General features: G+C 46.4%; 1 protein-coding gene across 3 annotated transcripts; it reads left to right on the top strand.

The window, feature by feature from the left end:
- Nucleotides 1-221,543: 221,543 nt before the first annotated feature.
- Nucleotides 221,544-1,093,264, top strand: AXDND1 (axonemal dynein light chain domain containing 1). 3 transcript variants are annotated; one of them, XM_069641476.1, is made up of 25 exons: nucleotides 221,544-221,659; nucleotides 232,601-232,771; nucleotides 332,714-332,907; nucleotides 410,168-410,268; nucleotides 414,146-414,242; nucleotides 415,254-415,339; nucleotides 504,414-504,470; nucleotides 530,841-530,949; nucleotides 560,970-561,091; nucleotides 561,777-561,917; nucleotides 590,216-590,320; nucleotides 639,935-640,055; nucleotides 738,919-739,020; nucleotides 742,968-743,134; nucleotides 778,038-778,113; nucleotides 794,436-794,670; nucleotides 796,310-796,526; nucleotides 809,122-809,215; nucleotides 862,173-862,387; nucleotides 914,803-914,899; nucleotides 945,492-945,602; nucleotides 961,977-962,156; nucleotides 1,043,071-1,043,162; nucleotides 1,082,490-1,082,635; nucleotides 1,093,141-1,093,264. In XM_069641476.1, exons 2-25 carry the CDS (start codon nucleotides 232,669-232,671, stop codon nucleotides 1,093,245-1,093,247), a joined length of 3,075 nt encoding a protein of 1,024 aa, XP_069497577.1. In that variant the 5' UTR covers nucleotides 221,544-221,659; nucleotides 232,601-232,668; the 3' UTR covers nucleotides 1,093,248-1,093,264. The 3 variants fall into 3 exon arrangements, with proteins under 3 accessions (XP_069497577.1, XP_069497579.1, XP_069497578.1); XM_069641477.1 differs by lacking the exon at nucleotides 221,544-221,659 and adding an exon at nucleotides 221,780-221,904; XM_069641478.1 differs by lacking the exon at nucleotides 738,919-739,020.
- The last annotated feature ends 56,980 nt before the right edge of the window (nucleotides 1,093,265-1,150,244 follow it).

The raw sequence follows: 1,150,244 nt of genomic DNA, 5'->3' as shown, positions 1-1,150,244 counted from the left end.
CAAATGGGCTTTGCAGACTACAGGAGAAAAAAGCTTGTTTGAGAGTATTGAGTTGAACAAAAGCTTCTTCTTGCCTAACAATGTGAAAGTACAATGTATGAAATGGTTCTATTCAGCAGATTTACTTCCAATTCAGAACAAAAATAAATACAAGTAAATTAAACTTCAGTGTCTGCATTGGGGGAGGAATCCGCCCAAGACCGGTTTCTGCTGAGAGGATGACTGAAACAAAAGGGGCCCTCTCAGTAGATAATACCTCACTGATCATTGCTAAGTTGGACAGAATCTGATCTGAGCCCTCTACAATGGAATTTCCAGGACACGGACGTGCAAAGTGAAGAAGGGGCAATAAACCTTGAATCAAGCTGGAAAATCCCATCCTCCCTCTGGGGGCAAGTGACAGTTGGTGGAAGCTGAAAAGGAAAAAACGTGGGCCAGTGTAGGACAAAGGATTCCCATTTGTTTCAAAAGACTGTTTTATTAAGAAACGTTGAAGACTGTTATCTTTGCAACAAGACTTTGCAAAAATGTAAACATTTAGTAGTTTAAATATGATTTTTGTGGCTTTCAAATAAGAGGTCTTGGTTGTCAATAGCATGTATGGAACACTAACGCCAGAAGAATGTGAATCATGGGAAGGGACACATGATGGAATGTTAAAAATTAACAGAAATCGGCCCCATGATAGTATGTACGCACATGTAAAGTCCCAGAATTTTAGGCTGAACATTTCACACTGAAAATGACCAAACATTATTAAATGTACGAAACAGTGTCTCACAGATTGCAGGGTTGGACTGCAATGGTCTGCACAAAATATGTAACCTGTTTATGTAACTTGCTAAGAGACTTCAACTGTATAAATGTACCATTTGTGGCAAAATTGGATTTTAGAGACTTCAACTGTATAAATGTACCATTTGTGGCAAAATTGGATTTTAGCCAAAGTAACTGTGGGAGGTTTTTGAACGTTGTAAAACTCGCATCATAAATCTGACATCCTGCCCTTGAAATCCAACCAGCTGAGAGAGAGTCGGGCACTATCACCCCTGACCAATCCAGTGGTTTAGAGGTGTGTTTAGCTAAGCCTGCCCAGCCATATACTTCAATGATACCACTATGCATTGTAAATAAGAGTCCATGACAGTCCTCTAGACACCCTGTTCCTGAATTTCCTGTTCCTGCAGTTCAGATCTACTCCCATCTTGGTGACGAGGCAAAATCATTGCTGACCCTACTCCAGAGCCCACTGCAAAACCCAGACATAGCTGATTCCTATCCCAGCAAGGCCAGTGATCTAGAATCAACCCACTAATCACCCATTAAAAAGGGGAAAGCTGTGGTACCTTTTGCATCCTGAAATCACACCAGCTTGCTGCACATTAACTGCTTGCCCACTGACTGCATCCAGTTGTACCTGTGCCATCCAGTGACCCAAATTGCCCAGCTGTTTGTTACCCGGTGACCAGACCTTGCCCAGCTTAGTTTTGCCAGGTGCGCCGCTGTGTGGTGACCAGACCCTGTTGACTGTCCAAAAATCCCAAAACTAAAAAGTGGACTGTGTATAATCCCCACCCCATAGAGACACATAGCCTATCTTGTCTTGCCTTTGTCCTTATCCCACTCTCTGAGTACTCATATTTATACCCTGGTAACTTGTTGAACCTGTTAGAATTAGCCTTGTATCCTGTCCTTAATGTTTAAGTGCTAGCGCCATCTCTTTTCAATTTTGTCTGGTGTAAATGATAAGCCCTTAGTTATATTTGGAGTAAACAAACTAATTTCCATACATTTTATTGTTGGGGCTGAGCACTGGGGTGGCAAGGTTGACCTCCTGAATCAACCTTGGAGCTTACTGTGTTCCTCTTAACAATATAGCCCAGATAATTTAGTGTAAGTAACATTTTCCTTTCTTTCAAAACCGATTTACTCACTTTTAACGGCCCTATTTTCCTAAACTTAATTGTGGGTTGAGGGAACATTGCAGGGTGAAACCTTAACTTGGGTGCTATCTTTCCTAAAATCAAAAAGTGCTCCCAATTAATTGTGCAGTGTCTATGTTCTGGGAGAAGGTTAATTAAGTGCATTGCTTACATGAGTGATGCGGGAAAAGCATGAGGAAAACACAACTCTGGTGTAGAATCAATCTGAACTATTAAATGAAATCCAGACTGATCTAAATTTATCAGAACAAAATTTACAAAAGAGCCAAGAGTTGGAGGTAGAATCTGGAAATTACATCATAAAATTAAGAGGACGTTGCTCTGCAACAGCGGAATAATGCAGATCAAGATACCCAATTAGAGGCATTGAAAGATGAGTGTAGGGAAAAGGTTCAGAAGTTAAATCGGCAAATAAATTATAAAAGAGCCTGCGCAGAGCAGATAGTTACCCTACAAGATCATATAAATTGAAAGAGGAAAATGATAATGAGACCTCCACACTCAAGCAGAATTTGATCAAGAGCACCAAAAATGTAAAACCATCAAGCAACAAAGGGATGACCTGGCTGAACAGAGAGGCACCCTAAATCAGGAGAATGATGCCCTATGTCAAGAAGTAAATTAATTAAAAACAGATTTACAGGGAAGTGAGTTAGGCCTCCAGAAACTAAATGAACTCAAAACAGAAAATGGGAATCCACTGGAGCACGCCAGACGGATAGAAGGTGCTCTGGAAGAGAATACCCAAACCAAAAATGCGCAAACTCGGGAGGTGAGTCTCCTATAACAAAAATTGGCTCAGGGTGCCCAAACTATACAGGCAGCACAAAGAGATAACGAGGCCCTCTGTGAGGAGAATGATGGGATCAACAAACAAGTGGCAACGGACGTGCGGGTTATAGAGGCCAGTAAAACCCTGATGGCCAAACAAAAGGCTCAGATCTTTACCTATCATCAAGAGATCGGGGTTGAAAAAGAAAAACTAGCAAGGTTGGAGAAGGATTATCCCAGATCTAATACAAACTGGAGGGACCGCGAACAGGTAGAGAGGGACAGGGCAACTCCTGATCATAGTAGGAGGACCTCTCTACTAAGGGACTCACACCCATTTAATCCTTTGCGCACTGCTAACTTCATGGCTACCGGTTCATATGAGCCGGAAACCATGAGGTCATCAGAATTTAATAGGCCAAGCATAATGGAGCTGACAGGTCAGCACCCCCCAGGAATGTATAGAAGGGCATCCCTGTGCAGGTTCAAAAACCTAAAGGCTGATGTCGCTGACCAAGAAACCTCCTATGAGGAATCGGGGAATTGAACCTGCGGGAACTCTACCTCCAAAGTGACCACCAGGTGGTTCAATTTGCTTAGGAACAACAGGAAAAGAGGCCCCATAAGAGCATCCTGAAGACCTCCAACCAGTCAGGGCAGTGAGGGGGGGGGGCTCCTCTGCCAACCCTTGAAGCAGGGAGGAGTCAGAAGACTACTCTCCTGTGCGCCACAGGAGAGTAGAAACTAGGCCCCACCATTCTGCGAGCCTCTCCCAAGCTCAAAGAATCAGGGAGCGCCTAGATGATCATGAGAGGACCTCCAGTAGCAGCGCCTCTGAGGGCGAGTGGACTCGGGTGACTAAGCTTAAGAAAGCAAATAAACTCAAGAGAGCTATGACAAAAGACGCCATTAGGCAGATTAAGGCCATTAGGAGTTTCATAACCCCATACCTCAAACACAAAATATTCTGTCTGAGAACACTTGGAACTCTATGAGCAGATGATGGACACTTTCCACCTGAAAGTCAACCAGAGCTGTATAGAGTATGTTAAATGGACATTCTCTCCAGAATACTCCAGCTTCTTTGCTGGACTGGAGAACCAGAATCATTCAAGATGGTCCACCTACAGGGAGGCCATCTTGAAACTCTTTTCCATCCACAGAAACCCCCAAGAGGCTTGCAAGGCTGTCTACAATCTGCAGTGCTGGGAAGATCAGGTCCTACGAGAATTTGTGCAGGAGCTAAAATGCGCCTTTGCACAAACCACTAGGAGGGTGCGCACGGATAGCAGGGAGTTTATAACTGCCTTCTTTCATGCGCCCCCAAAGTATATTATGACCCAGCTGGTGATGGACTTCCACGATAAAAGATCTCTGGACTGGGTCATAGAGCAGGTGACCCTGCATTTATGAAGTCCAAAAACCTGTCAAATAAAAATCTGGCTAAAAACCCCAAACCAGCCAACACCCCTGCTGCTGGTGGCAGAGGTGAAGGTTGCCCCATTCTAGACCTAGAGATGGGGGAGCTTAAAAATGTACCTACACAAAATCAGAGGCCTTCAGGCCAATCGCAAACCGGTGGCAGTCAGGGAGGTAACCCCACCAATGGGACCCCTAAGGCCCCTGATTATTTAAGTCCCAGATACAAGAGCAACGGACCGATCTTGGGGGGGGGGGGGGTATGTATGGACTCCCCCAGCCCAAGGAGGGGGAATCCAAAAAGGTAAGTACTGCCCCCGGGAAACTTCCCCCCCAGGAGGGCAGTAATCCCTCAAATGATGGGTTAAGTTTCTTCCCACGATACTCATAAAACCCCAACCTGCAGGACAACCCTCCTTTCTTTTCCCACTTTCAGGAAACCAGACAACCCAATCCGGGAGAGGGGAGGCCAAGGGTGGAGGGTTACCAAAATTCACAATATCCAGGGTACAATGGGAGAAGGGATAGTTACCCTTCCCGTGATCCATCTACATTCGAACAGAGATCCCTGTACCAGCCGGAACGGGTGTCCCAACTGGAACGCCAGGTCCAGAACCTTACCTAGGATCTGGGTCGCATGTTGAGGGCTCAACAGAACTCTCAGATGAACATGGCGGCTCAGAACCCCACAAACCAAGGGTCTGGCAACCCAGAACAATAACAGGGAGAGAACCCTGACAACTCACTGGTTCCAGAGGAGGAGGCACAGGGGGAAGGGAGGGTGTAAAGCCCTAGGGGAAGCTTCCTTCCTCACTTGTAAAAAGCCCCTGGATGCCCAGGAATCAGAAAAAAAATCTTTTGGCCCCGAAAATCTGCAACCCAGGGAACAGAGGGTGGGTAGAAGAAATAAAGACAGCAAAAAAGCCCATTTTGTGGAGGTTCGTGTCCTCCAGTTTGAAGGCGAAGAATCCTTAGATGATTCTGGGAAAACCATCTCCTCCTTCAGGGACTGGGGAACTCCTCACAAAGAAAAATGGGTCCCAAGAGATCTAAATGAAGACTGGGTGGATGTGGGGACTGATTCAGAATCTCCCATCCTGGAACCCCAGAATGAACATCCAGAGAATGAAATAGTAGAGGGATCCCAAACCTCACAAACCGATTCTGGTGACTGCCTCCAAGAAAGGGGGCGGGGTGGCAGCCCAGAATCAGAAAGAGTTTCCCAAACCAATTCTGGTGACTGCCTCCTAGAAGGGCGGGGGCAGCCCAGAACCAGCACAAGAGGAGTCCAAACGTCCCAAACCAATTCTGGTGACTGTCTCCAAGAAGGGGATAGGGGGGCAGCCAATAATCACAAAAAGGGGAGCCCGAAACTCCCCAAATATCAGAATGTCAAATTTTACTTTCTGATTCCCAAACTCCAACACAGAATTATGCCCAAACTACCCGTGTCGGAGTCCAAAATAAAGAAATTGACCGCCCAGAATTCTCATTACCTTTGCCCATTGGAGGAGAAAGAGGATAGAGTTTATGCCCCGGTCAAAGGGCAATGTACATTTTCAGCGCTTGTGGACACTGGATCCCAAACCACTCTCCTGTTAAAAAGGGCCTTTGATCAGCTAAATTCAGGAAGGGGGGGGAAGAGCTACCAGATCCCTCTCATCCCTCTTCCTGGACAACTCCAAAACTTCGGCAGGAATGAAATTCCTGTTGAGGGGAGAGCAGATTTGGAAATAGAAATTGGGCGACACAAAGTGAAACACCCGGTCATAGTCATGACTCCAGAGGGCACTCCCTATCTACAAGGGAATGACATCCTGCACAGGTTGTCCCCCCTAATAAACTGTGTGAATAAGGTCCTCTGGACTCAGACTAACTGGCCAATAAAATTAAAACGGAGTGTAAACCATGTTAGTTGAAATGGCACATGCCACATGGTTGAACAAAAACCTGATCATATTAAGTTTCATTTCTAGAACCATCAAATACCTGATGTGACAGTAATAGCTGTAGGACAACAAACTGGTATGGGAACTCCTCGCCATTCCTGAAAATCAACCTTCCTTTCAAGTAGCATTCCACACTGGAAGGAAATACTTTGAAATTCTATGACAATTCACAATCTGAAAATCCCAATTCTATAGTCAAAAGTGATGAGTAACCAGCTCAACGTTTAGCTGACATTCAGAAAATTAGAGAACAGTTGTTCATCCTTATTCAGTTAAATGAGGGAAAGGAGGCTGTTCTCGCCCGAGTGTGCGTGAACAACGGTAAGAGCTTCATCAGTGAAGCCATGTTCCGAAAGCTCCCAAAAGATCCAGCCAATCCCACATATAAATTGATCGATAAGTGGGAAATGGACCTGGAAACTCCCAATTACAAACATCTCCTGCCTAGTAGGCGCATGCTCAAAATTGCTATGGGTAACAAAAGCATACAACATAATTGTTGAGTTGTGCGAGATGTCCCTGCTTCATTCTATTTAGGCAGTGATCTTCTCAATCGTTTTGCCATTCATTTGGACCTGATCCCAAAGCCTGGTCCCGACTAGGGGGAAATCCCATGGACTTTGATGATTCTGAAAAAGCATTTTGGTCAGCACAATTGCTGCCATATGCAGTTGAAGTTCAAATTGTAGAGTAGGTCACCATCCCAGGACAGACACGACTACTCCCACTTGAATAAAAAATTAAGAGGACAGAAACTGCACAATCCTGACGCATATGTACACCTCAATGTCCATCTCCAACAGCAGGGGTTGGGGTTAAACCCAACACCATTAGTCAATGAAGAGCACAACACCATTCCAATATTGATGGACAACAACGACCCTAGGAGTATCACTCTGGGCGCAGGCACCACTATTGGATTGGCGGTTGATGACCAACATTTTTCCATGGATCTAGGAAATGCACTGATCGGACCAATCCCCAATGACTTTTGACAATGATAGTGACAATGACTTACCACCAGACAGGATCTTCACCTGGCAAGGGGGGAATTTCCTGGTGTATTCTTCTTGCCCTTACAGTGAGGAAGAAGTGACCTGTGACATCAGGCAGGATGAGGTGATCTTCCAGGTCTACAATGACAGCCTCTCCTACCTGAACACCTCTGTCCAGGTCAATACTCTAACCAGGGACCTCTCCACCCAGCTGGAGGAGGCTGCTGAGATAGCAAAACCGGAAGTCTTTCCAGGCTTCAGGCAAATGGTTGAAGAGCAGGTCAACCTAGCTGATGCCTGTGAGACTCTGGAGCAAAAGGTGAAACGGGTGTTCTTAGATTTTCAAGAACTCTTTGCGGTGGACTCGTATGACTGTGGTCACAGAATTCCATACAACAATTCCCACGGACCCTGGAATGACTCCAGTGTTTGTGAAGCAATACCGCTTGCCTCTTGCATCCCTGGAGTCCCTGACAGAAATAATCAAAAACCTAGCGTCCCATGGGATAATTTGTTCAGTCCACAGCACCTTTAATAATCTGGTGCTGGGGATTTTAAAACCGAACGGCCAGTGGAGAGACTGCTGACCTGAGGGAGCTAAATAAACTGGTCCACATGTCCCGATGGCCTCTCCCCTACATTGATCAGGGGCTGGCCCATATCCAGGGGTCAAAGTATACACTGCCATTAACCTGACCAATGGGGACTGGACCGTGCCTGTCAGTAGGGAGGACAAATACAAGCTGGCCTTTACCTTTGGGGGGCAGCAGTACACGTGGGGACCCCCTTCGGATTCATTAACTCCGGCAACAAATTCAACATCTTCGTACATAAGGCCATGCCCGACTTGGGTGAAAGGAGTAACCTGGCCTATGTGGATGATGTCCTGATAAAAAGCTCAACTGTGGAGGAACGCATAGCAGAAATCTGTTATTTTCGGACACAGTTGAGTTGCCAGAGCAAAACTCCTTCCAAAAGGCACAGTGGTGCAGGACACATGTCAACTTCTTGGGGCATGAGATAATTCATGATGGTCTCTGTCCCCAGGAGAAGAAAGTGGAAACACTCCTAAAACTTAGACTCCACAACTCTGTGGGAAGCTAAGAAGACTCCTTGGACTGACTAATTACAGTAGGAAGTTCATTGAGGATAACGCAGAGATCACAAGACCCCTGATCCCTCTGTTGAAGGGTGGGGTCAAGTGGGAGTGGGACCCAGAACAAGCCGAGGCATTAAAGCAACTCGAAAGAAGCCTCTCACAAGTGCCTTGTCTAGCTTAACCTGTCAAAAACAAGGAGTTCTTCTTGGAGACAGGGTTCTCGAATACATGCTTGACAGCACTATTATATCAAAAGCATGACAAGGTCAATAAAGTAATCTCCTATGCAAGCAAGACTTTATCCTCTGTGGAGGAAAAATTCAACGATTGTGAGAAGGCACTTCTGGCAGCAGTGTGGGCATTGAAAAATTACCTCCCGTTCATCCAAGGGGAACACATCATAGTGGAGACTCCACACCAGCCTTGCCAATACCTCCAAAGTGACAGAATCCGGCCGGAAATGTGAGTAATTCCAGAATTAGTTTGGGGATTCTGTCAATGCAAGGCTTTCCTGTGGAGGTCAGTTATGGCCAAAACAAGAAGAGTCCCCTTGCGCAAGGTCTAGCTGACTTGCATGATTGTGCCAGAGAAAACTGTCTTCAGGACGAAAGTCTTAAAATCCGGGACAACATGGAGGCATACCTGAATTCCCCGCACAAAGTCTATGGAGAAGACAAGTGCGAGGGCATACCCACAGTTTGTGGACGGGTGCTCCTACCATGTTGATAATGGGGAAAAGGAACTGGTGGCCGGTGTTGGGAATGCCTGGGTGAATGATGCCCCACAACCCTCCGCTGGGTACAAAATCGGTCCCTGTAGTAGTCAGGTGGCAGAGTTGATGGCAGTTCATCAGGCCATCCTCACTGCCGTCCAACACAAACTCCATAAACTGGTCATAATCACTGATTCAGATTATGTCCAGAACAGGTTCGTGGAGCACCTGGTTAATTGGAAAACCAGAGGCATGCTGTGTGCTGATAACAAACCTCTCAAACATGGCAAGCTAATCTAAAATATTGATTATCTGGTCACCTCTAGTGGATTGACCATCTATTAGAAGATCAAAGAAGATCAAGGGTCATCCAGGATAGAGGGGCCAGACAAAACTGGAAACGACATAGCTGATCAGTTGGCCAAAACCAGAGCCATCCAGGGGATCTCCTTGAGAGTCCCTGTTGGGGGAAATCCAGGTCACTGCTATCACTAGGTCCCAGACAAATGCTCACAATGAACACTCAACTGCCCAGTGAAGTAAGGAGACCCCAGATGCTGATTTAATCACGGCACAAAAAGAGGATCCAATTATTGATACATTTTATCAACACATTGAGGACCCTGAGAACTTTCCCCTGACTGATGTCGATTACATTGGGAAAGAGGACCTCAGAATGTTGATGAAATGTGCAAAAATGTTGCAAATCCAATACAGTCTGTTGGTAAGGAGATCCATATCTGGCTGTGACCAGTGGGTGGTTCCTACCTCATTCTGAAGCCTGATGCTAAGTCACACCCATGAAGCGGCCACAGCCGGTCATCGGGGGTTTCGCAATACTTTAGAAATCTTGTGAGAGGTTGCATACTGGCCACACATGGGCCAGGACCTCGACCAATACTTAAAGGGGTGTCTTGTGTGGACACAATTTCAGCCAACATCACTCACACACTGAGCTCCCCTCCAGAAGAGGGGCGTGATGCTACCTTGGCCAGATTTACAAGTAGATTTAATTGGGCCCGTGATTCGCTCCTCTAGGGGAACAAGTACATGTTAACCGTAACATGCTCATTTACCAAATGGGTGGAATGTCTCCCGGCCCCAAATTGCAAGGCAGAAACAACAGCTGCCCTTATGATCAACCACATCATCTTCTGTTTTGTCCTACCCCAAAGGATTGAGTCAGACCGACTTCGCTTCACCAGCAAAGTGATGACAAAGATGTGGGAGATACTTGGGGTAAAAAGGAAACTTCACATTGCATACTAGAAGTCCTCTAGTGGTGGTGTTGAGAGGTACAATAAAACCATTGTGAGCATTCTAAAAAGGTTTATGGCAGACTCTGGGCCAAGTTGGGACATCCTATTACTGCTTGTCCTGATGGCCATCAGATCTACACCTCCTTCTGCAACCAAGATGGCTCCATTTGGGCCGATGACTTGACGAAGGATGGTGCTTCCTCAGCATCTGCTCTATAGAACACAAGAAAACGCATTCAACATGCTTTTTGCGTATGCTCAGCGGAATGTGGAAAGATCTGCAGAGGATATGAAGACACAACATGATTTTAAAAACAACCAAAAAGGAATGCCAAGTAGGAGACAGGGTCTACTTGTACAATTTCCAAAGAAACCAGACCAAAGAGCATACATTTTGGCCAAGCTGGCGGGGTCCTTTTGAAATTGTAGATAGAAATTTCACCTGTCGCCTACAGAATCTGCATCCCCAAAGGAGAACTGACAGAAGACAAATGGGTCCATATTCATCAGCTAAAGAGTTGTCACCCTAGGCACACGTTGCATTAAATTGAGGAGTCAAGAGAGAATCAAATGGAGGAGACATCTGAAGCATGAGAATAAGCAAAAGAAGAATCCAAAGGGAATGATGAATTTATAAGTATAATTATGTAACAGAGTATTTTTCTTCACAATCAATTGTCATTATTGAATGCACGTGTGTCCCACTGCTGTCAACCCTAATGGAAGGCAGTTAGTGGGAAAATGAAGTAACCAGTTCTTATTTAATAGATTTGTACTGGTTGTGCCTATTCAAAGACCAAGGAAGACCTCCCCAGCGACCTGGAAGGGAGAAATCGAAGAAAATCTGGGGGTGTCGCTCAGTACCATAAAAAGATCAAAGAGAAAGCTGTGGGTGTTGCTCCATACTACAACGTGAGAAAACAGGAGGATCGTGGAAGTACCACTCCTGGATGATGGAGGGACTTCACCTCAGGAGCCCGTTGCCCACCTGATGAATCCCACTTTACCCTACTCTCCCTTGCAATCTCAGAAGAGTCTGGTGGAGTGGGGGCTGTGGGATATATTGACCCCTCTCGGCTCTACTTCACCACATGACCAAGCTGCATTTCAGCAGAAACAACAAAATGGCTGTGCTGGCCCCAGTAAGCACCATTGCACCAAAACTGCATTTACAGCAACAAAAAGATGGTTGCACCATCTTGCCAAGCACATATTGAGCAGGATGGGACAAGGGGGCACACTGAGGGAACGTGCCAGTGTGTTCTTACATATGCCAAAGAATTAGAGTGAAAAAGCAGTGCTGTTTTGCTGCCAGCCCAAAGTCCCCATTGAAAAGGGGGTCTTTTACGGTAAAATAATGCTGCTCTGACGCTATTTTTACCTTTTCTTCCTCAAACTACTGTTAGTAATACGGCCCTGCCATGCCCATTCAGATCCCCATTGTGCTTCAGCAAAACCAAGCATGACCCCTGAATGACAGGCTCTGTCATACCAAATCCAAGAAAAATCAGCAAAGAAACTTCATTTTCCGCCGCATGGGAAAAGCTTCACTTTTAAGTTACAAAGTGTCAAGGATCAGTAATTCAAAGGAACTCCAGCTCTGGGCTATGTCAATTCAGAGCATAGGTGGTTCAAATAAACTACTGCCTAAAAGAAGAAAACTATAGCTGCAAAACAGTGTGGGAATCCAGATAGAAAGTCAAAAACCAAATTTGAAAGTAAAGTGCTAGCAGCTTGTACCACGTGTGTAAAAATGGGCTTTGCAGACTAAAGGAGAAAAATGCTTGTTTGAGAGTACTAGGTTCAACAAAACCTTCTTCTTGCCTAACAATGTTAAACAGGGATTGTACTGTGAAAATACAATGTATGAAATGGTTCTATTCCGCAGATTTACTTCCAATTCAGAACAAAAATAAATACAAGTAAATTCAACTTCAGTGGCTGCATGGGGGTGGGGGGAATCGGCCCAATACAGGTTTCTGCTGAGAGGATGACAGAAACAAAAGGTGCAAGGTGCCCTCTCAGTAGATACTAACACCTCACTGATTATTACTAAGTTGGACAGAATCTGATCTGGGCTGCTGAGCCCTCTACAATGGAATTTCCAGGACACACACGTGTGAAGTAGAAGGGGCAATGAACCTTCAATAAAGCTGGAAAAACCCATCCTCCAACGGGGGGAAGTGACAGTTGGTGGCAGCTTAAAAGAAAAAAATGGGCAAGTGTAGGACAAAGGATTCCCATTTGTTTCAAAAGACTATTTTATTAAGAAACTTTGAAGACGGTTATCTTTGCAACAGGAATTGGCAAAAATGTACCAGTTTAGCAGTTTAAATATGATTTTTGTGGCTTTCAAATAAGAGGTCTTGGCTGTCAATAGCATGTATGGCACACGAACTCCAGAAGAATGTGAATCATGGGGAAAGGACACATGATGGAATGTTAAAAATGAACAGAAATAGGCCCCATGATAGTATGTACTCACGTGTAAAGTCCCAGAATTTTAGGCTGAACATTTCACACTGAAAATGACCAAACATTATTAAATGTACAAAACAATGTCTCACAGATTGCAGGGTTGGACTGAAATGGTCTGCACAAAATATATAACCTGTTTATGAAATTTGCTAAGAGACTTCAACTGTATAAATGTACCATTTGCGACAAAATCGAATTTTAGCCAAAGTAACTGTGGGAGGTTTTTGAACACTGTAAAACTTGCATCATAAATCGGACAGTACAGAATGGAGTTTGCGAAGCTGGTACTGCGCAGATGACTCGGTTTTCAAATACAGTTCCTTAGTCGTAAAGTGTGAACTCAAGTATCCTTGAATAAGCAGAATCCAAAATATGAAAAAGTGGTTTAATGTTTAATGTGGTCACAGCGACACGTATTTCGACCCGTAAGGCCGTCAAGGCAATAATAAAATCGGGTAGTATCCCTAGTAACAGTACTTGAATGGTATAAGGGTCACGTGGTGTACCAGAATCGTAGCAAGATCCTAGGTAGTTGAATGTTGTAAGCACTGGGTTAAAGGCGAGGAAATGTCTCGTGCTCAATTAAGAACAACGTCCTGAAGCTCATATATATGCGGTATCAATACCTGAATAGAGTGATGGGGGTAATCCCTTGCAAGCACCGTGAATGCTTTTCCTCGCCTTTAACCCAGCGCTTGCAACCTTCAACTAACTAGGATCTTGCTATGATTCCGGTCACCACGTGACCCATATACCATTCAAGAATTGTTACTAGGGATCCTACCCTATTTTTATTATTGCATTGAGGATGACGTTAAAGGTGGAAACATATGTCGGCTGTGACCACAGTAAACCACTTTTTCATATTTTGGATTCTGCTTATTCAAGGATACTTGAGTTCACACTTTATGACTAAGGAACTGTCTATTTGAAAACAGAGTCCTCTGCGCAGTACCAGCTGCACAAACTCCATTCTGTACTGTTAACTGTTGGAGGTACCCTGGGAACCTCCTGTGCAGTCTCTGCTGCATTGGACTATCTATATTTTGGAGAAATTGAGCGCACCTCAACTTGTCACTCCCCTTTTTCCATAAATCTGACATCCTGCTCTTGAAATCCAACCAGCTGAGAGTGAGGCGGGGACTATCACCCCTGACCAATCCAGTGGTTTAGAGGTGTGTTTAGCTAAGCCTGCCCAGCCATAAACTTCAATGATGTCACTGTGCATTATAAATAAGAGTCCATGACAGAACTCTAGACACCCTGTTCCTGAATGTCCTGCTCCTGCGTTCCTGATCTGCTCCCTCCATCTTGCTGATTCTAACCACAAGGCCAAATCATTGCTGACCCTACTCCAGAGCCCACTGCAAAACCCAAGCATAGCTTATTCCTATCCCAGCAAGGCCAGTGATCCAGAATCAACCCACTAATCGCCCATTAAAAAAGGGAAAGCTGTGGTACCTTTTGCATCCTGAAATCCGACCGGCTTGCTGCCCACTAACTGCTTTCCCACTAACTGCATCCAGCGGTACCTGTGCAATCCAGTGACCCAAATTGCCCAGCTGTTCACTACCTGGTGACCAGACCTTGCCCAACTGACTTTTGCCAAGCATGCTGCTGTGTGGTGACCAGACCCTGTTGACTGTCCAAAAATCCCAAAACTTTAAAGTGGACTGTGAGTATAATCCTCACCCCATAGAGACACATAGCCTATCTTGTCTTGCTTTTGGCCTTATCCCACTCTGAGTAGTGCTGTTTATAACCTGGTAACTTGTTGAAACTGTTAAACATTAAGGACAGGATACAAGGATAATTCTAAGTGCTAGCGACATCTCTTTTCATTTTTGTCTGGTGTAAATGATAAGCCCTTAGTTATATTTGGAGTAATCAAACTCATTTCCATATATTTTATGGTTGGGGTTGAGCACTGGGGTGGCAAGGTTGACCTCTTGAATCAACCTTTGAGCTTACTGTGTTTCTCTTTAACAATATAGTCTAGATCATTTAGTGTAAGTAACATTTTCCTTTCTTTCAAAACAGATTTTCTCACTTTTAACTGCCCTATTTTCCTAAAAACGAACCTCACTCTACCTTCCAGATCCCTCTCAATTCACAAGCTAGAGACCTTCTTTCAACTCTATAGTGTCCCTGTGATATACCTCTACACCCCAGCCCAAAAACCGCACTCCAAATCAGAGTATTTCAACATTTTTATTAAAAACAGTTTGGGTAATGTAAAGCGGGAATTGAGAAAATTGCAGGTTTTCCAACGTGTCATTTGGCTGCAGCAGGCTCTAAACTTTCCACTCATTTTCGAATTGTATGCCTTTTGCTGTTCCATTGCCTTGAGTGCCAGTGGTATAACATACCTGCTATTGTGATAAAACATGTATATTATAATTTAACCTCACATTAATTATTTGTAAAATTCGAGTGTTATTTTATCCCTTTTCTAAGGGTTTAAAGTCTGTTTTTGCCTCTTATTCTGTAAGGGAAAGTCGGATTGTGATTCTGTTTTCTCCCTCTTATTTCCTGACTACCTGCTACTTTTTTCTATCCACTCAGAATTTGATTAATTGTGGGTTGAGGCAACAGTGCAGGGGGAAACCTTAACTTGGGTGCTATCTTTCCTAAAATCAAAAAGTGCTTCTATTGATTTCTGCGATGTCTATATTCTGGGAAAAGGTTAATTAAGTACATTGCTTACATTTCTATTGTAATTATCACCCCATTGGTGATTGCTGCCCCATATTAAAATTGTCTGATTTCCTTTGAATTTTAAAAATAAGCAAATCTTGTATTTTCACCAACCGGCCTGGTTCATGGTCTATTGTGACCCGGGATATTTGAAAAAGGGGGTGTGATACGAGTTGTGTACCATCTCAAATTGAATTTGCATAAAATAAAGAGAAGGGCATATCAATTGAGAGCTACATCCTAGGCTGAGATCAAGGTGTGTGTCGCATGATTGAAATCCTTGACAGCTGCCAAAGGTTCCTTTCTTCTTGTGCGGTACCTTGCATCTTCTCCTAGCGATCTTCCGTGGCTCGCGCTCACCCATCAGTGCCTCTTCCCTCGGTCATGCCGGTCTCCTTGCAGCTTGCCACCGCCTCCAGCATCCGTTAAGTTCACTTCCCGCTGCATAAACTCTGAACTTTTCCATGTGTCTCGAGCGCTCTGCTTGTCACACTACTACACTGGAGAGGTCTGAATGCAGTTCATGGTCCTACTCCGACAGCTGACTGCATTTCCATCTTGTTTCCGGCTTTTAAAGGTCCTACCTCCGTGATTATTCTAGACCGCGAGCTGCAGCCAAATGCAGACAAAAGAATAATTTTTGTTGAATTTTATGACGTGATGGTGGGAAATATACCCAGGAACTTGTGGAAGGACTAATCGAGGTGCTTGATCAACAAATGAGAATAGAGGTTTGGAACAGAGTATTGATGGACAAGGTTTGTGGGAAATATCCCCAGGAACTTGTTAAAGAAGGTATTGAGGTCTCCAAGCAATATTTCAGAGTGGAGAGATGGCACTTAGCATTGTTGGTTCAGAATTTCTAAAATAGGTGATATTGGAGTGAGAATTTTCTTGACTGAATAGAGCAGAAAGACGTCAGCAAATGTTATACGAGCTTACTTGGAAGAATCTCAATTTGAGCAGCAGAAACACCCTGACAAAGATATGTTTGTAAGGTTGAAACACTTGTTGGCGGTGGCTAAATAGTAGAGTAACTGATTTACTAAAACCTAGTAGTACTCCTTATTTGTTTGTCGGTAGAGACCCTAACTCTGTAGAGTGTGGCGCATTGGGTTGATAAGAATATTAATGGCTAGATACCCGTTTTAGTGACACTGGGCTTTGAGTCACATTCTAGAACCCATGCTGCCAAACCTAATTAGTGATTTTATGAAACCGATTGGTTAGTATTTAAAATAGCAATTCCGGTTATATATAAGGTGGCGAGCGCAGCAGAGAATTAGCCCATTTTTCAGTTAAGCTCTCCAAATATTGCTCTTGAGCCGAGCGGACTTTTCCAACAGGATCTCTTGCTTGCAGTAATGTAAATGCAAAGCTGAGTGACAATACTTCTCTTTGCCAGCAGATGTCGCTACCAGACATGCTTCTAATTGCTACCAAACACCATGCGAGACACCAGGGTTATTATTTAAGCAGAGGGTAAGTAGACCCTGGAAAAACCAAACCACTAAAGCACAAAAGAACCTACCAATCACCTGGTGCTTTTGCAGCAGTGGATTCTTACACCTTTTCTTGGGTAATAGATACCATTTGTATTCCTATTTATTCATGTACTATGTAATTCATTTCAACAATTCTGTGACTAGCCATAGTCCTCATAGTCGCAGTACATCCATTACATAATGCATCAATAGTTCACATGTATAGAACAAAATAATGTACATCGTAAAAAAACGCATATACAGTGCAACATCTTGCTACCAATGTGCATTGTGCATATAAAGTGATCCTGTGCCTGTAAACTGACTCAAATAACAGATCGCCTAAAGTGCAATCGTGTCAATTTAACTCTAAAAACCTGCTCCAAGAACACCGGACTATATTCTCACACGTTTTACCTTGCACAGAGAATCATATAGTGTTGTCAAAACATGATCAGCCCAACATGTCTTGTTCCTCATGACCTGAAACAATCATGGAACCTCTTCAGGGGCTAGTACTGAATTCTCATTCTAATGGAAGTGTATCTATTACCCAAGAAAAGGTGTAAGACTCCATTACTACATAAGCACCGCCAGATTGGTAGGTTATTTTGGTGTTTTAATGCTTATAATTACAACATCCGTTAAATACATTGTGAATTGGGTTATTTTCAAACCGGGTTGACTGTTCAGCACAGTATTGTTATTACAATGATCTTGATTTGTTACATGAGAAACATGGAATTCTTTCAATGGATCCATGGGATTGCATCGTGCAGTGACCTATTTTGATCTGAAGTTCTATTTTATTTATGAATATATTTATTTTGATCCATATTTTTAAGCACATGTGTTATATTTAAGCAGAATTGACTTCCTTTCATTGCACGTATGAAAGCCTGATTGGTTCTGCTGGGTCACTCTTAATTACGTAGGCCCCGCATCTTTTAAAGGCTTTGGTATTTGAGGGTTTGCCAGACCTTTTTTTAGTCCCCATCCTCAAAAAGGTGCATCACGTAGTGCTAGAGCCCCCCCACCTTCGATTTCTTAGTCCACTTAACTGTTATGGAGCGGACCTCTGATATGTGTTTCCCCTTTAAGGGGGCGTGTACCGTTATACTGTGTTGCCCTTTTAAGATGGGCCATGACGTAATAAAAGGGAGCCCGCAGGCACGTGCGGGCAGTACGGCTGCGGACACCATGACTAATTAACCTGTGTGTGTGTCGCTTGTTGTGGCCCGCAGGCCCGCCCTGAATACAAGGGGCCTGCAGGCCACGGCATCATGAGGCCTCCTACATGGCCAGCCAGACGAGCCTGCCTGAGTCAGCAAGGTCAGCCCTGCCGCCTACTGAGGCACTGAAGCCTCCCAAGTGCTGGTGTCCCATAGCACTGCAGGGTGGGGCTGGTACGATATCCCATGGCCAGCCCCCACCCTTCCAACCTCCGAGGCCCTGGGCCTCCTGATGCTGGTGTCCCATAGCATCTGATGGGGGAGCTGGTACGATGTCCCATGGCCAGCTCCACCCTCCAACCTTAACCACTGATTTGGGGTCATCTGTGTTCTTGGCGAACGTTTTGGCTGTTAGGATACCTATGTTGGGGAAGCTGATAAAAGGCCTGCATGCCGAAATGTAGATATCCAACTTATGACAGTGAGCAAGTGGTGAACTATCCCTAATGCGACAGAGCAGTCCCATCCACACTCTCACCAAACGGGAAACCCTGATGCAGTGAGGATGATGTTGATGTCATTTCCTAAAACTACAGCTAACAAACCACCTTGAACGATGCGTCCACGTTGCCTCAACAGACTAAGGCCTCATTACAAGTACGGCGTTGCTGGAAAAATCAGTGTCGTCATGGCAGTAATTCCGTTACCCCTGCATTTCCGCACTGTCCTTCCAGTCAGTCATCTCTGCACCCCCAGTCAGCCAAGCCAGTGAATACGTTTGTTTTTTTTTGGGGGAAATGTCTTCGTTTTCATAAACACCAACTATTTGTCACTCAATTAAATGTTGATGCACTGCAACCGAGCCTTTTGCATAGCAGCAATTTCTACATCTTTATTACCTGGACGTGTCAGCCATGTCACCGCACCGCCTCGCGTGGACAGTACGGAGCCGACCATAGTTGCTGTTCCGTTTTGTGCCAAAATTGGGATGGGGCCTCATGTATTAAATGCCCAATGGGTTCTGGTGCTGCGCGAGTTGTCCGGGAACCTTCTTTTTTTTTTTCACCAGTCTGCACTGGTACTACCTGTCCCGGTCTGCAATGCGTGCAGATTATTTTCACGGAGGAATATCAAGGTAAGTGAATTACACCACAGCCCCCCCCCCCCACCCCCTGTTATAAAGCCTTTATGATAGACATTCAGAGTGCACTTCTGAATCACAGACCAGCTGTAGTCTAGATTGGTTCCAGGTAGGCTTTATTTCACATATGTACAATCTGTACATTACTCCAGTTACTCTTCTTCTTGTATTTACAGCACGCGTAGACATAGACAGGAACATGGGAAGGTATAACATTACTTATAAAGGAGCAGACCCACCGGCCATCCATTCAACCCAGCTCAGGCCCCCAACTGACACTCGCAGAACATTCACACACAGATCCACCCAATATTCTCCTGAGCTGCATTCATGCACCAACATCTACAGCAAGCACCCAGGCCAGTGGCAAGACAAGACTACACTACAACACCCCTCCGCAGGGATCAGCTTTTTGTGGTAGGAGCCATAAAGGAGGGGTCTCATGGTCCCTCAACTCCCGCTGTGCTGCTTTGCCGTGTGCACACTCTGCAGAGCACTGACATGGAATAGAGGTCTCCTTGCAGGTACGTACCGCGCCAGCGAGGGTGACAGCTCGCCTTGTGGGGTGCGAGCCTAGCGGGGGATCCACTAGGTCCAAGCGATAAAAGAAAACTCTGTTCACTGCATTCACACTGCCTACTGTTTTCAGGGGCTCGTGCTGACGTGCCTTTTTATGTCCGCTCCACGTTTCACTGGTGTCGGCGACACCACATCCTTCCCAAACTTGGATGGAAAACAAATACACAATTCAAGTTCAATATCTCAATCGGCTCACAATTCCTCAATACACTCTGTAATGGACAAACCCTTGCAGCCTCTTAGATGGTTGAGGACACTCTCACAAGGCGTAATGGGAACGCTTCCCTCAATCTGCTATCGGGGTGTCCTCTGGCACCGTCTCTTCCTGCCAGGTGGCCCTTCTTGGAGGGGATTCATGTGCCAGGCTGGATGCAATATCAGGTGCCGCATTGGTGAGCACTGGCTCCAGGATGTCTCTTCCCCTTTGGGAGTTCTTCCGTCGTCCGTCTTTGATCTTTCTTGCCACATTGTGGAGGAGGGGGGGCACGTTTTCGGAAGTGAGATGCATTTCGAGTCACTGTTTCATCCTCTTGGGTTGCCGTGATCATCCCGTGTTCATTCTCCATTATCGTCCACGGCCAGGACTCATAAGTGCCATTTTCTTCGGGAGTTGTTATAAAGCCTTAATGCTAGACATTCAGTGTGCACTTCTGAATCACAGGCCAGCTGTAGTCTAGATTGGTTCCAGGTAGGCTTTATTTCACATATGTACAATCTGTACAATACTCCATTTACTCTTCTTGTATTTACAGCGTGCATAGACATAGACAGGAACATGGCAAGTTATAACATCACTTATAAAGGAGCTGACCCACCGGCCATCTATTCAACCCAGCTCAGGCCCCCAACTGACTCTCACAGAACATTCACACACAGATCCACCCAACATTCTCCTGAGCTGCATTCATGCACCAACATTCTACAGCAAGCACCCAGGCCAGTGGCAAGACAAGACTACACTACAACAGGGATGACCGGTTCTTCACTAGTACAGTGTCCCCACCATGGAGGTCCTGATAGTGATGTTCTCTTTCTCATTGTGTGCTTGCCTAGCTCATTTCACTTGTGCTTTGTCGATTTCTAGCATAGTCCAATTGTGGTGTAGAGGAAGGCCCACCTGTATCGGCACTCCAAACAGCCTGTATATCTCTGGTAGCCAGGGCTACTATTGGTCCGTCACTGTTCAGACAACCTTGTTGAGGAGTTCCATAAAACCTTCAGCGTCGCCATTCACCTGCGGCCAGCACGGTTTGATTCAGTGATGGCGCATGTACAAATTGTCGAACAAACGCTTGCAGTTCGTGACTGTCCAGTACCTGGTCGTGTTTATTTGGGTTTGCAGGCGTGGTACTTCCCTCCTGGTTCTTCTTCCACACTCCAGTGTTCTAGCAAGTGGTCAGTATGGTGTGGGGCCATCCTCTGGAATCCCCTCCGTTTGATACAAAGCAGAACAGGTCCCGAGGGGGGCCAACTCCACATGGATAATTAGTAACATCTGTACAGGAACAGCAGAGGTTAGTTCGGTGACAACCAAAAGAAAACATGACCAGAGGAAGGGCAGCCTCAGAGCAGATGGGGCCAAGACCAGGCAGGCAGAAGGCAGCAAGGAATGGAAGTCGGGCAAATGAAGGATAAACTGGAATAAGAACAGGATTGCAAGACAAGTTGCAGTAAAGAGACTGGTGAGCAAACCAAGCCAAATAAAAGCTTAGAAGCGCACCAGTGAACGAACATACAGAGCGAATTGAGATGCGTCCGTTCCCTGCAGAGCCAGCTTTAGTCAATTGCACCCGCAAATCGTTCATGAGCAACACCATGTGCAGGGCTTGTGTAGGGAAGCAATGTCTTGGCACGCTTAACGGAACCACAGCAGCACCAGTAACAGGACTTTTGCATTGATGCCCGTTCCCAGCCTGGGCCCGTGCCTTCCCCATGACCTCGTCCACTGGCCCCTCCTTTGCACCTCATCCAACGTGGGTACGGCTGCCAGGGAAGGAGCTGCAGACTGCAGCGGTGACCGGCCCGGGGCATGACGGACCTTTGAATGCCGGTCCATTGTTGCTCTTTATCTTGTTTGGTATCCCGTGGACCTCAAACATTTTCCCTAGTGCCGTTATAACTTAACGCGCATCAGTGGATATCACAGGCTCCACCTAATCAGCCACTACCAGCAGGTAAGCTTCATTGGCTATGGTGCAAAAGTCCCATCTCATGTGGCGGCGGGGTGGATTGGCTCCGGTGGTCCCAGTTGTAGGCTGTCATGAAGGACAAGCAGCTCGCGGGTAGTGCGGTCAGGAGCATGACAGCCTACTCTCGGGTGACTCAACCTTCCAGTGGCTTTCGAGTTCCCTCAAGTCATTCAGTGCCCGGCTTTGCCATCCAGCTTCTATAGATCTCCAAATTAAAATTGTTCCATGCGCTTATCCATTTGGAACGCTTGTGCTTGATTCAAGAACCCCAACCTTGGATTGGTCTCTACACACCCACTACGACCATATATTGGGCACCTGCATAGCCAGAACAGAATTCCTTTCGAACTGGTTCAGACCCTAGAATGTAACACACAGATGTCAGGAATGCATGCCCTCCTCATTTGACTACATTAGGGTCCATCTTTTGTGGGTTGTTGATTTGATTTCCTTATGATTTCTGCACGATACTGGTTTTGAAGAATTTATTTGTGATGATCAGGTCTTTGCAACTCAGTTGTTTTGTATTAGATATATATGCATTACTGCTTCCGCTGCCCAGAACTGCCTACAATTCACTGCTTCTGATTAGCACTGCACCTGACTGCTTTGCTGCCTAAAACTGCCTACAATTGCCATAAATGATTTATGCTGCACAGCACTGCAATGCTTTCGCTGCTTAGTACCGCCTACAATTGTCATTTGCAGCCAGGACTGCCCACTACTGATTTCCACCGCACAGCACTGCTCCTGATTGTCCTTGCTGCCTAGCGCTGGCCATAATCTATGCCCTTTGTTTCATTTTGCTTTTTTATGATGGCCATATGTGAAAATCACTCAAATTTATGCAGATTTTAAGGTTTAATTAACAAACATGTATGTTTTCAACTTTTGTTCATGTATCTAATATTCAATTATATATCTTTTGAACATTTAAGTATTGTATTGAATGATTTTTTCAGCTTTAATGGTGTGCAGGGGACGGGAGTGTCTTTAAATTTAGACACTTTGTTTAGTTCATGTTTTATTCAGGCTCCAGTGTCACGGCTTGTATTCCTCCCCAGCACCCGGAATTATTTGAAATTGTCTATGTAACTATTTCACTCATTTACAGAGAGCTAGTTGTGCACCTATTGACTACTATTTTTTTTTTCATAATCTATCTCCACCACATAGTACTGACCATAACTGTTTTTGCTGCTTATTACTGCCCACAATTGACTGCTGCTGCTCAGCATTGCCCACAATTAATCACTGCTGCTCTCATGCCACCTATCATTCCAATATGGCCAACCTTGCACATAGCTGTCATCCTATATCCCTCCAACTCTCTTCCTACCATCCTACTCCACCAACCCTAACCACCAAGCTACACACACGAAACCCGCCATCACACAACACATCCTAGATCCACAAGCTCCAGAAACCAAAGACTAGGCCTCCGCTCAAGACACCCACAGATCACAGGCCACACTAGGAAAAAGACTAACCTTACCACACACATCATTCCCGATGATCCACCCACCCATTCCACAACGGAGATGACCATAAAGACACACCAAGAAAAACCTATCCCGACGACACCACCCAACCTGCAATGTGCACTGATCAATGCCAGATCCCTTCCTGCACACGCCATTGAAATCAATGACCTCCTTACCAACCTCAACCTTGATATCCTAGCCATCACTGAAACCTGGCTACACAATGCAGCTGGCCCTGCTCTCTCGCTAGCCATTCCTCCAGGATACTACACCATTAGACAGGACAGACCCCTAACCACAGGGGGGGGGGGGAGTATCTCTCACAGTCAAGGACCACCTAGAAATAAGACAAACACCCTCTAATCTCAGAGAGAATATCAACTCCCTCGCAGCCAAGATCGCACTATCTGCCAACACCACTATCCCCATCAATCTAGCATACCACCCACCAGGCCCTGTATCAGGCTTCCATCACAACCTTACACACCACCTAGCAGAAAACCTAAAGAACTACCACTAAAACCATCCTTCCAGGCGATCTCAACCTGGGATTCAATGGCCAGAAGGATAGACCATCCTTCGCTTTAGCACAAGCACTCCAATATCTAGGCTTTGATCAAAGAATCCACACACCCACACACTGCAAAGGATGCACCTTTGACTGCAACATCGGCTCCATCACACCCACCCCGTGGACCGACCACTCACTTATACACTTCACCATCCCCACACTTGCAACCACAGTAAAAAGACTCAGCCCAACAATACCAGCGGTGGCTAGAAGCGCCAAGAACCTCACTGAAGAAAGGATTATCCCCTACCTAGACACACTCACTACTAACCTTCCCTCCGCCTCAGACCCAGCGATAGACATCATCACCCCTCTCCAAAACAAAAAAGCGAAAAACATCAAACACTCTAATACCTGGTTCTCATCAGAACTAAAGGAATTGTGCACCAAAAACCAAGCGCCCAACAAATGGCAAAGCTCGCCTAATGCCTCTTCACTACCCTTGTACATATCTATAGCCACACATTACAAAAAAGCCATCATTACAGTCAAATCCACGGCATACAATGAGACTCCAACGCCAGCTCAGAATCAAAAGAACTCTTAGCCATCTACAAAGAACTATCCACACCCGTCACTAAGACCCCAGAGATCATCAAAGATCAAATATGGTGCAACACCATACAGTCCGCCCTTCTAAATAAAATTGAACTCCTGCAGAATAAAATTCTGGACCACCACAAAAATCTCACTCAGCACCTCAAAGACTCCCATGTTGAGACTGAAACAAAGGCCACCAAAGACCCAATCACACCCTTCTAATTTAAAGAAATCTCTGAATTAGAGCCAATAGAAATTGTGAACAAAATCAAGCCTCTAACTGTAAAGGCGATGCATGCCCTGCTAAATTAGCCAAAGACTGCCTAGAAACACTTGCACCGTTTCTAAAATCTTTTGTCAACGCCGCCTTCAACTCTAACTCTATCCCAGGTAGCTTAAAAGAAGCATGGATGCGCACTCTTCTAAAAAACCAACCCTAGACCCAGAAAATGCAAATAACTACAGACCCATCACCACCGTGCCGTTCCTGCTCAAGATCTTGGATAAAGTGGCTTACACACAAATCCAGCAATATCTGGTACAAAATCATATTCTAGGTAAAAGACAATCAGGCTTCCGTCCGCCCTCCGAGATCTCAAAATACAACTCCGCGACATCATGGACAAAGGTAAACCTGCACTCCTGCTCCTGTTGGACTTGTCCGCTGCCTTTGACCTGGTCGACCACGACCTCCTAGGCATGCAACTAAAAAATGAAGCTCACTTCTCTCCCCAAGCCATCGCCTGGGTTTCCTCCTTCCTCAAGGGTCGACTCATGAGTCTTTGCAGACTCCGCCTGCGCCACCCTAACCAGGATCCACTGTGGTGTCCCACAAGGTTCGTGTACAGCTCCTACACTGTGCAATATATCCACCCTCCCTCTTTTTAATGATCTTGATTGTCGCGACATAGCCTGCACCAACTATGCCGACGACACCCAAGTCCTACTCCTACTCACAGGCATTTATGAACAAGCTACCACTGCACTAACTAAGATATACACAGCCATCCAAAACTGGATGACAGCCAACGGCCTCTGTTTGAACGGAGACAAAAATGAGATCCTCATAGTTGGCACCAAGGAAACCTTAAACTCCCACCTCAATACAAAACCTTCAATATTGACAACGCCATCATCACAGTCTCCTCATCAGTAAAAACCCTAGGAGTATACCTTGGCTCTACAATATCAAAGTCACGCCAGGTCAACGCCATGGCCTCCTCCGCTGCACTCGCCACTAAGGTTATCAACACGGTTAAACCATTCCTCTCCACCAAAAACTGCCCATCAATAGCTAGAGCCACAGTAGGCACTAACCTGGACTACTGCAATGCCCAATTCATGGGCACCTCTGTTAAAAACAAACAAAATGCAAATCACACAGAACAATGCACTGAGAGCTGCACTTACTCGTGACCACCGTGGGGGATACTCGGGGAGTGGGACTGGATGTTTTCTTGATAATATGGAGGTCTTGGAATTTCTTCAGCTCAGCTTCCTTGGCTGCTCCCATGTGGAATGGTGCTCTCCTATGCCACACCACTCTTGGTTCTATGTTAGGGTCTATGTGAAGGGTCCCTGTGTGGTTTTTCAGGCATCCAATCCCTTGAAATACTTTGGCATGTTTCTCTAATAGTTTGTCAATTTCTGGGGTCTGGATGCTGAAGGCAACATCAATACAGCTATACTGCTGTTCAGCAGCCTAGTACTGTCTCGATGCCTGCATCCATCACATAGATGCTGGTCCGGCATGACTCCCAGTTATGTAAGATTGATCTTAAATGATCCTTTCACGGGCAATGGTTTCTTGCATCCATATCCAAAATGTGTACCATTTTGTGTTGTAGTTGAGGCTGGGTAGAATGTTTTTCAAACTGATACCGGCATGACATTTACTGTTGCTCCTGTATCAATTACCATGTGTGTTGGGGCACCATCAACTATGACTAGGCAGGTTGACTGAGATCTTCGTCTGGTGCTTTCCTCGAGTGGACTTGATATCATGTGCACCCTTGCACTCCTTTTTATGCGATGCCCATCTGCCCTTTCCGGTGCAGAGCCATCCTCCAACTGGTCATCCTCTTGGCTCTAGGAGAGAACAGCTCAGTAGCACTTCCACTGAGCTTTGGAGACGCCTGTTTATGTAGTGAATACTACTTCAATTGTATTGGAATTCAAACTTCAAGGTTTTTATAGTGCTTTCTTAGTAGTCAATCATCCATGGATCGACTACTGTTTGTTTGTATTTCAATCACTTATGCATCATTATTTTTCAGGTTTTTCTTTATTATAGTCATTATGGCAGAAGCCCTTGCCGATGCATTTCGGACTGTGTCCTTCCTCAGGACGAGTTTCTAAGAATCATTATATCTGGGGTGAAGTTAACCCCAAGTTGTTAATCAACTTAAACTAAACAATACAATCTGTATTAATCAACATTCATGTTTTTTCTTTTTTGGTTATACATGCCAACGAAATAACACATACCTGCCAACTTTTTGTATGCTTTTATTTTTTGTTCAATACCTTCAATTCACACACTGTGATGGCTACGAACTATTCTTATTTTGAACTTCTGTGTCGCATCTCGTGAAAGTAAACCAGAGTGTGATAGGCTTTGGAGCTGCTTATGTGGATGCTCATGGTTGTGGGTACATTCACAGAAATTCTGGAAGGAAATTACGCTTTACATATATCTAGATTGTATGCCCTAACTCTTAGTGATAGTATAAGTGTTAATTCACACGTTTATGTGTAAAATACGCATGGACAAATTTATAGGCTGTCTTACCTCATCCAGCCGCCGGTGAGGAACACTCTTAGTCAGATCCAATAAAAGAATCTCGAGGCGGGCTGTTGTGTCTAACTGGTCCTCTCTAAATGAAGGACACGTGGATCAGTTAAGAGACTAACTTGTGTTCGCTAAAGATACTTGCACTCGTGCAAGCATCGTCCCAAAAGCTTACCTGTTCTCCCTTCCTTGCGGGGTCGTCCGTAGCGTTTGTGGTGTCTGGGGCAACAAAGATTTCCCCTGGCAACAGAACGCTGCGTACCGCGACTCACGGTTAAATGTACTACGTCATCACGTTAATGCACGTGATGACGCGATATGGTAGTTCAAGAGTATCTGGGAATTGTCATTCCCAGTGGAAGGTGTCTGTGTGCGCGTAAAATCGAACTCATAAACTATAATGTTATGTTATTAACATTTGTAAAGCGCACGTTCGCCCAAAGGCATCATGGCGCTGGAAAGGAAGCTACCCAATCGGGAAAGACCAGTGAAGAGGACAGACTTAAAACAGATTAGTTTTCAACGCTCTTCTGAATCCAAGATGGTTAGCCGTAGCCCTAAGAGATGCAGGGAGGCTGTTCCAAAGATTGGCTGCGGTGACAGAAAAGGCTCTACTTCCGAGCCTTGCCCGGTTAAACCTAGGGACAGTAAGCAGGTTGGAAGAAGCAGAATGTAGGTCCCGGTCCGGACAGTATTGGGTGAATTTGAGCTGCAGAAATTCAGCTCCCTGGCCATGAATAGCCCGGTGGACAATGCACAGAGATTTAAAAAGAATTCGCTCATTGACCGGAAGCCAGTGCAATTGGTGGAGTACTGGCGTAATGTGGGCACCGTAAGGGGAGCCAGAAGCCAGCCTAGCAGTCAGGTTCTGCATACGCTGAAGGCAATGTATAAGGCCAATCGGTTGAGACGGGTAAAGCGAGTTGCAATAGTCCAGTCGTGTGAGGACTAACGCGCACACCACAGGGGGGCGCAGGGCTTCCGGGATCAGGGGCATGACCCTCTTGAGGATTCGAATCTGGTGGTGGGTGGACGGGCACACGGCCGTGACCTGGTTGGGCATCGACAGAGAGGCGGAAAAAATAACTCCTAGGTTCTTTACTTTACTAACTGGGTTTGGCAGTGGACCCAAGGTAGTGGACCAAAAAGCAGAGGTCCACAGGGAGGGGTTAGGGGGCAGCCTACCAACAGTTCCTCCGTCTTGTCCCCGTTCAACTTTAGCCAATTCTGATCCATCCAAATCCCGACTGCCTTAAGGCAGTCATGGAGGCACACTGAAGCCCATAAGAGCGGATGAGGCAGATCAGGTCCCAGATGTAAATGTTAAACAAAATTGGCAATAAGGAAGATCCCTGAGGAACACCACAGGTGAGGGAACACGAAGGGGAAAGAAACGGTGGCATAGCAAGGGGCTGAGTGCGATCTGAAAGGAACAAGGTAAACCAAACCAAGATAGAATCAGATATCCCATACTGTAAAAGGCGAGAGAGAAGGATGGAGTGATCCACCGTGTCGAATGCGGCGGAGAGATCTAACAGGATCAAGGCCCCAACACCGCCAGCATCGACAAGCCTGGACATGTCATCTTGTACCGAGACCAGGACACTTTCCGTACCTCTCCCAGGCCTAAAACCCGCCTTGGCATGGTTGAAAATTTTGGAAGATTCCAAAAAGGAAGACAGGAGGGGTGTGACCAAAGACTCCAAAAGTTTAGATAGAAATGGGAGCAAAGAGATAGGGCGGAAATTTGCCGGGATAGTGGGGTCCAGAGAAGGCTTCTTGAGGAGGGCAATAACCCTTGCGGATTTCAGTTCAGGGGGAATAAACCCAGACTGACACGAGTTATTTATTACCAGTGTGATTTCAGTCAGGTTGTCAGGTGCAATGAACTTCATAATAGAGGCGGGGATGGAGTCCTCAGGAGATGACGATTTGATCTTTAAGATGGCTGCCAGGACATCAGCTTCAGTAAATAAAGGGAAGGAAGGCCAGCTCGCCAAGGTGTCTGCCGAAGAGGCCGGCACAAAGGTGGGGGTTTCCGGGGGCAATATCGCAAGGGATTTAGCAATGTTGGCTCGTATAACATCAATTTTAGTAGTAAAGAAAGAAGCCAGATCATTGCACAGTTCCTGAGAAGGCTTAACCATAGAGGTGAGAGTCTCCGATGAGGCTAATGAGTGTACAATAGAAAAGAGAGTTTTTGGTTTGCACATAGCGTGTTCAATTTTCTGAGAGAAGAAGGTAGATTTCGCCAGTTTAACACTCGCCAGATAAGTAGACCGATTCTGTTTATATACATCTCTAAGGTCCGGATTACTGTCAATTCGCCATTTCCATTCGGCTTGTCTGAGTTGAAGACGAGCCGTTTTTAGCTGGTCAGTAAACCAGGGTTGAGAGGGAAGCCTACGGCCTTGAACCAGTTTCAGAGGGGCATAGAGGTTAGCAACAGAAGTTAAAGAGTGGGAGAGTGAGGTTAAAGATAGTTGCTTCAAGGGGACACAACAAGAAACAAAATGATCAGTGAGTGCTTTTAGATCGACTGAGCGCCAGGAGCGCAGTGGCATCTTGGGGGGACGGGAATTACCAGAGGAACTCATGGGTAGAAAAAAGCATGAGACTAAGTAATGGTCCGACCAGGTCACCGGCTCAATCGGACCAGAACATAGCAGAGAGTCTTTAGCGAACACTAAATCCAGGGTATTACCATGTACATGGGTAGGAGCTTGGACCAGTTCATGCAATCGTAGGTCTGAAAGGCTGTCGAAGAAAGATGTAATTTCAGCCGGATTAGACATATTAGAGTGCAGGTTGAAGTCGCCTAAGATTACAAGATTGGAAAAAACGCAAGTTCAAATTTGCTATAAGGTCAGCTCGACCTTTGACATAGGATCCCAATGGACCCGGGGGGCGATGGAGAAGCAGGAGATGGATAGTCCTAGAAGGCGAGATGGAGCACCAAATGAAGAGCACTTCAATTCTAAGTGTATGGGGACAGGGTAGTTCCACCACGGTAAATTCCTTATTAAAAATAACAGCGACCCCTCTGCCCCGGGGACTGAGTCGTGTCCTTATGTGTTTAATATCCTTGTCATGCTCTTTTAGGTAATGTAAGGCCTAGTAGATTGTATCCAATGTCCGGTGGTGTAACGTTTGGTAATTGTGTACTGTGCTAAGTACAAGACAGTCCATTCTGTATACGTTGTATGGAGGAATGTGCTAATGTAACCTTTACACGTCCTGAAGCTCCGTAGATGCTACCCAACCTGATAATGATCTTAATTAAATTCAGAGTATTGTCTTCTATCAGTGTCTCTAAATAAACACATCAATATTCATTGTCTATTTCATTCGCTGATCGATGTGAATTCCTCTATACATGCTATACGTCTCGTGATTGCGGAATGGCATGGTTATTAGTTGACAATGGTTATAGCTGGATTACGACTCAGGTCAGTCCCCATGCATCTGTGTGAATTACTATGTACATCTTATGCATACGGTTATTGTAGCATGGCATAGTTACTCCTTGGCCCATATTATTTTGTGTATCACAAGTGAATTCCTCTGTACATATTGTGCATACAATTATCATGGCATGGTTATTCATTGACGCATGTTATTTCTTGTATCACATAATAGCTCATATACTCTCCCGTGCATTATAAGAGTAACTTGCACTGAATATTGGTCAGCTGCTTATCGACAGTCTCAGTTTTGTGTCTAATGCTGACATACTTCTAGCTCCTCATTATCAGTATAACCATTATGAGTGACATTCTTCCATTATACCAAGTTCACAAAAAACAAAACAAGTCTAGTACTTCATTCAAACCTGTGGGAGCAACCGTCCCAAGCCTGTCGATCCGATACGCTTCTCGTTCCAGTCTCTTTGTAATATTCATGCGTAAATCTTTAGTCCTGATTACCTCAAAAATTTGAAATCTCATCTGAGATAACTGGTGTTGATGGTCTTGAAAATGCCTTGCTAGGGGTGAATGACGATTGTTTGTTCTTACGTTGGATTTATGTTCATTCCAGCGTATGCGTGCTTTACGACTGGTTTTTCCAACATATGTAAGGCCACATGGGCATTTAATTGCATATATTACATTTTGTGTTTCGCATGTGGCATGATCTTTTAACGGGATTTTTTCGCCAGTACTTGAATGAGTAATGATGTTGCCCTTAGTCACGTTATTACAGTTATTGCAGGACAGACATGGATACCTTCCTGAATGTTTACTGCATTGTTTTTTTAATTCGATTGGGATTAGTGTCCACTAGAAGATCTTTTAAATTGTGGCTCCTTTGGAAAGCAAAAATTGGTTTATTGCTGAAGTTACCTTGTAATCTTGTCACATTCTAGTACTGGCCAAAGCTTAAGTATTGTTTTTTTGATCCTGTTAGATTGGATGCTGTACTTACTTACAAATACCAGTTGTGGGTCAGTTTTACCATCGTTAGTTTTTAGTATTAGCAACTGAGCTTGTTCTTTTTTTGATCCACTTTTTGTTTTGCTTCTTGTAGTTATGGTTCATTGTATCCTCTTGATCTGAACTTCTCAAGCATTTTCGTCGATTCACATTCCTAGTTTGCGTCGGTGTTGACAATTCTTTTAACTCTTAGTAATTGACTGTATGGTAAGCTTTTAATGGTTGTAAGTGGGTGAAAACTTAGCCTGTGAAGGAGGTTGTTCCTGTCTGTAGGTTTGTGGAAAATGTTTGTCTCAAGATTAGGAACTGATGGTGTAATCTGTACGTCTAGAAAGTGTAAACCAGGATTTCCAATTTCTGATGTGAACTGTAGTCTTGTGTCAATCGTGTTGAGATATTGCAAGAACAATTGTAGATTCTCCATTGTGTCTTTCCAAATCAAGAAGATGTCTATATAACGACACCAGTGTTTGATATTCTTTTGCCAAACTGGATAGTGCAAGACATAGTCCTCCTCAAATTTGATCATAAAGGCATTGGCATAGGCTGGTGCCATGGTGGCTCCCATTGCGGTTCCACTTATTTGTTGGAAAAAGGTTTTGTTGTGTCTGAAGTATGCGTTCCGTGCTATCATATCAAGTAAGATCATCATGAATTCTTTAGACGCTCCTACATCTTCTTCATTCAACAAGATCCACTCCACTGCTTGTAATCCTAAATCATGTGGTATTGATGTATACAAACTGCATACATCAATAGTGACTAAGATGTCTGTTGGTTCTGTTACTATGGTGTGCAGTCTATTGAGAATCTGTAGTATCTTTAATGTAAGAAGGACATTTCTGAATGATAGGTTGTAAAATCTTGTCGATATAAATTCCTAGGGGTTGCAGTAGTCCTTCGGTTGCTGCAACAATCGGTCTTCCCGGTGGTTTTTTAAGGTTCTTGTGTATTTTTGGTAATAAATAGGAGTGGGGAATGTTCGGGTATTGTGTTAAGTATGATTTAGTTGCTGGAGAGATCCATCCATTTTCTTCAGCATCACATAGCATTTCTTCAATTTTGAGCTTAATGTCTTGTGTGGGGTCATTGGGTAGGACCTTATACGTATTAGTATCTTGGAGTTGTTTTTGGCACTCTTCTTCGTAATCTGTTCTGTTCAATATCACTAAGGCTCCTCCTTTACAGCTGAGCAGATTGTGATGTCTGGGTCTTCGTACAACTTTCTTATTACTGACATCTTTTTTGCTGAGGTTCCTGTATTTGGGTGACTTGAAAGAAACTTTTTGCAAATCCTTTAACACTGCTTCTTGAAACACGTCTATCGTTCCATGTGTAACCGGAGGCATATAAGTGCTTTTTGAGCGTAACTCCAGAAATTCTGAGTCTCTACTGCCTGGATCAACTGACGTTTCAGCAAAAAAGGCTTTGAGTTTCAGCTTGCGTATGAACTTAAACAGCTCTATTTTCGTTTCAAACAAGGTGGACGTGTGAATGGGAACAAAGTTTAAGCCTTTCTGTAGTATTGTTAATTTGGTTGTTGTAAGGTTTCTCTGTGGTAGATTGATCACTAAAGCCTTCTGTTCGGATATCGTCTTTCTGATGCTCCTGCTTTTTCTCTTTCCCCTTCGTGTTCTTTTCTGTGGTCTTGTCCTTTCCTTAACAAAGGCTGTTTACGTGGTGGTGTTGTGGTTCGATCTGCTGCGGGTCTTCCTGTTTCGCTAGGTTGTTGTTCCATGTGCTTATCAGTAGTTTTGCTTGATTCTGCTTTTGAGCTTGAGTTGTCAGTTGAGGTTTTGTTCTGGGGATGATTCTGTTGATACTTATTCATCCAGGTGTAAACCTCGTCGTTACAATAATCATAGGTATCTCGTTTGAATTTATGTATCTTTTTATTTTCTAACTCATCTCTATAGGATTCTAATTTTTCCTCTTGGCTCTCCCTGTCACTCTTTGTTTGGAGGCTACAGCTCTCGGCGCTCCTTTGTCCCTCTTCTGAAACTTTCCTGTTTGTCTGTTTTGTCTGTTCTTATTGAGGTTCTTGCGCTGAAGGCAGACAGATGCTTAGATGTTCGAATGGCAGCACTGCGTCATGTTACACCTAAAGCTGGACACAGTTCACTTTTCTGCCAGGTGCCTCAGCCCTATTTACAGGTTTGTTGCCCCATCTCTGGCTGTCTTGGTATGTTGGATGCTAGGCACCGGCCTCTGGGACGTGTGTCGACTGCAGCTATTGCTGCTTCTAGCTTTTCGTCATCCACTGGGAGGTGGCTCATTGCTCCTTCCATAGTGTCCATCTGGGCATCTATTCTTTCGCCTTGACATCCCATGGTTAGTATCTGGTCTAATGCTAGGGTCTCGAACAGAATGGCCCTTCAGAGTTTCGATGACGAGATCCCATGAATGGCCTATTGCTGCACAGCGAAGTTTCTGTCCGGAAATTCACACCCTATGGCCATTTCCCAGAAGAACTAAAAGAAACACATATGCTTGCTCAGTTCTGTGCACTCGCACTGCCCCCTCATGCTGCTGTGCCTAGATTTCCCCTCCTCTTAGACATGTGTCATGACCTAGTGCTATGACTCGTTCCACTGGTGTTGGTGACACCACACACTGGTACTGTGCAGAAATTTGCACTCTACTCACAGTGAGGGGGTACTACCACAAGAAGCACCATTCCTCCCTGTTAGGCAGAATCCAGTGCAGTTCCCTTAGGGAGCACTACACCAGATTAGGACTACAGGTGAGAGTAATAAATCCCCTTTGGTATCAGTCTGTACCACAAAGATTTAGTTGGTAGCTGTGGCTGAGCAGTCAGACTTATCTCAAGAGGGAGATGAGCAGTATTCAGGGTCTACACAATAGGCCTACTGTACTATGGCACAAGGAAACACTGACCAAAGCTTGTAGTTACAAAGTAGATATATATTTATTTTATATACTTCTAAGAAAGTACATGTATCACAAGTATCAAGCAAGTTAAATTAAGTCAACTAGAAAAATTTACACACTCCCTATATAAATTGTAGACCAAGTGAACCAGAGTGAAAGCAAAACGGCACAGTGACAACTACACACCAGGGATCCTCTAACAATTTCTCACAAGGGAGGAAAAAACACAAGTGATCTAGAAATAGGAAGTATTGCTAGGGTGTATAAGAACCTATCAGTTGTGAACCAGTTCAGCAAGACAGTGCATTAGTATAGGGAATACTTCAAATGAAAACTGAGCAAAATGGCATTCCACAATGATTATGCAGTGGGAAAGAAAGGGTAGTTATAAGAAAGGGTTGCACCACACAGTTCGAATTGGGAATCAATCTCGAGAAGGCAGGTTTAACAAATGTGACCAGAGTCAGTAGGCCTGTGCCAGAGTTAGTGGTACAGGACAAGGGCCCAGGAGCAAAATGTTCTTATAGTTGCAGTCAAGTCTTTGGTTAACGATGATGAAAAGGTGGATGCAGAAAGCGAACAGACCATGTTAAAAGAGGGGGTGGCCAACCCAAACAGGTAGGTAAAGGATTTAAAACACCTTTAGCACTACCGCGAAGAAAGGGCGGCCTGACGGAACAATGTACCTTGAAAATGAAGAAGTGGCTCCTTAGGTGGCGGATGTTCCTGGTAGTTCCTGCAGTTCGGGGGATCCAGCAGAGGAAGAGAGGCTCTCGTCGTGGAGGAAGGTTTGAGGTAATGCACTACTCGGAAGAAACCAACCGCGGTGCTGCCAAACGAAGTTTAAAAGGTACGCTCCTTTTAATGGCTATCCGGTCTCCAAGTGCGGGGCACTGGCGATTCGACCACAGCAGGTTCGGGAAGGCGATGTGCAAACTGGTTGGCCCCACCAGCTCACGGGAAGAAGGTTCTTGCAGATGAAGATCTCCTCTCGTCGTGTGGAGAAAAGTGGTGAGACGCTGCAGCAGGGCTTCACTGGTGGTGGTAGTCGTTGCAGGTGTCTTTGGCTTCTCTCCTCTTCGGTTCCGTAGTTCCAGTGGCGACGTTTTGCCCTTCCAGTCCTCAGGACCCTGCTTTTATGCAGAAAGAGACCCATTCATACAGCCTAGCTGTCACTCACACAGTGGAGTGGTCATCTTGGCGGGAGACCCTCCAGCCTATCAGGATAGAGTGCGACATGAGTGGCTGAGGCAACCCTGTCCAAGGGTCCTACTCCCCCTCCCACACAAAGGACCCACCCCCGACTCAGTGGCGCCGAAAGGAGGGCTTCTTGGTAGAAGCCCGCCAAAAGGACGAACAAAGGATCCCCGACCAGGGTTGGGATTATAGAGAAACACACGAAAAAGAAGTTATATCAAAGTTCTGGCAAATAAAACCTACTGGAGCAAAGTTAATATTAAAATGCACCGGCGGTATGTTAGAGGCTGTCTGAAAAAGTGGTAGCCTCGAACAATGGGAAAAATCCCATAGAGAAATATTCGCTGTCAAATATTTTTGGTAGTAACCACTGCCACCAGCCAGAGACTTTTTAGAGAGGTACTGTAGGGTACACTCTCTCGAAAATGAACATAGGGGAAAAACTATTAACCCCTTCCAGTACCTCCATAGTAAGATGGGTTGTACTTGTTTAGTTCATAAAAAGCGACTAGTAAAGTCAATGGGGACTTTACATGCCCTGGGAGACAGTAGTCAGTCCCAGGGAATGGAGCCTATGTTTGGGAGTCGCTATGACGCCCCTGTGTCACTGCACTGAGGGTGCTGTGTAACACATGTGCATAAAGATGGTTCCTATGGGGTTGAGAAAATCCTATAATCATTAAACACAAAAATAGCCTAGGACACACATAGCAAAAATGCCTAAGAGTGGGAAAAAGAGTCTCACTCTTAGCAGGTAAAAAAGAAACAAGCCCTTCAAATCCAGCAAAGCTGCTGGGGAACTCTATAGGTAATGGAAATTAGCCATTGAATGAGATTTCTCCCTAACCCTCCCCTACTTCCATGCTCGTGAGATATGCTGGAGTGCAGGAAGAGAAGGGGAAGGAGAAGTCCAAGTCTGGGTCAGCTCGTACAGGCCCTTTCATTGGTATAATACCTGCAAGTCTGACCCGTGTGCTCCATGGGACAACTGAATGAGGGCATGAGGCTTGAACATGAGGTTTCTGTGCATTGCTGATCTGCGCTAGGCTGACCACCAATTGAGACTGGCTCATCAATGGCAGGAGGCACGGTCAAGACGCTCCACCACCCGCAGAAGCTAGCGCAAGCATGGTACAGACACTTGTGCGAGCCAATGGTCGAGTGGACGACAGTGTGCAGGGAACCATTCTGTGAGATACCCACATGCCTGTGCATGCAGATCGAAGCCATATGCAGGATTTACCCTAAAGTCCAATCTGCTCCACTGGAAGTGGCTTGGGAACTTTGCTTTGAGCGGCTGATGAGCCATTGCTAGCCAGATTCAAGGAATTCCACAAAGGGCCAGATATGAGGTCCTTCTTTGAGAACATCATAAGACACATAATTCCACCTACAGGCACACCAAATCCATCAGGTAGTGGAGCCAAGGGGAACCGGCAACAACCCCTGCACCCACAGGGTCCACGGCACTAGACCGACAACATACGGGGATAAGTCACGATGGATAACTGAATGAAACCCCTCAAACTGTGAGATTCTTCCATTATGGGATCATGGACATAAAGGAATGCTTAGATTTGCAAATTCCACAGATTTCATCCCCAACACCACTCCCAGAGGGAGACTAGCGTATTGGCTGAGGTTTTGCTGGACAAAACAGGCGTCCCAATGCAGCCAAAAGCATATGGGGAAAACGGCACAATGTGGCTCATATGGACAAGAAACTGGCCTCCAGATATAGGCAGACAATTAAAGAAATGGTGTGTCTATCTTTAAAACCACCAGGACACTCAACAGTGCTGTCTGCAATGCTGGCACAAGGGAACACTCCAACAGCCTCCGACAAAGGGACTTCTAATACCCCTCCTGACCCCAGTAGGGAGGGTGAAGAAGGCTTTAGACCGCATATGCTAGAGGGCATACCTAAACATTGCCCTCGACCTCCGCTAAGCCAACTGTGAGGCTATCCTCGCAGCATGCAATAATAAACTATGGAAAGAAATTAAGGCATTCTCAAACCACATGGATGACGGGAAGAACAAGTTCCTTGCAGGGTTACACAAGACTAAACAAGTGTCTCATGGATTGTTAGGCTGCTGCAGGGCTTGTTGAAACGGTGGCCTGGATATTTTTGGGCCTTGACTTGTGTAGGCGGGCATGACTGAATGTCACTAACCTTCTACCAGAGGTCAGGACCCTGTTGGAGCCTTACCATATGATTAGTTCACTCTATTCCATCCAAGTACAGATGACTAATTGGAAAAGAAGGTGCATTAACTCGCAGCGAAAAAGCTGTTGACCTCCGCCACCCATCTCCAAACCAGCAGCAAGGATCAGGATAGGATGCGAAGAGCAATGGCCAGAATCATAGGCGTCATACCCTGTCGCAAGACCAGGGAAAGATGTGCCTCACTTATGGGGAGTCCCAGGCAAGGAAATGCCCCCCAACCTGGAAAAGAGTTCATAAGCACCACCCCAAGTCAGTCAGAAAAACCTAAGGTTTAACATCATCCAGGTCCAACAGCATATACCAGTCAGAGCAGGTCAGTCTCCACTTACCACAATGGTGACAGGTGACATCAGACCGCTGGACCTTGACTGTGATAATAAACTGATTTCTCCTCCCCATGTCCTCTTCCTTCATAACAATTTTCATCGAAACTTAGAGGGTCTGTAGAAACTGATAATACTGGATGCCATAGCGATCATCCACCCACAGTGTCGGAGGGATACTATTCATGCATCTTTGCCATTTTGAAGGACAAAGCAGGGCAGAGAACTATCCTTGATCTCACTGGGAAGACAGCTAGAAGTTTAAGATTGTCACACCAGGGCAGATCATGGCCTCATTGATGGAGGGGATTGGACGTGTGCTCTGGACTTACAAGATGCTTACATGCGTATTTTAATAGGGAAGGGGAACAGAAAATGTCTTTGTTGTGCCGGCCATAACCCAGCAGTTCAAGGTTTTGCCCTTTTGGGTCGCTGACCCGTGGCAAGACTCTGGAGTGAGTACTTTGATCAGTCAGTTATTCGCTACGTCTGGCTTTTGCATTGGGCCTCACTATAAATCAATAACGATCAACACTTGGGAACCGACACCTGTTCCCAAACAAAGACTACAGTGCATAGGTCTGGTTTGGGGCGGCTCTTGGGGGAGATTGTGAGCATCCACACGCTGTTAATGGAGTTTCTGGGGGGTACACACTTGCTGGCCATAATATTGCAGTGCCTATTAGGTCCAATGGCCTCCTGGGTGTTGGTGGTTCCCAATGCCAGGATGCACATGAGGCAGACACAGCTGCACTTGGTGGCAAACTGGTCCCAGAGCACTCATTGAAATAAAGAAAAAAGTTCCCAAATGCATAAGACAAGTGTTAAAACTTAGTAGATAACAATGTACATCATTATGACATATTGATCTTCACGATTGGCTAAAAAACAAAAGTTGAATAATGCCAAGAATCATGTTACTTTGAATCATACTGCTAATAGCGTCAACCTAAACTGTACTAAAATGTATTATTTTAATATTTTTTTCTCTAGATATTATTGTGGAAATCTGTTAATTTGCCCCTGAAGAAGTGATTCTTTTCACGAAATGTGTTGGGCCATAATAAATCAACTTGGTTTGATAAAGAAATTGAACTGTGTCTGATATGTTTATAATTGTTTTATTCATGTGTGCAATATTGAATGTTATAAAAAAAACATCAAATCAATTGAATATATTTAAGTACTAGGACTCTTTATAGAGCCACCTATAGAGTGCAGAGGACGGGAGTCCCCACATTTGGTTACTTTTTTCTTTGTTTAATATTTTCACAACCCATATGCTCGGGTTGTCTATTATCTCCTCCGCACCTTAAATTACCAAATTATCATTGCAAACCTTCAACAATCAATATTTTCCAAACAAGGAGTGCAGGTCGATTTCCTTCCCAGAGCACTCATTCACAGATGGAACAGATTCAAGTTCCAAACACCTACATCCAGATCTTCGATGGTGGATGCAAGGAGATAACATGAGTGGGTGAGTTCCCTTCTCGCCCTGTCCACCGAAAAAGACGCTATCCACAGATAGTCTTAGCAGGCTGGGGAGCAGTCATGCAGTGGGGTGACACACACATGACCTGCAGGTGGCAGAGTAATAGCGGAACCATATAAACCTCCTGTAACTGAAAGCCATTTTCCTGACATTGGAGGACTCTCAGTAGCAGCTGCAGGGTTGCCGGGTGTTGAGCTACATGGGCAACACAATAGCCATGTTTTATGTTAACACGCTGTGGGGAATGAGCTCACTGGCCTTGTGTGGCTGGCCCCACAGTTGTGGGAGTGGTGCCTACAAAACTCTAGCCACCCAATGGCCACATACTTGAAAGGCAAGGAAAATATCCAGACGGACACGCTAAGCCAAAGGTCACACACTCCACACGAGTGGAAACTACTGGATGAGATATTTGCAACGTGGGGGGGAACATCGCTGGTCAACCTATTGGCAACAAAGTGGAACACGAAATGTATCCTCAAAGCTTCTTGGAAGGGACCAGGACAGACGTTGCAGGGGGACAAACTCCTGCGGGACAGGCACATGGCATATGCCTTCCCGTCCATCTTCTGCTGATGAAAGTGTTGCAGAAACTAAAGCGGACATGGAACTGCAAGATGATTCTAGTTGCTCCACATTAGCCCATGAGGTCTTTGTTCTAGGACCTCAAGACCCTGTAATTTGAGATGCCAATAATGTTACCATTGAGGCAAAACTATCAACATCAGCAGGTGGGGGCAATTCTTCATCCACACCCTTGATCTCTTTCCTTAGCAGATTGGTTCCAGAAGACTAGGTCTGCAGGCATCTGGGCCTATTGGAAGGAAACATGGCAATCATTAGGGCTGATAGCAAAGGCACAACACACTTGCAGTATTACAGTAATGGGAACGCTTTTGTCACTTTTATATGGACAACTGAAGAAAGCCCCTTGAGGTACAATTTCATTATTTGCTTTCATTCATCACACATCTGGATGAGTCCAACGTTTCGGGAACTTGTGCAGAACCTATTTGGCGACAGTACAGGGCCTATTCAAAGACAAAGTCGACAACTCTGTCACTATCAAAACCTGTTGTGAAAAGACAATTTAGCGGTCTGTTAAAGCTAAATCCTCATAAAAGGAGCTTTCGTGCCTCCTAGGATGTAAATGTGTTATTGCAGCTTTAATGCATAAACCTTTTGTGCCAATGGCTAACACTGAATTGCGCTGAGTAAGCCTAAAAACCGTGTTTCTTGCAGCAAATACACTGTCTCCTTGAATAGGTGTATTACATGAAATTATTGTAGAGGAAACCCATTTCAATTTCCATAGGAACAATGTGGTCCAAAGAACTCAGTCCAATTTTCTGCGACAGGTAGTCTCTCGTCTCTCTGCATTTCGGATCAGTGAGGAGATAGATATATATATATATATATCTATCTTTTTTTTTTTTAATGGAGCCTAAAACTGAGTAAGAAAGAACCCTGCACATGCTTCATGTGGCAAGGGTGTTGGAGTTCTACCTGCAAAGGACTAAAATGATGAGCAAGGTTTCACAACTTTTGGTATCCTTTGGAGGGGCCACAGCAGGAAACGCATCTAAGACAACAGTCACCCGTTGGTTGGTTATGGCGATTGTGGAGGCCTACACCATTCGAGGACAGAGCCCACCAAAGGGTCTGCATGTTCCCCTTCTAAGAGCAGAATCTCCATCGATATCCTTTCGAAGGCATTTTGCTTTGGTCGAGATAGGCAAAACGGCCACACGGACAATGCCACACTTTTTGTAAACCTTGCTCACTGGATACAGGTTCAAGAAAAAGTGTGGCCTTTGCGCAGGCAATCCTCTGGAGTCTGCCATCAGTATGGAGGAAAGGGGAAGGAGCCTAAGAGTACTCGCCACAGTGATAACTATAGTCTGGATCCAAAGACTTTCTCATCTGTGACTGATGGTAGGGCAGGGTGTGTGAGGGATGGCTTTGTGAGGATGTGGTTGGTACACCTGTGCTGGAAATGGCTGAAACATGACTGTTATGCATCAGACTGGTCCATCCACATTCCGTGGGACTTTCCATCAATACAGAAGACATTGAAATAATGACCGAGTACAGTTGTGTCGAAGGTGAGTGGCGTTTGCGTACTCACTGCTGAAACACGAATGGGTGCAGCTCTGTACTACTTGCAGATATATTGTAGCAGAACAGGGGTACAGTGCAGTTAGGGGATCTGAGAATTATTCACAATCCATGAAGTCCTGTAATATTAGTACTATTAGGAAACACATGGGACTTAAATAGGTACATTTATTAAAATGTGGCAGGTTTGCATTTGAATTGTGTTCTATAAGTGAGTAATTGCACCATCCCTTACTGCTCTGTGAGAACTCCGGATTGTGAGACAAGTTATCAGCTGTTTTGGAACACTGGGAGAATATGGTAAACCAAGTGTCTGGGCTGCAAACCAGGACAGTTTTTTAAAAAAATTCTGTGCTGCTCTTTGAATAAACAAACCAGGAGAATTGTATTATATTCTCTGAGCCGATGTTGGAATAAACTAATCAGAAGATCTATAAAGTGACTGACTGAGGGTTTTTCTGTGTTTTTTAGCACTGTTGAGATTCATCAGAAGACTGTCTCACTGGGAAGCTGAGGCAGAGCTGAGGGCAGGGCTGAGCAAGCTGGAAACTCTTTGCCACTATGGCTTATTGAGAAAGTGCAGGTCAATTTTTCACCCTTATTCTGCAGTGGATTTACAGCATTGAAATTGGATTTCTGATTTTAAAAGGCTCTGAAAGCTTTTTCTTTTTACTGTCTGAGAGAACAAATCCTTTTTAATTGAGCTGTATAGAGAAACACTCTACCCACTAGATACACAATAACGATTGAACTATTTTAATCAGATTTGGCTTATTGTTTGGCTCATGGTCATTGGCAGACTGGCTGGCGGTTAGGGGAGCAAAGGGGCCTTCACCCCTGGGCTGTTACCTCTGCATATGCCTTGGTTGGTATGAAAAGAAAAGCTTCTTTCCTGAAAGGAACAGAGAGGTGTGCCGATCAGGAAGGACGCTGGTGAGGTGACTGAAACCAAACAGAACATTATTGCAAAATCATCTGGTCTCCAGATGCATGGGCGCACCAGCTCCAGCGAATGGTGGTATCAGATTGTGTTGTGATGGCCTAGTCTGATAAGAGAATGGAGATCGAAGGGAAATCGAAGGAGAGAGCAGCATGTCAATAGTGGAATTCAGTCAGAGTGAAAGGTAAGAAGAAAGACTGACTTGTACCTCATCTCTAGTGGGGCTGTATCGAAATGACTTTGCTAAAACAAAACTGGCAACATTCTGGAGGGCTTTTCTGGATAGCTTTTTGAGTGTATGAAATATTGACATATATATTCACAGGTCTATGCTTTTTTTTAAAGCCAACACATTGCATACCTAACCCCTACATTATAAATCCTGGCATCTGTTTAGTTTGACACCTACTTTCCAAGGATTAACACAGAACGCAAACCATACGTTCTCTCCACTCAGTCTCTTGTTTGATATGGTATTTATAACGCACCTATACACCAGTGTTAAAAGGCGTGACAAGGCAAGGGAGGGGAAACAGAGGGAGGACAAAAATCAACAATCTTACTAGGCCTAGTGAAATTCTGATTGCCTAAGTGCAGGGGAGCGGGGAGGGGAGGAGTGCCAGGGGGCGTGGGAGGGTGAACAAGTGCAGCACAAGGAAAAACAGGAAAACAACAAGTAGTGCAGCCAAGGGGTGACAAGTGTGCGTGTTAGGAGTGCAGACAAGTGTCTGATAAGTGCAGGAGAGGGGACTGCAGTCCCCTCTCCTGCACTTATCAGACACTTACAGATACAGAATACAAGTGGGGGGGGGGGGGTACCAAGAGGCAGTGCAGGTATGCACCTGGACAGGCAGGGACCTGGGCCTGAGTTTAGATGGTTGCCGGGTGACCAGTACGTTTAACAAGCAGGAGATCAGCAGGCAGAGGAAGAGAGAAGGCAGAAGCAAAGAGGAAGGGCTTGAGGTGCTTCCGAACCAGAGGTGGTTCTGCTCAAGTTTCAGACAGGTAGGAAGGCTATTCCATAGGGAGGCACCAGCCGAAGAAAGAGATCTGTCCCCAACTCGTTGTTTGGAGTTGGAGGCGAAGGTGAAGGAGCGAAGAGCTCAAGTAGGGAGATATTTCGGTAGAGAAAGTTGGGGGCATTGTGGTCTCAGGCCCCAGAAAGCATTGTGGACGATGCAGAGGGTCTTGAACTTCATCCTTTCCACTGGGAGCCAATGAAGAGATTAGTGCTGGAGATACGATCCCTGGGCTTGAGCCAAGGACCAGTCTCACAGTCTTGTTGTGAATGAGCTGTAGAAGACGGAGAGTAGAGGCAGGTAGATTTTAGAAAGAGGCTGTTGCAGTAGTCCAGCCTAGAGAGAACCAGAGCTCTGGAGGTGGTGAGCTTCTGAGGGAAACTGAGGAAGGAAATAATACCTCTGATGAGGTGCAGGTGGTAGTTTGATTTCTTAGAGACGTCAAAGATATGAGGAGAGTGTGGAGTTGAAGATGACCCTAAGGTTCTTAGCCTCACAGGTAGGAGTAGGAAGAGGGACCAGAGGGGGTGGCCAGAAAGTGAGATGAAAGGAAGGTGTTGATGAGCCGATGAGGTGGATCTCCGTCTTACGGGCATTAAGGCAGAGATCATTGGCGGCACACCACTTCTCGATTTTGGACAGACAATCTGGGATGAGAGAGAGAAGAGGTTGCTGAAGGGAGCCTGAAAGCGAGTCAGTTGGAGCAGAGATCCTCTATGCGTTGGGTGAGAGGTACCAGTTAATGGTTAAACAGCCAAGGAGAAAAATTAGACCCTGGGGGAACACAGGTAAAGAGACAGAGAGGAAGGACCCAAGTTGGACCTGGGAGGGTCGGTCAGAGAGAATGGAGGTCAGCCAGGCCAGGGCTTGATCTGTGATACCCAGGTTATCGCAGAGTCGGTTGAGCAGGATGGCGTAGTTGACAGTATCAAAGCAGAAGAACGAATGGACAGAGGGATGGTTAGTGTCCAGGTTTGGGAGCAGGTCTTCACGGATGTTCAGGAGAGCAGTTTCCATGCTTGTGGACGCTCTGGAGCCAGACTGATGGTCATCAAGACAACCAACAGATTCAGTGTGAAGGTTAAGCTAGGAGATGGCCAGCTTTTCTAAGAGTTTGCCCAGAAAAGGAGTAATGGAGATCGGGTGATAGTTAGCCGGACCGGAGGGGTCAGTTGAGAGTTTCTGTAGAGGGTGCACAAGGGAGTGCATTAGTGGGAAGGGGAAGGTTCCAGTTGCGAAAGAGTGATTGCAGAAGTCGGCCAAGGCTGGAGTGAGGGTGTCAATATGGTCCTTGATGGTTTTGGATGAACGGGGAAGAACCTGTTTTTATGAGACTTTCATAGATTGACCTTGTCGAGAAACCTTGTCAGGGGTGAACAAAGGAAAGGAAGAGAATGGAGGAGGAGAGGTGACCTGAGGAAAGCCAGTGGTAGAGGAAAGAGGAAAGGAAAATAGGGAGGACAAGGGTGTCCTGGGTTTCAGAGATGAAATGTGAAGCCAAGGCCGTGCAGAGGGCCTGGGAGGAAACAGGAGAGGTAGAGACTGCAGCAGGATTGGCAAGGTCCTTGATGTTTGTAAAGAGTTTGGTCGAGTTGTTAGATGCTGCAGAGACAAAGGCTTGGATGTGAGGGCTCTTTTTAGTGTGGACAGAGAGTCTTCAAAGGTGCCCGCCATTTCCTCTCAGCCACCCTAAACTTGCATTTAAGGGTGACGATGTCTGAGTCGTACCAAGAGTTGCACTTGGCTGTGGGCTTCATCCGGATCCTCATGATGGGGCGGTAGGAGGGGTACATCAAGAGTGTCAAAGATAGAAGGATGGAGGTTACAAAGGGCTGAGTCAGGATGCGAGTCAGCCAAAGTTGCAGGAGGGGGAGAAAAAGTGGCGGCGTGGGTAGCAGTGCTGGTGTTGGCTCGGCCTGAGTAGAGATGGAGAGATGAGAGGAGAAAGTAGTCACTCCAGGAGAGAGGAGTGGTGAAAGGCTTAGAGAGTGGGAGGTCTGAACATTCAAGGTGTGCCCTGCAGAGTGAGTCGGACTAGAGGGAAGAATAGCAAGAGAAAGAGAATTGCAGAGATCACGAAAGAGTCCGGAGGAAGGACAGGAAGCATCCAAGTGAATGTTAAGGTCTCCAAGGAGGAGGAGGAGGAGTTGAGTGGTGAAGGGAGGAGAAGAGGTCAGCCCACTCGGAGAAGGAGGTAATCTGGCCAGGCGGGTGGTAAATCATAGCCACAGTAAGAGCTGTCAGGAGAGAGAGCCTGCAGACCAGGCATTCAAAGAAGGAGTAGACCTGCATAGGAATGATGGAGACAGGGATCCACTCTGGGAAGATCAAGGCTACACCCCTACCAGTATGGTTTGATCTGGGTGTGGAGAGTATCTTGTAGCCATCAAGGAGGAGAGTGTTGAAGCTCATGACAGAACTACCTGTGAACCATGTCTCGGTCAGACCTAGAACATGAAGGTGAAGTTCTTTCAGGAGACGGCAGATGTCGGAGGAGTGTTTGACAGTTGAGCGAGAGTTGATAGTGGCAATGTGGAGGAGGTTGCCACCCTTGAAAGACTTCCGTGGAGGGGTACAAATCAGAGGTAGACCCTACGGAAGTGCAGAAGGAGCCAGATGGTGGGCAGAGGAAGAGGAAGGAGGAGCGGGCAAGGTAGCCAAAGAGGATGATGTACACACCAGAGAGGTGGTGGAGGAGGGAAGCAACAAGGCAGCCAGAGAAGAAGTAGAGGAAGAGGTGGCAGAGGGTGAGGCAGAGAAGCCAGAGAAGGGAAAGAAGGGACAGCAGGAGAAGAAAGGAAAGTGATGAGGCACGGGGGCGTCTATCACAGAGGAGGAGGTTGGCTTGAGGGCCTTGGACCAAGACAGTGCCATTTAGGTAAAGATTAATAATGGTTTTAGAGGAGTGGAAGTCCGGACATCGCTGATGACTTAATGAACTTATCTACCTATTCAGTGTCAGAAAATGAAGCTCAGGGGGTCTATAACAGCAACCTCATTTCAGGTGACTTAGAACAAACACAGCGATATTCTCGGGCTAATATTCAATCAGCTGAAGAAGCCTATGGGGTGCCGAGCACTTGTTCACCCTCTAACCCATTGCTAACTCTCAGGACATCTCAGTTGTGAAACTCAATCCTGTGCTATTAAGGATGGAAGACTGCAGTTTAAGGACCATAAAAAGAAGAGCTCTGGGCGACAGCGCAAATATACCAGGATTACATTACCCAAACCTGGAAGACCACAGCAAGTGGCTCCCACAGACTGATTGGAGACAGCTAAGCAACATATTTACCCCAAGACCTAATGACGAATTCAGCAACAGTGCAGAAAGTGGTTCATCTAGAAGCTATAACCGAGCAAGCACAATCTGATTTATAGATCAATTTCTCGAACAAACACCTCCTCTCGACCGCGCTCAGCTCTGGTTGGGAACCCACCTGCCAGAATTGTCACCAGTCGACTGTGAGGGTCAGGTGGACGACACAACCATCTTCAAAACTCTGGAGCAAAAAAGAATATAACTTTCACAAGGTGGTGTGCAATCCAGATTGGCAACTCCAGACAAAAGGAAGCTTTTGTGTGTGAAGATGTGGATGAGCCTACAACATGCCCCGTCTCGCCAATCAGTGATCTCTCTCAAATAAGGGACGGACGCAGGGAGGCTCAATCAAACACGTCTTTATTGAGTGAACACTTCTCAGGAACTGCCTGAGCTTAAACACATCTCGCCCCTCCCCTTCCCGTGGCCCAATGTTCCTCTCCACGTGACACAGGAGTTGGTGACGACATCACACCCCCCCGATACTAAACATAAAGTTCGGGATCATGGCATCTCCTCAATGAGACGATGTGATTTTCTTCGAGTCCTTTGCGGCCTCCCGCTAGTTCTCTCACTCAATTCCTGCGATGGCCAACGTGGCTCATCTGTGCCAGAATCCTCCATGTCTCCTTCGTAAGGTGCGTCTCTTTCCCATGTATCTCTTGGTGTGCAAGGCTCAATTAGGGGTAAGATCCCTGGCAGTTTTCTGAAGTGAGAGCTGTTTCTTGTCATGACATGGGTACTGCCTTCAGTCGTGATGAGGGACCCTTTTCTTTGGGTTATGGTGAGGGGTTCTTCGTTGAAAGCCGCCATGTTCTTGAGGTTTTGTCTGTCTTGCAATGACGATGTCTCCTGGTTCAAAAGCATTCTCTTCGGCCCTTCTTCTCTTGTCAGCCGTTTCTTTCATGTCCATTTTCTGTGAGGCATCCTGCTATCTCATTTTGGCGTCACCTTTGTACCTTTCCTCTTCCAGACCTATGTGAGGTAGTGTGGTTCTTACATTTCTTCCGAACATGACTTCCCATGGCGATTTGCCTGTGGTACTGTGTGGGATGTTGTGATAGTCCCTCATTAATTGACACAGTAGTTTTTCCACTGATTCTCCAGTCAGGCGAGCTATCTGCGTGGTGTGCTTAATGTTGCCCATGAATCGCTCAACTGTACCATTTGCTTGGGGCTACAACGGTGTTACCTTGCGGTGATGGAAATCCATGTATTCTGCGAAGTTTCTGAAGTCTTGTCCCGTGAACGGTGGTCCATTGTCTGATTTTAGTACTTTTGGAATGCCATATGTGGCAAACATCCGATCCAGCGCAGGGATGGTATGAGGTGCCGCCGTGGATGGTACGATTTGCACGTCAGGGAATCTCGAATATTCATCAATGGCTACAAGGAAGTATTCGCCTCCTTCCAGAGGGCCATAGTAATCTACTGCAATTTCTTCCCAGGTCCCTTCAGGTAATTCAGTCATTCTTAGCGGTTCTGGTCTGGTCTGAGAGTTAAGGACCACACAAGTGGGGCAGTTCTTCCACTTGGGTATCCAATTGTGGGAACCATACTCTTTGCCACAACATCCTTTTTGTAGACATTATCCCTCTGTGTCCTTCGTGTGCAAGCTCAAGGACTTTTTTTCTCAGGGTCTGGGGAATTACTAATTTGGTTCCCTTAAGTAGCAATCCTTCCTCTGTTTTGGCGAGTTCCTCTTTTACAGCCAGTAGACATGTGATGTCTTGTTTGGTTTCATTTCCAACATTCTCCTTGACTTGCTTTGCATGCTTCCAGCGACCTGTCTCAAGGCATCTCATGATGATCTGTATTGCTTGGTCCGCGTTGAATTCTCTGGTGATTTGTTCAATATCCAAACCTTGCGGGTCATTTTCTTGGACCACATACATTATGTATTGGTCTGCTATGGATGGGTCTGGGCTGCAATCTTGAGTGGGGTGACGCGAAAGGAAGTCCGCTGGATTTTGTTCTTTCCCTGGCCGATGAATGATGTCAAAGTCGTAGTCCTGCAGTCTTAAGGCCCAGCAAGCTATCCTAGGAGGCATTTTGGCCTGAGCGTTGCCGTAAATGAACAGCAGCGCCTGGTGGTCTGTGACTATTGTGAAAGGTTTCCCATAGAGAAATAGATGGAAGTGCTCACATGCCCAAACCACAGCCAAACCTTCCTTTTCAGCTTGTGAGTAAGCTTGCCCAGTTTTAGATAAGCTGCGACTTGCATAGGATACTACATGTATAGCTTGGCCATCTTTGCGATCAAGCTGAGTTAAAATGGCCCCAAGTCCAACTGGGCTTGCATCCATGATTAGTTCTGTGTGCCGCTGTGGATTGAAATACGCCATGTGGTTTTTGATGACTTGGAATGCTTGATGGCACTCGTCTTACCACCTGAATTCTGCGTTGGTTTTGGTGAGGGCTCTCAGGGGTGCACTGACCAATGCAAAGTCCTTTACGTACCTTGTGCAATAACTTGCTAGGCCTAGAAATGATCGCAGATCAGTGACAGAATTTGGTGGTGTGGTGTTTGTGAGGGCACTGACCTTCTCGGGATCCGGTGTCATTCCACTTTCAGAGAAGATGTGCCCGAAGAATCTTAGTGTTGTCTTCCTAAATTCGCATTTGTCTTTGTTAAGAGTGAGGTGCGCTTCCTCCAGTGCCATGCACACCCGCATGAGTGTATCATCGTGCTGTTCTTGAGTTTGCCCAAACACTAAGATGTCATCGCTATTGTTCAGACAATTTGGCACATGTTTGATGATGATATGGATTTCTGACTGAAAAATGTCCACTGCTGAAGAGACTCCGAAGCTGAGTCTTTTGTATCTATGGAGACCCAGGTGAGTAGCAAATGCGGTGATGTACCTGGATCTTTTGTGGAGTTGTAATGGATGGTACCCTTTTTTGAGATCCAGTTTCGAAAAGACAGTGGCTCCGTTGAGCAGATGTACCATATCCGTGATTCTGGGAGATTGATGACGTTCTCTCAAAATTGCTTTGTTTGGCCTTCGCATGTCCATACAAATGCGGGTGTCTGAAGAGTCTTTCTTTGGCACGGGTACTATGGGGGACACCCAACGAGTGGGGCCTTCAGCGGGTTCAATTATGTCCGCCTCTAGGAGTTTGATCAGTTCATTTTCTACCTGCTTTTGTATGTTGATAGGAATTCCCCGGTAGTGCTGTGCTAGGGGCGGGACTTTTTTGTCTTTGTAGTTCAATCTGTCTGTCCTTCAATTTTCCTAGTCCTTTGAACAGCGCAGGGAAAACTTGGTCAATGTTTGCCGTGGGATCCAAATATTTGTGCATCATGAGTCTGTACTGAACATGGATTAGTCCCATGTTGAAGGCAGCTTTGTAGCTAATAATGCATCCACTGTCTGTGGCGGCTTCTAGAACGTGCATGGGTTTTTCTTTTGTGTGATCTTTGTATCTACATGATGCCATGAAGAAGCCTTTGCACGCTAGGGGTGTCTTGGAGCCGTATGTAAAGATGAGCGCTCTAGCTGGCTGCACACATGGTGCATTTGGTATGTTGTTGTATACCTCCTCACTGACCACGTTGACCGTGGCTCCGGTGTCCACCAGAAATTCAGCAGCCACTTTGTTGACTTGTATTATGAGCTTGGGGCTGTTCTCTTTCGCGGTGGGGTTCCCTAGTGCATATAGGTAGCCTTCCACCCGTGGTTCTCCTTTTCTTGGTTTCATTTCGTTCCTAGGGTTGTCCTGTGAAGAGGCGCTGGAGACACTGTCTGACTGTGACTGTTCCACCAAGCATCTGACGTATCTCCGAGGACGCCTCCTTCGCCCTGAGGATGCGGGCTTGTTGTTTCTCCATTCCTGTGTTGCTCTTGGTTGTCTTCGGTCTGATGGTTCTTCACTGCTTCTGCAGCGTTTCGAGTCATTCTGGTGGTGAGAGTCGCATCTGGGTCTTGGACGTCTCGACTCTCTTTCTGGTGTGGAATGTCTGTTTCTTCCACTACCCCGCATTTTGCTGCGATATATGAAGCATACAGCCTTGAATGGTCCCCCCCCCCACATGCAGAGCAATCTTGACCCATGGCGGGGTACGCGCCCTCATGTGGGTATTCATGCCCACAACGATAACAGAATGGATCTGTGTTCCCTTTTGAGGTGTTCTCAAGTTTGTGTACACTCTCATGCTTCCCGTGGTTGATGGTGATGCCATCAAAACGTTCCACTTGTGCTGTCAGTGCCGCCTCTGATCGGGCCAGGTATAGGATCTCTTCAAGGTTTCGTGGCTTTTGTAATAGTCGTCTCCTGAAATCACCGCTTTCACACCCCTCTATGATTTGGGAGCGAAGCGCCTCCTCATTTGAATATTTGTTGAAGTCAGTGTTTCATTTTTACTCTTGGTCTCATTACAACTGCATCCATTGTCTCACCTTTCAACTGTTTTGTGGTGTGGAAGATATGCCATTCATAGTCCACATTGGTGTGCAGCGTAAAGTAGTCGGTGAGAGTCGATTTGTGGTTGGTGTAGGTGTCTATGTTGTCTTCGGGAAGTTCATCTAGAATGTCTTACATTTGACCCTATGGCATGAGTGAGTAAGCCTTTCGTCCTCCAGGGGGCCTACTGCTTTGAGACATACTTCAAAGTCCCTCAACCATTTCTTCCACCTGGGCCCCAATGTGCTGGTGTCGCTAAGATCAAAATTGGGTGGCAGCTGTGATATGAGGCTGTCCGTCATGCTCGTGCGTGCTACTCGGGCAGGTGTTAGCTGTACGGTTAGTGATTCCTCCGATGAGTCATCCGGCATGACAAATGTTTTGCCGGCGTGCACTTACAATTTGTCGCAGTAGGAGAGTGGGGAGCCTCCTTGCTCCACCCCTTTTGGCTGCTGCCTGCGCATGAACTTGCGATGTGTTGATATGAAAGAGACGTGGGGAGCCGATGCGTTCCACCCACATTTTGCCGCTCGTAGTCGGAATTCCTTTTGCGCGTGGGGAGCCGAATCGCTCCACCCACTTGGGCCGTTGCTATTTTGGCGGGAAGACTGGGGAGCCGATGTGCTCCACCCACTTGGACCGTTGCTATTTTGGCGGGAAGACTGTGGGGAGCTGATGCGCTTCACCAACACGTTTTTGTCATTGGCAGGAGTACGGTAGTGACAGCCTACCTCCACGTGAGGATCCGATGCATGTGGGAGCCGATGCGCTCTACCCACCGCTGCCTTTCCAGGGCCAACACCTTTGACAGGGATGATCCATCGGGAATGCAGGGAGCCGACGTGCTCCACCTGCTGAGTGTTCGTTGCCGTTGGCGGGTACTCGCAGTACCCCGCCCGGAATCCTGATGAGGATTGTGGCTGGCGGGTTGCCTTCTGACTCCCACCCACCTTACCTTTACCGTGCGCCTTGACAGGGCCGCTGTCTGCCGCTCGTCCGACACTTGATGAGTCGAGTGCGAAAACGCCGGAATGGTAATTGTCGTGGCGTAGATTCTTCCGCCTCGTCGCCAGTGTGAAGATGTGGATGAGCCTACAACATGCCCCGTCTCGCCAATCAGTGATCTCTCTCAAATAAGGGACGGACGGACGGAGGGAGGCTCGATCAAACACGTCTTTATTGAGTGAACACTTCTCAGGAACTGCCTGAGCTTAAACACATCTCGCCCCTCCCCTTCCCGTGGCCCCGTGTTCCTCTCCACGTGACCCAAGAGTTGGTGACGACATCACATTGTGTGCTCGTCATCCAGCTAAAAGTGACAAGCCTCAAACGGCCTACAGTGGAAACCTGTCTGCTAGTGGAACGGTTACTTCACATAAACAACAGGTTGCTAATGAACCGTGCAAATGTGCGGAGGTTGTTGCGTCATCTTCCAAACTTCAGCCTGGTCACAGCAAACAACCTGAAAACTATCGACTTTCCGGAAGAAGAGAGTTTGGACATGGTTTTTATCCATCTCCAAGTTCGTCAAAAACCAACTCTTAGACAAAGCCCTATGCTTGTTAAGGATGGGTTTTGAATGAAGGGATCTAACATCTAAGGAGGAAGTCAGGTCTGAAGGCATATCGTAGAGTTTTGGTGCCCCAATTGTGGGTGATGAAGGCCCAAGACTGGCACACAAGGAATCGCCTAGACAGTCAAAGAGACTGCCTCTTGATGACGAACAAACGGGGGCTCGTATGAAGACCGGGGATTTATCAGTCACTGAGAAAAGCCAAGTCAACTACAGCATCCATTCACAGAAAAATGATGGGAGAGTGACTCCAGATGAAGAAAACTGGAGCTGGTTGGCTGGCGACTAAAACCAGCAGAGCATAACAGCCCAAGAAAACAGAACTTAAAAACCTGGTTGTAGGAAGTTGGAATAAAAGAGGCTTCAATCATCTGTTTGGGTATGGCGACCTGGACTTTGACGCTTACAGCATAATCTGCCTCCAGGAAACATGGAGGAGGAGTGTGCATTTTCTAACAGGATACACTGTTTATTTCAACCCAGCCGTGAAAGAGCGGAAGGGGGAGACCAATGGCTGGTCTATGAATAGCACTGAAACACAAAGCTAACCTGGAAGTCTTGACCTTGGAAAATCGCAATCCCTACATCCAGGTCCTTACGATCAGGGTGTGGGGGGTCAATCCCCACCAAATCTAACACATTGATTGTATTTAACCTTTACCGGAATATCTCTGCCCCAGAGGCTGCTTATTTTTCAGCAATAATAGACTCTTTGGATGGGGCAGTGGAATCATGGTTGGATCCTCACATTATGCTCTGCAGGGACTTTAATATTCATTGCTTCCACAAAAATAAACGCCTCCTTGAAGACTCTAACCTGGCAGCATCTGAAGCAGAAACAAGAGGCCTTGGTGGCATGAGGAGTTGCCACAGAGAAACATTCATATAACTGGAAATATTAAGGATGACACACTGCCAAGTGTAACATGGAAAAATGGCTCTGACGGAAAGATTGTGGATTACTTCTTTGTTTCACGTAACATGCTAAAGTTTGCAACATCTTGTGGTTCTGGAAACGAGGCAGAGTGACCATAACATACTTAAATTAACCTGCACGGCCCTTAATGTGAAACTGCTAGAAAAATACTCAATAGTACTGGGTGTGACCACAGGGAGAAATCGACTCATTATCCACCCGGAGAGAATCAAACCCAGGTGAACATGGAAAAGACTCTCCATATCGAGCAAGTCTTAGATTATCCACTATTGGTGATGGACGTTGTGGAATTCAGATAACAGGACCCCAGATGTTCATTTGCACCACTGCACACCTACGATCATGCCGTGGCCAAAAGGAAAAAGATCCTAAATTCCAAACTGAGACGTCTAAAAACAAAAACAAAAAAAGAAGGAAAGATACTGGAATCACATGAAGCGAGAATGGCCAGCAAGAAATTGGAGCAAAATTACCGTAATTGTGTCGGATCATGAAAACATGAGCTGTTATAGCAAGATGCCGAAAGCATACTGAGGTGTACCAAGTCTAAAAATACGAGTGAGATTTGGAAAAGGATTAACGGCTTAAGTGCCCCTCAGGAGGCATTAATGACCAACGCAGTTTCAGCCAGTGCCTGGGAGGAACACTTTGCTTCACTATTCCAGACGGCTGAGCCAGCTACGAGACTTACTCATACTTTACAGGATGGACCTTTGAGACTACTAGAGATGACATCCTCTGTCACGATCCATGCCCCTGACCCCCTCGGGTATAACAGCCCCCTGGCAGCAGGGGGGCTAAAGCCCTTCACACCGGCCCCAAGGGCCTTAAAACTCCATCAGAAACATACATGGAGTCAGTCCTGGCGCCTTTGGCACCAGGCTCATTATCAGGAATAAATCAATACCAGTTTTGGAACTTAATCCAACATGGAGGCCTATTACACAGCTCAGTTCTTTAGAACCAAGCCATCCAGTCTAGTGTTTTGGGTGTGGCTGGGCTTGGAACTACTTTACCTAGGCTATTTAAACCACACCCAAACAGCAGAACACGCTTTGCGTTATTCTGAACTCCTGCAGCGGTAACGCTCACCGTGTCCAGCTCCTGCTCATCTGCTTCTCCGTTGGCCGATCCTGAAGCCCTAGATCCAGATTCCATTAATAACCTGGAAGACCAAGAACAGTATTAGCGAGCAAGAACACTTACCTGTGAAGTAACCTGCCTTGAATCCATCCTGCGCTTTGCTTACCTCGCCCATCTCCGGAGTTTGCTGCAACCTGGAAAGGTAAAGAAACAAGGACCGCATTGATAACAATTCTTACCTGGGCAAGCAGCAAGTCCTGGCAGCACCCTGAGCTTCTCTTACCTCGCCCATCTCCAGGTTTCACCGCAACCTGCAAGGGAGAAGGAACAAGGTCAGCATTAACAAAGCACTTACCTGGGCAAGCAGCGCTTCCATCGCTCATCACTCGGGAACATCACTGCAACCTGTACAAAGAAGAGAAGAGAACACAGGTTAGCAATTAACACCAATGAACAGAGCAGCGCTCTGCGCATCAATAACTCACTGTGCGCTTCGCCATCGGCGTAGCAACTCCGAGATCACAACCATCCCTGTGAAAACAGAAAGAGACATTGTTAGGGAACAGCATAGGGGAACAAGATGCAGAGAAGACAGAGAAAACGGAGGGAAAGAAAGAGATAGAATAAAGATGGAAAAGACATTATAACTCACATGGAAGACAGCAAGCAGAGTCGGAGTCACAGCTGGTCTGGACCCGACATAAGGGCATATGGTCCAGTGAAGCAATTAGGTCCACAGAACACCCGCACCAACCACGCGCCCCTGCACAGAGACGCAGGACGGAGAGTTCAACGCACAAAAACCTAAGGTGAGCCATAACCCCAAGGGAGGAGATTTGGACCAGAGGGAGGTGGAAGATCTTTGCAGTATTAATGTTGCAGGGACTTTGTAAATGGAGCGTGATCTCTGGAAATTACGACATCAGGCAATCTGGCTTTGTTAAAGGAGTGGGCACAGCCTTCAACGTCTTTTTGATCAACATCTTAAAAAGTTGTATAAAGGAGAAGGCCACTAAACTCTACCTGACCTGCATAGATCTGGCTCAGGGCATCGATACAATTGATTTTACAAAACGTTGGTGGAAGCTTGAAGAGTGGAAATGCCCTGATATCTGGTTGAAGCTGTAAAAGACCTTTTCTCCGAGTAAGATTGTGTGGGAGGGGCCTGTTTTCAGAACCCATTAAGACCATGAAGGGTTTGAAGCAAGGCTGCTCCCTTGCCCAGCGCTATTTAATCTGTTCATATCGGACCTTCAGAACACATTGAAGAGTGCAAGAAGCTCCCCACCTCCAAAACTAGCTCTTACCCACCTTGATAGACTTCTGTATGCCGACGACCTTGTTCTCATTGATCAGACCCCAATTGTTCTGCAAAGGCAACTAGATGGCCTACAAATATACGTTCAAGACAACAGGCTAAAGATCAATGCAAATAAATCTTACATACTGATCATGGAACCAAGGGGCAGCAGAGAAGTGAACAAATACTCCTGGTGCATGAACGGTGAGAAGCTCACTCAAGTAAGCTTGATGATGTATTTGGGGATGTGCTTAAACACCAGTTCAATCGATGCCCCAAGAGAGATCATCTTGCGAAGCAAGTTTGGCAATAACAGAACTGAGGAGTAAATGGCTGGGCAACCATATTAACGACCAACCTGTGGGATGTATTTACCCATGCATCCGAGCCCTACCTCAAAACTGTGCAGTACTGGCATTGAAAACATCATAATGGCCAGAGCTCCCCAGAAAATGCACAGGAAAATCCCATTTTGCCTATATTGTTCAGAGGGGCAATGCTGGTTGCCAAAAGCAAACCCATAACTGTTGGGAATTCATTTTTCTTGAATGTCAAATATGGCAAAATCATGGGCACAGAATTACTTTACTGCAGAAACACACCAATGCCATGTCCTGAACATGGACAATATACTCCATGTAATATCACTTGCTGAAATGAATCAATCTAAAAAAAATCCCAAGGATGGATGCAGTAACCACAAAATCCTGAGGGTGGCGCTAGCGGTCTAAACTCTGACAGGAGAGCTGTCTTGCAAAACTGTCTAGTGCAAAGAAAGGGGTCTTATTTCATTGAAAGTTCAAAGGGGTTGCCTGTCCTGAGAACTCTTGACACTTCAGAACTCAACACAAGAAGCCAGGAAATCACAGGGTTCTGTTAATTAAATGCAAAGTGGCTCCCTGGCCTCCTGATCTCAGCTTCCCAGAGACCACACAATGGCCCCTCTCCTCTGAAAGGAATATGTTGATTTTTACTGTTTCCTGTCAACAAAGGCCCGGAGGACACATGTGACTTACCCACCCAAGTCTTGGAGGCGGACTCCAACACTCTGAGGACTGAATTGAAAGTAAAATATATATTTTACAAAAACACTGATAACTCTTTGTAATCAAATGACAGAAATGTATAACTTTGAGAGACTTAATTTAAAAAATGTACCTTTAATTCAAGCCCAAACTCCAAATTGTGGGATATTCTGGGACAAAACCCTGCTGTTTATTAATATTACAGACTCCCTGTTTCAGCTAGACAAACGAAAATGCATTGGTATGTGGGTAGATATGTGAGGAACAGTTGTATAAAATTTAATGAAGATCCAATGTTGTTTAGCACATTAAAAAGTGCTAAAAGTTGCCATTTTTGAATGCAAGCTCTTAGAAACAGCAGATTTGGGACAGAGTATACCTCATGTGATATGTGACATGGGTATGTAATTTCAAACAACTGTGTAACTGTGAAATATGTATTTTGATCATATATAGATTTGGGTGCACAGATGACAGGGGAGTTTTTTCAAGAGATCATAAATGGCTGACATCACTCTGACACAACTTAGTTCCCCAATCAGGGGAGAAATGAAAGCTGGACCAATGACAAGTGAGAGGGGCAAGTTTAGTTATGACCAAAACACACACCCACTTGCAGAACATATAAATGGACCACTGAAACTTAGGTAGAGACATTCATTTCCATCTGCAGCGGGACGCTCTGCCGGAAAAATCCATACTTACCTCCATCAACCTTCAAGGAGCCAGCACTTAGACTCCAAGATAAACAGAGACTACAGAACCTTAACCAAAAAGGCCACTGCGAGCAAGAGTATTTGTCAACAGGCCTGAAAATCTTTTTGCAACTGAACTCTTCAGACAGCCGGCTGACGCCGTCTGAATTTTGCCAAGAACTTTTGCAAGAACCCAGTGACAGAAATATCCAAAGAGAAGGCAGGACCCGACCCAGAGAACCGGTGCCTAGCAGAGACCAGGCCATTGTATCCAGAGTGCTGACCCCGATGCTGTGAGCAGTTCCAGAGGCCAGGCGCTGTGAGCGGAACTCGGGAAGACCTGACCAGACTGAAGTCCGTGACCAAGTCGCTTTCCGGTTCAAAATCTCTTGTGAGTACTCAGCAAAACTCAGAACACATCTCTTAGTTAAAATCATATAATTCAATCCATTTTTAATCTAAGTAGAACTGCAGCTTAGCAATTGTGTTATTCTGCCATCATTTTTAAAGCTGAAAAAGTGTTGCGTTTAAAATTTGCAAAACCAAAAACGACCTTCACTAAATCGCTCATATCTCCGCGACCGTTTGTCTTAGAGACTTGCAGTAACTTTCATCTGAAAGCTTAGAATCTTAGCTTTTAATCGCACCAAGAACCACATTCCTACCCCTTATAGTTCTACCGCAATCGCGGAACACGCATTCGCGAATTTTGCCGCGATTTGCAAATTTCTTCACGTGTAAAAATCTGCTGCTGCTTGCCTTCCATTTGCCAGAAATTCGTTTAACCTGCTAATCATCCCTGAATCATTGCTAGTGAGAGCCTGGACTAATATTAACTTGATTTCACTCACCCTGAACCTCTAGAGGGAATTAAAAGCATTTTAGCATATTTTTTTTCTTCATTCCCAGCACATTTAAAAGCATTTGGGCCTGTGTTTTCAACTTCCGTAGTCTAAGTTGCTGGGGTGAACTGAATTACATTTGAATTGCATTTCTGAGAATTGTGTGCCTTCCTTCCACTTCCTTGCATTGCATAAAAGGGGGGGGGGTGAATTGTCCAAGAAAGTGATTACATTGTCTTTTGCTGAAATCCTATCAAGTTATTTTCTGTATGCATTTCATTCCACATTGCATCCATTGGAAACCATAAAAGTATTGTTGCTATCTTATCCATTTCATGTCAACTCCTTAGTGATTATAAAGAAGTGTGCTAGTGCCAGATTCTCTGTTGTTAATCTTTATCATATCAGATTAAGTGTGCTATTCAATTATTAATTTATTATAAAGCGTGATATATATATATATATTGTTTAATTTATCAAATAAATCTTTTAAATTTGCAAAACAGAACTACTTCTTGGCTCAGTGGGGTCAGGAGGATTCCAAGAGAGGAGTGTTATATAGGGGTAGTCATCCAGAATGCATGAACTGGACATAAAGATATATCAATAAGGGTTTTCATTCAGTATTATAGACTAGGCGTTGACTTAGCTGTAGTGTTGAATTGAATCCTCTTACAAATTGGGGGCTCGTAGCCGGGATTCTGGGTTAGAATACCACTTGTGCAGCTTAATACAGTGTGCTAACTGACGGGATACATACATCCAGTCGGATCACCACGCTGCATTACGCTGTGAAGCATTCCTCAAAAGGGACACTCCAAGAAAAGTTCTGTTCTGCAAAAATAAAATACTAACTTCTGTAAGTCAGGACAGAGACCAATCTCTAGAATGACGACCTTGGTAGATATGAAAATAGCCAGAGAGCACTTCTTACATAAACTATTTGTGAGAGGTGAATGGGCTGAGCAGGGCCAGGAGGCCTGGTTGCAGGCCATCACGCGACAGGCCACTGAAACAGGGTCAGACTTATGGAGAGATCAGGGTCCATTACATGTGGCCCTGAGTGAACTATATATGGCTCCTAAGGCCAAAGATGAACACGACAAGATTGTTAGGATAGCGGCATATTTATATTTATATATGGGAGCCATACAGAATAAATGTGCTGAAGGCCATGATCTGGCAAAAAGGCAACAGATGGCGTTAGAGAAGGCCCAATCTGATCTGGACTCTTCTGAGCAAAGGCTGCACAGAAGCCAGGAGTCAGAAAATGAGACCAGACAGTACATCACTAAAATAAAGGAGGATATGGATGTGCTGCAAAAGGAAAAGTCAGAACAGGATACCAGATTTCGGGCCTTGCAGAAGGAACACCAAGAAGGTTTGGACTCCCTACTGCAAAGCCAGAAAAAGCTGGAACAACAACTGGACTTCAACAGGGTATGTGCTGAGCAGGTAGTCACCCTGCAAGGCCACCTAGATAGGGAAAAGGCAGAAAGCAATAAACTGATTCTGAAAGACCTGGATACCCAGGCAGAGTTTGATGAAGAGCGCCGGAAAGCTGGTGCCCTTCAAAGGGAGAGGGACGACCTGGCAGCACAGATGCAGGCTCTCAGTCAGGAAAGAGACACTTTAGGCCAGGAAGTCTGCCACTTAAAAAAGGAAATTGAAGAAAATCACCTGGCCCTCCAGGGGCTGGGTGACCTCCAAAAAGAAAACCAGAACTTGGTAGAGCACACCAGAAGGGTGGAAGATGCTCTGGCAAGAAAGGAGCAGGCCAGTAGGGATGGGACTCAGGAGGTAAACCTCCTGCAGCAAAGACTGGCCCAGTACTCCAGGACCAACCAGGAAGCACAGAGGGAAAATGAGGCCCTCTGTCAACACAATGATAGGCTCCAACAACAGGTAGCGATGCAGGAGAGACTGATAGAGTCTAGTAAGGCCTTGACTGAGGAACTGAAAGCACAAATGCAGGCTCTTGCATTGCAACAGGGAGCAGGGGCGGATAGAGATGAGGTCCGCTGGGAAAGAGAGACTCCTGACCATAACCTCAGGAGCCCTAACACCAGGGGCCTTCATCTCTCCCAGTCCCTGGACTCTACCACCCCCATGTCCCCTGGCGCACATGAGCACAGGGCCACAGGGATGGCAGATTACTCTCCAGCTAAAAGTATGGGGCTCATAGGCCAGTACCACTCAGGAATGGAGGGGTGGGCATCCGGGTATGGGCACCCAAGTACAGTACAGTTCAGTGGGGAACCCCAGGAGAGTAGGCCCCTTAAGGGCATCCTGAAAACCTCTGCCCAGTTAGGTCAGTGGGGGGGTACCCAGCAAATCCTGGCAGCAAGGAGGGATCTGAAGACTCCTCTGAGCGGTACAGGAAACAGGAGACCAGGTCCCCACATTCTGCCAGCCATTCCCAGGCTCGCAGAATCCGGGAAAACCTGGAAGATCTGACGGGAACCTCTGGGAGCAGTGCCTCTGAGTCAGAGGATGAATGGACAAGGGTTACCCGAACCAAAAAGGCCAATAAGGCAAAAAGGGCCTTGCTTAAGGACCCCTTAAAGCAGATTAAGGCGATCAGGAGCGTCATCACGCCTTACCATAAGAACGCTAAGTATTCTGTTTGGGAGCACTTAGAGTTGTTTGAGCAAATGATGGAGACTTTCCATTTGAAGGACAGCCAAAGCTCTATTCAATATGTAAAGTGGACCTTCTCCCCGGAATACTCCAGTTTCTTTGCGGGGCTGGAGGACCAAAATCATTTAAGATGGTCCACCTATAAGGCGGCCATCTTGAAACATTTTTCCATTCATAGAAATCCTCAAGAGGCTCGCAAGGCAGCCTACAATTTGCAATGTGGGGAGGATCAGGCCCCACAAGAATTTGTGCAAGAACTGAAACGTGCTTTTGCGCAGACCACCAGAAGGGTGCGCACAGACAGTAGAGAATTCATAAATACATTTTTTCATGCCTTGCCCAAATACATAATGACCCAGCTCGTGAGGGATTTTCACGAGAAAAGATCTTTAGACTGGGTCCTTGAACAGGCTACCCGGATCTATGAGGTGCAGAAACCGGTAGATAGCAAAAATAATGCTCAGAAAAACCCCAAAGCCAACAGCACCCCTGCTGCTGCCAAGGTGGCAGAGGTAAAGGTCACCCCCGTTTTAGAGTTGGAGATGGGGGGGGCCTAAAAACCTACCTGCACCTAATAATGCTAGGCCCAGAAGGTCCTCGGGCCAGTCACAGACAGGGAGCCAGGGAGGCAGCCCCACAAATGGGGTCCCTCGCTCTCCTGATTATGTAAGTCCCCGTTACAAGGGAAATCGACCCATCCTGGGTTATGTGTGGACTCCTCCAGCCCAAGGGGGGGGATCCAGCCAAGCACCTAACCCAGGGAACTTCCCTCCCAACTTCCCACAGGAGGGCAGAAATTCTCCAAATCCTGGGCAGAACTTTTTCCCCAGGTATCCACCCAATTTCCAACCCCAAAATCATCCATCCTTCTTTCCCCAATTCCCTGAGCCCAGACAACCTAATCCGGGAGAGGGGAGGCCAAGGGTGGAGGGGTACCCAAATCTTCCCAACCCGGGGTATTACCAGAGGAGGGACAGCTACCCTTCCCGGGATCAGCCCAGGGGAGAAAACAGGGCCCCGTATCAGCCTGAGCGGGTTTCCCAGTTAGAGCGCCAGGTTCAAAACATGGCGCGGGATCTGGGTCACATACTGAGGGCTCAGCAGAACCCTCAGATCGGCATGCCGGCGCAGAACGCACCCAACTCTGGACCTGGTGCCCCAGAACAATGACGGGGGCAGCACCCCGATAACTCACCGGTTCCCAGGGAGGAGGCACAAAGGGAAGGGGGGTGTAAAGCCTTGGAGGAAGCTTCCTTCCTCACTTGTAAACAGCCCCTGGAAACCCAGGAACCGGAAACAAAATCTCTTGCCCCTGAAAGTCTGCCTCCTAAGGAGCAGAGGGGGGGTAGGAGAAACAAAAGACCCAAACAGACTCAGTTTGAGGAGGAGGTACAGGTCTTCCAATTTGAGGGAGAGGGATCCTCAGAGGATCCTGGGAAAAGGGTCTTCTCCTTCAGAGAGGGGGGAACTCCTCCCAAAGAAAAATGGGTCCCTAGGGATGCAAATCCAGACTGGGGAGATGTGGAGACTGAGCTACTGCCGCCCACCATCTCATCCCAGAACCAACCGCAAGAAAATCCCCTGGTTCAAACCCATCCTGGTGACTGCCTCCAAAAAGGGGGGGGGCGGCCCAGAACCGGAGCCAGGGGAACCCACAATGGCTCTGATCTCCAGTTGCCAAATTTTTCTTTCAGATTCCCAAGGCTCTCCACAGAATTCTGCCCAAATCTCTTCGCTAGCGATGTCCAAAACCAGAAAATTAGCCCACCAGTTGTCCAAAAATGTACATTATCTGTGCCCCCTTGAGGAGAAGGAGGGAAGATATTATGCCCCGGTACAAGTACAGGGGCAGGGTACAATTTTGGCACTGGTGGACACTGGATCTCAAGCTACCCTTCTGTCCAGAAGGGCCTTTGACGAACTGAATGCAGGAAGGGGAGAGAATTACCAAATTCCTCTCACCTCTCTTCCTGGGCAACTCCAGAACTTTGACGGGAAGGAAATTCCCGTCGAGGGGACGGCAGATTTGGACATTAAAATTGGGCGACACAAGTTGAAACACCCGGTCATAGTTGTGACCCCAGAGGGCACCCCTTGTTTACTAGGGAATGACCTCCTGAGAAGGTTGTCACCCCTAATAGATTGCGTAAACAGGGTCCTCTGGACCCAGACTAGCCGACCAATAAAATTAAAACCGAGTGTCAACCATGTTAGTTTAAACGGCACCTGCCACATGGTTGAACAAAAATCTGACCAAGTAGAATTTCACTTCCAGAATAGCCAAATTCCCGACGTGACAGTAATAGCAGTAGGACAACAGACTGGTGATGCAGGGTCCTCTCTATTTATGAAAATCAACCTTCCTTCCAGTCTAAAGTGGTACTCCACGCTGGAAGGAAACCCTCTGAGATTCTATACTAATCCACAATCTGAAACTCCCACTCCTATAGTCCAGAAAGATGCGAAATCAGCTCAGAGCCTGGCTGATATTCAGCAAATTGGAGAGCAGTTGTTCATCCCTGTCCAATTAAATGATGGGAAGGACTCTGTTCTCGCTCGAGTGTGTGTGAACAACGGTAAGAGCTTCATCAGCGAAGCCATGTTCCGCCAACTCCCAAAAGATCCAGCCATTCCCACATTCAAACTGATAGACAAATGGGAAATGGACCTGGAAGCGCCTAATTCCAAACATCTCCTGCCAAGCAGGTGTATGCTCAAAATCTCCATTGGCAACAAGAGCATAGTCCATAATTGTTGGGTCCTGCGAGACGTCACTGCCGCCTTTTACTTAGGCAGTGACATTCTCAATCCCTTTGCCATTAGTTTGGACCTAATAAACTTCGAAGCTTGGTCCCGATTAGCGGATAATCCCATGGGCTTTGATGATCCAGAAAAAGCATTTAGGTCAGCTCAATTGCTACCTTATGCAGTTGAAATTCAGATCAAAGAGGAAGTCACAATCCCAGAAAGGACCCGACAATTCTCCCTGGAAGTGAAAGTTAAAAGAGGACAACATTTGAAAAACCCTGATGCTTACATACATCTAAACGCTTCTCTCCAACAGCAAGGGTTGGGGGTAAACCCAACTCCATTAGTCAACATAGAACATGACACCATTCTAATAGAGGTGGATAACAGCGACTTAAAGAGTATTACTCTAGCCGCAGGCACCATTATTGGAATGGCGGTTGATGACCGACATTTTTCCATCGACTTAGTAAATGAACTGTTAGGACCAATCCCCAAGGACTGTTTTGACAGTGACAGTGAGGACAATACAACACCAGACAGGATTTTTACCCGGCATGGGGGGAACTTCCTGGTGTACACTTCCTGCCCCTATGGTAAGGAAGATGTGACTTGTGACTTCAGGAGGGATGAGGTGATTTTCCAGGTCCATGAGGGCTGCCTTTCCCACCTGAAGCCTCCGGTCCAAATCAGCACTCTGACCAGGGACTTCTCCACCCAGCTGGAGGAGGCCGCTGAAATAGCCAAACCAGAAGTCTTTCCAGGCTTCAGGCAGATGGTGGACGAGAGAGTCAACCTAGCTGATGCCTGTGTGACTCTGGAACAAAAGCAAAAGTTGAAACAAGTTTTCTTGGATTTCCAAGATCTCTTTGCGGTAGACTCATATGACTGTGGTCGCACCGACATCCACACAACAACAATCCCCACGGACCCTGGCATGACTCCTGTGTTTGTGAAGCAATATCGCTTGCCTCTCGCATCAATAGAGTCCCTTACTGAAATAATTAAGAACCTTGAGTCCCGGGGAATAATCCGTCCAGTCCACAGCACCTTCAATAATCCGGTGCTGGGAATATTGAAGCCAAACGGCCAGTGGAGACTCTGCGCTGACCTCAGGGAGCTCAACAAACGGGTCCATACTTTGCGATGGCCTCTGCCCTACATTGACCAAGGGCTGGCCCAGATCCAGGGGTCACAGGTATTCACTGCAATAGACCTGACCAATGGATACTGGACTGTGCCTGTCAGCAGGGAGGACCAATACAAACTGGCTTTTACCTTTGGGGGCCAGCAGTACACATGGACCCGGACTCCCTTCGGATACCTCAACTCCGGCAATGAATTCAACATTTTCCTACATAAGGCCATGCCCGACCTGGGTGCGAGGGGTAACCTGGCTTATGTAGATGATGTCCTCATCAAAAGTTCATCTGTGGAGGAACACATAGCGGAGATCCGTTATGTTCTGACCCAGTTGAGGGCCGCCGGAGCAAAACTTTCCTTTCAGAAAGCACAGTGGTGTAGAACCCGTGTTAATTTCTTGGGGCATGAGATTACTCCTCAGGGCCTCTGTCCCCAGGAAAAGAAAGTGGAAGCACTTCAGAAACTGAAAGACCCCACAACTCTGCGAGAACTAAGGAGCCTCCTTGGACTGACTAATTACAGCAGAAAGTTCATTGAGGGCTACGCAGAGATCACCAGACCCCTGATTCATCTCCTGAAGGGGGGGGGTCAAGTGGGAATGGGGTCCAGAACAAGCCGAGGCAGTAAGACAACTCAAGAGAAGCCTCTCACAAGCGCCTTGCCTAGCTTACCCTGTCAGAAACAAGGAGTTCTTCCTGGAGACGGGGTTCTCTAATACGTGCTTGACGGCAGTATTATACCAAAAGCATGACAAGGTCAATAAAGTAATCTCCTATGCGAGCAAAACTTTATCCTCTGTGGAGGAAAAATTCAACGATTGTGAGAAGGCACTCCTGGCGACGGTGTGGGCATTGAAGAATTACCGCCCGTTTATCCAGGGGGAACACATCATAGTGGAGACTCCACACCAGCCTCTGCAATATCTCCAAAGTGATAGAATCCGGGCCGGAAATGTGAGTAATTCCCGAATTACTTCCTGGATTCTGTCAATGCAAGGCTTTCCTGTGGAGGTCAGATATGGCCAAAACAAGAAGAGTCCCCTCGCGCAAGGTCTGGCTGACTTGCATGATTGTGCCAGAGAAAACTGTCTCGAGGACGAAAGTCTAAAAATAAAGGACAACACGGAGGCATACCTTAATTCCCCACACAAAGTCTTTGAAGAGGACAAGTGTGAGGGAATGCCCACTGTCTATGTGGATGGATGCTCTTACCATGTTGACAACGACGGGGAGAAAGAACTGGTGGCCGGCGTAGGGAATGCATGGGTGAATGGGTCCCCAGAACCCTCCGCTGGATACAAAATTGGTCCCCGAAGTAGTCAGGTGGCAGAATTGATGGCTGTGCATCAGGCCATCCTCACTGCTGTCCAGCATCAACTCCACGAACTGGTCATAATCACAGATTCGGATTATGTACGGAATGGGTTCGTGGAGCACCTGGTTAATTGGAAAACCAGAGGCATGTTATGTGCTAACAACAAACCCTTGAAACATGGGAAGTTGATCCAAAACATTGATGATCTGGTCACCTCGAATGAGATGACCATCTATTGGAAAAAGATCAAGGGTCATTCCAAAGTAGAGGGACCAGACAAAACTGGAAATGACTTAGCTGATCAGCTGGCCAAAACCGTGGCCATCCAAGGGGATCTAATTGAGATTGAGTCCCTGTTGGGGGAAATCCAGGTCACTGCTATCACTAGGTCCCAGACAAATGCTCACAACGGCCTTTCAATTGCACAATGGAGTAAGGAGACCCCTGATGCTGATTTGATTACAGCTCAGAAGGGGGATCCAGTTATTGGTAAATTTTACCAGCACCTTGAGGACCCTGAGAACTTTCCCCTGACGGATACCGATTACACTGGGAAAGAGGACCTAAGAGTGTTGATGAAATGACCAAAAATGTTCCGAATCCAAGACGGTTTGCTCGAAAGGAAATCCAAAGCTGGCCACGATCAGTGGGTGGTTCCTACCTCATTCCGAAGCCTGATGTTAAGTCACGCCCATGATGCGGCCACCGCCGGTCATAGGGGGTTTCACACCACATTGGAAATCTTAAGAGAGGTTGCATACTGGCCACATATGGGGCAGGACCTCAACCAATACTTGAAGGGGTCTCTTGTGTGTGCACAATTTCAGCCATCATCCCTCACGCACCGTGCGCCTCTCCAAAAGAGGGGGATGACCCTGCCATGGTCAGATTTACAAATCGACTTCGTAGGCCCCGTGATTCGCTCGGCTAGGGGGAATAAGTACATGTTGACTGTGACATGCTTGTTTACCAAGTGGGTGGAATGTCTCCCAGCCCCAAACTGCAAGGCAGAAACGGCAGCTGCCTTGATGATTAACCACATCTTTTCCCGTTTTGGTCTACCTCAAAGGATTGAGTCAGACAGAGGTAGCCACTTCACCAGTGAAGTAATGACAAAGATGTGGGAGATACTGGGGGTCAAAAGGAAGTTGCATATTGCTTACAGGCCAGCTTCTTCTGGGGCAGTAGAGAGATATAACCGGACAATTGTGAGCATATTAAAGAAGTTTGTGGCAGATTCTGGGCCAAGTTGGGATATCCGATTACCTCTGGTCCTAATGGCCATCAGATCTACCCCTTCTTCTGCAACCAAAATGTCACCATTTGAGTTGATGACTGGGCGCAAGATGGTGCTTCCTCAGCATTTGCTCTATAGGACCCAAGAGCAGACACTAATAAATGCCTCCACAACTCATGAGTATGTGGAGAATTTAAGGAAACACCTTCAACATGCTTTTGCTTATGCTCAGCGGAATCTAGAAAGATCAGCTGATAGCATGAAGACCCACTATGACCTGAAGACTTCCAGGAAGGAATATCAGGTGGGAGACCGGGTCTATCTATACAACTTCCAAAGGAACCGGGCCAAGCAGCGCAAATTTTTGCCTACGTGGAAGGGACCCTTTGAGATCATCGACAAAATCTCCCCTGTGGCCTACAAAATCCACATCCCCAAAGGTCCTTTGGCAGCGGGGGAAGACAAGTGGGTCCACATAAACCAGTTGAAGTGTTGCCATCCCAGGCACACTCTGCAACAACTGGAGGAATCCTCTGGAATCCTAGAGGGTACTGTCTCAGACTAATTCAGTTCCAATCATAAAACATACCACATCTAGTCTCTAAAATATTGTGATTTGCATGAAACTGTCTCTTAGTTATACTGTTTTTTTTTCAAAATAAGAATGTAATGTTTCGTTATGATGAAATGCATATGCTGCCCCACTATCTCAACAGTGGTGGAAAAATGTCTATGAATAGGTATTGCCGCTCTTCCTTTGTCGTCCTAGGAGAAAGAAAACCTTGAGACGGGCCAAGGAGGACGATCCGGAGACCGGGAGCAGAGACGCAACGGGCCCGGGGTACCGCCCAATATTCCCATCAGGACCGGCGAGGAGAACCGATCGATCAGTACCGGATGGAGGAAAAGATGCTGAACTGTGCCATCTACCGGAAGAAGATGAGAACTACATCCCAGATCTTGTGGGTCCCACCAGTGAAGGATCAGATGGCCACCGCAAGAAGGGGGGCTTGTGGGATGTATTTACCCATGCATCCGAGCCCTACCTCAAAACTGTGCAGTACTGGCATTGAAAACATCATAATGGCCAGAGCTCCCCAGAAAATGCACAGGAAAATCCCATTTTGCCTATATTGTTCAGAGGGGCAATGCTGGTTGCCAAAAGCAAACCCATAACTGTTGGGAATTCATTTTTCTTGAATGTCAAATATGGCAAAATCATGGGCACAGAATTACTTTACTGCAGAAACACACCAATGCCATGTCCTGAACATGGACAATATACTCCATGTAATATCACTTGCTGAAATGAATCAATCTAAAAAAAATCCCAAGGATGGATGCAGTAACCACAAAATCCTGAGGGTGGCGCTAGCGGTCTAAACTCTGACAGGAGAGCTGTCTTGCAAAACTGTCTAGTGCAAAGAAAGGGGTCTTATTTCATTGAAAGTTCAAAGGGGTTGCCTGTCCTGAGAACTCTTGACACTTCAGAACTCAACACAAGAAGCCAGGAAATCACAGGGTTCTGTTAATTAAATGCAAAGTGGCTCCCTGGCCTCCTGATCTCAGCTTCCCAGAGACCACACAATGGCCCCTCTCCTCTGAAAGGAATATGTTGATTTTTACTGTTTCCTGTCAACAAAGGCCTGCCTGCCCGGAGGACACATGTGACTTACCCACCCAAGTCTTGGAGGCGGACTCCAACACTCTGAGGACTGAATTGAAAGTAAAATATATATTTTACAAAAACACTGATAACTCTTTGTAATCAAATGACAGAAATGTATAACTTTGAGAGACTTAATTTAAAAAATGTACCTTTAATTCAAGCCCAAACTCCAAATTGTGGGATATTCTGGGACAAAACCCTGCTGTTTATTAATATTACAGACTCCCTGTTTCAGCTAGACAAACGAAAATGCATTGGTATGTGGGTAGATATGTGAGGAACAGTTGTATAAAATTTAATGAAGATCCAATGTTTAGCACATTAAAAAGTGCTAAAAGTTGCCATTTTTGAATGCAAGCTCTTAGAAACAGCAGATTTGGGACAGAGTATACCTCATGTGATATGTGACATGGGTATGTAATTTCAAACAACTGTGTAACTGTGAAATATGTATTTTGATCATATATAGATTTGGGTGCACAGATGACAGGGGAGTTTTTTCAAGAGATCATAAATGGCTGACATCACTCTGACACAACTTAGTTCCCCAATCAGGGGAGAAATGAAAGCTGGACCAATGACAAGTGAGAGGGGCAAGTTTAGTTATGACCAACACACACACACCCACTTGCAGAACATATAAATGGACCACTGAAACTTAGGTAGAGACATTCATTTCCATCTGCAGCGGGACGCTCTGCCGGAAAAATCCATACTTACCTCCATCAACCTTCAAGGAGCCAACACTTAGACTCCAAGATAAACAGAGACTACAGAACCTTAACCAAAAAGGCCACTGCCAGCAAGAGTATTTGTCAACAGGCCTGAAAATCTTTTTGCAACTGAACTCTTCAGACAGCCGGCTGACGCCGTCTGAATTTTGCCAAGAACTTTTGCAAGAACCCGGTGACAGAAATATCCAAAGAGAAGGCAGGACCCGACCCAGAGAACCGGAGCCTAGCAGAGACCAGGCCATTGTATCCAGAGTGCTGACCCCGATGCTGTGAGCAGTTCCAGAGGCCAGGCGCTGTGAGCGGAACTCGGGAAGACCTGACCAGACTGAAGTCCGTGACCAAGTCGCTTTCCGGTTCAAAATCTCTTGTGAGTACTCAGCAAAACTCAGAACACATCTCTTAGTTAAAATCATATAATTCAATCCATTTTTAATCTAAGTAGAACTGCAGCTTAGCAATTGTGTTATTCTGCCATCATTTTTAAAGCTGAAAAAGTGTTGCGTTTAAAATTTGCAAAACCAAAAACGACCTTCACTAAATCGCTCATATCTCCGCAACCGTTTGTCTTAGAGACTTGCAGTAACTTTCATCTGAAAGCTTAGAATCTTAGCTTTTAATCGCACCAAGAACCACATTCCTACCCCTTATAGTTTTACCGCAATCGCGGAACACGCATTCGCGAATTTTGCCGCGGTTTGCAAATTTCTTCACGTGTAAAAATCTGCTGCTGCTTGCCTTCCATTTGCCAGAAATTCGTTTAACCTGCTAATCATCCCTGAATCATTGCTAGTGTGAGCCTGGACTAATATTAACTTGATTTCACTCACCCTGAACCTCTAGAGGGAATTAAAATCATTTTAGCATATTTTTTTTCTTCATTCCCAGCACATTTAAAAGCATTTGGGCCTGTGTTTTCAACTTCCGTAGTCTACGTTGCTGGGGTGAACTGAATTACATTTGAATTGCATTTCTGAGAATTGTGTGCCTTCCTTCCACTTCCTTGCATTGCATAAAAGGGGGGGTGAATTGTCCAAGAAAGTGATTACATTGTCTTTTGCTGAAATCCTATCAAGTTATTTTCTGTACTGCATTTCATTCCACATTGCATCCATTGGAAACCATAAAATTATTGTTGCTATCTTATCCATTTCATGTCAACTCCTTAGTGATTATAAAGAAGTGTGCTAGTGCCAGATTCTCTGTTGTTAATCTTTATCATATCAGATTAAGTGTGCTATTCAATTATTAATTTATTATAAAGCGTGATATATATATATATATATATATTGTTTAATTTATCAAATAAATCTTTTAAATTTGCAAAACAGAACTACTTCTTGGCTCAGTGGGGTCAGGAGGATTCCAAGAGAGGAGTGTTATATAGGGGTAGTCATCCAGAACGCATGAACTGGACATAAAGATATATCAATAAGGGTTTTCATTCAGTATTATAGACTAGGCGTAGTGTTGAATTGAATCCTCTTACAAACCGTCGCTATTGACTGGCCAGTTGTGGATTCAACTGATTCAGGGAGAAAGACTGTCATTGACCCTGGCCATGATAAACTTTTTAAAATAAACTTTCTACCTATTAGAAAACACTGAAATTGCAATGAACGTATAACAGCTGTAAACATTTTTCTTTCATGTTCGTCAATTTTAACAGATTGAAAAATGCTTTATGTTCACATTTGTAAATGGTAAAAGTTATTCTTTTTTTTAAAACAAATATTAATGAATTAAAACAATATACCTGTAAACTGTGACAATCAGTACAGTGTGCTGGGTTTTGCCTCTGGCTGGGCATTCTATCTGCAACCTTTCTATTTGCCCAAGGATCCATTTCTCCCCACTGATGTGGGGAGCATGCACTGTTGGTGTTCGCTGCAACTCAAGGACACAATGCATGTTCGTGCTGAATATTTCTTGGCACTGCTTCCTCATGCTTTAACATTGCCCAGAGTGCAGTGTCCAGGGGCATATGCCTCGCCCGAAATTGAAATGTATAGAAAACTTTAGTATGTGCCCTCACTGAGCGGTATATCTAGAACAAAAGAAATCTTTCCTCACTGTATGAGTCATACTACATGCCCTTGGCCAGCCCTTTTGTGACTTGGAAAAGGGTCACAAATGTTGCTGGAATATCATAAGAAGCTGGCGAGATTGCTCAGTGGGTTATTTGCGCACTGTTGGGCTATATCTCCTGTCTGTAAATAAAACTAAGAGGGGATGGCTGGAAGTTTTAGAATTAATCGTAAACATCTGGCAATTGCTCTGGGCAACCCTCCATAACATGTTCTTCGGCTGCCAAGCCATTCCAGAAAGGGGAAAGACCATATGCAAGTAAGGCTTGGTCCTACCCACAAAGGGGCCATCCAGCCTGAACTACTAGGCCACTCTTACTACTCACTGATGAGTCCCAACGAGGCTGAAACATGTCTGAGGCTGCTTGTGGTCTCATGCAGAAGGGATGTGATCAATCAGTTTGTGCTGGACTGCCACTTTTCAGGTGGGACCAAGCCGGTCTTTCCCTTTTTGTAATGGCTTGGCAGGTGACGAGCGATGGTCTGGAGGATTGCCCAGAACAATGCCCGAGGTTAAGATGAATTCTAATGAAGTCTGATATTTATTTAAAATGGTCGATCGAGCCTAATCTTGTTGCTTTTCGCCCTGTACTCGGCCTCTGCCGCATCTGCGAAGCCTTAGAGCATTTATAGGCAATTCTTGCCTCCACAACTTGAAATTATTACTTCAAAATCAAGCCTCAGATGTAGAGCCAGTAAAGCTCGAAACACGTGTCGGGCTGATCGACCATTTTAAATAAATATCAGACTGCATTTCAGTCCTTGCATTTTTGGCGCAGTGTGTTTGGGAGCCTTCTGTTCATTGCTCCTGTAACTTGGCAGTATACTGGCAATATACCCACACACCCCAGACACCCGCTGCCTTGTGCTTTTTAATAAACCTCTTACAAGCGCTGTGGATACTTTTGACTCATTCTGCCTATTGTGTGTTTTTTCTAAGATGAATTCTAAACCTTCCAGCCATCACTTCTGGCTTTGCTCCCATATGTAAGTGGCATTTTTCTAATGGTAATGTTACAACTGATTGATATGCGCATCTCTACATATTTCTGGCTGCTTAGCATGTCACTGATAATATAGCTCACTTGGTTAAGTCCTTACTGCTGTGACCTTCAGGTCATAGGTTAGACACGCAGCAAGGCAAATTGGATCTTTCTTTCATTCTAAGGTCTCCAAATGAGTACCAATTTCAGTTGCTAAATAATAATTGTATATAAAAGCATATACATGAATAACAGATTTTTACAAAGCATCTCGCCACTGAAGAAAAGTCAAGGGTATCCAACTATTTTATATATATTGTGTGTTTCTGGTGCCCACTCTACCCATATCCCTCCATCCCCTATCCCTATTCGCGGCCGTGATGTGCTGCTTCACCTAGGAAGTAGCCCTCTTCACAGAGAGTCTCAATGCATCCTTGGCTAGTCAGCCGGCCAAGGGCCAGAGGCGAAGGGCAGTTCCCATCCCCTGGTTGACACTGTTCACCTGACGGGACATCCTACAGCTACAACCAAGTTAAGGTGCAGGGTTGGGCGAACAGCCATCACTGCTCTGGAAAACCCTGCCATTCCTACCACATGCTCAAACAATGTGTTGATTTTCACTGTGCTCTGTTGGTAGCCATTTGGTAGAAACTTGCTGCGCTATGAAGTTACAAGGATAGCCAATGTATTGTACCTAGATCGCATGAGGGGAGTCAATGTGCTCTGAACTCTGGCACACACCCAAACCATAGCCATTAGCTAAACTCAGTGCATAGACGGAGAATAGCCACTATTCTTCCTGCGCTCCTAAACTAGCCAGTGGTTTGCATTTAGAAGAATTTGGGGGGAGTAGGTAGCCAATATATGTTGCACTATGAGGAACTAGGAGAATAGCTAATGTGTTGCACTTAGAATAACTTTGGGGGTAAACAATGTGCTGCATTTAGAAGACTGTTGAGGGCAGCCAATGTACTGCACTTAGATGAATTGTGAAGGTAACCAATGTGCAGCATTTAGAAGAACGCTGCAGGTAGACAATGTATTGAAGTGAGCTGAACTTTATGTAACTGCCCTCCGACCCACTAAGAACGTTCCAATGTCCTGCTTGCTCACCCATAACACAACAGCCGTTCATCCTTCCGAGGTCGATAAATTGAGAACCAATTTCAATTGGTTAATAACATTGTATGTAAAACGCTTTGGATAAAAGCTCTATGTAAATAACAAGTTATTATTATGGATTATACTAAATTATCTGGATGCCACATTGTCCCTGCCACACTAAAGCAGGATTTTCACTAAGGATTCAAGTTACATGCACTTGCTGTTCTCAGCCAAATGTGCATTATTCCCATCTCCTATTGAATAATGAGAGGCTGCAAAACATTTGTGGGTCCCATTTTTGTTCCATAACCCTTCACATACTCTGTATGATAGAGAACAGGTGCTGCATCCCATCGTGTCTCCTTAAAGAAATCTTGAGATGGCTTAGAGTGAACTTTTGTAGTTGAGCCAGAAGATGCAGGCTGCTAGGAAATATTCTAGCCATGCCATAGCCAGACACCAGGCCATGTGTGACCACCATCGTCTGTGAGAAGTCTCCATAGTGGTGGGACTATGTACGTTATTAGAGCCATGACCGGGACATTTGCAACGAAATCCACCACACCTCACCTTTGCTACCTAAATCTGTCTCTTCCAAGACAATTTCAAGTCCGTCACATAATAAAATCACTTTTTCAGTCTAGTTGAAACACGAAAAAGTTTGCTTTTTTGCTGACATTCACATTTACCATCACGCACATATATAAAACCATCTGCAAGTCTGTGCCAGATAATAACTATAAACAGCTAACCTTATCCCGGTCTCTCTTGTGTGTATTTAGGCTCCTAATGTAAATTGGTAAAAACCAGAGGGGATTGTTCAAGCTGACATTACTTTAAATGTGTGTCTTGCAGTATTCCATTTGTCATGTGCAAAATGAAGCTATAATCTTTATTTAGTATGATTCCATAGTTACATACATTAGGTTAGTTTACTATGTGATTTGTGATATTTTGCAGGTCATACATATAAACCAGAGTATTCTTTTACCCCTTCAAAGCCAAAATATAACATATTTGTGCCAATTAGAGTTGAGAAGATAAGTAGCAAAGTGATAAAATAGCAGCATTATCTCAAATTCCAGCTACACCACCTAAAGAAAGTGTGGGGTTTTGGGCAAATCATGTTGTAATCACAATGTGCTTAATAAGTAAAAAAATCTTCTGTTCAGAGCGTTTTATTCCAAAAGAGGTTTGTTCATGGTTTAATAGTCTCAGATGTGACTTTATAAACCATAGTAGTGATATAAAATATAGGGCGCTAGTCGTCTCCTTATAGTTAAGTTGAGACAAGAGTTCCATAGGAAAATTAAAAAATAAATTGCTAATAACTTTTGACTCGTGCAACAGATTTGGCTGAACTTTTGCAGACTATTTTTTTAAGAAATGTTCCCCAAACCTTCCAGTGTGAGGGGCCCAGGCGTACAACATAAAGTTACAAAAACAAAAAAAAGCACTTTCGTCCTAGTTTAAAAATTTCATAGACAAAAAAGGTCCAGTGTAGAGATTTGGACCAGGTTCAAAACAACTTGGGCACAAATTGTTGACTCGCGATCCTTTTGTGGTTTGGGGGTTATTTGGTACAGTAGTTTAAAAAAAAAGATGGGGATGCCCCTTTCTCCCAAAATTATAGCTATATCCCCATGATGGAGCGCTTTGAAACACTTGCCTTGTGTATAGGCGCTTTATAAATAAAATGTACCGTACCATGCATTGCGGCAGAGAGGATTTCAGAAAACAAAAAGCCATCATCTTTTCTTTTTCTGATGCGAGCGATATCTGCGGCTCTATACGAGGGTACACTAAAACGAAAGCAGAAAAATAGCATTTGGAGGCAGAAAACACGTGAAATGGCATCAGGGGTGAGGAGGGGGTTGGGAATGCACCTTGTGAAATATGGGATTTTTGCGGTGGGCTGGGGACCAAGTTTGCAGCACAAATGTCTTTTTATAGCCACGGTTATTCGCTCCAATAATCGCGACTATCGGAGAAAACAAGATCGGGAAATGAAAGTACGTCACACGGAAGAACGAGTGTTAAATGGGGTATGGGAGAGGGCTGGGGAAGCAAATGGGAGTGGGTGGACCTTGCCATGCTCAGAGGGGCACTTGGTGAGTGGGTGTGTGAGGGTCCAGTGGAGCATTTTAGTTTTTGCCAATAATTGCGGCTATTATGCAAGAACTACAGATACCCGGGGCTAGAAGTAGTACGCTGCAATTATAGCCTTGGTTATGGGAAACAGTTATTTTAAAATAATTAATATTTGTACAGGTACAGTGAGGTTGGAGGTGAAAAATCACTGGCCAATGGCCAGTGGCTTGGTAGCGTTTTAAATGGCTTAAAGCCTTGTAGTTTAGTCAAATGTACACTGGGCCCGGCCGAAGGCCATGGCCACTGTCCTGTTGCTGATTTAAAATCTCCAGTGGGCACAGCCAAAGGACATGGCCAGTGGCACCAAAAAAATATACAGTGGGCACCGCCAAAGGCCATGGCAGCTGGCCATGGTTGAAGGCCAAGGCCAGTGGCTCCGAAAAACAGTGGACACAGCTGAAGGGGGAGGGTGATGGCATCATTGGGTGATGCATCGTATACCCCTTTCTTTCGGAAGATACATCTCCAACACCCCATGCCCTAATTAAGCCTATTGTAATACCGCCCCTCTTCCACCTATGGAGAATAGTAAGAATATTTTGTTGCTTTCCAAAGGCCAACTCTCAGAATCTAACTGGCCTTGTAAAATTATGAAAGACCCTTTCCTCAATCCCACCTACTCTTCTTCCAAATCTAGTTTGCCTTTACAAACAGTTGCAAACATTCCTACAGTATTTTTAGAAAGGGACTACAATTTCCACAACACTGGGACAAAGCAGAGGAACAGAGTAATGCATAGCATGGGAATCCATGCGCAGAGGCAGTGCTCTAGTGGCAGTGAGCGCACACCTGTGCCCGGACTTTAAATCACTGAAGCAAGAAACACAGAGAAGCTGCTGGCAGGAGCGTGTTGTTCCTCTCTGTTGGAAAGGACATCTGTGAAACCAACCAGCTTGGTATCTTGAATTCGGAAGGCTGCTGGAAGTGGATGACACTCGTGGAGAATGTCAGAACCCAGAGAAGGGCTCCTGGGTTTTTGCCGGCATCGGAGAACAGTGCCTTGCTGACCGGAATCCCATGCAAAGCAGATGAGCACAGCGGAAGCCTCAGGAAGCAAGGACACTGGAGAAATAGTTGCGAAGCAGAAAGCAGCAGGAGACGGTCATTGGCAGAATACGGAGGCAACAAGAAACACATCAAGAACCGGTGAGTCAACAAAGGGACAGAGGTAACACTGGGGCACATCAGCTGCTTAGCCAAACTGAAATAATTGCAAATTGCAAAACCAAGAGGGAAAAGGAACGGTTTATGAAACCGGAGAGAGAGTGACTGAAAGCAGCTTTCTAAGGCAAAAGACTTTCGAGTTTGTCAATGTTTGTAGTAAGTATATAAGAAAGACACCATATACATAGGAAACCAAGTATATTACCCAAGAAGGCTAAAAGGTAGAACCATCAAAGATGGAAAAGTGAGCAGAAGCTCACACACGAAGACCTGGCAGGAAAGTATACCAGGCAGCTATAGGTTTGTGCATTTGAGAGAAGCTCTGGCAGGAGAGTATACCAGGCAGTTACATGTTCAAGATTACAGACTGCCCTGGCAGGAGAGTACACAGGCAATTGTAAAGTTGTGGATCCAGAAAGCCTGGCAGGAGAGTATACCGGTCAGTTGCAGATGTGTAAGGGAAGTCCTGATAGGGAAATATACCAGGCGAATTGGAAGTAAATAAGATACCGGAAATAACCAACATGCTGTGTTGCTTTAAGAGACTTGGGGACAAAAATCCTGGCAGAAGAGTACACCAGGTATGCCAACCAAACATAAAAGTTAAGACCCAATAGTTCTGTAGATCACGTGTGGTGGTAGATGAATAACAGTAAAAGGAAATTCTGAGAAGGATACTTCAGGACTATTCAGAGGCCGTGGTATACAAGAAAAGAATGACAAACGTCTGGGAAGGGAGACAAACCACCCTCTGGGATCAAACCCTCTAATCCTAGGAAACCTTCTGTTTTGTTGAAAATAGAAACTCTTTTTCGTATACATTAAAGTGATCATCCCCAAGGGTGGGGAAAACCCAGGGGAAAGAAAATAATCTTTTAAACCAAGATATTTGAGTAGTTGTGTACAGATAACTTTGGACCCAAGGGTACGTAAAGAATGACTATTTGGCACTCAAGTAAACAATCTCCCTTGTTTCACTGCTCTAGGAGAAGAACAGGAAAGCCTGGGATTGTATGTTGTGTTGAAAAGAACGGTTTGACATTTGGTCAAGCAAGGAAAGTCCCAGGGAGGAACTACAAGGACTTGTGAAGGCTGTCATTGAGACTATCCAAAACAGCCTTTAAAATGATAAGGTTTGACCAGGAGAAGGCAGTCATTCTCCTGGTCGCACCTTTTGTTGAATCAGAAGCTATTTCAAAAGATTGTCAGAAAACAGCCTTAAATCTGGACCAGCTGAACCAGGAGAATGGAGTCATTCTCCTGGTGACCTTCTGTTGTTTAGAATATCATTTGTTAGTGGTAGGGTCAGAGTGTGACCGTTTAGGCTATAGGATGGACACTTTAGTTGACAACCACCCTGATGATGAGCACCAAAGTTAGAATTCAGTTATGTAGAGCAAACACTTTAGTTTTAGCGAGAGAAAGGTTGTTGCCCTTTTTGTTAAATAAAACTCTTATGTTGAAATGGGACCTCTTTGTCCAACTCCTCCTTCTGACATACCACACACCAAAAGGGAGCACAGAGCGGCTTCCCTCTCCAAGCCGGCCCGCAAGCTACCCCTCGAGCTATCATGCTGGTAGTGTGCTCAGTCTCCAACCCACTAGCGAGAGTGTGTTGATGGGGACCTGATTAGAAGGGGGAAGTCCTGAGTGAGGGAAACCTGGCTGTTTTTGAAGGGCACCTCCCCAGGTGGATGGTGCCCAGCACGCCATGCGAGCGCTGAGCCATGGCGCAGGTGGACCTACTTGATGGTTGGGCATCAAGATTCCGGGCCGCCCACCATGAGTGATCAAATTGCCAGATCCGCCGGTTCAGCTGGCAACCTTCCCTTGTGTCCGGGTACCTGGAGCTCAGCCCTGTGTGGCTGGGCTATGGTTTGAAGACTTGTGGTCCCATCCGACTGCCAGCGAGGTCATGGTAGGGGGGTGAGTGGTTGCCAGGTGTAGTGGCTGCAGAGTGGCCTACCTCCATTTCAATGGGAAGCCCTGTTGCGCTGCAGCAGAAGATGGCTGGCGTGGGAGCTTCCCAGGCTGAGCACCTGGAACCAGTTTGTTTAAAACCTTTATGGGCCTGGCTGACTCTTGTGGGTAAGCTAGATGGGGCGCCAGGCCCCCTCGCTGTGTGGGTGGGGCTACCTCCCCTCAGCCTCTCCTGCACTCGCAAGTCAGGCCGACGTCTGAAAATGTTTTGCCTGTGATTCGTGGCCATGGATCACTTGGCTTGGGAATCGATGAATGCAGCTAGCTACGAGAATTAGTGTGAATTTCAGGACACATTGATCATCGCCACTTCAAACACACTTTGAGGCCCTACATGCCTCCCGGGGCTTTGCCTGTTGTAGGTTGCTTCAACATCAATTGCTCCGGGGACCCTCCCTGGGGCATGGCTGGGGCCATCGCTGCAACCCCATTCCTTTCATCCCACTAAGATCTGACCCTGATCAGCATCATTCCAGGATCCCTTACCCTAGTGTGGAGGCTTGTATCTGGAACTTACTGCCTTCCCTATTTCACCCTTGTGGGGTCAAAAGGGGCAGGTCCCTGCCGTGCCCCGTAGTGGCAGTGGCCTGAAACCTGACACCTTCCCTGGGGCAGCTGGCCATGCCGCGTGTGGCTGTGTGTGGTGTCTCACGGCTGATTGTGCAGGATGGCCCTTGAGCCAGCCTCTGCCCCTGTGGGCAGCACACACTACGCTGTGCCAAGGCCGGTTGTTTGATCTTTGGCTCCTGATTAAGACGTGATGACCCGCTAGGTTTAAGCATATTACTAAGCAGAGGAAAATAAACTAACCAGGATTCCCTCAGTAACTGCGAGTGAAGAGAGAAGAGCCCTGCACAAAATCCACTTCCAGGTATGGGAAATGGGCAGTAAAGAAGGCCGACTCCCGAGCATCCCTCAAGGGGGCCCAAGACCTTTTGATTGATGCTCACCCTACAGATGCTGTAAACTCCATCTAAGGCTAAATATTGGCGTGAGACTGATACCCAACAAGTACCGTAAGGGAAAGTTGAAAATAACTTGGAAGGGAGAGTTCAAGAGGGAGTATCAGTCCTGAAAAGCAAATTGGTTGTCTAACGGGGTATAGGTGCGAAAGACTAATTGAGCTTCCCTCCGAAGTCTCCTTCAGGATAGCTGGCCCTCAGAAAATCCAGTTTTATCTCGTAAAGCAAATGATTAGAGGTCTTGGGGCTGGATTGATCTCAATCAAATATCAAACTTTAAATGGTTAAGAAGCCCAGCTCGCTGGCGTGGAGCCAGGCATTGAATGCCCAGTGGAACACTTTTGGTAAGAAGAACTGGCACTGCGGGATGTACTGAATGCTGGGGTAAAGTACCCAATGCCAATGCTCAACAGACCCCAGAAAAGGTGTTTGTTGATATAGACGACAGGACGGTGGCCATGGGAGTCAGAATCGGCTAAGGAGTGAGCAACAACTCCCCTGCCAAATTAACTATCCCTGATGCGTCAGGCCTATACCCGGCTGTCGCTGAGAAGCTCTGGTGCTAAGCTGCGATGAGTAGGAAGGCTGCTGAGGTGCACATGGCAAGCCCTTGTGGTGTTCAGTCTGGTAATGCAAACTCTTCCGGAGAAGTTGGCGGCACCCCCAGGCAGGGTTCTTTTCTTTGTGAAGGACAGGGTACCCTGGAATGGGTTCACAATGAGATTGTTGGGGTACTGGCACCTTCCAGTGACCTCTTGCTGGTCTTTGAAAATGTAGTTAATATGTTGTAAATCTCGAGCTGGGCCGTACCCATATCCACAGCAGCTCTCCAAGGTGAACAGCCTTTGGCATGTTGGAACAATGTCAGTATGGGAAAAATGGGCATTAACTCTACTCAGCAAAATTAAAATGAGGGTACCAATAAGTATCCTTACACTGTAAAATATTATGCTTCCTAATGCGTAGCTATCTTGAATGCCTCACAGCAATGTTTGTTCAGTACTGCGTGATGAAACGTGTAATTCAAAGGTCTGTGTAGGATCACCATTTCAATAGGGAATAATAAAGTCTGAACTCTGTGGATTCTGCTGGGGTCATACGATTGAACTATTGTTTACAATTTATATGAAAAATGGGTAATGTAATTGTGGGTATGTTGGAATATTTACTTAAGGTGGTTACTGCACTCCCATGAAGTATTACATGGATTGATAATACAATTTTTCCCATTGGAACATGTCGGTTACAAAGAATGGCACCTAACATAACGGTGCATGATTGCTGCATTTTACCATTGAATCGCGAAAAATGAAAAATAATTCAAATAACTGTAAATCAACTGCATGTACCAGATTATCACTTTCTCTGTTGCTCTCTGTTCATTCTGCGCTCTTTTGCTCTCTTGCGCACTCTCGCTTGGTCTGTCTCACTGTCTCTCTGAGGGAGAGTCACATTGTAAGGGACACATTTGCTAGAGCCACCACAGCCATTGTTGACAGCAGTGTCTCCAGAACAAAAACAAATCTTGAAGGAGGAGGAGGGGTGCTATGTTTTGTGATTAAAAGTAGAAAGAGAGCAACATAGGCATGGTATGTGGAGATGAGCATTGCCCTCTTCTGTGCCCTGCAGGAATGTGACAAATATACTGAAGTGTGTATTGGCTGTTCGGGGGCGGTTGGAGAGGCAGGTAGGGCGTGTGGTGAATCCTGGTGTTCTGACAGACCTTGTAAGAGACCAGAGCAGAATGCTGCAGGGTCTACCACGGTTTATTTACTAATTTGAGTTTATTATTAGTGTTTGCCTACTGTAAAACATGAGTGGCCAGCATGCAAAATGAACGTGGTCGTGGTGTTCACAGAGAAAAAATGTATTCTGAGTGGCTCCCTTTCCAAGAAGTAACTTGATTTGAGAGACAAAATAATGTCTTTTCTGCAAATAAAGCTATTTTAAATGGGAAATATTTGTGCCAACATAGAAAACTGGCTCTCTTTAAAATGTTACAATGTTAATTTAGAACGTGTGTATACTGTAATCCTAATAAGGTGACATGTATTTTACTGTGTGAGGCACATTATCAAAACCTAGAATATCCCTATACCGTATCTTTTTGATGGGTATCATTACAAGATGAGCAGTCTAGTACACTCAAATTGTACTTTTTCAAAATATCATTACACGGAAGAGGACAAATGGCATTAACGTGGGTCCCTGACTGCTTTGCATAACATCAGAGCATTTTGGTACCATAAAATGAACACATGCCTTTTATTTTTTGACAAATATCTGTGATGAAATATGCTTGAATCACTAAGTAAATAATGTGCACTAGGCTGGATGCCCATTTCATTCTTCACAACTCTCACCCTAATATTGGTGTTTGTAGCCATGAACCATATAAACTCACACGAACAGCTTCAGGATTTGTGTGTGAAGATTAAATGGCTGCAACATCTAATATTTCTAAACATCTCGGGCGCACAAGCATATCAGAATGAGTGCAACATACCTCCCACCCCTGCCTCGAAACCGCTATATGGCAAAGGGAAAGATCACACACACGTAGAGTACTGTTATGTTCACAGGCTACACTGTAAAATAGGGGTATAGCTTATCAGAAGGAGTTTGGCATGAGAGCAAATGCATGCTTCTACTTCTAAAGTCAACAACATAGATGTGAAAGACATATTATAAAGAGGAAGTACTGTCTGATATTCCTCCTGTTCTTAGTAAGGTCAATGCTATGCATGTTGAAGGTATTCAAAGCAAAAGATCTGTTGTTCATATAAATAGATGTCATGTTACTGTATATTTAAATGTGTACATTGACATGTGTACCTTTTGATGTGATTCATTTTACATTTTAGATGGTGTTTTTATGGAGTCAACCTCTGAAGTAAAGCAAATGCATTCATATCTCTAGTACAAAGATTTTTTTCTACAGCCTTCTGGTAAGAAGTGTGAAGAGGACTGTCATTAGTTGGAGAACAAGTTGTCCACCAAGTTAGACTGAAACTCTCTCAATGGGTAGCCTATCAAGGCAGTCAGGCTTCATTCTCCAGAAGGGGTGGGTTGGTACCAAAATACATTTGGTCCCAGAAACATACAGAACTAAATGCAATACACATAATGTACTGTACAAATATATAGATCTGTATTTAGCATTGAATTCGATTAAACAAAGACAGTCAAATAAGTATAATCAAACACATACCTACAAAGTGATTATATAAGAAAGTCAGTAAAAGGTTCAGGTTTATTCACACAATGCAATATGATGGCAACACCCTTACAGGGAAGTGCTAGGCCTACATTAAAATCAAAAGGAGGGGAATACAGTTCAAGGTGCAGTGAGCCTACAACCAAAGAGTAAAGTTGGCCAAACAGTACCAAAGTTGAGAAAATCCAGGTTCATCCCTAGAAATTAATAGAAACAATGTAACCATAAGTGGTGACTGTAACACCTACTTCGTATGGCACAGTGCAGTGATTTACTATGATCCAATCTATAGTCAATCACTGATATGTTCTAAAATTTCAGTTTCTGAAACACCAGGTCCTTAAGGGGGGTTAAAGGACAAATGCCAAAGTCTAGGTAAGTACCTTTTTACGTCACAACTTTACAGGAATTTAGAGATTTCTAAATGTTTTCGCCATAGGGATCAAAGGCACAGACCCAATAGGGGAAACAGCCAGATTAGTTCTCCCCCGCCCCCACCAGGTACAGCAGGTGAGTTAACCACTGCATGATCTGAAATGGGCTAAGATTGTCAGATGCAGATGATATGACATTTATAGCGTGCCTATACACAAGTGTTTCAAGGTGCGACGAGACAAGGTATTGGTTGAACAATCAGGGAGAAAGGTTACACCCCTGGGTTTTGGGGGGGGGGAGGAAAAGGAAGGACCCAATTTGGACCTGGAAGGGTCGGTCAGAGAGGAAAGAAGTCAGCCAGGCCAGAGCCTGGTCAGTGATACCCAGTTATCATGGAGCCGGTTCAGCAGGATGGCATGGTTGACCGTGTCAAAGGCAGAAGGGCGATCAAGTAGGATGAGGACAGAGGGGAGATTAGAATCCAGGTTAGAGAGCAGGTCTTCATGGATGTTCAGGAGAGCTGCTCTGAAGCCAGACTGATGGTCATGGAGACAACCAACCGATTAAGTGTGAAGATTAAGCTGGGAGATGGCCAGCTTTTCGCCCAGGAAAGGAGTGATGGGGATCGGGCAATAATCAGGGGTCGGCTGAGGGTTTCCTGAGAAGAGGGTGCACAAGAGTGCTTCAGGGGGGAGGGGAAGGTTCCAGAGGCGAAGAGTGTTTGCACGAGTCAGCCAAGGCTGGCACAAGGGTGTCAATGTGGTCCTTGATGGTTTTGAAAGAACAGGGAAGAACCTGTTTTGATGAGGTTTTCATAGATCGGACTTGTCTAGAAACCTCATCGGGGGGAAGAGAGGAAAAGCAGAGGAGGCGGGGTGGCTGCAGGGTGGTGGAAGGAAGAGGAGAGAGTGGAGGGAGAAGTGGGAGAAGCTGAGGGGGTGGACAGGATGTTCAGGGTTTTAGAGATTGAGAAGCCAGGGACATACAGAGGGCCTGGGAAGGGACAGGAGAGGTAGAAACTGCATCAGGATTGGCCAGCTCCTTGCAGGTTTTAAAGAGTTCGACCAAGTTGTTAGATGCCGCAGAAACACAGGCTTGGATGCAAGCTCTCTTCTTGGAGAGGACAGAGTCGGTAATGCCTTTGGAGCAGGCGGCAGGCCACTTTGTCAGAAGATGTACTAGATGCCAACCATTTTCTCTCAGCCACCCTACATTTGTGTTTAAGGGTGATGAGGTCTGAGTTGTACCAGGAATTGCACTTGATTTTAGGCTTCATGCGGATCCTCATGGCCGGGGCAAGTACATCGAGAGCATTGGATAGCAGAGTGGAGCATGGAAAGGGCTGTGTGAGTCAGCCAGAGGTGCAGGATGGGGAGAGAAAGATGCAGCGAAAGCCTCAACTGACACACGCTTCATGGGTTGAATGACTGAGAAGGTGGGTGGCAGTATGGGGGTAGGCTTGGCCTGCTTGGGGGGGGGGGGGAGAGAGATGGAGAGAAAATGAATAAACATGAATGAATATGGGCATGGAAAGGGTCTTGTAGCCATCAGGAAGGAGTGTGTCAAAGCTCTTGACAGAGCTGGCCAGGAATCATGTCTCGTGAGATCAAGGTTGAGTTCTTCCAATAGATGGCAGATGCCAGAGGAGTGTTTGACAACTGTACAAAAGTTAATAGTGATGAGGTGGAAAAGTTTGCCATCCTTAAGACTTTCGGGGAGGGCTACAAATCAGAGGTACTCCCTGCAGAGGTGTAGAAGGAACCCGAGGGAGGTCAGAGGAGGTCAGAGGAGGTAGGAGGAGAGGGCAAGGTAGTGGAGGAGGGGGAAGAAGGCACCAGAGAAGTGGCAGAGGGTGGAGGCAAGGAAACAGAGCAGGGCTCAAGTCGAGGGTACACGCGGGGGGGACAGAGTTCACCCACTTTTTTCAGAGGGTGGACTCAGCCCCCCCCAGCTAAAATGAGAAACATTGAATGTCCTGAATTTATGCATTAAAGGTGACCACATGGATCAAACCATAGTCGTTGCGTTTGTAGGCCAGACACTTCACGACTGCATTACATAACCTCATGAAGAATAACAGACAACTTAAGGTAAAAAGTCCCATTTCAGCACTGCAAGTCCCAGGGAAAACATTTGTATTGGTTCTTGAGTTTAAAACATGCACACCTTTTTAACGTTTTCAAAAACATTATTAGAAGAAAATATCCTCTTGGTTTTGTGGGGGTGTTGATTTTATGAAAGGCAAATTCCATTCGCCAATTGCAATTTGGGTGGCTATGCAAAGCCAATTTGATGAAATGTGCATATTACACTTCGATATGCTAATTTCTGGCCACGTCACATCCCATATTATTTGCTCATGAGTCCCCCCACTTTAATTTTTACGACTTGACCCCTGAAGCAGAGGAAGGGAGAAAAGGGACAGCGGGAGAGGAAAGGAAATTGATAAGGCGCGGGAAGCTTCTATCAAAGAGGAGGAGGTTGGCCGGAAGGCCTTGGACCAAGACGGTACCATTAAGGTAAACATTAATGATGACCTTAGAAGAGTGGAAGGAAACCAGGAGGGCCTCCCACTGGGTGCCACAATTAATGGGAGAGGAAGAGAAAAGCAAGAGCACAGACACCATATGAAGAGTCAATAGGTCTGGTCAATAGGTCTGGTGAAGGAACGACAAATAGGATGTCAGTGAGGGTCTGTCTGGAGGAAGCTCTGGTGTAGGTATCGGCGATAGGGAGTTACATTTTGAACTTCTTCATGCCAGAGTTGGTGAGAAGGGTAGGATAGTCGAAGGAGAAACAGTTGGAGAAGATGGGAGAAATATAGAGGACCATAGGTGATGTGAAGGCTGGAGAAGAGGAGAGAGAGGGGGGTTGGTAGGGTAATGAAAGAAGAGCGCAGGGAGGTCGAGACACTGGGGGTGAACATGGAGGGGTAGTACAAGCAGAAGAGATGGAACAAGACAGGAACAGCAGGACAGAATGAAAAGTGATGTCATCAATGAAAATTGTGATGTCATCTTTCTCCTCAGTGTTAGTTTTAGCTGTGCACGGTGGTGGTGCAAGTTATGATTGCTTACCTTACCATAAATGGCAAATGCCTGTGTTGTTTCAGTTTTACTTGTAACCATAACGTTTAACAACATTTTTTCACTGATTTTGATACATTTTATTAGTGCAACTTAACCATTACGTCTCTTTAACAAAGTGTTTTCACTGAATTTCATGGGTTTTTACAGGATACTCTTAATTTTCTACATGTCCCTTACATCATACTGACCCCTTTGCCTCCAACGTGATAGCCACAGAGTCTGTGGACCGTGCAAATGTCAGCAGACTTCGGACAGCATTCACACTGCCCAAAAGCACAGGGGTTATCTAACATTGTTGTATCCTTCAACCGACAAAGACATACACGTAAAACAACACTAGATATGTCTACTACATCCAAAAATAAATATTTGTAGGAAATCTGTACTTCAAAAACTATAACTGTTTTAATTTAGTGCACACTATAATGGAATGCACCAAGCACAAAGCTCAGCTAATCAACTCACAGTATCACCTAAGTAAAACCCTGTTTACAGAATGAGAAACATCTGGCACTTATTTCGGAAGAAGCTCTTAGGAAATAGTAAGTACACTGTATTTCTTTCTTGATTATTACCATTTGTTATGTATACATAACTTATAAGAAATAGCACTATTGTTTTGTTTTAACAGAAATGGCAAACACACTGGAATGGCTAGAGGAATATTTCCCCAAAGTTGAAATGACTGAAGAAAACGGCTGTAATGGTATAAAGAAAGTAATGTCATTGTTCAAATGTCACTATAATATGCTTTTCTTTTTAACAGTACACAGTGGTGATGAGGAAACCAGGGCCCAATTCCATTTGAGAGAACCACAGAGTTACACAGAGAGCCCCTACCCCCAAATGTACACGATGAATTAATCAAGGGATCATCAAAAAGAGATGCCATTTCTGTGTACCTTTTGAAATTAAGCATCCAAGAATCTCCCACCATCTACACAGTAAGCCTTCTCATAGCAATAGCTACATCCATCTTCCCTACACACAGCAATCAAAAGAACTGCTACCCTCTCTTCCTATCAACCACAACCAGAACACCTCATTAGCTAATCCCCACAGTCACCTGTCCATGCCAGGCACCCTTAAGACTCGGATCTGGCACACCCTATCCACGGACCCCATAACATAGAGCAGCCCTTCTTCACTTTCCACTTTAGTCTTTGTAGCACTCCCTCAATGGCTGCTTTCAAGCAGTCACACCCATCCACGAATCACATCCAAAAAATCTACATCTAACTCTGTCATCTTAGTTCAACACTTCAGATGTACTGTTCAACTCTCAGAGAACAGGTATCCTGTTACTCACAAGCACCTGCATCTGAAACTACTACAAAAATCTTCAAGATTTCTATTTACAGATTCAACCACATCTGTATCTATCAACACAAAGTACAGGTATGCTTATATTTTTTCAATTATATTTCCAACTCTTTTACAAATGTATGTAAACAGGGTTCCTGCCACTTACCCTGCATTAACCTAGTCAATAATTGTACTCTTTTGTCCCACCGCCTGACATCAAGTGGCAATTACTTACAAAGCTGTGTTTACAAGGTTTTCTTTTAATGAGCCTTTTCATAAGTTTAAAAATATATATTTGCAATTCCAGCAGAATGGTCTGTGTCTTTATTGTGAAAGAAAAGAAAAACACATTTAAAACATTTGTACAGCATGTTTAAATGACAGATGCTGTGTGAAAGTTCAATATTTTGGCAGTACATGCATACTTGCCAATATGACCCATTATAATCTACCAAGTGTAAAAAAAATAGCTTCATTCTGTTACTTTAAATACCGCTTCTCCCACGAAGAAAGTTACACTAGAACTCCCAAAATAAGTAGTCAAAGCAAAAACTGCATGTAGGTTACTAAAGCATGAACATGGAAGCACCATTTCAAGTAAAACTAATGAATGCAAGTATACATTTACAACACTACTGTGTGTAATAAAAACAAATGAAAGCAAATGGTAATGATTTGTGCAACATTTTGAAATGACACTCGGTGTGTGCACTTTTATTAATGTTGGCGCACATGCATACTATCTGACATTCCCCTTTGTAATCTGTATGTGCTTATTGGCGCCTACATTTTTGTCTGCATTCAGGGACTTGTAGTGCAACCACAACTCCCACAATACAAACAAAAGAACCATAATATAATAAGCAACTACACATTGGAATGCATCACACTGGCAAGTATGCATGTACTGACAACATAATAAACTTTCACAAAAGTGCCACCTAAAAGTGTTCTACAAATATTTTCCATCTGGATTTATTTTTTTTAATAAAAAGGTTATGCACGGTGCTGCTATAAATCCATGAAACCATTTTTTTACTTTCATGTACAGCCCCCAAAAAGGACAGCTTTTTAAACGCTTAGCATTTTCTGTTTTCCATTTTATAAAAATCTCACTTTCTTGCTGCAGATCCGTTAAGCATACTTATCATTGGACTACCGGCCCTATTGGCAACGGTGCCAGTGCTCCCGGGTACCCATTCGCGTAGAGTCCTATGGGACGCCACAGGAATAGGAACTAACATTTTCCAGCACCTGACTTTCCAGGCCAACGGGACTTGTAATGTCCTGGTGGCACTGGGAAGCTAGGTGCCAAAAAAATGATTACGAATCTGGTGGCAACCCGTCTGCAACACCAGCAGAGTTGCCACCATGCTAGTAATGAGGCCCAATGTTAGTAACTCTTCTTCCCAACAACTCCTCCTACATTCATAAATAATGTAGTCTTGTGCTAAAATTACTTCACCATTACCATATATACTCACTAATTTTCTTCTTTCGCAATTGCAGTGAACACAGAATTTATAACAAATGTATTTATTTCATTTGTAATGTTCATAAACAACCCTTCGGCATTGAGGCACTGTTTCTGGTAGATATCAGGAAGCATACAAGTCATATAGATAGCAATTTACAAGCATAGTAAGTAACAAGACACGATCAAGCAAATATTCAAACAAAACTGCTTTCCAATCAGTCAATAAAACTAAACCAGCAACCACTCAAAGAACGAGGTCCCCTCTTCGAAAACATTTTTTATAAACAAGAAGGAAACTAATGCCCCTACCACTATTTCTAACAATGTTAACATAGTCACAGTTAAGCATTCCCAAAAATTAATTTAACAAAAAATTTTCCACCGTAGAGTACTTCACAATCTTATGAAAACAGTTGAAAAGTCAGTCTAACCTTAAAAATTACTGCAGAAGACTAATCCTCAAAGCTCTAATTGACAGCGCAATTTCGCTGAAAAGAAAATTTATATTAATTTTAAATAGAATGAAACCACTAACAAAAACTGTAAATTACAAAAAGTATTTATAGACATGCACAATGATACCTTTTCAAACTTCTGTGAAGGTGAATGGATTTACATAAGCAGCACAGAACCAGATTTCAATGAAGAGGCTCATAAACGAGAACAAAAAACCCAATTGCCATACAAAGTAATGGCTGAGGGTATAAAATGGTAGAAAACACCATTATGGCACAAGAAACCCTTATTGAAAAACGTTCCCAGCAAACTTTCAACCAACTTTTCCTTTCACCCAACCAATCTGTCCAGTCTACAAATGGCAATGCAGCTCAATGTGTAACGTATGCCAACAATCCTTCAAATCTTTACGACAATTCCTCAGTCACTATGTGAAAGTGAAAGACAAAATGAGGATAAAAACTTGACAAACCATAGACTTCTGCCCAGTGCACAACTACACTGGACTGCGAGGACATTCATTAGCCTGCATTTCCGGAACTGCTTGTAAAAGTACCTTCCACCACATCAAAATGTTAGGCACTGTCATTATTTCCTGCCCCTCATGTCCCCAGCCCTCCAAGATGTCAGGCTGGAGCCAGGCCACGATCACCTACATGGCCCTCAAGGGCCTCTCCATCCCTCCAAAGACCCACTTGGAGTCAGACTTGGCACTTGTGGCACCAGACTCTCTCACTCCCATAGGATAACATTGGGGATTGGACTTGTAGTGCATTGATGGGGACAAGATGGGTGCCCCCACATATTTCGTTTCCTAGAACTGCATGTGCAGTCTAGTCTTTTGGGTGTGGTTCAGCCCAGAAAAACCCGGGATACCCAAAGAATATTTAAGCCATGCCCAGGCTGAGAAACATGCTTTGTTTTCTTCACCTGCAGCGTGACACCCACCGTGTTCAGATCTGTTTCCAGTAGGCCTGCATCTTTCTTCTGTGCTCAGCTCCTGCAATAACAAGAACACTGTTGGGAACAGCCTTACCTTGCGGCGCTTCTGCCCATCATTCATCGCTCCTTCTGTTCTGCGGGCATCTTCGGTGGTGTCATTCCCATCCCGGCACGCCACTTCCTAAGGAAAAGGGAAAAGAACAGAAAAAAGGTATTAGTAAGCATTCAGCAAATATTTGCTTATTTTTTAAAGATTGTACGAGCTTCAAATGCTTAGCTGAATCCCAGCCACTCTGGGGGAACTCTGTCTCCGGAACTTCTCATCCATCTGCAAGAGGGAAAAGACACTCCAGGTTAGCGTGGAAACATTTAGAGGCGCCGTATACCGCGCTTACTCAACGCATTTCTTCTTCACAACCGGCATCCACGCTGAAAACGGTGTGGAACCTAAAAGACACAGAAAAAGAATTCAGTTCAATACAAATACGAAAGGGTCGCATCGCGCTCTCACTCACCTTCAGCGTTACTCATCTCGGCAGCACGTCGCCATCCCCAGACTCCGGCCATCATCTAAGGAAGGAAAGGAACGAAGTTAGAGAACTGTTCAAAAGACTCATTATACTTACCTGTCGGACTCTTGCCAGTGAAATAACTAGGCAGCAACGAGCCTGCATCAATCAATGCGCCGCTGCGCTGAAAGCAGGACGGAGAGCACACTTTCCAAGAAAACAAGGTGAGCTGTGGATCAAAGGGAGGGGTTGGACCCCTGGGGAAGATGGGGTTCAAGTACACAGACAATAGGGAGTTAAACTCTACCAATCCTGTGTTTCAGGCCCAGTCTCCAGTCGAGTAGACTCCAGGGAAGGGTTTGAGGTCGTAAGAGGTCAGAACAGGCCGATTGACATCCCCGTGGATACCAGGTGAGCGTTACAGCAACACACCATTCACTATACATAATCTTCTGCAGAGACTGTACCATGCAAGAGTTCATGCTTTACAACTGCAAAAGTTTAATAACATTGTCCTACATGACACTGCCAAAGAACTCCAACAAATAGATCAAATCCAAAGTACATATTTTGGAAGTGAAAATGACAAACACATACAAAAAAGTTTAAAAACACATCTGCTGAAATACCAAACCAAGTATGTGTGTGTTGTCGCAGAACGTTTTATAAAAAGAGCACAATAATTGTAGATATGACTTACAAAATAGAGGACAATGAGGAATCCAAATGGTTCCAATTAGCTTTATATCTTATATCGGAAAATATATAAAAAATTAGTGAGCCTTCAATACTTTACACATACTGAAATACATAGCTTAATAACCAAATGCCATTATGTGCTGTCACTAATAACCTGGAAATATTACCACTTCCAAAAGCTCTCCAACAACTTAATTTGTATTAGAGCATTATGATCCAAACAGTACACCCATTTCAAGCTATAATACGCCTTCAACCCAAAACAGCCAAATTGCCTCTTTCTGAATTATTAAAAGGCATTTGGGGCAAAGTAGCATTTTTGCCATTTGAAACATGTAGAAACTCTAGGAGTGCAACGACCAATAGATCAATTTTTGATTATCCTGGTTATTAGTGTACCAACAAAAGGCAAAAAATGTTGGCCACAACTAGTAGACATAAACAAAGTGAGAAAAGCCCTACAATATCTAAAAGAAAGATATGAATACTACAAACATAGAAGAGAACTTAAGAGAAACCACCCAAATAATTCAGGATCCATCACCAACTGGCCAATTTCAACATGTAGATCCTATTACTGCAGCCAATATTTTGGACCACTATACAATTCACCCACTACATTACAAAGACACCATAGACGATGCATTAGAAACCTATCAAATGCGTCAAGCTAAAGTATCTCCAATCAGCATATGGGAGAAAACTGTAGCAGCACGTTCCTTTCCTCTACTCTTTCCTACAGGAAAAGGAGAAAGATATGAAGAAACATCCATACAAATCCCTGCATCAGAATATCGCTCTTTACTAATGTATTATGAAGACCAAAGATTCAATAGAATACCTATTTCACCCAGGGACGTCATTTCACCAAAATGCCTAGGGTAGCGGAAGTGACATCACATGACCCTTGACCTCTAATGACATCACACGATATGATGTCATTGGACTCTACCCCAAAGTGACATCACGGGAAGCGATGGAACATGACTTTTCACCCCTCAAGAAAACAGGAAGTGCCATCAGATTGCATTGTTTATAAGTACATTATGAAATATATGGTTATGATATCACTGTAAAGCGATATACATTTCATACAAGAATGGATCACCATATGTTTATTTATTGTATTCATTGGTAGCGCCCAGACCCGGAGGTCTCTCAGCGCTAAAGTACATGGTTGGCAAACATTCTGATGTTGCTATGGTGTCATAGCAATATGGTGGTTACATTGCGTCGTAGGTCAAGAGTATATGGTGGTTACATTGCGTCGTAGGTCAAGAGTCGGGTACAGAGTGGGTAGGGCAGATTTGCAGTTCATTACAGATATTTGTTGAACAGTAGGGTTTTTGCTTTCTTACGAAAGAGAACGTCAGCAGGTTCATCTTGGATCTGCTGAGGGAGGCCGTTCCAGAGTGTGGGAGCGATGGTAGGGAAGCAGGAGCTCCCGGCTCATCGTCTGGCAAATCTGGGTATGCTCAAGGCAGAGGTGGTGGAAGAGCAGAGATTGCGCATATTGTGGTTCTTGGTGATAGGGTTTTTTGAGATGGGGCAGTGTTGTGTAGACAGCGATGGGTAATGGTCAGGTGCTTGAACTCAATGCAGGCTTTGATGGGAAGCCAGTGAGCCTCCCATCAGATGTGGTCAGAGCGTTTGAAACCTCAGACTGCTCTGAGGATGTTGTTTTGCAGCAGTTGGAGTTTAAGGTTTTTGGTGGAGGTTCCTGCCAAAATGGCATTACAATAGTCTAGTTTGCTGCCTATGATGGCTTTGGCTAGGGTGAGACCGTTATCGGAGGAAGGAATTTCCTAGAAAGGTTTGAGTTTGGTACAATATGCTGTGGAAGAAAAGCGATAGCCTTGATGTGTTTGTGCATGTTTAATTCTGCGTCCAAGTAAACGCCTATCATTTTTACATCGTTGGAGACGGGCATGGTGTTACCATCTATGCAAAAGGCGTAGAAGGCAGGGCTGAGAAGCTTAAGGCGATGTGGGGATACTATGATGAGTTCTGTTTTTGCATCATTCAGGCAGAGATGATGGGTGGCCATCTAGGCTTGAATGATGCTGACGACATGATTGATGAGTGTAGAGGCAGTGTTGTGATTACTGGAGAGTTTGTGGAGGACCTGTGTGTCATCAGCAAAGTTGGTATAAGGAATTTTGAGGATGTTGAGATGGTCAAAGAGTGGTTTGGTATACATGTTTTAGAGGGTGGGGGAGAGGCATGATCCCTGTGGGATACCGTATGACACAGGTATGGGGTCAGCTGACTTGGGGCCCGCAAAGACTCTAGTAGTTTGGCCAGAAAGAAAGGATTGGATCCAGAGGGTGGCTTCTGGGCTGAGATGGAAATTGGTGGTGAAGTGTTTACAGAGGATCTCATGATCGACTAGGTCGAAGGCAGCAGAGGTCTAGCAGTAGAAGGATAGCAAGCTCACTGTTGCCCTAATGTGATCAATCTGGATCTTGAAGTCAAGGAGGGCAGTTTCAGTGCTGTCTTGATCTGATGCCCGATTGACAGGTGCCTAGTTGGTTGTAGCTTTCGAGGTATAGTTGCAATTGCGAATATGCAGTGCGGTCCAGGAGTTTGAGGAGGTACGTTAATATCAGTGTGCCTAGGCCCATATTACCAAATCACTGTGAATGCAAGCAGACGTCCAAGGCCAAACGATAATGTGTTATTATATTGCACTTACACTTAAGCTCTTTACATAGAACAGATATACATACAATATCACCCAACCTGTGTTGGTACTCATTTATCAACCTCCGCAGGATGAAAGGCTGAGTTGACCTTGCTGGGAGTCAAACCTGCAACCTGCAGATCACACAAACATTGCAGCAACCAGCGCTCAACCCACTGAGCTATCTTACCCACTATAGCCATCGGAAAACCAGCCACTCCAGAAGCAAAGAGCCACATGCTGCTGGCTACAACCCATGAGCCTCAATTTCAAAAAACAAACAAAAAATTATTTGTTTTAAAAACAAATTTAGGGGTAGCAAGGGAGGCCTCAGGAGTCGCAGTTGCGACCCCTGGCAACCCCTAAATGACGTCCATGATTCCACCTCCTGTTCGAAAATGAACTAGCAACTCTGTTATGGAGTTGCACACATTAAACACAGGCTCTAATTGTAACGCTCACCTGATTCCCACAGAGACGCTGACCCGAACTGGACTGCTACCGTTTCTTCTATCGTGAGGCGCAGGGCCCGGAACATGCTCTGGACGGGGCCTCCGAATTTGGATTGCAGGTGCTGGGATGTAGCTGGCGTCGTGGCCGCGGTGGAGGAAGGTAAGTGAAAGAAAAGCAACTGCTTGCTTCTAATGATTGTCTTTTTCTGCTTACAGGTGCCGAGATGCTGCCGGCGACACAGCCGCTGTCGCGCGTGATGAGGCACGTAAGTAAGTAGAAGTAATGTGGCCGCTTTAGAGCGGGCACCTCTAATGACTGTCTTTTTCTGTTTTTCAGGTGCCGAGATGCTGCCGGCGTCGTGGCCGCGGTGGTGTTCGGCGAGGCCACGGATGGGTAAGGCAAAGCGGCGCGGCTGCGAGCGTTTGAGAGCGCTGCTAAACTTGTACCTTTCCTTTGCAGGATCGTCGGAGGTAGGACTGCTGAGGCCGGATTCCGGTAAGTATAATTTCTAATGCTCGCCTCCTCTTTTCTTGTCTGTTTGCAGGTGTTCCGGGTGCTGGCGGGCGTGTCAGGAGCCAGGATGCAGGAGCCGACTCGGTGAGCGTCCTGCTGCTGATGCAGAACAACGCGAAGCACGTGTATTCCATCGGGCGTGGTTTAAATAGCAGAGAAGTGCTTCAGGTGTGTTCTTCCACCGGCCCCACCCAGGTAAGAAAAGAGTTCCTGAATAGAGGAAGTAGTTCCTCCCAGCCCTGATGGCTGGGGACTTCAGCCAGACTGGATTGTTCTGGGTAAGTATGCAGCATGGTCTGCCTCAGGTAAGTCCACCCAAGCATTATTACACAGTTTATCAATATGAGCCCGGCGCCTATGGCACGGTCCAAAGGGCCCCTGTAGGGGTCTGCTGGGTCCGGAGATGTGGAAGAAGGGTCTGCTTCCGGGGGCCCTGGCTCCTCGGGAGTAGTGCTCATGACAGCACCCCCCCTCAAGGCCCCTCCCAAAATTGTCTTCCCTGGGGGTTTTGGTTTATCCGGAAAGGTTCGGTGAAATTTCTTGATTAGACGAGGAGCATGGACGTGGTCATAGGGTTCCCATGACCTCTCTTTGATCTGATGATCTTAGAGTCCAAAATGTTTTTAATCTCGAATTCAGGTTCTCCATTCACTTGAATTGGTTCTGGAGGTTTGGTTAGTCTGGTTCCAGATTGCATGGGTTTCAAAAGCGATATGTGAAAAACAGGATGTATTCGCATATGTGCTGGCAATCCTACTTTAACGGCCACTGGGTTAATTATGGCCGTAACTGGATATGGCCCCGGATATTTGGGATTAAAAGTGCAAGGTCCTTTGAGTGGTATGTGTTTGGTGGACAACCAGACCTGGTCCCCAATCTGGTATTGAGGGGCCTCGCTTCGGTGTTGATCTGCTCCTCTCTTGTACCTTTCTTAGCTTGTTGTAAATGTGCTGACCACAAAAGTGAAGGGTGGAAGGTTTCGAATGAATCTAAACCACTGGCAATTGCTCTGGGCCAACCTTCCACACCACCGTTTTTTAGCCCTTCTGCGCCATTGCAAAAGGGGACCAGCCATGTGCAAATCAGTCAGCAGCTGCCGCCACCGAAGGTAGCAGCCCAGCCCGAACTGCTAGGCCAGGTCCCCTCTGCACAGAAAACCAAGCAACCCCAGACATGTTTCAGCCTTGTTGGACCTCCTCAGTGAGGTGCAGCCTGGTTCCCTGTGGCGCAGCAAGCAAGGGACCCACGTCTGGGCATACCCTCTCTCACAAGGAGAAACAAACTGGCCCCAACAAGGGTGAAACATGTTTGGGGATGCTTGTGGTCTCGTGCAGAAGGGATGTGACCTAGCAGTTCGGGCTGGACTTCCCCTTTTGGGGTGGGGCCAAGCCTGATTTGCATATGGTCTTTCCCCTTCTGTAATGGCTTGGCAGGTGAAGAACGATGGTCTGGAGGGTTGCCCTGAGCAATGCCAGTGGTTAAGATTCAGTCTAAACCTTCCAGCCATACCTCTTTGTTTTTGCTTTGTCACCCCGAGTGGGACGGGTATGCCCAGACGTGGGTCCCGTGCCTGCTGGGCCTAGAGACCCAAGCTACTCCTCACTGATGAGCCCCAACAAGGGTGAAACATGTTTGGGGATGCTTGTGGTCTCGTGCAGAAGGGATGTGACCTAGCAGTTCGGGCTGGACTTCCCCTTTTGGGGTGGGGCCAAGCCTGATTTGCATATGGTCTTTCCCCTTCTGTAATGGCTTGGCAGGTGAAGAACGATGGTCTGGAGGGTTGCCCCGAGCAATGCCAGTGGTTAAGATTCAGTCTAAACCTTCCAGCCATCACCTCTTTGTTTTTGCTTTGTTGTAAATGTGCAGCAGCTTCTTTGAAGGCTTTGGTAATAGCAGTGTGTAACTGATCCACGGCGGGTGTTCCAAGAAATTGAGGTGGATCGAGGTTGGAAGTTCGAGGATGAATTCCATACAAAGTGCAGAAGGGGCTTTGCCCGGTTCCAGAGTGAACGGAATTATTGTATGCATACTCAGCTATCCAAAGGATGTCCTTCCAGTTGCTCTCTGACTGTTGTAGCATGCATCGTAAATATTGTTCGAGAGTCTGGTTCTTTCAGTTTGACCATCGGTCTGGGGGTGATGGCTGGTTGAGAATCTTACATCAATTTGAGGCAATTGACAGCAACTACGCCAAAAATGGGAAATAAACTGGCTTCCTCTATCTGAGATTAGTACCGATGGGAATCCGTGTAACCGGACAATGTTTTCAAGGAATTCTCTGGCTAGTACCGAAGCTGAGGGTAAGCCTTTTAACGGAATGAAGTGGGCCATCTTGGAAAACAAATCCACAATAACGAGAATAGTGTTGTACCCGGAGCAGGAGGGTAAGTCTGTGATAAAATCCATAGAAAGGGTGTGCCAGGGAGACGGTGGAATGTCTAATGGTTGGAGAAGACCAGCCGTTTTTTCTTTTGACCCTTGTTTTGAGCGCACACACCACAGGACATCACAAATTCTTTTATGTCTTTTCTCCACGAAGGCCACCAGAATTGTCTTCTCACTTTCTCTTCTGTTTTGGCAATGCCAGGGTGGCCCGCTATCAATGAATCGTGATAGCAGGAGATTACTTGCCTTTGCAAATCGGCGTGTGGTAGGAATAATCGTCCTCGGAAATAAGGCAAGTCATTGTTTAAAGTGAAATCCGTTCCTTTTTGTAGCCAGTTCTGCAAGTCTGTTGGGTTCAGAAATTTTTTAACTTTTGCCTCAATGTCCTCGATGGATTGTGAAGAAATCAGGCCCAAGATCCTTTGTTCAGGAATTATTAGTACAGGCTCTGGGTTGACAATGGTGTCTCCCATTCCAATCCGGGAAAGAGCATCTGCTTTGCCATTTTTGCTGCCGGGGCGGTAAGTGATCACAAAGTCAAATTCGGCAAAGAACAGGGCCCAGCGGAGCTGTCGAGAGGATTGAGCCTTGGCGGTTTTCAGATACTGTAAATTCCGATGATCGGTGATCACAGTGATGGTGTGTCTGGGGCCAAGGAGATAATGACGCCAGGCCTTAAAGGCGGATTTAATAGCTAACAGTTCCTTGTCTGTGATGGCGTAGTTAACCTCAGGCGCCGAGAATTTTCGAGACCAGAACGCCACGGGATGTAATTGGTTAGTCTCTGGGTCTCTTTGTGAGAGGACCGCTCCCATTGCTAAGCTGGATGCGTCGGTTTCGACGATATAAGGGAGATCTGGGCGTGGGTGCTTCAGTATTGGCGCAGAAGTAAACTTGGCTTTTAGCTCTTGGAAGGCTTGTTCAGCTTCTTCAGACCACTCAAAACTTTATTCTTTCTTAAGAGAGCCGTGATGGGTTGTACCACTCGTGAAAACTCCGGAATGAATCTGCGATAAAAATTGGCAAAGCCTAACATGCTCTGAACGCCTTTTACAGAAGTAGGTGATGGCCATTTGAGAATAGCGTCCACCTTTCGCGAGTCCATGTGGACGCCTTTGGGTGTCAGGATAAAACCCAGAAATTCGACTTCAGTGGCATGGAAAACACATTTTTCAAGTTTGGCAAATAGTTTGTGTTGGCGAAGTTTTTCAAGTACTGTTCTAACATGATTTCGGTGATCTGCTTCCGAAGAGGAGTAAACAAGAATGTCATCTATGTAGACGACAACACAGACGTCAATGAGCTCCCTGAGGACATCATTCAAAAAATATTGGAAGGCGGCCGGTGCATTACATAGTCTGAAAGGCATCACTTGGTACTCAAATAACCCATATTTAGTGCAAAACGCCGTCTTCCATTCATCGCCTTCCTTGATCCGTACCAAGTGATAAGCCCCCCGTAGGTCTAGTTTTGTATATATGCAAGCATCCTTCACCTGGTCAAGGAGTTCCGGGATCAGAGGTAAAGGGTATCTGTTTTTTACCGTTATCTGATTCAGAGCGCGGTAGTCTATAGAGGTTCTGAGGTCACCTTCTTTTTTTGGCACGAAGAACAGAGCCGAGGATGCAGGGGACTTCGATGGACGAATAAAACCATTGGCCAAGTACTGGTCCAGGTACTGTCGCAGGTGAAGGTTCTCGGGCTCGGTAAGGGCGTAGATCCTGCTGCAAGGAGGAGTTGCACCGGGTAGTAGATCTATCTGGCAATCGTATGACCTGTGGGGCGATAAGGTGTTAGCCTGTTCCTTTTGGAAAACATCTTGAAACTCTCGATACTCTAGCGGTAATTGCAAACTGTCGGCCGTTACTGACGCTAGGCCAATGTCTGATCGTAGATAGCAGGTTTGTGCACACTCTGGGAACGTTATCGTCTTTGCTCGCCAATCAATCTGAGGATTGTGTTTTTCCAACCAAGGGATTCCCAGAATTATTTGAAATTGCTGAGCCTTGATCACGTTGAACACTATTACCTCCCGATGCCCGTCTTGGCCTAGTAATGTCACTTCAGTAGTGGTATGGGTTACCGGCCCGGTGGCGATCTCAGTCCCATCCACAGTGGTGATGACATCTTTAACAGTTTTTGGGCAAAGAGGTAGGTTCATCCTGGAAGCCAGCTCGCGGTCCACGTAATTTCCTATAGCTCCACTGTCCACGCATGCCTTAATTGCATGCAATCTTTCTGGCTGCTTCGGATTTACGAGGACCATTGGCATAATGAAGTGCGAGGTCAAAGAACTGGTTTTTAAGCTTGGCAAGCGGACCTCTACGCTTGTCGGGCAAGGTCGTTTCCCGGCTCAGACTTTTCGAAATTCTTGTCAGAAGCTCCTACGGTCTTCTTAGGTGGTTTTACAGGGCAGTCTCGAAGGAAATGTCCCGAGTTCCCATAATAGAGACACAGTTGCATTTGATGTCTTCTGTCACGCTCTTTCTGGGTTAAGGGGCCCTTTACAACCCCAATCTGCATAGGTTCGGTGCCATCGACACTTTTGGAGTTGCTCTGAGTCTTAGTGAAGATTCGGGTTTCAAACCGGATCAATCCACCTTCCTGTTTTGAAGCCTGTGATCTAATTGGACCACCAAATCAATATAATCCGAACAGTCCTGAGGTGGATTTACGACCTGGGCCAGGACGTCTTTGAGTTCCCCGCGTAGACCTCGGTGAAATAGCGTGATTCTTTTCTCCTCGGGCCATCCAGTTTCCACAACTAACCTATTGAAGGATGCAATGTAGGCTAAGAGATCCTGGTTGCCCTGTCGTAGGGAAAGGAGTTCATTGTCCAGGGCCTGCCCCTGGGAATGCCTTGCAAAAAGTCTTTCCATACTCGTCTGGAAGGCTTGGAAATTCCGAAGGATTGGATCATCTTGTGTAACCCGTGGAATTGACCAATCGGCGGCACTGCCGCTAAGATACGAAAGTACAAATGCTACCTTGGTCTGGTCATTCGGGAAGGCCGCGGGCCTGCAGAGAAAGTGCAATCGGCATTGATTTATGAACACTGCAAATCTTTTAGGGTCTCCAGCAAAACGTTCAGGTGGTGCCAGTGGCACATTTCCAGGTAGGTTGATTTGAACGGGATTGGTTGAAGTAACTGGGGTAAAATTCCCCCCTGGATTGGGCAGAGGGGTTTGCCCCGCTTGGCTCTGTAATAACTGTCTGGCAAGGTCGTCAGTTCGTTCCTTTGACACTATTAACTCTCTCCTGAGTGCGTTTGTCTCCTGGCGAGCAGCATGAACTTCAGCCCTTAATTCCCCCAGTAGCTGGGCCAGTTGATCTGTATCAGAAGTTTCCATAGCGCCAGGGTAGGAGATTATTGGTAGTCTTCGCGTTCTGTAACGCTCACCTGATTCCCACAGAGACGCTGACCCGAACTGGACTGCTACCGTTTCTTCTATCGTGAGGCGCAGGGTCCCGGAAGATGCTCTGGACGGGGCCTTCGAATTTGGATTGCCTGGCTTGTAGAGTAAGTTTTCTGCAGGTGGAAGAAAAGGAATTGATTACCAGCTGGGGTGGATATGTGTTCCCACCAATCTCCCGTTTCTCCCTCTTCCTGACCCCCAACTTGGTTTCTGCAAGCTCTCACCTTAGGTATTGTAAAGATGAGCTCTCCATCCTGCTTCAGGTGCAGGGGTGCGTAGAATCCAGTTACGTCACTGGATGGGAAATAGTTGCAGACACTGTGTCCTTTCGTCTCTCCTGCGGTAGCCGTAAGTATGAGTGTCTTTTCTCCACAGGAGCCGGGGCCCAGAAACCTAAAGCAGGTAAGTCTCTTGGTGAGTATTTGTTCTCCATGCTTAGTTAGTGCTCACCATGTATTCCTCTTATGCAGGTGCTGGGATGTAGCTGGTGTCGTGGCCGCGGTGGAGGAAGGTAAGTGAAAGAAAAGCGACTGCTTACTTCTAATGATTGTCTTTTTCTGCTTACAGGTGCCGAGATGCTGCCGGCGACACAGCCGCTGTCGCGCATGATGAGGCACGTAAGTAAGTAGAAGAAATGTGGCCGCTTTAGAGCGGGCACCTCTAATGACTGTCTTTTTCTGTTTTTCAGGTGCTGAGATGCTGCCAGCGTCGTGGCCGCGGTGGAGTTCGGCGAGGCCACGGATGGGTAAGGCAAGGCGGCGTGGCTGCGAGCGTTTGAGAGCGCTGCTAAACTTGTACCTTTCCTTTGCAGGATCGTCGGAGGTAGGATTGCTGAGGCCGGATTCCGGTAAGTATAATTTCTAATGCTCGCCTCCTCTTTTCTTGTCTGTTTGCAGGTGTTCCGGGTGCTGGCGGGCGTGTCAGGAGCCAGGATGCAGGAGCCGACTCGGTGAGCGTCCTGCTGCTGATGCAGAATAACGCTAAGCACGTGTATCCCATCGGCCGTGGTTTAAATAGCAGAGAAGTGCTTCAGGTGTGTTCTTCCACCGGCCCCACCCAGGTAAGAAAAGAGTTCCTGAATAGAGGAAGTCGTTCCTCCCAGCCCTGATGGCTGGGGACTTCAGCCAGACTGGATTGTTCTGGGTAAGTATGCAGCATGGTCTGCCTCAGGTAAGTCCACCCAAGCATTATTACACAGTTTATCATTATGAGCCCGGCGCCTATGGCGCTGGGACACGGTCCAAAGGGCCCCTGTAGGGGTCTGCTGGGTCCGGAGATGTGGAAGAAGGGTCTGCTTCCGGGGGCGCTGGGCTAGTCCTGGCTCCTCTGGAGTAGTGCTCATGACACTAATATTGTACACATGTCTACTACACAACTGCTTCAAAAGATAAGACAAAGATGAAGTTTTGCAGTCAAGTATCACAAATCTATTGGCAAACATGCGTTTCATAAAAGAATACCGGTTCCGATGTCACGCTGATGTACGTTGTATGCTAAGGAACCTCGGCCCACCCACATAGTTCTTTACTTTAAGTTGTGCAGAATATGCATGGGATGACTTGCCCGACTTCTTACGCATAGCAAACCAAAATAAAGAAGGAATACACATAACAGAAGAACTGTTCTCTTGACCCTGTAAATGTATCAAGATACTTTCACCATCACTTTATTGCCATGCTGCACTTCATCTACAATAAAAGTACTCCTCCCCTTGGAGAAGTGGAACACTACTTTTGGAGAAAAGAATATCAATCCAGAGGAGCACCACATATCCACATGCTTTTGAGGATAAAAGATGCTCCTATATTTGGTCATGACAGTGATGCCACTGTTTTGCAGTTTATTCACAAATACATATCCTGTGAAATCCCTTCAGAAACCACACATGCTGACCTACGTACACACATTTTACGCTTCCAAAAACATAAGTTTGGCAACTACTGCTGACGTAGATATAAACAAATGGTAAATACTGCACCAAAAGCTGCTTTGGTTTCCATGTGTTCGATAATATGTTCCTAAAGTAAGGCCCAAAAGGTTTCATTTCAGCATAGATAATATGGAGGCCAGCACAAGACTAGCTGTACTTGCGCACAATGAGGACATTGGGAGGGAACAAGCGAAAACTTCAGAAATCGTCGATGATTTGTTACCTGATGGCCTTTACACAACGAGGCAAACAATGGGTTGCCAAGCAAATATACCAGGAAATGGAATTTGAATTTGTGAAAGATTTGACATTGAATGTATTGACCATGCATGCTCATGGAATCAATCCTGATTTTGTTCCTAGGACACATACAATGCCACAAAACACTGCAGACAAGTCCCGCCCACCTAAAGCAGAACTTGTTGAAAGATTGACTTGCAGATTTAAATGATTTGTAGCAGACTCCATAATCTTCTCACAATAACATTTTCGATATATTCCCTAAGGTTTGGACATTGTATATAAACAATCGAATGCTATTGCACTCAATTTCAATGCCACAAAAAGTATTAAAGTATTTAATTATGCAGATTTAATTGGGTGTATGATTCATTAATGTATATCTTTTACCTTCCCTTTATATTACTGGTTCTCGATCGATCACACACGTCTGTGGTTGCTATTGGTACTATGTTTCAGAAGAGAATTTGCCCTAGCACATTGGTGCTGCACTGCCCATTTGGGTGGCAGAAATACAAAAGGATATTTGCCAGCAGTCAAGGGTACACTGAGGCTTGGTGTCGGTCAAACCCTCTGCTATACCCAAACCGCATCCACACATGCATTGCATGGCACTGGTGTTGATGTCCTATGGTGGGTAATATTTTCATAGCAATGATAAATCGCCTGACCTGTGTCAACCCCATAACTTCCAGAACATTTTGATTTACTGGTGTATTATTTTTCTTACACCTCGGTGAGTGGGCACCTTCTTATACACTCAGAGTATTTTAGTCTTTTGGTGGTGTGATTTTATGGGGTCTCCATAGCTCTACATAGCTCTCCATAGCATCCATATTGTTTTTTTCAAATGTATCCTCTTTGGCAACTTTTTGGCAATAAGTGCCTGTTGTTGCTAGGTTGCCGCAGGTGCACCACTTTTAACTTTCGATGGCTAACCTTGACAGAACTACAGTTCACGAAGGGTAGAAACTATCCTTTGATCCCTTTTGGTGATAGCATCCCCTTTCTCATTTTAAATAAATGTAACATTTAAGTTAAACCGACAAACGTACCATTAATGGCAGGTGAGAGTAATTTGTTGAACAATTGAAATGATGTGAAAGGCCCACCAAGACTTCACTAGTGGATTCAAACTGTACTCGCATTGCAAGAAATCATGCTCCCACCTTTCTGCTAAGTATATACAAGTTTAGTTTAGTTTCCTTTCAAATGTTATGCTATTCTCAAAAGTATATATAAGGTTATTTTGCTCACCTGTGAATTGGTTGTGCCTCTTCCACAAAACTAATGTTGGTTTGAGTTTATTCCTAGAAGAATAATTGTCTAACTGGGTTTTGCGTCCCCTGACATGCTGTTAGCCTCTGCAGATAAAGTCTGCCTTAGGTTTTGCCGACATAACCTTGGGTCAATCATATAATGTAACACTGGGTTTTGCTTTGCATGGTCTGTTTTAGACCGACACAAAAAGAGTCTTGGGTTACACCTGCCTTTCAGTAGCTTGTATTATCCGTTTTACTTAACTTGAGTGTAACTGTTATCCAAAACTAAGTTGAAGTAATTGCTTCTCCTACTCTGTGAACCGAAAACCAACTGTAATTGAATATTACACCCGCCGCCCGCACGGTCAACTCCCCTAGAATGACTGTTATCCAGATTACAAGTTATAGGTTTATACCATGCCTATTATACGAGTATCAAAACATAAGAAAAATGTATTTTCCAGTTCATTACACTTTGTGATTTCTTGCTGAGCACCACGGTACAACGGATAGGGTCTACTATCCATGGTATTACTAAAATTATATGATAGAGGGATTGAGGCTGTAACGGAGGGAGCCCGCAGTCGAAGAAAGATCAACCATCAACTCATTGCTTGGAGAAGGGACTGACCTTGAGGGAGTTGTGGGTGGAAGAGCGAAGAGCTAGAGTAAGATGATAAGAAACTGTCCTAACAGCCACCCTGTAGCAGACGCTATAAGTAGTTACAATAAGCTATCTGTTTTATATATGTGCGAGGTGGTGGTGCATCACGTCGACAATAAGTGTGATGAAAGGGTAATTGAAATGGGTAAAAAGCATGTCCTCGCAGACATAAAATCTATCGCATGGCTCCATTTGACTACATGGATCAAGACCTTGCGTCACTTGATGGTTTCTGACCGGCACAACCAATACCTGTGACGCACGGATATCCCATGAAGGAATTTGAAGTTGGCTGGGTTAGCTTGCCCTCCCCAGCTATTCTCACCTTTTGACAACTGATCCTACATCCCACTTGAATAGTGGGAACCAATTCTTCATCACCTCAGGCACCTTCATGACTTGCTATGGCCTTTCCAAGAAGAACCACTTTTTGCTTCACCGGCGCGATTGGGCGCTTTCACGCATTAAAGCAATGTTGAGCACAAGGCTACCCACTTCTCAGGGCCGCACTAGAAAGTTAGGGAACAACTCTGAAAAATTGTCTAATGCTCATCCTTGCTTACCCTATGCACTCGCACGGCCGATTGGCACAAGGCCTCGTCGGAGCATGAATGCAACTTAATTGGTATGGGCATACAATGTCACCTGTCTCGCAACAACGTAGACAGGGCTGCCTCAGGTGCGTTAGTCTGAACGGACATGCATGAATTGTAGTAGGCGGCATGCAATTGAAGGCTGTCCCCTGTTGCACTCACAACAGAATGAATACAACCCTCTCGGCAAAGAAGCTAAGAGATAGCTTGCAGGGTTTAACAAGGTGTAATTGTACCGAATTAAAAATATATCAGCAAAGATGTCTGCTGTTTGAGAAAGTTGAGACTCCAGAATGAACGTTTTAGCCTTTTGAGAGGCCACAGCGGCAGTAATGACATCACATATAGGGTCATAGCCCGCACTAGTGATCTGTAAGACAGTATTCATGATCGTGCTGCATTGGTGGATGCCAGCCTACAATTTGTTTATTTTTCTGCCATATTTCAAATTCCACGTGGGTCAGCTGGGCTCATTTCTCCATGGAGTGAAGGTCAGGTCGTGGGCTGATGCTTGTGGGAATGGAAGAATGTAATCACGTCACACTGATGCGTATTGTCCGGTCTGTTTTATTATTGTAGTATTCTTTCACATAAGCGACACCTATTGTTATTTGGCAGTGAGCAAAAGTCAGCAACTGCTAGGCTAGAAGGATACAAGGTGTCGAATACCTGCAAGAATGATAACATTTACTATATTGAAAGTGGAAATTAGAACATTTAGTTATAATTTCTGCAATCTGTTGTTGAGAGCGGACACTCTGCATTACACCGAGAGAATGGAACTCCCTAACATTATGTAAATTCAACTAACATACTATATTTTTAAATTAAAAACAGCATTTGTGCTGTATGCATATTGAATAATTCAAGCGGCATGCAAATGTGCAATTTGACGAAAATAATGGACACAATATGTTATTATGTTGAATTATATTTATACCACGCCATATTTAAAAAACCAAGTGCGTAACTTGCGGTTTGTTTATAAGTCTAGTAATAATTATTTGTGTATAGTTTAAAGAAGACTGAATAGAGGTCTGTTTTCTTATTTTTTTGGCGGGTATTGCTTACTGACATTATGTGTTGTTAGCTGGAGCCATATTGTGACAATTATTCATCGATGTCCCGCTACCACAACCTGTATGCAGGATAGTGATATCTAAACCACTTTGTCCCGTGGAATATCTGGGTGTGTTATCAACGTTGCATTATTGTGCACCATAAAGTAGGTGTGGGGTGGATGTGCCGCGGGCTGAACATTTTCCGAGGGAACTTGGTTCGCTTTTCGATCAATAATATTCTCAGTTCTGTTATAATGCGATCTGTCTGTGGTTCCCAATATCCGTCGGGTTCTCCATCCCATTGGGAGCTATACCTACTTCACAGCTATAATCTTTCATGCACATTGTGATCTCAAATACTCCCTCATGTGTCATGTGTGTGTTCATTATGTGTGGTTTGTGTTCATGATTAGGTTTCATCTGGTGCGGAATTACAGGGTAAATGGATACATTTGAATCAAGAACTGCTACTAAAATATATTTTCATTCTGTTATCTACAGATATATTGTACCGTTCTGTGAATGCCATAGTTTCCAGCTACCGTCGGATGGATTCTTAAATCAACAATGGCAGATAGGCCTAAACTGAGCTTTTTGCATTACCGTTATGTGGGATGACAGACAGGGACTGATCTGCCCTTTGGCGGTACAAGCGACAAGGAGCAACCGGTCATCGCTTCCGGTGTAGCAAGATGCTTATGCGAAAGCATAGGTATTGAAAGTGCATCGATTCAATACCGTCTCACGAAAGGAACACCACGCGCGTTATTAGAATGTTTTGCTGTGTAACATAAGGACACACAACATTTGGTCATTGATCGCAATCATGAGCATCTTACAAATAACGGTGTCTGGTTAAAGGTGAGAATACAAAAGGTTTGAATGCAATAGGGCCGAGTACATTTGCTCGAAAGCAAAAGGTTACATTTTTTTTTAAATTATATATTTTGTTTGGGGTTTTCGTTTTGGTAAAGAAAGTGTTTTTTACCACAAAAACGGGGGTTGGGGAGACCCCCCCCAAAAATAAAAAAAATAAAAATTCAAACCTTTTGTTTTCGAGCAAATGTACTTGAACCTATTGTATTTCAAACCTTTTGATTCGAACTTTTAACCTATAACCCAAATAACATTAGAAGCATGTGATGTTCGCTAGCTATAACTTGTATGGCAAAAAGAAAGTTGATTTTGTGGACTTCATGTGGTTTTGGGAACGTTCTTTGATAAATAAATGCACTTGCTACATTGCAGACTAATGTTGTTTTTTTTAAAGTATTGTTCTCCTATCCGATTTGGGACGCGCTGTGAGAGGATGTTCCTGGTTCTTCGTTAACTGATGTTATGGTGTGGGTGATGAATGGGCACGTTTGGCTAAGCTGGCCACTAACGTCATGAAAATAGGTGGAGCATATCGTTTGGAATAGTGATGTCAGCTTCAGGGCGGGTGATCTGTATTCTTGCCGTGAGCGCCCTTGAAGTTAATGTGATGGCTCGACTGATAAGATTAGCACAAGATGGCCGCACCCAACCCGCTGTCTTTCATGTGTAAAAGTAAAGAAAACTAAGATAAGATGCATAGCAACATTTTTTAAGATCGATTAGAATAAAATACGTGGCTGAACGATCGGGACAATAACGTTTTTTGAGCGCACTTCCCCTTTAAGGATTTAATCCCATACTTCCTGGTCAGTTTGTCCCATGTATTCATCACTAGTTTGGTGATCTCCGTAAGGTACTTATGCCGCAGTCTGTTTTGGTGAGGCAGCCGTAGGATGTTCCTCAGATTACACTTCACCACCGTCAGGTCAATACCAGCCCCCCCAATTCCCCTCATTACCCGTGACCCATTCCCTTATCAACTACACTTGGGACGCCTCAAAGTACAGTTGAAAATTGGGTAGCGCCATCCCCCGATCTCTTTGCTGGGACATTAGCAGGTTGCAATTGATCTTGGGTCTCTTGCCAGTCCAGATGAGGTTATCGGTCAGTTTCCCCCAATTCGCCAAACAATTGCTATGGACCATTACCGGCAAGGCCTGAAATAGATAGAAAAGATGAGAGTGCGTAACTATTTTAACTGCGGCTAGCCTGCCTAGCCAGGAAGTTCTGAGGGCACTCCATTTATTCAGGTCAGCCCTAAACAGCAGCTATTTTTATTTATTACATTTGTTACATGCCCAGATCCAGAGGTATCACGGCGAGGTTACAGACAGCTTAGTGAAAATATTACATACAGATAATACAGGAATATACACAGTCATGGTGATATGTATCGGAACTTTTTCATAATTACAGTAAAGGGTGTATATACAGTGTTGCAAGGATGCACACCACCAGAATATACAAAGTCATGTTAATATATGCATTAGATATACAGTGTAACAGTAAGAGGAGTATTTACAGTGTTGGGATAATACTGAGAGCTAAAGGCAATGGGAAGGCGTGGCTATATGTGCAGCTAATGGGGTGAAAGTTTTCATTGGTATTGGTTGAATAACGCGGTTTTTAGCAATTATTTGAAGGTAGTGAGTGATTCTTCTTTCTTGAGACTGATCGGGAGGGAGTTCCAGTGTTTGGGAGCTAGGTATTGGAAGCTGATACCCCCAGTTTAGGACTTGTTATAGCGAGGTGTTGCCATAAGCAGTTGGTTATTGGATAGGAGCATTCGGCATGTATTTATTGGCAATGGCATTGTTGAGGTAGATGAGTGCTTTATTGTGGTAGCATTTGAAAGCAATGCATAGTGCTTTGAAGATGATTCTGGCTTTGATGGGTAACCAGTGGGAATCTCTTCTAATCTTGGAGATGTGGTCGAATTTCTTTATGCCTAACGCGGCTCGTATTGCTTTATTTTGCATAAATGTAAGTTTTTTGAGGTTGGCATTAGAGGTTCTGAGTAGTAATACATTGCAATAGTCGAGTTTTGATAGAATCAAAGCCCTGGCTAGAGTTATGCAGTTTGTTGTTGTCAGGAATGGCTGGCTTAGTGCTATAAGTTTAGCGGTGTAAGCAGTGGTGGAGGAAAGTGTCTTTATGTGTTTGGTCATGGTAAAGTTGGCGTTGATGTAAACTCCTAGATTTTGATTTGCTTGTGATCGGGTATCGTGGTGCCATCAATATTTATGGCAGAGTAGTCTTGGTGGAGAGCACTTATTTTGGTTTGGGAGCCGACGATGAGAATCTCTGTCTTCTCATTGTTAAGGCAGAGGCTGTTTAGGGCCATCCAGTTTTGTATTATGGCATAGATTTTATTGATGGTCAGTGTGTCTTGGGCATAGTTCTCTGATAGGGGTATGAGGATTTGGGTGTCCTCTGCAAAATTAGCATAGATGACACACAAGTCGTCCAGAGCTGAGAAGAGGAGCTTAGTGTATGCATTGTAGAGTGTGAGTGATAGACATGATCCTTGTGGAACTCCGATGGGGACTGGGATAGGATCTGCCGCTTCTTTGCCTATAGAGACTCTGGAAGTTCGATCATCTAGGAATGATTTCACCCATGCAGTGGCGCCCTTGGAGAAATTAAAATCTTCCGCTAGTGTAGAGCAGAGCTTATCGTGGTCCACCAGATAGAACGCTGCTGAAAGGTCCAATAGAAGGAGGATACAGAGTTTGCCTGTGTCCCTGATGGTGTCCATCTGGACTTTTAGGTCCAATAGGGCCATTTCTGTGCTATGGTTAGGCCTGAAGCCGGATTGGCGGGTTCTAAGCAGTTGGTTGTGTTCTCTAGGTGTGATTTGGACTTGGGTATAGGCTATTTTGACTAATATTTTGAGGCGAAAGGGGACTGTTGTTATTGGTCGGTAGTTGATGGGCACGGTCGGGTCTAAGATTTTTTTTTTTTATAGAAGAGGGGTGACCCAGGCTTCTTTAATACTGGCTGGGACCAGATTGGATTTGAAAGATTCATTGATGAAGTTAGTGATGATTGGAGTGAGCGGGTTAGCACATGCTTTGACTACTTGCGCAGGGGCAGTGTCACCTTTACAATTCAAGGCCTTGGGTTTGGTGATGGTGTTAAGCACTTGTTCTTGGGTGACTGGCGTGAAGTGGAAGGAAGGGTTGTTGTTCGTATTCAAGGTCTTACAAGGATTGCTAGTGGTTGGTCAGCTAGAGATTGCTTTTTGATGCGATTTTGTTTTGCAAGAGGGTGATTTTAGCGGATAGGGCATCTTGAATAGTGGTGCACCACTCTTTACTGGAGTTGGTAACTGCTATGGCCGGGGTGGGGTATTCCAATTCTCGTAGGATCGAGAACAGTTCTTTGGAATCTGATGTGGCTTTACTAATCCTTGTGTTGTAGGCATTGGCTTTTTGATTGACTAAGGCGGTTTTGTATGATTAGCTGTCTGGAAGGCAGTTAATGACTCGATGGATGGGCGTTTTCTATGGTTATGCTCTAGGGCACGTTTGGTTCTACTTAGTAGAACTAAGTCTTCGTTAAACCAGAAGCAAGTTTGTTTATCGGATCGTTTTGTTTTAGTGGTTAGCGGTGCAATGGCGTAAATAGTTGAGGTCAGACATTTATGGTAGGAGTCGGCGAGAAAGCATGGGTTGTCACTGGTGATAGGGACGGTGTCTAACTCTTTACTAAGTAGTGGGACAATGTTATCAGGTGTAAGCTTGCACAAGTTTCTGGTTTCAAAAGTATTCGTTGTATTGGTTAGGCAGGGTCCTGATTCTTCAAGATCGAGGGAGAACTTCATGCTGTAATGGTCAACCCAGTCTAATGGGGAGATTGAGTCTATAGTTATTTTGGTGTTTAGAGCGAGGACCCAGTCTAAGGTTCTGCCTTTGATGTGGGTAAGCTCATTTACCAGTTGGGTGAAGTTCATATCTCTCATGGCGTTGTGTAGGGCTTCTGCTTAAGGGTCTTGGATGTCATTAAAACCGAGGTTCATGTCACCAAGGATGACACATTTAGTTTTTGGTTTGATGAGAGGGGCTAACAGCAGAGGGATGTCGATTTCGGGGTGATTGGCACTAGGTGCTCTATAGACTACCACGAGGTTGATAGTGGTTTTTTGGTTGGGTGCAAATTTAGCTAGGAGTAATTCGTAGCCTGCTATGTTATCGATTGGGCATACTCTTAGCTGTAGTGAAGTTTTAGTTATGATGGCCACGCCACCACCATGCGAGTGTGAATGGTGTAGTCTGGTGGCATAGCGAGTGACAGTAGCGGGCCAGAAGCTTGGTGGAACCAGGATTCTGTGACTACTACGAGGTCAAGGTTTTGTTCAGTGATGCGATTGTGGATTTCAATGGTGTGGGCTCCAAGGGATCGGGCATTGATGAGGGCACCTTGTAATCTGGAGGGGGGAGCCTGCTTGGGAGTAATGGTGGCTGTGTGGACCTGTGACGGAGGTGGGGTTGGTGCTGGTTTGGTTGTAGGGTTGGGTCTACTAATGCATAGGTGTGTTTTGTCTGGAGTATGTTTGTGTATTTTGTGGGCTGATGGGAGATCAAATGAGTAGTGTTTGGTACGTGACCTTAGTCGATAGTCTGGTCTTGGCTGATATCGACTGATGGAGATGTTGTTCTTTGAAGTGGGTGTGAGTTGCTTGGCTGGTTGGTAAGAGATGGTGGGAGCTGAGTCAAAGTTAGAGATAATGGGGATGGTGGATTGTGAGGGTGCCGGGTGGTCTGAGAATGGGGGTGTGGGAGGTAGGAAGGGTGAAGGACATGGGATGAGATAATGCCGGTTGCAGGGCTGTTTGGCAAGGCCATTTTTATATCTTATATAATAGCTCCCTGTGCAAGGGGTACTATTCTGGATGAGGCAGACGGGGAACATGATGGAGAGACACCAGGCAAGCATGGTGATAGGTGGCTAGGTAGGTGTGAAAGAGTCTTGCTCACTGCTATATAGTGCGTTCAATGGGTATTAACTTTGGCTGCATACAATACAAAAGACTGGTAGGATTGTAAACAAGGATCTGTGAATAGACTAGTTCAGCTGGGATGTAATAGTCAGCGAAAAGGCTAGTTCAAAATCTAAGTAGAGGGTAGTTGATAGGCTAGTTCCTGTGGCAAAAGTGATAAGCAGTGAATAAGCTAGTTCATTTGCAGGTAATTGTCAGAGAATAGGCTAGTTAAATAATGAGTAGAGGGTAGTAAGTAGGCTAGTTCAAATAGCAAAATGGTAAGCAGTGAGTAAACTACGAGTAAAGGAATATTTGTTATACATTTGTCATTTACAAGCAATAAGTGGTGAGAAGGTTAGTTCAATATTGAGTAAAGAAGGCAGTAAATAGGCTAGTTTCATTCATATGAAAGAAGCATTGAATAGACTGGTTCAAATAGCTTAACCATGAGACAGGTAAATGAGGTAGATAAGCTGGTTCAATTGTTGTGTTGCCTAGAGAGATAATAGGTAAGATCACGCGTAGCAATGGTTTTGAAAGTTAGTGCGTGGTGTTGGAAGTTAATTGGATCGGGCACTCTCCCGGGGACTGGCTGTGTGAAAGGCACCTTGTAGATGCGGCTAAGAAAGTAGGCAATAGTTCTGGGCAGAGGTGTGCCGTAAGAGGTTGCGTTGTAGGCAAACGGTGGCAGCAAGCTAGCATAGGAGGATAATTGGCAGAAAACCAGCCCGCGAGCGTAAGGGTAATATGTATTCCCAGATATTGGGCCTCATTCCGAGTTGGGCAGTAAGGGTTAATGGTCACTGGTAAGGAGACCGGTGCCATTAAACCCTTACTGCCCAATTCCAAGGTTCCTTAGCGGGAACCGCAAAGAATGTGTGGTCTGACCACACGTCCTTTGTGGGTCCCGCTAAGGGAGCAGGGAGCTAATAACGGGCCCACTATTTGCGGACCCGTAATTAGCGCCTTCCCCATTTCCATTGAGCCCATGGGCTCAAATGGGAATAGGGAATGGTTGGTTGAATGGGGATTTACCGGGTCCGCACAGGTCGGAATGTCCCGGTAAGTCCCCATTCAACCAGACCGGACCCGGTTTTGGAGGCAGCCATGGCGCTAATAGCACCATGGCTACCCCCAAACTCGGAATGAGGCCCATTGAATCCGCCAACAGCTCCAAGTAAATGGGGAAGTGGCCTTCAACTCTACCACCTCTCGTCCCACCACCGTTTGGTTTAACAGCGTAGACTTGGTCAGGTTGATCTCCAGGCCCCATAGCCCCCAAATTCATACAGCACCCACTTATATCCCTTCAGTGCGAGCAGCATGTCGTCCGCAAAGGCTGCCACTTTGTTGTACTCTCCCAAAGGGAATTCCTTGGATTTTGCCTGAATCCTGCAAGGTCTGGAGGAGCGGCTCTAAGTAGATTGCATTCAACAACAGCGAATGTGGGTACCCCTGTTTGGTTCCCCTACTCAACATGAATGTCCAGGTCATAGTTCTGTTCATAAGGCGCTTTGCCGACAGAGTGTTATAGTTGGCTCGGACCATCTGAATAAATTCCCCTTTCAATCCCTAATTGTCCATTTTGTTAAACAGGAAAGACCATTCTATTCGGTCAAAGGACTTCTCAATGTCAAGGGAAAGGAGGACTGCTGGGGTGGCGGTCTTATGGACCTTTTCTATAAGGTGATTAATTTGTCTAATATTGTTGAATGTTCGGTGCCCTTGTACAAACCCCAATTGATTGGGATGGATCAGGGACGGGAGAAAGCTCTCCAGCCTGTTGGCGTAAATTTTGGTTTAAATCTTGGCGTCAACATTAACGCTATTGGTCTGTATGAACCACCCTTAGAGGAGTCCTTGTTGGGCTTGGGGATGAAAATGATTTTTGCCTCCTCCATTGATGCCGTGATATGCCCGGACTCCGAAAGTGGTTAAAAAGCCTGGTAAAATGGGGGACTAGCACTCTCCTGAATGTTTTATAGAAGGTTGTAGTAAAGCCATCTGGGCCTGGTGATTTATTAAGGCGCAATCATTTTATGACACCACACACCTCTTCTTCCAATAGTTCTCGCCCCAACGATGTGCTAGCTTCAGCCCCCAACGTGGGCAGACGAGTATTATTCAAGAACTTCCCTTCCCACTGATCAGTGGGATCTTGGGATGAGTATATGTCCACATAGTAATGCACAAAGCACTCTTCGATGTCAGTCGTACAGGAGTGGTGAAGCCCCTGCTCGTCTGTGAAAACAGTGATGGTTTTGTAGCCCGCCGCCCTCTCAACAGCCATGCCAGAAGCCTATTAGCCTTATTGGCCTTTGCATAATAGTAATGGTGGACCGACAGTAAAGACCTCACTGCCTTCTTTGTTCTAAGGATGTTTAGCTGCCCCGCTACTTGTCTATACTCCGTCAGCACGCTCCTGGTAGGGGCCCCCACAAATAACTCCTGATGTCCTCGACCTCCGCCTCCATCTGTGCCTCAAGGAGCCTCATTTGCCTGTCTTACTGCTTTCTCGACATTTAAATCAACCCTTTTCTTTTCTTTGAAGGCAAACCAACGGATGCCCTTCCCCCTTGTCTGGGACTCTGTTCAAGTCAAAGAAGTTTGTAATCTTGTCTTCCAATTCTCTCCTAAGGGGGGGGTCCTGCAATAATTCCCCTGGAATTCTCCAGCCCCAGATCCCTGGTTTATGCTTGGAAATCCTCAAGTCCATTGTGACCATTGCATGGGATGCGATCCCACGAGGGCCCACTTCAATGCCCCCAACTTCCACAACAGAGGGGCTGAAACCCACATGTAATCTATTTGGGATTGTGAGTTAAGCCCACTTAAGAAGGTGAATTCTTTTTCTCCCCGTACCACTCTCCAAACATCCCATATGCCTAAGGCTTCAAACTTGGGCAAGGGTGGCTGGAGCACTCTCCTCGCTGCCTCCTCTGTGCTGGGTCCTCTCCTGATGGCGTTCCTTCTGTGGCCTTCAATGTGTAGTGCTCATCAGCGGACAAACACTTGATACCTTCCCCAGAGTGCAACGCTGGTGTCTCTACCCAGGTGCCAATAGGGAGGATTTCCTGCTTATGCTCTTTTCAGGGAACCCAGGAGCTGCGCCCACTCCGGGCGCGTCCCCAGCTGCTCCTCTACGTCAGCCCCGCGCAGAGCAAACTCTCTGCCACAAAGACTTTCGCAGATGCGCGGACAAACTGGGAGCTCGGCCAATTCATCTCTGTTTGTGGGGGCTCTGGGCCTGCTCCCCCACCCGCACTCAGCCCGGTACATCCCCCTACACCCACAGGGTTTGGGCTTGCTGAGCATCCATTCACCGCTCCTCCTGCGGCGTGCACAAGGGGGCCCAGAGCTGCTCATTTGGCCACTCCATTCGAGCCAATAACTTACCCACTCTCTGTGTAAAAATAAAAGGCAACCTCTAAAGACACACTCTGAGCACGGCAGAACACGAGAACGAGCAGAACTACTGGGACAGGCCCACCTAATGTAACAGAGCAACAGATCAAGGGCAGAGAGCAGCAACTGAAAACCCCAAGGCTTTCCTACTGGATGTCGTTGCCTCCGACAGACCGCAAAAGACATGTGGAGGAGGACAGATCCCACATGTAAAGATTTCATTGTGTTTCAAGGACACCAGCGATCCTCCCAGGTGAACGGCAGAGTTGGGGAGGCGAGACCAAGCCTGTGGTACTAACCTTGACTCGAAATTTGGAAACTGCAAAACAAGAAAGAAGTGCACACAGCCAGTGAGTTGGCAAGCGACCTGAGAGACTGGTGTGTGTTAAAGGTAATGAAGCAGCGACATCATATTACAAGTGAAAGCTGCACGTGTGTGGATGAGAGACAAAGAAAGGCAGACACGTGAATGAACTTTAAAGTAAAATGCAGCTGCGAGGTCAGTAATACTAAGTAACAGAATGGTCCAGTGAAAGGAAGTAGCCCATTCGAAAGTCTCAGTGAAAGGTACATTGATTGAAGTTAAAAGGCGAACAAATGGCAAGAGTGAAAGTAAAATAGTGAAGGTTGAGTCAAAGTGGCCCTGCGCCGGTCTGTAAGAAAACCACGCACATTCGGAAGACTTGGACATCCGAAGGGGGTCCGAGCCCGATTGAGGGATACCCGAAGTATACTAAGCTTGGGCAAGGGAGCTCCCCATTGCTACTTTGTATTGAACTTTATTGTGAAAGGTCTGAGCCAAGCAGAGGGGTACCTATGAGAACTATGTAGTGAAAGGTCTGAGCCCGGCAGAGGGGGGCCTATGAGTACTGTGTGGTGAAAAGTCAGAGGGGGAACCTTTGTGAATGTTCTGGATGAAACATACATTTTGAAGTCAGAGAAAGAGACTTTAACGTGCAAGGCCGGGCAAACTGTGTTGGAAACCGAGCCAGAGTGTGTCATCCTGCCTAAAAGGATCGCCTTACCCCTTGAGGCCTAACGTGGGAAAGAGAGCTGGTTCAGCCACATTATCATTTGAACACTGATTTTTCCTTTTGCATACATTTCTCCTTTTTACACTTTTTGTACAAGAGATAGGGCAGGTATTGGGCTTTGTTAGCATAGGCCATTTTGATTTGACATACTTCACTAGGACTGTTTTGTATATCGTTTGATGGTCAAGACTACACCCCTCTAAGTTATAGGGCAAAATAGGAGGTTTCCCAACCCCAACATTTTGAAGAAAGGTTTTATGAATTGTATCCAGTGTGTCAGTGTCAATACTTGTGATATCATGCCTTCCCTACATGACCTAGTGTCCACATTACTGAGTTTAGCACACAGGCACCTTGATTTAAATCCTAGCTTCAGTACCTGATCGGCACAGTGTTATTCTGGACCAATCTCTGCATCAAATGTGCAATTATATAGAATGTGAGGTGAAACTGTAGCTAGCTCCTGTGCTGCCCTCTAATTTGGCCTCTCATCCCCAAGGCCAGATTGTTATGCGCTCAGTAGGGCATGTTTTGAGGGGGTCCTGCCACCATTGGTCTCAAATATCCGCTTTTATTAGAATACTAGAAAAATATACAAAGTTAAAGGAATGGAAAAGGAAATGGGCACTGAACTCTGAAATCTGCAGGACACCGTTTCTGAACTCCATCAGGGTCGACTCAGCGCTTCATCGTTTCAGAAACCGGATAAAATGAATACTGTTTAGCTGCACATTGGAACTCCAGATTACTTATGTGCCAGGTTAGTTTAAAGTGCCCAAAATAACATGACTCATAGATTTGTCTGAGGAAGAAATATGTTTGTCACATTGGGGGATGGAGCCTGAGGAGGCCATTGGCAGGTACTCCCATTAGTGGAAAGTATTTTTGGCAGCACCCTTGAGCCTTTGATTCTGCAAGGCACACAGTGAGGTGGCTCTTTCATCCAATAGGTCCACAATTTATTGTTTGCTTGTTAGGCGCTTATACAGTAAGAATATACTGTTTGAAAGCGCTGGTAAACTCAACGGCACACTTGATTCTGAACCGCCACACTACGACTGGGCCAGACCGGTCTGACCCTAGCAACGCTGCTGGTGATTCTTAGAACCCATTCCCATGGAGTGATATGGGACACCATGGGAATGGGGACTTGCATTTTCTGGCACCCAGCTTGCCGGTCCCCTGGACTTATAATGTCCCGGTGGCACCGCAAAGCTAGGTGCCGGTAAACAGTTATGAGTCCGGCGGCAACCTGTAATGAGGCCCTATATCTCTAAGAGAAAACAAAAGCAGGTGACAGGCCGCATCCCCAGATGTAATCGGAAAGTAATACTAATGGAAATGATGTTGACCCAATGCACAATAAATATGTTTTGGTGTGTGAAGGCTTTTGTTGCAATGTTTTCGCTGGCAAGTAAATGTGTGTCAAACTGTTGTATGAGGAGCTGTACAAATAAGAACAAGCAGACATAGGTGGCAATTTCGCCTTAGTCACTGCCGCTCAATGTTGGCAATCATTTTGAAAAAAAAAATACTGACAAGCTTACTTTTCTGCGAGTGTGCGCTTCCAGTATAACTTTTTTTCAGCCATAAGGCCATAAAAATACATCCTAACACATAGTTAACAGTTGAAAATAAATTACAATAGCAGTGTGTCCTTCTATGATATGATAAAGCATTTACAATAGCCCTAAAGTCCCGTAGATGGGCCTCGAGCCCAGTGCTTCACAGATCAATCAAAGGTCCATGTACCCCTGTTCCACTTGGATTACCTAACATCCTTTTCCCCAGTTGTATTGAATTAGCGCCAGATAGCACAGGATAGTGAGTCCGAATTTCAAAGGGATGGTCAGTGTAGTGATGGATATAGGTGCTAATTACAATCATGCTGTTTGGTATTGGACGGTGTTATATTCAGGCACGATGCGGGGCGCGGTAAATAACAGACGGACGCGGAGTAGAGCTGCAACCCACGTGCTTCCTTATTCAAGTTACTAACCTTTTTCCCCGCCCTCCCGCGTCACTTCCCGTTCCTCCCCGCTCCCTCTTCCCTCCCGCCCCTGGTGTCCTGGAGATGCCAACATGACGGACGGTATCTCAAATTGGTATCTAGAATGCTGTTACTCTCTCTCTGGTCCCTGAATTCTATCTGAAGAAAATCATACATTCTCCGCCTGGTAGTGCATTCTGGTGCCTTTAAATGTCCTCCCGGATCACAAATGAGCAACCACGTACTGAAAGGAACCAGTGAGTGTGTGCATTTGTTTATAACCCCTTCCCTGGATTCTACTTGGCTGAGGGGCAGTCTGGGGAGATTGTGCAGGAACATGCCCCTTACTACTGGTCATACCCTTCCCAAGCTGTGCACAATGAGCCCTAGGGTCGCCATCATTTGGGGAATAATTCTGTGCTGCAGAGCCTGCCCTTCCAGGTGGTTTACTATCCATTAGGTTAGTGCTAGCTACATAATCTACCCGCCTGGGTAAGGACTGCTGTGGCAATTGCGCAGCTTGATTCTATGATCTGGAAGTGGGCACCTGGGGGACAGGTTGAATTGGGGTCTGAGGCACCTCATTAACCAAAGCACTGTGAAAACCAGCGCTTTCGCACTTTACACAAGAAAGGCCCGACCCGTCATACTGGTGCTCATTGTATTTATAGGGACATCAGGGTTATGGTGGCTTGGCTCCTCAGCTGGCTGATAAGCTTGTTTTGTGACTTCTAGACCATGGCACCCTCACCCCTGCCCTGGGCTCCTATAAGAGCAAGAAACAGCCTCTTTAGATCTGTTAGCTTGGACATCACAATGCTGCATTTACACCCACAATCCATTGGTGTACCCTTTCCAGCTGGAACAGCAGTGTGCAGGTGTGTGGACCAAAATGTGCGGGGGCGTATGGGGGACTAAAACTCAGCAGGGGACTGCTCCCATGGCACATGTCCAGTCCGGGTCTTTCTTGTTAAGTGCTATGACTATAAGGGGGCACCCTCCATTTCCATTTGTTCAGTGGTTGCTGAAAGGCTGTCCGTACTGGAGGGTAATAGCATTTTAAGATCTAGTTTGCATCCCCATAGAGTTTGGTTCTCTTTGTCCATGTGATCCCTCCTTGGACTTTCCTCGTTGCCTCTGCCCTCCCCCACGGTATCCAATTTGGTGATGGACTGTTTGTGAAATTCTGACCAATAGAGGTGGTGGCAGGGCTAATTACTGGGTGCTTATTGGGGGTCATTGCTCTGAAGGTCGTGGTGCTTATGGCGACTCCATTGCCGCCCCCTCCTCAGGGGTAATATCTGCCTTGGGTGGAGCACAGGCCCTCAGTCATTAGTGGGTCAGCCAATGGAACTGCTATGTTATCTACGGGATTGTCTCTGGCAAGTGCCCCGTGCTGTGAGTGACCAATCCACTGCTGCAGCAGACTTGTGGATTACCTATTAGCTTATTGGCTGGGTACCCCAGGCATCCTGGTTGGTGCTGAGAAATTGGTTGATTTCCTTGATCAGTGAGTACGCCTCTCCCGTTAGGCTTTTTTCTTGCGAGCGCCGGTGCCAGCACCATGAAAGGGAGGTTACATTGCCATTTGCCGACTAATAGTCAATATTTTGCATTTCATCATCACGTGGTCTTGCATGGCAGAACAGGGTTGGTTATAAGATGCGTAAGAATTGCCTTGACTTGTGGACAGTCAGACAATCAAGCAATCACAAACATAGTGGCCCCGGCCAGCCCCGCTGCACCCTTAGCCCTTTGTCCTTGGCCACATGGCCTTCCACCTTAACAGGTACTACACGTGTTGGTCCTCCAACTTCTGCACCTGTTGATCCTCTGACTTCTCCTGCACATGTAAACCAAGTCCTATCCGGTCGCCTTCCGCCTAGCGGACACTGGACACATGCGCCCTTATTCCTGTGGGTTTAAACCCGGCAAGCTTCACTGGGCTAGATAGGGCTGGGTGGGCACGGTCATGTGGTTAACGAAAAGACTGGGGGGAGGAGGGGTGTATCCTCCAGCTGTCCCCCCAGCAACAAGCCCCCTGTGCAGCAGACTGTGAATAAAGGGGAAGCTCCAACACTCCCCGCTTAAGTAATTGGAAAATCTGGGTAAGAGCAGCTGATCCTCCACAAGAAAAATTCCAGTAACTGATTAATACCTCCGGGGAGATGGCTCCTGGAGGGCAGCAAACACCCTGCGGGAGCAAACACCTGCACCCTTTGCCCCGTGGGCTTTGCCCTCACACGGGATGCTGGGATCTTTTAAAGATCTGGTGCGGTAAGTGGGCGGGGCATGGTGGCAGCAGCCTGCTGCAAAGATGCTCCATTCGCAGACCCTGCTGGAGCAAACTTCTGATCTATTTGCCTGCATATACTGAGATGGTGCCCTGTGGGAGGGGCCCCGACCTGACTACCTGGCAACGGAAGTTGTAACACTATTTTTAAAGACTTAAATACATCATGATAATGCATAGTGTGCTGATGAGGAATTGCAACCAAGTTCGATCAGATGAACTGAACCTTTAAATGCCAATTTTGGGCATTCACTGCAGCACAACCTTTGTGGCAATTCCATCTTTCATTGGGGAATATATTAATAAAATGCAAGAGGGGGCGTGGCCTGAGCCTATGGAGTGAGGACGTTGCCGGGCTGAGCTCCGACCGTGATCCTAATAATTGATCCTGATACTACACTAAACTTGGAATTGCTATAAAAATTGCTCTTGGTTGTGGGCAAAGCGATTATCCAGAACCCCAGAGAAAGTCTGACGCAAATCGGATCGGATAAATTGCTGTTCTGGCCCTCGGAAGCGGCACCCCCCGGCTGAACAAGATGGCAGAGGCTGCAGCGGCTGTGAAGCAGTGAGGAGGATGGGCAAGCACTGCTGTGAGCCCACTCAGTACGAGTTCCCTGATCGCCGAATTAGACTACCCCGGCTGCCGAAAGTGTAGGCGATTATTGCTAAAAGGACTGGCTGACGGAGGTACAGTGTGACAGGGTACCGGAGCAGTGTGGAGCTGCACACAGGCCCAAAAGGGTTGCTTAACGACAACACGGAGCTGCAACATTGAAGGTGGCAAGGAACGATGCTGCAACAAGGCGTTCCAGGGGTCAGAGTGCCGGAAAACTGTCTGCAACAAGGAGCGGGGCGTCTGATTTGGGGCACAGAGTACGCCGGCTGGAAGGTGGTAAGGCAGCAGAGGATTACGCCGTGAGGGAATCAAGCTGGCGCTGCTGTTGGGTTGCCCTGCTGTGGCTAGCCTTCTCCCATCAGCTACACACTGGGAGAGGCGGTAGCGCAGAGTGAGGCGATGCTGCCCAAGGTAGGGAGCACTGGCAACACTAAGCGAAGGGCAAACATATAATTAAAATAAGCGCAGGTGGGACACAGCACCACAACTTCATGAAGACACTCTGCAGTCCGCTAAACGGGCTGAGCGCACAACCTCAAGCATTGTTGCTGCGCTGTGCATCGCGCGGTGCCTTGCAGCGGGGAAAGAACAAGGCTGGGCGGACTGCCACCAGTAGTATGAAGCACCGGAGGGGAGGCACAGGCACACATCGCTGAGAGCAAAGCGCTGTAGGACAAGTAGTAGCGCACACCCTCGCCGGGAATGAGGAAATGGCCCGCTGTTAACACCACAGCCAGAGGAACATCTGCCAATAGTAGGTTAGTCTATTCCCAGTTGGGAATACAACCGACATTGCACCTGACCCAGCCACCTGTGGGGCCTAGGAAATCACCCGACACTGTAGCGGGCGAAGCAGGGTGAAAATAGTAACAGACACTGGTGGGCCCCGCCAGAGGGTAAATAGGGCTAGGTCTCCCTGTAAAGTGCAGTCATTGTGGAAGCTGGGGACAAGGCTGTAAAGCCTGTAGCACCAACGCAAGGCATGGTGGCATAGACAGAGTGACCAACAGTACTGCTGCGCATCATTGACGACTAGTCAGCACACGCTGAAGGAAGAAGAGCTTAGTAGATTGCAAACCAGTCTGTCCCGGATCCAAAACCACTAAGCACCATTGACGGCACAGAACCACAGGGCGATCTGTGGGCCCCGGGAACTGGGGGCAAACTGGATGAGAGAGCAGTGAAGACTGCGCTGCCTGGGGCTGGGACAGAACCGCTTTAGAGGTGCCATAGGGTTAGGGGTGAAGCAATCCGTTCTGAGATTACAAGGGGACCCAACTACGCCTAGACACAGAAGAGGCACTCACAGAACCAACTATAACATGGTGCAGGGTGTTATGATCACCACAACCAACCTAACCCCACTGCGCTGCACTGCCCCAGCTTAGCCACACTGACCACCAGAGCGGTGGACAAACACGGAAGCTGTTGAAGCCATTTGGCATATCTGGAAACCGCCCAACGCACTATCTGGGTGGGCATGTCTCCAACCAAAAGTAAAGCAAAAGTGACAATAATGGATTCCTTTGCCACAGCCAAAACACAACCCCTGACACAGGACGGAGCGGTTGCACCCAGTGAGCAAAAGACCCTAGAGAAAGACAACCGAGAAGGACCAGTATTAGAGGCCATAGCAGCACTGAGGTCATTTATAGACACTAAAATTGAAGAGGTCAAGCCGGATATGCAATTGATGCGTCAAGATGCACGTAACCTGACAGAAAGAGTGACCACTGCAGAGGCTGGGCTCTAAGAAACGACGGAGACCACAGTAGATCTGAAGGCGAGGGTACAGGTGCTTGAAAAACAGGTTGCAATGCTCAAAGCAAGATCTGAAGATGCTGAAGGGCAGGCTAGACGCAATAATGTTCGCTTGCTGGGTGTACCAGAAGGAATGGAAGGCCAAGACCCAACAGGGTTTGTGGAAACTTTAATACAACAGGAGATTGGAGCAGGCCACCTATCGCAGGGTTTTGCAGTGGAGCGGGCTCACAGATCCTTACAAAAGAGACCGCCACCAGGGGCACACCCTCGCCCGATGATTGCTAAAATCCCAAACTTTAGCGACCGGGGGATCATACTCGAGCACTTTAGGGAAGGTGGCGATATAATGAGACAATACAAAAATAGCCATATACCCAGACTATACGCCTGCAATTCAATGTGCAAGAAACTCTTTTGTTCCGGTCAAAGCTAGATGCAGGCAGCTGAATCTGAAATACATGCTAATATATCCATCCAGGTTGAAGGTGATCCACAAGGGGCGGGCTGTGGTCTTGTAAACTTCAGCGGCTGCCAACATGTGGCTGGAACATAACTTGGCGTGCGGGGCGGAAGCAGTCACTTGAAGGATCTTGTTACAGAGGTGGGGGCGGCAATCGAGAAGTGAGCTGCCTACCAGAGCCACTAACAGGACAACTGAAAACGGCCCTAAATCCATTGTTGTGTTGTTGTATTGCTAAATTGGTCGGGGGGGTCTGCTCAGCCACTTGACCTGGGCATTTAGGTCGAAACTCACGGAACGATCGGTGCAGGCCTGTTGCCAGCACAATGATTCTTGCATTTGATGGCCCGGATGGGTCTAAGAAGTGCGGGGCGCTCGAGCACTGCGAGTACAAGGCAGTAGCTGGGCGCGTTTGTTTGGTTTGTTCATGGTTTGTTGTATTATAAGGTCTTCAAGTGAACAGCTGGTTGTGAGGTTGTGGTCATGCACAAGAACGAAACACAACACAGAACAGGGCGAGCCGGGTATATGAAGACCCTGGACTGTGGTCACCAGAAGGGTGCAGAAAGGGGTCTGGTGGAGGCTGTGGGAAACAAAGCTAAGTGGTCATGGCAGCTCAAGTTAAGGTTTTGTCGTGGAACATGAGGGGAATGGGGACCTATATACGCAGGAATCAGGTTAAATCTTACCTGAGCAGGAAAGAAATATCCATTGCCATGCTGCAGGAAACTCATCTCACGGAAGGGGCTATGTTCAAACTGATAGAATACTGGGGGGGGGCAGCGGTACAGAGCGGCATATTCTAAGTATGCTAGAGGTGTGTTCAGGTGGATACATCCTGGGGTGCCCTTTAGGTTGCTGAGGGTGGAAGCGGTTGGAGAGGACAGATATCTGATACTGTGGGGCTCTATTAAACAAACAGAGGTATGCATAGTGAACTCCTATTTAACCTAATCGCGGTATCCCGGCGCATCTCAGTAAAATATGTGCCAAAGTGACCCACAACAGAGGGGACTTCTTCATCTGGGGGGAGATTTTAATTGTGCAAGAGATCTGGACCTAGACAGATCAGAACCACCTCTGAACAGGGTGGCGGCAGCCCCATTGGCAATGAACACAACATTGACTCACTTAGACTTGGCCGGTGTATTGAGGGAATTATACCCCGCAGACAGAGGATACTCTTACTTCTCCTCACCACACAATTTATACTCCAGGGTTGATTACATTTTTGTTGGGAAAGCTCACCTGCCGCAGATTGAGTTGGCACAGTATCTGGGTAGGACGATCTCGGACCATTCGCCACTGATTATGAGTTGGATGATGTTGGGACCCAGACCTCCCAACCACTATGGTGTATTCCTATAGAGGCCCTGACAGATCAGGCTTTCAGGGAGGACCTCAGGAATAAACTTGTTGAGTTTATTGAAATTAACCAGGGTAGTGTGAAGCGCTGGGGCACGATGTGGGAAGCACTGAAAATTGAAGTACGGGGAGAGGTCATAGCTGGTGCAGGGGGTATCAAGAGAACACTGAGGATGGAACTGGAGAAACAGGAAGAGTAAATCGGGGTAATGGAAGCTAACATCCAGGGGACCACGGAGGATGAGCTGAAACTGTCAGAGGAGAGGCACACCTGTCAAGATGCATGGGGGAAACTCTTCAAGTTTGATTACATAACGAGAACTTCCAGGGCACATAAGGAGGGAGACAAATCGAATAGACTGTTGTCGTGGATGTGCAGGAGAGAACATCCGAGACACTTGACTACTGCACTCAGAGATATGGAGGGTAATACTCACAGAACACAACAGTCGATTAATGACACCTTTGCAACCTTTTATTCCCCCCTGTATGCCCACGACACTTTGGTATCAGGGGTGGACATATGGAATACATTAGATGAAATAGGGCTCACCAAACTGGCTAACTTGCAGCGCGAGGCACTGGACAGTGACATAACTCCTGATGATGTAAGTGAGACTATTAAATCCTTAGCCACTAGCAAGACCCCTGGCAGCGATGTACTCCCATCGGAGTTCTACAAAGCATATGAGTCAACCCTGACCCCATTGCTCCAGGTGCGGGAAGCATATGAAATAGGGTCATTACCGAACGGCATGAGGGAAACGTTGGTAGTCCCAATACCCAAGCCAAACAAACCCACGGATGACCCTGATTCATACCGACCACTGGCAATGTTGTATTATGACCTGAAAATACTGACCACCATATTGGCCAAGAGACTGTCCAGGGTTGAGGGAGGGCTGGTGCATGGCGACCAGAATGGTTTCATACCAGGCCGCAACACATTGGCAAACTTGTGCAGACTGCAACATGTAGTCGCGCAGACAGCAACCGATAGTGGCGTCTAGCGGTGATGTCTCTGGATGCTACTGGGCGGTGGTTAATCGAAGTACTAAGGGAATTTGGATTCGGAGAGAAGTTTGTTAGTGGATAAAGGTGCTATATAGCACTCCGGTAGCGAGAGTGAAAACAGGGAGAACTGTGTCGTCAGCTTGGGATATCCAAAGAGGCCGAAGGCAGGGCTGCCCATTATCATCCATGCTGTATATCCTAGCCCTGGAACCAATTGCTATATACTTCAGGAAGCAGTTATTTGATGCTGGGATCCAGGTGGCAGGGAAGTATCACATAATCTCATTATATGGTGACAATGTACTCTTCTACCTAAGGGACCAACATGTTAATGCTCCAGTGATGCAAGAGGTGTTGGACAATTACGCAAAAGTCTCGGGAATATGCTTTAGCTGACAGAAGTCCTGTTTGTTCCCACTGGCTGGCCTAAGGGGAAAGGGCATTGAACTATCGGAGGTGGGCATACGATGGCATTAAGACTCGTGCAGATACTTGGGGGGGTGAACATAAGACACGCGCCAGAGTTAATGCACGAAAGTAACATAGGGGCAATGATAAAGGGACTACGGATGTTGATGAAGTTTTGGTCCAAACTTCCGCTATCAATGATGGGCAGGGCTTCCATTACTAAAATGATCATCCTCCCAAGGATCTTATATCATTTCCAAAATGTACATTGTTACATCAAGGCATCCTTTTTCTGCATGACAGAAACACTAATCCGGGAGTTCCTATGGGGCACCACACAACACAAACTGTCTCTAGCCGCATTAACCTTATCCTACAAAGTAAGGAGCATACAACTACCTGACCTGGAAAAGTATTATTTAGCAGCGCGGCTTAGCGATGTTGTCCGTTGGCTCTCAGACAAGGCTACTGTTGAGACTGGGCTGCTACAGCACTTAATTGCCCCGACGAGCTTGAAGGAAATATTGTGGGTTCCACCTCCATGATTGTAACGCTAGGAAGACAGGTATGGAACAGAACCAAGGCACTGCTCCACCTTAAACAGCCCTATTCACCCGAGGTTCCTATTGTTGCCGATGTAGGTAGAACGAGCACTGATCTAGCAATGGTGAGGTACTGGGTGAGATGGGGCATGAAAAGGAAAAGGAAAGGTTGCCGAAAGGGCAGTTCCTAGGGTACCAGAGAATCAGGTATGCAGCTAGGTTGAAGTGGGATAAGTGACTGGAAGAGCCGGGGGAGAGCCCACTGTTAGCTGTAATGTACAGCATGAGCAATGGGTGGAAGCCAATGTCCAGTCTGTATGGCAAATTGCCGGATAATCCCAATGCCTGCAGCGCAACACTTAAGGAGAGATGGGAGGTGGACTTGGGAATAAGCATTGCTGAGAAAGAATGGGAGAGGGTATTGGCGTACCCCGAGGAAGTGTCCAGGAACGTTAGATTCAGACTGGTAAAACTGAATGTTTTATATCACACTTATATGACACCACGCAGGGTGGCAGGATTTAACAAACCGGTTCAGCCACGTTGCCCCTGGTGCAGCATGGGGGAGGCAGGAATAATACACTTGTTCTGGGTATGTGTGAAAGTGCAAAGTTTCTGGGCCAAAATCGAGCGGGCATTGTCCGGTACGACTGGTCCCCGAGGGAATGCCTCCTAGGGGCATACCCTAGGTTAAGCAAGTTCAAACATGTGTAAAATGTATGGACATTGTATGCATTCTAGCTAAGAGAGCTATTGCAATGGCATGGAAATCGACAGGTGGCCCTCAATATGCAAGGTGGTACAAAGAGCTGGAACGCTGGATGGAAGCAGAGTCCAGGATATGGGGGGAGGGAGTCTATCGGGCAGAGGAGGAGGTAAACATAGCATTTGAGGCTTGGAAAACACTGGTGTGGGATATGTTCCACCCCCCGATGATAAACCTCCTTGAAAATGGTAAACTGGCTGGAATTAGCAGCTTAAAGGAAAATTGAGAAATGGAAAGGTCGGCCCATCTGACTGCCCTGTAATGGAAAATTGTTAACAGCAATATACACCCTCACAAGATTGATGATAATTATGTAAAGGGAATCACAATGAAGACAGTTAATGTTGGTTTGTTGTTTTGGTTGTTGGTAACTGTTATATTGGAGTTGTATAAACCTGTGAAACAATGATCTGTAATTCATAGATTTGAAATGAATATACAAATGCCAATAAAAACATTTTAAAACAAATAAAATGCAATAATCAAAGTCGAAATGAATGTCTTGAGTTCCACCATGGCAAATAAGATAGCTCAGTGAGTTAAGCACATGATGCAGAGATCTTTGTTTGGTATCCAATGATGTTACCAAAATGATAATGAATGAATAATAACCGAAAAAAAATAACGAAAGGTAAATATAAAGGCAGTGGGGGCTCCAGGGTGGGGTAACAAACATGGGGAAACAGGGAGTTTAGGGGGGAACCCCCCTATCAACATAACAAAAATCGATATATATTTTTTTGTAGTTGTTAATAATTCATTTGTTAGAAATCATATCGGTAAGATCACATGGAACCCTGTGTTTGTGTGCTGGGATTCATATTTGTGTATATACATGCTGTTGATGGGAGCATTTAATAATAATAATAATAATAATAATAATAATTAGGCTTTTATATAGCGCTACAAACCCTCAGGTATCCGAGCGCTGCTTATTATTACCCACGGTGTGTGGTGCTCATTTATCGACCTCGGAAGGATGAAAGGCTGAGTTTGGCCCCGCCGGGATTCGAACCTGCGTTAACAGGCTCTGCACGGGTGTCAAAGCGAGCGCTCTACTCACTGTGCCACTTGACCGGCTTTTCGGTTTTCAATTAATACATTAAATTTACTGTGCTACTAAATAACAGCCTGCAATAAGAAATAACTAGTTAATGTAAACTAAAATAGCATCATTATGGGACAGTTCTAGCTAGTGGTGGTGCATGTCTTTCCTCACACCAATATGTTGTATAGCAAGAACAGCATTGCAAGATAAATTATATCTGCTACATTTCTCAACGTCACCTATCTACTGGTTTATGTAAAATGCGTGATGGAAAGTGATGTTGGCGTATCTCAAAGCCCCCTTATAATTGCCCCCTTCATCTCTTCTGACTTTAATTTGTGATTATTTTTTTTTAGACATTTTTCATATTATGGGTCCCCTTTGATCAATGTCCTGTTTTCTTTTTTTAATCAATTCCTGAGCATGATGTATGTCACATTTTAGAATGTACCCAGTGTGAGGAATTGCCATCTGGCAAGGGTGCAAAGCCCTGGCTTTTCGGTTTTCAATTAATACATTAAATGATGCAGGTAATTCCATCTCCAAAAGGGTAGTCTGCCAACCAGATTCCCCTTTTCGTCAACTCCATGCCAGAAGCATAGTGTGCTTGTGCCCTGCTGCATCAGTACCCTGATCCGCAGCACCTGCAGAAATTCAAAGGTCACAGATGCCCACCCGCCAGTTGCAGTAACAGCCAGGTTTTCGGGAGCGCCCCCCCGTGTACCAAAACTACGATGATCATGAGCAACAAATGCTGGTGGCAGTGTAAACTAGAACTAAAGCTTTGCCTGAGTTTAGGCATGGTGCATGGTACTACTATGATCATGGCCACCACATCCCAATTGATATTGCACATGTGTCCGCTCCAGTGAGTCAGCTCTGCTGTGGAAGGTGGTGTTTATTCTGGCCAGCTGGATGGAAACTTCCAAATGGCAGGACAGCTACCTGGAGAGCCGGATCTCTTCTTTGATCTTTGTGAGGGCTGGTAACACCCTCTGGCAGAGGCAGCTCTCATGGGCATCCAATGAGCACAACCATTCAAAAGGAATAGCCACACACCACGGTGCTGCATCTCTGAGGGCCTTTGTTCTTAGTAAGAAGGGAATGGGCGGGATTAGGGTAGGCAGGAGGCCCTGGTCAATGGAAGGAGACTTCCACCATCTTTTTTTCTGTCTCTTTCCTGTCCCCTCCATGTCCTCTGGAACAAAGCACTATTGGTGTGACATCAGAAAGGCAAAGTCCACTCCGTTCAAGAATAGGGATTGGACCACTAAGTCAGGCTAGCTCTACTCCGATCATTTGGGAACTTTTTCGCTTGTGTTTTTCCAAAGCCCTCAGACTGAGGTGAAGAAGCAGCCGTCTAAGGCGGAAGGAAGATCTGCCCCCTACCCATTGCCAAGTCACATCGGAAGTGACCTTTTCTGTGGCCCAGGACCTACCACTCTGTGCCAGAGTCTCCTGGATCCAAGAGAGCAGACCCTGAATGGGCCCATCCTATCCTCAAGTCCCCCTGACAAGGTTTCGCAGCAGCTGGAGGGCTAGACCAGCCAAAGCTCTCTGTTTTACCAAACCAGACACTCTGTGTGGATCGCACCATGAACAAGAGGGAAGGAGCCAGAGCTGGATGTTGCGCTCCTCCACCAAGTCAAACTATTGCTTGCACTTGGAACCAGCTTGACCGCCTCATTGACCTGCACATTGACACTCCCAAAATCACCACTTCGACGGTTGCCTGCTGACTTTAACCGCTGGAATGTGACTCATCGACCCCTCCCAGCAGCTAAATCCCAACTCAGCCTTGCTCAACTGCAAAGCAATCCTGGGACTGCCCTGACCTGCATCATTGAGAGCCCCCCTTCTGCAGCCCAGAGCAGCCGCATTCGCCCCTACTCGGCACCCACCAAGAACTGAATCCAGGTCCTGTTCAGCCTGAACTGACCTTTCTGTCCACTTGGGCCCTAGAGACTGGTTAGCTCTTGATCACATGTGTTTTCAGCATAGACATATCCTTTTTGTGGCTAGTAATTCACCTATCACCCCTGGAACCACGCTTGGAGTGCAGGTGTCCTCTTGCACCTTCTCTGTTCTTCCTTCGGGTTGGGTTTTTGTACAGTATTTTCAATTCATGCTATTGCAGATGGTGTGTTTAATTAAAGTATATATATTTTTATAGAACCTGGAGTGGACATTCCCTTTATTTTGGACTGTGATCCTGTGTAGTTCTGGTCACTACTGGTTCACCTTCACAGCCCTCTTAATAGCATAGCCTTCAAAAGACTTGACTTCTGAAAATACTTTGTGTTTAACATATTACATGGATTTTCACTTGTGTCTCTGTACATGCAGAAATCACCTTTGAATGGTTGGACCATGTAATGGGCCTTTTCATTGAGATATTTAAGGCAACAGAATCCTGGAAGATGTGCTACTCATAGCACACTCACTGTTTGCCCATACAAATATAAAGGTTCCAACTATAACTAAGCTTAGCTATGAGAAGCAATTGATTTGTAACCGGGTAACTTTGCTAACTTGAATAGATGTCACATTTTGTAAGGGTGTCCCTAATTACGCTCACACCAGAATCAATACACCCCTCTATGGAAATGAGGCAAAAAGGCGATCTTGCAAGGATAACAAGTTTACTCTTACAAAATGAGGATGGCAGCAAAGGACTCTGCTGCCTTAATGGTCTTCTCCTGTCCCTCTTCCGTTCCTTCCTGCCAAATTGGTTTCAGGCAGGGGTTTATATAGACTGGACTTGCTGTAATGGCGTCACTGGATATGGATCATGACTTCTTCCCAATCCGTCCTTTTTCCATAACAGGGATGCTCCAAAGCCACCTTTCTTCATTGTCAGCAGTTTTGTCAGAGCATGCTGTTCTACAGTTTGCTAGCTTATTCAAAAGCACCCTGCATCTCTGCAGACTTTTACAAACCTTGAGGCCTAGCCCAAAAAAATGAAAAATGTTTGTGTACAAACATTTTCCATTAATTCTATCCATATTTCACTCCTTCTGCTAATGTTATCTGGGTCCTGTAGTTTCCTCCACACTTAATGTTATCCCATTCCGTTGCACAGAACATGTGTTCCTATTTTTAACCTGCATGGACCCTTGACGGACAGTGGACAGCTGGTGAGTCAGTGTGCTGGCAATGGTGATGAACACTTCATGAGTGCCTCTGTTCAATTTTAGAATCCCACAGGCCGCATTCCTTCTGGGATGGAGCTCGACTCCTCTATAGCACTAAGATTGTACAGTGCCTAGGATATAACATTACAAATCTATCCAGCTAATAGTTAATTGCCCCTTATATTTAGACAATAACTGCCTCCTTCAGTGCTTGCCCATGTCTGTGTATGTGATTATATTTGCATGAGAGAGCCTTCCCAGTGCCCATCCTCCCCCCTAGTCCATTATAGTGCCTTAAAGAGGTCTTACCTAACTCTAAAGTGCTTGTGGGTTCGGGGGGGACCCTGGTTCCTTCCCAACATTCCCCCCTTTCGTTACTTCTACAGTAACAAGCTCATCCCCACCCGACATATCTACAACCCCAAAAATATCAGTTTGTTTTGCTGTTCATTGTATGGCAAGGTGCATTAGAACCCCCAATTTATACCATCATGTTTGCATTACTAGGTACTACATTGACACAACATCAGAGACCCAATTGCCACATGCAGAAGAGGACCAAGAAGAATACGATAACTGGCACCAGTATTTTTACTGCTGCCCCCAGCTATGACAGGACCCAATCAAAGGCAAGCGATAGCCAATCCGTGTTCTGAACTCTACCTTCTTTATTCATTTGAACACCTAGATTGTGCACCACCTCGATGATGTGGGATAGTGACTCATTCTTAGCATCCTCCAGGGGTACAAAAGTGCAGCAGCTGCTTCCCAACTTTTTACAGTCTCCTCCTTCTATGGCTGTTAACAGATCCAGCATATAGCAGTTCTGCATTGTTAAGAGTCTCAATGCACGGATCTCTACGTTTATGGCGTTGAACCCATTCTCTGTATCATTGGCGAGTTGGACTGGCTCCCATCGGACTATTTGAACCCACTTGGCATTAACGGCTGCTTTTACCCAAGGAGACAAAAAAGATGAAAAGCAAGTCTCTGCTGAGCTAAAAAGTCGATACTCGTCAGGTATTCCTCTGAGCAGTGCGGAAGAGTCTTTTGAGATATAGTTCAATCTCTTCTTTCTTTTCAGCTGTTGAAATTGTTTTTTTTCTGGCAGCATACGAAATTCTTGTGTAATCTGCAAGTCTCTTTGGTTCTTTAGTGGCTGGAGTGGCTGTTGGCACCTTGACAGGCATTTCTTTTCCCTTCAGGTTTTCTTCCGGAATTACTAGTAGTACTGAGTGCAGGGTAGCCAGTGAACACTTGCCCCTCCAGGATGATGGGAGGTGCAAGTAGGCTTGTCGGCCACAAACCCAGCACTAATCCATCACTGCTGATGTACCTTTCATCATATCAGGGATCACAAGAGTGTGGTTGCATTGTGTTTGCACCAACAGGAACTGTTCCTTCATTGCTAAAAACAAAATTCATAGTCCATGTCTCTATGTATTCACACTGGCTTCTCCATTGTTCCAATCCATGTCAGCCTTGTGATGTATTGGGACCATATTTGTGCACACATAATCCCTACTTGGGCTATTATTTCTTTGCTGTACGCGATCAGTCCATCTGCTGGGCACGTCACTGTGGTACCCTGCCATTTGTTGTTGACATGCTAGTGACCTCACAAGGAAAAATACGGTGCTTGTAGACACTTTCTGTATTTTGTACTGCCATGCATAGAGCATGGTCTAAATCAATGCTCCACAACTGCACACTCTGTGCCTGAAATTGTCCTTTATCCTACATAGTGCAAGATGTACCGGCATTATGCCTCTATGATTGGTACTGGACGTGGAACTAAAACCTTAGGAGCCCCCTGACGCAAGCGGGATGAGTCCACACATGTAACCGCTTTCATTCATCACATTCCTTCCTGCAGTACTCCTATCAGAGTACCAGCAATTAGACGACTATGAATGCTGAATGTCAGAAATGGCGTCAAAACCCAACCCCTTATATAAATAATACTACACTTCCTGTTTTATTTGTCTAAGAAAATCTGTGGTGGTGACCGACAAAAAGTGAGAAATAGTTTGATTCTTATTTATCATAGACCTATTCATACTAGCATTATTTTCCTTTGTATGTAACTGTCCATCCCACCCTTATATGGCCACCCCATATAACAGACATACCTTCATGCACTCCGACAACAACGACCAGTGTCACACAAAACCATATAATACCAAGAAAGCATAATGCAGTATTCCTAGAACAAATTACATTCAGTTTATCATTATGCCTACATAACCGAGAGGTCTGAACACGTTGGTCAGGCATCCTTGCTTATCCCTGGAAAGGAGAAAAAAGGTTACCAAGAAAGAAAGAAAGAAGAGCGAGGGAGAGGGATGGGGAGGGAGAAAGAAAGAGACTATTTTCCACCAGAGCCGACTAAGGTCTAGACCTTCAAAAATTGAACAATTGAAAAAAGATCAAAAAGAAAATAACAATAAAAATTTTAAAAACAAAAGAAAAATCAGGGTTGTGTCACTGCACACCACCCTGGCATGGATCCTTTACCAAACATCTTCTTCATCAGTTCTGTCCTTAATTTGTCAATTGACCTTTGCAAGCTCTCAATGCCTTGATGAGAGCGACAAGTCCTGCTGCCTGAGCTGAATAGTGCATAGATAATCTTTGCATGATCAGAACTTCATGCCCCCCTCCCCTTTACTGCACACCACTGCCGCCCCTGTGTGCCTCCGTCCCATCGCCTGGTCAATTGTTGATGACCCATATAGTATATTTCCTACCATCAATGCACTGTCTCTAGCTTTAGATTTACCCTCCTCTTGACCCTTGTATGTAGCACAGTCATGCATTTTCAGGTCATCATCAGTCGATGCCTCTGTCAAAAATGTGGTGGGGTTCACTGTCCTACACCTTAATATATGAATATGAGGTTTGGATATTATAATCTCATATGCAGAGGATCTCTGAGTCATCAAAGTTGATTTATACCTTTCCAAAATGGCAAATAGTGAATGTTCCACAAACAAGGTAATGGAGCTCCCCATGACAATCGTGGAACTTTTCTCTATTGAGTGCTTGTTAACACACAAACTGACCCTGCATGACTGAGTTGTGTGTCCCACTATAATAAGCTAATGGTGTGTGACCCATTGTGCTCTTTTGAGTCAATACTGCAGTCATGAGCCATCCATCAGAGTGGGAAAATAAATACCATTTTTTTGTCTTCGGTCCTTCTCTGAGACTTTGTAAAAGCGGCCTTGTGTAGGCTGCAGATGGTCTAGAATCAATGCCCACAATAATTACATAAGCCCAAAAACTGCTGCATTTCCTTGACAGTACTGGGCCTAAGGGTGGCACGTACTGCCGACGCCCTATCTGGTAGTATTTTTGTTCCCGTTTGCAGAGATAAGTTTCCCCAAATATAGTAGTTCCTGTTGGCAGTATAGTAGCTTCTTTTTATCTGCCTTGTACCCTTTGTGAGCCAGCAATTGCAGTAATGGAATAGAATTCCTCGTGCAATGCTGTTCATTTTCACTACATACCATAATTGTGCTGGCACATATTGCATGACCTCCTCAAAAAATAAAGATGGGGTAACCACTGCTGGCACTGTACCTTCCTATACCATGATATCACGGGGGATGCAGATTTCCATAATGATCTCCCCATTTTGCTCACTGTCCTCCAATAACTCCTAATCAGTAATTTCCTCCAATTGTACTGTTGAATCTAAACATAGTACTGTCGCCACTCTCGCCCATCCTGATCTGTTCCAATCAGGACTACTCTTTTGTCTGACACGAATACTCCTTGCAAATCTAGTGGCCATATTTGGCCTGCCACCACCTCGGGTGGCACCATGGGTCGGAAAATAAAATCTGTGGGCACTCGCCAACATTTTGTCGTAATTTGAGACAGTGCTTTTGCAAGTACCTTGGTGTCATGGACAAATGTGTCCAGGACCACAGGAACTTCATGGACTACTGACTCCCTTGCCATTGCAATGATTATTACCATTGCTCGAGCTACACACATCCCTGGAGTGGAACACACTAACCCCGGATCTGTGAATGATGTAGTTACATTTAGTTTACTGATTAGACCCATCCCAACAAGTTAACTGGGGAGCTCTATGAATATATCAAAGGGACTCGTACTACCTTCCCTTCCACTTTTATATCCAGCTCCTCAGTGTAGGGAATTGTAGAAAAGCCCCAGAGAATCCCTTCATGTCAAGAGTTTTACCTGATGATGGAAAGTTTCCCTCCATAATGCATGATTTAGTTGCACCTGAATTGACCATAAATATAAATTGCTTGTTTCCTATTTCCACCTCCACCAAAGGCTCCACTTCAGGGTATATGGTTGTCAATAGGTTTGGACATGCGAGTGCTCTCTGTGGGCGGTCCTAATTGGAATATGTATTTGTCCCGGGGAATGAAAAAGGACTGCCCCCCTGCCAATGTAACACTTGGAACGGGGCACCAGTTACCCCTGCCACCCTGTTAAACTGTGATCCCTAACCCTGCTGCAGTTGTTGTAGTGGCCTGTCAGCCCCATGAGGGATCTGATTTTTGATTAGATTTTATTTAATATACATTCAGCTATTAAGCTTTGTATATACAACAATTAAAAACCCATACATATACACAATCCAAAAATCATATTTCACATCATTCCATTACACATCATAAAAACTTTTACAAGGACTACATTTCTTCATATTGTTGCAATTAAGTTAAGCATTTTAAAAATATCAACAATTCTCAAATAAAATTTCACTAAAAAATAAATAAGATTAGAATCATCTCCTTTTTAAAAAATTCTGCCATATTACATCAGTTGTGCCTATATCAATTTGATTGTTATACGATTTCAGAAATGTTACTCTCAACTCTTGTAGGCTTTCACAACACATCAAAAGGTGATGTAAAGATTCAATGGGCCTCATTCCGAGTCTGGCGCTAACCAATGGCGCTATTAGCGCCTTGGTCGGCGCCGGACCCGTACCGGCACCGCCCTGGTGGAATGGGAAATTACCGCCCTATTCCGAGTTGACCAGGGCGGTAATTTTCCATTCCCCAGGGCTCTTCCCCATTCCCAAATGAGCCCCCATAGGGCTCAATGGGAATGGGGAAATTGCAAATAACGGTGACCGTACTTTACGGTCACCGTTATTGGCTTAAAAGCCCCTTTGCGCCCTCGTCCCTAACGCCTGCTAAAAGCAGGCGTTAAGGACGAGGGCACAAAGGGAACTCGGAATGTGGCGGTAAGGGATTACCGGCACCGGTCTCGTTAATGGTGATCGGTATCCCTTACCGCCATACTCGGAATGAGGCCCAATAGTTTCACTACCACATAGTCTGCAATCTCTACTACCTCTGTTTAAGCCTAACTGAGACCCTTTTGTCTCCAAAGCTTCAGAATTATTACATTTCATAAGCAGATAGGTTCTAAAAACGGACTAGGAAAGACTATAATATATAGCGGGACCTGTTCTCTATTAATGTAATATTGACAGTAGGTGCCACTATGAACTTTGCTTGCCAAGCTAACTAAGTGTCTCTCATTACAATATGCTGCCAATTTAATCTGTAGCCACCTTTTAAACATACCCAACTGCACAATATGCGAGGGAACAGCAATGCCATCTTTCCATTTATCAAACAAGTATTTAATAATGCCTAAGGATCCCAACTTAGAACATTTCTCCACTTTCAAAAATGCTCGCATGTGTGAGCCAATAAAAGTATATTTATCCAACTTCAACAGGTTAGCATAGCACATCACTGATCTACTTAAGTACTAAGCTCGAATATACTTCATATTAATTTCTAAGTAGAGGTATTCCACTGATATATTGGATGGTAGACGCATATGTTATATTAAAGTAAACGCCTCAAATTTAACCAATCGGGCAAGATATTTATGACCCCATACTTCATTTGCATACATTAGCATAGATCTTATTTTCGCAGTATACATCATCAGAACAGCGTGTGCTGAATAGCCCACATTCCTACCCACAAAGACACTAATTGCATTAGCAGATAGTAAACAGCGTGCTTTTATGGCTATCCATTGCTCTTACCAGTTTAATTTGGAATCAATCAAGATCCCCAAATACTTGTAACAGGATACTTGTTCCAAATTCACTTCCTTGATATGACATATGTGCTTTTTAGGTGGCTTTTTTGCGGGGAAAAACATTTTTACTTTTGTCCACATTGATCTTTAATCCATTTATAGCAGAATAGTCAGCCAATGCATCCAATAGCCTTTGTAGGCTGGGTGGAGTGTGGTCCATTAATAGCAAGTCGTCCATGTATGCTAGCCACCCCACTGACAACCCAAATTTTACAGGAAAAATTGGATTGCATCCCAAATGTCGGTGACATATCCACCAAATATAAGTTAAACAGGGTTGCTGCCGCCATACAACCCTGATTAACTCCACAACTTGTGGGAATCATTGGTGATATTTTACCCCTTGCATCCAATCGCAATCTCACTGCAGTGTCAGAGAGCAGCATTATAATTTTGAGCAGACCTTTAGGGATATTCCAAGCATTTAGTTTGGTCCATAGACTATTCCTCAGCACAGAATCGAATGTGGCTGAGAAAGCACAATAGACGTTAACATTTCGTCTTTGCCATGCATATTAAATACACAAAGTTAACACAATTAAATTGTGAGTAGTGCTAGCTTTCACCCTAAAACCAATTTGATTAGATGGCAGGATGTTGTTGCTTCTTATCCATTCATTCAGTTCTGCCAATAGGACTCTGGCCAAAACTTTAGAGGGAATATCAAGCATGGCAAACATTCTAAAATTATTTGGGTCAACCCACGATCCATTTTTATACAAGGTTAGAATGTGGCTCACACTCCATGAGGCCGGTAATCTATTAAGAAGACATATTTCTTTAAAAAGCATATGGAGGGCAGAGGCCCACCAGTCGGGTTCCATTTTCAAAAGTTTGTTACATGAACCATCAGGCCCAGCTGCTCTCGAATTTTTAAGCTGTTCAATTATTGCTGCTATATCTAGAACAGAGGCTTCACATGACCATATATCTGTAGTCAGAGGGAAGGTGTCACTGAAGTTTTCAACACAACCTAATGTTTTTTTTATATGGGGACACCATGTTTCTTCTGTAATACAGTTAATAGTGACATCTCTTTTTTTATGAAATCCTAATAACATCCCAAATCTTATATGAATGATTGGAGCATGCCAATAAAGCAATCTCTTGCCACCACACACTCTCACATTTTAATTGATGCTGCTTTAACCAACGGCGATAGCCATTTTTAATGGGTCTAACTTGTGCTGTGATCAAAGCAGCATCAAAACCAAAACTCATACCACACACACCAGCTATGTCACAACAAACTCTTTTTTTTGCGTTGCCAATTGCTTTGTCATTGTGTTTGTTTACTCTGTTTGATCTTTCATTTGTAGATTTATATTCTCGAGCTGGCCTAGCTCCACTGTGTATGGTTTCCATCATCTCTGAGAATTGTATTGCAAGTATTTTCCCATCATTATTAGCTAACTGTTGTGCTTCTCTTATACATTTTGGGAGAGTGTTTTTTACAATCTCATTAGCATGCTCCAAGTTTTTCAGATTCCACTGTATTCTATTCATCCCTTCAATAACATAGATTTGGCCATTGATGGGATGGGCCACTCTCGGTGGACAAGAGTAATAGTATGCACATAGGTAGATGTTCACTTTCATCCCTACATACAAGCCCCATATCTATTATATAGCCAATGCCTTTGGTATTAACAAATGCATAATCCAGAGTGGAGGCTGATCGACCTTCCACCCTTGTGTTAAGGAAAGCGTCTTGTGGGCGCTGAGTACCTGAACTTCCGGTTGATGGTCGTGGTGAAGTCGCCAGGCTGTCCGACTGATGATTGCTGAAAGCGCAACGCGAAGAACCGGCACAACACCCACCCTGGAATCAACAGGGTCAGAGGTGAACCGGCTCCCAACGCCACGGATGCGCACTTCCCTGATTTACGTGACGTTGGGACAGTGCAAGCACTGACAGGGAAAGCGGGTCTTGACTAAACGGAGATGGTCCACAACAGGATTCAGCAGCGAAGACTCCAAGAAGTAGCAGCAGACTGAATAGGAGAACTGAGTAGGCAGGAGCAGTAGGCAGGCTATGGGGGCAGAATGACCCCTGAGGAGGCAGGAGGCAAGCACTGAGCAGAAGGCTGAGAAGGTCTGGGGAAATAAGGAACCCAAGGGCAGCCAGAAAAGTAGTCTTGAGTCAGGTAGGGAGCAGAGAAGGAGAACCCCAGGGAGAACCAAGAGGGATGGCAAGGGAAAACCAGGAGGGAAGGCAAGAAAAACAAGACTGAAGGCTGGCAAGGATGCAACTCAGGGAGCTGCATGGGCGAGGACGCGATCAGGAAACCAACCGCGTTGAGACGCGGTTTGTTCTAATAAACTGGCCCTTAATATAGGGCAGGCAGCACCCGGGAGGCTTGGAATGCAAGCCGTACTGTCCCGGGTGCTCACGCACCCAAAACGAAGCTTGGGAAGCAAGCTTGCAGCTTCCCAAGCGCTCTGTGGACGGAGCATGCGCGGAGGGCGAAACACGGCCTCCTGCGCATGCGTGAGTTCACGCAAATGGGAGACCCGGAAGCGGCAAGAGCCGCGGAAGAAGTGGTCTCCCCAACCTGAATTGGGGGTAGACACGCCAGGACGGGGCGCGCTGGGACCAGCAGGCACGCCCCTCACCCCAGGTAAGTGGCGTGACACTATCTCCCCTTCGAGAAAGGCCAGGGGCCCCAGGCTTCCAAGGGAAGCGGTGATAGAAATCGCAGACCAGACGGGGAGCGTGCACATAACTGCGCGGTTCCCAAGTGCGATTACAGGCAGGCTAGCCCTTCCAGTCCACTAAGTACTGGAGTACCCCCCCGTCGTATGCACGAATCACAGATCTCCTGTACTTCAAATTTGGTACTCCCCGGACATCAACAGAGGCAGGACGGGGGGAAGATCGCCTGAAAGTGTCAACTACGTACGGTTTCAAAAGGTAGACGTGGAAGACAGGGTGAACCTGCCAGGACTGAGGCAACTGTAAGCAAAATACCACTGAGGATAAATGCTTAGTGATCCTGAACGGGCCAAAGTAACGAGGAGCCAGTTTGGTAGGTAGATTTCGCACTGGCAGATTCTTAGAAGACAACCAGACCAGATCTCCCACCCAGAAAGCTGGTTCTGGGGTGCGCCCTTTATCAGCCTGTTGCTTCATGTGCTCCTGTGCCTCTGCAAGGGTACTGCGTGCCAAGGAGTGTTGTTTTTGGATGGCGACGACCAGATGATCAGCAGATGGAACAGCACTGGGTAGCACAGGATGAAAAGGCACCAGCCTAGGATGTAGACCAGATGAACAGTAAAACGGACTGAGTCCGGTAGCGGAATGTACCGTATTGTTATAGGAGGCTTCAGCCAGAATCAGATGCGTTTTCCAGTTGGTTTGAGTTGCATTAGCAAAACATCGAAGGTGATGTTCCAAAGTTTGGTTAGTTCTTTCTGTTTGGCCGTTAGTGTGTGGATGATAGCCCGAAATAAGGGCTCTGTGAATGCCGAGATGACTACACAGCTGATGCCAGAAAGAGGACAGGAACTGGGGTCCACGGTCGGATATGATCTTTTCTGGTAATCCATGTAACCTGTACATTTCCTGGAAGAATGCCAAAGCCATCTGGGATGCCGTAGGTATCCTGGGAAATGGGACAAAATGGGCAGTCTTGGAGAAACAGTCCACAATTACCATGATGGCAGGTACATCCATCAGATGGGGGAAGTTTAACGATGAAATCGGCGGCAATGGTGTGCCATGGGTAAGGAGGTATCTCTGTGGGATGAAGCAACCCCAGTGATCTCTTCCTCAGTGTCTTAGTCTGGGCACACACAGGACAGCTCTTGACATACCGCTCAACTTCATCGGCCCATCCTGGCCACCAGAATTGCCTGGATACTAATTCTTGGGTGGCCTTTACACCACAATGTCCACCTACTCTGTCCACCTACTCAGGAATCATGGAACCCATGAAGTACAAGAGTCCGAAGAGAGACTGTGGGAATATCCAACTTGTCACGATAAAAAATCAACCCATTGCATTCAGTGATTTGCGATTGCTTCAGGAGGCTTGCCCGAGCTGGATCTGTTATGGTGTCCTGTAAAATCATCTGGAGATGAAGTGAGAGTGTGAGTAGCAAATGCTTCGGAGAGATTAGTGGCATGTCGCTACAGTCGCTTCTTACGTCTCCTTCCAATGAACGGGATAAGGCGTTGGCTTTCACATTCTGAGCACTGGGTATGTAAGTAATATGGAAATCGTAGTGCGAGAAAGAAAGCCCACCGGGCTTGACGAGAGGTACGGCACTGAAGAGAACGCAGATATTGTAAGTTGCGGTGCACTTCCACAGAATGCCGTCCCCGAGGAAATGGTGCCTCCATTTCTCAAACGCTGCTTTTATGGCCAACAGCTCCTTTTCAATCACAGTATAATTCCGTTCACTAGGAGTGAGTTTGCGGGAGAAATATGCCACTGGATGTCCCATGCCGGATTTGGGTTCCTTCTGCAGGAGAACAGCACCAACAGCAAAGTCGGAAGCATCTGCCTCAACGATGTATGGTATCTCGTCATTGGGGTGACGGAGAATGGGTGCAGTTCTGAAGGCTTGTTTCAAGGTGTGAAAGGCTATGGTGGCCTGCGAGTTCCAAAGAAAATGTACTTTGCTGCTGGTTAGTCGAGTCAAAGGGGCCGAGAGTTGTAAAAAAATGAGGTATGAACTGCCGATAAAAATTGGCGAATCCCAAAAACCGTTGAAGGGACTTTAGATTGGAAGGTTGATTCCAGTCCTGAATGGCTTGTACCTTAGCTGGATCCATGAAGATGCCTGAGCCGCTGATCACATAACTCAAAAACTCCATGCTTTCCTGATGAAAAGAGCACTTCTCTGCTTTTGCGTATATTTGGTTCTGGGACAACTGTCGAAGCACCTCTCGGACGTGTCCCACATGTTGTTCCTGGGTAGCGGAGAAGATGAGGATATCATCAAGGTGCACCCAAACCGAGATGCCAATCTGGTCACTAAAGATTTAGTCCATAAAGCGCTGCAAGACGGCAGGGGCACTACACTAACCAAATGGCATTACCCGGTATTCATAATGCCCAAATGGAGTCTTGAAGGCCGTCTTCCATTCATCACCTTATTTTATCCGGATCAAATGATAGGCACCAGGAAGATCCAACTTGGTGAAGATTTGAGCTGTTCGAAGAGATTCCATGATATTCCGGATCAAGGGCAGTGGGTACATGTCTTTTTGCGTGATGCCATACAATTGACGATAGTCGATACAGGGACGTAGAGTACCTTCTTTCTTCTTTACGGAAAATAGAGGAAAACCAGCAGGGGACTTCGAAAGTGCGATGTATCCCTTCTTGATGCAGTCAACCAGATATTCCTGTAAGACCAGTTTCTCAGTTAGGGACAAGGCGGACACCTTCCCGTGAGGTATCAACGAACCTGGTGCCAAATCAATGGAACAGTCGAACATTCTGTGAGGTGGCAGAGGTATATCTTCAGGCTCGGAAAACACGGTCTGAAAATCGGCGTACTCCTGAGGGATTGGCGACAATGAGCAAAAACCAAGTGGGCCACTACTCCTTGCAAGGGGTATGGAAGTGATGGCGTTCTGGGGCATGCCAGGTAAGCAACAATTACGAAGGCAGTGGGCGGAGGCAAAATCCAAAGTGCGTGCTTCCCAATCGATGGTTGGATTGTGGCGCAGAAGCCATGGTAAACCCAAAACCACTGAATATGAGGGTGATTTGATGATGTCCAAAGCAATTCTTTCCCCAAATGTCCAAAGCAATTCTTTCCCCATGTTCCTTGATCTGGATATGTAAACCCATGGTATGTTGACATATTGGCCCTGAGGATAAGGGAGTCCCATCGATCACTGCTACGGGCAGGACATCTCTCCGGGAAAACAAAGGTATACCATGACGTGCTGCGAAAGCTTCATCGATGTAGTTTCCAGAGGCTCCACAGTCCAATAAGCCAAGAACGTCCACCTCTTTGTCTAACCATGTCAGCTTGATCTTCAAAACTAACAAGACAGCTGGTTGCATGGGCTAAAGCAAGGAGCAGGAGCCGGAACGGACTGAAAGCGAGGAAGGACCTGTCGTTGCCTTTCCTATAGACGACAGGCCTTCTAGTTTTCCGACTTCCTTTGGGGGCGTAGAGGACAGGTACCCAAGTAATGCCCGGCGGCCCCACATTACAAACATAATCTCAGACTTCTTCTGTGTTTCCGTTCTGCTTCAGATAACGGACCCCCACAGCACCCAACTGCATGGGTTCTGGGCCGGAGTCTGAAGACCCAGGAGTCCCGGTTTGAGTGTTTGGTGGTCTAGAGAACATCCTCTCAGCTCTTCGTCTCTCTCCTCTTCGTTCTGCCAGTCTGTGGTCTATCCGCAAAACCTATTCCACAAGTTGCTGGAGGGTGTCAGGCTCTGGGATGTGTAATAACTCATCCTTATATTCCTCTCTCAATCCCCGACGAAACAGAGTCTTTTGGGTTACTTCAGGCCACTGGGAATCGGTGGCCAATTGTCGAAAGCGACCAATATAGGCTATAATGTCCATGGTTCCTTGCTTGAGGTCCATCTATTGGTTCTGTGCCGCAGAGGCCAGATTGGGTGATTGAAAAACCTCTAGGAATGCTTTTTTGAAGGCTGCAAAGTCGTTGAAAATGGGGCTATTGGCAGATACCAAGGGGGCTGCCTATGCAAGTGCGTTCCCAGTCAAGTTACCCAGAATATACCCAATCTTGGCCTTGTCTGAGTTGAAATAGGAGGATCTGAAGAGGAAATGTATCCTGCAATGGTTGCAAAACTCGGCCACACATCTCGAATCTCCATCAAACTTGATAGGTGCGGTATGAGCCATTGCGCCTTCAACCTGAGGTTTGGCCCCGGTACCTTGTGCCACCATCTGTCTTAGACCAATGTTTTGTTGACGGAGCGCGGTCATCTCGGCTTGAAGGGCCCGCATCTCTTCCCGAAGTTCCTGGGCTTCATCCATCTCGGAGTCAGAAGGCAGGCATCTCAATCTGTTAAGGAAAGCGTCTCGTGGGCGCTGAGTACCTGAACTTCCGGTTGATGGTCGCGGTGAAGTCGCCAGGCTGTCTGACTGATAAGGGCAACGTGAGGAACCAGCACAACACCCACCCTGGAATCAACAGGGTCAGAGGTGAACCGGCTCCCAACGCCACGGATGCGCACTTCCCTGATTTACGTGACGTTGGGACAGTGCAAGCACTGACAGGGAAGGCAGGTCTTGACTAAACGGAGATGGTCCACAACAGGATTCAGCAGCGAAGACTCCAAGAAGTAGCAGCAGACTGGATAGGAGAACTGAGTAGGCAGGAGCAGTAGGCAGGCTATGGGGGCAGAATGACCCCTGAGGAGGCAGGAGGCAAGCACTGAGCAGAAGGCTGAGAAGGTCTGGGGAAATCAGGAACCCAATGGGAGCCAGAAAAGGAGTCTCGAGTCAGGTAGGGAGCAGAGAAGGAGAACTCCAGGGAGAACCAAAAGGCAAGGAAGGGAGCTGGACACTACCCCCTCAGGAACTGGCAAGGGAAAACCAGGAGGGATGGCAAGGAAAAACCAGGAGGGAAGGCAAGAAAAACAAGGCTGAAGGCTAGCAGGGGTGCAACTCGGGGAGCTGCACAGGCGAGGACGCGATCAGGAAACAAACCGCGTTGAGACGCGGTTTGTTCCAATAAACTGGCCCTTAATATAGGGCAGGCAGCACCCAGGAGGCTTGGAACGCAAGCTGTGCTGTCCCCGGGTGCTGACGCGCCCAAAACGAGGCTTGGGAAGCAAGCTTGCGGCTTCCCAAGCGCTCTGTGGACGACGCATGCGCGGAGTGCGAAACACAGCCACCCGCGCATGCGTGAGCCCACGCAAACAGGAGACCCGGAAGCGGCAAGAGCCGTGGAAGACCGTGGTCCCCCCAACCTGAATCGGGGGTAGACACGCCAGGACGGGGCACACCGCGACTGGCAGGCACGCCCCCCACCCCAGGTAAGTGGCTTGACACTTTGTGGGTGTCATATTAAGATCACGTAATGTATTACCATTTAACATTTTAAGGACGTAGGAAACCAGTAGACTGTGCCACATTTTTCCCTGTCATTTACTGCCTTTTTAGAAGAGGAACTTTTCAACATGGTCAGCGATCCATTGACTAATGCTAAGATCACTCCAGATTCAAAGTCTCCAATTAACCATATTGCTATTTTATGGCTATATTTTAGAAGAATGCTGTTCACTACATTTACGTTTCCCTTCGTCTGAGCCATATTTGGGGAATCATAAACATTGATCACAATTATTTCTTTATTTAGATGAGACATCTTAACTGCCAAAACATTTGGCGTTGATTCCATTAACATTTTTGCCACCCATGGTAATTTTGCTAAGATTAACAATCTGCTTTTGGGGCGCCCTAGTTTCCCTTGCGTTGCTACTTGATGTATTGTGCTACGGCCATCAAATAAAACCTTATCTGTCAGCCAAGTTTCTTGCAATGCAACAATCACAAATCTATCAAACATGGAAACAAGCCCTTCCTCTGCAAACAAATGGTTGTGACCTCTCGTATTCCAGTTTAACAATCCAATCAGTCTTTTCCTTGCATAAAGTGTGATTTGAATGCAATAGGGAGCCACTGCCAGTGACATGACTCTGTAACATTCTGCTCACACAACATAGGCTTATTATTCATTGATTTTGACAAGGCCACATTTTCACTATTCATCATTGTATTCACTACTTGCTTTGCATTTCCAAGATGCTCTGCATCACCACAAGATAATGGTTGCGAACACACCACCTGTACAGTGTTCGATTGTACAGTATTATGATTATTCAAAATGGGATGATTTTTTGATGAGTTTTTGATGTAGGCTATACCACAATTATAGCCTATATGCAGTATATCTTCTTCAAATTCCACGACATAGTAAAGAAGTGAATCAGTGTAGAAGCATATGTTAGATGTATATTCACCCACAACCTCAACCTGATCAACTAATTTTATGTCATGGGATGTGATTGACCTTAAAGGCACTATTGAATGTAAAATTTCTAATACAATTACCCTGTTCAATGGCCGTTGATTTTTCTCTTTAAATATCCTATTTAATTGGAGAGCATTCACCAGCTTAATGCTATTTTGAGTGATACCCTCAACCGGTCCAGCCATCCCTCTTGAGCACGCTTTAGGATTCAAAATATGTTCCTGCATTCCCTTGCAAAATGCCCCCCTCTTCAGCAATACCAGCACTGCAATGTTCCCAATCATTCTCCACTCGGCCCTATCCCCCCCAATGCCTCTTGCTCCTCGAAATCCTCCTCTTCCCCTTGGTGCTCCTTCATATTGCCACTGTGGGTTGGGATACTGTCCCCACCCCCACCCCATTGTCCCTGTCCTCCTTCAGCCCATAGTGTCACAATTGTGGCATTCACAATCTGTTGCGTATCTCTTGTCCTTTTCCCCTGAGCCGGTGGCATCACCGGTGTTTGGATGACAACCTAATTTAGTTTCTTTTCCACTAGTTTTGCCTAGTCCGTTTGCTGCTTCTGGGCGGTCTCCCTGTCCAGCTCCTTCATTCTCTTATAATGGTGGACTATTATACTTTGTATCTCTGCCCACCCTTTGGCTTCAACTCCCACAATGTTATCTAGTGCCTTCTGGACCTCTTTGGGTAATCCCCTCTTTATGATAAAATAGAAAAATGGTACTGTATGGTCCCATTGCCCTCCTGTCTCAACTCTCCACATTTCCTGTAACTTAAGAATACACCTAACTGGGTCCTCATCATCACCCATTGTGCACTGCATTAAAGAATGTAAGTCCGGCATATCTGGGTAAATATTTTGTAGGGCATCCCATACCCTTGCCCTTACTTCATTAAAGGCTGCTCCATCATGTTCCTTATTTGCAAGCATTATCCCGGGGTACCTAGCCCTTACTCATATGTCCCCAGCCTGGTCTCCAACTATGGCAACCAGTATACTCTAAAGGTATCCTAGTGCTAAGGCTACCCCTGCTGTTTGTTTCTTAAATGTATAGATCTATTTACTGGCTCCGGCTGTAAGCTGGGGGAGAGCTTCAATCCAATTATTTTTGTCCATTTGAGACCATGGCACATACTGTGTTATCTTTACTCCTTTATGTATAAGAGGCACCTGCATGTCTATTTTTTTTTCAACCCCTTTTTTAGTATTTTTCTGATCTTGTACTACCTCCATTAAATCTGGTTGATTTCTCGGTCTATCCCTTCCCACTGCCTCTTGTGGCAGGAATGAGTTTCTCGCTGCCTCCTTGCCTTAATCTCGTTCTGCCCCTGCCTCTTCATATTTTTGCCAACTTGATCCTCCCATTCATTTTACCCTGCTAGTTCGACTTCTTGTCCCAGGACCGTCCATACTCTCAACCCATCATCTTTTTTTGACACACACATTTCTTATTGCCCCATGGTTGAATCTAACCAAAAAACCTCCTGACTTCCAATCCCCTATTTTCTGCACCAGTACCTTTATTTCTGGTGGTACTTATCCAGGTTCTTTTAACCTGACCAACCTTTCCCGCAATGCTCTTAACTACTTATTCACATCTGCTTGAGAACCCTCTGAGTACACTGATGCTATGGGCATGTCATCGCTTGTGGATGGGTTATATGGCGGTGGAGGTGCAAAAGCTCTTCAGTTCCCCCCTAATGGCTGATCCTCAAGTCGACAATTTGCCTACCACTGAAGGCTTGTAAACTGGATTTGTATACCCTACTGCTGGTTTAGGTGTTGCGGGGTATATCCCCTTGTAATGGATCTCTTTTTTATCTTCCTGATCCTCGAATAATCACCAGAGTTCTAAAATATCTTTTCTTTTTTGTAACTTCTTTCCCTTATATTTTTCTGCTAAAAAAATGGAAATTTTTTCTAGCGTGCTTCTGTTATGAGAGCCCTGCTCTGGCGAGGAGCAGGACCCCCCCCCCCTTCCTTTGTTTCCAACACCCATTGTTTGATATTTTTCTATGCTGTCACAGTACAGTGGCAGGGCCCTATGCATGTGTCTTATTCGAGTTTCTTCCGCCATAATGTTGTGCGCCTCGCTGATGCTTCAGTTAGACCTTACTGCTATGCTGCGCATGCTGCTGCTTGTTACACAAAAATACAGATCAAACCACTTTTTCACACACACAAACCTCGACTCATCCACCTTCCTTCCTTTTTTACCTCAAAAGACAGCAAGAGAAAATATACAAAATTAATTGACTAAAATCCAGGCCCATCCCTTATACTGAGCCTCTACTTATTTTATCCTTATATGGTCTTAGTACCACCTTCTTGTACATGCTGAAGATCCCATTGCTTTTATCACCATGAAAGGATTCCACGTGGCATACTTTCTCAAACTAGTATGGTTGAGGGTCCCTTACCTCTCAGTCTTTATACGCTGAGGCTCCCTTTCCTCCCAATCTTTACACGCTGAGGCGCCCTTCCTCCATTATAAAAAGTAGAAATACTTGACAATTTTAATGCATAACCCACCTCCTATTCAGTCTATACCTTAACACATCACCTGCAATCCTATCCAATCTATACTGTAACACATCACCAAAGGTCCTATTCAATATATACCTTAACACAGCACCAAAAGGCCTATTCAATCTATGTCAGTGACCTTGTACTTAATCCATTCACCTCACATACTGTCATACACACGTCCCCTTCTTGTTATCGCTTGGAAGAGTTTCCTTACATGTGTGTTCCTCCAATTTTCCCTCCGTTATGGGGTCCCAGTTCTGGCCTGTCCTCTCTGAAGCCATGCCTCGCTTCAGTGAGCAGAGAGGATTTCTTTTTAAATGGCTCCTTCTAAAACTGCTCAGGAAATACGTCTTTTTTGATTTGGGGGACCGGTCGCTCTTTCCTGGTAAATTGGCCTGGGCTTCTGCAAATTACGGAGGTAACTGGGATAACTTTGGGGTTGTCACCACTTGTAAGGGTGTCCCTAATTACTCTCACACCAGAATCAATACATCCCTCTAGGGAAATAGGGCAAATAGGCGATCTTGTAAGGATAAGAAGCTTAAGCTTACAAAATGAGGATGGTAGCAAAAGACCCTGCTGTCTGAACTGTCTTCTCCTGTCCCTCTTCCGTTCCTTCCTGCCAAAGTGGTTTCAGGCAGGGTTTTATATAGGCCTGACTTGCTCAAAATACATTGTTAGGGAGAATTCTCAAGAATGGCTAATTTCCCTTACCTACAGAGTCCCTCAGCAGCTTTGCTGGATTTCTAGGGTTTATTTTTTCACCTGGTAAGAGTGTGAGCCTTTTTTCCCACTCTTACATGTGTTTTGCTGTGTGTGTTTAACATTTTTGTGTTCATAGAATGTGGAGCCTCACCACAGGCATCATCTTTTTATTGTGTGTTACACAGCACCTTCAGTGCAGTGACACAGGGTTGTCTTTTAGACTTCCCAACTCGGACTCTATTTTCTGGGACTGACTACTGTCTCCCAGAACATGTAAAATTGCCATTGACTTACTCTTTTTTTAAAATCACAGACCCAGTACACCCCATCTTCCATGGATTACTGGAAAGGGTTAATATTTATCCCTTTTTGTCTGTTCCACTTGGAGTCTTGTTTCGCTCCCTTTTCTTCAAGACGTGGCTGGTGGCAGTGGTAACTACCCTATTTTTCTTAGCGCGGTTATCTTAAATAACCCTGGTATTGTTTTAGGCTGTCTTGATAGCCTCGAACTTTAACCCTCTTGACCATATTGATTTTAATATTGTTCTGGCTGGGTTTAGTCGCCATTTCTTTTTGAAAATGTCTCTTGTGTTTTTCTCTGCACGCCAAACCAGGTTTGGTTCCTTTGTTCACTGTCTTTTCGCGGGCTTCCACGCAGAAGCCCTCCTTAGGTGCCTGTATGCCTGGGGGGGACAGGATGTGAGGGAGGGGTTTAGGACTCCCTGCACAGGGCCTCCTTGGAGACCCATGTCACACTCTACCATGATTGGCTGTGGTGACTGTCCCAGCGGGACAGCCGCCCTGCTGTGTGATTGACAGCCAGGCTGTATGAATGGGGGAAAACTGCATAAAAAGCAGGTCTCTGGGTATGGAAAGGCAGAGTCGTCACTGGAACGAAAGAACCAATGAGGAGCTGACGGAAGAGGACCCCTACCACGACTGAACCGCCCGGTGAAGCCCTGCTGCAGGTCCGAATCCTCGAACTCCAACGACAGAGAAGATCCTCCAGAAAACTTCTTCCCCTGAGCTGGTGGGACCAACCAATTTGCCCAAACTGCAAGCCAGGACTCCCTCTTCTGGTTGAATACGCTGTACAGAGCTACAGTGGGCCGGATAGCCAGGAGGGTCGGACCCTGCTTGGGTTTTAAGGAGCGCACCTTTTATTCATTGTTTTGTTCTGCTGCTGGTTTCTTCCCTGGGTGGCGCAGCACCCGCCAGTCTTCCTACTTCATGTCAGTCCAACAGTCGCTTCAGGAACTGTGATCCTGCAGGAACCACCAGGAACATTCGCCTCAGCTACAGCTTCTTCTCTATTGAAAGGTACTGTTCAAATCCGTTTGTTAGTTTCGTTCAGCTGCAGTGAAAGTGTGTGAAATCATTCTCCAATCCGAGAGCTTGTCCTTCTCTACTCTTTAACCTAACATTTCTACCGACCAGCTTCGTCTGGAACTCTTAGCAAAGACTTAACCGCAAACTACCCTGAACTGTGTGATCTTCAGCAAAAGACTTTTGTCCTATTGACTTTGACCCTAAGCCTACTTGATTTGATCTCATCACTGTAGTTCGTCTTTCTAGATTGCCCTGCTTACTTACCTGTTGGTGCTACTCAATTTCTGCCTAACGTTGTCTTTCCCTCCCTTTTAAATCACCAGAGTGCCATTTTGCTCCCACTTCTTTTTGTGAGCCTAACTTGTCTAAGAGTGTGATTTTTAAACTGCTTTACTTTAGTGAAATGCTATATAACTGTTGAGTAAATACATATATATTCTTTTACTTAATACCCTTCAGTCAGTGTTTTCCTGAATCATAGTAATTGCTGTCCTTTGTGTAACTATTGATACTGCTCACTTACTCTTGAGATAAGTCTGGCTGCTCAGCCATTGCTACCACTTTTACTGTGTAGTACAGGCTTGTACCAAAGGTGAATTTGTGCTGCCACTTGTAGTCCTAATTGTGTGTGGTGTTCCCAAAGGGTACTGCATATAATTCTGCCTAACATACATTAACATTGTAATTCAACCAGAGGTACTCACCATACCATCCTACCTAAGGGGGACAATGCACACACTGCACATTTTGGAACAAATCAAATGTGAACCGGATTTTCTTCTTGCAACACTAGATGTGAAAGCACTCTATACTTCAATTGACCACCAACTATCACTAGATAGTATTGCACATCTTTTTGCCAATAAATCAGCTTCACATTACACCAAACCTCGAAATGACAAAAGACCTTTTTCAATTCTCAGTAACTTATAACATCTTCCTTTTTAATGAGGGCTACTATCGCCAAACCAAGGCGATAGCTATGTTTGGTCCATGGCAAACAGCTTTTTGCACCCATATGAACAAACACACACCCTGGCCAATGTTGAATTTGCAAGCAATATCAAAAAGTGGTATTGATTTAATGATGGCATCCTTATTTGGCAAGGCACAGAGAACTGACTACAGGTTTTTGTCCAATACTTAAACACTAACCAATTTGGCATTGAACTGAGTAGCCATGTGAGTGTCACTTAACTGGAATTTCTGTACTTAACAATTCAGGTGATAAATAACAAACAGACCACCAAAATCAGTTATTACCAACATCTCAAAAGGAGAGTTCATTAGAGCTAGAAGAAACTGTAACACTGATTAGGCATTAGCAAATGACTGTGAACTATTAGAATAGAGATTCCAAGACAGGGGATACAGGACCAGTAATCTGGAAAAGGCTAGTGACATGGTTCTCAGCCTCCCAAGAGAAACACTACTCATTCCAGAAATCAGGATGAAACTGGAAGAGAAAACCGTAAGATTTGTAACCAGATATAACTCAGTTAAAAAAAATACATTTCTTTCCTTCAAAAAACCACTGGTCAATACTACTCATGGACCAGGATATCAAACAAGACCTTAGACCCTACCCAACTTTATCATTCAGTAGAGCTCCAACATTGCAAACTATCCTCAGTCCATCATTCATGAGAAAGACATCACAACCATTGGACTGGCTGACCCAGGCCAGACCAATAGGCTTTACCAAATGTGGGACATGCTCAATGTGTGGATATGCTGAGAAAACACAAACTACCCATTTCCAAAACTGTAATGATTTCACCATCAATGAATGCATCAACTGTTGAACAGAATATCTTGTGTATACCATCATATGCACCTGTGAAAAAATCTATATAGGTAGCACCATAAGGGAACTCCAGACCAGAATTAGAGAACACCCAAACACAATTGGTTCACAAGACCCAAAGCTCCCACTGGCAGACCACCCACCAACTACATGACAAAAAGATGATCTGCTTCATTGGACACCAAACAGCAGTGTGTGGTAGCAGGGGCAGGAACTGTGAACGCTAGCTCAGACAGCAGGAGGCCCGAATGATCTGTCGATTTAAATGTGTAATAAATGGTCTCAACAAAGATCATGAACTTAATGTTTTCCTGTAAAAAAAATAAATAAAGATGCAGTACTTTCTGTCATGATCACTGCTTCCAAGGAGTCAGGAACAGCCCAACGTCCTTGGAAGCAGGCCCCTAACCGTCATCTTAGGCACCAGCCGGTCCCCACTGGGACCTTTTGGACCTTGTCCTGGCGCCGGTGGCACCAGGCTCATCAAAGCCATCGGTCCCGGCACTGGAAGCGCCGGGCTCATAATATGTATGAAGATGCTTGGGTGGATTTACCTGCAGCAGACCATGCTGCTTACTTACCAGCCACATAGGAATCCTCTGTGAACAGGAACTACTTTCTTACCTGGGTGGGGCAAGCTCCACTCCCTGGATACAACATGGGAACTCTTCTGGAACTGGAACTCTTTTCTTACCTAGGCGGGGCCGTGGAGGAAGACGCCTCATCACTCCAAGGCTATTTAAACCACACCCGATTGAACAAACGTGCTTCGCGTTATCCTGCATCTGCAGCAGAACGCTCACCGAGTCTGTTCCAGCCTTTCTTCCTTCCGATCCTGAACCTGCAAGAACAATACTTACCACTCCTGTATCCAGTATTCAGCAGCACCTGCAAAGACAAGAAACAACAGGTTAGCACGGCAACCTTTACACGCAGCGCTTTCCTCACCTGATCCATCGGCAGCGAACATTTCTTCACGCTGCACCTCCGCCTGTGAAGACAAAAGCATTGTTATTACTTACCGGCACTCCGCGAAATTCCGGATTTCTTCAACGCTGCAACCCAGCATCTGAAAGACAAACGAAGAGACATTAGACAGGTATTTACTCACGTCCATCGCGCTCGCCACAATAGAACGCCTGCAAATACTCCGGCGTTTTCCAGCATCTCTTCAGCACGAACTCACAGCTGCAAGGGAAAAGAGACAGTTAGAGCGCTTGCATTTACTTACGCATTTCCAAGCGCTTCATTCCAAGGCTCTGGCTCCAACTTCGGCTCTCTCCCACCATCTCCTATCTCAAGAGCCCTGCAAGACAAATAGGAAAAAGCATTATACAGAGTCCTGTTCTATATTAACGTGCCCACGCACCTAAAGACTATAAGGACTAAAAAGGTGTCCGGAAACTCACGCTCGTGCAGTTAACGACGGTAGCGATCCTCTGATGTCAAGAGGCCTATGTTTCACCAGTGAAGGAACTGGCAACGGCACCCTGCACCAGACGCAGATGGAGAGTCCAGCATTCACCTATCTAAGGTGAGCACGTTGACCTGGGGGCTCTACAGAGAAGCTAGGGAGAGAGAGAGAGAGAGGGACATTCAACAACCCAGATCATTAACCCCCATATTCTTTCACCTGCAGAAATCTCACTCTTCGAGTTCGACACACAGTGCGAAGAGGTTCGGCCCCAGAAGCAAATCGAGTCCTGCACATCACTTTTCAGGTCACAGACACCTTCCTGCCAAGACCAGCGCCTCCGTGGGAATCAGGTGAGCGTTACAGAACGCGAAGCCCACCGCAAAACTCCTACCCAGGCGCAATGGAAACCTCAGACACTGATCAATTAGCCCAGTTGCTTGGGGAACTAAGAGCAGAAGTACATGCAGCTCGTCAGGAAACAAACTCTCTAAGAAGAGAGCTGATAATTTCCAAGGAGCGAACAGAGGACCTCGCTAGGCAATTGCTACAAACTCAGGCAGGACAGACACCTTTGCCCGCTCCAGGAGGAAGTTATCCTTCTGCATCATCCTTAAATCCAGTGCAAATCAATCTACCCGGCAATGTGCCCTTGGCTCCGCCCGAACGCTTTTCTGGTGACCCAAAGAAATTTGCAGTGTTCATTAACCAGTGCCGCCTACACTTCTTATGTCGACCAGCTGCCTTCCCAACAGATCAGACCAAGGTGGCTTTCGTGCTTTCTTATCTCAGTGACAGCGCCGCAGATTGGTCGATCCCTTTAGTCACTCAGGATGATCCGGTTCTGCATGATTTCCAGGCCTTCCCATCCAGCATGGAGAAACTGTTCGCAAGACATGCACAAGGGCAGGCCTTGGACAATTAACTTCTTTCGTTACGACAGGGTAATCAAGACCTCTTGACTTATATAGCCTCTTTCAACAGACTTATAGTGGAAACTCAATGGCCTGAGGATAAGAGAATAACGCTCTTCTACAGAGGCCTGCGTGGAGAGCTCAAGGATGTGTTAGCTCAAGTCGTGAATCCTCCACAAGAATGCTCAGACTATATTGACTTAGTTGTCCAATTGGACCACAGATTACAGAACAGGAAGGCTGATCGTTCCAAATTTGATACCCGAATGTTTTCTAAACCGCAGACTTCTACTAGGGGAGCTGACACTGTGGAACCCATGCAAATAGGGGGCATGAAAGGACCTTTAACCCAAAAGGAGCGGGAAAGAAGAAGACAGCTGCAATTATGCCTCTATTGCGGAAACTCGGGGCACTTTCTTCGAGACTGTCCAGTGAAACCAGCTAAGAAGGCTGTAGGAGCCGCAGATACCTGTACCACAAATTCTGAGCAGGGAAACGACCTAGCCCGACAAGTGTAGAGGTCCTCTTGCCGAGCGTTAAAATCTGTCCCGTGACCACGCATTTCGTGGTGCCTATGGTCCTCATTAGTCCTGAACGTCCGGATCGTTTGCATGCAATTGAAGCTTACATCGACAGCGGAGCAATCAGTAATTATGTGGACCGTGAAATGGTATCAAGGATGAATCTACCTCTTGTCCCTAAGGCAGTAAAAGACGTCATTACTACAGTGGATGGCACGGAGATAGCCTCCGGACCAGTAACGCACGCCACCCAAGAAGTGACGTTAGTGAGCCAAGATGGACACCGGGAGAAAATAGTGTTCGATGTGATCAAGGCCCCTCAGTTCCAGATCATTCTGGGAATCCCTTGGTTAGAGAAGCACAATCCTCAGATCGATTGGCGAGCAAAGACGGTTCAGTTTCCAGAATGTTTTACCACTTGTTATCCTCGGCCTGATGTTTCACTGGCGGCAATCTCTTCTGAGGTTCCCAAATTACCTCCCGAATACCAGGAATTCCAAGACGTCTTTCGGAAGTACCAAGCTAACACCCTGCCTCCTCATAGGTCTTACGACTGTCAAATAGATCTGATACCCGGAACAACTCCTCCTTGCAGTAGGATTTATGCCCTCACCGAGCCAGAGAATCTTCACCTCAGATAATATCTGGACCAATACCTAGCTAACGGGTTTATCCGTCCTTCAAAATCTCCAGCTTCCTCGGCTTTGTTCTTCGTTCCGAAAAAGGAAGGAGACCTTAGGACTTGTATAGATTACCGCGCCCTGAATCAAATCACCGTTAAAAACAGATACCCGTTACCTTTGATCCCTGAACTCCTGGACCAAGTCAAAGACGCATGTATATATACAAAGTTGGATCTCAAAGGAGCCTATCATTTGTTACGAATAAAAGAGGGCGATGAATGGAAGACGGCCTTCCGCACCAAGTATGGGCTGTTTGAATATCAAGTTATGCCCTTTGGACTTTGCAACGCTCCTGCCGCCTTCCAGTATTTTATGAATGATGTCCTTAGAGAACTCATTGATGTGTGTGTTGTTGTCTACATTGATGACATCCTCGTCTATTCATCATCTGAAGAAGAACATCGGAAACACGTTAGAGAGGTCCTCGAGAGATTACGTCAACATAACCTTTTTGCTAAGCTCGAAAAATGCGTTTTCAACATAACTGAAGTTGAGTTCCTGGGATTCATATTATCACCTAACGGAGTCCATATGGATTCAAAGAAAGTCGATGCAATCATCAAGTGGCCTTCACCAACCTCTGTAAAAGGAGTCCAAAGCATGTTAGGCTTTGCTAACTTTTACCGCAGATTCATCCCTGAATTCTCTCGAATAGTCCAGCCCATCACCGCTCTGTTAAAGAAAAACAAACGTTTTGAGTGGTCTACCGAGGAGGAACAAGCTTTTCAGGACTTAAAGACTAAATTCATTTCTGCACCTGTTCTAAAACATCCTCGCCCAGAACTCCCCTACATCGTAGAAACAGATGCTTCTAGTCTTGCTATGGGGGCAGTTTTATCACAAAGGGATCCGGTCACACACCAATTACATCCTGTAGCCTTTTGGTCCCGCAAATTCTCGGCTCCGGAGATCAACTATTCAATTACAGACAAGGAACTTTTAGCTATCAGATCGGCCTTTAAAGCCTGGCGGCATTATCTTTTGGGAGCCAGACACACAGTCACAGTAATGACTGATCACCGCAACTTACAGTATCTGAAGACAGCCAAAGCTCAGTCTTCCAGGCAGCTTCGCTGGGCTCTGTTTTTGGCTGAGTTTGACTTTATAATTACTTATCGACCAGGCAGTAAAAATGGAAAAGCAGATGCCCTCTCCCGGATGGGAATAGATGAACATTTGACCAATCCAGAACCAATACCCATAATCCCAGAACAAAGGATTTTGGGCTTGGTCAGCGCTCAATCCTTTGAAGACATTAAGACTACAGTCAAATCACTTTTAACTCCGGCCGACTTACAGGACTGGCAATTAAAGGGAAAAGAATTCTCAGTGGATCGAGACCTACCATATTTCCGAGGACGATTGTACTTGCCCAGTGAGAAAATACAAAAACAGGTAATCTCCTGTTATCACGATTCACTAATGGAGGGTCACCCTGGCATAACCAAAACCATGGAAAAGGTCAAAAGACATTTCTGGTGGCCATCATGGAAGAAGGACATTAGAGACTTTGTAATCTCCTGCGGTGTGTGTGCCCAGAATAAGAGTCAGAAGGAGAAACCAGCCGGTCTCTTACACCCACTAGACATCCCTCCCTGTCCATGGCATACCCTGTCCATGGATTACATCACGGACTTACCTCCATGCTCAGGGTATAATACCATTTTAGTAGTCGTGGATCTATTCTCCAAGATGGCTCACTTTATTCCCCTGAAGGGCCTACCTTCAGCTTCAGTATTGGCCCGAGAATTCTTAGAAAACATCGTTCGGTTACACGGTTTCCCCTCGGTTTTGGTCTCCGATAGGGGAAGTCAATTCATCTCCCACTTTTGGCGAAGTTGCTGTCGTTTAGCCCAAATTGATGTGAGACTTTCTACCAGTCACCATCCCCAAACTGACCGACAAGCCGAGAGGACAAATCAAACTCTAGAGCAATATCTACATTGCATGCTCCAACAAACTGAAAACCCTTGGAAGGACATTCTTTGGATCGCTGAATACGCCTATAACAATTCGACTCATTCTGGAACCGGGAAGACTCCCTTCTTCCTATTATACGGACACCATCCTAGAACCTCTAACCTGGATCCTCCCCAAGAATTCGAAACACCTGCTGTGGATCACTTGCATTCGGAGATCACTCGTGCTTTTAAGGAAGCCACTGCCCATCTGCAAAGAGCTAAAGCTCAATTTAAGAAAGGAGCAGATCAGCACCGTAAAGAGGCCCCTCACTACGCAGTGGGAGATCAGGTCTGGTTATCCACTAAGCACCTACCTCTAAAAGGACCCCGCACTTTCATCCCAAGATACCTTGGACCCTATCTTATCTCTGCCATAATTAATCCGGTGGCTGTTAAATTGGAATTGCCTTCGCATATGAAAATACATCCAGTATTCCATGTCGCCTTACTAAAACCAGTGCAACCAGGAACCCGATTGACCGAACTCCCGGAACCTGTTTTAGTAGATGGAGAACTTGAGTTTGAAGTAAAGAACATCCTAAACTCCAAAATCTCCAAATCTAAATTATATTACCTGGTTGATTGGAAAGGATACGGCCCCCAGGAAAGGTCTTGGGAACCCTCAGAGCATGTCCACGCACCTCGTCTGGTCAAGAAATTCCATTTGAATCACCCCGACAAGCCAAAACCCCCGGAGAAGACACGCTTGGGAGGGGCCTTGAGGGGGGGGTGCTGTCATGATCACTGCTTCCAAGGAGTCAGGAACAGCCCAACGTCCTTGGAAGCAGGCCCCTAACCGTCATCTTAGGCACCAGCCGGTCCCCACTGGGACCTTTTGGACCTTGTCCTGGCGCCAGTGGCACCAGGCTCATCAAAGCCATCGGTCCCGGCACTGGAAGCGCCGGGCTCATAATATGTATGAAGATGCTTGGGTGGACTTACCTGCAGCAGACCATGCTGCTTACTTACCAGCCACATAGGAATCCTCTGTGAACAGGAACTACTTTCTTACCTGGGTGGGGCAAGCTCCACTCCCTGGATACAACACGGGAACTCTTCTGGAACTGGAACTCTTTTCTTACCTAGGCGGGGCCGTGGAGGAAGACGCCTCATCACTCCAAGGCTATTTAAACCACACCCGATTGAACAAACGTGCTTCGCGTTATTCTGCATCTGCAGCAGAACGCTGCCTTTCTTCCTTCCGATCCTGAACCTGCAAGAACAATACTTACCACTCCTGTATCCAGTATTCAGCAGCACCTGCAAAGACAAGAAACAGGTTAGCACGGCAACCTTTACACGCAGCGCTTTCCTCACCTGATCCATCGGCAGCGAACATTTCTTCACGCTGCACCTCCGCCTGTGAAGACAAAAGCATTGTTATTACTTACCGGCACTCCGCGAAATTCCGGATTTCTTCAACGCTGCAACCCAGCATCTGAAAGACAAACAAAGAGACATTAGACAGGTATTTACTCACGTCCATCGCGCTCGCCACAATAGAACGCCTGCAAATACTCCGGCGTTTTCCAGCATCTCTTCAGCACGAACTCACAGCTGCAAGGGAAAAGAGACAGTTAGAGCGCTTGCATTTACTTACGCATTTCCAAGCGCTTCATTCCAAGGCTCTGGCTCCAACTTCAGCTCTCTCCCACCATCTCCTATCTCAAGAGCCCTGCAAGACAAATAGGAAAAAGCATTATACAGAGTCCTGTTCTATATTAACGTGCCCACGCACCTAAAGACTATAAGGACTAAAAAGGTGTCCGGAAACTCACCGCTCGTGCAGTTAACGACGGTAGCGATCCTCTGATATCAAGAGGCCTATGTTTCACCAGTGAAGGAACTGGCAACGGCACCCTGCACCAGACGCAGATGGAGAGTCCAGCATTCACCTATCTAAGGTGAGCACGTTGACCTGGGGGCTCTACGGAGAAGCTAGGGAGAGAGAGAGAGAGAGGGACATTCAACAACCCAGATCATTAACCCCCATATTCTTTCACCTGCAGAAATCTCACTCTTCGAGTTCGACACACAGTGCGAAGAGGTTCGGCCCCAGAAGCAAATCGAGTCCTGCACATCACTTTTCGGGTCACAGACACCTTCCTGCCAAGACCAGCGCCTCCGTGGGAATCAGGTGAGCGTTACACTTTCAAATTCTGAATGTTTAACATTGCACATCCTATCCCCAAAATAGACTTTGGTGAATAAGTAAAATGAACCCCAGACCCCGTGAACTGTGTCCCCGTGATACATGGCTGCCATTATTATATGACCAAACACTACCTGCTTAGAGCAAGCAACCAAGACACTTGTGTCCTAATATTCACTTACAATGTGACATATGTCCTGTATCCTATGACGCAACCTTCTCAGAGCTTGCAAGACACCAAGTCTCTGAAGCAATAAGAAGTGAGCAGTGTCCACATAGCAGGGAGCTCCTGCGTTCCCTCTTCACCTGTGCATTTGCAAAGGACTAGTTATCCTGTACACGGACTTCAGATTCACTGCAGGTCCGCATACACTCTATGCACATTCGCAAAGAATAGTGGTCAGGGCATTTCCTCAATGGGTTTATAAACAAGGACCACACCCAGTCCCCGGCACCCATCTGGACGAGACCGTGAAATCCACAACAGACTGCCAGAACAGGTACATTATGCTTCAGAGGCCCATGCCACACAATAGCGTTCGCTACTCCTGGGACTTCCGAGGAGTCCGCAACAGGGACACCCCACAAGGGTAATCCTCACCACTGGTACCAGATATTAAATCTCCCCTTGCAATTGAACGGGGTGCTGCACCTGTAACCTGTAATTGACAAAACATGGGCACCCCCCTCCTGGTCACCCCCAGGCCACATTGTCTGCAGGGCCCCACACTCTATATAGATTCATAATGCCCTCTGGCACAGCTAAAAGTATGTTTTCCAACCTGATCCAGCACGCTTCACCGCACAACCAACCACTCGCTCACCAGCCCACAGAGCTTGGCAGAAATCCTGTGGACACTTGGAACATGCAGGTAACTATTCTCTGGGGTAGGACCAAGCCTGATTTGCATATGGTTTTTCCCCTTCTGTAATGGCTTGGCAGGCTGAAAAACGATGGTCTGGAAGGTTGCCCAGAGCTTTGCCTGTGGTTATGATTAATTCAAAACCTTCCAGCCATCACCTTTCTGTTTAACTATTCTCTAGACACCTTAAGGTCTGCACCTAACCAGAGTCCCTCATCACCGGCTCAAATTTTGCACAATATGCCCTAACTGAAAAGGCATAAGGTTTATATTCGTCTAGCAATGAGGCTCAAACCTAATACCCCTGCTCTCTCCAAAGACCATCCAAAGACCATAGCCCATCCAGGCCACCACAAATCCTTACAGGCCACAGTCCAATGACCTGGCCTCAAGTCCTAAACACCCTAGGTAAGGCAACTTGCAACAAATACTGTTAGACGGCATGATTTGCTAATTAAATAACCCACTACAGACAACAATCAAAATAACTCTTGATGAACTCTTCCTTCCCCCTTTCCTTCCTGTGGCTTGCCCAACAATGCAATGATACTCTGCTCTTCTGTTTTTTTTAACAAAATGTTAAACATCCAAATAATGACTATGTATTTTTAAACAAATTTGTATTATTCATGTTCACAATTCGTAACGTAACAGTAATGTATGATTCTTTTTCTTTTGTTTTTTCTTTTCCTGTATTTAAGGATTTCGTTTGTAAAGGTTTCTTTTGTAAACCGTACACAAAAAAAAAATGTTCACAATTATCACATTCACTTTGTCACACTAACTCACCAATGCACTCCAATGTACATAAACCAGCCTTGATAAGGACCCTGAGGGGTCGAACATGTGTCGGCTGACCACCTCAGAACTAAATAAACCTCACAGTAGAATCAAGTGTGTAGATGTGAACTCTATTAGCGCAAGGTATCTGGCTTCAAACCAATCGCAATTCACATGAGAGGTGGGGCAGCACCTCCACAAACTTGAGACCATGCAGCTTATAAACCAGAAACAAACAATTATAAAGAATGAGTCTATCAAAGACTAGGAGGCGAAAGATTATTCTCTGATTCTCTTTACTCACTCGAGCAGCATCAGTTATAACAACAAACATGAAAAACAAAATAACCAAAACTACATATCCCAATAAAACATCATCACATTTGTAGTTCCTTTTTCATTGGTTGTACTGGTCACGTGACTTTATCCTCCAATCACACCTCTCTTATCCTCTATAATACGATCTGTCCCCGTAGTCCTTTGTCTTTCTTTTGCTGAACGAATTCAAACTTACGCCCCAACCAGTAGACGACTTAACTTTCTCTGCTCCCTTCTCAAGGCGTTGTTTTCTGCTCCGTCCCTGAAACAAATATAACCATTACTAATCTCCTTGTGAACGGGTGGGCAATCGCATAACAATAACATTACTATATCCAATCCAACATCACTTTATTTTCCAGATATCATATTTACACATTTTGTGTTGTAGTGATTGAAATTGGGTGGAATAATCTTTCACCTCTGAGTCTTTAATATTATCATGACTTTCTGTAACGAATGTATGAAAAATAGGTATTCTATGTCAAGACTCGGAGGCTCAGATTATGCTTGTTTAAAGCTTACCTACCACCAACGACGCTAGTTGCTCTACTGGTCTAAAATAAAAACTCTTAAAAGTCTCCTCATTAGACCAGTCTGCCACCTTCAGAATACCTTCCAGGCGGGCTCCTGCCATAAAAGCAGATGATGCCATAGCACCTCGTGTGGAGTGTGCCCCAAACTGAGTCACATCTATACCTGCCTCAGCCATGCACCACTTTACCCATCTAGACAAAGTGTCTGCTGCTACCGCTCTAAAATATTTTCTAATTGCTATCAGCAATTGATATTCCCCAACAGGTCTCACCCTATTCGCTCTCTCTTCATACACTTTCAAGCATCTAACTGGACACAATTTTGGTTTCCCCGGAAAGGCCATGTACTCAACTGATTTAATGTTAGTCTTTGTTCTCTTCTCTACATAAAATACTACCCCTTTTTTCCAATCTAGGCACTACCCCATTGCAACCCAGCCTAAACGTGTACTTCACCTGCATTGGGCAACCCTGCACCCAGACCATGATCACCTGGCTAACTCTCACCATGTTCCCCTTTTGCATCATGCCGGAAAATGTACCCTGCAGCGGCAACAACTTCATAACCTTCAACGATGGCCTAGCCAATCTTGGATGTCCCAGGCACTACCCGATCCCTTGCCCCACGCCCTTCCCACCTTCCCAGCCACCCTTCCCTCCTAATCACTACCCTCACCCTACCTCCTCCGTAGACAACAGCTCCCCAGACAATACTATCTCTAACAAAACTCCCAATCTTAGCAGACTCAGTGCCCCAAGCCACGCTGTGCCTCCCACTCTGAAATCTCCAAAACCCTTATGCTCAACCTACCCGGATATCACAGTCCGCAACAACAGACTAGGCACTAGGCTCCCCCATACAACTAGCATCCACCCCGCCAAACTCAACACCAAAACTAAAAAGAACCTAAAGACCCCCAATAAGCCTGAACCACTCCCCCTTAAAGGAGCCTTACTTAATGTTAGATCCCTGGCCGCACACCCAACAGAAATTGTCGACACCATTCTAACCAATGATCTCGACTTCCTTGCCCTAACGGAAACTTGGCTACATGAGGCATCAGGACCACACCTCTCGTTAGCTATTCCCGCCAATTACTCCATCCTCAGAGCTGACAGACCTAATGGCAAAGGAGGAGGTGTAGCGATCATCTCTAAATAACTACTAGGCTGTAGACTAGTCTCCACCCTATCAGTGAAATCCTGTGAGCTACTCACAGTCAAGCTACAAACCTCTCCTTCAAGCACAATCACTCTAACCTTATATATAGACCCCCAGGCCCCCTGGAGTCTTCGAAGAAGACATCACCGCGCTCATCACTGAAAACTCTAAGCCACTAGCACAAACCATTATCCTCTGAGACTTCAATGTCAACTACAACGACCCCAAGGACGCCCCAGCCACATCCTTAGCAAACACCCTAACTGAGCATGGATTCACTCAACTCAGTACCTCACCGACTCACCAGAAAGGCAGAATTATCGACTGGGTAGCAACTCTTAACTGCATTACCACGTGCAAGGACCCCCAACCTCTCACATGGTTCATTACCTCATCCCCCTCGATATTCACATCAGCCATGCAGCTCCTAAAATGTGCCCCATGGCACCAGCCTGCCCAACCAGAAACAAACGCAACATCACTGTCGAAGCCCTACTACCCCTGGTCCTACCTACCCTTAGCGCTCTACCGGACAATGCTGATCTAAATCTACTTGTTGACACCTTCACAATTCCATGGCTACTGCCATTGATACCATTGCCCCTTTGAAACTACGTAAAAGCAAACCAATAAGCCACTTGAATTCGTGGTATACCCCTGAACTTAAACTACTTAGGAAAAAGAAGACCAAATCAGAACTCCTATGAAAAACTAACCCCTCACCTGAAAATAAGTCCAACCTCAAGAACATCTCTGCGCTATACAAAAGTGAGATAATTCATACCAAAAAAGATGCCTATAACGTCAGGATTGACCAGGTAGGCTCTTCCTCCAAAGAAGTATTTAAAATACTAAAAGAGCTAGAAAACCCCAATCCACCTCCAGACACCTGCTCAAAAGATAAACCCTGGTGAACCAGCATCCAGAACGCCCTCAACAACAAAATCACAGGACTTCAAACTAAAATTGAGGGCAAACGTCAACAACTCTTCAGCAACAAGACCACCAACACAATTCTTAGCTCACCAACTCCTATCAAAGATAATATAGGCTTCTCCTTTAAAAAAGTAACTATCTTAGAAGTCCAAAAAATCATCGCCTCCTTAAAACCATCTAACTGCAAAGGGGACAGCTGTCCTGCCCAGATAATAAAAGACGCAGCCAGAGACCTCTCCCCTTTTATCACCAAGCTAATTAACCTCTCATTCACTAATAAATCTGTCCCCAGCAACCTAAAACAATCCTGGGTCCTCCTCCTATTATAAAAACAATCACTAGACCCAGCCATACCGACTAATTATAGACCCATCACCACTGTCCCTTTCCTGCTGAAAATTCTGGAGAGAGTCGCCTACATCCAGATTCAGGAGTACCTAGAATCGAACCAACTGCTAGGCATACATCAATCTGGCTTCAGACCTCAACATGGAACAGAAACTGCTCTGGTTGACCTCAAAAAGCCAGATTGAGGAAATCAAAGACAAAGGTAATGACGCAATCCTTCTCCTATTAGACCTCTCAGTGGCTTTCGATTTAGTCGACCACGAAATCCTCTGCAGCCACCTGTCTAGCGCAGCCCACTTCTCCTCCTCTGCCTCCTCATGGATACAATCCTTCCTGGCGAACAGAACCATGCGAGTCTTCTCCACAACAGCAGCAGCGGACCCTATCCCCATCACATACGGAGTTCCACAAGGCTCCTGTGCCTCCCCCACTTTGTATAATATATTTACAAAGCCGCTATTCAACAAATTGGACCATCTGGGTGTCACCTACATTAATTATGCAGATGACACCCACCCTCCTCACCATCTCGGGCAACTACAATGCGGACGTCACCCGGATTAACAAAATCTTCTCCATCATTCAGGCATGGATGGCCACCCACGGCCTTTGCCTGAATGATGAGAAGACACAGCTTCTTCTAGTCTGCTCTCCCAACAACCTGTCAAAACTCAGTCCTTGCTACAATAACATTATCATAGATGGTAATATGATCCCCATTGTTAAGAGTGTGAAAACCGTAGGCTTTCCCCTAGATGCCAATACCAACCTCTCTAAACAAATCAACGCAACCGCCTCAGCCACTGCCTACACGGGTAAGCTTATCAGGGCTAGCAGACCCTTCCTATCCCCCAACAGCTGCCTCACTCTTGCCAGAGCCCTCATTCAGACTGGACTACTGCAATAGCCTGTACCTAGGAGCCAACCAATCCATAATCAACAAACTCCAGGTTCTCCAAAATAATGCCCTGTGCGCAGCACTTAACATCCCAAGGCGAGAGCACATCTCCACAACCAGGAAAGCGTCTAAATGGCTTTCCATACAGCAATAAATTGACCTCAAAACCATCTGCCTCACTTACAAGTCCCTAAACCACTTAGCCCCACCATACCTCACCAATAAATTTACCTTAAAAACCGCCACCAGAACCACCAGATCATCCAACTCCTTATGCCTGTCAGTGCCTAGATTTGCCCTAAAAAGAGCAGGAGGCTCTAGTTTCACAGTGCTTGCCTCCCAACTTTGGAGCACCCTTCCATTCAACATTAAAACTATTGAGTCCATTCCAATCTTTAGGAAACAGGTTATTGGCTGGTTACTGAACAAAGAATAGCATTTACCTTCACCTTCGAAGACCTTCACCTCCCTAAGGCCGCCACCTTGCCTATATTATATGTAACTGCTGCCTGTACCATGTAATCTATGTAAATTGCTGTACTATGTAAATGTTTATCTCATGCCTGTAACCGCTTCCTTAAGTGCCCTTCTACCTACGGGTCTGGAGCGCTATACAAATTGATAAAACAAACAAACAAACCCCTGAAGGTGAAAAGGATTTTCTATTTACCTCCAAAGCCTTCACATTGGACGCTCTCTTACATGAAATAAGACATAATAAAGTAGTTAACATAGCCCACAACGCTTTCCTAGACAAAAATTCATTGTCTGGCCAAGTCTCAAACATCTTTAATACCACACTCACATCCCATTAATGAGAATATTTAAGTGCAGGTGGTCTCATGCATCTGATCTCTTTCAGGAGCCTACATACCAGAGGGTGCTCACGTACCGGCTTAATCTCAATGTACACACGACTTGCCAATATCGCTGATCTATAATTATTAATGGTCATGTAAGCCTTCGCCTGCGCTGCTAAAAAATTCACGGTGTGAACTACATCTGTTCGTACAGGATCAACCTTTCTCTCCATACACCAATCACTCCATTTATTCCATGCCACTCTATAGGCCTTCCCTGTAGCCGGTGCCCATGACTCTCTGTTAAATTCTTGAACTGTCCTTGAAAGTCCCGGCTTAGACCAACTTCTCCTGAAATCGCCCAAGCGATGAGGCTCAAGTTCCCTGACCTCACCAACGGATGAGTCTCTCCTGTTGGATCTAGCAATATATCCTCTCTGTCTGGTAACCGAATTGGAGCCTCGTAAGACAACTCCAGAAGATCCGGAAACCAAGCCTGACCTCTCCAGTCTGGTGTTATTAAAATCACTGTGGCTTCTTGTTGCCTGATTTGCGCCAATGTATGCGCTATAATGGCGAATGGAGGAAAAGCGTATTCTCTTGCTGGTCCCCAAACTTGGAGAAATGCATCTATCGCTATCGGTTTCAGATCCGGTCTCCAGCTGTAAAACCTGGAGATCTTCCAGTTCAGCCTGGACGTGAACAGATCTGTCTGACATGGACCCCTGCAACGCATTATCTCCTGAAATACTGATTCGTCCAGCTGCCAATCGCTGGAGTCCCTCAAGTATCTCGGATTCCAATCTGCTACCAGATTGAGATCCCCTGGCAGATGCTCCGCTCTCATGCTTATTCCCTTCTGGAGGCATGTCTGCCAAAACTCTTTAGCCATCTCCATCAGCCTCTTCGATCTCGTTCCGCCCAGTTGATTTATATATCTGACTGCCAAAACATTGTCCATCTTCAACAGAATGACCGCTTTCACTCCTTCCTGGGTCCAACACCGAACCGCGAAGGATCCCGCCAGAAGCTCCAGGCAATTGATGTGGAGAGCCAGCTCCTCGCTCGACCATCTCCCTCTTGTCGACTGGTCTCCACATCGGGCTCCCCATCCCCATCGGCTGGCATCGGACTCTATCACCAGGTCCGGGGAGGAGCCAAATATCGCCCTGCCATTCCATGCCTCCATGTGGTAGTACCACCATTCCAGTTCCAATCTCGCTTCCTGTGATGTCATCACTTTTTGTTCGTAAGATAGACCTCTCCTGTGATGATCTATCTTCAGCCTTTGCAACGCTCTGTAATGCAGAGGCCCTGGGAATATTGCCTGAATTGATGATGACAGATGGCCTACCAGTCTCACTATCTCTCTCAATTAAATCTCTCACTTCATCATCATGCTCTTGATCTCTTTCTTTACTGAATTCACCTTGTCTAACGGAAGCTTGTGTTGTCTCTAAACTGAACGCCAGGAATTCCATCTCCTGCACTGGCTCTAGTTCCGACTTCTCCCAGTTTATCAAAAATCCCAGTTGTTGTAGCAAGACAGTGGTTAGCCGAACCTGTTCTACTAGAATCTCCTTGTCCTGACACATCAGACAGATATCGTCCAGATAAATGATCATCCTGATCCCCTTCTCTCTCAGATATCCCACTACAGGTCTCAAAAGCTTGGTGAAACACCATGGTACTGACGCCAGTCCAAACGGAAGACATTTGAACTCCCACATGTCCCTTCCATACAAACTGTAATAGCTTTCTCTGCTCTGCCTGAATGGGAATCGTCAAGTATGCATCTCTGAAATCTATCCTTGCCAACCAATCTCCCTTCTGGAGAATATCTCTTAACAGATGAATCCCTTCCATCTTGAAGTGCCTGTACACTAGGAAGTAATTCAAACCTTTCAGGTTTATCACCGGCCTTACTTTGTTTTTCCTTTTCACTAAAAACAGATTGCTTACGAAACCTCCCGGACCTTCTGAGGCTGGGCCTATTGCGTTCTTTACCTTGAGTAACTCTATCTCCTTGTCTAGAAGCTCCTCGTCTACTCTGCTGAACTTTATTTGCCTCGGCAACGCCACCTGATATGGTTCTTGCCAGAATTCCAACTGAAAACCTTGCACAGTCTGCCTTACCCATGCATCTCAGGACAACTCCTCCCATTTCTCTGCATGCAGTTTTTCTCTTCCTCCTACCAGAGGAATACTCACATCCAACCTTTCTAACGCTCTTTCTTCTCTCACCTGAATTATTCTGGGGCTGCTGCCTGTTATTGCTCCTCCAACCTCTACCGCTGCCTCTTCCCCTGGAAGGGAAGAAGGGGTTGGATCTTCGATCTTCTTGTTTCCAATTAGCTCTGTCTTTATAGGAGCCTCTATATTGGCCACGGCTGGACGAGCGGCCCTTTCCTCCTCCATCCCTGTCAAAAACCTTTCGGCCGAATATTTTCTTCAGAGAAGACTGGGCTCTATCCATTGGGACATATGTACTGGCGAACTTTGCCATGTCCTTAATGAACAGGTCCCCAAACAGCTTGCCCTTTGCTGCCAATCGCCTGTTCAGAAGTCGCCATCCCACCCAGCCTGGTATCCAGTTTCATTAGGATGGACCTCCTCCTCTCCGTGGCTAACACCGTATTAGCTTTCCCAGCAGACAGAGGGTCCTCTGAGCCCAGCCAGCTACAATGTCTGGGTACATGGGCTTCTTCTTAGCCTTTGCCTCTTCCGCCAGCTGCCAGATTCTCGTAATCAGCCCCAGAATGTCTAGCAACTTATCCTGGCAGGACCTCCAGGACCTGTCAATGCCCCTCTTTGCGTCCCTGCCATATCTGCCCAGGAACGTAAGGATCCTGTCATCGATCTCTGGGGTCTCAGCTACCCCGTCCGAACCCTCGGTCTCAGGCGCTCCACTTTCAATTTGGATCTTGCCTGCTTGCTTAGCGACACCCTCAACCGTCTCCTGATGTACTCCGCAATTTTCTCCAGAGGGTCCCATTCATTGGACCTTGGATGCACAAGGTCGTCAGGATCGAACTCGTCTTTGAGAGGGTCCTCCTTTTCCCTCCTGCCTCTTTTATTTTTAGGCTGGCATTCATCCTCTTCTGGGGAGGTCTGAGGTTCTGATCAGGTGAATTCCTTAGATTTGGAACTGCTGCTGCAGTAGTTGTCTTCTGACTCGCTTGAGCCTCGCCTCTCACGAGACCTCGCCTTCCTTTTCCCCGAGCTGGATATGCGGGGTGAACCCGGGTGGGAGGGTCTGGGCGCTACGGTCCCTGTGGCTTTTATGTTTGCTTCCCCCTTTCTTCTTGTGCGCCTTGCCTTGCGACAAGGCATATGTAATACCAATGGATGTGTGTGGCCCTCTTTTTTCATCAGGCGGGCCTGTGTCATGAGTGTATATAACAGTATTTTTTGACACAGGGACATAGGCTACCCCACCTGTATAACACTTGCCGGTAGTGTGATATCGCATTAAAGACTATGGCATTGGTCTTTACATAAAACAGAGTGCACCAATATTCATTTTTATATGTGACAATTTATTTTGCAGTTAATAATTTTTTAAAACACGCCTCTGTGGGCTACTGTATATATGTCACCAATTTCCAACTCCTTGTTCATGGAGAATTACACACAAAAGCCATCATATTGTATCTTCATATGACTAACAAATTGTAGTACTGATATCTTGTGAGGGTTAGTACCAATTGCGACTTATGATCTATGTGTTATGTAGATTAACCACATCATAAGTCACAATTGGTATTTGCCCACAATGTGGCAAGAGAGTTTGCAATCCTGGACACTGCTGCAGTTATTTTACCCTGTTTGTGGTTGCTTTTTCAGGGCACCAGTAAAGGACACATTAGGGTGGACAGCGTATCTTTTTTTTTCAGGCAGCTTTTTTTCAGACGGCGGATGCAACCCCTTGGGTTTTTTTTGAGGTTGGTACGCTAGCTCAATTATTTGGATACCAGGATTTTACCTTTTTCTGTGCTGCTTAAATGCAGGTAGTTGGGGTTGTGCGATGTATCACAACAGTCACCAAGAGACCGCCCATAAAACAAGGGGCTTGTAGCACGCTGCTTAAGCAAGGTGTGTGATCCTCAGCAAATAATTTAATCGCACAGGGCATCGAGGGTGAAAAATCACTGGTGACCCGGATCGCCATGCAGTAACCAGGACTGATCCTACTTAACTTCAAACTGAGGAAAGGCATTTAGCGGAATCCGAACTGGCCAGGCAAGAAATTCTTTCATACGCTACAAAAGCTCGCCACACGATTCGTCTGAGGGGGACAACGTCCTAGAATAAGCTGGTCCATACTATGCGAAAATTATGACACAGGCGGCCTCGCAGCCCCGGATTTTCAACTATACTACTACTCGGCACAAGCACACGTCGCAAAATACTGGACGAACACAGTGGAACAATACGCACACATACATGCAGAAATTTGCTGCATCCCCCTTAGAACTCAAAAGCATGATGTTTGCCAAAGTACCCAGAGAAAAATCACTAGCAGACCCGATGTAATCAACAGTGCGAGCATGAGTGCAGATCTTTAAGAGAGTAGGTTGCGAAGCTGCATACTGGCCACACTCACCCCTATGGCTTTACCCAGGTCTAGAACCCACAACGGACCGCTCCATACAAGCATCTTGGGATCCTGGAAAACATGCCAAAGTTGGTGACCTATTCCCGGAGGGTCGGTTTCTCAAGCTAACAGAAATTCAAAATAGGGCAGGAAAAGGACTATCCACGACACTACATTACCAAAGACTAAAGGCCGCCTGCAAGAAAAAATGGCTGACTTTCCCGGACGCCCCTCCAACCCAGAAATTCCTAATGGAAATCCTTACTGAGGAAGGCTTTATATGCAATGTTTCCATGCTATACAGAATAACACAATCCAACACACCATCCAAGAATGACATTAAAACCAAATGGGAAAGAGATTTTAACATCCAGATAGAAGAGCAGCAATGGACAAATTACTGCAGATACACAAAAACTATCTCCCTCTGTGCAAACTTCAGGCTTATCCAATTGAAAATACTAAAGCATCTGCACATTACCCCCAAGAAAATCTCCAAGTTTGATCCCTCCAGACCACAGACATGCTCTAACGCTACAGCCATACATATGTACTGGGAATGTGCACCAATCAATCAATTTTGGAACGAAGTGGCAAAAACTATGAACTCGATCCTGAACTCACATATTACACCCACTCCGCTGAAATGCCTTCTGGGAGACATAGGGAAAGCATTGGTCAAGACCTGCAGACTGTTTGCAGTGGGGGGTGCAGTGGCCAAAAGAAACATCCTCAGGAAATGGAAATCTAAAGACCCCCCAACACACCAGGCCTGGATACGAGATTTGATCAGCACACAGGAATGCAAAGAATCTTACGTCCAAGGGGTCCAGCCCACTTCAAGGCCTAAAGACATATGGGCCCCCCTCAGATCATATTTAATGGCTGAAGAAGACAAGGCGAGGACCACGAGAACTGAAACCTCCCCTCTTGACCCACTAAGTTCTGTCGTCTCCCCCTATCACCTCTCTTCCCCCCTCCTCCTCTCCACTCACCCCTAAAGCTGTATAAACTAACATTTTTTACACCAATGAAATGCAATGATAATGTACTGTTTTCATTAAAGCAGGAGCTTCCTATAATTGTTACATGCCAGTATTAAATAAAGTTTAAAAAAAAACTGAGGAAAGGCCATCCCCCTCAGGCCATGATGCCTAATACACAAGGCAAAGTTACAAGAACATTTAAAGAACATTGCCTGATTGGGCTGGCCCCTTCCTCATTTTTAAGCTAAGCAGTACTGTGCGTATATTCATGGGTGCCAGCTTTTCATTTTCCCTTTGGGTACAGAAAGTACTTGGGCATATGTTATTCTTGCAGTCGGTCATTCTTTTCCCGTGTCCCTGCTGGTCAAATGTGGTTAGTTGGGGTTATGTGATGTATCACAACAGTCACCAAGAAACCAGCCATAAACTAAGGGGCTTGGAGCACAGGACAGGACATTTCGTCATTGCCAGTTAGGTGCTCGCCGTTATGGTGTGACCGTTTCATCAGAAGGTTCTGTTTGGGCGCGCCGAGTTAGACGCAGCCAGTTGGAGCAGGGACCTCTTGGCACAAGGATGTTTTGGCATGAGAGGTCGTTGTTGCAGAATTGAATACATATTAAACATGAAACACATTTATTTAATGCAACATAAACTGCATGCAACTATCCTGCATAAAAAATTTCACACCATGCGCGCGCGCACACACACACACACACACACACACACACACACACACACACACACACACCCCCCCCCCCCACCCTCTCCCCAAACTCACACACACATATCAAACTCACACACATTGCATGCACAACCTCTAAGATGACATGCACACCCTCCCACCACACATTCCCCCTTACACTGCAAATATATTCAAAAAGAGGACTACACCGTCTCTGGGCAACATTATAAAACAGAAAAAATGAAATTACAAAAATCACATATTTGCTCAACTCTGATATCAGAGAACCCTGACCTTAAGAGTTCAAGACGCAGCACTTAATCATTATGCTACAATGATGTTATTGTTTGGATTTTCACAAGTTTCATGTCTAGCCTTTGATCATTGAACATTTTAAATTATACGCTAAATAGGAAATGTATGCTGCATGCAACACCAAGCCCTTGTGGCCTTGTGATTATGTCCTGGGCTTCAAACTCTAGCAGACCAGGATTCAAGGATGTATATTTTTATTTAACTAATTTAAATATAAGAAAAGCAACGCAAGTGGGAGGTGGCGATGTTTGTTGCAGTGTAGTCCTGTGATCCTATTTAGCATGAGGGCATTTAGACGTGCTGCAATGTCAGTCACGTCCAAACATCTATCATGCCAAAATAACGGTGCCGGAATGGTTTTTGCGCCGAAAAGGGCGCTGCAGCAGAATGCCCATGCTAAATTGGCCCGCGTCAAAATAATGGCACTGAAAAGGGGTGAACCGCTTGGAGAACGCTGCTTAACCAAAGTGTGTGCTCCATGGCAAATCATTTAATCTCACTGCGCATTGCCTAAAAACATTGTGAGTTCTTAAAGCCTGCAATCCGACGCCCATGGCTAGTGGTCTGGTAACATTTTAGAATGGACAGTGGGCACGGCCAAAGGCCATGCCCACTGACCATGGCCGAAGACCATGCTACTAGTCTGGACGCGTTCTAAAAATCTATGGAATAACAAAACCCTTGAAATTCAGGAAAAAAACCTTAGTTGCAGGGACGTTAAGGTGAGCAATACATTGTAACAAAACCCTGGAAATTCAAGGAAAACATTTTTGTTGCAGGGACGTTAAGGTGAGCAATACATTGTAACAAAACCTTTGAAATTCAATGAAAAATCTTTCGTTGCAGGGACGTTAAGGTGAGAACGCAATGCAACAAAACCCTAGAAATTCAGCTAAAGCCACCTCAACTTCGCACCCCCTGTTGCACAGACTATGACCACAAGGATGACATCACAGATCACATCACTGATCAGTTACATGTTAACTGGGGTTGGGTTAATTAGAATGTTAGATTATGTTAAGATTATATTTAGTGCAGCTTAGTTCATTGAAAAAACATCATTGATCAAAATGCAATTTCAAGCATGTGCTCTGTGCATTGGCATTTATTTAATTCTGCCTGAAACTCACACTCTTGAGTCCAGTAATGAGTTTCAAGCCCTAGACCTCAGTTGAAGTTCAAACCCTTGCTAAAATGTGAATGCTAAACTGCTGATTCTAAGTGTTGAAATACAGAGCCCATACTCCTGCAGAGCTCAGAGAAGTCTAAGAAGCCACCCTATATGGGTATTATAAAGCCGTTGGGCGCGAATTTGATGGTGGCTATGAAGGAAAAAATAATTTGGGCTGGATAGGTTGTAGAGGTGTTCAAGCTTTTACATAGGGGGGTGAGAGCTAAAGAGGGGCCGAAGGAAGAGGAGCAGGAGGTGGCTGAAAGACCGCTGGTACCGGTTATGATCGAAAATTGGACGTCAGCATTTATAATATACGTTAGCCTGTACTGTGAGAAGTACCCTGAGAGATGTGCAGCCTTGTTAAAATATGTGACTGTGGGAGACCACTAGGGGGGGAGGAAGGCATTGTCTGCCTGAAGTCCAGCTCCTCTCACTGAGGAAGCAAAAGAGATGAGAACAAGATAATCCCAGACCCGGTATGAGACTGGAAACCTGTGGCTGAAATTGTAAAACGTCGGTGAAAGCAGAGGTGATAAGATCAGACCCCCGAATTGAGATGTAACCGGCGTATGAGTGAGGTGCCCATCCCCCACAGGGACCTCCACACAGATAGCGACCCGCCAAAGGCAGCAAGCTGAAGAGCACTCAAGCGGTAGGACGTAGATCTCAAAGACATTCTGAAAGGCAATAGAGAGGGAAAGGAAGACCGATCGTCCCACAAGGTGTGTTGTTGTATGGAGGGGTAAGCAAAAGCCCACGCGACCCCAATCAAGTCCAGAGGGAAGGAGGAGACCCTGCAGACCCAGCCTGACTGTATCACTGCTTGAGGTGGGAGACGGAAGCCTGCGCGGCTCCCCCTGAGCGGCTGTCGCAGCAGCAAACCCACCCGCTGCCCCAGCCAGAGCGAAGAGGAAAACGGCATCACACCAGAGGCACAATGCCACCAGCACTGGGGAAGAGGACATCCCACATGGACCCAGGAGGTGCGACGACCCGGGGGAGACCCTCGTAGGATGGCGAGCAGCGATTTCAGCAGGTGAGAGGCTGCCCCCCCCCCGCACCATAGAGAAACAGAAGATAAGGGGGAATAATTTGCAAACCTGCAGAGCCCCCCTACATAGCTGCAGCCCCGCAATGAACTCGGAGACATTGAGGGAGGCAGCGGACCCCCCACCATTGATACAACGGTGACCCCAGCCCTCTAGGGGGCCCAAACATTAAGCAAGAAGGGAATATGCCAGGGATATGTGGGGGAGACGGACAGACCCGTACTTGACCGGGTGGCAATGACAATCAAACAGCAGAGGGGTAAAACCCCTGTCAGAATCCAAAAGTGCAACACATTGATACATTTACTCCTGATCGTCGCACATGGGCATATAAACCCTATTAAAGGAACCAGACATAGCCAAGGCCCCCCACTTCTCTGAAGGGTCTAGACCATCCAAAGAGGCAAAGAAGAGAGACCAGGGGAAGGCCCCCAAACGGCCTTGGAACCCCCATGCAACTGCCATACCCGAGGAGAGCTGCACAAGCTGTTTGAAAAAGTAATACATCCAGCCCACTTGAACAAAAAGAGCCCCCAATACAGGAGCGACAGACACCACCGAAAGCTCCCCATCAGAGGGCTATTAAATTAAAATCAGCAGACCATGGCAACCCCAGGAAAAATAGCAGAGCGAAAACAAAGGTGAAAAAACTCGAAAGTGAACAAAAAGCTGTAGGGGATTCCCCTCCCAACATCATTATTTAGCCGCCAGGAGGGGAAAGGTGCTCACCACGGAACCCCCTCATAAGAGGCCTGGACAGACCCCAACAATACAGAAGAGAAGGGGTCTCATTACGAGTCCGGAATGGTAATACAAGTTTGGCGGTAACCGAGCTGGAAAAACTGGCAGATTACCGCCGGACTCGTATTACCATTCCGCCTCTGTGATTCCCGGAATTACCGGGGCATTACAAACCCGGTGATTCGGGAATTCCGGAGGCGGAATTCGGTAAATCCCCATTCCCATTGAGTCCTGTAGGACTCCATGGGAATGGGGACCATGGAAACATTGGCACCATCTTGTGATGGTGCCGGTGTTTCCACGTCCGTCGGTAGGCGGGCGGTATTAAACCCGGCAGGTCAGACCTGGCGGGAATGACACCTCCGCCTGGTGGACTCGAGATCACCTGGTATGGAAACAACGGTGGCGGTGGGTTTACCGCCACCGTTATTTCCATACCGGGTGACTTGTAATGAGGCCCGAGACATTCAAAGCAGAGGCCACCCCCAAAGCACCCCCCAAAATGAGCGACACTTCCATTAAAGAGGACATTGTGGGGATGATGGCAGCGATTAGGGCCCTACGCTCAGATATACAGACCTCCATATCGGAGCTAAGAGGGAAAGTCGACAAGATAGAAGAAAAAGTTAAAAACTTGGAAAACAACCGAGTCAACATAGTGGACATAGAATTAAGAGAGGAAGAAATTCCCCTCACAATGGATGATATGGAGAACAGAGAAAGGAGATCAAACATCCAAATAATCGGACTGGAGGAAACAGATCGGGAGACACCTGCTCATATTGAGGTTAAAGTACGGGACATAATCTCCTATTCAAGGCGGAGAGAGGTAAAATGGTACAAAAAGAGAGAGCACATAGAGGAGGTAGGGCATTTGGAGGAGGACCATGCTCAATAATTGCTAAATTCTTACGCTACAAAGAAAAATCGGAAGTTCTCCTCAGAGCGAAAAACAAGTACAAGATATTGAATATAAAGGCTTGAAAATTAAGATATACAAAGACTTGTCAAGCTTCACATTGGGTCGCAGGTGAAAATGCAGACCCCTTACCACTTGTCTCACTGAGCAGGGAATCGGGTATAGGTGTGGCTACCCCTTCGCAGTGACATTCAAAGCCAAAGGAGAAGACTATAGAGTTCCCAGGCCTGAGGAAGCAAAGCAAGTATTGAAGCATCTAATGGAATCCATGAACACCAAAGGCCCATCAGGCCACCAAGGAACCCACTCGCCGAGATCCGACAACATATAATCACAACCCCAAAAGCGAAAGGTAAGTAAAATGGGAAGAAAATATGTTAAACTGGGATCCCCGTCTACCTCACAGCCGCCCTGACCATAAAAAGGGAGACCGGACAAAAGAACAATAAAAGCCTTACAAGGTACGGAGAGATGGACAAGGGAATATTCAAGGGCTTCCCAGATGGGAGGTGAGCTCAAACCCTAGTGACCCTCAGTTCTAAGGGAGCGTCTCAACTTCAGAGACATTAGACTGCTGTAAAGACCGTGGTCACATTTGTTTGGTTATGTTTACAGTTGGAAGAGGGGGGGCGGATGGGGGTAAAGCAAGATGGAACACATGGGATAGGGCCATATGCAAGGAAAATGCATGAACGGGGAGGAAGAGAACAGGAGAGAGGGAGCCCAAGATCAGAATGGAAGGGAACTCAAGATCAGGTCCAGGGACCAACAGTCTAAAGGTGGGCACACTCAACATCAAGAGGTTGAACTCCCCCACCAAACGGTCACTAGTCATAAGGGAATTCGAAAGAGCCTCACTCGACATTCTCTTTATCCAAGAGACCAGGCTAAAGGCAGGAGAAGACAGACCGATGAGGAGGAGGAATTGAATACCTCCAACTGTCTCTTCCTAAATATCTTCCTTCTCGAGCTCTTCGCTCATCCGCCTCCAACTCCCTCAGGGTCAGTCGCTTCTCCAAGCAACGAGTTGGTGGTAGATCTCTTTCTTTGGCTGGGACCTCCCTCTGGAACAGCCTCCCTGCCTCCCTGAAACTTGAGGAGAACCATCTCCGGTTCCGGAAGCACCTCAAGACCTTCCTCTTTGCTTCTGCTTTCTCTCCTCCACTTCCCAGCTGAATTCCGGACTGAAACTGCACTAGCCACCTGGCTACCCTCTGATCTCGGGCCCAGGTTCACTCTCCATCAGCTGCACACCTGCACTGCCTCCCGGGTAACCTCTGCATGTGGCGGCTGTTTTTTTCTGTATCCCTACAATCCCCACCAGCTCCTGACACTTGATGTCTGCACTTACTCCTGCACTTGCCACTAGCTGGCTGCACTTTTTCCTCTGTTGTATTTATATTATTTATTCTTTACTGTTGATCCTATGTATGGCACTGCCCCTCTCCGTTCCCCCCACACTTACCCTCCCCACTCCCCTGCACTTGCGCAATCTCAATGCCACCGGGCCTAGTAAGATCGTTGTCTTTGTCTTCCCTCTGTCCCCTCTCCCTTGCCTCGTCGCGCCTTGAAACACTTGTGTATAGGCGCGTTATAAATGCCATTTAATATCAAATGCCAAATCATAACTGACAAACCCAGAAGTGCACACATTGATGGGGGGGGGGTGGCCGGTTTTAATGAGGAGGCCCTGACTACCATTGTCGAAGGGAGCAATTGCCCCATGGTCCTAGGAGGGGGTTTTAATATTTAATACACGGGCAGACCCACAAATAGATAGACAAATGACACAGATTGAACCCAAGGGACCCCCAAACGTTATAGGAGAGAGATTTAGGGAATACCTGAAGGAGGGAGGCCTCTTGGATATATGATATGGCATTTGTAAGGTGCCTATACACAAGTGGTTCAAGGCGCGAAAGCATGGAGAGCACAGAACCGAGACAAGAGGGATACACATTTAGGTCCAGCGTTAACACTTTCACAAGAATCAACTGTTTGCTGACCAATAAAGAATCAGGGGACGTACCATCCGGCCAGTCGCCTGGTCTGATCACGATCTGGTAACCGCCCCTTTAGACACAGAGGGATTGGGCTGTCGGGACTAAAGGTGGCGCTATAATGAATTCCTGTGGCGGGACAAACATATTGCTCAAGAACTAAAGACCACAATTGAGGAATAATTCCAAATAAATGACAACGGGGAGGTGGGAATCACAACAGTATGGGAAGCAGGAAAATCCACATGGAGGGGACTCCTGATGAGGGAGGGGGCCAGGAAAAAAAGGGAACAGAGGCTCCAGGACGAGAAGTTGGGCAAGGAAATATCAAGTTTGGAAGATAGGTTGCATGCCCAGGGGACTTACCGAAAGGAACACTTAGAAACACTTAAAAAAGGGAGGAACTAAAAGCGCTGGGGTTGGGGATACAATGTGAAAGCTGAAATTCCTAAAGCAAAACTTCTATGAAAAGGGGAACAAGGCAGACAAGATGTTAGCTGCTAGACTGAGAGTTTAGAGAGCCGAGAGATGGGTTGACAAGATTAAGAGGGAAGAAGGGGGCTATGCCACAATGCTTGAGGGAATAGCTAGCCAATTTGCTCAATACTATAAGGATCTGTACACTACTGAGGGCACAGGGACAGAGATGCAAGATTACATCACCAGGGTGAAGCCAACACATCTGTCTAAGACAGAACAGACACTTTTGGAATCTCCCATATACCCGAAAGTAACCAAGGAAGCAATAAAGCGGAGGGGCACCAGGGGATGAAGTATACAGCATGAGCTTCTACAAACAATTCTCAGATATCCTAGCCCCAAAATATTTAACCATATACAAGAAACGGGTCAAGCCCCACCATCCTTTACACTAGACCATATAGTAATTATCCCCAAAGCAGGAACAGATCCAGCATGCTGCAAGTCTTACCGTCCAATATCACTGTTAAACACAGACACGGAAATATACACAAGAATCCTGGCTTACCGCATGGAAGACATTATGCCCCGCCTGATTCATCCTGACCAGGTGGAATTTATTAAAGGCAGGCAGGGGAGCGACGCCATGCGTAAGACAATGGATATCATGGAGCACAGAGAGGGGATGTATGGGAATCAAGCGTTACTTAGCAGAGAAAGCACTGATCGAGTGGAAAGGGGCTTTCTTTAGGCCGTACTCAAGAACATGGGCTTCAAAAAGCGTTTTATAAGAGGAATCCAGGCAATATACAAAACACCCATGGGAAGAGTGGTGGTAAATGGTAAACTATCGCAGGAGTTCAACCTATCCAGAGGAAACAGACAGGGGTGTCCCCTATCCTCCCTCCTATATGCCCTATCAATAGAACCACTGGGAAATGCAATCAGAAATGATGGAACTATAGAGGGAATTAAGGTGGGGAGCAACAAATATAAACTTGCCTTGTTCGCTGATGATATCCTACTATACATAGCCGATCCATCGACCTCAATACCCAAAGTTCTCCGGACCATACAAGAATTTGGCACACAGGCAGGGCTAAAAGTGAACAAAGAGAAATCCACTCTATTCCCCTAAAACACCCTAGACTACCCCGAAGCAGTGAATCAAAACACGGATGGAATGCTGAAAGCGCGGCAGAAGCTAAAATACCTGGGTATCAACATCACAAGGAAAACGAAGGACCTCTACAAGGCCAGTCTCCCTCCCCTAATGTTGGAACTAACAATAGACATAGACAGGTGGGAAAAGCTGACAATATCATGGCTTGGCCGCCTTAATGCAATTAAAATGGTGATTCTCCCAAAGGTCCTGTATCAGTATCAGATGCTTCCCATAGACATCCCAGGAAAGCACTTGGAGGAGCTGAAAGTCAAACTCCCAACATTTCTGTGGCTGGGGAATAGGCAGCGAATAGCCTACAACACTTTAACAAGGTGCAAGGAAGAATGGGGAACTGGACTCCCAGACTGCTACACATACTACCGAGCCACCCAACTCGGCCCTGGTACCACATCTGAGAGGTGATAAAAACAAGCAATGGGTAACAATCGAGAACCACCTACTAAGACCAGTTTCACTGGGGGAATGGCTATGGGCCCCAAAGTCATCATTCCCCCAAAGGACGTAACCACTATGCAATGGGATCCCTCCTAAAGCTCTGGTGGACCAAAGGGGAAATGAAGGGACACACAACATGGCCCTCGCCCTTGAGCCACATCTGCCCCCCCCCATCAGAAATGAAATCCAAGTACCACAACGCTACCAGAAATTGTTTGAAGCGGGCCTGGAAAGGGTAGGGCAGATGGTTAAAGGAGACAGATGCATTTCCCATCAAGAAATGGAAGCAAGCCTACAACTTAAACCCCTTCGACCATTCCTATTCTTACAGCTGAGGGGAGTCCTGATGGCCTCCAAATTGAAGGATAAACTGCAAAGAGAACTTACACCCCTGGAAAAAATACTTAGTGAAGCCTCCTCAACCAAAGGCCTTGTCTCCCTGCTGTACAAGACACTCCTTTGCAGTGTCTGGAAAAAGGAAGGAGCCCTCAGAAAAAGATGGGAGAAAGATTTGGGCCCCAAGATGAATGATCACTTGTGGAAACAAATGTGTAAATCAGCCCACAAAACCTCCGTCTCGGCTCAATACAAGGTACACGGCCTAAAACTATGACATAGATGGCACTACGACCCTAGACGCCTAGCCAGAATGTTCAAACCAGCCCCCAATGCTGGAGGGAACGTGGCGACCAAGCAGACTACTAGTACACGTGGTGGGCCTATGGTCTGTTTAGCCTAGAGCACACCTTCCCTTGGTAAAGTTTTTAATTTTTTCAGGTAAATGATGGGGTGCCGGGGAGAAAACCAACCCTGACACTGGGTTGTACTGACCAATGAAGAAAACAGCAGGAGTCCACACTCTTGTGGGACTCTCCCGTCCCCTGCACACCCAATTTGTGTTATATATACACCCAAACATTCAGTTACTCACATACTCAATTATGTAACAATTTTTAAACTAGAATTTTTCTTAAAAATGGTTTTAGGGGGGGCGTGGCTTGGAGCGCCATCGATGTGGTCGCTCCCTTGAGGCCACCCGTGGGATGTCCGCCGCCGCTGTCAAATTCAAGCGATTCTGATCGAGCATCCGAGTCCCCAATGCCATCTACAGCGATCGGAACCGATGAGGCACAACCTGGCCCATGATGACCTCCGAACGCAGGAGCGTTCTCCTAGAACTTAGCGGCCGAAACTCTCCCCCGTCACCATCCGAAGGAACCAAGATGGCGGCCGCACCGGAACTCAGCAACATACTACGAACCTGATGGTGACGGGGTTCTGGGGCGCCGAAGAAGAATAGCGGACGGACCCGCCAACACGGAACCAGCCGGATCATATCAAGGTGGCCCGGAGGACACGTGAGAGCTTCCTCGGGGGCTACTGCGTGGAGCCTTCTCCTTCCTCGCTGCCTGACGGGGCCCAGGGCCTAGACCTCCCCCGCTCTGAAGCTCGATTCCGGCCACAGAGGGATTACGGACCCCCCCCAACGATCGACATGCAATGAGGTCGGGGGGGAAAATACGGAGGCCATGAGATAATCCCTGAGAGCTACCCACACCCCCCTCCCTCCACGCACCGATGGCCCGCCCGGTCCCTCTGAGATCCTCCATGCACTAGTACTTCCTGGGGCGCCCGGGCCCACTCATCCAGCCAGCGACCTAGACTACTGCGGGATCACGGCTACTCCACCGGCTTCTCACTCGCACTCCTACGCTTGATCTCCCCTGGGCGGCTGGCGCCGAAAACACTCGACCTCCCACCCCTACAACGCATTAAACTCTGCTGACCTAGAGGGGGCTGAGTGCCGTCTCCCACAGCTTCGGTCCCGCCGCAACTCTTCCAGCCAAGTCCGCCAAACACGATCATCATGTCCAGGCAAACGAAGGTTAGCAAGGGCGCAGATATCTCCACCATGCTTACTGCATTAGATAAAAGCAAGAAGCAAGAGCCCCCCAAACTTACCCCACAGAAACAGCAGGAGGACGGGGGAGCCCTCGCTACCAAAGGGGACCTGATAGCCTTCATGGCGGACATCAAGTCGGAGTTTCGCTCATGCCTCTCAGAACTCACCACCAAAATCGAACAGACAAACCAAAGGGTTACGGAGGTCGAACAGAGGCTCGGAGAAATCGAAGACCACTCTCGGGATCACACTACCACTCTAGGGGAAATGCAAAGAGCCATTGACACCCTGCATCACAAATGCGAGATCCTGGAGTTTAAACATGAGGACCTTGAAAATAGGGGGCGCCGCAACAATCTTCGCATTCGGGGGGTCCCAACCTCCGTCCCCGACAACAAGCTAGCGGACTACGTGGGACGCTTCTTCGAGGCCCTCCTCCCGGACCTGGATAAATCTCAGCTCTTGCTAGACCGGACCCACAGACTCCGCCCGCGCCGAGGGGCAGACTCGGACCCCCCCCCAGATGTCATTACTAGGGTCCACTTTTTTACAACCAAGGAAGCGATTTCGGCGATTAGCCGCCAAGGGGAGGAAATTACCTTTCAGAGCATGCCACTTCAAATTTACCAGGACCTCTCACCACTCACCCTTCAGAAAAGAAGAGCGCTCCGACCCCTGGCATTATTCCTCCAGGAGCAGCAAGTCCGCTATAGATGGCTGTTTCCAACGGCACTACAATTCACATATAAAGGGACCCTACGCCGGATCAGTCACTTGGAGGATGCAGAGAGGATCATGCATCCAATCTCGCCCCAGGAACTCTCTACACCAAACCCGGAAGGATCTGAGGACTCTAGGCTGCTTCCCTCCCCAAAACCTAAACGTTCGCCATGGTCATCAACCCAGCAGAGCAACAGAAAGAGATGAACAATGGCGCTCCCGCGCCCCCAGGTTCCAACAGCATCTTTCCCTGGTCTCTTCTGACCTGATCTAAACTCGGATCCACCACATAACGCTTAGACTTATGCGCCTTGAGGGCGGAGACGGCGGACCATACCCACGGTTCATACCCACTCCAAGGATACTTTCCAACTTTCGTTCCTTGGAAACCCACAGTACTCGATACGCGATGGGACAATCGGCCCCGTTGGCCAAGGGTACGCCCGTACTTACAATGTCAGTCTACCCACCAGTTAAAGTTGCGGCCCCCCGTTGGGGCTCCGTGTTAAAACCTCAAGTGCAGGATGGTATCACGAGATCTCACGACAAACATGGCAGCTGAACCACCGACTCAAACCCCCCCCCTCAACCCAAGAGACAGAATGGGACACCACTGGACCACCAGGTTCTGCGAATCCTCTCACTAAATGTTAATGGACTGAACTCCCCTAACAAACGAAAAGCAATTCTATTAAAGCTCCAGGACGAAGACGCAGCGATAGCTATGCTCCAAGAGACCCACTTGCTGCCGGCGGATGTGATCCGGCTTCGCTCTCGACTATTCCCGCTTCAATTTTTTGCCTCCGGCACAAGCAAAAAGGGAGGCACAGCGATCCTCTTTAGGAAAGACTTGAACCCGCAAATCCTGGAAATGAAAATATGCCCGGAAGGCCGATACACAGCAGTCAAATGCCTCCTGTTGGGAGACCTATACACCCTCATCTCGGTGTATGCCCCTAACACTGGACAATCACACTTCTACGACTTCTTGGGCACGACTCTCGCTAGTTTTGTGAAGGGCCAAACAATTGTCGGAGGGGACTTCAATGGGGTTCCCGACCCCACTAAAGACCGGTCACACCCCCCGACTCCAAGCGATTTCGCCCAAGCACTTAGCCTCCTCCGGCTGTTTAGGTCTTTGGAGATAATAGACTCATGGCGGGTGTTTCACCCCGACGAAAGAGACTACTCCTTCTACTCGTTCATACACCGCACCTCCTCAAGGATCGACCTGTTCCTGATCTCCCCGCACACCTTCCCCTCAGTCAAAGAGGTCTCCATCGGCTCGAGAGCCATGTCCAACCACGCTCCAGTGATCCTGGAACTCTGGGTTCAGGCCCCCAACCTCAATAACCCACGTAAATGGTCCCTATACGATCCGATTCTCAATGACATGGCTACGAGATACAAGATCGCAACGGGAATAAGAAACATCTTCGATGAAAACCCAGCCTCGGACACTTCACTAGCGAATAATTGGGATGCCATGAAGGCAGTAATCGGGGGCTCCCTAATTGCTCAAGGAGCGGCCTACCATCGGAACAGACGCCAGACCCGGATAGCTCTAGAGGACGAGCTAAGAGAGGCTGAGGCAATCCACAAGGAAAAAGGCTGGTCCCCTAAGACGCAACGGATTATGCGAACAGCGAGGAAAAAGCTAGACGCCCACTACGCGGAACAAACCGCTCTACTGATGGCAAAAGCCAAACAATCATATTACGCGAAGGGCAACAAGGCGAACAGGTTCCTGGTGGCCAAACTAGCCAAACGGAGATGCGTCAACACGATCGCAGGTCTGCGTGATTCCAAGGGGGTCACACGGTACTCGGAGCCCGAAAAACGACAGCTCGCGACAGACTACCTGACCCAAATCATGAAGGCAACTCCTCGGAACCTACCGCAACAGGTGGAATATCTGCAGAGGGCAGCGGTACCCCGTCTCACCAATACAACGAGAGATGAATTGGAGGAGCCCATTACAGGGGAGGAGGTCGAGGAGGCCATTAAGTCGCTTAAAACACGAGCCCCAGGTCCAGACGGCCCCATCTGGTGACCCTGTTCAACTCCTTCAGAGAAACAGGATCAGTCACCCCATCGATGCAGGAATCAACCACCATCCTCCTGCCCAAACCAGGAAAGGACCCAAGGAGTCTAACCTCCTACAGATCGATTGCACTCTTAAACATCGATGCAAATATATACTCAAAAATTCTGGCAAACCGCCTGAACCGCGTCCTCCCGAAGATCATCCACCCCGATCAAGCAGGCTTCATCCTTCACCGGTCAGCTGGTGACAACATACGGAGAACCTTGAACCTGGTGGACCTTGCCTCCCGGAACTCCCAAAAACTGGTCTTAGTGGCTCTAGACACAGCCAAGGCATTTGATCGAGTAGATTGGTCCTTTATGAAACTCACCCTAGAGGCCTTCGGCTTCGGGTCAACTTTTCAGACGATGGTTCTAGCCAACTATAATAGCCCAAGTACAAGCCTAAGAATTAACGGACACAGCTCAGCTCCGATCCCCCTGTCATGCGGAACCCGGCAGGGCTGCCCGCTGTCACCCTTACTCTTCGCACTCACCATGGAGCCTTTGGCCCAAAGGATTAGGGGAAACGACCAAATCAAAGGGCTGCAGAACGGCCCCACGCAACACAAAATCGCCCTATATGCGGACGATGTCCTACTCACGATCTCAGAAGCCCACTCATCATTGAAACAGGCAATACCAGAACTTACCACCTATGGTGAGGTTTCAGGCTTCACTATAAACTTCGACAAATCCTCGGCCTTGGGCATCGGGCTCACCCCAGCAGAATGGGAGCCATTGACTGCGATGTGCCCGATGACATGGGTGAAGAAGGCCATCCCCTACCTAGGGGTCCACATCCCGGCTAACCCAAGAGACACATACAAAGCCAACTTCCCCCGGCTACTGAAAGAACTGGAAGGCGACTTGAAACGATGGGAGACCCAAGAGATCTCACTGCTGGGGCGCATCACAGCATGTAAGATGAACCTACTTCCGAGGTTCCTATACGCCTGCGCCTCCCTCCCAGTAGCGATTCCCACACCAACCCTCAGGGACATCCAAAGGAAAATGCTGAAATTCATCTGGAAAGGTAAGAGAGCGAGAATCCCTCTCAAAATGATGCTGGGGGGCTCCAAGCTAGGAGGTCTGGGGGTTCCGGACTTGTGGGCCTATAGTGTGGCAGCACAACTAGCAAAGATTCAGGCATGGCAAACTATAACAAACCGCCCCAGATGGGTAGAGCTGGAACAATCACAAGGGCCCCTACCCTTGCGATTTTTGCCACACATCCCGCCCCCCTTAGAACACACTGGGGAGACCTCCTTCTATCAACTAAACACACCACCCTTAGCTCCTGGGACTGGGCACTAAAGCAAAAGGGAGTGCCAAGAGGACTGAGCCCACGCTCCCCGGTCTTCCATAACCCATCCTTCTCACCCGGAGCGGACCCCCGCAATTTTCAGAACTGGACAAAGGGCGGGCTGGAGACCATAGACCAGCTATATAAGGGAGGGACACCCCTCACTTTCGTCCAATGTAAGGAGAAGTTCCAACTCCAGGAAAGGGACAGATTCACTTATATCCAGCTACGCCACTGGTGCTCACACCCCCAAACCCTGAAGGCAGCAACACGCCCGCCCACCGCCCTGGAACTTACACTGGGGGACCTTCCGACCCGGGGCAAGGTATCCACCCTATATAGGTGCTTCTTAAGGGACTTCCTGTCCACAAAGACCCGCTGTATGGCCCAGTGGGAGGCGGACCTAGGTCATCCGGTGGAGGACCAAACCTGGGTGGACATATGGATCAGAACACACACCTCTTCCACCTGCATTACCAATAGGGAATGTGCGTACAAGGTGCTGTTGCGGTGGTATTACCCGCCCCTTCGACTTTACCACATGATCCCACAAGTGGATCATGCCTGCTGGAGAGGATGTGGCCACCCAGGCTCCTTCTTCCATATGTGGTGGGCTTGCCCGAAGATTCGACAGTTCTGGAGGACATGCCTGGAGACCCTCACGCAAATAACGGGAACGGCGATTCCTCTGGAACCTGAACCAGTTTTTCTGGGGGCCCCGATCCCCGCGATCTACCCGCGCTCCGGGGCCAGATCAAAACTATTGACACACTGCCTACTGGCGGGGAAAACGATGTTGGCCAGGGCCTGGAAATCCCCAGAAGGCCCTCACATAGCCCAATGGTGGTCTAAACTCTGGGACATCCTGATTGCGGAGAAGGTGTCGGCAGCACAGGCGGGAACGCTCCATCGCTTCCAGAATATTTGGGGCCCAGTGCTTGAATACGACCAGCGCTTCCCCGCCCGGACCTATAAACCGATCAGGGCCCGATGGATCCTGAAACACCAAGAGAACCCTGAGAAAGACACATAGACGCTAAGGTGCGAACTGGGTAACCCAGGAGGAAAAACTCTGCCTCCAAACCTGAGGAGTGGAGAGGCCAGAGGGAGGTGGGAGGGAGGAAGCCTGGTGGGGGGAATGAGGACTGGGGATCAACAAGCCTGAAAAAGCATTGCTTGTAATATGTTGTGATATGTGTATTTACCATCCTGCCTTGATTTAAAATACACAAAGTTAAAAAAAAAAATGGTTTTATATAATTATAGAATCAATTTGCACTTCAAAGTATAAAGCACCTTACAACTTAATCATGTGGCAGTTTTCTCAGTTTGTATCAGAATTGAGTTTGTAGCATAAATCAATACATGTCATTTTTGAATTTCCAAAGCTTCCATTTTACAACATTGGTAGATAATTTTAACTCCAAGGATTTCTAACAAGCACCTGAAGTGCCTGATTTAACAAAAAAACTATTTAACAAATAACGTGTTATATAGGTGGTATGTTCAATCCTTGTACGTTTTCTCTACCCGTCTCGCGGTCTGTATTCCCCTTCCTCAGGTGTTGTCTACCCAATTTTCTAATATCTATAAAGGATGATCAATAATCAAACTTAAGTAATATTTAAATAAATAATTCCATTAGTACTCTCATTATTCTGTACATTATAATCACCTGTATGTATCTCATCCACACGTCACCTCCAACGATTATCATCATCTTCTATCTGTGTCCTTTAGGTTAGGTGTCTGATTCTCCCTTAAAAGATCCAAAATAGATGTTTAAACACCTCTACCTCCTAAATGAGGTAATACATTTTCTAAAGATTCATGTCTTTAGCGTTTAGTTATATTGTGGCAAAGGTATTTTATTACCTGAACCACCTCTCGGGAAATTCTACACTCCCCACACGTGCAGCGTGGTTTGTGACACCAACTCCCTCAATTGTTTTCGGCCCTTGGTGAGGGTAACCTCACTAGTGGAACTGCGCCTGTAGATATAAGTATTCTTTCATGAGATGTTATTGTGTCTCCTCTATGGGTACATTCTCTCATATATGTTGAGACAACTATCAGTATTTCAGATCTTACCCTTATGATGTATCAGTGATCAGACTTCAAGCTGCAAAATATTTCCTAGGGTATTCTATGTGGGTCTCCTTTCATACGCCTGTAGGTTTTTGTGAAAAGGTTTATCAGAGTCTATATGCTATTTGTATCATGAACGGATGATAGTTACATGTATATTTGAACCAAGACTTTAGTGCGATATCCAGGGGTCCCCTCTCTGGATGCATACCGCTATCCTGAGTTGGCCCCTGCTGGCATGGCCGTGAGGTTTGGTTAAGTCTGATTGGCTATAAATCTTAATCGATGTACATTTTCTAAAGTATTGTTACTAGGGTTTTCATGGACTTAGATTTCCGCATATGTCAATATGGTGAGCTACCCCCTGTCACTTTGGCTGCGAGAGATGGCACAGTCCGATTTTAAAATTACATCTTGTATAGATGTAGATTTTCGAGCATGTAAAGGAATCTCCATTCCATGTCTTACCTGCTGGTTCCTAGTGCAAGTTCGTAGCTGAGTTCCCAGGCCGTAAAGACGCGGGAACACAGAATGGTGTTTTTTTATTTACCAATGTCATCACACGATTGTGTGATGACATCACTTTGTAGTTTTATGTAGAAAATAAACAGAGTTGATTTTGTCACGATTATACTATTGGTAGTTCAAGATAATTAAACAGTCTTACATAGTTTGTCATTATGTTTACACTTCCCGCTAGTGCTATTCTACTTATTATGTTCATTGTGTTAGGCATTATGAATAATTCAGTGGGTGCTATTTTTTGATCATACTGTTTTGTGAACTATATGATGCTCAAGTCTATCCTGGTAGTTACCAAACTTAATGTAGACCCCATAAAGGTTGAAATCAACTATGGGTCACTGTTTTAGTAACCTTGCTCAGATTAGCAATTCTCAGGTATATTTAAATGCGACATTACATGTCTGCCTACTTAATGTCACAATGATTGATTGTAATCATCAGTGGTTTTGGCTTCCATCCCTAGATGATAATCACTGTACCACAGGGTTGCATGTGAGATATGTCTTGCTCTATTTTTCTCGCTTGTTTCTAGGCTGTGTTTCTAGGCGTGACAAGACAGGGAGGGAGAAACAAAGGGAGGGCAAAACAAAAATCTTACTAGGCCTTGTGTCTTTCAGATCATGCAAGTGCAGAGAAGAGGGAAGGGGAGAAGTGCCAGGGGGGAGGGGAAGGGAGAAGTGCAGGTAAATCAATAAGTGCAGCCAGCAGGTAGCTCATAATTGCGGAGAGAAAGGACTGCAGGGTTGCAGGAACAGACCCTTAAGTGCTGGGGGAGCCCAGAGGCAGTGCAAGGGCACCTGGACCTGCAGGAGCCTGGGCCCGCATCAAGAGGGTATCCAGGTGACCAGTGCACAGCGCAGTCAGGTACATCAGCAGGGGAGAGGAAGAAAGAAATCAGAAGCGAAAAGGAAGTTCTTGAGTTGCTTCCAGAACCAGAGGTGGTTCTGCTCAAGTTTGAGTGAGGGAGGCTGTTCCAGAGGGAGGCCCAAGCCGAGGAGAGAGAGATCTGCCCCCAACTCTCTGCTTGGAAAATTGTCTGACCCTCAGAGTTGGAGGTGGATGGGTGGAGAGTTCGAGAATGAAGATGTTTTGGAAGAGAAAGTTGGAGGTAGTGCGGTTCCAGGACCCAGAAAGCCTTGTGGACGATGCAGAGGTTCTTGGACTTGATTCCTGCAGCCAAGGTGAGCCAGTGAAGAAATGTCAGTGCTGGAGAGATACAATACCTGGGCTTGAGGCCAAGGAAAAGTCTTGCAGTCCTGTTCTGGATAAATTGTAACGGTCGAAGAGTTGAGGCAGGCTGATTTAGAAATACGCTGTTGCAGTAGTCCAGCCTAAAGAGGGCCGAGGCTCTGGAGACGGTGAGCTTCTGGGGGAAAGAGAGAAAAGGAAGAATACTTCTGAGTAAGTGCAGCTGACAGTTTGACTTCTTAGAGACATCAGAAATGTGAGGAGAGAAGGAGATTGTGGAGTCAAAGATGACACCAAGGTTCTGAGCCTCACAGGAAGGAGCAGGAAGAGGACCCAAAGTTGGCGACCAGAGAGAGAGAGAGAGAGAGAGAGAGAAAGAGAGAGAGAGAGAGAGAGAGAGAGAGAGAGAGAGAGAGAGAGAGGGGGGGGGGGAGGTAGAAGGTGTCCCAATGAGGAGGGATCTCAGTTTTACTGGCATTAAAGCAGAGATCATTGGCGGCACACCATTCCTAAATTGCGGCCAGACAGTATGATATGAGAGAAGGAGCAGAGGTGGCTGAGGGGAGCTTGAAAGAGAGCTGGGTGTCATCCACATAACAGTGAACCTCTGACTTTTCTGGGAATTGAGTTTGATTCAGTGGCCATGACCTCACGCTTGCTAGACGACAAGGGTAGCAAGTTGGTACAGTTGCTGGAGAGGGCGGTAGCAGCACATAAGATGACACTGGTGGACATGCAGGAACTGGAAGGGCATCTCATTTCTGCGTGTCTGCTTGTGGCTCTGGGTTGCACTTTTTGTAGGAATATGGCCTATTCTATGGCAGGGGTGAGGTACCTTGATCACAGGGTGATGTTTTCAGGGGCTGTCATAGCGGATTTTAGGGTATGACTGAGATTTCTGGAGGAATTTAATGAGTTTATGTGGCTGCAAGGGGGACCCAGTGGCTTGGGAGGTGCAAGCTTTTTCCAATGTAGCATATGCAGGAGGATTTGGAGTGTACTGGAGGGGGTAGATGGTGCACAGAGAGGTGACCTGAGCAGTGGAAGGGGGGTGCATAGCTTGTGCTGTGGTCGAGGGCAACGAAAGTGGGGAAGCTGGTGGGCATTGCTTTCTATGGGAAGTTGTTTTGGGACTTTCAGCCTAATGGGGGGGCCAATGGCATGTAGGATGTGTGAGAAACCTCAAGATGTCTCACCCGCTAGACCCTGGGGCTCTGTCATCCAGGTGGCCAGATTTATTAGCAAACAATGGGGCAATTTCTATAAGTTGACAGGGTATTGCCCTTAGATAGATATTATTAACACAAAAAGTTAGGCAACACACAACTATGTAAAAGCTACTAGCAACCACCTGAAAACCCAAAGATAGGTCCAGATCGTAAAGCCAGACCCTAAAAAAAGGTTTTATTTATTTTACTTATTTTACCGTGGGGTGGACTCAAATCTATTCAAAGAAGAATAGAACAAGGTTGTGGCTGAGCGGGGGCGTGGCTACGAAGCCATGTGAGCGGACGTGCTTCTTGTCGGGCTCGTGGCGATCCTACAATGATCCTGGAATAAAGTGCAGTTGCACTGGACTGGCGGACACAGAAACATTGGTATATGCCCGTGAACATGCTGGGATCACTCGGTGCTCGTGGTGAGCGGGCGTGACACTAGGAGGAAGCTGCCGGAGGCGCGCGGAGTATGGTGGACACGGGGGACGAGAAACACAAGATGGCGGCCCGCCGTGGCGGAGAAGAAGTCACCGCCGAAGCGTCGGCGGCATGTCCGTGAGACGGACTGAAGTGCCTGTGGAGCTGTGAGGGAGCCCTGGACTGTCGCCGGAGTGTGCTGGGAGCTGCCCGTTGCCTGGGACAGCGAGGAACACCCCCGCGAGCAGAGAGACAAGGAGAGGCTGCGGGCGCTAGGACCGCGCGGGAGCCGGGAGAACAAAGCGATCCCCGCGGCCCGACGGCAGGAACCCCCGCGGCTACTGGAGTGCGAGGAGGAGAGGCCCGCGGCTACTGGAGTGCGAGGAGGAGAGGCGGCCCCGAGAGGACTGCCAAGGGCTGGAGCCGAGACCGAGGCGCCCGCTCGCTATTCTCCTGGGACACTTCTGAGAGAGCGGAGTGCAAGAATCCTTAAAGAGGCGCCCCGGTCTCCCGTGACACTTCAGGGGGAACAAACTGGGTGAGAAGCCTCAGAGTACTGCGCCCCGGTCTCCTGTGACATTAATCAAAAAAAAAAAAAAAAAAAACAAAAAACACATTGAAAAGCACATTGATAAGACTACAGCGGGATGGCAATTGGGCACTGAACGCCCGCACAAGCAAGGTGGAAGCAGCCAATTGACACCATTTTGCCCTGTGCCGCAATACCTCTTGGCACACACATGGGCTATCCGCTGGGGTGGACCCTGGGGGCACCACGAAGTGCCTATTGAATGAGCAGCCCACCCACATAGCCATAGGGCTATGAGTCAACTGTAGGGTGCACCGTGTATGGGGCGGACCCCTGGACGGAATGGTGGTGGCGGGGCCCATGCGGGTGGCCTGACGCTCGACACGGGGGCACACAAGCGGGACAGTTACCCATCAGGGGCATAAACACGGGCTAAGGGACACCCTCGGGGAAGCATAAAGGAACGGCAGAGGGAGCTCTTGCGATCAAGCGGGAGCGCATAACCCTCTGCTGTGATTGGGAGCGGAGCCCGGAATTTCTCTAAGGTGCCCCCCCTAAAACACGGGAAACTGTAGCGAGTTACACCTGTTGGAACTGTGGTCCACAAGTGGCAAGGCTGCCTATGTCTTTTAGTGGCAGCGCCATGTCAAATAAGCCTCCAAGAACAAAGGCGAAGCAGCCTACGCTGGATGAATATGCCAGGACCCCGCCGGGTCCTGAGGGGGCCAGGGGTAAAGACATGCCCCCCGTGTGTGGCATCGCGGGCACGAGTGCGAACCAGGAGGTCCTGGCGGCGATCGCGGACCTTAAGTTGGCCTGGGAGACGAAGCTGGAACTGGCTGTGACTGAACTGAAGACAGCATTGGACCGCAAGGTAGGAGAGGTGCAGGAAGAGGTGAACCTTCTGCGGCAGGACGTCCGGGCCCTGGCGGAACGTACGGATAACCTAGAGAAAGAGGTGGGCCCAAACACAGCGGATTGTGCATCGCACAAGTCGGAACTACACGCCCTGGTGCAGCGGGTGGGTAATTTGGAGAGCAGGGCGGAGGAAGCAGAAGGACGCGCCCGGAGAAATAACATTCGCATTGTGGGTATACCTGAGGGTGCAGAAGGGCACAACCCCACAGAGTTCATCGAATCCATGTTGCTGCAGGAAATACCTGGAGGGGTGCTGTCTCAAGGGTTCGCGGTCGAGAGGGCACACAGAGTTCTGATGAGGAAGCCGCCGCCAGGTAACCCGCCTAGGCCAGTGATTGCCAAGATCCTAAACTATCGAGACAGGGAAAGGATACTGGAGCACTTCCGCAAGGGAGGGACAATCCAGAGAGGAGCGGCGAACATAACGGCTTACCCGGACTATACCCTGATGGTGCAGCGAAGTCGGATGAATTTTGGAGCGGTCAAGAGGAGATTGCGGGAGGCGGGCCATAAATATATGTTGCTTTACCCGGCGAAATTGAAAGTCTTTTATAAAAACAGAACTTTATTTTTTGATTCCCCGGATGATGCCATGGGATGGCTTGATATGGTAGGAAGCCCGCAGGAATCGGACGTCCAGGCGAAAGGAGGAGATGGCGCAGATAAGTAACCGGCAGCGGGCGCGCCTGCACTGAGGGCAGCATGGAACTATGGGACTAGATTATAGTCAGTGATGTGGCCCGGCAGGCCGGCAGAAATTGAGGCAGTAGATGATGAGACTGAGCACTGTGATTGCTGCTTTATTAAGAGCCTGGCAGAGCTACTCTGCACACCCCCATTTAGAGATTAGTTAGGTCACCAATAGTGTGGTGACACCCCGCTGGGGTCTTGACCTGGGGTTCCAGGGGAGGTCCAAACGCGGGGGAGCCTGAGATCCAGGGATGGAGCTGGGCACTTTTTGGGGTGAGGTGGGGTGGGAGGAGGAGGGGGGTTGTGTGCAGTGGTTTGGTATTTTTGGGTTAAGGGAGGGGATGGGGAGTTTTGGGCGTTCAAGTTTAAATATGAGCCTTTGGGAAGAATTAAAACCAGGAGTCTGTTTGGTGTGGGAGGAGGGGCTGACTAGAAGGGGGAAGGGGAAATTACCGATGAATCATGGGGGACCTTAAGATATTAACTTGGAATGTGAGAGGGCTCAACAGTTATTTGAAGCGCAATAAGGTCATGCTATATTTGAAGCGACATAAGATAGACGTCGCCCTGCTACAGGAGACGCACCTGACGCGGGAGAAAGTGGAGCTCGTTGGGAGGAAATGGAGAGGAACTGTGGTGGGGGCATCGTACTCTGCCTATGCAAGGGGGGTTTTGGTATGGGTGGCTCCGCATGTTCCATTTAAGCTTATGGAAGAAAAGGTGGACGAGGACGGGAGGTTGGTTATGTTGAGGGGGCTGATAGAGAACAAAGAGGTGTGCATTGTTAATACATATGCCCCTAACCAAAATACGGCGGCATACTTTAGGACGCTGTGTACCAAATTGAGTGAGTGTATGGGCGGTGCGATGATCTGGGGGGGGATTTTAATTGTGTATTGGACCCTAGGGTAGATAGATCGGATGATAGGACGGACAGGCCCAACCCGGCGGCTAAAGTATTGCAGGCGCTGCTGGATGACTTTGGCCTGGTAGACGTTTGGAGAACGAGACACCCCGGTGAGAGGCAATACTCGCACTACTCGGCCCCGCATCAGCTGCACACGAGGCTTGATTACATCTTTGCCACTCCCGACGTAGCCACTGAGAGCACCCATATAGATTATAAAGCGAGAGTCCTATCGGATCACTCGCCTTTGGTCCTGGGGTGGCAGTATTGCCCCCCCAGGGCGCGAATACCGACATGGCGCCTCCGAGCGGAGGCGCTTAAGGACCCAGTTTTCAGAGAGGACATGAGAGAGGAGATTGTTGCCTATTTCGAGGTGAATACTGGGAGCGTAAAGTCTGCGGGTACTTTATGGGAGGCTTTCAAGGTTGTGATGCGGGGGGCTGCCATTGCGAAGTCGAAGGGACTGATGGGTGGAGTTCTAGCTGACCTGCATAAAGCCGAAAAAAGAGCTGGAGAGAGAGTTGGGAGGGGGCGTGGCTGATACAGAAGTAGTGCTCAGATTGCAGCGGCAGTGCGCGGAATACTGGGATAGGCTTTGTAACCTTAATTACAAAAAGTATGTAGAGAGGCAGCATGCAGGGGGAGATAAAACGGGCCGGCTCCTAGCGTGGTTGTACAAGAGCGAGACCCCTAGATCTTTGATTCGGACTGTGACCAACGCAGAGGGCGTCACGGTGGACACCCAAGAAGGTGTTAATAGGGCATTTGCCGAATATTACAAGGTGCTGTATGAGGACGCAGAGGGGGGTAGCAATGAGGAGATAAATGAGGTACTGGAAGATATTGGCCTGCCCCAAGTTAGCGACGAAGAGAGAGAAGAGCTGGATGCACCGATTACTTTGGAGGAACTTAAGGGGGTCGTAAGGCAGTTACCCACTAGCAAGGCCCCAGGCGCAGACGGGTTCCCTAGCGAATTCTATAAGGTGTATGGGGAGGAGGTGCTCCCCCCCATGCTGGAAATGCTCAACGAGGCGTTGGAGGTGGGACGGCTGCCAGAATCACTTAGGGAGGCGATTATAATACCGCTCCCCAAGCCCAATAAATCGGGACACGATTGTGGCTCCTACAGGCCCTTGTCGATGTTGAACCAGGACAGTAAGATACTGACGGCCGTCCTGGCCAACAGAATGCGAAAAGTAATTGGCAAGCTAATTCACCCAGACCAGACGGGCTATGTCCCGAGCAGGAACATCACCCACAATCACAGACGGCTCCATCGAGTGGTCGAATGGGGGTGCAATAACGAGGGCGAAATGGCGATTGTGGCACTGGACGCAGTTAAGGCGTTCGACTCAGTTAAGTGGCCATGGTTGCTGGCGGCCCTAGCAGGATATGGAGTGGGGCCAGGCTATATCAGATGGGCTAAAATACTATACAATGAACCGCTGGCTAGAGTTCGAACGGGTTCGGTGGTGTCCGAAAGGTGGCAGCTGGGCAGGGGCACTAGACAGGGGTGTCCCTGGTCCCCGATGCTTTATATTTTAGCCCTGGAGCCCTTAGCAATCTATCTTAGGCAACAATATGACCCAATCGGTATAGAGGTGGGAGGGGAACGACATCTTATATCCTTCTATGCAGATGATATGTTACTATATCTGAAATACCCGGAGGAAAATCTTCAATATGTTCTGGAGGTAATGGAGAGGTATGCCAGGCTGTCCGGTATAGCGGTGAACCCCCAGAAATCTAGTATGTTCCCGCTGGGTAGCTATGTGGGAATTCAGGCAGAAGGGTTGCCGGTGTTGCAGGTCCCGTGGGCGGTGAGCTCTTTTCGCTACTTGGGAATAGATGTGTATCACACGGTAGAGGAGGAACATAGGCGCAACACGGAAATAGCCATTGGGAAAATCGGGAAATGCATGAGGTTCTGGGAGAGGTTGCCTCTGGCGATGATGGGCCGAGGTGCTATGCTTAAGATGGTGGTTTTACCTAGGCTGTTGCATTATTTTAACAATATCCCATACATGATACCTAAGAAGTTTTTTGTTAAGCTGAATGGTATGTGCAGGGACTTTTTGTGGCACGGCACCCGGAATAGAGTTGCGTTATGGAAGTTGCAGAACTTCTACGAGAAAGGCGGCATTAAACTGCCTAATTTTGAGGTTTACTATGTTGCGGCCCAACTGCAATACGTGGCTAAGTGGCTCTCAGATGACGTGACCCCTGAGCACAAATTATTTGGGAGGAACTGTACTCCTTTTTATTTGCGGGAAATTATCTGGGTGGCTAGCTCGGAATTGAAGGAGCGCCCTAGAATGCTGTTGCTGGGGCGGAACATGTGGCGGCGAGCCTGTCGGATGATGGGGGACCCTTTCCCGTGTGTTCTGCAGATACCGTTGGTCGCACTGGTGGAGGGGGACAGGCAGCTGAGAGTGATTATTAGGACCTACTGGGAATCAGTGGGACTGGTTACGCTAGGAGACATGTGGCGAGACGGGACTATCACGACCTTTGAAGGACTCGGGGGGGAGACGGGACTACACGTGGGCCAATATGTCACCTATCATGTACTAGTGCAGAAGATTCGTAGTATGTGGCCTGAAACGTCGTTAGCGGAGGAACCAGATGCTACGGCCGGGGTAATTTATGATATATCGGAGGGTGGGCACGAGGTCTCAAGGCTGTATGAGATGATGATGACCAAGGTGGGGAAGGACTTGGGGCACTTGAGATTAGAATGGGAAACAGAAATGGGAGCCCCGATTGAAGATGGGATGTGGCAAAGGGCTTTGGGATATCACAAGAAGGTGTCGAGAAATGCCAGGTTTAAACAAATACAGCTATATGTTACGCACAGGGCATACATGACCCCGCTCAGAATATCGAAGTTCCGAAACGTTGGGCGCCAGGCGTGCCCTAAGTGCGACGATGAGAGCGCTGACATGATACACATGTTCTGGGCGTGCCCGGTAATTGGAAGCTACTGGGGCGAAGTGGCGCAGAGGTTAGCGGCAAAGGGGATCACGCTCCAGGTAGACTCGGCCTGGGCCTGCTTGTTGGGAGGGTATCCCAGAGCGAAGAAACTTAGACATGTAGAGAAATTGAAAGACTTGGCATACGTACTTGCGAAACGAAGGATTGCCATGGGATGGAAGGGGTGTCACGGGCCACGAGTGGAAGTCTGGTGGAGGGACCTACAAAAATGGGCGGAGGCTGAAACGGTGGTGTGGCAAGAGGCTAGTAGTCATACTGGGGATGAGGAAATGGGTTCTCTCATGGCGTGGAAACTATTGATAGCTGAATTGTTTGGAGCAGTGTCGGATCCAGCTGAATCTGAGGGCAGCGATGCCCAACCGCACGGAGCAGACACTGAAAGTGAGGAACACGCAGGCTCATAGGGGGGGGTGGGATTGGGAGTGTAGTGTTTTTAGGTTGTCAAACGTGTTTAAATGAAACGTCATAAGCTTTACTGAATGCTGGTTGTTGGTTGTTTGGTTCTAATAAAAACTTTTAATAAAAAAAAAGGTTGTGGCTGAAGACAGGAGGATAGAGCGAAACAAGGGTACTATCCCTGCCTAAAGTGCGCTCTTCACTTGGTTGCGGTGTTACAACGCCTGTCTATTAGTGACAGAATAAGAGTAAAATTGCCACTTCTATAGTATGTAATACATTCAGCCTTGAGAGTCTCAGCCCACTCTCTTCTCGATTGGCTTAAATCGGAAGAGACTAACAATAAAACCAGGCAAAGGAAAGGAGAGTCAGCCCAGGAAAGTGAAGAAAGTCAATTTTTCTCTTCAAACTAAACCATGTGGCATCTAATGGGATTGACAATTTTTAATAGCCCATTGATTGTCACACCGCTCCTGGGGTACTCAAATGTAAAAATGACACAACTTCGGGAAATGGGATAAATTCCCAATCCCGCAAACACACACAAAGACAATACAATCACCGCTTCCCATGTGAAATCAACTTTTTGCTCATGGAAAGTGGGACAATGTAAAAAAGTTTGCTCAAGACTAAAATGGGGGCAAATTGGAGCCCTTTTAGATGATACAAACACCGTCGACCGGTTTCAGTGGCTTAGGTTTAGTAACGCCACATTCTTCAGGACAGTCTAAGCTCCTCACGAGTTGGTGCATTTTATTGTACAACAACCAGTTTAATGAGGAAAATGGTTAAAAACAGTAGATGGCATGGTACATTACCACCCTGCAGTAGGTGTCATGGAACTGGAAAGTCTGGGAAGGAACCTGTGGGATCAACAAAATGAACCACAGTTACTAGGAAGCTGCTAAATTCCACCTATTGGATTTAGGATGGCACAACACTGGTTTGCCAACCACAACAAACACAGCACCATGGCTATCGCATAACACCACCTCAATTCCCAATCTCAATATCAAGGTCTCATCTCTTGGTGTCAAAGAGTGCCACCTAAATTTATTAGCCACAATGTTATTTTTAGAAAAATAACCACAACATAGGTGATAATTCTAACGATGGTATGGAATGCTCTTAAACAACTCCTGTGATCATATTACCAACAGAGGAATCTCAACTCACCCTTGGTATTCACTCCCTTTTGTTCTAAAGACTGGTATGCCACAGATTAGTGCCCAACTTTTACTGTCCAGTCCACGTGTAATACATCTGTGAATAATTACAAGATTTATAATGATATTCAAACAGACTGGATGTCAGAAGCTCTCAATTTAGAGCGACCACAATTTATATCACATGGGCAATTATTTTAGAGCAAAGATATAAGGGGGAACAGAGAATCATATGGTCCCGGCCAACAATGGCAAGCTTGCTTTTTATTAGTAAGATCTGCAGTCAAGGGTAAGGGGATAAATACAGCTACAGAATTGTCCCAAGGGCAAGATTGAAACATCCCTGCAGGCAAGAGTCTTCACATGTACTTACATGAAAAATGCATAACACGGGCGCCTTTTCGGTCAAAAGTGTGGCGCTCTGCATCGGCGCGTCTATCCCGTATAGCTCAAATCTCTGTGTGTTAAGTAGGAGACAAGGGGGTGACGGACTTTCCTTCGTATGTCACGTGACTCGCATTCGCGTGTCACGTGTTCATGCCTCTGCCTCCGTATTGGCCAATTTGTGTACATTAATGTGTCACGTGACATCCACGTGTCACGCGCCTGCCTCCTTAATGGCCGGCCCGTTGTCACCGAAACACCAATGACGCGCATCAACGCATCATTGGTTTTCATGGGTATGTCACGTGACATCCACGTGGCACGTGCATACGCGCGCGCCTCTGTAGCGGCCAGTCCGTTCTTATGGAAGCACCAATGAAGTGCATCAGCGCGAGACAGACACGGCAGCCTCCAAAGGTTTTTTATACAAAATTTAATTCTATTCTTAGCCCCACTCAGGGCTGGCAAAACCCCCCGCAACGCGCACGCAAATCTTCACTCACCAAGGACAGGCGGGGGCCCAGCCAGGCATCTCACACACGGCTGGGAAGACGCCCCCTCCAATGCACGCGCCACTTTGCATGTGCTACAAGTAGGAGGGGGGTGCCCAGTCAGGCACCACATATTGGACCCTAGCTCAGGGCCACTCATGTGCTCACGCTGCACACAATCACAGTCAACCCCAAAGAGAACCTCCTCCCTGAAGTACCACCTCAAGGGAAGGGCAGAATGTACATGTATAGAGAACACACAGTCTAACATCCTATGAGTTTAAACGCACAGCCAGAGCATCTATGGGGTGACTTTCGATATCAGTCATTGATCACAGATGTTTCCATAAATGGCTCAAGGCATCATGGCCAAGGAATGCCAGGGTATATTTTCATTGAGGCCCACTTTGTCGGTTTTTAAACAGAAAACCCATTTTTGTTCCCGCTTTAGTAGAAGGAGACTCATATCCCCTCCTCTTCTGGGACATTTTACATTTTCTATAATGGTCCACTCAATGTCAGAGGCCAGGTGTTTGAGCCTCTGAAAGTGGTCCACCATGGGAGCATTCTCCCGGTGAGTTCTAAGACATAATAGGTGTTCCTGGATGCGTTTTTTAATTGGCCTTGTAGTCATGCCAATATACTTTTTATCACAGGGGCACCGTATGATGTAGATCACATTTGATGTATTACAATTCGTAAAGCAAATTGTTTCCATGGTGTCTTTAGACCAAGATCTAGTGTTTTGGTGCGTTTTGTGAGACCACATACATTGCACTGGCCACATGGTGTGTGTCCTTGTGGGGAGGTGTTGTTCCACAGGGTAGTTTGCCCTGTCGTCTCCTGGGCTGGTGTATATTAATGTATAAGGGTGTCCCTCAAATTCTTTCTTTTTTTCATGGCAAATCGGGGTAATGGTACATTAACCTGCCCGACATTGAGTATGGGCCATAACTTAATGATTTCCCTTTTAATCAAATTGATTTTATTGGAATAACTGAAGACTGCTATGATCGTATTATCTCCCACCGGTCATGTTTTTTGTTGTAAAGTTAGATCCCGTGGGATGTTTTTGCCTCGTTTCCTTGCCATTCTCACAGTTTTTTTAGGATAACCACGTTCTAAGAGGCGATCTGTGAGTCCCTGTGCCTGTAGATTATACTCCTGAGTGGTAGAACAATTACGCTTATAACGTAAAAACTGCCCGAAGGGTAAGTTTTCGAGAAGGCATTTCGGATGGAAGCTGGTGTAGTCTAGAAGCGAGTTGCGATCAGTGGATTTTCGAAAGATAGTGGTAACGAAAGCACCCCTACTTGGTTTAATTTCTACATCGAGAAAATGTATAATCTCTTTTGAGATACAGTGTGTAAACTTAAGATATCTATCTCTAGAATTTAGCCAAGACAAGAATTCTTTAAATTGATCTAGAGTTCCTGTAAATATGTCCAGGACGTCATCAATATATCGTGACCAAAGGGTGACATGTGTCCAAAAGGGATTGGAAGGCTGATATATATGGGTCTCCTCAAAATCAGCTACATACAAGTTCGCCAGCGAGGGCGCAAATGTGGCGCCCAGAGCCGTCCCTGAGCATTGCTCATAGAAGGACTCTTTGTAGAGAAAGAAATTCTTAGTGAGTGCTAGTTCTGCTAAATGCATTATGAGGTCAATGGGCACCTCAGGGGGAATTGCTAGATCTCTAAGTACTTTTTCCACTATCTCCAGTGTCGCTGTTGGCGGGATATTCGTATATAGTGCTTCTATATCGAGTGTAACTAAGTGTTGGGTGGTAGGGTCAAATATCTGACCTTGAAGTGTGTTCAGTATGCTCATAGTGTCTTTTGTATATGAGCGCATTTTTGGAATAAGTGGCCTCAAGAAGAAATCCACAAACTGTGAGAGGGGCTCCAAGATGGAGTCTATACCTGCAACAATGGGTCTCCCCGGGGGAGGAGTTAAGCCCTTGTGGACTTTCGGTAAGGCATAAAATACCGGAATTTTTGGAAATTTTGGCATAAGGAAGGCTGCTTCTTTGTTACTAATGTGACCTTCACATGTGGCTTCTTCCACAATATTGGAAACGCCTACGCGGAGATTCTCAGTGTGGTCACAAGTAAGGATCTTGTAATGTTCTTCATTATTTAAGAGCGCTATGACCATGGCATCATAATCAGCCAGGTCCATAACAACTGTGGCCTCACCCTTGTCCGCCTGCTTAATTATGATGGATTTGTTAGTACTAAGATCACGTAAGGCCTTACGTTCTTGAAAGGTAATATTCTGAAAGGAGTTCTTTTCTTGTTTCTCAATTTCCTCCATTTTTTTCATTATGGCCTTCTCAAATGTTAAGGATTCTGCTGAAGCAATAGGTGGATAAAAGGTGGATCTAGGATGTAAACCCGTGGCATCAGTTTCTCTCTCATCTGTTGGTACCTGATCTATCGTGCCAAAATGTTGTCTCAATCTAATGTTACGCATAAGTCTAGCAAATTCAATTTGCATTTGAAAATCATCATGTGTTACTGTGGGAACAAAACTAAGACCTTTTTGTAGGACTTGTTGTTCCATATTTGTTAGGACATGAGTAGAGAGATTAATTACTAATAATTCTCGGGCTGGGGGAGGCCTCTCCCTCTGCTCCTTGTCATTATTTGGGAGCCTGGGTCTTGTCCTCTGCCTGTGCCTCCTCTCTGGCCTTGGTATAAAAAAGCCCTTCTGTTTGTATACTGTCCTCTTTGATTTTGATTATCCTGGAACTGACCCTTCTATCGCTAGATTGATCGCGATTGCGGGAGGAGCTCCGTTGATGGGTACCACCTCTCGAGGTGCCTGGTCTACTATCTTCATCAGAGCTACCACTTGAGAAGGTCCACTGTGCGGGTGTATTCCGTTTCTTATTTCTGCTGTTATTCTGTCTGGGGTACCAGTTTTTCTTATTCTGGTAAGGTTGTTTTTGTCCCAAGATCGACTGTGGGTCATCATAATAACTATCCACTACATACGGATAGATCTTTTCATGCGAGAAGACCGAGATATCTTTCTTTAGTTTCAAAATTCTTTTGTTCAAATTGAATTCTTTAAAGTCTTTAATCAAACTATCTAGTTCTTCTAGTTTTTTCTTGAAGTTCTCAAGGACCTCTGAAGATTTAAGCAGGTCAATTTTTAATTCGATCTCTGCCATAAGTTTAACTGAGACCGTTTTAGCTGTGTTGATTATTAGAATAAGCCCATCTCGTGTGCATTTATTAGCTATGAAACTCCAGTACCGACGAAATTGGACCTGGTCTAAGAAGATTCTAGGTTCAATTCGGATGACTAGACCATCTGGTGCCGTCTGTGCGTGCAAATATTCGGTCATAATAAGGCCGTGAAGCTCCGTTCTAATTAGGTTTTTTTGGAGGCCCTCGAGTTCATCCCAGGAATCACCATTAGTGTCCGCTTGGGGTACCGACGTATTTCCTATCAAGGAGGGGGCCGCTAGAATTGATCCCACTAGGTCTTCTGCGAATGCAAGGAAATTTGATTCCGTCATCATATTTATGCTGACGTCTGCCATTTCCAGATGTATTGAAGTATGTACACGTCAGGAACAATTCGAGATACAAAGTATACTTTCAGGATGTGATATACAGTATCCAGAACGGGAGACTGTATCGTTAAAAGGGGGGGAGAGAGAGAGAGGGAGTGTAGGCCACAGCCTGATGCTGTATTGTGGCTGTGTTGGTGTTACACAGACAAGAAGTCAAACTTAAATCGACCTTCCCACTTTATATTTATGCATGGGGAAAGAGTGAGCCCAAGGCTGTCGCCGTTAGAAGGATTATTAGCAAACAATGGGGCAATTTCTATAAGTTGACAGGGTATTGCCCTTAGATAGATATTATTAACACAAAAAGTTAGGCAACATACAACTGTGTAAAAGCTACTAGCAACCACCTGAAAACCCAAAGATAGGTCCATATCGTAAAGCCAGACCCTAAAAAAAGGTTTTATTTATTTTACTTATTTTACTGTGGGGTGGACTCAAATCTATTCAAAGAAGAATAGAACAAGGTTGTGGCTGAAGACAGGAGGATAGAGCAAAACAAGGGTACTATCCCTGCCTAAAGTGCGCTCTTGACTAGGTTGCGGTGTTACAACGCCTGTCTATTAGTGACAGAATAAGAGTAAAATTGCCACTTCTATAGTATGTAATACATTCAACCTTGAGAGTCTCAGCCCACTCTCTTCTCGATTGGCTTAAATCGGAAGAGACTAACAATAAAACCAGGGAAAGGAAAGGAGAGTCAGCCCAGGAAAGTGAATAAAGTCAATTTTTCTCTTCAAACTAAATCATGTGGCATCTAATGGGATTGACAATTTTTAATAGCCCATTGATTGTCACACCGCTCCTGGGGTACTCAAATGTAAAAATGACACAACTTCGGGAAATGGGATAAATTCCCAATACCACAAACACACACAAAGACAATACAATCACCGCTTCCCATGTGAAATCAACTTTTTGCTCATGGAAAGTGGGACAATGTAAAAAAGTTTGCTCAAGACTAAAATGGGGGCAAATTGGAGCCCTTTTAGATGATACAAACACCGTTGACCGGTTTCAGTGGCTTAGGTTTAGTAACGCAACATTCTTCAGGACAGTCTAAGCTCCTCACGAGTTGGTGCATTTTATTGTACAACAACCAGTTTAATGAGGAAAATGGTTAAAAACAGTAGATGGCATGGTACATTACCACCCTGCAGTAGGTGTCATGGAACTGGAACAGTCTGGGAAGGAACCTGTGGGATCAACAAAATGAACCACAGTTACTAGGAAGCTGCTAAATTCCACCTATTGGATTTAGGATGGCACAACACTGGTTTGCCAACCACAACAAACACAGCACCATGGCTATCGCATAATACCACCTCAATTCCCAATCTCAATATCAAGGTCTCATCTCTTGGTGTCAAAGAGTGCCACCTAAATTTATTAGCCACAATGTTATTTTTAGAAAAATAACCACAACATAGGTGATAATTCTAACGATGGTATGGAATGCTCTTAAACAACTCCTGTGATCATATTAACAACAGAGGATTCTCAACTCACCCTTGGTATTCAATCCCTTTTGTTCTAAAGACTGGTATGCCACGGATTCGTGCCTAACTTTTACTGTCCAGTCCACGTGTAATACATCTGTGAATAATTGCAAGATGTATAATGATATTCAAACAGACTGGATGTCAGAAGCTCTCAATTTAGAGCGACCACAATTTATATCACATGGGCAATTATTTTAGAGCAAAGATATAAGGGGGAACAGAGAATCATATGGTCCCGGCCAACAACGGCAAGCTTGCTTTTTATTAGTAAGATCTGCAGTCAAGGGTAAGGGGATAAATACAGCTACAGAATTGTCCCAAGGGCAAGATAGAAACATCCCTGCAGGCAAGAGTCTTCACATGTACTTACATGAAAAATGCATAACACGGGAGCCTTGGGAGAGGGCGTGGCTTGGACGGCCATGTAAGGGGTCGCACTCTGGAGGAGCTCCGCTGATCCTGTTTTGATCCTGATGGAAGGGTACGTCCACGGGGGCCGGCCGACGCTGGAAATCGATGTCCAGGTGTGGGAATGCCACCGCCACACCCGATGAAAGTTTGTGATGTCTGGGAGACCCAGGAACCGAAATAAATGCGATTGACTGAGACGAGCCCTGAGCAGACGGACAAGACAAAATGGCGGCGACACACTGCGAGCACCGAGGATCGTGAAGTCAGTGTCGCGATCACGAGTGCAGGACCCATGGGTCCCTTCGTTTGGGGACTAGCACACGTGTGCGCCGCCTAGGACGCACGGTGGCCCAGCGAGCTGGAGGGCCGAACGGATGTGGCTGTGACGACGGGACCGTGGGCCCGGTGGTTGAGGTGCTCCGGGCGTGTTGGATGCCCCATGGTGTGGTGGGCCAGGCTTTGAACATCGAGTGGCGTGACACCCCTTCGGTGCCTGGTGAGACGGGCCCCCGCCCGACTCATACAACAACATGACCATGAGAGGTGTGAAACCCAAGGCCAAACAGCCCACGATGGAGGCTTACGCCAAGTCCCCCTCAGGGGCAGAAGGAGGCAAGAATAAAGAGACCCCCGTGACGGCCGCGGAGTCACCGGGCACGATACAGGAGGTGCTGGCGGCGATTGCGGACTTAAAAGTGTCATGGGAGACCAAGTTGGGCCTCGCCATGAAAGAGCTACAGGAAGGCTTACACCTTAAGATCGGTGCCGTCCAGGAGGAGGTGAATCTGCTTAGACTGGATGTGAGGGCGATCTCGGAGCGCACGGGGACCATCGAGAAGGAGACGGCCACGAACACAGCGGACTGCGCTGCTCATAAAAAGGAACTACACGCCCTTGTGCAACGGGTGGGCAACCTGGAGGACAGAGCGGAGGAGGCGGAGGGACGTGCCAGGCGCAACAATATCCGCATCGTGGGCCTACCTGAAGGAACGGAAGGGCCAGACCCCACGGAATTTGTGGAATCCATGTTTTTGCAGGAGATTACCGGCGGGGTGCTGACCCAGGGGTTTGCAGTCGAGAGGGCGCATAGGGCCCTAACCAGGAGGCCGCCTCCTGGGGCCCCCACGCGGCCGATGATCGCGAAAATTCTGAACTACCGAGATCGCGAAAAGATTCTTTAATTCTTTCGAAAAGGGGGAACGATTGACAGAGGATCGGCCAAGATCACGGCCTACCCTGACTACACTCTACAAGTACAGCGGAGCCGGATGCACTTCGGGGCGGTGAAAAGGAGACTTCGTGAAGCCGGCCATTGCTACATGCTACTCTACCCGGCCAAATTGAAAGTTTTCCTCAGAAGCAGATCCCTGTTTTTTGAAACACCGACTGAAGCGATGGACTGGCTAGACGCACTGGGCAGTCCTCAAGAACCGGGCATCCAGACAGAGACTACGGAAGATAAGTAGCTTACGGCTGGGTCGCCTAGAGCAATGGGGCCGAGATATTGGGACTTGAATATAGTCATTGATACGATATATGATGCGTATGATGTGGTACTGACTAGCTGGCCCATTGGGCGTGCCTACCCGTGGTTACTTGGTTGGGAGCTCCAAGAGGCTTCCTTTGTCCCCAGTAGTAACATATCTAGTTAGTTAGGTCGCTGTTAGATCGGCGACGCCCCGCGGGGTCCTATTCCTTGAATACGGGATAAGACCAGACGCGGGTGGGCCTGAGATCCAGGGATGGAGCTGGGCTTTTGTGGGGTTGGGAGGGGTTGTTTGCTGTGGTGTGTAGTTGGGAAACAGGGGGGGGGGACGGGGATCATGGGCGGAAGAGCCGGCGGAGCGTTAGACCAAGGGGGTATTGTGGGGAGGGCGGGGCTGAACACAGACCAAACTGATGGCATCGGATAGTCTTCGTATAGTTACCTGGAATGTCCGTGGCCTCAATAGTTACCTCAAGCGGAACAAAGTAATGCTATACCTGAAGAGGATGCGGATAGATATAGCCCTGCTACAAGAGACCCACCTCACTAGGGAGAAATTGGAGGTCGTCAAGAGGAAGTGGAAGGGTATGGTGGTGGGTGCCACGTACTCGGCGTATGCTAGAGGGGTCATCACCTGGGTGGCGCCACATGTGCCGTTCCGGGTGCTTGACTCGATAGTGGACCCGGAAGGTAGAATGGTGGCGATAACAGGACTCCTGGAGAACAGGGAGGTACACCTCCTCAACCTGTATGCCCCCAATCATGATACTGCAGCCTACTTTAGATCCCTCTATGGCAAACTAGGCCCCTTGGCAGGAGGTGCGATGGTGTGGGGTGGGGACTTCAATTGCGTCTTAGATCCCAAAATCGACCGGTCCGCTGATATCAAAGGGAAAATGTCGCCGGCGGCCAAGGCGCTCGGGACATTGCTGGGAGTCCTGGGACTGGTAGATGTGTGGAGGAAACTCCACCCCACAGATAGGCAGTATTCGCATTATGCGGCGCCATACGATTCATACACGAGACTGGATTATGTGTTTGGAACTGCCGAGATAGCGAGCGAAATAGTGGGGGCGGAATACAAGGCCCGAGTATTGTCGGACCATTCGCCCCTGGTGGTAGAATGGCGACACCAGCCCCCTAGGCCTCGGGTCCCCACATGGAGGCTCCGGTAGGAGGCACTGCAGGATGAGGGATTCCGGGAAGACCTGAGGGTTGCCATCGGGGAATATTTTGAGATAAACACGGGTAGCGTGCGCTCTGCGGGAACTCTGTGGGAGGCCTTTAAGGTAGTGGTGCACGGAGTGGCCATCTCTAAATCCAAGGGACTTCAAGGGGGTATCGGGAGGGAGCTTCAGGACACCGAAAGGGAACTAGAGAGCCTGGCTCGTCTCGAGAACGCCACTCGGGAAGACAGGACTAGGATGAGGGACCTTCAGGTGACGTGCAGCGCTCTTTGGGATCGACTATGCAGATTGAACCATGGGAAATACACCGAGCGGCTGCACGCGGGGGGCGACAAGCCAGGCAGACTGCTGGCCTGGCTATACAAGATCGAGTCCCCCCGAGTGGTTATTCATGAGATCCGCGGTGAAGACGGTTGTCTTCGCAGCACTCAGGATGGGGTGAACGAGGAATTCCTCAGGTTCTACAAACGTTTATATGAGGACACTGGGGAGGACAGGAGCCAGGACATCCTGAACACACTGGAAGACATTGGCTTGCCCACCCTAGACGACTTGGAGCGGGAAGAACTGGACGCCCCTATCACTTCGGACGAGCTGGAGGTGGTGATCCGGGGCCTCCCCACGTGTAAGGCACCTGGGGCGGATGGACTGCCTAGTGAGTTTTACAAGGTGTACGTGCAGGAGCTGCTCCAGCCACTGTTGGCCTTGTTTAATGAGGCATACGAACAGGGAGAACTCCCGCTGTCCCTCCGTGAGGCCATGATTGTCCCATTACTGAAACCAGGCAAGCCGGCTGTTGAGTGTGGATCTTATAGACCTCTGTCCATGCTAAACTAGGACAGCAAAATACTCACGGCGGTGCTGGCCAACAGGTTGAAGAAGGTGATTGGCAAGCTGATCCACCCGGATCAGACGGGATATGTCCCAGGCAGGAATATCAGCGATAATCATAGGAGGCTGCACCATGTTATCGACCATACTAAGGACGACACGGGCGAGATGGCGGTAGTGTCGCTGGATGCGGTCAAGGCCTTTGATTCAGTGAGATGGCGTTGGCTGAAAGCAGCCCTGCGGGGATACGGCGTGGGCCCTGGGTATATCAGATGGGTCCAGTTGTTATACAGCAGCCCGGTGGCAAGGGTCAAGACTGGGGCCACAGTCTCGGAAGCCTGGCAACTCAGCAGGGGGACCAGGCAGGGATGCCCTTGGTCACCCATGTTATATATACTCGCGCTGGAGCCGCTGGCGATATGCCTGCGGCAACAATACGGAGAGGTGGGCATTAATACCGCCAGCAGCAGCCACTTAATATCTCTCTATGCGGACGATATGCTGCTTTACTTATGCTACCCGGAGGAAAACCTGCAGTACGTACTGGAAGTACTGGATCATTATGCTGTCCTCTTGGGCATATCAGTGAACCCCAAGAAATCTAGCCTGTTCCCTCTGGGCGGGTACAGGGACGTCCCGCTGGAGAGGCTGCCAGTGTTGCCAATACCATGGCGGACCGACACGTTTAGGTACCTGGGGGTAAATATTTACCACCGGATTGAAGCGGTACACAAGCATAACACAGCGAAAGCCATAGAGGGGGTCATAGCATGACATTCTGGTCCAGATTGCCCCTGTCCATGATGGGGAGGGCGGCTTTGCTGAAAATGGTGGTCCTTCCCAGACTCCTGCATTTCTTTGTGAACGTCCCGCATTTGATCCCCAAGAGCCTATTTGTACGACTTCATAGTATGTGTAGGGGCTTCGTGTGGGGTAACTCCAGAAATAGGGTGGCCCTGTGGAAGCTCCAAAACCCGTACGAGAAGGAGGGTATAGGCTTGCCCAACTTCGAACTATATTATCTGGCGGGGCAGCTGTTGTATGTGGCCAGGTGGTTGTCTAATGAAGATTCGGCGGAATCTAGGTTGCTGCGGGAGGATGCGACCCCATACTTCCTGAAAGAGGTGGTGTGGCTACAAAGGAATAAATGGACGGGAAGAGGGCGGCTATTGAGGTTGGGATGGGAGGTCTGGCGCAGAACGTGGAAACTGATGGGGGAGCCAGAACCGCTATCTTGGCGCTGGTGGCCCTGTGCGAAAACGACTCCCAATTGTTTCAGTCTGTCCGTAGGCACTGGGAGCCGGTGGGCCTGGCCACGCTCGGGGACATATGGTGGGAGGGGGAGGCGTTGGACTTCCAAAAGTTGCAGGATGAGACGGGGGTGCACAGAGGCCAGTACATCACCTATGCCAGGCTAGTGCAAAGAGCAAGAGAGAGATGGTCGGTGACGGCACTGGCAGATGATCCCGATGCCACCCTTGAAACTATGTATGATGTCTCAGAGGGCGGGCATGAAATATCACGGATATACGAACTCCTCAGAACGAAGGCTGGGAAAGAGTTGCCCCAACTGAGACATGAATGGGAGGAGGAGATGGGTGGACTCATGACGGAGGGTCAATGGAAGAGGGTCCTGGGGTATCATAAAATGGTGTCCCGAAATGCACGGCTCCAACAACTCCAGTTCTACATTACTCATAGGGCCTACCTGACTCCCCAGAAGATCGCACGGTTCGGAAGCTCGATCACTCAAAAATGCCCCAGGTGTGGGGAGGTGGACGCTGGGTTGCTACACATGTTTTGGGCCTGTATGGAAGTGTATAGATTTTGGGAGGAGGTTAAGATGAAGCTCGCAGGTGGGGGAGTGGTGTTGGACGTGGGATCTGCCTGGTCATGTATGCTTGGGATCTTCCCCAGGCCCAGACACTTTAGGCACCTGAGCAAGCTGAGGGACCTGGCATATGTCCTGGCCAAACGCAGGATTGCTATGAACTGGAAATCGGCTTATAGGCCGAGAGTGGAACTTTGGTGGGCGGACCTTATGAGGTGGGCGGAGGCTGAATCCGTGGTATGGTTTGAAGCGGTCACTAGAGGGGGCGAGGAGGAGATCGGGCCCTTGCTGGCCTGGCGACAATTGGTGGCCTCTATGACCAACCCACAACAGGGTTTGGACGAATCTGATAATTCGGAAGATGGGCCTACGGACAATGTTCCACCTGACGGTGCCCCGACTGAGGACACAAGGGAGCCGGCTCTGGCTTGATGGGGGGTGGGGGGAGTTTTTTTCGTATTTTCTTTTGTGTTCCTGTAAATAATTAACAGTTGTATTGTGTTGTGTGTTGTTTGTTCTTCTAAAATATAAAATCAATAAAATATTTTAAAAAAAAAAACACGGGAGCCTTTTCGGTCAAAAGCGCGGCGCTCTGCATCGGCGTGTCTATCCCCTATAGCTCAAATCTCTGTGTGTTAAGTAGGAGACAAGGGGGCGACGGCCTTTCCTTCGTATGTCACGTGACTCGCATTTGCGTGTCACGTGTTCATGCCTCTGCCTCCGTATTGGCCAATTCTTGTACATTAATGTGTCACGTGACATCCACGTGTCACGCGTCCGCCTCCTTAATGGCCGGCCCGTTGTCACGGAAACACCAATGACGCGCATCAACGCATCATTGGTTTTCATGGGTATGTCACATGACATCCACGTGTCACGTGCATACGCGCGCGCCTCCGTAGCAGCCAGTCCGTTCTTATGGAAGCACCAATGAAGTGCATCAGCTTGAGACAGACACGGCAGCCTCCAAAGGTTTTTTATACAAAATTTAATTCTATTCTTAGCCCCACTCAGGGCTGGCAAAACCCCCTGCAACGCGCGCACAAATCTTCGCTCGCCGAGGACAGGCGGGGGCCCAGCCAGGCATCTCACACACGGCTGGGAAGACGCCCCCTCCAATGCACGCGCCACTCCGCATGCGCTACAAGTAGGAGGGGGGTGCCCAGACACAGTCAGGCACCACATATTGGACCCTAGCAAAGGGCCACTCGTGTGCTCACGCTGCACACAATCACAGTCAACCCCAAAGAGAACCTCCTCCCTGAAGTACAACCTCAAGGGAAGGGCAGAATGTACATGTATAGAGAACACACAGTCTAACATCCTATGAGTTTAAACACACAGCCAGAGCATCTACGGGGTGACTTTCGATATCAGTCATTGATCACAGATGTTTCCATAAATGGCTCAAGGCATCATGGCCAAGGAATGCCAGGGTATATTTTCATTGAGGCCCACTTTGTCGGTTTTTAAACGGAAAACCCATTTTTGTTCCCGCTTTAGTAGAAGGAGACTCATATCCCCTCCTCTTCTGGGACATTTTACCTTTTCTATAATGGTCCACTCAATGTCAGAGGCCAGGTTTTTGAGCCTCTGAAAGTGGTCCACCATGGGAGCATTCTCCCGGTGAGTTCTAAGACATGATAGGTCTTCCTGGATGCGTTTTTTAATTGGCCTAGTAGTCATGCAAATATACTTTTTAATACAGGGGCACCGTATCATGTAGATCACATTTGATGTATTACAATTTGTAAAGGCAAATTGTTTCCATGGTGTCTTTAGACCAAGATCTAGTGTTTTGGTGCGTTTTGTGAGACTACATACATTGCACTGGCTACATGGTGTGTGTCCTTGTGGGGAGGTGTTGTTCCACAGGGTAGTTTGCCCTGTCGTCTCCTGGGCTGGTGTATATGAATGTATAAGGGTGTCCCTCAAATTTTTTCTTTTTTTCATGGCAAATCGGGGTAATGGTAAATTAACCTGCCCGACATTGAGTATGGGCCATAACTTAATGATTTCCCTTTTAATCAAATTTATTTTATTGGAATAACTGAAGACTGCTGTGATCGTATTGTCTCCCACCGGTCGTGTTTTTTGTTGTAAAGTTAGATCCCGTGGGATGTTTTTGGCTCGTTTCCTTGCCATTCTAAGAGGCGATCTGTGAGTCCCTGTGCCTGTAGATTATACTCCTGAGTGGTAGAACAATTACGCCTATAACGTAAAAACTGCCCGAAGGGTAAGTTTTCGCGAAGGCATTTCGGATGGAAGCTGGTGTAGTCCAGAAGCGAGTTGCGATCAGTGGATTTTCGAAAGATAGTGGTAACTAAAGCACCCCTACATGGTTTAATTTCTACATCAGGTGGCCAGGACATGGCCATCGCTTTTGGATCCAGTTCTTGGGGGTGGACGAGTGTGGGAGGATCACCTGGATGAGGCGTTCTCGGGGAGTGCAAGTGGGACACCAGACAGCGAGGTGCGGTAGCCCCTTCCCTGTAACACCTTTTCCCCATCCTACCGCCCACCCCTGGAACTCAACCCCACCACCCGTTTTCCAACCCAAGCACTTTCTCACAGAAAGCTCACTGTGAGAGAAAATGGACTAACACCTGAGCCGTATACCTGACATGTCCCAATACAATGGTCAGGCAATTACTGATTATTACACACACCTGGCTTCCATCATACTTCCCCACACGGGTAAAAGACAGAGTACGAAAGCATACTCCGAGCAAGGCAAAGCACACAACAGGAAGCAGCAGTTCCAAGATGGCAGTTTAATACAAGGAGAAAGGCGGCGAGACTGAAGATGGTTGCAAGGAGGCAAGTGCCCTTGACCTTTTCAGAGAAAGGCCTTTACTTTCATGAGCCTTTGAGAATAAGAAACATAAGACCTGGAATCAAAGCTGAAGAAACCTGCGTTGTGTGGCAAAGGTACCTGGGGCTCCCCGGTAAAGTCAGCACAGCCGGTGAGTTGGGGAGACTGATATCAGACCAGTCTGTATTAAAGTCAAAGATGCAAGCTGCAAGATTTTATGGAGAAAACTGAAGAGAACAGTGTGTGAAGCATAAGTGACCAGCAACGTGAATATGAATAAACAGCAGATGAGTGACTGAACTTTTAAAGCCAAGACAGATCCTGTAAATAGAGTGGTCCAGCGCCACGTGGGCGCTCATTTGAAAGTCTCTGTTCGATTTCACAATGCCTTTTTACCTTTATCACCTTTCAGTTGGATACCTAAGTGGTCCTGCAAATGGTCAAGCCAAAACCTGTGCACATTCGAAAACCTTTGATACTTGAAGTACACTGAAATTGGTCCGAACCCGGCTGAGAGAGGCTAATTGTATTAAGAAGGGGATCTGTGCCCGGCTGTGGGGGATCCGAGGTGAATTCAGTACTTGTAAGAGGAAAGGAGATTTTCGTTTGTTTTGTCATATCAGGCCCTCTGCATGAAGAGACTTTGATAGGCAAATAGACTTACTTGGACACAGAAGGCCCTGATGCTAATGATTGACCGGTATCCTCGTGCTGAAGAAGCCAGAGATTGTGCTACGCTTGAGTGAACTGCCTTGTCCCGAGCTGAAAACGTGGGGCAGGGAGGCCATTGTCTTGAACACCCTGATATATCATTTTGTGAACACTTCTTTCTTTTTCATAAACACTACCCCCACACTATATGTATTTAGAGGTAAGGATTGGCAATAGGTTTTTTAGTACAGGCCCTTTTATTTTGACAACATACCACTAGGACTGCGTTATTTGGTGGTCATAGCTTGCTCCCATCTATAGATTTAGGATTAGATAGGCGTTTATCATACCCTTGTTGAACTTCAATAAACACCCTTGATCTGTGGTGACGTGTGTCTGTCTTACTGTTAATGCCATGCCTTCCGTACAGATGTTAGAAGGATGGGCAAGGGAAAAGGGGAATGATGGCAGGAGGATAGTGTCAGCTGCCCTGTTAAGGAGGTTGTCCCAGGTTCTTGAGGATGTATGCTGGCCACCATTGGAAAGAGACTTGTTTTCAGCGTGTTTTATGTGGTTGTTTTTCGGGGCATTTCGGGTGTCAGAGTTAGTACTGAAGGGGGCGAGGTGAGGGAGACTTAATGTGGAGGGATGTCTGTCGGAGGACAGCGTGGTTATAAAAATGTTCCATCCCTTTGTGATAGCCTCCACCGCCAACCTAACATCCATCAAATAATACTGGTTCCCCATAAGTGACAAATGAACTCTATCCTCCCGAAACAAATCCCCCCTCCCCCATGGTCAGGTGTGGGGACCAACTATCAAATAGTATTTTTTAAAGCGCAATATGCAGAGATGCGATGCAAGTCTTTCTTGAAAGTAGCAACTTTAAAGTTTTACTGCGTTTGTTCAAGTACATTTTTCTGAACAAACCCAGTATAACTTTAACACCGTCAGTTTCGGGGAAAGGCTTCCCTCACCCCTCTGCCTAACAAAATGCAAGTGTGCACATCCAGGGCTGCACCTAGTCTAAAATGTAGGCGGGGGCTAACCTTTCAAATGTTGGCAGAGGCGCTATCTTCAGAGACGGTGGAGGAGTGGCAAACCTACTTGTGTAGGGGCATCTAAGTTCATTACTCATTGTAATGAGACTATTCTAGTGCAGCTTCAATGTTACAATCAGTTAACCCTCTTCTTTACGTCCTAAACACCCACTTCTTGCAGATCCTGAAGGTCCTAGAAAGTGTGAACATGGCAGATAGTGTGCAATGAAAGACTCAATTGCATAGCATAACAGGGCATTGCATAGTGTGGGGCAGTACTCTGGACGGGCCAAGCAGCTTCAGTGGCTGGGAGCAACAAGGGAGAAAATGTAATGTTGGTTAGTCTGCTATACTAGAATCTCTGGTGCACTGAATGGCTGTTGAGGCTATGTATGCCTGTCAAATCAAGTGATACAAGACTAGGGGAGGGCCAGTGCAGCAATAATGCAATTCTATTTGACAGTATTCGGGCCGCTAGCAGAGGAGCACCAGGGTACACCAATTTGAGCCTACACTTGTTAAAACTGTCAAATTGTAAGGGTGTAAATGTAATCACTTATACGCACTCCAATGTTTGCAGTTGAAGTCAGGGTGAGATTACATTATTTGCCCAAGATCACACAATTACGCTAAACAGCGAAGCAGGGATTTTAACCCACTCTTTCAGTTTGGGAACGACCACCTTCTTCCATTCTTTACTTGGAACAAATATTTAAGTTTTGGGTGTCAAGACCTACAATAATACTGTCCTATAGAGTTTACTTGCAAAATACACAAAATTGCATAGTAAGGCATCATGACAACATGTAAATCCTTATAGCAGCATGTTGTGCCAAAATAATATCAGTGTACTTTTATTTCCCACATCCTGAATGGAAAACTATAAGATGCAAAACACAAAATATCTATTTACCCACTTTATTTTCAGCGCTTTAAGACGCACAATAAAATAAGTTGTGTCATAAAGTCACTTAAGTTTGGAGATTTGCCACAAACCTCCTGTGTGTTATGTATGGTTTAAGAACATTCAACTAAGGAAATCAAAGCAAACTTTACTTTTTAGCATATCACGCTATTAGGCGTAATGGGTATGAACACATTTTCAAAGGGTGCTTTATTGTGTTGCTCGCTTTAACTGTCACAGATGTTCAAGGTGACTGGTGGTCTTTCAGTTGAAAATTCACCATCATGCATAAGAAAGGCTATGCTGCTAATGACAAAAAAAATGTGTTGTCGAGTTGATTACGGCCCTGGCCTGTGTGGCTCAATGGGTTTGGTGGGGGGACGCTGTGACTCAGGAAACGGACAGTGCTTGATCATCAGAACAAAATGCCCTAAGAAGCATGTTGCTGATACTTTGAACTGTTAAAGGAGACGAAAGCCCCGCCCCTCAGCTAACATTTGGGGGGCTTCATTCAGCCTGGTCAGCTCAGTGACTTTGTGCCTGACTACAGCAGGTCCCTATTTAAAAAAGCACGTTAGAATGTGTTTTAGAATAGGAATGTTTTAGAATAGGAATGCCAATAGGAAAATGTGGAAAGAAAATCACTGCACCCATTAGCGGTAAAGACTATAATGGAAACCATAACGTCCTGCCACGTTCTGGTCAGTGAGGCTAAGCGCACTTTAGAATGGATCAAATAAGCAGAACTGAAAAAAGGGACATTGCGCAACTACTAATCTGGCTGAAATTGCCAACTCCCGATAGTTTTGTTTTAACGCCCCATATTTTTCTTTTAAAGTGTAAGATTGTTTCGTTTTGCTACAAATCCTTTCTTGGCGCGCGTGAACGGGGCCTTGCTGTGTGGCGCTCCACCTCTATAGCTGCCAGTGCTGCTCGAGGGGCGTGAGCTGCCGGTGTTGTATGCTATCCTGCATCCCCATCGGGATATCATGCCTCACCGGTCCTCCCCCTCCCCCCCGGCAGAATCCCGCACCCCTACAGCAGTTCCGGGAAGCAGGGCTCGGCCCCGGGCTTGGCCGGGAGGGAGGTTTCTGGAACTGTGGCACCGGCCGGTCGTTGCCATGGAGGGCTGACAGCCAGACACGCATTCTGTTTGCAGTTGCCATGGTACCTGCACAGACTGAATGGAGCCCGCAAAGGCAGGGCTGGAGACCGGGACGTCCGGAGCAGGAAGTGGGACAGGTGAGTGCGAGACCTTGCCTACAGTGTGAGACAGTACAGCTTGGAAAGTCGAGAGACAGTGAGTGAACTGGCCCGTGAGAGAGGAAGAACCTGCGTCCTCAGCGGGTGTTACTGAGTGAGAGGCCGTGGTTTTAGAAGCAGGAGGTACCATTCTGGCACTCAGGATCTAGCAGCAACAGCAGCAGCAGTGAGACGGATAATTGGAAGGCAAAGAATTCCTCGCCTCTAAGACAGGACGAAAGCATGTAAGGACCTGGTGCTCGGAAAGGCATATTGTAGTAGGAGATTAAAGGGAAATGGCACAAACAAACAAAAAACGGCTGTGCCAGGTAGAGCCGTGATTGTGAGTCAGCAGAGATGTGTAGAAGTACTATCGCACGACATTGAAACATGGCTTTTCATTTTTGATACGTTGTCTTGTTGGCGGGTCCACCTCCCATTTTCCTTTACACACGCTGCCTATCGAACCTTGACACTGCATTCTGCATAGTATTTAGGTCTGTTTGAAGTTGTTTGCAGCCTTTGCCTCCACCACATGAACGTTTGGACAGTCTTCACCCTGTGGATATCCCCTTGAAAGCCGATAGCAGGCAGTCCAGAGGGAGATCTCAGGCAGCCAGAGATCCGATCAGAGGATCCCTACTCAGACTCCTGTGATACTGATGGATGATCCCAATGTAATGACGCTTTGGTGGACTGGGAACCAAAAGAGGCCCTACAAATAATATTCTAAGTAGCTCCATCTTACGCATATTTATGGAAGGAAGCTATGAAGTAAGGAAGTGGGAACCAGTCACTGAGCCAGCCTCTCAGAGGGTCTATCACAGGTACCGATTACTTGCATGGTACACTGTGTTATTAAATTTTTTTTAAAAGGGGTATTACGAGAAGGGGTGCCTATCAGCTTGATTTCTGTGTTATTTATATAAAATTGTATGGTTAACGGTCTGCAGGGTTTAATTGTGGAAAATGAAATAAGTTGACAGTTTAATAATGGTTTGTCCCAATGCTGTGTGAAGAGCTCAATTCACAAAGTAGATCAGAGTAGATAATGGATCATCCCAAGATCGTAGTAAGAAAGACACGTCTTTGATCCAGGATCGTGGTCAGAAAGACACGTCCGAGGAGATGTAGTCATTGGTGGCTGGGGGAAAGATGACAGGCATGAAAAGTTTTTTCCTGTGAAGCCCTCACAGCCCTCCTTGACCTTCCAACCATGCCCGAGCTGTCCGTCAGGAAATACCCTTGATGTAGTCTGTTAAGCTGCATGCGTACCAGGACTACAACAATTCTGCTTTACTTTGTCCAAGCTGTCCAACTGTAGAGTCACCAGTGCCCTGTAAGAACTTGCCGTGATTTACTTCGACATCCAGTGAGGTCGCAATACATTATATTAGCATCCTCTCAAAGCCTGTATTACCTTCAAGACAGCATGCACCACATGGAAAGCTGTGCAGCTGAAGACTCTGTCATACCTAGCTCAGTAGGCCAGCAGAACACCTTACCTTGAGGCAAGACCTCTAGAGATTGGAATCCATGAAGTGTAAGGAGGAGGAGTATAGTTCAAGCATTCTCCTGCTATGAACAACATGCTTAGGGACATCAGGCTGTCTCCGTCCCTCTTGCTCTTCAGGAAGGACATGAAACACTGCTCTTGAAGGAACACTACACATACTGATGATGACCGGATAGCGATGACAGTGCGTTCCTTCCCTCCTCGCTTATCATTTGTGTAACCTTTAGTCTAGTGTCTACCTGTACTGTTTGCTACTTCTTTTTAGATCGTTTTGTGTGCAAACCACATACATGCATAGAGCTATTTATTTGAGCTTGTAAAAGGTTGGAGCATCTCAAGCTGTAAGTGAATTAGATGAACTGCAGAAACACCACAGTGTGCCAATCTTTATGGATGAGTCTCAAAGCAGATAGAGCCTTTTAAGCGCAATCTATTTTCAGACTCTATATACGTTTCTGAAGGGATCTATGCGCAAGGCCATGTTCCCCATGTTCATCTGCCAGCTAATCCCCAGCCAAAGAACAAATTCCCAAAAAGATCGTCTTTTGCATGTTATAATGCACAAGACCAAATAGTTGTTTGTCTTTGCACGTCGGGACAAATAGTTACCATTTAGTTAATGCCATTGTATTCTCAACTCTTTTTGTCCTACATCTTTTCATCCTAGCCACCACTGCCTCTCCCCCAGCAAATCCTTGCCTTCCTTTTTTGTTCCCCTCGTCCTGGGCCTCTGTCTCCCCTCTCGCTTCATCTTTTTCTTGGGACAGTGCTAGAGTGGGAGCCCACCCCCTGCCCTTTTGGCTTCTCTGTGTCCTAGTCAACTGCCTCCCCTTTCCTTTCACCCTGAGGAATATTCGTGGGGAACCACCTCCCATCTCTCATCTACGCCATGATGCTGCAGCTTAGCTCATAGGTGCTGTGTGCAGAGTGTCGCAAGGTCACTTGGAGTGTTGGTGGGTGATGGCAGTTACATCTATAGTCTTTCTGGACTGGATGCGCCACTGTCTGTGTCCTTGTAAAATCATCTGGTCATGAAACAAACATACTCACCAACTTACCTGACTGCTCCAACGTGGTATGGGGCAGGAATAACCTCAGATCTTTTCACATGTCCCAGGCAGCTGCCTCCATTTTCTTTTTTCATTTTCCCCAGTCCTTTTTTTGTATGGGGAATACCACTCCACGCCTGTCTCTTACTGTTTAGTAATGTGCGGTCCCCCTTCTGTTAGGAGAATTTGGTCTCAATGGCTTTTTGTGTTGAACTACATACTAAGGCTTCTAGTGCCTTAAACTATATAGTATAGGACTTCCAGAATAAATCTGCCTGACCACTGAGGCATAGCAGAACCACAAGAATATAAGTACATATTGGGGAGAGGGGGGTCAGCAAGCATGTTGTGCCAACGATGTAGCATTCCGGTGAAGTCAGGCTTTAGCAAACTGTTGTAAAGTGACAGTGTCATCTGAAAACCATCTGTGGCCTGCATGTTTTCCTGAAGATTGAATGGGCCCTTTGAGCTGCTCTTGAGACTGAAGATGGGTATAGCTTGCCGACATGTATGTATGCATCTGAAGGTTGAAAGGCATGTTTAAGGAGTGTCTGAAAGCGAATACTATCAATAGTCATATGGCGAAAGTACAAATAGTTCTTGTTCTCTGCATGTTTGTGGACGATGGATTTAGTTGTATGTTGGTTGTGCGCATATGAGTTGGAAGGAGAAGAGACTTGATGCACAGTGCAATAGAATGTGGTCCACATTGTGAGTGAAATCATGAGTCCTCACGCTCTTTGAGAATAACAGAAGAGGATGAGTTTGTGTTCAATGTATGTATATTCGATAAGGACAGATTCTCGGTGTCTGATGCAGTTGAAGAAAATCAGAGTGGCCTGGCTGTTCTCTCTTGTGCAGGTCTAAGGAAGCGTTTCTATTTGTGGTTGAGTCTAGAGGCAGGGAGTCCCGTGAGTTAGATCAAAAGGAGCAGAACACAGTTTCCTGTGCTACTGCAGTAAGGAGAAATAGAAGCTGCCATACAGGGAAATAAATTATGGGCAAGCTAAAATTAGAAATCAGACAGAATTTGAAGCTTGTTGTCATGCTTTCAGGGGAATAGGGCTAAGGAGTCTGTCAGTAGAGACGGCTAAATATCTACTTGTGAAGCAGAATAGGCAGGTTTTGTTCGGAATTCCAATCTGCCTCCGGAATTTTCAGCGATTCCGCTGACATGGTCAATATACATCTCTTTTTACCATATTTGCATCTGGAGTACTAACATGTTGGCCACTTAGGAGGCCAAACCACGTTGTGCCTCTTACATGGGCTGAAATCTCCACTTGCCCATACCAAGAATTACAAAAGAAGCAAACTGTCTGTGGACAAATGGGCGAAAGGTTTTTTCCCACCACGGATGCAAAGACTTTGGTGATGGTTTGTAGCTCAAACAGCCATTCTGTTAACAGTAGGAACATCTGTAATTTCATCCATCCCTATCCATCAACATGTTGTGTTATGTTATATGAATTTATAAAAGCGCACATACGCCCGAAGGCATCTTGGCGCTGAGCACTAGGATGAGGAATACTAGAGGGACTGCCGGAAAGCTAAATGGTTGGAGGTTGCACGAAGTGCCAAGGGTAGCTGATTCCACGCTTTGGCAGCCACCACCAAAAAGGCCCTGCCTCCCATCCGTGACCCTCTAATACGGGGTACAGAGAGGAGAAGGGCAGCCTGGGACCGAAGAGGGCTGGCAGAAACATAATGAACAAACCTCTCCTGAAGATATTCCTCTTCTCTCTTATAGAAAGGTCGATGAACCAGGCACATGGATTTAAACTGAATCCGTTTTTCAATGGGGAGCCAGTGCAACTGTTTCAGGAGTGGAGAAATGTGTGGTCGTGCTGGGGGGGCGTAGAACCACTCTGGCCGCCGCATTCTGGAGCATTTGAATGATGTTTATCAGATAGCGAGGTTGGCCGTAGTACAGTGAATTACAGTAATCAGCTGTACTAAGAACCAGAGCCGCTACCACAGGGCCATGAAAGTGACAAGGTAGGAACGGGAGAACCTTTCCGCAGGGTGCATAATTTAAAGTGACCAGAATTACAAACAGCACAACCCTGCTCTGCCATAGAAAGAGAAGATGAGAACCTTACCCCCCAGATTTCTCACCGAAGAAGACGGAATAGGGAAAGGTCCAAGAGAGACAGGCCAGAAATCAGGAGTCCAGAAAGAGAGAGGGCAAGTCGGGCCAACCACCAATACCTCCGCCTTACTGCCATTTAATCGATCAAAAATCAATCAATGTATTTATTATTTATTATTGATTAAAAATCAATAAATCAATCAATCAATTTAGTTTAAGTGAGTTTTTTGTCATGCAGGCACCTAGGTCCTCAAGGCAGCTCCTGAGCTGGGCTGCGGTTTCAGGACGAGATAGATCCACGTATCGTCTGCATAGGAATAAAAGCAGAAACCATGTGACATAATGAGAAGTAGAAGAGGACGAATATAGATGTTGAACAGGATCGGCGAATGTGCCGATCCCTGCGGGACTCCGCAAGACAATAAGACAGATTCAGAACAGAAGGGAGGCAGAAAAAACAGACTGGGACCGATCTGCCAAAAAGGCGGTGAACCAGCTCAGCACCTGTCCCCCTAGGTCAGCGTCTGACAAACGTGCGATTAGAGTGGAATGATCTATGATCTACTGTGTCGAACGCCGCCGAGAGATCCAATAGGAGAAGCGCTTTGACCCCGCCCTGATCGACTAGATGGGTCAGATCGTCAAACACAGAGTTAAGAACCAATTTGGTTCCTCTCCCTGGTCGAAAACCGGATTGGAAAATATTTTTTAAAACGGAAGTCGAAGAAAAGAGGAGAGAAGAGGAGAAACAAGAGTCTCCAGAACCTTCATCAGGGGCGGGAGAAGGGAGATTGGCCGAAAGTTAGCAAGCACGGCTAGATCTAGACAAGCCTTCTTCCGGAGGGGGAGCACACGAGCGTGCTTCAAGGGATTAGGTATAAACTCCTCTTGAAATTACAGATTCACCGCTAATGTAATAGGAGAAATCAGGTCTCCAGAGATATCTTTAAGTACTGCCAGTGGAATGGCATTGGCAGGAGAGGCCGATTAGAGGCCATGAATGGCTTCAGAAATGTCTTGCTCACAAAAAATAGGAGAAGATAGCCATGAAGCATTAGGGGTTGGCAGTTCAGGACCAATCTCATCACTTGCAATCCTCGCAAAGTTATCACTGATATCCTTACGAATGGATTACATTTTGGAATAGAAAAAAGAAGAGTCACATAGAGCTTGTGAAGGCACAATAGAGGCCACAGCCTTAGTTGGAGTAGAGAGAGAGTGAACTAACTCAAATAACGCTTTAGGTCTATTGACAGCATGTTCAATCTTAGCACTAAAAAATGAGTAGCGATCCTGTAACCAGTCTGCCATTTCCTTTCCGCCTGATGACATCAGAGCTTTAGGGCCCTGAGTTCATCGGAGAACCATGAACTCTTTCCTTACAGAGCCTTTTCGGCGCTAGCAAATCAGCTACAGCCAGAAAGGAGGTGCCCAGTGTTGCTAGGGTACAAGGACTGTGTTTGGCACAATGGGCCTCATTACGACCCAGGCGGTAAGGGTTTTACGGCGGCGTAAACAGTGCCGACCCATACCGCCTGAGTACGAGGTCCCTTAGCGCCATGGAGGTTTTAACACCTGCTTTTAGCAGGTGTTAAAATCCATGGCGCTAAGGGACCATGGAGTTAATTACGCCACCGTAATTTACGGTGGCGTAATTAACGCCTTCCCCACTCCCATTATGCCCTATGGGGCAAAATGGGAATGGGGAAGGGTAAATGGGAAAATGGGGATTTACCGCCCCGCCAAGGTCGGAATGGGGCGGTAAATCCGCCAACCACCATGGCGTAAACGTAGTTTACGCCATGGTGGTAAAGTCACGGCCCAGGCGGTAACTTACCGCCTGGGTCGTAATGAGGCCCAATGTGTAATAAGAGAGGCCGCCAGCACTGGGGGTTCCACCTTGCGCCAATTGCGTTTTAGGCTGGCAGACTTAGAGGGCAGCCTGGCTGAACCTGGGAGTAGAATGATGAAAAGTACCAGAAAGTGACCAGACCATAAAACAGCGGAGCTGGACAGGATGGTAATCAATGACTGAGGTGCACAGACAAAATCCAATGAATTAGTTGTGGGAGACCAAGGTCCATCATCAGGGAGAGAAGGTTTGCTACCTGATTACTATTAGTAGAGTTGACTGGAAGATTAAAATCCCCAGTTACCCATAAATTAGGATGGTTTACTTGGAGTGACGATACAAAATCAGGGAAGTCAGCGCAGAAGGAGGCATCAACTCCCGGGGGGCGGTAAACAAGCACAACTGTTAATGTAGCGTTTGGGGATATACATATGGTGGCCAATAAGCATTCCATCTTCAGTGAGTGCACTGGCACTGCACAGATAACTTTGTAAGAACATTTATACATAATGCCAAGGCCACCCCCAGGATAAACCGACATGTGCGAAGCTATAGTTGGGAGGGAGGGCTTGCACTATAGAGGGGCTAGAAGAGTCCCTTAACCAGGTCTCAGTTAGAAATAAGAGATCCAGTTGCGAGGTGACCATAAAATCATGACAGTCCAGAGTGTGAGCAACCAGTGAGCGAGTATTAAGCAGCCCTCACTGAAGAGAGTCTGTACTGGGAGAAGTAGTAGGCTGGACTTTTTCAGCGTTGGATATAATAGGTGCAGAGGAGGCTTTATTGAAGCCTTATGGCCAGATTATGGTAATAGAAGCCATAGAAATCAGTAAATGGCGATCTAAACTGATAACATGGAAGCCCAGCGCATCCTTGGCACGGACGAGCTTGCCTTAAGCGCACCTTGTAGCATGACACATTAATGCTGTGAGCCACTGGAAGTGAGGCACGTCACGCCCACTTCAGAAAAACACACACACACACACACACACACACACACACAAAATAACGTTCGAGCGCAAGCAAAAGGCTTTAAAATGGGAGCCCACTCGGGATCACCTCACCTTTGTGTGATGCTGGAAATGCATCGGAGGGACACGGCCTCCGTATCCTTGTACTTTACTGCTTTTTATCGTGTGTTCTGTCGTATTTTCCGTGCAGGAGTTCATGTGGGACTCCTGGTGGTGCAGCTCTCTCTTTTGACTTGCTGTACAGACCCATGGGATACACTTATGGCACCCATGGGTGGGGGTGCCACCCTGTGCCCCTAGTGTATGTTTTTGGGCACCTGTGTGTGGCCCACAGAGCAGGGTACGGGCTGGTGGCAGCTCTGTGCTGAATTGACTGGTGCCTTGAGCGTCGTCCATTTTGGGATGCCCAGGCCCTGTCATTGGAATCAGTAGATTCCTGATGGAAACAAGAATGCCCCCGGGGCCTCTTGCCTTCCATCCCCTGTTACCTTGATCTTCCCAAAGTCCCGGGAAGCCCTGACTCTGTCCCTTCCCCCTGACTGGCTGTTGGGTGGAAGTTCCATATATAGTAGTGTGGGGAAGTGCCGACCAGAGTGGCTGGAGCCTTCCCAACAACCGTATGTTGTGGGTACACCTGTGGGTGGGACCTGGGCGAATGGAGTGTGTGATGAATATACACTTCTTGTTGTGGATGTCTGGTATCTGGTGTTTGATACAATGGCTGAGACAGCCCTGCCCAAAACTGGTAAGAATGCAGTGTGTAGTGTTGAATGGTGTAGTACTTGTCTGAATCCACATTCTGTGTTGTGAGTGTCTGGATGGAGAAGAATGGCCTGAATGCACTGTGCGCCTGATTGGCTGACTGACTGCTGAAGACCCTTCTGAGTGATTGGTTGCCTGTGTGTGACCCAGCAGAATCAATGGGAGATCAACTAGTATATCTGGGGGCCTCTCACTTCTAGAAATCGTTCAGAAGCTGAAGAGAAACTGGAGTTCAAACTGAAGCTTGACCTTGGAGCCCTGCTGGAAGAGAAGCATTGTTGTTGCTCTATTACACCGATCTGAAAGCGGTTGTGTCTCCAAGAACTGATCCAAGAGAGGACCTGGTAAGGAGACCTCTTCCCGGGCTACGAGTGACCATCGTGCACCAGCTGATGTTTGCCAAAGCTTCCTGGTATACAGACCTATGAAAGGCTGCCGACCCGAGACGGGGACTACTGCGGAATCCCAAGGAGAAGCGCCCAGACTGTTGTCCGTCACCCACTTCAGAAAATAGAAAGCAGACTGTATCCCTCAGATGGAACATCCGTAATAAAAGGAGTGAGCAATATAGTTACACACACACACACAGTCAGTAAGTTCATTCAACAAGGTTTTAAAAATACAATTAGCACAATAGCTAGTTAGCTAGTAAAATAACATTCTAACGCAAGCAAAAGGCTTTAAAGTGGGAGCCCACTCCCTATTCCTCTTCGACTTTTGCGTTCACTGCATTCACCTTGCTTACTCACTCCTGGATCGGCTTCTGTCCACAGGAGAACGAGCATTGAGAACACCAGAAAAAGGGACATCCTCTCTGCACGGCTCCCTTTCCAGCGTTCGATCAGTTCCGCAGAGCCTCTGCTCCCAGGCTGCTCTTCCATGAACCATCAGTATGCTTCACAAAGACAGCCCCCTTCTGCTTCTCTTGCCCTCTCTGCTGCTGCTTCAACTCCACTGCCACCACCTCGCCTGACGCCATTTTATTCTGGTTCCTTTTATACACCTGCAGCCCTTTAACAGGCTGCAGGTGTGAATGTGTAATTAGCCCTGCCTGACCATCATTAAGGGGACATGCCTGACCTCTACAACTCTCAGCAGGCCTCTTCCTCGTCCCTGTAACATAGTGGTAAAAGCACAGAGTCTTCATTACCCCCGGTTGCCGCTTCTTCGTCCCAGTACTGTCAGTGGTCATATATGAGGAAGTCAGGGGAGTTGACTTGCAATAACCCATGAAGGCAGTGAAAGGGTTGGGTTGGTCGTTAGTAGGCAAAGGGGGATACCATGTCCCTGCCAAGTATGTGTGGTATATATGTTGTGTTCTAATTGGTTGTTGTACTTTTATGCATATTTATATCTGAATAAAGTTTTATTGACTGGTGAGCATTGTGTGTGAGTCTGTTTCCCGTTCAGCAGTATTCCCTCATCTTTCTGCAGTGATATCGTACACCTTCCAAGTTCCTCTCCCTTTGAATCCTAACTCTGATCTTGCCCTTCCTTTCAAGCTCTTGTAGGTGTTCCTTGCTTTTTGCCATGCTACCCTTTTGTTATCATCTCCACCTCCACTGTCTGATCCTGGCGCTGTTCCACCCACTTCTGTCACCTTGTTTTTGTTTTATGCTTCCCTATCCCTGTTCGGTTCTCCTCCTTCCTGCCTCTGCTGCTGTTATATACATCCATAACCCAGCTCATCTTCAGCGCACCTCTAACCATTATATTGTTATATACATTTGTGCCCCTATTGAACCTACTCTTTACTGCTGTTCTGACCTCTCCCTATCCTTCTTAGACTCTGCCCTCTCCTGAAACTACAGTTGTTAGCCGCACTCCTTACCAATGCCAAAGATATACATACATACACAAATTTAAAGCAGAATTGGTACACAGAGCTTCTCTGTGGGCCAACATAGAGGCACTGCCCATCTCCACCGTCCAGCCATTTACATATGTTAATGCATGACATACACCCATTAAAAAGAAATGGGGAGATAATGGATGACAGTGAGCAAAAAATGCTCACTGTCGGTGTTCAGCTGCTGTGAAATTGAAGAGAAAAATCTAAACTGCTTGTGGAATGGTATATATGACTCCTGCCATGAGTGTGGGAGTGATTGTGGAGATCAGATAAGAGCATAGGCCCTGTCTCCTGATGCTGGTGTGAGCATTGGAGGAGACCAGGAATGCAGCCATCAGAATACATTGTAGGCCAGAAAGAGCAGAATAGGCACATTCTGCCAGATGCTTCTCATGGGGAAAGAGGACATGCTAGGCTACATCTCTTAAAATGAGTCATCTAAGGCTGTGAGGCAAACAGGGGTGAACATTGAGCAGTGTTAAGAAATGCAGTGGGAAGGTGCCCTTTCAGTGTAAGCATAGAAGGAATTATAAGTTTATAAATTAATAGGCGTAGCCTTGGAAAAGGATTGTACACTCAAGACCCTACTGCTGGTTTGCCTGATTCGGTTCCTGCAGCGGTTCTGCCTACCTCTGCTACTGTTCTTTCCACTCCTAATCCTGTGGTTTTCTGCTGCCTCTTGGCCCTGTTATTTCCCGGTCTTCCCCTGACCCTGTTTCTCTCTTACTTGGGTCTGTTTTGATGTACCTCACTCCAGACTTAATTCCTTTTCATTAACTCCCTGTTTGCTGATTGTATGTGTCTATCCACAGCCTATCGCTGATTGTATGTTTGTTTCTATCCACAGCCACGGCCCAACATAGGTCCTGTCTTGCTGGAAAAATTCAACACATTGGGCTCTAGTCACTGATCACAATGTCTCTGCATGAAGTGCCAATGCCTCCCAATGTGCCAAAACCCGAAGGCAGGACCATGAAAGGTGGGATGTCTGTAATGTTGGTGGGTGAGGAGAATGCTGGTAAGTCCCCAGGTCTATCTTTGAGTATGTTGATCTTCCAGCAACTTACAATATACTCTGCAGAACATACAAACATAATTCCTGTAACAAACTTCCATAACTGAGCATAAAAATATGGTTGTGGAACAGCAGGACCTATACTGAGCTCCAATATCGAGTATAGGTAGGTTATGGAGAGAAGATACCACCACTGAAAAGTGACAGGATGATGGGGAAATGAATGATGTAATCACACTTTCAGCACCTCAAGCATACAAACGTGTGTATTGATCAAGTGGCAGCATATGTTCAATATGGCCTTGAGCCTGTCCAAATATTTAACCATGCAAACCCAGGAGGCAATATCTTAAGTTTGGTAATTACTTCATTTTTAGCACACTGAATTCTCCATTTGCTGGAAAATTGAGATCTACCCTGTGTCTGCTGCTTACCGCAGTCTGCAACCCGTGTGTTTGGAGGACTACTGACCGCACAATCCTTGTGGTGGTGACTGTCGGGCCTTGTACCCTTTGAGCCGCTACCTCCTCCATATAATCGCTCTTACTGTGCTGAAATGACGCCTGATCTACCCTGTGTCTGCTGCTTACTGTAGACTGCAACCCATGTGTTTGGAGGACTGCTTTTCCCGGAATCATTGTGGCGGTGACTGTCGGGCTTTCGGCCCTTTGAGCTGCCCCGTCCTCCATATAACTTCTACCACAGCGCAAAGCACGTCGCCATCACACCGTCGACTGTCGGCAAGGCAATGGCAGATGCAGTGGCTCTGATTATCCCTGGAGTGACTCCAGTGTTAGACCTACTGACTTTGACCACTATCATTTCACCTATGGTAGGAGATGTTTCTTTGATGTTGTACAGTTCTTGTGCTCCGAGATAAAATGTTGGGGGATATTTATGAGCAACTATCGATGCAGGGAAATCTTTCCTTCCCCAATCAAAAGCGCCACACCAAATTCCTTTTAAATTCAATATAGCCATGTCTGTGATTCAAATAGAACCACATAGATCCCTCACCCTTCGGCAATAGGTGAACCAAGAACTAGGCCGGCATATAGAAGGAATATATATTATTTATGAATAGGAAAACTAATATTTGTACAAAATCACAAATCAAGCCACCTCATTCTGTGGCTCAAATGCTTTTCTTTCCTATCACTTCCCTTTTCACACAAATTGAAAAAACTAGTTGGTTTAGGATGACAGAAATCGCAGACTCTTTAACCCCACACCATCTACAGTCAAAATACTTTGCATGAGGTTCACTTTTAATAACATATAGTACCTTGAAACGTGACCGGATCATGCACTTCGCAATACACTTTACATGAAGTTTAATTTAAATAATATGAAATACTTTCCTATTGGCAAAAGCATTTTCACACATGCAGCGCTCTGTATGTTTAACCTGTGCACTTTGAAATGCTAGCAGTGTTGGAGCACAAAAAACTTTTAAAAACACATTTGTAAATTATTTTACAAATGTAGAGTATGCTTTTCAAACCGAGACTTCGCTTTATTTAATTTTGCCATGACACTTTTCTGCCTAGCAGAAAGCCCAGATCCCCAGTTTACATTCAGCATCCCTCAGTTGTAAGACTGTGTCTGAGGAATGGTGAATTTCGTTTTTCTGCACCCACCCCCATGTTAGAGAATTTTGGGGTTGGCAATGAGAAATAGGAATCCCCAATTACTTTAACAGACTGTTTTTTGTATTCACACTGGAAACGTTATTGTTGATTCCAAATTTCAACACAATCACCCCATGTTAGTTAGATATAGGAGAGTTAATTAATTTGTTATATGGTAAAAATACTAAAGGTCTACTTAGTCTGTCCACTCAATCAATAATGGGAAGATATTAAATCAAAAACGAAGTATAAAGGTGGGCACTACAATGTAGCTCATACGTTGAACATTAGATGCTGTTCAATCTTGAGAAGCTTTCGCCTGGGGCAACCAGTTATAAAGAGGTCCTGTGGCATAAGGACCAAATAATCATGAACAAAGAGATAGAGTAAATCTGCTCTATCAGAAACTGGTGCTCGCAGTTAGCCCTAAAGAGGGCTGCACATTCGGAAGATTATGGGCCTCATTACGACCCAGGCGGTAAGTTACCGCCTGGGTCGTACCCTTACCACCATGGTGTAAACTATGTTTACACCATGGTGGATGGCGGATTTACTGCCCCATTCCAAGGTGAGTGGGGCGATAAATCCCCATTTCCCATTTTACCCTTCCCATTCCCATTTTTGCCCCATAGGGCATAATGGGAGTGGGGAAGGCGCTAATGACGCCACCGTAAATTACGGTGGCGTAATTAGCACCATGGTCCCTTAGCGCCATGGATTTTAACGCCTGCAAAAAGCAGGCGTTAAACTCACCATGGCGCAAAGGGACCTCGGAATCAGGCGTTAAGGGTCGGCACAGTTTACAGCGCCGTTAACCCCTTAACGCCTGATTCGTAATGAGGCCCTATGTATCAAATAGTTTATCCACAACATTTATAATAATAAATTATCGCCATCAAATGTGATGATTTATGGAAATGTTTATTCACATCCCTTTTTCGTAGCTCTGTTTGAATATTATTCTGTCATATTCAATGAGGCTGCACCAAATCAGGTTAGGATTATATGTACAGATGCCAATGCATTTCGGTTACAAAAAACCTTCATCCGGGCGGTACATTGATTCAGTGATCTATCTGCATTAACCAACATTTCAACAATTGTCAACCATTGTGTAACAACAATGTTTCAGATGAACAAATTTAAACACATACCAGATCCAAGTGTTCCACAACGGAGAAAACATGAAAAGAAAAAAGTAAAAAAGCTCTATGTCAATAACTGAGTATCTGTTTATACCGCAAATTAGCAAAACAATGTTTATGAAAAACTTCCCATACCTTAAGTTTCAAATAATTCTCAAATGTTTCTCCATATGTGTGAGAAGCAACGGGTTGAAGTGCGGGCTCCTGTAAAACCCACAGGGAAACTAATCAATAACATGAAACGTTAATTGAAGCCGTAAGTGCAGGGAAAATGGAGTCAACCTTACCTGTCAGCAACGCTGTGTCAGTGACAACTGCATTCGCACGAGGATGTGGCAGCTTATTGGCTCTTAATTGGACCTCTATTGTCCACCCTCTTAACCCAGGCTTAGCCCCTTTTATTTGATTGGTCCCTTCAGTTACCAAGCCCAAATTCAGGCAATGATCAGTCCAACCGCTAGAATTTCAATTTCCATACATTTCAGTTTTGCACTTAAAAATTACAAAGTGACAACTTTCTCTAATTTCTTAATAAACCTAACAATATATATATATTGATGTCTTGTTATCAAGACAGACTTTTTGAAATGAGTCCCGTAACTGCATGGGGTTGCAGATTCGAATACCAATCTTTCACTAATTACTCAAAAATGATAACAATTATCAACCCAAAATGTTCTATACAGATATATTATTTAATAAGCTATCATCTCCCCGAATCTCTGCATTGTGATATTTTCTAGGAAGCTACCATCACCTTTCAACTTATAACTTTAGTTTTCGAGGTTGACTTGTTATAAGAGTTAAATCAACAGATAGGCTTCTTTATATGCTTTGCAGTGATATTTGAATGATTTCTGTATGCCTTATGGTTTCTGGGAAAATGAACAAACTATGGTTGCCCAACTAAACCTATGGCAATCCCTGGACATATATGAATATTTTTACTTCAATTGCACATTCCATTTCATTTCTCGGCTTAACATCGGATCTGGGCCATCTATGTCTTTGTTGAGTGCCTGCAATTAATCCATTAACATTCTTTCTGCCAGGGCTAATGGATCATCTGTTCCTTATCTTTGAGAGCAGAGAGGCAAGCTCCACCTCCATGGGTAATTTTCTGTAACCCAACACTTGTCAGTTAGGACTTGGCACACACCACATATCGGATTTAATCCATGTACTTTTAAGAGTTCAACCCATTAAGGACTGCCTTTATTTACTCAGATGTTTATCAACTCAACCCCATACATTCCTTCCTGGTCACTGGTGTGTCTTCAAAGAAATGTCCACATGAGAGGGGGAACGGTCCCAGTCTCTGTGTTCAGCACAGAGAGAAAACAATTGTTCTGACCAGAAACTGGTGATTTTAAAATGCATGACATATACAATCTATTACATGTTGTCTGCGTCCATGCCTTGTATCATCCAAAGTGCCTTTTCTACCCATCTTCATATTTGCAACTTATTGAAAAACCATTTTGTTATATGCACCTGTGTCCTTACTGTGTGCCTTTGAATTCACTTCCACAGTGTAGTTTCATATTTAGCAATGTTCCACTTCACATTATAATATACATTTTTCACTCTTGATTTTTAAAGTAAACTACATTTTGATGTGCGGCAGTTGAGAATTAATGCTCCCTTTTGGTTCTTTTTTTTGTTTGACAATCACATCTTGCCATATATATTTCTGTACATTTTGGGCCTAACTGGGCCAGGGCAGTTCATCTGTCTTGGGGCTGAATTCACCCCACAATGAGTTAAGAAATGCTAGCATGTGTCCTCTGAAAGTAAGCAACGGTCCGATGGTGGCACCTAAGGCCTCCGCTGCCCTTACTAAGATCACCAACTTCTTTCCCTCAGTGGAATCCTCTGCTCCAAAAACGAATGGATGTCAGCAATCTTGACATCCCTATAGCCTCCGTATGTCTGGGAAGTAAAATGGCTGATGTCATCATTTCATCACTGACAAAGAACTCTCTCACACAAGTTAACTTGACGTTTAACACCTTGGCCCCTTCACAGGCAAGTCTTGACTTGTTGTGCACTGAGCTCATGGTGCAAGGCATACATAACACTGATTTTGTTGTTTCACAATCCCCTGCTCTATAGTCAGCTCATCCCACCCCATACTGAAGGAAAAAACAAGGAGTATGAACGCCTTTGATATCTACCACACTTCTGAATACCTATTATTATTTTTTTTATAACTCTGTTTATTGTATTTAGACAACACAACGAAAACGCAGACGTTAATCATAGACATACATCAGAAAAAAAAACAAGGCAATATCAACAGCGGCAAGGGCACTGCAGGGCCAAGGGGCCGTGAGACGGTTGCAAGACAAATAAATGTTGGTAACACAGGTTATGTCTTACGTCTACCAGTCAATAGAGGGGTAAGGAGGGGGTAAGTGGAGGGAGGGGGGGAGGGAGGGGGATATAGGGGTGGTAGATTTCAGTGAGCATCGAGTCATTTACCCCATATCTTTTCAAATTTGCGGGGGCAACCCTGCGCGTTATAGATCCGGCGTTCTGAAGCTGCGCATCTGTCCAGTTCATTGCTCCAGCTGTTCAGGCACAGTGGGTCTGCAGAGCCCCATTTAGCCGCGATGAGTCTTTTGCCCGCCCCCAGCGCAACCGCCAAAAACATTTTTTCGTATTTTGTCAAATCCACTTCTCCCCAGATGCCCAGAAGTGTCATTTTGGGATCCTTAGGAATTGGCGTCGCCAGGACAGTGGAGATCGTATTGATACAGTTCCCCCAGAAGACTTGTAACACTTGACAGTCCCAGATCATATGGTAGAAGGTGGCCGGCTCAGTTTTGCATCTAATGCATGTCCCATCCTCGGACCCCCCCCATCTGGCCATGGCAATGCGCAAATAATAAGAGCGATAAAGGATTCTCTGTTGTATTAGTCTGAGCTTGGTTTCTATCCCAATTTCTCTAGGGGACATTAATGCATCTATCCAGTCTTCAAGTTCCAGTTCACCTAAGTCCCTTTCCCACCTTTCTTTGAGCCCATCGAGTTATGTGGCCCCGAAGGAGATGAGGACCTGATAGAGGGTCGAGGTGACCTTGGATGGAATACGTTGCGGGAGGACATTGGTCTCAATGGGAGAGCAGGGGGGTATACTTGTTGTGTCAGGGAAATGGGTGCGGATGGCGTGGGCCAGCTACGCATGCCGAAACTGGTCCATAGGTGCCAAGCCGAATTGCTCTTGCATGGTCTCAAAGCCTAGGAGGTGACCCCCCTGGATCACATGTGCTAGTGTATGTATCCCTTTTGCTCGCCAGTTTTCAAAATAGCCCATTTTCACTATTTCCGGGAGGTGCGCGTTCTGCCAAATGGGTTGGGATAGTGTTGGTTTCCCTTTCCAGCCGACCAGTTTGTGTGCGTCCCGCCAAGCACAGCGTTATGGTGCATCATTTTTGGTAGCGTCGGGAGTTGGTTGTTGGTGGCATACAGGATCTGCAGTGGGGTTATTGGGGACATGGTCTCTACTTCAATACAGATATGTGGTAGTGTGGGATCTGCGTGTAACCAGTTGTTTACCACCCCGATCTGTGTCGCAAGGTAATACGTATGTATGCAGGGTAGACCGATGCCTCCCTCCCATACCGATCTCTGGAGCGTGTTATGGGCAATTCTGGGTTGTTTCCCTCCCCATAGCAGTGTGCGAAGGTTCTTGTCGATAAATGTGAAAGTTTCCCGGGGGATGGTGAGCGGGGCGTTTTGGAGAACATACAGGAGTCTGGGGAGGGTCATCATCTTGAATAGTGCGGCTCTACCCATTAGCGATAGGGGGAGTGATTGCCAGTGGGAGACATCCCTATTAAATCGCTCTATTACTGGCTGAAGGTTGAGTTGGTGGAACCCTTCTAGTGTCGGGTCGAGCCGTGTGCCCAGATATTTAAATTCCCTGACACAGACATGGTATGGGCAGGTCTCAGGGATAGCAGACTCGCCGCCTTGGATCGGGAAGTAAATGGTTTTGGCCTCATTCAATTTTAGGCCCGCAAAGTTTTGATACTCCCTAAGGATAAGAGAGACAGTCGGGCATGAGGTACTCGGGTTGCTAAGGTATATGAGGAGGTCATCCGCGTAGAGCGAGAGTCGATCCTCCTCTCCCCCCGGCCAGGCGAATCCGGACCAATTATTGTTCGCTCTGAGTTCTATTGCTAGTGGTTCGATGGCCAGGAGGAAGAGGAGTGGAGACAATGGGCACCCCTGCCTAGTGCCTCGGCCCAGAGGGAATGGTTTGGAGGACCTGCCGTTCACCCTCACTGTGGCCTCTGGGGATGCGTAGAGGAGTTTGACCCATGATATGAATGTTTGCCCAAGGTTCATTCGAGCCATGATTGCCCATAAAGCGTCCGACCCCACAGAATCAAATGCCTTCTCAAAGTCCACTGCAGGGAGGGCCAGTGGGGCCAGTATTTCTTTGGCTCTACTCAGCGAAAGTTGAATTCTGCGTTCATGCTGGTGGATTTATTGGGCATGAATCCACATTGATCTGGGTGGACGAGAGTCTCAATCACCTTCAATAGTCTATTAGCAAGTGTTCTGGCGAGGACCTTGGCTTCTCTGTTGATCAATGAGATTGGACGGTAGGAGGCGGATTCCTCTGGGGGTTTTCCGGGTTTATGTATGACAACTATGCACGCCTTCCTGAGGTCCGGGGGGAGTACCCCTTGTTCTTTACCACGTAGGAACATACAGTGCATATGAGTCGATAGTGTGCCACCGAGGCATTTCCAGGTCTCTGCGGGGAAGCCGTTGGGGTCCGGAGTTTTCCCGGGTTGGAGCTGTGCGAGCGCCTCTTGTATTTCAATCTCCGTGATTTCAGCGTTCAGTAGGTCTGATTGGTGTTGTAAGAGTTTCAGGATCTCTATCTGGTCGAGATAGCAAGAGGGCTTGAGTGCAGGGCTTCCGGTGGGTGGAGTATAGAGTTTCTTGTAGTAAGCAGAGAATGCTTCCACAATGTCAGAGTCTTCCGTCAGTAATGTTCCCTCCGGAAATTTGATAGCACGCACCGGTCCTCTGCTTTGTTCACGTTTCTCCAACCAGGGCAGGGTTTTATTTGCTTTGTCACCTCGTTCATAAATTTGGCTCCAGACTAGCTGATGGGCTGTTTGTGCGTTGTCCAGAGCTAAGTTGCTGAGGGCATCTTGTGCCGTGATCAGGGCCTCCTTTGCTTCTTGAGTGTTGTGTGCTAGGATTTGCAGCATTCCTGGACTTGTGTTTCTGCTTCCCTGATCTTTTGGGCGTATCGTTTCCGTAAGGTGGAAACCGCCGCGATAGCTTCTCCTCGGAGGACTGTCTTGTATGCCTCCCAGATCGAGATCGGGCATTCCACCGAGCCTTCGTTTATTTCGAAGTATTCTGCAGTCTTTTTTTCAAGTTCTTCCGCGATTTCAGGGAGCCGCAAGTGGTATGTGTTCAAGCGCCAGTTGCGATCCAGACATTTGCAGCTATTCTTCATGGTTATAAGGAGCAGAGAGTGGTCCGAAATTCCCCTTGCGAGGAATTCAGCATATAGAAGTCTGTGGTTTGTGCTACGGGGGATGAAGGCATGATCAATCCTTGAGCGTGATTTCTGCATGCCGGAAAAAAAGGAGAAGCCAGCCTCGTCGCTATGGAGTGAGCGCCATGTGTCCGTTAGCCCCTGTGCTTCGGCGAACATGGCGAGCGATGTCGGGGCAGGGCGGCTTCCAGGTCTCCTGTAAGATCGATTGACTGTGACGTCCATCACTTCGTTGAAATCTCCTCCTATCACCCATAGGTTGGCCTCCTCTTCCAGGAGCAAGTTCCGTAGTTCAGTCAGCAGTTCTTTCGTGAGTGTGGAGAGGGGGCGTAGATTGGGACGAGGCCCCATTTCTCACCCCAGATATCAGCAAGCAGCATCACATAGCGGCCCCGAGGATCGGTTCTGACTTTCCTGACCTGTCGGGGGACTCGTTTATGGACGAGTATCATCGTACCCCTGGCGCCTTTTGTGAATCCGGCATGGTAGGTATACAGGTAATTGGATCTTTTGAAAAGATTGGTGTTCGTGCCAATCAGATGTGTTTCATTTAGGAGAGCTATGTCGGGTGAATACCGGTTGAGAGACTGGAGCACCAATCTTCGCTTTATGCTGGAGCCAAGGCCATTAACATTCCAGGACATTAAGGAGAGCGTGTTGGTGTTTACTTTATCTGCGTGGGTCTCTTAACGGGGCATCTGGAAGGATTAATGGCGGTCTCGTATGTTTCCAAGGTGTGCATAGGTATTCACCAGAGGGAGATGTCTGGGGGTTGCCCAGTGGTGGTGTGGCTGATGCCTGGGTAGTTCGGGTGTCATTGGCCTCGCCCGTAGACAGTGTTTGATTCTCTTGCCAGCATATGTCGGTGTCATGCCGTCCCATCGGGTGATTCTGATTGCTTACACCCTTAAAACTCCCCCCACCCTGTACTCCCCCACCCAACTGGGAGCACCTCTCGCCCAAACATTAAACTTATAACTTAGAAAACGTCCTCAGGATGACCCGGACTGGGGTAGCGCCCGCACCACATGAGGAGCGGCAGCCGCTAGATGAACGTTCCTGTGTTACTGTACTGAAGATTGGCCCCCTTATTGCGGAGGCCTTATCCCTTATCCGTGGGGCTCATGGCCAGGTGCTGCATAGTGTCGCCATCCGCATTGGTCGGAGATCGAGGGGGCGAGGGACGCCCAGCCCAGGGCTTCTATGTAGGCCGGTCAGGCGGTGCGCGCCATGCTCTGGAGTCCGTGAGGACTTGTGTTTCGAGCCAGTCCCATGCATCTTTGGGGTTGTAGAATAGATGACTGGTGCCCTCGTAGTGGACTTTAAGCAGTGCCGGGAAGAACAGGGCATATTTGACTGATAGTGACTGGAGTTTCTTCTTGACTGAGTCAAACGACTGGCGGGCCTTTTGAGCTTCCTTGGTGTAATCAGGGTAGAACCCGACCCTGTAGCCGTTGTATGTGATCGGGCCGGAGGCCCTTGCCATTTGTAAGATCACATCGCGGTCACGATAGTTCAGTAGGCGTGCAATCATTGTTCTAGGCGGGGCTCCCGGGGTAGGTTGGCCGGTGGGCACCCTGTGTGCTCTTTCTATGGAGAAGACTTTGGATTGTTTTTTGGGGGCAAAGACATGAGCGAGCCAATCCTCAAGGAAAAGTTCAGCGCTGGGGCCTTCCTCCTTCTCCGGTATCCCAAGGATCCTTAAATTATTATGTCGCGCCCTCCCCTCACTGTCCTCAGCGTGATATTCCAGTTGGGTGACTTTTTGGGTGATTGCGGTGAGTTGTTGTTCCAGCCGGTGGACAGTGTCTTCTGTGGCTGACACCCTCTGCTCTGCTTCACCGACCCTAGCCGACAGGTTGCGTAGATCCTGGCGTATGAGGGACACCTCGGTGGATAGGCCTCCTATCTTGAGTTCCAATGATGTTCTCGAGTCCCCAATCGCTTTCATGAGGTCTGTCAGAGAGATTGGGGGGTCGTGGGGCTCTTCAGTGGCCCCTTCCTCTTCTGGAGACTGAGTCCCACGGTGGGAAGGGGCCCCCATTGTGTAGAGGTCCATCTTGCTTTGAAGAGTTTGCCTTTTGGACTTTTCTTTTCCCATGTCGTGGTTGATCCCCCTCTGAAGACCTATTAGACAGACATTTTTTGTGTACGGGTGTCCTTCCCTTACAAAACTCCACTCTTTCTAACCAAAATATAACTGAGGCTAATATTTCTGACAACCATGATTGCCATAATTCCAACATCTCAGTTCTGCACGCAATTCTTTGCTGTGGAGCGTTTAATGACTCTACTGATTAAATTATGTGCAGACTTACAAAGTACCTGCTCTAACCATACTACTTTGCTTAATACTATTCTGGAACAGCAGAATACTTCCTTGTCCAACTTCAAATGTGGCGTGCTTGTAGTACCTGATGTTGCCTGTGCAGAACAGGGAGTGAGGTCGAACAACCATCGGGCATCGACCTCACATCTTGATATTGAATGCAATGTTCTCGCCATTGATGTGCCTTTTCCCTCTGATGTTGTCATGATCTCTGCTTCCAAAAGATCAGGACTTGCCCGACTCCCTTGGAAGCAGACCCATAACCCCGGTTCCGAGTGCCAGCCAGTCCCAATTGGGACCTTTTGGACCCTGTCCTGGCGCCAGTGGCACCAGGCTCATAAAGATGACCAGTCCTAGCGCTGGAAGCGCCGGGCTCATAATGCTTGGGTGGACTTACCTGCAGCAGACCATGCTGCTTACTTACCTGCCAGTTGAACCCCTGATCCTCTTCTGTTTGGGACTACTTTTCCTGTTGGGTGGGGCAGGAGCCACTCCCTAGGTTCAGAACACTGGAACTCTTCTGGAAAGCAGGAACTCTTTTCTTACCTAGGCGTGGCTGTGGAAGGAGACACCTAAGCACTACAGGAGGCTATTTAAACCACACCCGATGGATGAATCTTGCTTTGCGTTATTCTGCATTCTCTGCAGCAGAACGCTCATCGTGTCTTCTGCTTCTGATCCTGGGCCTAAGGGCACAAAGGCTTACCATCCTGGAATCCAGTCTTCAGCAGCACCTGTAAAGACAAAGAAAGAACAGGTTAGCACTACGGTCTTCAGTGGCAGCGCATCTCTTACCTGGTCCATCGGCTATCACCAACGCCTCGCGCTGCATTCCGGCATCTGAAAGACAAAGGCTTACCTACTCTTCGCATGTTCCGGAGGTCTTCGCACTGCATTCCGGCATCTGAAAGACAAAAGCTTACCAGCTCTTCGCACGCTCCGGAGGCCTTCGGCGCTGCATCCCGCATCTGAAAGACAAAAGAAGGTGCGTTTAAAGACATTGGGCAACTTTATTACTCACGTGCCATTACTCCTTCCCACGCCGAATCCAGTGGGTATTCCAGCACCCTTCAGCTTCTCTAAAGCTCCGAACTTGTACCTGCAAGATAAAAGGGACAGTTAGTGCGCATCGTGAAGCAGGCTACAAGCACTTACTTACGTGCTTCCAGGCGCTGCTATTCCTCACGCGGGTTCGATCCTCAACTCTCATCAGCCCGCCATCCGCCATCGCCGGAACCCTGCAAAACAAGAGATATCATTACAAAAGACTTTTAAGACATTTGAAGTGCCCAGAACTTACCGTTCGTGCAGTTAACGACGGACAGCAGTCCTCTGAGGTCAAGAGGCCTGCACCCTTATCCAGTGAAGAAACTGGTTACGGCACCCTGCCCCGAGGCAGATGGAGAGCTCGGCGTTCACTTACCTAAGGTGAGGGTGTTAACCTTTGGGGTTCTACAGGAGAAGAGAAAGGGAAGAGGAGAGAGGCACCCAATAACCCCAGTTCATTAATCCCATATTTTCTATCTGCAGACATCTTACTCTTCGAGTCAGACATACAGTGCACAGAGGTCCAGCCCAAAGAGCCAACCATGCGTTACACATCACCTTTGAAGATACGGCATTCACCCAGTCAAGACCGGCGCCTCTGCGGGAATCAGGTGAGCGTTACAGAACGCAAAGCCTATCGCAAAACTCCCACCCAGGCGCTATGGAAACCTCGGATACCGACCAGCTAGCCCAGTTACTTGGGGAACTAAGAGCAGAAGTGCATGCAGCCCGTCAGGAAACAAATGCTCTAAGAAGGGAACTGATTATTTCCAAGGAGCGAACAGACGATCTCGCTAGACAATTGCTACAGTCACAAGCCGGACAAACTCTGTTACCCGCATCAGGGCAAATCTTCCTTCAACATCCTCTACGAACCCAGTGCAGATCAACCTACCTGGGAATGTACCTCTGGCTCCGCCCGAACGATTTTCTGGTGACCCAAAGAGGTTTGCAGTATTTATCAATCAGTGCCGGTTGCACTTCTTATGCCGGCCAGCAGCCTTTCCAACTGATCAAGCTAAGGTAGCTTTCGTGCTTTCGTACCTTAGTGGCAATGCCGCAGACTGGTCGATCCCTCTAGTTAATCAAGATGATCCGGTTCTCCATGATTTTCAAGCTTTTCAGCTCAGTATGGAAAAACTGTTTGCAAGACATTCACAGGGGCAGGCCTTGGACAATGAGCTCCTTTCATTGCGACAGGGTAATCAAGACCTTTTGGCTTATATTGCGTCTTTCAACAGACTGATAGTGGAAACTCGATGGCCTGAGGACAAAAGGATTACGCTGTTTTATAGAGGTCTACGTGGAGAGCTCAAAGATGTGTTAGCCCAAGTAGTGAATCCCCTGCAAGACTGTTCGGACTATATTGACTTAGTCGTTCAAATTGACCACAGACTGCAGAACAGGAAGGCCGATCGTTCCAAGTTTGATGCTCGAGTATTTTCCAAACCACCAACTCCTAACAAAGGAGTAGACTCCGGGGAACCCATGCAAATAGGGGGCCTGAAAGGACCACTAACACAAAAGGAGCGGGAAAGGAGAAAACAGCTGCAATTATGCCTCTATTGCGGAAACTCGGGGCACTTTCTTCGAAACTGTCCGGTGAAACCAGCCAAGAAGGCAGTAGGAGCTGCAGTTACCAGGGTCACAAACTCTGAGCAGGGAAACAACCTCGCCCGACAAGAATAGAGGTCCTCTTGCCGAGCGTTAAAACCAGTTCCGTGACCTCGCATTTCGTGATACCTATGGTCCTCATTAGCCCTGAACATCCGGATCGATTACATGCGATTGAAGCTTACGTCGACAGCGGTGCCATCGGCAATTATGTGGATCATGAAATGGTTTTGAGGATGAATCTGACTCTTTGTCCAAAGGCTGTAAAGGACGTCATTACTACGGTGGATGGTACGGAGATAGCCTCTGGACCAGTAACGCATACCACCCAAGAAGTGACGCTAGTAAGTCAAGATGGACACCATGAGAAGATCGTGTTCGATGTGATCAAGGCCCCTCAGTTCCAGATTATTCTAGGAATTCCTTGGTTAGAGAAGCACAATCCTCAGATCGATTGGCGAGCAAGAACGGTTCAGTTTCCAGAATGTGTCTCTACTTGTCACCCTCGACCTGGTGTTGCACTGGCAGCAATTTCCTCGGAGGCTCCCCAGTTACCTCCTGAATACCTAGAATTCCAAGATGTTTTCCGGAAGGATCAGGCTAACTCTCTACCTCCTCATAGGTCTTATGACTGCCAGATAGACCTGATACCTGGATCTACTCCTCCTTGTAGTAGAATTTATGCCCTCACCGAGCCTGAGAATCTTCACCTCCGACAATACCTGGATCAATACCTAGCGAATGGGTTTATTCGTCCTTCCAAGTCCCCTGCTTCCTCAGCTTTGTTCTTCGTTCCAAAAAAAGAAGGGGACCTTAGAACTTGTATAGATTATCGCGCCCTGAACCAGATCACCGTTAAGAATAGATATCCGTTACCTTTGATCCCTGAACTCCTGGACCAAGTCAGAAAAGCATGCATATATACAAAGCTGGATCTTAGAGGAGCCTACCACTTGGTACGAGTAAAAGAGGGCGATGAATGGAAGACTGCCTTCCGCACCAAGTATGGGCTATTTGAATATCAGGTCATGCCCTTCGGACTTTGCAATGCCCCGGCCGCCTTTCAATATTTTATGAACGATGTCCTCAGAGAGCTCATAGATGTGTGTGTGTTGTTGTTTACATTGACGACATCCTCGTTTATTCTTCATCGGAAACTGAACATCGGAAACACGTGAAAATGGTCCTCGAGAGATTGCGTCAACACAAACTTTTCGCTAAGTTGGAAAAATGTGTTTTCAACGTGACTGAAGTTGAATTCTTGGGATTCATATTATCACCTAGCGGAGTGCGTATGGATTCAAAGAAGGTCGATGCAATTCTCAAATGGCCATCGCCATCCTCCGTAAAAGGTGTTCAAAGCATGTTAGGCTTCGCTAACTTTTACCGCAGGTTTTTCCCCGAATTCTCTCGAATAGTCCAGCCCATCACCGCCTTGTTAAAGAAAAACAAACGTTTTGAATGGTCTACCGAGGCGGAACAAGCTTTCCAGAATTTGAAGACTAGATTTATCTCTGCACCGATCTTAAAACATCCTCGCCCAGAACTCCCCTACATCGTTGAAACTGATGCTTCGAGCCTTGCCATGGGGGCAGTTCTATCACAAAAGGACCCAGTAACCAATCAGTTGCATCCCGTGGCATTTTGGTCCCGCAAATTCTCGCCTCCTGAAATCAATTACACTATTACTGATAAGGAACTTCTAGCTATCAAGTCCGCCTTTAAGGCTTGGCGGCATTATCTTCTGGGGGCCCGACACACCGTTACTGTGATTACAGATCACTGAAACCTGCAATATTTGAAAACCGCAAAAGCTCAATCCTCTAGGCAACTCCGTTGGGCACTATTCTTTGCCGAGTTTGACTTCATAATTACCTATCGACCTGGTACAAAAAACGGTAAAGCTGATGCCCTTTCTCGGATGGGAGTGGAAGAACATTTGATCAATCCTAAACCTGTACCTATCATTCCCGAACAAAGAATTCTAGGTGTAATCGCCACACAATCCATAGAGTAAGTTAAGGATAAAGCCAGGCTACTGGTAACTCAGCAGACATACAGAATTGGCATCTGCAGGGAAAGGACTTTACGGTGAAGGATAACCTATTACATTTCCAAGAACGGTTATACCTGCCCAGCACAGATTTACAGAAAAAGGTAATCTCTTGTTATCACGATTCTTTAATGGAAGGACATCCCGGTATGACCAAGACCTCGGAAAAGATCAAGCGCTACTTCTGGTGGCCGTCTTGGAAAAAAGATATCAGAGACTTTATAATGTCCTGTGGAGTATGCGCCCAAAACAAGAGTCAAAAGGAAAAACCAGCCGGCCTCTTACGCCCTATTGACATCCCGCCTCGCCCTTGGCATACGCTTTCTATGGACTTCATCACCGATCTACCTCCATGCTCCGGATACAATACGATCCTAGTAATCGTGGACCTATTCTCCAAGATGGCGCATTTCATTCCACTCAAAGGCTTACCAACAGCAGCAACTCTGGCCCGAGAATTTCTCGAAAACATCGTCCGACTGCACGGTTTTCCTTCAGTTCTTTTTTTTTTAAACTTCTTTTTATTATAAGCGTGGCAGCAAAACACAGGCGAACAGCGTCAGGCAGTTACAGTGTAAAAAACAGAGTACATAGCGTAGGTGCGCAGAGGCTACTACACATGGTGAAACAATCAAAGAACAAAACACAGTCACATCGTAAAAAGGACAACAGGAACCTATGACAGGGGTGAGGACCGAAGCTGGTGGGGGGGAGCGGGAGGGGAGGAGGTATCCGGTGTCTTGACAAGGTCAGACATGTAGGAGCGGAACCGGAGCCAGATGTTTCTAGGTCTGGAGTGGGTGGGTTGTAAGTGGGACCAGGCTTCCTCGGAATCAGAGGCCCACGTGACCGCTCTCAGCCATTGGGCGTGTGTGGGAGGTGAGGGGCGAAGCCAACAGAGCAGGATGGAGCGCACCGCGAGAAGCAGGCAGAGACCAGCTAGTTTCTTGGAATCACGGGGGAGGCCTGGGAGGTCATGAAAGAGGCTTACCACCGGGGAGAGAGCAATGGGGTGGTCAATCACAGCGGATACCGTCGAACAAACAGCCTCCCAAAATTGTGAGAGGCGGGGGCAGGACCAGATCATGTGGATGTAGTCGGCATCATCCTGGCCGCATCTGGGGCAGCTGGCAGGGTGATCACCGGACATACGATGTAGTCTGATCGGGGTGTGGTGAAACCTGTGCAGCACTTTGAATTGAATAAGTTTAAACCGGGAGTTGAAGGAAACCCGATGTGTGCGTTCGCATAAGTGTGTCCAGCGATCATCCGACATCTCAACACCGAGGTCTGCCTCCCAAGCGTGTTTCAGTTTAGCGAAGTCTGGGACCGATCTGGATTGTAGCATGGTATATAACCTAGAGATCTTACCCCTCGTGGGGCCGGGGGAGGAGAGCTCCTCAATGGAAGGGTCGTCTGGTGGCAATGCAGGGAACGTTTGGTAATGACGCTTAAGGGTCCTACGAAGGGATGTGTATTGAAGCCATACACTCCGGTCCCTTCTCAATGGCAAGGGGAGGTCGGGCCACTCAACGAATATACCTTGGTCAAACACGTCGCGTAACAGCTCGAAGCCCGCGTCCGCCCATCGGCGAACCGTGCCCGGTGGAACCCGCGGGACCCCAGGGAGAAAATTCCAAAGAGGGAGATTACCGTGGAAGGCATAGGCCGTCCCCGTCAGCTTCCACATTTTCGCCAGTGCAACGGCTGTGCAGGCGACCGGGCTCTGTGAGTCCTGTACCAGGGGAGCGGGTTGCAACACCAAGCAGCGGATGTCCCTGTCAACTACCGCAAGCCTCTCAAGTCGGACGTGCGGGGGGGGATCCGTAGTATTAAACCAGTAAGAGGTATATTGGATTTGGGACACCAGCCAGTATTTAAGAAAGTCAGGGGCACCGAAGCCCCCGTTAGACATGGGAGTGGAAAGGGTCCCCATTTTAAGGCGAACCGCACCTGAGTGCCAAAGAAAGGGGTTCACGGTGCGGGTCAAGTCGCAAAAAAAGCCCACCCCAGGCCATAAGGGTATGTTAGCGAACCTGTAGAGCAACTGGGGCAACACCACCATTTTAAGCAGACCTATCCTGCCAGCCAAAGAAATCGGGAGTTTATCCCAGACCTGGATCTTAGCTGTCAAGTGTGTGAGATACTTCTGGTAATTTTCATGGAAGGTCAGCTCACGCTGGCGAGTCACCACCGTCCCCAAGTAGGTAAATGTGGATTGGGCCCATGTGAAACCGAGGGTGTCGGGGGGAGGAGAAGTGCATTCCGTGAGCGGGAAAAGAGTGGATTTCGAGCAATTCACTTTAAGGCCCGAGACTCGCCCGAACCGAATAATGTCCTCTAGTATAGGAGGTAAGTTGGTGGAAGGAGAGCGCACAAACAACAACGCGTCATCCGCGTAGAGGGACACTATGTCCGTCTGTCCCGCGGAGCGGAGGCCCCTGTGAGTGTGGAGTTGGCGGAGCATGTCGGCGAAAGGCTCGATTGCTATAGCAAAGACCAGGGGAGAGAAGGGGCACCCCTGTCTCGTCCCCCTGGCGATCTTAAAAAGGGGGGAGTAACGGTCGCCAGTGCGGACCCTGGCAACCGGATCGGAGTAAAGCAGTCTGACCCAGGAGAGAAAAGAGGGGCCGAATTTGCAACCCTCGAGGACCCGCCACAGATACCTCCATGAAACCGAGTCGAATGCCTTTTGCATGTCAAGGGTAGCAGCCACTGCGTACGTCTCGGGGCTGATTCTGTCTATAATGTTGAATAGGCGTCTCAGGTTCAGGGAGGTAGAGCGAGAGGTAGAGCGACCCGGGATAAAACCAGCCTGGTCCGGGTGGATAATAGATGGCAAGAGGGGAGCCAGCCGGAGAGCAAGAGCCTTTGCGAATATCTTGACATAGCAGTTTATGAGTGAGAGCGGGCGATACGAACCACACTGCGAAGGGGATTTACCGGATTTAAGTAGTACTGTGATTGTGGCCTCGCGGAGAGAAGGGGGGAGTACCCCGGCCTCCACGGATTCCTCCCAAAGAGCCAGCAAACGAGGGAGCAGTTGGGATTTGAAATGTTTGTAGAACTCGACCGGGATACCGTCCGAGCCAGGGGCGCGGCCCGAAGATAGGGAATCAATAGCGTCCGACAGCTTCTCCCGCGTGAGAGGGGAGTCGAGGGAACCCGCGGTCTCTGCAGACAAAGTTGACAGAGGAAGGGCATCGAGAAAGGAGTCGATCTCCGCCACCGATACCTCATCAGTGTTGGAGTATAGGGATTCGTAGAATGTGAAAAATTCCCTGTTGACATCCTGTGAAGAGACAGCCATAGAGCCATCAGGCCTCTCAACCCCGAGGATGTGTGGGGACCCCGTCTCATGTCGGATCAACCGAGCCAGAAAGCGGCCGGGGCGCTCTCCCTCCCCATACCTCCTTGCCATGCCAGGGTTATCAAGGAACCTCTGCTCACGGTCCGCAAGGGAACAGAACTTGTCCAATTCCAACCCGATGTCAGCCAGTTTGCCCGGGGTAGAGTGAAGTGCGCATGTAGCTTCCAGGGTCGAGAGTCTAGATTCGCTGGTGGCAAGGTCTCTACGGATCGACTTAAGGACCCCATTCTCCATGGACAGCGCCATCCCTCTGATATAAACCTTGAAGGACTCCCATAAAGTGGCCTGAGACGTTACCGAGCCCGTGTTGGTCTCGAAGAACTCCTCGATCGACAACTCGAGCTCGGAGCAGGACTCCGGGTCTAGTAAGGAGAGGGGTTTCAATTTCCAGTATCGGATGCGGGCGGGATCGGGGCCCCAATCGACGGTGACGGTAACAGGAGAGTGATCAGACAGGGTTCTGGGAAGGATCATTAATTGTGTTACACTCTTAACCAATTCGTTAGAGATCACCCACCTGTCGATGCGAGAATAGGAATCATGAACAGAGGAGTAGAAGGAGTAGATGCGAGAATCCGGATAAAAGAATCTCCATGCATCCACCATGGCCAGACGGGGAAGGGAAGACAGCGCAGCGTAAGCCGCCCTGGAGAGGTGACGGGGCCTGGAGCCTGATCTATCGAGAGCTACATCAAAGATCGTGTTGAAGCCCCCACCCCAAAGGATTGGTACAAGGGGAAAGCCATCGAGAAGAGAGGTGACCTGCACATAAAAATCCGGGTCATCCAGGTTAGGGCCATAGATGTTCAGAAGAACCACTTCTTTATGGTGTCGCATGGCGTGGAGCAATACGTATCTACCTTGGGGGTCGATTGTCGAGGAGATGAGGGTGAAATGGAGGCTCTTGTGGATAAGGGTCATGACTCCCCGGCTTTGAGTGGAGTAGTCGGTGAAAAACCTATGGGAGCCCCAGGATTTGGCGAAGCGCATGCATTGTACAGAACGGGCATGAGTCTCTTGTAAAAAGAGAATCTTGGATCCATGGCGCTCGGCCTGCAACTGAAGCTGCCTCATCTTTCTATAATCACCCAGTCCCCGTACGTTCCAGCTCATAAAGGTCAGGGCACTCTCAATCACAGTATGGTGGCGTTTGGGATGAGAAGAATGTCAGTGACCAAAGGGTCGGATTCACGGTCCTACGACAACAGTTCCAGAGTGCCTCAGCACAGTCCGCCTTCGCTGCCAGCGCTAACTTTTCAGTAACAAAAACCCCAACATGACCCACCCCCACCCACACCCCCCCCCAAACAGAGGGATGACAAGCCCATCCCCTTGCAGACAAAACCAAAACAACGGCATCAGCGCCTGGGGGCCTGTAGGCCTGACTGGCCGTATCGCTCCGGGTTGCGGCAGAGCAAGTAGAACATAAGATGCCCACAGTAGAAGTCACATGTAGATTGGACAAAGTGCTCGCACATGGCGATCCGGGCGGATCCTGTAAGTTGAACTGAACAAGCAGGCTACGGGATGAAGGATCAGCGTGGCCCCGGTACGGGAGGGCGGAAGGGTCCGGACGCCACCCGTCGGGAACCTAGGATACCTGCTGAACCGAGGTCAGAGGAGAAGGATCAGCCAGGGAAGTGTTCATCAATGAATTTGGAGGCCTCCTCTGGGATCGTGAAGAACAGCACCTGGTTGGCATGCTCTATGCGGAGCTTGGCGGGATAGAGCATAGCATATTTGATTGAGTGGTCTCGTAGCCTGCGTTTCACCGCCTGGAAAGTCTTGCGTTCCCGCTGGACGGCCGTTGAGAAGTCCGGGTAAAGATGAATCCTTGCGCCACCCAGTAATAGCTCGCCTTTGAGTCTTGCAGCCCTGAGGAGGGCGTCACGGTCGCGGTAGTTGAGCACATGAGCTATGATGGGCCGAGGTGGGGCGCCGGGCCTAGGTTTAGCCACCAGAGCGCGGTGTGCCCGCTCAATTGCGAAGTGTGGAGAAAGCTCGGGCTCGTCGAGGAGCGACAGAAGTGTACGCTGAACAAAGTCCTCCATTGGCTCGTGGATTTCATCCTCGGGGACACCGATAATGCGGAGATTGTTGCGCCTCGAGCGGGATTCCAAATCTTCATTTTTCTTTTCCACCTCGAGGACACGGTTGGAAAGAGCGGCAACCTCGGTACGTAGGGCCCCCAGCGCATCTTCAGCGGAGCCGAGCCGCGTCTCAACCTCCGATACACGACTGTCCGTCCTCTCAATGTGGGCCTTGATAGAAGATATGGTGCCGTTCATATCGTCTAGTTTGGAGTGAAGAGCAGTGAAACCCTCCCGAATAAAGTCCATCATATTCTGGGGCTCCGGGGCTGCGTCGGGCGGGGCAGTAGAGGCCTGCTCAGCAGCCTCCCCAGGCGATCTCACCGCAGCCCTCGCGAACATATTGATGGAGCTCTGCTTCCTCGCGCCCCCTTTGGTCATCCTGGCAGAATCGGAGGACGAGGAAAAGGAAAGGGGAGATATGGGGACTCGATATTAGTGCGGGGGCCGCTCTCCAGTTCGCTGGGACCGATGCATATACAGGGCCAGTGCAGGCGTGGGGCAACTAGTGGGCCCACCAAAAGACCGGGAGGTGAGGAGTAGACGAGGCTATGACCCCTCGGAGGCTGGCGGGCAGATGTCGCTGAGACTGGTGGCGAGGGGGATACAGCAGGAAGGGGGGCTGGAGGGCCGCCCGTGTAGGACCAAGCGTAACCAGGCGATGAGTCACAGTGGCAGGTGCGGTGCTTCAGTAGGGCCCGTGGGGGCAATAGTGTTGTGTGTGCCCCGACTCCGCAGCTCCAGGGCGCAGACAACCACAGGGTACGATGCCGTGAAGAGTGTGGGGTCGGCAGTATCAGCAGGCAGGCAGGACCCAGGCAGGGGCGGGGGGGGTCAGCGCCGCATCAGGCCCAGCGGCGGCGCCGGCCCGAGTGCAGGGGGACCACTCGCGGAACAGGAGAGAGACCGAGTGTCCGGTCCGGGGTCTCAGCAGACAGGCTCACCCCCCCCCCCACACACCCCCTACCTCCCAAGCACTCCGGTGTCGTCGGGGCGCCTCGGGATGTGGCTCGAGGGCCCGAAGCTGGCCAGCGCCGGCGGGGCTCGCCGGATGTGATGGAGGGACCAGCAGTCACCGACGACCCGGGTCGGGACGCGTGGAGGAGCGGCGAGAGGCCCGGCCGGCCGCGATGGTCCGGCGCGCCTCGCCGGGCGGGCGCCCCTCCCCCAAGGCGGCCCGCAGCGCCGCGGCCCCAGGCGAGCAGGAGAGCCGACACCGCCGGAGCCGCGGGGCGGGGAGAGCGGGAGGTCCAAGCCGCCGTCAGGGAAAGGAGGCACAGCCCCGTCCTCGGGGCACGCAGAGGCTCCAGACCTCACACATCCGCGGCAGCGAGGCTCACGGAGGATCGGATGCAGTCCAGGAGGGTCGCAGGCAGCGTCGGGCGGTGCTAAGCAGGATCAATCGCTCTGCCAGTCCGGAGCGAGACGCTTAAGCGGCCATCTTGTTTTCCGCGCAACAGCGCCCCCCGTTTTCCTTCAGTTCTAATTTCGGATCGAGGTAGTCAATTTATTTCTCATTTTTGGCGAAGTTGCTGTCGGTCGGCTCAAATTGATGTGAGACTTTCGACCAGCCACCACCCTCAAACCGACGGACAAACCGAGAGGACCAATCAAACTCTGGAACAGTATTTGCGCTGCATGCTACAACAAACTGAAAAAACTTGGAAAGATATCCTTTGGATAGCCGAATATGCCTACAATAACTCTGTCCACTCGGGAACTGGGAAGACCCCGTTTTTTCTTTTATACGGTAGTCACCCTCGAACCTCGGAGTTGGATCCACTCCAAGATCTTGGAACACCAGCAGTAGACCACCTGCATTCTACAATCACCCAAGCCTTTAAGGAAGCCGTTTCTCACCTTTAAAGGGCTAAAGAACAATACATGAAAGGAGCAGACCAACATCGGAAGGAAGCCCCCCAATATCAAGTAGGAGATCAAGTCTGGTTATCCACCAAATATCTACCTCTAAAAGGACCACGCACATTCAACCCAAGATACCTTGGTCCCTATTCCATCACTACCATAGTAAATCCAGTAGCGGTCAAGTTGGACTTGCCCCCTCACATGAAGATACATCCGGTTTTCCACGTCTCTCTATTAAAACCCGTGCAACCTCAAACCCGACTAACTACATCTACAAAACCTATTCTAGTTGATGGAGAACTCGAGTTTGAAGTCAAAAGCATCCTGGATTCCAAGATCTCCAAATCTAAACTATTTTACCTGATTGACTGGAAAGGCTACGGTCCCCAAACCCACGGAGAAGCCCGGTTTGGGAGGGGCCTTGAGGGGGGGGTGCTGTCATGATCTCTGCTTCCAAAAGATCAGGACTTGCCCGACTCCCTTGGAAGCAGACCCATAACCCCGGTTCGAGTGCCAGCCAGTCCCAATTGGGACCTTTTGGACCCTGTCCTGGCGCCAGTGGCACCAGGCTCATAAAGATGCCCAGTCCCAGCACTGGAAGCGCCGGGCTCATAATGCTTGGGTGGACTTACCTGCAGCAGACCATGCTGCTTACTTACCTGCCAGTTGAACCCCTGATCCTCTTCTGTTTGGGACTACTTTTCCTGTTGGGTGGAGCAGGAGCCACTCCCTAGGTTCAGAACACTGGAACTCTTCTGGAAAGCAGGAACTCTTTTCTTACCTAGGCGTGGCTGTGGAAGGAGACACCTAAGCACTACAGGAGGCTATTTAAACCACACCCGATGGATGAATCTTGCTTTGCGTTATTCTGCATTCTCTGCAGCAGAACGCTCATCGTGTCTTCTGCTTCTGATCCTGGGCCTAAGGGAACAAAGGCTTACCATCCTGGAATCCGGTCTTCAGCAGCACCTCTAAAGACAAAGAAAGAACAGGTTAGCACTACGGTCTTCAGTGGCAGCACATCTCTTACCTGGTCCATCGGCTGTCACCAACGCCTCGCGCTGCATTCCGGCATCTGAAAGACAAAGGCTTACCTACTCTTCGCATGCTCCGGAGGTCTTCGCACTGCATTCCGGCATCTGAAAGACAAAAGCTTACCAGCTCTTCGCACGCTCCGGAGGCCTTCGGCGCTGTATCCCGCATCTGAAAGACAAAAGAAGGTGCGTTTAAAGACATTGGGCAACTTTATTACTCACGTGCCATTACTCCTTCCCACGCCGAATCCAGTGGGTATTCCAGCACCCTTCAGCTTCTCTAAAACTCCGAACTTGTACCTGCAAGATAAAAGGGACAGTTAGTGCGCATCATGAAGCAGGCTACAAGCGCTTACTTACGTGCTTCCAGGCGCTGCTATTCCTCACGCGGGTTCGATCCTCAACTCTCATCAGCCCGCCATCCGCCATCGCCGGAACCCTGCAAAACAAGAGATATCATTACAAAAGACTTTTAAGACATTTGAAGTGCCCAGAACTTACCGTTCGTGCAGTTAACGACGGACAGCAGTCCTCTGAGGTCAAGAGGCCTGCACCCTTATCCAGTGAAGAAACTGGTTACGGCACCCTGCCCCGAGGCAGATGGAGAGCTCGGCGCTCACTTACCTAAGGTGAGGGTGTTAACCTTTGGGGTTCTACAGGAGAAGAGAAAGGGAAGAGGAGAGAGGCACCCAATAACCCCAGTTCATTAATCCCATATTTTCTATCTGCAGACATCTTACTCTTCGAGTCAGACATACAGTGCACAGAGGTCCAGCCCAAAGAGCCAACCGTGTGTTACACATCACCTTTGAAGATACGGCATTCACCCAGTCAAGACCGGCGCCTCTGCGGGAATCAGGTGAGCTTTACAGATGTCAACTTCGGTCTCAATACTGACCTCAGTTTGTAGATTGAGCTATTGAACGAGGGGTCGCCGACAAGCATTTGCATAAACAAGCGAGGAAAAAAGAGACTGCTTAAGGTGGCCATGAAAAAAGTTACGAGAAGGCACCCAAAGGCATCTAAGGTCTCTGGCCCCTCAAATATTGGGGGTAATATTGACTCTGGCTCAACAAACTCATTGTGAATTCTCTTGGGAACTATGATTATTATTCCAGTCAGTAGCTCTAAAGGATAATATACTCGACTTCACAACCCCAAAAAAGAAGAGGAAAAAAAGGCAAAAAAAATACCTGTCTCTCTGAGCTCTTAGATGACAGCCCCTGCCAGAAAGCGGTGTCCAATTATAAAGACATACATCAGTTCTTAGTGCAATCGTCTGAAGTCTCTGCTTCATCAGACTTTGTATCTGCCTCCAGGTGGGGCATTAACCTCTGTAATAATTTGCCTGTCCAGGATGATTCAATCAACTTGTCTGATCTGGAGCAATTGTTTAATGAAAATAACCAGGCAATTATACACAAAGAGGTTGTGGTGAGGACTTTGGAAGTACGTCCCCCGGATTCTCAATTGGCTATTTCTTCGCTGAATTGCATGGTGCAGAGTGATATGGGTGACTTGGGAGAGTGTGGTTAGTGCAATAAGGTCATGGGTCTGCATTGTACTGCTCTTAAAATTCAAGGCCACTTCTGCTATAGTTGTGATTTTTTATCTAAACCATTCCACTATAACTTATGAGGTCATACAATTGTGCTGCCTAAACAGCAATTACATTAAGATTGTTGACATCAGGGATGATTCTTACTACGCTTGTGCCATTGTGTACTTTTATACACAAGCCTGGTGCACCACCGTCCAAACAACCCTATCTGATAAAAACCAAATTATGAAACAAAACCATCCTTAAGAAAACAATACTTACTGCTAAAGTCACCCCCCTCTCCCTCTCCCAAGAAACCCCACTCTCCGCTCTCCCCATTCCAGTTCTCCCCTGTCTCCCCCGTAGATGTCCTCCACATCATCCAACACCTTAAACCCTCTAACTAAAAGGGTGACCTCAGCCCCACCCACATCATCAAGATGGGTGCTGAGTACCTGCCACCTATCATATCAAACTTCATCAATGCCTCCTTCCAAACAAGCTCCATCCCAGCCTCTATCAAGGAAACCTGGGTCCTCCCCCTTGTCAAAAAACCACCCTTGATCCCACCTTCCCTACCAACTATAGCCCCATCACCACCGTTCCTTACCTTCTCAAAATCCTAGACCGCTCTGCATACGTCCAACTCCAAGCCTACCTTGAGTCCAACCACCTATTGGGCACATGACAATCAGGCTTCAGACCCAGACACAGCACAGAGGCTGCCCTCCCCGATATTAAAATCCATCTCAACAACATCCGCGATGCTGGCCAACTAGCCCTCCTCCTCCTCTTCAACCTCTCTGCAGCCTTTGATCTTGTCGACAAGGACATTCTCTGTCAACACCTCGTCACCAAATTTAACTTCTCTAGAGAAGCTACCAGTTGGATTAAAACCTTTCTCTGCCAGCGAACCTCAAGGGTCTTTGCAGGCTCAGAAGCTGCTGAACCACTAACTGTACTCTATGGTGTCCCTCAAGGTTCCTGCATTTCACCCACCCTGTACAACACGTACACTAAGCCCCTCTTTGACCACCTCCACAACCTTGGGATCCTCTATACAAACTTTGCAGATGACACCCAAATTCTGTTATCTCTAACTGGTAACCATACCACCGACTCGGCTAACATCAATCAAGTCTATAGCGTCATTCAGGCCTGGATGGCGGAGCACCATCACTGCCTGAATGATGACAAAACCAAACTCCTCATAGTAAGCTCCCCGTACCGTCTTAAACAGCTAGCCCCTGCCTTTGCATTCCTCTGCATTGATGGAAACCCCACCAGCATCTCAAACATTGTAAAAACACTGGGTGTTCACCTAGATGCAGAACTATCTATGCACAAACATGTCAAGGCCCTCGCCTCCTCAGCAGCCTACATCACTATACTCATCAATCTCAGCAGAAAATTCCTATCCACTGACAATTGCCTCAACCTCGCCAGAGCAATTATAGGCAGCAAAGTGGACTATTGCAACGCCATTCCTTGCAGGCACCTCCTCAAATCTGGTTAAGCTTCAACTGATCCAAACTAATGTCCTCCGGGCTGTCTGGGGCCTCAAGCGCTCGGTCCATATATCTCCTGCCAGACGTGACGCCCACTGGTTGCCAATCAAAGCACGGATGGATTTCAGGATTGTCTCCAAAACACACAGATGCATCCACAATACGGCACCCTACTTCCTCACTCAACGCATCTCCTAAAGAAACAAACACCCCTGCCTGCGGTCCTCATCCACTCCATTACTAGCCATAGCCAGATTTTCAAGAAAAGGAGCTGGGGGAACCTGCTTCACGGTCATTGCCCTGAACCTGTGGAATGCCCTACATCTCCGCTTACAAGAGCAGCCATTCTACCTCATCTTCAGAAAACTGCTTAAGAACCTGGCTGTTTGACAAATATGACTAACCTGAAATTTGGGTATCCCCACTACCTGACTATTCCACAGCATTTACTATCATGCTAATCTACCTTATTTGGGGTATCCCCACTACTTTACTTTACAACAGCATTTGATACCTTGCTTATGTACCTTATTTTGTGTTTTTTTTTTGCTTACTTATGTATCAGCGCTGTGATACTCGTGGGTTTGGATGCTGCTAACAAATACAATAAATAAATAAAATATAATCCTATCATTTTAGATCTTATATTGCAGCAAGGGGTTAAGCTGGGGAAGCTTGGTTTTACTACATACAACAATTAATATTCCCCTAAGGACTACTTCTCTGTCTTGGAATAGGGAGACACTAAAGAAAAACAATACTAAACAATAGTACGCTACCTGTGTTGGAGTCCATCGTGTTAACAACACAAAATGGTGGAAATGCCTTAAGACAAACTAAATTAGCCTGTCACTTTCCATTTGAACTGCTTACAGTTTATGTTGATTCTTCTGGAATAAGAGATGAATTCCATCTCACATTGGGGAAACTGTTCAGCTCTCTCGTTGAATTGTTGTCAGTGGTTACCTTGCATTTTACGACCCCATAAATTGTGAGGCCCTAACGGCTTTATTTCCTTAATATCCTCGAACATCCATGGGTTTATGCACTACTCGGAGCCTGATGGTTTATTCGATTTTATTCCCAGGCTCTCAGTGGTGCTTCTTCAGGAAACGTGGTTAATGGATGATGTGGAAGTCAGTGGTCGCCAATCTATCTCTACCCAGGCTATTAGGGGACCAAAAGCTAAACCCAGAGGTGGGTTGTTCAACAGTGCTGATAACAGTAACTTGATTACTAAGTTACATTATAACAAACTAATAATGTGTTGGTAGGTTTGATACAGCTGATTAACACTGATGGTTCACTTGTCTCCTTTCTCATTGTTAACTTATATGATCCTCCCACTGGTAAATTCATAAGGCTAATATAACCACTATGTGACAGTATTGGAACATTATGGTGACACGATCCCAAGGGTCATAGCAGGGGATTTTAATGCTAGCATACCAGCCGATTATCGTTCTCATGCCGCCTCTAAATTCATGAGGCAGCATGATCAAATTAAGGACATACAGGGCAGATGGTGGGCTTCCCTACTTAACTCGCAAGACTTCTTGATGTTGAACGTTCATTGTTCTGGTGATACCCCTGGGAAGTCTACTCGTGTTACAACTAGTAGTGCCACAACAAAATGTCATGTTTCCTTACGCAGTTGACATGCAGGTACTTACAAGAACTGAAAGTGACAATTGTCCTCTCCTGTTATCCTTAAGGTATTCGAATTTGGCTAAGAATAGTGAGGTCACAAGCAACTTAAAAGTTAGTCTAGTCTAAATGTGCTGAGTTGGCAGTCGCAAAATATCTCTAAAACCACGTCTTTGATTGACAAACTTGCGGCAGTCCCCTTGGTCACAATTTGCCCGACTTGTCTCTTGTTGTGCCAGAGCGGCTACTAAATATATGACAGACTTAGAGCACTTAACTAAGCAAATCACAGCCCTTGTTAGGACTAAATCTCAGGCTACTTTAACTTTCGGAAACAACCGAAAACCGGCTCATCAAAGAACTTTTGACTGAGACATTGCTCAAGCAAAAACATTTTTAAGACATGTTAAGTTTCACCTTGATCTAGGTCCAGCTCCTGAAGTCTATATTAAGGTGGGGCATTTAAGGAAAAGTAAGAATAAACTGTGGCTTAGACAAAATAGATATCTTGCTGTCATAGAGCACTGGCAAACTCTTGCACTCTGCTCTCAGACAAATGATGCCAAGCGTTTTTGGCCTGTTATTAACCAATGTGATCAGGCCTGTCTCTGCTTCATGGAGCCTCTCAAATTACCTGCACTAAGTTAATTGCCAGTACTATATGCTGTGCCCCTGGAACGAATGTTGTAAAGTATAAATGCCAATAAAAACATTTTAAAATAAAATAAACACCAGCCTCAACACCATGGACCTACTCCCTGCAAATATCTGACCAGCTTAAAATTATACTGTGCTCCAAGTCCTCTCATGCTCCTGATGGACTTTGTAACCTCATATTAAAAAAGAGACCTATTTGGTGGGCCAACAGCCTTCACAGACTATTTTTGCTTATTGGCAAGTCCAATATACTTCCATTGTCATGATCAGATAGTATTATAGTCCCTGTGATTTGTGAATGTGTGGAGTTAAGTGTGTGTGTATGTTGTGTGTCTTGTTGTCTTTCTGTGTATTTATGTGTTTTTGTTGTTTTATATCTCATCTTACATGGGGAAAACTATATATAGGTGTTTCATGACAAAATCATTTGTGATAAGTTTCTTGTGGCCAGGTGAGTTTGTGCATTTCAAAATGTATGTATCCTTGTTAATTGTTTGATTTTATTGAAAATATATTTTTAAAAAGGGACCGTTCGCAGAGTGGGCGAATTACAGGATTCTAGCCATGCTGGATGTTTCCTCCAAAATCTTTTCAACTGTTTTGTTAGAGGAATTAAATACTTGGGTGGGGGGCGCTGCTGAGCAGCCAGCAAGATGGCTGCCTAGTGCTGGAGCTCCGCTAATGGGCCATCAGAAATTAGATGCGTGGCAACAATACCTAAACTCATCCACTTCAACTTAGTACATCGGTGCCCACTACGGTGCAGACCAAATGGTCCTGGTGGGGAAAGAAACCTGGGTGCCGTATGACACGCAGCGAACCGTGTTTGCTCTGAGGGTGAGGAGCTGCTGGAACACCAACGTGGCGAGGTGCGTGCAGGAGCCAGTGGATGTTGTGGCCTCTGCCCAGCACCCAGGATTGCGGCACACCAGCAACCTGAGATACCATCCGCCTGGGGGATTTCGTTCTACGCTTCTTTGTGGTTGCTGCGTGCTGCACCTCCGGACTGGGCTGACAGGAGGAGGCATTCCATCTGCCCAATAGAGGAGTACTACCGGTGAGTGCCACACCCCCGGACCGGGGGAATCCCTCCTGTGGGCTCCCCACCAAACCCTGCTAGCATCTGCCTGCACCTAACTGCCGATCCGGTGCCACCGCTCCCCGAACCCTCTTGCCTTGGGGGATGTACAGCATACCCACTGCCGAAGACCCCATGAGATGAGTGGAGGAGCTGACACCACCCCGGGGAGGCTACCAGCAGGCCAGCATCCGGCTGCCCAAGACTGCACCCATCCCACTCAAGCCGGCAGCCTCCCAGGTTAAATCCGCAACCAAAATTGCTACACTGGCAACGCAGACCGCAATGGCGGTGCCAGCGCCTGCCAAGCCATCCAACACCACGGCCTAACATGCCTCATCCCGCACCGACTTTGGCACTGAGGCCGGCGATAATTAATAATCTGTCCGGTCCATAGTCTGGAATGACCCCACCCCCCGCCCGCACTGACACCAGCAAGGCCAGGCCTGCAGCGGCATCCACATCCTCGCCCTCCTGGCCAACGCAAACCCCTGCTGCGCAGATCAACCTGTGCAATCTCCTGGCCCAACCTCATCAGTGTGACCCACGGCCTCCAACCCCTCTAAACCAGATCAGACTCCCACCTGTCCCAGGCTGCAAAACCTGCACATTCACTGGCCACGCAGGGGGGCAAAATCCGGCACAGCTACCAACTGTCTAGGGTGGAAAAGTGGCACAGTCCTCAACCATACAAAAAGCAAATCTATGTAGCCTCAGGCTGGGCAGCTGCAATCTGTGCAATCCCCATTGCCCGCCCAACAAGAACGACCAGGACGGCAGAGACAACAAAACAGAGCCAGTGACGAGACCAAACCGGCAGCACAAGCAGGGCCTTCCATCCCAGGGCCAAGCAAATCATACCTAATTAGGGGCAAACCCAATAAGAGCATAACCAGACCCCGGGGCAAGCCAGGTCCGGCCGCAACAGAGGGAAGGTGCCCCCGAGGGCAAGAACATCAGCATACCCACTTAACTGACACTGCTGCACTGGTGGCCCCCTGTGACCGGGTCCAACGTTAATTCTCATGCTTCCGGGACATAGGGGGAATGCAGGGTTGCCCTGCCCGTGCCGGGTCTACAGCCCTGTGGTCCTCTGAACATCCTACGGGCACACCCAAATGCCTGAGGGGTTGGAGAGCGATAGGGGTGAGCCATAATCCCAGCCCCTCACCCGCACACTGAAGCTCCCAGCTACTGCCAGTCGTCCTTGCTAGGCCCCAGACCCATAGGGCCTGGCGTATACCGGATGGTGCCAGCTGTCTCCCTCAGGGATCCTGCACCAAGTTTTGGGCATTGATTCGAGCTCAAGGAGTTGGGACGCTCAGGGGAACCTCTCGCCCAAGATCCAAGTGTCCCCCCCAATCGCGGCCTACCAGCCCAACCACCATGACCAGAGGCGCAAGTGGTGGGAAGAAGACAGGGGTTATGGACGAATTTGCGACAGTTACTCTCTGTGAAACTCTGGTACCCTCTACCAGCTCTCGTTTGGAGCAAATGAACCCAGCAATGAACCCACCCCCGACCTCACTCATCATATCACTCATGTGGCCATGGCCACGGGGTTTGCAGCAGTCCTTGAGTAACTGGATGATATTACGGCTAACGTTGCATCCATGAGGTCGCAGCTCACCAAGGAAGCAGCATCACAGAGGCTGCGACAAGGATTGGGGCGATGGAAGATTCTATGCAATACTTCCAAAATATGGTGGCAACTGTGGTGAAAGACATGAAAACTGTGAATCCAAATGCAACAACCTAGAATCCCGCTAGAAGTGGAATAACATCAGAATGGTTGGGGTCCCAGAGGATGCACTATCTGGGGGCATGGACCAGGCATTGAAAAACCTACTCAAGGATCTCCTGTGTGCCCTGGTGCTCTCTCCCTTCTTCGCAGTGAATCGGGTCCACCGGGCACTTGGCCCCAAACCAGGCGACTCTCCACGAGCGATCATCATGAAGAGCCCCAGTTTCCGCAACAGAGACCAACTCCTGCGCCTCGCGAGATAGAAAAAACAACTAAGATTTTCCTGGGTTTCTCTATCTCAGTGCAACATGAGAGACGCCATTTCATTGGAGTCAAGAAATTACTTTGTGCCCGCAACATCCAATACGCAAGGCTGTTCCCAGCCCGATTAAAATTTGAATACAGAGACAAAATTGAACTTTTTTATGGTTCCGGACGAAGCAGTCAAATTCATAGAGGCTCAAATATCGATCCTGGAGAACCGAGAAGATGACGAAGATAACCCACCACTTGTTTGAAGGAACTCCTTAGAACTACACCATCAATCACTGTTACTTTATAATAACGAGCACATAGTACCTGAAATGTAACTTACCGCCACCACAGGCACATATGAATACATGATCCTACAATGAGCTTGTGGAGCAGGCCGCAGTGGCAGCAGCTTACCCCACACAGCTGCTAAGTTAATGTTGTGTCAAGATAAGGGAAGATGGCCATGTTGGGGTAGGCCATGGGGAGGAAGGGGGAGGAAGACGGTTTTACACTGTAGGGTCGGTGGGCAGTGAGGGCGCAAGGGAGGGGAGGGGATCTGTGTTACCACGGAACCCATCCAGAGGTTTACAGGCCAGTTGCGCTTTTGAACTTAACAGGGGAAGAAAATGGCAAAATCATTTGGCAACTCAGTACAAGCATGGAAATGGTTGAATCTGGAAAGACACAACTTGTGACTAGAGGTTGGTGGGGCATTTACCCAAAATGACAATACTACCACAATGGAATTGAAGCTGATGACCGGAAATGTTAAGGGTATAGGGAATTTCATTAAATCACATAGAATTATGGCATATGCGAATAGGCATGAAGTGAAGATCCTTCTCTTACAGGAGACACATGCCAGGGAAGGGGCAACCACAGGCTTTGCACCAACATGGGGGGCTAATGAGTTTTTCACCTCATACTCCACCCAATCAAGGGGGGTCATGTCACTAATTCACATATCTGTGAAATTTGCCCTAAAAAAGAAATACTTAGACCCAGGTGGACGCTATGTAATCCTGAACTGCATTATAGATGGAATTGGATTATTACTGGTCAATACCTACTGCCCCAACATCGACACCCCGAATTTTTTGACAACGTATTATCAATTCTTACGGGGTTCATCGGGATCCCGAACTTGTGGGGGCAATATGAACTTGATCCTGGATCAGGCCATGGACAGAACTGGGGTGACTCTCAGACCCAAGTCCTGCGCAGCTTTCAACACACATGGTACACCTAGAATAAGGGATACATGGCAGACCCTCCACACACAAGAGCGACAATACACGTTTTACTCATCAGTGCACGACAGCTTGTCACACATAGGGCCTCATTACGACTCAGGCGGTAAGGGGTTTACGGCGGCGTAAACAGCGCCGACCCTTACCGCCTGAGTACGAGGTCCCTTAGCGCCATGGAGGTTTTAACACCTGCTTTTAGCAGGTGTTAAAATCCATGGCGCTAAGGGACCATGGAGTTAATTACGCCACCGTAATTTACGGTGGCGTAATTAACGCCTTCCCCACTCCCATTATGCCCTATGGGGCAAAATGGGAATGGGGATGGGTAAATGGGAAAATGGGGATTTACCGCCCCGCCAAGGTTGGAATGGGGCGGTAAATCCGCCAATCACCATGGCGTAAACATAGTTTACGCCATGGTGGTAAAGTCACGGCCCAGGTGGTAACTTACCGCCTGGGTCGTAATGAGGCCCATAGACATGTATCTAACCTCGGGCTTGTTAATGAACAGAGTAAAGAATGCTGTGATACTACCCGCACCCTGTCTGACCACTCCCCAGTGGTACTGACCGTAACCACAGGAAAGCCCCCTGGCCTGCAAAGCTCCTGGCAGTTTAAATCAGAAGTACTCAGTGATGTAGTAGTATTCAAAGCGGAGATTCGCTCAGACATAGATACATACTTTGCCTGTAACGAAGCGTATGTTAACACCACTGTGGTATGTTGGGAGGCCTTCAAGGTCTACATCTGTGGCATGTCTATCTCTAGGGAAGCAGGGGTTCTAAAAACAATAAGAAATGACCTCCAGCATTCTGAAGCTAAGCTTAAATCTCTGGAACAACAGTATTCCGACCACTCGGACCCGCAAGTTTAAAGCGGATACGCTCCAAACTGGCGCAGTTCGAGGCACATGCCCTTAGGGAGGCAGAACCGGGCAGAACCCTAGCCAGACTAATCAAATTTGAGAGCGGGCGTACCAAAGTGGACTGTCTCACAAATGGGCTGGGAAACCCCCAATGGGCAGACCAAGAAATCCTATGCGTGTTCTCAGACTTTTACAGTTCCTTGTACACTTCTGAGCAACAGCATGATACACATGCCGTACAGTCCCTCCTCGACGAGATCCCCTTATCATGCTTCCTACTTCCCTGCAAGATGGTACTATAACTATCCTTCCCAAACCTGACAAGCCAAGTAACTAATGCGGGTCTTACAGACCCCTTTCCCTTGTGAATGTGGACACCAAAATCATTGCCAAAGCTCTCACAAACAGACTTCTCCCGCTGATGCCCCACATTATACACAACGACCAAGAGGGCTTTGTCCGTGTAGATCGACATCTCTGAACATTAGGCGGCTATTTGACTACATGGCTAGAATTGACCCTGCGGCAGAGAGAGTGGCAGTGGCACTTGATACTCAGAAAGCCTTCGACATGGTCTCCTGGGACTATCTGTGGGTGGCCCTTGAGAAAATGGGAATTGGCTCCAAAATGCTTTGATACATGAAACTTCTTTACACACACCCTACAGCCGCTAGTGTCTTAGTCAACTCTCATAAGTCGTCACCTTTTGGGCTAAGCAGGGGCACATGACAGGGATGGCCACTCTCCCCGATTATCTTTGCTCTAGCCATTGAACCAATGGCTGACATGATCCAATCCTGACACAGTCATCGGGGTATTCGCCTTGAGGGCCGTCCAGGGATAGTATCACTGTATGCAGACTATGCCCTGCTACACATAAGGGACCCTCAAGAAAATCTTGAGCCTATCCTTCGGGATGTGACCCACTTTGGAGGCTTCTCCAGGTTCACACTAAATGACACCAAATCAGAAATATTCCCACTCATTATCAACACCAAACAGAGAGCTATGTTCCCCCTTCACTGGTCCCCCAATGGAATTAAATCCCTAGGGTTAAGTGTGTCTGGTCTGGGGCAAAGCCATCTCTTCTGTCAGACAACTATGGCGCTATGGAAACCTAAGTGGAAAGCAAACTGACTAGGTGGCATGCACTCCCAATCACAATGGCTGGTAAATTATCTCAGGTGAAGATGGTACTAGTACCAAAACTTCTATACATTATTTGCTAACGTCCCCATCTGGCCTGGAAACCCCTTTTTCTCCAAAATACATGGACTATGTGCGCAATTCCTGTGGCACGCTACGGCGGTGCAGAAGAAATGGTTGGATATGAGTACCATACAACAAAAGTGGCTATGCGGCCCCCAACCTAGAGTTATGCTGGTTGGCGGCACAAGCCCAATATGCCTCCTACTGGAATGTGGAAACTCAGCAACCACTGCATGTCAAATTTAAGCGCCTAGCAGCCGGTGGATCTGATCTTAAAACACTCATCATGTACTGCACATATAAAGATGACTGCCGTACGACCCAGTCTACGCCAATCTACTATCCTGACGCAATATACTAACACCAAGTTATGAAGTACGCCCATAGTAGAAATGGCTTCCCTTATGGAGTTTCCCTGGATTGGATCCCACCTGGGACATCGCGCTGGCGACACACTGGAGATGGCTGGGCTACAGAGCACTCGCAGACCTATTCTCAGAGAGGAAATTCATTACACCTCAGTCCTGGCGGAGGGAACACACTGGCTAGGAACTAGAACTATTGCAATACTACAGGCTGCGCGTGGCAGCACAATCGCTGTGGCCCAGCCTCCCATCCAAACCCCCGGAGACTCAAGAGGTGACATACATAGCTAACTCCTATGACACCCGCAAGATAATGGCAACACTATACAGAATGCTGTTGAACAGACACTCTGATTCCACTTCTGGGGCGTGCACTATGTGGTCTGACAATCTGGGGACAGATCCAACTTATGCCCAATGGGAGCGCATGTGTACATATACCAGACCGGTCTTTCTGAACTTTAGGTTCCGATGTATGCAATCTAAACTGCTGAACAGACTGTAGGACACCCCCCAAAAGCTTAACAAAATCTCCCAGGGCACAGACCACCTCTGTCCCAGATGCCGATCAGACTCAGCTGACCATATGCACATGTTCTGGTCCTGTGTCCAGTTGGGGACTTCCTGGGGCAATGTACTGAAAACTCTCTCCGACATAGTGGATGTGCCTCTTGAACACTCCCCTCTAGGAGCTCTGTTTGGTGTATGGAACAACATACCAAATAAATGTGTGCATTTGTGAATATAGGTTGTATCGCTAGGAAATTTGTGCTGGAGATGGAAACACGCCTCCCCACCCAGCAATAAAGTCTGGATGGCCACACTAACCTGGGGCCAGGACCGCAAGGAACAATATGTGAAATCACTGTCTCCCACATCCCGCCCCAAGAATATATGGTCTGAGTTTCAGACATACATGTCTGACCTACCCCATTGAATGTCACTAATCAACTGCTGTAAGACCACACCACCAATTTAACTCGTTATAGTGAAATGTAATATATGCATGTTGGATGCCCCCTGATTAAAATCTAATGTAAATAATCCATCTGTCTACCTATGTGCTTTGTAAATGACATGTAACCCACAGATACCATTTACCAGCTGCCACTGAACCCTGCCAAACCCTCAACTAACTCTGGGATCACTGAAGCTCAAGTCTTAAACATGCCCAACCATAAGACATTCAAAACCATTATGAATGTGCCAGTCAGATACTCCACTACAGTGTCACATCAATGCACACCACTGAATGCCATGCCATGCCAGATACCCGTTAAGACTATCCTGTCAGTGATGCCTAGAAAGACCATTGGCATGGTTAATTGTACCTTTGCACAGCCTGGCCTGCCTCTGCCCACTGCACCCAATGGGAGTAATGTTGATATGCTTAAATGTACTATTGCACAGCCTGACCTGCCTATACCCACTGCCCCTAATGGGAGTAATGTTGATATGGCTAAATGTACTATTGCACAGCCTGACCTGCTTATGCTCATTGCCCCTAATTGGAGTAATATTTATATGCTTAAATGTACTATTGCACAGCCTGACCTGCCTCTGCCCACTGCACCCAATGGGAGTAATGTTGATATGCTTAAATGTACTATTGCACAGCCTGACCTGCCTATGCACACTGCCCCTAATGGGAGTAATGTTGATATGATTAAATGTACTATTGCACAGCCTGACCTGCCTATGCCCATTGCCCCTAATGGGAGTAATGTTGATATGCTTAAATGTACTATTGCACAGCCTGACCTGCCTATGCCCATTGCCCCTAATGGGAGTAATGTTGATATGCTTAAATGTACTATTGCACAGCCTGACTTGCCTATGCTCACTGCACCCAATGGGAGTAGCTCTGTGTCTAGTCCCTCAAATAGGGCCCACATGTGGCTCCCTTCAAATGTGCCCTCATTAATGCACGCTCCCTCCCTGCACATGCACTTGATGTTCTTGACCTTCTCCTAAGCAGTGACATTGACCTTCTAATGATCACTGAAACCTGGCTCTCTGACTCCTCAGGACCAGCCCTCGGTCTAGCCATTCCCCCAGGTTACAAAATCTTTATACACAACCACCCTCTCCAAAAAGGGGGAGAGGTAGCCCTAATTGCTAAGAATTCTATTGCCATAAGACAGTTCGAAGGGGATTTTAGCCATAACTGTGACTACCTTCCACTCAAAGTTAAGGTCTCCGCTAACTCTACCTTTGCAATCCATATCATCTATAGACCACCTGGGTCAGTGGAAGACTTCCAAGATGCCTTGATACATGCTCTTTCGGATAATCTAAAGAAAACCTCCCAATCCATTCTCCTAGGAGACCTGAATTTGGGCGTCAATGACCCTAATGATACCCAGGCAGCCTCCCTCAGTAAAGCATTATCCACTCTAGGGGTCACTAAGGCCATCAAAGTACCCACCCATAGCAAAGGCTGCACCCTTGACTGGGCTGCTCACCATAACTGCTCCATTAGAGTCACTGACGTTTCTCCTATTCCCTGGTCTGATCACCACTCTATTATGTTTGAAATTAAGGTCTCTAGGGGCCAACTGAAACAAACCCCCCTACCTGCAGCTATGTCAAGAATTGCCCGGCAACTAACTAAAGAAAGGCTTACACCCTACCAGTTACTACCTGCCCTCCAGGCCCCCGGCTCCAGTGACCCAGAAACTCTTGCTGAAGTGTTTAAAACAGTCATCTCTCAGGCAGTGGATGCTATCGCCCCCCTTACCCTGAAAAAGGCCAAGCGGACCAAGCATTCTAACACCTGGTTCTCCAAAGAACTATATGACCTTAGGGCTAAGAAAAGGATAGCGCTCTCCCATTGGAAAGCAAACCCCAATGACGCCACTAAGTCTACCTTCAACACTATATCCAAAGAATATAAAACGGCAATCATTAAAGCGAAAGCTTCCTCGTTCAACCCTAGGATAGCAAATGCAAAATCTGACACCAAGTACATTTTTGCCATTTTTAGGGAGTTGGAAACACCCACTACCCCCCCCCCCCACCAACACTCCACAAGGATGAAGATTGGTGCAATGAAATCCAAACGGCTATGCTGGGCAAGCTTAACATGCTCCAGAACAAAATCCAGGCCATGCACAAGCCCTTAGTCACCAGATATCACAATCATAGACCAGTGCTAGCAGTGACTCCCCATCATTTTAGTTCAAGGACATGAGCGAACAAGAGGTTATCACTCTCCTCAACTCAATTAAACCATCCCCTTGCAAGGGGGATGCCTGCCCAGCTCAACTTATTAAAGATTGTGCCCTCCCCCCCTTGCCCCTTTCCCCACAGCGTTCATTAACGCCTCCTTCCAATCTGGCCATGTCCCCACTAGTCTTTAGGAAGCATGGGTACACTCTCTCCTTAAAAAGCCTACCCTTGATCCGACTGTCCCGGGAAACTATAAACCCATTACGACAGTCCCTTTCCTTCTAACAATTCTTGACAAGGCAGCCAACCTGCAAATCCAAAAGTTCTTGGAGGCAAACTATGTGATTGGCCTTAGGCAGTCAGGATTCCGTCCAGGGCACGGCACCGAAACTGCCCTCCGAGACTTAAAAAATCAAAAGGGCGATCTGTTAGACATGGGCAAACCCGCTGTCCTTCTGCTCCTTGATTTATCAGCAGCATTTGACCTAGTGGATCACAATACTCTGTCACCACCTGTCCACTGCCGCTAACTTCTCCACTACAGCCATAGCTTGGATCACTTTGTTTCTTCAGGAAAGGGTTATAGAAGTCTTTTCTGACTCAGCCTGTGCCCACCCAAGCTTCATCAAATGTGGAGTCCCAAAAGGATCCTGCATTTCTCCCACCCTCTATAACCTGTTTACAAGGCCTCTGTTCCAAATCCGGGACGCCTTGGGCATCACATATACCAACTATGCTGATGACACACAGGTCCTCACCCCCCTTACAGGAGACTATGAAGCCGATTCGGCCACCCTCTGTGTCCATCTATTCCACAATCCAAACCTGGATGGCAGAAAACTGGTTATGCCTCAATGGGGATAACACTGAGCTTCTGATAATAGGATCACCGGCCACACTCAAGAAAATGGACAAACAATATAGCTCCTTTACAATTGACCACTCGTCTATCCCAGTATTCCAAGCTGTAAAGACCCTGGGTGTCTACCTGGACTCGGACCTCTCTATGAACAGGCAGGTCAATGCCATTGCCTCGACCTCCACCTATCACTCCAAACTAATCAACGCTGCTAGACCATATCTCTCGAAGACAAATTGTCTTACCATTGCAAAAGCCATAATCGGATCCAGATTAGATTACTGTAATGCCCTCTTCCTAGGGACTTCCAACAAAAACCTCTCCAAACTGCAGACAGTCCGGAATAATGCCCTTAGGTCAGCCACTGGCATCTCCAAAAGGGAACACATTTCTGATACCAGAAGGCAAGCTCACTGGCTCCCCATCAAAGAGAGGATAGTTTTTAAAGCCCTCGCCCTAACACACAAATGTCTTAACAACTGATCACCCCTATACGTGGCTCAAAGAGTTGTCAAGCAGGTACCCACCAGACCCACCAGAATGGCCTATGCCAACATGATCTCTGTTCCTAAAACTAGGAGAGTGCGAGCAGAAGGATCCAGCTTTCCAGTACTGGCAGCAACACATTGGAATCCACTCCCTCCCCAAGCCAGAAAGGTTGAATCTCACCTTGCTTTTAGGAAAATAATCAAAACCCTGCTGTTCACCTAAGCTCCTCACCCCATGAATGTGGCTGTTTCTCATATCAGCCTACTTCTGTTCTGTACACTAGAAATATATCACGCTCACTGTAACCAAGAGCTAAATCATGTTCCTGTACTAAGATCTCACTACGCAACCAATGCAATTTTGTGTTCATGTTCAATGTAGCCATGAGCCAAGTATGCCTACGGAACTAAGATAAATATGTGCAAACAAGACAATTTCTGCAACAGCGCCTCGATGCCTGTGGGCTGTTAGTGCGCTTTACAAATACAAATAAATGAATAAATATGTTGCCAATAAATAAAAGTTTTTTAAAAAATACTTGGATAGATGCAAACAGCATTCTCCCAATAAATCAAACTGGGTTTAGGAAGTCCTCCAACACATTGTGCAACATTGTGCAGTCGGTGTACATATCCCATAGACTTCAGTTCTGCATTTGATACTGTGCAGAGAGGGCTTCTCTGGCGCAAACATGTTGGGTGGAATAGCCCCATTGGGGTTATTGGGAATTACTGTGGCTCTGTATAATAAAACTAGAGTACGGGTCAGACTTCATAGACGAAGCAAGGCTATTGATTGGATACCCGCTTACGTTGGCATCGAGCAAGGTTGTATTCTTGCACCTACCCTTTTTACTTTGTATCTCTCTGACCTTTCCACAGTTTTTTCTTCGTCCGCGGCTGTTGTTTCCATTAGACTTGGTTTTTCCTCTATCAATTGGCTAGGGTACGTCGATCTTGTTTTACTAGACAGCACCCCAAAATGTCTTCAGGAACAACTACGTCTACTCAGTGACCTTGCCTCCAATTTAACACTAGTGAAACGAAGACCATGTGCTTTCATCCCCCCTCTCTAAAATCTAAAAAGGGGTTTACATGGAGACTAAACAGCCAAGTAGTTGAAACAATATCATGTTTCTATCTAGGTATACATATTGACCAGCAATTGAATTGGTCTGTGCAATTTAACTCGGTCAAGCTTGCAATTGAGAAGCATGTGGGCACTCAGATTTTTCCTACACACATGGTGGATTCTCTCCTTTCTATATTGAAAGTTTATAAAGCCACATTTGTCCCTATACTCACCTATTGGGCAGAAATGTGGGCCCACAAATTCGGTTGAATTGTTGGACCTGCTTGAAAGCAAATCCCTTAAAACATTATTCAGGTTACCCTTTAGTGCTCCGGTAAAATATATTCTGGCAGAACTTACATTGTGCAGGTTAAGTTCTGTCCTAGTGAAACGTCCACTTTAATTACCATCATCAATGTCTGACTGCCTCTGCCTCATCTTTTTTGGCATAGATTGTGAATGGCCATGTGACTCTAACTTCCTATCTGAAAGGTAGTGTAACAGAGCTGCGTTTTCTAATGGCTACTAAGTGGTCACCTAGGTTGAGCGATATCCCCGCTAATACAAGCCATTGCCTTTATTAAAAAAAAGTAAGAAATGTCATTCAAGAGCTGGGCTATGAATTAATCCAGAATGATCTGGCCACTAATTCCCTTAGCACAGAATAAGTAATTTCTTGGATGAATCACATATCCACTCCTGTTATATATCCTCTTTTCCTAACCACAAACTTCTTTGGATCTACCTGAAAGGGAAATTTGAACGGGGCAGCGCTTTGGTATTCCTAGATCAGCTTGCTTTTGTAGATTTTGTGGTGAGGAATCCTTAGAAACTGGAACGCACCTAATGGGGGATTGTGAAAGCAAGCTTCAGTTGCCTGCCCAGAAGGGCTGGTTGGCGTATGATAATCGAAATGTGGATTTTATCATTCGTAGGGAACTCTGGAATCACTATATGTCAGGTAATGACATGCATTTAATTTATCATGGTGCAAAGCTATGGAAATCAATTTTGCAAATGATTGAATATATTTAATTGGCACGTGGTTTGTTCTATTGTGTTTTACTTCTTGTAACCTGTGCCTGGCCCGCTTAGTGGTGCATATGCTGTAATGTTTGTCTTTTTATGATTATGGTAAATGTATAAAAATTCTTTGACTACATTATAATACATTTTTAAAAAAATTTAAGTTGAGATCTGTATGAAGGTAAACATTTGTTTACTATGTATTTATCAATCAGTGGCAAACTATTTGTTTAAGCTTTATTTATGTTCCAGGATCAAATTGTACTATACCATGTTACAACAGATCTATCTCTGCAATTGAATTCAATACATTATAACCAACGCAATTAAGTGGCATGACAGCTCACAATCCTCGTCATTTCCCCTCTTCCCCTTTCATTGTCTTCCTCTACAAACTACTTCTTCCAACCCACGTGTAGAAAGACCCTCCCACAGCCTTTTAAACACCACCCCCCGAACCGAACTCCTCATAGTATTGAAAAATTCCTCAGCAAGGACGGTCTGTAAAAGTGTTGTCCGTCTTTTACCTTCTCATAAAAAGGAAACCAAACTCTGAGAAATCTCTGATTGGTACCATTTGTGGTAACCAGTGATTGCATTGTCAGAAAAATAGAGGCAAAAATAATGAAATACGAAAATAAAGAGGGTAAAATATAACGACAGGTTAAAAAAAAACGTAATAGGAAGAAAAAAATGGGTACAGTTAAAAAAGTATAATATATGAGGGATTAATGGAGGCATCGGGGGTCAATCAGAGATGGGGGGCTGGGGAGGAACTCTCTGCCGCCGTTAAAATGTACACTTTAGGGCAGGGGTAGGGAGAATGCGTGTTTCGAAAGGAAAAATAAACCAAACAAGTCTAAAAAGGAAAATGAAGACAAGGATTAGAATTACAGACAAATCCACTAGATGGCACTGTGAGGCCAAATAAAGTAAATATGCGTAAATCTGTACGGTACACCCAATTTTGGCACGGGACAATTTGGCACGGGCAGTTTGGCGCGACCAGGCGCTGAAATTAAAGGGGCCGCTATCAGATATATTATTTTTAAATTGTATTTATTTATTCATATACAGAAGAAACAATTCTCTTTTGATCATAAAATAATCTACAATAAATAAGAAATTAAATTTGATTGGAAGCAATGACCGTCTGACAATGGGGTGAGTTTGAGGGCAGCCTGACCAGAGGGGAGTAAATGGAACAGGCACCTGGGACAATACATAAGTAGACATACATAGATTGAGGACAATGAACATTAGACATTAAGTGCAGGTAGGCGGTACGGCCAGCTATGGTCGGGATGTGATTATGAAGAGTGAAGTGCTAGAGTGGAGACAGAGGAAGTGAGGGACAGAGGCAGGTTAGAGGTGACAAAAAAAAGTAAGCAAGCAGGCAGATGAGAGGTAAGTTAAAAGGGTAATTCAGAGGTAAGGAGGTAGGCTTTTAGTTTAGTTTTGAACTAATCGGTATGGACTGTTTCTCGTATGTTTAGAGCAAGAAGAGAAAAGGAACGGAAGCACATGAGGGAGAGGAGCCACAAGGGTAGTCGAGGCAAGAGCGATGATTACGAGAAGGCTTGTAGAGTCGGATAGAGGAGGATAGATACATTGGTCCCTTGGCGTGGATAGATTTGTGAACCAGGAGAAGACATTTAAACCTTGCACTGTTTTGCATCGTAAGCCAGCCAGCCTGATGACGGCATGTGGAAGTAGGTGTGGAAGTAGGTGTGAAGTGAGGGAGTTTAAAGAGTCCAGGTAGTGATGTTAATGATCTTGCAGAGAGAACAGAAAGCATAGTTTGGTAGACCAAAAAGTATGCTGGAACAATAGTCCAGTTTAGAGGAGACAAGAGTTCTTGATGGTGTTGAAAGGAAGGCAGTGCCTGATTTTCCCAATATTTAGAAGGTTGAGGTGAGCGGTTGTTGCAGTTTTGGAGATGAAAGTAGAGAAGGTTTGAGAAGGGTCATAGATGACGCCGAGGTGCTAGCTGAAGAGGAGTATGGGAAGAGTGTCTGGTGGGAACTGGATAGCCAGAGGAAGAGATGAAAGAGAGCTTTTGGCAGGAAAGAAGAGCACCTCTGTTTTGGTAGAGTTTAACATCAGAGAGTGTGAAGCCATCCAATATTTAATTTCAGAGAGACGGTTTGAAATTTTGATAGAGAGATCAGAGGAGAGTTCAGGAAAAGGGAACAAGATTTGGGTGTTGTCCACAAAGAGTTAGTACGAGAACCCAAAGGAGGATGGTAGTGCCCCAAGAGCAGAGCTATAGAGTGTAAAGAGGAGTGGACCCAAGAGAGAGCCTTGTGGAACACCAACAGTTAGAGGAGTGAGTTGAGAGGTGTTGTTTGCTCCAAGAGACAGAGAATTGGCGAGGTGTAAGGTAGGATTCAAGGGCTTGTTTGCGAATTCCGAGATGAGAGTATTAAGGCGATCAAAGTGATCGACAGTGTCAAAGGCAGCAGCTGTCACACTCTGCCCTTTTTCTCACCTGTTTTTCTCGGGGTTGAGTCTTCTTTGGAGACTTCTCTTTCTTCCTGGTTGTTCTGGACTTGTACAGGTAAGGGCGCGTGTCCTGTGGGTCTGGGTCCAGTGTGAGGTTCGCAGTATGCCTCAGAAAGCTGGGTGAGGTTCACTATCCAGGATGGAAGCACTACGGCGGATTCCAGGAGGGAGCAGCGGCGTAGATTCAGAGTTCAAAGCGAGCGGAAGACCCGCTAACACGGGACCGCACACCCGCTTATCAGAGGCACAATACATGCAGAGCCCGGTATTAATTCTACGGGTCCTTTCTTGTGGGGAGATCGGACCCCGAAAGGAGCCCAGCTGCATAGGTTCTGGGTCCGAAGAAGGCTGTGAGGATGTTTCCTTAAGGCTAGGGTACTCCACGGTTGGTTTCCGGTTTGAGGGTTTTGTTTTTTCTTTTCTCAGCATTCCTTTTCTTGGATTTTCTTGAAATCTATCTGTAAGGCCAAATCCATCAAGGTCTGGAAAGAACTTGGACGGGCTACTCTAGCTAGCTCGTCCCTGACTGCATCTTTCAGGCCTCTTTGAAACAAGGTAAAACTAGCTTCCTGGGACCAACCCGCCTCTTTAACCAGTTGTTTGAAACAAGTCACATAAGTAAGCATATCTTGGTTTCCTTGTTGGAATTCCAATAGTCTTTCCTGGGCACTATAAACGAGTTCTGGTCTGTCAAACATGGCCTTGAAGGCTTCTATGAATCCATCGTAGTTGTCCAGGAGTGGGTCTCCTGCGTTCACCAAGGGAGTCGCCCAGGCTAAGGCATTGCCAGAAAGGTGCGATATCGTAAACCCCACTTTAGCCTTGGGCGTGAAAAAATAGTAGGGTTTGAACGTGAAATGCACCAGACAGGAATCAAGGAAGGAACGCAGGGACTTGGAGGAGCCATCATACTTGTCCACTATACCTCCTTTAAGGGCACTTTCCTTGAATGCCGAATCCCGGGACAATATGAGTTGTATTAGGGCGACGTTTTCCGCCTTGAGGTTTTAAACCTCAGTAGTTAATTCTTGCATCCCTCTCATGAGGTCCTGGACTGCAGCCTCCATGTTAGGCTCAATATCAGATTCTGGGCATCTCAAACTGTCACACTCTGCCCTTTTTCTCACCTATTTTTCTCGGGTTGAGTCTTATTTGGAGACTTCTCTTTCTTCTGTTCTGGACTTGTACAGGTAAGGGCGCGTGTCCTCTGGGTCTGGGTCCAGTGTGAGGTTTACGGTATGCCTCAGGAAGCCGGGTGAGGTTCAGTATCCAGAATGGAAGCACTACGGTGGATTCCAGGAGGGAGCAGCGGCGTAGATTCAGAGTTCAAAGCGAGCGGAAGACCCGCTAACACGGGACCGCACACGCGGTCTGGGAAAAAGAAGGAAGGATCCAAGAATTGCGGGAGTAGTTCAAAACAGGAGGGCAGCCTGGAAGGAAAAGGATAGAAGAAGCTGGAAGGAGCTGACAAGGGGAGCAGTAGCAATCGCTAGCAACACGGACAGTAGCATTGAGACGCGCAGATCCGTGGGGGCGTGCCTATTTTCAAGAAGGCAGCGCGTCCGATGTAAAGGCTAGAGAGCAGCACTCCTGTGCAGGCGGCCATGTTGAAAGGATGATTGTTCCAATGATGCAGTGTCCGGGAAAAAGAAGGAAGGAGCCAAGAATTGCGGGAGCAGTTCAAAACAGGGGGCAGCCTGGAAGGAAAAGGATAGAAGAAGCTGGAAGGAGCTGACAAAGGGAGCAGAAGCAATCGCTAGCAACACGGACAGTAGCGTTGAGATGCGCAGAGCCGTGGGGGCGTGCCTATTTTCAAGAAGGCAGCGCGTCCGATGTAAAGGCTAGAGAGCAGCGCTCCTGTGCAGGCAGCCATGTTGAAAGGATGATTGTTCCAATGATGCAGTGTCTTATGAACCATGAAGTCCATAGAGGGCGAAAGTGGCGATTCATGACAGCCGCAAGGTAAAGGAGAATTAGATTAGAGGATAGGTTGGATAGTTTTTTTTTTTTTTTTTTTTTTTTTTAAACGTTTTTTATTAAGGTTCAACCAACAAAACAATACAGACCAAATATACAGTACAAAACGCCATAATACAGTTTCGAATGTGTATAACATACAATTTGATCTCTACTCCCCAAAACCCACCCCCCTACGAGCCCATCCGGTCTGTTCACTTTGTGTTCACGCCGCGCGGTGAGGTCTGTTCTCTTTTAGGATCTGCCAGATCTGGCATCGTTCCAAACAATTCCGCTATCAGTGATTTCCAAGCCAGCAGGGTTCCCACCTCTTCTTCCCCACTCATCATACTGGACTCCTGCCATACTATGGTCTCTGCTTCCGCCCACTTCTGCAATTCCTTCCACCATAACTCCCCCTGTGGTTTATGACAAGCCTTCCACCCCATGGCGATCCTCCTCTTAGCCAGCACATACGCCAAGTCCCTCAATTTGTTCACATGCTTCAGCTTCTGCGATCTAGGGAACCCTCCCAATAGGCAGGCCCAAGCTGACTCTACGACCAGCGTAACTCCTTTATCCGCCAGTTTTGCCGCTATCTCGCTCCAGAAACGCCCAACCACCGGGCAGGACCAAAACATGTGTAACATGTCAGCCCGTTCTTCATCACACTTGGGACATGCTTGTCTACCTGCGTTTTTAAACTTTGATATCCTCAGGGGCGTCATGTACGCCCTATGTGTAATATATAATTGTATCTGTTTCAGCCTAGCATTCCTCGACACCTTCTGATGATACCGCAGAGCCCTCTCCCACATCCCGTCCTCCATCGGGCCTCCCACCTCAGTTTCCCAATCTAATCTGAGTTGCGTTGGTTCTTTACCAATCCTAAGCATCAGCATGTCATATAATCTTGAAATCTCATGCCCTCCCTCTGTTACGTCATATATAGTGTCTATAATACCATCCGACTCTGCTTCTAGAATATTTTCGGGCCAAGTCTTCTTGATTTCCCGCGCCAGTCTATGATATGTAATATATTGACCTACGTGCAGCCCTGTGTCCTTGCCCAACTCCTCAAAACTTATGATGGCTCCCTCCCGCCAAACATCTCCCACCGTTGCCACCCCCACTGGTTCCCAGTGGTTTCTAATCCTCCTCTGCAGTTGCACATCTCCTTTAGCCAGTGCCACCAGTGGTACCTGCAGGGAGCACGGAGCCAGGATCTCCATCATCCTGCACGCGCGGCGCCAAATCCTCCACCCAAGCAGCATCATTTTGGGGCGCCCCTGCATTTCTGTTTCGGATAGCCAGATCATCTCTTTTAAGTAAAATGGGGCACAGTCTGCACTGAACAATCTGGATTCGGGGGTATTTTCATCCGAGAGCCATTTAGCAACGTATTGCAGTTGGCCTGCTACATAGTAGGCCTCATAATTGGGGAGCCGTATCCCCCCTTTTTCGTAAGAGTTTTGCAGTTTCCACAATGCCATCCTGCATCTAGTTCCCTGCCACAAAAAGTCCCTGCATATACTATTAAGCTTGACAAAAAACTTCCCAGGTATGAGGTATGGAATGTTCCCGAAATAATGCAGGAGTCTGGGCAAAACCACCATCTTAAGCATTGCACTACGTCCCATCATAGCTAGCGGCAGCTTCCCCCAGAATTTCATACTTTTCTCTATTTTCCCCACAGCTACCTCTGTGTTGTGCTTATGTTCCTGTTCAACCGTATGATACACGTCTATCCCAAGGTACCGGAAGGTATCAACTGCCCAAGGGGCTTGCAACACCGGTAGCTGTTTCACCGGGAGACCCCTATATTTACCCAGCGGGAAAATCACAGACTTCTGTGGATTCACAGCTATTCCAGACCACCCCGCATACCGATCCATAACCTCCAAAATATACTGGAGATTCTCCTCCGGATACTTCAGATACAATAACATATCGTCTGCATATAGAGAGATCAAATGTCGCTCCCCACCCACTTCGATGCCTATGGTGTCATACTGCTGTCTGAGGTATATAGCCAAAGGCTCCAATGCCAATATGTATAACATAGGGGACCACGGGCATCCCTGTCTAGTACCTCTGCCTAACTGCCATCTCTCTGAAATGACAGCTCCCGTCTTAACTCTAGCGAGCGGCGCACTGTATAACATCTTTGCCCATCTTACATATCCGGGCCCCATTCCATATTCCGCCAGAGTAGACAGCAGCCATGGCCACTTAACAGAATCAAAAGCCTTTACCGCATCCAAGGACACTACTGCCAAGTCGCCCTCCTTTCCCCCCGCCCATTCGATGACTCGGTGGAGTCGCCTGTGATTGTGAGTTATGTTCCTGTTTGGAACATACCCCGTCTGATCCGGGTGTATAAGTTTGTCTATGACTCTTCGCAGTCTGCTCGCCATAACAGCTGTTAAAATTTTGCTGTCTTGATTCAGCATTGACAGTGGTCTGTAGGAGCCACAACTGTCCCCAGGCTTATTCGGCTTTGGGAGCGGGATTATAATTGCTTCCCTTAGCGACTCCGGCAGCTGTCCCGTCTCGAACGCTTCATTCAACATATTCAGCATCGGAGGGAGCACCTCTGCCATGTATGCTTTATAAAACTCGCTCGGAAACCCATCCGCCCCCGGGGTCCTACTAGTAGGCAATTGTCTCACCACTGTTTCTAGCTCTTCTAAAGTGATTGGTGCATCCAGCTCTTCCCTCTCTTCAGCACTTATCCTGGGCAGACCTATATCTTCAAGTGTTTCTTTTATCCTCCCTAGATTATCCTCCTCAACGTCCCCATACAGCTCTCTGTAATACGTGGCAAATTCCTGATTAACTCCCTCCTGGGTGTCCGCTACACTGCCATCATCTCTCGTTATTGCTCTGATGGTGGATCTGGGGGTTTCGCTCTTATATAACCACGCCAGAAGCCGTCCTGTCTTATCACCTCCCGCGTGCTGCCTCTCTATGTATTTCTTATAATTCAATTTGCACAACCTGTCCCAGTGCTCTCCACACTTCTGTTGAAGTTGAAGTATCCGCTCCGTATTTGAGCCAATATCGCCATCCTCTCTTTGTGCTTTTTCCAAATCCCCCTCCGCCTCCTGCAGATCAGCCAGGATACCGCCTTGCAGACTTTTGGACTTTGCTATGGCCACGCCTCTCAACACTACTTTAAAGGCCTCCCACAACGTGCATGCCGAATCTACACTACCCGTATTCTCCTCAAAGTAATTTATGATTTCCTCCCTTACCTCTTCTTTAAACACAGGATCCTTAAGCGCCTCCGCTCGGAGACGCCACGTCGGGATCCTTGCTCTTGGAGGGCAGTATTGCCAGCTAACAATCAAGGGCGAGTGGTCCGACAGGACTCTCGCTTTATATTCCGCCCACCCCATTTCCATTATTATGTCCGATGTAGCAAAGACATAGTCCAGTCTGGTGGACAGCTGTTGTGGGGCCGAATAGTGAGAATACTGTCTTTCTCGGGGGTGCATCACTTTCCATACATCAGTCAAATCAAAATCATTGAGTAACGCTCGCAACACTCGTGCTGCCGGGGCTGGTTTTTCCAACTTCTGGTCCGATCTATCCACTCTTGGGTCTAGTACACAGTTGAAATCCCCACCCCAGATTATCGCACTTCCCATGCACATACCAAGGTTAGCACTCAAGGTTCTAAAGTACGTCGCTGTATTCTGATTGGGAGCGTATGTGTTGATTATACTTATTTCTCTGTTCTCTACCAGGCCCCTGAGTATGACCATCCTCCCGTCTCCCTCAGCAATTTCCTTTAGCCCGTGAAAGGGGACATGCGGGGCCACCCAGATAAGGACCCCTCTAGCATAGGCTGAGTATGTTGAGCCCACCACCACTCCTTTCCATTTCTTCTTGATCATTTCCAGTCTCTCTTTTGTCAAGTGGGTCTCTTGTAATAGCGCGATGTCTATCTTTTGTCTTTGCAAGTATAACATAACCTTGTTTCTCTTCAGATAACTGTTGAGACCCCTAACATTCCACGTGATTATTTTAAGGTCCCCCATGGCTTGTTACATTTTCAACCCCCACCCCAGCCGCGCAATCCACTATTTGTACCTGTTCCCGTCTACGTAGGCTCGTATCCCAGTTCAAACTTCCCTTAACTGCACACACCCCAAACACCCCTCCCTTCCCCTCATCCCACCCAACCACACCCAACTCCCCACGCCTCCCACCCCCCAATTTCCCTCCCGACCCCCCTAACTCCCTCCCCAACTGTTGCCCAGCTCCCCCGCATCTAGCGCTTTCCTGGCTCCCGCCTGTACTCACTGCTCCGCGGGGTAAGGCCGCCCTACTGGCTAGCCTGCTAAGACTATTATGGGGGGATAGGGTGCTCGCATCCTGCCGCTCCTATTTGCTATAAACTCAACACACTTAACTGTACAAATACCCCATATATCTACGTTTTGCTATATTCAAGTCCTTGTGTCCGCTCCAGTCCATGAGATCTATTTCAAGTGCCACTCGTACCCAGTGATGTCCCTCAACCTGAGCCACCCCCCACTTTTTAAATGGATACCCACTGCACACCCTGCCCGCTACATGTAGTATCTCAGCCACTTATCGTATTACTCTTGCGCTTGATCCGCTCCTTGTTCCGGACAGCCCTGAAGGTCTAGCCAGGTCGTCGCTTCTTCGGGCGCGTGGAAAAAAAACATCTTGCTCTTATGTATCACTTTTAGCTTTGCGGGATACAGCAGCATATATTTGATCCCTATCACACGTAGCCTTCTTTTGATCTCCACGTAGCTGTACCGCTGCCTTTGGACCAACACTGTGTAATCTGGATACGCCGTGGCAGTGCAAGACGCCCTCTTAATGGTTCCTCCTTTACGGAAGTATTCTAAAATCTTCTCGCGATCCTTATAGTTCAGTATTTTCTCTATTATTGGCCGGGGAGGAGCCCCCGGTTGTGGCCTCCTCATGAGGGCTCTGTGCGCTCGCTCCACAGCAAAACCTTGCGAGAGATTTTCGGCCCCTATTTCCTGCAAGAGTAAATTCTCGACATAGTCAGTGGGGTCTCAGCCTTCCTCTCCCTCTGGAAGGCCGACCAAGCGAATGTTGTTTCTCCTCGCTCTTCCTTCTGCCTCCTCTGCCCGATTCTCCAGGTTAGCTACCTGTTGCTTAAGCACGTGAACCTCTTTCGCATTGCTGCTACTAGTGTCCGTGTTGTTTTTTACCGCACTTTCCAAGCTACTCGTCCTCTCAGCCAACGCTCTGACATCCTGTCTCAGCAAGGCGACATCAATGCCCACTGCATCTATTTTGGCTTCCAGGGAAGTGCGCAAGTCCGCCATCGCCAACCCCCATGAGTCTTTTAGTTCTGTGATAGCCGCCAAAATTTGGTGGTTTTCGATCGTTGTAGTGCTCTCCATTGGTGCTGACGCGCCCTTTGGTGTTGCGGTCCCTGGGGACAACTGCGTCTTGGCAAATGCTTCCATTGTGGACTGTCTACCCTTACTCTTGGTTGCAGGCCCTCTTCCCGTCATCTTGCCTGCGGTAGCTTGGTTTCTGACGTATCGGTTCCGCGCTACTATATCAATGCAGACCCAGGTCCCAGAGAGCTGCCCAGAAGAGCTTCCGTACAGGCCTGCGTTCGCCGGGCTATTCCTAGAATGGGTTGTGCTCTCCCACGTATTGGTTCATTGGATTGACCGCAGGGATAAGTTCACCTCGCGTCGCAGGCATCCAACTTCAGGGCCATCCGCCCAATGTGCACAGTTAGGTACGTCTTGCGCAATCTTCCTCGCACCCTACCCTGTGCAGTGCTTCGCTGTGATGCCGGTTGCACTTAGGCTCTGTTTTAACACGCTTCAGTGTACCCTTTGGCAGCGCCTACCAGCACAGCAGTACCATGCACCATGCTCCCACGGCCCCACTTATGTATCCTCGCTGGCTCACCTTCCCAGTAGTGTCGTGGCTGGGACGGGCTAGGCGTTAGTTCGCTTGCATGGTGCCGTTTTGCGGGGCAACCTGTGTTGTAGCGCCCATTTAGGCAGTCCAGCATTCCACCCGTACTTCGCCGATGGTGCCCTTCTCACTTCTCCATGCCCTTTCAGCGCATCTTCCATTGGCAGCCTCCTAGTGCCTCAAGGCCTGCCATCTCCTTTGTGAGGGGTTGCTTCCCTGCGGCCCCCACTCAATATTCCTTTCTTTATCATGCTGCACCCTGATCCACTTTCTGGGCGCGCTATGTGGTGCACCCTGACTTGCGGGGGGGTTAGCACCTCGTAGTAAAGCTCATTTTACTGTCAGGTCGTGATGGTTGGCAGTGTCGGTATCCTTGTTTCCTTAGGTTCGTTTGGCTGGAGTTCCCTTTGTTTCTTATGGGGCACGTCTGTGTATCACTGCCACATTTCCAGTATGCGTGCGCCCGCTATGATCCCTCGGCTTTCACAGCCGCTTTTCGTTTCGGCTGCAGAGGTGGCCACCGGCTGCGCCCGGTACCCCGAATATATCCCAGTTCACGGGCGTTCCATGCCCTCACTGCGGGCCCCCAGGCACCGCGGCACGTCGTGCTTGTTTCTCCTCCAGGGGAGACTGCTTTGCAGTCTCCGACTCCTCCGGGGCAGCCCCCCGCCGCCACGTTCTCGCGGGTGCTCCGGTGCGAGCAGGCTTACTCTGTCGGGCTTCCCAGTGCCCTGTTGGGTGTGTGCGACGGGCACGGTCTTCACTCCCGTGGGTTCCTTTGTCCGCGTCTCGCCGCGGCACGTCGTGCTTGTTCCTCCTCCAGGGGAGACTGCTTGCAGTCTCAGACTCCTCCTGGGCAGCCCCCCGCCGCCACGTTCTCGCGGGCGCTCCGGTGTGAGCAGGCTTACTCTGTCGGGCTTCCCAGTGCCCTGTTGGGTGTGTGCTGCACGGTGCCTGGCTATCCACCGCGCCTCCCTGGGAAGCACCGGCTCCTCTGACAACTTCAGCCCGAGCGACGGGCACGGTCTTCACTCCCGCGGGTTCCTTTGTCCGCGTCTCGCCGCCATTTTGAGATCGGCTCCGTAGCGCTCACCAGCAGCATCAAAGTTCTGTAACTTTTTCTGTATCAGTCCAGGCAGCACACAGCAACGTTCTTTAAAGTCCACATATATTCATAGCGGTGCAATCACAATTTCTCGTCGGAATTTTCGGTTCACATGCGTGCGCTTGTACGGATCGATGTCCGGATCCAGGAGCTCACAGGAAAAGCCGCCTAGTCCATGGCTGCCAAGCCACGCCCCCACAGGTTGGATAGTTACCCCTTGTGTGGCTAGGTAGAGTAAGAAAATCCAGAAATTTTGGGCGACATCCTGCTAACACTATTTTAGAAGGTTATTGATACGGGGAGGATACCAGACTTGTGGAAGGTTTCTAATGTTATACCGATTTTTAAGAGTGGTCCCCGCAATTTCCCAGAGAGCTCTAGGCTCCATGCCCTCACTGATGTTCCCAGTAAAATCTTCTGCACTATCATTCTGCAGGAAATTAATAAGTGGATTGTGAAGGATAATATTCTGGATATGGCCTAACTGGTTTTCGGAAAGGGTGTGCAAAGGCTGATAATATTTTTATGCTAAATGCATTTATAGAACAGACAAATTGTGATAAAAATCTGCCATTATATGTATTATTTGCTGACGTTTCCTCCGCATTCGACTCGGTTGAGCGGAGAAGGCTGTGGATGAAACTCAAATCATTTGGTATCCCAGCTCACCTGTTGTATTTCTGTATGATGATATTTGATGACAGTAGAGCTAGGATACAACTAGATAATCGGGGTACTTTATCTGATCCCATTAAAATTCTAAAGGGAGTTAGACAAGGCTGTGCATTAGTTACCACATTATATAATTTGTTCATGTCTGACTTTGGGAGAATCTTCAAAGAAAAAATGAATGCCTTTCCAAAAATTGGGCCACATAAGGTGGGATGGATCTGCTACGCAGATGATATTATAATTATGGACAATACCTATGTGGGTATTTGTAATAGTGTGGCAGCCCTGTGTGAGTTTGCTAAAACCAACGGCCTTACCATCAACTTGAAAAATACACCATTTTATAGCTTTTGGATCGCACTGCTGTAAAACAAAAGTCTATGGGCCTCATTACAACCCAGGCAGTAAAATCCCTACTTTACCACCATGGTGTAAACTCCGTTTACACCATGGTGGATGGCGGATTTACCGCCTGATTCCAAGGTGAGTGGGGCGGTAAATCCCCATTCCCCATTTACCCTTCCCCATTCCCATTTTTGCCCCATAGGGCATAATGGGAGTGGGGAAGGCGCTAATTACGCACCGTAAATTACGGTGCCGTAATTAGCACCAAGGCAGGTTAGCGCCTTGCATTTTAACGCCTGCTAAAAGCAGGCGTTAAAATGGTAATCAGGCGTTAAGGGTTTAACGGCGCCGATGGCGCCGTTAAACCCTTAACGCCTGGCTTGTAATGAGGCCCTATATCTTGCCCCCTTGGAAGTATTAAGAGAGTTACCAGCTATAAATATCTGGGCCAGGAGATATGTGGTGAAAGAAAGAAAATGAACTCTTTTGTTCAACTTAGAATTAAAACCAAAATAATGGCAACGCTAACAGGTGTTATGACCAGCTCTAAAAAAAACTGCTGGTTTTAGCCTATTGGGAGTCATTAATATATATAAGCAAAAGTTGGTCTCCATTTTTCTGTATGCATTGGAAGCCTCCTTCTGTGATTGGTCTAATTGGGCAGATGTGACGGAGGGTCTGATATGGAGAAGACTACTTGGTCTCTCTAATTACACGCCAATACAGGACATTTGGTTAGAAATGGGGCTGATCTCATTATCTGCGCAAATAGACTACAATAGGGCAAAGCTATATATTAAGATAATGTATGCACATCAAGGCACGCTGTTGTATATCTTAGGCGAAGAACTGAGGGGTGGAAACATGGTGGCTCTGAATACCTTTCAGAAGAAAAATCTGGATCTTTTTGAAATGGGAATATGGTGAGGGGTGGTTTTGAAGGCCCTGAAAAACTCACTGGAAAAGTGTGACTGGGTCTGTAGTAATGATAGGGTTGTGGAATATAGCTCCCTATGTTCATTCTCAAAACCACCTTTTCTCTATAAGAAACCACAGTTCTATATGAAGCTGCTGCCCTCTCAGGCAAACCGGAAAATATTTCTGGACATGAAGCTTAACCGTCTTAATGTTCTGGGGGTACGGGGAGCTTGGTCAAAAGTACCTGTTGAAAGGAGGTTTTTACCTGCTGCAAAAGCATGAGTCCTATATATGAGAAATACTTTCCAAAATATGAATATGATTTGACCTATATTGCCATTGAACATTTTTGGCTGAGATGTCTAGCAGGTTGGAATAGAAGCTTAATAATAGCAACTACTCAGATATGGAAGGTGGTGAATTCTCGTTTTAGGGAGTCTGAAGAAAACGTGAAACTATTAGCTGAACTGCAAGTGCACTGTGATCTTCCTATGACTGTATTTTCGTTTTTGCTTCCTCTTTTGGCTAATGTGAAATAGGAACATTAAGTGCTTCTACGCTAAGTGTCTTGTTTGCTCTTTTATGCTTATGTTTTAGTATGTTTTAATATATAGGAGATCGCTTATGTATGACCTTGGAATTAAGTTAAAAAGACTCTGATGTCTGTTTTGTCACCTCTGTTATCTTATCTTTGTAAAGCTTGTTCTTTTTCTTTTTTTTTAAATTCGTTTTTATTTGATTTTATGTCAAACAGGTTACAGTTTATTTATTAGGAATTAACAAGCTTTGCAAACAATAAAAAACAAAAAAATTGTGCCAAACAAAGACAGTCATAATCCAATTTTTACATTACGGCAATGCGTATGTGAACTTTCCATTTGCATTTAACTTCCGTTTAGAATAACAGTAAATATTAACAGTAATCCTGCTTTCCCCTCCCTTCCCTCCCTCCCCTCCCCTCCCTCCTCCCACCCTACAAGACTTGGTCGACTCCTGCTGAGGAATGTGTTTTCTAGTGTGTGGCGAGTTGCATGATAGATTTGGTATGTTTTGGGGACCACCTTGTTTGGGAAGTTAGTGTGGTTTTTCATTATCTTAGGTCCTGTATTGCATCAAAAGGTGATCTCTCGTAATGTGAGACTATGGGGCTGGTGAACCTGTAGACATTAATGTGTCATTTCCGGCATGTATTTGTTGAGGAATTCCATCCATAGAGTATCGCACTGTGTGGGTTTCCCGTGTATGGATGCCGTGATCTTTTCCATGGTGCACATATTGGAGGTTACATTGACCCATTCTTTCTCGGTTGGGACCGTTGGACATTTCCATTTCATGGCTAAGAGAGCCCTTGCGTCTAGTAACAGTGGTGCAGCTATGTCTTTGACTCTCCTCCATTCATTTTCAATTTTTTCAAAAGCAAATAGTACCAGATGGGGGTCTGCTGTCCTCTGGATCCCATCTAGGACCCTAATCCTTCGTTCCAGTAAACTTTAATTTGGGGGCAATTCCACCACATGTGCCAATAGTACGCCATGGATCCGCAACCTCTCCAACATAGTGGGCTAGATGATTGGTACATTTTGGAGAGCCTGTGCGGGTCATATTGCCATCTATTTAGTAGTTTAATTGCATGCAGTTTATATTGGCACGAGATCGAGGCTTTGGGTGCAGCCCGACATATCTTGTCCCACATCTCCGGATCAATACTATCTCCAATGTCCCTCTCCCATTTCAGTCTAAGGGGTTCTGTTGACCCTTCCCCTGCCTCTATGAGCGTTCTATACAGGATCGAGATCAGTCCCTTCGTTTCAGTTCTCGAATCTAATATTTTCTCGAATGGGGTGAGGTCCCTTTCAAACTTGTCCTTCCATTTGGGCTTTGTCAGGACACCCTTAATTTGCAGAAAGTGGAATGCAGACAGTGTGCCAATCCCGAGTGCCTCCTCCAGCTCGGGGAGTGTGATAAATGAGTCCTTTTTTAGAAGTTGTCCCACCCTTTCCAGGCCCGCCTCGTACCGGGATTGAAATTTCTCTACGTTAGGAATCTGGTCGTTAATGCCAGGGGACCACAGGTGACTTAGTGGCGATGGCCACGTAGGGATGTTTTCCATATCCTTGCCTTCTCCCCATATATCCCATATGGTTTCAAACATCGGGTGTGTTTTAGATTTCTTTAATACTCTCCTTCTAGGGGAGCATAGCCACTCAGAGATTGTCGCCGGGGACAAGTAGTGATTGTCCATGGCAATCCATTGAGGTGTTTTCTGATCGCGGAGGTGGGGAATGAGGACTCGCAACTGGGTTGCTACATAATATTTCTGAATATCCGGAAGGCCGACCCCTCCCTTATCTTTTGGTAGCGTCAGGTTGGTATATGCAATTCTTGGTTTCTTCCCCTGCCACAGGAACTTTATGATCGCTTTCTTGACTTCTGTAAAGAATTGGCGCGGCATTTGGATAGGGAGCATTTGAAAGGGGTATAAAAATCTCGGGAGACAGGTCATTTTGATTGCATTTAGGCGTCCCAGCCAGGATATGGTTAGTTTGTCCCACCTGGCGAGGTCCGCTTGACATTTTTGGAGAAGCGCCGGGAAGTTGGCCTCATATAGATCACGTAGAGATCTTGTGACATTTATCCCCAAATATTTCAATTTCTCATGCTCTATCGTAAGGCCCAGGGAAGAATATCTTTCATTGTTCGCTTCCATCGATCCCAGTAGGGGGGAAGAGTATTGATTTGGATTTGTTGATTTTAAATCCCGATAAGTAGCTATATGCATCTATTAAATTTAGTGCCCTGGGGATGAATGTGTTGGGGTTTATCACATGGAGAAGTAAGTCATCGGCGTATAGCGCCACCCTGTATTCCAAATGCCCCAGTCTCATTCCCTCAATTCGGCGTCATTCCTTATTTTCTGGGCTAGGAGTTCTACAGAAAGGGCGAAGAGTATGGCCGATAGGGGATATCCCTGATCCCTGTCGGGTGCCACGTTTCAATTCAAACCTCCTCGAGTACTCTCCATTGACTGACACTGCGGCTCTAGGCGCTGTGTACACTGTTTTTATCCCTTTTCAGAATTTTGGTCCTATACCTACGGCGCGGAGGACTGCTGCAAGGAATTCCCATTCCACTCTATCAAATGCTTTTTCAGCATCAATGGAAAGCAAGGCGGGTTCACCATTCATATTTTGGGAGGCTGCGACCAAATGGAGAGTTTTTCGCATGGTGTCCGCCTCTTGTTGCCCGATTATGAATCTGATCTGGTCGGAGTGAATACGGTGGGGCATGTGAGTCTCCAGCCTGGCAGCCAATACCCTTGTGTAGATTTTGGCATCGAGATTGAGCAAGGATATAGGGCGATACGACCCACAACATTTGGGGTCCCTACCCTCCTTGGGGAAGGCCGATATAAGAGCTCGGACGAAGGAATCGGGGGCGGTTCCCTTTTCTAGGACCTCATTGAATAATTCAGTCAGAAATGGGGCTAGGAGGGCACTGAAGGTCTTATAAAAGCCGGTTGTGTATCGATCCTCCCCTAGGGGTTTTCCCAGTGTTAGCCTTTTGATCGCTTGGTGTACTTCCTCTTCCGTTATGGGGGCCTCAAGGTGAGCAGAGTCTACTTCAGCTATTTTGGTGAGATCGATGTCAGCAAGATAGTTATCTATCTCTTGCGAGTTTCGGTCCGTTTCAGAAGAGTATAGGGATTCATAAAAGTTTGCGAACAGTTCAGGGATGGATGGTTTGTCTTGTCCCTGGTCAGGAGTATTGCATGTTATTTCCTTTACCCTTCGTTCTGCCCGTTGCATCCTAAGCCTAGCAGCCAACAGTGCGTCGGCTTTGTCCCCTTTTTCGTAGAACTTTTGTTTCAATAAATGCAGTTTACGTGCTATCTGGCCCTGTTCTAGGTGACGAAGCTCCTCCCGCTTCTTTCTAGCTTCTTGAATCTTATCGAGGTCTGTGGCGTCCCCTTCCCTAGCCTCCTTATCCAATCGACATATTTCATTTCGAAGCCTATTTTCAATCAGGGCCCTTTTCCCTTTCTTCCTCGCCCCTCCCGTATAAGGATCCCCCTCCAGGTTGCTTTGGCCGCTTCCCACACACCCCGTTTGGAGATCTCCCCAGTGTCGTTAGTTTTGAAATATTCTATAATCTCGGTTTCCAGTTCCTCTCTAAAGACAAGGGGCCTCATTACGACCCAGGCGGTCCGGAAATAACGGTGGCGGTAAACCCGCCGCCACCGTTGTTTCCGGACCGCCTGAGTCTGACCCCTGCAGGCGGGAGGTGATGTTCCCGCCAGGTCTGTCCTGGCGGGTTTAACACCTCCCGCATGCAGGCGGACGAGGAAACACCGGCAGCATTACGAGATGCTGCCGGTGTTTCCATGATCCCCATTTCCATCGAGTCCCGTAGGACTCAATGGGAATGGGGATTTACACCATTCCGCCTCCGTGATTCCCGTAAAACCGGGGTTGTAATGCCACAGTAATTCCGGGAATCACGGAGGCGGAATGGTAATACGAGTCCGGCGTTAACCAGGCGGTTTTACCGCCTCGGTTAACGCCAGACTCGTAATGAGGCCCAAGGTCTCTCCACAGGGTCTCATTGCACCTCCATTTCCCACCCCTGATCGGTAAGTGTTCCCACTGTATATCCGCTGTGACGATGTCGTGATCAGACCATGTGATTGGGGTGATCTCAGAGTGTGATGTGATGTCATGCAGCTCCCGTGAGAGGTAGATATAATCTATTCGATTAATAGTATTGTGCGGGGGAGAATAAAAAGTGTATCCTCTTTCGTCAGAGTGCATATTCCTCCATACATCAACCAGCGCATATACTTGCATCATGTTCACATAATCATTATGGTCCCCTCTCATTTCAGTATTGACAGTTGAATTACCCGCCTTACGATCCAAGCTAGGGTCGGCCCACAGATTAAAGTCCCCGCCCAGCACAATATGCCCCGTAGCCTCCAACATTATTTTGGGGATGGTTCTCGAGAGGAATCTGAGCCCTACATTGGGGGTGTAGATTGTGGCTATTGTTACCTCCACGCTCCCGATGGTACCTGCCACCAATAAAGCTTGCCCATCCGCATCTGACCAGGATTTTGTGACTTGAAAATCAATTCCCTTTCGAATAAGGATTCCCACACCTCCTTTGTGCAATGGTCCAGAACCCCAAAACTCCAGACCGAGACGTTTCCCTAGAATGGGTCTCTCCTCTCCCTTCATGAACTTGGTTTCCTGCAGGAATAGGATGTCCATCTTGGCTCTCCGAAATTCCCTTAATACTAGTGACCTCTTAGTAGGCGAGTTAAGGCCCTTAAAATTAAGCGTTCCCACTTTCAAGGGGCCCCTTGTGGTGACTTCAGGGGTAGCCATCTATTTGTGACATTGGACTATTCATAATCATAAGCAGCCATTCCCTGTGGTTTATGCCCTCAACCAGTGTCGACATTTTCTTCTCTTAAGCAGTAATTGAAAAAAATGTTTCGGTCTTTCCTTCTCCCATGTCTTGTGACCCCTCCGCCATTCCCCCCCCTCCCCCTCATATGGCGGCGTCCGAGCGAGTCCAGTTAGTTGCACTGCACCAGCAACGAACCACCAGCAGGGACCGTTACCTCACGGTCCTTTTGCTAAAGTTAACTACCGCATTCTGAGCCCCCAATCCGCCCCCCCACTCAAATCTCAACTTACAACCATTGAACATAGGTGTTTTAGTACCTGACCCGTAGAAATCCCTGATTTTGAGCAGTGGTATTAAATAAAGTTAGTTATTGCCTGTCCGGGTCACTTGTCCCCCTTTGGGGAAATATTGCCTCTGCAGTATTTTCTCGATCCCTTAATTCTCTGTCTCTTAGGGCCTCAAAGTTTCCATTCTCTTCCTTCACCTCGTGCTGCGTCTTCGTCGTTCCCTCGTTCATTTGCCTCCACAAGATCAGATATGCATGCCTTTATTTCTCTTTCTGATTGCAGTCTGATCCTTGTGCCATTGTGCTCAAAAGAAAGGGAGAAGGGGTAACCCCATCTGTACTTACTGTCTCGTTCCTTCAACCATTTCGTCAGGGGGCCACACATCCTTCTCAGGGCTAGTGTCATAGCAGATAAGTCTTGATATATGGTTATTTGAGCTCCATTAAGGAAGATCACCCCTCCACGCCTTTCCTTCTCAAGAATTTTGGCCTTGTCCTGATACCTGTGGAAGCGGGCGAGGACCGATTTCCGTCCTCCCGGTGGGCCTCCTGCTGTGTGGATCTGCTCTGTCCTTGGTTCACCAATCGCATCAGCCGCGAGAATCTTAATGATGTCATGAATCGTTGTTTTAAAGCCCTCCTCAGTCTCCCCTTCGTGGTCCGGGATTCCAAAGAAACACAGGTTATTTTGTCATTCTCAATTTTCCAAATCATCCATTTTTAACCTGTATTCCTCTTCTCGCTGCTCAAGTTCTGTAATTCTGTGTCCCAGCTGCGTTTCCAGAGTGTCTATCGAGGCTTGGTTGTTTTCTACTCCCGCTAGTCTGTCCTCAATCCTATCCATAAGTTGGGTGATTTTGTCGATTTTGCCACCTATATTAGCTCCCATATTTTTTATTTACGTTAACAGGGCTGCCACGTCATCCTTCGTAGCTGCTGTCTCACCATGTGCTGTTGCTCCAGTTGCCATTTTGGCAGAGACAATTTCGCGAGTGGGGGGAACGTAAGCGTATGTGGCGAGGTTCACTTTTGCCTGCATATATTCAGGGACCTTCCCCACCGATTCAGATTGAAATTTGTGATACGTAGGCTGTGAAGGGTCCACTCTCAGGTTATACTGTATGTGCAGAGACCCTTCTCCCCCTCTCCGTTACTGTGCTCAGGTTGCTCTTTTCACTCTCAGGGCACGGTCGGTTACTTTCTCGCAGTCTTGAGTGCTGTGTGCAGCCTGGGAGGTCCTCAGTGTGGGGGGGGAGGAGTTGCGAGGTACCCCCTATATGTCAGTCCTGTTATGCACCGGGGTACTTGAGGAGGCACACACCCTTGTGGTGGGGGCCCTACCCTAAGTCCTGTTGGTCTCTCAAGTTGGTGCGTTCAGCACTGGGTGTTCTTGCTCCAGCGGGGTAGAGGTGCTCTGTGGAGGTTGTAGAGGCTCCTTAAGGTGGTTCTGGGCTATCGCAGCGTTTGATCATGTGGGAGGGTTCCGCAGATACAACTATGTGGACTGTGGCCGGTTCTGCCGTGTACCGGGTCAGAGCAGGTGTGGATTTTCAGAAGGTTCAAAAAGGGGGGACCTTGTCGCTTGTAGCCCCAGCACGTAGCTTTCCATAGATGTGGCCCTGGCGCGAGAGTGTGCGGGGGAGCCTCCCTGTTTTAAGCTTGAGGTACTTGGTGCGCCCAGAGGGCTTCTCTCCGTTCTTTTCTGGGTGTTTGCCCTCTTGTTTCCTCACCCTTCCACTTCCTATCTCTGTCAGAGTAGAGTTTGGCTCCTTGTAGTGTTGCCGTTGTTGCACGGGTGCTTCGGGGGGCCCCCTGGGTGGGAGGTGATTGCAGTCCCACAGCACACTTCCTCTTTGAGGTACCGCTGGCGCCGGGCTCTAGGCCGCCGGGGGGAGGGCCGCGATGCCGGGTGTGTGTGCACAAAGCAGAGGCCTGTGGGCGGGAGGGGGGCAAGCAGCGGCCTACCTTATCCGTGGAGGCAGGCCCATTCACAGTTGCGCAAAGGCGGATGCGAATCAAGAAAGGCTAGTGCGTTGGGGGGCCGCAGGACCTCCGACGAAGTTCCCCAGGGAAATAGGTCTGCAGGCAGGGGCTGATGCTGGTCTCCAACTCCAGTTCCTCTCGTGGGGGGATCGTCAGGTGAGCCGTTACGCCTCCCTGGGATCCCGCGTGCTCCAGTAGTTTAGTTTTCTTCTTTGCTGCCAGGCACTACGCAGACCAGCCACGTTTTCTTCGGTTTCCACCCGAGGGAACCTCTGATTTCGTTCACATTTTTTCCTGGCTGGGGGGGGGGGGCACACTCATACGTCTCTTGTCAGATTGGCAGCTCCGGGGGGGGGGTCGGAAAGTGGGGGCTCAGGACCACTTTTCAGACCTCGGGCGCGGAGCTCACAAGAAGAGCAGGCTCATCCGTGCGCCCCCTTGTGGCCGATCATGCTTGTTCTTTTTAAATTCGAAATTGAAACTGTATCATTGATGTATGTATGTTTTATTCTTTTGAACTATAACACAATTTTTAAAAAATGGATAGAATGGAGAGTGTGGCCACTAAGAAAAGAGTGAAGTTCATATGTCTGAGAAGTGGTTGGAGAGGGAAGGTTAAAGTCACCTAAGAGAATGAGGTGATGTTTAGTGGAAAGAAAATCAAGGAGTTGCTGAAGATCATCAAAGAATGTTCCAGTGGGACCAGGAGGGCATTAGATGGAGATAATGTGAACTGAGCAAGGCAGGACAATAGAGATGGTGAATTCAAAAGAGGTTGGAGAGGACGTGGAATTGGAGATTTGTGAGGCATTGAGGCAGGGAAAGAGTTGGTGCTGCCTCCACCTCTGCCAGTCAGTTGAGGAGAGTGAATAAAGGATAGTTTGGAGTTGTGTAGAGCTGCCAGAGTGGCAGTGTCAGATGGCGAAATCTAGGTTTCATTGATAGCAAGAAGGTCTAGGGGTGGAGAGCTGGAGGCGAAAGTAGTCAGTGATAAAGGACGTTTTGTTGCATACAGACTGAGTATTCCAGAGTGCAATGCTCAGTTGATGAGTTATGGAAGTGTAAAGAAGTTGAGTCTCAGAGGAAGAGAGGTGAAATGGATAGGTGTTAGAGGAGGTTTGTTAGCTTGTCAGTTTTGTTTGCTGGATGGAGGTAAAAGAGAGATGGAGTAGTGGGAGTTTTGAGTTGTGAGTTTTATAATATGGATAGTGAAGGAGGAATTTGTAGCATGATTGGAGATAGGGTAGGGAGAGGTGAGTAAGAGGAGCAGCAGGGGGAGCAGGAGTGAATGCATTATAGGTGAGTAGCACAATGTGGAGAGACCGTACAGTAATTTGGAAGCTACTGGTACTCACAAGTGCAGGTGTATGAAAATAGTTGTCTTAGTGGAGTTCTTGAGTGTGATTTGAATATTGTGTGTGTGCTGTATGCAAGGCATTGTTGTGGCAACCTGTGGCAAACAGGGGCTAACAGGGAACACATAATCAAACAGTGAAGGCTATAGTAGCAACCCTTATCTCTGTCTTCCCTTCGCTCTGGCCGACCAAAGGTCAGTGCTTCTATACCCAAAGTAATCTGGAAGTAACTTTGTCAGAGGTCACAGGGGCAGTGCCTACATCGATCGTGGATGCTTCATTTGGGTCTCCCGATCTGTACAGGCACCCTCAGGACGATGGAACGAGGGACTCCGTTGGTGTTGGGGTGAGGTCTGTGTTTCTCCCAGCCCAGTTGAAGCCCTTTTTGGAGAGGGAAAGACCTACCAAAGATATTACCTAACCTCACTAATGCCCCGCCCCCCATTAAAGGGGACCTAGTGACAACCTGCCTAGAGACCCATGACTTTTTCCTATTCCATATAAAGGAACAAATCTTTCTGTAATTTTTCCACCAATCATGAAGGGACCTTCACAGTAGGTGAGCAAAATACATACAGGACTTTAGGAAGGAGCGTCAATTTAACCAGAGCTCATGGGAGATCCTGAATAATCCACAGCTTCAGATCTTCAACCAAAGTATATTTGCCTTATATAACTCCTTGTAGTCTGTAGGCAGTCACCCTGAGATATATTGCCTCTCTTTCCCCTATGAGAGGATAGGCCCTGCCCCAACCCTCCACCTCTTTGGTCTCCTCTTAGATGATAAGTACTTTAGATTTGGTGTAGTTGATCACCAAACCTGATACCTCACCAACATCCTGCAAAATGACCATTACTTTCGGTAGGGATCGGGCTGTGTTCCTCAAAAACAACAAAACTATCAGCATATAATGCTATCTTGTGGTATCTCCCTTTGCAGAACACGCCCTGCACCCCCTATCTTCCCTTATCACACAAGAGTGTGCAGAGTGCCCCTCCTTATGGTAATTGGTGCTGAAAGCCGCCCGTTATTCTGGAACCTCATGGATGGTATCTGGGAATTTGCCAATACCAACTGAATGAATATTAGCCCAAAACCAAATGATTCCAACATCAACCTCAAGTATCCCTAGTCCATACTATCAAATACACATACAACATGTAGTGCTGCTACCAACACTTTCTGACCCGACCATTTAAGCCAGTCAATAACATTGACAGCTCTGCTAATATTATCCTTCGTGTTACACCCCAATATAAACCAAAACTGATCCGGATGGATGAGTTTAGATAAGACCATCATTAAACGCATTGCATTTTAGCATACATTTTGGCACCCCATTGAGTAGGGATATGGGTTGGTAACTTGCTTATTGTGCCATCCACGAGTGCCCTGAGAGCTTTAGGTTAGTGATGCGCTATATAAGAATTTATTTAGTTAGTTATTCAACTGGCTCTTTCCCAGGCTAGAGTAACAGTAAAGTAGAGGAGAAACCCATATCTTGCGATACTACCACTTGTCCTGGATTGCATTAAACAACCTTGTCAAAGGTTGTAGCATACATGGTCTAAATGTTTTATAATAACCATTCCCAAATCCATCAGGACACAGCGTTTTATTATGCGGCAGAGTATCAATCGCTCTTCCCACTTATGCAGTGGTTATTGTAGCCTCTAATCATTCCCTATTCTCTGCTAAAATCTGGGCCAATCCCGCTTTTTTCAAAAATGCGATTGTTTTTTTAAATCGAGTTTTTTCTCCTTCACCAATTGTTCATAAAAAGCTTCTTTAACTCCCAGTTTGTCTTCCTCTGCTGTCTTTCCATCTCCCCTATCGTCTCATATCTGCAAAATGTAATTTCTCCCCCTTTATTTACGCGATTTTGCCACCAGGAATCTATTGGCCTTATTTCACTACATATGATAGGATTGCCTAGTTTGGGTCAATAATAGAGCAGACAGGTCAGCCAAGTGTGCCTCCAGCTGCGACCGTACCTTAGTAAGTACCCGCAGTGACTTCAGCGAACCCCTAGGTTTATGGGCTCCTTCTGCCTCCATCACTTCCTGTTCTAGTGCTACTCGGATTGTTTCCCAAGCCGATCGAAACCTCCCTTACCACCCCAAAAACCCATACCAAAATAACACCCACTTGTGTGAAAAGAAGGACATTCCTGGAATCTTGGGGTCAGTTTCCGATGCCCCCACCCGTCTCCTCCCACACCCCACCTCTATTGGTAATCCTGATTGGTAATCCTGTACCCCCATCCAGTCCTGCTGGGCGTGTTTGTGACCGCCTAGTACTTCACCAAAGTTGTATAGGCCAAAAAATGTCTCTGCTTAACTCCAAACCTCCATCCACCACCCCCTCGCCCCCCACACCCCTCAATCGGGAGCCAATCGTCATTTACATTTCCCTTAGGGTACGACAACCAGTCCTCCATCCCTCTTTTCTTGGCGCTCTTTTCGCTCGGTTGTCACTGTCCCATTCCGGGGATGACTCTGCGGGTAGAATCACTGCTTCGTTTTCCATTAGTTCAGCCATTTCTTCTTCCTTAGTAATGCTGTAGGATTACCCCTGATATTCGAACTTCAGTCTGCATGAGAACGACCACCTGTAGCGCACACCTTTATCTCTGAGCCAGCATGTGACTACACAAAGGTTCTTTCGCTTCTGCAATGTTGTTTAGACTAGATCATGGAACACTAGAATGGAGGAGTCTCTGAATATCGGATCATTATGTGTTTCCAAGGTGCTATCACAATCCTCTCTTTTAGCTGAAACAGATGAACCCATGTGAGAACATCCGGAAGTACATTTTTGCCCTGCTGAAAAGTCATATACGCCCAATGTGTTCTGTCCAGCACTATTACTTCGTCTTCCGGTGTGTTCAGAATTTCTCTGAAAAGGGCGCGCACATATTCAGCAAGGTCCCCATCCGCAAGATGTTTGGGAATCCCTCGCAGCCGGATGCTATTTCGGCTGGACCTGTTTTCAGTGTCCTCCTGCTTGTTTTCTATAACATATTCCAACTGTTGCTCCAGATCGGCCATTCTCTTGGCAAGCTGAGCATGTTCGTGACCATGATCGCATAAAGTCGTTTCCACTTGCGCATCAGCCTCTAAGACTTGCTTATCCAGCTCTGCTTGTTAGACTTGGAGTGCTATCTTTAATTTCTTTTTTATTTCCAAGAGCATCGTTTGCAAATCCCATTGCATCATAGGCGTGTATTCTAGCGGCATCTGTGGGCTCTGAGGTGAGTGGATCTGGGCCATTGCTTGTAGCTTGTTCCACTTGGAGCTCTCTTGCACCTGCATCATAGTGTTAATATCTCCCGAGAGGGCTCTCTTCTGCTTCGCTGGTGTTTTGGCCAAACTTCAAACCCAGAGGTCAGGGGCATCTGCATTTCTTATCAGGATCAAAAGCCATACACTGAGCTCCTGCATTATGCCAGATGCCTCATGTTATGTCTGGATGTCTATATTTCCTCATGCATCCCTCCAGCACATCTGTACACCAGGTGATCTGCGTTCGATCTGTCTCACATGGCTGTCCAATGATGAAGTTGCAGTGCCTCATGCGGTGGCAAAACCAGGGCTGGCTGTCCCTGGTCTCTACAAAGGCCCGTTGGAGAGGGGTTCCCTGTGGCCTCTCACTGCGCTCCCCTTCTTTGCTCCTTAGCCCTTACGGCCAGCACTGCCCAAATGCCTTACTGAAAGTGTTGAACACCCTCACCAGGTGCCTCCACATGTACCGGTCAGCCTCTGAAGTTTCTGTATCGCTTTCCCTATGATCCAGGGGTCGTTCCCCCTATATAGCATTGCCCAAGGTGAGCACTCCACTCATTGGGAATCAGCAGGTCCATTTAGCTGCTGCACTCCTTCTCGGTGCAGCGGTCACTATTTTCATTGCCCCTGGCCACTGGAGGGCCAACTCTGCCCGGGACCGCTTCTCCTCCCATATACCAGCCAGCAGTTGTATGTGCTGAGGCGCATGGACAGAGAAAACCAAGAACCAACCCTCTAAGGAAGCAGAGGATTGCATCATGCACAGTCCCTTCACTCAGCTCGGGTCCTCTGCCCCCACAAAGGCCGTTGCTCGTCCACTCCGTACCTGGATCCAAAGAAAGCTCCCTTTCCCCTCCACCTTCGACTGCCTCTCATTGTCTATCCACACTACTTGCCTCCATTCTTCTGTTGTAAAGGTCCAGGTTCAACGCTGTCAAGCGGGGCAAGTATGAATGCGCAAGTAACGTAATGAAATCAAGAGTGACGTGGGTGGTGAGATTGGGAAGGGGGACGTCTTTGAACGCAGCGCAGTGTGCATAGGAGATCACACAAGCCAGCGCAGCGTGAGACATTCCATGGAGGAACACCTTAAAGGGTGTGTGATTAGTTATAGCAATGGGGTAGATTGTATAGTGGGGGTCCAGGGTGTCTTAGGGGGTAATATTATAGGGGGGGGAGTTTGAGCAATATGTGAACAGTAGAGAAGCCATTTTACTGTAGGCCCACATTAGAAAAGCAGTTTCACAAACAGCTCATAATAAAAGGGCTGCAGGCTTTGGTGACAGCAGTGTGCTTTTTTGAATATTCAGCAGAAACAGTGTTCAGAAATGTTGCAAGACTACTTTTCCCAGGAGAACTCCATCCCATCGAAGTCGCTCTAAGAGATACTTTCGAGCTCAATGAGCTAGGCACTGGGGTGTGTGAGAAGAATTGGCAGAGAAATAGACATGAAATACAGTTCATTAAAATCCATCCATGTGTGTTATCGTTTTTTCAGATTACATTTGGCAACAAGGCGTGAGAGGGGATCTGGCGGGCCAGATCAATGGGGTAAGGGTTATGGGGCGCACGACAAGGATCCAATCGATAGTGAGAGGTTTTGGTGTCCTGAGGATACACCATTGTATAGTGTCCTCGCTGAAGTCAGCGGGGCTCATCATTGGTCAGACTTGGTGTGAATGTCTCGCCCCTTCCATCTCAGGATGCCCTGTCCAATTTATGTTCAGTCTTTTATCCATTTGTAAATTGGGCATTGCAAACCAATGGCAAACAAGTGTTTTTGACATAGCAGCACCATCACGTAATTGTGGGGCGATGTCGGAAGGTTTGTGACGTCATGAGGGGTGTTCATGTAATTTCGAACAAAACGTGTATTGCCTGATCAGAGTCACTAATGTAGTCCCACTAACCAGCTCCTGTGACATGCCTTAAAATTGTAACTATAATGTTGTATGATCATTTTGTAGTTTTGTGTATAAAATGTGTAGCCGCAGTGGGCAGCATCGAGAGCTCACTTCATTCAGTTAAGTTCCATGGGGTTGTCTGACCCGTGCTTCCCAGCTCTTTGGGTCAAATTAACCTGCGTTACTTCTTGCTTGGTATATGCTCCTTTTTTTAAATTGGTTTTTCGTTCCTTTGATTACTTCTACCAGAGGTCCCGTGGTACAGTTCACTCACACAGTGGGGTAGGATTTAATTGCTTTGCAGCCTATGAACCGCCAGATCCAGTCACCATCTTTTGCCGGATTCTGAAAACTCCAGTTGGATCCAGGCAAGCAAGGGAGCTTCATCAAAGTTTGTCGTTTCCTGGGTATATTGTCGAAGGGTTCCCCAAGTAGCAGGAGGGAAAAAGGAAGCCCTTTAATCACATTCAGCGGGGTCTGGGAGCTTAGATGGGCACAGGCAAATGGACCTCACCAAGGAAGCAGCTTTATGCCTCCCTGATTGGCAATGCTTCTTCGAATTTGCTTAGGAAAACGATTTTAAAGTTCAGCTTACTACTAATAAAAAAGTGATGTCAACAAATGTTGAGAAAGGAAATGTTAAGGTACATGCACTCAGGCCAAATTAGACATTTCTCTAATACTAAGACCCTCACACTACAAATTAAATCTGAACTCTCTCTACACCTACTTCACAGCGTTCACTTAAACTATAGCATTGATATCAGCAACCTAATATCTAACACTTAAAGTGATGTGGAGTGTCCGTCTATACCCCTATATATCCATCTATTTTGCTGCCTACATGTGTCTCTCTATTCTATCTGCCTGTCTATCTTTCTCTCGACCTGTCTGTGCATCAACCTACCTGTGAGCCTAGCCATCTATCCATCTGCAAGTTCTTTCTGGCTATCTGTCTATCTAGCTGTCTATGTTCCGGTCTGGCCATCAATCTTTATATCTGCCAAGCTTCTCCAGTTATCCATGTGCCTGTCCATCCATCCATCCTTCATCATCCATCCATCCATCAGTTTCCCTGCCCATCTTTCCATTCATCCATCCATCCATACACTTTCCTGTCTATTGAAATGCCTTGCAGCCAGCCCGTCCACCCATCTGCCTGCCCCTCAATCCACCCATAGAGCCATCTGCCCCTTCGTACAACCATCATCCATATGCCCATCCAGCCATCTGCCCATCCATCCCCATCTGACCATCCATCTGCTCTTTTTTCCTTCCTTTTTTACCTCCTTCGTTCCTTCCTTGCACCAGTTCATTTATCATCTGCCCACTCTATCATCCATTTGTCTGCCCATTCTCTCATCCATCCATCATTCTGCCCATTATCTCATCCGGCTGCCCATTGTCTCATCCGGCTGGCCATTTGTTCATCCATTTGCCAATTCACTCATCTATCTGCCTGTGCGTGCCTCCATCCAACCACAATGGATTTCCCCATCCATCCATCCATCCATCCATCCATCCATCCATCCATCCATCCATCCATCCGTCTAAGCCAGATCCCCACTGACTGAAATCCTCAGTAGCTGCTGACTCCCCACAGATCCCTTGGTTTTTTCATCTTCCGCTGAATCTGAAAAACTCTGGTGGGGAGTGGATAACATAAAAAACAACTCTCTCTTCCTTCTCGTATTCAGAGATCTGTTATGCCACGAGAAGCCTGTAGGAGTGGTACTAGTTTACTACTTTCTTTTAAAGGAATTCCTTTGCAGGAAAGTCATAGGTGATGATGAAATAAGATTGTTACTGTTTTCACTCTCAAATTTGCTTGTGTTCTTTCAATAGAAAACTATCCCTCTGACCATTCCAGACAACCTCTTTCTTGTTTTGTGGAACTGGCGTTGCCTATATTGACAGTTCCAAAATAAACTCACTAAACAAACTGTCCCTAACTAACCCTACAACTAATTTAATGAAGTCCAGTTGCCTACCATCTCCTCTCTTAATTTTCCAAGGAGAAGGGAATTACCTGCCAATTCAGTAATGCTGCATAGTTCTGATTACTTTCTTAATCGGCCAAATCAATTGTGTTGAAAATTTTCATTTGTTTCTTTGGTAATCTGGAACACTACTCCCACGTAGCAATCTGGCACTGAGGGATGCGCAGTCACTCTTAGATGCAGACTGCTTGCCGTGCTGTAACTTGGTGGTTGCATCCTCCCAAAGTCTCTGGAATGCTGAGAGAGCAATCGCTTGTCCTAAAAAGGAGTAGTTCATGCATGTGGAAACTAAGTGTATGTTCTAATTACATACTTACAAGTTTCTCACAATTAGAGGCTCTATTCAAATCACTGTTCTCCCATCATTACTGATTATACTCTTCATCACGCTGGCTTCTAGTTTTCTGAATTCACTTAATTCACAGCTTGCACACCTGGGAATAACTAGGATGAAAGACAGCTGGAGGATGTTGACAGTCATCCAAATTGCCCAAGACTTTTTCTAAGCCAATCAGTCCCCAGCTGCCTTCTCTCCTTCTTGATTTGGGATGCTATCCATTTTCTGAGCAGGAGTAGTAAAGGAACATTTCTATCAAACTAATCACTCTCCCAACCAAGCTCCTATTCATGGAAGAGCCCCAACTATGCATCATGATTATGAGCTGGAGCTAAATCAATACTTTGCAGTAGTAAAGCACCTCTAACCAAGTATACTACCATTGAGCGCTTGTGAAACCTGACAGTCCATTAATTAAACTATCAATTCAACTATCCACCTCTCCATTCAGTCATCTGCTCATTGTAAGGAGGGCCCATGTTTTAGGCTTGTGGATGGGAATAAGCAGGCCGTGGGGCTGGGAGCTGTCACCAGCTACATGAAGTAGTCCCTGGAGAAGGAATTTGGTGGATCCTCTGTCATTCCCAAACCATGTTTGGCCTTTTGTTTGTGACCTCGGTGGCCCGATTACTCCTTACCAACCACTCCAGAGACTTCTTATATATGTCAAGGGAAGTCTACATTTTACTGTAACGATGGGTTTTCTTTCCATGGCAGGGCGAACTAGCTGGTAGGTTGATATGTCAATGCCAAAGAAAGGTATTACTGAAAACATTGCATCTACAGCCCAACAGGAGTTGGGCGAATTTACCCGGGGACCCGTAAACACACTTCCACAGGTGTCCACGGAGCCCAGGACATTGTAGGGGAGATCTGGTTTTAGTGGCAACCTTGTGCCACATTCATCCCCTGGGAGCTTGCGGGAACCCAAACAGCTAGGGATCGCAAACCCAAATACGAGGGAAAAAAACCTTGCATGTTAAACACAAGTAACAAAGAACCTCAATACTTGTTGGGCAAATGCTGAGACAACCCAAACAAAATGTCGGTCTATAATGACCGACCACACTAAAATAAGCATGGTCGGTGGAGCTGCACATAGGCCAACTCACCAAGCAGCAGCAGTGGCAGAGTCTGAAGTTTCCTGGGGAACGGGCCAATGGCAGAGCTCTCTTCATGGCAACACACATTTGCAATCGGTGAAGCCGGCAGGCAAGCACGCTGCTATATAAGGGAAAAGTTTAAACCACTGGTAACCACAAGTCTTTCGGCAGAGCAGATTTTGATGAATTTTTCTGATGTGGACAACCAACAGATTTGGGCCAAGGGTTTCGAAGCCACCAAGGAAAGCGGGGAACCCCATGCATTTCCGAAAAGAGGACACCCGTGGGAATCCACAGAGGTGTGACTTTCGGGTATCGCCCCAAAACTTATTACCCACAATCCCCGGCAAAGTCTGAACTTTGGCAAAAAAAAATCACAATTTCCGGACATTTCACTCTGCCCACCCACCGAAACACGCCGCCAACAACTCATGTCCTACCATCCCGCATTCCCACAGGTGTCCTGACGAAAATGTTACCTGACATGTGTGGGTGCACCTACCTGGGCGCAAAGGGAAAAGGCTAAACCACTAGTGACCCCCAAAGGGTTTGGGGAGACAACCTACAGATTTGGGCCTATGGTTCTGAAGCCACCAAGGAAAACAGGGAACCCCATGCATTTCAGAAAAGAAGACACCCGTGGGAATCCACAGATGTCTGACTTGCGCAAATCGCCCCAGAATGTATTACCCACAAGCCCCGGCAAAGACCTGCATGGGAGATGGGTGCCCAAGGCCAGGGACATTACCCCCGACTTTCCTGGAGCTCTGGCTGGCCTGCGTTACAGCCTCTCCCTCTGGGAAAGGACAGGGAATGTCCCAGACCTCCCTGGAACCAACGCTGGGCTTGGGGACGTTCAGCCCACATGGGAGTCAGCTGCCCAAGGCCAGGGATATAACCCCCTACAACCCTGGAGCTCTGGCTGGGTTGCGTTACAGCTTCTACCCTCTGGGAAAGGACGGGGGACCCTGCCGAGGCTCCCTGGGACTGCCGCTGCACTTGGGGATTGCCACCCAACATGGGATGAAAACAGAAAGGAACTCTATATACAACGGGAACTAAATGGAGCAATATGGCAAAAACAATAAGACATTGTTCCTGTGTAGAAAGTATTTAAATTGCTAATACAACTTTTTTAGTTTAGTATTGCATCAGAAAGTGATTTAATCACATAATCCATAAATCCATGGTACCTGTGTATATGATAAACATAACACAGTTTTCTTGAAAACCAACATTTTAGAAAAAAAGAAAATATCAGATATATTTTAATTTTTATATTGAGTGAAAAGTAGCATGAAATGAATGAGCAAATCTCTTAGTATGCCAATAAACAATGTTCACAGATTATTAGAGAACATAGGAAAAATAAGTAAATATATAAACACACTTGTGTAAGGAAGCAACAACAGAAAAACAGTCATTGAGAAAACATAGTCAATGTGCTCGGGAGCAAAGTAAAATAAAACCCAAAACATCTTTTGAAAGCATGAATTAATTACGCTTTCGTTGAATTAATGTAAGTGTGATGGGTCACACACTATTATTGTAGCTGTACATAAGAGTACCCATACGAAATGGCACAGTTGGCGTTTCGGTGGAGATGAGAAAACACACCACCTTCATCAGGGAAGAATTGTCTCTGTTCAGCCCCTAAAGGAGGTTATAAAAATAAAATATTAAAAAGAGTGACCCGACTTTGCCAAGTCAAAACAAACATAGGATTATTTAATCCATGGAGCTGGGTGATCAAAGCCAGGGTGGGTGACCGAGGAACTGTCTCAAAAGGCTGCTAGACCCACCACCAATTGTGCTTTCCAAGGGGTGCCTAGACCTAACAGAAATGTAGGCACCATGCATGCTGTGAATTATCGAATAGTAAACTGTGCAAAACCAATGAAGAGGAGGTTGATCCAGATAGTCCAAGAGCCAATTTAAGAAAACATGAAAAAATGAAGACATGAGGGAAAGCAGAGAGTTGAAAGATTCACAAGAATGCTTACCTCGATACGGGGTAGCAATATGAATGACTAATGGCCTGCCGAAAATGTCACCAACGAGGAGGTTAGATAAATGGTATGGGATTCAGCCTAGGTGCGATATCTAGTTTCGTAGTGAGTGCTCAGGCTGAAATGACATATCCATAGTCCGATACAACTAACAGCTATGGAATAAAAAGATGGAAAAATAAAAAAAGATGCTCAATTAGAATGCTAAAGAAATCACAGGAGCTGTAGGCCTTGTGGTTACTGAGGATTGCAGTGGATTGTCGCTTAAGTAATGGCCGCCGCTCTCTTTCCAGTTTTTGCGATCAGTGTTACCAGCACCGGTATTTCTGTATCCAGTATGAACGTGGCAGAAACGGATGTACCGCTACCGTTGTACCGGGCGCATCCGTCTCTGTGGGTGTTTGCGTTACCGTGGTGACACCGGTTCTGCAAAGGTCTGGGGCGCGCAACTGACAAACCATAATCACACCTTACTTCTGCATGCTTGCGGTCACAGAAATGGTGTCACTGCCTTCACAGTAAAACCAGATTCAGCACCGCTGAACTTGTAATGAGGGTGTTCCACCTCAGTACCTTCACCTCTGGTGAGTGGATTTTTCGGGCTGGGTTTTGGCACGGGTTGCTTTTCTTGACTCTGTTTCCTCTTTCTCTACTTCACTTTGGACTCGCTCTTGGCGTCTTGGGGGTGTCAGTGTACTTGGCACGCGGCTGCCAATGGGGGGGTTAGTTCCTTCTGCCCTCTCCAGTTTCAGCATTGTTGACCGGGTCCCAGGCTCACCACGTCTTGTCCATGGTCTCCAGTATTCCGCCCTGACAGCGGTTTCCCCACTGTCTGTTGTTCCGGGTCTTGGGCGTCATCCTTTTGGCCTTCGTTTCTTTGCATGCTGCCACAGGTTCTGTTGTACCGCACTGCTCTGCCCCTCCAAGACGTTGCTACATCAGAGGGCTTCCCTTGCTTATGACTGGCTCTCTCATCTGGATCGGTTCATCCCTGTTACATATAGGGTCACATTCAAAGGGACGTTCCGTTTTCTTTCCTGTGTCGTATTGGATCCAGCATTACCTAAAGCAAAACAAAAGGAAGGCACATTACTTGTGATTGAAGGTAATCCCATATAGGCAAAAAGTGTTGCTTGCATAGGCAGTTTCTTGTGGAAATGAGTCCTTGTCCCCTCTTGGGGGGTCCCTCCCAGTGAGGTCCCACTTGCCAAGATCCCTAGGGTGACTCCCCCCTGGGGAGAAGGAGTGACTCCTCTCGATTGGTCAGAGTACATTTTGAAGGTTGCATTGTGAGGTTCAGAGCGGCCTGACACCGAAGATGGTATGCCAACAGTGAGGTCTGAATCGGGGTTGTTTCTTTTGGAACTTCGACCTGCTGATGAAGGAGCCTTAGCGATAGCTCTGGCAGGGACCTCAGTGTGTGTAAAAGATTCAGAAGCTGCAGATCCTGGTTCATCATGTGATCATATTGGCTAATCGAGGGCCGCACCCTTGCCTTCTGGTACTGGACAACATTGAAGAAGAGTCTGACATCGGCACACTATAGGCGGTGTCACTGGTGGTGGAGTCAGTGGTCACAGTGTAACTGGAGCCAAGCAGAGGAAGACCAGTCATCACAGAGGTGATGTCAACTGGGGTGACGACTTTGCGACATTGCTCCACATGGATCCAAGCTAGGATCCCGTAGCACTTCTATGCGGAGTCCGTTGTCAAGAGGACCTGGAAGAGCCACGACACCTAGGGTGGAGCGCAGATTTCCGCTGGTGGACCTTCACCAGGACCCAGTGTCCTGGCAGCAGAATGTAGCAGGGTTCAGTAGCCGGTTCAGGCAGGGATTCACGGACCTCAGCTAGTAAAGATCATACCATTTTAATCAACATGTGACAATATTGGAGTAGTGGATCATCCTCTAACGGTAGACCATGAATGTGGGGAACTGCTGGGGGTGCAGTTCCCATTCTCATAGGGCAACCAGTGAGGATTTCATGGGCGAACAGTTTGTGTTTATGCTGTGGATTATTGCGCATGGCAAACAGAACCAGGGGCAAGGCTTGTGGCCATTTCAACAGTTCTATGTGAAAATGTCCCCACATGTGCACTAGACCGCAGGTGATGAGCACAATGGAATTGTTGAGTTATTCCTAAAGCATTTCATACTTCTCTTATAACCTAACCAATAAAATGGGTACCTCAATCACTGTCTATACTGAGGGGCAATCCAAGCCAAGTTATAAACTCTGCTACAATCTTCCGGCCACTGTGACAGCATCTTCTTTTCTACATGGGAAGGCCTCCACCCACCCAGAAAATGTCAACCAGATTCAGGAAATAGACAAAATTCATGCAGTCAGGGCACTGTATAAAGTCTGTCTGCACATACAAGAATGGACCTTCCAGTACAGGATGTGCAGACATCCTTTTGGGTACTTCTCTCCCAAAATTATATGTTAAGTATAGGACCTAATTTTCACAATAACCGTGGGCCATATAGGCTAAACCAGGAGCCATTCAATCTCGACGCAATAATGTGATCATAGCATTTTTACCTGAATGTGCTAAGCCATGAGCTTCACGGACCAGTTAGGGGATAAGTACCTTTGGTGCCACAGGTGGCCATCTGGAGAGCGCCAGAGTGAATTTATTCCTAGCCTACAATACTGTACAATACTGTTGAGTCTGGGTCACCTTTTTTCAGCTTCTGGGGCTTGATCTTGTAGGATTGCCAGACTTTATAGGGAAGGGATTGGTGACCGTGGACTGCAACACAAACAAAAAATTAATTTCGAGTCAGGGGCCCATTTAAGGCTGCTGAGCGAGCTGCACCATTTGCTAATGTATTTGCTTGGGCTGTGAATGACCGTGGGATCATGTCCCTTGCATTTTATAATAGGTGCAGGAAATAACCCATTCAATAAGGTTGATGCATATTTTCCATTTAATATTGGAGTGGCCATGGATGTTAAATATTCCCGCTGATTCCATAGAACTCCGAAGTCGTGGACCACCCCGTGGGCGTACCTGGAGTCTGTTTATAGATCGTAGCCGATCTATCTCGGACCAGAGAACAAACATGGGGGAGAACCACAAATTCGGCTACCGGTTCCGATTTGGCCATAGGCAACCAATATGCTTCTAGATAAGCATGCTGGGTACATACAGAATAACCAGATACCAATTCCCCAGTTTCTGGGACACAGATACAAGGCCCATTGACAATAAGAATCAGGTCAGGACTCAACAAAGGTACATCAGATGAATCAACACAGGGTGACAAGAGTGTCTCCACGACAACCTGATAGTCATGCGGCTCTGGGTTGGTAGCAAAGAAGCAGTATTCAGAACTAAACATAAATATGAAATTACATTGGCAGCAGAAATAAGCAACTTTTAATATCGGGTGAGACTGGAATTTGTCACATGCTTTATCTTCCCTTTAAGCAACAATGACAACACAGCATGGGGAACCGCAACCGGGACAGGATGCCCCTGCACTAGGGAGCCAGTCTTTCTCATCAACAGAGAAGCAGTGACAGCTCACAATCAGGCCTGGAGTGCTGCAGCACTGGATCTAAAGCTACACTGTGGTAGGATACAGGCCGGTGCTTATCACTGTGTAACAGAGTGAACACACCTTGAGCGAACCCTTTGTGCACATCGCAAAACAGCACAAAGGGCTTACTGTAATCTGGAAAACCTAAGACCATTGCAAGTGCTTTCTTAATGGTTGACGAAGGCATCTTTTGCTTCATGAAATACCATGGCACAGGTATCTCACCCGAAGCACACAACACTGTCATTTTTACACTGAATCCAAACCCAGATTGGGACTTTAAACGGGACGGGAGGAAATGTATTTGTCAGTCCTTTTAAGAATTGTATCATTAGTGGGATCTTGAAGAAAGATACCTCTTCAGAGGAGCGCTTAAAAATAGCCCTTAATTGTACCAACCTGGAGCCCCAGATTGGCCAGGTGTAATGAGAATGATAACACCATAGGTGTACTGTATGTGAAAGGATCCTCATTCTTATCCCTGCACCAGCTGCAGAATTTGTTCCAACGGCAGCGGTACATGGGTTTTGTTGCTGGCCTCTGGTCGAAAGCAAACTCTCCATTACGTCATCCGGGGGGGTCCCAATCCTTGCATCTCAACCTCTCAGAAACCATGCGTGAAGGTTGAGTGTCTTGACCTCTGGATGGAGACCCCGACCCTCCTCTCTCTCTCTCTCCCTCTCTCTCTCTCCCTCTCTCCTTCTCTCTCTCTCTCTCTCTCCTTCTCTCTCTCTCTCTCTCTCTCTCCTTCTCTCTCTCTCTCTCTCTCTCTCTCTCTCTCTCGAGCACAGTGCTGTTTTGCTGTCTATCGAGAGAGATAGAGAGAAGGAAGGTCCTCTCTTTGTGGAAGACGTATTGGAGGGCAGATGGACATGTCCAGAAGGTCCGGGTAGCTACGTTCCATAGATTTCCTGAACCTCCTTAACCTTCTAATGACTTGAGGAATGGCGGGGACTGGAGGAAATGCGTACATGAGTGGAACTCCCAGTCTACTATGAGTGCGTCCCCTAGAGCTCCTTTTAGGGGAAATTCCCTTGAGCAGTACCGCTCGCACTTCGGGTTGACACCGGTCATGAACAGATCCACTTGAGGGGTTCCCCAAAGGGTGAAAATCTCCTGAAGGACTTCCTGAGCTAATTCCCACTCATGCGAGACTGTGCTCTGCCTGCCCAGAGCGTCCGCCGCCGTAGTTACCACTCCGGCTAGGTGAACTGCTAATAGGGAGATTCCTTCTTGAATTGGCCAGAACCAGAGCTGCATTGCTTCTCTGCACAGTGGTAGTGACCCTATGCCTCCTCTCCTATTGAGGTAGTACAGGGGCACTGTGTTGTCCTCCATTATCAGCATATTCTTTCCCTGCACAGAGGGCAGAAAGGTCTTCAGCACTAGTCTGATTGCCCTCAGCTCCAAAAGGTTGATATGTAGTTTGGACTCCGATGGTGACCAATAAGCGCTGATTGTCAGATCGTTGGTGTGTGCTTCCCACCCTGTGAGTGAGGCGTCCGTTACTGCTTTTATCTCTGGCCATGGTTGCCAAAAAGGTTCTCCCTTCAGACTGTTGTCCTCGCAGGCCCACAACAGGAGATCCTGTGTGGCCCTGCTTGGAACCTGAAGGAGATCTGATATCCTGCCTGAGAATTGAGATCATTGAGTCCTGAGAGCCCACTGGAGAGATCTTTCTCATGCGTGCCTCTGTCACCAGAAAAAATCAGGATGTCATGAGGCCAAGCAACCTCGGAAAGTTGAAGGCTGGGAGACGCTGGGCACTTTGGAATTTGGTGACTATCTGCAGAATTTCTCGAGCCCTCACTTCTGGTGGCAAGGCTTTCCATAGATATGCATCCAGGACTGCTCCAAAGAATTGGAGCCTTTGAGATGGTATCATGTGGGACTTCTTGAAGTTGAGGGAGAAGTCCAGTCTGGGGAGAAAATGACAGGTGTAGCTGAGATGTTCCAGGGCCTGTTCGGATGAACTGGCACTGATCAGCCAATTGTCCAGGTAGCGATAGACGTGAATCCCCCCCTATCCTGAGACTCTCTGCCACCACCGCCATCAACCCTCGGGCAGAGATCAGCCCAAATGTCAGAATTAGAAACTGATAATGAGAACCGCCCACGGCGAACTTCAGGTACTGTCTGTGCTTGTGATGAATTGACACATGAAATTAAGCATCCTTAAGGTCCAATGATAACAGCCAGTCCTGAAGTTGGAGGGCCTGAAGGATCTGAGAAAGGGTAACCACCTTGAACTTGTCCTGCCTGAGGAATTTAAGTCTCTTTAGTCCAAAATGGGTCTCAATCCTCCGTCCTTCTTGGGAATTAGGAAGTACGGGAAGTACCAACCCTTGTTCCTCTCTGCTACAGGTACTGGTTCTAGAGTACCGTTCTCTAGCAGGGTCAAGATTTCCTGCATAAGGAGCGGATCTTGAACTTTGAAAGAGCTGTTCCCCGTTGAATGTCTCTGAGGCTTTTTTAGAAAGGGAAGGCAGTAACCCTGGGAAACTATTTCAAGTGCCCATGCATCTGAAGTAATGCCTCTTCATTCTTTCAGATGCAGGGAGAGTCTGCCTCCCACCGGAGTCTTGTGAACTAAGGCCTCAGAGTGGTTTTGAGACGGCTGTAGCAGTGGCTGACTGTAAAGTACACGCTTCCTGGGCAGTCTTAGTACCATTTCCCCGTCCACCACGGGGGAATCTTTTTTGACCTCTTTGATTCGACAGTCCTCTCCCCCTTCCAACTGAAGAGTAAAACCGAAAGGACATACCCTCCAAGAAGTCCCGGTGGGGCTGTTTTGTGGCTGTCTAATAGCAGCAACAAGGGATTTCACTGCTGCTTTGGAGGTCTGCAGTTTCTCCAGGCTTTTCTCAGCCTTGCTACCAAATAAATGTGTGCCGTCAAAGGGCATGTTAAAAAATCTGGACTGTACATCTGAAGCAAAACCGGACTTTCTTAACCAGGCAGATCTGCGCATTACTGTACTAGCTGCCAGTGACCTGCTGATACTGTCATCAGTATTGAAACCTGTCTGGAGGGATTCGTACATCACGTCCTTCCCATCCTTGACTAGATTTAAAACTCTGTCTCCTTCGTCCACTTAGGGGATATGCCCAGCCGCCATTGCTATACATTCCCAAATTGTGTAAGTGAACCTGGCCAATGTGCACGTAGCATTCACCGTCTTTAGGGCCATACTCCCGGTAGAGAAAACCTTCTTGGTCGTAAAGCTTGTTATCTATGTCTGTGAGAATAGTTGGGTATGCATTTTGTTTTGAGTTGGATGTGGCAGCCTGCACTACCAAACGTTCAGGAGTCGATATTTTGTCAGATAACTGGGGTCACTACTGGACACCCTGTATTTAGATGTTAGCATTTTATTTACTACAGCAATTAACTCTGACGTCTCCCAATTTGTATTTACTCGCCTTTGCAAACCCACATGAAAGGGAAGAACAGGATCCTCCTGGGGTCCTTTGTCTAGGATATCTATAAAATCATCCTGCTCATATATTGGTGTAGGTCTTTTCCAGCCCATGTATTCCACCACCCTGGACATTAAATGTCTGTAAGACAAATCTGCATGGTCTGAAGGATCAGGTCTCCCAAATTCTATTTCAGGGGACTTATCTAGTCCACGTGCATTTTTCAGGGACTCCTGTAGATTTTTAATCCTTGATTCCTCTGAGATCAAGGGTTCAGGGACCCCAGGTGTTCCATATTGTAGGCCAAAGGGACGTGAATCATCAGACAAAGGTTCTACCTCTTCATAAATAGAAGAAAGTGATTCAAAGAAATCCTTTCTTGGTAGTGGTGTATATGTCTTTTCAGTAATCTTCAATGGCATCAATGATGGATTTGTCTCGACTCAAGGGATCCTTCGACCGCTTTCGAGATTTTTCCTTGCCTCCTGGGCCTGAGGGCTCACAGCTTTTGCCCTTATTTCTTTTTCTACCTGGGCATGGCTTTCTTGAGTCTTTGAGGGGGTCAAGCCCACATTCTCGAATACCTTGATTATTTTTTTTCCCACTCAGCCAGAGAGGCTGATTTTGTCAGGCATTTGATCAGTTCTGGGATCAAATGCCCGACGAAATCCGTTCATATGTCTTCAAAGACGATGACATATAGTGCTGTTTCTTCGAATGCAGCAAAGTTGACGAGTGGTGAGAACCACTGCGTGATCTTGATCTATTTGTCTTCTTTCGACGAGGAGAAATATTTTTTGTCTCATCTGAAAACTGTATTTTCAACTGAGTCATCGGTGGGGACTTAGACCTAGCTGCCACTAGTTTTCCTCTTTGCTTTTTCAGGGCTTTCGCCGTCATCGATAGGCAGGCCTTGCAGTCAAACGTAGCGTGAGAGGGACACAGGCACCACATACGCACCTGATGGGGATCCTTAAGGGACATCTGTGCCCCACAGTCTTGACACTTCTTAAACCCCAATCTCTGAGTTGAAGACGCTGATGCATTGTTTATCAAAGATTCTCGTAGGAAACTGAAGCGCAACATATCCGAAGCAATAGCTTTCGCAGAAAAACTAAACTGGAGCCAACAGTCGCTGCGTGTGCTTCATACCATCAATGATGTTGACATCAAGACGTAGGCCTCCAAGGAACATAGAGTCGACAGCCATCGCAGCGCCCTCTGCTGGAAAAACATTTCCGAAGCAGCTGGATATGGAAATATCATAAGATGAGGAGTACGAGGGAGGGCACAAACCATTTGAAAAAATGTTCTCAACAAAAAAAGGGACAGCGACTAAATCTGTGTTTGCACTAACAATTATTCTCTCTAGTAGCCGCCACGTGTTTAGTTTAGCATCCACTTTTGTAATCTTGTGGCGACTAGTGAACTTCTTCATGGCTATGTTCACACATTCGTATCTTTATTATTCATTTCATCATGCTGTTCTCTCACCTTTCTGGATTTATATGCTACCCTAAATCATGGCTTTTCTAGTGTACTATGTTTTACTATATTGGTCTCTTTGTCAAATTTAAACATGAAACGGCATTGTAGCAGCCCTATGTTCTCTGTTTACCGTTGTCTGTTATTAGACATATTCTGTCTGTTTTCTCTGTATTTCACAAAATACATATGTTGCCTCTGAGAAATACTGAAAGTAGAATATGTCTGCAGATAGTCTGGGCTAGCCGATTGATGATCGGGTGTAACAATTAGAATGGCAGGGTTGTAAGTGTCCAAAATATCCTTGAGTCTTTCATTTATCGGGGGCTCCACTTGGATTACAGGATATAATTGTTTGTACCCGGCTTTATGGGCCCGTACCTGCAGGTTAGAGTACTTGGTTTTCAGGGATTTAACTTGCTCCTTGAGCTTTTCTTGAGTCTTTCAATGCCTGAGTATTGGATTCAGTCTGTCTCTTATGAGCTTCAGTATACCAATCTAGGTAACTGTCCCGTTGCCATTGGTGTAAACAGTGCCTTTCTTTTCAAACACCTTACGTAAATTCATTATTATGTCTAAGTGGAATGTGCCTTCCTGGGAGAAGTCGCTAGGTGACTCACTCTGTGTATATTCGTGCCATTTATCCAGGTTCTGGCATGCTCTGTCACGACCCTCGCCCAAAACCCCCTCTGGCAAACCCATTGGCCAGGTGAAGTCAGGACTCGGGCCCCTAGAGCCTGGCATCCTCTTCAAAAGCCCTCATGGGGCCAGTCCTGGCGCCTATGGTGCCAGGCCATACACCATGAAAAACAATGTGCTTGGGAACTACTCTATTGTATTGTCAGCCAACATGGAGGCATCCACATAGCTTGGTTCCTAAGAACCAAGCTATGCGGTCTAGTGTTTTGGGTGTGATATCCTAGGGACTACTTTACCTGGACTATTTTGTTGGGGCTATTTAAACCACACCCGAGCAAGACAACACGCTTTGCGTTACTTTGCAGCTTGCAACGTGATGCTCACCGTGTCCAGCTATTCCCTCGAACCTCGGAGAAGCAGAACCTGGAAGGCGACAAAAGGAACATCATTAGCAGCAGCATCTTACCTGCAGTCTTCATCTTTAAACACTCGCAGCTACTGAGAACAGCTTCCTCGAATCTGCACGCCTCCCTGACAGAACAACCTGAAAGAGGAAGATAGAGGCAACATTAAAGAAAGCAGTAGAGACATTTACAAATTACTGCTCAAAAGGCTTACCTGGTTGGTCGCCTCTCGGCTGGCACCACTCTGGATATTCCACTCGTGCTGAAGAACACCGCGACCTACAAGGAAGGAAAACACAGGTTAGCAAAGGCAAGACTTCGCAGCGCTGCGCATAGCGCTTACTTACCGCATCATAGCGCTCTTAATGCGCCATCATTTACCAGCGGGGCTCAACCAAGCCAGTTCGCCTCGCTGAAGCTCTGCATACCTAAGGGAGAAAAATGAGACATTTTAAACAAAGAAAGGCATGCAGGATAGCAACAAAACTAAAGAACAGCAATAAGACATACCTGAACAATATCAAACGGGCCGGCATCAGTGAAGTAACTGGACCGCACTCACCCATGAAAGACAACGCTCCCCTGCAAAGAAGGCAGGACGGAGAGCATGCCTAATTCTACCACAAGGTGAGGAGAGATCGCCAGAGGGACTGAAATCATACGGGGGTGGAGGGAGGATACTTAACCCAGTCGGTCAGTCTTGAACACAGTCCTCCTGTATTTTCAGGCAAAACCTTCCCCGCAGACCACATCAGGGCACAGCTGAGAAGCATACCAGCGAGTAACCCGGTTGGGTGGCGTCCCTGTGGATACCAGGTGAGCGTAATAGAACGCAAAGCCTACCATAACAAATCCACCTGGGTGCCATGGAGACATCAGAAATGGACCAATTGGCCCAATTACTAGGAGAGCTTCGTGCTGGGGTTCATTCTGCCCGACAAGAGACTAATGACCTCCGGAGAGACCTAATAGTGACCAAAGAACGCACTGAAGAGATTAGCAGGCAATACTTGCAATCACAGGCAGGACAGACACCTCTACCTGGAAGCAATCAAACGATGCAAAGCCCCCCCATACCACCCACTCCGGTACAGATCACGTTACCTGGAACAGTGCCACTGGCACCAACAGAAAGGTTCTGAGGCGACCCATGGAAGTATGCGGCATTCATCAATCAGTGCCACCTTAATTTTCTTTGTAGGCCTGGAGCATTTCCAAATGACCAAGCTCGGGTAGCTTTTTTCTTATCATACCTGAGTGGTAGTGCAGCAGATTGGTTGGTGCCATTGGTAACCCATGACGATCCTCTATTACATGACTTTGGAGGGTTCCAGAGAGAAATGGAAAAATGTTTTGCTCACCATACACGGGAACAAGCAGTAGACGATGAACTCTTGTCCCTCCGACAGGGGAATCATGATTTGTTAATGTACATTACTACCTTCAACAGACTGGTTGCCGAAGCTAGGTGGCCAGAAAACAAAAGAACCACGTTATTCCATCGTGGTTTACTAGGCGAATTAAAGGACGTCTTCGCCCAGGTGGTTGATCCACCCAGAGACTGTGCAGAATTCATAAATCTGGTCGTGCAGCTAGACCACCGGTTGCAGGACCGAAAGGCAGACCGGTCTAAGATGGACCCTCGGACCGTGTATGTTCGACCAAGGGAAAACACACCCCGTGTACCTGAAAATGCTGTAGAACCCATGCAGATTGGAGGGATACAGCATCCATTAACAAAACAAGAGTGGGACAAAAGAAGACAACAACATCTTTGTTTGTATTGTGGGAAACCAGGACATTTCCTGAAGGACTGTCCAGTAAAACCCCCAAGAAGAACGGTCGGGGCCACAGAGAAGGATGAAGCTAAAGAATCGGAAAACTACCAAGCTCGACAAACGTAGAGGTCAGTTTGTCAAGTGAGAAGAAAGAGTTGCTGACCTCGCACTTTGCAATAAAAGTTGTCTTAATTAACCACCAACAGTCATCAAGAATGCATGCCGTTGAAGCATACATCGATAGCAGAGCAGTTGGAAATTATATTGATCAAGAACTGGCAGCAGAGATGGGGCTTCCTTTGTGTTCTGAGCCAACTATGGACAAGGTAACCACCGTGGATGGGACAGAAACTGCTTCCGGACCAGTAACCCAATGCACAGCCAGGGTAACCTTGCTGTGCCAGGACGGACATCGGGAGTCTATTTCATTCGATCTCATCAAGGCACCTCAGTTCAGGCTAATACTAGGGATTCCATGGTTGGTTGTTCACAACCCTTTGATAGACTGGCGGGCACAAAAATTAACCTTCCCCAGTGACTGCTCCCCTGCCTGCTATTACCAAGAGGAGAAACCCGACGTCTGTATCCCCATGACTCCCGGAACGACAGTATCAACCCTGGGAGCAACTAATACCTTGCCAAGTGAATACCATGAGTTCCAGGATGTTTTCCGAAAGGACCAAGCCAATACATTGCCGCCGCACAGGCTCTATGACTGTTAGATCGACCTTGTTCCTGGTGCACAAATCCCTTGCGGCAGGATCTACGCTCTCACAGAACCAGAAAACCTTCATTTGAAATCCTATTTAGACCAGTACCTTGCAAACGGATTAATCCGTCCTTCGAAGTCCCCCGCAGCCAGTCCTTTGTTCTTCGTACCGAAAAAGGAAGGAGACTTGAGAACCTGTATTGACTACTGCGCATTGAACCAGATCACTGTGAAGAACTTCTACCCCTTGCCACTTATCCCTGAGATGCTAGACCAAGTTAAAGATGCCCAGATTTACACCAAATTGGACCTTCGAGGAGCGTACCACCTGGTCTGAGTCAGAAAAGGAGATGAATGGAAAACCGCCTTCCATACTAAGTACGGTTTGTTTGAATATCAAGTCATGCCCTTTGGGTTATGCAACACTCCTGCAGCATTCCAATATTTCATGAATGACGTCTTAAGGGAGTTAATTGATGTGTGCGTCTTAGTGTACATAGACAACATCTTAGTATACTCAGCCTCGGAACAAGATCATGTCAGGCACGTTTGTTCAGTCCTCACCAAGCTCCGTCAACATTGCTTGTTTGCAAAGCTTGAAAAATGCTTTTTTCACGTCACCGAAGTAGAATTTCTTGGTTTTATCCTTACTCCAGGAGGCATCCGAATGGACGTGCACAAGGTAGATGCCATTCTGAAATGGCCTTCACCGACGTCTCTGAAAGGGGTACAAAGCATGCTGGGCTTTGCGAACTTCTACCGCTGGTTCATCCCAGACTTCTCTCAGGTTGTGCACCCAATCACAGTACTATTACGAAGAAACAATAAAAAGTTTGCTTGGACCGAAGAAGCAGAAGAAGCCTTTCAGGAACTTAAACAAAGGTTTACCTCCGCTCCGATCCTGCGACATCCTTGTCCAGACCTCTGTTATGTCGTTGAAACTGATGCGTCCAGTCTCGCAATGGGGGCTGTCCTTTCACAGAGAGACCCGGAAACCGGCCAGCTGCATCCTGTGGCCTTCTGGTTGAAAAAGTTCTCACCTCCAGGGATTAATTATGCCATCACGACAAGAAACTCCTGGCTATCAAATCCGCCTTTAAAGCCTGGAGGCACTACCTTCTGGGGGCCAGACACACCATTACAGTCATCACAGACCACCGAAACCTGCAATATCTCAAAACAGCCAAGGCTCAGTCCTCGCGCCAATTACGGTGGGCCATTTTCTTCGCCAAATATGATTATGTAATCACATTTCGACCGGGAGTCAGAAATGGAAAGGCGGATGCCTTATCTCGCATGGGCATAGATAAAATAGTATATACAACTCCATACCTGAAGACAAACTCTTGGGTATCACGACAGCCTTAACACAAGCAGAACTACGAAAAGAAATCCAACAGACAATGAATCCTGATGCCTACCTCGCATGGTAAACTCAAGGAGAACTATATACCATCAAGGATCATCTACCCTTTTTTAGGGATCGCCTACATGTACCCAAGAAGGAATTACAACAGCATATTATTTCAAACTATCACGATTCACTGATCGAAGGGCATCCTGGGATCACCAAAACCCTAGCTAAGGTGAAAGAGAACTTTTGGTGGCCTACCTGGCATAAGGACATCATTCAGTATATTCAGTCCTGTGGTGTCTGCGCACAAAATAAATCACAGAAACAAAAACCATCTGGTCTTCTACAACCATTGGACATTCCTCCAGTTCCATGGCACACTCTTTCCCTTGACTTCATCACTGATCTACCTCCAAGCCAAGGGTTCAACACCATCCTTGTAGTTGTGGACTTATTCTCGAAGATGGCCCATTTTATTCCTCTCAGAGACCTCCCAGACGCAGCCACTTTAGCAAAAGTGTTCCTGGAGGGCGTGGTTAAGCTACATGGCTTCCCTTCGGTTCTGGTCTGTGATCGAGGCAGCCAGTTTGTTTCAAACTTCTGGAAAAAATGTTGTGCAATGGCGCAGATCGACGTTCGGCAATCTACCAGTCACCATCCCCAAACGGACGGCCAAAACGAGACACTCGAGCAATATTTACGGTGCATGCTGCACCACGATCAAAGGAATTGGAAAGACTACTATGGATAGCCGAATATCCATATAACAATTCTTTACATTCCATCACGCGACAAACGCCCTTCTATACCCTTTATGGCAGCCATCCACGTACCTCTGAACTAGACATTCCAGCCAGCTTGGAAATGCCAGCGGTAAAGACTCTACACACAACCATTACTCAGGCTTTCAAAAGGGCAAAAGAACACCTTACTCATGCCAAAGAAAAACAAAAGAGGTTTGCCAACCAACACCGGAAAATGCCCCTGATAATCAAGTAGGAGACAAAGTTTGGCTAGCCGCTAAATTCGTACCCATCAAGGGAACCCGGATCTTTCATCCCAGATTCTTAGGACCCTATGCATTTAAGGCAATTATCAACCGAGCAGCCGTAAAACTGGATTTACCACCTAATCTACACATCCACCCAGTATTCCATGTGTCCCTCCTGAAACCAATGCAACCCGGCACACGGATTGGGACACCACCTAAGCCCATACTTGTTGACGGAGAACCAGAATTCGAAGTCAAAATTATCTTGAACTCTAAATACTCTAGGACCAAGCTATATTATCTCGTCGATTGGAAAGGATTTGGACCACAAGATAGATCCTGGGAGCCCAGTGAGGATATCCACGCACCACGTCTAATTAGGAAATTCCATTGGAACTTCCCAACCAAACCTGGGCCAGACAGAAGGAAGACCATGGGAGGGGCCTTAGGGGGGAGTGCTGTCACGACCCTCGCCCAAAACCCCCTCTGGCAAACCCATTGGCCAGGTGGAGTCAGGACTCGGCCTCTAGAGCCTGGCATCCTCTTCAAAAGCCCTCATGGGGCCAGGCTCATACACCATGAAAAACAATGTGCATGGGAACTACTTTATTGTATTGTCAGCCAACATGGAGGCATCCACATAGCTTGGTTCCTAAGAACTGTGCTGTGTGCTAGCCTAGGGACTACTTTACCTGGACTATTTTGTTGGGGCTATTTAAACCACACCCGAGCAAGACAACACGCTTTCCGTTACTGTGCAGCTTGCAACGTGATGTTCACCGTCTCCAGCTATTCCCTCGAACCTCGGAGAAGCAGAACCTGCAAGGAGACAAAAGGAACATCATTAGCAGCAGCATCTTACCTGCAGTCTCCGGACATTCCACTCGCGCTGAAGAACACTGCGACCTACAAGGAAGGAAAACACAGGTTAGCAAAGGCAAGACTTCGCAGTGCTGCGCATAGCGCTTACTTACCGCATCATAGTGCTCTTAATGCGCCATCATTTACCAGGGGGGTTCAACCAAGCCAGTTTGCCGTGCTGAAGCTCTGCATACCTAAGGGAGAAAAAAGAGACATTTAAACAAAGAAAGGCATGCAGGATAGCAACAAAACTAAAGAACAGCAATAAGACCTACCTGAACAATATCAAACGGGCCGGCGTCAGTGAAGTAACTGGACCGCACTTGTCCATGAAAGACAACGCGCCCTGCAAAGAAGGCAGGACGGAGAGCATGCCTAATTCTACCACAAGGTGAAGAGAGGGCACCAGAGGGACTGTAATCATACGGGGGTGGAGAGAGGATACTTACCTCAGTCGGTCAGTCTTGAACACAGTGCTCCTGTATTTTCAGGCAGAATCTTCCCCGCAGACCACATCAGGGCAAAGCTGAGAAGCATACCAGCGAGTAACCCAGTTGGGTGGCGTCCCTGTGGATACCAGGTGAGCATAACATGCTCTGGGTTAATAGTGAGCAACATGTGTTCTGAACTTCCTTGAGGAGGAAGTGGCACTTGTCTAGACTGCCGTGAGCCCATTCTCACAGAGGTAAGACAAGGTTTGTCTTAATATGGATCTATTTCTGTTCCTAACTCGGTCTGCATCGGCACACTATTGTGTCTCGTGGCTGGCGGTGTGGGTACAGCTCATTAACTGACCGCTCTGCCACTTTTGATCTTAGGCTCAGGTATTAACACTTGGCCTCCATGTTTCCCTCAGTACAGTATTTCAGCTTGTTTCAGAGACTTTCAGAGACTTTGGTAGGTGAGGGTCAAAGACAAGAAACATAATCAGTAGAAAAAAAGCTTGTTACTGCTCTTGTACTAGGATAGAGAAGAGTGTGAAATATAAAGCAGGATTGCAATTTAGGGTTTCAAGTGTCAAGGTACAGGTTCAGACAGGACAATCCTGGAGCTCTCATACAAAATATTTTCTTCACACTCATACAGAACACATTTGCCTTAGTCCCTAGCTCATACTAAACAACCCTGATCGGCACAGCTGTCTCATGTTCTGTTCTCTTAAGTCAGCTGGGAGCATGGATGCGCTGCTTTCACATTTTTTATTCTAATATGCGGTGGCCAACCACATTTACTTTTGCTTATTCAGATAAACAGTTCAGTAGGCAGGTTACTTTCCCTCCTGTATCCATGGATAATCACTTCAGATTTCAGAGACAAATATTAACCCCAACCCGTTGCAAACAATACTTTACAAGACACAACAATACACTGACACAATTAGCTATGTTCACCAACCCACGATTTTCAGTTGGCTATTTCTTCTGCATTTTCTCTGTCTGCCCTCCCCAAGTGTCTGGGCCCTGCAGCAGCTCTCCCCTCTGACGAAATTCTTTCCTGGGCCCACAGGGATCATCGGGAGGTGCAACAGGTGACCTTTTTCCACAGGGGAGCGCAAATCCGACGTCGCAATCACTAACCTTGTCGTGGAACAATTACCACTGACTATTCTGGTGGTTTGGTGAACAATTTATTAATGAAAAGCAAACGGGACAAAACAAACCAACGACAGTATGACACTTTGGCGCAAGTGAGAAGCCCTCTCCCTCTGTACAGCGTTTGCTTATACTCAAAGGAACACATGCATTTCAACGGAAAGGGGTAAGGAATCATACTGAAACAATGTTGCCAGCAGGGCACTAAGCTCACTATACAATTCTTCGATACCAGCTGCTTTCTTACATGTTACACAGTGTTATCAGGGAGGACAGCATAACGTGATACATTTAGTGAAGTTGAATATACTCCTCAAATAGTAACACTCGCTCTGAGGCAGGCGAGAACATTTACAATATGATGACTTCTGTCTGCTAAAGAAATCCTAAGAAAGCAAGAGCCCAAAACACACTTACATATGCCAAAAGGGAAACGCGTCAGAAGAAAGAGATGTGAAGGCGAGCATAGCCACACATTAGGCGAAGAGCCTTCATCGCAAAGTCATGCCCAGTAAAGCCTTACCTCGCACATGCAAGAAACAGTTATTTAAACATGGCAGTTTGCAGTATCTCATCAATATAATGCACTAGTATAGCATTATTATTTCCATACTCCCCACCCCCCCAGGAGAAAGGAACACTCTGTTTATACTGTGGGGACAGTAATCACTTTGTAGGAAGATGTCCTTGTGAACATTGCAGGTTTCCTTCTTTTCTAGGCAAAGGACAGCAAGTGGCAAGCTAAATACATACAGCAGTAGCACACAAAACTCTTAATGTATCGTTATATTGGGATCGTAAGCTGAGATGGTGGTCCGTGCATGTTAGATTCTGGAGCTACTGGGAATTTCATGGACAGAAAACTAGCGGTTAGCTTAGGCTATGGTTCTCAAGAAGATACCCGAACAGGTTAGAGCAGCTGATGGTACTCCATTGTCTTCTGCCCTGATAACCTATGAAACTTGTCTTTTTGGGCTAGAGATCACTGGTAAGCACTGGGAGGAAATTGTATTTGAATTAATTGATGCTCCTAAACTGCAGATCATTTTGGGAATACTTTGGTTGACATTACATAATCCTAAAATAAAATGGGGGCGGAGAGCAGATGAATTTAGCTCTGAAATGTGTCAGACAGTTTGCTTACAAGAACATGGGTTGGAGCATTTAGTGGAAAAGAGGTCTGAAGTAGGCACCTGTTTAGCCAGAAGTGCAATGGAGGGGCATTCAGTGGGCGCAATAGATATTTGATGAACAGGAGGCCGGAGAACTACTCCTTTGCCATTCTTACGGTTGCAAGATTGAGTTAGAGAGGTAATTTCTTGTGGCAGGATCTATGCTTTGACTGAAAAGGAAAATAAGCATCTGAAGGAATACCTGGAGGAAAATCTGGCCAAGGGTGCAATCAGACACTCGCAGACACCAGCCGCCTCGCCTCTATTTTGTGTTCCAAAGAAAGATGAAGCTTGCGTACATGTATAGATTATTGAGCCTTAAATATGATAACGGTATAGAATTGCTACCCACTGCCTTTAATATCAGTGATGCTGGACAAAATACAATGGGACAAGATATTCAGTAAGCTGGATCTCAGTGGAACTTATCATTTAGTAGGAATTTGTGAGGGAGATGAATGGAATATGGCTTTTCGAACAAGGTTTAGCCTTTACGTGTACCAAGTGATGCCATATTGACCTTTGTAACGCCCTAGCAACATTCCAATGTTTAATTGATGAGGTGTTGCCTACAGAATGAGTACATTTCGTAGGATTTGTGATCCCACAGGAAGGTCTGGAGATGGATGCTGGGAAGATACAAGCAGTCAAGAAATGGCATACACCTAGATGTGTGAAGGATATTTAATGTTTTTTTTATTTTTCTTTTATTTGTGATATAGTTTATTCAACTTTACACAGAGGTAAAAAAAGACATCAACATATCCATATAAAGAAAATACTTCCTTACTAAACAGTACCGTTATCACGATAAAAGTTGAAATATTTCCTCAACTCTCCTCCTGGCTTGTTTAAAGAACTGCACTCACAAAGCAGATGTCTAACTGTTTCCATTAACTGTGACCCGCATAGACGGCGGTCCCTGCTGGCTCGGATGGATTGATGCCAAGCACCCACAATTTCTCTAGTTGTTGCAGGGTTAAATTTAAGGTGCAAGTACTCCCATATCAAGTAATTAACTATGAACTGGAGATGTAAAACACACATTCCCTACAGTGTTTTTGGTATGCAGATTGACCATTGCTTGTGCCAAATAATCTCTAGCCTAATAAACTCTTCATGGTATTTTTGAATACAGGAAGATACATATTTAGTGTATGTATTGGTCCACACCAGCCAGGCTAGCACCCACATTCAGCCCCAACTCCACAGCATGTGGGCACGCCAGAGCAGCCCACATGAATACAACCCTACAGAAACTACAACTGACACTGGGGCACACAATTGCATCGATCACCAACGGGCCACAACCGAGAGGCAATAACAAGGAGGCGGGACAGACATTCAGCCCTAACCCCCAGCATGTGGACAGGGTGGTTTGGGTATGGTGTTTGATCCTTACACGGACCCATCATCTGTTGGCTCCAGTTGGGCACTGCAGATTGAACTTCTGGACAAGGGTACAGAGCGAGGCGGAGACCCTGAAAGCATACCACACATGACTGCATTGGCTGGCCCTGTCCTGCAAATTCAAAGACATCGATAAGGAAATCAGTTCATCAATAGCCTCCACTCAGAGAAGCTACAGAGGATCGGAGGATCATTCCGAGTGAATAAAGTAATCCCTTTAGCCCATATTCCTGAATATAGCTGTCAGAAAGCTCTCACACAGCAAGAGCAGCCCACATTTATACAACCCTACAGAAACTACAACTGACACCGGGGCCCACGATTGCATCGATCACCAATTGGCCACCACCGATGAGGCGATGACAAGGATGTGAGCCAGGCATGTATGTGGCGCTGTAGGATACCAGGGCCGAATGACTTTGGATGGTGTGGCAGGCAGCACCACGGAAGATGAAACTGTCCGGCAAGGGCTATCACATGCAGTGCATACTGGCACCTCGATCACTACATCAAGGTATGCCAGTCTTCAGGTACCCATGTTAACCAACGACCACCAGTCCCGAAGACGGCACCGAAGAATAAGCGACAGGCCAAAGCACGGCAAGTCGAGTCTGAGAACAACTCGTCGGCTGAATTGGAGGACCAGGTTGACAGGACGATGGCAGCAATTGCTGCTCAATAGACCTGGAAGAGAAAAGGTCAACTCCACCTGATATCCGCACTAGAGCAAGGAGGGAGGCAAACAAAGAAAAAGAGAATACCCCGATGCAGCATACAAGTAGGTGAACAAGAAGTGATGATGACCATCAATACCGGAGCATCTGTAAACATCATGCTTCTCGAAACGCAACAGCTAATGAAGCCCCAACAGACGTTGATGAACACCAGCACACCGCTATATTTGTACGGTAGCACAAAGCCCTTACCAGTGGTGGGGGGTTGGCTCCGGACTTCACTCAGCAGAAAGGGAGGCCTGCAAATCCAATCAAAAATGTACGTCGTTGATGCCTGCTTAGTTGGAGGTCGACAGAGGACCCTGGGGCTAATCAAATTCATTTGTGATGTCTTGGTCACAGACAACATCCATGACCTATTAGCAGGACACCCCAACTTACTTCGAGGGATCGGGTACTACAAAGACAAAGTGGTCAAGCTACACATCGACACAACCATACAGCCCCCAGGTGCTGTGACACCGGAGAACGCCATTCCACATGAGGGATCTAGTGGCTAAGGAACTGCCCGAGCTGGCGAAGGCCAGAATCATTGAGGAGGTAACTGGACCCACACCATGGGTCTCCGTCATGATCATGACCAAGAAGCCCAACCAATTAGAGAAGATCCAGATATGCATTGACATGCGACTCCCAAATGCTGCCATCATCCAGGAGAGGCGCATCACCCCAATGCAGGATAAAATCATTGCAGACCTCACAGGGTCCAAAGTCTTCTCGGAGATAGATTTGAACGCAGGCTACCACCAGCTCAAACTTCACAAGGACAAGAGGTACATCATGATGTTCTCAATGCACCTGGGATTGAGGAGATATAAATGGCTAAATGTCGGCATCTCCTCTGCAGCAGACACTTTCCAGCAGTCAGCAGAGACAGTGGAACACATCTGCCTAATCCTACACACCACGGAGCCTATAGCAGTCAGCCTGTCGGACATGGTTGAAGCTGTGTACACTGAACCATTCTGCAACCTGGTGAAGAAGGCCATACTGGCAGGGGGGGTCGAACTCCTTTCTAGAAACCCACAACCGCACCACCGCAGCAAAGGACTTTTTGGCCAGGATGTTCATGGTCCACCACAAATTATCCATCATGAGCGAAGGGCTCATACTGAGGGGCATGCACATCCTGGTGCTGCTGAGCCTGCAGGACAGGATTGTTGCCCTCATGCCTTAGCGTCATCAAGGCATCAGAACGAAGGCACAAAAACAGGACCGGGTGTGGTTCCCACAGGTGAATGCCAATGTGGAAGCTGTCACAGCATCTTGTCTCCTGTGCCAAGCCACGGACGCTCCACTGAGATTGGAAGGAGCTAATCCACCACAAGGGGCTCCTACGTTCAGAAGCTGTCTGCATTAACTTCTGCACAGTACAGGAAGGGACCTAGCTCCTGGTGGCCATTGATGAGTACTCCCGCTTTCCGGAAGTTGAAGTTGTTCACTCAACGGCAGTGGATGCTGTGCTGCCAGCACTGGAGAAGATATTCGCGACACGTGGTCTCCCCTGATCCATAAAAAGTGCCAATGGGCCTCCATTCCAAAGCCAATAATTTGCTAAATATTTGGACGACCTACACATACACCACCACCTCAACACACCTATATGGCCCCAAGCAAATGGAGATGCTGAGCGATTCATGAGGACAATCAACAAAGTCCTCATGATAGCGAAGGCCCAAAATGCAGCATGGAAAATGGAATGATACCGGTTCCTCAGAAACTACCGGGTAACACCCCACACATCAACAGATGTTTGGGATGGTATTACACTCCTCCATACCGCATAGCCGCTGCAGATGGCCAGAGGCACTGGACAAGGGGCGTTTCCTCCCAACGAGCAAATGAGCGACAAGCGACGGCCCAAGAGATCCCACCATCGGGTCGAGGATAAGGTTCTGGTACTCCATAAGGCATCCAGATCCAACTATCAAGCTCATTCGACACCACCCCCTGGATGGTGACTCGCCGGAGAGGGGCGATCATAACGGCCAGACTGGGCAGTGAATCGATTACAAGGAACGCATCATGGTTCAAGCGGATCTCAACGACGATGTGAAGAGAGAACCTGGAACAACCCGATTGTGGCGGAAGGAGGGTCTGAAGGAGAAAAAAGAATCTTGGAAATCAAGATCTAGAGGAAAGAGTGGTGGGGCAAACCCCCGGCCAGAGTGCTGGGAAGAAGGAGACACCTGCTCTAGCTCCAGAGGAAGCCCAGCTGGCCAGCACTTCCCCGGAAACCGAGACTCCCAGCACGACAGGTATCATCTGAGGGCGGGGCAGGGAAGCTAAGTGACTATGTGTGTTCATCTAAGACCGTGGCCTTTACAACGGTTTGATCGTGTAAAATTTGTATATAGTTATCACGGGGAAAGAAGAGGGATGTTATGTTGCCGACCACGTCAACGCGCAGAGCGGGCCATGAAATAAACAATATAACTTGCACTTCCACACCCAGTGGAGAGGGCAGTCAGGCACAAGTAAATGCACTGGCTGGACGTGTGTTTTGTCCCCGCTTGCATGCTCGCAGGCCAGCCCTGCTCCGGACCCCCCTCAGGCACTCGGGCTGGAGCTGTGAGGGTTGCAGCAGCCCCACTTAACAGTTGCCTGACAGCAAGTTGTGGTGTTTTGGTTGTTTGTGTGGCTAGGATGACTTGGTTAGTGTTTCCGGCTTACTGGGATTTAGAGTTGTCATCCTCTCTTCTGTGCCTGAATTTTGCTTTGTCATGAGGGGTGGCAGGGTGCAGTTAGTCCCGATGCCACAAGGGTGGGAGCTTTTGGTGGCATTCAAGGACACTTTAAGGGAGCTAGTATCAGGGTGGAGTGACGCTTAGTCAAGTGAAGTGTGTCACCCAGTGATGGGGAAGTTCAAGCATGTGTGCCTAGGAGGTAATGTGAGGACCTTTTGGTTCATGTAGAGGAGTATTTTGGGTTTTGATTTGTAAGGTGTCGGTATGGAGAGTTAAACTGTTCTACCTCTTGCTGCGTGAGTCTCTTTTTTAATGTGTTACACTGTCTAACTTACGATAAGGGGGCAGATGTGTTGTGCTGTGCTTTCTTCCTGCGTGATGAGGTAATACGAGTTCTGATTGTACACTGTGGTGTGGTTGCTGTCTGCTGAGTGTTCTATGTTTGACAGTTGGAGAGAGGCTGGCTGAGTGAGAGGGTGTGATATTTGATGCCATTGCAAGTTGAATTACATCTTAAATGCCCTCAACAAGAAAAGCTAAAAAAAAAGGTGCATTGCTTGGCCATAGAGCGGTCACTGTTGAATGTGTAAGGGGTTGTGGTGCAGCCGGCACCATCCACTGCACCTCATCCCATGCAAGCAATGGATGTGATATATTGTGAGTGGGCCGCAGCTGCACACACACAAAAGGAGTGGAGGACTTTGCAGGCAGCCAAGCTGCAGGCCAGGAGATTCTGAAAGGGGATCGGAGCATTAAAGAATGCCTGGTAGCAACTCATGAGCTCTCCAATGCATGTCATCTCTGTGGAGAGCACTGTCTGTGGCTGGGCACTCTCCACATTTGTTAACATAGATTTCTTCTAGTGGGGTGAGGTGTATGGTGAGTATGTTCAGCACAATCATAGAGGGTATGAGAACACAGACCTTACATACTGGGTTTTCTTATGGCTCTGCAGTCACATATGCCACATGGGCTATGAAGGTTGAGACATGGTGGGCTATTTTGGCTTGTGGTTGTTGAATCCAATGGAACTGTTTTGAATATTGTGCTACAGATACAGCTCTAAAAAAAAATTGAGACCTTACTTGAACAACAATGCTACTGAGTCGGGTTCTTTCAGAAGAGTGAGAGTCACGCCTTAAATAAAGCAAATTCTCATTTCATTCAAAAAAGTCTGAAAGATACTAATTTAATGTACAAAAATATCATTTTTTTATTTAATTAATTTTCTCTAAACCAGACCTACTAGGAAAGTCGTTGAAGCAATACAACACGAAAGAATTAGTAAAGCGCTTCATGCTATACAGTACATTATGGTTAATTGCACAACCCTATACGCACATTACAAAAAAACTTCAATTTTACCCTCTCATACATATCATACTCCATTCACCCATCCTAGAGGGGTTGAGAACAGAGACCTTACTGTGTTTCCTTATGTCTCTGCAGTCACATATGCCATATGGGCTATGAAGGTTCATACATGGTAGGCTAGTTTGGCTTGCGATTGTTGAATCCATTGGTCATTTTGAACTGTTGTGAATATTGTGCTGCAGATACAGCAACATAACATCTAGCGTTTATCTGTAGTGCTCCCATCACTGAAAGAGAAGTCAAGTGCCTTGGATCGGTCACATCCTCTACCAACATCCCTGCAGAGTGACTTCATTCCAGAGGAGATTCTCTCGGTCTTGACCTCTACTGTGAATGCCGCCACACGCCCCGATATCCTAGGACCACCCAAGAAAAATAAAAGCCTGAAGGACATGAAGGCGGGTGAACAGGTGAGCATGTTTTTGTAATGTTTGTTTATAGAAATGTTCATTTACAACAATTGAAATATGCCACAATATCAAACAAGAAGCCATCTGAAATGCAATACTAATACCGGAAAATCAAATGTAGCCACTCCACAGAATGCTGTGGAACCACAACAAATCAGTAAAACCAACAATACAATAGGAAAACTGCGATGAATCCAATAAACATATTCAACTATAGTATCTGCAAAACATCTCTGCTACAAGCCAATAGCCTAGCAACCCATATATGCACCTCCCTGCCATAATAGGCTGGTTCCCCCCCTGCGGATGCACCTCCCTACCATTATAGAGAAGCTGACATTGCAAACCACTCCACATCAGTCAATCTTGTGGGTGATGGGGGTCTGCACTGCTGGTACGGAGGCGTCATTGTGAGCAGTGGCTCACAGCTGCCACGGGTCCTCGTGGCGAGCAGTGCCTCACTGCTGGCACAGGTGTCTTATTATGATGAGCAGTGATGCACTGATGGCATAGATGACCCTCGGTGAGCAGTACACCACTGGTGTCATTGGTAGTCCAGGGTGAGCAGTGCATCACTGCGGGTGTGGTCGCCTCATTATGGTGAACAGTGCATCACTGAGGGCATATATACCGCATAGTGAAAAGTGCATAGGTGGTTAAGGCTGAGTAGGTGCATAGGTGTCTCATCAGGGTCATCTGTGCATCACTGCTGGCATAGACGTCACACAGTAAGCAGTGTAACATTGCTGGAAAAGTTTCCTCATCACAGAGAACAGTGCATTACCGCAGGCATAGTTGCCTCATTGCGGTGAGCAGCGCATTACTGCTGACAAAACTGCCTTATCACAGTGAGGAGCACATTGCTGCTAGCATAGGTGCCTCATCACAGTGAGCAGTGCATCACTGCCCCGACTACATGTATGTGCCTGGATGTCAACCCACATGGCCCTCTGAAAGGGTTTACCTGAAGACCCTCGGTATGATTCCAAATGGAGTGGAAGGCATAGACCCCTGCTGTAGATTCACTCCTAACGCGAGCCCGAGTCGCCAGTTCCCATGACTGCTTGCTCTCTGGTTAGTTCTTACCACTATTAGATGTGATATTCCACCACACACCCCTCTTCCTGCTCACATATCGCCGCCTGGAAAATCCTGCAGCTAGCTTGCAGTTGCGGTTAATGTCTCTAGGCATTTCACCATAGACCTTGCAACACCCCATAACACACGATTTTGAATTTTGTGTTTATTTTTGTTTCAGAGCCCATAAGTCATAGTGATGAGGTAATCAGCACAACATGCATTTGTGGGACAAATGGGCACACTTGGAAGGCAGGGGAGGGATGGTGTTCTTAGTACTACACATAAATAACAAATGTGTTTTGTTGCTCAGTGCAATTGTGCTCATTCTATCACCTCAATTTACTTTTATTATTATTTTATGGAACTCATTTGGCACGAGTACTGTTTACAAATAGGCTGCAATGTTGTGTGTGTCCCATTTGTGTGGGCCTGTTGCCCCTTTAAGAAACAGCGTCATGACTTTGTCATGCTGCTCCTCTGATATAAGGGGCTCTAAACCTATTATGTGAGAATCCAGACAAAGCGAAAACACTTCTCTGTGAATTTGACTGGATTAAGACGAGGAGGGCCTGTTCCAAATACCGGAAATGTATAAATAACCCATTTGCTTTAAAACGTTATGGAGAAGTAGAAAGTTACCTTGTTAAATTTCCCGACTCAAGCCAGAGGAACGATTACTTGCGCTTTCGCCTCAATCTGTGGCCTATTTATGAACTGTTTTATATACGTAAGCTAATTGCATCAAGCAAAGCTCAATGTCGTTTCTGCAAGCTGGTCCCGGAAACTTTAAAGCACTTGTGTATTGAATGTGTTATGTTATCATCACAGCAGAACATACATGTTAAACCTCTTTTTGAGGATTATCGAGACTTATCCCAGATGCGGGCATGGGAGTGTTTATTTAATACCACCAGGAAAAAGGTCAGGTATGCGACTCTTAATTTCCTTTATGGCTTGTGTTTGTTGAGTAAGAAGAAACTCAACTCCAGATGATAGTTATAGTAATTTTGCTGTACAATTTATGAACTGCACCGGTTAAAAGCGCACATTAACGCGAGCTCGCAATTGATTTGCTAGTATTTTATAAATGTATGCATATTAAGAGGTAACTCCCTTTTGTAATGTAATTCAAATGTGAAGTCAATTGTTTTGATATGTGTTGTTGTTATTTTAGTTACGCCAAGTGTAACTTTTTTGTTTTCATTAAATTATCTCTTCTAATTCACTTTTATCTGCCGTTTAATTAGTTGTTTTTAAAAAGAATGTATGTATTGATTTGAACTATGTTTGATGTTTTTCTTGAAAAGTCAAGAGGTTTCTTGATTAAACAACAATTAAAAAAATAAAAAAAGAAACATACATTCCAGGGAAAAATATAAAGAACTTCGCAAAGTTTGAAAAGAACATGGAATAGCTTCCAAACCATAAAAGGCAGAAAAAGTAGTACTCCTAAATAGTATTTTATTGAAAAGGATGCATTATTTTCTTTTTCTGAGAAGATGATTTTTTTTCATCTTCAATGGAGTAATAAAACTTTCAAAGACAATGTGAAGAAATACAATGAAATACTTCAGTGCCCTGTTTGTGACGGCTTATGGTTATATTCGTCTGATCACCTCTAACCTGAGCAAAGTCAGTATCTGTCCCGGCTTTTACTCCAGCCCATGTGGGCGTACATGGCATTTTACAGAAACCACAGCCAGATATACCTTTCCTGGAGTGGTAAATGACTCGGCATGGGGAGTCAGTCCACTAATGCAATGCTTAAAAGATTGTGTCTGAGTACAGATGCGAGCTAGAATAAGAAGAATAAGAAGCGTGCTGTTGGCAGTCACTCGGACTGCAGTACCGTGAGCCCCCCGCTCGCATACACACACTGACATGGAGACGTGATGTTGCTTGTGTGGGCTCCCCGGTGGCTCTGCGGCCGCCGGGAACGCCCAGTTTATTTATACGCCGCACGCGACAGAGTGAACGTCACCCCGTCGCGTGCACGCCCTTAAAGGGCCAGCGCCACACTCCTCCTTTTCCATAACAACAAAACTTGAAAAAAGAGGATCTAAACTACCACACCTTTAACAGCACACATTAGAACACCCAACAGTCCCCCGTTTAATGGCAGCCACCCTGGATCCCCCGATGGCACTTTGCCCAACGGCCTGGGCGTATCTACTGACCAGCCTTCCCATCTCAGTCCGTCACATAGTCTGTAAGACGGGCAGGTTTCCCATGTCCTGTCCTCAGGGGGTACCTCCCGCCTTCCTTTCTGGCTGGTGTCCCTTCACTTGGCCCCCCACGGGCCGGAGAGTCCACTGTGGGGGCTTGACCCCCACCTTCATCCAGTGCATCTTCAAGGCCCCTGTCCTCCATGGCCTCCGCCCTCGGCTCACCCAGTCTCTTAAAGAAGCTGGCATTCCTAGTCACTGATGCTGTTCCATCGAATGCAGTCACCATAGAACCCTTGACCGCCACTACGTCCAATGGAGCTGGTTCATACGTGAGAGACATTTTGCCCTGTGGGTGACGATTCCTCACTAGCACTTCGTCTCCCGGGGCAATCCTTTGGGGTTTCAGACCTCTTCTGTTGTTTTCCATTTCAGTCCTTGCCCTTCTCTCCTCCTCCACTTGGTCATTGTCAATGACAGCTGGCTCTCGCTCCCCTACCTCAGGTATAATGTCTCGGGCATCGCTGGAACAGTGCCTCTGCTGGTCCTACACCCGTGGAGGAGTGGGGTGTCGTCCGGTTCCCCCCTAGGAACACATACAGCGCCCTTTGTAGGCACTCGCCTTTTCCTTGAGCGATCCTAAACACTTTGTTTAGTGTGCGCATCATGCGCTCTGCCTCCCCTTTGGCCCGAGGCCAGAGCGGAGTGACCTTTCTATGATGAATGCCGTAGTCCTTCATGAGGTCTGCGAAGCTCTCTCCTTGGAAGGGTGCCCCATTGTCCGAGCACACGACAGTGGGTAGGCCATGAGTGGCAAAGACCTTCTCGAGTGCTATCACCACCTTGTCAAACGCCACTGACTCCACAAACTGGACCTCAGGGTACCGAGACCACTCGTCCACCATCACTAGGAAGTGAGTGCCCCTGGTTGTGGACCCAAAGTCGGCATGCACTACTTCCCATGGCCTGGTCCCACTGGGCATCGTTTCGATGGACGGTTCGCGCGTGCCGGTGAAGCAGCCTGGCACCACACGCACGATGCCACAAACTCCTCCACTCTCCTTTCCAGCTCCGGGAACCACACCTTCTGACGGAGATGAGCCTTTGTCTTGGGGGCGCCTTGATGACCCTGGTGCGCCAGGGCGATAATTTGCTGAACCTTGGCCTGGGGGACCACAATCCTGTCTCCTCTCAGCAGAAGCCCAGACTCCGAGAATGTCAATTTTTCAAAACACTCATCCTTCTTTGACGCGTGCTCTAGCTCCTCCAGCTGCATCGGGTTTGGGGTTGCCGTCTCTATGACAAGCCGAACGTGTTCATCTGCCTCCTCTGCTGACGTGAATAACTGGGAGCCCCCTCTCGGATGTCTGGAGAGGTAGTCCGCAGCGTTGTTACTCCCCGGACGATATATCAACGACACTCCATATTCGAGGAGCGCAAGCATCCAGTGCTCTATCCTCACTAGTGGCCTAGAAGAGGACCCAGCCATGATGGGCAACAGAGGCTTGTGGTCCGTAATTACAGTCACCGGTCGCCCCAAGATGTATAGGTGAAAATGTCTGCACCCCACAGCACCGCCAGGGCCTCTCGCTCGATTTGCGAATACCGTTGCTCGGTATCAGAGAGTGCCTTGCTGGCATACACTATCGGGCGGATTTCCTGATCACTCCCGACTTGGGTGAGAACTGCCCCCAGGCCATAGGGGCTAGCATCTACGACGATCTACATCTGTAGGCTCGTATGAAAAAACGCCATGGTGTCCTCGGCAGCCAGGGCGCTTTTGATGTCATCGAACGCTGCCTGTTCAAGCGGCCCCCACTGCCACACAGTGTCCTTCTTCGTCAGTGTCCTCAGTGGCTCCGAGCAGGATGCCAAATTCTGGATGAAGCGGCCACAATACGTGACCATGCCCAGGAAACTCCTCACATCAGCTACATTCTCTGGTGGTTGGGCCTCCTTTATGTCCCTCACCTTGCGGGGATCAGGTGACACGCCGGTAACAAATCCGAAAAACTCAATGGTAGTTTTGAGAAACTCGCATTTGTCTTTGTGCAGGGTGAGTCCCAGCGAGCGAAGGCGCTCAAATGTCTTGGCCAGGCGTGCCAGGTGTTCCCTTCTGACTTGGCATACACCAGGATGTCATCGCTGATGTTAAGAACTCCTTCCAGATCCGCCAATGCCCCTCTGATGATGTTTTGGAACACCTCCGCTGCCGATAAGACCCCAAAACCCAGCCTCTTATATCTGTACAACGCCCGATGAGTGGTGAATGTTGTTATATAGCGGGACTCGGGGTGCAGGACCACCTGATGATACCCTGCTCTTAGATCCAACTTAAAGAAGAATCTCACCCCCTGCAGTTCCGCTATAATGTCATCAATGGTGGGGGTTAGATGCTGCTCCCTCTTTATGGCCTTGTTGGGGAGGCGCATATCCACACAGATTCTCACCACGTCGGGCAGTTTGGGCTTGCGGGCAATTACAATGGGGGAAACCCACGGGGTGGGGCCTTCGACCTTCTCAATGATGCCCAAACCGACAAGGTTGTCCAACTCCTGGTCCACCAGATCTCTAAGGTGCAATGGCACTCGCCGATGTTTGAGCGCCACTGGATGAATTGACTCATCCATATGTAGCCTTACAGGTTCAACCACCATCTGTCCTATTCCTTCAAACAGGGAAGCGTGCTTGGCCAGCATCACCTGTATGTTGTCCAGGTATACCGAGTATGCAAACGTCACAATACCAAGGGCCTCTGCCGTCGCACAGCATAGCAGTGTGTTGTTACTCACCGGTGTGACGTAAAACCTGGCACGGACTCATGAGTTGCCGTACTGAACCCCTGCCACAAACACGCCATCTAGGGGAATTGGCTGGTCGCCCCCAAAAGTGAAAATACGTGCCTTTGGCGCCGCCAGAGCTGGCGGGGTTTGCATAGAGTCGTAGTGTTGTCTGGCCATCACATTCACTGATGCACCAGTGTCCACTAGCATTGCTATCGAGTTCCCGTTGACCAACAGGTTACACCTGGGCTGTCTCTTGGAGTGGTTTCTCAGGACGCCAACGCTGGACACAAAGAATATGTTTTCTTCGTCCTCCTCCTCCTCGTCACCCTCCTGAGGGGCACCATCATCACCCTGGTCCACCTGGGCGACGTTAGACGACCTCTGGGGGCGGAAGAAACCAGCCCGGACGGGTCCCCTGGGAACCACCTTCGGAGCTGTGGTCCTACACATCCTGGCGTAATGGTCCGCACCCCCACACCGGCCACACTTCACACCCGTGGCTGGGCACTCTGCTGGATGAGGGAGATCGTATCCGCATTTCAGGCATGAGTTGTTCCCTGATTGCGCTCTTGGTCCCTGGCCACTCGCCGGGTGTCTCACACTACGGCCTCTGCCGACTGCGCAGACATCTTCCACCTTGCTGGGGTGCACTCCGGCCTCCATTCTAGTTGCCCACAGCTCGGACACCTCATGGCACCTGCCAAGTTCTAGGATATGGGAAAGGGTGATGCCAGGCTCCCGCAGGATCTGGAGCTGCAGCTTGCCAGACGCACACCCTTGTATGAGTTGGTTGCGAATCATGGTGTCTGGGTCATTCCATGCACATGGCACCACCAGTCTGCGCAGCCTCCCATAGAAGACATCAAGAGTCTCATCATCCTTTTGTCGCGCAGCCCCCATGAGGAAGCGTTCATAATCTGCATTCGCCATCGGCAGAAAATGGTTGTGGAGCGCATCCTTCGCCGCTGCAAATGACCCATTCGCTGGTTGTAGGGACAGGAATATCTCATGTACCGCAGGGCCTGCAGAGTATAGGAGGGTGGCCAACTTACTGTCATCACTAGTCTCCATAGTGGCCCTGAAATACATCTCGTCTGTCCATCCACATCTTCCACCTTGGGCCCAGACTTGATGGCGTGCCCGAGACATCAAACTCAGGCATTGGATGTAGGGCACCAGGTGGCTTGAACAAAGGTCTTGGCGGCAGAGTGGTGGCTGTGGTGCAGGAGCAGCCGGTTGTTGAGCGGCAGCCGCCGCAGCTTGGCTCATGGTGGTAAGCGCACAGGCACCCCAGGGATGTACAAATAATAGGGCCGCAACTCACCACCCCACACAACAGTGTTCTTCCGCAGTGGATGGCTCCTTGAATGTGGCCACAGGCAGCCCACGGATGCCAATGTTCCTCCGATGACAGCCAGGCATAGGCAGTCCCACAAATTGTAGATTAAGTAACCAGGCAGAAGTGGAGGATCCAAAAATTGAGCAGGGTGGGCCCCAAAACGTGCATCCAGCAGGCCTCTCTAGGTGCCTCACCCAAAAACAGTGAAAATGTCAATGAATCATTATCAAAATGACATGTACTGCTTCTAGTGGCTATCCGCCACTGGATCGTCCAAAAATTAGGCTTGATTGGCTCACTGGCACTTCGTTATGAAGCCGTGACCACCCAGGGCCTGTTCAACAAAATGGCCGCCGACCGCGTGTCTCATATCCTTCTCTGCGCCATGATTTTGCAAAATACACTCACTTCGGATCATCCGCGCATTATGCAAATATCACCGCCTGTCCCAGGGATGGGTCCGATCCTTCGTCGCCACTGTTGGCAGTCACTCGGACTGCATTACCGCGAGCCCCCCGCTCGCGTACACACACTGACACGGAAACGTGATGTTGCTCGTGTGGGCTCCCCGGGTGCTCCGCGGCCGCCGGGAACGCCCAGTTTATTTATATGGCGCACGCAACGGAGTGAACGTCACCCCGTCGTGTGCGCACCCTTAAAGGGCCAGCACCACAGGTGCCACTGTCAGGGTGTCACTTTTGTGATTGGGTGGCTTATCTGGAATGTTCTCCAGTAAACATGACAATTTACCCATAATTCTTTTTACATGTTTTGCTTTTTTCGTAAATTGTTCATAACACAATTATAACACAAGTGTCTCCCCCACCCCCTGGAAATTGTGGACTATGCTGACTCTACCTGGCTGGCCTACAGAGCTGTCGCCTGACAGTACAGGACACAGGACACTGCGGACATTAAATAGCGTCTGGGCTTTGCTGTTAACAAAGGCCCTGAAATCAGAGCATTTCATTGTTAGCACCTGCATTCATACAGGGCTGAACTGCCCCACCGGGATACCAGGACATCCCCCTGTGAGCCTCTAGGCATAGGGCCTCTTTGGCGCATGGAGCGGAAGGAAACGAAATTCGAGTAGCAACGATCGCTTGATCCGCCTGGTGGATTCGCATAGAATTGGCTATTATCTCCACCGACTGTGGCACGTGACGCTGCCACACACACACATTGCGTAGGTCAAGTGCAGTGCACTGGCATAGTGGGGGCAGGCAGCAGCAGCCACACAGGCCAGCCACAGCAAGGCGTCAGCCTGTGCTTTCCGTCAACTCGACCACTAACAAAGGTAAGATTCAATTCGAATGAGATAAGGGAGCAGCTGACTTAGTGACAGAACTCGGCTTCGGTCGGAACGGGGTGTGAAAAAATGCATTTATTAATATTATACGTCGATTATCAGCGTTAATAAATTCATTTTTTCACACCTTCGCATTCACACGTTGAAGATTTAGAAATCCTAAATCTTCAACATGTGCATTCATTTGTTATGTAATGTCATTATGTCAGAACACGGCCCTCCAAAAATATAGAATGTGAAACTCTGAATCGGCACACTTCAACTAACCACAGTCCTTGGAGAACAAAGCAACTACAAATGGCACGTAGGCGTGAAATACAAACCATGCCAGGCGGATTGGCCTGCTTCCAGTGGAGAAGAAAGTGCCGAAAGATAAATATTAAATAAGGGAGGAGTTGAAACCTATCCGAAAAGCATGGCCTGGTAAGGCCAGCCTCTCCTGCATGCTTGCTGTACACAGATAGACGCAGGAGCCACTGAGTTTGGTTGCCAACTGAAGCACAGCGATTTGTGCTGCGCTTTTATTTTACTGTTACAAGCAATAGATACAAAATAAAGCAGTAATATGCAGCGACATAGCTCCATCAAAGCAGCAGCTACTAGAGATTACACGGAAAGGTACTTTGCAAAACACAGTGTAATTTACACCAGCAAGCAAGCACCATTTCGTGTGGTTTAGGGTGCGTTTCTGTCTTGTGAACAGGCCTGCTTTGGAATTACTCTCCAGGCAGACGCGCACTGTCATTGAGCTGACCTGGCTGAAGCCCCTCCCAAAATGTTAGCTGAGGGGCGGGGATTCCATGCCCTTTAACAGTTCAAAGGATCAGGAACATCATGGTCCCGTTGGCACATTTTCTTTCTTCCGAGGCAGCAAATGTACTATCTGCTCAGCTCGGATTATATGATATGATGACATTTTATTTATATCGCGCTCCTACACAAGTGTTTCAGAGTGCGAAAATATGATGATCAAGCACTGCCCGTTTCCCCGAGTCACAGCCCCCCTGAGACACACAGGCTGCATCACTGGCTCTGCAGCCAGTACCGTAATGAACTCAACAGCACATTTCTTTTGTAATTAGCAGCATAGCCTTTCTTATGCATGATAGTGAATTTCCAACTGAAAGACCACCAGTCACCTTGCAAATCTGTGACAGTTAAAGCGAGCAACACAATAAAGCACCCTTTGAAAATGTATTCATACCCATAATGTCTACTAGCTTGATATGCTAAAAAGTTAAGTTTGCTTTGATGCCCTTAGTGGTATGTTCTTAAATCCATACATATGAGCACGCTGTAGGTTTGTGACAAATCTCCAAACCTAAGTGAGTTTATTACACAACTTCTTTTATTGTGGGTCTTAAAGCGCTGAAAATAAAGTGGGTAAATCGATATTTTGCCTTTTGCATCTTATAGTTTTGCGTACACGGATGTTATTTTGGCTCAACATGCTGCTGTAAGGATTTACATGTTGTCATGATGCTTTACTATGCAATTTGTGTATTTTGCAAGTAAACTCTATAGGACAGTATTATTGCAGGCCTTGACACCCAAAACTGAAATATTTGTTCCAAGTAAAGCATGGAAGAAGGTGGCCGTGCCCAAATGACAGAGTTGGTTGAAATCTCTGCTTTGCTGTTTAGCGCAAGTGTGTGATCCCGGGCAAATAATGTAGTCTCACCCTCACTTCAACTGCAAAAATTGGAGTGCTTAGAAGTGATTACGTTTACACCCTTACTATAGGACAGTTTTTTAAAGTTTTTTTAAAAACTTCTTTTTATTGATTTTAAAACGCATACAGGTGGTTAAGAGTTGCACGCATCCCATTAGCACAGCATAACTGACATTGCTGTACGTTTAAATGCGTTGTGAGATCAAATTTCACATGTCCCAACATTCCCCCCTACCAACCCCAATTTCAACCGCCCCGCGCCCGACCCCTCAACTTAGTGTGTGTACTCCTTTAATATCGAAGTCTCGGTGGACTCGTGCTTAGTGTGGTTAATGTCCCTATTTGTAATCTTTTTTAGCCTCCTTGTTTAGTAGCTTAGCCTTCCCCGTGTATTTTCTTCATCCCCTCCTATTCCTCATACCTCTATATATATATGGGTCGATTATTTCCCGAAATCAAATTGCTCTGGTCGGGTTATGCGTCGATTGCCCTGTAAATGCTGCTCCTTACAATTGGCGTATCTTGGAGAGAAGTGTGGCCCGCTCAAGAGCCGGTGGTGGGGCTTTAGCTTTCCAGTGGATGACCAGGAGTATCCTTGCCGTGAACAGGATGAGACTTATGAGTTTGCAGACTAATGTGTCTGTGTGACATTTGTAGAAATTGGCGACCAATAGCATAACCTCGGGTATGAAGGCAACATCCTGCTCATGCACTCCCCGCCAGAAGGAAGTGATAGCCGGGCATCGCCACATTATGTGTCCCATTGTACCATTAGCACTGCAGCCCCTCCAGCATTCGTTGGACGGGGCAATCCCCATCCTGTGGAGTTTGTTTGGGGTGTAGTAAAGTTGTTGCAGGATTTTATATTGGATCTCCCTATTTTTCAGGTTCACAGAGGTTAGCGGTATGGCAGTGTAGTATTCAAGGATATCAGGTATGCCGATTTGTACCCCTAGGTCCTCGGACCATGCCATCGCTAGATTGTGATTTTGGTCGAGGTTATTAGGGATCGCCATCTGGTAGACGGTGCGGATATGCGGGAAAGACTCAATATATTGTTCCATTTCCCTCTCACATGGGGCGGGAGTTAGGAGATGGGAGTTCTGCGACGTGTGGGCGTGTATCGGGCTTGTATCGTTTGGTATGTGAGCCATTCCCCTTTACCTGGTCCCAACTTTATGCGTACAGCTTGAAAACCCAAGAGCGACCATTCCTCGCTAATATCCAGTAGCCAAATTCCTGCCCAGTCTTCATCTTGTTTGCAGTGTACTTTCTGTAGTGTTCCATAGGAAAGGATTGCCCATAGGCTGGACCAGAGTGGTGTGTTATGGGTTGGTACCCCATGTGCGGCCCTCATTTTGTGCCATTGGGAGATCCCTTTTGATGCTAGCGGAAAGCTTGTTCGGGGGTATGGCCATAGTTTCGATTGGGGTTAGCGGTTTCAAGAGTGCCACTTCCATTACCCCACCAGCTGGATTTGTCTGTTGTGTCCAGCCCTCGTTTCATCCAGCAGACCTGGGCCGCTTGATGATAGGCTTTCAGGGATGGTGCAGTGAGCCGTCATTTGTATTGTCCGCCTGTAATACCGAGAGGTGGACTTGCGGCTTCCTCCCTTTCCAAATGAACTTCTCGATTGTCCAGTCCAGGTCTTTCATTGACTTAGGTGCCGGACTGACTGGGATCATCATTGCAATATAGATTAGTTTGGGGAACAAGTTAATTTTCAACGCGTTTATCCTCCCTGTTAGGGAGAGGGCTAGAGCATCCCATTTGCTCAAGTCGTGACAGATGTTCTACATAGTCTGTGGCTAATTTAGGTCACAGAGATCATCCAGAGAGGCGCTTATATTTATGCCTAGGTATTTGATATGTCGCGTTTGGAGTGTGAATGGCGCCACCCCTCCCGGGGTCCCACGGGAAGTCCTGCCGTAGTGGCATAAACTCGGATTTACTCCAGTTGATCTTATATGTGGCCATCGGGCCAATCTCTAACAGTATCGCTCGTATGTGCGGAAGAGAAGTGAGGCCATTACTTATATTTACTTATTCAACATCTTCTTGGGGGATACTCGCAATCCCCTCATAGAATGGTGGGGCTCATCTGATGTGCTTGCTCCTTGGTGAAATATGGGGCCACTTTCAAAAATAAATACATGGCCACTTTGGTTCCCAGTCCAGCCCTGCATTCATATGTATACTTTTTGAGGCAATTGAAATTGTTATGTGGGATTAGTGCTTGCATGCCAGGGGAGTGATTGGAATTGGGGGTGCGGGCAGGAGAAAGATCATTCTTACAGCAGTCCTTAATTGTGTGGTTTTGGATGTGAAGGAGAGAATCAATTAATTGCTTGTAACATTGATGCTGCACTAGACTGGTCTCATTAGAATACATAAAGAAGTTAGATTCCCCCAAACACCTGAGTTTGCCTCTTCCCAACATTCTCTGGTGTTAGTGCCTCTCCCAACATTTGAAGGGTTAGCCCCCTGACATTTTTGCCTAGGTGCACCCCGGGTGGGAGCTGATGGGCGCACTTACTTTTTTGTTAAGTGGAGAGGTGAGGCATGCCTTTTCTGAAATTTACAGTTCGTGCAGAATATTGTATTTGCACAAAAACAACTAAACTTTAAATCTAAAGGCTTCCCTCACCTCTCTGCCTAACAAAAATCAAAAGCACACATCCGCCAGCACCCTCCACAAGGATGCAAGTCAACATCTGATGTATGTGCTCTTTCATATCCGTGGGGAGGGGGCTGATGTGCAAACTTGCTTTTTGTTAAGCAGAGAGGAGAGGTGAGGGAAGTATTGTTGCATGTTAGCTCATTATATATGTATGTGTGCAAGGAGTGCATATATGTTTTATGTAATGTGTGTGTCAAGGAGTGCATGATGAATGGGGACTGGGTGCACATGTGAATGAGTGAGTGTACAGTGAATGGGGTTGTGAGTGAACAGAGGGGGCTTTGCTGTTGTAGGCTACTGCTCCTTTAAGCAGAGCCAAAAGCACAATGCCGGAAGATGGAGGAAAAAGGGACGGATCTCTAGGTTTGCGCCGCCTAGTTACTGAAGTGGCCCCTCCCATTACCAGTTAGGCCCCTACCCCCAAAATGTAGGTTTCCTTGCGCCCCTGGCAACATCTGGCATCCAGGATACAGGGTTGGCATCTAGAATGCAGGCACAATGTCAACGAATACCCCACAGCCAGATACACAGGACTTGCTGCGCCCGACTATCTGGGTAGGGTGACCAGATGTCCCGGTTTTGCCGGGACTGTCCGGGAAATTGATGGTCTGTCCCCCTTTGTCAAGATTAGGTTTCCATTGGAAAGTACAGTGGTCCCGGTTTATAAAAAAATGTATTAGTACTTTAGTTTATTACAAACCTTTTACTTAGTTTCAACAACAGATATCCAAATGTATCCCAAAAAAAAATCCTACATCATTTAAAGTTACTTCATTAAAAAATTCTTTAATGTGGATAGTTCCAGCCAGAATTGCAAGATCCTAAAAATGAAAGGTTTTTGTTCGCCCAATAGTAGCGAAGTCCAACGCTCATCTGCGGTCAGAGTTACCGCTTCCAATTGAAAGACATCTCGATACTTAAGTCTGAGTTGAGAAAGAGCATCGCTTACCATCATAATATGGCTCAGAGATTCTTGTTGGTTAGGGTTGATGCAAAAGCGACAGCAGACAGCGGTTTACCAATTAGTTAATTCCGATGCGCTAATACTTCCCTCGAAGGCAAGAGATTCAATCACAGCCGCAAGAATAAGTCTCTAAAATTTGGGCAAGGAAATCTGAGCATGTATGGCGGAAGTTGGCTTATTGCTCGAGATTCGGCCATGCAGTTTATAGAGTTTGTAGGTTGACTTAATCTGTTGCGTCTTTATCCAATCGTTCCATTGGATTTTTCTTTTAATCAATGTGGGATTTGATATTAACAATTCCTCTGTTGAGTCCAGAGCTTGTATTCACTTTGAACATCTAGTCTTCCAAAGGTTCAGAATTCCATTTTGCTGCTTGGATGGAGTCGATCTCAAAATGATTAGTGGTAAGATAACATCACTGAAAGAGTCTTTCGGGAGAAATCAATCTATTTCCACAGAACTATTGAGTGGATCGATTGGATGGCAAGTTCAAACCTGATAATGAATAATTGGAAAGGACTTAGGCAATGAGAGAACTTTCCGCCAGAAAATCCCTTCTAGATAATCCCATATCTTCCATGTTAGGTTTAACACTGCCTCAGCACCAAATAACAGAATAAGAATCACTTTTTGGTGATAAAAGAGTTGTACCGGATGCAAAGAGTAAAACCAAAGCTTGTCGAGCTAAGGACCCGACTTTTATTCCATTCAAGATCGTGGATAGAGGAGTTGGTCCAGACTCCTAGATACTTTATTGTGTCAACTTGCGTTCGCTTTGTGGATCACAAAAATAAGGAGAATTTCTCTTTACTTTGTCATTGCAGATTACGAAAAGACGTAGTCTGAGTCTTTGTAGAGTTGACAGTTAAACCAGAAGTACGGCATTTAAGCTCTGTTGCAGACCGATCAGTGTTTTGTCCAGAAGGACCAGATCGTCTGCATAGACCATCCAGGGTGCAGCAGTGCCATTTAGAATTGGTGGATATGGGGGGGTGCTGTTGTGCGCCGAGCAAGATGGCCGCCTGATGCGTGAGCTCCGTGGCGAGCGGACCTCTTAACCCTGTTTTATGGTGCCTTTTCCGACTGCTGCCGTGTACGGGGCACACGACTTTGTTGTCGCTGCTTCAGGGATCCTGTGGACCCGGTCCTGCTGCGAATCGGAGTCGGGAAGGGGCGACCCCGACTCCGTAGTACCCATCCCCCCGCCTGCGGCGCTCCTGCACGCCTAAAACCCAGCCCCGGCGGAGAGTGGCCGCGCCCGCCCGAGGCCCTGCCGCGCTGCTTCCTACATCTGCCGGCGGCGGGGTCGACGGAGACCTGGGATCGTGACCCGCCGGCCGAGCTGTTGCTTCTGCTGGGACGGTGCGGCCTGGGGTGTGCTGCCCCCGTGTCCCTGGAGGGACGTCGGGCCTGTGTCGCGGCCGCCCCGCTCTCTCCCCCCTGCTGCATACCTCACCTCGGGGCCTCCTTGCCCTCTCCGGAGGGTCTTCGCAGCCTGTGAAGTGGTCGCTGGAGCCTTTCCCCCCCGACAGCACACACCGCGCTGCTGGAGCGGCGCGGCTTCCAGGTACGTGCTGCGGGGGGTCTCACTTACGACCGCTGCCTCGGGGCTCCTGCGGCCCCAGCCCGGATGTGGATCGGGGGCCTGGGGTGATCCTGTGAGCCGCGGCCATCCCCGGCGGAGGGTGGACGGATCCGCCGGGGGCCCCGCTGAACTCCTTCCTACATCTATGATCTGCTGGCGAGTCGCCTGAACTGCTCCTTTTTCCCAGCTTGGGAGTCGCCGTGGGGCCTTCTTCCTGGAGGCCCGGCGAGGGGGTCGTGGGGCCCTTTCATCCCCTGCTTGCACGCGCTGCACTGCTGGAGCGACGCGGCCTCCGGGTGCGTGCTGGGGAGGCTCCATTGACTTTTTGCGCCTGAACAACTGCCTCCCTGCCTCCCTGCCTCGGGACTCTGGGGTCGCCCCTCTTTTGCGGGCCATCCCCTCTGTGGTGAGGGGTGCTGGAGGCCCATAGGCGACGACTACCGGCTCCGCCTGGTGAGCCCTGACCTTCCTGGCTCTCCTGCTTTGAGGCCCAGCTCTTGCCCTCCCCCCCTTGGGGGGCTATTTGGCCTTCACCAACTTCACATTGCTTTTACCTTGGCTGGAATCCCTCGCTGTGTGTGGCCCTATCGTTCACTGGGGGCTGGCCTCTCCCCGCCTCACCGCTTTGGAGGCTACTGCCACTCCACCCGGAGGGATACTCTGCAGAGGGGTGCCGTCAATACCGCTGGTCCCCGCTCTTCCATCGCTGGGATCTCCCACCTTCAAGGCCCCCCACAGTTGTCTTCCACACCTCACCGATCGGGCTGGAGCCCTGCGGTCTACACTTCTCCGGCATACTCTCGTGGCCTCGACACCCCCTGCTTCCCTCTCTTGTCACGTACTCTACCTGGATTATTGGCTTGCACGGCCTGGGATCCCCCCGTCTCCCTCTCGGGGCTGCTAGTGGTTCCCCTTTACCCCACTCAACCATCACCCTTGTCGAAATGACCAAGGGGGGCGCGAGGAAACAGAGTTCCATCAACATGTTTGCGAAGGCAGCTGTGAAATCCCCGGAGGACTCCATCGAGCAGGCCCCGGCTGCGTCGTCGTCCGTAGTGGCACCTGAATCCCAAAACATGATGGACTTTATCAGGGAGGTTTTCACTGCCCTACACTCAAAACTGGACGATATGAACGGCACAATATCCTCGATCAAGGCCCACATCGAGAGGACCGATAGTCGCGTGTCTGAGGTCGAGACACGGGTCGGCTCCGCCGAGGATGCACTGGGTGCACTGCGCTCCGAGGTCGTCGCTCTCTCGGGCCGAGTCCTCGAGGTGGAGAAGAAGAACGAGGACTTGGAATCCCGCTCAAGGCGCAATAACCTTCGTATTATTGGGGTCCCTGAGAGCGAGGTACACGAGCCAATGGAGGACTGCGTTGAGCACACATTAATGTCACTTCTGGATTCGCCCAAGCTCTCCCCTCACTTTGCTATTGAGCGGGCGCACCGTGCCCTTTCCGCTAAACCCAAACCCGGGGCTCCGCCTCGTCCCATCATCGCCCGGGTCCTGAACTACCGGAATCGTGATACTCTACTCAGAGCCGCAAGGATCAAGTGCGAGCTGTTATTGGGGGGTGCGAGGATTCATCTTTACCCCGACTTCTCGACTGCCGTTCAACGCGAACGCAAGACTTTCCAGGCTGTGAAGCAGAGGCTGCGAGATCACTCCATCAAATATGCCATGCTCTACCCCGCCAAACTGCGCATAGAACATGCTAATCAGGTGTACTTCTTCACGATCGCGGAGGAGGCCTCCAAGTTTATTGACGAACACTTCCCAGGTTGACTTCCTTCTTCTGTCCACAGCTCTGCAGCTTCCCCCTTGGGCCCTGCGGGGGGCGGCCGGGTCCGGCCCCTCCCCGTCACCGGTGCCACATTGATCCTCTCTCCCGGATTCGGCTTGTTCAAGTTTCTCCTTCATTTCAATGATATGCCATACTGCTAAGTGCAAGACACCCTGCCTAAGTTACATACAATGTTTGTAGTTGCACCTTAAGCTCTACTGGTCCTGCTGCGACCCGGAGCGCTGCGGCCAGCCCGGCCTACAGGTCCCCAGGCGCTGATGCCTCTAGTTTGGTTTTGGTTGAAGGGGTTTGGGATTGTCATTCCTCTGTTTGGGAGGGGGATGTGGGTGGGGGTGGGACATGTTTGGGGTTTCGTTATCAGAAAATTGGCGCTGGCAGCGAAGGCGGACCGTGGTGCAGCACTCACCCACTGGTCTTGGACACCTTTTTTGACTCTACCACTATCACATCTATGGCTGAGGGGGACTTAACCTTTATGAGTTGGAACGTTCGGGGGTTGGGGAACTATAGAAAGATGAGGCAGCTCCAGCTGCCGGTTGAGCGCCACGGGTCCAAGATTCTCTTTTTGCAGGAGACACATGCTTGCATGGAACAATGCGTGCGTTTCGCCAAAACCTGGGGCCCTCATAGATTCTTTACTGACTTCTCTACTCAAAGTCGTGGGGTCATGACCCTTATTCACAAGAGTCTCCGGTTCACCCTCATCTCTTCACATATTGACCCCCTGGGCAGGTATGTTCTGTTACACGCCACGCTTTATGGGAGAGAAGTGGTTTTGCTGAACATTTATGGCCCCAACCTCGATGACCCGGAGTTCTACAGACAGGTCACGTCCCTTTTAGATGGCTTCCCCCTTGTTCCAATTCTCTCGGGGGGGTGACTTTAATACTATCTTCGATGTAGCCCTTGATAGATCTGGGTCCAAGCCCTGTCATCTCTCCAGGGCTCTTATGCTGCATTATCATCCCTACCCCGCTTGGCCATGGTGGACGCATGGAGGTTCTTTTATCCCGATTCCCGCATTTATTCATTCTACTCTTCAGTCCACGACTCATACTCCCGAATTGACCGCTGGGTGATCTCCAATGTCCTGGTTAAAGACGTGAAACAGTTAATGATTTTACCCAGAACCTTGTCCGACCACTCTCCAGTGACCATCACCGTGAGTTGGGCCCCTGATCCTGGCCGGTCCCGCTGTTGGAGACTGAAACCCCTCGCCCTACTCGATCCAGAGTTTAATTCCGAGCTCGAGGACTCTATTATAGAGTTCTTTGAGTTAAACGCGGGCTCGGTACCATCACTAGCCACACTATGGGAGTCTTTCAAGGCCTATATTAGAGGGATTGCACTTTCCAAGGAAAACGGAGTCCTCAAATCGATTCGGAGAGATCTAGCCGAGAGTGAGTCCAGGTTGTCGACCCTGGAGGCTGCGTGTTCACTTCACTCTTCTCCGGGTAACCTAGCGGCCATTGGGGCGGAATTGGATACGTTTCGCTCCCTGGCTGATCGGGAACAGAGGTTTCCGGACAACCCAGGCATCGCGCGGAAATACGGGGAGGGCGAGCACCCTGGTCGCTTCCTTGCGAGGTTGATCTGACATGAGACAGGTTCCCCACACATTCTCGGGATTGAGAGACTGGACGGCTCTTTGGCTGTCTCCTCCCGGGACGTCAACACGGAATTCTTTAATTTTTACAAGTCCCTATACTCCAATTCGGACGAAGTATTAGTGGAAGAAATCGACTCCTTTCTCAATTCCCTTCCCTTGTCAACTTTATCCCCTGAGGCCGCGGGCTCTCTTGACTCCCCACTTACACTGGAGGAGCTCTCCGACGCTGTTGATTCCCTATCCTCGGGGAAAGCCCCCGGCTCGGATGGTATCCCAGTCGAATTTTACAAGTCCTATAAGTCACTTCTCCTTCCCCACTTGTTGGCTGTGTGGGAGGAGTCGGTCGAGACAGGTGTGTTCCCCCCTTCGCTACGTGAGGCCACGATTACAGTATTGCTAAAGGCTGGCAAACCCCCCTCGCATTGTGGATCGTATCGTCCGCTCTCCCTTATAAATTGCGACGCCAAAATATACGCAAAGGCCCTGGCTCTCAGGTTGGCCCCTATCCTACCTTCCATCATTCACTCCGATCAAGCGGGCTTCGTCCCGGGGCGGTCCACCTCCCTGAACTTAAGGCGTATATTTAATATAATTGACAGGATTAGCCCAGAGACTCAGGCTGTAGCGGCCACGCTGGACATGCAAAAGGCCTTTGATTCGGTATCATGGCAATTCCTTTGGCGGGTTCTCGAGAGCTGTAAATTTGGTTCCTCCTTTATCTCTTGGGTCAAGCTACTTTATTCGTCCCCCGTGGCTCGGGTCCGTACAGGTGACCACTGCTCTCCTTCCTTTGAGATCGCCAGGGGGACGAGGCAGGGGTGCCCATTCTCTCCCTTGGTTTTTGCAATTGCCATAGAGCCCTTCGCGGACATGCTTCGTCACCGCCATGCCCACAGAGGCCTCCGCACTGCCGGGAGGGCGGACAGAGTCTCCCTATATGCGGATGACGCGTTGTTGTTCATTCGCTCTCCATCCCTCAACTTGCCTCCAGTGCTGGAGGATATCATTTATTTTGGCCGGGTCTCGGGCCTTAGGGTGAATTGCTCGAAATCCACCCTTTTCCCACTTACGGATTGCACTCTCCCCCCCCTGACACTTTGGGATTCACATGGGCTCAATCCACATTCACTTACCTGGGAATAGCAGTAACGCGCCAACAGGCACTAACCTTTGAAGAGAACTTTCGGAAGTACCTTACACATCTGTCCGTTAAGGTTTTAGCCTGGGACAAGCTCCCGATCTCCCTCGCGGGCAGAATGGGTCTATTGAAAATGGTGGCGTTACCTCAGCTGCTTTACAAGTTTGCCAACGTACCCTTGTGGCCAGGCGCGGACTTTTTTCGCGACTTGATTCGTACAATTAACTCCTTCCTTTGGCACTCAGGAGCGGTCCGGCTTAAGTATGAGACCTTGTCCACCCCCATGGCCAGGGGGGGCTTTGGTGCCCCTGATTTTCTTAAATATTGGCTAGTATCCCAGATCCAATATGTCTCCCATTGGTTTAACACAACTGACCCCCCCCCCCTCATGTCCGGCTCGAGAAGCTTGAGGTCTGTGACCGCGAAATCCGCTCTTTGGTTATACAACCCGCTCCTCTGGTACTGGATTCACAGAGCCCGGTCGCCTGCACATCCCTTGCATTAGCCAAAACATGGTAGCTGCTTGGAATAGCCCGCGCCTTCCACGGCAACTTTCCCCTCTGGAACTTCCTCCCGGGCGTCCCCCAGGTCGCACCACTTACTGTTCGTCGCTGGGCCGAAGCAGGCTATGAGCTGTTGCGGGACGTGTTTGACCAGGGCATTTTCATTGAGTGGACTGATCTTCCCCTGCCCCTGAGGAGGGACCGGAGTGTCTGGCTTCATTATGCGTCTCTCCGTAAGACCCTTAAGCGTAATTATCCAACATTCCCTGCGTTACCACCAGACGACCCGGCCATTGGGGAACTCACTTCCCCCTCACCCAGAAAGGTAAAATCTCCAGGTTATACTCCATGCTGCAGTCCAGATCCTTCCCAGAATTTTCTAAACTCAGGGGGTCTTGGGAGAGGGACCTGGGGGTGGAAATGTCAGACGACCGCTGGGCACATTTATGCGACCGCACTCACCGGGTGTCCTTTAATTCCCGATTTAAACTCATCCAGCTAAAAGTGCTGCATAGGTTCCACTATACTCCGGTCAGATTGCATCGCATGTCCAGTGAGCATCCATCTAGTTGCCCTCGATGCGGGCAAGATGACGCAGACTACATCCACATGATCTGGTCCTGCCCCCACCTCTCACTGTTCTGGGGAGCGGTTTGCTCGACAGTATCTGCTATGCTTGATCACCCCATTGATCCTTCCCCAGCATTGTGTCTCTTCCATGACCTCCCTTGCCTCCCTCGAAACTCAAAAAAACTGGCTGGCCTCTGCATGCTCTTAGCGGTTCGGTCCATCCTGCTCTGTTGGCTTCGCCCCTTTCTCCCCACACATGCCCAATGGTTAAAGGCTGTTACCTGGGCCTCTGACTCCGAGGAAACTTGGTCTCACATGCAACCTACCCACTCCAGGCCTAGGGACATTTGGCTTAGGTTCTGCTCCTACTTGTCCGACCTGGACATGACTCCGGTTGCCTCCCCTTCACCTGCTCCTTCTCACTAGGGTGAGAGCTCCTTCCATATTATTTTGCTCAGCCACCCCTCCTCGCATGTCGTTTGTAATTCTGTTTCTGAATCATTTTGTGTGCAATCTCTGTATGACTGTACCATGAACTGTATTGTCAGTATGTACCTGCTGGGCGCTGTTCGCCTGTTGTTTTGCTGCCACGCTGCCTAATAAAAAAGAATTAAAAAAAAAAAGAATTGGTGGATATGTTCTCATATGTCCACGAGCAGTGTTCAAGTCTGATATATATAAATTAAAGAGAATGGCTGTAAGTGGGCATCCCTGTTTTTGGCCATTCCACGTTTTTTTTTTTGACAGGGTGCCTTGGGTCGAAAGTCTCACCTGAATCGACATATCTGTATATAGAGCCTGGATAGCCGCAACGAGGTCTGGAGGGCACTTTCACTTCGTAGTTTGTGCCATAGAATTTGGTGATCAACACTATTGAAAGCTTGTTTGAGGTCTATAAACACAGCATAGATCTTAGTTTGGCTTTAAGGGTTTCCAGCTTTAGTAAGTAAATGAGCATCAAATTGATGGTAGTTCCTGCTCCCTTCACAAAGCCGGTGTGCGGGGGATCATCTATGTTGTTCTGCTTTGCCCACAACGATAGTTGACAAAGAAGAATTGAGGCAAAAAGTTTCCCCAGCGGGTCCAATAAAGCAATCGGATGATCATTGGTAGGGGAGGCTCTGTCGCCTTGTTTAAAGATGGGAATCGGGGCAGCATTTTTCCAAGGAAGAGGGATCTGATTTGTTTCCATAATGGTGGTAAATGGAGAGACACAGAAATCAGTTCAGTCCTCCGAATGTAGCTTCAGTGAGCTGTTAGATAGTTCATCGGGGCAAGGGGCCCGAGACGTATTAAGTTGTCTAATTAATGTCAAGATGTCATCTATCCCATTTGATGTTCCATTTCATGGATGTACAGATGTCCTGAGGCGCTTCCCAGTTAGAGCTCTTTGCATAGAGTGCAGAGAAGTGAGTGACCCAGTCTACTTCGGGGACAGCCACAGTAAATGCTAGAAATATGTTTAGCTGATTATTCAGCAGCGCCCAAAGTTCGCAGGTGTTTAGGTTGGCCAGCTATTTTAACATCATCTCTGCATGTGACTGGAGTCGATGAGCCTCAGACATAAAGAGGCAATTTTTATATTGCTGTTTTCTTTTCCGAATGAGGCTCGATCTCTCCATTGACTTAATTTAAATTTTCTTATATCTGCTCGATATCTTTTTCTCTGGGATACCAATTCAGTATTAAAGGCATGCTCTAACATATGAGCAGTTATGGTTCTTTAAGATTCTGCGATTTTATAAGGAATCAAGATCCATCCATAGTCCAGTCTATCAGAGCCGCATTTGTGGCAGTTTAGAAACTTTGCCGTCATGATCAGTACATCTGATGAATGGATTTGGAGTCTGTTTTTGTTATTAGTCAGCTGTAATATCGGAAGCTTAGTCAGGGTCAAACCACCATGGTTCTCTTTCCAAGTTAGTGCCAGTAAGCGATGGTTGCTTTTTGTGGTTAGAACAACTTTCAGAGTAAAGAATTCCTAAATCAGTTTTTCAGAGGCAAAGATATAATCTGAGAAGGCAAGGGAATTTCCCTTCTGCCAGGTAGGAATAGGGGGGATATCTTCTGGAAGCTGACAATTTATCAAAAAGATCGAGCTTGCTTGAAGTTCCTTGACCCACAGTTGGGCTTCAGTGGGTAACATCTGGTTCCATATAAAGACCCCCGTGTTGTCAACCAGATGAATGTATAAATCTCCACATAAGATCAGTTGGAGATTCTTATGTTTTAGCTGTAAATCATCAGTTATTGTGAGTACTGTCTCGATAAACCAAGTGTCGCTGAAGCCAGCAGGATTCCAATACAGATTACAAATACCCAGATGTTTGTCCCCTTCCTTGTTCACTGATATTTTCCAAATTACCAATATTTGGATGAAAGGATTGGGATTCAACTCCTCTTGTACTTCTAAGTTTCGAGCAAACTTTACTAGGATGAGCAGGCCGGAAGAAGACCTCCCAGTTTTTCCTCTGAGGGCAGGATTTAAGTAGGCGATATACCCATCACACGCTGGTCGAGACTGCATCCAAGATTCTCGCAGGCAGATAATATTAAACGACTGCAGTACTTTAAGGTGAAATTGCAAACATTCGCTCCCATTCTGGGCAAGTTTTTATTTATCAAATATTTTTAGAGTTCCCTTGTCGCTTGTAACAAAGACGCACTGTTGTGTTTGCCCTACAGTAATTTTATCACAGAAAATAGATGATCTTTGTGTTCATGAGCTAAGGATGGCAAGAATATTCAGATTTCCATTTTTGGATATTTCTTAATTGTGATAATAATCTCTGTTATGAAAAAATACCTCAACACGTGTTTCACCACTCAACATGTGGATCTTCATACAAAAAAGTATTGTTTTTGTGAAAGATATTTTTCCTTCCAGTATTTTGACATGGTTTATCTTTTTGGTGCTTCATTTTAAGTCCTTGTGATTTGGATTCTTATCTGAAGTTGGTTAAACTTACAATTTTTTTAAAGTTTTTCATGAAAGGAGGATATGGAAGGAGATGCTTCCTTTCTCCCTGGCTGTGCGCCGGCAGATAATAACAAACGACTGCAGTACTTCATTGCCTGTGAACAAATTGAGTATTCCAGCAACACAATTTCAGAGGAGAGTCCACCTGAATTCCTGGTTGCTAATCAGTCTGAATTGCTGGTATTCTTTGCTTTACATCCGTGTTGGTATGATTCAGATCTCTGCTAAGGATGTGCCGTCAATTCGACCTCTCTATCAAGGGTTGATTGACTTTTTGTCGCAAATGTTTCTAGATATCTGTTTCGAGTGCACCATGACTAGAAGGGTCGCCTGGTCCTTCATTGAATAACTAATGGTCTCATATAGCTTCAAAAATGGTTCTAGAGAGATAGTCAATGCAGCCATCACAGTATTCTGTAGGTCCATCATAAATGTTGGAGAGGGGATCATTTCCCCTACTTTTTTCCATTTGAGGCTTGCTGTGTGGATGATTTTCTCCAGATGGATTTATCTTCTACAGAGAGGTCATTAAGCGAAGTCACCGAACTTGTTCGCTGGAAAGGAGAGAATCTGTGGGTATAAGACTGGTTGCAGTCTCAATTGTCTCCTGGGCACCTGATGGAATTAGGCCGAATCCAAGAGGAGTCTGAACTTGTGACTCTCTTGCTCGTTGTTGATTAAAGTTGAATAGGACATTCTTGTCCACTGGTGGAAGCACCACTTTCTGAATGCCAGTGGTAGGCATGGTGAATGATTAATTTTGGGGAGGTTTCGACTGGCAACCATTTTTCTGGGAAGATCCTAAAACCCGCGTTTCTCCTATGCTGGTTGTACATTAGATCTTCAATATCTGTAATATCGAGTGACAATCTCGCTGCTCTTGCACCTGCTCTTTCTTCTTAGATCCTTGCTGCCATCAACGGCAGATGGTAGTCAGATACTTCTGTTTGATTCATAGGACTACAGGCATCAGCCTGCATGATATTGGTAGTCGCGGTGGTTAAGACTTTGGTCAAGATAGTTTCGAAACTAGTCGCGGCAGGACTTGTCAAAATGAGGAATGGAACTAAAATGGAGGGTGGAACAGTCGGTTTGAGGTTGTGATATGTCAGCGAAGGGAATTCCAGGGGGCAAAGCTTATACAGTTGAAACGGGTTCGTCTCGTGGAAGGATCTCCTGGAGGCATTCGTTTTCCATAGGAAAGTTGAGGCTGGAGCCCCAAGAGTCATTTGTAATATCCAGATTACCAGGTGAGGTAGTAGGGTGGGCCGCAGTTTGCCCTCCCAGTACCACCATTTTAATTGCACAATGTCTCGAACTGTCACCATCAATCACCTCCACATATGTGGTAACTGTCTGCTCTAGGTTTATTTCCAGGGCTGCAAACACAAATGGTTCGGTTCCATTTCTATTTCGGGCGCATTGACTGAACCGCGTGATAGATCCAGACATCTGTTCAGCTGATTTCTCGTTTGCGGCCAGCGGCTGCCATCAGGGTTTGTTCCTCTTGTCCCCTGAGTTAACTCCTGCACCAGCGCTTCACCCTGGAGGCTGGTATATGCTTACAGGGGGCAGAGGCAGATTATAGGGAAAGCACTTCCCAGCAGCAGTTACAGCAGCAGCTACAGAGCCCTCAGCACTGACCACAACGAATGCAGTAATTAGGAAGAGAAAAAAAAAAGTTGTGTGGGGGAAGGGAGGACTCTCGTAAGATGTTCGGACACTGGGCGGACCGAGCCAAACAATGGGTCATAGCGGGGAGATACCCATTGGACACCCCCACCTCTTTTGGCCAGTATAACCCACATAAGATGAAATAGCCACAGACAACATTTTAAGGTTCTTTAGAATGTACAAGGTCACAGTTTATTTGGAGCAAACAATAAACTTGGGACGTCCCAGCCACATATATCATTACAGTCAGGTAAGGGTGAACTGTGTCACCCTATTTGCCACCGGCACAAGCTGACAAGCTTCTGGTTACTACCAGGCTAACACCGGTTACTGCCAGTGGGACACTTAGGGGCACTGACAAGGAGGTTGTTGGCATAGAGCCCTAAAAAGGGAAGTCAGTGCCCGTCGATGGATTTGGCTCGAGCCCGGCCAATCCTGAGCCACTGCCGCCGAAACTGCAGCGTGAAAGTCCCTCATTGGGACTCGAGTCGCTGCACTACCCAGGGATGAAACCAGCCGCGGTGCTGCCAAACGGAGTTTAAAAGGTACACTCCTTTTAATCGCAGTCTGGGTTGATAGCTGCCTGGCTATCCGGTCTTCAAGTGCGGGGCACTGTCGAGTCGACCAAGGCAGGTGCGAGGATGTGATAGGTGAACTGGTTGACCCCACCAGCTCAAGGGAAGGAGGCTCATCCGCTGAAGATCTCCTCTTGCCGTGTGGAAGAAAAGTGGTGAGACGATCCGGCAGGGCTTCACCGGTGGTGTAGATGCTAAAGATGTCTCTGGCTTCTCTTCCCTTCGGTTCTGTAGTTCCAGTGGCGACGTCTTGCTCTTCCAGTCCTCAGGACCCTGCTTTTATGCAGAAAGAGACCCATTCATACAGCCTAGCTGTCACTCACACAGTGGAGTGGTCTTCTTGGCGGGAGACCCTACAGGTTAGAGTGCGACCTGAGTTGCTGTGGCAACTCTGTCCGGGGGTTTTACTCCCCCTCCCAAACAACAGACCCACCCCAGACTCAGTGGTGCCGAAAGGAGGGCTTCTTGGCAGAATCCCACCAAAAGGACGAACAAAGGATCCCCGACATGGGTTAGGAAAATTGAGTAAGACTCGAGAAAGAAGTTTTATCAAAGTTCTGGCAAATAAAACCTACCGGAGTAAAGTTAATAATAAAATAAACCGGCGGTATGTTAGAGGCTGTCAGAAAAAGTGGTGGCCTCGAACAGTGGGAAAATCCCATAGAGAAATATTCGCGGTCGAATATAAAAGGTAGTGACCACTGCCACCAGCCAGATACTTTGTAGAGGGGGACTTTAAGGTACCCTCTCGAAAATGAACATACGGGAAAAATTATTAACCCCTTCCAGTACTTCCATATTAAGATGGGGTGTACTGGTTAAGTTCATAAAAATCGACTAGTAAAGTCAATGGGGACTTTACATGCCCTGGGAGACAGTAGTCAGTCCCAGGGTATGGAGTCTATGTTTGGGGGTCGCTACGACACCCCTGTGCCACTGCACGGAGGGTGCTGTGTGACACATGTGCATAAAGATGGTTCCTATGGATGAGAGAAAAGATCCCATAGGCATTAAACACAAAAATAGCCTAGAATACACATAGCAAAAATGCCTAAGAGTGGGAAAAAGAGTCTCACTCTTAGCAGGTAAAAAGAAACAAATCCTTCAAATCCAGCAAAGCTGCTGGGGGACTCCATAGGTAAGGGAAATTAGCCATGAAATGAGAATCCTCCCTAACACCAGGCTAAAACCGGTTACTACCAGTAGGACACTTAGGGGCACTGACAAGGAGGTTGTTGGCATAGAGCCCTAAAAAGGGAAGTCATTGCCCGTCAATGGATTTGACTCGAGCCCGTCCAATCCTGAACCACTGCCGCCGAAGCTGCAGCGTGAAAGTCCCTCATTGGCTAGGACCGCCCCGATACTCCGCCATGCTTTGGTGGTGGCTTACGCTGCCACCAATGCCCCCATACCTTAGGACAATACTCCCCATAACAATCATCTGCAGCCAGCCCTTCTCAGTGCAACTTGTATTGCTGTCAAGAACATGTCATTGGGCCTCATTCCGACTCAGGCGTTAAGGGGTTTACGGCACCGTAAACGGCGCCGACCCTTAACGGCTGATTACAAGGTTCCCTTTGCGGGATGGCTGTTTAACGGCTGCTTTTTGCAGCCGTTAAAAGCCATGCCGCAAAGGGACCTTGGCGATAATTACGGCACCGTAATTTACGGTGCAGTAATTATCGCCTTTCCCCATTCCCATTATGCCCTATGGGGCAAAAATGGGAATGGGGAAGGGGCCATTGGTGAATGGGGAATTACCGCCCCACTCAGCTTGGAATGGGGCGGTAATTCCGCCATCCACCATGGCGGAATTGCAACCTTAGCGGCATGGACCATGGTGCTAATAGCACCATGGTCCTCCGCCAAGGTTGTAATGAGGGCCATTGCCTTTGTCTGATAAGTGAACACCGTCTGCATGGAAATGGGAAGGTAGGGAGTTGAAGCAGCAATGCCCCATGTAACCCAGGGCCTCCGCCCTTGTGAATTTCTCCACGCTTCTATTCAGACGCTTCCTGGATTTTTCATGCCCGCCAGGGAAATGGCATCCCTCCAGACCATCTTTGCACCACCTCCGACCAAACAATTTCAATGCTGGTAACTCCTGGGCTGCTATGTGCAAGGCCACCTGTATCTGGGCCAACAAGCATCCCCGACCCAACTTGGCCATATCGTTGCCACCCAAATGAATTAACATCATCCTTGATACCTGCCTCCACCGGAGTTGCCAGTGAATGGCTGGCAGCAAAGAGTGCCACCTCATTCCAGGTGTGCCCAACCATAACCAGAACCTTCTGGAATTGAAAAACAGAAAGTGGGGATGCGTCAGCGTGGATTAACAGGGGGCCAGCGCTCGATGATCTGATCCCCAGGAAGTGCTTGAGGAGATGAACCGGGTGTAAAGACGCCGGTGGGGGGTGTCTGTACTTCCACTCTCTATATGGTAGAGTAAAAGCACGGAGGACCCCAGCCAAGATTCTCTATTATTGGTATTGTGGTCGAGCAATCAAGGCCTAGCTTCTCGGGAGGTGATGCGGGCTGGTTCTTAAGTACAGTGTAGTCCCCAAGCACCCACAAAGGAATGTCCACACACTGTATTGGTTACAACACAGTCTTTATATAATTAATATACAAGGTCACAAACACTATCACGATAACTCACTTTGTACTCCGAAAATCAACAATGGTAAATATATACAGTTCTAAAGTGGTACCACTAACGTTATCAGATCTCGTTAAAGTGCATACGGTCAGAATGACACACAGATCAAAATAAAGAGGAAACCAGCAGTAGAGAGAGGAAGGAAAGCAAGATGGTTGAACAGTTGGCAGAATACTGGTCCCGCTACCTAGACACAGTTCTGTGTGGAGATCCCCCCACCTGGGCAACCTGTAAAGCAAAGATGTATCACACGCCCAGTCCATATATTGTTCACACTAGCCTTCCCAATAGTTCTGCAATTCAAAGTACCTGGCGTTGTAGCGTTCTTCGTCGGGGAATCAATGGCCCTTCTTGAGTGTCCTCCCTTTCAGGCAGGAGTCTCGGGTCGTCGAAAGTCCGATGGAGAACAGGTCGAGCTACAACGTTGAAGTGGCCGCGTCGTTCCTAGCGGTGCTCATTGACGGGGAAGCGTAAACGTCCTGCCAGGAAGAGGCGTGCGGGACACTTCCGTGTCGATAGTTCTGGACCGCAAAGATTTTGAAGAACTGTGGCCCAGCAAGGGCGTCAAGTCGTTGGTGTCTCTGTGATCTTTGGGTGGCGGGAAACCCACCGGTGGAAGCTCCTCGGCGTGTCGACGGTCAGGCCTTCTCCAGCAGGATACAGGGGCGACGATGCGGACGAGAGCGTCCTTGGATCAAATGAAGTTCTCAGGCAAACGGGAGCATGGCAGCTCCGGACGGCGGTCGTCGACAGTGGCGGACAACAGTCCGGGTGCTTTTCTTTGGAGTTCCGCAGCAGTCCCCGTATCGGGTCGGCAGCCTGTTGAAGGTCTGTCTACCAGGGAGCCTTGGCAAAGGTCAGCTGGTGCATGATGGTCCCTCGTAGCTCGGGAAGAGGGCGCTTTACCAGGTCCTCTCTGGGTCAGTCCTTGGAGACACAGCAGCTTTCAGATTATGAAGGAGAGCAACAGTAATTCTTCTCGTCCAGCAGGGCCTCAAGGTCAAGCGTCAGTTTCACTCCAGTTACTCTTCGTAGTTTGAACTTTAGCTCTGAACCCTTCTGAACACAATTATTCCTAGCAGTGAGAGGTCCCCAGATATACTGTTGATCTCCCATTCATTCCGGTGGGTCACACTTAAGCATCCAATCACTACGAAGGGCATTCATGCAGGCAGGCAACCAATCAGGTGTATAGTGCATTCAGGCCATTCACTCCTCTCCAGACACTCACAACAAGTTATGTGTATTGGGACAAGTACCGAGCCATTCAACACTCCATACTGCATTCATACCGGTTTCGGGCAGGGCTGTCTCAGTCATTGTGTCAACCACCAGATACTAGCACCCACAACACAGAATGCGTATTCGTCACACACTCAATTCACCCGGGTGCCACCCACAGGCGTACCCACAACATACGGTCGTTGGGAAGGCTCCAGCCAGTCTGGTCAGCACTTCCCCACACTACCATATATGGAACTTCCACCGAACAGCCAGTCAGGGGGAAGGGACAGAGTCAGGGCTTCCCGGGACTTCGGGAAGATCAAGGTAACAGGCGATGGAAGGCAAGAGGCCATGGGGGCCATTTTGTCTCCATCAGGAATCTACAGATTCCATTGACAGGGCCTGGGCATCCCAAAATGGAGAACGCTCAGGGCACCAGTCATTTAAGCACGTAGCTGCCACCAGCCCGTACCCTGCTCTGTGGGCCACCCACAGGCGCCCAAAAACATACACTAGGGGCACAGGGTTGCACCCCTACCCATGGGTGCCATAAGGGTATCCCATGGGTCTGTTCACGAAACCAAGAGAGAGAGCTGCACCGCCAGGAGTCCCACACAAACTCCTGCGCAGAAAACACGACAGAACACGATAAAAACAGTAAAGGACAAGGATACGGAGGCCCTGTCCCTCCGATGCATTTCCAGCATCACACCGGGCAACAGTCTTTGAGAGGAGACCCATGCAATTCAATACTAAAACCTTTACCTTGCTGGTCTGTTTAACTTTTTATCAACTGGATTGTGACCCCTTCTCCCGTGCCCTTGCAGAACAAAGAGACATCTCCCAAGGCAATGGCCCTCCCCGATATGTCATTCTTGGATGCGGAAACCAACTCACTAATCCTAAAAGCCCCGAAAAAAGCCCATGCGAATGCCAGCCTGAATATGGATATTTCATACTCACTAAAGCACACACTTGACAAGGCAGATAACTTTACTAGTAACCCAAAGTCATTGGGCTTGCACACGTTCTTTTGCCTAAGCTCCGATCGGGCCCAGCCTTTTAGAGCGGCGCACACCAAGAATACTTTTGTGGGATCACTTTTACCCTCCAGTTTAAAATGAAAAGCTACTGCCGCTAGATGAGATGCTGCCCAGCTTTTTGATTTGCCCTCCTTGTGGGCCCAGACCACAAACATGCGTTCCTGTTCCTTGGCATTGTGTTTGATGCAATTCAAAGCAGCAGTTACATTCCTGAACTTACCATAATTCTGCTGATATCTAAACCGGACGCCAGGTGTAAGCGAACGCTCACTTAACTCACAGAGCGCCCTGTCCACGCTACCAGCTGCCACCACTCCTTCCGGAACTGCGCTCTCTCCAGCCTGGCCACCGTGTGGGCCTTCCGAAACTTGGTCCACTGAAAGCGAGAACGAGCGTCAGCAGCAACATTTGCAGTGCCCGGCACATGCCAAGCCCTAAATTCAATATTACTGTAAAGGCAGATCTCCACCAATTTCCGGAGCAGGCTCAACATCTCCGGGCAAGATGCTGACTGCAAATTAATTGCCTGGATCACGGCCTTGTTGTCTGACCAAAAGCGCACTCTCTTGTTCGCCAGCGCTTTCGGCCACAACAATAGTGCGACCACGTTGGGAAACATTTCCAAGACCATGATGTTTTTAGTACTGCCTTTTTTGTGCCACTGTTGTGGCCATCTCTGGCTGCACCACTCTGGCCCTAAAATCACTCCGAAACCCTCGCTCCTCACAGCATCTGAAAACATCTGCAGCTCAATGCTGGTCTCCCAAGGAGTCTGCCAAATCTGCACCCCATTGAAACTTTCTAGAAATGTGCACCACATCCTTAAGTCTGCCTTTAGGGCTGCACTTAATCTAATATGATGTTGTTTTTGCACTACACCTGCAGTTGCCCTAGCTAGCCTGCGCACAAAGACCCTGCCCACTGGGATCACTTTGGCTGCGAAATTAAGCTTACCAAGGAGTTGCTGCATTTTTTCCAAGGTAGTTCTGTCCTTTGCCAGATTATTCTTAATCTCTGCCATCAACCCTTTGACTTTCTCCTCTGGTAACCTGTACGTCCCTTCAACTGTATCTATTTCAATGGCAAGGAAAGTCAGGGACCTTACACAACCCCTCTGTCTTCACTGGAGCTAAAGGAACCCCCATCTCATTCATTAAACGCTGGAAGGAAGACATGGCAAGCGCAGTCACTGGACCCATCCCTGCCTGAAAACAGAAAGTCATCTAAGTAATGTACAATGGCACCTCGTTGCTCTAACCTGCACGCCGCCCACTCCAAAAAACTGCTGAATGTTTCAAAAAATGAACAAGACACAGAGCAACCCATGGGCTTACATTTATCAACATAAAAGCCACCTTTCCACTGAAAACCGAGCAAGTGAAAGCTGTCCGGGTTCACCGGTAGTAAGCGGAATGCAGACTATACGTCATCTTTTGCGAGACAAGCCCCCCTTCCCATGCTTGCCACTACCACCATGGCCTGATCAAAGGAGGCATAATGCACAGAGCATTGTTCCGGGCTCAACCAGTCATTCACCGACTCGCCTTTTGGGTAGGATAGGTGGTGAATGAGCCTGAACTTGCCTGGTTCTTTCTTGGGAACTATGCTTAGAGGTGACACGATGAAGTTGGGAAGGGGGGGCCTGGAAAAGGTCCAGAAATTCTGCCCATTTCCAGTTCCTTGCTTATCTTTTTATCAACCTCACCTGGCAGATCCATAGCAGAAGGTAAATTCCTTGCTAACCGGCAGGTCAGAGGTCCCTCGTAAGGAATGAAAAATCCTTCTGTGAAACCTTGAAAAAGCAACTCCCTCTCCTGCCGCTTGGGATAATGATTCAGGTGTTCCACCAAAATGGGCAAAATGACCGGGAAGGGTCCCTTGTTCTTAAAATCCGTGCTCTGTCTCACTGCAATGGTTACCGGGGGTGGCAAATTGGCCCCTGAGCACTTACTGTCCTTTACGCTGGCTGCTGCCCCCAGAGGCACCCTCCTGCTTAAAGCACTTCACCAGCTGGTGGCTCCCCCCACATTTCTCACATTCATGGTTGTACCTGCACTTGGGGCCCCAAGTACAGTTACCCTTGTTGAAGAACCGGCATGTGTTGTTGCCTGTCTTACGGCCTTCCTGAGCTCCGCTTGCATTTGAGCTTGCTGCTCCAGTATCTTGACCCCCCTGTCCCTGGGGACCATTGGGAAAGGGGCGACCCCTTCCTCCTTGGTCCTTCTTCCTGTACCAATTTTTCTTGCCCCCTTTGTACAAATCAGCCCAGACAATACTGGTCCTCTGCTTACCTCCCATGTAAGTGACCCACCCATCCATCTCTTTTTGGTCCCAGGTCATCTCCGGGCAATTCTCCATTATTAGCCTAAACTTCCTGTCATAATCAAGCCAACCTGTAGACCCATACTGTTTGGCCTCCCCAACAATTGTTTCCCTATATTTTACCAAACCAAGCCCCTTTTCGGGGTTCTTTTCCGTCACTATCACAGACATTATAGCGAACGCCTTTTCCCAGTTGGCAATGTTCTCTTCTGGATGATAGTTTTTGTGCCTCTTATTGTTTTCCTATGCACTTAATGTTAGGTTGGGACCAGCAAATATGTCAAAATATTTTCTGGCCCATATCTGCTCTTTCATGTCCTGGGGAATGTGCCAGGCTAAAGAGGACCAGCCAGATAGCAAGGGGGCAACCGTCACCGGCTGATTTGTTCCTGGAGTAGGCGAGGGCATGGCAGGAACCACTCCCCTGGTACTGCTGCTCGGCACCAGGTGGGGGGCAGAGGGGATGGGAGCAGGGGGTGGGGGGACCGTTGCTTAAATTGTTTACACTGGGACCCTCCCACACACTCCTCGCCACCGGCTGGTTGTCTACCCTTAAGGGGCGGGGGGGGCCCTCCTCCCCTGACCATCAACATTTCCTCCAAAATCAAACCAAACCCTTCATTGCCCATTATGCCCCCTTCAGGGGATACCACGGCTGGACTTATAATTGGAACTTGCCCCAGTGTTGGTGCAGGGGCCACTGGTGGAATGGTGTTACTTACTAGCGTAACCGGCATTGCATAGGACTGTGCGGCTGTTGTCACCACCCCAGTTTGTGCCAGCTCTCCGGCGACTTGAGGTGGCGGCACCACCTGCACCTTCTCTATTGTTTTCTTACCCTTCTGTTGCCGCTTTCTTTTCGCGGGTAACGGCTTCGGGGCAGTCTCAGTCGGTGGTGGGGTGTCCACCACAGTGGGGGGGCAAACCTGCGCCTCTACTACCAAGGGCCGGGTGGGCTGTTGCTGTTCGCCCTTCAGAAACGTCCTAGCCCAGCCTTTCCATTCATTGTGCATATTTTCCTGGAATAAAACCAAGAGTGCTCCTTCATCCTCATCCTGGCTTGAACCCGGGGTGTTGGGCACCTCGTCAATGATGTGAAACAGGTCCTGTGAGTCTTCAACCGACATCCTAGACTAAAGATAGGAAAAATTTGACATTAATAACCTGCGTGTTTCTCAGGGCACGGATGGGCTGTTCATCTCCCGTTCTCGAGAAACGACCTAACATTAACAGGAAACATAGTCCTGCACCTTACCAACTTTCTTTTCTTCTGCGGAGAAAGATTACAATCCTTTCTTAATGCTTTGCTCCTTACAAGACCTGTGTTTAGACAAAATATTGTGTTAAAACAAATGCCACTGTAAACCATGTGTTGCCCATGAACAGTGACTAGTTCAAACCTCCCTTCAGACAGTTATTCAGTGTTGTATAGCCGCATCCAAAAGTGCTTACAGGATTCTGAAGATGGAGGAACCTTCAGTGGGATGAGCACCCATATGCCAGGGAGCAAAATGTACACCCGCATATCTACCAAAGTTGGAAGGTTGAAACTTGAAGGCACAACCCCTTACTGACCATGCTACAGAGGAGCATTAGAATGCGTATTATGCGCGAACATGCATTTATTTTCGGGATTCTGGAAAACTTACTATGGTATCAACCCATTTTTGACGTGAAAAACATATGATGTATGCTCAGCAGCCCAGGACACTAAACATATAATCCATGCAAAGGCTCGACGGCCCTGCAAATGTTTGCCCCGCATTCCTATACAAAACCTCCTTGCCATGACATGGCGGCTATGGAAAAAAGAAAATAAAAGTAGTCATACCTCGATATCTACGTGCACACACAACGCATGTCTCCCCACCCGACACGCTCAATACACAAGCCAAAGTGAATCTGAGTAAAATTACTTTTCCTTTCCAGGGCAAGCGTGTTAAAGATGGCACGGCGGCCGAAGATGCCTACAAAACTTCAGAATCCATTAGCTCCACCAACGTGTACATCCGACCAAACCCCTTGAGGCCGTACCTTGCAAGCGCGAGTTGGCCAGGCCACCACTCACATAGATAAACAATTACCCCGCAGCAGTGCATCCCACGCGGCGCAGCGGCCAGGTCACACTCGTAAATCAAGGCATCATAATAATGGTGCCTTTCGGCCACATTGCAAGCACTTGCAGCTCAATATTATAGTTATGCAGCGACAACGAAAGCTCATTGAACTGTAATTTACATGAAAAGCAACATACGTAACCCATCGCACGGTATACCAGTTAGAAAAACGTTGTGAGCCTAAGGCTCCAGACAATTATTAAAAGAAACGCATGCATATAAACCAAATGCAACACATGTAAAACCTTTGCGTGCCCGTAAAGAGGAAAGTGCAAGCCTAAGGCCCATGATATTGCATCGGCACGGCGGCTGTACTACGTTCATGATGCAGCAAACTATTCTGAATAAACGTGCATAAAACCAAATGCGACATATGTAAACCTTCCTGCGGTCTACCGCAAGAGAAACGTTGCAAGCCTAAGGCCCAAAATACTACATTGGCACGGCGGCCGTACAGCCTACATGCTCCTGCCAGAACAGCACATGCAAACACCTCGTACCGTTTTCTGTGGCGCAGAGGCCAAATGAGCAACCCAACACACAACGAGTAACTCAGACACCATGATGCGTGTCACGTGGTGCACAACCAAGCCAAGTACACGATCCCACAGAAGCTACAGATGGCAACATTATGGAGGAAAATACTAGATCAATCAGTGTGTACATGGATGTGTCCAGCGTGCTACAAATTAATTGCCTGGTCGATGGTACCCCCTCATGGATGGCATAAATTGGGTCCACTCGAGCTTGCACGGCGGCCAGCGAGCAGACCCCACCATAACCCCCCCCCACTCATCAGGCGCTGAAGCGCCCCAGATACTTACCAATTCCCTCTCCAACGGCAATGGCTCAACGTGACGAACTGGAACGCTGGATCAAAAAAGACGGCGGGAGCTGCTGGACAAAGTGACTGATTGTCCGCAGCTCCCGCCTTATATGCATCCCCCGGGAACCCGACCGGAAGTCAGGCCCAGGGGGACGTTTCTTCTGCCTAAACTGGGGAGGAAGAGCAGAGGCTGGCCCCAACCCCGGAAGGGGGTGGCCAGAGGGGACAGCCCACTATGTAGGCTGTCCCTCTAGCGCCCCATCCGGGGGCCGGTCAGCCTCTGAACGTTTGACACAATGCGCGCAGGAGCAGGCAGCAGAGGGCAGATAGACCTCACACCTACCACAACGAAAAGTCCATAAACTGGTGCCACCGATGCTGCTCCCATTATCGTTTGCTACTGGCAGAATGGGGAAAGAAGAGGCCACCTTCTCTCTTCAAACCAGCTGGCCGCAGGGCCAAGCAGCAAACCCAAGCTGGCCGCAGCTCGATAAACGCGACTCACCGTCCGTGCCTCCTCTTCCAGTTAGAGGAAGGAACCTCCGTACATCTACGGACGTCCAAACACATGATCATCAAGCTGCACTGGTAGGAAATGAAACAAAATTAAACCAGCTGCTTCCGACAATCAATCCCAGTTTTTGGAAGTGGGTCTTTATAGCTGGCAGGCAGAGCTCACACAGAAGAAATGCTGCATTTTACAACAAGATAGTGTTTTTTTGTGCTAACTTAATTAGAATATGTGTTTATTTGAACAGTAACACTTAAACTCCCTTCTCCTCCAACCGCTATTGAAGTGTAGTGCCTTGACATCCACTTTCAAGAGTTAGTCCTAGTTTTATGTTAGTTGCCCTGTTCCTGTTTTTTACTTTTTAAATCCTGGTCACCTGATATGTTTGGCCGAGATTTGCTCTACTTCACCCTGGCAAACGGTGACGCTTGACTGCAAATTGATGGACCGCCCCACGAGATGGGCTTCTGGTAAAACTTTTCAAGTGGAGTCTTCATTTGTAGGACACCGTAGGCCAGCGGAGTCCCTTTCATCACGTGCCTTTGACTTATCAAATACGCAGAGTAGAGCTCAAGCATAATGAGGCAACAGGGAGTGCAAAACAGGACCTCGGAAGTTCAAAACTGCGCACTAAGGCAAAAATGAACCCTGTGTGAAAATGCATTTCTCTAATGTATTGCCTCGGGGCAAATTCTGGTGAACAGGACAAAGAGTATTATGCAATACGGGCCAAGGGTTTTCACGCAGTAGACCACTCTTCAACTCCTTGTTTGTTACGGCCATGTGTGTTGTTTTATTGGCAGCTAAATATTTGTGTTCTTCTCAAGCGAGTATTTGCTGCGACAAAACCTTTCTTCTTTGGAAATAAAACAAAATCTCTCCTATTCTGATTCTTCCTCCCCAACAAGTTCTTTCTTAGATTCCCTATTTCCTGGCAAATGAGCCATTGTGAGTCCAGCAGTGAGAAACGTCTGGGTTGGTAGTGCCTCGCCCAAGCAACAATAATACACTTCTCGCTGCTCAGCCATTACTCGCCTGAGACCTTCCCCACCTCTCATCTGCTCTAAACCCTTTCCTCCACTCACACTTATTCCTGTGTTCTTCATCGCCCTAGCCATTACTCCCTTAAGACCCCTATAATAATAAGCACTTAATGTCAGATTCCCCCAGCTTCTAAGTGCTGGAATAATAGCTGTTACACATGCAGAGAGATCAGCGAGTATGTAGGCAGATTTATTTGCTTATATTTGATTGTTTTGTATAGTGGAAACATGCAGAGATATCCACTTTGGAGCACTATGTAGAGAAAGAAAGATCAAGGCAGATACTGCAGAGACCAATTTAGAGAGATAAATTATCCGTTGACACAGACCAGAAGAGACACATTTCTCGGTAGGACTTTGTATCACCCCCCACACTATCCCCTAATACCCCTCCCCTCCACTTCACCCTTACAGATAAGAGTGGTGGCTGCTCCTTTAAGGGCATACACACGCGGCATAGTGACGTAACTCTGCAGCATGTGCTGGAAATAAACAAGGCGTTCCACAGCCGTGTCAGAGCGACCTTGGAGCCCGGACCATGAACACGCCTACCCTGTGTGCTCTGTGACGGGGGGGGACACGGGGGGCCAAGAGGGAAACCTGGCCACTCGCAACAGTGGCGACGAAGCGAGGAAACCACTGCGGACCCGGGCACAGGCAGTGAGGGGTGCAGAGCATTTTTCTCCGGTCTTCATGCCACGAGCTGGCGGTGACCACGTGGTTTGGCCACCATTTTGCGCATGTGAGGGGCGCGACTCCTATCAGAAGTGCGTGTGCGCCTCCCACATGCAATGTTTGGATTCCCTGCATAGGGGACAGCATCGTCCTGTACATTCTTCATTTTGGAGCGTTTTTAATGTTGTTGATTCATAGAGTGTGAGGTGAGGAACTGGGGGAGGCCTGCTGTCCTTTGTCCCCTGGGCCCACCCCACTCAATTTTTGGAACCTCAATCTTTGGCCTTGGAAATCCATTCTATTCTTCCTAGCTGTTTGGACAGTTTTGGAGGGGCTGCTGTGTTTATTGCCCGAGGGTGATACAGTGACAAGTGGCTATACGCCCAATTTTTGGACATTTGGAGAAGGTGCCAGGCTGAGCATTTGGTGACTGTGGTGGTGGAAGGAAATCATCAGAAGTAGCTGTAAGGGGTGTATCTGGCCAACACCATCACACTGAACATCTTGACGCAGTTTTGCCTGGAGCAGCCCGTTCGTGAGTTTCGGCCCCAGTACTCTGGTGCGGTGCCTAAAAATGTACCATGGTCCAAACGGCACCAATTAATAGAATTAAAGCTGGTCAGAAATGATCAGTACAAAATGGAAACACTGCACCTGGTCGTTCAAAACAAAATAATAAAAGCTATAGGATTATATTTGAAACCTGGGGTGTAAAGGAAAAAGTAAAAAAAAAGTCAAAAGGTCTCATCTTCTCTTATTCTAAGACATTTCTATGGTCACACTTCTAGGGTTCGAAAACCGTCCAGCCAAAAACTGCTAAATGTCCTGGAACCTAATGGTATGGATCACCATGTCAATAACTGATATTTTTAGACCTAAGGATATTCTAATATCATGTTTGGAACGATGCCAGACCTGGCGGGTTCCAATGGAGAACGGACCCCACCGCGCAGCGTGAACACAGAGTGAACAGACTTGACAGGCTCGTAGGGGGGGGTGGGTTTTGGGGAGCGGAGGTCAAATTGTATAATGAACACATTCGAAACTGTATTACGCATCTTGTATTATATATTTGGTCTGTATTGTTTTGTTGGTTGAAATATAATAAAAAATGTTTAAAAAAAAAAAAAGGATATTCTAATATCAACAAACAGAATGTTTATAAATCTAACAAAATCAGGCACTCGCCACTCATGTGATTCACACAAAAAAAATTGTCAATGAGAGTAGAATAACAAATGCTGGTCCCAATTATGTTCAGCTTCAATTCCGGAGACCCACAGTTACAAGTCACTATGGGCCTCATTACCCTCATTACGACCCAGGCGGTAAGTTACCGCCTGGGCCGTGACTTTACCACCATGGCGTAAACTATGTTTACGCCATGGTGGTTGGCGGACTTACCGCCCCATTCCGACCTTGGCGGGGCGGTAAGTCCCCAATCCCCATTTACCCTTCCCCATTCCCATTTTTGCCCCATAGGGCATAATGGGAGTGGGGAAGGCGTTAATTACGCCACCGTAAATTACGGTGGCGTAATTAACTCCATGGTCCCTTAGCGCCATGGATTTTAACACCTGCTAAAAGCAGGTGTTAAGTCCGCCATGGCGCTAAGGGACCTCGTACTCAGGCGGTAAGGGTCGGCGCTGTTTACGCCGCCGTAAAACCCTTACCGCCTGAGTCGTAATGAGGCCCCATATCAGTAATGGTGCCATATCTCCCAAGTGTTATATAAATAAATGAAAGGATTAGAACTCACCTCACATAAGGGGTCATGAATGATAATCAACGGAGATGGATATCAATATGCAGGACCCGATGGTCACAGATCAATTGAATGTATTTCACCAACCCTCAAGATAAGATGAAAAGAAATGTATATTGTCAGAAAAAGAAAATCCCATATGTGGGCTCAGAAGACATGTTGAGTAAGCAAAGAAGTCCTAATGTCACTTCAGAATGGAGATGGGGCAATGCTTCGAAAACTCGAGTAACGCGGTCAATTCTGACCGAGTTCAAAGGAATCTGGTCCAAAATGTCTGCTATATCGGTTACATGTAATTTTATAACATTATCAAACAAAGATTCAATTTTGAATGAATAAAACAACATCTAAAAAAAAAATGTCTTTGTTGTTTTTGGGGCATTCCACCCAAAACCTCATTTTCTTTCTTTTAACTACTTTTAGCCCACCATAAAACCACTATTCCCATTCCCAACCACAAATATATATTTTTCCAAAATTCTTTTCTTTTTTTGTCAATGTTTTGGGTTCGTTGAGTCTTTGTTTTATAATTCGATAACATCACTGCATACCCGTAATATCAAGTAGCATGCAATATTTACGTGATGACGTCATCGCGTCATGATTGCAATGGCGTCACAAAGGTACACAAAGTGGTGGATGTCAAACAACCGCGACTTGTGTCAGAATTAGTCATGTTTTATGATGTGGAACGTAATATTAAAACCCCAAGTGGCCAGTATAAGGACCTAATCATAATACATAATCTCAGTACAGAAACAGTTATACTAGGAAAAATAACTATGTAATTTGTAATTCCATTAACAAAAAAATGAAGTTCTTGAGGATCCTGGAATGGACCAGCATGGGAAAAAACAGCGATTTCTGATTTTCTGAAGGCTTTGGAGGGGCAAGCCTGTAGCCGCTACAGGCAGCCATCTTGCTTGGAGAGCAGAATTGTGCCTTCTTAGGTGTCGCCACATATTCAAATCCGAAAACAATTTTGAACATCAAAACCTCTACAAAGGAAGTGGAGGATAGGCCCAGTTATGTCATAAAACCAGAAAAAAAAGACATCTGTAAAAAATCCCACACTGGAAGGATCGCTTGCTAAAAGATGGACATTCCCAAGGGATCGCTGAGCATATCCAAAACGTTGTTATCTACAGGTGCCTTTACAGGAATTTTCCAAGGAAAAAGGCGAGTGCACCAAGCATTCTAGGAGAAGATCACAAGGCTTCAACAAAGGCAGTTATACGCCTCTTACTGGATGAAATCAGGTCAATGAAAAGCAGCTTTTCAGTAACTATAACGGCTTTCCAGAGAAGAATGGATAAAATGGAAGATAAACTGGAAGCATTAAAAAACAATCAGCAATCCGCAGTGTTAACTGAAATGAAAGTGGAAAGCCGGTTTCTCGACCTCGAACAAAGGGAAGCGGACCTGGCAGCAAAGGCTGACAATCTCGAAAATAGGGAGAGTCGTACCAATATATACAGATCATGGGCTTGAAGGAGCTGCCTGGGGAGACGTCACTATCGCGCTGTAACTCTCCATGAAGATCAGTGTGACTGTTAAGTTGATTTACACTAAGGGGGCATGTAATTACCAGTCACTGAGGGTTGGCAATTGACTAGACACATCCCGGGACACAAGTCAGAGGCTACAAGGCCGGCAGAGGTTGAGCCCATGAGCTTGGAGAAATGTCTGGACCGAACCAAGCTGACGCAGAAAGTTGCCATAAAAGTTGCAGCCATGTTATAGAGTTTAACAGCTCGGCTGGGCAAGGGGCCTCCCAAGTGTGGCCCTTGTTCTTGAAGGGCGTCTCTATTACTTGGGAAATGGTTATTCTGTTCTTTCTTGTTTGGTGGGGATAGAGTGGGGTGGGGACAGCACTCAAATGTTAGCAAGCATTGAAGCACCACTGGCAGAAAAGTGGGAGGTCGCGATACACCCAGTAGCACACTACGGGACGAACCCCAATAGCACACCTAGCAGTCTAGCCCTTGAACTGAAGGTGGCAAGGGAACACTGCACAAAGTGGGATGCTGGGTAGCGGCACAGTGAGTTGTGGGACACTAAATGTGAAAGGGCTCAACTCTCGCACCATGCTGTTAAGGGAGTTCAAGCTATCAGGATTAGAAGTCATATTCACGCAGCAAACTAAATCTAGAAATGGGGAGGAATACAAGCTTAAAGGAAAGGACGTTTAGGTGCAATTGGGGCCTCGAGGTTTGCAAAGCAAGCAGGGGTGGACATATTATATTGAACCTCGTTAGGCCTCACAGTGATCAGCACATACAAGCACTCAGAAGGAAGGTACTTGGCAGTGAAGGCGACCATTGGGCAAACGGTGGTGACCCCCCTGCTCCATATACGCACCTAACCAGCAGCAGCCTGCGCTTTGTAAATCAGTGTTTGAGTGGAATGGGGGGAGTGCTAATATGAAGTGGGGGGACCTTAACATGATAACGGACCTTGCTTTAGTTTGGGGTTCACAAAGAAGTGTTGCGTTACCACCTCTAATCCCTAGTAGAGGCAACCTTTCCAAACTTTTATGTGCAGGATATTTGATAGACACATGGCAGGCAACACACCCTACCACAAAAGCTTACACTTTCTACTCCCTGCCCCACCAGACCTACTCCCGTATTGACTACATGTTGATAGAGGTAGCGCAAGAGCACAGAATAGTAGACACAACAATCACAATTTTAGGATGGTCAGACCATGACATGACTACCCTCACGCTGGAACTGGGGTCAAGCACCCCGACAGGTCACAGATGGGTGTGCAATCATACCCTTTATAAAGACCCCTTGTTCAGGGAAAAGCTCAGCGAGGAAATTGGGGAATACTGCAAGAACAATGACACTGGTGAGACCTTGCTCAACATAGTGTGGGAGGCAGCTAAGGCGACCATCCGAGTGGTGTTGATAGCGGAGGCGCAGCGAAAAAAGGAGCTTGTACGCTCCGGGAAGCGGCCCTGAAAAAAGACATCGGAGCAAAGGAGGCAGCCCCTCCATAGAAGGGTAACCTGCCTGTGGATCTGGTGGCAGAGATCAGGCACCTCCAAAAGGAGTTGAACGAGCTATGGAAAGGGATAGCCCTAACCCAGTTTTGATACCTGAAGCAACAGTACTTTGAGAAGGGGGACAAGGCACACGCAATGCTAGCAGCAAGGTGAAGGGCACAAAGGGCAGACAGAGCAGTGAACAACATCATGAACACATCAAGGGAAGTCCTAATCAGCCGTTAGATATAACCCAGCGATTTGCACAAGACCGAGAACCCTGAGGATGCCAGCGGTAGCGAGAAGTACCTCACTGGGATGGTGCCCAAAACATTAACAATAGAAGAGAGCGAACCACTTAATGCCCCGGTCGACAGCATTGAGGTCCTTAAAGCAATTTCAAAGCTCACAGCGGGCTCAGCACCGGGGCAGGATGGCTATATCCCGACCTTCTACAAGTTATACGGGCCGACCCTTGCACTGTTTCTCTCAAAGCTTTTTGATAACATATTGCAGACAGACCATTCTACTGCCACTCCTGACAAGTATGAATTTACAAATGCCACTCTAGTTGCCTCTGTCGGGAAAGACTCAGGCCAACATAAAAAAAGTAACTCGCACTGCATTACACATTTTTACATTTCCTCTGTTCCCCACAATATTTTTCTGGGGGAGCTAATGGCGTAGCCAAATAAGAACCCCAGCACTACAGCCAACTTCACTTCTCATTGTCTTAACCTGAGCCTGTGACCTGACACCCAACCCAGGAAACAACTTTGGCGGTTCCATTACTGTATCTGTCACTGAAGTTGAAGGCCTTGCAATCTCTGGCACAGGGCTGACTCACAAATGCAACTCCTCCATCCTAGCATTTCAAATCTGTGCCTCCTTCCTAGATTCCCTCAACTCTTCCCTCATTTCTGTCAACATCTTCCCCAGCGTACCCAAGGTTAACGCTACACTGGGTTCCATCTTCACCTGGGCAGGAAAATCAGTGTGCGCCTATCATTCTGTCAGGTACCAGCTTGTGATCCTGCGGAGGCTATAGAACTCCACTAACCCCTTTGAAGCAGTCCGATCCACAAGCCTCCAATTACTTTTGCTGAGCTGACTACCCTGGCGGGAATGGGGAAGTGATAAAATAAATAATGTCAGGACACTGCTAGTGGCTTCCTCTCACATTTTCTGAATGAGTACCGCTGACCTGTAATCAAATATAAGAGATTGTTAGGTTTTCTTTGTCTCCTCACTAATCATGTTCCTCTATATTAGTTTATCTCTTTCCATAGTTACCTTTCTGCCTTCGCTATGTGCTAGAAGGCACATCTCTTTCATTCCTCAGACCTTCTCAGTAAACTGCTGTTCCTGTTCCTATGGGTTTCTTTCTCATTAAGGTTTTTTGGGAAACATTTTCCTACCAACTGTTATCTTACTCTGCCTTCTTCAGATTTCCTATTGTCTCTGCAGTAAATATTGCTGCTTTCTCCTATTCGTTTTTCTGGTATCCTGATTATTCTCTCTGCTCTCATAAAGAGCTCTTCAAGTTCCCTATAGAAACTCCTGTCTCTCCTGTTACTCAAACTACTCCTCTGGTAGACATTCTGACTACTGTACTTTATTGTCTCACAGGTAGTCTGTTTTTCTGTGCATGAACTCCTTTTCTTTACAAGTCTTAACTCCTGAGCTTCGATTGTATTTATTGCTCAGGATTTATTTTCACTGAAAACCTTATGGCAATGCCACATGCACGCTCAGTCTGCCACCTAGCTGCTCACACTTGCTGCTTAGCATAACCGCTTCACCGCGCTGCCATGCTGATTGGAAACGCTTCTTTATTATGAGCCATTATCACTGTGCTGCCGCGCTGACTGAAACGCTTCATTCCTATGAAGCATACCTCACACTGCCCCACGTCATTGCACTCCTCCATGCGCTCTAAAGTCCCTTCCTTTAATGTCTCCAACCTTCTCTCCATACCACCTTAGGTCGCGCCGACTACATCCTTCACAATAAGTATGCGCGCTTGCCTGATTACGTTGCTCCCACATCCCTGATCTTCCTCATTACCAGGCGCCACTGAACTTCACATGCAACTCATGTAGTAAGCACAGATTTACATCTACTAAATAGAACAACTATTTACAGTCAATTTATCCTGGTAAATGTTAACGTTGAGACTTTTGAAAGGCAAATATTAAACGAATCCACTTAGCTTTTGAGTCTTGGCGGTAGCTCCGAAGATCTTTCCTTTTTTCTGGGAAACTTACTGCAACAACTTTATATGCAAATTCACTAAAGCTAAGGGTTGCTGTGACCTGCTCGGATCTTGACCTGAATGAAAGGCAGTTTGGAATTCACCTGAAAATGCCAGGCTGCCTTTCTCAACATTCCAGCCAATCAGTGACTAGGGAAATTCTCTCCATGTTGGAATGGGATGACTCCAGCCTCCTAATGCAACCATAGTTAATGAACTTCATTTATTTTTTCATGAACACATTCACTCCCTCCTACAGGCAAATCAACCCCCCCAATCTTGTGAACTTCCTTTCTCTTCTTTGAGTACCCTCGACGTAGAACCCTGACAATATACTCTTACATGCAAAACAGAGTGTGAGGCCTTTTTTTATATTATGGCATGACCTGTTAATGCAGTTTCCAGTGTGATTGGATTCTGCCCCTCCGATATTGGCTATTCTTTTTTTTACAAGCCCCCAGCCCCAAGGTTAGGGACAGTATTGCATGCACACTGCATTAATTGGGCATCCTGGTAAGATCTTCAATGTGTTCTGATAGAGCGTTCCTGCCAAAGAAGTATTTCAAAGTCACAACTTTTGGCCCAATATTCCAAATGCCTTTTCCTGGGCAATCTCCATTGGCGAGTATTTTTCATCAACATGCTCTTCATATATTTTCAAAGGAGCCACATGGGTCATTATCTCTGCGTCAGGCATTTAAATCCCCACCAACCAACATTATTTCATGCTCAAAAGCCCCCACCCACTCAGTAGAAATCATATCCAAGTAGGCGAAGATTTCTTCAGTGTAAATTCCTACAGGAGGGTCATATACATTCAGCACTAGCTTACTTTTGCTGGCCTCCCCATCACTAAATTTAATCTCTGCCACAATCACATTTCCATTGCTGTCTTTAGGCAGTACATCTGATGACCTTGAGTCTTGTTTTATCCCAATAATAAGGCCACCATAGGGGCGCCCCCTGGGGCCTTTCTTAGCAAACTCTTGGTATAAATGATAGCCGCCGGTGTGAATAGGAAAGACAAGCCAAGTTTCCTGGAGTAGAAAATATCAGGATCTAGAAGTGTAGCTAAGGAACCATTTCTAACCAACACGTGAGAATGACTCCTGGTGTTCCAGGAGGCCATCTTATACATTAATTCATCCTCGGGACATTGCATAGGCAGGAAACCTTTCAACCCTGATTGTTTTAGTTCTGAGTTAAAACAGGGGAAGTACCATTCTTGCACTCCTTACTTTTTGCTTACAGAGTGGTACCTCAAGAGAGGGTTGGCTTCAGCCCCTTTGAGCTTCTTTTTGGTCACCTTGTAAGGGCACCACTAGCCATAGTCAAGGAAGGGTGGGAGCTCCCTACTCCCCCTGTCCCTACCAGTGTAGTAGACTGTGTGCTGGGATTAAGGAAGAGGATGTTCCTCCTGATGGCTAAGGCCAATGACAAGTTGAACGCTGGTCAGGCATTGGTCAAACATTGGTATGACCAGAAAGCTTCACTTGTTCACTTTACTCCAGGTCAAGAAGTCCTGATCATGAACCCAATAAGGCCTCAAGCCCTACAGGATGAATGGTCAGGCTCTTACACAGTTGTGGAGCAACTGGGTGAGGTCAACTATTTGGTGGACATTAGAAGGCCTGGACAGGCCCCAAAAGTGTTTCACATAAATAGGCTGAAGGCTTTCATCCATAGGGTTGAAATAGCTGCACTGCTACTGGCATCAGATATGGAAGAGGAGGAATCGGAACCTCTCCCTGACTTATTCTGGAATGGTCCTTCAGATGGCTCCATTGAGGGTGTCGAAGTGGCCCCTCTCCTGACTACTGACCAACAAGGGGAAGTAAGAAATTTGCTGAGGCAGTTCTCCTCCTTGTTCTCACTGACTCCAGGTTTGACACCTTGGTGCAAACATGAGATAGACACTGGAGATAGTGTACCTACCAAAGGTAGGGGATACAGAATGTCAGATAAGGTGAGAACCTACATCAAGGCTAAGGTCACAAGATGTTGGATCTGGGAGTGATTGAGCCTTCCAGTGGTCCCTGGACCAGTCCTTTGGTTTCAGTGCCAAAGGCTGGTACAGCTGAACTGTGTGGATTACAGGGCTCTGAATGCTGTCACCAGGACAGATGCTCACCCCCTACCTAGAACTCATGAGCTGGTGGATACCTTGGGTGCCTCCAAGTACCTCAGCACATTTGACCTTACCGCAGGGTATTGGCAAATAGCCCTAGCAGAATATGCCAAGTCAGGGAAGACAGCATGTTCTACTCCAGAAGGCCTTTACCAGTTATGGGTAATGCTATTTGGGTTCAAAAATGCACCTGCCACTTTGCAGAGGATTGTGAACCATGTTCTAAACGGGAGGGATGAATTCTGCTTAGCATATCTGCATGATATAGCAGCCTTCAGTGCCACCTGGGAGGAACATGTGGAGCACCTTAGAATTGTGTTACAGGATCATCAGAAGGCCCACATAATTGTAAAGGCCAGCAAGTGCCATATTGGTCAAGGATCTGTGGCCTACCTTGGACACGAAGTAGGTGGAGGGAGGATTCATCCTCTTATCTAGTAAAGTACAAGCAGTACAAGACTGGCCTACCCCCACTACACAAACCCAAGTGAGAGCCTTCCTAGGACTCACTGGGTACTACCAAAATATCATGGCAGACTATGGCGCCATAGCTGTCCCTCTGACTGCTCTCTCTACTCTAAAGAAGCCTAAGAAGGTCTCTTGGTCTGAGGAGTGTGAGAAGGCCTTCAGTGGCTTAAAAGACTCCTAGTGCCAGGCCCCTGTCCTCAGGGTCTCTGACTACAATTGTGCTTTTATTGTGCAGACAGATGGCTCTGACACTGGTATAGGTGCTGTACTATCACAGAAAGATGAGAAAGGCAAGGAACACCCGATTGGATTCATTAGTCGCCAGCTTAAGGACAGAGAGCTCAGGTGGTCCACTGTGGAGAAAGAATGTTTCTCTGTTGTGTGGGCCGTAAGGAAGCTGAGGCCCTACCTCTATGGGACACATTTCACTGTGCAAACTGACCATAAGCCCTTAAATAGGCTAATGAACATGAAGGGAGAGAATTAAAAGTTGCTCAGGTGGTCCATAAGCCTGCAAGGGTTTGACTTCACCATTGAGCACAGGCCAGGTGTCCAACATAGCAATGCTGATGCATTGTCCAGAATGTTTAACCGACTTGAACATGAGGCCAATCCAGGGGTGGATTAGTTCCCCTCTGTCCTTAGTATGGGAGGGATGAGTGTTAGGAAAGATTTCATTCATGTGTAATGTTCCCTTCATTTGTGGACCCCCCAAACTTTTTGCTTTTGTTTGACTATCCTATCCTGACTGTTGCCAGTGGATCGCAGCCTTCAGCTGAGCTCTCCTGGACTTGTGCTCACTTGTTATGGGGAAACTGATATGTCCTTCAGACTCAGTACTGGGAACCTATTTCCCTTAGTCTTTCACTATGTTGCCATTTCTTGATAACATTTTTTAACAGTGCACAATGTAACTTCCAGTACCTTTAGGGGATATTCGTGCGTAAAAAGGATCAGTTGTGCCAGGGTGCCACCGGCAAGTGATGCAAGTACTCACCGACCATCGGCAAGTCCGGACCAAACTTTCCAAGTTTAGTCAAGGTCCCTCGTAGGTTTCAGTCCTGCATGTTCGCGGTTCAGCTGCAGGATAGAACGATCGTATGTAAGGGGACTGTTGTCTTTTCTGAGCTTCCGAAGGAGGTATGAAGAAAATTCCATTGCAGCAGGCGTCGGGGCACAGGAAAGCAGAACAGCAAGGCACCTATAGCGACCGTCACCAACAGGTAGTGACATGGGATTTACAGATGCGGGCCATGTTACGCACTCTCCGGGACCTAGAGGAGCTACGCCTGCAGAATTTGGTTGAAGAGGGCTGGGGACCACAAGCAAGCGATGCCCCAAGTCTCAGGTTTCAACTCCAGGCAGCGGTGGTTCTGCGGGATACCCCGAGGTCAAGCTGGACAGTTCACTGGATGGCCCAGGAACACTTCCGAAGGGGCTAGTTCAGTGGGTAAGCAGGGGACGCTGAGATGTTCTTGATCGATGAAGAAAGCAGGGTTTGATGGAACAGCAAGGGCGAAGGGTGCCAAAACCTTCTAAAGCACCTCCAGCGGTTTCACAAGTCTGTTTCTTCGTGCAGGAGGCTTGGCTACTTCTGTAGTTCGGGAAGAACTTAGGTGATCGACCTGGAATGGATGCAGAGCCCCTTCTCTTATCCAAGACTATCTTCACGCAAAAATCGAGGACTTCCAATCGAAGATCTGCTCTCATGTAGGCATCACAGTCATGGTCCAATCTTGGTCCATGGTGGTCTCAGTCATTCAGGCACTCCAGACATCCTGGCACCAGTTGTGTGGATTGTCACCAGACAGTCCCAACCTGCTTCCTGGGCACACACACGTGACAGGCAGAAGCCTGTGAAAGAGATTTTTTTTTGTGGGAGACTGCATGCTCAAATAAGGAAAACCCGGGTTACTCGACCTGGGTGAATGCAAGTGACAAAATGGCCATGGGACAGAACAAAAGACTTTGTGGTTTGGCCATTTTTGGACCTGGCCACAGTCTTGAACCACACACGGTAAACACAGTGTCATTCAGTAAAAAGAAGTAAAACATAAGAAGTAACTGCTGCCACCAGTTCGTCCCAGGCACACTTGTACAATCATCAAAAATCCTTTGAGGGTGTCTAGGGCTGTAAAACAAAAAGAGACCCCAGCGTATGATACTGGAAGGTACATTGTGCACTGTCAAAACGTTACCAAGAAATGGCAACATAGACAAAGACTAAGGGAACCATAGTTTCCCAGTACTGACTGTCTTAAGGACGTGTCAGTTTCCCCATAACAAGTGAGCAAAACCCCAGGGAGCTCAACTGAAAGCTGTGCTCCACTGGCAAAAGTCAGGATAGGATAGTGAAACAAAAGCAAAAAGTTTGTGGGAGCTCCACAAATGGAGGGAAAATTACACATACATGAAACCTTTCGGGAATCACCTAATTGCTGCCTGAATTCACACTTTTGATGCCTGCTTCTAGTGAAACACATCACTATGGCTTTATTAGCAATGATGCGTAGATCATTTTCTATTGTGAACATGCTAATGGCCTCAATCTTTGAAGCCCGATTTGCATATGGTAGATAAGAATGACATTGTCGGCATACGCAAGCCAACACATTTTAGTTGCCCCTAGTTTGGGAGAGATAAAGGTGGCGCTTCCAAGATATTTTCCCATGTCTGATACATAGAGATTGAATAGACAGGGCACCAGCGCACATCCATGCATCAGTCCCTTAGATGTGGGATTGTCATTGATGATGGCACCCTGTAAATTCAATCCCACACAGATTTTGGCGCCCCGAGGGATTTCCATCAACACCTCCAGAAGACCCTCTGGTATTTTCCATTCTCTTAATTTGAGCCACAATTGGGTCCAATTGACGGTGTCAAAAGCCATAGACATGTTTACACATGCTATGTGTATGTTGGGGCGAGGGGACTTTTTGTCCAGGCAATTTGGGCAAGTTGATCCATTAAGAAAGCATTTAAAGACGCCCCCACCCCTTTTCTAAAGCCAGTTTGGCATTTTGAAAGAAGCTTATTTTCATAAACCCATTTCTCCAGTTTTCTGAAAAGTAGTGTAACGAAAATGTAGCTGTCAGCATCTAATAGTGTAATTGGCCTAATTGTTGACTCCTTTTTTTCCAGCTATAGGGATTTACCTTCCTTTTTAAATTATTTCCAAAGTTGTACAGAATGGTAGACCATACCAAGGGTGGCCCCTTAAACACAATGTTGCTGAGTCCGTTCGGGCCGGAGCTCTGGAGATGAATTTTTTGTAATGGTTGTCAAAATGTCTTTTACACCAAAATCTATTTCCCACGATATATTGTTCTCTACTACCCATTGGCTGCACTAGTTGGTCCTATAGTCCAAAAAAATCTTTTTCCCAGAAATGTGCTTATATAGGAGTCTGTTGAAGTTGTTCTTGCCCGGTCTCAACATTTCTCATTAGTGATCAAAAATGTGATGTCTGTTTCTTTAAAACGACACCATGCATTTGTTCCCCATCTTCCTGCATACGATAACATTTGTGTGGTTTTTGCCAATTCTTATATGACTGTTCAACTGTCTAATATTACCGAGCCTGGCACCTTACTCTGTGTTATTCCTGCAGGACCACCTTATGTTTTTTCTAAGTCCTTTTTCCTTTTCACAAATTTCCCAATCAAAGTTTCAAATTGTGAGATCATCTTATCCACAATCACGGGAGGAATGAAGTAAGAATTAGGTTTGAAATTACTATAATGGCAAAAGACTTCATAATCCAAATCAGAGAATTCAATAGCATTCTATGGCAAAGATTAGATCAATCAGACATGTTAGAGCTTCTGATTCCCTCATACATAAGCCTTGTATATCTGTTATGGTAGGGGGATATGTATTGTTATAATGTGCAAAATGTTTCTGCAAGCGCAATTTCCTACAGAATTTAAGGACATGAATTAATGTGTCAACTAGATCTATATTATAATTTGGGATGAAAGACAATCCGAATTCTAGAAGTTTGCTAGTGCGGTCTTCAAGAGGGATATTTGTTATATTCATAACTGCCTTTGTTTAGAAAGTATCCACTAAAGGTGTTTCTTTGATCGTGTTAAGATCTGGGCTTGATGAATCACCCATGATTGTTGACCTCTGCCTCTGTTTTTCATTCTTCCTCTCTGCCCCGTCTTGTGCTGAGTTTCTTAGTATAGTAGGCATATGTATATCCACTGAGGTTGGCATTACAAAATCATTTACTAAGACCCTCCAAAGACTGGACAGTGATATTTGTATTTTGCAATACAAGTGCATACATGGGAAGTCAGAAGGGGTCCTACTGGGGCTATGTGAGGAACACAGAGGTGCTATGGAAAGGCTTGTTCGATATCAATAGATGATGCAACGTCATAAAATATATCATCAGGAGAATGGCACGTTTGTGACACTGTATTCTCTAAATACTCATGAAAATCCTGAGATGATGGATCCGCTGCTTAGTAACTGTGATTTGCCTTCTATATCCCAGAAAAGGTGTACGGTATTAGATTCAGAGACCACTAAGGAAAACATTATTGCTTTCTCTAAGGAAATGGCTACAGGTGTAGGTCCAGGCCTTGATGGCTTGGCAATGGGATTGTATCAAGAATTTAGACAGATATTAACTCCCGACATGCTTACCCAGTTAAGGGAAGTGAAGCAGAAAGGTTGCTGGAAATCACTCTTGGAGTGGGCCTTATTACGGTCTTGCCCAAACAGGTAAAGATCTCACAAAAAGTCAGTCATATTTCATCCCTGAACTGCGATACTAAAGTGTGGCTGAGGTAATTGCAAATAGGGTGGACCATTGATGCCATCTCTAGTTCACATAGATTAGGCATGGTTCTTGTGCTAGTTAGTAACACGACCCAGAATTTACAACATCAATATGTAGTGTTGGAGGCTGGGAAGGTGAATAGTCAAACAACTGCAATTGAAACCCTTGATGCTAAAAAAGCATTTGATTTGTGGAGCTGGAACTGGCTTCGGAAGGCTTTGGACAAAATGGGCCTTGGTGCTGACTTTTTAACATGGTTTAGCTTGTTATATACTTCCCCCTTTGGCCACAGTACAGTGACAAATCAAGGGTATTCGTTCCTTCTCCCCAAGGGTGGAGCCTGCCCCATTTAGGCTGAAAGGTGATCCCACTGCGCAAGACCCTCCCTAGGGGTATAGGCAATTGTGACCTCACTGGGAGAGACTTCCCTCTTAGGGAACAAAGACTCTGTTCCTGTGAGGAACTCCCTAGACCAAATACCATGGTACCATGTATGGGACTATCAGATATAAAGAACATTATAAGATCCAGAGACTTGGCTGACGACAAAACTAAAATGCCCCATTATGACCAAGGTGGAGGATCTGTCACTTTAAGAATAGACGTACATTTAATTGAGACAAGGCTGAACGCGGACAGCATGCCGAGGAGAAGTGAAGCGCAGAGCCAGAGAGAAGAGCGTAAGCAGGGGAAGCCCCCTGAAGATGTGACACCTGGAGGAGGCGGAGCCGAGGAAAGTCGTGGAGCCCGCAACTTTCGGAATAGTCTTAAGCAGCAGAGAGAAAAACGCGAGGTCCAGATTTCAGCGTAGAAGGGACCCGAGGAGAATTGAATCCTTATCCTGGTGGTGGCATGACCACAACGACTTTGTGGTGGGCCATGTACCCGTCAAACAGTGCCGAAACCACCCAGCTGGGGATTCTACGAGACACCCTATAACCCGCATCCAGACCCAGTTGCAACAAGAGAGAGAACCGAGGGTGATACACCGACAGCAAGGAGAAGCATGAAACCCAGAGCAGGGGTAGAGAACCCGAGCAAATGCCAAGCCCGATAGTGGTCCCCTGCAGTTACAGAGGTAATGGGGTGAATGGGAGAACCGGGAGGCCGCCGAGGCATCATTATGGAGCAGGAGGAACTCGACCCAGTGAAATTGATGAGATACTAAAGACAAAGCCATTTAAGTGGAACTGTGTGGCTGTGGTAAATAGAATAACAAATAAACCTGAAAGAGGAGGTATTAAGAACTTGAGACAAACACAGTGAGAAGAGGGAGACAATTATAAATATGAATGGGAAGTGAAGTGAAGTCAAGTCAACCAAAAAAGAGGAGAGATAATCTAACTGAACAACCCCAGGAGAGGGGGAAGGTCAAGTTCCTACAAAGCATACCCATCCTAAAAAGGCCTGGGTTACACGAAACAGAAAGGCATATAAGCTTGGATCAGGGTACAAGACAGAGTGATAAAAAGAACTGGGGAACAACTGTCCCAAGAGGGGAGCCCAAAACCAAATGCATTGTAAAAGAATGACAAGTCCTCTCTCCAGTAGGCGGCAAGAGACCATTTGAAGATATCTTATTGAAGAGAACTTCTCACTGAAGAAGAGACTTTGGCGTAAGAGAATACCTGGAGTTGGAAGATATTCTCCTAGTATAATTTAAGTTAGTTAGTGGTAGGGTCAGCTAGAACACTAGTTTTGGACTGTGGACATATTCATTTTGGACATTTTGACAACTCACAAACACCTTTAGTTATTTATATAGGCTGGGGTAATCTTCTTGCAATAGGGAAAGATAGGTTGTATCTTTATTATTTTAATAAACCCCAGTAAAAATGTGCTTTAAGTGTCTGACTACTTCTTCCGACCCGCCACAATACAGACTGATAGTGAAATCTCTCCTCCCTTTTCATTATATAGGAGCACAAGTCAGGGCTGCCCCTATTTGCCCACACCTTTTGGTATAGGGGTTGAGCCTCTGGCAACATTATCCCGGAGTAAATGTTAAAAGTGGCCAATCAATCCAGTTTGCCAGCTCTTTATATAGATGAAATTTTGCTGATGGGTACGGAGTCGTGTGTATCTCTATCTGAGATTATCTGAGCAATAGGCCTGTTTTCCCCAAGCCCAGTATGTGGTGATTATGGCCCTATTGCCATTGACACAGCTTTAAGGTGAACACAAGTGTTTTTAAAGTATTTGGGAGTGTATGTCATTCCTGATGCTGATCGGTTTTATGAAATGATTTGGGTAGATTATTAAAACTGCCACCTAAATTTGATAATGGGCGACCCTACCAATTGCATTGGTGGGAAAGTTTGCACTACTGAAAATGGTGATCCTCCCTAAAATATTTGCATTTTTATTAACACTGGTTATTAATATCACTGTATTTCATGTGCTGGATGCCTGAATGCAATGGTTTGTTTGGGCTGGTAGAGCAACGAGGGTGCATTGGTCAGCCATGCCAAATGGGTCTGATTAGGGTAGGTTAACACGTAAGAATGTTTTATTATATTATTGGAGAATGCAACTACAACATATGACCTTTTGGCTAAAAGCGATATTGTAGTCACCTGAGAATACAGGATTAGTTTGACTTGTTAGCCATTTTGCAAGTTATGAGAACTAAGTGTGCATCCTAAACTGATGCCGACAATGCTACTTGTCTTGAGTGCTGTTAACAAAATGAAGATTTTGAAGATATTGCTCAATGCATATAACGATGGGGCAAACGGGTGCTTTTGTATTATGAGCTTGACTACTGGGACAGATTTAATGACTGAAGGTACATTTTTTACTTTAGATGGATTAGTTGATAAATGGGGCGTTCTTTGCAGATTCACATTCTGATACCTTAAAGTCAGGAATACGATGCGCTTGACCCTTGATTGATTTTAACAACGGTCCGATAAATATTCTGTATTACACATCCAAAAAACCTAGCTCCTGGTTCTCAAAAGGTAACAGTTGTGAATGCAGACATATGAATGACCAAGTAGTAAGTGTGGATAGGTTCAAGATGGGTCAACATCTTTAACAGATGCCCAGTGCCATAAATATTATGAAATGGTCAAACAAATTTCGAAACATGCTTCATTTAGGCTCATAATTTAAATATCTACATAAGATCTATGTAACGCCACAGCGAATGCATATGTTTGAGACTGCTAAATCTGAATTATGTCCATGATGTGGAACAGGGATGTGAAGTTTTAGCATATGACAATGGAGTGTCCTGGAGTGGCTAAAGTTTGGTAGAAGTTCTGTCACCATATTGGACAGTTTGTATCATCCACAGATTTGAAATGCACGGTGGAGATGTGCCTGCTACTGCTGTCTAAATCCATGAAAATGATGTTCCAGCTTATTTATTTACCACTATGTGGCGTACCAGAAGAAGAATTCAAATCACGTTGGGTTATGATTCAAGGGTTTTTATTAAAATAAAAGAAAAATGTCTATCTGGCTCTACCGGTATGAGAGAAGTTCCCTGCCTACCAAACTAAAACTAACGGTGCTTAACAAGTTCAAAGGAAAATAGTAGTTAGGGTTTCAGACTGAAGACTAATTGCCCTACCACTTAAGGAAAACTTAATACAAAGAAGGAGGCCGTAGTAATGGGCTCTTTAGTTGGCTTCTGCCTGTCCCAACATGTTGATGACATGTTTTCAGTCTCCAAATATAATGCTGCTGTTCATACTTTTGTTCAATAAAACACAAATGGCCTCTGTATTGTTCTATCCTATTCTTTGGAAAAGAAGGGGTTCCTCAAACTACTTTTCTCAGATATTCTTAGCAATTATTTGAAATCCCACCAGGATAATTGGTAACACAATTCTTTTATGCCCAACCTTCGTAGAACTTGGACTCCCCAAAGTCTTATGACTCCTTGATAGGCAAACTGACTTTGGGCCTCATTACAACTTTGGAGGTAGCCATGGCGCTATTAGCGCCATGGCTGCCTCCAAAATCGTGTCCGGTCTGGTGGAGTGGGGATTTACCGGGACATTCCGCCCTAGGCGGATCCGGTAAATCCCCATTCCAAATGCCATTCCCCATTCCCATTTGAGCACCCATAGGACTCAATTGGAATGGGGAAAGCGCTAATAACGGACCCGCGAATAGCAGGCCTGTTATTAGGGACCTGGTCCCTTAGCGGGATCCGTAAAGGACATGTGGTCAGACGACACGTCCTTTACGGTTCCCGCTAAGGGACCTCGGAATTGGGTGGTAAGGGATTACCGGTGCCCGTTATCCCTTACCGCCCAACTCATAATGACCCCCTTTAATTCAACTCAATACATGTGGGACGTCTAGCTACTTGTAAATTTGAGGTTCCTAGAAGCTAGGTGAATTTTCCAATCTTTTTGCAGAGTATTCACACTCCTTTCAAACTGTTTCATATGGGATGCCTGCGCAGTCGACTTTATCCGTTCCTCGTACCTTTGTTGGTGTTCACAGCTTCGGCATACAACATTTAAGTATCTGTTTTACAAAAGGCGGGAGGGAGCCCGTTTCGTTCTATCAGGCTTTCGCACTTTTGTTGGCTTCTCCAGCCTGTGAATAAAGTGTTTGTACCTCTTTTGTTCAGTTTCACATAGCGCATGAGCCCATTCCTCTCTCTCACGCTCTTGTGCCTTGGTCGGCTCTCCCAGCTGTGCGTCTCTCCGTTCATGGTACTCTGGGCGGAGTGTGGCTGAGTGACCTTGTGCAGCCTTTGTACAGCCAGGAGTCTTTTTACTCTTTTCATCATGCCGCGTGCAGGACTCAGCAGGAAAGCAGTATAAAACGTAATTAGCGCTTTTCCCATTCCCATTGAGCCCTATGGGGGCTCAAATGGGAATGGGGAGTGGTCTATAGAATGGGGACTTACCGGGTCCTCCAAGGTCAGAATGACACGGTAAGTCCCCATTCTGCCAGACCGGACCCGGACCCGGTTTTGGAGGCAGCCATGGCTAATAGCACCATGGCTGCCTCCAAACTTGGAATGAGGCCCATAGAGAGGTTTAAGGTCCCCCCAACACTACATTGACTCATGGTAATGATTTTAGGAAATTAGAGTATGGTAAAAGGCAATGTATTGGGGGCGCCCACGAAAGCAAAAATGGTGACAAATACCCTGACAGAAAAGAACAGTTATACTGCAGGGACCTATGGATAGGTGGGCCCTGCCTAAGCCTTACCAGAGTGCCCCAACCGGAAAGTCTGGGGTGATGTCCCAACAAAATATTATGATGACCCGGGATAAAGGTTGCAAGGCTCTTACTACAGTATGCGATACTGGGCTGGTAAATGGTAGTGGGAATCTGAGGAGGGTTTGTGTGGGGAAGGAGAGGGTATTAGGCCTCATCAGGAGTTTGGTGGTAACCCTTAAATCCGACAGTTGCACTATTACCGCCGGATTTAAGGGTCCGCCAAATCAGGGCTTTGGCGGATTTCTCCCCAGCTCTGAGCTGGGAGGAAATCCGCCAAAAATTGCGCTCATACCGCAGGTGGGAAATCCGCCGGCGGAATGAGCGCGAAAATTCCCCATTGAGCCCAATGGGGAATTGGGCATTCCCGAATGGGCTCAGTGGGGAATGGGGAATTCCATTACCGCCAAGCCCGTGATCCGGCACTAATAGCGCCGGGAGGGTTGGCGGTAGGGCAGATAAGCCCCCAACTCGTGATGAGGCCCATTGTCAAGAGTTATGTTTGCACAAGACTGATCCAATAAGAATGATGAGCCAATTGAGTTAAATAATAAGATTGTGGCTGAGACTGGCCCTAAAGTTCCTGTTTACCAACATAATAACGAAACTGGGATGATTAGGCCAGGATGTTTGGTTAAATTAGAAGAAATGAATACTTCTGTAAGTAGCCCTTTTTTGAACAGGTCAACACTCCCTGGTTGTCAACAATCACATCAGCAGATATAGTTGATTTGGCATTGCCAAAGTGGGATAGCCCTTCCACCTGGGTGTTGCTACGATTTGCTAGTCCGGCGGTGACAGCACTGTTGTGTGCTAACATCGATACCCTCGACAGGATGGGGTTGAAACTGTTGATATGTGGTTTGAAGTTGGGTCCTGCCGTAAGAGTCAACCGTGGAGCGTCTAGTATGTATAACAGAGTTGGGAAATTTGGAGTAAGGAAGAGTGGGCCATTAGGACCGGCATATGGGGAGACTGGGTTGAGGCAAGAGTCAAGGGAGGACTGGGGGTAAGAGGGGATATATACTGTCCCTTGTGCGCCTGGTACTGTAAACCAACACCCCCTGAAAGTTGGTAACTGATCTCTTAAGGTGGTCACTTGGAATACTTGGGGTCACAGTCGCCTTTTGTAGAAAGTGGGATCTATGCACTTACTTACTGGCTTTGATGTGTTAGTGTTACAGGAAACCTGGCTCGATAGCCCAGATTATATTGAGGGGTACCATCTCTATCAAATGTTTGCCAATAAAGGCCTCAAAGGGAGACCATTTGGAGGTTTGATCATTGGAATTAGCCAACGGCTTAATTCATGTGAAGTTTGGAAATCATCAGATGGGGGATATGTTCAAGGGGTGGAAATAAGGATAAAGACTAGTAAAGATAGTGCAAGGATGCTGATTATTAATGTATACCTCCTCCCAGTCTAAAACCTCCCCCCAGTCTAAAAACGATACAAGGAGGAGTTGTTGGCCGAAAAGTCATCCTTGTATGGTGATGATGGTCTTGTGTTACTGGGTGGTGATTGAAATGCAAGGCGCTGTGATTACCAGCAGTGCCCATGCTACCATAATTTCGCTCCCAGTAGTGTAATGCTCCATGGGGGGGTGGCAATACTAGAGGGAAAAGATTGGTAGCTAGCTCAGACAATGGGTCCTCAGTATGTTAAATGGTAGAACTGCGGGGGACATCCCTGGACAATATACTTGGGAGGGTAATAACTCTAGGGCCACGTTGGGGGGGGGTGGCAATACTAGAGGTAAAAGATTGGTAGCTAGCTCAGACAATGGGTCCTCAGTATGTTAAATGGTAGAACTGCGGGGGACATCCCTGGACAATATACTTGGGAGGGTAATAACTCTAGGGCCACGTTAGACTATTTGGGAATAATGCTTGTTTAATGGCTACTAGTGAGCTCAGAGTTAAGGCCTGTGAATATACCCACAGGATCATAACCCATTGACCCGAACTATAAGCCTACGGTATAGTACAAAAGCATTGGGGGAGCATTTGGGGTGTTCGGGACTATTGACCAATCAGGCTTGTAACTATTAGATGGACTAGTAGGAATCTTATGAGAATTGGGACAATAATAGATGCTTTAGATACTTCGGACATTGGCCTCATTAGGCACCCCCTTGGTGGAAAGGGGAATTACCGCCCCATTCCAAGGTTGGCGGGGAGGTAATTCCCCCTTCCACCATTGCCCTTCCCCATTCCCATTTTTGCCCCATAGGGTTCTATGGGAATGGGGAAGGCGCTAATTACGGTACCGCAAATTGCGGTACCGTAATTAGCTCCACTGGTCGCTTTGCGGGTTGGTTTTTAACGCCTGCGAAAAGCAGCCGTTAAATTCCCCAACCCGCAAAGGGACCTCGTAGTAAGGCGGTAAGGATTTACCGGTACCGGTAAAGTACCGGTAAACCCTTACCGCCTACCGTGTAATGAGGCCCATTGTCTCTCTGGACTTTAAATGGCAATGAGATTGAAGAGTGGCTCGAGAACCTGGCTACTATGACTTGTAAATGCCCTAACAGTCATACCATGATTAGTGATAAAGCTAATAATACATTTGATCGGGTTATTAGAGGCGCCAACAACATTATGCCTAAGGAAATTAGATTGGCGTCTGGTCTACCATACCCCAAGGAAAAGATACTTGTAATGAAAAGACAAGTAAAGAATAGATACAGAGGATACAAAAACAGTGGAAACACTCCATAAAAACAGACAAGGGCAAGACATGAATATGGTCTTGAGGAAGGAAACTACTAAGGGTATTTGGACTCAGTTGAACAAAGCCAAGGGGGAGAATAAGGAGAAAATCCTTAACCCAATCCAGGAAACTAAATTTTAAAGGGGGGGGGACTTCGCTCTGGAAAGTGGTGAGGGCAGAAGCCCTGACCCCACCCTCCCAACGGATACCCCAGCCTGCGCGACCTTGCCTATGTGCTGCAGGAGCAGCCTGCCCCACACGGTACCTCCAGCGCTACAGTAACCTGGAAGGTGAGATCCCTGAAATCTGCTGCATTCTACCTATGTAGCAGTGAACACGTTTCATTTATCCTGCCCAGCTGTGTCCAGTGGTGCTAATCTGCAAGAACTGCCTTTTCACAAGATGGCAGCCTGATTGTTTCACAGCCTTTCGTAAGAGGCCGGAGTCACGTTGCTAGGCAACGATCATCGCGACTCCCTCATTACCAGCAGTTCCGCCGGCAGGCAGAAGCCAGCCCACTACTGCGACGGCCTGCGTTGATAAGGCCCTGTTTGCCCTTAATGCACTCACTTCGCTCTGGAAAGTGGTGAAGGCAGGAGCCCTCCTCCTACCCTCCCGACGGATACCCCATCCTCCGCAACCTCGCCCACGTGCTGCAGGAGCAGCCTGGCCCACACCGTACCTCCAGTGCTACAGTAACCTGGAAGGTGAGATCCCCGAAATCTGCTGCACGTATGTAGAAGTGACCAAGTTTCATTTATCCAGCCCAGTGTTGCTAATCTGCAAGAACCGCCTATTCACAAGATGGGGGCCTGATTGTTGCACAGCCTTTCGGAAGAGGCCGAAGTCACGTTGCTAGGCAACGAACATCGGGACTCCCTCATTACCAGCAGTTCCGCCGGCAGGCGATAGCGGGCCCGCTCCTGCGAAGGCCCGCGTTGATAAGGCCTTGTTTGCTTTGCCTTTAATGCACTCACTTCACTCTGGAAAGTGGTAAGGGCAGGAGCCCCCCCTACCCTCCCGACGGATACCCAAGCCTCCGTGACCTCATCCACGTACTGCAGGAGCAGCCGGGCCCACACCGTACCTCCAGCGCTACAGTAACCTAGAAGGTGAGATCCCCGAAATCTGCTGCATTCTACCTATTTAGCAGTGACCAAGTGTCATTTATCCAGCCCAGCCGTGTCCACTGCTGCTAATCTGCAAGAACTGCCTATGCAGCCTGATTGTTCGACAGCTTTTCCGAAAGGCCGGAGTCACGTTGCTAGGCAACGATCATCGCTACTCCCTCATTACCAGCAGTTCCGCTGGCAGGCGGAAGCCGGCCTGCTCCTGCAAAGGCCCGCGTTGATAAGGCCTTGTTTGCCTTTAATGCACTCACTTCGCTCTGGAAAGTGGTGAGGGCAGGAGCCCTCTCCCTACCCTCCCGACAGATACCCCAGCCTGCGCGACCTTGCCTACGTGCTGCAGGAGCAGCCTGCCCCACACCGTACCTCCAGCGCTACAGTAACCTGGAAGGTGAGATCCCTGAAATCTGCTGCACTCTACCTATGTAGCAGTGAACAAGTTTCATTTATCCAGCCCAGCTGTGTCCAGTGCTGCTAATCTGCAAGAACTGCCTTTTCACAAGATGGCAGCCTGATTGTTTCACAGCCTTTCGGAAGAGGCCGGAGTCATGTTGCTATACAACGATCATCGCGACTCCCTCATTACCAGCAGTTCCGCCGGCAGGCAGAAGCCAGCCCACTACTGCGAAGGCCCGCGTTGATAAGGCCCTGATTGCCCTTAATGCACTCACTTCGCTCTGGAAAGTGGTGAAGGCAGGACCTCTCCCCCACCCTCCCGACGGATACCCCAGCCTCCGTGACCTCGCCCACGTGCTGCAGGAGCAGCCTGGCCCACACCATACCTCCAGCGCTACAGTAACCTGGAAGGTGAGATCCCCGAAATCTGCTGCACCTATGTAGCAGTGACCAAGTTTCATTTATACAGCCCAGCCGTGTCCAGTGTTGCTAATCTGCAAGAACCGCCTATTCACAAGATGGGGGCCTGATTGTTGCACAGCCTTTCGGAAGAGGCCGAAGTCACGTTGCTAGGCAACGATCATCGGGACTCCCTCATTACTAGCAGTTCCGCCGGCAGGTGGAAGCGGGCCCGCTCCTGCGAAGGCCCGCGTTGATAAGGCCCTGTTTGCTTTGCCTTTAATGCACTCACTTCGCTCTGGAAAGTGGTAAGGGCAGGAGCCCTCCCCCTACCCTCTCGACGGATACCCAAGCCTCCGTGACCTCACCCACGTGCTGCAGGAGCAGCCGGGCCCACACCGTACCTCCAGCGCTACAGTAACCTGGAAGGTGAGATCCCCGAAATCTTCTGCATTCTACCTATGTAGCAGTGACCAAGTGTCTTTTATCCAGCCCAGCCGTGTCCACTGCTGCTAATCTGCAAGAACTGCCTATGCAGCCTGATTGTTGCACAACCTTTCGGAAGAGGCCGAAGTCACGTTGCTAGGCAACGATCATCGCGACTCCCTCATTACCAGCAGTTCCGCTGGCAGGCGGAAGCCGGCCCGCTCCTGCGAAGGGCTGCGTTGATAAGGCCCTGTTTGCTTTGCCGTTAATGCACTCACTTCGCTCTGGAAAGTGGTGAGGGGAGGAGCCCTCTCGACGGATACCCAAGCCTCTGTGACCTCACCCACGTGCTGCAGGAGCAGCCGGGCCCACACCATACCTCCAGCGCTACAGTAACCTGGAAGGTGAGATCCCGAAATCTGCTGCATTCTACCTATGTAGCAGTGACCAAGTGTCATTTATCCAGCCCAGCCGTGTCCACTGCTGCTAATCTGCAAGAACTGCCTATGCAGCCTGATTGTTGCACAGCCTTTCGGAAGAGGCAGAAGTCATGTTGCTAGGCAACGATCATCGCGACTCCCTCATTACCAGCAGTTCCGCCGGCAGGCGGAAGCCGGCCCGCTCCTGCGAAGGGCTGCGTTGATAAGGCCCTGTTTGCTTTGCCGTTAATGCACTCACTTCGCTCTGGAAAGTGGTGAGGGGAGGAGCCCTCCCGACAGATACCCCAGCCTCCGTGACCTCGTCCACGTGCTGCAGGAGCAGCCTGGCCCACACCGTACCTCCAGCGCTACAGTAACCTGTAAGGTGAGATCCCCCAAATCTGCTGCATTCTACCTGTGTAGCAGCGACCACGTTTCATTTATCCAGCCCAGCCGTGTCCAGTGCTGCTAATCTGCAAGAACTGCCTATTCACAAGATGGCGGCCTGATTGTTCCACAGCTTTTCCGAAGAGGCCGGAGTCACGTTGCCAGGCAACGATCATCGCGACTCCCTCATTACCAGCAGTTCCGCCAGCAGGCGGAAGCCGGCCTGCTCCTGCAAAGGCCCGCGTTGATAAGGTCTTGTTTGCCTTTAATGCACTCACTTCACTCTGGAAAGTGGTAAGGGCAGGAGCCCCCCCTACCCTCCCGACGGATACCCAAGCCTCCGTGACCTCACCCACGTACTTCAGGAGCAGCCGGGCCCACACCATACCTCCAGCGCTAAAGTAACCTGGAAGGTGAGATCCCCGAAATCTTCTGCATTCTACCTATTTAGCAGTGACCAAGTGTCATTTATCCAGCCCAGCCGTGTCCACTGCTGCTAATCTGCAAGAACTGCCTATGCAGCCTGATTGTTCGACAGCTTTTCCGAAGAGGCCGGAGTCACGTTGCTAGGCAACGATCATCGCCACTCCCTCATTACCAGCAGTTCCTCTGGCAGGCGGAAGCCGGCCTGCTCCTGCAAAGGCCCGCATTGATAAGGCCTTGTTTGCCTTTAATGCACTCACTTCGCTCTGGAAAGTGGTGAGGGCAGGAGCCCTCTCCCTACCCTCCCGACAGATACCCCAGCCTGCGCGACCTTGCCTATGTGCTGCAGGAGCAGCCTGCCCCACACCGTGCCTCCAGCGCTACAGTAACCTGGAAGGTGAGATCCCTGAAATCTGCTGCATTCTACCTATGTAGCAGTGAACAAGTTTCATTTATCCAGCCCAGCTGTGTCCAGTGCTGCTAATCTGCAAGAACTGCCTTTTCACAAGATGGCAGCCTGATTGTTTCACAGCCTTTCGGAAGAGGCCGGAGTCATGTTGCTATACAACGATCATCGCGACTCCCTCATTACCAGCAGTTCCGTCGGCAGGCAGAAGCCAGCCCACTACTGCGAAGGCCCGCGTTGATAAGGCCCTGATTGCCCTTAATGCACTCACTTCGCTCTGGAAAGTGGTGAAGGCAGGACCTCTCCCCTACCCTCCCGACTGATACCCCAGCCTCCGCGACCTCGCCCACGTGCTGCAGGAGCAGCCTGGCCCACACCATACCTCCAGCGCTACAGTAACCTGGAAGGTGAGATCCCCGAAATCTGCTGCACCTATGTAGCAGTGACCAAGTTTTATTTATACAGCCCAGCCGTGTCCAGTGTTGCTAATCTGCGAGAACCGCCTATTCACAAGATGGGGGCCTGATTGTTGCACAGCCTTTCGGAAGAGGCCGAAGTCACGTTGCTAGGCAATGATTATCGGGACTCCCTCATTACTAGCAGTTCCGCCGGCAGGTGGAAGCGGGCCCGCTTCTGCGAAGGCCCGCGTTGATAAGGCCCTGTTTGATTTGCCTTTAATGCACTCACTTCGCTCTGGAAAGTGGTAAGGGCAGGAGCCCTCCCCCTACCCTCTCGATGGATACCCAAGCCTCCGTGACCTCACCCACGTGCTGCAGGAGCAGCCGGGCCCACACCGTACCTCCAGCGCTACAGTAACCTGGAAGGTGAGATCCCCGAAATCTGCTGCATTCTACCTATGTAGCAGTGGCCAAGTGTCATTTATCCAGCCCAGCCGTGTCCACTGCTGCTAATCTGCAAGAACTGCCTATGCAGCCTGATTGTTGCACAACCTTTCGGAAGAGGCCGAAGTCACGTTGCTAGGCAACGATCATCGCGACTCCCTCATTACCAGCAGTTCCGCTGGCAGGCGGAAGCCGGCCCGCTCCTGCGAAGGGCTGCGTTGATAAGGCCCTGTTTGCTTTGCCGTTAATGCACTCACTTCGCTCTGGAAAGTGGTGAGGGGAGGAGCCCTCTCGACGGATACCCAAGCCTCCGTGACCTCACCCACGTGCTGCAGGAGCAGCCGGGCCCACACCGTACCTCCAGCGCTACAGTAACCTGGAAGGTGAGATCCCGAAATCTGCTGCATTCTACCTATGTAGCAGTAACCAAGTGTCATTTATCCAGCCCAGCCGTGTCCACTGCTGCTAATCTGCAAGAACTGCCTATGCAGCCTGATTGTTGCACAGCCTTTCGGAAGAGGCCGAAGTCACGTTGCTAGGCAAGGATCATCGCAACTCCCTCATTACCAGCAGTTTCGCCGGCAGGCGGAAGCCGGCCCGCTCCTGCGAAGGGCTGCGTTGATAAGGCCCTGTTTGCTTTGCCGTTAATGCACTCACTTCGCTCTGGAAAGTGGTGAGGGGAGGAGCCCTCCCGACGGATACCCCAGCCTCTGTGACCTCGCCCACGTGCTGCAGGAGCAGCCTGGCCCACACCGTACCTCCAGCGCTACAGTAACCTGTAAGGTGAGATCCCCCAAATCTGCTGCATTCTACCTGTGTAGCAGTGACCACGTTTCATTTATCCAGCCCATCCGTGTCCAGTGTTGCTAATCTGCAAGAACTGCCTATTCACAAGATGGCGGCCTGATTGTTCCACAGCTTTTCCGAAGAGGCCGGAGTCACATTGCCAGGCAACGATCATCGCGACTCCCTCATTACCAGCAGTTCCGCCAGCAGGCGGAAGCCAGCCTGCTCCTGCAAAGGCCCGCGTTGATAAGGTCTTGTTTGCCTTTAATGCACTGACTTCGCTCTGGAAAGTGGTGAGGGCAGGAGCCCTCCCCCCACCCTCCCGACGGATACCCCAGCCTCCACAACCTCGCCCACGTGCTGCAGAAGCAGCCTGGCCCACACCGTCCCTCCAGTGCCACAGTAACCTGGAAGGTGAGATCCCCGAAATCTGCTGCATTCTACCTATGTAGCAGTGACCAAGTTTCATTTATCCAGCCCAGCCATGTCCAATGCTGCTAATCTGCAAGAACTGCCTTTTCGCAAGATGGGGGCATGATTGTTCCACAGCCTTTCGGAAGAGGCCGGAGTCACGTTGCTAGGCAACGATCATCGCCACTCCCTCATTACCAGCAGTTCCTCCGGCAGGCAGGAGCCGGCCCGCTCCTGCGAAGGCCGGCGTTAATAAGGCCCTGTTTGCCCCTGTTTGCCTCAGGGCGCATCGGATATTCCTTTGGTGAGTTTTCATACTTTTTACTACCCCATATGTAAGCGGGTTCTGATCGACATAGGCTCCATAACCTCGCCATTAACTTTGCCAACCCTCTTAACGGCTCATATCCACAAGTCTAATGCCATCTCCGTGACTACTGCTGTAGCGTTGCCAAAACGTAACTCGCTATACAGTTCTCACACTCGCCACCACTTTCATCCAATGAGCTCCACTGGCATGGCCATGACGACATACCCCCACCGTGTCATCACGCCGAGCATGTACCTTTATGGCATCTATTCACCTGTTTGGGACTACTCATTTCAATGAGTACTTCTGGCCCTCACTCTATGCCCCACCTTTGTACTCATTAATCTTCTAGATGCGGCTCGTCTGGAACAACGTGCCTACCTCGCGCACGCACCAATTGCTCTGACCGGCCCAACATAACCGGCGCCTGGCTTATGTGGGCAATATATCTATGATACGGCTACCACTAGTCTTCACCAGTTATTTGTATCTCTCATCCTCCTGTAATATGTCTTCAACTTCTCAATTGTGTCACTGGTACCCTATATTTAGCCCTGGTATTCAATCTGTCTTCAGATCACTAAGACCCTGTACTCAGTCTACTGCATATTGCTCGATAACCAGGTCACTAGGACCCCTCACCTAACCTACTGCATCTTGTTGTACCTTAAAGTCTTTAGGACCTGTACCTAACCTTTGCATTTGCTGTGCCTCTATTGCTAGGACCCGTACCAAGCATTCGATGCTTTCTGTGGTGCCTCTAGGTCACTTGGACCTTGTAGTCAACCTTATGTATCATGGTGTGCCTCTAGGTCCCCAGGACCCAATACCTAGCCTCTGCATTGTGTTGTGCCTCTAGGTCACCAGGACCCTACAATCAGCCTACTATATCATGTGCCTTTAGGTCGCTAGGACCCTGTACCTAACCTTTAGATCTTTCTGTGCTTCTAGGTTTCTAGGACCCCGTACCTAGCCTCTGTATTGTGTTGTGCCTCTAGGTCACTAGGACACTACAATCAGCCTACTGTATCATGATATGCCTCTGGGTCCCCAGGACCTAGTACCTAGCCTTTACATCCTGCTGTGCCTCTAGGTCGCTAGGACCCCGTACATTTTGCTGTGGCCTCTCGGTCGCTAGGACCCTGTACCTAGCCTCTGCATTGTGTTGTGCCTCTAGGTCACCAGGACCCTAAAATCAGCCTACTGTATCCTGCTGTGCCTTTAGGTTGCTTGTACACTGTACCAAGCCTTTACATTTTGCTGTGCCTCTAGGTCACTAGGACCCCGTACCTAGCCTCTGCATTGTGTTGTGCCTCTAGGTCACTAGGACCCGACAACCAGCCTACTGTATCATGATATGCCTCTAGGTCCCCAAGACCTAGTACCTAGCCTTTACATCTTGCTGTGCCTCTAGGTCGCTAGGACCCCGTACCTAGCCTCTGCATTGTGTTGTGCCTCTAGGTCACTAGGACCCTATAATCAGCCCACCGTATCCTGATATGCCTCTAGGTCCCCAGGAGCTAGTACCTAGCTTTTACAACTTGCTGTGCCTCTAGGTCTCTAGGACCCTGTACATTTTGCTGTGCCTCTAGGTCGCTAGGACCCCGTACCTAGCCTCTGCATTGTGTTTTGCCTCTAGATCACCAGGACCCTACAACCAGCCTACTATATCATGCTGTGCCTTTAGGTCGCTAGGACCCCGTACCTAACCTCTGCATTGTGTTGTGCCTCTAAGTCACCAGGACACTACAATCAGCCTACTGTATCATGCTGTGCCTTTAGGTCGCTAGCACCCTGTATCAAGCCTTTACATTTTGCTGTGCCTCTAGGTCGCTAGGACCCCGTACCTAGCCTCTGCATTGTGTTGTGCCTCTAGGTCACTAGGACCCTACAATCAGCCTACTGTATCATGCTGTGCCTCTAGGTCACTGAGACCCTATAACTCAGCCTACTGCTTCTTGTGCCGCCAGGTCATTAGAACCCCACCCCTAGCACAGTAGTGGTGTCGCTAGGGCTCCTCACCCCTGTGCTCTTAGCTGCGCCTTTAAGGTCACTATCTCCCTGCCCTCATGGCCGCCCTCCACAGAGTCACTGTTACTATGGCCTCAATCCTCCTGCTGTTCCATTCACTCACGCCTACCAACTTCCTACCCCTCTTCCTTCCATACTCTTCTGGCAAAAACAACACACCCGCAGATGACTTCCAAATCAGAGATATCCCCAATAACTTACTCAGCCCTGCAGAATGGCTCCAACGCTTTACCACATCACCTACTCCATTAATACCGTGCCCCGTGAATATCAGAAACAAGAGACTAGGATCTTGCTTCTCTAACGGTAAGATGTCCTCAAGGTCGCCCGCTCATCTCCCACCACCTAAACCTTAAAAGTTCATGCCGACCATTCACTCAGCAGCAACTACAGAGATCATAGACTCACTTAATCTACCGATTTCCACAACGCCTACTAGGGATCCCTCACCTACGGCTACCGCTCTTACAAGCATGGGAGGACCAATCTCTGCAGTAATTCCTCCTACCATCAAAGGAGCACTGATCAATGCACGATCCCTAGTTGCCCATGCACTATATTGCGGACCTCATCACTGCAAACTGCCTGGACTTCCTCGCAATCACTGAAACCTGGCTCCACTAGGCGGCGGGCCCTGCACTTTCCTTAGCCCTCCCAGAGGTTTATACTATTATCAGAGCAGACAGAAACCCCGGCAAAGGAGGTGGAGTTGCCGTTATATGAAAAAACCATCTGGGCCTCAGAGCCACCTCCCATACCAGCCTACCATCTGCTGAACTCTTATCAGTTAAATTCTGTTAACAGCTACCCAAACTATCCTTATGCACCTCATCTACCATCTGCCAGGTGCCATCTCCTCTTTTGAGGATGACATCACCGACCTCCTAACATCTAATACCAAATTAGGCTTGCAAATCTTGCTTGGAGACCTTAACCTAGGGCACCGGGATCCCAACGCCTTAGCCTTGGAAAAACTCCATCTCCCAGCTTGGCTTTAAGCACCGAGTCACTGGGCCTACGCATATCAAGGGTCGAACACTGGATTGGTTGTCAGACCTCAACTGCTCTACTAAAATACTTCAGAATGAACCGATCGCCTGGTCAGACTACCACTACATTTCCTTTGCCATCCAGGGGATACCAACCCTGAACCCTATTATTGCCCCCCCCCAACTTTCTCGAGTAACTCCTGGAACATAACACTGCCTAATTTACGTCCTTTAATTAATAACATCCTGGACGCAACCAACTATAAGAACTTCGATTCAAATAAACTAGTTGACCTTTATAATGACACCCTAGAGTGAGCCCAGAACAACATTGCACCGCTCAAACCAGAAAAGGCCAAACCAATTGTCCACTTCAACAAATCGTTCACACCAGAACTAAAAATCTTGAGGAACGCCAAAAGAGTGGCTGAAACTACATGGCGGAAATCGCCTCCCACTCACAACAAGGCATTGTTCACCACAGCGGCTGCCTCTTACAAACCTGCCATCCTCACCACTAAAAAAGAAACTTACAATAATAGAATCATCAACGCTAAATCAAGGACAAAGAAGCTCTTCAGCATCTTAAGGGAATTGGAATCCCCAGCCCCGCCAACAGAGGGCTGTATAAAGGATGCGGCCTGGTGTGCCAAAATCCAACAAGCCTTAGCTGACAAAATAGCATCACTTCAAACTAAAATATAAGCCAAAAAGAACAGCCTCACTAGCAGCTCCTTTACAAAGCACTCTCCAGCGCAACAAGTTATTTGGTGCCCACCATTCGCATTCTCCCCAGTTACTCCTAAAGAAGTGGAAGACATCACCAGAGGCCTAAAACCCTCACGATGTCAAGGAGATATATGCCCGGCCCCCATCATTAAGGAAGGCTCCAAAGAGTTATCCCCCTTCATCGCCTTAGTGATAAACTCATTCAACTCTAGCCTAGTCCCCAACAACCTCGAGGAGGCATGGGTTATGCCACTCTTAGAAAAAAACAAAAAACGTAGACCCTAACATAACAACAAATTATAGGCCAATCACAACCATCCCTTTCCTCTTAAAAATTCTGGACAGAGTTGCATACCTGCAAATCCAGAAACATTTGGAGGACAACAACCTATGTGGCCTGCGACAATCTGGCTTTCGGCCCAGACACAGCACGGAGACGGCCCTCCTGGACCTGAAAATACAGATGGATGAGGCTAAAGACAAAGGTAACCTGGCTATCTTACCGCTGTTAGACCTCTCGGCCGCATTTGATCTGGTCGATCACCAGATCCTCACAGAACACTTGACTACAGAAGCTGCCTTCTCCACCAATGCCTCGAATTGGATCAAATCCTTCTTATCCAATCGAAACCACCAGAGTTGTCGTGCCCACAGCCTCTGCAGATCCGATCCCTATCCACTACGGGGTGCCTCAGGGTTCATGCGTTTCCCCAACGCTGTTCAACATACTCCCAAAGCTCCTCTTCAATCATCTTGACAACATGGGTGTCATCTACACGAATTACGCGGATGACACCCAGGTTCTCATCAATCTGACAGGTTGTTACGAAGATGACTCTGAGATAATTAACAAAATCTACTTGGAAATCCAGTCTTGGATGGCTGCCCACAGCCTATGCCTTAATGACGAAAAGACAGAGCTCTTGATTGTCGGCACTCAGGCACGTCTCAACAAACTCGACCTGTGGTACTTGTTCTTCAATATTGATGGGAATCTGATCAAAGTTGCTAAGGAAAACAAAGCCTTAGGTGTTTACTTCGATTCTACCCTGTCCCTAAAGAAACAAGTTAGCACCATTGCATCTTCTACGGCCTACACTAACAAGCTGATCAATGCCTGTAAATCATACTTGTCCCCTACTAACTGCAATACGCTAACCAGTGCCTTAGTGCTATCAAAGATGGATTACTGCAACACGCTATTCCTGGGATCTGCCGAATGGAATCTAAACAAGCTACAGGTCTTACAAAACAACGCCTTGAGATCAGCACTAAACATTCTGAGGTCCAGCCACATCTCTAATTACAGACGGAAGGCCCACTGGCTCCCAGTGCACGACAGAATAACATTACGCACTCTAACTATCACCCACAAATGCCTGTCAAATTCCACCCCTAAATACTTGTCAGACAAGTTGTTCAAACACCAATCAGCCCAACCCACCAGATCATTCTACTCACACTGCCTCATAGTACCAAGGTTCAATCTAAAAACAGCTGGGGGAGTAGGCTTCCCAGTTCAAGACACCAAATGCAGGAACTCCCTGCCTCCCGCCATCAGAATGGAACCCTCCTTCTATTCTTTCAGAACCAGAGTAAAGAGTTGGCTCACTGATAAGCCTATCAATCTGAGGCCCTAGTATTGTGATTGGCACTCAGATCTCAGCTGCTCTCAACCCGACATGTACTTGTTTTTCTATTGTATTGTTATTCAACTGCTACCTATGCTCTTATATGTATTTATTGGCTACTAGACCTACCTCTAATCCTTGGTCGACCCGCCTGTTGCTATCCTATGAATGTATGCCTGTAACATTCTCAAGTTTTTCCAGCGCCTAGTTACCTCAGGGTTAGGTGCGCAATATAAATAATAAACAAATACAAATACAAATAATATGTGAATTAAATTTGGCTCCCAGGTATCTACTTGAGAGTTGGCAATTGGATATCTGTGAGGGTGAAATCGAAAATAAAATAACGAAATTGAATAATTCTAGGGCACCTGGACCTAATGGTCTTGCCAATGCTGTCCTCAAACAAAACCCTAGTAAGTGGGCATTTTGTTGAAGATACTTTTTGATAGTGTGTGACTCATAGATAGCGGTTTTGGTGCCTGTTTATAAAAAGGGGGATCGTAGTTTGCCTGCCAATTATAGGTTACTCTCCCTCTTGGACGCCACAGGGAAATATTTGCATCCTTTGTATTAGATGCACTGCATCGATGGGTTGAGGACCCTAACATTTTCAGCCTCGCTCAGACCGGGTTTCGGCCTGGGTGCAGTACATCCCATAGTATCAATCTGATGAACACGCTCTATGGGTAGGCTTCTGCCCCTGGGGGGGCCAACCTGTATTTCAGTTTTGTGGATTTCAGGGCCGCCTTTGACAGGGTTTGCCGAGAGCTCTGGGTTAAAATGGAGCGATGGGGATGTCCGTGTTGGCTGTTGAGCATTATTAAAGGTTTGCATTACGATACTAAGGTGCAGATAAGGTTGGACGATCGGGGTGGGTTGACATCCCTAGTACAGACAAATGTGGGTGTTAAGCAGGGTTGCACCCTGGCGCCTTCACTGTACAGCATATTTATGGCAGACTCAGACTTGCCATTAATATTCAATAAGACTATTGGTTGTTGTCCTAAAGTGGGGGACCGTATTGTATCATGCATGCTGTACGCTGAGGATCTTGTTCTTTTTAATTTTACATTTAGTGGAGCAAAGGCAATGTTTGAGAAACTGGTTGAGTACACAGTGGTAAATGACTTGGCCATAAACATGGAAAAAACCAGGGTCATGGTTGTCGCACCTAAAACAATAAAATGCCCAGTTTTTAATACTAATCTTGGCGTATTAGAAAGGGTTGGAAAATATCTGTATCTGGATTTGGAAATGAGCCCTTCTAGATCCTACAGCTATATAAAGGAAACTAAAAGTATTAGAGCTAAACAAGGTACTCATTTGATTTGTACATTTGCGAATCAGACTGCGGGTTATTCCATATAAGGGGTTCTTACACTTTAAACTCGATGCCTGTGTACAATGGTACTCTATGGACTGGATGCCCTCACCATGGAGGACCTACGTTGGTTGGACAGTATTGAGTGATACTTTTGGAAAAGGATCCTGAATTTGCCTCAATGAACGTCTCTTGAGGACATTAGGCTTGAGCTTGGCCTGGTATCTCTAAAAGGTCAGGCCATTATAAGGCAGGGAATGTTATATTTGAAAATGAATACTAATTCAAGATGCCAATTACTTGCATTGATGGCCACCACAGGGGAATAAGTAAGGAAAACCAAATTGAACAATTTCACTAAATGGATGGTAAAGTGTTTTGTTAATATTGCTTGAACCCCAGAGTTTAATCGGGGTACTAGACTCCCTATTTTGAAGCAAGTACTTAAAAAGAAAATACAACAGTGGAATTGGACAAAGAATTATGCCAACCTTTCAAGTTTAAGATCTTACATGGATGTGGCAAATGTGACACATGTATACCGTAGGGCACAAAGTTATGTTTTATCTTGCCCTAGCCCCAAGCCCCTAGCCCCTAGCCCTGCTGTTAGAAAATTCCTACTGAAACTAAGGATTAACCAACTACCTTTGTTGGCAACATATGGGGCTAGGTATAATATTCCGTGACAGGAACAGACTTGTAAAAGTGACGTATTGTTGGAGACAGCTAAGCACTTATTTACCGAGTGTTTAGGTTTAGGATCAGTAATAATGACAACACTTGGACGATTTGTACATAACTCCGAATCTATAAAATCAGATTCCTTTTGGACATACTGTTTAAATACTGAGAATGTAAGTGTACATCATTTTTGGGTATTAGACAGAATAAAGTATCGTTATGTGAAAAGTGAAGGTTGGTTACCTTCAATTGATAGTATTTTAATTGAGCTTTGTTCTTATACATGCTAGTCAAGGCGCGCAGCATTTTCATTATTTATAATATTAAACTTCAAAATTCAAATTTGAAAACTTACATTTTTATAATATTTATCCTACTTGCATGTTGGGTAGGCATTGAAGGAACACTCTTTGTATGAATTGTATCCATGTAGTATGAATTATAGTATGAATTATATATAGCGCTTTGGGTTTAACTCTGAGAATTGGAAATGTATTTGAAACAGTTTTAAACCGTTTTAAATTAAGTTGATTTCCTGTTTAACTGTAAATGCTAGTTTGAATTGGAATTTGAAGTATGTGTATATGTCATTAAGTGTGTATTTTTAAAATGGAAACTTTGAAATTTAGTAAAGGTTTAAATACTAAATACAAATAAATAAATAAGATACTCTGGTCTCCTCAAGTCCAGAGAGTCACGTGGGGGTTTTCCTCGTGGAAACCAAAGTTCGTAGCCCTCAGTGTTGTTTTTACTTTGCAAGCGTTTGCTTCCCTGATGCTGTCTGTATCAGCAGCAAATGCTCTCGCCGGGTGGAGCTCGGGGACCCGGGCTCCCTTCTTTCTGCTGGTCATAGCGTTGGTTGCCGGCCACTAGACCAACCCCTGCTCAGCCATGATCGTGCCACTAGTGTAGACAGCTCTGCTTCCGTCTCCCTCCCGACAGGAGCCTCTCGCTCGGTCAGGACAACTGCCAGTCAGCCTCCAGCCAGTGGTCTTTTCCTCTTCTTTCACGCCACTGCTGTTTCCTTGGCTCGGCATGGCTCCAGCCCTCCACGAGGACATCCCTCCAGAGGCTCGCCTCTAGGTATGGATTTCCCTCTTCCTTCAGTAGGAGTCTCTCTCTAGTTCGCCCTCTGCTCTTATGTACATCATCAGCAACAACATAAACATGACTGTCTTCTTTGATTATGGCATTGAGACGATGCATAGTATTCCCTGAAGCAAAAGGAGTGTAAGAAGGGTTCTTTGTTGAAGTCATAATGTGAGATACCAAAGTCTTTCCAGCACCCATATATGCAGAAATTGATTTGGACTGGGAGTCCCTGTTCGGAATGGGAGTCCTTGTCCCCAGGAGGGGAGTCGCTCCCAGTCGGGTCCCACTTGGCAAGACCCCTACAGAGGGTCTTGCTTTGCTGGCTCACCTTCATAGCCTCAAAGGGGGTGGCTCCACTCTGGGGAAAAAGGAACGAATAGGCCAGATTTGTCACAACTGCTATTGACAAAGCAATGTTTGTCGACAATGCAATGTGCATGGCCCTGCATCCTCTGTCATATCAGCAATGTCTGATGGACTTGAGACTGAATTGTGAACCTGATGCCTATTGGAAACATGTTTTTGGAACCGCTGTTATCCAGAATGTATCTATATGACAATTGTATCTTTATGTGGTTGATGAGCAAGAGTCTACTGTCATTTCTATAAATGTGTTCTGATATAGTCTTTTGCATAATTGAGAATGTATATATGTTGAGTATTCTTGTTGTTTCTTGGTGGTTGGGAAATATTGTTTTGTGTTGTATGTTTTCTTTTGGGAAATATTAAATAAGCTAAAGGAATACCTTAAATATTCATAGTCCAATTGGTTAAATCACAGGGGTTGCAAATCAGCTACGCACGTGAAGCAATTTCTACCCCCATTTAGCCGGTGATCAAGAGAAGGCAGAAGTGCAGGGCAACGTGCTGTATTGTATAATGAACTGTGTGTGCAGTGTAAAGCACAGCGATGCACTTGTTACCTGCAAATAACACCTATAAAGGAAAATGCTGCACATGGAAAACAGAGTTGATCTATTAGAAGTTAGCTTCTTTTTTAGCATTTAAAAAAAATATTTTGTTCTATGTTTTATTAGTATTAAATGTAATGCATCAAACAAAAGCAACATTAGTACTTTGGCATCCTGTCTTAATGGTGTTAGTCCATGAGCTAAATAGTTTAAGACAATGATATATAAGAGGCTTTCAGTGGCTTGTTCCTTTAGCCCTGATATTCCAACACTCCCCTTGTTATTGGGCCTACCCCAACCCATCATTCGTAGGTGTTTGATGCCTGCAGACATACAATAACTCCTATAACTATTTTTTCTGTTTTGAAGATTGGGCTTCGAAACACGGACCCGGTTTGGCACCATCCAGGCCGCAGAGGGAGGTTCAAACACCTGACAGAGCAACCCGTTTGTCTGACAGGCGCTGGGAGGTAAGTCTCACGATGCGCAAGTAGGAACCATGTGGTTGTGTGGTCATGGTGTCTGTACACAACTGCATGTATGTTGGGAAGTGGATAATGCCAATACAGGCAGCATTGACTCACTCAACTTTGCTGGAAGTTAATGATGTCATCTATTTCTTAGTCCCATTCATGCCTAATGATGGAATTATCTTTACTGTGTTGCCATGTACCTAGACCTTCTAATCCGATAAGTTCACCTATGTTGATCAATTTTCCTAGCCCTTCCTACGCATGCTATCTAGCATATGTTCAAATTCGCCGACCCATCCAGTGCATAGCATCATAGGCTTTGTATAGTTGTACCAACCTCCCAAGAAATTGCATTCTATATATAAGGCTTCTATTGCCCCAGTGTCACTGTGAGAACAGAGAAGTACAGATTCCTGTCCTGCGGCACCCCTCCTAGCTTATACTGATCTCCAATACACGGATCGTTCAGCCTGGCCTCTTAACAGTTAGCCTAATGGTAGTCATCTTGACATTCCTTAAATCGACTTTGTTACACCAACTTTTCAACTTGGCTTCCTTGTGCCAATGGCAGGTCCTAACCTCCATTGCTTAGCCAGAACCCACAACATATGTACGTCACCCTGAAATGATTACCCAGGTTCTCTAGACCGAAAGGTATTGATTTGCTGCAGACATAATAAATACGGAATTTTATGAGTGGAATAGAGGAGAAAGATGTACAATTTGTTTCTGGTAAAGTTGAAAGATGCGTCTTGAACCATACTTTGAACCTTGTAAGGTCAGGCACCAGCCTCAGTTTAAGTGGAAGACCATTACAGATATTTGTACCTTAAACTGAGAATGATGTATCATCTGCCGGATTTAGGTTCAGTCTAGGAATTGCCAACATTGCAGCTGTGGAAGACCCGAGTGTCCTGGCAGCGGCATGGTAATTATTGATTTCAGGTGCACATGATACTTTTCATAAAGACCGTTGTGCACCAAGGTAGCTTCTTTTACCATGATACATACCGTAACTGCAAGGTGTTGTCGTTTTTATTAAATGGTTGTGGCCTGTGTGTGGGTGGGAACAGAAACAATGGATTGGGCAACATTGTTTTAAAGTACATGAAGTCAGGAAATGATGTTCTTTGACAAACAACAATTAGTGAATTATAGCACTAACACTTTGGGCCAGTATTGTGGTTAAGTTGTCTTGTTGTAAGAAATGATGAGCTAGTGATGTAATTAGTGTAAGCATTATAACACAGCCAGTTCCTCCTCCCCTCAATAAACAGCTTGTTCATCCTTACTTCCATTACTCTGGCTGACTTAGCACGACCATCACAATAAATTGTAGTTTAGCTTGGTTTCCTGTTCCCTGCTGAATTACCTAACCTCAATTATACCACAAATGTATCCTGATCTGCATTGTGCTCCTTGTTCAGCCTGACCACCAATGCACAGCTGATTCAGCCTAACCTCCATTACACTGCTAACTCAACTTGCTCTCCCATCGCCTCTGCTTTACCTCATCACATTGCTACCTCTACCCAGTCTAGCGTTTGGTACCCTGCTGATTCATCTTGTTTTCCATTATGGCTACCATTACTGGTGCTAAAGAAGGATGCACTCAGGTGGTGTGAGAAACCAAAGGGTGTCTCACTTACTAGTCCCCGGGGATCTCTCTCACGGGTGGCCAGGGCACGCCCATTGCCTTTGGATCCAGACCCTGGGATTGGACCATTGTTAGAGGATCACCTGGGTGGGGGATCTTCAGGGATTAGGGGTGAGGCAACCAATGGTGAGATGCAGTATCCCCTTTCCCGTGCCCATAGCCCAACCTATTTGATAGGATTCTCCAATGTCCCAACCCCCCTCTTTTAAACACAAAGGGCCTCATTACGACCTTGGAGGCAACATGGTGCTATTAGCACCATGGCTGCCTCCAAAGTCGGGTCCGTTTCCGGGTAGTCGGAATGGGGACTTACTGGGTCATTCCAACCTTGGAGGACCCAGTAAGTCCCCATTCTGAAAACCATTTACCATTCCCATTCGAGCCCCCATAGGGCTCAATGGGAATGGGGAAGGAGCTAATAACGGGCCCGCAAATAGCGGGCCCGTTATTAGCTCCCTGGTCCTTAGCGGCTCCCGCTAAGGGCGGCTGGTAAAACCAGCTGGCCTTAGTGGGACCCGCTAAGGGACCTCGGATTGCGGCGGTAGGGGGTTAACGGCACCGGCATCCTTACCGGTGCCGTTAAGCCCCTACCACCGTATTCATAATGAGGCCCAAACACTGGGCCGAGGAAGAGGGCAACTGAGAGTAAAGAGGCTAACACATACCTCATTGGACATGTCCCGTTAAGCAGGTGAGGCAAAGTTAGGCACTTGACCTTAATCGCATATATCTGATACCCATTAGCTCCTCCCAATGGGATAAAAGGCGGAACATAGAGACATACTCTGAGCAAGGTGAGACATGAGAAGGAGCAGATCTTCCGGGGTGAAGTCGATCCCACTGGAGCCGGACGACCGATTGAGGGACCAGAGTGAAGGGTAGGGAAACCCTGAAGATCCCTGCAGGAGGTCGTTGTCTCTGGGAAACTGTGAAGGAGACACAAAGAAAGCTAAATTCCAGAGAAGAAGAAGCCTGCATTGTGTTTCAAGGACACCAGCGACCCTCCCCAGTGAACGACAGAGTTGGAGAGGCGAGGCCAAGTCTGTGGTATCAACCTTGACTCGTGGATCAAAGCCGCAGAGACAAGTAAGGAATGCACACAACTGCTGAGTTAGCAAAAGACATGAAAGGCCGGATTGTGTCAAGGAAAGATTGAAGCCGAAGCAGTGTATCTCACAATTGAAGATTGTGCGCATGCTGATGAGCCGCAAAGGAAAGCAAACCTGTAATTAACTTTTAAGTTACTGATAACTGCAAAGCCAGTGATACAGAATAGTGGAGTGGTCCGGCGAAAGGAAATAGCCCACTCGAAAGTCTCTGCGAAATGTCTGATGTCTTGTTATAAAGCGGCAAAGTGGAACCCCTAAAGAATGTGAATGAAGCTTGGGGAAGGGAACTCCTGCAAGTGCTGTGATTACGAGGTCTGAGCCCAGCTGAGGGAGATCTATGTTGAATGAGGTACTTTTTGGTTGAAAGGCCCGAGCCTGACTGAGGGAGAACTAAGCGAACCATTGATGCCTTGAGAGATCCGAGCCCGACAGAGGGAGACCTACGTGAACTTTTGTTGAACTGTGAAAGAACTTTTGGAAAGTTGGAATAAGTGACTTTCACATGGAAGTCCAAGCGGGTCTCGACCCATGTTTTGAATTTATTATTTAATAATCTGAGGCAGAGTGTGTCATCCTGTTTACGGGGGCCACCTTACTCCGTGCTATGCAACGTGTGGAGTAGAGCTGACTCAGCCACCTTGATCATTTATGTTATAACACTGACTTTCCTTTGCATACACTTTCCCACTTTTTTAGTATAGGCCATTTTGATTTGACATAGACTGACTAGGACTGTGTTTTCTTTATTATTTGATGGTAGAGACTACTCCCATCATAGCTATAGGGCAACGTAGGAGTTTTTCGAAACCCCAAGAATCTAATAAAGTTTTGAAACTGTGTCAGTGTCATACTTGTAATACCATGCCTCCCTTGCAGTGGGCAGAAAGTAGCTCTCTCGGGCCTCAGTACAGTGGCCCTCTCATTGTTGAATTTAGGTATCGAAGAAACCTCTGAAGAGTCGCTTTGTGTCCCGGGGTATGACTTAAGGTACTTAGGGTGGATATTAACATTCATGTATCCTCTTCTGGGCTTTCCGTCTGCGCAATCTGAAATATGGCAACCTGCCCCAAACGAAACCTAAATCTTCTCCTGTTTTCATCTTCCCCAGGGATATTTCCTTTCTGTGCGATGCAGTAATGGTGACCGAGAAAAGCACTGGTGATCCAATCTATGGAGGAACACGGCAAAATGAAGAACCTGGCATAGTGAGTCACAGGAAGGCATGGCTTTCTTAATCAATGTTTCTGCTGCATCAGCAGTTTGTGTATGCCTCCTACATTACTTGCATCTCCAAGGCTTTGCTTTCACTGTGTGCCCCTAACAAAAAGGGGTGTCTCAGCTCTACGGTGCATGCTCATAACATTAGCAAGTATCCAAGATCCATATTCTGGTAGAAGTCTTCAACAGTAGAAATTACCTGAACTATCCAAAGACCAGTATCAAACACTATGGGGTTGCATGTATGGATTAAAGCCAAAATTGAATACATAAGATTGGTTTCTCAAACACTGGAGTGTCTCTTACTTGATTAAACTAGTGTCTGTCTTTCTGAAACACTTATACTCTGGTTCATATAATGCCACGAGGAGTGATATTTTACCATATATGGGTATTGCAGTGCTTACCTCTTTGCTGTAAGTTTTCTCACTCTAGGATGTCTTGCAAAACATTTTCTCAGAGCTTGCTTCTCCCATACATAGGTTTTTAAATGTAACACCCAGAGTACATCTTTATGACCCATGTCTGGTGGTATATTTCTACCACAACAGTTACAGGTATGAGAGGCATGGGTATGCCCGGTTCCATGTTATATAATCGTGGCAAAAATTGCTGTGGCAACAAAATATCGCGGCATTGCCGTCGTTTTTCTGCCGCAGTCCATGTAAAACATGCAGGGGACACCCCCGCAACCCCCACTCCCCTTAAATGGTATAATGCGGCACACTTTTACCGGGTCAAACAGCGGCATTTTTGCAGCGATATTTTTTTATTTCCCTCCCATACTGGGGTATCTTGCAGTTCCATGTCCAATGAATGACTTTCAAGCACCATTTTCTCTTTTTGCCTCCTGTTCAAAGATATTTTTCAAAGAATACCATATTGTATCATAGTTTCATGTCCAAGTGAATGCATCCTCCACACTGTGGTATCTCAAACATTTATTTGTTTTTCGCCATCATCTATCTTGCCATGTAATCAATCACTTCTCCCCACAGGTTGGCATAACTCAGAAAAGCCTCATCCCTCAGGAGTTTCACATTGTCAAGAACAGAGGAGTCCTTGGACTGGAGTACTATGAAGAGTGAGTACCCGTATTATCCCACACATGTTCAGTGTCACCTCTCATTTTTCCTTCCCTCTTTTACTGCCAATGACAGTTCTCTAACCCCCCCCTAGATCTCATCCCCAGAGACATCCTGCCCTTATACCATTTGTGATCTTTTTCCATCACCCCACGTGGATGTTCTTTCATCACATCCTTTGTGATCTGCTTCCCTTGTACTCTTTGGGATCTCAGACCTTGTGCCTCTTTTCAGCATACATGTAGGGGAGATATTTCTTTGACCTTATTTCTAGCTCATCGCCCTCTGAGTTAGCAAACCTTCCCCACCCCCCAAGTGGTAGGATGTCTGAGCAGATGCAATTCTTCCGTAGGAGGAGGCTGGTTAAAAAAGATACAGAAAACCCTTTTGCTAAATACTCAGTTAGGGATTGTACACAGAATATGTATGTGAAAAGATATTCCTTATTATAAAGTTGTGCAACAGTAATAATGGCAAAATATTTACAGGTATGTTAAAGTTACTTTTTAGAATATTAAAAAATGTTTACATGAGTCCACAAAGTCCAACTAGCTTTTGAGTGAGACTCGCAACTCCCCATAGGAATGATGATCCCCCAAGTTCCAATGTTAGTCTATTGACACATAGAAATCAATGGGCCCTTGTTAACCAATTGAGGAAAGATGTCTGCACAGATGATCCCACAGACAAGAAGGACCCAATGAAGACCATAGGAATGAGAGGGCCTGTCATCATTTTCACCTCACCACTACGCTGAAAGAGATTATAGTGATGAGTAGTGACATCACCATAAGGGACTACCATAGTTCTGTTCTGGATGGGCAGAGTCAGCACAGGAGCCCTGCAGTCATAGCCAAATTGAACCAAAACCTTAAGGTGAATAAGCTTGCCAAACAGGAGGTCCACATCAAAATGTCAGTTCTGCAAAGCACAGGATTTGCCCCCTACTGAGGTAGACTCGAACAGCAGCAAGAAATGTGGAGGTTGTCAGCGAGAGGGACATGGGTCAGAACGGAACTACCACATCAGTCCGACCCTGTGGACCTCAAAGATGAAGATACAATAAAGAGCTGCAGTCTAAGACACTGTTGAGGAACATGAAAAAGCTCCTTAGAGCAGCACCAGGAAAGGTTGCAGTTGTCAGCCAGATGGTCAAGGTTTGCAAACAGTCAGTGGCCCTCCACAAACCTACAGGCCCATCTGAAGTCAGAGGGATTCCGTGAAGTAGCATAGACAAGATATGGCAGCTTTACAGCATCATATTGGAAATGGAGCAGTAGCGACCCTAACCAGGGGTTGCAACTTGTGGTTTAAAGAAACTGCAGCAGGACATGCCACTAGAGGTGTCCACACTGAGAGGATGTTACCGGAGTCCCATTATATTCGCAGCATTGAACAAAAGACCCAACAGACACAACAGTCATGATGGATCTCCAGAAGTATGCAGTGATTAGGGCCAAGCAGCACAAATGAGTTCTAGATGCTGGAAGGACACGAAAATCCCTTTTTCCTTTTAATTGCATCTCTGATTTATAAAAACCTTTATACAAAATGATACTGGCCGTCATTACGACCCTGGCGGAATACGAAAAACGATGGCGGAAATGTAATACCGCCATCGAATACCGCCCGTTGCGATTATGACCCGTCACCGTAAAGTACGATGCGATTAGCGACACCGTAATGAACGCCAACGGTAACTGCACCAAGTACGTGCACGCGCGCCTTGCAAAACCGCAATATCCGCCATGGCGCAACGGTACGCGAATGCTGACCCCAGCGGACATTCACCTAACGCCATCAAGCATGGCGGAAAGTACCATTCCGCCATGGCGAGAACTACGGCATCGCGAACCAACCGTAATGGCCCTACTGAGTGCCTGTACTCCACTCCCTGGCCACATTGCACAACTCCTCGTAGGCGCAATGCAGTCACACCATGCAACCAGTGAAATGTACAAGTCACCCATGCATGCCAACGAACAAATGCATGCAGGGGCCCCAAGTGCCCTGTGAGTGGCCATCCACAATTGGCAACACACCATTGCCGTACTGATGCAGCACAGGCATCTGAAGGTGCAAGTACATCAAAATGAACTGAAAATTCCATGACACAAAACAACAACAGTCCCCCATCGCTTGCCACCAGTGTAAACCAACAGTCAAAGCAGTAACCTGAGGGAGACTGCACCAGCCCTGTACACATGGCAGTAGTCAAAACAACCATCAGCATAAGCACGTACCACACAACTGTACCCAGAAGCCAGAACCCAATGCAGAACACCTCACAATACATCGCGCCACAAATCGGAAAATGCCACATTACTAGCAAAGAATAACGCTACACGGTTAATATCTGAATATAAATTTAATGCACATCAAAATCACCAAGGCCATACAGCCATTTGAGCATAAACTCACAAATGATCAGCATTACTGTGGGCTGCATCCGCAATAAATGACCAGCTTCCCCATGTGTGACGCCCTGTACCTCCATGGCACACAGGGGCTACATCCACGTCCAAAAAGGCAACATGGAAGCGCCTAGGACCGCAGGCCCGTCCCATGAAGTAGGCACTAGTCCAGCTGGAAGCTAGGTATGCTGCACCTAGCCACTAGTACTGCGTAAGGGCATGTGGGCCATTGGCGATCGTCCCATAAGATCGTAATGGTGCTCCACTGATTAACTTGAAGCTGCAGGTGTCGACTGTAGAAGCCATCTGCAGGAGTGGCGTACAGATGGCAGCGGCAGAAGGGGAGGAGATACCTGTCACCCAAATGAAAAAAATATAGTATGGACATCCGAACTTCATATGTATTACTCACTACATTCAATACACCAAACCTACAACCATATGCATGCTAGCCCACTCATAAGGATCAATTGCACCCAAAAATCACTTGCGAATCATTACGACACAAATCGAGGTGAATACACTATTTCAAACGAGTGTCTGTGTGCATGCGCCTGTCAGAACAGGATCCATCAGATGGGACCATCAACGTGCATAGACACAAGTGATTGAAGGCGCGTCGAGACAGGGAGGGTTCAACAAGGGCAGACAGACGATGGTCCCACTATGGCAGCCTTGCATCACATAGCGCAGGGGAATGGGATACATTCCAAATAGCCATGTAAATGGCCGACTCCCAATTAAATCATCTTCCCATGCATCCATTCATTATTCCCTCATCCCGTTATGAAAACGCCTGAATATTCACTCACATAACATTCGAAATTTCCATTGAGTCTGTGCGTAATGCAGCCTTCAAAATCCACTGTGCTCCTGCCCGGATTCCTTGTGTAGTGAAGTCACATGTATTTGGGAACGTCCTGCCTTATCGTCCACTACGCTTAGCGCATCCCATTCAAATCAAATCATACATTGCATTCCCATCATGGGCCCTGTCCCAAGGACATTCAACAATAGAACGTTACATTTCCAGTCAGACCTGTGGGCGTCTCCACGCCGCTACTTGAAAACCGAAAGCGCTGTCCTTCGAATTCCTAATTTGCAACATCACGTTGAAAAGGCATCTGTGAACGCTAGTATTCACAATTACATCTATGCAGTGCGTCTGTGTGTGAAAATGGTAACTGCCCTCAATCACTGATGGGACTCCCCGCCGTCTGTGAACCTCGGTACAGTGCTGCATGAGGGTCCACTGTTGATCGAGCACTACATTCCGCTGACCCTTCACAAGTCTGCTCGCGAATGCAAATATCGTATGTGCAACAATGGAACCATAGCAGAATCAACATGTAAACCAATATTCCACAGCCTTCGGGATTAAGAACATGAATGCGAATGCAAGATGCCATGCGTCGATTTGCAGCGTCGTGTGCGGGACGTGCTCGCACGAAAGGCATTGCAGCTGACACAGGTGGAATGAATCACCACAGGTGACGGCTATACAGCCTGAAAACACATAAATTGCATACCCAAACCCCTCCCACAACCACACCCACTCCAGAATGCTACCGGCAGGACTAGCGATGTTGGGCCTGGGGGAGCTGATTGCTCTGCAAGTACTCCAACTTCAAGAAGAAGACGAACGCCAACGACTGCAACAACCGGCCGCACAGAGGAGACGCAGGAGGAGGAGGAGGAGGGCAAGGCATGGCCAGCAAGCCCCACCAGCACAGCCACTACCACCACGCAGGCAGCCCGCAATCCCACGCCTCCGAGCTAATCCGTTCAACCTCACAGCTGAGCAGATCCACACCCTCTACCGTTTGGACCGGGACACCATAACCGCCATTGTCGACATGACACACGCTGACCTTGTAAGCATGATAGATAGCCCAACCGCCATCCCACCCCTACTGAAGGTGGTGTCTGTACTCCACTTCCTGGCCACAGGCACCTACCAGCACACAGTCGGACAGTTGCATGGCATTTCACAGCCCCTATTCTCACGGACACTATTCCAAGTGCTTGATGCCCTCCTGAAGCACTCAGACGACTACATCACTTTACCACGCTCGGAGCAGGAGCTCACAAACACAAAAGTGGGATTCCATGCACTTGCCGGCATACCGGGTTGCATTGGTGCCATCGACTGCACCCATGTGGAATTGGTTGTCCCACATGCCATGGAGGCCCAGTACCGCAACCGGAAACAATATCATTCTATCAATGTACAAATGGTGTGTGACTCCAACAGGATCTTTACACATTGTTCTGCCCGATTTCCAGGATCAACACATGATTCTATGGTCTTGCGGAACTCTAGAATACCACGCTACATGGAGCGACACGCAGGGCGCCGATCCTGGCTACTCGGTGAGTCTCATTTAATGCATGAGTATGTGGGGTAGGTGATGCGTGAATGACCTGGCAGGAAGGGGGTGGGGGTGCGTACGTAGCAATGACATTCCACAAACATCCTTTCTTGTCCACATACAGGTGATTGCGGGTATCCACTGAAGAGATGGCTCCTCACACCAATCCGGAACCCACAGGACCAGCATGAGGAGGACTACAACCATGCCCACTCACGTACCCGTGTGGTCATAGAACAGGCATTCGGCCTACTGAAGGCTCGTTTCCGCTGCCTCAGCAGGTCTGGCAGGGCACTCCTGTACCACCATGAGAAGGTGGCAAAGATGGTCATGGCATGTGTCATGCTACACAACATGTGCGTACGTAGGAATGTGGCCATGCCCCCCGACGCAGAACTGCTAGCACCTGAAGATGGTCATGATGAGGGTGGGGATGTGGCAGCACCTGAAGGGGTCCGCGAGGCACAGGAGGCCCGTGAATTACGTCAGAATCTCATAGATGCATGCTTCTAGCACTCACGCCTGGTGGCTGTTACATGGACACGGGACTTGTGGCACTGTGTGTGTCTGGGACATGCACAATGTGGACTGTACGCAAAGATAGGCCTCGTACACAATGATCAATGTCCACACATCTCATTGGATTACTGTGAAGAGTTGTATTGCATATGTGAAATGACATTACACACCCAATCGACCCGCCACCCAATGAAGCCCAACACACCCCCTACACCCTCCCACCTCCCCCCCGAACACCAGTGTCCGAAGACACTCATCGTCAGTGGGCAGACGCTATTGCAAGCCCCCTCTCCGGGTATCAGGGGCACCCCTGCCTGTGGAGCGCCGGTTCCTCCCAGATCTACGTTGGGGGCTGCCCTGGACGGAACTTGCAACGGATGATGTCTCTGCCTGCTCACGTCCATGCATGTCCCTAAGGGTTTGTGAGAGCTCAGTGAGCACACGGCGCACAGCGGCAAGTTCACCACATACGTCTTTGGACGTCGCATGCAGTTCCCCCCTCAGGCTCTCGGTGCTTCTCTCCATTTGTCCCCTCAGGCTCTCTGTGCTTCTCTCCATTTGTGCCCTTAGTGTCTCTGTACTACGCTCCATTTCTGCCCTAAGTGTCTCAGTAGATGTTTCAATGGCTGCCTTAGAACCCCCACATTCATCAGCATGCTCCTTGAGGAGCGTGGCCATTTGCTGCTGTTGCACTATCATCTGCTCGAGGGACTGTTGCCTCTGCTGGGCCATGCCCATTTGCGGTGGTGTCACAGAGGGGCTGGACACCTCATGTTGCCTTGCAACAGGCCTTGTGGGGTTTGGCCAGTCGTCGTCTTGTGGGTGCCCCTGCGTGGTGTCCTCATGGTGTACGGGATGAAACATACAGGGGGATTGGGACAGGTCATGGATGGATCCTACATCGGCAGCACCGTTTTCTGTGTCGGAGCATGCTGGCATGAAAGCACTGTCACCTATGGTGCTGCTGCCACCAGAAGCAGTGCCTTCTGTGGCATCCATTGGGGGGACCTGTGGTGCTGCTGTTGTGGACATGCTGGCTGCTGGGGTGCCTGTTGATGTCCCCTCCAGTGTGCTGCCACTCGATTTGTGCTGCTGCCGTGTCTTGATCTGTGCAGCTGAGGTGGAGGGTCTTTGGCCGTTGGTCTTGGCCCTCTTTGCAGGTGTGCTGGTAGGGGTGTCCTGAAGCTCGTCGTTGGAATCTGACCCTGTGGTGGAGTAAAGGAGGGCGAGCGTTATTCATGGGTCTGTGGTAATTGTAATGGCAATTGTATCACATGCATTGGGGTGGTACCTGGGGGTGATTTGGGTCAGGGCCTTGGAGGTGGTCTCATTTTTGTGTGCATTGGGGATGCAGTTGTTTTGCAGTCTGCAGTTAGGGTGTGCATGCTGCACATGTAGAGTGTGTTTTTTGGATTTTTTAATATTTATTTATTTAATCAGACTTTTAAGGGGCGCTGTCATGCCAATGTATGTCGTCGTTCTCCTGGACATGTGTTTCTAGTGCACTATGGGGACACATGGTACTTCACATGGTTGGTAATTGTGGATTTGGCATGGTTTTATTTGGGCCACCTACCTGATTCTTCTGATGTCGGCACTCCTTTCTCCATCCCTCCGACTCCCTCTATGCTCTCCATTCCAATGGTGGAGGCACAGATTTCTTCCCAGGGGGTCAACTTGATGGGTGATTCCGATCCTCCCCCAGTAGCTGTGGCAATGTTCCGGTTGGCAGAGAGTATGCTCCGGACGCGTATCCGTAGGTCGTCCCATCGCTTTCTGCATTGCTGTGGGTTGCGGGGTGCGGTCCCCACCGCACTTACCCGCTGTGCCACCAGCGCCCATATGGCCTTCTTGTTCGCAAGTGCCGTCCTGGTCATTTGCGTCGAGAAGACGACGGCAGCGTTCTCCTGGAGGGTCTCTGTGAGCACGGTGAGTTCCTCGTGGGAGAAGTGGACCTGCCGCTTGCGGTCGCGCGCTTTTTTAGCAACTTTTCCCATATTTATTTTTTTAACTGGGGTGGCTGACGGGTTGGGATGTGTCTCAGGGTCGGATTTTTAATGGTTGTGTTGGGATTCTGATTTTATAGGTGTACGGCGTGCTGTTTCCCGTTCCGGCCCCATGTTTTTACTTCCGTTTCCGTATATTTACGGTGACCTATTTAGCGCTGACCGCTCATTACGGTGACCGCTAAGATGGGTGGCGGAATTGCACCTAGGGCGCCGTACGACGGCGGAATGGGCCGTTTTGGGGTCATTTCCGCCATCGCGGACTTTGCACTTCCGCCATGGCGTGGTGCTCGTGCCCGATGGGTCGGAATTGGCCGCACTTTGCTCCATCATGCAATGGCGGAAACGCTATTTACGCTATGGCGGTCATGTCAGTTGATTTCCACAAGGGTCGTAATGAGGGCCACTGTCTATAACAGAGCCTTAGATTACATTGCACTCTGATTCCTTAACAATTACTTAAAACAATCTCAATCAAAACATAATTCAATAATCAATACATTGTAGAGTAACTGTACAATGAAAAAAATTAGGAGATTTACCTTTCGAATGGATTGTGTCCTCCCACGTATTCCTCGTCTTTTGATATATATCCTTTCCAGCTTCATCTGCTTCTGAAATGTTTTTCGACAGAGGATGCTGTGTGTCGATTCCGTCGACTTGATATCCCTCGAAGCTTTCCATCTCAAGATTCAAGGTCGACGCCATCAACAGTATAGATAGCACATGCAGCGCCCGTTGGCTTCAGTTCTGTTTTTCCGACGCAGCTATTGCTTTGAAAGAATTACGGCACGCTTTGGTTTTTTAAATGAAAACTTTGACAACTCGAGAGAAAATGTGCCTCATTATGAGACCGGCGATAGCTGTGCCAGTAAAACCGGCACGGCTGTCGCCAGAATCATTTTTTTTCTGACGCCTGGTAATAGGCAATTGCCTGGGCATTATGGCCCCGGCAGACCCGGTAATTGCCCATTCCCGGGCGCCGAAAAATATTAGTCCCCATTCCCATTTGAGTCCCATTGGACTCAATGGGAATGGGGAGGCCGGATGCACTGGTACCATTCGTGAATGGTGCCGGTGCATCTGACATGGGCTGATCGCTGGTGCCGGTACGCCCGCCTGGTCAGACCTGGCGGGCGAAAAGCCACCCGCAAGCAGACCTTGTAGTTTGCTGGTCCGGTAAAAACAGTACCGACAAGCTTACCAGTACGGTTGTTAACGGACCGGCAACCTTATAATGAGGCCCAAATGTCTTCATCGTCAGCTACATCAACGCCCGAAGACAGGATTCAAGAAATTGCATGATTGCAGTGCCAAAATGTGTCTGGGCACAGAGCATCGAACGGCTGATTACGACTCATGTCAGGGAATGACCGGTAAGACTCTAAAAGAGAGTAAGGGGGAATTGGTGGTGGGTAGGACCCCCTCGAAATCTCCTTCATCCTAATCTGTAATGTGATCTTCTGCCCAGTCGAGAGGAGACTCTCCTCGGAGAAAATCGTCCAAAAAACAATTGCGCTCCAGGAGTGGTCTCACCATTCATCGTCTTCGACTAAGAAGTCGAATAAGAGGTGTTACAAGTCTCCATCGTCATCTAGTGATTCCTCTCCTGAGAGAATTTCATGTCCAACCAAATCCTCTTCTCCTGCCAAGAGTTTCGGAGAGAGATGTTAAGGATATTCGAGAAGGAGGCCCCAACCCCTTAGAAGGACAAGGAGAGAAGCCATACTCCGGTTGTGCTGCTAAAGGCGACAAAGGGAAGGCAAAGACAAAGTCCTGTGCGCACTCGAGCCCAGGGCGTAAGCCATCGATACAACGAGAGCCATTGAGGTTTCGACCCGACAACATTTCGTCGAAGGCTTCTTAGAGTCGAGGGTCTAGCCCTTCAAAGGCATTGTCTGCAAAAAGGTTATCATCAACGCCATCAATGTTATTGGTGTCGAGCTCCTCGAAGTCTCCAGTGTCAGGAACGTCAACGCTATTGATCTCGAAGCAGCCGTCAACGACAGGCTCAAAGCCGTCCACGCCTTTAACTAAGCAGATGGAAAAACCTACAAACCTGCACCAAGAAAAGATTCTTCAAATCTTTATCAGCAAATTATGAAGAGCATTTGTCTTCTGTTGGGGCCTCTCCATCCTTTGGCCTTGCATTTGGTACCCCTAATGTACCAGAGGCCCTGGTATCAGACGAGTACAAGATGAATATGAGAGCCTCCAAACAGCCAGTTGTGTAGACACATCACCTGAATAGGAATTTGCAAAACCAGACCCTTCATACCACGCAGAATCCTCTGTTAGGAAGAATCCTGTGCAGTGCCCTTAGGGACCACTACACACAATTAAGACTACAGGTGGTGATACAAGTTTTACCTTTGGTTCAAGCATGTACTACTATGTCATAGTGGTAGCAGTGGTGGAGCAGCCAGGCTTATCTCAAGATTATATGAACAGTAGCAGAGATTACACAAAGGGACCACAATTACTGTGACTCAAACAAACACTGACTCAAGGTTTCAGGTAGAAAAATATAAGTACATTTATTTTTAAACCATTCGTTATAAACACAACACTTCTATTAAACTTCAATAAAAATCACACGTTAAATATACTACAACTAACAAATTCACTTTGTACAGTAAATCTCAAGGTAAGTACCGTGTGTTGGCAAGAACCGGTGTTAGGCACAAAAACACGTTACCGCGGATACGATTGCGATCACTTTTTGACAGTTCGGTCTACTAAAGAAACGCGTATCCGTGACATGAAATGCTACCAGGTCAAAAACACACTTAGCACCTGAGATACCCAGAGGGAGTTGGAGGCAAAAATCACAGGCAATATTTTGGTTAGGCAGGCAGAATCAAGAAAAACTCAGAACCAGGAGTTCAAAAGTCAAAGGGCCGGTGCCAGGGTTGAAAGACACCGGGGCCAGTTGCCCAAGATCACACGGTCTAACAGTTCACGATTCAACAGAGCCAAAAGTACTTCGGTATTGTCAATGTTCGGAAGCAAAAGTTATAAGAAGGAGGGAAGACAAGGTCAAGCCTTGGAAATGAAGAAAAAGGGATTCACCCAGTTTCCTCAACAGAACACAGGACCTTGTTCTAATGGTGCAGCTGTTGCCCTGGCAGTTGTTCCTGTTGGTTTCCCGCAGACCCACGATTCCTGGAGATTCGTCGAGAAGGAGGATGTCTGAAGACCACACGGGGATGAGGACGGCAGCAGCGATACGGAATAAAAGGTGCGCTCCTTAAAAACAGGAGAGGCTCTTCAGGTGGCTATCCGGACCACTACAGCAGTGTGCAGCGATTTCGACCACGGAAGAGGATCCTCTGGCTGTAGAAGATGAGCTGGGTATCCCCACCAAGCTCAAGGGAAGAAGACTCCGGACTGGATCTTCTCTGAGTCGTTGAAGGGCAGATAGCTCAGGACTGCAGCAGGGCTTCACCGGGACGGGGTAGTTGCATCAGCCATCGTTCTTTCCGCTTCTCTTCGGTTCCTTGTAGTTCCAGTGGTGACTCTCTGATTTCTAGCCCAAAAGACCTGCCTTTTATGCGAAAAACCCCCATTCACGCAGCCTGGCTGTCAATCACCCAGCAGGGGGGTTGTCCAGCCCGGACAACTACCCTGGCCAATCATGACAAAGTGCGAATTGGGTTTCCTAGGATACCCTGTGCAGGGGGTGACTACACCCCTCCCTCACATTCAGCCCACCTAGACACCCAGGCACCTTGAGGAGGGCTTCTGGGCAGAAGCTCACCAAAAGACAGTGAACAAAGAAGGCGAACCTAGTTTGCCGCGCAATGTAAAACACAAGAAGGACTTTAACAAAAAGAAATGGCGACTAAACCCAAGCGGAGCCAAAAGAAAGACGATTTGGTCAAGCGGGTTTATGTTCGAGGCTAATATAATAGCCAAGAACAGTACCGCGTGTTAGGCAGAATCCTGTGCACTTCCCTTGGGGAACACTGCAAAAAGAGTAAGACTACAGGAGTAAGCAGTAAACCCAATTGGTAGCAGTCTGCACCACCCAGATTTACCTGGTAGCTGTGGCTGAGCAGTCAGACTTCTTTCAAGAAGAGTAGGGCAGTGTATAGAGTATACACAATAGGGCTAAAAATACAGTAGAGCAAACAAACACTGACCAGAGCTTTGTATAAAAAGTATATAATTATTTATTTAAAACACACTTTAGGCAATATACTAGCACTCTAAATCAAAAGCAAGTTAAAAAACAGACAGGTAAAGTATACACACCTCCCTTGATAACTATCAGACACATCAGCGTTAAAACACCACGATTTGTTAAAACAGATGTGAGCGCATAACCTGATGCCACTCCAATAATTCAGGCAAAGGGAGAGAAAAAGGCAGAGCATAGAATTAAAACAGGCCCCAACACTTTTAGGAGTTATCAGCAAGGGAATAAAGGTAGTAAATACTGTAGAGCAAAAGTTCATAGGCCAGGCCCACTTTAATGGAGCAAAGCGAAATGTGCCCAGGATCACACGGTTTAAAATGCACTAAAAGTCTTTGCAGAATGTTCAAAAGCGGTTGGGGTGATTCAAGAAGGTAAAGTTAGAAGGTCTGGGGCCAACCCAGTTGGCAAGCCAAGGATTTAAGGGTCACCTTGGACAAACCAAAGAAAGGGAGGCCAGGCAGGACACAGTACCTTAAAGAGAGAGGAAGCTCCAGCGGTGGTAGTTGTTCCTGGCAGTGGTTGCAGTTCGTTGTTTCGACCAGGGGAAGAGAGGATCTCGTCGAGGAGAAAACTTGGAGTCGTTGCACTGCACAGGGATGAAACCAGCCGCAGAGTTCGTCGATAAAAGGTGCGTTCCTTTTATTCGCGGTCAAAGTGGTGAAGCTTGGCTATCCGGCCGCCGGGGTGCTTGGCACGGGCGATTCGACCAAGAGACGTCTTTGGAAGGCGAAAGGGGTGAACTGGTTGGTCCCAACAGCTCGGAGGAAGAAGTCTCGTCCAGCAGAAGATCTTCTCTTGTCGTCGGGAAAGTGGTGAGGTAGTTGCAGCAGGGCTTCACCGGTGGTGTCGTCGTTGCAGATGGCTCAGCTTCTTCCCTCTTCGGATTCTTAGGTCCTGTGGCGACTTCTGAAGTTCCCGTCCCAAAGGCCCTGCTTTTATGCAGAAAAAACCCCATTCAACAGCCTAGCTATCACTCAAACATGCTAAGTGGTGAGCCGGGCGGCTCACCACTGGCCCAATCAGAACAGAGTGCGACTTGAGTTGCTATGGCAACGCAGTCCAGGGTGCCAATTCCCCTCCCCACCCATCCTGTGGAACCCAGACAGAGTGGCACCAGTTGGAGGGCTTCTGTGGAGAAGCCTGCCAAAAAGTGGAACAAAGGGCTCGACCTTGGTCAGAGTTACAGAGACCGACACGAACGCCATTTTAGAAAAGAGTTCTGGCAAAAAGACCCAACCGTTGATTTAATATTAAATAAATAAACCAGTGGTATCTTTAACATTGCACCAAAAAGTGGTGTGTTTAAAATCAATGGGAAAATCCCATAGAGAATATTCTGGTGGAATATTTTGCGTGGTAACCACTGCCACCAGCCAGAAACTCAACAAGGGGGGACTGGACAGTGCCCCCTTGAAAAGAGACCCAGGGGCAAGATAAATAACCCCTTCCAGTACTTCCACAATATGATGGTTTGTACTGGTTCTGTTCACAATTTAGGACTAGTAAAGTCAATGATGACTTTACATGCCCTGGGAGACAGTAGTCAGTCCCAGGGTATGGAGTCTATGTTTGGGGGTCACTATGACACCCCCGTGTTACTGCACTGAGGGTGCTGTGTAACACATGCACAAAAACCAGATGATACTCTATGGAGTGAAAGACCCCATAGCCCATAAGCACACAAAGAGTCAAAGACATACCTCAAATCATGCCTAGGAGTGGGAGGAAAAGAGTCTCACTCTTAGCAGGAGAAAAAAACAAACCCCAAAAATCCAGCAAAGGTGCTGGGGGACTCACTAGGTTTGGGAAATTAGCCTTATAAGAGAATTCTCCCTAACATCACGTTTATCTAATATAATCGCAGTAGAAAAGTTAGGGTAGATACCACTGCCACCAGCCAAGTCTAAATGTTAAAAGAGCGAAACAATGCTCTAGGAGGTACAGATAAAAAAGGGATACGAGTTAACCCTTTCCAGTACTCCATGGAAGATGGGGTGTACTGGATCTGTGGTAGATTGACTAAGTAAAGTTAATGGTAACTTTACCCTTTTCTGGGGGACAGTAGTCACCTCAGAAATGGAGTCGAGGGAAGTCTCAAAGACAACCCTGTGCCACGGCACTGAAGGTGCGGTGTGACACACACAAAGAAGAGGGCTACTGAAGTGGTGTACTTCAGAGTCCACAATCACAAAAACAGATGGAAACACATAGCAAAACACAGGTAAGAGTGGGGGGAAAGCTCTCACTCTTACCAGGTGGAAAAAAATAAACTCCAGAAGTCCATCAAAGTTGCTGGGGGACTCACTAGGTGAGGGAAATTAGCCATAAATAAGAATTCTCCCTAACAGCCTCTGATAGGCAACTCATGACCAGGGTGGTTGACTTTCTAGGTTGGATCAGACCTGCTCCCCCATTTAAGCAGGACGATTTAACGGATATCCTGGACCAGGGTCAACAAAAGGATCCAATCCTTCCTTTTCACATTGCCCTTCAAAGAAAGAGTTAAGGCATATTGGGAGGCACCTGAGACTACTGCTGCAGTGAGCAAGAACCTCACCAAGAAGTTTAGGCCATCTAGCAGCGACCCTGAATATTTGGCAAAGCACCCCACGCAAGAAAGCCTGGTGATTCAGGCAGTGACTCCTCTTCCAAACAGGCCGGATAGCCCACTATCCCTCCTGACAGAGACGATAAGCGAGTGGACATTTGGGCAAGAAAGATTATTTTCTGCAAGGAGCACGGGATTGAAATCTGCCGATGCCACTTGCGTCTTAGCAAAGTGCCTGTAGTGAAGAGGAACCAAGCGTGGTACTCTGCTTATTTCCTAATCCCCAAGCAGGACGGAGGATTGAGACCCATCGTGGATTTGAGATACTGGAACAAGTTCCTCAGGAAGGACAAGTTCAAAATGGTCACACTTTCTCGGATCCTTTCGGCCTTCCAACTCCAGGATTGGATGATGTCATTGGACCTTCAGGATACTTACTTTCATGTGCCTAGCCATCACAAACACAGAAGGTTCTTGAGGTTCGACGTTGGTGGTTCTCATTATCAGTTTCGAGTTCTGCCATTCGGGCAGACCTCCGCCCGAGGGTTTTCACCAAGCTGATGGCAGTCGTGACAGCAAGTCTAAGGACAGGGGGGAATTCACATCTACCCCTACCTGGACGATTGGCTGGTCAGGGCCTGTTCACCTGAATAAGCTCCGGAACATCTCAGCATCACCTGCCACTCTCTCCACAGACTGGGCTTCTCCCACAATTACAACAAGTCCCACATGATACTATCTGAAAGACTCCAGTTCATCGGAGCGGTCTTGGATGCATCCTTGGGAAAAGCTTTGCCACCTGAGGTGAGGGCTGAGCACATTCAGCAGATGGTCAGCAAATTCCAGAGTGCCCAGCGTCTTCGGGCCTTCGACTTTATGAGGTTTCTCGGTCTCATGGCATCCTGCATTTTCCTGGTGCCAGAGGCTCATCTGTGAATAACATCCCTCCAATTGGCTCTCAGGACTCAATGGTCCCAATTCTCAGGCAAGATGTCGGACCTTCTTCAGGTTCCGAGCAGAGGTGCACAGACCTTCTGTGGTGGGCCTGCAAGGACAACAGTCTGAAGGGAGAAACATTTTGGCAACCATGGCCGGAGATAACATTAGTTACAGATGCCTCAATCACATGGTGGAGATCCCATGCCAATGATCTGACAATCAGCAGTCGTTGGTCTCCATTGAAGTCTAAACTACACCCAAATCTTTTGCAGCTGAGGGCAATCAGACTAGCGCTAAAGGCCTTTCGCCCTCTGTATGGGGAAATAATGTCCTGATAATGACCGACAACACAGTAGGCATGTACTACCTCAACAAAAGATGAGGAATAGGGTCACTACCACTGTGCAGAGAGACGATGCAGCTCTGGCTCTGGGTAATTCAAGAAGGAATCTCCTTGTCAGCGGCTCACCTAGCCGGAGAGGAGAATGCGGCGCAGACTCTCTGAGCAGGCAGAGCACAGTCTCCCGCGAGTGGGAACTAGCCCAGGACATCCTTCAATAGATCTTCACCCTTTGGAGAACCTCTCAAGCAGATCTTTTTGCGACTAGTGCCAACCGGAAGTTCGAACTTTACTGCTCCAGGGAATTTCCCCCAAGAGGAGCTCTAGGGGACGCGTTCGTAGTGGACTGGGAGTTTACATTCCTGTATGCGTTTCCTCCAGCCCCTGTCATTCCTCACGTGATCACGTTTCCTCCAGTCCCCGTCATTCCTCATATGATTAGGAGGTTGAGAAAGTTTGGGAAAACCATGATCCTAATTGCTCCGGTTTGGGTCAGGAAGATATGGTATCAGGACCTTCTGGACATGTCCATCTGCCCTCCAATGCGTGTTACACAAATAGAGGACCTTCTCTCGCGAGAGGAAGATCGGGTTCTCCATCCAGAGGTCAAGACACTCAACCTTCATGCATGTTTCAGGGAGGTTGAGATGTGAGGATTGGGACTTCCTGGATGACGTAATGGGGATTTTGCTTTTGGCAAGAAGGCCAGCAACTACATCTTTGTACCGTTGCCATTGGAACAGGTTCTGCTACTTGTGCTGAGATAAAAATGTGGACTCGTTTCAATGTAATAAACCTATGGTATTATCTTTCTTGGTACATTTGGCAAATCTGGGGATCCAGATTCGAACCATTAAAGGTTATTTTTTATTTTTTTATTTTATTGTTTTTGGTTTGTATAAACCTTTACAAAATTTAGATCAAGAATACAATAAAAATTACAAAAGTACAAATCGCATTGTATACAAACAATAACAGACAAATATACACATTTACACATTAATACACTTGAGTTCCAAATAGCAGATAAAACTTGAGTTACCAATAACAGATAAAACATCTTGACAATACATTCTTGAAAATATTATCAACCCAAAACATCACATACCAAAGTATTTAAAGGTTTCTTGAACAATGCATTACGACACTTAAACATAGCATAGACATATTCATACTAAATCACATATGACTCTCAAATATTCATTAATATGTATTTTTAAAACTGTAGAGTTACCATGAAGCATCTCATACAACAGCATCTATCTAAATCTGCCTGCCTCTACTCTCCGCCCTCCGCAACTTATCCAAAACAGGACTGCGAGACTTGTCTTTGGCCTCAAGCCCAGGGATCGTATCTCTCCAGGACTGAAATCTCTGCACTGACTCCCAGTGACTGCAAGAATTAAGTTCAAAACCCTCTGCATTATCCACAAGGCCTTCTGGGGCCTGGGACCTCATTACCTTCAACTCTCTCTTCCTAAATACCTTCGTTCCCGGGCTCTTTGCTCATCTGCCTCCAACTCCCTCAGGGTTAGCCTTTTCTCCAAGCAACAAGTTGGTGGTCGATCTCTCTCCTCGGCTGGGGCTTCCCTCTGGAACAGCCTTCCTGCCTCGCTGAAAACTCGAGAAGAACCATCTCCGGTTCCGGAAACACCTCAAAACCTTCCTCTTTGCTTCTGCTTTCTCTGCCTCTCTGCCCTGCTGAAATTCCTTGCCGATTCTGCACCGGTTACCTGGCCACCCTTTCTGATCTTGGGGCCAGGTCCCGCCTTTTGCTCACCTGCCCTGCCTCCCTGGCAACACCTGGCATTTGGGGACTGGTTCTGAAATCCCTTCAGTCCCCTTATCAGCACTTATGTCTGCTCTTACCTTGCACTTGCCACCATCAGGCTGTTTTATTTATAGTATTTATTCTTCTTTCCCATGTACTGCACTGCACTTTCCCCTCTCCCTTCCCCTTGCACTCTTCCCTTTCTCCCTACCCTCGCACTTGCGCGATCTGAATGACACCTGGCCTAGTAGGATCGCTGTCTGTCTTCCACTTTTTCCCCTCCCTTGTCTCGTCGCGCCTTGAAACACTTGTGTATAGGCGCGTTACAAATGCCATATCATATCATATATCATATCATACCACAAATTAGCTCTATTCACGTTAGAGATGTCATTTACAAACACTGAGAAATATTCAATTCTGTGTTTCAGGAGTTTTGGACAAATCAATAGCAAGTGCTTTAACGATTCGGTAACCCCGTTTACCTTACAGTGCCTACAGAATTTAGTTTCCACGTCATTTCTGTTTCTCATATTCTGAATTTCAAACGTGTTTAAAACATTAAACCGAAATCTAGTTTCGAAAAACTCTAGATGGGTATTTTTCTGTGTATTTCTCGGAAGCCGGTTTCCACTTCCAGAAAGAAATTACTTGTGAGTACAGATGGGAATTTAAAATCACCACATTATTTTCCAACAAATCCGATGCTTTTAACAATTCTTTAACCTTACCCGGATTCTTTATGAGAATCTCCATTTATAACACTAAATCACATAAAATTTTGGCACATACTCTTTTAAGGTCAGACATGAGTACACCTTCCAAATCTGTCCCCAAAAAATAATACAATGTGTTGATATCGGACACAAGACATTTACGTAATAGCGATAACTTCTTCCAGTACATCATACTCTTTAGGGAAGGCAGACCCAACTCATAACGTAACATTTCCATTGGTATGCATTTCGGGATGTGGCTTAAAACGTTGCACCACACTTGTGCTTCAATTATTTTCAAATAAGGTACCAATTCCTCTGAATAAAACTCAAGACCAGAGGACAAACGTGGAATTGCTTTTGTACGATACAATAATATAGATGGAATTAATGTAAATCTCCCGTATCTTCTCTCCACTATTTTCATCTGATTGGCAATAGCGGAGGCCTTTGACTTGAGATTGTTTCTCATGAAGCCAAGTGTATATGTACTGGTATAAGTATAACCCAGATATTTCAACACAGATTGATTTTTTAACTTTACGCCACCACAAGACAGCGAAAAAGAGTCTTGTTTTATAGATTTTGTACCCGTATGAAATGTCACAGTTTTATTTGGATTTATCAACAATTTTCTATCTTTAATGAAATCTTCAAATGCAGTTATCATTCTTTGCAAGCCAACCTTTGTTCAGTCAAATGAACAAAGAGTCCAGAATCGTTCCTGCTTTAGATACATAAAGGTTAAACTGAGTGGCTGCCAATCTGCATCTCTGCCTTAAACCATTATGTGTCAGAATTTGTTCAGATAGTAAACCTCTGGTATTGAGACGCACCCTCATTACTGTATTCGAGTATAGCGTTATTATCAACTCTAATAATCTTTTTTCAATGCCCAAATCATATAACGTCTTCCATAAGATATTCCTATCGACCATGTTGAACACCATGGATAGGTCCATTGAGGCTAAGTATAGGTGTTGCTTACTTTTCACTCTAGCCTTACTCTGCAAGTTAGCTACAATTAACCCACCGACATCTGTACCCATAGACTGTCTAAAGCCTATTTGTCTTATGTCCAATATGTTAACTTTTATCCATTTGTTCAGTTCCTCTCAGACAATTGCTGCAAATATTTTAGATTCTACGTCAGTCAACATAATAGGTCGATATTTCAATGGACTTAGACGATTGCCTTTTTTAAATATTAGTATGACATGTGACATTTTCCAGGACTTTGGGATTTTCTTCTCATTCATACAGTTACATTCTCATACAGTTCAATAAGCCGGCCCACATTGCTACATTTAGTTTCATTGTGATGTATGAAAGGTTGTTAGGACCTGGGGTGGTTGATGCCTTAACCTTCTTTAGTTGTCTAGAAATATTCTTAACCAAGATGTTCAATGACCACACCTGATTGCTATTATATAGATCTGGTGTTTTAGCATCAGGGTACTTATACAGATTCTCAAAATGCTCAACCCATATGTTTTCAGCTATTGGATTCATTGTCAGCTGCAACTGAGTTACTTCAGTGCCGTTAATAATGGACCATATGTTCCTGGTGTTACCACTCTCTATAGTCGAAAGCATAGCTTCTCCGTCTTTTTGTGCCATAATTGAACAGTGTGCCAGAAGCCAATTTTTAAAAGTTTGTTTACAGTGCTTAATTTTGCAACGTATTTTAACTAAGTTATTATGTACTTCTTTTCTTAATTGTGCCTTTCTCTCTTTTACTTCTATATCGAAGACATGGGCGCATGTTTTTGCAGAAGTTTGCAGATTGGGTTTCATAACGTTAGCTTTTTCTAACAGTTGAGAAACATAGGTCATAAAAACTTTCCCCGAATAAGTTACCAATTTCCACTCTAGCGAATGAGGTGTATAGTCATTAAACAACAGAGTATTTATCTTATCTATGTTGCGTGGAGTCCACCTTACCTTAGTGCCTGCAAATTTGACTGTGACACTCGCCACACGGAAAGCCTCACCTTTCTTTTCTTTTAACCATGGGAATTTTGTTGAAATCATTGCATAATCACTTTCATAATGACTATTCACTTTCAAGTTACACAAACCTTCCTGGAAGTGATTGCTCACAAATATGTAATCCAGAATTGAGTTGAGACCTCGTGCTTGCCATGTAGGAATAATATTATACATTGGCTGCAACCCCAACTAAGCTTTAATTCCACCCAAAAGCTCCCTCTGTATGCTTTATTAGATGCTCCCAAACTCTCAAAACCTGTTGATTCCAAAATCCATGATGCGTAGCTTTTATCCAAATTGCAATCCGCATTCAGATCTCATGAAACCAACAGTGCACCACCCGGATATATATCAAGCCAGTCACTTATCTTTTGGTTTAGCAAGTCAAACAAGTATAAAAGCTGTTCATTTGTGTGTTTGGCAACATTCTAATAGATATTCATCAACATTATATCGATATTCCCACTTTCTGTTAACAGTTTAAAAGTACCAATTATTGCACAATCCAAGAACAGCTGCTCAGTGACCATTATGATGTTGGTTTCTGACCGGTAAGCCAATGTGAGTCTGCCACTAGGACGACCAAGTGATCCCTTTTTCGCCTTCAAGTTATTACTCCATAACCATCCCACAATAGATTACCGGTCACCCAAGTCTCTTGTAATAACACAAAATCATGCTCTTCCAACAGTTTTACAATTTTGGTATTGGCAATCAAATGAGAGCAACCTCTCGTATTCCCTGATAAAAGGCTGTATGATGTTTTCTTTCTAAAGTGGATCCTTCACCGATTTTAATTTTTCTATGGATTCTCTTAGTGACAGAGCCAGCCACCTCCATTCCTGCATGTCAGACAATTGGGACCTAGCTTCGGCCATAGACAACATACCACCCTCCATACCAGCAGAGGCCTGTGACCCACTTGTTTTTGTTACCTGCTTTGCAATGTGCTTTGGGTAACCTTCGCTCTTGCTAGGAGCAGCCGTGCTGTTAAATACTTCTTGAAATTCCATTACATCAAAACATCTTTTTTGCAGAGCTCCAGCTTCCTTCAATATAAAAGCCCTCACCAGAGGGGAAGCTATTAATAGCCTGACATAGTCATATCTTTCGTTATGAATATAATCGACAAGCTGAATGTTCGCAGAGGTTATCAAACTCAGTTCCACAATATCACTAAATAGGTTTAGTAAATATTCCCTATTTAAGGATCTCGGGCCTCCTTCATCAAATACATAATAAATCACAGGGCCTGATTCTTTTGGATATACTGGACGTCTAAGATTTTGTGTAGTGGTCCTCTTATCGCCATTATCCCAGATATTATAATCAGATGGTATATTATACTCCTGCCCTCCATATTGCTTTACAGATTCACCTGTTATACGCTTATTTTGGAGCTCATTGATCGAGGCTGCGTCAGGCAATCTACTATTTGAGCTCTGACCGCTTGTGTTATTCACACTATCTATCTTGCCTTAAGAAAAACCTGCTAGGCTGGGTAGGAGTTGTTTAGCATTGTTCAGTTTTCGGTTCAAAATATCCTCAATAAGTGTGCTGCTACTTCCCTTGTCAGCTGCTTATCCTTAACCACATTTTTGTCCTGCACCTCAATAATATCCCTAATTGGTGATATAACTTTGCCATGCTTTTTACCAGGTAGCGCAGTCCATGAGTCCTTAGGCTTTATACCGGACTTCTCATTCTGCTGGGTATCCACAATGACGGTCCCACAAAACGCTACCTTACCACATTTGTTTCCATTTATATTGTGTGTACTGTGTTCTAGATTTTGATCATCCAGGACCACAGGACAGGACCCCCCTTTTACAACTTCTTTATAGAGACAAGGTTGTTCTTAAGGTAAAACCTTTGTTTGTTCCTAAAATAGTCTCCAAATTCCATGTATCTCAAAAAATTGTTTTACCAACTTTTTACCCGCCCCCTCATCCTGGAAAGGAAGAGATGAGGCTACATAGATTTGACCCAAGAAGTGCTCTGAGTTTGTATATTTCGTGAATGGCAACGATTCGCCAAGATGATCAGCTCTTCATCGGATACACGGGTCATAAATTAGGACTAGCAGCAACCAAACAAACCCTGTCCAGATGGATTATTCTGAGTATTGGAGAATGCTATAGATTAGCTGGGAAAGACCCCCCACAAGGCCTAAGTGTCAAGTTGCGCCGATGGAGCGTCTGGAGACGCTGGCAGCTGCCTTCTGGGATTGTTCTGTTATGGCCACACCATAAACGCAAATAGCAGTCTAGTATTTTCCAAGATGGTTGCTTCCCCTTATCAATACCACAGAGCCGTAGCACTGTGCGTTTCAACCCTTGCATCTCTTCCGGGCTAGACGCTGTTTATTTGCGAGTACCCAGGCTCCCTTCCTTTTCCCTTTGCTTTTGTCCACCTCTTCGCTACCATTTATTCTGTTCTCCTGTCACTTCATAGACTCTTCATGTGCTCTACCGGACCCTGGTCTCTCTATTCTCAATCCTCCCACTTCTGGTGCCCTGTCTTCCGCGAGAGTTGTTCACTACTCCTATACCAAAGGAGCCCCAATGCGCTTCCTGTTACCAACATCCATAGAGCAGCAGGAAGTGCATCCAAAGAGGACCTGGGTTTTTTTGTGCCGCAAGGCTTTTTCCTATTAAGAGCTGTCACCTGGGAGTCCACACTGTGGCACGGTGGCCTTGGACAGAGACAGACCCGAACTCTTCTCTGGAAGAAGAACAGCCCGGGATACGAAGAAGAAGAGGAGAAAGGATCGGCCACACAAAGTCTCACAGGAACCATCAGGTGAGGATTCTGACCGTGACACAACCCATTTTGAGACTAAGGGCCCATGCAACGAGGGGCATGGCAACATCTTCTGCCCTACAAAGAGGGGTGCCGATAAGGGACATCTGTGTGGCAGCTACTTGGTCTACTATCCATATCTTTGTAAAGCATTACTGTCTTAACTCATCTTCATCCCAGGAAGGAGGATTTGGGAGGGCAGTCCTTCATTCGGTCCATGACTAATATTAATTCTGAACAATTCTTACTCCCGCTTCAAAAAACAACACTGCTTAGGGAGTCTACCAAAAGATAAAGAATACATGGGAGGACATAATCCATTACAAGAAAAAGTTCCTTACCCCTGGTAACTTTCTTTCGACTGGATGTTCCTCCCACGTATTCCTCATCACCCCTTCCAACCTAACCCACTGTAGAATTTCTAGGTATTACATGTCACACTCTAAAAGAGTCTGATAGTGCACGTTGCTAAGCAGATCATTCTGCAAAGGAAAACAGGGGAAAAACAGAACTGAAGCCAACGGGTGCTACGTGTGCTCTCTATACTGGTGATGACGTCTACCTTGAGATGGGACATCGAGTCGACGGGATCGATGCACAGCACCTTGTAATGTAATGTAATGTAAAGCAAATTTATAAAGCGCACCTTCACCAGCAGGGGCATCATGGCGCAGAAAATTTCAGGACTAACCAACGAAGACAGCAATTAGGCTGTAAAAAGATATGTCTTTAGGGCACGACGAAAAGAGAGGTGATCCTCAAGCACGTGCAAACACAGAGGGGTAGAGTTCCACAGAACAGCAGCCGCCACGGAGAAGGAACAGCCACCAACATGGGCCAGCCTAAACCGGGGAACTGTAACTCTCAGAGACGAGGCTGACCGAAGGTTTCTCATCGGAATATAAGGGTGACATTTCGCCTGTAGGTAGCCAGGACCTCATCTTTAAAAGACTTGATGAAATACACCTTGAATTTAATACGCTTCTGCTGAATTTTCTTTTCAAAGCAGCTGAGGCTGGAAAGGATATGTATCAAAAGATGAGGAATACGTGGGAGAAACATCCAGTCGAAGGAACGTTACCAGGGGTAAGTAACTTGTTCTTCTGGGACATGCTCATTTAATTTACATACTGACTTTCCCTCCCCAAAGGGCCAGCTTTCATCTCACTCACTGTAAATTTCCTTAATAAAGTGTGTGAGTGCAATCACTAATCTGGGCTTATTGCAGACCAGCAACTGTAACCAGAATTTGCTCAAAGACAGAAATTCATTTACAGTGAGGTGTAAAACATGCAGCAAAACTTCAAAAAATGTGATATGTCAAAAAACGTGTATGTGGGCAGTATGAAATTAAATGTTCCCAAGTCTCTAGAGTTCGTTGTGCCAGGAAGAAGTGGCAACTACTCTGTTCCTTTGTCGTACCTCTTCTCTAGGACCGCAGATCTCCATGGTGTGCAGTTGCTTCAATCTGAACGTCATAAACACTAAACGCAAATTATAATCGTGATAACATATTAAATAGATGGGGACGGTGTCATACTTTATCATTTTTGTATATTCTTTTAAGGGGGTATGCTTGTAATAATTCACACGGTTTTACCCCGTCAAGCTCTCGCATCTACCTTTTTACCTGTACTTCCGGTTCATGAGAAAGGAGCACTTTCCAAGGTTCCTTCTGGTTGTAAGAGAGGCAGTGTGTTTTTGTGGTGCCCAAAACATGCTATCGCGGAGCTTCCATCAAAGTCCTCGGCCCATTCATTTTTTGGATGCTCCAGAGACAAATACCATCAGTTGATCCAATTATAGTGTAAAGTGTCAGCATGTATGCTCAAACTGAAGGCACAAGGTTGACCCACCCTTCAATCACACGCTCATACCCAATTAAGACATTTGGCGCCCATCAATGCTGGCCACCACACACAAACATTAATGGGCACTTTCATGATCTGACATCAAAAAAAGAATCTTCTTGGTCATTCCCAGTCTCCACCCTATCGCACAAATTCCATTTATCTGGCTATTCGGTTTCAGAACAACTAGAGTCTCCATTCTGAGAACCTCCAAGAAGCTAAAGGTTTCCTATAAGTAAAACTGGCTGAAAACCTTGCTGAAACTAATTTAAAAAACACTGCCACCAACCAGTACAACCATCTGGTTTAGCTTACTGACTAGGAGGCACCTTGGCTGCGGTCCTCACCGTTGGAGCTGAGAAGGACCCCCAAAGGGCTACAAACATTTAAAAGGTGTATCCCCAGTCAGATCTGGATGGAGCCCACGAGGGTGGGGGTAAGGGTGGGGGGGGCGGGTTTAAGCACCACAAAAAATTGGCAACATTTTCAGGGGACTCCAAACATATGAAAAAAGGGATTTCCTACCTTAAATACACATTGTGGCCTCCTGCACTCATCTATAGCTTCCTCTGAGCCACACTCCTTTGATGCATCATTCCCAAAAGTAATGAGGCCAACTCCTGTTACATTGGTTTCTCTCAGTACTCCATTTTCACATTTTAGACTATTCAAAATAAGACCAACTGGAACATTTAATAAATCTTCATGTGCTCCCTGTTTCATTTCAGATCAAACATAGGGCCACCTGTCTTGTCCTCAAGATACTACATGACGAGGCCCAACCTACCTATGCTATTTCATCAAGACCTACAGGCCCCAAACTCATCAAAGATCTTGGGATGCTTTGCATCTCAGTGTCTTTATATATTCCAAGTGTTGTCTTGTCAAAGGCACAAACACAGTTCATGCTTCAAAGGTCCTATACAACATTGAAAGATAAAGTCCTAAAAACACTTTTTCTCAGTTCTTAAACAAGATGCAAGGATGGTATTCTAAATGTTAATCTCATGTTACCTACTGCTACATTTATCAAAAGGTTTGACAGCAGTAGTCCAGCCTTCAGTGTTGAAATGCTCCTACGCTACATTCTTTTAAGAGTTACATTTGTAAGAATGGTAATTTCACCATTGTACTAACCTGTGAAATCATGCTGAGGTCCTTATCCCAGATGAAGCCTACGTTGCATATTTTGGTCCTTGGACTATTCCTCCAAAGTGACAGAAGGGGGCATAGCAATGAGGTTACTTTGAGTAGGTGAGGCATGCCAAAGACAGAGATTCCCACATTAGCATCATTGTGCTTGGGGTGCATACACAAGATAGTTCCACCCATTTTAAAGAGCAATACCCCAAAACCAGGCAAGAATACCAACTGGGTGAGAAGTAGGTGGGCCTGGGAATATACTCTGTCAGGTGCTTGGCTAAGCTCGCTGTGAGAAAGATAAATGTGCATATGTGACCTTTCACAGCCAGGCAATTTCTGAATTGAAAAATGGATTCACATTTGTATTTTGGTCACACAAAGTAGGGATTAGGTTTTGACTGAACCCATTGGATAGGGGTAGCGTTATATCAATTTACACTCTGGGCCTCTCCCCTCCACCCATGGTCCTCGGTTCTTCCCTCACCCTCCCAGTTCAGGGTCGCTGACCTGGCATGAAAAACAGTCACTCACAGGCAAAGGGATTTATAGTTTCCAAATACTACTTTTTGGCTATGTGTCTTATTTGGTTACGGCCAATGTCATCAGGTTCTCTCATTGTTTCTCCATGGCACTCATAGCGGGTACTCCATCCTAGTATATTTAGGGGTTTTGATGCATGTCGGATGATAGGGAATATGCCATTGGTTGGACCCCAGGGTACTGGAAACTTTCCCTCCTGGTTGTTAAGCAAGCTCCTCCCTCATGTTGGCTTAGGTTTGGGCTGTTGTTCATCCTCCACCTCTTCAGGAATACTCCTTTTGCCCACGCTGTGAAGGCCTTTCCAAGCTTTGTCTCCCTTCCCAGGTTCACCTCACTTCATTGCCCCTCTGAGGTTTTCCCTTCCTTCTTGATCTTGGTCTAAACTGTCTGTCCCAGTTTGTACCTGTTAGGGAGAATTCTCCCTTTAGGCTGAATTTCCTAACCTAGTGAGTCCCCCAGCAGCTTTGCTGGATTTCTAGAGTTTGTGTTTTTTCCTCCTGCCAAGAGTGAGACTCTTTTTCTCCCACTCTTGGACATGATTTATGGTGTTCCTTTGACTGTTAATGTGTTTTATGGGCTATGGGGTCCTTTACTCCATAGGGTCTCATGTGTTTTATTATGTGTGTTACACAGAAACCAGTACAAACCATCATATTGTGGACGTACTGGTCGGGGCAATTCGATTGCCCCGGGGTCTGTTAGTCGAGGGGGCACGTCTCCGTCCCCCCTGATCGAGTTTTGGCTGGTGGCAGTGGAAACTACTTTTTATATTCAACCGCAAATATTTTCCTCTGGGATTTTCCCATTGTTCGAGGCGACCAACTTTAATTATTTAATTCTCATAGCCTCGAACATACCGCTGGTTTATTTATTTAATATTAATTAGCCGGTTGGTATTTTTTGCCACGACTCGATTCTAAAATGGCGTTTGTGTTCTCTTCTGTGACTCCAACCCAAGTCGAGCCCTTTGTTTCACTTTTTGGTGGGATTCTCCACAGAAGCCTCCAAAAGTGGTGCCACTCTGTCTGGGTACCACAGGAGGTGTGGGAGGGGGTTTAGGCACCCTGGACTGAGTAACATTGATAACTCAAGTTACACTCTTGTGTGATTGGCCCAAGTGGTGAGCCGGCCGGCTCACCACTTAGCATGTTTGATTGACAGCTAGGCTGAGTGAAGGGGGGTATGATGCATAAAAGCAGGGCTTTAGGGACTGGAACTTCAGAGGTCGCCACAGGACCTGAGAATCCGACGAGGGAGAAGCTGAGCCGACCTACCACGACGACACCACCGGTGGACCCCTGCGGAACCGACTCACCACTTCTTCCCCTGACTGGTGGGCACAACCAGTTTTACCTTCCTTCTTCGCACTCCAGACCGGTTTGTGGTCGAACTGCCCGTGCCAAGCACCCCGGCGGCCGGATAGCCACTCACCACTGAACCGCGAACCAACGGACCGCTCCTTGTACCTGAGAAACTCTGCGGCTGGTTTCTTCCCTGGCAGTGCAACGGACTCCAGTCTTCCTCCATGACGAGATCCTCTCTTCCCCCGGACGAAGCACTGACTTGCATCCGCTGCCAGGAACAACTGCCCCCGCTGGAGTCTTCTATCCACTTTAAGGTACCGTGTCCGCCAGGCCTCCCTTTCTAAAGATTGCTACAAGGTAATAATAACTCCGTAACCTTCTGGACTGGGCTGGCCGCCTTAACCCTCTAGCTGGTCCCTTTCTTTGGTCCAACTCCTTTTTGAACCTTTACAAGACTTTTGTGCACTGCAAACGTGTGACCTTGGACACATTTCGTTTGATCCTCTGAAAGTGGATCCTGCCTATTGAACTCTAACTTCACGGTTTTACTTTGCCTTCCTCTCTTGTTATGTTCTTGTAAAAGTGTTGGGATCTGTTTCAACTTAAGAATTGTCTAATATTCTTTTAAGGGAGTGTATATCTTTTAGTGACCGTGTTTTTGAATTGCTTACTATTGGTGCCTGTGTGTTTTTCTAGATGTGGGTTTTAAATAAATAATTATATCTCTTTTACACCAAGCCCTGGTCAGTGTTTACTTGTTCTATTGTGTTCTCTTGACCTATTGTGAATACTCTGTATACTGCCGAACTCTTCTTGAGGGAGGTCTGACTGCTCAGCCACAGCTACCAAGGGAATCTGTGTGGTACAGACTGCTACCAAGTGGGTTTACTGCCAAACACCTGTAGTCTTAAATCTTTTGCAGTGGTCCCAGAGGGCACTGCACAGATTTCTGCCTAACACTGGTGTACAGCGGTGGGATTTGTATTGAGTATACACTTTAGAGTGCTTGTTGAATACTTTAGGACAACTAACCACAGAGCTTAGCACTAAGAAGCTGATTTTCTAACTATGTCTGCTATGGAGAGTTATACCCTAGAATCATTGTCTGCCAAAACTGCTGATTGCTTAAAAGTATTGTGTAGACATAAGAAGCTCTCTGAGAAGGGCAAGAAAATGGAATTTATAGAAAGATTGTTAGAAAACCAAAGTCTGGGTGGTACAGAAGAATCTACCCCCCCAGCAAATGTAGAAAACAGTGATGGTATTGATCTAAATCAAAGTCTTGATAATGTGTCAGAAGAGGAAAGTGAACCTAATGAAGTTAGCCACTCTGAGCCTCTGTCTGCCTTACCTACTGTACCTACTGGGCCTATACCAGGTCCTACATGTAACCCTGCTTATTTTGAACTTGAAAAAATGAAGCTTGAGTTAGAGTACAAACATTTTATTGCTCAATCTGAAAGAAACCAAGAGCTAGAGTTCAGAAGAATGAATGCCCAGGCTGAGCAGAAGCAAGCTGAATTAAGACTCAGAGAAATAGAGCTTAATCATGAACTAGAAATGAAAAAGTTGTCTGTGGAAAATGCTTCTCTCTCCTCTGGTTCTTCTAGGAGTTCCAGTCCCAAAAGACCCCGGATGCCTAAGGAACTAGTGGGTATGTATGAACCTAGATTGGATGTGTTGGATTGGTTGAAAATGTTTGAGTATAATCATGGGCTCCAGGACATCACAGGGAATGAGTTACTTCCCTGGTTGTTCTCTAGGCTTCCCCCTGTTGCAACTGATGTGGTAATGAATTTGGGGGAGGTGGATAAGAAGGATTATGAATGTGTGAAACTAGCTTTGATAGCTAGATTTGGGAAGACCCCTTCCCAGTACCTTAAGAGGTTTAGGGCCCTCAAAAAGCATGATGGTACCCCTTGGGCTACTTGGGTGAGTGGAAGTTTGAAAAACTTAGAGGGATGGATTAAGGGTTACAGAGTTAACACATATGAAGGAATGAAGAATCTTGTAATGTTGGAGTCAATTTATGATGCCTGCTCTCCTGAGCTCAGACAGTACTTGGCTGATTCAAAGGAATTAGATTCCAGGAAGTTAGCTAAGGCTGCTGACTTGTGGGTTGCCAACAGGGCCACTCACAAGGATTCTGGGGCTACTCAGAAAATGGATGAGGGAAAACAGCCAAAAAAGGACTCCAAAGAGAATTCTAATAATTCCAATTCCAAAGAGGGCCCCAAACAAAACCAAAAGGGTAAGCCACCAGGGAAACCAAATCAGGCTAGTGTACCTCCTGGTGCCAAACCAGAAGGAGGTCAGAACAAGCCACCATTCCAGAAAGCATTTGGTAAATGGTTTGTTTGTGGCTCTACTGACCATGTGAAAGGAGATCCCAGATGTAAGGGTAAACCTTCAGGGGTCCAACTTGTCTCCTTAGCCTTCGCTCCAGGGGAGGAAGTCCAAATGGCAAGTGGAAACTTTCTACTTATGGCTGACGAACCCTTGGGAGTCTCAGCCAGTGTTTCTTTAGTGTCTCTGGGTCTGTGGGAACAACAGAACTTATATGTCTATAATTATATCCCAGATAATACTAAAGGGTATTATAAGGACAGTGTCCAGGTGAATGGTCAGGAGACTCCTGCCATTAGGGACACTGGGGCCAGCATAACTGTGGTGGACAAATCGCTTTTTCAGGCTGAGGATGTTGCTAAGCCACCCAAACGCCTCACCAAGTTAGCTGGAGGGCCTGTGCAGATGCTTCCCCAATTACCAGTTCTCATCCAGTTTAATGACATGACTGTGAAGATACCTGTCAGCATACAAAGTGAGGTGCCAGGAAGGGTTCTGCTGGGTAATGACTTGAAAACTCTTGGAGCAGTGTCACACACCCCCAGACCTCGTAGTAAAAGGTTATAGGATCTCACCAGACCTGCAAGGGAGAGAAGCATGAGAGGTACTCCCAAGGAGATGATGAAGAAAGAGATCACTCCTGCTCCACTGGAGATGTCAGCTGCTGTCTCTAAGAAACTAGAAGAAAAAGAGAAACCTAAAACTTCTAAAAAGAACCTCACATCCAGCACTCCAGTGCAGCCAACAAGGACTTCCCCTAGGTTGTCCAAAGTTACACCAGTAACTCCCCCTCCAGCTGAGGCAGAGAGGGAGGTACAACCCTGTGTGGTTGAACTAGACTCTGAAGAGGAGCTAGTGGAAGGCCAGGAACTCATTGAAGATCTGGATCCTGTTGACCATCCTGAGCTGCAGTCTTTACTGGCAGAAGGTGGACCCAACAGGGCAGACTTCAGTAAGGGACAGAGAGAATGTCCAATTCTGGAAGGTCTTCGCCATCAGGCAGATGTTCAGGCTGAAGGGCAAAAGCCTGGGAAATATAGGTTACACTGGGAAGATGGCCTCTTCTACAGTGAACCTGTTGGTTGCAGACTCTGTTTCTGCACCTGGGGACAACAAACGACTTGTAGTACCCCAAGAGAACAGACCACAGTTCTTGCAGTTAGCCCATGAGATTCCTTTGGCTGGTCACTTGAGTTTCAAGAAGCCTAAGGAAAGGCTCTCATTATACTTTTATTGGCCAAAGATGGGGGCTGAAGTAGATAAATACTGCAGGAGCTGCCACACCTGCCAGACTTCTGGTAAGGTTGGCTCCAAGAATGTGGCACCTTTAGTGCCTCTCCCTGTAGTGGGAGTCCCATTTGAGAGAGTAGGGATTGACATTGTTGGTCCCCTTGATCCTCCAACCTCCTCAGGCAACAGGTTTATACTTGTGGTAGTAGACCATGCTACTAGGTACCCTGAGGCAATTCCTATGAGGATTGTTACAGCTCCGGCTGTGGCTAAGGCCCTCCTTGGTATTTTTACCAGGGTTGGGTTTCCTAAGGAAGTAATCTCTGACAGGGGTCAAATTTTATGTCCCACTACATGAAAGCCATGTGGAAAACCTGCAGAGTTACTTACAAGTTCTCAACCGCATACCACCCTCAGACAAATGGGCTGGTTGAAAGGTTCAACAGAACCATGAAGAGCATGATAGGTGCTTTAGAGGACCCCCTTAAAAGAAAGTGGGACCTTCTACTGCCATGCCTTCTCTTTGCTTATAGAGAAGTCCCTCAGAAGGGAGTAGGTTTTTTTCTCCCTTTGAACTTCTCTATGGTCATCCGGTCAGAGGACCATTGGCCCTGATCAAGGAGGGGCTGGAGAGTGCTCCTTCCCCCAAGCCAGTCAGAGTGACTGACTACGTGATAGGTCTCCAAAGGAGAATGTCACAAATGATGGCAGAAGCAAGTGATAACTTGAAAGCTGGACAAGCATTGGTCAAGCACTGGCATGACCAAAAGGCTAACATGGTTGAGTTTACTCAGGACCGGCTAGTTCTCGTTATGATTCCAACAAGGCAGAGGGCCTTGCAAGACAAATGGATGGGACCCTTCAAAGTTGTGGGTAAACTTGGAGAGGTCAACTATCTGGTGGACTTGGGCAATCCCAAGGAGGCTCCAACAGTCTTCCACACCAACAGACTAAAAGCGTATGTCTCCAGACCTGATGTAGGAGCTTTGCTTCTAGCATCATCAGAGGAAGAAGAAGAGAGTGAAACTCTTCCTGATCTCCTCAGAGGCTTACCTTTAGACAAAAAGATCGAAGGAGTAAATCGCTCTTCAAATCTGACACCTGAGCAACAGGAAGAGTGCAAATCTATGTTAAATCAGGTTGCCTCTCTGTTCTCACTTTCACCAGGCTTGACCCCTTGGGGACAGCATGACATACTCACTGGTGACTGTCTGCCAGTCAAAAGCAGAGGATATCGAATGTCAGAGAATGTAAGAACCCACATCAAAGGTGAGGTCAACAAGATGCTTGATCTCGGGGTAATAGAGCCCTCTACTAGTCCATGGTCTAGCCCAGTTGTGTTAGTACCAAAGGCAGGATCTAAAGAACTTAGATTCTGTGTGGATTACAGAGCTCTTAATGCAGTCATTAAGACTGATGCCCACCCTTTGCCAAGGACAGATGAGTTGGTGGATAGACTTGGTGCAGCTAAGTTCCTCAGCACATTTGACTTGACGTCAGGCTATTGGCAAATTGCCCTGGCAGACCATGCCAAGGAGGAAACTGCATTTTCTACCCCAGTTGGCTTATACCAGTTTAAGGTTATGCCTTTTGGATTGAAAAATGCACCTGCTATGTTTCAAAGGATGGTAAACCAGGTTCTGAATGGGATGGAGGACCTCTGCATGGCATACTTGGATGACATAGCAGTGTTCAGCAATTCCTGGGAAGAACATGTGGACCACCTGAGATATGTTTTGCAGGCTCTTGGAAAGGCCAATCTGACCATAAAGGCAAGTAAATGCCAGATTGGACAGAGCAAAGTGGTCTACCTTGGACATGAGGTAGGAGGTGGAGAAATAAGGCCTTTGCCCAGTAAGATTGAAGCTGTGGAAAATTGGACAACACCTACTACTCAGACCCAGGTGAGAGCCTTCTTAGGTCTCACTGGGTATTACAGGAATTTCATTGAGAACTATGGATCTATAGCTTCTCCACTGAACGTCATTTCCTCTCCTAAATTCCCTAAAAAGGTTAGGTGGAATGAGGAATGCAATCAGGCCTTTGAAACCCTGAAAAAGGCTCTTTGCCAAGCCCCAGTACTCAGAGCTCCTGACTATCACCAAACTTTCATTGTGCAAACAGATGCTTCAAATGTAGGAATAGGTGCAGTCCTCAGTCAACTGGATGGGAAAGGTAGGGAGCCCCCCATTTGCTTCATCAGTAGAAAACTGAAGGATCCTGAAACAAGGTGGGCAACCATTGAACGAGAGTGTTTTGCTATTGTGTGGGCTGTGAAGAAGTTTAGGCCATACTTGTATGGTTCTACTTTTGTCATTCAGACTGACCACCAACCCTTGAGATGGTTAATGCAAATGAAAGGGGAAAATCCAAAACTATTGAGATGGTCAATCTCCCTGCAAGGGTTTGATTTCACCATTGAGCACAGGTCAGGGTGTCACCACCAAAATGCTGATGGTCTCTCTAGGATGTATGTCATCGACTAGAGGTATGAGATTCATCCAGGAGTGGATTAAATCCTCCTGTCCCTTAGTCTGGGGGGGGGGCGAGTGTTAGGGAGAATTCTCTCTTTAGGCTGAATTTCCTAACCTAGTGAGCCCCCCAGCAGCTTTGGTGGATTTCTGGAGTTTGTGTTTTTTCCTCCTGCCAAGAGTGAGACTCTTTTTCTCCCACTCTTGGACATGATTTATGGTGTTCCTTTGAATGTTAATGTGTTTTATGGGCTATGGGGTCCTTTACTCCATAGGGTCTCATGTGTTTTTATTATGTGTGTTACACAGCACCCTCCGTGCAGCAACACAGGGGTGTCATAGTGACCCCCCACCATAGACTCCATACCCTGGGACTGACTACTGTCTCCCAGGGCATGTAAAGTCACCATTGGCTTTACTAGTCCCAAATTATTAACAGAAACCAGTAGAAACCATCATATTGTGGACGTACTGGTCGGGGCAATTCGATTGGCCCGGGGTCTGTTAGTCGAGGGGGCACGTCTCCGTTCCCCCTGATCGGGTTTTGGCTGGTGGCTGTGGAAACTACTTTTTATATTCGACCGCGAATATTTTCCTATGGGATTTTCCCATTGTTCGAGGCTACCAACTTTAATTATTTAATTCTCATAGCCTCGAACATACCGCCGGTTTATTTATTTAATATTAAGTTCCACTGCCGAACATACCGCCGGTTTATTTATTTAATATTAATTCGCCGGTTGGTATTTTTTGCCAGGACTCGATTCTAAAATGGCATTTGTGTTCTCTTCTGTGACTCCAACCCAAGTCGAGCCCTTTGTTCCACTTTTTGGCGGGCTTCTCCACAGAAGCCTCCAAAAGTGATGCCACTCTGTCTGGGGTACCACAGGGAGTGTGGGAGGGGGTTTAGGCATCCTGGACTGAGTTACCTTTGTAACTCAAGTCGCACTCTTGTGTGATTGGCCCAAGTGGTGAGCCGGCCGGCTCACCACTTAGCATGTTTGATTGACAGCTAGGCTGAGTGAATGGGGGTATGCTGCATAAAAGCAGGGCTTTGGGGACTGGAACTTCAGAGGTCGCCACAGGACCTGAGAATCCGACGAGGTAGAAGCTGAGCCGACATACCATGACGACACCACCAGTGGAGCCCTGCAGAACCGACTCACCACTTCCCGACGACAGAGAAGATCTCCCGGCTGGAGAGGCTTCTTCCCCTGACTGGTGGGCACACCCAGTTTTACCTTCCTTCTTCGCACCCCAGACCGGTTTGTGGTCAAACTGCCCGTGCCAAGCACCCCGGCGGCCGGATAGCCACTCACCACTGAACCGCGAATCAACGGACCGCTCCTTGTACCTGAGAAACTCTGCGGCTGGTTTCTTCCCTGGCAGTGCAACGGACTCCTGTCTTCCTCCACGACGAGATCCTCTCTTCCCCCGGACGAAGCACCGACTTGCATCCGCTGCCAGGACCAACTGCCCCCGCTGGAGTCTTCTCAGCACTTAAGGTACCGTGTCCGCCAGGCCTCCCTTTCTAAAGATTGCTACAAGGTAATAATAACTCCTTAACCTTCTGGACTGGGCTGGCCGCCTTGACCCTCTAACTGGTCCCTTTCTTTGGTCCAACTCCTTTTTGAACCTTTACAAGACTTTTGTGCACTGCAACCGTGTGACCTTGGACCCATTTCGTTTGATCCTCTGAAAGTGGATCCGGCCTATTGAACTCTAACTTCACGGTTTTACTTTGCCTTCCTCTGTTGTTATGTTGTTGTAAAAGTGGTGGGATCTGTTTCAACTTGTTCTCTGCTTTTCTCTCCCTTTTAAAAACAAACTATTAGAGTGCCATCTAGGTAAAGCTCTCACCACTGTCTGAAAATAAGTGGGGCTTTACTTAAGACTTGTCTAATATTCTTTTAAGAGAGTGTATATCTTTTAGTGACCGTGTTTTTGAATTGCTTACTATTGGTGCCTGTGTGTTTTTCTAAATGTGGGTTTTAAATAAATAATTATATCTCTTTTACACCAAGCCCTGGTCAGTGTTTACTTGTTCTATTGTGTTCCCTTGACTTATTGTGAATACTCTGTATACTGCCTAACTCTTCTTGAGGGAGGTCTGACTGCTCAGCCACAGCTACCAAGGGAATCTGTGTGGTACAGACTGCTACCAAGTGGGTTTACTGCCAAACACCTGTAGTCTTAAATCTTTTGCAGTGGTCCCAGAGGGAACTGCACAGATTTCTGCCTAACAGTACCTCACTCTCTTCTGTCTTCTGGCAGCTCTCCTCCTTCTCCCTGTGTTTACTCTGGTGTTCCTCCTCCTCACCCACTGCCCCTTTCACCTCTGGGTTACTCTGATCTTTCTCCTCCACGGCTTTACAATCTCCCTCCTTCTTCTCTTCTCCTTTGCACCTCTCTGGTCTTTCTCTTTCTCCAATCCTCTTTGTTTCTGTTTGTCTGAGAATGTTTTTGGGGAGGAGACTGGATGTAAGAATTGTTATTTTGATTTCAACCCTGCCATTGCCCATGATCATGGTGGCTCTGTGAGGGGTCAGACATGTGAAGCAGACAACTTTGGTAAGTTTTTAAAAAAGATTCAATTTTATTAACTCAAAAGGTTTGAAAAATGCCTCACTATCCCTACCCTGACAAGGATGTCCCTGACCAAAATAAACTAAAGGAAACACTAACAAAATGTTTCTGTCCCTCACACTTAAACATACACCAACCTAACAAGGTAATATATGGAAGTTCAGCGGCAACAAATTTAGCAGTTAAATTCACATCATAACAAATGTTTCTCCTTCTAATCTGGGTGAATTCCCGTTCCCAAGATTCAAGCAGAACTTTGTTCAACAGTTCCAAAAAGGTTAAAGAAATCCGATCTGTAACAAAGTTCCACTCCATTACTCTTGTTGTTCCAACTTGATAACACAAAGTTCCAAATTGTATGCAACCAACAGTACAACAAAGTTTCCTCTTTCTACTTCCGACAAAGATCTTGAAACAACTTATTTTTCATCATCACATAATATTTATTTACTTAATTGGTTCCAACAAAAAGGTCTTTGTCAGAATATTTCTGTACCAGTTCACAAAACCACTTGTTGACAATATTAAACTCTTGTGGAGCAATTCACTCAACACTTGCTTCAATGATATTAATTTGTCAGGATGATTCTGCATTAATCCACAAAACACTTTAGTAGTTCTTCAACAACTTCTTTGGGCGTTTTATGCACACCACAGTATTGCAATGGCTTCTAACTGGTCCACTCACCTGCCAGGCTAAAACAATGTTCTGTGCTCTGGTGTATTCTCCTGCCAGAACCAAGCAAAATACTACAACTTTCTCTGACCTGGTCTACTCTCCAGTCAGACCAGATAAAACTACTAGTTTCAAGTACTTCTGTGTTAAAGGTTAAGCTCAAACAGGTAAGCAATGTCTTTTCTTCCACAACATCAAGTTTAAGAACCTCTAAGGGAAACAAGAACCACCCTGGTGCTGTCGGATACACCTAGTTGATTGCGTAGACTTTCTGCAGGTTATTCTCCACTCCTTCTGAATATTTCTTTCAGAGGGGCAGCCACCCGGCCACTCTTGTTTCTTTCCTTTTGCTTTAACCAACTATTTTCAATAACCAACTGCTGATAAGGATTCTGTTTCACTTAAACACTTCTTTAGCTTTGACAATGTAGGTTTAAGCTATTCTCTATTAGGACCTCTTGTTCATATGGGTAATACTTTTTAGAAACATTGAAATTCTCCACTGCCTTCTTTTGGCATGGGCAATTCTGGTTCTTTCGTAATTGCCTGTGTTTGTTTCTCTTTTGGTTTTGGCAATGATGGTTTGTCTGGTCTCTTTTTAAATGAGCTTGGTTCACAACAGAAGAATTAACCTACTTTACATTATTTTGATATTCAAAACGTCCCGTCGTCTTCAAATTCACTATGTTTATCACCTCCTGATGTTAACGTCCCTGGACTTGGCCAGCGGGTGTTTACAGAGTGCACCATCCAACAGTGAACTCACCGGATCTGATGTGTGCGTCCGTTCGTGCCGCTGCCTCCAGGTCCTCTGCTTCTGTTTTCCCACGCGGTCAGGCAACCTCTCCATCATGGCTTGGCACAACCTGCGTCTTGTCACCAACATGGTTCTCCTGGTTCCCACAACGCTCTGGTGCTATCCAGCCACTGGTGCGTGTTTGACAATGGGGAGAACATCTAAATGATACGCTTTCCGTCGTGCAACCTCTGCAGCTGTCATCCTTAGAAGGAGAGGCGTCACTACCAGCGCTTCCCACTGCGCAAGCTCTGCTGTTATATCTTGAGCATATAAGACCTTCTCAGGACCGCATCAAATGTACACACCACTGTGGTACCAGCGTCTTGTCTCACATCTGACTTCTGCTGCCACGTGAAGGTAGGAAAACTACTACACCTTCTGCTACTGCTCAGTCTCTACTGGCCTGTACATGAGGGGAGCTTTTTATGCCTCCCAGTCCTCCTGAGGTGTGGGTCATTACTTCTAATTGACTGCAACTTGTGCCTCTACAGTCAGTCCTCTTCGTCATCCCAGTATTTTGCATATTATGGGACTTGAAGTCCACAACGTCAAATTCAGCTTTTCCAGGGGTTTCTGGGGTTTTCGACTCTTCCTGACCTGGATCCCTCCATGTGATCCTCACACAGAATACCACCCGAGGGTCAGAATCAGAAAGCATCTGCCTTTCTGTGATCACATAAGGGGCCTAGGGCAGGTTTCCTGGGTGAATCATCTCTGATTCATCAGAACGCCCACTCTGGAGTTACGCTTGCATGTGTATGCTTTGCATGAGCTCATGGAAGCATCCACTTAGAAGAGGAATTGTGCTGTGTAAACTAGTGAGTCTGGGTTACTTCTGCTTGGCACCACCAACCACCCTTCACCAATTCTCCTGTAGCGGAAGGACATCTCCTGTTGCTCCACTTCCACCGGATAAGGGGCAAAAGTAGAACACTCCGGAAAGGAGTCCACTTTGGAAAGGAGTCCACTCTTCAGCACAAGTGGTCAGTGTGCATGCTCTAACCCCTGCACTGATCACTCCTCTCCTAAAGTGGAAAACACTACATGTTCTAATAAGTGGAGTGAGGGTCTATATAATTCTGTTGATAAGAGCACCAAGGTGCAGCATCCGCACCACCTCTAGTTTATTTATAGGTATTAGGAAAGAATATTACTATGTTAGACTTGGGGAGAAAATGCAGAGTTTCCGAAACCTAAGGAACTAGGGTATTGTCACTGCAAGCCTGGGAAGTGTACCGCATAGCGACTTGCCTGTTCACAGGAGGAAATGCATGTGCTCTCAGTCTAATAATACGCAGGGCCTCATTACGAGTCAGGCGGTAACCTGCCGGTTTTCTGGCTCGGTTACCGCCAGACTTGTATTACCATTCCGCCTCCGTGATTCCTGGAATTACCGGGGCATTACAACCCCTGTGACCTTGGAATTCCGGAGGCGGAATTTGGTAAATCCCCATTCCCATTGAGTCCTATAGGGCTCAATGGGAATGGGGACCATGGAAACACTGGCACCATCTCGTGATAGTGCCAGTGTTTCCATGTCCGCCTGCAGGCGGGCGGTGTTAAACCCGCCAGGTCAGACCTGGCAGGAATGACACCTCTGCCTGCAGGACTCGAGATCACCCGGTATGGAAACAACAGTGGTGGCGGGTTTAACGCCACCGTTATTTCCATACCGGGTGACTCGTAATGAGGCCCATGGTTGCCACTTCAATCCCAATTGTGATAAGTAGTTGCAAGTACTTTTTTTAAACATAAGTATTCAGGAGTTTTTCATAGGCGATAGGAAGACATTTCATTTTAAATAGGGACAGTTAGTTTAGTAGAAGACTGTAGTTTACTCAGCTATTTAGATTAGCTTGATCAGAACCTTTTCAGTCGGTCTTTGATGAAAAAAAAATCTGTTAAAGGTCTTGGAAAAGCCCTTCTAGATTAGGAGCATGGAAAGAGAACTGTTTTCAGGCTGCAAAACTATTTGTGAAATCAATGCACCTCCGGGCTACAAGCATGAGATGTTCATCTAGATGCGACTCAGAGAAGTTATGTAGTAGCCAATGCATTAGAATGTAGATGAAAGTTCTTAACTGCCTTTCATCCACAGTAATTTACAGAACAGTAATGTTTTTTAGAAGCTCCTTAACTTAGGGCCTAAACCAGAAATTTGAAGACACTCAACAGAAGTAAGAAGACTACAGTAGCTGTAAGGTTTTGGCAGAAAGAAAAGAAGCTTCAGGTTGGAGTGCAGCGGTTAGAGAGACAGTCAAAAGAACTCTGAGTATTTAGCCTGCTCTCAACAGCGTATGAAACCATGTTGTTTATAGTGCTTTTAGTAATTGGAAAAGAATAAGAAGTTTGTACTGGTTTCAATTAAAATAAATAGCTGTGTCAAGAAATAGGAACCAACAATTGTCAATAACAGCAGCGTAAGAAATCAGTGGGCAACAGTGACTGTAACTATGTAAACCCAAGTCTCTGTGAATTTGGAGCGTTTCCTTGTTAGTGCGCATTTCAATTTAAAGCGCAAGGCCTTTGAAACTTGTGTGGTTTGCAGTTACGTTCTGTTAGCCTTACTCGACATGCTGTGACCTCGGAGCATGTTTAGCTACGCAGTGCTTTGGAAACGCTTGTTGTGAGAAAGCGGTGCAACCCAAATGAGGAAAGGGGTGAAAAAAGCAGACCGGCAATTGAGGGCCAACTGTTTTCATTGATACACAGTGGGAGATTCAGCATAAAATCAACTTAGTGTTGCATTGACACTGAAAAGGGACTCTGCTACATCGCGTGGAATAGAAATAGAAAACGAACTACAGATATTAGCATACACCGGAATAAGAAAGTCTACAGTGAAGTCTGCTTCACAGTAGCTGCATTTTAAATTAAAAGGAGAGAATAGCTCAATGGAGATTCTGAGCTGCAAGAAGCAAAGGAAGTTGTGTAGTTAAACCAGAAGTTTGCAATAGCAGCAAGTTTGAAAAGATTTGAAAGACAAAATTCAAGACATGTTGTACAGCAGCTTTTAAAAGAAAGAAAAGTTATTTAGTAAATAGACTAGTTTTGGGATAGTTAGGCTAGAGCTTAGGAAAATGGTGACAAGTTGAAAGGAAGTTTGTAAGGAAGGATGTATTATTCACTCCAAGCAACTGCCTCTCAGCAAGCAGCAGAGGCAAGACACATTTCAATTCACCAAGGCCAAAAGAGAGGAGAGTCTGTCTTTATTTTTTTATCCACTACCCCTTTCCTTTCCCTGGGGTTGCCAACTCAGCTGTGTAAAAAAGGGTTGAGAAGAGAACCTCAGGTAAGAGTCTGTGGGAAGGGCAGCTCCTGCGTTTTTGTGTAATTGGTATTCATAGATATTTCTTGCATGACACACTGATTGAGAAGATGATCACAACCCAGGAACTAAACAACAGCCTCAACAACTGTCTCACAGACATCGGACACCTACAGTTGTATGACAACAAACAACCTCAAACTGTACCCAGCCGAAACAGAAATAATTATCTCACCCCCAGAAAGCAACGCAACCAACATACAAGTGGGCTGGCTAAAAGGCATGGGAACACAACCGGTAAATGTGGTAAATAACCTAGGAATACTCATGGACAATGGACAATGCCTGGAACGAGTCAGTGCAATCACTAAAAAGTGCTTCTATCTCCTAAAACCACTCAAGGGGTTGCTCCCATACTTCTCCTTTACAAACAGAACCCTTGCAGTCATTCCCCTGATACTCACAAGTATTGATTATGCAAACAGCCTCTACCTAGGAATGCCGGAAAGACTCACCAAGAAACTTCAGTGGGTCCAAAACATTGCAGCCAGGATTCTTCTGAGATTAAACAGAAGAGACCACATTACTCCAGCTCTGAAAAGCCTTCATTGGCTACCAGAAAAACAATGCATAAAATTCAAAGCCGTCTGCATTGCCCATAAATCTCTACACAGACAAGGAGCGGAATTTCTCCAGACCAAGATCAGCCGCTACCAGACAAGAAGGGAACTAGGACCAAGCGACGATCTACACACAGAGACAAAAGTATCCGAAAATAAAACATTTGGAGGAACCACACTCTCATGCCTAATCGTTAACCTATGGAACACCATGCCAAAGAAAATAGGACTACAGAAGACCACCTCACCTTCAGGAAACGACTAACCACTTGTATATTCAACGGACAATGACAAGCGCAAAGGGAGCACAGCAACAAAACATTGAGAACCAAAAGAAACACACTAAGGGACGCGGTCACTGATAACAGTGGTGAAATCAAGGAGGACCTGAATACCCCACCACCCACACTACCCGCCTCTCCCAGTTATGCCCCACAACTAGAGAGATCGGCAAAGTGTAGCACTCCCAATCAGCGGATAGGCTAAGGGAAAGACAAAATGCAAAAATGTATGCACTCAGGAAAGCCCAGCCAGGTAACGCATTAAATCATAATATCAGACTAACCATGTCTCACCTACATAAGTAGGGCCCCCGGTTGCGCACCACCCCCTCAAATTTATGGCAATACCAGCTTTGCACCCATTTAGCAGCCAACCACACAACAGGCCAAAACGCAACTGCTCCAACTAAACCCCACCGAGTAATTAGGAACACACCAGGTACAACCTACCCTCTGCATGGAGGAAGTTAACCTCCAATGCTTGGAGAGGAGGCGTGCGGGCCGACGGACCACAACCAAAAGCGTTGGAAGAGACCAGTGAGTGGCAACCGAAGACACGCTTCAGAGGCACTGTCAAAATAACCAATGTACTAACCAATTCCCCCCTTTCCTGCTCCTCCAACATAACCAACGCCACTAAACACGACTAGCGGCTCGCCACACTACACATATACACACCTAGAACCAATCTAATTCTCTCACTCAACTAACTCTCTAGTCCACAAATAAATCGATACAACACAAAAGCACAACAACACAATTCAATAAAACACCTAACAGTCACCTGTGACTCTGGACCCCCTTTATGGATAAAACCAACCAGTGCGCACAACTGCAACCCCACCCCAACCCCATACTACCCACACACCCAACACAAACACATCCCAGGCACTGAGTCCTACCCTTACGGTTACAACAGGCAGGGCCTATCAACCAACACCCACACGCAAAACAACGCACACAGGCACCAGTTTCCTTTGGTTCTGAACCTATTCTATCATCCTATCCTCACTAACACACCCGCCCTTTTCTCTTGCAGAGCCACGTGAGTGCCTGGAGACTGCCTTTGGGTGGTAGCAGTGCGCAGTATAAATCAACATATTATAGCATGAACCACACTGTTTTTAGGTTCAAGTCCATTTGCATTTTAAAAGTGGAAGTATTTGTTGAGGTACTTTCACACAAAGCAATTTGTTTATTTGACAAAACCTTAGAGAAAGTAATGGGTATGATTCTGGGCTAGCCTGCCATGAATAGGAACCTTCGATCTCCTACTGAAGGTCAAATGTAGATATATCACTAATAAGATTAGTGATCTTTGTGTACACTTGCTATTCATGCATCATATATTTTCTCATAGAAAAGCGCTCATTTTTATTTAATATAAAATGCCTAGGTGGCGTGAAAAGCATTTCTTATGGTATTAATAATATTTGGCAAAATCAAATTAAGGTCAGACATTAAAAGCAATTAACTGGATCGATCAAATTAAGGAGCACAACTTAATTGCATTTATAATTTTAAAAGAGTATGTAAGTATACAAATATATATATATTTAGCTGAAACATATTAGCCAAGGGTAAAAATAAAGTGTTCATATAAAAGAAAACAAGTCGATATCTTAATTACGCTAACAAAGTCATATATTTGCAAGCTTTCATAGTCTTGACCACTGCCTCGAGCAGAGATAAAATGAATCATTTCAAAAATATTAAAGTTTAGCTAGCCCCTTCTGGAATTCCTTATTTCATTATATGTGCGTGTACCCGATTTGTAGCTTGTCCAGAGATGCATGCCTTAGAGAGGTTAAAATGCTGAACATATTGTAGTTTTCAAGGTTTGAATGGATCACTGTGTTAAGTGCGGCAGGGGTCAATAGAACTAAACAGAAGGGAGGACAAAGCACATAGAGCCCAGCATAATGCTCTCTGAAAGGCAGGAAGGGATGGGATAGTGTCACCCATGGTAGTTGTAGTCCTGTTGAAGCTCGGTGTATGTCAGGCCTTTCCCTTTGCAAGATTAGTGGTGGTCCAGTCATTCACATATCAGGCTTGTGCCTCTAAAAGGCCAGTAGGGAGGAGGCACGACCAGTCATGCGTTAGGCCTTTGACTCGTGGAACCCTATGTGGCAAGTTTGTTGAATTTGAAAATGCTATGGCTAATAACTTTTGAGCTGTAGGACGGATCAGTGCGATATTTGACATTTCTATTCTGGGCCCCGGGGTCTCCAAGTACTGTAATGTTTCGTGCAAATCTGTGTTATGATTCAAAAGATATAAAGGGACAAAAAACAGTGTGTTTTTCACTTTTCCACTAATTTTTCCACAGGGAAAAGGTCCAATTTCTGCTCACAAGCACAGCCCAAATCGCTGGACAGATTTGCACTAAGGAAGAAATAATTCAGGCACAAAGCACTCAAATAAAATCCTTTCTTGTTATGACTCACTTCCATCCAGTCGTTGTTTTTTTTTTTTTTTTTTGGTGTCGAGTGTGGTGTTCCTGTAGCCAAGAAGCTATTTCCATCTCCTATAATGCATTGCAAGTGTCAAGTTTTCAAATACATGACAGTAAAATCTCATAGTTTAAATAAATGCTAACCATCAAATGATAAATCCGCCATTATGTGATTCTAGAATCAAGTCCTCGGTTCGATTTTGGAAAGTGCTGAGCAATGATATAAGGGGTATAAGAGGACAGTTTTGAGCACAGAGAGCATGTGGACAGGTTAGGAAGGATGATTTGTGAAGATTTGGGGCTTGAGGAGGCTGAAGTTTTGTTTCTTTTTTCCAATCCTTTTTCTGAGATAGCGAGTCAGCATGAACGGCAAACAAAACAAAAGTGTAATTACTTCACAGCTATAATATATTGAGATGTCGCAATCACTGCGATTACGAGTTAGGGGAGGAGAGGTATTTTAAGTTAATTTAGGAAGCAATTTTTTGGGTATATAAAAATAAATGACAGGAAATTGGAACAAATACTTGCATGTTGTCCCTTCTTCCCTAAGGGGAGTCCCTTCCCATGAGGCCAGGGCGGCGAGGCCGACACCTGACAGTTCTCCTGGGGGTGGTACCCAGAGGGTTGATCTCATGGGGCTGGAACCCCCCATAAAGGACTAGGGACGACTGTCTGGGAAGTACGCATTTTGCTCAAAACATATCCCCACCTCCCTCATCGTCCTACCCTCTAGAGAGTCCCTTAATCCCACACACTTCCATGTACCTCTGTAGGGTAGGTGATCTGACCTGCCTAAAAGGTACTGGGACAAGGAAGAGTAGGGACTACCTATGTGAGTCACATGCAGAAACTGGGACAAAGACGAGCACAAGTAACCCAGTTGAGGATGAGAACACCAATACTGAGACAAGGATGGGGTGTGGAGCAACAATGAAGACTGTTTCACTGAACCAACATGAGTAGTCTGGATGACCTACATGCTAGAAAAACCCCATGAGGATCAAAAGCAAGGAGGGACTAATGAAAGGGCAGACTCTCCAAGGAGGAGCCAAGGTCCAGAGAGACGTCCAGCCTGGGGCAGAGAGGTGACCACTGGTCGGGACGCAGAGACGGGTCGGGAGGCAACCCTTAGCGGTCTGCAAGTGGCCGATAGAGAAAAAGGCTGGAAGGAAGGGAGCCAGGCGAAGGCAAGCTGCCGAGCTACACGGTTGCAGAGGGTGTCACCAACCACCCAGCCGCTGCAGGGAACACAAAATCTGTGAGCGAGAGAGAAAACCTGGGAAACGGTACAGAGCTAAAGGGATGCTCCATACCAGCACAGAAGGTGGTCATGGAGAGAGCCCTCAGCCGCTATTGCTGCAGAGCCGCCACAGAGAACACAAAACCTGTGAGAAAAAGAGAACGTGGGAAGGTGAACAGAGCTGGGGGAGCACTTCACTTATGCAGATGAGATCTAACAGAGAAACCCAAAGGTACCAGGGTTGTTTGGGAAGATATGAGGGGCGCAGGAAGCCCAAGAAGCAGGTTCTGGGACCCACACCAATATACAGAGACTTCCTTAAGTAGAATAGGCTACGAGATTACCAAGCAGGATAGTGAACCAGGTATACCAGTTAGGAAGATAAGTTCCATCCGTCTTACTCGTCACTGTATCTGGCAGACAGGGAAACCAGGACTGCCAACCAGGTTCTAGGACTCTATCAGTTGTTGTGTTGTACCAGAAGCCTGAGATAGGGGAAAGGGAGACACTCCCCCATCAGTTGGTGAACTGTGCCATATGCCTCAGAAAGGCCGACATGTCCCTGCCAGTTGTGTTATACCGGAAGCCTGAGAAGTAGGGGTGTACCGAACTTCGGCTTCGAGTAAGTATTCGGCCAAAGTTCCGTTGAAAACCAGGTATTCGGCTTTGGCCAAACATTTATTCGTATCCCTACTCGAAGCCGAAGTTACACCCCTATAGAAAACCCAGCAGGAGTGTAATCTTTGCTTCTGTGCTCGTGTTTTTTTTCACGGCTGCTGCGCCTTTCCTAGTGTTTCAGTATTTAGTAACGGATTATAAAGCTGGTGTTTGGATTATAGAGTGCTTTATTCTCTCGAGAGCCCTGCCCTGCTGGAATGTTCTTAGCCAAACACCCCAAGGGCCGCTGGACGTGGATGGTGTAAACAGCCAATGTTTTCGGCAACACTTACCTCTGTGCTCTCACTCTCCGGCTACACATGTCTCATTGACACGGTAGGGCATTTGTCCGCAGGGGAAAGATTGGACACGATTATAAGGCAGAAACACTCTATATCGCAAAACAACCATGAAGCGCATGACTGGTGGCTCTACAACAATTAATAGGAGAAATAAAATGGCATTTTGTGTATGCCCTTCAATCCCCTTTAAAGCAGGGAGAGTGCTCTTTTGCGTGCAAAGCTTGTGATGCTGCAGTGTCGAGTGTTGCTGTACACTGCATACAAGTAACGTGTAATGCTGGGAAATAACCCTGTAAAATGGACTTCATCCTACAGCGGTTTATAATATATACGATTAATAAAGCCGGCTCCTCTTTTTTCAATTTAGATTAATAAATGTTTAACAGAGCCCTGAGCAAACTTTATATATATTTCAGGACCAGGTTAAAGTGTAAAATCTGTGTCAAACCACTTGTAAATTTGTTAAACATGCAGCACCTGGTTGCCTGGAACAAAACCTGCTCTCTGGGCCTTTGAGATGTGCAGCTCCCCTTTCACCGTCAATGACATCTACTCCTACAAGCGTCCCAGGGGGAGCCTGCTCTCTGCATTTCAAAGGCACCCCAGCTGGGGGCCCCAACCAAAATGCAACTGTAGATTAGCGCACGCTCTTCCCCCCAGCGACTCTTACTGGCCTTAATGGTCGCTTGTGTGAAAGGCGTCCATCACCTTCCTTGGACGGGCCGATTGTGCTCTTTGGAAACACTCACTTTGCAGCCCACATTTAATCACCCAATGGCATATCCTTACCTGCAGGGATTTGGAACAACTTTGAAGTGACATCTTCTGTAGACAGCAAAGAAAAGAAAGGCAATAACGAATGGATGTGCATATTTTAAAGTGTGTTTTCAAATTACACAGTATTTTTGTGTCTGCATAACTTTATTTATTAAAAAGGCTACTATTCAGTTCCATATTTGATTGCGGCCGAATACTTGTAGAACTATTCGGTATTCGGCCGAATACTTAAATCTAGTATTCGGTACACCCCTACTGAGAAGGGTCCGGGGAAGGGGGATATTCCCCCACCGCTGAGAACTTTCAAACCTGGAATGTTATACATTGATTTTGAATGAAGACTGTAACCTGAGTGATTTTGAATGAAGACTGTAACCTGAGGAAAAGGGAGCTACTACCTCAGATATAGAGTCAACCCTTGGAGGGAGACCTTTGATCAATTTTCCAGAATAAGGGAGTCATTCTTCTGGACCGACGAGGTACAGTACTTTTAAAGTTTTGTTCATAGTGTAAGGGAAAGAGATTGCATTCTGACAGAGGACTGTGTACTTTTTTATCTGGACATTCTAACAGGACCCATTAGTACTTTTAGTTGAGGTAGGGAGACCCCTCTTACAACTAAGGCCAGATAGGGTTTTCTTTTTCCTTTTTCCTATTTGAATAAAACTCAAAACTGGCCTTATCATCGATAAGCACTACCATAAAGATGTCTAAATACTCATGCAACACCTAATTAATAAAAAATTGGAAGGCAGCTGGGGCATTGCAGAGGCCAAAAAGCATCATTTGGTACTCATAAAGACCAAATATGGTTCCAAATGTGGTCTTCCGTTCATCTCCCTCACTGACTATTAACAAGTGATAGGCCCCTCTAAGATCCAACGTAGTGAAAATGTTGGCTTATTCGATCCGGTCCAGCATCACTGAAATTAACGGGAGAGGGTAGCGATTCTTGGCTGTTAACCTTTTTAAAGCTTGATAGGCTATACATGTGCGCAAACCTCCATCTTTAGTTGGTAGTACACTAGCCCCCTGTTCATCAAACACCTCTTCAAATTCTTGGTAACATTTTGGTAAAACTCCAACAATAGCTCCCATAGAACATCCCTCAGTTGTTAATGTTAATGCTAAAGGTCATTTGTACCGCGCACTATCACCACCGGAGTGGTCCCCTGGCGCTCTGGCGGCTCTGAAAGAGGGAGGGAGGGGTGGGTTAGTGGGTGGAGGCTGGAAAAGTGCAAGATAGCAGTGATGTGCTGTTGGCAGCCTCAGCCCGGTGGTTCCGTCGGCTGGGCCTGGGGTGTATGCGGCCGGTAGTCGTCGTGTGCTGATGTGCGAGTCTGTGTGTGTTTTGTTTTGTTGTTGCAGTGTAGTGAAGTTCTTGCGGTTTGCTGCGCTAGAGGTTTGTGGTTGTGTTTGATTTCGAGTTTGAGAGGTGTATGCAAAGAAGGAAATTGTTAGTGGTATTGGTTAGTTGGTATCTCTATCCTGGATTGAGCCAGTTGGGCTCGTGTAATCTTACACGACGGAATGCTTGTACGCCCTGTGCCTCAAGAGGTATGTGCCCGTTTTTGCATTCGAGGCCGTTTGAGGGTTTTGCTCTCCCCTCCGCCCGCTCCCTTAATAACTTTGAATGCTCCTCACCCACCCACATGATTAGCGCAGCTGCTAGTGTCCATACTTCCGATTGTGGGGTGATTGATGGTATCTCGTCCGTTCCACAGCCCTGTGGTACCTAGTTGTGGCTGTACGGGCGGTGGGGGATGGTAAGGGTTGGCTGGAGTTGTTGCCTCCGTCTCCCTGGGTCTCGCGGGTGGACCCTTGTGTCCAGCGTCAGCCCTACTGGTGCTTGGAGTACTTCTGTCGTTCTATGGGTTTGTCAGTGTCCTTTTTTGAGTCGTTTGTTTTATTGTTGTTTCGGTTTTAGTCTCTGGTGTTGACGAGGTAGGTTTTTAGTAGTTTTCTGAATTTAAGGTGATCTTTGGTGTTCCTTATTACTTTTGGGGTGTTGTTCCAGGTTTTCGCAGCTAAGTGGTAGAAAGCGGTGCCTCCGAGTTTCTTCTTGATGTAAGGTTTTTGTTCCAGTCGGATTTCGTTGGTTGATCTGAGCGGTCCCGTTGGCTTGTAGATTGTTATTTTTTTTGTAGGAATTCTGCTCCTTGTCTGCTGATTGCCCTGCGCGGTATGCACATTGTTTTGAAGATGATACGCTGTTTTACTGGGAGCCAGTGTAGTGTTTTTAGGGCCGGGGTGATGTGGTCTCTTCTGGATAGTTTGAGGAGTAGTCTGGCTGCTGTGTTTTGGATCCGTTGTAATTTCTTCAGTAGGTATTCCGGTATACCGAGGTAGATGCTGTTTGCATAGTCGATACTTGACATGATGAGGCCGACGATGGTGAGTGTTTTGTGTGTGAAGGAGAGGAAAGGTAGTATTTTTCTTGCCGTGTGGAGGAGGAAGAAGCATTTCTTGACTGTTGCGTTTATTTGCGGTTCTAAGGTTAGGGTGTTGTGCCTCCCGCTAAACAAGTGCTTACCTCAGGCTCACTCTTTCCGCTAATAGTTTCAAATCCTTTTCTGTAAACAACCAATACAACATACCTCAGAGTTGAATTCCACATTTCTCCACCCCAATCTATTCAAGGATTATGCAAGGGCAACACAACATTCCCAAATGATCTGTAGCTGAGGCGCATCTATTAATGCAAACACAATTTCCTGATATTTCCAGCCACAAAAGACCAGTTTCATGAGTAATTGCACCAGAAGACAATTGAGTGCCATCAACTGCCCTAAACTGTTTGGGACCCCCATGGAAACCATTGGAACAACTAAGCGAACTTCTAACTTTTGGTCCATAAAATTCCCAGTTGCTCCAGAATCTTAACACACAGGGACGACCACATCCCAGCTTACCTTCCCAATAAAAGGATACATTCAAGGTAATGTGTGGTACTGTGGTCTGTTTCGTGTTCACCACTTGCTGTCCTTTCACTGAAAAAGATGGAAACTTCTGAGGGACACAAGGACACCTTCCTACAAAGTGATTGCTATCTCCACAGTATAAACAGAGATTGTCCTTCCTTCTCTTAGCCTTTTTTTCCTTAGACAAAGGGGGCCTTATCTGGCTCACTGTCTCTACCACTTTTGTACCCTTCGCTCCTGTTTCTAGCTTGGGCCTCTCACTTCTCACCCATGTCCTGCTCCCTGGGAAATGTCTCTTCTGTTCAGATCATGTTTTGCTCAATCAAAAATCTACTTGCATAACCAAACTTATTAAATCTTCACATGACGTGGGTCTGTCCATAATCGCTGCCAATGCTTAATCTCCTCCCGTAACTCCCTATAGAATAAAGAGACTATCTTTTCTTCAGGCCACTCACCATTCAAGACCAAAGCCCAAAACTGAGTAATATAGGTGACCAACACTTTGCTTCCTTGTCTTAATTCCAATAAATCCCATCTACACTTTGGGACAACATGCGCCGGTCAAACATTTTGCTAAACTGAATTATAAATTGAGCCACATTCAGAAACTCTGGATTACCTCACCCCTAGTAACCATGGTTACTAGAGGTTGCTGCATGCATTCCCAGACAGATAAGATAGGATAAAAGCCACCTACGCCTCAGTGGAAAAGAACTCTGGTCTCCCTAAAAAATGTAATTTGCATTGCATCCAAAAGGTTTTGAAATCTTGCAGTTTCCCACCAAAGTCCTCAGGGGGTGCTAAATGGGTAGCTAGCAATGGTGCTCCTGAACTATGAAGCTGACTAGTTACTCCCTTCTCCAACCCATGTCTTCTGCTTGACTCAGCTGCTGTCTCAGGGTATAATTCGGAGACCATGCTGTTTCTTTGCACCTCAAGGCCCATTTGTTTGAAAATGTTTAACACATTTCACCGCAAAAGAATGCGGGGGAGTCCTCCCACTCACATCCTCTCTACACCCCCAGCCTTTCTAAATACCTAAATCTAACCCTCCCATCTACACCTGCGGTAAAATGTGGTAAATAAAATGTACAAACAATTGGGCCTCAAACAAACTTGTCTGCGAGGAAATGGGCTGGTTCCTAAATCAATATTGCCTCCTGAAGCAGATGGTCCAACAGGATTCTGTGAGCCTGTAACCCGGAATCTCAACTCTTCTAACTTAGTACTAAGTAACAAAGCCTCCCTCTGAGAGGCCTTTATCTCCTCTCTCATTTCACCCAACATATTTCCTAAGGAACTTAAGGTCACTTCTAAATAAAATTTACATGATGTAACTCAATACTATTTACATAATGCAACCAGCATCCTGACAGTACCGCCCATAAAGGCCCTCCCCAGAGCCCAGCTTAAAAGGATTCCTACGATGGAAACCTGCAGTTAATAAGGGAGCATTCACAAACTCTGCTGCTTCCCAAGACCTCTCTTCTGGACCAAACCCATTGCAATCTATTAGATACTGTAGTTTACCTCTGAACACCCTAGAATCCCAAAAATTTCTTGTACTTAAAATGTATCCTTATTTGCCACTAAAACTGGGGGTGGACTTCCTCTCAACCTGGTTCCTATAGCACAGTGTGTGATTAAATGTACATGAAAAGTGGGGTGAACTTTCAAATGAGATAGTAACTTTAGCTTCACATCCACCGGGAATAAAACCTTTTCAATCTCAAAAGAACCCAAAAAACGTAGACTGAATGTAATCTTTGCCTCAAGCCTGATGTGACGCAAGGACAACTAAACCAAATCTCCCTCCAAATACTTAAGTGCTGGTATATGAGACAGATCACATTTCTTATAGGAAATCTTACTTTGCTGTAAAGCTAGAAATGATCTTTCTAAGTTTCTCTTCATGAATTGAATTCTGTTTGTCAATTTCTGTATTACAAGTATCTACTTTAATAACTTCTCGTAAAAAATGAGGGTGATAACCCAAGTTAAAGTAAAATGGAGACATGGTAGTAGATACTTTCTGAGAGTTGTTATAGCTAAAATCAGCTGAACACACTAGATCAACCCAACTTTTACCAGACTGAAGGTAACATCTCAGATATTTATCCAACTGATGGTTCACCCTCTCTGTTTGGCCATTAGATTGGGGATGGTATCCCAAAGACAAATGAACCTCAATCCCAAATACCTTACACAAGGCTTGCCAAAATTGTGAAACAAATTGGCTTCCTCAATCGCAAATCAACTGACTTGGGAGACCATGCAAATGAACCATGTTCTGCATGAAGCTCTAGGCCAAATTTACTGCAGTTAACAAATATTTAATTGGAATGAAATGACTAGCCTTTGTAAGTAGATCCACAACCACCAGAATTGGACGGCAGCCTTTATCTTTGGGTAAATCTACAATAAAATCCATTGGCAGAGTATGCCAAGGTCATGGAGGGATAGGCAAAGGTTGAAATTCCCCTGCAGGCTTTCCTACTTCTGACCTATTTTGAGCGCACACCTCACCCGTCTTGACATCATTTGACACATCACTTTGCATCTTCTACCACCATACTTAACGCCGAAGTAACTGCAACGTCTTCTTATACCCTGGATGACCTACCAGAACTTAGTCATGACACTCCTTCAACAGAGAAATATGCAACTCTCTGTTGGAAGGTATAACTTATTCACATGGTATGGAAGGCCTACTTGAACTTGATGGACTAGATCTCTCCCAGTCCACACCTGCATTTCCTCTTGTGACATTCTCAGCAGGATTTCCTGCTGCAACCCCTCAGAAAGGTCAGTACCTCCCATGACAAAATGATCAGCAGAAATTAGAGCTTGGCTGTAATCAAAGCTTACATGTTCACTTCCTGGAACCTGATGTGAAAGGGTGTCTGCTTTACCATTCTGTTTTCCTGTCTTGAAAGTAATTAAGAAGTCAAAATCTGCAAAAAATATGGACCACCACATCTGACAAGGGGTTAAAGTTTTCACTGTTTTCAAAAATAGTAGATTTCGATGCTCTGTAAGTTCCGTTACTGTATGCCGAGCCCCCAACAAATAATGTTGCCACTCCTGGAAAGATGATTTAATGGCCAACAGTTGACAATCCGAAATGGTGTAATTCCTCTCAGCCGGTGACATTTTCTTAGAAAAATAGGCTACCTGACCAGTATTAGGATGACGCTGAGACAACACTGCTCCCAGAGCTAAATTTGAGGCATCAGCTTCCACAAAAAAGGTTGTTCCACATGTGAGTGCTGCAAAATAGGCCGAGATGAACTTTTCCTTCAGAGTCTGAAAAGCCTGATCAGCCTCTTGTGACCAAATACATTTTACCCCTGTCTTTAAGAGTTTGGTGATAGGAGTTATCAACTGTGAGAAAACCTGAATAAATAAATTGTCAGTAAAAATTGGCAAATCCCATGACACTTCGAATTTCCTTCACACAAGTCGGAACTGGCCAATCTCTAACTGCTTACACTTTGCGTTTATCCATTTCCAATCCTTGTGGAGAGATCACAGAGCCTAAGAATTCAACTTCTTTGGTAGGGAATTGACTTTTTTCTAATTTAGCAAATAAGTGATTTTCACGTAAGCGCTGCAAAACCATTTTAACGTGTTGTAGATGATCCTTCTCATTGTGTGAATTAAGATGTCAATGTAGGCCACTAAAAAGACATCAAGAAAATCTCTGAAGACCTCATTGATGAAAAATGGAAAAGCTGCAGGAGCATTCCATAACCCATAATAACATTACACTAAAGCATGCCAGGCACATATAGACATACCTAGACTGGTTGCACCAAAATGCCAGTCGAAGCAATAACACTAATTAAGAAGAGAGCACACATTCAAGCCAGGGTCTTTGTGGCCTCTAACAACACGGCAGAACTCTTTAAAATCTGCAAGGAACTGGTCAATCCTGTTGCTGTCTCTACATCTCCTGTTCCCTCCCAGGCCCCCTGTATGGCTCTGGCCTCTGACCTCTGTGCTAAAACTCAGGACATCCTGTGCTCTATCTCCTCTTCCTATCCCTCTTCCTCTCTTGGACCCCCTTTGGCCATCTCTACCTCTCCTCCTCCTTTCTCCTCTTTCACTCTGATAACACCTGACAAGGTTTCTATACACGTCTGATCTATGAAAGTGTCATCCAAACAGGCGCTCCCTGCTCCTTCAGAACCATCAAGGACCATATTGATACCCTTGCTCCAGCCTTAGCCAATTTCTGTAATCACTCTTTCGCCACTGGAACGTTCCCATCTCCCCTTAAGCACTCCCTTGTGCACCCACTCCTCAAGAAGCCGTCTGCTGATCCTTGCTGCCCGGCAAATTAACGCCCAATCTCCATCACCCATTTCCTGGGCAAACTCTTGTAAAAGCTGTGCATCTCCCACCTACCTCTCCACACTGAATCTGTTGTCTCCATGACCATCAGTCTGGCTTCAGAGCTGCCAGAGGCACAGAAACAGCTCTCCTGAACACCCTTGAAGATCTGCTCTCTAACCTTGATTCCAGCATTCGTTCTGTCCTAATCCTCCATGATCTTTCCTCTACTTTCGACACAGCCAACCACGCCATCCTGATCAATTGACTACATGAGAACCTGGGCATCACGGATCAGGCCCTCGAGTGGCTCACCTCCTTCGTCTTGGACTGCCCCTCCCAGGCTCAACTGGGTCCCTTTCTCTCCTCCACCTCTCTCTCTACATGTGGCGTTCCCAGGGCTCTATCCTTGCACCCTGAATTTTCAATCTCTACTTGGCCCCTTAGGCCCACCTGAACTCTACCTTCTCGTCTAACTTTCAGTGTTATGCGGATGACACTTCGCTTTCCTTCAGGCACCTCTCCTCTCTCGCTCATTCCTGACTGTCTATCTGCGATTCGTGTATGATGCGCCTCCAACAATCTCGGCCTTTTATACCAGCAAGACAGAGATCCTTCTCATTGGGACCCCTGTTTTCCTTTCTCACTCTGGCCACCCACTTTGGGCCATCTTCCTTTGCCTTCCTGCGAGGCAAAAAACCTTGATGTCACCTTCGACTCCACTCTCTTTCTCTCCTCACATCTCAGATATTGTCAAGAAGTCCCACTACCAGCTGCTCCTCCTCAAAGGGACTCTTCCCTTACTCACTTTCCCCCAGAAGCTCACTGTCTTGAGAGCCCTGTTTCTCTCTAGGCCGGACTAGTGCAACAGCCTCTTTCTCAATCTGCCTTCCTCTACTCTCCGCCCTCTGCAACTAATCCAGAACAGGACTGCGAGACTTATCCTTGGCCTCAAGCCCAGGGATCGTATCGCTCCAGCCCTGAAATCTCTCCACTGGCTCCCAGTGGCTGCAAGGATCAAGTTAAAGACCCTTTGCGTTGTCCACAAGGCTTTCTGAGGTCAGGGCCTACACTACATCCAACGCTCTCTTCCAAAATACCTTCCTTCTCGAACCCTTCTCCAGCTACCTCCAACTCTCTAAGGGTTAGGCGCTTGTCCAGGCAGAGAGTGGGGGGTAGATCTCTCTCCTTTGCAGTTGCCTCCCTCTGGAATTGCCTCCATGCTCCTCTCAAACTTGAGCCGGCAACCTGAAGTTCCTGAAGCAGCTCAAAATGTTCCTCTTCTCCGCTTTCTCTCTCTCCCTCCCATGCTGACCTACCCGACCTACCTGTCTGCTGTACTTACTGGTTGCTTGGCTACTCCCAGAGTCTCACTGAGTCCAGGCTCTTTCTTGATCAGTCACCCTTGCACTGCCTCCGGGCCTACCACACATTTAGGGGCTGTAACTGTAACCCTACAGGCCCTTGTTCGCCTTGCACTAACCAGAGCCGCACTGCCCTGGCTGCACTTACTCAGAGCATTAATGCCCTGTTTTCCCCTGCCCTCTTCCTTGCTCTCCCCCACCCCCGCCCTTTCCCCTTGCATTTCTCGTTCTTGCACTTGCACGAGCTGAATGACACAAGGCCTAGTAAAATTGTCTTGTCCTCCCTCTATCTTCCCTCCCTGGTCTTGTTGCGCCTAGAAACACTTGTGTACATGTGTGTTATAAATGACTTATATCATATAATATCATATTTTATAAGAGATGCTCAGAAAAATATACAATGCCGCAGTAAGAAACAGCTAGACTGGCAGCACCCAAATGCCATTCTAACAGGACTGCTTTATCAGAAATGTGCAGATAAAAAAAACAACATACCTAACTGAGGAATGACTAAACTGGCTGCACCAAAATGCTTCTCTAGCCACTAATACCACATATCATGCCTTCTTAGCCTGAACATGGACAACCATTATGATTTATCACCCAGTCCCACCGCCCACATATCCCCTCTCCCTCCCACCCCCTACTTCAACCTCCAAAATCAGCTCCTTGTCCCAGAACTGCCTTCACGCCCCTCTTCCTTGTCCCAGAGCTTATGTATGAGGCTCCTTGGAGTGGGACTAGGAGTAATGAAGATTACAGGTAGCTAAATCAGGCATTAACTCCATGTACCTCTACTTCATCCCTGTACTTGTCTATGAGACAGTGCCTCATACACAAGTACTGCCTCATACACAAGTACAGGGACGAGGAAGAATAGGGCTAGGAGTAATGACAATTACCGAAAAGGAATCAAGGCATTAAACACAAGTAGTGGCGTAACACCATTGAGTTGATTGGACTTCAGCACTCCACCCCCTGACATTTTGGGCTATGTTGACTCAGGATGGCTGACCTTCAGAGCAGTTGCCGGACAGAACAGGACACAGATGTTAAACGGCACCTGGGTTTCGCTGTTAACAAGGGCATAGAAATTACTAACGTAAAGCATTTCACTGTTAGTACCTGCATTCAAATGCCACATTTTTTAGGCGATTTAAATTGTGGTGTGGGTATAGTACTTGCATGCCAGATGAGTGATTGGCAGGGTAGAGAGGGAACAGGAGACCACTCATTCTCACAGCAGTCCATAAGTGGGTACTTTCAGACTTAAAGGAGAGAGTTAACTACTTGTAACACTTAAGCTGCACTAGAATAGTCTCATTAAAATGCGTAAAGAAGTTAGATGCTCCCACACATATAAGTTTGCCCCTCCTCCACCGCCCGTGAAGTTAACGCATCTCCCAACATTTGAAGGATTAGCCCCCCGAAATGTAGGTTTTGTTGCGCCTCTGAAGACAAGCACACACACCATTCACCATATACACACATGCACACCCAGCCACCCATACATTTAAGTGCGCTCTCTTGCACCATGCAGCCATCAATACATTTAAGTGTGCACCCTTTCACCATACAGGAGGACTCACGCAGGCACCCATACATTTAAGTGTGCACCCTTTCACCATAGAGGTACACACACCCAGATACCCACCCAAACATTTAAGTGTGCACCCTTTCACCATGCAGGTACACCCAGGCAGCCACCCATACATTTAAGTGTGCACCCTTTGACCGTACACGTAACACATGCACACCAAGCCATCCATACATTTGTGTGCACCCTTTCACCATACACTCACACAGGCAGCCACCTACACATTTAAGTATACATCTTTTCAAAATACACTCACACATGCACACGTCATGGGGTTGAGGGGAGCCCTATTACTTCAAAAATAAATTGTTTCTTTTTGAAGTCACTCTGACTTCATAAAGAAATTATTTCCGTTAAGGACCGTTACACAACGGAAATAATTTCTTTATGAATGCAGAGTGACTTCAAAAAGAAACTATTTCTTTTTGAAGTCATAGGGCTCCCTCACCCCATGACATGGAGGACTCCACCCTGGGGTCTTCCATGGCATGGGGTGCGGGGAGCCTGCAGACTTAAAAAAAATAATCTAATTGTAGTCATTCTGCCTTCATAAAAAAAATATTTCTGTTACAGAAATAATTTCTTTATGAATGCAGAGTAAAGTCAAAAAGAAACATTTTCTTTAAAAAAAGAAAATGTAAAAAAATATTTTTTTAATTTTCTTTTCTCCAAGTGGGGCCCCCTCCCACGACATGTGCTATCAGGACCCCTTGCACGGCGGGGGCTGCAGGGGCCCCCATTACGCCAGTGCCTCAATAGAAAAGTGGCACCCTCTTCTCTTCCAGCCAGCGACTTTCAAGCACCACGGTCTGAAACTGTGTAATATGTCTCTTGATCCTTGTCTTAAATCCAAAAGTTCCCCATCTGTCTCCTGGGTAACCTGCCTTCTGTCAAACATGCATCTAAACTCAACTCTGAAAAGTTCTAGATCTCCTAAACTTGGACTCTTCTGAGCTACCAAAGGCACTGACCAAGCCACTGCTTCCCCAGAAAGATATAAGATAAATGCCACCTCGGCCACTCCAGTTGAAAAAACCTCAGGCCGAGACAAAAAGTGAAGCTCACACTGGGTCCAAAATATTTGAAACTTTGTTGGCTCACTTCCATAATACTCCAGAGCTGCTAACGGTGTTGCTGCGTGATTTAAACCAGCATACCTACCCACTCTCACTTCACCTTCCCAGGCACCACCAGTAAATCCCTTGCCAGTTCCTGCAACCTCCACCTCAGGCTGTAACTCTGGTGGCTCAATAAAGGAAGAAGGTTCTCTTAATCCCTTCCCTGAACCTGCAAACTCCTCCAACCTTTGACATTCTATCTCTGTGACGCACTCAATTCCTCCCTTAATTATCTTAACCGAACCCCCAGGGTTCCCACGGAAATTTCTGCGGGGTCCATGACAGCTCAGGAGGTGATTTCACCGTGGCCCTTTCATTCTGTCAAGAACCTGAAAATACAGCAGAAGCTGCTAGCCCCACAAACTCTGAGGTGTTGAGCCCACTGTCCAATATTCACAAACAATGCGCTTCCCACACAGAAGGGAAAGGAGAATGGGATAAAATAATTAAACCAGCTCCCCCTCCCCCAGTTACTCTACCATGTCTAAAAACCCCTGCTGATTTGCCTAGGAGTTATCTTCAAAAAGTGTCTTTGTTTCTTTTCTTTCAAGTGATTGACCTTTCAGTCTTTTACTTCCTCTCTCTCCTTTATGCTTGCCAAAGTCTCAGTTGAGGAGATTTAAGATTTCTTAATATTCCCTGCTGTATTGCCTATCATATATCAAGTGTTTCTTATTGATCTGGAATGTTGCTCTGAATCCTTTCTGAATATTGTTGCCAAGGAATAAACTATTTACAAACTAATGCTGAGTATGCTCGAGTTTTTGTTTCATATTTAAAGGTTTGTCTGTGGTTTCTCTGAGAAAACCACATCACGTTATTTTACAGCTGCCTTTATTTAGATTGTGCGCTCCAGTGTTTCGAACTGTCCAGTAATCATTGTCAGTATGAGAACTTCCCTAAGCACCGCAGCGGATGTCTTCCATCCAGTGCTTAAACTCACGGGAAGTCCTTCCTTTATGTTGACGCATGCTTGCCGAGCCGCGTTGGAAAAGCACAAAGCCAAAACACCTCTTCATGACAGCTATTCCGAAACCTGAATTCCTCCTGCTTGCTAACGCCGACCTCTCTCCTGTTCGGAAACGCTGCTCGCCCCTCAGATCTGCTCATGAACCCCTTTCATGAAAAAGGTGCGTCTAATATATTTAATTTCACACGCGCTCCTCTGCACAATGCAGCAAAGGTTCTTCTGGCGATCGCACCCACTCTCCCTCGTGCTGCCCCTCTTTCCACAACACACGAAAACAGATAGGAAATGATGCTGAACTCCAAGGCGATTTTAAACTCTGCCTCCAACTCTATATTAGAAAACTATTACTTTCTTCTCCTGATGTACTAAGTTTGGATTTTCTTTAGTACTTAATATCTAGTAAATCTACAGAAAAAAGTCTCTCAAAATCTTGCTTTACAATTTAAAATTAATCTTCCCACTAAACTGCCAGAACATGTCCCAGGTAGCGCTGAATCTTTTCCTACTGGTAGTAAGGCCTAAAACTGGAGCTTATTCAAACAGGTCCTGCCTCTTTTTTTTACAGCCAATTAAGGGCAGTTTAGAACCCTGATAAAGAATCCAAGTAACCACAGGATTCCAGGCTGACCTCACCAGTAGAGCTTCAATTGTTCCCTCCATCTTGCCTTGGGTTGGACATATCTTTCTGAAAATAGTGATAAAGGAAAAAGCGGGAAACTAATGCCTGTCTAAATTAAATGAAATCTAAATACAATTTACATAATTTAACTCAATACTATTTACATCATGTAGGCAGCATACGGACACTTCTCTTGGGTCAGACCTGTGTTTCTTCCAGAAATGTAATTGTGCTTCCTGCGCTGTCTTTGGCCATGACCACGTGCCTGGATTCTAGTAAGCTCTGCACTTCCACTCTGTCCGGTACAGCTGTGAATAGGATCTTCACAGCACTGCTCCTCTGTTGCATGGTAACAAGGATGCATAAAGATTCCCTGTATATGCCGCGCTGTCTATTTAAAACTGATCGACGCAAACATACTTTACCCTAAACCATGCTGCAGGCCGCAAGCTGTCAGATCGAGTAATATGCTCTGCATTCCCTCTCTCTGACAGGCAGTTCCTTAGAACAACACTGCTGTTCAACATTGAAATTACTCCTCAACGTTAAGCATTCAGTGCTAAGAAAATGACATATAATAGGGTTATGGGCTAGATCTTTCATTTCAACTATATGCAATTAAAGTCTTTCAGAATGGAATGTTGTTAGATACACTTATCTCTCCAGCTGATGATGTGTCTGTCTTAGAGTGTCTTTCTCCTCCATTTCGTCCTTTATACTCTTCGTTTTTAGTTACTTTATTCAAGTTCTTCTGACACTCAGGAAACTGTGACCTACTCATACTTTGTCCTGAATGAAAGGCAGTTTAGAATTTTGCTAAAAATTACAAACTACCTCATCAGACTCTTATCCATTAGTTCTGTGATGAATCTCCACCATCTTGTAAAGGGACTGACCCACTTCCCTGAATGAATGTAGTTAAAGAAAAGATGGTTTTTGCCAACTCTCATGCTCTCATCATACTGTAAGGAACTTGTGGTGGCAACAGTAAAGATCGACACAAGTGATCACAGTTCAAGGGTGTTTATTAAACTGTATGAATGGGTGAGAAAAATGCCTCATCTAAACCTAAATCTAAGCTGGGAGCAAGCTATGACCATCAAAATAATAATAAGGCAGTCTTAGTGTTGTCTTGTCAAATAAAAAGGGCCTATACTAAAAAACCTATTACCAATCCTTACCGCTAAGTTACAAAATAGTGTGGGATAATGTTCACCAGAATAGAAAGAAGTGTTCATAAAATAATAAGTCAGGATGGTATAACTGGAATAAGGTCCTGAGTATAACTGGTATGTTTTTAGCATGGGACAAGGACAGACTCTCGAGCACAGCACACTCCTGGCCTTCTCCAGCACAAGCTTACAGTTCATTTCCAAATTATCAGGGCCTTCTTTGGCCAAGTCTCTTTTACACCAATGCTCATGCCTCAGAGGGCCGCGTGTACTATAAACAACAAACAAAAAGTTCCTTTCAATTATCTTCCCGTCAGGGGATTTCCCTTCACCCCTGGATCGCCCTCATCTGGGCTTTGATCCTTTTGCAACGTTGGCTTCCCTCAGTCGGGTTCACATTTGCCAGTTTCACACAGTTCACTTATTCTTTATACCGTGCAGGATTCACTTCCCTTAGCTTTTTCTAGCCCCCAGTCAGGCTTTCTCTCAAGCCCCCAGTCAGGCTTTGCACATTTATTGTTCATACAGCGTTTTCCCTCAGCTAGGCGCACATGCCTCTTTCACAATGTCAAAACTTTGTAATGGTTTAAGGACTTTCGATTGAACAAGGGATTTTGGCTCGACCGTTGTATGACCACGTTAACTCTGTATGCCTGACTTTCCTACGGCCTCTTGTTACTATATTATTCACACGAAAAGGGGACCAGGCACAGTCTTTCAAATGGATGTCCACATGGCGCCAGACCACTCTGCAGCACGTCTTTCCTTGGGTTTTAAAAGTTCAGTAGCACACAAGTTTTGTTCATAACAAGTTGTCATTTGCAACCTTTGCTCAACACTGTCTGGTTTACTATCCGTTCTCCCTCTGACTTGTCTTTTCTTGCCTCTGGAGTCAAGGATGGTACCACGGTAGCAAGCGCACCTCCCTGCCTCGGTTATCAGTGCAGGAGGGTCCTGTACACTGTTGACATCTGTTACACCACACGCCAGTTGTAGTTCCCTGCGTTATGATTCCTTTCTCGGAGGCTTCGCAGGCTTGGGTCCAAAAAGGGCAAGGGCACTTCCCTCCTTGTTGTCCTTTCCGGTCTCAGCGTCTTTCTTCTCCGTTTGAACTGCCGTCCTGAACTAGCTGCCTACTTGTGCGTTGGTCCTTGCTCAAAGTGTGCTCTCTTGCTCTGCCTTTTATCCCTGTGGGGAAGGGCAAGGGCCGTCACGTGTGTGTAGTTATTTTCAGTTGCCTGACTCTGCCTGACCCTTGTGTTGGGACAAGTCAGGTAAACGGCTTCGGTGTTAGTCCATTGTCTTTCACGGTATAAGAATGTGTTTGTGTCGGAAAAGGGGTTGTTGGTAGGGCTTCTACGTATCCTATGGGGTAGGATGGGGAAAGGGTATTATAAGGAAGGGGGTACCGCGTCTCACCCTTCAGTATTCCACTTCCACTCCCTAAAGACCCCCCCATCCAGGTGATCCTGCTCCACTGGTCCACCCCCAGAAACTGGATCCAATAGCGATGGCCGTGTCCTGGCCACCAGGATGACAGATCTCTGGGGACTAGTGTGTGAGACACCTTCAGGTTTCTCTCATTACCCCCATCAAAATGCTAATCACTTGGTAACTCTGGACCATGCAAACTACCTTTGCCTGTCTTTTTAGAAACATCCTTTGCCAAAACCTGACATGGATAGAGCTAAAGGGGGATACATGGTGATGAATATGGTGGGTAGCACCCTGGCTTGGATAACCACTTTGGTAACCTCAAACAGTCAAGTCCTGGATAGCTTTTATTCCTTTTTGGTGACCCTTAGAGGAATGTTTGAAAGACCCAAAACTGCTTATACTACACAAGACAGCCTGCTAGATTTCTCCTACGTCAATAGCTTGAGTTATGTGACTAAATTCTGGTAGCTAGCCAATGAGACTGGTTTGCCAGATGAAACAAGATCCACTTGATTCCAACGAGGATTAACCTAAGAGTTAAAAGATGACCTGGCAGGGGTTGAAAATGTGATGCCTGATGCAGAACTGTTGACATTGGTACTGCAATTAGACTTTACTATAGGATACAAGAACGGAAGAACGAATGTAGAAAATATTGCTTCACCTGGACCACAGAAGTGACTCCCAGCCCTTTACCTACCTCTTCCGAACCAGACCCCATACAGATTGGAGTGAGAGCACCACTATCTGATGAAGAAAGACAAAGGAGAAGATCTCAAGGCCTCTGCATGTGCATGGCTAAGGGTCATTTGGTCAGAGAAAGTCTGATAGCCCCAAGAAGACCACAGTGAAACGAGACCTCTGGTTCCTAACAGGGGCGTCGCTTCGGGAAAAGCTAACAAGACTCTTTTTGCTTCCCGGAATAGGCACACAGAAACCCAACATCAATCTCCGAGTCCTTCATGTACATTTCTGTTTGGAAGATGGTAGACAATTTACGGTTCGTGCTCTCTTGGACTGTGGAGCAGCAGGCCTCTTTATGGACATAGACTGAGCCCAAAAGCAAAATGTTCCTATTGAACCCACGGAAACGGCCCTACCAATAAAAGGAGTTGACGGTGAGCCCCTAAATTCAGGTCCTATACTTAACCAGACCAGGAACCCTTTATATTGGACAACTTTCAGAGCGCCTAACTATTGACCTGATTCGCACTGTTCATTTTCCTGTGATCCTGGGCATCCCGTGGTTACGGTTCTATAACCCCTATAACTAGAGAGTAAGCACTGTGTCCCTGGCCTCAGAAGAGTGTGTACAGAACTGTTTCACTCAGTACAAGACATCTGATGAACCTCAGAGTGATAGAGAGGCCTTGGCTAATGTAAACACCCTCCTCCCGGTATATTGGTATTACCCAAAAAGATTGAGGGCAAAAATACTGAATCCCAAAAGGCTGAATATGGAATGCCCAATTGGACAGCATATTTATTTGTTGGGGTGGGGGGTAAAGTTAATAAAAAATGTGGCAGGGTAATGGGGGATTTGCGGAGCGTATCCTCTGCATATATATGCAGTGAACGGGAGAGAAAGAAAAAGAAATCAGTCTTTTGGGATTCCTTTTTTCCCCAAAATAAATCACCCTAAATTGGAATATCAAGAGTTTGTGGAAGTCTTTTTTTTAAAAAATATTTTTAGAAGAAACTGAAGCAGAGATACCCCCTTACCTTAACTTTTTCCATACACTTGTTTCTTCACCAGGTCCTACAGGAAACACAAGGAACCCCAGAGTTTGTGAAACCCAACCTGAGATTAACCATAAAGCAAGGATATTTCTTCAAAGAAAAGAGGGTTGTTCTACCAATTGATTCATTAAAAAACCATGGCTTGACATTACTGCATGATCATCCTGCTGCAGACCATATAGAGGAAGTCTTAACACCAAGGCAGTGATAGCCAGATACATCTGCTGGCCTACCTGGCAACATGAAGTGGATCAATACATGAATTACTGTGCAGTTGGTAGCCAAAACAAAAATTCCCATCAACATTCCGTGGACAAGCTACACCCACTCCCAATTCCATCAAGACCATTGTAGTCTATTTCCACTGATTTTTATAGTTGACCTTCCCCTGTCACGGGAAAAGACCACCATTATGGAAATAGTGATAGGGTGCATCTGGTAGGGTGTACCAGATTATGGTCATCATTGACCGCTTCACCAAGGCAGCCCATTTCACTGCCCTGAACAAGCTACCAAACGCTATGGAAGTGGCCAATATCCTTCTCTGAGAAATGTTTGACTCCATGGTCTTCCTACATCCATCGTATCCGATCAAGGACCTCAATATGTCTAAAGGCTTTGGGAATATGCATGTAATGCATTAAACGTTGAAGGGCCCACTCCATCATCTGACAACTGGGCGGTTCTGCTTCCCATAGCAGAATTCGTCTACAATAATTTGTTACATTTGTCTACAAAGACCATTCTATTTTTGCTTCATATGGTTTTCACCCTTCCTGGCTTCGAGAGATCCCTTCACCTGCAACCCTAGTGCCCTCTGTGGATCGGTGGGTAACGGAACTTCGGACGACTCATGCACCAGTAAAGAAACAACTACAGACAGCTTAAGAACGCATGAAACTTAATGCTGACCGTAAGCGTAGTAAAGAACCTGATTATGCCGTTGGTGATTACCTATGGCTTTCCTCCAAAACACTACCTAGACACTTGGTTCCTTCCAAGTTGGCACCTTGATTTTTTTGGACCATTCCATATCCTCCAGCACATCAACCCCGTGATGTTCAAGCTCTGATTATGTTCTACTTGGAGGTGAATGCATCCAGTGTTCCACACTTCTCTTCTTCACCCCTATGTACCAGATTCCTTTGACCCTTCTCAACCCTCTCCTATGGTTGTGAATGGAACACCGGATCACGAGGTGGCTGATATATGTGACTCTCATTATCGAAGGTGTGTGCTTCAATATATGCCCCTTGTGATTGAACCTGGGAGCCAGCTCATCACATGCATGCCCCTGAAATGCTCCAAAGATTTCATCGTTTCCACCCTTCCAATCCTGGGTACGGATGCCTAGGAAGGAGGCATACTGTAAGATCATGCTGTGTTGCTCCCTGTGGAACCGCTACATAATTTCTAATAGATGGCGTTAGCGGTCTAGTTGTTCTTCCGGAACCACCTCTGGTGTGTGCTACCGTTCCAGATGCTGTGGGCCACTTCATATCTTCACTGGGAGCCTGTTGTCATTGTATCGCAATGATTCCTGCTGCTGCATGTGTTCCCTTTATGCATTCTGTGTTTTCTGCCATGTTCCTGATTCCTTCCTCTGTTTCCCCCAAGCCTTCCTACTTTTCTCTCTGCCGCTTCGATCCTTGTGTAGAGACGGTCTTATCCCATCACCTGGTTGGAGTTGTCATTATTCTTCCACTCCTGTGACCCAAACTGAATCCATTCTCGACTCTCCTTTACTGCGTGTTCTTTTTCTACTTTTCTACCTGTAGAGCATTTTTCCCCCTACCAAGATCTCTAACTGGGTTAGCTGCCCGGTCTCCCCGTACTAGTTGGGGTGATAGTCTGGCTTCTTTCAGGAACAGACCATATCTGTTTGAATCCCAAAGAAAACCGCAGATCAGTGATAAGTCCTGCCACTGGTCATTCTCTTGACAGTGTATTGCTGTATTGTGCATAATGAGTTACTGTCTGGTTACTGATATCCATGAGACATCTATTCCGGTTCTCAGGTGAGACTGACTGATATTTCACTCCATATGCATCACTGAGAATGCCCGAGCAGAGATCAACTTCACAGCCGCACAGCCTTCGTTCTTTCCCAACCATTGGCAAGCAAGTGTGGCTACCTGCTGTCTGTTTGCATCATATCAGGCTGCAATGCTGTCCTGCATGGTTTAACTTCAGGCTCAATTATAATCGGCGAACATAAAATATTGCTGACATCGACAGCGCCATATCCTTTGTTAGGGTGATGGGAACAATAACCCTAAAATAACCATTATCGAGTGAAGGGTCACATTGGGATACTCCATGCGCGCAAATTTTACATAACACACAGACATAAGAACATTTGTCAACCCGAGCGCAACCATGCCCTCATACAAAAAGCTCCATATACTGGTCATAGAGCAACATCTCTGTTATAACTTTCATTCACCTACTACAGTAAGCATAGATGCAAATAATAACCCTTAGTGTGTAAAGGTGTGTGGAAACCCTGGTAGCTGGAGCGGCACTATGTTTCTTAAATAAAGATAGAAAGCCAAAGCGAGAGAGCAGAGATAGGGATGTGAGAGCACCCTTGGAGTGTGAGGAGGATACTCTATTACTGAAAATAAACTGGGGCATTATAATAACCCTGGACCAGGAAGCAGTATGCCAGACATTCTTTCTAGTGTGGATTGCAGAATCAACCTGGGTGCTATAATCCCTTGATGAGGAACAGTTGAAGAAGAGGCTGGGTGCTATATCCCTGAGATTATAAACTGAGAAAAGAAGCATCTCGGTCATTATATCCTTGAGGTTGTGGTTAGAGACCAGTATCCTACGATAGGGAAAACAGTGACAAATTGCTTGTTGCACCCTATCACTATTTCCTTAAGAGCTATCCAGGAAAGGTATTGTTATAAGTAAACAACTCAAGCATTTATCCCTGTCTTATCCTGTTTAAGAAAATGTGACTATAATTCTTGAGTCCAGTGGTTCTCATGAATCCCTCACAATACCTAGTCCCACCCATCACATCATTTTAAGGCTGGGCTACTCTATGCTCACAAATGTACACAACACACAGACACAAGAACATTTGTCACCATGGGCACGACCATGCCCTCATACAAAAAGCTGAATATACTGTGTATTGAGTAGCATCAATTTTATAACATTAATTAACTACAGTAGTATACATGCCCATATCCCACATGCCATTTGGAATTTGCTCATGCAGCCCTGTTTTTTCTATGCACCTTGAACATGTAGGCTTGCTTTCCCAATTAAAAGATTAATATTACAATCTCAAAATGCAAAGAAAAACTAGCACTGAATAAGCATCTTGTGAATGGCTGGGGCATTTTGGCATGCATGTATTGGTTACCTCCAAACTGGGATTGGTGCTGTCTACTTTTTTATTTTATTTTTTATTTAAATGTTTCATAGTCAGAAAAACAAATACATGTTAATAAAACAAAAAGAACCTTTAACATTATATTACCACATAATCCTCCTAAAAATCCCTCCCTCCTCAACACTGTTAAAACTTCAGATTGTCATTAAAATTAATCATTCCTATTTCTTATGGCACATCTCCTCTTTACATAGACCCCAATCCATTTACACATTTCCCATTTTCCCCAATTTTCCCGTTCATCTTTATCTCCTGTCACCACGAGGAAGCCCACCAGCATTCCTATTCAATCTCAGCAGGTAATAAAAATTCAAGCATTTTCATAGCAGCAATTACCAGCCGGGACTGATCCCCTATTAACACCCATTTCCACCAATCAGCACGACTAAGTGTTTCCCCCATTGATTTATATTCACCCAGAAAGATGGCTCTAATCTGTGTTAGGGATTCACAGGTAGTTATCAAATGCTCAGGAGTTTCCACCACTTCACTAATTTTGCAATATCGACACTGAGCATTAACCACCCCTGATTTTTTCCGATGCCATTGAACCTCCTTTGTGTTTAAGATGTTCAGGCGGCATCTAGATAGGTCATCTCTATACCTAGGGAAGGGACATTTTTGCAGATACCTTGGTAGAGAATTCACAGCATTTTCCTGCGAGGTTAGCAGTTTCCTCATTTTCAACCTCTCACATTGATCAATAGCAGTTATACAATCCCTTAACATTAGCCTCCTTTTCACCTTTAAGGGATCCTGGAACAGCATTTCCAACTTTATATCACTACCCTTCAGTACATGCTCCACTTTTACTCTCCAGAGTTCTAGGTGTTTATCTTGGGGCTTTTTACTCAAGTCTAAGATTTCAAAGGGTGCTGGCTTGGAGTCTATAGCACACTTCCTATGAAGTGAGATTATTTTCCATAATGCCATAGACTCCAATGACTGTAATCTTAGCTTGTATCATATTGCACAAGAAGGCAAACAATTCGGGAGTCTCAGCACCCTCCTCCAAAATTGTCCCTCAAATTTCTCCCACCACCAGCAGGATAGATGAAGCGTGGGTTCTGCTCAATATATTAAGATCTGAGCCACCTTTTGCTTATAAGAAATCGTCGGGATTAATGTAAATTTTCCAAATTTACGGTGGAATGCTCTACCCTGATTTGCCAGTGATATCAGCCTTGATCGTAAATACTGCATATGTTCACTTAGGTGTCACGATAAATAAGAGTAAAAACTAAGTATACCATGGATTTGACTGTTTCCAATGGGATCCCCTCCACCATCCACTTAAACTCCACGATCTTCTTTTTACCAGCCCATTTCATGGCCAACATTTTTGATTTTGTAGCGTTTATCTTTATGCCGCTCTCTCTTAGGTAATGCTCGAATACTCCCAGTCTCCTCTGTAGCCCTATTGGAGTAAGGTCTAAAAAGACCAAATCATCTGCGAAAAGAATCCACAGCACCTCCACTCCATTTATTTTGGGAGGAAAGGCTATAACAGCTTTTTGAGAGTCAGCCAAATCAGCCAAGTATGGGCAAAATAACAGGGACGCCAACACGTAAATCTGCTTTAACCCCTGATATAGGTATTGATCTTTTCAGAGATAGATCCCTTAGATGATAGTCAAATTATTACCGACGTATCGGTATATAGAGCTTCTATCGCCTCCGCCAAGTCCCAAGGACACCCCCAGGCCCTTAATTTACCCCACAGTTTCTTTCTAATAACACCATTAAAGGCCTGCTCAAGGTACATGAAAGCCAGGTAGAGGGTATTATTATCCTCAAGGGCACGTTCCTTTAGAAGATTTATGATAAAGAGGTTCAGGGCCGTACCCACCCCCCTTACGAATCCCAATTGTCTGGGATCCAAGATTCCACTTTTCACCGCCCAATTCCTTAGCTCCTTTAATAAAACTGATGCAAACAGCTTACCAATTGAGTCCAACAAGCCAATAGGGTGGTAGTTTCTAGGCTCCGCCCTATTGCCATTTTTAAAAATTGGAACAATATTCGCCTCCCTCCAGGAGGTTGGGATAACTTTTTCTATCAGTTTCCCCCAGTGTTCTTTGTTTTTTTTTTTATTCTTGATTTGACAGGCCATCAGGCCCTGCCGCATGGAGGAACTAAGTTTACCAATCATCATGATGGCATTGTGTTTATCAAAAGCGAAATTCCCAGCTCAGCGAACTGGTGTCCCTTTTCTCCCTAGATACCTACCCTGGATTGGCAAATAGAATGGAATAAAGCTGAATCCAGCCGCTCTTTGCTACCATGGCAAATGCATTTGCTTGCTGAAATACACCACCGTAATTGATGAGCTCCCAGATGATTTTGGAGTTCTTGGCACAGACAGCTCTAAGCACAGACTCTGCATCCTTCTGGGCACAAATTATCCTGGTACTCTTACACCAGTTTCTATAAACTTGGCGTACTTTCCTTATCCTTTCACTTTTCTGATCTATTTCATCACTCACAATCTTTTTTACAATTTTTTTCATTGATCGACGCCTTTTCACAATCTCTGGGATATAGGCATGTTTCTGCATCCAGTTTGATTTAGACCTTGGATCCCCCTTCCTACAAAATTCCCTTAACAGGCCGTTATAATCTATATCATCAGGAACTTTTGCGGAGTTGGTCTGATATTGACCACTCATTTTCACAACCTCCTGCTATTTCAGTCTTAAGTGTATTCCACCTGCGCCCAATTCAACCTCTCCCATTTTTTTTTCGGGTTTCACCTCCGTTCCATCCTGAGATGTATAGCGCTAACAGATCATGATTGCTAAATCTCTGGGGCCTGACAGAGAATCTCTCAATCATCTCTCTCTGGCTCTCAGAAACAAAGAAGTAATCTATACACAATTCCAACACCCCGATCTCCAAGTTGGACAGCCCGGGATGTCCCTTTCCATTTGGCCATTTAACATGTACATTCCTCTTATCTTCATACTGGACATCCACACCCTTTTTCTTTCATTCCATTCACTCTTCTTTAACAACCGACCCAGTTTGCCAAACAATCTAATATTTAAATCCCCACATATCACGATCTTCGCCCCCTCCCATTCACGCAGTGCCTCATCAATAACGCTTGTTATGGAGTCCATAAATGTAGTCTCTTTCCCCATATTTACCCTCCAGTATATATTCATTAAGATCAGGGAACAATTGGACGTATCAGCCTTTTGTTTTAGAAGAAGGATCTGAACATAAGGGTTTGGACATTTACCTTCCACCACCAACCATCCAGAAATTATCTTAATTAACACCAAAAGGCCAGCGTAGGGATGGGCCATCAGACCTTTCGATGCGGGATTCAAAAGAGCCACATAACCATCACATTGGGGGCATTCCCTTAGCCAATTCTCTTGGAACACCAATATATCGAATAGGTCCAAATCCAGGACTGTTTAGCTGAAAAGAGATCGAACCCTCTGGTGTTCCAGCATCCAATCTTCAAATTAGTCGATCTCCCTTCATCATGAGTCTAACTCGCTCTTGGCCGGCTTAACGCACCAGCCAACCAGGACCATGCACTCTTCTCACTCACCGGGCCCTTTTGATTTATTCACTCTTCTTCCTCTGTTTTTTTTTATTAGCGATGGTGAATTTTATAGAGGATAGATCCTTGTTAGACCTGATCATCACCCCTTCCTTCATTTCCTTGTACAATTCCAACTTTTCTCTTACTTACTTCTTCTGGGGGACTTTAGTGGGCACAGCCTTTTTGATCTCTCTGGGGATTGTCGCCTCTCTCCAGTTTGCTTTAATCTGTGCATGATAGTCACTAATTTCATATCATAAAAAAAAGAAATTTCTCTTTGGATGCCAACACCAGGTCTTTCTTGAACTGAGAGGTTAAATGCAATATAACCCAGTAAGTCTTTTTCTCTTCCACAAATTTCATAATCTTGATATCTCTTGATGCAAATTTGTGGGCTGGCACTATGCAATTTATCAGTCGCATGACATTCCTTCTATTCAGCACAGTCATTTTAGAATCAATCTCAATTCTTTCCACATACATTTTAGCACTCAACCCGTTCTTCGTGATAGAGTTTTCTTTTCTATTGAAAGATCATGACATACCACCCCTCAGACTCTTTTCCTTATAACCAACCATGCTTTCATCGGTTAAGTTAAGGATCTTCCCAAGATCAGACTGGATAGCATCATTTCTTTTTCCCTCTAAAATCTTAGAGGCGACAGTAGGGGTCTGTGGTACTTCCAGAACCTTCCTCGAAGTAGGATGAGCACAAGCCATTCTTTTTTCCTCTAATGTCGTAAAGGCAACCAGGTTTTGTAGAGAGGCTTTGTAGGGGCTGGATAAGCACCGCCCTTTATTTTTGCATCTGCTATTTTGAGAGCACCAGTAGCCCCTTGGGTTTTGTCCATATCCATTCTTCCACCCACACTGGGCCAAATCTTTGAAGCTGTTTTGGGGGCATTTTCAATTAAATTCTCTATGTTTTCCTATTCAGAGTTGCTCACATCTTTCCATCTGTCGTCTTCCTCATCCCTCTCGATTTCTTCCACCAAAATACTTAACTCCACCATAGCCGACATCTCCCCCTCCTGCTCATCGGTCATCTCATTAACCATTGATAATTCCATATTTGCTTCTTTTGACAAATATGGTTCCAAAGCTTTTTTGGGAGCTGGTAGAATGTCCCTTTCAGAGGGTGAGCAAATATGCCTTAAAAAGGCCCTAGAGCCCTTAGCTTTCTTTCCTGAGTTCGATGGCATATTTTCTTTTTTTTTTACCAGACTGAGTTTTCTTCTTCTCGACTTCCATTGGAACTTTTCTTGAGCCATTCCCTTTCTTCAAGTTAAATACTGAGAAGACATTCTTTTCCGAAAGGTTTGTCTTAGATTTCTCATATCCCACTACTAAGGGCCCAACTTCCAGCTCCACGTTTGTCGATCACGGTTTTGTAGGTTCAGATCTTTCCTCCCTACTTTCTCGAGGGACACTCTTTATTCACGAGGAATCCTTAAAATGGGTTCTGATCCATTGAAAGTCTTGAAGGAGGGCTTCCATCATAAGCGATTTATCTATAGTTTCACGCCTTTCAAGGTCGCATGTCTGTTTTGCCATGCTGCAGATGTTTCTGCTTCCGTGTCCAGCCTCTTTTCTGCTCTTGTCGCTAGGAGCTCTAGTTCACTCGATTTGCCAGAGAGTCCCATGATCAAGGTGGACTGCTCTCATAGATTATTATTTATACATATATATATCAGTAAAAAAAACGGTGTTAAAGGCACGATATGGTTAAGTTGCGCTACTAAAAACCTATGAAATTCACTAAAAGAAACTTTGTTAGCGGGACGTTATGGTTCCAAGTAAAACCGGAAAACCCTTCAAATTCGCCAGTTATGGTAAGCTAAGCAACCATAACTCGCGCCACCACTGTCCACTGCTAAGACTAACACCCAGGACATAAAAGATGACCTCACAAATGTAAGGCTATCCCTCCTCCCCAAGAAACAGCACCACTGCTGTAATGAAGGAGCATGAGAAACACTGCCCCTACCTTACAAATAACACACACACAGCATTTTCCCCCGTCCACCTACCCCCCCATATTACTGTTTGGTGCCTCTTTGCTCATTTCCGTCCGCAACTTTCCTTCTTAGCTGTGGTTCCCAAAAAAAAGCAATCCGTAAACAAATTAAATGTTCCTTTAAGAACCACCTTTCACAGTTTAAAAACATTTTTTTTTTTAAATTTGCATACACTCCATCTACTTTATATTTCTCAGTAAAGGACATAGCCGCAATAACATTTGCCATTAACAATCTAGATTTGCAAAGCAGCAACATGTGTTACTAAAAAAGAGGATTTGTCGTTCTGTGGCGTCCCGGATTAGAAAACAAAATCCTTTTCCAAGATGGCCACCATAGAACGGGAAGGCGGTTGTTCCATACATGGACCCGCTTCGCTTTCCATGGCAGCCTGCCAAAAGCAAAAAGGAAACGCTGTTAACATATTACCACCAGCACTTTTTTCCTCCCTTTCAAATGTATCCTAATGTCGAACAACTTTACCACAAAGCCAGTCCCAGGTGGACATGGCCACTGTAATCCTATCTTTTCTCCCTTCTGGTCATGGCCAGTAGCCACATTGTGCGGATCATGACCTTATACCATGACCCCGACATTCTGCCACTCCCCATGGCTGCAGCCTACCCCTCAGTCAATAAACATATACCGCAAAGTTTTTAAACTACATTACGACACTTGTGTACTACGAAAAAACTCCCGCATCTCGTCACATAACCAACCCTAATGATATTGTATACTTTTTTGGATGACGTTCCTCTCCAGCGTAGCCAAATGCGCCCATAAGCACCTACGTGCCGTGACGCAGAACCTGCAAATGAACACACAGCGACGTACAACGTAGCACGTTACATTTTGAAATAATAAACTGGTTTTTAAAAGAAAACATTAACATTTTAGAATTTTAAGGTATTTTAATTTCAGAATAAACTGTCCGAGACCATCGGACTATTCCCATTTTCAATCAAATAGTAACTTTCTTTCTTTGGCATCATCGAAAATGTTATTCGTGAGGTACATGTTGATCTTTTCGCATACACAAAGTGTTCGCTTTCGATAAAGCAACCGCTTCGGTCGATTTCCAAGACGTCGCCATGAACTTCGACCTACACCACCATAAAGGATGTTATGTTACTCCTAATGGCCACTCCAGCGTATGGACAAAAGGGGCCGGGCCGGTCGTCCCACAATACAGTGACGGTTAGGCAGCCGGTCACGAGTACGTGCATCTGGCGTGCAAAGAAGCCATCACTTGGCATCTGGAATCCATGGCAATCACAGTATGGCAGAATGTAGCTGTTGGGAAAATGTAACAGAAAATACGTATCAATACCCAACCTTTACCAAACAATTTGAAAAAAGACAAAAAGAACGTGGAAACTGATACACAAATGGATGTGGTCATACATGACATTTTAAAGAAATAATAGCGTTGAACACGGGTGAACCTAATGATAGCCTTCAAACGCCGAGAATCTGCACTCTTCATAAGTTAAAAAAAATGACAACTACACAGAAAGATAGTACCTCAGATACAATGCCAAAATTGTTGTTCTGGTAATAAAAAATTAAAACTCGTTCCTGTGTAGAGTCGTCAAAAGTAAACTTAAACGATATTTACCATCTCCATTGTCTTCGTTAAACCCAGACAGCGATGTACTTGCAGCATAGAATCTTCTTCAATTGATATTACATGTGTCTTACAAACGTTTTGAATACATAACCTTATCAAATGGTATTTTTTTCCAAACTTGCACTCCCTGCATTCTTACTGAATTTTCCCTTTCGCTCAAGGTTAAAAAACAATTGACCTTTATGGGTTCAGTCGGATGCGTGGGCCTACTGAGCTCGCAACCAAAAAAGCAAACCAAAGTGACCTTCACTCTTTGCAACAACATATCTGAATGCATGCATGAGAACTGCTACTCCCATACACTTGCACAACCGCTGTTTCCTTCAAACAGTGCAGGTGGCTGCCTCAGATTTCAAACTATAGGACGCCATTCTGACTGCAATATTATTTTAAATACATTGTAACACAGACGCACTAAATCTTCCCCTGTACTTAGTGGACACTATATTGAGCAGCAACTTTCAATTTACCGTATGACTTTGGTGACTTGTTGACTTCCTGCTGCCACATCCCATCGCAGCCTCATTAACCCTCACCTTCTGAAACAGTATTGCGTAAGGTTAACAAGTGCAATGGTTTGTTATTTTATATGTGTTAGCGGCGATGTCCGCGTGCACCTAAACACGAATGAAAAATGGCGGGCGCAGCGAAAGAATCTGACGCATGTCACGCCGTTCAACATCCAATCAGTGAATGCGCCACATGTCCGAGAACATGACGCTACGGATTAGCCAATCGGTATCTTGTCCGCGGAGCGAACAGGGAAGTGTGTCCGCGTAGCGGAGCGGACATAGATATCACTAATTTTTTGAGACTTACTTTTTGGTCATTTTAAAGAGAACTACTGGACGGATTGTCACCAAATTTACAAAAGCACGCTTTCGGGACCACGCTCCTGCCGCAAATTTGGTGAAAATCCGTCCAGCGGTTTGGGCTGTAGACGTGCGCAAAGTTTTTCCCCTATACCATAACTTTGCCCCCCCCCCAGACCAAACATCACCAAACTTTGCAAAAAAAATCACAGAAGCCCATATACTTTGTTTGGTGTGGATTCATCCAGGGGGATTGGAGTTATAAGCCGCCCAAAAAGTGCTCTTCCTATGGAAACAGCAACTTAACTATAACTACACGGTCACTACTGTGGCCGTGTTTAAAAAAAAAAACATATATATATATATATATACATATACACATATATAAATATATGCTGTAAATGCATCATATCCACAGAAGCTAAAGAGTTCATGTCTCCTCCAGTTTTTAACCTGGGACTCCCAATCGCCGAATGGAGTATACTCAGAGGAGGATGAAGAGGCAGCGGGGAGCCATTTTCCTCAGAAACCTTCGGGTTTACGCAGAAATTCTCTGAATCCCAGTTCCTGTACCTGGGTCCTGGATGTGCTCTTCCTTTTCTTTTCTCATTTAGAGGGAACCTTTGACTCCAAGGCAGGTCGTTGTCCAGCCTCTCATTAATTTTTGACACCCGTGCTCTCACCCCTCGGAGTGTAGAAACGGACTCCCCCACAGTTTGATTGTCAGTATTGAGAGGCACTACAGTTACCTCCTTATCTTAGCTCTCAACCACTGCATCCGCTTGCAATAGCGACATATCCAACATTCTTAGGCAGTCATTAACCCTTGACAAGCTTTGTCTCTTTTTCCGAACAATTTTCATGGTTAGATTGGCGAGTTCTATAGCTAATTGATTGGCTAAGCCTTCATTTGCGCTTACAGTGGTCGCTGGACCTCCAATCATTAATCCCCTTCTGGGGATTAAGGGATTTAGATCCCAAGGAGCTGGAAGCACGTCTTGATTATGCTCATTGCCGGTAGTGCCTTCCACAAGAGTCTTTTGTGGCCCTGGCAGGCCCTCATTCAACTGGCTGTCATTTACAGTCCATTATTTGCTGTGGTTTGTTTGGAGATATAGATCCCATTGGATTGCAATCATTACTTGCCTCCGATTGCAACAGCGGCGGCAGAGGCAAAATAGGTTCTTTATCCTTCTTGTCTGGATTTTTTGTTTTGTTTATCTAGGAGTTCATTTCTCAGTCCAAGGTCCCTTTTATTAAAACAAACTTCCTTTGGCGACCGCTCCACAGAGATCATCTCCGCCTCCAACCCCACCTTCACCACAGGCTCCGCCTCCACCCCCTCAGTGCGGTCACCTGTATCCATAGCAGGGGCAGCACCTGGGGCACACAACATCTCCACCGGGGGAGAATAACAGTCTTCGGTCAGCAGGTCAGACCCGCGCCCCTCACTCCTTACCTGTAGCCTTGTTCGTTCAGTAGGCGGGCAGGAGATGGCATTCTTTTCCATCGCGGGAGTCACCGAACTAGAATCCGCGTGTTGCGTGCACCAGAGTCAGGCGCCCCTGCGACCCAACGAACTCCAGAGAAATCCACTTGCCTCCACTTTGCTCCTCTTTGCTCTGAATCTGTTCTGCTCCATTTGTGAATGAGCACTACAGCGCGACGATTCGTAAAACAAATATCTGCTACCACTCACTCACACTCTCTGACACTGTGTGTGTTGCCTTACCTGCGTCACTTCATCATGGGCCGGCTGCCACAGGGGCGCGTCCCGTTTTACGCAGATTGTTTCTGCAATAAAGTGGGTGGAGCTCCACGCACTCTATGTAACAGCAGCAAATTAGGATGCTGGCGGGGTGCTAGAGGGGTGGCTCCGCCAGCATTAATATGTACGGAAACAGTGCATCTCCTGATCATCTCTGACCTTGCTTACAGTTAGTCAGGGCAGGTCACATAGCAACAGAAATGTCTTTGGCTGTTTGGCAGCCAATGACATTTCAGTGTGGGTAGGGTGATGGGCGCATGGTGCGTACATGCCATACTGCCGCCTTCACTTTGCCCTGGGAATCGATTGGTGACGGAGGTGTTAGAGCTGGCCAGCCGGAGAACAGCAGGCCTGCCATTTGGCAACTCCAGTCTCCCTGGACCGCTGGTAAGTAAAAAGTTAACTTAATTATTCCCAAAGTGGAGGACAGACTGCTCCAGAACCGTCCAGAGCCCTGTCCTGGGAAATGAAATGCAGGGTCTGAGGGCCTAGTTGGAGGACTGGAGACTACGCTGTCATGATGTAGTCCCGACGGGTCATCCAACTAGGCCCTTTTGCCCCAGTTTCTAGGCCAGGCACACAGGCTGGGTAAGCCCGGCATAGCCTGGCTAGCACTTGGGTTGGGTGAGAGTCGGAGAGGAGAGCCCAGCCGGGGCATCGATGCAGGGCCTACCCGGGCTGGCGTGCTATGGGAGCATGGGCGAATGGAATGCCCCTCGAGTCTAGACCCTGCTTACAGTAGCAGAGGAATATAATGTATTGCTCGCTCCACCAGAGTATTCAATATACATAATTTATGAGGCCAGCGGCGATCAACTGTCTGCCTATTCCTCACACGGATGCTCACCTTCTGGTGAGTTATACTCATCTTTCCGAGCACAAGTGGGTGTATTGAGAGAAGGTTACCAATGAAGTAGGCTGTTCTGAACTTTCAGGTGCTGCCCCAACACCCTGAGCTGCAACATTGGTCCGTGTGTCTTCAGGGGTGCACGTGCTTGTTATAGTGGTGGTGAACCCGGTAGTCCCGGTGGGATCCAGAGATGTTTTTGCAATTGCCACATGTTCACAGATTTAAGGCAATGGAAAACAAAGAAATGGGTTTAGCGCCAGACAGCATGACCATGTATGGCATGTGAGCGGCTGTATTTTTGTGCAGGGGTGTGCTGGCCACAATAGATATGTTTCTGTGCAGTGTAGTGGGCAGCACCATCTACTGAACTAAAATCCCTGGTTACTGCAGCGCTCCCTGTGGTGACTAACAACTTTTACGACAACTCGCTGTACATCATGGGTCACCGACACTGTCAACTCCACTGCACACATTTTTTAAATGCATTCTATTTTATTATTTATAATAAATGAGATGGCCTTTTGAAAACCGTGCAGTGTGGCACACGGCATATAGCTGGCCTGAAGCAGCCTTAGCTCACAACTCTTGCTCCCTGTGTTGTGGGTTATGCAAATTGTGTGCGTTTGTGTGGTAGGTATGGCCATGCTTGAGTATCTGTGCAAGCAGTGTGTGTGTGTGTCTGTGTGTGTGTCTGTGTGCGTGCGTACGTGCGTGTGTGAAAGGACAATGAAGTATTAAGGTGCAGTAAATAGTAGTGGAAAAAGTTGTGGTAACATTTCCCCTGCTTTCTAGTCCATCCATCAGTCTACCCCGTCTCTTGCTCCTCATCCTATACCTTCTCCCTTCCTGGGATTTCTCTCCCTTTCTTGTGTACTTACATATTGCACTCTTTCCTTCCCTCCCTCTGTTTTTCTCTTCTCCCACAAGTCCCACGGCCACCTCTCCCAGTGGCTTCCCCGCCTTCTCTTCCCCTGTTCATAAATTCAGCGCATTTTTGTTTTATTGGCCCTGACAAGGCAGTAGAGGTAATGCCAAAGTGAATGCATCAGGTCCCTGGAACAAAGCATCGTTTGCAGTCTCCATGCATTGCATTCCAACCTTCTGCGTCGTGTGTGTCACCTCAGCTCATTGAAAGAGACACTTTTGTCCTGGCTCCAAAATCGTGTTCACTTCTTGAAGCAGAATTGAATACACTACTTTGCTGACCAGCCTCGTGCATGTAGGCCACTACTGGGGTAATTTGGCGCAGTAAGCAACCCTTATTTGCATATAGTATTTCCTGTAAGTACCTTACCTTTTGGTAGTTGTCCTTGGCACCACGGGCCTTATAGGCATTGAAAAGGGAGCATTTATTGTTTTTTATATTTTGGTTGCTTGATTAAGAAAATGATGAGCCTGATTAAGCTGCTTTACTTTGAGTGCGCCGCTGGCTCGTATTCATTTGTTGATTCTTATAAAGTATGCCGGCCCGTGCACTAGTGGGTCCTCCAGTAAGGCACTTCTCACCATGAGAGAACATCAAACTGTGTGGGGGCGGGGGAGGCACAATTCGATGGAGTGAAGCTGCAAGTGCCAATATCTACTTGTAGCCTGGTAACCTGGGAGCAATTTATCATGAGTGGTCTCCATTTCTTTTGAAAGCAAGCATTGGCAGTGGCAACAGTTTGGGCTTTTATGTAGGCATGGGAAAGACACTTGCCAAGCACTTTCATAGTAGCATTAACTGCCTGTTGATGGTAGTAGGCGCAAAATGGTGCAAGTAACTGGGATTCCAATAGCAGTGTCAGGCAAATGGACCAGCTATTCTGAAATACAAGCCGTCCCAGCTATTCTCAAATACAAGCTGCTGTAAAATACACTATCACACATGCACATGTAAGAATAATGTACCACCATTAGTATGTAAAATCTACTGTGTTTTATATCATATTGCTGTGGGTTTGGACAGTAAATTGCACATTTTGGAATCCAGTTTTCAAAACTTCTCACGCAGGGGTAGAAGCCCCCTGTACCGCTCTTGCTGTGGGTTGGGCACGCTCACTCGCTTCCAATTTCCCACTGACAAATTTACGCCGCACCACCTTTCAAAGTCACCAGCCGCCACTCGAAGGGAGGTTATTTGGAGGAAGTTGTCGAGTTCAGGCAGGGGGAGGGAGTAGCTCAGAGCACTTGCAGATTTAAAGCAGCAGCAGCACACCACGGTCTCTGACCAGATTTCTTGTTTTTCAGCACGCAATTGATGTCACAGGAAAACAATGTTGCAGGCAATGTTGGGAGTCTCTCCTCCAGACAACTCGACTTGCCTCCACTTCGCTGTCTACTGTGGAATTCAGGAGGATGGTGCTGTGCTATACCCTTTGAAATCCCAAGTAGTTCAAAGTGGCCTGTGCTACGTGCACAGTCTACAATGCCATCCTACCTCTGGGGGCTTCATGGAGCTCTGGGAGAACTGTGTTGTATGTAGAGTCTGTTGCTGTTCTGTCTTGCCTTGTGTACATTTCCTGACATTGAGAGAGACTGTTGCTATGTGTAATGTGATGGCCACTCTTTGTTATGAAAGCGTTCAGAGATACCTGTGCTGGGTGTAGAGTGTGCTTTGTCCAGGCTAAACTGTATTGACTTCTCAGAAGACAATTTGCTATTCCAGAAAATGTATAATTTGTCATCCTTCTAGCAACTGCGTTCAGTTCAAGGATACGTGTGCCCCGTGTTGTAATCGTTAAGGACTGCGTTAAATTCAGTTACACTTCTGCTGGCAGGATTCTCACCTTTCTGGAGATTCACTGGGTTGTACAGAGACCTGTACTCTATGCCTTCCTGAGTCTTCTGCTGTTCATGGAGACCTGTATTTTTTACATTGAAGTCTCCTTTTCATTCAAGGAGAGCATGTTCTCCCTTCTGGAAACTACTTCAGATCAGGAATGCCTGTGATCTTATCGCTGGGGTGACCCTGGGATTAAGGGAGGTCATTGCCCATCCACTGGAAACTCTTTTTGATGCAGGAAGAACTATGCTTTCCACATTTCAGCTTTCTTGGAGTCCTGGGAGACATGAGGTCTCCCATCGGAGCACTCTCTATGGTCCAGGGAGAATTTTGTTCTGCTTGCTATTTAAGATTCAGGGAATGCAGTTTAATCAGTGGATAATCTCTGCTTTCCAATATTTGAGCTCCCGTGGTTCAGTGCAACTCTTGTCTCCTTCTGCCTGGAGTTCAGTGTGACCCTGTATGGAGAAACTCCATTCAAATCAAGAAAACCTGTGATAGTGTGTGCTTGGCTCTTCTCTCTGGAGATCACTCATGGTGTGATGAGGCCAGAGGTTCTTTTGGATCAAGAGAGGTTCTGTTTTCCCCAGTGGGTGTCCAGGGATCCCTGGCTGTACAGAGTACTGTATTCAGGAAGCCCTTTTTAGGCTCCTGATAGGCTGTCACTCATTGTCCTAGACGGGCGATAGAGGACCTGTACCAATCTGGATACCCGCTCCTCGTTTCTGGAGGGGACAATAGTCATGTTTGCTTATCTACAGCCTTCGTGATCAGGGTAGAGCTAAACTGCTTCCCGGGCCTCAGCGATTGCTGATTTCAGGTGATACAGAATGTTATGGGGATACAGCACTGTCAGCACTCCATGTCTGGTTTCCGTCCCAATCCCGTGCACAATACTAGACGTAAAAATGCTCCTTCTGGCAGTTTCCTTTCTTCTCCAAGCACCTTCCAAATATAACATGGCCCCAAATCTAGATATTAATTATGATACTGTTTATGCATTAGGCTAAGGAATCCTAGCCTTTGCAAAGCTGTGAATGGACCCATAGTTACCCTTTCAATTGCCCTTCCCCTCTTCCACTCCTCCACTCTCCCCCTTGTCCTCTAACCTCCCAACCCACCAAATCTCCAGTTTGTGCACTGAAGAAACCAACCATTCATGTACAATGTCATGGGTCAGCATATTGTTGATAGAGGCATGAGTACCAGGCATTTTGATAACATTACAGGCAGGTGGTGTGTGTACCTGGCCTTTTGATAATAAAACCTGGAAATAGCTGATTACCTCGGATTTTGATGACAGTAACTGGCACAGGATAGCAATACCTAAAATATCAAGTCAGTACAAGAGCATATCATAGCACTGCATTAGAAATGATAACACTCCTTAGGCATATGATTGTAATAACTGCCACCTGGTGTGAGTCATGTGCATACAATAACACTGGATGACAAACACCTATGAAATACCCGTACATTAATCAAAACTATTGACTGTGTCTGTACTGATTTCCTTTACAATGTATGCGATGAGGTCACATAAATGCCCTATTGTATTTGAATGTAAATCATGTGTCCAAAACCATGGCTGACTGGTATATGGCTTCACACTCTCTTGCTCCTTTTCGATTTCTCTCCTCGGTTTCACTTCCATTAAATTGATGCACTTTAAACTGATGTTTGCTGGGCTGTACACTCTTTACGACTAACTCTGAAAAAGGAAGTTTTCATGGTTGTGACTTTTTTGTTCATGTAGCCCTCTGAGCTTTTCAATAGGAGGAATGTCGCACACCAATTGTCATTGGCTGTAGATACATTTTGCTCCATGCCGTAACGTGAATGAACAGCATGAAATACTTGCGTAAGGGTTTAACGCCTTTGATTCATGCCACAGAACATTTTAATTCATGTGTATGGTGGAGGAGGACGGTCAAAACGCAACTTGCATTACAGCTGCTCCCTTCCTCTCCGCTATACAAATAATGCAGCTTTTGTGCCCTCATGCATTTTCATGCAAGAGCTAATGCTGGGGATCCCAATGGAGCCCACTGGCTTTTTGCACCAGCAAAAAACAGGCAGACTTCATAGGGATCCATTGTAAATGCTGCCTGCTATGTGTACATGACAGGCAGGCAGCGTTTACTTAAGTTTCACGGTGGAGTGTAATAGTGCAGGGCAAAAGGCAGTGTGCACACTGGCATGCCGCCTTTTGCACGCCACCGTGCAAATGATGGAACTTTGGAAGCGGGGAGCCATTTGCGTTGAGGTGTTAACATAAGGACTCCCCGCCAGCAAATTAGGGGCTAATTCAAAATGAGCAGAATTTGGCAAATGCCTGTTTGTATCTGTAAAGAAGCTGCTCACACATTGAGTTATGGAAGAATAACATGTTTATTCTTATAAGCATAATCCTTAAAACCACCAGCACATTCTTCATCACATCCTTGTCAGCCAACGGATTTCTTAACCAAGGAAAACATTCCAATATTAACGTTCTGCATGACATGGTGAGTGATAACATTCCACCCTACCATTCCATATTCTGCCAGAACCACTATAAAACACATCTCCTTCCATAGACAATGGTTCTCAAATAACTATATACACAAATTGGACACCGGAAACCATCCACAACTATGTACAATCTCTACCTATGTACATATCCCACATAATGATAACTATTATTGCGTAGGACAATCTACAATTTCATGCAAACATTCAATATACAAGTATGCTGGAAACAGTACATGAATGTTATGCTCTAGATGCAAAAGGTACATTATACTACTTCAATGCTCTACATGTCAAGTTGAAAAGCATAGTGGATTGCATGCATCTCATGTATTTAACTGTTAGTCTATATTGCGTGACCATCCTGTCTCCACATGGGATTTATCACAGCCACCCTTCCCAGATTCCATACTTGACCCCCATCCACTGTCACGGCTCCTCTCAACACTTGCCTTACTTGGATGGGATCACCATACAACAAATCCTCTTTCCTCCCCACAACTCCCTTCTTTATTCTAACCCAATCTCCTACCTTCACCTCTCTCCTTCCAAATTTCTCATTTATCCTTTTAACATATTCTTCTTTCCTGGTATCCATTCTAGCCTTCACATCCCCTACCACACGATCAGTCTCACAAGCTCTCCCCAGCCATGGAAGTACCACCCTGGTATTCGGATTCCTCCCTTTCATGAGTTAAAACAGACTTACTCCAGTACTGGCATGGGGAGCCAAGCGTAACGCATGGAGCCTGTCCCTAGCTGCGGTTTTCCTGTCCCTTCCACGCCTTTGCCATCCGCACAGCATCCATTATCGATCTATTTACTCTCCCAACCATACAATTAGTTTGTGTGTGGTACAATGCTTTTTTCTTATGCTTCACCCCACTCAACCTCAAATATTCCTGGAAATTCGCACCCACAAACTGTTTTCCATTATCTGTCAAAATCGAATCTGTCAATCCTCCTCTCTCAAACACCCCCTGCAGAAAACCAATCACACTCTGGGATGAAACATCCGTCACAATCTTAAATTATGTCCATCTAGAGAACAAATCCACCAACACCAACGTAAAGTTTCCAAGTCCTCGCCCCATGTCCACCGGGCCCAAAATATCCAAACCCAATTCACTCCACACCCTGTCCGGGTCATTCACTTTCACCATGGGTTGTTCTTTCACCATCACATTCTTACCTGATGCCTCACATTCAATGCATCCTCCAATCATCCCCTCTAAATCCCTATTGAAACCCGGCCACCAATAATAATTTCTTAAAACTCCCACGGCCTTCGATATGCCTATGTGGCCCTCTTGGGCCGCCTCCACCAACCTCCTCCTCAGAATCCTTGGCAGTAGTGCCCTATCATATTTACATATGAGATTACCTTCAACTCTTGGTTCCATTCTCACCTCCCACAAAGCTCTCTCCTCTCCATTTAATAACCTCTTCTTAGGCCATCCCCCATGTACAAATTGTATCATCCTCAAGAAAGTCTCATCTTCTCTCAAAGCTCTCCCTGGTAATTATACCTTCATGATTCACAAACACATTATCAGTAATAATCTCACCTCTTCTGTATCAGTAATAACCTCACCTCTCCTCTCATCGTCTTTCTCTTGTTCATTCACAATTAACCTGGAAACATGGTCAGCAAAAACATTCTCTCGCCCAGACACCACCTCCATAGAAAATGTGTGTCTCTGTATTCTCGCAACCCAGCACTCTACTCTTCTCGACATTTTTTTCCAACCCTTTCCTCTCAAATATATCTTTCAGGGGCTTATGGTCAGTTCTAATCACAAATTCAGATCCCCAAAGTTCTTGAATTTCTCTACCGCCATCTTGAAAACAACATACTCCAGGGAGGCCTTTCAGTAACATGTCAAATACCTTTGGGAAGGCTGAAGAGGCTGATACTAGCCCAAATGGCATTCTACAATATTGAAATATCCCTTCATGGGTAACAAATGCAGTGAGCTTCTTAGAATCATCATCTAACTTGATTTGATGGTACGCTGATGTCATATCTAATTTACAGAAAACTCTAGCCTTCCCCACTGTAGCCAACATCTCAGACATATTAGGTAAGGGATGTCTTTCTGCAACACACGCCATCGTGTGTTCGACCCTCTTAGCTATCAATATTACCTCATCAAGATCAGGATAATCTTTAAACCATATCTCTTCCCTAATCTTATCACTGCATCCGTAGATCATAAACTGATCTCTTATATGTTCATCCAATTTCTCCCCGAACATACAGTTAACAGCCAACTGACGTAAAGCAGTTACATATTCTTCAACTGACTCCCCCTCCCTTTGCTGCCTTGTCCCGAAATTGTACCTTTCCAACACAGTACTCGTTTTTACTTAAAAATTGCGGTCTAGTTTTAGAAGTGCCACTTCAAATTCATTTGCTTCACTCTCCAAATCTATCTCAAGAATGTCAGGTAGTGTCTCATAGATCCGCTGTCCCTCATATCCTAAAACGTGCATCAATAACAAAACTCTTCTTTCAGCTGAAATAGAATTGTCACAAGCAGACTTTAGGTAATGGGGAAATCCTTTCTTCCATGCTGCCCACTTGATCTTTGCAGGTCCTGGACTTGTCAAAAATACCGGAGGCAATGGTACTCCCGCTATAGCCATCTGCATTCAACTTGCTCCCTGTCACCTGCACTTACCACAAATCTGTTCCCTTGATATTGTTTCAGATGCTTGCACCCTTTACCTGAAACACATTGCGGCAGTATTGCAAAAGGCTTTGCTACAATCAAGCTGTTGCAACACGTGCGCCCTTCCCGTGGGCCCTAGACACCCGTGCTGTTTCCTCAGACCCGTTCAATGTGAATAAGGATAAATACTCAAAATATCTGCATCCCTCCGTACAAACGCTTTCACCTTCTTATCCTCAAGTACGTTATTTATGTAGCTTCGGTTCATCTTCCGTTAGTCGAGCAATAATGCTGATCACACAGATTTGTTCCGTCTTCCTCTGCTGTTGCCTAGCAGCACAACAACGCTGCTTCGCTATTGGCTGGCTTTCCGTCTCACGTTGCTGCACTGCTGTATTTTAGCAGCACAACAGCAATGCTTCCATAGTTGTTGGCTTGCTGTCTCACTTTGCGCAGATTAATTACTGCACGATTGTATGGGTGTACACTGATGCTTTCCTCTCTCAGCCCCATGCTTCTTCAAAGCGTTCGTTCGTTGCTCTAAGAGCTCCTGCACTAAATTCAACAAGCAACGATGGCGGTGTATATGATCTCAGCTGATGCGCTTTCTAAGCACTCAACGTATGCCTTCACTTGTTGGTGGCGACGCCCGACTCATGTGAAAACAGGCACCCCGCTATTGGCAGGCACACTCCGTATGCTTGCGTGAGCTGTGGTTTCCCTATTTTGATATGAACAGGGTAATGCTCACTGTACTTATTTCAGCCCGCTTCGTCAGGTGCTACTACGGCGGCCACTGACTCCAGTTCAGCAGTGTTGGACGCTCACCTGCTTTCACGGCTGGCAGCGGTTCTACCTCTCTGCTGGCTCCAGTTAAGCACTGTTGAACGCTCTCTTCATTTCTATTCTGCTCAGCCACTGCTTCCCCAGCAATTTCCTCATGCGTGGTGGAGTGGACTGGACTCCAGAATCAGTAACCATTGCAAATACGACAGTCCAGTTACCAATTGTTTCTTCTGGAGGATGGTGAGGGTCAATCCTCGTCGCCACTGTAAAGAAGCTGCTCACACAGTTGAGTTATTTGTATTTGTATTTATTTGTTTATATAGCGCTTTACTCCAAAACGCTGAACATTTTAACAACTTGATACATATAACAATATAACGGTAGAAGCAAATTACAATTATGAATCAGTCCAACAACACGGTAAGAAGAGCAATTAAACTGAAGGGAATAGGGAGAGTAGTGCAGTAGGACTGTGAGGGAGAGGGAGGGGTGAGGAGGAGAAGAAGGAGGGAAAATGGAAGGGGAAAGGGTGAGAGTGGGGTTGTGGGGGAGGGGAAGGAGATGATCAAGGGGAAAAAGATAAAGGAAGGAGGGGAAGGCGTTTCAAGGCGGGCAATGGAGAGAGAAGGAGAGATTTAAGGGAAGTGCGGAATGAGGAGAAGGTAGGAATAGAGCGGATTGAGAGAGGTAAGAAGTTCCAGTGCAGGGGGGCTAGGAGCTCGAAGGAGCGGAAACGGGAGGTGGCACAAGGGGACGGAAGAACAGTGAGAAGGAAGTGGTCAGCAGAACGGAGGGACCGGGAGGGAGTGTAGAAAGAGAGGAGGGAGGAGAGATAAGGGGGAGCAAGACCATGGAGAGATTTAAAGACTAGGCAGAGAAAGTGAAATTTAAGTTGGGAGTGAAATGGAAGCCAGCCAAGGGAGGAAAGGGAAGCAGAGATGGAGTCACGGGAGGTAAGGAGACAGTGGGTACGGACGGCAGAATGGTAGATAGATTTGAGGGGGGCGAGATGAGAGGTAGGTTGTCCAAAGAGTAAAGAGGAGCAGTAGAAGAGGCAAGAGAAGATAAGGGAGGAGATTTAAAAGTTTAGTAGCATGGAATGTGAGAGAGGGGGGGACTTTGCAAATATTGAAGAGGTGGTAGCGACAGGCACGAGAAGTGAGAGAGATATGGCGGGAGAAAGAGAGAGAGGAGTCAAAGTGAATGCCTACGTTGCGAGCATGGGCAGAGATGGGAGATTAGGAGGAGGAAAGTGAATGAAAGGTGGAGGAGAGGGGGGGGGGAGAGTTGGAGTTATGGAAGAATAACGTGTTAATTCTTATAAGCATAAGACCCCAGGCACATCCTTCATCACATCCTTGGCAGCCAACTGATTTCTTAACCAAGGAAAAACATTCCAATATTAACATTCTGCATGACATGGTGATTGATAACATTCCACCCTACCATTCCACATTCTGCCAGAGCCACTATAATACAGTATCATTCAATTAAACATACAGTTTTAAAAAGATTGAATGACCTGTGTGCTTTTTTATGGGAATCCCACATACATGGTGTCCTACAGAAGAATCTCTGAGGTTATCCTACATTTGTAAATGCGCAATGATGGTGTTTTACATATTTAATCTCCCTGTTACCAACATCCTATATGTAAATATCATGGTATCCAGCGTGTAAATTACACATTCATGATGTACGATGTATTTAATCTCACATTCGTGTTGTCCTTACATAGAGGGATATTGGGTCTTCACATGGATTGTTGCTATCATGATGTCATATTTACCACAATACCATCTGCATGTGCTATGTTTTCTAATTTGCTCTATTTGCCTCCACAGTAAATACACTACGCTGCTTGAAGACCCTGAAAAAAGGCTGATGCTTTTCCCCTCCATGTAAGTGAATTGTACAGACAGCAGTGTTGTATTGGTGCTTGTTGAAATACAGATGAGAGCATGGGCTTTGAAACAATCAATGTGGATGTCCAGGTGGTAGGGATCATTTTCAGTTTCTGTGCCAATTCCCCTCAACCTGAGAGACCTTGAGCACTTTTTGCTGGACTCTGGGATTTTTTTATTTATTCTCCTGAGTGAGTGGAAGTTTTTGCCACTCACTCATTCTTTTGCTCCGCCTGGGAATCTTATTTTGCTGCTTTTTGTTTCCTTTTTATTTTAATGGAGTCGTGCTTTCCTCCATGTATTTTACTACAGGCATCTGTGATTGACTTTTGCAGCACACAGTACCCCATGTGCAGTGGTGCCAGGGAGTTTCTCAGACTTACCTTTTTATTTTATTTTATTTTCTCATGTGAACAAATGTTCTCAAGAGTACTAAGGTAACTTTTATCTTACTTTCCTTTTCTTTTGTGGGACCTGTCTGTTCTGTGCCTGGCTGAAACAAGTTGGAACTGGGCGGCTGGCTGTCCTGCTGGACAGCCTCCCTGCCCCCCAGGTGATTGACAACTCCATAGCAGTGAATGAATGGATAGGTTCCAGCATATAAGGTCAGGATTTGTGGACCACAGACAGAGTCATCCACTGGAAACGGAAATCTGAAGAAGAAGACGAGCAGAGACGCCTGCAGCACCTTCAACAACTGCAGAAGTACCGGTGAAGCCTGTCTGCTGTCCTGACCCCGTTTTCAACTTGACAGGGAAGCTCTGCCAAGGCTCAAGACCATCTTTGATTTGGACCATCCCTGGATGTCCTGCAACTTTCCTGGGCTGTAGAACACCAATGCCCAGGGTACCTGGACCATTTTCGAGTGTATTGTCTTGGACCAAACGAATCTCACTAAAACTTTGCAGGCATCCTTGTGGACCTCCAGAAGCAAGAATTCTCTTGCAAAAGTCTCCTCACCAGAGCTCAGGACCACAAAAAAATGCAAGTCTGGCCTAAAGTAGACTTACTTTAGTCCCCATTGTTGGTGCTCCTTTGCTTTGGACGTGCTGTCTTCCACGTTTGGGAGTTGACGTCAACTCAATTGTGCTGGTCTTGCAGTCTGTATACCTACAGGAAGGCTCCTCTCGAGCTCCTATGCTTTCTACAAGAACATCTGACTGGTTACTTAACTTTTCTCTGAAGATTGTCACCAGAACGTTTGCTGTGCCTTTGACCGTGCCATTTCTGGTTCCCCAAAAGGCCATCTTCTTTATCCTACTGGCTTGGGGAATGCTTGTTCCTCTACCACTTGAACTGTGAACTCATTTCTAGTTAGGAAACAGACTGCCTAAACCATTCCTGCAGAGTGCTACATTGTTACTTACCAGTCGCAAGCTGTGTTCTGTCTAACCTTCACTTTCCCTTAAACTGAAAATTGCAAAGGTGATATATATATATATAAGTGATTTTACTGACCTTAACTGAAGACACTCTGTGTGTGGATATGAAAAGTACATGAACAATTATTCACCTGCATTATTGTTCTTTTTCCAATTGTATTCCATTGTTAATTAAATGTTATAAGTAGTTGCTGCATTTTGAAATTGCTTGTGTGCCTTGTGTATATATAAAATACATATTTGTGATATAACTTTAAGTGAGTAAGTAAGTAAGGCATACTTGGATGACATTTCAGTGCTTAGCCCCACTTGGGAAGAACATATTTAACACCTTGGACAAGTGTTGCAGGCTATACAACAGGCCCATCTTACCATTAAGGCAAGCAAGTGTCAAATTGGTCCAGAGTAAAGTGGTTTACCTTGGACTTGAGGTAGGTTGGGGTGAGATTAGGCCCTTACCTAGCAAAGTACAAGTTGTACAGGACTGGGCCACCCCCACTACCCAGACCCAGGTGAGAGCCTTCTTAGGCTTCACAAGATGTTACCGAAACTCTATAGAGAACTATGGGTTCATAGCTTCTCCACTGAATGTGTGATGGAATGAAGAGTGTGCAAAGCAGTTGAAAGGGCTGAAAGATGCCCTCTGTAAAGCTCCAGTACTGAGAGCTCCAGATCATACTGAGACCTCTATTTTGCAGACTGATGCATCTAACACAGGGATAGGGGCAGCATTTAGCCAACTGGATGAGCAAGGCAGTGAACATCCCATCTGCTTTATCAGTAGAAAACGTAAAGACAATGAAACAAGGTGGGCAACCATAGAACAAGAATGTTTTGCCATTTTGTAGTATTTGAATAAGTTTAGACCATAACTTTCTAGTTACAGTAACTAACAAACTCAAATGGCTGGTGGCAGCAGATTTTTCTACCATTATGTGCAGATTACTGATTACTTAGCTGCAGTACAGCACCCATGGGTGACCATTTTCTCAAATTGGCCCCTGCCTTATTTTATCGCCAGTATTTATTTGTAAGTTCCTTGTGGGCCCTCTTCTATCCTTACAGGTCATTTTTTAGTTGTTTCTTTGGCTGGCTCGTTTCTATTGTAAAGCCTGTAAAGGCTCTAGTGTGTCTGAGAAGGCAGGAAGTGAGGGAGTGTCCCAAAACATCACTGTCCTTTGTCTGTTGGTGTCCCTGGCTGAAACCGGTTGGAACCTCAGGTAATTGATAGCTCCATAGGAGTGAATGAATGGGTTCTAGCATATAAGGCAAGGATTTTTGGAAATCTTAAGCAGAAGGTGAGCAGAGATGCCTTCAGCACCTTCAAAACCTGCACAAGTACTGGTGAAGCCCTGCTGCTGTCCTGACTGTATTTTCAACTCAGCAGGGAATCTCCGCCAAGGACGACTTTCTCTTTTTTGGGTGGTGGGAACAATCAGCCTCAAGACCATCTTTGATTTGGGCTATCCCCGGACATCCTTCAACTTTCCCGGGCTGCAGAACTCCAATAACCGAGGTACCTGGACCTTTTCAGGGTGCATCATATTGGACTTAACGAATCTCGCAGAAACTTTGCAGGCATCCTAGTGGATCTCCAGAAGTAGGAATTCTCTCACAAAAAAGTCCCCTCACCAGAGTTCGCGAACAAAAAACTCAGGAGAATCCAACCAGCGATATCTGTTCCCTCTTGGCACTAAGAAAAAGGAGGCAAAAACACAAACCACCGCTGGAGTGAGCTGAATCCTTTGCTGATGACCCACTCTCTTGATTGCTGACGAAGAAGCCCATCAAAGGTCCCCCCTTTAGTCACCATGACTGAGGAGCAGCAGACCGGGTCTTCAATTCTGCATCGGGAAGGTGTCCAGCTGCATTTTCAACTTCACCCTCCAGGTACTGTGAGTCTTGTGTTACATTTACATTAAGCCATTTTGGTGCTCCTTTGCTTTGGAAGTGCTGTCTTTCACGTTTGGGAGTTGACCTCAACTCTGTTGTACAGGTCTTGCAGCCTGTATAACTACAGGAAGGCTCCCCTTGAGCTCCTGTGCTTTCTACAAGAACATCCGACTGGTTACTTAACTTATCTCTGAAGATTGTCATCAGAACTTTTGCTGTCCATTTCACTGTGCCATTGCTGGTTCCCCAAAGAGCCATCTTCTTTATCCTACTGACTTGGGCAATGCGTGTTCCTCCACAACCTGAACTGAACAAGCTGTGTTCTGTCTAACCTTCACTTGCTCTTAAACTGAATATTGCAAAGGTGATATATATAAGTGATTTTACTGACCTTAACTGAAGTCACTCTGTGTGTGGATATGAGAAGTACATGAAAAGTTACTCACCTGCATTATTGTTCCTTTTCCAATCGTATTCCATTGTTAATTTAATGTTATTAGTAGTTTCTGCCTTTTAGAATTGCTTGTGTGTCTTGTGTATATATAAAATCAATAATTATTTTTGATATAACTTTAAGTGAGTGTTTCCATGGATCTGTGTATGTGCTGATTTCTCTGTACTGCTCTACAGTTCACATTCCTCCCTCCTAAGATAAGCCTGGCTGCTCTGCCACTCTACCGACATGGGTAGTACAGGCCTATATTAGAAGTTGGGGCCCTAAGTCTTATGAAGTCTAAAACCAGTTGGACCTTAGAAAAACGTACCCAACACCAGGTATCGCTGAAGCAGATTTGGGGTACTCCTCTCCATAGAGAAGATCAATCTGCCAGGTTTTCTGAGAGTAGATGTGTTGAGCAGATCAATTGGGAAGGTATCCGTAAAACTGATCTTCACCAATTGATAGAAAGCAGAAGCAGATCCACTGGCTGGTGACAATATATTATTTAAAAAAAAATATACAGCAGGACATCTCTCCATACATCCACAGAAAAGATAGATCTATGGTCCTGGCATCAATACTGTAGATCCTTTATACATATCAATAGAGAGGGGCCATCATCCAGGTGCAGAGCTATCTTGGCGGATTGTTCAGAACTGATCTGTCATCCACGTGTTCCTAAACTGAATACATCTTCCAAGTATCCACTTGGTGTACACATTTTACAATTTTTTCATGGTGTTCCATCATCTGGATATCTATAGAGCAAAACAACTGGGTATTGTAAGGGTGTTGAAGAAGGAAGCTGACACAAAGGTGGCATGGTTTTGGTTGTAAACTTTTATTTCACAAATAGAAAAAAACACTGTCCATGTCTCAGTGAGGGAGTCCCCTGCCTCAAACTAAAACTAAATGAATTTTCAGAATATCTGTCAAATCAAAGTTCAGCCATTGTATGTCAAATCATACTCTAACACTCACACTATAACTAAAGGATAAACTAACAGAAAGTTTCTTCTTTAGGAGAATGGCTCCCTTTTCCTGCTTCTTGAACAGTGTCCTAAGAATGTTCATCTTAGAACAGAAATGGCCAGGGGGAATGACTCCCGTCCCCTAGCCGCAGGTTTCTCTAAGGTCCCAGCTTACCTGGCCTGTGGAGATTGAAGATGTACCCTTTAACCCCTTCTGGACAGTACAGACTGCAGATTTAGGCTTCAGACTGGACATCCCTGAGGGGAAAGGGGAATTGGACAAAAGAACAAACGTCCAGATTTCAGCTCTGCCCACGGTCACTGTTCTCTGAAGGAATGTTCTCCTTGAGTCTGCTGAATCTGTGAAAGCACAAACACACCATGAGAGTTTGATCTGCTATCCCTTGAACTATACCTTCTTTTCCAAACCCCTTTTACCTAGTTGCCTTATTGCACTAATTGCTTGAAGGCTGATTGATAAGATTCCTAACTGTTTAATCTGAAAATGTCTCTTCCGTAAACCAGACTGACTTGCTGCCTTCTTCTTCTCAAGTTGTAGTTTTCCAGAGTATTGCCTTTAGTACTGCCCAGGCAGGATTCCATTTGTGTTTAAAACTTTTGAATTGATCTTTTCCTCAGTGTTTTTCACTCTACACTGGTCTCTAACGCACTTCTGCATACTTGTGAAGACATCCCACGGCCCTTTTACTCCAGTTCTTTTCATCGAACCCACTGCGCATCGCTATCTCACACTGTGCCATTTCTAGAGACGCTCATAGCTTCCATTCGATGACGTTACATGCCTTGCCACGACACTGGGTTCCTTCTTTTAATGCTGACTTGCGCTCCACTGCCTCTTTTCATTTCCGCACTGAAGCCACGACTGGTCTGCCTTCACACGTCCTCAGGCTGTGATTGCTTTGATCTGATCAGAAATTACCTTCTTGAAATAAGTCTGCTGCTAGCTTAGTGAAGATATTAAAAATATATACAAAATCAGTTCAGTCAGTTTTCACTGTAACAGATCCAAATGCACATCTAAATATACTGTTAATTAACACATTGCTTAATTTTCCAAACACTTAGCTCTGGTCTTCTGCTGATACTGTTCTCTTTTGGACTTCAGACAATCTTTCTCTGGAACTGTTGTAGCTGCGACCTTCCTAGTTGGTTTCCAGGGATAAAAGCCTGTTTAGAACCCTGGTGAAGGTTCCAAATCATCACAGGTTGTTCCATAGCCAGTCACTGTTGCGTTGAATCCTCACCATCTTGGGATGGGATTATCTCTTAATCTTAAAGAGCCAGAGTTAAGGAATTATAACCATAGGATCTCCAGTCTTCCATTTCCATACATACTCTGACACAACCACATACCCTTAACACACTTTCTCCTTTTCTGAAACAAGCACCCCACCTTAAGCACAGTTCTCTTACTACTGGGCAAAGACCTGCCATTTCTGGGCAATGACCCGACAGGCTCTGGTTTTCCAGGATTAGCACAATGAAATCACGCAACCAAACGTGGACCATGTACATCATCTGCCCATTCCCAAGACCTTTCCTCCGGTCCGTATCCCTTCCAATCCACCAAATACTGCAACATTCCACTCACCAGTCGGGAGTCTAACATTTATTGTACATCATACTCATTCCCAGATCCCTCTACATCTATCGGACCTGACGCTTCTGCTAACCTAGTTTCCAGAGAAAAAGGTTTAAGCAAGTTTACCTGAAGGTTCAGGTATATCTACAAGCTGGTAGTTAACTTTAGTCTTACGGTTACAGGAGTGATTACCTCTTCTAGCTGAAAAGGGCAAATAAACCTGGGACTAAATGTGTTCTTTCATTTCAAGGTGATATTTTTGGGAGACAACCAAACTAGTTCCCCTGTGAAGTACCTGGGTGCTACTCTGTGATGTAAATCTGCATATTTCAAATACCTAGTCTTACTTCGTTCAAATGCCTGGACTGCCTTGTGCAAATTTTCGTCCATACTCATAATTCTGTCGTCCACTTTATGGACCATAATTTCTTCAGGTAAAGTGTGGTATCTGCCGTGTTTGTCTGCCATGTTTGTATGCTGAATGAATGCATCTCTTTTTATGTGAATGGAAGCTATCTAAGGAACCCCAGATGGAATGTAGAATGGTGAGTGCTAGTGATTCTAGGGATGCCCGTTGGTGATGACTTGGAGATGGGAACCCCTTTACTCCCTTGTAACCTTCTACCTGAGACCCAAGCTATAAAGTACATTTCATGTTTGTACTTACCTGACTCATTGTTGTTCCTGCATGCTGTCTGGCTGTCCAGAGGTCCCCAGATTTTTGATAAAGTCTCCCGTAAAAATCTAACATGTTATCCTTAGTTTACAAAGAAAGGAGACATAGATGTAGGATCTTTAGCCGAATGATTGTAGCAAAGCTCTGCCACCCATAACAGATCCACCCAACCTCTTCCTGATTTCAAGTAACACCTTAAATACTTGTCCAATTCCTGATTTACTCTTTCTGTTTGCCCGTTAGCTTCTGAGTGATAACTGGTAGTCAAGCTGATGTCATTTCCAATACTGTGCAGAATTCCTGCCAAAGTTTGGAGATGAATTACAATCCCCTGTCTATAATCACCTGACTAGGTAACCCATGGAGTCTGACCTCATTTTGTAGAAAAGCATAAGCTAATGAGACTGCTGTCACCGAACCCTTGATCGTAATGACATTCTCAGCCTTAGTTAGAACATCCACAATCACCAGAATAGTATTACATCCTTGATCTGAGGGAAGATCCACAATAAAATCCATGGACACTGTGTGCTAAGGGCGAGGAGAAATGGGCAAAGGAACTAGTAGGCCAGCTGTTTTTTTTTCTCTGATTTAACTCAAGCGCAGGTTTCACAGCTCTTAACAAAATTCAACCAATCTATCCTCATTCTTTCCCACCAGAATTGATGCTGTAAGAGATCCAATGTTTTCCTGTAACCTGGGTGTCCCACAAAAGGCGAATCGTGACATTGCTTTATTGCCTCTTCTCTCAGAACCGAAGTGGGCAAAAATAATCTTGCATCTAGGTATGGAAGACCATCCTTGATCTCTCTATACGGATCCTTTGTCATCCATTCTTTCATCTGTTCTAGCGTTATCTGCTTCCGCACCTCATCACAAAAGTTTACCGTCTTAGTCCTGAATTTCTCCACATCTCCCACCAAGAAATTGTTCTATTCAAGAAGAGGTTCAGGCACAATCTGCTCCAGTTTCTGACTCCCCAGACACACTTGTATAAGGTATCAGCTTTACCATTTAGGCGTCCCTGTTTGAAGGCGAGTACAAAATCATATTCTGCAAAAAAACAGAGACCACTGCAACTGTCTTGGGGTTAAGTTCTTCACCGAATGCAGAATGGTTAAATTCCTGTGGTCCATCAGCACAGTAAACCTTGCGTCTTGCTCCGAGCAAGTAGTATCTCTATTCCACAAAAGCCGCCTTGATTGCTATTTAGCTCATTCCTAAATGATCCAAAATCATATAGTTCCTTTCCACACAATGACATTTCTTTGACAAATGAGCCACAGGATGTAATTGACTAGTAGAAGAATGTTAATGAGATAGTACAGGTCCCGTCGCCACATCAAAGGCATCAGCCTTCACAAAAAAGGGTTTGTCTAAATGTTAGGGAGAATTCTCAGTTCTGTGTTAATGTCCTTCTACTTTATAGACCCCCAGCTCGTTTGCTGGACTTTAGGACTTTTAATTTTCATCCTGGAGAGAGTGAGACCTTTTTCCCACTCTCTCATGTATTTTTATTTTGAACCCTGTGTTTCTTTTGGTTTTGGAGTTTGTGACACACAGCACACTCAGTGCAGTGTCACAGAGAAATCCTATGGATTTCTGCTAAGGTTTAAATAACTTCTCTTGGATAAACTACTGTTTCAAAGAGTCGTAAAGTGAAATTGACTTTACTTAATTGTTCTCATGGTCGACCCAGCACACACTATCTTACATAGTGTGCTGGAGTGGTTACTTAGTATCCTCTTTGTCTACCTTCTCATGTATCAATTTTATGTTACCCTTTCTACAATTAATAGCTGGTGGCAGTGGTTTACTTTTTCTTACCATTGTGCGTTTTTACCGCAGGCTGCCCTCGCAGATGCACTATTGCACAAAATGGCCCCAGTCTTCTTTTCTCGCCATTTCTTGTTGGAAAGGTCCTTCTTCAGATTTACTCTGCGTGCCAAACCAGGTTTGGTCCCTTTGTTTGTTTTTTCTTTGGGGGGTTTCACTGGTGAAGCCCGCCTCTGTCAGGGCAGGAAACAAGGGAGGTTCACGAAACTCCCTAGGCTTAGTCTCCTTGGTATACAAATGCACCCAAAGGTGATTGGCTGGCGGGCTGTCCTTGCAGGACAGCCTCCCTGCTGTGTGAGTGACAGCTAGGCTGCAATTGAATGGGAGAAACTTGTATAAAAGGCAAGGTCTTTTGCAAGGAAGGCAGAGTCGACCACTGGACGAAGGAACCAAAGAAGAAACTGAAGAAGAAGCTTGCTGCACCCTCCTGGACCGTTGGTTTGCCCGGTGAAGCCCTGCTGCAGTGCTGAAGCTCCAAATTTCTAATCTTCTTGAGAAGCCCAGAAAGGATGACTTTAGCCCCAAGACGAACTCGAATGGAATCCCTCTCTGTGCTGGCTCAACTTCATTGCTGCTGCAGGAACCAAGTGCCGGGGGACAGGAACACCAGAATTGAGTGCATCACCTTTAAGCCGGACCCAAGCTCCAGGAAGATCCTTCAGAAACTCCCGAAGCAGGACTGACCATGCCTGAGCCACCTCAACAGAGTGCTGGACCCCAGAAGCAAGGAATGCCCACAAGGTGTCCAAGAACCACAGTTTTGCGATTTGCAAGTAGCTGAAACCACAAAGTGCTGCTGATCTAAAGTGCCCCCATTGCTGATGCCGACAATCGAATCATAGTGCAGGAGTCCCCAGACGTCCTCCCTCTTGTCCCACCACTAAGTCCCAGGAACAACAGGATCCAGCTGGAACCTTTTCTTCAGACTCAAGGTACTGTGCACTAAGGGGTACTTACCTCTTGTGTGTAGCTTGATTGCTCTCAATGGAGACTTGCATTTGCTGTCCTTTGCAGAGTTGCTTACAACTTTGCCCTTCTCAAGCCTCCCAGCTTGTGGCCCAACAGTGATTTCTTTTTACAACAAAACTCTTTAACATTGTGCAAGACTTTTGTGCTAATCTTCAAGAAGTGCCTCAGCTCCCCTAGACTTTACTCAATATACATTGGCTGTCCTGGCTTCTTACCCTCTTACTTTGTGTTGATCTGCCCCTCCAAAACGTTGTACATACCTTACTTGTATAGCTGGTAAAGGGTTAACCTACATTGCATTGGGGGATACTAAAGTAGTTACCTGTTTGAGAAACTGGTTAACAATTGTTTCCTTCCCTAACCTTTTCCTTTTTGCCACTACTTCCGTATTACCATTTAGGTGTGAAGAGTGATATATCAATTCCACAGAGTCCTAACTATTGAAGTCACCCCAGGGTGTAGGAATATCTGTGTACCATCCCAAAAGGGTATCTACTTACTTTATTGAACTGAAGGAGTGGATTGTTGAAGTATATTTAAGTGTTGCATATTGCACCCTTCTAAAGAAGGCTTATTTTAAAACTGACTGTTTAATTAATTAATAATCGAGAAACCTTGAGTATAAGTGGTATTTGAATACTTGTCACTGTGAGACGCTATGTTGCAACCCTACAGCTCAGATTGACCCCTCTTGAGATATAAGCCTGGCTGCTCAGTCACACTACCAACTTGTGTAGTAGAGGCCTATACCAAAGGTTGGGTTACCTATTGCCAAGAGGACAAGGCTGGTGTAATCTCCCACAGGGTTACTACATACAATCTTGCCCAACACTACATCTGGCTGTAACAAGACCGGACCAGTAGTACATTTATTCTTCAGGAATTGGAAAGCTTCCTCAGCCTCAGCAGACCATCTGAACCGGAATTCTTTCTTTAGAAGCCAGATAATAGGAGTTACCACTGGAGAGAATCCTTGTATAAAACGGTGGCAACAATTTGCAAATCCCTAAAAACTCACCTTCGGGAGTTGGCCATTCCTTGGCAGCTTGAATCTTACCCATATCCATCTCCAGACCTTCTGGAGAAATCATGAATCCTACGAATTCTACTCGAGTGGTAAGAACACTCTTTTCGAGGTCAGCAAACAGCCAATTTGCTCTTTGTTTCTGCAAAACACTATGGACATGATTTTCATGCTGAGCGTGACCTTTAGAAAAAATCAAATTATCATTGATGTAAACCATTACAAAGATGTCTCAGAAAATTCTAGTTGCTTTTCCTTCAGACATTCCCTTAAACAAAACTCTGAATGGAATTCTACAGTACTCCATCCCCAGTCTATTCGTGGATTATTTAAAGTTAGCCAGGGTACTCCTAAAATGAGTTGTAACTGGGTAGAATCTATCAATTCAAAAGCCAACTCCTCCCTGTGTACTCCTGCAGTGTCCACTCCATTGCTTCGGCCTCATGAGTAATTGTGTCTGAAGACAACTGGGTACTGTAAGGTAGCCATGGTATTAAAAGCAAGACAGAAACAAAAGATACATTTGGAAAACCTTTATTGTTCTCAAAGAGGGGTTGGAATAAGGCCCATCTTGCACTACCTCTAGGATGGGAGCCCGTTCTGCCATCAAATAATAAATAACACAGCCGTAGTGGAGTCTGTCAAAACAAGATGGCCTATACTAACAAAACCTATTACCAGCCCTTACTTTAACGTAACAAAATGTGTGGGGAAAATGTCTATGCAAAAGGAATAGTGTGCAAGAATATAAACAATCAATGTGGCTGAATCAGTTCTCCTCCCCATGATGGACAGCATGGAGAAAGGCGGCCTGCGTAGATGGGATGACACACTCTGGCTCAGGTTCTCAAAATCAAGACAGTTCAAAATGTGGATCGAGGCCCATCTGGCCTTCCACGTTAAAGTCTCTCTTTCCAGCTTTCAAAGCACAGTACAACAAAAAGTTCACGCCAGTCTTGCTCAGTCAGGCTCAGACCTTTTAAAGCAAAACATTCATGTAGGTTTCCCTCAGTCGGGGTTGGGCCTTTCAAATACAACACTTACAGGGATTCCCTTCCCCAGGCTTAATTCACATCCTTTAGGGGTTCCCTTTGCCTGACTTATCACACTTCCGGTCTCCCTCAGTCGGGCTCAGACCTTTTTCTGATGTCGAAGGCTTTCGATTGTGTGTGGCTTATACTATAGACCTCTGCAGCACCACTTCGACATTCCCTTCGGCTCACACTATTGTGTTATTTGCCCTAATGTCTCTTGGTCTGGGTAGTTCGATGTCCCAAAAGTTCAACGTTCACCTTTTTACTTCTGGGGTTAATTTTGACCACTTCGCCTTTATAGTTCATTCACTTTATTGCTTCATAACAAAAACCTTTCACAGAGACTTTTGAGTGGGCTACTTCCTTTCGCCGGACCACTCTGTTACTCGGTATTGCTGGTTTCACAGCTATCAGTAATCCTTTGCAACAGGTGTGCCTTCCTTCGCGTCTCATCCACACGCATGCAGCCTTCAATTGTGTGATATTCTGTTGCAATTTCAATCTTTCCTTAAAACACACTGGTCTTTCATGTTGGTTGCCAACTTACCGGCTGTGTGCATTTCTTTCTTGTCTTTGCAGTTTTTAATTCACAAGTCAATGTTAATACCATAGGCTTGGCCTCACCTCCCCAACTCTGCCGTTCACCCGGGAGGGTCACTGGCGTCCTTGAAACACAATGCAGTCTTCTTGTCTGAGATTTGACCTTCTACACCTGTCTCACGCTGCCTTTTGGAGGCAAAGACCTCCCACAGGGAACTTGTGGGGTTCTATCCCCTTTGCTCTCGTCCCTCAGTCGGTCGCTCTGCTCCAGTAGGATCGCAGTCTCCCTGGAAGTCCTGCTCTTGCTCGTGTTCCACCTTGCTCAGCTTTTCTCACCAGAGTGTGCCTGTGTGTTCCACCTTTTATACTTCCTGGGAGAGTCAACTAGAATCAGGTGTGAGTGCTTGTAGAGGGAGACCTGAGGGAGACCTGACTGTGCCCATCTTTGTTAAAAGGACAGTCTGTTTTTTAAAAGGAAGAGTCTGTCCTCTGTGTCTGAGTGTGTTTCTTCTCAGTGATCTTCATCCTCTCAGTCCCTCTCTTCTTCATCTCAGTGTTTGTATAAAAAGGGAGGCGGGGGAGTTGGGAAGTCGTAGAGTTTTCTGATAATTATGGGAAAATTGGGTAGGCTATTGTCGGTGAGGGTAGATGTATGGTTGTGGGTATATGGGTTCTGGTTTCCTATGAGGGGATTGCCTTCTTTCCTTTATGGAAAAGTACTGGGGTAGGATAGGACTTGGGGTAACATATCCCATGTAGACTGAGGGGGTGTTTGGTAAGGGTGTGTCGGAAAGGGGGGAATACTGCGTCTCTCCTGAGGGCATTCCTCCCACAGTCCCCAAGGACCCCCTGTCCAGGTGATCCTCCCGCACTGGTCCACCTCAAGGGACTGGTTCCAAAGGCGATGGCAGTGGCCTGGCCACCTGAACAAAAGATCCTCTGGGTCTATCCGTGAGAACACCCGTGGGTTTCTCAAAGTACCGTCCACTACCCACACCTGTTCTGGCATTTCCTCGGTGAAAATTGGAAGCCCTTAAAGAATTTGCCAATGTCCTGTCCATAAAGTTACCTGTCGCCCCCGAATCAATCATAGCAGGTCCACCACATTGCAGCTTGCCAATCCAAAATAAAGATAAATTCAAGGTAATGTAAGGTACTGCCGCTTGTAAGGTGTTTGTCACCTGTTGACCCCTGTTGACACCTGTTGACTCCCAAAGGGAGGAACTCTTCTAGGCGTTCAAGGACATCTTCCCACATAATGACTACTGTCTCCACAGTACAGACACAAGTTTTCACTTCTTCTTTTCTCCCTTTCTTCTTTTGTGAGTGGTGCTCTTAGCTGCCTCATTTGTTCAGAGGTTTTGGCCACCTTTTCTCCTGCCACCTACCATCTTGACCCTCTCACTCTTAACCCAGGTTCGCCTTTCAGGAAAATTCCTTCTAGGCTCTGAATTCCTTTAAATTAGTCTTGCATCTATCTGCATCACTAAGGAAATTAGATCTTCACAACCAGATGGTGTTTCAGTAATACCAGCCAAAGCACCTTTTAATTCCTCCTTTAGCCCCCTATATAAGAGGGAAGCCTGCTTTTCTTTGTACCAACTACTTGCTAAGACTAGTGCACAAAATTGTGTAATATAAGTGATCAAATCCCTACTCCCTTGCCTCAGTTCCAGTAACTCCTTGTCCACACTTTGTGATGACAAGTGATGATCGAACATCTCACATAACGCTGCCTTAAACAAGCGCAAACTCTGTAACTCTGAACCTCCTCTAGCTACCAAAGGAAATGACCATGCTGCCACATTTCCAGACAAATAAGTTCATAATAAATGCCACCTTAGAAGTCTCTGTTGGAAAAGCCTCTCGTCTGCAAAGGAAATGTAATTCATATTGCATCCAACATTTTCTACATTTTGCTGATCCCCACCAAAACGATCAGGTGGTGCCAGAGGAGTAGCTAGATAGCAACAACCTCCTCCACTCCGAAGTTGTCTAACCACCCCTTCCTCCACTCCATCCTTCCTAGATGGCCCTCCTACAGATTCTGTGAGTAACTCAGGAGGTCCATTGTCCAAATATATCCCAAAGCGCAACTGCACGCTGGGCCTCGGTCTCAGTTACCCTACAACCAAGCCCTTCCAATCTAGTACTTAAAACTAAGGTTTCTCTACAGGACGACATCATCTCCTCCCTCATTTCTCCCAGCATTTTCCCCAACTCACTCAGAGTAGGTTCCTTGTTGGGGTCCATCTGCAACCCAGGCCGGATTTTATTTTGTGGGTATTTCATCCTGTAAAATCCCAGCTTACCTTGCCTGCCAAGGTTGAAGATGTACCCTCTAACCCTTCCGGACTGTACAGACTGAGGATTTAGAAATCTACTTCAGACTGGACACTCCTGAGGGGAAAGGGGAATTGGACAAAAAAACAAACTTCCAGACTTCAGCTCTACCCACGATCACTGTTCTCTGAGAGAATTTTCTCCTGGAGTCTGCTGAATCTTTGAAAGCACAAACAAACCAATAGAGTTTGATCTGCTATCCCTTGAACTATATACCCTCTTCTTTTCCAAACCCCCTATTACCAAGCTGCCTTTGCTTATTGCTTGAAGATGGATTGATAAGATTCCTAACAGTGTGTCCATCTGAAAATGTCTCTTTAGGAAACCAGACTGGCTTGTACGCTCACAAGATGGCTACACACTCCCGCGCTCTAGCACCGTGCCCCTTTAATATAGTTCCTTTCACTGCACTCCCGCCCTTCGGTATCTACGGACGATGGGGGGTTCCCTTCGATGATGTCACGCACCTTGCCACGATGTGGGTCCCTTCCTTCAATGCCAACTCGTGCAGCCAATACTTCTTTTCATTTCGGCAACCGCGCTAAAGCCGCGACTGGTCTGCCGTTGCAAAACGCAGATATTGATGCTTATATTAAAAATATATACAAATTCAGTTCAGTCCGTTTTTTACTGTAACAGTTCCAAAACCTCATCTAAATACACTGTTAGTTAACAAATTGTTTCATTTCCAAAACACTTATTTATTTATTTATTTAACATTTATAAAGCGCTCACACAGCCCGCAGGCATCGAGGCGCTGTTACAGGAATTGTTTGTTTTTCTTAGTTGCGTAATAGTGTTTTTTTTTTGTCTTAGTTACGTATTTATAACGCGCTTAAACACACCAGAAATTTCTAAGCGCGGAACCGGGGATCGAACCTGTTGTTGCTTTGTGTCGTCTTGCTTCCAAGACGCGCACGCTGCCGCTGAGCTATCCTCCCGGGACAGCTCTGGTCTATGGCTGATGCTGTTCTCTGTTGGACTTCAGAAAATCTTTCTCTGGAACAGCTGTAGCTGTGACCATCCTAGTTGGTTTCCAGGGATGAAAGGAAGATTACAACCCCACCCCAGTGATGGTTCCAAATTGGCTATGGGACAGGGACAGGTTGAGTTGAATCCTCATCATCTTGGGATGGGATGATCCCAACATCGTAAGGAGTTCGATTTAAGGGATGTTAACAATAGGACCTTCATTTTTCCACTTCCAAACATCTTCTGACACAACCACATAACCTTTACACACTGTCTTTCTCCTTTTCTGAAACAAGCACCCAACCCTGAGCACAGTTCTCCTATTACTGGGTAAAGACCTGACATTTCTGGGCAGTGGCCTGACAGTTTTGCCCAGTGTTTATGCAATTAGACATCCAGGATAATGACTCCCATCGCCTGATGTAGATTTACACAGTCTCCCAAAAAAAGCAGGGGGAATGACTCCCTTCCCCTGGTGTCTCCAGTGCAACTCTCAGCCCAAGACCAAGAGAATACCTTCCTTCTCCTGGTATTATTTGATACAGTTCACCACAAGGCCAGGGGCAATAACTCCCTTTCCACTGGGGTCTTTAGCACAGCTCTTCGTTCGGTACCAGGAGAAGGACTCCCTTCTCTTGATATTGCTTGGCACAGTCATTTCCAACTGTTGGGGCTCCTATTCCCTTCTCTGGTGACTAGTGGTTTTCTCGCTACCACTACACTGAGGAAGATTTTCTCTGATGCTCTCCTTCTCACTGTTGGGGTCCCAGAGCCTTCACTGGTGGCCAGTGGTTTCCTCATTACCACTGCACAGAGGAAGATTTCCTCTGATGCTCTCATTTTCATTATTGGGGTCCCAGACCCTTCTCTGCTGGTCAGTGGTTTCCTCGTTACCACTGCACTGAGGAAGATTTTCTCTGATGCTCTCCTTTTCACTGTTGGGGTCCCAGAGCCTTCTCTGCTGGTCAGTGGTTTCCTCGTTACCACTACGCTGAGGAAGATTTCCTCTGATGCTAGGCTTCTCAATGTTGGGGTCCCAAATCATCTCTCTGGTGGCCAGTGGTTTCCTTATTTACCACTATGCCGAGGAAGATTTCCTCTGATGCTAGGTATCTCACTATTGGGGTCACAGACCCTTCTCTCGTCCTGCCCATTAATGTCCTTGCTAATACTGGGCTGGGGAAAATCCACCTTAGCCTCATTGTCAGCCCCTGTATCCCCTATGGTTCTCCTGTACCTCCCCTTACCTCTTACAGGGCTTTGCTACGTTGCTGGGACTTCCTGAGACCAGGATACACTTCTCTTTGGGCTCCTCTCCTCTACACTTGTGGCTTTGCAGCGTCTTCCTGGCTTTCGGGATTCGGTCCACCTCCACTCAGCGGGCAGACAACCTTTCGGCACCCCCTTGCCGCTCTCTGCTTTTCCCCAGCTGTCGTTCAGCGTTTGAATCTCCCACATTGGAAAATACAGATGCCAGCTGCTTTCCCAAACAGGACTGGATACCGCTGTACCTGCCACCACTGTGCTTCTCGTTACGGCTGCATATCCAGTTCCTCCCAGTCCTTCTTCTTTGTTACCGACTTAATCCTCATGCTTGAGTGGGGCCACCTCGTACCAGTGTTATCACAGTGAATGATTTTTATGTCTCCTGTCTTCTTCCTCGTCATAGTACTTTTGACTTTAGGCCCTATGTTACAACAATACATATGTTTCCTTTCAGTGTAGTGGCTTTGGACATTAGGAATGTCGTGGAGTAACAACATTTAATGGGCTGTGCCCCAGGTAATCGTCCTTATCCCAGTAAGGGCAGTCCCTCCCCATGAGGTCCTCCCACATTAAAATACCTTGTGAATCGTCAAAGTATGCACAGAACAAAAGTACTGTTCAAATATCCACAGACAAAGTCCACTATCCGGGCATCCATGGAGCAGATCAATTATCTAGGTGTTGTGATGAGGTTCCCTGCTGGGAGTCCGGGGCTCCTAGCAGGGTGATTCTAACCATCTGGGTCACCTCTGCAGTCCCCCTCCTTATATCAGGGAATTGTCACATGTCTCACCTGTAACTAATCAAGCCACTTGATTGAAGCCTGTTCTTAATTAACAGGCCACTATGGGGAGATAGACAAGACCACTATCAATCCCATAATTGCTCATTCAGTCAAAGGCAAGACCTGGACCAGATTCATAATGGATGACTGAGGATTTTGGAGGGAGACTTCCATGGGAAATATCCAGCCAATTCTCAGGAGCTTGCTAGAACACCAGGGAATATGTCCCCAACCGAGGCCACCCCAGTTTGGTCCACAGAACAAGAGCAGGAGGACTGTGTGTCCCATAATCTCCCAGGCAGATTAGAGGTAAACCCAGACTGGGAAACTACCATCATTGCCAGAGGGATGGGGGAGCCGAGATTGGGGGAGATGAGATCAGGGAAGGCAGCATGAGGGAACCCACAACCCATGTCTATAAGAAGGTTGAAAGCACCCCCCTTCCCTTTTAAATGGCAGATGGAGGGAACCAAAATGACAGCGCCTATCCCTCTCCAATGGAATTGAATCTTGCCCGTCTGATCGATTAAACAGCTACGACCCCGCAGCAGCTTAGAGGAACAGCAGATGAAGAGGCAACCTTTTGAAATGATAGCAGGGGACACATACCTATTAGGCTCAAAGTGGGACGTAGCTGCAGCCCACAAACAGGCAGGAAGATGCAAAATGGTTGTCCCACCTCTTGTAACCAAACCCCAGGAGGGTCACAGGAAGGAGGTGGACCCAAACAATCAACAACTAACCTTCCCCACAGGTAACAGAAGCAAACCATAAACTTAGAAGCCAACCTTGGGAAAGAGCACAGACACTATAAGAAGCCATACCAGAAACCTCAGTCTGTGGGCTTTTGGACGAAGGAAGGTGTATGTGGAGCTGGAGGAAGGAGTTTGCTGCCGGAGCAAGTAGATGGCTGGAGAGTAGAGCAGAGGTGCTGGAGAATTGGGGTTGGAGGACCGATAAGAGCACGAGGGGGGAAGGAGATAAAGGAGGTGGTAGTAGGGTCAGAGGAGGGTGTGGGAGATACATTTATGAAAAGGGCTTATTGGACAAAGTTGGTGCTGGGAGATTTTCTGATTTGATGAGAGCTGATTGTAAAAAGTGAGGCCGTAGTAGTAACATCAGAGGAGGAAGACAGGCAGGAAGCAACCAAGGAAGAGGGGCTTTATCAGGATCAGTGGAAGCTGTGAATTACCCAGAGTTGGAGAAAGGTGTTACTGGAAGCCAAAAGGAGTCTGTGACAGGAAAGGTGTACTGTTAGGACCATGGGAATTGGGACAGGAGAAACTGATCTGGGTGATTAGGCACCATATCCCTGGGCGAAATTGAAGTTGGGGCACAAGGTAGGAAGTGGTGGTTGAAAAATCAGGTGGGGGTCAGAAGAAGTGACCAGAGTAGGGAGATTAGTGCCCAAAGAAGCTAAGAAGGAAGAGTCCTGGCCTAAAGGGGCAAACAAGGAAGGGAGGGGCACTGAGTGGTGAAGAGACAGGGTGAAGACGTTGGGATGGACCCAGAGGGGAGAAGGAGGACAGGTCGAACATGCAAAGAAGGGCTGGGTAAACAGAATGCTGCCACTTGCTCAGCCACAGAAACCAATAGATAAGCAGAAGTGGCGTGTGGGTGTGCTAAACCTGAGGACCATTTGTCATATTAGGCAGTCCTGTGGAGAAGCAGGGTTCTGGCTCCACAAAACCAGACAGCAAGACAATCTAGGGGCAATCCTTGTCACAAACCTTGGACATTTACTTTGGGCATTCACTTTGGATCCTGTGAGTCTAAGAAGAGAGCTTGCCTTACTGCACTCCACTTTATTATTTGGCCCCCACTTTGTTCGCCTCCCTGAATAAAAATCCCTTTATTTGTAGTTGCTGTGTGACCATCATGACAGTATCCAAGGAGTATATCCTTCATTAAGGACTCCGTAGAGCAGATGCATAATCCAGGTATATATAGTTGATACATCATCCAGGCATGCACATGCATTGTTGCGGTATCTGTAGAATAGATCCATCATCCAGAAATCTTTTTAGCAGCAGATGCTTCATCCAGGCATTCGTCAAGAAATTCCATCATTCAGGTATCCATAGAGCAGATTCAACGTATAACATCCATTGAATAGATCCATCACCCAAGTATCAGTACTGCAGAGCCATTGTCTAAGTATCGATAGAGCAGATCCATCAACCAAGGTCCATAGAGCTGATAAACTCAGGCCCCCATAGTTGATGCCTCATGCAGTTATACATTTAGCAAATGTATCATAGATGCAACTATAGAGCAGAAATATTATTCTGTGATATGCTGATTCATCGTCCATCCACGTATCTATAAAGCAGGTCCAGTGGATACTGATCCGCAGATCCTCTCATGTGCATCCGTAACCTCTTCACTTCTTGGCAGAATCCTCTGCCCCATACTAAGTAAAGTGCTCCTTTGCCCCATATTTCCTCAACCACTAGGCCAAGCATCAGGATATAAGTACTCCAATTATATATTTTTAAATTACATTTTATTAAGGGATCCCTATAACACATGCTTTGTTCATGAATCCTTCCAGCGAGATCATAGTCCAGGTACCCCACGAGCATGTTATTCATTCAGGTATCATTAAAGACAATCCATCATCCAGGACTCTGCATAGCTTATCTATATTCTTATCTTAGCGTATATGGAGCACATCTATACTCCAGGAGCCCATAGATCAGAAACATCATGCAGGTATCTATAGAACAGATCCATACACAGATCCATTGACCACTGAGCACATAAATCCTCCATGTATCCACAGAGCAGATGGTTGCTCTGTTTTGTCTCTCCTTCCTATCTATTCCCTCAGACATCAGATCTTGCAGCAAATTAATTCACACCAAATCAGCTTCTACATTGCTTGCCTTAGCACCTGTCTTTGATCCTCCGGAAACCATTGTTTAATCTGATTGTTCCCTTAAGGGAATTAGCTCTATGATAGATAACCTTGCACCTCTTAATTTCTTCTGGTACAATCCGAAATGCATTTCTTAGGTGCACACATGTCTATAACTGGACAATATTACTTTCTTACTAGCATAATATGCCCCATGCATGCACCTTTTACATCAATCTACCTCGTCGTAAGCAGTATTTCCTTATCGACAATATCCGTATTTATGGGCCCATAAGTCTGACTTATCGGTGTAAGCTTAAGCAAATGGTGCATAAGGAGGGGTCAAGGATCATAACTCCCAGTTTTGCACGCAACCACTCTTAGCACGGCAGAGGCTGTGGACCAGGTGACAGGTGTATACCAGATTTCATCAAATACAAAATATTTTGTGTGCAAAGGACATAAAGGTCCAGAAAAAGATAAAATAAACATTTGAAAATGGTCAATCAGAAAATGATGCTGGGGGGCTTTGCATGGACGGCAGTCGATTTTTTATGGTTAATACCCGTAAAGTAGGAGGTGGATGCAAGTCAAAGTAAACGAGGCCGAGGAGCCAAGAATGCCAGAGCTGATGCGGAGAAGCTGACCAAAGGTAAATCGCGGTGGGGGGAGCAGGCAGGCACCTGTAGTGACTGCAGGGGTACCGGTTATCATTTAGAGCAGTTGAAAATCCCAACCCTGAAGAATATGTCCTGGAAGCCAAGGATCCCTATTGGCTGGCTGGAATTGAACCTTCCACTCCAGTATCTAAGATTATGTCGGCACTATTTTTTCAGTAGTGCTGCAGCAAGAAATGTCCTCCATATAGTCTATTCCTTAAACAGATTGTTCACCCGTCCTGGAAACAAAAAAGAGGCTGTCCTCCACTATCAAAGTAATTTCTCTTTTTCTATTGGCTCATTACTATTAACAGAAAAGGGATGACATAAGAGTAACATAGGAGGCAGATGAATATAGAGCATGATTACTCTGACCCAAAGCACACAAAGGCACACTCACTGTCATCCTTCAGATAGGCAGCCTATTTTTAACTTATAAAAAAATATCTTACTCACTTGATCCTGTGGTCCTACATCAACAGTAAAAGGGGAAAGTGATGCAGTAAATCTGACTCAGTGGCATCTTGACAGCTCACATACCTTAACACAGTGTAAGTCCATAGTGCAAATTCCAACAAGCGTTTGTTAATCACTTAAACTCACAAAGGCCCCAAGTCTAGGCTCTAAAATAGTGGACGACTGAGCTTTGGGATTCTGTCCTGTAGTTAAACCTGTTCTTCTCCAGCTCCCAACTGACGACTGACAGAAACATTTCCTTGCTCTATACGTATTCTAAGTAGGCATATTGTATCACAACCACACTGACCAGTCAGGAGCCTCTTCCCGGAGAATGCACCTCTCACATGCCAACAAGACAATAAACACAATTAGCAAATGTCAGACAACCAGTTGTTGTCATACAACTTTCACACAGATATCCTCAATTTCAGAACTATGAACTGCGCCCTTTGGTTCACCACTCAACAAAGATTAAGCATACACCAATAAACACATGCACCACAGACAAACAAAAAGACAGGCACATGAACTCAGTTCCTTCCTGGAACTCTTTTTTCAGTAAATAAACCATACTTGCATATATCTGGTTGCAAAGTTTTGGTCCAAATGTTCGAATATCCCACAAGATTGTGTATTATGTGTACCACCCTGTGATTCAATCCATTACAATCTCTGTTTAGACTTTCAAGATCATGTGTACTAATAATACCGATAAATATATCTTTACAGTGCAAAGCAGCTTGCAGGACCAAAAAGCATGCTCACTCTCATTCTTTCTCTGTGGTCCTGTGAGGTGGCTTAGTCTCCTTTATTACAATATGATATGATTGGTTATTTATAACGCGCCTAATACCCAGAGGTTTCCAAGCGCAGACCCGGGAATCGAACCTGTATTACTCAGTGTCGCCTTGCTTCCAAGGCGAGCACGTTGCCCCTGAGCTATCCTCCAGACGAGCGCACCTAATTGCCCAAATCTCTTTCTCTCACTCTCTTGCTCTTTCTTGCTCTCTTTTCTATCTCTCTACTTTCTTATGTGAAATCTGGCTCTCCCTTGAACCTTTACTCAGTTGATTTAATCAGAATGACTCCCACTATCACCAGCCCTTTTACCCTGATACTTATTATTTGTCTTCAATCTGGTCAAGTCCGCTTTGCTTTGAAGGAACCTGGGCACATTCCCTTACTTAAAAAGATGTATCTCTACTTACCATGCTTCTTAAGTTCCATATCATTTTGGCAGTACTTGACAATGTCCACTTCATAACACTTTTCTGGCCATGATCCCTCTGTCCTTAACCTACGTGGTTGACTAAGGCTCAAATGTCATATCTTAGCCATTCCTTATGTTTCTGTTCCTTGCCCTATGTAAACAACACAATAACCCATTTCAAGGTATGCATGATAAAATAAGCTGCTTTATGCATTGCATGGAGGGCTTCAGTTTGTGGGTGCAACACTATTGGCTTGAGTAAAAACACCCACTGAATCAAAGTGCTGTTGGATGGCACCAGTGCACAGCTCTGGAGTACCTTCAAGAGGTCTTCAGATATATGCTACCCACTGATTTCGGTCTCAACCATATTAATTCAGGGGTCTAACCTAGATTCTGATTTCTCTTTGGATAGGAAGATTAGTACGGTTGAGGGTTTCTTCCACTGTACCAGTATAAGGCATGCCTTTCCTTTACTCTCTGTTCATCTTCATTCCCCTGTTCTACCACATTTTCCTGCATTGACTACGGCACCTCACGATACTTTGGCTCCCAGACAATCTGCTTCAGCACATACAGTAAGTCGAAAATACAGCAGATCGCCTAATCTATGCCACTTTCCAGTAAAATCAGTTTTCCACTGCTCTGTGCTCTTTAAATCGGCTCACTGGGAGAGACCACATTTTGTGCAAGGTTATTTGTATTAACCATTGTGGATGCTTAAGACTGTGGCCTTCTGTTTTTAGCACCAAATGTGGCCCTTATGTTCCCTCCTGCTCTCTTTTGTGTGCAGCTGAACGTTTTATGTTACTGCATTCACAGGAAGCTTAAGAGAGGATGTCGTATTTCTGTACCTACCTCCACCAAGGAATTACATATTTGATTAATGAAAACCATTTTGGGGCAGAAATAGTCCCCTTTTTCCATAGCACCTTCATGCTGCTGTGTCTTAAAAATGTCAAACCAAACAGGAACCTATCGCCCAAATATAAATAGAGCAGAAAAGGAATGTCCCAATTGGTACAACAGGTGCATGGTTTGGGTTTATGAAGAGCATCTCCATCAGGTAGGTACCTGTAGAGTTATTTCTTCTTTGCAAATTGAAAACTTTTAGCCCTCCCTCAGGCTTTGAATTACTCTACAGACCTTAGTTTTGTTTCATCTGGAGGATGAGAATGCCTTCTTTGTGGGTCTTTCTGCTTCCATCTTATCTCCTCTGAAAACAGTATTGCATTCTGCGGCCCATTACGCCTCCGGCATATATTAATTTGAGCACATCATTCCAATGCGCACCTCTCTGAACTGGATTCCCATTCACTCTTGTTTACTTTTCAAGACTTGCTGTATCACTTTAAAAGGCTGTGGTTTTGGATCAGCCATCTTACCTTGCAGAGAGGTTGTCTACCTTAAGCACTCACATTTTGCAGCCTAAGCATTCTGGGCAGCTGCTCCTCGAGATTGGACGTCTCTCCCTCCTCCCATCAGCCTACTTCCTACAATGCTTGAATTCAGGAACGCTCTTAAAAATGTACATATCTCAGCATACTTATTTTTTATTGTAAATCATTTTTTAACTTATTTTACTTTGTGGTGGATATACCATTTGTACATGTTTTATGTTTTATGATAGTGTGTTGTATTTATTGGTTTTACACTGCCCCACTGCTGTATGCCAGGGCTGCACTTTGTATGATTTTTCAATACATTAACATATTGTCCCAGTATTCAAGAAATAAATCTGTCATCCAAGAATCCATACATAAGATAAATAGTTCAGGTATCTGTAGAGAACATGGATTGTGCAAGAATAGGTAGGGAAGATTTGTGATTAGTAACCCATAGCGAATACAATCCAGGTATCTGTACGCCAGAGCCCTGGTCTAGGAACACATACAGCAGATCTGTTCTCATGGTAAACAACAGTCCCATCTTGAAGGTATCCATGGAGCAAAGCCATAATTTAGGTATCCAAAGTGCAGATGTATCATCCTAGTAGTTAGATCTATTGTCTAGGTATCTGTAGAGCATATACCTTGTCCTTGTGTCCATAGAGCTGGTATTTATGGAGCAGCTCTATGTTGCAGTTATCCAGAGAACAGATACTTTACCCATGAAATCTATCTAGCAAATCATGTGTCCAGGCATCTATAGGCCAGATACATTGTTGAAATATCCATAGAGACAGTACGTTACTCTTATGTCTGTAGATCTGTGGTCCAGATCTAAGTAGAGATCTGTTGCCATTGTATTTATGGAGTGGCCTCATCATTGAGGGAATGCATAGAAGAGATATATCACCTAAGTAACATTGACCATTAACGTGTTGACCAGATCTATATATTTATATATATCTTCTTGTCACTGATTTTACACCAGTCAGATGAGTGGCACTCTCTGTAGCGATTTCGACATAATGATCAGGATACCAATTATGCAATACATATTTCCTTTGTCATTTTGTGGAAAAAGTCACAGCAATCAATTGTTAAAAGCCATAAAAGTATGGCACTCCCATAATGTATCACCATGAATTTGGTAGCGTTGTTTTATATATAAATATATATCTAAAGTTTTTGACGCTTAATAACGTTTTTATTTTTTAACAAATCTTTACAAAACTTTGCAGTCTGGCGGGGCCCGCATGTTTTTAATCACTTTTGAAATTTCAGCCATAACTGTTACTCGAATCATAAGTTAATGATAGCAATTTGAGGGGTTCCTATGGGAGTCTGACTCCTCTTAACTATAGGGCAGCTATCGCTGCCCTATGAAATATATATAACACATACATTGTTCAATTGTGCACCCAGACTGATATAGAGTGGATATATTGTCAGAGTATCCATAAACATGAGATACTAGTCATAGAGAAGATACATTAACCAGATATTCATAGAGCATATTGAATCACATGTAGGTGATGTATCATCCCTGCATCTAAAATCAGGTCCACGGTTCAGATATCTGTGGAGCAAATGCAGTTATCCATGGAGTGGATCTTTTATCTGGGTATCCATCGAGCAGATATATCTTCCATGTATCCGTATAGCCTTATAATCATCCATGTGTTTCGGGCCCATAGATTAAATCCATCATTGAGGAATGCATAAAGGAGATTGGCAAGATGTATTATTATCTTCTTCTTATTTACCTATTTGATGTATCCTGATGCCATGAATCTGTATCTTGTATATGGCTACTGTGACAATGTTCCCTGATGTGTGATGCAGGGCCTGTGATTGCTGTGGGGAGGATCCTCTGGTCCCCCCACAAACACCCAGGTCTGTTGGCCCTGGGTACCACAGTTCTCTCTGGCCGTTTAAGGGATATAAGGGACATTGCTGAATGGGTTAGTGAAGTTAGGTGGCCTGTTCTATTATTTACTTATTTATTTATTCAGGTTTTTCAATATCGCTTCATGCTACCATTGTCACGCCCCTCTTGTAGGAAGCCGAACAGCCGAGCTGAGGTTCTGCAGCTGATGAAGGTGATGGATGCCATGCTAGAGAAAGCTGGAGTGAATTCAGAGGACATTGGTACAGCTGGACCCACTCAGGTAACGAAGCAGGCACACTTCTCATATGTGCTATCAATCTCTCTTGCATGTCTGTTAATCCTAGTCATTTTTTACCAACACAAAAATCCTTTCTTTGACAGAATGGTTATTCAGTGGGGTTGCAGCTTAGCATGGTAGGGTTAACTTACTTCACAACTCAAACAGACTATGATCACTGTGAACACAGAAGGCTGCTTCATGATTATGGGGAGAACAGGAAAAATGATATTTTAAATCCACTTGTTTTTTCAAATACCTCTACATCATGCTTTGGCATTGCGTGGGATAAAAAGGCAGGGCAGTCTGATGCACATATGGGTTATTTGCCCCAGGCACACTTTCAATGTACATCATGCAGTCAATATCCCACGTGATTCTAACTTACTGTATAATTAAGTGGGATTTTAAAAATAGGATGCATTTAAAAGTCACACATTTTTATCATTATCACCAGACAGTGAGGCTCACAGTCTTCTGAAGTGCTACAGATATAGGTTAAAATGTAGTTAATTTGACCCGTACATCCGAACACTTCTAATTGTGTGCGGATCTGTCTGCCTTAGTTCTGAAACATCCAACTGCCTTAAAGGGTACCCACAGAGTTAGTTAATCCTCATGAGTCCATGGCAGAGTCTAGGCTTAATTATGGTCTGTCGGTCCAACTCAATATGTCACATACTTTGAAGGTCCCAATGTTCAAATGTGTATCTCCTAGCCTAGCTGATACCCTGTACTCTATGACCCTGTAGCTTCCGTGTCCTAACTGTTAGAGAGTGGCCACTATGCTGGGCTCACTACAGAGAGGCTAGGGCCCTGTAGAATATGGCGGCCAGATGCCACCACCGCCTGCCCTGCAATGCTGTTCCCTGTGGGCAGTATATGTTGGATGTCCAAGGACCTCCACACCATCTATAGCCTTGTATGTTTAATCGCCCAGAGTTACCAGACATTATGACCATGGTCACTGAACACAAGTATTAGCATGCATTTAGGAGAGAGTGACATGGTGGGCCTGAGAATTCCAACTTGCAACCCCTTGCTTGATGGAGTCACATAGTATATCAAATAGAAGGCAAATATCTGGAGGGAAGGAAACAGCTTCCAGTCCACCCATTCCACAAGATCTTTCTCACCTAAATCCATGCTACGGAAAACCCTCCCCCTAGTTTGCTGCCGTGCAATTCAATGCCTCCTCACTATGTAGAGCCTTCAAGGAAGTAATCCTGAAAGAAGAGAGGTCAGAGAAGGAATGTCCCTTCTTTTTGCATAAAAATAAAAGGAGATTACTTTATTGAGGCGAGAACAATGCAAGAGGGATAGAACTACCCGCGAACAACTCTTAGTGCCAAACCCTTTCTACCAAACTGTACAGGAGTTGGCTCATTCTCCTCTGATGGAAGGACATCGGTGGATAGTCAAGACCATGATTCTTTTGGCCTGCTATCTTCCATCAACATGCCAAGCGTATCAGAAGACCTCCATGGTGAATGTGGTTCAAGTCTTTTTCAGCCGCTTTATTCAGGTCATGTTTTGGTCATGTTTTGGATGGATTGTCAAAGGCATTATGGGGCCATTATCGTTCTCTAGGGTAGAGAACTGGTAAATCTAGTTCTAGTTGGCTGTGCTACCTTTAACCCTGAAGCTTTTTCCTAGAAGAAATAATACAACACAACTAATTCTCAAACATTTGGTACCGTTCTTCACTATGGCCGGGCTCTGAAAGAAGATGATCATCTTCACAGGTCAAGGGTTTAACTTCATGTCTCGCAGGGAGGGAAGGGGGAAGTTAGGAACCTGTTAAACCTTCACACCCTTTGTATTGTAATATACTGCAAATAAATGCCTTAGTGAATTATTTCAGCCAAGCCTTAAAGAAACTTCTGAGAAAGTAGATGGTTGAAGATGGGAAAAATGGTCATGAACTGATCCCGTGGCTCGTTCACTGTCCGGGAGACCCAGCAACCCTCTACAGGATTCTCGCTCTTTGAGCTTGTGAGTGAGAGAGATGTCCTTGACATGTTGAAGGAAAGCTGAGAAAGCCAAGAAGACCCGACTCTAAATTCAGAACATTTTGTACAGCAGTCGCAAGAGAGTATGGCTTTAATCCAGGAACTTGTGAACTACCAGCAAACGTGGCAGGCCCAAAACAAATAGAAACAGTGGCATGATCGTCAAGCTCACCCACGCTAACTCAAAGTAGATGACAAGGTCCCTGTTCTTCTCCTGACCTCTGAGGAAAAGCTACTAGCCCAGGTTTTGGATCTTACATTATTACAGAGGTGATCAGTGACTTAAATTTAGAAAGGTGGGAGCCCTCCCAAGTCTATCATGTAAAGTGGCGAAAAACCCAGATGATCCAACGTTGGTGGCTAAAACTAAATGTGAGGGTCCAAAGAGGTGATCGTCCAGCAATTTAGGGACTGATCCTGAAAGGTCTACACCTCTACCAATTCCAAAATCTTCAGGATTTCCTGGACCATGCATAAGACATGTTTTAAGAAAAGTTAGGCCGAGTGAAAAGCTTCTTTCACCACATGCACACCCTTCCAGGCAACTCCATGTGGCTTCATACTTATCACTTACCCGAGGCATGATGACCGATTATTAAAGAAGAAATGAAAATATTTTGGCCTTTTAGATTGTGCTAGCTTGGAAGCCAGACAGGTGGGGTTTTCGTAGTAAATTCTGATGTAAATGAAATATCGCAATTCAATGCATGCACATTACCAAGAATCTTAAGAGGTGATTGTGAAAATTGGGGACTTAGGGCGTGGCTGGCAGCAGCCAAAGCTGGCTGCACACTCTGAGCTCCCTTACTGCATTCCTGGCTACACGGATCCTTTGAGGGATGTCCTTGCTTTTTCAGCTCATGCAAAGCAACGTGTTGGCAGACCCCAAGGCATAATGCACCAGTGAACTGCAACCCTGACTGCGCTCCCAGGTCCAGGAGATAGCGAGTGGATCGGACCGCTCCAAAATGGTGCCACCGCATCAGCGGCGAAGGTCGGTAGCCGATCAGTCCAGGGAAGCTACAGAGGGGAAACCCATGAAAGCCATGACGAACCAGGGAGGATATGGCTGCCTGAGCGAACCAACCCGAGTTGAGTGAGAGTGCTTGCATTGGGGGTGAGTGGAGCCTCTGACGAAGTGTGGGGGACACTGTGCTCTTCCTCAGCTGCTCCCTGTCCTGGACCAGAGCAGAGACACCTCTGTGGGCCCGGGAGGCTCAGCATCCACACTGGGAGAGAACACAGTGTGAATGAACGGGGAGCTGGAAGACACCCGTGGACCCCTGGAATAAAGCAGCAGATAAAGCAAACTCAGACAAACAGTTCTTACCTGTACCTGCGGCTACACGGGGTGGTGATAATTAAAAGCAGGGCTGAAGGATTCTGAACTGGCGAACGCCCAGAGGAGATTCCATGCACCTCACTGAACAGGGCACATGTCTAAACAAACCAAAAGAAGCTCCAAGGGATGTATGGCCACCTTTCTGAAATTGCCTGGAAACAACCATCCTGACAAAACATTGAAGATGGAGGTGGCCGGGGGAAGACAACACTCAATACTTGTTGCTTTCACCAAAGAAGACCTGTTGGACAGCACAAAGGCACTGAAAGACTCTTTAACCCAAGAAATTACCTCATTCAGAGAGGAGGTTCGTAAGAGTGTTGAAGGGATCCAAACAGAGATAGCGGCTTGGGAGACAGGGTGAATGTGGCAGAGCAGAATGTGGAGGAATTGATGGAGGGGTTATCCAATTTTAAAAAGGGCATCCAGGTCATCCACGACCTAACTGAGGTACTTTCCAAAAAGTGTGAAGATGTTCAAAATAGGAGACTGGTGTCCAAGCTATACAAACTGGTGCAGACTGGCCAACCACTCTGGAACACACCGAAAGCAAAATGGGAATGAGACCTGGCCATGGAAATTGAGGACACAAAGTGGCATACATATTGTCGCCTTACAAGAGAGGTCTCGCTCAAAGCGAGACTCCGGCTCATACAATTTAAGGTACTGAATCAGCTATATTATACACTGGCGCGACTTTCTAGGTTGTTCCCAGATGTGGTTGGGGAATGTGTGAAATGCGCAAAACAGGGGCCGACTCATTACACATGTTTTGGAACTGCCCGATGATCATGCTTTTTTGGCAGGAGTTAGCAGATGTAATGCATGACTACGTAAATATACCCTATGTTCGCAGATTGTTTAATATAGTTGCATTGTTACCAAAAAATGTATACTGAAGCAGTGGAAACCCAAAACAGCTCCATCATGTCTGGAGTGGCTCAGGGAATTGACATATTTAAATGAAAGGGAGGAGGAGGGATACGTGACGGCGGTTAGAGCAACATGCAGGTCGAAAGACATCTGGGGGCCATTTCGTGACTACCTCACCCACACGCAGCGGGATGACAAACTGCATTTAAATGTGTTTTTGATGGACTGAAATATTTTTGATCGGAAAAACTGAGAGCTATTGTACTGAGCACGTGAAGTACGCACCGAATATTGTAGTCTGTTCGAACCCGACCAGGGTGCCATGTACCGTCATCTACAACTTTTCTGCCTGTTACTAAAATAAAGTTTACAAAAAAAGAAAAGGCGCTGCCCCCCTAAGCTTGACCCTAGGCACCAAGAGAAGGCAGACATCCACAGAACAGAGTGCTCACCCTAGCACATACAGCCGGAATATGTCCTGCAGGTATTGCACCCTGCGATCATAAAAGGCCTGGTTAACTAAGAATGCAGCATTCAATTGAATAGGCTGCTTGATAAGAAGCCAGTGAATGTGGCATAACACCAGTGAGATATGGGCACAGTGTGGTGTGAAAGTGGCAAGGCGCGCTACCGAATTCTGAAGTACCTGAAGGCACAGCAGAAGGTGGCCAGGCTCTGCCAGGAATAGAGAGTTACAGTAATCAATGGAGGAGGTGACCAGGGCAGACGCCACCAGTGCCACGAGCTGAGCCAGGATAAAGGGAAGGACTTTCTGAGCGGTTTAAGCTGAAAATAGCCATGTTGGCAAATTGCGCTAACTTGGTGCTCCATACAGAGCGTGGAGGACATTTTGACACCAAGATCTTTCACTACCGGGAATAGGGCGGGGACCCAGAGATGATGGCTGAAATCCAAATTCTAGAGTGAGGAAGCAGAAGGTGGGCCCACCACCACCTAAGTTTTCTCACCGTTCAACTTGAGCCAGTTGTTACACATCCATTCCCCCACGGCCTTGAGACAAAGCCTAAATCTGGCTGCCACTCAGGTTGAATAAGGTTAAGGCGAACCAGGATCTGGGTGTCATCATCCTAAGAATAACAAAGGAAGCCGTGGGAGGAAATGAGCTTGGTCAGAGGTTGATGTCATGATCCACAGAACACGCCCCTTTTGGACTTCCTGGTCCCTATCACAAAGGGGGTTGCACTCCTTGGTACTCCCAACATGGCCGTCTATCGTGGTACGCCTTCCACCAGCCTCCACGTCGGACGTAGCACATTCTACAAACAGACCACGCCCCTGCGGCCCCGTGCATCTCTACGCTATCGCTAGTAGTGGCTAGACATGTGCTCCGTAGTTCGCTGAACTATTCTCCTGTTCCTGGTTCCCGGACCCTCTAAATCCCATCTCCCTTCCTCCCTCTTCTCTCTATCTTGCTTCCCGGATTTCGTGTGGTGTCTTCGTGTATACCTTCCTCGTTTCATGGACTTTCCGGAGCCTCCGAGTATCCTGGAACACTGAACGCATGCTGGAGCCAGAAGAGGCTCGCGCGGGCTTGTACAAAACCCGATCCGTGCGCAAGAAGACTCCTCCCAAGAAATCCTACAAGGATCGATCTCAGGTGAGAAAGGGGGAAATCCGTGACAGTTGAACGTATAGATTAAACAATACAGGTGAGACGGCGGACCCTTGAGGAACAGCGCAAGTGATAGTCATTGCCTGAGAACAGAAGGGAGGAAGAGAGAGAGTTTGATAGTGATCAGAGAGGAAGGAACAGCACCAGGTTAGGACAGTCCCATTGCAGACGGCCCGGTTAGGCGCTTCAACAGGATAGCATGATCTTTGGTGTAAAACGCAGCAGAACGGTCAAGCAGAACCAAAGCACCAACGCTGCCTTGACCCCGCATCTGCACCAGATCGCCCTCCAAGGAGACAAGCACACTCTCTGTGCCCCGGCCCAGATGGAACGCAGATTGTGAGGGGTGAAAAAGAAAGATCCTTCAAGAAAAGAACTAAGAAGTGGACAGACCAAAGATTCCAGAATCTTCATGAGAAATGGAAGAAGAGATATAGAGTGGAGGTTAGCAGGAGACGGGGGGTCCAGAGAATGCTTTTTTAATAGCGGTATGACAATTGCACTTTTGAAGGGTGCAGGAATCAGACATGCTCCTAGAGAATTATTAATGGCTGCCAGTAGCAGAGGTGCAATGTTTGGTAAAATGTCTTTAAGAATGCCCAGGAGAATGGGGTCTTTAGAGGAAGCTGACTTCGGCTTAGAGACAGCTGCTATAATGTTGTCCACGGTAAAAATGGGAAACACCGACCAGGGCCAAGTAGCTGGTGGAATTGTGGCTAAGGTGGATATAGATGCCACCCTGAGACCCGAGGAATTGATGCCAGCAGGCATACAGATGCAGTCATGGGGAAACTGTGCGATGATGGTGCATCCTGTTACACGGAAGGTCCTATTGGTCACATTAATGACCGGTACCTTGATGGTCTTCAGGTCTGTTCCATCCGCTGTCACCAGGGTCTGCTGTACCAGTAAACCCCCTGGGAGCTCTTCACGTTCTGGTGCCTCCATCCCCAGACGTCTTGGTTGTTGCTCCCAGCTGAGTCGCACTCTGCCAGGAACCATCACAGTAGCGTGTGCAGGGATTTTGATTTGCCCGAACCGGGTGGTGCGAACATCGCCAGTGGGTCCATCAGGTGGAGCTTTGGACCTATCTCTCTCTGCAAGTATGCCTGTTGGCACATGGGATGCATGGATAACGTGCTGGCATATCGTTGTCCAGCCATCTCCACACATAATGCTGCTAGTGCGTCAAACATCGAGGACTTAGTTCCAATCACCAATGGTTTTGCGGGATCTTCACTTAGACTGTTGCAGACCAAAGCCAGGGTGTTGATAGGAGCACTGACTCCAGCTACATCGCGTGGAGACTGCAGTCTGACCCGGATGTACCCCAAATATTTGCAATGGTTGTCCCACACCGAAAAGGTTCAGCCCAGCCAAGGGCTCCAATGGGATGTATATGCGCCAGGTGTTTTCTGTAGAGCGGCTCATAAACAAAGGTCACCTATGAGCCGCTATCCAGAAGCGCTTGTGCCTGTCGGCCAGCAATGGCAAATTTCACAATGGCGGGTGGTCCTATGAGCCCATTGGTTATCGCCCATGATGTTCGGGTGCTGTGCTTGCTGGTAGTTTAACTACACGTGATCTTCCTCTCGGGTGGACTAGCCAGTCTGGGAGGATGCTGGTTCCCAGATGACTTGCTCACCAGTGGTGTCACTGCCGCTTTGGGCCCGTCTGGTCATGCAGACTTGTTGGTTTCCACCTCTACTCGATTGGAGCGTAGTAGTATTGAGCATTCAGGTGCTCCGCTTCCTGGTCCTCGCTGGCGTTTCCCACCATTGCGTACGTTGGACTATTCAAGGCCTGGAACCTTGCCGTTACTTGATTGTAATCCGGTGAATTTGTGCACATACGGAAGGTGTGGCCCTCCTGTACACACCTATGGCAGAACTGCCAAGGCTGGAGCAGTGTAGAACGCCATTGATTCGCCTGGGGCTGCCGTGGCTCTTATGCGCAGCAGAAGAGCTGGTGTTACCTCTCTCGGGATGGCGGTGTCGAACCTCTCCCGCACTCTGGTGTCCTGGATGCCATTACAGGCGGTGGCTTGGCCTGCACCCTCTGCAGCTGCATCGCCTGGATGGTTTGGTGCAACTCCTCTACTTGATGTCGCAGATCATATTCCGGTACAGCATATGGAGACACCAGTTGACCTGGTAAACTGTACACTGTGTCTTCCATCTCGCCCTCCAGAGTACGCACCTCTTGGACCAGTTCAACAAAAGGGTAGTGGTCTCTGGGTCTGTTCTCTGAGTCGTAGCTGCAGAAGTAACAGTGGCAGAGATTTGGCTCTGCGCATTACCTGTTGCAGCCTGACCAGGTTCAGGCTTTTCGGCTCAATCCCCTTGCGTTGCAAAGTCAGCTGAAGAATTGGCTTGGTCCTCGCAAGATATTCAGAGAGACGCTCACCCTGTTGGAGGCGGGTGGCGTAGTACCTCACCATGAGCTCTGCAATGGACTCAATGGCTCCACATCCAGCATGTACATGATGTCCATCGCTGTGGGGTCTGGCTGCCTGGCACAGAGCGCCTGAATGACTCTCAATGCAGGAACGGAAAGACTCTCAATGATGCAACGCCTCTTCTCCCGGTAGGGAGCCCTCCAGTCATGTATCATCTGGTTAGTATAGTCCGCCCAAAGTTGGTACTCCTCTTCACCCCTCAGGATGGGTTTCTCCCCAGAGAAGGGTTTCAGGCAGACATAGCGGCCATGCTCAGATGATGATGCGATGGCCTCATATAGCACATCCTTGAAAGCAGCCGCCATGGAGGAAGCTATCAGTTTGGCATCTCTATCCTCTGGTGTAGCACAGGCATGTGCTCTAAGCCCTGGTAGAATAGGGGTGCTTACGGGCGCAACCATGATAGCATCTACACTGGGCGCTGCGGGGTGATGGGGCGCAGCACTGGGCAAGGCAGGATTTGGACTACGCATAGGTGGTGTGATTGGTGCACTAGCCTGCAACCCTGTCCATGTGTTCAGTGCCCAGAGAGGATAGGACACTATTGGGTCTCCTTCATGGATGGTAAGGGGCAATGTCTCAGGATCAACTTCCTTAGGCCCATAGCAGACCAGGAAACTGGTTCCTTGCTAGGCCAGGGCCTTTAGCAAGGCATTTAACCTGGCCAGTGAGGGACTCTAGGGATTCCGTCAACCTGAGCACCTGGTGTAGAGATGTTCGTCAAGGGACATCACCTATGATAAAGCAATGGTCGGGTTTAATCCCCTCACCCTGAATCCATCTGGCTACCTGAAGCCGATCCATGAGGATGGTACTTGTCTGTCAAATAAGGTGGCAAATCCAGTAAAATCAAAAACAAAGGTGTTGCCTGTTTTGCTTGATTCTTCTACCCTGCTTCTCCCCCCCTTCAGCCTACTTCTGCAGGAGTCTGTCCTGGTACATTCTGGTTTCACCATCACCATTGTGTGGCCAATGCAGGATTTTACTTTTATGGACTTCATTGATTCACGGTGCGTCACCCTTTCTCAACTCTCATGCTGGACTTCCTTTGCATCTTGTACTCATGGTGGACATGAATCATGTTGTTCCCATCTTCATCTTGTATCTTGGCTTGCAATAAATATTATGTGTTACTACTGACTTGTGCAATTGTATTCGCTCTCCCCTCTTGCTTCTCCACTCTTTTTGATTGCTTACTCTCTGTTCTCTCCTCCTCTCCCTTTCTCCCTTTTCCTATTTCCTCCCCTCCTCCCCTTACTTTCTTCTATGCACTTACTCTATCAGAATTGTCCCTGGACCTAGTATGATAGCAGCCTCGCCGGTCTCCTCCCCCATCCCCTTACTTGTTTTGTTTCCTCTAAACCACCCCCACCCCATCCAGCACTATCTGAAATGTCATCAGGCCTAGTACGATGGTCGCTTGTTTTGTTCCTCCCCTCCCTTTCTGCACCCCTTGTTAGGGATAATTCTCTCCTGAGGCTAATTTCCCTTATCTATAGAGCCCCCCAGCAGCTTTGCTGGATTCGAAGGGTTTATTTTATCTCCTGCTAAGCGTGAGACCCTTTTTCCCCACTCTTAGACAGATTACTAGTGTATGTTTTAGGCTATCTTGTGTGCTTCTGGTCTATGGGGTTTTCTCACCCTCATAGGAATCTTCTTTTTAACACGTGTGTTACACAGCACCCTCCGTGCCGTACCACAGGGGTGTTGTAGCGACCCCCAAACATAGACTCCATACTCTGGGGCTGACTACTGTCTCCAGGGCATGTAAAGTCCCCATTGACTTTACTAGTCAATTCTTATGAACTAAACCAGTACAACTCATCTTACTATGGAAGTACTGGAAAGGGTTAATAGTTTTTCCCTAATGTTCATTTTCAAGGGGGTACCGTACAGTCCCTCTCTCAAACCTTTCTGGCTGGTGGCAGTGGTTACTACCATAAATATTCGACCATGAATATTTCCCTATGGGATTTTCCCATTGTTCGAGGCTACCACTTTTACTGACAGCCTCTAACATACCGCCGGTTTATTTTAATACTAACTTTACTCCGATAGGTTTTTATTGCCAGAACTTTGTTAATATTTCTTTCTCGTGTCTTTCTCTATAATCCTAACCCAGGTCGGGGATCCTTTGTTCGTCCTTTTGCCGGGCTTCTGCACAGAAGTCCTCCTCTCTGCGCCACTGAGTCTGGGGTAGACAGGGTGTGTGGGAGGGGGAATAGGCACCCTGGACAGGGTTGCCTGCGCAACCCAAGTCGCACTCTGCCCTGATAGGCTGGGTGGGTTCTTCCGCCAGGAAAGCCACCCTACTGTGTGAGTGACAGCTAGGCTGTATGAATGGGGGTCTTGCTGCATAAAAGCAGGGTACTGAGGACTGGAGGACAAGACGTCGCCACTGGAACTAAGAAACCGAAGAGGAGAGAAGCTGAAGACATCTGCAATGACTGAACCACCGGTGAAGCCCTGCTGCAGATCCTCACCTTTTTTCTCCAATGACTTGAGAAGATCTTCCTCTGCAAAAGTCTTCTTCCCTTGAGCTGGTGGAGCCAACCAGTTTGCCAATCACCTTCCCGGACCTGCCTTGGTCGAATCGCCAGTGCCCTGCACTAGGAGACTGGATAGCCAAGCACCCGTCCACCCGGACCACTATTTAAAGGAGCATACCTTTTATTCGTTTGGGCAGCACCGCGGCTGGTTTCATCCCTGGGCAGTGCAGTAACCCGAACCTTCCTCCATGACGAGAGCCTCTCTTCCTCTGTTGGATCTCCCGAACTGCAGGAACTGCCAGGAACTACCGCCACCGCAGGAGCCTCTTCTACTTTAAATGTACATTGTTCCGCCAGGCTTCCCGTTTCGTTGGGTATCACTAAAAGTGTTTTAAATCCATTACTTACCTACTGGGTTGGCCGCCCCTATCATCTAACATTGTCTTTCACCTTCTGCAACCACCTTTTTGAATCGTTAACCAAAGACTTGACTGCAGCTACTAGAACATTTTTTACCCTGGGCACCTTGCCTTGTACCATTGACACTGGCACAGGCCTATTGACTCTGGCTAAAATCTGTTACAACTGCCTTCTCTAGATTGCTTCTCACCTAGAAATGTGTTGGTGCACCTAACTCTTATAACCACCTTTTCCTTCCCTCCTTTTAAACTTGTGACATTTTGCTTGGTTTTCACCTCAGTATTGCATATGCTAAAGTGCTGCCTTGCCTAACTTGTTCACAATCTACTTGGGAAGTGTTGCTGGTGTGTTCTAGAGTCTAAACCTTTATAACTTGTCCTTTCCCTCCCTTTTGAGAAATTGTTAGAGTACCATTTCTGCTTGGTTTTCACTGTGCCGTTTTGCTCAGTTTTCACTCTTGCTCAAACCTGTCTACAATTTAAATAGGGAGTTGTGTATACTTTTCTTGACTGATTTAACTTGCTTTAATAATAGTGACTTGTGTGTGAACATCAGAGTGTGTAAAATAAATATATATATTCTTTTTCATACCAAGCTTTGGTCAGTGTTTCCTTGTTCCATAGTACTGTAGTCCTAATGTGTAAACCCTGAATACTGCTCATCTCCTACTTGAGATAAGTCTGACTGCTTAGCCCCAGCTACCAACTAAATCTTTGTGGTACAGACTGATACCAAAGGGGATTTATTGCTCATACCTGTAGTCTTAATCTTCTGTTGTGCTCCCTAAGGGAACTGTACAGGATTCTGCCTAACACTGTTGTACCGCGGTGAGGATAGAAGTATTGGATTTACATTTTAGAGTGCTGCTAGTACCTTGGTTTAATTAACAACAAGGCTTAACAATCACTAAAAGTTAATTAAAAAAAAAGTCAAATATGGAAATCTATAGCCAGGAGACCATCCTTGTAAATACTGCTGATTATTTAAGGGATCTGTGCAGACGGAAAAAAAGTATTCCTGTCAAAGGCAAGAAATCTGAAATGATTGAAAGATTGTTAGAACACCAAAGACTGGAGAGTGTGGCTGTAGTGCCCACTCCTCCAGCAAATGTAGGGAACATGGAGGATGATCATGTTGATGATGTTATTGTTGAAGCAGATGAGGAAGAGGAGGATAACAATGTCACCCCTCTGGCTCTCTGCCTGCTCATAGGCCTCAACCTATGGCTACTGGGCCTTTGTCAGGTCCCACATTAAGTCCTGAATTTATCACTCTAGAAAAAGTGAGACTTGAATTTAAAAGAATTAGGAATTAGTGCCCACACTGAACAGAAACATCAGAAACTAAGGCTCAAAGAAATGGAGCTCAATCATGAGCTAGAGATGAAGAAATTGTCTTTGGAAAATGCTTCTCTCCCCAAATCCTCTAGATCCTCCAGTCCAAAAAGACCCCGGATGCCTAAAGAGATTGTGTGTATGTATGAACCTAAGTGGGATGTGTTAGATTGGTTAGCTATGTTTGAATACAATCATGGGCACCAGGATATCACAGGGAATCAGTTGATCCCCTGGTTATTCTCTTGGCTCCCCCCTGTTGCATCTGATGTGGTAATGGAGTTGGGGGAGGTGGATAGGATGGATTATGAATGTGTGAAACTAGCTTTGATAGCTAGATTTGGGAAGACCCCATCCCAGTACCTTAAGAGGTTTAGGACCCTCAAAAAGCATGATAGTACCCCTTGGGCTACTTGGGTGAATGAGTGTTTGAAAAACTTAGAGGGATGGATTAAGGGTTACAGAGTGATCACTTATGAAGGAATGAGAAATCTTGTAATGTTGGAGTCTATCTATGATGCCTGCTCTCCTGAGCTCATACAGCACTTGGCTGATTCAAAAAAACTGGATTCTAAGATGCTAGCTAAGGGTGCTGACTTGTGGGTTGCCAACAGGGCTACTGACATGGATTCAGGGGTCACTCTGAAAAAAGGATGAGGGAAAGCAGCCTAAGAAAGACAACAAAGAGAATTCAAATAATTCCAATTCCAAAGAGGGCCACAAACAAAATTCTAAGGGTAAGCGACAAGGGAAACCGAATCAGGCTAGTGTACCTTCTGGTCCCAGACCAGAAGGGGGTCAGAACAAGCCACCATTCATAAAGACATTTGGAAAACGTTATGTTTGTGGTTCAACTGACCATGTGAAAGGGGATCCCAGATGTAAGGGTAAACCTTCATGGATCCACACGGTCTCCTTAGCCTTCACTCCAGATGAGGAAGTACCAATGACCAGTGGAAACTTTCAACTGCTAGCTGAAGACCCCATCCGAGTCTCAGCTATTATATCTTTAGTATCCTTGGGGTTGTGGGAACAACAGAATTTAGATGTGTATAATTCTATCCCAAATAATACTAAAGAGTATTATAAGGACAGTGTCCTAGTGAATGGGCAGGAGACCCCTGCCTTTAGAGACACTGGGTCCAGCATAACTGTGGTGAATGAATCTTTTTTCAAGGTAGAGGATGTTGCTAAGGCACCCAAATGCCTCACTAAGTTAGCTGGAGGGCCTGTGCAGATGCTTCCCCAATTACCAGCTCTCATCCAGTGCAATGACATGACTGTCAGAATACCTGTTAGTATCCAATCTAAAGTACCTGGAAGGGTGTTGTTGGGCAATGATCTCAAAGATATTGGAGTAGTGTCAAGTACTCTCAGACCTCATAGTAAGAGATTACAGGAGCTCATCAGACCTGCAAGGGAGAGGACCTTGAGAGGCTCTACTGAGGAGATGATAGAAAAAGAAATCACTCCTACTCCACTGGAGTTACTAACTGCAATTTCTAAGCAACAAGAAGCAAAGGGGAAACCCAAGACTTCCAAAAAGAAACCAACAGAAAGCACTCCAGTGCTTCCAACCAGGAGGTCTCCTAGGTTGTCAAAAATCACTCCTGTGATTCCACCTCCAGCTGAGGCTGAGAGGGAGGTACCACCCTGTGTGGTTGAACTAGAGCCTGGGGTTTCAGACCTAGTAGAAGGCCAGGATCTTATTGGAGATCTGGACCTTTTGGACCATCCTGAGCTGCAGTCTTTACTGGCAGAAGGTGGCCCCAATTGGGCAGACTTCAGTAAGGGACAAAGAGAATGTCCAACTCTGGAAGGTCCTCGCCACCAGGCAGCTTCTCAGCTTGAAGGGCAAGAGCCTCGGAAGTATAGGTTACACTGGGAAGATGGCCTCTTCTATAGTTAACCGACTGAGTCCACTCCTGGAGACGACAAAAGACTTGTAGTGCCCCAAGAGAACAGACTCCAATTCTTGAAACTAGCCCATGATATACCTTTGGCTGGTCACTTGAGTTTCAAGAAGACCAAGGAAAGGCTCTCTCTCTACTTTTATTGGCCTAAAATGGGGGCTGAGGTAGATAAGTATTGCAAGAGTTGCCACACCTGCCAACTTCTGGTAAGAGTGGTTCCAAGAATGTGGCGCCTTTAGTGCCTCTCCCTGTGATGGGAGTACCATTTGAGAGGGTGGGAATCGACATTGTGGGTGCTCTTGACCCTCCAACCTCTTCAGGCAACAGGTTCATCCTTGTTGTAGTAGACCATGCTACTAGGTACCCTGAAGCAATTCCTATGAGAACTGTTACAGCTCAGGCTGTGGCTAAGGCCCTCTTTGGTATTTTTACCAGGGTTGGGTTTCCTAAGGAGGTAATATCCGACAGGGGGTCATATTTTATGTCACACTACATGAAGGCCATGTGGTAAAACTGTGGAGTTACCTGTAAGTTCTCAACAGCATACCACCCTCAGACAAATGGGTTGGTAGAAAGGTTTAACAGAACAATGAAGAGCATGATAGGAGCTTTAGAGGACACCCTTAAGAAAAAGTGGGATCTTCTACTGCCATGCCTTCTCTTTGCATATAGAGAAGACCCTCAGGAGGGAGTGGGTTACAGTCCCTTCGAGCTTCTATATGGCCATCCAGACAGAGGTCCATTAGCCCTGATCAAGGAGGGGTTGGAGAGTGCTCCTTCCCCCAAGCCAGTCAGAGTGACTGACTATGTGATAGGACTCTGGAGAAAAATGTCACACATGATGGCTGAGGCAAGTAATAACTTGAAAGCAGGCCAGGCTCTGGTTAAGCATTGGCATGACCAGAAGGCCAACATGGTTGAGTTCGCTCAAGACCAGCTAGTTCTTATTATGGTGCCAACAAGGCAGAGGGCCTTGCAGGACAAGTGGATAGGACCCTTCAAGATTGTGGGAAAACCTGGAGCAACCTAAGGACTTAGGCAATCCTAAGGAGGCTCCCAGAGTCTTTCACACCAACCATTTAAAAGCTTATGTCTCGAGACCAGAACTGGGAGCTTTGCTTCTAGCTTCAGCTCAAGAGGAGGAGGAGAGTGAACCTCTGCCTGGCCTTCTCAGAGGCAAGCCTTTAGATGAGCAAGTAGAAGGAGTCAACCTCTCTTCTAACCTGACTTCTGAACAACAGGAGGAGTGCAAAGTTTTGTTAAATAAATGTTCCCCCTTGTTCTCACTTTCACCAGGCTTGGCCCCTTGGGGCCAGCATGACATAAACACTGGTGACAGTTTACCTGTCAAAAGCAGGGGTAACAGAATGTCAGAAAATGTCAGAACCCACATCAAAGGAGAGGTCAACAAGATGCTTGATCTCGGGGTAATAGAACCCTCTACTAGTCCATGGTCTAGCCCAGTTGTGTTAGTACCAAAGGCAGGATCCAAGGAGTTGAGATTCTGTGTGGACTATAGAGCTCTAAATGCAGTCACTAAGACTGATGCCCATCCTTTGCCAAGGACAGATGAGCTGGTGGATAGACTTGGTTCAGCCAAGTTCCTCAGCACATTTGATCTCACGTCAGGTTATTGGCAAATAGCCCTGACAGACCATGCCAAGGAGAAAACTGCATTCTCCACCCAGTTGGCTTATACCAGTTTAAGGTTATGCCTTTTGGCTTAAAGAATGCACCTGCTACATTCCAAAGGATGGTTAACCAGGTTCTGAATGAAATGGAGGACTTCTGCATGGCATACTTGGATGACATTGCAGTGTTCAGCCCTACTTGGAAAGAACATGTTCACCACCTAGGATATGTTTTGCAGGCTCTTGAGCAGGCCCAGCTGACCATAAAGGTAAGCAAATATCAAATGGTCAGAGTAAAGTGGTCTACCTTGGTCATGAGGTAGGAGGTGCTGAAATAAGGCCTTTTCTCAGCAAGATAGAAGCTGTGCAAAATTGAACAACACCTACTACTCAAACCCAGGTGAGAGCCTTCTTAGGCCTCACCGGGTATTACAGGAATTTCATTGAGCACTATGGGGCCATATCTTCTCCACTGAATGTAATCTCTTCTCCTAAGTTCCCTAAAAAGGTCAAATGGAATGAGGAGTGCAATCAGGCCTTTGAAAGCCTAAAAAGAGCCCTTTGTCAAGCTCCAGTCCTAAGAGCTCCTGAATACCACCAACCCTTCATTGTGCAAACAGATGCTTCCCATACAGGCATAGGTGCAGTCCTTAGTCAACTGGATGAGAAAGGTAGGGAACACCCCATTTGCTTCATCAGTAGGAAACTGAAGGAACCTGAGACAAGGTGGGCAACCATTGAGAGAGAATGTTTTGCCATGTGTGGTCTCTGAAGAAATTTAGGCCATACTTGTATGGTTCTACTTTCACCATTCAGACTGACCACCAACCTGTCAAGAGCCTCGCCCAAAACCCCCTCTGGCAAACCCATTGGCCAGGTGGAGTCAGGACTCGGGCCTCTAGAGCCTGGCATCCTCTTCAAAAGCCCTCATGGGGCCAGTCCATGAAAAACAATGTGCTTGGGAACTACTTTACTGTATTGTCAGCCAACATGGAGGCATCCACATAGCTTGGTTCCTAAGAACCAAGCTATGCGGTCTAGTGTTTTAGGTGTGGTAGCCTAGGGACTACTTTATCTGGACTATTTTGTTGGGGCTATTTAAACCACACCCTAGCAAGACAACACACTTCAAGTTACTTTGCAGCTTGCAATGTGACGCTCACTGTGTCCAGCTATTCCCTCGAACCTCGGAGAAGCAGAACCTGCAAGGAGACAAAAGGAACATCATTAGCAGCAGCATCTTACCTGCAGTCTTCATCTTTAAACACTCGCAGCTACTGAGAACAGCTTCCTCGAATCTACACGCCTCCCGGACAGAACGACCTGAAAGAGGAAGATAGAGGCAACATTAAAGAAAGCAGTAGAGACGTTTACAAATTACGAACTGCTCAAAAGGCTTACCTGGCTGGTCACCTCTCGGCTGGCACCGCTCCGGACATTCTACTCGCGCTGAAGAACACTGCGACCTACAAGGAAGGAAAACACAGGTTAGCAAAGGCAAGACTTCACAGCGCTGCGCATAGCGCTTACTTACCGCATCATAGCGCTCTTAATGCGCCATCATTTACCAGCGGGGCTCAACCAAGCCAGTTCGCCTCGCTGAAGCTCCGCATACCTAAGGGAGAAAAAATACATTTTAAACAAAGAAAGGCATGCAGGATAGCAACAAAACTAAAGAACAGCAATAAAACCTACCTGAACAATATCAAACGGGCTGGCGTCAGTGAAGTAACTGGACCGCACTTGCCCATGAAAGACAACGCGCCCCTGCAAAGAAGGCAGGACGTAGAGCACGCCTAATTCTACCACAAGCTGAGGAGAGGGCACCAGAGGGACTGAAATCATACGGGGGTGGAGGGAGGATACTTACCCCAGTCGGTCAGTCTTGAACACAGTCCTGCTGTATTTTCAGGCAGAACCTCCCCACAGACCACATCAGGGCAAAGCTGAGAAGCATACCAGCAAGTAAACTGGCTGGGTGGCATCCCTGTGGATACCAGGTGAGCGTAACAGAACGCAAAGCCTATCATAACAAATCCACCTGGGTGCCATGGAGACATCAGAAATAGACCAATTGGCCCAATTATTAGGAGAGCTTCGTGCTAAGGTTCATTCTGCCAGAAAAGAGATTAATGCCCTCCGGAGAGACCTAATATTGACCAAAGAACGAAGTGAAGAGATTAGCAGGCAATACTTGCAATCACAGGCAGGTCAGACGCCTCTACCTGGAAGCAATCCAACAATGCAAAACCCTGCCATACCACCCACTCCGGTACAGATCACAGGTTACCTGGAACAGTGCCCCTGGCACCACCAGAAAGGTTCTCAGGCGACCCACGGAAGTATGCAGCATTCATCAATCAGTGCCGCCTTCATTTTCTTTGTAGGCCTGGAGCATTTCCAAACGACCAAGCTCAGGTGGCTTTTGTTTCATCATACCTGAGTGGTAGTGCAGCAGATTGGTTGGTGCCGTTGGCAACCCATGACGGTCCTCTATTAGATGACTTTGGGGGGTTCCAGAAAGAAATGGAAAAACGTTTTGCTCGCCATACCCAGGAACAAGCAGTAGACAATGAACTCTTGTCCCTCCGACGGGGGAATCAGGACTTGTTATCGTACATTGCTACCTTCAACAGACTGGTTGCCGAAGCTAGGTGGCCAGAAAACAAAATAACCACGTTATTCCATCGAGGCTTATGAGGCAAATTAAAGGACGTCTTAGCCCAGGTGGTTGATCCACCCAGAGACTGTGCAGAATTCATAAATCTGGTCGTGCAGCTAGACCACCGTTTGCAGGACCGAAAGGCAGACCGGTCTAAAACGGACCCTCGTACCGTGTATGTTCGGCCAAGGGAAAACACACCCCATGTACCTGAAAATGCTGTAGAGCCCATGCAGATTGGAGGGATAAGGCCTCCATTAACAAAACAAGAGCGGGACAAAAGAAGACAACAACAGCTTTGTTTGTATTGTGGGAAACCAGGACATTTCCTGAAGGACTGTCCAGTAAAACCCCCAAGAAGAACAGTCGGGGCCACAGAGAAGGATGAAGCTAAGGAATCGGAAAACTACCAAGCTCGACAAACGTAGAGGTCAGTTTGTCGAGTGAGAAGAAAGAGTTGCTGACCTCGCACTTTGCAATACCAGTGATCTTAATTAACCACCAACAGTGGTCAAGAATGCATGCCTTTGAAGCATACATCGATAGCAGAGCAGTTGGAAATTATATTGATCAAGAACTGGCAGCAGAGATGGGGCTTCCTTTGTGTTCTAAGGCAACTATGGACAAGGTAACCACCGTGGATGGGACAGAAATTGCTTCCGGACCAGTAACCCAGTGCACAGCCAGGGTAACCTTGCTGTGCCAGGACGGACATCGGGAGTCTATTTCATTCGATCTCATCAAGGCACCTCAGTTCAGGCTAATACTAGGGATGCCATGGTTGGTTGCTCACAACCCTTTGATAGACTGGCGGGCACGAAAATTAACCTTTCCCGGTGACTGCTCCCCTGTCTGCTATTACCAAGAGGAGAAACCCGACGTCTGTATCCGCATGACCCCTGGAGCGACAGTATCAACCCTGGGAGCAACTAATACCTTGCCAAGTGAATACCATGATTTCCATTAAGTGTTCCGAAAGGACCAAGCCAATACATTGCCGCCGCACAGGCACTATGACTGTCAGATCAACCTTGTTCCTGGTGCACAAATCCCTTGCGGCAGGATCTACGCTCTCACAGAACCAGAAAACCTTCATTTGAAATCTTATTTAGACCAGTATCTTGCAAACGTATTTATCCGTCCTTCGAAGTCCCCCGCAGCCAGTCCTTTGTTCTTCGTACCGAAAAAGGAAGGAGACTTGAGAACCTGTATTGACTACCGCGCATTGAACCAGATCACTGTGAAGAACCGCTACCCCTTTACACTTATCCCTGAGATGCAAGACCAAGTTAAAGATGCCCAGATGTATACCAAATTGGACCTTCGAGGAGCGTAGCACCTGGTCCGAGTCAGAAAAGGAGATGAATGGAAAACCGCCTTCCGTACTAAGTACGGCTTGTTTGAATATCAAGTCATGCCCTTCGGGTTATGCAATGCTCCTTCGGCATTACAATATTTCACTAATTACGTCTTAAGGGAGTTAATTGATGTGTGCGCCTTAATGTACATTGACGACATCTTAGTATACTCCGCCTCGGAACAAGATCATGTCAGGCATGTTCGTTCAGTCCTCATCAAGCTCAGTCAACATCGCTTGTTTGCAAAGCTTGTAAAACGCTTTTTTCACGTCACCGAAGTAGAATTTCTTGGTTTTAACCATACTCCAGGAGGCATCAGAATGGACGTGCACAAGGTAGATGCCATTCTGAAATGGTTTTCACCGACGTCTCTGAAAGGGGTACAAAGTATGCTGGGCTTTGTGAACTTCTACCACAGGTTCGTCCCAGACTTCTCTCAGGTCGTGCACCCAATCACAGTACTATTACGAAAAAACAATAAAAAGTTTGCTTGGACCGAAGAAGCAGAAGAAGCCTTTCAGGAACTTAAACGAAGATTTACCTCCGCTCCAATCCTGCGACATCCTCGTCCAGACCTCCCTTATGTCGTTGAAACTGATGCGTCCAGTCTTGCAATGGGGGCTGTCCTTTCACCGAGAGCCCCGGAAACTGGCCACCTACATCCTGTGGCCTTCTGGTCGAAAAAGTTCTCACCTCCAGAGATTAATTATGCCGTTACGCACAAGGAACTCCTGGCTATCAAATCCACCTTTAAAGCCTGGAGGCACTACCTTGTGGGCGCCAGACACACCATTACAGTCATCACAGACCACCGAAACCTGCAATATCTCAAAACAGCCAAGGCCCAGTCCTCGTGCCCAATTACGGTGGGCCCTTTTCTTCGCCGAATATTATTATGTAATCACATTTCGACCAGGAGTCAGAAACGGAAAGGCAGATGCCTTATCTCGCATGGGCATAGATGAAATAGTATATACAACTCTAGACCCAGTACCTATTATACCTGAAGACAAACTCTTGGGTATCACAACAGCCTTAACACAAGCAGAACTACGAAAAGAAATCCAACGGACAATGAATCCTGATGCCTACCTCGCATGGCAAACTCGAGGTGAACAATATACCGTGGAGGACCATCTACCCTTTTTTAGGGATCGCCTATATGTACCCAAGAAGGAATTACAACAGCATATTATTTCAAACTATCATGATTCACTGATGGAAGGGCATCCTGGGATCACCAAAATCCTAGCTAAGGTGAAAGAGAACTTTTGATGGCCTACCTGGCGTAAGGACATTATTCAGTATATTCAGTCCTGCGGTGTCTGCGCACAAAATAAATCACAGAAACTAAAACCATCTGGTCTCCTTCAACCATTGGACATTCCTCCAGTTCCATGGCACACTCGTTTCCTTGACTTCATCACTGATCTACCTCCAAGCCAAGGGTTCAACACCATCCTTGTAGTTGTGGACTTATTCTCGAAGATGGCCCATTGTATTCCTCTGAAAGGCCTCCCCGACGCAGCCACTTTAGCAAAAGTGTTCCTGGAGGGTGTGGTTAAGCTACATGGCTTCCCTTCGGTTCTGGTCTCTGATCGAGGCAGCCAGTTTGTTTCAAACTTCTGGAAAAAATGTTGTGCAATGGTGCAGATCGACATTCGGCTATCTACCAGTCACCATCCCCAAACGGACGGCCAAAACGAGAGAACCAATCAGACACTCAAGCAGTATTTATGGTGCATGCTGCACCACGAACAAAGGAATTGGAAAGACCTACTATGGATACCTGAATATGCATATAACAGTTCCTTGCATTCAAGCACGGGACAAACACCCTTCTATACCCTTTATGGTAGACATCCACATACCTCTGAACTAGACCTTCCAACCAGCTTGGAAATGCCAGCGGTAAAGACTCTACACACAACTATTACTCAGGCTTTCAAAAGGGCAAAGGAACACCTTATTCATGCCAAAGAAAAACAAAAGAGATTTGCCGACCAACACTGGAAAAAGGCCCCTGATTATCAAGTAGGAGACGAAATTTGGTCTGCCGCTAAATTCGTACCCATCAAGGGAACCCAGACCTTTCATCCCAGATTCTTAGGACCCTATACCATTAAGGCAATTGTCAACCCAGCAGCCGTGAAACTGGATTTACCACCTAATCTATACATCCACCCGGTATTCCATGTGTCCCTCCTGAAACTAATGCAACCCGGCACACGGATTGGGACACCACCTAAGCCCATACTTGTTGACAGAGAACCAGAATTCGAAGTCAAAGATATCTTGGACTCTAAATACTTTAGGACCAAGCTATATTATCTCGTCGATTGGAAAGGATTTGGACCAAAAGATAGATCCTGGGAGCCAAGTGAGAATATCCACGCACCACGTCTAATCAGGAAATTCCATCGGAACTTCCCAACCAAACCTGGGCCAGACAGAAGGAACACCATGGGAGGGGCCTTAGGGGGGAGTGCTGTCACGACCCTCGCCCAAAACCCCCTCTGGCAAACCCATTGGCCAGGTGGAGTCAGGACTCGGGCCTCTAGAGCCTGGCATCCTCTTCAAAAGCACTCATGGGGCCAGTCCTGGCGCCCATGGCGCCAGGCTCATACACCAAGAAAAACAATGTGCTTGGGAACTACTTTATTGTACTGTCAGCCAACATGGAGGCATCCACATAGCTTGGTTCCTAAGAACCAAGCTATGCGGTCTAGTGTTTTGGGTGTGGTAGCCTAGGGACTACTTTACCTGGACTATTTTGTTGGGGCTATTTAAACCACACTCGAGCAAGACAACACGCTTCGCAGCTTGCAACGTGACGCTCACCGTGTCCAGCTATTCCCTCAAACCTCGGAGAAGCAGAACCTGCAAGGAGACAAAAGGAACATCCTTAGCAGCAGCATCTTACATGCAGTCTTCATCTTTAAACACTCGCAGCTACTGAGAACAGCTTCCTCGAATCTGCACGCCTCCCGGACAGAACGACCTGAAAGAGGAAGATAGAGGCAACATTAAAGAAAGCAGACATTTACAAATTACGAACTGCTCAAAAGGCTAACCTGGCTGGTCGCCTCTCGGCTGGCACCACTCTGGACATTCCACTCGTGCTGAAGAACACAGCGACCTACAAGGAAGGAAAACACAGGTTAGCAAAGGGAAGACTTTGCAGCGCTGCGCATAGCGCTTACTTACCACATCATAGCGCTCTTAATGCGCCATCATTTACCAGCGGTGCTCAACCAAGCCAGTTCGCCACGCTGAAGCTCCGCATACCTAAGGGAGAAAAAAGAGACATTTTAAACAAAGAAAGGCATGCAGGATAGCAACAAAACTAAAGAACAGCAATAAGAGCCTACCGGAACAAAATCAAACGGGCCAGCATCAGTGAAGTAACTGGACCGCACTCGCCCATGAAAGACACGCGCCCCTGCAAAGAAGGCAGGACGTAGAGCACGCCTAATTCTACCACAAGCTGAGGAGAGGGCACCAGAGGGACTGAAATCATACGGGGGTGGAGGGAGGATACTTACCCCAGTCGGTCAGTCTTGAACACAGTCCTGCTGTATTTTCAGGCAGAACCTTCCCTGCAGACCACATCAGGGCAAAGCTGAGAAGCATACCAGCGAGTAACCCGACTGGGTGGCGTCCCTGTGGATACCAGGTGAGCGTAACACAACCCTTGAGATGGTTGATGCAAATGAAAGGGGAAAACCCAAAACTATTAAGATGGTCAATCTGCCTCCAAGGGTTTGATTTTACCATTGAGCACAGGTCACAATGTCACCACCAAAATGCTGATGGTCTCTCTAGAATGTTTTTAACCGACTAAAAGTAAGAGACTCATCCAGGAGTGGATTAGATCCTCCTGTCCCTTAGTCGGGGGAAAGGGGGTGCGTGTTAGGGAGAATTATCTTTTAAGGCTAATTTCCCTTACCTATAGAGCGCCCCAGCAGCTTTGCTGGATTTGAAGGGTTTATTTTTTTCTCCTGCTAAGAGTGAGACCCTTTTTTTCCCCACTCTTAGACAGATTGCTAGTGTATGTTTTAGGCTATCCTGTGTGCTTCTGGTCTATGGGGTTTTCTCACCCTCATAGGAATCATCATTTTAACACGTGCGGTACACAGCACCCTCCATGCCGTACCAAAGGGGTGTCGTAGTGACCCCCAAACATAGACTCCATAGACTCCATACCCTGGGACTGACTACTGTCTCCCAGGGCATGTAAAGTCTCCAATGACTTTACGAGTCAATTCTTATGAACTAAAACAGTACAATCCATCTTACTATGGAAGTACTGAAAGGGTTAATCGTTTTTCACTAATGCTCATTTTTGAGGGCGTACCGTACAGTCCCTCTCTCAAAACTTTCAGGCTGGTGGCAGTGGTTACTACCATAAATATTTCCCAATGGGATTTTCCCATTGTTCGAGGCTACCACTTTTACTGACAGCCTCTAACATACCGCTGGTTTATTTTAATACTAACTTTACTCTTGTAGGTTTTTATTGCCAGAACTTTGATAATATTTCTTTCTCGTGTCTTTCTCTATAATTCTAACCCAGGTCGGGGATCCTTTGTTTGTCCTTTGGGCGGGCTTCTGCACAGAAGCCCTCCTCTCGGCGCCACTGAGTCTGGGGTAGACAGGATGTGTGTGGGAGGTGAAATAGGCACCCTGGACAGGTTGGTTAACGATTCGAAACCTACGCAACCCAAGTCGCACTCTGTCCTGATAGACTGGGGGGTTCTCCCGCCAGGAGAGCCACCCCACTGTGTGAGTGACAGCTAGGCTGTATGAATGGGGGTCTTGCTGCATAAAAGCAGGGTCCTGAGGACTGGAGGGCAAGACGTGCCACTGGAACTAAGAAACCGAAGAGGAGAGAAGCTGAAGACATCTGCAATGACTGAACCACCGGTGAAGCCCTGCTGCAGATCCTCACCTTTTTTCTCCAATGACTTGAGAAGATCTTCCTCTGCAAGAGTCTTCTTCCCTTGAGCTGGTGGGGCCAACCAGTTTGCCAATCGTCTTCCCGGACCTGCGTTGGTCGAATCGCCAGTGCCCTGCACTAGGGGACCGGATAGCAGACCACCTTTCCACCCGGACCGCGATTTAAAGGAGCGTACCTTTTATTCGTTGGGCAGCACCGCGGCTGGTTTCATCCCTGGGCAGTGCAGTAACTCGAACGTTCATCCACAACGAGAGCCTCTCTTCCTCTGCTGGATCTCCTGAACTGCAGGAACTGCCAGGAACTACCGCCACCGCAGGAGCCTCTTCTACTTTAAAGGTACATTGTTCCACCAGGCCTCCCGTTTCGTTGGGTATCGCTAAAGGTATTTTAAATCCTTTACTTACATACTGGGTTGGCTGCCCCTTTCATCTAACATTGTCTTTCACCTTCTGCAACCACCTTTTCGAATCGTTAACCAAAGACTTGACTGCAGCTACTAGAACATTTTTGACTCTGGGCACTTTGCCTTGTACCATTGACACTGGCACAGGCCTATTGACTCTGGCTGAAATCTGTTACAACTGCCTTCTCTAGATTGCTTTTCACCTAGAAATGTGTTGGTGCACCTAACTCTTATAACCACCTTTTCGTTCCCTCCTTTTAAACTTGTGACGTGCCATTTTGCTCGATTTTCAACTCAGTATTGCGTATGCTAAAGTACTGCCTTGCCTAACTTGTTCACAATATACTTGAGAAGTGTTGCTGGTGTGTTCTAGAGTCTAAACCTGTATAACTTGTCCTTTCCCTCCCTTTTGAGAAATTGTCAGAGTGCCATTTCTGCTTGGTTTTCACTGTGTCGTTTTGCTCAGTTTTCACTCTTGCTAAAACTTGTCTACAATTTAAATAGGGAGTGTCTATACTTTTCTTGACTGATTTAACTTGCTTTAATAATAAATAGTGACTTGTGTGTGAACACCAGAGTGTGTAAAATAAATATATATATTCTGAAATGTTGTCAGTCCGAGTACAATAGTTAATTTCACATCCTTACTGTTCATGGCCTGTGAGAATTATTGTATTTTCCCTTGTTCCCTCCCTTGCCTTGAAGTGCTTTGAAACACATTGTGGATAGGCGCTATATAAAGAAACTATCATATCATATCATTATACTACTATATACAAATCCCTATCAAAACTTGCAATTTCTTTCAAAATTCTTCCTGGGTTGGCAGTGGAAGCATTTCCTAGGCTGTGAGGCACCACGCAGATGCATTTATGCTCTGTCCCATGCACCACACCAAAAAGTCGGGCTCCATACCAGCCAGTGTTAAAACTGACAGTATGCATTGTGCCAGGGTGCGCTCTGCTCTCAGACATTCTTGAGCAGTAACGTCCTCAATATAGTGCGGAATAGGAACACACACGTAAGGGTGCAAGACAGCGATCCCAGACAGGGAGTCAAGACCTTACAAAACAAAGTCCTGATGAAGTTGACCAGAATAAGATATGGTTATGAAACCGGTCGACCTTGACACAGCATGAGCTGGCTCATGTTTTTTTAGATCTGTGTATAGAACTGATTACATAGACTGTGTTATACATTTGGCATTATACTGTGTCTTTTGTCTATACAAGTTTTTAGATGTTAACAAAGGACCCTTTCATTGAGGTGCCTTTATAACTTATGCATCGTGTGTTATCGGTACAAGTTGTTGGAATTGTCTAGTTGCTGGCACTCCAGTGGTCATTAAATATTCATACACTGTATTGCAGATATAGCAATAGAAAACTCTAAGTACATTGGCATTATCTAATGTAAAATGCCTTGTGTTCTATCACCTCTTACTAATACACTTGGCACCGACTTTTAATTGTCTGAAGTGAAAAAGTGGAACTTTTCTCTGATGTTGGAAAGAACCATTGACACACTGAAAAACTTTTTTTACTGCTATATTAGTCTGATGAAATGTTGATACATATTAAAATGTGTTTTGAAAAATCACTTCCTCTATAGACCGTGATTGAGTGTGACGATGATTTTGTAATTCTCTGTAAGAATTGAAATTAAACCTAGTCCAAGGTTCAAGTAGATTTACCCTCAGTGTTCCAGGGTTGCCATAAGCCATAAAAGTGCAAGGCTACATAATCCCTTTTATTTAACACAACGCTGCAGAGGAAAATCTAATGTTATAGTTGGCATGGACTGCCCCTCCAAAGAGCAGTTTGCTATCCAGTGCAAGCCACCTGCGGCAGAGCAGGGCATATACCAGGTGTAAAAGGACCAGGACTGACAGGAAGACACATGACAACAAGGTACTGCGATTTGCGGGCATGTTATTTGACAAAGGTGACTGATAAGTGGGGAATTTACTATTATGAGCAGACTGCAGCTGCTGAAAATCTAATGTTATAGTTGGCATGGACTGCCCCTCCAAAGAGCAGTTTGCTTTCCAGTGCAAGCCACCTGCGGCAGAGCAGGGCATATACCAGGTGTAAAAGGACCAGGACTGACAGGAAGACACATGACAACAAGGTACTGCGATTTGCGGGCATGTTATTTGACAAAGGTGACTGATAAGTGGGGAATTTACTATTACGAGCAGACTGCAGCTGCCAATGATGTTTGATGGAATATTAAAGCAATGTGTTGGTAGAAAGTGGGAACCTGGGAATGACAGAATGGCGCCCAAAGACGGTCTGAATAGGAACTTGCTTAAAGTTAATTCAGAGAGAGGTTTTTGTGCAAAGAGTAGCTACAACTCTGGTGAATGTATTAACAAGCAATGAATGAGGATCTAATCTTGGGCATGCATGGAACAAAATAAATGTTTCTATATAAAAGCTTGTAAGGGGGAAAATAAAGTCCCATCCAGTGTACTGTGCCTTATTTAATTTCAGGAACCCAGGATTGTGGCCCATCTCCTGGACTAATGCCTTTAAATTGCAGGTTGTTCAGCGCCTCAACAGAACAGCTGGTCTGGGATAGTGGTGCGGTGCCAGTGTGGCCCATTATTGGTGTGGGGTCATTTTAGTATTACGTGTGTCTGGGCCATAAAACCAGGGGCTACAAACCTCACATCAGCATGTGCTATTTGGCAATGCTAGGTACTTTACTGGGGTTGGGGCTTGCACAGTAAGAAATCTGTGGGACTTTTTTTTATAGTGTGTGAAATCTTTCCTCTTACATGGGTTCTTATAGATTTATAGACTTGTACCGGGGCCGGTACCGGGCGTGATAAGCCCTGAAGACCGAGTTAAAGAGGCATGAGGGACCATAACGCCCGGTACGGCCCGAGCTGCAGGTCCATAAAGCTATTCGAACACCCGCAGTATTTAATTAAATTAGAAAAAAGAACAAATGACACATAAAGGCTGCAGAAATTAAGTATTTATTGGGAAAAGGGTTAGAGGTTGCAGAAGAAAGTACAAGGTGCTTCCCTACCGTTTATTCTTGTTTGCAGCTTTTTTATATGTGGTTTTGGATGGTAATTAGCAGTGGGTGGGTGGAATTTTTAATTGGATGAAATGCACCAGTGACCAATTAGTTACAAAAGTATAATGAATTAAACATGTTTACAACATTAAGCATATGGCTATTTTTATTATTTAAAAATGTGTTACACTTACTTTTGGATGTGTGTTGTTATTATTTTGTGTATTGTTGCCCAACAGAAAATGTTTATTTAGTTTACCTGAGGGAGAAGGGGCCACGTTATACAGGGTTGCACAGCATGCAGATGAAAAAGTTGCCGGCATGTGTTGTGGGCGCAAGATAAAAGAGGTGTGAATGGCCATGATCACTTTGTATGTTGCTGCATATAGATGGGGCGTTAAGTTGTGCCGGAGCATAAAGCGCAATGTTTTATGTAGAGGGAAACAGGAAACAAAAGTAAAATGTGTTTTTCTTCCTGGAGGGGGTGGGGCTACGTCAGGCACGCTCTCGCGTCAACACGGAACATCAACTATTGTAGTTCCAGAATGGGACGCGGACGCGAGAGTCTTTGGAAAACGCTGCAATTAACTTGCAGGCAGCAAGTACATTTTCCAGGCCATAATGGGTGGTGGCGGAGGTTGCGGCCGCGAAGGTAAGCGCCCTCAATTAATTTCCAGGCTATATTCAATCTGCGCGCTATACCAGTTTGTATAGCCCACAGATGGACCAATCACATCCATGGAAACACCACAGGGGTGTTCTAATAGGTCTGCAGCCCTTTTTCTGCAGTAGTTAAATTAATTGTTATATATTTTGAGCTGATTTTTGGAACAATTAAGTTGTTATTCTATACTTTTCTTTATTGCTTTTATGGAAAGAAAATTCTGAATGAAGTAAGTGCTGGTGATAATAAAAAAGCTTTATTTTTTAAGATAAAGAAGAGTATGAAGGAGGATTTGTGATGGCCATTATATGTATTATGAATTTACTTCCTTCCATTTGACCATCAGACGGTACAGTAGTTCTTATAAATGTGTTTAATGTTACAATGTCAATATACTGGGGGACCAGATAATATTCTTGATATAAGTTGTGAATTTTAGAACAAAAAATACAAATTTAAATAGCCTGATGGTTCAGTAGACTTGGTATTCATCACAGTGGTTGTTCCTTCACAGCGATTGTAAGATGTGGGAGGAGCGGTAGGCTACCATTGCATCCAATAATTGGACGCAAGTGTAAATGAAAACAAGACACTGAAATTAACAACTTTGCCTAACGAACCTGGTTAGACGAGAGTAATCAGGAATGAACAACCGTTCACGCCACAGTGAGAAATGATACCAGTGATGAGGCCAAAGCGATAGACCAAATTTATCTCTACAAAGCCTGCTTTGCAACAACCACTTTCAGCCATTCATCTTAATACAGCTGGCATCCTAAATGTCTTTGGACTTCTCTTCTCCCACCTATCCATCAAACTTCATGTTTCATTTTCCTGTCAGATGCACAACCTTCTTGAGTTGGTGAAGGCCGAGCAAAACATCTACAACATCGTCTTCCATGAACTGATTCGGCAGGTCAGCGTGGAGTGTGTGGAGAGAGGAGCACTTCTTTCGAGTATCAGGTGAGAATTACACCCATCTATGCATGCTTCTCAACAACAGGATGATCAAAGTCCTTTAAGTGCAGTGTGCATTCGACTGCAGACTCTCAGATAAACATTTGCCAAAAATACCATCTCTATGCCACAGTTGTGTTTCTTGCTCAAAGGACTAATCATTTCTCCCTCTCCTTTTTAATTTATGATATCCTTCCCCCACTTTACTGTCTTGATCATCTCTTCATATTGTTCCTCCTGTTCTCAAACTTTCTTCTCTTGTACTCTAACTTCCATTCTTTATGCAATTACTCTTTAATATACGTATGTGAACAAGCGGCGAGTTGGCCGCGCAGCGCGTGAACGTCTCAGCAAACTGATTGTTGCACTTGGGAGGACCCGTGTATTTTGGTCATTTTTGATTTTAAAAGGATTTCCATGTTTTGTACTACACGATTTTCCCTGTAAGAAAAATAAAGGAAGGTTATTTTGGCTAACAAGGTGTGGATCCGGCAGTATATATTTTTTCCAATTGGGACTGACTGGCCTGAAAACTACTATGGAGAGTGCAGCTTGAATCTTCTGCATGAGAATGGCAGTATTTTGAACATATGTATTTATCTATGTATCTCCTCTCATTCTCTCTATGTATATATTTCTACTCCCCTTGATAAACCGGCCTGCTTCACACCCATCTTCCCTCTTTACACAGGCAACGATATGTGAATCTTTTGGACCGGATTCCCCGGCAGGTTCAGAGTATCCACAATGACATGATGGCTCAGCGGGCTGTGGACCGACGCCTCACAGAGGAAGTAGTACATTTCAAGAACTGTATTGGTGATCTGATAAGGTCAGCGGGGGCTCTTTGACTTTGTTCTCTGGGAAAAGTAGGAGTGTAGAATGTAAGATTGTTGACTGAAGAGAAGACTATTTTAACTGTTTTTGGTTGTTGATGAATCCCCAATTACTGAATGGGCCTCTCACTTGGCAATCTACCTCCTTCCTAACTTGTTGGTAACCCTGCTCCTGCAGTAGGCCTGCTAGGACAAGTGCAGTAAAGATGCCGCATATTTGCAAGCATGGAATGTTGACTCCCTGTAGACTACTACATTGTCTACTATTTGCTGAACTGTAACTTTATATATTATGTAATGATTGACCGTTCTGATTGTATGTACATATTTTCCAAATAGCTAACTGACCCTAACCGTTCTGCAAACACCTGTCTTTACCTGTATGTAAATATGTATGTAAATATGTAACCTTAAACTGAAAATATTCATGTTTCCTCTGCGCCCTGATGCCCCCTGGGTTTGGCGCGCTTTACAAATAAATAAACAAACAAAAAAACATTAGTCACTACAGTGATTAATGTGTGCTCTAAGGTACAGTTCAGAGAAGAGATACTGTATGGGAGCGAGGGGTCCTCAGGCCCCCTCGCGTCGTACGCCCCTCAGTACAAGGCTTGGACCGCGTGCCTCCAGTAGTGGGATTGCCCCTTGCCCTTATGTAAAGTTATTTTTTTTTAAAGAATTTTATTAGTTTTTCAATACAAACCAAACACGCAGTGCAATCCACAATCATTAAATTAACATCAATTGGTCTTTATTCACTGCCCCCCTGTTCCCACCCCCCTTCACGAGCCTGTTTGTCCTTCACACTCAGTACCTGCTACGCACGGCAGGGCGTCATTTTCATCAGATTCCTCTGGATCTAACATTGTTCCAAATAGTCCAGATATCAATACTTTCCATGCCACCAGGGTACCCACTTCTTCTTCCCTCCTGCCATACCAACGCTTCAGCCTCCGACCATTTCTGTAATTCTTTCCACCACACCTCCACCCGTGGCTTATGACACTTTTTCCAACCCATAGCTATCCTTCGCTTTGCAAGCACATACGCCAAGTCTTTCAGTTTCCCAACATGCTTCCGTTTTTGTGGCCTAGGGAACCCTCCCAACAGGCAGGCCCAGGCCGTGTCTACAGCAAGCGTGACCCTTTTCTCTGCTAGCTTTTGTGCGACTTCTCTCCAGAAACACTCGATCACTGGGCATGACCAAAACATGTGTGTCATATCAGCGTTCTCCTCATCGCACTTAGGGCACGCCTGTCTCCCAGCATTCTTAAATTTAGATATCCTCAGCGGGGTCATATACGCTCTATGCGTCACGTACAGCTGTATTTGCTGCAATCTGGCATTCCCAGATACTTTCATATGGTATCCTAGGGCCCGCTCCCACATCCCATTCTCCATTTGGGCTCCCACCTCTGTTTCCCATTCCAATCGAAATGTGTCAATTCCTTTCCAACTTTAGTCATTACCATCTCATACAATCTAGAGATCTCATGCCCCCCTTCAGCTGTGTCATAGATCATCTCCATAATGGCGTCCGGTTCCTCCGCCAGCACTGTCTCAGGCCACGTTATTCGAATCGTCCGCACCAACCTGTGATACATAACATACTGGCCCCCATGTAGTCCTGCCTCCTCTCCAAGTCCTTCAAACTCCCTGATGGTCCCCTCCTGCCATATATCTCCCAACGTTACTAGCCCAACCGACTCCCAATAGGTTCTGATGATCACCCTCAGTTGCTCATCTCCTCCTGCCAAAGCGACCAGAGGTACGTGCAGGGAGCACGGGAGCGGGTCCCCCATCATTATACATGCTCGTCGCCACATTTTCCATCCAAGCCTCATCATCCCCGGGTACTCCTTTATTTCTGACTCAGGCAACCAAATAATTTCTTTCAGGTAAAACGGGGCACAGTCCTGCCCAAACAATCTAAATTCAGGGGCGCTTCATCAGAGAGCCATTTGGCCACAAACTGTAATTGACTCGCTATATAATAGGCCTAAAAATTAGGTAGCTTGACACCCCCTTTCTCATGAAAGTTCTGCAACTTTCAGAGTGCTACTTTCTCCAGCATGGGGTCTGGCATGGATTCACATGCTCATGAATATTCCCCGTCGTCAGGCTGGGAATCCTCGGTAAAGAAAAAACCAGTATCAGTTTCGTTTCTGATCTGTCTTTCGTAGTAGTAACCAATCACTGGTCTCTGCGTCATACTGACCACAGCCAATGACTGCCCTCTACCTAAGCACCGCCTCTGGCAGCCATCTTCAGATTTTTACCGCACGTTCATGTGTTGGGATCCTCGTGCTATTGCTCTCGAGCATTAGTGCTATTTTTTTTTTTCTTTCACGTTTTTTCTCAAAACCTTCGTTTTTTCGGTCAAAAGAGCCTCAAGCTCCACCGACTCTCCATCCGATCAACGGGGACCCGTGTCGGATTCGTCTGCGCCCCTCAAGGGTGAAGATTTCGTCGAGCTACGCTTTTGGAGGACTCCAGAAGTTTCTCAGGCCCGGTCATGGCCCAGGAGAAGGGAAGCTCGACGCCCGGAAAGCTGTTCAGGGTCTGCCCTGGATGCCAGCTGCAGAACGTCTTCAAGGAGGACGAACACTCTTTTTGTCTTTACTGCCTACATGAGGACAAGACGCACGTGGAGAAGGACTGTGCGTTTTGCGGCAACATGTCGGAGCAGACCATGAAGGACCGCCATCAACGTCTCGCCAACTGGCTAGAAGGGAAGAGCCCGTCCGGCGAGAAGAAGAGGAAGAGATCCGAACGGTCTTCTAAGACCTTTGAGGACGCCCCGGCGACGGGGGTCCAACATAAGGCCAAGCACCGCGAGTCCGCTGGCACCGGGAGCGCCGAACGGTCGGGCTCTATGGGCGCCAGGCAGGGCGCACCCTCCCCGGCACCATCAACCACGAGCCAACGCTCTGGGTCGGGTAAGAGGAAGGCCGAGCACCCGGCGAAGCTCCTGGAGAGGCCCCGGTCGAGCTCGAAGGCGGAGGGGGAGCGAGGCAGTGTCCCCCCCTCAAGGATAAGGCGGTGAGCGCACCTAAGGTGGTGAAGGCCTTAATCCATCCGGCCAAGCCCTCTATCGAAACTGTCGCGGCGGTCCTGGCTCAGCCTGTGGAGGCTACACCAGCGGTGGCGACCTCGGGACTCGGAGTCTCCCTGCCACCTCGGAGGGAGTCCTCTTTTGTGCCCATCGATAGGACCCCCGTGAAATCCCCCGTGGGGAAGAAAAAGGGGGGGCAGGGCGTCGTCGTAGATTCGGCCTCTACCTCGGAGGAGGAGCTGGTCGAGGTCTTAAGCCACGGCCTCGGCGTGGAAGAAGACCGGCCCGTCGGGATGGATCCCGACGCAGGTGACGACGACATCGTCGAGGGTACCGACGGGGCCCCTGATCACCTGTCGGATTCCCCTCTGCCAGCGCCGCGAGACAACTCGGCGGCCATTTTGTTGGCTATACAGTCCCCTCCTTAGTCTCACCTGATGGTTTGGAAGGATGAGCTCTCCATCCTGCGTCGACCGCAGGGGCGCGTTGATGACCAGTTACTTCACTTGCGTAGAGGAATTGGTGAGTTCCAGTATTGACTCTAAAGTCCAATTGTTCATAAGAGTTCAAATATCTGATCTTCACTCTGTCCGATTCCTTGCAGGTTGCCGATTAATCCACTTGAAGATTTCCAAATGGCAATTGGTAAGATTCAGGTAAGTCTATTGTGGTTTTCCCCTTAGGGGCCGAGGTACGGTGATGAAGCAGAGTTGACTGCGCCGACCCGAGATGAGGTGAGTACCCCCCGTGGTAAATCAGGTAAGTCCTTGGGGGTAGCTTGTATAGCCTTAGAGAGTCCCCTTGCTCACCTTGCTGTCTTTGTCTCCTTAGGTGTCGGAGGGCAGCTGTGTGATGGAGAGAGCGTGATGGAATGCTGAAGTACCGCCAAGCAGGTGAGTTCAGCGCGGCGCCGTAGGAATGCGAAGCGATGCTTCAAAGATTTCTGTCTTTCAGCTCCGTGGTGAAATGGATCAGGATTCAGGTAAGGATTAAAGTTAAAACTCCTGTTCTAACCTTTATCCTTCTTTTCTTCTTGTTTCAGGAGTCCCACGACTGAAGCGGGCGTGGCTGAAGACTGGAGCTGCTGAAAACACGGTGAGCGTTACGCTGCAGCAAGCAGAATAACGCGAAGCACGTGTGGCTGTCCGGGCGTGGTTTAAATAGCCTTGGAAGAAGATCCAGGTAAGTATTCTTCCACAGCCCCTTCCAAGTAACAAAATAGTCCCTTCAGGAAAATAGTCCCTCCTAAACCTCATTTGGCTTGAGTCTTCATGCAGCATGGTCTGCCTCAGGTGAGTATGCAGCATGGTCTGCTTCAGGTAAGTTATCAATAATGAGCCTGGCGCCCGTGGCGCCAGGACTGACTTTATCTTTATGAGCCTGGCGCCATAGGCGCCAGGACTGTACCCAAACAGCCCCTAACTGGGGCTTTTGGGCATGCTCCAAGTGGCATGATGCCTGCTTCTGGGGCTGCTGGGCCTGGTCTGGTCTTCCGGGGGCAGGCATCATGACAGCACTCCCCCTCAAGGCCCCTCCTAAAGTCGTTCTCCCCCTTGGCCGTGGTTTGTCTGGAAATTCCCGATGGAACCTCTTCACTAAACGAGGTGCATGCACGTGGTCACTAGGTTCCCAAGACCTTTCCTGCGGACCATAACCTTTCCAGTCAATTAGGTAAAAGAGTTTTGATCTCACTCTTTTTGAGTCCAAAATATTCTTGACTTCGAACTCGGGCTCCCCGTCTATGAGGATAGGTTCAGGTGGAGTGGTTAGCCTAGTTCCTGGTTGCACTGGCTTCAAAAGAGACACGTGGAAGACGGGATGGATTCGCATATGAGCAGGTAGGTCCAACTTGACGGCCACTGGATTAATAATTGCCTTGACAGAAAAAGGTCCCAAATACCTGGGGTTAAAGGTCCGAGTCCCCTTGAGTGCTAAGTGCTTAGTGGCTAACCATGCTTGGCCCCCTATTTGGTATTGAGGAGCTTCACTTCTGCGCTGATCCGCATCCTTTTTGTATTTTTCCTTAGCCTTTTGCAAATGGATGGTTGCTTCTTTAAAGGCTTGTGTAATAACAGTGTGGAGATGGTCCACTGCGGGCATCTCTAAATGCTGGGGTGAGTCCAAATCCGAGGTTCGAGGATGGTGCCTATAAATGGTAAAAAAAGGACTTTGTCCAGTTCCTGAGTGTACGGAATTATTGTACGCATACTCTGTGATCCACAGAATGTCTTTCCAATTCCTCTCAGACTGATGTAGCATACAACGGAGGTACTGTTCAAGAGTCTGGTTGGTCCTCTCCGTTTGACCGTCGGTCTGAGGGTGGTGACTGGTCGAAAGCCTAACATCAATTTGTGCCAGTTGGCAGCATTTCCTCCAAAAATGTGAAATTAATTGACTGCCCCGATCTGAAATTAACACTGAAGGAAAGCCATGCAGGCGGACAACATTTTCAAGGAATTCCTTGGCCAGGATTGAAGCTGAAGGTATCCCTTTTAAAGGAATGAAGTGGGCCATTTTAGAAAAAAGATCTACAATAACTAGAATGGTATTGTAACCTTGGTACGGGGGTAAATCCGTGATGAAGTCTAATGACAAGGTATGCCAAGGGGTAGGTGGTATGTCTAATGGTTGCAATAATCCAGCAGGTTTTTTCTTTTGCCCTTTATTTTGTACGCAAATGCCACAAGACATGACAAATGACTTGACATCCTTTCACCAGGTGGGCCACCAAAATTGCTTCCTAATTTTAGCTTCGGTTTTTGCAATACCCGGGTGCCCTTCTATTAAGGTGTCATGGTAATGGGAAATGACAAGTTCCTGTAGTTCCTTTTGCGGTACAAATAGCCGGCCTTGGTAATAAGGTAAATCATCGATGACAGAGTACTCTGGACCTTTCTTTGCCCAGTCCTGTAGGGCAACGGAATCAAAGAGTTGGTGGATCTTGTTTTGAATGTCCTCCAGTGTCTGTATGGATGTCAGGCCAAGGATTCTCTGTTCCGGAATTATGGGTACGGGTTCTAAAGTTATTTCTGCTTCTCCCATTCCAATCCGGGACAAGGCGTCTGCTTTACCATTCTTACAAACTGGTCGATATGTTATAACAAAATCAAACTCGGCGAAGAACAATGCCCAACGGAGTTGGCGCGAAGATTGGGCTTTGGCTGTCTTTAGCTATTGTAAGTTGCGGTGATCGGTGATGACCGCGATGGTATGTCTGGCACCCAGTAGATAGTGCCGCCAAGCCTTGAAGGCGGACTTGATGGCCAGCAGCTCCTTGTCGGTTATGGCATAGTTTAATTCGGGGGCTGAAAATTTTCTTGACCAAAACGCCACTGGGTGAAGCTGGTTAGTTTCGGGATCCTTTTGGGAAAGGACTGCTCCTATGGCTGAACTGGATGCATCTGTTTCCAATATGTAGGGAAGCTCGGGGCGCGGGTGTCTTAATATGGGAGCAGATGTGAATTTAGCTTTTATTTCTTGGAAGGCGTTCTCAGCTTCCTCTGTCCACACAAAGCGTTTGTTTTTTCGCAATAGCGTTGTAATGGGATGTACAATGTGCGAGAAGTCCGGGATAAACCTGCGGTAGAAATTGGCAAAGCCAAGCATGCTTTGAACTCCTTTGATTGAACTTGGCGAAGGCCAATTAAGAATGGCATCCACTTTTCGTGTATCCATCCGGATTCCTCTCGGGGTCAGAATAAATCCAAGGAATTCCACTTCCGTAGTGTGGAAGATGCACTTTTCCAGTTTAGCATATAATTTATGCTGGCGTAACTTCTCTAGGACTGCTTGGACGTGTTTTACATGCTCAGATTCTGATAAAGTGTTTACTAAGATGTCGTCGATGTAAACGACCACACAAACGTCGATAAGCTCTCGGAGGACATCGTTCATGAAGAACTGGAAGGCTGCTGGTGCATTGCATAGTCCGAAGGGCATCACCTGGTACTCAAATAGTCCGTACTTGGTGCGAAAAGCAGTCTTCCATTCGTCACCCTCTTTGACACGTACCAGATGATATGCCCCCCGAAGGTCTAGTTTTGTATATATACAAGCGTCCTTCACCTGGTCTAGTAGTTCTGGGATCAAAGGCAGTGGGTATCGATTCTTGATGGTTATCTGATTCAGTGCGTGGTAGTCTATACATGTTCTAAGGTCGCCTTCCTTTTTCGGTACGAAGAACAAAGCTGAAGATGCAGGGGATTTGGACAGGCAAATGAAGCCATTAGCAAGGTACTGGTCTAGGTACTGGCGCAAATGAAGATTTTCGGGTTCCGTAAGGGCATAGATTCTGCTGCAAGGTGGTTGTGCTCCAGGTACAAGATCTATTTGACAATCATACGATCTGTGAGGTGGTAAGGTGTTTGCCTGTTCCTTTTGGAAGACATCCTGAAAGTCTTGGTATTCAACAGGTAATTGTATGGCTACTGGAATTACTGGGGCCAGGACTGAGTTTTGAGTTTTCCTTGGGTAGCAGGTGTGAGCACATTCTGGGAAGGTTAGTCTTTCCTCTCGCCAATCAATACAGGGATTATGTTTTTCCAACCAAGGTATCCCAGTATCAGCTGAAACTGTGGGGCCTTGATTAAGTCAAACACCATAGCCTCTCGATGCCCATCTTGACTCAGCAATGTCATCTCTGCAGTGGAATGAGTTACGGGTCCAGAGGCAATTTCCGTTCCATCTACAGTGGTGACAACATCAGCCGTGGTCTTGCGGGTGAGAGATAGATTCATCCTGGTAGCCAATTCCCAGTCCAAGTAATTTCCTATGGCTCCACTGTCTACGTACGCCTTTACCGCGTGCATGCGTGATGGCTGCTCTGGATCTACAAGGACCATGGGTATGGTGAAATGCGAGGTCAGAGTGTCCTTCTTTAAGCTCGGCAAGCGGACCTCTACGCTTGCCGGGCGTGGTCGTTTCCCGAGTAAGATTTCACATGTTTTCGTCTGCTGCTCCCATAACTTTCTTGGGTGGTTTTACAGGGCAGTTTCGAAGAAAATGACCAGTAGTTCCGCAATATAAACATAATTGTAGTTGCCGTCTTCTATATCTTTCCTTCTAGGTTAAGGGTCCTTTAACCCCCCGATTTGCATAGGTTCTGAGACATCTACTCCCTTGGAGCTTACGTGGGTTTTAACCAACACCCTGTTCTCAAACTTGGTTCGGTCAGCCTTCCTGGTTTGAAGTCTGTGATCGAGCTGGACCACTAGATCTATATATTCAGCACAGTCTTGAGGCGGATTCACGTTTTGGGCCAAAACATCTTTGAGTTCTCCCCGAAGTCCTCGATGGAATAATGTGATTCGCTTGGCTTCAGGCCATTCGGTTTCCACTACTAATCTATTGCAAGTTGCAATGTAAGATAAAAGATCCTGGTTACCTTGCCGTAGGGATAAAAGTTCGTTGTCCAAAGCCTGTCCTCGGGAGTGTCGGGCGAATAGTCTTTCCATGCTTGTTCGAAAACCCTGGAAATCTCGAAGAATCGGGTCATCCTGGTTAACTAGTGGAATGGACCAATCCGCCGCACTGCCGCTGAGATATGACAGTAAAAAGGCTACCTTGGCCTGATCGTTTGGGAAAGCTCCAGGTCTACATAAAAAGTGCAAGCGGCATTGATTCATGAATGTTGCAAACCCTTTTGGGTCTCCGGCAAAGCGTTCAGGCGGAGCCAAAGGAACGGCTCCAGGTGAATTTATCTGCACTGGGTTACTCGATGGTACAGGAGCTGGACTTGCCCCAACTCCTGGTAGAGGTGTTTGTCCAGCCTGGCTCTGTAATAGTTGTCTGGCCAACTCATCAGTTTGTTCTCTTGACACTATCAGTTCCCTCCTGAGGGCATTGGTTTCTTGGCGAGCGGAATGCACTTCGGCCCTTAATTCCCCTAATAATTGGGCCAAGTGATCAGTTTCCAAGGTCTCCATGACGCCCAGGTGGGTATTTGTGGGTAGGCTTTGCGTTCTGTTACGCTCACCTGTTCCCACGGGGGCGTCGACCGGAACTGGGCCGCTGTTGTTTCCACCAGTGTGACGTGTAGTGCCGAGATGACTGACTGGACTGGCCCGCTCTGCCTAGTTTGTCTGGCTCGCAGGAATATTCTTCTGCAAAGGAGAAGGGGAATTAACCACCCATGGAATTGAGTGTCAACCCACCTTCCCCACTCCCGTTGTCTTCCCACAGATCACTCTTGATGTCCCCTCCTTAGTCTCGCCTGATGGTTTGGAAGGATGAGCTCTCCATCCTGCATCGACCGCAGGGGCGCGTTGATGACCAGTTACTTCACTGGCGTAGAGGAATTGGTGAGTTCCAGTATTGACTCTAAAGTCCAATTGTTCATAAGAGTTCAAATGTCTGATCTTCACTCTGTCCGATTCCTTGCAGGTTGCCGATTAATCCACTCGAAGATTTCCAAATGGCAATTGATAAGATTCAGGTAAGAGTATTGTGGTTTTCCCCTTAGGGGCCGGGGTACGGCGATGAAGCAGAGTTGACTGCGCCGACCCGAGATGAGGTGAGTACCCCCCGTGGTAAATCAGGTAAGTCCTTGGGGGTAGCTTGTATAGCCTTAGAGAGTCCCCTTGCTCACCTTGCTGTCTTTGTCTCCTTAGGTGTCGGAGGGCGGCCGCGAGATGGAGAGAGCGTGATGGAATGCTGAAGTACCGCCAAGCAGGTGAGTTCAGCGCGGCGCCGTAGGAATGCGAAGCGATGCTTCAAAGACTTCTGTCATTCAGCTCCGTGGCGAAATGGATCAGGATTCAGGTAAGGATTAAAGTTAAAACTCCTGTTCTAACCTTTATCCTTCTTTTCTTCTTGTTTCAGGAGTCCCAGGACTGAAGCGGGCATGGCTGAAGACTGGAGCTGCTGAAAACACGGTGAGCATTACGCTGCAGCAAGCAGAATATCGCGAAGCACGTGTGGCTGTCCGGGCGTGGTTTAAATAGCCTTGGAAGAAGATCCAGGTAAGTATTCTTCCACAACCCCACCCAAGTAACAAAATAGTCCCTTCAGTAAAATAGTCCCTCCTAAGCCTCATTTGGCTTGAGTCTTCATGCAGCATGGTCTGCCTCAGGTGAGTATGCAGCATGGTCTGCTTCAGGTAAGTTATCAATAATGAGCCCCTGGCGCCAGGACTGACTTTATCTTTATGAGTCTGGCGCCATAGGCGCCAGGACTGTACCCAAACAGCCCCTAACTGGGGCTTTTGGGCATGCTCCAAGTGGCATGATGCCTGCTTCCGGGGCTGCTGGGCCTGGTCTGGTCTTCCGGGGGCAGGCATCATGACATGGGGCTGACTAATGCGAATATTGCCTTTCATTAGGATGCTTTGTTCTCCACACATCTACCAATCCAAAGTCGTCTAGCAACGACTGCAATGCCCTAGCTGCTGGGGCAGGCCTGACCACCTTGTCATCCGACCTGTCTACTTCAGGGTTTAACATACAATTAAAATCCCCTCCCCATATCACTGCGCCGCCCATGCACAAGCTCAGGTTGGTGCACATAGTTCGGAAGTACTCCGCCGTGTTTTGATTAGGGGCGTACGTGTTTACAATGCACACCTCTTTATTCTCTACCAACCCTCTCACTATGACCAAACGCCCCTCAGTGTCCACCGTTTCCTGTATTAGTTGGAACGGGACATGCGGCGCCCCCCAGACCAGCACACCTCTAGCATAGGCCGAGTACGAAGACCCCACTACAGTACCTTTCCATTTTCTCTCCGCCAGCTCCAATTTTTCCCGTGTCAAATGCGTCTCTTGTAACAATGCAGTATCTATCTTTTGTCTCTTTAAATACAGCATGACCTTATTTCTTTTTAGATAACTATTGAGTCCCCTGACATTCCACATCACTATTCTAAGATCTCCCATGGCACGTCAGTACCCATCCCCCTCCCTCTGAGCCAACCTCCTCCGCCTGCGCCATACAGATACAATTCCAAGGCTATTCCCCGTGGGCTCGTGTTTAAACTCAAACTCCCCAAAACTATATACATAACAAACTCCCCACCTCCCTCCCCTCCCCAAAAACCCCCTCCCCAACTGTTGCCCAGCTCCATCCCTGGATCTCAGGCACCCCCACATCTAACCCTGTCTGGTACGCTCAGAGCTCAGTAGGGTGAAGTCGCCCTAACGGCCACTTAACTATTAATCCTAAATGGGGGTGTGAAGACTATCCCTGCAAGGCTCCTTAATAAAGTAACAGTCACAGTGCACATAATACATTATCTATCCTACTCTGGTCCCATCTACGAACAGGCCACATCAATGACTATAATCAAGTCCCATAGTCTTAAGCCGCACCATCTCCCTGTGCTCACATTACTCTTTACTTATCTCGTCCACCTCCTTCTTCCGTCTGGATGTCAGGCTCCTGGAGACAACCCTGCGTATCCAACCAACCCATGGCGTCCTCCGGAGTGTCGAAAAAAAAGTTCTATTTTTATGAAAAACCTTCACTTTCGCCAGGTAAAGTAGCATGTATTTCTCGCCTCCCCCAGTCTCCTCTTAACAGCCCCGAAGTTCATTCGGCTCCGCTGCACCATTAGGGTGTAGTCCGGGTAGGCTGTTATGTTTGCCTCTCCACGCTTGATTGTTCCTCCTTTGCGAAAGTGTTCCAGAATCCTTTCCCAATCCCGATAGTTAAGGATCTTGGCGATATCTGGCCTAGGCGGATTGCCTGGCGGCGGCCTCCTCGTCAGAGCCCTGTGTGCTCGTTCCACAGCAAATCCTTGAGACAGAACACCTGCGGTTATCTCCTGTAGCAACATGTTTTCAACAAACTCTGTGGGGTTGTGGCCCTCTGTTCCCTCCGGTATACCCACAATGTAGATGTTGTTCCTTCAGGCGCGTCCTTCCGCTTCCTCCGCTCTACTTTCCAGGTTGCCCACTCTCTGCACCAGGGCATGCAGTTCTGACTTGTGTGAGGCGCAGTCTGCTGTGTTCGAACTCCCTTCTTTCTCCAGGCTCTCTGTGCACTCCGACAGGGACCTTACATCCTGTCGGAGTAAATTCACCTCCTCCTGCACTTCACCGACCTTGAGGTCTAACATTGTTTTCAATTCAGCCACAACCATTTCGAGCTTAGCCTCCCAGGCCGCTTTCAAGTCTGCCTTCAAGTCCGCAATTGCAGCCAGAACCTCTTGATTTGTACCCGCGGCGGCCATGCCTCCTGCAGGGGGCTTGTCTTTGCTCCTGGCACTTTCCGGGCCCGGCGGTGTTCTGGCAAATTCGTCTAGCGTAGGTTGCTTCACTTTTTGTCTCGGAGGCTTGTTAGCCATGTCACAGCAGCCATATGTAGTGGGTCCGCCCACCTCTTATGCTCCACAAGTAGGGGGAGGGGGGCGCACGCCCCGTTCCAATGTCCAAGGCCCTACCCAAGCATGGGGGCCTCAGACCCTCAAAAGCTCTGCCAGCCTCCTCTGTGGCATGCCCAGCAAATCAGCGGCGATCAGCAAGTCCATTCACCCCCGCCTGCCCTGTTGTCTGGGCTGTACCGGGACACATGTGCTGGGTAGCACCTTTGTATTTACTCAGTGCACACGTGATTGCGCTCAGAGGTACTTTGCTGCTATCATCACGGTTCTGTGCAGCGCGTCCAAGTCACCGTCATTCAGTGCGTCCAGTTATGCACACCCAGGAGGGTTTCCTCAGGCTATTTCAGACCGCGATGATTGTCTCCTCCTGCTCTCAACTCGAGGATCAGAGCCCCCAAGTTGCTGTCTATTATATGTCCACACGGGGGCACTGGCGCCTGTCCTGTATCTGCCCGTTCCTCACCTGTGTGCGCCACCAAGGTGCTCATCCACGTGCGCACCCAACTTCGTGTTGCGGTCAGCGATCTTCTCATCAACTTGAACAGTTGGGCAGTTGTATATGCAGGCACTATTTATGGGAAACACCATCCATTTCAACAAACCTCCCGCCCCTTTCAACGTTGATGTCGTCCGTCTAGCGTTGCATGTCCTGCTCTCCTCTGTCTGGGCATACTATGGGACCCAGCGTGATCGCTCCTGGCGGTGCCTTCATCCCGAGCCCCGTTCCAAGCTCGGGAGCCGCGTGTCTAATGCCCATGCACTCGGCATCCCTCCGCTCCTCTCCGATCCTCTGTATAGGGCCTCAGGAGCCAGTCCCACTCACACGCGCTCGTGCGTTATTTCGCCACGAGATATGTGGCAGGGGATTCTCTGGTCCGCCGCTCGCCTGCAAGCTCCGTGTGCACTTCTCCCTCCCCCTCCCGGGGAAACGGGCACGCTTATCAGCCGCGGTCCGCCGCCTGTCTTCTTCGCGGCTGCTACACTTTCTCTGACACAATGTGTCTACCGCGGCACCGCGTCGGAGCTCCCTCGCACATCGCCGCCTCCTGCAAGCATCGTGGTGTCGGCGAGCTGCTCGTGCTTGTTCAGCTGCGCCGCGTAGGCTCTCGTCCTCGTCAATTGCACCAGTCCCTTTGTTCTATGCCGCCGGCCATTTTGGTTTTCTTCCCGGCCTCTGGATGCTTTCAATTCGATCGCTCGCAACTTAGTATCTTCAGCCTCTCCAGCTCCGAGATTGTTCCTATGCGTGCGCCTGCAGTTCATGCATTAGACCTGTCGTTTCTAGGTCCCAACACTCCATTTTTCCACTGTTTAGTCCAAGGATCATTCCGGATCGGCAGGAGCCCCTCAGAAGATGCGTCTTCTCACATGGCCTCGTAGCCACGCCCTGTCGCCCTTATGTAAAGTTAACCACGGTTGACTGCTACATAGATGGGACTACTGAGCAGGACACGGGGCATCCATCTTTTGTGCCCCCTTTCGACTCCATCTTGGGTAAACAGGCCTCACTGCGATAGTATAGCAATGCTCAGCTCCCCTTCCACCGCAGCAGCCAAGGACAGAGACACACACACACAAGGCGTGCAGGCAGCTGGCTGGCCCCCACCCTTGCACTCCCCCTGCGAAGGAAAGCTCTGCGCTTCCATTCTCACGCTGAAGCTGGAGAAAGTTGCAACAATCAATATGCTACAGTTTTCTTCCTCTGAGATCACTGTTCGTCTGAGAACCGGCATGTGAACCAGGATGAGCTAAGCACTTTCTACGCGATTCGTCCTCATAAACGTGCAAGCCACCCACCCCCACTAGAACAATTTATTGCCATCCTGACCCTGCACCCCCTGTAAAGTATTTCTTTCAAGTGCCAGACCCTCGCCTGTGCTGCGAAATCCACCCAATACACTCCTTACTAACCTTAAGCATTTTTATATATATGCTTTTACTTGCACTAATGAGTTTGAAACCTGGGAAAAGATGCGAAACACAGCCTGATTCTTCTACATGCACAATAAGGTCAAGGCCTTCAATTAAAGCCACGAATGACCCAATTGTACTGACAATAATCATTGTGTGTGATGTGACAAGTAGCATAAAATGTTTTAAATAATTTGTTATTTAGTTTGTAACATATTAGCTTAGGTAGTGACCACAGTGACCGTACCCTGACCTGCATGGAGCACAAGATGTTTGACGTCCATCAGCTACTCTGCCAACCAGGAGGAAGAGATGCCACCCACACCTACAGCACCACACCGCCTGGCCAATCGGGTCCATTTAGCATTTTTTGTTAGAGTTACTTTAACTAATATAAATATATGTATGATGTAATGAGATTTGGGAGAGTTTTATTTCCTAGCTGGAGAAATAAACCATCCTTTGAACTCTTGCAGCCGGGTCTCAGTGCCTTTTTCCCTGTCAAGGGATTGTGTCTGCTATTTTATTTTTTCTCTCACACGTAGTAAGCCGGGGAAAGGCACCTACATTTTTGTTGACCCCTGCAACGTGATTTAGAGAGGTGCCTTGAGGCCGGCGCCGCCCGGCAGCGAGATCCAGGGCACCCCCCAGCAGAACCATCGCCTCTGCGGTTGACCAGACGGTGCACACCAAGAAGAAAGGGTCAAGGATTCCCGGTTGACGAATACCCGATGGAAAAAGCTGCTCGCAGCTGGTAGGCCACGGCTTGGTTGGGGGACGGACCTGAGCGAGGTCCAGCCGTGAGCGGCGACCCTCAGAGTACCTGACTGAACACGTGGAGTCCCGGTTGCAAAGACCCCAAAGGAAGGTAAAGGGAAATACGGGAAAAAGGGAATTAGCAACAAAGGGAAGGTAGCTAAGAATAGGGTCTGCGTGAGTGACGGTGAGGCTTTTCTGATCTATCCTTTAAATGGCCATTAGGTGTTGTAAGAAGTGAGAAGAAGAAGAGAAGTGGTATCCTAGCCCGTAGGGGGTAGAAGGCGGCGCCGTGTAGCATTTGTCCCGACCAAGTGCAGAATAGAGATAAAGAGAAAAATAGTAGGGGTCTCGTGTAGGCTCAGAGTAGTTTTTAGAATATTCTTTTTCCGTGGAAGTAAGAAATCTTGAGACATAATAAAGGTGAAAGAGGTGGGGAGCGAATGCGAAATAGTAGGTATTATAGGGAAGAAGAAAAAACAGGGACAGTAACGGGAATAGGGAAAGAACAAACGCGCGCAGGCAGTGCATGTGTATGTTGCATGATTATATGTTTGTTGGTCTGCTTTTATGTATATGTCTTGTTGAACACGCTAAAGTATTTTAATACAAGTAATTTGTGATTGATATAAGATAAAGCAGAAGAAATAAACTGTTAGGGGTGATCAGGTAACACCTCTCAGAAAGCTAATGGGACATATGGTAATTGTAAGCATTGATAAAAAACCTATTCTTTCCACATATTGTAACTGACATACCTAGTTAGAGGTGGGAAGAGATTCAAAGGTACGAGAATACACAAGAAAGGAAAAGAAACATTGCCATGGGGGGAGTAATACCACTAGCACATATTTTCCAGCACCGTCCACTTTATAGCGACAGGATACAGAAGTATCACGATCAGTGGATCACCGAGATAAAGGGAGACGGGGTCATACCAATTTGGCCAGAAGGAGGATCATTTGACAAGAGTGTTGGACCTAGTATCAACACATTTGTTAGCGCGATATAAAGGGAAACAGTTACAGAATCGGAGAGAAGTGTTAGATTTATGGCGAATGTTTGAGGAAGTTGCCCCCACGGCAGAGGTAGGTACAAGCCGAATGACAGAAAAGCAGAAAAACCCTGAAGAAGTAGGCGGGACACGAAAAGGGGAATGCTCAACAACTACAACCGAAAACGAAGTAACAAAAATCTATCCCTTAATGACTAGGCCAGCAGTAGGGTTTAGTGAACCCCTGTATATACCACCCACCGCCACTGCCCAAGGCGGGGCACCAGCCCCCGAACCTCCACCATATGACAAAGGAGGCCTGTATGGCCCCACGAGTGCACCTCCTGTGGACATAGCACGTTTAACAGGTGATTTGAACCGTCAGCTAGCACACGCACAAATGGAAATTACACGGTTAAGAGCTTTATGTGACAAAGGGCAAATGCTGCCAGGGGGAGGGGAGGTACCCCCGCTGTCACTGGCAGATCTCACACCTCCGATCGGGGCAGCAAGCAATGCAACCCCAGCAGCCTCTGTATCAGGGCAGTCTATAGTATCGCAAGGGACGTCATCGCAGCAGAGGCAAGAACAAGAGTGGCAGTCAGGACAGTTCCTGTTCCAATTGAATAACAAACCAGTGAGGATGATACGCCCAGATACACCGGAGAGTCAACAAAGTGGAGATCAGGGTGAAAGACAAGGAAGTGAACCCAAGGAAAACTGGGAGGATAATAACGAGCTAGAGTCAGAAATAGAAGAAATATGGGACGATTTAGATGAATACGAAGAGGCAGCTGTCGCAGAGGGTTCCCCACTACCAAACCAAAAGGTAGATTAAGACAACGAACAGGGAGGATAGGTAACATACTGGTAAGTAAAACGAAAAAAGGGAAGACGAGCAGAACGGGAAAGAAACAGAAACTACAAATGCCACTGATACATAAAGGAGCAGGTAGGCCAAACTACATTCCGTGGGCCCAAATAGACAAAACCAACTTGTTAAAACTCCTCCCCCCGCTGACGGGAGGGGCAGGTAAGTGGATACATGTATTTGAGAAAAACAAGGCAGGTGTGCCGTTAGCTATAGGTGATGTAAAAAGTCTATTAGTTTCAGCAATCAGGGACCAAGCAGACACAATCTGGGAAAGGGCAGGGTTCCTGGGAGTAACGATGAGCTGTGACCGACACGATGGATCACCATTTAACAATGTTCGAGTACAAGTGTGGGATGCATTGCGGCGTGCATTTCCAGACGTTCCAGATTTACATGCAGTGATGCAGTGCACGATGGAGGAGAACGAGGATCCTGCGCAATTCATTTTGCGAGTGCAAGACTTATGGAGAAGCGAAACTGGTACGGCATGGAATCAATCAACAGCTTTATTCTATTTTATCATTAAAAAGGGGTTGCCGAAAGAGGTACAGAGGCCTTGGACAAAATAGCTGGGATCGAAGCCAAAGGGTGGCCTGAAATTCAGAGCAGAATTGTACACCACTGGAGGAGGATCAAAGAGAAGGAAAAGGAGGTCACGCAAAAGAGGCTGGCTGACAAAGCAAAATTAGTACAGATGAAATTAGTGAAGGTCGCCGCCATTACTGCCAGTGCAACAGCAGACAGAGGAAACGAAGGAGAGGAAAACGCGGGAGGAAGGCCCGTTGGGATAGCAGCGCAGTGGGTTGGAGAGGACCAAGGACAGTGGAACGGAGAGGAACAGCCATGCCAAGGATCGCAGTGGCAGAACAGGCCAGCCCAAGGAAGAGGTGGGTACCGCGGGCAAAGGGGAGGATACGGAGGAATGGGAAACAGAGGCTATGGTGGGCAAGGACCAAGGGGAGGACAACAGGGGTCGTGTTGGAATTGTGGAAGATGGGGACATTATTCCCGAGATTGTAGAATGCGACCATCAGGGTATTTTCAACAGCAACAACAGCCCATGAACAATGAACAGGGGTGGGGCTGCCCACACCCAGGTAGTCCTTGTGGAGCTCCAATGGGGAGGAGGGGGACAACAGAATCAATACTGCTATGACCACCAAATGCAACAGAGACAGCCAGCCCCACAACAGCAGCAACAGCAGCAGCAGCCACAACAGCTAAACGCACTACAGCCCATGACGAGCCAAAACCCAGTAGGGAACATAAACAATAACCCTTTTGCAGCGGCCGCAAACGGTGCCCCTGCACCATTTCGCGGCGTAACGATCGTGGGTGATAATGTTTTTTCAATGCCAGGTCAGCAAAGACACCAAGACTAGGACAGCCCACAGGGAGCACTTGCGTGTCCAGTTCTATCCACCACACAAAGTGCAAATGAGGAACCACTAGTGGCGGCAGAGATAGGAAACAAGCAGTTTATCTTTATGGTAGACTCTGGAGCAGAACAATCATGCCTCACAGAAGGGCGGTTTCAGCTCTCGGGAACACATTTGGAGATGCAGGGGTTCTCTGGGGCTATTTTAAAAGTTCCTTATACAAAAGGTCTTGATGTAACAGTGGGGGGAAAAACAGTGCATGCACCCTTATTGTATTACGAAGACACGCCAATCAATTTGATGGGACGAGACCTACTCAGTAAGTTAAACATGACCATAGCCTTTACTGAAAGAGGAATAGTGTGCTCGACGCCAGGGATATGTCCCGTACGGGCACTCTTGATAATAAGCACAATTACAAAGGAAGTTGCAGTAAGAGGGATTCCCATTGACATGGACATGTTCTTCTGTGGAATACAGGTATTAGCCCAAGTAGTGCCTGAAATAACACAAAAAGAGTGGAGAATACCATCCGACTTTATATTCCGCCCAATCACACCAACAGATGTAGTACCAGGCACAATTATGTCTATAGACATTGAGGCAGTTCAAGTTTCCAACAAATGCATTGTGGTCATAGGCCTGGACACGCAAGGTTGCGAGTGGAGAAGTGTGCTATGTATAGAGCCAAACATAATGCTAAAAGATATAACTGATGAAGAATTGTTTACTGATTACGAAGGGGATGGAGAAATAATAATGGAAATAAGCATACCATGTGACATTATGATTCAATACAGAGAGATACACAACCCACTCATGGCTAACATAAAGGCCCCACTGACAATATTTGAAGAAGACATGGCCAGGGTAGCACCTGAAATTTGGACTACAGGACCACACGATTTAGGATTGTTGCACGAGGTAACTCCCATAAAAATAAAACTCAAACCAGGTGCCCTCCCACCCAGAGTGAAACAATACCCAATATCCAAAGAAGCAGAGGAAGGTATTAGAGAAACAGTGAATGCACTCCTAAGCCAAGGTATCTTAGTGCCATCAACATCCCCATGCAACACAGTGATTTTTCCGATTCAGAAAGCAAAAGGAGGGGCGTGGAGAATGGTCCAGGACCTCCGCCCACTCAATGACGTCATCCAAAAAGAGTTCTCTTTAGTGCCTAACCCGTCATCAATATTGTGCAGTATACCAAAAGAGGCAACTTGCTTCACTGTCATTGATCTGAAAAATGATTTTTCTCTGTGCCACTCGCACCAGAGTCGCAGTACCTTACAGCTTTTACATTAGGAAACAGCAGATATGAACATCGCAGACTCCCACAGGGGTATTGCGAGAGCACAGGCATTTTTAACAGAGTACTACGAGAAGACATTGGCAACATAGATGTAGGGAGCACCATTATACAGTACGTAGACGATTTACTCGTCTGCAGCAAAACAGAAGAAGAGTGTAGAGAAGACTCGATAACACTGCTTAACGTATTGGCTGCCAAAGGATACAAGGTGGACAAAGGAAAGTTACAATACTGCCTTGCTGACGTTGTGTATCTTTGCCAGCAAATATCTAACGATGGAAAAAGAATACTACCAGACAGAGCAGCAGCCATTCGACACATTATCATACCAAAAACAGTGAAGGACATGCAGAAATTTCTTGGCATATGTAACTATTGCCGAGCGTGGATCCTCGATTACGCAGCATACACACGGCCAATGCTACAAGCACTGAAAGAAGCACAAAAGAACAGAGCCCCAATAAAATGGACACAGGAGACAATTGCTCAATTCTCTCGATTAAAAGACCTTATTTCAGACGCCCCAGTCCTTGCAAAGCCAGATTATGAAAGGGAATTTTTCCTGTTTTCACACAGCAATGGAACATTAATGACAGCAGTATTGACACAAAAGACATCGCTAGGCCACAAACCATTAGTGTACTACAGTGGAATATTAGACCCAGTAATGCAGGGACATTTCGCTTGCGAACAGGCCCTCGCTGCAGCGGCCTTCGCCATTGAGAAAAGTGCCACAATCGTAATGGGATGTTCAGTGACGCTATAGGCGGAACACTTGTTATTTGCTATCTTGGAAAGATCAAAATCTACCCTCACAACACAGAGAGCCTCTGCTTATGAAATAATAATATCCAGTCCAAATGTACATGTGGTCAGATGCAAGACAGTGAACCCAGCCACCTTCATTACAGAGCCATGCACAACAGAGGATTTACAGGAACACGATTGTAGCACATATGAGGGAGAGGGCGATGACATTCCCAAAGCAAGCGAAAATGCCCTTACAGAAGGAGAAATTTATTTTATAGACGGGTCAGCATCCATAAACTCAGAGACAGGAGAGAAACATGTGGGGATGGCGGTAGTGCGCGTGGAAGAAGACACATACGAAGTGATTGTTCAAAAACGCCTCCCCTCACACTCCTCTGCACAAGCAGCCGAACTGACTGCGCTAACCAGCGCGTTACATACAGCCAAAGATTGTGCCAAGACCATATATTCAGACTCAGCTTATGTCACCACCACAGTTTTACTCAGGGCTATCACGTTGGCGAAGGAGAGGGTTCAGAAGAGCAGACTGGTCCCCTGTACAACATGCCATGTTGCTAAATGAACTAATAGAAGCTTTAGCAGAACCATCGGTAGTAGCGGTGGTTAAATGCCAAGCCCATACCCATAACACAGACGCCGTCTCATTGGGGAACGCGGCAGCCGACGCAGCAGCGAAAGAAGCCTCGTACTTGAATAAGACACCAACATCAGAGTACATTATAAAAACAACCACAGCAGAACAACCAGCAGAAACATACAATAACACGCCCATAGCACAGTTGATAGAACTCCAGAGAAGGGCCCCACCGGAAGAGCAGGGGTTGTGGGGCAAACAAGGGTGTAAGCAATCAGCCACAGATCTCATTTGGAGACAGGAAACGACAGGCAAGGTACTGATGCCCGTAGAATTAATAGAAGTAACATTCCAACAACTGCATTTCCCAGCTCACGTTGCAAAACAACACATTGCCTCAGATATTCAAGAGGATTGGTTTGCTCCTAATCTACATGAATATTTGTCTAAATGTGTGATTGAATGTACTACATGCCAAACTTACAATTCAGGAATTACATTACGAACCCTGCGTGGAACTTTGCCACGCCCTACAGGGTCCATTTAGAGAACTACATATCGATTATGCCGATATGGGAGAAAGATGTAATGGAGCAAGATACTTCATTGTGGTGGTATGCCCTTTTTCACGGTGGGTGGAAGCGGGCCCTTGTCCCCATCCTTATGCAAAATGTGCTGCCAAGTTCCTTGTGTGAGAAGTATTCTCGCGGTGGGGAATCTGTGACGTGATCTGTTCAGACAACGGCACGCACTTTGTGAATGACCTCTTCAAAGAAGTAACCTCCCTTCTGGGGGTGAAACACAAATTATGTTCGATTTATCATCCAATGGCCAATGGAGTTGTGGAGAGGATCAACGGGCTGCTCAAGAGCAATTTATTGAAATTATGCAGCACGTTGAAAAAAAATTGTGTATATTGTCTGCCCCTAGCACTGTTCCAACTCAGAAACAAACCATGCAAGGATCATCATTTAAGCCCGCACGAAATCGTGACGGGTAGGAGAATGCACACACCGCTCTCCCCTGTTAGGAGGGCGTCTGATGCGCACAGGGCTGCCACAGTGCTGGGAGAAGAGTTTAAGGAATACCTAACACAGCTAATGCACGCAGTACGCAGCATAGCAAAACAAATTGTTTCACCATTTACTGAAAATGTAGCAACAGACACCTCCATGCAGACAGCCCGGAGGGGCCTTTAATGCCAGGGGAGCAGATTCTTGTCAGAAATTTTGTAAGAAGGTGGAATTCACCAAGATTTCATGGTCCATACACAGTGGTGTACAGCACCCCAACTGCAGTTAAAGTTACAGGGTTAAAGTACTGGGTGCACCTCTCAGACGTGAGAAGGGCACACAGTGTTACACCTCCCCAAAATGAAACCGACTGTGTGGATGCCATCACTGGCACAGGTTGACATGATGAAAATTGCAATTTAGACAGGGAAAGTATAGGGGAAAAGCAAAGGTTTTACATATTTTGTCTCTCTCTCTCTCTCTCTCTCTCTCTCTTTCTTTTCTTCTCATATAAATCGTGTTGTTTTTTCTATTTTTTCCTCATTATTTCCACGATGAAATGAAAAGGAATTGTTAAATGCCTAACTGAGTAAATAAATGAAAAAGAATGAACAATTGCAATTATGTTTCTTTTCATATGACTTAACGAATTTGTCTCGCCCACATAGGTTCAACATGAGCCAACGAAATGGCTGAGCAAGCTGAAATGTTAGATAGAAATAGGGATGCCACTAAGGCCAGTAGATTAAATAATTTGGAATGTGTTATAAAATATGCTTCCATACTATTTGCAATAATGATGTTTTATCTTATTTGGTATAATGTTGTTTTATATGTGGCAAATGAAATGAACAAAGAGGGGAGCGGAACTGATACGACAAAACCAGGGTCTAAACTAATATGGACTGAAGCAACGGCTATTTTGAAGGACACATATAACATTGAATTGAATAGTAAAAATATAACGTTGCCCCTTGTACAATTGCACATAAACAAAACTGCTATTCCATTGTTGAATAATACTGGAGCCAAGGAAATAGAGCTTGCATGGAATGTAAATGATGATTACTATTGGTTAACTAATTCCAGAAATACAAGCATGCATACACACACTGCACCAGAAACCACTACTGAATACACACATGTCACCATGAACAATATAGATGAAGAATGGTCTAGAATATTCCCGCTGCAATATCCACGAGTTGGTACCCAATTATAAAACAGAAGGAGGAGAAAAAGTGAGGGTGGGAAAAAACAGATACAATGTTTATCATAACCTGGGGTTAGATGAAATAGAGGACCTCCGACACCCTGACCAATCAAACAAATGGTATTCAGATATGAGCACCGCAGCAAAGCAAGCAAGTAACGAACGTTGTTACGTGTGCTCACTTATTCCTCACGCAACTGGAACCCCAAAAATGTTAATCCCATAGGATGTACCCTTGTCTGAGGCCCAATGTTTGATTCATCTGATGCTGTGTAGAATAAAAAAGACATTTCAAGCACACACAGTCACTATGGAAAAATTGGAAAACGAACAGACTTGCACCAGCAGAAGACAAGGAGTAATCTGCCTCCAAGAGCCATTTTTTATTATAAAAGGGACAAGATATGCAGATGACAAGTGGCATGATGAAACAATTGAATGCAAAGCTAAGGGGCTTCGAGGGCTGCCAGATGAAACATACGAGTGGGCAAAAGAAACGTGCATCCCCATCTGGTCACAGCATATCACCAAGCTGACATGGGTCACACCCCTGGAGAGACCCATAAAGATTCAAAAGGAAATACCGCACAAACTTTGCTTCCATGGAGAAGGGAAGGTGAACATGGGAACCGTTCAGCAGTGCAATAAGACTTTAATAATGCCAGTTATGAAAAAAGGCACTGCTACATTAATGGACATATACTGGATCTGTGGCAAACGAGCTTACCTGCATCTCCCAGCATCTTGGAGGAGCACTTGTGCCCTAGCCACACTTCACTCAGCACTAATGGTGATACCAGAGAACCACGTCCAGTTTACAGCAAGGCCTTCGGCTGACACATCGACAGCAGGCCAATTGACTGACACATCGGCAGCAGGGCAATCGGCTGAACCATCGACAGCGCCCGATGTGACAATTACTGAGCCCCCAGCATACAAACTATTGTCAGAAGAAACCTTGAAAACCAAGTTGTCACGCAGCAAAAGATCCAATTATATTTTGTCCAAATCGTCAGAACTCCTTGCTGAAATCCCACAACAGTATAAGCTTTTCTCATCTGCAGAAACATTCTTTGCATTGTTCCTAGCACCAGGCGTTCAAGCAAGGGCAAACGCGAAATGGCTGCAGATAACACGCTGGGAGCTCATCCAGCTGGCCAACGACACTGAAGAAGGATTCAACATCATAAAAATAGAGCTCCGAGCATTGCGCCTGATGACGATGCAAAACAGATATGTCTTAGATCTTATCACGGCGATGGACGGTGGTGTTTGCAAAAAAATTGGAGGGGCGTGTTGCACGTTCGTACCAACTTCCGATGCTGATAACGGGACACTGTCACATGTGATAACAGCAGTGCATAATTTAGGAGAAAGAATGAGAGCAGAAGGTGGAGTACACAACAACACATGGTTCGATGATCTGTTCAGCTGGATACCATCATGGGTGAACATCGCAGTGAAGATACTCATTCCCATCATAGTCTTTCTTCTCCTAATATTCTGTGTGTGCCAACTGGGACTAAGATGCTGTGAAAATAATATGCCTAATTCAGCAATGATGATGGTAACCGTGGGCCGACAGACAACGGTGGCTACCATGATAGATGCCCAAGTACAAACCGGAGAATACACCACATCACAGTATAGGATGACTGCCATCTATAGACAGTATGGGGACGTGGTCGATAATCTACATTACACTACCATTAGAGAACCAAAGAACCTGCTGTGGTATAACGAGGTTTGGATAGATTTAGATGGGGATGGTGGGATATACTTAATGGTCACCCCAGAAGAATACGCAAGAAGAGGTAACAGCTTAAGAAGTGTGTGGAAAGCATGGATGCCAATAAAGGGCACACCTGCTTGGGAGGAGGCTGTGGCTGAAGCTGAGCGCTACCGAAGGGAGAACGGAAAGAACGAGATAAAGTAGTTTGTTACTTTAGATGTAATGAAAGAGGGAATGTATGGGAGCGAGGGGTCCTCCGGTTGTGGGATTGCCCCTTGCCCTTATGTAAAGTTAACTATGGTTGACTGCTACATAGATGGGACTACTGAGCAGGACACGGGGCATCCATCTTTTGTGCCCCCTTTTGACTCCATCTTGGGTAAACAGGCCTCACTGCGATAGTACAGCAATGCTCAGCTCCCCTTCCACCACAGCAGCCAAGGATAGAGACACACACAAGGCGCGCAGGCAGCTGGCTGGCCCCCACCTTTGCACTCTCCCTGCGAAGGAAAGCTCTGCGCTTCCATTCTCACGCCGAAGCTGGAGAAAGTTGCAACAGTCAATATGCTACAGTTTTCTTCCTCTGAGATCACTGTTCGTCTGAGAACCGGCATGTGAACCAGGATGAGCTAAGCACTTTCTGCTCGATTCGTCCTCATAAACGTGCAAGCCACCCACCCCCATTAGAACAATTTATTGCCATCCTGACCCTGCACCCCCTGTGAGGTATTTCTTTCAAGTGCCAGACCCTCGCCTGTGCTGCGATATCCACCCAATACACTCCTTACTAACCTTAAGCATTTTTACTAATGAGTTTGAAACCTAGGAAAAGATGCGAAACACAGCCTGATTCTTCTACATGCACAATAAGGTCAAGGCCTTCAATTAAACCCACGAATGACCCAATTGTACTGACAATAATCATTGTGTGTGACTTATGTAGAAATGTGACAAGTAGCATAAAATGTTTTAAATAATTTGTTATTTAGTGTGTAACATATTAGCTTAGGTAGTGACCACAGTGACCGGACGCTGACCTGCATGGAGCACAAGATGTTTGACGTCCGTCAGCTACTCAGCCAACCAGGAGGAAGAGATGCCACCCACACCTACAGCACCACACCGCCTGGCCAATCGGGTCCATTTAGCATTTTTTGTTAGAGTTACTTTAACTAATATAAATATATGTATGATGTAATGAGATTTGGGAGAGTTTTATTTCCTAGCTGGAGAAATAAATCATCCTTTGAACTCTTGCAGCCGGCTCTCAGTGCCTCTTTCCCCAACAAGGGGTTGTGTCTGCTATTTTATTTTTTCTCTCACACGTAGTAAGCTGAGGAAAGGCACCTACAATACCAAGATGGTGGAAGGTCTGCACCATAAACCATGTGATGATAGGTACAATCACTTCAATTTTGATAGTCTGGAAGAGAGAGGGAGAGGAGAGATATGACAGAAACACACAGTACCGTAAACTAGGTGAACATATTGCAGAAGTGTGCAGAAGAGTTTTTTGCTTTTGGTGGTGAGGCCTGACATGAAAAGCTCAACAATATGAAGCACAAGTAAGTTCTTTGCAGTAAGGTACATGCCTTGGACACCCTTCCAAAATGAGTCAGATTATGAATGTTCTGAGACATATGCAGTGAGACCCTCATAGGGAGAAATAAAGGCCATATGGGTATGATGGTCTTTAAGTGTCAATCATGTATGGTAATATAACCAAATGAGAAGTGTCTTCTATAGCACACATCTGACCTTTTGGTGCCTTCTTGGCACATGGTTCTGGGATAAATTAGGGCGCTGTTGAGGATTGTGGAGGAGGTAAATGCAAAACCTGAGGTGGTGACAGGTGCAGATATAAGTACCCAACTAATGTATGCCAGTGTGATTGTATGTGGTTTAAGGTTTTGTCCAGCATGGTGAATATGGGAGAGCCAATGACCTGATGGTAGGAGACTGGAGAGCAGTATGTGATAGGGCTAAATCTTTTGTGGGCTGTGCAGTGAGCTGTATGTGGCTCTTGGGTAGTACTAGTAGGTATAAGACTGAAGTGTGCATGGAGGTCCATGTATGCCCTGTAGGGGTAATAGTCGATTGAAAGGTGAGTTTGTTAGTTGGGGGAGGAGGAAGTACTTAGGTAGGCTCTTGAGGAATCCTGATAGCAGTTCACAGGCTAGAACTATCTGCAAGGCTTCAGTCTTGCCTGGGGCTGACAGCTAAATGTGGAGGTCCTGAAGTGTTAGTATTAGTTGGGACGGCGGGATTCTTGATGTTCTCTGTCCCATTTTATGATGATTACTGGTGATGATAGTTTAGGAGGGCCTTCATAAATCAGGTCTCTTGTGTGCTAAGTAGACGTATCTGGTAGGTCTATGTGGCTGTAAGGCCTTGGGTTGTGCTGTGCCAGGGGTGCTGGTGCAAGTTTTTGACTTGGGAGTCATAACTGTGCAGCAAAGAACAATAGAGAAGAGATGGAGGGCTGCTAAACCCATCTGTAATGAAGAAATTGTAGGCTCTCAAGCTCTACTTTGAATGCTATTTTAGTGTATTCATTTGGCCAGCTTTAACATATTATTTGAACCTTTTTGCTGCTGAATCAATAATATCGGGTTTTGCTAGAATGCAGACACCTACTTCCTCCATAGTTGATAGTTCTCATAGAGGACGTGGACATCCACGGTCTCTGCAATTGAATCTAAGTGATTTGCCTGCGGCTGAAATTACCGCGGGCAAAACTTTGCATGAGAAAGGTGTGAACAATCGAAAGTTCGCACCTTTCTCATGCGAACACACATACATTCTCACACCCACACACACAACACACCCATAACACCCCCCGCACCCTCAGCACACCCCCACCCACACCCCCGACTTAAACAAACCCCACTTACCTTCATCTTTACGCTGGGATCCTGCAGCACCAGTTCCCTTTCACTTCCATGATCGGTAACCGGCACTGCAGAGTCCTTTTCCTTTCTTTTATTTATTTTTAAACGGAAGGCTGCGGGGGTGTCCACTGCAAACCCCGCTCACTATTCCATAAAGTATAGTGAGCGGGGCAATGCGGGGGACACCCCTGCAGTCCCCGTTTTCTTTTTTACAGTGCTACCACCAAAGGTTCGAACCTTTGGTGTTCGAACCTTTGGTGGTAGCATTTTTAGAACTTTTGGTCGTTGCGACCATTTTTTTGCAGTGCAATCGTCCTAAACCTCTGCAATTAAAAGATTCATCTCCAAAATATATTGTGTGGTATATTTCTATGCAGCAAGACAGATAGATATGTTCACCAGTGTCATTTAAGCCAAAAAGATGCATGCAATGCTTGATTTATGATGGTAATCGTTTCTGTTACATGGGATGGGTACTAATCCAGGTTTTTTGTTTTCAGTGATCTGTGTCAGGTGCGGGAGCGTGATTTACGAGTGAGCAAAGAAGCAAATTATGCCCGGGAAGAACTGGCTGTATTGTTGGATGATTCGAAACGGAATAGCAAGTGAGTGGTTCATCAGAATCTCACACCGCATCTCAGAGGCATATCACACGTGGTTTTCAAGAATATGACATATCATTTTGCTAGAGTACCAGTTGTCTCAGGGTCTTCAAACAATATGTCACTGGGGAATGTCACACACTACATCACTTATTTTACTTTTACACAACACCTCTCAGAAATATGAAACGATATATAAAACAAAATAAAATGATACACTCCAAAACCTAGTCCTGGCCGCAATATCAAATGATGTCTTGCCCAAACAGCAGTAGCCTCTCAAACCCTCTCCAATGTGTTACTTATATGTTTTCCCTACATTTCCATTCTATTGGTGTTCATGCCAGTGAAATTGGAGAATTGCTTACATTTTAACATGCACCATCCCAGAGTTCTGTGCCTCATTGAAAAGTGAATACAGGGAACATCCAGATAATAACTTGACACCTGTGGGTGTCGCGTCAAATACATATAATTTACATTTAAGAAAGGGGAAGAAGAAGAATTCATCTCTCACCATTGCTTATTCTTGCACCCAAACAATAAGCAAATTCCCTCCTCCCTATGCCACAGCGCCTCCATTGCCATCACCCTTCCCTACCATACATTAGGTCAAGGTACCAACTTTGTTAAAATCTTTGCAGACTTTATACATCAGCATCCTACTCAACCTCATCTCAAGACAGCTCTTCCTGGGAGACCAAATAATCTCATTTAAATGCTAACATTACACAAATACCTCCAACATATTCACTAAGCTAACTATTCTAGAATTCACCAATCTCACATGTATTCATTTAGCAGTCTATATATAGTCTACAACTGCAAACTTCCACTCCAGAAACTCTAAACTTGTTACAACATTTTCCTTTTCCATTATCATGCCTTTGCTACTCAGAGGCACACCTCAAACAATTACCCACTGCACAAAAAGACAGACATTTTTAAAACCACAACTCATAATTTTCTATCCTCTTCCTATATCCTTATCCTATTCCCCCTAACTGATTGAAAGATGAACAGGACACATTTTATAAACACCACTAACAAACCATCTGACAAACTTTGTAAAATGTTACAAAAGTCTGATACTTGTTCCCATGTTAATCCTTCAACTGCTGTACAATCAAACTGAAGGTCCATGAAGCCAAACGACTCCGGAAACACTCCTACTCACAAATTGACAGTCTCCTATGGAGTCCACCAGAAGCAATAAAATCATCTGAGCTTGTGTGTTTGTGAACAAATGCATTCCTCACCTAACCCCTCTTTAAAAATTCTATAAATAGGATTAACCTGTGAACCCACAAACCATCAAAAACAATGTTACCACTTCTGAGGATGAATTCACTTTGTCTTCCTATCTACTTTCAAAATCACTAAGACACTTTGAAGAATCCTATGACATAGCTACATAGACCCCATCAATTACAAAAACTAACCAAACAAAAAGCTCCGTCAAACCTACTTCGAATGGATTGTGTCCTCCCACGTATTCATCATCTTAGATATATCCTTACCTTCAGCTTTTCTGCTTCGGAAAACATTTTTCTCCAACAGAGGGCGCTCCGCTTCAGTCCGCGGCATCGATGCCCCTCAGCGGTATCCGTCGAGCGTCGACCTCATCCGCAGTATAAATGGCTCAAGCCGCACCCGTTGGCCTCAGTTCTGTTTTTCCGATAGCTTTCGCTTCGTACCAAGAAAAGGGCGCTTCAGTTCTTGTAAGGTCTTTGTCATCGAACCCTTCTATGCCCAAAACTGGCTTCAAGAAATGTCAGAAATACGATAAGAAGGTGGCGATAACAGATCGCCATCGAAATTGCCTCTGGTGCCTCGGTCCCGACCATCGGATACACAAGTGCGGTTCCTGTCAGGCGATGACCAATAAAGCAATAAAGGAACATGGAGGTAAACCAGCAGTGGGGGAGGAGTCCTTGAAGTCTTCTTCGAGAAGAAAGAAAGGCTCGGCTGAGTCTAGTGGAAGACGTCATAAATCAAAGAATTGAAGGTCGAGGAGTAGATCTAGGAAGTCGTTGTCTTCAAAGAAGTCGAAGAAAAGGCGACACCGGTCTCCCTCTTCCTCTTCTTCGACGTCTTCTAGGAATCCAGCATACCCTATTATTTCCCCGGACATGGATGATACAAAAATGGACGCATGTTAAGAGCCAGTAAGATTTTTTCTTCGGGTAGCATGGCATTGAAATCTACAAATGTAACTTTCACCCTTGCAAGATTTACATACACCCTGTGGGACTGTATGACAGCAGCAGCTGAACATATCCCTGATGGTGAGGAACGGGAAGGTTTCCTAGCCATAGTTAAAGATGGTAAAGAGGCTATGGGGGAAGGCCTCCAATCAGGTTTGGACACTGCTAACAGCATCAGTAGGTCCATGGCATCTAATACGGTGCTACACAGATTTGCATGGCTGAGAAAGTCAGGTTTTGCACCGGATGTGCAGGCCAGACTTCTCAAAATGCCATTTGATGGCTTGAGGTTGTTCGGCAGCAAGGCGGATGAAAGTTTGGAGAAGCTGCAGACCTCTAAAGCGGCAGCAAAGTCAGTTAGTGCCGCAATACGACAATCTCAACAACACCCCTACACAGGCTCATCTTCCTGGAGGGGTCGTCCCTTTTGATTTTATTCCTCATTTGGAAAAGGAAGGGGACAGGCCAGTCAAAGAGGACAAAGGACATTTCCTCTGGGGCGAGGAAAAGGTGCTAGATCTGCCCCAGCAGCGGCAACTGTCCCTTCAGCTGCTGCTGCAGCTGCCGCAAAACCACTCTGAGGTTTTGACCCACAAGACCCTGGTTGGAGGCAGAATCTCTCAGCATCTGGAAGAATGGCGGGGCATTAGTTCAGATGCTTAGGCACTGGAAACAGTATCCTAAGGTTACTGCCTTCCCTTTCAAAAGAAACCTCAGAATCACCCTCCGGGATACAACTCTGCCAAAATTCTAGACCCGCTCCTGTTGCAGGAAATTTTAACCCTGCTAGAGAAAGGTGCAATAGAACATGTACCTGTAGCAGAGAGGAACAAGGGTTGGTAGTCCCCATACTTTCTCATTCAAAAGAAGGACGGAGGATTGAGACCCATCTTGGACTTAAGAAACTTGAACAGGTTCCTCAAGAAGGACAAGTTCAAGATGGTTACCATTTCTCAGATCCTTCAGGCTCTCCAACTTCAGGACTGGTTGGTATCATTAGACCTTCAGGATGATTACTTTCATGTGCCAATCCATCTCAAGCACAGAAAGTACCTGAGGTTCGCGATTGGCAACTCTCACTATCAGTTTCGAGTTCTGCCATTGGGTATAACTTCGGCCAACAGTTTTTACCAAGCTGATGGCGTTAGTGGCAGCGAGTCTCCGGAGAGGGGGAATTCACGTTTACCCCTACCTGGACAATTGGTTAATCAGGGCACATTCTCCAGAACAAGCCCAGGAACATCTAAGCAAAACTTGCCACTTCCTACACAGTCTGGGCTTCTCTCTGAATTTCAAGAAGTCAAATATGATACCATCACAAAAACTCCAATTTATCGGAGCAGTTCTGGATACTTTCTCGGTCAAAGCCTCGCCTCCCGAAGAGAGAGCTCACCACATTCTGCAGATGGTAACAAAGTTCCAGAATGCCCAGCATCTGCCGGCCTTTGATTTTCTACGGTTGCTCGGTCTTGTGGCATCCTGCATTTTTCTGGTGCCAGAGGCCAGATTGAGGATGAGATCCCTACAGTGGGCCCTCAGGATACAATGGTCCCAGTGTTCAGGGGAGATGTCAGATCTTTTGCAAGTCCCGACCAGAGTGGCACAAGATCTGCGATGGTGGGCTTGCAATGAACATATCCTCAAAGGAGAATCTTTTTGGCAACCATGGCCGGAGATAACCGTAGTGATGGATGCCTGACTCACGGGGTGGGAATCCCACACCAACGAACTGACAATCAGTGGTCGTTGGTCTCCATCGGAGTCCAAGCTACACATCAACCTTTTGGAGCTGAGGGCAATCAGACTAGCGCTGAAGGCCTTTCTGCTCTCTTTACGGGGAAAGAATGTCCTGATAATGACGGACAACACAGTGGCCATGTACTATCTCAACAAGAGAGGAGGAGTAGGGTCACTACCACTGTGCAGAGAGGTAATGCAGCTCTGGTTCTGGGCAGTACAGGAAGGAATCTCTCTAACGGCAATTCACCTAGCCGGAGAGCACAACACGGCGGTGGATGCTCTGAGCAGGCAGTGCACAGTATCCCACGAATGGGAACTAGCTCAGGAAGTCCTTCAAGAGATCTTTGCCCTTTGGGGAACGCCGCAAGTGGATCTGTTCGCGACCGGTGCCAACCGGAGGTGCGAACTGTACTGCTCAAGGGAATTTCCCCCAAGAGGAACTCTAGGAGACGCATTCGTGGAATTTCCACTTCTGTACGCGTTTCCTCCAGTCCCCGTGATTCATCAAGTAATCAGGAGGCTAAGAAAGTTTGGGAAATCCATGATCCTAATTGCCCCGGATTGGGCCAGGAGAACGTGATACTCGGACCTTCTGGACATGTCCATCTGCCCTCCAATACGTCTTCCACAATGAGTGGACCTGCTCTCGCGATAGGAGGGTCGGGTTCTCCGTCCAGAGGTCAGGACACTCAGCCTTCATGCATGGTTTCTGAGAGGCTGAGAAACAAGGTCTGGGACCTTCCGGATGACGTAATGGAGATTTTGCTTTCGGCCAGTGACAAAACAAACATTGTCCAGATGGATAATTTTTGCTAGAACAGAATGTTATAGATTGGCTTGGAAAGATCCTCTAGATCGGCTGAGAGCTCATTCAACCAGGGGCATGGCGACTTCAACAGCTCTTCGGAGAGGTGTCCCTATACAAGATATTTGTGCAGCATCTACCTGGTCATCCATGCACACATTTGTAAAGTACTACTCCCTTGACTCAGCTTCCTCACAGGGAGGTCTCTTTGCAAAATCAGTACTTCATTCTGTACATGATGTTAAGCGGCTTCACTTCAACACCACAGCTAAGTCAATGCCTAGTCTGGGATGCTGAGGGAAACCCTTATTGATATATTTTTAGGTCCAGTTCATGTACTCTGGATGACAACCCTTATATAACACCCCTCTCTTAGAATCCCTCTGACCCCACTGAGCCAAGAAGTAGGTCTGTTTTGCAAATTTAAAAGGTTTATTTGAGAAATATAACAATATATATATAACACACTTCTATAAATAAATTGATAATGGATATTACACTTGTGAATATGAGCAGTAATCAGCAAGAGGTAACTTATGAATAGGAACAGAAGAATAAGGTGGGAAAGAATGCTTTATATGGTTCAAGGAAACGCAATGATGAATGAAATGCAGTACAGAAATAACTTGATATGGCTTCAACAAAAGACAATGTAATCACTTTTCCTTGACAATTCACTCCCCCCCTATGCAATGTAAGAAATGGAAGGAGATGGAAAGAGGAGCACACAGTTCTCAGGAATGCAATCAAATACAATACGAAATTCAGTTCCCCCCAAGCAAGCTTAGAGGAAACAGGTAGAAGTTTGAAACACAGGCCCAAAATGCTTTAAATGTGATGACAATGAAGTGAGAAATGTGCTAAAAATGCTTTTAATTCCCTATAGGAGGCTCAGGGTGAGTGGTAGACACTTTAAATCAGTTCAGGTCAGCCCTAACAATGGTTCAGGGATGGTTATTGGGTTGCAAACGAATTTTAGCAGTTCAGGCAAAAAGCAGCTATCTTTTTACAGATGACCAAATCAGGCCAAATCGCAAATTGCGGTAAATTTTGCGAGTGCGTAAATCGCGATTACGGCAAAAGTATAAGGAGTAGGAAGTCGGTTCTAGGTTCGTTGGAAAGCCTAGAATCCCAGCTTTAAATTTCGTTCCTAGCCGAAACGGTTCAAGAGATACGGACAATTTAATAAAGGTAGATTTTCGGATTTAAAGTAAAACTCAAAATTACAGGTGACAGCTTGCAGCTGCAGAATTGACAGGTGACAGTTGTGCAGCTTTAAATATGACAGATGACATGATTTCCAGGAGGCTGTTCTAATTAGGTTAAAATAGTTTGGATTAGATTATTTTAACTAAGAGATTGGGTTCTGCACAGTTCTGGCGGATACTCACTCCTAATTTTGAAATGAATGGGCCTCGTCACGGATCTGGTCAACTGAACTGGACTTCGGACGGTTCTGCTCACAGCGTCTGGGTCAGCTCTGCTCTGCTGGTCTAGCCTCTCTGGATACAACAGCCTCTGGTTCTGGATACTGCTCTGCTTTCCGGTCCGGATGAAGTGGATGCTGGATGTAACACTGCTTTCTGGGTACTGGCAAAGGTTCTTGGCAAAGAATTCAGACAGCTCGCCCGGCTGTGGAATAGTTTGCAAATGATTTTAAGGATGCTGAGGCCTGCTGAGAAATACTTTTGCTTGCAGTGGGCCTTCTTGGTTCAAAGTTCTGTAGTCTCGGTTTAGTTTGGAAGTCTAAGTATTGGATCTCTGGATGTGAAGTCGTCGGCCAGCATGCTCCGCAGCAAATGGAATTGAATGTCCCTACCTGTCCCAGCAGTCTCCTTTTATGTGTTTTGGAAATGGGTGTGTGCGTGGCATAACTGAGCCTGCCCCTCTCTACTTGTCATTGGCCCAATTCTCCCCTCTCCCATGATTGGGGGAAGGAAATGGATTGTCATCATGATGAGGTCTGTTTATGGGTCAGAGGATCCTCCCCTGGTCAATTTGCCCACAAATCTATATTTGATTCAAATACATATTTTGTAAATAGAAAGAGGATTCAACTTGGGAACCCTCCCGTCCCCTGCACACTTTCAAATGTTTGGATTAATCCAATACAGTTGTTTAAACTGCGTTATATGCATTGTACATACATTTGTTTCTAACACATATGGTCAGACACAGGAGTGTGAGATAAAAAAATATATATCTTTATAGTCAGGCTGTATTATTTTCAGCAAAAATTATAGTTCAGACAAAGATTATTTACAGTGCATAGAAACAGTATCGATAGATAAAGCTCAAATTGAAGAAAAATGGAGTCCAAATTGATTAGCGACGCGTTTCGAGGAAGTTCTCCTCTTCTTCATAAGGCCACACTTGGACTCTCTGTGAGTAGAAAGTGCCGGAAACAGAGAACCGGACGGAGCGGTGAAAATAAATAGACAGTCTTCGTACATCAGTTAGTTCCTTAAAACATGGCTAATTCCCAAAAAGATACCAGAGATCTAACCAAAATATGGAGGGCGGAAAATAATCAATACAGCGGCCCACATAAGGATGTAGAACTTAAGTATCTCGCCGTCGCTACAGAGGTGCCTCAGTATGTGGGAATTCTGTCATACGAATAGCCAAACGTGGTAAGAATGTGCAAATGGCATAATTCTCAAAGCTGATGTGCAACTGATGTCAAGATTGTGTGGCCGGTCAACAGCTGAAGAATCCGGCAGTAATAGGTCAGTTAGAGTATCAACTGGAGCATAGGGGAGCAATCCTGAACAGAGTCTTGTTCAGCCGAGTGGCTTGTTGTTCACAAACCATCCAAACATTTGAAAGTGTGCAGGGGACGGGAGGGTTCCCAAGTTGAATCCTCTTTCTATTTACTGTTTATTGTCGGGGTCTTGTGCCATGACCTCAGTTTTCCCCCCCGCACCTAAAAGTTTATACAACATAATCCTCGAATCTCTTTACTAATCTTACTTACTATAGGTGTGCACTTCTATCTAAACCCTTCAAATACATATTTCCCAGATACACAATTTGTTGAAATTACATGTACACATTATATATTCCTTACGGTCGATGCTTGTCCGCCTCTGATCTTCCTGGGGGCTTGCATTAAAAAATGACAACATTTTATGCTTTGTGACTGGTTTACCAATATCGGACATTTACCAAAAATTACACACGTGTGCACAAGTAGTATGGACATTAATTGATGAAGTATCAGATTTTTAACATGCAGACATTTGGAGTAAAACCCTATTTTCCGCTGGCAACCCCCCAGAATACACCACAGGGTTCTAACACCTCTTAAAACGTGCACAGTAAAATCACAAGAATAATGATATTACTTATATAATTCTGACAAGTCCGTACTATGAATTATCCATCTTTTTAACTTATGCCCTGGTCAAAAGGGGGAGTGGCTTCCCACACCACATGGTGGAATAACTGGTGTATGCACTTCCCCCAAGCTCAGCTGGCTCTCACAGGCACTTCTCCTCCCACTTCTCCCAAGAGGAAGCCACTTTACGGCCCCCCCAATATAACATTTGCCTGGGTCCAGGACAAGGCTTTGTTCAACCACCTGCAGGCTGCAGGTCCCCTCCCTTAATTCAATCAGGGAGGTGTGATCTCCTTTTGGCAGGGAAGCGGGAGGCAGCCAGGCCTGGGAATGCAGTTTGATCAAGTTTCAACTCCTGTCGGGGGTTGTTGACAGGCAGAATTCAGCTAGATGTCACTTTAGTTCCCAGTTTAAATCAAAACTTTCAATTTTTACATATCCATTAAATAATTACTTCCTTCAAGTCATTTCAGAATATAGTTTTACATTGTATCCATCTCTTAGCAAGTCTTTCCTTGGCCTGGTTTCGGTTCATTTGTTCAGTTTTACACAAAAGTCTGGTGGTTTTAAAACGCCGGCTTTCTGATAGTGGTGAGTACCGGTATTGCATCCATTTTTGGGATCTGTCTTGAATGACTGCATTTCAATAGAGTGGTATTTTGCTTGATAGTATAGGACCCTTGCTTAACATTGTTTTGATGGCATCCTTACAGTTGAGTGGTGATGTGGAACCCCCCACTAGAAGGTTGTATCTTTGGAGTGGTCTTGTGCCAACTGCGCAGTACTCCTGGATCCTGCCGTGAATGTGGGCGGCGACAGCTCATCCCCACATCTACCCAGTCTAAGGATTCCACATGGGTCAAAACCCTTGACAAAACCCCCGCCCGACTGCGCTTTGATTCGAGTTGAGGGGAAGTCGGGTGCCAAGGATGTTTTGAGTCCTGTGCTGGTATGTCCGCATTATCTTCTTCCAATTTTGTAGATGGCACAGTTCAGCATCTTTTCCTCCACCCAGTTGGATCGATCGGTTCTCCTCGCCGGTCCTGATGGGAATATTGGGCGGTACCCCGGGCCCCTCGGGTCTCTGCTCCCGGCCCCCGGTCGTCCTCCTTGGTCAGTCTCCAGGTTTTCTTTCTCCTAGGACGACAAAGGAAAGCGGCAATACCTATTCATAGACATTTCTCCCCCACTATTGATATAGTGGGGCGACATATACATTTTATACTTTAATAGACATAGCATTCCAATTTTGAAAAACAAGGTATAATTCAGAGACAGTGGCTTACAAGCGTCTTAATATTTTAGAGACTATATGTGGGATATTTTAGGGTTGGAACTGAATTAATCTGGAGCGGTCCCCTCTGGTATTGCAGAGGACTCCTCCAGTTGCTGCAGCGTGTGCCTGGGATGGCAACACTTTAGCTGATTTATATGTACCCACTTGTCTTCCCCTTCCGCCAAACCGGCTTTGGGGATGCGGATCTTGTAGGCCACAGGGGAGATTTTATCTATAATTTCAAACGGTCCCTTCCATGTAGGCAAACATTTTCGCTGTTTGGCCTGGTTCCTTTGGAAATTGTATAGATAGACCCGGTCCCCCACAGTATATTCCTTCCTGGTGGTCTTCAGGTCGTAGTGGGTTTTCATGCTATCAGCTGATCTTTCTAGATTCCGCTGAGCATACGCAAAAGCATGTTGGAGGTGTTTCCTCAAATTCTCCACATACTCATGAGTTGTGGAGGCATTTATCAATGTCTGCTCTTGCGTCCTGTAGAGCAAATGTTGAGGAAGCACCATCTTGCGTCCAGTCATGAACTCAAATGGTGACATTTTGGTTGCAGATGAAGGGGTAGATCTGATGGCCATTAGGACCAGAGGTAATCGGATATCCCAACTTGGCCCAGAATCTGCCACAAACTTTTTTAAGATGCTCACAATGGTTCGGTTATATCTCTCCACTGCTCCAGAGGAAGCTGGCCTGTAAGCAATATGTAGCTTCCTTTTGACCCCCAGTATCTCCCACATCTTTGTCATTACCTCGCTGGTGAAATGGCTACCTCTGCCTGACTCAATCCTTTGAGGTAGACCAAAACGGGAAAAGATGTGGTTAATCATCAGGGTAGCTGCTGTTTCTGCCTTGCAGTTTGGGGCCGGGAGACATTCCACCCACTTGGTAAACAAGAATGTAACGGTCAATATGTACTTGTTTCCTCTAGACGAGCAAATTACTGGGCCTACAAAGTCGATTTGCAAATCTGACCATGGCAGTGTCATCCCCCTCTTTTGGAGAGGCGCACGGTGTGTGAGGGATGATGGCTGAAACTGTGCACACACAAGGCACCCCTTCAAGTATTGGTCGAGGTCCTGCCCCATGTGTGGCCAGTATGCAACCTCTCTTAAGATTTCCAGTGTTGTGTGAAACCCCCTATGACCGGCGGTGGCCGCATCATGGGCGTGACTTAACATCAGGCTTCGGAATGAGGTAGGAACCACCCACTGATCGTGGCCAGCTTTGGATTTCCTTACCAGCAAACCGTCTTGGATTCGGAACGTTTTTGGACATTTCATCAACACTCTTAGGTCCTCTTTCCCAATGTAATCGGTCTCCGTCAGGGGAAAGTTCTCAGGGTCCTCAAGGTGTTGGTAAAACTTACCAATGATTGGATTCCCCTTCTGAGCTGTAATTAAATCGGCATCAGGGGTCTCCTTACTCCATTGGGCAGTTGAAAGATCATTGTGAGCATTTGTCTGGGACCTAGTGATAGCAGTGACCTGGATTTCCCCCAACAATGACTCTATCTCTATTAGATCACCTTGGATGGCCCCAGTTTTGGCCAGCTGATCAGCTAAGTCATTTCCAGTTTTGTCTGGTACCTCTACTTTGGAATGACCCTTGATCTTTTTCCAGTAGATGGTCATCCCATTCGATGTGACCAGATCATCAATATTTTGGATTAGCTTCCCATGTTTCAGGGGTTTGTTATTAGCACATAACATGCCTCTGGTTTTCCAATTTACCAGGTGCTCCACGAACCCGTTCCGTACATAATCCGAATCTGTGATTATGACCAGTTCGTGGAGTTGATGTTGGACAGCAGTGAGGATGGCCTGATGCACAGCCATCAATTCTGCTACCTGACTACTTCGGGGACCGATTTTGTATCCGGCAGAGGGTTCTGGGGACTCATTCACCCATGCGTTCCCTACGCCGGCCACCAGTTCTTTCTCCCCGTTGTTGTCAACATGGTAAGAGCATCCATCCACATAGACAGTGGGCATTCCCTCACACTTGTCTTCTTCAAAGACTTTGTGGGGGGAATGAAGGTATGCCTCCATGTTGTCCTTGATTTCTAGACTTTCGTCCTCAAGACAGTTTTCTATGGCACAATCATGCAAGTTAGACAGACCTTGCGCAAGGGGACTCTTCTTGTTTTGGCCATATCTGACCTCCACAGGAAAGCCTTGCATTGACAGAATCCAGGAAGTAATTCGGGAATTACTCACATTTCCGGCCCGGATTCTGTCACTTTGGAGATATTGCAGAGGCTGGTGTGGAGTCTCCACTATGATGTGTTCCCCCTGGATGAACGGGCGGTAATTCTTCAATGCCCACACCTTTGCCAAGAGTGCCTTCTCACAATCGTTGAATTTTTCCTCCACAGAGGATAAAGTTTTGCTCGCGTAGGAGATTACTTTATTGACCTTGTCATGCTTTTGGTATAATACTGCCGTCAAGCACGTATTAGAAAACCCTGTCTCCAAGAAGAACTCCTTGTTTCTGACAGGGTAAGCTAGGCAAGGCGCTTGTGAGAGGCTTCTTTTGAGTTGTCTTACTGCCTCGGATTGTTCTGGACCCCATTCCCACTTGACCCCCTCCCTTCAAGAGATGAATCAGGGGTCTAGTGATCTCTGCGTAGCCTTCAATGAACTTTTTGCTGTAATTAGTCAGTCCAGGGAGGCTCCTTAGTTCCCGCAGAGTCGTGGGGTCTTTCAGTTTCTGAAGTGCTTCCACTTTCTTTTCCTGGGGACAGAGACCCTGAGCAGTAATCTCATGCCCCAAGAAATTAACACGGGTTCTACATCTGTGCTTTCTGAAAGGAAAGTTTTGCTCCGGCGGCCCTCAACTGTGTCAGAACATAACGGATCTCCGCTATGTGTTCCTCCACAGATGAACTTTTGATGAGGACATCATCTACATAAGCCAGGTTACCCCTCGCACCCAGGTCGGGCATGTCCTTATGTAGGAAAATGTTGAATTCATTGCCGGAGTTGAGGTATCCGAAGGGAGTCCGGGTCCATGTGTACTGCTGGCCCCCAAAGGTAAAAGCCAGTTTGTATTGGTCCCCCCACTGACAGGCACAGTCCAGTATCCATTGGTCAGGTCTATTGCTGTGAATACCTGTGACCCCTGAATCTGGGCCAGCCCTTGGTCAACGTAGGGCAGAGGCCATCGGGAAGTATGGACCCATGTGTTGAGCTCCCTAAGGTTGGCGCAGAGTCTCCACTGGCCGTTTGGCTTCAGTATTCCCTGCACCAGATTATTGAAAGTGCTGTGGACTGGACGGATTATTTCCCGGGACTCAGGGTTCTTAATTATTTCAGTAAGGGACTCCATGGATGCGAGAGGCAAGCGATACTGCTTCACAAACACTGGAGTCATTCCAGGGTCTGTGGAAATTGTTGTTGTGTGGATGTCGGTGCAACCACAGTCATATGAGTCGACGCAAAGAGATCTTGGAAATCCAAGAAAACTTGTTTCACCTTTTGCTTCTGTTCCAGAATCACGCAGGCATCAGCTAGGTTGACCCTCTCTTCCACCATCTGCCTGAAGCCTGGAAAGACTTCTGGTTTGTCTATCTCAGCGGCCTCCTCCAGCTGGGTGGATAGGTCCCTGGTCAGAGTGCTGATTTGGACTGGAGGCTTCAGGTGGGTAAGGCAGCCCTCATGGACCTGGAAAATCACCTCCTCCCTCCTGATGTCACAAGTCACATCTTCCTTACCATAAGGGCAAGAAGTGTACACCAGGAAGTTCCCCCCATGCCGGGTGAAAATCCTGTCTGGTGTTGTGTTGTCATCACTGTCACTGTCAAAACAGTCCTTGAGGATTGGTCCTAACAGTTCATTTCCTAAATCAATGGATAAATGTCAGTCATCAACCGCCATTCCAATAATGGTGCCTGCGGCTAGAGTAATACTCTTTAAGTCGCTGTTATCCACCTCTATTGGAATTGTGTCATGTTCTATGTTGACTAATGGTGTTGGGTTTACCCCTAACCCTTGCTGTTGGATAGAAGCATTTAGATGAATGTAAGCATCAGGGTTTTTCAATTTTTGTCCTCTTTTAACTTTCACTTCCAGGGAGAATTGTCGGGTCCTTTCTGGGATGGTGACTTCCTCTTTAATCTGAATTTCAACTGCATAAGGTAGCAATTGAGCTGACCTAAATGCTTTTTCTGAATCATCAAAGCCCATGGGATTATCCGCTAATCGGGACCAAGCTTTGAAGTTTATTAGGTCCAAACTAATGGCGAAGCGATTGAGAATGTCACTGAGTAAAAGGCGGCAGTGACATCTCGCACGACCCAACAATTATGGACTATGCTCTTGTTGCCAATGGAGATTTTGAGCATACACCTGCTTGGCAGGAGATGTTTCGAATTGGGTGCTTCCAGGTTCATTTCCCATTTGTCTATCAGTTTGAATGTGGGAATGGCTGGATCTTTTGGGAGTTGGCGGAACATGGCTGCGCTGATGAAGCTCTTACTGTTGTTCACACACACTCGGGCGAGAACAGAGTCCTTCCCATCATTTAACTGAACAGGGATGAACAACTGCTCTCCAATTTGCTGAATATCAGCCAGGCTCTGAGCTGATTTCACCTCTTTCTGGACTAAAGGAGTCACTACTATGACCAGGTGTTTCACCTTGTGTCGCCCAATTTTGATGTCCAAATCTGCAGTCCCCTCGACAGGAATTTCCTTCCCGTCAAAGTTCTGCAGTTGTCCAGGAAGAGAGGTGAGAGGAATACGGTAATTCTCCCCCTTCCTGCATTTAGTTCATCAAAGGCCCTTTTGGACAGAAGGGTAGCTTCGGATCCAGTGTCCACCAGTGCCAAAATTGTACCCTGCCCCTGTACTTGTACCGGGGCATAGTATCTTCCGTCCTTCTCCTCAAGGGGGCACAGATAATGCACATTTTTGGACAACTGGTGGGCTAGCTTTCTGGTTTTGGACATTGCTAGCGATGGGATTTGGGCAGAATTCTGTGAAGAGCTGGGGGAATCTGAAAGAAAAAGTTGGCAACTGGAGATCAGAGCCATTGTGGGTTCCCCTGGTTCCGGTTCTGGGCCGCCCCCCCCTTCTTGGAGGCAGTCACCAGGATGGGTTTGAACCAGGGGATTTCGGTATTGTGGGTTCTGGGATGAGATGATGGGCGGCAGTAGCTCAGTCTCCATATCTCCCCAGTCTGGATTGGAATCCCTTGGGACCCCTTTTTCTTTGGGAGGAGTTCCCCCTTCTCTAAAGGAGAAGATCCTTTTCCCATGATCCTCTGAGGATTCCTCTCCCTCAAATTGGAAGATCTGTACCTCCTCCACAAAGTGGGTCTGTTTGGGTCCTTTGTTTCTCCTACCCCCCCTCTGCTCCTTGGGAGGCAGGCTTTCAGGGGCAGGAGATTTTGTTTCCGGTTCCTGGTTTTCCAGGGGCTGCTTACAAGTTGGGAAGGAAGCTTCCTCCAAGGCTTTACACCCCCCTTCACCTTGTGCCTCCTCCCTGGGAACCGGTGGGTGATCGGGGTGCTGCCCCCGTCATTGTTCTGGAGTACCAGGTCCAGAGTTTGGGGCATTCTGCGGTGGCATGCTCATCTGAGGGTTCTGTTGAGCCCTCAGTATGTGACCCAGATCCCGTGCCTTATTTTGGACCTGGCGCTCTAACTGGGAGACCCGCTCAGGCTGATACGGGGCTCTATTTTCTCCTCTGGGCGGATCCCGGGAAGGGTAGCTATCCCTTCTCTGGTAATACCCTGGATTGGGAAGATTTGGGTACCCCTCCACCCTTAGCCTCCCCTCTCCTGGATTAGGTGGTCTGGGCTCAGGGAATTGGGGAAAGAAGGATGGATGATTTTGGGGCTGGAAATTGAGTGGATACCTGGGGAAAAATTTCTGCCCAGGATTTGGTGAGTTTCTGCCCTCCTGGGGGAAGTTAGGAGGGAAGTTCCCCGGGTTAGGCGCTTGGCTGGACCCCCCCTTGGGCTGGAGGAGTCCACACATAACCCAGGATGGGTCGGTTTCCCTTATAGCGGGGACTTACATAATCAGGGGAGCGAGGGACCCCATTTGTGGGACTACCCCCTCGACTCCCTGTCTGTGACTGGCCCGAGGGCCTTCTGGGCCTGGCATTATTAGGTGCAGGTAGGTTTTTAGGCCCCCCATCTCCAAATCCAAAATGGGGGTGACCTTTACCTCTGCCACCTTGGCAGCAGCAGGGGTGCTGTTGGTTTTGGGGTTTTTCTGCGCATTATTTCTATTTTCGATGGGCTTCTGCACCTCATAGATCCGGGTAGCCTGTTCAATGACCCAGTCTAAAGATCTTTTCTCATGAAAATCTCTCACGAGCTGGGTCATTATGTATTTGGGTAAGGCATGGAAAAACGTATTGATAAATTCTCTGCTATCAGTGCGCACCCTTCTGGTGGTCTGCGCAAAAGCACGCTTTAATTCTTGCACAAACTCTTGTGGGGCCTGATCCTCCCCACATTGCAAATTGTAGGCTGCCTTGCGAGCCTCTTGAGGATTTCTCTGCACAGAAAAATGTTTCAAGATGGCTGCCCTATATGCGGACCATCTTAAATGGTTTTGGTCCTCCAGCCCTGCAAAGAAACTGGAGTATTCTGGTGAGAAGGTCCATTTGATGTACTGATGCAGCTACTGCTGTCCTTCAAATGGAAAGTCTCCATCATTTGTTCATAGAGCTCCAAGTGTTCCCAAACAGAATACTTGGCGTTCTTATGATAAGGCGTGATGACACTCCTTATTACCTTTATTTGTTTCAATGGGTCCTTAAGCAAGGCCCTTTTTGCCTTATTGGCCTTTTTGGTTCGGGTAACCCTGGTCCATTCATCCTCTGACTCAGAAGCACTGCTCCCAGAGGTGCCCGTCTGATCTTCCAGGTTTTCCCGGATTCTGCGAGCCTGGGAATGGCTGGCAGAATGTGGGGACCTGGTCTCCTGTGTCCTGTAATGCTCAGAGGAGTCTTCGGATCCCTCCTTGCTGCCAGGATTTGATGGGTACCCCCCCACTGACCTAACTGGGCAGAGGTTTTCAGGATGCCCTTAAAGGGCCTACTCTCCTGGGGTTCCCCACTAAATTGCACTGTGCTTGGGTGCCCATACCCGGATGCCCGCCCATCCATTCCTGGGAGGTACTGGCCTAAGAGCCCCATACTTCTAGCTGGATAGTAATCTGCCATCCCCGTGGCCCTGGGCACATGTGCGCGAGGAGACATGGGGGTGGCAGAGTCCAGGGACTGGGAGAGATGAAGGCCTCTGGTACTAGGGCTCCTGAGTTTATGCTCAGGAGTTTCTCTTTCCCAGCGAACCTCATCTCTATCCGCCCCTGTTCCCTATTGCAATGCAAGAGCCTGCACTTTCAGTTCCTCAGTTAAGGCCTTACTAGACTCTATAAGTCTCTCCTGCATCACTACCTGTTGCTGGAGCCTATCATTGTGCTGGCAGAGAGCCTCATTCTCTCTCTGTGCCTCCTGATTGGTCCTGGAGTACTGGGCTAGTCTCTGCTGCAGGAGGGTTACCTCCTGAGTCCCATCCCTACTGGCCTGCTCCTTTCTTGCCAGAGCCTCCTCCACCCTCCTGGTGTGCTCTAACAAGTTCTGGTGTTCTTTTTGGAGGTCACCCAGTCCCTGGAGGGCCAGGTTATTTTCTTCCATTTTCCTTTTTAAGTGGCAGACTTCCTGGCCTAAGGTATGCCTTTCCTGACTAAGAGCCTGCATCTGTGCCGCCAGGTCGTCCCTTTGCCTTTGGAAGGCACCAGCTTTCTGGCGCTCCTGGTCAAACTCTGCCTGGGTATCCAGGTCTTTCAAAATCAGTTTATTGCTTTCCTCTTTTTCCCTATCTAGGTGGCTTTGCAGGGTGACTACCTGCTCAGCACATGCCCTATTGAAATCTAATTGTTGCTCCAGCTTTTTCTGGCTCTGCAGTAGGGAGTCCAAACCTTCTTGGTACTCCCTCTGTAAGGCCAGAAATCTGGTATCCTGGTCAGCCTTTTCCTGTTGCAGCACATCCATATCCTCCTTTATTTTAGTGATGTACTGTCTGCTGTCATTTTCTGACTCCTGGCGCCTGAGCAGCCTCTGCTCAGAAGAGTCCAGATCAGATTGGGCCTTCGCTAACGCCATCTGTTGCCAATTTGCCAGATCTTGGCCTTCAGCACATTTATTCTGTATGGCTCCCATATATAGGTACAAATGTGCCGCTATCCTGGCAATCTTATTATGTTCATCTTTGGCTTTAGTGGCCATATATAGTTCACTCAGGGCCACATGTAGGGGACCCTGATCTCTCCATATATCTGACCCTGTTGTAGTGACCTGTTGTGTGATCGCCTGCAACCATACATTTTGGTCCTGCTCAGACCATTCACCTCTCGCAAACAGTTTATGTAAGAGGTGCTCCCTAGCTATCTTCATATCTACCAAGGTCGTCATTCTGGAATTTGAGTTCCTTCCTGACTTACAGAAGTTTGTATTTTATTTTTGCAAAACAGACCGTTTCCTTAGAGCGTTCCTTTGAGGAGTGCTTTACAGTGTACCACAGTGTGGTGATCCGACCGGATGCATGTATCCCATCAGTTAGCACACTGTATTAAGCTGCACAAGTGCTAAATCTAACCCAGAAGATTCCCGGCTACGAGCCCCCACTTTGTTAAGCGGCTTCACTTCCACACCACAGCTAAGTCAATGCCTAATCTGGGATGCTGAGGGAAACCCTTATTGATATATTTTTAGGTCCAGTTCATGTACTCTGGATGACAACCCTTATATAACACCCCTCTCTTAGAATCCCCCTGACCCCAATGAGCCAAGAAGTAGGCAAATTTAAAAGGTTTATTTGAGAAATATAACAATATATATATAACACACTTCTATAAATAAATTGATAATGGATATTACACTTGTGAATATGAGCAGTAATCAGCAAGAGGTAACTTATGAATAGGAACAGAAGAATAAGGTGGGAAAGAATGCTTTATATGGTTCAAGGAAACGCAATGATGAATGAAATGCAGTACAGAAATAACTTGATATGGCTTCAACAAAAGACAATGTAATCACTTTTCCTTGACAATTCACTCCCCCCCCTATGCAATGTAAGAAATGGAAGGAGATGGAAAGAGGAGCACACAGTTCTCAGGAATGCAATCAAATACAATACGAAATTCAGTTCCCCCCCAGCAAGCTTAGAGGAAACAGGTAGAAGTTTGAAACACAGGCCCAAAATGCTTTGAATGTGATGACAATGAAGTGAGAAATGTGCTAAAAATGCTTTTAATTCCCTATAGGAGGTTCAGGGTGAGTGGTAGACACTTTAAATCAGTTCAGGTCAGCCCTAACAATGGTTCAGGGATGGTTATTAGGTTGCAAATGAATTTTAGCAGTTCAGGCAAAAAGCGACTATCTTTTTACAGATGATGAAATCAGGTCAAATCGCAAATCGCGGTAAATTTTGCGAGTGCGTAAATCGCGATTACGGCAAAAGTATAAGGTGTAGGAAGTCGGTTCTAGGTTCGTTGGAAAGCCTAGAATCCCAGCTTTAAATTTCGTTCCTAGCCGAAACGGTTCAAGAGATACAGACAATTTAATAAAGGTAGATTTTCGGATTTAAAGTAAAACTCAAAATGACAGGTGACAGCTTGCAGCTGCAGAATTGACAGGTGACAGTTGTGCAGCTTTAAAAATGACAGATGACATGATTTCTAGGAGGCTGTTCTAATTAGGTTAAAATAGTTTGGATTAGATTATTTTAACTAAGAGATTGGGTTCTGCACAGTTCTGGCGGATACTCACTCCTAAACTAAACTCCTGGTCAAATGAACTGGACTTCGGGCGGTTCTGCTCACAGCGTCTGGGTCAGCTCTGCTCTGCTGGTCTAGCCTCTCTGGATACAGCGGCCTCTGGTTCTGGATACTGCTCTGCTTTCCGGTCTGGATCAAGTGGATGCTGGATGTAACACTGCTTTCTGGGTACTGGCAAAGGTTCTTTGCAAATAATTCAGACAGCTCGCCCGGCTGTGGAATAGTTTGCAAATGATTTTAAGGATGCTGAGGCCTGCTGAGAAATACTTTTGCTTGCAGTGGGCCTTCTTGGTTCAAAGTTCTGTAGTCTCTGTTTAGTTTGGAAGTCTAAGTATTGGATCTCTGGATGTGAAGTCGTCGGTCAGCATGCTCCGCAGCAAATGGAATTGAATGTCCCTACCTGTCCCAGCAGTCTCTTTTTATGTGTTTTGGAAGTGGGTGTGTGCGTGGCATAACTGAGCCTGCCCCTCACTACTTGTCATTGGCCCAATTCTCCCCTCTCCCATGATTGGGGGAAGGAAATGGATTGTCATCATGATGAGGTCTGTTTATGGGTCAGAGGATCCTCCCCTGGTCAATTTGCCCACAAATCTATATTTGATTCAAATACATATTTCCCAGATACACAATTTGTTGAAATTACATGTACACATTATATATTCCTTATGGTCCATGCTTGTCCGCCTCTGATCTTCCTGGGGGCTTGCATTAAAAAATGACAACATTTTGCGCTTTGTGACTGGTTTACCAATATCGGACATTTACCAAAAATTACACACATGTGCAGGAGTATGGACATTAATTGATGAAGTGTCAGATTTTTAACATGCAGACATTTGGAGTAAGACCCTATTTTCCGCTAGCAACCCCCCAGAATACACCACAGGGTCCTAACACCTCTTAAAACGTGCACAGAAAAATCACAAGAATAATGATATTACTTATATAATTCTGACAAGTCTGTACTATGAATTATCCATCTTTTTAACTTATGCCCTGGTCAAAAAGGGGTGTGGCTTCCCACATCACATGGTGGAATAACTTGTTTATCCACTTCCCCCAAGCTCAGCTGGCTCTCACAGGCACTTCTCCTCCCACTTCTCCCAAGAGGAAGCCACTTTACGGCCCCCCCAATATAACATTTGCCTGGGTCCAGGACAAGGCTTTGTTCAACCTCCTGCAGTCTGCAGGTCCCCTCCCTTAATTCAATCAGGGAGGTGTGATCTCCTTTTGGCGGGGAAGCGGGAGGCAGCCAGGCATGGGAATGCAGTTTGATCAAGTTTCAACTCCTGTCGGGGGTTGTTGTCAGGCAGAATTCAGCTAAATGTCACTTTAGTTCCCAGTTTAAATCAAAACTTACCATTTTTACATATACATTAAATAATTACTTCCTTCAAGTCATTTCAGAATATAGTTTTACATTGTATCCACCTCTTAGCAAGTCTTTCCTTGGCCTGGTTTCGGTTCATTTGTTCAGTTTTACACAAAAGTCTGGTGGTTTTAAAACGCCGGCTTTCTGATAGTGGTGAGTACTGGTATTGCATCCATTTTTGGGATCAGTCTTGAATTACTGCATTTCAAAAGAGTGGTCTTTTGCTTGATTGTATAGGACCCTTGCTTAACATTGTTTTGATGGCATCCTTACAGTAGAGTGGTTATGTGGAACCCCCCACTAGAAGGTTGTATCTTTGGAGTGGTCTTGTGTCAACTGCGCAGTTCTCCTGGATTCTGGCGTGAATGTGGGCGGCGACAGCTCATCCCCACATTTACCCAGTCTAAGGATTCCACATGGGTCAAAACCCTGGACAATGATTAATATTAATGATACTCCCTCCTCCTATTTAAACTGCTTTGGGAGCCTATCTAAGATGAGGAACATGTGGGAGGACACAATCCATTCGAAGAACAAGTTACTTACCAAGTGTAACGTTCTTTCGATTGGATATTCCTCCCACGTATTCCTCATCGACCCTCCCAGCCTACCCCACAGTACAGTTTACATGTTTTACACTCAAAGTTCCTTTAGAGCTTTTGGTCAAAGGGACACGCGTTATCTACTAATGATTGACTACAATATACGAAAAAACAGAACTGAGGCCAACGGGCGAGGCTCGAGCAATTTATACTGCTGATGACGTTGACGCTTGACGGATACCGCCGAGGGACATCGACGCCGCGGACTCGAGCAGAGCGCCCTCTGGTGGAGAAATTTATTTTTCCGAAGAAGCAAAGCCGAAGGTAAGGATATATCTAAGATGAGGAATATGTGGGAGGAACATCCAATCGAAAGAATGTTACAGTTGGTAAGTAACTTGTTCTTTCCAGGCATTCCCCCCCTCCTGCAGCAAGCCATGACCAAGTGTACATTTTGCCTACGCCTTTCCTTTGTGTGAAACCATTAGCACCAGTACTTGCCGCACAAATCGGTTCAACACTTTCCCAGTCCCCCTAAACAATGATTACTTTCTACAGTAATATGAAAAAACACACTTGTGATGACTCAAAAGGCTAAGTAATATTGAACCTCCCATTCTTTGGTAAGCGTGTAGGAATTACATAAACCCAACAACTAGAGCAGCATCCTTGATTTAATTTCTGCCAATCAGGCTTTCATCTCCTTCACAGCAGTGCAACAGAATTCCTAGCCAGCCTGGGCCAGCTCAGCCTGTCTGCCACTTTCAGCACTATTGATCACACAATCTGATTGCACATTCTAAAGATCACATAAGTCTGTCCACTTCCGGTGTTCCCTTTAAGACCTCGCCCTGAGAATAGCCCAGGTCCACTCTTTCAAAAACACTCCTACTTAACTGCAGAGTGCCACACGCTTGCTTTCTGTCTCCTCTCTTCTTTAATAGCCAATTTACCTCTTCCCACACAAAGCACCAATCATAGCATGTGTCCTCACACTGATCCAGGATGATGTGATTAGCATTAAATTATACCAAACAATCAATCAAAGATACTGAGGCAGTAGAACACCTAACCAGTTGCTTTATCAGTATCTAAACATGGTTTCTGAGTTAAACGTAATCAACATAAAATCCCTCGTCGCCAACTCCTCTGTATTTCCACCGGTCTCCAAAATTAGCCCCCAATCAGAATTACTGATTGCAAAATATAATTCCCAAATATGCTTCACGCTCCACATCAGAAAGATCATGGCAGCTTACCTCACTTAAATATATCCTACTAATTGAGGGATAGCGGGACACAGTCTAATTTAGTTGCTGAGAACAAAGAGAGCCTGCCCTGGTGTTTAATGTTCAGGCAGACAATCGCTCTCCCTCACCTTTGTTAACCTGTATCTTACGTTGAATAATACTTGTAATGCCACAACCTCTAATTGTGAGGTAACCCACCGCAGGACTTCTGGACCGTAGTGTAGGCCCTTGTGGTCTTGCAATTCAATGGGGGAAGTGCCCTCCTGACAGGGCTCCCAGCTGCTCACTTGGCGCCCTTAAAAGCAGTCCCACGCACTGTCTTACAACGGAAGCACTGAAATTTGATTGAATCACCCCCATCCTGCCCGAACTACATTGGCTTCCTCACCAGGCCAGGATACTATTCAAGACTGTTGTATCATCTACAAAGCAGTCATGAGTAGCACACCAGCGTACTTGGTGGCTAAGCTCCATATATCTGGGGCTCACGCTCGTCCTGCAACAAATCAATCAACTGGCTTGAAACACAAATCATCTGCAAAGAAAGGACCTGCAAATAATCCTTCCCTTACCATGCATCCCACTCTCTGGTATTCGATCCCAGTGTCAACTCGGAATGCCCCCACAATTCTCCAATTTCACAAATCTCTCAAAACATGGCTTTTGCAACAACACCTAGCCAGGGATTCATTCCAATGGATGCACATACCACAAACTTCAACTGGCAGTACTGCGCTACTGTTAAAAGATGCCAGCCCAAACGCTGGCGACCAGCACTTGTTACAGCGCTCTGCTGCTCTTGGGCTAGGTCAGAGCTTTAATCAATAAAATGAAAAAAGAAAAAGAAGAAAAATCCTGAGTTTGAGGTTGAGGATTTAATGGAGTGGAGGTAAATCTTCCACTTTGAAGCCAAAAATTGACAGAACTGCTGCAGTGCAATTACTGCTTGCAGTAATTACTAAAAGCACCATCAGGACAGTAATTACTAAAAGCACCAACCGGACTAACCACTTATAATCCTGTGGTAAACCCACGGAACCAAGGGGTGGTAGCAGTAGCTGATTGTGGCAGACATTTCGCAGAATTACCATTGAACTCTGAATGATGCCCTTTATTCTTTCAGCTACACCAAGTTAACGGCAGCTGCTTTGCTAACTCCTGTAATCAGCCTCTCTTCACGTTCTGCCCTAAGGTCTCCCTTGCCCACCAACAACGAGATCAGAAAGTGAGCAGAGACACAAGGCTAGGTTAGGTTCTGACTAGCAACCCTAAGAAGCCAGGCAAACAGATATAAAACACTGTCCCTCCTTTATCCACCAAGAAATTAAGTGATCCAAAAAGGAATAAAACAAGAGAAGAGCCTCAGACAAAAGATGTGGTAACAACTACATTAATAAAGAAAACAATATAGGGAGTAGGAAAGAGAGAACCAAGAAAAGTACAATGTCATTAGAAATGCACCCCAGTCAGACTAGCACAACATATACCTGGTTACTACAGCTAAATGTCTACTTGTGATCTACTGTGCTGCTCTACATTCTTACGGGAATGGCTGCTGCTCTAACCTTGTTCATCACACTACCACCTTTAACACGTATTGCACTACCCAGGGCATCCTGTACAACTGTCTTACTCAAGAACATAGACTCTTCCGAACATTTCTCAGCAAATGTATCTGTCAAGTTCGTGTTAGAAACTCAGTGAAGGGGTGAGAGTGGTTCAGAAAGTGGAAGGTGACAGTTAATTCAGGAGGTAAGGTATGCAGTGATTATAACAAAAAACAATAACGATCCACTTTTTAAACGATACCTAAATAACGTCAAAAAGTCGAATTTTAAAGTAAAAGTATATATGGGGGTAGGGTAAGGGATTAAAAGAGGTGGGGGTAGTTAGGGGGAGGGTAAAAAGGCAGTAGATATGGGGGGTACTGGGGGACCCCCCAAATAAAAAAAGAAAAGAAAATTCGACATTTGTCATTATTCAGGTGTCATTTTAAAAGTATGTCGTTATTCAGGGGGTAGTTGTAAAGACCTGAACCAGGAGGTACAGGAGATTTTATAGAAAGGTGTCAGGTTTTGGAAAATGGTTTGAATGTGCTAGTTTGAAGAGTACAGAGTGAATTGGTTGAAAGATTTCAATTATCCTTAACTAAATGCCTAGATGGAGGGGGGAAAACAGAATTGATTGGTGAAGAGATCATCTCTGAGGCAGTTTGATATACTAAGCAAGATTCTGAACTTCCTATCATCCATAGTGTTTGAGTAGGCAAGTCACAGTTTTCAAAGCTAACGTTTTAGGGCCTATTCAGAAGATATTCCTTAAAAAATAAGAGTTTGTGAACAAGCTATGAGGCGCAGGTGAGCGCCAAAGAAAACATTCACAACAAAAAGATAAGTGAACCCTGAATTATTCTGATGAATGTTATATCTACTGAGTTTATGAAAGGAGCATTGTGGAATCATATTAGATGAGGAGCATAACACAGCAAGTGAACTAGAAATTGTAAATTACTTTGTTGATATAACTGTACATAGTGGCAAAGAGGAGCCTTGCAAAACTGTTTTTTGGGGAAGCACGTGCTAGTATTATAGTGGAAACACAAGTCAGCATTTCAGTGTGAGTGCATGAAGCACAGGCTTCAAGAACTTTGCTCTGCTTTATGGCGTGCAATTTGCAAACATACTATGTTTGGGGTTCACTAGAATAGCTTAGGGATGCATGTGTCGTCAACGTGAATGGGGAATGCGGAAGGCAATGCGAGCCCAGAAGACGAACGGCAGATGAAGGCACCTTTTCACATCACGAGCGTGTGAGAGATATTTTCCTTTCTAAGTGCAGTTAGCCAGTTACATACGTGGGGGTGCTTCAAGAATCTCACTTGTATGCAATTTTGTCATTAAAACAGCACATATACAAAATTAAAAGCAATTCATAGTGGCAAGCTTATTGACAATAAAGAACTCATGAACTCTGTTGAGAGAACATATGGACTCCATTAGGAGCAAAGTTTAGAATTGAGGAAAAGTTTGCCTAAAGATTGTTAGGACATGTCTTCACAATTCGTGGATGTGCGTACCACCTTCAGGTTCTATGCAACACCAGATGCCAATCATCCAAGGGGAAGGGGTGGTCAATAAATAACAAATAACACATGATTGTCTTCTTTCCTTATCATTTTGACACCTGGTTCTCCTCTGCCAATGCTTAGAGGAGAAAATCCATCGAAATGCTTCGATGACTGACCATTACATTCTTGTTCTCTGGCTGGGTTCTTATGACACTCTCCTTGTCTGCTAATTGCACTAACTATTGAACTCTTTTTAGTATTGTGTTTTATATTACAAGTTGAGTATCTTTTCTGTTATTAATTTCGTCCTTAAATGTAACTATATTCAATGCTTTCCTACTGCTATACTTGATGAGATTGTTACAGTACTAGCTGTTCCCAGTGAAACATACGCCGTTCTAGCATATCTTAACGGTCAATATTGGTCGGTAATTCATAGGGTCACTTCTGTCTCCCTTCTTAAATATCCCTTCTTAAATATCAGAATTACCACTGATTGCTTCCAGAAAGGGGGCGTAGGTCACTGTGACTTATTAGTTGTCATTGAAAAGGCTAAACGTATAGGAACATTGTTTTCTTCTGAATTGGAAAGGCATGTTTGTATCAGATGGAATGAGTGGTATGCGCGGTATGAGGACAGTATCTGAGTTTAATCCACCGATTACACAGGCCTCTAACATGTGTTTTTGTAGACTCGCAATTGTCAACCTTGTTCCACTGCAGAGTCGCCGTGATAGCATAAGATTGCATAGTAACTACTTTTAACATGTGCACATTAACACTGTAACAATAGTTCTTAGTTGTCTCTTGTGGGGGCTCCACGTGCTGCAGTTGTCCCTAAATTGCCTTGGTTACCATGACACTTATGACATGTGCACGTTTCCGCATGCATAGGTATGTAATCTTAATGATGCAGTATCCAGATTCTACTCGCTTTGTGGAAACACTGTTCATGAAGCACGTGTTAGTTTTTCCCTTAACAGTGCTTGAATCCTAGTAATTCAGGTGTTCACTGATGCGCTGTTCTAGAATTGCACAGGGACTGCAGAGGAAAATGACAGCACTGGTCCCAGCTTACCTGTCCTGCACAGGTTGATGAACCCCACTAACCCTTTCAGAGCTGTCGTATCTGCAGCCTCTGAATTTCTACCAGCAGACTAGACACCTCCGGCAGGGAAGTGGACACCAGACCTCAGCTACAGATTTTCTGTCTTCTTGTAACCTCTGACTCTGCGTGGGGATATATAATTAAACACAAACAATATTTTTGTAGTATGACCTTAAATCCTCCACTTTTATATAAATTACTACTTTCTCCAGCATGGGGTCTGGCATGGATTCACATGCTCATGAATATTCCCCGTCCTCAGGCGGGGAATCCTGGTAAAGAAAAAATCAGTATCAGTTTTGTTTCTGATCTGTCTTTCTCAGTAGTAACCAATCACTGGTCTCTGGGTCATACTGCCCCCAGCCAATGACTGCCCTCTCCCTAAGCCCGCCTCTGGCAGCCATCTTCAGATTTTTCCGCACGCTCAACCGTTGGGAGTTCTCGTGTTTAGCTCTCGAGCTTTTGCTGCATTTTTGCACTTTTTCAAAGAGAATTTCTCATTTTTCGGTCAAATAGAGCCTCAAGCTCCACCGTCTCTACATCCGATTAACGGGTATCCGTGTTGGATTTTTTTCTACACCCTTCAAGGGTGAAGATTTCGTCGAGGTACGCTTCTTGGAGGATTCCAGAAGTTTCTGCGGCCTACCCGAACATGGCCCAGTAGAAAGGAAACTCGACGACCGGAAAGCTGTTCAGGGTTTGCCCTAGATGCCAGCTACAGAATGTGTTCAAGGAGGACGAGCACTCGAAATGTATCTACTGCCTTCATGAGGACAAAACGCACGTGGAGAAGGACTATGCGTTTTGCAGGAACATGTCGGAACGGACCATCAGGGACCGACACCTTCGTCTCTCCAACTGGCTGGAAGGAAGGAGTCTGTCAGGTGAGAAGAAGAAGAAGTCCGAGCGGTCTTCTAAGTCCTGTGAAGGCGCCCCGGTGACGGGGGCCCAACAGAAGGTAAAGCACTGCGAGTCCGCGGGCACCGGGAGTGCCGAACGGTCGGGCTCTTCGGCTGGCAGGCATGGCGCGCCTTCCCCGGCACCATCAACCACGAGCCAACGCTCTAGTTCGGGGAAGAGGAAATCCGAGAACCTGGGTAAGCTTCTGGAGAGGCCCCGGTCTATCTTGAAGGATTCGGCCGAGGGGGAGCGAGGCGGTGACCCTCCCCCCCCGAACAAGAGAAGACGGCTCCATCCAGCCCCGCCTTTTCAGCCCTCACGGCTTGCTCAGCCTTTACCCATGCCCCTGCCCCTGGGGATGACACGGGAACGGACACGGCCACGACGGGTACCGACGACAACGGCGGTGACGACGGGACAGAGCTACCATCGCCAGCCCGGGCCTCCCCATCAACGAGATCGGATCTTTCCATGCAATGATCGCCAGGGCATCCAAGCTTTTTCAGCTCTGCCCCGAAGAGAGGAAGAAGGAAGGTTTCCTTTACCAACGACGCGTGGCCAAGAGGAAGGCAGTCCTCGCCGTGCCTGTGCTGGATGACATCTGGGACGAGGGTCTCACCCTTCTCAAGAACCCGTCTATGACGCCTGCCAAGAGGGATCGGTACGAGAAGAAGTACCGGGTCCCCGACGCGGCCCCTTTGTGCCTTAGGGCACAGCCGACCCCTGACTTGGTAGTCTCAGCAGCGGCCAAGAAGAAAGCGGGGGGTGGCATCGGCCTCAACGTCAACGTCCCTGCCTGACGGCGAAGGAAAGAAGCTGGACGCAATGGGACGGCGAGTTATCTCGTTGGCGGCAACAACGATTAAGGCGACCAACGCCTTCGCGATCGTGGCCTGCTACGACAGGGAGTTATGGTACAAGATCACCCCCCTGTTGGACTTCCTACCGGATGACAAGAGGTTCGAGGCCCTGGAGATCTTGCAAGAAGGCGAAGTGGTGTCGGACCACTCAATTACGGTGGCAACGGACATTGCCGACACCGGTTTCTGCCAGCTAGGCAACGGCGTCTGCCTTAGATGACGAGGGTGGCTCAAGGCGACTGATTTCCGCCAGGACGTACAAGCCAAGATGTTGGACATGCCGTTCAACGGGAACAACCTGTTTGGGAAAACGGTGGATGAGTCCCTCCAAGCCATCAAGGCGGACACGGAGACAGCAAAGGCCCTAGGCGTTCTCTGGCAACGAAAGCCGTCCTTTCGGAGCACCAGAGGCAAGCAGGGTGCCTCCAAGGGATTCGGCGGTGGCTCCTCTACGTACCGCCAAGCGGCCCACTCCTCGTCACAGGAAGCCTATAGAGGACGAGGCAAGTCGGGTGGGCCCCGCTGTCATCGCCAGGGAGGCCAAGGCGGCAAGGCGTCCTCCAAGCAAGATTAAACCAACAGCGTTGTCGGGCCCCCACTGAAGCACCCCGGTGGGAGGCCGGCTGGCGAAGTTCGTCAGCGTGTGGGAGTCCATCTCCACCGACCGTTGGGTGCTGGATGCCCTGGCCCAGGGGTACGCCCTCGAATTTCTAAAAAAGTGCCCCCGCATTCCACCCGTGGCCAGGAAGGAAAATCACGCCCCTCAACTGCTATTGGAGGTAAGGGCGATGCTCAAAAAAGGTGCCATCGAGCTCGTCCCATAGAGGCTCCGGGCCTCCGGAGTATACTCAAGGTACTTCCTCGTGAAAAAGAAGACAGGAGGATGGCGCCCCATCCTGGACCTGTGACGACTGAACAAGTACATCTAGGCACAGAAGTTCCGGATGGTCACCCTCCCGCACGTGCTGGGATTTGGAGGATGCGTACTTCCACATCCCCATTCTGAAAGGACACCGAAAGTTCCTTAGGTTTGTGGTCCAAGGACGGCACTACCAGTTCAAGGCCCTCCCGTTCGGATTGAAGTCGGCACGCAGGATGTTCACCAAGTGCCTCCCACCGGTGGCGGCGCGGCTGCGCCTGCAGGGGATCCACGTCTACCCCTACCTGGACGACTGGCTCATTCGAGCTAGGAGAAGGGAGCTCGCCGTATACCACACAGCGAAGACCGTCCAGCTGCTCACGGACCTGGGATTCTCCATCAACTTTCCCAAATCCCCCCTGGTCCCGTCGCAAGTCGCACTGTTTCTGGGGGCCACGCTCGACACAGTGGCGCGTCTGGCCTCGTCGTCGGAGGAAAGGACGAAGGCCATCCTGGGCTAGGGTGAGGTCCATCAAGTCCCTCCTCGGGATGATGTCCTCTTGCATATATCTCGTGCGCCTGTGCAGGCTTCGGATGCGCCCTCTGCAAGAGTTCCTCAACTCGTGCTGGATCCAAGCGACGGGGAGCTTCGAGGACAGGATCCCGCTCAACGAGACCTTCCGACTAGCGATCCGGTGGTGGGGCACCCGCGCTCATCTGATGGCAGGCACAGATTTTCAGACCCCATCCCACCAGATAACGGTGACGACGGATGCCTCCCTGGAAGGGTGGGGAGCGCACACCGGAGAACTTCACGCGAGAGGCCTTTGGCTCCCGGAGGAGAAGACGCTCCACATCAACATCCCGGAGCTCCCTGCAGTGTTCTGGGCCCTCAGGTCCTTTCTCCCGTCCCTCAAGGGCAAGGTGGTGAGAATCTTCCCCGACACCACCACCACGATGTTCTACATCCGGAAGCAGGGAGGAACCAGATCCCCAGCCCTCTCCAAGGAAGCCCAGGATCTGTGGCATTTGGCCGTCGCCCAAGGGATGTTTCTGGTGCCCTTTCATCTGGCAGGGATAAAGAACACCATCGCCAACTCACTCAGCAGGGAGCTGCGCTCGTGCCACGAGTGGGAATGACGTCAGGATCAAGTGGATGGGGAAAACCGCAGATCGACCTGTTCGCGACGGTCCAGAGTGCCAGAGGTTCGCCAGCAGGTTTCCCCAGCCGAGGAGCATGGGCGATGCTTTCTCGTTCCCCTGGGACGGCCTGTTCCTATATGCGTTCCCTCCGTTGCCGTTTCTGCTCCGATTTGTCAACCAGCTCAAGAGGTCCCGGTGCAGGATGATCCTAGTCACACTGGCGTGGCCGAGGCAGATCTGGTTCCCGGACCTTCTGGACTTGTCAGCGTCCCCACCAGTCAAGCTGCCGACGGACGCGGATCTTCTCTCCAGAGAAGGAGGCTCCATACTTCACCACGACCCGGAGTTGCTGAACTTGCAGGCCTGGCTCCTGCAGCACTAGAGTTTGGAGGGTACGATATCCCGGCTGACTGCAGAGAGGTCCTTGCAAAAGCCAGGGCGTCCTCGACTCTCAAGTGCTACGGACATAAGTGGAAGAGGTTCTCTGTCTGGTGCCATGCACAGAAGATTAACCCTCTACGGATTACGGCCCCTCAAGTGCTGCCGTACCTACTGTCGCTGGCCAAGGCTGGACTGGCTCACGCCTCCATCAAGATACATCTGGCTGCGATCTCCCGATATACCAGAACCACAGGACGGGCATCCTTATGGTCCCATCGCCTGGTGAAGGAATTTATGAAGGGACTGTTCCGATCGTTCCCGCCGGTGAAGGCTCCTACCCCGGCATGGGAACTCAACATGGTGCTGACCAGGCTCATGGGGGCGCCATTCGAGCCCCTGCATTCCGCACCGTTGAAGTTCCTGTCGTGGAAGATTGCGTTTCTTGTGGCCATCACCTACGCACGGCGAGTGGCAGAGATCTAGGCCCTATCCTGCAAGCCTCCATACTGGACTTTTCATGACACAAGGGTGCTGCTGGGGACACACCCCTCTTTTATGCCCAAGGTGCCGTCGGACTTCCACCTCAACGAGCCCTTGGTGTTACCTGTTTTCTTCCCATCGCCTTCGTCATCCGCCGAGAGGACTTTGCACTCGCTGGATGTGGCTAGAGCGCTGAAGTTCTACGTGGACCGCACAAAGAGTTTTCGGAAGACATCACAGCTTTTTGTGAACTTTGGACCTGTGAACCAAGGGAAGGCTCTCTCGAAGGCTTCCATTTCCAGATGGCTCTCCGGCTGCATCACGCACTGTCATCGGTTGGCAAACCGACCATTGCCAGGCCGTCCGAGAGCCCATTCGACCAGAGCTATCGTTGCTACCACGGCGTTCTTGTCTGGTGTGCCCCTGCTGGACATCTGCAGGACTGCTACGTGGAGGTCGACGCACACCTTCACGAGATTCTACTGCGTCGACCGGGATTCCAGGGAGGAGTCCAGGGTCGGCCAAGCGGTGCTGCGCAACCTGTTCACCTAAGGTGAGCCTGGTGAGGAGGTAAGAACTGCTTAATGTTGAGTTTTGATGTAATGCTTAATGTTGAGCTTTTTTTCCACCACTTGTTGGTTGTGCATGTGTGTACTGCTATGTATTCTTATATTCATGAGCATGTGAATCCATGCCAGACCCCATGCTGGAGAAGGAACAAGTTACTTACCTGTAACTGTTCTTCTCCAGCATGGGTCTGGCATGGATTCACATGCGAACCCTCCCTCCTACCCCTCTACAGCTCTTCACTTGGTCATACTGCCACTTTGCGTGCTACCAAATCTGAAGATGGCTGCCAGAGGCGGGTCTTAGAGAGAGGGCAGTCATTGGCTGGGGGCAGTATGACCCAGAGACCAGTGATTGGTTACTACTGAGAAAGACAGATCAGAAACGAAACTGATACTGATTTTTTCTTTACCGAGGATTCCCGGCCTGACGACGGGGAATATTCATGAGCATGTGAATCCATGCCAGACCCATGCTGGAGAAAAACAGTTACAGGTAAGTAACTTGTTCCTTATCAATATTCAGCATTCTTTTGTACCTCCTCAACCTGCTATAATGCTTTTATCATCCAATCTTTGGTTTCTCTAATAGTCTCTCGAATTTCTATGGTAGTCAATCATCAACTTCCAAGTTTTAATCACAACACTGCTCATTCTTTTTCTTTTGAGTTCACAACAATGTCTTAAGGCAGGAATCTTCCTACTTGCATTAGTAGTGTCTTAAATGTGCCATTGTAATGTACTTTGTTTTACTCTCTTCACCGCGCTTTCCACGCTTTATTTACAAATGATGTTTGCCTTCACTGCGCTTCCCACACCTTAAATATCCAGAACCTATTGTTTCTTCACTGCACTCCCCATGCTTAATCTTGCGTTGCTTAGCAACACATTTCCTTCAGCTGGGGTATTCCGTTGACTACGGAAGTCCTTGAATATGCGCACCTGTGTTGCAATGTGCTTTCCTCTAACCTGGCCTTGGCTCGGCGGATGCACAGTAAAGATTAAAAATGCCAGTTTTCAGGCACTGCCCCTCCGAGGATCTGCAATCACCAATACGCCGGGAAAGACAGCAATGCCCCCTACTCTTAATGCTAAAGGCTGGTGAAAATCAAGTGTTCCTCCTTTTTCACTGCCCAGCGCTCCAGTGCCAGAAGCTGCTCATGCGCCTACTACTGCCTTGTTCAACACGGTGCTCCTGCAAAACTTTTCTCCAATAATATATACAGATTTTTCTAGCATAGCACCAAGTTGAATATTCACTAACATTTCCTATGTGCAGTACTTTCTTTGAAACTTCCTTGCAATGTTAATTAAGAACTATACGCTGGGTAACTATTTATTCTAAATAAACTGTTGAACTTCACTTATCTTCTAAGTTGCTTGTAGCTTTTCTATGTTGTCTAACTTCAGTTCTTCTCCCTCCATAGTCCTTCTATATTCTGTTATCCTCGTAGTTTTCTTAAGCTCATAAAACTGTGACCTTTTTAGTCTGTGTCTTGGATAAAAGGCAATTTAGAATTCTTTAGAAAGTTCCATTCTACCGCACAGCTGCCTGTCCACATGTAGCCCCTGAATCTTTGGCCCCTGGGCCGGGTAAGCAACTTTCCATTTTACCCTGGGCCAGTAATGGGCCACACTGGAACCACCCCACCATTCCAAACCAGCTGTTCCAGTGAGGCGATGAGCAATCTGCGATTTAGAGGTGTTAGTGCAGGAGATGGGCCACAATCCTGGGTTCATGATATTAAAAGAAGCGCAGTACACCAGAAGGGGAGTTTTTGCTTCTTGCAGACAATTATGTTATAGAAACATAAAACATGCTTTAACACATCATTATTCCCATCTTTGTTTTCCCCTTTCCTATTCACCGTACACTCTTTTTGTTTCTGTATACTGGGTAAAAGATACCACTTTGAAAAAAACACTCTTCCTGTGATCCTTGAGCAGGTTCCTCAATCAGAACACCCTGGGCTTTCCCTTCCTTACTTCACAACCTCCCACTCCCCCAATACAACTTTTTTTGCATTGCTTTAAGTAAACCTGGCAGCTACAGTCATTCCAGCCCCTACATGTCGATCATGCAATACGTTTAATAGTCCAACGTACATTACTTGTTCAATGGTTACATATCTTTGTCGTTCAACAATATGCACACCCCTGCTGTGCCGCGAGTGACTGCCAATGGTTCACAAGTGACTTGTCAGCGGCATTGCTGATGGTTATAATATGTTAAAGGTTTCCTCCATTGCGGTGGTTATTATTATGGGCTTTAGCAGCCCTATGATTTCCTCTGTGGCGGTGATCCTCTTAAAAGGAATTAGGTAGCCCTGTGGTTTCCTCTGTGGCGATGCGCTTAAGGATTACATTTTGCCCAAGGGCTGATTAGGCCCTTAGGTTATTTCCTTTGTGGCGGTGCACCAATAATTTTCCTCCATGGCGGTGAGCAGGTATTAGGGAGAATTCTCATAAATGTGCTAATTCCCTTCACCTTAGAGACTCCCAGCAACTTTGCTGGATTTTGAGGACTTGATTTTCTTACCTGGAAAGATTGTGCATTTTTTTGCCCACTCTATCATGTATTTTGATGTGTGTTTTACACTTGTGTTGTTTGATTATGGAGTTTTAGATAACTCCATAGGCATCATCTTTTCAAGTGTGTTACACAGCCCCTCAGTGCAGTGACACAGGGATGTCATTTAGACTTCCCAAAGGTTTAAATACCTTGTATGGGATAAACTACTGTTTCCCAGAGAATGTAAAGTGAAATTGTCTTTACTAGTCTTTCCAAATTCATAGACCCAGCACACACCATCATACAATGGAGTGCTGGAGGGGTTACGTAGTATCCCTGTGTATAAATACTCATGTAGCTGTCTGTCAAATGCTACCCTTTCCTATTGAAAAGGCTGGTGGTAGTGGTTTTATAACGAACTACCATGATTTTTCCCGACCGCGAACACTGGTAGCTGAAAATCATGGAAGCCATGTTTTTCAAGATGGCGCCTTAAGCCCCTTTGTCTAAACAGGCCCCGGTCTTCTTTTTTCACCATTTCCTTTTTTGGAAAGGTCCTTCTAGAGTTTGTCTCTGCGCGCCAAACCAGGGTTGGTCCCTTTGTTCGTATGCCTTTGGCGGGCTTCAGGACTGAAGACCGCCTCTGACGTCTGAGTGTCTGGGGTAGGCAGGAAGTGAGGGAGGTGGCCGAAACTCCCTGTGCTTAATCTCCTAGGAGACCCAATGCTCTCTGGCGTGATTGGCTGGCTGACTTTCCGGCAAGGACAGCCAACCTGCTGGGTGAGTGACATCTAAGCTGGAATGAAAGGGAGAGAACTGTTTAAAAGGCGAGTCTCTTGGACTGGAAAGCAGAGTCGACCACTGGAACGAAAGAACCGAAGACAAGCTGGAAGAGGACAGCTGCTGCAACTCTTAGACCGTTGGTTTGCCCGGTGAAGCCCTGCTGCAGGTCCGAATTGCCAAGTTCATCTTGTCAGAGAAGCCCCTTCAAGGACGACTTCTTCCTTTGAGTTGGTGGGACCAATCAACTCGTAAGCCACCTGGATACCATTCTCGAAGCTAGTTAGGATTAACCAGGGGGAAGGACACCAGCTTGTGTGCTTGAAGAACAGCTACTCGAACTGAAGTGACTCCATTTTGTTTGCGTTTTTCGTTGATCCCGTGCAGTGTAGGAGTCCCCCGACATCCTCAGGAACAGTGAGATCTGCAGGAACTGCCAGGAACCAACAACTTCAGCTGCATTCGTTTCTTCGTACTAAGGTATTGTGCCAACCCGATTGAGAGAACGCCACTCTTGCGGTGAAAGTTTGTGAAACTTTCCCAACTTGCAGGCCTAATCATCTTGTGACCCAACAAATGATTATTTTTTGCCTAAACTACTTCTGAGAACTTTCTCAAAGACTTTACCGTTTGATACCAGACCTGCTCTTTTCTATCCAGATCACTAGCCCATTGACTTTGGCCTAGGCCTATTGACTTGAATTTAACTCTTCTGGTGAACTGAAACTATTTGCACTGTCTAACAAGTATATGTGATCTATTCTTGTGCATTTCTGCTCTTTCCTAATTAACTGAACTGCCATTTGGCTCCTATTTGGAGCCTCAGCCAACCTGCACCAAAAAGCCTAAAAACAGGAAGAATGTGCAAAGGTACGCTTTCATGGGCTCTAGAGCATTTTTATGTAACCTGGTGATTCCCCAAAATGTCTTTCATCCCCAGAAGTCAACTACGGCTCATAGAACGGCTGTCGACAAAGGTGAGGTGACTAAGGAGCATAGCCTCATACCAATCGGCTGGGCTATTTCTTGAAGGTCGGACCCTCCCCGGTCGCTCTCGCACAAACGTGAGTCACTGTGGAAGGTAACCCACTGGATACTGAAATCCCCCAAGTAACTTTTCTTGCAGTGGCCTGCCCAACGTATTCCCTCTAGATAATTGTAGGTACAGTGAGGAAAAATGAAATATAACAGACACTGAGTTGGATGCATTGGGATGTGCACAGAGCAGAGAAGCAGCTTATGAAGTGAGGGAGGGGGTTCCTTAATATTGAAAAATTATGTGTTACAGAGGAATCCAATCTTTCTGAACTTGGAGGACAAAAGAAGGCAGCTAACCGAGGTACGACTAAAAACCACAGTGGTGAGAAGACCTCAAATCTGATTCTTACCTTGGAGCGATTGTTGGGGGACAGAGTGTCAATGATTCTAAATAGATCATATGTTTTAAATCTGCTAATGAAAGTGCCAATTTGAACACACATAACCTCTGCTGACATTTAACCAGTAGACATTTGGAGTAGTGTACGCCTTGACAAAGTACATTCACAATTAAACTCTAGGTTGGTTTTGGACCAAGTACTTCAGGCCGTGCCCCACTTGGGGTTATTGGGCTTCTTAAGCGCACTTAACACAATAACAAAGACTGCTTTGACCTCGGCTCAAGTAAGCATAGGGCAGAGGGTTGAAGCTAGTGGCTCCTCCAAACTGGGAACTTTATTGATAAAATGTGGGATTGAGGGATCCATTAAAAGGCAAATGGTGGACCCCCTGGACAGTAGGGATGACATGAGAGCGGGAGATGATTGGAGCTGGCTGGCTACAACATTAAATTCTTGCAGATATTAACCACCAGCCACTTCTGAAGGTTCTGGTTCTTACACTGTTAATATTGTCTCATGGAACAGTAGGGGTCACTTAGTCTTGCCGTTAGTACTTGGGTCAACGCTTCACAGTGGTGAAATCTTTTGTTTTCAGGAGACTTGGCTCATGGATGCTTTGGTTATGGATGGGTACCCTACTCTGCTCTCCCCAGTCTACAAAGCAGACATCCAGTGACTTGCGTCTGGTTTGCTGTAGGGGTAAAGAATGATATTGGCATATTTGTCAAGGCTCTGGTACCCTATAATCCCTTTGTTCAAGCGGTAGAACTAGAGTGGGACAGAAGAAGCTACCCAAAAAGGAGTTTTACCCGACTCATAAACATATATTGGATCCAAGGGTTTTGGAGAAATCAATGTTTTTTGAGTCTATAGAAGAGTTAATATTCTCTTGGCAAATTGAGAGGAGAGCCAATTCCATGCTCATCTGTGGGGATGTTAATGCTGGCTGCCATGAGTTGAGGAATCAACAATCAACCACCTCTCACAATCGAGATCTCATTGCACGTGGTAAGGCCCGGTTGGCACTAATGGAGGCTTGAGGGCTTAGTATCCTTAATGGCGTAGTGCCTGGGGATACTCCACCACAGCATACATGGCAGAGAGGAGAATCGAGGAGTAGCTGGATTACTACTTCCTCACAGGTGAAGTCTTCCAGGATATTGCTCAGCTGTCGGTCATGTCTTTAAATATGAGCAATCACTTGGCTCTTGTGCTGCGCTGGCGACTGGTTACAAATGAGGTCTCACCACTTAGCTACCTTGCTAAATTGGAGGTTCAGATGGGCAAAAACCAGATCTCGTGGAATAGAACAAATATGTAATCATTCTAGTGAGCCCTACAGGGTTTATGCTCACAGGTGGAACGGATCTATGTGATCACTGCGACCCCCATAATTGCGACGGCCGAGAATGCCAACCTTTTTTTTTTTAATTAAACCCCCTTTACACCACATAGATATGCGGGTGGAGACCCCACGCAGCACCCCCATATTACTATAATATCCCATACCCCCCCACATATATATGTGGTGAAAAGCGGGAGTTAAAAAAAAAGTTGGACATTTCGGCCGTCGCAATTATGAGGGCGACATTTTGGGCCATTACCTGTGGAACGGAAGGCAGTATTGCTAAGGGTTCCATACTACACAGTTTTGGATCGGATCTATCGACTTATGCCTGTGTAACAGCCGAGAAGCTGTCTGGTGAGGAATCATGAGTATGCCCACAAATTATTAATTATAATTATAATTGGTTTTTATAACGCGCTAAATACCGAAGAGGTTTCTAAGCGCGGACCTGGGATTCGAACCTGTGATGCCCTGCGTTGTCTTGCTTCCAAGATAAGTGCGTTGCCACTCAGCTATACTACCCGTGTCAAGTAGAAGTGAAGGAGTGGGAGTTGCAATGACAACTGCATATAAACAGATGTCTGATCGAGGCAGGGGACTTAAAACTGCATATAAACTGTGGTTTATTGTTCATCGCTATGAGATGGTACTGAAAGATTCTAGGAAGATGATGCAAAAGATATTGGGCCTCATTACGAGATTCGCGGTAAAAACCAAACATTACTGGCATGGAGGCAATAACGCATCTGGGTAGCACTGACGCTGCTAAGAGTGGCCGATTACGAGAACACGTGCCGTAAATGATCCCAAAATCCCCGTTAGCGGCATCATGCGGCATCATGGAAAGCGTTGACACCTCCTCCGCCTTCGTCCACCCCTAAATAACGGGCACCAGCAATACCGGGCCCGACAATACCGGAACCGGAAGTAGTTCATTGCACCGGAACGGGAAATGGCACGGTGGCCATCTTAAAAAACACAATCCATTTCAATCCTCGAGATACAGGACCTGGAGCCTCACACCACCAGCTGCATCTGCACCTACACCTCCACCACAATGCCAAAGGCCATTAAAAAAGGAGCATCCCAGCAGCGAAAGGAGAGATTCTCTGAGGATGAATTAAACATGCTGGCCGACACTCTGGCAGAGAATGGAGATGTGGTTTTTGCATCAGACCTCAGGAGAGCTGCACAGCTGAAAAAGAAAGAAGTATGGGAGCTAGTGGCCCAGAAGGTCAGTGCGGTTGGCACCACCCCCCACACCGTAAAGGATGTAAAAAAACAGTGGGATGACATGCGCCTCTGTTTGCGCAACATCTTATCAGCTAATCGGAGCTAGGGTCTGGCTACTGGCGGCGGGTCCAACTCACCCATAAAACTGACCCAATGGGAAGAAACCTGTGCCAGCACCATTGGAATGGAGGCCATAGAGGGAGTGGGAGATATGGAACATGGAGCAACGTCATTGGCAGATGGAGGTGAGCGTCCACACAAACCACTGTAATGGAAAGTATGATGATGGGCCACCAATGTGACAGTGACATGAGCCAATGCATGGGCCATCAAACACACATGGACACATCCCTGCCTAGATGCTGTCCCCAGCACCGTCACATTCACATGCATGCAGCATGCCAATGCCATACCTGAGACACACCCCACAAACAGGGAAACGGCATGTGTCACACTGCACGCAGTCCACAACACAAAGGCATGTCACACAGCATACACCACCTAACACATGTGTGAACCAGACGTATACCTGAATAAACCCACCATATAGCAAGCAACCTGTAAGCCACAACTGTAAGACAGCAAATCATCAAATGTGTACAACTGCACTAATACCATTGTATGCATGATGCAGCTACAATCATCACTGATGCCGTCCCTCTTTTGGTCCCCCACAGGTTCAGATTCCGACAATGATGCACAGGACTCTGCTGCACAGGCCACAACTCCTTTAAAGAGGGCCTGGGGCAGGGAAGACAGCAACAGGCCTTCCACATCTAATGGCACAGGCAAGGCACATCAGCCACCGAAGGCAAAGGCCACACAGGATGGCAAGACACAGGGGCGGCAAAGGACAGCCGCAATACCAACAGTGCCAACAGTTGAGCCAGTGGCAGATGGGACCCTGTCTGCTGCCAACAGCTCGGTAGGGGAGGTAGCTGCCACAGCGCCCCAGAGCGGGGATGAAGAACAGTCCCAAGGCGAGGTATGGGTCCCTGAGGACCACAACCTCTCAACAGAAGTTGTTGCCACACCCAGCCCCGGCCAAACACCCCAGCACACCCCAATGAGCACCCCCAATGGTACCACGCTCTACCAGTCTGGAGGAGTGGCAGTACCAGAAGCCTGGAGCCCCACAGAGAACCCACCTGAATTGGGCCCCTTGCAAGATGTCCCATCCACCTCCACAGGGGTCCGGGACGGGGAATTGAGAATGGCACAAATGGAGGGGCGGTAGTAGGAGCTGACAGGCCTGGTAAAGTATGTCTCAGATGGTGACCTGACCAGGAAGGAGGCCCGCGAGAACACTGCGGCCATGAAAGTGGCCATTGAGTCTAGCACCTTACGCATCTGTGAGGAGCTGCCGGCAGTGAGGCAGGTCCTTGCCAGGATAGCCGATGCCTTGGAGGCTCAGCGTCCTGCCCCACAGTGGAGCATGCGGCCACGGGGTCATTGGCCAGCTCCACACAGACGAGCCCCTGCGCAGGTCTGCGCGCACCATGCGGCGACCCGACATGCCGCCCCCGGAGTCTGACAAAGGACAGAAATAGCAGGGTCAGCATGCATGTGCAGACTTATGCAGACTCATGTAGCATACCATTGCACACCATGTGTGGGGGAGTTGTGGGGGGATGGGGAGGGGGTGTGTGGGAGAGTTGAGGGGGGAGAGGGTGTGTGGGGGAGTTGTGGGGGAGGGGGAGTGTGTGAGGTGGAGGGTCAGAGCACGTTGTTAGTTTTTCCTGTTGAATACACCCGTTGTGTACCAAAAAAAACACGACTGGACATTGCTTATTGTGTATTTGTGCTTAATATGTTTACAGTGCACAGTGTCCATGTACCCCCACACCCAGTGCCCTGAGTCCCACATCCATGTCACCCTTTGCATCCATCTGTCTTAGAAATATTGGCCTATCACAGACTGGCGCACAGCACGTCCCTCCTGTGCATCGCCACCTGGAAGATGTTCAATCCCATCTTCTTCATCATCTTCATCCTCACCTGGTGGTTGCTGTTCAATGTCAGGGAGCAGAGGCACGTTCCGTCGGATGCACATGTTGTGCAGCACGGCACATTCCATGATGATCTTGGCCATCTTCACATGCCCGTACAGGAGTGCCCAACCCGACCTGCTGAGGCAGCGAAACCGTGCCTTCAACAGGCCAAAGGCCTGCTCTATCACGACATGGGTAGAGGCACGATTGTAGTCCTCTTCGTGCCTGTTCTGCGGGTTCCGGACAGGGGTGAGGAGTCACGGCTTCAAGGGATAGCCAGCATCACCTGCATGGGTGCAAAATAAGGTATGTGTCAGTCAATTCCTAACATGACACCTGTACTTATCACTCACATGCCTGCAGATATTTGTTGTTCACATGCACATATCCCTGGATGTATGCACACATTTAAACTTGCCACAATGTGTGCTGTCCCATGGTCTACAGGTGTGGGGTGCATCGTCCAGATGATGCATGGTGTACACTTCCTTGCTGGTGTTAATGCGCTGTGGATGCCTACCGCTCTATTTGCTATCATTAATGTGATTTGTAGTGAATCGTATGCTTTTTCTTACTAGCAGCATTGGCACAAGTCTCATCATGATTTCTCATCCCACGCTTATTATTCTCATGGTGACATGTAGCGCAACTGTGGTGGTGGGCCAGTGACAAGCAGTGTATTCCCTTGGTGGGATCGATTTGTGCGCACTCATGGATGCATGTCCTGTGTTGTGTTTTGCTGCGGTCATTTACATTGTGCATACTCACAGCATGTTGCTGCATTGTGTTACAGATGGTAAGGTCTGATGATGTGCAGTGGACGTGTTGTGGGATGTGGGCTGGTTGCAAGTCAGGCACATTGTCATTGGTGTGCAGCTTCCATCATTACTATGAGGTTTGGGTGTCATGTTCAGTTTGGGATGCTTTGGGACACAGTGTTTTGCAGTATGGACATTGTCCAGTCACCACCCCAATCACACCCGGGTGGTGTGTGCATCTCCCCCCCATTACACCGCCATGTGCCTGTCATGCAACTTACCAAGCAGCCAGGCACGGAGTCCTGCAAATCGCTCCATGTAGCGTGGTAGCGTGAGGTTCCGAAGGACCATTGAATCATGAGTTGATCTGGCATATCGGGCACAACAATGTGTGATGAACTTGCTGGAGTCACATACCATCTGCACATTGATGGAGTGGTATAGTTTACGATTGCGGTACGCCACCTCCATGGCATGTGGGACCACCAATTCGATATGGGTGCAGTCGAGGGCACCGATACAGCTTGGCATGCCTGCCAGTGCATGGAAGCCAACTTTAGTGTCAAAGATCTCCTGGGCAGTCCATGGTAGGGATATGTAGTTGCTTGAGTGCTTCAGGAGGGCATCCAGCACTTGGTTCAGCATGTGTGAAAAAAAAGGTTGTGATATGCCATGCATCTGCCACACTGTGTGCTGGTAGGTGCGTGTGGCCAGGAAGTGAAGCACATACACTACCTTCAGTAGAGGGAGGATGGCAGTGCGTATTTCAATCAGGCTGACAATGTTGTTGTGTATCATTTCCACAATGGTGGTGATGGTGTCCCTGTCCAGGTGGTACAGGATGTGGATCTGCTCAGGGGTTAGGTTGAATGGACTGGCTCTGATGCGAGGGATTGGAGGCTGCCTGCGTGGTACCACTGGATGCACTGATGGGACTTGCTGGGCCTGTCTCACCCTCATTCTCCTCCTGCGTCTCCTCTGTGGTGCTTGTTGTTGTTGATGGTGTAGCAATGCAAGCATGTCCTCCAGCCCCAATATTGCAACTACAAGTGGGATCATTTTGGTGTGGAAAGGGTTGTGGTGTGTGGGTGTGCTCCTTTTGTGCTGGGCCAGACTCCATTGCCTCCACCGGTGCTGATTGTGTGCACCTGTGGCAGTTGTGAACACTGCACATTGCTGTTAGCGGGTGATTCACGATGCCGGTAACACTGGCATCCCGGTATCCCTTAATACCACCTTTGTGATGCCGGTAGTTACATGTCCGCATGACTTGTGATGCCCTCCTGTTAGCGGCATCCCGGTATTGCCGGCCCGAAAGCCCCCACGCATGCCGGTACGGGGGTGCACAGGCTCACCGGTGGCGCTGATACCGGGTTGTCGACTCGTAATAGGCCGGAGCGGTATGCAGTACAGGTATTCCCGGCATCGTCTTTCCATTACCGCAAATCTCGTAATGAGGCCCATTGACTTGGAATGTTGGGTATTTCTGGAGATTGATCAACCAGGTCTCGTCTTTGCAAAGACAGCCATTTCAATCCTATATGGCACACAGGTTTTGTCTGTTTTGTTTGATTCTTCTAACCTCTTTCCACCCCCCACCCCCTCTCCAGCCTACTTCTACAGGAGTCTGTCCTGATACATTCTGGTTTCACCATCACTGTCTTGTGGCCAATGCTGGATTTGACTTTTATGGACTTCATTGATTCACGGTGCGTCACTCTTTCTTAATTCTCATGCTGGACTTCCTTTGCATCTTGTACTCATGGTGGCCCTGAATCATGCTATTCCCATCTTCATCTTGTATCCCGGCTTGCAACATTGTGTGTTACGACTGACTTCTGCAATTGTATTCGCTCTCCCCTCTTGCTGCTCCAATCTTTTTCACTGCTTACTTTCTGTTCTCTCCTCCTCTCCCTTTCTCCCTTTTCCTATCTCCTCCCCTTACTTTCTTCTATGCACTTATTCTAACAGAATTGTCCCTGGACCTAGTATGATAGCAACCTCATCTGTCTCCTCCCCTATAGTCTCCTCCTCCCCTCCAGCACTATCTGAAATATCGTCAGGCCTACTACGATAGTCACTTCTTTTGTTCCTCCCCTCCCTTCCTGCACCCCTCTCCTTCATCTTTTGTTTTTCTCCGGCTCTACCACAAATGTCGTCTGGCCTAGTACAGTAGTCGCCTGTCTGTTTCCATTTCCTTCCCACTCTTCCCCTCCATTTCTTATGTATGTCTTAGCTCTTGCACTATCTGAAATGTCGTCAGGCCGAATACGATAGTTAATTTCACATCCTTACTGTTCATGGCCTGTAAGAATGTCATTGTATTTTCCCCTGTTCCCAAGAGGCCATGGTGAAGCCCAAGCCTGTTTATATAGCGTTTGAGTTCTCCATGGCCTTTGACAGTGTAACAGGAACCTTCTTTGGCGAAAAATACAGCAATGGGGTTGACCATCCAGTCTCTTACAGATGATTGTGGCGCTGCACCAAACACCTCGGTGCTCGTCAGGCTGAACAACCAGGGAAAGCTGTCTACACTGATTACTACAAGTCACAGCCTTGAGGAAGGCTGCGTTTTGGCCCCCCTTCGATTCAGCTTGTTTATCTCGGACATTAATGACGCATTTGAAAATGTGCGTTGTTTTCCTCAGCGCTTTGCTAATTCTAATCTGCAATATTTACTATACGCGAACGACTTGGCAATGTTCGATTGTACCCTGATTGGCCTGCAACATAAGTTAGAGGCGTTGGACTCCTAGGCCAGGGCCAACAATCTGGTAACAACTGGCTCAAAATTAAAGATGATATGCTCGAGACTGGGGATGAAGCAAAAATACAAAGAATTCCAATGGTCTCTTGGAATGGTGAAACTGGAACGTGTCGCAAACTTTCTTTATTTGGGAATGTGGTTGTTTAAACTGAGAAACCAGGCAGAACTGCATGATTATTATAGAGCAAATATCACTGCTCTTGCAGAACAAGCTATTATGATTAACTGTATTCCCACTCTGGAATTTTATAAAATGAAGGTATCCCCCATAATAACTTACAGGGCGGAAAACCTTAGCCTTCCAGTTCAGTGGGATTGTGATGCACTAGAAGGTCATTTTTGGTGAAAGGTCCTGAACCCCATAACAGGGTCCTGGCAGCTGCTATTCGTTATGAGCTGGGTCTCCCCTCAATCAAATCTGAGATTCTTCGGAAGAACCTCTCATTAGTAAATAAGATCATGCAGGCAAAGGAGGGATCAATTTGGTCAGAACTGAAATCTACTGGTGAAGGGTTTCTGGCCTTCATTGTCTAAATGGATCAAGGAGTGTGAGAGAATTGGCACGGAGTACGGTATCTCCAGCGATGTGCTGTGCCGCACTCCACAGAAATCTAAAATAAAGCTTCAGGAAACTGACTGGATTCACACAATCGAGAAGGTCAGGGCATAAACGTTATATGCCTGTATACTGCTTGATCTGAGACCAGGGCCGTAACAAGGAGGGTGGGCAGGAGGGGCAAACTGCCTCGGGCCTCGCGCTTGCTGGGGGCCTTGCGGCTCCCTCTCCTAAGTAGAATGTGCACAGTCCACCCGTGTCCATTATTCACACGGGAGGACTGTGCTGTTTGCCCTCTGCCCCTGCAAAGATTTTGCTGTTTGTTGCAAAGCCGTTTAGCTCCGCAACAAACAGCAAAATAATGGGAGACAGCAGGGCTCAGAAGTGAGCTCTGCTGTCTCCCATTATTCAGCTGACAACGTGGACATGCTGCCTAACAGTAGAGGACTCCTCTCCTGTCAGGCAGCATGTCTACGTGTCAGAGTGTGGGCCTTCCAGTCTATCGTGACTGCGCGGTTTCTTTTCAGGGGTGCATGGAGGTAAGGTAAGTGTTTTTTATTTTAATTTAAATGTGTATATATGTGTAGTATATATATGTATTTACATTAAAGGAGTATGTATATGTGCATAAATGTGTGCTTGTATGTTGGTGTTTATGTTGGTGCCAATGCTGTGTTTGATGTTATGTTTGCGTGCATGCAAGGAGTTGTGTGACTGGTGGATGAATGCATGGGTGAAAGTGTTGTATGTGAGTGTGTGCGCCAGCCCCTATCCCTAAATTTAGCAGACCTGTGGGCCACTTAATTAAGGGGTGGGGGTTATGGCATCAGAGGTGCACCTAGGCTAAAATTTCGGGGGCAGTGCAGTGGGACTAACACTGCAAATGTTGCGAGGGGCGTTAACTTCAGAGCCTGTGGGGGAGGGGCAAACTTACTTGTGTGGGCACATCTAACATCTTTACACATTCGGAAAAGTTGCAACTGTGCCTGCACTCATTTGCGCCAAGATAAATTACTGGTGTATTTCCTTTTGCTATGAATGACAAATCCAAAAGTTCTGTTGTATTTGATAAAGTTTTTTATTTTGAATTTTCAGCCCCTCTTGGATGACACGTGTTTCGGCATACAACCTGTGCCTTTTTCAAATCTGGGCCTTTAATGTGTCATTACGGTTCACACAAAGAATAATGTTCTTGTTGTAAATTAAGCACTTTTAGTCTTGGGCTCAATCCCACCTGAAAATTCTGATGCTCGCACTCAGAATGTATACAAAAATTAGCTAATTTGTTGTATACAGTAGTAAGCATGAGGAATTGAGTTGCTACTGTATAGTGTTTTCAAGTATTTGTATAACTTGATTCCGTGTGGTGGAATTACCACTTTTAAACATTGTATATTTTGTATGTGGTGTAAATGTATTTTTAGAGAAATGCAAATGAATTAAAATATGATATTTTAAATTTTTGGTACATGTCATTCATTAGATTTCACACAGCCCACATTTGCTGAGTGGCTGATGGGTCAGTTTTCAGATTTCTGAGGGTAACATGTTGTGTTAGATGCAAGTGTTAACCCCACATCACAATTTCAATTACCTAAACGTATGTTTATGAATGCAGGTGCTAACAGTGAAATGTTTTGTTAGTAATTTCAGGGCCTTTGTTAACAGCGAAGCCCATGCCCCGTTTAATGTCTGTGTCTTGTTCTGTCTGGCCACATCTCTGTTGGTAAGCCCGGCAGGGGCTGAATGACAGTTTCGAAAGTGGATAGTGAGTGGGGACAATGTGGGGCCAATAAACCCATTGCACTGTCAGTCTCCCCACTGGGGATGGCATCTGGGTCTTTCAGCTTTTGCAGTGGAAATGGGGAATTGGGCCCATGCTGGCAGTTTTATGACACAAACACCTACTGATAATCTGCAGCTTTTAACCACCTCGCTGTATTATTTTGACGTAATTATTGATTTCAGCACTTGGCCTATTTTTATAATCTGTAAGGCCTAGGGTGCCCCACAAAAATCACAAAGAAATGGGCCCCCACCAGCCTTGACACATCTTCAACCAGCCCTGCTCCCACTTCCCTCCCAATACCCTGAGCCCAGCTGGGAAGCTGAATAGCTAGTTCACCTTCCCTTTGGCCACTAGTCGTACCTTTCACCCCAACTCAGTGTCTCTTTACTTTCATAATGATATGCTAATCTCTGGGCCATCCAAAAGCTGAGACCAGAAGTTAAGACTTTGGCTTTATCAAAGTTAGTCTGTTGATATTGCATGGATAGGCATTTGTATTCTGCATGTTTGATGCTGCTAACGCTCCATAACGAGAGCTACTGACTGGCGACACATCGAAAGAGGTCTTCTGGGAGGGGGCTCGAGGCCGATCCACTCAATGGTGTTGCACCCTACATGTCTTTCATTGAAGTCCTGTTAAAAACAAACATTGGCAAAGCCAACAGTTTTGGCTTCTGCATAATTATTAGGCATTTGCCAGGCACTGCTATTAGATGCTCAGGTATTCCAACCAGTTTGCACCTGCTACCATCAACAGGAAGTTAATAGCAATACAGCAGTGCCTTTACCATGCCTTTACCAATGCTTGTTTTGCTTTACCCATGTTTCACATGACTATGCATCAAGGTTAAAGCAAACATACTACTTGGCTAAATTGGCCCACACTGAATTTAGGCCAATCGAGCCAGTAGTAACACTTATGGTGCACAGTCAGCCTGGACATACTTTCGGTGGCATGGCATGTTTACTGGCTGGGAGTGCGTGCATGGTAATAATGGCATATTTTGGTGCAGCCTGCATGGACCACATGGGGACACCCAGCATGAATGTATCTTTATACTAGCATATGTTGTGTGCAATGGCGGCATTAACTGTATTGGAAAATGTTCCTGTGCACGGTTGGTGACTTGCAACTATTGGGTTTTTCCATGTGCGTCCATACAAAACCAATTGCAAACTATGGATTTCTACCCAATTTTACAAAGAAAGTGCTGTAAAATGCATAATTGTAACCCAATGTTTCAAACATTTTCTTGGGAGTGAGAAACCCCCTCAAATAACCCTTGTTTGGTTTGGTCTCCCTCACTGTGCTCTGTCGCTCCTGCATAATTGGCACAAACATTTAAGCCTCTTTAGTTCAGAAATTCACCAGCCTCCACTGTACATCATCCATATGTCACTGTGTATGATATGTGTTTTAATGCGCACACAGGGGCAGGGTGCACCTTAATGCTGGCGTCATGCACCACATGCCATCATGCCATCCTATATATGTTTATGCCTATAATACAAAAGTTAGTCTGGCATAAACCTTTCTTCAGTAGAGAAATCTAACTTTGCTGTAGTTGATTTGCAGTTGTAGTAATTAACCATATTTGGGTTCCTCCATATAAACTCAAGGGGAGATTTCTCGAGTCCCCTGGTTGCGAAGGTGCCACTGCTGGCCCAGTGCCTAACATCAAAAGGGGGCCTCACCAAATGTTTTGCCCTGGGTCTCACCACATCTTGTGACAGCCCTGTGTGAGACCTATCGGAACATGCCCGCCCTATTTGATAAAGTCCCCAATCACAGTAATTAGACAGAACACACCGAGAGACCAAAGGAATTGTAGGTTTTGTAACAGTACAGATATGTTAGAAACACTGAAACATGTTTACTAGATTGTCAAGCATTAAAAGAGCGCAGATATTTTTATTTTGGGAAACTGAAGGAGAAATATGAATTATTGTCAGCAGAAGTGGTATGGCAGTTTACAATGTTTTCTCATGAGCAAAATCAATGGGCCATGGCAGCTGTTCATTTTTTACATGATATTCCAGGGATCGAAATTGGGGTTTGTTCACCACGAGCATGAAGCAGCTCCTGGTTATTGGGCATAATCAGTTAGGTTGGAGCTACCTGTGGGGAACCAGGAGCTAGTACATAGCGCACAGCAAATCTAGATTTGGACAAGCTGTAAACTCTAACATTTTGTCTATTTTGTATTATCCTGCTCTAAATGTCCCTTAGGTGAGTTCTTTATTCTTCTCGATATACATTCCCAAACATACACAGTTAATATCACATAGCTTGGTTTGTATGGCACCACTCGCCACAAGAGTCAAAAGTAGCTCCTGGTAGTTGCTGGTTTCAAGTTAACCAGCCCACCCCCCCAAATAGCTTCCAGCTCCTGGCAATTTGCGAACCCTGTATTCTACCTCAACTTTTAAAATCTGATTGAACTCAGTATTTTAGCACTTACGTGTGTATGCTGGTAACTGTATTTTTTCTGTGAATGGAATGTGTATGCAGGTAACTGTTTTCCTTCTGTGAATGGAAATGTACAGGTTAGCTGTGTAATGTGTTCTTAAAAGGGTTTTTTTCTATTCACTTTTGACAAATACATTTTCTTTCACCTTCTCATGTTAAATTTGATTTAATCGAATGAAATGTATTAATTGTGTAAGTTATTTAATGGATATATTTGTTAAGGTTAAGTATGACCATGCAACAAATAAAAAGCAAAACAAAAAAAAAGCTTTATGTTTTCAGATAAATCTCAAATCATCAGCACATTAATTAATGTTTGTGTTTGTCTCAGCATGTTAGATGAGTATCGAGAGCTGTATGAGATGCAGAGGCTGCGCCTAGAGGCCCAAATAGAACACCTCACTGAAGAGCGAGATCTCTGGAGCTCAGTCACATACAGACTGGCACAAAAGGTGGGTGGAATTTAATTTGAGATTTGTCTTTCACCTCAACACTTCTTCAATTGCTACTAGTTTAACAATGCTTCTTTAACAACAGATACACTCCCTAAGACCTGCTAAGGCCCTTACAAAGAATGGTTTCTTACAATGTTAGCCTGTGTCCCCTCAGATCAAGGTGTCCCTAATACACTATGCAAAGGCATTTTTAGAATACAGATTTTAAGAAATATCATTGAGAACAAAGTCACTGATATACTATTGCTTGCCCTCCCAGAGTATTAAGTTCCTAATACACTACTGATAGTTGTTCCAGAACAAATAGCTCCAGAAGTATTTGTCAGGTTTATCAGGTCAGGGGTGTATCATTGAGCATAACAGGAAACTGAGAAGAGTGGATGGAAGTCGCTTTACTGGGTGAATGCGGTGTAAGCTTCGTTGAAGGGTGCATGTTCATTATTGCGGAAGGCGCGCGAGCGGCGGTCTTCAGCAACGAATTGACCTTGTGACATTGTGATGCATAATTTTTGAAGAAAGAACCAGTGGGCACATTGCGAACGTAAGGAAACCTCACAGCCATTTTGGAATTTCATTTACTCTTCGCATCGTGTGGAAATTGGTCTCCAGGGAGTAAAATACTGTGAAACACTGCAATACTCTCATCTGCGCGTGCTAGGATTTGGGTGTACGAAATATTTATAGCTTGGATACAACAAATTCTTCAAATGTATTGAGAATACAAATAGACTCCAGTTAGGAGTGAACCTAAACTATATACATAGCTGTAAAAATGAAATGTGTACATATTAAAAAACATGCTTACAGTTGTTTGTTAAAAAGAGAAAGAAAAAATATAAAGAGAAGAATGCAAGATAGAAAATGCAATTGCAGAATTACAGACTATAGTCGCAGGATACTTGAAAGAAAGATGAGCAGGAGCCTCTAGGCATTTAGCAGGGGCTAGACAGGTATGAAAGGGGGTGGAGTGTAGGAGAACACATGCAGAATGTGTCTTTTATTATTTTCTCCACTTCCCCTCCAGGAACCTGATGTGCAACTGATATTTAAGACAGTTGTGGTCAGGGAGCTTGAAAGAGGCTCTGGGACAAGCATTTACTGCAGGATTTGAATACTGGGACCTTATTGTACTATTGGATTTCACCAAACAATGAGCTCCTGATAGCCCTCAGAGCTCTTCAGATTACATTTTATTCTCTCTCAAAACATGCGCAAGAACAAACATTAATTGTGAATGACCAAACAAGGCAGAGTCCCGGTGAAAAGCGATTACGATCGGTCAATACCTTAGACAGGACTTCCGCAAGGACTACTAAACACCAGCCCTCTTACTGTGCTAGAGCCAGCTTCATTACGGATTAATTAAATATGATACAGCCACAAAAGTACTAACATAAAATCCTCCACAAGACTATTTAACATCTATAACACGACAGAATGTTGACTGACTGCATTCTCCCGCTGTCATGATGCCTACCTCCAAGGAGCCAGGCCCAGCCCAGCAACCCCAGAGGCAGACATCATTTTCCCCAAGGACGTCTCAGCAGGCCCAAGTTGGGGCCTTTTGGACGCAGTCCTGGCGCCTTTGGCGCCAGGCTCATTCTGGACCCCAGTCCTGGCGCCTTAGGCGCCAGGCTCATAAAGCAAGACATGTGTGTAAGTGTTTTAATGTGCACTTACCTGAAGCAGACCGTGCTGCTACATCCAGGCCCTCTTGAGGACTGAATGGGACTACTTTATCTTTTGGACTACTTTATCACTCGGGTGTGGTCTGAGGAAGAATACATATCTGAGTGGAAGGATACATACCTGGAACTACTTTACAGGCTATTTAAACCACACCCGAAGAGCAGCACATGCTTCGCGTTGTTCTGCATCTAGCAGCTGGACGCTCACCGTGTTTGCTCCTGCATTCGGACTTCTGCCACGCCTGCCAGCAACCTGATCACCTACAAAGGAAGAGAAAGAGAGAATAGGAGAAGGAAAAGACTTTACCTGCAAGATCCGCATTCCGGAGTCAGCTCGCCGACGATCCTGCAAAGGAAGACACTTAATTTAAAAGCACATCGCATCGACCGCCGCAGCGCCGCATTCCACTCACCTTCACAGGGCGCCTCCATGTTCAGCAGCGATCACCCGGATTCGCAGCCACGCTTCCACGCCTAGGGAGAAAAAGACAAGAGCAAAGGTGAGAGAGAGAAGGGAATGAGGAAACCTAAACCTCCATGTTAAGACTTACCTGTTGGGTCATTCCCTTTTCATTTCGGGTCCGCGCCGCATCCAGGCGTTTCCGGACCCCGGCCCCTATGGGGAAAAAGACATTAGCGTCAATGAGCGAATGAAAAGACATTACCCAAAAACGCTCATCAAGACTTACCTGATTTCTACAGGGATTGCACCTCGCATCTCGGGTCGGTGCCTTTTCCCCGGCATTCCGTACCCCGGCCCCTATGGGGAAAAAGACATTGACATTAGCATATTGATGCAAGGACAAAAGGGGAACCTTTCAAGGAACTTACCTGGAAGCCAAGCAAGTTTGGTTCTCATAAAACCAAGAATCCAGTGAAGTAACTGGATACCAACGCGCCCCTGCATCAGAAGCAGGAAGGAAAGCTCGCCCTTCAAGACCCTAAGGTGAGACGCCACGGGAAGCACAGAAGGGTTTCGAGGAGGGTGAGAGGGGAAAGGGGGAGGCTGGTAGCATTCCCCGCAGACAGTTAATCCCTTATTCTCGCCTACAGAAGGATACTTTTGCAAGCCCGACAAGCAGGAGTTGGGAGTCCGGTCCAGTCCATCTTCTGAGCCCCGCGCAACACCTTAGAAGAGGTCACAGCAGCACGATCCTGGCCAGCGCCTCCGTGGGAGTCAGGTGAGCGTAACACCCGCAGGGTGGACGTCCATACTGTGAAGATACTGGTGGGGGGTGCCTGTACTTCCGCTCTCTATATGGTAGAGGAGAGGTACAAAGGACCCCAGCCAAGATTCTCAAGCGGCTTCTCGGGAGGTGATGCAGGCTGGTTCTTAAGTACAGTGTAGTCCCCGAACCCCCACAAAGGAATGTCCACACACTATTACTGAAAACACAGTCTTTATATAATTAATATTCAAAGGTATCTACACGATCACAATAACGCACTTTGTACTCGGAAATCAACAATGATAAATATATACAATTCTAAAGTGGTACCACCAATGTTATCGTATCGTAGTGCATCAACTGTACGGTTAAAATGTCACACAGATCAATAACGAGGACACCAGCAATAGAGATAGGAAGGAACGTAAGATGGTTGAAACAATAGGCAGAATTCTGGCCTATACCGAAACACACAGTTCTGTGTGGAGATCCCCCCACCTGGGCAACCTGTAAAATAAAGATCTATAGCACAAGCCCAGTCTATATATTGTTCAATAGCCTTATGGTCTCCTATTAAGGTTTTACCCCCCCCAATGTACCTGGTGGAGTAGAGCTCTTCGAAGACGCGTCAAAGGATCCTTCTTGAGTGACTCCTTTTAAAGCAGGAGCCACGGATCGTCGAGAGGTGTCGAAGATGGTGAACTTGTCATCAGCGGCGGCGATGAGAAGTCCAAGGGTGCCGAGACCCCGATGCCGATCCAGGCAGTGCTCGTCAGCGACGTCCTGCGAGGATGAGGTGTGCGGGGTACCTCGGCGATAGATTGTTCAGGACCGCAAAGAGTTTCAGAAGAACTGTGGCCCAGCAAGGACGTCAAGTCGTTGAAGTCTTTGTGGCCTTCAGGTGGCAGGATACCCACCGGTGGATTCTCCTTGGCGCGTGGGTCGTCCTCGACTTTCTCCGGCGGGACAAAGCGGTCGACGTTGCGGACAAGGGAGTCCTTGGATTCAAATGTTGTTAGGCAAAGGAGCGAGCGGCTCCGGTCGTCGGCGGCACGGCATCAAGTGGTCCCCACGGCTGGGCAACACAACTTCGACGGGCCTCCAGCGGTTACACAAACCTGCGAACCCTGATCGACGGCAATAGACTTCGACAGCGGCGAAGTCCGGGTGCTTTGCTTCGTTCTCCTCAGCCGTCCCGTCTCGGGTCAGCAGCCTTTCGAGGGTCTGACTTCCAGGGAGCTTTGGCGAAGGTTAGCGGTGCTCGATGGTCCCTCGGAGCACGGGAAGAGGGAGCCTTACCAGGTCCTCTCTCGGATCAGTCCTTGACGAGTTCGGCAGCTTTCAGATCAGGTCGAAGCAAATGCAACAGCAAGTCTTCGTCTTCCAGCTGGGCGTTGAGGATCAGCAGTTCCAGTTACTCTTCAAGTGTAAACACAGCTTCTGAACGCTTCTGAACAATTTCCAGTGGTGAGAGGTCCCCAGATATACTATCTTGTCTCTCATCCACACTGCTGGGTCACTCTCAGCAGCCAATCATACAGAAGCGCATTTATGCAGTCAGTCAGCCAATCAGGCACACAGTGCATTCAGGCCGCCCATCTCCCTCTCAGACACTCACAACAAGGAATGTGGATTGGGACAAGTACCCAGCCATTCAACACTACACACTGCATTCAGGCCAGTTTCGGGCAGGGCTGTCTCAGTCTTTGTCTCGCATGCCAGAAACCAGACAACCACAACAAGAAGTGCATATTGGTCACACACTCCATTCACCCAGGTCCCATCCACAGGAGGTACCCACAACATACAATCACTGGGAAGGCGCCAGCTAGTCTGGCCGGGCCTCCACCCAACAGCCGGTCTGGGGGAAGGGTCAGAGTCAGGGCTTCCCAGGACTTTGGGAAAACAAGGTAATAGGTAATAGAAAGCAAGAGGCCACAGGGGCCATCTTGTTTTCCATCAGGAATCAACTGATTCCAATGGCAGGGCCTGGGGATCCCCAAAATGGAGGATACTCAGCGCACCTGTCAAAGTCAGCATGGAGCTGCCACCAGCCTATACCCTGCTCTGCGGGCCATCCACAGGTGCCCAAAAACATACACTAGGGGCACAGGGTTGTACCCCCACCCACGGGTGCCGTAAGGGTATCTCACGGGTCTGTTCATCAAACCAAAAGAGAGAGAGCTGCACCGCCAGGAGTCCCACATGAACTCCTGCGCGGAAAATACGACAGAACACATGATAAAAAGGCAGTAAAGGACAAGGATACGGAGGCCCTGTCCCTCCAATGTATTTCCAGCATCACACATATACCTTACAAGAAGATCCATAAACCTGATGGTACAGCTGGTATTGTGGAATGAAACCCTTATAGCCACATTACCGTAGATAAATTGAATACTACTGAGCATCACGAAGTGGGACAACACACACACATTTCCTTTGCGTAGTGCGAATCGCAGAGACCCTACCACCCAGTACCAAATCCCCTGAATACAGGAAAGAAACATGTTTGGTCATAACATAGCTCTATGAATATTGCTCTTCTTTACTGCTCATTGCATTTGTTTAAATGTGTGATTGTATTTTTGTTGTGCATTTGTAATGTGTTTTTCATGCTCCTCTGATTAATTTTGAGCATGATACATTTTTTGATTATTTGGTATATGTTAATTGGTGTGTTCTGTTCCACCTCGACAGTGTAAAGATATTTTTTTACCATTTGTATCTTCCTCTTTTCACATTTGTGTAGAAAAATATAAAAAAATGTATTTGACTTTGAGCGTAAACTCACCAGATTATTTGAAAAATGTCTCTATTCTGTACAGAGTGATTATTGAATTGTTAGTCGCTCCTCCAACCTTTGCCCCCCTCACGTGTTTGCTCTGCCCACTGGATTTTTCTTAGTGACTTGTCTCTGTATATTTTCTGTTTCTGCTAGACAAACACATTTCCTCTGAGAGCATGGAGATCCTCAGGTTCTAATGTTTGACCTATCAATGGGAAGAGCTCCAAACCCACCGACGGTTGTCCTCTGTGAAATAGGAGCTCATAAGGCACTGTTATTTGCTCTTAGAGTTTAAAACCCATGATACACCAATGGTTACTGTAAGCACCTGGAGCTTGTGATTCATGATCAAGATGTCCTCTCAGGGCAGGGAGCCCTTAATACGCCAACATTTGGCCACTTAAAGCAAAGACCGCAAAATTCACTGTTTGTCCTCTTGTTGCATAGAACTCTTGATGGACCAATGTTTGTTGTTGCAAAGCAATGGGATCTGATACAGTATTTATCCTTTCAGAGCATGCTGCGCTTCATACACCAATGTTCGCATTCTCGTACCAAAAAGCTCTTTATACACCAAAATTGTTTCTCTCTGTGACGAACGTTGGGAATTCATCACAGGAGGATAGGCCCGCTCCGCAACACCCTCCCTTTGGGTCGAGGCAAGCGGGACCTCACCGGCAGGGACTCCCCCTTTGGGGACAAGGACTCCCGTTCATGTGAGGAACTCCCTAAGAAACCTGCCAACAGTACACCTTCAAAAACATCCAGTAAAGAAATGTATGAAGAACTTACCAAAATGTGTTACTGTCAACAAGAAACTCTGATTACTCCTTTGAAGGAAAAATGACCTTTTACTGAGATGAGGAAAGATCTGTGGTGGAGTACAGAAGGCAGAATGAACAGAGAGAAAGGAATATGAGACTGTGCCAGGGAAGTCCCACGGGTATGTAATAAAAGAAAGGGGAGGAGACTGGGGAGACAGAGATGAAGCCTATGAGTTACGAAGCTGCTCGGTGACTTACTGTGATGAATCTTGTGGAGTCATCACTGATCCCCAGTCTAAATCCTCCCATGTAGCCAGGGGACGGCAGCGGCTACCTGATCCTGACCCTGGGGGTGATATTATGAGGAAGGATCACATGGAGAGAGACAACTTCCAGGAAGGTGTCATGGCATCATCGGATGAGACATGGTATCTATCCCCCATTTTCCCTTGAGGATAACCCTTCCATGTCTGATACCCTCATGGCATATTGTCATACATCTCCTCATCCAGCTGTGAAGGATATTGAAAACATTTTCCCAAGAACCATAGGCCAACCTTCAAACTCTGATCTGCCGTGTGAAACTTATGAAAACGGCTTCTTAGATTCCACATACAAATCATCCAGGACTGACTTGCCCTTGAAAACCATTAAGAATATTTACACAGGTTTATTGTGCTAATTGGAAAGAATGGACTTCGTTTCCCATACCTGCCAAAATACTGGGACGAGGAAGAGGAACCAAGCAACGCAGAGCGAAGGAGGCCACATGGGAGGAGATGACTGTCAGGGAGTCAGAAAGATGCAATATGGCCCTCTTCCATGTGAAGAAGATTTTATAATCCCTGATTTCCTGATGGCATAACACCAGTATGCCAATTCTTCTTAAAATACAACTCAGAGACCTCTTCTTAAAACTCAAAGACCTCTTCTTGCTAGACACTCTAGGCAGAATGACATTTACCCTTTATGTACACGTGGTGTTCACATAACATTTTCTAGGTCTAAGCATCTTGACCTGAATGTAAGTATTGTAACTTTACAAAGCCTCAATTTTCAATGGACTCCAAGTCCCAGAAAACGTATAGTACTGGGACGAGGAATAGGAGAAAGGAGTAAATGTGGAGCAAGAAGCACACCAAGCTGAATGTGGAGACTAGTTGTTAGGATTCCAATCAGCTGTGTGGGACATTTAAAAATGGTGTGCCTTTGGAGCCAAACGGAACAGAAGGAGAGGAGAGATGCAGAGCGGGCACAGCGGGAAACAGAACAGTAGTTGAACACACTTCGGCAGGCTATGCTGAAGGAGGCAGGTGCTTCCTATCAGAGTGAAGAGACACTGGGAGAAGCAGAATGGGGAGTGCGAAGGAGCCGGCAGCGTGGAGAAGGCTGGTGGGAGTGCGGTAACTCTGCAGAGCCATCATTCCACCGGCGAGTGAGGGAGAAGCTGGTGAGAAGACCGAAGAGGTGTCTGCAGCGTGGGAACACTTCCCCAGTGTTCAAACATTGTGGCAGCAGTACAGAAAAGGTTGGGGATGCCAAGAGATACCGCTGAGTCTGCCCTGGAGTGTTGGGAGGCCTGGGTTGTACCGGCAGAAGTGCCAGCAATTACCAAGATGTTTTGAATGGCCGCCAAGTAACGTTGAAAGATTACGTTTACGCAAGTCTCCATGTGAGGGATGCCAATAATGGGAAAGTTGAAGTAAAAATCATGAAAAGCAAATGAACATTACAAGTGAAGTAGTTGAAAGGCAAGATTTGTACAGGGAGATTGGAACAAGCATTACCACAAATCAATGAACAGTATTATAGAAGTTCAAGGGAAAAACTTGAACAAACCTCCATACATGGGGTGCCAGTGTGGGGGAAGTTGGAACAAGTAATAGTTGAAGCCAGTGGAGTTTAAAACAGTGCTATACTCAAGAAAGAAAGACATGATAAAGGTGTTGCATCAGGCAGTGAGCCTTTGGAGAAGGGGAGATACCTGGCAAGAGAGTACACCAGGGGATCTTCTGAACCCAGAGGCCCAAATATTCCCCCAAGGAGTGCTTCAGCCATACACAGAGGGAGACGATCTTGGGAGATTTTTCTTAAACTTTGAGAGGTTGGCCAATTAGCTCAGATGCCACTTTGTAAAATGCCAGACAGTCCAGAAGTCCAAGGCCTCCCTTCGCTGCAGGAGCTGCTAACAATTTTCACTATAATTGTGGTCTTTTACCCTTCCAAATGAGGGCACTCACCATGCGATCAAGTGTAGTAAAGAAATACTTCTAAATGTGTAGTGGGGGAGCCTGGAGCAGATAAAGAAGCCTAGACAATGTTATAATTTTAATTTCATCTATATGACCATGCCAAGAGACCGTTGGTGTAAGTCCACTCTCATAGAAGTCAATAGTGCCAGAAAGTTTGCCTGATAGAAGTATTAAAGCGTACTAGTAAGTGTGACTCCCAAATATCTAATCCCTTCATTGTCCATGCAAAGGATGACCACGCCCTAGCTTCTGCAAGATGGTCCCCCGTAATGTCAGATTCAGAATTCCCAACTTCTCTATATTGATCTTTAGCCCCTCTAAGGACCAACATTTTTTTAATTCTTCTTGTAAGCAGCTCTTTGACCATGAGAGATCAACAGTAGTCAACAACATATCATCTGCAAAAGCAGTGACCCCATGTTGTCCCCCCCAAAAGGAATGCCCTGAGTACCACCCAAAAACCTCAATGCCTGTAAAAAAGGTTCAAAATACAATGCAAATATAAGAGGGGAAAAGAGGGAATCCTTGTTTTGTGCCTTTTCTGAGTTCTACAACTTCGGAGAGAGTGCCATTGATCATGAGTCTACCCATCAGAGCAATATAATTAGATCTAACCATAGACATAAAGTCGATCCCAAAATACATCTTCTGCATAGTAGCAAAAATAGAAGACCATTCCACCCAGTCAAATGCCTTTTCAGTGTCTATGGAAAGCAAGACAGCAGAGACACAATTTTGGTGTACTTTTTCCAGCAGATGCATGACCCTTCTAATATTATCAAATGTCTGCCTACCTTTAACAAACCCGACTGGTCCGGGTGAATCAGGGCCGGCAAAAGTGGGTCCCGCCTATTAGCCAAGATCGTTGTATACATTTTGGCATCCATGTTTATTAGGGCAATTGGACGATACGAACCACACTTAGCTCGGTCTTTATTAGGTTTAGGAATGAGAATCGTTTTTGATTCCTCTATAAACTGAGATTTTCGCTCTCAGCTGCAGAAAAAATTAAAAACCTTAGTTCAAATCGGCACCAACACTTTGCAGAAAGACCTATAAAATCCCATGGTAAAATCATCAGGTCCTGGTGATCTAATCATGGGGAGAGACTTAACCCATAAGACCTCTTCTTCTGATATTTCCCTGCATCCAGTCTGCTCCTGGCTATGTCACCTATGTATGGGAGCTGCACACTATCCAGGTACCCCGGTTGAACTGCAGGTGCAGGATTTTCAAATGTAAACATGGTTCTGTAAAATGTCCTAAATTCTAAAGCGATATTCTCTGTTTTTGTGACTCTGGTACCCTGATCAGTAAAAATAGAACACATCCTCTTAGACCCCTTTTGAGCCCTGAGAAGCCTAGCTAGTATTCTCCTGGACTTATGTGCCCCTGTAGTAGCGTTGCCTGGCAATTAAGAGGGCTTTCTTAGACCTTTTCATGTGGAGACAGTTCAGAAGCCCTGTAGTTTCTCTGTATGCTTTATAGGCTTCCATAGATGGTGCACATTGCACCTTTCTACGATGTTCCTCCAATTCCTTTTCTAATTGAGTCTCCAGGGCTCTCAGTTGTTTTCCCCCTAAGGCCTTAAGTGATATCAACTCCCACCTTATAACAGCCTTAATGGCGTTCCACCTTACTGATTCGAAAGTGGACTTACTATCGTTTTTGTCACAGAATCTAGAAATCTTATTCTCAATAGCTTCTCTGAGTACTGGGTCTCTAAACAATTTCTCTGAGATAGACCAACGCCAGAGGGCGTGTCCCTTTCTGGAAATAATCAATTTCATTGATGGCGATTGTTAGGCAGAATTATATGCAGTACCCTTTGGGAACACTACACACAATTAAGACTACAAGTGACAGTACAATTTCACCTTTGGTACAAGCTTGTACTACACAGTTATAGTGGTAGCAGTAGCGGAGCCGCCAGACTTATCTCAAGAGTAAGTGAGCAGTACAATATAGTTACACAAAGGACAGCAATTACTATGATTCAGGCAAACACTGACTCAAGGTTTCTAAGTAAAAGAATATATATTTATTTACTTATCAGTTGTATAACAGTTCACCTTTCTAAGCAAGTTAAAAATCACAATCCTAAATACACCACACCACTTCCCTTATATTCCAGACAAGTTAAGCTCACAAAACGAAGTGGGAGCAAAATGGCACTCCAGCAATTTAAAAGGGAGGGAAAGACAAAGTTATTAGAAATTAGGCAACACCAACAGGTAAGTACTCTGGGCAATTGAACAAGAGACAATACAGTGAGGAGATCAGATACAAAAGGCTTAGGGCCAAAGTCAATGGGTCAAAAGTCTTTTGCTCAAGATCACACAGTCAGGGTAGTTTGCGGTAAAGTTTGTGGTACAGATTCCGGACGAGGTTGGTTGGTAGAAAAGTTAGTTCAAAGAGAAGAGCAGGACAAGCCCTCGGATTGGAGAAAGATTTCAAACACTTTCACCAAGGCTGAGCGAAACGCACAACCGGATTTGCACAGTACCTTAAAACGGAGAGGGAGCTGTAGCTGAGGCGGATGTTCCTGGCAGTTCCTGCAGGCTCACGGTTCCTGAAGCGACTGTCAGACTGATCAGAAGTAGGAAGACAGGAGGGTCCTGCACCACCCAGGGAAGAAGCTAGCAGCAGAGCAAAACAACGAAGAAAAGGTGCGCTCCTTAAAACCCAAGCAGGGTCCGACCCTCCTGGCTATCCGGCCCACTGTAGCTCTGTACAGCGAATTCGACCAGAGGAGGGGTCCTGGCTTGTAGTTTGGGCGATCTGGTTGGTCCCACCAGCTCAAGGGAAGAAGTTTCCTGGAGGATCTTATCTGTCGTCGGATTTGGAGATTCGGACCTGCAGCAGGGCTTCGCCGGGCGGTTCAGTCATTGTAGGGGTCCTCTTCTTCCAGTTCCTAGTTGGTTCTTTCGTTCCAGTGGCGACTCTGTCTTTCCAGTCCCAGAGACCTGCTTTTTATGCAGTTTTCCCCCATTTATACAGCCTGTCAATCACACCGCAGGGTGGCTGGCCTGGCAAGGCCAGTCCCCTTAGCCAATCAGACAAGAGTGCGACTTGGGTTACCAAGGGGAACCCATGGCAGGGGCCCGAAGATCCCTCCCTCACATCCTGCCTACCTAGACTATCAGGCACCTTAAGGAGGGCTTCTGTGCAGAAGCCCGCGAAAAGACAGCGAACAAAGGAGTCATCTCCGGTTTGGGATGAGAAAGACATTAACAAAAAGAAATGGCGAATAAACCCAGCCCGGACCAACATAAAATGTATTTGGTCAAGCGGGTTTATGTTCAAAGGTAATATAATAGCCTGGAACAATACCACGTTTATACAATATAATTGCGGTAGGAAAGTTTGGGTAGATACCACTGCCACCAGCCAAGTCTTAATGTTAAGGGAGCGAAATAAGGCTCCAAGAGGCACAGACAAAAAGGGATAAGAGTACACCCTTTCCAATACTCCATGTAAGATGGGGTCTACTGGGTCTGTGGTGTAAAGTGACTATATAAAGTTTTTTTTTTTTTTTAAAGATTTTTATTATTTCAACCAACAAACAATACAGACCAAATATACAATACAATATATCTTAATACAGTTTGGATGTGTACAGTATGCAATTTGATCTCCAATCCCCAAACCCACCCCCCCTACAAGTCCATCAAGTCTGTTTACTCTGTGTTTGCGCTGCACGGTGTGGTACATTCTCCATTGGAATCCGCCAAATTTGGCTTCGTTCCAAACAATTCCGATATCAATGATTTCCAAGCCAACAGGGTTCCCACCTCTTCTCCCCTTCCCATCATACTGGACTCCTGCCATACCATAGTCTCTGCTTCCGCCCACTTTTGCAATTCCTTCCACCATATCTCCACCTGCGGTTTATGTCAAGCCTTCCACCCCATGGCAATCCTCCTCTTAGCCAGCACGTATGCCAAGTCCTTCAGTTTGTTAACGTGCTTCAGTTTTTGCGATCTAGGGAACCCCCCCAATAAGCAGGCCCATGCTGACACTACCACCAGTGTAACTCCTTTATCTGCCATTTTCGCCGCTATCTCGCCCCAGAAACGCCCAACCACAGGGCAGGACCAAAACATGTGTATCATGTCTGCCTGCTCTTCATTGCACTTGGGACATGCTTGTCTGCCTGCATTTTTAAACCTTGATATCCTCAGGGGCGGCATGTACGCTCTATGCGTAATATATAATTGTATTTGTTTCAACCTAGCATTTCTCGACACCTTCTGATGATACCACAAAGCCCGCTCCCACATCCTATCTTCCATCGGGGCCCCCACCTCAGTTTCCCAATCTAATCGAAGTTGTACTGGTTCTTTACCAATCTTAAGCATCAACATTTCGTACAATCTTGAAATCTCGTGCCCTCCCTCCGTTATATCATATATAGTGTCCACGGTACCATCCGGCTCTGCTTCGAGTATAGTTTCGGGCCAAGCCCTCTTAATTTCCCACACTAATCTACGATATGTAATATATTGACCTACGTGTAGACCTGTTTCCTCGCCCAACTGTTCCCAACTTATGATGGCTCCCTCCCGCCAAACATCTCCCATCGTTGCCAAGTGACTATATAAAGTTAATGGCAACTTTACCTGTTTCTGGGGGACAGTAGTCAGCCCCAGAAAAATGGAGTCAGTGGGAAGTCTCAAAGACGACCCTGTGTCACTGCACTGAAGGTGCAGTGTAACACACACAAAAAGTGGCGCACATGGAGTAGGTGAGGCTCCAGTGCCCAAGATCACACAAACAGTGAAAATACACACAAGAGTGGGAAAAAAGGCTCACACTATTACCAGGTGAAACAAATAAATCCTAGAAATCCAGCATAGCTGCTGGGGAACTCACTAGGTAAGGGAAATCAACCATTTATGAGAATTCTCCCTAACAGCGATGCCTGATCAACCAAGGAAAAAGGGCATATAGTAACACCCTCCACCCTACCCAGTAGTGGGGTCGTTATCCATATATCATCTATTCTCAATTTTGATTTATGTACGCTAGAGAAAAGGTTGTAACCAGATGCCCTTCCCTGCTTTTTTCTCCAGATATCCCTCAATTGCAATGCTGAAAATCTATTTTTCAGGGAAGACAGCGCTAACCCAGTTCTTGGGGCCATGTTAAATTAAAGTCCCTCATCAATACTACTACTTCCCCTACAGTAATGGCTTCCAATCTTTGTAGAAAATCCTTAATAAATTTGTCTTGACCAGCCTTCAAGGCATAGATTGCTGCCATCGTAAACAGAGACCCACTATACTTTCCCTCATCATTATATACAGCCCATCCCGATCTTTCTCCGTCACATCGATCCAAACATATTTTCCCTCCTTAAAGGCCAATAGGACCCCTGTCATTTTAGTTTTACCCGTGGCATGCAATATGCAATTTGTGGGGATAACTCTTCAACCTGATCCTTCCTCGGTCTTGGCACAAAAGATGCGTGTCCTGAAGTGCCACCATGTCAAGTCTGTGATCCCTAATAAACTGCTCCAAATTCTTGCGTTTATGAGGGGACTTCAAACTGCTCGCATTTGGCGTTAACCATCTGAATGTAATGTAATCCAGCCTGCCCCCTTATGTATTTCCCACCAGAAACTGTTTCTTCATCTTCCTACCCCAAAGCAACAATTATTCTCCTTCACCCTGTGCACCCTACAACCCCTCCCAACCCTCATCCCAACCATTATTTCCCCACACTCCCAGAGCACATCACTTCCCTCCCCAACCTGTGCTCATTCCGGAGTGGCTCTCAGGGGCACTGCAAATAAAGTTTGGACCTGCAATTTAAGATCCTTTTCACTGACCTGTATACGGATGGCGAACCGCCGAGATCTATTTTCCAAATCTTCCATTTGAAGTTCCAAATTATGGGTCACCATACACAATTGTGCCAAAGTTCATTGTTTTAAAAAAAACAAAAGAACATACTTTATTGGGTTTTTTTCTGGTTCAACAAGTAACAACATTCCTTGTAAACATCCCCCTTAAACATCCGACCCACCCATCCAACCGCCACCGGCTCGGGTGTGCCACATACAGTTTGCAAGTATCTAAACAGTCACATTATCACATCCAGTGTCTTCTTAAAGCCGCACAGTTCCTACTGATAGCAGGGTCGACCCTGTCAAGAGTTACCATTCCCTCATCAGTCGGGTACGCAGACCTTTCAAGCGGGTGATCACTTTGTTCCGCATATCCCATTGTTCAGTGTTCCCGGATCAGTTATTAGTATAAGGAGCATGCCCTTTTTCAGCTTTCATACGCTATGGTGAATCCCCAGTTGTCTGCATGTCATTTTGCAGTTCTATGTAGTATTGTTGAAAGGGTGGCCAGTAACCCAGTGGGCGGCTAGTGGCCGGGAGTGTCTGAGCGTATCGGGACTCTCTCTGCTCGCAAGTGTTCATGAAGTCCAGCCATCTCGTGAATGGGAGTGCAGTACTCTTTCCCCATGACCTCACCACCAGGTATCTGGCGGTTACCGAGGCTATGCCCAATAGTCTCTTTTCGGAACGGGAGCCCTTGTGAATCAATGCTAAGAGCCACAGTTCTGGAGTGTAAGACTGACAATGATACCATTGTGGTCATTGCCTCTTCTATCTTTGCCCAGAAGGGTCTGATGCATGGGCATGCCCAAGCTACGTGGTAAAAACTTCCAGCGTCCATTTTGCATATCTTACGTGCTGGGGACCTCTCTTGGTAGAACGTGTTTAGTTTGGCTGGGGAATAATAGGCTTGATGTAGGAATGTGTATTGTATTTTCCTGAACCGACAGTTCAAAGACAGATTATGTGTCTGTAATCCCACTGTTTTCCAATGGTCATCATTCAGCCTTTTCCCCAGCGTTTTCTCCCATGGGTCCCTGAAAGGTTCCCTTCCACCCACTCTCCCACTCCTCAGCATTTTATATATGGTTGACACCAGTTTCTTTGTGGATAGGGGGTTCATCATGTAATGAAGGGCTGGGTGGGCAGCCGGTGCACAAGGAAAACTGGGCCATTGAGACTTCAGTATCCCCCTGAGCCTGAAATATAAAAGCATGGTTACTGCATTGTATTCCCCCTTAGCTTGCAGGCCCTCCCATCTGATGAATTGTTCTTCACGGACCAGGTCTCCTAGTGTCTGGATCCCCAGCTTCTGGAAGTGCATCTGAAAGTTCCTTTTGTGTGTCAGTTAGCGGAATGTCGCAAATTATATATAGAGCGAGTTCCGGAAGGTAGAAACGGTTAGTATCTAGGATGCGTCCCAACTGTTCCCATGCTCTGCATGTCACAGCTATGGGTTGAACCTCGTTACGCAGTGTTCCCTCCCGATTGCCCCATAACATTCCCAACACGTCATTTGGTTGCGTGACCGCTTTGGCCAGGTGTGAGTCGGGGGTGTCCGCTGTAGGCGATTTCCATCCCGCTACGTATTGGACCTGACCTGCTAGGAAGTACAAGTGTAGATCAGGGTATTCCAGCCCCCCTTGTTCGTAGGGCAATGTGAGGGTATTGTAGGATATTCTAGCTTGCTGTCCGGCCCAAACTAGTCGGATCATCAGCTTTTTTGACACGTGACAAGTATAGAGTAGGGGGCCAGAATGGTACATTATTAAATACATAAAGTAGTTTGGGAAGAATAATCATTTTTGCTAGCGTTATGTGGGCCACTTGTGACAGCGGTAGGAGGATCCATGATTCTACTTTGTGCTCCAGCAGCTCAAGAACTTTGATATAATTATCTTTATACAGGTCCCCCGCCTTTGTGGACACCATGATACCTAAATTACGTATACCTTGAGGACACCAGCGAAAGCCATCGCCTATATCTCCCTGTTGAACTTCTGGAGTCAGAGGGAGGACTTCAGAATTATTCCAATTGATTCTTAGCCCCAAGAGCTCTCCAAATCTAGTTATCTCCTTTGTCAGTGGGGGAAGGTTCAGCCTAGGGTGTTTGACATAGAGTAGTATATCATCTGCATATAATGATATTATGGAGAGATGTGAGTGTACATGTATGCCTCTGTGCGCATGTAGTTCGCGGATGTGTCAAGCCAACGGTTCCATTGCTAGGGCTAAGATAATGGGGGAGAGTTGGCACCCCTAGCATGTTCCCCTTCTTGGGAAAATATAGTCTGAGGCCACTCCATTCGTGTACACCGCTGCCCTTGGGGCGGTGTACAACAGTCAGACCCACCAGAGGAATACAAGGCCAAACCCAGAATGCTTAAGCACCTCAAAGAGAAAAGGCCGCTCGACGGAGTTGAAGGCCTTCTCTGCATCTAAAGCCGCAATTGCCATTGGGACGCTCAGCGCTATATTATGTATCAGTGTGAATAATCGCAGCAAATTGTTCTGGGTCGATTGGCCCGGTATAAATCCTGCCTGGTCTGGTAGGATTTAAGCAGGGCTGTGTGGGAGAATGCGATCGGCCAGGATTTTGGTGAGTATTTTATTGTTGGTGTTTATTAGTGACAGTGGTTTGTACGATGCACATTTCTGGGGGTCTTTCCCAGGTTTAAGGAGTACCGTCACCAATGCCGACTTAGTGGATTCGGGGAGGGTGCAAGTTGTTAGAGCGTTATCGTAGATTTCACATAGGCTGGGGAGTAGATGGGTTAAGTATGTTTTATAAAACTCTGCCGTTATCCCATTGAGGCTGGGGGCCTTCACATTAGGGAGGGATAGAATGGCTTTGCGGATCTCCTGGTCCGTCACCGGAGTATTCAAAATACTTCCTTGCTCCTGATCTATGCACCCAAGGGCGATCTCATCTAGGTACCGCATTATTGCATCATGGCCCTCACCGGGGAGAGATGTGTACAGTTGGTCATAGAACTCTTGGAAGACGTTATTAATCCCCTCACGGGTCTTGACGAGGTGCCCTTTACGGTCTTCGATCTCCACAATCAGCTAAGATTGATGTTCCTGTCTGATGGCCCATGTCAGTGTTTTACTGGGGCGGTCTAGCCACAGCTATCAGGTCGCCTGTAAACCTCTCCTCACTAATAGCCAGATGATAGAGTTCCTCTATATGTGTTCTCAGAGATGCTTGTAGTTCGGTCGTGTCTAAAGATCCTTGTTGGTTCTCTAGATCTTTAATGGTCTTTTCTAATGTTTGGATGGATCTGTGCAATGCTTTTAGAACTCCCCCTTCCTTGGACATACAACACCCACGTGTATATATATATATATATATACTTTAAATGTATCCCATATCACTCCCGGGTCGGGCACCAATCCCATATTGGCGGTGAAGAAGATTTGTATTTCCTGGCTGATCTTGTTACGAAATGCCACGTCCTCCAGGGCAGAGGCTCTGAACCGCCAGCGTAATTGTCTGTGGGTGGGGGTGGGCTTTGGGCCGAATATGCGGACCAACACCGGCGAGTGGTCAGAGAGGGTTCATGGGAGTATAGTTGCTTCGGATACATTTCTTATTAAGGATGCAGATGCCAGGACATAGTCAATTCTGGACGAGCTGCCATGAACGCCAGAAAAGAAGGTGTACTCTCTTCTCAGCGGGTGTGTTCGCCGCCACACATGGCACAGCTTGTGGTAGTCAGCGATGGCCGACAATGCCTGGGCGGCGCGCAGTGGAGAGAGCTGAGATGTGGAGGATCTATAGAGTTCCAGGGTGAAGGCCATGTTAAGGTCACCCACCCATATAGTATTGGATTCCGTAAATCTATAGATATGCCTGGCACATTGGCGTAAAACATCTGAGGAGGCCGTGTTGGGTGCATACATGTGTATAAGCAGGAGTTTCATCCCGTGGTTCCCCCGCCAGCGCCACAAATCACCCATCCTCATCGCTGATCTGTTTGTGCAGTTTGTGTTGCAAGGAGCTATGTATATAGATTGCCACCCCTCTAGAGTGTGTAGTATAGAAGGAGACAAATCTGTGAATTCCCCATCCTGCCAATTTGTGAAGAGTAGCGCCTCGGGCCAGGTGCGTCTCCTGCAGACATAGTATATTCACCTTATGATTTTTACTGGAGTTTGCAATGAGACAGTTTTTCTTCTGGTTGGTGAACCCTTGCACGTTCCATGACATTATTGATAGTGTGTTGCCCGGTTTCTCCCCTATGTTCTGTGCTTCCACATAATGAGGTGCGTAGCAGGGTTCCCTTCTTTATGTGTTTTTTTTTGGCTCATACCGTGAGCCTAACAGTGCTGAAGTGACATAATTGTTCCTCGTGTGTAGTCTAACATCCTTAAGTGGACTATCGAGCCGTGTCCCTTGAAAGCCTTGCAAACTAGCAGAGACACAATACCACAACACCCTCTAACCTCTGATCCCCCCTAACCCACCCATGCCAGAAACCACAACCTACCAGCACCCATATGGCCCTCCTAAACCCAACTCCGAACATAACTTAACAATTCCGCAGTATCTGCAGGAAGCAGGGCACTAAGGGCAGCTACTTGCTCCTAGTGGCTACTGCCGCTATGTGTCACCCCTGGCTCCCTTCATCCCACCTGGGGCTCGGCTTAAAGGGCAAGTACACCCAGATAGTGGGCCACAGACAGCACTAGAGACGTAGGAGGCATCAGGGAGGGCACCAGGGGTGCCCCCAGGATCCGGGAGATTCATAGCAAATCGTTTTTGCGACTTCCGGCGAGGTAAAGAAGTTTGTGGAGCCGTTGTACTGAACCCTGAGTTTGGCCGGATACATCATTGCATATTGTATTTCATTTTTTGCGTAAGATATTCTTGACTACTTGAAAGGTTTTACGCTGTTCCTGGACAGTCAGGCTGAAATCCGGGAAGAGCCTGATCGTGGAGGATCCCCATCGCAAGTCTTTTTTTTTCCCTGGCGGAGCAGAGAATAATGTCCCTATCTCTGTAGCTGAAGATTCTCTCGATGATTGGACATTCTGGGGCCCCAGGAGGGGGTTTCGCTGCCAATGACCGGTGTACACGCTCCACCATATACATGTTCGTTAGTGGTGGGTCATCTAGGACCCCCACCAGTAGCCTCTCGACGAACTTTTCCATGTTCTTGATTTAAGTTGACTCCGGTACTGCCATTATGCGAATGTTATTTCGCCTCGATCGTCCCTCTAGGTCCTCATTCTTGGCCATTACCTTCTTGACGGATTGCTGCAGCTCCGCCACCTCCCTCTGAAGGACCGCCACTTTGTCCCCCCCCCCATCTCCTATCCTCTGTTCAGCTTCCGTCATGCGGCCGCATAATTTATCAATTTGTATGGCTGATATGTCAACCTTGCACGTAAGGACGTCAATCTTCACCCCCAAATTGTCGGTGCTGCTCTTCAAGGCGGGTAGGGTCTGGTTCAGGACCATTGCGTCAATCTGTATTGGTGTCAGGTTCTCAGGAGAGGGCGTCGGAAGTGGCTGGTCAGCACGGTCAAATTGATCCATTTTGGCTTGCTTTTTCGGGTTAACCATTGTATTGTTCCTGAGCCGATCCACGCTAGTAGCCTGGAGGGTGTGGTGCTAGTCTGAATACTGTGAAGATGTGCTATATCTTGGGAAGTGCTGTGAGTTGCGTCGTTTTGTTGCAGCTGTAGACATCAGCGACCACCTGGAGTATATATTTGTAGAGCAACCTGATTCGGCAACTGCATTCTCTTCCGTCTGGGTAGTGTGTTTCGCCGCTAGCATGTGGGGCAGACCCAGTATTGTCGTGGAGCGATGTCAGTCTTAGTTTTCCCCACCTGCGCGGTTTCAGTGTTAGCCGGTATAGTAGAAGCTTTTGTTGTTGGGACGTTAGGGGACGATCGTCAGCGCCGGCCTTTAGGGCAGAGTAATGAGATCTCGGTCTGCTGCGCCACCTGGTGTCCCCCAGGCGCTGCATGTTTCTGTTATCCGGCACACCCTGCCCCACACAGCCCTCGGCGTCTCTCCCCTCCCTGTCCGCTCTGCCGTTGGTCCCACCCTGGTGCTCTCCGGGGCTTCAGAGAGAACGATTCAGAGACCAGACTTAGGTGCCATGCATGTTCGTAGTGTGCGGGTGGCTGCCAATCCTGTAGGTCCGCGTGTAAAGCTGGGTGAGGGGCCGGAAGTGTGCTACCCCCCAGCTACCCCCCACTCACCGGTCATATCTTTGTTCGGGAGGAGTGCCTTTGGTCGCCACCCTTCGGATCAGTGTTCAGGCTGTCGCTGTGGGATCAATTATTGGGCGCCCGAGAGCAGCGTGGTGCATGGGCACATACCTTTTCAGACTGCGGTGCAAAGGACTTGGGGTGGTATTTTCGAAGTTATGGAGTGCCACTGTTGCTTGTTTCCTCCTGTGTCTTATCGCGCCTTCTCCATCGTCTGCTGAAATCCAGGTATCCAAAGCACGGCTCCCCACTGTGCCCCCAGCGTTATGAAAAGCAGGCTCCAGGGCAGTGTGTCGGGCCCACAGGGTTCGCACCGCGCTTGGTCGCACTTTGCTGAGGCAGCGCCTGTACGGGGGAGTTGAGAGCACGGTCTGCCACAAGGATGAGAGAGGTGGTCTGTGTAGATCTTTCTTGCAGCGATCAAGATGCGTGGTGATTGGAACCAAATACACTGTTAAGGATTGGGTGTACTATCCGGCCGGCACAGCTCGGGATTAGCCATGCCAGCTGTCAGCCTCCAGAGTCCTTGACAAATAGGGATCACACATCCATCAGCGGCACAATTCAGGCACGTACCAGGCAGCAGTGCCGTTGCTATTCCACCCCACGTCCCTTCTCTCAGTTACATGCTGTTCAGTGGTAGTTGAGGGGAGCCCACGCTGAGCGCATTCATTTCCCGTTTTGAAGAGATGCCCGCGGGAGGTTGCATGGGGTCCACGCTCTAACATCAGTTATGGGGCATGAGGAATCACACCATGGGCCCCAGCGGGGGGGATTGGCTCATACTTGTTCTTTCCCACTCCAGAGCGGGGCAGCGTACCCTCATGCCCCAATGTCGCGTGGATTCGCCCAGGAAGGGGGGATGTGTTGGCCAACGGCATCTATCCAGCGCTCCCGGGTGCCGGGGCCGCACTCAACGGCTGTCTCGCAGGAACAGGGGGTCAGAGTCCCCGCCAGGTCTCCACAAAGGCCCGGTCAGGTGCGTGCTGGCCTCTCTGATCTTCGGGTGCATAGATGTCTCTCACTCCCAGTAGGTCACGTCGGGGAGTGCGTCATAGGAGCCGCATTTGGATGTCTCACGCTGCCCGATGGGACTACGACCCGGGCTGGAATTATGGTCAGTCGGTGCCCCTGATATTCATATGTATTTAGTTTAGCCCCAGGGAGGAATCGGAGCAGGAGGACAGAGGATTTTTAAGAGTATATTATTGTCGTAGCCGCAGCTTCTCAGGTGGCGGCCATCTTGGTAACCACGCAACAGCGCCCCGCTCGCATCTCGTTCCTGTCCTGCTACACTCCTTTACACTGTGTCCTCTACCCCATTTGGCAATCGACTTGGTCAGATCCATTTTGAATGACTGGAATCGCACCCGGAAAGATGCCATAAAGGATTCCTGAAGGCTTTCATTCGTTGTTGCAGATCGTCTTTAGTTAACGTGTTAGAAATTGGTCTCTCCACAAGTGCACTGGATTTCGCCATAGTACTTTCCTTTAGTCCCTCGTCCTGATTTGCTCTAAAGACCCACAGCTTCTGAATCTGACCTGACCCTGGGAGACCTTTGACTTTGTTTCCCCCCCCTGTAACTTTGGTTCTCCCTCTCAGCATTGAGGTCTGGTGTCCTCTGCACCGCTTTCTCTGGAAAAGACTAAAGCTCTGTAAGTGGAGTAAACTCTTCTGAAATCTCCCATATGCGATGATGTCCTGTGAATGCGATGATGTCCTGTGAGAAAGGTGGTAACTCATCCCCTTCAGTGAGACCAAGGCTGTGGCTGTCACTCAAATATATTCGATGTCACTCACCCCTTGTGATCAGTGCCAAAGACCACATTCGTACACAAAGGGGCTTGTACTTTGTCCCCCTCCTTAGCTGCAGCTCCTGTACACCTCTGAGAGAGCTTCTCTCGCTTTTGTCAGGATGTGGGGAGTGCGCCAAGCAGGTCAGGGCTCCAACACACCCTTCCTCCTCGTGTTCTCTGCTCACAAGGTGCACCAGCTGGGGTTAGCAACTGTGCAGTCTCAGTAGCAGAGATACTGCCTCCCTGCATTCCCGCTGTTCATTCCTCGCCAGTTCCAAGCACTGTAACACTCCGCTGATGCTTCGCCAACGTCAGGTACCGCAATGCACAACAGCGGGTCTCTCTCCCTGCAATCCACCTACACCACAGCTAACCATCGATCCAGCAACATAACACCTTATGAGGATACACCTCTTGATCACAGATGGAGGAATGATTACACCCCTCCCCAATTCAACAGAGAATCTCTATCTCAGTAGAGAGGCCGAGCAGAGCTCCTTATGCTGCGCCTACTCCCTGCCGGCGGACATCTTGTTTTCCTTGCTTGAAGCTTTGAGTGAAAAGGGGGGGGCTCTTCTTCCACTAGACTCATCCTTGCTTCTCTCTGAGTGAGTTTGGGAATTTCCTGCCTATTTGGGGTTCTTGTGGGGAGAACGGATGAAGTGTCCTTCTGCATTTCTTCTCTTGCTGTGTGAGGGGACCTAAAACACTCCCAATCTGCAACGGTTCAAGATTCTTAATACTCGGACTTGAAGCAGATGCTTCGATTTTAGGGGAGGTTTGCATAGCTGGGTAACATTTCTCCCCTCTTCTTATACTAGAACTTGGAAAAGCTGCAAGTCATCCAAAACAGCGCACTTCGTGCAGGTGTGGTCAATCCCAAAAGAGAATAGATCACTGCCGCCAGGAAACAGGCGCACTGGCTTCCAGTTAAAGAGCGAGTACTCTTCAAAGCCCTTGCCCTGACCCATAAATGTATCCACCAAACTGCCCCTTACCTTTCCCAAACAATACACCTGACTACATCCACAAGACCGACCAGAACGCCCTACACGAAAATGCTCACAGTACCTAGAATTAAGAGAGTCGGAGCAGGAGGCCCCATCTTCCCCTACTTAGCAGCCCTACAATGGAATGCCCAGCCCCCACCCCTACGAGCGGAAAACACACACATGGCATTACGCAAAGCGATAAAAACACTACTCTTTACCTAACCACCGCCATATACTGTATCCCCGCAATTCTGTGACCAATGCTGGCAGGACATTTACCCTGTCTAAATGAAATGTATGATTGTATATGTCTAACCTGTACCTGCATTAATCCTGTATCTAAGTTCTTCAAAAGTAATAGCGCCTCGATGCCCAAGGGCTGTTTGTGCTCTATACAAATGTAAAATAAATACATTTTAAAAACGAGTTCCACCAATTCTGGATAGGTACTAGGTAAAGGGGCGACTAATGCCAGAGAGTCTTTGAGTTCATCAGAAAGACTGTGTTAGAATACTGTTTCCTTATTTTCAGGCTATCCAGTTTCAGCTGCCAGTTGGTTGAAACAGGTCACATACTGTAACAAGGAGGACTTTCCCTGTGATCATTCCAGGATTTCCAGGAATTCCATATGCTGAGTCCTGGCTTTATAATGTGTACCAAATATTCTATTCATTGCTTCTAAAAGGAAATTGAAGTCATAGAGGATCTGGTAATTGCCTTGCTATCGAGGATTAGCCCATGTTGCTGCATTTTTCGTTACAATCCAACATCGCACAGTCAGAAAGAATAAAGAGAATTGACTACCGGTGGAAACTTTGTAAAGATGTATCTCCATTTGATCTTCTGTAAGGTCCTGGAAATCTAGGGCTGTTAAATGTGGAAGACAGGCACTGGTGGTGTGCAAGGTTGGCAGCCCTTCACCCACAGAAGGTTTTGAGAGTGTAGATCTTGTTGGTAGTATTTGGATGACTGTGTTTGTGATGAGAGAATAATAGTATGTTGTTGGGGTTGGGGGCAGACCAACTCACGACACGCTTTCACCCACATGGCACCACACAGGAATCTGGCGCGAACATGGAGGTTAACACATATTTCTTTGCTCGTGTTCCTCTCTAGACTAACTTCTCACTTTCCTCCCACCCGCACCTTCCAGCCATCCCATCCTTGTGACGTGTTGAGGGTTGTGGCTTCACGACATCACAACCTCCCCCCTTTTTAAACACACAGTCAACATTTAGTCAATTTCCTCAATGAGTCTTTGAGGTCTGTTGCAGGCTCTCTGGGGTTGGCCAGGATGCCTCACCTGGACCCTCTCTGGACTGGAGCCAGCAGGTGGGTCCCAATTGTTGCTGCCTGGCTATTTGGCATCTCTGTCAAATGAGACATCGGACTTCTATGACTCTGTATCTCCACCTTCTGATCTTCTCATTACTTTCCTCATTATCCTTTTGAAGTGAGAGGAGTTTTGGGTCACTGCGGAAGGCAGCAGTATGCTTGTGGGTGCAGGGCTGTCGTACTACCACTGTGTCCCCCCTTTGCAGGGTCACCTTCTTTGTAGGGTCGCCTTGCGGGCCTGTCTCTTGGCATCTGCCGGAAACTTCATTTCCTCCTTAACTCTTGCATCCCGTTCTCTTACGGCTCGAACTTCGACATAGGCTTCCTCCAGTAGGGTGAGGTGTGGCAATCGTGTTCTAATGTTTCGACAAAACATGGTTTCCGAGGGGGCCTTGCCCATCGTGATGTGGGGAGTGTTTTCGAGGGAGCTGGTGCAGCACCTTCTCAACGTGCTCTCCAGTCAGATAAGCGATCTGGATGTTTCTTTTGAAGTGGCACATGAATCGTTCTACTGTCCCATTAGCTTTGGACCACAGAGGTGTTATCTTCCTGTGTTTAAACCCCATGTATTCAGCGAATGTCCTGAAGTCCTGACTGGTGAAAATAGAGCAATTGTCCTATTTGACTATTCTTGAAAACCCATAGGATGTGGACATTCTATCGAAAGCTGGAATGGTGTGGTATGCTGTAGTGAATCTCACCATCTGCTCTTCTGGAAATCTGGAGTATTCACCCATGGCAACCAGCATGTATTCTCCTCCTTCAATAGGTCCGAAGAAATCAATGGCGACTTCATCCCATGCCTTCTCTGGTAGCTCCTTCATTTGCAGTGGTTCTGGCTTTGTGTGAGGGTTAATGACTGCACGTGGGACAATCCTTAAGGAGTTCTTCTACCTAAGCATCCAGATGAGGGAGCCAGGTATTGTTCCTGTTTGATTGATACTATGCCCCGATGTCCCTCGTGGGCCAGCTCTAGTATCCTCTGTTGTAGGGTTTGTGGAATAACTATCTGGGTTCCCTTTAGTAGTAGACCTTCCTCCGATTTGGTTACTTCGTCCCTTACAAGCAGCACACTTCTGATGTCTCTTTGCACCTCAAGACTGCCACTCTCCCGCACCTGTTTAGCATGTTTCCATCGTAATGACTCCAAGCACCTGATAATGATCTGGAAGGCTTGATCGTTTTCGGTCTCTTGAACAATTTGTAGGATGTCAGCCTCTTTTGGGGTTGCTGCTTGTACCACGTAACGAATGTACTGGTCTGCTATGGTTGGTCCTGTCGATGACATGGCAATGGGGTGACAGGATAGGAAGTGCGCAGGAATCTCTTCCTTCACTGGGCAATGTATGATTCTAAAGCGGTAGTCCTGCAGACGTAATCCCCATCGGCAATTCTCGGTGGCATATGTGGGGATTGCCATAGATGAATAGTAGGGCCTGGTGATCTATTACGATGGTAAACGGCTTGCCATATAGGAACAGATGAAAATGTTTGCAGGCCCACACTACTGCTAGCCCTTCCTTCTCCACTTGGGAGTAGGCCTGTTCCATCTTGGAGAGACTCTTGCTGGTGTATCAGATGATGTGCCTTTTCTTAGTTGACTCTGGGTCCACTTGCACCAGAATGGTGCCAAGTCCCACCGGGCTGGCATCAGCTGTTAGTTGTGTGTCTCTTGTGGTGTCAAAGTAGTCCATATTTTCAGCTGACGAGATGCGCTGTCGTATGATTTCAAATGCCTCTTGGCATGACTCAGACCATTGGAAGTGGACATTTTTTTGTCAGTGCTCTTAGTGGTTCACTCACTGAGGCAAAGTCCTGGATGTAGCATGTATAATAGCTGACCAATACTAAAAATGAGAGCACACTCGATAAGTTGGTGGGTGGAGTCGTGTTGTTGAGCGCTGCTACCTTCTCTGGGTCAGGGGTCATATCCTGTGCTGAGAAAACATGCCAGAAATACTAACAAGTGCCCTTTCCGAAATTCACACTCCACCTTGTTCAGCATAAGGAGGGCAGCTTCAAGCGCCATGCACACTATAGCTAGAGTGTTGTCATGTTGGTCCTGGTCTTTTCGAAATATCGTTACTGTAATGGAGACATTTGGGGATATGCTTTATGCTATTATATATTTCTGCTGGGAAAATCTCTGTGGCGGAGGAGACTCCGATGCTGAGTCGTTTGTATCTGAAGAGCCCTATATGGGTAAGGAACGCTGTTATGTACCTTGATTCCTTGCACAGATCCAGCTGGTGGTATCCTTTGTTCAAATCCAATTTGTAGAAGATGGACCATGTCCGTTATCCAGGGGACCTGGTGTTTTCCCTCAGCATTGCCTTATTTGGTCTGTGCATATTGATGCATAGTCGAATGGTGTTGGATCCCTTTTTGGGGACGGGTACCATGGGTGAGACCCATGGCATGGGTTCTACTGTTGGCTCGATGATATTGCATCGAGCAGTTTGTGTAACTCTTCCTCTGCCTTTCGTTGAATGTTCACAGGTATTCCCCTGTAATGCTGCACAACTGGATGCACGGACGTGTCAATATGGATTTGGATCTGCCTATTTTTCAATTTTCCTAGGTCTCTGAAGAGCGTTCGGAAGAGTTGTTCAATTCTTGCAGTTGAATCCTTGTACTTGTGGGCCATGAGTCGATAGAATATGTGGATCAGTCCCATATCGAGTGCCGCTTTGCAACTCAGAATCAAACCGCTTTCTGCCGCTGCTTCCAATACATGGATTGCTAACTTCTTGGCTTGTGTTTTGTACCTGCATTCAGCAACGAAGTACCCCTTGCATGGCAGTGGTGTTTTTGATCCATAAGGGTAAATCTCCACTTCTGCCAGTTTGGGGACATGCACTGTCACTCTGTGTCTACCAAGAATTCTTTCTGTAGCTCATTTACTTGTAGAAAAAGATTGGGGCTTTGTTCTTTCACTGTGGTGTTTCCAAATACAGGCAGCCTTTCTTCCTTGGTTCTTCCGTGGATGAGCAACTGGAGTCACTGTCCGACAGGGATTGCTCCACTAGATATAGATTTTGTCTTTTTGTTTGTCTCGTTGGATGAGATGTTGATGAGTGGTGAGAACGCTATCGGGCACTGGTTTTTCACTCTGTCGCACTTCTTCTTTCGTCTCCTTGTGACGTTCGTGATGGTGTCCATAGGGTTGTGACGCCCCGGCTGGGTAGGGGCCCAACTTTTCCTTTATCCTCAGTGCCATGGCATTCACACTTTCACCCTGTGCTTGACTGCCTGACATTCAGTACACTGCTTTAAAATGTTTCTCCCCCACGCATGCTGCACATTGTTGGCCAAGAGTGGGGCACGTGCCGTCATGTGGGAACTCAGACACACACCGTTAGCAGAATGAGTCACTGTTTCCCTGGTGTGCTACGGTCATTGCTATTTTATTCATCGACTTTGAGTGAGGGCTGCATACCTTTATTTTGCTCATGGCTTCAGCCTGCATTTCCACTGTGGTGTCAGAGCGTGCCAGCCGTAGTATGTATTCCAAAGATCGAGGTTTCTGAAGCAGGCATTTGCGAAACGCTGTGGATTCGCACCCTGCCATAATCTGGGAACATAGGTTCTCCGTGTTAGAATAGTTATTGAATGCGCAGTGCTTCATGCAAATTTGTAGGCGCATTTCAAATGTGTCAATTGTTTCTTCTTTGTAGTATCAAACACGTGGTATTCATAGTCCACATTGGTATAAGGCGTAAAATATTCTGTAAGTGCTGCACGAAGGCTGGCATATGAGTCTATGGTGTCTTTCCGCGAATTCATCCACAATGTCTCGTACATTTGGCCCTATGACTAGGGAAAGCAGGCACTTTTTCTTATCCAGTGGGCCTATGGCTCTGGTGTACACTTCAAAGTACCTACCCCAACAGGCCCACCTCGGACCCAAGTTGCTAGTCTCTGTAATATCAAAATGGTATGCAACTGCATTGCCAGGTTCTCTTGCAGCCATGGGGGTATGCCCCTCTGCAGCATAACTGGCACCGTGAGGTTCTGACATGGTGATGCCTGTGTAAGCGAGGGGTGATGCCCCCAGTTCACTTTGGGCTTTGCTAGTTTGACTGTGGTGTGCCTCCCCACTGTCCCCTGGGAGCACTTATATTAGCAGCCTCCCTTCTATTTGTCCAATCCGGTTCTGCCTGAGCCCTGTCCCTTCAGAAGTCCTACAAAGCCATCTTGCTCCGTCCAGTGTGCCTGTGCATGAGCTTTGCACTGATTCTGGTGTGTTTCTGCTCTTGGCACACTCTCCAGGCAGATTCCCAGCTCACTTGAGTGCCTCCGCTGCACCCAGCCGAACCTCTGCTATCGGCATCTCTGCCGCATGCTGCGTGGAGCTCGCCTCTCCGACTGAACAGAGCGGGTCTCCCGCAGACACTCCAACCGCCAATATGTTGTAGTGGGTCCACCGCTTCATCTCTAGTATTGTGTTATTGGGGTTGGGGGTTGCCCAACTCACAACACCCTTTCACCCACACTGCGCCACACAGGAATCATGTGCAGACATGGAAGTTAACCCATTTTTTTTACTTTAGTTCCTCTCTAGACAAACTCCTCCTTTTCCTCCCAACCCGCGCCTTCCATCCATCCCTCCCTTGTCACATGTTGAGGGTCGTGGCTTCACAACATCACAAATAGAGGTTGATTTCCTTAACAGGGTTCCTATTTCAGCAGATAGAACCTTCTGCATCCCAAGATGGAGGACGGATTCAAAGGTCATGAACCTTCACAAGGGTTCTAAAACTGCCTTTAATTGTTCAACAACCCCAGAAAGGACATGTTTAAGTGAAGCTCTGTGTGGACATTATTGAGATCCTGTCAGAAATGGTGCAGCAATTTTGAGAATTAAATGTTAACTGTTAAAACTTGTAGGTTACAAGTCAGGTAACCTTCTTGGAAGAACACCCCGTTTGCTAGGCAACAACTATGATCAATGTGTTTTTCTGATATGGCGCACCAGTTTATTAGCAATTAGTCGAGTGTAGAAGGAGATTTCAAATATCCACTGGCGAAGTCTAGTAACGCGGGCACCTATATTGCGGATTGTGTTCAGTATGCGCAAGCCTTTTCGTACATGAAGGCATTCCCTGGTACCCTTTTCTTTGTGCTAGGAGGCGTGGGTAATGAATGCGTGAGCATGTCTCTGAGGGCAAAATATAGAGCACGCGAAAGCAGTACTTGTTACACTTTTCTTTGCGCTAGGAGGCGTAGGCAGCAAATGGGCAAATACATTAATGTCATTGGTGTATCAGTAGCAGAACTTCATCACAGAAAATCGTAGACAACAGTGTTTGATTGAGCATGCCCCCTTGCACACACAGTCAAGGCGAATCGAAGAAGGACTCGACAAGTTCCGCTTGGCTACTAGAACGTCAGTAGTGCAACTGCACATGATATGTATAAGATATTTCAGGCGACTTGCATGCAATACAGTATGAGCGCAAACACTGCAAGTAGTTATGTTTATAGAAGGGTGTACATAATATGTTTATAAGAGACGGCGGTAGACGGTTACTGGGAAGCACACCAAGTCACATACAACACTCTGAAGAACATTTTAACAACTCCTCAATGCGGAAAAGCAAATGAACGTGAATTTAGAACTTTTTCTAGGAAATCCTATTTTAGGTATTCCTTGATAACTAACAGGAATTGCAGCTGAATATTTTGATGAAGTAGAAGTTTGATAAGCCTTTGAAGCACAAGTAGAGGGAAGGCAGGTACAGGCAGACCGATTGGAAATGGGTTTATGTTAGAAGGAATTCAATAGTAAGGGTAGAGACTAACAGTCCTATTGTTGTCTCTCCTGTGCTGGGCACCAGTGTCGAAAGAGAGCAGCTGACGTTTGTTATATTGTCACATTCCCCTTTTCCTCTGGAAAGTTTAGGTCTCAGCAGGAAATACAAAATGTGGTGCGCTCTGAACATTTCTATGGGGAAAGTGGGGTTGATAGCTCCTGCTGAATTCCAAATTGGTAAACCTGACATCATCCCATGTGTAGCCTTCCACATGTAAATAATGTAAATACTGCCATATCCTATACTCTAAACAAAAGAGGGACTGCAGCATTCCTGTAGTAAGTTTCACCTGTTCGTTGATTCCATGTATGGAAAGAGGCCAGGAGGTCCTTTGCTGTTTCTTTATAAGGTCATCTGAAAATATGATTTGATAGGTTTGCTCAGGGACTTCTCTTTAAAGGATTTATGATAGCTTCTCCAGCAGCTCAGCTAACCCGGCAATATGCTAAGTAAATAAATACTGCAGCGTTAAAAGTTCAACTGATAGGATTTAGTTAATAGTTTAGTTTACCAAGTATTGTGTGAGCCTAGCTGAGTATTTAAATAGGTAAAAATAGTTGAGAAAGAAAATAATGTTTCAAGACAAAAAAATCCTAAAAAAGAAAGACGATAACTTTTTCATCAACTTGAGTAGAAAAAATTCTAGACATCATCTAGGAAGTCTCAACAATTCCCTTCAAAAAATTATATTCCCTCCAGCTCTTCGAGGAGGAATTCAGGTATAAATTGTAACTTGGGTTCTTCAGCGAGGGATTAGTGAAAGCGAGTTAAGCTAATCTAAGAATCTTGTGTTTTCTCGCCTTCTGCAGATTTCCATCAAAGTTGAACACTGAAATCTGTTGTTTTTTATTTTCTCCACTTCCCCTTTTCCTCAGAGGTGTTTTGGATTTCAGCTGTTGTAGATTTAGTTATTGGCCACATGCCTTTGTGGGTCTGCAGGGTTCAGCAGCTCCTGCAGACCAAGATGTACAGGACCGGCCAGAATGAAAGGCCTTGAATAAAAGTCTGCCTGAGCGAATGAACCCTGCAAAAGGCACAATGGAATCTATGGGGGATTTGGTTAAGGAGTTAAGGGAGGAGTTCAGGGCAGCTCATCGAAAAAATGTTAATCTAAATAAGAAGGTCGAGGAGTTAAGAGAAAAGATGTCTCAAATGCAGGGATCCCTTGGATGGCAATTTTTTGAGGCTGGGGATCAGGGGTACCCTCCAGTGTTGGTTAGGGAAGGAGTTAGGGAGGATTCGGGCACTGGAAGAGGAGCAGTAGGAGGGCAGGGAATTTTTCAGGTGCCCATCTCATTAGCGCCTCCAGAAAGGTTTGGTGGGGATCCAAAAAGATTCCAAACTTTCATGACCCAGTTAGAATAGCATTTTCTCGGTAGACCTCAGGGGTTCCCAACTGTGGCAGCCAGAGTAGCTTTTGTTCTCTCCTATTTAACTGGCGAGGCGGCGGCCTGGTCAGTCCTGCTGGTTGGTCAGGGTAGTCCAGTTCTGAAGAATTTCACCCAATTTAAGGATGAGTTGTGAAGGCATCATGAAGCAAGACAAAATATATTAACTTAAATGTCAGGATGATTGAAGGCCTAACTTCCCCTATGCTAAGGTGGGATTACCCTACCTGAACGAAAGTAAGGAAAGTATGAGTCAAACAATTCAACTTAATAGTCTGCCTGTGTCCAAAACCTATTGTTTCCCTCACAACTAGAACAAACAAATGTATAGGGATGTCAAAGTAAAAATAAACAGTGTTCAACTTCAAGTTCTGAGCTTCTTCCGGCTCACGGCTTCTTCTCAGCTCCTCTTCCCCAAGTATAAGAAAGTTCCATGAAAAAAGAGTATGGACGTTTACCTTTCTCCAGTTCAAAGCAATATAGTTCACTCCTGGGGTTCCCTTCCCCAAGTTTCAAATACCACAATCCAAACAAAAGGGGGTCTTGGGACTCCAATCCCAAGACAATACATATAAACTTGCCAAGCCTCTGGGTTCCCTTCCCCTGAGACTTCAATGTCTCACACAGGTTCCTTGGTACTTGCTCTTGTGCAAAAATTACATTCACTTGCTTTCCACTATTGCTTTTGGGATTTAGGTTGTGCTCTTTGGACTCTGTTGGTTTCTCCTTAGCCACCTCGTATCACACACCCCTTTTCGAATGATAGCCTTGTCACAATTTAGGCTTTCTTCGTTGTGTAACAATCATTCAATGATATTTCATTGCAGTTCAGAGTAGTATGCAGTCTTAGGTTGCTAATTGTATTCAGCTTCAAGATTTAAGTTTGTTTGTTGTGCAACATACATTCAGCGTTTTACTGGTCTGTTTTAATGTCAAACTTCCCTTTTAACTCTGTATTCAATGTCCCGCTGCCTTTCAGTACTTTAATTCCTTTTTTGAAGACTTTCGAAAACGTTCCTTTAAGGTTTGCAACCACTTCAACAAACTTAAATTAGATCAGAAAGGAAGGATTCATAATGTTCGGAGACTTTTGAAAACGTTCTTGTTCCTTTAACAAGGCACGCAACCACTCTGCTACATTGTACCAGTTTGGGCCTCTTTGACAATAGCGGTTCACTTCCTGAGACTCGCGGTTACAGTAACACCAGATTTCTTGCTCTTAAAAACCTACTGGCTCACTTTGCAGTCTTCTTCTGTATCATGCAGGCCATACACTTTGGCGGCTTCTTTCCAGAGGGGTTTTCTCTGCCTTTCAGTCAACCTTGCGCTCTTCCAGTGCCACAGTAGAACAAGCAGTCCTTTAAATGGAAGGAAGGACAACTCCTCATCTGGTCTCCTTCCTTTGCCTTGCCTGGGCACCACAGAGTTCCTGCTCCCAGTTTCCAATTGTCCGGACCCGCAGCTGCTTCGGTCTTCGGTGTGCTTCTATGGATGCAGCAGGTCTCCTGAAGGCACCCATCAGCGTCTCGCCTCCCTCTCCTCCTGCACACACCCCTTTTATACACCTGAGTTGTGTAAAGGGGTTGCAGGTGGGACTCCTTTCCATTAATTGCCTGACTATAGTTAGGCTTGTTAGCAAGACATGCCTGGTCTTTGCAATGGTACTCCTCTTAGGCCCTCTTCCTCGTCTCAGTACCAAAGTGGTGCATGTTGGCGTGGATAACTCCTTGTCGCCTCTTCCTCGTCCGAGTACTGTTAAAGGTCATGTTTGGAAAAATGAGGGGGGCTGGCTTATAATAGCCCATAAAGGTTGGCGGAGGGTTAGTCATAAATGGGAAAAGGTGGATACCATGTCTCACCCAAGGGTTTCCCACTTCCAATCCTCAAGGACCCGCCACCCAGGTGATCGTCCCTCACTTCTCTGCCCCCCAGGGGCAGGATCCAAGAGCACTGGCCTTTCCCTGGTCACCTGCGCAGAGGATCCAAGGGGAGTAGGAGTGAGAATACCCTTGGGTTTCTCACAGAGTTTAAAAAGATGTTTGGCAAGAGGCAGATTTTTTGGGACGTTGACAGTAAACTACATAAATTGAGGAAGGGGAACAGAGAGCTAGTGAGTTAGTGAGTTACATCACGCAATTTAAGTCCTTGATTCTAGAGCGTAGGTGGCCTGAAGAAAAGAGGGCCTCTTTGTTCTATCAAGTTTTGAGAGAAGACTTAAAGGATGCATTGGATGTAACAGTTGATCGACCTACGTCTTGTAATGCTGAGCAAGGTGGGAAGATTCGAGGACCTCTTGCCGAAGAGGAGAAGGACAGGCGCAGCGCTAATAGTTTGTAATTTGGTAGGAGTGTTCATTTCTTGGGAAACTGTCCGAATACCCCCAAAATATTTCAGTCATTAGGCAACAGATCTCAGCAGGTCACCAACACACTACAGGCAGCTGTGCCTCATACCACCGTTAATGTATCCTTGCACTTTAAGGGTAAGTTGAAGGTATCATGTCCAGTGATGATAGACTCAGGGCCAACTGGAAATGTCATGCACTGGAGGTTAGCAAAATCCCTGGGAATTTCTCTTGTTCAGAAGGAGTTGATGGAGCAGGTGAGGGCTGTGTATGGTTCTCTTTTGACTTCAGGACTCATAACTTATGAGACTACTCCGCTGGTTATGACCATGGTGGGAAATGATGGGGAGGTAATAGTCTTTGAGTTAATTGATGCACCTCAGTTGCAGATTCTCCTGGGAATGCCTTGGTTAACCTTCCATAATCCCATTATTGATTGGTGCAGGAGGGTGTTGGAATGTAGTCAGACTTCTGTAAAGAGCATTGGCTTGGTTTTGTGAATTTGGAAGAGGAGAAAGGTGAAGAGAAGAAACGGTTATTAGAATTGGCTGATGGAGGAGGGCCTGGTGATTCCATTCAAGCAGTGTTGGGGGAATAGCCTGAGTGCTACTGGGATTTTAAGGATGTTTTTGAAGAGGTAGGGGCAGGGGAGTTACCCCCACATAGATTGTATGGTTGTAAAATTGATGTGGAGGATGGGGCATCCTTGCCTAGAAGCAGGGTGTATGTGTTAACTGAAAAAGAGAATTAGTATGTTAAGGAAAATCTAGCAGAGTGTTAGGGAGAATTCTCATTTCTGTGCTAATTCCCTTCAACCTTAGAGACCCCCAGCTCATTTGCTGGTTTTAGGACTTTTTAATTTTAACCCTGGGGTGTGTGAGACCCTTTTCTCACTCTCCTATGTGTTTTTATCTGATTTGGATTCTGTGTTTTTACTGTTATTGGTGTCTGACAAACTCCATAGGCATCTGCTTTTTGTATGGTGACACACAGCACCTTCAGTGCAGTGTCACAGAGAAATCCCTTTAGATTTCTCATAAGTTTTAAATACCCTTTCTTGTGTGAACTACAGTTCCCAAGAATAGTAAAGTGAAATTGACTTTACTTACCTTTTCTCTTTGTAGGTCCAGCACACACCAGCTCATGTGGAGTGCTGGGGGGCTACCTAGTAGCCCCTTAACCTACTTTCTCATGTAACATTTTTATCTTACCCTTACTACACTAAATGGCTGGTGGCAGCAGTTTACCTTTTCCTACCATTGTGCTTTTTTTTACCACAGGCTGAACCCTCAGCTGTAGTACAGCACCCAAGGGTGACCATTTTGTCAAAATGGCCCCTGTCTTCTTTTTTCGGCATTTTCTGTTTGTGAGGTCTTTCTTGGCTTTTACTCTGTGAGTTGAGACATATTTGAGCCCTTTGTTTGTCTTTCCTTTGGCGGGCTTCAGCCTTGAAGCCTGCCTCTGGCTCCAGTGTGTCTGGAAGAACAGGATGTGAGGGAGGGTCCCGAAACTCCCCTCTCCTTGGTCTCTAGGAATGCCTGAATGCAACCAGTCGTGATTGGCTGCCTGGCTGTCCTTTTAGGACATCCAACCTGCTGTGTGATTGACAGCCGAGGCTGTGCATGAATGGAAGAAACCTGCTTAAAAGGCGAGAGCTTTGGGACTAGAGGCAGAGTCGACCACTGGGAGTAACACGCGACAAAGAAACCGTGAATGAAGTTTGCTGCAACCTCCTGGACCTTTGAATTGCCTGGTGAAGCCCTGCTGCTGTGCTGAACTCCTTTTTCATCTCGACAGAGAAGCTCCGGACGGAACGACTTCTCCCCTTGGGTTAGTGGGACCAATTAACCCTGAGACGAACTCCACTGGACCATCGCCCGACTTGCTGTGCCTCTCCGTTGCTTAGAAAGTCCAATGCCAGTGGTCGAGTTTCTGTAGTCGAGTGAAACGTCTGAAGCGGTAATGAATCCGGCTAGAGGCTCCAGGAGTCTCCTAAGGAATCTCCAGAAGCAGGACAACCAGATCCCGAGTCCCCTCACCAGAGTTCAGGACCCAAGGAGTGAAGGAAGCCCAGCCGGTATCCAAGATCCGCAACAGTGCTGTTTGCTAAGCGCTGAAACAGTGAAGTGCCGCTGAACTGAAAAGAGCCCGTAGCTGCCGACGACCTTCCAAGTACCGCCGCAGGAGCCCTCCAGGCGTCCTCCCTCTTATTCCCATGACAGATGCAAGACAGAATCCAGCCGGACCACTCTTGTTCACACCAGAGGTACTGTTTAGGCTTGGGGTACTTACCTCATTGTCTTTTAGCCATGCTCTTCTCAGTTGGGAATTGCATTGGCTTACCTTTTAGGGTTGATTCCAACTCTTTTTCTCACAGGCTTAACAGCTTGTGGCCCTACAAGTGATTTTCTACAAACTCTCTAACTTTGTGCAAGACTTTGATCTTAGAAGTGCAACAGATCCTTAGACTATGTCCCAATTGACTTTGGCTATCCTGGCTCCCCCGAAGGCTCTTTTAGTCCATTGACTTTGATACTGTTTGTCCCTCATAGGTGGTAGCATAGTAAATACTGTTACTGCTGGGAAAGGTTTATCTAGATTTCATTGGAAGATTTAGTTGTCCTCACATATACTGAGAAACTGTTTAACCGTTTCCCTTCCCTAACCTTTCCGTTCTGCAACCTCAGAATCTGCCAAGTATAACCAGTGTGATATATAAATGCCATTACTGTCCTTGTGATTGAAGTCATCTCAGGGTGTAGGAATTGTGTAAGAAGCAAATCCAAAGATTAACCACTAACTTGTTTTGATTCTGAAAAGTAATTTCAAAGTAAATTTACATTGTTACACAAATTGCGTTTTTAAAGAATGCTTATTTAAAAATTGATGTTAATTAAATAAAAAACTATTTATAACAGAATCCTTGAGTATAAGTGTTACTTGGCTACTTGTATTTACAAATTTCATTTGTACAGCTCTACAGCTCACATTTACCTCTCTTGAGATAGGCTTGGCTGTTCAGTCACACTACCAACTTGTGTAGTACAGACCTATACCAAAAGGTGGGTTAGCTAATATCAAGAAGATAAGTGTTGTGTAGTCTCACACAGTGTGACTGCATCAATTCTTACCTAACACAGAGAATCTAGCAAAGGGTTTTATTAAATATTTGCAGTGTCCAGCAGCCTCACGCTTGTTCTTTGTCCCTAAGAAAGATGGAAAGTTGAGAACCTGTATTGATTATAAGTTATTAAATAAGGTCACCATCAAGAATCTTTACCCATTGCCGTTGATTTCTGAAATGCTCGACCAAATCCAAGTAGCAGCCATTTTTTCTAAAGTGGATTTGAGTGGGGGCCTATCATTTGGCTGTGTCAGACAGGGGAATCAATGGAAAACAGCTTTTAAAACTAGGTTTGGGTTGTTTGAATGTCAGGTGATGCCCCCTTTGGATTATGTAATGACCGCAGAGTGTTTCAGGTTTTCATTAATTATGTTATCAGGGAGTTTTTAGAGATTTTTGTCGTTGTATATATAGACAATATTACAGTTTTCTCCCACAATCTGGAGCAGTATCAGGAACACGTTAAATTGTTTGTAAGCAATTGCAAGCACATCACCTGTCCGCCAAACTAGAAAATGTCAGTACTATACCGAAGCCCTGGAGTTTCTTGGATTTGTGATTTTTCCACAGGGCCCAGAGATGGATGCCAAAAAGGTGCAGGCAGTGAAAGACTGGCCAACTTCCACCCAGGTAAAAGAAGTTTAGAGTTACTTTTCGCTTATTTTTACAAGAGATTCATCGAAGGATTTTCGCAGATAATTCCTCCCATTACTAAGTTTCTTAAGAAAGTAGTCAAGTTAATCTGGAGTCAGGAAGCAGAAGAAGCCTTTAGTACTTTAAAAGAAAGATTTGTTTCCGGACTAATTCTGCGTCACTCAGCCTGTTCTGACCTCTTACGACCTCAAACCCTTCCCTGGAGGCTATTTGACTGGAGACTGGGCCTTGTTTTCTTGGATACTGTGCTCTCCATCCTGCTTTCAGTGCTGTGGCGCGTTGATTGATGCGGGCTCGTTGCTGCCTAGTTACTTCACTGGCAAGAGTCCGACAGGTAAGTATAATGAGTCTTTTGAACAGTTCTCTAACTTCGTTCCTTTCCTTCCTTAGATGATGGCCGGCGTCCAGGGATGGCGGCGTGCTGCTGAGATGAGTAGCGCTGAAGGTGAGTGAGAGCGCAATGCGCCCCTTTCGTATTTGCATTGAACTGAGTTCTTTTTCTGTGTCTTTTAGGTGCTGCAACGTTTTCAGCGTGGATGCCGGTTATGAAGAACAAATGCGGTGGGTAAGTGCGGTATGCGGTGCCTCTAGATGTTTCCACGCTAACCTGGAGTGTCATTTCCCTCTTGCAGATGGATGAGAAGTTCCGGAGACAGAGTTCCCCCAGAGCGGCTGGGATTCAGGTAAGCATTTGAAACTCGTAGAGTATTTAAAAATAAGCGAAGATTTGCAGAATGCTTACTAATGCCTTTTTCTGTTCTTTTCCCTTTTCCTTAGGAAGCGGCGTGCCGGGATGGGAATGACACCGCCGAAGATGTCCGCAGAACAGAAGGAGCAATGAATGATGGGCAGAAGCGCCGCAAGGTAAGGCTGTTCCTAATGGTGTTCTTGCAGGAGCTGAGCACAGAAGAAAGATGCAGGCCTACTGGAGACCGATCCGAACACGGTGAGTGTCACGCTGCAGGTGCAGAAAACGCAAAGCATGTTTCTCAGCCTGGGTGTGGCTTAAATAGTCTCTGGATATCCCTGGTATCTTTGGGCTGAACCACACCCAAAAGACTAGACCGCACATGCAGTTCTGGGAACCGAAATATGTGGGGGCATCCATCTTCTCCCCATCAATGCACAAGTCCAATCCCCAATGTTATCCTATGGGAGTGAGTGAGTATGGTGCCACAAGCGCCAAGTCTGACCCCAAGTGGGTCTTTGGAGGGATGGAAAGGCCCTTGAGGGCCATGTAGGTGATTGTGGCCTCGCTCCAGCCTGACATCTTGGAGGGCTGGGGACATGAGGGGCAGGAATCATGACACCAAGACTCTAACTCCAAGGTAATTGTGCTAGTCCTTGTTTTTTGTCGATTACGATTTAATCATGACATTCAGACCAGGAAAATTAAATGGAAAGGCAGACGCCCTATCAAGGCAATTTCCAGGAAGTGAAAAAGAGGTTGAACTGAATCCACAGCCTTTGATTTCGGAAGAACATTTTGTTTCTGCAAATACTACTGAGAAAAGAGTCTTGTTGTGAAATTCAGCAGAGCATGTCTTTGGATCAGATGAAGGAGTGTTCCCGCCAGGATCCAGCTTGGTCCGTTTCTGAAGGGTTGCATTAAATGTACTCGAGGCTGTATCTTATGGAGAGTCCGAGGGAAGGAGTTTTTAAACAATGTCACTGGTGGAAAACTATGATAGTGGATACGTTGAATTATATGAAGACCTTCAAAGTTTGTACAAGATTGAAGGCTGCTGTGGCAAAACCAATGTTTTTTTTGCAACCTTTACCAATACCACTGTGGCTTTGGCACATTGTATCCTTATATTTTCTGGTTGAACTTCCAAAAGATCAGGGGAGTATGGACATTTTCGTAGTAGTAGATTTGTTGACTAAGCGAAGGGCACTTTATACCAATTAAGGATCAAGTTTTCTTCAGGGGGTAGTTGGTCTGCATGGGTTACCTTGTCAGGTGGTTTCTGACCAGGGATCACAATTTGTCTCCAAGTTTTTGATTTTTTTTTTGTAAGGGGCTAGGGATTGAAATTCAGTTGTCCTCAGTTTATCATCCAGAGACAAATGGTCAGGTGTAAAGGGTGAATCAGGAGTTGGAGAAATATCTGCGTTGCTACTGGCAGGAGGGCAAAGGTTGGCTTGATTTGCTTTGGCTGGCAGAGTTTGCATACAATACCTCTATAAAGTCAATCTGTCTCCTTTTTTTCTGTAGGAGGGGGTTTCACCCACGTTTTCTGCCTGAATTAGTGAGAGGAGAGTCATCAAACCTTGTAGTGGAGGAGAGAATTGTAGCCATGAGAGAAGGGTTATAAAGAGCTACCAGGGTGTTGCAGCAGAGTAAAGCTAATTATAAGATATTTGCTGACCGAAAATGCAGATCTAGCCCAAAGTATGGTCAGGGAGTCTTGGTTTGGCTTTCCACAACGTATCTTAGATTGAAGGGAACAAACACGTTTAGTCCCAAGTGAGGTTGAAACAGTTATTAACTCTGTGGCAGTCAGATTAAAGTTGCCTAGTAACTTGAAGGTGCACCCTACCTTTCATGTCAGCTTGCTAAAACCAGTGATCAAGGGGACTAGGTTCAGTTCCTCTCCTCAACTGGTTATTTCAGATTTAGGTTCTGAGGAGTTATGAAGTGAAGGCCATTTTATAGTCGAGAAGGTCTAGGGGGAAGTTTCAGTATCTGGTGGATTGGGAGGGGTACAGACCTGAGGAGCGGTCCTCTAAATGTTCTGAGGATGTTCATGCCCTGCAGTTAGTGGCTTGGATTCATAGGAGGAATCTGACAAAACCAGGCCCTGAGATCAGGGCTTTGGAGAGGGGATACTGTCATGTTGGGGTATTGTCTTGGCAGGGTGAGCTGGTCTGGGTACACTAACTTTTATTTTACTAGTTACATTACATTTATTATATTACAAAATCTCTTTTCTTTTGTTATTTGGTTTGGCCCTTAACTGTGTATCTTTTAGAAGGAGAGTTTCCGAAGTCATCATGGAGGAACTAGTTCTGAAAGCTGATTGTGGAATCTAGCTCTTGGAGTTTGTTTGTTTGTTTGTTTATTCATTTATAATGCGCTCCAGACCCAAGGGTATCAGGGCGCAGAGGTTGCAAGGAGATACAAAGCTTAGTTTACAGGAATACATTACAAGTGGCAAACAGATGATGAACAGCAGAACAAGTACAGAAGCAAATATGAATCAATACACACAAAGAGGAACACATGAGCAGGAGCGCTCTATAAGAGCCAAAGGTAACATGAAGTAGTCAATGTAACAGGTGGTGAGGAGATCAGGCCTTAGTGATCTGTAGACTTGAGCCAGTTGATGTAGCTGAGTCTGAAGTTCTGGTAGGGTTGAGGGTGGCAAGGCGTTCCATAGTTGGGCCGCTTTGTCAAAGCTGTCAGGGAAACTACTACCTCCAACTTTAGATAGTTTATATCTGGGGATGGAGAGTCAGTTAGTGTTGACTAGTCTGCAAGGTCTGATAGAGGTCCTTCTGAGGAATCTATCGAAGAGATAACTAGGAGCAGCGTTATTCAGGGCTTTATGGGTAAATGAAGCAGTTTTTAGCTGCATTATGTTGGGGGGCGAGAGCCAGTTGTTTTGACGCCCAATCTCAGATATGTGAAATCTCCTAGCTACACCGAGGGCTGCTGTCACTCGCAGTCGCGGTCATCACCACGACTGGCGATTTCTTCCGCGTTGGAGTTTGAGAGGACGTAGAGGAGGATTACTTTAGTCCTTTTTCTGTGTTTCGCTCCGCAGCTCCGAACGCGGGACGCGACGCTGCCGGGAGTATTTAAATCCCCGCCTCCCGGCAGGTCGTTGCGTTGCAACCCTCCTCTGTTGTTTACTTTTCGACTCTGGGTCCTTCGCTCTTCCTCTGCACGTCGCTTTGGAATTTCTCAGGGGATTTTCCCCTTGGATACTTTACTCCGGGGTTCCGGCTTTTCAGAACACCGTACCTGTTTCCTTTTCTTCTTCGCCGCCGTCCCTGGGCGGCACTAGCTGTGCTTTTTTCTCCGGCGGGCTCTCGCGCTCTCTCTCTCTCTCTCTCTCTCTCTCTCTCTCTCTCTCTCTCTCTCTCTCTCTCTCTCTCTCACTTTTTCTCCTGTTCCCTCACCTTGTCAGCGTGAGGGTTCCTTCCGTGCTCCTCCGCAGTGCTTTTCTGGAACATTATCGACCTCCACTGCAGCCTCCTCAGCCGCTGCCTTCTCCGCCTGCGCTTCAGGCCTACTGCTATTGTTGGACTTGGACATTTATTGCCCCCGTCAGTTGTTGGAGATCCTTCGCTTCCTTCTTTTCATCTGGGAACAACTGGCCTTCACCGACAAGTCTTGGCACCTCTTATCAGGGTTTTTTCCCCTTTGCGGGTTTTTCCCTGCATTTTCTGGCTTGGTCCCGGAAAGGAGGTCACTGTGCCGCTGTTCTCACCCAGCGGCCACAGTGGCTTCTCCCCGTGACAAGCACACGCACCAGAAAAAGGAGAGAGACTACCTGGCACATCGAGGACTGCAAGGAACCATTGACTCGGAAAGCTCAGGTGAGGAGAACGTGGGTACAGGGGAAACTCAGCCAAGGGTACTTGTCAAGTCACAGCTGCTCTAAGGGCATTGTTTTGTAGTGTTTGGATTCTCTGGCGAATAGATTTATTGGAGCCATTGTAAAGGGCATTACAATAATCTAGCCTAGAGAGAATAAGGGCTCTAGCCAAGATGATGCTGTTGTTATCGGAGAAAAAAGGTTTACCGGTTCTTATAAGTTTACAGATGTAAGCGGTGGCCGAAGCCATGGTATTCACTTGTTTGGTAAAGGAGAGAGTGGAGTTCAGGTAAAAACCAAGGGTTTTCACTTCACTGGCCACTTTGATAAGGTTCCCATCGATAATGAAAGATGAGTATTTGTGGCCTCGTTTTTTGTGGTTAGTGGGGGTAGCCAGGATGATTAGCTCAGTTTTATCCTCATTCAGGCATAGACCATGAGTTGCCATCCATGCCTGGATGATGAGGTAAACTCTATTCACCAAGACCAAATCCTTAGCATCATCCCCTGAAAGTGGGAGGAGAATCTGAGTATCATCTGTATAGTTAGTGTAGGTGATACCAAGATGGTCCATATCGTCGAAAAGGGGCTTGGTGAATATGTTGTACAATGTGGGAGAGACGCATGTGCCCTTGGACACCCCACAGGTGATGGGAATGGGGTCTGCCGCTGCTGGAGGGGAGAAGACCCTCATGGTCCTATCACTTAAAAAAGACTCAATCCAAAGTATGGCTTCTTTGGAAAAGTGTGCTGCTGAGTCTAGATGGCTGCATAGGATCTTGTGGTCCACAAGGTCGAATGAAGCTGAGAGGTGGAGGAGGAGAAGGAGGGCTGATTTCCCTTTGTCCCTTAGCTCATCAACCTGGGCCTTCAGGTCGATGAGGGCAGTTTCTGTTCCGTGTTGGGGACGGAAACCTGATTGTCAAGCTCCTAAAAGATGGTGTAGTTCCAGGTATTTCTGGATTTGAAGGTATGCGACCTTGTCTAGTATTTTTAAGAGAAAGGGTACTGTTGTGATAGGTCGGTAATTGGTAGGTATTAGTGGCTCTAGGGTTTATTTTTTTAACAGTGGGAGCACCCATGATTCTTTAACGTTAGTGGGTATGGTGCCAGATGCGAATGAGGCATTGATAACATTTGAAGTAAAGGGAGCAAGTTCCCTCGCTGCATCCTTTATAAGCTGGGCTGGACAGAGGTCGCCCTGGCACTTAGAGGGCTTAAGTGAGAGTATGACTTTTTCTACCTCAAGGATGGAGGTTTTAGTAAAGTTGAAGCGTGTAGGAGAAGTGTCAGGGGTCGTATTGTTAGGGGGGGATGTTAGAAGTTGTGTTTTTAGGCAGAGATGGAGGATTTAGGGATGCTTTTTGTTGGGTTATTTTATTTTGGAGGGTGGTTACTTTGTTGGAGAGTGCCTGTTGGATGTCTGAGCACCAGGTTTTGTTTTTGGTACAGCTGTCTGGCGTAGGGTTGGGGTCTCTAATTCTTTTAGGATTAAGAATAATTCCTTCATACTGGAATTAGCTTGAGAGATACGGTTGTTATAAGATTCTCGTTTGGCCAGGCAGATTTCCTTTTTGTATTGGAATGAGATTTTAGTCAGTTTAATTCTGTTAGTTTCTGAGGGGAGTAGTCTCCAGGCAGCCTCACAGTTTCTTTTTTTTTACCGTAGGTTTTTTAAAATGTGGGGTGAACCACTTGTTCAGGTGTGTTTTGTGCTTACCTGATCTCAGTTTGATCGGAGCAATAATGTCAAGTGAGGTTGACATGATTTTATTATACTCGTTAACAAGCGCTCCAGGATCTAAGCTATCAGCGAGAGAGTTAAGAGTGGGGAGAATAACGACATGAGTCTATCAACTGTGATATTCTTTTTGTTCCTAGTTAAGATAGGTGGGGCAGTGGGCGTGACTAGTGGGAGGGGTATGGTAGTAATAATTGTAAAGGATAGGAGTGGTCCGTTCTAAGTTGTCGGGAGATGGAAGTGATATTGGCGATACAGTTGTAGTCAGCCACCCAATCTAGGGTTCTTCCTTTATTGTGGGTAGGCGCACTAATTCTTTGGGTCAGTCCAAGCTCAGAGAGGATATTGGCAGTTGTGGTGGCGTGTTGGGTCATTGAAACCCAGGTTGAGGTTGCCTAGAAGGTAGTACTTGTGAAGTCGTTTTAAGATTGTTAGAGAGTATGGTGTAGATATCCTCCTCGAACGTCCCGATGGGGCCTGTGGGTCTGTAAATCAGATGAAAGGTAAGGGTTTGGGAGTTGACTAGAGGAAGTTTAGCTGTAAGAAGTTCACAGGATTGGATGTATTGGGAAGGTGCAAGTCTCAAGGAGAGGCTGGATTTGGAGATAATGGTGATGCCTCCACCTCGCGCCTCGTGTCGGTCCTGTCTGAGGATTGTGTTGCCGTCAGGAACTGCTAACGTAAGTATAGGGCCTGCTGCATCATGCAGCCATGACTCAGTGATGGCGAGAAAGTCAAGGTTTTCTGTCAGAATCAGGTCAGCAATTTCTGTGGCATGTGCTACCAGAGACCTGGCGTTTATTAAAGCCCCCTTAAGCGTAGGGGTAGGGAGAACTATGTCAGCAATGTGGGTGGTTACGGGATCTGCTCTCTTGGGTTGATGGGCCGCGCGGTACTTAGGTGTAGCATGAGGAGGTGAACTGTTGGAGGAGAGGTTGGTGCTTGTGGTCCTTTGGCTGACAGGATAGTTAGTTTTCTTATTGGGGATAGACAGAGACTGGGGTTCAAATAGTTTGCTTAATCTAGATTGGAGTCTGGTATTCCTGATATCTGTAATACAGGGATTGCTTGGGAGTGAACTTGGTATAGAGTTACTAGGTTGGGCAGAGTTAGATAAGGCGTTTCTGGTCATTGTAAGGTTGGTCGGATTTAGGGCATCTCGAAGGTAAGGGGTAGAAAGCCTAGCAGAGCATAGTAAGATATTCAGTGTAAGTAGTGTACCTAGGGCGATGTGTGTGGTAAATATACTGGGGTGGAGCTCTCAATTGTATCAATAGCATAGGTAAGTTTAGTCTGAGGAATAGGCAGGCCTAATATAGTCAACAGAATAGGCTAGTCCGACATAGGGATAGGTTTGTGCAAGCAGTGAAGTAGGCAGGCGTCACAGGTCAGCATAATAGGCTTGTTCAGCATAAGAGGCGCTGAGAACAGGTACAGGTACATTCAATGGGGACGGCAGACCTAATAAGTTTGGCAGAATAGGCTAGTTCAGCATTGGTATTGGTGGGTACAAACAGTCGAATGGGCAGGCCTAATAACTCAGCAGAGTAGGCTAGTCCAACATGAGAGGTATACTGAATAGGTACAGGTATAATCAATGTAGGGGGGCAGGCCTAATAAGATTGGCAAAATAGGCTAATTCTACATTGGCATTGGTAGATACAATCAACGTATGCAAGCCTAATGAATAGTCAGGATACGTTTAAAATCGTATGAATTGGGATGTGTATGTCATAAGTAAAAACAATTAAGCTTGAACTTGGCCGGTGCCAGTTGAGATATATAAAGCTAGTCCCATTTGAGCACAGGGTGAATTTAGTAGGCTAGCCTAGCAAACTGGAGCATTTAATTCGAAGCTATATGCAATTGCATTTGTTTCGGCATCCGAGTAGTGCCAGTGTGTTTAGGCAACAAAATACAACAAAATGCGTACAATATCAATATGCTGCAACTGATGCAATAATAGCAGGTCAGGCACGTCGGCACTTAGCGATTTAGAATTACATAGATGCAGGCTTGCAGTACGTGAATGTAGTACATGAAGGCTAAATATGTTCGGCATTGACACAGATGTAAAGGTCATGCTGGGATTATGTGCAATTTGGCCTACGTTGGTAAAAGTTTACGTAGGGTAGCTGATTGTGCTCCGGCCGTGAGAAGTCTATGTATGCAGGATCAGGACGTCGGCGTGAGGAGCTGGAAAATAAGGTAAGCAGTTCTGGCAGACACTCTAAACTGCCTTTCATTGTTCTTGTTAAACAGATAGGTCCTGTTTGGTGAAGCCCCTGTTTCAAGGCCTAATTTAGGAGTAGCTGGTTAATAACATGACTGTCTTGAGTTGAAATCTGCGTGACCAGACACGGACATAATGTTAGATGTCTTTCTTTCAGGGTTGGTTACCTTTATTGTGGCCATTAAGTCTGATAGAAGAGTGAGTAAACGCTGAGCCCTTAACAAAGTTTTACAAAGACAGTGGGCTTCATTACAAGTTTAGCAGTAAATTGGCGGCAAATCTCCCAATTTGCCCCCAAACTAGTTTACTGTTACTACTACTTGGTCCCACGGCATTACACAGGATTACGAGTGGTGGTATGACGGTGAGCCGATAGGACTCCTTGGGGATTTTTGGTGGATTTACCATCTGCCAATTATTGTAGGTGAAGAGGAGGATTTGCCTCCAACTTTTTTCTGGAGGTGAATCCTCCACTTCACCTCCAAACATGGAATTTGGTAGTGCGGTATTAGTGGCAGTAATTCTGTTACCATGAAAAGAGAGGGGCAGTAATTTCATTACTGCCACTTTTTTACCCGACCGCCAAACTCATAATGAGGTCCAAAGTAGTGTCACAGACACACCTTCTACTCTTGTGGAAAATGCCTTACACGCTTTGGATTTAAACAGAGCTTTACAATTTGCTATTGAAAGGACTAAGGCGTGTGGGACCTCAAAACAGTTATTCGTGGCTTTTAGTCTAATGTTTTGATGCAATTCCTTTTTGAGGTGGGTATTACCTGAAGGATTGTTTTTATTTTAATATTTTCTTTATTAGTACTTTACAAATACATTTAAAATAATGTAGACAGCATTATTCATGCAAGAGGAACAGGATGACATTGCTTAATTTCAGCTCCCTTAAGCATTCCATATGTAGATGTGTACAATCGACGTTCAAGCCAAACGTTTGAAGGTTAGAAGCCCCCAGGCCTGCTGGTAAATTGCCCAACAGAGTCAATAAAGGTACATCCCAGGAGGGAATAAGACCAAGACCGAGTGAGAGTGTGATTGAAGACTGTTTATCTAAAGTTAGGGCAAACAGAATCTACTCTGCTCACGCCGAGAGCGCTTTGCAGAAAACATGTTACAATTCACTTTTATACAGTTTGTGTGTCATCAGCAAGGGGAAGGCCTAAGCGGCACAGGTTTATCGGGATTGGACACTAAGAGGAGGGACCTATAAGGTAGGTGATGGCTGATTGGTCCACGGGCACGTGACGAGACAATGTGGTACGTGGGGTCAAACGTTCAGCTGGGCTCATCACTCCGACATCCGTTGGCACTTGACACTTGACATCCTACTACGGTAACATTTTGCCCTTGTGGCCACACATTCTCATCCATTCATACTTTTGACCAGTTCGTCCGGCAGCAAGGCCAGCAGCTTGCACGTGTGAAAACAAGGCTCTGAGGCATGCTTATTCATTACTGGACGTGAACATGAATTATATGTTTCTAGCAACGGTATCACTCTATTAATTAAACATAGTCAAATGCTAGGTTGGGGGTGAGGGTTATGAGGTAACTGTATGGTCGGGGGTGTTCATTCGATATTGACGAGGGGACGGTTGGGATATATGGCTGCGATGACTGAACTACACAAAATACATTTCATCTTAGACATGCACTTCCTTGGGTGGGGGCTTCAGTGACTAGAGGTCCAAACACCATGACTCTTTATGATGCCAAGGTGATTGGAGACAGCCGAGGCCCCCCTTTCACGGTTTTAGTCCCATACTACAGGATGACTGGAGGCCTTTATATTTACACGTAGCAGGTTACCGTCTCACATAGGGCCAGCTGGTTTATATTTGAGTGAAATACACTTAAGACACACTTCTATAACAATAAACAGGGAGTGGTAAAAGAGAAATTGCTGACAAGTAATCACACAACAATGGCAGCCAAGGGTGACTATGTTTCATATGGTATTTTCTAACAGCGTACATACAATTACATTCTGTGTTATCAACAGTGAGGTAGCATTGTGTGAGCTTGCACAGATTTATGGTTCATTACTTGTTATGAGAGTACAGTTAGTCGTGTAAACATTTCAACATAAATCGACATATATTCTGCTTTCAATATAACAGGCTAGCATAGGAACTTTCCAGTGGCACACGTATATGTATTTACATTGTTTACTCATAAGCCTTCTTAGGTTATCAGCAGGTTTATATAATGTTGCACACAATGAGAAGGCATGGTTGCGTTCATATGAGTCAAAGGGGAAGGTACATTCACTTGATTTAAGGGTCTTTTTGGTTGTTGACTTTGCTCTGGGGTACACAGGGATTATGTTTTTATGGCCAGAGTCTGTGGGGTGCAGGGCAGGTTTACAGAGTCAGAAAGCCCTGGCTCCGGCCCGCTCCCGCCGGATTGCACCTGAATCAATGGAGGGAGTCGGACGGCAAGTGATAGTGTGGATTTTGTTGCATTCCTGCTGCCAGCCTTCTCATGGGAACCAAGTGGTTATGTGGACAGCAGAGAGGAGGTGGCGGGGGGAGAACCGCGCTGGCTGTGCGCGCTTGACGGAGATGGCATCAGGCTGAAGTGAAATCTAAATGGCCTTTTGCTATTTGCAAATGGAGTCTGTGTGTTGCAAAATGGAGTCCTGGTTTTGCTATTCAAGGGTGTGCACAGGGAAATGGCAGCACCCATGGATGTATTTGTACGAAAGGGGTCATGGTTCTCGGAGTTGTGTCCGCATGAGTGCCCCAGGGCCGGGGCCCTGGACCTGAAGCAGCCATGGCTGGGCCCACTCGGGAAGCATAGGAACTGGGAAGGGGTCTCAAGTGTCCCCTCCTTCCACTCACGTTCCATAATGAATATACCAAATTTAAACGTCAGTATCATTGGGCTATCACAGGTATAAACAGAATTTACCCCAATAATGTTTAGGTCTTGTTGTTTTGTTGGAAATGTCTCTGATCATTTGTACTTACACAAGACCATTTTAATCATTCACTATTTAACATGAGTGTTATTACGAGGAACTCCTACATGTGGCTCGTCCCTGTGATGCCGATCATGGAAGTGGATCAATAAAGAGGTGTTTTCTTGCATGTGGGAAGAGTATTTTGTGAAAAGGAACGCTCAATTGTATCCCGTTTACCTGCATAACACTGCGAGCTGCCGAGTGCTCTTGTTGTGCTGCCTTAGCTTCCTGGAGGAGACAGAGCCGGAGCTGGCCACGTGACTCATCACGTGACCCTTTTTCGGAACATTTATTGAGGGTGCAGCCGCTCGAGCGGTGTGTGTTCTTACCTGTGGGAAGAGTATTTTGAGAAAAGGAACGCTCAATTGTATCCCGTTTACCTGCATAACACTGCAAGCTGCCGAGTGCTCTTGTTTTGCTGCCTTAGCTTCCTGGAGGAGGCGGAGCCGGAGCTGGCCACATGACTCATCACGTGACCCTTTTTCCGAACATTTATTGAGGGTTCAGCCGCTCGAGCGGTGTGTTTTCTTGCCTGTGGGAAGAGTATTTTGTGAAAAGGAACGCTCAATTGTATCCCGTTTACCTGCATAACACTGCGAGCTGCCGAGGGCTCTTGTTGTGCTGCCTTAGCTTCCTGGAGGAGGCGGAGCCGGAGCTGGCCACGTGACTCATCACGTGACCCTTTTTCGGAACATTTATTGAGGGTGCAGCCACCTTCGCAGCGTTAAGCCCGCAGCGGGGACAAGGGCGCAGCATTAACTGTACTGTTTGGCTGCTGTTCGGCTAGGGTAGGCTCCCGCCAACGCAGGAGTCTTTGTGAGTAATATCAACACCCGGCAAATGTTTTCTACTAAAATTGGTTGTATTAGGGTTTATTAGCCTTCCTACCAGGATTCTGAGCTATCGGGCAGGAACCTCTAGTGAGCCCGGACATTGCCCATCTCGCCTGGCTATTTTAGTTTTCGTTTTGGAGGGCTGTCATTCGGGAGGATTTATGATTATTTAACTCCTAAGGAGGATACTAGAGCCAGTTGACAGCCATATTTAGTTGGACACTGGGGAGGAGAGACGGACTAAGGCGGCTCCTCAAGCCATTGGGCGTTCCCAAGGCAGTGAATATTTAATAAAAATACTTTAAATTTAGGTCACAGTGATTCTGAAATATGTTGAATGTGATATATATTTTAACCAAATTGCTTTCCCTCTCAGCTTTTATTCTGCATCTTACTTCCAATTTTTATAGTGGGGTATCTTTTTAATATTCACTATTGCTTTACTAGGTTGTATTTTATTTTCTGGAAAGTTTAAAGTTTTACTCCGCTGATTTCTAATTAGAGGCTGCGAGTTGTACTCTCCTCTCTCTTTTTTCTATTTTATTTGAAAAGAGTGTTTGTGTACAATTAATATATTTGAATATGCCTGCACGTAGAAGCGGGTTCGAAACTGTGGAAAGCGAAGAGTATAAGGTAATAGAGGTGAAATCAAGCTCGCCGATCAATAGTGAGGTCCATACTAATATGGACTTTATGGAAAACAGGGTTGCCGCTAGTATATCAGTGGTAGTTCGTGGTGGAGAGACAAATTACACAACAGAGGTGGTTGCAGACGGATGTCCCATGTCTGACTTAGCAGTTTTGGAGACTCAAGTACCTACGTGAGGGAATCGAGTTATACTAGACACAAATTCTCCTGGGACTCATAGGGAAATGTTGGACTGTAGACAAGATCTTACAGACGAAGAATGTCTCCAACAAAGTCTATGTGGTATTAAAAGGGTGGTTCGTTTTCATGCATCCACCCCTCTTCAGAAAATGATCTTTCTCCAGCATGTGTTCTGGCATGGATTCACATGCTCAAGAATATTCCCCGTCGTCAGGCTGGGAATCCTCGGTAAAGAAATAATCAGTATCAGTTTCGTTTCTGATCTGTCTTTCTTAGTAGCAACCAATCACTGATCTCTGGGTCATACTGCCCCCAGCCAATGACTGCCCTCTCCCTAAGCCCCGCCTCTGGCAGCCATCCCCAGATTTTTACCGCACGCTCAAGTGTTGGGAGTCCTCGTGCTTTAGCTCTCAAGTTTTTTGCTGCTTTTTCAGGAGATTTTCTCATTTTTCAGTTTAATCGAGCCTCAAGCTCCACCGTTTCTACTTCCGACAACAGGGACCCGTTTCGGAATTCTTCTACGCCCCTCAAGGGTGAAGTTTTCGTCGAGTTTACACTTCTTGGAGGATTCCGGAAGATCTGCGGCCTACCTCAACAGACATGGCCCAGGACAAGGGAAGCTCGACGTCCGGATTCAAGCTGTTCAGGTGCTGCCCTGGATGCGGATTGCAAAATGTTTTCCAGGAGGACGAGCATTCGCAATGTCTCTACTGCCTTCATGAGGACAAGAGGCACGTGGAGAAGGACTGTGCGTTCTGCAAGAACCTTTCGGAACGGACCAAACAATATCGTCGTTCCCGCCTCGCCGCCTGGCTGGAAAAAGGCACAGCAGGTGAGAAGGCGAAGAAAAAGTCTGAGCGGGCTTCTAAGTCCTGTGAGGGTGCCCCGGCGACGGGGGCCCAACAGAAGGCCAAGCACCGCGAGTCCACGGGCACCGGGAGCGCCGAAAGGTTGGGCTCTTCGGCTGTCAGGCAGGGCGCTACTTCCCCGGCACATTCAACCACGAGCCAGCGCTCTGGTTCGGGGAAGAGGAAGTCCGAGAACCCGGGTAAGCCGCTGGAGCGGACCCGGTCGATCTGGAAGGGGGAGCGAGGCGCTGACCCTCCCCCCAAGTTGAAGGCCCAGGATGCACCTAAGGTGGTGAGGGCTTTGATCCAGCCGACAAAGGCCTCTATCAAAGTGGTCGCTGCGACCCTGGCGAAGCCGGCTGAGTCTACGCCAGTGGAAACCTCCGGGCCCAGAGTATCCCTGCCACCGCAGAGGGAATCCTCTTTCCAGCCCATCGTTAAGAGCCCCGTGAAGGCCCCGGCGGAAAACAAGGGTGGGGGGCTGGTGGCCATTACAGACTCGGAATCAGCCTCTGAGGAGGAGCTGGTGGAAACCGAGAAGGGCCTCAACGAGAGGTCCATAGGCCTCAACGAGAGGTTCATAGGCCTCACTGAGAGGTTTGAGAATGTTCGATCCCAGGGGGCGGTCCCTGCTGACGTGATCGAAGATATCGACGATGACGATGAAGAGGGCCCAGTGGAGCGGCCATCCCGTCCGTCGCAGCCATTACCCGAGCCCCAGGATAGCTTGGCGGCCATTTTGTTGGCGATCCAATCCTTATGTACCGAGATAAGGACGAGATTGCCATGGACCCCGACGGAGGATCCAGAACCAGGCCCGTCGGGAAACCCTCCAAACAAGCAGAGGAGAGTCCACCCTGCTCCGCCCTTCCTGCCTGCGAGACCTGTGGACCCTGCATCCCCCTCGCCGGACCCTAGAGAGGATATGGCGACGTATACAGCAACGGGGACGGACAATGAGGGCGGCGATGACACAACGGACATCCTGTCATCACCCCACGCGGGCTTCTCCAGCCGACGAAATTGGCTCTTTCCACGCCATGATAACCAGGGCATCCTAGCTCTTCCAGCTCTGCCCTGAAGAACAAAAAAAGGAACGGTTTCTGTACCAACGACGAGAGGCCAAGAGGAAGACGATCCTCGTGGTGCCTTTGCTCGACGACATCTGGGACGAGGGGCTTGCTGTCCTCAAGATCCCTTCCACGACACCCGCCAAGAGGGACATGTACGAGAAGAAGTACCGAGTCCCCGATGCCGCCCCCTTGTGCCTCAGGGCCCAGCCCACGCCGGACTCGGTCGTCTCAGCAGCGGCTAAGAAGAAGGCAGCGGGTGCGGCGCCTTCAACTTCCACTTCCTCGCCGGACAGCGGGGGCAAGAAGTTGGACTCCATGGGATGACGAGTCATCTCGTCGGCGGCGACAACGATTAAGGCGGCCAATGCCTTAGCGATCGTGGCCCGCTACCATAGGGAGCTCTGGTTCAAGATAGCTCCCCTGCTAGACTTCCTGCCTGACGACAAGAGGGCGGAGGCCCTAGAAATTCTGCAGGAAGGCGAAGTGGCGTCGGATCACGCCATAACGGTGGCAACAGACATTGCCGATACCGGATTTCGCCAACTGGGCAACAGAGTTTGCCTCCGACGACGAGGATGGCTCAAGGCGACAGACTTTCACCAGGACGTCCAGACCAGAGTGTTGGACATGCCGTTCGATGGCAACAACCTTTTTGGTAAGGCGGTGGACGAGTCTCTACAGGCCATCAAGACCGACTCGGAGATGGCCCGGGCCCTAGGGGTGCTTCAACAGCGTCGCCCTTTCGGAGCTCCGGAGGCAGACAGGGTGCCTCCAAAGGATCCAGCGGTGGCTCCTCCACTTACCGCCAGGCGGCCCGCTCCTCTTTCCAGGAGGCCTACAGAGGTTGCGGCAAGCAAGGGGGATCCCGCCGTCGTCGCCAGGGAGGCCAAGGAGGCAAGGCCGTCTCCAAGCAAGACTGACCCGGCCGTGTTGTCGGGCCCCCACCGAAGCACCCCGGTGGGAGGCCAGCTGACGAAATTCGTCAGCGTGTGGGAGTCCATCTCCACCGACCGTTGGGTGTTGGACACCCTGGCCAACGGGCACTCGCTGGAATTCCAAAAGAAATGCCCTTGCATTCCTCCCGTGGCCAGGAAGGAGAATCACGTCCCTCAACTGCTGTTGGAGGTAAGGGCGATGCTCAAGAAAGGTGCCATCGAGCTCGTCCCCAGGAGGCTCCGGGGCTCCGGAGTGTACTCAAGGTACTTCCTCGTCAGAAAGAAGACAGGTGGTTGGCGCCCCATCCTGGACCTGCGTCGGTTAAACAAATACATCAAGGCGCAGAAATTCAGGATTGTCACCCTCCAGCACGTGCTGGGACAGCTGGAGGAGGGCGACTCCCTATCGTCGTTGGACCTGGAGGATGCTTACTTCCACATCCCCATTCTAAAATGGCACAGGAAGTTCCTCAGGTTCGTGGTTCAGGGACGCCACTACCAATTCAGAGCCCTACTGTTCGGTTTAAAGTCGGCACCCAGGGTTTTAACCAAGTGCCTGTCACCAGTGGCGGCACGGCTGCGCCTGCAGGGGATCCACGTCTACCCCTACCTGGACGACTGGCTAATCCGGGCAAAGACAAGGGAACTCGCCGTCGAACACACGGCGAGGACTGTCCGGCTGCTCACGGAGCTGGGGTTCACCATCAACAACCCCAAATCCCACCTGGTCCCATCGCAAGAAGCACTGTTTCTGGGAGCGAAGCTCGATACAGTGGGGCAATTGGCCTCCCCTTCAGAGGAGAGGACCAAGACCATCCTGGGCAAGGTGCGGCACCTGTTAGCCACAGATGTGGCCAGGGTGAGGTCAATCAAGTCCCTTCTCGGGATGATGTCCTCATGCATCTATCTTGAACCCCTTTGCAGACTTCGGATGCGTCCGCTACAGGAGTTCCTCGACGCCCGCTGGTTTCAGGCGAGGGGCTGCTTCGAGGACAGGATCCCTCTCGACGAGGAGTTCCGTTGGGCGATCCTATGGTGGGGCACCCGTGCTCACCTCACTACAGGCACGGCCTTTCAAACCCCGGCATTTCAGGAGACGGTGATGACGGACGCCTCTCTGGAGGGTTGGGGGGCCCACACCGGAGATCTCCACGCAAGAGGCCTTTGGCTCCCGGAGGAGAGGTCTCTTCACATCAACATTCTGGAGCTCCGAGCAGTGTTCTGGGCTCTCAAGTCGTTCCTTCCGTCCCTCAAGGACAAAGTGGTGAGGATCTTCACTGACAACACCACTACGATGTTCTACATACGGAAGCAAGGGGGCACCAGATCCCCAGCCCTATCCAAGGAGGCCCAGGATCTGTGGCACTGGGCCATCGCCCAGGGGATGTTTCTGGTTCCCTTCCACTTGGCAGGAATAAAAAACACCATTGCCGACTCACTCAGCACGGAGCTGCGCTCGTGCCACGAGTGGGAACTGCGCCAGGATCAAGTGGATTGGCTCTTCCAACGATGGGGAAAACCCCAGATCGACCTGTTCGCGACGGTAATAAACTCCAAGTGCCAGAGGTTCGCCAGCAGGTGCCCACAGCCGAGGAGCATGGACGATGCTTTCTCGTTCCCCTGGGGCGGCCTGTTTCTATACGCGTTCCGTCCGTTGCCGTTGCCGCTCCGCCTCATCAACCAGCTCATGAAGTCCAGGTGCAGGATGATCCTCGTCGCACCGGCGTGGCCGAGGCAGATCTGGTTCCCGGACCTTCTGGACTTGTCAACGTCCCCACCAGTCAAGCTGCCGGCGAACGCAGATCTTCTCTCCAGAGAAGGAGGCGCCATTCTCCATCACGACCCACAGTCGCTGAACTTGCAGGCCTGGCTCCTGCAGCACTAGAGTTTGGAGGGTACGATATACTGGCTGATTGCAGAGAGGTTCTTGCAAAGGCCAGGGCGTCCTCAACTCTCAAGTGTTACGGTCATAAATGGAAGAGGCTCTCTGTCTGGTGCCGTGCACAGAAGATTAACTGCCGTACCTACTGTCGCTGGCCAAAGCTGGACTGGCTAAAGCCTCCACAAAATACATCTGGCTGCCATCTCCCGATATACCAGGACTACGGGACGGGCGTCCTTGTGGTCTCATCGCCTGGTGAAGGAATTTATGAAGGGACTATTCCGATCATTACCCCCGGTGAAGGCTCCTGCCCCGGCATGGGAGCTTAATGTGGTGCTGACCAGGCTCATGGGGGCCCCAGTCGAGCCTATGCATTCGGCGCCTTTGAAGTTCCTGTCATGGAAGACAGCATTCCTTGTGGCCATCACCTCCGCACGACGACTGGGAGAGATCCAGGCCCTATCTTGCAAGCCTCCATACTTGACTTTTCATGACACGAGGCTGGTGCTGAGGACGCACCCCTCCTTCATGCCCAAGGTGCCGTCGGACTTCCACCTCAAGGAGCCCTTGGTGTTACCAGTTTTATTTCCGTCGCCTTCGACGCCGGCTGAGAGGACTTTGCACTCGCTGGATGTAGCTAGAGCGCTGAAGTTCTACGTGGACCGCACGAAGAGTTTTCAGAAGACCTCACAACTGTTTATGAACTTTGGGTCTGTAAATCAAGGGAAGGCTCTCTCGAAGACTTCCATTTCCAGATGGCTCTCCGGCTGCCATCATGCACTGTCACTAGTTGGCAAACCGACCGCTGCCCGGCCGTCCGAGAGCCCATTCGACCATGGCGATCGCTGCTACCACGGCGTTCCTGTCTGGTGTGCCCCTGTTGGACATCTGCAGGGCTGGTACGTGGAGGTCGACGCACACCTTCACAAGATTCTACTGCGTCGATCGGGACTCCAGGGAGGAGTCCAGGGTAGGCCAAGCAGTACTGTGCAACCTGTTTGCCTAAGGTGAGTCTGGTGAGGAGGTAAGAATTGCTTAATGTTGAGTTGGTATGTAATCTTTAATGTTGAGCCTTTGCCACCTCCCGTGGTTGTGCATGTGTATACTGCTATGTATTCTTTTATTCATGAGCATGTAAATCCATGCCAGACCCCATGCTGGAGAAGGAACAAGTTACTTACCTGTAACTGTTGTTCTCCAGCATGGGTCTGGCATGGATTCACATTTGAACCCTCCCACCTACCCCTCTGCAGCTCTTCACTTGGTCATACTGCCACTTGGCGTGCTACCAAATCTGAGGATGGCTGCCAGAGGCGGGGCTTAGGGAGAGGGCAGTCATTGGCTGGGGGCAGTATGACCCAGAGATCAGTGATTGGTTACTACTAAGAAAGACAGATCAGAAACGAAACTGATACTGATTTTTTCTTTACCAAGGATTCCCAGCTTGACGACGGGAAATATTCTTGAGCATGTGAATCCATGCCAGACCCATGCTGGAGAACAACAGTTACAGGTAAGTAACTTGTTCCTTAGTGAAAAACTGAAAGCTAGGAAAACACTTCGCTTAGACCAGTCTAGATTGAATATGACAGGTAATAATAAGGGTAATTACCAGTTTGCTACTAATCACTCTACTCATATTTCGCCAGCAGTGTTCATTTTTGGGAAAAGTGCACAAGATAAGTTACAAGATGCCACTAGCCCAATAATGTCTAAGGATACCAATCGGGGAGAACAATCTAAAGGAACTCCTGTTTGCTTAAACGATAAGCTTAATCAATCAATTGAGGAGGCCGATTTAGACGATTCTTTTTTGCTTATGGCAGATGCCACTGGTGATTTGCTTAAAGAAATTATTGATTTAGAAATCCCGTCAGGGAGAGTTCAAACTAAGGGTAAGGAAGGAAGAAGTCTATCGGAGGGGGCTTTAAGTGGTCCACCATTAGAATATAGAGATACTATTATGTTGGGAAAACAACAAGGGGGTGAACAAGAAACCTATACTAGACCAGTATTAGAGACATCTAAGATTTGCATAAATAAGAAGATAGCATCTACCCAAACTGATAAGGAAGGGCACAATCGATTTAAAACAGTAGATAGTGTCACTGAACCAGATCCAATAATATCGGATAGGCCTACTGTAGGTAAGGATAAACATGAAAAATCATGTTTGGATAGGGAGGATAGATGAGATTCTCTTCTACCACTCCTATCTAACCTACATATTAGTTTAAATTTGGCTTTGAAAACCCTAGGTGAGTCCCAAGAGATGCTTGGTGGTACCATGGTGGGCCAACAAGCCGCCTTCAATCAATTAATTACACGTTTGGCATTTTTGGAGGGCCTTGTGGAGGGTAAGACTGATAAGGATCATAACACTAAAGAACAGAAGCTATATGAGAAATACAGAAAGGACCAAGATAGGAGGTTGGCAACTATGGATGCGAAAATCACCACTCTGTTGGAAATTATGCTTTCAGGGAATTGCCCTACCTCATCAGATAGAGGGATAGTGGACCAAGAATTCCTTACACAAGGAGGTAAAACATTACAAAATAATAACTATGGAAAGGATTTGACTTGTCCAGACAGTCCTTCTGTTCTATTGGATGCTATTGCAAAAGGAACAGGGGAACATAATCAAGAACAAGATATAGAAAATCTTAGTGCTCAGGAGAATGAGAGGGGAATGTCCAAGGAGGGGGAATGTTTGAATATTAGTAGTGAAGATGCCAGAACTATTCAACAAACCCCTACTAAAAAGGGGCAAAAATGTAAACAAAAGATAAAACATATGGAGAAAAAATTAGCAGATCCGGTATCAGAAACGGGTAGAACAACGGAGCTCAATGAAGTATGTCCTGTTAATAGCTCTAACTATGACATCAATGAGGTATCCCAATCTCCTGTGTATAGATGCAAAAAAACAAAAAGACAATTTAGGATGCTCAAAAAAACGAAAAATATGCCCAATACGAAAATCAAAGGCAGAAACTCCAATCTTAAAGCAATTAGGAATATTTCTATCCAAAAAGAGATTGATGATAGTGGGGTAGCCAAGGGCCTAAATAGGGAAGAAGGCCAGGTGCAGGGGGAAGTTAGTAATAGAGGGCCTTCAATGAGGGGGGAAAATAACACCAACCCTAATATAGAAGAGAGCAATTTATTGAGAATTAGGCAAGACCGCTCACAAACTAAGCAAACTAAAATGACAGCTTTTGGTAAAATTTAGCACCAAACACGCTAGAACATCAATAGGTACGCAACAAACTATTCCTCCTCCCAAAGCCCAAGTAATGGCACTGATAGTATACTCCTATATTCCCTCCTCTAATGGACCGATTGATGTGGTCGAGTGTGGGAGTGGTTCTACTTTTAATAATGTTCGGGTAAGTCCCCTAGATACGCAGACTTATGATATGATATGATTGTTTATTTATATAGCGCCTATACACAATGTTTTTCAAAGCTCTTCAAGGCAAGGGAGGGAACAAGGGAAAATACAACCACATTCTTACAGGCCATGAACAGTAAGGATGTGAAATTAACTATCATACTCGGCCTGACGACATTTCAGATAGTGCAAGAGCTAAGACATAGATAAGGAAGGGAGGGGGAGAGTGGAAAGGAAATGGAAACAGACAGGCGACTACCGTACTAGGCCTGATGACATTTCTGGTAGAGCCGGAGAAAAACAAAAGGTGAGGGAGAGGGGTGCAGAAAGGGAGCGGAGGAACAAAACAGCAATGGGAGGGTGGAGGAAACAGACGAGGTTGCTATCATATTAGCTCCAGGGACAATTCTGATAGAGTAAGTGCATAGAAGTAAGGGGAGGAGATAGGAAAAGGGAGAAGGGAAAGGAGGAGAGAAAAGAGTAAGCAGTCAAAAAGAGTGGAGAAGCAAGAGTGGAGAGTGAATACAGTTGCAGAAGTCACTAGTAACACGTAATGTTGCAAGCCAGGATACAAGATGAAGATGGGAACAGCATGATTCAGGGCCACCATGAGTACAAGATGCAAAGGAAGTCCAGCATGAGAGTTGAGAAAGAGTGACACACCGTGAATGAATGAAGTCCATAAAAGTCATATCCAGCATTGGCCCAAGACAGTGATGGTGAAGGAAGGCACCAGGTGGGCGGGGCTTGCTAAGTGGTGAAAAAGAGCAACAGACAGGAAGGTACCAGGTGGGCAGGGCTTAGGCCAGGTGACCTAGATCCACTTGCACATGTTCCCCATCTGCAAAGGAAAAGAAGCTGGAGGGCTCCTTAAGTAGGGAAATAGAGCGGCAAGCAGGAAGGCACCAGGTGGGCATGGCTTGCTAAGTGGTGAAAAAGAGCGGAAAGCAGGAAGGCACCAATTGGGCGGGGCTTGACAAAATTCCAAAATTCAGGATTCTCAGGGAAATGCATTAGTGAAATCTTCTGTAGATAATACAAAGATCCAATCGACTTTGGCCCAGACACTTCCTAAGATCCATACAGGTAAGATTTTGGGCTGGATTAATAATAATAAAATTGACCCCCAGGCAAATTTAAATAGAACACATCTTCTAAATTTGTTTTTAAAAATTCCTTTATTGCGGGCTATTACAACAGATGATATAGACGCTATTTCATTACCTGATTATAACAACCATCGAATGGTAAGTTGTTTTCATTCAGTGATGGTTGCAGATATGGTACGTGCCCAAGAAAAAAATCTGAATTCTTTGGGCTATGATTTAATCACATTAGCGGACGATAAAGAGGCAGACAATTTCCTTCAATATAAGGAACCAATTAACTCCCAAATAGCACAAATCACCCATTTGGGTAATAAAAAAGTAGAACATTTAGATCCAGGGTTGGCCCTAATTTCCAGTTTTCTTAACAGTGGTAAGGATTGGTCATGGGTGCAACCAGTGCTTAAAACTTTAGAGACCCTTAGACAAGGCAATGGGTGCTCCTAACTATGTTAACATTGACTTCATTTCCTGGAATTCATGCGGGGGATCTCATCTGAACACGTTTTTGACTAAAGGGGAAAATTATACCTGCCCCGTATATATTTTTTTCCAGGAAACTATGATGTTCTCTGATATGTATATAGAAGGTTTTTATACCTTCTCCTCAATAGCATCTAGGGGGCTTACCGGGCGGCCAAGTGGTGGTCTGATTATCGCTGTGGATCGTAATTTGGGATTTCATGGCTCCGTGATTTTTAAGAGTGATTGGCTTCTAGGCATTGTTTTATCGTCAAAGAATATTGTAGATCCTATTCTCCTGTTGAGTATATGATGGAATCCACTAAAGGTGAAAAAAGAAAAGGATTCAACCTAGGAATCCTCCCACCCCCTGCACACTTTAGGGTGTTTGGATCAAGTCCAATACTCTTATTTTTATACATCAACAGAATGTTTAAGGAGTAATACTTCATAAAAAGAAATGTCAATAGACAAAATGATACAAAAACATTTTTTATATATCACAAATAATGTGGTTCAATTCTTTCGACATGAAATTTACAACATAAAGAAGCACAAATGGTATCAAAAGATCACATCAAGTTTGGAGAGAATTTTTTATTTTGAGAAGCGAAAAAGGATTTTTCTGAAGAAAAAGATGTATACATATGGAGTCCAATTCACTTGGCGACGCGTTTCGAGGATACTTTCTTTCCTCTTCTTCATATGGCCCAAATTGGATTCTTAACACAAAGAGAAAACATTCATTCAGTTGTTTGTAAAAAACAAAAACTATTATTCAATTTCAGTGAATTATACAGTTACATAGTGTACATATGTAATATTCCATGACTTTTGATAATACTGAATCTCCTTGTTAACCGGAATTCAAAATTACATAACTTATTCTTATATAGTGATTAGGTTAGTATAATGTTGTTCATGAAAACATGAACATTGGCTCGGTACTCATCATTCTGTGGGACTGGCAACAGAGTCATTCAATTGCTGTTTTCAGAGTCACCGGTTTTAAGTAACCGTGGTTTGTGATAGAAGCATGAATATTGAATAGAGTAAGGAATGGTAAAAAAGAAAAATAAAGAGGAAATATATAATTAACTGTGTATATTACTGGTTCCAATCTCAAGCAAACAAAGAGTTAAGAGGGGATGACTATTGTCGATATTCAGAAAGCGCTATGTCTGAAAAACTAATGAGAAAAACTAATGAGCAAATATATTAGCCTGAAACTAAACGAATAGACGTACCAAAAAATGAAACGTGATGAAATAAAGATGAGCGGTGAAAGGGTCACGGTATAACTCAATATGATGCCAGCGGATGGTGGCAGCATTCAGAAGTCCAACCTATGTATAGGGGTTTAAGAAATGGATCAAGAGGTCAGTGAAAGAAACTGGCACAAACAGTTCTGGTAAATAAATAAGTAGTTGCTATAACAAGTACCTCAATGGTGCGTCTAGCTCGGTAGACAGGTGGAGGAATATCAATTCAGCAGTATTGCTGTAGAGACGGCAAGTCCAGGTCACAGTGAGCGCTGCAACAAGCGTGCAAGGGCGCCTGCAGAGTAAGGGAATGTGGTTTAGGAAGTGAAATATCCTAGAGACGGCTACGTGTCTAACATAAGTGAAAATGTGGAGACACTTACCTAGAGTGCAGGAAAGAACGATCTACAAGATCTATTTTCGGAGCTGAATCGGATTCACGGTTCCGCGTCCTTCCATAGCAGCCATGGAAATGCCATGCGCCATGGAGGGTCATGGGTAGTGTCAGAAAAGAGAGGACTGTGATAACTGTAAAGTCAGTAGAGAAAGGACTAAAATTACTAGATAAAAGTACAACCATTTTAAAGTGGTCAAAGAAGAATGGAGCTATACTCACTGAAGAGTGCCAAAGATAAATTACTGTATAGACCAAATGGTCATAAAAGGAAGTCAAAAAATGAAAAAAGAAATGGTCATCCAAAATGTTAAAAAAAGTAAAAAATGATGAAAATATGTCCCCTCCCGAAAGTAGAGGCGGTGGGGGGAAATAGGAAAATGATAGATCTAATAGTGTTGTCAAGCCGTCAGAACGGTGAGTAGTCAAGCCAATCATGAATCAAAATTGTGGCTGATTCAAAGTTCAATTTAGATAAGTTAGAGCACAATTCATCATACTATGTACCTAATTTCCGCAACATTCATAACCTTTGTTGGTCATAGTCCAGCAGTACTCAGTTAAGTATCTACATAAGTTCAGACATACAATTTGTCAATGTGAAGCAGTAAAAAATACTATATAATCCAATTACATAGTAACTTCTAGACATGAATAAACACATTTGGTTCTAATTCCCAATATTACAGGCCTGTCACTAGTGTTGTATTGCTTCTAGATCACAGGAAGCAATTTAAGGTAAAGTCCTCGTTCAAACCCCAGGGCTGCAAAGAGCCAATTTTATCGATCCAGTATGCCTCTCTTTGTAATAGGAGGGACTGGTAATCACCTCCTCTTGTGGGTCGTTTGACGACTTCAAGTACCTGAAATTTTAATTGTGCAATAGAGTGCTTTTGTGAATTGAAGTGGCGAGCCACTGGTGAGTACTGGTTATTGCATCTGATATTCGACTTGTGTTCTGTCACTCTCAGTTTGATCGGTCGTGTAGTCTGGCCTACATAGACTTTTCCACAAGGGCATTTTAATAGGTAGATCACGCCAGATGAAAGACAGGTGGAGAAATGTCTAAGCTTAATCTTTTGTCCATTTCTTGGTTGAGTCACTACATCACCTTTAATCACGTTGTTGAAGTGTGTGCATCCCAAGCAGGGGAAGGTTCCCAACTTTTTAGTAGTTAAGAATTGTTGATTGTCCTTGGGGATTTTTTCTGCTTTCACAAGCTTATCTCTGATGCTTTTTCCTCTTTTAAAACACATCATCGGTGGAGTAGGAAATAATGTTTGCAAAGTTTGATCGTTGTGTAATATGTTCCAATGTTTTTTTATGCATCTTGAGATCTGGAAGCTTTGTCTGGAGAATTTTAATATAAACAACAGTGGAGTGTCTTTCACATTTGATTTAGTTCTTAGTAGGTCAGTACGTGTAATTTCTGCGGCTCTGTTTTTGGCTTCTAGGATCTCTGGGGGATATCCTCTATTTTGAAATTTGCTGACAAGGTTTGTACAATCTTTGTCCAGGTCTTCTGGATCTGAGATAATTCTTTTAAGTCTCAAAATGTGACTATATGGTAGGCTTTGAAGCATAGCTCTTGGATGGAAGCTTGAATAGTGCAACACATTATTGGCATCAGTTGGCTTATGGTAAATAGATGTAGCAATTTTATTGTTAATGATGTTCAAATTTACGTCCAGAAAGTGTAGGTAAGGGTTACCAATTTCAACGGTAAACTTAATTCTAGGGTGCACAAGGTTGATGTATTCAAAGAACCTATTTAGTTCTTCCTGTGTGTCACACCAGATACAAAAAATATCATCAATAAACCTCTTCCATGTTATGATGTAAGGTGACCAGATTGGGTGTTCCAGTACGTGTTGACTTTCAAACTGAAACATAAAAGTATTCGCATAGACGGGTGCCATCGATGAGCCCATCGATGTACCTGAGGTCTGTAAAAAGTATTTGCCCTGGAATCTGAAGTAACTGTTGTAGAGGATTAAGCCAAGTAGTTCTAAGATAAATTGTGGATTCCCTTTAATCTCAGGATTGTTGAGGAGTAACCATTCAACAGACTCCATACCCTCACTGTGGGGGATTGAAGTATATAGGCTGCATACGTCTAGACTGAAGAGTATACAGTCGGAACTGATGACTGAAAAATCTTTAAGACCGTTCAGGAAATCTCTTGTGTCCTTTAAATAGGTGGACGTAGCTTGTATAACTGGTTGTAGTAGTTTGTCAATGTAGATAGCAAGAGGATCAAACACGCTCTCGGTGCCAGCTACGATGGGTCTAAGTGGCAGATTCAGTTTGTCCTTGTGAATCTTAGGGTGCCCATAAAAGACTGGTGTGATCGGATGAGAGTTAATGAGGAATTGATATGTTTTGTCACTAATCCATTAATTCTCCTTTGCTTTCAATAAAGTCTTATTAATTAGTGTTCTGATTTCTGGTAGTGGATACCTATCAAGTATTGCATAGGTATCAGTGTCACTGAGAAGTTCAGTACATCTTTTTAGATAGAATGGTGTATCCATAATCACAATTGCCCCGCCCTTGTCAGCCGGTTTGATACTGATCTCTTCGCTCTTGGCAAGCTCGTCTATTAGATCTAGTTGACGATTCTTAATGTTGATGGGTGTTTTCCTCTTGTAATTTATTTTGCTTAGGTCCTGTAAAACACTTTTCTCAAATAAATTCAGAATAGAATTTTGTATTTGCGGGTCAAACGTGCTCTTAGGCCGTATCTCTAGCATAGTGTCTTCAGTTGGTCTTGGATCCATTTCGGATTGGGCGTCAAAGAAAATTTTTAATTGTAGTTTCCTCAATAACCTGTGAACACAGATTTTTTCTTGGAACAATGAGGTATTGCACGTGGGCACAAAAGATAATCCTTTATTGAGTATCTTAAATTGCTCTGTTGTAAGAGTCTTGCTGGAGATGTTGACTACCAGATTATTTCCCTTTATTTGTTCCTCTTTTTTGTTTGTAACTTTCTTCCCTCTCCTGGTCTTTCTCTTGTACCTAAAAAATCCCTCCAGAGGTGTTGGATTCAGTTTCTTTATTAGCTGGAGATGTAGGTGCTCTTGGTCTGGTGGTGTCCTCAGGTAATTCGCTTCCACTGGTCTGATCCATGGAGGGTCTTTGTATTGGTTCACCTACGCTACTGTCGCTGCTGTTGCCAGAGTTTGTTGAGCCCGTGTTTTGTTGCTTACTACGGTTAAAGTTCCTTTGCCGGTAGTATTCCTGCCCGTTATATACTATGTCGTTAAGATAGTCGAAAGTATCTCTCTTAAACCTCTGTAGTTTTCTTTGTTCTATATCAGTTTTATAGTTGGCTAGTTTAAAATTAATATCCTTTCTTTCTCAATCCACTAAAGGTGCCCATAGGTATAGTGGAGGATTCTCTTGGAGGGATCCTGGGGGGTTGGTTTGAGAAGGGGTATGGTAATCATATTATTATAGGAGGTGATTTCAATTCGGCCTGTGCTGAGGGTGCTATGTTAAATGAAAGAGGGGTCATCCCTAAAATACTTCATACTAACCTCAAGAGAGGTATATGGTGGGATAAATTCCTTGACCATTGGGACCTGGGACTCTTAGATCATGCCTCGGATTGGAATTTACCCAAATATACCTGGAAAAGAGGAAGTAACAGCTCCAGAATTGACTTTTTTTATGTATCCAATAACTGCAAACAGGCTTGTGGAAAATTGACACTCATGGAGGTAGAGTTGGGTGATCACATCCCCCTGTGCTTTTCCTTATCGCTTTTAGGTTTTGGTACACACATTAATCCTATGTCTATGGGAACAAAGGTGTCAAATAATAGAAGGATTGTATGGAATAAGAAAATTATTAAGAAATGTTATACTTTGGTGTTAGAAAAGAAAATTTGACCTTAGAGTCGCACCGAATTAGTGGGGAGGAGAATCCCTCAATAGGGGGATTTTATTACAACAATATTATATTGTCATGTGTCTACAAAATCAGTAGGATAGGTGATATGGAGAAGCTGAAATTTAGGGAGAAGGTTAGTGATTCTAGAGTCCAAAGATCCAAGTGTATCAAAAATAGGGAACTAAAGATTCTGAAGAAACTACCCATCTATTTTGTTGAGTTACAGCTTAGGAAGAAAAAAATGATCATGAAACACAAAAATGTGATTAAGTCCCTGAAAATGGAACATCATCTTGAAGTTCATCAGTTGATGATGCACAATCTTTGTAAGGGCAGAGAGGTTAAATTTTGGGCTACTGTTAACAACATGTTGAGGCCGACTAAAGAGCAATTTGATTGCCCTATCCAAGCGGAGGGCTGGTGCTCTTACTACAAGAAAAAGTTTGCATTGCCTTCTGCCTTTTCTAGGGAACAGGATATGGATTTAGGTCCTCCAGAGGTGGGCGATTGTCTGTGGGATTTTGAAGACATCATGTGGGCTATCAATAAACTCAAACCATCTAGAGCGCCAGGCCCTGACGGTATTCCTCCCTTTGTAATAAAGACAGCACCTGAAATGTGGGCTAAATTGCTAAAACCCATATTTGATGATATTTTTAAAAACCATACCATTCCTAAATCTTGGACTCAAAGTATTATTGTACCCATATTTAAAAAAGGAGATGTTCCCAACCCCCAGAACTATAGACCCATAGCACTTTTAGATGCAGCTAGTAAGATCTTTGGCATTCTTCTCTTAAGGGATCTTAATAAAGTGATTAGAAGGAATGCCTGCTTTAGTAAATTTCAGGTGGGCTTCAGAGAGGGTTTACGAACAGACTTAAATGGGAACATCTGGCCCATCTGAGAGATACTGTCCAACAAACTAACATGGGTGAAGTTTTTATGGCATCCTTGGACCTTTCCAATGTCTTTGACGGGGTTATCAGAACAAGATTGTGGACTAAAATGTTATGAATGAATTTTCCTTGTAACATTGTCCAACTATTGGCTCTGCTGCATAACAATACCTCGGTCAGGGTTCGATTGACTCAGGAAGGTACACTATCTGATGCCATTGACACTAAGGTTGGGGTTAAGCAGGGCTGTTCACTTGCTCCCACGCTCTTCAACCTATACGTCAGCGATGTGGAGGACATGTGGCAGGGCCCTTCCATTGCGCCGGTTAGGTTGGGGAGCTTGGCTATTGAGTGGATGGCCTTTGCTGATGATGATTTTATTCTCTTTGATAGTTCTCCTCGTGGTCTGCGTAGAAAGATGGATATTTTCTATCACTACGCGATAGAGAACAACCTCTCCCCGAATGCATTCAAATCTCGAACGATTGTGGTTACTAAGAAAAGAACCAATATGTCCTATATTTGGAAGATGGGAGATGAACAGGTGGAACAGGTCCAGGCAATAACATATCTAGGTTACAACTTTACTAACAAATCTACTTTGAAGATGTGGAAAATGAGCCTGGAAGAGAAAATGTCTAAATTAAAGGGTCAAATGAAATTTTTGAAGGTCAGGGTATGTATATTTTCGCTCGTACCGATGCGACGTTTCTATCTTGCAAAATGTGAGCCGGTCCTTTTGTATGGTTTGGATATCTGCACCCATGATATGAGCGCATGTCTGAATGTGGTTCAGGGGAAAATGTGGAAAGAAGTACTTGGCCTATCTATGGCAGTCCCCAATGCCATTATTCGACATGAGTTTTGTCTTATTTCACTCAAAGCAAGATACCTATGGAGGCAGCTATCCTTGTATAGAAAGATAAATTATCCACCTGTAAACACCCTCTATGAGCTGTTTAATAGGGTTGTTAAATCCGGGTCAGTAAAATCTATCAGTAGATTCGGTGATAAAATGAATTTGTTTATTAGACAGTCTAGGTCTTTGTCTAGATGATCTGGTAGAGCGACCCGGACTAGTCAAGAGATCTCTATTTAAGGCAGATTGGGTGGACACAGTAAACGGTGTAGAGTCTTACTCCTCATATAAGGAGTATGCTAACTTTGGTCATGCAAAGGAATGTATTCCTCTCTACTTACAAAGATTCCCGTTTGATAAGGCGAGATTAACATATATGCGCTTTAGATTCAATCAGATGCCGACTTTAGAAAGGATTCAGCATTGGGGACACAAAGAAGAGGTGCTCAACCAAAATCGAATCAGCCTAACATGTCGCTTCTGTGAAGAAATTAATATGTTAGAAACTTCAAAGCACCTTGTTCTATTTTGTACTCATTTTGAGCCCGAACGAGCATTCTATCTTAAATATAGATTTATTAGAGATCTTGAGATGTCTAGCCATTTCTTTTGGAGTCGTTGTAAGTGCGGAGTAAATGTTTCTTTAATTTTAGCATTCTTTGAAGCATTGCTTCAAAATATAATGGAGGAATTGGAAACAAAGAATTCAATATGCAAAAATGTACAAAGTAAATAGAGAATGACATTAATTAAGGGCTGGGAGAGGATTTTATTGAACATTTTTAGGAACACTTGTGTATTTGTGTGATTTTTTTGTATGAAATCTCTTTTTTATCCTTCTAGTCTAGAATTGTATATGTTGTATTATAAACTAATGAAATGTATATTTGTATTGTGTATGAAATGTTGTATAAGGTATTATGTAAACCAAAAATGCAACAATAAAAAAAAGAAAAAGAGAACCCGCTCTTCTGGGATGGGTTCACTCTTCAAGCCAACCTCTGGTGTGCTTGTCTATTTTATAGCAGGTGCTCCGTTCTGTTAAGGTATTGCGTGGGTCCTTGGTGAAGGACCTACCACAACTGGTGACAAACCTATGAGTGCACAACACAGTGCTCCATGCCCACTTGAACCCACCCATCTCCATTTGGAGTGCAGGAGCGCTTGTTGCTTTATCTCTGTTGTGCGTGTCAGCAACCAGCGGCCCTCTAAGGATGTTCTTGTGGGTCCCCCACGGATGCCTTCTTCATTAAAGCATACCATCCGGTCAGCAGAGCGCTTCCGAGGAGGGGAGCACCTGCCTAATTAAAATAAAAAATGAAAAGGATTGTTGCATTGGTTTAAGAAGAAGAGATGAGCAGAGAAGTTCCTGTGAGCCAAAATCACAATGTATAGTGTAATGTGGACAATTTAATTACCACCAGGTTGGGCGAATCCACCAGCAAGGAGTGTAGATTGGCCTGGTGACAGTGGTGTATGCCAGGATCTCTATTTAGACGTCAGTTACGGCTGGGGTGTCATCATGGACAGCAATGATAAAGGTGAGGGCAATTGGGTATCTTCATCATCATAAGCTATTACGCTGCTGTATGAGAGATTGCACCCAGAGCACCTATCTTGCCCCCATTGGACACTCCCCCCCCCCCACACCAACCATTTAACAGCAATTTGGTGTAGTATTTTGAGGTATGTGGAGCCCGGGTACCTTAGGAACCAGATCACACCTATGGGTTGAACTACTTGAAATGTTTTTAGCAGCATCCAGGGAAACACTTGACACTGTACAGAGGTCAATGCTTCTGTTCTATGTGAGGAGTGAAGTACATAAAATCTTCAAAACGCTTCCTCCACCAGATGGGTCCTATAGGGCGCCCTTAGCAGATACCTCAGCCTATTAGCAAATAAGGGCTATGAACAATTAAGGGTAAGGCAAGTAAGCCATGGTGCATCAGAATCACTTGACGCTTTCCAGGCCTGATTGTGCCAACTGGCTGTATCATGTATTTTAGTTGACAAAGAAGATCATCTGCACCCAGATGATCCTGAACTACTTCTCCTTGCAGCTATGCGGGGAGATCATGAACAAATCTGACATATCGCTCCAACAAATCTTAGAAATAGACAGCTCTCATGAACTTGCGGCCGACGAGCATCACACATGGAAGAAGCCAAAGAAGCGTTTTAATTAGGCGAAGCTCATGCCATAAAGACGCTACCAGCCACCCGAATGCGAGAAAGAGAAGGGGGTAGATTTTGAGGACTGACATCCAGGCAAGCAGACTCATCGTGCACCAGATGCAACGCATGTGGGGGTTCACTTCCCTATATGACGAACTGCACCACAGCTGGTCAAGCCTGCGGGAGAGGTGGCAAATTAAATCATTTTGCTATTCTCCGGGGCTAAATGGCCAGCCACCATTGTGATCACCACACCACCAGCGAACCATCCAAAGCTGTTGCAAGTGGCTACAGTTGTCAGCAAAGACCAAGCATCCATTCAGAATATGGACAATGGGGAAGACGTTGAGGATGCCCAGTGACAATACTATCCTAACAGGTAGTCGACTTGGTGGACACTGGGACGTCATTGAATTTTATTGACAAAGGGTTCATTGAACCCTATTAAGTTACAATATGGAAGAAGGACTATGACTAGTCCATTTTGCTGTCAGGATTTACCAGGAGGACATTCAGGCTTCAAACATACTGAAGGCACCCATCCCCTAACACAAATCCCAAACTTGGAATAAATGGACACACCCCAGTAGGGAATGAGACCAGGAGATAAATTGAAAGTTGAACAAGGTTTATATCAGGTAGAAAATGCTCTGAGAGCCCTCTGCCAAACAATACATGGGCAGCACATTATAAGATGGAAACGCGTCACCGCTGATGCTCCCATATAAGTGCATAATACTTGAATATAATAGGCTAGACGTGCAGATACATTATAGAAACATAGGAGAGAGTCACACCAGATTGGCTGGATGCTTGGGTGTTCGCCGAGCAGCACGTGGGTCAGCTGGGCTCATTTCCGTGGGGTGAAGGTCAGGCACACAAGATGAAACATAACTAACTTATCTATCTTAGCAAAAACAGGAACTGAAGGCATGCAACAAATAATCATTAGAAAAAGTGGACAGTCATGAGGATGTTGTAGAGTTCATATTGTTAGGTATCTGATCGATTTTACCCTTTATACCCTAGGGCCTACAAACCCTGGCGTTCGGGTCCAGGTGCCCACCTTGGAGGTTTTTGATCTGCCTGATGCCTCATGATATAAGTTGACATTTGTTATTTTTACCCAGGATATATAACGGTAGGGGATTAGATCTGTGGTGGGTGACCGGTTTGCTCATAAAAAAGGGGGTCAAATGTGTATCTACATCAAGAGAGGTCTGGGAACTTTGGCTCTTCAGGGTGGGGGTTGAGGGGCCATAGACAGGTTTGTGGAGACTGATGGGCACGTGGGTGGTGGTTCTGCTCTGTTCACACACAGGGCAATGAGCTCAGAGGAAGAGAAAGAATACTGTGTCTTTTGCAACAGTTTGTGACTGGGCTTCTGTGAGAAAAGAGCTTTGTGTGGTGCAGACAGAGGAGGAGGTGGTGCGGGTTGCTGGGCTGGCTGTGCACGGCGCTGAGCAGTGGGAGAGATGGCTTTTTTGGAAATCATTTTGCTGCCTAGTAAAAAGATGGAGTTTGGAGTGGCATAAAATGGAGTCTGTATGTGTCATCCAATGGCTTCTGTCCTCTGTCGTCGGAGGACAGACAATGGGACATCTCCCGCGATGGGATGATCAAGAGATCAATTCCACGCAGGAATGTAGAGGGGGCTTCATAAAGACCACCTCTCCCCAACATTCTCCCCTTTCGTTACTCCTAAAGTAATGAATACCCTTGGCCATTAGTGCGTCTATGTTCTTCTGCCTCCACCACGGCTTCATCCCAGGCTGGAGTCCCCTTTATTGGCATCCAAGCTCTGCACACAGATCTTAGGCTTTCACCCCTTCTGGCATATTCCTCAGGTGTGTATGTCATGTAGATACACCCACCATCCCCAGACAGGTCAACCTACACCTCCTTATACCATTCCAACTCACGGGGCTCTTTGATGGTTGGGTGCCACAAGTTGTCCACTCTATCCCCTGTGTTGTACACCCTCTGTCATACGGTATTTGGGCTCATGGTTTTCACCTGTTTATACGTGTGCTTACTTAGTATCAAGCGGCACTTTGTTTGGATTGCCCACTGTCACCATCATTATTGTACTACTAGGGATAGATTTTGCACCGCATCGAACCCCTACCTGGCACACACAGGAAATCAGCAGCAGGAATACTATGATGGGGACCAGTAGCTTCATTGCAGTCCCGAACCATGATGATACCCAGTCAAAAACTGTATCGAACCAGTCACTAGGCTGGACGCCACTTTCCTTCTTCATCCTTTCTCTGAGGTCATGCACTGCAGCGATTACATGCAATAGTGTTCCATTGTCAGCGTCTGCAGAAGGTATGAATGTGCAACATGCGCTCCCGATCTTTCGGCAAACACTGCCTTCCATTGCTGTGAGGAGGTCCAAGACGTAGCGGTTCTGCATTGTCATCAGCCGCAGGGCTCTGAGTTCTACCTTGATGACGTTGAATACCTCTTCAGTGTCGTTGGACAATTGGATCAGCTCCCACTTCACAATCTGCAAACATTTGGCGTTTGCTTGTGCCCGGATGCTTGGTACAAGTGACGCGAAAAGATTCTCTGCTGAGTTGAACAGCTTAAACTGGTCCGGTATCTGTGCTAAGAGATTGGAATAGTCTTTAGATGGGTAGTTTGATGTTCTCTTGTTACGCGACACTCTGTCTTGTAGCTTGTCCTCCGACAGCACATCATACATGGGGGGTTCTTCGGTTGTTGACTAGGGTGCCGAGGACAGTCTGGCGGGCACCCTCTCCCCTTGGACGTGGTTCTCCGGACTCACCATCAGGGCCAAACGCAGCGTCGCCAGAGCACAAGTGCCTCCACATGATTGCGGAAGGTGCAAGTATGCCTGTTTGCCACATACCAAATAGTTGTCCATCAAGGCAGCTGTTCCTTTTCGCATGTCAGGGAGGACAAGCGTTTTGTTGCAGTATTTGTTTGATCCCATGGGTACCTCTCCTTCTCTGTGAAAACAGAGTTTGTATTCCACTTCGTGCCGGATCTTGATTGGCTTCCCGAGAGCTGTTACCCATCTTAGCGTGGCATTGTGCTGAGACCATGTTTGAGTGCAGGTTCTTTCTACCCATTTAAATGTTTCTTCTGACAGTCCTTGTAGTGCTTCTGCTTTGCACATTACTGTTGCTTCTTGCCCTTTGTTTTCCGTGAACATTGTCCCCTTTATGATTGTTCCTTGATACAAATGACTCCTTGAGGCTTACTATGGCAGGTCTCCTCATTCTGAAGCAGTTGCAGTGTTACTATGTCTGCCTGGAAGGTACCTTGAATTCTACAAAGTGCAAGATGAACAAGACACTGGGCATCCAATATGGGGGTTTTCTGTGGTATTAGTACCTTAGGTGTCCCTGACGCGTGAGGTATCAGAGAACACACGAAGCAACTTTCGTTTGTTGTCCGTTTGCCCATGGTGCTCATGTCAGAGTACCAATTATTAGACTGATCTGAGTGGCGGGGATCTTCTACTGCATCCAACCCTAGGCCATGGTATGCATCATATCTGTTCTGTTTTCCTTTTTCTCCTATTACTCCCCCCTAGACCATAGTGTATCTGCATAATTCTTTGATAGAGGATAGGAAAGATGCCTAAATTCAACTTTTCGGTCTGTTCATAATTATGTTGCCAATGCTGTGTTTTTTGGGGAGTACTGGGAGTGGTCGCTTGAGACATAATGTGCATGAACTTGACATTTGAGGTAGGATCAAAGATTGTCTGAGAGTGAGAATGCGACAGTGCTGAGACATCAGAGGTTGGTTGGTATTCATCATACACATATATTATATTTTTGCTAACATTCATTGATGGGGACCCCGACTGAGGTGCTTTCATTGTGTGGTTCTTATGCAATGAGGTGAGATTTGCAGAGGTATTATGGACCCACATCATTTTTACCCCATCCCATATTAGCTGAGTTCCTTCTTGCACAAGTTTCCCCCACCCCCTCTTCTTTTATATCTCCAATAATAAAAGAAAAACTCCAGTATAAGCCCAAGCACACTAATAATGTGGAAAATACAATGGCCATAAAATAAAGACCACAATCGTAGGAGTAAGCCCTAGTGGTGCGAACATTGTCCCTATTGCTATCTAGCTCTGTTGTGGCGCCTTTCAGGGCCCTTCCTTCCGCCATGGTCGCACCTATAAAGTGGAACACAATGGGTTAAGTGCACTTTCACTTATACAAAAACATATCATTTTTATTTGTCATTTTATTATAAAAAGAAAAGTTGGAGATTAAGGGTAAAAAGAGGAGAAAGAGAGAGAGCGATATTCATACGTAATATATACAGCTCATTTTCTTTCTGTTATGTACATGTGATGTTTGTTCTCATACTTATTTTTACTCATATAATTTCTCTGTCCTTCGTCTATCTTTTTAGTCTCTTAGGGCACTGCCATTTCTTGTTCATTTGGTTTCCCTTCTCCTTGTGTTACGCTGTCATGCGTCCTAACATCTGAAAGGTGGATCCAATATTTCAAGCCCTTCACTTTCACTGCTGATGCTGTACAATATATTACTTCATATGGGTCGTGAAATCCTGGAGAATTCCACCTTCTACAAAACTGCACACATAAACTAGTTCTCCTGGCAGTAGCTGCTCTGCTGGGCTGTCAACAGCAGCTGTTGTGGTGCTTGTGTCATTGTCCTTAGTGATGGGCGGGGCTATCTGTTTTGCAATGCTTCTCACAGCTCGTGAAAGTTGTGTCAGGTACTCTTCGTATTCCTCACCTAATATTGCCGCTGTTTTCAGTGTTCCTCGTAGAATTCGGAGGGTCATACCTGAATTGTATGTTTTACATGTGACACATTCAATGGACAATTTCATTAAATACTCATGGAGGTTTGGGACAAACCAATCCTCTTGGATGTCTGCAGCTATGTGTTGTTTGGTGACATGGGCGGGGACGTGCAATTGTTGAAATGCTATTTGTAGCACCTCTACCGGCATTACCACTTTCCCCGTTGTATCCTGCCTCCATAAGAGATCTGTGGATGATTGTGTACAACCCCTTGTTAGCCAAAGGTCTTATTCTCTGGGTGGAGCTTTCTTCTGTAGTTCTATTAATTGAGCTATCGGTAGGGTGTTGTATCCTTCTTCCTTCTCTGTCACTGTATTAGCTTTCTGCGTGCACTCTGCAGGCAGCGTTTTTGTAAAATAAGCTGCTTTCTTTGCCGCAGCATCCGCTGCTGTGTTTCCCAGTGATATTACCTCACTGTTGTTTGTATGGGCTTGGCATTTTACCAAAGCCACAACTGGTGGTTCTGCAAGAGCCTTTATCAGCTCATTCAAAAGTTCAGCATGTTGTACCGGAACCCATCTGCCCTTCTGAAACCACTCCTCCTCAACCTGGACAATCCAGCATGTACCGTGGTTGTTACATATGCTGAATCTGAATAAATGGTAACTACACATCCTTTTGCTGTATGCAATGCTTCAATTTTAGTGCTACTAGCTCTGCTGCTTGTGCTGAGTAATGCATTGGTAATCGTTTTTGTACAATGATCTGATATTCTCCTTCCTCCAATCTCACTACTGCTGCACCCACATGTTTCTCTCCGGTCTCTGGGAAAATAGATGCTGACCCATCATATGTGGCACAATCATGATTTTGCATGTCTTCTACTGTACATGACTCAGTGAGAAATGTTGCTGGGTTTACAATTTTGCAATGTGCTATGTGGATGGTTGGGCTGGAAAGTATTATTTCCTAGGCTGTTGCTCTTTGTGTGGCGAGTGTGGATTTTGATAGTTCGAGAATGGCAAACAAGGAGTATGGAACGAAAAATGTAACAGAGCATCCCATTATGATTGTTGCACTTTTTTCAATTGCGAAGGTGGCGGCTGCGAGAGCAGTTCGCATGCGAAGTGTCCTTGCATTACTGAGTCGAGGGTGTCGCTGTCATAAGCCATGGGTTTGTGTCCTAGAGATGTCTGTTGAGTTAATACTGTGGTCATGAGTGTTCCATTACAGCGGGAAAACAGGAAAAAATTCTGTTCATAGTCTGGGGTCGCTAAAACAGGAGCTGTTGATATCAGCTCCTTTAGCGTTGTGAAGGCTGTGTGCATGACAGGTGTGCAAGTGATGGTTGTGCTATCTTTTTGGGCTTCCTTTAGTGCTTGTAGCAAAGGCTGTGTGTATGCTGCATTGTCAAGTATCCATGCTCGGCAATAGTTGCATATGTTGAGAAATGTGTGCATTTCTTTCACTGTGTGGGGTCTAGCTGCTGCGCATACTGTTGCTGCTCTGTCTGGTATTATTCTTTTGCCATCTTTGGATATTAGTTATCCTAGGTACACCACCTCTGTCAGGCAGTATTGCAACTTTACTTTGTCTACCTTGTACCCTTTATGTGCCAACAAATTCAGCAATATTATTGAATCTTCTCTGCATTGTTCCTCGCTCTCACTGCAAATTAGGAGGTCATCTATGTATTGTATCAATGTACTCTTGACATCAATATTGCAGAGATCTTTGTGCAATATTCTGTTAAGGATGCTTGGACTTTTACAGTACCCCTGGGGCAGTCTGCAATGCTCATATCTCTTTCCCCTAGGGTGAATGCAGTCAAATATCGGGAGCTGGGATCTAGTCGCATCGAGAAAAAAGCATTTTTCAAGTCCACCACAGTGAAGTATGTAGCCTTCTTTGGAATGCTGCACAGAATGGAAGCAGGATTTGGGACGAGGGGAACTCGTTTTGAATGACGTCATTACATGGGTGGAGGTCCTGCACCATTCTCCATGCCCCTCCCTTCGCTTTCTTAATCAGATACATTGCAGTATTACAAGGGGAGTTTGAGGGTACAATGATTCCTTGCTGTAATAGTGCATGTTTTGTTTCTTTTATTCCTTCCTCAGCTTCTCTTGACAGGGGATATTGTCTTACCCGGGGTAGCACTGTGCCGGGTTTGAGTTTGATTTTCAGTGGGGATACTAATCGCAATAATCCCACGTCATGGGGGTTAGTTGTCCATAGGTTGGTGGGCACCTGCTGCATGTCCTCATAAAATTACGGCGGTGCACTGACAGCGGCCACAAGGGGGTTGATCGCTCGCCGGTTTTGTACCATTATGTCACATGGCATGCATATTTCCATTATTATCTCCACGTCATTGTCGGTGAACAGTTCCTCATCTGTCAGTTCACCCAGCGCTATGTTTGGGTCTATGCACAGTACTGTTCACCATTCGCACCCGTGCGTGTACAGACCAATTGCCACGATACGTTCAGATGATACCTGCACTCCCTGTAGGTCTAATGAAAGGATAGTGCCTGGCAATATTTCAGGGTCAGCTACTGGGTGGAAAACAAAATCAGAGGGTACTCTCCATTCATTTCGTGTTAGTTCAAGTACCGCTCTTGCCAAAACTTGTATCCCATACACAAACATGTCTGCATTAATGAGCACCACTCGGACAGCTACTTCGTTTGCTATTGTGTTGATCAACAACATTGCCCGGAGGGGGCATATTCCAGGATTGGAGCACACTATAGCCCTTTCAGTGAATGAGATTGTCATATTGAGCTTGCTAAGGAGATTCCTTCCCAGCAGGTTGACCAGCGAGTTGTCATGATACAGTAGGGGAGCGCCCACTGTTTTTCTCCCATCTTTACATCCAAATCTTTAGTGTAAGGAACCGTGACCACAGCCCCAGAGAATCCCTGCGTTTCCAAATGTTTACCCGACAGCGGAAAACTGCCTTCGCATAGGCACGATTTCTCCGCTCCAGAATCCACCATTGAGATGAATTTTCTCCTATCTCTGCACCCACCAGTGGTTCCTCGTCTGGATTTAAGGTAATCGATAGGACTGGACATGCAAGCTTTCTCTGTGGGCTGTCTTAGTCTGGGTGTGTGTTTGTCCCAGGAAAAGAAAATATGTTTTCTCCGACCATAGCTGTTCTTTGAAATGGTGCTGGTGCTCCATTTGCAGTGGTGGCAAAAGGGTTATTGTGCGTGTTCCCCATTTGATTTTGGCAGGTCAGTCGTTTTTGCATCCCTTATGGTGGCGCTCTGGGCCCTTGTGTGAGTCTGTTATCAGGCTGTTCCTCTTTTCCATACCCTCCCATGGGTAACCCATAGGGACTCTCTGAGTGGGGATGGCCATATTGCTGTTCATTGTTATATCGTTGTGTGTTCTGGTAATAAGCCACAGGACGAATACAACATTCCCTTGCAAAATGACCCCATCTCCCACATAACCAGCACACTCCTTGTCCTCCTCCCCCTCTAGGCCCTTGTCATCCGTACTCCCCTCGTTGTCCCCAGTACCCACCTCTCCCTCCGTACTGCTCTTCTCCATCCCATTGTTCCTGGCTGTTGGCTGTCCATGTGGCTGCCATCCTAGCCTGTAATGCTATCGGCCCCTCCTCCTCGTCTCCCTGTCATTCTGAGGGTGGTGCAGCTGTTACTGCCGCATCTTTCACTAACTTACTCTGTACAAGTTTCGCTTTATCTGCCAACCTTTTCTGTGCAATTTCTTTCTCCCTTTCTTTGAACCTCCTGCAATGGTGTACTATAATACTTTGTATTTCTGGCCATCCTTTGGCTTCTACCACAGCAATTCTATCAAGGGCTGTCTGTACTTCCTTCGGGAGGCCTCTCTTCATAATGAAGTAAAAGAGGGAGGTGGACTGGTCCCAGGCTGTGCCCGTCTCCGTCCTCAACATATCCTGCACCTGAAGAATGAATTGCGCTGGTGCACTGCATCACAGAGTGTAAATCAGGGGTGTCAGGGAAGGTTCTCTGCAGTGCATCCCACACCTGTGCTCTCACGTTATTAAAGGACATCCCATCATGCCTGTCATTGCCATGGTTACTCCCGGGAATCCCGCCTTCACCCACACCCTGTCTGCTTGATCACCCACTGCAGATACTAGAAGGCGTTTGATGTCTCCTATGGCTAGTGGGACCCCCGCAGTGTTTTTCTCGAAAGCATATATCCATATCCCCGCACCCCCAGAGAGTGAGAGGAGCGCCTTCAACAAGTTGTTTTTATCCATCAATGCCCAGGGCACATAATTAGGTCTTCCCACCCCCTTATGAATGAGGGGCATCTGTAAATTGGTTTTTCCCCCTGCTTTTACTTATCTTTGCTCCTTTTTTCTTTGCTAGTGCCATTCTTCCTAACCTATTTCAGAGCCTTCCTTGCCACACTTCCTCCTCCCCTCTCACCTGTGGTGTTTGCCACTGCACTTGCGGGCCCTCTCCTGTTACCCCTTCCTCGTACTCGTCAATATCTCTCCAACATTCTTCCTCTCTGTCAGATGTCACACTATTATACCCTACACTTACTGGGTCACCTTCTCGTTCTATTCGTACTGTTTTAATCAGGGTACTGTCAATAGTAAGAGGAAGTCCTCAGACTTCCATTCATCCTCGGGTATCATGGAGGAGTTTTTCAATGGGGGCAGAAACTGTGGCTGCCCTCCCCCTGGTAACGGTAGTGTATTTTCACACAGTGTTCTTAATCGGGATAATTCTTTTTGGGTGTTGGTCATTAGCGCTCCTAAATCCTCTGTGGTGGGTCCCATGGGGCCTGGGGGTGTGCTCGTGGGACCATATAGACCCTTAGGGTCATAAGGGGGAGCTACTGCTGGAGCAACGGGTGCACTTGGTTGAGGTAAAAATAATGGATCACAATACCCCTCAGCGGGCTTTGTCAGCAGTGGGTACAACCTTTTTCGGTTCCTTCCCTTCTTTACCCTCTCCTTCCCTCTTGGTTTTTGTGACCCCTACAGGCTGTGACTCCTTCTCTTTATTATTTGTAGCGAGCGTTTCTTCAAACATCCTCCATAGATCCAGCACTTCCCTTCTATTTTGGAGTTGCTTCCCTTTATATTTAGTCATTAAGTAGGTAGCCGCAAGGTCTAACACTGTCTCATCAAATGACCCTTATTATGGCCAGATTTGAGATGACCCCTCCCCTTTAATCTCTGTTAACCACTGCCCATGATACTTTTTTATATTTTCGCTATAGAGGGGGAGGTGTTTACAAACATGTAAGAGTGGCGTATCTGACCCCATAGTGTCGCTCCACTATCTCCCACTATCTTTGTGTGTGTGTGCGTGTTCCAACACTGTTAACACTTCAATCTTCTAATATCCTAACAACAATTTTTCAAATGACACTTCAAAACATATTACTAATTTCTTGCATCGTCTTAATCGCTACATAGGGAGAACAATCACATTGAGTCATTAACCAATTAACAGTTTAACATGACAGACCGACACACCTTATTGACAACATGAAACTCGAAACATATATTTAGGATAACCCATCATACCCTCAGCCCTGTTTCAAGAATGTTCTATTTCCCCTTCATTCACACTCCCCATTCACCTCACCCCGGCCCCTTCTGGGCCGGTTCTCACAAAAGATTTAACAAGACTAGAAGAAAGAACTGCTACTATTTCCTGAGCCTACTCAATATATGAGACTCCTACTTTTTCCTTTTTCCTCACTTATGTTCCCGTACTAGTCGAGACAGTACTATGCGGCGCTGCCTTCTGCCCCCTTTCGGAGCAAGGTTCCTGTATCTCCTCTTATTTCATCACCTTTACTCATCAATATAAAAACCTAATGGCCATGGAAAAGAAGCACTTTGTTTTACACATTTTACTTCATTTATTCATACCCAATCCATCCCTACCGTTTCCCCTTATTAAATCTGCTCCATATTTTTCCCCACTTTAATTCTTCTTGCAATCAATACTCACGTGTCTGTGGTGTTTCCGAGCGCTTCTGTTTGCGGTCTATTCACAATTGGGGTGTCTCCCCGAATCAAGCCGTGGCCGGCTCTAGCGAGCAGTTGGGTATTGGCAAAGCCGGGACCCACAGAACCTGCTCAGGAGTGTACGCATTTTAAATACTGGTCAGCTGTAGGTGGCGGTGGTCTGGATGGGCGTGCCCCGGATCTCGCCGCAGTATGGGGGACGTCTTGGAGCAATCACGTCAAAGGGGTCACCAAATGAAGGCACCCAACCCCTAACACAAATCCCAAACTTGGAATAAATGGACACACCCCAGTAGGGAATGAGACCTGGAGATAGTTTGCAAGTTCAACAAAGTTTATATCAAGTAGAAAATGCACGCAGAGAACTCTGCTGCCCTGAGAGCACTCTGCCAAACAATACACGGGCAGCACATTATGAGATTGAAATGAGTCACCGCTGACCCTCCTATATAGGTGCATAATACTTGAATATAATAGGCTAGACGTGCAGATACATTATAGAAACATAGGAGACAGTCACACCAGATTGGCTGGATGCTTGGGTGTTCGCCGAGCAGCACGTGGGTCAGCTGGGCTCATCTCCACGGGGTGAAGGTCAGACACACAAGATGAAACGTAACTAACTAATCTATTTTAGCAAAAATAGGAACTGAAGGCATGCAACAAATAATCATTAGAAAAAGTGGACAGTCATGGGGATGGTGTAGTGTTCATATTGTTAGGTATCTGATCGATTTTGCCCTTTATACCCTAAGGCCTATAAACCCTGGTGTTCGGGTCCAGGTGCCCACCTTTGAGGGTTTTGATCTGCCTGATGCCTTATGATATAAGTTGACATGTGTTATTTTTACCCAGGATATATAATGGTAGGGGATTAGATCTGTGGTGGGTGACCGGTTTGCTCATAAACAAGGGGGTCACCCACCATATCAGAATGTCACCAGATAACTCTCCATGATGACTCCAGACAAATGACCACATTTTCATCTCACGTAGTCTTCTTTAGGTACAAGACGTTAAACGTTGGAGTCTCGTCAGAAGCAGAGGTGTTTCAACACTTCATACGGGGTGTGGTGGTAGGACTCCCTTGTGAAATAAACGTCATCGACGACATGCTAATTTACTCCCCGTCGGAGAGAGAACCTATATCATGACTATCTGCAGTTTTCCAACAACTCCAGCAACATAATTTGACGCAGAGCAAAAATAAATGCAGATTCTTTCCAGAAAAGAGTCGATTTTGGTTATGTATTTCAAGATCAAGGAATCTAAATGGACTCCCGGAATGCTAGAGATAGCAAGACCACTGAACCGCCGAAGAAACCATTCGAGGTCCACAGCTTCCTTGGCATGGTACATTTTTGTGGATGCTTTGATTCCTGACTTTATCTCACTGAGCCACTTTGGGGCCCAAATGAACAGATGGCATTTGACCCCAACAGACAGACCCAAATAAGTGTTGATGCCAGCCCACTTGGCCTAAGGGCAGTGCTCTTACAACTTGATTCTGAAGGTGTGAGGTGGCCTATAGCCTATGCTAATAAGGCACTCACACCCAACAAGTAATGGTGCTCCCAAATTGAAAGGAAAGCTCTGGTGATCCTGTGGGATTGTTGCCACTAACTCCTCTACATATTTGGTCACCCAATAAAAGTAGTTACAGACCACAAGCCTCTCATACTTAGTTTGGCACTTGACCCCCCCATCAGGCTAGAGAGATGGTTACTTCAGCTCCAGGATTACAGGTTGCCCCTCCGGTACAAAGCGGGTGCAGACAGCCCAGCGGTCTTCTTGTCTCAACATCCGCCCACATCTCATGCAGAAATCGGGGTCATTGATGAAGGTGTGGAGGAGCATTTTTGGATGGTGACCAGAGTGTCAATCCCCAAATCCATGTCGCTACCTGAATAGCTCAAAGGACGTTACAGAGGTGTCTAATTGGTGGCAGCTCAGATACAACCATAATCCAAGGGCTCTGAACAATGAGAACGGAGCTGCCTGAAGGTCCCAATGTGGTCATACTCTGCGACTCATGACTGGTAATACCTCTTGACGTCATACAACAAATAGTTCAATTGACACACACTGGCCACCAAGTACAAAGGTGAGCCTAAGAGAAAAGATCTTGTTCCCAGAACTAGAGATGGTGGTGGATTCATTCCTTGCAAGCTGTATGTGGTGCCAGGCATCTACAATGATACCCTGTCGTCCTCTGATAGATGAGCACCATCCCATGGCAGACCCTAATTATAGACTCTGTCACAGCACTGAATTTACAGCCTTTACTCGTGGTACTAGATGATTTTTCCCAGTTCCCTGAAGTACATTTTTTCCCACCCCTGGCAGCGGAAATTGTAATCCCAGTGCTAGAATATATATTTGCAAGACATGGCCTTCTGGTGTCTGTGAGGTCCAAAAATGGTCCTTCCAGGGTTAAGATTTAGAAAAATGTCTATGGGGGTAACTCATTGAAGATAATGCCCTTCTGGCCCTGAGCCATCAAAGCCATATCAACAAAGTACTTTGCATAGGCAGCGAAAGCAGTGAACCTCTTCAGTCTGCACTCATGACATTTCCCATGACTTATCCCACTCAGCGATGGGGTGGTCACCCCAGCCTTGGCCCTCTAGAACGGAAAGGTGAAGTTGTGATTTCTGAACGTTGATCAAGGCAGAAAGCCGACGTTCATGGAGCATGGATGTGGCAAAATCAAATAGAGAGCAGCGAAAATGAAACAAAGTGTTAGGAGAAAATTGCAAGAATGGGCAGTCAAAATAGAACATCAAGTGCTCATCAGGAATCGATAACCCCGTCCCAAGTAAAGCCTACTGTTCGAACCAAACCTCTGAAAAGATTTGGAGTAAAAGGGTTCAATGATTGCGGTAGAAAGGGCCACTTACCAGAAATTGCGCGTTGTTTCAAAACCTAAGGTGACCTTAGGACTTGGAAGCAGAGTCAAGCAGTTGAGACGAAAATGATGAAAATGGGATGAAATAAGGTGACCCGGCAACTATGGGGACCACTGAGGCAGAGTAGGAAGACTCCTCAGTAATGGTGGATGATCCAGAGGAAGAGCTAGAGGAAAGGCGAGATGACTTTAGCCCCATAAGCAAGTATCCCCAAAAAGACAAGAGGAGGGCACCCTTGAAATTCAAATGCTGTGTCGTGATTGGTAGTTATGTTTGCTTTTCAGTTGTTGAATTTTATTATATGTTGGAAGGAATGTCATGATGCGGAACGTACTGCACACATCGTGCCCCATCAAGATGATCTTGGAAGTGGATCAATAAAGAGAACCTGGCCTTCGCGGGCAGGTTCACTCTTCAAGCCAACCTCTAGTATGTGGGTCTGTTTTATAGCAGGCTCTTTGCTCTGCTAAGGAACTGCGTAGGTCCTTGGTGAAGAAACTAGTTAAAATTAGGAGAATGGTCTTTCATCCAGGTTAGAGCTGTAATGAAGGGTTGATTCTTGTGTAAAATGATGTTACTTCAAAGTAAGAAGACTACTTGCAGGAAGAGCGATGGAAGGTTCTGAAAGCGTTTTACCTGCTGATGAAGCCCTGGTTTCTAAGATCCCTCTTTAGGATAGTTGCAAAGCTGCAATGTGGAAATTCATACATACTTTTAATAACACTGTTGTCTACGTGTGAATAAAGTGAAAATCAACAGAAGCTGATGAAGCTGTTCTGAAGAACTTATTGAACTTGTCCGCTATAGATGTCACTTCACTACTTATTTCCTCAGACAAAATTATCTTAGGACTCTAAACAAATAGAATCTGAATGTATGAAATATGTAATGCTGTAGAAGAAAGGGTTTCTTACAGATATATATTTCTCCACATGGGACCCGCCTTCTTTCACTGTCAAGACCTAAATCCCTTCTCAGCGAACATAAATCTTAAAAGGATCTTAAGGCGTAACTCCCATCCAGTCACTGATAAGTGGGAGATGTATGGACAAAGTAACATCAGAAATTGATATGCATACAAAAATGACAAAGTATTATTTTCCGCAAAATGGCCAATATTACATAAGAATGTTATCTTAGAACAATACTGGAGATAAGAAGTTACAGATAAGTCATATGTTCTTTTTTCTTTATTATAGTGGATACCTCAGAGCCCTGTATCAGGGGTCCTCCGAACCCATCATATAAAAATCTTGATCAAAAAGGAGCACACACTGGGCAAAAAACAACGCTGTTTATTACAGCTGGGCGAGCACAAATCAAACAGAACAGTGGACTGGAATTGATTGAAGAGAGCTAACATCTGGGCAGACAGTGAGCATTAGTTTTATACTACGAATACAATGGTCAAGACATTAGAAACAGTTACAGCTCAGGATGTTCATATTTTCTATGTTTCCCCAAAAACTCATTGGCTAAACTACACCAGATCCTTAGGGCTAAACATGTGTAAGTAGAACGTGATTGGAGCAAACAGATCAACAGTATCGCAACTCATCGCCTCCCCATGTGGCGCCACATTGCTTCTCACCCCTCCCGTGAACAGTTTAAAATTAGTAAAATAACATTTGTGCTGACCGCTAGGACTTCATTATTCTGCCATTGGTCAGCACCATTGTGAAAGGAACACGGGACAACCTGCTTTTGGTGGGAAGGGAGACATTCACATGGTACCTGCTGGATAACGGCCTTCGCAAACCTTGTGTTGGATACTCTGCAGGCTGGCCACCTCCCAGGGACATAGAAACATACTGTTTCATTGGTCTTCCCAGGCACACCACTCTGTTCAGCTTCCCATTCCCATAACTACCCGCTGACAGGCACTCGCAGCTATGTAAATGGTTCTCTGGCTTAGGTCCACTTCCCCTCTACTCCCGAGTGCCCTTAGGATTGACTTGCCGCCCTGTCATTACATCACCCATTGGTGTCTTGTCTGCTTCGTTCTGCCTGTGACACGCAGCTTGAGCTCCGTCTCCCTCTTGCCGAACCCATGCTGCGCTGAACATGTGTTCAGAGCAGGTTTCCTGGGCGAGGCCCAACCTGGGGGCATCCCTGCTAAATGTGTTTACCTGGTATTTTCTCATAATAACATACAAAAGCTCCTTGTGCCTATAGCATACACAGCGCATCCCTACCCCCCGCATTTCCCACCGAGGCCTTCTTTCATGGTGTGACTGCAGTTTATTTGTGTACACGTGCTTTTCCCCATAGGAGGTGCCCTATCTCCTCTTGCTTACTCCCGTAGGTGCTAGGTGGGCCCCCCTATCTGGCGCTGAATTAGCACCTTTAATAGATTTGCCACATCGATCAATCTTTTGATATCTCCTTCCAGCTCATTTCCTTACCCTTTTCCTTATGTACCCAAACCCATGTGACCCTGTTCATGCCCCCTTCTCCTTCGTACCCTTCTAGGCATTCTCCGAACACCAGTATCGTTTTCCCATCTGGCGAGCATTCGGCCCAAAGGGCTTTATAGTTTTCTAAATCTAGTGGGTTCTGCAAATATTAACTATACATCATCCTCACTCTCATTCACGCTTGGATGCTCCTCATTTAACACTTTACCAAGCTCGATTTTATTTGCTGTCATTATGTAACATGCTTTTCTTTGGTGGCAGTCGCACCGGCCGATGACCCACCGACCGATACATGTGGCGACAAGCATCATGATGAACACAGGTGCAGTTAGTTATTTCGAACATTGCTGCCAGCCAATCTGGGACTCAGGCAAATAACGAGTCGAGCCAGGTGTTTGACGTGTGTTAGGGAGAATTCTTTCTTTAGGCTGAATTTCCTAACCTAGTGAGTCCCCCAGCAGCTTTGCTGGATTTCTGGAGTTTGTTTTTTTCTCCTGCCCAGAGTGAGACTCTTTTTCTCCCACTCTTGGACATGATTTATGGTTTTCCTTTGACTGTTACTGTGTTTTATGGGCTATGGGGTCCTTTACTCCATAGGGTCTCATGTGTTTTTACTATGTGTGTTACACAGCACCCTCCGTGCAGTAACACAGGGGTGTCATAAGGACACCCCACCATAGACTCCATACTCTGGGACTGACTACTGTCTCCCAGGGCATGTAAAGTCACCATTGGCTTTACTAGTCCCAAATTATTTACAGAAACCAGTACAAACCATCATATTGTGGACGTACTGGTCTGTTAGTTGAGGGGGTACGTCTCCGTCCCCCATGATCGAGTTTTGGCTGGTGGCAGTGGATACTACTTTTTATATTCGACCGTGAATATTTCCCTATGGGATTTTCCCATTGTTCGAGGCTACCAATTATTTAATTCTCATAGCCTCGAACATACCGCCGGTTTATTTATTTAATATAAATCGCCGGTTGGTATTTTTTGCCAGGACTCGATTCTAAAATAGCGTTTGTGTTCTCTTCTGTGACTCCAACCCAAGTCGAGCCCTTGGTTCTACTTTTTGGCGGGCTTCTCCACAGAAGCCTCCAAAAGTGGTGCCACTCTGTCTGGGTACCACAGGGGGTGTATGAGGGGGTTTAGGCACCCTGGACTGAGTTACCTTGGTAACTCAAGTCGCACTCTTGTGTGATTGGCCCAAGTGGTGAGCCGGCCGGCTCACCACTTAGCATGTTTGATTAAGAGCTAGGCTGAGTGAATGGGGGTATGCTGCATAAAAGCAGGGCTTTTGGGACTGGAACTTCAGAAGTCGCCACAGGACCTGAGAATCCGACGAGGGAGAAGCTGAGCCGACCTACCACGACGACACCACCGGTGGAGCCCTGTGGAACCGACTCACCACTTCCCGACGACAGAGAAGATCTCCCGGCTGGAGAGGCTTCTTCCCCTGACTGGTGGGCACAACCAGTTTACCTTCTTCTTTTCTTCGCACCCCAGACCGGTTTGTGGTCGAACTGCCTGTGCCAAGCACCCCGGCAGCCGGATAGCCACTTACCACTGGACCGCGAACCAACGGACCGCTCCTTGTACCTGAGAAACTCTGCGGCTGGCTTCTTCCCTGACAGTGCAACGGACTCCTGTCTTCCTCCCCGACGAGATCCTCTCTTCCCCCGGACGAAGCACCGACTTGCATCCGCTGCCAGGAACAACTGCCCCCGCTGGAGTGTTCTCACCACGTTAAGGTACCGTGTCCGCCAGGCCTCCCTTTCTAAAGATTGCTACAAGGTAATAATAACCCCTTAACCTTCTGGACTGGGCTGGCCGCCTTGACCCTTTAACTGGTCCCTTTCTTTGGTCCAACTCCTTTTTGAACCGTTACAAGACTTTTGTTCACTCCAACCGTGTGACCTTGGACACATTTCGTTTTGATCCTCTTAAAGCGGATCCGGCCTACTGACTCTGAACTCATGGTGTTTCTTTGCCTTCCTCTCTTGTTGTGTTCGTAAAAAAGTGTTGGGATCTGTTTCAATTTATTCTCTGCTTTTCTCTCCCTTTTTAAAACGAATTATTAGAGTGCCGTTAAGCGCTCAACACTGTCTGAAAATAAGTGGGGCTTTACTTAAGACTTGTCTAATATTCTTTTAAGGGAGTGTATATCTTTTAGTGACCGTGTTTTTGAATTGCTTACTATTAGTGCCTGTGTTTTTTTCTAGATGTGGTGTTAAATAAATAATGATATCTCTTTTACACCAAGCCCTGGTCAGTGTTTACTTGTTCTATTGTGTTCTCTTGACCTATTGTGAATACTCTGTATACTGCCTAACTCTTCTTGAGGGAAGTCTGACTGCTCAGCCACAGCTACCAAGTGAATCTGTGTGGTACAGACTGCTACCAAGTGGGTTTACTGCCAAACACCTGTAGTCCTAAATCTTTTGCAGTGGTCCCAGAGGGAACTGCACAGATTTCTGCCTAAAAACGTGGTGTCCTGCATCTCTTTTATCATTCTTTTATGTATGGTTCGTATCTCCTCGATAGCTTCTGTAAGATTCCATTTGGCAGCATTGTTAACGGGTATTGCTATTAAACGTGTGCTCCCGCTCTTGTGGCACATGCCGCCTTCCATAGCAGTCATAAGGTCCGACATGTAACGATTGTGCAGGGCCATCAGACCCCAAGCTTGGAGCTCTTCTCGCACTGAGCATTAGCCAATTGGAGCAGCTTGTAATGCGTTATTTGAATCCATTTCGCGTTAGCAGCTGTTTGCACCACGGGAAACAGGTGCAAGCTGAAAAACACGGACGCTTTGCTGAAGAGTCTCAAATGTGGTGGCATAGTATCCAAACTCTGGGTAGTTTCTGCTGATATGTAATTGTTTGCTCTCTTCCTCCTTATTATCGTCAGTTCTCCTTGTGTCTCTAGTGGCCCTTTTGTGTTATTCTTTGATTTCTGAGTGGGTAGCTCATTAAATGGCATCAAATCTGCACGTGGCACCACCAATGCATGGCTGTTGAGGTTCACAAGTGCACATACTCCACCCCAATCTGGTGGTAGCTGGGCATACAATCTTGTCCCACAGGCCCACCATACGTCCATCACTGCCACTGTCCCTTTCTGCTACACCGCAATGCTCATCGGCCTCCCGCAGCCGGTGTTCATCCTCAGTGCCACCGTCCTGTTTGTTCTGAAACACAAAGAATACAGTGTGAGCGGTTTTATATAGACTGGGTGATGTTTTACAGCTATCCATGTTAAGGCATGTACATTGGCATCCCATATTCCCCATACCCAGCATCTGTTTTCTTCACCACTTTCTCGTCCAACCCCAACAAGCCTTCAGCACGGCATTGTACCATCCCTCTTTCCATTGTGGTAAACCGAACCCTGTATTCGCATTAAGGGTCTGGTGTGGCACCATGGTATATAGCGTGTCCTGTTGAATTCTTACAGAATATTCTCTTGTGGGCAGTGACAACCTGTTTTCCCCTCTGCGCCCTTTCAGTGTTATACTCTAACATCATGTGCTTGGTAGTTTTTGCCTGGCCCATGCTTTCTAGTAGTATATAGTTATCTGCGTACACCTCCTCCCCCTCATCTATCCACTTTACGGTGTGCCCTTGGAACAGTCCCTTTGTTTTGTACATGGACACATGCATCAGACACCCCCCTTCCTGTATTGTCACCTCTCGTGGGAGGAATTGTTTCGGTGTCCCTGCAAGGTATGGAATGAGTGAGCACACATAGCATGTGCCATTGGTGCTTCCTCACTCTACCCTTGCACCACCCTCTTCATCTCTTTTCATCTATAATACCTCTACCATACATTTTCATATGTGAGGTCCCTCCTTCCCCAACATCACTGTAGAATCCTTCAATACTAGCTATACTTATTGTGGTGCGTGTCTCCCCTTCATCATCAACAGGCGTATACATACTACCCCTATGCATTAGGAACCAGAAGAGAAGACAGAAGACGGACAAACATAACAATCCAAACCCTATTACATTTGCATCAAGTGTCTTGCCCATCTTCCCCTTCATTTATGGGCCTTCTATAGAGTCTTATATCAGTGCACAGAGTCAATGATAATTGGTTTATACTTCACATTAGGTGACGCTTCTCTCTTGTCTTTCGGTTGTTCTGCTGTTGTCTTTGCGGACGTCGGTTATATAGATCCATGCGCTCCTTTTCTTTATCTTCACCGCCATTGGGGTTGCATAGAGAACGTCAAATGGACCGCAAAACCTTGGTTACTTCCACTTCCTTCCAATGTTGCGGATGAGAACTCTGTGTCCGGGATAGAGAGGCTGTGCTTGCGTAAAGTTCTTCTCCCGGTGGGCACTTGTGTGCTCTTCAACATTGGTCGGTCGGCATATGGTTGCTGAACCTAGCGGGAGATGTAGTGGAGGACATTTGTCATTTCTGTGAAATAAGTTTTCATGTCATCTCTGAGGGTCTCTGAGCTAGGATTAGCATCTGAAATTGAACATGCAGGAGTGGACAGGCGTATGCACCTTCCTACCCATTACAATTTCAGTCAAATGATGATCTGCACTGTGTGATTTGCGAAGGGCAAAAAGAGCAAGGGGGAGGCAAGACAGCCAGTTTTGGCACAGAGAAGAGGTTAGCTTTGCTAAGCATTCTTTAAGCAAGCCGTTGAGCCTTTCAACAATCCCATTAACCTGCACACTGTGCAGAGCTTGTGTTTTATCCCCAAGAGGTGCGTAATCTCTTCAAAAAGGTTGATGGCGAAATGCTGGCCATTGTCCGATCTTATCTCTTCACATACTCCCCACCTGGGAAACACTTCCCTTACCAAGAATTTGTCCGCAGATTTTGGGTTGTTCTTTGCACAGGGTCCAGCCTCAAGCCAGCATGAAAAGGAACTGATGACAACAATTAGGTATTTATAAGACAAGCATCTTTCTTGCATATCAACATAGTCGATATGTACGTGCTGGAAGGGAACTTCCGTTTGCAGTATCGTTCCTCGGATGGTTTTTAACGTATGACCAGACAAAAACTGTTGACAGACCGCACAGTTCACCATAAACTCTGCCGCTCGCTCATGCAGATTTGGTACATACCATCTCTCACTTATCTCTGATGCTATAGTTTCTTTGGATGCATGGGTCAGAAAATGCAATTGCTCGAGAGCTAAGTTCAGCAATTTTCCTTCTGGTAAGTATCCTGCTTCTCTGGCTACTTTGTCAACAGTTCCGTTCCCAAAGATATTTGGTCTCGCCCACCTGTATGGGCTGCAAAATGTATTATTGCCACTTCCACCAGCACTTTTAATGCCTCTATCAACTGCCCAATTAATTCCGCATGTTGTACTGGTGTCCCATCACTTCTCCTGAAACCCCTCCTTCCCTATCGGGCCAATTCTGAATGTATGGTAGATGTTACGTAGGCAGAGTCTGAAAATATGTTTGTTGCATGTCCTTCAATCTTGTTCAATGCACTTATCATTGCAACTAGCTCTGTGGCATTTGGTGAATAGTGTGATGGTAATCGTATCTGATACGCTTTACATATTTCCCACGTATGTACTACAGCTGCCCCTGTATGTCTCCTGCATGTTTCACAGTCTATACTTGATGACCCGTTGATGTATACCATGTGTGCTCCTTCCATTGCTTTTTCCTTAACATGTATGTCTCCTTCCATTCGATCCATATGTTCTGCACAGTCATGCATATACTCCCCTTCAGCTGCCGGTTCTGCTATAAAAGTTGCTGGGTTTACCATACAACACCTCACTATCTCTATTGCTGGGTTTGTTGGTATCACCTCGTACCCTGATGCCCTCTGTGTCGTTAGGGTCTTTTCAGATTTTTCCAGAACAGCAAGTGCTCCACATACAGCACTACTGGGCGCCCCATCATGATTGTCGCTGTCTTTTCTATTGCAAATGCTGCAGCCGCGAGCGCTTGTTTGCAAGGAAAATGGCCCTGCATCACTGGGTCCAAAAAGCGACTGCAGTAGGCCAACGGTTTGTGCCCCTGTGGTTTCTTGTGCATAAGGACAGCTGTCATTACTGAACCATCCGAGGGGGAGAACAAGTGGAATCCATTTTAACTCCCTCTTCTCTTTCTGAGCTTCTTTTAGGGCCCGCAGCATGGGCTTGCTGTAGATTGAGTAAAAACCCATGCCCTGCAATAATTACACCAGGAATTTCTGCATTTCCTTTACTGTGCGTGGCTGTGCTGTTGAGTGAATTGCCTCCAGCCGCTCTTGTTTTATCCTGCACCCTTCGATGGATTTTATTTGCCCGAGGTACACTACTTCCTGCTGACAGTATTGTAGTTTTCCCTTATCCACCTTGTACCCTTCCTTTGCCAGTAATGTCAGCAGGTGCACTGAGTCCACCCTAAACACTTCCTCTGTCTCACTGCATACCAAGAAGTCATCAACAAATTGGATCACTGTGCTTGGCATTTGTGAATTGTTCAGGTCCATTTTGATCACTCTATTGAAAATACTTGGTGATTCTCAGTACCCCTTGGGCAGTCTAGTGTGTTCGATTCTCATTCCCGATATGTAAACGCTGTCAGGTACTCTGAATCGGGGTGCAATGGAATGGAAAAGAAGATATTCTTCGAGTCAATGACTCTGAAGTACCTTGCCTGTGTTGGGATGTTACAAAATATTGTGGCAGGGTTTGGTACTACAGGAAATTCGGCCTCAACAACATCGTTTTGGGGGCGTAAATCTTGTATGAATCTCCAGGACCTGGATTTCTTTATCAGGTATGTGGCTATGTTACATGGCGAGGAAGACGTTTGTATGACACCCTGCTCCGAGAGGTCTTGCAAGGTCGAGTATAGTCCCTCATCTGCTTATCTAGACAATGGATATTTTTTAGCTCAGGGGAGTAGTGCTCCCTCCTTCAGTTTTATTTTCACCACCCCACTCCTTTTAGTACCCCTACGTCATGGGGCCCTTTGGCCTATCATTTTTCGGGGATCTTCTTGAGATCTTGATCAGCTTTGATACTCCCCTTCTTCACCAGTTGCATCAGTATTGGTACCAGCTTCTCCACTACTTTGACCGGGCAAGGTAATTGTAGCTGAAATACCATCTCTCCCTCTTCCTCTTTGTCGGAGAACAGCTGTTCATCCGTTAGTCCTGTTATCATTAATGTTGGGTCGATGCAGAGCACTGTGCGCCATTCCATATTGTCATTGTCTGTCCCACATAGGATCACCATGTCCCTACGTACTATTACCCCTTCTAACTTTAGCACAAGTGTGGTCCCTTTCATATCGTACCTTTGACACTGTGGTCTGAACAAGAATTCTGATGCCAGTCGGAACTCGTTCCCTTTTACTCCCGGGACCCATCCCAGCAGTATCTCCAATCCGTACAAAAACATGCTTGGGTACATGGGTTGGCCTCGCAATGTGCTTTGAGTGTGTGCTGCTCGCAAGAGCGCAGCCACTCGGGTGTAGTAGACACCTGCAGTTGTACATACCATCATTCTCTCTGTGAATGATATGGTGGCATTCAACCTGCTGACTAAATCTCTATCTAGTATGCGTGGGAGTCTCTTTGGAGTACAATAGTGGAGCTATGACGTGTTGTTCCCTATTGTTAGTGGCAAATCTTTTGTGACTGGAACGGTGACCACCACCCCAGAAAACCTTGCGTGTCCATGACCTTGTTCGATAATGGGAATCTCCCTTCTCGTATACAGGATTTTGTTGCACCTGTTTCTATGTGAAAAGAAAATTCCCTGGGTCCTATTTTCACTGCTACCTCGGGTTCCTTGTCAGATCAATAAGTTACTGGTAGGACTGGACACACTTGAGCCTTTAGAGGACTTCCCTATTGGTGCGAGTTGCCCTGGGGGAAAGGGAAGGGGTTTCCCCCCTAGAAAATTTAAACCGGTGTATTGGGGTACCACGTTCTTCCCTAGCAGTACCGTACTCTCTGCTGCTACTGCTGGAGCCTGTGTTGTAGCTGAGGACCATGCTCCCTCCTCTACAAGGACATCTGTCCCTGCTGAACCAGGGCTGCATGAGGCTGCATCCGCTGCCACTGCGGCAGCATCGTAACCCCTCCTTGCTGTTGTACCATCTGTATTACCTATGCTTGGGCTTGTTGTGCAAAAGGACAAGTGTGTGCAACATGCCCCATGTTTTGGCATATGAAACATGGCCCAAAGACCCTGTACCCTACCCCTCCATATCCTCCCCTTCCTCGTTGCTGGTACTCTCGCCGCTTGGGGAAGAAACCCCTGTGCATATTATTTTTCTGTGGCAATATTCCCCACTGCGGCATACACTGCAGCGGTACATAACCCCCTGGTTGTGGCGTGTGTCCTATGGGACACCCTCCCTGTGGGACGGGTGCCACTGTGGTAGCATTGGGTACAAGCAGTGCCCCTTCTATGGTATACTTTGCAAGCTTCTTTTGCACCAATGTGTTTTTCTGCATTTGTGGCATTTTCTGCTGTCTGCCTCTCACTGTCTTGTTTCTGTTTGCAATTGTGCACTATTGCTGCCTGTATTTCTGGCCAGCCCTTAGCTTCGATGCCCAAAATCCTATCTAATGATGCTTGTACTTCTGTCTGCAATCCCTTTATCAATATGTGATAAAACAGGTGTACGCATTCATCCCAGGACCTTCGCTTCTCTTGGGTCCACAGATCCTACACCCATTTTATCTACTCTGCCGAGTCATTGTCACTTTTCATTTTATGGGCCATTACTGTCCTTAGGTCGTAACTTTCAGGATACATACTACTCAGAACCTCCTAGATATGTGCTCGACAGCTATTAAATGGATCTCCGTCATGGGCATTTGTGCTTAATTTCACCCTGTTATGCCCTACCTCATTCCATATTTTGTCTGCCTGCTCTCCTATGAGCGTTGCAAATAAACTTTTCATGTCCCCTATGGCCAATAGCACCCCTGCTGTGTTTTTCTCGAGCGCCTTTATCCATTTACTGGCCCCTGCCACGAGGGAAGGCAGGCTCCATATTAGATTATCTATGTCTATGGTCCGCCATGGTACATAATGTGTGCCCCCCCCCTCCCTTTCTGTAGTAATGGCATTACTCTTGTCTTTGGACCTAGCTCTCCTCCTCCTTTAGTGGCCTGAGTTAATCCCATTTTCATCTTCCCTACTCTTCTGCGGAGGGAGGTGGACCAGTCCCTTTCAATTCTATCACTGGCCTGTCACTTTCGCTCTTTCCTCCCCGTCTCCTTGTTTTATCAGGCGTCCACTCGTCACTGTCCCCATCACTCCATTCTTATCCTTCCAGTCCTCCATATGAGGCTGCATCGTCCTCGCCCCCTCCTTCCACCTCTTTTTTCTTTTCTTGTTCCTCCTCTTTGTCAAGTATTAATTGTATTCTCCATGATTGCCATTCCGCCTTATCTCCCTTAGTTTTACTACACACTTCCTCCTCTATCACTCTCTGTGCGTCACTGAATGTGTCCACCTGCTGTTTTGTGTTCTTTTCTATGTCCACTAGGTATTTCCTCTCTAACCTTGTGTGTATTTCTTCCCTTTGCCAGTCTGTCCTCTTCCCCTGTCATTTTTGCACAGTTCCCGCCTGGGGTCTCTTGCTGAGGGTTTGTGTACCCCCCTGTGGGCTGTAATGACAGATTGACACCGTAGGGTGGGGGCGGATAGCTCAGTTTGCCCCCTCCCATCGTCTCATCTTCTTCCTTTTTCACTTTTTCCCCTCTTGTCTCTTCATATAACTTCCAGAGCCCCAATGTGTTCTGTTTACTTTTCCACTTAGAGCCCTTATATTTTGTTAAAAAACATGAGAACATATTTTATATTATTTTTCTGTCCAAAGTTCTCTCTCCGGGCCATGCATGGAAACACTGACCTGCAGTCTCTTGGACCCATTGAAAATTGTATTTTGAAATTTGATCGCGATACTGGGGCAGTCTTCGGCACATGTGATCCAGGGGGCTATCTAAATAGGCCATTATTCCCCTACCTCCTTTCGTCTTTTATCACAGATACCCTTTGTATTCTTCTTGCCTTTCTTCTTCTCCCCCCCTTTTTCTCCCGTCACACACACTCACCTCCAATTTCGCCTAGCTTAGCGTTCACTCTGGCCCTCTCCACAGGCCCACCCACACACTCCACTCGTCACGCTGGCCCCATCCACTGTCCCAACCACTCACTCGGTGTTAGTATCCAATGGCCCACTCCGCGGGCTCACCATTCCCTATGTTAGAGCAAGTAAGCACCATGCCTCTTCTGCACAGTCTGCACACGCCCGCTGCTACAATGCAAAGCGCACTATTTTGCATGAGGTACCTCCATGTTTTAACCTTTCCACCATGAGTCCACACCATAAGACAACACTTATCCCCCAGAACAGGGATAAACTCAATAACACAACTTGTACCCCAATAGCGCAACTATACAATCGTCTGTACTACGCGCAACTCCTTTCTGACGCGGTTTGCCACTCAGAACGCACCTCTCCCGCTCTATTGCGGGTGTGACCACACTCGCATTCTCTCCCTATTGGGTGGTATGCACTGATTTCTAATACTACTAAGACCGATCGTCCTCCCTCCTTGAGGATGCGTCCTAGACACCATAAAAAATCTATCCCTCCCCTACTGTGGTCATGCAGCACTATGCAGCGCATTCTTGTACAGTGATACTCACGTGCTAGAGACTCTTGAGTCCCCTTGGCACTGAGCCTCCAGCACAAGTTTAGCCCTCACATTGAGCGCGGGTAGCGCTCAGACCAGGCAGACCTTCGTGAACTCGGCGTATGCAGGGCCTCCTCAGTGATGCGCATTGGTCAAGTCTGCGGTCGCCGGACCCGCACCCCCTGGGAGGGTGGCCTGGATACCCTCAGCTAACCGGGACGACTGAGTATTTTGCTGGGGCCTCCAAAAACATATCAAGGGTCCTCCGATCCTACCATTTAAAAATTGTGATAATAAAGGAGCATACACCGAGCAAGAACAGTGGACTGGAACTGATTGATGAGAGCTGACATCTGGACATACAGCGAGCATTATTTTTATACAAATACTATGGTCAAGACATTAGAAACAGTTGCAGCTCAGGGTGTTCATATTTTCCATGTTTCCCAAGAAATCCTTAGAGCTAAACGTATGTTACTAGAACGTGATTGGAGCCAACAGATCAACAGTATCCCAACTCATCGCCTCCCCATGTGGAACCACATCGCTTCTTATCCGTCCCGGGAACAGTTTGCAATTAGTAAAATAAAATTTGTGCTGACCGCTAAGACTTTATTATTCTGCCATTGGTCAGCACCATTGCGAAAGGAACCAGACACACTCTGCTTCTGGTGGGAAGAGAGACATTCATATGGTACCTGCTGCATAACAGCCTTTGCAAACCTTGTGGTGGATACCCTAAAGGCTGGCCACCACCCAGGCACATAGAAATGTACTGTTTGATTTGTCCTCCCGGGAACGCCACTCTGTTCAGCTTCCCATTCCCATAACCACCCGTCGACAGGCACTCGTAACTATGTCAATGGTTCTCTGGCTCAGGTCCACTTCCCCTCTACCCTCGAGTGCCCGTAAGATTGGCTTGCCGTCCTATCATTACATCAGCCAGTGGTGTCTTGGCTGCTTCGGTCTGCCCGTGACACGCAGCTTGATCTCTGTCTCCCTCTTCCCTAACCCGTGGTGCGCTGAGCATGTGTTCAGAGCAGGTTTCCTGGGCAAGGTCCACCCTGGGGGCATCCCTGCTACATGTGTTTACCTGGGATTTTTCCCTTTCTTATAATAACACACAAAAGCTCCCTGAGCAGATGGCATACACAGTGCATCCCTAACCCCCGCATTTCCCTGCAAGGCCTTCTTTCATGGTGTGACTGCATTTTGTTTCTGTACCTGTGTTTTTCCCCCGTAGGAGGTGCCTCATCCCCTCTTGCTTACTCCTGTAGGTGCTAGGTGCGCCCCCCTATCTGGCGCTGAATTAGCACCTTTAATAAAGCCCTTTGTCCCATATTCCTCTAATTCTCACCCCCACTTTCCTTTCCGCATACACTTCCTACTACCAATCTTTCATTATCTCTCCTTTTCTAACGATTCCCTCAACCTGTTCTCATACCCTTAATTCTCTTCAAATGTCCCATAGTGTCCTTCTTTATATTATGTTTTTACATTGTGTTTAGCTTTGTACTATGTCTGATTCCTCCTCTTAATGTTCTTAATCATTCTTTTTCATGTAGGTGATTGAGGAGAACAGACTCCATCTCGCACAAAGGCTGTACATGAGTGAGAAAGCATGGACCAAAGTCATGAGGCATTTCACTGTTTTTGTAGCATCCAAGGTATGGCGCAGGCACAATGTGATATTTTCATAAATGGCCAACTCGCTCTTCAAAGTAATCCCAGCAAGCTTTATTCATTGTTCCTCATTTACCCTCTGTTCCTCTACATGGCACTGTACTTTCTATCCACTATAGTCATTTATTTCACTGTAATCTTTTCACATTGGGGGTCACCTGTAACAAGAGTGGGCTCATCCATTCTTCCTTTGCACAACAAGATAGATGATCTGAGGTCTTTTAGTTCACAAGTTCTAATAGACAGAAGCTCCGACAGGGCCTTGTATATAATTGACACAGCTTTCATAACTACCATCACTTTTCACTATAATTGGAAATGTAATGCAAATGTCAAGTAAGACAAGGTCACTCACATATACATGTCCATTTACTGGTTAGAGTACACCAGCATTTTAAATTGGCATTCTTTTTATAAAACAGAGTTTTCACCTTATAAAGCCAGTTACATGGTGCCGTGCCAGTCCAAATTAGAGCAGGACCCAACAATACTTTTTCAAACTCCGGTACTATTATCATTTGCACATAAAAACACTAGTATCCCCCACATACAGGGGTGTTTTCGCACATTCCCCTGAAGCTCTTTGGGCATATATCTTCTTACATAAGAAATCTCAATAACACACAATCAAACTCATTGTTACATACACAGGGCCCCCTCACTGATAGATAACTCACCTACTCACACACATCCTCTGAAACCTTGCTCTCTTAACAAGCACTTCAGTTCCTCCCCACCACATGTTAATGCCATTTACAATTAGCCCAGTGTCCCTATTACAGCTTGCTTTCAGCTCAGTGTGTAATGCAGGCTGTAACAACCAGAGGCCAGATTACATAAACTTTGCACTGGTGCAAGTGCAAAGTTGCACGGTATCAGCATTAGAGCAAAGTTTGCCCTATTTCTAAAAACACTGGGACATATTAGAAAACAATTTCACCATGACAAGTGCTGTAGTGCAAAAAAGATACATTTTCACTGCATTTTTGCACCATAATCTCTGCAGGTCTGCTTTTGTTCCACAAGGAACAGAGGGTTAAGTACTGCTCCTCATTACCATGCAGGATTATCCCCTCATAAATCCATATTCTACTACACAGAGGGCCTCATCACGAGTTGGGTGGTAACGCCGGCGCTATTAGCGCCAGTGCTAATAGCCTTACCGCCAAACCCCCCGGCGCTATTAGCGCCGGATCACGGGTTTGGCAGAACGGTTAGTGCCCATTCGAGAATTCCTCATTCCCCATTGGGCCCAATGGGGAAAATTTGCGCTATTACTGCGGCAGTAAACGCGCAGAAAATCGTCAAATTTGCCGCGATCCACCAAGGTCATGATCTGGTGGACCCTTAAATGCGGCAGTAATAGCGCTACTGCCGCATGTAAGGGTTACCGCCAGACTCGTGATGAGGCCCAGAGTCTCCTCATTATCAAAATCTAGGAATCTTCATCATGTATAGTGGAATTCACTGCAACCTGTCTCACAGTGGTGCCTGTGAGACAGATGGGTCATCTGTGGTCATCATTTGCACCTCACAGTGTCTCTTTTCTCTTGTGGCTCACTAGAAGACTCCTAGAGAGACCACCCAATAAACTAAACTAACTAAACTACACTAAACTCAGGTGCTGGTGTCAAAGCTGCAGGGGAGGTCCTTCTTTAAGAAATCTCATCTTTTGGGAAACTGCTCTGCACCACTCTCATATGCAATTCAGCTCATCTTCCTCCTTCTTTAGTCTGCTTGAGCCTTCCAAATCCCAGCACTTAAATATTCTCTTTTTGAGGCACTCAAAACTCAATATTGAATCAACACAATCTCTTTTACATCCTACAGCCTTCAAGTGCCTACACATACGTTGCTTCCGAAGCAACATAGAGGCACAGCAAGTCTGGGTTGTTTGCCAGTGTAGTCGTCTCAGGGTTAGTTGGTCCCACTAACCGAAGGGGAGAAGTCGTACCGTCTGGAGCTTCTCTGTCGAGGTGAAAAAGGAGTTCGGCACAGCAGCAGGTCTTCATCGGGCAATTCAAAGGTACAGGGGGTTGCAGCAAGCTTCATTCACGGTTTCTTTGTCGGGTGTTTCTCCCAGTGGTCGACTGTGCCTGTAGTCTCAAAACACTTGCCTTTTAAACAGGTTTCTTCCATTCATGCACAGCCTAGGCTGTCAATCACACAGCAGGGTGGCTGTCCTAAAATCAGGACTAGTTGCATTCAGGAATTCCTAGAGACAAAGGACAGGGGAGTTTCACGACCCTCCCTCACATCCTGTCCTTCTAGACACACTGGAGCAAGAGGAGCGCTTCATGGCTGAATCCTGCCAAAGGCAAGACAAACAAAGGGCTCAGACCTGTCTCAACGTACAGAGTAAAACCCAAGAAAGACCTCAAAATCAGAAAATGGTAAAAAAAGAAGACCAGGGCCATTTTGACAAAATTGTCACCCATGGGTGCTGTACTGCAGCTGAGGGTTAAGCCTGCCGGAAGAAAAGCAAAATGGTAGGAACAATTAAACAACTGCCACGAGCCAATTAAAGTAGTGAGGGTAACATAAAAATGCTACATGAGAATATAGGACAAGGGGCTACTAGGTAACCCCCCCAACACTCCACATAAGATGTTGTGTGCTGGACCTACAAAGAGAAAAGGTAAGTAAAGTCAATTTCACTTTGCTATTTTTGGGAACTGTAGTTCACACAAGAAAAGGTATTTAAACCTTGTGAGAAATCTAAAAGGATTTCTCTGTGACACTGAACTGAAGGTGCTGTGTGTCACCATACAAAAAGTAGATGCCTATGGAGTTTGCCAGACTCCACGAACAGTGAAAATACAGAATCCAAATAGGGTCAAAAGGTCTCACTCACTTCACGGTTAAAATTAAAAAGTCTTAAGTCCAGCAAAAGAGCTGGGGGTCTCTAAGGTTGAACCGAATTATCGCAGACATGAGAATTCTCCCCAACACAGCCGGTAACAGTCTTTCGGTACTTTCTTTCTTGTGACCGCTTTCTCTCTGCTTTCCCGTCCTCTGCAGCTTCTGCTGGGCTCGTCTGTTTTGTTCCAGGCTCCGGTGAGTTAGATGCTGCTTTCTAACACCTGCTAACGCCCAGGAGTCTATCGTCGGCTCCTGGCATTCCCGCACCTTGTCCTCTTCTCAGGGCAACTTCTTTTTTCTTGATTCTCAACCAGGTCGTCTCCACCACACTGGTCCTAGCATTTCAGTATCTTGATCCGCACATAGGCGCACCTCTCTCCCACCAGCAGCACCCCTCAACTATCTGCTTCTGCTCTTTAAATGTCCCGGTCACAGTGTGTGTGTCGAACAACTAGAACACTCCTTATGCTTGTAGCCTCATCGCTCTGCATTGCCTGGTTCCTTTTCCGAGTCCCAGTATTTTGGCAGTTATGGGAAAGGAAGTCCATTCTTTCCAATTTGCACGATAAACCTGGGTAAATATTCTTAATGGTTTTCAAGGGTAAGTCATTCCTGGATGATCTATATGTGGCATCTAAGAAGGCGTTTTCATAAGTTTCACAAGGCATACCAGAGTTTGAAGGTTGGCCTATGATTCCTGGGAAAACGTTTTCAATACCCTTCACAGCTGGATGAGGAAACATATGACAATATGCCATGAGGGCATCGGGAATGGGAGGGTTATACGCAAGGGAAAATGGGGGATACCATGTCTCTTCCGATGATGCCATGACACCTCCCTGGAAGTTGTCTCTTCCCATGTGATCCTCCCTCATATAGCCGCCCCCAGGGTCAGGATCAGGTAAGCGGCTGCCGTCCCCATAGCACATGGTAGCAGGTCACTGTGGGAAAGGAGTGATGACACCATCAGATTGATCACAACCCCACATCCCCCTATTGTTTCTCCTTATAATCACATTTCCAATAGTTCCCTGATTCAATACCTTGACCTTTCTTTTTTTTCCCTCAGGACACACTGAACATATCCCAGATCCAGCAGATGATAGAGAACTGGCGAGAGTTAATGGTTCGGTTTGGACAGGAGGTGGAGAGAGCTGAGGAGTCCAGTCGTGAGAAACTGCTCCTGCTCCACGGAGACCTGGAGAAATGGCACACATACTTCAAAGAGAAAGTATTGTGAGTCCCAGTCCACTCCTGCAGCATCCCATACCTGTTCGCTCTCCTTGCTCTCCTCCTCCTTGGTGACCTTGCTCTCTTCCTACCACCTTTGTTCTGTTTCTTCTCTCCTTCTCTCCTATGCCAGTTTTCTCTTGGTTTCTTCACTCTCTTTTTCTCAGTTGTACTTGTTTTTATTTCCAATTACTCCATGATTCCTCCCCTCTTTCTTTCCCTCTCCTTTATTCCTTTTCTCACACCACACCTAGTACTCCACTCACAATGTGAATTGTACACATTCTCTTTTGCTTCTCTGGTTTACTTACACATGCAGTTTTTTGGGCAAAATAAATCAGTTTCCTCCCTCATTGAAGTATTTGTAAGGTCCAGGTTTCCATTTCCACAGATCCCTCAACTGGGCATGTGCATCTGGCAGTGTCACAATACACAATAAGCCAGGCGCCAATATTAGTGGGCAGTGTCAAGGTGTAGGATGTTCTATCATCTGGAGTCTCTCTTTTGCTGAACAAATTCATCAAACAGTTCACTACAATGTATAAAACTAGGACATACTTTTTGAGCTGGGGTGGCAAATCCACAATAACCAGTGTTGGAAACACCAATCTCATGAATCACTTTAGGGTAGTGGCAAAACAGAGATCGCTTTATTTGTCTTGCAAGACAAAGGACCAAATACATCTTCACCTAACGGAAACTGAATGCAACAACCTGACCCGCACTCCAGGCTTCCTATATTTGTAGTTCACTGGACAGGTGACTAATTAGAAACTAAGGTCAAGAAAATTCCAGACACCAAACTCCAGGCCGTCCGGCAAAGGGAGACCTCCCACCCCAAACAAATACATTAAAAACTCTCATAACATTAGTCTGTTGTTGATGCAACTATCCGGGTGATGTATCATGTGATGAGTTCCTTCTGGGCACTTATTGCCGATGGGCTTTACACCCTTCCCCATCAAGACGACTCCCCATACTTCAACTGATCCTTTGAGTAAGCAGGACAAAACCATTTCCATCAGTCATATGGCCCTACATAACCTTGGCACAAAAAAGTGCCAGACAGCAGTTTTCTAAATATGATCCTTGCATGTGTAAGAGTGATTTCGGGAGAAGCAAACAAATATTGCTAAAAGCAAAAGTCAACAGCATCTAATACGAATGAAGTCTGCCGTAAGAGAACAATTAGTTAGGCAAAGTAGCAAAAAGACATTACAAACACATCACAGGGTATCAATCAATAAAGACAGAAAAAAATGGCACTGTCCCGACACACAAGTCTTCTGATACCCTTGTCTTCGTTGATATAGTTTTGTGAACTGTAATATTGTACTAGCCAATTTGGTCTACTGCCTGAGCCAGTGATCAGGCTATTATTTTACTGCACAAATGCTCAGGAATCAATCAAATTGTAACTCGAGACTACAACCATAGAAGAGCGAGGATGGCAAAGTCTCACATGTTTTGCAGCTCTACCTGCAGGCTACTTATGATACTACTCTGTGCTGAGAATACCACATCCCTTGGCATAGTTACCTGTAGCAGGCTAATCATAAAAACAACACACTTTTACTTAACCTGTGAACCTAATTCCTTGTAAGGCTACAGTAGCTTTGTGCGAACGGTAGGGTCCATGGCCAACTACCTCAATGTAGTTCAGAGCCCTATATCTGAATTGGTGTAGACAAACCACAGAATTCTCTCTCAATGAAAATCGTCCAGGGGTCTGCACTTTCAAAGGTGTTAAATGGTGACATATTCTGCCCTCAACTGGTGTTAAATGTGGCTGAGCCTGGGTAGACTAAAAAAGCTTCGGTACGAGGGGCGTGGCCAAGATGGCGGGCTGAGTGGAGGTGCATCGGGGTAGCTCCGTCCAGGCCCGGTGAAATACGCACCAATCTGACATCAAGCACACCAAGTAATACACTTTGAGCTGCGGCCACATAGCGGGAAGGATCTCGCTGGATAGTAGCCCTAAACATACGCCGTCAACAAGAAGTAATAGAGAGGAGCGCTGGAGCGGTGAAGGGGAAGGAAAGCTGAGAGCAAAAAAGTCGGCTGGCTCTGTTCGGGAGGGAACAGAGGCATCGGTCTCGAGCGCGCAGGTGTGGAAATTGCGAGGGAGAAGAGAGCAGGCAAAGTATTAGCAGTGCGGGCAGCCGTCCACCGCAAGAGCGAAAAGATCCTCCTTCAGAGAAGTCAAGTGACGGGCAGGAGAGCCGAGAGAGAGAATGGCGGTCATCTCTGGCCATGAGTAAGGGTGCCAACGGTCCCTGTCCTGCAGGTCCAGTAGCAGTGATGGAGCAGTGAACTGACGAGGATCTGGCAGTACGAGGACCGGAGCAACACAAGAGCAAGCCGATCCCTCCTTGGAGCGAGCAGCTGCCTGAGCGAAGGTGGGGAGCTGGGCGGAGATCGCCCTGCGTTGGGCAGGAGGCTGCGAAGAACGGAGACACAGCCCCAGGCAGGCACCGGCAGAAGAGGAACGGGACGCCAACCAAGAAGGAACCGAGCTCTGAAGGCAAGACTACGAGAGGACCGCGGAGGAGGCAGCTAGCAATAGGAGCAGGAGGGAGAGCCAGGAGTTGATTGTCACGGCAGACATAGGAGGAGCCGCTGAACGAAAGGACTGCAAGGAAGAACACGGGAGAAGCCGATACCCAAGCAGTGAGGAGCGCGGGAGAGGCTAAGGTGGCTAGAGTCCCACAGACTTGAGGGAAGGAAGGAGGGCCATCAGAGCACCGGGAAATAGCCGTGAGGATGCCCAGTAAGCACGGAGGGCTTCTGGCAGCATTGGAAGGGTAGGGAAGCCCTGGGAAACCACAGCACTGACATGGCGGACTGGGAAGGTTCTAAAATAAAGTGGTGCACGCAAGTGGAAGTCCAGCTACCTGAGGAGGATGGGGGGGCTCCAGGACAGCTCCAGCAGAGACAGGGGCAGGGGGCCTCAGCAGACCACACCGCTCATAGGGAGCAGGTGCATCAGAACAGAGCCCAATGCCAAATTGTTGGGGCGAAAGGAGCAATAATTGAAACAAAGCCAGATAAAGCGGACCAGAGGGCCGGAAGACCCCACCAGACAACCGGGGAATAGGGGGGAAGGCACAAGTGCAAAAGACCGGGGGAACGCTGCATAAGCCCTCCAGGGGGGAGAAGCCCCAGGATCTAAAAGAAGATGAAGATGGTACACCACGAAGATTAAAAGGGGTGACCTCAAGGGCCTTAGTCGCATACACACAGACCCCTGGACATTGAGGGCCGGAGAGATCAGACATTAAAATATCAACAAAAGAACTTGTGCGTGGGTGGAAAAGGAGCAGAGCAGAGGCCTGTAAAGGGTGGACGGCAGAGGAGGGAACAGTAACACAGAGAGGGAAGAGGCGGAGGAGTAGGATCTGGGTAGAGTTGACGCACCTCAAAGGTGTTGGGGCACATGGGACAGCGAGGCAGCGTGAGGGAGTAATGGCAGCAGTGGAGTAAGGTGAAGCTGATGGGACCAAAAAAGAAGACTCGCACCCTGGGTGAGCAAGAACAGGAAGGACGCAGCAAGGGTCACGTTCAAATAAAGCTTTCGTTTGGCAGCGTGACAGAACAGAACGCTGGAGCAATGGCCCTCACCAAGGAAGATCTGCTCGCAGCGTTGGCCAAATTCAAGGGCGAGCGGATGGACACTGTTCAGGCGGAGGGAGCGAGCATAAGAGAAGAGCTTTCTCAGGCTATCACTAACAACAGAAGAGATATTGACTCACTGGGAGAGAGGGTGGTGGCGATGGAAGAGCAGTTAACAGAGCTAGTGTCACATGCCGCCCGTGGCATGTGTGGGACCGCTGGCGGAGTAGCCATTGAACTGATACAGCACATTTGCTTCGTATGTGCTGTAGAAGTCTAGTCTTTTTGAACCTGCAGGTCACACCCCATAAAGCAATGTAGCAGTTAGCGTTCCGCGCGTTGCAACCCATTTCGTCCTCTTACGTGTTACTGCGCTAGTACTAGGACTTTCTGGTAAACTTCTGATGGTCCTGGAACGTTTCCCACTGCTACGCTTCTCTACTGCTCTCTCCACGCCATCCCAGGCCCCTGCTGACTCTCCCTCTTTTGGTGGAACTTCCTCTACAGTTCCACATTGTTCTTATCCTCTGGACATTATCATTACTTTGGGATCGAGCTACACCTTCAAACCGCTTGCTATCTGGGATATCAACATTACATCTCACCCCGGGCTGAGGACTCCCACGACAACAACTACGGGGGTTTTTGTGCCTTTTCAGGCTCCCCACCCCCCTCCTTGGCTATCCCGGGGTAGAGCTCCCTAGTCTGCCTGTTCCCCTCAGCAGACATAGTGGCCTCTCTTCGAGGTAGACCGTATCTCTTCCAGAAGAAGAAGAGACAGCCTGCCAGGAAGAAGGGGAAACGTAAAGATTCATCCACCAATCCAGAACAATCAGGTGAGGACCCCACTTTCCCATCAGATTAAGAAGAGGAAAGTGACAGCTAGATGCAAAAGAGCCTGAATGGATGCGACAAAGAAAGGAAACAGAGGAGAGGCTAAGAGTGGTTGAAGAGAAGTGCAAGGACCTGGAAAACAGGTCCAGAAGAGACAACATTCGGATCAAGAACATGGGGGAGGGAGCGGAGGACTCTGACCTAGAGGCCTGCATAACGGAAATATTCAAAGAACTGGTGGAGGAGGAGGCGGCCCAAAATAATGGGATTGAGAGGGCCCACAGAGTGGGAAATAGGAGAATGGACCCAGGGCCGTGACCCAGAGACATCGTGGTTAAGATGCACAGCTACAAGGACAAGGCACAGTTAATAGGGGCAACCAAAACAAAGGGCAAGATCTGAGTGAGAGGGCACGAAGTGCTGATATATGAAGACTTATCCCAAACCACGTTGGCGAGGAGGTGCGCTTTCAAACCGCTGTCCGAGGAACTTAATAAGAGGAAGTTACAATATAGATGGCTCTATCTGACGCGGATCCAATTCTGTATGGGCAACGAAGAAAGGACAGTCACCCAGGTGGAGAATGGGCTGAGGGCGCTGGGGAGACAGTAGGCGGAAATGGTGAAGCACACCAGGAGGCAACAACGTCTGAAATGCGACCTGGTCCGCAGGGCTGGACTATGAAAAAGGCGAGGAAGACTTGATGAGGAGCAATATAAAAGGAAAGGTGGCTCGCAGTAAAAGTACTACATGGACTAGAATATAGCCTGATGGTCGGTAAGAAACTGGGAGGAGATGGGCGGGGGGCGGTGGGGGAGTAAGACCATGCGGGTTCAGCAAGGGGGACCACGCAGAGAACCTGGACGAGGATCCAGGGATTGTTAGAGTAGGGGAAATCACAACCAGTCTGACGGGCGGGTTGGGGCGAGGGGGCAATGGCTCAGCAACTCAGATAGAACCCACAGTGCCAGAGTATACAGTATACAACTACTTAAAGCGAGATGTATAAACTGAGAACATGGAATGTAAGGGGGCTGAATAGCCCCAATAAGAGGGTAGCAGTCTTGAGAGAATTGGACAAGGAGGGGTCGGAGATAGTCTGCAGGAGATGCACCTGATGAGGGGAGGGCCGCATGCTGCTTAGAAATTATACACAGCAATTCAATGCCACAGTGGGCTCCAAGCGCGTAGGGGTGGCGGTCTTAATACGCAACAATATAAAAATCCAAGGGACCCAGGTTAGGCGGGACATGGAAGGCAAGTATGTGATGGTGAAAGGGAGGGTAAGGGGCCAGTGGTATACATGGGCTTCGGTGTACGTGTTACGCTCACCCGGTTCCCACAGGGGTGTCGGGCGGAACTGGAAAGCCGCGGTCTCCACCAACGTGATGCATAGTGCAGAGATGACTGACTGGACTGGCCCACCTAGCTTCGTCTGCTTGACCCGTAGAAGTAGTCTCCTAAAGGCGGAGAAAGGGAATTAGCCACCCGTGGAGTTTATAATAGCCCCTCACTGCGTCCCCATTTATCACCTCTGATATTCCCTTTCACCAAGCTCATCTTATAGTTTTGAATGATGAGCTCTCCATCCTGCGAGGAACACAGGGGCGCATTGATGGCCATTTACTTCACTGGCTTGAGTATATTGGAAAAGTCCTAGACAACCTTGGCTCCAAAACTCCTGGCGAAGGGCCGTAAATATATAGTTCTAAAGAGTTCAGAAATGTCTGAATAATCACTCTTGTCCAATTCCTTTGTTTATCTTGCAGCTTAGACCTAAATGAAGATAGTTCTGTGGCAGCTGAAAGTGTTCTGGTAAGAGTCTGTGCTATTCCAAATGGTCCGTTAAATGATGCCAAAGTTTAACTCGCTGCTGTCTCTTTTCTTACAGGTGCGGCGTAAGAAGATTTGGCGTGCTGGTGAATAATACCTCCGGCGGTAAAATCAGGTAAGTATATGGTGGCAAGAGATTGTCCTTATTTGTTTCCCCTCGGCTCACCTTGTTGTTTTCTTGTCCCCCTTAGGTGCTGGAATGTGGCAACTTACTGATGGAGACAGCGCCAATCGTAGAGATGCCGCGAGGAATGGGGACGGACGACGACGGTGTTGATGACGGAACGGATCTCCTGTCACCCCCTCCCCGGGCCTCCCCTCCTGACGAAATTGGCTCCTTTCACCCCATGATCGCCAGGGCATCGGAGCTCTTCCAGCTATTCCCCGAAGAGCAGAAGAAGGAGGGGTTCCTCTACCAATGACGGGAGGCCAAGAGGAAGACCGTCCTCTCAGTCCCATTACTGGACGACATCTGGGACGAAGGACTGTCCCTTCTGAAGAACACGTCCACAGCTCCTGCGAAGAGGGTCCGGTACGAGAAGAAGTACTGGGTTCCAGACCCCGCACCTATGTGCCTCAGGGCACAGCCGTCCCCGGATTTGGTGGTCTCTGCTGCGGCCAAGAAGAAAGTGGCAGGGGCGACGGCATCAACTTCCACTTCCCCACTGGACGGCGAGGGGAAGAAACTGGACGCCATGGGATGACGGGTCATTTCGTCAGCAGCGACGACCATCAAGACGACCAACGCCCTCGCGATCGTGGCACGCTAGGACAGGGAGCTGTGGTTCAAGATCGCTCCCCTCCTGGACTTCCTCCCAGACGGAAGCCCTTGAAATCCTGCAAGAGGGCAAGGTGGCTTCAGACCATGCCATTACAGTGGCCACGGACATCGCGAACACCGGTTTTCGTAGATGGGCAACAGCGTTTGCCTTCGCCTGCGCGGTTGGCTCAGGGCCACCGATTTCCTTCGGACGTGCAGACCAGGGTACTGAACATGCCCTTCGACGGGAACAACCTGTTAGACAAGGCAGTGGACGAGTCACTGCAGGCCATCAAGGCGGACACCGAGACGACCCGGGCCTTGGTCTCTCTCCATCAGCGACGGCCGTCCTTTCGGACCTCCAGAGGCAAGTCTCAAGGTGCCTCCAAGGGATTCGGCGGCAGTTCCTCGTCGTACTGTCAGGCGGCCCGCTCCTCGTCGCAGGAAGCCTACAGTGGCAGCAGCAAGACCGAGGGACATTGTTGTCGCCAAGGAGGCCAAGGTGGCAAAGCCTGTGCGAAGCAAGACTGAACCGGCCGTGACGTTGTGCCCCCACCCGAGCACCCCGGTGGTGGGCCGGGTGGCGAACTTCGTCAGCGTGTGGGAGTCCATCCCCACCGACCGTTGGGTGCTAGATGCCCTGGCCCACGGGCACACTCTAGAGTTCCAAAGAAAGTGTCCTTGTTTCCCACCTGTGGCCAGGAAAGAAAACCACGTTCCACAGCTGTTTCTGGAGGTACGAGCAATGCTAAAAAAAGGGCACAATAGTCCCAAAGAGGTTTCGGGGCTCTGGAGTTTACTCGTGATACTTCCTCATCCGAAAGAAGACCGGCGGCTGGCGGCCCATCCTAGACCTTCGCCGCCTCAACAAATACATCAAGTCCCAGAAGTTCTGGATGGTCACCCTTCAGCACGTGCTGGGACGGGTTGAAGTCAGCGCCAAAGGTCTTCACCAAGTGCCTGGCACCGGTGGCAGCCGGCTGCGCCTGCAAGGGATCTACGTATACCCCTATCTGGACGATTGGCTCATCCGAGCAAAGTCAAGAGAACTCGTCGTTGATCACACAGCAAAGACCGTCCGCCTGCTCACAGAAATGGGATTCTTGATCAACTTCACAAAGTCCCACTTGGTACCGTCGCAGACGCCCTGTTCCTGGGAGCCAGACTCGACACAGTGGCTCGGTTGGCTTCACCGTCAGAGGAAAGGACGAAGGCCATCCTGGGCAAGGTACAATGGCTGTTGACCATGGAAGTGGCCAGGGTGAGTTCCAACAAGTCCCTGCTCGGCATGATGTCATCGTGCATCTACCTCGTGCGTCTGTGCAGGTTGCAGATGCGGCCACTGCAGGAGTTCCTCGACACCCGTTGGATGCAAGCGACGGGCAGCTTTGAAGACAAGATCTCTCTCAACGAGACTTTCCGTCAAGCGATCCAGTGGTGGGGCACACGCGTGCATCTTGCAGCGGGCATGGACTTCCAGCCCCCAGCGCATCAGGAAATGGTGACGACGGACGCCTTCCTGGAGGGATGAGGAGCGCACACCGGAGATCTCCACGCAAGAGGCCTTTGGCTCCCGGAGGAGAGGTCCCTACAAATCAACGTCCTGGAGCTCCGGGCCGTGTTCTGGGCCCTCAGGTGTTTCCTCCCATTCCTCAAGGGCAAAGTGGTACGGGTCTTCACTGTCAACACCACCACGAGGTTCTACATCCAGAAGCAGTGGGTCACCAGATCCCCAGCGCTATCCAAGGAAGTGCAGGATCTGTGGCACTTGGCCATCGCCCAAGGGATGTTCCTGTACCCTTCCATCTGGCAGGAATAAAGAACACTGTCGCCGACTCACTCAGCAGGGAGCTGCGCTCTTGCCACAAGTGGGAGCTTCGGCAGGATCAAGTGGATCTCCTATTCTGACCATGGGGCAATCCCCAGATCGATCTATTCGCGACGGCGACGAACACCAAGGGCCGGAGGTTCGCCAGCAGGTTTCCCCAGCCGGGGAGCATGGGCGATGCATTCTCATTCCCCTCGGACGGCCTTTTCCTGTATGTGTTCCCACCATTGCCGTTGCTGCTGCGACTAATCAGTCAACTCAGACGGTCCCGGTGCAGGATGATCCTCGTTGCACCGGTGTGGCTGAGGCAGATTTGGTTCCCGGACCTTCTGGACATGTCAGCGTCCCCCCACAGTCAAACTGCTGATGGACGCGGATCTTCTCGCCAGGAAAGGAGGCGCCATCCTACATCACGATCCAGGATCGCTGAACCTGCAGGCCTGGCTCCTGCAGTTCAGAGGGTACGATATTCCGGCGGACTGCAAGGAGGTGCTTGCAAAGGCCAGGGCGTCCTCAACTCTTAAGTGCTATGGACATAAATGGAAGAGGTTCTCTGTCTGGTGCCGTGCACAGAAGATCAACCCTCTGCGGATTACGGCCCCTCAAGTGCTGCCGTACTTGCTGTCGCTGGCCAAGGCGGGGCTGGCTCATGCCTCCATCAAAATCGATCTGGCGGCATCTCCCGCTACACCAGAACTCTGGGGCGGTTGTCGCTGTGGTCTCATCACCTGGTCAAGGAGTTCATGAAAGGACTGTTCCACTCGTTCCTGCCAGTGAAGGCTCCGGCCCCGGTGTGGGAGTTCAATGTGGTGTTGACCAGGCTCATGGGTCCGTCATTCGAGCCCTTGCATTCAGCACCGTTGAAGTTCCTTTCGTGGAAGACAGCGTTTCTTGTGGCCATCACTTCCGCACGACGAGTGGGAGAGATCCAGGCCCTATCCTGTAAGCCTCCATACCTGACATTCCACAAGGGTAGTGCTGAGGACGCACCCCTCCTTCATGCCCAAGGTGCCATCCGACTTCCATCTCAACCAGCCCTTGGTGTTACCAGTTTTCTTCCCGTCGCCTTTGTTGCCGGCTGAGAGGACTTTGCACTCGCTGGATGTGGCTAGAGCGCTGAAGTTCTATGTGGACCGCACAAAGAGTTTTCGGAAGATATCACAGCTGTTTGTGAACTTTGGCCCTGTGAACCAAGGGAAGGCCCTCTCGAAGGTTTCCATTTCCAGATGGCTCTCCGGTTGCATCATGCACTGTCACCGGTTGGCAGACCGACCGTTGGCCGGCCGTCCGAGAGCCCATTCGACCAGAGCGATTGCTGCTACAACGGCATTCCTGTCTGATGTGCCCCTGCTGGACATCTGCAGGGCTGGTACGTGGAGGTTGACACACACCTTCACGACATTCTACTGTGTCGCTCGGGATTCCATGGAGGAGTCCAGAGTCGGCCAGGCAGTGCTGCGCAACCTGTTCGCTTGAAGGTGAGCCTGGTGAGGAGGTAAGAGATGCTTAATATTGAGTTGTTTAAATGCTTAATGTTGAGACTTGCCACCTCCCGTGGTTGCGCATGTGTGTACTGCTATGTATTCTTTATTCATGAGCATGTGAATCCATGCCAGACACCATGCTGGAGAAGGAACAAGTTACTTACCTGTAACTGTTGTTCTCCAGCATGGGTCTGGCATGGATTCAGATGCGAACCCTCCCGCCTACCCCTCTGGGGCTCTTCTCTTGGTCCTACTGCCACTTTACGTGCTACGAAATCTCACGGGAGCGATGGGCGCGACGGGAGCGCCGATAGCGGTGTGGTGTCGGTTCTTCGTCGAGCTGCCGCTCTTCGTCGGCTCCACCCTCGCTCTCCCCGTCCGTCTCGTTGGGATCCACCCCGCAGGCCCTCTCCTCGAACCTCTTGTCCATGGCTTCCTTGATGACAGACAGTTCGTCCTCGGAAGAGATATCTGAGCCCGTTAGGACTACCTGCCCCTCCCTCTTTCTCATGCTGGGGTTTCACGGGGGTTTTTTCAATCGGCAGGAAAGACGATTCCCTCTGGGATGGCAGGGAACCTCTAGGCCTGGAGGTCGTCTCCACTGGGGTCGCCTCCGCAGGCTTCGCCAGGGCCGCCACGACTCCCTCAATCGATGCCTTAGCCGGGTGAATCTGGGCCTTCATGACCTTGGGCGCGCCTGAGGCCTTCACCGTGGGGGGAGGGTCACCGCCTCGCTCCCCCTTGGCTTTCTCAGTCGGGACCTGCCGGGGCTTCTCCTGAGGCTTACCTGGGTTCTCTGACTACCTTTTCACCGAGCCGGAGCGCTGGCTCGTGGTCGACGGCGTCAGTGACATTGCGCCCTGCCTGGCAGCCGAGGAGCCTGAACCAACTGCGCTCCCGGTGCCCGCTGACTCGCGGTGCTTTGCCTTCTGTTGGGCCCCGGTCGCCGAAGCGCCCTCAAAGCTCTTAGAAGACCGCTCAGACTTCTTCTCACCTGCTGCTGGGCTCTTCCCCTCCAGCCAGTTTGGGAGCCGAGTACGATGGTCCTTCATTGTCCGGATGGACATGTTCTTGCAGAATGCACAGTCCTCCTCCACATGCGACTTGTTGGCATGAAGGCAGTAGAGGCACCGGGAGTGCTTATCTTCCGTGAAGACGTTCTGTAGTCCACATCCTGGACAGATCCTAAACAGCCTGGATCCAACGGGCGTCGTGTCTGCTTTGTCCTGGGCCATGTCCATACGAGGTAGGCTTCAAAGATCTTCCGGAATCCTCCAAGAAGTGAAACTCGACGAAAAATCGCTCTTGAGGGACGTAGAAAATTACGAAACGGGTCCCCATTAATCGGAAGAAAAATCGGTGGAGCTTGAGGCTCGAATTGACCAAAAAAATAAGAGTAAACTCTTAGGAAAAACGCAAAACGCAGTAAAAGCTTGAGAGCTAAGCACGAAGACTCCAAACACTTGAACGTGCGGTAAAAATCTGAAGATGGCTGCCTGAGGAGGGGCTTAGGTAGAGGGGAGTCATTGGCTGGGGGCAGTATGACCCAGAGACCAGTGATTGGTTACTAGTAGAAAGACAGTTCAGAAACTAAACTGAAACTGATTTTTCTTTTTACCGAGGTTTCCCAGCCTGACGACAGGGAATATTCATGAGCATGTGAATCCATGCCAGACCCATGCTGGAGAAAAACAGTTACAGGTAAGTAACTTTTTCCTACTCAGAGGTATCGGGGTTTAAAGTGCATCTCGGGAAGTCCGAAATCTTGAATCTGTCCGTAGGGGACGTGGAAAGGGCCCAATTGGAGGGAAGTAATCCTTTTAGATGGGCATCAGGCCCAGTTAAATATTTGGGGGTCAATCTAACAGCGTCCATCAAACTAATTGTGCAAGCTAACTACCACCCGCTGCTTAAACAGCTCAAAGCAGATTTAGCAAGGTGGAGGAGTTCATATATATCTTGGTTGAGAAGGGTTGCTGTGGTTAAGATAAATATACTACCTAAAGTACTGTACTTATTTCAGGTGATCCCCCCTAGAAATACCTGGGAAGCTTATGAAGGAGATCCAGGACTGCATTATGAACTTCATATGGGGAGGAAAGAAACCGAGTATCGCAAGGAAGGTGCTGTTCAGCAATAAGACACAGGTGGGTGGCTTGCCCGAACATAATAAAATACTGCCAGGCGGCGCAACTAAGGGCGTTTGTAGAATGGGGAAGGCCAGACAACCAGATGCACTGGGTAGGTATGGAAAGAGCAGTGGCAGGAAAGCACCTGTGGAAGGTAATGGGAGAGAAGTGGGACAGGCCAATGGGATTACTTGGGAACCCGATTACGTGCAACACCCTGAAGATCTGGGAAAAGGTGAATAGTAAGCTCAACCTGTCGCCATGGCCATCTCCGCAGATGCCTTTATTTATGAACCCCGGCTTCCTGTCGGGTAAAGACTACGGGTGAAAGGGGGGGTTAGGGTGATTAGTGACCTCTATGAAGGGACACAGTATCGGACATTTGCAGACTGTAAAAGGGAGCTTGGACTGAAGGAGGAGGCACGGTTTGCATACCAGCAGCTGCGGCATTGAGCAGGGGCACCCACAATGATGGAAGGGGACACGAGAGAACTCGCGGAGTGGGAAAAAATTGGTGACATCTACAGAGAACAATAGGGAGCTGATTTCGGCAATATACAATATACAACATCCCAATGAAAGGGGTGACTGAAGAGGGAGGACCCGCAAGTCATAAGTGGGAGGGGATAAGAGGGAGAGCATTCACTGAGAAAGAATGGGGCAGGGCACTGGGAGGCTGGCATAACTCATACACGTTGGTGCAACACCAGGAATTGCAGTATAAATTCCTACAACACTGGCATTACACACCAGAGAAGCTTCATAGAATGTTCCCCGCAAGGTCAGAGCTCTGCTGGAGGGGATGTGGGGAGAAGGGGGCGATGGTGCATATGTGGTGGGGGTGCCAACGATTGAAACACTTCTGGCAGGAGGTAAAGTCCAAGGTGCTGGAGATAATGGAAGTAGAAAGGGACTTCTAGGGGGCGGAGGTACTGTAAGGAACCATGTTTGATCAGCAACAACGAGTATAGGGGAAGGCAGGAAGGCTGTGGGCAAATCTCATGAAGGCTGCGAAGAAGTGCATAGTGAGATAGCGGAACCAGAAGGAACCTCCATCCATTATACAGTGGTACGATGCAATATGGGATGCGGTGGATGTGGATAAAGTGACTGCGATATGGTAAAATGTGGTCTCCTTACATACAGTATGCAATCAAGGACACGTTGCATTTATGTATCCCAAAGAGACTACAGGCACTGGGAATCTTGGAGGAAGAGGGGAATGAGCCAGAACATGAGAGATAATATTATAAGAACGCCCGAGAGGACTAGAGAGGGGCAGGAGAGGGGAAAAGTTATTGATTGTGGAAGTTGGTGTTTGAACATTTGAAGGTTATGTACCACATACTGTTGAAAGAAGATGCTGTTTGAGTATGTGAACTGAGTTGTTAAATTCAAATTTGGTTGAATAAAAAACGCTTTGGTTGCTAGAAGTGCCTCCTCCCACGTCTTCTGAAAGTTTTACACAAATTGAAGTGGCAGTGGGGTGTCCCCTCATTCTGACAGCCCGCAGGGACGTCATATGAGGATTACTAGGGGTTGCAGCTGCAACCCCTGCAGTCTCTCTTGCTATCCCTGCTATCTCCCTTGCAAAGCCTGGTCCAAAAAAAAATTCAAAAAGAATATTTTGGTGGTCACATAACAAAAAGATCTTGGTAATATGGGCCTGTACACCATGATATTAATGCTAGATATGGTGTATATCATAATACAGTGATATTGTAACCATATTTTTCTTAGTGTACTGAGCAACAATGCTATGTGACACCACTGCCTGTTTTGTCAACTGGTGAAAGGTTGTGTGCCATCACTTTCCGTGATGTAACTTGGGGGCGGGGCATATTACATCACTTCCTGTGATGTCATCAGAGGTCAAGGGTCGTGTGATGCCACTTCTGCCACCCCTGGCATTTTGGTGAAATGACATCCCTGACAGCCCTGAACTGGAATCAGAGGATTTAATACTCAGACCATGATAACCTAAAGAGTGAACCTGCTTGGCTTCTCTCGTTTTGCACAGATCCACTCTCTCAACAGGGGAGGATGGTTCTACACCCCTCCCCCAATTGCTTACTTTAGCAGCCTGCTCCCTGTGGACTTTGTTTATTCAAGCATGGTTCTCTCATTGAAGAATTATTTAGGTATTGTGCATGAAAGAAATCCAACAGATCACAGTACAGGAGCATTGATTCGATTTTGCCACTGGTCTCTAGACAGGCACATCAATCAGGGTGTTCTGTAGATACTTGCAGAACCTATTTATTGGTTACCAGTGCATACATTAATCCTAGATTAGCATCTGCCACTCTTTGAAACCCAGTTGTTTTAAGGCACTTCAGTGGTCTATACAGATCATTTCCACCTAGAAGCAAACATCATTCATCCTGGGACTTAAATATAGTCATGTCCGTTTTAATGCAAAAATCATTTAAATCGGTGACCTCATCAAATTTGAGGTTGGTTAAGTTGAAAAGCGCTTTTTTGGTGGCTTTTATAATTGCCCCTAAGGTCTGTGAATTACAAGAAGCGTCCTATGATGAACCATTCCCGATCTTTAACAGACATAAGTTGGTTCTGAGAACACATCCTTCCTTTCTATCAAAAGTAGTAACAAATGTTCACGTTAATTAGGAAATCTCTCTGCCTTTCTTTTTCCAAACAGTATCTCGGGTGAAGATAGGGTGCTACATTCCTCATTGTGGTAACAACACTGAAATTCTATCTCGAAAGAACAAAAGTTTGAAAATGGAAGCACGTCTTTGTAAACTTTGGAGAAGGGTCCCCTTAGATGCAGTAAAAGACAACAATTGCTTGTGGCTAGCAATTAGAAGCTTCAAAGGCTACAATGCAAGAAAAAAAGACACCTTCATAGGGCCATATGCATTCTGCAAGCATTTTCTCTCTTGATTTCTGGTCAAGAGCAGATGCCAATTTTAGACAGGCTATATTGTGTAACCTTTTAGGGGCAAATCATTAGTATCCAACCCCCCTCTCTTTTTAGAGAAGCTTTAGAATCACCCATAAATATGGAGGAAAGGCGACAGGACGTAAGAAAAGTTACTCACTGGAGTGACAACTATACTCTTAGTCCATAGTCCCTTTTCTCCATACACTCTATGGCTTTCCGTTTTGATTGAAATTATCATATCTAAAATGCTGTATCTACTATTAGGTCAAATTTCTCCACCATTAAAAGATCCTATTAACTAAAATATTGGCAATTCATTGCTTGTACTTTACTTACCATATTTTCCGGGCCCATGCGCTCCGTCTTCATCTTCTGCCATCTACTGACCATTGATATTGTTGTACCTTAAATTATATTTGCAAAGTTTATTGTTTAAAGTTATGTTTTTGATAACGTGTTGAACTTTATAAATACTGTCATTATTGTTTTTGCATATATTTTCTTATCAAACACTCAATATATTCACCATTAGTACACGGCGAGGGACAATGAGCTTGTAAAAAGCAAGCTCATTGGCCATCGCCCAGTCCTTACCGGAACTACAAGGCTCTGAAACACTGCTGCAGCTCTGGGTTCCTTCGCCAGTGGCCACCATGAAAAGGAAGAAGGGACTAAATGTAGTCCTTTCTCCCTGTTGCATGGCGGCCATTTCATTTTTTTTTTTACATAAAGTTCAATGGCCGCTATGGAAAGAGAGAAGGGACTTTGTGTCACTTCGCTCTGACTTTTAATTATGGCCCCGGGGGCATTACCCTACCGGTAATGCCCCCCTCCTTGGGTCATATTGCCTAATTATACAACATTATTTGATTATAAATGTTTTTATTCAAAACTTTTAACCAATACCTTTTAAACATTTAACTGATGTAACATTCCAAAACCCTCTCTTTTTTCAAAATAATATTCTGTTTTGGTAGCCAGTGATTTTTGACTTCTTTGTTCTTGCATTTTCATACTACAAGGAACGAAACATGGAATGCTAGACATGAAATATAATCATTTATGCTCAATGTGTTACATTCTGCAATTTCCTTTAGTTTTTGTGTATTCTAAACACTTTTTGTAGATTTCGTTTGCACATTTTTGCGACTTATTTTGTGAAGCATCGATGTTACTTGTACCCCCTGCTCCAATATAATTAGATTTAAAAATGTCTATATGGAAGGCTTCCATTGGCCCATGGCTACATTAAGGGCATGATGCCATCCCTCCAGCTAGTTGTTTGTTTTTGATATTCCATTAACTATTGCTTCATTTTATTATTGGTTACTTTCTACCATAGGGTGTTTGGATTCCGATCCATGTCTCCTCAAAGTAATTTAAAAAATGGGTCATTTCCATATCGTTATCTTTAAAATAGTGTTATTTAATTATTGACATATAACCTTGAATTACCTCCTCCTTTGGAAGAAATGCTAATGAGCATATTTTTTTTTATGTGGAATTGAAATTCACAATTTGAAATGTATTTATTTTGTAGTCCATATGTTTGTATGTTCCTCCACAGGCTCTGGCTGAAATGAAGAAAAGAACCCTGGATTTCTATTTCTGAGAAAGTAGACAAAATACCTTTGATTGCTGCCAATTCAAAATCCATTACGCATATTTTTGGTTGGTTCTCTGAATTCGGCATAATCGACTAGAATTGCCCAAATGCTTCTTTGTAAACCCATTCAGTTTTATTGCTCATCAGCATATAAACCATGGGGAATAAATCACAATCAATATCTCCATGTACACTATACAGTTGACTGAACTGCGTCGGGCAACTTTTAAACGTGCCGTCCATCATCCATGTTGTGCTCCTTGTTAGTCTCTCTAGATTTTGAACAGATGCAAGTATCAAAAAAGTGATTCTCTGATGATTCGCTGTCATATTGTAAAAATGTTTGAACTTGTTTTATTCATTCCAGATTTTCAGGTATAACTAACTCAGCCATATTTTGGGGAATTTTAATTTCCTTACTTTACATTTTTCTTTTATATATTTATCTATTATTTGCTGTTTTGATGACTGCAAACTCGGCATTTCTCTGGCAAGGTGTGGAGAAAGTTCACTCAGAATTTCTCTTGCGACATGACCTGTAGTGCCATATTCATTAAATGCTTTTTGTTTTATAATATGTATTTTTTCCTTTATTTTTTCTTGCATGCATAGGGTTCGTGGTTAAGGGCTGTTGCAAATTTAACCGGATCATTTACACTACTTGTCCTTCCTCTACAGTCATTTTTTTGATATAATACACATTTCCACCACGTTGTATTCTTTTTTGTGCGTTCTTAACCATATATGTAGCCTTCATGACACAGTTGCCTTTTTCCTTTATTTGACAAAATATATTTTGCCTCTTACATAGATATTTTTATTTCTATAAAGTATTATTTAAATGTTTTTTTTAAACTTAACAATCTTTTTCCAACTTCACATTTTTTTTATCCTTTCTTTATAACCCTTTCAAGACACTTAACTTTCATTTTCAGTTATTCCTTTACTTATATTTTTCCTTCACGATATGTCTTCTGTATATTTAACCTCTTGTTACCAGCTTACGATCGCACTTGCACTTCTAAAGTTCACTTTCTCTCATAAGATACACCACACATTTCCATTAGTTACTTCCTGGTTCGCATCATTACAGTGTTTCCGTTATACGATCTCACGTGATTTCGCAATGTAATTGTAATTGTGTGTGGCTGTCGCTGCTGTCTACAATTCCTCTGTTTATTGACCTGACCCTGGTTATACTGTTTCTGAACTAACTAAGAGTGGGAATGCTGTGGTCGTTTGGTTTGGCACAGCATCATGCAATTGGATCATTTTGCAATGAATTCATTTGTTTTTTGTTTACAGTTATAGGTTTTATTTGTAAGAGGGAGTTGTTGGCATAACGGGTCCTCATGGGGAGTTTAAAGCAATATGACAGTTTAACAGATGTTCCTGTGGCAGTGTGCTGTTCATGCCAGTTGTACGTGGTGCTCCTGGGCAAGAGGGTATCTAAAGCTGCATTTAGAAAAAGGTCTTGGGAAAGAGGGGCTGTTGTATGCCTGTTTTAAATGAAGTGTGTTAGGGAGAATTCTCAGAAATTTGCTAATTCCTCTCTACCTTAGAGACCCCCAGCACTTTTGCTGGACTATAGGACTTTTTAATTTATTACCTGGAGAGAGCGAGACCTTTTTCCCACTCTCTCATGTATTTTAATGTGAGTGTGACCATATGTTATTTTTACTTTGGAGTCTGACAAGCTCCATAGGCATTATCTTTACATTGGGACACACAGCACCTTCAGTGCAGTGACACAGGGAAGTCTTCCAGATTTCCCAAAGGTTTAAATACCTTCTCTTGGTGAAACTACTTTGTCCAACAGCAATAAAGTGAAATTGACTTTACTTACACTATGTAACTTTCTAGACCTAGCACACACTGGGCCTCATTCCAACCCTGGCGTTAACCAAGGCGCTATTAGCGCCTTGGTTGACGCCGTTATTTTTCCAACTCCGCCATGGTGAATGGCGGAATTACCGCCCCATTCCAAGGTTGGCGGGGTCGGTAATTCCCCATTCACCAAGGGCCCTTCCCCATTCCCATTTTTGCCCCGGAGGGCTCAATGGGAATGGGGAAGGCGCTAATTACGGCACCGTAAATTACAGTGCCGTAATTAGCTCCTAGGTCCCTTTGCGGGTTGGTTTGTTAACGCCTGCAAAAAGCAGGCGTTACGTACCATCCCGCAAAGGGAACTCGGAATAGGGCGGTAAGGGTTTAACGGCACCAGTCTCGTTAACGGTGACCGTTAACCCTTACCGCCCTACTCGGAATGACCCCCACTATTTTACCACAGGGTGCTGGAGTGGTTACCAAGTATCTATCCCCTTTGTCTAGTTTCTCATCTACAATTTTATGTTACCCTTCCTACAATTAATGGCTGGTGGCAGTGGTTTACTTTTTATTAACTTCGTGTGTTTTTACCGCGGGCTGCGTTCGCAGCTGCAGTAAGGCACCCATGGGTGCCCATTTTGTCAAAATGGCCCAGTCTTCTTTTTTCGCCATTTCTTATTGGTAAGGTCCTTCTTGAGAATTACTCTGCGTGCCAAACCAGGTTTGGTCCCTTTGTTCATTTTGTCTTTGGCAGGATTCACGAGTGAAGCCCACCTCTGGCTCCAGTATGTCTGGAAGTGCACGAAACTCCCTGTGCTTAATCCCCTTGGTTACAGGAATGCACCCAAAGGTTATTGGCCGGCTGGCTGTCCGGCAAGGACAGCCAGCCTGCTGTGTGATTGACAGCTAAGCCGGAATTAATGGGAGAAACCTGCATAAAAGGCGAGGCTTTTTGGCTTGGAAGGCAGAGTCGACCACTAGAAGAAGGAATCCTAAGAAGAACTTGGAAGGGACGCCTGCTGCAACTCCTGGACCATTGGTTTGCCCGGTGAAGCCATGCTGCTGTGCTGAAGCTCCGAATTCGTCTCGACTTGATAAGCCCTGCAAGGACAACTTCTCCCCTTTGAGTTGGTGGGTCCAATCAACTCTAAAGTGAACTCGTTTGGACATCCTCTCAGAGCTGGCTGTACTTCCGCTGCTGCTGCTGGAACCGAACTGCCAGGGAGAGGAACACCAAACGGAGTGCATCACTTTTAAGACGGACCCGTGCTGAAGGAAGATCCCCCGTACTCCCTTGAAGCAGGACTGACCAAGCCTGAGCCACCTCAACAGAGTGCTGGACCCCAGATGCAAGGAAGGTCCAGAGTGGTATCCGTGAGACCGCAGTGGTACTATTTGCTGAGACGCGAGGAGCTTAAACCGCAAAGTGCTGCTGAATAGAAGTTTGTCCTTTTCTGCCACTGACCGTCCCATTGCAGTGCAGGAGTCCCCAGGCGTCCTCCCGCTTGTCCCCGCGACTGAGGCCCAGGAACAAAAGGATCTGCAGAGCTGCACAGGAACAGCAGCCAGCTGGAACCATTTCTTCTAACCAAAGGTACTGTAAAGTATGAGAGGACTTATCTCTTGTCGTTGTAGCCTTACTTGATCTCAGTTGCGACTTGTCTTCGTTGCTTCTGTATAGTTGCTTGCATCTTCTACCTCTCACAATCCTCCCAGTTTGTGGCCCTACATTGATTCTACCTTCTCTACGAAGACTTCTAAAACATTGTGCAAGACATTTACTTACTTACAAGAAGTGCTTCAGCTCACCTAGACTTTTGCCCAATTGACATTGGCTGGCCTGACTCCCTGAATAACTCTTCTTTCCTCTGACATTGTATTTACCTTTCCTTCCAGGAAGGGGTTAACTTACTTTGCATTGGGGGGGGGTCAAAAGTACTTACATGCTTCAGAATACTTGTGTGATCTCTTGTTTTATTCTATAACCCTTTTCTTTGACATGCTTTTCAGTATTGCTCTAAATGCAGCAGTGATATATTAATGTCCACAGTGTCCTAACTATTTAAGTCAGCTGAGGGTGTAGGAATTGTCTGTGTGCCATCCCCAAAGGGTATTTGCTGATTTAGAGAAACTAAGAGTGTGTATTTTGGAGTGTATTTGTGTGTTACTGATATTTTGCCCCTTCCCGAAGAAGGCTTATTCAAACTGACTGTTAAATTAATAATTGTTAAATCAAGAAACCTTGAGTATAAGTGTTTATTTGGATACTTGTCACTGTGAATCTATGTGTAACCACCCTACTGCTCGCATTGACACCTCTTGAGATAAGCCTGGCTGCTCAGCCACACTACCAACCTGTGTACTACAGACTTATACCTAATGCCAGGAAGACAAGGTTGTTGTAGTGCACCCAAGGGATACTGCTCCAAATCTTACCTAACACTGGTGGCAGGCAGTGAGGATCTATTGTAGAGTTGTTACACTAAGTATTTGCTATGCTTTTGTTCAACTAAAAACCTTCACAAGGCTAAGCTCCACTAGAATATCAATTGTAACATGCCAAATATGGATAACTTCAGTCAGGAAGCCCTGATCATTTAAACAGTAGATCAACTGAAGGAAATGTGTAAAATCAGGAATTTCCCTGTTAAAGGAAAGAAAAATGAATTGATTGCAAGATTCTTGAATCAAAGTCTGGGTAGTAGGCCTGTCACACCTACTAACCCAGGAACCGTGGAAATTGATAATGAGAATGATAATTCAGAGTCTAACTCTAATGTCTTAGAAAAGTCAGAGGAGGGAGAGGAGTCCCAGGAAGGGAGCCCCTCTATGCCCCAGCCTGCCCTTTTGCATCAGCCCTTATCCACTGGGACCCCACAAGGTCCAGCACTGAGTCCAGAATATGTGTCTCTTGAGAAAATGACACTTGAATTGGAATTTAAATGGTTACACGCTTAAGCTGAAACCAAACATCAGGACATCAAACTCAGGGAATTAGAAATGCAACATGCTTTTGAAATGAAAAGATTGTCTCTTGAAAATGTTTCCCTCCCATAGTCCTCTAAGTCTTCCAGTCCAAAGAGTCCTCGTCTGCCCAAAGAACCAGTAAGTATTTAGGATGTGAAACTTGATATTTTAGATTGGTTGGGTGCTTTTGAATACAATCATGGCATTCAGGGTCTCACAGGGAATCAGTTCATTTCTTGGCTTTTGTCTAGGCTCCCCCAGGTTGTAACTGATTCTGTAATGGAGGTGGGGGAACTTCAAAGATTGGAGTATGAGAATGTGAAGCTGGCTTTTTTTTTAATTAAGAAATGATTTAGTTTGATATCAAACTTTACATTTTTTGTAGAGTTAGTATTTTTACTAGTTACATGTTTTAGGTCATTATAAAAATAGAAAAAAGAAAGAAAGTAAGAAGTTCATTCGTGTGAAATGTCATCATAGATGATGTTGGTAGGTGACGCGTTTGATTCTCTACAGGCATTCGAGATCAAGTTCACTGTGTTTCAGCAATGTTCAGAGCTAATGATTCCCAAAACTGGATAACACTCATAGTAAGTAATTTATCATTTCCCGTCATGATGTATGCCCAACGTTCGTTAATGTCAATTTTTCTGGCTTCTTGGGGGAGCATGTTGGCATATTTCTCTGGGTTTTTCAGATATTGCCAAACACTCCATGATCAAGTGGAAGGGAGATTCTGTCTGTTCAGTACAATTGCAAAATCTGCAGAAGTTCTCCTCCTTCTGAAGGGGCCCCTGAGGGACCCTTGAATGTGGAAACAAGGCAAAGTCACCATACACGAATAGATAAGCGAAACACGAAGTTCCGTTCCCAAAATCTAGGGTTTATTGCAATACAAAATAGTCCCAATTGGCCAAGTGGTCTCACGACCCACGACATGTATCTAAACAGACCTCAGGGAACGCAAGCAAGAAAACGATGTACATCAGGTACATATATACCAAAAGGAGCACCTTACAATCAGCAATGACACATTTGATACCGCCCCCAATTCATTTCCCTTTGAATTATTGAATTAGAGGCAATGATTGACCAGTGTGACAAATATGACACCTTAGACCACCATATTTAGAAAAAGGTTACAATCTCCAGTTTTACAGACATCATTCTTTGTTTGAGAGAACACAGCATTTCTGTTTCTCATAGGCAAGCTGTGCGTAGGAGACTGGCGCATATCAGGCCTCCCAATCTCTAAGTTTTTATTCTCGCTCTGGAGGTCAGTCCGCTCTCCGGAGCCTCACTGGGCTCAGAAAGGGGGGCCGTAAAGAAGAACATAATTCAACTCTTTAAATGCTAGTTCGTCCATTGCTATTCTTTCTAGAGACTCGCTGGCATTTATGTACTGATTAAATGCCTTGCTCCCTGTCTTCAAGGAGATATGAGGGAGGGAATCAGGCATTTCTGTCTGGCTCTCCAGTGTAATGTTTCAACATGTTTTCATAGCCTTGGACCATTGAAGCGAAATAATATCTACAGCAAAGCAGTTTTACATGAGGCAAAGAGGCAACGTTAAAGAGAACAGAGAGAAAACAAAATGGCGATTCTAGTCATCTTAAAATGGCCACACTCTAGCTGGGCCAATAGCTACGTAATAACTAATGAGCAAGTATTCTTAACACTTTAAATGAGGTGATTGGTCTTCGGCCAACCAATTATCCTACATCTCCTTCCACTCAAGGGGTGTCCAGTTTTCCTGGACTGACACTTCGGGAGTTGATGAGTATGTGCCAGGTATTCACGGGTAGGTAGCACATTCAGTCTTAGTTGTAGGAATGTATCTGTGGTGTGGCGATCTGGGAATAGCTTCAAATACTGTGGCAGTAGATTGAGAGGTCTTGCATCCATGTAGGAGTAAATATCCATTTTATTCCAATTTATTTTTCATGTTTTAATCCAATAATTTATTTGTATTTTCAGTTTTACATTCTGTGGGCAAATTTTTTGGCATTTCTTCAGTTACTTCTGTCTCTTCCATCAGTTGTTTACAGTGTGTTTTCCAAATGTTCATTACTGTTGCATTTGTCGCGGTTCAATTGTCACGTAGAATATTGATAGGAAGGATGATTTCTTCAACCAAAGTTTTCCTGTAGAGGTCTAGGTATTTCCATCTGACTATGGAGTGCAGTGATTGTGTCGCAAGCTCATATCTAATTCTTGACATCGGTAGTAGCAGTACTTTTCTCCAAAAGTTAGCGTCTATTGTAGTCCAGATTTGTCTTGAAATGTTTATTACTGATTCACTTCCGTAGGTCAAGATCAGTGTTACTTTTTGTTTGTAGAATGTCCATACTGGAGTTAGTGAACATTTTCCATACTTTTTATGGATTGCTAACGCTTGATGAGCTAAGGACAGTTCTTTTGTTTTCAAATGGTCCATCCATCCACTATCTATTGCTGATTGGTTGGCCCAAACTCCTAAATATTTTACTATTTGGACTGGGTATAATCTTTCTCCTTTGATGGTGATAGTCAACGGCTTATTCTTTGGATTGGCTCGGAATGTCAAGGCCATCACTTCTGTTTTTTTTAGTGTTGATTTTTAGATTATTTTGTTCTGTGTACTGTACTAATGCTGTTAATCCTTTTTGAAGGCCCATTTGTGTCTTGTCCAATAAGACGATATCATTCGCAAACAGGATGTACAGAATTTTGGTAGTGTTCAGGATTGGAGGGTCTCCTGTAGATGCCACTTGAGTTGCTCCTAAATCCGAAATATATAGAAGAAAAGGTGTCGCTGCCAAAGGGCAGCCTTGTTTCAATCCATTCTTTGTTGGTATAAGTTCTGACATCATTCCATCTAGGGATAATCGAATACGGATGGAAGTTTGTGTATACAGGGCCTTAATCGGTTCTAGCATGTTTTGAGGGCAACTCCAGTTTATTAATTTTTGCCAACGGGCCTCATCACGAGTTGGGCTGTAGCCCTTAAATGCGGTGGTAACGGTATTACAGCCGCATTTAAGGTCTGGCCCTATCACGAGTTGGGCGCTAAATGGGCTGTTTTACCTCCAGCCTTTCTCTGTAGGTGAAAATCCCCTGTTTTCGGCTGTATTACCGCCGGCTGTATTAGCCCGCATAATTAGCGCTGAAAATACCCCATTGAATCCAATGGACCCAATTGGGAATGGGGATTTACCGTTAACACCCAACTCGTGATCCGGCGGCAATACAGCCGGACCGGTCGGTGCTAGGGCTATTACAGTCGGCGGTATTACAGCCGGGAATACAGCCCAACTCGTGATGAGACCTGTTGAATGCTTGTTTCAGATCTATGAATATCGCATAGGTGGAGATGTTTTTCCTCATTACTTCATGTTTCAGACAATTAAGAAGTAGAATGTTCATATTTGTGCCGATCTTCTTTGTGAATCCGGTTTGCCTCGGATCAAAACGGCCATGTGTTGCTGCCCAAGTGTACAATTTCTTCTGGAGAAAGGCAGCAAAGATTTTTCCCAGAGGGTCTAATAGTGCTATAGGGCAGTAGTTTGCAGGTGTGTTCCTACAGCCTTGTTTGTAAATTGGAATAATTGTCGCAGTTTTCCTCGTCTTCGGGATCGAGGCACAAGCTCCAGTAATGTTAAAGAGTTGGAAACATATGCAAAACCATTGCTCTGGGTGTTTTTTAATGGTGGCGTTGCTAAGGCCATCTGACCCAGGTGCCGTTAAGGTATTCAATATGTGTCTGAATTTCATTGCGGTCCCAATAGATGTCCCAGACTGCGGTTGTATTCTTGAGCATCTCTTTATTTGTGTCATCGGGTAGGCTGTATAACTCTGAAAAGTGCGCCACCCAGTCTTGTTCCGTTGCGCCTGATATTAATCTTAACGTTTGGTCTTCCTTATTGTTAATTATCGCCCAACGTTCTCTAGTTTTTCGTTGTTGTAAAGCTTTTAACATCTTCTCTGCATCATTTTGTGACATTTGGGCTTGCTGGGATCAGATCCAGTTCCTAAACTGTGTTTTGATTCGCTTTATTTCAATCATTCGTTTTTGAGGGCACAAGGCTCTTGCTTCTTTGATGTTTTTTCTAACCGTTTTTTTCATTTGAACAATCTGTAGATTGTATTTGCGGTTATGATTTCCATTTTGTTTCTTTAGTCATCTGATGTTTCTTTCTGATGGTATTGGGAGTCCTAGATAGTCTAGTTTTTTTTCGTCTTGTAGTTTTTTTTTATCTTCAAACAGTGTTCTTAGTGTGTCCATTTGTTGGTCATTTAATCGTAGTCTATTACAGCCATTATTTAGTAACAAAGTTGGAAGAGGTCTAAAATCGTTTTGTTCATGATTCTGTTCCCATTTCATCACTAGTTTATGATGGTCGCTGTAATCTGTTGGTATCACTTCTGGCGATTTGATCCTCGCTATTATTGAGTCAGATACATAGATGTAGTCTAATACCATCGCAGAGTGCATGCCTACTCTAGTTGGTTTTATTGTAGTATCTTTTTTTAGCCTTTCGTTGGCCATTGTCATGTCACGCTTTGCCATTTCTTTTTCCCAAATCTGAGCTTTCTGTTGTTGTTTCCCACGTTGGATTCTTGATCCGTCATGTTATACAAGTGCATGTTGAGATTGCTGCATATTATCATTTCAATTTGTTTGTATTTTAGTTGTATTTCATTAATGTGGGTGTGAAACGTATCTATAAATAACGTGTCTAGTATTCCACTTACACTGCAGTACACGTTAATCAGAGCGAGTATTGTCACGTTATTTCCCTGGTAATTCACAGAATTGTATTTATTTGTAGAATTGATATTTGGATAAACTGGATGGGATTAAACGATTCCAGTATTTTTATGTTTGATTCAACTTTTATACAAGTTAGGAGACCTGCTGACGGACGGCCCCTTGTTCTCTGGATTGCTGGGTTCCTCTTAATTAGAAAGCCGTCACTTGTTGGTTGTTCAGTTATTCATGTTTCTGGGAGACAGATCATGTCTGAAGTTAGACATTCTGAGTTGGTGTCTTTAAAGAGATGATAGGAGCCCCTCGTGTTCCATGAGCACAGAGTCAGAAATATTTTTTCTCGTAGTTGTGGTTGTTAATCTTCATATACTCTCGTAATCTTGTCGGGTCTTTGAGACTGACTGTGGTCTTTTCTTACTCCATTTGTTGTTTTGGGGCTTTCTGGTAGATGGACCTCTGATCTTCTGATAACGTGATCGTTTCACTGAATCGTTCATGCTCTGGTTATGCTGCTCTGCAGTTTTTGACTGTTGGTATCTCGTTGTGTCTCTTTGGGATCGAACTTGGATGTGGCTTTGGTTTTTATTTTGGTGGTATTCCTGATCGGATGTTAGGCATCGGAATCCTAGGAATCGTAGTTGATCATAGTCTGTTATCACTAGGTCCTGTATTTTCTTTGTGGTGAATTTTATCTCCACTACATCTGTCAACTAGTTGTATGTCTGTCGAACAAGCATAGTATGTTTAACCTATTCAGGATTAGGTCATCCTTTTTAGCTGTAATACGTTCAATCCTCACCTTGTAGGATTCCTGATTCTTCCTTGGATTTATGAATATTGGTGTTCTTATCCCCTGTTTCCAATGTATTTGTCCTTCTGGTAGATCAGGCTCCTCTGTAGTCTTGTGGATGGGGCTTTTTTGTTCATAAATTCTTGAGGCGTTGTAGGATGTTAATTGCGAGTTTTCCGTAGTATATTCTGAACGGACATATACCACTGAGTGTCGTGATATCAATTTCTGTGTCTGAAATGTCTTTGACAGATAGGAGGTCCGAGTTTGTTGTTTGGCCTAACTCGTATTCATCAACGATATATAGCAATTAGTTAGATCCTGTATTTATAGGTTTGCAAGATTTATTACTTTTTCTTCTACAAACTCTTTCGTCGCTGTTGACAAGTTTAGTAACATCTTCTGAATTTCTTCATCTGCCATATCAGTAATCTTGTCATTATTATTTACGTTAGTCTTTTCCATTGAAAGTCCTTTTCTTATACTCTTGGTCATGATTGTTCTGTTTTCCGTTTTTAATTCCTGTGCCGGTTGTTTAGTTGGTACAGTCAGATTACGTAGAAAGGCACCTGATCCTCTCATGGAACCTTTTGGCTTAACAATGCCTTTACGGTTTTTCTGTAGTTGGGATTTATTCCCATTGTTTTCCTCTTTAGTGGATTCCTGGAATCAAATAAGCTTTCTACAATGTTTGGTGTTATTTTGCTCTGGTATGACATCTTGTTTAATTGCTTAGAGGTTTTGCTTCCGTGGAGTTAAGCATGGTTGTTTTAGTATTTTGCGTTTTATGATTGCGAGATTCAATGTTAATAAAGGCTGCATGGGTTGCATTGGAGCTAAGTGGATTTGTCTCCTTCATAGTAATAACTTGTTTTTGGTAAGATGTAGCAGTTTTTTTTACAAGACGCTTCTTGCAAGTGTACTTGAGATATTACTTGGTATTGTCCAGCGTTGGCATCACCTGATGTTAGTCCTGTAATGTCGGCAACTTTCTGATTAGTTTCTTTTGATTGGTGTTTTTCTATTGATGTGGTTTGTTGTAATCCTTGTTTTATTACTTTTGCTTGTAGATTAATGTTTTCTTTATGTGTCATGACCATCATTTCTGTCAGTGATTTCGCCATAGTAGCTATGTCTATTCTGTCGCTTTTGGCGATTTCCAAGAGGCGTTCTTGCCACTGCAGAGAGAGGTCTGCCTCTTTGTCAAGTCTCTGTTGGACTTTGTTTGTAAATTATTCTAGGTATAGTTGTTTCGTATGAATCATGGCTATCAAGGTATCTTGATCCTTCATGTTATCTGCTAATGTTTCATACAACTTCATGAATGGTATTACGGCATGTGTTGTGGCAGTTGTCAAGACATTCTGCAGGTCCAACATTGTTGTAGGAATTGTTGGATATATTTTCTGTTGTTCTTCTAGATTCTCATTATGATCAGATGAGTTTGTTGGTAAATTGTCCTTCTTATCGTATTGCTGTGTTCTCGGTGCACGGTTTTTAGTGTTGGGCCTGTGTATGGTGAATGTGCAAATTGTTTTTTCTCAGGTTTAGATTCTTGCTTGTATTTCCAGGTTTGTTGTGCCAGTTCTGCTGGTCTAATTCTGGCAGCAGTTCGAGGCTTAGAAGTAATCTCTCTTTGAACTGGAACTCTGTCATTTGTATTAGGGCTATTAAATAGTTTCTGTTGCTTCTCTTGGTCTATCATCCACGATTCAATTTCAGTAATGTCCAATACGAGTCTATCTACTCTTCGTTTGGCTTCTTTGCAGTTTTATTTTTCTGATGTATTTATAGTGGCATTTTCTAAGAATTTCTGCTGCCATATTTTTTTTGCCTGGATGGTTTTTTGCCGTTGTTAGTTGCGAGGTCATGCTTGCTCCTGATTGATGGGAGATAATTTTTCTTATTTTATATCTATCATGGCCCTTTTTAAAATGTTGATTCTGTTTAGTATGTTCAGACTGTAGGTCGTTTGTTTCATCTAGACTGTAGGAAGACAGCATGTCAGAACATATACCATCTTATTGTATATCTTTTGTCTCACTGAAGGTGTTTCCATTTTTTATCATTTCATGCACAATCGAGTCTTGTGTGTCTAAGAGTTGCTTATTCAATTTGGTCATTGGCGTTCGTTCATTAGATACTTCTTTAGTTTGAGGGCTTTGGAATAAACTAGTAGGGTATTGAAGCACTTGATTAGTAGATATTGGTGCAATAGGATCCTTCATGCCTCCATTTGTTGTCAGGGAAGTACTTCTTTGGACGCTGTTGTTTACTTTATGAGTTATGAGTGTAGGGTTCCTGTGTCGCTGCATTGATACTGGATGGTGTTGGATCTGTCTCTGTCTCAAAGTGAATAATGACATCCTTTCTTGCGGTCTTATCACTAGCGTTCTTTTGGTCAGGTATCAGGTCGATGTCCTATAACGCTGTTTCATTTTGTCCACCGGTCTGTGAGAGCATTACGTGGGCATTGTTTTTAGGTTCCTGTTGGGTTTCTTTGAGGGCCGCTGTAATAGGTGCAAGAGAGCTGCCAATAGTGTTTTGCATTGATATCGCTGAAAGAATGTAATTGAGATTAGGCAGCGGCAGATCGCATTTAGAGTGAGACAATGGAGTAACTTTGTCCGCTTGCAGGAATGTTTGTGCAGAGACAGCTGTCAATCCCGAGCACGTGGGCCGTTGAGAGTCTGCGGGGTAGACGCTTTGAAGTGGAATAAAAACTCTGCCTCCAAACTTTTATCGTTTGAATGATCCCTTCTCCACAACATTTCTGTTGGGAATTGCTGGTATAGGATCATTTGGCATTGTTCCTGTGGTGGCAGTGTCCTGCGGGGTACTCCGAAGGTTATATATTTTGGACATTTTGAGTGGTTACTTGTTCTTTTATTTTCTCACCACGTTAACTCTTTAAAGATTCTTCTCTTTTAGCTGACACTAGTCATAAACGCTCTTCTGTTTATTTGGTGTCTCCTGGCGTGAGCAGGCACTGCGTCAGTTATCGGGTCAAAGGCATTAAGCCTGCAGTCCCCGAGTTTGACAGCTGACGTCTAGTTGTAGCGATCTGCTTCAGAGGAGTGATTAAGTAATCATTTATTTTCTCATCACATTGAGTCTTTAAAAGATTCTTCTCTTTTAGCTGACACTGGTCACCAGAGCTCTTGTGCCTATCTGGTGTCTCATGGGGTGAGCAGGCGGTACATCAGCTATTGGGTCAGAGGCATCAAGCCTGCAGTCCCCGAGGTTTACAGCTGGCGTCTAGTTATGAAGACTTAATTCAAAGAACTCTGAGACTGTGCTGACTGGAGCTGGTCCCAGGTGGTGTGAAATAGAAAGCTCTGTTAGAGGGGGAAATTATTATTGGGCTTGTTTTGTTGGTTCCACCCGAAAAGAGATTCAACGGTAAGCTAGCAACATTTGCTACACTGTAACATTGTGTGAGAGCAGGATGGCAGCAGTAGAAGAAAGAGGATTTGCTCGAAAGAAAAAGCAGTGGTTGTTAGGGAGTATTCTCATAAATGTGCTAATTCCCTCCACCTTAGAGACCCACAGCAACTTTGCTGGATTGTGAGGACTTGATTTTTTTACATGGAAAGAGTGTGAGCCTTTTTTCCCCACTCGTTCATGTATTTTGATGTGGGGTTTACTCTTGTGTTCTTTGATTATGGAGTTTTAGATAACTCCAGAGGCATCATATTTTCATGTGTGTTACACAGCACCCTCAGTGCAGTGACACAGGGATGTCTTTTTAGACCTCCAAAAGGTTTAAATACCTTCTCTGGGATAAACTACTGTTTCCAGAGAATGTAAGGTTAAATTGACTTTGCTAGTCTTTTTAAATTCCTAGACCCAACACACACTATCTTCCTATAGAGTGCTGGGGGGGTTACCTAGTATCCCCTTTGTCTAGAAACTCATGCAGCAGTCAAATGCTGCCCTTTCCTATCAAAATGGCTGGTGGCAGTGGTTTTACAACAAACTACCATGATTTTTCCTGACCGCGAACTCCGGTAGCTAAAAATCACAGGAGCCATGTTTTTCAAGATGGCGCCTTAAGCCCCTTTGTTTAAACAGGTCCCGGTTTTCTTTTTTCACCATTTCTTTTTGGAAAGGTCCTTCTAGAGTTTGTCTCTGCGTGCCAAACTAGGATTGGTCCCTTTGTTTCTATGCCTTTGGTGGGCTTCAGGACTGAAGACCGCCTCTCGCTCCTGAGTGCCTGGGGTGGGCAGGAAGTGAGGGAGGTGGCCGAAACTCCCTGTGCTTATTCTCCTAGGATACCCAAATGCACTCTGGCGTGATTGGCCTTGAAAGCAGAGTCGACCACTGGAACGAAAGAACCGAAGACGAGCTGGAAGAGGACGGCTGCTGCAACTCCTGGACCGTTGGTTTGCCTGGTGAAGCCCTGCTGCAGGTCCGAATCGCCAAGTTCATCTCGACAGAGAAGCCCCTTCAAGGACGACTTCTTCCTTTGAGCTGGTGGGACCAATCAACTCGTAAGCCACCTGGATACCATTCTCGGGGCTGGTTAGGTTTAACCAGGGGGGAAGGACACCAGCTAGTGTGCTTGACTACAGCTACTCGAACCGAAGATCTTCCATTTGCCAGCTTGTTTGACCAGTCCCCGTGCAGTGCAGGATTCCCCCAACGTCCTCCCTCTTGTCCCCACGACTAAGGCTCAGGAACAGTGAGATCTGCAGGAACTGCCAGAAACCAACATCTTCATCTGCATCTTGTCTTCATATTAAGGTACTGTACCAACCGGATTGAGAGAACTTATCTCTCGCCGTGAAAGTTTATGAAACTTTCCCAACTTGCAGACCTAATCAGCTTGTGACCCAACATATGATTCTTTTTCGTACAACTACTTCTGAGAACTTTGGCAAAGACTTTACCGTTTACTTCAAGAATTGCTTTTTCCTATCCAAGACACTAGCCCATTGACTTTTGGCCTAGGCTTATTGAACTTAATCGAGCCCTTTCGTGAACTAAAACTATTTGCACTGCCTAAGAAAGTATTTGTGATCTATTTTATTAACTTGTGCCTTTGTACTTCTATTTAAAGTGACTGAAATGCCATTTTGCTCCTATTTGAGGGGATCCTAATTTACTTAGAAAGTTATTGGTTTGGTACTGAAGTGTGTTTGTGTATGATATTAAGTTGCCTCCTTCTAGTGAATGTTTTCTAAATGACCTTGAGTGTAAGTGTCTACTTGAACCACTGTGATTGTAAGACCTCTGTGTAACATCCTTTTACTGCTCACATTCCCTCTTGAGATGAGCCTGGCTGCTCAGCTCGCTACCAAAAACTGTGTAGTTCAGACTTATACCAAAGGTTGGTTTTGCTTACACCTGTAGTCCTAATTGTATGTGGTGGTCCATGCTTGCAGTTCTGCCTAACACAGCTCTGTAAGTGATTCACTTCATAGCTTGTGTTAATATATCATGCTATCATTAAAAAAAAGCCTAATGACTATGCAGTTGCTCCACATATAATAATAGTGCAATTTAGGTATGTTTTTCCACAAAGTTATTAGCCACTTGGCTTACTTATGGAAACTTATTCTAAAGTCACTTTCACGGTGCCTCCAAGTATCAAAGACTGATGATGCTCCTTGCAATGTCCTTTTCTGTGAAGCCACTTCTGTTGGTGCAATCAGTATATGCAAATTAGGAGGTTTGTATATATTTTGCCCCACAGAGCTCTAATAGATGGGTTTCCTGTAGCGATAATGGTCCTGCTGTTTTTTGTTTGTTATGTGTTAAAATGTCATCTGCCACTAATGCTACCAAAAAAGTTGATTGGGCCGGTGCAAATGATACCGTATGGAATCGCACGCATTGCATTTGGGGGAAACTTAGCTGGACTTTTTTTGTGGCTCGGCCCCCCACCATTGCAATGCTGTATACTCCCCTGCCTGAAAGCTAATGATATATTTGCCATTTGTACATTTCCCCTGCTCTGGTAAAACATTCTATCCACACCAAGATATCAAGGTTGTTGTATTTGTAAAATCCTAAAATAAACAGATCCCCCTCATCTTAAATGGATTTTGTGATTGCTAAAAAATGCAAAATTGGTTGTTTAAAAAAACACTGCTGTTTTTGCAAAAACAACACAGAAAACAAAAGTTAAAAAAGCAATTTAAAATAAAATAAAGTTGCGCTAATAGGGGGAAGAGAGGAAGAGAGTGGTGGGCCAGACAGGAATCTTTTAAACCCTCTGGTAAGTACTCACAATGCCAGTTTCTGAGAACTTGGCTTATGAATGGCAAAACAACCCAATAAATGCAAATCTTTTTACACAGATCGAGCTACAGGATCTGGTTACCCCAGGACTTGCAACCCTATCCAATGGCAACCCAGGTGACCGAAAAGAAGAACAAATGGCCTTCCCAGGAAGGGGGACCTACTATACATTAGCAACATCAGCCAGATGGCCAACAGAAGGCATAGTAACACAACTAAGTGGATCCAGAAAGATCAGATCGAAAAATTGTTCAGCCAGTTAGCAGAAAAGGGTCCCATGATGGCAGCAACACTGGAGGTGATACGAGATGCCCCAAGCAAAGAACACATGTGGAGTAGTGCTGGCGATCACCCTTATGGATGATGGAGGTTTTCTAGATCTAGGCTGCACGACCAGAAGGACAGGATGGAAAGACGGCAGAAAAACAGACCAGAAATAATCACAGCATCGGACAGTCGATCCATCCAGTGAGAACGACAGATCTTGAATAGGATAAGGAGCAGCCCAGAATGGCATCCAGCTGTCAAGATACAAACAGAAACTAAGGTACAGGATACCGGGTCTAGCCAGTATGGTCAAACCTAGTCCTAAAAATCCAGCAGCGCAACTTTGTAGCAATAATCCTCCAGCAAGCAGATAAGTAAACCGGAATAATTCCAGCAGTCTTTCGGAATGGCTACAGTCTCCCATAGATATACTCATTGATTCATGGGCTGGCCTAAGCCAGCCCTCCAATCACTCAAAAGGTAGACACACAAAGATGATGCCAGACAGACAATAAGACAAACCTTATAAACCACCAAACAGTCTGGTGCACCTACACAGTTTGTGCATTCAGCTATCTAAGGCAAGTTGCCAGTCTAAACCATTTCAAACCACTACATAAATAATCACCCAAGGGACAAGGGTGGTTGCTTGAAAAGCCCCCCTGTCCTACGGGCTATAATGGACTACCATAGGACAATATGGTGAAAAGTGCTGCAGTTGCAGAGGGAATTCATTAGCAATCCTTCTGACCACAAACACCAGTCAGAGAAAACCAAAAACTAAAAATCAAAAACCTTAGGACAGTAGAATGCCTAAAAATGTCAGTTCTAACAATCACCAATTGATGACCATATTTGTATCTTCTTAAAGTTCCCTCCTGTTTCATACAGGTTGTCTATATCTTTTTCTCTCATATTTTCAAATGTCATGTCTTTTTTTCTCCTATTTTTCTATGGATGCACCCTCTCTTATTCATCTTTTTTCTTCCATTTCCCACTTTCTGTCTTCCATTTCTCACACCAATGTCTTATGTTCTCTAAAATGTGCTGTGTCTTCTTCTATACTAGTGTGAATTCAAGATTTCAAGGCGTTCCAGACTTTTTGATAGAAAATTTGCTGCAAGACCTCAAAAACTGGGCAAAGGTAAGATCAACAGTCTGATTAATCAACTTGCAGACTGAAAAGAAAGACTGGCCAAGAGAATCTCTCACATTCACAGTGTTGGGCTAGTTGACAGCACAAACACCTCTTAGAGTGGATAGACATCCCCAAGTAACGCTGAAATCAGTAGTAGCTCAACACTATGCAAAGACAAGAATTGAATATCCAAAGCAACAGTTCAATCCAAAAATCCTTTGAGCCAGTTCTCCTGGGCACAGCAACTTAGCAATTACATTCTAAAATATTCTACTTATTACACAGAATAAATTATATTTTGTTGAAAGAAAGGAATAACATACCTATCTCCTAACAGTATTTGACATTCATTCCACTGCAACCGTTCCATTGTCCCGCCTGGTAGCAGTAAGCTAACCCTTACTATCTGAGCCCCAACACATCATATGAAGACATAACCCCTTGTGTTATCAGATTGTACAGTTTCAATCCCCAACATCCACAAGCATGATTTATGATAAGCTTTGTTTTTGACGTAGCCTGAATGTAACATTACAATGAACATTGATAAGAAAGAAAATGGGCGTTAAGTGGATAGCCCAGAGGACAGGCATCCAGCACCCACTGGGACATCCACCACAAGACATAAGTCCTAGTATATGCATCCTAATTTTGGAGTGTTGCTAGGTGAATACAAGTACTCTGATCTAAAGGGCCAAAATCAGATGACCCTCAGACATATTAATCCCTTCCCTCACTGGACGCAAAAGTTAAAATCTAGTGCCTAAGATCTGCAATGTTGGTTCCAGTCATAAGATATTCATAGTGAGCATCTGCTGTTTTGAGGCTCTTGTTAGTTAGATACGTTGTTTGGTATTTTGTTACGTTATTGGTTTTATTATGCACTTTACACCAAAGGGTGGACAAGAATGATACAAATTGGTCCAAAACAAAAATTGAACAGATGATAAAACCAGACGTTAATAGCAACTGAGAAATGTCTATCCGCAGAGAGTGAAGACAGTAAATGGGCCTTAAACTTATTATGGAAAATGTAAAGTGAAGGTGCAGCTCAAATATCAGGGGGGAAGGTAATTCCAAGGTTTTGGAGCAAGAAGGGGAAAAGAGCAGATGTGAGATGGTGCACAGGTAGGTTTGGGACAGAGACAAGATGCAGGTGTTGAGATCGAAGGGAGCGGGAGGGGAATATAGTGAAATCATAGAACACCGGTAGGAGGGGGCTTGGCAATGGTAGCATTTAAAGAGAATTGCAACAAAGTGGAAATCAAGATGGTATTCAAAAGGAAGCAAGGAGATTAACAGAAGAGATGCAGTGATAGAATATCTGGGAAGTAAGGAAAAGAGAAGTCGAATTGAGGAGTGGAACAGAATGGAGGGGAGTAAGATAAGAAGAAGGAAACCCCACTAGGAGGGCAGACCAGTAATCAAGTCTGGGGAGAAAAGAAGTTTAAATAAGCTGTTTGGTGGTGCTAAAGCAAAGAAAAGGTCTATATGGTGTAGATTATAAAGATGATAGTGACAGATTCGGGCAGTTGTAGAGATATGGTGATAGAGAGATGTTACGAGTGTGAAAGAAAAAAGAATAAAGGCAGGAGGGAACAAAAGGCTTCAGGGACTGGGAAGGGGAAAAAGAGAATTTCAGCTTTGGATGGGATGAAGTAATGAAAGTGGGAAGACATCCAATACTGATAAGCAGAGAGGCAGGCAGAGACAGTAAAATGAAGAGAGTTTGAGAAAGAAGAGAAAGAGAAGAAGATCTGAGAGTCGTCAGCATAAAAGTGCCACAAAAGAACTGTCCGGCCTATGATGTTCATTGTTGCCTTCCTGCACACTTTCCTCACCCCCAGTCCTGTCTTCCAGATTTGTCTTTGAGGTCTACTTTGTTCCATGCATTTCCTTTGTAGTGTCTATGCACCACAGTGCCATATTAATGTTTTTTTCTCCTTCTCTCCTTCCCTTGAGTCACCACGGTCAGTTTTCTGGAGCATCTACTGCACTATTAATTTATGTGAGTGCATTAACATGATTGTTTTCTGCAGTGACATGAATCTGTGCCACTTTTCATCATGTAAGAGGTGTAATACAAATGAAAGCTGCATGACATTTTGCAAGTTGGATTCTTTCAATACCTACAACGGGTTAAATATCTTGCTTTTCCAAAGCATTTCACTCAAATAATCCTTGTAATGATAAACAGTTTGCCCCTGATCTCAAGGTCACCAGGCGGGCAATAGACTTAAATGGTCATTTATTTATGCTAGGAGTTCAGCAACCTAATTTGAGGATTCTGGGGTGTTCGTTCAATTAGGGCTTTCATTTCGGAGGACTTTGCGCCCTTTCCACAAAAATTTCTACCTCGACCGGAGTGCTTAGACTATCCTTGAAGAAGTTGTTCTTCAAGGTTTGTTTGTATGTCTTTCGCTTCCTGCTCTTCTGCCAAGCCAGCTAGACAAGGATTCTTACATTAGAACATATTTTGAAGGTTGGCCTCAGTGTCAGATCCATATTTTCACACGATGGAACATGAAGTGATGGCAGCCATAATGTAGTTGCCACATAAGATAGCTGGAATACATTTTTCCTTTCAGGCAATCAAAAAAAGATTGAGGACATTGATTCCAGTGTGCTTAATGCAGTGAGGAGCATACATAGCTTCAACAGAAAGGTTGGATCGCTGGAAACCCAAATCGGTGAGTTTGAAGGGACCTAGAAAGAGCTTAAGGCCTTCCAATAATGTGCTGCTGAGACAATGTATCATCTTGAAGGACATCTAGAGATGCTGGAATGATGCAGACCATTTCCAAGTGCTGGGCTTAGCTGCAGGGCTGGTGGGGACAACTTCAGGCTTTTCATGAAGGTATTTTTTAAACAAAGAAATTATGCATGGCTGTCCATGTAAAAGAAGAATTCACACTCCCTACAAGACATGAGGTGAATGTAACCATTTAAGGTGGCACAATCACTGCAGTACTAATGAACCCTGAAAATAGAGAAGCTGTGATCTTCTTAAGGCAGAAACCAGTAAAGGATGTGTGGCCCAAAAAGAAAACACAATTCTGTTGCTTCTAAAATTGAGCCAGTTAAATCCATTAGAAATATGTTAAAGCTGCTGGAGCTGCACGCCACGTTGTGCTCACTGGCCAAAATGGGGGCAGGATTTACATGTTTTCTCAAGTAAATGCTGCTGTGCATTTTAAGAGAAACTCAACTTTAAATCTTAAAGTTAGCAGATGAAATAGTAGACAAATCTGGTAGAGTTGTGAGGAGTGGGAGACTTTTAGCCCTATTTAGTGGCACGTATTTGTCATTGTGAATGATAGACTAAAAGATCAATGATAAGACATTAATCGAATTATCCACATCACGATTGGGCTTTTTAATCATATCCTTACTGTGTACAGCCTTTTGAACAGTGAAAGTTGATAGTTACTTTCCTAAGTCCTGTGTAATTAAAGACTTCTCAGTACACAGGCACTGTCCTCTCTTAGCCTTTGTCGTGCATTGCTTACATCTACTCCAACTGCTTCACTGCTAGACTTACGGTAATAAGAGTCAGGATCCTTATAGGTTTCATCATCAGTCTCATCCTTATCGTTAATGCAATTATCTACTTCTTCAATCACTTTTTCATTGTCAATACTAGGTCGAGAGTACAACCATTTTCGTAAACTTTACTGTTTGAGCAGTTTTCTCCTATTTATTTTTGTACTTTTCCTCTTTTGAAACCATTTTGACTAGAGGCGATGTCCTGATTAACCATAGTGTTTAATGCCGGTGCGGGTTCAATAACATCGACTGTTACTACGTCTTCGTGCACTTTTAGACAATTATTGGTGTTCTCCACTTGTTTGGTGGAATCATTCATTACTATCACTTCGAGCATTAAATGATCCCTACTCTGTTCAGAGTCTCGTTCTTACAATCTAAATGAGTTAAGGATGTTTCTGAGAAATGTTCTATAGCATATGTTATTAAACTTTGTACCTTTCATATTTTTTTGCTGCTTTGTATTTTCATTTTTTATATCTTTTCCATCAATTTGTGAATTTGGCAATCACTGAACCTATTTCTGAAATATTCTTATTGCCTAAATCATGATCTATAAAAGGTAAATTAGATCTATCTTCAATATGTATGTGTGGGGAATTTGTCATTGCATCATTACTTGATCTGGCGTCAGTCACATGGGTTTGGTTGTTATCAGTAATTCTGTTTGAATCAACCTCATAAGTGCTGCCTTCAATCTGTGGGTGTGCACTTGATACAAATGTATCATCTCTTGACTGTGATTGGTTGTTTACACCTGTTAACTTCAAATCATCCTTATGCATTCTATCGCCTGGTGAGTCAAATAGTCGAGGGGATTCACTTAACCTTATGGACTGATTGTCCAATGCACAAATCTCGTCCCCCAGACTCGTACAAACATCCATTGTAGACATGCTTACTTGTTTCTCGACTTCACTCAAAACAGGGCCTGACACATCTAAAGCCACAATTTGGTCCTCCCTTACTTCTACCATCATAGAGTAAGGAATAGAATGATTCATGGCCAAAGTTTGGCTATATAATATCATCTGTGCTTGTGGAAAGAGCATAGTTATTTTACCCTGTCCCTTGTTCACTGGATTTTCTTTCTCCTTTTGGATATATAAAATTACCTTGTTAGTTAATGGAGTATAGTCGTTACTTCTTAAATTGCTAACAATCCTAAAGATGTGGGGGATACTTCAGGGACCAAACTTAACCAATAAACTTCAAAATACCTCACTTTCTAAATACTCAAAAAACAGAAAGACAAAAAAAAAGAGAAGGTAACGGTCCACTAACAGTTAACTCACACCACTTTGTGAGCACTCTATGATAGAATAAAGTCCACAGAGAAGGCAGAATAGGTTCTACTTCAAACTGTCCGCAATCCAGACGAATAAGTAGATCTAAGTCATTGAACAGGAACCATTCAGAATTTGAAGAACACTATATATCCTGGAGAGGACGGAAGTCTGCTTATAAAAACACAACAAAGCAAAACACTCCATTCGTTTCAGAAACAACAAGGCACAGACATTGAAAATAAAGTTAAAATACTCCTTGTACTTGTTTCTGTTGCAGTGGTGGCAAGTTAACCGCGACCTTTATAGCCGTGCACGCCGTGGAGTCGGTATGGAGGTAACAGGATTCCTTCCACTTCATTTTCCACCAAATCCCCCTTAAGCCACTGTCCTTTCACAATGTCACGTGAAGTTCACTGATGCAGAGATCAGGTGTGGTATGGAATAGGCAGGGAGAAAAGGACGTGTTGCAGTATCAAAGTAGTTGGAATGAGAAATGCGTGATTTAAATCAAGTCAGCACATTTATGTTGTAAATCGGAGTACTCATGCTCCAAAACTCCAAACACCAAAACACTTCTGCACGCCCGCACTTCGCGCTGGCTGATGGTTAAATAGAACTTCCTCTGCAGCTAAAGGGGCAGAGATCCAAGCACAAATATAATCCAATAGCAGTGGAAAAACACGTCCTCTCCTTGCAACACCAAAACACTTTGGCCACACCTCACACCCACGCTGGCTGATGGTTGAGTAGTACTTCCTCTGCAGATAAAGGGGCAACGATCCAAGCACAAATACAATCCAATGACAGTGGGAAAACAGGTATTATCCTCGCAACACCAAAACACTTCTGCCCGCACTTCAGGCCTGTGCTTCGCGCTGGCTGATGGTATAATGGAACATCCTCTGCAGTTAAAGAGGCAGCGATCCAAGTACAAATACAAACCAATGACAGTGGAAAAACACGTCCTCTCCTCACAACACCAAAACCCTTCTGCCCGCACTTCACACACTTAACTGTTTTTGTAGTTGCAGAGCAAAACATAAAAACCATAGAGGCTTGCCAGTTTTGGTAAGATACACAATGCCTTTACCTTGTACTTACTGCTCATGAAAACACACATGATATCACAGATGGCATTACAAAGGGTATCATCAGTGGCATCACTAATGACGTCATGAGTCTCTATCTCACTATGCAGGAGCCTTCCTGAGAAAGAGGTATCAAATGAATTACTATGGCAAAACACAGACATTGTTACATTTTTAGAAGGGATGCTTTTTAACAGTAAGTAACAGCTTGTTATCCACCATGACATTGGGCCTCATTACACGGATGGCGGTGGACCAAGGTGCTATTAGGTAAAATACCGGCACCGCCTTGGTGGAAAGGGGAATTACTGCCCTATTCCAAGGTTGGTGGGGCGGTAACTCCCACTTCCCCCATTGCCCTTCCCCATTCCCATTTTTGCCCCATAGGGCATAATGGGAATGGGGAAGGTGCTAATTACGGCACCGCAACTTGCGGTACTGTAATTAGCTCCCTGGTCCCTTTGCAGGTTGGTTTTTAACGCCTGCAAAAAGCAGGCGTTAAAGTCTCCAACCCGCAAAGGGACTTAGTAGTAAGGTGGTAAGGGTTAACGGTCACCGGTACCATTAACGGTGACCGTTAACCCTTACACCGTCCGTGTAATGAGGCCCATTGTCTCGCTGTATACTAATATACTGCAGATGTCAAACATAGACATTAACAAATTCCTCTATGAAGAACAACATATGGATTTTACATCTAGCTAGGGAGATGTTATTAGATGTTGCTCAGAAATGACATTAAGAACCCATTTTCTTTTAATTTGAAGATTAGTTCTTCCATCAGGTGGAATGCACTGCTATGGGATCAAACATTGCTCCCACTGTGGCTAACCTATGCAACAACTTTGACCTACCCATTACATACACTTGACGGTGCAGGAGAAAATACCCTTAATACGGCGCAAACCGGATGTGTCAGAGGAGGCGGACAGTCAACGCTGTTTGGGTAAGTACCTCCTCAAGTCTGTTGATCTGTTAGGAGTTTTTTCTCCTTAGGGAGGTTCCGGGTGTTACTCCTGACAAATCGATTCGCTGAACTCATATTATACGAGATCTTTAAGCAAACATAGATTCAATTATCTTTTGTGGATTTCTGGCTTAGTTTATATGCTGAACAGTGTGGAAATACTGACCAAGGATAGAGTTGAACTCTTATTGTAATGTAATGGCTTCCCAGACCAGCAAAGAGCCTCCGAGAAGAGAACAGGCAACTAGCCTGTTCAATGAGACTCTACCACCCATTGGGGAAAAGGACAGAGTGGGAGTTGATGTCACGGTGCTTGCCCCCAGACATCAGGAACAGACCAACCTGCCCAGGGTACTGGCACTCATGGGGACCTTTAAGGCCCCAAAGGATTCGCTAAGGGCTTCCTGGACTCAGTCCTGGCGCCGCTGGCGCCAGGCTCATGCTGCCCTCACAAGCAAGGCAGGATTCAAAAGAAGAGAACCACGTGCAGACCAGTCTGAGGCAGGCTGAAGGGACTACTTTACCTGGGAACTATTTCTATGGTGTGGTTGGATGGACTACTTTACCTGTGAACTACTTCTTAAAGGCTATATAAACCACGCCCTCCGAACAGAACACGCTCTGTGTTATTCTGCACTCCTGCAGCGTAACGCTCACTGTGTCGGCTAACTTCAGGCCAGTCTTCAGCCACGCCTGTCCAGTTTTTTCACGAGCTGCCTGCAAAGGAAGGAAGAGAGAGGAGAAAACAGAACAAGGCTCTTACCTGATGCTCCATCTCGATCGCTCTGGAGTCTCTGCTTCTGCTGGGATGAAAAGGAAAAAACACCTTGTTAGCCGCGCAGACCACGTAAACTACATCGCTATCCTGCGCAAAGCTAATACTTACCAGAAGGCTGCTCACCCCAGCGATCCATCGAAGCACCATCACTCGATCGCCGCTCCGGAGCTGCCTCACTTGTTGAACGCAAAAGAAGACATCAGGATAGCTGCGCAATGGGGAAAGCCTTCATTTAGACATTTAAATCTTACGCAGCACTACTACTCAGCTGAAGGTTGCATTTCCTAGCGGTCCCGCAAGACATCACCACGCGATCTCCATCCCAGAGATACCGCACCTGCAGAATACAGAGGAACAGCAGGTTAGTTGCGCAGAAGAATAATAACGTATGTAAAGACTTTATCGCATAACGCTGGCGCGAACTTACCTTGGAATCCAGCTTAACATTCCTGGGGAGGAGTCCGCTTCAGTTTTATGCTCCTAGGGGAACCTGTAAGGAAGAAGCACAGGAGTGAACTTTTGGCAACTTGAACTCTTAAGCAATCCATACCATTGGTATAAAGACTTACCCCCGTTGAGTCATAGTTGTCTGGAACTCTGCAGGATCAGTGAAATAACTAGATCCTCGAACTACAACGCACCCCGGCATACAGTCGCAGGATGGAGAGTCCGCCATTCATAACACTAAGTTGAGACATAGCAGAGGGGTGCACAAGGAGGCCACGGGAGGCGGGAGTTGGCCCTCCTCCTTACGGTTGGGTAACATTTCATTTAACCTTTTAGGCAAACCTGTTTTCGTGACGGAAGGGGGAATCAGAGGGGGCACGAGGAGCCATTCAACATTGGACCGTCCAGTTACGTTCGGCGCCCCTGTGGAGATCAGGTGAGCGTAACAGTTGAGAAGTCAAGGGACAACAATGAAATATCCCTACTAAAAGAACTTGAAAAAGTATGCACGAAAGAAATTAGCAAATGGTAGGAGGAACACTCCTTACAAAACTACCGTGAAGTGGGAAGGATCCCCCGGGGGTTTGAGAATCCTTACAATACCGTCCTTTGATGAGCAAGACCCAATAATGTTAAGAGATTGGGGGCATGCCACTGACCATTGCTCTAACACATTTTTAAAATTACTTGTAAAATATGCAGGAAGTGACCACACAAAAACTTTAACACAAATAGCGGAACTAGAAGAAAAAATGAAGGGGGTCAAAGAAAGTGAGGAGGGAAAGAAACTTCAGGCAAGAATTGAAGCAAGTTTGCTAACATATGAGGAGGAAATCAAATTGAGAAAACAGTGCAAATTTCGGAGGGACAAAGGTGATTACGTACAAGTCTGAGTATATACATTTACACATTGGTTCGACCACATGAGATAGAAAGTAAAACAATTACAAAAAGCACCCTTGGCTCAAAGTGAAGATAATCAACAATCAACAGCCTCAACCTCTGAATCGGACATCACTGAGAATGAAGAAGAAGAACCAATTGTTTGCCTTAATATTTTAGAGGAAATGAGGCTGCTATGCCAAGACGGACGCACAAAAAAAACACGAGGAGGCAGCTCCAACTCAAGAGAATGAGGGAGAGGGGGAAGAAAAAACGAGGAGGGGCTAGGGGGCAACACATTTAAACAGCAACCCCCCCCACACAGATTATTGCACTCTGGCAAATGAATGATATTGTCAAGAAAGCTATGAACAAACAGCAAATCATTAATATATCTGACTATGTCCTAACAAATGAAGAAACCAAGATACTAAAACTGGGCCTTAATTTCTGCCCTTTAGCAGATTTTTACTATGTACAGAGTAGATTAGATTTGGATAACTTCGTGAGAAAATTATGTCTCAAGAAATTCTTTGCCACTACAACTTATAAGAAAAAACCTAAACCACTATTGGAGGGGCGAACAGATGTCATAATAGCTGACATGGAAACATTGAGAACCCTTGCCAGCTTAGAAAATGAGACTAATATGGACAATTCTGAACATCTTTCCAACCTTGATGGATTAGGAATAAATACAGACTGGCCATCCACAAGCAAACTAAAATGTAAGTCCAAATTCAACCCTCAGAGTGTCCAGAACTGTCATATAGAAGCATTATCTTATGTTGTCATTGATGATCTAAAAAAAATGAAATAAGAAAAATAAAACGACAACCAAAAAGCAACCTGTCCAATAAACAGAAAGAAGTACTATCAGACATAGCAAAATTGGACAAATATATAATAAAACCAGCTGATAAAGGTTGTAATATCGTCATTCAGTACAAAAAGGACTACATTAGAGAGGCTTATAAACAATAAAATGAAGTTAATTGTTATGAAAGACTCACTGCGAATCACATCAAAGAACTGGGTCTTTTTGAAAAAATGGCAGGATGCTGCCATTTTCGAAGAAGCAATGGTTACATTTCTATACACAAAACAATCTTTCATGCCTACTATCTACTTTCTCTCCAAGGTTCACAAGAACCGAATACGCGAACCTTATGATGGGCCACTGGAAAAAATCTACAGTTTGGTCAGAGGAAAACAAAAAATAAACTGAAAACATAGTTTTGTGGCTATGCTACATAGATGATTTATTTATTATTTGGAAAGGTATCATACAATCATGGAGTGAATTTGTGAAGATGCTTAATATCAACAATCATAATCTCAAGTTCACGGAACAACACAGTCGACAGTCCATTGTATTTTTGGATGTTCAAGTTAAAATTGTTGGACAAAAAATAGGGTGTGAATTATACAGGAAAGTTACAGGGGCCAACATCCCTCTTCATGCCAAAAGCGCTCATCCAAAAAATCTCCTATGGAGCATCCCATATGGAGAATTTATCAGAATAAGAAGAAATTGTAGCGAAATTGCCGACTTTGACCTAGCCTGCCAAGTCACGATCCAAAACTTTTTTCAGCAATAATACCCGAGGAGGGTGATTGAGCGATCATACCTAAAAGTACGGGACATGGACAGACATAAATGATCGACAGTTCAGAAACCAGATTCACAAAGTATGGAAGAGGACACCACTATTAGGCTTTACCATTCCCGAACCATTAAACAAATTGAAAACAAATACTGGAAGGTACTAAAGGCTGGTAAAGACTTAGCCAGAACTCTGAATGATCATCCAGATATTACCTTCCGAAATAGTGTCTCCATAAAAGACACATTTGTGAACAGTTACATGGTTCCTGATAAAATTGGTGCAAGTGCCAATTGGCTTTCCACTGGTGGAAATGGCTTTTCCAAGTGTAGTAGATGTAAGCTATGCCAATATGCACAGAACTGTAAAACCTACATCCATCCCATTCTAAAATATCCTATTCAGATCATGAGCAGAATTACACGTGGATTAGAGCTTGTTGTCTATGTCCCGACTTGTCCTTGCCTTAAATGGTATGTTAGGAGAACAAAATGCAAACTTAAGGTGCGTATATTACAACACATAAGAGCTATTCTTAACAAAGACTGCGCATATCCGATGGCGAAACACTTCTCAGAATTCCATGATGGAAACCCCAAAAGTTTAACATTCTTTGGTATACACAAGGTAACTGTTGGGCCTAGAGTTGGAAATGCAGAACGCTCACTTCGATGTGAAGAAACCAGATTCATCATTGATTTTGTAAAAGCATTCAGAAAATGGAATCACAATGTTTAAAATCTATACTCGACTTGCCAATCGCTACCCCTTTTGAGTATATTTACTTTGAGCTTTTGCTAAACTCCATTATTAGTAACATTCTGATTAGTAAGCTTTTTTCTTCTTTTGTTGTTTTTTCTCAAAATGTATATAATAATTTCAAATATATCAACTATACAATGACCAGAAATTCAATAAAATACGCTTCTCATCACATAACGTTACATAGATAAACATGTTAAGACCAATTCAGTACACCAGGAACCACTGTAACACTTCAGACAACATAAATTACCCCTCCCATGTAGATTTACCCAATCATAAATCCTTTGCACACAATGCAACACCACTAAACAAATGGTAAGCTTAACCTTTTATTAAGGCTGAATCAAGCTCTACCAGGCATTCTACTAGAACGGAATGCCAGACTTTGTCAGAATGTGTTGGTTGCATGCCAGTCTATTTACAGTTGCAAACTTTTCACTGAAGTTCAGATTTGGTTCACTCGATTTTCTTGCCCCGTCGATGCATACATCTGTAGCAAGCTAACAATTAGTCTTTAAAAAAAATGTATGACAATTATAGGGAGCAAAAACAAATCCCAAAGTTGCCCTTGGAAAAACCATGTGTTCTCGCTGTGCCCGATTAGAGCTGTATATTTCAGTGCAAATTCAGAACAGATGTATGTTCGATCATGAATGTTCAGATTCGCTCTCATCACCATATCAGACATTGGGCCTCATTATGAGGTTGCTGGTAGTACCGGCAGCCAACCTGCAACCTCGCCTTACTGTTTCCGCCGCCTGACATCCTGGTGCTACCGGGATATCACAGGTGGTGGAGGAGCAATAAGTCCCCAATCCCGTGGAGTCCCATCAGACTCCATCGGAATGAGAACCCTGAAGTTAGGAACGGTTCCAGTGCTTCAGTGAAAAACCTGCCGGTAGGGGCTTGAACTGCCGGCAGGTCAGGCCTGGCCCGCCCCGCCAGTAGTTTAGAGCCCCTACCAGCAGACTCGAAGTGAGCCGGTCCGCAATGGGTGCCGGTAACGTTGTTATTTATGGACCAGCACACTTGTAATGAGGCCCCCTGTCATTAAAAAACAGTATTTATTGAGTAAAGCAATATTAATACATGAGTCTATTGTGGCCAATGCATTTCAGACTTAGTCAGTTGTCAGGGCTAGACCTCAGTGTGACTCGATCCTAGAGTCTACTGCGCTTCACGTGTTGGGCTTAGAGCCAATATACTTATGCTGTCTCCCTTTCATTTTCAGTCTACTCAGAATGAGTTGGAGTGCTGATTGACAAAGGCAAAGGAGCAAACCATAGTGAACCTTGCAGTCAAGAGCTTGGCCTCTTGAGTATCTATGTTACTATTGTCCTAGAGATACTGTTCTTAGCTTCCTGAGTGTTTATCCTTGTAAGTGGATACTCACCAAATAGCTCCACATGAAATTCAACTTGGTCCCCTCTAGAGAAGAAGTAGGAGGGTGAATGTCATGTCCTAAGCACTGACATGGCTGCATACTTTGTTGTTCAGTTGCTCTGTAAACGGTAATGTGAATCTTTGAATGTGTTTAGGAAATCTACCTTTTTAGTTCACTGTATTACTGATATGTCAGTTGACCCTTCATAATGTATGGACAGAATTTTGTAGAGGTAATAATGTAGGTTAGATACTCCATTTTATGAAACTGTGGTGCCAAATTGAGATGATATTTAATATATTAATTTGTTGTCTTACCATCCACAAAATATTTTAAACTGATATGTTCCTTTTATCGAAAATGGAGTGTTAATTAGTCATTATTTTAAAGGCATTTGTGTGTTGTGTTTCTTCTTTTTAATATTCTTGGATTTTATGCAAAAAGCTATTTTCCTTAGCTGTATTGCATCATTCATAAGTACATAAATAAAGGTAAAACAAGAGAATTGGCGGCAGTGGAAATTTGGAGATGGAAAGCAGTCAACAGGGACAGGATAGTCCAGAATAAGAAGTCAGCATTGGCCAAAGCCAGAGGGCTGGAAGGTTTGCTAGATGTAGATGGAAGGTTTGGCGGGTCAGAAGAAGGACACACGCTCTCAAAGGACATGTTCTTCAATTTTTTATAAATTTAAGAACATAGAACATAAGGGCTAACTTTCCCTACATTTATGGTTGGTCACTGCCTATCTTACTAACTAAAATGCTCTTCTGTCAGTCGTGAATGTTCCAAGAAAATGTGGCCGCTGTCCAAAACTACCCTAACTGACCCTACCACTAGATGAACTAATTTAAGGAAGGAGAATTACTCCCTTCTCATAACGTTTTTCTAGTACCAGTAATAAGTATCCAATTTGCAGATAGTCTCTTGTGACCTTTTGTATTAATTTCTTCAATTCCCAAAAGGAAAACTTTCCTTTCTTTACTTGGATTCCGTTTTGGCTGTTTCTTATCAGTAGAAACTTCAGCTGGCCATTTTGAGGGAATATGATCTTTAGGGGTTTTCGCTTGTACTTTATAACAATTCCAACTCTTTTGAGTCTTTTGATTCTGCATCTGGGTTATAGGTATCTGATCTTGACAATGGGCCTCATTACGGGTCTGGCGGTAACTGTGCCGGTGATACCGGTGGTTTGCTGCCAGACCCGTAATGATTTACCGGTGCCTGACTTCCCGGTAACACTGGGGGATTACAGCACCGGCGGACCGGAAAGTCAGGCGCCGGTAAATTGTCAGTCCCCAATCCCATAGAGTCCTATAGAACTCTATGGGAGTGGGGACCACGGAAGCACCAGCGCCGTTAGTGACGGTGCTGTTGCTTCCATGAAAACTCTGCGGGCGGATGCCTTTCTGCCCGCAGATTTGTTGTGTGCCGGTCCTGAAACAACAGTCCCGGTAAGCTTACCGGCACCGTTCTTTCCGGACCGGCACAATTAGAATGAGGCTCAATGTCTTTCTTTCTCTTTAACACTACAGTATTTGTGTTCAGGATAGCTAGTTATTTTCTCATTTTCCTAAAGTGGTTTAATCCCCTGGTTCACTTTCTCATTCACTAGTTCTTCCTCAACCTGTCCTTTGGTTCACAATATATATATATATCTTTTAGATGTCCCCTTCCTAGACTGTTTCAATGCATTCACTCTTTCTTATTGTTCCAATTTACATTAAGCTCCTCTCTTGGATTCCAACCTTCATGGAAATATGCTGTTGGTTTTAAGTTTGTTTCACATTTCCTACTGAGACAAGTAAACTGTGATGTGTTATGATTACCTTGAGCCTTCCCATGCTTCCTGTTCTGCCCGTTACCTTCTTTCTAGAGGGAGAATGGATTTGGAAGCCTCCCTTCTCTGGGAATCTGTTTTCTCTTTTGAAACGCCGATTGTGCTTCCTCTATGGAATTCGTCTCCTCACTCTCGCCTATTTTCTGATAGCGTCCCGGTACTCGGCTCCACCCCAGGACACCTTGCGACCTTCGGTTTCTGATGGTATAAGCGACGTTCTGCGGACTGTATGTCCACCCATCTCCTTCCATAGGTCTCGCCACCGTATGCTTTGCCGGTTCTCTGCTTTACGGGTTCGCCGCCACTCAGGCGTCCCATGGAACACTTGCAAGCAAGTTCGTATCTCGTGGGTTTCCTGGTTCTCGTTCTCACCACTTGCTATGCAACCTGGGGCCACCCCCGAGTTGCATACATGATTTATTCTCTCCTCCCACCCCCCTGGGCTTCTCTTGCCTCTGGGGCTTATCTCGCCTCTCTGAGTTTATGTATGCCGTTTAACGTACTCATCCCAGTAAAGAGAGCATGTTGATTTAAAGGGACAAAATCGTCACGTCTCAGATATTGATGTCCTTTTGGAGTTTATTCGTCCCAGTTTTGACAATTAAGGTTTTCAAATATTTTGACACATCCCATGTATGCCATGATGTGTTCAGCTGGCGGGAATCCTTCGCGGGAACGGGAGACCTTGTCCCCAAAGGGGGAGTCTCTCCCAGCGAGGTCCCACTTGCCTCTATTCCTAGGGAGGGTATTGTGGGGCGGGCTCATCTCCCTAGCGTCACGGGCGGGGGTTTCCCCCTTGAGAAGAAGGGATGAATTCCCTCGATTCATCACACAGGCCAGCAGGGGCAACTGTTTGGGTGCACCCAATGTACACGCAGTAGTGAAGTTGAAAGCTATAGCCATGAGAGAGAAATAGGCTACCAATGAGCCATTCTCTGGATGCTGGTGTAAGAGAGAAAAACCCACCAAGAACAATAAAGGTAGTTTGTCTCATTCTTAATCTGCACTCCCTGCAATATTCAAACAAGGAAGGAACCTTTGATGCACTTTGGAGACATCCATGCCTGAAACAACTCAGTCTTCAATTGCCACATTGAATAGTTGCACCAATGGCTTGTGGGCTTGAATAATGACTGCGGCCTGAAAATCAAATTGTTAGCGACGGGGAAGAACCAAACTGTCATCTGAAAGCCAATTGATCAGAAGGGTCAGTGTTCATAAGCAGTGCTTTCAAAGGAGTCTCAGGATTCACAAACCCAGAGAACTGTTACAGGAGTTTGCGTAGTTTTTTCAGGGAAATCTTACCCTGACTCCGTACTATAAGACTGGAGCCTTTGGACTATTGTAGATTAGTATTTATTGCTTGAAAAAATGTGTCTTCCTTTTTTGCTCCCCTAAACCCCTACACCAACATCCTTGTCTGCGTGCACCCTTACAAACCCTGTGTTTTAAACTGAATAAAACCATTTATTTAAACTTTATGTGAGTCTTGGGTCTTCTGTTAATCGCTTGGTCTGTGACACACACCAGTGACAAATACCATTGAAAAACCTTTTAAATAAAACAACTAAAGCTGGGGCTATGCACAACATGTAACTCCTCTGAGATAGCAATGCTGAATGAGCAATATGTTTTGCCAAACCAAACAATGACAATCGCTTGTTGACATTAAATTTCCCCTGGAACTAGGCATGCAACAACACATTTGGAGTTTAACTAATAGTCTCTTTTCTTTCAGATGATGTCTGAAGACCTGGATCGATTTGGCGGAGATGTGCTCTTGTCCGGTCAAGATAGATTGAAATTGGCAGGTGAAATCCAGCAGCAGTGGGCACAGCTTGGACAGGAAGTTCTGCAGCGACACCGCAGCCTGGATGGCGACTTCCCGCCAGAGCACAAGGTCATGGAGGAGCTAAACTGCAGTGCTCAGCAGCTCTGTGTACAGTACAAATGCCGTGTGGAGGGCGAGAACGGTAACGGCCAGAGATGCTACTTTCATCTCATTTTTCTTTGCTTGTAGACCCTTCCCTAATAAGCAACACTGCTTGCAGCCCCTGTTGGGAACCAGCTCACACATAATGCATACACGTCAAATGAATGGGTCCGATAGAGGATTTGCTTTTGTGGCAAAGGAAGAGAGACGAGGGCGACTGTGACAAAGTAAGATTGAACATTAAACAGCTTTTGGTAAGTGAGCAAGCCAAAAAGTCTGCATCATAGTGCCCTGTTATGGTGGTACGAGCAGGGTGTATAGGGAGGCAGGCAGTGCCAAACCTATGTTTATCTAGCTCTAAAGCCCTTTCTTTGCCCCCTTGAATGTCATCTTGCTAACATGCTTTGCGCAACCCATGGCATGTAACGGTCTACAAGTATGAAAAGTAAATCGGTACATAAATAGGGGTGTGTAAGAGATACCGTTTGTGTCACGTCCCCCCTATTCGGATTAATGTAGGATTTTAAACAGTTCCTGAGCTTTTCTAGGCTTTTGATCCTGCTTGGTGATGTGATTGATAAGGGTAGGGGTTGGAATAAGATTAATGAAAAGATCCTGCAAAGAGTAACCTTTCTTTTTGCCCAACTGTTACCTTTGCCACTCTCTAAGCGCCAAACTCCCTACTTTGTGGCTTTATGCTGACTGGAGGGTCCCCCAACTGGTGCATGCAAGTTTGATGCCTTTGCAAAAGGAATGATCCACTGTTATAGTTGAGCAGCAAACACCACCATGCTTCTACAGTGACACGCAGAATTAGTGTCCCAGGTGCACACTTGAGAAGTACACTCATTAGAATAAAAGATACATAAATACATACCATCTATGCCTCTGGATTCGAATTTTATATCGCAGAAATATTTTTGAGAATCATGAGCTGTTAACTGTATTGTTAAAGTTTTATTTTTGTGTGAGATATATTATTGTCATGTAATTTTAACTAGTATCTTATTTATGGAAATATGTGAAATCTCGGGATAAATGTAATATTGATTGATTGAGAATAGAAGAAATTCAAAGCAAAGCCAGAGATAATACTTTGTTTGGGAGGGCTGATATCAGACACTCCTCCAGGAAAATGTTTTGAAAGAGTAGTGATGACGAATTGCACATGAGAAAAACACTTGTAGTCGTGTACTTCCTCCCTCAGGGGTGCAATTCCACAGCGCTTTTGTGATGCCCTTTCTTGGTGGTGTGTCTCAGATGCAGGTAGACGTATAAAGTCAATAGGACTCCATGGAGTTTTCGGGAGATTTCCCTCCGGCTGTAGTTCTACTGTGGTAATTCTGCCGAAAATGGCAGTAGCGTGGCGGATTCATCTACAGATTTGTGCTGGAGGTAAATTCTCAACCCTACCGCCAATCTCGTATTTCAGCACTGTCGGAATGCAGCGGTAACGGAGTTGCTGCTGCGCTCTCGCCAATTTATCACACACTGCTGATGTCATAATGAGACTCATAGTATGATGGAAACAATATAGCACATAGGGGTTGATATAAATAGTAAGAACCATATTTATGTTGTGTGGACCTTGACCAGGCAAATGTGGTGTTAAGATGGTGTTGATATTGTTCACACTTCAGTGACATGCTGCAGCATGACCCTTGTTTATTGTTTTCCAGGGGTTGCCAGACTATTGATGAAATGTGTCAGCAGCGTAGAGACATGGACTTACCAGTTGCAGGCCATCTGGTGTGGACCACACAGAATGCCAGAGTCTGAATGGCTCAAGCTTTATTTGATGCTTCCAGAATGGATGGATCAAGTTGACAAGACATTGAAACTCATTGGCACGACTCAGTCCGAAGAGGCGGCCCGAGAGGGGGAGCCACACAAACAGTAAGAATCTGTACTTGAGGCTACGTTGGCCTGATATTTGAGACAGGCATGCACGTACATTCACACAAACACTAAAAGACAAACATGCACACACAAAACCAAACAAGAAAAATTGCCATTTGCACAAGCATGCAAATAACGAGAAGCCTACTGGCAAATCCTAAAACCACATCTAGCTGCACATTATGTTGAACACTGAAGTTCTTGAATACGTGTTGAATTTGAACCTTTACAATTTCCACATTCATTTGGAAATAGTACAACATTGAAAGTAAAACTCTGTATTTTAAAATTATTTTAAACATGTGAATAACAAGCACAAAGAATGCCTCCAAATCCCCCCATGCCCTTCTTACATCAACAAATATGCACCCATGAGCAGTCAGACAAGCAATGACAGACATACAGACACACAAGTGCCAATATTCTGTCACCAAAAGAGGTAGGATATTTCAAATTTCAGGAATATTAATTAGCCAAATGATGACACCTTGGGAAATTACAAAATATCACCTTTCACTCAATGACATAATAAGTCATGATATTACATTTAACATAACCCTGACCACATCACAGGTCATTCCTGTCTGGCCCAGATGACCTCTGAGTCATAAGGAAAAACGACAACCAAATAAGTGGCATGTAAACACTGTTTGGGCAGCCTCAACCTCACTGACACATTTATTCTTCATACTTACCAGAACCAAAAATATATTTGTTCCTAAACCTCTTTAGGATTTTGGGAAGTTGATAACCTTGTAAATGTGGTCTCCTTCAATATTAAAAGTCAAATCTGAATGCAATTACCTTCAATCATGATTGACTGCTTTTGGACGGAAAATACAGCTACAGTTCATCTATATATATATAAAAGTCACATTTTGTTTGTGGCTGGATTATTGGCAAAGCATTTTTCCTTATACAATTCTACACCGTTTCACCAATCTGCACCACATTTTGCATAGTTACCTGTCAGGACCCTATGGATATTACTGGCTACATGACGTTTGGACACCCCACCCCGTTCCCCGGATTTCAGCACAAGTCAAAATTAGTTTGAGGTTTTGTGGCTTTGCGAAGTGTTGTTCCTTATACAATTCCACACCGTTTCACCAATCTGAACCAGAATTAGAATCGTTGCCTCTTAGGACCCTCCGGACATTACTAGCTTCATGACATTTGGACACCCCACCCCTGTCCTGAGATTTCAGCACCTTCACACATGAGACGGTTGCCTGAAATTGGTGAAGCATCAATGTGGTCATAGATGGCCCGTCCTGACACGAGTAACAAAACTTGCGGTCCAGGCCCTTGAATGTACGGATTGCAAGATATTTGCACTGCAATGAACTGCACCACGCACGGGTGAGGCAACAGGTGGAGAGAGAGCACATAAGGTCGCAGTATGCAGCAGCACACCAACTCTCGCCTCCCCCCAACGTCTGCTCCATGGTATGTCAGCCACCCACACATGCCCATTCTCAGTGCAGTTTACATCAGCGTGCAAAGCACATCAAGCAATAAGTGAATCGGAACAGCGACCTACAGGATCAGTGTTATCATGTCTGTCTACAGAACCTGGGGGAATGGGTACTTCTGCTAGTGATATATAAAAACAAATACCATCAGTGTACAGACATACTATCCCATGTACTAGGCTTCCGTCCCACAGTGTGTTGGTGGCTGTACTGACTGCCAAGCCACAGCAGGCCTGTCTGAGCACAGATGTGCACATATTTGCACTGTGCCGGTGACCGAAATGACTGGCTGTTAGGCTGTGGTGGGACTGTCACTCAGAGTGGTCACAAACCTAGAAAGGTAGGGAGCAGCGCTAACTGGGCCAACACCTCCTCACCAGTACAGGGTCCCCTACCACCATGAACAATTTGTTTTGAATTCAGTCGTTGGCATTGGCATGACACAAAGACACTAAGAAAAGGTTACTGGTAGGCTACTGTTACTCATTGTTACCCAAGGGTCTTCAACCATACCGTAATTTGAAATGTCAACTTGTAGATCTTTGTCTTTGGTGCATTTTGTAGTTTCGCTATTGTTCTTTCTGCTGTTTATCCTTTTCTTTGCAGGTTGTAGAGGGTTAGCATTGGGATGGCTCCTTTCTACATCCTCACCCACTGCTGCTCTTTCCACTTTATCCATCTTCTTACTTCAGATATTTCACACTTAGCTAAGGAATGTCAACCAAAAGTATGTCATAAGCTTTTTAATTGATATTGCTGAATGCCGCAGATGTTCTATTACTACTGAATACTTGTAGAGGCAGGATGTAGAGATCAGAGGCCTCTGAACAGAATGATTCCCACTACATGTATTTTTCCGACTAGTAGTATATTGTACGTCTCTGTGCAGTCTTTCTGATGCATAACATGTCTGCAAATCTTGACGTCACCACATTACAAGGAAGCATTGTTATTTGCTGCATTTAATAGTTTTAAAACAGGAAGTGATTCTGTCCCCATTTTGGCATTAATGGATATCCAAAAAGTGTAACCTGTTGAAAACTGCCCTTAACAAAATATCTAATGATTTCCTTGGGACCATTGTTAAATATCCACATCTTAGTGCACCCTGCTGCAGTCTGTGGCAGTTTACTCTTTGACATGCTTACCAAGGGAGCGTTCTGCTCTTGCCTTCACATGCCCCCATTAAGAGGTTGGTGGTAATGATAAAAACAGATGATCTATGCATATGCTGCAATTTATTTTAACTGCTTTCTTGATGATGGACTAGGCAGTATAAATAAATCCTCAAAAGTAGTAGGCCAAATACCTGTAAAAAAGTCCTTTAATTTTTAACTCCAACTGGAAGGTGGCTAGCACGTGCCTTCACTTTAAGAAAAATATCTGCTTGGGGTCCTCAAATGGTTGTGAAAAACAGCGTAACCCATAGGAGGATCTTCTCTTGTTGTATGGAACAGTTTAGCATCTAATGAAGCACATGATTAATATTAGTAATGTAACGGAAAAGGTACTCACCGTAGTGACACTGGTACTCTTATTGCACTGTCCTGGGATGTCCCTCGGAGTGGGGACAGGATGGGAGCATGTTGCAAAGCAGCTTTTAGAACCCTCCACATTGGCATGCCCTCCAGGGTAGCTTTTCGCATGCCCCGCCCAACCCAGCCATCAGTCCCTTGGTTTGTTTCTTGTGTGGCTCTGGGTGCCCTGGAAGAGAAGATACCACTGAGAAGGAGTTTGCAACACCCATGCACAGTTTCCCACTTGTGAACTGGGAGGCTGGCACATCACAGAGAAATCTTGTCTGATGCCAGAGGGGGGGAGAGAAATATCGCGTAAATCCAAAGCTAAGAAGAGTGTTCCCAAAAGTGGTCAGGCACTAGGCTACTGTAAGGTGTTTCTGCCCTTAATTAGTAATGTATGATGAGCACCGGTGGGAATGAGTGATTGAACATCAACCTGAGGTACACATGAGAAAGGGCAAACACCTTACCATGCATAATGCGCCTGTTTGGAGATCCGGGGCACGACTAAATGAAATCCTCACAACCCTTGGGGCTTCTATCTGGAAAGTGAGTGCCTCCACTGGGAACAATTAGAAGGGCTAGCTCCCAGTACCCCTTGCCTTTGGCAGAAATTACTGCCGGGTCCACTAATTAGACTGGACAACCTGGAAATGCTCTCTATGAGCACTATGTTGCCACCATACTATGCAGTGGTAAACCCCTCCAACAGGTGTAAAAATGAATGTGGAATGTACTGATCAGTAAGGGGTCCCACTGACTCCCTAAAAGGCAATAAGGGGTGTTTTTTTATGAGAAAAAACTAACTAAATGGAGGGATACTGATAGAGTAAAGGATGAGAAACCACATTCACTTGTGTTTGATCGAAAGAAACCAGGTAAACCGGCCAGCTTTTAATAATTTGTTTTAAAATAAATACTTTCATGAGTGTGCATTAACAGTTGGCCAACTTTGCATGGAAATCAAGTCAGTCCCCAGTCAGAAATACATTAGATCTATCTTAGGACTAAGGCAAACAGTGTAATGGATAAACAAGTTTGCAGCATTAAATACTTTGGTTTGGCACCCAGAAAAACTGGGCACCCCGTGTTGTGCATCTAACAGACAAGTTCACAGCATTGAACACATTTGTTTTCTTCATCAGTCAAATGAGAGAGTGTGTGTGTGTGTGTGTGTGTAAATAATAAATAAATAAGTACCATATGCAAGAGCTGGTACATCTCCAAACCATGGCTTGGAATCATCATAGTAACTAAACCTTTCACTTCCGGCTATCAGTTATCAGGCCTCTACTGTAATACCAGCATTTTTATGCCCTCAATTTCATTTCAGTAAAATGAACGCAGCCGGCATAAGGCTATAAATAAATAATCAAACTGGCAAACTGGTAGCTGCAGACTACCACACAAAACCATTTAACATTTCACATAAACATACAAAAAACACTGACAAGGACCACCATATTCTGAATTCCCAGACGGCACTTAGCTGTGCATGTTAAACAGTAAACACCCTTGGCTGCAGAGAGACAAAACAGGGAAACGTTCATCTGCATGCTGTACGCCAATTTACAAGGGAAGTGCCCTGTGTGCAGAGTACATCCTCCTGTGATTGTGAATCGTAAAATGGAATAAAGCGTGGATGCAAAACCCAAGGAACCATTAGAAAAGTAATAGTCAACTGCTTCCTCAGTCCACACTCATGAATATGGGTGACCAAAACTGACTCCAACTACTGTAAGGAAGGAGGGGGTCGGTTTGCCCCCCATGCATTCAACACGAAAGGGACCACCTGCTCTTGCAATGGTGGGGGGGGCGCCTTCCATGCCCTCTGTGAGCTCAGTGGACTAGTCCCTGGCACATACAGAGGTGGGGCAATTGCAAGATACATCTGAACTCCATTTTGTGCACCCCAGACTCCGTCTTTGGACTAGGCCACATTCTGGTATCTGTGAAGCCTTTTCTCCCCTCTGCAGCTCTGCGCACAGCGAGCACTGACAGCCCCCATCTTTTTCCTCCCGCACCGGTGCCACCCAAGTCCATTTCTCACAGATGCCCTGGCGCGAATTGTTGCAAGCAAATGGTGTATTCTTTTCATCCTTCCTCTGAGATCACTGCCCTGTGTGTGACGGGGCCAAATCATGACTTGTGGTACATCTATCTCAACAAACCCACTCCTGCACCTCTCTCCCCCACTGTTGGAAAATGACTGCCTGCCCAACCCTGTGCCCTTCTTTTGATGTAACAGATGTGTGACCCTTCCTTGCTGACCACCCTCGAGTGCCCCCAATAAAACCATCTCCTGTTATTATATATTCTCTCTTAAACTAACACATGTCAATCGATTCCCTCGCTCTGAAGTGCCTTGACCTGACAACTGTTAATCACACCCCCCAACAAGTTACTTGGAGGGCAAGCCCCCCACACCCTTCACCTCGCCAATGATCTGAAGCAGCAGCACCAGGGCCATCATGCCTCACTATGGAGAGCCATAAACATGGTTTTCCCCCTCCCACTATCAAGGGTAAGATTTGTGCTTTGGAGGGAGTTGTTTCAATGGAAAAAAGTGCGAGAATACAAGTACCATAATCCTTAGAGACATCAATGTGTATTAACCTGCAAAGGAAATGTAACTAGACAAGCCTGAAAAAGAAAAGGAATACAGCCTCCCTGATGATTGATGGAGTCAAGAAAACATTTGGAGAAGACAATTTGTTGTTACAGCAGGAGAACTTGACTGGGAACTAAAGGTTTAGTTTACGGGTCATTGTTTACTGCATGTCTTGTGATAGCATGTAGATTAGTTAGACAGTACCATCCGCCTCTAACTGACCCAACCCGACCTTCACCTCGCACAGACCGGCCCAGCTGAACCACGTGATGCCCGCCAAGTTACCAGCCAGTCTCGTGGAGCCTGCCCCTAAAGCGCTATACTGGGTCCCTCACCAATCCAAATGTAACTTGTAGATTGTATAGAAAATGTCACTGTTGACGCTGTAACCCTTTATAATGTATTGTATCTGTATAGTTTGCCAGAGTGCTCTCAAGGCAGCAGAGTTCTCTGGATGCTGAACTTTACATAAAGGCTTTGTTGTCTCTCACAACCAATCTCTTGGTCTCATTCCCTACTGGGATGTGTCCATTATTCTGAGTCCTATTTGCACTGTGGGGAATGACCGCCTTCACTACCCACCCGAAATGCTCGTTAGCACTACTGGGTCATATTACACCCTCCCAGCGGAGTATAATATGTGGGGCAAAACAGAGATTTTGCCAATCACACCCTTCACCGAAACAACGCACCGCAATACAATGCTGCTGAAAGGGAAAAGGGAACACAAACAAGGCATGCCCTTTTTCTCCCTCAGACTAGATCTGAGTGACACAGTTTATTTATAAATATAATTATAACTATGGGGTTGCTGTAAATAAACTGGTGCCAGATCAAAGGAATGATATCCGACTTTCAGTCAGCTGTCATGCTCACTTACAAAGTTACCCCGCCGTCTTATGTGAGGGGACAACAAACACAGAAAGATGTAGCTTATGAACAATTTCAGGGCCACGGAACTCTGTCTGCTTGAGATGTTGTTTTTCTTTTCTTTTTTTCTTCCCAGCTTGACCAGCCAGCTTGCATAGTGGCTATGTGGGAATACCATGTGCTTAGAATGGCCTCTCCTTTCTCCTAACCCCAAAACCTTTCCCTTGTCTGACCATATGTGTGCACACAGCACGGATTGAACACCACCCCGCTCGGGCTTAGAGACGCCCGACCATGGCTTTGTCAGGTGGGCACAGTGCAACTAAAACTTGCCGCGTAAGTCCCCCACCTCGCCAGAGGTCTCACACGCCACGTCTCCCAGAAAGGGAGTCTAAGTGACCACAGCCCGGTCAGACCTGAGAGTTACCCAAGAGTCGTCCCCACAGGCAGCATGCGAGCCAGTCTGCCTCACTCGCTTGCAACTGCCCACTAGGCCAGAGTTGGAATTACGCAGTCCTGGACGAATCAAACCGAACCTAAATAAGGCCAGGGCACGGTAACAGGTGACAACACCTGTACGGCGTTCTCTCTCTCTCTTTCCCGCTCTCCAAGGTCTACTTATAAAAAAAAACCTCTGCCAGCACATACCAAACGTGCCAGGGGCAGCAGCCGGCCAAACTAGTAACATTCTTCTCAGTGAGAGGCCGGTTCCCCCTAGTGACGGAGGAAACCACTGCCTTCCATTTCACAGCCAAAGCACCAACCGACCCAGGAAAGAAAAAATAGATTAACAATATCTTATTAAGTTCCCAGATTGGAAGATCAGGAACATATACCAGAGAACTTGCCTAAATGTGTTGCACACAGAAGAGGTCTAAGCCAGAAGGGGGCAGGGAGAGATGACCATCATCCTGTGTAACGTATGTAAAAACCCAGAAAATCAATCATTGAAACACATCTTGATGGCCTGCGAGGGCACTTGGTCTGCCAGAGTTACCTTCTTCATGAGATTGTAATCAGTGAAGAGATGATTTTATCTGAAATACTCTGGGTTAGACTAATATATGGGCAAGAAGCATGTTTGATAATTGCCGTAGTACAGGTGTTGGAAAGATGTAACATCATAACCCGAAATGGGTGTAAATCTGTAAATTGAAAACAGGGGTAAGAGTAGGGGGATGGTTAGTTCCATCAATTGAGATCGCACATTGGTAACAAATATGCTACTGGAATGTGATTCTGCTCTACTACTGTCGAAAGGGGCAATTTGAAGCGAATGTCTAATATATATATAGCTTATTGGGATCTAGGTCATTACTATAAGTAATATTTTATTGGTTCGGATGCCTAGTCTTCTCTTTTTATTATTATTCAATATTGTATATGCTTGGAGTGGGATATCTGTCTGTTTATTCATCTAATCCTTTTTTGTTTTATCCTCTTTATTGCGTTTTGGTTGATTCTTATTTTACTTTATAATGCTTACTATTGTGAGTGCTGTTTTTCAAATTAAGATGAAATTGCTTTGTGTTTTTCTTTCTTTGTTTTTTCTCTTGTATTTTATCATATTCGATGTGTTCTCTTTTTTTTTCTTTTTGTAAACGTTTCTGTGAATCAAATACAAATAAAAAAAAAATGGATGAACAATCCAGCAAAGTCAAACGCAGAACTTCCAGAGGATCTTCCTAGAGCAGACATAGCTGCCAGATTTTAAATCTCTTTGGGGACCCGCAGACCCACAATGGGAGGGGAAAAAAAGATAATTAACCATTTGAAAACCCACACACATAGGTTTTCATGAAAGAGCCAATCGGAATAAAAAACAGGAGGAGAATGAATATGTGAGGCCTATGAAAGAATGACCCTGGAGGACAGCAGCGGCAGCTAAGAGGCGCATGAGACCAGTTTGCGCAGAACCAGCGAAGGCAGCAGCAGCTACAATTTAGGGATTTTGAATGAGGTGCTGAGACAGAGGAAAAGGCAAGCTCTTAAACTTCGGTGTCCTCTGGAGGAACAATGTCTAAGTTGTGGTTTAGGTTGATAAAAGGCCTCTGGAGCTTGACTTCCCTGAATTATTAAGCATGTTAAATCTGCATGCCAGTGTGAAGAGCACCATATTTATTAACCTAAAGAGAAAGTGCAAGACTACACTTACAGTGGGGAACTATGGGCTTTGTTACGAATTGGGCAGTGATGACAGTGTTAATTCTACCAGACGGAATTACTGGTACCGCTGTGGTGTCTGGCAGAATTACTGCTGCATTGCCAGGTGACAGGAGCACACACACCCCATCTATGGTAACTGTAATTTCGTCAGTGGAGTTACTGCTGAAAACCAACCTCTGACGGTAAGTCTGCCAATATTCTTTGGAATTACTTGTAAATCGGCAGAATTAACAAATGTCAAATCCACCCGGCGAATTTGCGCTGACGGAAATCCATCACGACGCGACCATGAAGTTCAGTGGTGGCCATCTTGAAAAACTCAATCCACACAAAATCACCATTAAGGGATTGCCATCCAAGCCCACAAGACACCCCAAACATGTCCGCAGGCAAAAGCAAGGTGCCAGAAATGCTCCAGAGAAAAACCCTAATTCTCTGAGCAGGAGCCCACTGTGCTGGCAGAGGAGGTGGTGTCCCATGCAGAGGAGCTGTGCGGGTCACACAAATGAAAGACGTCCTCCCAGCGCAAGAGTGCCATTTGGAGGGAATTAAGGGACAAGGTGGCAGCCATAGGTAATATCCCACAGGACTGTGAGGACATACGGAACCGCTGAAATTACCTAAAAGCAAACTACTGTAGGGACACAGCAATGACAGGTGGAGGAACTGTGACTGTATCCCCGCTGCTCCTCACACCGTCAGAGGAGAGGGTGAGCAGCATCCTCCACATGGCGGGCCTGGGGGGGGTCGTTACAGCGGAGGCGGGAGCCCACAGTCATGAAGACCTAGGTGAGTACATGAGTGAATCATGGGCTCTACGCACAACTACAATGGAATGTCAACAGATACACATGCAGTTACCAAGCAGAAATTCACCCAGGAAATGCAGAAGCAACACATGTAACACACGCGGGACAGTACATCAGTGAGCATGATAGGTGTGAACCCCCTAATAGAGACACTATGTACAAGGAGGCAGCCTTTTATAGGATACACACAACAACCATGGTACAGCAGTTATCATGGACAGTCACCCATTCACAAGGTATATATGCCCACCACTTCTTGCTAGCACATTCATCACACATGTAAGAACACATCCGCCAAATAGCTGCCACACACTTAATGTAGGTAACAGTAACTGCACTGTGTTTTGGCCGGAATTACGGACCCATTTCTGGCGTTATTTAATCTGTATTTCCACTTGTAATGCAGTGGAAGTTCCATGTTTATGTTTTGCTGTGCCTTTCAGTGTTAATTTCGCCAGCAGTAATTCCTCTAGTGTGAATTCCACCAGTGTAATTAGCGCCCATTTCCTGGGACGCTTAATTCGGCAAAGTGGTAAAAGTGGCAGTATGCCGTCCGCAATTAGGTGGGTGGTTTGCACAGTAGTCTCCCCTTTTGTAATGTCTTGGCAGGCGAAGAACAATGGTCTTGATGGTTGCCTAGAGCAATGCAAGAGGTTAAGATTAATTTGATACCTTCCAGCCATCACCCCTTTTGTTTTGCTATAGTCACCCCGAGTGGGATGGGTATGCCCAGACGTGGGCCCTATGCCTGCTGGGCCTAGAGACCCAAGCTACCCCAAAACATGTGTAGGGATGCTTGTGGTCTCAAGCAGAAGGGATGTGACCAAGCAGTTTGGGCTGGACTGCCCCTTTTGAGGTGGGGCCAAGCCTGATTTGCATATGGTATTTCCCCTTTTATGATGGCTTGTCAGACGAAGAACAATGGTCTCTACGGTTGCACAGAGCAATGTCTGAGGTTAAGATTAATTCAAAAGCTTCTAGCCATTCTCCCTTTTGTTTTGCTGCAGCAACTGAATTACTGCCACGTTTTCCACTTACCAACCTACTTTTAATGAGGCCTTATATCCCTTAAAAGATAGAGAAGGTTGGGAGATTCTTCCGTGAGTGGAAAGTGCACCATAGCCCTCATCAAGAACCAGGGTTTGATCGCCTCAAATCAGAAAGCAGTGTGCTGACACAATCCTTTTGGTGTGGATTACAAGTAGTGATCAAAGCATTACTCTTGTGAAGAGGACCTGGTGCAAAAAGCAGCTGGGTCAATATCCATGAGTCTGTGTTGTACTTAAGGCAACATGGGGGGTACAAGTATCCCCACGATTGTAAAAGCCCTACTCATATGTCACATCCCCTTTCCTCCAGAAATCCTTTGGAACTGGGGCGTGACCAGAGCGTGTTAGCAGCCTTAGAATCTTCACCCTAGGCTCTTTAGGAGCCTATTACAACCTACTCCTGTTTGTAAATCAAAGCAGTTCTGCACACAAGGGAACCCACAACAGTGGATCTAGAGTGTTAAGAATTAGTAAAATTACACTTTTTGGATATCCGTCAAGATTACATAGAAATTGGATTTCTTAATTGTGCAAATAATATTTCCAGCACTTTTAAATTACCTTAGCCACAAATGAAAAATAGATAATTACATCATTGCACATAAATGTATGAATACAGAAATCTGTAATGCCACCTCTGTTCAATCTGTAGTATTTTATCCGTATTGATCTGGTGAATGATGTCCCTGTGTTCTCTGTAAAGTCTTTGTTGTCCTTGTAATCTTCCACTTTGGTCTATTTGATGCTTCTTAGTTCTCTATGTCCATAAAGAGAGACTTTCTATATCACAACACCTGTATCTCAACAGAGGTATCTTGAGTTATTGACTCGCTCCTGCAATTGAAGGAAATGATGCAGCGATTACGTCTTCAGGGTTACCAGTCATTTGGTCGAAAACCAAAGGATCGAATGCCATTTGATCGACAGTCAAATGGTCGAAAAAAATGGTCGATTTGTTTTTTTTTTATGGTGGGGTTCCCCTCCAACACCCCGTTTTCTTTATTAAAAATATTTTTTAACCAACCAAAACTAAAAAATATATATATATATAAATAAATAAATAAAAAATTCGACCTTTTTTTTCCCACCATTTGACTGTCGATCAAATGGTCATTCAATCTTTTATTTTCGACCATTTGACTGGACACCCGTCTTGAGATGTTCATGTTGAGATTACGTGTATTTTGGTTTTCATAAAATATTTGCCTTCAAGCCAAAAGAACCAAAATTATCTGTCTCCTTTCATTTTCCATTTACTTTGTAGATGGGCGTGTCCCCATTAATTCATCACACTCAATCCTCCAGCACTCCACTGCAGGCTTACGATAATGAGGGGAATTATCCAACGCCCACTTCCCACCTTACACTACTTACTTGCTCCTTACTCTACTCTAACTGGGAAATACTCCTCCCACCCCACAAACACCATGCTTTCTCTATACAATGTTCTTATTTCCACTCCTCATTCTGCTAGCCATTCCATTCAATTACGGCTGGAGGCATTGACATATCTACCATAAAGGGAGTTGACGTTTGGAAAGCAGTCAGAATTGTTTTCGTTATTTCTTTTTTTACTTTTAATTAAATTTTGTAAATGTTTGTTGCCATATTCTTTTAAATCCTTATTACATACCACTGGTGCTCATCAGGACTTGTAGTACATTTTACAACAATTTTAGATGTTACAAGATCCATATGTTTATGTATTAAGTACTAATAACAATTTTTTATCATGTAATTATTAAAATCTATATTAATAGGTGAGTTTTAAAATGTAATTCATGAAAACAGCAAACATGTCCTCCTTTTTTACCATTATTTATTTACACAATGTACTATTACTCTTACTTTGAATGACACTTTCTATACAAACAAATGATCTCAGAACCTAATTCAAACTTTCTCCATCACTAGTGGATGGCCTCCAGTATAGTTGGTCTTTTCTAAAATTGAAATTCAAAATGTAAAGCACATTGCTGATACGATAAAACAGTTGAGATTGCCACTGAATAACCTCTGTGAAATGTGTGTGATGTGAATGTTCTGTAACAACCGCCCCTCCATGTTGATAAAGATTTTCTGTGTCCTTCAGTATAGTTCCAGGAGACCTCTTTAAGATGCTTCAGCAGTGGATCACAGCCCTGGCCAGCGGCGCAGAGAAGGACGATATGCATCTCACCCAGGAGGTATGTGAAGATGGGGACTACAGAAGCCTGATATTTCTTTTATACTTTCTTTGTATCTGTGTAATTGTGGGCAACTGAAATGTAACTGAAGAACCTAAGTGATGAGAGACAGTTATCTTGCTGGAGATGGTTGGTGATGCATTTTCTAGTGATGAAGCTTTGAGGAGTTGTACACGTACTCAGTAATACACATCAGAACACACATGGCTTCTGTGGTGCCCAATGACAAAGTGTGGGGAATTCATCTATGCTGAGAGACATGGGTGCCACAAACCCTTACGTGGAAAAAAAGGCTTGGTCAAGGAGGTGCATGCTGGAGTACTCAGAGATCAAGCACGAAACAGGGGGCCCATGGAAGGAGGCATAACTCGACCAATGACGCAATGTGAGCATCTGCCTGCAGTGCCAACTAGCAACATTATTGCTCTTAGGATTGGAGGGACACCCTAAACTGACCAATTGTATTTGTCAACATAATAGGAGGTTTGTGTGAGTCAGCAGGTGGGTGTGGCAAAATGTAACTTCCACTAGGATGGCAATGGCAACATTCTTGTGTTGCCTCTGGTAAGAAGAGGTGGGCGCCTCTTTGCAGAGCTATACAGTTACGCAGATCGTGCAGGATCATACTTTATGATGTTACTTGGGGCCCTGAAATATTTTATGGCATGGTACTTTTGGGAAAAATATATAAAGTGATATGGGTTTATAGGAGAGGTGGGGCTCAGTACAAGCATTTGGATTTGTTGGTTGCTGCCCTCAGAACTCATCTCTTCTTAGATGACTCGTCCATAAATGTCTGCCCAGATTTGAACATGACAGAACGTAAAGCAGAAGTGTTTTTCAAGTGATGCCACCTGATACCCTTATAAAAGCTGAGGGGACTTCTGTAAATACAATTATTTTGATCTTGAGGGTGTCTCTGTTGGATGGGTTGGGACCCTGGGTTGAGCCTGGCCAACTCAATTTAGATTTTTGTTAGTGTTCATTGTAACCATGTGACGCTTATCAGGAAGCTGAAGTACAATTTGGCATAAATAAGATCTATATATTGATGCCTTAGATTAACTGTAAAATTCACAAGAATTACTAAATAATATATTCTGGTCTGGTAATTGATGAAATGCTGAATGGCATCATTGAGTATTCATATGTAATCCTGAAAATCAATACACCTTTTCACAGGAGTTTAATTGTATTATGACCAACCTTTTAAGAAAGAGTAGCAAGGGGGCCACTGGAGAGCAACCAACAAGATGGCTGCACTGCAAGGAAGCTCTGTAAAAGGTGGAATATCCTGTATGAATCATCCTTTCTATGTCTATTTGTAAAGGCCTCTTGCAAATATCTGACATGACTGTGCAGTCTTGATTATTCTGATGTACGTAAACGGAATGGCGAGAGACCACTGAGGGCATTATAGGTCAGAAAACCTGAGCATGGGGAAATGGAAAGATGGTGCGTGATTCCTCAGTGCAGACCAAAAGTGCATAAAGGGTGCCGCTCTATCAGCAGCACCTGGATGTTTAAGCTAGCGAATACAATACACATGCAAAAATGCTGCTACAGCGGCACACTGAAAGCGAATGCCCAGCAAATTGAGAAAAGATGGATGGGAATACCAGACGTCTTGGGAAAGTGACACACAACCCAGACTGTGTGTGGCGGTGTATGAACAAGCACCCTTGATGGACATCACAACAACATCTTGAGTGTGATTGTATCTAAAAGTCACAGCGTGATCACTACTATCTATACATCTGATAAGGACCTGTGTTATGCATGGGGAATAACAAAAAACAAACTAAAATGGATGGCTTGCACAACACTCCAAAAGATTGTTAGATCAAATGCCACAGATGCCTGGGGAAGGTTTTGTTCCAATGGCAGCATAATACTGACAACACCCAGCGACTCTCTGCCCTTGAGTCCGTCAAACACAGCAGAGATGGAATGAGCCAAAACTCAGACTTTGCAGAACGGAAATGTCATCAGCACAAATGGAACAATTGTGGAGGGACTAACAGGCTGAGCATAGGATAAATTCCATAGAAGAAAATGTTTCGCAACACAAAACAGAACTTAAAGATTTTGTTTCTATATGCCCCCCTAATCCTCCAGTAACACAATATTTGCTGATCGAAAATGCCTCTGAATACACATGCGGGCCCCTCCCAGATAATTATAGCTAAACTGCAGAGACCATGATACAATGTGGAAATCAGCAACAGAGAATGGTAACCTACGCTATCATAATACACTATGGAAAACAGACAAAGAGAAAGACAACCTAGGTAGGAGGCATGGAAAGGATTTATGGACGTCAAGGTCTTTTGTCTAAACAAGTGTCGTCAAAGCAGTGCTCTTTCCAGCAAAGATGACGTTTGTTGCTGATGAGAAATCACACTTTTTCACAATTCCTGTTTCAGCTATGGACTTTGTGAAACATAGGTCAGAAGACAACATGAAAAGTGCCATGTCTAGATGATCCTTTTTGGTGTTATGACCTATGGCCATACCCGGACTGTTTATCAACAACTTGATGACAAAATGTTTGATCATGTTTGAAACACTCTGCAAATTGATCTTACAAGGTACATGATATACCTTTGTGAGTGCTCACTTGAGTATGGTGGCTGGTGTGCTTCTAGCCACTTCCCATAGTGTGTATCTCAATTAAGAGTGTCAGCAGTTTAGCTGTAAGGGTGAGAGATGGATGCAATTTAATGGTATGGGGTAGTTTGGGGTTCCCAGTTTGGCAGGGGTGGGGGAGGGATGTTGGCAGGGGCTGTTATTGTTGAAATGAATATTGAAATAACTGCAGTATATGCAGTGGTTTAATTAGTTCATGAGTATAAATGATGGAGAACAATTGTATCATGGGGGGGTTCAAGGGCAACAAAAATGTGAGTAATGTTTACGTTATACAGTAATATCGATATTACTGGTGAGGCAAACAAACTGAATGTTATGGCATGTAATGTATGCAGGATAGGAAATAGCTTCAAATGCCAATGAATTTTAGCAAATGTAAATAGGTATGGAATAAATGTGCTTATGATACAGGGAACACATTAACAGGGTGGGTATGATCCCCCCATAGCAATGGGATGACAAACACTGATATTTTTAATCTTTTCAATCTATCTCCAGAGGGTGCTCTATATACATAACAAACCACTGAACTTTGATCTTTCTTGCATAAGAAAAGATGTGGGTCGTCAACATTTGCTGGACATTGGGGGAATGTGTTGATCGGAAAATCCTATTTATAAATATATATTTCCAAATATATATTGCCCTAAGTTTTTTGGGAAGTGTCGCGGAAACTACATGAATATGTAGGTTATGAAATACTTTGGGCTCAAGACTTTCACATGGCCCTCATGAAAGATTTAGATCGCTATATAGCGCAAGCAGAAGTACCAATATGGCAATTAACAATTCAACAGACCTAATGAAATTTCACTCATTATATAATGTGTGCTGTGTCTGCCGGATACACTCTATCTCCACAAGAAACGATTATATTAAAGAGATGAACGGTTTTAATCCATGCAAAACAACAGTGCCTAATCCTACCATGGACATTATCTGACCAAGCACCTGTTATTTTGGAGGGGCACCTTTAACCAAGAGAGGTCCCCTCTAGGTGGTGGCAAGTTAAAAAAGATTATCTGATACACTCTAGCGTGTCGATAAGAGGAGGATAAATGACCACAGACATTTGCTCACATGAGTGAAACATTAAGCAAATTCAGGTAAGTAAAAATCCGGAAATCTAAATTGGTTCAAGGACTGGGTGAAGCAAGACATTACAGAGAAAGAGACCAACACAACAGAATGATGGCACATTCTGTTAAGCAGGAAAGAGAAGATAATATGATCCCTGTGACTATAGATATGGATGAGTTTGGCAGTATTATGAAAGCCTGTACACATCAAGGGTGAATGTGGTTACTAACAAGATAAATCCATTTTTGGATAAAATTGCTTTCAGTAGGCTAAAACCAGAATTAGGTGCAGCTTCAAATACGATGATAATGATTGAAGAAATTAAATCCCTTCAATGTGGTAAGGCTCTGGGACTCGGGCAGGCTTACAACAGAATTAGCTCCACACCTGTTGAAACTGTTTGAAACATGAATTTGTAATGGTTTCCTGCCCAAATCCACTCACACAACTTTAATAACTGTGTTTCTTAAGTCTGGTAAAACCCCACAGAATTGTTTATTATAGCGTCCTGTATGACTAATTAACATGCATAATAAAGTGTTAGCAAAACAAATATCACAGCGCTTGTTTCCACGTATTTCTACACTGGTCATGCACGATCATATAGGGTTCATTCCTGGTAGATCAACTCAACACAATCTTTGACACTTATTTGCTACAGTGCACAATATACTGCAAGACGTTACCACAGTGATTGCACTGTTGATGATGAGAGTGCGTTTGACTCAGTGGAATGCCTATTTCTTAATGAAGTTCTTAGAAGATCTGGTCGGGTGTTGATTGAATACGCTGGATACAGTTATTCTACATGTGCCTGTAAGCTAGGATTTGGACTAACTCCACTTCATCTGGGAGCGTAACGCTATCGCGAGGTAGCCGATAGGGAAGCCCTCTGTCATTATTACTGTTTGCTTTGGCATTCAAGAGCTTTGTTTGCTATTTGGGAGAACAACACATGTTTCAACATATATATTTACTCCCCTGTTTCAATCGTATCACTGTATGCCAACTAAATGCTTGCATTTGTAAAATAAAATACTAAATCAAATCATTTGGCTTTCCGGTATACATATAAACTTAGATAAGTCTGAACATTTTCGTGCAAGGACAACCTCTGGGAAAACGGGTGAACAACTGGGTTTCAGGTAGCGAACCGTGGGTATAAAAGACTAAGGAATACTGGTTTCTTCTGAGGTCAGCACGCTATGGGCCTCATCACGAGTTGGGCGGTAGCCCTTAAATGCGGCTTTAACAGTATTGGTGCCTGGAATATGGCTCCAGCCGATCACGACCCTGCAAAATTAGCGCCAGACCCAAAAGGGACCAGGGTTAATACAGCCAGCGTTATTACAGCCGCCTTTATTACAGCTGGCGGTAATACAGCTGTCAACACAGAGCGCTATCACAGACCTATCACAACTCCATGTCCAGCAATATTACCGCCCGAAAACCGGCTATAATACAGTTGGAATTACTCGCAGCCTCCAGCTGGAGGTAAATGAACCCAGGTGCCAGGAATAATGCCACAGGTACATACAATGCACACCAGAGGGCTACATAAGACCCACTTTGACGTGCAGTTTCACATGCTGCGCCTGGAGCTACAGATGCTGGACAACCAGGGCAGGGCACAGGGGGATGGCAGGATGAGGAGGAGATGGGCCCCAGCAAGGCGTGTACCCATCCCGAGGTTTAGGCTGTCATCCTGGGCCCTCAGTGACACCCAGTTGGTAACAGAGTACCGGCTGGATAAGGCGACCATCACTGAGCTGCTGGCCACATTAGAAGACGATATTGGGAGCAGGATTGCCATGCCCACAGCCGTGCCCCCACTGGTCAAGCTGATGGCAGTCCTGCAGTTCCTGGGGATTGGCATCTGTGGCCATGATGCATGGCATGGTCCAGTCAAAATTCATTGCAGTCCTGGGCCAGGTGCTGGATGCCCTACTGCACCATGTCAACCTGCACCTCGAACTGGCCACCACCCAGGCCTAGGTGAATGACCTCCAGGCACACTTGTATGCCACTGCACAAGTGCCCAACATCATTGCAGCCATCGACTGCACCCATGTAAGCATTGGTTGTGCACCCCATCACCCAACAGCGAGTCCACCCAGGGCCCCAGATAGCAATCCGAAGAGAGAGGCCCCACTCCCTGTACTGTGTCAAATGAGTCCCAAGGAGTTAACATGTAAATCAATTCCACAGAGAGAGTATCCCATAAGTGCATAAAAGCATGCATCAATTGTAAAACGAAATTGTTGATGTAATGAACATTAATAAGCATCCAGTTATACAGGCACATCAAAAGACAAATGCGACTTGCCATGATCAGCCTGTCATAAAAGTAGCCCCATCCTGTGGTACTTCATGCATCACTGGTCCAAACATATCCATGGAGTGGTGCAGGTGGAACCCGGGGCACACCGTTCACGGTGTCCCTTGCCCAAATAATGTAGGGAGTATTAGTACACCCTATTAAAATTCAATGTGAGTGGACCATAACACCCCCTTACCTGTAGTGCTGTGTCCACCCGTGCCACAGCAGTCATCCATGTGTATTCAATGGTCAGCCGCCACAGGACAGTCACCTCAACAACAGAGGGTGCATGTACAGGAGAAATAATGCATGGCATGAAATAGGAAGGATGTACACCCATCCCACATACACATTGCAGGGCCCTGTTGCTCACAGTGCATAATGGCCAAATATTATTATTCTGCAGACCCATGCATGGTACAAATGCCTGATGTTGTCATTCCCTCCCATGCAGGTGACTCAGGATACCCTCAGCTCACGTGGCTGATGACACCTGTGCATGACCCATGAACACCACATGACCCTGCTACAACCATACCCACGGCCAGACACACATTTGCCTCAAACGTACTTTTGGACTTTTAACGGCACAATTCAGGTGCCTAGATCGCACTGGAGGGGCCCTCATGTATGCTCCGGACAAAGTTGGGAAAATTGTCTTGACAAGTGCAATGCTGCACAACATTTGCCTCAGGCGATACAAACAGAGATGGGGTCAAAGAGGGGAGGCTGGCCCAAAAGGCACTGATAGATCATTTCTTTAAGCACGGTGACCGGGCCCAATACACAACCTGCACATGAATTAAGATCACTACTACACAATCATGAATGTCCTTACATTTTTTCAGTTTTGAACGGGCTTTAATGTATATGGTTGTAACCCTTACCCCACCCCAGCACACATTCCCCCTAGCAACCCACCCACCACTAACCCCCCAGCACAAAGTCCCCCTCCCCTCCACCCACCACCAACTCCCCAGCACACAGTCCCTCTAGCCCCATCCACCATCTCCCCAGAACACAGTCCCCCCACCAACTCCCCAGCAATCAGTCCCCCCTGAACCCACCCATCACCAACTCCTCAGCACACAGTCCACCCTCTCCCACCCAACCATGTGTTCATGTGATGGCCCCTCAGGCCAACAGTGCACAGTCCATTCTATGTGTATGTGGCTGCTTTCAAGGTGCACCCGATTCGGGAGAGCGCTCTAGCAGCCGGCGCTGTGATCTCTGCCGTGGGGTTCCCTGTTGGGAATATTCGTTTGGGGTGATGGAGGTAGATGGGATGGAGGCAGGCCGTTGAATTTGCTGCAAGAGGAGGTTATTGGTGTCCCTCTGTTGTTCGGCGAATGCGGAGAGCCCCTCGCATAGTTCCCTTACCCTCTTCCCGAACCCGGTGAGGGATGCTGTGCACGCCTCCACCACCATCCTTGTGCGGGCATTGTCCCTAAATGTCCCATTTGTTGCACTGCTGATAGCACGGCTGATGGCCTTCATGTGCCTGTTGTGTCTTCTGGCAAGGCCCTCAATTCTTAGCTGACGTGCCTCGATCACGTCCAGTCACGCCATCACGGCGGCCATGCAACCAGTAGGGGGCGTTGGGGTGAGGCTGTCCTGTCTGGGGGGGCTGCCTGTCAATGAGGCATACAATGGGGTTTCCTCGTAAGCTACCAGAGTGTAGGCGCGATGTCGACATGCCCAGCCCTGTGGCCTTGGGCTGTGCTCCTCCACACGTTCATGGCTGTCCGGTGTGGTGCTAATTTACGGCTCCTGCATGTCTTCAGGTGTCTGGGCCATAGAAGCCTGCTGGTCGTCTCTGCTTGCCCCTCCCTCCTCTTGGGACCGGACCTTGTTGTGTTTGTGCAGTTGTGTTGGGGCCGCTTCAACTGCCTCCTCCAAGTCAGCCCTGGTGGGTTGGGTCCTTGGTGGTGACATGGCCCTGGAGGGTTGTGCCCTTGGTGGTGGCATGGCCCTGGAGGGTTGGGCCCTGGTGGTTTTGTGGCACTGCTGCAGGGTGGAGTGGTGTGGTGGGTCTTCCGCCTTGGTGTGCCATGTCAGCCTTTTTGCGGGGTGGTGGTGCTAGTGGAGGCGTGGGTGGCCGTACAATGTGATGCCCCCACTTCCTCATCCTCCCAGGTGATGCCTGTAGGGGACATAGGTGGTGGCATTCGTTCACATTCGCTCACGTGTTTTGGCATGCATAGCAGTACTTCTGGGATGTGGGGGGAGTTGCACGGAGCTGTTGGACTCTTGCACGGGCCTGGCCTGTCTGCATTTTGCAGTGGGTTGGTATATATGGGGCCTGGTGCGGGAGGGGGGACACCCTTGGAATGTGGCTTCCCGGTGGTGGCATGGCAGGGATACATTGTTCTTGTCTGGCATGCATCTGATTCACACAGCCAGCTGGCAATGGTGCACTGCTGTGCTCCCACCATGGATGTGTGTTGCATGGTGCTTGGATGTGTCCCACAGCTCAGGCTCATAGGGGTGGCCTAGGTGCACTGGCACATGGGTGCTGCTGTGGGTGCCTGTGGTGGCACCCACACACTGCACCCAGTCACAATGTCTGGCTCATGGATATTTACACTGGGGGATGGTGTGGTGGGCTGTTGACATAAAATTTGCTATGGGGGTTGATTCATCGTCAGCCTCCTGGGTGCCAGCGCCTGCCTCCACTCCTCCGACTCCCTCCATCGCTGCCATGTCGATGATGCTGCTGCTGCGCTCCTCCCATGGTATGAGCTCCGGTGGTGGGGCTGGTGATCCTCCTCCAGTTGCCATGCAATCTGTCCGGTGCTGGGCTAGGATGCCCCGGACCCACAGGTTGTTGAACCGCTTCCTGCAGTCTTCCCCATCAACGGGACACGGCTGACTGCAGACACCTTCTGGCTGATGGTGCCCCAGATGTGATTGTAGCACTTTGAGGTATTTTTCAGGCGTGTCCCATACAGCTCGTCATAGTACCCCTCCACAAGGACGTTGAGCTCTGACTCCATGATTTTAACCTTTTGGAGCCGATTCTGGGCTGACTTGCCACTTGCACGCTCCTGTGACATTTTGGGTGTTCAGCTGCTGTGGGTGGCTGCTAGGGGCTCAGATTTGTAATGTATTGTGATTTCCAAAATGGACGCAGCAGGCATTCTTGTTCCGGCGGTGACAATTTTCCTGCGCCGGGTATTACTGCGGGATGATAGCACGCAATTTGGCTAGTGCTGTCTGCGGTGGGATTTCAGGCAGTAGTCCGCTTCCCAGCGTTATTTGGGTCGAGCATTACGGTTAACGTGAGCGCATGTCCGCCGATTCGTGATACAGTGGTTTCTGCGCGACTACTCCCGACGTTAATGCTTATACCGCTCAACGCTAATTATGCCCAAATAACGTCCAACTAGTGGTGAGGCCCTATATAGAGATAACTGTTGCTTAATTAGATATATTGAAAATAAAATTGAGAGATGGATACGCTTACTTTCATCCATTGTGGCTGCCATTTCTCTTATGAATATGATTGTAGTACTAAAATGATTATACACTTTTCAAAATGTCCCGATTGTGGAACTCTGATCACATCTCACCAGACTAAAGCGATTGATGATACAATTGGTATAGGCAATGAAGCAACCTAGAGTGGGAACCAGAAAGGGGTCTCGCTGTACCTAACCTGAAGATATGCTATATATTTAAGACAATTTATATCCTTGAATTTTTATCTATATGTATATTGTGACTGATGAAGTGTATGCTTCTGGGTGATTTTAACTGTAGTTGCTATGCATTTTTATTGAATTGTGTTGTTACATTGCTGTGTGCTAAAGACCCGTGTGTCGAATAAAGCTTTTATGAACTGAAATGAGCTACATAACACAATATGCCATATGGTGGTGAAAAGAATCTGATATCCATGTTTGTTGACTACCATTCTATGGGGTACGCACACACTTTTCCAAGAAACTAAATTTAAACTGTGCATACCTCCAGACAGGCATGGTGCTGCCTGTCTAAACATATGGGAGCTCTGAGCCTTTTTTCACCGGAATACACTGTTTTCAACACCACAGGTCTGACAGTTATATTTAACAATTTCTATTGCACGTGTGTGCACTATGCATTGCAAAGATGGCGAATTTGTATACAGAGGGAATGGACATAATCATAGAACATTTACAATCTTATTGCTACATCCCGTCTCCTTTCCTCCATACTCAAGGAATGTCCTGAGGAACTGCTATGGGATCAGAGCCTGTTTCCAAGCAGCAGAATTTAGAACTCTCCAGCACTTCCCAGACATGGATGTGCACATGGCATGTCTTCATTCGGTTCACCCCATGCACGCCCACCCAACTATCAGCTCCTTCTACTGCATCAGATGGGACCGAACCTGTGTCGTGTCACTATGCCTCGTTGCACCTAAATGTATCTTTTGTACCCTGTGTATCATGGCCAACAGGTTTCAACATTGTGCAGGTTGTCCCTGGAGTTTGTGTTCCGCCAGTCCACACCACTGTTGCCTAATTTGCCTGAGGGCCTCAAAAGCATGGCACTTGTGCCACACATCTAACTTGTTCTCAAGTGGCGCACTTTTCCGGGGATGCGTACACTGGGGGGTAGGTCTCCAGGGTCACTCCTACCCAGGAGATCATAGATTTGTTTGTGTCGGAAACTCTCAGGGGCCTCATGCGGAAGATTCCCTTCAGGGTCTTTTCTCAGAAACTACCAAACAGTGGTACAAGGTCCAACACCAGACTCCCCCGGTACTCTATACTGTGGCCTCTCTGAGCCACTGGCCGGAAAAAGGGTCATCTCCCTGACCATACCGATTGCACCAAACCCTCTACGGCACCGCTCCCAGCCACAGCCGCAGGCCCAGGAAAGGTGATGAAGGAAGTATAAAAAACACAACCCCAAGTGTGGGAGGGGAGCCTCCATCACCTTTGAGGGCATAAAACATACTGGTAACCATACAAGTACTCTCACATGGCTTATTGTATGCACCGCTGCCCTGGAATTCTACCCCTGGCCTTGCGTCACAGGTACAGTCCCCGCGACACAGACTACTAAGCGAATGGAGTATCTCTCCAGCTAACCCCACAACAGCTGCACTAGAAATGGAAAGAAAATCCAGAAAACAAGGTAGCCCTAAATGATGTTGCAGGACACATTGACAGTCACACCAAGCATTCACGTGTGAGTTGCTCAGATGGTGGCGCCCTAAAGGAAGGATCGTGAAAGACATGTCTCAGCTAGTCATGAGCAGGCACCAGTCACAGAGGGACATTTCACCAACTGCCCAGTACACTGCTCAGCCAAATGCCATACATACTCTTACGGCACGCTTGCAGTGGTCAACATGCCTGTTAATGATCCATATTTGAGCTGCCTTTTTTACCCCCCTCAGCATAGACATTAGGACCCATGGACTTTACCAGCGTCCTCAGGTTTAAGCACACTGGAGATAGGCCAAATGACCCTTCCAGGCCTGGGTGATGAATCACTCTTGATCCATTTCCACCATTTTATGCTGAGCCTAGACACAAGATTGTTTTTTAAGGACATCCTCCTGGAGGTCCTACCAAAAATCGGCAGACTCCAGGTAAGAATCACAAACCACTGTGGTGTTAACCTACCTGACTAACAGAGGTGACCACTGGACTAGCACCCGGAACCTCAGTTTGTCAATAACTATGTGACCCTGCTTCAATTTAGGATATGCCTGTTGAGGACAAGGATGAACCACCTTCTAGCTTCCTCCTGGAGACCGGGTCATTAGATCAAAGGCCGCAGAGAGCTCTAGGAGTAGTAAGACAGCTAGGTTACCATTGTCAATAATGGCGGCATTTGATTTTTAAGGTCAAGATGCGCCGTTTTCATGCTGTGGCGAGATGGGAAGCCTGGTTGATGAAGACCTAAGAGATTGTTTGTTTCTAGATGTTCTTGAATTTGAAGGTAGGCACGTTGGTGTAGGGTTTTTAAAAGGAAAGGGACTGCTGTAATGGGGCGTTAGTTGGTAGGGGTGTTTGGGTCGAGTGATGGTTTTTTTAGTAGTGGGAGTACCCACGTTTCGTTTAGGTTCTTGGGAACATTACTTTGTGAGAAGGAGTTGTTGATGAGCGAGGTGTTGAATGGGGCAAGTTCTATAACACAGGTTTTGATGCATGGGGTGGGGCAGATGTCGCCTTGGCATCTAGAGGGTTTTAGGCTGGAGATAATCTTGATAACCTCCTGTGGTGGAGACTGGCCTAAATTTGAATGGCTGAGGGGGTTTGCCTGTGGAACGTGTGTCTGTGACAATAACTAGCAAGGTTACCTTGTCTTTTTTCTTAGCGATTTTGCTTAGCAACATTGAAATTTTTCCATGAGGGCGTTCTGTATATTGGTACATCAGGTTACACCTTTTCGACATGTTTCAGGCAAATTAGTTGGTGATTCGAGTTTCCTCAAGATAGTGAATATTTCTTTGCTGCCAGATTTGGCATTCGCTATTCGCTCGTTGTATGTGGAGCTTTTTGCTTGGAGTGTAGCTAGCTTGTATTTTTTAACAGAGGTGAGGAATAGATTTCTGTTGGTTTTAGAAGGTGAGGCTTTCCATAGAGATTCTGCGGCACGTTTGTTGGATCTTAGTTCCTTAAGGTTAGGTGAGAGCCAAGAGTTGAGGTGAGCAATTTGTTTAGGTTTACGGAGTTTGAGGGGGTTGATTTTGTCAATGGCCTGGAGAATGATAGTGTTGTCGAGATCTACCATAGCAGTTGGATTGGATGAGGAGTGGGTGTTCTCCTTGATTGGGCCTAGCAGTGGGAGCAGGTTGGTACGTTTGATGTTATGTGTGTTTTTAGCTAGAGATGCTGGGGCGAGGTGTGGAGCAATTTTAGGCAGGGTTCGTTTGGAAATGGAGAAGGTGATGATGTTGTGGTCTGACCACGGGCAAGGGGAGTTGGCTGTAATGCTGGTTGACATGTTCATGTTGGCAAGCCAATCTAGGGTTCGGCCTTTGTTGTGGGTAGGTTGTTGAATGCGCTGGGTGAGTCCTTGGGCTGCGATTGTGTTTTGTATGACAGTTGCAGTAGGGTCTAAGTTGTCGTAGAGGCCAAGGTTAAAGTCACCTAGAATGAGGATTCTAGATGAAGGCTTGGTGTCAATAGATAGGAGAAGAGCTGTGTCCTTATACAAGGATTGGATGGGCCTGGTAGTCTGTATAGGATATGCATGGTGGTGGTAATAGAGTTGGGAAGAGAACGTTTAAGTGAAAGTAGTTCCTCTGAAGGGAAAGGTTGGTGAGGTGATTCTCTGATGGACAAGCAAGATTTAGCGATCAAGGCGATCCCCCCTCCTTTAGTGGAGGTTCTGTCTTTCCTGTATATTGTGTATCATTTGGGTGGAAACACCATATATGTCTTTGTTCCCTTTCCCCCTGACTGGATGTTGGGTGGAAATACCATATATGGTTCTGGGGCTTCCTCGTGTAAGACTGACTGGAGCCTTCCCAGGGGCTGTGTGTTGTGGGTACACCCTAGGGGTGGGACCTGTATGAATGGAGTCTGAAGTGAACTCACATTCTCTGTAATGGGTGTCTGGTTTCTGTGTGTGCGACACAATGAATGAGACAGACCTGACTGAAACTTACATAAATGCAGCATAGTGTGCTGGAACACTGGGTACTTACCCAAATCCACATTCTTTGTTATGGTTGTCTGGGTGGAGTGACTGGCTTGAATGCCTGTGAGCCTGATTGGCTGCCTGCATGAATGCCATTCTGCGTGATTGGCTGACTGAGTGAGTGGGGAACAAATGTGCATATCTGGGGACCTCTCACTTATCAATTTGTTCAAAAGCTGAAGCAAGAAGAAGCTGTTCCTTGCTGGAGGAGAAGTCTGCTGCTGCATTTCTTTGTATAATCCAAAAGCTGCTGTGTCCTTCCAAGGACTGATCTAGAGAGGACCTACAAAGGAGACCTCTCTCCGAGCTACCAGGGGCCATCGTGCAAACTGCTGATCTTTATCCGAAGTGCCCTGGAAGCTTGTCCTGTGTGCCTGCCATCCGGAGAGGGGTTCTTCGTGTGTGCCTCGGCATCTCAAGTCGAAGAAGTCCATTGGTGTCACCCAGGAGGTGCACTTCTTGACCGCTGGAAGCCTTTGCTGTCTACCACCCAAAAGAGGGGGCACACAGGCATGGTGCTGCTGGACACCCGGAGCTGCAAAAGTTCCAAACAGCCTAAAAACTAAGAAAATGCCTAACAACATTGCCATCATCATTGACAACTTTTTTCCCGCCAGAGAGAGTCCATATTCGCTGAGTGTAGAGGAAGGTCCGTCAGTGGGTTTCCGAGGGTCCAGACATGGTGAGATTCGATGGTCCACTCCAGTGGTCAAGTCCAGGTTGTCAGAAGTCTTGCTGCTGCTGCAGCACAGAAGAAGCGAAAGTCTGAAAAACTGCGATATTCCGAAACACAACACCAAAAGTGACGTGCACCCGCCACCGCCAGAAGTCATCAAAGGGTCGGGGGGTCTAACTCTCATCTGCCAAGCCTTCAAGGAGCCCACAGCAAGCTTCATCTTCCCAGGACTTCTACTGTCAGAGAAATCAGAGCACTGCGAAGAGTAAAACTGCTGCACTTCAGAAAGACTTGAGTTTTATTTTTCTCGTGGACTCAGCATCACAGTGGCTACTTCTTCCAAGGGGGAGTCAATCCTCGCAGGGGATCGTCAAGTGACACCAAGAAACCCTGCCACTTCACCTGCCAAGGTACCAAAGGTACTTTGGCGAGTAAGAGCATCTTCTAGCCTCAGGAGTATGCCAGGGGTCCCAGATTCATCTTGGATCCTGTTCTCCTGTGGCCTCTCAGGTAATTTTGGGTGGTCGAACCTTTTAAAAGAAAGCAGAAGGTTATTGAACATTATTGAATTGGGCTGTAAAAGACAAGATAAATTACTCCCTAATCTTTCCATTACATGTGGCCAAGGTGGGAGTGGATCTTCAGGCAGAATTGTATATGTAGTCTAAAGCTTGCATTCTGCCCCTATTCACAACTAACCTGCCTTTCTTCCCTATTCTATGCTGATACACCTCACTTAAGAATTCACATACCTATTTAAAACTGCCTGAAGTTAGTGTCTTTTTTACTGAATTTAAGTAGTGTGTGGTACCACATAGAGTGTATATATTTGCCATTTGTTAAATGAGTATGTCCAAGTACAAAGTGTTATTATTTAAATGTATATATATTCCTGAATCTTATTTTATATAAAGAAGCTGTGTTATCACCTAACATAGTGTGTCGACATTCCTCTGTGGGGGCTTTAAGAACCTGCCTGCTTCACCTCCTGAAAGCTTAAGCCTGACTGCTCGCCCATTGCAACCAAATTGAGAGACTTGGCTGGGGTGTTCTGTGCCTTTACCCTACCATATAGAGGGTAAAAGTACAGATACCCTCCTCCAGTCCTCACAAGGAGATTGGTTTTAAAATAAGTGATCCATTAAATTTGGGCCTGGCATGTAAAGAAATGAAGTGGATTAGGACATGTGAGAAACCTGAGGGTATTCTCCCGAGTAAATCTTGAGAATCCCTTATTCAGGTGGCCAGGGAAGGGCTGGCGCTCTCAGATACCAACCCTGGGGGTGGACGAGCGAGGGAGGATCACCTGGGTAGGGGAGCCTGGGGTTATACTTGTGAGAACGTCCCAGGTGAGACGCTGTATGACACCAGAGAGGAAGAAAGAGAGGCGGACGAGATCCCTAAAATATTTCTGGGTTATAAGAGATCTGCCTCGCTTCCTCCCATTTAAGCTGTCCCACCAGATCCAACGACCCCTCCATGCATAACCAATCCTCTAAAGTTCCAAATCCTGTTGCACCCAACGAGCATACATCCCAGAATCCCTGTTTCCCTGTTTTCTATCCAAAGAACCCCAATCATTCTGTTCCTCGGTCCTCTGATAAATCATTCCCGAACACCCAGTCTACCCTACCAAGTCACTAACACTCCCATAATCCCCTTTATTCATTTCACGATCCCGGGAATTCCCGTTTTCTTCACCAACCCTTCCAATTCTGTCCTTCTGATTATCACTTTTCGAACTCCCAGTCAAATGTCACCAAGAACAATAGTTACCGCAAACCCCCGTACTAATTTCACAAACCCTACGAAACCTATCCTTCCGAGAACACCATACACCCTAATACGAGGGTTATAATTCCATGTAACACCTCTTTCCCTTACGACCATGTAGGATACCTAGACACTCCAACCCTCCCCTTTCCTGACCTAAACACGTATTCACACCAAACTAAACCTAAAGCCAGTTACCTGACATACTCTGACACGAGGGTCAGGCAAAGTCAGCCAATTAACATGAATCACACACACCTGACAGCTCTTTCCTTTCCCCATAAAATGTGAAACAAGAGAGCACAGTACAAGCAAGGCAGACCACACAACGAGACAGCTATCCAGACCTGTCAGTTCAAAAGGAGGAGAAAGGTGGCAAATTTCAAGTGGTTGACAAGGAAGGACACAGCCTTGCCCTTTCCGATGCAGACCCGCGAAACCTCCGTAGAACGAATCATAAGAACGAGGACAATAGCCCAAGTGTGTTGCAGCAGATGTCAACGGTACACGGAGCGTGTCGACACTGATAAGCAGAAATGAGGGAAACTCCTGCTACTGTGGTACAGGCCTTGACTCCAGTTACGAGGAAAGCCAAGTAGTTCATCACAATTGGTGAGTCGAAGGGAGAGCCGATAACAGCCGGGCTGTGGTGAATAAAAGACACAAAGTGGCAAGTGGAGCCAAATTCAAAGAACTGTAAAAGTGTTGAGGGGAGACCAGCTGTAGAGGAAATTGGCACCACGTGGATGCTAACTGAAGAGACTCTGGTTGATCCCCGTATGAGTGAAACTGCAAATACCAGAAGGCCGTAGGAGAGCCACCAAGATAGGTCAAAGTGGTTATACAGGAGGTCAAGCAAAAACCCCATACAGTCGAAAGCCTTTGACCTAAGAACTATGAGAAAGCAAGGGAAGTGAATCCTGCAAACATTTGTGAATGTGAAGTTGGCAAGAGTGAACCCGGAAGAGGGATGCGGACGAGAAGGGGGCAAGTCTAAAGTCCCAAGAAACAGTGTGTTGACAAGAGTGAACCCGGCCAAGGCATGTCCACTGGAACTGTTTTAAAAAGACATTAAGATTTGTGAAGGAAGGAAGAGCCATAGTGAACCCGGTGGTGGGAGGCTGAGAATAAAGAGGGGTCAGCACCCGGAAGAGGGGGACCCGGATGTGAGGAATACGCACCCTAAGTGAAACTAGGAAACAAACTTTCATTTGTTGAAGAAACGTTTGTTTTGTTGCTTGAATACGTCAGGCCCTCGAAGGCAAGAGACTTTCAAGAAAAACGAGACTGCGCCATCGAGGCTCCTGATAAACTGGAGCAGAACCTTCGACTCGTGCTGGTGAAGCTCTAGTGTGTACTGTGCTCCAAGATCCCACCTTGCCCTGCTCTCAAACCATTGGGAAGGGAAAACCCAGCTACTGCATCCTGACATATTATTTGTGAACACTTCTTTCTTTATTTGAAAACCATCCAACACCCTTTTTGTATTAGTTGTAAGGTTTGGCAATAGGTTTCTCAGTATAGGCCCTTTTTATTTGACACAACACCACAAGTACGGCCTTATTTTTATTAGATGGTCAACGTTTGCTACCATCTTAGATTTAGGTTTAAATCGGGCGTTTTCCAACCTCCATCCAGTCTAATAAACACCCTTGAACTGTGATCACACGGGTTTGTCTTTACTGTTGCCACTGTGAGTTCTTTACAGATAGAAGTAATAATATTCACAAACCATCTACCAAATCAACTTTTCAAGAATATTTATTACACAGATTCCCTTTTGGTAATCCTGCCAATTATGTTGGAAGGACTGAGAATTCTAATAATAGACGATTTATCAATAGAATATCTTTGGAAAGTCCTCAGTTCGTAGGTTACATTTATGCAAAACTCAGGAAAACCTCTCCATAATAATATCGAAGAAATGGCAGGAGCGCTGACCATGAGAAAAACTTTTGCAGTAGAGGAGTCCAAGCTAAATGCGTAGCCAACACAATCTATCAGGCTATGAGCGTGACGCAATAAGCTCACACTCCTGCACCCACTCCCGTAGAAAAATTAAAAGCCGGTCTGTATCTCCAAACGGCAATCTGGGTTTATATCCACAGGCTGCGATAGGCTACGAACACTTTTCTCATCCACACTCCTGTTCACATTCCCGTTGTGCAGTTAAGCTGAGGAGGTTGAAGAATGTATATTATGCGAACCTCGGCCATAACATTTGTAGTAGAAGTCAAAGTTGCATGAAAACACAGTGCGATAGTTTTAGAAGGAGTAAGAAGATAGATTTTAACGTTCAATTACCGTATGAAGTCGAGCAGCTCAACCATTTACTCTCTGCTCAGACAGCACAGAAGTACAATGTCAATAAGAGCTCAGAGAATGGCAGATTTCAAGGAGCTGTTACACTAACACCTGACACAGCCAGACTGCCGAGACTGCCTCTCTGAGTCTACGCGGACTGCTGGGGGTTATGTTACCCAACTCCTCCTTCACACAAACAGCAAGGAAAAAAATACTGAAAGCCAGAGAGTGATCTGCTGAGACTGCCTCTCTGAGCCTCTCCCAATAGAATAGCTTTGACCAACTACTGACTAATGCACATTTGGGCGTATGGTTTAATATACCATACCAATTTAGAAATTGTCACATATGTGGTGTGGAAGTCGAAACCATACGCCTACATAAAATGTATAACATTCTTTTTAAGTAATGTTGAGAAGTCTTCAAAAATGATTTCTCTAGTATTGATACAAGCAGTCCATTGAAATTAGAAAACCAGTTTTACACCATTATCCTTCCTCCTTCTATTCATTCCATGGTGAATGGCAACAAGAAACTTAGTGGAAATATGCATCTTTATATATATAAAGCTGAATGTATGTGTGTGTATATATATTTGTCTGGCTATACAAACCCACACCGTTGAAAGCACCGCTACCAAATTTTGCATGGATTCCTCATTTGTCTGGGGCATGAATGTAGTCTATGTTTGGATGCAAAAAACGTACTCTGTAGTCACCCTCATTTACTGATGCTCACCCAGATTCACTACACTAGGTACCAGAAGGAGGCAAAATTTGGAAAAGTGTCTGAAGCAAAATGTTCGATATGTTGGTTATACCTTTAAAATGTATTACTGCTGTATATAGTTTGAAACTGTTTATTAAAGCATTTTTAAAGGGAATAAGGCAAGAGTACAGTTTACTTAAGTACATTCACGAGAAGAGAGCACAATCAATCAATCTTTCTTGGCCATTTTCTCTTTTTTTAATTTTTTTTTATTCATCAAGCACAAGGTTACAGTTTTGCAAATCGTAAACAAACATTAATGAGCTGCCAAGCAGATATAGTATTGTATACAACACACTCTTGGAATCAATCAATTGCTATCATTGTGTACCCTTTGATGTTCCAGATATTGCCGGATGTCACCCCATAAGTCCCTCGGGCGGCTCACTGGTGCCTGGAGGTGACCGTACGTTTCTTCCTTATCGTTGCCCCAAATCATATCATTGAGCCAGTTGTCATATGTGGGGGCTTCCATCCATGTCCAGCACATCAAGATAGCTCTCTTTGGGGGGGGTGTGGCCAGCAGGCGAAGGATGTGGACGTGATCCCCCGCTGCTCCCGGCCGCCAGCCCAATCCTACACTCATCCTGCTATTAGCAGCGACATCTGAAACACTGCTGCTTCGAATCGGAACATTGCAGACCAGAATCGGTGCGGCCTTCACGAGATATAGCCCTCAACGGACACAGGCTGCGGACCATGATTGGCAACCAAGATGGCCGCATGAGGACGAGGGAGACAGAGACCGCAAAGCCCTGAAACTGCAGCCACCCCAGGGAAATACGGAGTGCGTGCAGTCACCTACCCGTTGGCTGTGAGAAGGGAAACAACTGCTTGGAGCCATCGCACACCTGCCTTCCCGGGTGCAGGGCTGCGCCGGCTGAGCGAAGCGGCAGCAGGTGCTCCCGCGCGTGCGGCTGTGCGGGGAGACCCATCTGCCGCACTCCAGCACCAACAGATCCAGGTGGCTGACAGCAGACACACGGAGCACGAAGTCCGGTGACCAGATTGCGGGGGAGAGCCTGCAGAGAACCACACCGTCACCTCACTTAGCGTGTTGGAATCATCGGGGGCCCACCTTCCCCTCCTCCCCCAGACAAATCCAACGCGGTGCGGAGATCGGCCTGGACCGCTGGCGACTCCTACATTACGGATGCGGGCTCTCCGCTCCACATAGAGCTTTCCAGCGTCCTCCCCTGCTGCGACGCCGCGGAAACACCTACGGTGGTAAGGAGAGAGGGAGGAGGGAAATGAGCAGTTATCCTCACCTCCTGGCCTGAAATACACGCGCGGCCCCACGACACAGTGGATTCAGACCAGCACGACTCAGAACGGGCCCTACCAACCCACAAAGAAGGCTGCTGGAGCAACCCGCCGGTCCAGGCCATACGGAGAGAATAATACGGACAGTGCAGCTGCAACGACACCGCGGGTGCTCCGCACTGTGTTGGGCACCCGATGAGCTCCGACAGCGGCTCCTGCTCATCTCCCCGGTTGCTCGCTGGCGACCCGGGTTGGCGGTAAGGAGTGGGGGAGACGGGGGACTGGACCCAGACATCCTGTGTGACATTTCCTGGCCATATATGAGCAAGCACCACGCTCTGGGCGGAATAATTGCATACCACGCCGTAAACCCAGCTCCAAACGTATGCGTGGCACCGTCTGAGCGCAGCTCCCAACCCCAAAGAGATGCTGTTGCTGTGTGTGACGCCAGCACGATACGGCGAGTGACTTTAGGCTCCCCTAGTTATACATAAAAGGGCATTGAACAAACCACGCTGCTCCTGCCGACCCATGCATCCCCATTACCCTTGAGCCCCCCGGCTTGGACAGAACCGCTGTTGGTCACCCGCTAAACTCATCCTTGAAAATGAGCCGGTGCCGCCCTCCCTCTGCGCACTCAAGGCGCACCCACACACCATTACGAGCGATACTGGGTGAGGCCCCCACACAGTCGCGGTGCACAGAAATTCGGTCCCACGGCCGGTTTGGACCCATCTGTGGAGGTTTCCCCCAACACGTACCCAGACGCGAGCTCACGGACTGTAGATATCCCTCCTGCAAAGGGTTGGAAGTGCGGAGTTGCCACACTCGAATCCCCCCCCCTCAATAACACTCGCTTCCCTGCCCTCCAGCAAGCTTCTCCCTCTGGGTACGATCTGGACCTCTATAGCCACCTCACCAGTATACCTGCAATTGCGAAAGATAAGCCCAGGAAGACCTCCACACAAAGCAGGATTGAACAATACGCAACCACGCCACTGTCTCGTTCCCCGGAAAGGCCAATACAACAAGACTCAGACTGCATGGAAGAGAATATCTCCCTTAGGGACATCATGGGTGCTATTGCCAGTTCTAGAACTTCCATGGAGAAAAAGATGGACAGTATTGGTGTGGATGTATCCTTGTTAAGACATGACCTGCAGAAGCTGACCTCGTGCACCGGGGAGGCGGAGATGCGGATCTCCGAAACCGAGGACAACCTCCGCGGAGTGAACCGACAGATGTCTGGCATGTTGGCACGCATAAAGCTCCTGGAATCAAGAGCAGATGAAAGCGAGGGCAGATCAAGACGTAACAACGTCCGTATACTGGGTCTTCCAGAAAAGGCAGAAGGAGATTGCATGGAACTATTCCCTGAGGGGTGGCTCGCGGCCATATACGACGCATAGTCCTTCTCCAAATTCTTTTCCATTGAGCAGGCCCTCCGCATTCCTGCCAGTAAGACCACGCCAGGAGCACTGCCTCGTACAGTCATCGCAAGGTTCCTAAACTACAGAGATAGAGACACAGTTCTGCAATTGGCGAGGTCTAAAGGAACTATTACGTACAATGGGTCAAGAATTGCTTTCTTCCCTGACTTCACCAGAGAAGTACAGAAAGCACGCCAATCATTTGATCCCCTCAAAAAATGCGTGCAATCAATGGGAGTTAAATATGGGTTAATATTCCCCGCCCAACTTAAAATATTCCACAAGAATGCAACAGTGCACTTCACTGATCCTGGGGAGGCGTGGAGCTGGGCTGAAAGGCACATAGACGACGACTGCAGCACTGACGGAAGAAGGAGAGGAGAACGGAATAGACCTCATCCTGAGCGACCACCTGATCAGGAGTCGCAGCAACAACAACAGGTCAGAATCCCACAACATGCAGAGGATTAGAAAGCACCGCCAATATCTCGGATATCCAGGCCACTACTAATATACCGCAAAGGTGCTGTATTGCACACCGTAAATGTGACGATGACGGCAATTCCGGCTGGCGGCCACCCAAATAGCGCCCTCTCCCCCCCAGGACATAAAGCGAATTCGGAGCACCATAAACCGGAGTTCTGCCGCCCTGCCTTGTGTTTCTTTTTGAGACGCAACATCCGCCACATCTGTACTCTAGACTCGGATTGTCACAGGGCAGGCAGATGTAGAATACAGTTAAATTGTTTAAAAGTTAACACCGGATCGACAGATGCTTCAGTTGTGGGTGGAGTATGGGGAGGGGGGAGTTGGGTTTGTTACTTTTATTCAATGTTTACCATGCAAAGGCAAGATGAGTACGCTATACGGACCAAACATGACAGAACTATCGTGTATGCAACCAAGGAAATGCATCTGTGAAAGCAAATCCCACACTGGCAATGGCAGCTGAGACTATTTCAACCCAAAGAAAGCTCAAACTCCTGGCATGGAATGTGAATGGATTTGGTGCCAGCATCAAAAGACGGCTAGTCCTGCAACATCTAAATAGACATTCCCCAGACATAGCCATGCTGACCGAGACACATCTAGCCGGAAACATATGCAAATTTTTCCAAAGATCAAACTATCGCAGCGTGGTACACGCCGGCTTCTCCATGGGGGCGAGAGGAGTCCTCATACTAATCCACAAGAGGCTTCCTCTGGTGATCACGAACGTACTACAAGACAGAGTAGGCCGATATGTATACATTCAAGCAACACTGGAATCAAACACTGGCACGCATGGCGGTGTACTCCCCGCCAGCTCTCCTCAATGACCTGCTAAACGAAATTACCCCCATCCTGGCAACGAGACCTGCAGACACAATGGTGATAGGGGGAGATTTTAATGAGGTCATGGACTATACCCTTGATCGCACACACCTGAGAGCCAGGAACCCCGCCACCACGACCAAATTGGCTTCTTTCGTGTCGGCAATGGGCCTATGTGACGCGTGGAGAGTCCTTCATGCTCAGACTCGACAATATTCCTTCCACTCGGGGGCCCACGCCTCGATGTCTAGGATAGATTACTTCTTCCTCCCACACCAAAGTATTCACAAAATAAGCAATGCATCCTTCCTTCCCTGAGGAATCTCTGACCATTCCCCACTGCTGCTCGAACTGGAAACGGCGAGACCATGACCGCCCCCCTCATGGCGGCTAAATTCTTACTACTTGGGATTCCCTGAATTTCAGGAGATGATGGAGACAGCCACCTCCGATTACTTTGAACTAAATACAGACTCGATTGACAACCCCAATACACTGTGGGAGGCATACAAGCCAGTCCTGCGTGGAGTAATTATATCATGGACGTCCCATAAGAAGAAGATGCACCGTGAAAAAATCATTGAAGCTGAAACTGAAGTCATGTCCAAAGAGTTGGACCACATTGCCAGCGACTCCCCGGAGACGAACAGAGCCTTATTAATGGCACAGAGGAAGTTGCATAATTTATCTTTAGACTGTGCCAAGAAAGCACATGCTGCAATGAAGGCACGTGTATATGAAACGGGAGACAAAGCAGGCAAAATGCTTGCGTGGCTAGAAAAAAGAGACGAGGGACAACCGAAGGTGAAATGCATTAGAACCCTAAACACAAACCTAGTCCACGCCGATGCAGAGATTGCAGAACGTTTTGCTGAGTTCTATGAGAACCTCTACGAACCCCCCACCAATGCTATAGATAGCACCATACTAACTGATATCGACCTCCCAACACTCACCACAGACCAAATCACCGCTCTAGACAGCAAAATCACTACTACCGAAATATCAACCGCCATTGTGCAACTCCAGGCTGGCAAAACCCCAGGCCCAAATGGGTTCCCAATTGACATCTGGAAAAAGCTAAACCATCTGGTTATACCCGCACACTTGCTCAATGTGTTTGAACACTCCCTAAACCAAGGCGAGCTCCCATCTGATCTCCGCAAGGCCACCATCATAGTGATTCCCAAAAAGGGTAAACCCCCAGAAGAATGCACCTCCTATCGACCCATATCCCTCATCAATAGCGAAGCTAAAATACTGGCCGAAGTTCTAGCCAATAGATTACAACTAGTCATCACGTCACTGTTCCACCCGGACCAATGTGGCTTCATGTCCCAGAGGTCGACCAGAATGAACATTCGCAGATTGCATCTGGCAGTAGAGAGAGCCCTGGCCCTTTAGCAATCACTAGCTCTGTTGGCCATAGACTTCGAAAAAGCATTTGACTCTGTTAATTGCGAGGTGTTATGGGCCATAATGCGCAGGTTGCACTTTGGAGAACCGTTCATAAAATGGGTACAACTCCTATACAATAACCCAGTAGCTGAGGTTAAAGTAAATGGGTGGCTGTCGCGTACTATCCGATTAGGGAAGGGAACCAGACAAGGTTGCCCACTCTCGGCAATGGTGTTTGCACTGATAATAGAACCATTAGCAGTCCTCCTGAGGGACACTGCCACGTGGACTGGCTTTAGATGGGGTCGGAGTTGGGAAGATAGAGTATCCCTCCATGCAGATGATCTCCTAGTATACTTGGGCGACCCAGCATCTTCCTGCTCTGTGGTCACGCAAATCCTAGTAGAATATGTATCCTTTAGCGGACTTAAAGTAAACTGGTCCAAATCTGTGCTGTTACCAGTTAAAGAGGTAGACTGCATTTCGGCATCGGGTTCCCCATATAAAGTTGAAATCAATAATTTCCAATACCTGGGCATTCTAATCACCAATGGGCTAAATAGCTATGTAAAACAAAATCTACATCCACTTATTAAAAGATACGAGCAAGGCAGGCACTACCACTGACACTATTAGGCAGGGCAGCACTTTTCAAGATGCTGACCTTACCCCGTTTTTTATACATTCTCCAGAATGCCCCCCTCCATATCCCCGCTGCAGAGTTTCACAGAATAGATAGCATAACACGTACACTCCTAATGGGTGGGAAACGCCCGAGAATTGCCCTTAAAACTCTCCAACGTTCAGTTTGGAAAGGGGTAATAGGACTCCCGAATATCCAGATCTATTATTGGGCGACTCAGATGGCAACAGTCAATGATATTCTACACAGAGACCTGACCATGCCTCATATAAGAGCCGAACTAGCGGCGCGATATGGTATGTCCCCACTCGAAGCCTCTATTGTAAACAGACTCGCCCGCCTGAATACACAATAGCAGTACACACAGCCTTGGTATGGAAGGAAGCACATAAACATCTAGGTGGGTACAACAGAATTACCCCAGTCCAACCCATCTGGAAATATGCTCACCTCTCGAACCTTGCCAACCTCCCGAAATGGCCAACCTTGGCTGCAGCTGGCATACAGATAATCCAACAGATAGTCGTGAACAACCAACTGATGCAATTCCCTGAGCTTGCTGCAACACATGGCCTACCGGAGACCGAACAGTATCACTACGGACAGTTACAACACGCACTCACTGTGCACAGGGCCCAACTCGTGGACATGCCGGAATGCACGCCTATAGAAAGGAATATAGTAATTGACAGTGTAAGCAATAAGGTTATATCTACCATGTACAATGCTATTTCCTCATTTGCCACGAAAGAGCTGCTGACCCTGAAGACGAAATGGGAAAATGATATTGGCTCTATATTACCTGAAGATTGGATTGAAATCATGATGTATCCTAGAGAATGCGCAATCTCGGCATGAATTAGTCTGGTACAACTCAAGATACTACATAGGATATTCTATCCCCGAATAGCCCTGTACAATTGGGGCAAAACGACCGACCCCAAATGCCTACGCTGCAAACAAGAAGAAGGATCCTTCTACCACATCCTCTGGCAGTGCGCACGCATACAACGCTTCTGGCATAAATGTAGCGCGAGGCTCTCCAGGGTCATATGTCGCCCAGTTCCAACGGATCCCAAATTCCTCCTTTTGGGCATTGCAGACACACTAGAATTGTCACGATTTTAAAAACTACTTGTTTCGACTACCACAGGAATTGCCAAAAGGAACATTGCGCAATTGTGGGGTTCAGAAAACACCCCGAAATACGATCATTGGATATCGGATGTGGATGCAGTCATCCCAATGGAACGCCGAGTCTATCAAGCTAGAGGCTGCCCGGCAAAGCAGATAAGATTTGGGGAAAATGGGAACAGACAATATAAATCTGATGTAATATTGACTATGTGCATTGGCATGTAGTTCTGCAAAGACTGCATCCGCTAAGATCACTCTTTGGGGCGTTTGCACAATATCACTATTCATAAACTGCTTGCTGTCTTAATTGCTTACATACTTAACATTACATGTGTCTCTGCGATTGCTTATAGTCAAGTATACTTATCCGTGCTACTCTGCCAACTGTATGCAAAGTCTTATGGTTTGTTGGTATGTTGTTGTTTTATTGCACAAAATGTAATAAAATATGTTATCAAAAAAAAAAAAGATAGCTCTCTTTGCCAATACGAGACCAAGATTGACAAATGTCCCCTCATAGAACAAATCTCCCAAGCATGTTATGCCAGCCTTCTGCCAATGTGTCGCAAATGCCTTGTCCCGTGTAGGACCAAAAAAGGTCATGCCCCAAAGTGTTATAGCATGGTTGTATAACACTGTGTTCTTAGGGCGCTGGACTAACCGAGCCAAAGCATTCTGAGTGGCTCTAACAGGGTCCAGCGGGTGCGTATGATGGTGCGTTTCCCCCAGGATTGTATGTATCAATGACGCTGGTGCATCCCCTTGCCTCTCCAGCCACGTATGGGATTATGTCATGATCCCTAGCAGGATCCCCAGAACACAGATACGCAGAGTAGGCAGTGCCTGGACACAGAGGGTTGCTGGCTGGTGCAAGTGCAGGCTACAGTCTGTTCATATGCACATCTGCCACTTCCAAAATGGCCCCTGGAGGAGGATGCCATATGGAAACCAAGTTGGCACCTGGCAATCCTCATCTACAGTATCCTTGGTGGTCTAGTGGTGCTGGATGCAGCCCAGGACTATATAAACCCCGCCCTGGGCCACACCCAGTGCTTAGCATTTTCTCTGGCTGTGGAGTTCAGGCAGCGTAACGCTTGCTGTCCACAGAACCTTCAAATGCCTCACGGCTTGGCTGTTATGCAATCGCTTCCCTGATCAGGACTCTGAAGCCGCTACAGCCAGAATACTAACCATGGGAGATCCCAAATCTGTTCCGGAGCTTTGTTCCAGCACAGCGTCAACAACTCACGAAGAAACAACACTCAGTAAGCACCTGCTAGCATTCAGAGCCTCTCCAGCATGCCCCCCGCACTCCTGCTTACCTCTGACTGAAGCGCAGCGGCTTCCTGCATCCCTCCAGCTGATTCCTCACGGGGAGCACCATCCGAAGACAAGGAACTGCAGACAGCCTCAAAGAAAGAGAAACATGTTAGTATTACACAGCACAGACTTTCAACTGCAAACAAACTGTTTAAGGACACTTTCATACCATACATTGCTTTGCATTACAATCTGAAGCAGCAGAACCATCACTCCTAAGCGCACAGACTATTCATATAATGCGCAAAGCAGAACGTTATAAAACTATGCATGCAGACTTTGTTTACAACGTGCAAGGGGGAACACTTAGCTTGGGCATCACGAGCATTGAAGCAGGTTTGGGCCTCCATACCCAGTGAAGCAACTAGGAGACAGATGACCATCGTTCTACATCCACCTGAACATAAAGGTGAGCATCACCCCTGCATTGCCACCAGCCAATCAGTTCACCCTGGGGAGAGTCAGGAGGTGGGGGGAAGCAGAGAACACAGCGCTTATCTTCTGCTTTTATCTATTCACCTGGAGATACCACCAGAGGGGCCTGAACCATAATCACCATATTCCAGACCTCCAAATCACTCCCAACTTACCGTACGCTGGACAATCAGCCTTTTCAGCTGAACATTGGGTAGACAGTGGTTTGGGCACGCAGCACATCATTTGAAGTCATGCAGAAAGGAATCCAGACCAGGCACTCCTGTAGGACACCAGAGGTAAATGTTACAGACGACTGCGGGACACCATCTACCCAGTACTTTGCGTAATGTGCCTGTGCCGCCAGATAATATCATTCAAAATCGGGGGCAGGCAGCCCCTCAAGTTCATACACCAGCGTGAATCGTTGCCTTGTCAAAGAAAGCAGTATATTGTTGAATAGGTAGAAAAACTTAGGTAGTATGGTCATCTTTACCAATGCAGCCTGTCCCATCAATGAAATGGGGAGCTGGTTCCATCGCTCTTGCTTAGTGGTAATTTTAGTAACTAGGGGATCATAATTAAGCGATTTGACAAGGGCAGATGAACGCGCAATCTCTGTGCCAAGATACTGTATATTCGAAGGTGACCACATCAGCCCGAACATATTTTGTGGGTCCTATGTAATGTCAGTTAACGGGAAGACCTCAGACCCGCTACTATTTAGACAAAGCCCAGGGAACTTCCCAAACTCGCAAACCGCGCTCAATATCTTCTGCAAATGTTTCTCTGGGTCTTTTATATACATCATTATATTGTCTGCATATAATGTAATAAACTCCACCCTGCCGGCAATGTTAATCCCAGCTCTCATATATCGAGCGCGCGCATGAGGTCCGCCAAAGGCCCTATCACAAGGGCAAACAGCAAGGGCGACAATGGGCACCCTTGTCTGGTGCCACCCTCCAGTTTGAATATAGGTGACAGCACCCTATTTACATACACTCTAGCATATGGCTGTGTGTATAGAAGTCGCACCCACTTCATGAAGTTCGGTCCAAACCCATAATTGTTCAGTATTCTAAACAAGAAGGGCCAATATACTGTGTCAAATGCCTTACGCATGTCTAACGAGATGGCTACACCCCATACGTCCTGTGATATGTGCGCAATCGCATTATACTTCCGACGTATGTTAAGACATCGTCAATTTCCCACTACAAATCCTGCCTGGTCTTCAGCGGCATTAACGGCTTTAGTCTAGTTACCAGGATTTTTGCAAAAACTTTCAGATCCGTATTTATTAGAGATAACGGACGGTACGACCCAGAGTCGTCAGAAGATTTAACGGACTTGAGTAGTAAAATAATGATCACCTGCCGTATAGACGCTGGAAGAGTCCTGATTTCTAAAGCCTCAGACCACACTGCAAGCAGTTGGGGAGAAAGCACGCCCACAAATACCTTGAAGAATTCTGCTCCCAGTCCGTCCCACCCAGGGGCCTCCCCACAATGGACAAATCTAGAGGTTGGTACCATCAGTTGATTTGAAGCCATAGATCACAAGGATCTATTAGGGGTATACGTTTGAATCTTGGCAGCTAGGTAAGAAGGTGCAAGGTTGTGTATACACTTGAACACCAGCACTATCATTTAAACTGGATCCGTTGATGGACCAGAAGCCAGTGTAGTTTCTTCCTAAATTCAGAAACTGATTTCTTTCCAAGGTAGTGAGAACACTACACGTACTTCTGCGTTCTGTACCACTGCAAGGCGTTGCAACTGATATTTACGACATCCTACCAAAAGGCCATTTCAAAAGTCCAGCCTAGCATTAACAAGTGAGCCCACCACCATTGCTCGATCACCTTCTGAAATAAGGGGGAGGAGTGGTTTCAGCATTTTAAGTTGACAATATACTGATTTAAACATTTGGTTCACCTGCCGATTTATCCCCATGTTCGACTGCCAAATACACCCCAGATTCTTAATAGAGTCTATGTACTTTATGATATTACCAAATATCGGAGGGCATGGGACCATATGAATAGTGGTTCCTAGATTGTTCTTTGATCTGAAAATGATAATCTCGGCCTTATTAGGGTTAAGTTGAAGCTTATTATCTATCATCCACCCTCTATCTGCCTCGGCACATTTAGGATGTTCCCTACTGCCTCCACTGGTTGTTTTAGGCTCACATAAATCTGCCTATCATCTGCACAGGAATGATACTGCAGATTAAATTGTGCCAAAATTATTAGGAGAAGGCGTATATAAAGATTGAAGAGCACCAGCAATAGAGGAGCCCTGAGGTACTTCGCAGACGATAGTCAGCATTTCTGATCGGAAGGAACCCATTTTAACGTGCTGCTTATAGTCACTCATAAAAGAGTCAAACCATCTCCATGCTTCTTTGCAGGCATGTGCCACTTTACTCAATCTAGCATTCAGATTTTTTAGATCAACCGTGTCGAACGCTGCCGACGGGTCTAACATAATAAGCATGCTAACATTGCCACTATCTACATTCTCAAGTATGTCATCCCATGCTTTGATCAGTGCCATCTCTGTTACACGTCCCGGCCGAAAGCCGGACTGAAATGTATAAAAAATATTGTTCTCTTCCAGGTGTTTTTGGAGTTGCATGGTCACAACCTTTTCTAGAATCTTAGTAGGCCTCACCAGCCCAGCAACAGGCTCAGCCAGCGATGCATTAACAAAGCTTTGCATTGGTCCACTCAAGACTTCTGCATGTTTTTGTGCTAGGTATGCCGGGATAGGATCATAGATATGATTTGTTGGTTTTAGTGCACCAATTAGGTTTTTGATGGTCTCTTTATCCATTGGCACGTATAGTCTGCCTCACCTTCTGACATATCATATTGTTCTGGGATATGTAGAATCAAATTGACGTCTGAAATCATATCCAGATCTTTTTTTTGTCATCGGTAGTCTATAATAGGAGGTGTTATACTTCTTTGTACATTAAGCATCAATACCAAGTTAGACTGAACCATAACATGGTCAGACCAGCTAATTTACTTGATAGCAGATTATTTAGCCTAAAATCTCTACATAATATGGGATCCAAACAGTTCCCATTTACATGAGTGGATTGTTTTGAGAGAAGACTGAGATTATGTGAGCAATCCACATTTTCTGGCTCATTACACCGGACATTGAGATATCTAACAATAGCAATGTTTGGCTGGTTGCTTACCTCCACTGCCAAGTAATCATCCATGGCATTAAGGAATGTAGTAGCAGGGTCCAAAGGTCTGTATCATAAAATAAGTCTGAAGGACTCATTCATTGAGATTTGGAGGGAACGTGCAAACACCTGTGAGGTATCATCCCACTTTAGGGTATTGGTATTCTGCAAATGTATATTATCTCTATAGATAATAGCCACTCCACCTCCCCCTTTTCCCTCTCTATTTAACCATTTAATAAAATAGTTAAAAATGTGATTGACATATCTCTGTGAACCATGTTTCAGTAATCATCATTATATCGATGTTATGCATTAGAATGAAGTTGCACAAAGAAACAGTGTTCTTTATAGAAGACCTAGCATTGATGAGTGCTAACTTAAAGCACTCATCTGCTGCAGTTAGAGTGGAGGCAGCATTGGTCGGCAATGCCCGTGCAATTGTCTGCTTTCTAGTTTTATTCAAAGTGCGTAAAGAGATAAAACCTTGATTAGTTATTTTCTAATATCCTGCAATACTCCAAACTCTGTGGACATGGCAATGCCCCTGATATACACTTTAAACGCTTGCCAAAGGGTGGCATGAGTACTCACCGAATCCTCATTGGAATTCCAGAACTGTCAGCCTCAGAGATGGCAGCTTAGGTGCTGAGCTCCTGTGCCTGCTGAAAAAACGAATCCTAATCAAACAACATGGCAGAGATTTCTGAACCTACTGATTCTATACAGCCTGCTAAACGACAGAAGGGTGAGGAGGAGAGAGATGATAAGATTTTGGATCTGCTTAAGAAGTTAACATTGGATGTCACCGATGTCAAATCAAGGTTGATAAAGGCAGAGAAGTTTATGGCCCTTACTGTCAAGGTAACTGCTGTTGAAGACCATCTTAGTCTGGTGGATGACAAGACACTACGTTTGGTTGATCAAGTGAGGCAATTGGAGATTAATAATGAGAAGCTATTGATCAAGTTGTCTGAGCAGGAAAACTTCTCAAAGAGAAATAACATCAGGATTGCTGGGTTTCCTGAAAATGCGGAGAGAGGAAATCCAATCTCCTTTTTGGAAAAGGTATTGATTTCCATGCTACATTTAGATCCCAAGATACCACTGGACATTGAGAGACCTCACAGGTCTCTTGGTAAGAAACCGGCTTTGGGTCAGCGCATTCGACATTTTATTGTTAAATTTCTAAGATTCCCAATGAGAGAACTGATGCTGAGGAAATCTCATGAAATTGGAGATCTCGATGGGGAGGGAACAAAATTATGATTTTTGCTGATCTCAGTAGAGATGTCATGGAAAAAAGAAAGTGTTTTGGAGTGGCAAAGGAAAAGGCACGACTCAAGAAACGTAAGTAGTATATGATTTATCCGGCGATTTTGCAAGTGGTTGTGGATGGACAATTGCATTCCTTTTCTGATCATATAAGTGCAGAGGCTTTCTTATCCGACCTAACTGATGTGAATTGTGAGCCTATGGAAGCCTCAACATCAACATCATCTATGAATTCAAAAACCTCCAAGAAGAAAAGATAGAAGAAAAACGGAAATTACATTTTCTGACTGATGTACTGATGTACTATCATTGGATATTTTCTGTTTTCTTTTTTAATTGACTATTATTTGCGTTGGATTTTTTTTTTCGGGGATTTTTTTTTCAACAGTTATGGATAATCCGTTGGAGTTGTGTTTTAGTTTAATTGCGTGCACTGGGACACTAGAGACTTCGTTTCATGGCTGCCGAGTAAAGGACCTTTGTACGTGCACCCACACATGTTGTTTCCGGGTGGAGATGGGATCTTCATTCTTTGAGGCACGGAACGCTGTTACATGGATTGGCTTGTTGGTGGGAGTGTCAGCGTGGTGAGGAGGGTGTGCGGACATTAGGTATGGTGGACACCTTCTGTTCGCCGCCACAGACCCTCTCCCGCTAGGTCGCTTTTACGTGCGTGCAGTGGCGAGCTGCATTCACGGGTGTGGTTGGCTTGGCCATGCCTGTGATTGAATGTGCTACGAGAAACGTTGATCTGAGTCTATGTCCTATGTGCTTGCTCTGTCATCGTCGAGGGAAAGTCAGGTGAGGTGAGCCGCGCTACATCCGTCGGCATGCACAGTCTATTGCGGGTCTGGGGCGGCCTGTGAGTTTAAGTGTCAGCCGGCTATGTGTCTTCACCCTTCGCTGTCACCCGCGCCGTCTGCTGCAACATGTCATAGGAAATGAGAAAGGGTGGGAAAGGTAAATCAAAAAAGAAAGGGGCAAATAACTTGATCCTGCCGCTCACTTGATCCTGCCGCTGGGCTTTGTGAGCACTCCTGTACTGGCTCCAGGGGTCTCCGGAGTCTCCGCCCACCGGTGACTGTGCGGGAACTGCGTGATTACTGTTACCGCATCCATGAACTAGGCCATCGCTGAAACTTGAATCCCAAATGTTTTCATTTTTGTTTGCACGTGTCACACTGGGCTGCGGCTGTACTCCCAACAGGATGTGGAGTTCTACATGTGTGTGCATCAATTTCATGGACTAATTACAGCGTGGTGTCGCCTACAGCTAACTTTCTGATAACAGTGGTTCCTACATCTCCCCTGCATGGGGATTGTTGCTGGCTGCTGGACTTGGGACATATGTGGTCTTTATTACAGTGTACTCGCGTACAGGCATATTGACACATTTGTGTGCTGTTGTGCGTTTGCATTTGGCGGATAGTGCTTGTTTTTTCAAGATGAACTACTACGTTTGCCATGAGTTTCATGCTGGATTATTTGCATATGGTACCCTGAATGGGCTGTTTCCTATTCTGTATATGTTTCCTGCTCTGAATCTACGTATGTATGCCATTGGTATGTGGTAATCGTGTTCTGTGAATGGGGTGGGGGGAACTTGAAATACACTTGAGAGACTGAAGTGAGTTTGGATTTACATTGCGGTGCATTGGATGTTACAGATCACATTGGAGGAAGCATAGAGTGGGTGTACAGTGTGGTTCAGTCTGGAGGGAAGGGAACAGTGGAGAAATTGCTGTGGAGCTCCGGTAACCTCATGATACCTCCAAGGTAGCAGATATGGTGGTGGGGTTGGTGACTGCCGCAGATGTTTCCCAGGTCTTACATGCTCCGTTCACCGTTCACCACTTATTTATTGATATGGATCTAGCCCCAGCATTTGAGTTTAATCGGCAACTGACTTTGATAATGCGGGGCTTGGATTTCGCTGTGGAAGTTTACATGTTGCTTTTTGTTTCCTCAACACTAGTATGTGGATCCTGGTACAGCTCTACTGTGTATGCGGGAAGGGGAAAAGTGTAACTTGTTTCCGTGATTGAAGAGTGAATATCTGTACGTTGGCGCTGTCGGGGGGGGGGGGGACTGCTGTACAGTAATAGACTAATTTCTGTTGATATCTGCTTCTGTTTTTGTTTTAGTTTCTTCTTCCAGTTTGCTGATGCAGGCTTAGGGTGGTTGCTGTTGATTGTTCTGGCTGAAGTGTTGGTATTTGGTGGATTGTTTGGTGCTTGTACCTTTATTTCAGTGAGGGCATGTCTTTCTTTGTACATAGTTGGATTTGTTGCGTGCATCATTTGGAGGGAGCCTTTGTTTGGTGGCATTTCTTGGTGGGTTAGATATATTGTTCTGTATCTTGGATTTCCGTGTTTTGGCTTGAACTTCTTTAGTATGCAATATTTCTTTCTTCTGCGTTTTAAATAGCAGTTGTGGGATTGATGCTGGTTGGTTTTAGTGTAGATTCTGGACTTTTTATTGTAGATGGTTGAGGAGGTAACTATATTTGAGAAATGTTAGGCATAGGGTTCTGAGGAGATAGTTGGAATAGGTTATGATTTTGTACATAATGGTATTTTGTTGAAACCTATGTTATATTGGGTTTCCTACAATCAATGCTATCTTGAATGCATGCGTGTTGTCTTTTGTTGTATGTGTGGGATGGGTTGGTGGTTGCTAGATATGTTGCTCTACTCTGTGGGAAGTGCTTGATGTTTGTCAATGTAATCGTGGTCGGTTTGTGGATGATTAATGTTTGCGAGTATCTGTGACAATATGGAGTGTTTTGGTAAGTTATGAAGGGGTCTGTTTCATTGTGTACTTGGAATGTGAAAGGGTTGAACTGTGTGTGAAAGAGGAGGAAGGTGCTGGCTAAACTTTGGAGGGAGAAAACTGATGTAGCAGTTTTGCAAGAAACGCACTTGATTGATGGTGCTGGTGATTCGCTGACTAATTCAAGATATACAAAGGTTTTCTTCAATTGCTACTCCTCTAACGCCCAGGGTGTTGGAATTTTGTTGACGAAAGGTTTAGATGTATGTGTTGAGAAAGTGAGTATGGATGGCGAGGGGCGTATCATACTTATTGATCTTAAATGCGAAGGCATGCTGTTGACTGTGGGGTATGTATATGGACCATGTGTGGGTGGGGGGGCCTTTTTTGAATCGCTGAAGAGGATGCTTGGGGACATGGGAGGTGAAATGATCGTTTTGGGTGGGGATTTTAATAGTGTGATTGACCCCGAGATGGATAGGTCCTCGATGTGCAAATTTAATTGTCAGAAATCTAGTAAGGAGTTTCAGGACTTTTTGGATGTTTATGATTTGGTGGATGCCTGAAGACATTTTCATTGGAGGGATAAGGAGTTGTCGTTTTATTCGTCAGTGCATAATTTTTATTCTAGGCTTGACTACATATTGGTGTCGGATAGGTTAATTGAGAATGTAGGAGAGGTGTCTATGGGAGAACGACACATTTCGGATCACTCAATGGTAATAGCTAAGTTGATGTTATTCGCTGGAAGGCAGAGGCCTAGTAGATGGAGGTTGAAACCTGTTGTGTTAAACAATCAGGTTGCTGCTGATGCATTGATGAATTTCATACCAACTTTCTTTGAGATAAATGGGGGAACGGCAGATTGCATGGTGGTGTGGGATGCCTTTAAGGCTTCTGTTAGAGGGGAACTAATGAACTGGAATGCACGGTTGCGTAGGGTGGGTGAAACTAAGTTGATGGAGCTGGAACGGGAACTTGGCGACTTACAACGTAGTTATGCTTTGTCGAGAGAGAGAAATATTCGACTTAGGATTTTGGAAGTTAAGGATTTACTGAGAAATGAGGCGGACTCGCTAGTTGAAAAGGGATTGTATTTCGTGAAGCAGAAATACTGGGAGCAAGGGGATAAGGCAGGGAAATTGTTGGCAAGTAGGTTGAAAGGTTACTCGGAAAGTGTGTATGTCCGAAAGATTGTTGATGAGTCTGGAATTCTAGAGATTAGGAGGGCTAAAATTGGGGAATGTTTTCGCTCTTTTTATGCTCAACTGTATACGGAAGATATTCATCCACAAATAAGTGATTTTGATAGATTCTTTGGAAAAATTGAACTCCCTGTGCTTTCTGAAGATGGCAGATGTTTTATGGAGGCACCAATTACTGTCCTGGAGGTTTTGTCGGAAATTGGGCAGATGAATGTAGGTAAATCTCCAGGGATGGATGGTTTGACGCTAGAGTTTTAGCAGAAATTTGATGAGGTTTTGGCACCTACTTTGTGTGAATTATATAACTGTTTTTTGAGGGATGGGAGGTTGTGTGATTCCATGAAAGAGGCTATTATCACGGTGATCCCGAAACCTGGAAAGGATGTAACTAAGTGCAATAATTATCGGTCTATCTTTTTACTTAATGTAGATCTCAAAATCTTTATGAAAATTCTGACAGTAAGGCTTAAAAAATATATGGGTGATTTAGTGGAGAGTTCTCAAACAGGATTCATGGAGCGAAGGTATGGATATGACAATATTCGGACACTGTTGGATATTTTGAGTTTGCCAGACTACAGAGATAAGGGATATCTTGTCGATTTATTTAGACGCTGAGAAAGCCTTTGATAGGGTGAATTGGGGCTTTCTGAATTATACGCTGTCAAAGTTGGGTTTTGGTCCTTTATTTATTCGGGCGGTTCGAGCTCTTCAGAATGACATATCGGCGAAGGTGTGGGTGAATGGGAAGTTCTCTACATCATTTTCATTGTTTAGGGGCAACCGTCAAGGTTGCCCCTTGTCACCGCTGTTGTTTAATTTGGTGTTAGAAACCTCGTTGGCGTATATACGTCAGATGAGATGTATCAGAGGGTTTGGGGCCGGAGATGGGGAAGTAAAGGCTTTGGCTTATGCAGATGATGTGGTGGTCATCTTGAATGACCCTGTTGTTGGAGGTCCAGTGTTACGGGAGGTCTTTGAGGAGGTGAGTAAGCTGTCCGGGTATCGGATCAATTGGGGTAAGACGGTGATATTTCCGGTGAGGCATTCGCCTGGATGTGAACAGCTGTTGGGGTGGAATTGTCAGTGGGAATATACTAGTGTGAAGTATTTGGGTGTTTATATTACTCAGGATTTTGGTAAATTAGTGAGTTTTAATGTAGATAAAATCATTGAAGTTCTTAGGCGGGATATTTTGAGATGGGGACGTGTTAACCTGATTCTTTGGGGCAAAGTCAATGCTATTAAAATGATTTTGCTGCCGAAGGTTCTGTATGTTGTTCAATATCTACCTTTAAATTTTACTAAAGGAGCATTTGCACGTATAGATAGATTGTTTCAAGGTTTTTTGTGGGGATTTGGGAAGAGGGCCAAGGTTCCCCGGTACATTATGGTTAGGAATGTTAAAGATGGGGGATTTGGGTATCCAGTTTTAAAAAATTATTGTAGGGGTTTCCTGTTAAAGAAAGTATCTAGTTACACTGCTGTGGATCTGAATCGGTTGCCGTGGTTGGGTACAAATTGAGAGGCAGTGGTTTTTACCTTATGATATCAAATCTTTGTTTTCTTTTGGGAAGTTACCTAAGAGGGTACAGTGCTTGAAATCGGTGTTGGCTACCAAAGAAGCGTTGTCGTCGTGGATTGTGGATACTGGTCAGGGATTGTATCTTTATGAGGAGGCTTCACTTTGGCTTAATCCTGGTCTGCAGTTTAATAATAGGGTTCTGTCTTGGAAGAGTTGGATTCAGAGAGGAATTTTGACTATTGGCGATGTGTGGAATGAAGCAGGGGTAGTGCCTTTTGAGGTTTTGGTTGAGAAATTTGGTTTACGGAACAGGGAATTGAGGAGGTATGATATTTTGGTAGCTTTACTTTTGGAACAGAGGGAAATGTTGGGTGCTCCATTTTTGAAAAAGCCGGAGAATTTTGGTTTGTTGGAGATGGGATTTCAAACGGTGTCTACATTTATGCAGTTTATGCTTCCGAATGGACAATGGTTGGATTCGTGGGAGAAGTTGAGGTTGTCGTGGACGGAGGAGTCGGCAGGGAACTCACATTGGGAGAATGGAATAGGATTTGGAAAGTGCCGACGACATCTAAAGTGGATTTACAATTATGCTACATACATCAAAGGATATTGGGCAGGATTTATTGGACTCTGACACGTATGTACAAATTGGGTTTAGTTGATGATGCTTTGTGTTGGGGTTGTGGGAGAGAAGAGGGTACACTGTTACATATGTTGGAGGGAGGTTCTTGACAGGATTGACCAGATCTGGGACATTGTCTACCCACGCAATCCCTTAGCAGTTATATTTCTGTTGTATGGTGGTGGGTGTACTGTAAATCGGGTGGCACAGTGTAGGGCACGTAACGTTTTGTTGGTGGCGGCTAAGCAGGTGTTGAAGGTTTGGAAGACGCGTAAAAAGCCGATGGTGGAGGAGTGGATCTTGGATGTTTGAGTGTTGTCTAGATTTGAGAAAACTATGTTCCGCAAACAGGGTAAAGCAGACCTTTATGATGAAATGTGGGAGGGTTTTGATGAACATTATGGATAGTGTTGGGTTGAGTTGTGGAGTGAAGTGTAATGGTTTACTTTAGGTGTTATAAGTATGGGGGTGGTGGTTTGTGTTGTATATGTGGTTGTTTGTGCAGTCTAGCTTGTCTGTTGTTTGTTTGGTGCATTCAGTTTGGTTTTGGTTAATCTTACGGTGTGATTTGGTGGGTTATGGTGTAATATTCTGCTGTTTTGCTCCCGCCATTGTATGTCTTGCAGTTCAATGACTTTTGATGATGCTCTTGTTGTATAATTTTGAAAATGCGAAATAAAGAGTAAAAAAAATAAAAATAAATAGCTGGCTTTATGTTGCCTAATATTTGCCCGGAAGGCCAGGTCCTCCTGCGAGGTAGGCTTGAGGCGCCATTAAGATCGAGGCGCAGTGCTCCCAGGGATATCTAGTGAGATCAACGCTGGAGAATGGTCCGTCAAGGTTCTGGGCAATATTCGGCACTCAACCACCCAGTTCAGTACTTTGTGGGATACTAGCCATAAATCAATGCGCAAGTGCATATCATGTACCGATGAATATAAAGTGTATGCGCACTGAGTATTGTTAAGTGCTCGCCAAACATCCATCATCCCCAGATCCTCCGTATGTGTGAGTATGGTGCGTGCAGCGTTAGTTAATGCCCATGGTGTTGATGAGGTACGATCCAAGTGTACATCTAGGATAGTATTGAAATCTCTGCCAGAAACGAATGATGCAGTAGGATACTTACCACATTAGACCCATATACATTCACCAGGAGGACCTCTGAATTCCCCAGCCTTCCATGAACATAAACAAACCTGCTGCAATCATCGCACACAGATTCAAAATGGACAAATGGTAAAGATCGGTGCACCAATATCATGACTCCCAAAGCCCGGGTGGAATAGGATGTATAGTAACGTAGGTCATCCCACTCAGGAGCCAGCCTGCGAGCCTGATAGTCCACCAGGTGGGTATCCTGTAAAAATAAGAGCTTAACCTTAGTCTATTAACATATGAGATTACCTTATGCACCTTCTGTGGGGTCCCCAGCCCTCACACATTCCAGTTTAGTATCTTCACATCACCTAGACCTTCCCCAACCATGATCTCTGGAGCATGACATAGGGCCTCATTACGAGTCCGGCGGTAACCTGCTGGTTTTTCCGGCTCGGTTACCGCCGGACTGGTATTACCATTCCACCTCTGTGATTCCCGGAATTACTGGGGCATTACAACCCCGGTGACCCGGGAATTCCGGAGGCGGAATTCGGTAAATCCCCATTCCCATTGAGTCTTCTAATGGTGCCAGTGTTTCCACATTTGCCTGCAGGCGGGCGGTGTTAAACCCGCCAGGTCAGACCTGGCAGGAATGACACCTTCGCCTCCAGGATTTGAGATCTCCCGGTATGGAAACAACGGTGGCGACGGGTTTACCGCCACTGTTATTTCCATACCGGATGACTCGTAATGAGGCCCATAGTGGGCCTCATTATGAGTCCGGCGGTAACCTGCCAGTTTTTCCAGCTCAGTTACCGTCGGACTCGTGTTACCATTCCGCCTCCGTGATTCCCGGGATTACTGGGGCATTACAACCCCGGTGACCCGGGAATTCCGGAGGCGGAATTCGGTAAATCCCCATTCCCATTGAGTCCGTTACAGGTCCCTGTCCCGCAGGGATCGGGATGTTAGTCTCCATGAATGATGCAGCCTCCTCAGGGAATGTAAAGAAATACGTTTTGTTGTTGAATTGCAGACGAAGCCGGGCTGGAGAAAGCATAGCATAGTGAATTCCGCGCTCCCTGGGGAGTTTTTTTACACCAACAAATATGCGTCTCCCCTGCTGCACCACTAAGGTGTAATCTGGAAAATTGCGTATCACACTGGACCCCATCTCCGAATCTTGCTTCCCATGTGTGGCCCTCAGCACCAAATCTCTGTCTCTGTAGTTCATTAAGCGGGCAATGATTGGTCTGGGGTAACCCCCCGGTCTTGGCTTCGCCATTAGTGCTCTATGCGCCCACTCCACCACAAACAGAGGGAACCACCCAGGATCCCCAAGTAGGTCTTTCAATAGCTCCTCCACCGCCGTCTCCATTGCGCCTTTCATTGCATCCTCCGGCACACCTATGATGTGGACATTATTGCTTCTCTACCTATCCTCCAAGTCTTCACACTTGGCCTTGATATTGCCCAAGTCTTTGGAAAGGGACATCACATTACTCTGCAACGCAGTTATGGCATCCTCCGCACAGCTGATCCGCACAGCTCCGTTATTCGCGGTGTTGCTTTCTCAAGCTGCGCGCATATATACGTGACATTGAGAGTAATGCCATCCAACTTATCGTTGGTAGAGGCAAATCCCTGCAGGCCCCTGGAGATTGATGGGTGGTGCAACCAAAGCCCCATCCGCTAGAGACTGATTGCTTGTGTCCTCTCCCGCCATTTCTGCCGCCTTCAGGGTGGACTTTGCAAACTTATCCATGGAACCACTTTTCTTGGGCCCGGCTCCCTTAGGCATAATGTGCCTCCATTCTGTGATATGACGAGTGTGAGCTCTCACTTGCAACCAAAAATCCGTTGCTTAAGCACTCAGGGCTATAGTTGAACAGAAGACAGCAAATAGGGCAGCAACGTGTCACTTCATCAGCCACCACGCCTCTACACTGCGCACCAGCCACAGGCTGAGCCTGTGGCGCGGTAGTTGCTCCCAGATCCAGCTGTCAAGCCTGTGAGTGTTCCGGCCCTGAAGCGCAGCACAGGCCTGCACCCGACCCACGCCGCTGAACAAGATTCAACACGCACAGAGAACTCGCAAAGAAATGAAAGGTCAAAGCCTTGCTTCACCACTTGGCAGTCCCACCGTAGCATATACGTGCCCCAACTGCACCCATCAGCCAATGACAATATGTGGCAGACCTGTTGCCACAGTGATGCGGCAGGCCGGGATCTCCAAGTGCCCTGAGCCGTGCATACCGCAGGAAGCCTGTACAGTCAGGTGCGCAATGCACAGAGCGAGTCAGCTCGCTCAGGCACAGCTGTGGGACATCCCCAGTAAAAAGGTCGCTCCGGGGGGCCCCACACCTAATCCCGGCCCACTTCAGGTGGCACTTGCTCTATTCCTCCAGGGATCACGGCACTCCACAGGGCCACGATGATATCAGCAGTGAGGAACGGGCCGGCCGATCACCGTCCCAGCCCCTCCCCTTGATTTTCGATCGTGTGGCTCTCGGTCTGGGCCGCCGCATCCAGCAACCTCTCCCCCACAGCAGGATAGGGCGGGCCTCCAGTCGCACACAGGCCTCTCCCTCCTTCCAGTCAGTATCGCGAAGCAGTGCCGCAATGCCCCACCCGCTAACTTGGCTTCGGGTGTCACTCACTGCATGTGGCGCACTCCGTGTATGCTCCCAACCTTCAGTAGGTTTCTCTTCAAGTTTTCATTCAAGTATGCCTCGTTCCAGGTCTATTATCTTCGCGGAGTGCCCTCACTCAGAGCGGACCTCGCGCGAAAGCCGCCATCATGGCACTCGCGCAAAAGCGCCCCCCTGCTTCTTGGACATTTTCTCAAATGTGCTGAAGCCATTAAGTGACTGAAACATGCTGCACAAAAAAACAAACATCACTTGGAAAAGTTCCATCTGATGCAAAGTGAAAATCAGTATCAAGAGCGTCTGAAACACAGCAAACAGCAGCACGACTTTCCGACCAGAGGACAAAAGCAACTTTCTCCAGGGCAGATGAGACACCACAGCAAACTGAAGCAAGACTTGCAGACAAGAGGAAAAGAGCAACATCCTCCAGGGCACATGAGGCAACACTCGATTAGGACACAGGCAATGCTGGGTAACCCAGCTAGTGCTCTATAAATTAAAGACTCAGTATTTCCAGCTGGAAGGTCACATAAGAGAAAAGATGTTGAATAGAGAGAAACAAATCTGTAAGTAAATGTCGTAGTCCTGGGAAATAAACTATGCAGACATAAAAACCCTCAATGGCAAACACTGCACACAGAAATTAATCAAATGACTAGTCACCAAAGCGTTACTTAAACCATAAGCATAAAGGGTCCATCACAGACTGACTACATATATCTAAATAAATATTTTGCCACATACAATTCCAGTTGTCATTTTTACATAAACACGAATAAACATGAATTTTGAGGCAACTAACAACATCAATCTGGTATGCCCACATTAAACGCACTAAACAGTGCACATTTCTGGCATATCATGCAATAGGTACATATACAAATATGTGAACCACTTAGACGTTCTGGAGACACAATAAAGAACTCTTTATCCCAACATGTTTCTGTCCTCCTATGACACTATGGGGCCTTTATCATGGGAGAATGTATTTGCAGTGACACTTGTCAGAATGTTCACTCTGTAGAGGTACGGAGGAAACACTGGGTTAGGTTTTTTTGTGGGTAGATAATTGTGTTGTATACGAGATTCAAAAAGAGTGAATGACCCAAAGTCATTTTACTCCAGCATGGGGTCTGGCATGGATTCACATGCTCATGAATATTCCCCGTCGTCAGGCAGGGAATCCTCGGTAAAGAAAAAATCAGTATCAGTTTCGTTTCTGATCTGTCTTTCTCAGTAGTAACCAATCACTGGTCTCTGGGTCATACTGCCCCCAGCCAATGACTGCCCTCTCCCTAAGCCCCGCCTCTGGTAGCCATCTTCAGATTTTTACCGCACGCTCAAGTGTTGGGAGTCCTCGTGTTTAGCTCTTGAGCTTTTGCTGCGTTTTAGCGCTTTTTCAAAGAGAATTTCTAATTTTTCGGTCAAATAGAGCCTCAAGCTCCACCGTCTCTACATCCGATTAACGGGGCTCCGTGTCAGATTTTTCTATGCCCCTCAAGGGTGAAGATTTTGTCGAGTTACGCTTCTTGGAGGATTCCAGAAGTTTCTGCGGCCTACCCGAACATGGCCCAGGAGAAAGGAAGCTCGACGGCCGGAAAGCTGTTCAGGGTCTGCCCTGGATGCCAGCTACAGAATGTGTTCAAGGAGGATGAGCATTCGAAATGTCTCTACTGCCTTCATGAGGACAAAACGCACGTGGAGAAGGACTGTGCGTTTTGCAGCAACATTTCGGAACGGACCATCAGTGACCGACAACTTTGTCTCTCGAACTGGCTGGAAGGAAGTTGTCCGTCAGGTGAGAAGAAGAAGAAGAAGTCCGAGCGGTCTTCTAAGACCTGTGAGGGCGCCCCGGCGACGGGGGCCCAACAGAAGGCAAAGCACGCGAGTCCGCGGGCACCGGGAGCGTCAAACGGTCGGGCTCCTTGGCTGCCAGGCAGGGCGTGCCTTCCCCGGCACCATCAACCACGAGCCAACGCTCTGGTTCCGGGAAGAGGAAATCTGAGAACCCGGGTAAGCCTCTGGAGAGACCCCGGTTGATCTCAAAGGATTCGGCTGAGGGGGAGCGAGGCGGTGACCCTCCCCCCAAGGTGAAGGCCTCAAGCGCACCTAATGCGGTGAAGGCCTTGATTCACCCGGCCAAGGCCTCTATCGAGGGAGTCGCGGCAGCCATGGCGCAGCCTGTGGAGGCTACACCAGTGGAGGCGACCTCGATGCCCAGAGTCTCCCTGCCTCCGTGGAGGGAAGCCTCTTTCAGACCCATCGAAAAGACCCCCGTGAAGAACCCGGCGGAAAAAGAGGGGGGGGGGCGGTGGCCATGGTGGACACGGACACAACATCTGAGGAGGAGCTGGCAGAAGTCCTAGAGGGCCTCGACGAGGGCGTCGAGGAGGCCCATCCCCACGGGAGGGATCCCGACGAGGGTGACGATGAGAGTGACGGCGGCACTGCCGAGGGTCCTAGTCAACCGTCGCTCTTGTCGCTTCCTGAGCCGCAGGATAACTTGGCGGCCATTTTGTTGGCAATACAATCCTTATGTTCAGAGATAAGGACGAGATTGCCCTTACCACCGACAGAGGAGCTGGTACCAGGTCCGACGGAGGAACCAGAGCCGGTCCCGGCGGGAAGCCCCCCAAACAAGAGAAGACGGATCCACCCAGCCCCACCTTCTCAGCCCTCGTGGCCTGCTTGGCCTTTACCCATGTCCCCCGTGCCTGGGGAGGACATGGGAACAGACACGGCCACGACGGGTACCGACGACAACGGAGGTGACGACGGGACGGAGCTCCCATCACCAGCCCGGGCATCCCCGTCCGATGAGATCGGATCTTTCCATGCAATGATCGCCAGGGCATCCAAGCTTTTTCAGCTCTGCCCTAAAGAGAAGAAGAAGGAAGGTTTCCTTTACCAATGGCGCGAGGCCAGGAGGAAGTCAGTCCTCGCCGTGCCTCTGCTGGATGACATCTGGGACGAGGGTCTCACCCTTCTCAAGAACCCATCTACGCCACCTGCCAAGAAGGATCAGTACGAGAAGAAGTACCGGGTCCCCGGCGCGGCCCCTTCGTGCCTTAGGGCACAACCTACCCCGACTCGTTCATCTCAGCGGCGGCCAAGAAGAAAGTGGGGGGGCATCGGTCTCAACGTCAACTTCCCCGCCGGACGGTGAAGGGAAGAAGCTGGACGCAATGGGACAACGAGTTATCTTATCAGCGGCAACAACGAATAAGGCGGCCAATGCCCTCGCGATCGTGGCCCGCTACGACAGGGAGTTATGGTACAAGATCACCCCCCTGTTGGACTTCCTACCAAATGACAAGAGGGCGTAGGCCCTGGAGATCTTGCAAGAAGGCGAAGTGGCGTCGGACCACACAATTACGGTGGCAACGGACATTGCCGACACCGGTTTCCGCCAGCTAGGCAACGGTATTTGCCTTAGACAATGAGGTTGGCTCAAGGCGACAGATTTCTGCCAGCACATACAAGCCAAGGTGCTGGACATGCCGTTCGACGGGAACAACCTGTTTGGGAAAACGGTGGATGAGTCCCTCCAAGCCATCAAGGTGGACACAGAGACTGCCAGGGCCCTTTTGGAGCGCTGGAGGCAAGCAGGGTGCCTCCAAGGGATTAGGCGGTGGCTCCTCTACGTACCGCCAAGCGGCCTGCTCCTTGTCGCAGGAAGCCTATAGAGGACGAGCCAAGTCGGGGGGGCCCCGCCGTCGTCCCCAGGTAGGCCAAGGCGGCAAGGCGTCTGCCAAGCACGATTGAACCGACAGCGGGGTCGGGCCTCCACTGAAGCACCCCAGTGGGAGGCCGGCTGGCGAAGTTCGTCAGCGTGTGGGGGGTCCAGCTCCACCGACCGTTGGGTGCTGGACGCCCTCACCCAAGGGCCCGCCCTTGAATTTCTAAAAAAGTGCCCCGCATTCCACCCGTGGTCAGGAAGGAAAATCACGTCCCTCAACTACTCTTGGAGGTGAGGGCGTTGCTCAGAAAAGGTGCCATCGAGCTCGTCCCGAAGAGGCTCCGGGGCTCCGGAGTATACTCAAGGTACTTTCTAGTAAAAAAGAAGACAGGAGGATGGCGCCCCATCCTGGACCTGCGACGGCTGAACAAATACATCAAGGCACAGAATTTCTGGATGGTCACCCTCCAGCACGTGCTGGGACAACTGGAGGAGGGTGATTTCCTGTCGTCATTGGATTTGGAGGATGCGTACTTCCACATCCCCATTCTGAAAGGTCACCGAAAGTTCCTCAGGTTCGTGGTCCAAGGACGGCCCTACCAGTTCAAGGCCCTCCTGTTCGGATTGAAGTCGGCATTCAGGGTGTTCACCAAGTGCCTCGCACTCGTGGTGGCGCGGCTGCGCCTTCAGGGGATCCTACCTGGACGACTGGCTCATCCGAGCATTGACAAGGGAGCTCGCCGTGGATCACACAGCAAAGACCGTCTAGCTGCTCTCGGACCTGGGATTCTCCATCAACTTTCCCAAATCCCATCTGGTCCCGTCGCAAGTCGCGCTGTTTCTGGGAGCAAAGCTCGACACAGTGGCGCACCTAGCCTCACCGTCGGAAGAAAGAACGAAGGCCATCCTGGGCAAGATGCAGCGCCTGCTGGCCACGGACATGGCCAGGGTGAGGTCCATCAAGTCCCTCCTCGGGATGATGTCCTCTGGCATATATCTTGTGCGCCTGTGCAGGCTTCGGATACGCCCTCTTCAAGAGTTCCTCGACTCCCGCTGGATCCAAGCGATGGTCAGCTTCGAGGACAGGATTCCGCTCGACGAGACCTTCCGACGAGCGATCCGATGGTGGGGCACCCGCGCTCATCTGACGGCGGGCACAGACTTTCAGACCCGATCCCACCAGATAATGGTGGCGACGGATGCCTTCCTGGAAGGGTGGGGAGCACACACTGGAGATCTTCACGCAAGAGGCCTTTGGCTCCCGGAGGAGAAGAAGCTCCACATCAACATCCTGGAGCTCTGTGCAGTGAATTTTCACCGACAACACCACCACCACGATGTTCTACACCCGAAAGCAGGGAGGAACCAGATCCCCAGCCCTCTCCAAGGAAGCCCAGGATTTGTAGCATTGGGCCGTCACCCAAGGGATGTTTCTGGTGCCCTTTCATCTGGCAGGAATAAAAAACACCATTGCCGACTCACTCAGCAGGGAGCTGCGCTTGTGCCACGAGTGGGAACTACGTCAGGATCAAGTGGATCGACTCTTCCGATGATGGGGAAAACCCCAGATCGACCTGTTCGCGACGGCGACGAACTCCAAGTGCCAGAGGTTCGCCAGCAGGTTTCCCCAGCCGAGGAGCATGGGCGATGCTTTCTCGTTCCCCTGGGAAGGCCTGTTCCTTTATGCGTTACATCCGTTGCCGTTGCTGCTCCGACTCGTCAACCAGCTCAAGAGGTCCCGGTGCAGGATGATCCTGGTTGCACCGGCGTGGCTGAGGCAGATCTGGTTCCCAGACCTTCTGGACTTGTCAGCGTCCCCACCAGTCAAGAGCCAACGGACGCGGATCTTCTCTCCAGAGAAGGAGGTGCCATACTTCATCACGACCCGGAGTCGCTGAACTTGCAGGCCTGGCTCCTGCAGCGCTAGAGTTTGGACGGTACGATATCCCGGCTGACTGCAGAGAGGTCCTTGCAAAAGCCAGGGCGTCCTCAACTCTCAAGTGCTACGGACATAAGTGGAAGAGGTTCTCTGTCTAGTGCCGTGCACAGAAGATTAACCCTCTACTGATTACGGCCCCTCAAGTGCTGCCGTACCTACTGTCGCTGGCCAAGGCTGGACTGGCTCACGCCTCCATCAAGATACATCTGGCTGCGATCTCCAGATACACCTGAACCACAGGACGGGCGTCCTTGTGGTCCCATCGCCTGGTAAAGGAATTTATGAAGGGACTGTTCCGATCGTTCCCGCCGGTGAAGGCCCCTGCCCCGGCGTGGGAACTCAACGTGGTGCTGACCAGGCTCATGGGGGCGCCATTCGAGCCCCTGCATTCGGCGCCGCTGAAATTCCTGTCATGGAAGACTGCGTTTCTTGTGGCCATAGCGAGTGGGCTCTTGTCTGGTGTGCCCCTGCTGGACATCTGCAGGGCTGCTACGTGGAGGTCGACGCACACCTTCACGAGATTCTACTGCGTCGACTGGGATTCCAGGAAGGAGTCCAGAGTCGGCCAGGCAGTGCTGCGTAACCTGTTCGCTTAAGGTGAGCCTGGTGAGGAGGTAAGAGATGCTTAATGTTGAGTTTTATGTAATGCTTAATGTTGAGCCTTGCCACCTCCCGTGGTTGTGCATGTGTACTGCTATGTATTCTTATATTCATGAGCATGTGAATCCATGCCAGACCCCATGCTGGAGAAGGAACAAGTTACTTACCTGTAACTGTTGTTCTCCAGCATGGGTCTGGCATGGATTCACAGGCAAACCCTCCCTCCTGCGCCTCTACAGCTCTTCGCTTGGTCATACTGCCACTTTGCGTGCTATCAAATCAAATCTGAAGATGGCTACCAGAGACGGGGTTTAGGGAGAGGGCAGTCATTGGCTGGGGGCAGTATGACCCAGAGACCAGTGATTGGTTACTACTGAGAAAGACAGATCAGAAACTAAACTGATACTGATTTTTTCTTTACCAAGGATTCCCGGCCTGACGACGGGGAATATTCATGAGCATGTGAATCCATGCCAGACCCATGTTGGAGAACAACAGTTGCAGGTAAGTAACTTGTTCCTTACTCTTACATACAAGATTTATGTTCAAAGGAAACCATTGTGAACTTATTTACACTTCTCTCCAATCTCACAAAATGTGAATGGTGCACCTAGGAAGAGAGCTAAGGAAATGTATTTATTTATTTCAAATTCTTGTAAAGCACTCCACGCCTGCAGACCTCAGAGCGCTACACAATAACCAAAAACGTACAAACACACACATAGTACATGAAAACAAATACATGGGAACCACCCAAAAAATTGATGGGGAAAAACTAAGGGAAATATAGACTAATACAGATGATTAAGTCTCAGACTAGATTTGGCGGTAGCCTTGCCGGTAATACAGGCAGGCTGCCGCCAAACTTGCCAATTTTACCGGCGCCTGGCAATGGGGAAATACAGGGCTATTACAGCCTTGCCGGACCCTGTATTTCCCCATTGCCAGGCGCCGGTATTTTCTACTCCCCATTCCCATTTGAGTCCCATTGGACTCAAAGGGAATGGGGAGGCTGGTAGCACCGGCACCGTTCATAACTCTGAAAGGCACCCACTTGCAGAACTCGTAGTTTGCCGGTCCGGTAACAACGGTACCGGCAAGCTTACTGGTACCATTGTTACCGGACCGGCAATCTTGTAATGAGGCCCTATAAGTGTTAAATTTGAGGATCCCATTGGCAGATATGTACACAATCTTAAAAAGCCCGGGAGGTTACTGGTTCCACAGCCAACCACAATGCAATCCCTGTTCTTCAAGGTACTCCAATTGTCAATTTTAACTCTACGTAGAAACTTCAAATCAAGGCTTCGGACTATGCCCGGACCAGTACTAAGGTGAAGCTATGCCAGAACTTTATTACGTAGGGCTTCCCGTGGTACTCTCTCCCAGGGTTCATCCACAGTAGTAATTATGAATTTCCTATGGCCCTTAACCAGGTCTCTAGTTGTAACATCCTTAGGGATAGACATATGCTCCTCAGGTTAAAAGATTTGGGAGCAGAATCCACAGACCACAGACCCCGATCTGTTTTTCTGGTGGGAGAGGGAGGTACGATTAGCCAACTTTGGGGACTTGGAGCTAGTGGTAGTTGTCCCAATGGAGACAGACTTCGCTGCCGACCTCGCAGTAAAGTTCGGGCAGGCAAATAGACCCAGGGTGGCTTGATCCTGGTTATTAGAATGCTTGAACGTTAAGTCCGTTTGACAAAAACTATCCACTTTGTTGGTGGCCTCGCATGATTCCGAAAAAACATGGGAATCAGAAAGGCAGAGATTCACGGTTTAAACAAATGTTGACACTTCACAAGTTTCTGGACATGTTCCAACTATACCGTAAAATCGCTAAAGTTAGCACGCTTATTAAGTTCAAGAATAGTCTTTGCCTGAAAAGTTTCCAAGTCTCATATTTGATTAATTTGATTAATGCTAAACATGGCCCAGGGTGTGTTTGTCATGCTGCCTGGCGTTTAACAAAATAGGAGGGAACCTGCTACTTTCATTATGAAGCAGAGGGGCCACCATCTTTACAGTGAAGTGCACAGCGCAATTGTATATGCAAACACATAGAACATCATACAGTCAGCAAAGAGATGTCCCACAGAGGGATTTGTCACTAACCAAAGAAGAACTCAACCGATATCTCTTATCCAAATCTGTTCCTGTAGGTCCAATTGCAAGCACATTTTTTTACATGAAATTCAATCATCACTTTCATGGAGGTGGTGCAAACACGGTGGGCACTTCACACTCCATAATAATTCCAATTCCGATTGCTATTCCTTAGTGAGGAGCAAAGGCAAGAAATGCCTTGCAATACATTAGGCACTGAAACTGCAAAAGCTACAACAACCTCGAGGTGCGTGTGGAACTGCCTCTCTATCACATCCACACAGCAGTTCCCATCACTGCAGATGACATCTAGTAAGGTAGGTAGCAGAATCTACAAATAACCCCATCAACTTCTCAACGGGGTAGTCATTGAGACTGCGGTAAGTTACCCAGTCTCTGGAGACTTTGAACTCTAAAGACATCTCTGTAGTTACATTCACAGCCCTGCTCTAAGTGACAGGATGCTCAGTGTCCACACTGACACCAGGAAGTGCTTGGCCCGACTGCTGACTCTGCCCCATAATGTAGTTTATCCATGTGTCTAGCATCTACTCCATGAAATTCATATTTGATCTATGGCTTCTTAGAACATAGGTTTCTGCTAGTTATATCGGAATATTCATTTCTATAAGCCAAAAATGTAAGAGCCCCTCTGCTGAGAATGAACATGGCTGAAATTGCCTGCTCTGTGGGGAGGTGCCTACAACCACTTTTTAGCCCACTGTTCCTATCCAGAGGAGAAATATCAATTTGTATATCAGTCTTGTTCCTCGTATAAAGACGTTCCATCACAGAAATGTCTTCGCTGGTAAGGCACGATGTGGGCATCTTCCCACAGACCATGCTATTTAAGCAGTGTTGGTCCTCAGAAGGGTGTACTCACATTTTTGGTTAATTGTGAAAGACTGGTTTTTCACCCTACACCATTAAGGGTAATCCAGATGTGGGCCCCCTGTTCTCTACATCTTGCTCAATATTTCTAGAGACACAGCTTCACCTCACTGAAGACATCCAACAAGGTAGACACACATGTGAGGGGTTGCTGTTGATTCTTTTGTTTAGAGAAGAATTGCCTAGCATTTTGGCGCAAGAGTGCCCATGTTGGGGAGGGCTGGGTGGGCTCAGACTGTTAAGCGAATAGCTATTTCTCCTGTGGTAAGGCACATTGAACTAAATGTAATTGTACGCCCTTCTGAGTTGGCTGCTTCCCACAGAACAATCTAGTTAAGCCATTGTTGTCCTCAGTATAGAGGGTCCAACATTTCTGGCTAATACATTTCTATTCATTGTCACGTGTGTGGTTAGGGTTCCAGCCGTAGGGGGTTTCATGAGTCTTATGGATTGGAATCGTTCATCATCTGCTGAGAGAAATGCAGGGTTCTCTATTGTGTACATTCTTGAGATGCTCTGTGTAGGTTTTTAAAGGATTGACACTATTTATAAAATGTAGACCAATTCTAGTACTAAATAGAATGTGGAAGCATCTTTATGCTTGATTTTATGATGCCAGTATGGGATGATATTGCTTTCTTTGTTTTGTATGATTTAATTAGTTCCATTATTGCTATATCCTCTAAGTGAAAGTGATCAGCTCAAACAAAAGGTCTCTCTTTTAGGCAAGTGATAGAGATATAGGGCCTCATTCGAGTTTGTCGAAGGAGTAAAGAATTGGTGGTAATGCTGTTAGCCGCCCCATTTTTTGGCAGTAATAGTATCACCTCCAATTTAACCGTGCTGTGAAATCCAGAGTTGTATGTTGAAGTGGAGGATTTACCTCCAGGATCATGTTTGAGGTAAATCCTTCACTTTAAAGCCAAAAATCGTCATAATTAGAGCTGAGGAATTACTGCTGGAGGGAATTCCGCCAAAAACCCCATGGAGTCCTATGGACTTCAAAAATGGGGACTAACACTGTCCTACCACCACTTGTAATCTCTTGGTAAAACCACAGTGCCAAGTGGCGGTAACGGTAACCAATTTTGGTGGTAATTTGGCAGAATTGCCACCAAGCTTGGAATGAGGCCTGCACTATTTCCCTTCTCTTAGGAACAATACTAGGGTCTGTAAATATGTCTGTCTGTTTTGAACATCTGTTGAGTATCATCTAATGGATCTTTGTGATGCCCAGGTGACTCAACTCCACACCTCCATGGTCCGGTGGATGGTAAACTTGCTGATCTTCCTCGCTCCTAACTATCCTTCGTCTGATGCAGTCATACCAACAGTTACTGCAGAGTTTCCAGATGAAGGCATGCCCACGCAAGGAGCAAGCATGCAAGAGCTGGAAAAGGACGCCCGGTCACTGACCCAGAAGCTGAACCGGTTCTCATCATACATAATCAGGTGTGGAAATCTCTCTCTGTTCTTTTTCCATCTAAACGGAAGATATGAACCTCTAAAGCAAACTGCCAATTTTTGGGTGTAGAATGCTATCTCTATTTTCCAGTGAAATTAAACTGTATTCTCCTATGGGCTGGTTTACAATGTGCTTTTCTCTGCCAAGAAGGAAACTTACCTTCAGTGGTTGTGGTCCAATATTACTTTATTCAGGAGATCATGCATTGGGGCTGCACATTAATCACTTTTAAACACCTGACTAACAAAGGTGTGCCTACTCTGCCTTTTGTTAATGCATGTATTTATTGTAATGTATTTTCATAGCACTTTTAAACAGTGTTATACCATAGAGAGAAAACGAGACAACCATTTTGAACAATATAAACATTATGCAGCCAAAGCAGATTTTTAAGAATAGAAGATACAATTCTCTTGATTAAAGCTGAATACAGACGCAATTTTTAATTGAATTGCCAATGTTGATAGGCCTATATCTAATGGTAAAACATTCCATAATGTTGAAGCTAAAAGCTGAAAAGAAAGAAAATGGGGCACTGCACACGGTGGGCGTTGAACATGAAGCAGGCCAAGAGCCAAACAATTGGGAGGAGGTTGATAAAAAGAAATTAAACCAGAAAGTTGAACAGGTGCAAGACCATGAATACATTTAAATAATATGCACAATACATTATATTGATACCTGTAAGTAATAGGTAACTAACATAGGTGAACAAGGTTTAATGAAATACATGAGGGTAAAAATAACATGCCCGCCCTGCAACGTCCCAAATGTGGAAGGCGGTTCAGGCTGCGCATATTCTATTAGTATGGATAGCTAGCTAGTTTAGTGTCAGTATTTGTATTATTTGTTTTAGCTTCTGTATTTACGTGTGAATTGCAGTTAGTTTGGACACATTCTAGAAAGCATTATAAATGGAATGAGGGGCAGCAAAAGATACTGGCGCTTAGGTTTAGCAAGGATCACTAAATTAGATTGTCTTTGTTGTAGTGGAAAGAATTAGATTGTGACGCTGTTATATTAGCACAGGCTTTTATTGGTGTTGAGTATATGGCTGAAGTGCAGGGTAGATATTGTTTTGTATTAGCATAAGGGCCACCTGCCACAGTAGCCAGAACATTGCGTAAGGGTGCAGAAGGAGGAGGCCGACACAAAGATGGCCTATTTGTGGACAAATACTTTTATTCAGTGAAAAAGAGAAAAATAAACCTACCTATCCTTATCTCTAGGAGGGGTTTTTCCCTGCCTCAACTAAAAGGTCTAAGGTGACTGTCGGGATGTCTGTCAACTCAAAATGTCCTCCTGTCATGAAAACCTTGCTTCTGACCCTCACACTAGAAACTATAACTAAAGTGGTATTGTTCTGCCTGACCCCAGGAGGATGACTCCCTTCTCCAAGGTTCAAGTTCCTGGTTTGTTGTAACAGTTGTATTCAGTTCAAAACAATCTTGTGTCTCATACGTTGTCAGGGGGAATAGCTCCCATGCCGTGCTAGTAATGTTCCAAACAATACTTCTCACGGGTCTATCAGGGGGAAGGGCTCCCTTCCCCCAATAGTAGAGTTCCAAACACCGTGGTCCTCCCTCTTGGTGGACCAGGAACATTTCTCCCCTTTTCCTGACATAGGTTTTCAGAAAACCTGGGAGAATAACTCTCTTCCCCAGGCCCCTTTTTTATATTACAGCCTTCTGAGTTATCTGTTCTTTCAAACAGCTTGGGGGAATGACTTCCTTCCCCAGGCCTTCTTGGAATTTACTTCCATTCCCGGCTACCAGGAGAATGACTCCCTTCTCCTGGTATCTTGCTCTCAGTTCATCACAACCAGAGGTAATGACTCCCTATCCATGTCTTGTTTCCATCAGGCTTCACACCTATAATACCCAATTCTGGTTTCACCTCTTCTTTGACTTACTCACTTGCTTCACTTCCCTGCCAAGTACTACCTCGAGGAAAATCACTCGTATCTCTTACTGGTATTGGGTCCCAGACCCTGGTTTCTCTTTCGCCTCTTCTTTGAATTGGCCCCCTTGGTTCACTATCCTGCCAAGTACTGCCACGAGGAAGAAGACTTTTATCTTGCTCTCTATCATGGGGGTTCTCAAACCTTTTCTGATGGTTAGTGGCCTTGGGGCTACCACCAACCTGAGGAAGACATCCTCGGATGCAAAGGTCACACTCTCTCACAATGTGGCCCGTGACTCTTCTCTGGTGGTCAGTGGGGTTTGGTACTATACTGACACGAGGAAGATTTTCTCTCATGCAAAGTTTGTATTTCATTTCAAATCAGGGCACTGGTCTGCCCCCCTGTTTCCCCATGTGCCGTTATCTGGTTGCCAGGAGCTTCAAGTGCCCCCACCAGTCAGCCCGCTCTCTCCCATACCTTCTGGGATCTTCCAGCCACACTGCGATCTTTACTGGGGTCTGCAGTGGCCTTGTCTTGGTCTTCAGTGTCTTCTGACGGCTTCTGGTTTGCTGCGGCGGCTCCTCAGCCTTTGCCCCTTGCATTATCAGCACCTGTTATGAAATGGATGGTCCACCTCCTCCTGGAGACTTGCAGGGTTTGTGTTAGACCTGTGATAGACACATCTCCTCCTCCAACGGTGTCCCGACCTCCAAGGTTACCAGACATTTGGTCGAAAAAAATTGGTCGACCAGACAAATGGTCCAACCAATTTGGTTGAAAACCAAATGGTTGAATGTTTTTATTTTATTATTTTCACCCTCAAGCCCCTTTTTTTCTAAAAAGCCCTTTTTTTTAAAAAACAAAAACCCAAAAAATAAATATATAATTAAAAAACAAAATCGGCCATTTGGTTTTCGACGAAATTACGTCGACCAAATGTCTTTCGACCAGTTTTCTGTCAACCAAATGTCTGGACACCGACCTCCAACCCTTTCAATCTCCCACGTCAAATAGCTTCCGTGAACGCTGTTGCTCCGGAGACGGCTTGACATCTTGTCAAGTCCCTCTTTGGTTTTTAAAGTCTGTACAGGTATGTTTCTTCCTGGAATGCTAGATCTGAGTTCATGGAAGTGCTCTTCCTGCATCCGTGCATTCTCTTCTTGTCAGTACCTGTCTCCTAGATATTCTTCTTCGTCTCACTACTGGAGTCAGTAAATGGTATTTCACAATAGCAAATGGAAGTACTAGCAAGTGGAGGTTGGCTAAAAGATGGTTAAGGGCTTGGGAAGGTTATGTTGGGGATGTTGTGCCTAATTCTACCCAAGTGTTCGTCATCCTCAGAGGAGGAGTCCCTCTCCACAAGATCCTCCCGCATTGTACTACTCTCATGGAAAGGGTAGAAGTGTCACTCCAGGTAGAAGTGACGTCAAACAAAGGTTTGTCACAATTGCCATCTTAAACTAGGCCTAGTTGGAGCTTGCAGCTCTCTGTCAGTAAGAAGCACTAGGCCGCATTTATGAGCTTCTGTCCTGTTCATTTAATTTGACTTTATTCCTATTTTTCTACCCAGCGAGTGTTCAAATGACCAAGGCCTTGGAAGAAAGGGGAAGCACCACACAAACATTGGTTATTGTTGCAAGACTTAGCTGTTGGCAGACTCTTCAGACAGAAGATAGATAACGCTATGCTCCTAACATTAGATACATGTAATAACAGTGAAGGACATGTTTTGGTGTGAACAAGGCCCTGTGGCAAGACCTAGGTAGAGCATTGAACAAGATTAGGGTTGTACTGCTACCATTGAGAAGTGCTAGGACTATTGGAACTGCAACTGACAGGCAAAATTGAGCAAATAAATCTGAGAAATTGGTCCTCAAGTGCAGACCCTCAGCTGCATTTTTATGAAGCCACCTGTTTCCTGAGAGAGATATGGGAGGATGTGTGCTAGGAAAGTAACATATTTCAAGACTGGTGTCACATGAGGTGTTGCCAAATATCCAACCGCAAGGTCTGAAAGTCGCTGAGGGGTGCCAAGTTGTCTTGTCTTATGAGAAAGTAGTATTGCATCTATTTTGTTGCCACAGGGTTTTGACTTTGCTGTTCTAACTCTCTTCAGGATTGGGTCGTGTCGGGGAGGGGGGCATGCACATCATGAAATTGTCCTAGCCAATGGGAAGAGGCCATTGTAGCAGCAGTTATATCAATAATGTTGTCCAATCAAAACTAAGTATTTTTTGCTGACTACACAGTTAGATCATTCGTAGGGGGCGGCATTCAAATGAGGTTACAGAGCAATGGGTTTGGATTGCATGAGTTGTGTTTGCCAATGGGAAATGTGGGATTAACATGTACTTGATATTTGTTACAAATGTTGTTTATGTGGTTATCATCTATAAACACTGGAAACTGAGTAGGGCGTGTCGAGAATGTTTTCTGTTTTTCAGCTCTACGGAGATGACTGACCCTCCTGGACATATTTGCATGTAATAAATCCTGTGTTTCTTGCAAATCTTGCACTCCTTATTTATTCCTATGATTTTTTTTTTTACTCATCGTTTTTGGGCCTACTGTACATTTTTGGTGACCCTGATGTGATTTCCAGGACCCCCCAAGAGGCTGACGGCCACACAGCAGCACATCCTGGGTTGCAGCGTCTACTTGCAGTGACCAATCCATGTGCACACCACAAGGGGTTTCGCAGATGCTGTGTTTTCCCTGAAGGCCTGCCTGATCTCTGGAGTGGGGCGCTGCACCCAGCTGTACAGGCAATTGAGGGGGACACCGCATCAGAGGACCTTGTAGAACACCTAGAACGTGAGTGCATTCTTGCGAGAAAAACAGGAGACGGGATCTATAGTTTTATATGATACATGGGTGAATAAGGAGATAAGGGGAAGCCCTTCAAAGACGAGGGAAGACAACGTTGTGCAATAGTGTATGAGTTTTGACCAATTGAAAGGTGTGAAGCTCCCCTGCCGTGGGGAAAGATGAGATCATAAATAGAAGTATGAGAGAACAATGTATGTGGGGTAGCTAAACGCTGAAAAACGAGGAAAGACCACGCTGTATTCAAAGTGACGGTCCTATGTGGAAAGGGCCCAGTATCCTTCCGGCCTATAATGAAAGGGGAATGAGGACAGTTGAGTGCCCTCATTTAGAGAGAAGGAGAATTTGTGTAAATACATGTGCTTTTTATTGTTGATTTTGTCAATAGTTGTGTATGTAGAAGCATTTTGGTGTGGGGCATTGGCAGCCTAGTGTGGGGACGGGGTCTTTTTATGGTTATTGTATTAGTAGAAGTGTTTTAAGGGGGGGTTCATTTTTGTTTTGTAAAGGGGAACCTTTTTTTAGTGTATTGTGGTTTTGAAGTAAGACGCTGCTGGACCGGTGTCAGGGAGGTTTTTGTTTTAAATAAGGTTGGAGTTGAGAAAGTGTATGGGTACTCTATTGGAGCATATGTGTAAGATGTTCCCACAGTATAGGGAAAAAAATCCTGAAGCACAACCAGGAGTGGGTTCAGGGAACAGAAGACAGAATGCTCAAATCTTGGCCCGAGGAAGGCACACATGATACAACTATATTGTAACACATTTACACACATTTGTTGTCAACATATAAAGGAAAAAAATTGAAAAGTAAGCTTGAATTATGGAAATTTTTCAAAGACGTAGAGGTTGCACCTGATGATAGCACAGAGGGAGCCAATCAGGCACAAGCCACTGCCCCACCTCCTTATCAGTGTTTTCCTTTACAGCCAGCTGCACTGTACACCAACCCACAGTATACATCTCCCACTTAGCACAATAAGGATAGATTAGCAGAGCCGAAGGATAAAACATGGGACCCATTAATTATGGAACTAAAAACTATGGCTCTCAGAGAACTTGAAGCCCAGCTAATGAAAGCAGAGGGAAGAGCTGGGGTGAGCAGGGCAGGAGAAAGGGGCAGAGCACAGCCAAAAGGTACAGACGAGTGGAGGGTAGGACAGATTCTTTTCAAGATCGATAGTAAGGTTATCAAGGATATTAAGGTTGACTCAAGCAAGGAATCTCTCAATCCAGGGGGAGCTCTGCTGGTCCCGCAGCATAGGGACGAACGTCGGCATAGCGTATACTATGATACGATATATAGTGAAGGAGAAGCAGCAGGCGAAGATGAGGATTGGGAGACAGAAGAAAAACAGAGGCAAACCACACATGGGGTCCAAAGCTTAGATCGCAGCCTGGACGAATAGACCTAGTAAAGGGTAAGAAGGCAAGGAAGATATCTCAGAATAGGCATTCCCCTTGCTACGAAAAGGGGCGGGGAGAGCACACTCTGGGCCTTATTATGAGTTGGGCGGTATCCTGGTGCTAATTGCACTGAGATACCTCCCAACACAATTATCGTTACTGCAACTCTGTCCGGTGCAATTTGCGCCAGATCCTGAGTTGTGGTGGCGCTGCTATTCCCCATCTGTTATGAGTCCATAGGACTCTGTTGGGTTTTTCGGCGCTATTACAACTGACGGTAATAGCGCCGGCGGTAATAGCACCGAAAATTAGCGGAAAGCTGGAGATTTAAGCTGGAGGTAAATCTCCAGCTTTCCGCCCAAACGTTGGTTTGGGCGAAGCGGTAATATAATAGCATTACTGCTGCATTTTTGCTGCTCCACCCAACCCCTGATGAGGCCCATGTGCCCTGCCCCCACATGACTCGAAACAACCTACTAAGGACACTGCCCTCCCTTACAGCGGAAGCATGCAAATGGATCTACGCCCTCTGAAAACAAACAGCAGGGATTACGTTAGCTGTAGGAGACATGAAAAGTTGTTTTGCCGCGATTCTAGGGGAGCAGGCGAAAGACATATGGAGAAAGGCGGGGTACCCATGGGCACGTGTGAGCAGTGATACCCACAATGGTGCACCATTTAACAACTGTTGAGCACATGTATCTAAATCATTAAGGAGTGCATATCCTGACATACCTGACATGAATTCCATCAGGGCCCATACAATGAGGGCAGAACCTCACGTTTACCAGATTCAGGAGATGTGGAGATTAGAGAGAGGAGAAGGACCAGACAAGAATATAGCCGTCTTTTATCACATGTTGTGCAGGGGTCTCCCCACAGATGTGCAAAATGATTTAGATAAAGTCGTTGGTATCGAGGCAAAAGGGTGGCCTCAGATACAGGCACACATAGTGCATTTTTATAAGAGTAGGGAAGAAAAGGAGAAACAAATAGCAGAACAAGCACAAAAGGCAGAGGCTAATTTGGCCCAGAAAAGGTACCTAAATTCAGTATGGAAGGGCAACATGTACAGAATGCCCAGCAGGGATGGTCGGAAGGACTAGGAGATGGTGGATGGGAAGCAGGAAGTTACCAGAGGGGAATGGACAATTACCAGTGAGGCAGAGGGAACGGATGAGGAGGAATGCGACCCAGGTTTGGAGGACAGTGATGGTCTTGTGGTTAGATAGGAAATTTTCCACGAGAAAGCAGAGGCAGTCTGCCTTTTTCTCATAACAATTCTAGCAAATCCACATTTTGGCACACCTACAACCCACCATATCAAATGCAGCTCCCAGTTATCCCATGTGTTCCAGGTCCCATGCAATCACAGTTGTTCCAATACTCAGCACCAAATGCCATAAAGACACAAATTCAGCAGCCACCCACAAATCCCCTGCCACAAGGCACAGTAACACATTACACCAGAGCAAGTGTTTTAGGGTGCAGTCCTTTACAGCTTCCAGGCACAAATGCCTATCCTCACTAGGACAGCCGACTGAGAGCCCTGGCGTGCCCATTGCTGTCAATCACTTCCGACCTGGAAGAGGAAACCCAGGGTAGGAGTGAGGATAGGAGATTGAATCTTTGGTTTCATGGTTGATACAGAGGCCACCAAGTCCTGTATCAGGGAAGGCAAGTTCCCCTTGTCAGGTAAAAGAATGGACATACAGGGATTCTCCTGGGCTATTGTATCAGTTCCTTTCACTGAAGAATTACCTATCACTATAGGAACACAGAAGTTGTCAGCACCCTTGTTGTAGTGAAAAGACACACCAGTTAACCTTCTAGGGTGGGATCTCCTGAGCAAGTTGAATATGACCATTGACTTCACTGAGGAAGCTATAGTGTGTTCAACATTAGGTATATATCCTGCTAGAGATGCAGCAATAACACAAGCACTTTGCAGTGACAGCAACATGCAAGTAGTGCCCTTAAACAAAGATATGTTTTTCGAATGGAATGTGTCCTCCCACATATTCCTCATCTGAGCTATATCCTTACTTTCAGCTTTGCTGCTTTGGAAATTTTTTCTCTCTCCACTAGAGGGCGCTCCACTCGAGGCCGTGGCGTCGATGTCCCTCTGCGGCATCCGTCGAGCACCGACGTCATCCTCTGTATAAAGGCCTTGAGCGCACCAGTTGGCCTCAGTTCTGTTTCTCCGTTAGCTTCGCTTCGGATAGTTACAACAGCGCTTCAGTTTCATGTGAATAATGTCGTCTTCATAAAACCCTTCCACACTGAAAACTGGATTCAAGAAATGCCAGAAACGTGGGAAAAAGATGTCGCTGACTGATCCCCATAGAAATTGCCTCTGGTGCCTCGACTCCGACCATCGTATAGATGACCCATAAGGCCTTAAAAGAACAAAGAGGTAAACTGGTGGTGGGGGAGGGTTCCTCGAAGTTTTCTTCGAAGGGGAGAAAAGACTCGGCTGAGTTTTCGATGAAACATCATAAAAAATCTAGATTGAGGAGCATATCAGGAAAGTCCTCTTCTTCGACCTCCAACAAGGCGAAAAAAAAGACGACACCGGTCTCCCTCTTCTTCCTCTTCTTCCTCGACATCATCTGAGGAAGTTATAACATGTCCTTCAAGACATGACTCTCAGACAAAATTGAGAACGCGGCCCAGACCCCCTAAAAAAAGTCTGACGAAGTCCATGCCCCTGCTCACAAGAAAAGTGACAGGGGAAGATCTAAAACAAGAAAATCTGACAAAACGTTGTCGAGGGTGTCATCCAGAAACTTTTCCCAGACACCTCATGGAAAAATCCTACTGGTGCATAAATCGGAGGTATATGTAAAAAAGGTGGCGTCAGACTCTCATACGTCTTCAAATGCTGCGTTGAAAATGTCCTCTGAGCCATCGAGGACGGTCGAGTACAAGGCGTCGATGACTCCACCTAAAAAGACTTTGAGTGTACAGTCGACAGTTTCGAAGGCTCCTTCGATGGCATCGATAGTCTCGACAACTCCTTTGACGATTCCTTTGAAGATGTCGAAGGCTACCTCGACAATATCGAAGGTTGTAGCTACAACATCGACGCCATCTACATGTTTGTCGACACCCACGCCTATGCCAATATCAAAACCTATTCCACCTGAAAAGATCTTTCATCCTGAGAGTAGACATACTTTTTTTTAGGACCATGCCATCCATATACGAAGGAGAGTCATCAGCAGATGAAGACGTTTCTCCTGCTGGTGTTATATTTGGCACAAGACCAGTCCCTGAAGAATTAATTGACCCTCAATCTAAAATACAAGACTTACATGAGTGCTTGCAATCAGCGAGTGGTCTGGATACTTCTCCAGAATAAGAATTTGAAAAGCCTGACCCAGCAGGACATGCTGATGCGGGCTATAGAAAGTTAATGAGTAGAGTTACTGAATTCATGGGATGGGGTAGGAATTAAAGATGATGACATGACTGATATCCTGTCAGGAGGACCTCAGCAAGACCCCATACTTCCCTTTCATGTAGCCTTACAAAGAAGGGTTAATTCTGCATGGGAACATCCTGAAACCATTCCAGCAGTAAATAAGAAATGTGTGTAAAAATATAGACCCTGTAATTCATACCCAGAATACTTGAGCAAGCATCCATCTCCAGAAAGTCTGGTAGTTCTAGGGACCCCCGATAGGGATGATAAAAAGGTTGATGCATGGTCCAGAAAGGTTTTTACATCTGGAAGCATGGCTTTAAAATCCACCAATGTAACTTGCACCCTTGCAAGATTTACATATACTCTGTGGGACTACATGTCAGCGGCAGCTGAGCACATCCCAGAAGGTGAGGAACGTGATGGATTCCTAGCCATAATATGGGATGGAAAGGAGGCTACGGGGAATGCCTTCAATCAGGTTTGGACACAGCTGACAGTATCAGTAGGTCCATGGCATCTGCACAGTGCTACGTAGATTTGCGTGGCTAAGGAAGTCAGGCTTTGCACCGGACGTACAATCCAGGCTTCTTAATATGCCATTTGACGGCTCGAGGTTGTTTGGCAGCAAGGCAGATGAAAGTTTGAAGAAGCTGCAGACCTTCAAAGTGGTGGCAAAATCGCTCAGTGCCGCTATAAGACAACCTCATCAACGCCCCGACACAGGCTCATCTTCCTGGAGGGGTCGTCCCTTTCGATTTTATTCCTCAATTGGAAAAGGAAGGGGACAGGCCAGTCAAAGAGGTCAAAGAAAATGTCCTCATGGCGAGGAAAAGGTTCTAGATCTGCCCCAGCAGCGGCATCTGTCCCTTCAGCCGCTGCTGCAGCTGCCGCAAAACCACTCTGAGGTTTTAACCCACAAGACCCCAGTGGGAGGCAGGATCTCACGGCATCTGAAAGAATGGCGGGGCATTGCTTCAGATGCTTGGGCACTGGAAACAGTATCCCAAGGTTACTGCCTTCCCTTCCTAAAGAAACCTCAGAATCACCCACCAGGATACAACTCTGTCAAACATCCAGATCCGCTCCTGTTGCAGGAAGTTTTAACCCTGCTACAGAAAGGTGCAATAGAACATGTACCTGCAGCGGAGAGGAACAAGGGTTGGTATTCCCCATATTTGCTCATTCCATAGAAAGACGGAGGACTGAGACCCATCTTGGACTTGAGAGACTTGAACAAGACTTGAGAGACTTGAACAAGTTCCTCAGGAAGGACAAACTCAAGATGGTCACACTTTCTCAGATTCTTCAGGTTCTCCAGCTCCAGGATTGGTTGGTGTCATTGGATCTTCAGGATGCTTACTTTCATGTGCCAATCCATCTTAAGCACAGAAAGTACCTGAGGTTTGCGATTAGCAATTCTCACTATCAATTTTGAGTTCTGCCTTTCGGGTTGACCTCTGCCCGAGAGTTTTCACCAAGTTGATGGTGGTAGTGGCAGCAAGTCTCAGGAGAGAGGGGATCCACGTCTACCCCTATCTGGACGATTGGATGATCAGGGCACGTTCTCCAGAACAAGCCCAGGATCATCTGTCCAAAACTTGCCACTTCCTAGGGTTTTCTCTAAATTTCAAAAAGTCAAACATGATACCATCACAAAAACTCCAGTTTATCGGAGCAGTCCTGGATACTTGTTCGGGCAAAGCCTCGCCTCCCGAAGAGAGAGCTCACCACATTCTGCAGATGGTAATAAAATTCCAGAATGCCCAGTATCTACCGGCCTTCGATTTTCTCAGGTTGCTCGGTCTAATGGCATCCGACATTTTTCTGGTGCCAGAAGCCAGATTGAGGATGAGATCCCTTCAATGGGTTCTCAGGACTCAATGGTCTCAATTTTCAGGGGAAATGTCAGATCTATTGCAAGTTCCAACGAGAGTAGCACAGGATCTGCAATGGTGGACTTTCAGGAAACATATACTCAAGGGAGAATCTTTTGGCAACCATGGCCGGAGATAACAGTAGTAATGGACACCTCACTCACGGGATGGGGAGCTCACACCAACGATCTGACAATCAGCGGTCGTTGGTCTCCATTGGAGTCCAAACTACATATCAACCTATTGGAGCTGAGGACAGTCAGACTAGCGCTGAAGGCCTTCCTGCCCTCTGTACACGGAAAGAATGTCCTAATAATGATGGACAACACAGTGGCCATGTACTACTTCAACAAGAGAGGAGGAGTAGGGTCACTGCCACTGTGCAGAGAAGCAAAGCAGCTCTGGTTTTGGGCAATACAAGGAGGGATCTCTCTGTCTGCAGTTCATCTAGCCAGAGAGCAAAACGCAGCGGTGGATGCTCTGAGCAGGCAGAGCACAGTGTCCCATGAGTGGGAGCTAGCTCAGGAAGTCCTTCAAAAGATCTTCGCCCTTTGGGGAACCCCTCAAGTGGATCTCTTTTCGCGACCGGTGCCAACCGGCAGTGCGAACTATACTGCTCAATGGAATTTCCCCTGAGAGGAGCTCTAGGGGAGGCGTTTGTGGTGGAATGGGAATTCTCACTTCTGTACGTGTTCCCTCCATGGAGTCCCTGTGATCCCTCAAGTAATCAAGAGGTTTAAAAAGTTTGGGAAAACCATGATACTAATTGCTCCGGATTGGACCAGGAGAACGTGGTACCCGGACCTTCTGGACATGTCCATCTGCCCTCCAATAAGTCTTCCAAAAAGTGAGGATCTTCTCTCGCAAGATGGAGGTCACGTTCTCCATGCAGAGGTCAACACAGTCAACCTTCACGCATGGCTTCTGAGAGGTTGAGATACAAGGATTGGGACCTTCCGGATGACGTAATGGAGATCTTGCAGAAGACCAGCAACTAAATCTCTGTATCAGTGTCATTGGAACAAATTCAGTAACTGGTGCAGAGAAAAAAATGTGGACCCATTTCAATGTAACATTCCCACAGTATTGTCTTTTCTATTACATTTGGCTAATCTGGGGCTCCAGGTTGGTACGATAAAAGGATACGTAGCAGCGCTATCCATTTTTAAGTGCTCTTCAGAGGAAGAATCTTACTTTAAGATACATTTCATAATTCAATTCTTAAAGGGTCTAAATAATGTGTTCCCCCCCCCCCCCGATACCCTTTCAAGTTCCTGTGTGGGATTTAAACTTGGCTCTAAAGTTCCTCACATGTATTCCATTTGAGCCTTTACATTCTTGTCCATTGAGTATCCTTACTTTAAAAACAATACTTCTTGTGGCAATTACATCAGCCCACAGGGTAAGTGAGTTACAGGCGCTTTCTAGCGGTCCTCCTCACACCATCTTTTATAAAGCTAAAGTAGTCCTTTGAGTAAAACCATCTTTTTTGCCAAAAATTGTTTCAGATTTTAACCTGTCACAAAAAAAGATTGGCAAAAATACATCAGTGTGATCAACTTTTTGTGGGATACACTGGCCGCAAACGAGGACTTGCTGTAACTAAACAAACATTATCTAAATGGATAATTTGAGCTATAACAGAATGTTATAGATTGGCTGGGAAAGAACCACCAGATGGGCTGAGGGCTCATTCAACCAGGGGCATGGCAACTTCGACAGCACTTCAAAGGGGTGTCCCTGTGCAAGATATTTGTGCAGCAGCCACATGGTCATCCATCCACACCTTTATAAAACATTATGCTTTAGATTTGACTTCTTCTCAAGGAGGTCTATTCGCTAAATCAGTACTTCATTCTGGACATGATTAAAATTTCTGTCCTCCCACCTCCAATACAAAACTGCTTTGGGAGTCTATCTAAGATGAGGAATACGTGGGAGGACACAATCCATTGGAAGAACAAGTTACCAACTGTAACATTCTTTCAATTGGATGTTCCTCCCACATATTCCTCATCGACCCTCCCAGCCTACCCCAGAGTACAGTTTATGTGATTTACACTCTAACTTCTTTTAAGCCCTGGGTTAAAAGAGGCACGCCCTTTAACTATAATCCATGGGCTATAATACACGAAAAAACAGAACTGAGGCCAACAGGCGTGCTCAAGGCATTTATACAGCGGATGATGTTGGTGCTCGACGGATGCCGCTGAGGGACATCGACGCCACGGCCTCGAGTGGAGTGCCCTCTAGTGGAGAGAGAAAAAATTTCCAAAGCAGCAAAGCTGAAGGTAAGGATATATCTAAGATGAGGAATACGTGGGAGGAACATCCAATCAAAAGAACGTTACAGTTGGTAAGTAACTTGTTGTTCTGTGGTGTAGCAGTACTGTTAGGATGGGTCCCTGGGGTTCAGGACAAGACACTGCGCATACCTGCTGAATTTCTGTTGAGACCAGCTGTTCCCCAGGAAAGGGCATCATGTACTCATCACATTAGATCTAGAAGCAGTGATTGCGAGGGCAGACAAGGTAATATTGTCTGGTATGGATGAAAATGAGGAGAATGGCCCACTGTTTTGTGCATAGACTCAACCCACCCCCTGAGAGAGGTGTCCGATAGACAGTTGTTCAAAGACGCCGACAATACAGGAGATATGGTGTTTGAAATGTGTATACCTTGTCAGATAACCATAAACCACATTGAAGTACCACACAGTAAGCTCAATGCGATGACATTACCAAGATCTGGAGAGTGTACTGTGAGGGGTCAGAAATGAAAGCCGGACACAAAGTTGTCATGTTTTTGGTTACAGACTTTTATTAACATAAACGGGTTGGAAAAATGCCTCTCTGTCCCTGCTCTAAGAGGAACCAAAAACTAAGGAACTGTCTGTGTCACGATGTTAGAAATCAAAAAGCTGTCCTTGTGTCCAAAACATTCTATCCTGACCATCACACTACCAACAAAATAATAAAGTAAGAAGCAAAAATGTCTTTAGCCTAGCATTTGTGGGGGTGCTGTTGCGCTATCACCAAGGTGGTGGCTTTTGCGTGAGCTCCGTTTTAGTCTGGAGAGTCCTTGCGAATTCCTGTGCTGAAATGTGGCGTTTTTAAAGAGAAATCCGATAAAGTGCCTAATGAGGGGTGAGTGCATGCCTGGCTCTCGTCCTGTGCAGTGGAGAGACCACTAAGGCTGCAGTGTTGGGCAGCGAACTGTGGCAGACCTCAGTGGCATTGACTGGACGGAGCGAGGCCTCTGTGCGGCGGCAGGCCCCGTCTGGTTTTGCAGTGAAGGAGCAGTTGTCGCTGTCGGCGGCTCCGGGAAGGAGAACCACTGGTCAGCTAAGTGTGAAGATGCCATTTGGGAGGGGATCGGCTAGCCCGTCTTGGAGACCGACCCTCTGAGACAGTCTGCAGCGGCGGTTTCCTGTGGCATACTGGAGCCTCTGGACAGTCAGAGGTGAGTGCTGCCCGAGCCGGGTGGTGTTCCAGGCGTGGGATCCTGAGGCAGCCTTGTGGCGGTTGTGCAGAGGGCACAGGGCCCTTGGTGCAGCAACTCCCGTCTTGAAGATTGCAGGACGTGGGAGCCACCCGCTGCATGAATGGCCTGAACACACACGGGAACACAGATCCACTGCACGGTCATTGCCACGTGTGGCACTATATGTTATTCTTATCGGCCACGGCGGCAGAGCTGTGTAAGTGCTCCAGCGGTGATCTTGGACCACAGGGCTGGTGGCTATGCTTGTCTTCTCAGGGCTGCGCCCTCACCACGTGTACGGGACTACGTGGATTGAGGCGCCCGGGACACTTGTTCCATTGAGACATATCCCAGGTCAGTTGGGCTGGCAGACGTGAGGTGCAACTTTTAAAGGGGGCCACCAGCCCATATACTTTGGGCACGCTTGGGATACTGGTTAGAGGCGATGCTGATGTTTGTTATGCAATTGTCTTATTAGTTGATTGATGCTTCTCCTGTATTGGATGCCCAGGCAAGAACTAGGGAGAACCAGATTTTGCACCGACATTTGGGACCATCGCAAGCTGCGTGAGGAAGCCGGATAGTGATGCATCATGCCTAAAGGGGCCGGTCCTAAGAAAAGTGGCTCAATGGACAAATTCTCAAAACCCACCCCGAAACCTGTGGAAATGCAGGCGAAGGTGCAGGTAACCAGGTACAGGTGGAGGGGGTGCTATCCTCACCGCCTATCGACCTCCAAGGTGTCATGACTATTATGCAGCAAGGGTTTGTCTCTATTAATGGCAAACTAGATGACATCACTGTCAATGTCACACCTATTCATGCTCAACTTGAGACGGCAACGCAGCAGATCACAGAGATGGAAACACGAATTAGCACGGTGGAGGAAACCATAACAGCGTTACAGGGAACTGTGCCGTCCCTTGTCAAGGACATGGGCGGCATCAAGACTAAGTGCGAGGATTTGGAGGCGAGGTCAAGGCAGAACAACGTCCGCATTATAGGCATACCAGAGGACGCCCTGAAGGGTGCAATCGAGTCTGCGGTTGAGGAGCTACTGAAAGAGCTCCTAGGCAATCCTGGTTGGTCCCCTCTGTTTTTAGTGAAACGTACGCACAGAGCACTAATGGCAAAGCCAAGGCCAGGGGGGTATCCCAGACCGATATTTGCATGCCTGATGAACTACAGAGACAGAGACCTAGCACTGAGGGCTGCAAGTGAGAAGCTGGAACTGAGGATGGATTCTAGCATGATCCAAATTTTTCCAGACTATACTTTGGCAGTACAGCAAGAAAGACATACGTTTGTCGGCATTGAAAAGCTCCTTAGGGTTCGGGGGAATACCCTACGCTATGCTCTACCCTGTCCGGTTGCGCCTAGAATTTATACATAAGACCTAATTTTTTACATTTCCAGAGGAAGCCACAACATTTGCAGAGTAAAATATTCCGCTCCCTGCAGGGCGGGAGCCACGGGCGAAATGATATGGGGCTGTAACGGATTCTCTCACCCATGGCTATGCAATATGAATGTGTTGATGGCAATGTTGTTTTGTTCTTTTTGTTATGTGTCAAGGAGATATGTTGTTGATGCAGGAAATTCCACTCGAAGCGGTAACAGTCGCCCCCAATGCGAGTGCATATATCTGTTAGGGAGGGAAGGGGGTGGGGGCAGAGGGGTAGGGATACACATAATCAAAGTTCAGGGTACTATGAGGGGGGAGGAGGGCTCTGGGGGGAAGTAGGGTTCTAAATGTAATAAAATTCCACAAGATACACACAGTACAACATGGACTGGTCAGGATGATTTGCTGACAGGGAGGGCTTGATATACTACGGGAATTATGGCAGGGAATGATCTAGGTAATGTTAAACTATGAAGTTGGAATGTGCAGGGATTGGGGATTCCAATGAAGCTGCGTATGGTAATCTCATATGTTAACAGGTTAGGGGTCAAGCTTTTATTTCTGCAAGAGACCCATCTGTTAGATCATCAGGCATGCAAGGTTGGAGACTTACGCTACAGGTCTTACTCCAGTCATTACCATTCGTCCACTTTGAAACTGTGCGAGATGATTGTGGCAGTTTTGTGGTCGTTCATGGGAGGTTTGGGAATCTGGAGGTGCTTTTGATAAATGGTTATGGACCTAATGTGGATGACTCAGAATTTTATGACACCCTATTTCAAAAATGTGCCAATTACCCCACTGCGGCAGTAATTTGTGGAGGAGACTTCAATACTATATTGGACATAAAGCTTGATTGTACCTCATCAGCACCTAGGTCGTTAACAAGTGCTGCACGCACCATCCATACGCACATAGAGGACTTGGGGATGAGCGATGTGTGGCGAACGCTCAAAAAAACACAGCATGCATACACTTTTTATTCTTCGGTGCATGGCATGCACTATCGCATCAATGTATGGTTAGCATCACCCAAGGTACTGAACTGGGTGACCAAGTGCAGGATATTACCTAGAACCTTGTCGGATCACTTCCCGATATTGCTCTCACTAGATATTCCTGAGAATATATTACAGAAAGCAAGATGGTGCTTTAAGGCTGCATCATTGGAAGACCCGGCCTTCCAGGCAAATATAATGCAACATATAGACAGCTATTTTGACATTAATGAGGGGTCAGTGTGCACGCACGCCACTCTCTGGCAAGTGTTTAAAGTTTATATCAGGGGTATTGCAATGTCTACTGAATTTGGAGTACTGCGCGACATTAGGGGCGAATTGAAGAGATGTGAGGAGACATTAGTGAAATTACAAAAAGAAATCCCTGGCGATTCTGGGTATCAGAAAAGACATTAAGGCATACCTAGATCAATAAAGGGAGGCAGCCAATAGAGAATTGTGATATTTTGATAGACCAGCAGCAGCGTGACGATATGGGGAAAAGGACAGACCTGGGAAATTGCTAGCGCAGATAGTGCGTACTGAGAACGGCAGCTCTAATATCCGAAGTATAATTAGGTTGGATTGTACAGTGGCTAACAAGGTGGACAAGGTGAGTGCGATATTCTATGACTTCTATAGGGTCTTATATTCCCCCAAAAGCTTTGCCACGACTACAGAGAAAGATTAATATCTTGCGAGAATCCCACAACACTTTTGTTGGCAGATGCACGCAATGTACTTGAGGAGTCGATAAATTTGACCGAAATCAAGAATGCTATTAAAGATCTTGCGAGTGGTAAGGCCCTGGGGTCGGAGGGACTGGGGCAGAGGTTTATAAGGAATTTGCTGACGTGCTGTCTCCCTGGTTACTATCAGTCTGGTCAGAGGCATTGGAACTTGGAATCCTTCCAGAGTCAATGCGTGAAGCAGTAATTATCTTAATACTCAAGCCAGGTAAGCCCCCAGAAGACTGCGGGTCATACCGACCATTATCCTTAATAAACACTGATGCAAACGTGTTTGCAAAAATGTTGGCATCTAGACCAAACCCGCTGATGCCATATATGGTCCATGAGGACCAGGAGGGATTCATATTGGGGAAGTCGACAGCATCTAATATACGCTGAATGTATAATTTGATTGCACCGATTACACATGACGTTCTGGGGGTCACAGTTTCTTTAGATATGCAGAAAGCATTCAACACGGTGTACTGGTCATTCTTGTTCAAGGTTCTGCACAACTATGGCTTTGGGCCAAACATTATAAAGGCGGTGAAGACTTTAAACACACAGCCGTGTGCTAGAGTGTATGTGAACGGTGTACTTTTCGCCGGCATTAGCTCTGTAAGGCAACACTAGGCAGGGGTGCCCATTGTCAACCCGGTTGTTCCTCTTAGTGATAGAGCCATTGGCTGACCTCATGCGAGCTCTGCACGCGAGCGCTGGCATCAACATCGCCGGGCGAGTGGAACTCATAACATTATATGCCGATGACATAATGATGTATATAAAAGACCCAGGGAAATATTTGCAGAGGATATTAGCTGTGGTCCACGAGTTTGGGAATTATTTTGGCTTGCGCTTGAATAGTGCCAAGTCTGAAGTCTTTCCCCTAACGGATACTACTCAAGAACCAATAAATATGTTTGGGTTCCGGTGGTCGCCCCTTGAATATAAAATACCTAGGCATTGAGGTTGCACGCAAACCCTCCCTCGTTTGATCCCTTAATTATGAATCTGTGATGTCTAAAATGGGCACCAGACTGGAGTGATGGAACCAGCTTCCCATCTTATTGATGGGACGGGTCGCATTAATTAAAATGATCATCCTACCCAAGCTTTTTTACTTATTTAGCAATGTTCCGCTGTGGCCTGGCAGGTCTCTTTTTGTTGGAGTGGCTCGAGCATGCTCCTAATTTGTTTGGAAGGGACAGGTTTTGGCTAATTGGCAATGACTCACATTACCTTATGAGCTCGGGGGCCTATCAGCACCTGATTTTGAGCTATACTACTTGGCTGCCCAGGCACACTATGCGATATACTGGGTGGTGGGAGGACATTGCATATTGTGTTGGAGAGGCAGGGTGGCTTTGACATTACTGATACATATGCTAGCACGGGCAACGGGTCATTATTCACATCAATTGGGCCCAGTGAAAGCCACACAAGAGGCTTGGACTAGGCTAGTCAGGCACCCTAGGAATATAGTGTTATATAACCAAGACATTCCGATTTGGGGCACGCCTTTTTTGAGTGCAGCAAAGGATAAGCAACTGGCAGCACACTGGCGCAGGGCTGGTATATTGCACCTAGGCGACCTGTTCTATGAGGGGACATGTGTTTCATCGGATCAGGTCAAGGAATGCGTGGGGGATGCACCACTTTGTAGACTCCAATACTGCCAGATAAGCTCAGCTATGGCCTCTGTGTGGCCTGAATTCCCACATGATCCTGCATCAAATCCATGCCTTAGCTATGTACTGACTTTAGATGCAAGGAAGAAATAAGTTTGGCACTATATAAACTCGTGCAGATATCCTGGGAGGTGCAGACAATGGACATTAGGAGTAAATGGGAGAAGGACCTCAATGTCACCTAGAAGCTTGTATCATTAAACTCTAGACACAGGCTGATTCACTTCAAGACCCTAAACAGAACATACCTTTCCCCGGCCCGCCTTAGGAAAATGTTTCCCTCCTTTGAGGGGAGGTGCCCCAGGTTTGAAACTTTAGAAGCTGATATATTGCACATGCTGTGGATGTGTCGGCGTTGAGGGAGTATTGGGATGCAATATGTCATGCTTCGAAGAGATTGTGGGCCAGCCTATGTCGTGGGAACCCGCGACATGTATATTGGGATATGTGAAGAGGCTGTACCCTGTGAAGCATAAATTGGTTAATCTTGGTCTTTTGTTGGCAAAAAGAGCCATTTTGATGCACTGGACATGGAAGGAGGCTCCCACGTATGATAATTGGCTCCACAACATGGTTTGGGCTAATGATGAGGAAGAAATGTACACTGGCCTACAGTCACCGGTATGTCGCCCACGGGACATCTGGGGTGCCTTTCAGCAATATTTTGAACATCAAAACACGAAAGAGAAGGGCATTTGACCTGTGTTGTGACGCATAACATGCAAACATATGTCTATGTCAGCAAGCTATTGATGATTGTTTATGACTTGCAATGCTGCAACCTTGTGCAAGACAAAGGGCCTCATTACGAGTATGGTGGTAGCCATGCCGCTTTTAGCGGCATGGCTACCCCCATACTGGGTACCGGGTCCTGGTTCCTGGAATGGGGAATTACCGGGCCATTCTGACCTTGGAGGACCCGGTAATTCCCTTTCCCGGGACCCAGACCCGGTACCCGGTACATCCCCATCCCCATTTGAGCCCCAATAGGGCTCAATGGGAATGGGGCGGATGCTAATAACGGGCCTGTTAATGACAGGCCTGTTGTTAGCATTCTGGTCTGCTAGTGGATCCCGCTAAGGACGCCTGGTTTTACCAGACGTCCTTAGCGGGGCCCACTTGCAGACCTCGTAATGAGGAGGTAGAGGGTTAACGGCGCCGGCAGCTCTACCGGCGCCCTTAACCCTCTACTGCCAGAGTCCTAATGAGGTTCAAAGTTTTTTTTAAAATGATTTTTGCAAAAATAATTGTTCATGAAATAAAAATAGAATAGCTCCAGTGTAAATGTTCTCCAAGATGATAAGACCTTGATTCCAGAGGGTGATTCCCTTCCCGTGGATTCTTCAGGATATGGCAATGTCTCTTGGCCTTGTGTCTTTCTTGGCCCACAAGAATCCTGTTAGGTACAAAGCTGTTTTGCCAGGTAAATCCTTCTTTAACAAAAGTTCCTTCTTTGTTCAGCAAACACTGTTCTTTCTTGACAGTTCTTGTAGCTTTGCAATCAACTCATATACTCCCCTGCTAGGTCTTCTTATGCATTTTCAACTGCCTGGTGTACTCTCCTGCCAGGACTTCTTTTGTACTTTTAGCTGCCTGGTATACTCCTCTGCCAGGATCTCTTATATTTTTAACAGCCTGTTATACTCTTGCCAGGACTTCACATACACTTGATACTACCTCATATATTCTGTTGCAAGGACTTCTGATTTCCATGTATTTGTTACATTTCTGTTTCAATGTTCCTTTCAAGCTTTCCCCACATCTGTATTCCATTCACTCATATGTTATTGTGGATCGTGTTTGTACTCTGCCTTTTTGACTCCCTGGCAATCTTATTATTTTTGTCTCTGCAGCTTTACAATGTTCAAACTGTGTTTGGCGCGGTCGCCAAAACACCCTGGGGTCCCCACTTTGCTGACTCTCTGGCTCTGTGTAGCATCCTCAGTTCTGTTTGCGCTTACGCGGTGTAGCTTTGCCTTTTGCTTCCCACCCTGGGCTGCTTTGACATCTCTCCGGCTTCTCTTGTGGCTCCGTTCCTGCACGCCTGCTTTCCTTCAGGTCCAGGTGAGGGTAACGCTGCTTCTTACAGCTGCTGAACACCCAGGAAATCTCTCTCTGCTCTTGCCTTCTCTGCAGCAGCTCTTGCTTGTGCAACGTTACTTTCCTTCTCTGCTTACAAACCCATTGGCTCTGCCACACCGGCTCGTGGTTCCAGCTTCCACACGCCTTTGAGGGAGATGCAACATCTTCTGCTGAACAACTTAGTTTCCATCTTTAATTTCCCCGTGCAATGGGGCTTTCAGAAAACAACTAGCATGATGCTCATTGAGTTTGAGGCTCTTTCTGCTCTGCATCATTTGTTTCATCTTCCTCATCCCAGTATGTAGGTGGTTGTGGGAATTGGAGTCCATTGAAGTCAACTGATGCAAATTATTTGGAAAATCTCTCTCAATGGGTCCATATGACAAATCAGTTCTATATGAAGGGGAATTAGAACTTAAAAGGGTATTCTTGAAGCTTTTACTTTTCAGACCAGGAATGGGAAGTTGGTCTGAAGGGTGTTGGGAAAAGCATTCTCTACTTTTCCTAAAGGGGAAAACAGACTCATGGCAAAAGGCCATTAGGGTATTGGGTATCAGGGGGTATTGCTCATGGGCAAACCCGGGGATACCATGTCTCATCCAATGAAGTCAGGACATCTCCCCGGTAGTTGTCTCTTCCCATGTGATCCTCCCTCATATAGCTGGCCCCAGGGCCAGGAGAAGGTAGCCGCTGCTGTGGCCACATGAGAGGGGGTTACCACCAGGGAATCCCTGGTGACTCCATTGGATTCATCACAGTATCCAGTCAATTATGGATCATCAACCCCCATGATGTAGGTTTATTGAGCAGCATAGGGGCAGTTTGCATCAAGCTGAAACCAGGCGCACTGTTACTCCCCGTGCCACAGTACCCTACCCAATGTCGAGGGAAGCAGATGAAGCGATGTATTCCAACATTGTAGCATTATGGCAACAAGGCATAGTACAGCCATCAGAATCTCAATGCAATACGGCTATGTACCCAGGGAAAAAAGCACCGGGTTCAAATTGGAGGATGGTGCAGGACTTGCACCCATTGAATATTATTGTAGAATCTGAATTTCCAGTGGTCCTCAACCCTGCCACCATCCTTTGCAACATCCGCACCACAGCGGCCCACTTCACAGTAATTGATCTCAAGAATGTATTTTTCCCCATCCCATTGTACCCTGACTCTTAGTATCTCACAACATTCACCTACCAAAGGGCAGAAATTTCAATGCACAAGGTTGCCACAACGGTATTGTGAGTCACCAAGCATCTTTAAGAGTATTGCACATAGATTTAGGAAATTTACAGGTACAGAGCACAGTTATTCAATATGTAGACAGCATTTATGTCTGCAGCCCAACAGAAGAGCAATATAGAGAATACTCAGTAAAACATTTACCTTTACTAGCAGAAAAGGGATACAAGGTGGACAAAAACAAATTGCAGTATTGCCAGAAGGAGGTAGTGTACCCCAGACAATTAGTATCATCAGCAGGGAGAAGCGTAACACCAGAAAGAGCAACAGTAGTAAGTAAAACACACACCGCCGCCAACCACAGTAAAACAGATGCAGTAGTTTCCAGGATTATGTAACTACTGCAGGGCATGGATATTTGACTATTCCACCAACACCAAACACCTGTTGCAAGCTCTAAAGAAAGCAGGGAAAATAGAGGGACCCCTTGTCTGGACAGATGAGATGACCAAGGCATTTAAGGAACTGAAAAACGCAATAAGCAGTGCACCCGTTTTGACCACACCACATTACAACAACCAGTTCTTTCTGTTCTCACATGTAAATGGTCAGGCGATGATGGCTGTCCTCACTCAGCAGCCATCAATGGGACGCAAACCTCTGGTTTACTACAGTGGACTCTTAGATACAGTAATGCAGGGTCACTTTCCATGCGAGTAAGCATTAGCAGCAGCTGATTTCACAATAGAGAAATCTTCTACAATCGCAATGGGTTGCCCAATCACATTATGGGAGCAGACTTTATCCAATAGAGATTCTCCATCTATAAACTAGCTATAACCCTGAGATCCTGCAGTGACATCTGTCTTGAACCCAAAAAGTACTGGAAGAAAAAACTGGTCAGCTCAGTATTCTCTTGCTTAGCCGCAAATCTATGGAAGTCCATTCCGAGGGAAATTTAAACCAAGGAGGGCCATACAAAATTCAGGAAACTGTTGAAAATCTGTCTCTTCAACTCTGAACACAACAAAGCCGACTGCACGACGTCCGCACACCTCCCAATCAACCAAGCACGGGAAAAAAGAGAAGTAACCAGGACAAACAAGACTGAGGGATAGCACCAGAAAGAGAACCACCCCATCCACCTCCCTGGCCAATTTAGAGCCCTGGAAAAGAGATGGTGATAACACAGAAACGCTAGGGCCAGGGAAGTATGCCAAGGAAAACCCAGGGTGGGAAAGGGAGGGTCACCCCCAAGCATGCCATGAGTAAGGGCTACACGAGGGAGCTGCACCAAACACTAATTACACCCCTACTACAACTTAACCCCCCCAATGGAATCCAGTTAAAGACCTCCCCGCCTGCTGATCACTCTCTGGGCTAGGAACGGGAATCTAACCAGCAATAGGGACTGCACTCAGAATTCGGGCAACAGATAGAGGGCCTCATCATGAGTCTGGCGGTATCCCGGTGGGAATACCTCTGGGATACCGCCAGCGCAAATAGCGTTACCGCTACTTGGTCTGATGCTGTTAGTGCTGGATCACGAGTAGCAGTACAGTGGAAAGTTCCCATTCCCCATTGGGTCCATTGGGGGCTCGGGGGTGCTATTACCACTGGCGGTAATTGCGCCGGCTGTAATAGCACTGAAAATGGGCAGTAAGGGGACATTTTTACCTCCAGCAAAAAGCTAGAGGTAAAACTTCCACTTACCGCCCGACTCATTATTGGGCCAACCCTTAAATGCAGCGGTAATAAGCTAAGGCCCAACTCATGATGTGGCCCAGAGTAGCAAAAAAGTGCTAGAACCCTTCCCCCAGAGACAACTTTACTGACACAACTGGAAAGGGCACACGGAAGAAAGAAAAATACAACTAATAAACCAGAAAAGCTGAAGAAGATCAGCCACGACCACTAACAACCCAAACTGTTACTAACAATCAACCCTCTGCATACAACTCTCACATACTGCACTAAAACAACCAGAACTCCTCAGCACAGCAAACGCACACACTTCGCAATACTGCAACAAGACATAGCACACACAACATTGCACACCACATGACGTCCACTTCCCGAATCTCGCACTCAAGCTCAGTGAGCAGTACATCCGAAATGAAGCTGCCAACGGCACATCATAGCTCCCTTGCTCTTTCTCCCGATCCTCCCACTAACCTACCCCCCTTCTTTTTTTCTCACAGAACCGCCAGAGCGCAGAGAGTCCATGCAAGTGGCACCTTTGGGCGATATAAAAACCATTAATATTATATGGAACATTTTTGCCATTTTAAAGAAATGTAACTCCACCCTCACCACACAGAGACAGTCAGGTTATGAGCTAATCCTATCAAACCCCTCCATTCACAATGTCAGTTATCACACACTGAATTCCACATTAATTGCACAGCCTGTACAGCCTTATGACCCAGTACATGATTGCGCAACATACAGAGGGACCACTGATGAGGGTGCCAATGTCAGGGAGGAAGCACTCAAGGAGGGGGAAGTGCTCTTGGCTGATGGGTCATCAAGGATTGATCAGAGAACAAGTGAAAGGCACACGGGTGCAGCAGTAGTGAGCCTTGTAGATGGAGAATAGGAGGTAATGGTAAAGAAAAGATTGCCCTTACACTATTTCGCCCAAGCGGCAGAACTCCTAGCACTGATAGAAGTATTAGAAATGTTCAAAAGGTATCATGTCACAATTTATTCAGATTCAGCATATGTTACTTCTACAGTACATTCAGGATTGTCAAGATGGCGCAGGAGAGGATTCAGAAAATCGGGTAGTACACCCGTGCAGCATGTAGCATTAATGTCTAGATTAATTGATGCATTATTGATGCATCAGCACTTCCTTCAATAGTTGCGGTTGTAAAATGTGCAGCCCACGCCAAGAACATAGAACAAATTGTTTATGACAATGATGCACCACATAAAGCAGCAAAAGAGACAGCATATCTAGAAGTACCAGCTCACAAAGCATCCCCTGAAATAGCATTTCAACAAGTACAGCTGCCAGTTCTTTATAGTGCAATATCCCTGACCCAGATTATCGAATTGCAGGGACGAGCCCCACAACAGGAAAAGGATTTTTGGATCAAAAGAGGGGGTTTCCTCTTTCCCACAGATTTAATTTGGAGAAAAAACATTACAGGAAAAGCAGTGATGCCCCAGGCATTGCTTACAGTTGCCCTCAAGCTGTTGCACTACCCTGCACCCATGTCAAAATAGTACATTGTAGCTGAATTGCAGGAGGAGTGGTTCATTCCTAATCTCCAGTAAAACATAAACAATTTCATGTCAAATTGCATTCCATGCCACCTGTACAGCACAGGCCATACCCTCAAAATGCCGAAAGCAACATTGCCCGTCCCACAGAGTCCTTTCGGTAGCTTCATGTAGATTACAATGACATGGTTTACATGTGCAGTAACTATCATTATTTAATGGTTGTGGTGTATCCATTCTCTCATTGGCTTGATGCAGGTCCATGCAGATGCCAAATCTGCTGCTACAATTCGGTACAAGAAGTATTTCCTGGTTGGGGAATATGTGATATCCAGAAATCTGACAATGGGACACCGTTTTTAATGAACTGTCCAAAAGAAATGACCTCCCTATTAGGAATAAATCACAAACTGTGTTCCGTTTATCACCCACAAACCAGCAGAATTGTAGAGTGCCAAAATGGTCTGTTGAAGCAGTCCTAGCTAAAATTTGCCGTTCTTTACAAAAAAGCAGGTTGTACTGTCTTCCCCTCGCACTATCCGCCGTGAGGAATCAGCCAGGTTAAGACTATCATCATTTAACTCCTCACAAAATAATGTGAGAGATCAGAAATAAGAGGCGGACACAAAGTTGTACTATTTTCATTATCAGACATCTTTATTAAAATAAAACGGTGGGATAAAGGCCTCTCTGTCCCTATTCTAGAGAGTTTCCCTACCCAGGAAACTAAAACTAAAGATCAGTTTGTGTCAAGTCGTCAACCTTATAAACTGACCTTGTATCCGAAACATTCTAATCTGGCCCTTACACTAGAAATAAGAAACCAAGGGTGCAAGGACACTTTTCTTAAGGATGGCAACATTTTCCTTTTAAACCACAATTCCTTAAGGATGGTAAAAGTGTTTCCTCCAAACAACTGTTTCTTAGGGATGGCTAAAAGTGTCTCTTTCAATCAATAGTTCCTAGAGGATTTTTATACTCAGTTCAGAAACGTTGTTAGGCAAACATTATGTTCCAGCTTTGGATTGAGTTTAGAAAGGTACGAGTAGTATAGCTCAGTGGCAAAGCACTGGTCTTGGAAGCAAGACAACGCAGAGCAGCACAGGTTCGAATCCCAGGTCCACGCTTAGAAACCTCTTTGGTATTAGGCGCGTTATAAATAACTAATTATAATAATTTAAAAGGATCTTATTCAAACGCAAAACAACTTTCATATATCTCCTATTATACTCTCCTGTCAGGAATCCCCTTATGGGCTCTTCAGATCCCTGGTGTACTCTCCTACCTGGTATATTTACCACATTGTCCAGTCTTTTCCAGAATACTTTGGGTGGAGGACCTGGTATACTCACCTGCAAGGAATTCTCCCTTGGGGTCTTCTAAATCCCCCTTAAGTGTTCTCTGCCTCTCTTCCTAATGTGCTCCTTTCACCAGGACTTATTTTCTGTTTCAATGTCCTTTAATATATAGCACAGATGCATCACTTCACTATGCTTTTACTTTATTTGCTTGAGGTATTACTTGATCCAACTTTCCCCATTTTGGCATCTCATACATGAGGACTTGTTCAAGTTCTGCTACTGTACTTATTTCTGAAGTGTTCATTTACTTAGAGTAGTACTTGTTCCAACGTTCCACACATTGTCATCATATACATGGGGACTTGTCAAGTTATGCCGCTCTACTTATTTCATTGGTGTTCACCACTTATTTCAATTGTGTTCATTTGTTTAGGGTAACACTGGCTCCAATGTTCCCCACACCAACATCTCATACATAAGGACTTGTTCAAGTTTTGCCAATGCACTTTATTTGTTCAGTATTCAAATATTCTTATTGCATTTATCTGCTTACCTGCCTGTCGGTAAGCCCCGAGTCCCCAATGCCTCTAGACAGACTCACCTGTATCTTGCAGCGTTACCGACCCATGGCACAATGTGGGGTTGAAGCTTCCTCCCTGGGATGGCCTCCTTCGCACTACAGATCTTCCTTCTGTGTTCCCAGCAGCTCTGCGCTTCCTCGCCAGCTTCTCTCCGTGACCAGGATCCAATGCTGTTGCTTCTCGGCATGACCGTATCTCAGGTGGCTCTACTGCTGCTCCCAGAACTGTAATGGTCTCCCCACTGTGCCTGCAGCATCTCTCCCAGCCTCATGCCACGCCGGTAAGCTGTTACTGTGGCAAGCTGCTGCCTGTGTACACCTGCGTTCCCTACCTCCGCCAGCACGGCCCTTCTCCATACTGCTGCATCTGCATTTCTCTATGGCTCTGCTCTCTCCTGCTCTTGAGTGCGGATACCGTTTTCAAATGTCCCGCACACTCAGGATGCATAGAAACAACTAGTCTGTGTATTCAACTTGGTGTTTCTTTCAATCTGCATTGACTCCTTCGTCCTCTTCCTCGTCTCAATACTTGAGGCTTCATGGGAGACAAACGTCCATAGAGTTTCTCGGATTTCTGAAAAACATTTTGTTCAAAACTCTTGTTAAAAAACATTAAAAACAGAAAATGTTATGTGTGTGTGAGGTATGAATGGACTTTGTTCTAGAGTGATGTGCAGCAAGGGGAGGTATTTGTTTGACGACAACAAGCCATCAAAAACATTGGAATTATGAGGTCCTTCTGTCTAAGAAGGGAAGAATACTGCGTCACTCCTGATGGGGTCACCTCCTTCCACCGACAGCCGTCTCCTCCCACGTGATCCTCTGAAAGAAACAGAAGAACAAACAGCACAACAGGACACAACATCCCAACAACCACAGCAACCTTTCCCCGTAGGATCCAATTTTCATTTGGAACTTCAGCAGAAAATGGAATGCAAATGGAATTAACCACACGTTGAGGGGCTGTTTACTGTCATCTACGCCACACCCACACCAGTGAAGGTTGTCGACTGGAAGACCTGGAATGATTTAAGCGACACTTGGAAGGCCAACAGATTCACACCTCCCACCCAGCAGCAGGAGGACTAAAGAGGACCACAAAAGGTTGAGTGCTACTAGACATTATTTGAACTTTTCTAGCTCAGTGCACCCTTTTGGTCGTATGGACAATAGTATGACTTTACAGGTTGCAGAATAAACTGAAAGAGTAAAGCAGCAGATGTTTTGTATTATTATACCGTTCTTTTTCTCTCTCTCTCTCTCTCTCTCTCTCTCTCTCCCTCTCTATCTCTCTCTCTCTCTCTCTCTCTCAATGATATCAACCTTGCAGCAATGCAAAATAATAGTAGTGTATCAGTGAGTTCAAAGGGACATGGTGGACTGGAGGGCTTTCTAAGGAGTAGTATAGTTATGCAGCACCCTGAGACAGACAATATATGTTACAGCCACATGAGGGTGGTGGGAAAAGGGAAATAAATCACTCCTTTTATATATGTTCTTTAATACCCCATGCATACAGATGGAAAGCACCGTTTTTCACAACAAGTGGGTTAAGGTACTGCTGGGGTGCAACGCAGGAGGATTGGTGGGATTTTCAGAGGAAACAGTGGCAAATATCAATGAGACAAGTTTGATGTGTGGGAGAGATCTGTGAAACAACTGACATTTATAAATAACTTGAACAATCCCCTAAAGTATAGAAACTTAAACAATTCCCCTTGTGTTTCAGGGGCAATGGCAGTGTGCCTGTTGATACTAATGGACAATTCAATAGGGCACTCTATTTCAGACCTCAATGGGGGAACGGCAGCGCTTATGGATGTGTTCTAGACATGTGGGGGCCTTGCATATATCCAGCTGCCACTGTTCTGGAAGGGCGTCTGCTGCCTAGCCACTTTACGTTCCCCTGTCCTTCTTGTACTAGAGGCCCATCGCACCATATACAATGAGCACCCCTCCGGCCACGCCCATGCACCCCATCCACCAGCAGGCCGGCCAGTCACTGAGCCTCCCCGGCCATAAATGCTCAAACTATTTTTCTCAAGACTCAGCAGAGAAGCTCAACGCTATTCCCAAGCAGTATCGGCTGTTCACAAAACTGAGACATTCTTCACCTCCTTGGTTGCTCCACGAGTACAGGCAGCAGCAAACCCCAAATGGATACAAATAACACTTTGGGAAATGATACAGCTGGCAAATGATATGGAATATATGCGATTAGCAAAACATTGAGGGCCATTATATTGACACTGCATAATACATACATTATTGACTTGCTCACCACCATGGAGGGCGGTGTGTGCCCGAAAATAGGCAGTTCCTGTTGTACATAGATTTTGCCCCGTGATTCAGTGAACAGATCCCTGACACAAACAATCGTGGCCCTACATGATCTATGCATTGTGATGGAAAAGGAAGGACGGTGGGGTGGAGGTGGAGCAAGATTGATTATCATCAATATTCGCATGGGTCTTGTTGTGGCAGAGTTTTGAGTACTGTCCTTGTCATAGTGCTTATAACATTTTGCTCTTGCCAACTGATTGTGAGGTGTTGCATGAAGACGCTATCCAGAGGAACGACTATGATGTCCCTAACCCATAAAGCAGGTGAAGCCACTCCCCTCTTGAAACATATGCACACACAGACAGACAAATGGCATGGCAGGCATGGCTTGGTGATCTCAAATTGCCCAGGTCTTGCTTTCCTTTGCTATCATGCTTTAGTTTTTAATATTGTTTCCCCACCGGGTTGTTGGGATCTCCACAAACTCACAAAAGGAACAGCACAGCTACTTTGTTTCATTAACCGCCTCCTGCGTGGTTTGCTGATAGTTCGATATTTAATAGTAGCACCTCTGTCATTCACAATCGAACAACACAGCTGACCTTGCGCACGCTTGCAGCACTCGGGCACTCCGGTACCACTTGCGAGTGGGGAACTCACTGTGTAAGTCACTTTTGCCCAGTGCTCGCTGGCTGTTAGCTTCTGTGGCTCTCCTGGACCAGGCGAACAGTTTGTTGTTGTTCACTCCTGCTGCCGCCACACCAACTCAGAGCTTCCCAAGCTCCTACGAATCTCCTGCACGACCCAGTCATCTCTTGGCATTTTTCTACCATGCCGATTTTCTGCTGCACAACCTCTGCAAGAGGTATAAGGAGAGGCGCCGACCCTCTCAGGACCCTCATTGGTCCTGGCGTCTTCTCGCATTACTAATCCCGCCTCTACCTGTAGACAGAGCCCACTTCCGCTGCTTCGGCCTCTCTGACTCTTCTGTCTTCTCTGGCTTCTCCAGCTTCTCTACAGCGTGCACCTCAGAGGGCCATTTAAACCACCCAGTCTCCCTCCGGTGTGGACAATCTCCACAGTTTTGTTGTTCTGTATCCCTCTTCCTCGTCCCAATACTGAGGGAATTATGGGACTTGAAGTTCTGAATAACAAAATGTATTTTCTTAGCTGGTTTCCTTCTTGGATTTTGATCTATTATTCCAACAACCTTGATAGCTCAGCGGCAACACGCTCGCCTTGGAAATGAGGCGACGCGGAGCAACACAGGTTCGATTCCCGGGTCCGCACTTAGAAACCTCTGGGTATTAAGCGCGTTATAAATAACCAATTACAATTACTAAGGGAATATTATGTGAATCTGTCTTCAGACTGGCTGGTGAAGAGAAATATAGGTTTTTGGATGAAATGTGGTTAGCATTTACAAACCTCCTTCCATTATACTTTTGGGAGTTGGGGGGATTTTCAACTGTCTGAGTTCCCAGAATTTGAGAGAGATGTTGATCTGTTTTATTCATACAGGGCTTCTGACTAATTCCACCCACACTGAGTTAGTTAGCACATTCAACAGAAGGGTTATGATGGCAACAAGCCATTATATATTGTGGGAGTGGAAAAATGTCTCCTTCAAAAGAAGGCAAATATTGTATCTCATCCCCTTGTTTCCTCTCACCTCCCTAGCCTTTTTTCCTCCCAGGTGATCCTCCCGTAGAGCACCAACCCCAAGGTCAGGATCAGGAAGAGTGCCAGGGGACCACTCCGGCGGTGATAGTGCGCAGTACAAATATCCTTTAACATTAATAGGAAGCGTCTGCCTTTCCCTGGCCACCAGGGAAGAGACTTTAGGCAGGGATTCAGTGAGGGATCCATAGGATTCATCTCAGTAGATATTGTTTTTTATTAACATAAGGGCCACCTGCCACAGTAGTCAGAGCATGCCATCTTTTTTTTTTTTTAAAGACTCTTTTTTGGCATTTTGATATAACGATTCCCAACATCCCCACTCTGTTTTCCCAACCCCAAAAACCCCTCTCTTCCCCCAAATATCATAACTCAACCACCATCACCCATGTTTTCCCCCAACCTCCCCTCCCACCCAAATCCCGTATGAATCCTCCTTTGTCCATAAGGCACAGCAGACGAGCATCAAAGGTTCATAGTCCAGTGTAGTTAGAGACACTTCCTCTGATATACCCATCTTCAAACCTTCCCCCCTCGCAGCCTACCCCCAGCATCCCTCACTTCACGGTGGGCGTAAGTCATTATCTTTTGCAAGGTCATTCAGCAATTGGGACCAGTGGACCGTTACCTCCCCTATATCCTCCTTCCCCTTCAAAGCCTGCAACACCGTCAACCTCGCTAGACCCCACCTCCTTACATCTTTCGTCCATAACTGGATTGTCGGACCTAGTGGGGACTTCCACTCAATCACCATTCGGCGTTTAGCCAATATTAGTAGAAACCGACCCATTCTGTTCCGTAACTTATTCAGTTTCTCCCCTGGCAGGTTCCCCCACAGGCAAACCTCTGGGCAACGTTCCAGATTGACTTCCAGTAGCCCATGTATACCCTTGAGTACCTCATCCCAGTACTCCACTATTGCCCCACATTCCCACACCATGTGCCAAAACCCCGCCTCCTCCAACCCACATCTAGGGCACTTCCCCGAATGCTCCTCGTTCATTGCTTTGAGCGCCCGCGGGGTGACATATACCCTATTTAGGATATCAAATTGAACCAGCTGGAAGCGGGCATTCCTCGAGGATTTCTTAACCTGCTCCCATTCCTCACTCGGGATTGTGCGTCCCATATCCGCTTCCCATTTTTCTTTCACTTTTAACTCCCTTTCCATCTCCTTCTCCCCGAGGGCCCTATGTAGTCGTGTGATACGTCTCCTCCCCTCTACTCGATCGAGTAAGACTCGGAGCACTGGGCATGACACCGGTTCTTCAGGAATCCTCTCCCATAACTCCGCCATCCTCCGAACCACCGCCCCATACGCCAGAAAGAACCCCTGCGGTAGATCAAACTTTTCATACCACTCCCTACGGGTCAGAAGCTGTCCCTCCTCAAAAAGGTCCCCCACCTTTTCACATCCTTTCTCCCTTAGCCTCCGTATTCCTACCCATCTGATTGCCTGTCGGAGTTTCTGATCAGCTCCCCACAGGAGGTTAGCTTCATAACGGCCCTTACTCCCTGCACTGCCCACGTACTTCCTCCATGTCTCTTGTACCGCTTCAAAAACCACCAATGTCCCCACATTACCCCATGGGTACCACAGACGCTCTGCCGGGCGACAACTACGCTGCACCGATCCCACCAGCGTGCCCAGGAGCTCCCCCTCCGGTTGGTCCCACACCAGCACCGATTGTAATTGCGCTGCCACAAAATATTTCCCATAGTCCGGAAGGCCCAACCCCCCATCCACTCTCGATCTCTGCAGAGTCTGCAGGGACACCCGCCTCCTCCCCGAGTTCCAAAGCAACTCCCTGACCTTAACATCTAACATTTTGAAAAACACCCTCTTTGCCACATACGGTATATTCACGAAAAAATAGAGCAGCCGCGGGAGAATTACCATTTTACACAACGCCACCCTGCCCATGAATGAGAGTGGTAAATCCTTCCAAAACTGGATGGAATCCCCTATTTTGGACAAAGGCCCCCTCCCCCCATATTGTGTACAAATGTGTCCACCATGTCATGGAACACCCGAATCCCCATATACCGAAAGGACTCCGACTCCCATCTTATTCCCAACTCTGGCAGTTCCTCCACTGAGCGACTCTGCAACCCCCCCAGCGGGAACAGGACCGACTTCTCTGGATTTATACGGAACCCCGACATGGCTCTAAAATTACGAAGGATTTCCAAAAGTTCCGGGAGATATAATCTGGGATCTCCTATATACAATAACAAATCGTCCGCGTATAGGGTTTCAATGTGCCTCTGCCCATCCACATCGATTCCAGCCTCACCCATCTCTTGCCGTAGATACGCCGCTAGTGGCTTCAAGGCCAGGGCAAACAAGATTGGGGAAGCCGCGCACCCCTGCCTAGTCCCCCTCTCTAACTCCCACGTCTCTGAAACCCAGCTATTAGTTTTCACCATCGCCCGTGGTTTCGTATATAGCAGGGACAGCCATCTAATCATATTCTCCCCAAACCCAAACTCCCGTAACACCCGAAATAACCACTTCCATTCCATAGAACCAAACGCCTTCATAGCGTCGAACGACGCTATGGCCATGTCCCGCTTTTGCAATTTCACACGGTCCATCACATGATGGAGTCGGGAAATGTTACCCGATGTACTCCTGCCCCCTACCAACCCGCACTGGTCCGGATGTACTAGAGTCGGCGCCACCGTCGCCAATCTGGCCGCCAGAATTTTCACCAGGATCTTCCCATCTACATTTAGGAGCGATATGGGCCTGTACGCCGTGCAGTCCTTCGGATCCTTCCCCTCCTTCAGGAGTACCGTAATTACCGCCTCCCTCATCGACTCCAGGAGACACCCCTCCCGGAACGCCTCCTCATACACCTTCTGCAGCTGTGGAACCAGTAAATCGGCGAATTCCGCATAAAACTCCACCGGGAGCCCGTCACTGCCCGGCGCTGTACCCCTCCGCATGGCGCTTATCGCCCATCGTGTATCCTCTTCCCCTAAGGGGGCATCCAGTTGAGCATTGCCATCTTGAACTAGTTTGCAACTCTCTTTCAGTTAGGAGCACTTGGCTTTATTTCTGAGCTTCTGTTCTGTTCTTTTAATTAGATTTTAGTCCTGTCTCCCCGGTGAGTGTTCAAATGACGAATGCCTTGGAGGAAGGGGGAATCACCACACAAAGGGCCTCATTACAAGTCCGGCGGTAGCCATGCCGGAAAAACCGGCAGGCTGCCGCCAGACCAGTAATAGCATTCCGCCTCCATGATTGCCGGAATCACCGGGGCATTACAACCCCGGTGACCCGGTAATTCCGGAGGCGGAATTCTGTAAATCCCCATTCCCATGGAGTCCAATAGGACTCCATGGGGATGGGGACCATGGAAACACTGGTTCCGTCTATGACAGAGCTGGTCTTTCCATGTCTGCCTGCAGGCGGGTGGTGTTACTTCCGCCAGGTCAGACCTGGGAGTGGCACCTCCCGCCTGAAGGAATCATCCGCTCCGGAAACAGCGCTGGCGGTGGATTTACCGCCACTGTTGTTTCCGGACCGGCTGATTCATAATGAGGCCCATAGATTGGTTATTGTTGCAAGACTTAGCTGTTCCCAGATGCTTCAGGCAGGAGATAGGTAATGCTATGCTCCTAACATTACATAAATGTAGTAAAAGTTAAGGGAACATTTTGGTGTGAACAAGACCCTGAGGCAAGGCCTCGTAGCGTATTGAACGAGGTTGTGGTTATACTGCCCCCATTAAGAGGTACTAGGACCATTGGCACTGCAACTGACAGGCTAAATAGAGCAAATAAGTCAGAGAAGGTAGTCCTCGAGCAGTCCCTCGGCTGCGTTTTTAGGAAGCCACCTGTTTGCTGGGAGAGATATGGGAGGATGTGTGCTAGGAAAGCAACACGTTTCAAGCCAGGAGTTGCATGAGGTGTTGCCAAATGTACAACCACAAGGTCTGAGAGTCGCTGAGGGGTCCCAAGTAGTATTGTGTCTATTTTGTTGCCACAGGGTATTGACTTCACTCGCTTCAGGATTGGGTGGTCTCTAGGGGCATGCACTTCATGAAACTGTCCTAGCCAGTGGGAAGAGGCCACTGTAGCAATAGTGATATCAGTAATGTTGTCTAATCAAAACTGTGTATATTTTGCCGACTACACAATTAGGTTATTCGTAGGGGGCTGGCATTCAAGTGACCATGGGGAGGTTACGGACAAATGGGTTTGGATTGCATAGGTTGTGTTTAGATTTTTGTATAGGGAATAGCCAATGGGAAATATGGGATTAACATGTACTTAGTATTTGTGACAAATGTTGTTTTGTGCTTTTCGTCTCTATAAACACTGTAAACTGAGAAGGGCTTGTCGAGAGTGTTTCAACTCTACAGAGATGATTGACCCTCCTGGACGTATTTGCATGGAATAATTCCTGTTCTTCTTGCAAATTATGTAATCCTTATTGATTCTTTGGATTGTTTTTTATCGATCGGTTTTTGGGCATACCGTACAACAGCAGAGTACAGATTAGATTGTAAAGAAGAAAGAGCATATTTAGGCAAATCTACATATAAAGTGCAACAATAAATTAAATTTGAAAGGCCCAAAGTCACATATAGGATTTTTGTTGTAGAGAATGTTGGCAAATATGTCTAAATTCATGTAATTGAAAATGACACACCTGAGTAACAGATAAGATTTGTTTTTGGGCAATCAAAGCAGAAGTTAAAATAAATCCTAAATTGCGAAAAGTGTAATTGTAAAGGGGATAAATAAATAAAGGACATGAAACAGTTGGAGATGCAGGATGAAAGAAAATATCAGTCTGTTTATGTTTTAACCATAGAAAATGAGTGCCATCTAAGTTTTGACAGCTTTTGAACGCTGGGATAATCGTTGATGTAGAGATTTGGTAAATAATGAAAAAGGGAAGAATATTTTCATGTCATTTGCTTAACAATGAGTTTTAAAACTATATAACTGAATAAATAAGAGAGGTCAGTGGAATAGTGCATCAAGTAAGTAGCAGAGGACCAAGAACTGGACCTTGTGGATCCCCATAAAATAAGGTCTTCGACAGACTAGAAGAATGTTTCCAAGAGACTGAAAAAGAACAATGAGAAAAAAAAAATACAACCAAGAAAGAACAGTTCCCGATATACCAAGTGATGCTACATTGTAGGGTGATCCGCCATTTGAAAATCGGCTGATAGACTGAGAATTACAAGAACAGAAGATTATAGGGATTATGAAGAATTAAGGGCCTCATTACAAGCATGGTGGTGTGGGAAAAACAGCAGTAATGCAGTGGTAACTCTTATCACTGCATTACTGCTGCATTACTGCACCGCTGTACCACAACTTTGGTGATGAAGTGGAGGAAAAACCTCCAGGAAATTGCTGAAGATAATTCCACTGCCTTATTGCCAAAAATCAGTGGAATTAGCATCAGCAGTAATTACATCAAAATCCCCATGGAGTCATCAATGGGGATTAACACCACCAGAACACTGCTTGGAATCAGGTGGTAATTGCGCCGAATCAAGTGGCGGTTACGGTAATTCCATTTGGCTGTATTACGGCGGATTTGCCGCCGAAATATCACCAAACTTGTAACGATTCCCATAATCCGAAACTGCTACTAATGCTATTTCCATAGAATGTCCTCTCCAAAAGCCACATTGTAATGGAGACAATACGTTGTTAGAATTAATATTAGCAGACTGTAGAAAATGATCAAGACAAGGAATCAAGATTTTTTTTGTTAATAAAGGAATAATATCGGCCTATTTAAAATGAGTTGCAAAATATCTTGATTGAAGAGATGTATTAAACAAACACACATGTGTAACATAAAATCACAACATACAGTGCAAGTAATGAATATACTTGTTTGCCAAGAGAAAATGGCAAGGGAGCAGCTGTAGAATTAGTGTGAGTGATAATAGAAATAATAAAATGTGGTGATTAGCCACTTAGGCTAAACATTCTGACACCCCATAAAAGAGGTCTGTCCACAGATATCCTAACAGTGAAGTATTGTGATAGGGTAATACTAAAAGTAACGTCCTATCATCAAGTGAATGTGATGTGCCAGCTTAATTGTCTTTTTGCAACTTTGTGTCACAGCCGCCCCGCAACATGGGGTTAGGCGCCATGAATGTGCCCATCTGATTGACTTTACTGCATCTTTGTGTCGCAGCGCCCTCCACCATAGGGTTAGGCTCCTTGAATGTGCCCATCTGATTGACTTTACTGCATCTTTGTGTCGTAGCCGCCCTGCAACATGGGTTTAGGCTCCAAGAATGTGTCCACTTGAACTTTTTTACACTTTTTTGCCTGTGATGTAATTACCTTCTGTACTTCTCTGTAAATACTTCCTGCGCTTTCTGTCCTGTAACCACAAGCACTGTAACCAATCTCTTAAGCATAAGCGCCCAGATACCGCAGGGTTTGGTGCGCTATACAAATAAATAAATAAGATAAATAAGTGACAATGTATTTGTGCATTAGAGCAACAACAAATAAATAAAGCTTATAACACGAAAAAAGAACATTCATCTATTTAATCAAGATGACAGCACTAAAACATGGGTGATCAACGCATGTTTATTTTCTATCTTAAAAAACAGATATTTTAAACATTATGTAATAAATTGCTATACATCGCACAAATATAATCCCACACATAATTCTAATCCTTTTATTAAACACATTTTGGGTACAAATTGAAAAAAGGGAAAGAAGAAAAGATTAAGGAAAGTATATGCATAATATATTTAAAATACCAATTAACATCCAGTACAGTCGATGCACATAATGTTTCACTCTCTTGTTGATAATAATATTTAATAAACTATTCTTATTTTTTACAGTCATCAAAGGGAGCCAACCATGTTTGCAATCAATAAATTTGTATTATGCATAACACACATAAAGCACTTACATTCAAATTAAGATAGACAGTACATTTAGGTGCCTTTATCCTTTGCATTTCAGTGACTGTTGGATTGTTGCATCTAGGTGCCCCTTAGGCTATGTATTTTAGTCACTGTTCAATTGCCACATTTAGGTGCCTTTATCCTTTGCATTTCAGTCACTGCTGGATTGTCGCATCTAGGTGCCCCTTATGCTATGTATTTTATTCACTGTTCAATTGCCACATTTAGGTGCCTTTAACCTTTGCATTTTAGTCACTGTTGGATTGTCGCATCTAGGTATTATCTGTTAACTTCACCGACTACCCACACAGTTTAACTCACCAGCTAGGTCACCTTACCTTACCACAGGAAGCATCTACCCTGCATGACTACTACCCACCCACCTAAGTGATAGCTTTGCATAATGTGAAGCCTACTCAGTAGCTACTGTATCATTGCCACTGCTACACTCCTTGTCACAGGTAATCAGGTCGGCCACACAGGGCTCCCCCATATGGACCTGTACCCCTCTAACTCATATCAACAGACATAGCTACTAACACACATGTTTACTCTGATTTAAAACACCAAGCCCTGCTAGGACCATTAGCCTACGCCTCCCAGCCTAGCTCCACTCACGATAGAAACAACAAACTACGTGCTAGACTCAACAAACTTCACGAGATACCTAGACGACTCCTCCCTCTTACAAAACGTGAGACGAAACGCCTAAATGATAAGGAATGCAATGCTTCTAATATCACCCTAGCCTCAATGAATCCACAAACATCCAAATCTAAGACAAAATGTAGTGCTAAAAGTACTCCAAATCTTACACAACCTAAAGAGGAAACCAAGGATCACTCATAAAAAGGAGCGCTTCTCAATGCTAGGTCATTAGTTGCCCATGCCCTTGATATAGCTAATTTAATCACTGAGGCGAATTTGGACTTTATTGCAATAACCAAGACCTGGCTACACAAGGCAGCAGGCCCTTCACTGATGTTTGCCATCCCTGACGGATACACTATATGTAGGCAAGACCGAGATGGCACCCGCGGAGGTGGATTTGCCATCATTTCCAAATCGAATCTAACACTGAGGCTAGCCCCCACCCAAACCCTACAATCTTGTGAAGCCCTCACTGCCAAACTCCATATAAACAACACTCCATCCTTAACCATTCACCTAATGTATAGACCTCCAGGCCCGCTTGGGTCCTTTGAAGAGGATCTGCACAAGTTACTAACCAACAATGCTAAAACCACTTCACAACTGCTGGTACTAGGGGATTTTAATCTAGGATTTAATGACCAAGCGGACGTGCACGCCTTGACCATTGCCAACGCTATTAACTCCCTAGGATTCTCCCAAAAAGTTAACAATCTCACCCATACGAAAGGCAGAATATTAGACTGGGTCTCTGACTCAAACTGTACAGCAGCTATCTCGTCTATCTCGCCATTACCATGGACTGACCACTCACTAGTGTCCTTCAACCTCCTAACCTCCCACCATCCTCTACAGTTGTTCCCACAGCACCATCATGCCCGACGAGAAACAAGAAGAATATGACAATAGACAATGTCATACCTGCCATACTTCCAACATTAAATGCACTGCCCGACAACTTAAACCCTAGTATATTAGTCATGAGTATAATAAAATCATGACTGATACCATGGACAAAATTGCCCCACTTAAAATGCGTACAAGTAAACCTAAAGCCCATTTAAATAAATGGTTCACACTTGACCTTAAGGCCCTACGCCTCACTAAGAGAAAATGTGAATCTAATTGGAAACTATCTTGAGTGCTATTTTCTGAACAGGAGGAAGTGATCACTTGACTCTATCACTGCCACAACCACAACATTTTTTCTTCAGCCGTAGATTCATCCATACATCTAGCTAACACTGCAAGAGCAATTGCTCCAGCTTGAACTATACTCTGGTTCTATGATCTGCTATCTGTGACAGGTATGCTTCCATCTCAGGGGCACCCTTGCACACTACATAGGCAAGAGCTGTCCCACTAAATGGCATTGCTCTCATGGCTGTTTCCTTTGCTGACTCCAAATACCTGCCATACTTCCAACATTAAATGCACTGCCCGACAACTTAAACCCTAGTATATTAGTCATGAGTATAATAAAATCATGACTGATACCATGGACAAAATTGCCCCACTTAAAATGCGTACAAGTAAACCTAAAGCCCATTTAAATAAATGGTTCACACTTGACCTTAAGGCCCTACGCCTCACTAAGAGAAAATGTGAATCTAATTGGAAACTATCTTGAGTGCTATTTTCTGAACAGGAAGAAGTGATCACTTGACTCTATCACTGCCACAACCACAACATTTTTTCTTCAGCCGTAGATTCATCCATACATCTAGCTAACACTGCAAGAGCAATTGCTCCAGCTTGAACTATACTCTGGTTCTATGATCTGCTATCTGTGACAGGTATGCTTCCATCTCAGGGGCACCCTTGCACACTACATAGGCAAGAGCTGTCCCACTAAATGGCATTGCTCTCATGGCTGTTTCCTTTGCTGACTCCAAAAATGCTACCTTCAGTAGACGTGGACAGACCCACGTAATGGAGCCACTGGGTTGGCCCAGATGCCATTCATTCCTATGTATGTTGCTGAGTGTTCATCAAACAAACAAAGCAATGGGAGAGGAGTAGCCCCTCCAGGCTCATGATGTTCCAAAGGCATATTGCTAAAGTTTTCTACAGGGGATGGACCAGGCTCAAACCTACAATTTGAGCAGCTTTAGGTGGATCACATCCCCATACGACTTAATTTCTAATTCTGCCCCTACTGCTTGCAGCACCCCTTGGCATTCTCAAAATGTTATTGTCAGTCCCAAACTTCAGAGCTGGTGATCTGATCCTCCAGCTTTCGCCCCAATTGCTGGCTGCACTAACTGCGTTGACCTTGTTGACTGCATCAATTCTCATAGACCCACAAATGTACTTCTTAGTGCAAGGACCAGCCTCACTCGTTCAGATAATGCTGATGCTGCACTGGCCTCCTGGACACCCCAGTGCCCTCATTTTTTAAACCTAGAGAGCAAGTTAGTCAAATAGCTCTACAGCGTTCCACCAGTAATTGCCACCATACATCACTCCCTGGCCAATAATAAGTACTTTTATTTGGTTGAGAGGATTATTGGGTTCCTTAACTTACTTAGGATTTCCAGTCAGGATGTGTTGTAGCATACATGGGATCCAAACAAGGACCTATGCATGATCTGCGGAGGAACAGCTGCTGATGCACTGGCCCTTTGTCACAGCAATGTCAACTTCTGCTTTACGAAGACCCACAATTATGCTTGTTCATGGAAACATTAAATGATAGTAGGGCCAGCCTTCATTCCTGCTGAACATCTCTGCAGTGACCAGGGGTTGTGCATTCTCCTGCTTGTATCATTCCTTTCTCTTTTCTGCCCCACAGTATATTCTTATGTCCAGCCCCCACTCCTGCTGGACACAGAGAGTTCCATTCTGGGTTCTGTGTCGTCTCCTCCATTCCTGCTGTCACCAAGGCCACATAGCTGCATACAAGGCTGTTTGGGTTCATGCTAGAATAGGATGATTCTGTCAAATGTGCTGTTTACCTTAATTTGAATGCAAGTGCTTGGCCCTTAATAAATAGGCACATTGTAAAAACATGTTGGATCCCTTTGATGAATGAAAAATAAGAATAGCGTATTCAATATTTTAAATCAACAAATGAGTGAAACACATCGTGCATCGACTTTCCTTGATGTTAATTGCTGTATAGATTTTATGCATTTGTTGTACTGCTTGCCCTTTTTTCAATTATTTTTCCTAAATTTGTTACATAAAATATTAGGGTTTGTATGTGGGATTATATTTGTGATTTATGGCAATATCTTTTAGCATAGTATTTCAAATAGATTTATTTATTTATTTACTGTGTTACATAATTATACAAAAGTGACAGTTTTTCAACACGCCCGAAAATAATCACCAATTCCAAATTAACAAGGTAAAAGAAAGAATCACATGTACCAATCGGTATCTTTCAAACCCAACTTCTCAAACTTCCCTTTAGTACTCATACAAAACATTCAAGATTATCATCAACTTCCTTGACAATATTGTGAAGAAAATAATACAAAATGTGTTATTGGCGTTCATAAATAACATCCATAACTCATCATCAAAAGTATTATCCATTCCGGCAGCCCGGCAAGTAGCAATCCTCAGTGTCTCAACAGCTTCACAACTCATTAGAAGATGTTTACCAGTTTCGATTTGAAGGTCGCCTCAAAGACTGCAACAATGAAGGGGCTGCAGTGTATCACGCCACGCTCCAGTTATTTCAAGAGTCTTAACTGCGTTTATTTTAATCCTTAAATAATCCCACACCAGGGCGTTTCCCACAAACTGATGAATATATCTGGGGAATTGCTCTCGAAGGATGATATATTGATGCAACAAAAGCACAGTTTCTCTTACCAGCGAGTTTATTCATCAATTGATCATGGTAGCTTTGGAAGATAATAGATTTAATGGAACATTTATGTTGGATGTAGCCAAAGCTCAGTGTGCAGTCTATTGCCATAGAATACCAGCTAACCGCCAGCGCCGGAATGTTTACTATATTGCTATTAGTCATGAAGCATGCCTTTAGCCTCCCTGACTCAAAGTTGTAATGATTTAGGGAGCCAATGGGGGCATTAGCCAGTTTCCAATAGGTGGTAACACATGACAACTGGAATCTCGCATCCCATGATGCCAAGTTCAATTCAAGGTGAATCAAGTCCACTGGGATGCGGGCGGGCAACTGAAACAGTTTCTTCTGTAATTTGGACTCCACCCTATTTAACTTAATGGTATTACCAAACGCCCAGGTTTCAATTCCATATACAAGGATGGGGAGGATCTTAGCCAAATGCAATCGTACCAATATTACAAGGTAGTAGCCTCGTCCACCTCTAGCCACCTTGTACAAGCCACCCATGACCGCTTAGCATTTTCGCTCAAACAGTTCAATGAGGCGTGCACCTGCTAGCTTGCTGTCAAACATTACTCCCAGGTATTTGTATTTGTAATCCACCTCCAGTATATTCACATCCAGCCACCAATCAAAGAATTGTACTTTACAATGGGTCAGGGTAAAAACCATCACCTTAGATTTAATCATATTAATCACCAAGGAATTAATGTCAGAAAATTCCTTGAGATGGGTCAATGCTGCCTATAGATCTACTGGAGTAAGATCCAGCAGGGCTATACCATGGTATAGACTTAGGGCCTCATCACGAGTCGGGCGCTAACCCTGACGGTATTACCGCTGGATCTATTAGCCCTACCGCCAAAATCCCCCCCGCCCCCCACCCGCCCTGGCGCTATTAGCACCAGATCACGGGTTTGGCAGAACAGTAAGTAAGTCCCCATTCCCCATTGGGCCCATTCGGGAATTTCAATGAGGAATGTTCGGTGCTATCACTGCTGGCGCTATTACCGCTGGCGGTAATAGTGCCGAAAATCATCAAAATCATGGCGGATTTGCCCCCAGCTCAGAGCTGGGGGTAAATCCGCCAAGCCTGTGATTTGGCAGACCCTTAAATGTGGCAGGAATAGCGTTACCGCCTCATTTAAGGGTTAGCGCCAAACTCATGATGAGGCCCTTAGAGTTGTTCAAAGCCTGTCCCATGTCAGCCAGGTATACATGATAAAGCAGTGGAGCAAGTATACACCCCTGTTTAACTCCATGGTGAGTCGGAATCCAGGGCGAGTCCTTTCTGCTTTATCCAGCCGGACTTTGACTGTAGTCCCTTCATGGATTTCAACAATCATAGTACACAGTTTCTTCCTCTTCTTAACAGTTAACTCATCAAACAAGTGTTTGTGCGGCATCGCCGTAGTCACTCGAGCATTGTTATTTCTTTTAACAAATGTCTTACAGATGACAGCCTGGATAAGTAGTTGAAAATTCTCAATGGCCTCATCTGCTCGAGATTTATAGCCTACAAGCAGCCTTTCCTCGCAATCCTCAGCATAAGAAGACAATGGCAACTGCATGGAAACCATAGACGTCAACAGCCGTCAATCATTCCAGGATACACGATTCAAAGTGGAGTTGACTCTTATCTCTCCATCCAATTGCAGGGGTGGTGGGGGCAGATAACAGTTCATACTAACCAAGAGAGGGATGTGATCACTCTCTAGTCTATAGATCACACTCATGTCATTTACCAAGGAACTAGAATTCACCACAAAGGCATAATCCAAAATACTACAGGATTTGTGTCCAATGTGAGTGTAAGGTGTTTCTCCCCTTTTTGTTTTAGGGATGATTGAGCAGGTCCCTGTAGGAGACCTGATCATAGGGGTATAACACCTTACTGCACACATGTGCACAAGAAAATGAAAACCCAGGGGGATGAAAGATGGACCTTCATCAGGGCATAGAGTAGGTCAGCCCAGATGACAGACAGCTATACTAGAGCCCCTGGTTAAATAAACAAGCCCAGCCTTATTTCTTATAACAAGCGTGAACTGCTTTCGTTTATGTAATTGAAATCTGTCAAACCAATCCTCAGTACACTTAAGTAATATTACATCACTGCGCTCCTAGCAGAGGTGCTCTCTGCTAGTACTTACAAGAAACAAAACTTAGAGGTTTTCTTTCCTTCACCTTACAGTATGAATAATGACACTTTAGTTACCATAATTTTGAAACAGGTCCTGTTGGGACACCCTGAGAACAAGTACATTCATCTTTGGTAAAAAATATAATTACATAGGCTAGTGGGATCACATTTGGATCCAGTGCCTTCACATTGGGTAAATAAATAATGAAATAGCTCAGTGGGGTCACCTGAGAACAAGTGCATTCACAGTTGGTAAATAAATAATTAAATAGATCAGTGGGATCCCCTGAGAAACAAATGCATTCACTGTTGGTAAATAAACAATTAAATAGATCAGTGGGATCATCTGAGACCAAGCACATTCACAGTTGGTAAATAAATAATTAAATAGATCAGTGGGATCACCTGAGAGCAAGCGCATTCACAGTTGGTAAATAAATAATGAAATAGGTCGGCGGGGTCAGCTGAGAACAAAGCCATTCACAGTTGGTAAATAAATAATGAAATAGATCAGTGGGATCACCTGAGAACAAATGCATTCACAGTTGGTAAATAAATAATAAAATAGATCAGTGGGATCACCTGAGAACAAATGCATTCACAGTTGGTAAATAAATAATGAAATAGGTCAGCGGGGTCACCTGAGAACAAAGCCATTCACAGTTGGTAAATAAGTAATGAAATAGATCAGCGGGATCATCTGAGAACAAATGTATTCACAGTTGGTAAATAAATAATAAAATAGATCAGTGGGATCACCTGAGAACAAATGCATTCACAGTTGGTAAATAAATAATTAAAAATAGATCAGTGGGATCACTTTTAGATCCAGTGCATTCACAGTTGGTAAATAAATAATGATCTTGGTCGGACCAGTATCTCCTCACTACGGTTGGCGGTGGGATGCCACTGGGACGTACAACACTTAACACCAAAATCCACCAATCACCCAGTCAGGACACACCAGGTAGCAATCCACCTCTACACTGCGCTAGGCGAGCCCCTTCGGATAGGTCCTAGCGGGAATCTTCACATTCCTCACCGAGCTGGCTAAGAGCCCAGCTCAGGACCACGTAAATCACTGCTCCCAGTGCAGATATATCCTAGGAGCGTGGAACAGTACCAAACATACCAAACAGACCAAGACGGGCCTTTGGAAGATAAGCGGGACGATTCCCCAACTCAGATGAACAAACCCTCTTAGGGCACCACTGGGCCTTACACACTGTGTCCCCTGAGGTGGCCAAATCCACTTCTTTGTTAAGTGCGTTACCTCATCCCCACACCCTGCAGAGCAACTGAACGTTAACAGCCTCTCAGCGTCACTGTGACCGGTATGGAGAACATTACCTTCCGGCTGATTATACACAGCCCTCATGTTTATCGAGTGCCGGCACACGCAGGGCACAGTATCCCTTTTCTCACTGTGTCCCGTTCCTACCTGGCTGCTACGACGCAGCGCGAGACCCGACCCCACTCTCTCTCTCTCGAGCGGTGGCGGGCAGGGTATAGCACTCACCGAGAGCTCCTTCAGATAATGCACCCTGGCACGCTCCCTCGACCCCCGGTGCGGGAGAGAGGAATGCCGGCCCAGACAAGCGGACGGCCTACGGGTGGAGGAATGTCCCTGACACAACAGAGGGCCTCTGCAACGGTCTGGGGCTCCCTTCTCTCACGACTATCTCCCCCTCTGGGCTCTTAAACTCCCCAGGGACTTCTCACTTGTCTCTGCCAGCAGGGGGGCTTGCGCTGGTCGTGAAGTGAAATCACCTCACAGACAGCCCTGCTCCCCCTGCTGGTGGAACGTACCATGTCTCTGCTGTCAAACTATGCACGCCAGAAACGCGCAGCAAAGTGAAACTGACAACAGGAAGGGAAGAAAGACAAACATGCACGTTAAACAAAGCGTGACACATAGCCCATGCACAAACAGGCAACCCACAGGGAATGCGGTTTTACACTAGTATGATGGGGGGAATATCTGATGGCACGGATCCATTTGACATCTTGAATCCAAAAGAGTAGAGAATACTTGACAACTCAAGGCCCGTCTTGCAAGAGCGGGCAAGCAATTCCTTATCCACCAGGTCAGACTGGGAGGAAGCATCTTGATCCGAGGCAGCCAATTCTCTCGGTATTCTTCAGTTAAAGTCTTCACAAATGATACATGGGAGACATCCAAGTTGCAGGAGGAGTAAGGCCTCCATTTCAGAACCAATCAATTCATGTGGAGACCTGCAAAGGTATCATAAATATTCACTATAATAAGTTCATTAACTCCTCCACTGGAAAAACCGGGATTGAGGGAGATCTTACCCGCGAGTAAATTAGGGGAGTGAGTGGCCATTTTTACCATAGTTAATGGGCTCTTAACGGCTAACAAAAGACCACCCCTAGGCTGACCCCAAGGTCCTTGAACGGCCGGCCTATGAAGTGCCTGCCAGCCGTCAATAACCAGTTCATCAATGAGCCAGGTCTCCAGGATGGCTACCATGGTGTATTCATCAATTTGCTCCAGTAAACCACCACCCTCCATGAGGTGATGGTACCCTCGCGTATTTCAGCTAATGAGCCTGGTTCCCATCTCTAAACTAAGTGCTAAAGGCCCAGGCCCCTGTGATGAGTCACCAGTTTGGCCAGCCAGGCCGAATGGGATTCTTCCCCCTAAGAGTGCTCCCTGGTCTCAGCTCCATGTGGCAACAATGCATTTATTGACACCTGGTTCGATTACACTAGGTATCCCACCCAGTTTTGGCATGCAGAATCTCTTACCATACTCTGTTTCCACTAAATCACATTCATATCCCATACGACCAAAAGAACCCACATAATCCAATACATAAGACAAAATGCTATCAGCATAGAAAAATACGATTGAGGTGGGCTTAGATACTTGTTCACAAATATCCACAATTTTAATGTCGCTGCTCTGTATGTGTCGCAAACGGATAATGTCCAATACATGGGCACGATTCAGAACCAGAGTGTCCCTTGCACAAATGAGGCTCTGGAGCTGGAGACCCTTTTGAGGAGCTCCATTATTAGAGGTCACCTCCCCCCAAGGCGGTTTCTGTGATAGTAACAGCTGGACCCAAGAATCATGACCCCCCACTGAAAGGTTGGGCAACGGCTGCTTCCAAGTTACTAAGTACAGTAGCGGAGGGGGATCTAACCCCCAATCAGCCTGTGCAAAGGCATCAGTTGTAAGCGTAGGTGGCTCAGAGGGATTGTCAAACAAGGATTCCAGGTTAGTGTCACGAGGTAATTTGGCCTTATCCTTGGCAGTAAACCAACAAACAATAGTGGGAGCCTCCAAACTCCGACACCTAGAGGTAAAGCAATATATATGAAACAGGTAGTGGTGCCGGAAACACGAGAGCAACTGAAGAACAAGGCAAAGGGTGTTACATCAAATATTCATTTTATTTTGTTATAAATTGTAAAAAATCTTTAATTAGTTCATTTTATAAAAAAACATCCTATATAGCAGACATTCATACATTCATTCAACTAATGCATCTCTAAAAATAGTACATTTACATTTTTTTGGGAAATGTGAATTAAATGCAACAACTGTTCCATTGTTTAGATAAAAAATATACTTTCGAGAAAAACAATTAATTTGATGCAATCAGGTAAACAAATACACTTTCTGTATAATGGGAATGTAAAAAACACTTCCAATATTTAATAATAGTGGTTCACTCCAGACAAAAATTATCGACTATTAGTGCCCAGACTATTGATGCCAATACAAATAAGTCTTCTTAGTCAAACAGGCTTCTTAGTACATAGTTTCGACTTGGATAGTTATCTATGTCTTCATCAGGGTAGGGATGAACCTAACAACATTTCTGGAAACCATACTCGAGATGGTAAAATGGTCTTTGCTTAACCTGCTTCTCATCTATGCTAGAGATGCTGGGTCAAATACAGGTTTTCATCGTTATATAGCACACTCCAGGGATATTGTGAACATAAAGGATCCCTCAATGTCAAAAGGGTAAATCTCCTTGGCTTTGTGTAAATGAAGTGTCGGCACCGTCAGTCTCTTATTGTGGCCAACTTCGTAGTGATGAGAAAAGAGACAGAATCTTTCTCTAAGGAAAAGTCTAAGTGCCCTTTCCTTCTGAGGAACAACTCCAATATATAGAGCGTAACGCTCCCAAACGTCTCCTGTGGATGCAATTAGGAGATTAAATGAGGCCGCCGTAACGTCCCCTCTGTGTAGCAGTTCCTACTCTGCATACAACACCGCTTCCAATATATAGAGCGTAACACTCCCAAACATCCTCTGTGCACGCAATCAGGAGATTAAATGAGGCCGCCGTAACGTCCCCTCTGTGTAGCAGTTCCTACTCTGCATATGACACTGCTTCTCGCGCAGATAACCGTCGCCCACGATGAGTCCCGGCAGACTGAGGAGACCTAAGCACTAATAGTCGATAATTTTTGTCTGGAGTGAACCACTATTATTAAATATTGGAAGTGTTTTTTACATTCCCATTATACAGAAATTGTATTTGTTTACCTGATTGCATCACATTAATTGTTTTTCTTGAAAGTGTAATTTTTATCTGAACAATGGAACAGTTGTTGCATTTGCTTCACATTTCCATAAAAAAATATAAATGTACTATTTTTAGAGTTGCATTAGTTGAATGAATGTATGAATGTCTGCTATATAGGATGTTTTTTATAAAATGAACTAATTAAAGATTTTTTACAATTTATAACAAAATAAAATGAATATTTGATGTAACACCCTTATCCTTGGCAGTGACATATCCTGATCCGGGTGTATGTATAATGCGAACATTTGTTTCCCTATTCGCAATAGAAGCAGCCTTTATAAGGTTCTTTGGTGCAGATTTCTTTGAAGCTCTTGGACATTTCTGATTTTCATCCGAGTCAAGCACCAGTATTCCAACGGATTCCCCTAGGTACACTGCACAGTTTGAAGATGGAAAGAGCTCCTCGCTTGCATTTGGAATTGGGTTAGGCTTATGACAAGATTGGAACAGAGGATTGGGTGACACAATGGATTTATTCACGCAATCCTTATCTACAGCTTCTCTTTTCCTCTGGCGTTTTTTTTTTTTTTAACAACCAATGGTTCATACATCAAAGCATGTTTAGTTATTTGACGGTTTGGGCCGCATCTGACAGGCATAAGTAACCTGTCTAGAAGAATTTCAGCCAGGGCCTCCAAGGCGCTAGTCTGGTTTCGAACAAGGCATACAGTTATTTAGCGGCAGCTGGTTGGGGGGAGAAATAGTTGCCAATGGAGGGCTCGTAGGAATGATAAAAGAGTGGAATTCCGCTATGGTTGACATTTGGGTATCAATAAGGCCATGAAGTACTTCCACAGAAGACTCGGCTTTTTATAATTCATTACACTGGGTTTCCAATTTGAACATAATTACCTCACTTTTGTTAATAAACTCCGTCAACAGTGACTCTAATATATTAAACATTGCTGTGGACGACCAGCTTTCATTCAGCTCCTCAAGAGAGCTGGAAGAAGATGGTAACAAAAGACCATTTGAGGACAGTAATGTTACAGGATGCGAATAGTGGTAAAGGGCTAGACAGCAAGGGTGCCTCAGCCTCTGTTGAAAATGTACATGTGTCAATAGTTGGATCTACTTGCAGAGGCAACGATGGCAGTTCTTGTACCGTCGCCACACCGTTGTCATGCGTGTCTTGTACCCTGTTTTCATTTAGTGGGGGGAAACCTCCTTGCTGGTTGTCAGAAGAAAACGAGCTGTGAGCAGGATTGGAAGAAATATCTAATGCAACAACTGTCCAGTGTATCTTGGCATTAGTAAGAGCATTTACCACAGATGCTACCATTTTGCAATCCCAAACATGCTAAGGATTTAGAGAACTCTTCCAGAAGTTGCTCATGGTGTGGCACACCGTCAGGATCAATGAGGATCGTGTTAGAGGGAATAAGATAATCAGTCATTCTCTTATTATCCATAAGGCTTTTCGAACAAACTCCCAGATTTACTGTTCATTGGGGGCATGCCCGTACAGCATGCCTCATGTTTTTAGCCGGTATATCTGATGCACATACGGCCAACAACTCTACCCCCTCCTCATTAATCCCTTATCAATGAACTAGAAGATACATTTTTTAATAAACAAACTTGCTTATAAGCTTGGATATAGAATCACTATATACAAAAAATCCTCAACATGCCACCTCAGAGGGGGCTTGTTGGGAAATAGGATTATGATTGCAAGGTTGAAAGATGTATAAAGCACTTTCCAGAACATAGCTCTGTTTATTGTTTTATAATGCGCCCCATGCATCCTATATTTCAGGAAGACCCTACCCTTCGAAGAATATCTTACTAATCACTGATTGCTGCATTCTAACCTAATTCTTCCCCACTGGAGCTCCTCCATCTCATTTGCTCTCTCTACCCATTCCCTCTACTCTGCTCCCAAATCCAACCTCTAAACCCAAGGGTGCATCGCCAATATACAGCTCTTGGTCACTTTCCTGTTAGATTTGTGCTTTAGAAATTCCATACTTACATGCTTGTGTACACACATCTACCAAGCTCATTGAGCGTGCAACAAACTCCTATTTGGAGCAGGGGTGATTTATGTACACTGTGATACCCTGACACAGGTTTTTTTATATGCCTTAGGACTGCATGTCTACAAGAAGAAAATGTCCCCATCATGTACCTTGTTGGCATCTCTCCATCCATGCAACTACTTACCAATTGATCCTTCCCCTCTTTCCTCTGTCTCTGCAGCTCCTGTCGGGACATGGTGGGTAAGATTGCCCAGGACAAAGGAGATGCCATTGATGCTGACCCCAACTATGAACTAAGGGAACTGGAGACTGTCAAGGTAAAGTAGAGTGCATTATTTATTAAAATGTAAGTCTTCTGGTATTTTCATACATAAGATAAAAACACTGGTCAAACATTCATCGCAGTTCATCAAAACCACCGTTCAAATGGAAGGTGGGTTTGTATAAAAAGGTAAGGCACGTGAGAAAGATGTAACACATTGCTGGAGATTCCAAGGTCACACAATATATTTTAGAGATTAGTGTGAATAATCTGAGATGATTCTCCCCAGAAACCTGGTCTGGGACCCTTCTCATCTGGCCAGGCAAAGGCAGACACTTACTGATCGAGACCCTAGGGGTGGTGTACTGTGGGAGGATCACATGGGGGGGAGACCAGGAAGACTGGGACAACCCCCTCTTTAACTTTCCCCTTAATCCCACACTATTGATGGCTGTTTGCCAAATAGCAGAAGTAGAAAAACCTAACTTTGTTGAAAGAAACTACAAGTCCCAGAATCTTAGAGGGACTGAGATGAGGAAGAGGGCTGAGGAGGCATGCAGCTGTCAAAGTCTGGCAATTAAGCCTAGTAGCCATTGCAGTAGTCATGCAATTGATGCTAATAGCCCACACCTGAAAAATATCACTGAAACTGGGAGGCATAAAAGGCCCCCTGAGGGAGAGAAAGGGAAAAGGAGTGGAAGGAGCTGTAATGTTGGCTGGAGTGCAAGATTTGGCAGTGGAAGCAGAAGGAAGACACAAGGCTGGCAACCCAAGCAGAAGTGGGAGAACAAGAGGGTCGCCGGAATGTAGAGACAGCAGATTTCACCTGCATGTTCTGAGAAAATCTTGGCCTCCTAAACTCTAAAGTCCATAGGCTGTGCAGCGGAGGACGTGCTGGAAAAACAGTTTTCCCCATATAAGCCTGATTGCTGTGGTTGCCAAGCTGCTGGCATGTCGAACATTTAGGCAAGAAGTAACTGCCAAGTCGAGGGTCTCAGGAGTAGAGGAAACTCCCAAGACGTGTGTCCGGACACATGTGTAATGATCTCTGCTTCCAAAAGATCAGGACTTGCCCGACTCCCTTGGAAGCAGACCCATAACCCCGGTTCCGAGTGCCAGCCAGTCCCAATTGGGACCTTTTGGACCCTGTCCTGGCGCCAGTGGCACCAGGCTCATAAAGATGCCCAGTCCCAGCGCTGGAAGCGCCGGGCTCATAATGCTTGGGTGGACTTACCTGCAGCAGACCATGCTGCTTACTTACCTGCCAGTTGAACCCCTGATCCTCTTCTGTTTGGGACTACTTTTCCTGTTGGGTGGGGCAGGAGCCACTCCCTAGGTTCAGAACACTGGAACTCTTCTGGAAAACAGGAACTCTTTTCTTACCTAGGCGTGGCTGTGGAAGGAGACACCTAAGCACTACAGGAGCCTATTTAAACCACACCCGATGGATGAATCTTGCTTTGCGTTATTCTGCATTCTCTGCAGCAGAACGCTCATCGTGTCTTCTGCTTCTGATCCTGGGCCTAAGGGAACAAAGGCTTACCATCCTGGAATCCAGTCTTCAGCAGCACCTGTAAAGACAAAGAAAGAACAGGTTAGCACTACGGTCTTCAGTGGCAGCGCATCTCTTACCTGGTCCATCGGCTGTCACCAACGCCTCGCGCTGCATTCCGGCATCTGAAAGACAAAGGCTTACCTACTCTTCGCATGCTCCGGAGGTCTTCGCACTGCATTCCGGCATCTGAAAGACAAAAGCTTACCAGCTCTTCGCACGCTCCGGAGGCCTTCGGCGCTGCATCCCGCATCTGAAAGACAAAAGAAGGTGCGTTTAAAGACATTGGGCAACTTTATTACTCACGTGCCATTACTCCTTCCCACGCCGAATCCAGTGGGTATTCCAGCACCCTTCAGCTTCTCTAAAGCTCCGAACTTGTACCTGCAAGATAAAAGGGACAGTTAGTGCGCATCGTGAAGCAGGCTACAAGCGCTTACTTAAGTGCTTCCAGGCGCTTCTATTCCTCATGCGGGTTCGATCCTCAACTCTCATCAGCCCGCCATCCGCCATCGCCGGAACCCTGCAAAACAAGAGATATCATTACAAAAGACTTTTAAGACATTTGAAGTGCCCAGAACTTACCGTTCGTGCAGTTAACGACGGACAGCAGTCCTCTGAGGTCAAGAGGCCTGCACCCTTATCCAGTGAAGAAACTGGTTACGGCACCCTGCCCCGAGGCAGATGGAGAGCTCGGGGTTCACTTACCTAAGGTGAGGGCGTTAACCTTTGGGGTTCTACAGGAGAAGAGAAAGGGAAGAGGAGAGAGGCACCCAATAAACCCAGTTCATTAATCCCATATTTTCTATCTGCAGACATCTTACTCTTCGAGTCAGACATACAGTGCACAGAGGTCCAGCCCAAAGAGCCAACCGTGTGTTACACATCACCTTTGAAGATACGGCATTCACCCAGTCAAGACCGGCGCCTCTGCGGGAATCAGGTGAGCGTTACAGAACGCAAAGCCTACCGCAAAACTCCCACCCAGGCGCTATGGAAACCTCGGATACCGACCAGCTAGCCCAGTTACTTGGGGAACTAAGAGCAGAAGTGCATGCAGCCCGTCAGGAAACAAATGCTCTAAGAAGGGAACTGATTATTTCCAAGGAGCGGACAGACGATCTCGCTAGACAATTGCTACAGTCACAAGCCGGACAAACTCCGTTACCCGCATCAGGAGCAAATCTTCCTTCAACATCCTCTACGAACCCAGTGCAGATCAACCTACCTGGGAATGTACCTCTGGCTCCGCCCGAACGATTTTCTGGTGACCCAATGAGGTTTGCAGTATTTATTAATCAGTGCCGGCTGCACTTCTTATGCCGGCCAGCAGCCTTTCCAACTGATCAAGCTAAGGTAGCTTTCGTGCTTTCGTACCTTAGTGGCAATGCGGCAGACTGGTCGATCCCTCTAGTTAATCAAGATGATCCGGTTCTCCATGATTTTCAAGCTTTTCAGCTCAGTATGGAAAAACTGTTTGCAAGACATTCACAGGGGCAGGCTCCTTTCATTGCGACAGGGTAATCAAGACCTTTTGGCTTATATTGCGTCTTTCAACAGACTGATAGTGGAAACTCGATGGCCTGAGGACAAAAGGATTACGCTGTTTTATAGAGGTCTACGTGGAGAGCTCAAAGATGTGTTAGCCCAAGTAGTGAATCCCCCGCAAGACTGTTCGGACTATATTGACTTAGTCGTTCAAATTGGCCACAGACTGCAGAACAGGAAGGCCGATCGTTCCAAGTTTGATGCTCGAGTATTTTCCAAACCACCAACTCCTACCAAAGGAGTAGACTCCGGGGAACCCATGCAAATAGGGGGCCTGAAAGGACCACTAACACAAAAGGAGCGGGAAAGGAGAAAACAGCTGCAATTATGCCTCTATTGCGGAAACTCGGGGCACTTTCTTCGAGACTGTCCGGTGAAACCAGCCAAGAAGGCAGTAGGAGCTGCAGTTACCAGGGTCACAAACTCTGAGCAGGGAAACGACCTCGCCCGACAAGAATAGAGGTCCTCTTGCCGAGCGTTAAAACCAGTTCCGTGACCTCGCATTTCGTGATACCTATGGTCCTCATTAGCCCTGAACATCCGGATCGATTACATGCGATTGAAGCTTACGTCGACAGCGGTGCCATCGGCAATTATGTGGATCATGAAATGCTTTTGAGGATGAATCTGACTCTTTGTCCAAAGGCTGTAAAGGACGTCATTACTACGGTGGATGGTACGGAGATAGCCTCCGGACCAGTAACGCATACCACCCAAGAAGTGACGCTAGTAAGTCAAGATGGACACCATGAGAAGATCGTGTTCGATGTGATCAAGGCCCCTCAGTTCCAGATTATTCTAGGAATTCCTTGGTTAGAGAAGCACAATCCTCAGATCGATTGGCGAGCAAGAACGGTTCAGTTTCCAGAATGTGTCTCTACTTGTCACCCTCGACCTGGTGTTGCACTGGCAGCAATTTCCTCGGAGGCTCCCCAGTTACCTCCTGAATACCTAGAATTCCAAGATGTTTTCCAGAAGGATCAGGCTAACTCTCTACCTCCTCATAGGTCTTATGACTGCCAGATAGACCTGATACCTGGATCTACTCCTCCTTGTAGTAGAATTTATGCCCTCACCGAGCCTGAGAATCTTCACCTCTGACAATACCTGGATCAATACCTAGCGAATGGGTTTATTTGTCCTTCCAAGTCCCCTGCTTCCTCAGCTTTGTTCTTCGTTCCAAAAAAAGAAGGGGACCTTAGAACTTGTATAGATTATCGCGCCCTGAACCAGATCACCGTTAAGAATAGATATCCGTTACCTTTGATCCCTGAACTCCTGGACCAAGTCAGAAAAGCATGCATATATACAAAGCTGGATCTTAGAGGAGCCTACCACTTGGTACGAGTAAAAGAGGGCGATGAATGGAAGACGGCCTTCCGCACCAAGTATGGGCTATTTGAATATCAGGTCATGTCCTTCGGACTTGGCAATGCCCCGGCCGCCTTTCAATATTTTATGAACGATGTCCTCAGAGAGCTCATAGATGTGTGTGTTGTTGTTTACATTGACGACATCCTCGTTTATTCTTCATCGGAAACTGAACATCGGAAACACGTGAAAATGGTCCTCGAGAGATTGCGTCAACACAAACTTTTCGCTAAATTGGAAAAATGCGTTTTCAACGTGACTGAAGTTGAATTCTTGGGATTCATATTATCACCTAGCGGAGTGCGTATGGATTCAAAGAAGGTCGATGCAATTCTCAAATGGCCATCGCCATCCTCCGTAAAAGTTGATCAAAGCATGTTAGGCTTCGCTAACTTTTACCGCAGGTTTATCCCCGAATTCTCTCAAATAGTCCAGCCCATCACCGCCTTGTTAAAGAAAAACAAACGTTTTGAATGGTCTACCGAGGCGGAACAAGCTTTCCAGAATTTGAAGACTAGATTTATCTCTGCACCGATCTTAAAACATCCTCGCCCAGAACTCCCCTACATCGTTGAAACTGATGCTTCGAGCCTTGCCATGGGGGCAGTTCTATCACAAAAGGACCCAGTAACCAATCAGTTGCATCCCGTGGCATTTTGGTCCCGCAAATTCTCGCCTCCTGAAATCAATTACACTATTACTGATAAGGAACTTCTAGCTATCAAGTCCGCCTTTAAGGCTTGGCGGCATTATCTTCTGGGGGCCCGACACACCGTTACTGTGATTACAGATCACCGAAACCTGCAATATTTGAAAACCGCAAAAGCTCAATCCTCTAGGCAACTCCGTTGGGCACTATTCTTTGCCGAGTTTGACTTCCTAATTACCTATCGACCTGGTACAAAAAACGGTAAAGCTGATGCCCTTTCTCGGATGGGAGTGGAAGAACATTTGATCAATCCTAAACCTGTACCTATCATTCCAGAACAAAGAATTCTAGGTGTAATCGCCACACAATCCATAGAGGAAGTTAAGGATAAAGCCAGGCTACTGGTAACTCCAGCAGACATACAGAATTGGCATCTGCAGGGAAAGGACTTTACGGTGAAGGACAACCTATTATATTTCCAAGAACGGTTATACCTGCCCAGCACAGATTTACAGAAAAAGGTAATCTCTTGTTATCACGATTCTTTAATGGAAGGACATCCCGGTATGACCAAGACCTCGGAAAAATTCAAGCGCTACTTCTGGTGGCCGTCTTGGAAAAAAGATATCAGAGACTTTATAATGTCCTGTGGAGTATGCGCCCAAAACAAGAGTCAAAAGGAAAAACCAGCCGGCCTCTTACGCCCTATTGACATCCCGCCTCGCCCTTGGCATACGCTTTCTATGGACTTCATCACCGATCTACCTCCATGCTCTGGATACAATACGATCCTAGTAATCGTGGACCGATTCTCCAAGATGGCGCATTTCATTCCACTCAAAGGCTTACCAACAGCAGCAACTCTGGCCCGAGAATTTCTCAAAAACATCGTCCGACTGCACGGTTTTCCTTCAGTTCTAATTTCGGATCGAAGTAGTCAATTTATTTCTCATTTTTGGCGAAGTTGCTGTCGGTCGGCTCAAATTGATGTGAGACTTTCGACCAGCCACCACCCTCAAACCGACGGACAAACCGAAAGGACCAATCAAACTCTGGAACAGTATTTGCGCTGCATGCTACAACAAACTGAAAAAACTTGGAAAGATATCCTTTGGATAGCCGAATATGCCTACAATAACTCTGTCCACTCGGGAACTGGGAAGACCCCGTTTTTTCTTTTATACGGTAGTCACCCTCGAACCTCGGAGTTGGATCCACTCCAAGATCTTGGAACACCAGCAGTAGACCACCTGCATTCTACAATCACCCAAGCCTTTAAGGAAGCCGTTTCTCACCTTCAAAGGGCTAAAGAACAATACAAGAAAGGAGCAGACCAACATCGGAAGGAAGCCCCCCAATATCAAGTAGGAGATCAAGTCTGGTTATCCACCAAATATCTACCTCTAAAAGGACCACGCACATTCAACCCAAGATACCTTGGTCCCTATTCCATCACTACCATAGTAAATCCAGTAGCGGTCAAGTTGGACTTGCCCCCTCACATGAAGATACATCCGGTCTTCCACGTCTCTCTATTAAAACCCGTGCAACCTCAAACCCGACTAACTACATCTCCAAAACCTATTCTAGTTGATGGAGAACTCGAGTTTGAAGTCAAAAGCATCCTGGATTCCAAGATCTCCAAATCTAAACTATTTTACCTGATTGACTGGAAAGGCTACGGTCCCCAAGAAAGATCCTGGGAACCTGCAGAATATGTCCACGCGCCTCGTCTAATCAAAAGATTTCATCGAACATTTCCTAACAAGCCCAAACCCCCGGAGAAGCCCGGTTTGGGAGGGGCCTTGAGGGGGGGTGCTGTCATGATCTCTGCTTCCAATAGATCAGGATTTGTCCTTCTCCCTTGGAAGGAGACCCATAACCCCGGTTCTGAGTGCCAGCCAGTCCCAATTGGGACCTTTTGGACCCTGTCCTGGCGCCAGTGGCACCAGGCTCATAAAGATGCCCAGTCCCAGCGCTGGAAGCGCCGGGCTCATAATGCTTGGGTGGACTTACCTGCAGCAGACCCTGCTGCTTACTTACCTGCCAGTTGAACCCCTGATCCTCTTCTGTTTGGGACTACTTTTCCTGTTGGGTGGGGCAGGAGCCACTCCCTAGGTTCAGAACACTGGAACTCTTCTGGAAAGCAGGAACTCTTTTCTTACCTAGGCGTGGCTGTGGAAGGAAGCACCTAAGCACTACAGGAGGCTATTTAAACCACACCCGATGGATGAATCTTGCTTTGCGTTATTCTGCATTCTCTGCAGCAGAACGCTCATCGTGTCTTCTGCTTCTGATCCTGGGCCTAAGGGAACAAAGGCTTACCATCCTGGAATCCAGTCTTCAGCAGCACCTGTAAAGACAAAGAAAGAACAGGTTAGCACTACGGTCTTCAGTGGCAGCGGATCTCTTACCTGGTCCATTGGCTGTCACCAACGCCTCGCGCTGCATTCCGGCATCTGAAAGACAAAGGCTTACCTACTCTTCGCATGCTCCGGAGGTCTTCGCACTGCATTCCGGCATCTGAAAGACAAAAGCTTACCAGCTCTTCGCACGCTCCGGAGGCCTTCGGCGCTGCATCCCGCATCTGAAAGACAAAAGAAGGTGCGTTTAAAGTCATTGGGCAACTTTATTACTCACGTGCCATTACTCCTTCCCACGCCGAATCCAGTGGGTATTCCAGCACCCTTCAGCTTCTCTAAAGCTCCGAACTTGTACCTGCAAGATAAAAGGGACAGTTAGTGCGCATCGTGAAGCAGGCTACAAGCGCTTACTTACGTGCTTCCAGGCGCTTCTATTCCTCATGCGGGTTCGATCCTCAACTCTCATCAGCCCGCCATCCGCCATCGCCGGAACCCTGCAAAACAAGAGATATCATTACAAAAGACTTTTAAGACATTTGAAGTGCCCAGAACTTACCGTTCGTGCAGTTAACGACGGACAGCAGTCCTCTGAGGTCAAGAGGCCTGCACCCTTATCCAGTGAAGAAACTGGTTACGGCACCCTGCCCCGAGGCAGATGGAGAGCTCGGCGTTCACTTACCTAAGGTGAGGGCGTTAACCTTTGGGGTTCTACAGGAGAAGAGAAAGGGAAGAGGAGAGAGGCACCCAATAAACCCAGTTCATTAATCCCATATTTTCTATCTGCAGACATCTTACTCTTCGAGTCAGACATACAGTGCACAGAGGTCCAGCCCAAAGAGCCAACCGTGTGTTACACATCACCTTTGAAGATACGGCATTCACCCAGTCAAGACCGGCGCCTCTGCGGGAATCAGGTGAGCGTTACACATGTTCAGGAGAAGGGTGTCAGTCCCTAGAGAACCAGAAGCAGTAGAGGTTGTAGTGGAAGTCAGGAAAGTAGTGTGCCCCGCAGAGCAAATGATTCAGAAGCCGGTGAGTGAAGCACAGCATTCTAAAGCATTGCACAAGCCTTCCCGGTAACAGTAACCAGCTCCTTTGCGTAAGATTTTCAGTGAGTAGAAGTGGACCGCTGTATTAAAGATAGTTTAAACAATGGAAATGTAACACGCTTATTGCGGAAAAGCTTCTTGCTCGCATAGGAAACTAACGCTGTTACAGCCCATTGTTCCTTTAACTAAAGAATATTAATATTCAAGGAATAGTCGCATGTCCCTAGTTAAGAAAAGGGAATGCTGCGAATACCATTGCAGAACACTTAACAGTGACAATTTCAAAGTTACAATCTTTTTCATAGGAAACCTACATTAACAAATGGTCGCGTGCACCTTATTGTGATTCCCCAAGGAGGCCTGCACTCTATCCTTTCCTTCAATGGGAATAACATTTCACAACCACCTTTAAAGCTTGAAAAGTACATCACAGAGCCTAATTGGGGTTTCTCCTGAAAGACTGAACCTTAAACTTTGTATACAAGTAACATACCTTTCATTCACAAGAGTATTAGACTGAAGAAGAGATCAAGCATTGCCTAAAGTCAAGAGGTACCCCATATTAATTGTGAAGCTGAACCTTTCTCAGAGTTTAAAACAATCCAGAAATACTGTGATGTTATTAGCAGTTAATTGGCATAAACCAACAAGTATACAACTGTTACCTGAGGCTAAGAGAGTGGCACCAAGGCCTCTGGGTAATGGTTGGGCTGAAAGCTGGCAGAAAGGTACAGGTAAAGTTGGGGAAGGGGAATTGGCTGCTTGTAAAGAATATTTTGAAGTAGACTCAACGTGTAATGCCCAAGACTGTGGAGGCCAGAGAGAAGGGAGTCTTGAAGGCAAACACAGGTTACCACTGCTGACAGTAAGACAATAGAGACTAAAAGGCTGACCCTTTGCAGAAAACAGTTTGAAGGAAGAGTGCCTAGCCTACCTGAAGAGGGTGACGTATTGTTAAAGCTATCTTGTCCAAGTCTGTCTAAAAGTCATTGAAGTTGTAGCAGTAGTCTAAAGTATTAAAACTCCCAAGGTACATTTGGTTGTCAGTAGATAATACATTGCAGTTGTGGAAACCAAGATGAACTACTGTGGGACAAAAGTGACTGTTCTTATTGGTAAAATAAGAAGAAATATAGTTGTTGAAGTAGAAGCAGCAGTATTAAGAAGTCATGATGACAAATATACCATTTTGACTGTTGAAACCATAATTCAAGGAATCCTAACTGTTAGCCAAGAATTGTGTACCATTAAGAGTGTGGATATTGCATTTTCTTTTCAACGGTGTCAAATCTTTATGTAGGAGTGACAAAGCGTGGATTACTATTGGGGCTATTTTGCTTGAAGTGAAAAGTGGAAAACTTCACCCGAAAGGAGGAGATGTGGTGTTAGTAGAATTTCTGTTAAAAGGAGGAGATTGTTACCATTGGAACTTTTTGTTGATGCACTTTTGCTTTAACTTTACATCTTTGAGGACAGAGTTGAGACATTTAGATTCCAAGATTGAACATTTTGATGAAGTGACTTTAAATCCTGGGGAAGGGAAATCGCCCAGGACTTCAGAAGATCATTTAAGAAATGTACATATTGTTTGTTCTGTTGAATTGCCATATCTTTTATTGATCTGTTTGTTGTTTAGTGTGAGGGCCAGTTATCCTGTGTTAGTGTGTTCCCTTAGGGTTTATAGTCATAAAATCGAAAACAAAAAAGTCGAAAGTCAAAAAATTGAAAATAAATGTCGAAAAAAAAGTCTAATTTCTTTTTCATTACGTTTTTTATTCGAAATGGGGGGGTTCCCCCCTAACCCACCTTTTTTAATTTTTTTGTTTTTACCTTTTTTTTTACATGCGAGAGCCAAAAAATAAATATAAATTAAAAAATAATAATAAAGGACCTTTGGATGCTGATGTGTCCTTACATTGGAGCCATTTGAACTGAGCCATCTCTAACTGGTTTAAAATGTATTTCCTGGAACACAAGGGGTTTTTGCTCTTTACCCAAACATATCGAGGGACAAAGTTTACTGGAAACCGCTGATGTATTCTTAATTCAATAAATCTGGTGCACAAAAACGTTATGTATAGATAATAATAAATAATAATAAATAAGATGGTTTCCATGCGCTATGTTTGAGTGCTATTCTGTCTAAGAAGGCGCGAGCCAGTGGCGGATTGGCCATTGGGGTCAAGGCACACATAAGCTTGACCCCTTTCAGTGTATTGGAAAAATCATTGAATGTGCTAATGGGCATCTTGCGGTTTCGTTCTAGTTCTGATGTTGAAAGCTCAACTTTAATCATAAGTATCTATGATCCCCCTGGGTGGTCTGATTAGAAAATCCATCCAAAATACGGTTTGCAAGGCCATTCGACTGTGGCAAGAGCAATCTCCAACAGGATTTATTTATTGGCAGGAGAATTTAACAAAAGGGGTCTGCACTAAGGGCCTGACGCTGCCCATCCAGGGTCTCTGCCCTGGTTTGAGCTAACTGACCCTTTTGATTTAAATTTCTGGCTTCCTCTTGTAATAATGGTAACATAACCTCTTACACTTGGTCTAATGGCATTGTCAAATCTTATATTGATTATGCACTTTGCAGCTCCACTTTATATCAGTATTTTATTAATTTCTATCTTAGTCATAATCGATTGAGTGATCATGGAGTTTTGAGCTGGTCTATGAACACCAAAAACCAGCCACCATTGGCCATGAGCACTACCACCACCACTTCAAACTTCCAGGGAAATCGCCTTAGTTTGTCTGAGGAAAACATCAAGTTTACCAATACGGCGCTATCCCTTGAATCATTTGATCTGGTGGAAGCCTTTGAAAGTTTTGTATGGGACCTTGGAGCGGTGGTATTTATTATAGTCTTAACTTTAATGAACAAATGGAAACCTAGAAACAACAACATGATTAGCCAATGGGCTCCTTTGGATCATGTTATATCTGAACATAAAAAACAACTCTTTAAGGAGTGGTTAGCTATTAGGACTAATTACGAACTTAGTCCTGAGGAGAGACAAAAGGGGTCATTACGAGTTTGGAGGTAGCGCCATGGCTGCCTCTAAACCCGGGTCCGGTCTGGCTGAATGGGGATTTACCGGGTCATTCCGATCTTGGAGGATCCGGTAAGTCCCCATTCAGTAAACCATTCCCCATGGAATGGGGAAGGCGCTAATAACGGGCCTGCAAATTGCAGGTTCATTTAATTAAAGTTCAACTAAAAGAGTTTTCATGATAACAGACAAATGCATTTATAGCCTTTATTATTTAAAGGTCCAAGCTGCTATAGAAAAGGCAGAAAGAGCAACCAATGTCAGAGGACAGCATCAAGTATATTATAGATCAATAGATTTGCCACCAAACGGGGGGGAATTAAAAAGAAGTCACTGTGTATGTTTTCAGTGCATTAACTTTTAACTCTATCTAGTAAGCTTTCTGGTGGGGATGATGTTTTCTCATTATATTGGTTCATGTTTGGACATTTTATGCTTTAGTTGCTAAGAAAAAACTTTAGTTTTCTCATACGGTATAGTGTCATCCGTCCTCTGCCTACGAAGTTGTAGCAGTCTTGTTTTCGCTGTTTTTCCTATTTAGTTTGGGGTTTTCCTGCATGCTACAAAGCTGTTTCTGAGTGCGGGTAGGGCTAAATGAGAAGTTGAGTAGGTGAAGTGTATGTGGTGCTAAGACTGCCCATGCTGCTCTCAGGTCCACAGACGATCCAGAACGGCATTGTTTTCAGTTGCTTGTGCAAACTCAAAAGGTCCGACTCCTGTCTGAGTAAGAAAGTGACGGAAGACCATTGATGGGGAAGCAGTCTACCTCTATATTTCCAAAGGTTTTATTTATATATACAACCTTCCGCATTTTCAGGATGTAGTTTAATATACAAATTGTTAAAACAGGAGAAATCGACTCATCACGTTTTCTACACTCTGTTTTGCAAAAGTGGAAATGCAGCTGCCATTTATGCATGACATACAGCATTTATATTTTATTTTTTGTATTTATTTATTTGTTACGTGCCGGAGCACGATAAGCATCCGGGCCTAAGAAGTGGCGGTTACTCCTCAAATAAGGTGGTCTTGAGTTGTTTTCTGAAGGATTGGAGGGTTTTTTCATGTTGTAGTGTCGAGGGGAGGCTGTTCCAGGCTTTTGCAGCGATGAGTGGAAAGGACCTTCAATTTCCGTTTTCCCTTTTGAATTTGGGGCATAATAGGAGTCCACTATCGCTGGGTCTAAGTGCTCTTTGTGGACAGTAGTTTTGGAGTTTCTCCTTTAGGTATGACGGGGCACTGCCATAGATACATTTTTGTACCAAGGTAAGAGTTTTGAAGCAGATTCTCAAGTTAACTGGGTGCCAATGGAGGGTCTTCCTGTGCTTCTTGTTACATTTACCACGGCTCACATTTTTGATAATGAGGATGGCATTATTCTGCACAACCTGTAGTTTGGAAATATTGCTTTTAGTGGCACCACTCAGGAGCGCATTGCAGTAGTCAAGCCGCAAGAGGATAGTTTCTCTCGGCAAGATTTCACAATGTTTTTTCCGAGATAAACGGCTTGACTTGTCTTAGCAATTTTAGGTAGTAGCTCAAGGTCTTCACCATGTGTTTGACCTGGGAGTCGGAGCTCAAAGAGCAGTCGCCAGGGTTTTAACCTTAATCATAGTTGGAATTATATGACTGTCAATCATAAAGTTGGCGTAACGTGTGTCTAATTTGGTTCTGACGCGTTGGGGACTGTTGTGATGTACGTGGCACGGCCCAACCGGGGGGGCCAACAACTGACGACGAAGTGATACGTCCCGTGCCGGGTTGAATGCGGGCAAGGGGAGCCCGTTGGAACGAGGGGTCAGAGTGCCCAGCAATGTCATAGGAGGAAGAAGGACTTTGCAAGATGGGCCCAGCAGTGACGGAGGGGACAGGAGCTGGCTACCCAGCAGAAGGAGCCGGAGGACCAGTGTGCCCAGCAGGCAGCAGGGGAGAGGAAAACTGAAGCCCAGCAACATTGCAGTGAAGGAGGCACCCTATGCTGGGAGACGAAGGGAAGGAAAGTGCCCAACAGCGCACCAGGAAACGATGGTCGCGTGGAGCCAGCAGCAACACAGAGGACGTGGATCGGCCTACAGTGTGACGGGGGAGAGTGCGGAGCCCAGCAGCAAGCACCGCGAGCCAGGAACAGCCTGTGAAGAGTGCTCAACAGCAGAGACAACGGAAGAGGACCAGCCCAGCTGGGCGAGGAATGCTGCAGGGACCAGCAGTGGCGGGTGTAAAGCCCAGCAACAGGAAGGAGGGGTTAAGCCCAGCAGTGAAGAGCCCAGCGGAGTGCGTCGCGGAGAAAGTGCAACGTGTGGATCACCCAGCTACAAAGAGACAGTGGGCCTCATTCCGAGTACGGCGCTAACCAATGGCGCTATTAACGCCTTGGTTGACGCCGTACCCGGACCGGCAGCGCCTTGGTGGATGGCGGAATTACCGCCCCATTCCAAGGTTGGCGGGGCGGTAATTCCCCATTCACCAAGGCTCTTCCCCATTCCCAAATGAGCCCCCATAGGGCTCAATGGGAATGGGGAAGATGCAAATAACGGTGACCGTTCATTACGGTCACCGTTATTGGCTTCGAGGCCCCTTTGCGCCCTCGACTTTAACACCTGCTCAAAGCAGGCGTTAAGGGCGAGGGCGCAAAGGGAACTCGGAGTATGGTGGTAAGGGATCACCGCCACCGGTCTCGTTACCGGTGGCCGCTATCCCTTACCGCCATACTCGGAATGAGGCCCAGTGTCTAAAAGTGGCGGTGGCGTCAGAGAGGAGAACGCGTGGCAGCCAGCGGAAACAATAGCCAGCCGAAGTGAAGTTGACCGTGACGCGGGCTGCAAGCAGACAGGCGTACAATGCCATGCCACCCAGTAGACACCGGTAAGGAGTTACTGAGCCCCCCCCATCGCAAGGGGTAGTGGCCCCATATGGGTCACGTATGACCCTTCACCAATGTGATGAGGGAGGAGGGAAGCGCCCCTCCAGCAGCACAACCGTTAAAAGGGAGACGGGAAGCACATCAAAAAAAAAAAAAAAAATAAGACTGAAACCTACAGACACCCCACACACATTTTAAGGGGGCCCGGCTCATAACAACAGCCCAACCCAAAGAGGTTGCAGGGCAACAAGGCTGATAGCACAGAACACCGACCACAAGGCCTCTGAGCGCAGAATAGAGAACCTGCCCCTGATTTAAGGAACACACCGCATGGGACCCCAAGATGATGAACCAAGAGACAACAAAAGACCACTCACCAGGGTGCATCCAGCAGCATGCAATGCGGAAAAGCAGCCAGTAATGCGGAGCAAACTGCACCGCACCAACAACACCAATGAAAGCGCACTAGGCAGTGCCGAGACAGTCACTACCATAAATCACAACGCACTGGTAAATGAAAGGACAAAGCAAGAGAGAATCACGCCCTCTTCTGCTGGAAATCATGAGGAAGTGAGGGATAGGCCACAAAATCGTGGATCTAAGGCCCAGAGGCACGAGTCACCCGCCTCAAGCACCACCCAGGTGGTGGTCACACCCCGAGAAAAGCCCACGCCCCCAATGGCAGACGGCCCAAGCAAGCTGATCCCTGAGCTGGAGCAGCTGGACGCACACATAGCCCGGCACAAGAATAACCAACATACCCACCACACTCAGCACTGCCTGGATGACCGATGAAGGTGCCCAAACCTTCCCAAGCCCAGGACCTGCATCCCACACCACGTTCTTGAGACGCCCCAACACATTTGCCCATCACCCACCCACGACCAAGGACAAAGATGGGCAGAATGGGTTGATGAATTTGATAACTTCATGCACGCAGTAGGAGACCCGGAACCACCGAACAAAGTGACCATCTTCACCAACCTAGCAGGCAAGGAGATCAAAGGGATCATGAAAATGATCCCTGCGCAGGAAAGGAACACATACCAACGCCTCCTCGCAGCAGTCAACGACAAACTGATTATGCACACCAACATGGACTATCCTTTTAAAGGAAAGGGCTGAAGACTATGGGAGGGAGCAGGAAGCGAGAGGAAAGAGAGGGGCAGGTTAAGAAGGGGTAAATTGTGTAAAGGAGTGAATAAGGGGAAGGCTGAACCAGAGACTGGCTCCTGAGTACTATGTGATGTACGTGGCATGGCCCAACAGGGGTGCCAACGGACCACAGAGCGAGAGCTCGGTCTTGGCATTGTTCAAACACATCAGATGTGTGGTCATCCATTCCTTGACCTTGTGGTAGATAGAATTCCGTTTGTTGGAATCATGATCATAATCGCCATCCATGGTTAGAAGGATTTGGGTGTCATGTGCATAGTTTGAAAGAAAAGGGCATTTGTCTCATCCGATAAGTCACACAGTGGCTTGGTGTACACATTGAAAAGTGCCGGTGACAGGCAAGCTCCCTGAGGAACCCCGCAACTAATGGTGACGGGGTCAGAGTGGTAATCTCCCCAGTAGACTGTCGAGGATCTGTCAGCCAAAAAGGAAAGTATCCAAAATGTTGCCTGATGGGAACATCTACCAATGAATGTTTTCAAGTGATTGGAGGAGGATGTTATGGTCTAGCAAATCAAAAGCAGCTGATAGGTCCACCAGCACCAAGAGCCCACATCCTTTGTTATCAACCAAGTGTAAAATATTGGTCTGAAGATCTAGGAGGGTGCTCTCAGTGCTGTGGTGAGCCCTGAAGCCAGACTGCTTAGGGTGTAGGATTGAGTATTGTTCTAGAAAGTTTTGGTATTGCCTAGTGGCGATTTTATCTATTACTCTTAAAAAGAAAAGGGAGTTTGTGGCGGGTCTGAGATTGGTGGTATAGTCTGGGTTGAGCCCAGCCTTCTTGATAAGTGTGGTGATGGTCACCTGTTTGATGCACTCAGGGACACTGTTGTGCTAGAAGGAGGCATTCACAAAGCGAACCAGAAATGGTAAGAAAGTGTTTTTATGTTCCAGAATGATCTTGGACGATAAGACGTCCCCAGGGCAGAAAGTGGGATTCATATTAGTGAGGGCTTCCGTCAATTCAAGGATGGTCACAGGCTTGAATTAGAAGCAAGGAAGGTCGGAACCCTGTTCCCGTTTCTCTGTTTTAGGTAAGGGTAGAGTGGTGTCAGCAGGAGTGGGACGAAAATGGTTTGGGAGTTAGATTTCCTGTGTGACTGCAGTTTTGTCTATGAAAGCAAGTTGTGCCCTTGCGCAGTGGATTTTGGTGGGTACAAATGTTTGAGATTGAACTTGTGGGTTCTCGAGAAATATCAGAGTTTTAAACAGTTCTTTAGAGCAATTCTTTGCTTTGTCTATTTTGACATTTAGAAAATATTTCTTGGACTCAAGAATGGCGGTCTTGTAACTTTTTTCTATGATTTTCCAGACTATTTTGTGGCTGTGGTACTTGGATTTTAACCAGAGACGTTCAGCCTGTCTTTTCTTTTTCATTAAGTATTCAAGTGCGGGTGGGGTTTCCCTCTCTTACTGTGATTAGTTTTATTGGCTCAATCCTGTCAAGCATACATGTCATCTGCATTTTGAAGAATATTGCCAAATCATTAGGGCTGTAATTCTCTGTGGTATTTGAAAGTATTTGTGAGGTCACTTCCACAAGATCTTTAGGGGAGATTTTCCTAAGATTCCTCCTCGATTTACAATGAATACCCATGGAATCATAATGCTCTTACCAGGTACAAAAATAGGCGGTTTCATTTAGAAAACATTGGTTTGATGCCTGCATGATTATGTCCAGCTGGCGTAAAACCAGGTGGTTTTAGAAGGTATGTTGTAAAATACAGGCGATATGGCAACTTTCTAAATCTGAAGGAGTAGCAATCAGCTGCCAAACCTGGCTTAAACCTTTTTCGCCAGGTTTTTACAGTTTTTTTTGCACAGCACAGACTTTTGAATTACTCTGATTGTACCTTGACTTGAAGTAGACAAACTGGTGTTAGGAGGCTGTGCTTAAGTATCTGGAATGGCAACCATCCTCTAGTTAAGTAGATTTGGGCCAGCCTGCAAGATCAATGTAGCAGTTTCAGGGAAGGGGTAACATGGTCCAGTCGCTTTAGGCTGAACAAAGATTTTGCAGCAAAATGTTGTACCCTTTGCAAGTTAGGGTCTTAGCAGGGAAGATGCAGTAGACCTAATTCAATAGGCGACCCTGAACATTTCTGCAGCAAAATGATAGACTTGTATTGGATAAAGCCACATAACTGGCTTGTGGTCAACTGGCCATGACAGACATGAGCTGTGCCCCACCAGCTTTTCCTGAAAAAAATAAATATATAAAAACAAATATTACCTGGTCATCGCGACATTCTGTTCCACCCTACAGCATAAAGCATGTTCCTAGGAACCTTGCAATGTTGGCAGCTCCTCAGAGTCGTCATGAGAAGCAATGCAAGATGCCAGGAATCGGTATTGTGTTGCAGGAGTTGGGGATACAGGACGTCCGGTGTGGGTTTTGTATTATGGGGGCTAGAAGTTGGCAAGTGTGGTAGGCCAGAAGAAGGAGATGGACCAAGTGGCGGCATTTCAACAAGTTTCTTTATTTAAATGATAAGAAAAATGCCTATTTGTCCCTATCTCTAAAGATTGGCCCTCCCCCACATAATATAACTAGGGTGTTCGTTGTCAGTGATGTCCAAAAATAATGATCCATCTGCAGTCCAAAAACTAGTTCTATCCCTAGCCTTAGTTATGAAAAGTCAAAGGAAAAAGAGGTCCAGGAGAATGACTCCCTTCTCCTGGATGGGCTCCTAGACCCCAGACAATTCTTGTCTTGCGATGGCTTTCAATGATGTAGTTTATCAGTTCTCTCTGTTCATTAAGGGAACTTGTAACCTTACTGGGCTTCCCTTGCTTCAGTCTACAAAAGTTCCTTGTTTCCACAAAACATGATCTGTTCTTAGATCCTTCTCTGAAGGTAAATGTTATTTAGGTTATCACGCTCCTTCGGACTGTTACTTTGACAGTCTCTGATTACTTACCAGTATGCCAAAGAATTAGGACTCTTCTGGTTAGTCCTTTAATCACTTTTGTTTCTCCCTTGATATTCATGATATTTCCATATTGGGTGTTGAGGACCATAAGCGTCTTGGCTCTTACAATGTTCCGGTTTAGTGGGACTATTTGGAAGTGTCCCTCAGTAATCTTTCTCCTTCTCTACACTCACAACCTTCATAAACATTGGGACAAGTATGATTGGTCCCTGAGCACTCTTTACTCTCTTGTCAGTTTTCACAACCTTTTCCGGTAATGGGACGAGTAGGATTGGTCCCTGAGTATTCTTTACTTTCTGGTCGGTATTCACAACATTCACATTCACTGGAACAAGTTTAACTGGTCACTTGGTATCCTCCACTCTTTGCTCAGTATTCAAACAGATCATACGTATTATAATGTGGGTGATCTTTCCCGGAGCAAGATCATAACATTGACCTGTACAATCCCAGTACAGGTCAATGTTATGAATGGCTGTATTCATAACATTGACCTGTACTGGGATGAGTATGATTGATCTCTCGGTATCCGCTACCCTTGGTCGGCCTGCCTCCCTCAGGGATCTCCCACTGTTCCTGTTACCTCGTCTGCTCAGGGTAGGCATCACTGGTTCTTCCAGTGGGGTCAGGACCTTCCCTCTGAAACATCCACTTTGTTTGTCGGTTTCTTCTTTCTTTGGCGAGTGGCTCAGCGCAGCCCATTCTGGTACAGTCACAGCGTAGTTTTTGGAACAGCCAGTCCACCCTTATTGGGTCACCCCACCACATCCACGAACTTCCCAGACACGCCAGCTGACTTTTTCCCATCGCCGTGCCACGTCCTTCAGCTTCTCAGCTTTATTTGTCTCAAGGCCACATTGGCGTCTTCCAGCTTCGTCTTCGGTCCAGGTTTGAACTTCCCGGTTAACGAGAACACTCTGCATTTGTACTTCTTCTCTCTTTATCCTAAAATGCTGGTTCCTCCCCAGTGTAGCTGCATAGTCCTTAGTCTCTTTTCCATGAAAGAGTAGAGACTCCTTGTTTAATCTTCTTCATCCCAGTTGGGTTGGTGGCCAACCACTGGCTGCTCTTCATTGTTTTCAGTCTCCCCTTCTTCGCAGTATTATTTTCATAACAAACGGAATTCTTAGATACCTTACAATAGATAGCAGATAGAGACTGAATTGTTAAGATTAGAATATTTATTAGATGTTGTGAACAACTCCTTAGAAAGGGGTTTAGTCTGCAGGATGGGAGTCTCTCTTTGTGAGATCCTGCTTTTCGCCACCACAGGATGTCAAGCAGATGTCACTCTCGATGGCCAGGTAATATTTGTTTTTATATATTTACTTGTTTAGGGAAAGCTGGTGGGGCACACCTCATGTCTTTTGACAGTTGACCTCAAGCCAGTTATGTGGCTTCATCCAATCCAAGTCTATCATTTTTGCTGCAGAAATGTGTCACAGGGAAGGGCTCCCCTCTGGGGAGAAGTGACGAGATCTCGTGAATTGTCACATAACCTCTCCCTTAAGCTTTGGCCTTCGCCATCTTCACCAAGGTGAAACCTACTAAGGAAGTCAACATTCCCTTGCCCCCTTCCTTTCCGATGTTCTGTGGTGAACCAATAGGGTTGAAGATTAAGAAACCATTGCATGATCCATGGGTCAATATCCTTTTTAAGACATAGCCAGGTTATAGCAGAATGGTCAGTCACTAACCTGAACCTCCAACCTGACAGATAGTATTTTAGATATTTCACTTGCCACTTAATGGCAAGGTCCTCTAGCTCAGTGGCTGGATAATTTAGTTCTCGGATAAGAAAGCTTCCTGCTAATATACAGGACTGGATGGTCTACCACCTCATATTCCTGTTAGAGCACAGACCCAATCCCGACCTTGCAAGCATCGGTTTGGAGGATAAACTCCCTGTTGAAATTTGGGACTTTGAGAACGGGTTCACTACAGAGAATCTGTTTTAGGGTATCAAAACTATCTTGATCAGGTTTCCTACATCTCAATTTCTGTGGAACCACATTTTTGAGTTTATCGGTGAGGCAGGATGTGATGGCTAAATAGCTAGGGATGAACATACAGTAGCAGCCTGTTAAGCCTAAGAAGGCTCTGAGTTCTCTTTTTGTTTTCGGAGCTGGTGTTAACTTTATGGCTTTGACCTTTTCTGCCTGAGGTTGCACAAATCCATTACCTATGAAAAACCCTAGGTATTTGACTGCAGTGCAGACTGTGCTAGGTGGCCTTTCTTAGGGTTACCGGTCAACCCTGCTCCTCTCAGTCCTTCCTTCTTTTATATGAATCTTGTATCCTTCCCACTTGAATACTGATCCCCCTTAAATAAAAAATTAGGGAAGTACCCAATTCTTAAAGCAGTCATGGTATGCGCCACAGAAATGTGTAAACAGGCGCAATACCTTGTCCATTAAGCCTTGGAAGGTGGCTGGGGCCCTGTGTAACTCAAAACATAACAACTTAAATTGAAACAATCCTCTGGGAGTGGAGAAAGCCGTCTTTTCCCTATCAGACGGATTTAGGGGCACCTGCCAATAGCCCTTTGTAAGATCGATCGTGGAGATGTATTTAGCGGTTCCCAGTTTGTCATTCAAATCGTTGATGCGAGCCATCGGATAATTGTCATATTGGGAGATGGAATTTATTTCTGAAAATAAATACAAAATCTCCACGACCAATCTTGTTTGGCAACAAGGACTATTGGTGAGGACCACGGGCTTTCAGAGGGATCAGTTATGTTGCCTCTAACATGCTTTCCACCTTTGCACGGATTGTCTCTTTCCAGGCTTCTGGGAATCGGTAGGGTTTCAGGTTTACTATCTTCCCTTGGGTGTTGTTAAATGATGCATAAACTGTCGTACCCTCCCGGGTTTGTCAGCAAAGAAATCTGGGAATTGGCTTAACAAGTCTTGTATATCTTTCTGTTGTTCGGGAGGCAACTCAATCTGTCTTACCCTCTTGAGTTAACAAAGTGGCCATAGTTACTGAGGTGTTTTTTGCAGGGTCTTTTTGCCATTACTTTAATTAATTGATGTGGTCGTTTTAGGTTTTCTGCCTATTATCTGGCTAGACTACCACATAATTATACAGACCTTTTTGTTCTACTATTTCATATGGCTCAAACCGTTTGGAGAGCATCTTATTCTCCGACGTATGTATTAATATCCGTACCTTTTGACCTATTGAGAAGGAATCGTGGATAGCCTTTTAATTATACTGGGCCTTTTGGTTTTCTTAGGCCTGGGTCAGATGTGTTGTTACAACTTCCCTGACTGTCGTCATATGTTGTTTCAGGCGTGAGCATTTTTGACAGATGAGAATAAGTGCTTCCTCCCTCTCTTCCCAGGTTTCCCTGAGCATGTCAAGGACTTCTCTCGACTCGCAGCCATATAAAGGTTCAAAGGGAGGCCTGAGGGGATTTTCATACTTCAAACAATGCCCAGGGGATCGTCGTGTCCCAGTTCTAACCAACGGCTTCAACCAGTTTCCTCAAGATTTTCTTTAAGGTCTAGTGGAAGTGCTTCACTAAGCCGTCAGTTTGGGGATGGTAAACTGAGATCCTGAGCATCTTTATTTACAGTATTTCCTTCACCTCAGGTATGCTCTGCGACTTAAATGTAGTTCCCTGGTTCATCAAGATCTGCTTGGGAAATCCCACCCGGGACAGAAAGGGGATAAGGTGATTCAAGATTTGTTGTGTGGTATTGTTTCTAAGTGCAAAGGCCTCAGGACACCTGGTTGCATAGTCAATTATGACTAATATATATGTATTCCCTAACTTTGAGGGTTCAAGTGGACCATTGATATCCATTCCGAAACGTGAGAATGGTATCGCTATAATCGGAAGAGGTTGAAGCAGAGCAGGTGAAACCCTGGCGTTAGCCGTTTTCTGACATATGGGCAGGTATTTACAAAGTTCTTCACATCGACGTGAACTCCTGGCCAATAGACTCTGGGTATCACTTGGACCTGAGTTCGAGTGATACCCCGGTGCCCAGATGTTAAATCGGAATGTGCAAGTTCAAGGACTATTCTCAAGTGGCTTCCAGGGATTACCAGCTGTGTTCTTTCCAAGCCCTCAGAGATGGTATCACCTCTATATAAGAGTCCCCTCATCAAGGAAAAAAAAGGGGCCACCTTGGGCCCTGCCTTCTACTTAAGGAATTACTTTAGAGAAGGCTTCTGATAACATTGGATCGTTATGCTGAGCAAAACCTACATCATGGATAAGCTCGGCTTCTTCCACCTGGAGAGTATGTTTTTCCAGAGACAGTTGATCTGCCTCTCCAAACCCTTAGGTAGCCCTTTCCCTTACTTCTTGCTCGGCCACATCCCTAGGGAGGGGAAAGTTAGCATTTTCAAGTATGCCTGGGCAATCTTTTCCCCTATTTTCACTTGGTAGGGTTGTTTTTTATTGTTCTGAATTAGTATCTTTAGATGACCCCTATAATCAGTGTCACTGACCCCGGCCATAACTTCAAGACTGTATCTTCATGCCAGCCCTGACTTTGAGGCTTGTCATACATAGGTTCCTTGGGAGCTTACAGAATGAGTCCAGTGGGGGTTAACTGCTGTTCTGCTTGAATTGTGATATCCATGCTACTATGGAAGCCAAAGCCTGTGGACTCTTACGTAGTTACTGAATTTAAGGGTTCACCAATTTTTGGCAGGTGGCCCAAATCCCACTCCTGACACCATATGTGGTAGGCCAGAAGGAGATGGACCGGGTGGTGGCATTTAGCCCCTTAACTGCTTGGGGGTTTCCCTCCCAGTGGCGAGCCCTTTTTTGGTGATTTTGGTATGTTGCCATTCAGTCCGTTGTAATTCTTTTGTTACATGTGATATCTGAGCCAGATTTGACCCTTTTTTCTTCCCACATGTAGGTAGTCATAGCCCCATCAATTTTCAGACATTTGTAACGCTTACCTGAACTCCGTGGGAACACTACGAGGACTCTTCTTAGAGAGTGATGCTACTACTAATTAGAGGCCTCCTTACTGCAATGGAATTCCTATCAAAACACAGAAGGCTCTTATTAGAACAAGGATTCAAGTTTTAAGATGCGGGCGACAATGGGCACTAACTCAATGTGAAAGTACTATGATTACTTTCTTATTATTTACCTTCTGCCTTTATATGGTGAGCTCTCCATCCTGCATCTGCGCAGGGGCGCTTGTTCAGAAGAATGGGCAATGGCAGGACTAGAGGTTCTGTAGATGTGAAGGAAATAAGTGGGACTGGCACTAGTGAATACAGCAATTAATGTGGGGAGGAGAGGAGAGTACTTGAATGGGATAACAAATGGTAACAACTCTGAGGGCACAGAAGGAACCCCAATTATAATGAAAAAAACACCTAGTTCTACACAGGTTACAAACACACCTTGAGGAAAATGCCAAATTCCACTTATTCCACAATGTGCAGATGCCACAAGACGTTGGCAAGCGGAATCTTATCTCTCCTTCTATTTAAGTATTTTCTGACTGAATTCTATGAGGAGAAATGGTAACAACAACTTCTGAGGAAAATGGGAATGGAGTTGCGAGCGTTTAAAATGCATACACCAGCGTGTACAAGCAGAGCATAATGGCTACTCCGCATGATCCACGCACTCCAAATAAACTCACACCATACAGTTACATGCCAACCTGAGAGCGAGTCAGCTTTACGGGGCAACCGCATGCACAAGGATACTTGCTGTGAATGAGGTGCGGTGACTGCAATAGCTCCGTACACGGCAATGCACTTCAAAACCACCTGAGGCAACGGCGAAGCGAACGATGACAGGAACAGCTGACTGACAGGGAACTACTGACAAGAGTACGGAGAACGGAAAATAATACTAGGACACTTGAATTAAACTGACAAGGAAGGGAATACTAAGGCTTTGGTTCTGTGAAACTGTGAAAGGAATAGAACTGTAATTCTCTTCAAGAGCAGACCGCGGTAAGCGTTAACTGCCGAAGCAGAAAAGACGCGAAGCGCAGAGCCCTCGAGGGGCGGGGCTTATGTAGGGACAGAGTGGTGATGACTAGACCTACACTGTAACTTCTGGGAATTAGGATGCGGCCATGTTTGGAAGTCAGGAAGTGGCTCCTCACTAGCTTCCTCAATATTGAATCTGCATTTAATCCAAGAATGATATGCTCCGGACCAGGTTTTCTTGGAATGGCCATAGGGAGTTTTGGCTGTGACCATGACAACATTTCCCACCAGGAAACCACCAAAACACGCTGCCAACAACACATGTCCTACCTTTCTGCGTACCCACAGGTGTCCCGACGAAAACGATACCTCACATGCGCGAGTGGTGTACCTGGTTGCAAAGGGAAAAGGCTAAACCACTGGTATCTCAGAGGATTTCGGGAGAGAACATTTTGCAGGATTTGGCTCTTGTGGACAACCTACAGATTTGGGCCTGGGTGTCTTAGCCACCAAGGAAAACAGGGAACCCCATGCATTTCTGAAAAGAGAACAACCGCAGGAATCCACTGAGGTCTGACATGCGCAAATCGCCCTTGAAGTTATTACACACACGGCCTGGCCAAGTCTAAATTTTAGGGAAAAAAACACAATTATCAGACACGCGCCACCAAGGAACCATCGAAACACGCAGCCAACAACACATGTCCTACCTTCTCGCGCTCCCACAGGTGTTCCAATGAAAACGGTACCTCACATGTGTGGGTGCACCTACCTGGGCGCAAAGGGAAAAGGCTAAACCACTGCTATCCCCAAAGGGTTTGGGAAGACAACCTACAGATTTGGGCCTGGGGTGTCGCAGCACCAAGGAAAACGGGGAACTGCATGCATTTCTGAATAGAAGACACCAATGGGAATCCACAGAGGTCTGACTTGCGCGAATCACCCTTGAATTTATTACCTACGAGGCCCAGCAAAGACCAATATTTAGGGAACAAAACACAATTTTCAAACATTTCCCACCACAAAACCATCGAAACACACCGAAAACAACACATGTCCTACCTTCCCACAGGTGTCCCGACAAAAACGGTACCTCACATGTGTGGCTGCTCCTACCTGGGCAGAAAAGAAAAGTGTTGCCGGTTCACAAGTCCAACGGCAGTCCTGGGGATCCCCGGCAGAGTCCCCATCCCTAACCAGAGTGAAAAGCTCTAATGCATGGCAGCCAGAACTCCAGGACAGTCGAGGGTGATGTCCCAGCCATGGGCACCCGTCTCCCATGTGGATTGTTCGTCCCCAAGCCCAGTGCCGGTTCCAGGGAGGCCCGGCAGGGACCCCATCCCTTCCCAGAGGGAAATTCTGTAAAGCAACCCAGCCAGAGCTTCAGGGTGGTGGGGAGTCATGGGCCTGGCCTTGGTCAGCTGTCTCCCATGTGGGTTGAACGTCCCCAATCCCAGCGGTGGTTCCAGGGAGGCCCAGCAGGGTCCCCATTGCGTCCCTGGGGGAAATTCTGTATTGCAACCCAGCGAGAGCTCGAGGATGGTTGGAGGTGATGTCCCGGCCATGGGTTCCCATCTCCCATGTGGATTGATCATCCGCAAGCCCCGTGCCGGTTCCAGCGAGCCAAGGCAGGGTCCCCCTCCCTTCCAAGAGGTAAATTCTCTAACGCAGCCCAGCCAGAGCTCCAGGGTGGTGGGAGGTCATGTCCCTGGCCTTGGTTGGCTGTCTCCCAGGTGGTTCCAGTTAGGCCCGGCAGTGTCCCCATCCCTTCCCGGAGTGAAATTCTGTGACGCCACCCAGCGAGAGCTCCAGAATGTTCGGGAGTGATGTCACCGGCCTTGCGTGTCTGTCTCCCATTTGGATGAACAGCACCCAAGCTCAACAGCTGTCCAGATGAGCCCCATCAGGGTCGACGTCCCTTCCTGGAGGGAAAAGCTGTAACGCAGCCCAGCCAGAGCTCCAGGCTTGGCTTGGGATGGTCGACCCACATGGGAGACGGGTGCCCAAGGCCTGGGACATCACCCCTGACCTTCCTGGAGCTCTGTCTTGGCTGCGTTACAGAATTCCCCTCCAGGAATGGATGGGAGCCTTTCCAGGGGGCTCCCTGGTACTCCTGCTGTGTTTGGGGATGGTCAACCCACATGGGAGTCAGCCGCCCAATGCCATGGACATGACCCCCATCACTCTGGAGCTCTGGCTGGGTTGCGTTACAGCTTCTCCCTAAACCCTGATGCTTGGAAATGTCTTACCTGCACAAGACAGCCAGACATCACTGTGTATTGCCCGACTTCGCTTCACATCACAGTATTATTTTACACAAGAACCTTCTGAATAAAATGTGCAAGTGTGCATGCATTACACTGTTTCAGGATTATGTGGTGCAGCCATTTACTTGAGAACAGGCAGAATGAGGGGCTTTGGAATGCGTATGGCCCCTTCCCAGTGAGCTGTGACTTGTCAGGGAAAGGGGCCATTAGCACTCTCCAATTCACATGTGTCTGCTGCTGCCCATTGATAAAAGATAAGACATGAAAGAAACACACTTGGGGAATGACCTGGGGGCATGTGAAGCCCAGCATTGGCTTTTACTGCAGCCGCAACACCCCATCACCGGCTCCCGGGCCCTGTATTGGCATGCCTGATTTTCAATTCAGCTTGGTTTTCCTTGCGTATACCGCCACACATTTCCCCCATTGCCATGCCTTCCACCCACAACCCCTCTGAAATAACACACTGACTCAGATTGTGGGTGGATAGGCCGCAGTTGCTATATTAAGCAGGAGGTAGCTTACAGGCGTTCCGTTACTTGGTAATACAGCATCAGGATTCTGTGCTGAGCTGAAAACCCTTAAACTTCCCCACTTGATGGCGCGCAGCATCCGTTGGGCGGAGCTGGTGCCCTTACACTTTATTAACTCCCAACTTCAAACACTCCCCATTTCGGCAACAGCTTCCATTGCAGCCGATCCAGTTTACTACTTTTCCCAGGAGCATGATCGTTAAACAACTTTTCACCCCTGTCGCCTGCCCCACCCCTTGCTCCCTGTTGGTCAGGTGTAAGTGCTCTAAACTTTTCCTTCACCCAACCCCTTCATACACCGACCCCCAGCTTCCAGGTCTCTATCTTATTTCTTATTTCTCACCCCCGGGGTCCTGTAACTCTCTCGCCTACTCACCCCTCCCCTCCCTAGGTACCTAACCGCTGCCTCTTCCACCTGGTCTCCTGGCCTACTACTCCATCCCCGTTGCTTGTGTGACTTACCCACTTAAATGCCCCTTTTTAGTTTCCTGTTTTCCTTCCTTGCCCGTTCACTTGCCCCCTTCCCTTACCCCGTTGACTACTTCTCGTTCCCCTGGGGGTTGCTTGCTGGCTTCACCCCCCCACCCCCCCGATGTTGTAGCTTCCTCCCACTTGTTCCTGGGCCAGTTGTCCTCTCCTGTGTTTCCTTGCGTTCCCAGGTCTCTGGACCTCTCCCCGTCCCTTGGGTTCCTTTCATTCTTGGGTTCCTTTCATTCTGTCTACTCATGTCTCTCTTGATTTCCCAGCCACCCGCACTTTGCTCCCCTTGGTAACCGACCACTAGTCCTCTACCAACTCCCCAAGTTGCTGAGCCGCTTTTCTGTACCTTTAGCCTCTCACCCCTTTTGGCGACTAACTTGATTACCCTGCGCCCTGTTACCTTGTGCCTGCCAGCCCCTGCCGCCAGTTGCATAGTCCTCTGACATTCTTGATTCTTGCACCTATCCGCCTCCCCTTCCATCCCACCACCCGCACATTCCTCCCCCACTTTCCCCATGGCCTGCTGAGTTAACTACTCCGCCAATGACAATCTCGTACACTGCCAGACCCTTGTAGATTCCGGCAGGCCTACCAGCCTGGATGCACCATGTACCTCCACTGCGACGGTTCTGCTGTAAAATTTAAACACAGATTATAGCAAATTAACAATCCTTATTTATGCATTACAACTTCTGGGTGGGCGGGAGTGTAACCTTACTGCCCTCAGCTGATCAGGAAAGAAGGCTGTTTGCCTAGATTACAGTGCTTATAAGCACCCCTTGAGGGATGGGCTACCCTGTACCCCCGCCACCCCCATAACGCCCGTTTAGCACCTTAGGGTTTCATCCCCACACAGCAGTTTTAAGTGCCACGACCACCACCAGGCCCTCATTTCAGTGCCCTTCCTGGAGCAGAGAAAAAACTACAAAGAAAATTACAAGCTGCCAATATCCCCAGTTATCTTGTAAAATGCTGAATGCCATTGGTTCTGTGCACCAGTGGCCCTAAAACAAGGAGAAGGCCCCGACATTTGCCCGATGCAGTGACGTGGGACTGCTAGATATTAAAGGCTAGATTGTCAAAAAGGAGCACACATTTTAAAAATGCAGAAGTTGTGCTTTTTTCATTTGCGCTCATGGTAGAAATGCACAGGTCTCCTTATTCTCAAAGGAGACTCACACATTTCAAAGTGGGCTGGATAGTGGTGCAGTGATGCGCTGGGCAGCCCCTTTACATACATTAGTGTAGCGAGTTAATTTCACGGTGACAGGCCAATGGCCATGCTAATCCCTGTGCCCATTCACACCCACTATCTGCCTCCCCCAAAAACACATCCTGCTGGGATCTCTTTGAGCTAACTCTCAGGCAGGACAAAGTTTGCAACTTTGGCTGCCTGAGTTATTATTAAGCTGCTTGCTGAGAGTTAATGGCTTAATTGCATCTTGAAATGTGCAAATGGTGTGATAAAAATGCCTAACTAAGTGTGCCTTCAGCCGCTTAATTTAGATCGGTTCCTTGTACTGTTAAAAACAAGCATTGAAACAGACGACAGTGTTGGCTTGTGTATAGGTGTTGGATAGGCATTTGCCTGGCATTTCTATCTTATGCCAATGGAATCACACCAAGTTCCAGCTGTTGCCATCTAATGGCCTGGTAGTATTGTTATGTTTGTCAAAATGCCTATCACTTGCCTACACAAGAGCCAGCACAGTTGGTTTTGCCAATTATTGTTTCTGGATCCCTTCATGTCCATGTGTGTTGTACTCTTTTTCTCATGGAATCACTTGTTTAAATGATATTCTTATTTGTTTTTGTATATTGCCATAGGAAAGAGACATTTCCCTTTTGGAGACTTACTTTTCCCCCTTATCCATTAGGTTTGGCTTCTTGACACTGCTTCTTGTTGTTGCATAGTTAAAGGTATTTTCCGACATGTTTCTTCTACAGACATGTAGCCACCATCCACTTCAAGAAGTAGCTTAGGGGTTCTTTAACAGATTTGACCACAATGTCTGCTCGGACCTGCACTATTTACTTTCTTTTACTATCAGCAAAATGATTCTCTGTATGAAATTACACTGCCTAGTATTTACAGGCTGCCAGCGGAATGTGGGAGTCGAAAGTTTGGCAAAAAAAATAGTCATGTACTTCTTAAATGCTGCTCCCTCGAGATAGACATTATATTGGTATGGGAAGTGAAGATAAGAGAGTGATGGGATGTGTTGAGGGACACAAATCGTGTGGGTGCTGTGTGGATTTTCTTTCACCCATTGACTCCCCCGGCCCATACTAAGTCCTTTGTTTATTACCACTGATTACCTTCCCCTTCCCTCCCAACATGTACCCCTTCTGTTTTCTTTGAGCTAGCTCTGTGCTTTTTGGACAGTCTTCTTAATGGCAATGGCTTATTTGCAGCTATAAAAAAACCTGGTGTAACATAAATGTCTTAACCAAGTGTGCATTTAGCCACATGCTTGTCCTTTCATCTGCTCCTTGCATTGGCAAAGCTAAATGTTTCCGACCTTGCATAGGCATTGCATAGGCATTTTCCAGGCATGACATAATAGGTTGAGGTATTAACACCATTTGCCATATTATGACAATGTGGTTTCATTATGGCAGTGGCAGAAAAATGCTGATCCCTTGCCACACAAAATCAAAACCATTGGCTTTGTTAATGCTTGCTCTTTTTAGGTAGTGCATTCAAAGTTCCCCAGGTCATGATTTATGGTCTTGCTTTATTGTTTTGTTGAATTAAGCTTACAGTAGTTCTCATTTCTTTCTTTGGAGGTCATGTAATGTTTTGCACGTTCTTACCAACAACAGAGTGGTAGGTACACTCATCCTATATATGGCTGGCTGACAGTTTGTTTGTATTCCTAGACGGAGTGTAACGAGTGGATCGAAACCTGCAAACTGCTTCTGCTTGATATTGGAGGCCAGCCAGTACCCTTCGTGATTAATGAAAACGAAAGCCGTATGGAGAGCACCGAGGTATGAACCCCCACTGCTTTAAAATATGGGAAGAGGGTGGGCATAAACATGGAGCACCTATTATCCCAGGCAGAGCACTGTGCATAAATGATGTGTCATAAAGGACATGGTTATTTCAAGCTTGTCTTGTTTCAGACCTGCAGTCATGAGTTGATCTACTCCCTAACATTGTGCTAAACCTGCTGAGTGGATAGGCTACTTAACATTCTGCTAAACCTGCTGAGTGGATGTGCTCCTTAACATTCTGCTAAACCATCTGAGTGGATAGGCTCCTTAACATTCTAGTAAACGTGCTGAGTGGATGGGCTCCTTAACATTCTAGTAAACGTGCTGAGTGGATGGGCTCCTTAACATTGTGCTAAACCTGTTGAGTGGATAAGCTTCTTGACATTTGTATTTATTTTTGTATTTTATTGACCTGATATAGCACTTTTAAGTCAAAAGTGCTGGTACAAATTAAAGTAACAACGGTACAATCAACATGAGCAATGCATTTCCAAATTAAGAAATCGGTAGAGGGAGAGAGACAATCAGTCAATTATTAGAAAGAAAAGATAGCAGATAGGTTTTAAGGTTAGACTAAAAAACATAAAGAGAAGGGAACAGCAGATAGGAAAAGGAAGGGAATTCCAGTGCTTAGGTGCAAGAAGGGCAAAGGACCGGAAACAAGAAGAAAATGCAAGGGGACTTAGGAACAGGAAAAAGAAACTGATTCTGGGAATGGAAAGGTCAGGAAGGGGAATAGATTAAAACGAGTGAAGAAAGATAGAGGTTGGCAAGACCATGGATACACGTAAAAACAATCGTAAGGAAGTTGTATAGGAGACGAGATTCAAATGGAAGAAGTGACATAGAAAGTAAAGAAGGCGTAATCGAAGAGAAAGAGCGAAAAGAAGACAAATGGAAGAATTATAGTTGGAGCGAAGAGGAAGAGGGTGAGAAGCAGGAACAACATAGCGACAAGATCGAGCGGTAGAGGAAATATGAAATAAGAAAAGAGGAGTCAAAAAATACACCCAGGTTATGGGCAGAGGAGGAAAAAGACAGATAAAGGGAGAAAGGGAGGGGTGGGGAAGAGTAGGTGGGATAGTGGTAGCAGGAAAGAAAAGGACCTCAGTCTTAGAGGGATTAAGGTGAAGGAAGTGGCAAGACATCCACTATTGTATAGCAGTGTGTCATCAAAAGAAGAGAAAGATGAAGAAAATTTGAGAGTCATCAGCATAAAGATGTAATGAGACATTAAAAGACGAGATAAGAGCAGAATGGGGTGCAGTGTAAAGTGAGAAAACAAGAGGACCAAGAACAGACCCTTGATGATTGCCATAAAGAAGATGATGGGGAGAGGAGGTGTGTCCAGCCCATGTTACTGAATCAGACTGTCGGGAAAGATAGGAATGGAACCATTTAGGAACTGTACCAGGTAGACCAAGAGCAGAAAGGGCGTAAGTGAGGAGATTGTGATCAACAGTGTCAAATGCTGCAGAAAGAACAAAATGAATAAGAATAGAAGAATAGCACGGTCGGGAGGACAAGCATTCTCCACTCTTGTACTATTTATTTGGAACTCTCTCCCTGTTCAGTTCTGGGAAGTGAGTGGCCAGATGGGCTTTCGGAAAGCTCAGAAAACCTATCATTTTTAATCCCTGGTTCTATCTTTGCTGCTTCATCTGGAGGTTTCTTATCTCAGTGGCTGTTTTAGATCCTAGATGCTTTCGGCTCTTAGTGCTTTATAAATACTGCAACATTACATTAGATAGAGTGGCTAGCATTAAGACGAGCATTGGAGACATGCAAGAGAGCAGTCTCAGTAGAGTGAGAAGGGCAAAATCCAAATTGAAGAGGAGGTATGAGGGAATGAAGAATGAGATAGGCCGAGACTTGAGCATAAGCGTCACAATCAAGATGTTTAGGCAAGAATGGAAGGAGATAGATTGGGTGAAAGTTAGCTGGAATAGAATGGTCGAGAGAAGGTTTCTTCAGAATTGGAAGAATAAGAGCATGCTTGAAGAGAGAAGGAAAACAAGATTTAGAGAACGAAGAATAGTAAGATAAGAAAGAAGATGAGGATAGATTTGAGGGATAAGTGTAGATGGAAGAGGATCAGAAGGAGAGGCGGTAGGATGGGCAAGAACAGCATAAGTGTCAGAATCAGAAAGAGAGGAAAACGAGGATAGCGAGAAAGGAGGTGAATTTATTGATAGGGGAGAGGGTGGAGAGCTAGTGAAGGAAGAGCGAAGAGTAGCAACTTTAGATGTGAAAAAGTTGGCAAAGTCAGGAGATGAGAAAAGGGAGGGATCAGGAGGTTTAGGAGACAGGATTGTATTAAGAAGTTGAAAGAGTTGATGAGGATGGTGTGAGAGAAGTTGTAAGTTCTGAAAAGTAAGATTTCTTTGCAGTAAGTAAAGCCAGGTTATAAGAAGCATGTATGGAGGAAAGTGTGTGAAGATCACTCGAAGATTGCGCTAAACCTGTTGCTTGATAGGCTCCTTAACTTGTGCTAAACCTGTTGAGTGGATGGGCTCCTTAACATTGTGCTAAATCTGTTGAGTTCATTGGCTCCTTAACAATGTGCTAAACCTGTTGAATGGCGATGCTCCCTTACATCATGGTAAACCTGTTGAGTATTTCACTGCTTTTATACTAATTTCAGTCTTCAACACAAGCTTAATAAAAATTATTTGTCCAATAACTGTAGCAAAACTTCCCCCACTCTAGATGGCTACCGCTTGGCATGCACATTACCACAGGAATTGATGCAGAGGATACTTGGAATCCAATCACCTTGTATGCGTTCATAAATAAGTCAAAGGATCCTGTGATTTTATTGGAGTCTGCATTGGGAAATGTTAAAAGTGATACCCTGGAAAATAAAATCAATGGGTACTCCAGTAATAATTCCCTTCACGTGCTACCTTCCTGCATAGCTGTTAACACAAAAACAAAGATTACTATCATTACATCTGTTCATCTATATCACATGCCTGAAATCTAAAGAATGTTTGGTTGAGAATATGTATCTGCTTAGAAACGCATTTTATACAATTTTCCCTTGCAAGGTGACATCAAGAAACATAACCATGGTTAACTCTAAAAGTAACGGGGAGGCTGGCAGTCACATGGGAGAGTCGTGACTCTCTCGAGCTCTGCCCTAAATGCCTAACATCCGGCTTGTTATCCTCCATAATCCGACGATCAGGGACTGATATGACCTGCATGGGCTGTGGTGATCATTGCTGAGCCGGATGGTGATGAAAAACACTTGTTATGGTCGATGCGGATGAACAAAGGGTCTGCGTGGCACCCGAGTGTTCACACGTCCTCCCACCTCCCATGCAGCACTTGTTGCTTCCGAGTGGCGTAAATATACCAGGACTGTTACCGGAACAGTGAGGTGATAGGGAATTAATTGCCCTGCAAGTTGGTGAGCGCTGTCGACATTGGCCTGATGAGGGAGAGGAAACGGCCTGCCAAGTTAGACAGACAAGCAGAGGATACAACGGTCCTGGTTGACCTACCACCTCCTCAGCAGTGGTAGCAGGCTCTCTTCCCCCTTGCGATCATTGGAGAGGCAGCAGCAATGATCAGTCCACCCTGAGTCCACCCTGAGGAGCTTGCACCAACAGCAGAGGAACGCTGCCTGCGACTCCCTGCCTTACACCATGAACTTGAGTTTGTAACAGGAGTCCTTGGGCCTCATTACGAGGCTGGTGGAATGGGTTTAAAGGCACCGGTAATGGTGCAGGTGCCGTTAAACCCACTCCGCCCTATTATGAGGTACCCTCGCAGGACCCGGAAAGGACATCTGGTAAAACCGGGACCAGGGAACTAACAACGGGCCCATTATTAACGAGCCCGTTGTTAGCTCCCTCCCCATTCCCATTGAGCCCTATGGGGATCAATTTTTACTGGGCCCATGGAATGGCAATTACCGGGTCCACCAAGGTCGGCATGACCCGGTAATTGCCCATTCCATGGGCCCGGTAAAAAATCATTACCTTAGTGGGTCCCGGGCCACACCTGAGTGGGTTCCCAGCCGCTCAGGGTCCCCACAAAAGTACTCTTGTATGCAACCCCTTTCTGCTAGAGCCTTTAATATGCTGTCTGTAAGGACCTCTAATCCCTTTGGTGATATATGTACCCTGCCCTGGTGAAAAAGGTCAGGGTTGTTCTGGGACAACTGTGCCTGATAAGGTTTAACCCAGTGCTCCTGTAAAACTTTTCCACTGCCTTATTTAACTTCCTGCCTTTCTGCATTCTGCCTGTGCCATTTCTTCCTGGGAACCACCTCTGATATGCATATCTCAGCATTCCTAGAGCAGTGGGATATGCTGCTCAGAGATTTGCATATGTCCCTCTGCAATAAACCGATCAGGTTGGATAGTCTCTCGTGGATGGACTTACATCGCATCCCCAGTGTTCCACACCAGAAAGTGATTGTCTTTCGGAAATGCAGCCCTTGTTTTTTATGTCTTCTATCCACCTCCCCACCCGTGTCCCGAATGAATGGCCTACGATCCACATCGAGCTGTAAGGGCCGTCACCTGCAGGGGCAAATGTCCTGCATTATATTAGTTCTTCCCTAACATATTTTTTAAACCTGCTAGACTTCCAACTCCCTATTTTTTGGACCTCTCTGGTTCCTAGGCACTTCCGACCAGGCGGATGTTGCTGCCACTATCCTGAATGAGTGGGTACCAAATTCTGCTAGGTTCCAAACCACCTTGATAATCGCCTTCTTCAGCATTGCCTGAAATTGGAGCCTGCTAAGTGCCCTGCCTTTTTTGTGTATCAGCAGTTGGCCCCCCACCCGTGGTGGTATCCCCTCTGGGGGGTATCAAAACACTGTTTGTAATACATATGGGGCAGTGGCCCTTCTCTTTTATGCATTGCAATGTTACAAACCTTCCCTTTACTAGTCAGTCCATTTTTTTACTTTTTCAGGCATATTGTCATGCGATCTGTTCCCATGATTATGTCCCCTAGAGCCCATCACCTTCCGACATGTTTTTTGCTACTAGCTCCCCTATTCTGAATGCCCCAAAGTATGCCAGGGCAAATGCTGCTCTGAGCAACACTGTCTCGCAACTGTTGGCACATAACGTTCCGAGCGCCGCCAATAGGCGTACCATCTTCCCAAAATTCAGGGTTCTCCTTGTGTCAGGCCTGTTACCCTCGATCTTGACCGACCCTTTCAGTGCATATCTTATCACGGGGCTATTTGTTGGGTCTGTCCCCCGGCCACCTTTACTGCGTATGCTACCGCCGCTGGGTGAACCGTTGCCCAGCTTTTGCTTTTCCCCTGTGCAAAAGCCCACCCAAATTTGTTGATATCACTTTTGGTATTGTCCCACTCACTCTTTTTTCAATTATATTTTTAACATTGATTAGGTACTTACCATCTGCTTAGCCGTTTGCTCGGCCAAAGCATTCTCAGCGAGGTCCATTATGATTGGCCCAGCCTTCTCTACAGGCTCTCCCCCCTCTTTGCTGGTGCCATTTCTCTTTGAAGAGTCTTGCTTCAAGCTGTGATCTCTCTCTTTATTTGGTTTTCAAGCATTGCGCATACTTCCCCTGGCATAGCCGTCCTTAGCAGTTCTGTAACTGGCCTCAGTTGTCTGAAAGTTCTCCACTGCGAACGAGACAGCGTGTCAGCGACATAATTTACCTCGCCTGTGATATACCTGTGTCTCAGCACCATGTTATTTTTCAGTGCTGTTACAGTTATTGCCCTTAATACTGCCAACACCAGCGGGCAAGATGCACTTCCTTTGCTGAGCACTTGTCCCACTGCCATATTATCGGCCACCTCTTGGTTACGCAGGTTGCTGCTCCAAGTGCATATTGCTACCCAATTCCAGCAGTGTGATGTTCCTGGTCCAGTCCAGGTCCTGCCAGCTCTCTGGCCACACGTCTGCACACCATTTAGTTCCTAATGTAGCGCTGAAGCCACTTGCGCCTGCTGCCTTCTGTAAATAGCGCTCTTTTGTTTTCCTGGTTGATAGGCAGCACCAGATAAGCATTTCTTGAAATCCTGCAGGAACTTTCCCCATATCGCCAGGTCTTTCTTAATGCTTGAGCCCAGCCTGACCCTCTGGTGTTTGAGAGACCCCTCTCGTCCTCAGCTCAATGCTTTTTTGAAATACCCACGCTTGCGGTATTACTCTGCCTGTACAGTTTAGTTTCCCCCTTAATATTGCTTTATTTTTGGCTTTCATGTGCCCAATGATGTCAGCTAAGTCTGTTTATTTGTCCTCAGCGATGCCCTTCCCTGGAGTCAATTTCTATTCCCAAAACGGCAGTACCTGTGCTGGGCCGACCGTTTTCTTCTTGCGCTAGAGGGTGGCTCTAATCTTCTGCTAAGCCCATGAAACTTTCTAGGATTTTCCCGCATAGCCTGGAGTTCTGGGGCCCTACAAATAAAATGTCGTCCAAATAATGTACTACCCAAGCCTTTGGCATTAGTCTATTCAGCGCCCATTGGATGAAAGAGCTTAGCTTCTCAAAATATGAACAAGAGATTGCGCACCCCCTCTGAAGGCATTTGTCATAGTAATTAATATCTCTCCACAAAATGGAAGCTTAACCATGGGTGTGACGTCCCGTGTACCAGGAGGAGCCGGAAGTCTGATTTAATGTCTGCCAGCCATGCCCCTAGAAGTCAGTGTATGTTACTACTGCCTGCAGTGGGGAGATGCCGTTGTTCACTGAACTGCCCCGTGGGTATGGTAAGCTGTGGATCAACCTAAATTCCCCTTGTTTTCTCTTGGGCACTAGGCCCAGGTGGGACCAGATGAACTAGTGGAATGGTATTTCTTTGAATGGGCCCACCATTCTCCCCAGGTTTATCTCTTTGTGTATTTTCTCTCTCACAGGACATACCTTGCTGGTATGTCCTGTGAGCCCTGATCATTTAAAGGGAAGGTATAACCCTTTGTAAGGCCGTCTTTGATCAGTTTGGCATCTCTTTTTCCGGGAAGGCCTGTAACCATTTCTCCATCCTTGCTACCCTTATCAGGGACCTTCCCATCATGCCCAGGGAAGTTTTGGCCTCAGTCTGTTTTGTGGTGGGTGTGATGGGCCTGGTGCAGTTGGTACTGGCTGTGGTCCCCGCTGCACCTTTTACATTGATGCATACATTTGCAGTCCTTCCCCCAGCTGCATGAACTCTCATGGAAATTTCCAGCAAATTGCAGGGGGCCCTTGGGCTGACCATGTCCCTCCCCTGCCCTGTGCTGTGGGAGTTATGCTGCTCTGCCAGCTCTGCTGGCCCCCAAACTGCTTCCTCCGAAAAGAATGCCCCCTTGACAGTTGGCACCCGTTATCTCTTGTAAAAGTGAAAGTCATGGAACTCACCTAGTGGCCTGTGAGTAGACGGGCATCTCGTTGGATGTTACTAGTTCTTATATTGTTGATGTTCGGGTGAGTTTGTTGTGAAGGGGCAAAGGGGGAGAGAGAGGGAAAGGGGCATGGGCATACCTCAGGGGGGGAAATGGCCGTGAAGACAGAGGGGTCCAAGTTATGATAAGGGGAATCATATGGAGGACATGATATTTGTGATTTCCATAGGTCATTATGATGCAGGAACGAGGTGGGGGCCCAGAAGACCATGAGAGTGGCTACTCTGAACCTGAAGGGCCTTAATTCACGCACGAAAAGTTCTTTGGTGGTAAGTGAATTCAAAAGGAATAAATGAATTGTCCTTTTCTATAAAAGACGAGATTGATAAAGGAGGAGGAATGCAGAATCCCTAGTAAAAACATTGGGGTATACTGGGCATCAGGGAAGTTCAAAAAAGGGTGTGGAGAGATCCTGTTGAGGAAGACTTTGAACTTTACAGAGATTGAGGTGGTTAGAGGATATAAGGGGGAGATAGCTAACAGTAAAAGGAAAGCTGAAAGGTAAGAGTGTAACTTTGAGCTCAATATATTGTCTGAATCCAGGCATGGGACGTTTTGCAGATAATGTTTTGAGGGAGACCCTCGATCTAGCAGAGGGAATATTGATAATTGGAGGGGATTTAAATATGTAGTAGACCGCTTCAGGGACAGAAAATCCACATGATAACCCGTAGAAGAAATAGGGTTGGTTGTGTTAGGAAGCCTCAAGTCCATTCTGGAAAGATATTTATTGTGCAATGTCTGGATTGAAGGATTGATTACATCTTACTAGATGGAGGGCAGGAATATAGGGCTTGTGAGAGCGGCATGGGAGAGATGGCGTGATTGGATCACACAAGATGCTAACAGCACAAGTAGACATTGGGGTGCTGAAGGGGGGTTGACAAGTACTGGAGATGCAACGACTTATTAAAAGATATGGGACCTCATTAAGTATCTGGCAGTATTCCAGCAGTAAATCCGCCAGAATACTGCCAAACGGAATTAACGCTGCCACCACTTGGTCCAGCGGATTTACTGCTGAATTACAAGTGGTGGTAGGCGGTGTTAGTGGCCATTTATTGGAGTCCCTCGGACTCCATGGGGATTTCTGTGGAATTACTGCTGGCAATATTTCCACCGATTTTGACGATTTTCAGTGGTAAAGGAGTGGCTTTACCTCCAGCTTTTTGCTGGAGGTAAATCCTCCACTTCACTGCAAAAATTGTAATATGGTGATGCAGTAATGTGGCTGTTATGTAATTACTGCTCTGTTACCGCAGCGCCATACTTGGAATGAAGACCATGGTATTTAACCGGGAGTTAAAGTGAGACATAGAGCACTACTTTGAGGAGAATGATAAAGAAGGTTTGAGAAAGAGTGTGGTATGGGAAGCCACAAAACAACAATACAGGGAGTATTGATTAAAGAAGGCTCAAGGGGGAAGCGAGAGAGAAACCTGATAAGGAACTCGATTAGGAGACAATATTTATTGGTAGTGGTACTGAGGATAGAGCATTGCAGGAGTTGAAGGGGATAATAAGAGAATTGCGGGAACAGACCTTAGGAGAGGTGTTTTGTAAACTGTGTACCGTGAAGCAGAAATACTATGAAAAATTGTTTTTTTTAAATTTACAGCGCACATAACCCATAGCTATCTAGGCGCTAGTTTAATTGACTTTTGGAAGTGCATGTTATTTATAACATGCTCAATCTTTTTTTTTCTTTTTTCAAGCATGGATCTGGGATTCAAACCTGTGTTTGCTCAACGCAGTCTTGCTTCCAAAAACCTGCGCATTGTCACAGTGCTATCCTCCCATCATAATGGATGTTTTATGGGAAATCATAGAATATGGGCGTTTACCCGGATTTAAAATAAACAAAGATAATTTAGGGGATCTAGAGAGCACCTCTCTGCAGGTAGGAATGTCAGGAGTTCTCTACTCTGGAGTGAATATAACAAGAGACCTGAAGGACTTATGTGAGGCCCTCTTAAAGACCATATATGAGGACTTAAATAATTGGTCAATATAAAACCTGGTGAATTCCATAAAAAGTAATATACTACCCAGAGTGTTATTCTTATTTCAAATGCTTCTGGTGGAGGTACTCGAGAAGACCATGACGAAATGAAATCTAGGTTGATACTACTTAGTAGTTACAGAGCCTGTTACTACCATCTTTATATTTTAAAACTTGTGAAGGCGAGCGTCCCCAGATAGCACGACCCTCCCCGCAATGAGAGGCAGTAATGGACTCTCCCAAAATGGGAAGAAGGCTAGGACCAAGTGCGGGTGAGCTTAATGGAAGTTTATCTAAGTCAAATAGGACATGCAAAGAACTCTGCAAACTCTGAGAGCGCTCTGTCTGACAATCGCAAAGACAGGCGTTTATATTTACAAAAATGTCATAGACACCTATACACTATAGGGGGCACATGTACATGGGGATTGGGTGGCGTTGACTAACTTTATGTGCAGCTGTGACGCGTCGCTTCGTGGTTGGTGGACACCGCCGGGTGCCAACGTGGGGTGGGCAGGTCAGCTGGGCTCATCCGGGAGGTGCTGTCTGGTCAGGCGTGGTCAGTGTCATTGATGGACGTCTTTCTTGGCTTTCTGCCCTAAGGGCCATGCACACCCCATTCATTCAACGCTGCAATGTCAGTTGTCCGGTAATCCTCCAATAGGTTATTCTACAGGTTAATACAACACAGGAGGAATGCACATCAGGTGGAGTACTTTGACGATACATCAATACAGGGTTGCTGTTATCCTGTTGACTAGGTATCATAGGCCACGGGGTCGGGTCTCAGGGCATGGGGTAAGCTGTCCGAGCTTTGGGTCTCATTAGAAGTAATGACAGATGCTTTTCCACAATGTTGGTGCAATATTAGGTGTCTTCTTTTACAAGCGTCATTAATCTGGGGTTAACTGATGGGTCGTGGGACTTATGAGGGGGCACCTCTGGCCTCTGGTTATGGCCGGATTTTGCTGCTGGCCTGTAAATAATTCAGGTGGCTGTTCGTGTCCATGTGAGCTGCGGGGGAACATGAATGCTTGAAGCAGCTCCAGCTGAATTGGGGGAGGTGAGGTGGTGTAGCTCGGGCCTTTGCTTTCTCTGGCAGGCTTCAATGGGAAGGGAGGGGAGGTGGCATTGGATATGCCCACAATGATATTCTTCTCGCAAGCTGCAAATTAATTTGAAAATGAAGGGATTTGTATAATGTAAAATGTCTAAAGGGTTACACGTCTATAATCTTTGCACCAGTACATAGTCATTTCAAAACACGTTAAGTATATCAACAGTTCTATTAGTCACTACAGGGTAAGTATTTGCAAGATTAGCAGCTCTGGCATTATATTGTAAACACGATACGTGAGGTAGCATTAGGGTTGGTGGAGCACGCAGGAGCAACAGACCAATATGGTTGACAGCAGTAATAGACATTAAACTCGTACATTCACAGTTGATGGCATTCCATGTATTTTCCTTAAACACTTTACATGTGCTTAGAATACTGTCGCGCTTGTGTTCCTTTGCACTCTAGCAGCATCATGTCATAAGAACTTGATATCACTCTCTTTACATTTCCCCTAGAGGAGCACATAGTAGGAGGGTAGGGGCACTGAATGTTTGTACATAGCTGAGGGTGTTTGAGTATCGTGACCATTTAGTCACACAATAACACATTCTTCTATTCTTACAGTGTTTGTAGATTTTTGGCAAGGGGGTCGTGCAGAAGGAATATCATTGTAATATATATATATATATCTGTATAAACAGCTTCTTGGTGTATGATTGAGGCTTTTTGTTTCATCAAGGACAATTTACAGTTATTTTCCGGGTTTTCAGCGGATCTGCCAGGGAGCGGAGGCAACAGGGTAGGCGAGGACTCTCTGAAGGTGGGGGCCGTGCTGCAGCGCATTAGGAGTCATATCTTGAGATGGCGTTCTGGTTTTCAAAATGGTTTCTAGGGCCTAGCCTAATACAGTACGTTTGGTCAATGTGTCGGCCAGTGGTCCACCGACCACCTGGGCCCTGGTGGCAGGGGGTCCCCTGACGAGTCATAGACATCACAAGGAGGGGACTGCAGGGGAAGGGGGTCTCTTTGACCTATCCTCCCATACACTTGTAATGGTAAATTTTATTGTTTAGATTTTTAATCATAATTTGTGCAACTCCTTGCCTGTTTTGAACTGTATATAGGGTCATCTACCCTTTTTAAATTGTGCACTTCGTTGTTTCGCATATATTTGGGGGTAAACTTGCTTAGTTCTGCTCACACGTGGTTTTGAACCACAGTTACCATCTCTTTTGTAGTTCCCGTGCATATTTAGACCGAGGTCAGCGCAGGCACGTCGGGCCCGGTTTATGACGGTATTTAAGGACTTTTAGTGGTGCTGTCTGACTACTTAGTAGTTATAGAGCCTGTTACTACCATCTTTATATTTTAAAACTTGTAATGTGAAATTTTATTGTTTAGTTTTTAAATAACAATTTGTGTAAATCCTTGCCTGTTTTGAAATGTATAGGGTGATCTACCCTTTTAAAATTGTGAACTCTGTTGTTTTGCATATATTTTGGGGTAAACCTGCTTAGTGCTGCTCACACGTGGTTTTGAACTACAGTTCCCATCTCTTTTGTAGTTCCTGTGCATATTTAGCTCGATGTGAGGCGCTTCAGCGCTGGGGCCGGTTTGTGCCAGTTAGTGCAGGGTAAGTGCCTGTTACTCTGCTGCTTATGGTTATGGTTCCATCTTCCACTATAATTATTGTTGAATTATCTCTTCTCCTATAACCTCACGGTTTCCTGGTTTCTGATATATTTTGTATAATAATACTGCCATGAGGTCCTGACTAGACCTTATTCCCTCCATTCAGAGAAATCCTCAACAACGACTTGTAAATGCACAGCATGACCGCTCTCTACTCTCTGGGAGCATTTTACGCCATGCTGAGCAAGAAAAACAGTTAAACCCCTTGTTTGGGACAAACTACTACATATCCATCTCCTGTGTTGGGTGCTAAAATCAGTACACAAATAAATTACAAACACTGACTCAAATGCATTTGAGTAGTTGTAAACCTATTAAGAGGACGGAGGTACTGTCCCTAAAGACCACCTTACTGAATACTCGCTCACTTGTCTGCCATGCAGTTGAGTTATCTGACTATATACTTGAAACTAATAAAGACATCATGGTGATTATGGAAACATGGCTTCAGAAAGCTTCCCTACATGCAGCAGCTAAATTAGCAACCCCTGATGGTTATAGTATCTTGCACTCAGATCGGGAGGATGCAAGAGGGGCTGGTGTGGCCATAATTTGTAAAAAAAAGATTAGCATATTTTTATTTTTGCAATACCAGAATTGGATGCTTGTGATTCCATGCTACTGATATTGGTCCTGACTCCTACAATAACACTTAACATTTTGGTATTATATCACCCCCCTAAATTGACACCTCTATTTGAGAACAATTATTAGCTTTTCTTGGACCGACTCTAAAACCTTTGTCTTCTTTTTTGATTCTCTGAGACTTTAACCTATTGGTCAATGATCCTTCTGATCAAGCAGCATCATCCCTCATGAACATCCTAAATGGTTTGGGCTTTAAACAACATGTGAATACATTTACTCCCATGGGGGTGAATACTGTAGACTGGGTTGTGACAAAGAATCAAGATATCTCACCTATAAAGACACACAACGTTATTTGGTCAGATCATTTCTGCATCCAGTTTGACTTATTTTTCTCATGTAATATTATCAAAGATAATTAATAATGCCTTTAACACCTTAGCACCGCTAAGAATGTTATCTTTAAAAAGAACAAAAATCAATCAATGGTTCACGTCAGAGGTTCTGCCGGCTAAGAAAATCAAACGTATAGCAGAGCGCAGTTGGAGAAAGCATCCTTTGTCAGGTACGCTTGAAATAAATAAATCAGCATTAAAAAGCGTCAAGACTACTATTATCAAGGCCAAAGAGGCCAAGCTAAATGAGTGTATCATGACAGCCAGCTCAAATTCAAGAGAACTCTGTGTCATTTTCCATGAACTTAAAGGTTCATCATCAGAGCCAAATGTTAATTTCGATAATGACTGGAGCCAAAAATCCATGATGGTTGTATACAGAAAATTGTTCAGCATCAAGCTTCCATCATGGATAGGGTAAATAAGCTCCCGATTATAGAAAAGAAGATCCTACATGATCAATCAATGTCAATCTTTAACTCATCTACATCTTTTTAATTGAAAAAAATATCTGAGTCAACTGTTCTAGACATGGTAAAAAGAATGAAGCCGACCTCTTTTAAAGGAGCCATTTTTCCAGCCTCATCTTTTAAGAAGTACCTCCCTTCTTTTATCTCCTATGTTACCAGTTTTATAAATCGCTCTTATATGGAGGGTCTTGCCCCTGAAAACCTTAAGGAAGCATGGATATCACCACTGCTGAAAAAAGAAAATTATCGACCAATTACAAATGTTCCTTTCTTGTTGAAAAACATGGATACAATAGTGTGCAATCAGTATCAGGAGTTTGTTGAACAGGAAGGAATTCTCGCTTCTGGTCAATCTGGTTTCCGCAAGATGCAGAGCACTGAGACAGCACTCCTAGATTTGAAATGTAATGCAACTAAAATCATTGACACAGGCAGCCTGGTTCTGCTGCTACTACTCGATCTCTCGGCCGCTATTGATTTGGTCGATCATGGACTACTGGCTGAGAGATTGGTTGAGATTGGGAATGCTCATGGCTGTTCAGTGGATTAAATAATTTCTTGGTCCCAGATTTGCTAGAGTGCTAAAGGAATATTTCCAGTTGAAGCAGGTCCCCATGGTGTGTGGGGTTCCCCAGGGATCCTGCTTCTCACCCTCCCTGTTTAACATTTACTGTAGACCCTTATTCGACCTCCTGGATAATCTGAGTGTGATATTCACTAATTATGCTGATGACACCCAGATCTTCCTAGATTTAACTGGGTCATTTGCTGTTGATTCAGCAAGAGTGAGTGAGGTTTTTGAGGCCATCCAATTTTGGATGGCGATGAATTCCCTCGCCCTAAATGATAAACCAAATGAAATTATGATCATGGCTACAAGTACATAACTGAAGACCCTCAATATACTCCTTTTCTATTGCAGATAACACCATTGAGGTGTCGGGGTCTGTAAAAACACTTGTAGGCTTTTTTGACTCCCAACTAAGTTTTAAGAAGCATGTCTCATATCTAAGCAGCTCCTGTGCCTACATGACACTTCTGCTATGGCAGATACGCTCGTATCTTTCAGAAAACAACAGGGCGATTATTGCCACACCAACTGTTATTTCGAAAGTGGATTATTGTAATAGCCTTTTTGTTGGCACCTTCCAAGCAAATATAAAGAAACTTCAGGTCATTCAAAATGGGCAGTTCCTGCAGTCTGTGGTTTGAACAGGCAGGCATGTATACACATGGCCCGTAGGATATTACACTGGCTTCCTATTAAGCAGAGAATTTCATTAAAAGCCTTAAGTATTCTATATAAGTGCTTATCCGGTGAGGCTCCATGACACCTCAGATCTTGGATTGAGAGAACCCCTATTAGGCACTCTTTACGCTCTAATATCAAGTTCTTCTAAATCAACCTAGCACTTTATCAAAAAAGGATTGGCGAGTCCAATTTTGATTTCTGAGCACTATCCCTGTGGAATGGCCTTCCTCTTCTGCTCAGGTCAATTCCGTCACTAGCACAATTTAAAAAGAGCTTAACGACTTTCCTTTTTGATCGAGAAGTTGATTAACCACCCCAAGACAACTATTGCCACTGCCGTGATTGATCGGCCTGAGATATTTATTGTTTTCACTTGTATGTTTTTTCTGTTTTCTTCTTATGTGAACGCCCTGAGGCCTTTGGGCATATGGCGCTATATAAGAACCCTTTATAATAGAGTAGAATAGAATAAGATTTCACTACCAGATGTTAATGTTACCCAAGGAGAAAGGTGGGGTGCAGTTCCCTCATATGGAGAATTATTACATAGCAACCCATTTGAGGATTCTGATACTGCACCTGAGAAAGGGCAAGGAAAAGCAAAGGGTATGCATGGAAAATCAGCTGTTAACTCCATTTACACTGGGAGCATGGCTATGGGTGGAGGAAAACAGACTACCGAGACGAGTAAGGCTGCATGGGGCCCTAAAATGTTTTTGGGACCAAGGGGCAAAGGCGCAGAAAATGGTAGGGATCGCAACCTGGCCATCTCCCCTTAGCCATAACTGGGGCCCTCTGATCCCCGATGCTATCTCAGACCCACCTAGGTTCCAATCCTAGTTTGAAGCAGGGTTAGAGCAAGTAAGACGAATGTGAAATAATAGGGAATACAAAACATTGCAACAGCTGGGAGAAGATCTGGGCATAGAGAGGTGGTGGGGTGGGGATTTCTTCTGGCACATGTGGGGGATTTGTGGTAAAGTGCAGGGATATTCGAAAGTTAACACATTATATCGAGGCATCCTGGACTTCATTTAGGAGAAAAATACTCGGAATCCTAGAGAGACGATACATGTATGATTAATATGTATCACTGTGGATCGATGGAGAATAAAAAAAAGAAAATGTATAGGTAACTCAGGGATGAAGGGAAGAGTGGGGTCGTGGGAGGGGAGCTGGGAGAAGCACATTCTGTAAGAAGCTGCTGGAAATGCGGCTTTGTTGAAGTGGAACATGTTACTGCTCTCTGAAAAAGGTGAATAAAATAAGTTACACAAAAAAGGTCAATAAATAGATTATCACAAAAGAAAGTCGATACCACTTTTTCAGTCTTGGAAAGTGTAAACAATAGAATGGATAATAAGTCAATTTGCATTTGGAGTTCCTGTTCTCAGACACATGCATTTGTTGTCATTTGGTCTCTGTTGCCTGAAGTGTATGGAGTTTCTGTAATTAAGACATAGCTTGTAATAGCTTTGTGAGCTTTGTGATTCATTGTTGTGTTTTCCTCCATTGCAGGTTCCCCAGGGGGGCATGGTCATAACAAGATCTTCTCTGCCTCTTGTGTCTCATGGACCATTGCCTCAAGACCCTGTGAGAGACCAATTGGAAAAGCTGCAACGTATGGATGTCATTGGTCACGATGCCAACATCAAGAAAATTAACTTGAAGGGGGATGAAATTCTGGTCTCCAAGGAGGTATGAAATGTGGCTTTCATTGCTATTACGTCACTTTCTAGTGACATCCAAGCGCTTGAAAGGTACCAGGTGTTCAGATTGGGTAACTTGGCTATCATTTAGTTTGCCGAAAAGTTATTACAACACATGTAGTGAACGTTTTAATTTCTTCATCACTAATTCAAAACCACAGGACTGCCCCAGAGAAAATGAAACTGTTCTTCCCACTCTGATGGAAATGGCAACAGGCACGCAAAGTTGGAACGCGATTGATTAATGTATGCTTTAATGCAAGCTCTTGTGACTGGACTGCTGGTGTTATTATGAAACTGGTCACAGAACCCAATGAAAGGTTCCTGTTATATACATCCTACCCCTCTGGGAGTTTCAGCATGTGTGACAAAATCCCGGGATTCAGTCACTTCTCCCCAGGGGGTAGCCTTTTCTTGTGAGGCTAGGCAGATTATCCCACTATGCAATAATCCACAAACAGGTAGAGGTAAGCGGGATGTCACAGGGAAAGACCCCACTCCCCCCGAGGGACAAGGACTCCTGTTCTGCAGAGGAACTCCCTAAAATCTTTCCCTTTGACACCACAGGACCACCTTCAAACCAAATCACTCTGTGTTATTGTAATACAAGATTAATATTGCCCTTCAAGAACAACATATTGAAAACACTTTGAAGAAGAGGACTGATGAAAGAGTAATAGGGATTACTCCCTAGTCTAAGAGCAATAGTATTGCGACAAAGAAAGTTAAATCAAGGATGAAGAGTGTCTAACAAACAGAGATGATGACTATGACCCTCCCCTCGGGAGGATCCAGCAACCCGTATTAAAAAGGGAAGAAGGAGTACTCTTAGGGAGGGAAGAGAAACGAAGCCTGGGAGCTTCAAATCAGTCAAGTCGTGACTGAAACGGGAGACCGAGAAATCCTCCATCGGGAGGATGGCAGAAGGTGTTGTTGGCCAGAAGCCTTGAGCAGAGGGAAAGAAAACCACAAGAAAGAGAAGCAGTCAAAAGTGTCAGCGTGACCCTGGAGAGTTTACTGGTGAGTCTGACAACTACGCCGTATTTACAGAGGGATAGCTGTAGGGAGTGAGTGGTCAGAAGAGAATAATCATTGTGAAACCCATCCTACTCATCTCAGTAATATTAGAACTGAAAAAAGAGAATAACTATTGGGTGTGCAGTAGGAATAGCAAAGATGAAGATAGTGAATCATAAGAGCAGGAATATCATATCAACTGTCTTATGCACAAGGAGAACTGTAGCAACACAGAGAATAAGAACCACACAAAGAGGGAATCATTTTCCCTAGTGAAACCAGGAAGAGAAAGACTTTTAGAGACACTAAAGAGGGAACTTTTTCAAGAATTTCCAAAGCTACCAAAGCTCCGGAGGAAGAGCCTGCCAAGGGAACAAGCAGGGGAAACCAGGACTGGGAAAACCCTCTTCAGGAACTCAATTACTTCACAGGATAGCCAAGTAATATCTCAAGACTGCAGGTGAAAAATCTGTGAGGAGCCAGGAATGAGAGACGGACACAAAGAACTCATGATTGTGGTCACAAACCTTTATTTAAAGTAAAAGGGGGTTGGAAAATTTCTCACTATGCCTACTTTAGGAGATATTTCCCTACCTCAACCAAAACTAAGGGTCTCTCCTGTGTCACGATGCCCAAAGCAAAAATGTCCTGTGTCCGAAAATCTATTCTAGCCGTCACATTCCAAAAGTAACTCTAAGATGTTAAGGGTAATGTCTTTGGTCTTGCAATTGCACAAATGTTCAAGTTCAATAGAAAGGTATAACTCCAGCACAAAAGTTCCAACTGATCGTATTCACAGTTCAAAGGAATGTCTCCCATCCCCAAGTTTCTCTTCACCAATACGATATATATCAACACAACAATCTAAGTTCTTATACCCCAAGAGGATATCTCCTTCCTCTTTGCGTTGCAATACTCTTCTAGGAAGAATATCTCCCTTCCCAAATCTTTTCAAACATTCACAAGCCTAAGGGTATTAGTCTTCCTTGGGATTCTTTACTCAACAAACAGCTTGAAAGCAAAGCAACTTGGAAGTGGGCTGCAGTCTCGCAGGATACCTGGTATACTCCCCTGCCATGTTATTTCCACACTTAACACAATTTGACTCACAAACTTATCTTTTCCTCTTATACTTTTCCTGCCAGGGCTTTTCCATGTGGTTCACATTTTACATTTGCACCCTTGACTTTGCCTGGCATACTCTATTACCAGGGCTTTCTCATGTTATTCACTTTTACACACTTGCAAACTTGGCTTTGCCTGGTATACTCTCCTGCCAGGGCTTTCTCTCACAGTTCACCTTATACAGTGGCAATGTTGACTTTGCCTGTTATATTCTCCTACCAGGACTTTCTCATGTGATTCACTTTAACACACTTGCAAAATGGACTTTGCCTGGTATACTCTGCTGCCAGGGTTTTCTTGCACAGTTCACTTTATACAGTTGGAATCTTGACTTTGCCTGGTGTACTCTCCTGCAAGGACGTTCTTGCACCATTCACTTTATACAGTTGCAATCTTGTCTTTGCCTGGTACACTCTCCTGCTAGGACTTTCTCATGTGATTCACCTTTACACACTTGCAAACTTGACAGTTCTTATTTCTTACATTCACTTCTGGTATTCTTCTTTTTCAAAGAAGAATATTGGATCTTAAATCCCTTTCATTCACTATGCTTGCTTTTTTCTTTCCTTAATAGAGTTGCCGAAGTGCCCCGGTCTCCCAATTTTCCTTCATAAGACTCACTGTCTTTTTCATGGTTCTCTTCGATCCTGTCATGGTAAACACACAGCAGCTCTCTGTTGTCCCGTCTCCACTTCACAGGCTCACCGGTTTCAGCTGGCGGCTTAGATGTCCTTTGCAGCTCCCGTTTTGCTTTTAAGCAGGTGGCATTAGAACTGCTTTCCGGTTCCTGTGGCCGTCGGGAAGACTTCTCTTCCGTTCCTGCTACGGTCCCAACATGGCAAACCTGCTTCTGCAGTCCTTCTTCCTCTGCCGACTTCCCGAGCCTTTCGGCTCCATGGTCTCTTCTGCGGCTCTGCGGTCCCTCGTTCAGCACCGAAAAGAAGAGGCTCCATCCAACAACATCTCCCTGCTTCATGCTGGTTTGGAATTTAAAATGTCCTGGCACCTATCCTGCTCTTGCAACCAATATAGCATGTCCTGGGCTTCTTGGCTTCCCTTATCTTCATTGCTTCTGTTCAGCCTCCTCGCCCCAGTGTTTCCATGCTGATGGGAATAATAGGCAGGTTTTTCATTCACAGAATACTCAAAGATGTTATTAGCAGGTTTTATGGTTGATTGAAGGGGTCTACCACAGTATACCATAAAGGCATGAGGAATTGAGGGGATATCCCTAAATGGGAAGGGGGAAACGTGTGTTCATCCGATGATGCCGGGTTATCCCCTGTTGGTCACCTTCCCCCATGTGGTCCTCCCTTACATAGCTGCCCCCAGGATCAGGATCAGGTAGCGGCTGCCATCACCTAACCGTATGGGAAGAGGCTACCCCTGGGAAAGGAGTGATGACACCATCAGATTCATTACAAATCCCACCCAGAAGAAGGGCGAAATTCTCCTGGTATTTTGTTGTTTTCTATTAGTGGAAGGAACATAATAGCTTAGAGTTGGTCAGAGACCGACTGTTTACTTTGGAATTTCACAAGCAGACAATGCGTACCTTAGTTAGTTTTGTTTGGTAGGGAAAGCCATAGAATAGGGATAGCAAGACATATTCTATATTTATTTGAATAAAGAATCTTGAAATTACAAAAACCGGTCTGCCTCCTCCTTTTGACCTACCACACCTGTTATGTGCATATTCATGGTATATGGCATGTGCCCCCTCCTAGAGACAGACTACTGAAGGGATCAAAGAAATATCAAGAAAGTATCCATTTATTCAGGACACAATAGTCTGAAAATACTCCCTTGCCTTAGTCTGAATACTCAAAGGATCCCATTGATATTAATACAGCATCTCCCTGCGTTAGTTATATTCAGCTCATAGGGGTATCTAGAAAATATAACTCTCCTTTAGTCTCAGTATATCAATGAAGTATTACTCTTAGATGTCTAACCACACAAATGATCACAGATGTATCAAAAGAACATCCCATCACTGAGGTCTCATGGCTTAAGAGATGACAGGGGTATCAAAGAAACATCCTCTTCCCAGGGATTCATTAGTCATATATCACAGGGATCAAGGACACACCTGTGTTCTGGAGTCTCACTATTTAAGTGATGCTATGGAAGCCTCTTGCTCACAAGTCAACATACACCACCTGGAGTCTTGCTTCTGAAGCAGTGACAAGGGTTAGAATTTCACTACTGGAGTATCCACACAGGAGGCTGGTCCCTTAGAGGTTCTTGGGTTCAGAGCCATATCTTTTTCCCCAAGATATCAGAGGATTTTTGAAAGTCATCTGCAGAGGTCTGGCACACAAAGGGCTCACCTAAACATTAGGTAGCAATTTATTCTGGTGTTTTATTGAGAAGCAAACATATAGTCAAACCACTGACCCTCCCCACACCCTGAAGTCGTTTTTACGGAACAAAGTCAAATCCACTTGTGCCAACTTTACCTTTATAATATGTCATGATGCCTACCCCCGGGCATCAGGACCAAGGCCCTCAGCTCCAGGAGCAGGCATCCAGACATTTGTTTAAACCTCAGCAGCCCCGACTAGGGGCTGTCCGGGTTCAGTCCTGGCGCCTTAGGCGCCAGGCTCATCATAGAAATCAGTCCTGGCGCCATAGGCGCCAGGCTCATAGACTTTACTTACCTGATGCCGACCATGCTGCAAAAGAGTCCAAGCCTACATGAGGCCTGGGTGGGACTATTTTGTTACAGGGACTATTTTTTACTCGGGCGTGGCTCTAGGGAACTTCTTACCTGGAAATACTTTGGAGGCTATTTAAACCACACCCGAACAGCAGCACATGCTTCGCGTTAGTCTGCATCCAGCAGCGTGACGCTCACCGTGCCTGCAGCCAGCATTCAATCTTCTGCCACGCCCGCGTGCCTGCAGCCAGCATCCAGTCTTCTGCCACGCCCACCTCGAATCCGGAGCTCCTAGAATAAAAAAGAAGAAAAGGACAAGGTTAGAAAACGAACATATTTCAAATTCCTCACCTAATTCCGGAACCATTTCATCTCCGGACCTGGAAAGTACATCAGTCCTGCACGCGTTCGCTTCGCCAGCTCCAGCACGGCGCCATACTCACCAGTTCTCACAGCATCATTCGATGCGGCACTGTCTCCATCATTTCTTCGCCGTAATCCGGCACCAAGGGGACACAAGAATAAACAAGGTGAACCAAGGAAATCAACAAATACAACCTCTTACCACCATAGACTTACCTGATTTACCACCGGCGGTATTATTCCACAACTCTCCACATTTTCATATGCCGCATCTGTAAAGAGGGAGAAAAACAACACGTTAACGCATGCAATAGTTACCAAACAGCGTTGGGTAACACAGACTCTTACCTGAACGCCAGCAGCAGCTACGAGACCTTCTTCTTACGAACTCAGTTGCAACTTAAGGAAGGAAGGGGAACAAGAGTGAACATCGGGCACATTGAACTCTTTGAACTTGATACTTACCAATCCCACCAGGGACTTCAGAGTCAATACTTACCGGAACTCTCCCAACACCTTCAAACTAGTGAAGTAACTGGTATCTACGCGCCCCTGCAAGACACGCAGGATGGAGAGCTTATCTTTTACAAACATAAGGAAAATACTTCTTTGGGTCCAGCAGACAAGACTAGGCGGGGCAGACAGTCATCTCTGCACTACGCATCACGTTGAAGGAGACCGCAGCTGTCTGGGTCTGATCGACACCCCTGTGGGGTCCAGGTGAGCGTAACAGAACGCAAAGCCTCTCTACAAATACCCACCCGGGTGGTATGGAAACCGACCAACTGGCCCAATTATTTGGGGAACTTAGGGCGGAAGTACATGCTGCTCGCCAAGAGACTAATGCCCTCAGGAGAGAACTGATTGTCTCAAAGGATCGCACGGATGATCTGGCTAGGCAACTACTGCAAAACCAAGCTGGGCAAACGCCCCTACCTGGATATGGGGGAAACCCAACCCCCGTTTCATCAAGCAATCCTGTACAAGTGGTTTTACCAGGAAATATTCCGTTATCTCCACCCGAACGCTTTGCTGGGGACCCCAAAAGGTTTGCCGTGTTTATGAACCAATGCCGCTTGCACTTTTTATGCAGACCGGGAGCCTTTCCAAATGACCAAGCCAAAATAGCCTTTGTATTGTCATATCTTAGTGGCAGCGCAGCAGATTGGTCCATTCCATTAGTCAACCAGGATGATCCTCTTCTCCGGGATTTTCAGGGTTTTCAAAGGAGCATGGAAAAACTATTTGCCAGACACTCACAGGGTCAAGCCCTGGACAATGAACTTTTATCCTTACGACAAGGTAACCAGGATCTGCTAACCTATATTGCAACCTTCAATAGGTTGGTGGTGGAAACCGGGTGGCCGGAGGAAAAACGAATTACATTGTTTCATCGTGGACTTCGGGGAGAACTCAAAGATGTCTTGGCTCAAGTTGTGAACCCACCTCAGGATTGCACAGAATTTATAGACTTAGTGGTCCAGCTAGATCACCGACTTCAGAACCGAAAGACTGATCGAGCTAAGCTCGAGAACCGGGTATTGGTTAAACCCAGCGTTGCCCCCAAAGGAACAGATGCATCTGAACCTATGCAGATCGGGGGGGTTAACTCAAAAGGAAAGAGAAAGAAGACGACAGATGCAGTTGTGTTTGTACTGTGAAACCTCAGGACATTTTCTACGGGATTGCCCTACAAAACCACCCAAGAAGGTGGTAGGAGTTGCTGATAAAAGCCACATAGAGCCTGATTCCGGAAACGACCATGCCCGACAAGCGTAGAAGTCCGCTTGCCGAGCTTAAAGATGGACACTCAGACCTTGCATCTGATCATCCCAATGGTCCTACTTGATCCCAGGCAGCCATCACGTATGCACGCAGTAAGGGCATACATAGATAGCGGGGCCATAGGAAACTATATGGACCACGAATTGGTGTCAAGGATACCTCTACCTCTTTGCAAAAAGACCACTTCGGATGTTATCACCACAGTTGATGGAACTGAGATTGCCTCGGGGCCTGTAACTCATTCCACTACAGAGATGACACTGTTGAGTCAAGATGGGCATCGAGAGACTATTGTGTTTGATCTAATCAAAGCCCCACAGTTCCAGATAATACTGGGGATGCCATGGTTAGAAACACATAATCCTTGTATAGATTGGCGAGAGAAAAGAATAACCTTCCCGGATTGTGCACACACCTGTTACCCGGAGAAAACTTTGAACAAAGGCCTGGCTACAGTCATTAACCCAATCGTGCAGTTACCTCAGGAATACCAAGAATTTCAGGATGTTTTTCAAAAAGAACAGGCCAATACATTACCTCTTCACAGATCATACGATTGTCAAATCGACCTCCTACCCGTTGCACAACCCCCATGCAGTAGAATCTACGTCCTCACGGAACCTGAAAATCGTCACCTACGGCAATACTTGGACCAATACCTTGCTAATGGCTTTATTCGTCCTTCCAAGTCTCCTGCATCCTCAGCTTTATTCTTCGTGCCAAAAAAGGAAGGTGACCTTAGAACGTGCATAGATTACCGCGCATTAAATCAGATTACGGTAAAAAAACGATACCCATTGCCTCTGATCCCCGAATTACTAGACCAAGTAAAGGATGCTTGTATCTACACTAAGTTAGATCTCCGAGGGGCATATCATCTGGTACGTGTCAAGAAAGGCGACGAATGGAAGACTGCCTTTCGCACCAAGTACGGATTATTCGAATATCAGGTGATGCCCTTCGGGTTGTGCAATGCACCAGCAGCCTTCCAGTATTTTATGAACGATGTCCTTCGTGAACTCATTGACGTCTGTGTCGTCGTATACATAGATGATATTCTAGTGTACTCCTCCTCAGAATCAGGCCATGTTAAGCACGTGCGTGCAGTCCTTGTGAAACTACGCCAGCACAAGTGATATGCAAAATTGGAAAAATGTGTTTTTCATGCTACGGAAGTTGAATTTCTTGGATTTATCCTGACTCCAAAAGGGGTCCGAATGGACTCTCGAAAGGTGGACGCAATTCTCAAGTGACCATCACCCAGTTCAGTCAAAGGGGTACAAAGCATGCTCGGATTTGCTAATTTCTACCGCAGATTCATTCCGGACTTCTCCCATGTTGTACACCCCATCACAGCACTTTTGCGAAAAAACAAACGCTTCTTGTGGACCGAAGAGGCTGAAAAGGCCTTCCAAGAGCTGAAAGTGAAAATCACATCAGCACCTGCCTTAAAGCATCCACGCCCTGAGCTTCCATACATAGTAGAAACTGATGCATCCAGTTTAGCCATGGGAGCTGTCCTGTCCCAGAAGGATCCTGAAACCGGTCAACTTCACCCAGTAGCGTTTTGGTCCAGAAAGTTCTCAGCACCTGAGTTAAACTATGCGGTTCCCGATAAAGAGCTATTAGCCATCAAATCCACCTTAAGGCTTGGCGGCACTATATTCTTGGTGCCAGGCATACTATTACCCTAATCACCGATCACTGGAACCTGCAGTATTTAAAAACAGCCAAAGCCCAATCATCGTGACAACTTCGATGGGCATTGTTCTTTGCCGAATTCGATTTCGTGATCACTTATCGACCAGGCTGCAAAAATGGCAAAGCAGATGCCTTATCCCGAATAGGGATGGGAGAAGCATATGCAAACCGGGAACCGGTGCCAATAATTCCTGAGCAAAGAATTCTTGGCATAACAACTCTACAGACACTAGAATATATTAATTCAAAAATCCAACAACTCATCAATCCAGCAACCCTGGAGGACTGCGTAAAGAAAGGCCCGGACTACTCAGTCGTCAATGACCTACCTTACTATCAAGGACGACTATTTCTACCACACAAGGAAATACAAGAACTGGTCATCTCCAATTACCATGACACCCTGATGGAAGGGCACCCAGGTATTGCAAAAACTGAAGCGAAAATTAAGAGACAGTTCTGGTGGCCCACTTGGCGAAAAGATGTAAAGTCATTTGTGATGTCTTGTGGCATTTGCGCCCAAAACAAAAGCCAGAAGAAAAAACCTGCTGGCCTTTTACAACCTTTGGATATTCCACCTACACCATGGCACACCTTGTCTTTAGACTTTATTACAGAACTACCTCCATGTAATGGATTTCACACCATCCTAGTTATTGTGGATCTTTTTTCCAAGATGGCCCACTTTGTTCCTTTAAAGGGGTTACCTTCTGCTTCGATTCTGGCCAAGGAGTTCCTTGAAAACATTATTCGATTACACGGATTCCCTTCCGTATTGGTTTCTGACCGAGGTAGTCAATTTATCTCGCATTTTTGGAAGAAATTTTGTCAACTGGCACAAATCGACGTGAGGCTATCAACAAGTCACTATCCCCAGACTGATGGTGAGACGGAAAGAACCAACCAGACCCTTGAACAGTACATACGCTGCATGCTACACCAGACCGAAAGCAATTGGAAAGATATTTTATGGATTTCCGAGTATGCATACAATAACTCTGTACATTCAGGAATCGGAAAAAGCCCTTTTTATACCATATATGGACATCACCCTCGAACCTCAGAACTTGATTCGCCTCAGCACTTAGAAATGCCCGCAGTTAGTCATTTGCACTCTACTATTACACAAGCCTTTAAGGAAGCAACAGAACATTTGAAACAAGCAGAAGAGAAATACAAGAAAAATGCTGATCAACATAGAAGTGAAACTCCACAATACCAGATTGGGGATCAAGTTTGGCTGGCTACAAAACATATACCTCTGAAGGGAACTCGGACTTTTAATCCTAGATATTTGGGATCTTACACCATTAAGGCCATTATCCACCCGGTGGCCGTCAAATTGGAATTACCCTCTAATATGCGAATTCATCCTGTCTTTCATGTTTCACTTCTAAAACCAGTTCAACCAGGGACAAGATTAACCAAACCACCTGACCCCATCTTGATAGATGGAGAACCTGAATTTGAGGTAAAAAATATCCTGAACTCCAAGATGATTAAATCAAAACTTTTTTATTCGATCGATTGGAATTGGCAACGGACCACAAGAAAGATCATGGGAGCCTAGCGACCACGTTTATGCACCTCGGTTGGTGAAAAGATTCCATCGGAACTTCCCAGACAAACCAGGGCCAGGGGGAAGAACAACTTTAGGAGGGGTCTTGGGGGGGAGTACTGTCATGATGCCTACCCCCGGGCATCAGGACCAAGGCCCTCAGCTCCTGGAGCAGGCATCCAGACATTCATTTAAACCTCAGCAGCCCCGGCTAGGAGCTGTCTGGTTTCAGTCCTGGCGCCTTAGGCGCCAGGCTCATCATAGAAATCAGTCCTGGCGCCATAGGCGCCAGGCTAATAGACTTTACTTACCTGATGCAGACCATGCTGCAAAAGATTCCAAGCCTACATGAGGCCTGGATGGGACTATTTTGTTACTGGGACTATTTTTTACTCGGGCGTGGCTCTAGGGAACTTCTTACCTGGAACTACTTTGGAGGCTATTTAAACCACACCCGAACAGCAGCACATGCTTCGCGTTATTCTGCATCCAGCAGCGTGACGCTCACCGTGCCTGCAGCCAGCATCCAGTCTTCTACCACGCCCGCCTCGAATCCGGAGCTCCTAGAATAAAGAAGAAGAAAAGGACAAGGTTAGAAAATGAACTTATTTCAAATTCCTCACCTAATTCCGGACCCATTTCATCTCCGGACCTGGAAAGTACATCAGTCCTGCACGTATCGCTTCGCCAGCTCCAGCACGGCGCCATACTCACCAGTTCTCACAGCATCTTTCGATCCGGCACTGTCTCCATCATTTCTTCGCCGTAATCCGGCACCCGGGGACACAAGAAAAAACAAGGTGAGCAAAGGGAATCAACAAATACAAACTCTTACCACCATTGACTTACCTGATTTACCACCGGCGGTATTATTCCATAACTCTCCACATTTTCATATGCCGCATCTGTAAAGAGGGAGAAAAACAACACGTTAATGCATGCAATAGTTACCGGACAGCGTTGGGTAACACAGACTCTTACCTGAACGCCAGCAGCAGCTACGAGACCTTCTTCTCATGAACTCAGTTGCAACTTAAGGAAGGAAGGGGAACAAGAGTGAACATCGGGCACATTGAACTCTTTCAACTTGATACTTACCAATCCCACCAGGGACTTCAGAGTCAATACTTACCGGAACTCTCCCAACGCCTTCAAACCAGTGAAGTAACTGGTATCTACGCGCCCCTGCAAGACACGCAGGATGGAGAGCTCATCTTTTACGAACATAAGGAAAATACTTCTTCGGGTCCAGCAGACAAGACTAGGCGGGCCAGTCCAGACAGTCATCTCTGCACTACGCATCACGTTGAAGGAGACTGCAGCTGTCTGGGTCCGATTGACACCCCTGTGGGGTCCAGGTGAGCGTAACATACTATAGGAAGTAAGTTTGTGAATCTCCCACTTTTCAGATTTGGATACAGGAGTGGGTAATTAATCTGGGAAGTAGAACTTGAGCTTTAGGTTGGAAGCAATGTGGAGAGTTCTCACTTTGGCACCCATTTTATTACCTTCTATGGACCTTATCAGTCTGAGGTTTGCTTGACAGTTTGGTTTTGAAGATGTTTTTCAAGGGAAGATGATTTATTTCTGCTCTCATGCATGGGTTAAGATTATTCAAGAACCGTGATTGCTGAACGGCTTCTCCCTCCATTTACTTAATTTTATGCATTGTTCATTTTGAAGAAACCCACTTTGTTCATCAAGATTTCCTTGTGCAGAGTACTTCAGAGAACTTAAAATGTTGTCCTCAGGTTTAATTGGAAGTCATTGGAATGCTATTAAGGGAGTTTTTATGTATGCTGCTACTTCAGATTAAGGCTAAATCTGGTTCTCTGGTTTTATACCTTTTGTAACCTTTAAGTGAGCTTTTTGGAAGGTCAGTGTAGATAGCTTCACAGTAGTATATTGGTGCTGTGACTAAAGCTTGTCAGCTACACTTGATAGTTTGAAAAGTTGTTTTACTATCAGATTGCAAACAGGGCGGTAACCCAGATGCTATGGGGTCTGGTGCTCTACTATAGTATACTGTCAGGCAATGTTTGTCCACATGTTTTTGTGTTAATACATCTTATACATAGCCTTCCTTTTTGTGAAAAAGCAAGCTACATGGCTTATTATAATCAGGCAGCCCATGTGTAGAGGAACATGCAAGAGCTTGTTTTATTTAATTAAATGCCTTTTCTGCCTCATCTTTCCAAATTAAGGGCTCAGATGTGTTCAATTGGGTCATCTCTTGTCATGGTTTCACTATGGCTGCATAACCTAATATCCATTGGTGGTAAAAACCAGTGGTACCTAGAAAGGTTCTCATATGCCTAATGGTTGTTGATCTTGGCACTTCCTGTTGATATATCACATCATAAGTTATACACTTTCCCCTTGCATAACTTCAATTACATTGATACTGGTAGCAATTGTGTATTGTACCAGTGTTGAAACTCTCAGGAACTAAATATCATCTAAACCCTTTTTCAGGGCTTGCAAAAAGAGTCAGGCTTGCGGTCTGCACCCATGGTAAACGGGTCCATGTTAATTGATGCCAGGAATGAGTAAACACAAAAATACACCGACTATCCAGATGAATAGAGACAGAAAAGAAAGGCGAACACAAATCAAAAACAGTGAAATGCGTAGCACACACCAAAGTATGGTTGCTGGATTAGGGACAATAGAGAATGATGGTACAACTAATACATTGAATGCCCTGAATCGTGTAGAAATCTAGAAGTGCCTCGTACAGATTTCTTTGTCGGCAGAATCTGGGAATTGCATGGGCCTCTGGTGGCTACAATACTTTTATCACTACTGAAATTCCTGATTCTGCTTCAGGTTTCAATGACTATTGAGGAGTCCTAGGTAGTGGCTTTGTGGTGTCTACCTGAATATGTATCAGTTCTGCATTATATCTCAGACCTACTTCATTTGCATGTTGCAACCATACGTTTGTGACACCTTCAATAACAATTGCTCTAAATCTCCCACTGTTTCTCTGCCCCAGTCTCCTGGCCTTGACCCATTTGCAATATGTCAGTTACCTCATTATCATGTTCACTAGGGATATCTAGAAACAATCCCTCAGGAGTACAAAAAATGGTGCATCGCAATTTACACAACAGACTACGCACCACCGGCGCACTGGTGATAATGGGCATAATATGAACACGTACTTATCTGGGGGCAAATCAATACTGTGAAAGGTTCAGTTAATTAGTAAATTACTTAGTTATTGGATATATTTACAGTCTTATGGCTCAAGTGGACAGTGGAATATTCATACATTATTTACTATTGATTTCAGAGTGATTGACCCCAGTGTTGACCAGAGGCAACCCATTCTTCCTGTTAATTCTACAGTTTGCTAAGGATCTGACTTGAATCAAGAATTGTTAAACTCTGCATAATGACATTAGTTTTCCCTTGAAATACGTAACCACTAATTTGTGGTTTGTTTCATATCTGTAAAGATGTTTCGTTCACTTTTGGATAAGGAGCGGCAGAAGGAGCATCTGTGATATCTCCAGTCACCTGAAGTTGAGGCGGATTTGGTCACTCATACTTCCAGTACCCCTCCTGTTTGCAATAGTGACATGCTGCATTGCTTAGCACAATCCTACTCGGGGCCCCACCCTGATGACCCATTTGCCTTTCTCTGGGTTATCCACTTTCTCATGCAGCCACTGGTCACCCACCTGCCTTTTTCACAAACCCTGCCTGCTCCCTTCTTTGTTGTTGTAGCTGCAAATTCTATAATTGAAGAGACATTGGTTTCCTTCTTTCGCTCCTGACAAGAAACACGTTTCACCACAGAAACAAGGTATGATTTGGGCTTAGTTTTCCACCCAACACAAATATATTTGAGCTGGGCTTGAGCCTTGGGTAACAACCCATGGACAAAGGCACCTTGTATGGCATCATGGGCCATCTCCACAAGCTTGTTTATGCCAGAATGCTGCATAATCTTCAAACAAGCACTCTTCAATTGACCTAGGTAATCAGTTGGGATCTCACCTTTGCTTTGCTTGCAATTACTAATTGTACTCCAATAATATGTCTTCCATGTGCAAACAACGGCAATACTCTATATCAATGCATGTCTATCTTGTACCAACTTAACACTGTGTTCCATATCCTCATCCACTCTCTTGAGTCAAATGCTAACTTAACTCTGCAGGCATAATCACTCTCATAAACTGATTTATATCAGCCCATGAAGGATTATAGCAACTGCTCATTGAACTTCTCTGGCTCATCTCTCAAATTAGAGAATTCCTTACATAATTCCTCAAATCCTCAGGTGTCTATGGAGCATGGATGGTTACTAGACTACCAACATCATTAGCACCCACTCCTGCAAACAGTTTCAATGGGGAATGCAATTGCAAAGTTTCTGCACTGTAAGTCACACCTGCGTGGGTATGGGAAGGGCATTTGGTGGATGCCCTTTCTGCTTGTCCTGTCGGGGCTTAAACTTGGGGTGACATGGCCGCTGCACTTTGGGGTTGCATTTGCTTGGAGCATTTGGTTTGTGCTTGTGTTGGTTGTGCCACTTGTGCTTGAGCTGTGTGTTCGCAACTTGTTCCTACTCTTCCTAAGGTATCAATCATATCTCCCTCTTCTTGATTCTCTTCTTCCCCTTTCTTCTTTTTCACTCCTTGAGGATACAATTTAGTTACAGGGTTGGTGAATTAAGCACTCCATAGAATTGGGATTTACTGCCCTTTCTGCTGCCTGGAACATCACGTTTTTCCAGGCCCATATTTCTTTTTTTTAATGACGTGATGATGTTGGAGGAGATGATGTGCAGTCCCGGAGTAGATTGTCACACAAGTGCCCTTTTCTCAGGAAGTCTACTGTTGTGTATTTGTCTGACTATATCTTGACTACTACTTGTGATTTCTGAAGTACAGTAAGACCCATCACGGTGTCTTCTTTACTCATCAGACTTAAATGTTGCCAATGGGGTAGCAACCATCCACTTGTGTGACATAAGTAGTAAATCTGTATATAGCAACTTCATCTTCCTTGTAACCAGAATATCAGCTCAAGAAAACATTGACATACCTTTTACGTTGATGCTGCAGGGGGCAACCACAGGAAGATTAGTATTTGGACTTCATGTAAAACTTGCGCTTTCAATTTACATTTTGCACTTTTTTAGAATTATTTGTATTTTTCACAAATTATGAAAGTTCGATTCTTCTGACACTTCACATCGAGAACTGTCCACAAGAAGACAGATGCAGCAAATGCGCAAATTAATTTGACCTCCATAATGACTTCTAGCATGTAATTTAATGTGGCAATAAGCCACGAGGTGGCGGGCCAATACCGCCCCAGGTAATGCCCCCGGGGCGCGTTATAGGCCCGAGCGATGCAAGGGCTTTAACGGTGCCCCCGGGGCATTACCTCGGGCGGTATTGGCCCGCCACCGAGGGGCTTATTGCCATTAGTACCCCGGCCCGTTAGACCGGGGTACTAATTGCTTTTTTTTCTGTTCCGAAACACGTTTAAAAAGAAAAAAAAAGGCAAAATAAATTGCCGTTTTCCCTTTCCATGGCAGCCATCGGGAGCGGACGCGCTGGGAACAGAAGTGTTCCCAGTGCGTTCGCTTCCGAGAGCAGAAGAAAAAAGAAGGTAAGTGGGGTCGGGAGGGCGGAAGGGTGGGGATGGGGAGGAAGGAAAAAAAAAAAAAAACTCCTGCGGTCTCCGGCAGGGGACGATGGAAGCCTCCAGCCATGTGGAGGCTTGGAGCGGGGATTGCCCCGCTCCGAGTCTCCACACGGCTGGAGCCTTCCATCGTCCCCGCCGGAGATCGCAGGATAGAAGGTAAGTCGGGTGGGGTGGGAAGTGGGAGGTGGAAGGTGGGAGGAGGGAGGGAAAAACAATTCTTACCTGAGTCCCCGGCGGGGGACGAAGGAAGCCTCCAGCCATGGGGAGGCTCGGAGCGGGGATTGCCCCATTTCGAGCCTCCTCATTGGCTGAGGGGCTGCCATGCCCCCCGCCGGGAACAGAGTAGCCGGCATGCACGCGTGGATGGGAATACCGTGTGGTATGGCTCGCAAATGAGCCAAGCACCACACAGTATTCCTCTTCAGCCGCGCGTGCCGGGTACTAATGTTATTTGATCAATCTGGGCAAAGTAAATCTCCCCATACGCTTACTTCCAGACAGCAGGCTACATATGTTTCTCCTAATCTGAGATAAAATAAAAAGTAAAGTAGTTATGGGTCCACCAATTAGAGCATAGTAAAAAATAAAGTACTCAAAAAGTAGAGCAAACACTGGGCAATAAGAAATGCTGTTTATTAAAGCTGGGTGAGCACAAATCAAACAGAACGGTGGGTAGTCTCTTCTCAAGAGGCTGACATCTGAATGAAATACAAAAAGTCGTTTTATACCAAGAAATGCAATGGTTGGAAATCCATCGAAACACTTGCACGTTGGGGAGTTCACTTTTTACTGTTTCCCAGGGATTTCATTGGTTCCTAGACACCACTTACTCAAAATTTTACGTTGATTAGTGAAGCGTTATTGAAGCAAACAGTTTAACAGTTTCCCAATACAATGACTCCCTGTGTGGTACCACATTTATTCATATCCCACCGCGAAACAAGTTATTACGAAAGTAACATTCGTGCTGACCGCCTAAACTTTAATACACTGCCATTAGTCAGCACCATCGAGAACGGAACACAAGACACCCTGGAGCTCGTGGGAAAGGGGACATTCACACGATACCTGTTGGATAATGACTGTCGCGAACTCTGTAGCAGATACTTCGGAGGCTGGCCACCTCCCCAGAGCTCAGAAATGTACAGTCTGATTGCTCCTCCCAGGATCGCCACTCTATCCAGAGTTCCCTTTCCATTTCCATAGCCACCTGCCGATGGGCATCGGCAGTCATATCACCAGCACACTGGTACAGAGCCACCCTCCCCGCTGCCGTGTAGGGTGGCTAGTTTGGCTGACCACCCTGTAATTTCATCACCCATTTCTAGTTATGTTGGCTTTCTCGCAATGAGCATCTTGAGCCCCACTCCCCTTTGCAGATCTCTGTCATGTTGGTCACATGTTTCAGATTGAGGCTTCCCAGATCCAGCCCACTCAGAGGGATTTCCCACTACGTGGGTTTATGATGGCGCTATTTTTATCCTTTCCCTTCTTTAGCTAATCATAGGATAGTATCTTGGACTGTGTGTACACCCAATGCATCATTACTCCCTACCGTTCCCGGTGAAGCCTGTTGTATGGGGCGTCTGTGGTTTAGAATACCTGTGTCATTTCCTGTGTAGCTACCCCCACCATCCACCTCCTTTACTCTTATAGTTTGTAGGTGCGTTCCCCTGTCTGGTGCTGAATTAGCATCTTTAACACATTCCCCCCTTTGATCTATCTTTCGATCGATATTTCTGCCCCTCTCATCCCTTTTTCCTTTTCCTTGCGCACCCACACCCTTGTTACGCTGTCATGTGCCCTTCTTCCACATACCCATCCAAATCTTCTCCAGAAATCAGTATCTTTGTTCCATCAGGTGAACACTCTCCCCATAATGCTTTGTAATTTTCCAAATCTGTTGGGGGTGCTATGAAACTTGTTTCTACTTCATTCTCCCTTTCGTTCATACCTAATACCTCCCAGAGCTCAATTTTCTGTAATGCCATTATGTGAGTGTTCTTATGCTGCCGCCACTTACACCAATGGATGATTAGAGGACTGATGCAGGTGGTGATGAGGATCGCGACACGCACAAGGACAGTTAAATGCTACTACAAGCCAGTTGGGTGCCCAAGCAAATAATGAATCCAGCCAGGTTAACGATGAAATGTCTTGCATTTCTTTTACCATTCGCTCATATATTGTTCTTATTTCCTCTACTGCATCTGTGATTGTCCCATTTGCGGCATCATTAGCAGGAATTGCAGTACAGCACTTGCTCCCTATCTTATGGCACACCCCTTCCTCCATTGCTGTCATAAGATCCAGAATGAAACGATTTTGGAGGGTGTTAGGAGAGGACTCAGCCCAGGAAGTTCTCTTTATGTAAACATGCTGTATATAGTTGTAGGAAGTTTCCTTCATGTAAATATGCTGTACATAGTTGTGCCTGCATTGATCTCTACTGTAAGCCTCACCTTCAAGGGCTTTGTTGTTCTAAGAATCTTCTGTGCATGACAACGGTTTCCAAGTATACATGTTGTGCTTTGGAAGGTGGAATGTGGGGCAGTTGTGGGAGAGAAGCTCTGGAGAGTCAGTTGGCATCTGGCTCCCAGGCTGGGGGTTGTCTTACCTTGCTGCTCAAATAAACCCATTTGAAGTTCCTCCTCTGGCATGGTGTACATTTTGTGCGGAGCCCTCCACAACATATTGACGACGAGGATTGGGCTACAGGAGACAACCCTCAGCGGCTCTACATCAAGGTGGATAGGGTAAGGCCAGTCGGAAGCAGCAGCGACGGTCAACGTGATCTTTTGGGAGCAGCTGTGCCTCCGGCTAAAGACAGGAAGCCGGTGTGGGGTGGGTGGTCCTTGGAGCAGCAGCTGCTGTCGCTGTGATCCTCTGGGAGCACTTGCATCTCAGACGAAAAGTAAGAAGCCGGCGCAAGCTCCTGGAGTCATGTACCAGGGCCACAGTACGAACAGGAGCAACGGAGCAGAATTGAGAGACATTGATACAGGGTGGCGGACGTCTCTGGCTGATACGGAGGCTTACTTGAAGGACCAGAGTGTGTCACGTGGTGAGGGCACGTTGTACTTGCTTCAACAAACCTGGTGAGGGTGCAGAAGCCAGGTCATCAGCAGACTTTCGTCTGCCCGAGGAGAAGCACCACAGGGCTTGCGGCCCTCTCCGGACCTGCGAGGCATCCGGACACTACGTTCTCATACCAACGGTGAGTGGGATAATTGCAGTCTTTACGGTGAATTAACCCTGATGCCTGCCACCCCAAAACGAAGTGGTGACAGCTGATTGGTGACCCCGTGTGGGATACCTGAAGCCACGGCCACCGGGTTTGTGGAAGATCATCTCTGATACTCTATACTGATCAAGGGTCTCCAAAACAAGACACAAGAAGGGCGCTGATTGGGTGGCCTCTTTGCCCTTTGTCAGTGAGTGATACCAGTGAACAGTCAGGTCTATGTAGATGATAGTATCTGTATTTAGTTTGGCAGACATTCCATTATTGGTGATTTGAGGAACATGGCAAATATTCCTTCCCTAGTATTTTCCTTAACCAGTCAAGGAGAGCCTAGAGTCAGATTGGCTGACTGAAAGGAGGGTTTCATAAAATATGCACTGGCAGCCTTTAGTGCAAACTGCTCAAATGAAAGGAAAGAAGCACTTCTTTTCCATTGCTTGGGGCCTGCCGGCCAAGATCTTCTAAGGAAGTTACCGGAACGAACTGATCTTGGGGATGCTGGCCCCTATGAAAAGACTCTTGCAAAACTCGGTGAACATTTCAGAGTAGAAGAAAACATTATTCTGGAGCGATAGAAGTTCGGCATCTGAGAACAAAGACACAGCGAGAGCATTGAGGAATTTGTAACAGCGCTCAGAGGTTTGGCAGTGAAGTGTAGATTCACTCACTGCCACGATGAACATTTGAGGGATCAACTCATGATTAAGTGTGCAATGACAATATTAGAAAGGAACTGTGGAACGAAAGGATCCCACTCTTGACAAAGCCATAGACACTGCAAAAATGGTGAAACACGCAGAGAAATGTATCAGCACTCTCCAATCTGATAAAGGAGGTCATCAAACAAGGGACAGATCCAAACTTGAGGAGGGTCTGGTACACAGAGTTTGCAAGATGTCATCAAATCCATTTCCCACTCAATTGTCCAAGAAGGTTGAGAGGGGACGAGCGAAAATGTCCAGCCAACAGAGGCGGTGGACGTTCATGGGGGTTTTCAAAATACCCCAGGTTGTTCTCTAGGGGTGGAGGTGGCATGTTTAGAGATCCCAGGAACATGACCAGTAAAAGATGTTTCAGGTGTGGGAGTACCACGCATTTTTCAGTTGACAAGGAGTGTCTTGCGTGGCACATAATTTGTCATGAATGCGGGAGGAAAGGGCATTTGGCACAGTGCTGCAATAATTTTACCGCTGGTCAATTCAACAAAGTGAGTGGGTGTGATGACATGTCCGATGTTCATGGAGCTGGCAGAGAGATTGTATTTTCAGTCAATGCTGTGACAGGCAAAGTAAACATTCCTGAACATTATTTTGAAGTGATGATCAAAGGCATATCTGTAAAGATGTTAATTGACAGTGGTGCTGACTACACTTTGATCAGCGTGAGGGTGTGGTGAAATGAGTTTCAGTGTTGCACTTTATGAGAAAACAATGTCAAGGCGAATGCTTATGGAGACATTCCCATAGAAATTGTTGGTTATTTCGAGGAGGAGCTCCAGTTCAAGGGAAGGAGATCTATGTCCACCATATATGTTGCAACCAAGCTGAATGAAGGGTGGGGAGCTGTTGTCCTGGAGCGGCCAGGCAGAGCTCAAGATTAAATTGGAAGCTTGTAACCCTGAGCAGGTGTTATCTGTGAATGGTGCTGAGTCACAAGATGACGTCATTAAAATGGTGGGTGAGCGAAAGGCAAGCAAACTTGGCTGTTTGAGAGGGTTTGTTCACAAGATCAGTTTGAGGAATGGAGCTATTCCCAAGATTGCCAAGCTGTGTACTGTACCCCTGGCATCACACAAAGAGGTTGAGGAAGAGTTGTTGAGAATGGAGAAGGATGGAGTTATAGAGATGGTGCATATATCAGAATGGATTAGACCCATCGTAGTTGTTAGAAAGGCCAGTGGGCAGATAAGATTATGCATTGATCTCCGACATCTTAATAGTATGGTGGTTGCTGAAAGATTTCCCCTCCGCAGAATTGATGATTTGTTGGTGGGAGTTTCAGGGGCGACGTTTTTTTTTCCATACTAGACTTGAAATCAGCTTACCACCAAATAGAACTCCATAAAGACTCCAAAGATCTTACAGTGTTCATAACGCCCATAGGACTATTCAGGTGTGTACAAATGCCATTTGGACTGGTATCAGCTGCCAGCTTGTTCCAAAACATCATGTACAAGTTGCTAGGTAGAGAGTTGGGTGTGATGTGCTACCAAGATGAAGTACAAGTTTGCGTTGCAAATGAGGTAGAACATGATGTGAGATTGAAGAGAGTTAAGAAAATTCTGGAGGACGCTGGCCTGATGATAGCCATGGAGAAATGTATTTTTAGGGCCAGCAAGGTGGTTTATCTGGGTCATGAGATCTCGGGGAGTGGAGTTAGACCTAAGGAAGATGCTGTGGAGGCAATTAAAAACATGTTGGCTCCGAAAAGTAAAGATGTGTTGTCCTTTTTAGGATTAATTGCGTTTTATGGAAAGTTCATTAAAGGTTTGGCAGACAAAACAAGGAGTATGCAAACACTTACACGCAAGGGTGTGAATTTTTTCTGGGATGAGAAATGTAAACTTGAATTTGAGGAAGTGAAAGATGCTGTAGTCACTGCTCCCATTTTGGAGGGTTTTGAGGAAAATTGGAGGACACTGCTTTTTGTAGATGCAAGACTCTGGACTTGGTGCAGTACTGATGCAGCAAGACAGCTGAGGTTTACATACCATAGCTTTTGCTTCCAAGAGCTTGAAGGGGGCTGAGTGTAGGTACTCGATGATAGAGAAGGAGGCGCTTGCATGTGTGTGTGGGGTGTACAAAAATTCAACAGATTTTTGTCGAGTATGGAGTTTGTTATATGCACTGACCACAAACCGCTAGTCAGTATTTTGTCCAAAGGGGGTTTGGAGGGAGTATCTCGCCGAATTATGAAATGGGTGACCTCAATGCAAGGTTTGAGATTTTCCATGGTGCACATCTGTGGGGAGAGTAATGTTGTGGCGGATGTTATGTCAAGAGGGGTGGAGCAGAGCAGGGCTGGAAGTGCCATTGAGATTCAGGAGCAGGAGGTGGTGGACATTTTTCAGTCCAAGACAGCATACAAAGGAATGAGTGGGATGCTGCATGTGTGGAGGATGGTTTGTTCGATAAAATTCTTTCGATGGTGAAGAATAAGAGCATTAGAGGAAGTGATCCCATGTTGGGGGGCTTTGGGAAGGTAAAAGACGAGTTATATGTTCAAGGAAATTACCTCTATCGTGGACACCAACTTGTGGTGACCGTGGGGATGAGGAGTGCAGTAATTGATATGGCCCATGTTGGTCATTTGGGCTTGGCATGGACTAAAGTTTTAGTGAGGGCTCATTTTTGGTGGCCAGGGTTAGATAAAGATGTGGAGGGGCAGGTTTTGGCTTGTTCAGAATGCTTTGAAGGTAATAAAGGGCTAACAGTTCAAAAAGTTCCCATGGTTGTGCGTGAGAGTCCGGTTTTGCCTTGGGATGAGGTAGCGCTGAATTTGTTAGGACCCTTTAATATCAGTGGCTCCAGGAACATTCATTTGCTAGTTGAGATTGATCTTCTCTCTAAATGGCCGGAAGTGTGTGTACTTAACGAAATATCAAGCTGCAAAATTATTCAATTTCTTGAACAGCTGTTTTGGAGGGAGGGTTTTCCTAGGAGATGCAAATCGGACAATGGCACACAGCTGGTATCTAGAGAATTCAGAGACTTTCTGAGAAAGTATGGTGTGATTCAATAGAACGCTCATGGAAGCCATAAGAATTGTGGTGACCACTGGAGGGGATTGGTTAAGAACGATAATGGAGAGGACATTTCAGTACCGTTTGGTGCTGCATAGTGTCACTGGGGTATTTATTGATTTATTTATTCATATTTCTAAAGCACATATTAGCCCGAGAGCATTGTGGCGCTGTTACACATCAGCGTGTCTGGTTACAAGAAATCCTAGGAGTTATATAGAAATTAGCATTTATATAGAAATTTAAGTTACATAGAAATTGGCAATTACATTTCAATTGGAGGTACAAAGCAGGAATGCAGTTGTATGTGTAGGTGTAAGGTGTGTGTAGGTAGTAGAGTGTTGTAGGTGTGGAGCATGTAACGAGGTGAAAGGCAGGTGAGAAGGTGTGTTGTAGGCTTATACAAATAGTGTAGTTTTGAGGGATTTGTGGAATACCAGTAGAGAGGGTTCACTTCTGAGAGCATGGGGGGAGTGCATTCTAAGGCTTGGGTGCTATGTAGGGGAAGCTGATGCCTCCTACATTAGCTCTTTTTATGGATGGGACCCGGAGTTGGTTGGCATAGTGGCTTCTAGTAGGGCGAGTGGGGTTGTTTCTGAATATGGTATCTGAGAGGTAGGAAGGGGCTGAAAGATTGATGCATTTGTGTGTGAGGGTGAGAATTTTAAAGTTGATCTTTTCCTTGACTGGGAGCCAGTGGGCTTGGCATCTGGCCTGGGATATGTGGTCCCCTTTGGGAATGTGAAGGGCAGCATGTAGTGCGTTGTTTTGTGTTATTTGTAGCCTGTTGATGTTGTTAGAGGAGGTGCCTGACAGGAGGGTGTTACAGTAGTCTAATCTGGCTCTGATTGTGGCTCTGGCTATGGAGTGCCAATTATGAGTGGTTAGAAAAGGTTTCATTGCCATGATAAGTTTAGTGATGTGGGCAGAAGCAGAAGAGATGGCGCTGACCTGTTTGGTCATAGAGAGTGTAGAGTCTAAATAGACTCTGAGGGTCTTTATTGAAGTAGATACTGCTATGTTAGTGTGGTCTATGGTGAAGGGGAGAATTTAGAATTGAGCTTGGCTAGAATTTCCTTGGGTCCTAGGATGATGATTTCCATTTTGTCTCAGTTTAAACAGAGGCCGCTGATTGACATCCAGGATTGTATGGTGGCGTATATTTGGAGTAGGGCTTTGGCATCAAGATCATTGTCTCCAATAAGGGGGAGGAGTACCTGAGTGTCGTCGACATAGTTAGTATAAGCTATGCCGAGCGCATCCAGTAGGTCAAACAGGGGTTTGGTAAACAGATTATAGAGAGTGGGGCTGTACAGGAACCCTGAGGGACTTCGCAATTGATGGTGGTGGGGTCTGCGTTGGCTTGGTCAGAGTAGACCTTCATGGCCCTTCCTTCAAGGAACGAGGTTATCCATGATGAAACTTTGTCAGAGAAATGGGCGGCGTTGGAGAGGTGTGAGGTGAGGATGTTATGGTCAACAAGATCAAACGCGGCAGAGAGATCGAGGAGGAGCAAGAGAGCAGGCTTGCCTGTGTCCATTATTTTTGTTATTTGGTTCTTTAGATCTAGGAGGGCGGTTTCTGTACCATGGCCTTTGCGGAAGCCTTATTGTCTTCTGCCTAGGATGGCATTGGCTTCCAGGAATTGTTGGATTTGGATATGGGCGGCTTTATCCAGGATCTTAAGGAGGAAGGGGACAGTAGTTATGGGGCGGTAGTTGTTGGGGCAGGTGGGATCTAAGGAGGGTTTCTTTATCAGCGGGCGAACCCAAGCTTCTTTTAAGTTTTGTGGTATGACTCCGGAAGAGAATGAGGCATTGATGAATGCTGTAATGATGGGAGTTAGGAAGTCAGCGCATTCTTTGATGATGGTAGGGGGACATATGTCTCCCTTGCAGGTTGAGGGTTTGATATGTTTAAGAAGATTGGAAACTTCCAGCTCAGTAACGTCTCTGAAGACGAAGTGGGGTGTTTGAGAGAGGTGTTTAGGTGGGAGGTGATGAGGTGGACTGTCTAGAGTGGGCTGGGCTTTGGTTTGAGTGGATATTTTTTCCTGCAGCATTTTTACTTTATTTAGGAGGGCGTCCTGAATGCTGGTCACCATGCTTTGTCTTTGATGATTTCATCAGGGGTGCTGGCAGGGGAGGAGAGTTCTTTAAAAATAGTGAACATTTCTCTGGATTTAGAATTGGCTTTGGTGATTCTTTGATTGAAAGATTCTGATTTGGCTTGGGAGATGGCTTTTTTGTATGCAGATGAGGCTTTTTTAAATTCATTTAAGGAGGACTGGTTGGGTGATGATTGCCATTTAGTTTCGGCTCGATGCTTAACTGTGCGTAGAGTGGCTAGTTCATCTGTAAACCAGTTAGAGTGCAGTGATTTTTTCTCTTTTTTTTTCTAAGGGGGCTATGAGATCTATTGCTTGATTGAACTCATTGGCATAGGTGTTGGCCATCGAGATGGGGTCATTGCTGAATGGAGGTTTGAGTTCGGGATGTTGAGGAGTGGTGCGAGGTTGATTTTGGTGAGTTTTTTCGTTCTTCTAACTTTGGCTGGCGGAGCATATGAAGGTAATTTGCGACTAGGCGATGAGGGAATGGTAAATTGGATGAGGTGGTGGTCAGTCCAAGGGAGTGCTGAGATTTTGGTGATGGTCTAGGCACAGTTGTGTCCTTTGCAATGGGTTGGTGCAGTGATTTTATGTGCAAACTCCGTATGGGTAAGTTCTTTGGCTAGAGAGGCCGCAGCTTTATCTTTTGGGTCAAGAAGGCCGAGATTAAGGTCGCTGAGTAGGATGGTTTTAGTGGAGCTTTTTAGGTTGTTTCCTAGGACTTGGAGGAGGAGTTTTTGGTAGTCTGGTGATGGACCAGGTGGCTGGTAGGTGATAATTATATTTGTGGTGCAATTGGGGGAAAGGAAGAGTTTGGCAGTGAAGAGATCAGCATTATTTTCCCAGTGCTGGTTGCTGAGTCTGAGGGAGAAGGTGTCTTTGAAGATGAGGGTGACACCTCCACCTTTGGACGTTTTGCAATCCTCTCTTAGAATAGTATAGCCTTGGGGTAGGGCAAGGGAGAAGGATGGGCCTGACGCTTCATGTAGCCAGGTTTCGGTGATAGCCAATAGGTCAATATTGAGGGTAGTGATAAGGTCATTGATCTCGAGTGCATGAGCTGGGACGGATCTGGCGTTGATGAGTGCACAGTTTAGTTCTGTGTGAGTAGTAGTGAGAGGGCGTTGAACGTGCGAGATGAGGGTAGGGTTGGAGAGCGAGAAGGTGGTGTTGGTTTGTGGCTGTGCTGGGGCGGGGATGGGCATGGAGCATAAAGCTGAAAGAAGGGTGTTAGGTGGCATATGGCGAGGGGGTTGTGAGTGGGTGAGTGGTGTGCGAGAGCTGAGTCTGGAGTTTCTAACATCTATGGTGGGTGGGGTGCATCGGTGGGGGACATGTAGTTTGGTGCGAGCTCTGAGTCTGTAGAGCCTAGGGTTGATGAGGGTGTGGATATCGGGCTTGGCGTAGGGTTTGTTGTGGTGAGTGTTCAGTAGTGGGCTTTGGAGGGTAAAGTGGTGGTCCAATGGAGGTGGAGGGTTTATGTGAGTGTGAGACATGTTAAGGAAGGACCAGAAGGCTAGGGTGATGAGGGTTGTGGTTGCGTACGTGAGTTGGGGTGTGGTATGTGGAGGTGGTGGTGCTGTTAGGCAGGACATGAGGGGAAGCATTTGAATAGGAGAGTGAGGAGAGAGTATTCTAGTCTATAATAGTCTGGGGTTGAACACTGTATACAGTTAGGTGTGTGCTAGTCTAGTATATCAGTAAGAAAGGTTAGTCCATCCTAGGGGCAGGATCACAGTATGCAATGCGGGTAGGCTAGCAAGATGAGCACATGGAGTACAGACTCTGGCATATGGGCAAATCACAGTATGCAATGAGGGTAGGCTAGCAAGATGAGCACCTATAGTACAGACTATGGCATATGGGCAAATCACAGTATGCAATGAGGGTAGGCTACCAAGATGAGCACATGGAGTACAGACTATGGCATTTGGGCAAATCAAAGTATGCAATGAGGGTAGGTTAGCAAAATGAGCGCAGACTAATGCATTGGGGTATAATAACAGTATGCAGTTAGGATTGGGCTTGTATGATATACATTTAGCATAGGCTAGTACGCTCTGGAGACAGTTTACAGCGTCGTGCAGTATGAGTGGGCTGGTCTACTAAACAATTTATACCAAGGAGGCATGTGCTAGGGGTTGAGGTACCATGTGAGTATACTAGGACAAGTACAACATGGTATCGGGCATTTAATCACAACAGAAATGGCGCTGCGCAGCAGCGTGCATGAGTGAATGCCGAGTAGGGACTGCCATGAATACAATGGAGCTCACCTTGCTTATTAGGTCGAGGTACTGTTAGTTGATGTAGAGTGGTGGAGTTTGCTCAGAGTAGCGTGTCCTGTGCCTGGTGCGGTCCAGACAGGTCCAGCAGGAGGGCCTTATGATCATGGGCCTTGGGTGAGCTGGGCCCGGCTATCGCCTTCCGGTGGAGCCCTGCAGCCTATGAAGAGGCCTGATGGTGGTTGCTTAGCAACCGGGAATACACAAATCAGGCAGAGCATGCAGCGGCCATTTTCGTTGTATGTATCAGTGGGGATTGGCAGTGCCACGCGATAATGGCGGTGGTAGGAGCGCTCAACTAGGCCAGGGGAGGCTCTTGCAGGGAGCGGGGGGATAGTGTGGTTTGGATCAGCCGGGGGAAGTGTGCGGGTGCACTTCAGGAATAAGGGACAGCTGCTCGTCTGACGTTCCGCGAAGAGGGGCTGGAAGTCTAGCTGCTCCTGCAGCTACGATGGCATTGAGGGCTCCTGCACTGATGCAGCGGAGTGTCTGGGCTCAGGTCTAAACAGGAGGGCCTTATGATCGTGGGCCTTGGGTGAGCTGGGCCCGGCTATCACCATTCGAGGTGCTGCGGGGAAGGAAACCTAATTCTCTTTTGTGTCCCGCCTGGATGGAAAGAGCTAGAATGGTGAGCGTCGATGTTGAGGGTGTGAGAGAAAGGATGCATGTGAGTGGTGACAAGTCAAAAATCTGTTATGACCGCAAAAACTGCTGCAGGGACCTGTTGGTTAAGGAAGGTGATTGGATTAAGATACAATTACCAGTCAAGGTGCGGAAGGGAGCAGCTGTTTATTCAGAACCCAAATTGGTAGTAAAAGATTTAGGATCATCTGTTCTGGTGGAAGGAGGAGCAGTGTGGAACAAAGAGAGAGTGGCATTCATCAAAGGTGGAGGTGTGGAGAATGGGGATTAAGTTGAATAAAACTGTTTCAGGTTGACTCTTGGGTAGCCATGTTACAATTTTGCATTCATGTGCCTTGTGGCAAATTCTTTTGGAAAGAAGGGAGGTCTAAGGAGAGGACTCAGCCCAGGAAGTTCTCTTCATGTAAACATGCTGTATATAGTTGTAGGAAGTTTCCTTCATGTAAATATGCTTACATAGTTGTGCCTGCATTGATCTCTACTGTAAGGCTCACCTTCAAGGGGCTTTGTTGTTCTAAGAATCGTCTGTGCCTGACAACGGTTTCCAAGGATACACGTTGTGGTTTGGAAGGTGGAATGTGGGGAGATTGTGGGAGAGAATCTCTGAAGAGTCAGTTGGCATCTGGCTCCCAGGCTGGGGGTTGTCTTACCTTGCTGCTCAAATAAACCCCTTTGAAGGTCCTCCTCTGGTGTGGTGTACATTTTGTGCGAAGCCCTCCACAACAGAGGGCCATCAATCATAGAGCCTGTAGTTCTTCACACATCGCTTTGAGTCCCTTTTCGGTTGCATTTGCCAGTTGAAGCAGTTCGTAGCGTGTGATCTGCAACCATTTTGCATTGGCTGCAGCTTGTAACCCAGGAAGCAGGAGAGAGGTAAAGAAGTCATGCTGAGTTGAACGATTTCAGATGGGGTGGAATGCTCTCTAGGCTCTTGGTGGATTCTGCCGAGATGTAGTTACTGCTGGACCTTATCTTCCTTGTTACCTTGTGTTTGTTTGTATTTCCGCTGGCATTTTCTCTTTGTACACAAACAACTAATTGAGTAGTATTAATTCTGCGAGGGGCACAACTAAGGTAGGAGTATGGAGGGAGGAGTATGGAGGGTTACCAGTGCACACAGCCCCTTCCAGTCTGGTGGTAGCTGGGCGTATGCTCTCGTTCCACATGCCCACCAGGTGTCCAGGTATCACAGCTGCAGTCCCATTTTGCAACGCTGCTATGTCTGTCGTCCTCCTGCACTCGGTATACATCCTAATTATTTTCCCATTTGCTCTGAAACACAAAGAATACTGTGTGAGTGGCTTTATGTTTTCTGGATGTGGGTTTTCGTTTGTCCATGTTAAAGCCTGTACATAACTGTTCCAAATGTTCTTACATCCCGCATTTATTTTCTTAACCACCCTTTCTTCAAAGCCACCAGTCCTTCTGCGCGGCACTGTGACATTCCTCTTTCCCACGTCCCATTGTGCAGCACCGAACCCTGGATTTTCATCAAGGGTCTGGTATGGCACATACTCCATGGAGTTCTCACAGTATATTCTTTTATGGACAGTGGCTACCTGTTTTCCCTTCTTTGCCCCCTCTGTAACATATTCCAGAACCATGTGCTTACTCTCCTCCTCCTGGGCCATACTTTCTAGCTATATAAAGTTATCTTCACACACCTCCTCCCCCTCATCAATCCACTTTACTTCTACTGTATGCCCCTGGAACATAGCCCTAGTCCTGCACAAAGCCATATGCACCAGACATCCTCCCTCTTCTGCTGTCTCCTCTTGTGGCAAGAATTGCTTTGGCGTTCCCGTGAGGTGTGGGAGTCAGCACACATAGCATGTACCATTGGTGCTCCTACACCCCACCTTCTTCATTTTCCCATACCATATGTTTTCAGAGGCCAGGTCCACTCCCTCCCTGACAATTTAGTAAAATTCTATTGGGCTAGTTATACTTTGTTTAGTGCGTGTCTCCCTATCTTTACCAACTGATGGGCCCAATTTATCCGTATGTGCTAAATGCCAGAAAAGAAGGTGACCTAAAACAAAGATGCAGAACAATACAAAGGGGGTCATTACAAGGTTGGAGGTATCCAGGCCGCTATTTGCGGCATGGCTACCCCCATGCCGCATACCGGGTCCGGATTCCCTGAATGGGGAAATACCGGGCCATTCCAACCTTGGAGGACGCAGTATTTCCCCATTCAAGTTAATAGCGGGCCCGTTGTTAGCATGCTGGCCCTTTAGCGGGTCCCGCTAAGAGCACCTGGTAAAACCAGGCGCCCTTAGCGGGACCCGCTAAAGGACCTCGTAATGCGGCGGTAAGGGTTTGACGGCTCCGGCGCCTTTACCAGCGCCATTAACCCCTTACCGCCAACCTCGGAATGAGGCCCAAAATGTTTCATTTTTACCCACTCTTCTCTTTAATCCCACTCCCTCTTCTTTTTCCATGGCAATCCTCCATCTCCATTGTGGATCTTCTGTAACACCCTATTACAGAACAAAATGTTAATGTAATTTGCCTGATACTGGCCAACAAGTGATTCCTTCTTTTCCTGATGTGCTGTTATGCTAGTAGTATCTGAGTGGTGAATCCATGCACGTTGTTCTTTTATTTTCACTCCCGTCGGTGTTAAGAAGACCACTTCAAAAGGACCACAAAACCAAGGCTCCTTAAACTTTCTCACTGTGTTTTGAATAAGTGCTTGATGCACTTGTGCACACTCTTCAATGTTGTTTCGCTTGCTTGTAGATTGCTGGACCTGGCGGGAGATCTAGCAAAGCACAATAGCCATCTCAATTAAATAGTCTTTCATTTAATTGCCAAGGATTTCTGAGCTAGGATTAGCATCCGAAACTGAACGTGAAGGAGGGACAGGCGCATGCATTCTCCGCCCCATTACAATTTCATGCACTGTCAGGTGATGATCCGTGGAAGATGAATTTGGAAGTGCAAAAGGGAGGCAAAAAAAGCCAATTTCGGCACATAGTAATTGTTAGCCTAGCAAAGTGCTCTTTTAGTAGACCATTTATTCTCTCACAATCCTGTTCGCCTGCAGCCGGTAAACCATGCAAAGTTTGTGTTTGATCCTTAAGAGATGTGTTATCTCCTCAAAGAGATCGTTGGAGAAGTGTTGGCCATTATCTGGCCTTATTTCCTCACATACACCCCATCTTGGAATACTTCCCTTACTAGGAACTTCACCCAGATTTTGCATCATTCTTTGTACAGGGCCCCTCCACAAGCCAACGTGAAAATGGACCGACCACTACAATTAGGTACATCTTTCTTGCATGTCAACATAATTAATATGCAAGTGCCGGAAGGGCCCTTCCGGCTGTTGTATTGTTCCCCGCAAAGTTTTTAAAGTATGGCCAAACAGAAACTGTTTGTAAGCCATACAGTTTTCCATGAACTCATTCACTCGCTCATGCACGTTTGGAACGTACGATGCCTCGCTCAATTCTGCAGCTATGCTTTCTTTGGACGCATGGGTGGGCAAATGTAGCTGTTCTAATGCTACATTAAACCATTTTCTGGCCATTGCAGGCTTCCCTGTGCTATTCTGCCACCAAATCTGGTCTGTTGGTGACAGTGAACATCCTCTTTTTATCCACAGTTCTTTTTCCTCTTTTGGTGCCTCTCCTTGTAATTCTGTTACGTGTACTATGGGGATCGTGTTAACATTTTCCTCCCTTTCATCCTCCCCACTCTTCTTCCTTTCTGCTGCGATGTGTGGCACCTTTTCCCCTTCCACGGCGTACCTCTGAACTCCCACTCCCTTCGATAAATATGCTGCTTTTGCCGCTCGGTCAGCCATTTTGTTCCCCATTGATATCCTTTCTTGTTTTCCTGTATGGGCGGCGCTATCTACTGGAACATTTAGGGCCTCAATTAATTATTTTAGTAGTTCTGCATGTTGTACGGGGATCTGTCACTTCTTTTGAAACCCCTCCTTTCCCACCGTGCAAGTCCTGAATGGATAGTTGACGTGACATAGACAAAGTCAGAAAAGATGTTTGCTACATGCCCTTCGATCATTTTTAGTGCGCTTTTCATGGCCACTAATTCTGCTGAATAATGTAAAGGTAGTTGCTGCTGAGATACTATTAAATATTCTGTGTTAATGCAGCACAATGCTGCCAGACCTGTATGTCTCCTTCCTGTCTCTGGGTCGATACTTTATGACCTGTCAATATAGACCATGGTCCTCATTCTAAGTCTGGCGGTCCTGAAATAAGGGTGTTCCTTGCAATGTACTGGCACCCTTTCTGGACCGCCAGACTACAAAAATGGCTTCAGGGGCCGGATCTCCCAGCAGGTCTGACCTATGGAACACCATGGGAATGGAGGCTTACAGTTCCGGCCGCCTGTCCTCCCGGGCCGCCGCAACTTGTAATGTTCTGGTGGCACTGGGATATCAGGCGGCAGGAACAGTGTTACGAGGTTGCGGCAACTTGCCGGTAGCACCGGCGGGTTACCGCCGACCTCGTAATGAAGCCACATGTCAGCTCCTGCTATTTCTTCTTCTTCAATCATGTATGTAATCCCCTTCCTGTATTGGTTCCGCTAGGTAGATCACTGGGTTTACACTTCAGCACCTTACAACCTCTATGGCTGGGTTGTTTAATATGACCTCATATCCCGGTGCTCTTTGGATAGTAAGTGTACTTTTTGATTTCTCAATAATGGCGAATAATGTGTGTTCCACGTACAATACTACGAGACACCCCATGGTAATCGTTGATGCCTTCTCGATTGCAAATTCTGTAGCCGCAAGCGATTGTTCGCAAGGGAAGTATCCTTGCATTACTGGGTCTAGGCTTCCACTGTAGTAAGCTAGTGGTTGGTGTCCCTGCAGCTTCTTTTGTGTGAGGACAATCGTCATCACTTAGCCATCTGAATGTGAGAGCAAACATTTTTTTGCTGTCATTTGGGGTAGCTAACACTGGTGCATGTGCCAGTACGTCTTTCAGTTGTGTGAAACTTTCATTAATCCCAGATGTCCATTTTATGTCCCTCTTCTCCTTTTGTGCTTTCTTAAGACCGTGCAATAGGAGTTTATTAAATGTGACATAATCAAATACCCATGCTCTGCAATAATTGCATAGACCTAGAAACGTCTGCATCTCTTTCACCGTTCGTGGGTGAGTGGTGGAATGAATGGCCTATGTCCTTTTGGGTGTTATTCTATGCGCCTTGAATGGATATTATTTGCCCCAGGTACACAACCTCTTCTAGGCAATACTCTAATTTTGCCTTATCCACCTTATACCTTTTCTCTGCAAGTAGTGACAAAACGTGTACTGAATCTGTTCTACACTCTTCTTCTGTCTCAATTCATGTTAGCAGATCATCAACATATTGAATCACAGTGATTGATGTGTGCACATTGCATAGATCCATTTGTATTATTCTATTGAAGATACTGGCCGATTCACAGTACCCCTGGGGCAAACAAGTGTGTTTGAATCTGGTTCCGTGATACGTGAAGGCGGTTAGATATCAATTGGCCTCATTCTAAGTATGCCGGTACCGTTGTTTCCGGACCAGCATACTACAGGTCTGTCTGCCAGAGCCGCCGTGCCTGACGGGTCTGACCCTGCTGGACACAGCGCCCACGGTGGCAGACTGTCATGGAAGCACTGGCACCGTTAACAATGGTGCCGATGCGTCTGTTGTCCCCATTCCCTACTGGACTCCATGGGAATGTGCATTAACATTTTACCGGCGCTTGACTTTCCGGTCCACCGGGGTTGTAATCCCCCATTGTTACCGGGAAGTCAGGTGCCGGTAAATCAATACGGGTCCGGCGGCAACCTGCCGGTAGCACCGGCACGGTTACCACCGGACCTGTAATGAGACCCAATGACCGTGAAGTATTTTGCCCTTGCTAGGATATTGCACAATTTTGTTGCAGGGTTTGGCACACAGGAAGTGTGACAAGTGTTACAGTTGGAGTTGGATATACACGATGCTGGGTGCCTATTTCTGATTCCGCTCCTGCCTGGCCCTTTAAGACTGCACACGTATGGGCAGACGCCTATAAAACCTCCTTTACCAGCAGAAGCGGAGCAAAAATGTGGCAAGTGTTACAGTGTTGCAGTAGTCAGTGCGAAGGAATAAGTAAGCAAGCCCGGTAAGCGAGATTGCTGGATCGGCCGGGGACAAATTGAACTGAACTGCAGTGCGGCGCCGAAAGGTAATTACCAAGGCAATAGTGGGACACTAACAAATGATTTGGGTGCTGAGTCCCGTAATGAAGTGTCAGCTGTCCCCTCGCTGAGTTTGTTTCCTAGGACCAGTGTGGGGCGCGGCCTCTGACTACGTAGCGGAGTCAGACTCTATCCTTTACCGCTATTTGTTCTGTTTTGTGAAGCTTGCTTTGTTGGCGGTGCTAGATATAGCTGGATGCGTGCTGACTGAACTATTTCCTTCCTCCACACCGCATATACTCTTTACTGCATACTTGCTAAGCTACAAACTCCTGAGTGATGAGGCAGGCTAAACAGCGATGGTGTGGTCTCTGTAGTGAGACCGTCCGAGCTGAGAAGAGATTTAGGAGTCCAGCGCAGCGTAGTGAAGATCTAAAGCCTTCACCTTGTAAGAAAAAAGTTAAACAAGAGGTGGGTGAGGTCATCAGATGTAAAGACAAGTTACAGCCTAAAATTAGTGTCTTTTTAACTGGTAAAGGGATATCAATAACTATGACAAATGCTCACTCCCAGGACTATATTAATGGAAGAAGCAGCAACTAAAGCGAAATCTAGCACAACTTATGCTTGGAATTCCTTCTCCATTGACAATGGTGCCTCTTTGCTGAATATGTGTGTTAATCGGCTAAGGAACTCCCTGGATTTATTGAATGCTGATCATGACAAAGATATCAGGGCTGATCTATCAGCCACTCCCAATTCAGAGGAGTTGGTATCTCTCTCTCTGAATATGCAAAGGGATTGAGTGAAAGTGAAATTAGGCCAGTGACATTATTGCAAGGCTATCATTCAAATATGACAATACTTACATCTACAGTGAATACAACTCTGTCAAAAACAGAGGCTCTTTTGGAACTATGTACTAATCTGGCTGCAGAACAACAAGACATAAAGTCTATGCTTGCCAGAGTAGTGAATATTATTTCATAGAATGTAGACATTGTGGACCGGAGCAGAGCGAGGAGCCTAAATTGTAGTATCTCTAAAGCCAGATCAAACCAGTATAACGGCCTAATCAGGGGAATATTGATGGTGATTGTGAATTTGAAGCGAGCACGATTCAAGAAGAATCTGACATTGATACATCTGGGCATATTTGTATTTATTTAGATTTATTTAGATTTATATAGTGCTTTAATGTGGAACAAGCAATTACAACAAGCAATACATAACATTGAATCAAACCAGAAAACAGGGTTAGAAGGTGAAGGAGGAGGGGGATTTAGTGGAGAGAGAGGAAGCTGAAAGATGCTAGGGGGGTGAATGGAAGACGTAGGCTTTTAGAGTAATGCGGAATGAGGGGTAGGAGGTAGTAGAGCAGACGGGGAGGGGAAGGCGGTTCCAATGGAAAGGTGCAAGAAGTTGGAAGGAGCGTAAGCGGGAAGGGGCACAGGGTGGAGGAGGAGGAGAAAGAAGGAAGAGATCTGCAGAACAGAGAGAACGAGAAGGGGTGTAGAAATTGAGAAGGGAGGAGAAATAGGGAGGGGCAAGACAATAGAGGGCTTTGAAAACTAGACAGAGGAAGTGAAATGTAAGCTCGGAGTGAAAAGGGAGCCATCCTAGTGAGTCAAGGGAAGAGGAGATGGAGTCGTTAGATGAGAGAAGGGAGAGGGAGCGGATAGCAGAGTGGTAGATGGATTTGAGGGGCGAGAGGTGTGGGGTGTGAGGAGGGGAGTCCAAAGAAGAGATTGGAGCAGTAGAAGAGTCTGGAGAAGATGAGGGGGGAGATTAGGAGTAGCGTGGAAGGTAAGGAGAGGACACATTTTACGGATGTTGTAGAGGAGGAAGCGTCTAGATCTAACAGTGAGAGAAATGAGGTGGGAAGTAGAGAGGTGAGGGTCGATGTAGAGACCAAGGTTGCGGGCATGAGGAGAGAAGAAGATTTGGGAGGGAGGAAAGAGAATGAAGGGAGGAGGAGAGGGAGGAGGAAGAGTGTTGGCAGGGAAGAAGAGGAGCTCAGTTTTATCTGAGTTGAGAGAAAGGAAGTGAGAGGACATCCAAGACTTAATACTGGAGAGGCAAGAAGAGAGCTTAAAGTGGATGTCAGTTGAGAAGGAGGAGAAGGAAGAGCTGGGTATCATCCGCATAGAAATGGTGTAATACACCAAAGGAGGAGATAATGTGAGCTAGGAAGGGAGTATAGAGTGAGAAGAGAAAGGGGCCAAGGACAGAACCTTGGGGAACACCGTGGTTGAGAGGAAAGATAGGTGAGGAGTGGCCACCTCAGGAGACTGAAAATGTGCGATTAGAGAGACAGGAGGAGAAGCAGTCGAGAATGGAGTCTTTAAGGCCAAATGAGGAGAGAGAGTTAAGGAAAAGGGGGTGGTGTAGTAAAAACAAATGACCCAATAAAGCTTAATGGAGCTTTAATCAAAGGCCCCCGGAGGTTGGGCTGCGAGGCTTGAAATGAGTTAAACACTCTCATACAGAGTGTTTAACTCTAAACATTCCACACTGACGTAGGGTCAGTGTGCGGACAATATAACATCTCCCTTACGAGGAGGAAGGAAAGGGAAAGGAGGAAGGGTGGGGAGAAAAGGGAAAGGAGAACAAGGGAATATAACTGTAACAACAATTTTTTTGAAGGTTTCCTCTTGACAGTAGTCTGTAGTACTTCGTGCATCAATAATAGACGTAGTCATCGCTGTAGTTTCGAATGATTCTCTGGTTCCTCTTGGAAAGACTGACTGTGGGGTCAGCGATTACGTCATTGTTCTCATCACAGTCTTGTTGATGTGTGTCTTCTGGCTGGATAACATCTCTTGTCGGTATGTCCTTACTTGTACTGGTTTTTTTGTGGTCTCTCTCTATTTTTACCAGGTCATCGCCGGACCATTTCTTTCCATCCTCCAACAGTACAGATTTGCCATAGCATCTCACTACCCTTTGTGGGGATCTGAAGCGGGATTCTCCCTTGAGAGTCTTCTTGGGTTCTTTAACACATACCAAATCTCCCTCTTGAATTGCCATCTCTTTTACTTTGTTTTTTGAGTCATAGTATGTTTTGTATTTGCTCTGTTTCTCTCTTACACGTTCCTGAATGTGATCCATGTCCAATCTCACCTCTCCATTGTCCATAAAGATCCAGGCTGATCTGAGTCGATTGTAGGCGATTCTGCCTCTCATCATTGTGAATGGTTCGACACTGGTGGTGGAGTGTGGAGTTGTCCTGTATGCACATAAGGCCTCCTTGAGTGTCTCTCTCCACGGAAGTGTGTTGACGATGGCCAATTGAATGACACTTTTCACTAGCCTGTTCATTCTCTCTACGAGGCCATTGGAGATCGGATGGTATAAGGAGGTGGTGATATGATGGATAGCTTTATCTTTGAGGAATTCCTGGAATTCTAGTGACATGAACTGTGACCCATTGTCTGAGACTAGCTCTTTGGGATCACCTTCCCTATTGAATATGCCCGTCAGGAATTCAGTGATTTTCTTTGTGGTTACGTTTGTCTCTGCTACACCCCACTCCGTCCATTTAGATGTATAGTCTACTAAGACTATAATATAGATTTTGACCACTTCTAAATTTTCAAATGGCCCCATGATGTCTATGGCCAGTTTAGACCATACATTCTTTGGGCTTTCAATTGGCTGTAATGGTGTTTTTCTTGTGGTTTTTGACTTGTCGCTTGAGGCACAGGCGGAGCAATTTTTGACCAACTCCTCTGCTTCCCTCCACATGTTCGGCCACCAGTAGTTGCACCTTAAGCGGTTCTTGGTTAGACTTCTCCCAAGGTGCCCTTCATGTGCTAGATCTAGCAATTTGTTTCTGAGCTGTATCGGTGGGATTATTCTGTCACCTCTGTAGATGTGTTCTTTGTCCATGTATATTTCTTGTCTGATAGGCATGAAGTCTGTTAGACTTTGGGATGGTGTCGCCCAATCATTTGTTATTGCTTTCCTAATTTCTCTTTGCTCAGGATCGTCGTTTGTCTTGCTTTTCCACTCATCAATGGGAATGGCTGGATTTATGGTTGCTATTATGTCTTGGTCTGGATCTTCAGGTTCAATGTCCTGATTGGTCGATAGCCTAGAGAAGCAGTCAGCCACTTGATTTTGTGTTCCTGGAGTGTAGCATATGTTGATGTTGTATTGCATAATATCAAGGATCCAACGTCTTATTCTTGGGGATATGAGATGAGGTGTCTTTGACTGAAGAACATGCACAAGTGGTTTGTGGTCTGTTCTGAGTGTAATGGGTAAACCCCAAATTAAGTTCCGAAAATGTTGTAGGATCCATCTTACTCCCAGCGCCTCTCTCTCTATCGTAGAATAATTTAATTCTGCTCCTTTTAGTACTCTGGATGCAAAGGCAATCGTTACTTTGCCCTTGCTGTGGATCTGCTCCAGGACTCCACCTAGACCGATCTTACTGGCATCCACTGATATAATTGTCTTTGCCTTGCAGTCAAACATGCTTAAAGTGGGTGCTCGATTGATATTATGTTTTATTTCCTCAAATTCTATTTTGCATTTCTCGGACCAGTCGAACTTGTTCATCTTCTTCATGATACTCCTCATGTTCTTGGTCTTATCAGCATAGTTACCTACAAATTTTGAATAGTACTCGGTCATTCCAAGAAAGCTTCTTAATTGGTCTTTGTTCACTGGTTCAGCGATGCTTAGGATATTGTCTATCAGTTCTTTCTTGGGACTGATGCCATTTGAGTCTATGCAGTGGCCAAGGTAGGACACTTTGTTGCATTTGATGTTACATTTTTCCAATTTTAAGGTGAGGCCACTTTTTTGAATCACTCTTAATACACTGGTAAGTATTGCATCGTGTTCTTGTTCTGATATGGCCGATATGAGGATATCGTCTTGGAAACAATGCACTCCTCCCAAACCTCCAAACAGGTGTGACATTAGTCTTTGGAATACAGCGGCGGCGGATGCGAGGCCAAAAGGCATCCTTTTGAATCTGAATGCTCCCAGCGGAGTGACAAATGAGGTGAGGCTTCTGGAGTCTTCTTCCAGGTCTATTTGGTGATATGCAGATGAAAGATCTAGAGTACTGAAGTACTTTGCTGGCTTCATGGTCGTTAACAGCTCTGATATGTTTGGGAGGGGGTGCCTGTCGATCCATATGTTTTTGTTTAGGTCCCTTAGATCGACGCACATTCTTATGGAATTATCCGGTTTCTTCACAAGTACTATGGGAGCAAGCCATTCTGAGCTCTCAATAGGTTGTATGATGTCCTGCTCACATAAACACATAAGTTCTTTCTTTAGTGCTTCTTTTGTTCCTATGGGGACTCCGCGGACTCTGTGGGCTATAGGAATGGCCCCCCTCTTGAGAATGATCTTGTGCTGAAACCCCTCTAGGAGTCCAATTTTTCCAGAGAACACCTTGGGAAACTGTAGTGCCAGGGTATCTTTGGTGTTTTTTCCATCATTCAGAACAGACATTATGGGGTTCTCCTCTCCGGGATGGATTCTCACACAGAGAGCAGCTTGCTCCTCCCAGCCTACTATGGATGAACCTTTGTTTGCTATGAAGAGCTTGCAGTAGGTCGTTCTGTCACGGAACTTGAGTTGCACCCATGTATAGCCAATAATGTCTATGGGACTCTTCCCATAACCCGTAGCTTGTACTGTAGTGTCCTTCAAATCGCTTCAGACAGAAAGGTTTCTACACCAACCATCGTGTATGGGGATCCTGTGTCCACCATTACAGGCAGTGATACTCCGTTGATCTGCATGTTGACCCAAGGGCCCTTGGAGTGTTGCAATGAGGTGACGGTAAGTATTTGTATGGGTGGACTCCTTAGATTGACAGTTAACATCTCATCGTGTTCTTGAGTGTTTTCGACAGCTCGCACAGTGCCTCTCGTTGGTCTGGCAAATGGCCTCCTAAAACTACTCGACCTGCCTCTTGTGTTCTTGCACACTTTGGCGAAATGACCAATCTGATAACATTTATAGCACTCAACAGCCACTGCAGGGCACTCTCTGTCGACGTCGCCGTGTTTCTGCCAACCGCATTTATGGCAGCGCTGACAAGGTTGATTGAAGCGTAGCGAGTTCTTCCCTCTAGGTGGATAGGGCCTCGGGGCATGTGATGATGTTCTCCGCACGAGGGCTATTGAAGGTTCGTTTATGTTAGCTTCGATGGATTTCCCCTCAGAGGTCCCTGCCTGGTCGAATTTTTCCTTCAAGCAACGGTCACCCAATTCAATGCTTCTGGCGATCTCTGTGGCTTCCTCCAAGGATGGATTCTTGGATTGCCACAGTCTCTGTTGAATTCGTGGATTAGCGACATTCAGCACCAACTGGTCTCTAAGGTACTCATTACCGACACCGGTAAAGTTGCAAGTTGACATGAGTGTCCTGAGGGACGCAAGGAAGGCATCAACAGTTTCACCTTTCAATTGTTTTCTGGAGAAAAATCTGTACCTCTCCATCACGACATTTGTCTTGTTGCCAAAATGTTTGGAGAGCTTAGCCAGTGCATTTTCATATTTGCGGTTGCCGCTGCCGTCACCCCCTGCATCATCCGGCTCGGGAAGCGCCCTGAATATTCTGAGGGCCTCTGCTCCAGTACAGTTTAGTAGAGTCGCCTCCTTGAGGTCGTCACTGAATTTATTACCACCAATGGCCCTCAGGTAAACCTGAAAGCCATCTATCCACTGTTCCCAGGGACATGTGGGAGTGCCAGGACATGGAAGAAATTTGGTCGGTGGAGGAACACTCTGCATGGCGGTGGTTCAGAGAATACGAAGAGGACGCCCTATGAGGCTGAATGAGGCTGTGGGGAATGGCTCTGGCTTGCAGCCGATGGATAGGTGGGCGCGTGTGCGTTCTACACGCCTGCCCTCTGGGCGTATGCCGTGATGCGCCCTAAGGGAAACAAGTGCAGATGGGGCACGGCACGCTATACACAGCTAATGCTGTTGAATGTCTATGGAATCCTGTGGGACAGGATGCTTGATGGCTGTATACTGTGATCACATGGTCTCTAGGCATCAGTATAAGGGGTGAGTCCCAGTGTGGATTGTGACCTCACAATGGGCTGACATGCAGAATGGCTGGTCCTGAAAAGTCTCTGATGGAGTGTCAAAACTGGGTTCTGAAATTGCATCACAATGGCAGCAATGGAAGAATGAAATAGAGTGAAGGTCCCTGAAATTCCTTGTTGCTGCGTGCGCACTGCAGGGCAACAAAGTGGCAACTTTCAAAAAGGACACAACGTTCCAATGAAGGCGGCGGTGTGAGTTTCAATGGGCTGAAAGAAATGTTCCCAATTTCAGCAAGAACAAAAATAAAATGAAATGTGTACGTTCATTGGAAGAGTTAAAGGGTCTTTGTTGTGTCCTCCCCCCACCTCTGACCTGAAAGTTGGACAGCTGTCCTGCTGCCTGGAGAACTGTTGGGGAATGTGCGCCGCTCTGAACTCCCAGCGGGAAGGAGCGGCGCCCTTCACAGGCAGAGTGTCGGAGGCTGTGAGGAAGGTCGGCAAAGCCTCTCCTGTGTCTCGTCTGGTAGCCGGGGAAGGCAGGGCAGAAAGTGCGGCGCAGGGAGCTGCAGGAGCGACTGCACGGAATGAAAATCGCAGGCAGGGGGTGGGAATGGTGACCGTCCCAGGGGCCTTACGGGGTGTACCTCGTCGCCATTTGTAGTAAAAACAAATGACCCAATAAAGCTTAATGGAGCTTTAATCAAAGGCCCCCGGAGGTTGGGCTGCGAGGCTTGAAATGAGTTAAACACTCTCATACAGAGTGTTTAACTCTAAACATTCCACACTGACGTAGGGTCAGTGTGCGGACAATATAACAGGTGGTCAACAGTATCGAAGGCAGCTGAGAGAGCTAGTAGGATAAGAATAGAAGAATGCTTAGAGTAGCGAGCAGAAAGCAGAGAGTTGAGAACGGAGGTGAGAGCAGTTTCCGTGGAGTGAAGAGGGCGGTATCCAGATTGGGTGGGGGGAGAGAAAAGGGTTGGAGATGAAGGTAGAGAGTTGGGAATAAACAGCTGAAGGGACAGGGGCAGCAGAGGTGAAGGACACAACAGGAGCCTGTGGTTGATGGAGGGGCCAGGAACTGAGGAGAAGGACACAGCAGGAGCCTGAGGTTGATGGAGCAGGTCAAAGGAGCTGAGGAGGCAGCTGTAGTTGCAATGTTGATAGCTGATGGAACAAGCCAAAGAGCTGAGGAGGCCGCGGAAGCTGCGGTGGTGATGGTTTAGGCACAAGTTTAAGCACTGTGGCTGCGGAGGAGATGGTTGAAGAAGCAAGCCAAGGAGTAGTGGGGCCGTGGGAGCTGTAGGGGTGATGATTGATGGAGCAGTTCAAGGAGCTGTGGAGGTTGCTGTGGGTGTGCAGGAGATGGCTGATGAAGCAAGCCAGGAGCTGAGAGGCTGCGGTGGTTGCAAAGGAGAGGTTCATGGAGCAGTCTAATAAACAGTAGAGGCTGTGGCGGTGAAGGAGGTGGTGCATCCAGCAGGAGAGGGAGGGAGAGGCACAGTATAGCCAGGGGGAGTAGGCCACTGTGGGGCTGTAGTGGTGATGTAGCGAACCAAGGAGCTGCTGAGGCCACAGTGGCTAGGGCGGTGATGGTAGAAGCCCAAACTCAGAGGGCTCGGTCGGCGGTGGTAGGGAGAGCGGGCCACCGGAGCCTCCAGGCCGTGGCAGGCAGCTGAAGACGGTGAAGGCCGTCGGAAATGGTAGGTGCTGTGGCCCAAGGCTGGAGGGAGACTGCAGAGACACACTATGGGCAAAGGAGCTGTGGAGTCCGTGGCAGCCTGGGGCGGCGAGAGTAGCAGTATGCTGTGTCAGGAGCGGGCCGCGGCAGTCATCAGAAGAAGGAGAAGACTGTCGGATGCTGTAGGGGCCGTGGCCCGAAGCAGGAGGGAGTCCCAAGAATGACTGCGGAGCTGTCCGGATAGGGCCGCGGAAGCGGAGGTCGCAGCAGTGCAGCTGTCGGACATTGTAGGCGATGTGGCCTGAAGCTGGAGGGAGTCACCAGAACGACTGCGGAGCTGACCGGTCCGGGCAGCGGAGGCAGTGGACTCAGCTGGAGGTGGCAGGTAGAACAAGCTCAGGAGCAGCGAGGCCCGTGGCAGCTCGAGGTTGAGAGAGCCGCTGCATGCACTGTAAGGAGCTGGACACAGGAGCTGCAGGGTCCTGCAGGGTGTCAGAGGAGGATGACTCGGTAGGTAGAGCGGGCACAGGAGCAGCAGGGGCAGTGGCAGCCCGCGGCCCGAGGCTGCAGGGTCTGGGTGTCAGAGGTAGGTGACTCAGTAGGAAGAGCGGGCTCAGGAGCAGCGGGGGCAGTGGCAGCTCGCGCCCCGAGGCTGCAAGGTCCGAGTGTCAGAGGCGGATGAGTGCTAGATCTGCTGGTTGGTAGAGCGGGCTCAGGAGCAGCGCGGGCCGTGGCAACCCGAGGCTGTGGGAGCCGTTTTATGCTGTGTAGGGAGCTGGTCACAGGAGCTGCAGAGCCGGGTGTCAGAGGTGGATGACTCGGTAGGTGGTGGCAGGTAGAGCAGACCACAGGAGCCACCGGGCCGTGGCAGCGAGTTGAAGAGGAGTCTCAGGAACGGCTGCAGAGCTAGCAGATAAAAGGAGTAGTCGCCGGGTTGAAAGACCAGGACGCCATGTTGTTGTCCACGAGGCGGGATAAGAGCAGAGGGAGGCAAAACAGGTAGAAAAGAGCTGAGTTATTGTTAGCCTGAGGCCCCCTGAATGCTTTGGTTGCAATATTTGCAGAGAACGAGCAAGACGCAATTGGTATTCTATATCATGAGATATCTAGGCTTGAAACAACAGCTGAGAAGGATGAAAACCGCAGGAGAGAGACTAATAAGCCAATGAGACCGAAATTAAAAACAAGTTGAATTCACAAAAAGACTGGGGCAGCCAGTGGAAAGTCAGATGACAAAGCAATCTCAAATTCTGAAAACAAGGTTATTGTCACCAAAGAAATGGGAAAGGGAGTGATAAGGCAAGCAGAACTGAGCTGACCGATGGACAAGTGGCTAATTAATAGTGTCCCAATTAGTGGGATTGATCAATCAGATGACAATGTCAGTAAAAGAATCCACCAGAAAGATAAAAAGATAGATGTATTAATGGCAGCTGAGTTAAGAAGGGGTCAATATAAGAATAACAGGACCATCCCTGGGGCAATCAATAAGGAGAGTCCCAAGGAGAAGGTTTTTCCTAGGAGAAGGTTGTAAGAACTTTACCAGCGGTAAGGAATAGGTGGAATTCCTTGGCTGATCAAAAATGAGGAATTGGCCCCTACTGTTGAAAGTCCTTTTCTTAATAGGATGCAGTTATTGACACTTTGGGGTTAAATCCCTTGGCTTTCGATGATAAGTAAAAGCAATATTATTGTGTAGAGCTACCAAAATGGAATAGTGAAACAAATTAGGAATTGGTTGAGCTCACAACCCCCTCAATTGTCTCTTTATTGTGTGGCTGCTCAGACTCATTGTTGGAGTTGGCGTTTAAGCTCACACTGATTTGTGAGTATCACGGAACAGAAGAGGAGGAGGGTTGGGGACCTAGATCTGCTTCCAGTTTGGGAATGAGCGAGATGGTTGGGAAAATAGAATACATATGCCAGTCCAGACAGTGTATCATAAGAGTACTCCCTGATAGATTAACGAAAAAACATTATTGACGTGGTTATAACTTGGGAACATTAAAATAAATGTGTTCGAATACATGAGTCTTCAAATCCTTCTTGATGTAGCCAGAGTGTAAGGCCCTACTGAGATGTACAGACATATTTATTTTACAGAAAACATGGGCCATGGATGACATTGTCATTGATGGGTATACCATTATCTGCACCCGGGCTCTGCAGGGTCTCTGTGGTAGACCGATGGGTGGCTTGGCTATTGGTATCCAGTCATAATTTACGGTCACTCCTTTCTATGATCATCACAACTCGCCCTATGTATTATTTAAGTATAGAGGCATCAGTTCTTGAAGTCAGTATACCGATTATAAATCTTTATTGCCGCCCTGGGAAAACATATCTGAATGAGATTTTAGAACTGACCGATAAAATCATTAATAGATGGATGATACAATGCCCGATGGGTAGTATTGGAACTGCGGGGGACCTGAATGCCCCGAGACTGAAGTCTGTTTTAAACCAGATGGAAGCCATGCAGTCGGGGGATCTTGCACATAAGAAGTTTGAGGAAGATCTTAAGTGGGTACAATGAAACAAATGGTGTAGAGGGGCACCTCCACGATTAAACTGTGAACATTCACTTTAGATGAGTGCTTGGTTAGATTAGATTCTTTGTAATTTTCAGGCGCCACAGAGCCAGATCCTGGGCTACAGGAGCAATGTGTATAGACAATAGAAAAAATGTCACCTTGGACTAAAGTGACTGAAACTCTGTGCACACTTTTAGGCATTAAAACAATGCTGAATATTCCTTCTGAGTTTTCAGTTTTCACAAATTTAATTTGCATTAAATAAAATAGCTGAAACACACATTTTTTTTTCACTTAACAATTCACCAAGTACATAAACATTACGTTTTTTTGTTCACCAATTGTAATGATTCTTAGTAATTGTAACATTTGGATCATGGACACATAATTCTCCTCTTGACCAAAACATGTGATTCTTTCTAATTCAAATATTTTATAAATCAAAACAGTCCATTTTTTCTGAGATTCAGTACAAAGATACTAGTGAATGGTTTTCCTGGTATGTTACTTAAATCTCTTTCACAATGCGTTTCGGGCTACTTTGCCCTTCATCAGGTGTGGGCGTATTTATTTTTAAAGCAATTTTCTGCAAATTAAATGATAAATGAACTTATATTAGTTTTGTGAACATTTTAAATTTTCAATTGATTTAAACTTGAATTTAAGCTATAAAATGTTCTAACCTGTTGGCTTGTGGGTTGGAGGGTTTTCTCCTTATTTTTCTAGATGTGAATCCAGTTATGTGAAGATCCTGTGTCTTTACATATGACTAGTCGAATGTATTAGTCATATCTGCAAATAAATCGAAGTTGATCGCATTAGCCAAATTGTGGTGTGTGGGTTCAAACCAGGATCAGTCGCTACCTCTATAGCGCTGTGTCCCAGTTCAAAACCCTAATGTTCATACGATTCTCTTTTGTTTCAAAAATCACAATTATATTCCTCACCTCAACTCAAGGGATGATTCACAATCTGCACGATGGTCGCTGTGTTTGGTGTAATAGACGGCCAAATTGTATTGTCTCTGGCTCCTTGTTTCCCTGTTGCTGCACTGCGTTTCATAAATTCCTACAATTGATCAACCCCTGTTAATCTGTCATTCACACAGTTTTCACTTTGGCGTTTCATCTCTATTTTAATTGTGTTATACAAATCTTACCTTATGTTCACCGGTAATACATTTCCCCTATTCACATCCTCTTATCCTTCTGATGTTAGCTGTGCTGCGTCTATTATTCGCGTAGTCCTTGATTATTTTCATGCGCTTCGGTAAATTATACTGTGCTATCCCAGGCTGCAATAAAGTAGTTTGCTCATGCCTGTCTTTCTGTGGCTGCGATTTCATTATATATATACGAATGAGCATAGCTCTTCTTAACTCGTCTCCGGCTTCAGTTTCGTGCAGGCAATTTCTCCAAACGGCGCGTACGAGTGCCATGTTGTAAGCGTTGCTATGGGAACTCGATCCCTTTTCCTAATTTGTCAAAGCCACACTAGATGAAGTGATTTAACTGTCTGTTTTGGGCGCCATCTTGCAATGGACTAATTTGTGACTTGATCGTATCGTTTATATGCATTTTGCCTTTGATGGCCATGTTTAGATGTTGCTAAATACTGGCATGTGTGTGTAAATCCTGTATTTATGATTTCCATGTTTAGGATTGCAATGCTCTGTCTCAAATTGATGCACATGTGTAAATCAATTATCTCATGTTAGCTGGTACAATCAACGGTTATTGTTCTTCCGACGCTTTAGCATTCAGGATGTTGATCAGAATGACACACGTAGGGGTCGGATCACGATCGCCTCCATATTTATATTACTTGAGCAATCTTACTTATCTCAATGTCTATTTTGTCTATGTCTAATGTCAATGTCAACTGCCAGGGATTTGGGTCGCCCTCGCCTGTGTCTTCCTGGAATCCCTCCTCACATAGGTTAGTTTCCTCGTGAAAACCTTCCTCTTCTTGTTGGTCCTCAACATAGGTGAACTCATCTTCCTCCTGGAAAAAGGTGTCTTCCTCAGTGGGATTGTAAGAGTATATGTCCTCCTGTATGGGGTTATAAAACTTCTGGTATTTAGCCCTTGGACTCTCCAGGGGTGCCTCCCTTGGTCTCTTGGGTGCCCTGTCTTCTGGGATGGACAGGAACCTGTCTAGTTTGTCCATACAGGTCTGGAACCTCTCAAAGGTCCACTGAGGTCGGCCAGGACGGTCTGGGAACGAAAAAGGGGTTTCTTCTTCCTATAATTGTCTGGTTCTGTCCCATAACGTCGAAGAAAGTGAGCCTTCGCCTTCTGAGTAGCCTTCTTGCTGGCTAGGGCCTTCTGTCGGCGTCGGGAACTGGCCTGATCTGTTTTCCAGCGCTTTCGGCGTATCTTTGGCCTTGTGTGCGGTTTTCGGCGTTTCACTCGCCGTACGTCTATGGCCGTCCTTAGATGCTATGCGCGCGAGGCTTTTGGCGATCATTCTCTCTTCCGAGGGATCGGTCGCCGTCGCGCTATGTAACGTCGAGCCTTTGCTCGTCGAGTCCTTGCTCGTTGAGTCCTTGGTCGTCGAGTCCTTGTTGGCAACGTGAGCGCTCTTGCGATGCGCGTCGCCGGAGGTTTTGGTGTTAGCGCCCTTATTTTTAGAGTGCCCAGTCGCCTGTCGCTGAAGCGGTGGCGGGGAAGGCTGACGACCCTTACGATCGGCGGAAGACACCGGTGGGCCCGGCGTCCCCGTTGGCGCTATGGCTGCCTTCGTCTTCGACGAATGTGTGCCGGCTGGTATGTGCTTTGGTGTTTTTCCGTGTGGGTCCTTGTCGCCGGGGTGTTCATCCCCATAAGCTGGGCGTGAGCCGGGCTTGTCGGGGCCGGGGACGGACGACGAGGAGCGTGAACGCTCCTTTGAGAGGTCTACAGCCTCCGTTACGGGGGCCGTGTAGTCACTGTCCTCGTCACACTCGGCGGCGGAGGCAGCCGGCGAGGAGTCAGGCCTAGACATGGCGTAGGCCGCCCACCTTTTCACCCTGCGGTCTTTTAGAGTTTTGGGCTTTAGTAATTTACAGGCCGCACAGCCGTCCTCCTGGTGATCGAGAGGTAAGCAACGGTTGCACCGTTTGTGCTTATCCTTCCAGGTATATTTACCCTTGCAAAGCGGGCAAAACCTAAATGGCGTCCTCTCCATAGCTGAGGGTAATAAGTGTGACTACGACCTCGAAAGAGAGGGAGGGGAAAGAGAAAGGCATTCTTAAAGAGAAGAAAGAAAGAACCACAAAACCCCACTCTCCCTACTGTGTATGGCCGGCGAGGCCAGGCCACGTGTTCGGCAGCGCCGAAGGATCCCCTCCGCTCGTCCTTCCGTCGAAGATCTTGCTCGGCGGAGAAACAGTTCTGCGTCGAGGGAGAGATCTACGTTATTGATATTAATAACAAACAACCAAAGGTCGAAGAAACTATTTGGCAATGTCTCTCGAGGAGCTCCGCATAAAGGCGATCAGTAGCTGGGTGGAAAAAAACAATCTGAGGGAACTCGACGCGTGAGGGATTGTGGGTACAACGCACGTCACTATAGGGATAGTGTTACAGACACGCCTTGTCGACGTCCCCTTTTCGACTACGAAAAACAAAATGCAATACTCCGCAGTGACCACTGGATGTCGGACCTATGCACAGCATGTGAATCTAAGCAGATACAACCATCAGAAATGCTTTTACGGTAAGTAATGCATTGTCTTATAAGGACCATTTTCCATTAAAACACATAGACTCGGCTAGGAGATTCCAATTTCATGTAGCTTCATACTAAAGTAATCTTATCACCTACAACATCTGTGGATGATCTAAGTATTTCTGGCCCTACCCATTATGATGGAACTTCATGAGGCATTCTTTGACTTTGTCCCTCACATTTGTCGAAACACCTTACAACTGTGTTTAGCGGTTGATTTTATCCTTTGGTTTAAAGACTCCAAAATATCCACAGTACGGGACTTTGTTTTGGATTTTGAATGCCTGGCCCACATTCAATTAATTCTTAGATCTACACATTTGCATTGCTATACCTCAGATGCTAGTCATCAGACTTCAAGTTCTATTCCCTGATTGAAAACAAACATCTTAAACAACACTTGTATATATTCATTAAAAAACAAATAAATTAAGAAAAAAATGTATTGTAGTGCCAAAAGGTTGTCATCGGCAAATATTGCAAAAGAGCAAGTCCGCAGCCTTAATGATTTTAGTACAGCAGCATTATCATCATCAATCCCAATAGACATGAACTGCACACAAAATTACATTTCCACCGACTTGAATTCAAAAGTTCATAATATTTGCAAAGGCTTCTGCACTCTAGTGCCCTTTCTTGACAATGATCATTTATCGCCATGTTGAGATAAATCCACACCCTATTTCCCTAGAAAAGTTCAATGTCGGTTGGGTGTGACTGACGGCACCCAGAGTGGCCACCTTCTAACCAGCTCCGGCCAACCGGGTTGAATCCATCCCTATAATCCCCTTCTGGAGCACACAAAGAGAGAAAAATAGCAGCTGAAAACTCTTGTTAGGGTCCCGTGAGCAGTCAGCAGCCTTGCTGGGCTGAATTGAGAGGAGCACTCTGACCATGGGTCACGTGCTACGCCAGGCCTAGCTCAATACACAAGGAGAACCGTCTCAGCTTGTGTGGCCAACGGCAAAGCTGCCAGCGGGATCAGCGAACAAGATGAGCTTTATTGCAGTGAGTGAGGCAGGTGGACGAGCTAGGCTTGCATCGCCTACTCACCCTGTGTCTCTGAAGGAGGCCCACTGCAGAGGCGTGACGGGATCACAGAGCTCTGTGCCACGTCTACGGGGTAGCAGCGTCACCTCCAATTCAGGGCTGCCTGGTTCTCACTCAAGATCCGGGGACTTGGTGGGCATCCCCTGTTTGCTCAGTGTGTGAGAGCACTGCTTGGCCCATGGTATCCGGAGATCCTGCCGTCAATCGCTGGCGAAAGGACCACCAGTGAAGAGTGTTGTTGGTTGATGGTGGATCCCCAAGGGGTTCTGCAGCCTCCACAAGCAAGAGGAGCACGGTCCTGAGGAAGCTGCTCAGGCCAAGGAGAGTGCAACCAGAGGCCGGTATTAAATGGTCACTCCTGGGCACCAGCCCTAGGGAAGATTCCACATAAGCAGCCCAGCAGCATCTAATGTCACCACGCAAGGCCAAAACTATATCTTGTTGCTGGTTCCCTATGCCTGCGCTGGGCAGGAGCATCAGAATTAGAGACAATGCACTCATGGAAACTCACAAAAAGGGACTTGCTTGAATGTATACGTAACCTGAAGGAAGAGATTACCATGTGGTTAAAAATGAGATCTTAGGAGCAACAGAAGACATTAGGAAATTGCTTGGGGACCTCTCCAGGGATATAAAGTAGATTAACACAAGTAAAGGAGATGCCAAAGAATCTGTACAAGCTCTGCATGAAGATATCATACATCTTCAAGGGGAACTGGCAATCGCAAAGGCATTAAAACACTGATCACCATTATTGAAGACCAGGGAAATGGGCACAGAAGATAAAACCTAAGGCTCCAAGGATTTTAGGAGGAATCAAACGGTTCGAACTTCAGGGGCTAGGTACTCAAGCGCTTCGACTAGTCTTTCCCAGCGATAACTAAAGGAGGAATAAACTCTGGAGCGGATACACAGAGTTGGTCTGTTACAAAAAGGCCTGTGGTTGCAGCCCTGCGATATAATAAACAAGTTGCCTACACTATCAAAGAAGAGATCCTACATGCCTCCTAAACTAGGGAGGCAATTACCTACGGAAACCAAAAGCTATTTATATGTGAAGATCTGGCAGCTCTTACCCTACAGAAGAGTCAAGTCTTTTGCCCTACCACAGAACAAGCACATATCAAGTATATGTGGACATTTCCATTTCGGATGCTGTTTGCTTGGGTGGCAAGCAGTGGCGTTGTACAGATCCAGAAGAAGCCGCTAAGTTCATCAAACCTGAGCTGGAAGAAGCTAACGACAGAAGATGGCAGAGACTCCTAACTATTGGCTGAAAACCAACATCCAAGCCCTCTGATGGCCCTACATGAGATGCCCATGCTTGACATGGTAGCAAGAGCCTACACACTCAATCCCTCTCTAACTCTAAACAGCATAAACAGGACGCTGAGGGGGTGATTAGGTGGGGGTCGTCCTCTCGGGTCCTTGTTTGGAAGTGAATTTCCTTTTGTAAGGAGGTTCCCCTCACAGACGAATGGGAGCTGGACATGACTGCCATATCACGCCCCAGGATATTATTTAAATGATTATTTATTTTTACTTATATGTTGAAACGAAGCACATGCCTGCTTACCGTGTCCTGATTCCTTCTAATGCTAATAGGGCAAAGAACAGGTTATGGCATACAGAGAGTTAAGCTTCTATGTGGGTCTGAGGAACATAATCTTGAGTCACGCTGAGCGTGAGAAACCCCCGCTCTGAAAGATGGCAGTAAAGTTAATCACATATAATGTTAGGGGTATGAACTCCCACAGGAAAAGAGACCAACACCTCCAGAAATTGAAACAGGACCAGGTTGATGTAGCACGTATACAGGAGACCCATTTGAAGATGGGTGTCCAGTGATTGGGTGGCATTTGTACATGATCCCTAAGTCCAGCGATGTTTTATTCAGGGAATGTTTTCTCCCCTTGGCCCAATTAAAGGAAATTGTTGATAACGTTTATGGTGCAGAATATGTCTGTGTGGGCTAGCGCAATGGCATGGGGCAGGGTTCAATTGAGTCCTTGCCAGGTCATGAGGATGAGTACTTTGTCTACTGTGGTGTGGGTAAGGACAAAACTGTTTTTGGATGGGCCTGTGGTAGCCTCATGGGCGAGGGGAGTGTTTTTCATCAGGTGCACTTCAATAATTGAGGCTTTGATTATTTGCAGTCTGTGAAAAACAGCTTGTGTCTTGGGTGTAGCATAGTTTGGGCATTTTGAGAGACAAGTTCTTGACAATTTCGAACAGTTCCCTGCAGTTATATTAGCTTCCAAGATACTCTAGGAGAATTATTGGGGTTTTCTTGGCTGAAAGGATGGCAATTCTGTATGTAACATTATTGTATTGGAGTTCTAGTAGTGTCTGAGGGACCAGATTTCTGCCATGCTGTTTTCCATTTGCATTGCTGAGGTGCTTCTGTTGCTCTGTGGATCATCAGTTTCTGATGAGTGTTTTTAAAACAGTTTTCTTTAAGAAATGGATAGAAACTATAATAAAATGTGGGAGCTACACAAACATCTGGTTTTTCAGGAGGAGTAATATTACTTTAAACAATGTTTGGGCTGGGAGGATAGTTCAGGGGCAATGGGTTTGTCTTGGAAGCAAGACGATGCAGAGCAACACATGTTTGAATCCCGGTCCCATGCTTAGAGACTGGTCTCCAGTATTAAGCACGTTATAAAAGATTAATTAAACAATGGTTTGAAATCATACAAAATGATAGTAATGCCTCCAAGTGTAGCCAAATGTCCATATTGGTAATATTAGTTTATAGGGGGGACGAGAGTGGGCCTTTCCTACTGCAAAGCACTTCTGATGCTGCTAGAGGGTCATCAATGGCTACTATTATTTATGTTCCCTCTGGGAGGGGCCTGAAGAAATCGACTGCTACGGTGTGCCACACCTCCGCTGGCATTTCCATTACTGCTAGTGGTGGTGGGGGCACAGCTCTCGCTGCTAGCTGGTATGCTTCACACCGTTGGGTCTTGTTCTACACTAACTTGTCAATTCGTAGGAACCATGCATGCTGTCGCAGGAGCCTCTTTGTGTTTACAGTGCCCCGGTGTCCCTCAGTGTCCCTCGTGAGTGTCCCTTGTGAGCAAATTCAACTAACTTCTCATGTTGCTGCTTTGGCACCACCACCCCTGTCCCCCTCATGAGGAGTCCATGAGTCTTGGTGGCCAGCTCATCTTTTACCTTGGCTAGTGCCCGTATCTCGTCGCCGTCCACAGTGTCATCTCTTTTGTGCACCTCCCCTTCCTTGTAATGTCGATGGCCATTTGGCGCGTAGGATCCTCCGTCATTGTGGGCCGACCATTTAGCCAATGTATTCTTCCCCTTCCCTTGTGAGCTGTCTAGCGTTCCCTGCCACCTGGATATATAGTCAGCAGGGTTGAGGTGCTTTTTCTGGCCTGTGAATGATTGAAAAGTCAAACTCCTGCAACCGCATGCCCCATCGTTCAATGCGTGGAGGCATGCAGGACTGGGAATTCCCAAATATGGACAGCATGGCCTGATTATCTGTGATGATCGTGAAGTGCTTTCCTATGAGAAAGTGGTGGAAATGCTTGCAAACCCATACTACCGCAAGGCTTTCTTTTTCTGCTTGGGAATATGCCTTCTCCATGGCCAACAGTGCTCTGCTTCCATATGCGATGACACTGATGTGATCGGAGCGCTGTGTTTTTCATTCACCCAGAATGGCTCCAAACCCCACCGGGCTGGCGTCTACTACGAGCTCTGTTTCGTTCTTTGGGTCGAAATACGCCAGATGGTATTATGTCGAACTCTTCGCAATATTCAAGGAACTATCTACTCCAGCCACTAAGTCTCAAGAGATTGTTAAAGATGAAGCTTTGTGTAACACCATAGAGTCCGCCCTCTTGAGCAAAATTGAGCGCCTTCAGGAAAAAATCCTAATCCACCACAAAAACCTCACTCAGCACATTCAATCAGCCTCCCATGCTGAAACTATGTCTGAGGTCAAAGCTAAACCCACTACACCATTCAAATTTAGAGAAGTCTCGCAATCCGAGATAATAGAAATTGTCAACAAAATCGAGCCCTCCAACTGCAAAGGCGACGCCTGCCCCACCAAATTAATCAAAGACTGTGTTGAAACACTTGCACTGTTTCTCACGTCATTCATCAATGCTTCCTTCTACTCTAACTCAGTCCCAGTCAGCCTAAAAGAAGCTTGGGTGCGCCCACTTCTCAAAAAACCAACCCTAGATCCCGAAAACGCTAACCACTATAGACCCATCACCACCGTCCCTTTCTTGCTCAAGATTCTGGACAAGGTGGCCTACACACAAATCCAACAATACCTTGAAGAAAACCACATTTTAGGGAAAAGACAAACAGGTTTCTGCCCGGGACACGGGACTGAGTCGGCCTTACTCGATCTCACAATACAACTCAATGATATCATTGACAAAGGCAAACCAGCCCTCCTGCTGGATCCATCCGCTGCCTTTGATCTGGTTAATCATGACATCCTAGGCACGCAACTAAAAGATGAAGCCCAATTCTCGCCGCAAGCCATATCATGGGTCACATCCTTTCTCGAGTGTCGACCCATGAAAGTCTTTTCAGACACTGCATGCGCCACCCCAACCATTATCCACTGTGGAGTTCCACAAGGCTCTTGCACTGCCCCTACACTATATAATATTTTCACCCTCCAGCTCTTCAATGACTTGGATCGTCGAGACATAGCCTACACCAACTATGCCGACGATACCCAAGTCCTACTCCCCCTCACAGGCATCTATGAACAACACGCCGCAACACTAACTAAGATCTACACAGCCATCCAAACCTGGATGGCAGCTAAATGGCCTCTGATTAAATGGAGATAAAACAGAGATCCTCATAGTCGGCACCAAAGAAACCCTAAACAAACTCCCTTCCCAATACAAAACCTTTAATATCGACAGTTCCACCATTACAGTCTCCTCCGCAGTCAAAACTGTAGGAGTATACCTTGACTCCACACTGTCTATGTCATGGCAGGTCAATGCCATAGCGTCCTCCGCTGCGCTTACCACCAAGGTAATCAATGCTAGAGCCACATTAGGCACCAAATTGGACTACGGCAATGTCCTTTTTCTAGGCACCTTAACAAAAAACTTTTAAAAAATGCAAGTCACCTAGAACAATGCCCTAAGAGCAGCTCTGAGCATTCCAAAAAGGGAACACATCTCCCAGGGCAGAAAAGACGCCCACCGGCTACCAATAAAAGAATGCATCCTTTTCAAATCCATGGCCATTATCCACAGGTGCCTCTCCTCAGATGCCCCGCCCTAAGTATCCAAAAGGATCACCCACAATGCCTCTACCAGACCAACCAGATCTCACCTGACAAACCAGACCTCTGTACCCACATTCAAAAGAAGTAAAGCCGGGGGGTCCAGCTTCCAACACCTTGCACCAAAAAACTGGAACGCACTACCCACGCCACTAAGGAACAAAAAATCATAGCATGCCTTCCACAAACTGTTAAAAGCCACTCTCTTCAACTAACCTCTCACCACATTCCTCATAAAACAGTATGTAACAACTGTGTGTACTCTCTCGTAATATTGATTTAAGTAACAACGCTATGTATCAAGTATATGCAATAACCACTTGTAACTTATGTATGTAATGACTGTAAAGTGAGCCTACCTACCAGCACCACGATGCCTCCGGGCAGATGTGCGCTATACAAATTCAAATAAATGGTGTGCTTGGATGAGTGCCTCCTTGATGGCCGTGAAGGCATGGTGGTAGTTTGGTGACCACGGCACGTCCTGTTGTAGCAGGTGGCGGAGTAGGGCAGTGACGGTGGCGTAATGTAAAATGTATCTAGAACAGTACCCCGCCATCCCTAGGAAAAACTTGAGTTCTGGTACGTTGGCAGCTGCCAGATTGTAAGGACCTTCACAGGGTCAGGCATCATTGCTTGGCTGGAAAAAATATGTCCAAAGAACTTTGGTTGCGGCTGGTTCACCATACACTTGTCCATTTTGAGAGTGAGACTCGTGTCCTTTAGGGCTTGACAGACTTGTTCGAGAGTCTGGTCGTGTTTAAGCTGTGTCTGCCCAAAGACCAGGAAATCATTGCTATAATTGAAGGATTGCCTGCTGGGGAGTAAGATGTCTTCTAGAAGATTTCTGCAGCCGAGGAGATGCCGGAATTCAGCCACTTGTACCTGAAGAGAACCTGGCGAGTAGCAAATGTTGCAATTGTTCTGGACTGGGAGTGGAGGGGCAGCTGATGATAGCCTTGATTCAGGTCTAGTTTGGTGTAACGGACTGTCTTGTTGAGTCTCACAATCATGTCTTTTATGCTCTGCCCTGGGTGGCGTTCCCTTTCAATCGCTATGTTGACCAGTCTCATGTCTAGACATAGTCGTATCCTATAACCTTCTTTGGGTACTACCATGATTGGCAACACCCATGGGGTGGGCCCTGTGGCGGTCTCAATGATGTCATCTTCCAGTAGCCTCTGCAGTTCTTCTTCCACTTTCTTTTGTAGGTGGAAACCCACCCTTCTGGGGTGCTACGGGATAGGTTGGACACTATCTTTGATATTCAGTCTGACAGGTGCCCCTGTCAGTTTTCCCAGGCCTTGGATGATGCTGGGAAAGTGCAGCTGAACATCTTCTTTGGACTGCAGTGGTGTTGTCGGCGTCAAGTATGAGTCTGTTGTCACACTGTAAGCGAGATGTATGAATCCTAATTTTGTTCCTGATGTGAAGTTGAGGAGGCGCCAACTGATCTTAGGCATCCTCAGGACATATATGGTAGCCACAAGTGTGTTGTGTTTGGGCCAGAGTTGGTGCCGGAAACCATCGTATGCACGGCAGGGGCTGCCTTGCACCCCATTGGAATATTCGAACTTTGACCGTTACAGATTTGGGAGGAGCGTCAACTTAAGGAACTGCAGAGCGTCCATGATGTCAACTATGTCCCCCGTGATGATGACAAATGCTACCACTGGTTGGCACATTTCAAGGTAGATTTTAGGGGAGGGAGTACTCTCCGACTCGTCTGACATGAGGCGTGTGTACTCATCTCGGGTGGTATCAAAGTTGGCGCTGGTTGGCATGCAATCTTGGGCTTTGAGTATATAATCTTCCTCCTCCATTGCCCGTATCAACCTGTGTTGATCCTCTCTTCCATCCCCTCGGTCGGAACCAGCTGGTCGGGTGCTCCTGCAGATGGACTGGAAGTGCCATGTTCTTTTGCACTTGTTGCAGGCTTGATTTAGGGCTGGGCACTGATTTCGGTGGGGGAACGAGAGCCTGCAGCTATAGCATACACGCCCATCTTTACTCCCAGCGCCCCTGCGGTCCACTCCTCTCCTGTTGCTTGTGATAGGTCTTGTTTGGCACCCCTCGGTGACTTTGGTAGCAGCGATAACACGTCTGCCGAAAGTGGGTGCTTCGATGAGGGCCATTTGAGTGTCCACTCTTTCGTTTATCCTAGCCTGGTCTAACAGTTTCTTGACTGGGTGCTTTCTTAACCCAGATGATGCGCATCCTTCAATCAATCTCAAGCAGATTGCTTCTTCCTCAGAGAATTGGTTGAATAAGCAGTGCCTGGCTTGCTTCTGTAAGCGGAGCATATACTCGTCTACCATTTCATGGGCCTGTTGGTTACACTGGTGTAAAGTGTACCTTTCAAAGTCTCTGTTTCCTTGGGCAACAAATCTGTTATTGGGCACTGCGACTAGCGTGTCATAGGAGGCTTTTTCTGCTGGGGTCAAGGTCTTTATGACTTCCATTGCCTCCCTGCCGGCCAGGTTGGTGAAGATGTGGACTTTCCCTTCTGCCTCGTGGTCTCCTACGGCGTGGATAAAGTCTAGAAATTCCTCTAACCATTCAGTCCACCGTGACCCTCTAGCTATGCTGAGCTCAAAAGCTTTCAGTTTGCGGAGGAAAACGGCTTTGTGGCTGTGTCTACCCTATTGGGGTTTATCTTGTTGCTGGAGATGGCAGCTGATGGCTCTGTGGTCTCGTATGGTGCTTTTGAAATGTTGCATCTCTGCCCGGACTGTTATGCAGGCTGCCTAACTTGAAGCAGCGTGGCTTGTGGTGTGGTGCCTCAGCAGCCATTGTAAGTAGTAAGTCATCTTCTGTCACAGTATTGGATGTGTTCCGCAGTGTGGGCGTTACCCCCTTTCTGCCTGAGGAAGTGGACAGCTGTGCCATAGAAAGTAAGGCATGTCCGGGCCCGTATTCGACCCTTATGTCGGTAGGTCCGCGCCCACTCACCAAATGTCGGCCAGCGGACTGTCAGCTTCATTTTGTCTGGGATAGGGCACCCAGAGTCGCAGGGCTTTGCCTTCCTGCTGGGCCTGCTGAAGCGCCCTGGCTCGTGATATTGCACAGTGATGTGGGATGTACGCCTGCTTCGATGTGGGCACTGATCGCCCGTCGGGAGGGTTGCATTTTCTGTTTTTGACCCTCTGCTTCATTTGGATCTCACTTATTTAGCCTCTCAGTTGTTCCTGCTTTTCAGTAAGAAGCTGCTTTGCGAGCGCCATACCGCAACAGCTGCAGAGATGGGCCACAGGCACCAACTGCAATTGCTCAATCGTTGCTTCGTCCACTTTCTCACTGTTATGTTCACACGCACTGCAACATACCACGCTCGTCACCAGGGTTATGGAGTTGGGACTGCATGGGCTCGTAGCCCCTTTATTGCTTGCACGCACCCAAAACACAAATGACAAGGACACCGTCAGATAAGCAACCTTCTTTATTAACCTCTCTACATTCTACCATAACTTTCTTTTTTCCTCCCCCCACCCTCTCAGATCCAAGCAGTGAATGGGCTCATTGGAATCTCAGTCCAGCCCTCTTAAAGGGGCAATGCAGCTGGCGCCGGGACACAACAGCTCCTTCTATTGCCAGAGTGCTGTGGATTTCTGGTCTTTGGTGCCATTCTACAAACTTTGCGGAGTCAACAGTTTGTAAACCGGGGGACGCAAGGAGGGGGAGACGGATTCAGGCAGCCCTTTAAAGTATTTGAGCGTGCCTTGCCACTTGGTGATTTATTTGTGCAACAATTGCAAACTGGTATAGTTTGTGATTGGTGAATTGTTGTGATGTTATCTCTTGCTTTTATTCACTTCCTTTTAGACCTGTGTTTAATCTTTTAATCTTGTAGACTTTGCATATTTCTCACACATTGCACATTTTGTATTTTGCACTTTGCAACTATGTACATTACATCAATTTTTATATCTGTGTGATTTTAGGCAGAAATGTACGTATTTTTTCATTGGAAACTATACTAGATCCTTCATTTGTTATTTGTTTATGGTCTCCCTTTTTGTATTTTCTCATGACCTATCACACTTTATTTTACTGTGAATATGTGCAAGAGAAAGGCTTGGGATGATATTTTAATTAGTAAACAGGCCAAAAAGCAGAAACAAATTCTGGGGAAGCATAAAGCCAATTCAAAATCCTGTTTGGACCTCAATCTAAAGGCTAAAGCTGGAAAAATTGAAACATGTATTCTGGTTACAGAGAGGGCAATTGTGGCAGCTGTTAAGGGGTTGGAAGGTTCGAAATGTGTGGACCCAGGAGGTGTTGTAAAATCCAGTGACCCCAGAGGTCCATGTTCACTCGGTGTGGAACAGCTAGCAACCACAGTGACAATCAAGGTTTAGATGTGATGGCCTAGTCAGCCTCGAAGTTCGCTTAGTTGGACTACCAGGAGGGGAATTCTGCTGTGGGGTTGCAGGAGATTGCTCGGGGTCTTTTGCCATAGGTGTCTGCCCCCATAGTGGACACGGTCCACCCAGATGCTACCGTAAAATCTTTAGATGCTGTCATGGAGGAAAAGTTAGGCCCTATTCAGGACCTTTTGTCCGAGCAGACCATTTTATTGTCGGATGGCCTCTCTAAATTGGGAGAGAACATTTTGGATAAGAGGCTCAGTGTCACGACCCTTACCCCAGACCCCCACTGGCAAGTCCACTTGCCAGGTGGGATCAGGGCTCGGGGCTCCATTAAGGCCTTGAAGGCCTGGCACCCACTCCCAAGAGTCTCTTACCTCATACTCTTTGAAGAAAATGTGTAAAAGGGGACTACCTTTTTATTTGGGCCTGCAGCTAACATGGAGGCACCCTCATAGCTTGGTTCCTAGGAACCAAGCTAAGCGGTATAGTGTTTTGGGTGTGGTGGTCTGGGGACTACTTTGTGGAGGCTATTTAAACCACACCCAAGCAACAAAGCACGCTTCGCGTTACTTTGCAGTCTGCAACGTGACGCTCACCGTGTCCTGTGATACCCATGAGCCTCGGAGAAGAGAACCTGCAGAGGAGACAAAAGGGACATCGTTAGCCGCATCTTACCTGCAATCTCCATCCTGTCATCCGCTCCCAGCTCCAGTGAACAGCTTCTTCTGGACACTGCATACCTTCCGGATCGAAAAGACCTGAAAGAGAAAAGGAGAAAACAATATTAGAAAAGGCATATTCTAGCATTGTTAAACTACGAACAGCACAAGCAGTTTACCTGGCTGGTCGCCTCCCGGCCGGCATCGCTCCAGAGTTCCACACACACTGGAGAAGCACCGTGACCTGTAAGAAAGAAAGAACACAGGTTAGCAAAGGCCAGACAAAGCAGCGCCGCGCATAGCGCTTACTTGTCGCATTACAGGGCCCATCAAGCGGCATCATTTATCGGTGAGGCCTAACTTGACCAGTTTGCCACGCTGAAGCTCTGCACACCTAGGGAGAAAGAAAGACATTATTAACCAAAAGAAAGGCATGCAAGGATAACAGCGCTATACAGACTGCTGCAATAAGACCTACCTTGGAAACATTGAATGGGCACGCGCCAGTGAAGTAACTTGGTCGCCCACTGAAGACAACGCGCCGCTGCTAAGAAGGCAGGACAGAGAGCACGCCTAATTCCACAACAAGGTAAGGAGAGGGCCCAGAGGGGCTGAAGCCAAAAGGGGTGGTGGGAAGATACTTACCTCAGTTGGCCAGTCTTGAACCCAGCCCTCCTGTGTTTTCAGGCTGAACATCCTCCGTAGACGACATCCAGGGATACTGGGGAGAAGATTCCGGCAACAAACCCGGGCTGAGTGGTGGCCCCGTGGATACCAGTTGAGCGTAACCCTCAGCTCAATATTTAACTTTTTACAATCCTACAAACAAGGGATTATGAACATTCAAAGACTGCAGGGGGTATCTGTACTTCTGCCCTCGTTATGGTTAGGGTAGAGACACAGAGCACCCCAGCCAAGTTTCTCTATGTGGTAGCCAGGATGAGCAAACAAGGCTTAAGCTCTCAGGAGGTGATGCAGGCTGGTTGCTAAGTACAGTGAGTCCCCAAGCCCTCAAAAGGCAATGTCCACACACTATGTTAGGTGATAACGTAGCTTCTTTATATAAAATAAGGTTCAGTTAAATAAATACAAATAAATAATAACACTTTGTACTTTGCAATACTATTCTAAAAATGGCAAGGTATATATACTCTATGTGGTACCATAATACTTAGATTTATAAAAAATGTGCCAACTGCTAACAGTCCTTGAAAAGCATTTGAATTGCTAAGCAAGGTGCAACTGCATAGATTAAGGACAGAAAAAGGCAGATTAGTTTCATAGCATAGGCAGTATCCTTTTTCCTGACAGAAATAGTAATACTGTGTAAGGATCCCCCCACTTCGGCAACCTGTAAAGGAAAAGTCAAGGTGTACTTTATCTATTACAGTCCAGTACTAATAAGTTCATTAATGCTCTGCTTTTCTTTTTATAGGTTCCACCACCCCAAAGTGCCTGAGATGCCACAGGAGAACAGGATCCAAAAGAATCTTGTGCTCCTGGATGATTCCTTAGGCTGGAAGGTGTTCTTCCTCATCAGAGTACCTTTGGGGCCTTGGCAGGTGAAGTGGTGGAGTTTCTTGGCTTTACTCGACGGGAACCCTTGAGTGTGGACACGCTTTTCAAGAAGGAGTCATTGAGATGCCGAGGACAAGAGAGAAAGAGGAACCAGGCAATGTCGGAAAGACACCACTTACCGTCTTCACAGTGGTCGCCAACTTGGCAGGTCGTTACTCTGGATGTGGATGGCTCTTGAAGGTGAAACTTGCTTGGACTCTGAAAAGGCCTGGCTGAAGAGGATAAGGCCATTGGGGACCTTGGATGCCTTTCGGTGATGACGGGTGCAGTGGCAGAAGTAGGTGTCGGGTTTTAGGATTTCATGGTTTACTAACTTTTGGTTCTTCCTCTAGATGGCTTCTGGTGGCCTAGACTCAACCACTGGCCTGGACTATGGACCCTCACCAAGGCTGTGCCATCGGGATTCCTTCTTTGGTTTTTGGTGGCGGGAAACCCACCGGCAGACCGTCCTTTGCACACAGTGAACTGGGATCTTCTTCGGCAGGAAAAAGTGGTCAGATGTCATGTCAGGGATTTCCCTTGAAAGATTCTTAGATCAGGTGGCACATTCACAGCTCCAGGTATCAAGCAGCACTATTCAGGGTACCCCTTCTTCTGGGCGATGTGCAGCAATCTGGCTTCCAGCGGTCAGACACTCTTCCGTACCCTGGGTAGCACCACTGGACTGCTTCAGATCAAGATGTCCAAGCACTCCTCTTCTGGACTCATGAAGACCCCTTCTCCGGACGGCAGGCACAAAGGACGGGGTTCCATGGTACTTCTGATGAAGCATAGCAGGTGCACGATAGTCCCTCGTAGCTCGAGAAGAGGATCCACTAGGCAGCTGCAGACTCCTTCCTCCGACAGGTTTCAGCCTCAGAACAGCTTCATTTTCAAGATTCAGCTTCAGAACAAATTAGTGGGTGAGAGGTCCCTATTTATACACATTTGGTCCCCTTTCACTCAGGCGGAGCCAGGCTCAGTTAGCTAATCATGCTCACAGGAATTCAGGTCATTCACCCAAGCCAGACACCCATAACACAGAATGTGGATTTGAGTAAGCACCCAGCCTTTCGGAACACTTGACTGCAGTCACTCCAGATTCAGTCACGGCTGGCACATGCATTTTGTCACGCAACCAAAACCAGACACCCACAACACAGAATGTGAGTTGACTTCAAACTCCATTCATACAGGTCCCATCCCATGGGTGTACCCACAACACAAAGTCTCTTTGAAGGCTCCAGTCAGTCTGACAGCAGGCAGCCCCAGAGCCATATATGGTATTTCAATCCAGCAGCCAGTCACAGAGAAAGGGACAGAGTCAGGGCTTCCCAGGACTTTGGGAAAAAAGGTGTAAAGGCAATAGAAACCAAGAGGCTACAGTGGCCATCTTGCCTTTGTCCAGGAATCCATTGATTCCTATGGAAGGACCTGTGTGTTCCAGAAATGGAGGACACTCAGAGCCACTGTCAAGTCAGCATGTAGCTGCTACCAGCCCATACACTGCTCTGTGGGCAGCACAAGGGGTACAACGGTGTACCCCCACCCAGGGGTGCCTTAAGGGTATCCCAAGGGTGTTGTTCAACGAAAGGAAAAATTAAGAGCTACACTGCCAGAGGTTCAGGCTGTATCTCAGTGGCAGAAAACATATTGAAAACACACACAGAGAAGTGGAAGGACAAGGACTAGGAGGCCCTGTCCCTCAATAGGCATTTCCAGGATCATATTACACTTTGGTGATAATGGGCAACTCGATAAGGCCCCTGTTAGATGTTCCAAGTTTACCCAGAGGGAATCAGCAATTTACTGTTTCCCTGATTCACAAAGCTAGTCATTGGGCAAACACGAACTTGATTGAACCCCATATTAATCCCTGAGATATGTTGATGGCTAGAAGGGTTGGGTGGGTTGGTCATTCTGCAAAAAAGATAAAGGGAGATTGTATTGTGGTTACCTTTGTAAATCAATCCTTACACAATTAATTGATCAACTCTAATCTATCCAGAGGCCTTAAGCTGAATGGTGATCAACTTCTTAGTAGACTTGTCCTGTTGACCTTCTTTATCACCCATTTAGGGGACATATCAGGTCGGGTTTACCGCCGCCTATATCTAGGAGGGGAACCCCAAACGGTCTTGGTTAACCCCAACAGTTTTCCCATCTTGAATCCCAGGTATGGGTCCTCGATTGAGATGAGTGATATTTATCAGGCCGAGAGAGTGGCAGTCCCGATCTCCAGTCGTTTTGAAATACTGTCCACAGTTGGGGAGCTTGATTGACTGGCTGACCCCTCTCCATCTCTCCCAACCTCTTAAGGTTTGGAGGGGCCGTGTAATACTACAGATGCAATTAATGCAAAATATGGCTAAAGTGGCCTCGGAAGACCACCTACCTATTGAGCCTGGATCAAGATGATAGTAGAAATTCCCCTGGAAACCTCTCAGTGGCCCGGCTCAAAGGCTTGAACACTTAGAGTTCCCCATGGAAACCCTCATTGGGGAGAAAACCCTGCGTAGAGATGCTGGGGTGCACTATCTTCAGAGAATCAGAACCGGAGTAGAGATGATCCTGGACCGGTCACCGTTGAGCGGGCTAGAATCGATTCCCCTCTGGTGTTTGACTAGATACACATATGGGGAGAGGCTATTAAGATTGTAACCCTTGGACAAGATGATCCAATTAGAATATCCTGGGAGCTCCTTGACCTCTTACCCCCAGTGGATGAGATTGTCTCTGGTCTGTACTTAGTGCACGGCACCAATATCGTCTGGACCCACGTACTGAGTAGCTGGAGCAGGAAATAAGGAGAGGAGGATAAGTAAAGGGAAACTAGAAAGATAGGAGAAATTGCTGAGGTGGATTGCTGAACAGAATGGGAAGCGGTACACCTACCGATGTCAGAGGTGGGCGTGTCCTGAATGGATGCTGTATCCCGGATGCCGGAAGCCAAACAACTTGAGTCGGTTTCCCGGGCGAGAGGAGCCTAACATCAAACAAAAGGTGATACCTAATTCCAAATCTACTCTGTGAATCTGAGAAGTAATGAGCGGCCAAAAAATGCTTAACCTACCGCACTGGCGAAAAGCTGCGCTCGTCAGAAAATGGAAGCTGCTTCCCCAGTTCCGAAGTGGCAGATACAAGAAACGTCTGAAAGAATGTCAAAGATACAGATTTGGTTAGGAGGAAAGAGGAAGTAATGCGTAGCGGATAAAAAAAGGTGCAAGGCCCTAAACAAACTTACGCAGCGATCTGGAACTCTATTGAGAGTAGTAACGCGAGGTTCCCACGGCCGCATCCCCGGATATGCCTGGAAGGAAGGGGGCGTGGCTACCAGTGCATACGAGCGTGAGTAAAAGACTAGAGTGCAATCGCGGCATGACAGTACCGCCATATTGTAGCGTGGCGTAGTTGGTAGGGATGAAGTGCTGCTGTCAGGATAAGCAGAGGAGACGGCAGTCATCACAGGCCGGCCTGGTTTCCATTGTAGAGCAGAGAGAGCTATAACACAGTCCTTGGGCACCTCTTTGGATGTTAGCTTCCTTTCATGTAATATAGCTGGCGCTAAGGTGAAACCTCTAAACCATGACGTAGTGACCTTTTTAAGAAAATATGAGATAATCCTTCATCAGAAAACATGGGCTTTTGAGGCACCCCTTTTGGATGGTAATGTATCTTATGTTATTCCGGATAGTAAGAATACCAGAAGGATATGCTTTGGAAATTTATAAATATTGATAAACGCCTTGATTGATTGCAGGGTGGTGGTTTTTGATACTAAGCTCGATTATTTACAAATGTTCATGTTGTCCATGTGTAATGGCGACTCTGTGGTAATTTAACATTTTTATAATAGTCTGCATAAGGTTGACTTGAACAATTTGCTTAATTTTGAAGTGTTTATGGAGGACAAAGTATTACCTAAGGCAAAGCCTAATATTGCACTTTTGTTGGGGGGGATAGGTGATGGTGTTCTGACGGTCTCACTTTATGATCAAGACGACTTGGTCCTCAAACTCTCTCAATCCTGGATGCAGGATCGATCCTAGGGACTGTGCAAAAGGACTTCAATTTTCTTCTTGGCTCATAGTGTGGGGCATGCGTAATTGTCACATTCCCCAAGATATCCCTGGCCATACAACCTTGAGGAATCAGCAAGGATCCTCCACAATTGACTACTTTTGTTTATCGGTACAGTTTTGGAACCGGATCCAGGGGTTTGAAGTGATGGGGGATCCTTGTACTGACCATTCTCGAATGAGTCCGAGGCTCTCAGGGTACTTGAGTGTGCAAGGGCATGTGGTGAATTGCTAGAGGCTGTCTTCTCTTAAGATTTCAAGACATTTGGGGAATTTGTGACGATGGACCTGCTTGTAAGAGAACCAAAAGGGCATTGGGATCTCGCGTGGATGCTAAGGCCTGGGTCGAAAATTGTTCTACTCTATTCCACGGCCCCAGTAATCCAAATGATAGAACAGAGGTTACTTCATCTCTGATCTTTACGCTTAATGAGGTCTCAACAGCATTTGGAAATCACCAGCGTAATTGAGCGCCAGGACCAGATGTAATCCCGGCCAACCCTTATCAAGATCTTACTGATCTTTGGGCCCCACTGTTAATGTTATTTTCTGAAGTCTGGCCAATATCCCCTTTATTGGAAGTTGGCTATCATTTTACCAATTTCTAAAAAGGTGGACCTGCAAACCCGCTTTCGTACAGGCCAATTTCATTGCTTGACACCTCCTTTAAAATGTACGTGAGAGTCTTATTGGGGCATCTTGAGGCCTGTATTTCCGATAAATTGATTCTCTCGGAGATACAATTTGGGTTTAGACCGGGTGTGGGTACTGTTGGCCAGGCTCTGATTTGTACCTTATTGTGGCACATTCTGTTTTTATCAAGGGAGAAGCAAGTTCCCTTGCATTCATGGACCTGATCATACCCTTTGATCAAGTGAACAGGGCTAGTCTCTGGGCTGTCCTCGTATCCTTGAACTGCCCATGTCAGATTCTGTCTGTGTTACGGGTAATCCACAGTGGGAATCAGCCCTGTGTGCGATATGGAGAGGAAGGACAATGTACTGATTGTCAACCTGGGGGATCGTCAGGACTGTGTTTTGGCACTGGTTCTTTTTACCTTGTATTCTAATGGTTTGTATGATGCTCTGGTGGACTCTCAGGCTGACTGTGTGGTAGGACCTTTCCTATTCTGGCCTATGCCAATGACACACTTCTTATTACCCGAACCCCCAATGCCCTTCAAAAGCGGATTTAGGCCTACTCAGCATTCATAAATGACCTGGGCCTTAAGATTAACACCATGAAGTCTGCTGTGAGGCGTGCATAAAGGGCAAAAAGGTGGTGAAAATGAACCTCATGATATGTAATGGGGCAGTGCTCCCCAGGGTCCAGGAATTTGATTATTTGGGTATTTGTTTTTCTTCTGCAGTAACTGTGTTCTGCCACTTATGCAAGCAAAACTTTAAGATGGGCCAATCTTGGGGGTGGGGGGGGGCTTTTTCACTTTATTGCCATGTGCCAAGGTCAACCCCTTGGCATGATTTATGAGACCAAGACAAAGGCAGCATTTATTTAAGGGACATCTCTCTGGGGTTATGCAAACCCAGTGGATCTACAGACCCTGGAAAAAATATTTTTCAAGCGACTAATGGGACTTCCAGGGTCAGCTGTCTAACTTTGCAGTCCACAATGAATTGGGAGTGGGATTTCTGGAGAATGGTTGGTGTCTTGCCCCGATTCTTCATTGACTGCGTTTATGGTCAAACACTAATGCAGGCTTAAATCATTTTATTATTAAGGCTCTATTAGCCAGGTAAGATTGGTACAAAATTCCCTGGATTTCTTCTAAAAGTAAATATTCCTCACATTTGAATGCATCAGCACTTTTTCCTTCATGTAAGCTATTGCCCATTGCACACAAAAATCTTTACAGGAGCTCTTTTGTTTTTGCAGCTAAAGAGCGACGTGAGCTTGAAGAAGTGCGTGTTAATGCTAATAGATTGCATGCAACTATCAGTCAGGTAGATTCCATGCAGCTTTATCTTACTTTGACTTGTACAAAAGCTGATCGTTGGCTGATCACTCGAGCTCGATTTAAGTGTCTCCTGTTAGGAAAGGATACTGTTAGTTGGAAATGATTCCTAGACACCTCGAGTTGTCCACTGTGCAGGGATGCTAGAGAAATGTAACTATCCTCCCTGTGCTCACATATTTTAATTTTAGACATTGTCGTCCAGCTTTATTTTTTCTTCTTTCACCTGATTCGCCATATGTGGCCTGTGCCCTTTTGACCTTTTCAAAGAAAACTATGTATATGAGAAAAGCTGTGCTTAAAAGTGTATTGTGAGCTGAAGTGTGTAGATCAAGTAATTGCATATTTACTTAGTATATAATTGATTTTATGAACCAAGATTGAATAATTTTTTTAAATCAGATTTATTGTCATTTTACTATCCAATAACATATGGCTCTTGTCAATTTGTATCCCCCTTCCCACCCCTATGCATTGCTGACAAAACCACTTGTAACCCTGTTACAACACCCAAATTCATGTTCAATATCATAGCTCTCCCATGGCAGTTTAATGTCCATATTTGGTGAAAAATAGAAGCCACGCTCCCTCTTTGTTCGTGGGCGCTTCATCCACTTTCTGCACCTAATCTTTTTCGGTGGGGATGTCCCCTCGTTTCCAGTGCTGCGCAATGCAGCTTCTCGCTGCCACTAGCATGGTTTGCACCATGTGGCCTTCCTCCTCTGGCACCTCGTCCTCCGCATACACCCAAACAACAGTAACTATGGCAACAGTGTCCCCTGTATCCTATCCAAATCTTTAAGCCAGTCCAGAACCTATGTCTAGTACCTCTGTATGTGAGAGCAACCCCACTACATATGATTCTATTCGCTGTGTGGCTGCATACAGCGGGAGCAGCGCAAGTCGGCCCCTGGATATATTCTGGCCAAAGCAGCCGGGGGATAATGGCAATGATGTATTAATTTGATTGGCTGCATTGTATACTGCAAAGATAGTGTTGACAACTTTACCCTCTTACAGTTCCTGGTCCACAACTGGTCATTTAAATCTGTATTTAGATCTTTGACCCATTTTGCCCTTCTTGGCAGGATATCAAATGGGTCAATACGACTTAACTCCCCGTATAATTTGGCGATCTGACCCTTCGAGTTAGTATCCTGCGATAGTATCTTCTTATAGGAAGTACAGAAAAACCTCAAGCCTACCTATATTCCAGTCAGTCTAGACAGTGCTCCAGATAAGATTTTGAAGTGGGAATATTGTACTATCTATTTTTTTAAATTGTGAGTAAAATGATTTTTTAGGGAGTAAAAATGTAAGTCCAATTCCCAATGGGAGTATTTTATAAGCGAGTAAAAATGTTTTAACTGCGAAACAGAAATGCTTTTGTAATAATTATTTCTTTGCACCTCGTTATGCATACAGATTAAAAGATACATGTTTACTTCTTTCGTAATGCAGCAATGATAGCAGATTCTTTGTGTGCTACTATGTGCACTGCTGGTCCAAACATATCCATGGAGCTGTGTGAGTGAAAACAGGGGCACATGGCATATGTGACTTTCCCAATTTTTGTTGGGAGTATTTTTACTTCCTATTTTTATTTTCTGAGAGTATTTGCCTATTTATAGGGATTAAAAGTGGCCTATACACCCCTTACCTGTAGGGCTGGATATAGGGACACAAATCTATCCTCCCCCATATCTGCCCCCCCTTGATAGGCCTGCTTCGTACCGGGATTGGAACCATAATCAGTCAACAATCAACTTTCTCAGGGTGGTGCCCAGATACAACAAAGGGGCAAAGGCCATGTCGAGAGCCAGCACGTGGTGCTATTTTCTTGCCATATCGACCAGAGCACTTCTAGTATGGGAATACGTCAACACCCGTCAGGGGATCGCCTTCTGTGGAACCCATGAATGTGATCGGTGCAAAGACTGTATAGTCCATGTGAACCCACTGTTTCCTTGAGCTGGGATATAAATTGTCCATGATTATCAGTTGCGCACTTTATAATATGCTGCGAGGTCCAGGAATCCCACCCCTTCATCATCTTTTGATAGGACCAGCTTTCTGTAGGGCACCCTAGCTTTCGCTCCTGCCCTGAGAAAACGGAAAAGAGCTGTCTGAATGTTTGCAAAAAAGGGAGTCCGGACCACTGTTGGGAGCATGTGAAACAAGAACAGCAGCTTGGGGAGGATGATCATCTTGACACAATTTGAACGCTCCATCCATGAGAGATTGAGCCGTCCCCAGCGTTGCAGATCTGACTGTGTCTTACCCCATAGGGAGATAGTTCTTATCAAACAAATCATTAGTGTCCCTTGTAATTTTGATCCAGAGATATCAGAACCCCTCCGGCTGTATCCTGAATTCATTATCCCTCCTAAATTCCCTATTCATCTGACTCCAATTCCCGGCCAGGAATGCCAACAATTTATCCAGGTTAACCTTGAACCCTGACAGTGCACTATACTCCTCGATTCCACGGAGCAAGGCAGGAACCGAAGTGCACAGGTTTGTGAGATAAAGCAGAGCTTTACCCTCAAAGAGGCTCACCTTATACCTCTGACCTCCCAGTTCAACCCCTGTGATTTCCTACTTGCCTCTCAGTCCAATTACCCACAGCTCCATCACCAGCGCGGATAGCAAGGGTGACGGGGAGCAGCTTTGCCTGGTGCCCCTACTTAACAACAACAACCTTGACGTTCCTCCATTCACTACCACTCTGGCCCTTGGGGAAGATTAGAAGGCTGAGATTCATTCATCGTACCCATACTGATTTTCCCCAGAACCCCCTTCATAAAGGACCAGTTGACACCATCATATTCCTTTTCGGAGTCAAGGGAAAGGATCAGGGCTCCACCCCGCTTCACCTGTGCTGCGTTCAGTGTATGGAGGGCCTTCCGCAAGTTACCTGAATCTTGCCTATTATGAATAAACGTCTCTGGTCTGGGTGAATCAGCCTGGGGAGGCCAACCTCTAACTTTGATGCCTATATTCTCGTGAATATTTGTTTATGTATTGTGCAATATAGTTTCTAACCAAAACTTTTCACACATATAGAAAATCAACAACCAAATGAATAACATATCAACATAATACAATGCTGTAAGACAATTGGACATAAAATCACATTATAATAAAATCAATATCACTTTACAAATCGTCGCAATGCAGTACAGTCAGCAACTTTTTACAATTACAGTCCTAAAATCGCATTAAGAAACTCCAGCACAGCAATCAATATTGATACCTCAGTGGTATTCAAAATACGGATCCATAGCCAGATAGGCAAGGCCCCAAGCGAATTATGCCTAAATCTTTCTAATTTGTTTAGCGACATACGGCAAAACCAGGGAATTCACTACATATGTTTTTTTAGTGTCTCAATATTCACAGAACAAAAGCGACAGAGCCTTCTATCTTTTGGAGTTTAAAGTCTAGCTCCTAAGCCATCATTTGTTGGGTATAAATTCAATTTAATTCTCAAAAGTCACCTGATGGGCGCTTCAATAAATAAGGTGCTAAAACATTATGCCCTTTATTCAACCAATACAAATGATCATCAAAACAGCTGTACGTTAATAAAGCCTCCCTGTTTAACATCCAATTCCTATTAAACAGCTTTTGTTTTGTTTTTCTTGGGCTGAGGAATTTTTCTTCCCAAGAAGTTTGTCACAATTATCCCTCCAGGTCGTCAAGACGCGGCTAGATTCCTTTAACATTACTTCATACAGTTTAATGTATACGTAAGCCTGTGGAGGGGAAAGTATTCGTTCATAGATCTGTAAAACCCTCCAATCGACCTGCGCTTGGAGATAAAGGAAGCCCATTTCGTGTCTGAGTCCAGCCTTAGGGACCGACTTGGGCAGGGAGAGTACTTTCCTCCAAGCCACTGCTTCCAATTTTTTCCAAGCTGTACCTTCATGTTGTGTCTCAACCCCAAAGATTACACGTGGGAGTAATTTGTGCTTATAAAACTTTAAAACCGCCAAAACATAATAGCGACCAAATTTAAAATGTAAAGTGCCATAACTGAACAGCAGCTGCTAAAAATGATGTTCTAATATATAGTAATGATTTTCCACTTGCATAACTATAATTTCTGAGATACTTAAAACATTCAACTACTTCTAAAAATCTGACCCTCTACCTTCCAAGTAAAAGTTTTCCTCTTAGATTTTTCTTCATTAAGTAATAAAATGTTTGATTTCTCAATGTTCAGGTGAAGGTCTAGATTGAGCAAATGTGAATTTAGGCATTCCAGTGATCTCTGCAGGCCTATTGGTGTCAAATCGCAGATGATCATATCATCTGTGTAATTTAGGTAATGTACCCTAATTTGACCTATAGATGGGGATTTGTCCAGACCTTTTCCCAACAAAGGATCATATCACAGATGTACAGGCTAAATAGAAAGGGAACATGGACACAGCCCTGACAGAATCCACATTTATTGTTGACCCACTTCATACAGCCTCCTTGTCTATTTAACCTGATCTTAATTTTAGTATCTTGATGTAATGCTATTAATATACTAACCAGAGCAGAGGGGCACCCGTAAAACAGCATTTTCTTTCATAGCTTTGCTCGGTCAACACAGTCGCAAGCTTTAGATATGTCAAGCAATGCCAGGTAAGTCGATCTTTCCTGAACCCTTGACTGTTTATCTAACAATGTAACAGTGAAGCTGAGGACCATCCCCACATAAATCTGCACCGATATAAATCATGGCAGCCAGAATTAGCTGCCCAATCTTGTAATTCCATCAAAAATATATTAGCAAAAATCTTATTTGTGGAATCCAATAATAAGATTGGTCTGTAATTAGATGGCAAAAATCTATCCCTCCCCCTTAAAAATCCAAATCAACACTGCTGCCTTCCAAGAAGTCTGTATCATTTGAGTTATTGTAATGTTTTCAAATACACAGCATAACCTTGGACCAGCGATTCACATCTGATTTGAGAGTCAGATTAGATAGCCTTTCTGGGACCGGGGCCTTCGATTTCTTATGACAACTTATTAAGTTAGAAACTTGCTCTATATCCAAATCGATTTCCTCCACCCATCTGCATCTGGGGCCATCATGTATGTCTACAACATGCACATTCTCCCTTATGTACAAATTCGTAAAATGAAGTATCCATGTGTCTTCACTCAAAGGCTGAATCTGGAGAGAATGGTCTATCACCCCTGATTTAATTAGGTGCCAGAATGAATTGGCATCTCTGCTAGATAAGCAAGCCAGCATCTTTCCCGCATCTTTAATCATCATCAAGAACCTGTGACCCTTTAACCAGTTTTTGAAATTCATTTTCAACTTGTGTACAGCCAAAACCAGCTGTGGCTTACGTTTTTGAAGACATTTTAAATTCACATGCAAATCTTACTTGCATACTTGAACGCAGCAATCAAATGCACTCTGTGGGAGCGACCGCCCACGCCCATATGCAAACCCCTTCTGGTTAATAGCCCTCCCAACAGGTGTTGAATGGTAGGCTTGAAACCGATAGGGATACACAGTTGATCGCTGATAATCTCTCACTGAGATAACACCAGGCGATTAAAAACTGGAGCGACCCTTGGGCACCATATCAGTGCATGATCTCTTGCTCTGACCACAGCATCTAAGTTGTGCAAGGTTTGCGCTGAAGTCCTGGATAGCGGAATAGTGTATTACAGTGTATTGAAGCGTAGAGTGATTGCTTGCTTGCTTATTTATTTATTGTATTTATTGTTTGTTTGTAAGGTTCTTATACAGCAAGTAGAATACTGTTTCAAAGCGCCCACAGGGCGAGTGGGGGGTGTAAAGACTGGTAGGGGGTGTCTGTACTTCCGCTCTCTATATGGTAGAGGAGAGGCACAGAGGACCCCAGCCAAGATTCTCTATTATTGGTAACGTAGTCGAGCAATCAAGGCCTAGCTTCTCAGGAGGTGATGCAGGCTGGTTCTTAAGTACAGTGTAGTCCCAGAACCCCCACAAAGGAATGTCCACACACTGTATTACTGAAAACAGTCTTTATATAATTAATATTCAAAGGTATGTACACGATCACAATAACGCACTTTGTACTCGGAAGTCAATAATGATAAATATATACAATTCTAAAGTGGTACCACCAATGTTATCAAATCTCATTAAAGTGCATCAACTGTACGGTTAAAATGTCACACAGATCAATAACGAGGAAACCAGCAATAGAGATAGGAAGGAACGCAAGATGGTTGAAACAATAGGCAGAATGCTGACCCCTACCGCTAGGCACAGTTCTGTGTGGAGATCCCCCCACCTGGGCAACTGGTAAATAAAGATATAGCACAAGCCCAGTCCATATATTGTTCAATAGTCGTATTTCCTCCTATTAAGGTTTTACCCCCCCCCCAATGTACCTGGTGGAGTAGAGTTCTCCGAAGATGCGTCGACCCATCCTTCTTGAGTGACTCCCTTTAAAGCAGGAGCCACGGATGGTCGAGAGGCGTCGAGGAACTCGGCGTTCGGTGTCGGAGAATCGACGGCCCTTCTTAAGTGCCCTCCCTTTAAAGCAGGAGTCACGGGTCGTCGCATGTCCAACGGCGAACAGGTTGAACTACGGCGGTGAAGTGGCAGCTTCGTTCCTAGCGGTGCTCGTCGACGACAAAGCATTGGCGTCCTGCAAGGAAGAGGCGTGCGGGGCACCTCAGTGACGATAGTTCTGGACCGCAAAGAGATGATGAAGAACTGTGGCCCAGCAAGGGTGTCAAGTCGTCGGCGTCTCTGTGGTCTTTAGGTGGCGGGAAACCCACCGGCGGATGCCCCTCAGAGCGTCGACGGTCGGGCCTTCTCCAGCGGGATAAAGCGGGCGACGATGCAGACGAGAGCATCCGATGATCAATTGAAGTTCTTAGGCAAACGGGAGCACGGCGGCTCCGGTCGGTGACGGCGGTCGTCGACAGTGGCGGACAACAGTCCGGGTGCTTCTCTTTGAGATTCCGCGGCAGTCCCCATCTCGGGTCGGCAGCCTGTCAAAGGTCTGTCTACCAGGGAGCGTTGGCAAAGATCAGCTGTGCACGATGGTCCCTCGTAGCTCGGGAAGAGGGCGCCTTACCAGGTCCTCTCTGGGTCAGTCCTTGGAGACACAGCAGCTTTCAGATTGTAAAGGAGAGCAACAGCACTTCTTCTCGTCCAGCGGGGCTTCAAGGTCAAGCTTCAGTTACTCCAGTTACTCGTCGTAGTGGACTTCAGCTTCATAACATGATTCCTAGCAGTGAGAGGTCCCCAGATATACTGTTGATCTCCCATTCATTCCGCTGGGTCACACTCAAGCATCCAATCACGACTAAGGGCATTCATGCAGGCAGGCAGCCAATCAGGCACACGAGGTATTCAGGCCATTCACTTCTCTCCAGACACTCACAACAAGTTATGTGTATTGGGACAAGTACCGAGCCATTCAACACTCCCAACTGCATTCATACCGGTTTCGGGCAGGGCTGTCTCAGTCATTGTGTCAACCACCAGATACTAGACATCCACAACACAGAATGCATATTCGTCACACACTCTATTCACCCGGGTCCCACCCACAGGAGGTACCCACAACATACATCACTGGGAAGGCTCCAGCTAGTCTGGCCAGACCTTCACAACAACATCATATATGGCACTTCCACCCAACAGCCAGTCAGGGGGAAGGGACAGAGTCCGGGCTTCCCAGGACTTTGGGAAAACAAGGTAATAGGTAATAGAAAGCAAGAGGCCACAGAGGCCATCTTGTTTCCCATCAGGAATCAACTGATCCCAATGGCAGGGCCGGGGTATCCCAAAATGGAGGATACTCTGCGCACCTGTCAAATTCAGCATGGAGCTGCCACCAGCCCATACCCTGCTCTGCGGGCCACCCACAGGTGCCCAAAACATACACTATGGGCACAGGGTTGTACCTCCACCCTTGGGTGCCATAAGGGTATCCCACGGGTCCGTTCACCAAACCAAAAGAGAGAGAGCTGCACCGCCAGGAGTCACACATGAACTCATGCGCGGAAAACATGACAGAACACACGATAAAAAGCAGTAAAGGACAAGGATACAGAGGCCCTGTCCCTCCGATGCATTTCCAGCATCACAGGGGGGAACAAGGGATTGAAATATAGTACATAACACAGTAATTAATAATAGCAGTGGCGGGAAAAGGAGGGAGGACAAACCTACTATGCCTTTTGAGTATTCAGAACGTGCAAGTGCAGCAAGGAAAAGGGCAGAGGGAGTAAGTGCTGGGGAGTCCGGACTCATAGGTGAGCCTCAGATGAAGTGCTTGGGTTGTTGAGTGCTACATGGCCAAGGGCCACGTTAGGAGTAAGTGCAATCCGCCAGGGCAGAGGGTGTTCCAAGGCAAGTGCTGTGGGAAGACAGGAGCTGGGCCGATTGGGTGTGGGAGGTCAGGGGCCCTGAGGATGCATAAGGGCCTCGGACACCAATCACAGCAACTGTGGGATTAGCAGAGAAGAGAAGAAGGGAAGGAGGAGGTGAAGAGGAAGGACTTGAGGGGCTTCCGGAATTTAAGGAAGTCCTGCTCAAGGCTCAGACCAGGGGGAGGCTGTTCCATAGGAGGGGGAGCCAGCTGAGGAAAGCGATTGACCACCTACCCTCTGTTTAGCAAAACGTTTAATGTTATGTTATGTTATGTTATGAGTTCTTATATAGTGCACGGTCACCCAAAGGCATCATGGCGCTGAAGAGAAAAATACAGAACCCAGGAATAGAGAACCATAGGCCAACAGCAGCTAAGCACAGAATAGATCTGTTTTAGGGCTTTCCTAAAAACCAGATGGTTGTGCATTTTCTTCATTGCCAAAGGAAGTTTATTCCACAGCTGAGCGGCAGCAATGGAGAAAGCGCGCCCCCCGAACCCTGAGAAGAAGCAATCCAAAATGAAGGATCAGGAGGGGAACCCACCACCAGCACCCTCTGTTTTGTCCCCATTCAACTTCAGTCAGTTTAGGCCCATTCACTGCCCTACGGCCGTCAGGCACTGATGAAGGCATGATAACACCTTGGCCTGATCCAGATCTAAACGGATCAGGATCTGGGTGTCGTCCGCATTGGAATAACACCTGACGCTGAAGGAGAGAATGAAGCACACTAGAGCCCATATGTAAATGTTGAAGGGAATAGGGGACAGAGCAAAGCCCTCGGGCACACCACAACTAAGGTGACAGCGATTAGAAGAGAAAGGAGGAAGCAGAAGAGATTGAGATCTATCAGCCACGAAGGAAGAAAACCAGGCTAGTACTTGACCAGATATACTGATCTGGGCCAGGCGGAAGAACAGGGTGGGATGGTCCACTGTGTCGAAGGCCTCTGATAGGTCTAATAAAATCAGGTCTCCGACTTCCCTCGCGTCTACCAGCCTGGCCATATCATCTTGGACAGAGACCAGGACGCTCTCAGTGCCCCTGCCCGGCCGAAAGCCAGACTGGGCCGGGTCAAGACCAGATAGCTCCAGAAAGGAAGACAGAAGAGGAGAAAATAAGAGTAGGTAGAAGAGAAATAGGATGGAAATTAGATGGTAAAGGAGGGTCCAATGAAGGGGGATTACCGTAGAGGCTTTTAGCTTAGGCGGGATATATCCTAACTGGCAGGAGATATTAACGGCTTCCGTGATCGTCCCTAAAAGATCGAACAAAATCTCCTTCAAAACTCTCAAAGGCACCAAATCAGATGGAGCGCTGGATTTGATCTGTTGAATGGCCTTAAATACCGACTCCTCAGAGAAGAGAGGGAAGGAAGACCAACCCAATCGCATAGTATCCATGACATAGTCAGAAGGTACATTGCCAGAAGTAGATGTAGTAATCGCTAGTACAGGGCTATCTGAAATGTTAGCACGAATAATCTCAATCTTCCTAATGAAGAGCTGAGATAAAGAGTCACAGAGCTCCCGGGTCGACTTGACACTAGGTGCACAGTTTATCGGAGAAGATACTGATTTAACAGCTGCAAAAAGGGCCCTGGGCTGACACAAAGAGGTTTTGATTTTCTGGGCAATATAAGATTTCTTTTCCGCTAAGATGGCAGCCGAGTAGGTCGCTGAGCAAGCCTTATGCTGGGTCTTAAAAACAGGATCATGATCAATGCAGCATTTACGCTCTGCTTGTCTAAGTTTCAGTCGAGTGGACCTCAGCTGTTCCGATAAAACCACAGCTCTGAAGGAAGTGTGCGAGGTTGAGTGAGCCGAAGTGGAGCTACCTCGTCAGCCGCTGCCTGAAGCGCAGTAGACAAGAGTGACAGAGAGGGAGCCGTAGCTGCCACGCACTTAGCTTTTACAGAGGATGCAAGGTCTTGTGCCAGCCACGTTGCCAAACTCTAGCCAGCATGATCTTAGGCTGTCCTGGAACTGTAAAAATTGAGCAGGTCACCAAATAGTGATCTGTCCATAGCATGGGCTCTGCAGATAGAAAAGTAAGTCAAGTTTTATTAGCCAATACTACATCAAGAGTATTACCCATTTTATGGGTAGGCCCTACAACGTGCTTATAGAAGTCGAGATCAGAGAAGCTGGCAAAAAATACATCAAGGGCAGAGACCCTAGGGAGGTGAAATTTCAAATTCAGATCACCCAGCACAATCAGATGAGTGTGTTTAACATGGAGATGTGCTATGAGGTCAACTAAAGGTTCAAGTAGGCCAGCATGGGAACCTGGGGGGCGATAAAGAATCAAAACATGACAAGTGAAAGTGGGGGAGATCACACATCTCAGCAAGCAGCATAGCCTGCACAGATAGGAGCAGGCTGGTCCAAATGAACAAGCTTATATCCATCAGGGATAGCCAGGACAAGAGCCGGGCCAAGCTTTCCTGGAGCTAAGTCTCAGTGAGAAACAGCATAGCGGTACAGCGATCAGATAGCAGGAAATTAATTTCCACTGCATGCGCCGGCAATGGCCGAGTGTTTAACAATAATAGAGAAAGCGTCTTGATATTAGAACACACAAAGAATTTATGCCAGAGGAACAAAGAGGCCTTGAGGGAGAGTATTTAGTAAGATAGAGCTGATGGTAGTGTGGTCTCCAAGCCCAGATAGCTTTGTGGATGATGCAGAGGGATTTGAATTTGATCCGTGCAGCAACCGGGAGTCAATGAAGACTTTTTAGGGCAGGAGAGATACGGTCCCTGGGTTTATGGCCAAGGATAAGTCTCGCTGCCCTATTCTGGATAAGCTGGAAGGGTCGCAGAGTGGAAGAAGGTAGATTCAGGAGGAGGCTATTGCAATAGTCAAGCCTAGAGAGAAGCAGGGCTCGGACAACATTGAGCGTCTGGGATAAAGTGAGAAAAGGGAGAATTCCTTTGAGAAGAAAGAGCTGAAAGTGTGACTTCTTGGCAATGTCCTGAGTGTGAGGGAGGAAGGAGAGAGAGAGAGGAGCCGAAGATGATTCCAGAAGCTTAGGCTCGATGGGCGAACAACAAACGCCCACACCCCCTTTGAATCATATCAGCTGATTATAGCCTTGTATGTTACCATTCAGGGGACACGGGTACCAAGCCTCAAAGCCCCTCTAAATACTCTTTTATGCCATTTTCCCTATGTGCGGGGGACTGAGCATAGAAGTGTTCGTAATAGTCCGCAAAACTATCCAGTATGTTTCCCTGGGCATTAATAAGGTTGCCCCTTACATCCTGTATGCAATCAACTCTCCTCTCCACTCTATGCTCACGAACACTCTTTGCCAATAGCGTCCCCACACGGTTCCCCCTTTCAGAAAACCTTTACCTGGCATAGATCTTTTTCAGTACTTCCATTATCACGAGTGAGTGCAGTTCCTGTCTTTTATCCCTCATCACACTGAATTTTTATATTCTAGAGTTTCTTTATTTTTTTTATTTTTTAGAACCTATTGATGATTTCTTTTGTGTGTATTTTGTGCTTGTTTGATGGATTTGTTTTTTGAATAAACATATTTTGAATTGAATATTAGAAAAAAAGGAAATTGCCTAATCCCCATGAGTAAACGGATAGTCTGTATGTTAACGAAATGCCTCGGTTTGTACCAGCTGGTTATGACTGATTGATCTGTAAGTTAACAGAATACCCCTCTTGGCTATCACTGATTGGTCTGCGGGTTAACGCCAAACCTGACCATGGCCCTGTTGGCTATTGATGTTTGTTCTAGGGAGGGATGCAACCCCTGTTGTTGGTGCCCCCAGAGTGGAGTGGTGGGGGTATGACCTTGGCCCTGGAGAAGCTCCTATGTCTCTTACCTAAATCATTGGGTTCTGTCATTACACACTGTGTCATGGCCATTCTGGGGGCATAGCCATATCCAAAAGGTAAATGATTACAACCGTAAGGGGTGGGACATCAGTCCAAAAGTGTGGCCACACCAGAAGGGAGGGATGTATTTACAAATGGGGCATGGTCATGCACAAAAAAGGAGGGTTTCAGGCAAAGGTGGAATGGCCATGCCTAAAACGGGTATACGACCTGTCCCATTATGCAAAATGCGCCCCTTTTGAGTTTGATTGAAAGTATCTGCATACACTACTCATCATTTCCAGAGTTATTACAATAACTAATGAGATACACACATTTGTATCAGGCATAACTCGCTATACACCAAGTCTCAAAGAAATACGTAATTAAATTATTTAGCTGAAACTGTGCTATTTTGACAAAATAAAATCAACTGTCTGGCTTAAGGCACAGCCTTGAAAAAGAATGTGTAACCTAAAAAAAGGACTAAATATCTTTACATCTGGAAACTTATTCAGCTTGTATTTGTTGATTGCATGTGCCTCATGTCTCACATTCTTTTGTCCTCTCTATCCCTACCACTCCTTTCTTAATCGCCATTTTTAACTCTGCATGTATTCCTTTGTTTCCCTTATGCCTCCTTTCTCTTTTAACTCCTGCCAATCCTGCCCATTATCTATATAGGGAATGATGACCGCCGCTAGGCCTCAGACACCAAAATCTCATCTGGCCTTTGAAACACTGGCAACACTGGAACAATTGCACGAACAACTCTTGTAAGTATTTATGTATACGCACACCTGTCCTTCATTCAAGGCTGTGTGTATTTTTGTATTAAAAATATACGTCAATCTTTTGCCAAAGTAAATGTGTGTGTATGTGCATGGGCCTGTGTGTGAGATGACCACCCTTCCACTTCAATTGTCCTCCTTATATTGAATGCTGCACAGTGGTAAAGATGAGGGAACTTGGTAACAAAGAAACCAATTAGCAAAGGTCTCCGGACTCTGAATGTATATTGATCGATCAATGGGAAATGGGTGGCGGTTCACCATTGCACCCTATGATTTATGAGATCAGGAGTGACTGACAGAAACTTTTGTCCACTTACCCTAAACCACAAGGGCCTCTTCGTTGACCCACCCTTTTCTTTTTCTTTCTAATAATTTGTCCTCCTCTGCAATCTCAGCCCTCGTAAGGGTCTCTCATTTGCCATCCCTTCTTCCCCATTCCTCATATCTTTCACCTCCTTCAGATCTTTCACCACCTCCTCTCCTTCCCAGGTCTTTCCCCTTCTACACCTCTCCTCAGTGGTGTGCTTCCTGGAAGCAGACCTTTGGATTGGTATGGACAAACGTGAACTACAGTTTCTCCAGGTGCTGTTATTTTTTATGCAGACCACAGCTCTACGTGGCAAGGTGAACTAAACCCTGTCTTTTTACTTGGAGTTAGACGGCCCTCCTGTCAGAGCCACCCAACTCCTGGATGGCAATAGTTTGATCTTCTGTTCTTGAACTTCCCTGTTGGTGGCCCCGCTTTTCTCTCTGTGCAAAACCACAAGGCTCCCAGTGTTGGTGTTAGGCTGTCTCTCTCTCTCTGCAACCAGTAAATTACTTTTGGTTAACTTACTGGTGCTGTCATCTGGCACTCATTCATAATGACCTGCAGTTTGCGGAGCCCTGCAATCATGGATTCGAGAATGCTGCTTCCCCTGTCCACCTGCTTCGTTCTTCCGTTTGTCTGTTGAATATCGACCAAGGAGAAATTCTGTGAGGTCTATGGGCCATATGAAATACAAGCCAAAAAACAGTGTTCAGACCCTGGGAAACCTTGGTGTTCTTTCCACTTCCAGGGCCAACATTGCAAAAATGGGCAGTGGTTCCAGGCCCCAGGGTGTGTCACACCCAATTCCCTAGTCTATCAGCTGTGACTTTGTCCCATACCTCCCCTCATTTAGTGGAGCTCTGCCTTAGGTTTGGGGTACTAGGGGAGGATCTAATTGTGCTTTCTTTTTCTTAGGATTTGTACAAAAATTGTATTTGGGGCTCACCCTAAAAACCTCAGGGGCACTCCCAAGTGTCCTCCTGCCCACCCCACACCACATTTCGTCAGTCACTGTGGCATGGCGTAGTAAGTCTCCCTTCCTACAGTGGATTTCTCTTTTTAAGTTTCCTCTCATTATTAAAGGGATTAGAGTTAATAGAACCAACAGTGATGGGGTTAGAAACAATATTGAAATTCCACTGGTAGGCAGGTTGAACCTACACTTTCAGTGGATTGCATTATCCCGCACATTCCTCTTCAGATAGATATCTTTCCAGTGTCAGCTTCATTTCAACAGGGGGCATAGTACGACTCGATATCGACCGTCGACTCCTCTTCACTCGACCGTGCCACTCGTCTGCTTCAGACGTGACATCAGCAGTATATATATTTTGTCACTACGCCCCCATACCTCGTTCCTTTTTTTACAGCCGCTCAGCACGCTGCTATTCAGAACTTTTCTCGTGAGAGACAATTTCAATTGAACAGAAAGAACATAAGAGAACATTTCGCTCGACTTTTGTTGCTATGTCAGCACCTGAGGCTTTGGAAACCAAGCATTGCCAGGACTGCAACTTTAAGATGTCATCACTATCCCGCATGGCATCTGCGTGTGGTGTCTGGAAAAAGATCACTATGTCAAAGCGTGTGGTTCGTGTCAGAAAATGGACCCTAAATCCCTTGGGGAACGATCGGCAAAAGTAGCACTTGAGCAGCCTCCGTCAATGTCCTGGTTGCATTCGACCATCAGTTTGCCGGGTCAAGAGACTGAAGACCCCACACCTGAAAACGAGCATAGGCGGCAAGGAGAAAAAAGTGTTTGCACTCTAAAAGCCATTCATCCTCCTCAGGATTCCATCAATGCAGGCACAACTTTGATGCATCAGAGGATTGCCCAGTCGCATTGAAGGAAGATTGGGAGGCATTCAAGGAGCAAATGCTCCAGATGTTTAAAACATCTGCAGCAGGTACTACTCTGGACTCAACGCTGCCGGCTAATACGGCACCAGTTGCATCCGGCGGTTCTGGTGCCAAATTGACCAAGTCTGGTCCTATGCCCTCGTACCCGAACACAACGACCGGGAAACTGGCTCTAGCGCTAAAGGGCCTGAGGTACTGGCACCAATAGGCTTGGTAGGAACAACCTCACTGCCGACTGTCGAATGTTCCTTTATCCCCAAATCCGTATCGACGTTTATTGTCTCAGTGAGGTACATCTACAACAATGAAGTGGACCAAGTGCCTTTTGGCTTCCTGCCTATGGGCGGAGTCACTGGAGGAGACAATTTGTTCTCTGACAAAGTGGATTTGCTTGCTCTAGCCAAGGGATTACATGACTCAAGTTGGTTAGACACGTCTCCCGACATGGATCTGCAACAGGCCGCTCCTTATGGCCACCCTAATGCATGGTACAGAAAGACTGTGCAAAGGGTAGTAGAAGCCTTGGGTCTAGGCACTCATGCTAAACCCCTGTCGGCCTATGAGCTAACAGACATCCTAGATAAGGGACCACAAACGGAAAGGGTGCTGCCTTTTTTATGGCAGCCATCTCGGACCCCATTAGCACATTGTGGCAAAGGCCTTGCTCCATGCCAGTCGTGGATACAGAACTCACAAAGAAATACAGCCCAGCTAGGGGGGATTTACCTTTCCTGTCTTTCCACCCCACGTCAGAAGGCTTAGTTGTGCAAGCCACTACAGTGAGCTCTAGGCCTGTCACATCCACCTCTAATCTCCGTACTGACAGGGAATCCAAGAAGATGGATGCCCTGGCCAAAAAGATCTTCGCTTCAGGTAGCATCGTTCCTGAAGGCAGTCAATGCATCATGCGCATTCACTAAGTACTGTCACGGACTGTGAAGACTGGGGGCGGGAGCTGCGGAACACATACCGGCAGGCGAAATGAGGGATGGTTTCATGGGGATCAGTGTCTATAGCAAGGAGGTGGCATGCCAAGCACTGCAGTCGGGGTCAGCCTACCTTCACAGCTCAGGATTCTCACCAAATGGCTGTTAACGCTGATGACCCCCGAGAGAAGGGGGGTCTGATTTAGGTTGTAAAGTCGCCATAAAGGTTATCAGATGACTTTGATCATAAAGGTTGAGAAACCTTGATAAGTGAGGAATCTGTGAATAGTATTATATACCAGAAGTGTTAACTGATATATGCTTTGCCTGGGATTTTATTTTTTCTTTCTATGGCAGACAATGGATAGGGAAATCACAGCCTGTCGACCATAGATAACACTTGCACCGCAGGCTTCTGAAATGGACATGCACTCTAGGACTGCCGAGGCAACGCTTATGGCAGCTCTCGAGTGCTGTTCTGACAATGGGCCCTTATTCTTGGCCGTATGTGCAGCATGGGGTGGCAACCCCTAGCCTGAGGAAGACGACCACAGATGTCGCCAGAATGGAGCGACTGGACCGGAAGCTGAGAAGCATGTGGTAACGGGAGGACTAACTGAAACTGAAGGAGGACTACAACTGTAGACAATGTGTCCCATTGTCTTTTCTAGGGGGGAGGATGATCCAAACAGAAGTGATGTTCACTGTAGGGGGCCAAGACCATGAAGGGATGTAAGGGAAGGCGAGCTGGAGGCGAGATGGGTTATTAATTTTGGAAGTGGGCTGTTAGGGTGTTATCTATTAATGATGGCCGCTACCTGGCAATTGTAAACTATATATATGTACCCGTAACCACACCTGTGGCACACACACACATCCCCACTCTGCATACCTCTGCCTTGGCGATGTCAAGTTGCCTATGTAAATTACAAACACAATCCTTAGTTGTAACTGTTACCTTGATGGTAAATGTAAGATATATATGAAAATGTAACCTAAAAAATGTAAGATACTTGTGTAACTGTAACCTAAGACTTCACAAGCGCCCAGTTGCCTAACGGCCCGGTGCACTATACAAATAAATAAACAATACAATACAATAGCCTTGCTTTGTCCATTTCTAATACGACTTCTGAGTCCTTTTGTCTGATTTTACCTTCATACGTCCAAGCCAAGCTCCTGGACATAGATTTTGACTGTACGCACTTGTTCAGCCCAAGGATGAATCCTTGGAGAAGTTCAAGGACTCTAAATTGGCTGCCAAGTCTCTCTGCTTTGCTGTGCAGCAACCTGCAGAGCAGTCTTTCAGTTTCTCTTCTAGGGGTAGAAGCTACCGTTAGTACATTCCATTTGGAAAGAGGGGACAACTCCCGCAAGCCAGGCAAGGGCAGAGGCATTTCTCATGTCCTGGGCAGGGAAGCAGGCCTCTAGGGTCCAGGAGACTGCAGCAGCAGGGGTGATGGCGCCCACTAAGCTGCTTTGAGTTCTCCCCACATGTTTCCACGGTTGGAGGGAATAATTCTGAGCACTTGGACAAGTGGAAGGAGCTTGTTGAATGGGGGTTACTGTCTGCCATTCTTAAGAAAACCTCCAGACAGACCTCCCGCACTCAATGTTAATGTATGTATTCCTTATAAGGCACAACTCGCCAGTAGGACTCAGGGCCTCATTACACGGATGGCGGTAGGGATTTACCGGTACCGGTAAAATACCGGTACCGGTAAATCCCTACCGCCTTACTACGAGGTCCCTTTGCGGGTTGGGGGATTTAACGCCTGCTTTTTGCAGGCGTTAAAATCCAACCCGCTAAGGGACCTCGGAGCTAATTACGGCACCGCAAAATTGCGGTGCCGTAATTATCGCCTTCCCCATTCCCATAGAGCCCTATGGGGCAGAAATGGGAATGGGGAAGGGCAATGGCGGAAGGGGGATTTACCGCCCCTCCAACCTTGGAATGGGGCGGTAAATCCCCTTTCCGCCAAGGCGGTGCCGGTATTTTACCGGCATGAGCCATGGTGCTAACAGCACCATGGCTCACCGCCTACCGGGTAATGAGGCCCTCAGTGTGCAGCAAGTAAGAGAGCTCAGTAGAGGGAAGCAAAGGGTAGACCAGGGAGACGCAAGGGTTGATAGGCACTAGTCATACGAATTAAAAAAATGTGTTTTAAGAGATTTCCTAAAGGAAGAATGCTCAGGGCAGGTTTGCAGAAAAACAGGGAGAGAGTTCCAGAAACATGGGGCAACAGAATCAAAGCTAGTGCCGCCAAAGCGGGCACGCTTGTTAAAAGGCTGCATAAGTTTATTGGAGTTGTTGGCTCGAAGAACGCTAGATGACTGAGAAAGCTTAATCCTTTCTTTCAAGTAAGATGCAGCATTGTCTGTAAGGCACTTATTAGTGAGGCAAAGTTCCTTAAATGCAATACAGTGCTTAACAGGAAGCCAGTGTAGGGAGTTACGGGCTTCAGTGACATGGCTCCTTCTGTAGATAGCACTTTCTGCATGAACTGCATTATTCTGAACCACCTGTAAGAAACCTATTTATGTTATTTACAGGGACCACAAGACGTACCAGCCAAGAGGCAGTTGCTATAGTAAAGTCTAGAGTTGACCAGGGCACAGGCAATAACACAAGACATACAACATTTACATACAAATGATTAATCTCATACATAATATAGTTAAAATTCATATTGCACTTCTAAAATACATTATTCTAAACATCTTAAAATAACCACTTTCTTTGTGTAAAAAACTACTATAAAATAAAAACTACTATAAAATATATTAAATTAATGTCATTTTCTCTCATAAAAATCATCCATAAATCAAGTTTCCTTCATGTCAATTGCATTGTTATAGGATTTAAAATACTTGGTTCTCAGGTCAATTAAACTTTCGCATGACATGATCAAATGGTGTAGAGACTCAGAAACATTATTACCACATAACGGACATTTACTATGTTCCAGTGCAATTCCTAGTCTATCACCTTTCGTCTCCAATGTCTCCGTCATGTTAAATTTCATCAGTAGATATACGAAACGTACTAACACTTGGATATGCTAAAATATACCTAGGGGGCATAATTATAGTAGATATTTCTTCGAAATACGTCCTACTATTTGCTTTCGATGCAATAGTAATCATATTTTGTTCATTTCCCAAGTCATCCAATTTCTTTTTTAGTCACCTTTTCAAAACCATTATAGATGTTGTTCCTGGATCGCTCCCCAATGTCCACTACTTATGTAATCTTTGCAATGTGCCCATAGTGGCAAAGTATACGTTGATAGCTATTATTACTTGCATTAGCCAAGTTAGTTTAGTGACCAATACATTCTCGGTTGACAAAGGTAATTTCACTATCGTCCAAGGTGGTTGGACAGATACCAACAGGCCTCCCTTTGGTCTACCAAGAGGACCCTTGGTAGCTACCTGATGTACAGTACTTCTGTCGTCCAGCTGAACCTCAGATGTTAACCAGGTTTCTTGGAGTGCTACGATTTTATACAATGCCAAATGTGCAACAAGACCCTCCTCTTCGAACAGGTGCGAAGGCCCTCTAGTGTTCCTTGAGTACAACAATTGTAGGGGATTCTGTCATTGGCGAGTCTCAGCAAAATGTGACTTAAAGGTCAAAGGAAGTCATTGCCAATAACCTTCTAGGATATCATTAGTGACTCCCTGTACCGCGTTAGATACCTGAGAACATTTGCTTTTGTCATTACCCTGTTTCTCAAACCTATTTATGTTATTTACAGGGACCACAGGAATAGCACACCCCTGTGTTGGTATATTTTTACGGGGTTTCACGACCGGAATCTGCACTTTTTGGGCAGCATATCCCAGGCGCAACAGGTCTACTTCAAAACCCATGGTGTAGTTCAACGTTGACTCGACTTCAAAACATATATTGGTTAGTTATTTCTAACTGGTCGACCAACCTTATATCTTTAGATGTGATTACCCTCAAGGGTACATTGGATTTAAAAATGCACAAAACCGCTGCCTGATTTAATTGTAAAGAGGGCTTGTCTTTGTGTACTTGGGTAATTTGCAAGACAGACATCATACCATTAAGAACATCCCCACGTGTGCTACAAGTGGGATGTCTTGCATTAGGATTTTTCACCACCCATGCTTCTGGTATGGTCATACTACTGATGGATTCTTTAGAACAGACACTGCAGTATTTTGTAGCTTCTGTTCTAGAGTGGTAATATTTATGGGAGGTAGAATAGTATTTTCCACATCAACATTACTTTTAATTGGAACCCCATCTAGGCGATTCTTTCCCATCCTGTCCCAGCTCATCCTTTACTGGATGTTCCGGGGCAGATTCCTTCCTCATGCAATTGGTTACCTTCATGGGAACAGCAATTTCCCCGACATGGGTTTGTTTTTTTCCTTTTCACAGTTCTATTGCTGTACATGAATGCATGGTATACACATGGTTTCCTTTTTGCCGGGATTACCTTTTTTTTCTCCCCTCCCTCTCACACTCGTGTCCCTTCTTTTCATACTAACTTCTTCAGCGGGTCTAACATGTTCAGAGCATTGCTTGCTATCACACACATCACAACGTGGCTCTCTCATTTTTGAGTGAATTAACAATGATTGCACATCGATTTGGGTACGAGGTGGGCACATTTCTCAAGCAACATGGATAACAGATCTTCTAAAGCATTAAACATATCATCTGAATTCATGCTGATATCCGGATCATTTTCACAAAAGCCTTCACCATGATCGGTTACCACATTCCTGGACAATACAACAGAATCAGTCTTTCCAGGCTGCTCATTTGATTTAAAACTGAATACAGATGGTACCGTGATATCATACGACTCAGAACTCTTATGGTCTGACTCGGCTTTAAGAGCCAGTATAGCATCAGACGCAGATGACTGGACAAACTTATTTGGTGGGGTATAATACATGGGAGTCGCTAATGTCTCAAAAAGGGACATTTCATGGTCATTCCCATATACTCAATATCAAGCTCTTCCAGCTCAGAGTTGGATATATCAATCACACTTTTAGCAGTGCAATTATACTCTCAGTGAATCATCACATCAGTACAGCCAGTTATATTTAACTGACCATTGCATTCCATACTACACTCTACTCCTGATACTAAGGGCACTTTCGCCACGGTAGGCATAAAGTCTACCGCCTTAGGGTCAAGATTACTGCTGATAATACTTGATGCAACATTTTCAACCTGAATCATATCATCCCCCACACTTTCAGGTATAGTTTTCAGTTGGCCACATAGTACATCACACATGAGTTTGATACTCCCACATCCCAGCTCACTTGTCAATTCCGACACCAAATCGGCAGATGCCATGTTTAGTGAGTCTATGTTGCCTATAAGTTGCGGCGATGCCACAACAGGTATTTTACCAAAATAGTCTGTAATCGAATTTCCTTGTTCTAACACTTTTTTGGGTTGTGATATTATTTTCGGGACACAAATCCGTCTATTCCGTAGATTCTTGTGCATAGCTACTTCTTTATCATAATCATCCATAACATCCATGTCAACCCACCGTAGTGATCACGTGGATGATAGCAAGATAAGTAATGAGCACCGGAAATAGAGACAAAGCCAAGGGACAGGGGGATATAGGGAAGTAAAATATCCCAAACCTATTGCAAAGAACTACCACCTGAACAACACGATCACAATTTTTGCAATATCTATCAAGTGACCGTCACGACACAAAACCCAAAGCTCCAGGAACGAGGCATGTGCGCTAAGTAGGAGCTGAGCATAGACTGATTAAGGGGACAGAGGAAGCACCATACCGATCACTACTCGATCACAAAATACATGGAATAACAAAGCAAAGTGGCATAGAAGCTCATAAGACCTCACTTGTCATAAAGGGCAATACAAATAAACACAAGTATTATGCTCCTGAAGCGTTTTTCAGAGGAGCATATATTATGACTGAAAGCAGCTCCTCTTATCGTCTCACGGCACTTCCATTGGCACTAAGAGGGCACTGGAGGCACTTAGGAGACAGACACAGTTGTGGACTGGTATAGAATAAAGGCTGCTCGCGTGTGAGCAGCAGAACAGCAAAACAGCCACTTCTGAGCCACTTCTTTAATGACACAGCAAAAGGGGGTGTGGCTTCACGACCTGAAATAAAGTAAATAGCGTATTTAGGAACTATAATTGAACGTAGGCTTAGTAAAACATATTCTATTGTCCACAATAGTCCATAGTGAGTCCTGGATAGCTGATTATGTACATACCAGCACAAACTCCTCCAAGTCTTTCATCACGGGAACATAGTCTCCAGCAAAACAGCCACTTCCGAGCAACTTCTCGGAGCGCATGCGCAGGAGCACGCAGGAGGAAACTTTTAATGACACGGCAAAAGGGGGCGTGGCTTCACTACCAGCACAAACTCCTCCAAGTCTTTAATCACGGGAACGTAGTCTCCAGCAAAACAGCCACTTCCGAGCCACTTCTCAGTGATGCCACAGTGTTGGTGGTGGATAGGAAAGGTTTCATTTATCTGATAAGGCGTGTTGTAAAGGTGCAGGAGGCCTTCAGCTGGCTGACATGTTTGTTCATGTTGAGATTGGCATCTAAATAAACGCCAAGGGTCTTGACCCAGGGTTGGTCTTAATATTGTAGTCCCGGGGATGTTAACAGCTGAATATCTGGTCTCCAGTTTGGCAAGACGTTGAGGAGTACCAACAAGCATGATCTCAGTTTTATTGCCATTGAGGGCAAGGGCATTTTTGATCATCCAGTCCTCAATGGTAGCATAGATAGAAGTGATTTTAATGAGGTCTAACTCATAATTGCCAGTCAGTTTGATCACCACCTGAGTGTCATCGGCATAGTTGGTATAACTCAGGTTGATGCTGTCAAGAAGGTCAAAGAGAGGACGAATGTATAAGTTAAAGAGAGTGGGAGAAAGAGATGCACCCTGAGGGACATAACATCCCAGCAATTGGATGAGAGATTTGTAGCCCCCTGAGGCAACACGAGCAGATCTGGGACCTAGAAATAAGAAGATCTAACATAAGGCGTTATTGGAGCAGTTTGCGATGGTTCCTAGTCTCTCCAGCAGCAAAGAGTGATCGATGAGATCAAAAGCTGCGGAGAGATCTAGGAGCATTAAGAGGGCAATCTGTCCTGAGTCAGCAATATAGCACAGGTTAGCTTTTAAGTCAACCATGCGCGTTTTCAATGCCATGTAATGCCCGAAAACCGGACTGTAATGAGCCCATTAGATGATTATTTTCAATGTGTTGCTGTAGTTGATTGTATGCGACTTTGTTCAACATTTTTAACAAAAAGGTAACATTAGTAATAGGGTGATAGTTGTCTGCAGAGGCAGGATCAAGAAGCCTTTTTTAGAATCTGGGAGATCCAGGCATCCTTGAGAGAAGCAGGCACAGTAGAACTGGTAAATGATATATTAACCAGTCTAGTGACCAGAGGGGCTAGACAACTGAAAACTTCCTTAATCTTAGCATGAGGACAAATGCTGTCAGGGCTGGGGGATGGCTTAAGGTGTGGGACAATATTGGATAACTCAGATTCCATCATCTCTTTAAAATTGAACACTGGGCTAGAGGTGTCAGATAGGTTAGAGACAGGGGCCTCATTAGTGATGGAACTATGAGGACTGAATAGTTTAGCTTGTAGCGAGGCAATTGTATTGAGAGTTTGAAATTTAAGCCTGCTTGAATATCAGGACACCACTGATTATTTTTTTGTGATGGCAGAATAGGAGTTAGCTTTGCCCTCGAAATCTTTTAATGGGAAAGAGTTATTTTTGAGATGACTTGCTCATTGCTGATGCGATTGTCATAGAATTTGTGTTTAGCAACCACTTTAGCGGTTTTGTAGTCAGTGGCGGCTTTGTGATACGAGGCAAGATTAGCCTCAGAAGGGTTCTTCCGCAAGGCCTGTTCCCTTTTCCTTTTTTGAGGAGTTCTTAGGTCAAGGATTTTTCCAGAGAACCATGATTGGCCTAGTGTTTCCATCTTGACAATTTTAGTTGAGAGAGGGCAATGGTGTCTGTGACAGAGGAGACAATGGGCCTCATTACAAGTCCGGCGGTAACCCTGCTAGTGCTACCGGCGGCTTGCCGCGGGACTTGCAATATTTACCGGCGCCTGACTTCCCGGTAACACTGGGGTATTACGACGCCGGCATTCCAAGAAGTCAGGTGCCGGTAAATGTGAATCCCCATTCCCATTTGAGGCCCATAGGGCTCAATGGGAATGGGGATCACGGAAGTACTGGCACCGGTGCTTCTGTGAAACTCTGGGGGCGGGTGCCGTTCCACTCGCCAGGTCAGACCCTGGCGTGCGGGATGGCACCCGGCCGCAGAGTCGTAGTGTGCCGGTCCGGTAACAACGATGCTGGTAGTCTTATCGGCACTATTGTTACCGGGCCAGCACACTCTGAATGAGGCCCAATATCTTTGCATTGATCGACTACGGTGGTGGTACAGAAGGTAGCAAGTTTACCAGCATAGGTTGGGCAAGTTCACTGAAAGCGGCGAGGAACATTTTGTGAATATTCCTAACTGTGTTTTTGACACAAGGGTTGGAGTTCCGTCTACCAAGGGCAGGTCATGATTTCCAAATTAGTCAAAAATAAGCAATGAGACAGTACCCAATCCAGAGTGTGTCCATCTTTATGAATGGGGAATTGTATTTGTTGATGTAGGCCATAGTCCTCTAATGAGAGCATGGGATTGGTGGCTTCAGAGTCCTGTGCATTATATGCCCAATAATTAAAGTCATCTAGGATGATGACATAGGATATGGGTTTAAGAAAATCACTGAGAAGTATAAACAACTGTTCTTCGAACAGAGGCATGCTTACAGGTGGACAATATATGGTGATAAAACCAGATGGTGGTGTTGGAGTTAATGGCTATTTTGATCAGAGTATGTTGGCAGTTATCAAAAGGTGATGTGTGACAAATATGTGATGCCAAGGAGTCTCTTATAATCACTGCAGTGCCGCCGCCACGACAGTATTGGCAGTCAGTTCAAAAGATTTGATAACCATCGGGAAGGGCTGAGGCAGTGGCATGATTGGTCACGTCAGAGAGCCAAGTTTCAGTGAGGCATAGAATATCAAACTTGCTCTTAGCTATAAGGTCAGAAATCTCATGTGCGTGTTTGACTAAAGAGCAGGTATTTAGGAGCCCCATTTTAAAGCGAGAAGGAGCAAAACGAGTCACTTCCACATGGTTAGGGCATGCAGGGTTGAGCACAGTAGAATTGGAAGATGTTTTGGGGGACGTATGCAATGAGGTTACAACAACCGGAACAGGAGCTGTAGGGGGAACTGAGTGCCCTGATATTGAAGGGTGCTGTGGAAGAGGTGCCACCTGAGCAGAGGATCAGGCTGATACTCTCGATATTTTCAGGTACCCAAGAAAGGGGAAGGACTCTGTCCCATCCTAGACTTCACGTCCTTGAACATGTTCCTGAGGACAAGTGCAGGATAATGACATTGAAAGAAATTCTCTAGGCTCTGAAACTTTAGTACTGGTTTGTGTCGCTGGACCTTCAGGATGCTTAGTTTCATGTGCCAATTCATCGGCGGCACAGGCAATTCCTGAGATTTGTCATCGGGACTGATGGCAGTGGTGGCGGCGCATCTCAGGAGAGCCGGTGTTCACGCATTCCCATATCTGGACAACTAACTAATCAGTTAGTCTCGAGATCTCGAGATCAGGTATCACCGCAGCTTGAGAAAACCTGCTCTCTGCTTCAGATGTTGGGTTTCTCCCAAAATTTCCAGAAGTCCCACGTCACACCAACACAGAAGCTCCAATTCCTCAGAGCAGTCCTGCACGCACAGGTGGGCAAGCCCCCCTAAAAAGCCACCAGTGTCAGGCAAATGGTCGAGCTCTTCCAGAGCTACAACAGTCTACGAATGGCTTCCATCCTTCGCCTCCTGCATTTTTCTGGTACCAACGGCCAGACTACGAATCTGATCTATGAAGTGGCTGTTGAGGGATCAATGGTCCCAGTACCTTGATGCCATGAAGGACATTCTCAAGGTGTCAAGGACGGTGACCAAGAAACTCTCTTGGTGGGCCAGAAGTGAGTACATGATGCTGGAGGAGCCCTTTTGGCTTCCCTGCCCCCAAGCCCAGGTGGTCACGGATGCGTCATTGAAGGGTTGAGGCACTCACTGCAGGGACCTGCAGGTGAGTGGCCTTTGGTCACCAATGGAATGCTGGTGGCATATAAACTAGCGGGAGTTGCGGGTGATCAGGTTGGTCTTGATTGCATTTGCACCCTCCCTCAAGGGGAAACACATCCTCATTCTGATGCACTACACAGTGGCCATGCACTCCCTCAACAAACATGGGGGTGTTCGGTCTCGTCCCCTATGCAGGGAAGCGTTGCAACTATGGTTCTGGTTATTGGCAAACCTGATCTCCGCTTCTGCTGTCCATCTAGCAGGATTAGAGAATGGGCTGGCAGACGTTCTGAGCAGGCAGTGCAGTCTCACACGAGTGGGACGTGTGCCAGGAAGTTCTCAAAGAGATCTTTGCTCAGTGGGGTACCCCGACAGTGGATCTGTTTGCCGCGAGGACCAACATAAAGTGCAGAATGTTTTGCTCGAGGGAATTCCCAGTGAAGGGTGCACTGGGGGATGTATTCCTGGTGGAGTGGGTCTTCGACCTCCACTATGCGTTCCCTTCAATACCTGTCATACATCTCAGCAGGTTGAGGAGATTCTGAGCCACCATGATCTTAATCTCCACGGATTGTGAGAGGAGAACATGGTACTCGAAACTCCTGAACTTGACCATCTGCCCACCTCTCCGGTTACCTCAACGACTGTAACTCATATCTCAGTCAGATGGTTGGGTGTTCCACCCGAACCCAGAATTCCTCAAACCTACATGTGTGGCTCTTGAGAGGATGAGGTTTGATGACTGGGACCTCTCATAAGAGATACTTGAGGTGCTACTGGCAGCATGCAGACCCTCTACAAGATCATTGTACATGTGCAGGTGGAGAAGATTTGAAGCGTGGTGTAGGAAATGCAGGCTAGACCCTACCGCTTGTCCCACCACTACGGTGATGGAGTTTCTTCTGTCACTGGCCTCTGCAGGCCTTCAGATAGGCACAGAGCTATTTGGCAGCTTTGTCTGTGTTCAAGAGGTCTCCGGATCGTAGATTTTCCTTCACAATCCCGGCAATGACGAGACCTTGTAAATAGGTTTCTGCCTACTCTGTTTCTAGTTCCAAATTGGGACCTAAACCTGGTTTTTACATTTTTTATCATGGCTCCATTCGAGCCCATGCATTCATGTGATATCAGGCTGCTTAGCCTGAAAACTGCTTTCCTGGTGGCAATCTCATCAGCAAGCTGTGTAAGTGAATTTCAGGCTCTGTATTGCAAGCTATCTTTCTTGTGGTTTTTCAAGGAGAAGGATGAGGAGAGGCTGCAAGGCTGGTCCCTAAGAGTGCACTCAGCTTTTACATGGCTAGAACGGCAGTATTTATGCACAACAACCCACGCTTTGTGACCTTCTGTCCAGGAAGGGTCCGGCTGTGTCCAACCAGACTATCTCTCGCTGGATAACTCTCTGCATTGCAGAGTGTTATCAGAGAGCAGGTAAAGATCTGCCACCAGGCATCAGGGTGCAATCCAACAAGGGTGTGGCGTCATCATCAGCATTGTAGAGGGGTGTGCTGGTGAAGGAAATTTGTTGAGTGCTCCACACGTTCAAAAAGCATTACTTAGTTCGGACACTCGATTCAGCAAAGTGGTGTTGCAGAACTTCATTGCCTGAAGATTTTCATCCCGCCTCCACGCTCTGTACTGCTTTCAGATTCTGTCTGGTGAGGAATCTTCAGGAGAATGCAATCCATAGAAGGAGAAATGACTTACCAATAATGTTCTTACTGTGGACTCTTCTCCCACGGATTTCTCATCACCCTCCCATCCGGCCCGCTATGAAAGTGGTCTGCTGTGTTTATACATGGTTGTCCTCTTCTAATGGGATGATGTTATGGTGGTTAGGTGTTAGGCACAGTTTGATGCCTCATTGTATTAGTTCTCTCAGCCAGTGGCTTCCAATGTGGTTCTGTTCCTCATACACACACAAAAAATGTTTTTGGGCTGTCTTTAAGCTGAATTGTATTAATTCTTCTTTGTGGTTACTGAGTTTGGGGCAGGGGGATAGGTGGGGATCTGGGGTAAGGGCCTGTAGTGACTTAATGTATATACAACCGACGGTACGTAGAGAGCAGACGCGTGGCACAGTCGAGTCAAGGTGTCAATGGTCGATATTGAGTCGTACTATGCCCGCTGACACTTGAAGGATTTCTATCTGATGAGAAATCTACGGGAGAAGAATCCATAGAAAGAACATTACTGGTAAGTAATTTCTCATTCTCAGTGGTCGTTAGTCCTACTCACTCTCCCTCGAATCACTGTCACCTTCTGGGTGTGTCACACACAGATGGTGGGTTTTATAGTGTCACAATCTCTTTTTCTTGGGTTTCTGTCTAGCTTGGGCTGTCAGTGCTTAGTGTTGATCCTCCTGGACATAGCAACCACTGATCACCACACTTTACTTCAAGTCATCCAACGAGGCTCTGGTGTTGGTAACTAAACTAATTGTTGGGCTCCTGGGTACTTCATCTCTCTGCTCCTAAGTGGTCTCAGAGTTAGGCCCTCTTAATTTTTGAATAGGAGTCACCTTCCCCCATAGTCTTTTCTTCCCCTGTTCAGCTCAAGCCACCTTTTGCAAATTCACACCTCTGAGCCAGGTTTTAAAGAGGTATACTTATTTCTGTCTCCTTGCATTACTTGCTCCCATTTCCTCCTTCAGCAGTTCTTTATTTATTTACCTCTGAGCCAGGTTTTAAAGAGGTATACTTATTTCTGACTCCTTCCATTACTTGCTCCCATTTCCTCCTTCAGCTGTTCGTTATTTGCCTCTTTCTCACTGTCCCTTTTCCCACTCTTACTTTTCCCTCTACTCTCTTTAGCCGTTAGTGTTCCTTCTCTTTCTCGTGATGTGGATGCTTCTCTGATGCCACACTGTTGAACTCCAAAGGTTCTTCTTTTGTTTCCTCAACTTCCTCTACCTTAAGTCCCTCTTTGTTGACTGCTCCTCTCTCACGGTTTTTCAACCTTCTCAACCATGTCCATTCTGAAGTGTCCCTTTTTTACCACCTCTACTTCTCCCTTCAACAGATGTGTTTATCTCTTCCTTGCTGCCTCCCCTTTTTAAATATTCAACCTCTTCCAGCTTTTCCTTTATCCTTGGATGTGGTTTCATGCCCTCCTCTTCCTTGCTCCATGCGTCACTCTTTTACAACCTATCCTTAAACGATTCAATGCCTCCTCTCCTTCTTTTATAAGCTGTTTCACCACCTCCCCCCTCCTTCCTTACTCCTTAGTACTCTTACACCCCCATCCCCTTTCCTGCAGACTCAAGGGACGTCCCCCTGAACGTGTATGGGACCGGAGCGTGTTGCAAAGCAGCCTTAGAATCTTTGGTACGGGCATACCCTGTCACACCCTGTACCATACCTCCTCTGCGTGCCACGCCCAACCGTCAGTCCCTTTCTCCACATCGGACAGGGATGGAGCGTCGACTAAGCAGCTGTGCTGATTGCACTCTAAAATATGCTTTTTGCCTCCACAGCGCATGCCCGACAGGTTCAGCCGGTTCTGTGGGTGCCCCCGGAGTTTTTTCTCTGAAGACTTGCAAGATTTTTGTTTAGGGGTTGGTCTTGTCTGGTGTACCTGCGCCGCATGCCAATCCCTCTTGCTTTAGGCTCTTCGTAGCAGACACGCACAGTGGGAAAAACTCTTCGACATGCAGCTAGACATCGAGGAGGAGGACTTTGTCACCACCCACACAGGAGGGATTATACACACCCTCTCCCAAAAGCGACTCGCACTAGGGCCCATGTCCGAGACCCCACAAGGGGCTTTCACCTTACCCTGGACCCTGTCCCGGAGGGGGAGACCCATGCAGTCACGCCATTGCAAACAGTACCCTGTGACCATGCCAAGAGCACGAAGACGGGAGGGAGATATCTTCTAAAAGCACAGAGAGGGTACTGTGAGGGATCGAAAATTAAGGTTAAAGACTTCTATTCAACTGAAAATGGGTTGGGAAAATTCCTCTCTGACCATATTATAAAGAGGAGTTTCCCTACCTAAAACCCAAAAACAAAGAATTTCTCTTTGTCAGGATGTCAGAAACTAAAAAGCTGTCCTTGTGTCCAAAATGTCCTATTCTGACCCTCACACTACAAACACAATAATAGAGTGAGAAAGGAAATTTTTTCAACCTGATATTGGCAAAAGTGTTCACAAATGAAAAGTAGGCTGGCTCCAAGGAAAATGTTCTGCAAGGTGAAAAGACCTTGGATCCAAAGAGCCAGCATTAACAACAGCCTACATCGCCACCCTCCCAAGCACGGATGGGAGAAAGTGGGACACATACTAACCTGGTGTCTCGTGAGGACACTGACGATGAGAAAGACGACCAAGAGGAAGGACACTCTTCAAATAAGATTTTCCAAGACCGTGTCTGGGACATTACTGACTTCCTGAACTTACCAGTTGCAGAGAGCCCACCTGTGGAAACTGGGGTGCTCTCGTAGGCCCTGCCTAAGAAAGCAGAACGCACAAGGCTACCTCTACAGCAGCATATTTTAAATGAGGCAAGAAAGATTTTGAAAAACCCCCCACAATGTCAGCCAAATAAACAAGAGAATAGACTCACGCTACCAACAGGTGCCCAGTGAGACACTGTCACTGACGACAGACCCTGCAGCGCATATCGGCTGTAGGAAAGGCACCATCATACACAGCATCAGCCTCGCTCACCAGCAGGAAAGGAAGATAAGGCCATTGATGCTATTGGCGAAAAGGTATATCTGAATAGCTCTGTGCATTTACGACAAGCAAACACAGACACAATTCTGGCGGCCTGGAGTGGGCTGACATTCTATCACAGCGTCAGGGGTTGATTCTCCATCCCGATCCTCAATCTCTATCCTTGGCGGCTGGCTCCCCGAGGAGTTATCCAATGGTCACCTAGGGCTGTCAGAAAAAAAACATGACCATTATGGAAACTGTCAGAAAAAAACATGACCATTATGGAAACTTCCAGGAAAGGGATCACACGATCGCAGTATTGCAGTAAATGGATGCGTTTCAGCCACTTGTCCCTGACGAACAGAGTAGACCCCAGGGAGGCGTGTCGGAATGACGTACACTCATTCGTAACCAAACTGCCTGAATGTGTGATGTCAGTTAATTCATGCCAGATGTATCTGACTAAATAAGTGGGCTTGCCTTGACAATGGCCCTTCCAGCCGTGTGACCTGGCAACCACCAGGCACATAGATACCTTTGTGCAATCTCATGACCACCTTCCATGCTCTCCTCTTGCCCTGAAGAAAGTCCTTTGTGACCTACCATCTTCACGATTGCCAAAACTCGAGTTGGCAACAGTCAACTAGCCTTGTTCTTATATGATTAGGGTTCCTTTGAGTGTATGAGCATTGTTTTACAATTACTGAGACGTGGTGTTATACTGAATGAGGTGTTATACTCATTCATATGCCACATTTTTTCAGAGTAATAGAGCAGAATGTTTATAATTAACAGCAGTTACTGGAATTGTATACCAGATGAAAGGAGCTGATTTAAGTTATACAGTCTCCCACTGACCATTTTTTCATTTTGAGATATTGTTTTGTTTCATTTTGTATCGTCATGGATCGTGGCTTACATATTCTCATGATATCCAAAACCAATTGCACTGACTGTTCTCCTTTCTGCTTACCTCATCTTGCCACACCTTGCTTTTGCCTTTTATACCAGAACAGACTTCTAGGCAGAGGCAGCAGTGTAGCAAATTTTTACAAATTCAACTTAGAAATCTCACATATAGATCTCTCTCCTTCGCCACCTTGTGCGATAATGGTCATCCAAGTAGGCACTGACTCTTATTTCAACAACAAGGACCCTTCAGCACATTTCTATGTATTACTTCTCAACCTCTCTAATAACTTGTAGTCTCTTCCTGACTTCTGAACATCTACTGATTACGGGTGACTTTAAACTACACTATTTCAGCATTCAAGTAGTTTGTTCACATCTGTTACAAGCCTTGAGGTCAATGGTGATGCCCTCACACAAACATGGGCATTTTTACGACGCCATCCTTCAACTTGCCATCATGACCTTGGATGTTGCCATCACTCAAATCATCTGGTCAGATCATCATCTACACATCTTTTTGTTCTCCATCCCCTTTGCTTCTCACAAACCCACGCCAAGCCCCAGCCCTGCCTGTTTTAGTTCATTCAACAAAATTTAAACAACTCCTTTCTCTGAAGCACTTTCATCTCATTCCTCCCACTATTGATAGACTGTGAAACAACTTAACTTTCTCTTGCAGGCCATCACACAGACCTTATGAATTCCCCTCAGGAAAGGGTCATCTAGACCCTCCTCCAAAAACTGGTACAGAGATTCACTCAAATCTCTCAAGAAGCATTTCTGTAAATTAGGAACAGTCTGGCACAAACTCATAGACACATGCACTCCCACTAGTGAAAAAGCTCCACTGGATGTTTGAACTTTCTAAAACAAAGCTATCTTTGCAGCTACTCGAAAGTGAAAGTTGCTGTTGAGCTTCTACAACAGCTTTTCAAAACTGTGCAGTACTTCATATCTGCTGCTTGTTGTGAGAAACCTGAAGGTGTCTCCCCGACTAGTCCCCGGGGATCTGTCATCCAGGTGGCCAGGGCACGGCCATCGCTATTGGATCCAGTTCTTAGGGGTGGACCAGTGCGGGAGGATCACCTGGATGGGGGGTCCCCGGGGAGCGGAAGTGGGACACTGATGGGTGAGACGCAGTATCCCCTTCTTTACAACACCTTTTCGCCCATCCTGCTCGGTAGGATACTTAAAAACTCAACCCCTCCCCCTTTTTAACACGAACCCTTTCGCACAGACCGATTACCCTGAAAGACAACAGACTAACACCAGAGCCATATACCTGACATGTCCCAACTCAAGGGTCAAACAGAATCAGGCAATTGCCACTAATTTCGCACACCTGACTGCCCTTTCCCTTCCCCATGGGGCTAAAAGGCAGAGCACGAGAGCACACACTGAGCAAGGCAGAAGGTACGAGGAAGCAGTGATTCCAGGACGGCAGTTCAAACGGAGGAGAAAGGCGCACGACCTGAAAGGAAGTCAAAGAGGGAATTGCCCTTGCCCTTTTCAAACCATACCTGCAAAACCTCTAAACAAAGAAACGTAAGACCTGGAATTGCAGCTGGCGGATGGTGTGATGGATGTCAGCAGTACATGGAACCCTCCCGCACTGATAGCCAGCGCAGGGAGATGAGGTTGCCATTGTGGTACCATCCAAGACTCCAGCTGCAAAAGAAATGCCAATGAGTTCAGCATAGCCGGTGAGTCGGAAGAACCGGATAGGAGCCGGGCTGTGTTAAGCTTAAGGTTGCAGTGGCAACAAGAAAGAAGATTAGAACTACCATACCAAGAGGCAATTGGGAAGGCCGATGGGAGGTGCCAAGGTGGTCATATAAGGGTCAAGCCAAATCCTTTGAACACTCGAAAGTCCTTGACACGTTGTTAAACCATAAAGAATTGTGAAATTGAAGCTTGCACTCGACTGAGGGGAACGCCACGTGAACTGTGATATTGTACAAATTAGGAGATTGTGATTGAAAGGCAGTAGTGAACCCGACTGAGGGTCGTCAGTCGAAAAGCTACGCTAAGGGAACTACATTGTGGTGACAAAGGTGAACCCGACTGAGGGATGTCCACAGTGACTGGTTGGTCTGAGCCCAATTGAGGGAGACTAACGTTGAAAGATGGATCGGAGCCCGGCTGAGGGAGACCCACGGGTGAAGAGTAACCGCCCGACGTGAAGAGAAATAAAATAAACTTTTGTTTTGTCATTTATGATGCATTAGACCCTCTGAAGTAAGAGACTTCGCTTGAAAGAGTCTTGGACACAGAAGGTCCAAAAATTGTTCTGTGGTATCTTCTGCGGCATCCCACAGGGTGCTAGCCTATCGCCGCTCTTGTTCAACCTCTACCTTAGGTGCCTCTGCGTAGTACTTGATAATATTGGAGCGTTTTTTCACAAACTATGCATATGGTACCGAGCTGGTGGTATAACTAAGCGGCAGTTACAGCACAGACAGCAACGAAGTGGCAGCATTGTATACAATAATTCAAGCATGTATGGATAAGAATTGGATGTGCCTCAATGGAGGTAAAACAGAGATGAAGATATTCGGTTCCCACCAAGCCAGCTAGGTTGGGACCTGAATATGAATCCTTTAAAATCAAAGACTCCTCTATCCAGGTAGTGGACGAGGTGAACACTTTGGGGCTCTTCTTGGAAGTCTCTGTGAGTGCTGAGACACAAGTTATGTACTTGAACAAGAATTGCTCATATCACCTTCGACTTCTTAAAGCCATCCAACCATAACTGAATGACGAAAACTGCGTAACCGTTGCCAAGGCAACACTATTGTCATGGCTTGACTACGAGAATACCTTACTACTTGGCACTAATAAGAAATGCATAGCAGGGGGCACTGTTGGGCAGCTGACAAAATGGCTGCTTAGCTCTTTAGCTCCGTGCACAGCCGCGTCTCATCTGTGGACATCTGCAGTCATCCACATTATCCTGCTTCTACAATTGTCCCTCTGCCCTGCTGATGTCTAGGGCTACCTGTGTGTGAAATTTGGCCTGGAATCGGTGTCCTGTGGCCGTTTGGCGGCTGGCTTTGCTGCTCCCGGGGTCGGGCTGGGCCTACGCCTGGATATCGGTGGCCATGGAGGCACACGGCGGGGTGCTGCCCCCCGACATCGCCCAATGCTCCCACCATCCTGGTGCATGTGAGCCTGGCGCAGTGTGCCTGCTGTGACTGCCCGCCTGCTGGGATCCCTTTGGCCAGCCGCTTGGGGGCTCGACTCCGGCGCCCTGTGGAGTGATGCTCAGTGCGGATGTGAGGCCCGGGCTGCCCCGGCTGAGACTCTGTCCCGCGCCTAGGTGATACCTGCTCCCGAAGACTGACGCCGGCCCGTGCTGGAAGCGGCGCCGGCTGGCTGCGAGACTGCCTGGGCCCACTCTGCTACGCAGCGCCTTGCCCCCCTCCCCTCTGGAACCGGGGTGCGGCGGGGTGCCCGCGGCCTCCTGAGCCTGCCGCAACGCTGCTGCTTGTGCGGCTCGGCTCCGGGTCCTGGAGTAAAGAAACTTGCAAGGACGGGACGCGGTGACCCGTCCCTCTGGAGCTCCTCGGGGGTTGCGCAGTTACACTCCCTCCCTATGCCTGGCGCGAGGTCTTCGCGGGCCCCCTGTGGGCCATCTACTACCCGATGCCTGAACAGGCTGCTGCGCACCAGGTGAGGAGCTCATGGGAGAGTTGTGTAGAGCCTCCCTCCATCGTCCTCCAGCCTTGCTGCTGCTTCGTTTCCCCTGTGGAAGCTGATCCCTGTGTTTTTGTGGCCCTGGCCACATGGGTCCACACTGTGCTGCACCTGCGGTGGGGCCCTCGGCGTTGGTTTGCTGAACTGCCCTCTCCCCTGGCCTACCGACATTGCCTCTCTCAATTACCCACTGGAGGCACCGGCAGCCCCCGCCTTTTAGAACTGAGGACCCCTGCTGATGAGTGCCACAGGGGCACTGCTCTCCATACTGTGAAGCCCCCCCAGGGGATTAGTGGCCCAACTTATCATCCGTGACCTGCCCAAGACTCTGCAAGGGGCCCTTGCCCAACTGAGTGACTGGTGAGCCCTGCCTGGCTCTTATTTCCCTGCGCCACGGCCGTATCCGCGGCTCAATACTTCCCGTATCTTCTGAGTCTCCTGCTCACACGTTGGTCGAGCACCATCCTGACCTTCAGCATTACGCCTGTGACTAGGCTCAGCCATGCAATGTACCCTGTCACACTGTTATTGCTGTTCACATAACATTCAATCCCTAAGGGGTACACGCTACTGTGCTAATGTAATAACTGAATTATCTAGCCTGCTTATACCTGTTGCTCCACCTATGCTTCACCAATGCTTGAATTGCGCTGCTTAATGTCCCATAGAATAGCCTCTACTCCCCACTTAAGGGTGGAGGGGCAAGCACTTGATGACTGCTGACACTGTTTGTTTTGTAACAGAACCTTATGTGTTCCAAGCGTGCTGGTGCATGGCAATGGCGCACCCCACTGCGATTGCACTGTTCTTAGATAAGCCTTTGTTGCCGGTTTGCCTCAGTTGGGCTTCTGTGTATGTTGGGCCAAGTTGGGGATGGCTCAATTGTGGGCAGGTGAGGGGGGTGATGTTTACACTGCTAGTTGGGTTTTGGCGATGAGGGTGGTGGGTGGGTTTGGGGTGTTATTCCAAAAAGGCTCACAAGGTATCACAACACATGCATTGAAAAGACATAAGCGCATTTTCAGCTCTAATTATGAGTGCATACACAATTACAGGAACTGGGATGTTCCTTGAGGCAATACTTTACTGTCCGAACAATGTTCTGGAATGTACCTACCAATACAGGTTGCAGTAGATGTTCTGGGATGAGTCCTAAATTGCTGAAATGCCCACTGTCATAATGTCCTGGAACGTCCGTGGATTGAACAACCACACCAAGGCTCGCAAAATTATGGCCTACGCCAATAGGCATGGCTGCAAGATTCTGCTCCTACAGGAAACGCACTCCAATGGCAAATTGCCAAGGACCATGGCTCCGTCCTGGGGCCCCGCCAGATACTTTACTTCCTACTCCACCCAGGCCAGGGGTGTGCTCACAATGATTCATAAATCTATCAAATTTGTATTACACAAGAGCTACATAGATTCCGATGGTTGTTATGTCATATTACACTGCACGATAGTGAGCAGGGAGTATCTGCTCGTGAACTCATACGGCCCTAATGTAGACTCCCTGGAGTTATTTGATACTATCGCAGCCATACTGCTGGGTTATGTGGGTGTCCATGTTATTTGGGGAGGCGACATGAACCTCATTTTGGATGCTGTCCTGGACAGGACCGGGACCGCTGCCCGAGCCTTGTCTGGCACTGCACGCAGACTACATGGCCACATCATGACCCTCGGCGTCCGCGACGCCTGGAGGGAACTCTATCCTCAATGTCAGGAATATACTTATTACTTGTCAGTCCATGATAGCTCCTCCAGAATAGATCTGTTCCTAGTGTCGAGTGAAATCATGGGCAGGGTGGAGGGGGCCCGGATTATGTCCCGTACACTGTCTGACCACGCTCCAATCACTCTATCGGTGGAACTCGGTACACCTGTCCCGACGTTCAGCACCTGGCGCTTTAAATCCGTGGCCCTCAAGGATGTTGTGTTCAAGGCTGACATATTGGCTGATATTGAATCTTTTTTTGAGCACAACACCCTCCAGGCTACATCCGCAGGGGTCAGATGGGACGCTTTCAAAGCATATATCAGAGGGATGTCTATATCCAGGGAAGCGGGAGTGCTGAAAGCGATAAGAGCCGCCCTTGGTCGCTCTGAGGCCAAATTGAAACAATTAGAGCAGCAATACTCTGCTGGTGCTGACCGTGCTAAACTCGCCCAAATTAGTGAACAACTCCAGACATGCAATTCACTTGCCACCAATGAAGTCCAATACTTTAGTCGCCCACAGGCTGCTCGGAAATATGGGGAAGGGGATAGACCTGGGAAAACATTAGCGGCGCTGGTGAGGAGGGCCAGGCCCAGATCACTTCCATTAAGGACAAACAGGGTAATACACAATGGGCAGACCAACAGATACTAGACAGATTCACTGACTTCTATAGGTCCCTATACTCCCAATCCGCTGAACATACTGAACTACACATGCCTGAGCTGCTTGACCAAATACCCACCATGTGTATCTCCTCCTCCACCAGAGACCAACTTGACTCCCCAATCACCTTAGATGAGATAGTTAGTGCTATCTCAGACTTACCCAAGGGTAAAGCGCTGGGCCTAGATGGACTCACCACAGAATTTTATCAAGAACACATTGCTATACTGGCTCCCAGGTTGCTTGAGGTCTGGGAGGAGTCGCTCCGATTGGCCGTCCTCCCCCCCTCCTTACGCGAAGCTGTCATTACGGTATTGCTTAAACCTGGCAAACCCGACGAGGAATGTGGGTCATACAGACCCCTTTCCCTCATGAACCTCGACACCAAAATGTTTGCCAAAATCATAGCGAACCGCTTCCTCCCGATCATGACATATTTGGTTCATGAGGATCAAGCAGGTTTTGTGCCCGGGAGGTCCACCTCCCATAACATCAGAAGGCTGTTCAACGTAATGTCCCGTATTGACGAGGATGCGCAAGCCGTGGCGGTCACGCTTGATGCCCAGAAGGCGTTCGACATGGTCTCGTAGAGGGACATGTGGATGGTGCTTGAAACAATGGGCGTCGGCCCGAATATGATTCGATATATTAAATTATTATACACCTCCCCTGTGGCGCGAGTGCGGGCTAACTCATTGACATCTAGCCTGTTCACACTCTTTAGAGGCACCCGTCAGGGTTGCCCCTTCTCCTCGATCCTCTTCGCTCTTGTAATAGAGCCAATGGCGGATCACATCCGTGCACGCCATGCCCATAGGGGAATAAGACTGAAAGACACCTCTCAAATCATATCCCTTAATGCGGACGACGTATTACTATACACTCGGGACCCCACCACTCATCGCAACCCCATATTAAGAGACATCAGCCGTATTGGAACCTACTCAGGTTTTACAATTAACTACTCAAAGTCTGAGGTGTTCCTGCTCACTAGCAACACCCAACAACCTACTACCGAATACCCTCTCCGCTGGTCCCCTGACGGTGTTAGATACTTGGGTGTCCAGATATCCCTAACCAAGCCCACCTTGCTTGCTGACAACTACCTGACGGTGGCACAAACAGTTGAGACGAAAATCTTGCGGTGGCGATCTCTCCCATTGTCGATGGCTGGTCGACTTTCCCTCATCAAAATGGTTTTACTCCCCAAGCTGCTTTACACTTTCAGTAACGTGCCCATATGGCCTGGGGAGAAATATTTCACTAAACTACATACGCTATGTGCACAGTTCCTATGGCACTCCGGCGCAGTGCGCAAGAAATGGGCTGTTATGACGCTCCCATAGAAACAAGGGGGGGTTCACGGCCCCCGATCTAACACTTTATTGGATCGCGGCCCAGGCCCAACACGCCTCTCACTGGTACCACGGCTATCCGGCCTGCCCACATGTTAAATTGGAGAGGCTGGCGGCTGATGGCATCAACATAATGTCCCTTATACTACACCAGCACTACACACCTGACTCCCCCATTGATCCGTCGGTGCGACTCTTTGTGCCTGGACCCATTTGATATACGCAGCAAAAGAGTGGGCTACTGAACTGGGCCTGGGAATATCTGACCAGGTGTGGGAGAAAATGTGCCTACATACACAAAAGGTTTCCCTTAACTTCCGCTACCGCGTCATGCAATATAAACTCTTAAATAGATTGTACTACACCCCACGTAGGACTTCTGGGTTCGTCCATGCCACTGTACACTCCTGCCCCCGCTGCAGTGCGGAGAAGGCAGACCATCTGCACATGTTTTGGTCCTGCAATAAACTGGTGCAATTCTGGGAAAGAATCTTAGAAACTTTTGCTGAAGTTGCTGATACTGTAATTGACCCTGACCCCTTGGGGATCCTGTTTGGGGTGTGGAACTCAGATGACTCCAGACGCATGGCCAAATTCCTTGTAGCTAAGAAATGTATACTTCAGAGTTGTATAAATTCCCCTCCCACCCCCCCACTGGTTTATCAGAAATGGCTGCAATTGCTCACTTGGTCCCGAAAATTGTGAGGAAGAGTACCTTTCCATGCTACCTGCTCATTCTCGCCCCAAGAACATCTGGGTTGAGTTCAACACCTACCTTAACAATCAAGGGGAAAAGACACCTGAGACTGGCTCATCCCCGGCCCCTTCAGGAACCGCCTGCACGTTATGAGCTATGGCACTCTGCTCTTCTCATAAATGTCATGCTTATATTGTTATGATTGCTGTATTGTGACTAATGCACTGCTCTATAGTATACTTGCTATGTACATTTTGCGCTCTAACATGTGTGTCCGTTGTGAACCTCTGCCAATAAAAATAAAAGTTTTTAAAAAAAGAAATGCATAGCAAAATGTGATTCAGAATAATGCAGTCAGAATAGTGAAAAAGAAAACTAGGAGAGAGCACATCAGCAATGACAGAGTGGCCTTACACTGGTTGGCTGTGGAAGACAGGATCCAGTTCAAGTCTATGACTCTTTGTTACGCTCACCTGGTCTCTGCGGAAGCGTTGGGGCCTGGTTGCAGCCCTCCCTGGCGTTAGATCAACCCCTTCTGGATTTCGTCCCCTGCGGATCAGTTATGGGCGGTGTCAGTGGCACTGCTCCTGCGTGGATATGGGAAAACGTGAATCCGCTGATAGGTGACTGTGGTATCTCCCAACCCCTTTGACCCAAGGTGCGATTTCTGTGGGCATGTACTGGCCCATAAGGCTCACCTGGTAAGTCTGAATGATGAGCTCTCCATCCTGCTACTTCTCGCAGGGCCGCTTGTTGATGGAATCGAGTTCCTTCACTGTTTCCTGAGTAATAGTCCAGTCCAGCTGCGACTAAGTTTCTCTTTGTGCTTTCTCTCAATGTCTTTTGTCTTTTCCTCTCTTTCTGCTTTCTCTCAATGTCTCTTGTCTTTTCCCTCTCAATGTCTTGATGTTATTACTCTCAATGTTGTTGTTTTTCACTACATAACCTTCCTCTCTGTTTTCTCTCAGATAGGTGGAAATGCGGTCTAACAACGGCTGTGGAGGCGCGGTATGCGACTGAGCGGAAGATGGATGCGACCGCAATGTCCAGCAGCAGGTGACTGATGGCGCAAGGTTTTATTGGCAGCGCGCCCTTAACGTAATGGGCCTCATTCCGAGTATGGCGGTAAGGGATAGCGGCCACCGCTAACGAGAGCGGTGGCGGTAATCCCTTACCGCCATACTCCGAGTTCCCTTTGCGCCATGGAGGTATTAACACCTGCTTTTAGCAGGTGTTAAAAACCATGGCGCTAAGGGACCTTGATGTTAATTACGCCACCGTAATTTACGGTGGCGTAATTAACACCTTCCCCACTCCCATTATGCCCTATGGGGCAAGAATGGGAATGGGGAAGGGTAAATGGGGATTGGGGAATTACCGCCCCGCCAACCTTGGAATGGGGCGGTAATTCCGCCATCCACCAAGGCGCTGCCGGTCCGGGTACGGCGTCAACCAAGGCGTTAATAGCGCCATAGTTAGCGCCGTACTCGGAATGAGGCCCAATGTCTGTTAAGCGTCTAACCTTGTCTTTTGACTTTCTTTTGCAGGTGCTGCGAGTTCGGATGGTGTGCGTCGTGCCGCGGTGCCTAGATGATGCTGCCTGCGTTCCGAGATGTTGGCGGGTGAGCCGCGTTGCCAGGAAGAAGATGTTTGCGCTCCGAGATGTTTACAGGTGTGCCAGGAAGAAGATGTCTGTGCTCCGAGATGTTTGCAGGTGAGCCGCAGTGCCAGGAAGAAGTGTACAGATGCGAGCAGGTTCCTTCAGATGGTAAGTACGGATGAAGATGGCAGGATCTCTCCAGGTAAGATGAATCCCAGGCGACAGTTAGCGTTATGCTGCACGGAGGTGCAGAATAACGCAAAGTGTGTGCCTTGGGGTTGGGCTGGCTTTTATAGCTGAGCTCTTAAGGCCACACCCCTAGCACAGTCCTGCATGCAACACCCTGCCACTTCTAGAAGTTGCACATGCAGATGAAGGCCACATTCGGACTAGTTACACACAAATGAGAGTTCTTGAGAGTATTCCTGCCCATAATAAAAGAGTTCCTGTTCCATTCCAAGCACTTCTGCCCATAATGAAAAATGTCTTGTTTAAGTTCTTCCATGAGACTGGCGCCAAAGGCACCAGGACTGCGTCCAACCAGGCCCCCCATGTATAAATGTCCCAAAGGGACGTGCGTGAACCATGATGCCCCCTCGTCCCTCCACTTGATGGTGCCGCTTATGTGATCCTGGGCAAGTGGCCATGACACTCTTGTTCATAGATGTTTAAGCGGGAATGCACCGGCTAACCTTAAGGAAAAGATTAAACAATACACACCTGGACGATACCTGAGATCGAAATCCCTTTGTTTGCCCTTGCCAGGTCACTGACCCTCAGCAAACCCGCGGGCTCCATGATCTAATATGCAGATTATATAACGGAGCCCGCGGGTTCGCAGAGGCTGAAAGACGCCTCGGGGTCTGTGATCTCTGCTCAGAGATCACTGAGCCCGAGGCGCCTTTCTCCTTTGGCAAAGCTTTATAAAATATGCCTTGAACTGTGTACGTTTCAAGCCATCTTTTATAAACGTAGAAATATTTCTATGTTTATAACAGACGGCTTGAATTGTACACAATTCAAAGCATCTTTTATAAAGCTTTGTCGACGGACAAAGCCACCGACTCGAGGTAATTTTGCTGCCTTGTTATACTGGTTCACGAACCACATTTGGGTTCTTTATGGAGACTTACACAGCATTTGTAGCTGACTCTGTCCTCCGTTCTATTTCATAACAGGTCTGGTGAATGGCCCACGCTTATTGGTTGAATATAGGAAATCTATTTGTACCTCTCTCCTGAAGAAAGTTCTGTACATTTGACATATGAACTGAAACATGTCGAGACTGTATGACTCTGTAGAACACCAGAGTTGTTGGAATTGAAATTTGTGCTGATCCACTGAAAACTGTACAGAGCGATTTACCACTGATTTGTGTACTTACGTTTACAATTAATTTTCCACTAAGAGGTTTCTGTTTCCTATGACATTCTGTGTGAAACTCACGAAATTGTTTGACTTATGATTACTGTTTCACACCATTGTTGATTTAATACTTGTTTTAAAATTTACTCTTTTTTGAATAAACTCTAGTTTTTAAGTGGCTGTTCTATTTTTGTGTGTTTGTGTACTTGGCAATCTTCTCCACTTGACCTGTCGACCCCTGTTCTATTTCTCTATATTTACTGTCTATCCTACCCTGGATCAGATAGAACAAGACACTAGTGACGTTTTGTGTCGTCAAGTGTCCCCCGGAATTCCTCCCTCCTTATTAGACTTCCTCTTATTACCCCACATTCATGCCTCCTAATATATCAGCCCTTATTATTTAGCAGTTTTTTCTTTTACCAGTGTTCCCTATTTCCTTTTCTGTTGTCTTTACTCTTACAAGGCTTTTCTTACTATACCAAAATGCTTACTTCTGTCTCCATCACCTTATGTGAACTTCTCCCCTTTTACTCGGATCCCTATCTTTATGTCATACCACTCAATCCCATCCATTCTCTTCTAACCCTATTACCTCCTGAGCGGTTTATTCTTAGCCCACCATTTGCCACTTATCCCTCCCCCACTCTTTCTCCTTGCCTCTTTATTTGTATCTTGTTTACTTCCCTCTGCATCTTTCGGTGGTTCCTCTCTTTTTGGCAGGCCACATCCTTGCTAACTCTTTTTCCAATCTTCATACCGCAATCACTCTCTTCTTACCAGAACCTACCTCTTCTTATCCTTGCCTCGCCATACCCCAGGCCATTCTTGTTTTATCTTAGCGACATTCGCCTTGCCTGAGTCCCTCTCTTCCTACTATGGGTCCTCTGTCCTAATCCCTGATCATCCTGTTGTATCTGTGTCCCCTTTTCCCCGCTGCCCCTCTGTTCTCATTAGTTTATTACTTACAACTGCAATGTCTCTCTTGTTTCCCCAGACTATCCTATGCATCCCAAGCTACTCTCTTATGACTCCAGTCTTGCTTGTCTTATTCCAGACACACACTTCTCAGCACCGCAAACTCTTGTTCCTTTCCACACACTCTCTTCTTTTCCCAGCCCATCTCTTCCCTATTAAGCTTTTTACATGGTTCGTCTCTCCATATCTTGGTTGCTAAGTTTGTTTCTCCAGCATGGGGTCTGGCATGGATTCACATGCTCATGAATATTCCCCATCGTCAGGCTGGGAATCCTCGGTAAAGAAAAAACTCAGTATCAGTTTCGTTTCTGATCTGTCTTTCTTAGTAGTAACCAATCACTGATCTCTGGGTCATACTGCCCCCAGCCAATGACTTCCCTCTCCGTAAGCCCCGCCTCTGGCAGCCATCCTCAGATTTTTACTGCACGCTCAAGTGTTGGGAGTCCTCGTGCTTTAGCTCTCGAGTTTTTGCTGCGTTTTCACGCTTTTTCAGGAGATTTTCTCATTTTTTCAGTTTAATCGAGCCTCAAGCTGTACCGTTTCTACTTTCGATAACGGGGACCCGTTTCGGAATTCTTCTACGCCCCTCAAGGGTGAAGTTTTCGTCGAGTTCACGCTTCTTGGAGGATTCCGGAAGATCTGCGGCCTACCTCAACGGACATGGCCCAGGACAAGGGAAGCTCGACGCCCGGATCCAAGCTGTTCAGGTGCTGCCCTGGATGTGGATTACAAAACGTTTTCAAGGAGGATGAGCATTTGCGATGTCTCTACTGCCTTCATGAGGACAAGACGCATGTGGAGAAGGACTGTTCGTTCTGCAAGAACCTTTTGGAACGGACCAAACAAGATCATCGTTCCCGCCTCGCCGCCTGGCTGGAGAAGGGCACAGCAGGTGAGAAGGCGAAGAAAAAGTCTGAGCAGGCTTCTAAGTCCTGTGAGGGCGCCCCGGCGACGGGGGCCCAACAGAAGGCTCAACCACGAGCCAGCGCTCTGGTTCGGGGAAGAGGAAGTCCGAGAACCCGGGTAAGCTGCTGGAGCGGCCCCGGTCGATCTCGAAGGGGGAGCGAGGCGCTGACCCCCCCCAAGGCGAAGGCCCAGGACGCACCTAAGGTGATGAGGGCTTTGATCCAGCCGGCAAAGGCCTCTATCGAAGTGGTCGCTGCGACCCTGGTGAAGCCGGCTGAGACTACGCCAGTGGAAACGGCCTCTGGGCCCAGAGTATCCCTGCCACCGCAGAGGGAATCCTCTTTCCAGCCCATCGTTAAGACCCCCGTGAAGTCCCCGGCGGAAAAAGAGGGGGGGGGGGCGGTGGCCATTACAGACTCGGAATCAGCCTCTGAGGAGGAGCTGGTGGAAACCGAGAAGGGCCTCAGGGAGAGGTTCATAGGCCTCAACGAGAGGTTTGAGAAGGTTCGATCCCAGGGGACGGTCCCCGCTGACGTGATCGAAGATGGCGACGATGACGACGAAGAGGGCCCAGGGGAGCGGCCATCCCGTCCGTCGCAGCCATTGGCCGAGCCCCAGGATAGCTCGGCGGCCATTTTGTTGGCAGTCCAATCCTTACATACCGAGATAAGGACGAGATTACTGCGGACCCCGACGGAGGAGCCAAAACCAGGCCCGTCGGGAAACCCTCCGAACAAACGGAGGAGAGTCCACCCCTCTCCGCCTTTCGTGCCCGCGAGGCCTGTGGACCCCTCATCCCACTCGCCGGACCCTAAAGAGGATACGGCGACAGATACAGCGACGGGGATGGATGACGACGGCGGCGATGACACAGCGGACATCCTGTCATCGCCCACCCCTCGGGCTTCTCCAGCCGACGAAATTGGCTCCTTTCACGCCATGATAATCAGGGCATCCGAGCTCTTCCAGCTCTGCCTTGAAGAACAAAAAAAGGAAGGGTTTCTTTACCAACGACGAGAGGCCAAGAGGAAGACAGTCCTTGCGGTGCCTTTGCTCGACGACATCTGGGACGAGGGGCTTGCTGTCCTCAAGAACCCTTCCACAGCACCCGAAGTACTGAGTCCCCGATGCCGCCCCCTTGTGCCTCAGGGCCCAGCCCATGCCGGACTCTGTCGTCTCGGCAGCGGCTAAGAAGAAAGCAGCGGGTGCGGCGGCTTCAACTTCCACTTCCCCGCCAGACAGCGAGGGCAAGAATTTGGACTCCATGGGACGACGAGTTATCTCGTCGGCGGCGATGATGATTAAGGCGGCCAATGCCTTAGCGATCGTAGCCCGCTACAACAGGGAGCTCTAGTTCAAGATAGCTCCCCTGCTAGACTTCCTACCTGACGACAAGAGGGCGGAGGCCCTACAAATTCTACAGGTAGGCGAGGTGGCGTCGGATCAGGCCATAACGGTGGCAACGGACATTGCCGATACCAGATTTTGCCAACTGGGCAACGGAGTTTGCCTCCGATGACGAGGATGGCTCAAGGCGACAGACTTTCGCCAGGACGTCCAGACCAGAGTGTTGGATATGCCGTTCGACGGCAACAACCTCTTTGGTAAGGCGGTGGATGAGTCCCTACAGGCCATCAAGACCGACTCGGTGAAGGCCCGGGCCTTAGGGGTACTTCAACAACGACGGCCCTTTCGGAGCTCCAGAGGCAGACAGGGTGCCTCCAAAGGATCCAGATGTGGCTCTTCCACATACCGCCAAGCGGCCCGCTCCTCTTCCCAGGAAGCCTACCGAGGTCGCGCCAAGCAAGGGGGATCCCGCCGTCGTCGCCAAGGAGGCCAAGGCGGCAAGGCCGCTTCCAAGCAAGACTGACCCGGCCGTGTCGGTGGGCCCCCACCGAAGCACCCCAGTGGGAGGCCGGCTGACGAAGTACGTCACCGTGTGGGAGTCCATCTCCAACGACCGTTGGTTGCTGGACACCCAGGCCAACGGGCACTCGCTGGAATTCCAAAAGAAGTGCCCTTGCATTCCTCCCGTGGCCAGGAAGGAGAATCACGTCCCTCAACTGCTGTTGGAGGTAAGGGCGATGCTCAAGAAAGGTGCCATCGAGCTCGTCCCCAGGAGGCTCCGGGGCTCCGGAGTGTACTCAAGGTACTTCCTCGTCGGAAAGAAGACAGGAGGTTGGCGCCCCATCCTGGACCTGTGTCGGTTAAACAAATACATCAAGGCGCAGAAATTCAGGATGGTCACCCTCCAGCACGTTGGACCTGGAGGACGCTTACTTCCACATCCCCATTCTAAAAGGGCACAGGAAGTTTCTCAAGTTCGTGGTTCAGGGACGCCACTACCAATTCAGAGCCCTACCGTTCGGATTAAAGTCAGCACCCAGGATATTCACCAAGTGCCTGGCACCACTGGCGGCGCGACTGCGCCTGCAGGAGATCCACGTCTCCCCCTACCTGGAAGACTGGCTAATCCGGGCAAGGACAAGAGAACTCGCCGTCGAGCACACAGCGAGGACCGTCCGGCTGCTCATGGAACTGGGGTTCGCCATCAACTACCCCAAATCCCACCTGGTTCCGTCTCAAGTAGCACTGTTTCTGGGAGCGAAGCTCGATACAGAGGGGCAATTGGCCTCCCCTTCGGAGGAGAGGACGAAGACCATCCTGGGCAAGGTGCGGCGCCTGCTAGTCATGGACGTGGCCAGGGTGAGGTCCATCAAGTCCCTCCTCGGGATGATGTCCTCATGCATCTATCTTGTGCCCCTTTGCAGACTTCGGATGCATCCGCTACAGGAGTTCCTCGACGCCCGCTGGTTTCAGGCGAGGAGCTGCTTCGAGGACAGGATCCCTCTCGACAAGGAGTTCCGTCGGGCGATCCTATGGTGGGGTACCCGTGCTCACCTCACTACAGGCACAGACTTTCAGACCCCGGCGTTTCAGGAGACGGTGATGACGGACGCCTCTCTGGAGGGTTGGGGGGCCCACCCTGGAGACCTCCACGCAAGAGGCCTTTGGCTCCCGGAGGAGAGGTCTCTCCACATCAACATTCTGGAGCTCCGAGCAGTGTACTGGGCGCTCAAGTCGTTCCTTCCGTCCCTCTCTTCACCGACAACACCACCACGATGTTCTACAAACGGAAGCAGGGGGGCACCAGATCCCCAGTCCTATCCAAGGAGGCCCTTGATGATTAAGGCGGCCAATGCCTTAGCGATCGTAGCCCTCTACAACAGGGAGCTCTAGTTCAAGATAGCTCCCCTGCTAGACTTCCTACCTGACGACAAGAGGGGGGAGGCCCTACAAATTCTACAGGTAGGCGAGGTGGCGTCGGATCAGGCCATAACGGTGGCAACGGACATTGCCGATACCGGATTTTGCCAACTGGGCAACGGAGTTTGCCTCCGACGACGAGGATGGCTCAAGGCGACAGACTTTCGCCAGGACGTCCAGACCAGAGTGTTGGATATGCCGTTCGACGGCAACAACCTCTTTGGTAAGGCGGTGGATGAGTCCCTACAGGCCATCAAGACCGACTCGGTGAAGGCCCGGGCCTTAGGGGTACTTCAACAACGACGGCCCTTTCGGAGCTCCAGAGGCAGACAGGGTGCCTCCAAAGGATCCAGATGTGGCTCTTCCACATACCGCCAAGCGGCCCGCTCCTCTTCCCAGGAAGCCTACCGAGGTCGCGCCAAGCAAGGGGGATCCCGCCGTCATCGCCAAGGAGGCCAAGGCGGCAAGGCCGCCTCCAAGCAAGACTGACCCGGCCGTGTCGGTGGGCCCCCACCGAAGCACCCCAGTGGGAGGCCGGCTGACGAAGTACGTCACCGTGTGGGAGTCCATCTCCAACGACCGTTGGTTGCTGGACACCCAGGCCAACGGGCACTCGCTGGAATTCCAAAAGAAGTGCCCTTGCATTCCTCCCGTGGCCAGGAAGGAGAATCACGTCCCTCAACTGCTGTTGGAGGTAAGGGCGATGCTCAAGAAAGGTGCCATCGAGCTCGTCCCCAGGAGGCTCCGGGGCTCCGGAGTGTACTCAAGGTACTTCCTCGTCGGAAAGAAGACAGGCGGTTGGCGCCCCATCCTGGACCTGTGTCGGTTAAACAAATACATCAAGGCGCAGAAATTCAGGATGGTCACCCTCCACCACGTTGGACCTGGAGGACGCTTACTTCCACATCCCCATTCTAAAAGGGCACAGGAAGTTTCTCAAGTTCGTGGTTCAGGGACGCCACTACCAATTCAGAGCCCTACCGTTCGGATTAAAGTCAGCACCCAGGATATTCACCAAGTGCCTGGCACCACTGGCGGCGCGACTGCGCCTGCAGGGGATCCACCTCTCCCCCTACCTGGAAGACTGGCTAATCCGGGCAAGGACAAGAGAACTCGCCGTCGAGCACACAGCGAGGACCGTCCAGGTGCTCATGGAACTGGGGTTCGCCATCAACTACCCCAAATCCCACCTGGTTCCGTCTCAAGTAGCACTGTTTCTGGGAGCGAAGCTCGATACAAAGGGGCAATTGGCCTCCCCTTCGGAGGAGAGGACGAAGACCATCCTGGGCAAGGTGCGGCGCCTGCTAGTCATGGACGTGGCCAGGGTGAGGTCCATCAAGTCCCTCCTCGGGATGATGTCCTCATGCATCTATCTTGTGCCCCTTTGAAGACTTCGGATGCGTCCACTACAGGAGTTCCTCGACGCCCGCTGGTTTCAGGCGAGGGGCTGCTTCGAGGACAGGATCCCTCTCGACAAGGAGTTCCGTCGGGCGATCCTATGGTGGGGTACCCGTGCTCACCTCACTACAGGCACAGACTTTCAGACCCCGGCGTTTCAGGAGACGGTGACGACGGACGCCTCTCTGGAGGGTTGGGGGGCCCACACCGGAGACCTCCACGCAAGAGGCCTTTGGCTCCCGGAGGAGAGGTCTCTCCACATCAACATTCTGGAGCTCTGAGCAGTGTACTGGGCGCTCAAGTCGTTCCTTCCGTCCCTCAAGGACAAAGTGGTGAGGATCTTCACCGACAACACCACCACGATGTTCTACAAACGGAAGCAGGGGGGCACCAGATCCCCAGTCCTATCCAAGGAGGCCCAGGATCTGTGGCACTGGGCCGTCGCCCAGGGGATGTTTCTGGCTCCCTTCCACTTGCAGGAATAAAAAACACCATCGCTGACTCACTCAGCAGGGAGCTGCGCTCGTGCCACAAGTGGGAACTACGTCAGGACCAGGTGGACCGGCTCTTTCAACGATGGGGCAAACCCCGGATCGACCTTTTCGCGACGGCGATGAACTCCAAGTGCCAGAGGTTCGCCAGCAGGTTCCCGCAACCGAGGAGCATGGGCGATGCTTTCTCATTCCCCTGGGACGGCCTGTTTCTATACGCGTTCCCTCCGTTGCCGTTGCTGCTCCGCCTCATCAACCAACTCAAGAAGTCCATGTGCAGAATGATCCTCGTCGCACCGGCGTGGCCGAGGCAGATCTGGTTCCCGGACCTTCTGGACTTGTCAACGTCCCCACCAGTCAAGCTGCCGGCGGACGCGGATCTTCTCTCCAGAGAAGGAGGTGCCATTCTCCACCACATTCCACAGTCGCTGAACTTGCAGGCCTAGCTCCTGCAGCAATAGAGTTTGGAGGGTACGATATCTCGGCTGACTGCAGAGAGGTTCTTGCAAAAGCTAGGGCGTCCTCAACTCTTAAGTGTTACGGTCATAAGTGGAAGAGGTTCTCTGTCTGGTGCCGTGCACAGAAGATTAACCCTCTGCGGATTACGGCCCCTCAAGTACTGCCGTACCTACTGTCGCTGGCCAAAGCTGGACTGGCTCACGCTTCCATCAAAATACATCTGGCTGCCATCTCCCGATATACCAGGACTACGGGACGGGCGTCCTTGTGGTCTCATCGCCTGGCGAAGGAATTTATGAAGGGACTATTCCGATCGTTGCCGCAGGTGAAGGCTCCTGCTCCGGCGTGGGAGATTAATGTGGTGCTGACCAGGCTCATGGGGGCCCCATTCGAGCCTACGCATTCGGCGCCTTTGAAGTTCCTGTCGTGGAAGACAGCTTTCCTTGTGGCCATCACCTCCGCACGACAAGTGGGAGAGATCCAGGCCCTATCTTGCAAGCCTCCATACTTGACTTTTCATGACACGAGGGTGGTGCTGAGGACGTACCCCTCCTTCATGCCCAAGGTGCCGTCGGACTTCCACCTCAACGAGCCCTTGGTGTTACCAGTTTTCTTCCTGTCGCCTTCGACGCTGGCCGAGAGGACTTTGCACTCGCTGGATGTAGCTAGAGCGCTGAAGTTCTACGTGGACCGCACGAAGAGTTTTCGGAAGACGTCACACCTTTTTGTGAACTTTGGGTCTGTGAATCAAGGGACGGCTCTCTCGAAGACTTACATTTCCAGATGGCTCTCCGGGTGCATCATGCACTGTCACCGGTTGGCAAACCGACTGCTGCCCGGCCGTCCGAGAGCCCAGTCGACCAGAGCGATCGCTGCTACCACGGCGTTCCTGTCTGGTGTACCCCTGCTGGACATCTGCAGGGCTGCTACGTGGAGGTTGATGCACACCTTCACAAGATTCTACTGCGTCGATTGGGACTCCAGGGAGGAGTCCAGGGTCGGCCAAGCAGTGCTGCGCAACCTGTTCGCCTAAGGTGAGCCTGGTGAGGAGGTAAGAATTGCTTAATGTTGAGTTTTGGATGTAATGCTTAATGTTGAGCCTTTGCCACCTCCTGTGGTTGTGCATGTGTATATTGCTATGTATTCTTTTATTCATGAGCATGTCAATCCATGCCAGACCCCATGCTGGAGAGGGAACAAGTTACTTACCTGTAACTGTTGTTCTCCAGCATGGGTCTGGCATGGATTCACATGCAAACCCTCCCACCTACCCCTCTGCGGCTCTTCACTTGTTCATACTGCCACTTTGCGTGCTACCAAATCTGAGGATGGCTGCCAGAGGCGGAGCTTAGGGAGAGGGCAGTCATTGGCTGGGGGCAGTATGACCCAGAGATCAGTGATTGGTTACTACTAAGAAAGACAGATCAGAAACGAAACTGATACTGATTTTTTTCTTTACCGAGGATTCCCAGCCTGACGACGCAGAATATTCATGAGCATGTGAATCCATGCCAGACCCAAGCTGGAGAACAACAGTTACAGGTAAGTAACTTGTTCCTAACCTACTCCTCTATCTTCTTACCTTTCAGCGTCTCTCTTATCCTGATGTTTCAGGTCTTACCTAATTCCTCTCTTTTTATACAATCCCTTCTCACCCTTGCCTCTGTCTTTGTGCGTCAGTCTTCTCATCTTACCCCATGAATCTTTTTCTTATCACAGACCAATCTTACAGCTGGTGCTTTTTTCTTAGATCATATCTCTTTTCATCTTCTGGCTCAACATGGCTCCTTTAACCCCATTAGCTTCTGATTACACTTGCTGTTCTCGATTACAGACAGACAGAGCTACGTGCACAGAAAGCCGAGGAGGCAGCAGAACATCTGGATGAACAACTGAGAAACGCTTTGGAGAGAGTCCAGGAACTGGAGCGACAAACACCAGCAGAGAGCAAAACTGTGCTCCCCAAGATGGTACCTGAAGGTGAGCATTTCATCATCAACATTTGTGAGTTAATAAAGAGTAGCACATATCCCAAAAAGGGATCAGGATACATAGCTTAACAAATCAGAACCATTCTAGATCTCACCATCTCTCCTAGGTCAATCTTCCTTCTCAAACATCTGACAAAAATACAGGCTGATGTAAGATGTGGGGCGAGGTCAAGCACAACACAGCACTGTAAGAATTTGCTGACACAGAGCTTAGCCTGTTGAGGAATAAGTGGTCTGCACTGTGCAGTTTTTCACTAGAAGACACTTTAATGGATCAGAGTCAATGAAAGGATTCAAAAGCAGAGTTGATATTGTAGGGTGAAGTGGTGAAGTATAATATACAGAGGATTATATTCTTTTATTTTTTTATTGGTTTAAAAAAGAAAAATCCTTTCACAAAACATTTTTTGTTACAAACTTCCTCCATCATTCTTCATATTTCACATATGATAGTGTACGTCAGATTTTTCCACATTTCAAAAATGAAAGTAGAGCAGAAACATAATTCACATTTGGATATACTCCTAAGTAGTTTCTCTTCATTGCTCACTTCCTATCATTAAGTGTAAAAGTAAAACAGAAGCACAATCCTCACTTTTTGAATATTGTCCTAGGTAATTTCCCTTCATGACTCACTTCCCTTCGTTACTCACTAAATATTTCCGTAATCAACCTAGCTAATGCAAAAATCAGTGCTGGCTTTTCTCCCAAACGGATCATATGTCACAGTTCATCTATCTTCAAGGAGTTTGCTTCCTTGATCAACATCCCCATGTTCAGGATCTCTGGTTCTTTAGACCCACACAGTGCACTCAAATGTTTTATGGTTTCAGCAGGATACTTTAGACCACAGAATCGACATGCTGTGCCTGCATCATCTATTTGCTTTCTCCCTCTTAAGATCTTCTTAGTAGAAAATAGAATTAGGCACATTCTCATAAATTGCTCCCTTTACCTTCTACATGGGATTTTGATCAGATATTTCGGTAGTGATCTTAAGGCTCTACTTTCACCATTTTACGCTCTCATTAATGTGTATTAATTTCTTTTTGTCTGGGTCATTATCCAATCATCATAATAAACATTCAGCTTTACTCGACCCGGGTTCGCAACTAGCTCTTGCATAGTTGCATTCAGTTCGGCCAAGCATAAAGCACATTTATCTTTTCAGTAGTCAAACGGCCATGCTCTGCTTTTATCTTGAACAGTCCCCAAAATGTTTAGAGGGTGAGCAGAATCTGCTATAAGGGTCTTACGGAATAGGCTTGATGACTTCCATAGACTCACTGCATAAATGGAGTAAAGATCCAGTTTCTAAATGATTTAGAGGAAAGAGCAACCCCCTCAGTAGTCTCAATACCTTCTTCCAAAATAACCCTTCAAGGGTGTCCCATGTTTGCAAGAGGAAATTTAGAGCTGCCTCAGCCCTGTATGTTAGAATGGGGATAACCTTCATATTATAGAAGGTCATGACAGGGATCATTGAACATTCTCTGTATCTACCATGGAGAACTGAACCTTGGCAGGTCACATTTTTAGCTTTTGATCGTAGGCTCTGGGCCCAAGGGGATTAGATTATGCTCTGGTTTAGGCACATTCCTAGGTAGATGATACTTTCAGTTTTCTCCAGGAATTCTTTCCCCACCTGCCATGTAAAGTTGGATCTGTTGGCCTGTATCCGACTACCTCGGTCGATGATCATTACCCTTGATTTTTTAGGGTTTACACAGAGGGCATTTTTCTCCATATAGGTTTCCAGGTTTGCCAATCTTCTTTGTAAACCTATAGGAGTTTTCTCCAGCAGGATAATATCCTCTGCATATATTACCCAAGGTATAGGGGATGCATTTATTCTGGGGGGTGGGGGGGGAAATGGCTCTCACCCTAGCTTGGTGTTCTGAGGGGTCAGATGTATACATATTGAATAAGATTGGTGCCAGGGGGGCAGACTTGTTTGAGTCCATGATACATCATAATGTCTTCAGTCAGTCCCCCTTGCATGTTCATACACACTTGCCTGGAGGTACCTGAGTAGACTTCCATGATAGATTCCAACAAATCTCTCGTGCAACCAAACAACCTTAATTTTTCCCACAATTTTCCCATATCAATCCCTCAAATGCCTTCTCCAAGACAACGAAAGCTATGTAGATTTTGTTTTTTCCCTCATTTGCTGCAGTTTCAGAAGGTTCATCAGAAACAGATTTACAAAGGTGTCCATTTCGTCAGGTGCCCCAATATCAATGATGCAAACAGCTTCCTCAAAATGTCAAGGAGGGCGATATGGCGGTAATTCTTTGGATTTGTCCTATTGCCCTTCTTGAAAATCCGCACAATTATTGCCTTCTTTCATGAAGGGGGCACTGTTTTCCCCTTCATTATCAACTGGAAAAGCTTATATGTGAAATCTGCACACTGTTCTGGGTTTTGTCTCAGGATATTGTTGGTGAGGCTGTCTGGGCCCGTGGCTCTGGAGGTGCTCAACTTGTAAATTAGACATAGGCTGTCATTCCTTTCCAATTTCCATTACCACAGGCCATCTCCTTTAGGGCTCATATTATTTTCCCCTGTGACATCTACACCAAAAAGGAATTGGAAGTGCTCGACCCAGATTTCTTCAGACACCCCCACCAACTGCACTGCATCCTGAGTTACACCCTGAGCATTGATTAATTCCCATGTCAATCGGGAATATTTCCTGCTTAAAATTTTCAGCATTAGTTCTGATTGAAACTGATATCTTTGATGTTTGAATGATAATTGCCAATTTTTGTACTGTTGTTTCCTTTGTTTTACTTTCAGTTCTCTAATTACCTCTGGCAGTTTTCTCAGTCCTCTAATATCTCGTTTAAATTGTACCATGACCCACTTTTCTTACCACAAATTGAGCTAGTAAAGGTGTGTATTCCAATTTGCTTTCGCAATCGGAATATCCTTCACGCCATTGTTTTCTTGACTTTATAACTTCTTCTGTGGTAATTGCCAGTCTGTTACTGCTTTCCGATACAGACACTTTAATGGTACTTGCCTTAATTTCTACCACTGGGTCTCTTTTCCAACATAGTGTTAATAGGGAGTGGTCGCTAGACCTCATTCTAGTGATGGCCAGGGAGTTCACTTCCTGCTGGACATTTCAGGCAACGAAAAAGTAGGATGTTCTTAGCTTTACCATCATGCCACTTGCAGGTAGGATGAATATTGCCCCTTGTTTGTCCATTCAGCAAGTGGATATCCATGGCATCCATTTCCATCAAGGATCTTCTCTCCCTATCACATGAGTCATAACCATGGCTTTCTTTTTTTTTTTTTAATCAAATGGCCTAGAGTCATTTCCACAACATCTTATATTCAGATCTCCACATAGTATAACATAGACAGGGTTTCCTGCAGCTCTTGTCACATCAATCAGATCATTAATACAAGATACAAAGTCTATGTCTTTCACTTTTGCAGGGTTCCAGTACAGATTTAGTAGTTGTACCAACTTTTTCTGCCACCTGCTAGGTTCCCTAATTGCTAACATTAACATTTGTACCCAGGCATTTGGGTTGTGTTGTTCAAAACACAAATATTTTTGCCCCTTTTGATTAGTGTCAGCAGGCCTGAGTGGGGTCTACCCTTGGGACCCTTTATAGCCGGATTTAGAAAACCTATGTAACCATCACACAAGGGTGGTTCTCTCAGCCAACATTCTTGGAAGCACAAGATTTCTTGGGCCTTTAGATCCAACTCATTGTTTGTAAACAGATGGAGGAAGCCCCTGGTGTTCCAGCATCCCAATTGCACAACCTCCACAGTCCTTAAAGTCTTGCATTATGCGTTATTTTCATTTGAGAGGGCTCCATGTAACCAGACCCAATCCAATACAGGCTCCTTTTCCGGTGGGGGTCATATCTGTTGGCTTATTCTTCAGGGCTCCTTCTTCGAAGTTGTGAAGGTGACAGTCCTTAGCTTTCATGTTACCTGTTATTTCTATGCCATCAGTTTGGAATTGAGTTGTGCTATGTAGGTGATTCAGTAGATTGATTTCCTCCACCTTTCTTGTTAATGTTCTTTTTTTGCATGGGGATGGTTTTCCCATGTCCTTGCCACTCTACACCCCTGCATGGATTGGTCGATTTCCTTTAGGTCAAACCCAAGGGCTTGAGCATTTCTGCTGCTTCGCATAGAATATTTGTAATCAGTTTCGTTCTAGGATACAGGAGGATCCTATCCATTCATGTTTCCTTAACTAATTTCACCATTAGAATATCGGGATATGGTGAAGTAATGTCATGACATTTTTTCTATTTAAAATTAAGATCTCCTTGGAATGAATCACACATTCTAATGATAGAATCAGGTCATTGTTAAATTGGGATGATATTTGTGGTTCCAACTTTGGAGACTTGTTTGTTTTCCTCAGCCCTTTGTTTGACTTGCGCAGTTCCATTCCCCTGTAGGTTTCGTCAACCAATTTTCTTTTTTTGTCCATGGTTATGAATTCTACACCCCTTTAGTTATTTGATTTGATTTCCACCTGTAGACTGTCATTGGCCGGGGAGCCCAATTTGGTGCTTTGTATTCCACCAATGTCCGGTTGGGCTTCCGGTTCTTCATCAATTGTTCCTACTGAATACACTGAGTATTCCAGGATCGATTCTTCGGGGGGGGGGGGCATCAGTTTCAGAAATTCAGATGCTACAACCTCTCTCGTTCTCTGGTATCTGCCTTTACACCTCCTCTTCTATTCCCTTAGAAGAATGTGTCTTCTTATCCTCCTGTAAACGCACCAGATAAACTTTTTGGAGTGGTGGTGGAGATTTCAGGTTTCTAAGGAAGTTTTCGGCTGCGTTGGATTTCTGACCTCTTTGCACATGATTTTAGGTTTTTTCCCAGTATCCTGCATTTTTTTCCCACTGTTAGTTTTTGCTCCTCTTTCAAAGATCACAAACTGTTCACTTTTAGGTACCATCGTCTGATGTTTTGCTGCTCAGGTCATTTCTGCATTAGAATCATGGATTATTCGCCTGTCCCTACCATCTAGTTCCAATGTCTCAACAGGGCAGCTCTCCCATTCTTCAGCCACCCTTTTGGGCTAACTGCTAGTTGCCTGTACACATTCTTCAATGATTTCTGGTTCTGTACTTTTTTCTAATAAATTGTACTGGGCTACTTGCCCCTTATTTTGAAGGTTCATTTCCCAGTGTATTTGCTGCAGGTTTCTCATGGGCGATGCAGCAAAGTGTTGGACACCATATGTATGTAGTTCCTTCTCCATCCGTAGAGTCTTAAGGCACTGTTTAGGTGTCATGCCTAAGGTGTCTATTTGACAGTTCTTAGTGGATGGTGTTGATTCAAACAGGACTCTTAGCCATTTTTGCGATTTCAGCATGGATTCCATAAGTGCCGTTTTGTCAGTCAACTCCCACCCCCCCCTTGCCAGGTCACATAGTCGATTTTTCCATTGTAGAGATTGTTCGGCTTCTCTTTCCAGACGTGCCTGCACCGCTGAGGTGAAACACTCCAAAAAAGTAATTTTTGAGTCTACCATTGTTTGATTGGATTTGATTTATTGATTTATAGAGCGCTTTACACCAAGGCGCTGTACAGTGGAACAACATAATACATAACAACATCAACAAAATAACAGTGGATGCAAAATTACATCATGAATCATTCGACAACACAGTGAAAAGAGCAATTAACTGAAGGGGAGAGGGGGAATAGAGGAGTGGGATTAGGTGGGGGGAGGGGTGGTGAAGAGTTGGAAGAGGGAAATGGAAGGGAGAGAGAGGAGGGGTAGGAGAGGGGAGAGAGAAAAACAGGGGAAGAATGAGGTGGAGGGGAAGCAGAGAGGGCAGAGGGGGAGGTTTCAAGGAGGAGAATGGAGGAAGAGGGATTTAAGGGAAGTGCGGAATGGGGAGAAGGTCGTGGTGGAGCGGATTGTGAGAGGGAGTGAGTTCCAGTGCAGACGTGCTAGGAGTTGGAAGGAGCGGAAACGGGAGGATGCACAGGGGGATGGAGGTACAGTGAGAAGGAAATGGTCTGTGGAACGAAGGGAATGGGTGGGGGAGTAGAAAGAGAGAAGGGAGGAGAGATAAGGAGGAGCAAGACCATTGAGTGATTTGAAGACAAGGCAGAGAAAGTAAAATTTTAGCTGTGAGTGAAATGGTAGCCAGCCAAGGTAAGAGAGCGAAGTAGAGATGGAGTCACGGGAGGTAAGGAGACAAAGGGTACGGACAGCAGAGTGGTAGATGGATTTAAGGGGGGCAAGATGAGATGTGGGTAGTCCAAAGAGTAGAGAAGAGCAATAGAAGAGGTGGGAAAAGATGAGAGAGGAGATTAGGAGTTTGGTAGCGTGGAAAGTGAGGTAGGGACGGATTTTGCAAATATTGTAGAGGTGGTATCGGCAAGTGAAAGAGGTGAGAGAAATGTGTTGGGAGAAGGAGAGAGAGGAGTCAAAGAGAAAGCCTAAATTACGAGCTTGGGGAGAGATAGGGAGATTGCAGGGAGGAAAGTGAATGAAAGGGGGAGGAGAGGGAGGGAGAAGAGAGTTGGAGGGAAAGAAAAGGACTTCGGTTTTATCGGTGTTAAGAGAGAGAAAGTGGGAGGACATCCAGTTCTTAATGGCAGTAAGGCAGGAAGAGAGTTTTAGGTGAAGGTCAGTTGAGAAGGAGGAGAAAGAGAGAAAGAGTTGATTGTCTTCGGCATAGAAATGGTGGGAGATGCCAAACGAGGAGATAACAGGGCAATGAGGGAGGTGTAAAGAGAGAAGAGGAAAGGACCAAGTACAGAACCTTGGGGAACACTGTAATCAAGAGGAAAGGAAGGAGAGGTCCGGCCACCCCAAGATACAGCAAAGGAATGGGAAGAGAGATAAGAGGATAGCCATTTGAGAACAGGGCCTTTAAACCCGAAGGAGGAAAGAGTGTGGAGAAGGAGAGGATGATCGACAGTGTTAAAGGCTGTGGAGAGATCAAGGAGAATAAGGATAGAGGATTGCTTGGCATGGCGAGCAGAGAGGAGGGAGTTAAGGATAGAGGTGAGAGCAGTTTCTGCGGGATGTTTGGGACGGAAGCCAGATTAGAAGGGAGGAAGGAGAGAGGAAGTAGTGACAAAGGATGAGAGCTGAGAGTAGGCAAGGTGCTCAAGAAGCTTAGAGAGGAATGGTAGAAGAGAGATAGGTCTTAAGTTGGAAGTGAGAAGTGGATCAGCAGAGGGTTTCTTACAGTAGCATGCTTGAAAGCAGAGGGAAAGGCTAATGAGGAGAGGCAGATGTTGAAGAAAGAGGTTAGTAGTGTAGCCTGATCTTTGAAGTTCCTGTTCATTGTCTCATTAAGTTTAATGAATGGTGCGAGGGAGATGGACAGAGCTGACATTATTGTGCCCTGGAGTTGTGACGCAAGGTTTTTATTTCTCAAGTCCTCTATTGGAGACTTGTTAGGTGAAAATACAGATTCACTTAAAGATGATCTTGAAGAGTTGGGAGTTAACAGGAGAGATACCACTCTTTGTGAGTCAACATCTACTTCTCTGTGAAATGAGGTTGGATAGGTTTTGTTTTTATTTTTGAACACCTCCTCTTGACAGGTTATACTTGAGGACAGGCTCCTTTCGCTCCTGTATATGCGTTCATGTCTCTCTTGGGAAGCTGACCCCTCCTTTTCTGATGGTTTAATTGGTAGTGCCTCTTTTCTGTTCTGTTCATGCTGAGGTTTGGCAGTGGCTGGCTTAGAAGAAAGTGGGCAATAGATCCCTCTTTGTACTTTCTGGTCCAAATTATCTTGAATGGCTGCAATGTCTTTTGACACCTAGAGCACCAACAGGGAAGTGGAGGGTCCACCATTCCCATCCAGTTTAGGTGGACCCCTTATGCTTTCGGCCTCTGGCCACAATTTTTAGAGAGCTGTGAGACCCCATAATTTCTCATCATTTTTTCCGGTTTCCCAAGGTTTTCATCCCCTGTAGCTAATTCTCAAGCTTGTTCAATCGATGTATGTCTACAAAGCTCCTGTTGTAAGCTTTTAAAGTTCATCACGCTGTGTCCAGATGGGGCGGTTAGTGTATGTTTACTTCCTCCTTCGTCCAGCTGTAAAGATTTTTCCGCTCTGGTGAGGATTTCATCCTCATCGAGGAGTATTTCTTGGTCTGTTAGGTCAGCCACCTTTTGTCTTAGTGTCCTTTCACATACAGTAAAATCAACCATCTTGAGTTGTTGTCCTCATTTACTTCTGGTCCCAGGGCCTGTTCTGATTCCGACATCCATCTAGGGGGGATTGCACCCCGTGAGTTTAACTGGCTCCTTGTGCGGGTACCTATCGGATTTCACCCCCTCCTGCCACCCCCAAATGGTTTTGTGTGCTTTTTTTTGTTTTAGTATTGGATTACTAGGACGCTATTCTTGTTTGGGGTTATTCCGTCCGACACCACAGGGCTGCAGGGTACCAGCTCGAGGGCACCGAGCCCACAATTACCAGCTCTTCAGTATGTTAGGTGGATGCCTGCAGTTTCAAATTAGTCTCAATAGAAGGGACCAGCTCAAAGGCAGAAAACCCACAGTCACTGGCCCTTTAATATGTTTAGGAAAGTGCCAGCAATTTCAGTTATACTCCATGGAAGGGACCGGCTCAAAGGCAAGGAGCCCACAGCCACCGGGCCCTTCAGTATGGTTTCAAAATTGCAGGCCGTTCAATATAGTTTTGCAGAAAAGTCCCCACGGCACACCCAAGGATGTGTGGGGGGGTTGACAATTTCTTAGGGGACGGAGACAGGGGACCACAAACATGTTTCCTCCCGTGTGTTTATCCTGCTTACCTTTGGTCTTCCGTCAGTAGACCTTCACAGTTCTTCTTTGGGCGGCCCTGACTCCACTCAGTGCCTCGATAGTAATCTTGCAACGGGGACAATACGTTGTAGGCGTGGGCACTGCAGGACGAAAGGAGGCGGTCCTCTTCACAGCTTCGACAGCCCGCACAGACTGCATCGACTGCTACTCTTCGCTACTCCGTGCCGCTACGTGCGTAGCTTGAGTTCTTAAACAGCAGTCCACAAAAATTCAGCCTCCAAGCAGTAGATTGGAATGACAGACACTGCAGACTCTGCAGCCAGGAAAGAGAAAACAGAGTAACTTCACTGATTGCTACTCTTCTCTACTCTGCGCCGCTCCGCTGGTAGCTTCAGTTCTTAAGCAACAGTCCACAAAAGGTCTGCCTCCAAGCAATAGATAGAGGAGAGATTCCACAGACACCACAGCCAGGAAAGAGAAAACAGAGTAACTGCACCGACTGCTACTCTTTGCTACTTCGCGCCACTCCGTGGGTAGCTTGAGTTCTTAAGCAGCAGTCTTCAAAAGGTCCACCTCCAAGCAATAGATAGGGATGACAGACTCCACAGCCTGGAAAGAGAAAACAGAGTAACTGCACCGACTGCTACTCTACTCTACTCTGCGCCGCTCCGCGCCACGCCGCTCTACGGTTCTTAAGCAGCAGTCCGCAAAAGGTCCACCTCCAGGCAATAGATAAGGATGACAGACTCCACAGACGCCACAGCCAGGAAAGAGAAAACAGAGTGAGTAACTGCACTGGCTGCTACTCTTCGCACTCCTATCTTTTTATAGTCAAAACACGTCTGCAAAATACTTTATGTAAAGTGCATTAGTGAACATATAATAAAGACTAGATTAAATCAGACATAAATGGCAAAAAGCAAAGGAAAAGTGAGAATATATACCTTCCCTGGTGTGGCCTTAAGCTTCCACTAATGTATTGTGCTTGACTTTGGACTCTTCCTGCATTAGGTTGTATTGTTAGCTTACAATTTGCTCTGCATTGACATCTACCTTGGGCTTGAGCCCTAAACTCTGTCCACCGACCAACTGTTTCTTACCTCTGTCTTGATATTCACCTCTGCATGGCATTGACACTAGCCATGTCCTGTCATCATGCAGGACTATTAGATACATTAGGCTCTGCTATGGCCCTGTGCTCTGCCCTGCAACAGGCTCTGCTGTGGCCGTGGAATGGGTCCTGCATAGGGGCTCTGCCATAACATTGTACCCTGGCCTCTATCTGGCACTGTAGTGTCCTGCACCTGGACACTGTCCTACAGCTGGACTCTGTAATAAACCAGGCTCTGCCATTGCCCTTCACTTTGTCCTGGTACTGGGCTGATCAGGATCTATATATTCCAGTTCTCTTTTGAGGGGATGATTCTTGCCGCATCAAGTTTGGAAATTCTTCTTGTGGTTGAAGGGGTTCCTTTTTGTCTTATCAGGGGTCGTATTTTCCTGCTGTGCAATAGACATAGGTTTATTTTATTTTCATTGTTGCAGAGTTGAATTATGTAATTGAGGACATTGCTCATCTCTTGAGGGATTGACTTTATGGTGCCTGAGAATTTTAATGACCACTTGGACATCTTAGGGGGGAAATGGAATTCTAGGCCTCATGTGAACTCAGGATCTCCATTCATATATGTTGAGCGATGACAGAGTTTATTTGTGTTTCTTTGCAGGGAAAACATTGGTGGAAGAGCCAGAAAGAAATGAACCCTTGAATAACCAGCCCCCAACACCACCTCGGCAGAGAAAGCGAATAAAATCTGGAAAAGGAAAGCATTAAATGTTTCAGAAACTTTGCCCATGCAGTTTGTGTGATTTTTGTACCTTCCCTTCTGTCTGAAACTCTACCTCGCTTTGTTCTTACCGATGGGTAAGGTTACCTCATATAGAGTGCTTAATTCCAACAGATTCAACCCATTGGGAGGAGGACAGGGGCAAACCCATTGACGATTTAGCTTGGGATGATATCTGGATGAGAGCAGGTAAATTCTAAATCTGTGCAGCTCAAGGAGAACGGTTTTAAGCTGATGCTTAGATGGTACCTCACTCCGGAATGTTTGAGTAAGATGAATCCAACATTCTCTCCCACTTGATATAGATGCTCTAGTGCCCCAGGAACCTTCTTTCACACGTGTTGGAGGGACCACTTGTCCCGGTGTTCTGTAAGGAATTGTTACCACAAATAAAAAGGATTAGTCGATTGGATCTAGTAGCTGGCGCTCCTGTGGTGTTGCTGGGTGATGAAGACTTGCAGGGGCAATATCGATTGTTGGCTAAATCATCTAAGTTGACAACTTACTTTTTAGTGGCAGCAGGGTTAGTAGCAAAACATTGGAAATCTTCTACCATGCCAGATATAAATGAATGGTGGGAAAAGGGTATGGTTTCTGGCCACAATGTGTACAATTGATGAGGCTCTTAAAGGGGAGATGGCGCAATTCATGGTGGAATGGGTCCCTTTTTTACATTTGTGAGTCAACATGATCATCCTAGAATACACCACAGACTTCATGAGATGACGTCCTTCTCGTTGTTATAATATATATTGCTTTGCATTAGGCGCTATATAAATAACACGTTATCATTATCATCATAATATTGACACTGTATGGGCCTCATTACGAGTTTGGAGGTAGCCATGGTGCTATTAGCGCCATGGCTGCCTCCAAAATCGTGTCCGGGGTCTGTGAATCAGGGATTACCGGGTCATTCCAACCTTGGAGGACAGGCAGCCTTGTCTTACCCCTCTATTCACTTCAACCAGTCTTGAGAGATGTCCCATTGCATCAAGCCGTATTCTCAAATTAGTATCTTTATATATCTCCACTAGAATTGATAATAGTGGTTCTGGCATTCCCCATTTTCTGAGTTTCTCCCAAAGTAGCACTCGTTCTACCTGATCAAATGCTTTGGAAAGGTCTATCCAGGCTCCGTACATTATTTGTTTTTTTCCCCCTCTTTTTTGTTCGTTTAGGATGTTTAGGATCAGGCCATTAATGGATGTTGAATGGCCTTTGCGGAATCCTATTTGATAGCGTGACAAAATATTGGACTCTTCAACCCATTTCATGATGTGATTTAGCAGGAGTTTCATGAAGATTTTACTTTCAATGTCCAACAGCGCTATTGGTCTGTAGTTACTTGCTACTCTCCGATCCCCAGTTTTAAAAAAGGGTACTATGAGAGCCGTTTTCCAGGATGCTGGAAATGTTCGTTGTTTTAGTATTTCCTTAAAAAGAGTGGATAAAAGTTTTGACCACAGCACTGGTTCATTTCTCAATGCCTGGTAGGTCAGGCCATTTAGTCCCGAAGCTTTAGATGTCGATGAGTTGGCTATGATTTCAAGTATATCCTCCTCCTTAAAGTTTAGTTGCCAGTGGATATCTGTTTTGTTTCTGAATTCGCAGTTGATTTTACTCTTGAATGTTTCTGTCAGATATCTCACCCAACTATATTCTGACACTAGATTACATAATGATTGTGTCTGGTCCCCTTCGAATTCGTTCAATATTTCCCAGATGTTCTTACTGTTTCTTTCTCTAAGGGTGCTAAGTATATGCTCGCCATCTGTTTGCATCCGATGGGTTTTGTGCGAGATTGACCATGATTTATAATTTGCTTTTTGGTTTCTTATCTCAGTTTTCATTTTTCCAAATGAGTATCCTGCTCTTTTTATATCTCTTAGAGCTTTTCTATGCTCTCTTTTTTTTCTTTGTGTGAGTTCATCGAAGGCATGAAGGTGTTTCTGTTTGGTTTCTCCCGCTAAATATTTGGGCATTAGAGTTGTCCATAGAAAATTGGTAAATCGTTCTGGGTCACATTGTGTTTTCCAAAAGTGTTCAGGGAGCCCTTTAAGTTTTCCATTTAGTTTGATTCCCCCATCTTTGTATTTTACAACTCTAAGTTTTCCTTTTTTACCTTCTAGCAGCTGAAGTTCTCTTTCAGCCTCCGTTATTATAATATTTTCAAATGACAGCTCCAACCTACTGTGATCACTGCCTAACTCCTGTTTTATTTTTAGAGTAGAGGGCAAAGCATGTAGGGTTTTTGAAACAAAAATATAGTCTATGGCGGAGGATGTATTCCCTCTTCTCCAGGTTGTGTATGGTTCTTGGTTATCCTCTAGTGTGCACATTACCATGTGAAGATCCCATTCTTCCATAAATTCCTGCCACTTTTTCCCCTGACTGATTTTCCCATGAGACATTCGATCTAAGCCTCCTTTTCGAGGATATAGGCAGTTCGAATTAAAGTCTCCTGCCATCACGATTTTACAAGCGGCTAAGGTTGTTTTTAGTAGTTCGAATAGTGCTGCTAGGTTTTCTAAGAAGCAATTTAGTTTCGATGTTGCAGGGTTCCAGTAAATATTTACAAAGACCCAAGTTGTAATGGTTTCTTGTAATTTTACTTCGGCTCTACATGCTTGGATACCCTGGGGATTTTTCCATATTTCTGTAACATTTTTGAAAACTTGATTTTTTAGTGCTATCAATAGGCCTCCCGAGGGACGTCCTAGTGGTTTTTGCGCAGCTGATAGACAGTAAACTGTATATCCTTCAATATTTAGTGGGTTTACCAGCCAGGTTTCTTGCAATAGAACTACATCTCCCTGGCTAAATAGATATGATCATGTTTCTTTGCCTCTAATGACACTAGAGCCCCTTGTATTCCAACTAAAGATATTTACATTGTTCCTTCTAAAGACGCTGTGTGCCTAGGCCCAGTTTCTGTAATACTTCTGTCAGTATTTCTGGGAGGAGCAAAAGAGTGTTGTCTTTTTCTTTGAAATCTTTTTCTGAATTTCCTTTCTTTATGAGAATCGCCTCATTTTGAGGTATTTTTCCTTTGATTGAGTGTACAGGGTTGTGTTGTTTACTCATAACGTCGCTTTCCCTGACATTGCATGAGACCTCTAGCCCGTAGGATTCTAGTTCAACTGAGTTTTGTAGAATGTCATTTTTTGCATTCTTAGAGGAGAAGTTCAACCAAAAATGGATCAGTTGACAGTGGGAATTTCACGCTCTCGATGTCTTTAGATTTGAAGGAGTGAAGATTTGCAGTTTTTTGTATTATGTCTAAAATCACTCCCCGATTCAAGGCTTTGTGGCGTCCATGGTTTGATCGTAGTCTCAACCATACCCTTTGGATTTTATTTTCCAACGTTGTATTTTGGATTGGTTGATCACATGTTACAGAGGAGTGTTGGGACCCTACTTTATTTTCCTCATGATGTGTAAGGATGTCAAGCCTAACAAATTTTCCTTCTCCATTTTGAGTTTTGTCATCATTTAATTCGGGTATGTTTTTTCCCATTGTATTTGTTAAGGCCGATGACTTAGAAGGATTTGACCTAAGATCCTTGATGGCCACTTGCTTCTTTGATAAGAAAATTGGGGCAATTTTCATATTTTCATGTTGATCTATGGCAATAGTTTTGCCACCAGCTTTATTTTTTCCAAGCTGGAGGTTTTTTTTAATGAAGATAGGAGCCCATTTTACTGCTTTTACTGTAGTCTCTTTTTGATGTTGTGCATCTAGGTTATTTTTTGCTGGTAGTTTCTCCAGGTTTAGTTGCTGTTTCCATTCCTTTTCAGCCTCTGTGATTTTCTTTTTTAGGTTGTCCTTTTGCCCTATCTCCTCCTCTGTTTGCAAACCAATACTTGCTTTTGTTATTAAGGCTATGTCATCCAATTGTTTTTCTTCAATCGTTTTGGTTTTTGCAGAAACTTCCGTCCTACATTTCCCCTTTTCCGTATTAGATTTTTTTTTTTTTGAGCCGTTGTAAGGGGCTTTAGGATCTTCTATAGTGCTTTCTTGTTCTCCATTGTACCCAGTTGATCGCATTTGTTCTTGTGCGTTTCCTTTCTCTTTTCTGTTTCTGTTATAATTTATTCCTTTATTATGTTTCCTTTTTCCTCTAGGTTGTGTAGATTTGGATCTCTCTCTCTTTACAAGGCGATTCCTCCTTTTTCTTCTCCCTCTTGATGTTTGTTCTCCTCGTTCTTGCCATTCTTGCATTTGTCCCGTTTGAATGCTTTTTTGATTTTCACATCCTTTTTTTTTGTGTGTGTTTTTTCCAACATCTGCGTCTTCCTCTAGTACCGTTGCGAGTCTTAGAAATTCTTCCATTATGGAGTCTGAAAGTGCGAATCATCAAGTGAATATTCCTGGATTTTTTGTGGAGTTTTTTCTTTTTGGGTTGGGAACGAATGTCCTTTCAAAGTTGATGGACCTCTTGTAGCAGTCTATTGTTTTGTTTTCCGGTTTCATTTTTTTCTTTCAGTGATTGCTGGATGGATGAGATATCGAGTCCTCGTTTTATAGTCTCGAGGTTTAAGGCCTGTATTTGGGTGCTCAATTTTGTGTTAATAGCATTCACCAAACCCACTAAAGTGGAATCGCAGAGTGTAATTTCTTTTGTTATTTCTAGCAATGTCCCATTTTGCGATTGAACCTCTCCTTTTAACATCTCAAAGACTGAGACCAATGAGCTTAGAACAAAATTCAAGGCTTTCAATGTATCTGCATTTACGTTTGTTTGTGCTTTCTCATCGTTTTTTGTGTCTGTTTCCCTTTGGCCCTGAAAAAGCTGTGTGACATTTGTTGTTGGCTGTAAGCTTTCAGGCATTGGAGAAGGCACCTTGTCCTCCTCCTGGCATACGGGGCCTTCTTTTTCCAGGTTTGTTGATATCGTGTGTATTTCTGTGCTGGAAGTGGGGGTTTGTGGATTCCTTGGGTCTTCCCAAAGAATGAGTGATTCACCTTCAATGTCACTATGGCTTTTATGTCGCTTTTTCCCCCAAAAAATTTCTATTTTACTTTGCATCCTTTTTGTTGTGATGGTATATTCCAACCCCCGCTTCCAATTTTGCATTATAGCAACATGTAGGTTTTTCTCTGTTGGACTTTTTACTGATGTGCTATGGTTTTCTTCAGCATGTACCAGTACTTGGATTTGCACGGGGTGTTTGAGTTTACATTCTCCTGAGCATGTTGAATAGTTGGTGTGCTTGCTACGTCGTTTTGGTTTAAATAAGATCCATCCCCTGCCCCTTCCATTTCTTTTGTACTGCGAAGTCTCATTCAACTTATTGTTTAGTTGATAGACAGTCCGTAGTGTGTATATTGTTTATCAAAGTAGAGTTCAAGCAGAGTGTGTCAAAAAATATTTCATAAAACTTAAATAAATTGGAGACTTTCTGCGAACAGAGGCGCTTGCTGCTAAGGATTTTTATATCTTGATAATATATCAGTTATACCTTGTCGGGGATCAGATATGTATTTTTATTGCGAAACCTGTTTTGCGATCCTAATGTGATCAAAGGAAGTAGTATCCCGCAGTTTCACGTAGGGTCTTGGGTGTATTATATTAATAAAGTTATATGGTGTGGGACCTTACCTCAATACCACCTCATATGATGCTAGGTAAAACAGGTTCCGTCTCAGTTCCGATGTTAGATTGGTAGACTGCGGCACCCTCGCGCAACAGCCGCACAACAGCCAGCGCCCTTGACCCCGCCGGGCTTAACGCCGCAAGGGTGGTTGGCTCTGTGCTTTGTAGCTGGTAAGGTCACGTGATGAGTCACGTGTGCTGGCCGGGTCCCGCCTCCTCCAGGAAGCGACCTCACGCAAGCAAAAGCACCTGGATGGCTCGCAGTTTCTGCAGAATGCAGAATAAATAAACGTTCGTTTTTACCAAAGTGAAAGCAGGTTTTCAGGCAGCAGTATTCGCCGCTCGGCTGGTTGGCTCTGTGCTTTGTAGCTGGTAAGGTCACGTGATGAGTCACGTGTGCTGGCCGGGTCCCGCCTCCTCCAGGAAGCGACCTCACGCAAGCAAAAGCACCTGGATGGCTCGCAGTTTCTGCAGAATGCAGAATAAATAAACGTTTGTTTTTACCAAAGTGAAAGCAGGTTTTCAGGCAGCAGTATTCGCCGCTCGGCTGGTTGGCTCTGTGCTTTGTAGCTGGTAAGGTCATGTGATGAGTCACGTGTGCTGGCCGGGTCCCGCCTCCTCCAGGAAGCGACCTAACGCAAGCAAAAGCACCTGGATGGCTCGCAGTTTCTGCAGAATGCAGAATAAATAAACGTTCGTTTTTACCAAAGTGAAAGCAGGTTTTCAGGCAGCAGTATTCGCCGCTCGGCTGGTTGACTCTGTGCTTTGTAGCTGGTAAGGTCACGTGATGAGTCACGTGTGCTGGCCGGGTCCCGCCTCCTCCAGGAAGCGACCTCACGCAAGCAAAAGCACCTGGATGGCTCGCAGTTTCTGCAGAATGCAGAATAAATAAACGTTCGTTTTTACCAAAGTGAAAGCAGGTTTTCAGGCAGCAGTATTCGCCGCTCGGCTGGTTGGCTCTGTGCTTTGTAGCTGGTAAGGTCACGTGATGAGTCACGTGTGCTGGCCGGGTCCCGCCTCCTCCAGGAAGCGACCTCACGCAAGCAAAAGCACCTGGATGGCTCGCAGTTTCTGCAGAATGCAGAATAAATAAACGTTCGTTTTTACCAAAGTGAAAGCAGGTTTTCAGGCAGCAGTATTCGCCGCTCGGCTGGTTGGCTCTGTGCTTTGTAGCTGGTAAGGTCACGTGATGAGTCACGTGTGCTGGCCGGGTCCCGCCTCCTCCAGGAAGCGACCTCACGCAAGCAAAAGCACCTGGATGGCTCGCAGTTTCTGCAGAATGCAGAATAAATAAACGTTCGTTTTTACCAAAGTGAAAGCAGGTTTTCAGGCAGCAGTATTCGCCGCTCGGCTGGTTGGCTCTGTGCTTTGTAGCTGGTAAGGTCATGTGATGAGTCACGTGTGCTGGCCGGGTCCCGCCTCCTCCAGGAAGCGACCTAACGCAAGCAAAAGCACCTGGATGGCTCGCAGTTTCTGCAGAATGCAGAATAAATAAAAGTTCGTTTTTACCAAAGTGAAAGCAGGTTTTCAGGCAGCAGTATTCGCCGCTCGGCTGGTTGGATCTGTGCTTTGTAGCTGGTAAGGTCACGTGATGAGTCACGTGTGCTGGCCGGGTCCCGCCTCCTCCAGGAAGCGACCTCACGCAAGCAAAAGCACCTGGATGGCTCGCAGTTTCTGCAGAATGCAGAATAAATAAACGTTCGTTTTTACCAAAGTGAAAGCAGGTTTTCAGGCAGCAGTATTCGCCGCTCGGCTGGTTGGCTCTGTGCTTTGTAGCTGGTAAGGTCACGTGATGAGTCACGTGTGCTGGCCGGGTCCCGCCTCCTCCAGGAAGCGACCTCACGCAAGCAAAAGCACCTGGATGGCTCGCAGTTTCTGCAGAATGCAGAATAAATAAATGTTCGTTTTTACCAAAGTGAAAGCAGGTTTTCAGGCAGCAGTATTCGCCGCTCGGCTGGTTGGCTCTGTGCTTTGTAGCTGGTAAGGTCACGTGATGAGTCACGTGTGCTGGCCGGGTCCCGCCTCCTCCAGGAAGCGACCTCACGCAAGCAAAAGCACCTGGATGGCTCGCAGTTTCTGCAGAATGCAGAATAAATAAACGTTCGTTTTTACCAAAGTGAAAGCAGGTTTTCAGGCAGCAGTTTTCGCCGCTCGGCTGGTTGGCTCTGGTCTTTGTAGCTGGTAAGGTCACGTGATGAGTCACGTGTGCTGGCCGGGACCCGCCTCCTCCAGGAAGCGACCTCACGCAAGCAAAAGCACCTGGATGGCTCGCAGTTTCTGCAGAATGCAGAATAAATAAACGTTCGTTTTTACCAAAGTGAAAGCAGGTTTTCAGGCAGCAGTATTCGCCGCTCGGCTGGTTGGCTCTGTGCTTTGTAGCTGGTAAGGTCACGTGATGAGTCACGTGTGCTGGCCGGGTCCCGCCTCCTCCAGGAAGCGACCTCACGCAAGCAAAAGCACCTGGATGGCTCGCAGTTTCTGCAGAATGCAGAATAAATAAACGTTTGTTTTTACCAAAGTGAAAGCAGGTTTTCAGGCAGCAGTATTCGCCGCTCGGCTGGTTGGCTCTGTGCTTTGTAGCTGGTAAGGTCACGTGATGAGTCACGTGTGCTGGCCGGGTCCCGCCTCCTCCAGGAAGCGACCTCACGCAAGCAAAAGCACCTGGATGGCTCGCAGTTTCTGCAGAATGCAGAATAAATAAACGTTCGTTTTTACCAAAGTGAAAGCAGGTTTTCAGGCAGCAGTATTCGCCGCTCGGCTGGTTGGCTCTGTGCTTTGTAGCTGGTAAGGTCACGTGATGAGTCACGTGTGCTGGCCGGGTCCCGCCTCCTCCAGGAAGCGACCTCACGCAAGCAAAAGCACCTGGATGGCTCGCAGTTTCTGCAGAATGCAGAATAAATAAACGTTCGTTTTTACCAAAGTGAAAGCAGGTTTTCAGGCAGCAGTATTCTTTAACCTGTTTTATTGATTTATTTTGCATTTATTTCAGCGCACAAAGCCCTGAAGCATCTATGCGCTAGTTACAGAAAGTGCATGGCACATTAGTGCAAGAATACAGACATTAAAAAGGTGTGTGTACACAGGCTGGCAATGCCTCTCCTCATGTTACAGGGGGCTGCATCAGACAGCATGAGTCAAATAGGTATGATTACACAGACTGGCAAAGCCTCACCTCATGTTACAGGGGGCTGCATCAGATAGCAAATGAGTCGAATAGGTAGGATTACACAGACTGGCAAAGCCTCACCTCGTGTTATAGGGGGCTGCATCAGACAGCATGAGTCAAATAGGTATGATTACACAGACTGGCAAAGCCTCACCTCATGTTACAGGGGGCTGCATCAGATAGCAAATGAGTCGAATAGGTATGATTACACAGACTGGCAAAGCCTCTCCTCATGTTACAGGGGGCTGCATCAGACAGCATGAGTCAAATAGGTATGATTACACAGACTGGCAAAGCCTCACCTCATGTTACAGGGGGCTGCATCAGATAGCAAATGAGTCGAATAGGTAGGATTACACAGACTGGCAAAGCCTCACCTCGTGTTATAGGGGGCTGCGTCAGACAGCATATGAGTCGAATAGGTAGGATTACACAGACTGGTAAACCCTCACCTCGTGTTACAGGGGGCTACATCAGACAGCATATGAGTCGAATAGTTATGATTACACAGACTGGCAAAGCCTCACCTCATGTTACAGGGGGCTGCATCAGATAGCAAATGAGTCGAATAGGTATGATTACACAGACTGGCAAAGCCTCTCCTCATGTTACAGGGGGCTGCATCAGACAGCATGAGTCGAATAGGTATGATTACACAGACTGGCAAAGCCTCACCTCATGTTACAGGGGGCTGCATCAGATAGCAAATGAGTCGAATAGGTAGGATTACACAGACTGGCAAAGCCTCACCTCGTGTTATAGGGGGCTGCGTCAGACAGCATATGAGTCGAATAGGTAGGATTACACAGACTGGTAAACCCTCACCTCGTGTTACAGGGGGCTACATCAGACAGCATATGAGTCGAATAGTTATGATTACACAGACTAGTCTGCTACGCTCTAAGGATTGGGTGTAGGGGCTACAGAGATTGGGTCTGGTGGTTGTGGGAGCTATGGGGATTTAGTATGATGGGCTCTAGGGACTGGGTTTGGGATTACATTGATTGGATCTGGTGGTTGAGGGAGCTATGAGGATTTGGTTTGCTAGGCTGTGTGGATTGGGTCTACATGGCTGTTAGGGATTGTGTTTGCGCTGTCGGGACTGGGACTCAGTCTGAGGTTGTAACAGGTTCGGTATTGGGTGGGCTTTGGGTATTGTGTCTGGGGGCTTCTGTGATTGTGTCTGATGGACTATGGTGATTGGGATTGAGTCTCGGGTTAGTAGAGCTGTGTGTTTGGTCACAGGGTTTAGTGGCTAATGTCTTTATGTCTGAGGTTTATTGGGATGGGGTCTGTGAGGCTATAGAGATTTGATCTTTTGGTAGGGGTATTCTGGTTGGAACTATTTTCCTCCTTGCAAATGATTCCCTCCCCTCCTCCTCTGGCTCTTTACTGGTGTCTACTCATTCTTTTAGCAAATCTGTGTACTCACCGTTCTTTGCTTTCCTCCCTCTTCCTGTCTCTCCTTGATGTTCTCCCTTTCACTGTTTAGTTCACATTCACCATCTCCTCTCTTTCCTCTCCTCTTTACTTCACTTCCTCCCCCTCCTCTACTCCAACCGGTACCTCTACTCCAGCCTTTGCTTCTTCACCCCTTCTCCTCTCCCTCAATCTGCTCCAATCGCTTCCTCTGCCCTGTCTCCTCACCGCCTCTTTAACCTCTTTAACCTCTCCCTCCACTTTATTCCTCCCCTCATCTCCCTTGCTCCACTCCCTCCTCTCCTTTGCCTTTCCTCCTCATCTGTCTCCACACATCGGAATAGTCTCCTAACTGACTCTGACACTTCCCACTGGCTCAAATCCTTTATATATGCTAATGGAGCCTGTAATGAGCCTCATGATTTTATAATGGGGAGCAGATGTGGGTGTGTTATGGGAAGGTTTGGCGAATGGTGCAAATTGTGATATAACTCTTCCAGGTGCTTCTGCCTCCGTGAGAGATTGCAGTTTTGCACACTAATGTCACAAAATTGCCATCTGCCATTTTGGGAATAGGCAGCGTGTCTATCCCAGATGGCTGACTCCATGAGTGGCCGGCTGGGGTTTGCTTGCTAATGGCTTCTACACTGCAAGGTATGACTACTTTTAAGCTTTTACAGCATCTACAGTGTGATTGGGGCTGAGCTTGCATTGTCTATTTTCTCTCTAAAAGCCAATACTCATTCATTTTCGCTGGTGGCTTGTGGAACCCCCAATCAAGGCTCTGTGAATACATTCCTATCTCTCCTACTTCTCTCTGACTCATTTAACCTCAAGGGTTGATATTTGTGGCAAGGAATGGGAAGGGGGATCCTCCATATAATGCCTATTGACTCAGGATCATAAACTTAGTGGTGGACCTTAGTCCCCAATATACCCCATTTCTCCTTAATTAGCCTCCTGCATGCAAACTTATCACAACGAGTATAGGAAGAGATATCCAAGGATGGGGCTAAGAAGAGTACATCTGCAAGTGGCAATGATGAGGCAATCCAAATGGGGCTTTGGAGAGTGAATCGGGGTAGGGACAGTAAATGAGGAGCGTCAGTAAGGGGATATGAAGGGTGGGTCTGGGTGGGGCTATAAAGATTGGTAGGTATGGATCAGTCAGTGAAGTGGGGGGATCACTCTGGGACAATGAATCTGGGACCTGAAAGGGGGCATAAATCAAGAATCTAGAAGGGGGCAGTAAAGCAGATGTCCAACAGGGGACAATAAAGAGGAGGTGTGGAAAGGGTCAATCAAGAGGTAGTTGTATGGGGATACAAATTTGGGATCTGGCTCTGGGGGACACCCACAGGGGATGTTGAAAATGACAATGAAACAGGGGTCTGGAATGGGCCACCGTAGGCCTGGAAGGGAGCAATGATCCAATGAAGAGGGTTTATGGTCTTTCCATTGACTTTTTGGGATCGAGGGACATTTCCATCGAATTTTTTGTATCAAAAAAATGTACATTGAATGTATTTTCTTTTCTTTTAATGGGGGGTCACCCCCAACCCCGTTTTCTACAGTTTAAAACACCAAAAACAATGTTTGCCCTTTACCCCTCAAAAATATGCATTTGATGCATATCTTTTTCGATGCACATCCCTTGATGCAAATGAATTCGATGGAAAGTCCATCGATGGATATACTAGATACCAATCAAGAGGTCTCGGAGGTGTAACGAAGACCCGGCTTGCTCCGAGAACCGACAATGCAGTGATCCTAGGACCCGGGGTAACCCCTGAAATTTAGTATGGTAGCCCTCAGGGTACCATACTGTGGCCTTGTTACATTGGGACTACATCCCCATAAAGGCCCTAGAATTAAATCAGAAGCTACAACCTCTTTTCGCCCTACCTATGCTCACCACCGAGTTTGTCTTTCTACCACAGGGCACGTGGGTAAGACACTGGCCCTTTAAGGGTAACCCGGCATACAGGTCCTCCCTTCATAGAAGACAAAGGTAATTCCAACCCTTCCCGGTAACTCAGCCAAATCAATGGCTGGGCCCTTTTTCTGGAATCAAGGAGCAGTGGTGCTGCAGAGCCAGTAGCACCTGTATACTCAGTATCCCTCAATCGGGTGCAGGAATTGTTCCTAATTCTACAACGCAAAGGATGCGAGCTAGGCTGAGGAGTTTGGGAGCCAATCAATCCGCCCCAACCCCTACCACAGAACAGGAAGCCACCACTATGTTAGGCACTTACCAACCAATACCTCCACCAGCAACCTGAGTGCCGAAGGTGCTGGAGGAAATATGGAAAAGGAGAATGGAGAGAGCTGTGAGAATGAGGGGAACAGTACCAGAGGATCATTGCAAACTGAAGGAGGTAGACAAAAGGCGATATGAGAGTAAGCGAAGGATGGGAGTGACTAGACATTTGTGGGAAAGGACGTAAAGGAGGTTGAGGAATAACACGATAAGGTTCAGTTTGGAGTTGACATTCAGGGGATTGAGAGGAGTGTTTCTCAGAGGCAGTAGGGGTAACAGAGAGTTTGAGGAGGGGCTAGTTAAGGAGGTTGCCAGGAGATGGTAGTATATGACATAAAGGACATTGAAGAGGAGCATTATCAAGAGGCGGCTGCAGGAGACATCAAGGACTAGTAAGGAGGGAGTTGTAGGAGACACCAAATAGGTTGTGGAGGAGAGCAATAAGGAAGTACTAGAAATGGTTAAAGAGAGGGATTGGTGAAGATTTGGAGGAGTTGCTTTAGGGTGCCGAGGAGGAGACACTTGTCAGAAAGAGGTTTCAGGACTTAGGAAGGAGACTGCAAAATATGGTGAGCAGGTGGAGGCTGGTTTGTTATGAAACTCCACAAGACTAGAAGCCAGACATAGAGGAAGAGCAGCAAGGGATTGGAATCACTAGCGTGTAGGCCAGGTTCTACCAGCTCTCAGTGAGGAGGCAATAGAGGCACAACCTTACTACTGCAAGAGGGAAGTAGTACAGATGATGGATCAGTAGGAGGCTCTAATGAGAAGGGAAGTAATGCAGCTAGCCAGCTGGGAGCAAGAGGTGGAAAAGACCTCAGGAAACACATTGCAGAGACAGAGCAAGCATGGAGGATTGGTCAGATTCCCACCTCTTAGGAAGAAGTTAGCACTTGGGTGGCAGAGTTGGAACAGGCAGGAAATGTATAGAAGCACCGAAACAGGTGAAAGTCAGACAGTGGGAAGGTTCTTCTGACAGAGGTTTGAGGGGGCCCTAAGCAGGTGAGTCTGGCCCTAAGCAGGTGTTAAAGTGGGAGGGGGATCGATCCGGTGGCGGAAAGATGAGGAGGGAGACTTAGAACAGATAAGTGATTGAAAGGTGGGGACAAGAGGAAGACTGAGGCACATTTGTGGCTAGGGCAGGGTCCCCATGAGGCTGTCATCCCAACTGGTTCCAGCTTCTCCCTGAGATGAAGCTGCCATGTACCTTTCCACTTAAAAGAGATGCTGGAATCAGCAACCTAGGACTTGACAAAAAATAAGGTTTTGATAGACTCTTTAAAATTGCACCGGGAACACCCAGAAAGGGAACCAGAAATGTATTAATGTAAGAACTGACTCAAGGAGGGGGTCAGCACAAGGATCTAGGAGAGACATTTGAGTTACCTTTTCCCCACCAGTTTGTTTGGTCTCAATCTGTACATAATCCCAAATAAACCTTTGTTACATTTAATTTTTGAGTCTAATTGTTTTTTAATTGCCAGTTGCCATACTGACAGAGGGGACAAAGAAGAGGGTTTTGTGGGGACACTAAATTGAGAGCCCATATGGATGGATAAAGGCAGCAATAAGCATGTAGTAGGGTGTGCTGATGGAGCTGTGCACCTGGAAGGGGCAATAAAGAAAAGGCCTCGAAAGGCGCAATGAGGATGGCGTTGAGAAGATGAGAAATTACTGTTTTATGGGAGCTGCGACAACTGGTTCTTGGTGAAGACTATGTAGAATGTGTCTGGAATGTGCTACCAAATGGCAGTCTGGATGGGGCTGGCTAGGGCAAAGGTGGTTTGGATGTACCAAGAAATGTGAGGGCCTGGAGGGGGCAATGAAGTTGGGGGACTTAATGGGGCAATTAAACAGGGTCTTGTTGGGCCAGTTGACATGGGGACCTAAAGTGTAAAACAGAGGAGGAAATGCAGCAGGCTCCTGCAAGGGTGCAATGAATCAGGATTTTGGGAGGGGGTAAAGGGAGGTGTGGAAATGGGCCATGAAGAATTAGATTAATTTAGCTGTAAATAGGGTGTGTTACTATGGGCTGCCTAAAGAGGATCTGGAAGGGGAATTGAAGCGAGGACTGAAGTAGATGACTAACCTCTCCCCCTGGCTTTTCAACCAATACCTGGCAACTCTCGCCCACTGCATTGCCACTTTCTGCTCAAATTTCCAGTGCTACGCTAACAACACTCATTTTCAGGCTGCCCTCTGCCACCTCCTCTTCCTCTCTCATCTCTGATTGCCTAACTGCCATTCAAGATGGGTGTTCCGCCAATGATCTTTGTCTGAATGCCAGCAAGACGGAGATCCTCCTCATCGCAACACCTTCACCATCCTTTCCCCTCACTCTCTGGCCGGCCTCCCTCGGCCCTCCTCCTACGCCCACCTGCGAGGCTAAGAACCTCCGAGTCATTTTGTACTCCACCCTTTCCTTCTCCGCCCACATCTCTGAGGTCTCTAAAAAGTCAAATTTCTGACTGCACCTCCTCAGAGGTACTCTGCCTTTCCTCTCCTTCCCCCAGAAGCTCATGGTATCCCAAAATCTGGTTCTCTCATGCTTGGACTATTGTAACAGCCTCTTTCTAAATCTACCTGCCTCTACTCTCCGCCCTCTGCAACTAATCCAGAACAGGACTGCAAGGCTGGTCCTTGGTCTCAACCCTGGGATCCTATCTCTCCAGCTCTGAAATCTCTCCACTGGCTCCCAGTGGATGCAAGGATTAAATTCAAAACCCTCTGCATTATCCACAAGGCTTTCTGGGGCCTGGGTCCAAAATACCTTCAGCTATCCCTCTGCAAATACCTCCCCTCTCCAGCTCGTCGCTCCTCTACCTCCAACTCCCTCAGGGTCAGTCGTTTTTCAAAGAAACGAGCTGGTGGTAGATCTCTGTCTTCGGCTGGGGCCTCCCTCTGGAAAAGCCTCCCTGCCACTCTAAAACTTGAGGAGAACCATCTCCGATTCCGGAAGCACCTCAAGACCTTCCTCTTTTCTTCTGCCTTCGCTCCCCCTCTCCCCTGCTGATTTGTTCTCTCTTGGCACTGTGCACCTGGCCACCCTCTGTCCTTCGGGCCCAGGTACCTGTTCACCCTGCCACCCTCCCGCACTACCTCCAGGCCACCCCTTGCACTGGGGTGTGCATCTGTACCCATACAGCCCCCCCCTTTCTTCCTGCACTTATCAGACCTACCCTGTCTGCTGCCTTAAACCTAGTACTACTTGCAAATTGCTGGCTGCATTACCACTGTTTGTTGCCTTTATTATTTATTTATTGTTATTTATCTGTTTCTCCTCTGCTTTGCACTTTCCACTTCTCCCTCCCTCCATGCACTTTTCCCCTCCCCCTCTCCCATGCACTTGCGCGTTCTCAATGTCACTGGGCCTAGTAAGATTGCTGTTTTGTTCTCCCTTGTTCCCCTCCCTTGCCTTTTCGCGCTCTGAAACACTTGTGTACGAGCGCAATAGAAATGAAATATCAATCAATCAATCAATAGAGGGTCTAAAGAGGATGATAATGAGGGTAATAAGGATTTTTTTATTTGTTTATTAATTTGTTTGTATATGACTCTTAAAGGCTGCAGGCATCGCGGCACCAACAAAAACACAAAGGGATAACATGTATAGAGAGGAATAGCAGAGCAAATTACATAGTCTTAGTGGAAAAGTAGGGTTTTTAACTGTCGTCGGAAGATCTTGTATTTCTTCAGTAATCTGAGATCTAGTGGCAGCAATCTACTATGCAGTAATGGAGAGATGGGTCTAAAATTGGCAATAAAGAGGAGGACTGGATGGGACTGAGATGAGAGGATCTCACTAGGGATACCTACGGGCAGTTAGGGCAAGGGCCATGCTGTTTGGGTCTGGCTGGAAACTATGGAGTTACCAAACAACAATCCGAAATAGGTAAATGAAGAGGAAATGGGAACATCTGGTTTGGGCAACCAAGAGTGTGTTCTGGGTGGGCAAATGGAGGGGGTTTAGCTGCAAAGTACAGTGGAGGCACAGGATCTGAAATGGGCCAATGAAAAAGGGGCTAGTTTTGGTGCTCTTAAAATGAATCTGGATGTTTCTGTAAGGCTGATCTTCCCCTGTGCTCAATTCAGTTATCTTGTATGCAGGTAGAGTAGCAAGAACAGTCATGAACTCACCCATCTAATCACATCCCAACGTTTCACTCATCCATTATTGGGCTCACCTAGCCATCCATCCCAGTGCTTACTTAGTTTGTAAACAATTAACAGGGACAAAACATCACCACAACTGCTCTCCTCCCACTGACACCACCATACAATGCTGATGTGCAATGTAAACATATTTGGGATTACAGCTGCTTCTTCGATATACTATAGCATACTAGTTGTGCCTTTAAATGATCATTAAGTCTTGGTGCTCAGCCCTGATAAGCATAGATACAAAGTGTGCACCATCCATCCCACCTCATACCTTCTGTGTCTTTACCCTATCTGATCACCTTTCCCCTAACACCTCTTCTGCTCATTCACAACCTATATCATCCTAGACCCATCAACCAAATCACTCGTTTAGTCCAATGTCTTACCACCCTACTCACATACACCCACTTTTAACACCCTTACTACATTCTAATAATCTCATGCTCCTTGTAACTCTATGTACCTCCCCCTAGAAGTGCCTCCACTCACATGTCTCTACCAGACCACATTTTACCATTGTTCATTCTATGATTCTGCTAGCTGCCTCAGACTGTCTCTTGCCTCCTCATCCCACTTCCATGCCATCCACCAACTCCCCATGCCTTTCATACAGAACCCTCATCCTCTAAAACACACGCACATACCTGGACATGTAATGCCAATTTTGGCAATGGGGCGATTACCTGTGCATTTCACTATCATCCTGGTGACTCTTCTGAGTACCTGAATAGATGCTGGCAGTCTCTGCTTTATGATGTTAGTATGATGTTAGTATGTGACAATGCATTGCAGTAACTGACATAGGATGTGTGTCTGTGCCAAACCAATAGTCCACCTAGCCCCCGTGGTTCCATTTTTAATAGCAGTTCCTGTCATTTGATTTGAGCCCTTGGCCCTTTTGGGTGGATTTTGATAATGATAATGGTGGATTTTACAGCATATGCTGTCAGTACCTGTCATTATGCGACTATCTGGAAATATGCTTCAATAGCAGCCAAAGCAGAAATACTTAACTATTATCACAAAGCTTTTAAGGATCAGATGTTAGCCAGACGTAGAGTATTTCTCTATAACCACAAAAGTGATGGGTGGAAGGTCTTGAATGAATCTGAACCACTGGCATTGCGCTGGACAACCATCCACACCACTGTTTTTTAGGCCATCTGTGCCATTGCAAAAGGGGTCCAGCCATATACAAATCAGTCAGGTACTGCCAGGCCAATCTCCCTTTCCTCACGTCATTCCTGTGAGTGTCTGCTCTGGCTCCTGCCTCATCCTGTTCCTCTGCATCTTCCTATGGGTGTGGTCGGTCCAGGGGGGGGGGTAGTGGCATATTCCTCCTCAGACAAATGTTGTTTAGCATTGCACACACCACAGCAATTTTCCCAACTTTGTCAGGGGCATACATTAGGGCTCCACCGGTGCGATCTAGGCCACGGAATCGTGCCTTGAGTAATCCAAAGGTGTGCGCTCAATGCAAACCCGTGTCTGTTTGTTTGTTTTGTTTGTTTATTTATTTGTAATGCGCGCCAGACCCAAGGCTATCAGTGCGCAGAGGGTACATGAATGCTTTCAGCTTAGGTTACGTTTACATATAAGGCAGGCCAGGCATTTGCAGAAGGATAGCGTCAGCCAGCTATTTGAAAGGTATATACATACAATCAGAATAATCAATGCAACATTACATAATGTACAAGGTTGAGGTTCAGCATCTATTAAGCTATGTAGTAACTGTTTACAGTGCAGGAAAAAGGGTGGCACAAGAGGGTTAAAGATGACAGGACCAAAACTGGGGTGCGTTAGTGGTCATTTTCTCTAAGCCACTTAATGATGTTATGTCTGAAGTTCAGATCAGTTTGGTTTACCCTCAAGGAGGGGGGAGGGAGTTCCAGGTCTGAGCGGCTTTAACTGGGAAGCTGCTTTCTCCGACTTTAGTCAGTTTGAACCTCGGTACCACTAGGCAGTTTGTGTTTACTGTCCTAGTTGGGCGACTGGAAGATTTTCTATTAATTCTCACCATAAGATAGCGAGGTGCAGCATTGTTAAGACACTTGTGTGTTAGCGAGGCAGTTTTGAGCAAAATGTTGTCACTGGTAGAAAGCCAATGGTTCTGTCTTGTTAACTCAGACATGGGCTCTTTTCTAGCTATGCCCAGTGCCGCTCTAAGGGCATTATTCTGGAGATTTTTTAAATTTTTTTATTTATTTGTTTTCGCTCAAAGAGCTTTTACAAAAAGACCGATAAACAAATTACAACGCTTCTTTGCAAATGTACACATTTTTGTCTAAAATAAAACGAGAATAAAAGAAAAGGACAATGAGAAAAAAACATTTTGTTCTCCTTTTTGCCAACCCTGCCACTTTTCTAGGCATTTATACTTTTCGGTTTTCCCTTTTCCACATGCCGTCTGAGTGCACAATGTTGTGGTGGTCTATTTTCCTGGGCTATGCTGCTTAAATGATTATTTCACAGTTGGTTAACACCTGGATAGCTGCTAATGTCAATGCGGCATTAGTGCCGGAAATAAGTCTGTCCCGCAAAAAGTCTGATATAATGTCCTCCTCTCTGCACACAAAGTTCCTAAATAGTCTTGACCGATTTGTTCATGAACCTTCACAGTCCATTAGTAAATGCCTTAGTGTTTGTTTGGCATGGTTTATGCAGATGGAACACAGTTTGTTTGCCTTGTCCCCTTGGTTTTGCTTTTCTACTATTGCCCTGCAGTGGACCAAGTTTAATCTCATTCTGAGGAAATTTGAACGCAATTTTTTATTTGGGAATTTCATTAGAAAGACACCCAAGTTCCTTTTCCCCCCTCAAGAACGCGCTTTGAACTGGATCTGATCTAACCTTCTCTATTGTTTCGATCCAGTCTAAGAGATCCAGTTTATTTTTTAATTACCTTTTCCCCAAGTGAGATCAAAAGTGAGGATTTGCCCTGCAGCTTTTGAGACCTAAGGGCTCTGTATAGGGAGGTCCCTTTACCCGTAATTATTTCTCGAAACAGGGAAATCAGTTTCCAGTCTGCCATACACTTCAGTGACTTTAAGCCCAGCTCGAATCTCAGACTTCTTATAGATGTACAACTTGGAAGTCCCAAAACCCTTTTCCAAAGTCGACCCTCAAAACTTTCCCAATTTGCTGTCCAGAGACCCGGTTTAGCTTCTAGTCCATAAAGTCTCACTGGGACCACTTTTGCTAAATAATACTTCACTAGCGGAAGGATGGAAATTTACAGAATTTATAGTTCAGTTTGATCATTTGTGATGTGGCTTGCGTTATCTTGCCCCCCCCAGTTTCCAATATTTGTATTTAGTTTTTGACAAAGGATGTTTAAAAATGAGGATGTTTGATTTGGCAGGGTTGACTGTTAGTTTGTTTATCCCAACATACTAATTCAGTCGTGTTAGCAGACGTTGCAGACCAATTGGTGTTCTATCAAGAAGTACTATATCGTCTGCGTAAGCCAGCCAACAGATCTTTCTCCCATTTAAGGTAGGACTGGCCAACGCACCCGATTTTAAAAAAGGTCCCATGTCTGCCAAAAACAGATTGAAAAAAAAGAGACGCTCCTAGGCACCCTTGTCGAGCAGCGCTATTGGTCTATAATTTGCTGCTGTCCGACGATCCCCATTTTAAAAAAAGGGTATTACCAATGCCGTTTTCCAAAGAGACTGGATAGTAGTTTTGACCATAGTTCCGGTTCGCTTTTCAGTGTCTGATAAATCAGGCCATTCAATCCTGAAGCTTTAGATGTCGAAGAGTTAATTATTATTTCATAAATTTCCTCTTCATTGAAGTTGAGTTGCCAGGGTATATCTGGTTTGGTCGTAAAATGACAGGTACTCTGACTCTTGTAGGTCTCTGTGAGATATTAAACCCAGCCTTCTTCAGAGACTAGGTTACAAAGAGAGTTTCCTGTTTCCCCCTCAAATTGGTTTAGTGCTTCCCAGAAGTTTTTATTATTGTTCTCTCTTAGTATATTAAGTACATATTCCCCGTCTGTTTGCATCCAGATTGCCCTTTGTGAGATTGACCAAGATTTATATTTGGTTTTTTCTCTTTTTATTTCTATTTGCAGTTGTTCTGCCGGATCCCCTATTTTCTTAATTTCTCGCAGGGCTTTCCTATGCTCTCCTTTTCTCCTTTGTGTTGTTCATCAAAGGCATGGAGATCTTTTTGTTTGTCTCTCCCTGCAAAATTTTCGGGTGCTAGTGTTGCCCAGAGAAATTTGGTAAACCTCTGCGGGTCACATTCCAATTTCCAGGTATGCTCAGGAATTTCTTTTAGCCGCTCATTGAGCTTTAATCCCCCATTTTTGTATTTCACGACTCTGATTTTCCCTTTTTTTCCGTCTAGGTTCTGAATTTCTGTTTTTGTTGCTAGAATGTTTTGGAACGATAGTTCGAGTCTGCTATGATCACTGCCCCCATCCCGCTTCAGAACAAGAAGGGAAGGTGATGCATGCAGATTTTTGGAAACAAAAATGAAATCTAAGGCGGAAGATGATTTCCCTCTATGCCATGTTGTATATGTTCCTTGATCGCCCTCTTGTGAGCTATTGACCATTCTGAGGTTCCATCGTTTCATAAATTCCTGCCACATTCTTCTCCTACTTGTCTTCCCAGCATTCAAGTGTTTTGCCTCACCTTTTGTGGGTATAGGCAGTTTGTGTTGAAGTCTCCTGCCAAAATGATGTTGCTAGAGGCTGAGTTCACTTTCACTGCTTCCAGTAATAGACCCAGATCTTCCAAGAAAATGTCCAGTTTTGAGCTTGTGGGGTTCCAGTAAATGTTTATCATTACCCAGATTGAGGGTTTCCCTTGTAGATATGTTTCTGCTCTACATGCATGAATACCTAAGGTGTTTTTCCAGATTTCTACTATATTTTTGAACATTTGGTTCTTGAGCGCTATGACCAAACCCCCTGATGGTCGCCCTAGTGATTTTTGTAATGCTGGTAGGCAGAAAACTGTGTATCCCTCAATGTTTAATGGTTTTACCAACCAAGTTTCTTGTAATAAAACAGATTAAATAGATGTGCCCGCGTTTCTTTTGCTCTTATGGAACTGGAGCCCCGCAAGTTCCAACTAAACACGTTTAAATCGTCTTTTCTAAAGTTGCTGCGTGCCCATTCCTAGCTTCTGCAGTACTTGCGAGAGAATCTCTGGAAGAAGTGTAAGGGTGTTTTCTTTAGTGTTTGGTTCCATCTCTCCGCTTCCCCCTTTCATGAGGCCAGTTCATTTGAAATTTCCCTTCCCCTACTTTTTAGTATTGGAGTATTCTGATGGTTGATAGTAATGTTTCTTTCTAAGTCATTGCATGAAACTTCCAACCCGTAAGATTCGAGCTCCACAGTCTCTTGCAATATAACATTTTGTTGCGTTCTCTGAGGTGAATACCAGTTCGACCAGGAAGGGGTCTTGCGACATTGGAAATTTAACACTTTCTATATCTTCTGATGAAAAGCGATAAAGGTTTTTCACTTTCTTCATTATGCCCAGTGTTACTGCCTGACTCAGTGATTTATGACGCCCTTTGTTGGAGCGCAGTCTCAACACAAACTCTTTGCATGGTATAGTTTTTTAGATTGCTTGGGTTCGGATATTCACGAGTTTTTGATGGTATCTGCGTTATCAAACATGTGTCATCTTGGTTTTCTGGGCTGTTTAGTTTTACCGAATTTCCTTCACCATTTAGAACTTTGTCTTTGTTGGTTACAGTTATTTTTATTTTGTTCCTGGTTGTGGCGGTAGTCTGACTTGTCGAAGATACACTGAGTTCCTTGCCGGTTTTCTGGTTCTTGGTTTCAAAGATAGGAGCAATTTTTATGTTATGATTGCATGGTACCGTCGCAAAATTATCCGAACAATTACTCTTTTTTCCAGATTGAAGATCTTTTTTCAAAAAGATAGGGGCCCATTTTATTGCTTTTATAGCGATATTTTTTTGAGGGGCTCCAATTAGTTCTTTCCTAGCTTGTAATTTTTCTGATTTTGGTTGATCTTTCAGGATGCTCTCTTCTGTTTTTGTCCTTGAATTATTGCTTACCTCTACCTTATTCTCGGTTTGCAGGCCGATACTTGCTTTTGTAATTGCTACAATTTCTTCTGATTTGTTTCAGTTTCCTGTCTTGGTCTTTTCAGAGTTCTTTTTAGTTTGCTTCTGATTTCTCTTCTCTTGGCTAATCATGTTTTTCCCCAAGGGAGTTTGTGGGCCTTGGACATTACGTGTTGAGCTGTCCTGTTCATCGTTGTTACTAGAGGTTTTAGGATTTGTCTGAGAATGTACTCTTTCTTTTATATTTCCATTGCTTTTGTTAACTTTCAGCCCTTTCTTTCGGTTTTTCTTTGTTTTAGGGTGTAATGTCTTTGACCTCTCTCTTCGTGCAAGACGTTTCCTCATTTTTCTCCTACCTCTTGAGGTCTGATCACAGGGATGCTGCCAGTCTTGGACTGTCTCTTTTTGCTTCCCATTCGCCTTTTCTAGCTGCATTTTTTGCACCCCTTCTGTAATTTCCATTTCTCCTTCTACTACGTTGGCGAGTCTTCGGAATTCTTCCAACACCGAGTCTGAGAGCGGTATATCATCTAGTGAATATTCTAGGATATTTTCTACATTTCCCTCTGCTGGATTTCCGATTTTCTTTCAATAAGGCGAGAACCTCTCCCAGTAGTTCAATGTTTTGTTCTTCCATGTCGTTTTTTTCTTTCAGACTTTTCTGTATGGAGGGGATATCTAGTCCTTGTTTTACCATTTCCAGGTTTAGATCCCGGAGTGGCAATGTCATGTTAGCATTAGTTGCGGCTACCGGACCGACTAAGGACGAGTCACACAATGCTATTTCTTTTGTCATCTCCAAGAGTGTCCCGTTTTGTGCCTGTACCTCCATCTTTAGCATTTCGAAAACTGAAACCAATGAATTGAGAACAAAGTTTAAAGCTTTCAATGTTTCTGTGTTTGAGTCTGTTTTTGTCTTATGATCTTCGTGATGAGCTGTGTCTCTTTGTTCTTCTGTAATTTGTGCTATGTTTTCAGGTGACTGTGTATTTTGATGGACTGGAATTATAACATTTTTCCCCTCATTTGATATATCGGTTCCATTCCCCAGTTTTGCTGGTGATAAGGGGATTTCCGTGCTAGAGGATGGGGTTTGGGGTTACCTCGGATTTCCCATAAAATGATCACTATGGCTTTTATGACGTTTTTTTCCCAAAGTGGTTTTCTATTTTTTGTTGAATTTTTTTCGTTGTTGTTGTGTACTATAGTCCCTGTTTCCATTTATTTATTATTGCAGTGCTTAAGTTCTTCTCTTTGTGGCTGTCCACCAAATGGCTAGGTATTTCTTCTGCATGTATTTGTGCCTGGATTTGCTGAGGAGTGTTTAGGTGTATGTTTTCCTGAAATTTTGGGTTTGCAGAAATGTCTGTTTCATTTATTTATTTTATTTATTTATATATATATAGAGCGCAAGCAGCCCAGGGGCACTGAGGCTCTGTTACTTGCAATAACTTAGTTACATGCTACAGGCATGATAGCGATTGTTGACACATTATGAATACTACAAGACATCATACTGTTGTTACAGATATTGCATTTGGTCGTATATTACAACATATATGATAAGTATTTGTGCTGATGTGTCAGGCCTTATGTGAAGAGGGTAGTTTTCAGAGTTTTGCGGAAGGTGGTGAGGGAGGCCTCACCTTTGATAGTAGGAGGTAGGGCGTTCCAATGAGTGGGCGCGAGATAGGGGAAGCTGGATCCGCCCGCTTTTACTCTTTTTACTAGTCGCACAGAGAGCATGTTGGTGTACGGTGATCTGGTTGGCCTGGTAGTGGAGACGGGGTGGATCCTTTGTGAGAGGTATGCAGGAGCAGTGAGGTGAATGCACTTGTGGGTCAGTGTCAGGGCTTTGTGAGAGGTATGCAGGAGCAGTGAGGTGAATGCACTTGTGGGTCAGTGTCAGGGCTTTGAATACGATCCTTTCCTTTATTGGGAGCCAGTGGGCTAGTTTTCTGGCTTCAGAGATGTGTTCTCTTTTAGCAATGCCTTGGGCTGCCCGGAGAGCATTGTTCTGTATTACTTGTAGTCTCTCTAAGTTTTTGTTGGAGCTTCCTAGAAAGAGTACGTTGCAGTAGTCTAGCCTAGAGCCGGTGATGGCTCTGGCTATGTTGGTGCAGTTCTCTTTGGAGAGAAAGGGTCTGACTGCGTTGATAAGTGTGGCATGATATGCAGCTGCGGAAACTATTGCGTTGACTTGTCTATCCATGGATAGGCTGGAATCCAGGTAGACTCCCAGAGTTTTGACATAATCGGAGACATAATTGGAGTCAATGGTGAAGTGGCTGAAATGGGCATCTAGATTTTTTAGCGAGTCGGGGGAACCTACCAGGAGGAGTTCCATCTTGTCAGAGTTGAGGCATAGTCTGTTGTCTGCCATCCAGGCTTGGATGGTGTTGTAGAGGTTGTTGAGGGTCAGGGAGTCAGTGTCATAGTTACCTGTGAGATTGAGGAGGATCTGAGTGTCGTCAGCGTAGTTGGTGTAGTCGATGCCCATAGCATCGAGGATGAGGAAGAGGGGTTGTGTGACGATGTTGTATAGGGTGGGGAGAGGCAGGAGCCTGGGGGTACACCACAAAGTATAATGGTTGGTGATGCAGCGGCTAGGTCAGAGAATACTTGCATGGTTCTGTCTTGAAGAAAGAGGTGATCCAGGCTGTGGCCTCTGGGGAGAATTTGGCAGTGGAGGAAAGGTGGTGGCATAGGACGCCATGATCCACGAGGTCGAAGGCCGCGGATAGGTCAAGGAGTAGGAGAAGTGCTGGTTTACCCATGTCTCTAGCATCGTCCATCTGGTTTTTCAGGTCAAGTAGGGCGGTTTTGGGGGGGCGTGGCTTGATGGCTACGTGAGAGGACGTGCCCTGGTGGAGCTCCCGTAGATCTGTCATTGATTATGGAGGAAAAATGAAGATTTTTCGAAAATGTGCATACCTACAGCACATCTGAGGACACATGAACACTGGGGCCATGCACAGAGCACAATTTCAGCCCAAGTGATGGTGAGACAGAGGAGAGAGAGCTGCCGGACGAAACGAAGAGCCTGGGACCTGGGAGTCTACAAGATGGCCGATGGAGGACAAAGGATCGTAAATGCCACTGCAGCGCTGAAGTGGATCTGACTGGCCGGCGAGGTGCACCAGGATGCCGCGACCCGTTTGGAGGCTGCCCTGTGTGCCCGAATGACAGAGAGCCTCGCTGAATAGGTGGCGGGGATCGCATCCCGTGGTTCACGAAGAAGCATCGGAGGAGTTCGCCCGGGCAGCATGAGGGTGCAGAGCCAAGGGGGATCGCCCCTGCAGGCATAACTGACCGCGGAGCGGAGCGCACTTTATAAATATACACTCAGTGCCCCAGGCAAGACACCAGACCCTGAGCCTCCAGACAGAGCAGCAGCCCCGCAGCCCCCAAGCCAAAGGGGGACGGGACGGAGTGGGCTGTGCCACACCGCTGCAGTGGCAGCAGGGACGCCGGAGCCCAGCAGAAGCCAAAGCGGGCCAAGGACAGAGGCACCCGGGACTCGCGGAGCCGGTGCGCACCAAGTCCAGTAGGCAGCGCTCCACCGGGCGTCGGGACACTGGAGGACGCGCTGCGCAGCGCCGAATGCAGAATGAAGTGAGCACCCTGCACACATATGAGAGCTCGCAGTGCAAGACCATAAGTGCGAGCACGGACCCCGCGGAATATCTTTATTGCAGAGATCGAGGGACTACTATAATAGCCATTGGCAGGGGGAGACCTGAGCGCCAGGACTGAGGACCGCACAGAGAGGCCCGGAGGCCGGTGGTGTTTTAAAATAATATAAGTTGGCGAGGAGGGGCCTGTGCAGGGCAGCCTGAGGACCAAGAGGGGCCAAACCATGCTGAGGCCGTGCACGTGGGCTGTGGCCCCCATACACCTGCAAAAACAAGAAGACAATACATGCGCTGAGGATCTATTCTGCCGGCTGAATAGAACGGCGTGGACAGCTTGCCCCGGAGCGGCCAAGCACCCCAAAAGACACGCAACTGGGAAGTTTATGCCGGCGCTGAGCCGGACGGAGGCGATGTGGGCGGTGCTTAGCCCAGACGGCCTGGGGGCTCCTGTGGTCCCAGTGCAAACGAGTGTGTGAACTGAAAAAAGCCCAGCCATCGAAGGACCAGCGAAAACACACCAGGCAGAAGTGGGCACGTTGGAGAACACAGTCCACTCTGGGAGGGTAGCAGACAGTAGAGGTGCAGCCCGAACACAGTCAAGCAAGCATTTCACATCAAAGTAGCCGGACACCACAGAAATCGGAGTAAGCAGCTGCGCCGACTCGCATACTGTGAGAACCGCGCAATGTCAAACAGAGCTGTGCGACCAAAGAACAAACAGCCCATGATGGAGGCTTACACCAAGACACCCCCTGGGACGGAAGGCGCCAAGGGCAAGGACAGAAGTACCACAACAACAGAGTAGGCCCCGGGCACAATCCAAGAGGTGCTGGCAGCAATTTCGGACCTGAAAGTGGCCTTGGAGTCTAAACTAGGCCTAGCAATTAACAAACTGAAAGTTGAGCTGGACCTCAAAGTTGGGGCGGTTCAAGAAGATGTGAACCTACTAAGACAGGATGTAAGAACGCTTGCTGAGCGTACTGGGAATTTGGAAAAGGAGATGGCCCACAATACAGCGGAATGCGCCGCCCACAGATCAGAACTCCACACCCTGGTGCAGCGAATGGGCAACCTGGAAAGCAGAGCAGAAGAAGCGGAAGGTCGGGCCAGGCGAAACAACATCTGCATCGTTGGATTGCCAGAAGGAATGGAAGGGTCCAACCCAACAGAATACGTGGAGACCATGTTGTTACAGGAAATTACTGGTGAGGAACTGTCCCAGGGGTTTGCTGTTGAAAGAGCGCATAGGGCCTTGATGAGGAAGCCGTCCCCGGGTGCCCCCCCAGGCCATTGATTGCGAAGATCCTAAACTACCGGGACAGGGAGAGGATACTTGAATTCTTCCGGAAAGGGGGGACGATCGAGAGAGGGCCAGCAAAAATAACGGCATACCCTGACTACACCTTACAAGTACAACGCAGCAGAATGAACTTTTGTGGCCGTGAAGAGAAGATTGAGAGAAACAGGTCATAAATACATGTTGTTGTATCAAGCTAAACTGAAGGTGTTCCACAAGAATAAAACACTGTTCTTTAACTCGCCGGAGGATGCTATGGGTTGGCTGGATATGCAGAGCCACCCCCAAGAATCGGGGATCCAGACGGGCGCCGAAGAAGATAAGTAGCATGCTGTTGTGACACCTAAGATGACATAACACAAGACACTGGGACTAAAAAGTAGCATTAAATAGAGCCCTCAGGGATTATGTGGTTGGACATGTGCTGGTTTGCATGATCAGTTTGAACTAAATAATTTTAACTATACATAGGGAGCTCCAGGGAGCTATCCTTGAAACCCCATAGCATTACGCGTAGTTAAGTCACCATTAGTTGGGTGACGCCACGCGGGGTCCTAGTCCTCGATACCACGAGTTAGGACCAGACGCGGGTGGGCCAGAGATCCAGGAATGGAGCTGGGCACTTGTTGGGGTTGGGTAGGGAGGGGGGAGGGGAGAGGGTATGTGCAGTGGGGTGGGAGAACGCTGGGAGGGTGTTTGGGGTGTTTGTAGTTAAGGGAAGTTTGAACTGGGATACGAGCCTATACAGACAGAATTGGATAAGGAAATAGGTAGGCCATCGAGGTGGACATTGGAGGGAGTGGAAAGGGGAAGAATATCGAGCCAATGGCATCAGGTATTCTTAGAGTTGCGACCTGGAACGTGCAGGGCCTCAATAGTTATCTAAAACGAAATAAGGTGATGATGTACCTAAAGAGGATGCGGATTGACATAGCTCTGCTACAGGAGACCCACCTCACCAAGGAGAAGTTGGAAGTGGTTAGGGGAAAATGGAGGGGTACTGTCATAGGGGCCACATACTCGGCATATGCAAGAGGGGTGATTACATGGATGTCACCCCATGTGCCATTTCAACTGTTCAGTTTGTCGATAGATCCAGAAGGTAGAATGGTGGTGGTGGTGGGACTCCTGGAGAACAGAGAAGTAAACATCATAAATGTATACGCCCCTAACCATGATACAACAACATATTTTAGGTCCCTATATAGTAAAATGAGCCCCCTGGTCGGTGGCGCAATGGTGTGGGGAGGGGACTTCAATTGTACCTTGAACCCCAGGGTAGACAGATCAGATGACAAATCAGAAAAGCCGGCGCCGCAGCCAGGGCACTGAGGACACTGCTGACAGACCTCGGCTTAGAGGATGTGTGGAGACAACTTCCCCCAATGGACAGGCAATACTCGCATTATGCTGTACCGCATGACCTGTACACGAGGCTAGATTATGTGTTTGCTGCTGCCGAGATAATGGGAGAAATGGTGGGCGCGGAATACAAAGCCCGGGTGCTATCCGACCACTCGCCTTTGATTGTGGAATGCCGACATCAACCCCCCAGAGCGCGAATACCAATATGGAGGCTCAGAACTGAGGCTCTGCAGGATGCGGGTTTTCGAGAGGATTTGAGGGAGGCCATTGAGGAATATTTTGAAATTAACACGGGCAGCGTACGCTCTGTGGGAACGGTATGGGAGGCATTTAAGGTGGTGGTACGTGGGGTAGCCATATCAATATCTAAGGGGCTCCAAAGGGAATCGAACGAGAACTGCAGGAAACAGAAAGAGAGCTAGAGGGCCTGATACAAAGTGGGGGGACCACCCGTGAGGACAGCGCCAAGATAAAAGACTTACAGCTGGCTTGTAGTGAACTCTGGGACAGATTATGCAGACTAAATTATAAGAAATACACAGAGAGGCTACATGCAGGAGGGGATAAGCCGGGTAGATTATTAGCCTGGTTATACAAAAGTGAGATCCCCAGCCCAGTGATCAGAGAGGTCAGGGATGCGGAAGGCCAAATTTATAATACCCAGGAGGGGGTAAACAAAGAGTTCCTCAAGTATTATAGAAGACTATATGAGGACGCAGGAGAAGAAAAGAATCAAGAAATACAGGAAACAATAGAGGACATAGGGCTGCCCACCTTAGATGACTTAGAACGCGCAGATCTAGATGCCCCCATCACCTCGGACGAACTGGAGGTGGTGATCCAACAGCTGCCCACATGTAAGGCGCCGGGGTCGGATGGGTTACCCAGTGAGTTTTATAAAACATATAAACAGGAGCTACTTCAGCCGCTGCTTGGCATGTTTAACGAAGCTTATGAACAGGGGGAACTGCCGGCGTCTCTCCGTGAGGCAGTCATCATCCCGCTCCTGAAACCAGGCAAGCCTGACGTGGAGTGTGGGTTCTATAGGCCCCTGTCTATGCTGAATCAGGACAGCAAAATACTCACAGCAGTGCTTGCCAATAGATTAAAGAGGGTAATAGGCAAGTTGATACACCCGGACCAAACGGGCTATGTCCCAGGTAGAAATATCACGGATAACCATAGGAGGCTACATCATATCATGGATCAAGCCGAGGGAGACTCAGATGAGTTGGCTATCGTGTCACTGGACGCGGTTAAAGCCTTTGACTCAGTGCGGTGGCCATGGTTGTAGGCGACCCTGAAAGGATATGGGATGGGGCCAGGATACATCAGATGGGTCCAGATGCTATATAGCTCCCCGATGGCGAGAGTTAAAACGGGAACCACAATCTCAGATAAATGGCAGCTCAGCAAGGGGACCAGACAGGGATGCCCATGGTCGCCCATGTTATATATTTTGGCACTAGAGCCATTAGCAATTTGCCTGCGACAACAATACGGGGAGGTGGGGATACATACGACAGGAGGCACACACCTGATATCACTATATGCAGATGACATGCTCCTTTATTTGCGCAATGCAGAGGAGAACCTGCAATATGTGCTGGAGGTGATGGATCGGTATGCCACCCTCTCTGGCATATCGGTGAACCCTGGGAAGTCCAGTTTCTTCCCCCTGGGAAGGTATAAGGGCACCCCATTGGAGAGACTACCCATCCTGCAGATAACCTGGCAGCCCGTGACATTCAGATATCTGGGCGTAAACATTTATCCTGGAATAGAGACAGAACACAAAAACAATACAGAGAAAGCAATTGAGGGAATTAAAAACAGCATGGTATTCTGGTCCTTCATGGGAAGGGCAGCTCTGCTCAAAATGATGGTTCTGCCCAGACTTCTGCATTTTTTTGTGAATGTCCTGTACCTGATCCCCAGACGCTTCTTTGTGAGACTTCATGGCATGTGCAGGGGCTTCATATGGAGCAGCTTCAGAAATAGGGTGGCCCTGTGGAAACTACAGAACACATGTGATAAGGGGGGCATAAACTTACCGAATTTTGAGATGTACTACTTGGCAGGACAGTTGTTGTACGTTGCTAGGTGGTTGTCCGCAGAGGACTCGGCAGAAGCTAAGCTTTTGCAAGGTGATACAGCGCCACACTTCTTGAGAGAAATAGTGTGGCTGCACAAAACTAAAATGGCGGGGAAAGGGAGACTGCTGGAGCTGGGCTGGGCTGGGAAGTTTGGCACAGAGCATGGAGAACTGTGGGCGACCCAGACCCGCTTTCTCAGCAAGTCCCGCTGGCGGTGTTATGCGGGGACGACTCCCAACTGTTCAGGGGGGTCCGCAAATACTCGGAATCAGTGGGCTTAGCCACCCTCGGAGATATATGGCAGGAAGGGGAGGCACTGGAATTTCAGAGGCTATAGGAGGAGACTGGGCTGCACAGAGGCCAATACATCACTTATACCAGGCTTATGAAACAGGTGAGGGAGAGGTGGCCTGAGACGGTGCTAACAGAAGAACCTGATGCTACTCTGGAAATTATGTATGATGTCTCAGAGGGTGGGCATGGAATATCTAGGATATATGAGCTCCTAAGGGCAAAGGCAGAGAAGGAGCTGCTTCAACTGAGGCACGACTGGGAGGAGGAGGTGGGAGAACCCATGACAGAGGGACAGTGGGATAGAGCTCAAAGGTACCATAAAAAGGTGTCCCGGAACGCGAGACTCCAGCAGATCCAGCTGTATGTCACCCACAGATCCTATTTGACCCCCGGAAGAATAGCTAGATTTGGAGGCTCGGCCATACAGAAATGCCCCAGGTGTGGGGAGGAGGAGGCAGGGCTGCTTCACATGTTCTGGGCGTGCCCTGAGGTGCAGAGATTCTAGGAAGAAATAAAGACGAGAATGGCCAGAGGGGGAGTGGCGCTTGTCTGCTTAGGCATGCATGCTCGGGAGTTTTTCCAGGCCACTTCATTCAAAGCATATCAGCAAGATGAAGGACCTGGCCTATATCTTAGCCAAGCGTAGAATTGCAATGTGTAGGAAAGCGGCCCATAGGCCTAGGGTGAAGATATGGTGGACGGACCTCTTGAGATGGGCGGAAGCAGAAACTGTGGTATGGTTTGAAGCTGTCACTAGGGGAGGAGAGGAGGAAGTGGGACCCCTGATAGCCTGCAGGCAACTGGTGACCTCAATGGCAAACCCCCACCGGGTCAACCATGAAGCAGAAGTCTCAGATGAGTCGACAAACACTGAGATTCCTGAAAATGCTCATGCAGATGGCACGGATGAGACGGCTCGAGTTCGTGGGGAGGGAGGAGGGAGGACAGAGAATAACCTTGCATAAAATATTATCTTGATACTGATTATGAACATCCTAAAAAAAGGTTGTAATGTTTGTTGTGTCGTTTGTTTCAAAATAATAAAAATTGTTTAAAATAAAAATAGGGCAGTTTCGGTCCCGTGTCTGGGGCGGAAGCCAGATTGGCGGAGTCCAAGGAGTTTGTTCTCTTCAATGAAGTGCTGGACCTGCAGGTAGGCTGCTTGGTCCAATATTTTGAGGAGGAATGGGACAGTGGTGATGGGTCTGTAGTTGTTGGGGGAGGTGGGATCGAGAGTTGGCTTTTTCAAAAGAGGCCGGACCCAAGCTTCCTTGAGGGAGGCGGGGACTTTCCCTGTGGCAAAGGAGGCATTCACAAAGGCTGTTAGGAAGGGAGCTAGCGCTTCCGTGCAGTCTTTGATAATGGAGGCTGGGCATGCATCACCTTTGCAGTTAGCGGGTTTGATGTTCCTTATTATGTTGATGATGTCTTTTTCCTGAATGGGTTTGAAGGAGAAGGATAGGGGGGGATCCGGGGCAGGTGGTGGGATAGGCATGTGCTTATTGGGTAGGGCTTGTTTAGTGGCTAGTATTTTCTTTTTGAGGAGGCTTAATTTGGTTTGCATGGCCGTTTGTATTTCATCACACCAGTCTTTGTCTTTGCTGATGATGTGGTGGTCAAACCATGGGGTGGGAGTGTTTCCTGTGATGATGAAATTCTGGGGGGTGGGAGTGGGTGTCTCGAGCTCTCTGAAAATGGCGAAGATTTCTTTTGTGCTAGATTGGGCTTCCGAGATTCTGGATTGAACGGATTTGGCCTTTGCTTGGGTGATTGCCTTTTTGTATTTGGTGGATAGGGCTTTAGAGATCATCTTGTCTTTTTCAGAGTGGGACATTTGCCACTGTGTGAGTGCTGCTTTTTTCTCGTTGCGGAGTGTGAGGAGGTCAGGGGTGCACCAAGAGTTGGAATGGGTAGTGGGTTTGGATTTGCAAGGTTTGAGAGGGGCAATGGAGTTGATAGCTGCGTTGATGGCAACATCATAGGTTGTTGCGAGTGTTTCTGGGTCTGATGAAAAAGGTGGTCTGAAGGATGGGCCTTGGAGGAAGGGCAGTAGCCTTTCCTTTGTGAGCTGGAGGGAGCTTGTGGCGAGGCAGGGTGGCAGGGGTTGAGGTGAGGGGGCAGCATGGGAGCTAGTGGTGAGGATGCTAAAGCTGATGATGTGGTGGTCAGACCATGGGGTGGGAGTGTTTCCTGTGATGATGAGTGGGCAGTTGTGCTGTGCTATCCAGTCGAGCGTTCTTCCCTGGGTGTGAGTTAGTCTAAGGATGGTGTTCTTGTAGCCTAGAGCATTGAGGGCAGAGTCAAGGGATTTGGCTGCTAGGTCCTTACTATCCCAGAGCCCTAGGTTGACATCCCCAAAGAGAATGGCTTTAGACTGTTTTTTGAGGTTGTCAGAGAGGAGGTGGATGAGAGAGGCTTGAAAGTCTCCTGTTGGGCCTGAAGGTGGGTAGACAGTGTGCACAGCAATGTTGCAGTGGGGAGAGAGGGTTATTTTGACTTGGAGGTAGTCTCTGTTGTCGTTGGTCAGGGATTTCTCTACCTTTCTGATAGAGAGGCAGTCTCTGGCAATAATTGCTGCACCTCCACCTTGGAGAGGCGATCTTGTCTAATTATGGAATAGCCAGGGGGTAGGGCGAGTGAGAGCGCCGGGCCGGAGGCCTCATGTAGCCATGTTTCTGAGATCATGAGTAGATCTAGGTCATGGGAGGTTAGGAGGTCGTGGATGTCTAGAGCGTGGGCATTGATGGACCTAGCGTTAATCATGGCGCATTTCAGGTGAGGTTCAGTAGTGGCTGGGGCGGGGGGTTCATGATGAGGGAGGGTGGGGTGGAGGGGGTGGTTGCACTGTAGGTGTTAGGGGAGATGTACAACACAGATATTACACTGGGGGCTCATTTTCAGTGGTGGTGGGCACATGTGGCATAGCATTTGGCACAATAGCATTCAAAATGGTGGTAGAAGAATTGCACATCACAGAATTTACACTGGGGGGCTCATTTTCAGTAGTGGTGGACACATGTGGCATAGCATTTGGCACAATAGCATTCGAAATGGTGGTAGAAGAATTGCACATCACAGATTTTACACTGGGTGGCTCATTGTCAGTGGTGGTGGACACATTTGTAATCACATTAGTTATGGAGGCAGTACAGTTGTACAAAGAGTTAAGTACTTTATTGGTCGCTGTATTGGTAGTACTTGTAGTGGATGCAGGCTTTGAGGTTTTGCGGGGGAGCCTGGCCTTATCAGCGAGTCAAGAGGGTTCATGGCTTCCACTTAGAAATGATACGTCCCCTTCTCTCTCCATGTCTTTCGTACTGCGTAATTTAATTTCAGATCTCTGAGTACAAACTCTGATTGGAGTTTTTGAGGACTGTTTTGGATTGGCCACTTGTGGAATTCCCCTTGGGTGCGTTGGACTCATTTTTAAGGTTTATGGCAGGCTGCCACTACACCCTGTACTATCCCCCACTCAGGCAGTTACAAATCCTCTACACCATAAACACGGCGAGTCTCTGTACTAGAGAGCTGTGTATCGTGTATAGACCTGGGCTGTTTATGTTACGCTCTACTTTATTCTTTGGTGCTAGCGGGATCAAAGGAGTTAACTCCCGTAGTCTCCCACTCACTCTGAATACTTGTAATTATGACAACCAGTGGCAGATGACACTTCCACCCCTTGGTCTTTCCGGGTTTTGATTCTTTGAGCCTTGATGCCTGCGAAAATTCTCCGCCTTTCGCGTTGCTGCCGTTTGTTCTGGGCCACTTCTTTTCCGATTACACGACCAGCGCCCAGCAAAGCAGCAAACAGTGAAACAGTCCTTGTACACTGACACTCGCCCTTGACTGGCTCGGGCTTAACGCCGCAAGGGCGACGACCTTCTCCTTTTGTCCTATGCTTCCTGTGGGCAGAGCCTTGGAATTCAGGATATTTAAGGGGACAGTGCTCGCCCTCACGAATGCGGCTCTGCACAGACAGACTCCTTAGTGCAAGCGTGTGGAGTCAGGATGTAAAGAAGCAGAAATACTGCAATCCTCCGACACGCAACACAGTGAAACAGTCCTTGTACACTGACACTCGCCCTTGACTGGCTCGGGCTTAACGCCGCAAGGGCGACGACCTTCTCCTTTTGTGCTATGCTTCCTGTGGGCGGAGCCTTGGAATTCAGGATTTTTAAGGGGACAGTGCTCGCCCTCACGAACGCAGCTCTGCACAGACAGACTCCTTAGTGCAAGCGTGTGGATTCAGGATGTAAATAAGCAGAAATGCTGCAATCCTCCGACACGCAACACAGTGAAACAGTCCTTGTACACTGACACTCGCCCTTGACTGGCTCGGGCTTAACGCCGCAAGGGCGACGACCTTCTCCTTTTGTGCTATTCTTCCTGTGGGCGGAGCCTTGGAATTCAGGATATTTAAGGGGACAGTGCTCGCCCTCACGAACGCGGCTCTGCACAGACAGACTCCTTAGTGCAAGCGTGTGGATTCAGGATGTAAATAAGCAGAAATGCTGCAATCCTCCGACACGCAACACAGTGAAACAGTCCTTGTACACTGACACTCGCCCTTGACTGGCTCAGGCTTAACGCCGCAAAGGCGACGACCTTCTCCTTTTGTGCTATGACTCCTGTGGGCAGAGCCTTGGAATTCAGGATATTTAAGGGGACAGTGCTCGCCCTCACGAACGCGGCTCTGCACAGACAGACTCCTTAGTGCAAGCGTGTGGATTCAGGATGTAAATAAGCAGAAATGCTGCAATCCTCCGACACGCAACACAGTGAAACAGTCCTTGTACACTGACACTCGCCCTTGACTGGCTCGGGCTTAACGCCGCAAGGGCGACGACCTTCTCCTTTTGTGCTATGCTTCCTGTGGGCGGAGCCTTGGAATTCAGGATTTTTAAGGGGACAGTGCTCGCCCTCATGAACGCGGCTCTGCACAGACAGACTCCTTAGTGCAAGCGTGTGGATTCAGGATGTAAATAAGCAGAAATGCTGCAATCCTCCGACACGCAACACAGTGAAACAGTCCTTGTACACTGACACTCGCCCTTGACTGGCTTGGGCTTAACGCCGCAAGGGCGACGACCTTCTCCTTTTGTGCTATTCTTCCTGTGGGCGGAGCCTTGGAATTCAGGATATTTAAGGGGACAGTGCTCGCCCTCACGAACGCGGCTCTGCACAGACAGACTCCTTAGTGCAAGCGTGTGGATTCAGGATGTAAATAAGCAGAAATGCTGCAATCCTCCGACACGCAACACAGTGAAACAGTCCTTGTACACTGACACTCGCCCTTGACTGGCTCAGGCTTAACGCCGCAAAGGCGACGACCTTCTCCTTTTGTGCTATGACTCCTGTGGGCAGAGCCTTGGAATTCAGGATATTTAAGGGGACAGTGCTCGCCCTCACGAACGCGGCTCTGCACAGACAGACTCCTTAGTGCAAGCGTGTGGATTCAGGATGTAAATAAGCAGAAATGCTGCAATCCTCCGACACGCAACACAGTGAAACAGTCCTTGTACACTGACACTCGCCCTTGACTGGCTCGGGCTTAACGCCGCAAGGGCGACGACCTTCTCCTTTTGTGCTATGCTTCCTGTGGGCAGAGCCTTGGAATTCAGGATATTTAAGGGGACAGTGCTCGCCCTCACGAACGCGGCTCTGCACAGACAGACTCCTTAGTGCAAGCGTGTGGATTCAGGATGTAAATAAGCAGAAATGCTGCAATCCTCCGACACGCAACACAGTGAAACAGTCCTTGTACACTGACACTCGCCCTTGACTGGCTCGGGCTTAACGCCGCAAAGGCGACGACCTTCTCCTTTTGTGCTATGCTTCCTTTGGGCGCAGCCTTGGAATTCAGGATATTTAAGGGGACAGTTCTCGCCCTCACGAACGCTCCTCTGCACAGACAGACTCCTTAGTGCAAGCGTGTGGATTCAGGATGTAAATGTCATGATCTCTGCTTCCAAAAGATCAGGACTTGCCCGACTCCCTTGGAAGCAGACCCATAACCCCGGTTCCGAGTGCCAGCCAGTCCCAATTGGGACCTTTTGGACCCTGTCCTGGCGCCAGTGGTACCAGGCTCATAAAGATGCCCAGTCCCAGCGCTGGAAGCGCCGGGCTCATAATGCTTGGGTGGACTTACCTGCAGCAGTCCATGCTGCTTACTTACCTGCCAGTTAAACCCCTGATCCTCTTCTGTTTGGGACTACTTTTCCTGTTGGGTGGGGCAGGAGCCACTCCCTAGGTTCAGAACACTGGAACTCTTCTGGAAAGCAGGAACTCTTTTCTTACCTAGGCGTGGCTGTGGAAGGAGACACCTTAGCGCTACAGGAGGCTATTTAAACCACACCCGATGGATGAATCTTGCTTTGCGTTATTCTGCATTCTCTGCAGCAGAACGCTCATCGTGTCTTCTGCTTCTGATCCTGGGCCTAAGGGAACAAAGGCTTACCATCCTGGAATCCAGTCTTCAGCAGCACCTGTAAAGACAAAGAAAGAACAGGTTAGCACTACGGTCTTCAGTGGCAGCGCATCTCTTACCTGGTCCATCGGCTGTCACCAACGCCTCGCGCTGCATTCCGGCATCTGAAAGACAAAGGCTCACCTACTCTTCGCATGCTCCGGAGGTCTTCACACTGCATTCCGGCATCTGAAAGACAAAAGCTTACCAGCTCTTCGCACGCTCCGGAGGCCTTCGGCGCTGCATCCCGCATCTGAAAGACAAAAGAAGGTGCGTTTAAAGACATTGGGCAACTTTATTACTCACGTGCCATTACTCCTTCCCACGCCGAATCCAGTGGGTATTCCAGCACCCTTCAGCTTCTCTAAAGCTCCGAACTTGTACCTGCAAGATAAAAGGGACAGTTAGGGCGCATCGTGAAGCAGGCTACAAGCGCTTACTTACGTGCTTCCAGGCGCTTCTATTCCTCACGCGGGTTCGATCCTCAACTCTCATCAGCCCGCCATCCGCCATCGCCGCAACCCTGCAAAACAAGAGATAGCATTAAAAAAGACTTTTAAGACATTTGAAGTGCCCAGAACTTACTGTTCGTGCAGTTAACGACGGACAGCAGTCCTCTGAGGTCAAGAGGCCTGCACCCTTATCCAGTGAAGAAACTGGTTACGGCACCCTGCCCCGAGGCAGATGGAGAGCTCGGCGTTCACTTACCTAAGGTGAGGGCGTTAACCTTTGGGGTTCTACAGGAGAAGAGAAAGGGAAGAGGAGAGAGGCACCCAATAACCCCAGTTCATTAATCCCATATTTTCTATCTGCAGACATCTTACTCTTCGAGTCAGACATACAGTGCACAGAGGTCCAGCCCAAAGAGCCAACCGTGTGTAACACATCACCTTTGAAGATACGGCATTCACCCAGTCAAGACCGGCGCCTCTGTGGGAATCAGGTGATCGTTACAGAACGCAAAGCCTACCGCAAAACTCCCACCCAGGCGCTATGGAAACCTCGGATACCGACCAGCTAGCCCAGTTACTTGGGGAACTAAGAGCAGAAGTGCATGCAGCCCGTCAGGAAACGAATGCTCTAAGAACGGAACTGATTATTTCCAAGGAGCGAACGGACGATCTCGCTAGACAATTGCTACAGTCACAAGCCGGACAAACTCCGTTACCCGCATCAGGGGCAAATCTTCCTTCAACATCCTCTACGAACCCAGTGCAGATCAACCTACCTGGGAATGTACCTCTGGCTCCGCCCGAACGATTTTCTGGTGACCCAAAGAGGTTTGCAGTATTTATTAATCAGTGCCGGTTGCACTTCTTATGCCGGCCAGCAGCCTTTCCAACTGATCAAGCTAAGGTAGCTTTCGTGCTTTCGTACCTTAGTGGCAATGCGGCAGACTGGTCGATCCCTCTAGTTAATCAAGATGATCCGGTTCTCCATGATTTTCAAGCTTTTCAGCTCAGTATGGAAAAACTGTTTGCAAGACATTCACAGGGGCAGGCCTTGGACAATGAGCTCCTTTCATTGCGACAGGGTAATCAAGACCTTTTGGCTTATATTGCGTCTTTCAACAGACTGATAGTGGAAACTCGATGGCCTGAGGACAAAAGGATTACGCTGTTTTATAGAGGTCTACGTGGAGAGCTCAAAGATGTGTTAGCCCAAGTAGTGAATCCCCCGCAAGACTGTTCGGACTGTATTGACTTAGTCGTTCAAATTGACCACAGACTGCAGAACAGGAAGGCCGATCGTTCCAAGTTTGATGCTCGAGTATTTTCCAAACCACCAACTCCTACCAAAGGAGTAGACTCCGGGGAACCCATGCAAATAGGGGGCCTGAAAGGACCACTAACACAAAAGGAGCGGGAAAGGAGAAAACAGCTGCAATTATGCCTCTATTGCGGAAACTCGGGGCACTTTCTTCGAGATTGTCCGGTGAAACCAGCCAAGAAGGCAGTAGGAGCTGCAGTTACCAGGGTCACAAACTCTGAGCAGGGAAACGACCTCGCCCGACAAGAATAGAGGTCCTCTTGCCGAGCGTTAAAACCAGTTCCGTGACCTCGCATTTCGTGATACCTATGGTCCTCATTAGCCCTGAACATCCGGATCGATTACATGCGATTGAAGCTTACGTCGACAGCGGTGCCATCGGCAATTATGTGGATCATGAAATGGTTTTGAGGATGAATCTGACTCGGAGTCGTGAGCTGAGTCAGTCTACGGCAGTCAGCTACGACTTTTTCTCTTGTGAGGAGCTGCAGCAACGTGTTTCTTTTCCACTTGCATTGCTGGCTGGAGCCGTAGTGCACTGTGCCTGTGCCTTTAACATCGGCCACTAACAACTTGGAGGCGGACCCTATTTAGCCTCGATTCCGGCGCGGAGCGCGCGCGGAGTCGTGAGCTGAGTCAGTCTACGGCAGTCAGCTATGACTTTTTCTCTTGTGAGGAGCTGCAGCAACGTGTTTCTTTTCCACTTGCATTGCTGGCTGGAGCCGTAGTGCACTGTGCCTGTGCCTTTAACATCGGCCACTAACAACTTGGAGGCGGACCCTATTTAGCCTCGATTCCGGCGCGGAGCGCGCGCGGAGTCGTGAGCTGAGTCAGTCTACGGCAGTCAACGGCTGGTCTCGGCAGTGCGGATCCAGTTCATGACGGCGCACTCCGGTATAGGTGACCAAACGGGCTCTGGCCCTCTGACCCGACGTAAAACCATCCAACAACGCCGTATGCAGAACCCTTGGACAGCGTTAAAAAGCGACTCGAGATCAGAGCCAATAAAGGTAAGCTCTTTGCACCACAAACGTGCATCTAAAAATCCGTCTGAGCTTAGACCCCTCAATTCTTTGCGAACTGACCATATTAATTATGATGACATGACCATTGTCAATCCTTTGTCTGCACCGATGACAATGCACTCAGATGAGCAGCACACTGAGATTTCCACTGAATCTTCCACCGAAATGTGTGCACCAACTACCCCTGATAAAAAGGGAGACACCGTGCTTCCGCAAAATCCATCATTTGCACCTGAGACCGTGACAACTGAGATAACATCTATTGATCTGCCGATGGTAAGATTAGATGATTCTGAAGCTAATGTAGCTAATACTGACACGTCTGGTGGAGTCTCTGCATGTGCCTTGCACGTGGCTACTACCAGAGAAGTCAGCGAAGGAGAAACTGTGGCCTTATTCTCAGACGATGGAATCGACGTGGAAAATTCCATCAGCTCTCCACAACGATCGTTACTAACACTACTTGATCTTCCTCCCCTAAATCGAAGCATAGACTCACCAACCTCTGTCAAACCATCTTACTTGGACAAAGAAGACGAGTTCTTTACGCCATTTGATTTAACGGATGCTGAGCTCATGGAAGCCTCACAAGACAATGAGGATCTTGCCTCAACAAGTAATCTTGAAGCCAAAAATTCTACTGCATCGAATCTAATTGCAACCGCAACTATTGAACATGACGAAACCACCTTGGCCGTGAGCTCCTCAGTACCAAATTTGAAGAACATCAAAGCCCAAAGAGCGGTCAAACGTCGAGCTGTCGACATCTTCGACAAGACTCCCACACGCTCTGTCTTTGTTTACACAAAACTCAATTCCTTCAATGAAAACGACACCATACCGTTAAAGAGGACCTCCCTCAGTGCTCAAACGGAGCAACGAGGTCAAAGAATTAATATCGATCGGTCCCACATGAAAAACAGCGTTGCGCAAAACTTAGCAAGGATATCTCATACCAGCGACCTGATGCGACAAGCACCTCATCCTGGGCATTTGACGCATCCCAAATTCGTGACTGACGACAAATCTAATCACGCGTCATGGCATACGACGCACAATGCCCAATCACACCATCAAACTACACCTTTCGTGTATCCAACAAAAAAGAAGAATTTGTCCTCAAACACTCAACCTGCCTTAAAAGAAGTACTCGCGAATGTAACTGGCGATGCTGTATTAACACCAGATTCTCATTTAGACTCTATGAATAGTAACCAGTCTAATTCAGGAGATCAGACTGGAGCGGGTCCTAAACCGAGTCTTTCATCAGCAGCAGCAATGCAGATCTACAACAATGTATTAGCTGCATCATCCACAGCACTCTTGCCTTTTCTAAAAATGTATGAATCCTTGCTTGATGCATACAAGGACCAGTCCACACTTATTATTTCACTAAAGGAAAAGATGGACAGTTTTGAGACTGTAACAAACTTCTTACAGGACCAGTTGACTCAGGAAGCCGAAAGGACAATACGTTGGCAAGAACGCTTAAGCGATCTTGCTGCTCGACATCATTGCCAAAATGACTCCCTGTCTGACGGTCTTCTTGAGGTGGTGAAATGGATGCGACACTTCTCAACTGAAATCTGCTCCAAAACTGAGTACCAAACCACAGACTCAACGTCTATGCGAAACCCTGAATTCCAAAGAATTCTAACGCAAGACGCTTCCATGAAGGCTGCAACAAAGGCTACAATCCAGTCAACAGAAGGTCAAACCTTAACTTCAATCGAAAAGACATCCAACTCATCGATCGCTGTTCCACAGCAAGCACCCGTGACTAGTTTAAACAAACCTCTTTTAACTCAAGAGGCCCCCGATTGTGACCATTTAAAAAATCTCTTAACTAATGGCCGTTTATCTCAGCTCCCGGAGACGAAGACCACGGCCTCTTTTGGCATCTTTCAGGGCCCTTCAAAACAAACAGAAGCAAAAGTCTTTAACGCTGTAAACCACACCAAACGTTCTGCTCTGAACTCACGCTCGCCAATACCAAGACAAGGAGCCAAGAAATGTACATCATCCCTGAACTCTCGAAACCTGATTAGAAATTTACCGAAGGGCCCCACCCCCGGATTATTTAATCACGCCAAAGTAGTTAACCAAAACGACTCAAACATTGGGAAAAACCAAATAAAACAGGCAAGGGAGCTTGACTCCCCAAAAGTCCATCCAAATAAACGTCAAAGAGTTGACTCCGACTCAGTAACTGTCCCAAATAATCTTTCCAGCTCTACAATTGATATTTGCGACCTATCTACATACTCTGAGGACTTGCCAATCGTCCATCAAAACTCTGGACTGGACACAGCTCAAGAAGCTTTACAATCGGCTCGCTTACCGTCGACAACGTATGATCTTAATCGATCCATGAATACTGACAAATATCCAACGAGGACAAGGCCAAATAAGGAACAAAAGTTTTCCCATTTGAACCCAAAACACATAACTTCGCATGGGAATAGGTCAGTTCATTATCATTCTCAGGCATCTACTTCATTAGGTTCTAGTGTCGGCTCAACACCCTACAAACTTAGATTGCAAAATCTCCATCACGACGATCACGATTTGAACATGGACAGGAAGAACGTGATGAAACTATTCACTTGCATTCCGTCACTACGAACGATAGTGTCAGCTGATATAAGAATTGTGGAATATGCAACGGAACGACGTTGTGATCAAGTGCTCCTGCACATTCCATCCGCCTTAGTACGGAACACTATTCTGCAAGCTGCAAACGAATTACTGAGCTATGGCTTTGACATATCAATCGAACCGCAAAATTTGGTCACAAGCAATCGGAAATCCAGTCCGGAGCACTCCGTTCTCAGACATCGTGAACAAAGACACGTGGAGTACAGACAGAAATCACCACGAGTTGAATTTCAAAGATCTGGGACGAATCGGACCCCAAAGAACAACTCGACGAACAGCACTACAGATCGGAATTAGCCATCAGTCCGTGTAATTGAATGTACACGTGAAATTCTCTCTTGGAATACCAGGGGGTCTTCCCACTTATTTAAGCAATTTGATGTCAATCTAGATAAGGCATTTATCATCTGCCTCCAAGAAACCTGGTTAAGTATACCCCCTATGAGAGATGGCTTTACGACCCTATTAAATCCTGCTATCAAAGGTCCAAAGGGTCGCCCCTTTTCAGGCCTATTAATGATGATTAAAATCAACACATGGTGGCAGCTTAAGGCCTCATTTGCCCCAAATCCTTTTATACAAGGCGCCTTACTACAATCAAATCATCAAATTGATGACGCCAAGACACATCTGCTCATTTTAAATAGTTATTGGAATCCACATAAAATCAGTACCAAGCTTTTTCTTAGTTCTATGCTCCACATTCTTGATGAGGCCATATTGAAATACAGGAATCTTTCAATCATTTGTGCAGGAGATTTTAATTGTGCCTGGTTTAAATACGAGCGTGAAACGCAGAGTTACAAGCCAGCTTTAGACAAAGACATTCCCATCCGTGGCATGCAATGGAGCCGCGCCCTTCGCACAAGGAACTGTCTCATGGTTAATGGGAATGTCTCAGGGGACCAACCGCCAAGCCAAACGTGGTCAAACAATAAGACCCATTCAATCATTGACTACTTCTGGGTCTCACATAACCTATTCGAGAAAAACCTGTCTTTAACAATCTTGCCTATGTCAATGAGCGATCACAACCTTTTGCGACTTACCTGTCTGCTAGGATGGTCATCGGACTCTCGTTCCTACGAAATTCCGATTTCAATGACAGCAGGTGGCAACCGTCTTAGAATAAACAGAAGGAACCTTCAGGAAATAAGACAGAACTTTGATACCAAAGACAATTCACTGATTGAGTACACTCCACTATTCTCCGACTTTGTCACCGCACGTACTTCAAACTTAACCATGGGTCATTTACACAAACATGCTTCTTCCACGATAATAACATTGGCGAAAAGAGAAATGCGACGAGATGTGAGGAAGCTAAAAATGTCGATGAAGTCTACCGATAATAGAAGTTCCATCATTGACGACATCCAAAATCGGCGACAATTATACCGTTCTTGGCTTAAATCACAAAAAACCATAATTGAACAAGACAAAGCGGAGTTGCTATTGAAACAGCTAATTCAGAATAACTCCCGGGAAACTTGGGCCATATTAAATACTGGAAATTCCAAACATCAGCCGACGACGATAAACGTAATTGCCCCCGATCAATGGACACTACATTATGCAAAGATCTTTAGTAACATACAACATGAAGAACAAAATGTTCCAGATCCAAACTTAAGTTCATGGGGGCTACGAGTCACCGCCGCTGACATAAAAACTGCAATACAAGCATTGAAAAACTCTAATGCTGCGGGCCCCGACTTAATAACAAACATCATGTTAAAAAATAATGTGGAGGAATGGGCTAATCTGATTGAACTCCTGTTTGCCAGAATATCCACAACAACAACAATTCCCGGATCTTGGCGAGAAGCAATAATAGTCCCAATCTATAAAAAAGGCAATCGGGCAGATCCATCCAACTACCGCCCGATTGCCTTGTTGGACACTATTGGGAAAATCTTCGCATCATTTTTACGACTACAGCTCACGCACTGGTCAATGACGAACTCAATTCCTGACATCCGGCAAACCGGTTTCACAAAAGGGGTTGGGGTGGAAGTAAATCTGCTCCTAATGACAATTTTAAAATTGGAAAGTAAAAGGGCCAAAACCAAACTGTACGCAGCCTTTATCGATCTACGTAGTGCTTTCGACACTATTAATCGCTCAAAACTCTGGGCTAAATTAAATAAATGGAACTGCCCAAGTAGCTTGATAGATCCAATAAGAGCGCTACACTCAAACACCTCAATCAGCATCCGACTAAACAACCAAGGTGCTCTTTCTAACCCTATACCAACAAACACAGGGGTGAAACAAGGATGTCCATTAGCAGCTGAGCTATTCAAACTGTTCATTGCCGACATACCCGAACATCGAAACAACACGAGATGCTTTCCACCAACTTTAAACAACATCGAAATCGGTCACTTAATTTACGCAGATGACATAGTCCTACTGGATAAAACCCAGATTGGACTACAACGGCAATTGGCCAACCTAAATGAATACCTTGACTGCAATGATTTGTCAATTAACATCGACAAGACCAAAATTATTATTATCGGCAAACCAAAATCTAATAAGCAACGTCCTTTCACCTGGCACATCAATAAAAAACCACTAGATGTGGTCGACTCAATTAGATATTTGGGGATATCCTTTAATAATTCACTCTGTGAAACTCCTTGGAAAGTAGACTTGAAAGCCCGAATGGTACAGTTTGGAATTCAAGCCCAGCTACTAGATAAATCCTATGGCAAATTCGCACTCACCCCAACCCTGAAATTCTATCTGCAGAAAGTCGTTCCAGCGATTACTTATGGATCCGAAGCAGGGTGGTCCATTGATGCGGCCTTTTGGCAGAAGCTAGAAGGTGTTTTTTGGCGGCGTGTCCTGAAGCTACCAACCTATATCTCAATGAGCCAATTAAGATACGAACTTTCCATAAACTCGCTTCATGCTTGCGTAATTTGGAAATCTCTGATGGCATTTAGAAAAATGATTATGCCGTCCAATCCACTTGCCTATCAGCCCTTTCTCACTAGATCTGGACCTGGGAACTCAGTATTACTTGAAGAGTGGAAACAACGCCTGACAAACATTCTTGCTCAGGCCAATTCAAACACTGATGAACTGATAATGCGACCGCAATCGGTTAAGCAAAAGGTCGACACCATGCATTGGATCCAGAACAATGACCAACGCCGCAAGATGGTTACAACTTTAGACACCGGAATTGGACAACACAAGCTGGGTGTTCTATGTAAATACTTGGCAAATTGTCCTTCCCGTCACCACCGGGCTCAGTTTTTGCGAATTCGATTAAATGCAATCAACACAAAAGCAGCATTGTGGCTTCGCCACTCAAATAAAGTAAACAACGACAGATGTCGTTTCTGTATGAAAGAATCTGAATCCATCGAACATCTGATAACCAAATGCACGTCGCTCACAACAAAACGATCCTTACATTTAGGCAACTTTCGCCCAGCGGATCCAGAAGCACTCGACTGGTGGTCACAGGCAATGGCCGGGAACGGTGTAAAACTTTGCTGTGCGATAGTCAATTTTATAGACGCACTTGATCTAGAGAACATAGAAGGATGATCCTAATGGAAAGTACATTAATTGAAAGCTTTTTTTGACGAAACTCGTTTGTAATAAAAGTCTGATGTCACGGTATTATACTGTGACATATTTTGACTGATGTTTCAATAAAAAAAAAAAAAAAAAAAAAGAATCTGACTCTTTGTCCAAAGGCTGTAAAGGACGTCATTACTACGGTGGATGGTACGGAGATAGCCTCCGGACCAGTAACGCATACCACCCAAGAAGTGACGCTAGTAAGTCAAGATGGACACCATGAGAAGATCGTGTTCGATGTGATCAAGGCCCCTCAGTTCCAGATTATTCTAGGAATTCCTTGGTTAGAGAAGCACAATCCTCAGATCGATTGGCGAGCAAGAACGGTTCAGTTTCCAGAATGTGTCTCTACTTGTCACCCTCGACTTGGTGTTGCACTGGCAGCACTTTCCTCGGAGGCTCCCCAGTTACCTCCTGAATACCTAGAATTCCAAGATGTTTTCCGGAAGGATCAGGCTAACTCTCTACCTCCTCATAGGTCTTATGACTGCCAGATAGACCTGATACCTGGATCTACTCCTCCTTGTAGTAGAATGTATGCCCTCACCGAGCCTGAGAATCTTCACCTCCGACAATACCTGGATCAATACCTAGCGAATGGGTTTATTCGTCCTTCCAAGTCCCCTGCTTCCTCAGCTTTGTTCTTCGTTCCAAAAAAAGAAGGGGACCTTAGAACTTGTATAGATTATCGCGCCCTGAACCAGATCACCGTTAAGAATAGATATCCGTTACCTTTGATCCCTGAACTCCTGGACCAAGTCAGAAAAGCATGCATATATACAAAGCTGGATCTTAGAGGAGCCTACCACTTGGTACGAGTAAAAGAGGGCGATGAATGGAAGACGGCCTTCCGCACCAAGTATGGGCTATTTGAATATCAGGTCATGCCCTTCGGACTTTGCAAAGCCCCGGCCGCCTTTCAATATTTTATGAACGATGTCCTCAGAGAGCTCATAGATGTGTGTGTTATTGTTTACATTGACGACATCCTCGTTTATTCTTCATCGGAAATTGAACATCGGAAACACGTGAAAATGGTCCTCGAGAGATTGCGTCAACACAAACTTTTCGCTAAGTTGGAAAAATGTGTTTTCAACGTGACTGAAGTTGAATTCTTGGGATTCATATTATCACCTAGCGGAGTGCGTATGGATTCAAAGAAGGTCGATGCAATTCTCAAATGGCCATCGCCATCCTCCGTAAAAGGTGTTCAAAGCATGTTAGGCTTCGCTAACTTTTACCGCAGGTTTATCCCCGAATTCTCTCGAATAGTCCAGCCCATCACCGCCTTGTTAAAGAAAAACAAACGTTTTGAATGGTCTACCGAGGCGGGACAAGCTTTCCAGAATTTGAAGACTAGATTTATCTCTGCACCGATCTTAAAACATCCTCGCCCAGAACTCCCCTACATCGTTGAAACTGATGCTTCGAGCCTTGCCATGGGGGCAGTTCTATCACAAAAGGACCCAGTAACCAATCAGTTGCATCCCGTGGCATTTTGGTCCCGCAAATTCACGCCTCCTGAAATCAATTACACTATTACTGATAAGGAACTTCTAGCTATCAAGTCCGCCTTTAAGGCTTGGAGGCATTATCTTCTGGGGGCCCGACACACCGTTACTGTGATTACAGATCACCGAAACCTGCACTATTTGAAAACCGCAAAAGCTCAATCCTCTAGGCAACTCCGTTGGGCACTATTCTTTGCCGAGTTTGACTTCATAATTACCTATCGACCTGGTACAAAAAACGGTAAAGCTGATGCCCTTTCTCGGATGGAAGTGGAACATTTGATCAATCCTAAACCTGTACCTATCATTCCCGAACAAAGAATTCTAGGTGTAATCGCCACACAATCCATAGAGGAAGTTAAGGATAAAGCCAGGCTACTGGTAACTCCAGCAGACATACAGAATTGGCATCTGCAGGGAAAGGACTTTACAGTGAAGGACAACCTATTATATTTCCAAGAACGGTTATACCTGCCCAGCACAGATTTACAGAAAAAGGTAATCTCTTGTTATCACGATTCTTTAATGGAAGGACATCCCGGTATGACCAAGACCTCGGAAAAGATCAAGCGCTACTTCTGGTGGCCGTCTTGGAAAAAAGATATCAGAGACTTTATAATGTCCTGTGGAGTATGCGCCCAAAACAAGAGTCAAAAGGAAAAACCAGCCGGCCTCTTACGCCCTATTGACATCCCGCCTCGCCCTTGGCATACGCTTTCTATGGACTTCATCACCGATCTACCTCCATGCTCCGGATACAATACGATCCTAGTAATCGTGGACCTATTCTCCAAGATGGCGCATTTCATTCCACTCAAAGGCTTACCAACAGCAGCAACTCTGGCCCGATAATTTCTCGAAAACATCGTCCGACTGCACGGTTTTCCTTCAGTTCCAATTTCGGATCGAGGTAGTCAATTTATTTCTCATTTTTGGCGAAGTTGCTGTCGGTACCACCACCCTCAAACCGACGGACAAACCGAGAGGACCAATCAAACTCTGGAACAGTATTTGCGCTGCATGCTACAACAAACTGAAAAAACTTGGAAAGATATCCTTTGGATAGCCGAATATGCCTACAATAACTCTGTCCACTCGGGAACTGGGAAGACCCCGTTTTTTCTTTTATACGGTAGTCACCCTCGAACCTCGGAGTTGGATCCACTCCAAGATCTTGGAACACCAGCAGTAGACCACCTGCATTCTACAATCACCCAAGCCTTTAAGGAAGCCGTTTCTCACCTTCAAAGGGCTAAAGAACAATACAAGAAAGGAGCAGACCAACATCGGAAGGAAGCCCCCCAATATCAAGTAGGAGATCAAGTCTGGTTATCCACCAAATATCTACCTCTAAAAGGACCACGCACATTCAACCCAAGATACCTTGGTCCCTATTCCATCACTACCATAGTAAATCCAGTAGAGGTCAAGTTGGACTTGCCCCCTCACATGAAGATACATCCGGTCTTCCACGTCTCTCTATTAAAACCCGTGCAACCTCAAACCCGACTAACTACATCTCCAAAACCTATTCTAGTTGATGGAGAACTCGAGTTTGAAGTCAAAAGCATCCTGGATTCCAAGATTTCCAAATCTAAACTATTTTACCTGATTGACTGGAAAGGCTACGGTCCCCAAGAAAGATCCTGGGAACCTGCAGAATATGTCCACGCGCCTCGTCTAATCAAAAGATTTCATCGAACATTTCCTAACAAGCCCAAACCCCCGGAGAAGCCCGGTTTGGGAGGGGCCTTGAGGGGGGGTGCTGTCATCATTTCTGCTTCCAAAAGATCAGGACTTGCCCGACTCCCTTGGAAGCAGACCCATAACCCCGGTTCCGAGTGCCAGCCAGTCCCAATTGGGACCTTTTGGACCCTGTCCTGGCGCCAGTGGCACCAGGCTCATAAAGATGCCCAGTCCCAGCGCTGGAAGCGCCGGGCTCATAATGCTTGGGTGGATTTACCTGCAGCAGACCATGCTGCTTACTTACCTGCCAGTTGAACCCCTGATCCTCTTCTGTTTGGGACTACTTTTCCTGTTGGGTGGGGCAGGAGCCACTCCCTAGGTTCAGAACACTGGAACTCTTCTGGAAAGCAGGAACTCTTTTCTTACCTAGGCGTGGCTGTGGAAGGAGACACCTAAGCACTACAGGAGGCTATTTAAACCACACCCGATGGATGAATCTTGCTTTGCGTTATTCTGCATTCTCTGCAGCAGAACGCTCATCGTGTCTTCTGCTTCTGATTCTGGGCCTAAGGGAACAAAGGCTTACCATCCTGGAATCCAGTCTTCAGCAGCACCTGTAAAGACAAAGAAAGAACAGGTTAGCACTACGGTCTTCAGTGGCAGCGCATCTCTTACCTGGTCCATCGGCTGTCACCAACGCCTCGCGCTGCATTCCGGCATCTGAAAGACAAAGGCTTACCTACTCTTCGCATGCTCCGGAGGTCTTCACACTGCATTCCGGCATCTGAAAGACAAAAGCTTACCAGCTCTTCGCACGCTCCGGAGGCCTTCGGCGCTGCATCCCGCATCTGAAAGACAAAAGAAGGTGCGTTTAAAGACATTGGGCAACTTTATTACTCACGTGCCATTACTCCTTCCCACGCCGAATCCAGTGGGTATTCCAGCACCCTTCAGCTTCTCTAAAGCTCAGAACTTGTACCTGCAAGATAAAAGGGACAGTTAGTGCGCATCGTGAAGCAGGCTACAAGCGCTTACTTACGTGCTTCCAGGCGCTTCTATTCCTCACGCGGGTTCGATCCTCAACTCTCATCAGCCCGCCATCCGCCATCGCCGGAACCCTGCAAAACAAGAGATAGCATTACAAAAGACTTTTAAGACATTTGAAGTGCCCAGAACTTACCGTTCGTGCAGTTAACGACGGACAGCAGTCCTCTGAGGTCAAGAGGCCTGCACCCTTATCCAGTGAAGAAACTGGTTACGGCACCCTGCCCCGAGGCAGATGGAGAGCTCGGCGTTCACTTACCTAAGGTGAGGGCGTTAACCTTTGGGGTTCTACAGGAGAAGAGAAAGGGAAGAGGAGGGAGGCACCCAATAACCCCAGTTAATTAATCCCATATTTTCTATCTGCAGACATCTTACTCTTCGAGTCAGACATACAGTGCACAGAGGTCCAGCCCAAAGAGCCAACCGTGTGTTACACATCACCTTTGAAGATACGGCATTCACCCAGTCAAGACCGGCGCCTCTGCGGGAATCAGGTGAGCGTTACAGTAAATAAGCAGAAATGCTGCAATCCTCCGACACGCAACACAGTGAAACAGTCCTTGTACACTGACACTCGCCCTTGACTGGATCGGGCTTAACGCCGCAAGGGCGACGCCCTTCTCCTTTTGTGCTATGCTTCCTGTGGGCGGAGCCTTGGAATTCAGGATATTTAAGGGGACAGTGCTCACCCTCACGAACGCGGCTCTGCACAGACAGACTCCTTAGTGCAAGCGTGTTGATTCAGGATGTAAATAAGCAGAAATGCTGCAATCTTCCGACACGCAACACAGTGAAACAGTCCTTGTACACTGACACTCGCCCTTGACTGGCTCGGGCTTAACGCCGCAAGTGCGACGACCTTCTCCTTTTGTGCTATGCTTCCTGTGGGCGGAGCCTTGGAATTCAGGATATTTAAGGGGACAGTGCTCGCCCTCACGAACGCGGCTCTGCACAGACAGACTCCTTAGTGCAAGCGTGTGGATTCAGGATGTAAATAAGCAGAAATGCTGCAATCCTCCGACACGCAACACAGTGAAACAGTCCTTGTACACTGACACTCGCCCTTGACTGGCTCAGGCTTAACGCCGCAAGGGCGACGACCTTCTCCTTTTGTGCTATGCTTCCTGTGGGCAGAGCCTTGGAATTCAGGATATTTAAGGGGACAGTGCTCGCCCTCACGAACGCGGCTCTGCACAGACAGACTCCTTAGTGCAAGCGTGTGGATTCAGGATGTAAATAAGCAGAAATGCTGCAATCCTCCGACACGCAACACAGTGAAACAGTCCTTGTACACTGACACTCGCCCTTGACTGGCTCGGGCTTAACGCCGCAAGGGCGACGACCTTCTCCTTTTGTGCTATGCTTCCTGTGGGCGGAGCCTTGGAATTCAGGATATTTAAGGGGACAGTGCTCACCCTCACGAACGCGGCTCTGCACAGACAGACTCCTTAGTGCAAGCGTGTGGATTCAGGATGTAAATAAGCAGAAATGCTGCAATCCTCCGACACGCAACACAGTGAAACAGTCCTTGTACACTGACACTCGCCCTTGACTGGCTCGGGCTTAACGCCGCAAGGGCGACGACCTTCTCCTTTTGTGCTATGCTTCCTGTGGGCAGAGCCTTGGAATTCAGGATATTTAAGGGGACAGTGCTGGCCCTCACCAACGCGGCTCTGCACAGACAGACTCCTTAGTGCAAGCGTGTGGATTCAGGATGTAAATAAGCAGAAATGCTGCAATCCTCCGACACGCAACACAGTGAAACAGTCCTTGTACACTGACACTCGCCCTTGACTGGCTCGGGCTTAATGCCGCAAGGGCGACAACCTTCTCCTTTTGTGCTATGCTTCCTGTGGGCGGAGCCTTGGAATTCAGGATATTTAAGGGGACAGTGCTCGCCCTCACGAACGCGGCTCTGCACAGACAAACTCCTTAGTGCAAGCGTGTGGATTCAGGATGTAAATAAGCAGAAATGCTGCAATCCTCCGACACGCAACACAGTGAAACAGTCCTTGTACACTGACACTCGCCCTTGACTGGCTCGGGCTTAACGCCGCAAGAGCGACGACCTTCTCCTTTTGTGCTATGCTTCCTCTGGGCGGAGCCTTGGAATTCTGGATATTTAAGGGGACAGTGCTCGCCCTCACGAACGCGGCTCTGCACAGACAGACTCCTTAGTGCAATCGTGTGGATTCAGGATGTAAATAAGCAGAAATGCTGCAATCCTCCGACACACAACACAGTGAAACAGTCCTTGTACACTGACACTCACCCTTGATTGGCTCAGGCTTAACGCTGCAAGGGCGACGACCTTCTCCTTTTGTGCTACACTTCCTGCAGGCGGAGCCTCAGAATTCAGGATATTTAAGGGGACAGTGCTCGCCCTCACGAAAGCGGCTCTGCACAGACAGACTCCTTAGTGCAAGCGCGTGGATTCAGAAAGTAAATAAGTAGAAATGCTGCAATCCTCCGACACGCAGCTTAGTGAAACAGTCCTTGTACACTGACACTCGCCCTAGACTGGCTCGGGCTTAACCATTTGTATTTTGTTGATGATGTACTTATTGGCGCCTAGGTATAGGTAGTTACATTAGTCCAGTTTCGACAAAATTGAGGCTCTGGCCAGAATGGTACAGCTATTCTTGGATAGGAATGGTTTACCTGCTCTAATTAACTTGCATGTGTATGCAGTGATAGCGGCCATGGAGTTGACCTATTTGGCAAAGGTGAGGGTGGAGTCTAGGTAAAAGTCTAAGGTTTTTATCTCTTTAGCAACTACAATAGTGTTGCCATTGATATGAAAAGATGTGTATTTGTGGCCAAGTTTATTGAGTAGTTCCCAAGATGGTAAGTTCAGTTTTGTCATAATTTCAGGCATAGACCGTGGGTGGCCATCCATGCTTGGGTGAGGAGATAGATTTTATTTACCAAGGCCAAATCCTTGTCGTAATCCCCAGTAAGTGGTATGAGAATCTGGGTATCATCTGCATAGTTAGTGTAGGTGATATCAAGATGGTCCTGATCATCAAAAAGGGGCTTAGTAAATATATTGTACATTGTGGGTGAGACACAGGAACCCTGTGGCACTCTACATGTGATTGGAATAGGGTTTGTTGCTGCTGATGGCGAGAAGACCCTCATAGTCCTGTTACTCAGAAAGGATTGGATCCAGACTATGGCCTCTTGAGAGGAGTGCGCTGCTGAGTCCAGGTGATTTCATAGGACCTTCTCGTCCACCAAATCGAACGCAACCGAGAGATCTAGAAAGAGTAGTAGGGCTGATTTCCCTTTGTCCCTGAGCTTGTCTATTTGGGCCTTGAGGTCAATTAGCGCAGTTTCGGTACTGTGTTGAGGCCTGAAGGCTGATTGTCGTGTTCCTAGGAGTTGGTTAAGTTCTAAGTACTCCTGTATCTGGAGATAAGCCACTTTGTCTAATATTTTAAGTAGAAATGGCACTGTTATGATGGGCCTGTTCTTGGTGGGAATCGTTGGATCTAATGACTGTTTTTTAAGGAGGGGGAGTACCCACGACTCCTTTAAGTTGCTAAGGATGGTGCCAGTAGAAAACGAAGCATTCATTAGTTTAGTTATAAAGGGTGCCAGGTGCAGCATCTTTAATGATTTAGGCTGGGCATTTATCTCCCTGACAATTTGAGGGTTTGAGGGGGAGGATGATTTTTTCCACCTTCAGAATTGAGACTCTAGAAAAACTAAAGCGTTGTGATGGTTTATGGGGGGGCGTGGGAATACTCGCTGGTGTATCAATATTGGGTAGATTTGTTTTTTTGTCAGCAATCTTATCCTGCAGCTTGGTTACTTTGTTGGTTAGAGCCTTCTGTATATTAGCGCACCAGGTTTTGTCCTTGACACAGTTGTCTGGTATGGAAACTGCGGTTTCAAGCTCTTTCAGAATTACAAAGAGCTCCTTTGTGCTTGAGTTAGCTTGAAGAATCTTTTTGTTGTAAGTTTCCTGTTTGGTAAGAAGTATTTCTTGCTTATAGAATGATGAAATATTGATAAGGTTAGATCTATTTTCACAAGAGGGTAAGTGCGTCCAGGCAACTTCACATTTTCTTTTTTTTGCTCTCAAAGTTTTGAGATGCGGAGTGAACCAAGAGTTCAGGTGTGCTCTGGGTTTACTTTTCCTCATTTTTAAGGGGGCAGTGGTATCTAAGGCTCTGGTCATAATTGTATTATATTAATTCACTAAGATAATAGGATCAGTCGTAGCTGTTATTCAGTGACGGTCGGTAATATTAAAGGTAGGAGCTTATCCGCCGTGATGTTTTTTTTAATTCCTCGTTAGGGTTGGAGGAGCAGATGAGTTATTTTTATTTGTGTCAATTTTAGTTGCTAGTGTAAATGGTACGAGATAGTGGTCAGTCCATATTTGGGGGGTTTATGGCAGTGATTGAGGCACTACAGTTAAGATCAGCCACCCAATCAAGTGTTCATCCTTTGCCATGTGTTGGCAGTGTCACTCTTTGGGTGAGGGCAAGTTCAGTAAGAACATTAGAAATGTCTGTGGCTTGCTGGTCTTTGAGGTAATTGAATCCCAGGTTGAGATCCCTGAGCAGTACTTGCAAAGTGTTTTTTTAGATTGTCAGACAGAATGGTGGAGATGCCCTCCTCAAATGCACCGATAGGGCCTGGGGGTCTGTAAATAAGATGAATCGTGAGCGTTTGGGAGTTGGATAAGGGTAATTTGGCAGTAAGTGATTCACAGGATTTGAAGTCAGGTGAGGGGGCTAGTCTCATGGGTAGGTTGGACTTGGCTATAATGGCAATGCCTCCTCCCCATGCCTCGGTCCGGTCTGCTCTGGGAATGGTATAATTATCAGGTACTGCAAGCATGAGGGCAGGGCCTGCTGCTGCATGTAGCCATGATTCTGTGATGGCTAGGAAGTCATGGTTTCCCACCTGAATTAAGTCGGCTATCTCAGTGGCGTGAGACACCCAAGATCTAGCATTTATTAAGACTCCCTTGAGGTCTGGAACAGGGTTGCCTTTCACTGGATTGGATGAAATACAATTGCTTGTTTTTTGTCCAATAGTGCAATGGGGTGTTTATTCTGCTTGTGCTTTTTGTGGGTAAGACCATCCATCTTAGGTGTAGGTAGAATAATAAGGCTATTATTGTTGGTTATAATGTTTTGCTTGTTGTATGGGCATTCTCTCCTAACGCCTATATTAGTTATCAAGGAGCTGGCAAGCGGTTCGTAAAGTTTGGTAACTCTGGAATGGAGTCTACTATTTCTATAACATATGTGGCAAGGTCTATTCTTTTTTGGTAAATCCTGAGTGAAATTAAAGTTAAATGGTAGTAGTCGTTGGTCCAGGTTACTAAGATAGTGATCGTCAGATGGAGGTGTCTCCTGTATCCTAATCTCTGTAGAATTTCTGGTCAAAGTATTGGACTTATGGCCTCTCTGTGGGCATGGTTGTAGGCGGTCTTGTGCGGTGTATGTGGATCACACACAGGCGTCATCAGCCACGCCAGCTGCGGGATCTCCAGATTCACCTGCATGGTGTGGCATACAGACATCAGTCAGTTGTCTCATACTTGGGTCTGCTATCGCAACGTATCATGGCATCGTTAGTCGTGTGCATGCATATGTGCATCCTGCCCATGCGATGTGTATGTGTGGTGTCTGTGCAACATTCATGAATGGTGACATGGATGCCCTGTGGCAATGTTGCGGGTGTTCTGTAGCGTGTCACAGGTGACTGCACATGGCTGTGGCACGGGTGGACATGCTGTGGGGTGCTGCTGTGTGGATCTGTGCAGTGATGACACAAAGAAATGTACAGATCTGAATTGTATTTATCATCATTCGATCTTGTCAATAAATACAATCTATGTTGCCC

The sequence above is a fragment of the Ambystoma mexicanum genome, chromosome 1q (assembly GCF_040938575.1).
Source record: "Ambystoma mexicanum isolate Mex_15411 chromosome 1q, UKY_AmexF1_1, whole genome shotgun sequence".
Taxonomy (NCBI): Eukaryota; Metazoa; Chordata; class Amphibia; order Caudata; family Ambystomatidae; genus Ambystoma; species Ambystoma mexicanum.
Note: the sequence above shows the minus strand (reverse complement) of the source record. Positions and strands in the feature narration are given on the sequence as shown.

Excerpts from the sequence above, each read along its gene's own strand:
- AXDND1 (XM_069641476.1), top strand. The coding sequence starts at position 232,669 with ATGTCTCTGCATGAAGTGCCAATGCCTCCCAATGTGCCAAAACCCGAA. Across the intron at positions 530,950-560,969 it reads GTACAGCTGGACCCACTCAG|ATGCACAACCTTCTTGAGTT; the intron begins GTAACGAAGCAG and ends TTTTCCTGTCAG. Across the intron at positions 794,671-796,309 it reads CCGTGTGGAGGGCGAGAACG|GGGTTGCCAGACTATTGATG; the intron begins GTAACGGCCAGA and ends ATTGTTTTCCAG.